Raw genomic sequence first — 959,027 nt, forward strand, 5'->3', positions numbered from 1 at the left:
CTTTAAATTATCCTCAGTTTCCAAGGCGAGATAATTATATCAATGATTTAAAGTATCTTACCTGGAAATGACCTCATTTTTTTAAAGGAAGGCACAGCTTTTTAAGAAACAAAAATAAATAGGAGTGACCTTATTAAGTTTCCCTTGAAGTTTTTAGTCATTTCATCGTAAAATTACACATAGAAGCTACATAAAAAAGTATAGACTTCAGTTGGCCTACTATCACACACAATTCTATTTTAAATGTTCTCTGAAGGACACCCAGCCATATGGTTTGGCTAGTGAAGCCAACATTGTAGACTCAACACTTGGAAGCAAATCCTTTCTCCTGAGCTCATAACTGAAGAATCATTATAGTTACCTAAACAGTTTTAAAGAAGTCTATACAGGACGTAGCAAATGAACTCTTTATACTACCTACTTATTTCCAATTCATTTTTATGTCAATTTGCATTTAATACTTTCTAGGCATTTAGCCGAATAGAAGAGCTAATGGAAACTCAGATGGACAAGCTACTCATAGTATCCATTGATTGAAGGTCATCATCATTGAGATCAATAATTAAAATTAATTAATAACAGCACCCCTCATAGACCAAAGGCCAGAAAATTCTCTATGCTGGTACTCTATGGCATAAAGGGTAGAGACAGAGGGATTTAAGAACAAGAAGATAAAATTCTACTCTCTTAGGTTAGGAGGCTCCATTTATTAATAGAGCTATTAATAGAACTAAGTGGCAGGCACTCGGACAGTCACATTACATATCACTTTTAAGTACTACAACATCCCTACTTTGTAGAAGTTATCTCCACTTTACAGATGAAAAAACTGAGGCTCAGAAAGGTTCAGTAATTTGTCATTGCTGTGCATCTTGCCTAAGGAATGTTGAGATGCATATCTAGGTCTGTTTGGCTCTCCATTTCCTGCTATTTCCATTCCAGCATGCTGCTTCCTAAAACGTTTCTTATTTGGTGAAGATAATCAGACATGGACAATACTGAAAGAGATATACACAAAGTGGGAGTGTCAGATAATTTGGCGTTGAGATCCTAGAAGGGGATCTGACATTTTATTTGGCTCTCTCTAAAAAAAGAAAAAAAAGAATAAAGATTGTGCCAGGTAGAAGGAAGATAGTCCAGATGGATGTGGTAAAAGATGGTAGAAAGTTCCAGAGGCATGAAATGGCATGGCAGGGGTTGGGGATGTGGGAGGAAAGGAAAATAAAACTGCAGGTCACAACTTTACGCACCATGTGAAGGGCGTATCCTGTGGGCAAGTGAGAGTCTTTACATGATAGTAGCAAAGCTATGACAGAGTCAGATGGGTGGCCTAGAGGGGACAGCCTGCAAAAGGGGAGATGCTTTCACCAGAGATGAGGAGGAACTGGTCAAAGAGAGTAGATTTAAAAGGTAAGGATGAGTGCAATAGATAGTACTTGGTGAGTGAATTTAAGGGTGAAGAAGAGGAGAGAGAACAATAAGAATTAACATTCATGGCATCCTTTCTGTCCATGAGGTGCTGTGCTTAGCTTTAACAATCTACATCTTTGAAACCACATAAGTCCATGAGAGGAGTATCTTTATTATTCCCAGTCTATATGGAAAAAAGTAACACCTAGAAGTCTCAGTATCAGCTAGCAAATTATAGAAAACTTGAATGCAGGCGATTTGACTACATGATCTTTTGATTTTTACTATTGCATCTTTTGACTCACTGGATGAGTCCAAGGTTTTCTTTCATTCACTAGGACAGGGACCGGGAAGAGATGAAATGTGTATAGAGAGACTGATTGAGATCAACATTGTACATTGCGAATTTGACTTTCTTACAGAACATACAGGTGGAAATATCTGGTTAAATAAAGAATTGGAAGGAGAACAGGAAACTAAAGGTAAAGAAGGTATCATTATACAGAGAGAGGTTAAAACCGAGGGCTCACATAAGTGTGTTGGTGGAAGGTGGATGGTGACAAGGATAGATGGTGTAAAGACTACTCCCCATTTGAAAATAAATAAGTACATACAGACATAGAACCTTCTAAAAACTCAATCCTATAAACTCAAGCAGTCTTTATTTGCAATGATGCCTTTTGTGACTTTTTGTTCTAGTGTGAGAGATATTTGCCTGACTTCTCAAAATCATTGCCTTATTGGAATGTGAAGAGTTGTTCTCCCCAAACTCTAGGTCCAGAGAGCGCTGGGCTTCTCTAGAAGGTCACCATTACTGATGTTCATAAATTTGTCTGAACTGGACCTTTAAGCATCCACGTCTTAAGATTCTTGTGAACAAATATGTTTTCAAGAGGGAAGAACAATATTGTAAAAATTAGAAACAAAATAGTTTGCTTCTTCCAAATGTGTCTCTTTCTCCTTCGGGTCTATCCACTCCATACCCAGCTCTTGTGGCACTGCCTCTGCCAGCAGTCCTGTGGACAGAATCCCAGGTGACAACAGAACAGTGGGCCTGAGCTAGAGAAAAGTGTCACTATACGGCACATACTCTTAACTGAGGGGTCACGGTCACACCATCACACTGCCTGCATTGCAAAGTGCTTTCTGGAGGATGAAGGAAAAGTCTGAGTGGACAAGAAGTGTTCCTGTGGCACAGTGCAGCAAGCATTGTTTCCCCATCTCCAAACAGTGGGAAGAGCTTTTTTGGAAACCATCTAGCAGTTACAGAGACTCAGTCCAGAAAGTCAGAGTAATTCATGACATGACTCATTAAGTGCTTGTACCATTTCCCCCCCTAAAAATGCAGTCTGCACAGGAGACATGCATCTGTGGAACTGGCCAGGTAGACAATAGGCCTTGAGAAGGGGACTATTTTACAAAATCCAAAATTTTCTGTGTCAGGATACCTCAAAAGAAAACTGAGCAGTGTCGAGGGAAGAATTTCAAGAGCAAATCAAAGGTTTCTGGTGATTCTATTGTATTTTATAAAACCATTACATTTCTCTTTTTGGTCATGGCGAGGTCTATTGGCACAAACAGCACAGCCACAAAGTATTCTTTTGATTTTAATAACTCATCTGATATATATTTATATATATTTATATATCTGCTCATCTTCATTTCCTCAGCAAGAGGGGAAATAAAAATATTGATCTATAAAATAAGCTGATGAGAACACAATGCCAAAAATAGCTTATGTTAAGTGCAAGGGGTGAAGCTTGAAAGCAAGCTAAATTGCAACGACATATTGGTTTAACATTTTAAATACAAGACTTGCAATAAAATAATTCTTGAGATATGCTTCTCATTTTTAGTTTACTTTTTAAAAACTACTCTCTATACACAAATCCAGTTGTAACACTTGACAGTAGCATTATGGGGCATGATAGAACTTTGGTACACATTGCAGATATGGATGGGTAATGTCTGTAAATGATATTCCTTCACCAGTTAGAGCACTGTACAGCAAGGAACCAGCCACCTGATCCCGTAGAATGTTCCCACCAGAACCGCAGAGCCCTTCCAGATCCATTGGAGACAGCGGGAAAAAGTGGGCTCACTGGATCCATATCGTGTTTCCTCTCTCGGTTCTCCTGGGTTCCACTGTCAGCTCCCCAAAAGTGGAAAAAAACTGCTCCATTTCTTTCTGAAGCATGTCGTTTCTTTTCTCTGCATCTTCTTTTGCTCGCTCTGCATTTCGCATTTTGATTTCTATCATTGTGAACTTTTTCCTTTCTTGATCCAGTTCATCATGGAGGCTCATCATTTCTGTTTCCAAAGTCAAGTTTCGCTGTTCTAAGCTAGATAGGATGGGGGAGGGAATACAAGATAAAGCAATTTTATTCACTTGAAATGTGACAGGGATACAAATATTATCTGAACTCTGTCTCTGCAATGCTTAGGAAATTGTAATGGGCCCTTTCAAATCAGTGAGGCTACGTCCAATGATTTAAAAGGTGTTAGTTTCATTCATTCATTCATTCATTCTGCCAGGATGATTTACTATCATTTAAAAAAAATTTAAATTTTTTTTTTGAGAAAGAGAAGTGTTGGGGGGAGGAGCAGAGAGGGAGGGAGACACAGAATCCAAAGCAGCCTCCAGGCTCCAGCTGTCAGCACAGAGCCTGATGTGGAGCTTGAATTCATGAGTCGTGAGATCATAACTTGAGCCTAAGTCAGACTCTTAACCAACTGAGCCACCCAGGTGCCCCAATTTACTATCATTTTAGCAAGAAGACCCCAAGACCTCTCTTGGAGGCACTTAGTCGTCATTTGATTGCGAATGAATGAATGTCAGCACAGAGAAGCCAGAGACTGATATCTGCACAGAATGGCAGAAGCAGAAGGCAGTCTGAACCACAAGGCTTTCTGGAGTCATTTCATGTAATGTTGGCTTTACTAGAAGAAAGGGGGGAAGTGATAAAGTTGGGGGGAAAAGGACATCATATTTGCTTTCTATCAAAGGAAAAACAATGATAGTGAAAATATCATCAAGTGATAGCTTAAGTCTTATGCTAGGAAGTAACTAATCAAAATAAAAGTGGTATAACAATATGAATACCAGAAAAAATTGATTTTTAGCAAAAGCATTATTACAATTGAAGATGAATATTAATGATAAAAAGACTTATTCATCAGGGAGATATAAAAAATTCTGAACTTTATTCACCTATATTCACCTAGTAGTCTAGCCTCAAATTATTCAATATAAAATATAACAAATTTATAAGGAGAAATTGATAAGTCTACAATAACATTAGGAGATTTTTTTCTCAGAAATTATAGATCTGTCTGATAGAAATTAGAAGAAATATAAAAGATTTGAACAACTTGATTAACACACTTGATCTATTAGGCATGGGTAGAATCCCAAACCAATAATAAAAGAATAGTTTTTTTTTTTATTTTTTAATGTTTTATGTTTGGGAAAGAGAGAGAGAGAGAGAGAGAGCATGCAAGCAGGGGAGGGGCAGAGAGAGGGAGACACAGAATCTGAAGCAGGCTCTGAGCTGTCAGTGCAGAGTCCAACATGGGACTCGAACCCACAAACTGTGAGATCATGACCTGAGCCGAAGTTGAATGCCTAACTGACTGAGCCACCAGGCACCCCAAGAATAGTTTTTACCAGGCCAAATAATTGATATCATATAAATGAATCTCTCTGACCACAATACAACAAAGTGAGAAACTAATGTGGGGGGAAAGAACATCAAAATCATGTGTTTAAAAGCTAAAGAGCATGTATCAGTGATTGATAACTAAACAAAGTTAAATAGTATCCATCTATGTATCATCTATCTATGAATTCTATTTCACTTCAATATTGGTGGGGTGTAGTTTAAAAGAAATTGAAAGAGACAAATATGACTCTGAACAGGAATGATCAGAAATTAAATAGAATAGTTAACCTCTTTTTTTTCAATGTTTACTTATTTATTTTTGAGACACAGAGAGAGAGAGAGAGAGAGAGAGGGAGCAAGCAAGGGGCAGAGGGACAGAATCTCAAGCAGGCTCTGCATTGTCAGTGCAAAACCCAACGTGGGGCTCCAACTCACTGTGAGATCATGATCTGAGCCAAAATCAAGAGTCAGATGCTTAACCAACTGAGCCAGCCAGGTGCCCCTAGAATAGTTAACCTCTTCTATTTCTGTGGCTTGGGTATGGGGCAGCTCCTCGGCCCCATTTTTCTGTGGCCCTCTCCCTCTGGCTGTCAGACAGGTAGGAATGCTATAGTGAAATTGAGATGGTATTCTATGGGAAAGTTTTATCATTTTATCAAAGTCTCTGAAATGCACTATACATCACAGAACATAAATACGTCACTAATGTTCTCATAAATGAATGTGTATATCGGCAGCCATTCAGAATGATTTTTTTTCCTCTGCTAATACAAGTTTGAAGTGATATCTCTTGCTTCCCAGTGCTAAGTGCTAAGTTATCATCATGCATTGGCAGAAATTCAGAATTCTGGTTGCCAGTGGTTCCAAAAACTACATTCACAAATGAGAGTCTTTCTTCTTATGTAAACCTCCTGCCACTTGGCATTATAAAGAAAAATTCAAACCAAGTTTCTGCTTACCAAGGTTTACAAAAACTACTTTCTAAGAAAGTAATTTTTCAACTTCATGGATAAGTAGTGCTTTAGTTTATATTTACTTTACCAAAGCTCTTGAAAATATATTTCTTTTGGCCTGAAAATTGACAAATGGATTCAAAAAATATTAAAATACATTAAAGTTGACTTTCTGTGTAATGAGGAAGCCATGTGGGGTTTGGAGGCATAGCAGTAATTGAAGCCGGACAAAGAATGGTGTTCACTGCCATGAGGACCCTAGGACACCCACACAGGAGGAGGGCCACCAAGTCACACAGTCTGAATCTGGGGTGGAGACCACAGATGGGCAACTGCATGCTGAACTGAGCCTTGGGTCTTCTCCTACTTGAGAATTAAATCTCCTACATTATGCTGAAAGGAGAACATAAAAACCATCAAGTTTGTAATGTCCGTAACCCTAGTAAAAACACGGGGTGGTGACATTCTGGTTTCTGGCACAGGGTTCTGTTTGTGAGCCCTGGGCTCCATTGTCTGTATTCCCGCCTTTCAAGTCCACGGAAACATCTGACAAATGATCCTGCCTAGATTGCTTCCCTAGAGAAGATGCTAGGTAAACGTCTACCTTGATCATCTTATTAGTAGATGTAAACTGATATAAATTAGGTTTTACTGTAAGTGCTTCCTTATAAATTGTAGTTTTTGCTCCTTGTTTCAGGCCATAATTTCCCTTGTCCATATGAATGCACATCATGTCATTGTTTTTCTCAAAAATCTCCAGGGATTCTAATCTCAGAATAAAAGCCAGACTTAAGGGGCACCTGGGTGGCTCAGTTAGTTAAGTGTCTGACTTCGGCTCGGGTCATGATCTCAGGGTTTGTGAGTTTGAGCCCTGGATTGGGCTCTGGGCTGACAGTGCAGAGTCTGCTTGGGATTCTCTCTCTGTGTCTGCCTCTCCCTTGCTCTCTGTGTCTCTCAGAAATAACTTGCTCTTCCCCCAAATGTCTGCACAGCGTCCTCTTCGACTTCCTGTAAGACCCTGCACATGACCTTGCACCTCACCAATGCTTCTTACCCTCTACCCTGCATTAGTCTTCTCCTTAGCATCTGATCTATTCTACTACTTGATCTGTCTCTGTAGTAGAATGGAAGCAGGTTCCACGAGGGCTGAGTTTTGGCCTATTTTATTCACTGCTGAATCTTCAGGGCCTAGAGTGGAGCCTGGAAGAGTGCAGACACTCTCTCAGCATTCAACTATGAAAAGAATGAAAAAGAAAGGTCTGTTTATTTTGATACTTTTTCTTCACCCTCATTTCATCCTCTTTCCATCAGTGAAAACAGGCTCCTTACTTTCCATTTATCCTCGCCCCTCTCTTTCCAGCCCTTAACACAAACCCACACATTTACTAGCAGAAGATAGCACCATGGAGCACCTATTCTGTGCCAGGGACAAGGCTCAATGATTTCTTACATGCTTTTGAGGTAAAACCTACTCATATTTATGTTTTTCACAGTACAAACCTAAAGCGCAAAGAGATGAAGCAAACTGTCCCCAAATCCCACAGCTGACAAATGGTGAAGCCTGGACTTGAACTTAGGTCTGTGACTCTGGAGCCAGCATGTTTAGCCCCTTGTGTGAACCTGTCCTGCAGTAGGGGGCTGTCGGGGCCTCTCTGGCAGTTAGGAGCTCCAGATTTTCCTCACCTCTTTATCCTGGACTCATACTCTATCTTCTGTTTGGTCATCTCCTGTTTCAGGCTGGACACTAAACTGTGCAGGGCACTGTGGTTGCTGGTGTTGTTGCCCACAAACGTCTCACTGTTGTCGCTGCTGCTGGTGGCACGACTGCTTCGACCTCCCACACTCCTCCGGTCACTTTTGTTTTCATAGTCCCCAGGGTGGGAGAGGTCATCCTGTGGGGGCCCATCCAAAACAGGGTCCTCAAAATTACTCCCGTAAAAGTCTTGCTCTGGGCAGGTGGTGGTGGAAGAGCGACAGGAGTTGGAATTCTCCGGGAGGGAGATTTCACAGGAGGAAGTGGACCAGGTGGCGCTGTCGACACTCTGCTTGTCATCAAGGTTCATCATGGAGAACTGCTGATGGACATTATCATAGGTGGAGAGTCTGTTGTGCTGGCCTGACTCCCCTGCTTGTTCTTTCTGCTTGTTATCCCTCAGGGTCACGTAGCCATTGGGCAGCCAGCTCATGCTGCGACCGTTCACGGGGTTCCCAAGCATGTCGGGGTTCAAAATGCCCATTCTCACCGTTCCATTCTGTACACTGTGGGTGCCCATTTTGGTACCAGACCCCTTCAGTGAAGAGGTCCTTCTGGCCTGTAAGCTCCCATTGGGAGTGGTTTGGGTTTTCTCCAGGCCTTCGGCATTACTGCTGCTGAAGGACCCATTGGTGACTATCCCACTGCCCTTATTGAAGGCAGGATTCTTTTTGACCATAAGAGGGGGGCTTCTAGAGACGTCCAGCTTGTGAACGCTGTTCCTTGGGCTGTTGGTTTTACTACCTGGTAGAGCTGTGGGGGATCCATTATCCACACCACTTCTCTGGGGAGACTCGGACTTGTCCCAAGAGCACCGCCTACCAGGACTGTCCTTGGTATTATTGTTCTCCTTATTCTGTAGCTGGCCCATGGTGGCTTTCTTCTGAATTTCATTGTTGTTATTGCTCGTGCCATCTTGGGGTTTGCTTTGCAGTTCTGCATCTTTGGGGAAGAGGCGATCATGTTTGCTAATCATCATTGACATCAACTGCTGGACCACCACCGTGCCTGGAATTGCATAGAAAACACAGCAGTTTATTTTCCAATTTGAACGTGACTCTTAAAGAACCACATTCAGATGAACATTCAACATTTTTAGTAGTAGTATACGATGAACTGTACCTAGCACTTTACTTTCATTAGTTTAGTCAGATTTTAAAACAAATCAATGAATAGGTAGTTATTATCACTGTATTGTAAATGTTAAGTAACTTGACCAAGGTCACAAAGCTATTAAGGAGCAGATTCAGGGCTTGAAACCAGAGTTAGTTGGTACCAAAGAACAGGCTTTTAATCATTATGCACAATTTCTTGCAAGTTTGAGATTTAATTATGAGAAATCTTCCTTAGGAGGAGGTCAGCGTGATGTCTCATCTGACAACTGCCTGAAACCATCAAGACATTTTAGTAGCATTTCTAAGTGGGACCCTATATGATCTCTGGTGGATACATGGTCTGTCTTTCTCATGTAGCAAGATACTGAAGTTCTTTTTTTTTTCTTTTCAAATTTTTATTTAAATTCTATTAAGTTCACATGCTATATGCAATATTGGTTTCAGGAGCAGAATTCAATGATTCATCACTTACATGCAACATCCAGTGCTCAACATAACAAGTGCCTTCTTAATACCTATGCATCTAGCCCATCTCCTACCCACCTCCTTCCATCAACTCTCAATTTGTTCTCTATCTTTAAGAGTTTCTTATGCTTTGTTTCTCTCTCTCTCTCTTTTTTCTCCCCCCCCAAGTTCATCTGTTTTGTTTCTTAAATTTTATGTGTAAGTGAAATCATGTTATTTGTCTTTCTCTGACTGACTTATTTTGCTTAGCATAATACAGTCTAGCTTCATCCACATAATTGCAAATGGCAAAATTTCATTCTTATTGATGGCCGACTATTATTCCATTATATATGTGCGTGTATTATTGTATCCTTTAGGTAAATACCTAATAGTGCAATTGCTGGATGGTACGGTAGTTCTATTTTTAGCGTCTTGAGGAACCTCCATACTGTTCTCCAGAGTGACTGCATCAGTTTGCATTCCTTCACAGTGTAAGAGGGTTCCCCTTTCTCCACATCCTCGCCAATACCTGTTTTTTCTTGTGCTGTTAATTTTAGCCATTTTGACAGGTGTGAGGTGGTATCTCATTGTGGTTTTGATTTGTATTTCCCTAATGAGGAGTGGTGTTGAGCATCTTTTCAAATCAGCCATCTGGATGTCTTCTTTGGAAAAGTGTTCTCTATCTTTAGGAGTTTCTTAAATGGATTTCTTAGATGGATTATTTGTTTTTTGGGTGTTTAATCTGATAAATTCTGCTTTTTTTAACTTTGTAATAAGTTTTTTTAATTTTATTTTTTATTTTTAAAAATTTACATCCAAATTAGTTAGCATATAGTGCAACAATGATTTCAGGAGTAGACTTCTTAGTGCCCCTTCCCCGTTTAGCACATCCCACCTCCCACAACCCCTCCAGTAACCCTCAGTTTGTTGAGTCTCTTCTGTTTTGTCCCCCTCCCTGTTTTTATATTATTTTTGTTTCCCTTCCCTTATGTTCATCTGTTTTTTTCTCTTAAAATGAATGAATGAAGTCATGATTTTTGTCTTTCTCTGACCGACTAATTTCGTTTAGCATAATACCCTCCAGTTCCATCCACGTAGTTGCAAATGGCAAGATTTCATTCTTTTTGATTGCTAAGTAATACTCCATTGTATGTGTGTGTGTATACACACACACACACACACACACACACACACCACATTTTCTTTATTCATTCATCCATCGATGGACATTTGGGCTCTTCCATACTTTGGCTATTGTTAATAGTGCTGCTATAAACATGGGGGTGCATGTGTCCCTTCAAAACAGCACACCTGTATCCCTTGGATAAGTGCCTAGTAGTGCAATTGCTGGGTCGTAGGGTAGTTCTATTTTTAGTTTTTTGAGGAACCTCCATACTGCTTTCCAGAGTGGCTGCACCAGCTTGCATTCCCAAAGATACTGAAGTTCTATACGACTTTTGTCACTATTCAAAAGCTTTAAGGCATTTTAAGTGACATCAGCCAGAATGGTAAAATGAAGATCTCCAAAAATCCTCATCTCCATAAAAGCAACTGACACATGTGTTATGAATCAACATTTTTAGGAATCTGTAAATTAAAGACTTGGTGCAGTCTGGAGAGTGTTTATTCAAGAAAACTAGTTGACTCTCAGTAAGAACAGCAACCTCTGTGGTGTTTTACCTTTCTTCCCATCCTTTTCTCCCTAGATTTGCAACAGCCTTGAAAACTAATAGCCTAAAATCACAGTGAGAACCAGCAGCTTGGAAGATCCTGCCATGAGCAGAACAGGGTTGGAATTCCAAAGCTCCATTACCAGATATTGTCATTGTTTGACATACTTGGTGGTTCCCTTGAAGACCCCACTCACAATGCACATCTTTATTTGATCTGACTAGTAATTTGACCAGTATGAAGAGCATTCTTCTCAGGAGCATTTGTCAAAAATAATGAGGCACTTTTGTTTAATAATATCATGGCTGCCCGAAGCAATGGATAACAGGATATCTAATGGATAAGACAGTAGGCTGTCTTAAAAAGACACAAAGCTTAAAAGGAAAATCTGAGGAATGAGATTTCCACAGGAGGTAAAGCTTGGATCTATTCCTGGGAATCTGGAAGACTACATGAATGTTTAAGGTTATGTGTATGTCTACAGCTATGTGCATGTTCACACAGAAATTAGGAGTCCCTAGTCTCTCACCTCTGGCTTATCTTGAGGATCTGCATGAGGAGAAACTGAAGGCTACTGCAGAGTTGTAAACTACCTGGCTGAATGTCGAAGGTTTGCCGCAACATGCATACAGAGCATTTTGGTAAAAGATGGGAGACTTATTGGCCTATGAAATTTAAGGAAATATTTGCCAATAATTAGTTGACAACTAAGCAAACCAAGCAGAGACTTCAGTGGCCACAAATGGCAAAGAATATAGACTTTATAGAATTAGTCCAGAAAAATCACTAAACAAATAACAACAAACCCTAGGAGGGGGAGAATCTGATATCCAATGTTCTCATTATTATATTATTAAAAATGTTCAGTTTTTGGGGCGTCTAGGTGGCTCAATAGGTTAAGCGTCCGATTTCAGCTCAGGTCATGATCTCACAGTTCATGAGTTCGAGCTCCACATCGGGCTCTGCGCTGACAGCTCAGAGCTTGGAGCCTGCTTTGGATTCTGTCTCCCTCTCTCTCTGCCCCTCCCCTGCTCACGCTCTGTTTCAAAAATAAATAAACATTAAAAAATTTATTTTAAAAATGTTCAGTTTTCAACAAAAATTATGAGACATGCAAAGAATAAAGACATTATGGCCCATATACAGGAAAAAACAAACTCTGAGGAAGCCTAGACATGGCACTCACTAGACAAAGACTTTAATTCAGCTATTTTAAATGTATTTTATTTTATTTTATTTATTTTTTTAAATGCATTTTAAAAATTAAAGGAAACCATACCTAAAGAAACCAGATGAAAGTGAAAATAATGTCTCACCAAATAGAGTGTATCAATAAAGAGAAACTACAAAAATGAACAAAATAGATATCCTGGAGTTGGAATTTATAATAAGTGAAATGAAAAAAAAATCAGTAGAGGGAATTAACAGCAGATTTGAGCAGGCAGAAGAAAGAATTGGTACACCTGCTGACAAATCAGTAGAGGTTACCCAATCTGAGGAGCATAAAAGAAAAAGAATAAAGAAAAATAAACAGAGCCTCAGAGACCTGTGGGACACCATAACGTATGCCATCATATGCCCGATGGTAGTACCGGAAGGACAGTCCCAGAGAAGAAAGAATATTTAAAGAAAGAGCTGCTGAAAATGTCCCATTTTGATGAAAACCATGATGTGTATATCCAAAAACTCAGCAAATTCCAAGCTAGGTAAATGCAAAAGGATCCAAACCTAGACTCATCATAGTCAAGCTGTCTTAAACCCAAAACAAAGAAAGAATCCTGAAAGTAGCAACAAAGAAGCAACTCATGCACAAGGGACCCTTAGTAAGATGAACAGCTGATTTCTCATCATTTCTCATTGTCAGAAGGAAATGGGATAAAATATTCAAAATGTTGAAATAAAGACTGTCAGGTGAGAATTCTATATTCAACAAACCTATGTCTCAAAATGGAGGAGAAATAAAGACATTTCTAGATAAACAAAAACTGAGAGAATCTGTTACTACCAAACCTTGTTCAACCTAATTGGGTTCAAACTCACAAACTGTGAGATCATGACCTGAGCTAAAAGCAAGAGCTGGACACTTAACCGACTAAGCTACCCAGGGGCCCAGAGTCAGGGCATTTTAGACGATTAAAAGACCTTTGAGAAAGAAAATAATTCTCTTACACATATTAAAATACTATGATTTCCATTTGATTCTCATATTTTCACTATGCACTGTAAAGTATGAATTAGAAATGAATAACAGGTTTCAGACAGAAAAATAGACACTAAAGGACAAAAATGTTGACTTATTATTAAAATTTTTTTAAACATTTATTATTTTGAGAGAGAGAGAGAGAGAGAGAGAGAGTGAGAGAAAGACAGAGAGACAGAGTGCAAACGGGGGAGGGGCAGAGAGAGAGGGAGACACAGAATCCGAAGGAGGCTTCAGGCTCTGAGCTGTCAGCACAGAGCCCAACACAGAGCTCAAACTCATGGACCCAGAGATCATGACCTGTGCTGAAGTTGGACGCTTACCCAACTGAGCCACCCAGGTGCCCCAAAGTTGGTCTATTATTAAAAGCAGCAATTGATTAAAAAATCAGTGGATTTTTATGGTTTTATGGCATATTATCTGAAATCTCAAAATGTATTTTCACATATTCCTCACTGACTTACAAGCTGAGCTCCCCATCCCTTACAACTGGCTGACACCATTAAACAGGCTTCTCAACTAATTTCCTAACTCGGAGCCCCTTCTCCCTCAATAATATAAGACTTATTAAGTATTAACTTATTCATGTGCCCACAATAAAGTGGTAATAGGTTAATGTAAACCTCAATCATCTTTGCCTTAGCTTGAACTATACTAATTTGATGTGTTAATTGGGGTTTATATGATGTTGGTAAAAGCTCCTGGGAATAGTCTCTGAGAAATAAACATAGCAAAACAACTAAAATGTAAATGTAGTTTCTACATAAATGTAAATGTAGTTTACATTATGTTAGTTAATGTAGTAAATGTAGTTAGTAAATGTAGTTTCTACATAAAATACCTAAATTGAGATTTGGTAAGGAAAATGATGACAAGGGCTTTTGACAATGCAGATTTCTGCCGAAACAGCTACTAATTGTGTAGCTGTCAGAGAGTAGAGGCCTGATATGGAGTGAGGCCACTCTTCAGCTTGAAGCAACGCCTCAGCAAAATTTGACTCTGTATAATTCAAAATCATATTCTGAATATTAAAAAAATGTGTTAAATCCATCTGAATCCTGCACACTTTTGTGATCATCCAAAACTTAACGATATATTTAGATCAAGAATCTTCAATGTGCCAGGTCTGATGCTGGGCCAGTGTTGCTCAAACATTAATGTTCACTAAAATTTCCTGGAGATTCTGTTCAAATGTAGGCATTAAGCGGGCCATAAAATTTTACATTTCTAACCAGCTCCCAGATGACACCAGTAATGACAGAATAATATAACTGACATCATCTGGAAGCTCCAAAACTGCAGATCTGAATAGAACGTACATGTTAACAATATCCCCAGGTGATTCCTATGTCTGTTAGAGTTTGAGAAACACTGTGTTTGGTGGAGATATTTCACTTATATCTCTTAAGTTTCTCAAAAGGCTATGAGATAGGACTTAAAATTTTTCAAATGAAGTTCAAATTGAGGTTCTGAGAGGTTAAGCTGTTTGTTCAAGGCCACATAGATGATAAATGACCAAAGTTACCAGTTTTATACTTCATCTTTTTACTCCAAAGCATGCACTCATCCTATTATGTTTCAGCTCTTGGAATTTAAACTGTTGTAGTATCAAGTAAACTTGGGGTTGTTCTAAATAAGAAACCAAATAGGGGCACCTGGGTGGCTCAGTTGGTTAAGTGTCTGACTTCAGCTCAGGTCACGATCTCATGGCTCGTGAGTTTGAGCCCTGCATCAGGCTCTGTGCTGACAGCTCAGAGCCTGGAGTCTGCTTCAGATTCTGTGTCTCCCTCTCTCTTTGCCCCTCCCCAACTATCATCCTGTTTCCGTCTGTCTGTCTCTCTCTCAGAAATCAATAAACATTAAAAAAAAAAGAAACTAAATAAAAGACATCTATTGAATCAGAGTTGTGGAAGAAAAATGACTCAATAAAATTAATGGTATCATAAACCCATCTTTCCTTTTGAAGCAACCTCTGACTTTGTCATCCCAGTTTCAGTGCATATAGGAGTGAATCTGACGAAAAAATTTTAATCGAGTTAAAATGGCTGTCAACAATGTCGCTATGTACTATGTAAAGACATGTGTACTTAGTCCTATTTTACTATTTGCTCACATGACAGACACACTTTCAAATATTAGCAGCCTCTATTATATATGACTTTGCCTAGTACTTTGGGAAAATGGAGCTTTTTCCCATCACTGGAATATTAACATTTGAAGCATTTCTGCTTCTCACTATAGCTATGAACTATGTGGGGTATTTAATTCATCAAAGAGAGATATTCCCAAGGTCTCCGTGATGAGTCTGTGAATAGCCATGCCAAAGTTACCTGCCACAATTATAGAGTGAGTGTCAGGACCCGAGCAATTTAGAAATCTCCTTCTTCTATCTTGGGAGGCTTTGCTTTCATCTAGTCTCAAGAATAATAAATGGCAATAGTTCTTGTAAAGGGACTTTCTTTCAATTTTTATATCTATATAGGATAGACTAGCTTAGTAATGATGAAGTATGTGTCACTATATACTCTATCTTTTTTCCTTTTTATTTCCTCCTGTCATTCTCTTCCTTAGGATGCTAATGAAAAACATGAAGCCCAAATAATGAGGTCAGAGTTGTTATAGTCACCAGCCCATTCTGAAGAGTCCAAGCAGATTTGGGGTGTTCCACTGAGCTACATGATCCAGAAATTCCCCCTGGCTCGTATACTTTTATAAAGGTTGAATTTAAATATCACATTATAGGCACTTCTTCATGAGAATTGGATAAGAATTCAATTTTCCTTGCAAGGTAACTACGCACATTAAGATACACTTACATGTACACAGAAATATATGGCAGTGTTCTATGAAAGGTAGTTTCAACTTGTATTTTTTGCAACGAATAATCTTGTATATGTGTAATTTTGTACATGTACAGATATATGATGAATTTTGATAAGTGACAGTTCTGGAAATACCATCTAATCACGAAATAGACAATTCCCTTGTGCCTATTTGTAGCCGATTCCCTACCCACACTTCCCAACCATGACAACCACTGATATGCTTTCTAATTCTATAGTTTTTCTTTTTTTAGAATTTCATATAAATGGAATTATACCATATGAAGTCTTTTGTGTCTAGGCATTTCTCACTTAGTGTAATACTTTTGACATTTATCCATATTATTGCATGCATCAACAGTTCATTCTTTTTATTGCTGGGTAGTATTCCATTTTATGAGTGTACCCAAAATTGTTTATGCACTAATTGATCGACAATTGGTCTGTTTTCAGATTGGAGCTATTAAATATGAAATAAAGTTGATATGAACATTAAAGTTTTGGTTGAACATGTTTTATTTCTATGTGGGTAAATATTAGCACACTGCTCTGCTGGGTCTTATAGTTAGTAAATAATTAAGTTTGTAAGAACCCACCTACCTCTGGCAAAATGGCCCAAACATTTTATATTTCTACCAGCCAAACTTAACATTTTCAGTCTTAATTTTATACTTTGTAGAGGATGTGGAATAGTAGTTCATTACAGCTTAAATTTGCATTTCCCTAATGACTAAAAATGCTGAACATCTTTCCATGTGTTATTTGCTATTTCTTTATCTTTGATGAAATGTCTAATTCAGATCTTTCACCCATTTTTTTCATTGGGTTCGTTGTCTTATTATTTCTATGAGTTATTTATATACTTTTAAAACAAATTCTTTAATCAAATATTTGATTCACAATATATCCCCATTCCTGTGACCTGGGTTTTTGTTCTCTTAAGGATATCTTTTTGAAGAGCAAAAGTTTTAATTTTGATAAAGTCCAACTTATCAACTTATTTTTATGGTTAGAGATTTTTATGTCCTAGTAAGTCTTTGACTAACACAAAGTCATAAGATTTTTTTCTCTTCTGTTTTCCTCTCTAAGTTTTATGCTTTTAGCTCTTACATTTAGGTCTATGAACATTTCAAGTTAATTTTCTGAGTGATGTCACGTAAGGATAGAGGACTATTTAATGAATACGCAATTTTTCCAGCATCATTTGTTGAAATGACTATTCCTTTCCCACTGAACTAACTTGGCACATATGTCAAAAACAAATGATGATGTGTGTGCGTCTATTTCTGGGCTCTCTTTTCTATTGATCTCTATGTCTCTCTTTATATTGGTAAGACACTATCTTGATTATTTGTGGTATTATATTGAGTCTTAAATCAAGTATCATATTTCAACTCTGTTTTCCCTTTCAAGTTGTTTTTGCTATTCTAGATAATTTTTATTTCCATGTAAGGTTTACCTTCAGATTGTCAATTTCTACAAATAAATTTTTTTCTGGATTTTTTTGTGAGAATTATATTGAGACTATAGGTAAACTTTAAGAACACTAATATCTTATTGATTTTGACAATTCTAATTGATGAACATAGTATATTTCCTGATTTATATAGTTCTTTTTTCATAAATGTTTAGTAGTTTTCAGGATATGTGTCATGTACATATTTTCTTAAATATATCCCTAATTTTTGACATTTGTGTTGTCCTAAAATTATATCTTTTATTTCAATTTCCAATTGTTCAATGTTAGTGTATAGAAATACAAAGAATTTTTATAAATTGACATTGTATCATGTGACCATTAGTTTATTTATTATAGTAACTTCACTTGTAGATTCTCTAGAATTTTCTATATAAATTATCATGTTGTCTGTGAATAAACAGAGTTCTACATCTTCCTTTCCTAATATGTATGCTTTTTATTCCTTCTTATTACTTTTTGCTCTGGCTAGGATTTCTAGGAGTGGTAGAAGGAGGCAATCTTACCTTATGTCCAATCTTAGGGGGAAAGCATTCCATCTTTCACCAGTAAGTACAATATTCTAACTAAACTTTTTATAGATGAACTTTGTTAGGTTAAGTTCCTTTTATTTCTAATTTGCTAACAATCTTTATCATGAATGGCATTATATTTTGTAAAAAAAATTTTTTTGGTATCCATAGAGATGATTTTTTTTTAATTTACAAAAAAAAAAGATTAAAAAAATTGATTTTTAAATGGCTAACCAAGTTTTCCTTCCTGGGATAATATCCACTGGCCTTGATTTATTATCCTTTGTATATGAAGCTGAAGTCAGGATATTAGGGCCAGAGACTTTAAAATATAGCAAATAAAGTAAGAGTAAAGATTAAATATGATGCCTAGGGAACCTATTTGGTTGATAAAACTGTCAAGAAATGCAAGGAAATGATTGATACAAATGTCTGTGTAGTAAAATAGAGTTATAAGTTAAGTGGGGGAGGAAGATGGAGCAACAGGGCACAAGAGAGAGACTTCTGTGATGCCTAAAATGTTATATTTCTTGACCTAGGTGGTGATTTCTAGAGTATCTGTCTTATATAAATTCACCAACAGGGCACTGGGGTAGCTCAGTCAGTTAAGCATCAGATTCTTGATTTTAGCTCAGGTCATGATTTCATGGTGATAAGACTGATCTCCTGGTCAGGCTCCATGCCCTTCCCATGCACACACGTACCCGCTCTCACTCTCACGCTCTGTCTCTCTCTGTCTCTCTCTCTCTCTCTCTGTCTCTCAAAAAAAAATATATATGTGTGTGTGTATGTGTATATATATACATATATGTATGTGTGTGTATGAGTGTGTGTATATATGTTATTGATGGTTTTCCTTTTCATATGCATTTTATAATAAAAAAAATTTTGAGAAAACAATAAAGTATCTTTAAGCTTCCTATAGCTTCAAATTTTATATTTTCTACTGTCTGCTAAACTCTTCCAAAAGAAATTAAGGTTTCTGGACCAACTAACTATCTTACTGCCAAAAATCTGATGTTAAATTGATATCAGACTAAATATTTGATGAAGGAAATGAAGCTTTCTTTCTTTCTTTCTCATAAGACACAGAAGAATGAAAATCTTAGAATTTTCAAGAAAGGAACAGTATCAGGAATATGTTTTGTTCTAAATAACAGAGTGAAGCTAAAAATAATCATTCTTTCTCTTCCCTTTTCCTTATTAAATTCTTAACTGTTCAATTAGTCCAAACTTTAGAAAACAACGGTATACTAATGGCCATAGGTAAGAAAGGTACTCAAGCAGGAAGGCCTGCTGGAAACAAACAGAAGTAGAAGTTCATTGTGGAAAAGAATCTGAAGCATTTTATAATCTAGAAAACAAGAATTCCCTCATGTTTCAACCCACAGATTAATAAGCAGCATTATCTTACAGAGGACCATATTTTTCTACCTCTTGAAATCAGTCAAGCAAAACCAAAATTAATAAAAATATATTAACAAAATAGTAACTTTTTGAATTTTCTGAAAATTGCATGGGGCTAAAAAAATGAACTAGATATTTCTAGTTCTCTTGCATAATACTTTACGGATGATTTATGGAAACTCCATTTATTCTTGTAAGGCCATCGAGGAATCTTTTAGTAAATTTTTATATTTAGTAAATTCAAAAAATGCCTGACTTTCAAAGAGAAGATTTTGCCTTAGAAGAACTTGAATCCATAAATGGAGTTACCATGGAGTTACTTATTTCCCTAGTTTCCTCAGAGAATAGGTTCAGACCAACCAAAAACCAGGTGATTGTTCTCTTGATGAGAGTGTAAGATAATCATTTACTTACCCTCCATGATGGTCAAAGGATCTTCCACTTTAGGGCGCAGGATATTAGGGCCAAAGACAGTGGCCAAGTTCTGCACACTCATTTTGTTAACTCCAGAATAGGATTGCACTTCATCCAAGAACCTGTTGGATATAAAAACATGAACAAAACAATGGGATCAAACTTGTCAGTGGAAGAAAATGGGTTATCGGGAAATTTATTAACTATAATATGTTCAAATACAATTATGGAGGCAAAATTATTTAGAAACTCAAACATCTCTCAGTCAAATGTGGAGAAAATATATTGCAAATGATTAAGGATCAAACTTGAGGGATCATATCAAATATCACCTTTGGCCTGGCTTGGCTTGGTTTCCTCTGTCAATCACAGAAACAGGTGTGTTTAGATAATGCTAATATGGACTTGAGATTCAGGAATATGGATTTTCTTCCAATCCTTAAATAAAACATTAACTTTATAAATGTATTCAATTCGAGAACTATAAATAAGATCATATGGTATAATCCTTTATTTCAGAGAGGCAGATCAACCCTCTTTGTCAAGTAATTTGTGAGCTTCAAATTTATAGTCTATTAAAAAATGAGATCAAACATGGTTTAAATTAAAACCTTACTTCCACTGATATGAAACATTCTAAGCACAAATTGCTTCAATTTATTAGGTGTTAAAGAATAAGAGGCATGAAATAGACTTTTTCCCGAATGATTTTAGTAGGAGGGATCGTTTCTATAGTCTTTTGGCCTTTTTGCATTCCCCATCCCCCTCTTCATTTCTAGATTTCATGGCTTACTAATTGTACTTATGAGACAAAGAAGAAGTGATAAAAAAGAACTTATTATTATTTAAAATAATATATTTTATGTGTCAGTCATTGTGCTAACTTATTAAATTCTCAGAGAACTCTGTGAGGTAAATGATATGATTATCTCCATTTTACAGATGAGACACATGAGGCACCAGAAAGGTTAAGAATATTCTCCAAGGACACAGAAGTAACAGGTGGCAGACCTGAGATTTGAACCCAGATTGTCTGACTCTAGAGTCTGTGCTCTTGACAACTCCCCTGTGACTTTAAAGAAAGGCCCCTATTCCACATATTCATTACTGTTGTACAGTGTAAGCTATAGTAAAACCGAAGGACAAAAACCTCAAACTACTATTTCTTATTTGAAATAGCTGAAATTAAAAGCCTGCTTAAATGTTTCAAGAGAAGTTAAGTTTTCCTATTGAGGAGCTAAAGATTTGTAATATGGTTCTCAAGAAAGAGCCTTTATCCCTTTTACTTGAAGAGATTGTTCCTCTTTCTCATCCAACACAACAGCTTGAATTAGTCCAAAGTCTTGGGACAGAACCCCTATGTGTTAGTGAATCTATGTTATCAGTGAAACTCATTTCTTTCCTTTTTAAATTATGAAACCTAAGCTCATATTTGCTTCCTACCGTCACCAGAAAAAGTTATGGTAGAAGGTTTTGGAATTTCTTCTCAGTTACAGTTGACAGTGAACTCCTCAGTGTCCAGCATTAGTCTTAAACTACATAGTTCCCAGTCTGCTAAGCATTTATACAATCATGACACAAAAAGTACATGCAAATAATATAGTGTACTGAATTAAAAAATTGAATTACTTAAAAATAAACTGGGAAACTTCCATTTAAGATACCTACAGTGATGTATAGTGCCAATCACCATCTCTCTTTTAAGATTTAAGATGCATCAATTTTATATCTTCATTTTTTTTAGGTTTAAGTTCCAGTATTGTTATCATACAGTGTAATTAGTTTCAGGTGTACAATTTAGTGATTCCACGCTTACATACCACACCTGGTGATCATCACAGCAAGTGCCCTCCCTAATCCCCATCACCTATTTCACTCATTCCCCCCACCCACCTCCCCTCTGGTAACCATCAGTTTGTTCTCTATAGTTAAGAGTCTGTTTCTGGGTTTGCCTCTCTCTTTTTTTCCTCCTACGACTGTTTTGTTTCTTACATTCCACATACGAATGAAATCATATGGTTTATTAAACAGGGGCAGACACGGCACATACCAACCCCGGCCATAAGTTAAATGATCATGAGTGAGAGATTTACCAGGTACAATTATTGTCCTAACAGAATTGAATGATAATGTCTTTTCAGTGAGTCTTGAGGTAGGAGAGGAATAGAAAATAATATTTATGCAATTTAAAATATAATTTAAATTTAAAAACAACTATGTGAAATGTGTTTTCAGGACTCTTTTACCTAGGGGGATGCATGGAAAGGGTAAGAAAATTGTATAAAGACACATAAGAAGTCAGTGGTAGAAACTGGACTCCCACGCAGGCCTTCCTCATGCCAAGGGAGATGCTCCTTCTCTTAATTAAAGGTACATGCAGCAGGTACAAACAACTTTGATGGAAGTTCAAAGCAACATATCTTTAGTATGTAGAAGTAAGTCAGACTCAGAAACAATAAATTATAAAATCGAGCAATTTTCATGGTCAAAGAAACCTTTGAGATCATCTTGCCAAACTTCTTAATTTTACAGAGGCCAACACCAGAGCTCAGAGCAGTTCAGTGATTTTATTCACTGTCAGAAGTAAATTAGTGTCAGGCTAAACATAGTCTTCTTCTGTTTAGTTTTATCTTTAGGACTATTCTTACCTGCAAATATACTTCAGGAGGTTGTAATTGACCACAGGCAAACTCTTCACCTGCTTTGCTAATTCCTTAATGCCCTGAGTACAAAGAAATAGAGAATAAATGTTATTGAAGTGTTAGCCTTGCAATGAAAACAAATACAAATGAGCACACAGGTTTTTTTTTTCATTAGTTTCACATATTATCAGTGAAGAATCCTGTCCTGAAAACTTGCCACGATTACAGAGAGCATTTCACAAATATTTTCAAAGATGGGAAAAAGTATTTCAAATATTTCCATAAGTACTCTTTGTGGAGAAATAAATTTCAGTGAAGCCTTTTACCATTCTTAATACTCGCTCACAACTGATTGAAAAGGGAGGACTGCCTCATTTATAGTAAGGCTATCTGGGAAAAAAGTAGCTTAATGTAGTGAGAGTCTTTCCCATTTCTGGCATGCCCCAAACATAGACATGTGTCTACTGACAAATAAGTCTCAAGATGGGCCACGTCTAGGATACAGTTAGGGGTGGGATGGAGAATAAAAAGTCTACTCTTCCTGGAAATTTCACAAAGGTATTAATTGCTAATTAATTGCTAATTAATTGCCATTGTAAAACTTCTTCCAAAATGTAAATGGTCCCAGAAAAGCTAATGGATAATGTAATCTAATCTGTTCTTCTTCCTGAAAAAGGCCAGATGGTAAATATTGCAAGCTTTCTGGGACATATGGTCTCTGTCTCAACTACTCAACTCTCCTGTTGTGGAGCAAAAGCAGCCACAGACAATATTACATAATAGAGTAAAACTTCATTTATAAAAACAGGCAGCAATTTCTATAAAAGTGCCAAGAAAATCCAGTGGAGGAAACAGTCTTTCCAACAAATGATTTGGAGACAACTGGATATCCATATGCCAAAGGATGAAGTTGGACCTTTCCTCATATCATAAACAAAATTAACCGAATTTGGATCATAGACCTAAATGTAAGAGCTAAAGCTACAAAAGAAAATATAGGAGTAAATCCTGGCGACCTTAGTTAATGCCTTCTTAGATATGACATTAAAAGCACAAGTGACAAAATAAAAATAGATAAATTGGACTTCATCGCAATTAAAAACTTTCATGCTTTAAAGGACATCATCAGAAAACTGAAGAGACAACTGATAGAATGGGAGAAATACTTGCAAATCATATATGTGATATGAGACTTGTAATCTAAACTGTAAAGAACTCTCGCAACTCAGTAATAATAAAACAAATAATCCAATTAAAATGGGAAAATGATTTGAATAGGTGTTTTTCCAAAGAAAATATGTGAACAGCTACTAAATACATGGAAAGATGTTTAACATCATTAAGCATCAGGGAAATGCAACTCAAGCTCAATTAGATATCAGTTTACACACATTAAGATGGCTGTGATAAAAAAGAGACATAACAACAAGTGTTGGCAAAAATGTGGAGCAGTTGGAGTCTGCACATATTGCTGATGGGAATTTAAAATGATAAAGCCTCTTTAGCAAACATGGAGTTATATATGGTATAGCAATTCTGCTTCCTACGTACATACCCAGGAGAAATGCAGACATATGCCCATGCCAAGCTTTGTACATGAGTATTCACAGCACCATTTTTTTTTAAAGTTTATTTATTTTTGAGACAGAGAGAGAGCATGAATGGGGGGGGGCAGAGAGAGAGGGAGACACAGAATCAGAAGCAGGCTCCAGGCTCTGAGCCATCAGCCCAGAGCCCGACATGGGGCTCAAACTCACGGACCGCGAGATCGTGACCTGAGCTGAAGTCGGATGCTTAACCGACTGAGCCACCCAGGCGCCCCCACAGCACTATTTTTAATAATAATGTCCATCAAACAATGGAAACAATGCACATACTGCAACTGATGAATGGATAGATGAATAAATAAATAAAAGGCATGAAATACTGATAGGTGTTTTAGGGTGGATGAACCTTGAAAACAGTGAAAGAAACTGGTCACAGAAGACAATATAGTGGATGATTCCATTTTTATGAAATATCCAGAAGAGGCAAATCTATAGATACAGAAAGGAGATTAGTAGTTGCCAACAGCTGGGGAAGGTGGGGTCAGTTATGGAGTTTGTTATAGGATGATGAAAATGTGCTAAATATTCTAAAATTAGATTTTGATGGTGGTTGCACAACTCTTGAGAATACAGTTCACCCTTGAACTGTGGGGGGTTAGGGATGCCGACCACCCCCACACTCAAAAATCAATGTATAACTTTTGACTCCCCCAAAACTTAACTACTAACAGCCTTTTGTTGGCTGGAAGCCTTGCTGATAAGCAGTTAATTAGCAAATATTTTGTATGTTATATGTATTATATGTTGTATTCTTATAAAAAGTAAGAAAATCACAAGGAAGAGAAAATACATTTAGAGTACTGTACTGCAAAAAAATCTATGTGTAAGAGGACCCACACAGTTCAAACCCCTATGGCTCGAGGGTCAACTGTATACTAAAATGCGCTGAATGTACACTTTAAATAGGTGATTGTATGATGTGTGAATTATATCTCAAAGCTGTTTAAAAAATGGTAGATAAGATTTGGTAGAAGGCATTGTTGAGAGTAATTTAGGGGGTACATAATGAAAAGGGGAATATGAAATAAGACATCCACTTTATTCATGGAATGTTTGACTTGATGTAGCCCCACAATTAACCAGTTAGAGGAGCAAAGTGGGAAGGAGGGTTCACTTCATTTATTCAGCAGCACTTTTCTTGCTGATAAGGGAGGGGATTAAAAATGGGACCTGTGTTGTGTACGTAATATCTAAATGTGTGTAATGTCAATAAATAGAATGCTGGAAAACAATCCAAGGATGGGGCAAGGGGAAATTTACAAATGAAAAACTAAGAACATTGACAAAAAACCCAAATTAAGGCTTTTTTAGAAATAAATGTACCAACTTACAGCTTCCTCTTCCTTGCTGAGCAGTTTGGCACAGGACAAAAAATCTTCATACTTTGCATAAGGAATAACTGGTTCTGGAAGTTCTCGGAGATACAGTTTAAGAAGTGATGCCACTGTGTGTACATCTGTGTTGCTGTTGAGATAGAAGTGGGAAGATACTCTTTGCAGTAAAATTTATACCATCCGATATATTCTTTCATCAAATACACATCTATAAGTCAGAATTCTGAGTTGCCAATGAAATCCATAAATTCAGCTTTCAAGAAGCATACGCTTAGCTAATGCCCATGAAATGCTACAACAGGTGGAGATGACAGGGATCTGGAAGGACTCTTAGAAGCTTCAGTGTGCTTTGAAAATATTCAAAAGTTCAAGCATTTTTCGTTTGTGTGTACTTGATGTTACTACACTTGATCTTAGCCAAAGGCTGAGAAACGATGTTTGTACTTGATGTTAACCCAAAGTGTTAACTTTAGGGGCTCCTGGGTGGCTCAGTCAGTTAAGTGTCCAACTCTCAATTTTGGCTCAGCTCGTGATCTCATGGTCATGATCAAGCCCCGCATGGGGCTGCACACTGACAACACGGAGCCTCCCTCTCTCTTTGCCCCTCCTCCCTCTCAAAGAAAAATAAATAAAAATTTTAAAAAGTGTTAAAAACAATGCCAATATACCAGACTCTAAATGAAATATAATACAATTTACAAAAAATACCAAATCCACCTCTATATGCATGTATGTATTCAGTGTCACAAAATTAATCACTTCTGAGGCTTAGGTTCATTTCTCATTCTTTAGAAGACATTGGTGACTGGTTATAGATATCAGAAACTTAGTATGACATGTTATAACTTTTTAAGCAGAACTTATTTTGAAGGTGATTGATTTTCAGCATGATTTCTTGTCTAATATTCTAAGATAGTTGGAAATCCTTAGAGTCTTCTAGAAAGAGAAGGAATGTACTACAAAAACAAACAATGAAAACACAACCTGTCCTTTGTATAATGTGCAAAATTTATTTTTATTACCTGCTGACTACCAGAGTGACAGGATAATTTCCTAAAATACTAATTTACATTTTATGCTTTCTATCTCCACGTTAATCTATGAAGACGGCAGACAGTAAAGATGAAAATGGGTGGTTTTTATTTACATTTATTTATTTATTTATTTATTTATTTAAATGTATATTTATTCTGGGGGAGGAGAGAGAGAGTAAGTGGGAGAGGGACAAGGAAAGAGAGAGGGAGAGAGAGAATCTCAAGCAGGCTCTATACTCAGTCCAGAGACTGACACATGGGTTCCATCTCTCCATCTCAGGAACCATGAGATCATGACCTGAGCTGAATCAAGAGTTGGACACTTAACCAACTGAGCCACCCAGGCACCCCATTTTATTATTTTTATTTTGGGTGAGGAGGACAGGTGTAGCAAAGAGGAATTGGTGGGCAGGGAGTGAAAGACCATCTGGCCCTGAGAAGTGGAAGAGAGGTAGTGAAGAAGGTCAGGAATCCTGTAAATATTGAGAATGAACGTCTCACACCTCACTCCCAGACTGTGCGGCAGGAAGTGACCTGTCCCCAGAAGGGTATTTCTTGAGGGCTGGAACACAGTTCAATTTCCTGCCTCAGTGAATATTCTCTTGCCCAAGGGTGACACAGAAGCAGAGTTGACATCACAGAACTACATGGGCTGGGACAATGGTCATCTTAGTTCTCAATCTTGAAATCAAATAGTTGATTTCATCAACAATTTCCCACACACCTGCTCTGTATAGAAAACATTATAGAAAACACAGTGGCTAGAACCTCAAAGAGTTAAAAAAAAAAGATTATTCCAGCCTCCTCACAATTTATAATCTAGTGAGGACAGGGAATATGAACTAGATGATAACACAAGTGTATAATTGCAAAGTGTGGTAAGTAGTAATAAGGAGAAGTGTTGGGTGATATCTAATAGCAAGACAAGACTAATAACAAGACAGGGTTAGATGGCTTCTCTGAGGAAATGATGCATAGACCAAGGTGTAATAATTAACCAAGTGGGAGCAGAAGCACCAAAGAAGGCATTCCTGATTAAAGCAAGGCAGGTAAGCAGAGCCCAAAGTGGGAGGGAACGTCCTGCTCTTGAGTAGCGAACAAAAAAGCTAAAGGAGAGCCAAGCTCAGGGTGGGCCTGCATGAGGTTTGCGTGTACGCAGCATCCTTGGAATCTGGGTCTCTACCTTCCCCCAAATCAGATGGGGCAAAGGCTGAGCTTTTTCATTTCAGTGTTGAGGTCAGTCAGAGTGGGCATTTTGTTAACCTTCTTGCAGATGTTAAAATAATGGAGGTGATCTGATAGGGCCTGTCTTAAATTAATTCTGTTCTTTCACAATTAAACATGTTTTCCCTCTTAAAATTCTGAATTGATAAGCAATATAGAAGTCAACTCAAAGGCTAGTTAAGGAAATAAAAATCACATCTCTGGGACACCTTGAAAACTGTTTGTAAGCTCCTTAATTCCTCAAATTACTTTCTACAGAATTTTTTAAAAAGAGATAGTCCTAACAAAGTACCAATGGTAAGACAAGGAAGACACTATTTCTTCTGTTTTATGGAAAAAACACTCTATTTCATGCGTATCAAAGCTCTTCTGTGTTTCTCTTGTTATCTAGTGAAGCACAGCCATCAGCAGTAAGAGAACCACAACTCGGGGCAGAATATGCAGTGCAATCAACTATTACAATAAATGATTCCATGTTTTGATTCCACTCTAACCCAACCCATGACTAGGTTGGATGTGTTGCCTTCAAAGACAATGACCATTTTGTTAGGGTTATAGGAAGGTACAGAGAAACACAGAAAAATAAAATACAAAATAAGTATAACTTCAATACATGAAGTAGGTTATCCATCATTTGCATGACTATATACATAGAATATATACAAATATTTGTGAAATAAATGCAACAAATAAGACAAATAATAATAAATAAGAAATATATATTTAGTAAAAAATCTGTTCTAGTGTTTCAGTGATTGACTTCGTGCTGCAATGACTCTCCCCAGTACACTGTTCTTGAGGGAACTTGCTTGATACTTGTATTATTTAGTTTCTAATGAAGTTGAGCTGTAGTACTGAGGACGTGTGAACGCTAGATGGCACCATTGGAAAGTTAGAGTAATCAGATGGCGCGAAAATTATGAAGGATGAAAGGCTGCAGAATCATTCTTCATCCACCAGCAATTTTCTTAGCACAAGAGCTGCAGTAATGCTCCAAGAATAGAAATATTTGAGCTATGAATCAAGGTAAGAGATGTGGATAGGATGATGATTTTATTCCTTCCCTAAAGTGATACATTACATTAGCTTTCTAGCATTATAGTATACACCTACATATTGTTAATTATATAGAAACGATGGAGAAAATATACCAACAATGGAGAAAAAAAATGACCAAATGCTTTTCCTCTTTTTTTTTCCAATTAACGAAGGGTTAAGGGTTTTGCTTCAGGATCAAAACTTAAAAATATATTACCTCCTTTTTGGGGCTTTATTATACTTAGGTTATTTTGTGGAAATGGAGACACCTATATTTCCCTGGTGTTCTCATTTTTAGCTTTGTCCTTTCCTACTGAATGGAAGAAAACAATTGCTTCTGTGAAGACTTCAGCATGTGTTCTAGTTCACCTCAAGGGGCTCGCAGTCCGTCTGCCCTTCTGGCCAGAACACCACCTACTGCAACATCAAGTCTGGTGTTTGAAAAACCTTTTTGTATATCTACTGTACGAAATGGTGGCTGTCCGCATCTCTCCGCCCAGCCTGTCTCTTACTGAAAACCCATAATTTTGCCTGTTTAATATTTGCTTCCTATGGATAGTCAAATAATTATATACTAACATTATGTGCTAATTGCCCAATGTACCAGGGGAACGTGCCATCTTTGTCTCAAAGAAATACATTTCAGACTTCATCAAAGTGAAGTGAAGTGACTGTACTGTGGCAAAAGTCAATGTACAAGGGAGAATTAAGATACCTAACCTGGTTACCACCACCACCACCAACAACAACAGCAGCAGCACCTCTAGACATGTATCACTCTATGTCAGGCCTTCACAGCAGTCCAGTGAGCAGGTCCTGCTACTAACCCTATTTTGGGTACTTGGACGAAACCACACTGGTATGAAATTCTTTCTGGCTAAGCACTAAGATATGAGAGGTTTTAAAGTCATTCTCTTTTGGTAGAAATTCAAGACTATTTGTTAATGTGAAATCATTATACAGATCTCAGGTCTCTTTCCCTAACCTGGTGGTAGGATCTGTTTTCAGAAATTAAGATAAGGAATCATGTACATTCTATCCAGTGATTCTGAATAAAGAAGCTAGAATAGCAGGAGATTCCCTTAATTGATGGATATATGATCAATTTTTGTTTCATTTTATATTACACTTGGACCTTACTTTTGAGTCCTACTTCCTCACTTACAGTCTGTTTACCAAATTAAAGGGAGGATTTCATGAGACTTTCAAGGATCAACCTAATTTTACAGTCTCATGAGTGTGCCATTGGTCATTCTGGAATCTATCAGTAATAGTTCCTGAAACTAATGGTGGGCACGGCTTCATGAAACATGCTGGGTGAAACAAATGAACAACATAGATCTTTTTGTCCCCCATGGGCTTATATTTCTAACTAATCACCATCAATAGTTTTCCATATCACAACATGCCTCATTTTGTTCTACTTTGTAATACCTCCTGTATATTCTAGCTGCTAAGGCCCTGTCAGGTGTGAGATCTTAAGAATATTCTTTACAGTTCCTGGAAATTGTCTGCCCTATTTATAATCTATGTATGATACAGGCTTCTCACTAATCTTAACAGGGATAAAAGAAGTCTCACAGCAATCCTTCCTTGCTCATCTTCTATCCCCACACCCTCTTCCCTGATAAACAGACTCTCATACATGGATCAGTCCAAATGCCACAGTAATTACAAGTATAATACTACACAGACAAAACCTTGAAACTTGTAAGCCTCAAAATTAGAAATGGGAATTTTTCAGGGCACCTGGATGGCTCAGTCGGTTATGTGAGTGACTTTGGCTCAGGTCATGATCTCACGGTTCGTGGGTTCGAGCCCTACATCAGGCTCTGTGCTGACAGCTCGGATCCCAGAGCCTGCTTTGGATTCTGTGTCTCCCTCTCTCTCTGCCCTGCCCCCATTCATCCACTCGCTCTCTCTCTCTGTCTCTCTCTCAAAAATAGATAAACATTAAAAAATTTAAAAAAAGAAGTGGGAATTTTTCACTCTGGATACTATGCACAGAACACAATATAATATGTTGATTTTACTTCATAGAGTCAATTTCCAGTGCACCCACACAGGAAATTATTGAAGATATTGTGTACTTATTTGCAATACATGTACATGCGTGCGCACACACACACACACACACACACACACACTAAGATGACCTAAAATTTGCTTTGGATTAAGAAAAAAAAAGGTCATATCCATCAAATTCCTGGGAAAACATACAAGAAACTGAAGACGTTCAGATGCAATACGAAGTTGAATACTGCTGCTCAATTGTCTTAAACAGCATGTTGTTCTTTCCACCAAATTCACCATGGCATAGGAAAGCACATCTGAAGGTGGTAAGCAGCTCCAAACTAAACTAAATGTTTACAAGAAAAGTCTGATTCTGTTCAAACTTATTATTTTTTCTATTTATCTGTCAGTATACTTATACTTATACGGTATACTTATCAGCAGTGCAAAACTGATTCTGTCATGGCTCATTGTTATTATGTGTCAGCGCTGAATTATATACAACAACAGGACGGTTGTACCTGTCTGGATTACACTGAATTAGTGCTCGTGCCAAACAAGCCTCCTGGTTTAAAAGCAATGGTGATGGCAGAGAACTGCCTGATGGTCTCTACTATGGACTGAGTTGTGCCCCCTCCCTCATTCATGTGTTGAAATTCTAACCTCCGATGCGATGGTATTTGGAGATGGAACCTTTGGAAGATACTTGGGGTTAGATCAAGTTATGAGGATAGGACCTCTGGCTTGATGGAATTGGCGCCCTTATAAGAAGAGATACTGGAGAGTTTGCTCCCAGCCCCTTGCTCCCTTGTACTTATAGGGAAAAAGGCTGCATGAGCATAGGGTGAGAAGACAGCTGTCTACAAGCCAAAAAGAGAGCCCTTGTCAGAACCTGACTGAGCTGGCACCCTGATCTCAGCCTTCTAGGCTACAGGGCTGTGATAAAATGAATTTCTTTGTTTAAGCCACCCACTCTGTGGTGTTTTGTTATGGCAGCCTGAGGTGACTAATAGAACTCCCAAATCTGCATCTTGTGAGCTTACCTATAAAACCATTAATAGTACTATCAAAGTACTAGGTAATGAAACGTTAGCAGAAAGTTAGAAATGTACTTGCAGATAACGTGACTTATGGATTAATACAATATTAATAATGTATTTGAGGTAGATGACTTCCAAGGAAAGGAGGCAGTTCTGATATGGAATAGTCACAAGGACACAAGTTTAAATCTGGCCACTCTCTTACCCACTGGAGCATACTAGTTATGCTCCCGTCTGCCCAGTGTTCCCTGATGGAAGACAGGTGGGAGAAATGTTGGTCAGGAGACTGTTAAACCAAATTGTCACACTGACCTTTCCTTTCCTACTTCTAGAATTACTTATGTGCATAGATATATGTGTGTATAGACTTCCTTATAATGCCAGCTAAACACATACAAAGAATATTTGATAGTTTGATATACAATCCAACATACCACACACGTGAGCACGTGCATGCATGCACGCACACATATGTGCCCACACACACTTACGTGTGTATAAGATAGATAAAGTAACAAAATACTCTGCTGTGTAGCTCTAGGAAGATATTCCCTTGAGCAATATGAGTTTGGTGATTCCAAACAATAGACCCTTCAAATAGAAAGTAGCTAATATCCCCAAACAGAAAAAAAAGAGATATTTGTCCATTTGTTATTTCTTATGAATATTTCCCATAAGCAAATCTCTCATTTTATTATTATTATTGGCCACCTCACTCTCCTCTTCCTTATCTGGCCATTATTCTTTACCAGTCAACTCCCCAGTTTTTCTTCCTCTGCTGGCCTCTAAGTGCTATTTTCCTGGATCCTATGCAGACTCTCTGAGTTTAGCTATCACTTTTCCACAATGACTACAAAGTACACCTCTCCACACCAGACCTTTCCGTTTAATTCATAGATGTTCCCTTTCACACTTTGAACTCCATGTAAACACAGTTGGATAAAAACAACAAAAACCTTGCAATAAAATTATTCTTCCTTTACCATTTTCTCGACCATGGATGGCATCACCAGTCACACCAATAACCAAGAAACCTAGAAGTCAGCCTAAATTTTGCTCTTCCTGAGACCCTAAATCTAACCGTGGTTAATGATTCTCAGACTGAACTTCACAGTGGAATCCCCTGGAAGGTCTTAAAAAATGCTGGATCTTATATATTCTGATGTAAAACCTTATGAATCAATTCCTTCTTCAGCAGTCTCATTGACACTGCTCAAGTTCAAGTACATATCACTCACCTCCATTAATGTAACAGCATGCTAGCTGGTTTTTCTGTTGCAAGCCTGTCTTCCTACACCCAGTCCCCTGATGTACACTTATAGGTGGTAATCATTAGTAGCAAATAAATATCAATGACAAACAAAATGCCCTTTTGCATAGCTTTTGAATGCTATGTTTGAACACAAAGGGCAAATGCATAAGCACATATCACAAAGAAACATACACTTAATAGAGAGTCAGAGTTGTCATCATTTAGTTAGTTTGGGGTAAGAGCATTGATTCACTTTATAAATAGGTGATGTGTCCTAGTAAATTAAAGTAAATTCTTGTATTAATGAATGAAAATAAAATCTGACTTTTTTCCATTACAGTACCAACATGCCTTCATTGGAGAGGAAAGGCTAGTGGGATTGAGGCACTTATAAGGTTGATGTAGAATATTCAGAAAAGTTTCCTTAAAGCAGTATTATATTAGTATAGTTTTTTTTTTAACAGATTACCTTGTACATACACACGCATTCACTTCCAACAACAACAAATGAAAACCTTAAGTTGCAAGTAGTAGATAAGTTCTGGAGATCTAATGCACAACATACTGAATATAGCCAATAATACTACTTAATAAACTTCAAAGTTGCTAATAGCACTGATCTTAATTGTCTCACCACAAAAAAGAAAGTGTAATTATGTGACCTGATTGGGGTGTTAGCTAACAATATGGTGGTAATCATATTGCAATATATAGATGTATCAAACCAACACATTGTATATCTTAAATTTTTACAATGGTATATGTCAATTATATCTCAATAAAATAAATTAATTTAAAAAGAACATAAGTGTAGTCAGCTACAAAATTAATCAACATGGCTATTAAAATGAGTTAATATGTTCCTCCAAGTCTGGTGATTTGGGACCTAAGTATCAATGTTATATATTAATTTACCTTAAAAGCAATATTCAAATGCACATGGTACATTCTTGTATTTTAAATGACATTAATATTGTCCAAACTTTTTAAAAGTTTATTTATTTATTTTGAGAGAGAGGGAGAGACTGCATGAGTGGGGTAGGGGCAGAGAGTGAGGGAGAGAAAATTTCAGGCAGGCTTCATGCTGACACAGTGCAGAGCTGGATGTGGGTCTTGAACTCATGAACTGTGAGATCACGACCTGAGCCGAAATCGAGTTGGGTGCTTAACTGACTGAGCCACCCAGGCACCCCGTTATTGTCCAAACTCTTAAGAGCCAAGTTATTAAAATTTTTTCCCTTTAAATTTTTCTATATAAATTAAATCTGAAGTCAATGAAGCTACAAAGATTCTCTTATTAAACTGAGATCCTACTCATATCAATAATGTATATAATTGCTTAGAAAAAGTATTGGCCTCACGAATTCTTTGAAAGTCACCAGAGATAAAGAGATTAGAGATAGTCTGTTTACATACCACAGAGATTTTATTTTAAGGGTGTGGGTATCTCTACATACCATATATACACATACCACACACACATACCCCCCCCAACAGACACTGTATACATTAAGTCTATATTTTGTTCTTTGTAGATTAAAAAAAAAATGTATCCATGGTATGAAGTATGAAGAATGGTATGAAGAAGACTAAGACTCTTATTGATTGATTATGCATGTTGGACTCTGTTCTTTTCCTGGTGCCAGCTGATAGTCATTGTATTTATTTATTTGTTTCAAGAGAAAGTTCAAGCCTTTGAGGTTCCACAGTGTGTCTATAATAGTTTCCAATGGGCAAACTAGATAGTTTTCTCAGGATTTTTACTAAACATGAGCATTCTTAATCTAGGTTGGGAGTTCTGCTGAAGTAATATCTACATGTTAACACTTTCTCTGGCTGTTCTGTGGAATGTAATTTCCTAAATTCACCAAATGTAAAGTAAATGCCAAAAAAAATCTAAGAATGATGAAAAAGATGAGAAGATTATTGTTGACTTAGATGACCTAAGGCAGATATAAAGAAACTATTCACAGTAAGAGATATCTCACATTTCCTCTAGGATTGGTTCATTAAGAAAGACAGCTGGAAGAAATACTACACATTATCTAAGTATATTATGATTATGCATTTATATAATTAAATTTTATAAATGGTGAGCTTTCAGTTATTACTTAAATGGGATATGCTATCTTTCCTAACATTTGACTCCTGACATACTGAAATTGAGGGCATTCTTTCATAGAGTTTACGTGACTCTACCAGTTTCCATGTCGTAACATTAGTAAATGTGTATATCTGACATTTGATCACATAGCCCTTTCTTGTTTCAATTGTACCCAGGACTTTAAGTGCTATGGGTTCTAATTTCAGTTAATAGGGTCCTCAAAATCTGGGCAGTTAATGAACTTGGCTTAGCTATAATAGAGAAGTTACAGCTATGTCTAGTGACTTCACAATTTTGTATTGTTCACTTACATTTTTTCCCTTACTAAACTCTGCAGATAGAATTTCAGGAGAAACAAAAACAATGTGATCATCATAATACATTCAACAATTTATTTTTTTTCTTGGAGATTTCAGATTATGAAGCCAAGGATTTCCCAGAGAAACACTGTTGAGGTTCTGATGTTGAGGGGGTATACTTATGCTAAAAAAATGTATTTTAAAATTTTCCTAATAGCATTTAAAACCCACATACATACTTTAATCTTTGTATTTTAAAATGAAAAATAAAACACAGCAAATACACAATAATTTTCTAGCTAACAAAGACTAAATAGATAGTAATCAAAGTTCTATATATAATTATATATATAATTAATGCATATATTATATATAATTAATAATTTATATACATACATATATATCTGTGTGTGTGTATATATATATACATACATATATATACATATGTGTATATATATGTATGTATATACATATATGTATATATATATGTATGTATATATATATATATAAAATTAATGTGTCCCCAACACTAACTCTATTGCATATTGCCCATTTCCTTCCATTACTGCCACAAGTTTGGAGAATTCTGATGATCTGATTCTGGGATAAACAATCAAGGATGAAACATTATTTTTCAGAAACTTTACTTTTTTCCAATAAAGTCAGTAAGGTAGAAAACAAAATCTTTGATGAGTAAATAGAGGCCTCGTTTTCCATTGCTGAATCTCTAACAGTATCAGAAGGAACTTAAAAGGATTTGCTGATACATTCAGATGAGTCTACAAATCAACACCCAAACCACCCAAGTCCATGCAAAGGCATTCCTTCTCTGAACACTTCAACAGGCATTTTTTTAAAGATTTTTTTTAAAGTTTACTTATTTATTTTTGAGAGAGAGACAGAGACAGAGAGACAGGGAGAGAGCAGGGAGGGGCAGAGAGAAAGGGAGAGAGAGAATCCCAAACAGGCTCCATGCTGTCAGTGCAGAGCCTGATGAGGGGCTTGACCCCACGACCGTGAGATCATGACCTGAGCTGAAATCAAGCCAGATGCTCATCTGACTGAGCCATCCAGGTGTCCCTCGGTCCCTCAATAGTTTTTTGTGAGAACACTTTTGTGTTATAACATTCTCAACATATAGGCTAAATGACACCATTCCAGTTTATGTGTGTATACACACACACACACACACACACACACACACACTATATATATATATAAAACACAATATATATATAAAACAATATATATAACTATATATATAACTATATATATAACTGTATATATGTATATAACTATATATATAACTATACACACACACACACACACACACACACACACTGAGGGAAAGGAAAAAAATCCAGCTGTATATTTATTGTGAGTCTCATATTAAAATATGTCATGCTTTTTGTTGGAAAGGACACTTTGCTTCCGCATATACAGAAATTTATTGTATTAGTGGTGTTTTCTACTTGGACTATTTTTAGAGTGTAAGTGGGAAGAAAGAGAGACAAATAATTTTATTGAGAAGTAGGAAGGGTTTTTTTTTTTTTTTGGTTGTTGTTTCATTGTTATTGTTTTGTTATAAGTCAAAATCTAGTTCACTCTGGGAGTATGATACATCCATATTCACAAGAGCATTTCTGGAGTACAAAAAAATAAAGGCAATGGATTTAATTTAGAGCTGTGACTTTTAAAAAATTACAAGCCATTCATAAGATTATGACTCTACATTGACACAGACAGGCATTTTGCTTTAGTTGATAAAAATGATATCCTGACTGAATTTTAGAAGTTGTTTTGACACATGACAATTTCCAGACTTCCTATGAAAATAAGCACATGAATTGTCTACTTATTGAGATATCAGAAATATTGGCATTATTTCATTCAACAAGTATATTCAAAATATACTCCTTATATCCATTTATTCAATAAAGGTTTATTGAATGACTAGACTATGTCAGACATTGTTCTAGGTGTTAGAGATAAAATAAAAGGTGATCAAGATTCATACAATTCTCTACCTTCTTTAAGCTCACATTCCACATAAGTGTAGAGTTCTGCTTTATGAATACAGAGTTTTGTTTTTATTGTTATTAATTTATTTATTTTCAGAGTCTATTTATCTGAGAGACAGAGGGAGAGAGCATGTGTGTGCAAAGTGGGGGAGGGGCAGAGATAGAAGAGAGAGAATCTCAAGCAGGCTCTGCACTGGCAGTGCTTGAACCCAGAAACTGTAAAATCATCATCTGCGCTGAAGTTGCACATTTAACTGACTAAGCCAGTCAGGTGCCCCTCAATACAGAGTTTGAGATGAATATTCACAGTGATAGCTTCATATGCTATCCCAGAATGCATATGAAGATGCATGGTCCCACGATATCATAGTTACTTATCTCAAACCTAAATAGATACTCCCAGAACATTATTATTGATTCTTCAGCCATTTTCAACCATTTCTTTATAATAAATTATCAAGATAATCAGAGAAATCAAGTATTTTAAAACCACATGACATCTAAAGGGCATATAAAAATGGTTCATAAGCACATAAAAAGATACACATCAGTAGTCATTAAGGAAATGCAAATTAAAACAACAATACCATTTCACACTCACTAGAATGGCTAGAATAAAAAAAATTGGCACACTCATACATTGCTGGTAGAAATATAAAATGGTGCAGCCATTTTGGAAAACACTTTGGCAGTTCTGCAAGTGTTACACATAGAGAAGACAATTCTATCTCTAGGTATATACCCAAGAGAAGTGAAAATGTACATCCGCACAAAAACTTGTACATGCATATTCACAGCAACATTTTTCATAAAAGCCAAAAAAACCAAAATATCTACCAACCGATAAATGGATAACCAATATGTAGTATAGCCAAGGAATGAAATTCTATTCATCAATAAAAAGCAACAAACTACTACTGATATATGCTATAACATGGATGAAACTCAAGAGCATTACGCTAAATGAAAAAAACTGGATGCAAGAGACTGTATATTGAATAATTCCACCTATGTGAAATGCCCAGTAAAGGGAAAATCTATAGAGACAGAAAGTAGATTACTGGTTTCCTGGAGAGGAAGGGCTGCTGGAAATAACGGTAAATGACATAAAGGATGGTATTCAGGTGATGAAATGTTCTAAAACCGGTACGTAGTAATAATGGTTGCATAACTTGGTAAATTTGTCAAAAATCACTGAATTCTATCTTTGAAATGAGTGAATTGCATGATATATAAAATATGACTCAATAAGTTTATTTCAGAAAATACATGCCTTTGAGGGACATACTTTCACCCAGCTCATGCAAGAATATCTACAATCTGACTTATAAGACACACACAAGCGCCCACTTTCAGAATGTAAAACATTGCAGGTATCTTATTTCTTTCAGTAGGAATTGCCATGGAGATTTCAAAACAGAAAAATATCCTAGATTAAAAACACTGAAGGGTTTAGGTTCAAGCATAGGTTCAAGCAGATTACTTTTCCTTATCATATAAAATGTTAGAATCATCATTATTATACACATGATACCTACAATGGCAATAAATGTTAAGTGTCTTATTCCATTATATCACTTGCTTCTGGTGTCTTGTTCTATTTTGGTTTATTTATTTATTTAGTTTTTTTTTAATTAAGTTCTTTTATTTCAATTCCAGCACAGTTGACACACATTTTGTTTTAAGTGCATTAATGCAACAATTCTGCGGGTTAAACATTATTATTTCTGTGTTACACATAAAACTAAGCATTTTGAGAAGTGAAGTAACTAGTCCCAAATTGTTAACTTAGGTAGTAAATGGTGGGCCCAAGTGAACTCTCTTATTCCTACACTGCTTCCTTACAAATAAGTACATAAACACCAACTGATATGCCAAATACTGGGAAGCTTCCTGTTAATTGACTATTTTTATTCATAATCCAATCAGGTTTCAGTGGAAGTGAGCTCTAAATTTATTAAAAGATAAATTGAAAGGAAAGTGAAACTCATGTCCTGGTTTCCAGTGTACAGGCTTTTAGATACATCACCAAGAGTGAGCACAATGAAACATGACAGATTTCTAACTAACAACCTGTACTACATGAAATATTTAGTAAATACCCATTCATGTGAATATCTTCCACATACAATATATTTTCCTTTAAAACAGATTAATTTTTCCGACCCTGGTATGCTTGCAAAGGGGTTTTGTGAAACCCTAGTGAGTCACATTCATTGTTCAAATTAGGTAAGAAGCCACGTGTTCAGGGAAGTGGGTCTGTCAATGTTACTGAAGAGTAATCTGACGTTTTTTCCCAAAGTGTGGGATATTCCAAGTATGATTCCACACACAGAGATCACTAAGTGACATCAAATCACAGTTTGCTGATTATCTTTCACCTCTTCTGATTACATCACATAGGAAGTACCAGTTGGAAATGAGTGTATATTGATCAAATTTACAGAAGGCCTTAGGGTCAGTCTTTGGAAAGCAGCTGTATTCAGCTGGCATTTAATAACATGTTTTGTTGTTATTTCATTTATGCTACATTGACCTTGTAATTTATGGCATGTGGTGCTGGTTTTCAACTAACAATAATGATACGCATATCCTTTTACAAGAAAATTGATAAAACAGTGAATAAATTTAAAGAAAAATATTAGAACTAGTACAGATGTTATATGGATATTGCTAAAATCATGACGGTACTATGTGAATGACAGAAGTTTGAGATGTACTCTAAGGTGATGGTTATCAAATCCGGTCACACCATCATAATATCTAAGAATTGCATCAAAAAATAGGAATGTTAAGAGTCACCATAGTTAAACAGCCGTTCAGGTCATTGGAGGGCTGGCTCTCTCCTGGCTTAAGAGAATCATTTAGGGTGCTGAAAACAGATAACCAGTTGACCACCTACACATTCAGGGCTTGCCTTGGGCAAACTCCTGGGAGACAGTTTTTGCTTTTCCAACTCCACATGCCCTGAAGCTACCACTTGGTTTCTTCACTTTCCTCCATCAAACTCTACCTGTGGAGCCTTTATTCACACTGTGATACAAAGGCTCTATAACTGTGTAGTTTGCTACTGAACTCCCCAGTGTTTGATTTTTCACATGGATCAAAGGATAAAGGTGCAGGAAAGTTCTTTTTAGGTTGTTCTAAAATTTCAGGCCCATTTCAGGAGGTAGGAAATAATATATTTTACACATTAATTGTATACCTCAGAAAATAAAATATCCTTCACAGTAGATTAAGACCTGCCCTGCTGAGTCAGAAGTAACATGTTGCTTTCAATAATGCCATGAGGATGATTTTTTTTTCATTTCATGTATGAGAAAACTGAGGCACATCACTTCAAATGAGCACTTCTTCTGACCCCACATTATGACACCCTATAGCCTGGCTAGTATTACCCAAGTTATGAGTTGAGAACCTTGCATATAATAATTACTTGGGGATTTGTTTGAAATTCAGATTCCTACACATCCTCCACCCTTTTAAATAGCAGTGAGAGCCAATGGGGTCTGAGTATCAGAAGCTTGAGACACCTCTTTGGGTCATTCTTATGCAAATGAATGTTTGAGAATCTCTAGGGACTATAATGTTCCCCTCCTTTCAAGTTCACTTTTTATAACTCAGGTCAGTAATGCTCAAAGCTGTATTGCTACTCAGATGATAAAAATTAAAATGTCTGGTTTTTCTATCTTCTAAATTTTAGACTTAAAAACATTTTTTTATTTCTACAGACTTGCAGTTTGTTTAGTGATCTTAATTCAGTCACCAAAACAAATACAAAAATAAACAAAATGGTAGAAGAGGAGTAAAAGGATTGAGGGCAAAATGAACAGAGTATGTGGGAAGGTGTCTGGGGTACTTTGGACAGTAGTTATCTTACGGGATTCTTGAACAGAATGTGTAAAGTCATTGACTTCTACAAACTTCTGTCCTTGCTCTTGAACACTGTGTGGTAAGTGCATAGTTTTTTTGTTGCTGAACAATTAATGTTCTTTTGGTGATGCCCACATGGTCATTCTTAACCTTATCTTCCCAGCTATTCCAAAATGCATCTTCTTTAACAGCTGATGCCACCTGGAGAGCTTTGGAAAGAACATTCCGCTTCTAATCTGATTTTACACATTCTATATTTCATTTTTATCCCCTCAAAGTGAGAAGTTTAATATAAGATATTATACTTTAATTTGTTTTCATTTCTGAAAAGAAATAATAGAGAAAAGAATGGTTAGGAACTATGATATCTGTTGTTTTTTACAGGTGACATAAATTGATAAAATACAAATTCTTTTAGTTCAATGAAAATGTCCTTTCTCACAAAATTCAGTTTGGTCAAGGAGTCTGTGGGAACACGCCATCTAACTGTAGAAATAAAAAGCCATGCATAGATAAAAGTCTTAAACTTGAACCTTAGAACTTGAAAAATATCATGAGATAATTAAAGAGCAGAAAGTGCCTGGTTTAATAAAAGCTGGTGCATGTGCCTGCAACATCTCTAAATTCAAATAATGTATGTTCCAAATTTCTTTTTCTCAAGTAATGTTTTTTTTCCTCCCATAGGACAACATATGAAAAGTCTTCTAAATGGATCCATAGCTTCAAAAACACAGGCTGATTTATGAATACAGATGGTTGTTAGCATTGGACTGATGTGTGCAAAACACTGAAAACAACAGGTAGAGTGAGACAAAGCAATGCACTGATATGATGAATTATTACACAGTCCTTGAAATCAGGTTTGTGAAAGTTACTTAGTGATATGAAAAGTTGTTCATGCTATAACATTAACAAGAAAAGGCAAGACATAAAAGCCATGTGATTCTAATACTTTATATATATATACATATCTGTATTTAGATATATCTGTATGTTTAAGTCTCTACATATTACATATTTACACATTATATATTTCAAGAACTCTCTGGGTTATCTAATTTTGAAATATCCATCCTACCTTCTTATATTCTTCTATATTCTAAACTGTATACAAAATGTTATAATTTAAAATATGATGTTAATAATATTTAAATTAAAATTTAATAACACTTTATACTGTTATAATTTTTAAATGCTATTAAGAAAGTTCACTTTAAAGTCAAATTTTAGGGCTTAATATTGGAGCTTCAGTAATATTAGGTCTTAATATTAAAATTAAAGATTATGTTTGTAGAATGCCTGTGAGAATTTCTTTCCATATTTTAATACATATGGAGATGAAAGATAAATCTTGTTGACTCTTTAGTGAAGTATAAGCATTATGAGAATATACAGGGGAACATATTTACTCATTCTCACTCTTTTCATGTATTTCACAATGAAAAATTTCTGTACTTTGCTTTATATCCTACTATCTATTGAAAACATTATACACAATCTGTGTTTTTAAACTTACATCATTTTAAAATCATCTTAATAGTGAGCATTGGTGAAACTAACTTGAACTAGCAAATGTTCCAAAGCAGTCTGTCTTCACATTTGAAAAACTGAAACATGAGCTAGCTAGGACTGGGCCATGAGAAATTTCAAATTCAGACAATTTATTGAAAAAGCAGATAGGGTAGAATATTCTACTTGGACATGTTCTGAAAATAATCTTACTCTCCTTGGGAAATTATGGATTATTTATTCCTCTACCAGTGGAGCTGATAATTACATTTTACCACAAATATGTACCTCTCTTCTTTATATTTCCGTGTTTATGGACCTGGAAGTTCTTTTTTTCTTTTCTTTTTTTTTTTTTTTAATCAGCAGAATCCAGTAATTCGCATTTGTGCCTCCCTATGACTGCAGGACTCGAGCTTGACAATTTATTTATCAAAACAAGGATATTTAGATTGCCAGAGTGTGATATTGTGATGAAAAAGAGAAATATACATATATACATTTTTCCTGGTTCTTGGCCAGAACTCCTAAAACCTTTGTAATTCCCTAATGGTACAAAGTAATAGAAACATCTTTTGTTATAATATTTGGTTTTTATCCCTAATTCCTGAAGTAGTTCTATCGAAGAAGATGAAAGAAAAGTCTTCCTTATTCATAAGTAGCCTTTTTCGGGCCACTGGGGTGGCTCAGTCCATTGAGCCTCTGACTCTTGATTTCAGCTCAGATGATGATCTCACAGTTGGAGTCCTGCATGGGGCTCACTGCTGTCAACACACAGCCAGCTTCACATCCTCTGTCCCTCTCTTTTTCTGCTCCTCCTCCATGTATGCTCTCTCTCAAAAATAAACATTAAAAAAATAAAATAACAAGGTCCTTTCAACCACACTGGAGTTTATGTTAATGAGGTCACTTTTGGGAAGCCCCTAAGATGGGTAGGGCTGGTTGCCAGAGGAAGCAACCTTGTAATTAGGGTGTTGGAACTTTTACTCCTCAATCTCTGGGGAGGGAAGAAGGAACTGAGGGAAGAGGGAACTAGACACTCAGTTCAATCCCCAATGGCCAAAGATTTAATCAGTCATGACTATGCAATGAAACCTCCATAAAAATTTCCTAACTAAGAGGTTTGGAAAGCTTGTGGGCTAAGTGAACACATCCTTGTGCTGGGAGGGAGGCAGCATGCCTGACAAAGCCATGGAAACTGCACCCTTTACCATACTGCCCTATGCATCTGTTCCTAAACAGATCTATTCCATCTGGCTGTTCCTAAATTGTATCCTTTTAAAATAAACTGGTAATCCAGTAAATAAACTGTTACCCTGAGTTGTGCGAGCTCTTCCAGCAAATTATGAAGTCCAAGGAATCTCCATTTTACAGCTGGTTGATTAGAAGTACAGGTGCCAACCTGGCACTTGTGATTGGCATTTGAAATGGGAGTGGGGAGAGGGCAGCCTTGTGAAACTGAGCCCTTAACCTGTGGAGTCTGCAATAACTGGACAGCTAATATCAGAACTTAATTAAATTGTAGGACACCCTGTGGGTGTTCACCAAGAATTAGAGAATTTCTTGCTGTGGAAAGCCTATACATTTGGTGTCAGAGTGCTCTGTAAGTAGAGTAAAAATAAATAAATAAATAAAAATTTAAAAAATCCCTTGTTTTCCTTTAAAGAGTGGGCATTTTTTAACATGTAAAGAAAATTATTCCATTTACTTGTTAAAATATTTCAATGGATTTCCATTTCACTTGAAAAAGAAATTAAATTCCTTCTCATAATCTACTGGACTACAAAGATCCATCTCTTCCAGCTCATCTCCAAAAATTGTACTTGTCACTCACTGTACTCTAGCCACAATATCCTTCTTTATGGTCTAAGCTAAGCTATGCTCATCTCAAGGCCTTTGTACTTGACATTCTACCTACAGTGTGCCTCTACCATATCTCAGATATGGCAAACTTCTTTTTTTTTTAATATGAAATTTATTGTCAAATTGGTTTCCATACAATACCCAGTGCTCATCCCAACAGATGCTCTCCTCAGTGAGATATGGCAAACTTCTTCCTGTCATTCAAGTTAAACCTAAAAGTTATATTCCCAGGAAGGAGACGTGTGTTTCCACCACTTCACTCAACGTACTAGCAGCTCAACTTTAACATTCTTTGAAATTATTTACATATGGACTGCTTACTGTTCATCTCCCCACCACTAGTGATACAAACCCAGAAGAGAATTGACTTTGTCTTTTTTACATAGAACAGGGTCTAAGACATACTAAATTCTCCAAAATTATTTGTTGAATGAATGAATGAGATGGACTGTCAGATTGACAAAGGTAACTGTCAATAATTTGTCTCATCCCTATAACATTCATGTAACTCCTTCCATCAAGAAGTAGAACCAATTTTTAATCTCTTTTGATCTGAACTGGCCTTATGATTTACTTTTGACCAGTAGTATTCAGTGGATGTGACATCGTGCCAGTTCTGGGCCTCACCCTTCAAGGGCCCTGATAGCTTCCACTCTTATTGTCTTTTAGTCGTGGGCTACTGTGTAAAAGGTTCTAATAATTGGTCAAAGAGAGAAGCTCTGTAGGATGCATGACTGCAAAGAGAAAGAGAAGCTCAACTCACCATCAGCCATTTCAGCCAGCCCAACCTAGACACCACACTTGGATACTGCACCTACAGGAGGTCATGGCAACTGTTACCGTGCCTCTGCCAACACTCCCCACATGAAGAATCTAAAAGGTTGCTACTGTTTTAAACCAAAAAGTTGAGACTGGTTTGCTATACCTGAAACAGTCACTGGATCCAGAAATTGGGTGCAGATGCAACAAAACTCTAATTGTATGGCATTGGCTTTGCCCAGGCAGTGTCTGGACAGTTGCAAGGGGACTATTAGATGATGGGAACTTGAAATGAGAAAATTGCTCTTAGAAGCTAAAGAAAAATAAAAGCTTATTAAGCAGTGGTGGAAAAATTTGTAAGACACGGAATACAGAATATAGAAACTCAAAATATAGAAAATGTTCCTGATGAAGCTAATTAGAAACTGTTGAACTCTGAAGGAGGATTTGAAGAAACTATAGTGGCCCTGGGTTAGTGTCTCCGGCTGGTAAAATAGTATTAAAGTAAGAAACAGCCACAGAGCAAAGATAAAATCCAGAGTGCTGCCATAATAACATGACCTGAAGGTAAAGACCCACTGATGGTGTGAATGTAAGACTCCTGGTTAGAACTTCTCTGAAAGACTTAGGGTAGCACCTCACAGATTCTCTCAGCAATACAAAAGGATTTAGAAAGAATCTTAAGATTGTTCCATAGCACTCTGACTCACAGACGCAATATTGCAGGACCTAACACAAATGCACTTATGGGTGTGACTTTGTTTGAGTGAGAAGATTATAATTGGACACTTCCAAGGTTTTTAAAGGAACTATGGCAACTTGGAATAAAAGGGACAGTATCAGTTCAAAAGGAAAAGAGGCTTTGAGACCCCAACTTTTATGGGCAGGAAGCAGGCTAAGAAACCACTTAATTAGAAAAATGAGCCATTTCTTGTTGGGGTTGGGGTGAAGAAAAAAAATAAAAGAAGTCTCATGGAGCAGAACCAGGGGTCTAGAGGGAAGCCCAAAGAATAGAGAGGAGCCAAATGTTAGAGAACCAAACCCTAACTGAGGCCCATTTCCCACCCCCCCCCCCCCCAGAGGAGGGGCCCTGACAACATTTGTCCAGCAGGATTTCAGAACTGCTATGGATGAGAATCTGCTCACAGTCCTCACAGAGTAAACAGATACCATATCTGCTATTAAAAATGAGAAAACTAGGGGCGCCTCAGTGGCTCAGTCCTTTGAGCGTCCAACTTTGGCTCAGGTCATGATCTTGCGGTTTGTGAGTTTGAGCCCTGCGTTGGGCTCTGTACTGATGGCTCGGAGCCTTGAGCCTGCTTAGGATTCTGTGTTCCCCCCCCTCTCTGGCCCTACCCTGCTTGTGCTCTGTCTCTTTCTGTCTCTCAAAAACAAATAAACATTTAAAAAGTATTTAAAAAATGAGAAAAACCCTAGATTATATGAAACAACTGTTTTTAAGATACTGGACAATTGTACAAAAATGTGACCCTTGAGAGTATGGAATCAAATGAGGTAAGTGTTACAATTATTCCAGCCTTGCACATTGTCATTTACCAGAGCCTGGGACAGGGATGGGAACCCTAAATAGAAAACAGCAGTCTCACTGAGCTAAGAAGACAGAGAATACAGTTTGGAGGGCTTGAAGCAGCTTTGTGATGTAGACTACTAGAGAGGAGACAGAGAATACAGTTTGGAGGGCTTGAAGCAGCTTTGTGATGTAGACTACTAGAGAGGAGGGAGCTTTGCACAAAATGACTTCTTGAAATCTACATATAGGTCTTCTGTCTTCATCTGAATACCAACATGAGCCTGCAGAAAGTAACACGCTATAGGGCTAAACACAGAACAACTACCAGGGAAAGAACAACTATCAAGGATAACAGAGTATAAGAGAAAAATTTTTAAAAAGAGAGAAAATCAACGACACTAAAACTAGTTCTTTTTAAGGTTTAACGAAATTGATAACTTCTAGATAGACTGAATAAGAGAAAAAGATGTAACAAATTGCTAATATCAGAAGTAAAAGAGAACACTTTACTAAAAAGCCTACAGACATTATTAAAAGAGGAATATTATAAACAGCTTCATGACAATAAATTTGAAAAGTTATATGGAATGGGAAAATGTCATGAAAGAGACAAATCACCAAAACTGGCACAAGAATTAGAAGTCATCTCTCTCTCTCTCTCTCTTTTTTTTTTTTTACATTTACTTATCTTTGAGAGACAGAGTGAGACAGTGCACAAGTGGGGGGAGGGGCAGAGAGAGAAAGAGACACAGAATCCAAAGCAGGCTCCAGGCTCTGAGCTGTCAGCAGAGTCTGATGTGGGGCTGGAACCCACAAGCTGTGAGATCATTACCTGAACTGAAGTCAGGGGCTCAACTGACTGAGCCACCCAGGTGCCCCCATCTCTTTTTTTTTTTTTAATTTTTTTAATGTTTATTTATTTTTGAGAGGCAGAGTGTGAGCAGGGGTGGGGGGAGGGGAGAGGGGTGGAAGGGGCAGAGAGAGAGAGATATGAAATCTGAAGCAGGCTCCAGGCTTTGAGCTGTCAGCACAAAGCCTGACACAGGCCTCGAATTCACAAACTGTGACATCATGACCTGAGCCAAAGTTGGACGCTTAATCGACTGAGCCATCCAGTCACCCCAAGAAAAGCCATCTCTAAAAACTTCCCCACAAAGACAACGTCAGGACTAGATGACATCACTGGTAAATTTTACCAAATATTTATGGAGGGAATAATACAAAACACACATACTCTTTCAGAAAATAGAGGTAGGGGGGACACTTTCCAACTAATATGGGGACCAGAATTTCTCCGATAACAAAACTAGTCAAAGATACTATAAGAAATCTACAGGTCAAAACCCTTGATGAATATAGGTCCTCAAATCCTTAACAAATTATTTGCAAGTCAGATACAGCAATATATAAAAAGGGTAATGCATCATAACCAAATGTGGCTTATCCTAGCAATGTAAAGTTGGTTTAACATTCAAAAATAGATTAATGTAATTCAGGACATTAACATAACAAAAGGGAAGAATCAGATAATTTCTGTAATAAATGGATTTTATAAAATATGATCCTCATTTGTTATTAAAATTGTAGCCAAAGTGAAAATAAAAGGACATTTTCTAACTTCATAAAGGTCATCAGGAAAAAAACCTATAGCTACCATCACACATAGTAGTGAAAGACTGAAAACTTCCGTCTACATACAAGAAGAGTATGTATACCTACTATTATGGTAGATGAATTCTTAGCAAGTACAAGCAGGTGAGAAAAAGAAATACAAGGCCTACATATTGCAAAGGAAGAAATAAAACTCTCATTATGTACAGTCAATACGATTATGTATGTAGAAAATCCTAAGCGATCTACAAAAATCCTGCTAGTGCTAATAAATGAACTTGCCAAGTTGGTAGGACAAAAATCTATACATAAAAAAATCAATTGTATTTGGATAATCTAGCAGTGAGCAATTATAAAATTAAATATTAAAAACAATACTATTTACAGGAGCATCTAAAAATAGCAAACACTTGAGGATAAATTTAACTAAATGGAGCAAGATCTTACATCAAAAAATACAAAATGTTGCTGAAATACAAAAAGTCCTAATGAAATGGAGAGATTGGCCATTTTTATGGATTAGAAGATTTCATAGTTTTAAGATGTCAATTTTCTCCCAGTTGATTTCTGGATTCAATAAAATTTCAGTCAAAATCCTAACATACTTTTTTTTGTAGACATTGACAAGCATATGCTAAATTTCTTTATCTTTTTAAAATGAAGATGTAAATGACCTAGAATAGGCAAAACAAATTTGAAAAAGAACAAAATTAGGGGATTTGTTCCACTTGATTTCAAGATTTTGTTAAATTTTAATCTTTATTCTTGAGAGAGAGAGAGAGAGAGTGAGAGAGAGAGAGCAAGAGAGAGCACTGGCAGGGGAGAGGCTGAGAGAGAGGGAGACATAGAATCCCAAGCAGGCTCCAGGCTCCGAGCTGTCATTACAGAGCCCGATGAGGGGCTCAAACTCACGAACCATGAGATCATGACCTGAGCCAGTCAGACGCTTAATGGACTGAGCCACCCAGGTATCCCTCAAGACTTTAAAGCTATAGTGATTTTTCTCTCAAAATAGCCTCCTACAAATCCTTCCTTCTCTGTATGTGCTTACCCCTCTTTCCATCAAATGGTGTTTATTTTCCTTCTCCTCAAATGTAGGCTGGCCTGTTTTGTGACTCGCTTTGACCAAGAGACTACACCAGAAGTCACACAGTGTCCTATGGACTCAGCCCTTGTGAGGCTTACAAACTGCCATTTTTATTTTCTTGGAACCCTGAGGTATCATGTCAATAGGTCTGACTAATCGGCTAGAGGTAAAGGCCATACATATAAAGAGCAGCTCTAATAATAGATGTGAGATTTACAGAGAGAGATAGAGGGAGAGAGAAAGGCCCAAGTGGACTTCAGCCATGTTAGCCATGTCAGACAAGGCTCTGCACATCTGAGTAGAACCATCTTATATCCTTCGGACCTAACTGATCTCCATGAATCAACATCATGTGCAGGAAAAATGAGCACATCCTGGCCAACTCCTGCCCAAAGTACAGAACCATGAGCAATAACCAGCTGTTATTACTTAAGTCACAAAGTTTGGGGGTGGTTTGTTACACAAGTGTAGAAACCAGAAACACTGAATGACTGAGCAAATGAATGACACTCTCCTTTTCCTCCTAGGATGCTAGCAACATTACCGTATTGTGCTAACATTGAAATACTCTATGCAATTCTCTTCTATAGCTTTTCTAGTTGACAGGTAGCTTCCATAATTACTCTTTAGAAGTTAAAAGTTAAGGACATTTTTATGCAGCATGATATCGACAGGTAATTAAAAGACCGTTCAGGTTAAATTTCTGATTGTAAAACGGTGCTTACTGGAATCACAATATTTTTAAAAAAGTCATTATCCCACAAAATCAATGCTCATCTTTTGTCACATTTTCATCAGTCTGTTTATGCATTAGTGCATTTTATACAAAAAATACTTTTTATAAGTGAGATAATATTTTACATAAAGATTGCACAATATTTCACTGTCAGCTCAGCTATTAAGAACCTGATTTGGAGATAATTAAGAACCTGATTTGGAGATAATTGCTCACAGAGCATACCTTTTCTTACAGGTATCCTAAAATTTATAAAATATCCTTTCATTCTTTCTTATTAGTGAGAATCTTGTTATAAGAACCAAAAGCATAAATGCCTATAGCAAAATAATTTTTAGTAAATATAGTTTTCTATAATGTCATCTGTGGTTTTTGGCCATATATAAGAAAAAGCCATTGAAATTTATCAATGTCACATGAAGTTTATGGTAAAAGGTTTTATTTATCCCATTATATGATATTTTATTATGAGGATCCCACTGACAAATTTCTTTTAATTTTGAAGCTAAAAAATTACATTTCTTCTAGATAAACCATTGTGTATATCCTGTGAATAGACTTGAATTTGCAACTATTATTTAGTGTTGTTTTTCAAAGTATAGAATAAGACATTGGGCACCCCTGCCAAAAGTATATCTGTATTCTTGAAATTTGTTCTCTGATTTTGGTTTTGAATGCATTTATTTGCCTCCACATTTAATTTTTATCTCTCAGAGATAATTTATGAATGTCTATAAATTGTAATACTTCTGTAAACAGGTAGGATTTTAATCAATTAATTGATCCTGTCTTATTTTTCCATTTATCATTTCCACTTATTATTTTATAATTAGCATTTTTCTAAAACTTTCATAATTGTATAACATTTTGTTATATTAATGCAGTATTATTTAATTGACCATACTCTACTTCTGGAGATAATAGATTGGTGTTCATTTTTTACTATTATAAAAATTGTAATAAGCAACTTTATACTTGTTTTTTTCCACAGATCTGATTTTTTTCTAAGACTAGAATATCTTGCTAAAACGGTCTTGAAATATATCATCAAATTTCTTTAGAAAGACTACAACAATTTGCTCTCTTGCCATCAGAGTGCCTACCTTAACATACCTTGCCAGTACTGAGTATTATCATTGTTCAAGATTTTGTTAATGTGATTAGTGGGAGGACATTAAATGATTTAATGTGCATTTCTTAGATTATTAGCAAAAGCCCATATTTCCAATAATGCTCCCTTTGTCTCATATCATGTATTCAAGTGTCTTCTGGTCTACTTGTTCTGTAGATCTGGCTCTATCCATGTGCTAATTCTATGATTTCAAAGAAATAATAGTATGCAATTGTCAGTTTTCAAATAATATGACTGTTCTTATCCACAAAGTCTAATACTGAGAACCTCCCCTGAGGAAATTATTAAAATATAGAAAATACTAACGTGAATGTATACCCCCTACAACACTATTTATAATATAAATATAAGTGATATAAGTGATAAAAGTGATCATATAAATATCCAAATTGTTGAAATAATTATGAATAATATACATGTAGAATGAAATATTAGATGTGAAAAATTATGCTTATAGAGGTTGCCAATCATCAAACATTAGGTTAAACTATACTAGAATGTTGGGGATATTTCAAATATTAATATGAAAATATCAGCTATACTATACTACATTAATAATATTAGGAGAAAAAATATTATTTTCTACTAAATTAAAAAAAGTGAAGAGAAGGAGGTAATTTATAAAATATTATCATAAGTGTTTAATTCTTAGTGGAGTTATGGATGCTTTATATTTTCTTTTCTGGAACTTTCATTATTTCCTGAATTTCATCATGCTATATGTTTCTTGTTTCCTTATAAATCTATTCTAGATTAAGGTGGAGCTATATATTTAAAAATATGATGCTTTCATTATTATTAAAAACAGTTATTGTAACTACATTGCTAATATCCCGATCTCTGCTTATTAATACTTTTAATATCTCTTAGCTGAGAGAATTAGGAAGACACTGAACAGGAAAGACTCCTATTTTAAAAATTCACTTTTCTGATGCAAAAGCTTAATAGAGTGTTAATTTAGTTCCAAAGGAAAAGAATAAATAATGTTTTAAGGGGGACAAAAAGTATGGAAGAGAAAGACATCTAAAGTGTCAAATTTTTGACTCTGTAAATTAATAAAAACAATCGACCCTTGTGTGGCTATAAAATCCATATTCTAAACTATTACAACATCCATTAAGGTTATATCCTCTCAGCTCATTGCATCTCTTCTGTTCGGTTTGGATTTCTCAGTGAAGGATGATTAGGAAAATCTTGAAAGCTACCTGTCAAATGATGGCTTCTCTCCACAGTCAAAGGCATCCTGGAGCTCCTTAACGAGGTTAGCCTGGCCTGGCAGTCGGAACAGACCCTCTTCCTTCAGCCCCCTTTGTCGGATAAAGTCCACACACTGCTCCACCAACATTGGAGCCAGACGGTTCCCATATCTCTTCTCATAACGGACAGTGTCTTCAAGTTTCTGTCCAAAAATGCCTGGAGGAATAAAGGATTACAATGAATGTGAAGAATCATTTCATTTTGTTACCTGAAAACAAAAAAACAAAACACAAAACAAAACAAAACAAAAAAAACCCCAAAAAACAAAAAACCCTCAATGTTAAGGAAAAACAAAGATTGAAATGCTGGCAAGCATGTAACAATTGGTACTTCACATTTTTACAGAATCAAATCCATTATATACAATTCTTCAAATGGAAAGGATTTGTTGTATGCTGTTCTTTCCCCCTATATTCCATATTTAACCCCCAAACCAAATAGAAATATAAAGTTGGAGATATCCACTTGGATGTAAGAAACACTGCAATAAATATAACTTTAGTTTTGGGTTTTCTTTTCTTTTTCTTCTATTTTGGAAAAGGAATTGTATTGAAAAGCAGAAATATTCTGCAGAGAATAGTCAAATTCTACTGTTGTTACAGTTGTAACTTTACATCCAGTTTTCATTTAATTTAAATATTATTCATTTATTTGTTCACCTTTTGTTTTCAATCAAGTGATGATGCCATGATTATAATCAAGATGATAAAGCCAGGAAAAAACGCCCAGAATTTTCATCCACATAAAATATTTCAGGCATTGTTTGCCTTTTAAAACCTTAAACTGTTAATTTATTTGAAAGGGAAAAATCTAAACTATGAAGCAGTGCATACCAGAAGTGAGGAGGTGGGATCATGGTGGTTTACCCTAACAGATAGGAAGGAATATTTCATCACACATTGTCCAGAACTGCCAACACATGGTGGTAATAAAAAGCAGGCCAATTTTGATCAATTTTATTACTGATTTTAAAATAACCACAAGGGATGAATTCCTTGCTGCATGCATTTGGAGCTGAACATCTATGATTTACCCTTGCTACCCCACTGATTAAGAAACAATTCCTCTAGCTATTTGTAGTTGGTGTGATCACTTCAGGATTAAGTCATGGAGTTGGAGCGCTGTTCCTGCAGGCCCTCAGGGCCCACAGTCCCAATGGAGTCACTGTTGTGTGTTCCAAGGCATCTGGAAGTGGTGTTCCTACTGATGATGAACAGGTGACTGGGCTGGAAATGGGAGGCCATGTTGGTTGCATGGAGGGGACTGGACCCATAAAATATACTAGCCCCAAAGACCGTGTTGGGCACCAAGGAAGACCCTAATATTGTTCCTTCTGTCACCAATAATCAAATAGTGGGCTGTATGTGCGAAGAGGACAACAGTGCTATCATCTGGGTCAAGTTGCACAAAGGTGAGACCCAGTGATGCCCTAGCTGTGGACTCCATTATAAGCTGGTGTTCTACCAGTTAGCCCACTGAGCCTTTCTTTACACTAATTTACTCAAAATGTGCTGTAAACTTTTCTTCTTTCCAAAAAAGAATGACATTGTATTGGTTCTTCTCAAAAGAGAAAGGGAGGGAAAGAGAAAGAGAAAGAGAAAGAGAAAGAGAAAGAGAAAGAGAAAGAGAAAGAAAGAGAAAGAGAAAAAGAGAAAGAGAAAGAGAAAGAAAAACAATGCCTCTAAAATATATTAACATAAGGTGGTAGCTTGGCAAAAATGATCAACCTATGAAAAAAAAATGTAGGAAAAGCCAAAGCAAATGTCACTCCAATGTTCCCAGATGGGATGAATATCACTAAATAGTTTTAATGGTCTACTGATTTCATAAAAGGGAAAGAAAAATTAGTGTTGCATGTTGAAATTATGTGAGACTCCAGAACACTTGGAGAATTATTTTGAAAACATTAGGCTAAGAATTTGGCAATAAGAACACATGTTTTACCTCCCTATCTGTAAAATAATTTATGTATGGATTCAGCAGTGCAAAACCATCACATGCCAAGCAATAAACACTGCTACCAAAGAGAATATTTTCAGCCCTGCTAGAAACAATAACACAACAACAAACCAAACTATTCAACACCTGATATCAGATCTAGCATTAATGGAATTAATTTCCTTTTAGGAAAAAAGGTTGACTGAACTGATATTAAAATTCAAATACATTGAAAGCAAAATTAGAAAATGGCATCTTCTAAGGGCAGGAAAATTAATGTAGGTAACGGTTCTATCTAGTCGACTGCAGACTTTCGAACAAGCAGCTTCTCAATGGTGTGTCAAACATTGTTTGTTAACTCAACAGACATTCATACCCCCATTTTCTCTTGTCATTTCTATTTTAGGGGATGGAAAATTAAATACCTCTCCCACTTTTTAAGAAGGCTTCAGAGTCTCTAGGAAGGCTTTGTTGTTGTTTTTGTTGTTGCTGCTGTTGTTTGATGAAAGAGACAGCTGGAATTGCCAATCACTCCTTTTTCCTATCATGAACTTGAACATGCTCTTTACTAATCTAAGAGTCATCTTTTGATCATTAGATAATCATTCATGAGGGAAAGGTTGAAAGATTCAGAGACAAGAGGGATGAAATCATTGAACCACTGACCCAATAACAGAAGCATCTTCTTTATGATTTTTTTAATGTGAGAAAAATGCATGTTTAATCACTGTTAGCTGAGTTTTCTGTTACTTACATCATTGTGAATTCTAGCTCATGAAGTGATAATAATGATTTTGAAGGTATTTTAGCATTTTAATAACAAAGTTTGAAGACTGGCTATTAAATTGGTTATGAACGGAGAATACTGACTCTTTTTCTGTGGAGTTCTTTGATGCTTATTTGGCTGGGAAGTTCAGAAAATAGCCTTTTAAAGGCACTAAAAGTTCAGTTTTAAAAATAACAATGTTGACATCTGGGAATACATCTTATGCATCTGTAGTTTTTCACTCATTGTTTTAAATTGATAAATATATTATCTAAAGTTTCTCTCTAAATCCAGCAGAAAATCTACTAAAGATGTTACAATTCAACATCTATGTGTGCTACAAATGAGAACAAACTTCCAATATTTTGTTTCATACAGTAATAAAAAACAGTCAACACTCTCTTCTTAAAATTTTCAGGGTTTATTTTTTCCCTAACAACTTAGGAACGAGATAAAGCAGTAAGCTTTGCTTTATAGCTATTCTCTCTCTTTCTCTTTTCTTTCTTCTCTTTCTTTCTTTCTTTCTTTCTTTCTTTTTCTCTCTCTTTCTTTGTTTCCTTCCTTCCTTCCTTCCTTCCTTCCTTTCCTTCTGTTCTTTTTCTCTTTCTCCCTCCCTTTCCCTCTCTCTTTCTCTCTCTCTCTCTTTTTTTATACATACAGACTTGCATTTGTGGTAAGCATATACTTAAGAAGTATAGCAAGAAACTTAATGCCAAAAGCCCTAACATCTTTCCATTTATTTAGTACTTATTACATACTAAGTCTTTGACATATATTCTCTTATTTTAATAATAAATATGTAAGGTAACTATTTTATACATGAGGAAATTGGGGATTAAACAAATAGCCCAAGGTTAGTTACACAACACCAAGTGTCACAATGAAAGTCCATATTCAGATTTATTCAGCCTTAAACCTTCACTCATTCCCGAATACTAGTCTTCTTCCTCTTTATTTAATCACAATTATCATATGTCTTCATTTTCTAGTAATTTAAAATATTAGTAAATTCTAAAAATGAATAAAATAGAGTACCTTTTCTGTGCCATAGAGAGTTCTAACAGCTAAGATGTACTTATGTATTCCAGGCATGGGTACAAGTGGTTTACCAGTATTTCTCTCATTTAAAAAGCTCACAGCACTCTGAGGTGGGCACCACTATTTTACCAAGGAAAGGACTGAAGCACAGAAAGGTTAAGTAATTTGCTGAATGTTACATAGCTAGTAAAAAATTATGGAACCAAGATTTCTTCAAGGCTGTTGGATTTCAGAGCCATTCTGTATATATTACACAATACTGCACTGCGTGTATAATAGCTGAAAAATGAGTTATTGAGGAAAAATCTTGCTATTTACCAGCTTTCTGACCTAAATTTCTGTCATCACACAAGGAGGAGTGATTTCTGCTGAGAAAAATGCAAATTTTGAAGAAGGTCAGGAAAAAAAAATGGAGGAGAAAACTCTGAACATCTTGTGCGTTCTGTCCAAGGAAATTATTTCCTCTATGTAGAGATCTAAGACTATTTAGCAATATAATATGCAAAAGAGTTAAAGCATATAAATGATAGATACATATACTCAGAGATTTCTGTGGAAAAACAATCGTTTTCTGCTATAAATCTGGTGTTGCAAAGAATTAGGAAATGGTTATAATAGACATATGATTCCCATTTTGTGGCATTGAAAATAGAATGTCCCAAACATCTGTCTTACAGTGGTAGATGTAAATCAATGTTGTCTATGAGCATGTTGTTTTGTGTGGAAAGTTAGAGAACATTTTTTAAGCTGTTTTGTTTAAGACTTTTATTGAAGAAACAGCGAAACTTCAAATTTTAAGATTAACAAGACAGCACAAAGGTCACAAGACTATCTCCAACTAGCAGCACGGGGAAAAGGACACATTGACTAGTAGATGATTAACAGAAATATACCTTGTTTTTTGAGTCATGCAAACAGTTCTAGCTATGTTCATTTAAATTCCTAAGAAGGTTTTGCAGTCCCTGACAAAACCATCCCTGGAATTTCTGGGTGACAAAGGTACATCATGTGTACTTCTCTTGGAAATACATTGATGGTGTCATGAAGCATCACCAAGGAGGTGACTTTTCACTGGACTGAGAAAGTAAATTACACAGGTGATTTTATTACACCTGTGAGAAGCTGTTCCAACTGGAGAGAGAAAGAGAGAGAGGAGAGAGAGAGAGAGAGAGAGAGAGAGAGAGAGAGAGAGATCTAAATCTCCTTCAGGATGTGTGAGGTTCCTCCTTTATGTGTGATATATATACTCTTTATCTAGAGGCAGCTTGTGAAGTTACTGAGTGTGATAAGGTACATATATTCAAATTCCACTCATCTTAAAAATGAATAGGCAAACACAAGGCCAAACCTTCTTGGACCTTCTGTACCTTGCAATAATTTATTATTTTTGCTCCTTGATTCCCACTTAGGTTGTAACTCTGGCTCCATTTCGTCACTTTCTATCTTTTTGCCAACCTATTGCAATTTGGACTCTGACATTGTCATTCTACTAAAAGAGCTTTTTATATAGTCACCAACAACTTTCTAGTTGCCAAAGCACTGAAAGCCAAATTTATTTTTTATATTACTTTATGCCTCACTTCCTTTAAAATGGTCAATGCCACTCTTCTCTTATTCTTCTCATGTGTTACATAACTCTTGCCTTCCAGAATACTCTTATCAATCTCCTTCTTGACTATGCTACTTGCTACACACTTATCATAAATCTATTTGTCCTCTGGATTCTGTCCTCAGCCCTATTTTTCTCTATTTGACAAAACTTCTTTGCTTGACATTTAATCTCACTGTCTATCAATTATTCCCAGATTTGTATGTCAATTTGGGCTGCTCTTGTGACCCTTAGCATTGGATTTCTAAGTGCCCATGAGATACCTCAACATGAGTATCTCAAAACATCCTCAAACTCAGAATTTCTTAAACAAAGTCACCTTTTCTTGAAAACCTGCTCTATTTCCTTTAATCCTGATTTTGGTTATCAGTTCCAGTTATCCCCCCAAACATTTGAAGTTCCATCTGAGAGTCAACCTAGATTCCTCCTTCCTTCCTGATCCCAATTGAATCACCACATGGGTCCCTTCCAAACTCACTGCCACTACTTTAGGCCAGATCTTTAATATTTCTTAATTGAGTTCAAAGAGCAGTGTACTCATTTCAGGCAAGTGCTGTCATGATGAGCTTCATAACATTTAAATTGGATCATGACATTTCTTTGCTCTATGTCTTCCCTTGGTGCCCATTGGCCAACCAAACTCTTTTCCATGAAATACCAAGTCTCCACAGTCTGAACTCTGCTTCTTTATCCACCATTCAATCAACAAATGTTTAGGTAGCACCCACTGTGTGACAGACACTGGCCATATCCACCTTCATTTCTACTGCTTGCTCACAAACAACATGCTGGACTATTAGCTGTTTCCTAAATGCAATATAACTTATCATATCTTCAGGCATCCTTACGGAAGGTAGATTTTGCCATCATGAGTCAGCCTAGGGAAACTTATTCTGTAAACCTTTCTTTTTTCCCTTCCTTCTCCACTCTGACTACAAAAAGACTCAATATTCTACCAAACATTCACTGGTTATTATACATTCGGACCTCCTTGGATTACAAGTTTTCTATCCATGTAAGATTTTTTGATTACTTCGAAGGTATTGGCAACAGACTGAGGTAAACTTTGGCTGTCTTTGTTTCTCAGTTCTGGACTAAATTGAATGACTTTTATTTTGATTTGTCTATATATCATGGTTGAATGTTCACTTTTAAATGAAAATTGTTATACACCTGGTGATACCAAGACTTATTCTGCAGCAGGATTGCAGTAAGCAGAAGGATAAGTAAAAGCAACTTCTCTATATGGCTTAATTATCTCTAGGAAGAAAAGGGTGGAAATCGGAAAAAATCACTGACAGCAGGGAATTTGAGTAATAACCGAAAAGTTGTTTAACTTCTGGCTTTTCATCAGCACACCACAGCTTTTTTATTTTGTTTTGTTTTCAGGATTTTATAGATATCAGTGCCATAGCCTGAGAATTACTGATGAATGTCATTTTACATTGGAATTATTCACTCATTTCCATCACTGAGCAAGTGTTTTGTTTTAATGCACACATTAATTTCACAGACATTTATGGAGCCCTCAATCCTTACCCACTTTGGTATTAAGTTCCAGGGACATAAACAAGAGAGTTTGTCTGTGTGTCTTAGTGCAGTCAGGCTGCTGTTACAGAACAGTCAGTAGCTTATATACTGTCTGAGTAGTTTTTACACAACCGAAATTTATTTCTCACAGTTCTGGAGGCTGGAAGTCTGAGATCAGACCAGTACAGTTGGGTTCTGGGGACAGCCCTCTTCTGGGTTGCAAACTATCCATTTCTGGTTGCATTCTCAAGTGACAGCATAGGAAGGAGTGAAAGAGCTCTCTGGAGCCCTTTTACCAAGCAAGGCACTGATCCTATTCATAAGAGTTCCACTCTCACGACCAAATCACTTCCTAATACCATCACCTTAGGCATTTGGTTTTCAACACAGGAATTTAGAGGGGACACACAACTCTGCCTACTCAACTCCAGAATCACTTGGTACATGCTCCATAAAATTTTGATATTATGAATTAATGAGGTAAGTCATTTATACACAATCAAAATAAAAGACATCCAATTTAGTCCAGAACTAAGAAACAAAGAGCCAAAGTTTACTTCAGTCTGTCGCCAACACTTTCTAAGTAACCAAAAAATCTTATATGGATAGTAAACTTGTAATCCAAGGAGGTCTGAGTCTATAATAACCAGCGAATGTTTGGTACAATTTTTTTTAAATTTTTTTAACGTTTATTCATTTTTGAGAGACAGACAGAGACAGAGCGTTAGCAGGGGAGGGACAGAGAGATAGGGAGACACAGAATCCAAAGCAGGTTCCAGGCTCTGAGCTGTCAGCATAGAGCCTGATGCGGGGCTCAACTCACAAATCCTGAGATCATGACCTAAGCTGAAGTCGAATGATTAACCAACTGAGCCACCCAGGTGTCCCATAGAATCATGACTCTTTTTGTAGTCAGAGTGGAGAAGGAAGGGGAAAAAGAAAGACTTAGAAAACCTAAGAAGTGTAATAATGTCAGCATAGTGGCCCAGTGGCCTAGATCTCACACCAGTAGACCAAGACATGCAATTTACATGTATTTTCTTATTTGACCACTCACACATATTCTGTAAGGATACTTCCCTTCTACAAACTGATTCAGAGATGCTAGGTGACCTGAGGACACGCATCTAAAAAGTGGCAGGTCTAGGGATACAAACACAGGTCTGTACCATTCTAAAAGTCTTCCTTTTACACTATGTTACATTAATTCAATGTAGTCGGGTTTTTTTTTCCCATAGGCATACTGACCACTCTCTTAGGATAATATGGAGAAAATGTCTCAATCTGATTTCTATCTAAATTATTAAATCTGATTTTATATAGTGCAGATGAATTACTGCCATTCCAGATAAGACCATGATCAGTCTTTTGTTCATGAACTCCTCAGCCTTTATGTACGATTTGTTGTAGTGCTTATCACAGAGTAATTATTTATGTTCCTTTATCTCCAAGGAGTATGTGAACTCATAGATTCAAGGCAACCTTTTTGCCTACTCAACTCCAGAATAACTTGGTACATGCTCCATAAAATTTTGATATTATGAATTAATGAGCTAACTCATTCATAGCACCATTTAAAATTATATAGATTTAGATAGCGGCATTCTCTTGGACAAATCAATTTCCATAAATGAGATTACAATATATACAACATACAATAAACTTCAAAGAAAACGTTGGTTTTATTCATAACCATGACAAAGACAGCCTATTTTAATTCATTATTGCTCATGGACCTGTAGGAAAAGATACATAATAATACTGTACTTCACCAATTTGCAAGAAACCTTGAATCCTTAATTGAATAGGCCTATTGCCATTCTTTACTCTGGGAAGAAGTAAACAAATCTATGTCTATGTCTATGTCTATGTGTAGCTCTATCTCCATCTATCTCTATCTCTATCATCTATTTATCATCTATCTTTTACCACTAATGTGTATAAAGCACTTTAAAAAAATATTCACTTATTATTTTGAGAGAAAGAGAGCATAAGCAGGGGAGGGGCAGAGAGAGAGAATCCCAAGCAGGGTCCATGATATCAGCACAGAGCCTGATGCAGGCTCAAACCCACGAACTGTGAGATCATGACCTGAGCTGAAATCAAGAGTTGGATGCTTAACTGACTGAGCCACCCAGGCACCCCTAAATGTGTATAAAGCACTTCAAGATGGCTAGGAAGATAAGGCAGTCAGGTGGCAGCATTTAAGAAATATACAGGCTACACAGAAGGCTTGGGTCAATAAAGAAGGCTTGATGAAGAAATAAGACCCAGCAATGTCTAGAAGGAAGTACAAAGTTTGAACAGACAGCAGAGAGAGAGAGTGTCATAGTATAATGAAAAAAAAGCAAAGGCCTGGCACAGGATATATGTTTAGGAAGAAAGAGTGGGACAGTCTGGGGAATTGGGAGTTTATTCTCCAGGGAATAGATGGATGTGGTTATAAGGCCTTGATAATTACACGAAACAGTTAGGAGTTCCTCCTGGGAGCAATAGGGACTCATCAAAATGTTTGAGGGGTGCCTGGGTGCCTTAGTTGGTTAAGTGTCTGACTCTTGGTCTCGGCTGAGGTCATGATCTCATGGTTCATGAGTTCAAGCCCTGCATCAGGCTGTGCACTATCAGTGCAGAGCCTGCCTGGAATTTTCTCTCTGTCTTCTCCTGCTCTCTCTATTTCAGGAATACCAACTGGTCAATGCTTTACCAATAGCCTGTGTGTTGTAGGAATTTGTGAAGAACATTAGGTTGGAAACAAGTGAGGATGGATGCTGTCTTGAAGAGCCACTTCTTAGGTTGAAATAAGTTGTGTGCATGAAGCAATAAAGGCACAGAGAACTCAGATGATGGAAACATAAAAGGAGCTGGAAGTCTATGAAGAAGGAAGAAGCAACAGTTTCATGACCAGTGACTGGTTACGGTGTAGGGGAAAGCTCTAGATAATTAATGATAACTTATCTCTAAGACAGAGCAACTCAGGAAATCAAACACACAAACAAAAACAAGATATAGTTAGTTTCCTTCAGTGTGTCCCATGAGCATAACATCCTTAAACTAGCTAGCTGCCCTATTGTGACTAGAAATTAACACTAACATTCAGGAACCAAAGTAGTCGGTAATCAAAAGGTTGCTTACGCTGCTTTGCATATCACACATTAGTCTTACAGAGGTAAAAAAAAATTACATACATAGTTTCAAAATCGACAGGATAAAAATACATTGTAACCATTATCTCTCCAGAACATAAATCCAAAGCACTGCTATCCCCCCAGCATCCTGCCTAATAGATGTTTATCAGTTCCTACATTTTTAAAACCACTGGGAAAGCATTTTCAGTGATCTTTATTAGTACCCAGACAAAGGAATGGAGAGATGAAAAGGACAGTAAGGGACCAAAGGGGTCTGGAAGAGAAAGCAACCTTGAGAATTTAGTTACAGCCTGCCCAGCATGCAGGCTCCATTATCACCAGGCCTCTGGAAACTTTAACTCAACTCCACACTTCATTCAAGGGCATTTATAAAGCTGCGAGTCTTCTCTGCTGTTGGCTTACCCCTGACAACGGTAAAAAAAATATGCTTTAAATGTGGGTCAGGAAAAGCAGACACATCAGCATTCTTTGCTTCTGGGTGCTTTTCCATGAATCATGCACTCCCCCTTTTACTTTCATTGAAATAACTTAAGCTGATGCTCTCCAACAGGCTTGGTTGAGGAACGCAGAAACAGGTCCACTTCTCCAACTACTTGAGTGCCCAGGGGATTAAACAAAGCACAAAAGAACACTCTCTTCTTAAGGTAGCATGGTTTAGGGACCCAGGATTGAAAGAAAAGTTCATTCTTTTCCATGCAGGACCTTAAACAAAAATGTAAACCCCTCCCTCCCCCCCCCCCCCCCCCCCCCCCCCCAGTGAGTCACGCCACTGCAGGCTGGAGTGATTAGTGCTGCACACACAGAAGCAGCTTCTCTCCCAGAGCCTCTCTGCATAATTGTCGTCCTGCAGCCAGGGAACAAGAGGCTGGTGTGCCGCTGGCTCTGGCTAAAAGGGAAGGAAACTTAAAACGGCTTGATGCTTCCTGTTCCTCCCCTCCTTTATGGTTCTGACAGAAACCAGAATACAGTTTTGTAAATTAGAAATCTGTTAATCCTTGACTCACATGCTAAACATTCCTCAGGTTACTAAGACTTTGCATAGAAAAGTACAATAGTTTAAAATTAACCCACAGGAGATGACAGATAGATAGAACCCACTCCTGTGGGTGCCATTTGCCAGCCCATGGGGATTCTCTTTGCAGGCAATGCCTTCCCTTGTTGGGAAGAGGGCATGATCAGCAGTCTTAGTCAGGATCCTTGAAGATAGGCTATACTCCACTATTGGAGAGGAGGTGGAGAAAGGTCAAAAACATCTTGCCATGTGCTTCAAAGATATATTAATTGCCCCCAGAACATCTCATGTTACAAATGAGCAGCAATAGGCTGGAAAAGTAGACTTTCTCTGTGAGTTTGGATAAACTCAATTTAGTTGCTGAGAGCAGGAAGAGCTAGAAAACGAGAACATGTCCTTAAGCAATTACTCCCTAGCTTTTCTCAGTTTCTATTGTTATCAAATTCTCTGTCAATGATGCAGTCTTAACAGTAACCTTGAAATCTCTATAGATCTATAAAATATGAGACAAGTATCTCTCCCTTAATTACCTTTGTGGATGAGAGAGGAATATAAATGAATACCTGAATTCCTTGCTAATAATGTATGATAATGATCATAGGCAGATCTCAAGTGCTCAAAGGGAAGGACTCAGAAAGAACAAGGTTTAATCTTAAAAGTTCCTGCTATATTTTGCTTTATACAATGGTTTTTTTCTTACTTTGTTTTCTTCTCTCTTTTGTTGGTTAGTAAGTAGAAAGGGTTAATAGGTAGCAGATCAAAGAAAAAAGGGAGAAAGAACTTTAGATGTTACTCATGTCTGCTCCTGATTAAATTATTAGCTTACTATATATGACATTAAATTATAATTACCTATTTCAGTTTAAATAATCACCTCATTTAATTATTCCACTTTTAAAGCAAAAGGTCATTTAAAACTATTTTGATGCAGAAATATTTTCTAAAAGCATTTTATTTTACCTATGAGTACTCTTTAACTCCCTCTGCACAAATCAATTCTGAAATTCTTAGCCTCTTTTATTGATCAGAAATTGTTAAATATTTTCCCACTTCTTGTACCTGATAGCTCCTATCTTTGGCCTCTCCCAATGCTGCCTTTTGATATATTTGGAAAGTCAAGGTGACTCCTATTTCTAATCAGTGTTAGTCAATATGGTTGAAAGGCTCCTGAAAAGGGGTCACTACAGATCATCTGATTATCACAATTTTCTCAGCAGGGGAGGTGAGGCAAGCACAGGCAGCCAGAACCAAAGCAATGTGATGGGAGTAGAGAACAAGGGCCTGAGAGGGACCGATTTCAAGAAGTAACAACATGGCTGCTTGGTTTGGGGCTGAGAACAGCCCATGGTAGCCTTGGCCCCTCCTCTCAGAATGACCAGGCAGGCTTGCTTGGTTTTCCATCAGTCAAGGTGATCCCTATAGGACTATCATTCTTTAAGCCCCACCTATCTGGCCCATTCACCGTCATAAACAGATCAATACGAACCTTGAAAAACAAATATAGACAAGCAGAGACACAGATAAATCACTCCTGTACAGTTCTAAGCTCTTGGTTTTCAAAGTCCCATTTTATCTGAACATAAACTGACCTTAAAGCACCAGAGAGTATTTGTATATTTTTTAAATGGACATTAACAGATCATCTACCTACCTTTCCGAAAACTAAAACACCGTTTGATTCTTCTGTATGTAGTTTTAGGAATGAACGGAGTTGACGCTAAGGCACCTGAGGGGCGTCCCCCAGTATTTCGGTCTTCAGGCATCATACAGGCCCGAAGTTCTGAATCAGTTCCAGGCTTCCTTTAAAACCTGCCTCTGTGTGATACCCCACGGCCACTCCTTCTCATGTTTATTTGTTAGGGCTGAAGTGCTGATTCCTAGAACTTGAAGGCTTTGATCGTCCAGGTCCCAGATCAGGGATAAGTTACCACCTCTCATTTACTTCTCTTTTGGCAAAAACTTCCTTTTCTCTTGCCTAATCCAAGGAGCTTTAAGATTTGGGTGTTTTGCTTTAAGTTTCTCCAGACATTCCAAAATGTCACAGCAAAAAGAACGGCAGCCAGCCGCACCTTCCATTCAAACAGCAGGAATTGTTTTGTTTTGTTTTGTTGTTTTTGTTTTTTGTTTTTTTTAATTTTTTTTTTATTAAGAACTGTCTTCTCAGCTGGAACTGAGGGGACTGAGATTCCTCTGGAAAGGTCAGCAAATAGTCGTGTGCAAGGGGAATAAAAGGAACAATGACAAAAAGGCCCCTAAGGAATACTTCAGGACGGTCCTTGCTGGCTCCTTTCATCTGAGCAAAAGGGGAAGCAAATAATGGCACCTTCTCCAGAAAGCATTTCAGTGCATGATAGGTTCTTTTCAAAGGACTCCCCTGTTCCTTTTACAGCACCCCTCATCCTTTGATGCTCTCTGCAGGCTTCTCCCTTTTCCCGTCTGTCTTCAAACTCCCAGGGCTCCCGAGGGAATCGCCACGTCAGGACAGTTGAGTGCCCATTCCAAGCAGCCTCCTCGGATCCGTGGTGGAGGCAGCTCTGCAGGGAGCCTTTCCTCCCCCTCCTCCTGCTCCGTCTCCCCTTTTCTGAATGAGGGCTGGGCGGGAGCTGGCACAGCCTCGGCTGCCTCCGTCACCGTGGCTGCGACCGCCTTCAGTGCCCGCTGGTCACATGCAGCAGGTGCAGTCACAACAGTATGAGGGGAGGAGGGAGAATGCCACACAGCCTGTGAACCCCTTTCTTCTTCATCTGACTTGGTATTGACTTCTCTGCCCTTGTCTGTGCAGCTCCTTGAGAGCTGGCTGCCTCAGCCCCTCCAGAAATCAAACAGCACCAAACCAACCCCAAGGGGGTGAACTTGCTCCCCCTCCTTCCTGCATTTATTCTCTTCCTATACAAGACTTTTTCAGAGATTTTCCGACTGAATCTATTTGTGAGTGCTGATTTAAATGTGCATATCACTAAAACATATGTGTCTGTACTGGTACATACGTGTGTGTCTGAAATAGAAAAATATTCTCAATCTGGTAACAGAGAACTTGCAGGTACAATTATCATAAAACAAGTCAACTCAACTCATGTGTGTGTGTTTATACATATTTATACATACATATATTTCTCTGGTTACAGTTTGAAAACCAATCCTGTTTTCAACTTTCTCCTCTGCTCTTGGCATGCACCCTCTCCACCCCAGACCACATGTCTACCCAGACTCTCAATCCCACCCACTGAACAATTTACTCACTGAGTTAATCATTCATCCACCTGGCTGTTCCATGAGCAGATGTGGAATGCTAGTGCTTTAACCCCAACTGACCCCCAAAGGTCTCTGCATGCCTTTCTAGCCATTTGACAGGAACACTACAAAACTGAGGGTACTACAAAGGTACTCCCTTTAGAAAAATCATTACTCTGACCAGCATGCCCAGATTGGTTATGGTTTGTCAGTGAAGGAATCATTAGTAGTTATTTCTTTCCTATGTTTCACACTTGTTTTTCCCTTCAGCGTCACTGCATGCTACTAGAAAAATAAGGAAGCACACAGTGTAACTCAATATAAACAAGACAGTGACAATGCCAGACTGGGAAACACCTCTCCAGCCGCAAACTTCACTGACCTGAGTACTGGCATGGAGGGAACACATGTAACCCCAGGACTCTGGAGCTGGAACGAACTGCAGTTAAAATGGTTTTGTCCAATTTTCTTATTTCACAAACAAGGAAACTGAAAGTCCGGGGTAAATACCCCTTATCCAAGATCACACAGCTGTCTATGTCAGAGGCAAGACCACATTGTCTCCTATTAACCCCTGCTTGACTGCATGCCAGTTATTCATCATGTGGATTATTCACATTCAGGACTTTTACTGCATCGATGGGTCTCTGACTTGACTTTTTTTGTAAGGAGACAGAAATACAGGAGGAACCTAATTTTGTTAGTAGCTAAATTTAGGCAAACCACTCAGACCTAATGAACACTCAGTGGATTCACACTCTTCCTAGATCCTGCGCTTGGTACTTCCATATATATTACCCCCAAAACAATGGAAAATAATTGTAAAACAACAACAACAACAACAACAACAAAACTGTAAAAAAAGTAAACAAACAAGCGAAACAAAACCCCTAAACTTTCCCAAAGCTAAATAAATGTTTCAACATCCTAACTTTTGGATTTAACTTTTAGGCAGAAACCATATGCCTCTCAGCGTTATCAATGGGGAAGCAACTGTTTACAATTGGTTTTAAGCAGATAACACAAAGCTGAAGTGTCTAGATTCAATACTGAATTTTGTTATCAGGTTAGGTTGTTAAGTGAATGTTCACTCCCATTTCCATTGGTTCCCTTCTCTTATCTGATTATCTGTTTTAGGTTTTCTTTATTAAATAAAAAGAAAAGACCTGTAGTTCCAAAGCCATGATTTTCACATAATAGTTTTTCATTTCTAAGAGATTGAAAGTTTGGCAATCTCCTTGGGTGTCTCCTATTTTTAATAAAATGTCTTATTATTGTAATGGTAAAAAGGGAATATTTTACATATCTATGCAGCCTGAACAAAAATAAGCTTAGGTGTCTCATGAAAAACTTTAACTTTTTAAAACACATGTTGTGAAACGGCAGTATAGGTAATGCAATGCCCTTTTTAAAATAAACACATTAAAAATGTATCCAAAGGTGGTATACAGAAATTATAAATCACAGTGATACGTCACCTTCCAAATGTCTTTACAGATACCATTTAATCAATGACCATAGCAATATTTAAATGTTGGGAGGGAGATTAGAATCTATGAAGTCTCTGTTCAGGATTAACAGGCTTGGGTTCCGTAACTTAGGGAGGAGAGATATATTTTCTTATGAAAGGCAATTACAGCAGTTGAGGATATTTTTAACAGCTTTTTTGAAATATAATTCACATATGATAGAATTTATCCATTTCAAGTGTACAATTCAATGATTTCCACCATATTCACAGATATATACAACCATCAACAGTGTTAGAATATTTTCATCACCTCAAAAAGAGATCCCACATCTTGGGCTATCACCCATCCCCTCCAACATTCCAATCCCAGCACTAAGTGCCATTAATCTGTGTCTCGCTTTCCCTGTTCTGTATTTTCATATGAACAGAATCATATGCTATGTAGCCTTTTGTGACTGGCTTCTTCTACTTAGCATGATGTTTTCAAGGTTTATTCACATTGTAGCATGTATTAGTACCTTATTCCTTTTTTAATGGCTGCATAATAATCCCTGGTGGACGTTTGGGTGTTCCCACTTTTTGGCTGTTAGCAATAATGTTGCTGTAAATATTCATGTACAAGCTTCTGTGTGGACATATGTTTTCATTTTTCTTGGGTATATATCTATCGAGGGGTGCTGGTCATATGATACTTCTGCATTTAATTGATTGAGGAACTGCCAGACTCTTTTCCAAAGCACCTGTACCATTTTACAGTCCAATTAGCAACATAGGAGCAATTTGATTTCTTCACATCCTCATCGATACTTATTATTGGACTTTTTGACTCTAGCCATCTTAGTGGGCATTAAGTGTTATCTCATTGTGATTTTGGTTTGCATTTCCCAGATGACTAATGACTCTGAGCATTTTTTCATGTACTTTTTGGCCATTTGCATGTTTTCCTTGGAGAAATGTTTATTCTGATTCTTTGCCCATCTTTTAATGGAGTCAAACTGATTCCAATTTTTAATTTCTCTTTAATACTGAGTTGTAAGAGTTCATTATAAGTTCTGGATCCAAGTTCATTATTAGATATATGATCCGGAAATACCTCCTCCCAATCTGCTGGTTACATTTTCACTTTCTTGGTGATACCAATTCAGGTATTTTTGAAGGACTTGAAAAAACATATTTATTTTAATTATTACTATTTTATTTATTTTTTGTTTTGTTTTCATGTACCAGTAAGTACCAGTACAAGTTTTATTATCAGAAAGGCATGGGCTTGTGATTGTGGGTTTGTTAATCCCACAGTAAAGGTAATAGGTCACACTATTGCACAAGAAAGCAGGAGGAAGCCCACAAGCCAGAGGCCATGGGTTGTCTTCCCAGTTCTGTTATTCATAGTGTGGCTGACATTTGTCAAGTTACTCACCCTACCTGGGTCCCAATGACCTAATCCACAGAATGTGGCATTGAACTAAAACAGTGGTTTTAAAATATTCTTTACCAGTAAAAAACATTTTCATATTTTCAATGAAATGTTAACTGGACTCCTAATAGATAAGATAGATAAAAGAGTTTCCAGTTATATAAATGTGTTTGAAACTCAAATTTTTAATATTTCTTTAAAATTCAATCAAAGAGCAGGGAGGGGGTATGTTAATACAAACATTTGAAACCCTAGATTATATGCGACAGTTGTGATCTTTTATCAATGTCAATATTCAGTTTGGTTCTATATTCTATATTAACTTTTAAAAATTCTAATGTTCAGTTAAATCACAAAGGATTTATTGTAAAGTAAATGAGTACTTTAAAAGCTTGTCTTGCAATCTCATAACACTCTTCAGTTAAACAAAAAGGGTAGAAATTTTTTTATAGGAGCATTGTTTCTATGGTAAGTGTTCTATGCTAAAATATAGGTCTTTACAAGTAAATTTCAATCAAGCACTTATGAAATCCCTGAAGCTCATTCCATAGGATAAGGTACAGTAGTCCCTTGTTATCCGTGTGAAACATGTTCCAAGACTCCCAGTGGATGGATGCCTGAACTTTACACATGCTATGTTATTTACCATAGATACATACTCATGATAAAGTTTGATTTAAAAATTGAGCACAGTGAGAGATTAAAAATAATAATTAACAATAAAATAGAATAATTATAACAATACTGTAATAAAGGTGGTTGCTTCCTCTCAAAATATCTTGTACTGTACTCACCCTTCTTGTGATGATGTGAGATGGTAAAATGCCTATGTGATAAGATGAAGTGGGGTGAATGACATATGTACTGTGACACACTATTAGGCTACTATTGACCTTCTGACAATAGGTCAGAAGGAGTATTATCTGCTTCTGGACAGTGGTAGACCATGAATAACTAAAAACCATGGAAAGTGAAACTGAAGATGAAGGGGACGACTGTATATATAAACCTATCAACCACTAGAGCATCCCTTCCAAGTTCATAAATTTGAAGACTTACATAAAGCTCAGAGCTGTTGTCTAGTCCCACTGGGATAACTTCTGGGACTCCTGGGCTGGTGGGAACTCCTGTGGCCACTGATTTGATAAAACTAATTGGATCTCATTCATTTCTCTTAAGAAAGGGACAGATGGACGAGGAAGAAAGGGAGAGAATAGCACACTTGATGGATATAATCCCTGAGCAAAAATACCTCCTTCAGCAGATATTAAGGGACTCCCTTAACTCAGAAGCCCCAGAAATTTGATAGCAGAGGGAAGAGAGCCTTTAGAAATGACAGTGACTGAGGACTGAGTACACCTCTCAATAATAATCATGAGCCACTAATGTTGTAGCCGGGGGGAGGGGGGGGAGGGGGGGTCTCATCCCACAGGACTTTTCAAATGCTTTACACAGTCATTTACTAGCCATTTTAGTATATGAATAGGGTGACCATATAAGTTGCCACCCAAACTAGGACATCAAGAAAATGAAAAACAGCCCTATCAATAATTATCTTGGGACAACAGTTGTAAACCAGACTGTTACCAGGCAAACTGGGATGAATAGTTGTTCTGGTTAGGAACCTCCCCCTTGCCCAACAGAAGACACTGTTAGAAAACAGACAAGTTCCAGACATGTATCATTCACCTGGTAAAACCACACTTTCCAACTTTTTAAAGTACACCTTTGAAGTTATTCTAAAATGTAGAATGGGGAGTCAGCCTAAGAAGTATCTAATATATTAAGGGAAAAAAGAATCACTTCTGAATTCAGGGTGCTGCCAATACACAAAAGAGAATATAAAATAAATATTAGAATTATAATCGGTTTGCTAAATATGAATTTGATTTAATATGATTTATTTTAGCTACATCCACATAAAATAATTAGGCTTTACATTTTGGGAAGTGCATGTTGGCTATAGATAAATTTTTTTGAGTTCTTGATTTGGTTTCCAGTACTGAATTTTTACTTTAAATAATTTTTCTGTTTACATCATATCTGCTTATCTATTTTCTCTCTTTTATATTCCTTGATAGACAAAGATTATTTCTTTTACCCTTTCTTCCTCCTTTTAGTTCTATTTACAGCACCAGTTAGTTTATTCTTCACATGGCACATTCTCAAAACTATATTAACTAAGATTTTTAAAAACTTATCAAATCCACAAACACTTGTCAGATCACAAAGCATTTTTTTTTAATCTAGTAATCAGTGGATTATCATCTAGAGCATTGCTATTCTTCTTTGATATCGCTGCGCATCTTGGGGCTACGATCCCTTCCAAAGATCCTAGTCAAAAATGCTTTGCCCCATATCTGCAGGGTCTTAACTAATCTATATCATAGTATCATTCCCATAACTATTTATTGTTAGTGAAATGGAAAAATTTTAAAAAACCCATATCATCCCTTTTTATAATTCAAGATATTCATAGAAAAAGATCAGTTATTGATATTTGATCTAAATTTAACTTCTGGGAGTTACTTACATATATACCTTAACAATAATATGGTATAATTTACTATTTATTTTAACACTCATCCATTTGAAAATAGGAGCTGATAATAACATCAACTGGGAGCAGAGAAAGGATGAACAGGTTTGGCTGACCTTTCTGTTTTTCCATGATTCTATGTATACTCACCTCCACCAAAAGGTCCCCATATGACTCGACGGATGGACTTAACCCAGTCTTCCATATCATTCTGGGTGCTCGCCATAAGGAGGTAGCTCTCATGGTTTGCTGTCATCCGATCTCGATCACCTCCTATAAGACAGTAACACATGAGTGTATGCTCGGCTGAAGTTTCTTCATCAGCAGCAGGAGTCCCTGAAATGTACACTGTACCTGCCCAATCAATTGGAAATATTTACCATGGCTTCAGTATGAAAAAAAAAATCTGCTTAAAAAGGAAAGGCTCTTATGTTTCCAGGAGAAAACTGGAGAACAAATGTCATTCCCCAAACAAAGCCTGCCTTTTTGTCCTAGCAACGGTCCATAGGTCTGCATTAACTTATAATCCAATCTATTCACACTGCACTGTTGAACAAGGAGAACTGGCAAAGCAAAATGAAAGATGGAGAAATAATCCACAGAGTCTGGATATTCATTGGAAGCAAGTGCTGAGCAGTCTAAGTACTTCTTAGTCTACACACAGTGAGGCCACCAGGACATCATGGGTAAGCAGGGGAGCTCTAGGAAAGGGAAAAGAACCACATGTAAAACTTTTGACCCAGAGGTCCTCCTGTATTCCTCCATCCTGGAAGATAAGGCTCTGCTCCCAGAACACACCTGCAGGATGGGCAAACAAAGAAAAGAGAAGAACACACAAGCCTGCCCACAAATTAAACCCCTAGATGGCTCTCACGCCGAAGCGTGAGCTTTGAAACCCCAGTGGTGCCTCCATGCAAAAGCTTGATGGTTTCTCTTATTTCACCCTCCAAAAGAACAACCCATATTCTTAAAAAAATTTTTTTAATGTTTATTTATTCTTGAGACAGAGACAGAGTGTGAACAGGGGAGGGGTAGAGAGACGGAGACACAGAATATGAAGCAGGTTCCAGGCTCCCAGCTGTCAGCACAGAGCCTGACGCGGGGCTCGAACCCACGAACTGTGAGATCATGACCTGAGCTGAAGTCGGATGCTTAACCGACTGAGCCACCCAAGCGCCCCCATATACTTTTAAACCTTTTTAGTCTCCAATATCAACTTTGAAGTGCCAGACGTCTGATGCATGTGATTTAATTTCTTAGAGATGTTTTATAGCATTTACATTTCCCTGATGACTCATTTTTCTCATTGACAAAACAGGCATCACCGTATATGACCCTGAAAGAGGTCTTGAGACATGGTTTTTCTTACTTCCTATCTTGTGGTTAAAGACATGTATCAGCAACTATATTGCTTCATTTTCTTCGAAAATAATTAGTGTTGTTCATGGAAGGAATAATTAAGGAAATGGAACATTTAACTGAATTCTGAAAATATTTTAGTATTATACTAACTTCTAAGGTGCTCCAAATATCTATGAATATTTAACTATTCACTAAGTGAACACTAAGCGTTGTACGTTTGCAGCCTTGGGTTGAATTGATTCATTTGCAAGTGTTGTGTTTGATGGAAACCTTGCTGTTTGGTTTCTAAGTGGATCTGAACACCTTCATGAGGAGCTTGCATGCTCCAATTCACAATAGGATCACCATTCACTGTTCTTTCCCACCCAACCCAACTTGCACATAGCCGTGAAAGTTGTAGGCATTGAATCTGCAACCTCTGAATTCTATACAGCTGTTCTAGGTTGAGAAATACAGTTATTCTACCACTGATGTAAATGACAGAACAGGCGAAAGGTCAGAGAAGTGAAATAACTTCAAGCTTATCAGACGAACAACTAAAATTGGTGATGTACATTTTAATACAACTGGATGGAAGTAGGAGGAGGGGCTGAGGAACCACAGCAAAGTGGTTTCTTAACATTTACAAAATTCCTGAAAAAAATAAGACTAAACTTCTCACATTATAAAGAACACCTCACTGTTTCGGAATCAATAACCCTCTTACACCTGTAGGTTTATCCTCGGTCAGTCATCACTTTAAGTAACTTGTATCTGAAAAAGCGCCAGTTCAGGAGTCAGAAAACCTACCTGTAATTTTATATTAGCTGCTTAATTTCTGGGAAATTACATAACTTTTGCAAACTCAGTGTTTTTAATTATGATTTAGCTATAAAAATACTGTTATAGTACATTTTCGTGAGAATTCAATGAAATAAAGTAAGAATATTAGCCCGGTGTTAGGCTAAAGGAGAAATGCTGCAAACACCAATTCAGTCTCATTTAATGGCTACTACACCTACAAATGCAAAAAGACCATATTACATTTAACTTCACCTCAGAGGGCACCTGGGTGGCTCAGTCGGTTAAGCGACTGATTTCAGCTCGGCTCATAGTTTTGGAGCCCCGCCCCGCCAACCATCCCAACCATCCTTGGCTCTGTGCTGACTGCTGACAGCTCAGAGCTTGGAGCCTGCTTCAGATTCTGTCTCCCTCTCTCTCTCTGCCCCTCCCCCGCTCGCACTCTGTCTCTGTCTCTCTCTCTCAAAAATAAATAAACTTAAAAAATAATAACTTTAATTTGACCCCAGAGATATTATGTGTAGCAGGTGCTTGGAAACAATTAGTCAATTATATATATATATATATATATATATATATATATATATAATCATATATATATGATGTCATTATATATTATACATATAATTATCATTTTAAAGGCTATCTTTACTTGATACATAACAATGCACATTAAAATTATATACTGTACATATATGTAAATATGCCAACGTTAATATGCATGGCCGTATAACATAAAAGCAGCAGAAAAAACTAAATGACAAAAGAAAAATAGGCTTCATTTGACACAGCGCAGTACTAATAATTTATTTTGTGTTCTTACCCATTTATACCATACCACTAGCCAAAAATTTACCATTGTGAAATGAAAATATTTTAATTATTGTCTTTGCCTAAGGGATGCTTAGTAATTCGGGCGGCAATATCCTGCTATGTCACTCCCAGCCCAGGCAGAGACAGCCTAGTAATGAGTGAGTGACAGCCACTAGAGTGTGTTTCTGCCTGAAAGCAGGGAAGAAAGAGAATAATAAGCACAACTGGCCATTATCCCCTGACTTTTCATTTGATTCTCTATCTCTGCCAGTGGTGCTGTATGCGTGACCCTGAGTCTCATTTAGACTGCCAATCACAGATATGAAATCCCATCTGTGAATTTCACCCATGGATATGGACCTTGATTCCTCAGTGTATTAACAAGACAAGGGGAAAATATTTTAAAAATTTTATTTACCAGTCTTGGTGGAAATATAGACTCTTTGCTACGAATGCGATTAAAACAATTGGAGACATTTATATAAACATGAACTAGACACTCTACTGAAAATACGTGATTTCCAACTAGAGATGCCATCAGTTCTGATTCAAAACCCATCAGTTCTAAGGGCAGGTACTGTACCTTGCAATTGAAGGGGCTCAAAAACAACTTAATGATATATCATTTGATAAATAAATAAACTCAATATTGACTTTCAACCATGTGAATCAAGTTTCACTCTCTTTGTGAATCCTTTATAGGGCTTCATGTTCCATTTAACCATTTGTGGACCTAAAATTCTTTAAAAAGGTGAAATTTTAAAAAGCAGTCTTGAGATCTAATTATCACTGGAGCGACAGGGTCATCGTTATCTTCAATCCCTATGTGTCTATGTGTATGTGTATGTGATATGATACCTATTAAAGCCAGTGTATGCCTTCCATTTTTAATTCTGCTTTATTAAAATTCCATTTTAATAAAATGCTTCCATTTTTAATTTAATTTAATATTAAATTCATATTTAATTTAATAAATATCTGTGCAGCTTTATTTTTAATTTTTAATACTACTTTAGATTTGCACAACATATTTTTATAGGACATATGTTTCAGGAAATTGTTCGTGCCTTTAGATATTAGCTTGGGAAGGTAATAATGCCTTGGTGCTAGTGTTAACACTTCAAGCATTTGTGATTTTAAGTTAACTGAGCAGGTGACATCATTCAATTTTACTTCTTTATATATAATTGAAAATACATGTGCATTTTGGGGGGTCTTCTGTATATTTGCATTTGATATAAATCTTTCTTCTCCAGAAATAAAATAGGTTTTCTGAAATAAAATAAATACTTGACATAATTAACTTTCACAAAAATTAAAAGGTAGATTAAAAAAGCTTAATGAATTTAATAGGCTAAGAAAAAGCTTAATTTAAAATTGAAAGGTAGGTTCAAGAAATCTACAATAAGGTAAATGTATAGTTAATTTAAAAAAGAGGTACAATTCCATTGACTATATGAAAAGTTTGATTCCTCTAATAATTATAAAATAATAACAATTTAAGAGATAATATTTATGAATAATTTTGCATAGAATTAAAAAAAATTATTTGTAAGTAATCTCTACACCTAATGTGGAGCTTAAACTTACAACCCTGAGATCAAGAGTCACATGCTCTATTGACTAGCCAGGCAGGCACCCCTGCATAGAATTTTTTTTAATTTTAAGAGAAATATTGGAAATGATATGTCAAAATATATATGTTCATTGTTTATAGGAATATGGATAATGTTCCCTATGATGCAGCCACTAAAATAGGATTTTGATATGAGTTTTTATTATACAAAAGGAAATGTACACATTTTTACATGTGATATTATCTCAATTTTCATATAGAAGGAAAGCTAGATAAATAAGATACTACATAGAAATACACAGTAATTTTGCCAAAGGTTATCTCTGAATGATAGGATTGGGAATTTCTTTGTACTTTTTTTGTACCTTTCTGCATCTTCCAGATGCTCAACCATGTGTTGTTTCATGCATTAGTCCAGATATTCTATCAGGTATTATTTTACATGAGAAAAAAACATTATTGAAAAGAGCAAATGATCAGAATGAAATGGTCATGAAAGTACTAATCCATAAAAAGCCAAGGTGAGCTGAAAGGTAATTGTCACTAATTGTCACCCAGTAATGCTTAAGAGTGCTCACTTGAGTTCTCATTAATTTGCTTATAACCTCATATTCCTCTTTTCCCAGATACTGGTCCTTGAGTACATCCCCAAAGGAAGATTTGGGACAGGTGGCCAGTGCTGCTCAGAGCACAGACCACTTAATGTCACTAGGATTTTCTCAGTGAAAACAAGACTACTACTATTATGTGCATTACCTTTCTTTAAAAAAAGTTTTTTTTTTAACATTTATTCATTTTTGAGACACAGAGTGTGAATGGGGGAGGAGTAGAGAGAGAGAGGGACACACAGAATCCAAAGCAGGCTCCAGGCTCCAAGCTGTCAGCACAGAGACCAAGGTGGGGCTGGAACTCACAGACTGAGAGATCATGACCTGAGCTGACGCTTAACCTGCTGAGCCACCCAGGTGCCCCTGTGCATTACCTTTATTAAAAAATATATTAAAAAAATTATTTTTCTGAATTTATTGTGTGGAAATTTCCAAAATAGTTGCCAATGTAGATTTTTGTTATTTTCCCTTAGAGAAAAATACTTGTACTTGTCCAGATTATGAACTAAAAAGCAAAACAATTATTCAGAAGCAAAGTATTTATATGTATGTCAACTTGAGTAAAAAAAGTTTAAATATATACAGTAAATTATTTCCTCATATTTAAATTTTAAATCAAGTTGCTCAAGGGAAACTGTGGTATAGACATTTGGGTTCATTTCCAAGCATAGCTCATGGTACAGACCTGAGGACATTTCAGTGAACACCTCTGATACTGTTAATAATTTCAGGAGCAAAATGTTTCCTCACTCCTAATTGTAAATCAGGTCAAAACGAGGCATATTATACTATTTATTTTATTAGCTTACATGAAAATATTTTATATTCTAGTTGGGGTTACTAATTTCCACTCACACAATTGTAAGGTTTTATTTTACTTTTTTAAAGCATTACTTTTCTCAAAACTTAGTTTGGGTCTTTATTGGCAGTAGAACTCTAATGATAAATTGCAAGATATAAAGTAAATTCTGAAGGATATCAGTGGAAAATTACTAAGATGGGAAAACATTTCTCCACCTTTTATGGAGACTGATATTTGCAAATCAACCAAAGTTATGTGAAGTATAAACTACAAATTATAGGCTTCTATGGATGCCATCACTTCTTAATAAATAACAACAAAAATAATAAAGCAGCATATAGTTTACAAAATAAGGCCAGAAAACAAATTGGTCTCACAATCAATATCATCTTTATTTTTTCATATTGTTTTGTGTATAATAGAGACATTGTTATCTGAAGAATAAGAGTTTTGATATGCTTTGCTAATCAAGTTTTTTTTCTAAGTATTTCTTCCTGAGAGGTTAATTTCTTAAGTATCAGAAGGGCAAAATTTCAATGTATATTGTCAACAGAAAAGTTGCATTACTCTCTAATGAGATCTTGAATATTTTAAAACCCCTAAATCATAAAATGAGAATTAATTAAGGGCCCAATAGAAATAACCATCATTTTATTTGTAGTGTGTAGTCACTACCATACAGCAAACACATTACTAAATGTTATCTTGCATTATAATAAAATTAATGCTACATTTTAATCTCACGAGTACTTTATAATAATGTTTTACATATTTCTTATATCATCCTTACTAGGTCATAATCTCATTGTAAGAATCACACCACATTATGTATATAGCTAACTTATGTTTAAGACGAAAGCAACTAGAAATGCATACTATTTAAACCAATTAAAGATTGATTGGTATTTATTGTTTATGGTAGATTTTTAATCATTAAGTTTAGAAATAGTTTGCTGGAAGTTTGTCTATTTGGCTACAGATATAGAAAGTATTGACATAAACATTTTATACTGTACAAGTTTCTTCTGACTTGCCTTTCCTCAAACCTCACAATAAAAAGTGTCAGCAAATGTGAATATTAGACCAAAGTGCTAGCTGGATCAAACTGCAAAAACAAATAGTTCCTACAAGGACATGTCATTCAAGAAGTACTAAAAATAGGTTAGAGTCAGACACTGAAGCCAGACTCATCAAGTTCAAATTAGTCATTGATTAGCTGTGAAATCCCTCATGTTTAACTGAGGGTGCTAGCAGCACCTGCCTCCTGGTATTATTGTGAGTTAATTGAATGAATAATACCAGTCATGTTTGGGACATGGGATGCTATGCTGTTATTTTTATTTCCGTGTATAATAATCTTGATTCTAACTTTTTCAGTAAATGAAACATAATTTGAATCCTTTAAAATACAGAAGGCTAGCTTATTTTTGAAAAAAATATTCTGAATATATTTGTAAAGAAAAATCCTTTTATAGGAAAGTAACTATTGATTTATTTTTTAAGTAACTATTGATTTTCATATTGATCATGTTCTTTTTTTTTTTAATTTTTTTTCCAACGTTTATTTATTTTTGGGACAGAGAGAGACAAAGCATGAACGGGGGAGGGGCAGAGAGAGAGGGAGACACAGAATCGGAAACAAGCTCCAGGCTCTGAGCCATCAGCCCAGAGCCCGACGCGGGGCTCGAACTCACAGACCGCGAGATCGTGACCTGGCTGAAGTCGGACGCTTAACCGACTGTGCCACCCAGGCGCCCCTTGATCATGTTCTTAAAAGAACAACTGTGATCAATTTACTTTTAAATAGTGAATGAAAATTGTAAAACTTCAGATAGGCATAATTATATTTCCACTAATTTTTACATTCTTGGATCCATCCTTTCGAAATACCTTCTATTTGTGCTAAGTACATTAAGTATAAACATGATATAACTTATTACATTTTGGATATTTGTCTTCCAAATTGTACTGGATCTGGAATAGAATCTCAATTTAAGTCCAACAATATATTTTAGCTTTCACTTATGTCAAAGGCTCAGAATCTAGCCACTTCCTTCTCATCATCTAGTTAAGTTCTAATTGAAATTTCCAAGAAATAGATAGAATACTTCCCTGGCAGAGCCAAGGCTTCTAGAGTTTGTGTCCTCTTCTAATTTAGCTTGGCTAGTTTAAGAGATCATTGAATTCAAAATTTCACCTGATTGACATAGAAGGCAGGCAGGTAGAGTAAATGTAATGTATATTTAGATCAGTGTTACTCCAACAATGATGATACAGAATGGAATCATAAAGGAAAGCAAGACCCCAGTCAATAATCACCCATTTGTAGCAAATGGAACGTCATTCATAGTCAAAGAAGCAAGGCAGAGAATTTACTGGCTTAAATAAATCTAAAATTAAAATTATTGGTCTATTAGGAGGTCCCTTAATACACAGCACACATGATGAGTCAAATATTGGAAAATTTAGGAGAAATATTTTGGAATTATATTGAACATTATACTCCCCATGAACATGTAAATAAACCCTCTATTGCAGAATCTCTCAAAGTGTGATGATACTACAGTGTATATGTCCAGGAAGGTAGGAAGGTACTTGTTAGAAATGCAAATTCTTAGACCCAAGCTCAAATTAACTGAATCAGAGACTGCAGTGGTGGGACCTGCAATCCTTGCTGTAAGATGCAGAAACTTGCCAGGTGATTCTAATGTATCATAAACCATGAGAACCACTACTCTTGTAAGACAGTTTGCTTTAATAATTTTTTATAAGGTTTATTTACTTTTGCGACACAGAGAGAAGGAGAGACAGAGAGAGAGAGAGACAGACAGACAGACAGACAGAGCACAGGTCGGGGAGGGGCATAGAGAGAAGGAGACACAGAATCCGAAGCAGGCTCCAGGCTCTGAGCTGTCAGCACAGAGCCCAATGCGGGGCTCAAACCCACCAACTCTGAGATCATGGCCTGAGCCAAAGTTGGACGCTTAACCAACTGAGCCACCCAGGCACCCTGACAGTTTGCTTTAACAGGCAGAGACTGTAAATTTTAGAATTTACGTATTTTAGCCAGTCTTCCTGTTAGCTTATATCTATATCTTATTTTTTCAGTGACACCCATTCAGCTACAAAGTACTAAGCTTTAAAGCTATGGGTCGTATAACTTATCTAATTGCTTATTTTCATTGTAAATAATTAACACTTTGCAACTAGCTTGCAAGGACATATCACTCAAGTTGGGATTACTGAATCTAGTAAATTTGTGGGCCTCATACATTAGAGACGGCATACTTTTATCTGGCCAAACATTAGAGCGCTTCTTTTTGTATCTGAATACAGATTTGTTACACCTCTTTTCTGATGCCCAGAGTTTGAAGAGTGAAAAGGACACTGAATTTGAGAAGACATGCCACTTTTGAAGATCTAGATTAGAATGATGAAATCCATTTTGAAAATTCTCTTGTATCTCCCTCTTTTTATTGTTTTGGAATAATAGAAATCTGCAAGATTATTTTTTAATGTTTATTTATTTATCTATCTATCTATTTATTTATTTATTTGTTTGTTTGTTTATTTATTTATTTTGAGAGATAGCATGAGCAGGGTAAAGGCAGAGGGGGGGTGGGGAGAAAGAGAATCCCAAGCAGGCTTCAAGCTGTCAGCGCAAAGCCTGATCTGGGGCTTGATCCCATGAACCATGAGATCATGACCTGAGCTGAAATCAAGAGTCGGACGCTCAACTGACTGAGCCACTCAGGCGCCCCTGCAAGTTACTTTTATATCCCTTGATTCATTTGGTTTTTACAATATCCCTGGGAAGTAAAGCAGAGCATTGATTATTTTGCCCAACACATAGTCATTGAGCACTTGTATTGTGGCTGTCACTACTCTAGGTTCTGAGGATACAGCAGGGAGTAAAACAAAGTCTACAATCCAGAGGTGAGGTCCAGACTGAAATGCAGATTTGGAAGTCATCCATGTGGCAGTAGTCTAAAAAATATGGGACTGGATGATGTACCTAAGGAATATTGCCTCTAGAATAGAGAAAATGCAGTTCACGTGAGCTGCAATGTTTAAAGGTTGAGAAAAGGAAGAGGAATTAGCAAAGTAGATTGAGAAGGTACATCTAGTAAGGTCAGAAGAGAAACTAGAAAGTCTGAGTGGAGAAAGTGGTCTGGTGAGTCAAGAGCTGCTGAGAGGTTAGATAAAATGATGACTGAGAGAGCATAGACCACTAGTATAGGAAACACAGAGAACACTGGATTAGGCAACATGGAGATTATCGGTGTCCTTGGAGGATTGATCAGACAAGCACAAATATAATCATCGTGGGAATGTGTTTGTAAGATTATGGAAGAGAGAAAACAGAAACACCCAGTATAAACTACTTCTCTAGGCATTGTAGTGTATATAGGGGCACAGAAGTGGGGGTAGTGAGTGGCTGTGTAGGCGAGTTGTGGGGCCAAGGGGATTTAGCTTGGGAAATAGTACAGAATGTTATATGCTTATGGGCATTATTCACTGGAGAGGGAAAAGCTAATGAGGTGGGAGAGAGGAGGCTTATAGATGCCTCCATGTTTCTTTAAAGTCATACTCTAATTCTCTCACTCCCCTCAGAATCTTCAATACATGTTGACAGTTAACATAATTAATTTCTCCCCAAAGTTTGTTACTTTAAAAGTATTTGAAACATCTAGAAGAGAATCATCGAAAGAAAAGGAACTTGCATTAAGCAGTTGTTTCTACACAGCTCTGCCTACAGGCAACACAGGAAGGAATGGGGTTAAGTTCATAAATCATTTTTTAAAGTTAAATTTTACTACCTTTACTTGAGTGTAGTGTTTGGTATATGCTCAATAGGAGATTTCACTTACTTGAGACATTTTCCTTCACACAATATTAGTTTTAATTGCCACAGATGATAATTATTTAATATTACAAGGCAGTTTTATAGAATGGGTTTTGGTATATACAAAAGAACTGATACTTTAAGATAAAATGCTATGATAGATAGCTCAAAATTAAGTTGCTCCAGGGGCACCGGGGTGGCTTAGTTGGTCAAGCATCTGACTCAATTTTGGCTCAGGTCATGATCTCATGGTACATAGGATTGAGCCCCTCTTTGGGTTCTGCACTTTCAGATTCTCTCTTCCTCTCTCTGCCTCTCCCCTGCTCATGCTGTTTCTCTCTCTCTCTCTCAAAATAAATAAATAAACTTGAAAAAATTAAGTTACTCCACTAAACAAATGACAAATAGTAATCATTGTAATGGTGTAAAATTAAGAAAAGCTCTGATTTTGATTTGAATTTGAATTTTGTTCTCTTAAACCACTAAAATTAACTTTGCAGTCAGAACAGCTTAACTGTCCAGTACTTTGTCTCCCACAGTTAATGTTTGGGTTTGCTGTGTTTCATTAGCTCTAGGGTGTATGTCTGCAAGGGCAGGACGTAAAACACACCTTAGGGGTCTGGAATTTGAACCCAGCCTTCTAGCTAGCTTCACAGAGAACACATTTGTATAATGTGCCCAAAATCCAACACTAAGAACATTATAGTTTCAGAACAATTGTCACTTCCTTTAGTAAGGATACTTGTGAATATTTTCCTAACTTGCTTGATATAAACATATTACAAACTAACTCTATGATTTCCTCAAGTGTTAGCTGTTTTCTCAGTAAATGTTTAAGAGTCTCTATGCACACTCTGTTAGTTCTTTAACCTATGTCTGGAGTTGGGGGTCTCACTTCATTATCCCATTCTAACTACAAATGATTCCAAGACCCTACAAAAAGAACAGGGGCCAGAAAGTCACATGTTGTTCCCAAGTTGACTATGGACATAGAAGTTCCTGTAAAGAATACTACTCTTTATCTGCTTCTTAATCCAAAACCCTTGTAATACTAGTTTAGAATGATTAACACTATCAGAAAGGCTAAGCAGACTCTAATTCTCATATTGGTGATGTGATGAGTACATTTTAGGATGATTTCTTTTAAAATAAACACACATGAATACACAAACATAACTGCACTAATGCTGATTATAGATTATTTGATCTATTTTTTAAAGTTTATTTATTTATTTTGAGAGAGATAGCTTGAGTGGGGGAGGTGTAGAGAGGGGGAGAGAAAGAATCTCAAGAAAAACAATCCCAATGTCAGTGCAGAACCTGATGTGCAGCTCAAACTCAAGTGAGATCATGACCTGAACCAAAATCAAGTCAGACACTTAACCAACTGAGCCACCCAAGTGCCCCTATTTGATCTATGTCTTAAAACATGACTTTTTGTAGTCAAGATTTCCTAATTCAGTCTTACATGTATGTTAAACATTTAAAAAAATCAAAATTTCCTTCCAAATTTTCTGAAACTCAAAAATTTTGCCACTTCTGATGGGTTAGTCCATCAATTTTCAATATCATCAGTATAATAACCATACAATTAGGGTTAATGAGTCAGATAGGAAAAATATTATGAAAGGAGCATATTGTATTGCTTCAAAAGCAATCAGCTGGTGAAGCGCATTTTAAAACCAAATAGAGTATGTGCAGAATGCAAGTAACACAAGTGATTTTTTGAATTTTTAAAAGAAAAATATTTATGAAATCTAAGTGTTTGGACATAATAGGTTGGTAAGTACTCAATACATGCTTGGGAAGATTTTGGCAGATCTCTATGTTTCCCTTGGAGGCTGGCAGTAGTACTTAGGATAATTAAATATATTATTATGGTTTAAAACAGCTCAGGTATGCAACAACATGGATAAACCTAGAAGGTATAATGCCAAGTGAAATAAGTCAGATCAAGAAAGACAAATACTATATGATTTCACTAATGAGTAAAATCTAAAAAACAAAATATATGAATAAACAAGAAAGCAGAATCAGACCTATAAACACAAAGAATGAACTGATGATCATCAGAGGGAAAGGGTTGGGGGAATGGGCAAAATGGATGAAGAGGAATGGGAGGTACAGGCTTCCCATTATGGAAAGAATAAGTCACAGGGATAAAAGGCACAGCATAATAAATACTGTGAACATAATTGTAACAGCACATGGTGACAAGCAGCAGCTGCACTTACGATGAACATAGCATAACATATAGACAAGGCGAATCACTATGTTGTACACCTGAAACTAACACTGTGTGGCAACTATACTCAAATAAAATTTTAGGAAATAAACAAATAAAATGGCTCAAGGATCTTAATTAGTGCATGAACATGTTTAAATATTTAGGGAAATCTAATTTGTCAAATTCAGAAGTTAATAGAGCTTTAACCAAAAACAACTAAACGTTATTTTGTGATCACAAAATGGAACAACATGTGACTGTGTGGCCCTTATTCTTTTTTTTTTTTTAATTTTTTTAAATTTTTTAATTAAATTTTTAATTTAATTAAATTAATTTAATTAAATAAATTTAATTTAATTAATTTAATTAAATAAATTTAATTTAATTAATTATTTTTAATTTTTTAATTTTATTTTTTTATTTATTTTGAGAGAGCCTGCGTGCATGAGCTAGTGGGAGGGAGGCAAAGAGGGAGAGAGAGAATCCGAAGCAGGCTCTGCACTGTCAGCAAAGAGCCTGATGCTGATCTCAATCCCACTAACCATGAGATCATGACCTGAGCTGAAATCAAGAATTGGATTCTTAACTGACTGAGCTACCCAGGCACCCCTGGCCTTTATTCCTTCTGTAGGGTCTTGGAATTATTAGGAATTAGAATGGGACAATTAGATGAGACCCCTAACTCCAGATATAGGTTGAGGGATAATAATAATAATAATATTATTATTAATAAAACATTAATATTAATAATTATTAATTAATATAAATATTGATTATTATTACTATTATTGGAACTACAGTTTAAGGCTTAGAAAACTCTAGGTTCTATTTCTTTAATTTCTTTAATTAATGGAGTATTAATTTAAATACAAGTAGTATTGAGGAGTGTTGCCTTACATATAAAGCTCCACTTAGATAATTAAAAACAAAACAAAACAAAAAACAAAAACCAACAACCTTAATGGACATAAATTAATTTTGATGTCAGAAATATATCAAATTCATTTTACTAAAATACTAACTCTTTTCTTTTTACTCCAAATGAGTCAATCTGGCTAATTATATCAGCATTATTATAGTGGCGTTTTCTTGGATGTTTTAAAACATTAATTTTATGATACTGGATAATATTAAGTAAACAAATGAATGAAAATCTGAAATTATCCCTTAAAATTATGACCCCCACTAGCCATTTGCAGGCACTTGAAAAAAAAATATGGAGTCTTATGTTTGAAAATTACTTGTAACAGGGGCACCTGGATAGCTCAGTTGGTTAAGCGACCAACTTCGGCTGGGGGCTGGCGTCATGATCTCAAGGCTCGTGAGTTTGAGCCCCACGTGAGGCTGTGTGCTGACAGCTCCGAGCCTGGAGCCTGCTTCGGATTCTGTGTCTCTCTGTCCCTTCCCTGCTGACACTCCGTATCTCTCTCTCTCTCTCTCAAAAATAAACATTAAAAATTAAAAAAAAAAGGAAAGAAAATTGCTTATAACAAATGAGAAGCATCTTAAGAGAAACATTATAAAACTGAAAACACTTCCTTCTCACCTCTCAAATTAATGTGCAACTACTACCAAAACGTCAAAAAAAAAAAAAAAAAAGGCAATTGTCCTTAGGAAAGAAAAGTATAACATCACTTAGGGCAACAATAAGCAGTTCAAAGTTTTAATTTATTATCCACTTAAAAACAAATATGCTAAAAATTAAAAAAAAGTTACCTAGCTTTTACATGAATTTTACATAACTGAATCCAAATGAAAACCTTTTTAAATTAAGGAAAAACAAAGGCAAGAGAAAGCTAGAAAAAGCTGTTAGATGTCTTACATTCTATTCACTTTTTTATTATGTAGTATCTTTCATATCTACTACAAATATATACTTCTTTGAATTCTTAAAGTTCTACAATTTTCTAGACACATGCAATAAATTAAAATTTGATCCTATCTACTGACAGGTTAATGCTGTGCATCTCATAATTTTAAATAGAAGAGTAATCAGCCAGAATCTGCAAATCAATTCCACTTAGCATACTATCATTAATTAACATTTAATGAATACCTGCAGGTGTATGCAGTAGTATTAGAAATCAATAACCAATTGCTGCTTGGGGACAGGTAGTCCAATTCATATATAATTGCCAACCTAAATCTGGCTAAGCTCTGAGTACAGATTGGGAAATTGATTGACATATATTGATAAACTAAAGGCAAGATTCCTAAAAAACACTCAATGGGAAATAACGGAATATTTTTTTTTTCAAATGTAATGTAAGAAAGCTGCCAAAGAGGCAATTACTATATGCTATCTTTCTGGATCTTTTCTGTGAGGGGCGGGGAGGTGGAGGGAAGGGCATAAAGTAAGTGGATTGGCACATACATGTACCTTCGTATACACCAATATAGAAAAAGAAGAAGAAAACATATAAAGCCAGTTACTTACTGGCTTTACAGTTCATAAACACCTCAAAGTTAGCAAGCACGATAATTTAGATAATAGAAAAACCTCACCGTATTCAGAAAATCTGAAGAAAGCAAGACTGAACTAACTATAATAGTTAAAAGATATTTCTTGAATACATGAATAGAAATTGAAGAATTATATGACTCCATTCACTCAAAGTCATTACTTACTGCTCTTTAATATGCACATAAGCTAGACCTAAAATATATTGAAATTCATGTAGGGTAGACTTTTGGTTTTACAACATTTACAAAGTAACAAGTGAGTCAAGACAGGGGAAGTTATTTGGTACCAATATTAGATACCAGCAGAGAACAACCATAAAAGGGAACTAATAGGATTACTTACTGCGGTAGGTGATCTACACCCAAGACATAAGTTACCATGTAACTCCAAACTGGAAAGTTATTTTGTTGATTTGTTTGTTTGTCTTTTTAATCTAGAGTTTTTCAGCCTAATAACAAGCCATTACTTTATAGCCCAGGTAATTATTTGGACTGATGGTCTCTGACTCTAATGAGAGTGCTCCTAGGACCTGCACATGATTATTGGTTCTTTTAATATATTATTTCATCAGTGCAAGTAACCTGTGACGTAGGAATTATTGTGCCTGTTTCAGAGGTGATACAATAAAGCATCAGGGAGGTTTTGTTCATTTCTCAGTACACATAGCTAATAAACGGCAGCGAACAGGGTTCAGTTTGACTCCAAAGGCCAATTTTCCTTTTCTATTACTCTTGTTTTTTTCAGAGTCATGCTATGCTTTTTCATGACTCACCCTGTACTCTCTGCATAACATTTCCTTCTTCCTTTCTTTAATGAGGTCTTTAAAGATCTTACCCAAATCAGCAGTCTTGCTGTCTCTACAAATAAAGTTGTTTCCTCCTTCCTGACTTCCACTGTATCCTGTATGTATCTCTGATATAGCATATGCAACATTATTTTGCAATTAAAGTGGGGTGGCATCATATAGGCATGTGACTTAGTGCATTCAACTATATATTTATTATATTTTTTAAAAAGAAAATAATCCTTTTAGTAATATAAAATTTCAAGGATCAGGACAGTTTCTAATAAGAGATAATGTGCCAGATATAATTCATGTGCCCCTTCAAATACACTCTCTGCACTTTTCCACCCAGCTTCCTGCATGGGAACACTAACTTGTATGGATGATACCATAGAGGGTTTCCAACCTAGAGCTTCCCTTTGGGTTTGGCCAATAAGCAGTCATGGCAGGAGATAGGAGAGAGGAAGAAGTGTAAGATCAAGGTATTTATTTCCTTGACTTCATAACTCTGGGATTGCCTTGAGTTGGTTCTGTATTTTGACCAAAAGTCACTACAAACTTTTCTACATGGTACTCTTTTTTCTAAGTTCTACTAACACCTCTTTGCCATTGCCCCTTAGACCTCAGACTGGGAAAGCTCCTTCACTATTATAAAGCCCAAGTTATTTCACTGTTGTTTGTAATCCCCAAAAACCCCACCCACATTTTTGTAAGTAACACCTTTGTACAGAAACTTTCTTCAAATTATCCTAATTTGAGTGTGTCACCTTTTTCAGTTGGGACTCTGATTAATACAGTTAAGAGTAGATAACTGATTCATTTTGAACCCTTCAAATCACAACATTCTCCTCATTTCTAAAAGCCTAGATATGTAGTTACTTCAGTGCAAAGGAAAAACATAATAAACTTTCAGTTAGTTTAATGCCACACCTACTTAAATTTTATATACTTTCAAGACTGCGAAGGCACTGTGAGAAGTACAAAAAGAATTTATGATATGATCTCTCCACCAGGGCGTTTTGATCTTATTAAGGATATAAGGCATGAAATGAAGAAAATTATAAAGGAAGCATGAGCTGAACAGTCAGGTGCAGTCATTTATGATGCAGAGAATAAAAGGTATCATTTATTTATTATGGTTCCCATGTGCTCTGGACTTCCGCCAGCCTGCATCTAAGCTCTAAGAAGCTCCTCAACCGCTACAAGCGCATTCTCTTTTGTTTCACTTCCCTGAGCCTTTCTTAGCTTTTCCTTTTCTAGGTTCCCTGAAAATAACTGCTCTATTATTAGAAGATCCCCAAGATAAAGATAGTAGAAACAAGGCATCACTTGTTGGATGAGTTCATCTTGAGCAGCACTACGTGGCAACACAAAACTAGTTAAGAGCCATCGATGCAAAGGTGATTAACTCATAATTCTTATTCATAAGTGGTGTGCCACCTCAGAGTGGACATTAACAAGTATATGCACCTGCAATTCCTAATTCCAATAAAAGGTGGGTGAAAGTGGGTAAATGCAATGCTTACACATACAGAACATACACACACACACACACATACATATGTACAAACACACACATACACTTAATACATACACATGCTCACACACAGGCACACCTTTACTGGTAATTCTGAATCAGATAGGAATCCATTTGTACATGAGCTTATAGAAGAGAGAAAATATATAATGTTGAAAGTATCCAGGAAATCAGTCTCAAAAAGAGTATAAAGTGTAGGATCCTTGGTAAACATCAAAATAATATTTCTTTTAATAGAATTCATCTGGATATGTCTACTTGGGTTTCATAAAGTGATTCAGGAGAGGAAAACATATTGAACATTTAAATGTATGTAAAATTTTAAATAAAATAAACTAGATGTGTGTGGCTGTCGATTTTTATGTTGGCAGCTATAGGAATACCAAATGATAAGTTGGCCACTGGGGGGGCTTTTCCATTTTCTTAGAACGTAGAAATATATTTATTCTAGGAATATATTAACAACTACGGAGGAGCAAATTTGAAAATCTTTTTCAAAGATTTTGAAAATCCAATATAGGAGCTCAGAGCTTGGTCAAGGCTCAATCTTTATTTCATAGCAAGTGTCTGAGCAAGCAAGATTTCTTGCATATCAGATTTAATTTTCTGTTCATTTTGCTTCTATAATGAAGATGAAAAAAGTAAGTTCCTGCATGCATAGTCAATCTCCATTTTCACCAATATGTACCCCCCATCAGAACTTTAACTTTCTTCTTATTTAAAATAAAAATAATAAAAATATCTCCCTGATTCCTGAAAGAATAGAGTGAGGGAAATCTGCCTTGGATATGGGCTCCTGTTTAAATATAGATCACGAATTTTATGTAGTTCAACCACATCTCCCTTATCCCTCCCTTTATGAAATGGCTATGAATCAATCTATTATTGACTTCTAATGATGCTTATAACTTTAATACTTTATATTAAGCACTCAAAAATCTCAAATGTTAGTAATGATGCAACTTGGAGTTGTTTTATTTAGGGTAAAATATAGGGTCAGTATGGTGATTGTTATGACACTATAATCTTCTATAGATCTTCTGAGCCTTCAGCTCATGTTAGTTTGTAGCGCCAAGATTAGAATAGTTCAAAATTTAAGGAGCACCAAAATAATCACTAATTGAGATAAATGCTATTTTAATAACATATTTAAAAAGACAAATTAATATAAAAATTCATAATGAGAAAAACATCAAAATAAAGATCCTGGCCCGTTAGTGGGAATATTGTCAACCCCCAACTAGTATGTTCTTTCCAAACCCCCATTTCTTCTAAGTAAGCACACTCCCTGCCTTCCAGATGACATGGTTGTCACTATTTACCCAACTATGAGATACAACACAGAATGATATAAGCAACTTCCTTATATGAATAATGTGTTTTACTATGCTGGACAAATCTATAATGTGTACTTTATATGCTAGTAGTGGTTGCCATAATTCTGAAATATTTGTGGTAGGCTTTCACTATCTTTCTTTTGTAAGAAAAATGAAAAAAAAAGCAAGCCTGTATATCTCTCTTTATTATAAGCCTCCTGCATATAAAACAGCTCCTGGACTAAATAATGTCTTTACTCTCTAGCACCAGGTTAAATACAGCTTAGCAGTGACCTTGGTGCCAAGATGAAATAAGCCGATGACCTCATTTCAGCTCCTTCCTGGCAGATGTCCAGTGTACTAATTGGCACCCAGGTGACAGCATTATGAAGCCAACCAAGGTGAATCAAATGTGAAAAGTAATCCATATACACAATTTCAGATCATCTACATACATGAAACCAGGAATATTAAGTTTTATTTTGTTTTACTTCACTACTTATGAGGGGGATACTGACAGTCCTGCTATCATTATAATTTAGCATAAAATGCTCTTTGTGTGTATTTAGGAACAAGGGGCAACAATGCGCTCGTGCACAACATAAGCGCAGGAAGAAGACCAATGTTCAAAGGAAACCAAATGCAAGGGGATCTTCTCTCCACACAGAACACATGGAAACCTGGCTCTCCATTTATCTGTTCACATTTTCAGGGAATTTCACTGAGTGAAGAGCACAGAGGTAATTTCTAAAAGGGAAGAAAGAATTAGAACAAGAGAGGATGGGACAGACAAAGGAAGAAAAATGGGGAGAGAGTGAGAAGTGTGAATATAGACATAGTATGTAAAATTCCATTATTACAGCTTTATTTTTTAAATCACTCCAAGCAACAGATAATTTTTTCTATAAGTATAAAAGAATTTGAAGAAAATTTCTTTTACCCAAATGAAATCATGCTCATAAAGTATCTAGTTTAGAGACTAGCCCATAAGACCTGAAAACATGCTAGCTAACAAACTGCATTCCTTTTTCCTCCTTTCTGGAAGGTAAAACTAGTGATTCTTTGCCTTCCTTTTTTGATAATATTTTCCAGTGCTATGGAAATGACTCCTTCCTTAAAATTGTGACTGAATCTCTATCTTTAGACCCAGAATGTCTCTAATATTTTTCCTATGGAAGAAAAATGTAAATTAAATATAATCCAAACCTCTTTGAGGATATTACATTAAATTAAAAAGAAAAAAAAACCAAGTAACTCATTTTCACAAAGTCTCTGTCCCTCCCGAGTATAATTTTAGGTCTGTTTCTACAACTAAAGATAACAATTAAGCATTTATAGTTCCTTTTTTTTTTTTTTTTTTTTTTTTTACCAATCCATTTTTAAAAGTCTCGGGGCGCCTGGGTGGCGCAGTCGGTTAAGCGTCCGACTTCGGCCAGGTCACGATCTCACGGTCCGTGAGTTCGAGCCCCGCGTCAGGCTCTGGGCTGATGGCTCGGAACCTGGAGCCTGTTTCCGATTCTGTGTCTCCCTCTCTCTCTGCCCCTCCCCCGTTCATGCTCTGTCTCTCTCTGTCCCAAAAATAAATAAACGTTGAAAAAAAAAAAATAAAAGTCTTGTGATGTGAAAAGATCACTCACCAGCAAAGTGCATTTGCTTACAAACTTCAGTTCAGCAGATACTTAATAATACGGTAATAAGAGAACTTATAGTAGTTTACTTCAGAGAGATCTATTATTCCTTTCAGGGAATTATCACCTAAAACACTGAAATCATTTTCCTTGATTGATTGATTGATTGATTGATTGATTTCTTCCTAATCCTTTCATGCAATAAGAACATAAATCATACAAAAATAATGTGACTCTTTAGTATTTCATTTTTAGATGCCATATTAGGTAATCGAAACATTCCATTTATAGGTCTCAAAAAAGAAAAAATAATTCTCAATGGCCTTGAAAGTTGCACATTCTCAAAGCTGTCATAATGATATTGCATTTAAAAGCAGTACTGATGTAAATAACAATTTGGACCTTGTCAAATTTTATTTAGTAGAATTTCTCAAAGACATTCTGGAGAGAATAGGTTTTATGGTCTAGTAAAAGATAATGTGATGAAAATATCATCCAGGATCAATTACATTGGAGAAAGCATAGGTTAAGTCCAGTTAAACAGGATTTCTTCTCTTCAGGACTTCTGAGTCTTAAAAAGTTAGAAATGCTCTAGAAAACTCCAGGAAAAGATAATATGCAAAGGATTCCTTACACACTTGATTATGGAAACTTTTCTTTGCAAATTATCTCAAGGGATTTGCATTTTATGGAATATACCTTTGCTTCTTAATGTCCGTCACTATATTGTACTGATGTTTGGAGCACACATAAAATCTGGAGAGTGTTTTAAACAATTGGGGCTGCCTGGGCCATATTCAGATCAAGTGAATCAGAATCGCTGGGGACACAGCCTAGAAATTCATATATATATTTTGAAGTTTATTTATTTTGAGAGAGACAGAGACAGCGTGAGTGGGGGAGGGGTAGAGAGAGGGAGAGAGACTGAGAGAGAGAGAGAGAGAGAGAGAGAGAGAGAGAGAGAGAATCTCAAGCAGGCTCCACACTGCCAACACAAAGCTCGACGCAGGGCGCAAACTCACGAAACTGTGAGATCATGACTTTAGCCTAAACCAAGAGTTGGACACTCAACCAACTGAGCCACCCAGGTGCCCAGAAATTCATAATTTTAAAGAAGTTCCTAAAGTAATTTTGATGTTTTAAACACCCTAGTTTGCCCCCTACTTTGTGTATTTGTGTGTTTTAAAGAATTCTCCAAACTAAGCATTTTTAAGCCTTGAAGTTGTACATTGCATTAGCTTCTTCACATTATCAACAGTGGAAATTTTCAAGCCTATCTCTTTATGTGGTAAATTTTGTATAACTAATATTTACTGAAATAAGCCATCTGATATCACTACTTTTGGAAAGAATACACCAAAATGTGACTACTATACAAAAGAAGAATCTTGAGGCGAACAAACTAGAAGATTTGTAAAAAAAAAATTAAAAGCCTGATTTTTTTGTTGTTGTTGTTCAGGATGTTTTTTTTTTTAATTTTAGTTAGTTAACATACAGTGCGATATTGGCTTCAGAAATAGAATTCAGTGATTCATCACTTACATACAACACTCAGTGCTCATCACAAGTGTTCTCCTTAATGCCCATCACCCATCTAGCCCATCTCCAACCTCCCTCCCTCCATCAACCCTCAGTTTGTTCTCTGCAGTTAAGAGTCTCTTGTGGTTTCTAAAAGCCCATTTTAAATTGCAATAGCTTAGGGGCAGTAAAATCAAATCTAATACACACCAGTGCTCCTAGCATTGCCACAGTTGCAGCATATATCAGAAGATTTTTAGATTTTAGATGCTTTGACCAAAGACCAAAGTGTTCAGTTAATTAGAAAAAAAATTTGACCTCGCTCCCCTTTCTCACACGGAGTATAAAAGTGCACAAAAAAGTGCATCTTTTCTTATGTAAGAAAAAAATGAAACACAATGTTTTTGATCTTTTCAATAAATCAGAAGGAGATATATTTTCAATAAAATCTCAATTACATCCTCAGTTGATTATTCTTAAAGCATTCATGAAAATAACCTGTTTACTGGAGAAAACAAACAAACTGGGATACAGGATAAGACAGTTAAGCTCCTCATCAAAGCCCAGATCAGTTCAACTAGAAAATTTTAAGTTTTCAACAATTTCAAAACTCTGGTCACATTTGATTGGGTTTGTTTGCATTCTGTTTTAGACAGTACTGATGGACTTTTTAAAAACAGGTTTGTGACCCAGCCCAAGGGGAACAGGTTACAAATAAAAGAGAACCTATGATTACCAGACCATGATTGCCAGAGCATGGAGGTTTTATTTTCTTCTCTCAGCCAACCTTAAAAATGAATGGACAGTCAAAGCTGGCAGGTTATTTGAGACACAGAACTATGGTGTTGTATCAACCTACATCAGAATGTAGAAGTGTGAAGGCACTAGATCCACTCACTGTGACCATTTGGAAACAAAGCTTCCTGGGAAAGAAGATACCATAATCTCGAAATGAGACAGACATCAGGTTTCAATAGTTAACCCTGTGCACTGAGTTTACGGAGATTTTAAATATCTTCGGGAGTCTCCCCAACAACAGAAGTGTTACATATTAAAAAGGTCCTGAAGAATAGGGTTCAGTCAATATAACCCAAATGGCATTTATAGTTTGGTAAATAGATTATCAACAGAATGAACCATCTCCTCTGGTTAGTAAGGCTAAAATAAATATTTACTTCTTGTTTGGCAAACAAATTAGCTGCAAGCTGAACGTTCTTGAAAGAGCAGTACTACATGAAAGTTGTTAAAGCAACCAGTAAGTTATTTAGCTTAATTACTTTCCCAGATATGTTCTCAAGTTCCTTGCTGAGTAAATAAAATGCATCTCTCAAGAAGGCAAACTATCCCCTAACAAATGTTCTTGATCCTAGTCAAGTTTTCAACATGCTATTATGTTTAGGATTCTAAAACACTGTGTAAAAATCTGCTTACCTATCAAATGTTCTATTGTGTCTACTACATCCACTGTACCTAGTCTACTATATGATAGGTAATTGGACCATGAGGAAGGGGATTGTATGGTTCCAAGGTTCTTGTCAGTTCTATTTTTTGCTCCTTGGTTTTCCATAATGGATCGTGACAAGAAAAAAATCACCATAACTTTCTGAATACTTTGCTTTTAATATGAGGGAGTAACAGTAAGTTAAAATGAAGGCAGATCTTTGTGACATGAAAAAAAAATCTTTGATTGGTGTGCAACTTGGACTGGTAAATCATTTATTTTCCCATGTTTTTCCAATATATTTCTAGTGCCAAAAATAAATTAGAAAGTATGACCTCCATAGAAGTTCAGTAATTTGCCCTGAAAAGATTTCTTTTGCTCAAGAGAAAATAAGGTGACTGCACTCAGCAAGTTAAAGTATGCATCAACAGTGACAGGTTAACTTTGCCTTTAAGAATGTAGGGCAGGTTTCCAACTGAGAGCGTGTATTGTGAATGCAAACAAAAGAGAAGAACAACAGTTATTGTATACCCTCCCCATGCCAAGCCACGTGCTTGGCATTTCCACACACTTCATTTAATTCTCACAATAACACTGCAATGTATATCTTATAATGTCTATTATACAGATGAGATGACTGAGGTTTATAAATACTGACTACTTGACTGACATCCAAGTCACTTGTCTCTAGACAAGACACTGACAGTCACTGCGCTCAATTTTCTCAATAAATGAGAATAAGACTATTCTTCATGGCTTCATTGTTTTAAATAAGTGACAGTTACATGAAAAGGTCCACATAACCTTGGGTTTGCTCCTGGTAATGGTACTAATTAACAAGAACACATTTCAAGGAAGGCAACTTAATTTTGTTTCAGACCACATGTTACTTTGGCTTCTCCAACTCAACTACTCTGAATATCACAAAGTCTCCCTTTACTATTGTTGCCCCATTCCTGACCTTTCCTTCTTCCTTTCCAAGCACAAAAGTGCTACCAGCTACCAACTTCCACTCATAATTCCTCTCTCTGTAGCCAATTACTTGTATGCTTTAATCTTTCTTGTTCTTAAAAACATAATAGGTAATCTAGGGGGAAAAAGAGATGAAGATGAAGAAAACTTGGGAAATGTATATAACACTATATCCCCTCCACCCGAGAGATGCACAATGTCATAATGTACACCAGCATATTAAAAAATTGTCATATGCTGGCATTTTCTAAGTCTAAATGATCTGAAAACATTTATTCCTTACCTTAATTATGGACAAATGATCTGAGGGACTCAGTCTCACTAATACTAATATTTTGTATTATACATATATAAAGGTTTCAAATCTGTTGACACTGAAAAGTCTTACATTACCAGTAAGACAATAACATACACACATTTGAATATCACCACCAAACTCTCCTTAGATGACTTGGTAGGGAGACATGTGTTTAAGTAATTCAATCATCATATTTTTGTATCAGCACAACATACTGTGTGTAGAAAGTTGAGAGTCATGTAGGAACTATCGTTGTTCCTCTTTGGAGCAAAATCTACTGTACTTTCATAGGGGATTAGCAACATCTTTACCCTGACTTCTCCCAAGAAGATAAACGACCCCTATGAGGCCAGCAGGATTACTCATGAAAGTTATAAATGAAGTTATAGACAAAGTTTTGCCAAATATGGTGAGAAGAATAAAAGAGAAAAAAAAAAAGAAACAGAACAATAAAGAGAGATGAAGATAGATTGAATCTTGAGATTAACTGTATGCCATAAAAAATAGGCTAAGTCTAGAGTACTTACTCTGAAGTTTATGGATAAGGAAAATTCTATATACCTCAGCATATATATAAACATAGGACATAGAAGTTCTGCAGTCTTAACATAATAAAAAATAATTTACAAGGTTTTTTTCACTATTTTTTTTATCTCACCAATGCATTGGATAACCAATGTTCTCTATTTCCTTCTGTAAAACAGGTTTATTGTTACTCATAGCACCTTAAATTTTGTGTCTAATTTCTTTCTCATATGGTTGCTCAGTTCTACTCTCACCAGCTTGGTAAGATGTGTTTGTTGTCAAACCCAGTTGTGTAAGTTATATTTGTTACAAATGCCATCAAAAGTCATTCAGTCAAGAAACTTGCAGGACTTGCTGTATGCGAGCATTTCCCAAACTTAGTTGATCTGAAAACATTTAGTACCTCCCAATACCTATGGACAAATGGTCAAAAGAACTTCATTTCATAAATATTATTTTGTGTGTGTATAATATTAAGTGTCCAAATGTGGATTTGAGAACAAAGACAGATACTTCTCCAAGAAGGTAGTTTAATGCTTTGCTATACAGAATTTACATAAAATAAAATTACTATTAAATAGGATATGGACAAAACAACAACAATTATTGGTTTAAAAAATCATATCTTATATGTCAATGTTTACAGATGACATGACACTACATCTAGGAAACCCTAAAGACTTCACCAAAAACTACTAGAATGATAAATGAACTCAGTACAGTTGCAGAATACAAAATTAATATACAGAAATCTGTTGTATTTATATACACTAATAACAAAGTAGCAAAAAAAAGAAATAAAGAAAATAAACCCATGCATCAAAAAGAATAAAATACCTAGGAATAAACTTAACCAAAGAGGTGAAAGGCCTATACTCTGAAAACCATGAGATACTGATGAAAGAAACTGAAGATGGAACAAATGAAAAGATTTACATGCTCACAGATTGGAAGAATTAATATGCCCACACTACCCAAAGCAATTTACAGATTCAATGAAATCCCTATTAAAATACCAATGACATTTTTCACAGAACTAGAACAAATAATCCTAAAATTTGTACAAAACCACAAAAACCCTTGAATAGCTAAAGCAATCTTGAGAAAGAAGAACAAAGCTGGAAGTATCACAATCCCAGATTTCAAGATATACTCTAAAGCTATAGTAATCAAAACAGTATGGTACTGGCACAAAATAGATGGATAGATCAACAGAATAGGACAGAGGGCCCAGAAATAAACCCACACATATATGGTCAATTACTCTGTGACAAAGGAAGCAAAAATATACAATGGGGGAAAAAGACAGTCCTTTTAAAAAATGATGTTGGGAAAACTGGACAGCTACATGCAAAAGCATGAAACTGGACCACTTTCTCACACCATACACAAAAATAAACTCAAAATGGATTAAAGACCTAAATGTGAAACTTGAAATCATAGAAATCCTAAAAGAAAACATAGGCAGTAATCTCTTAGACATCAGCCTTAGCAATTTATGGATACGTCTTCCCAAGCAAGGGAAACAAAAGGAAAAATAAACCATTGGGACTACATCAAAATGAAAAGCTTTACCACAGCAAAGGAAACCATCAACAAACCAAAAAGGCAACTTCCTGAATGGGAGAAGATATTTTCAAATGACACATCCATTAAGAGGCTAATATCCAAAATACATAAAAAACTTACATGACTCAACACCAAAAAAAAAAAAAAAACCCTAACAGTCCAATTAAAAAACAGGCAGAGGACAAGAATAGACGTTTTTCCAAATACATACAGATGGCCAACAGACACACAAAAAGATGCTCAACATCACTCATCATTGGAGAAATGAAAATTAAAACCACAATTAACTATCACCTCACACCAGCCAGAATGGGTAGAATATGAAAACAGCAAGAAATAACAAATATCGGTGAGGATGAAGACAAAAGGAAACCCTCATGCACTGTTGGTGGGAATTTAAATTAGTGCAGCCACTGTGGAAAACAGTATGGAGGTTCCTCAAAAATTAAAAATGGAAATACCGTATTACCCAATAACTCCACTACTGGGCATTTACCCAAAGAAAAAAGGCATTTACCCTAAGAAAAAAGGTAAATTTGGGCATTTACCCAAAGAAAAAAGGTATATGCTAACTCAAAAAGATACATGACTCCTATGTTTATCACAGTGTTATTTACAATAGCCAAGATATGGAAACAACCTAGTGTCTACTAATAAATGAATACATAAAGAAGATGGGGCATGCATATATACATAATGGATTATTAGTCATAAAAAGGAATGTGATCTTTACCATTTGTGACAAGAGGGTTGGACCTAGATGGTATTATGCTAAGTGAAATAAGTCTAATAGTGAAAGACAAATTGATATGATTTCATGATTATGTGGGATCTAAAAAACAAAACAAACAAATGAATAAACAGACTTTAAATACAGAGAAAAAACTGGTGGCTTCCAGAAGAGAGGTGGGTGGGAAGATAAGCAAAATAGTTAAGAGGATTAAGAGGTATAAACTTCTAGTTATAAAATATATAAGTCATGGAGATATACAGTACAGCATAGGGACTATAGTCAGTAAGATTGTAATAATGTATGGTGACAGATGGTGATTACACACATACATACACCCAAAAAACATAACTCAATATAGTTGGCTTTAAAAACAAATCATAACAATCTAGAAGGATTCTGAGATTACAGTAGTTTACAAATGTACTTTGTATAAATGAATGTGGAAATTACAAGTGGTAAATTATAGGAGCGACTTGCAAAGATAAGGGGAACACCAATCATTTGACTCCTCCTCAAAGAAAATAACCTGATTTCACATCCAAATCAACAAAGGCATTTACACTTAAATGTTTTAAATTGATAAAATAAAGTCTATATTATACATGTACTATTTCATAGCTCCTTGCTTTCACCAAATTTTAAGTGGACCAATTAATTGAACATCTACAGTCCAAATGTGGTAAAGATGGCTGCAGTTGATGTTATACAAATTTATCTTGTGAGTATCTGTCCTTTTTTCTAGAAGAAGTTGTCCTTTTCTGCCATTGCAAGAGAAAAATCAACAGTGTGGAGTTCAAACATAAGTGGGGTTTGGAAGATTGATTTTGTTCAATATAAAGGCATCAGGCCTGGAAGTCCAGCCTCAGCATTTTTGGGCCCCAGGGGAATCTCATGACCTTGTGAAGCAAGGAACACTTTCTTCTGTTTGAAGAACATATAAGTATTAGAAGTAATTTGCAAGATAAGGCAAATTTAAATTCTGCACATTACTTAGTTTTGCATGTAAATGCATGTTAACTGTGCTTGCTGCATACTCCATTCCTACCCAAACTCTCTCGAAATGATCAGCCAATGCTGCTGAATCCATTCTGAATAGTTCGGAGAAGAAAATATACTGACAGAAAGGAAGGTAAATTGTAAGTATATAGATCAGCAGATAGACATCGTGAAACAGCATTGTAGACAAGCATATTAAGTTTTGTATTCAATAATTTCTATGACTACTCCAATTTTGCTTTAGACTACAGGTTGACAGCATAAACATTTTAATATACACATTCTTTTTGTTCTTGTGGTTTCTTGGTTATGGTAGCCATTTTAATGTTGTAAAACATAGTAGACATTACTACATTAATATTTTTATGATTTTAATTATTCTGTGGATATCCTTATTATTTGAGGTGCATCCTGTTTTTACTTTTTTTTTAATTTTTTTTAACGTTTTTATTTATTTTTGAGACAGAGAGAGACAGAGCATGAACGGGGGAGGGTCAGAGAGAGGGAGACACAGAATCTGAAACAGGCTCCAGGCTCTGAGCTGTCAGCACAGAGCCTGACGCGGGGCTCGAACTCACGGACCGCGAGATCGTGACCTGGCTGAAGTCGGCCACTCAACCGACTGAGCCACCCAGGCGCCCCTACATCCTGTTTTTAAAATAACATGTTGATGGGGGCACCTGAGTGGCTCAGTCAGTTAAGCAGCTGACTCTTGATTCCATGTCAGGTCATGATCCATTGGTTTGTGAGATCGAGTTCCAAATCGGGCTCCACGTTGACAGTGAGGAGCTGGCTTGGGATTCTCTCTCTCCCTCTGTCTCTGCCCCTCTTCCTCTCATGTGAGCACGTACTCTCCCTCTCTCTCTCTCTCAAAATAAATAAATAAACTTAAAAAAATAACATCTTGATGGATATGGACTACTTTTAAATAGTAGTATATATTACAAATGAAAATACTGAAGTTCAGGGATGTTTTGGGATTTGGGACAGCATTGAAAAGAAGCTACACTTTTAATTTACTGTTTGGTTTAAATTTAGTTTCACGTGGGAGTTGACCAGATACTATCTCAAAGTTTATTTTGTCTCCAGAATTTATTATTTTTTTGTCACATAATATTATTTTTGCCTTATGTCTTTACCACCGGATCATCTTAACAGTCCTTCCTTCACCTTAAAAACAAAACAAGACACTTCTGTGTCTTCTTTTTCCTTATTGATTCGGCTCCTGCATAATAGTCAAATAAACAGTAAAAACAAGAAATAGTGACCTCTGGAAGTCTGTGAATAAAGCAAATATAGGAACTGAAATTCCCACTGCATAGTGCTGGCAACACAGACAAAGTCATTTACTGATTAACTGACCTTGTCCCATATGCAAGGGACTTAAAAATCTATTTCGGTTACCAATACGGTTTTGTTCTCTTCTTACTTGCATTCTGTAAATGCATTTCAAGCTATCTGTCTAGTATAGAAAAAAATTCCCCCCCCCCCAAATTTTTTTTTCTTTACAAAACTGGAGTTTCCCAAAATGAAGCAAAGAGTTTTAACATTAAATACATTTACCGGTAAGCTTGTGCTTAAAAAATTCCCAGAAAAGTTGAGTGATTAATTTTTTTAAAATTTATTTTGAGAGAGAGAAGGCAGGAGAAGCAGAGAGAGAGAGAGAGACAGGGAGAGGGAGAGAATCCCTAGCAGGCTCCACACTGTCAGCACAGAGCTGGATTTGAGGCTTGAACTCACGAACCATGAGATCATAACCTGAGCCGAAATAGAGAGTTGGTTGTTTAACCTACTGATTCACCCAGGTGTCTCGTAATTATTTTTTTTAATGCAGGATTCAACAGTTACACCCTGAGCCATTAAAAAAACAGGCACATATTAAATCCCTATACTCTAATTGGAATAACTAACATTTTTTTGGATGTTTGTATTTTCTTAAGAGAAGTAGAGAACCAACAAGTTCCCAGCTCTGCCTACTGTGCAGCTATCCTGGTTTGATATGTTTTTGAAAGTCCATCAGTCTTTTATTCACATTCACATCCTGACATTCTTTTTTTGAATGATTTACCAAATGCATCTTTAAATTTTACACGCATCTTAGACTAACTGTGCTCAGAAAGGGCATCTCATCAGTGGCCAGCTGAGGCAGTCGTCTTGTTCCTTAATCAATGAAGAGTGAGCAGCCATGTGGATATAAATATATATCCAATAAAAGGGCATGTGAACCTTTAGGCACGGAGCTGCTAGTGGTCTGTATAAAGGGCCAAGGAATAAAATACTGATGTCAATTCAAGCAAATCATGTGGAAATTTTATCGATAGCCCTGTATGCGGCAGTCATGTACCACTGGGAAATTGCTGAAACTCCTTGAGTCTACCTTCTCCAAGTGTGAGCTGGAGACGGCTTTTTTTCTACTGACAGTTCTTCAAACAAGAGTATAATATAATTTAACTCAAGAGTATAATATAATTTAACTCAAGAGTATAATATAATTCAACAACAAAAAAACAAATACAACAGCCACAATAATAGTTAATAAGAAAATATTTTGAGGAAGACAGTAGTAATCTAACATTTTTTTGGACATAATTTTATTTAGTGACCTTTCCCCAAAATGAAACAAAACAAAACAACAAAACCATTTCATCCCACAAGCCCCTCCCCCCAACAATAAACAAAAAAATCTACTCCCATAAAAAATGTGGGTGGTAAATTGCTTTAGAGGCAAAATGTTGTATGCCTGCTCCATCTTTACCCCCACCTCAACCCACAGTGAACATACACACACATACACAAGACTATCCTCACTTGTCTTGCTCTGCCTATCAATTTGACTGCTCATCAAGTTGAAGTAAAAAGCAGGAAAATTAGAAAAATATAGGAAGAAGAATAGTGATGAGAAAATATCGTAAAGAATGAGGGAGATGAATGAGAAAGAACAAGGCAGATAAAGGAATGAAAAAGATAGATGACAGCCAGAGAGAGAGACAGGAGATGGGAAAAGCTGCGCCTTGGTGTTAATATTGATGATAATGTTAATTCATATATAGGGGCCCACAAAATGGCGGCCTCCCCAGTGGCTCAGCCCACATCACAAATCTAAACCTAAGTCAGCCTGCACTTACAGGAAACACCTCACTGTGGTGGAAATCTGATACCATTCATAATTCTACAACGCAGCTTTAGCTAGCTCACCTTACTTACCCTAGAAAACAGGACTGCCAGCCTTATAAGGAAATCCCTGACCCCCAAGCCAATCACACCCTGTTTCCCCAGCATGGTTTCTATTGTTCTGTAAAACTTACTCTTCCCTTAGGAAGAGATTTCTCCTGCTTGTAGGCAATGTATTTCCCTAATCCATGGTTTGTTTGCCCTTGAATAAAAAAATATCAATTTCATCACTAAATTGTTTTAGTTGGATCATTTGACATTGGTTAATCATCCTTTTGAATTCCCTGTGAAATACTGTCTTCAGTTCTTTAGATATTTGTATCCTGGTAAATTATCTGATTTGTCTTATAAAATCAGTTACTTCTTCTTTTAAAGTAGGAATAATAATATTACTATATAATTCTTTAGTGTTGGCCTGTAGACAGACGACTGAACCTGATAATATCTTGGCGTCACGTTTACCACTATGATCAATAATCTATGTTGATGAAGGAAAGCTGGTACACATATACATTACTTAAATAAATTCCCAATACAGCATAGATTAAAAACAGAAAAAGTCAACAAGCAACAATAAAAGAAACCACTCTATTCATATGAAATATACAGAGTGACTTTTCCTCACATTTGTTTTTTGACTTAATATTTACTTCAAGTGGGTAGTGATTCTGCCTGAAAACCGATCAATGTTCACACTAGCATTCAGACTGACAGCATGGTGGAGCTGAGATTTGTTTGATGTGTCATCTGACAGCCTTTCAAGAAAGAACTCATCCTGTGGGAAGAGAGACTGAGAGAGCCACGTCTGTCCTGTGGGAATGGGTCATTTTTGAAGAAGGGAAAGAGATCACGTGGTATAGTGCACACTGCCCTTTACCTGTATTGTCCTCACTATGATAAATAGGCAACGCCAAAGGTGAAAGCGTTTCAATAAAGACAGGACAAAATCTAAAAAAGAGTTTTTTCTTTTTTTAAAAATTTATTTATTTTGAGAGAGAGAGAGAGACAGCAATCAGGGGAGGGGCGGAGAGAGAGATAATGCCACGCCTGTCCCTCACTGTCAGCTAAGAGCCCAACATGGGGCTCAATCCTACAAACCATGAGATTATGACCTGAGCCCAAACCAAGAGTCACACGTAACCAAATAAGCCACCCAGATGCCCCTAAAATAGATTTTTAAACCAAACTTTATGAAAGGTTTTGAGAGTTCAAAGAAGCTTGAAGTATAGCCAGCACTCACAGGGTATAAAGTGTTCATCTACTGCTGGGGTATGCTAGGCCATGAAAAAGATATAATATCTTGAGCAGCAATCCAGATCAATCTGTATTTGAATCAAGAAATGATGAGGCACCTGGGTGGCTCAGTCAGTTAAGTGCCTGACTTTGGCTAAGGTCATGATCTCATGATTCATGGCTTCAAACCCTATGTCAGTCTCTGTGCTGACAGCTCAGAGACTGCAGGCTGCTTGGATTCTGTGTCTTCCTCTCTCTCTGTCCTTCCCTGCTCACACTGTCTTTCTCCCTCTCTCTCAAAAATAAACATTAAAAAAAATTTTCAGAAGAAATGAGAAGACATTGCATTTAAGTGGCATTCAAAAGAGATCCTCAGAGTGGAAGCAATGACAATTGCAATATTGGAATCTGAGAGGACAATTGAAAGCATGAAACACTGCTGGGCCTCTGAGCATCTGTATAGGAGGAAGTAGTAAAGGGGCAAGGCACCTTGGGAGAGAGGAGCTTTAGCCCAAATCTCCCCAATAAACAATTAAATGAATGCATGGTGCTTGCTAAGCAAATAAAACTTTAAGAAGAGTAATCTAGCACCCCTTTGTGGATACATTCTACCTATGAGCCACTTCTGCAAAATTCAGTGAAACAATGTTAGAGAGACCAGAAGACTAGAATTCCCAGCATGCGGTTGGGGGGAGAGGGATTTAAATAACCATTGTTTTCTTGGTAGGACGTGGCTCCTAGAGAAATAGATGGAAGTTTCTTCAAGATTGAGGGAGAAAATTCTTTTAAAAAAGACAATAATAAGCAAGTAATTAAATACTAACAGTAAACCTTAAAAAGGTAATATTAACCTGACAATTGCATAATGCTGTTGGTAACCCAATGTCAACAAAATAAACTGCAGCAAACACTTCTGTTATATTTGTACCACTTCATTAAAACTTAGTAATTTGGCTGAAATATCCCACCAAATACTCCAATTATTTAGCTATACCTGATGTCAAGAAGTATGTGCTTAGGAGTGGGGGCTCTTTCTGTTCTTGCATTTTTATTTCAATAAAATATTATGCGTATGGATTTAGTCACAGAAGCCATTAACTTTATATTGAAATACTCTCTACCATGGAATTAAGGTAATTGATCACTACATACTGTGAGATCTACATACAACCTCTGGAAGAGAGAAATGACCTATAAATCTTTCAGACAGGTTTTGGGAACTGGCATTAAATTTCCATATTATCAGGCAGGCAGCCTAGAAACAATAGCAAAATGCTAAGAAATAAGATGCGAATGGCCCAGCACTAAGCTTTTTAAGGCTGATTTGTTGATCGTTAGTCTTCCATATGCCACTTAAGCAAAATTCCCATCTAATATTCTTCATACACTGTACTATTTGTGCCTAGAATCATCTCGGATTTCAAAAGTGATACAGATAGAAGTCAGGCTGGATAAATATTAAGGAATTTGAAATTAGAAATATGAATTCTGCCATAAACCTGATATAGATCACCCATATCAGAGTTGCTAAACACACACACACACACACACACACACACACACACACACGGAGAGGGAGGGAGGGAGGGAGGGAGGGAGAGAGAGAGAGAGAGAGAGAGAGAGAGAATCTCCCCTACAAAGATTTTTTTCCCAGGAAAACAAACAGAAAAGAATGAAAAAAAAAAACAAAAAACAAAAAAACAGCTGCTCAGAGTTCATGGGATGAATTCCATGGTCATTTGCATGTGTCTTTCTGAATGTCCTGTTGGCTGGAGCCCAGGTGATATTCTTTGAAATAAATGCCTTTAACATGAGAAACTAGTCAGAGCATGAATAAATTTCCATGGGCTGTGCCAGTTCTGGTTCTAAACTCACCAATGTAAAATTCTCCATGGAGAGCTACAGAAGCTGGCAGCAATAAATGAACAAATTATGTCTTATATTTTGAGCAAATTATGTCCTATATTTTGATTCTTTACCAATTCTCTGTTTTGTCTCCTGCCTGTAAACATTTTAATGAATAATGTGGGGTTTGGTCATCACTTGTCAAATTCCTAAGTGATTCAACTTTGCATAGAGTTGACACAGAAAGATAAGCAAAATTTCCACCGTCAATCACGCTGTCTGATGTGGATGAGCCTGTTGAGCCTTCAAAGACCAACAGAAGAATGCTGGTCATAGAGGAAGAAAAGGAAAAGAGTGAACTATATATATTTTCCATGAAACCTCCTGTCACTTTTCTGGCTGTTTTTCCTCATTCTACTCTTTTGGTACATATTCCTCTATCTTCTCCATAAATAGTGACCTCTTTTTGTGTGAGCCTCTTTCTGATCTCATTTGTTACTGTAAACCTATTAACCCTGTGATGGTTCTTAATTTTCCATCTATAGCTCTCATGTAAACAACAGATGTACTATATTGACTCCAAACACAGAACATCCCTAAAAAAGAATCATCAATTTCACTCCAAACTTGCGTTTCTTCTTGCCTTTCTTATCTTGTTTGGAAGTTACTCTAGTCCCATTGTACAATTCTTTAATCTCCCTGCTGAGGCCCCAGACCTAATCAGTCACTTAGTCTTGTTAATCCTACCTCCAGAATCTCTTTCCAGTTCACACCTCTCACAAACTGAGTCCCTCTGCCCTAGCTCAGGCTGTCAGTATCTCTCACCTAGATGTCTACAACTGTCTCTTCACAGTGCCCCTGTCTCTGATATCTTCCATCAGCAATTCCCCGCCACACTGACCCCAGACAGTCTTTAGGATAGACATTTGCGAAGTGTGTGCTTACTGTCTGTCTACCCTGTTATGGGGATTTAGAAGTGAATGAAACAAAGTTCCTGCCCTGATGGATTTTATGAGCTATTGTCAGAGATATAATTTGATAATTCCTCTGATTAAAACCTTTGATAGCAATCCATCACCAGGAAATAAGACCCCATTCTAGAGACACACAAAGCCCTCAGCAATCTGGCTTCAAACACATTTCCAGTCCTTTGATTGTTTGTTTGTTTGTTTTTAACTCCTATTTCATTTCATTTCATTTCATTTCATTTCATTTCATTTCATTTTTTAATTTGAGTATAGTTGACATACAACATTACATTAGTCCAGTTCTCTTTTCAATCCAAATCTTACTCTTTTGCCACGTGGACTACTCTAGCTGCCATTGCCTGAACATGCTTTTATCTGTTTCCTCTGGTACCTCTTTGCTTACTTACAGAATTTATTAAAGCTTCAAGACCTAGCTAGAAATTTTCACTTTCAGTGGCCTTTTCCTCACCTCCCTAGCTGGGCTTAATCGATATTGTCTTCTCTGTTGGCTATGTTTGTTCCTCTTTCCAGCACTGCTCATATTCACAGAATATTATAATTCTTTGCTGCATATCTTCTCCCGCACCAGGCTGTCCATTCCTTAACTGCAGGAAATATAATGTGGTCATCTTTGTACTTTAAGCCCCTACCAAAACTTCTGCCATGATAGGAACTCAGTAAGGGTTCCTTTAATGACCAAAAGCAAAAAACAAAAACAAAAGGGAAGAAGGGGAAAGGAAGAGAACAGTGACCGGAAAGTTAGGAGGAGGGATGTCTTCAGGGAGGAAAGTACTGGTAATAAAATAGTTAACTACCACCATTTCACATTCAGTAAATACTAAGGATTAGGTGTCATTGTTAACAGAAGGCTAAGAGGAAAGACAGTGATTGTCCCCAACAACCTGTCATCAGTCTAATTGTTAATACGCTTAGGTAGGCTTTTCATAACAGGGAAGCTTTGCTTTACTACAATGCTGACACATGGTGGGAAGAAACTAGACATACATAATTTACAAGAAAATGAAAACTGTAAGCCCCCTTTCAGCTCATGGATTTAGGAAAGAAAAAAAAGAAGAAAGAAAAGGCAATAAAAAACCAATGAAACGGCAATAAAAGTCTTAGAGGGTCAATACGAGATTCCACCAGGATGCAGGTGATTTATGTGTGAATGAAGCATTTTGGGGGATTAAGAAATATTCTGCTGGAGCTTTTGCTACTATGCGCTGTAAAGTATAGAAATATCAGGAAGCATGGCATTATTTATCAAGGAGGCCATTTCACTTGCTGTGTAAATGTCCGGAGAATGAACGTGCAGAATTTTAACCAATCAGATACTTGGTGTTTTCTCTAGGCATCCCATCCATTTTGCTCTGTAAATACCAGCATGCAAGCAGCTAACTACCCACTGAAAGAAGGTGTGAAGTTACCAAAGTTCTCTGACATTTCAACCATGGAACACCTTGTAGGCTGTTATAGACAGCAAAGCCTAGCAGACAGCAGAATGAAAGGTGTTTTCTTTTCATTTTAATTTCATGAGGTCTTATATTTAAAAAAGAAATAATGATCCCTGGTATTTATTTGAGACTTCTCTCAGATTATTTCATCTAGAAATAATGTTAATCATAATTTTGCTAATTGGGAAGGCTTAGAAATATTTTATCTGCACTTAGCATAAACAGATGACACACTGAATAAATATGATAATTCTGCCTCTCCATCTTGCAGTTTACTACCAATGTAAACACTTTCTCACTAGGAATGAGAAATATAGACCCAGTTATAGTATTACTCTATGTCCAGGCAGAATTTCCATTTTTAACTTTAAAATGCTGGCATTTTTTCCAGATGAATTGTATAGGATATCCATCCTCTTGAAACAATTACCTTGTAAGAAGTTTAAAAGACACAGCTTTAATTTTTTTGACTGCTGTAATAATTGCAGCTGACTACAAGTAACTCAGTGCAATAAAAATACATCTGAAGCTATAAAAATCACTCGTAAACAGTAAAAATAGAACTTTCTTAAGTTCAGATTCACTGAGACACTCCCCAAAAATTCAAATGAGGGCTGCAGAAGAAAAAGACCACAAAAAGATTTATTTTATTTAGGGAGAAAATTTTTTTTCAAAAAACATATCATTTTTTAAAAATTAAGGGTAGGATAGATAGCTTTTTAAAAATATATGTGAAATTATAACCCATAGACTATCTTTTGCCTATATAAAGGCAAGGGGAAAGAAGGTAGAGAATAGAAAGAGAGGCAGTTGGCTTACATGAAGAAAGTTGGGAGGGGGGATGGTGCTTCTTCTGGGCGCCAGGTAAAACTGACTATAGAAAAAGACTATACCTCTCATAAAGGACTTGTCAACATGCATTATACAATCCAGAGAAAATTATGATTCATATATGATCCAAGATATTCTCAGGTTGCAAGAGAAAAGGTCAATGGCTTCTATGTACTAAAACCTGTTACAATCTCTGTAATGGCCAACAATGAACTCTAGGTGCACTATAGATACACTGCCCATGACCACTCTTGTTTAAATTTTTTTTTCAACGTTTTTTATTTATTTTTGGGACAGAGAGAGACAGAGCATGAATGGAGGAGGGGCAGAGAGAGAGGGAGACACAGAATCGGAAACAGGCTCCAGGCTCTGAGCCATCAGCCCAGAGCCCGACGCGGGGCTCGAACTCACGGACCGCGAGATCGTGACCTGGCTGAAGTCGGACGCCCAACCGACTGTGCCACCCAGGCGCCCCATGACCACTCTTGTTTAAACATTATCTTACATCAAAACAAATATGAACCATTGCCTTCATATCTGTGTGAGCATATGGCTATTATAATTATTTTATTTGTATCTCTTTGGAAAAAATGGATGTGGTCTAGCCTTAATATTTTGGCTTCCTCATGACATGTTTTTAATTTATAATGTATTTGCCTATTTGGAAGCAAAGATGCTATTCAATTAATACTGCCAAAGCTCTAGGAATATGTATCAAATTTAAAGTGCCATTCAGAAAATAAACATCAAATTACTGTTTATCATTCTTTCTCTCTCAATCAGTTTGAGTAATATAAACTTAAGACTGTATTTTAGCAATGATTTTAGAAAAGACACATAAGCTCAGTCTATGATGATAAGGCTTCCTACTTACAGGCCCATCTTCTGGGACACTTATTGTTCATCTATAAAGCGCTCACTTTTACATGTCATAAGAATGTTAATCTGGAGTCAGGATAATAACTAAAAATGGAAGTTTTATTTTCTCTATCCATGGAGCAGTTCACTGTTGCATATGAATCACCTAAGCAACCCAAGCTATAATTTCTATTTCACTTAGTAAAAATGTTTTATGAGAGTTCTACAAGGTTTACTATATTGCAATAAATAAGTTATATTGTCAGATAATGGGCAATGACAATCATTAAATTTTTGCTAAAAATGTCATTTGCTAAAGAGTATCTTTCACCCTTAAACATTGAATTAGTTCTGAGTTCAGCCACTGCTAAATTAAAAATAAATCTGAACCTAACACCCTGAAGGTGTTTTGAAATAGCAAAAGATGATTTAAAATTCTCTAAAGCACTAAAATAGTGATGTTGTGACTCTGATTAATATTTATCTTTAATTTGTTGGACTAGTACAACAATGAAATTGATTATGACACCCCATTTCAAATTACCCTAAGTGAGGGATTCTCATTCTAGGTAGTACATCAATTATCCAGCATTTTGTTCTCATTAGGCATAAAAGACAATTGATAAAATATCAACTGACATTTTTACCCTAACTCTAACTTTAGACAATTAAAGAGCTCAGATGTTAAGAGAAATGACCCCTCTGCTAACCATAAAAATTCACCATTTTAGTTTTCAATATGGTTTTACACATGAGAGATTATCAAATATTTGGAAGCATGTCGAAGAGTCAAGAAAAACTAGTTTCCCCAATGTATTAGAGAAAACTTGAAATGTATAAATAGGTATTGAAAACTCATAGTATTGTCTTATTTTACAATTTAAGCCATATAGTGTATAATCAATGTTTTTGTTAAATTTCAAATTCTTATATTTTACAGACACTGAAAAAATTTCCAAAAAGATGGTCTAGAAAATTCTAAAAATGCATTATTACATCTCTGCAAAAGTTAATAAAGCCCCAAGCTGGGCAGGAATTAATAATTATTTACAGGCTTCTATAGAAAAGGTACTATAAATTAGAATTTTGTAAAAAATGGCCCTTGAAGAGCACAGTTAAAAAAGAGTACAAATCAAACACATATTTAAAAAATCTATAAATAGACACCAAGTTTCCAGAAGCAAATGTAAGTCTACATTAGGCTGTCCATGTGGATTACAAAACTAAAAGGCCAAGAGAGTTATATAGCACTTAACTTAAAACACTATAATCAAGACCACATACACAAACATTAAACTCTACAAAAGGAGTCATAGTGCATCTAATATGTACCACAAAGAACCCAAATCCTAAAATGTCTTCCTAAAATGTGTTGGCTAATAACGAATAAATCTGAACACTGAAGAGAGGCTATTTGCCTTAAATAAGAAAAGTACCCTCAAGGCTCACTTTTTTCCCTCTTTGCTTTTACATGGTAATTTCAGACCACTCTTGGGATTTCTTTGTGTTTCTTGACAAACATAAAAAACCCATGTAATTTTACAATTTCAAACCTATTTTCTCCATCTTCAACTATGTAGAAAGTAGCACATTCTAGAGATTATACTTATGTGCACAATTTATTTGTGAAAGCAGCCAATAGTAAACTGAAATAACAAACTTAAAATAATAATTTTAGTTGCCGCAACAATCTCTCTCTGCATTCTGAACTCCCAGCTCCATTCCCAAGATTTCTTTATCAGAGCTTCCAAATATTTGTAATAAGGACAAAAAAAATCAATAATTTTACCTTCCATATCTTCTAGAAGAAAGGAAAATACCCCACAACTTGACAATTTCAAATTCAATCTTCCTTCATTATAGGTGTGTTTGTGGAAAGTGGGTTAGTATCTAGACCTCCAGAGGAAAGCTACCCCAGACTGGGGCTTTGCTGACTTGACAGTCATCTCCTTTTATCAGCTAAGGGTGAGAGACTAGTGACCACACATAATACTTCTGTAACTCCCCCTTAACAAATGTTTAGAAAGCTTGTCTTGACAGAAACTGATTACAGGGATAAAAATCACACCCCCTTGTCCCCTTACAACAAAGGGCTCAACAATGAGAAGATTAAAAGACAGGCTTTGAAGTGGCTTACTGTCCCAGTGTCTTTAAAGTCAAAATAGGCACAATGTTTTTTTTCTCTCATTAACTTTTCAGCATCTTCTTGTTTGAATGGATTGGAATCTTCTAAGATCAGATAGTGCCTGAAAGGGATTTGTTTGAGAAAGTTTGAGCGAAACATCTTTGAGAAGGAGGCTATAGAAAATTTAATGGAATTGCCAGTTCACTAAGTAATTAATGATTGGGGAAGTTGACAACGAAAAGTTAACGAAATGAATACTCAAGTTTTGTGTTATTATCAATTATGACCTAACCTACATGGTCTCACTCAAGAGTTAACCAGTTTTTACTTTTTGTGAGAACAGATGCTTTAAACAAAGCTTTCACACACTTGGCTTCAAGGAGCTTTAAGTGGGCAAAGATTTTAAACCTCTACTTTATAAATAAAGATATTGAGGCATAGAGTACTTTTCACTACACACGCATGAAAAAACTATAGATCAACATGAAATAAAATTAGAACAAGCAGTTTTAGTATACTTAATAATCATATAAGAACAAAATGCAGGGAAAAATAAAGATTGCAGGGTTTCCCAACTTGTGCTACATTTTCCTGACTTCTGTTTGTGTGTTTGGGTTTTTCACTATGTGGCATTGTTATTTCTCTAGAAACTCTCACCATCCTTGGCTCCTAGACCTACTACTCTCTTGGTTTCTTCATTTCTCCTAGTTTAGCTAGTTCCTCAAGGCTTTGTCATTGGACCTCTTTGTTCATATAAGGATGCATTATTTTCCTTCCCTCAACATAACACCTCAGCAAGTGCACCCTAGAATCTGCACCAGCAAAACTAGAGGACTCTGGCCCACGAATAAACTCTGTTCTTTCTATTTGGGTCTTTGCTCATGGCATTCCCACTAGTTAAAATAATCTTGTATTTCAGTGTTGTTTCAACCTTGGTTCCATTTTAGAATCACCAGAAAAGGAGAGGAAACATACTATAACATTTTATAAGCAATCCAGATGATCCAGTTGATTCCACTATTTAGCCAAAGTTGAAAACCACAAAAACCTATAAAAATGCTTTCCATTTCTTCAAGCACTGTTCATAAACCCTTTCAGCCATATGTAACCCTTCTGTCTTTTGAAGGTTCCCTTCTTGCAAATTTCCAATGATCCTTATGAAATCTTTTTGTATGCAGAGTTCTCTGAGCCCTCACATTCAATGATAATATTAGGAAAGGACATGTGACAATCCCACTCATTGTTTCATCTTTAAATCTCTTTGTTTCCTAGAACTATTCCTGTTGATTTTCTTGACCCAGACTATTTAAACAGGTTGAGCATTTAGTGCTCAATGGCAGGGAATATTTAAATATCCTCAATGTCTTTCCCCACCAATTTGGGTCAGTCCAGCAAGGTTTTTTTTTTTTTTTTTTTCCTCTACCAGATGACATCTCCAGTTCAGGGCATCATGTACAGGGCAGTTCTGAGCTATGTCTTGCATAGCACTCTGAGCTTCAGTCTTCTCTGGGCAAATCTTGCTTTGGTTCCTGTTTGATTCTCATTGGAGACTCTAGTTTTACTCTAGCACCTCATACCAATCTCTGGGATTTGGTAATCATTTGCTGATTCTGGCATGCCATTTGACACTGGCATTGCTCCTTTATATATTCTCTGTAACTACCTTCTAGCCATCTATTAGTAACTATATACATTCTCTTGGAAAATCTTTGTGAAATACTTCCTGAATCTCATGGCCATATAGACATTTTACCTGATGGACTCAATAATAAGCAGGTAGTCGACTGGACCTGTTTCCTGGTCCTTGTGTGGCTCCAATTGAAGGAGTTATGCCAGGTCCCATATCTGTCCTCACCTACTGGATGTGTTTTTGCCTCTCAGAAACTGCCGGGTGTTAAATATGAGTCCTAGGTAGATAAGAACTGCATCTTACTTATTTTTGTTGTAACAGTTCACAACGTTCTTGGCACACACTAAGTGCTCAAACTATTTTTAACAACATATTAAAGTATAAAATACACAAACTCAAAACATTTTTTAATAATTAAATCTTTCCTATTTGGAATTTCTATCCTTCCCCCTTCTGGTTCATTTCAGTCAATATTACAATATTCAGAATTTTTAAAATAGAATACAGAAGAACCACAAAGATGGTAATGTACATATTCCTCACATTACAGATCAGAAACAGGGAACAAAAGGACTTAATGACCTGGTCTGGTCCTACAACTAGTAAGTAGCAGAGCCGAAAGTTACATCTCCTAACTTCTAATGATGTCATCTTAATTACTGGGAAGGTCTAATGATGAACATAGTTGTAGATTGAAAAATGGGAGAAAAAGACTATTGATGAAGTACCTACTGGAGACTAAAAGCTTTGTATATATTTTGTCATCTAATTCTCATAATCATCAAATGTTGATAATATTTGCACATTTTAAAGAAGAGGAAACTGAGAATCAACAAACTTAAATGTTTTTCCCAAACTCACACAACTAACAAATGTTAGACACAGATTTGGAACTCAGATCTGTCTAACTCCACAGCCCACGGATTTTCCAGTTCTAACCTGACCAGAGGGTAGGAAAGATAATCTGGTATAAATTCTTGACTTAACTAAGGAATTCACTGAATAAAATCCTTGAAATGGGATCATCTTATTTTTAAATCCCCCATCAAACTCCAAATTCCAATATAAAATATATTTCTTTGGGCATTTTCCTTCATTGAGAAGTCACTATGGCTAAGGAATATAAAAATGCAGCAAACATAGGTAATATTATTAGGTGAGTTCTTGAGAGCCATTATCCATGTTTATTATTCCCTGTGAATAGCATTCAACTTATTTTATTCATAGCATGGTCAATAATTTGTTATTTAAACTTTAGTAATTAAATTTCTGTTTCCCTTACTAGAATGTACAATCCATCAGAGCATGGAACAAAGTTTTTGTGGTTCATGATCATAATCCCAGAATTCATAGTAGGTGCTTAGTATATATTTATTGAACAAGTGAATAAATCCATTTATTAATTACCAAATAGTATAATGTAGTATTTCTGAGAATGTATGCCTACATCTTCATCAAACACATTTGGAACATGATTATATTTTGTTAACTCCTTTTTCAATCCTTATTGATTGTCCAGATTTTTATCTTCCTATGATGCCTTACATTTATTTTTATCAACCTAGGTCCTGATTTTAAGTCATTAATTTTCCTTCTTCTGTAGTTCCCATTTCAACTTAGTTCAAATTTATACTTCTTATTTACACTACCCAATGGTGACTTTGACATCCAAGGAAATCTTCTGGAAGAATTAGACCTTTTTAGTAAGTGTGGATTGGGAATCACCATTTTAAGGTATTATCAAACTTTTATATATCCTCAGAAAATTGGCAAACTAAATTATCAAGTACATACCATTCAGATCATTACTTATATACTTTTCAGAAAATGTAAGATATTTTGAAAGGCTTCAAGTCTTTACATAAAAATAATTGTATAATTGCTTTGATTTGGGCCTAAATGTGAAGAAAAACTGCCAAAATTAACCATCTTGAACGATATTTAAGGGGAAAGAAATAGGTACTAAATTTTGCAACAATTTATTAAAGGGCTCTAAAATTTGTAGCCTTGTTTTTTGTTTGTCCAAGTTTACAGTCTTTTCTACAACCTTTTCCAAGCGTTTCTAACACTGAAAGTTGACTATATTTAGCAAAATGAACTTAACTTCCCACTCATGACTGACATTAATGTGTGTTTTAGAGAGAGGTGATCATTGTTGAAGAAGACACCATATTTACGTGTTGGGTGCCAACATTTCTCATCACCCAAGTCTGGTTTTCATAGAATTAAACTGCTCAGCAAATTGGCTAAAGAATATATTGTACATGGTCACAGATGAAGAAACTATCTTGGGGCGGGAGGTGGGGGGATGGGCAAAATAGGTGAAAAGAGTTAGAAGTACAAACTTCCTGTTATAAAATAAATCATGGAGATTAAGAGTACAGCAGAGGGAATATAGTCAATAATATTGTAATAATGTTATATGGTGACATATGGTGACTACACTTATCAGGATGAGCACTGAGTAATGTATAGAATTGCTGAATCACTATGTTGTACAATTGAAGCTAATTATAACATTGTATGTAAACTACAATTCAGTCATAAAAATTGAAGAAAGAAAGAAAGAAAGAAAGAAAGAAAGAAAGAAAGGGAGAAAGAAAGAAAGAAACCGTCTTGTCGATATAGTTCATCCTTGGTACAAAATGCACTATTCTGGTGAGTGATATTGATAATATGGTTGACTATGCATGTGTGGGGTAGGAGGTATATGAGAAATCTCTACCTCCATGTCAGTTTTGTTATAAATATAAAACTGTTCTTAAAAAGTCTTAAAATATATAATATATATACATACATTTGTATTTATTGACATGTAAAGAAAAAATAAAATAGAAAAAGAAACTACCAGGAGTTGGTACATATAGTGAAAGGAGAAATGAATCTTCTATACCAACTTATACAGTAAAACCTTTCATTGTGAGTAACTTTTATGCAAGTGTTCTGCAAGACGAGTAAACATTTCTAATAAATTTCAACTTGATAAACAAGTGATGTGTGACCTTCGTGCCTGCCATATGAGGAGCAAAGGGGCTGCAGTAGAGAGCACTGCTTGCTATTGTATTATCTGCAACACAAACCTGACAGTAGAGCTTTTATTGGAGAACTGGAATCCAGAGCTGCAGAGATGCTCAGGTGCTTAGGACAGACATTGAGAACTATGGGCTTGTATTCTCAGGTGGTAAATATGTGCTTGGTGATTTGAAGGCAAAAGAAGTATCACTGATTTCCATAGTTAGATCTGACCAATTTGACTATTCTCTGAAATCAAAATTCATGGAGTAATGTAGACTTGAGATGAAACAAAACTTACCCCAGAGATTAGCATAAATCATGTAAAAATTCTGGGACAATCTGTTCTTCCTCTACCATTTTTTAAAAAATTTTTACATGAATAAACAGCATGGTGAGGTTAACAATTATAAAGTAAATGAAATATACACAAATCTGCTGCCCCAACAAACCATTTAATTTTATCATGTTCTTTTGCTGTTTTGGTTACTATCCTTAGCACATGTATTACTCTGTTATTTTTTCAATTGCTACTGCAATTGTAATTAACATTTATATTTGAAAAATATATTCTTTTTGTTTTTGATGGCTCATAGTTTCACACGAAGAAAAACCTAATTTTTTTCTTAATTTTTTTTTCAACGTTTTTAATTTATTTTTGGGACAGAGCGAGACAGAGCATGAACGGGGGAGGGGCAGAGAGAGAGGGAGACACAGAATCGGAAACAGGCTCCAGGCTCTGAGCCAAGCCCAGAGCCCGATGCGGGGCTCGAACTCAGGGACCGCGAGATCGTGACCTGGCTGAAGTCGGTCGCTTAACCGACTGCGCCACCCAGGCGCCCCAGAAAAACCTAATTTAATCTAAGATATGGCACTAATAACTTTAAGAAGATAAAAGCAAACCAAAATAACCACTGCGTTGAAAGTCTATATTTTATTTTTACTAGATGTAACTACAGGATCATTTTCCTAATTTGACCTGTAAAGTGACAGATAAAGGCAGGTAATGCATTGGTCAGGAATAAATCGTATCTTGTTCTATTTAATGCAAAAAAAAAAAATCCCAAAGAGTAATCATCAGAATTAACATATTGCAGCTGAAATGTACATGGAACATAATTTTACTGATTTTATTGTCTTGGAGAAAATTCATAGAACAAGATCGTGATGTTGAAATTTCATGCAAAAGAGGCTTAATAAAATACTTTCCTCACTACTAGACACAGTATATTCCCATAAAGTATATACAAGTACTATATTTTACATTTTTTTCAAGATAAAATTCCAATCCTTTGTAATATTTCAGCAAGCACTGAAATGTTTGGTACTGTATTCAGTTGAATTGCTCAGTAGAGATTGAGTGCTATGTCAATTTTTCATTCCATGCTTTTACACGGTCTCTTCAATGCTTTCACAAAGGTGACATCTTATATCATAAAGCTTGGCCAAAGGAGAAAAACTCAAGGTTGTACAGAAAATGGTAATGTTATATTGGCGATGGGAGGGAAAACTTAAAAATTGCTTTTTTATTAACCTCATTGCTTTTTTATTAACCTCTTAAGGTATATAACTGGAGGAGCTTCAAGAATAGTAAGATGCTCTGTAATATTTGGACTTCTACGATGAACCAAATGGATTATGGATGATCAGAAATGACAAGGCTTGCATATTTTATTCTAAGATAATATTTCAAAACATAAATATTGACTCTTTTTAATATGAATAGAGCTTAATGCCACTTCAAAATTGGCTGAAAACATTATCTGAGCCTGGCTTGACTTTCATCTATTTATGAACACTGATTATTACTTATTAATAGGGGTCTTAATGAAGAGTTTTTCTCCTCAATCTGAAAAGATGATGGAACTAATAGCAATTGATATTAATTATACCTTAAAAAGTTGGATATCTCTTCTGTAGTATACATAAATGAGGGCTGCACAATTGTTGTGGCTACCTTTTTAAAAATAACTGGACACAGTCTTCCTGAAATCTTTACCAGGGAGTATTCACCCCATACTAATGCATACTGTATTCCACTTTTAACTCAAAAAGATGCAATTTGGTCTTTAAAAATTTTTTTCATAGCTTGAAAAACACACACACATACATATCTGCCTATATATAGGCATACTTGAAATTAAAGGGATAAAATAATTTTTTTCTAAGTTCTTGCAAGCACTTGAAGTAACAGATCTGCTAGATTTAGGAATAATTCAGCTAAATAATATGAGTATATTTTTTTCTTTCGTTATGAAAGTATTCCATGTTCCATTTTAATTAGTTACAAAACATAAGGCTACTTCTTAACCATTTTAACATTAAATAAAGAGTCTAAAACTATGAGGCATGCATTAAGTTAATATTTAATTAAATAATTATCAATTCCTAAAACTGTATTTTCTATATATTAGCTTGCTTTCACAATCATGGACGAAATTTTTATTAGCAAATGTAAATGCATTAAACCCCACATTGTTTGGGGACATTTAATGAATTTTTTTTAACAGTTTATGAAATACCTAACATAAATCTTTATTAAACATAAAACTTTTTTCAGAGTTTGCCCCTATTCCATTTTATTATATTTTAGATAGGATGAAATGTGCCATTATGTTCTTAAATTTTTATTTAAAAATGAATACCTATATTCATCACTCATTTTTACCATTTTTTATACCACTGTGCATTAAATAATACATTTGCAATTAGAAGGAAACATACAAAACAACAAAAATCTACTCAGGCTAACTGACTACAAATATTTCAAACACTTTTTTTAATGAGCTATCACATTTTGTAACGCAGTCATAAAAAAACAAAAGAATAGATGATGGAGAATTATAGAGATAGATATAGTTAAAACAGAGAAACAGCATTCATAGCTGAAGACTTACATGAAAACTGAATCTACTAAAAATATAGTAGCTGAAAAAGTACACCAACCTCAAAAACAGGTCAACTTAGACTGCTATCTTTTTATAGATCAAAGGAAGGGTCCAATGAAGAATGGAAGAATCTGACTGCAAACTAACAAAGAATCTCTCTTTGGATAAACTTTAGTCAGCAACTAGGTCCTACTTTTGTACATTTTTAAAAAGTCTATATTGAGAGAGGGAGAATGAGAGAGTGTGAGCAGAGGAGGGGCAGAGAGAGGGAGAGAGAGAATCCCAAGTAGGCTCCACACTCAGCATGAAGACCAACGTGGAACTTGATCCCACGACTGTGAGATCATGACCTGAGCAGAAACCAAGAGTTGGATGCTCAACTGACTGATTCATCCAGGTGCTCCTAGGTCCTACTTTTGTGCTTCTGTGTTCATCTCTGCATTGTCCAATTAGTAAGAATCCTGCTCAGCTTAGCCAGAATTCCCCCACTCTTGATATCTGATGGGGTTCCCCATCCTCCACCAGCCCCCAGGTGATGTCTGATCACCTGATCTGCCTTCATCAAGAATCCTGATAAGTTGGTTTAACCCAAATTATGATTTACTCTTTTTTTTGACTTCTAAAACTCTATCTCATCTCATCTCATCTCATCTCATCTTACTGTTTTATTTTTTCAGGAATAGAATTTACATATATCACCCAGTGCTCATCCCAACCAGTGTTCTCCTTAATGCCCATCACTCATTTAGCCCACCTCCCCACTCAATACCCTGCTGGCAACCCTCAGTTTGTTCTCTGTATTTAATAGTCTCTTATGGTTTGTCTTCCTCTCTGTTTTTATCTTATTTTTGCTTCCCTTCCCCTATGTTAATTTGATTTCTTAAATTCCACATATGAGTGAAATCATATGGTATTTGTCTTTCTCTGACTGACTTATTTCATTTAGCATAATACACTCTAGTTCCATCCACGTTGCTACAAATGGTAAGATTTGATTCTTTCTGATCTCTGGGTAATATTCCATTGTATATATATACCACATCTTCTTTATCCATTTCATCTATCTGTGGACATTTGGGCTCTTTCCATAGTTTGGCTATTGTTGATAGTGCTGCTATAAACATTGGAGTGCATGTGCCTCTTTGAAACAGTATACCTGTATCTGTTGGATAAATACCTAGTAGTGCAATTGCTGGGTCGCAGGGCAGTTCTATTTTTAATTTTTTGAGGAACCTCCATACTGTTTTCCAGAGTGGCTGCACCAGTTTGCATTCCCACCGGGAGTGCAAAAGGGTCCCTCCTTCTCTGCATCTTTGCCAACATCCCAACATCTGCTATTGTCTGAGTGGTTAATTTTAGCCATTCTGACAGGTGTTAGGTGGTATCTCATTGTTCCTGTCATTTGTATTTTCCTGATGATGAGTGATGTTGAGCATCTTTTCATGTGTCTTTTAACCATCTGGATATCTTCTTTGAAAAAGTGTCTATGCATGTCTTCTGCCCATTTATTCCCTGGATTACTTGTTTTTTGGGTGTTAAATTTGATAAGTTTTTTGTAGATTTTGGATATTAACCCTTTGTCCAATATGTCATTGCAAATATCTTTTCCCATTCCATCTGTTGCCTTTTAGTTTTGCTGATTGTTTCCTTCACTGCGCAGCTTTTTATCTTGATGAGGTCCAAATAGTTCATTTTTGTTTTTGTTTCCTTTGCCTCTGGAAATATGTCAAGTAAGAAGTTGCTGTGGCTGAAGTCACCTCATTGCAGTGGTCTCTATATCTATCAAGATAGTCCCCCTGACTAAAATCTGCCTTACTATTCTTTAACAAGTATCATAAATAATTTATTTTTATTTTTATTTTTTATTTTAGAGAGGGAGAGACAGAGAGAAAGTACTCATTGGGGAGAGGAGTATAGGAAGAATCTTAGGCAGGCTCCAGGCTCAGCATGGAGCCGATGTGAGGTTTGATCCCACAACCTTGGGATTATGACCTGAGCTGAAATCAAGAATTGAATGCTCAACTGACTGAGCCACCCAGGTGCCCCATAAATAGGCGCTTTTTTTGTAAGAAAAAACAAAAGAGGTTGTTGCTATATTCTCCTGTAGGATTTTGATGGCTTCCTGTCTATGTTTAGGTCTTTCATCCAGTTTGAATTTATGTTTGTGTATGATGTAAGAAAGTGGTCCAGTTTCATTGTTCTGCATGCTGCTGTCCAGTTTTCCTAACACCATTTGCTGAAAAGACTGTCTTTTTTCCTTTGGATATTTTTTCAATCTTTGTCAAAGATTAGTTGGACATAGGTTTGTGGGTTCATTTTTGGGTTCTCTATTCTGTTCTACCGATCTGTGTGTCTGTTTTTGTGCCAGTACCATACTCTCTTCATGATTATAGCTTTGTAATACAGTTTGAAGTCTGGAATTGTGATGCCTCCAGCTCTGGTTTTCTTTTTCAACGTTACTTTGGCTATTCAGGGTCTTTTCTGGTTCCATACAAATTTTAGAATAGTTTTTTCTAGCTCTGTACAGCTGGTGTTATTTTGATAGGGATTGCATTGAATATATAGATTGCTTTGGGTAGTATCGACATTGTAAGAATATTTGTTCTTCCAATCCATGAGCATGGGATGTTTTTCCTTTTTTTTAATATCTTCTTCAATTTCCTTCATAAGCTTAATATAGTTTTCAGTGTATAGATTTTTCACTCTTTTGGTTAGGTTTATTCCTAGGTATTTTGTGGGTTTTGGGGCAATTGTAAATGGGATCAATTCCTTGATTTCTCTCTCTGCTGCTTCATTATTGGTGTATAGAAATGCAACCAATTTCTGTACATTGATTTTATATCCTATGACTTTGCTGAATTCATGTATCAGTTCTAGCAGGTTTTTTGTGGAGTCTTTTGGGTTTTCCGCATAGAGTATCATGTCATCTACAAACAGTAAAAGTTTGACTTCCTCTTTGCCAATTTGTATGCCTTTTCTTTTTGTTGTCTGATTGCTGAGGCTAGTAGTTCCAAAACTCCGTTGAGTAACAGTGAAGAGAGTGGACATCCTGTCATGTTCCTGACCTCAGGGGGAAAGCTCTCAGTTTTTCCCCATTGAGGATGATATTAGCTTTTGGTCTCCCCTATGTGGCCTTTTGATCTTGAGGTATATTCCTTCTACCCTTACTTTCTTGAAGGTTTTTTTTTTATCAAGAAAGGATGCTGTATTTTGTCAAATGCTTTTTCTGCATCTATTGAGAGGATCATGTGGTTCTTATCCTTTCATTAATATGATGTATCACAATGATTGATTTGCAGATATTGAACCAGCCCAACATCCCAGGAATAAATCCCACTTGGTCGTGGTGAATAATTCTTTTAATGTATTGTTGGATCCAATTTCCTAGTACCTTGTTGAGAATTTTTGCATCCATCTTCATCAGGGAAATTGATCTGTAGTTCTCCTTTTTAGTGGGGTCTTTGTCTGGTGTTGGAATCAAAGTAATATTGGCCTCACCTCTTTACTCTTGATGCTTCCTCTTGGAAATTTTCTATTTACCAATCTCCCCCATTCCTGCACCTTCCTTGGCTATAAATGCCCACTTTTCCTTGTTATATTCAGAGTCGAGGCAAATCTCTCTCCCCTACTTCAAAACCCCATTGTAGTGGACTCTATATCTATCAAGATAGTCCCCCTGAGTAAAATCTGCCTTACTATTCTTTAACAAGTATCACAAATAATTTATTTTTATTTTTAATGTAAAGAGAAAGAAAGAGAGACAGAGAGCGAGTACACAAGTTCGAGAGTGGAGCAGAGGGAGAGAAAGAATCTTAAGCAGGCTCAGCTTGGAGCCTGATGTGGGGTTCCATCCTACAGCCTTGGGATTATGACCTGAGCTGATATCAAGAAATGTATGCTCAACTGACTGAGCCACCCAGGTGCTCCATGAATAGTTTTTTTTTTTTTAAGAAAAAAACACAGTTATTATCTGAAGTAGTACCAGAAAAACTTCCATAAGCCAGGCTTATTATGCAGTGGTAAACCAAGGGCAATAACAGGGAGGCCCTAGATGACGGACCAATACCACTGAAGTTATATGTGCTTCATAACATTTGAAGCTGATGGTCAGAGGGGCCGAGTATGATAATCCATTGGGTTCTGGAAGAAAATACTACAACTTGATTTTATATTATTTCCACAGAAGAAAATAAAGAGATCCAGTATTAGTGATGTTCAAAATGTGACTGACCTTGGCACTTTCACTTAGTGCATATGATGGTTCACTTAGTGCATATGATTGAGCTTTGAGTTTATCGAATATACTGTAGCTTATGGGCATGTGGTTTAGTGAAGTAATGGATTAGCGCATCAGTGTTAAGAAACTAGTCCTCACGTAGTAATGGACAGGTGGCTTAAAAGATTCATTCCGAGAAACCAAAGATTAAAGACAATGCTGATAATTCAATCACAACCCAATCCCATCAGGTAAATTATAAAATGAAACAATCTTATCAAATATGATGAAAAGTAGGCCAAAAACTATGAAAATATTACAAGATTGTTTATAACATATAGTTATACTTGCCCTTGTTGTTGATAGACCTTGCCCTGGGTGTATGTTGATTATACAGCATGTATATTCTGCCTTTGTGAGATAACTTACCTCCATGATAATGGTCACCAAAATAATCACTTTTGTAAAGTGTTAAGGATTATGAAAAATAATGCCACATATTAAATATATTTCTTTCATTTATATTAAGATTTTTTGGATTGTTCACAAAGTTATTATTTTAAAAATACAATCTCTTCTGCCATGTTTCTTTGTCATGAACTTCCTCACATGTGATTGTTACATAGAGGAATGATAGCGATAGGACATAACAGTTGTTTTGGTTCACACATGACTTTTTCCCAGAATGTTAATGCTTTGAAGGAATCAGGGACAAGCTTTCTCACAATCAAAAAGAAAACTTTAGCAATATTGAAACCCTTAAGAATAGAGCTGAAAATCTATAGAAGTGCTTTCCTCTAGTACTGTCTCATTTAGGAGTTTCAAGAACTGCTCAGTTTTCACAAGTGAAACTTTAAGAGCAGTTGTAGAAGCTGTGTAAGACATGTCTCCCTCACTTAAAACAATGGATTGATTGAGAAAGCCTACACCTGGGATGAGATTTTTAATTTTGATAAAAACAGTCTCTATTAGAAGCAAGTACCCTTCCAGACATACATCTTAAAGGAAAAAGTACAAACCAGGATTCATGGTTGAAAAGAACTGACTGACAGATAGTGATTCTAAGTGCCAATGCCTAGGGAAATTTAAAAGTGTTAATATTTGTATGAAGATTGTTATCATTCTCATATGTACTGTTTTAAACTTGCTTTACATTTTGAGCGTTCTCTTTTTTTTTTCTTTTACATAAAGTTAATTTATTTATTTTGAAAGGGAGAGAGCACATTTATGCGTGCGTGAGCAAGTGACAAAGGGGCAGAGAGAGTGGGAGAGAGAGAATCCCAAGTAGGCTCAACACTGTCAGCACAGAGCCCAATGCAGGGCTCAAACCCACAAATTGTGAGATCATGATCTGAGCTGAAACCAAGAGTTGGATGCTTAACCAGCTGAGCCACCCAGCTACCCAGCCACCTCTCTTCCTTTTTCTAAGAGAAAACTAAAGCCTGAATGTTTTTATTAAGCAATTTTGAGAGACACAAAATTTTTCAGGAACTCATACATAACATAACAGAAGTGCCCAATTTAATCACCCAATCTTTAAAAATATTTTTTCTGCATGTTTCATAATAAAAATACATTAATAAAAACATGGAACATAAGCAAATAAATATATTTATATTGGACTGCATAGTCTACTTATTTTACTTTTTTTTAATTGAGAGAGAGCACAGTCAAAAATGTTTTGAAAGCCACTGGTCCAATCTATATTACCCTGTTTGGAAAGGAGTGAATCAAAGCAGGAATCAGCTTCAGTGTGGACAATGGAAGTGAGGAACTCTCAAGGAACAGGTCAGGTAACAGAAACACTAGACGGATATACTGAAATAGAAATCGGGGCGCCTGGGTGGCGCAGTCGGTTAAGCGTCTGACTTCAGCCAGGTCACGATCTCGCAGTCCGTGAGTTCGAGCCCCGCGTGGAGCTCTGGGCTGATGGCTCAGAGCCTGGAGCCTGTTTCCGATTCTGTGTCTCCCTCTCTCTCTGCCCCTCCCCCGTTCATGCTCTGTCTCTCTCTGTCCCAAAAATAAATAAACGTTGAAAAAAAAATTAAAAAGAAATGCATGAAGTGATGTCTCATGAAATGGATGCTTGCAAATAAAAGCTAGACAGACTTGGGTCACGGCATATGAGTGGGATCACTTATTCTGAACATTCTGAACACTTTGTGGATACATTTATCACATTGTATTCTGGTTAGTTTTTTCTGGATAACACTTCTGTATGAGCTCCTGAGGCAGGGCACCATGTCTTACTCAGCTTTGTAAATCCTCTGCACTTGGACAAAGCTGGTACATAGGAGATGATTGCATGTATCTGCTGAGTGAATAAAGTGATTTATGGATAAGAATATGTGCTCACTTGGAAAGGAAATAGGGTAAGAATCAAGATAAGAAGAGAATTAACATTTATCAAATGGTCATAATGTGTCAGAAGGAGAGTCAGGGATTTTATTACTCTAAATTATTCTTACAGCTCTCCTATGAAGCACATTTCCCATTTACAAAGAAGAAACCGAAGTTCAGAAGTTAGTTTATTTGCCCCAAATTGACACAGCTAGTAAGTAGTGGGGCCAGAGTTTGCAATATGATCTGATATGGAAGTCCTTACTCTGGGCCTTCATATGGCTGGGAAGAAGTAGGAACTGAGGGTAGCAACCATAATAAACTACAGCCTTTACATGCACAGGGTTCTTTAAAGTCAGCAATATCATGCATGGCTAACTGTGACTTCCCAACCAGGGAAGAAAAATTGGCCGTTAATAATTTACCCCTTCTTTGTATAGTACGCACACCCATCCACTGGGAATATGTTCCAAGACTCCCAGTAGAAAACTGAATGCAATGGTACTGAACCCTATATATGCTATGTTTTTCCCTATACATACATATCTCTGATAAAATTTAACTTATAAATTAGGCACAAGAGATTAACAACAATAACTAATAATAAAATAGAACAATTATAACAACATACTGTAATAAAAGTTATGTGAATGTGGTTTCTGTTCTCTCTCAAAATATCTTATTGTACTGTACTCACCCTTCTTCTCATGATGCTGTGAGATGATAAAATATCTACATAATGAAATGAAGTGAGTTGAGTGACACATGTCTTGTGATGCAGAGTTAGGCTGCCACTGACCTTCTGACCAGACATCAGAAGGAGGATCAGCTTTTGGATTGTACTTAGCCTGAGGTGACTAAAACCATGGAAAATGAAATGGTGGACGAAGGGGAACTACTATAGTTCAATTCTAATAGACTCATTTTAATTTGTTTAAGATGTGTTTTAAGACGGAGAGTGATTTCTATATTAATATGTTAATTGATTCTGTCTCCCTGGTGTAAAATCTAAGACTTAGGAAATTCAAGTGGATTTGTGAAAGATGAAAAGCTTCATAAGTTCAAGGTCACCAGTCTATAATCAAAACATAACCTATTAGATTAAGACAAATGCTCATTCAGCCTGTTTGAAGTATGTGAGTAAATAATTCATGAATATTTTCACAGTTCTTCCTGTGGGTATATTGGCAATTTAGACTTAATATGTGGTGCACACTAGACCTCGGTTAAATGTCTAGTTTAAAGAGCAAATAAACTTTTAAAAATATTGGCTATAGTCATGATTTTTTAATGAAAACAATTTCTTCTTACCCTTATCTTAGCATAATAATGTTATCCAATAATTAGGAGTCTTCGAGAAAGTAAACCCCACAGATAGTATAATGTGTCCCTTTGTTGGTGAAAGGAACGGTCAATGTGCTATCACGTCTTTGCCCCTCAAGCAGAGGGGAATTCATTATGAAACAAATAGAGCTTAAGCTTTGAGGCTCCTTAAGTGCATGAGCTTTCTCCAAGGTCCTGGAGGGACTATATCAATGTGATCACATGGTCATATATTTTTGTACAATTCCCCAAATTAAGATATTTTAGCCATAATCTATTAAGTCCCCTCTTTCCATTCCAATTTAGCAACCATCACACTTTCCCTTGGGTCAGTCAATGCTGAAGGTATCACAGCATTTTTGGTATTGGAAAAGGGGAAGTTGTTTTGGGGATATATTTAATTTAGGATTAATGGTATATATGTGTATATACATATATATTCATATACATATACATATACAATTTAAAGCAAGACTGAATTATCTTTTCATTCTTTCTGTAGAAGGTGATATTACAAAATTCTTTTCAAACAAAGAGTGATCAAGAGGTCTCAGTCAATTAAGGTAGGAAAGAAGGTTCATTGGGCATTTTATAAGTAAAAATCTTGTTAGATTTCTGGATTTGTGATGCTTGTGGGCATTTATCAGCTATCATGAATTTGTAATTTGTTGTCAATTCTTTTTCATTCTAAAACAATAGTTGATTTCTTATTTATAATTTTGTATTCTTTCTCCTAAACACTCAGAAGTTACAAGCTTTAGGTTCCCTAAAACCTGGAACTCAACAACCCCTAGAGAGTAACCTGAAACATTTTTAGAAGTAAAAACCTAAGGCTGTATAATAGATTCATACACATTCTCTAGGAAAGGTGAGAAAATCAGTACCTTTTCTCCTAACCAGGAATTAACTTAGGAGATTTTTATTCAAAGGAGAGAATAAATGGGCATAACAAGTCTAATCTCATATCTACTTGACAATTCCTCCTCTTATTTCAACATTACCCTGATCACCAGACAGAAGTACAATTGTGCCATTTAGTAGGTATGATTCAGTACAAGGAAACTGGAAGTAAACCCATGAAACAGTAAATAATAAAACAGAGCATACTACCACCTTTAAAACAAAGGAAGTATTATTCCTTCCTCGCCTCACCCAATCTCTCTTCCTGGGTCCATCTGAAAAATATTTTCTCTGTATATACCTAATATGAAAGGAAAAGAACACTGGAAACTCATTAAATAATTAAATTTTATTATACAATGTAAGTGGGTTTTAAATGCACTCAGAGTACTAAGCAAGACCTATAGCCATCTATCACAATGTAAAAAACACCTGTAATCTCCAAGCACTCGCATGTTCATTATCACCCTTAAATGGGTGAGTTCATGGATAAGAAAAGTCTATACTAATTCGTAGAATTTAATTTTGAGAAAGTTAACCCCTAAGTGGTGAGGCAATATGGACAATATACTGCCATACACAGACACAAAGGAGAGCTTTGACAGATGTCTGATGAAAAGTCAGCAAAGAATACTGGGCTTATATTTCTTCCTGGAAAGCAACATCAACAATTAAGGTCAGTCTGCTTCATAGCCATATCCAGTAAATGAGATCTACTGCTTAAATTTCACCTTTGAAAGAAAATATAGACGTACACACATAAAAAGCCTTAACAATACAGGCAGGAAATAGTTCCATATTTCTAAACATAATTGGTTGACAACATGTAAGGTTAGGTATATGTATAAATTATACATGGTATATGATAACAGAAATAAAACAGCGCTTTTATTGCCCTCTTTTATACTGACATTACTGCTAATAAGAATAATAACCGCTAACACTTATTAAGGACTTTCTGCATATCAGGCACTTTTAGAAGAGTTCTATATGCATTAGTTTGATTTATACAACATCTTAGGTGGCTACTATTTTTATCATCCCCATTTTTCAGATGATGAAATTAAGGCGCACAAATATTGAGACATCAGTCAAAAGCACAAAGTCACAGCACTGATAGAACAGGGATTCAAATCCAGACAGTGTGGATGCATAGACTAAGCTCTTCGTTTTTATGCCATATGTATAATGAACAGACCTCCAGGACTGTTCTAAAGAATTCCAATTTTAACTATTCTGCCCCAAGCCTCTAAAAAACAATGTTCCTTTAATAAAATGTATCTCTGATATAAGCCTCAACTTCAACTTCAGAAAACAGTTCCCACAAATCCAAAATAATTAGCTCCTTTAACAGGATGCTTCTGTTAATCCACAAGAGAAAAACAAGATGATTATGGAAATTCATGGGAAAAATAAGAGCGTTTCCTTTTCTTCATGCCAGTGTGAAAAATGTGCTCCCTTATTAAGTTCATTAAGTAGGTATCAGACTGGTGAGCTGAAAGTTTCATACCTTCACATGTTTTTTTGGTTTTGTTTTTGTTTTCTCCCCAGAACAGGACTGTAGTGACTTAGAGAGTGAGATGATTATGGTAGACACCAGTCAAAAGTGGCTAGAAGCTTCGGTGCTTCACAATACCTTGGAGTTAGAGCAAATGCAGGTGAAATATGGGAGTTCCCTGCAATAATGATAAAACTCATATAACAGCATGATATTCTGGGAATGACAGATGCTGAGAGCTGGATATATCAACAACCATTCCCAAACCCCCTACTTCCATGATGAACTTCTCTAATGGCTGAATAAGTAAGGCCTGCAGAGCAGTGTACCAAAAAAGAAGACAATTTTGGCTCTTATCCCTTTCTCCCTCTTTCCCTGCTTCCGGCTGCAGCAGCCATTTTGTATTCAGGGGGAAAGGCTAAGAGAATCTCAGATACATCAGCCGGAACATGAAGGGCCACTGAAGCACCATTAATAACCACCTACCTCTCATTTTCTTGTTAGTCAGAAATAGAAACCCTTATTATTTTCAGCCCTGTGGTCAAATGTTCTAGTATTTGCTGACAAATGCAATACTGATAGGCCTTAAGGGAAAGGAAAGATCTGTAGGGGCCAATTGGATTGGTAAAAGATCATCCATAGGAGTAGATAGTAGTTGATATTCAAACGAGCATTTATCATCATAATTGTATTTAGAAAAAGTACCCTGGCAACATTTGGAAGATAAATAGAAATGAGAAGTTGCACTCTTTTGGAGTGATCAGATATGATTGAGTAAAAAAAAAAAAAACCCCAAAAAAACACAACTTTTAATTTTAGAATAGTTTAAGATTTACAGAGAAATTACTTAGCACAGAGAGTTCCCATATAGCTACATCCTGTTTCCCTATTATTAATACCTTACATTAGTTTTATATTAATATGATATATTTGTCATAACTAATAAACCAATATTGATACATTATTATTAACTAAAGCTCATACCTTATTCAGATTTTCTTAGTTTTTAAAAAAAAATTTTTATGTTTATTTATTTTTGAGAGAGAGAGAGAGAGACAGAGTGTGAGTGGGGGAGGGGCAGAAAGAGAAAGGGAGACACAGAATCTGAAGCAGGCTCCAGACTCTGAGATGTCAGCACAGAGCCCTATACGGAGCTTGTACCCAAGAGCAGCGAGATCCTGACCTGAGCTGAAGTCGGGCGCTCAATTGACTGAGCCACCCAGGCACCCCTGGATTTCCTTAGTTTTTATCTCACTCTTTTCTGTTCTGGATTCTATCCAAGAATAGTACATTATATCTAGCCATTACTGTCTCCTTTAGCCTTTCTTAAATCTTAGTATCTAATACTTTCCTTGTTTTTTATGATCTTGACAGTTTTGAGATGTATTGGCTAGGTATTTTGTAGAATGTCCCTCAATTGTCCCTGATGTTTGACTCTTGATTAGACTGGAATTATGGATTTTGGGGAGAAAGACCACAGAGATGATACACCTGTCTCATCAAATCCTAATAAAGGTATATACTATTAACATGACTTATCACTGTTGATATTAATCTTGGTAAGTTGGACTGAGGTAGTGTTTGTTAGGTTTCTCCTTTCTAAATGTATTCTTTTTTTTTCTTCTTGTTTTTACCTTTTCTTCTGTACTCCTTGTAAGGAAGTGACTAATCTTAGCTTGTATTTAAGGAGTAGGGGGTTATGCTCCATCCCCTTGAGGGCAAAGTGGCTACATAAATTATTTCAAATTCTTCATCACAGACTTATGTTTTCTCCTCTAAATTTATATGTGATATAAGTTCAATCATCTATTTATATCAGTACTAATTCAGATATTTATTTTATAGTTTGGATTATAATCTGATACTACTTTATTTTCTTGCTCAAACTGTTTTAACATCGTCTACTGGGAACTCTTTCAGTTGGCTAGTTTGTCCCTTTGATGTATCCCCATAATCGTGTTTTTATTTTCATTTTAATAGCATTTCTTTCTGGCACTGCAAAATGCTCTAGGCTCATTTTGTGTATTTCCTGCCCCAGTCGCAGAATCAGCCATCTCTCTGAGGAGCCCTAGTTCCTTATTGGAGAACAGTATTAGAAACCAAGATGTGGGTGCTCAGTATGTGGCTGACTTTTAAAAAAATGTTTTTCAGAGTTTTTCATTAAGTTTTTAAAATTAAACATAAGTGCTATGTCAGCTTCACACACTCATACCCTTCACCTATAACTTATTACCTTTCCTTCTCCCTTAGTATCTATCCCAGTTTCACAGTATCTCCAAATGGTCACTGTATTATTCTTTAGCACAACCAATGGGGGAAATGTAGATGCCTTATGGTTCAGACTTTCCAATTACAAGCGTAGCAAGATGAAAATGGAATCATAACATAGAAACCAACCTCATCCTACCCTTCTGAATGTTAATCACCATTTCTATGCTCATGCCAGGCCGCACACTTTCAGACTGAATATGACCTCTGGGGAGGAGTTATCTTTTGCTGCTATACCTCATAATATCCACTACACATAGAAAACTTTTAAAGAATTAAATATAGAAGTTTTAGATCACCTAGATAACTACTGCCTGATAAATATAGCACTGAGGATTGAGAGTTGAATATAAAAATAGGATTCTAAAAAAGAAGGAAAGCTGAAACTTCTTGTCACTGTTATGTTTCCATTTTTTTTCCTTTCAAAAAAAGCACAGAGTAATTCATTAAGTAAGCTAAATAGTCTGTGCTATTTTGAGGAATAGAGGATGTCCCGTCAACAAATAAGAATATAAAAAGAAAATCATATGTTTATTATTGCCTATTCCCGGATCAACTATAGTTCTGTCACCAACTCCCATTCCTGGCTGACTGAAAAGCCAAATATTTTTGACATTAGCTATTTGTCTAATAAACATAAGTCTGATGTTCTCTTAATTCTGACATCGGTTGTAAATTCAGTAGAGTCCACAATAATGAAGTCCAAATTGCGGTTATATGTGTTAAAGATGAAGCACACAGCATACAAATAGCAATGACATTTTAGAAGAATACAGAGTTCTTCAGTCAGCATTAGGATTTTTTTTAATGAAAAAAATGACTGCTCTGTGCCAGGTGCTTTCCATAAACATAAATTATTTCATTTAATCCCCCTGTTTAGTCCTCCTAAATCAATTTAAATTCCACTTTGAAAATAAAGGTTAAGTGACTTGTCCAAATACCCATGAAGCATGCAGAAAAATCCAGATGTAAGGACATTTTCCTGACTAAAATTCACATAGAGTATGAGCCACTCAGATGCAGTTACTTCAGGATTCCAGCAGGAAACAGTGCAAACAGATTAGGGTAATGCATGGAGGGGTTAGTTAAAAGACTACTCTCAAAAGGCATGGGCAGGCAGTAAGAAAGCCTCAAGGGCACCACCCCAGGCTGGGCACTGTAGAGTTGTGCCATTCTCCAGGATGCAGCCAGTCAGAGGCAACCCACCCTTCCTTCCACCTACAGTGAAGGAGTCAGGGCAATAGATCCTCTGCCCCTCTTCTCCTTCAACTCCATGCCTTTGTTAGATTCTTCATGGGCCAACTTTAACCGAAAGGCTTAGGGGAAGGGAGGTGTGGGGGTGGTCTTCACAGTTCTGCCTATAGAGCCGACAGCAGGATGGGACTGGTGGGCAGTGCATTAGGAGACGCAAACAGACCAGCTCATCAAATGCTGAAGTTTCTCTAACTATTGATTGGAGTACAGAAATGACATAGGATTTGCATTTATTTAAATATGCTAATTATTTATTCTCCTGAAAATAAATTGAAAAGCAGTAGCAAAAGACCTTTGCATTGAATCTTTCTAAATGTCCAAGAACCACAGGTGAATGTTCATGTGGGGGGGAAAAACATACAAAACACATAAAAGCATTGACAAGATAAGCCAAAGCAAATCCTTGTAGGCATTAAAAGTTTTTTTTTCTTTCTTTCTTCTTTTCTTTTCTTTTCTTTTTTTTCTTTTTCTTTTTCTTTTTTTTAAGTCAGGAGTCTTTAGGAATTCTTATTTGGTGAAGCACTTCTGAATCATGAGTAGTTATTCCAGAAGTTATTCCTGAAGAACTGTGGTCTGGCTCTGTCACTGAGTGATTGAATGTGTTTAGACAAGTGACTTAACAGCTTTGTGCCTCAGTTACTTTTTCTCTATTATGGTACTTGATACTTAATGTTGTATGTGTACTTTTTCATCAAATTAATATTGCCACCGATCAACATAGAGTGAAGCACACTGCAAAATAGGTTTCCAGCAACTATATTCATTCCTCTGTTCATGTTAACTGATTTTTTTTTCTGTTTTTCCTTTCACTGTCTTTTTTAAAATGTTTACTTATTTTTGAGAGACAGAGAGAGACAGAGCGTGAGCAGGGGAGGGGCAGAGAGAGAGGCAGACATAGAACATGAAGCAGGCTCCAGGCTCTGAGCTATCAGCACAGAGACCGATGTGGGGCTCGAACTCACGAGCCACGAGATCATGACCTGAGCCGAAGTCAGACACTTAACCGACTGAGCCACTCAGGCACCTCTTTCCTTTCACTGTCTTGTTTTCCAATACAAATTGTCCAAAATCTTTAGAAATATACAGGGAGTAGGTCGCCAATAAACATAAGTAATAATGATTTAAGGAACTTTTAACATTCAATAATCCAATAATCCATTGAAGGTATTAGAGATGTCTTCTACAAAAGAATCCAATTGGAAGTATTTTTAAATATAAATCATCTTAGTTGAAATGGATAATCCCTCCTATTTGTATACATCTTGACTTAAATATTTCAGATTTATTTGTGAGCAAGTGATTTCACCTCACCTGTCAGCTCATGAAATCTTCAGATTTACTTTGGCCACAATAATTCTTAACTTAGAAAGTCAAGAATTAGCTTTAAAAGCTCCTTCCTCATAAAATGATGTCAAATAACACCGCAAGGAGATAAATAAGCATTCTGAAACTCATCCCAACAAGAAAGCCAACAAGGAAAAATGTTCTCCAAGAGCAATCAGCAAACTTCATCAAGTCATTTCTCCATCTACATCACAGGAAGTATGAAGCACCTCCTAATGAGTGTTGGATGGGAATTAGGACCATTTGCTCACAGGGCCATGGCACCACACGAAGCAGAGAACTCAGCAGCAGGACTGCAGCATATGGAACTCTTTTTCTCAGAGCGACAAGAGTTTATTCATTTCAAATGTATGTGCATTCTCAGGATGTTATTAGAAATGATTTATTTTGAAGACATTTTATTTAAAAACTTCAGCCAGAGCTCTATGCCTCTAACACATAAAAAGGAAACTCAAAGAAGAAAATTGCAAATTCGCCCTATCTGCTTTACATTTCCACGCACTTCTTATTGCTCGTATTCATGGCAAATGAAGGCTCATTTAGACATAAGAGCCTCAGTAGACATACTTCAGAAAGACTTCTCCTTCCTTCTCATCTTACCATTTACATTCCCTGCACCCCCCTGCCCAAGCTTATATTTTGTGTGTATTCATCCAAAAAAAATCTAATTTTCTTTCTTTTTAGAAAATTACCTGTCCATCCTAAGTTTGGCCTCAAGGTTTTTATATAGGTGTCTTTGCCAAGCTAGAGGAGAATTACCCTGTTTTTCTTATGATATGCTGAATTTAAGATAAATCTGTACCAAATTTTACATGGCTAATTCATTTCTCCTACATGACTGTACTGTTTTCTTTGGCAGGGCTATCCTAAAAGTCTTACTCAAAGTACCCGACACCATTTAGATTTTTATTCAAGTACTAATAAGCTACTTCCTAATGATTGTACTCCCCCCAAACCACACCCTATACACTTAATTTGGCATTTCAAGGTTCCTATTTTGTTAACATAAAGAAAATTTTAAAATATACATTCAAGTCCACGTATGTGTAGGACACTTTCCTAGAATGTTATAAGGGAAGTACATGTTATAAGAGAAACTCAACAACAATGATAAATAATATCACTAAGACGTGAATAATAATCTGTGCCTGAAGAGTAATGTTCATTCATTTAGCTAATACTTACTGAGCATCTATGACTGCCAGGCACAGTGCAAAGTGCTAGAAATACAAAGATAAATAGGAAGACCTCGTCCTTGACCTTATTGTACTTATATTCCAGGTTTGGTGATGGATGATTAGGAAAAAGAAAAAAAGGCTACACTATCAAGCAAATAAATAAATGTCCAAATAAGTAGAGATTGTAGTAAGTGCTATGAAGGAAATAAATAGGCTTTCTGATAAAAAAAATTAATGGGATGGTAGGCTACATTATTTAGGGTGGTTAATAAAGGCCTCTCTGAAGTTTAAGCTGAGATCTGAAAGAGAAGGAGCAGCCAGCCAAGAAAAACCGGCCTACGGAGAGAAGAGGTGGCTCCAAGCATAAAGGGACTAAATAAAAAAAAATCCCTGGCGGTGTATCTAGGAATCAGCAGAAGTCTAATGTGGCTAGAAAAATAACATGTTCATGGGGAGAGTAGGCCAAGATGAGTTTAGAGATGGACCTTGTCATGCTGAGCCTACCGGTCATGGAAAGGAATGGACCATTGCAAAAAGAGGAGGGACAGGATCTGATATTTGTTAGTTAGTTTGTTTGTTTTAATGGCTGTTATATGGGGAATATATTTGAGTGGGGAAGGGGCATTTTAGGACACTCCTGCAGTATTCCAAGTGATGGTGGCCCGTGCCATAGCGATAGCAACAAATGTAAAGACAAGTTGAAAGATGTGAAATGTATTTTGGAAGTAGAACTGTATAGGACTGTAAGTGAGTTGAATGTGAGAAAGGAGGGCAAATGGACCCTGTCTAATACCAGATAGATGGTGTTACCACTTACGGGGCCAGGAAAGGGCAAAAACGGAGCTGGTGATGTGCAGAAGAGTGCACACAGACCTGCATTTTGGACAGTGCAAGTTGGAGACGCATACTACGTATGAGCTGGCTGTCAGTCTGTGTATGAGGGGAGGAGGGCAGGAATTCAGCAGAGAAGTTCAGCCCTGCTGGGAGAGCTGAAGCTCCAGCTGTGTATGCAGGGGAGAGGAGAACTTAGAGCATGAGAGAGGAAGCCACCCAAGTGCTTAGAATTACAGGTTAGTCTAGTTGTGGAACAATGAATGAAAGGCTTAGCTAGCTGCAGCAGGGATTTCTTGTTGGGGTATGCTGAAATAAAAAAATGTTGGAGAAATAAGAGAGACCTTTTAAACTCAAGCTTATGATTTCTTTGCTTTGTTTAATTTTAGGGAACCATCAAGGGTAACTGAGTAGAGATGTGGAGCAGGAGGTGTGTGAGAGCAGTGTATTATTAAAATAATCATGACTATTCATGTATAATTTTTGAGGTAGGGAAAACCTCAGGCTGATGTGGGGATCCCTCGGCACATATTTCAGTAATTGTGTGAACTGATGAATGTTTGAGTTGAGATGGCAGGCATAGAAACAGAAAGGAAGAGAAGGATAAAGGACCATCAAAAGAAAACCTCAAAAATATTTGGTGCCTAAGACATTGAGAGGGAGGAAGAGGAAATGATTTGGTAAATACCGCTCATACTTTTTTCTCTCTTAACTATCCAGTATACATGGGCAATGTGCCTAAGCAGCATACGCCACATGTGCCTCGTTTCATGCTTTGTTTCCTCTGGAATGGTAGGCACTAATTTACAAAGCAATAAAGGTAGGCATCAGGACAAACTCCTCATTACTATTCAGAGAAGTTCCAGCATAGAAATAAGGACTGATGAAGGGTAAAAGCAGTATCTGCAAAAATCTGTACTTTAAGCAAAGAAACATGCACAATAAAACGTGTTATAAAGCCCCCACAGCATATCATTTAATCTTTTCCTGTTCTACCTCATATGAGGCCTTTTCTTATATGATGGCAAAGGGATGATCACTGGCATGTAAACATTGCAAAAGTACACAAAATAAACAATGGGAAAAATATCATCACCAGCAAGAGCTAGCTGAACAACAAGGCAGATTAACAGTCGGTTTTATGTTTAATTTTGGCATTCTTGTTCTTGTTAGGTTTTTAAAAGAGTATCTGGCCTTAGGCAATTCTTTCCCATTTTGTGCTCTGGTTTTGCCGTCTACACAAGGAAGTCATCTAATCTAGTGGAGTGGGAGAGGATTGTATTTGTGTGTGTGTGTGTGTGTGTGTGTGTGTATACTTATATGTGTGTATGTAGAATAACATATATTCTTATAAGAAACCCAGGAAATTTAGAGGGATATGATAGATATTAAATACTGACAATATAAGTCTGCACAAAACCAGTATTAAACCCAATGCCTTCCTTCCAAAGCATTTTATTCAAAATATCAGTAAAGAAAGATTTGCTAATATTAATAAGCAATCTGCTTGGAAAATATGAGTAGGAAGAGTAACTATCATGGTTCATTTTAATAACAAATTTAGTAACAAATAAGATGGATGCCAGCAATTGCCTTTCATAATGCCCACCTACATTCCACCGGTGATTGACAAATTATTTTGTATTGCACCTAGGGAATAATATTAAATTCACTCCTAATCATTCATCACTTTATGGTTGTCCTGTCCTCAGGAACTTCAGTTATGTCTAATGCCTACTTTTCTTTAGTAATTGGTACTTCATTCAAAGTGAAGTCATCTATTCAATCCAGCCTTGGGTTTTGCAGAGGCATGTGCAATAAAAGCCTCCAGTCCTTCCCGACTATTCTGCTGGTGATTCTACCATGTTGGATTCTACAATAAATGGTGTAAGAGCTGTCCCTGACTAAGAGGGCTGACAGGTTTAATATTAAACCATAATGAAGAGATGTCACAAGAATATCATGTGTACTTAATATTTGGTCTTTGGTGAGACCAGCTCTGTAAATCGCAGTTCCTTCTTGGCATCTTCTGTGTTTTCTCTGGATCATATATCAATGTGCCCTCATGGGGCACCATATTTCAACAAGTCACCCTGCTTCCTCCCACCTCTCTACACACTTGCTTCTTATATTCTCCATAAATAGCACCTTGTCCTGTAATTCATCTTCCATGCCTCATTCATTCTAAACCTAAACTTCTTGGCCCTGTTTCTGCCATATTAAAATACTTCCCATGGCAAGCTCATGTTTAAAAAGGAAATCAATTGTTCTGATTCATCTGATATGAGCTTCTGGGTGTTTTTCTAATTTATTGTTCACTCTCAGGTCAATACCTCTATGATACCATCATTAAATATTAAAGGCTGCTTAAGGGCACCATCCTTACAGAATGCTCTGCCCTGTTAATATCAGGGAGAATGATACTTTCCTTCCTGGGAGAATGCTTCATTTTTTTTTTAATTGCAAGCTTGAAAACTTGGGTTTGCCACTTGAATATGGTAGCGAAGAACAAGCACTCCATCCGAGACTAAAAGATAACTAAGGGGAGTTCAAAAAGAAGGTTGTCATCTGTTTCTATCTCTTCCTGCCTGCTGCTGCTGCTGTAAAAAAAAAACAAAAACAAAAACAAAAACAAAAACAAAAACAAAACAACCCTGTCTTATTAGCGATCTTAGGTCCTTAAATGAAATGGGAAGCTAGAATTCCTGGGTACAGTAAGCTGGAAGAATCTGTCTGTAAAAATAGCCCATGCACCAAAATATGCCAACCTGTACCTGGAAAGTTCAGAGTGTGCTGTGCTGGCCCGGAAACTTCCCTTGTCACCACAGTCCTAGCTATTAGCACTGATCCATGGAGACCTACACCTTGCATCAAATACCTGAACAGAAAAAAATCACATGGAACTACACTTTTTAGTTTCAAAGAGAAAACATTTCAGCTGTTGGGCTGCAAAGCTCACTGTGATTTAAACAATTGATTTCTATTACTAAAATATGCTGGCACTTATTGAGGACTTTTATTTTTATCTGCCAACATTGTTCATCACTCCATGATCATTTTCTCTCTTTGCTCTGTAAGTGAACATTCCTTAAGTAAATCTCTTTAAAGTTCTGATGTCAAAACTTCATGAATAACTCTCAAGCGATATCTAAAGGAATGGCCAATCCTTAGTGGCTGTGGAGTGGAATGCATGAAGACTAAGCTGTTCTCAATTAGGGCAGAAAGCACAAGTGCATTGCGTGTGTGTGTGTGTGTGTGTGTGTGTGTGTGTGTGTTTGTGTGTGTGTGCTCAGTGGGTGTCAGATCTCCACCCCTCGCTTTTTTCTCCCAATGGCAACAGGTCAAATTGTGTATTAATGACCATGAAAGGCCTGCAGTAATGTGTGAAAGAAGGAAAGGGCCTTCCTTAAGATCTCAAAGCAAGCTGTAGCAGGAGGATATGAATTGGATGAATTGCTTGTATGTACTTGAGCTTCAGCCTTTTTGATGTCAAAGGTTCTTCAATATCTGGCATCTGCACATCTCTCTAGCTTCATTTATTTTTATTTTTACCAGATGCACCCCTGTTACTCTCTCCAGGTGAAGTAAACTCTTCCAGATCCTTCTAGGCCCTCAAGCCAACTTGCTGCGTCTGTTTCTACACATGGTCTTTGTTCTGCCTAAAATGCCATCCTTCCACATTCCTGGTTAATTCCTTCTTTTCTATGGCATTGCTTTTTAGAGTTGTCCTGCCCACAGAGGCAAAGCCAATTTGGAGAGCCATAATAGACCAAATAATGTTTTATTTTAATGTTTGCACGAATCACAGTTTTAGTTTATTGAACATCCTGTGTCTGTATGAACACAGCTTAGTTGCACAAAGCATTTATTTATTTTGCAGGCAAATACTACTGCTGTGAAGGGCGAGAAGAAGCAAATCTATCATATTACCCCTAGGCACCACTTACTGCATCCTATCATTGGAAAAAAAAGAGGAATTTCAAAACGAAATGGTAGAAAACATTATTATATATAACAAAATAAATGAATAGCGAAGGAATACCAACCAAGTAAAACACCATATGCAAGCATTGGTCATCTACAGTGAGTTCAGGGGCCTGAAGATCAACTAAGTATCCCAGTTGCTTTGCTCTTATTTCACAAATGTTAGACTTATCTCTCACACTCCCTAAAGCTTAGTGCAGTGCTTTTTATAGTAGGCATTTAATAATATTTGTTAAATGTTATGTGAATGAATGACTATTTGAAGGAAGTCATGAGTGTAAGCGTCTGTTATTTTAGCCCATGTTTCTCACGGCTCTTGTGGTAAGGAAGAACTTACTCTGTGGTAGTCACTGGGGAAAAAGCTAAAAGCAATATTTGTTCCACTTAAAGTTCTTAATTGCAATCAAAAGAGATTTTTTAAATGGGCAGTTTAAACAAAAGGAGAATTAGTAGAATATGTTTTGGGCTCAGAATCAATGAATCAAGCTTCAGAGCTTCAGAGGGACAGAAAAGTAATTAAGTAAAATAAGAAGCAGGGATCCAGGGGCACGGTAGCCAGGCTACCACTGCATCTTATTTGCTTTCTATTGCCTCCTCTGTTACTATTGTTCAAATGGGTAGCTTCCAACCATTTTTCCCTATCCTGAATGTACCAACCGAGAGAGAGTGCTACATTGGTCAAAATAAATCCATGTACTTATTTGCTGTCTCTACTGGGCTGAAGGAATAAGGATCTAATAATTGATCTTGATGAGTAATTTGAATTTATAACTCATGCTTTCTTATTCTTAAATAAACTAGCAGTGAGAATTGAAGTATATGCAATGCATTCCAATGTTTTCAGAGAGCATCCTGTTCAGATACTTTATTCTAGGAAACTTACTTGCTACATTATGCATTTACTTTTGTATTTTTTTCCCTTGTAGTTCTTTTCCTTGAAGTTTGTGAAAAGACAATAAATATTTATGAAAACACCTTTGTTCTGTTTTCCTCACAGTATTAAAATATGAAGGAAGTTTGTTCTTGCTAATTCGTGTTGTTCATTACCTGTACTAGTAAATTCCTGAAAAGCAAAAACTTTGCTTTACTCAAACTGTGTCCTCAGTGTTTAGAATAGTGCATGGCATAAATGCTCAGTAGATACTTGTCAAATGTTGATTTCTTAAAAATGTTCATTCCAGGATGCCTATTGAGTCATTGCTCATTATAACACAACACGAATGAGAATCCAGAAAAGGGGGAAAAATACATTTTGTGTATCTAAATCTATGATATGCGTAGGATATGTTACATTTTTAAAAATTGAGTTCTTGGGGCGCCTGGGTGGCTCAGTCAGTGGGTGTCCGACTTCAGCTCAGGTCACGATCTCGCGGTCCGTGAGTTCGAGCCCTGTGTCGGGCTCTGGGCTGATGGCTCAGAGCCTGGAGCCTGCTTCCGATTCTGTGTCTCCCTCTCTCTCTGCCCCTCCCCCATTCATATTCTGTCTCTCTCTGTCTCAAAAATAAACAAACCTTTAAAAAAATTTAAAAAAATAAGAAGTGAGTTGCTGAAAAAAGACATAGTATAATATTTTTGTTGAAATATTACCTAGATACATTAAAGTCATAGAACAAAATGTACTAAAATGCTAGAGCTTATCACTGAAGGTAGGTTTGGGAGGGAAGAACAGAAAGTTGTGGGGCACCTGGGTGGCTCAGTTGGTTAGGTGTCTGGTTCTTGATTTTGGCTCAGGTCACGATCTCACAGGTTGTGAGATGGAGCCCTGAGTTGGAGAGCCTACATGGGATTCTCTTTCCTCTCTCTCTGCCCTTTTCCCTGCTCGCTCTCTCTCTCTCCAAATAAATAAATAAACATTATAAAAAGAAAGTTGTTTTTACTTCTTACTTTACTTAATTTCTTTAAAAAATCCCTTTCATTTTTAGGAAAGCATAACATACGCGTTATGAAAAGTAAGAAAGTGCTGACAAGAAAACCCAAAACTTAAAATTACTAAGGTAATGATGAAAATCCTTAGGGTATGTCCTTTCAGATATTCATCTCTGTATATCTATACATTAAGGGATTTTTTTTAACTGAAACGAGATCATTCTGTACATACAGATTTTTTCTAGTAAATAATACCCGCAGTTTCATTTCAGTAACTTTTCACCTCATCTAATACATAAACATATTTGCAAACTAAAACACATCAAAATTAAACTTTTGTGGGGCGCCTGGGTGGCTCAGTCGGTTAAGCATCTGACTTCGGCTCAGGTCATGATCTCACGGTTCGTGAGTTCGAGCCCCACGTGGGGTTCTATGCTGACAGCTCGGAGCCTGGAGCCTGTTTCAGATTCTGTCTCCCTCTCTCTCTCTCTGACCCTCCCCCATTCATGCTCTGTCTGTCTCTGTCTCAAAAGTAAATAAACGTTAAAAAATTTTTTTAAAAATAAAAAAAATTAAACTTTTGTTCTTAGAAAGACATGGTTAAGTAAACAAAAAAGCAAGCTCCAGATTGAGAAAAAATATTCATGATACGTATATCTATCTGACAACAAGCCTTCTATACATAATACATTAAGAATGTTTATAATCCATTAGTCAGAAGATAGCAAGCCTTTTGAAATAAATGGGCAAAATGTTTGAACACTTGACAAAAGATATACATATGGCCAAAAAATACATAAACAGATACTCAGTATCATTAGTCATTAGAAATATGCAAATTGAAACCATAGTGAATGCCACTAAGCGCCCATTAGAATATCTAAAATTTTTTGAAAATACTGACATCACCAAGTGGTGGCAAAGATGTGAAGCAAGTGGAACTCTCACGTATACTGGTGAGAATATAAAATGGTACAAATCATTTGGAAAACAGTTGGCCAGTATCTCATAAAGTTAAAAATACACTCAGAAAATTACTCATCCATTCCACTCCTAGGCTTCACTCAAAGGAAATCTAGACACATGTCCATAAAAAGAACTTTCCATGAAGATTCATAGCAGCTTTATACTTAAGAACCCAAAACTCAATCAGTGGTATTGGTTTTACATGGGGGACAGTATAATCACTTCCAGAGCCCAACTCCAAAGCCAGGCTGAGGGAATAAGGAACTTCTCAGCATCCTTCTGGGAAACATCATGGGAGTCTCAGATACTTCACGTAGACTAGTAGCCTCTCCTAGACATGCTGATCCTACATTTGATCACTGTCACTCAAATATAGGGTCAGCCTGTCTAAGCTTAATTTCACAGAGTCTTTTTCCTATATACCCAAGTCATGTTTGGTTCCAACAACTCAGATTTAAGTTTTATGCAGTTTAGGGAAGAAAAGAGTACATTTAGGGTTTAAAGAGCTTAGATGGTCTTTTGGTGAAGGGTTTCTCACTTTCTTATGTATACACAGGTACACACAAATAATGTCTGCATTGACAGTAGCTTAATACTAACCAATTCACAGCGTTATTGTGACTATTAAAAGAGATAATCCAGAGAAAATTGTTTTTCAAAATGGACCCACCATTTTGAAAATTCCACCAAAAATAGGTATTAGCTACAATTTTCAGGAGTGATAGTGCTAGGCTTCACTGCCAGTCATACGAAGCAAATGACACCTGGTCACCTGGTACCACTTCTATAATAACAAAACAAAGATAACATAAAGCTAGGACTTTGAAAAGCATACAGGTCCTATAATCTCTTGTTCTCAGGATGATTTCAGAACTTTAAAGTTACCAAATCCTATTGCTGTTTTTCTCTTAAAAATGATGTCTGCTAGGTACTGGAATTAATGACAGGCATGGCTGAATATCTATTTCCTATATTGTGAAGTCATCCCTGAAAATACCATTTCAAGTGGCAGTACTCCAGGGATCAAGTGCATGCGAGATGTCTGAGCTCACTCACTGCCTCAGCATGACACCAGTTCCACTTTAGACCTGTCCTAATGTAAGAACACAGTCACTAAACTAAGAGGCTTCTTGGCTTTCTTGACTAAAGGAAACAAAAATAAAAGGAGCAGGAAAAAGGTGGATTTACAGAGGTTTAGAACTTTCCAGAAGGAGCCTTAGAGATAAATGTTCTCCAACACCTTTAATTTATAACTAAAGGGGGAAAGAAAGGGAAAGGGAATGTTGGGAAATGGGAAGAAATAACAATTTGCACAAAACAAGGCTGAGTTTTGCTGCTCTTAAGACTTTGCTCTTTTTTTTTTTTCAGTGATGTTACAGTGGCTAACACCACACCAGCACCATTATCCTAAGAGTCCATTGAGTATAAATAGCATTTCTTAGTTTTCAGTTCATGGGAAATTGATTTTCTAGTTTTTAAATTTTGAAAATGCAAAATGCTATTTGTCAGGTCTATTTAAAATACTGTTATATATCGCCTCTGAGATTTCAAAGAATTCATAGGGATGGGATTTCTGTAGCAGCCATCATGTCTTTCTTTTTTTTTAAATATGAAATTTATTGTCAAATTGGTGTTCATACAACACCCAGTGCTCATCCCAACAGGTGCTCTCCTCAATGCCCATCACCCACTTTCCCCTTCCTCCCACCCCCCATCAATCCTCAGTTTATTCTCAGTTTTTAAGAGTCTCTTATGGTTTGCCTCCCTCCCTCTCTTTTATTTTTTTTTCCTTTCAATACAGATAATTTAAAAACATGCACGTAAATATATAATTTGGCTCTTTTGTATCTCATATGAACAAATTTGCCAATGGGAGGCAGTTAATCTCTCAACCCACGTGTTTCTGATTTGAAAAAATGGGCACAGCAGATTTGCCTCACTGGAGATAGGTGGTGTGGTAACTGGGAGGAAGGTTACAGAACGTAGATTAGACTACTAGCTCTGCCACTTGCTAATTGTGTGATCATGTATAACACAGCTAGCCTCACTTACTGTGAGATGTCTTCAATTGAAAAACAAACGTAATTCTTCTACAGTCCTGGAACACATAAAACTACTTAACCTGCAGCTTGAGGACTGGGTGATAGTGTCCTTGGCAGTGCTGCCCTCCAAATACCACCACATCCTGACTCCTAACCTCCCATGCTGTGAATAAAAAGATATCACATAGGTAGCCAGTGAAGACTATACGTGTACCCTAATCTTTGACCTTGCCTGCCTCCCAAACTGATCTTGCAGTTCCTCCCACAGGCCAGGTAGACTCCCACACCTGAACCTATCCATCTGTGGTTTCCCCTGCCTGGACAGCTCATTACACTGCAGGCTCCCTTAGGCTTCTACTCACAATTCACTTCTGAGAGGCGTGTCTTTTCCAACCTGCATACAATAGCGCCCTGCTCTGCCATTGTTTCATATCTCTTTTATTTGGCTATATCTCCTTGTATGGCCCTTACTGCCTGGCATACTTTATATTTATTTTATTAAGAATCGGGGCGCCTGGGTGGCGCAGTCGGTTAAGCGTCCGACTTCAGCCAGGTCACCATCTCGCGGTCCGGGAGTTCGAGCCCCGCGTCGGGCTCTGGGCTGATGGCTCAGAGCCTGGAGCCTGTTTCCGATTCTGTGTCTCCCTCTCTCTCTGCCCCTCCCCCGTTCATGCTCTGTCTCTCTCTGTCCCCAAAAAAATAAACGTTGAAAAAAAAATTTAAAAAAAATCTATAAAAAAAAAAGAATTATTTATACATATAACACATTGTGATTATATATCTTCTGTGTCTAGAATCTAAGATTATTGAGGGCAAGAAGTTTGTAAGTTTAATTCACTGCTAAGTTCCCAATACTCAGTAGTGCTTATCATATAATACAAATTAACAAATATTTGTTAGATGAATGAGAAAATAAATTATGTAAACTTTCTAGGGATTAAAAACTCAGGTGATACTTAAATGTTTCTGAGTAGAAATTCATGGCAGATCAATAAACAGTAAAATCTAGATATTGAGGTATTATATTGTTATAGACTTGTACTGGTTAGATTTTGCATGTACTCCAGAAAGTTTTAGTAGAAATCTAATACCAAGAAATTCCCAACATAGTTTATAAATGGATGTGTCCTCCAAATCTTCTCTTTTGTTTCTAAAACCATCTGGCATCCAAGATCTTTCAGAAAAATGTATGAACTTAGATTTACTTTGGCTGAATTATATTCTAGCCTTTGCAAGAGTTGGGCTATAAACTGGTGATAAAATTATTGTAAATCTTGCTCTGATATCTTATCCTGCAATATAAATAATGAGATAGTTCTAAAGGTGGTCTTTTGATTGAAGGGCACCATTCCATTTAACTACATTTCAGAAATAAATCAAACTGTGCAAATTTGTTTCCTTATTGCTTTTCCCAACAAAAAGGCCAGAAATCAATTTTTCTGATACCCCCGGCCTGGTGATGAAAACTGTATTGGAATCCTGACAAATTTCTTTATCTAAGACAACAAGGCAGAGTGAAAGTTGGTTAATAACGACATTGTGATGTTTGAGAATGACCCCATTATCACTAGATGGAAATTAATTGATCTTTTAATATTTATTCCAATAGGGAATGTAGAGTGTTGACTTCGGAAAATCACTTTCCTAATCCTAATGAGATCGACAGTTGGTGATTTATGCTGTACTATCTGACTTATTTTACAGCAGTAGCAAAAGGTAAGATATTAAAGTAGTATCTCTCAACAAAAAGTGCCATTAATCAAAAGTCCTGACAAATGACTGTGGCTCCCATTCTCTCACCATAGAGAACAGAGGGTGAAGATGAATGTTGTGGAAAGGCAGATTTTTTTTTTCCCTTCTAGCAATGTCTACAACAGCTCCATTAAAAATGAAACAATAAAGAGAAAGGTAAAAGATCATATTTTTTACTTTAAAAAGTATAATCACTAATAAATCTTTACATCCTCTTACTAGCTAAATAAGCTTTTCTAATGACTTTGAAAGTTTTGCTATTTAGAAAAAATGAGTCCTAGAATAGCCCTCCCAATACCCTCCAGTGAAAATTCTCACTCTTCTACTTAACTTTTCTTCACTCTATTGACATAGCTGGGGACTTTCAATGCACGATTTGGCATTTATTATTTATTTATTTAAATAAATAAATTTAAATAAACAAACCTTAGAAGGTTGTATTGCTTCTTCTCCCTGAGTGAGGTGGGTGCTGATGAGAAACACTGCTCTGTGTCTAAAGCATGGAGAAGAAAAATTTATACTGAAAGGAGAGGGAATATTAAAGGTATAGGAAAATCCCGGGGGAAAATCCTATTGTATTTAATTCCAAAATATAAACACAAATATACAGTAACGTATTATATTAATGTGTACATTAATGTTTCCATAGTTTGAGAGTAAGATGGACTTGAGTTAGATTGGAACTCTGCCACGTACTAGCCTTGTGACTTTAGCAAGCTGCTTAATCTCCATTGATCTTAGTTTCTTAATCTTGGGGCACCTGGGTAGTTCAGTCGATTAAGCATTAGACTTCGGCTCAGGTCATGATCTCATGGTTCCTGAGTTGGAGCCCCGCGTCAGGCTCTGTGCTGACATCTGGAGCCTGGAGCCTGCTTCAGATTCTGTTTCTCCCTCTCTCTCTGCCCCTCCCCCACTCATGCTCTGTCTCTGTCTCTCTTTCTATGTCTCAAAAATAAATTAACATGAAAAAATATTTTTTAAAAAAAGTATTGCCCAGACACTGTTCAATAAGTTTGACTTGCAAAAGGAAAAAGAAAAAAAAGTATTGTTGACAGTGACATGTACTTTTCTCCTGCTGCAAGGTTAAAGTTGGAAGTGATAAATTCTATAAAATATAAAACAATCCAGGTGGAACTAATACAGACTAGTATTCTCCAACATCTTGGTCAATGATACATCTGTCAAATTGAGGCCATGCAACAGAACATTTGAAGGGATAAATTGGCCATTGGTTCCACTAACCCCACTCCAATCTCTAATAACTCACTTCTCACACATACAACTGTACTCCCCTTAAATCCCCTAAGATTCACTATGGTTACTATCATTTGACACATTACAATTGCACCAAAAATTGAAATTAAAAAAAAAGAATTTTGAAGTACATCAACAGTCTTATTATCCTAATAAACATTTCCTAGTCCTTGACCACAAAGCAAATTATCTAAAACACAAAGTACAACTGCCATTGCAATTTATATGGAACACATTCAAACCATCATTTAGGAAAGGTATAACATATCCTTTTACCTACTCCTTTAGATAAATACAGGGCTTAACTACTTTTTTAGTTACTAAAAAACTGTGTTTATGGTGTGTGTATGTGTGTATGAATTTCTACTAAGAACTGCTAACACCATGCAATAGAAGGAAGATTAAAAATGTTTTATTTAGAGGTGCCTGGATGGCTCAGTAGGTTAAGCAACTGACTCCGGCTCAGGTCGTGATCTTGCAGTTCATGAGTTTGAGCCCCATGTCGGGCTCTGTGCTGACAGCTCAGAGCCTGGAACCTGCTTCACATTCTGTGTCCCCCTCTCTCTCTGTCCCTTCCCCACTCATGCTGTCTCTCTCTCTCTCAAAAATAAATAAAAACACATTAAAAAAATGTTTTTTATTTAGGGACACCTGGGTGGTTCAGTCGGTTAAGCATCTGACTCTTGATTTCAGCTCAGGTCATGATCTCACATTTGGGTTCATGAGATCAAGCCCCATGTGGGGCCCCACACTGACAGTGGGGAGACTGCTTGGTATTCTCTCTCTCCCTCTCTCCTTCCCCCTCCCCCACTCACACTCACTCTCTCTCAAAATAAATCAACTTAAAAAAATGTTTTTATTTAATCCTCTACTCTCAAAACTTCACCACCAAGAAGCCCAAATTAACAGTAATTTAGGGAAGATATTTTATATACCCACTCAGTAAATACTTATTAATGGCTTATAATATGATTCTGGGTTCAGAGCTGTGGCCTCGAGGTGCAATAGTGAACAAGTACAGCCAGGGTCTTAGCCTTCAACTAGTAGTAGGTTCTATTGGAGAGTCTACATCTCTTTAGGATCTTATGTCAGTCTTTAACCATTAAGTTTTGTTTCTTATAAAGTCCTAAATCTATTTTATAAACTTTCTCTATTGGATCATTATGTATAACAAATTACTAATAATACTAAACTACCAATAGCAATGTCAATAAAGATAATGAATAATCTATAATATTCCAGGGAGAAACTTACGTATTATGTATGTTATCTCACTTACTCTTTACCCAGAGAAAGTAAAAAATTAGGATCCACTGTTACATTTTCATAAGCAATGACAAATTTTATTTTCTTTAAAAAAAAACTTTTACGTTTATTTATTATTGAGAAACAGAGAGAGACAGAGTATGAGCGGGGAGGAGCAGAGAGAGGGGGAGACACAGAATGAGAAGCAGCTGTCAGCACTGAGCTGTCAGCACAGAGCCCGACGCGGGGCTGGAACTCACGAACCGCAAGATCATGACCTGACCCAAAGTCAGACGCTCAACTGACTGAGCCAGCCAGGTGCCCCAGCAATGACAAATTTTAAAACATGTCATCAGCTTACTACATTTTAGGGCTCTTTGTATAATACATTCTATTTAATTATTCTGCACTTAATTAAAATAAATCTGAGTGATAAAATTTTAAACATTTAGCTGTAAAAAAGCATAGTTCAATATACATTTTGCATCAATATTGGCTTCTATAATGTATTATGAAAGGAATCAAAAACATATAGTCAATGATTTAGAGTATTGTACCATAGAGTCAATGGTTTAAAGTTCCAACAAGTTTTCTAATTTTTTGTTTATTTTTCTATAAATAAATGGATTTTCAGGTATTTCTTATCACTTTTTATTTTGACAAAATTATATTTTTGCCGTGGTAAAATACCATTTTATTGTAAGTTGATTTTATTGACTTATTGTAATCTCTCAACTTCATATAACAATGTACTTTCTGAGACACTTCTTAGAGATGAAGCCCTGTTCATTAGGTTTGAGTATAAGTGAAAGTGATTTAAAGACTAAATCTATAACAGAACTAAATCTATAATAGGTGTTATACACCTTTAACAGCAATTAATCCCCCCATCTCTGTAACACACCTTAATGTGCTAAGTTCAATATATATATATATATATATAATCTAATAGAATGGAACATTTTGCTCTTTTTTTAAAGGCCAATATCAATACTCACATCCCCCTGTCCCACCCTGTTCACTCACAAAATACACACACACGTGTATGAGTACATACGTACTCTCATGCATGTGCACACATATGCACGCACACACCTTATTCACACTCTAGGAACACAAAACAATGTAGAAAAAATTTTAACCCCAAACCAAGTAAATTTTACTCTAAATACAGTTGCATACCTTTTCATTCTAATAATACTGTAATATCTCCCATGTCATTTTCAGTTCACACTATTAATTCTACAGAACAAAGCATGCTAAAGAAATTTTTCTCCAGGCATTAATGAAAATGACGTGAAAAATGTTGATTCATGAGAAAGGGTTAGCTTTAACTGAACAAACTTTCCATAAAATGTCTACCTATGAATATACATAAATCTATATTGTGATAAATTGTTTTAAAATATAAAGTTATTTATAAAGAAACTTTATGTCTTTTCTTATTTTTATTTTATACCAATCTCTAAATTCAGATTTATTCCATCGGTTGGAATTAGCGGTCAAGCATTATTAGTATTCTTTGGTTAAATTTGATTAACTTATTAGCTAAGGAAAATGAACATTATTCAGAGAATGATTACAAACCACAATCTTGGGGCACCTGGGTGGCTCAGTCGTTTGAGCATCTGACTCTTGATTTTGGCTCAGGTCATGATCTCACGGTTTGTGAGATGGAGCCCTGCGTGAAGCTTTGCATTGCCAGCACTGAGCCTGCTTGGGATTCTCTGTCTCAAACTCTCTTTCTGTCCCTCCCCTGCTCATCACTCTCTTTTTCTCTCAAAATAAATAAACAAACTTAAAAAAAAAACCACGAATTTCCTTCTGATCAAGATGATCAGGTGAGTCAAAAGACTTAAAAGTTCAAAATTATGAATCTACTATCAAATTTTTTTATCATGAGTTCTTTTTGCCTTTCCAGTAATCATGGATAATGATAGGATATAGAACTAGAATGCAGGTTTCCTGACAAATGACCCAGCTTTTAATTCTGTTAATCTATTTATACAATATTAGACATACAGAGAAAATTAAAAAAAAACTATCTGACTAATTTAGCATTTTAATTTAACCTAAATAGAAAATATTACTATACCACCAATCTTATCTTTTAAAAACTTAAAAGCAGTCATAAAAGTTATAATATATTGACTTTCTAATGACAAATTTATCACTTTCAATGAGTTCAGTTCCTATGGATACTTACAGGAAAAAAGTCTAGTATACTTCTCTAGTATACTTCTAACCCTAAGCATTTTTTTTAACATACATTTAAAGTTTCTTACTTAGGGACATTATATTCATCCCTTCTACAATTTTCCTCTTCATTTTATCTTCATAATAAGGAAAAATATGAAGAGTGATAAAGGGAGGGAACAAAGATGGAAATGAGGACACAAGACAGTTTTGAGTAAATTATTGATGAGAAAAAAACTAGAGGCCATTTATAAACAAACATTTGTTGGCTGTACAATTTGTAAATATCTTAATGTAACGTGTTGTTTCTTAATGTGAAAATTTTTATTTTTAGTGCTAACTCTAACTGCTTAATGCTGAGTATATTTAGCATAATCAAGAGCTGTCAATGATGTGGTCTGACTGAATTTAGAATCAGAACCCATTTACTACCGGGGTGCCTGGGTGGCTCAGTGGGTTAAGGGTCTGGCTCTTGACTTCAGCTCAGGTCATGATTTCACGGTTTGTGGTTTGAGCCACACAATGGGCTCCTTGGGATTCTCTCTCTCCCTCTCTCTACGCCTCCCCCACTCATGTGCTCTCTCAAAATAAATAAATAAACTTTAAAAAAAAAGAATCTGTTTGCTACCTGTGAGTTCTTGGCTGGGTTACTGGACCTCCCTAAGTCTTAATCTTCCATATGTGTACTGATACTATCTGACCATTAAGATGGGAGGGCCAAGTGAGACAAGTTACACAATGCACTTGGCAAAGATAGATGCTCAATCAACATGAGCTCCCTTACTCTTCCCCTAATGCCAGCTGGCTGGCAGATCACATTAAACAAAAAAGGAAGCTATGTTCTCCTTTTTCCAGACAGCTGGTAATCCAGACATCACAAGCCTTCTACAAACAATGTTGACTTATTTTTGCCACAGCTGATGTGTATATAATGTGCCTTGCCAGTTCTCCTCCTGGGTTGAATTCATGACTTGTTTTTCTTTATTGCTCCTCGTTTTGTGGAACCAGATTGAGGTAAAGTAGTAGTTTTGTAATGTTTTGTATAGACTTCATTTATTGTATTGTAGTAACAGCAACAAAAATGTTTTACACTATTTGGTCCTCACCACAGCCAGATGATGTGTAAAATATTACTCTTTCCAATCTGTGGATGGGGCCACTAAGAGATACAGGTTAAGTTACTTGCCTAGCATCATTTGGGTAGCAGAGACAGAGGCAGGATTTGAATCGAGATATCCTGATTCCAGAGCTTGCACCCTAACCGCACAGACATGAAAAAGAGCTAGATTTGCACGAAGAGTAAACATGGGACTTAAATTTCCATCTACTTCCTATTGCACTCAACTGAGGAGTCAGGGTTGGGGGCCAGCAATCACCAAACACCTGAATGATATTAATTATGCATTTATTTCAAAAGAGGAACACTGAAATTTCCTCTTGTGGGTACATATGCATCTCCTTTTACATCACTCCAGTATAGTACCTATAGGGTATATCTTCAACAGGCAACACATTTTTTTGTTATGTCTAAAATATTCTACAGGGGTACCTGAGTGACTCAGTTAAGCATCTGACTCTTGGTTTCAGCTCAGGTCATGATCTCACAGTTCGTGGGTTTGATACCCAAATTGGTCTCTGCACTAGCAACACGGAGCCTGCTTGGGATTCTCTCTCTCTCCCTCTCTCTCTGCCCCTTCCCTGATTGCATGCTCTCTCGCTCTCTCTCAAAATAAATAAACATTAAAGAAGTAGATTAAATAAAATATTCTACAGTTTCAGAGGCATATTCCAGCTCTTTTTCCTTGTACCTAAGGAGAAAGGGCCACATAAGCAGTAAATGCTTAGAATAGTATCTGGTACATAGTGAGAGCTGTATTATTTATTATTTTTGTTAATATTGTAATGTTGTTATTACTATTTACAATCCAGACTCTGTGTAGAATAGTGTTTAAGAGTCCAGATTCAGGGGGCGCCTGGGTGGCTCAGTCAGCTGAGCGTCCGACTTTGGCTCAGGTCATGATCTCACGGTTTGTGAGTTTGAGCCCCGTGTCGGGCTCTGTGCTGACAGCTCAGAGTCTGGAGCCTCCTTCTGCTTCTGTGTCTCCCTCTCTCTCTGCCCCTAACCCACTTGCATTCTATCTCTGTCTCTCTCAAAAATAAATAAACATTAAAAAAAAAAAAGAGTCCAGATTCAGGAGCCAGATTGCCTGCATTCTAATTCCAACTGCACTCTTTGGTAGCTGAGACCTTGGGTAAGTCATTTAACCTCTTCAGTTTCCTCATCTATGAAATAAAAATAATAGAATTTATCTCATTCAGTACAATGATATAAAGTTGGCTAAATTTTATATCACATGGCAATATACATAAAGCCAATGTTGTCTGAAACGATGGTGAGAATTTCTTCCTTTCGCCTTATCTGCATACCCATGTATAGGACACATTCAGGGAACACAATTCATTCAGCAGTGTTACATCAGGTGTAGGCATCAGCAGGATGCTCCTTGGAAGGCTATAAAATTAACTGAGGAAGATTGATTTCAGAGCTCCTGGCCTCTTTGGTCTCAAGGCCAATTGAGTTTGAACCCAGATTCTGCTACTTGATAGTTGAAGAAGTAATTCCATCTCTCTAAAACTCAGCTGTTTCCTTTGCTATAAAGTGGAAAGGATACAATGACCAGCTCATAGAGTTTTATTTGGATAAATAAATGTCTAATGTAATTATTTTTATCATCTCAATTACATGCAAGCCCCAAATTATTAGTGCCCAAAGAATTCAAAAAGAGAATTCTTCTGTCACTACTTCTTCCTTGAAGAACCTACCTTGAAAAGCGTGAAATTATATGAAATTATTGTTACAGATGAAAATAACATCCTCTACTTTTGTCCATCTGGTAAAAATCGGAAATTTTGCAATGTATGGTATTTGTTTAAAATAGAGGCATCGGTAGTTGATTTCAGAGTTTAAAAATCTACCCATACTTCCCATTTTAAGTAAATAACATCATTTGGATACGTCAAAATTTGCATTTAAAGACACAGAGGCACACATCTTGCAAACTGTATTTTAACCAAATTTATATCAATGTTGAAAAATGTACTTATACCAACAGAGTTTAAAACAATAGCTTTTGAATATTTGTTTCTCATTCATATTAACCAAATATCACTTGTATTAAAGCTGCCATGAAATTAATTACAGTAGAAAGTTCTGCAATACATTCCACCCCAAGGACATGAAGCACTATGAAATAAAGAGACATATGCTAGAATGAATGAATTCACTGGGAAAAGGATGAGACCTGTAAGATCCCTACTCCTTTTCACATTTGAAAGGTGTTTTAGTAATATCTTATAAGTTGAAAAGAAAGTTCCTCTTCACACACTTCATACAATTTTTGATCACTAGCCCTGAGATATAAACTTGAATTAGAATAATTGGTTTAAGTTGTCTTGCCGAATACTATGACTGAAAGTGTGCCTAATAAGTAACAAAATATAAGTATAAAAAGATACTCAGAAAAATACAAGTGAGGCTGATGGGAACAAAGAAACTGAATCTTATTCAGTTCAGTGAATCCCCCAGCACTGTAAAAAAAAATCAAATGACCCATCTTCTTTCTGAGAAGCTATATTCATAGGAATCAACCCAACCCATTCCAACAGCAAGGATTTACAAGTTTCAGGAGATTACAGTGTACTTTGTCATTCTTTGGCCAATTACCAGGAACAACAAATGTGGAAGAAGGTTTCTCTTTTATCTTGTCTTTGACCACAAATTATCCACCACAAAATTTTTAAATATATAGCCGCTCAGAACGAATTGGTAGACACCTCCCCTATTCTTACTTCTACAATCACAGTTTCTTAAGAGTGTTTTTTGTCACGAGACACTAAATTTTTAATAGGTGTACTTTATTCAACATAGAGAACAGGCTCTACTGAATGAAAATATTCCCCTGAATGATTATTCTAGATCTCATTTAAAAACTAATAGTAGGCAGGTCCAAAATGGAACTGAGGTAAGCAAAACAAAACATCTTTTGTAGTTTCCTGATTAGTTGTGAGGTATATACTTTAATGTCACTATTTATATGGTCTTTGTAACATTTAAGTGACCGAATTCTAGACACAAAATCAAATAAACACCTAAAATAATCAGCAGCTCCATGTTGGAAAAATAAATATTGTCTAATTGCATAGTTACTGTATCTCTTCTAGCCATCAACCATGGGACTTTGTAACACGGATAGTCTCCTTTTAATCAGGCGACAGGACAGGTTTAAGACAACTTAAGGGCCATTCCCAACAAGCTGTGTTACAATATGAAATAAATTAATATTTGAATTTTGATTTACAAAAGCTACATTTCAATAATGGTCCATTACAGGTGGAATGTTTATTTCTTTAAACATTCACATTTGCGGGTTTCCTTTCAATTTACAAAGCCAAAGCTATAGTCATCAAAGCCAATCCTGTTAAATATCCAAAGCCTTGAGTTGACAAGAATTGAGTTCTCACAAGAACACAGCATATGAAACAAATAATATGGGATGAGATATGGCACCGGTGGAGCAGGCCAGGCCATTTGCAATGCTCTGTGCACAGACAGGGCCACTCTTGGGCCACTCACTTTATCACACCTTGTATGGCTGCTTGGCTCAGTGTCTATTCTAAAGTCTGTCTCTTCTTCATGGCTTTTAATTACACAAGCTCACTGCTTAAATGCAAGGTTTAAAATGCAACTCAGAAAAAATGATTCTTCGTGTCCCTTGAATAACTGTGAAATTGACACTAGTTTTCTTTTATCTTAATTATTTTTCTTGCTTATTTATTTTCAAGAGAGAGAGAGAGAAGGAGAGAGACAGATAGAGAGAGACAGAGAGAGACAGACAGAGAGAGAGAGAGAGAGAGAACGTGAGCAAGCAGGGGAGGGGCAGAGAGAGGGAGACACAGAATCTGAAACAGGCTCCAGGCTCTGGGCTGTCAGCACAGAGCCTGATGTGGAGCTCAAACTCATGAACCGTGAGATTATGACCTGAGCCAAAGTCGGATGCTTAACCAACTGAGCCAGCCAGGCACCCCGCCACTAGTTTTCTTAAGTATTGTTTTCAAAGTTTGCTTAGGTTTATTCTTAAGTATTTGTTTTTTATTTTTGTTTTATTCTATTTTCTCCAAATTCATACAGGTCACTGAGTTCTTAACAGAGGTACTTTATAGTTTCTAAGGTAACTTCAGTTAAAAGCATTTATTTTGCATCTTCTTGATCAACAGCGTGAAATTATTATAGTCGCAGAATTATTTTCTTTTCAAAAATTTTGGAATTATAATCAGACAAGCCTTACCTGCCGTGATAAAGAGGTTTTATGTAAACATAAATGCTATTATCAAGGATTCAAGTTTGTATAATATTGGATAATATTAAAAGGTATGGACAAAAAGGTATGGACAACTAGCAAGTTTGTATCTTCTGATATTCAAATTTCAATTAATAAAACACTTTCCTCTTTGAGCAAGGGACTTGGAAGTAAGGACCATGTCAAGCAATATGTATTTGCAAATTGCTATTCTTCATGTGTAAGATAGTCTGTGAAATTATTCTATTGAGTCTGTCTGGTTTTATTATGATTTCCCAAAGCAATAGGAGTAGCTACCATTTTTAATTCATTGTTATTGTTGAGTTTCCCCTTCCTTCTGGAATTAAGCAAGCATAAAACGTTTATTACAGGCCATTTAAGGTAATTAGTTGTTCATGGGAATGCCATGCCAATGTTCAGGTTGTGGCAACTGACCTATGATTTTTATTAGAACTGCATATAGACCAGAACAACAACAGTAAATAAAAGCAAGAAGTTCGGTTCAGCTGGAGGCAGTAGCAAGGAGAGGAAGAGTGCAAACATGAAGGTGCATCCTCATGTAAATCAAGGAGGCAGCAGACACATGGCAAAGCTAAGTGGGGAGGGTATGGAATCAAGGAAGGAGGGAGGGTAAGGAAAACATTCATCTGAAAGGAAATATGCCTAAAATATATCACTTGAGGAAGGTCACTGTTCCAAAAAAACGAGGGGGACACATCTGTAGTAGTAATTCTCTGTTGTAATAAAAGAGATTTTAAAAACACATTGTAAAGTAGTAAAGTAGTTGTAAAGTAGTTATTCTGACCTCTTAATGAGATATTCAGAATGATTCCTTGTCTCTCTTGAGAGGCAGTATCCACAGTGGTCACGCACAGGGCTCTTGAATTGGATCTGGAATTCTGACTCTGACACTGATATGGTAACTTATTTAACCTCTGTCTGCCTCAATTCCCTCATCTGCACAATTTTCTCATCTGCAATTTATAACACTGTTTTGAGAACTAAATATATTTAAGTATTCAAAGCACTTAGTAAAGTGGCTGGCACATAGTAACAATACATGTTCACTATTCTGTCTCGACATTTTTCAAATTCACTACAGAATGTGAGCTGAAAGGACAATTAAATGATGGCACTAGTATATTTTCAAAGTATGGCTTTACTACTTAATATACACAGAGAGCTAACAGATCAGAAATACCCGTGCTCACCTAGGAATCTAACCAAGTATAGATCTTGAGATAATGGTAAAAATGTTATCAGGAGTTCTCTAATTTTCAGTTACAAAGGTTCATTCCTATGTAGGGAAGTTTATCTATAATATTATCCACAGCATGGAAGCTTTAATGCAATCAGAATATGGCTCATGGTGCACACTTGCTGATATCCTGGATTTTAGAGGAGCAGATTCTCTCTGAGCATATTTTAGTTCTTTGGAAAATTGTATGTTCACATGCCTATGAGCACCATTTCCCTCAGAAATCATCTCAGCCGTATTTCTCCCCCTGCTATTCTAAGCATTTGCCCAAGCTGACTCCAGGACAGTTAATTCTGCCTATTTTATTTTATTTTATTTTATTTTATTTTATTTTATTTTATTTTATTTTACAGGGAGAGGGTGAGCAGGGGAGAGGCAAAGGGAGAGGGAGAGAACCTTAAACAGAATCCACACCCAGTGCAGAGCCTGCTGCAGGGCTCGATCACATAACCCTGACTGGCATCATGACCTGAGCCGAAATCAAGAGTCAGACGCTCAACCAATTGAGCCACCCAGGTGCCCCTATTCTGCCTCCTTCATTTTAAAATTTTATCTTTCCATTTGTCTTCATGTAACATAAATTCCACAGCTACAACTTTTGGCTGAATTACACTTTGAGGGATGCAAAAAACTAAGGGACAGAAGGAAGAAGTAAATGAGGCAAGACTTTACGTTTTCGATCACTTAGAAGATTATAGTTATAAATGCAAATGTCTTTTTCCCAGTACAGGGGGAATTTTTTTTTTCTCAATGGGTCTTATTTCAGGATTAGGTTGTATGACTCAGCTAGCTGGGGCAGCACAAATTGTAGCCCAGTTGGGCAGAAAAGAAGCAATTTATGTAAGCAAAATAAGTGTAGAAAAAAGAAATTGAGCCATCTCTGCATATGATGATCTTCTGAGTTCACTCCTGAGGGATAATCTACATTAAGAGAAATTCATGATAACTGAAATTTAACCCCTAACACTGTCCCAAGATCAAGATTTCCTTTATAAATGGCCGTGCCATAGCTGTGCTGGAATAATGGCTTATACACGCTATGTGCACATAGTGATGGGACCTCTGCACATAAACACTATTCTTTTTTTTTTTCCCTTTCCCAGCATTTGAGAATGAGGCTTTTATTCTAGGAGCTACAACAGCTCTTCTCAAACCTTAATGCATCAACGAGATAGCAGGGGATGTAGGTGAAGATGTAGATTTGGGTGTGGTAGGTCTACAATGGAGCTCAGGGTTCTGCATTCCTAACCACTTCTGGGGTGAGCCTGATGCTACCAACCCACCGGCCATACTGCGAACAGCATGCCAGCCCCACACTGAATTTTCCTAGGATCTCTCCCAATTATCACCTTTTTTGAGCCAAGGTTAAAAACTGAATTGTGACCTTCCCCCCGCAGAGATAAATTTGAGTCCTAACCCCCCAAAATTCAGAAGATGAACTTGTTTGGAAATAGGAAGGGTCCTTAAAGGAATAATTAAGTTAAAATGAGAACAATAGAATAGGTCCTGATTCAGCACGACCGCTATCTTTCTCAAAGGGCAAATTTGAGACAGACACTCACAGAAGGAAGATGTGAAGACAAAGGGAGAAGACAGCTACCTATAAGCTAAGGAATGCCTGAGGCTACTAGAAGCTCAGAGAAAAGCCTGGAACAGGTCGTTCCCTAGCGCTTTCAGAGGGAGCACTGACCTGCCAACACCTTAATTGTAGAATTTTGGCCTCCAGAGCTGTGAGACAGTACATTTCTGTTGTTTAAGCCACTCAGTTTGTGGAATTTTGTTATGACAGCCATAGGAAAGTAATACAGCTACTGTATTAACGATTTTTCCCTGACACCTCTTGTGTCTCCTCCTCTCTTGACACACACAGAAAATGTCAGTGCACCGCTAAACTTAGTACAACGTGAGGAATGTGAAGACAACATCCCACACACAGATAAGGTAACACAAAGGGGTAGGTCATGTATCTTAGGTTTGCCTAAGAAGAAAGCTCGGGTTAGTCCTACAGTTATTTCAGGTGTTAACCATGACATAGGTTGAATCTAACATTCATGGTGTCTGTTGTTAGTTCCCCCTAGGAACCAACAAACTTGACTTTTAACACTCTCAAGGAATATATCCTGAGATTTTTGTGAATCTCTAAATTCTCAAATAACTTCTATGACATATAATGTTCTTCAGGAAATGAAACATAATTAAAAATGTGGAGTGGCCCCTTAATAATAGCACAAATGTAGACCTAAAGTCAATTATAAAGGCATTAAAACAATTTCACAAATTACTTTCTTATTGTTTTTGCCTTTGTTTTGTAGCACATTTGGTGAACTCATTTTGACAAAGGTTACCAATACTGTTAAAGTAGAATTCCATAATGTATTTGAAACTGCTCTTGTCTATTGAATTCCCATTTAATTCTACTTCTTCACATCCTTGATGCCTCATTAGCAACCCTACCAATTGCCTTTCTTTCTTCAGAGCCAATTTTCCACAATGAAACAAAGTTTTGTGTTTTCCTTTTTGAAAACCATGTCATGAGAGTTATTAAGTTGGCAATGAATACACATAGAAAAACAGCCCACACAGACTTCAATGGAAGGTGTAGGCAAGCATGAGGTGGCTAAGTGCTGGGTCCATACAAATCAGTTTTACAGCAAACACAATACAGACACGTTCCTCAGAAAAAGGACAAATTACTTACAAGGCAGTGTAGACCTTTGCTTTCACTTTAAAATACTAAAACGAACAAACAAAAAACAAAACAAAACAAAAGCAAAAACAAAATGCTTCCAAGAGCTATGAAAGTTATGGATGTGAAGTTCTTGATTCTGATACTTTGCCACTCTTGAATAGACTTCATCTTATGTTTTATACTCTCCATGGTTCCCATCTGGGGGTGGTAACACTACCTTGAGGGAAATTTGGAAAAGCAAGGGAGTGTCTGAGTTTTCACACTAAATGGAAGGCGTCGTTGATATTTAATGGTCAAGGCCTGGGGAAACCAAATAAAGCAAAGCAAGGAATGATAAATCTTTGTGCCTCACCAAATGCCCTTGTAGGGTAGAGGTCCTCATCCCATTTTGGCATTTCTTTAAGATTAATGGCCTTTCCAGTTTGGGCTCTGGGTTCACCTTTTGACTTCTACCAGAAACCATGCTGACTTCATAGGTTTCTTTCTCTGTGATTTCACAGGTGTGTCATTACTTTTCATGTTCAAAGAATACTAGTTTCTTACTCTTTCCACTTTACGGACTTTCCACTTTATGGACTGTGATAAAGTATATACTGTGTAACTAACATACCTCTTCTTCCTGGTTTGTTGTATCTTTATTTTTATTGGGTATTATAAATAAATCTGACAAAAACAATGTTCTTCAGATAGAACACCTTATACTCTGTTTTCTTTTTGCCTTTTACTAAAGATAGAACCCCTTAGAGGTGTTTTAAAATACTCTTTTATACAACTTTCCAGTTCCTTCCACCATTACTGTTACTGTCTCACTCTTTCCTTTATCCATTCTGTCTTCAAACATAAATAAGTGTGCACTATGAGTAACATATTGTGTTAGCCTCCATGGAAGGAGGTCACATTCCATGCTAATCAGATCTCTTTTCTGTGATAGTCAGATTTACCCTGTTTCATCTCTCATTATTTTTTTCCTTATTCTCTCTGGTAACTTTTTCCAACTTTATTGTTTTTTGTAACCTAGAAAACATTCGCTTCTCCACAAAATCATGGCAATCCTATTTGCTAAAATATCTCCATTTACAATCTATACTGATTAGCTTTTTCATGACTTCTGCTACAGACAAGCCCATATACATATTTTATCATTTTAACCTCAAAATATGTGATTTGTATTAATATTACAGGTATAAAAACTGAGACTCTGAAAGGTTAAATAAACTTTCCCATAGTCAAATAACTCATTCATGGATTTCAAAACAGGTCTAGCTGACCCTAGTGCTTGTGTTATTAACACATATAAACCATACCTGGCAATTAAAATCACTCTCCTGTGACTGTCAGTGAACTTTTTATATGCCCTACTTTTAAATTTTAGCACAGACACATTTGACCTTCATTCTCAGCGTCTTGACTAAATTCATCATGACTGTTTTAGAAACCTTCCAAGAGTCTATTAAAAATAAACCAAAAAATACTTTTAAAATGTTCTAGATTTCTGAACTAATACATAACCACACAGCAGAAGCTCCAAATATAACTAGGTAGTCCTCTGTGATTTTTCGATGCTTGCAGGCATTTGAAGTGCTGTGGATTTGCCTTAATCTGTTGCTAGGAACACTGCACATTGCTCCGAACAACCTGCCAGTCTGAGAAACCTAGCGTGAATGACATCAGTGTTTCTTTTATTCAGGTCAGAGGATGGTGTGAGGTGGTATGAGAGGTCATGGAAAGGGAGGAATTCTAGGATAAAGAAGCTAACAAGAGGAATAGGAAGTGAAAAAGGAGAAAGAATTGACAGACCCTAAGGAAAGAGCTTTCCAGCTGAAGTCCTCCTGTTTCCTACCAAGCACACACCCCTGGAATTGGTTCAGTCTAGTCTGATAACAACTGAGAAGGGCCAGTGCACAGCGGACAGTGTCTAATTCCCTTGTCACACCAATGGAAATCATAAACCGGAAACCTGCAGATACCAGAGAGAGTGATGCCACTTTGAGGCCTCAATCAAATGTCAGATTTGAGAATCAGGAGAACTAAGAGAAAGAAATCCACCTACAATGTTTTCCTAACACGTGTCTGGCTCCAGGATAAAACACAAAGCATCAGTTCTGGAATTTAAAAAGTAATTAGATTTATATTTATACCTTCTTTGCTTTTTTTTCATCTCAGAAACTTGGGTACCTGGGTGACATAGAGGGTGGTGGGGCAGATGGCACAGAGAAAGGACCATGTTGATGCCCCCCTTCTGCTATGGTAATGGCCATGATGGCCACCAAGCCTAGGTAACTCCCAAGTGGCAGAATGCCATTTCCAACCCTGCTCACAGCTGCTTAGTGATGTGGTTGGTATGGCAACTACTCTGTGCCAGTCAGCACACCAAAGCCTTCTTTTAGCATGCATATTGTTTCATATTTTGCATCTAAATCTTTAGCTTCTCTAGAATTTTTTTGGGGGGGTAAGGGATAAACACTTTTTTTCCCCAAATGGCTATCTAGTTGTACCAGTATCCACTGTCAACTCACACATCCTTCCCCACTGTTTTGAAGTTCCATATCTATTACACACTAAACTCCTGTGAGAAATTCCAATAACTGGAATGGAGAAATTAAATCGGGAAGGTAAAAAAAAAAAATCCATTCCCACTGAAACACCATATACATCCTTTCTTCTTTCCTAAATGTTTAAAAATGGAGAGAAGAAATGGTGCAAGGGGAAATGCCATATTTCTAGGGTTTCTCCTTCCTCGATTATGAACTATTTTTAGCACATGTTTATTCTAATCTGATAAATCAATGATCCTATTCAACTATTAAAAGTTCTTTGATCCCTCTGTACACTGCTGATGACTTGAGGAATAAGGACAGTATGAATTACATTTGACAGTTCAGTTGAAACTGAACTGCTACTCAATTTATGCATTTATTACCAGAATCCTAATATGGAAGTATTAATTGTTAGTCTCTATATTAATATATCACTGTGTGGGACAAGTAAAATATACCTAATTATTCAGTAAAGAGGATTTAGTTATTTTTAGCCTTTTTGTTGAATTTTTTTTTTGAAATAGAAAGAGAGAGACAGACAGAACACGAGTGGGGCAGGGGCAGAGAGAGAGGGAGACACAGAATCTGAAGTAGGCTCCAGGCTCTGAGCTGTCAGCACAGAGCCTGACATGGGGCTCAAACCAATGTACCACAAGATCATGACCTCAGCCAAAGTTGGATGCTTAACTGACTGAGCCATCCAGGCACCCCTATCTTTTTGTTGTTTTAGAAAGCATTGAATTTAAAAAACAAAAACAATGAAACGAAAACCTCTTTGGAGTTCACTAGGAGGGTTGCCTGGATTGATAGGGAGCATTTGGTGTCAAAGAGATTGTTGTCCATAGTGGACTAACCAGGTGAACACCACAATTGGCAAAATGATACTAAGTAATCTATTACTGTGTGGGAGTGTTAACTTGTATTAGTCATGAGTTTTTATTTTCTGTATTTCTTATGATTTGACATCTGGGGTCCTGCTGACCCTGGAGAGACTGCCCCTCCCAGGATTAGCTAACTTCCAAATATAGCAAATAAACCATATGCAAATAAACCAACCCAGAGCTGATACCCCACTTTATAGGCTCTCACAAGGCTCTCCTTCTGGGACACTATCCATCTGCCCTAACCACCTCAGGGCCAGGTACCCAGACAACTAGAGACAGCCCCTAATACCCTAGAGCCTGCTGACATTATTCAAAGCCAGTACTAAACCTACCTACCTTGACTTGCCTGTTCCTTTCCAAGGAAACCACAATAAAGACTCATCCATGGTTTCCCGTCTCTCCCTCTGTCTCCTGACCAACCCTGGTGTTTCCTCAAGTGCCCCCCACCTCCACCCCATGGCATACTGCACCTTCTCCTCTTGGTAACTATGAGTCACAAACTATCTCTCTTTTCAATGGCAATCATCTCCTGATCTACTGGTCTCACTATCCATAAATAATAATAACATCTGCATTTAAAAACATAGTTCTCATATAAACTTATAAAGAAAAGGAGATAGTTCTTATAGATACAAAATAATCCCTCTTACCAAATTGATGTGCTCATATAAGAGTTATCAATCCAGTGAAGCCCTATTCTACAAGAGAATAGGGAAGGGACAACCTCTAGTATTTTATACTTTATCCTCAAAATATTCAAAGAATGCTGACCTTTAAAATATCCTATCAGAAGAGAGCATATAAAAGTCTCTTTATATTGATTTTGTTATGTTGGAGTAGAATTCTTGAACATTCTCTTAAGATCCAATATGCTTGTAATAGGAAACTTTGCAATGATTTCCTGTTGATGGTTTCTTAGCCGTTAGAAATATTGGAAGTTGTTAAATACATTGTCTCAAAGTGATTATCTGTATTACAGATAGAAGAGAATCATTTGACTATCAGAATGTAAAGAATTTAACTTGCTATTAGCATTAAAAAATAAAGGTTTTAAAAAACATGAATTGTATTGGTTGTAACATATACATTTGAGATAAGTTACTTTGGTGAGTATCTCCTACAGTGGCCAAGGAGACAGGCAGGCACAATTTGAATCCGTCTTGTAACAACCACACTCTATGCATTCCATTTCCTTTGTAGATCTTAGATTCGAGACAAATAATGAGACCTCTTGAACAGAGTTGTGGACAATGTTTTTATCTCTGTTTCCAATGGAGAATCTCCTGCTGCCATATGCTCTTACTCAAAGTTCTCAAAGTTCTCACTGAGGAGCCCAGTGACTGTCAGGACATTCCTCCACCAGAGGAATAATCATATCATACACCCCATTTTCCATGTTTCTTGTTTCCAAATAACCTAGGCTTCCACTAAGGAATCTGGAAGTAATAGTTAAAAGTTGTGTGAGTGCCCATTACTTCATCTGAATCTAAACCACTTGGGGAGGAGTTAGTAGGCAGAACCGAACTTAATTACCTTAATGTTAAGGTAAAGAGACATAAAAACTACTGATACCACTTTAAGTAAACCCCATATACCACAGATCGCATTTAATCTCAATTTACCAAAGCTCTTTGTAAAAGTCTGTGTTGGTATGTGTAAACAATTGTTGATAAAGGTTTCCAAGCTAACTAGTTATAGACTAGAAGGAAAGAACAACATGAATTGCCAAATTGTAAGCATAATAGATAATGGCCATTCCCTGCCTGGTAGACATTCTTTCCCAACAACCACCCCATTTTCCTGCTCAGAGGGGGCAATAATCTCTTGATCTCAGGGGAGATGGGTCTTTCCCAAGTTCCAGGAGATAAATCACAGCTGCTTTCTTGCCCAGGGTGAAGAGATTGAGTATAGGTCTAAAGAAAAAAAAGGTTTAGTAAATTAAAACCTTTATAATTTTAAAGTGTAGAATAAAGGAGAAAGCCGAAAGAAGGAAGAGAAAAACCAAGAACATAATGTTAAATTTAGGCTTTTTAAAAAATTAGAGATGCTTATCATATATATAAATAAAGGCTAATCTTTTTCTTTAACTGAGAGAGCTTAATTGCACAGAAGTAAATGTGTTTGAACAGACTGGCATGTGCTTTGAGGTCAGTACCTATAATCTCTAAACCTTTTTAAACCTCTTTGCATATCGCAGTAAGCTAGTTATCCAAAGAATAAACACAGACACTATTCTAGGCTTTTTTTTTTTTTTTTTTTTTGTGGCTGTTTACATTGATTATGGTTCAAAAAATAGATGACTAAGTTTCTAGTCTTTTTGCATGGAAGGTGATCATGTGTACAGATGGACACCACTTTTGAACGTATTGGACCGTAAGTGGCACAGAGATGTGGATACTGTCATATTGATAGAGCAATCGTAAGAAGCCGTCCATCAGATCTTTTCAGTCATGGAGAGAAAGTCATGTTAAACTCTTTTATTATTTTATTTTATTTTTTAATAACATTTTTAAGTGTTTATTTTTGAGAGAGAGAGAGAGAGAAAGAGAGACAGAGTGTTGAGTGGGGGAGGGGCAGAGAGAGAGGGAGACAGAATCCAAAGCAGGCTCCAGGCTCTGAGCTCTCAGCACAGAGCCTGACATGGGGCTTGAACCCATGACCCTGAGCCAAAGTTGGATGCTCAACCAGCTGAGCCACCCAGGCACCCCCATGTTAAACTCTTTTAAGGAAGTTGCCAAATTTTAGATTGTGGCAGCAGAAAGCCAAGGTAGGGGAGGTTCCTATATGGAAAGGCCAGTCACCAATTCTTTGTACACTGCAAGTTCCATGCCTGTCAAATGAAACTATTGCTGCTCTTAATTGGCACAGAAAGCATGACAACGGTAAAGTCGGATGTTTTCTGCTCACCATTCCACGGTGTCCTAACAGTCGGAAAGCAAGAAACCATGACGAGAGTGTCCAAAGAACTCAGCAGTCCATGTGTATGTAACAACAGGTGACATTCTAGCTTAGAATATTAGACTCTTCTTCCTAACTGACATAACACAAAAGTGGGACAAATGATTTTGATATTGTATGTTAGCTACAGTTTTGAACAATTTTAATGTTCAGTGCATTTTAATATAACTTATATACTTTATTAGTTTAAAGAAATCAACCTAAAATAAAGTTTTATTTTTTTATTCTAACTTTATCAATCTTGGCAACGGAATTCAAGTTAATTAAGACAGATGAGTACATTCAGAGACAGGTTGACAACATGTTTTATTAAGAACTTTTGCTCTTGGCTTCATTTCTGCTGACTATGAATTCCCTTAAATGTGCTATTGTTCTTTCACTAGACATAAAAACTTGAGCAGTTGATGTACTTTTCAGTAGCCCATCATAATGATTCCTCGTCTTAACGTATACCATATTTTCCTTTCTTGTAAACTGTGATAGCTTTTTGAATTTTTATTCTTCTTCTATTCATATAATACCAAATTCCCATATGTTTCCCTTTTCTAGAACATGTATTTCACAAGTACAAATCTCCTGTATATTTATTTAGATACAATAATACAGTGTCTCTCCTTTATATTTTGTATAGGTTCAGTTAATTAGTTAACACACAAAACCAGTGCAAGATTAAGGCCTGTCAGCTTACCCAGACCACATTTTGGATTCCTTTGTACTCCTAGTGAGTACACACTCCACACCCTCGCAAGACAGTTGTATTGTCCTTGTGTGTTCAAAATGTGAAGTTCTAAAATTCAAATATGCTGATAGTGAAAGACTTATAAGCTGATTTGGTTAATTGTAAATGCATTAAAATATAGCTGAAGATTATTTGGGTTTCTTTTGGTTCTCAAGCAGTTTTTTTTTTCACACATGTGTGCGTAAGCACTTGTGTGCGCACGCGTGTACACAGCCACCCACCCACACACACACACACAGACACACACACACACACTCATAGCCAAGCAGTTTTCATTTTGACGAGCAAAAACACAGAAACTCCCATGTTACTTCTATCACCAGATCAGAGCCCAAGGCACTCTGCTCTCCGCAAAGTTTCAACCACTAAAATGTGGGGGAAGCAAAGAAAACACCACAGCAAGAACTCCAACAACTAGCAATTCCGATTTATGTCCGAAGCAGTTTTCATGTGCTTTCAGATCAGCATGGGAATTCTGTATATGAACAGCTAGGTAATTTGGCAGCAGCAATTAATGAAAAAAAAATCCAAGAAAACAGCACTAAACTGATCACATTTCAGGGTAAGAACAGCACTGTGTCCAATCCATTGCCACAATTTGACACTGTGGAGAGCTGAATGGATCGTGACAGAAAACAAGGGTATAAATAAAACCACACGCAGTCTAGGTCCTGGCTTTGTGGTGATCTAAATATCCCCAAATTATCAAACACAATAAACAGCAATACCTGGCAATTTGTCTCCAAATTAATGAGAAAGCACCCAGCTCTCACCTTGCACAAACACACACTTCAGTGGTCAGTGACAAATGCAGGCAGCACTTGCAGGCTGGGAGACCAGAACAGCTGCTCTGTCCTGAGCCGCTTAAAGCACACTGGAGCCCGGCTCCAGTCCTACTCTCCGTTGGTTCGCTGCAGTTTCTCCCATGACTCCATCACCCAGGAATGGAAACCACTGCCCTCTCCCCAGCACTAGTGGGCTCCCCAGCTACTGAGCTCAGGTAAAAACGCTGAGTCCTGCAAGGTCGCCACAAGGTGAACATGGGCAAAAACAGTATAGGGGAAATGGAGGGACTGGCAAGGAAAGACCCTAAACTCCAGACGCTTTGCCTTTCAAGAGATTCCAAAGTCCATAAATCAGAGCTGCAACAATAGGCAGAGAATTGGTAAATCTGAAAATCCCCCAGTGGCACTGAGCCAATTTGCTAACCCAGCGGTACTCTTTAAACCGTAATCTCTCTCACTCCCTCAATCTCTGTCTCTGTCTCTCTCTCTCTGTCTCTCTGTCTCTGTCTCTCTGTCTCTCTCTCTCTCTCTCTCTCTCTCTCTCTCTCACACACACACACACACACACACACAGGTTTTAGTGTAGCTATTCTAAATTATCCAGACGTACTTCTCAAGACAAAAAGTTTTTGTATACCCTTTCCAGGTAACAAAGCTTAAAAATTATTTGCTAAAATCAAAATAAAATAACTTTATAGAGCAAACTCATTTCTGGTAATAAACTAATTCATATTAGTGAAGTCTTGCTTTTTATGCACATACTGGACTTATGCAAACACCCTCCCACACTAAAAAGATGGTAAAGATGTATATATTCAGAGCTGATTGGCAGAATCAATGAAAATTTCTCGTAAAAATTCCTATCATCTTTTTCAAGATTAGTCTTGACATAGGCACATTTTAATCTGGAGAGGTTTCAAGAAGGAATTTCTTCCTAAGATACAGGTATGTATTTTATGTATGTATGTTTGTATGTATATGTTATAGACAGATACAAACATGTTTATAAATGTTTCCCTGGAGAATCTCCCTGAGTGTTTATTTCTCATATTTTGGTTTTCCTATTAGAAGTGGAGAAGGAACAATTTTTTAAGCTTGCAGGTACATTTTGAAACAATTATCTTGCTTGTGTATTTTTTCTTATTGGTAAATAATTACTTACTGAAGTTTAGGTTGATTGCATGAACAGAAAACAGTTCTCCCTTTACCGCTTTCCTCTCCCCTCTTTCTCTAACCACCACCATTCACCAGCCATATGAATGTAAGCAACTCCCTGAGCCTCCCAGGCATCAGTTTTGTAATCTATAAAATGGGTTTGGTTTTTTTTTTTTTTACTAGTGTCTGCTTTGCCTCCTGGGATGGTGTCAGGGTGAAATGGGACAACAAGCAGAAGCAAATGCTTTGTAAATTGTAGAACGCTGGAAAAGCACAGACTTGCTGCATTTTCCTCCTTTCAGTTGCCTGTTAGTACTGGGACTAGTGAATTACTTTCCTGTTCTCAAGAAGGATTCCTTAGGCTTCACAGGAAAGTGTTTGTTTCAAGTGGTCTATAAATAGAGTTTAAGATTTCATTGAACTGCTGTTCTCCTTGGGGCGGGTCTTGATGGCAGTGACCACATGTCCAGAGTCAGTTAATTGTGAGCAACATGAGCACATGAGCTCCATCTGGTCTTTGAGGCAGAACCAGACCAGCTGAAACCCTGAGAGAAAATGCTCACGTGATAGCCAGTTTCACAGTTCACCTGGGGTCAGGGTGTAGCTCAGGTATTTGAGGGAGGGGTTGCCCAAAGGGCTAGAGGAAGGGGAAAGGTTGGGGTGCAATGCCAGATTCACTGCTGAGTTAATTCAGTAACAAACACTTCTGGGCATTCATGCTGGTGTTCTAACAATTACATATGCATTATTTAGAAACTAGCTGGTTGTAGGGAGGGGGGGGAACCATGAAGGGAGACTAGGGGCGCCTAGGTGGCTAGTTTGTTAAGTGTCAGACTTTGACTCTGGTCTTGATCTCATGGTGCTGGGAGCCCCCAGTCAGGGTCCATGCTGACAGCTTAGAGCCTGGAGCCTGCTTCAGATTCTGTGTCTCCCTCTCACTCTCTGCCCCTCTCCCGCTCACACTCTGTCTCTCTCTCTCTCTCTCAAAAATAAATAAACATTAAAAAAAAAAGAAGAAGGGAGACTAATGGGGAACCAGAAAGGAACTAACAATGTGAGCGCCTGTCTCATGAGATACACAGGGCTGGGAGCTTCACAGATATTCTCTGAGTTAATGCTCACAGTAGTCCTACATGGTAGTCATTATCATTCCCATTTCACAGATGAAATGAAACAGCCTACACATTGTTACTGGTGAGTGGTGGAGCTCGAATTACTGTGGAGGTCAGCATGGCCTAGAGTCCCATATTCAGAGAAAATTGGTTTATTTATAACTTTCTTGGAAATAAAAAGGAAATAAAATTTGGTTTTCAAATAGTGGGGGTAGGGAAGGCAAGAAAGCAAATTTTCAAGGAAACTTCTTGAGGTTATTTATTGGGCAAGTTAACTTTTATAAGGAGTGCAGACATTTTTTAGGAAAACACATTTTGATTTTTTTTTTTTAATTTTTTTTTCAACGTTTATTTATTTTTGGGACAGAGAGAGACAGAGCATGAACGGGGGAAGGGCAGAGAGAGAGGGAGACACAGAATCGGAAACAGGCTCCAGGCTCTGAGCCATCAGGCCAGAGCCTGACGCGGGGCTCGAACTCACAGACCGTGAGATCGTGACCTGGCTGAAGTCGGACGCTTAACCAACTGCGCCACCCAGGCGCCCCCGTTTTGATTTTTTAAATGATACAGTTGTTGTAAGATACAGGGAAAACATTTTAATATATGCAAACAATTATTTTTTTTTAATAATTTGATCCTGCCTGTCTTCAAATTGATTCTGAGGTCTTCAAGCAGATTCTGAGGTCTTTCTCTAGAGCAGAATAGCTTTCTGTTTTTCAACATCCACTAAACACATTATTGTATTTTATTTTGCTTAAATTACTGATCCTTAGGAATGCCCACAAGAAAGCAAGGTAATGTCTTACCATTAAATGTAGCAGGAAAGTCATGTTTTCAACTGTAGTTTGGAGTATAGTAGAAGAGTCATAATTTTCAGTCCCCTGGATCTGAGCATATTCATAAAATGTCAGATTCGTTCTACCTATTTTATTTGAAAGCAGAGGCAGGGACCAAACTGCAGCCCTACATGGTATCTGTTTTGGCTACCCCCCACTTTTTAAGATTTTTTAAATGTTTATTTATTTTTTGAGGGAGAGAGAGAGAGAGAAATAGTGTGCAGGTGGGGGAGGGATAGAGAGAGAGAGGGAGACACAGAATCCGAACCAGGCTCCAGGCTCTGAGCTGTCAGCACAGACCCTGAAGTAGGGCTCGAATCCACAAACTGTGAGATCATGACCTGAGCCCAAGTTGGACGCTTAACCAACTGACCCACCCAGGGGCCCCTCGGCTGTCCCCTTTTTAAGTGGCATTCCCAGCTGAAGTTGTATATGCAAGCCAATTCATATCATATCCTATATTCCTGCCTTTGATCTCTCCCTTTTCTAGATTTTCGAAATCTTTTCTGAGAATGCCAGTGTCTAATTATACCTCTGCTTTTAACATTGCCATCTGCAAAGTGCACCATCCAAAATGCCTTCATAAAACTAGCCTTCTCCTTCTTCCTAAATCTAGTTTTAGAAAGAAAACGATTCGTCTGGCAGTCTTGCAGATAGAATCAGTTTGTCTCAGATATTTTTATTAAAGAGAAAAGTATAACTGGGCCACTAAGTTAGTAATAACTCAAAATAAATAGTGGAAAAAGGGAATAAATGCAGGTACTTTAATATCAATTTTTCAAGTTAAATTCTGAATGGAAAAAACAAAACCACAGCGTCCTACACAACTGATCAACCCACGTAAAAGTAGACCAGGGACCTTCAGTTACTTGTTCATTTCCTTGCTACTTTTGCTTACAATATACATTTTGGCACTCACTACAACCCCCTTGTTCTCATGGAATCATATTTAACTAAAGAGGAAGTGAAATAAAGGAGTGAATCTATTGGGAAGCTGATAATGACAAATATAACATTTGGTAAAGTAAAAAGGCTGCTTTGTCTCATTCCCAAACCCATCTTATTTCTGAATGAAAAAAAGGATGAACAGCCAGTCAAAATTATTTTTTTTTTAAAATAAAGAAAAGAAACTATTGAAGCAAGCTTTCAATTATCTCTCATGTCATAAATAATACAAATGAAAACAGTTTTTGGCACTTTCTTTGAATTATAAATTTGTCGCATTAAGGTATTTTGCTTTTCAAACACCACAGGTAGTGTTTGCCTGAGTGTAATTCCACAGGAGGAAATAAAAGCACATTGCCTCCTCACTTTCTTGATCTAAGAACTTTCATTTCTTTATTTAAATTTTGAAATCCTTGTTTCAGAAGCACATCTTGAAAAGAAACTTGGTTAAAGTTCAAATGTATGAAGAAGGCATTTGGAAACAGGGGTCAACATTAGTAATAGGTGAAGAAAGTAAATAAGATGTTCTGGTTTTTTGTTTGGTTCCTGTTGCCTTGCCTAATAATGACATCTCTCTGAGGTTCCTGGGTGGCTCAGTCAGTTTAGCATCTGACTCTTGATTTCAGCTCAGGTCATGATCTCGCAGTCATGAGATTGAACCCTGTGTTTTGTGTGGAGCCTGCTTAAGATTTTCTCTCCTTCTCCCTCTGCCCCTTTCCCTCCCTCTCTCTCTCTGTGTCTGTATCTCTCTCACAAAAAAAGAAAGAAAGAAAGAAAGAAAGAAAGAAAGAAAGAAAGAAAGAAAGAAAGAAAGAAAGAAAATGACATCTTCCTGATGTGTGTAGTGGCAGTGTTTACCTTCATACTCAAGGAGGTCTGGCTTGAAATCCATAGAATCCCTCCTACTGGAGGGAACTGGGTTCATGGATGAGCAGGATGGAGTTGTTTCCAATTTGCAACCAAAGAGAAAAAGTATTTTTCTAACACATTTTTCCCTGCCACTCCCTTTAATTCGATTCCTTTCCTTAGGCCTTAGAAACAACCCCACATGATAATACCTATTAGCCATGGAGAGTAATTACTGTTAAAACAATAAAGGTCACTTTGGGAAAAATTTAGAGTAATCTGAAAGGTATAAGTTTTTAGCATTTCAAGCATTTTGTGTGGATGCTTAAAGACATGTATGTGAAGTCTCTTATTCCAAATATAGTTAAAATCATGAAATTGAACACTTCCTAATTTACTATATTTTTAAACATAATTTTTTTTATTGAATGGTAATTTTTCCTGGATGCAAAAAGATGTACCTATTAACGCCTTTTCTACTCTAAGATGTGATGAATCACTACCTTGGTTTTGCTGAAAGCTTTCCTAAATACATTCAAGAAGTTTTTGAAAAAGAAATACTTACAAGAATGCATAAAGAGGGAAAAACCCTGGAAATTATCCCTTTATGAACATAGGGGAAGGAATTCCTGAGTGTTTTTCATTGCTATCATTTGTTTAGTTATTACATCATTATTTATTACATTCCCATGCCCTGCTTTACCTCCCCATGACTTATTATATTTTATAACTGAAAGTATTTTTTTAACTCTATACATTTTTTTAAATTAAAAAAAAATTTTTTTGAGAAAGAGACAAAGTGTGAGTGGGAGAGGGGCAGAAAGAGAGGGAGAGACAGAATCCAAAGCAGAATCCAAACCTGTCAGCTCAGAGCCCAATGCGGGGCTCAAAACCAGAGACTACAAGATCATGACCTGAGCTGAAGTTGGACGCTTAACCTACTGAGCCACCCAGGTGCCCATACTGGAAGTCTTTTCATCCCCTTTACCTTTTTTGCCCAGTCCCCCAATTCCCTCCCCTCTGTCAATCACCAGTTTGTTTGTATTCATGAGTCTGTTTCTGCTTGTCTGTTTTTTAGATTCCACATAAAAGTAGAATCACGTGGTATTTGTTTTTGTCTGTCTGACTTATTTCACTTAGCATTTACACCCTCTAGATACATCCATGCTGTTGCAAATGGCTACATAATATTTTTCCTGGCCATGTAATATTCTTGTGTGTGTGTACGCGTGCATGCGTGTGTGTGTGTGTGTGTATTAACATCTTCTTTATCCATTCGTTCATCTACTGGTGGACACAGGTTGCCTCCAAATCTTTGCTGTTACAAATAATGTTGCAGTTAACATAGGAGTGCACCTGTCCTTTTGGATCAGTATTCTCATTTTCTTCAGATAAATATGCAGAAGTAAAATTGCTGGATCATATAGTAGTCCTATTTTTAATTTGGGGGGAACCTCCATATGCATTTCTGTAGTGGCTATAGTATTTTGCATTCCCACCAACAATGCACAAGGTTCCCTTTTCTTCACATCTTTGCCAACATTTGTTATTTCTTGTCTTTTTCTAGCCATTCTGACAGGTGTGAGGTGATATCTCATTATGGTTCTGATTTGTAATTCCCTTATGATTAGTGATGTTGAACATCTTTCCATGTGTATATTGGCCATCTGTAGGTCTTCTATGGAAAAAAATCTCTACTCAGGTCCTCTGCCCTTTATTTAATCAGACTGTTTGGTATTTTGGTGTTGAGTTATTTAAGTTCTTTGTATATTTTGGATATTAGCCTCTTATGGATATAACATTTGTAAATATCTCTTCCTATTCAGTAGGTTGTTTTTTTTTCTTTTGTTGATGGTTTCCTTCACTGTGCAGAAGCTTTTTATTTTGATGTAGTCTCAATTGTTTATTTTTGCTTTTGCTTCCCTTGCCTGAGGAGACAGATCCAAAAAAAATATTACTGAGACTGATGTCCAAGAGTTTACTGTCCATGTTTTCTTTCAGAAGTTTTATGGTTTTCAGTCTTATATTTAGGTCTTTAATGTTTTTTCAGTTTAATTTTGAGTATGGTGTAAGAAAGTGATCCAGTTTCACTATTTTGCATAGAGATGTCCATTTTTCCCCAATACAATTTATTGAAAAGACTATCTTTTCCCCACTGTATATTCTTATTTCCTTTGTTGTAGATTAATTGACCATATAAGCAAAGGTTTATTTCTGGACTGCCTATTTTGTTCCACTGATCTGTTTTTATTTTTGTGCCAGTACCATACTGTTTTGATTACTATAGCTTTGCAGTATATCTTGAAATCTGGAATTGTGATCCCTCCAGCTTTGTTCTTCTTTCTCAAGATATGTCATAGTAGAATAATAACTGAGATTTAGAGCACTATTTAGGAGCTTTTAAATGCTTTATGGTAAATTTAATGAGTAAAGTATATTAGAAAACAGTGTATATAATGTTATCTGAATTTTATATTATATATTTAATAATACAGAAAAACCTGAAGTTTTAATCTCTAGATACTGAGATTATAGTAAGTTTATTTTCTTCCCGATCTTTTTCCATTTTATAATGTCTTACAAGGGACATTACTACCATGTAGAAGAAGGCAAGGAAAGAAGGAAGGAAGGAAGGAAGGAAGAAAAGACAAGAAAAGAAAAAAATCAGCATGTTTGGGAATATTTCTTGATAAAGCAAATTCACCATGTTTACAATCTCTATACTTGGAAAAATTCAGTCTCCAGAGCTTTTATCACCATAACTCTCACCATTTGCATTAAAAATATTCATGAGCACACAAAAAAAATTCTAGATGTTCTACTATTATAACGTATGGAAAATGTAGAATAGTCTCACTCATTTTTACAATATTGAAAAAGGAGATGGAGGGAATGGCAGGTATGTGTATAACCTCAAATATAGAGAATGGATATGGTGCAAATATAAACAGCCTGATATACATTCATGACAATATCGTAATAATTTCGGGATAAGTGCTTATTTCAAAAAGCAGAATGGTAAGCTAAAATCTTTATGTGACCAGGAAAATCTATTGTCTTCTAAAATGTGATCTTGATTTAGCACATAATTTAGGGAGCTCTCTTCTGTAATGTCAATATAAATTTCTTTAAGGTGAGCAGGGTACCAGGGGGTGAGATTGCATTGCTGATGATAGGCCTTACTTGCACTTTTGTTTGTGTTTCATATATCTTTCTGACCTAGGAGCCAGTTGGTGGAGAACTCAGGCTTAAAGAAAATAAACAAGCATCATCCTGTTCATTAAATGGCAGACTTGGGTCCTTGGTGTAGATAGAAGGCTTGACGCCTGTCAAGAATATTTGAACACAGCCTAAGATTCATTCACTTGCTACTGCTTTATCTGTTTGCTTGCTAAAATAACACTTGAGCACCTGGAGAAATAGCAAGACCAAATCCACATAAATCGAGCATTTTACTTTTCAATAGTTAAATCATAGCCATATATTTTTGGTTTTAAATTTTGGTGGTGAGCTCTGCCACTTACCAACTGAGCAATCCTGGGCAAATCACTTCCCTCCCTAGGTCTCAATTTCCTTACCTGTCAAATGAGATCCCACCCAGATAGTGGATGTTGAAATGGCACATAAACTGAGAATCTAAGGAATTGTCGTTATACGTTAATCTGCTCTAAATTTTGCAACTTTGGTGTTATATTGATTATCACTGATTTTAAAATGAGCTCCGTAGCTTTTACTGCTAGGAAGTATAAATAATAACATAATATAAAGACATATTACCATCAATTCATTCCAATATTTATTCATAAAGCACAGTATAAAGGAATGGCATCAAAAAACTGAATTCATAAGCCTTCAAGACAGCCTCCTTAGCTGCACAACTTTTCAAACTGGCTCAAGAGTGGTTCTCAAAATATTTCTTCTGATAACTACTTTCTTCCACAAGTCCCATGGCATTCCCCATTAAAACAACAACAAAAAAGAATCTGTATAATGGCAAACAATCTGTTATGAAGAGGGCTATTGCAACATCTTGAGAGAGAGGGCAAGACCAGGAATGAACAAATGGGCACAAGCAATAGTGGAGGTAATAAACATCTCTACCCACAACGGGGATCAATAAATGTTGTTAACTGGCTGTAGAGAAGAAAAAACAAATGATGTCACTGAGGAGAAAGAAGAATGGGAAAGGAAGCTAAAGTGGAGGCCTATTTCTTCCTAATGAAAAGATGTACAAAACAAAGTTTTTACTTCCTCAAGAAAGTTTTGAATGTTATGGTTTCAATTATATTAGAAGCAGGGTGGGGTGTATTTAAAGGGATCTGTTGACATCTAATTGAGATTCTTTTGATGATAAAAACAATCACCCCCTGTTGTGATCCTGAATGTTAGAAAAATGAAATTTTAGAGTGGAACCAACTTAGAAGTGGCATGAATATAAGAGGCAGTGGAGATGGTAGATAATAGGATGCACTCCTTGAATACCAAGTCTCTCTGGGCTGGGAAGTTCATTGCCTTTGACCAAGACTATCTCCATCCATATTCAGTAGTTGCTGAATCTCAAGTTCTGGGATAAACTCACCCCTAGGATGAGGAATAATGGGAAAACATCTGCTAACGGGAAGAAAAGCTTTAAGATTTGCATCACTTAAAGATTTTTATTAAGAATATTTTATATAATTTGCAACTCAGCATCTTGGGACAAAGCCTTTTGACCCACACTAGTTACATGTCTAGGGATCATTGCAGATGCTGCCATTTTTAATAGCTAATAAACTTCTCAAGAAAGACATAAAAATCATAGGATCTCAGCATTAGAAAAGATGCCAGTGGCCATGTAGTTCAAATCCTTATCTTATTACTAAGTTAAAGATATTCATTAAACAATATTTTTCCTGTTCACTAGAGCAGAGGGTTAATGTAGGAAGCCAAGTGTTCCAAACCTTTCATGAATATGGAAATACTGAGACAGTATTGATTAAGAGATCTTCATACTCACTTTTCTGTGTCAATGATTTTATTAACATTTAATTTCTTGTGGCAATACCTCAATTTTCCAGTAAACATTTGCTATAATAATTCTATAGCTCTATAACTAAAAGAAAAACGACAGTCTAGAAACATTTTTCTTTTGTTTGATTGGGGTGAGAGAATGAAGTGTTGGTGGTTAGCCAGCTTGTGGTCAAACAATTTAATACTTTTATTAGGACCATTTATAGCATTAGAAAAGTAGAGCACCACTAGAATATGAGGCAACGGAAGTTTGAGGATGAAAGAAAGATGCTCTCTATAATACCACTGGAAAATTAATTTGTGCAAAGGAAGTCCAGAAAAGGAAGAAACTGAGGCATAAAAGAGCAAAGTGACTTGACAGATCACTCAGCCCTGTTAAGTGGAGGAACTATAAGCAGAAATTCAGGTTACTGCCTCCAGAGTCCATGCTGCTGAGGCCTGTGCTGTGCCGCATTATGAAATATAGTGCATGTGCCTATACCTTGCTTTAATTATGATCAAGAACAAAGTGGATAGCACCACAGTCTTATAGAGCTCCAGTGTTACCCAAGATATTATCCCTATTATTTCATCTGTGAAAAAAATTGAATCATATAAAGGGTAAGGGCATTTCTCAAAGTCACAGAGCTATTTGGTGCTGAAAATTAAAGATGAAGAAGATATTGTCTAACAAAGTTGGTAATTCACTTATATCAAAAGCGAAGCTGAAATTTTTAAAAATAAACTCTCAGTAATAATGTCTACCATTTATTGAGCATTAGTTATATTCCAAGGATTTTACATACATTTTTATTATCTTCCCAACAGCCCTGAGAGATAGATTCATTTTATCTCATTTTATAATCCTCATGTTACAGATGAGGAAAATTGAGTCTCAAAAATTTAAGTAGCTTGCCCCAAATTACATACCTAGCAGGTGATGAATCAGGATTCAACTCCAAAGACCATGTACTTTCAAAATACCTTTGGGGGACCCAAGGGGATATTTCAATGCTGGGAGTTGAATACAGAGAAATGAGAGAAAGAGAAATCTCATTGCTAGACATACGTGTTCCCTGCCCTTCACAGTCTATCTTTGGCATTTCCCCTCCCCCCTACCCAGAACTAACCCACTTGTACCACTTATCACTCCTCAGGTTTGAAAAGTCCCATTCTTGCCATTCTACCAACAGCTCCCTTTATCTTCTAAGACTGCCTCTCCAGGATGTTCTGTAAGCCAGAAACTTTACGCAACAATAAAGGGTGTTAGAACTGAGCACTGGAGGTCCACAGTAGATTCTGTACTTGAAAAAAGGGAAGGGGTTCTTTAGCAGAGAATGGTAAATAAACTTCTACATGTACAAATATATTCAGTTGCATTGTCACTTTTTATAAGTGACTAAGCATTAAATAAAATAAAGCATTTCTCTGTCTTACCTAAAATACTTATTTAATGAATCACACGAATAATGCATTTATTGTCTATGTAATGAACACCCTGATATATGAATCTCAATATAACTAGCTAGATATGATTCTTTTCCTAATTTTATATAATATCTTCTTTCTCGCCTTTATTCAAATGGAAGGGCTCGTTTTGTATTTGAATTTAAACTCCTTTCAATATGTAATACAGAAATCCATAAAATGTTAATAATGTTAATAATGGGGAGGAGGAAGAAAGATGGTGGTGGAGTAGGAGGACCCTAGGATCATCTTGTCCCATTAATACAACTGGATAACTACCAAATCATCCTGCATGCCCCAGAAATCAACCTGAAGACTGGCAGAACAAACTTCACAACTTAGGGTAGAAAAGAGGTCATACTGAAGAAGGTAGGAAGTGTGGAGATAAGGCTTGAGAGAGAAATGGATCATGGCCACTGCAGTGGAGAGTGAACTTGAAAAGGGTGAGGGACACACTGGCACACAGGGGAGTGCATGGGTAAAAGGAAGCCCCACTGCAATTGACTTAGAAAGCGAGAGAACCCAAATTTCATGAGTTCTTGAATCAGCAGGGCTTAAAGCCTGGAGTTTTAAAGGGCTTGGCTGGGATAGAGCCCATAGGCATTGGGGCTGCTTTTAGTGAGAAGGCAGGGCAAACAGCATGCAGACATACAGCATGGAAACAATGATCTGAAGAGTGCCTGGGTTGCACAGTGGGGAGGTTAGTTGTTCATCTTGGAATTTGTCACAGAGAGGCAGCATTCATGTAGAGACCCCTCCAGGAACAAAGGAACTGGCAGGCACCATTTACCTCCCTTGCCTCTTATCATAAACACAGGGCCATCTGCAGGAACCAGATGTTTAGGAAGCAACCTAAGTTGCTTACACAAGACCCGTCACCACACCCTGTGCTCCAGTGGAACTGCTCTTCCCAGTCAAGCTTGCCTCAGTCCCAGCATGTCAAACTCCCTCCTTCAGAATATCAGCCCAAACCCCTGCCAGCACTGTGTCTCCTGAGGAGGGTGTTTTGCAAGGCTTCATTTCTGGTGCAAGTGACAACAGGGTTCATTTCACAAGAAGACAAGAGCACACACCCAGTTAAAATGCACCACATTCAGGCCAGGGACCAAACACTGCCCACAACAGGCAAAAAGAGCCTCTGCAAATGACTGGCCTGCAGAATGAAGCAGCCAGGACACAACACCAGAGCACACAAAGCACACGTTGGACACATTCCCTGAAGCACCAGGCCCTGGGGAACAGGGAACACTACACTGCAGGGCACTGTAGGACCTCTTCTTCATAAAGCCATTACCCTCAAGAACAGGAAATGTAGCTGACTTTCCTAACACAGAAAAAGAGGCAAAAAGACTTAGACAAAATGAGAAGACAGAGGATTTTATCCCAAATAAAGGAAAAGGCCAAGGCCTTTTGAAACAGATAGAAGTAACATGCTTGATAGAGAATTTAAAGCAATGATCATAAGGATGCTCGCTGGACTTAAGAAAAAAAATGGAGGATATCAGTAAGACCATTAACACAGAGATAAAGAATGAAAAAGCAGGATAAAGGGCTCGATAAACGAAATGTGAAACATATTTGATGGAATGAACAGCAGCCTGGAAGAAGCAGAGGAATGAATTAATGACCCAGGAGACAGGGTAATGGGAAGTAATCAAGCTGAACAAAAGAGAGAAAGAAGAACTACACAAAACAAGAATAGACTTAGGCAACTCAGGGGCTCCATCAAATGTAATAACATTTGCACTATAGGAACCCCAGAAGAAGAGAGAAAGGGGGCAGAGAATTTATTTGGAGACATAACGGCTGAAAACTTCCCTACTCTGGGGGAGGAAACAGATACTCAGATCTATGAAGCACAGAGAACCCCCAATATAATCAACAAAAGCAGATCCACACCAAGACATATTGTAATTAAAATGGCAAAATACAATGGTAAAGAAAAAATATTAAAAAAAGCAAGACAGAAGAAGACAGTTGTATACAATGGATACTCCATAAAGCTACCAGAGGATTTTTCAGCAGAAGCTTTCTAAGCCAAAAAGGAGTGGCATGATATATTCAAAGTGATGAATGGGAAAAACCACAAAAACAACCACAAAACAAGTAACAACATGGCAATAAATTCATATCTATCAATAATTACTTTGAATGTAAATGGACTAAATGCTCCAATCAAAAAATATAGGGCAATAGAGTGAATAAGAAAACAAGACCCATCTATATGCTGCCTATAAGAGATTCATTTCAGACTTAAAGACATCTGAAGATTGAATGTGAAGGCATGGAGAAACATTTATCATGCAAATGGATGTCATAGAAAGCCAGAGTAGCAATACTTAGATCGATCAAAATAGACTTTAAAACAAAGACTGTGATAAGAGATAAAGAAGGGACACCATATAATAATAAAGGGGACAATCCAACAAGAAGATATAACAATTGTATATATTTATGCACCCGACACAGAGCACCCAAATACATAAAAAAGTTAATAACAAACAAAGTTGGGGCACATGGGTGGCTCAGTTGGTTAAGCATCGGACTCTTGATTTTGTCTCAGGTCATGATTTCAAGGTTCGTGACTCTGAGCCCTGCACTGGGCTCCATGCTGTGATTCGCTCTCTCCTTCTCTCTCTGCCCCTCCCCCGCTCATGCACACTGTCTCTCAAAATAAATAAATTAAAAAAAAATAACAAACACAAAGAAACTAATCAATAATATTACAATAATAGTAAGGGACTTTAAACACCCCATTTACATCAATAGACAGATCATCTAAACAGAAAATCAACAAGGAAACAATAGCTTTGAATGTCACACTAGATACGATGGATTTAACAGATATATTCAGAACATTCCATCCTAAAACAGCAGAATACACATTCTTTTCAAATGCACATGCAACATTCTCCAGGAATGATCATACATTAGGTCACAAAATAAACTTCAACAAATTGAAAAAGATCAAAATCATACCATGCATTTTTTTAGCCATAATGCTATAAAATTAGAAGTGAGCAAGAAAAAATCTAGAACGATCACAAATACTTGGAGGTTAAATAACATGTTACTAAACAATGAATGAATGAACCAGGATATCAAAGAAGAAATTAAAAACGAAATAGAAACAAATGGAAATGAAAAAAAATGGTCCCAAACCTCTAGGATACAGCAAAAGTGATTCTAAGATATGTCCTTGGAGGCAAGGGAAACAAAAGCAAAAATGAACTATTGAGATATCATCAAGATAAAAATCTCCTGCACAGCTAAGGAAACAATTAACAAAACCAAAAGGCAATCTATAGAATGGGAGAAAGTATTTGCAAATGACATATCCAATAAAGGGTTAGTATCCAAGATACATAAAGAAGTTATAAAACTCAACACCTGGGGCGCCTGGGTGGCGCAGTCGGTTAAACGTCCGACTTCAGCCAGGTCACGATCTCGCGGTCCGTGAGTTCGAGCCCCGTGTCGGACTCTGGGCTGATGGCTCAGAGCCTGGAGCCTGTTTCCGATTCTGTGTCTCCCTCTCTCTCTGCCCCTCGCCCGTTCATGCTCTGTCTCTCTCTGTCCCAAAAATAAATAAACGTTGAAAAAAAAATAAAAATAAAACTCAACACCCAAAAAACAAATAATCCAACTAAAAAATGGGCAGAAGAAATGAGCAGACTTTTTGCCAAAGAAGACATACAAAGAGTCTGCAGACACATAAAATGACACTCATCATCATTATCATCAGGGAAATTCAAATCAACACTATAATGAGATATTACCTCACACCTCTCAGAATGGCTAAAATCAACAACACAAGAAATAACAAGTATTGATGAGGATGGGGAGAAAAAGGAACCTTCTTGCACTGTTGGTGGGAATGCAATCTGGTATAGCCACCATGGAAAACACTATGGAGGTTCTTCAAAAAGTTAAAAAAATACCCAAAGAATACCAAAACACTAATTCAAACGGATACATGCACCCCAATGTTTATAGCAGCATTGTTTACAATAGCCAAGATACAGAAACAGCCAAGTATCCATTGATTGATACATGGGTAAAGAAGATGTGATAGATGACATAGATATAGATGATATATATATAGATAATTACATATAGATATAGATAGATGTAGATAGATATAGATACAGATATAGATACAGATAGATATAGACACACACAATGGAATATTATTCAGCCATAAAAAGAATGAAAGCTTGCCATTTGCAATGACATGGATAAAGCTAGAGAGTACAATGCTAAGTGAAGTAAGTCAGAGAAAGACAAATATTATATGATTTCATTCATATATTGAATTTAATAAACCAAATGAACGAGCAAAGGGGCAAAAAGAGAGAAAGACAAACCAAGAAACAGACTCTTATCCATAGAGAACAAACTGATGGTTTCCAGAAGGGAGGTGCATGGGGCGATGGGTAAAATAGGTGTTGGGGATTAAGGAGTACACTTGTTGTGATGAGCATTGGGTGATTAAAATAATAATAAAAAAAGATGTTAACAATGGTGGCTAGATATATGTCAATAAATGTTTATAGTGATGACTGAAAAATCTGTCTTTGATCCTGTTTGTCACTGTATTAATAAAATGCCCTTCTGTCCTAGACTTGTTAACCACAGGGCTGGCCTTTCCCCAAAACTTTAAGAGTGTTGTTGGTAAAGATTTTCTACCCAAGGCTTATGATAGCTACTAAACTTAAATCTGATGAAAGGTTGGAGAGATTATATGAATGATTCTACAGTGACCCTTTCCATGACTTACAGGAAGGCATAATCTCCAGTTCATATGTAAAAAATCTTGTTTTCTGTTCACAGATTAATCTTTAAAATCATCTAACTTCTCTCATCAAAGAAAGCCTTATTTATTTATTTATTTATTTATTTATTTATTTATTTATTTATGTTTGCTTTACTCAATTGCTATTCCTTTCGGTCTTTTTCTTTTATAATTAAAGCAGACAATTACTAACATATGGACATTTAGATTGCAGAATAGGAATGAAAAGCAAAATTCAGAATCTCAAAACAAGACTAAGAAAGAGCTGCCTCACCAGGGCCAACTTTCTTTAATTCTAGATTCATAGTTCACACGGTCAGGATAATTTATCTTGATCTTCCTTCTCTCTGAAAACATTTAGGAACAAAATATTATAAATGGGCAGAGGGGAACTGGAGGGGAGGAAACACTTTAGAATATCTAGAAATGTAGCTTTCAGACTACCTCTCCCTGGGATAGACTAAGAAACGCTGGCAACTAGCAGCATAATTCCTTTTTACCTGAGCAACTGAAGAAGCATCCAAGAAAATAAGATGTCAGTGACTGAGGGATTCACACTGAATGAAGAAAGGGTAACGTGGTAGGGTGGTTGAAAGGAAGCTAACTAAGAAAACAGTGCTGATCAGAGAGGTAGTCACTGCCTGCCAGGACACCGAATTTGAATGCTAAGGTCTGAAAATGCCGATTCATCACCTCTAGGACTTATTTAACATTGAGGATCTTGCTTTATATCGATGCCTACTACCTAATATTTTCAAAAGTATCACACTGAAGTAAGAAGCACATTTTTGGAATGGGGGGCAAATACAAGAAAGATGGGACATCCAGTCTCTTTCATGACAAGAAGAAACAACTCTGTAAAACTGTTAACAAGTAAATAAAAATAGGTGTTAGAGTTAGTTAGTTAGTTAGTTAGTAAGGAAAAACTCTGGATCCCAAAGAGAGAGATCAAATTTGTGTTTATGAAGGCCCATGGAAAGGAAAATTGTTTGGGGGAGGGGGTGGGCAGTGATGAGAGACAGAGACAAAGAAAAATGAATAGTAGATGAGAGACCAAAGTTGCCACCCTTAAGGTCAGAAAAGTTACTGAAATATTGGGGCTTAAATGTCCCAGGAAGAGAATAAAAACTGGAGGAGAATGGTGACATGACACAGCTCTTGGCCGGTCCCTAGACCTCTGGGCTTCAAGGCTGGACAAAGACCCAAAGCCCCCAGTGATCTTGGCACGGAAGCAGCAGAATCATCCATCATCAGGACACTATGTGGTTTGGTCATTGATCATTTCAGCGTGGTATGAGTTAAAGACCTGAGTCCTGTCCATGAAATTTTAACACAGCCCCATGTTTGGGAGTGAGAAAGATGATATGAGGAGGGACAATAATGGCTAAGACTGAATTTTTATTTCTTCAATATCCTGGTGACTTGAATTTCAGTTTGATTTAAGATAATTAGAAAAACAATGGAACTGATTGGCACTGAGTCAGTAAGAAGGTTAACATTACACTGTTACAAATATTTTAAAGTTTTACAAAATATACAAGGCTCTCTAACTTGAAGACAGTAATATTAGTTGGAGATATTTTTCTGACAACGAAGGGCCTTTGATTTGGTTAAAAAGGTAAATATAGTTGTTCTAGAACTGTAGAAGATAGGTCTTCTGTTAGGTTCTTCTCTACCACCTGAAAAATGTAGGTCTTTATCCAGATTGATGTAAAATGATTAGTATTGGGAAAAAGCCATATGTAGCAAAACTGCCTATTTTGAGAGAGTCACTAGCTTTCTCTTAATTACCTAATTCTAGAAATATATTGTATTCCATTTTACAGATGAAAAATTAGACCTAGAGATTATCCAAATGAATTTATGAAAATAATAATAGTTTAATGAGAGACCTGGTGAAAAATCTTTATTTCTTCACTCTCATTTCTGTACTTGTCTTATCAGATATCAAGGGACCATGTAGCAACCTTCCCCTGAATTCCTAACCTAACCCCAATTAGGAAAACAAGTCACTTCCATAGAGAACAATTGTTACACAATTGAGTATGTCATTTACTTCAGGCATGTTAGGACTGTTCCCTAAAGCCTTCTCTCAAATGCACTGAGAAGTAGAATGCATAATTTAGGCCACGTAATTCGTGATTGTCAAACACTGTTGCCAAATACAAAATGGTTTCAATAATGACCCTGCTCTACAAACTAAGCCGCAGTGAACTTTAACTTCATTGGCAGAGAACACCGTTTCCCTGTTAAGAAGCAGGTGACGGAATCTCCCAAACATACATTCTCTGAGAATCAACCCCAAGCTCTACCCCCTGTTCCTCACGTTGGATCAGTGGAAACCTACTGAAGACTTAGAACCCATTTAATTTATCACTCCTTCTGGTCAGTAGTGAAATATATTCAGTTGGAAACCATTAGACTAAACCAAGTTGGAACATGTTTAATTTCGAAATCCAAACATCATGTTTGCTGAGGAATCTTAAAGTCTGGACAAATGAAGCAGTTAAATGAGGTAAGCTGTTGGAATAAAATGGATATAATGCTGCCTATATAAGAGACAATAAGAGTTCGTCTGAGGAAGAGGTATTTAATCTGGGAGCCGTGGATATAGCATGAATGGCCTTCAGAGAGCCTAGGAAGCCCTCCCTGAAATCATATCCAAAATTCCCTGATTATGTGCACAAGTGGATTTTTCTGAGAGATTATTCTGATTGTGTATTAAATTTCCCAACAAGTTTGTTAAGAACAACCCTCAAGGGTTTGGACGCTGTTAGGTTCTGGCTGACCTCTTTCTTGAAGCTCAAAGTTGATCAACATGACTCTTTGTGGAGCAAGCAAAATTAATGAGTGCTAATGGAGCATTAACACAAGGCCAAAAGAAAAATCTGAAGCTCAGAAAATTTACATTTTAATGTGCTGGCACACCTGAGTAAAGTATTTCAAATCATAATGTCTTTGGTACTAACCCTACACAGCAGGGGAACCGTTTGTGATCAAGACACATTTTAATATAATCCCTTATCAACACGGCTGAGGAGAGGATTTTACATCTTTCTATTCCAGATGGTGCCATTTTATCAGAGTTTCACTCCTTGGTATTCTCAGTTAATTAAAGTCCTTACTGTTTGTTAATGGCAGATTGGTGCAGCAAAAATGACTCCAGAACAGATGTTGGCAAATTTGTCAAAGCGGCTGGAATATCATCTTGACTGCTCCGAAGGACTATTCCATTGCACCCACACTGAACTCTGGCAGGACCTAAATAGCGCCTTTGCCTTTACCATTTTTTAAAAGGGAGGCAAGGAGAAGGGATGGTGGTGAGAAGGGGAAGAGCAACAGCCAGATCCTTTGTCAAAGTCATCCACTTTGCAAGGAATGAAAGCATTTCAACAGTTTCAAATGCAAAAGTATAATGATGATATATTTTTTATGAGACTCTCCCTATCAGTCTTACTGCAGGCTTCCTAATCAACTTGCACTCATGCTTGCTATAAACTTGCAACTCAAATAAACTTTTATCTCACACTTTTATTCTTGTTTTGTCAGAATGTATCTGCAATTAAGATGGCAGCCTATTATAACCAAAGAGAAAAAGAAAAAGAAATGGTGAGAAGCCATTGATTCACACACACACACACACACACACACACACACACACGCACGCACAAACAACCAAAGCTAGGGCAGGCACCCTGTTACATCTCCAACACTGGATATTTAAACTCAGATTTGCAGAGGGGGACTTTTGAATATTGTCTGTCCTTTGGCAATTTCAGACCACTGTCTATTGCTAATGCCTACAAGAGAAAAACTTAAGAAAGAGCTAGAATAGACAGATTTCATTAGAATAAAATAAAATAAAGTAATTTGACAAATACAGAGCCCTGTTACAGATACCATAGCTTTTAAAAAATAATTGAGATTTCTCAGAAATCCATCAATTTGTGATATAACAGTGAAAACATCTTTCTCTAGCCTAGTTATTTGATTTGTATTTCTGAGCTGCCACTCCGTGTGTGTGTGTGACTGTGTGTATGTGTGTGTGTGTGTGTGTGTGTGTGTGTGTGTGTGTGTGTGCTTTAAATAAGCAAAATCACTTAGGTACTGTTGGTAGTATTACCTAGCTGTCTTAAAGCGAAGACAAACAATCTCCTTTCAGCTAAATCATTATGTGTTTTTTGGTGATTCATAAAAATCTCATTTTTGTACAGAATTTGTATCTAAATTTTGCATAGGATATTATAGTTCAGTATATATCGCAACTATTGATAGAAGTACAGAATATCGTATAAGACCTCCTGTAAAGATGGGGAAGAGCTGCAGCAAAGAAACACTAAATTATGCACCAAAGTTTTTGGGGCCAAAAAAACTAGATCTCCACTTACTTCCGTACCAAGCTTTGTTATAATAAACTCTACAAAACTTTAAAGATTTTCCTAAATCTAATAATACATATAGTCCTATTTCATAAAGTCCTATTTAAAAAATTCGTCTACTTATAAAAATAATTTCTTGCTGGGATTAGAAACGGAATGCTTATATTTGTTATAAATGAGAATGTTTCAAAACCATTAAGAGCCTCTCACTCTAATAAAAATATGCAAAGAGCCACGGCACACAACTTTTAAAGACATTTTATATGACCCCTGCCCCGTGGTAGGGTGCATAGTAAATTACTCAGAAAGGAGGTATGAACTACCTTTTAAGTAACCAACCAGAGTAAATGACAGAAGGGATATTATGGCTATAAATTCTAGAAACACAATAATGTCTCAACATTTAAAAAGGTTTGGAAGTAAATTAAGCTTCCAGCCCATGAAACAGAAGAGAAATATGCAAACACAAAGCGAAGAAGCAGAGGAAGAAGAAAAAAGAAGACTGGATGAAGGAGGGAAGGATGAAGAAGAGGAGGAGGAGAACAATAGCAACATGAGCATCATAACAAAGATACAAAAAATATTTCAAGGCGTACGTATCAGTATTAACCTAGTTCCTTGGTGGTCTGGTGAAAGCATTTCCTGACTATACTCTGCTTCACCCCAACAATGGGGAGGAGGCCCTGGTAGGGATCCATAATAGTCAGAAAATATATTAAGCTCTATTTTAACTAAGGAAAATGTTACCAGCAGTTTAGCACACTTTTAAGCACACTCTATAGCTCTAGTATTTTCTAGTATTCACGGAAAACTCAACCAGTAGAAGGGGTAACTGGAACTACCCATGTACTCACATATAAGCCTCAACAAGCACAGAAGCCAGATCCAGATGTATCATCCTGGTATTCTGAAGTTTACATGAATGTGCTTACAATGTACAGTGCTAAGAACTACATGTTCCCACGCTGTGTCACACAATCAATACACCTTAATAGATCATTTGTTTTTATCTTCGTCAAGTATTTTTAAATAATTATTATTGCTTTGTCAATGTGGAAACAGAAACTGATAGGTGTTAAATAACTCCCATGAGCTTTGCTAAAGAGTCAGGAATTCCAAAGCATATCAGTCTCACTTAGAATTCCCTGACCTTTTGCATTTCAATATGCTACCTATCAAAACTACCTTGATTTGCTATAAAAATTCTTTTTCAAACATTTTTCATACATTAACTACTTTAATCTATTTGTCTTGACTCCTTCCATTTAATACTAAAGTATTGTTATTCTTTACTCACCATTTATATATGTCAAGTCATGAAGTTTGACTATCTCTCTGGACACGTACCTGTTGAACTCTTAAGTTGAACTCCACTGTTGTTGGAAAAGAGTACCTGAAAAGTCATTTCTTAACTCAAAACTCTTTCTATCTTTAAAAGTGATACAGGCAGTGGATGTGGAGGGAACTATCTTCTTTGAGACTCATTTACATAGGCAGTACATATTAAATGTCAAATTAATTGGTCTTTGCAACAACCTTTAAGAGAAGGTATTATGCAGTTCTGAAAGGTTAAGTAATTCCATTAGATATATGTAGCAACTGGCAGAAATCCTTGGAAACCAAGAAGCCAATGCTATCAATTATCATCCAAACATTGCCCACAAAGGGGATTTCATTTATTTCAATCTAACACCAAGTTCACCCCTGTTATGAAGTGGGTTAGTCTAATTATGACACACTTGTTATGTTAAATGCCTATCCTTCAGATTCCAGGATCACCAAGTCACCTTCCAAATGTCATTTGGCTTTTCCTAATTTCATTAAGATAATGATGTTACTGATGAGAGTAATTCAGCTCAAGTAAAAGTGGTGTTGGAGTTCTGGTCTTCTCTATCATTCTCCTGAACTTGGATATAGTCAATATACCTGTGATACATGGATACACTAAAAATGGGTTCACAGAATCTGGCTAATGTATTGCTAAGGTAAATAATTACTCCTTGAGATAGATGTCTCATTTCTAGCTACTGTGTATGCAACATGGTTTGATCTACAGGGAACAGTTATATAATTTTCAAGAAATTTCTAGAGTACAGAGAAATGTAATAGTCCCAAAGATACTCTTTGGTTACTCTTATTTTATTTAGAAGATCTCAGACACAATCCTTTCACATGTTGCAAGGAAGACACTATAAATATATTTCAGGTTTTACTTGGAAACAAAATCCCCATAGCAGAGCAACTCATCTGCCATGTGGAAGAGAAGACTGGTATCATATTTTAATTATATGGAAAACCTTGGCTAATATTTAATTAATTATAGCTAGACTTGAAAACCTTTGTCAGGCTTTTACTTAATGTAAAATTACACTGAATTCAAAATATAGTCACCAAAATTATAGGACTCTTACTAATCAGGAAGGCATTATAATGGGAATATAAGACTTGAGAGTAGAATATAGGTTTAGCAAATTTATCACCCAATTAGTTATTTTTATGGATTTTAAAATGGCTGTCCTTGAAGAACAAAAAAAAAAGGAAAGAAAAACTGAAACCCTATAAAACTGTAGATAGTTTAAAATGACAGGACATCAGTGACAGACACAACCTTCCATATTTCATCTGTACTTATCGTGTTCATCTTCAAGCTGTATGTTCTTTAGAAGTTTGTGTTATTTTGTATTTAACAAGAAAAAAATGATACTTCATTGGAATAATTTCTCAACGTGATTTGCCTTCTTCTCTTACTGGAAAATTTCAACTGGAAATGAAACTGAACTAGAAATTTCATCTTGTGAATGTCTAAGAAATAATCCATCTGTGCTCTAGTTTTCTTGAATAATACATAAGGCTAAAATTCTTTTAATTCCTAACATTGGAAGGCATTGAGAAGATCATATAGTTATAAGCATTGTTTCACTAGAGCCTGTTTCAGTTGCTATGCAGCAATAATTGTTACAGCATTTTGATGATGCTTCATGAAACAAATAAAATTTATATTCTGATAGTTGTTGCATCATTCGAGTCAGTTTCTATTTGAACTTTTTTTCTTCTCCTTCTCCTTCTCCTCCTTTTCTTCCTTCTGATTCCTATCTTTGTCCTCCAATGGTTTGAGATGCTATTACTTTACCATTTGGGGCCTACTTTCGATGCATACCTGAGCAAGTGTTCTCTTGTACAGGAGCAAAGAGCTGGTGGGAGCTCAATCGTCAGTCACTAGCACAGTACTAATCCAGGACCACGGGGTTCACTCTGAGTTTCCTTTTTCCTTAATTGTGTGTATTTTTTAAAGCTGTTTTTGTTGTGTGTGGGGTTTTTTTTGCCAGATATTATTAAAATATCTTTGGTTTTTAAAAATCTAATCCATAGTTTAAGCACCAATTTGCTTTTTATTTCTTAAATATCCAAACTAATTATTGATTAATTTTCTTCACTATGAAGAAATCAAAAATTGAAAGGAAACTTACTTTGAATTTTCTGATTATCAGAAATCCAGCCTCAATTTACTATTTTTAACTATTACTTTGAAATAACTTTACCCTTGCATAGAAGTTGCAAAACCAGCTTCCTCTAAAGAGAACAATCTTTTTTTAAATATAATTTATTGTCCAATTGGCTTCCATACACACCCAATGCTCATTCCAGCAAGTGCCCTCCTCAATGCCCATCACCCACTTTCCCCTCTCCCCCACCCCCCCATCAACCCTCAGTTTGTTCTCTGTATTTGAGTCTCTTATGGTTTGCCTCCCTCCCTCTCTGTAACTATTTTTTCCCCTTCCTTTCCCCCATGGTCTTCTGTTAAGTGTCTCAAGATCCACATGAGTGAAAACATATGATAACCGACTTTAAAGAGAACATCTTTAAAAACCATAATACAATGATCAAAATCAGAATATTAAGATTTGTACAATACTATTAATTAAACCATAGACCTTAGTGGTACTTTGCCAGTTTTTACATGCACTCGTTTTTTAGGTGGGAAGTAGAGTATATAGCTCTATAAAATTTTATCGCAGGTATCGATTTGTGGAACCACTGCTAATATGGATACAGACTGTTTCAGGACTCCAAAGAAACTCCTTCATGCTACCCCTTTATTGTCACACCCTCTCCACAACCTCAACTCCTAGAGATCACAGCTTAGTTCTTCATCACCATAATTTTGTCATTTCAAGAATGTTATATGAGATGGAATCATGATGTGGGTAACATTTTGAGATCGCTTTTTTTCACTTAGTATAATGCCTTTAGGGTCTACCCTAATTTCTGTATACTATATATAAGTAGTTCATTCCTTTGTATTGTTGAGTTGTATCAGATTGGCACATAGATACTGCTATTGCTGACAAAATGTTATGTCAATATACCCTCTCATCTTTTTTAAAAATGTTATACTTTATAACTTTTTTATTCTATTTTATTTTTTTTTTCAACGTTTATTTATTTTTGGGACAGAGAGAGACAGAGCATGAACGGGGGAGGGGCAGAGAGAGAGGGAGACACAGAATCGGAAACAGGCTCCAGGCTCCGAGCCATCAGCCCAGAGCCCGACGCGGGGCTCGAACTCACAGACCGCGAGATCGTGACCTGGCTGAAGTCGGACGCTTAACTGACTGCGCCACCCAGGCGCCCCTTTTTTATTCTATTTTAACAGAAATTCTGGGTTCAAAATTTAACATTGACATTGTTTTTTTTTGTTGTTTGTTTAGTAGTAAACTCAAGGGATTTGACTGAACTTAGGTGGTCTAAATTGCATTCAAACTCTATAACCTTGTAAAAATAATCTTTCCAAAAATGAAGAAGCTCAAAAGGATGTAAGGCACATTTTTTAAGGCACAAAATAAATTCTGCAGTTTAAGTTATAACTTTCTAGTTATAGTACCCCTATTTATTCAAAGTGGTTTTGGTCTACCCAACACCACCTACCTTGGACCAGTAATAGCATTCTGATGAGGGCAAAGGTAGGGAAGCATAATGCCAGATAAGGTTTAAAGAAAATTACATCCCTCAGCCACACTGGTTTTAGGATGGCATGTAGCAAAAGTCAGGCTAATCAGAGTCAAAGTCAACAAAACTCAACAATGGGATATTTGTTACAATTCCAAGAAGTAAAACTCTTTTGCTGCCGAAGTGATTGTACCACAACATTGAGGCAGCCAGCTAAGAATGGAGCCAACACAGAGGAAAGCAATACTGAGAAACAGAGAAAAAGCAAATCTTGTTGTCATCTGAATCTTTGGATCTTGCCACATTTGTTCTAAATTAATCCTTTTTGCCTGCTCTGTGAAAATGGATATGGTCCCTTTAAAAATTTTTCCTATGCCAACTGGCATCATGTTAAACTGTCAGTAGAGGGCCCCAGAGAAACATTGCACAAGAAACTGGGTTTTACTTCCTGGTTCCTGTGTGTTGGCTCTGCAGGTGCCAGCGGCACCTTCAGCTTCTCCAGCACCCAGCTTCCCCTGTGTACAATGGCTTCCACAGCATCAAACATCTTCAGTGCATACTGGCTCGAATATCCAGGGGCCAGCAGCTTCCCTTTGTACTTCCTTGGGCCCTTTTGTAGCAAAGTGCCTCCAATGAGTGAGTCACCTCTCCATGAATTTTCTTATATCCTAGAGGGTGCATTTCAGACAAGTTCCAAAGGGAACTCTTCCATAAAGGTCTGCCAGCATAACACCACAGATGTCTCAGACATTCGGTAAGCCAAGGCTATGCCCTATCGAACAAGGTCTGGATCACACTCTAGGGGTGGACTTTTCCTTGGAGCTCAATCTCGCCCCTGGGAGTCATGGCTACTCCTTATATCTACTATGCCTATATTCGTGAGCCAATCATTTGATACTCGAATCCCCTGTGACAGTTAATATTTCTTTATATTAAACTTTCCTTATTCCCATTATTATATGGTTTCTTTCTCCTGATTAGACTCAGATTGATACACCATGGCTGAAGGCTGAGCTACTCTTGGACTTGTCCACTTTGTGATCTAATAAATCCACTTTCTGCTGATGTTGGCTATAGCTGGGTTTTTATAACTGGCACTGGAAGATTTCTTATACAAATAAGATCCATAAAATTAGCAACAAGGTTAATAAAGATTAAATGATCTTGGGGCGCCTGGGTGGCGCAGTCGGTTAGGCGTCCGACTTCAGCCAGGTCACGATCTCGCGGTCCGTGAGTTCGAGCCCCGCGTCAGGCTCTGGGCTGATGGCTCGGAGCCTGGAGCCTGTTTCCGATTCTGTGTCTCCCTCTCTCTCTGCCCCTCCCCCGTTCATGCTCTGTCTCTCTCTGTCCTAAAAATAAATAAATAAACGTTGAAAAAAAATTAAAAAAAAAAAAAGATTAAATGATCTTAGAAAGCCCTATAAATATATTTTAAAGTAGACAGTATTCAAACTTCATTAATACTGATTCCAATTCTAGCAAACTTTTTCTCACATGCACAAGAATATCATAGTGATACTCTGGAATATGCTTTAAATTATTAAAAAAAACCTTTGAATAGACTTCACAACTTTGATTCAGGGCTTTAGTGTAAGGGACTAGTTTCATGCCACACACCTCACCACATGCAGTGGAGAACCCTTCTCTCAGGGAATTGACATTAATCACTCTCTGGTGATGGCTCAATGTAACCAAGTAACCATTAAGTAGTTAGTGCACTTATATTGATCCAGAGACTATCCAAGATGAATATATGTGAACGGTGAAAGCAGATTTAATGTAAGATATAGATACAGTAAGTTGAGTGTTCTTAAGCAAAAAAATACTAGAAATTATTTTTAGTTTGGGTTATATGTTTCTATTATCTTATGCATGTATAGAAATTGGTTCTTAGCTTATTTTTTTCCACCATGCTATATTAATTGAAAACAGCTCTCCTACTTTTGGGATAGATATATATATTGTGTAGTCATATTAAAAATGCAAAATTAACAAAGTCTGGATGGTCCCTAAAAGATACTCTCTGAGTGAGAAACTAGCATGCAAATAGGCTTGTTTCAGGTTCTGACTGCAAAAGTATAAGAAAGGCCACAGTGATTTGGAAATGAATATTTAAAAATTTTTGCCTATTTACAAATTTCCAATTAATTAAGATAACAAACAGAAACATGATAGGTAGAATTTGCCACTAAAATCAGATCAATAACTATTTCAAAACCTAAAGAAATAGTTATTAAAACCCATGCAAGCAGTGTGAAACTTATGTTCACAAGCTTACAGTGTCTCCTGCCAAAAAAAAAAAAAAAAAAAAAAAAATGGGTCGCCGAACTTTAAGGGTCTCAGTCCTAACTTGTGATTCTATGATTTCTATAAAAGGGACAAGGACAATTATATGGCCAACAGTTAATAACCTGTCATTGCCTTAAAAAATAGATATGGGTCCAAAAGACTAAATTATTTGGATTACAGGTCTGGCCACTGTGGTCTGAGTTAGGGCAGGGTTTGGAATATGACATAGATTTTATGCTTTTGTGGCTAATGTGCTATTCCTAAGAAACGACTTTATTGTGTTATGCCACTAATATCTCCGAGTTTTATAGATGTTTAGAAAGAATCTATGTATTCTTATCTCAGTTTTTAAAATATTTTCAACGAAAGGTTAAATTTGATATTTAAACTGAAATTTGGATACTTAAACCATGACCCTTATTAGTTAGAAACAAAAGAACTGGATACAGTTTTCTTTTCTACTCAGTTGAGAATATGTTAACTTAGACCTATATCACACTACACATCAAAGAAGAATCTTTGTTTCTGCTTCTGTTATTGTATCGTCTGTTTTTCTTTTTTTTTTTTTCCATGGAAGTCCACTTACCTAACAACAGCAAAAGGAGGGTTATATAAGGGAGATGGAAAAGTAAAATAAGTAGTTCCAACAGGACAATTGGAGCCTGGTGGGCACCCAAAATACCAGAAAAGAGATCCAACTATCATTTACTACATGTATTCTTTCTACTAGAAACTTTGCATGTGCTATTTCATTAGATTCCAAAACAAGCTTTTAACAATGGCATTATTAATCTACTATGGAAAAAAAAAAAAAAAAAAGCAAGGGCCAAAACAACCCACAATCATGACTCTAGTTCAAATCTAGTTTGTTGGAATCCATAATCCATGATCTTAATAAGCCATGATGGTGTTCAGTGGGAGAAAGAGGAAGGGAATAGAAAACAGAGCCAAGATAGAGAATGATGAAGAAAAGCTCATTAGGTTATTACCATATTTTCTTGCTTCTAGGTAACATTGATTCCTTTGTATGAATTTCTGTACCAATGTATGCTTCAATTCCAACACAGATGCCAATTTCAAAAATGTTGAAGTGTGAAAAATGTAATGCAGAATGGAAGAAATATTATAGTGAGAGGTGACGCCCTTCTGTATACTTGGTGGAGCTTCCTTGCAACTGGATGTTGTGTACTACCCATGAAAAGATCTTTGGCTAAGGAATGTTAGCCTTTCCTTTCCCCCAGTCTAGATCTCTCAGGCTGTCCTTTGAGGGGGATAACCCCACAGGTGCATGAGAGCAGACCTTTATTTTATTGGTTGCACAACATTTCACTAAGCCACTGATGAGATGAAACACAGAGATCAAACACAGTTACAGGCTCAGTGTTAATCATTTAAAAGATCACATAATTGAAGTTTTCTAAAATGGTCAAGATAATGTAAGTAAAAGAATCTGCAAAAAGACTTTGAAGATTCCACATTTTAAAAGCATCATACACTACAATTATATTTGTACTTTGTTGATTATGCCAATGGCTTCATGACTAATGCTACCAAAAAAAAATATTGAGAACATCAGCGGGGCACCTGGGTGGCTCAGTCAGGTAAGCATCTGACTCTTGATTTTGGCTCAGGTCGTAATCTCACAGTTTGTGGGATAGAGCTCCGTGTCAGGCTCTGCACTGACAGAATGGAGCCTGCTTGGGATTCTCTCTCTCTCCCTCTTTCTCTGACTTTTCCCTGCTTCTGCATGTGCACACACACTCTCTCTCAAAATGAATAAATAAACATTTAAGGAAAATATCAGCAAACTAATCTTTAGTGGAATATAGTATCTCTTTTTCATTCCACCATTTTATTATTTCAATGGAATTCTGATAGCCTCCTGACAGATGTATATTGCATTATAGCAGACTTACACAGCTACCTTCAGTGGACTCTAACAACTATAAAACAATGGAAATAGTAATAGAAAATAGATACTTCTGTTGTAAATAAAGAAAAAAGAATGATTTTCCCCCTCAAATTTCCAGAATATACGGTTTTATCCCTTCTCTCTGGTATACATTTAGATTATGTCATTAAACTGTTAGACATGCCTTTCTCCTTCAGCATAGGGTATACTGTTCCCTAAAGAAAATGGCGAGAGTGATATGGTACCTCTTCTTAGTCATTACCTCATCTTGTTAAATAAATCACAATTTCTTCTCAATCAAAATCTTCTTATTTGTACTCCTATCATTTTGCTATTCCTTTCCTTTTACTATACATGCTTATAATGACTTATAAATTCTTACAAAGAAGGCATTGCTTCTTGTGTGTGTATGTCTTGGGCAATACCTAGTGCACCATGGGTAGTGGATTAATATTGAAGAAAACAAACTTAGGGACTATTCATTTCTTCTTTTCAAAATATAAACAAGAGCATTCCATTTTTGTGACAGGAAATAGCCTCATCTCATTCTATCACATATTTTATCCGAAATAAAAAAGAGTATATACAAACTGAGGGTCATCGTTTTAAAATTGAAAACTTGTTTTAAAATAGAATGTGTTGGAAAAGAGCTTGCCAGTTACCATAAACAAAACTAAACAAGGAAGGACTATCTTATCTTTTGGTTATTTTGTGGCAAATAAGGTTTCAAACTCCTGCTAACCCCATTTTCATTTATCTGGGCTATATTTTGCAAGCTTAGGATCCTCCTAGCCCCAGCATTTTAAAACCATGTTCCCCACATCAAAGTGTATGTCTGTCTCTAAGAAGAAATACTCTTAAGATCTAGGGGACATGCCCAACTTTGCTTCCTTAAGGATTTCCATTATAGAGACTTATTGTAAACCAGCCATTAGAATTATTGCTGGCAGTTTCTTGAAATGTATGTTTTAGAGATATCTTATACTCAAATAAGTGCATGAAATTTATTCCCTAACAAAGTTAAAGCACATCTATGCTGTACTACTTCACGTTCATGCAAGTAGAGAGGGCAGCGAATGGCATATGCTGCAGCATTTATGACCTCCTACTAATACAAAATTTCATTCTGCAAAAATTTATTGGTGTTATATAACTGGGAACTAACTTTGCTTCTTTTATATCTGTCAACTCTCTATTTAATCTTACTGTCTCTAATTTATGGGGCCAGGAAAAATATTCCTCTATTTCAACAAGAATTTCTTTAATATCAAAAAACAGTGAGTTCTCTGCCAAATGTGACATTTTTGAGCCTAATTAAATAATGGCGGAGTCAAACAAGTCCAAATATTAGTTGATGGATGCAATTTGCTGATGTCCTTCAGTGGTGCATAACAATGAGATCTGACAGAGCTTCAAACTGTACTGTAATAAATCAACTTGATGATCTTGGATTTCTGAAACAGGAAATATAACAGCCCTTTGAGATCAGATATTTCCTAAGAAAATAAAGATAAACAAGGATGATGTTGAGACAGAAGACATATCAGAAATGTCTCCTAAGTGAATAGAATTTTGGAACATAATCCATAGATTGTCATAATATCCCTTAAAATGTCATTAAGCTGCATACTCCATAGATGGTTGGCCCAGAATATATGGTTTATCCTTTAATTAGCTACTTTCAAGGGGAAAAACCACAACATTCATTTTTTTAAAAGAGCCTTGTCTATACAGAAAATATAACCAATGAGTCAGATAAGCAAAGTCTAGTTCCTTGAAAGCTCATCTCTCATAACTCTGTCAAACATAGGGAAACAAAAGAATGTGTATAATTTTTTTCACATCTTAACCTCTTTCTTTAAATTTTTTAAGAATTTCATTTATTTTAAAGAGAGAGGGCACATGAGCAGGGGAGAGGGTCAGAGGGAGGGAGAAAGAGAGAGAAAATCTTAAGCAGGCTCCATGTTCAGTGCAGAGCTGGATAAAGGGCTTAATCCCATGATCCTGGGATCATGACCTGGGCCAAAATCAAGAGACAAAATCAGGAGTCAACCAACTGAGCCACCCAGGTGCCCCACGTCTTATCTCTTCTTGATTGCTGCAGAGCATTTTGTCCTTGACTCTTGGCTTTTTTCACTCCAAAGAACATTTAGAGTCTCCCCGCTCCATTCTTGGCTTTGGTTTTACAGAATCTGGGTAATGGGTAGAGAAAACTGGGAAAATCAAGAAAAGAAACTGCTTGAAGTAGGAAGAGAGGATTTAAAAACAGAGGGAAATGAAAAGGAGGGGCCATGGGCTGGAATTCAGGGAAAAAAATAGTTTTTTGAGGATTCAGACAAGTTTGGGGGCCCAATTGAAAGAACTAAGAGAATTTTAAGAGATTATACAATGAATCAAGAATTGGAACATATTCTGGGGCACCTGGGTGGCTTAATCAGTTGAGAGTCTGACTTCAACTCAGGTCATGATCTCACAGTTCCTGAGTTTGAGCCCCACATGGGCTCTCTGCTGTCAGTGGTGCCCATTTTGGATCTTCTGTCTCCCTCTCTCTCTGCACCTCCCCCACTCATGCTCTCTGTATGTCAAATATAAAAAGTAAACATTAAAAAAAATAACTGGAACATACTCTAACATACTTAGACTACATTAGAATAAAAAAAATAAAAAACAATTAGTGGGCAAAGTTTCCTTAAAGCAATCTATGCTATGAGCAGACCATGTGTGCCTTGGCTTTTATATAGGTAAAAAATGATACTCCATGTTCCTTCCAAGTCCAAGATTTTAGGAGGCTCTTCAGAACCAGCATATTCTGAAATTCTCTCTTCTTTTTTTTTAATTTTTTTTTGTTTTGTTTTGTTTTTAAAGGCTTATCTTTCAATGTAGTCAGATACAGTCTTTTCTTAAAGTCTATTTATGTATTTTCAGAGATAGAGACAGTGGGGGAGGGGACAGAGAGACAGAATACAAAGCAGGCTCTGTACCATCAGCATGGAACCTGATGTGGGGCTCAAACTCACAAACCGTGAGATCATGACCTGAGCCGAAGTTGGATACTTAACTGACTGAGCCACCCAAAGCCCCCTGAATTCCCTTAATCCTGATCACCATACTTTATCTAAAAATTGTTAAAATTTTAGATTTTTATTGGTGTATGGTATTAAATTTTCCCATATTTGTATTTTTAAATATAAAATTTCTTCAGTATCATTTGATTAAAAATTTTTGAATTATTAAAAGGAAAAGTAGAATCTCTATCCTCTTCACTCCCATTTTCAATGTTTAAATGTCATCATTGACAGTTTTGTTATATATTGCTGTTATATATAGCAATGAACATAAATATATTTTAATATATATTTTAGTTCCTTAGAACTCAGACTTGACTCCACAATTGAACACAGTTCTTTCCATCAGCCTGGAGCTGAGCTCCCTTAAATGATATAATGCACAATCATACATTATTGACAGCTTCTATCTTGGTAAATCCCCATTTTCTGTCAAAACACTTAAGGTGTTTTGTGCCTCCATGTCTATACTTGTACTAGTCAGGATAGGCTAAATGTTGCTTGCACTAACAACTAATTCTATAACACAGTTGTTTTTTTTTTTTCTTACCGCCACTCCCATTGTGGGTTAGCAGGGGCTTCTGCTCATTTAAGGACCCTGCTACGTGCTTCCACTATCCCAGAGCAGTAGGAAGGGCACATAATCATCTGGACAGTGGCACCTGTAACTTCTACCTGGAAATGAGATACATCACTTCTGTTCACTTTTCATTGGCCAAAGCAAGTTACATGGCCATGCCTAACTTCAAAAGAAGGGAGAAATATAATTCCATTAGTGACTGGAAAGTGACAGCTGAAAATATTTGGTAAACACAATTCATGACTCAGTATTTTAACACCTATAATTTCTTTTCTGGGGTCACCTATCAAATCCTAGCCACTTTTGGGAAAGAGCAATATTTTGCATTACTGCCTCCTATCTTTCCCCTCAAATATGCCTTAATATTCTACCTATGAATGCTATGGAAGCAGAATGTATAAAGCTGAAAAATAAGGCCACTACCAAAAACATTGTAAGAAGACTACATAGATTCCCAAAATATGGACATTTAGTTCTAATTCTACTTGCTTTACTTTTTTTAAGTCAATTTGCTGTATACACTGTTTCAGAGAGCTCCTTCATTTCTGTGATTCCTTATTTCTTTGTTGGGTTAAAAAGGGCAAGCACGCAACAGAATTGTGACTAGCATTCGACTTAATATGCAGCACTAGGCCTACTATTTGGTTCTTATAGACCTTAGCAATAACAAATGTTTACTGATTAGTGGTTAAATGCTTGAGGTATTTATTTTTAGACTAGGCTTTCATTTTTTCCAAACCAGTTCATGAAGAGCAAAATCATATGTGAAACAGTCACACTAAACTTGGCTGAAAACAAAAGGCTCTGACTAGAGTGCCTGGAAGAATATTTAATCATTATTCCCCTAGCCCAGCATATTTCTCAGTAGAGACAAGAGCATATACTGTGGCCATGGAAAATCTAGGGAACTGGAACTCTTGAAAATACCATTTATGCTACATCAAACTTGATCCCACTCAGGCAACATAAATCTTTCCCATATGTGATGACTGCTTGTTGCCCAGCTTCCAATTCTAAAACAGACACTGTAAATATCCCAAATACTCCTCTTTAATTTCTACCAAGAGTCTGCAGCTATCTTTATGCTTGCAGTTGAATAAATGGTTCTCTAATAAACTAGAAAGAGAGATCATTCACTCTGGGAAGAGTAAAGAGATGTAATCTTATATTTCAGGTATAAATTGGAGCTATTTTCATATCCCAGAATAGATCTAAATTTCAATAAAAATAAATTGCCCTTTAAAGAATGATACAATAAAATTAAAGAGAGCCCAAACAAAATCTATATTGAGTTTGGAACTGTACTCTAAAACTCTCAATGTTTTGGCCCAGGATATCATTATAAGGACCATTTTCATAACCCCAAAACAATGTGGTATGATAAAGCATAATTTGTACTGCTACCTGGGAAGCAAGAGGAGGTCTAAGAGATGTAATATGGCCAATGAATTGTCTGATTTTCCAAGGCATTTAGGTGACTTAAAGTAGGACTTCTTGAAGTGTGGTCCATGGATAACCTGCATCGTAATCACCTGGAGTTTTTGTTAAAATATCCTAGGGCCCCATACCAGGTTCCCTGAATCAGACACTGTGGCACAGGCCCATAAATCTGCATTTTAAGTTCTTCAGGTGATTTTTGTATCTGCTAAAAATATCTAATACCCACAGATTTATTGAGAGAACGAAGAAAAGAATATTTAAAATCAGGGCATTGGAAAACAGGCAATGAAACATTCTAAATTATATCATAAAGCAAGGAGATGTACAAATCTAGTGATCTTTAGAAGAGAAAATATCATAATGATGGTTTAATAGGACTTCTCAAGATGATTTTGAAGAATCCTCAACACTGCATCTCCAGGAGGTGCAATCATAATCCCCAATAACAGTCTCTATAGGGAATGAACTAAAATGGCTGGCACTAACTTCCCCACCCCTAAGACCTTTCCATAGGTAGTCTACCGTGCATATCAGAGGTCCAGACTGGGCACAGTCCTGCAGAACACCTGGCTTTCCCTGATCACCAATACTTGTAATTTGCTTCTCTCTACTACTATTTGACTCTCCGTGTTAGCTCAGCCTTTCCCCATACTCTCTAGGATTAGATTTTGGGTGCTCCTACTGTAACCTGAATTTTTGCTTCTTTGGTGTCTTAGTTCCTATCTAGTGTCTAATACCCAGTTGCTCAATGAGCCTACATTTTGTTTTCCATTTCACTCTTAAGAAAGATCCCACCCTGAACTGCAGCCAATCTGCTGACTAATTTCTCTGAAAACAAAAGCCTGCTTGACCTGTTTAGTATACAATCTTTGATTGCCTGACATTTATCTGTCTGTCTGGATCGCATTTGCCACACCATGGTACTCTTGATGCTGACTGCTTTCCCAGATTATACCCCAATGTTGTTAAGCCTGTGGGATGCCATGCCTGGCCTCTCAGAAAAGATTTTTGTTCAGAGCCTGCATTCACATTTGCAGGGAGTAACAATCTCTTGCCCCACCCTGTATACAAGTCTACTTCTGCATACCATCCCCTCTCTGTCTACACACTGGGTAATAGGAAACGGCCATACACAGGCAGTTGCCAAGTTTTGGCCAAGAAATTCCATAGATGTCCCAGAGGACCAGTGAAAACCTAAACAGCCCATACTTTGGAAAATTCTCACATCAGTAAGTTGCGTTAAGAACTTCTCAGGACTTCGATCTTCATAGGGAAGTTCTTGGTGAGTCCAAATTTAGCCTTCACTCTGAGTAAACTGCAATTCCCTCAGAAAGCCAGTAAGTGACTTTTTTTTTTCCCTTTCTGTCTGTGATATCTATGGAGCCCATAGACTTGGACCAGATGTTACTTGTTGGGCAGCTTAGCTGTGCTTTAAGAACTTGGGTAAAGATCACTCATTACAGTATGGGCTCACTTTATAAGGCACTTTTAGGCTGGCAACAATCCTTCTGAGCAATTTACCAACATTTCAATATTTTCTCTATGTCACTTCAGATAACATTGGTAAGGAATAGAAACATAACAGATGTTTCTGGTCCTTAGAGATCAGAATTTGGATGAAATACAGACTAAAATATGAAGCTCTATTAAGCTGTCTAGAGTAGAGATTCTCCTATAAGATTACTCTTTTCATCCCTAATCCTCTCACCTCAATGCTCAAGACCTAAACAGGGTAAATCCTACACTTTGTCTCTCTAGCCTTGATGTTCCTCCAACTTCGAAGAAAAATGAGTTTAGACTTTTGATAAGACTTTTAACCATTATTTCTATACTAGCATTTTCTACAGTAAAATAGGCAGCTAAAAACAATTAGTTTAAGTTAAACAATGATTTATGTAGAAGGAAGGAATAGATGTTGGTCTACAAAATCAAGTGTATAAAATCTAACTTCCTTATCCTTTTATACTGTCAGGTGGCTGAAATGTAACCTTAGTTAATCCAGGGATGCCACTTTCCTGGGAGCCATCTGATGTTGGGTACTTCTAGGATTCTATGTCTTGGATAGAGGAGAGTGGGAATCTGGTCTGTTATCATCATCCTTTGCACCACAGGCATCTCCAAGATGCTTTTTTTTTCCTGGTTTGTTCCTGGCCTTCAGTCTACAAACCCTGGGACTGTCTTCCTTGCCCTATCCCCTGGCTATTCCAAGTTTGACTCTCACTGCCTCTTCTCCTCTTCTCTTGGCTGCACTGAGGATATGGGATGAGCTGGGGTGGGGGGTGCTGTTTTGGACATGCCTGCCTACATACCCATTTTGAATATCCTGGTACGATGTAGAACAGCACTAAAAGATGATTTGAGTTTTGTAGCCTCCAGGTCCTACATATAGGAAGTGATTCACGGATTCCTCTACTCTTAGATTCCCCCAGTCTGGTCCAGGTTTCCAGTTCTGTCTTCCAGGTACCTAGTTCAGGCAGTGGGGTAGAGTGTGGCAAAACATGGAGCCCCTACTCTAGAATCCCACCATCCTTTAAGCGGCTAAAGTCGCTTTGCTTCCCTCTGATTCTTCTCTTTGGCTTCTTGCCATGAGAACCACTATCTGTTTTTAGGGATGGGATAAAGAGATCAGTTTTATTTTGCTGTTCTTGTTGTTGTTGTTGTTATCGTTTAAGGTTTGGATCCTGAGGATTTATGGAGCTAACTTTTTGAAACTCAAATACTGCTGCAAACAAAAATCTCCAAAGCACTTTTTTCCCCCTAAATTATCTTTTTTGTGAAGCAATGTTTGTCATATAATGAATGAAATTTGAAAAAAAAAATGTAAGGGAACAGACCATGAGTGAATATCAAAATATTTCTCGAATTTCAGCACTCAGCCTAAGCCTCCATCACATAAAGGGACTGCTGAAACTCTGACAAATGGTGAAAAAGTAAGATACACAAAATTTAATAAACCACCTGAATGGTGAAATGAGTGAAGGTGGTTAAAAAAATAAACACCTGAATGACCACCTGCTTTATTACGAAATCTGAGTAAATATGAAATAAGATCTATGTAGAGCAAAAACCTGGAATATTTTACCCAGAGGGGAAAAGAAAGAAGTTCATTGCCGTTGCCTGTGTCCTTATACTTTCCATTCAACTAAACAGATGTCTGGTGTCATAACAGGCTGCCTAATCCTTTAACATATCTTTGTGTGAGAGTACCTCACACAGGATGTATGTCCCTTTGTAACAACAAGACTGGAGCCATATCAGGCCCCCTAAATTTTTCATCTGGTGTCAGGCAATGCATTAAGTGCCAGTCATACAAATCTGTAAGATAAAGTCCCTGCCCTCCAGGAGCTTACAGTGCAGCTCAGCTAGGAAAGTGGACCAGTAAGTATGAATTAAAATGCAAAGTGGTGAAAGCCATAGAAGTCAATGTTGGGAGGTAAGGGTAGGGATGGAGTCAGGGAAGGCATCTCAGAAGAGGTCATAATCTCGAGAAAGGCAAGGTTGAGGAACACTTTGGGCTGAAAGGCCACCATGAGTGGCAAATAATACAAAGGGGAGAACAGAAAAAGGCTGAGGTCAGGTATTTATATGAAAAAGTGGCAGATATGGTGACAAATCTGCATGGAGGGAGGAAAACATTCATTCACTCTTTTAAAATTTTTAATGTTCATTTATTTTTGAGAGAGAGAGACAGAGCATGAGTGGGGGAGAGGCAGAGAGAGAGGGAGACACAGAATCTGAAGCAGATTCCAGGCTCTGAGCTATCAGCACAGAGCCCTAGGTGGAGCTCCAATTCACAAACTGCGAGATCATGAAGTTGGATGCTTAACTGACTGAGACACCCAGGAGCCCCAGGAAAACATTCATTCTTAAAAATGTAGTTATCGCAAGCCATTTCCCCACTCTGTGCATGCATGCGTGCGTGTGTGTGTGTGTGTGTGTGTGTTCCTAAGAACATTACATATTATATAACTGCCACAACATAATACTGATATTTTTCTGAAATGTATCAATCTATCTCCAACACAGAGATTTACTTTACTTCAGAGAAAACTGTGGTGCACTGGGGGTTGCACTTCTGGGAGGATTCATAAATATTTAATTATTTCATTCGTGAAGGCTGTCAGTAATTCCCATTTCAAGAGCTGAGGAAGTTTAAAGTCAAGTAAACAGCATTTGGAAGGCTTTCTCCACCAAAAAGCAGCTCCTATGAATGAAAAAGAGGGTGGATCTCTGCTTTCCACACTGGAATCCAGCTATTCCTGCTGACACTGGGAAATGAAGGGAGAAGGAAAGAGAAGACTCAGATTTATTTCCATTGTGATTTTGAGACTATTTAATATTCCAAGAAGCTGCCAGTATAACAAGGTGCACACTCTTAGAGAGAAGAAACACCCTCTAGACTTGCTCTATGATCATGGATAAGGCTCTTCACCTAGTTTGGCCTGCTTTGGTTAGGTGAAATGTATGAGGGCTTAATTACAAGATCCAAGACCCCATCCAACTTCCATACTATATGACTTAGGCAACTTCCATTCATAAGTAATTAATGAGTAGATTAAGGAAATGAAATAAACCACAGAAGCTTTGATGCTAAAAATGAGCCAAAGTCCTCTGAGAAACAACTTAGTCTCTGGGGGGAAAGGGCTAGAGAAGACACTAGCAATAGCTTTCAAAAAATTGGTACTGCATACAAGGACAAATGGTCAGGATATCTACCCAAAGTAGAGGCCATGTGTTGATTTGGAAAAACAAAATCAATCCATTACTCTAGGATAAAATTATAGCTAAATAATATTCCTGGAATGCGTCTGAAACCCCTTAGTCATTACTCTGGAGTATTTCCACTTAAATTTGACTATGTCATTGCATGGATTATTAAATTCAAAGAAAGAGAAGCAGTCTAAAAATGAGGCAGAGAGCCTGTTGTCAAAAATCTGGGATAGATTCCTGGCTCCTCCACTTGTTTTGTGACTATAAGTTTTAGTCATAAAGAATAAACAAAGAAAGTCACACAGAAACATTGAATAAAGAAAAATGTTCATTTGTGGCATATAGTTTGTAGTTATATAAAAAAAAGAAGAAAAAGAAAAAAGACAATTTCTTTTCCTTTGATTGCTCCTCCTAAAAGAAAAGAATGAGCCAGAAGATGCCATTGTCTCCAAATAAAATAGAACACCCACTTAACTTTTGTTTTACATCATTCGCAATTGGGCTAAGGTCTGGGTTTAGCTTTAGAGTAGATTTCTTGAAAAAAAAAGCCAAATTGAACTCATTAAGAATAAACCAGTCTCTTTCACTGGATTGCATTTTTAAAGAATGTTTAGTATAAATCCGATAAAATGTACTCTATTGGCTACTGGATGAAGGAATGCATGGGGCATGCACAGAGCACTATAGCCCTTGCATTTATGGGTTTGATACACATTACCTATTATTGGTACACTTATTATGCTTATTTTATGTGAGAAAATGGAGGCTTAGAAATGGTAAGTAGTTTGCATAGGATGATACATGTAAAATGTGCTAGAACTGAGCCTCAGGTCCTGTAAGTAAATTCCAAAGTTCCTGCTTTTAACAATCTATTAAGGATTCACTGAAAATTTGGGGGGAAATATGCTATATATACTATATACAATATATATATTATGTAATATATAGTATATGCTATACTATATATACTATTTACTATGTATACTATATATTATATATAATATATACTATACTATATATACTATTTACTATATATACTATATATTTTAGGTAGTATATACTATATATACTGTATTTTTCTGTATTACTATATATACTGTATTTTTCTATATTGTATATGGCATATATTATATATATATATATATATATATATATATATATATATATATTTAAATTATACATCTCTGGAGTGGCAATGCATTGGAGAGAGGGAGACCAGTAAGGAGGGAGTGGGTTAAGAAGAGATCATTCAATTCTAAGCAAGGTAGTGGTCAGGGGAATGAAAAAGAATGCAAAGAATGTAGTTTTTAAAATTCTATAGTAACTGTCACTTGGTTGCATAGGAAGTGAGGAAGGAGATAAAGGATGAAGGGCTGATTGGAGTAAGGGAATGATATGGATTTTGCAGTACTAGAATACCTGAAACAGCCTTGTATGGGGAGCTCTGACTAGCAGGGCAACCACAGAAGGTTGTGCAGTCAACCTGGGACCGAAGTGTAGCCCACTTCCCTGCCAAGGAGAAAATCCTAATACAGGTGTTGCGCATAAAGAGAAAGGAAACTTGTATTTATAACTTGTACTAACTGTGGGTTACAAGAGGTCTTGTCGACCAGATCTCTAGATTGGGCTTTAAGTCAAAGCCATGGGACTGGATGAGGAAGAAAGTATACAGTGGTGGTAAATCAAACAAACACAGACACCCGGAGGAAGAAGGTAGGAAAAAAGACAGGAGCCCTCTAAAGAAAGTGAAGAAAGAAGGGTGCGAACATAGGCGAGTACAAGATCCCTAACGTTAAAAGATAGAAATATTTCAAGAAGAGCATGGCAGTAAACATTATCAATGGCAGGAAAAGCAGAGGTGAGCAATGGATGAAAAGCTCTGGATTTAGCAGTTAATTTAGCCATCATTAGCAACCTCTGAGAGGTAATCTGAGTATTGTGGTAGAAATAAATGCCAAACTTCAAAGAGTTTTATAGTCAGAGGGAGGTCGGAAAGCAAAAGCAAAAACAGAAGAAAAAAAAACCAAATTTTTCTTGGCATCAGGAAGAGAGAGGTTGGTTGAGAAAGTAGAGTGTTTGTTTGTTTGTTTGGTGTAGCAGAGGCCTGAACATTGGTTGTGCACTGAGAAAAAACAAAGGTGCAAGTAAAATGACATAATTTATGAAGCAAATTCCAGTTTCATCTTTATAAATATTTTGTTTAAAAGTTCCATAAACACTAGTGGCCCAGGAAATGCTTTAGCAAATACTCATTAACAAAGTGACAGCTATTTAAAAATGTTCCCATAGCTATTATATGTTTATCACCCCTTGTGTAATAAAGACTTCTGGCATGGAATCTTGAGTTCTTTCTTTAGTATGAGAACTGTTCTGTTCCCTGGGGATTTTCAGAGAATAGGGTACATGGCTGACCTCTTACTCAGACAGAAGGAAATTATGCTTCTACCTCTTGCCCCAGATTAAAATTATCATCCAGTCATTACTTCTGGATGAATATAGAAGTTAAACTAAAAGTTGGAAGCCTTGGTTCTAGATGAATAATTTTTCTGGACTTAGTTCCCCTATGCTGCAAAAAAAGGGATTTAGACTGCCAAATTTCTAAGCCATTACAATTCTAAATTAATCCAATGAGCAAAAAATATCACATGTAAATGAATGCTTATCCTTATTTTATGCATGACAGAACACACTGAAACAATGTAGGCCCCCGACAGTGGGGGACGTATTTTGTTACTTTTGATATTGCCATAGAATAGAATAGAATATTATGCAGCTGTATATTATTCTTTCCCAAAGTGTTCTAATATAGAAAAGAGTTGCCAATAAAATGTTAAATGAAAAAAGGTGGAATCCAAATTTGCAGTATCAAACAATTTTGTAAAAGCAAAACAAAACAAAACTTTGACACTCTATTATATGTGCACAGATACAGAAAGAAACCTAATAGCAATGAATCCCCTAGAGAGTGGAATTGGTGATCATAATTTAGTTCTCCTTTTATATTGTCACTGTCTTCATAATCATTATAATTGTTAACTTTCTTGTGATTTATGGGGGGGCATTTTATACCCCGGGTTTGCAGGAAAGTTGTTTTCCTTTCCATTGTATTCAGATCTACTTATAATATCTTCAGGCACGGAGATGGAGAACACATAGATGCTGTCTTCCTTCTGGACTCTCACTGTGCCACGGAGAAAGGCCACATAACATACCTTTAGAATTAAATGCATTCAGAAGCAAGCAGGTTGGAGAGAGAAGGTAAATCAAAATGAAAATTGCTCCCTTGAAATACTATTATTATTTTTGTTAATTTGGAAACATACCACTGTTTACCGAGAGCTCTATAACTTACATAATCTTTAAAAACTAATTTTAAAAATTTTAAGATCACCAAAATAAGATTGGGCCTGAAAAACTGTCTTAGACTCAGTCCACATTTATTTTTTCTTCTAATATCCTGCTGTGTTTCCCAATAATAATAATAAATCAAATAATGTTAATAAAATAAATAATAGCAGCCTCTGCTTGTAGCAAGTGTACTATAAATTCCACAATACCTTAGTCAAATAAACAAAGGATAGAGGAAAGGGGCTGATATTTTCGTGTCTTCAAACTGCTTTTTTTTTTTTTTTTTTTTTTTAGATTTCATGCATTTATTTTTGAGACAGGGAGAGAGAGAGAGAATCTCAACCAGACTCCATGCTAAGAGCAGGGAATGGAGCTTGATTCCATGAACTGTAAGATCATGACCTGAGCTAAAATTAAGAGACAGGGGCTCAACAGATTGAGCCACCCAGGCACCCCCAAGTTTGCTTTTTAAATTATTATCAACTATAGGCATCTGACGCTTTTCTTTATAGCAATTCAGAGTTCTAAATTGCTGTTTGCCAATAGCAATTTCATAATTTATTAATGGCATCACTTAAAGAAGTTTTTATGTTTTAGTATAACCAAATAATAAACTGAATAACAAATACTCCAATAATAAAACATGAAGTAAAACATGGGGCTCCCAGGTGGCTCATTTGGTTGGGTGTCGGAATTCAGCTCAGGTCATGATCTCACAGTCTGTGAATTCAGGCCCTGTGTCGGGCTCTGTGCTGACAGCTCAGAGCCTGGAGCCTGCTTCAGATTCTGTGTCTCTCTCACTCTCTGCCTCTCTCCCACTCAGACTGTCTCTCTCCCTCTCTCAAAAATAAATAAACATTAAAAAAATTGTTTAAAAAGAAATGAAGTAAAACATGATGGTTTTAGCATTATTTTTTGTTCAGGCCCTTTCAATTTAGGAATTGGAATTTATATTCATTCAACAAACATTTATTGCGTGATTAAAGTGAATGAAAAGAATCTTGGTCTTTGACCACATCACTTCCTAAATTGTCCAGAAGTACCAACTTAGTACATGAAGCAAAGGCCAATGTATAAGAACATACCTGGGTCAGTTTGAGCATCTTTTCTGAGGGATTAAAATTGAAAATGAGCTAAATTTTGATTTTTATGAGAAGGGAGCAGTCATCTCTTTCTCTCTTCAACAACTAAGGAATTACTGATAGCTTCTGTCCCCTGTCCACCACATACAGCATTGGACCTGACACCTCCTTGCAACACATGCACTCACTCACCGAATTCTAGTTTAGGAGGGTCTGTGTTCTGAGGCTTCTGGAGCAGTCTCACAAGGCTGTGTCAAGAGAGACCCTTCTAAAACATCATCGGTGAACATGAACAGGTGTTGACTTACTTCAGGGACTTCTTCTTTTTCTAGTTTTAAACAGCACTTTTTAGATGGAAATCTTCATAAGTGTACACTCAAAAAGGTGCTGAGTTTTCAGTAGTTTTAAGTTGTGACAGTACAGTTCCTACTATAAAATACATATCCCTTCATACGGCTGGTTTCCTAATTAGGTGAGCATGTGAAAATTAAATTTTGATTAGGCTGAAAGCCTTAATCAAGTAAAAACTAAAACCTTCATTGTATCGACGTCAAATAGCATATTTTCAGCTTTAAAGAGTTATGTTTCAATTAGAATAACATTTTATTTCATAAGAACCCATACCATTGCTCTGTGCTGATAGCTCAGAGCCTGCTTGGGATTCTCTCCCTTCTCTCTTGCCACACCTCCACCTCCTCCCTGCCCCCCACAATGAATAAATAAATATTAAAACAAAAATAACCCATGCCATTTAACTGAAGGAATGAAGAAGCAAAAAAAAAAAAAAAGCAAAATCTCTAGCTTTTAGGCAATGATTCTAAATTTACGTGGACCCTAAATTCACTGTTGTAGACAAAAGGCAGTCCCTTAATTCATTGTTTCAAACAGAAAGAGTCTGTCATATACAGCACAAGATACTTTAATACCCAGTAACAATTTTTACACTGACTATATGAAAACTGTATTTTAAAAAGAATTTAAGCAAAGGGGCGCCTGGGTGTCTCAGTTGGTTGAGCCTCTGACTTTGGCTCAGGTCATGATCTCACTGTTTGTGGGTTCAAGCCCCTCATTGGGCTCACTGCTGTCTGTGTGGAGCCTGCTTTGGATCCTCTGTCCCCCCCTCTCTCTGCCCCTCCGCTGTTCATGCTCTCTCTCAAAAACAAACATTAAAAATATACATATTCATTAAAAAAAAAAAAAGAAAAAAAGAGCTTGAGCAAAAAAGGCCTCTAACACAAAAGGCCTCACACATAATTCTAAATAAGCTATATATAGTCAAGCCATTAGCAATGGACTCTAATTAAAGTTGGAATTTAGAATTGCTCTGGACTCAGTTTATAGCTTCATGTATCTCTCTAATATGCCCAGTTTAATTTTTGTCATGGGTAGAGTGGGATTAATTATCAAGATCACTGAGAAACCAGTGATTGATTTTGCATTGCAACGCACAACATAAAAAAAATATTGAAAGACAGGAAATGGTATGTTCTGCTACTAAATTCAATGCTTTATCACATTTTCAACTTAAAAGAAGTTGTTAACTAAGTAAGGATATGGTTAAAGAAATCAAGGCATTATCGAAACAGTGGCAAAAGATGTATTTTTTCCTTAAAGCATAATGACACAGAACTGCATAGACTAGATGAGAAATATTTTTCCTTTTCCCTAACTCTTTCCTACAAAGAATTATTATGCTATTTCCTAGCCACACATGCGTATGAATAGCAAATGTGTAAATGGAACTAAAATAAAATACTTAGTATTTGATTGATATTAAGTCTGCCCCGTGAGATTTGGTTAGTCACTGATTCCTTGACACATACCTCCAGTAACTTTATAAAGAGGAGAACAGACAACACTTTCTGTATCTGATGCAGTAACGCCTTACTTATCCCAGAGCCACTTCCATGGCAACTTCTACTACAGAACACAACTAAGGACTTGGACTCAAACCAAAAGTCTCCTGAGCACCTAAAATAGATGTCACCCTGTCTATGCGCTTTGGTCTGTGCACTTTCCTCATAAGAGAATCTCTTGAGCCCTCGAATAAAGTTCTTGCTTCTCATTCCTTCCATGATTTTTTTATAAACTTTTTTTCTGGTTTCTTATGCATAGCACAAAAGAAATAATAATATAAAGATGTGGATAAGGTTGCAGGGAGTTGTTAGAAGAATGCAAACTGTCCACACCCATAAGAAGTCACATTTCCATATGGATGCTGGTCACAGGAGGAAAAAATGTCCTATAAAAATAACACAATTAAAATAAAGCATAGTGATTATGTGACCTTTTGACAAAAGGAGTAAAACCCGTGCATACCACAGAATAGGCCCCCAATGCATCATTACGTTTAGAAAAATTCTACAATGTGTATCCATGATGAAAAGGTTGGGCAATTCAGAAAACGTTAAATTGAATTTAGTTCCCTCCAGAGAGATATCAAAATATATACTGGACCTCAGTAAGTTAACTATCCAAAATGGCTAAATTCTTTCTAAAACCTCTGCAGTTTTCAGTGGCAAACTTGCAAGCTTTACTTTTTGGAAAGTTGACAAATGTAGAACTCCTTAATTGTCTCATGACTTGTTTATTGGCCAGCAGCAAATATTATATATTAACTAGCCAGGCCTCCGGAGAAAGAGTGACATTTCAGATGACAGTGGTTCCTTTCTGTCCACTCCATGGCCACTTTGGGCTCTTCCCCTTCTGCTCTGAGAGCCTCCATAGCTCAGTGATTTGAGATACTGGAAATATTGTCACTTTAAGATGGATGAACTTAACAAAGATAAGCCTCATTAAAAAAAAAAGAAGGCTTGCCAGAATTTTTAAAAATAAATGGAAGTGAAGGGAAGGAAGGGTTAAAATGAACAATTAAAAATAGAAGTAATTTTTTTAATGTTTATTTATTTTTGAGAGGGAGACACAGAGCGCGAGGGGGGAGGGGCAAAGAGAGAGGGAGACTCCAGGCTCTGAGCTGTCAGCATAGAGCCTGTGGTGGGGCTTGAACCCACGAACCATGAGATCATGACCCGAGACAAAGCCGGAAGCTCAACGGACTGAGCCACCCAGGCACCCCAAATATAGAAGTAGGTTAAAGGTAAAACCCTAATTCAAAATTGTGTGTTTCGCAGGTCAGATCCACCAAGCTGTAATGAGGTCAGTGAGCCTTAACCAAGTCAGTTCAAGTGCCTGGAGCTGCTCTGACTTGGCTCTATGCTGTTTCTATACTTGAAGTCGAAGATGAATTAACCTGTCCCTCCCCTTCAATCAAGAGCATTCTGTACATTCCGTAATCTTAAAGCCTTTTTTTTTTAATCTGACATGAATAACAAAACATAAAACCACCCATGACAAGATGCAACAAAGGACAAAGCTAAACTAAGCTTCAAAATAAAATAACAACAATCATTAGGTTCCTGAAAACAAAACAAAACCAAATCCTAGTAGCTTCAAATATCAACAGCCACCAAACAATACAGCCAAGAAACTAAAGTATTTTAAAGTGTGTGTTTTCTCTCAGAATAGAGGCGAGGTGGGGGGAAAAGTCAAATGACCACACAATACTTGTGCCCGAAACAAATAAACCCTGAAGGAGATTTCAATGAGTAAAAAACAGTACCTTATAAGTAACTGGTCTTGTCTACTCACAGCTGTTTCCAGTGCCGACTCTTGTTTAACTGTCTACTGCGTTCAGTTTAAAGTTAATTCTGTTGGCAAAAAAGTACAGAGCTTGTCTGGAAAATGCTGTTTGGACATAAACCATTCCTTTCAAAGCTGTAGTAGCTATATTTAAGTTTTCTTGTAGAGGGGGATATAAACCTTTCCTGTAGCTGATTTTCTTCCTCCTCCCGCCCATCAGACTTAGTCAGTGTCCTCCTATCCCATATATTGAAGAAAGAGAGGGGAGGAAAAAAAAAAAAAAAAAAGAGACCGGGAAATATACCTTAAATAATGTAGTAGTTGAGCATTTGGAAAAAGACAAAAAAAAAAGGAGAATTAAGAACCATAGAAAGCACACCAGGATCTTAAATATAATTTAGCCCAATGCCCTCATTTTATAGATGAAGAAACTGATACCCAGAGAAAATATGATTTCTATCAGGTCATTCACATAGCTAACTAATGCCACAGCTAAGAATAGTTACCAGGTTTCCTAACCCCCAATTCAATGCTCTTTCTACTACTCTAGTGTACCTGAAGGGAAATGGTTTACCTTTTTCCTGTGTATCCTTGGATAATACCCACATGAGTTGGCAGGGAACAATAACACAATTACAATGTGAGAACCATCTGTTCTCAGAGAAAACATTTTACTCCACTTTAAAATCCTTAATACTGAAAGTTTCTCTACAATGCCCAGTTTCTTTCTATACTTAGAAAATAATCTTATCCTTTGCTGATTTTTTAAATAATATTTTTATGTTTCAGGAATTGCCAGTTTTCAAGGGATATTAACATCCCTTAGTCCTTATAGAGGACCATAAATGCTGGTGCTGTGACAGGTGTTACTCTTTAATATTTCTACCCAGTATCAGTGATATTGAACTAGAAACACATTACTATTACCACAGATCCTATTTCCAACTTGTCAACATTTTTTTTACCATACATACAAGTTTATTCTTGTTATTACTGGTTATATATTTTGTTAAATAAAAGAGAAGCAGCATAATAATTTTTATTTGGTGTGTTTCAAGTAACATTCCTTTCTTATATATAAAGAAATTATTTTTCTCTAATTGAAGAATGATATTCTTATTATCATAATTTTTAAAAATTTTTCTTTCTAAAATGTATTCATGGGGCGCCTGGGTGGTGCAGTCAGTTAAGCGTCCGACTTCAGCCAGGTCACGATCTCGCGGTCCGTGAGTTCGAGCCCCGCGTCGCGCTCTGGGCTGATGGCTCAGAGCCTGGAGCCTGTTTCTGATTCTGTGTCTCCCTCTCTCTCTGCCCCTCCCCCGTTCATGCTCTGTCTCTCTCTGTCCCAAAAATAAATAAACGTTGAAAAAAAAATGTATTCATTCATTCATTCATTCACTTATTTAACAAATACTAATTGAACATTTATAAACCTACCTCATCCTTCTTTTAAAGAATATAGTAACTGACAAGAAATAAATTTTAAAAAATGTTTATTTATTTTTGAGAGAGGGAGACACAGAGTGCGAGCAGGGGAGGGGCCAAGAGAGAGAGAGACATGGAATCTGAAGCAGGCTCTAGGCTCTGAGCTGTCAGCACAGAGCCCTCTGTGGCGCTCCAACCCACAAACCGTGAGATCATGACCTGAGCTGAAGTTGGATGCTTAACCAACTGAGCCATCCAGGCGCCCCAACAAGCAATAACTTTTTTAAATAAGTGCCTAATTGTCAAAAAAAATGAAAGAGTTTAGTCACGAAGTAAGGCCAATTTTCTGTAACAACCTTTTCATCCATTCTCACATCATAAGCATGTGCCCAAAGTTTATTTACATTCTCTCCATTGAGTTGCCCACTCTCAACAGCATCCGTCTTAGGGTCAGATAAGTCAAAATATGAAATGACCCAGATTGAAATTGCTCTGGTTACTATTAATCTTTGTATTTGATCTGACTCCTTAAAATGCTAAAAGCAAATCTACATTACATGCTACAATTTAAAGACACAATTAGCAAATGCTCAGACCATTCAAAATCCATTTTCAAATTGAGATGCATTGTTCTTTAGTTCAGAAATTCACTTTGGTTTTGATATTTCCCATCTACTTTTAAAATGATATTGTACCTACTCTTGCCCTGGTCTTTAGAAGAAAATAGTGTAATTGTGACTAAAGAATTAGAAAAGGATATTTTGAAAAATACAGTTTGGTTTTTGAAACATATTTTCCAAAATGTTGAGTAATTAATAGGTACTGTATCAATTTTCCAACCATGATAAGTAAGCAACTGATTCAAAACACATAAACGTTGGGAAGGTAATCTGGTAAACCATACTTGGTACTTTTTAACACAATGGCATTATCCTATTTTCCTTCTATTCTCAGTTAATTTGGTCTAGCCGAGCTCTGTGCAAATGTAAATCCCAACGACATTAACATCTACATTTATATACAACACTAATATGTCAAATATGATTAGAGTCTGACACTAATACATATTACTTGGGTTTATTAAAAGTATTCCCTAATTTTCTTTTACATCTTAAACTTGACTTTTAATTTGAACATTTTACCCTTTGTCTGTTAGAAGGAAAGGAAGGAAATCTGAGTAATCCCCAAAAGAGAGGGAGGCTGCGAGGGGAGACACAGAGACTTAGATGCAATGAGTCAGGGTGATTCAAGGTTGTTGACTGCACTCAGGAAGGAAGGTGTAAAGAGAAGTCACATACAAGCAGGTTGTTTGGAACAGAAGTGGGCTGAGCCACAGACAATAGATTATAGGTATTAAATGTAAGAACCAAAGTCTCTCAAAATAGGTTGAGCAAAGAGGGAACTAGCAATTTGGGTGACCAGTGCCAGCAACAGGAAATTGGTCCTCGAACTGACTTTGTAATTCATGACATGGTTTGTTTCTACCCATTGGAAGGGAAGCATGTGCTGTCAATATGTGAATTCGACACAATCTAAAATAACATGGTGACATAAAACCATTTAAAAAAATTTGTCCCTCTATATTTAGGTCCCTTGGACATACTCCAGGTTGCCGTACTCTGAGCATGCTCTGGACTTTAGAATCCTAGCATTGTTTAGTGGGGACTAGTTATTGTGTTATGGGGCCTGGATACATGGAGTTGAATTTCAATGATGGAAGAAGTACTTAAGACAGAGGTGAAACTCAGGGCAGACTATATTAACACAGGCAAGGCAGTTGGAATTCACTAACTCTTGATCTCTCAGTTTCAGGTTTACAGTAATACTAGAGGAAGGCTTTTACTAAGGAATCCCAGAGACCTCTTTCGTGGTAGCAGTGCAGGGAAGTGACTGCAAGAACAGCTACTAGATTATAATGTTCTATGCTTGGGAGGAGATATCATACATGGATGTTTTTAATAGTCCCAGGGAACCATGCACAGAAAAAATCTCCAGCATCAACTTTCTTCAGTTCAAGCTCATGCTCATTTTGTTGCCCTTCTCCTCTCAAAATCCATTCTCCTCACAGCAGCCAGGGTAATTATTCCCCTCCCCCCACCGTTATACCATCTGATGCTTTCCATAATTCCTCTGCTTCACACCTTCCAGTGGTTTCCCATTATCTCATTTCATGCCCTCTAATAGTTTCCAATCATTCCCCTGCTTCATCCCTGCAATGGTTTTCCATTGCCCACGGTGTGAATTCAAATGCCTTACGATGACCTCCTAAGTCTCACATAATTTCACTCCTGTTTATCTTTCCTACTGTTTTCCTAACCTGCTGTTCCATCTGTCTAGAATGTTTTCTCCTCATAACTTCGCAGGACTACCAGTTTATCAGAACTCAAGACTCATCTCAAATGCTACCTTCCCGGAAAAAAGATTTCCTGACCACTCTAGTTAATTACCCTCCTCCCCACCTTACATCCACACACTCTCTACCCCATTTTTCTATTTAATTCTTCTTCACAGCACTTGCCACTATCTGAAATTATCACAGGCTCTTTTTCTTTTTAATTTCTTCAACCATTTAAATATATTTACTGTATCTCCTCTAGAATGAGCTTTCTAAGATCAGAAATATGTTGGAAGTTATAAATAAGATCAGAAACATAATATTTAGGCTTTTAAAACCACATCATCCCAGTATTCAGAACCGTGTCTACTATAGAATACGTATTGACCAATATTTCTTGAATGAATGAATTATATTGGTTTCCTGGGTTACTACTCTTCAGTCAACAAAAATCTAACATAAGTCCATAAGCATGAAGGCAAAGACTAATCTACTTCTACAATTGACATAACTCTGCGAGTTCCCTGTGGCTCAGCAGCTAGGCATCACAGGACATAAGGAAAGGGCCCCTCTGGTGGGCTCTAGGAAGCTGTATCAATACAAGGTACCTCTAAGCCCTTGAAGTTTGTTAACACAAGGGCCAGAGTTATACCCTTGAGCTGCTAGAAGGTCCTAAGAGCTTCCGGACATCTCCTTCATTTCCTGAACTTGGTCGTCGTTGCCCTTATTGAAATAGCAGATATCCTAAAGCCAATTTTATCCTTTCCAGGTGGTTTCAAGAAACTGCTCCCAGCTGCCAACTCTTCAGAAGCAGAAGCTAAATCCTTGCATTCACAGCATATGTTTTCTAAATGAAAAAAAAAAAAGGGACAGACTAAATAATTTTAGAGAAGTGAGCTCACAGATAATTTAATCTTCCATTTCACTTCTCTTCCACACTGATTCAGAGCTCTCCAGCGAGCTGTAAATTAGATTTCCTCTCCTGTCTCATGTCCTACTGCTTCCTAATTACCTGTTCTAGTGAGTCAGCCTCTCTGGATCCTGTGGCTCAGACACACTGTGGCTTAGCATACTTTGGGTCCAGCCACATCAGAAAGGTGGCTGTGTGATGACAGGCAAAGAGAGGGTGATTCTTCGGAAGAAAATGACTTTTCCCAGACACACTGCAGCTGTCCTCCCAAAACACCAAGGTAGAAAAAAATTTCTTGCCTGAACACTGTTATAGCTCGATAGCAAACAACATCACTTAAAATCATTGTTGAAAAAAGTGCCCTTTTCCTCCAGTGCAGATTGCATATTAATCTAAGTACCTAGGTGGCATTTATTTAGTCAGTGAATCAAAGCTACAAATATTTCATGATTGTGTTCTATGGACAAGGTTCCGTGCTAGGTAATGAAGTTTGTATAATTATTCTTTTGTGATATTATGGGATAATATTTCTTTATCTAGAATACAAATTTCTCCAGGATAATAAGCTAGCATTTCTTCTTTCCTCCACTCTTTTCTTCCTTTGTTTCCTTCCTTCAATCTATTGAAAGCCATATTTACTGAGTCCATATAGTGTGCTGTGTTTGGATATAAAGGAAAAGACAAAATCCTATGTCAGGAAGCTTACCCTCTGGAGGTGAGAGAAGTTTGCAGACTACTGGGGAGATCAGCATAACATTATAGGACAGCACATCAAAGCAGCATGGCATCAAGATGGGAAGTGGGCAAAGAAGGCTTTTTTTTTTTTTTTTTTTGAGAAGATGAAACCAGGGCACATTCTGAATGCAGGAGAGGAGAGGATTAACATTCCAGGCAGGAGATAGGGCACACTTGGGTCACTTTAAGTATTTCTGTAGAGCTGGAATGCAGAATGAAAGACATAAACTAATAGATGAAATATGCAGAAGGAAATATAGGCAAAAGCCAGGGTCAAAAATTTGGTTTTTATCCTGAAGGCAATGGATAGCTACTGAAAATTTTTAAACAGGGGATACTTTGTTTTAAGAATGCTAAGTGGAGAAAGAATTTAGGAACAGGTGGTCTGAAGGACTACTTAACAGGTTGTTTCTTTATTCAAGTAAGACATTGTGATGGTCTAAAACTAGGCAGTAGGTACAGAGAGACACCAAAGAGAGGCATCAAAAGATATTTACATTTTCCCACAGGTAGGAAGATGTGGAAAGCTGAAATCATTTCCAAAATGTCTGTAAAATCATTACAGAAAAACATACCCAGTATTAGAACTGCATGAAGATGTAGTAAGTTCGCATTATTTAAGTAAGTTCTTTCCATTTACAGTTGAGGAAATGGAAGCATAATACTAGAAAGAATGATAGCAACATTTGAACTCATGTCCATTTGACTATAAAACCCATATTCTCCCTCTACACTAAATTGCCTGGCCCTTTAAGGGGACCATAAATTTTAGACATCTTCTTAAATTTAGACTTAAAGAAGTTGTTTGGAATATAATTTGGGAGTATCTTAAGAGATTCCTTAGGCAAGACTGTTTAGGTTTTCCAGGAATAAGCGTGTTCCAATTTGAGATCCAACACACAAACAATTTGTGTTGTTCCTATGGAACAACCCATTTAGCTACCCTGCAAAGCACAAATCCTTCATCAAATTCTTCTTGATAATCTAATTTTCTGTAAGCCTGGAAGATTTATTCACACTCTGTACTAGGACAGACAGTTGAAACCAAAATGAAAGTGGATTTGTCAGATACTCTTGTTCAATCAAGTCAAATATTGCGTCTTAAGTAGAATGGTGTTTGAAAGATAAATCAGTTACAATGAATCTAGGAAGGCAAAAGGCACAACTCTTAAGACAATGAAAACAGGAAGGGGCAGACATAGCTCAAACAGGTGAAAATGCTGAGATTTGCCTTAAAGCTGGGGTAGGAAAGCTCCTTCCCTAGCATATTTTACACCCACTAGGGGTAGGATAACCATATCCAAATCTTGACTCTGAGAGTAAAAGGAGACAGTTAATAATTATGATGCACTAGTAGATATATAAAAGCCGAGACATCTTGTAGGCAAATGGATATACACCACCCTACCTAGTGGTTGGCATTAAACCTGACCTTCAGGATGACAGTATCAAGAATGAGGTCATAGGTTTTAGAGTAACTGGCCCCTCAAGTGAGGCAAGACAAGAAAAGTCAAGAATTCTTACACAACCCGGACAAGGTTTTCAACAGATATACAAAGTCCAGATCAACTGAACCATTTGAGATATATTAATTAATTTAGTTCCATAGTTTGGTAGAAAATGATATATAAAAATGAAAAAATGACACTTCATTATAAAAGAGTCACAGATAACAGGTATACTGTGTTTAGTCTCCTGTGTAAGATATCCACATAAATATTTTCCATAAAATCTCAATATGTTGGTATAGATGGGTGCTCTTAGATATTTTCATTATTTAAAAATAGTCACACACTTTATTTTTCAATGTATTAACCATCAGTGAGTTAATATTACTAAACACCAAACTGAATCAAATCTTGATCCACTCTCTTGCTTCACTCCTGAATTCTTTTCAGAGTTGAGGAACTCCTTCCTTACATGGCAAACTTCCTTCTTAGGCTAGACAGAGGGAAAGATAGGCATAGCATGGGAAGTAAACATTCCTAGGGCAGACAGGAGATATCAGCCACAATTAATTAAGATTACAACCTTGGTTTTGTCACCAATAGCTGTATGATCTTGGACAAGACATTCAACTCCACTGAGGCTTGGTTTTCTCCTATATAAAATAGAGGATTAGGAAGATTATCTTGGAGTTTCTTTGGGATATGAAATTTGACTGTTCCCTGAGATAATTATCTCCCATATGTTCGAAATGTGATTAATATTTATTTATCTGTGAGGTTTGGGAAGATATATGTTGCATCAAAATAGCCAGTTATTAATGAAACAATTGTATTGGTAATAATAATAATTGTTTTTTTAAGACTCCAAAGTATATAAACATGGGCAGTGGGGAGACACTTGACTTTTTAGTGTATAATAGGAGGACTATTAAAATTTTCTTAGGAGAAAAGTCATCAGATATAAAATTCCAAGTCACATTATGCTTAGTAATTTTTAAATGTTAAGATTATTGGGGCTCCCCAAACACACAAGGATCAAGCTTTCTGAATTTATAGAAGAACAGATTTCTTCTAGAAGTATAAAGTGGCTTTCCTGCACTGTCATTTTTCACAAGGAAAGAATGAATCCATATTTACTGGACAAGACTGTTGGAAATGAATAGACGAGGCACCTCCTTGGTCTGTAATCTTTGACAAGTTCTTATATACACAAGCGTGGTTCAGAAAATAATGAAAACAAATGGCCCATCAATCCTCTGCCGTTGGACCTCAAACTTTAACCAAGTAAAGGGAAGTCAGACTTTTCCTCATATTACTTTATTTTTCAATGCAGAAGTAATATTCTTCTTTATATAAAAAAACTCACATACTATAAAGAAGTATATGATGTAAATTTTAAGATTCCTACCCTCTTAATCGTCTCCAATACTATTCTTAAAGATTAACCACTACCAACAATTCACTCTGCATCTGTCCAGATCATCTGTCTCTCCACATACATGTATATTTGCACACATACATATGCATCTATATCCACAAATTTGGTCTTGAAAACATTGTCTTCCTTTACTCCAATATTTGGCACAGTTATTAAATTTGTTAATCTTTAGGCACAAGCAAACAAGCATAATAATAAATGTGCCTTCTTTCCCATCATAAAATCTCTCTCTTCCATCCTTAAACCCTTGGACTCATCTGTACAATTTATCGAGTGGCTAAGAGAAAAGTGCAACGATATCATACTGGAAGTCAAGACACTTAGCAAGATGAGTACCTAACAAATGCTTACTGATTTGAATGAATGGATGAATCACACCAAAGACTGTAATCTCATCAGTGTGGAAGAAGCTACCAGGAAATAATCACCTGTGAATTGACATTCTTAGTATCCATTCCTCTTTGTATCAAGTGTCAAGAATTGCTTCTCTGAATGTCTTTTAGTCATTGCTTTTGTGGGAGTATGTGTCTGTTTCCAACCTGAGTACTTTTCATTATCAAGTATTTTTCATTATCATTATATGACCACTAAGCCAAAAAAGTCTGACTTGGATAGACACCCCCCCCTTCCTTCATCATAAACTGGATTCTTCAGCATCTCCATCATTTTCATTAACACTTTATTGGGTCTATTAACATCGGTTTTCTTGTTGAATGTACACTATCTGAGATAAAGAAATTCCAGTGCATTTTTCATAGCCCTTCTCGAAACACACACACAAACAAACAAACAAAACAAACAACCCCACTACCCTAGCCAGCCTTTCACCAGCAGGTATTGAACTGGGAAGATAATTACTGGCAGTTTTAGTTTATCCAGAAAAATCATTTTCTTTTTAGACATTTTAGTCAATATATTCTTTATGTTTTCTTCCTGGAAATTACATTGGATAGTTCCTTGGTCTTGCAATGAACTTCAACTATGATTTTTTTCTTCACAAAGAATCTATCATCATCTATTTTAGTACTATCTTCCTATGAGAGAATGTGTATTTCAATCACAGGAAGAGGTGTCACTGGAATTTGTTGTGGAATGTTAGTGTTTCTACTCTTCGAACTTCATTTGTTATTGGCAAGTGGATGAAATTTAAAGCTATAGGAACAGATTAGACCACCAGAAAAGAGAGTGCAGTTAGAAAAGATGAATAAGGAATAGGATCTGTGTTCTCCAGTGAAATGTAAGGAAGAGGAGTAGTGTGTGTATAGATTATAAATATGGGAATGAAACATACATGCATTCGGATATGCTGTTCAGTGAAAAACTTTGGAGATGCCTGTTTTCACTTGGATGGATGCAGTAACAGAAATAATTGTGTAAAGATGGAAGGGCTATAATAAAGGTATGAGTCATCATTACATTTTTGTAACTTTGTATTTTGGCATAATTTCAAATTTGCAGAAAGATTATAAGAATACCACAAATAAAACCCATATACCCTCTACCTAGATTTACCAATTTCCATCTGTTAATCTATGTATATGCATATTTTTTTTTTTCTGAATCACTAAGGGTAAGTTGGAAACAATGTATACCTTTATCAGTACACAGTTCTTTCTTTCTTTCTTTCTTTCTTTCTTTCTTTCTTTCTTTCTGTTTATTCATTCTTGAGAGATATAGAGAGATAGAGAGAGCCTGAATGGGGGAGGGGCAGAGAGAGAGACACACATATAATTTGAAGCATGTTCCAAGCTCTGAGCTGTCAGCACAAAGCCCAACGCAAGGCTCAAACCCACAAACTGTGAGATCATGACCTGAGCCAAAGGTGGATGCTTAACTAACTGACTGAGCCACCCAGGTGTCCCCACACAGTGTTTACTTTTATTTATTTTTTTATTTTTTTTAATTTTTTTTTTAACGTTTATTTATTTTTGAGACAGAGAGAGACAGAGCATGAACGGGGGAGGGGCAGAGAGAGAGGGAGACACAGAATCCGAAACAGGCTCCAGGCTCCGAGCGTCAGCACAGAGCCCAACGCCGGGACTCGAACTCACGGACCGCGAGATCATGACCTGAGCTGAAGTCAGATGCTTAACTGACTGAGCCACCCAGGCGCCCCCAGTGTTTACTTTTAAAAGCAAGAATATTTTCTTACACAGATTCAGTGCAATTCCCAAAATTATGAAACTTAACATTGATACAATATTAATTATCTAATCCACAGTCCATATTCCAATTAATAAATTATCTGTCTTACATCGTTTATAGCTATTATGTCTCCATTTCAGGATTCAATCCATAGTCACATATTGCATCAGTTTTCTATATTCTCTTTTAACCTGGAACATTTCCTCAATCTTTCTTTGTCTTTATTGATCTTGAAGTTTTTTAAGGATACAAGTAAATTATATTGAGACTCTCTCAGTTTGGATTTACCTAGTATTTCCTCACGACTAGATTTGAATTGCGGACTTTTAGCAGAAACTCCAAAGAGTAATGGCGTGTTCTTCTCACTTCATCATATCTGGAGGCACATGGTGTCAGACTGCCGTGATAATGATAAAGTTAACTTCGATCCATTTTCTTACCATACCAGTAATGTTAGCATCCAGTAGTGTTAGCATCCAGGGATGACTTTCCAACTCTTTAATCCCTTCTATATTTATTAATTGGCATTCAATTGTAGGAAAGAGTTTTCTTATCACACAAACTTATTGATTCATTTAGATTAATATGTAATCTATGGATTTCATTTAATAGGTCAATTATTTTTTGCATACTTTCATACTCAAATTATTTTGAATTTGGTCAGTGAGAACCTTTCAGGATTTCTCCTCTGTCCTTTTGCTATGTCACTATTATTCTTTGAGCACTTCCTTATTTCTGGTGAAACAAGATGTTTCAGGCTTAGCTATACTTTCCTTATCTCAGACTGAAATCAGTCTTTTCACCTTGATTTATTTTAATGGAGAATGGCATTTAGAAACCAAGTGCTGAACATTCATGACATTGCTTCCAGACCTTACCACGCAGACCTAGGAAAAAATATTTTTAAATATATATGTACACACATACAGTGTATCTTTTTTTAAAAATATATATTTCAAGTCTTTACAATGTGATTGAATTACCAGGTTAATAATTATGGGAGTTTATCATTTATGCTTCCTCCCATCTCCCCTCCTATTTTCTCTTACATTTTTATTATATATTAATATTCATAAGATAATAAGAAAAGTTATATCTGCTTTCTGTTCTACAACCCTATCCTTACCAGACACTCAGTCTTATAGCTAAATTAATACAATGTCATTGTGAGAATTTTATCACACATTCCTATTCTTGAGGGTTTTTTTTTTAATTTTTTTTTTAACGTTTATTTATTTTTGGGACAGAGAGAGACAGAGCATGAACGGGGGAGGGGCAGAGAGAGGGGGAGACACAGAATCGGAAACAGGCTCCAGGCTCTGAGCCATCAGCCCAGAGCCTGACACGGGGCTCGAACTCACGGACCGCGAGATCGTGACCTGAGCTGAAGTTGGATGCTTAACCGACTGCGCCACCCAGGCGCCCCAGTTATTTTCTTTCTTTTCTTTTTTTTTTTTTTTTTGGTTTCAGTAAGTTCACATTTGAGTAATTTTTCCAAGAAGGCATAGGTATCATATATAATCCTCTTACTGCCTCTTGCCTGGATACCTCTTTATTGGTGTCATTTTAGTATCCTCACAACTTCCAGGGTCTTCTGGCGGTCAAAATTGCTGTAAAAAGTCTGAGATAGGCCTGTTTTGTTTTGTTTTTCCCTTCTAGGTAACTTGATTTTATCATCTCCATGCCAGCAGAATTTTTTCTTTTTCCTTGATCCTGGATAACAAACATATGACCAGCTATCTTATCTTTTATGTCCATTTGATGTGCCCATTTAATCTGCAGATTCAGGTATTCCTTTTAGTCTACTCTTTTTTCTTTCATTATGTTTTTAAGTATTTTTCCCTAGTTTATTTGTTGGTTTTTGCACGTCAGGGCTACCAATGATCTCCTTCTTATCTGACATCTTTTCACTAATTACTCTAATTGCGATCATGTGACATTTGGAGTCACGTGCTACTCATATGGCAAGACATGGCTCATTTATCAAGTTGAAATTTGTTAGAAATATTTGCTCGTCTTGCAGAACAAGTTACCAGCAATTCAAGGTTTTACTGTATTTCTTTCCTTCTATAGTTCTTTCTATCTTTCTTGATTCTAAGTTATTTGTTCTAACTTACTTAGATTTATGAAAGTCTTTTTAACTTCTCAATTTGCCTCCTCAACTCAGAAGTGTGTTGTTGTTTTATCACTGTCTTGGAGTTCATATCTCTAGAACTCATGGTTTCCTTAGGTAATGCATTTTCTTTTAAGGCATTGGGTACTTATGGAGGGCTTTACATTTCTACCTTGTTTTTATCCAATTGTTATTTTTTTTCAAGCTGTAATGGCATGCTATTCTCATTTGTTTGCATGTTTCTTTTTTTGTTTTTAATTATTTTATTTTTTATTCTTATGATGTCCCTCCAGCGTGTTTGCAGACTGCCATGCCAATTCCTTTCACTTTGCTCATAGTTAATACAGAAGCCACAGCTAAATAGTCTTTCCTCTGTGAGACTATGATGGTGAATCTCTTTGACACCCTCCCCACCTTGTAAGAACACTGTTTATCTTTCCTTCAGAGCAGAGACAATTCTTCAGGAGCTGGAACATTTCTTTGGCTGTACTCTCAGAGTGCCTTAAGATTTCCAAGTTCAGAGCAATTCTTCTCTTCAACAACTACCTCCAAAGGCCACATTATAAACAAATGTTAATAATATAAGCATCAAATTATATACACAAACATGTACTGTTTGTACTCTAATTCACATATCAGAGAAGCATTTGCCAGAGAAAAACAATGATAACAGAAATTAACTCCTACTAAGCATGTCATAGTTTGGGAAGAGCCTCTTTCTACAATCATCTTTGACATTTGCTAAAAATATCCGCCAGAAATAATTTACTACTGCCCTGAATAGAGTATAACACTGATATTTGAAAACATTTTTCCCCTTCTTCAACAACTTGCTCCTCTATAGCAATCTATATGCCAAAGAAGAGTTGTCATGTTTCTTCCTCCCTCATATACTCAGGTTGGTTTCGTTATTATTGCTGAGATGCTCTGTTCAAGTCTCCAGTGCTTTTGCTGTATACAGACAAGCCTTCTCCCTCTTCCACAGGAAAGCCAGACACCGTGCTGTGGTCTCAGAGCACGTAATAAAGGTTATGAAGCACTCACATGTGAATGTGGGGTGTGTGTGTGTGTTTGTGTGTGTGTGTGTGTGTGCGTGCATGCACATGCATGTATGTGTATCACGGCCAGATAACACATACATAACACACACACACATAAAAATTCTTAAAAAACAAACAACCATATGGAAATGGACAGTTAGAAGCAGTGCAACCTGAGAAAACATTTCAGTTCATTCAAAATCAAAACATTAAAATATTATTACCTAAAGGCTTGATCTAGGAAAAATAAACACACCATTTAAAATGATTTGTTAAAAATTATAATTGTGAGAAATCTTTTGTTTGACTTTGAGAAGCAGAAAAAGGCAAGTGGACACAGTGTAGTTTGCTTTTCCTAAGTGAGGGCTAATAAATGACGTTAGTGATTTCTTGTCTAGTGGGAAGCACTTGGCATTAAGTGGGGAATTTTGTATTTCCTTTTATTTATGCTTTCATCCTGGGAGATTTTTCTTCTGTTTTCCACATGCTGTGTTTCATTGTTTGTGGTCCTTGGTTACACAGACAAAAGTGAATTTTCTGCCAGTAGACACAGGGCCATATATTGCTGCACTTCCCAGTCTCTAACAAGCATATGGTCATGGTGGGATCTACTTAAAAATACAGATTCTGATTCTGGCCCTGGGGTGGGGGTGAGGACTTGAGAATGTGATTTTCTTTTTTTGTTTTTAGTTTCTCATTGACATTTTATTTTTTTATTTTTTTATTTTTTTTCAATATATGAAATTTATTGTCAAATTGGTTTCCATACAACACCGAGTGCTCATCCCAAAAGGTGCCCTCCTCAATGCCCATCACCCCAATGTTTATAGCAGCACTCTCAACAATAGCCAAATTATGGAAAGAGCCTAAATGTCCATCAACTGATGAATGGATAAAGAAATTGTAGTTTATATACACAATGGAGTACTACATGGCAATGAGAAAGAATGAAATACGGCCCTTTGTAGCAACATGGATGGAACTGGAGAGTGTGATGCTAAGAGAATGTGATTTTCTAACAGTTTGCAGTTGAGCTGCTGTCTGAGGGTTACACGTTGAGTGATAAGGATCTGCACACCACTAATTTTGAAAAAATGGTTCATTTAAGGACCTAGAGATACTGCAGTGGCCAAAGAGTAAGGAGTTCTTTCTTATGTTAAATTGCTCCACAGACCTTGATGCAAGTACAATCAATCCCAAACTTGTCTTCCAATATTCCAATATTTTTATTATTCTCTCTTTCCCTATCCTTTTTCTTTTCCTTTCTCTTTCTTTCTTTCTTTCTTTTTCTTTCTTTCTTTTCCTTCCTTCCTTCCTTCCTTCCTTCCTTCCTTCCTTCCTTCTTTTCCCCTTCCTCCCTCTCTCTCTTTCTCTCTCTTTCTTTACTTCTTTGGTCTCCACTCACTGCTCTGATTCCTAGCCCCCACCCCTTTCTCCACTTCCTCTTTCTATATATAAAAGAATGGCTGAATCACAATACTCAGGATTAGGAAACGGGGACATTATTTCCATGAATTTTACCTTCAGGGCTTCTAAGTATTTTGATTTTGCATTATTATTGTTGATATTATGTTAGGCTGAAAACAAGTTGAAAAGTACAAGAAATCTGATTCAATAGTAAAGTGAAGCAAATCAACATCTTTAATATATGCACACACTGTAATCTGTAATTCACACAGGGTAGAAAACAAAAACAAAAACAAATTCATGCTGGAAAATAAACAAACAAAAAACAACTCTATGCTATTAGGTGTAAATTTATTTCTGATCTGTTTTCAACTTTTTGTTATCAAAGGATCATGTTGTACATGAGATTTCATGTTTTTTTTCAGAGTGGTCACTGATAAACAAAAAATGTATTTTCCACCTGAAAAATCTGGTCTCTGTCTTTGAAACCCAAAATTGGGCAAGTTTTCATGACAGATTTTCAAGTTTTAGGGTGAACAACCATATCCATTCTTACTACTTATCCCCACTATCTTCTGTAAGTTATTTTGTTAATTTTTGTCCCTCTGAAGCTGTAAATACATAGTAATTTTTTTATTTAATTCTATTTTAACGTACCAGAAGCTTGCTAATAAAAAAAGGTAATAGCTACCTTTCACTAAACTCCTCTTTTTCTAGAATGTATAAGATGTTCAACTTAAGAACTGACTTTCATTTAAACATTAGCCCGGGATTTAAAGCCTAAGGTTTGATTCCTATGTTAAGTCATTCCTCAAAAGGCTAGACAAACATTCCATTTCTACTGTATGAAAGCAGACGCAGATTAAACCTTTCAAAGATAATCAGTTCTTTGGGCCAAAGACAAAAATGGGCCACAGGCAAAAATCTCTAGGTCTTCCCTATGATGACATAGGTCTTTCATAGGGCAGCAAATAAGCATACCTGGTTTATTTAAGTACAAACACAAGTAGAAATAATAAAACCTTTCTGAATTGGAAACCACTTATGAGGAGCTCTATAATGGGAGATACTTCAGAATTACAGTAACAGAAAAGAGGATGGACTCACGCCACACCAAAATTGCTATTATAAAACGCCTTCATCTTTGTGAGCATTCAGAAAGTGTTCTCACACTTTTTAACTGGCTTTTTGTTCATAGAAACAGAACGCGAGTAAGAAAATGTCCTTGGTTTCTCCTCTCTATTAGCTGCTGGTAAAAAACAATTACTTTGGCGGTTGGAAAAAAAGGAGAGGAATGTCCCTCTTGTTTCTGTAAACAGTTCGACACTAACAAAATCTCAGATCTTGCTTCTCAATCAATACCAAGCTCCGTGGTTAAAAGAGTTGCATCACACCACCGTTTCGTCTGGTTAATGATATCAATAAAGGTTATCTCTGTACAGAATGAAAAGGTCACTAATCAAATTGCAGTGTCTCCATCACATTATTATTGCTTGGGAATACGTTTCATTGATTAAGTTTCCCTGCATAGAATCTCCTGGCTTTTAATGCATTGAGTATTGCAGGGGAGAATAATAATAAAATGTTGCCTCATAAGAGCCCTGACGCTATAATACTTAGAAAAGCAGATCTCTTCTGCACATCTCTTTATGATAACACATCTAAAATAAAATACAAGGAGGTGCAAATTTGTAAAAAGCTGGAGAAAAAGAAAATTTGGTGTAGAGATCTTTTCGTGGTTACAAAAATACTGTCAATAAATTTTTTCAAGAAATCATCAGTGTTGTTAGTCAACTCCATGGCTGTATGGAGTTCTCTGACATACGATGCTGAATTCTATGCACTTTTTTTTTTAATTTGCAAATCTATTTCCTCACAGATCTTAAAATTTATTAGGAAAGACAAAATAAATACTTAGAAAATAAAGTGTGATATATACTCTGATACAAAAATATAGGATACTGACTTTTTGATTTTACATATAATGTTAATGTAAATATCAATCCTGTGTATCTCTGCTTTTGCATTGTGTAAAGGTCTCTAGTGTGGAAGACTCACTTTCTCATGCATGGTAAGAAAGTTTAAGTTTGTGATTGCTTTGATGGTGTAAATTATTAAGTATATCATAGACTCCTGCCAATCTAGACTGTCAGTGGTATTTCAGGAGGGCAAAAGAAAAGTATTTAACACATGCTTTCCCTTTAAAATAAGGAAATAACTGAACAAACAGACCAAGGATAAATGGCTAAATAATCCTGGCTCCTTCCTCTGCCCCTTGAAGACTCTGGGCTCCTTTCTGTTCTTCCTGGTTGGCTGGGAGTTAGATAGTGACCTCTCATCCAGGCCTCTTCCTTTCTGTACCGCCTGTCTCCTGCCTCTTGTTGTTGGTAGGTGTACCCTGCTTAAGGGGCCCAGTTATTCCTGTGGCACTGGAATGGATTTAATGGCTTTTCTGTAAGTTGCCAAACTAATAGGTTTTATCACCTGGAAAGTACAAGAAACAGCTGTTTATGTAAGTGCCCCAGGCACCCCAGTTAATCATTCTTGCAAATAGTATTACATGGGATATGATTCTGGCTTGCCGCATTCAGTGTTTTTCCTAACATAAGAAAATAATGGCCTGGCCACCAGAGTAGAATGTCAGTGATTTATCACAAACCAGTACTATACTGCATGCTTGTTCAGAGCTAGAAGTACACCAAATCATTCCACTTGGAATACTGGCTTCCTGCAACTATGAAATACCAGAATCTAGCATTAGGTATATATTCAAAATACTGATATAATGTCTGCAAGATTCAATATTGATACTTCAAAAATATTTTATTTTAGATATTAATAGGAGGATCGGTCATCCGAAGGAAGATTTAAGCTACTCTGGCATTAAATTTTAAACATATACTTAAAAAAAAAAAAACCATAAATATTACAAGTTTTATACCATGTTTGCCTTTCTTAAAGAAAACAAAAAGCATTTTTGAATTTGTTGATCGTCACAGTTACGCTAATTAAACCAATGCTATGAAGTAAATCTCTATTTCAGGCGCATTATGAATTCTTTGCCTAAGTGTAATAGGAAATTGCCTCCCTCTCCATTCGTGAGTCGGCTGTTGGAGGTGCTTCTGGCTAAAAAGGAGGTCAGAGAGTCTACATGGTCAAGTGTAGGCTTTGGGGTCAGATACACCTGGATCGATCCCAGCTCATTTAATCATGGGTTACATGACACTCGGCATTTTTTCAAACCTTTTGGCTCCTCTCATTTTTCTAATTTGTAAAATAGACATAGTAATCTGTCTCATGGATTTGTTTGCAGGAATAATTCAGATAAAATGGGCAAAGTACTTAGCACTGTTATCTTTACAAAAGCGATAGCTTTATGGGGTGCCTGGGTGGCTCAGTCGGTTAAACGTCCGACTTCGGCTCCAGTCATGATCTCAGAGTTTATGAGTTCGAGCCTCGCTCAGGCTCTGCTCCCACAACTCAGAGCCTGGTGCCTGCTTTGAATTCTGTGTTTCACTCTCTCTCTCTGCCCTTCCTCTGCTCATTCTCTGTCTCTCTCTCTCTCTCAAAAATAAAGATGACAAAAATTTTAAGAAACATAGCTTTATTAATAATAGGATTTGTTAGGGGCGCCTGGGTGGCTCAGTTGGTTTAGCACCAACTTTGGCTCAGGTCACGATCTCACAGTTCGTTGGTTCGAGCCCTGCGTCAGGCTCTGTGTTGACAGCTCAGAGCCTGGAGACTGCTTCAGATTCTGTATCTCTCTCTCTCTGTCCCTCCTCTGCTCAATAAATAATTTAAAAAATTAAAAAAAAAAGATTTGTTAGTGTTTGTCTATTAGGCTTGGTAAAAGAAGGTTGTGAAAAGTGGAAGGCAGGCAGTAGGGCACCATATTTTCTCTTTCAGGTCCTTCTTTCGACTATCTTCCATTCTTCCCTTCTCCCTCTCCTAGAAAAAGTACCATGGTTTTTTGGACATGAGACAAATGCTCAGAGTCAAATATTAATAAATAAATGGAATTGCATGCTATACTTTTTATATAAAAATAGAATCAAATTTCATAATGATATTGAGAATTGCTGAATGCTGTAGCTTGGTATTTGACACCATTTTGAGCAAATCATCTCTTTAAAACAGTGTCCTCTATTCACCCATAACCATATTGACATTTCAAATGGGAGACCGAGCTTAAGCAGAATACTGAAAGATGTGTCCACTGATGGGGTGTTTTTATATTCACTAGCAATGCAATTGTACTGTGGCCACTGGCCAACTGGCTTGGTTCTTGAAAAGACAATATAACGACTCTGAGACATAAACAGGAACTCTGGGGAAGAAACAAAATAGCACTGTTGATCATAATACAGCCGTTACTATGGACTCAGTCTTTCCTCTCGCTACAAACACCTTCAATCCGTTTGATGGTTCACTGAAAGTTATGCTCTTCCACGAAAAAGAAGAGCCAGCATCTGGCAGGTTAAAATCTCTGCAATGCTCAAGTGAGAGAGGCCATCTCTGCCACCTGCTTTTTGGGTGTCCTCTGCTTCTGACACTCTCACCTTTATTACTTCTCACAGAGAGAACTCGGGCCGTGTATGTGAGGCATAGTGTTTGCTTAATCTGAAACTCTACCCATTCTTCACACCCTGTTCATTCTTTATTTGGCCCAGACATCAGGACCACGCTGTTTTCTCTTCCTTTAAAGAATTCTTCTGTCAGTCTATTCAGGTTTCCAAACATAATTTCTATCAGTTTCCCTTTAACGCCCTTCTCTCAGTTTTATCTCTCCCCTTCCCTTGATTGCAACTTCCAGGTTGGAGGAACAAAGAAGAGAATTCACTCATTATAAACAAAAGGCCAATAAAGATGGTATGCTCCCAAGGTGGGATCCAGGTGATCGGTGAGGAGCTCTGGTGTGAGATTGAAGGGAGAACATTCTCAGCTACTCAGAGGTGTCTGCACATAGCAGACTAAAAAGAAATCCTCACAAGGCTTGGAGAAATATCTTTAGAACTATCTTGGTGGGACTGATAAGATTGGGTGCCTATTTCTTTAACTTTGCTGATGCGTGGACTAACAAGAGAGAATCAGATTAGAAAGAACTCCAGCTCTCTCTGAGCTGCTTGTGATCTGAGGCCCTTTTTGGGGAGGTAATTTCAGCTTCCACACCACCATGAAAGAAGGAGAACTTATCCCTCCTAAAGTAAAAAGACTAATGTTTTCTTCATTACCATGTCTTCATTTCTCCTGTTGACAGTGCAATGCCAACAGAGATCTCATTACTGTTGTTTTCATTTTTGTTTTAAATTATTGATAAGCTGTAGTAATACTGATCCTTGACTGAAAACATGCAGAGGCAGGGAGCTGAGAAATATTTTTCAGAGAGCAACTGGAACATAAGATATGCATCTGTCAAAACTGGAAAGCAGAAAATGTACATAAGACATAGTTGGGCTGTCCAATTTGTGAACTACTTGGGGCAAGTCAGATCTCTTCTGATACAATTTGTAAGAATCACTAATGTGGCAGGTCTTGAACTCTTCCAAGCTCTGTCCTTCTTGGCTCCAGGGCCTTCTATTCTTCCTGCATCTCATTAAAGAGCAATTATAATCCAAACAAAATCATATGGCAATGATATAATTGGCTTCAAATCTTGCTCCAAAGGTAAGTGTCACAGGCATTTGGTCCTATTCCCTGTTTTTCCTCCTTGGAAGCAAATTACTGACATAGCAAAAAAAAAAAAAGTCATTTTTGTGGCCATATGGGGGACTCAATGCTACAGTTTAAGAAAAACTCAAATAGAAAATTCCAAGTTTCTTAGACCTGCATGGGAAATCTCATTACAGTATATAAAAAAAAAGTTATTTCGTATGATTGAGACATTTACTAAAAAGAACTATAAAAACAGAATTCAGAGTTTGGTCAGTCATAAAATATTTTCAAAATTGATACATAATTCTACAGAGATCTCAGGTTAATTAGTTCAGCATGACTGCTGAATACTATTTTAGCAATTGTAGCAGCATTACTGAATGTTACAATAATGCAATCTTGAGCCACTTAAATTTGACTTGACTTCAGTTATCCCAAGGTTTCATTTTGTTCATTAGTCTTTGGGATTAAAATCAGATGTCTTCTCATTGAAATAATCTTGTGATAATTATTTTAACAAATAACATTGAATTAAACATATTAACATGTAATTCAGTAAATCTATTTTTCCCCCAGAAGGAATGAAAAAGACAAGTTTAGGGGTGCCTGGGTGGCTTAGTCGGTTGAGTGTTGGACTTCAGCTCAAGTCATGATGTCGCAGTCTGTGAGTTCGAGCCCCACTTTGGGCTCTGTGCTGACAGCTCAGAGCCTGGAGCCTGCTTCAGATTCTGTCTCCTTCTATCTCTGCCCCTCCCCCACTTGTGCTCTGTCTCTCTCTGTCTCTCAAGAAATGAATAAATATCTTAAAAATTAAAAAAAAAAAGAAAAAGAAAAGTTTATTTTCCTTTAGCGAAATGAAGCCCCAGGCCCACAGCTACATGTAATGCTTTGGAAATCTCATTTTCCTCTTGTTTTTACCTCTCCATTGTCTCCATCTCTGAGTGAACTGCTGAGCCCTGACAATGGAGTTGGACTGTCTTTGGCCATGTCCCAACTGATCCATGATTATAACATGCAGTTTTGAAGATGAAACTCCTTCCTCATTCCAAGAACTGTTAAGGCACATTCAAACAGTTTCAAGTTAATAACCAACCTCCTCCCTTTTTAATGTCTGTCTTGTTTATTCCTTCCTTCCACTTCCACTGCCATTGCCCCGCTGACTATAGACACCCTTCCACAGATCTGGGCAATTTCATCTACTTCCTAATGTGTGTTTGCCTTCATCTTTGCCCCAGCCCTGCAGACAGAGAAACTATCCTCAAGTGCAATTCTGATCATTGTGACCAGAGTGACCACACAATAAATTCCAAAGTTCCTAACATTCTGCATAAAGTCTATTACAAGCTGGGTTTAACCTCGGTGACAAAATTATAGCCATCTGTCTCTTTGCCACCCAAGCAGGTATTGGCTAATTATTCTGTTCCTTTTTGCTAGAACGTTATTTCCATGGCTTTGTTTGTAAAAGTCTGCTTGTATTTTGAGAACCTGTTCAAATGCCATTTTCCCCATTAAATCTTCCCTGATTTTTCCAGCAGAAAGTACTTCTTCCTTTTTTTATGTTCCCCTAACATTTGATTACATCTTTTTCCTATAGTCCTTATTAAATTCTTCCTCCTAAGATTGTTAGTGTATAATTATCGATTGACCCTGTGAGAGTCTAATGTGAGGTGTCTCCAGATAAAGAAAAACTGAGATTGGGATTAATATTTTCCCAATAATGTTCACGCTAAAAGCAAATTTTTACAACAGTATGTTATATTTATCCTCATTGAACAGCTAATAGTGAAATTTGGGGGTTTAAATGCATTTTTTTTCCTGCTAATTGTGAACTAAGTTGTACAGTTCACGCCATCCTGTGGGATACATTGAGAGAAGTATGTTAATAATAAAAAAGATAATGAAAATTTTTACATTTAAGCTTCGCTAGCAAAATTATAGCACCTTCTGTACCCTCATCTTCTCCTTTCCTCAGAAGAGTCCTGGGGCGGCTCATGGATCATTTTCCTTGACAGCCGGTAACGCTCTCTTCCACAGACGGGTCTTTGTGTTTTATGCTCACTGCCGAGCTGATGACTCAAATCACCCTTCCCTTTAATCTCCCGCTTGTCCTTGCCACCTTCTGCAAAACAGTTCCTCTACATGACATCTCATAAAGTCATTCCCATTGTCCACCTGGTCACTTCATTCTCTCCCATGTGCCGCAAGCACTGAGATGCTGGGCTCCCCACTCATGGCACAGAACTGCAAAATGGTCACAACCTCGCCCAAATGTCCTTAAGGGACTGTAGTGGAAGATAGTGCGATTGAGATTCCTTCCTGCAAACACACCACCTGGATGGCACAGGGGACTTGCGCTCTTTATCCGCAGGTGGGGAACACCTCCATCCCTTGACTACGTGTCACTCCAGCTTACTGGAGAGTCCTAATCATTGTTCCTTATTTCTCACTCTTGGACTTGGGGCCTCCTTCTTCAGCATCCACACAGTTGTCACTTGATTTCCAGCATGGACACAGAGAACAGGCCCCTTTAGGGACCCACGCTCTCCTGGGTACCCAGCTGTACCCAGGAAGCATAGCTGAAGAAATGTCTTGGAGCTGACAGACTTGTTCATTATAATAGCCAGGTTGTGTTTCTCTTTTACTCAAGTTTTTGTGCAACAAACACACTCGTATGAATAGGTTACTCTTGTCATATACTATTTTTCAACAGAAGTAACAAAGAATTCACTTTTTTAAATGGTTGGGCATTTTTTCAGATCACGTCATACAGTCTAGCAAATGCCTCAAGAATTGGTTCCACTGACCCCTTGCTGCCCTCTAGTGAGTATCTGGCATATCCCCTTTGGGTTCTGATCAGGATGAATGTAGACCTGGAGGAGAGAGGTAGTCCCACCCAAATGCACCATAATTGGTTCATGCTCAGCTCAGAAAGGTCATCTGGCCTACAGAGAAGAACTGGATTCCAGGAAACTTGTGCTACTCTGCTCAGAAGGCAAACAAACAAGAAAACACGTAAAAATAACTTCTGAGCATAGTTAAGATTACTCAAGTCCCCAGTAATACCCTGAAATTAATTTATTCCTGTGTCACTGCTATAGTACTAGAGCCAGTTCAACCACAGAGGGATTCCTTCTGTCCCAGTCTTAATTCAAACCCTCTGGTCAACAAAAGGTTTTGGAATTATACCGCAATTCAGTAAATAGGTAGCAGGTCCTGGAGGTCAGCAAAATACAGCCAGCTGGAGAAAATAAAATGCTTTGCCACAGCAAGCAAACAAATGAACAAAAGGTGGCAAAGAGGTTGGCACTGTCTTAGGTATGATTTATGAGAATTTTTCTCCCTAAACAGTATGAAGACACTCTTGACTCAAAAGTTATTGAAGTCCTTGAAAAGTTTCAAATCATTGAAGAAAGAAAAGATGCTAAGAAAAGAGCTTGTTCAGTACCTAGAAATATTTTGTATAAGCCCCTCCCCCCTGTCATGTTTATTGTGCATCGGATTCTTATGATCTTTGACAATGGAGAACTGTAAGTTCCTTTCCCAATGAATATAAAGGAATATGAGTTACTAATATCCAAAATTAGATAATGAAAAAAAGTTTTGACATTTCAACATTTGGAAGTCAGGCATAAACTGTTAAAGCTTTAACTTTTAGAGGGTAAGTTAGGTGTGGATCATAATGTCCAGTTCCTAAAAATATCTTTTCCAATTAAACATATAGAATAACTTAAAAACTTGCAATTATTTTTCATGGGACTTTTAATTTAATCAGTTCATTTATTAACCTGTTAAGAAATAATTTAATGGGGATGGATATATTGTATCATCTCCTGGCTATTGGCATCTCTAACAGCACTGCATTCCTTAGTGTCTTGTCTTCTGCTTGAAGAGGCTGTGAATAATACTCCACTCTGTGTTAACCAGTCATAATTGATATAAAATAATGGAAGCTTCCCAGAGCATTCGGTTCCCGCCAGAGGTTAGTAGCTTAAGTAGTAGTGACACGCGAAGGAATATGTTTACTTTCCCATTAAGTTAAAGAAGAAACCATGCTGCTCAATCATTGAAGAATTCATAGTTGTGAAACCAATGTGGTGGTGTTATTATTTCATGTGCCATAATACTCAATACCACACAAGCTCTGGCTTGTGTCTACAGTCTGATGTCTGGCATCAGATACACTTAGAAGTGCATTGCACTAAGATAAAGAATGGGCAATAAACTTTCACCCACTAAAGGCCCTTATGCCAATTAGGCAAGTTAGTTAGCATAAAGGAAGACCTGTTGCCTTAAGTATGCTGAGATAGTAAACCAGAATAAATGTTTTATTTTATGATTCCAAGAAAAATGCAAAAACAATTTTATAGAAAACTGCAGTGGGAGAATCACCTCCCACTGTTTTTCTGCCCAAATTTATGTCACACATTCCATCATTCATTCGTTCAGGACCTTTATAATGCTCATGACTCAAAGACACAATCTTTGTTCTCAAAAAGCATACAGAATTCAACATAGAGGCAATCCATACCAAGGCCTTACAACTGAATAGCATTTTATAGCTATAAACCTCCTTTGTGGGCAGTAGACAGAACAGGAATAATCACCCTAGTTTACAGACTTGTAAACAGAGGGACAAAAAAATTTAAGTGGCTTGCTCAGTGTCACATGATTCACAAATGTTTGAGCCCGGATTAAATTCAGTGCTTCTGATCTAGGTTCAGTGTCCTTCCTAGTATTTCTGGCTGCTTTCAGTAGTTAGTAGACTTTAAAGTTTCTTACTAATTGCTCTTCCTTATCCTTCTAAATTCTCAAGAGTCAAACCTAGACATTACTTCTCCACAAGAATTCCAAATTCAATGTCTACCCAACTATGAAGTATTAAATTCTTTATTTATTAATAGAATTTAGAGCTGGACTTTTAATAGTGTTGCCTACCATATATATAATCTCTCTCCTTAGAGGAATATTTCAATCTGAGCCTTTCTAGGGATTATGATGAGGTTCTAAATATCACTGAAGTTATTCTTATAAGGATAATACATAAGGAAAATCTGGTGTCTAAGACCGGTGGAAGTTAGAATTTAAAATGTAAAATTGAGTGAAAGACATTGCTTAATAAGAAAGATATTGCTAAATAAGCACATTTGCTTGTTAAGTATGATTGTTGATCTAAAATAAACCAGAGAAGGGAATATTCTTTTTTCAAGAACATTTTAAAAGACAAGTATTTGAGGAAGCCATCAGCTAGTACATAAAGGCCTGTGTGTTGGACCCCCAAATTTCTCTACTGAAATGTTGGCTTCTAAACATTATTCTAAAACATGTACCAATTCAAAGGCTAGGATGACACTCTACCATTAAGGGAAAGGTTTCGTAGCTACTGAAGCAAAGACAGGTCTTACTGCAATTTGTATGTACATGAGGCTTTGGAATGAAGGCCCCATAAAACAACTACCTTACCATCTGAGAACTCTGTGTTTAAATAGCCTTCACATGACCTTGTTCAAATACTATGGAAAAGAGAGACTTTGTAATGATGCTAAGCCTACTATGCCCATAAGCCAGAATAAAAAGAAAAATAGAAAAACAAAACAAAACCTTACAACTATCAGAACATATTCCTGCAATTAGAACATCTCTACTCAATCTGTGTTTTTCATTTGTGTTAACAAATACCCCAACGATATGTGCTATATCCTTGAGGGAAAAAAGATCTGTGTTTTCCATTTTATAAAGAGCTTTCTAATCAGTTTAACAATAGCTTTAAAAAGACACATTCTTTCTCCTCTACATCAGTGACAAAGAAGTGTCAGAAGATACCTTATCTATTCATTCTCTCATCCTTTTGTACCCTCTTTTTCCAGATTAAACATCTACCAAATAACTGGAAAAGTTCAGTTCCTATTCCTGAAAAGAACATTGTAATTAGTTCTGCCAAAATTTACACTGTCTTATCCATGGCAATACAAACCCTTTACAATCCTAAAATTCTGGTAGGGTTTTGTGGCAAGTATCTCTAGTAATAGGTCAATATTGAGAATTGTAAATCACAGTTAACAATTCTTTTTTTTTTTTAATGTTTATCCATTTTTGAGAGAGAGCGAGAGAGAGACAGAGCATGAGTGGGGGAGGGACAGAGACAGAGACACACACAGAATCTGAAGCAGGCTCCAGGCTCTGAGCTGTCAGCACAGAGCCTGACGTGGGGCTTGAACCCACGAATCATGGAATCACGACCTGAGCTGAAGTGAGATGCCTAACTGACTGAGCCACCCAGGAGCCCTAACAGTTAACAATTCTTTAGAGCTTCCTTGTGCTATGTGAAGTGTCAACCAAGTGACATATATTTTCTTAACTGACACACAAGAAAGGCAACCCTCTGGCTTTAGTGAGAGTCATTTACTCCATTTTACAGAATAGTGATGCCCAGAAAAATGAAGCACTTTGGTCACAGAATAAAGATACTAAGTGCCAGTGTCAGGTTTTTAAACTTGGTACCATGTCCTTCCAACACTCAAGGTGTCCCTCACCCCCACTATTCCAAAACATGTAACTACAGTGTCTCTCTTTTCTCATCTGCTAAATAAATAAATAAATAAATAAATAAATAAATTGATGGACCTTAGTATTTAATACCAACTGATTACCACTGAATGAGAGCCCAGTCAGAATCTGGGACAGTATTTGAATTTCTAGAGTTGACAAAGAGAATAACCACTAAGGCAGTTCAACATACACGAATGGTGCTAAATTAGAAATATGTGCCGACAGGTCGGGCAAGATGGCGGCTTAGGAGGACGCTGGGCTCACCGCACGTCCTGCTGATCACTTAGATTCCATCTACATCTGCCTAAATAACCCAGAAAACCGCCAGAGGATTAGCAGAACGGAGTCGCCGGAGCCAAACGCAGACGAGAGGCCCACGGAAGAGGGTAGGAAGGGCGGCGAGGCGGTGCGCGCTCCACGGACTGGCGGGAGGGAGCCGGGGCGGAGGGGCGGCTCGCCGGCCAAGCACAGCCACCGAGTCTGGCTTGCAAAAGCGGAGGGGCCTGACGGACTGTGTTCCCACAACAAGCGCGACTTAGCGTCTGGGAGGTCATAAGTTAACAGCTCTGCTCGGAAAGCGGGAAGGCTGGAGGACAAAGGGAGGGAGAGCTGCTGAGCCCCCTGACAACAGAGCTCAGTTTGGTGGGGAACAAAGGCGCTCGCCAGCGCCATCTCCCCCGCCCATCCCCCAGCCGAAATCCCAAAGAGAACCTGTTCCTGCCGGGGAACTTGCTCGCTCCGCGCAAACACCCAACTCTGCGCTTCGGCGGAGCCAAACCTCCGGCAGCGGATCTGACTCCCTCCCGCTGCCACAGGGCCCCTCCTGAAGTGGATCACCTAAGGAGAAGCGATCTAAGCCTGCCCCTCCTGCCCCCGAGCACCTTGCCTACCCACCCCAGCTAATACGCCAGATCCCCAGCATCACAAGCCTGGCACGGTGCAAGTAGCCCAGACGAGCCACACCACCCCACAGTGAATCCCGCCCCTAGGAGAGGGGAAGAGAAGGCACACACCAGTCTCACCGTGGCCCCAGCGGTGGGCTGGGGACAGACATCAGGTCTGACTGCGGCCCCGCCCACCAACTCCAGTTATACACTACAGCACAGGGGAAGAGCCCTGCAGGTCCGCACCACTCCAGGGACTATCCAAAATGACCAAGCGGAAGAACTCCCCTCAGAAGAATCTCCAGGAAATAACAACAGCTAATGAGCTGATCAAAAAGGATTTAAATAATATAACAGAAAGTGAATTTAGAATAATAGTCATAAAATTAATCGCTGGGCTTGAAAACAGTATACAGGACAGCAGAGAATCTCTTGCTACAGAGATCAAGGGACTAAGGAACAGTCACGAGGAGCTGAAAAACGCTTTAAACGAAATGCATAACAAAATGGAAACCACCACAGCTCGGCTTGAAGAGGCAGAGGAGAGAATAGGTGAACTAGAAGATAAAGTTATGGAAAAAGAGGAAGCTGAGAAAAAGAGAGATAAAAAAATCCAGGAGTATGAGGGGAAAATTAGAGAATTAAGTGATACACTAAAAAGAAATAATATACGCATAATTGGTATCCCAGAGGAGGAAGAGAGAGGGAAAGGTGCTGAAGGGGTACTTGAAGAAATAATAGCTGAGAACTTCCCTGAACTGGGGAAGGAAAAAGGCATTGAAATCCAAGAGGCACAGAGAACTCCCTTCAGACGTAACTTGAATCGATCTTCTGCACGACATATCATAGTGAAACTGGCAAAATACAAGGATAAAGAGAAAATTCTGAAAGCAGCAAGGGGTAAACGTGCCCTCACATATAAAGGGAGACCTATAAGACTCGTGACTGATCTCTCTTTTGAAACTTGGCAGGCCAGAAAGAATTGGCACGAGATTTTCAGGGTGCTAGACAGAAAAAATATGCAGCCGAGAATCCTTTATCCAGCAAGTCTGTCATTTAGAATAGAAGGAGAGATAAAGGTCTTCCCAAACAAACAAAAACTGAAGGAATTTGTCACCACTAAACCAGCCCTACAAGAGATCCTAAGGGGGACCCTGTGAGACAAAGTCCCAGAGACATCACTACAAGCATAAAACATACAGACATCACAATGACTCTAAACCCGTATCTTTCTATAATAACACTGAATGTAAATGGATTAAATGCGCCAACCAAAAGACATAGGGTATCAGAATGGATAAAAAAACAAGACCCATCTATTTGCTGTCTACAAGAGACTCATTTTAGACCTGAGGACACCTTTAGATTGAGAGTGAGGGGATGGAGAACTATTTATCATGCGACTGGAAACCAAAAGAAAGCTGGAGTAGCCATACTTATATCAGACAAACTAGACTTTAAATTAAAGGCTGTAACAAGAGATGAAGAAGGACATTATATAATAGTTACAGGGTCTATCCATCAGGAAGAGCTAACAATTATAAATGTCTATGCACCGAATACCGGAGCCCCCAAATATATAAAACAATTACTCATAAACATAAGCAACCTTATTGATAAGAATGTGGTAATTGCAGGGGACTTTAATACACCACTTACAGAAATGGATAGATCATCTAGACACACGGTCAATAAAGAAACAAGGGCCCTGAATGAGACATTGGATCAGATGGACTTGACAGATATATTTAGAACTCTGCATCCCAAAGCAACAGAATATACTTTCTTCTCGAGTGCACATGGAACATTCTCCAAGATAGATCATATACTGGGTCACAAAACAGCCCTTCATAAGTTTACAAGAATTGAAATTATACCATGCTTACTTTCAGACCACAATGCTATGAAGCTTGAAATCAACCACAGAAAAAAGTCTGGAAAACCTCCAAAAGCATGGAGGTTAAAGAACACCCTACTAACGAATGAGTGGGTCAACCAGGCAATTAGAGAAGAAATTAAAAAATATATGGAAACAAATGAAAATGAAAATACAACAATCCAAACGCTTTGGGACGCAGCAAAGGCAGTCCTGAGAGGAAAATACATTGCAATCCAGGCCTATCTCAAGAAACAAGAAAAATCCCAAATACAAAATCTAACAGCACACCTAAAGGAACTAGAAGCAGAACAGCAAAGGCAGCCTAAGCCCAGCAGAAGAAGAGAAATAATAAAGATCAGGGCAGAAATAAACAATATAGAAACTAAAAAAACTGTAGAGCAGATCAACGAAACCAAGAGTTGGTTTTTTGAAAAAATAAACAAAATTGACAAACCTCTAGCCAGGCTTCTCAAAAAGAAAAGGGAGATGACCCAAATAGATAAAATCATGAATGAAAATGGAATTATTACAACCAATCCCTCAGAGATACAAACAATTATCAGGGAATACTATGAAAAATTATATGCCAACAAACTGGACAACCTGGAAGAAATGGACAAATTCCTGAACAACCACACTCTTCCAAAACTCAATCAGGAGGAAATAGAAAGCTTGAACAGACCCATAACCAGCGAAGAAATTGAATCGGTTATCAAAAATCTCCCAACAAATAAGAGTCCAGGACCAGATGGCTTCCCAGGGGAGTTCTACCAGACGTTTAAAGCAGAGATAATACCTATCCTTCTCAAGCTATTCCAAGAAATAGAAAGGGAAGGAAAACTTCCAGACTCATTCTATGAAGCCAGTATTACTTTGATTCCTAAACCAGACAGAGACCCAGTAAAAAAAGAGAACTACAGGCCAATATCCCTGATGAATATGGATGCAAAAATTCTCAATAAGGTACTAGCAAATCGAATTCAACGGCATATAAAAAGAATTATTCACCATGATCAAGTGGGATTCATTCCTGGGATGCAGGGCTGGTTCAACATTCGCAAATCAATCAATGTGATACATCACATTAACAAAAAAAAAGAGAAGAACCATATGATCCTGTCAATCGATGCAGAAAAGGCCTTCGACAAAATCCAGCACCCTTTCTTAATAAAAACCCTTGAGAAAGTCGGGATAGAAGGAACATACTTAAAGATCATAAAAGCCATTTATGAAAAGCCCACAGCTAACATCATCCTCAACGGGGAAAAACTGAGAGCTTTTTCCCTGAGATCAGGAACACGACAAGGATGCCCACTCTCACCGCTGCTGTTTAACATAGTGCTGGAAGTTCTAGCATCAGCAATCAGACAACAAAAGGAAATCAAAGGCATCAAAATTGGCAAAGATGAAGTCAAGCTTTCGCTTTTTGCAGATGACATGATATTATACATGGAAAATCCGATAGACTCCACCAAAAGTCTGCTAGAACTGATACAGGAATTCAGCAAAGTTGCAGGATACAAAATAAATGTACAGAAATCAGTTGCATTCTTATACACTAACAATGAAGCAACAGAAAGACAAATAAAGAAACTGATCCCATTCACAATTGCACCAAGAAGCATAAAATACCTAGGAATAAATCTAACCAAAGATGTAAAGGATCTGTATGCTGAAAATTATAGAAAGCTTATGAAGGAAATTGAAGAAGATTTAAAGAAATGGAAAGACATTCCCTGCTCATGGATTGGAAAAATAAATATTGTCAAAATGTCAATACTACCCAAAGCTATCTACACATTCAATGCAATCCCAATCAAAATTGCACCAGCATTCTTCTTGAAACTAGAACAAGCAATCCTAAAATTCATATGGAACCACAAAAGGCCCCGAATAGCCAAAGGAATTTTGAAGAAGAAGACCAAAGCAGGAGGCATCACAATCCCAGACTTTAGCCTCTACTACAAAGCTGTCATCATCAAGACAGCATGGTATTGGCACCAAAACAGACACATAGACCAATGGAATAGAATAGAAACCCCAGAACTAGACCCACAAACGTATGGCCAACTCATCTTTGACAAAGCAGGAAAGAACATCCAATGGAAAAAAGACAGCCTCTTTAACAAATGGTGCTGGGAGAACTGGACAGCAACATGCAGAAGGTTGAAACTAGACCACTTTCTCACACCATTCACAAAAATAAACTCAAAATGGATAAAGGACCTAAATGTGAGACAGGAAACCATCAAAACCTTAGAGGAGAAAGCAGGAAAAGACCTCTCTGACCTCAGCCGTAGCAATCTCTTACTGGACACATCCCCAAAGGCAAGGGAATTAAAAGCAAAAGTGAATTACTGGGACCTTATGAAGATAAAAAGCTTCTGCACAGCCAAGGAAACAACCAACAAAACTAAAAGGCAACCAACGGAATGGGAAAAGATATTCGCAAATGACATATCGGACAAAGGGCTAGTATCCAAAATCTATAAAGAGCTCACCAAACTCCACACCCGAAAAACAAATAACCCAGTGAAGAAATGGGCAGAAAACATGAATAGACACTTCTCTAAAGAAGACATCCGGATGGCCAACAGGCACATGAAAAGATGTTCAGCGTCGCTCCTTATCAGGGAAATACAAATCAAAACCACACTCAGGTATCACCTCACGCCAGTCAGAGTGGCCAAAATGAACAAATCCGGAGACTATAGATGCTGGAGAGGATGTGGAGAAACGGGAACCCTTTTGCACTGTTGGTGGGAATGCAAATTGGTGCAGCCGCTCTGGAAAGCAGTGTGGAGGTTCCTCAGAAAATTAAAAATAGACCTACCCTATGACCCAGCAATAGCACTGCTAGGAATTTATCCAAGGGATACAGGAGCGCTGATGCATAGGGCCACGTGTACCCCAATGTTCATAGCAGCACTCTCAACAATAGCCAAATTATGGAAAGAGCCTAAATGTCCATCAACTGATGAATGGATAAAGAAATTGTGGTTTATATACACAATGGAATATTACGTGGCAATGAGAAAAAATGAAATATGGCCTTTCGTAGCAACGTGGATGGAACTGGAGAGTGTGATGCTAAGTGAAATAAGCCATACAGAGAAAGACAGATACCATATGGTTTCACTCTTATGTGGATCCTGAGAAACTTCACAGGAACCCATGGGGGAGGGGAAGGAAAAAAAAAAAAAAAAGAGGTTAGAATGGGAGAGAGCCAAAGCATAAGAGACTTAAAAACTGAGAACAAACTGAGGGTTGATGGGGGGTGGGAGGGAGGAGAGGGTGGGTGATGGGTATTGAGGAGGGCACCTTTTGGGATGAGCACTGGGTGTTGTATGGAAACCAATTTGTCAATAAATTTCATAAAAAAAAAAAAAAAAAAAAAAAAAAAAAAAAAAAAAAAAAAAAAAAAAAAAGAAATATGTGCCTCACAGGGTTGGGGTTGCTTTATGGAAACATGCCCAGAAAGTAGATTGTGAAATAGGAGAGTCATGCTTCCTTATGGGTACAGAGTATTTTGCAAGTGGTGGAGAGTAATGTTAAGAAAGTTGTGCTTATCCACTGAACTCCCCAGAAACTGTACACACACAGATTGGGCTTGAATGAGAACTTATCCAGACCCTGCACTGCCAGACTTTGAGAGCACGGTCTATGCCATTGAACATTTCCTGAAGACTGAAACAGCTCAATGACTATCTCTGGGTTAGAAGTGGTTTCTGGATGCCCACTGATGTTTGATGTTTGTATGGCTCTGTGGCCTAGAGAGACACTCTCTTCCTTGACTCATCCCTGTAGTTTGGAGATACAGAGCACTGAAATGAAGGAAGGAAGAGGGGAAGGAAAGAGAGATGAAGGAAGGAATGTTTGATTTATTAAGTTAGTCAGATCCACAGGAATTATTTCATTTATCTTTTAAGGTAGATATTTTCTGTATTCATCATGTAATCAAGTTAGAGAGGTTAAATGGTTTGCCCAGTGTTATCCCAGAGCTAACCTGGAATCCTGGTCTATTTTCTTCCATCACCAATTCAACTAGCTAGTTCCTACAATCATAAAGGACTCTGGCTTTGGCACTGGACAGAATGGAAAGGCAGTCTCCTAGGAACATTCCTGAATGGAAATGTGGGTCTAGTTCATAGGAAACAATGATTTTATTGTAATAACAACCCATATGGTTTTCTCACATTATCCAGCAGATCTTAGCATCCAAGATATTTTCTCTCTGTTTCAACAGCTGTTAGAAATTAAAAACAAACAAACAAAGTTGGGCTGAGAGCCTTGGAGAGGAATTTGACAATATCTATTAGGTTAAACCATATAAAATTGCCAATATTTGACGGGTTTTGGCCTCTAAACCCCAGTATTTCTTTTGGTCAGCCTAATGTGTAAATTTAATATACATATTTAACATCTGAGTCAACAAGATATATTTATAGGACTTGCATTTTTGTTTGCAATAGCAAATACTGTAAATAACCTAAATATCTATTAAGAGCTGAGTAAAAATTTTAATTATTTTGTACCTGTATAATTAAATACTATGCAGCTATTAACAAGAATGAACTTAATGTATGTGTTCTGATATGAAAAGACATCTAAAGTAAACTATTAGGTGACAAAATAAGACACAAAACAAAAAATATATATATCCAATAAATCCAAAGCAAATGTGTGTAAACGCATCATATCTATTTACGAATAAACACATAAATATGTATTTATTTTTATATATAAGTCTAGGCAGAGAGATTGATCATTTAAAGTCAGTAACTCAGTTAAACACTTACTTTTCTGTGTATTCTTCTGTAGCATTAGAACTTGCTTAGTCTCTGTATAATGCATTTAAAATAGTTATAAAAGTCAAAGAAAACATGCTTCAAAATCACAACAAAACTATGTAAAAGGGAGGCAGGGTCTCTGAGACTTCTGTCGGCAGTGAAACAGGAAAGGGGGAAATCTCTGATGAAGAGAGACAAGGATGGAGAAAGGGATGAAGTGAGCCAAATGAAACTCTTGGGCTCTATAAAGAGGGTGAGCAAGAGCCATTTTGGGACTAAATATCTCTACTGGGGCAAGACAACAGGGCCATCTTGACACTCTCAATCCTCCTGCTGGAGCACCTTGTCCTGGTTCTAAAACCACAGAGGCTGAATTCAAATTTAGAAACCTGATGTCATTGCCCAATTAAAGAGACTTCCCAGTTATTTCAAATGACAATCCTCTGATTTTTCTTAAACGAAACAAAACAAAACAAAACAAAACAGCACATATCATTACCAGATACTTCTACATTAACTGATACTTTATTGGTTATGCACTTTTTCTCATCTACTCCTACTCAAAAAAAGTTCCAAGTTTTAGCTTGTTATTACGGTCTCCCTAGAGTCTAAAACAGGGCCAACCATGGAACCTAAAGAGATCATTGGATGGGTGCATGTGTACATATGTACATGCATGGATGCATGGAAACAAGAGGGAGTTCTAGCTGCTGCTGCCAAGACCACAGAGAGGAAGCTCTGAACTCATTTTGCTTCAAAAAGAACACTATACATTATGGTTAAAACTATATCTGTAAGGACCAGTTTTCAAACAACAATAAAAAATGAATGCATAGTTTGACAATCTGACAAGATTATATAAAGGTAGAATAGTTTTGAAAAATCTTTGGTGTGCCATTTCCATGACTTCTATAGCAATTAATAATTATTTCTTTCAGACACATAGTGAGTTAATCAGTTTTTATTTGCAACTTTTTTTTTCTTTACGAGAAGGATGGAGTGAGATTCTTCTGAGGCCCTAACAATGTTGTATAACAGAGTTGGCACAGGAGCCGTTTTCCGAACTCCAAACAACTAACAGGCAACTATTTGAATGAAAAACTTGATAAACTGAGACTGCTTATAAAGTGAGAATTAAAAGAATTCCTGAATCCTATGTTTAGAAAATGATATAAAGACAACATGTTAGGTCTATATTTCTGCTCTAAGTCTCTCTCCTGGTGGCCACAGCTGGTGGGCTACAATTGAGCATCCCATCCATGTTGGGCTAGAGTCTAATTCCCAGGAATTTGGATAGGAGCTAAGAAATAGATATTTGGTATCTCTGTGTGACTAGAGGTGTAACAACATCTTTACTGCTGTGGGCTGTCATATTCCACCACATTTAAATGGGGAGGGGAGACAATCAGCCTGAAAAGAGACAGGAATAATGCAGATGTACCAGAACATTCAATGACAGGAGCATAGAAAAGTACTGCCTGGGAGAATTTCCAATTAAGTGTTTTTATTCATCCTGACACTTAGTGGAAATTTTTCCCTGAACTCTGAAAAATAACCACTGAATTTTTATAATAATGCCCCCATTTTACTTTGTTAAGTTTATTTACTTATTTTGAGAGACAGAGACAGAGAGAGAGAGAGAGAGAGAGAGCAAGCAGGGGAGGGGCAGAGAGAGAGGGAGAGAGAATCCTAAGCAGGCTTTATGCTGTCAGTGTGGAGTCTGACGCAGGGTTCTATCTCATAGCCTGAGCTGAAATCAAGAGTTGGATGCTTAACCCAGGCGTCCTGCCACTCCCTTTTAGTTAAAGTAATATGAGTTACTTTCTGCTACTTATAACTAGCATCCTAATGAAGGTAGAAGTTGAACCCTCAGTCTCTCCACAGCCTATATAGGCTCATAAACAAATTTATACAAATACTTAATTCTGAAAGTAGTAATACAATAGCAGCAAATACTATACAGTTCTTATATTGTTACCATTTGATCTCACAACTGAGGCACAGAGAGTTTTAGGAACATGCCCACGGCTCACATAGTATGTGACAACACTGAGATTTGAACCCATTCTAATTTTGCTCTCATACACCAGGAAACATTGCCTTTCTGTATCCTATTTGGAGGATAAAACATATTTCTTTCTCTACAGGTTTTTATTTTCATGTAAGACTTTTTGCAAAGGTTTCATATATTATGTCATATGACTACTTTTTTTTTTTTACTGTGTGTCATTTGCATTTACAATGAAAAAGACACAAACATTTCATTTAAACACCTACATTTTGGCTTTCAAGCTTCTTCTGATCATTTATCCTTTCTACTTTATAGTTTACATTATCAGGGACAACTGAGTTTAATCTAGTGCTTGCTCTACTATAAAAAAAATGTAACTATAAAGCAGCTTCACTATTTTCGATCATAAACACTTTTCCCAGACTTTATATATCCCACTGTCCTTCTGGCATATCAGACTACTTTCTTAATTCCAGAATGGCATCTGTATGTGAAACGGAGATATGTATTATTAACTGGACCACAGAATGAAAATCTCTTCAAAAAATGCTGATATCACATATTCCCAGAAATGAAGATTGTGTAACCCTTCTGGAGTATCTGACTTCTATAGGCAGTCATCAAACACAGAGGTAGCAGGTGGCCCAGGCTGCTTACTGTTAGGACACACATTAAAGCAAAACGCACTTGAACTCTTCCGTTTAAATTAGGGCTCATTTACAACCAACTAGCCGGTCACACACTTGGAGACAAGTGACTGTCTTTAAGGGGAACTGTAGAGGGCAGTATTGCTGTGTATTTTGTACATTAAAAAAAAACAAAAAAAAACTATTTCCACACAGCCAAACAACCTAGGCCCGAACAAAAATAGGGCTGCTGGTTTAAGACTCTAATCAGTGTTTTAATTATACCTGGTTTATACTCTTTTTTAAAAGTCACTCACAAAATTTTACATTAGAAGATCTACCACCCACCCCCAAAATCCTGTTCACTAATTCACAACTTCACTTTTATCAACTTGCCTGTACTAATGATTATATTTATTCTGTTTCAGACTCTAAATATAAATTATACATGTTCAATTTGGGGCTATTTTAATGTCCTTTTCTTTTAAGTTTATTTATTTATTTTGAGAGAAAGAGAGAGAAGGAGAGAGAAAAACCCAAGCAGGCTCCACGCTGTCAGCACAGAGACCAGTGCGGAGCTCAACCTCATGAACTGTCATATCATGACCTGAGCTGAGATCAAGAGTCAGACGCTCAAGGGACTGAGCCACCCAGGCACCCTGACTTTAACGTCATGTTGTAGCTCTTTTTGTTTTTGTTGGTTGGCACTTAGTATTTCTTTTGGCTCAACAGAAGTTCAAGTAATACCCCCCCCAATATTATCTTTCAAAAAAGGTTTTTTAAAAAGCTATACTAGATATTTATACCATGGAAATACTTTAATACTGTCACATTTTAAAACATAACTGAAACCCAAACTGATGCTGAGAGATTAAAAAAAAAAAAGCAAAAAATAAAAGAGTTTATATTAAAAAAGAGATTTGCTCATGTTGCTCTAGGCATGTCTTTAAAAATGGAAGAAAATGGTCTTTATAATGCTATTCATAATGATTTTAAGTGAATGAAAGAAGCAATTATACTCAAGATACATTGGTACTGACTGGAAATGGGGTTCAGGCCATAGTTTGGTCACACAATATCAGGACTTTAAGTCCTGTATTGAAGCCAATCAAACAACCTTAGTGCCAATCCTCCAGGCATTTTGTTAAGGGATATACACAGACATAAAATACAGTCCCTGCCCCCCATCTATTTGAATGATTAGGCTGTAAGATAAATGTAAAAAAAAAAGCAGAAGAAGAAGAAGAAGAAGAAGAAGAAGAAGAAGAAGAAGAGGGGCGCTTGGATGACTTGGTTGGTTGAGTGTCTGACCCTAGATTTCAGCTCAGGTCATGATCAGGGTTTGTGAGTTCGAGCCCTTATGGGGGGCTTGGTGCTGACAGCGTGGAACCTGCTTGGGATTCTCTCCTTCTCTCTTTGCCCCTACCCAGCTTGTGTTCTCTCTCTCTCTTAAAATAAATTAATTAATTAAAAAAGAGAAAATTATGCAAAAGAAAAATAACAATCCAATAAAAGAAATACAGCAAGAAAATAATGTATCTTTTGTGATTTCATGGTTCAAGAATTAGTTATTGTGAGGTTTACTGGAGAAAGAGCTAGCCCAAAGGAGGGGTAAGTTTGTAGAGAAATAAAAAACGAAGAGCATAGTATTTCATGAAGTCAGGGATGGAGGAGGAGGATAGCATATCACATTTTCAACATATGAGTCCTTAAGTGACCACTCTTAACCAAATGGCAGATTTTCATCCTAGTGTCTTCATTCCTGGAAATCAATCATCAGTAAGGGAATTTTTGATTCCTTTGCTTACCCTCTCTTTCCCACCTGAGATAAAACACACGGGATCATCACCTACATTGCTACTTCTCAACACTTCCCCCTTCTCCACCCCTAGGAAATCTGTCAATGCAGGAGAACAAAAGAAAACAAACTTACAAACAAAAATACTACCCTTGACTTTAATTAAGTTAAATTAAAAGTGCTCCTAACATGTAATTATGGTCATGTGCTGACATATCTGTTTTCTTAGTCTCCTGGACTGTCTCCCAAGGAAGGGCTGGGATATGGAATCTAGTAGCCAGCATCATGTTCTAGGGCCAGGAGAGGCATTAGTGTAATCTGCAGAAATTGAAAGTATATAGATTCAGCCTCCAATCCCGTCCAATTGATAGGGACTTTCTCTTCAGTAGACTCCTCCAGTATTTTCTTTTGCACAGAGAACATTCCTCTGTGTTACACACTTACTTTGGTACTCTGCAGCCAATCATATTACAAATATCTTGAGTTTATGTTATTAAATGTTTTATCCATTTACTTGCATCTTCCACACTATGTAGTATATAAGCAGGTGATAAATACTTGTTTTCACCTTTCTCAGGCACCAGGATATACCCATATATCTAACAATGATATAAAAGCACCTTGCTTTAACCTCACATCTATATTCACCATGGTTAAGAATTAATAATGCAGAGTATTGAGAATAGATTAAGGACCAGGAGGCTTTTGAAAACAGAGGGCATATTTAGACTTGTCTGGTTGTGTAATGGAGCCTTACATATGGTATTCTGTACCACCTGGCTAATTCTCTCTAATGACTGAAATACCTATTTAGAATTCTCTGAAATAAGAGCTTAACAAAGGGCATTTACAGGGATAAATTTATTTTTAGGACTCAAGAACCATTAAAAAAAAGTAGCACTACATAATGGAAAATATCCCTGAACCAATATGAAAGATGATTCAATACAGACATGTCCCTTTTGTTACAACGTTGTTCTGAAGTCCTCGCAGTCAGAAATGTCATCACTACAAGCAACTGGGAGGTTTGCCTCTAACTATAAATGGAGGGTTTACTAGAACGTTAGTCAGTCTATTTCTTAGCCTCAGGCAATCTCTCTCCCCAACTCCTCTCTCTCTCTCTCTCTCTCTCTCTCTCTCTCTCTCTCTGTCTCCTTAAACTGTAGAGTAGCATTTAATAACTGGTAATAGCATATTCTCATTACATTTTCACACAGGGTACTAACTTTTCACTCTCATTTAGGAAATTCTATTCAGTCATTTAGTGATTTGGGCCTTATATCTTTCTCACATATAGAGTAAGGATGTGACAGAGATTGAAAACAGAATTCTAAAATTTCATAGATCCAGGGACCATGGGATTTGAAGTCAAGCAAATAACCATTCCAGAAAACACAAGCCAGGCTCTCTGCCTCTCTGGGGTTGAAGCTTAATGACAAACATGTTTGAATTGTGGTGTTACCAGTAAAGTACTCTAGGGTCTTACAAAATGAAAAGCATTTTTCAAGTGGAAAATGGCTTCTATTTTTTCTATGAATATTTGGAAAAGGCTGAATTCATACATAATAATCAAAACAAACATAACAGAACCACTGGAAAAGGACACATATACGAATGTACGGTTTCCTTAAAACAGATGCTTAAAGCAACAAAACTACAACAACAACAACAAGATACTGAGGATGAAAATTAGTCACTGAGAAATAATTCAGTAACTCTTAGAACCTACTATCACTAACCTTGAGATTCAAGAGCTAGAAAAAACTCTTAACATTTAAATCATTAAGAAGTTTCAGCCTTGGTGTGCCTGGGTGACTCAGCCAGTTAAGCAGCTGACTCTTGATTTTCACGAGATCTCACGATTCATGAGATCAAGCCCCACATCAGGCTCTGCACTGACAGCACAAATTAAATTAAAATAAAAAAAAGTTTTCAGCCTTGATGTCATATTTCTGTGTTGTGAACTATGTTACAACCCACTGGTTGCTGATGATAAAGTAGTGGCATTTGTAAGAAATTTGCTTATTTAGGGGCGCCTGGGTGGCGCAGTTGGTTAAGCGTCTGACTTCAGCCAGGTCACGATCTCGCAGTTCGTGAGTTCGAGCCCGGCGTCGGGCTCTGGGCTGATGGCTCAGAGCCTGGAGCCTGTTTCCGATTCTGTGTCTCCCTCTCTCTCTGCCCCTCCCTCGTTCATGCTCTGTCTCTCTCTGTCCCAAAAATAAATAAACGTTAAAAAAAAAAAGTTAAAAAAAAAGAAATTTGCTTATTTAGAATTAAAGTTGAAAAAAGGTCACTTTCACTTGAATTTTAAGGTTCTTCCTCGAATGGGAAAGCAAGGGATGGGGTCACAGTAGTTGTGCTCTTGTGCTACCTCACAGATGGTTTCAGCTGGCCTGGGTGTCTTTGTGAAAAAAAGAGGAGACTAAAAGCCGCTATTCCAGCACAACGCTAATGTTTCTCTCCTCTGTGTGCATGGTTTCTTTGACTCTTCCAAATACTTGACTTGATGTCCCTTAGTCTTCCACTCAGTTTCACCTCCAAAGTCCTAGACTTGTTTTAGTTTCCTAAATGCCTTCTTAATGACCGTGATGCGTTCTAGCCTCCAGTTAAATTTGTGATTTTTTTTTCCAGCCAGGTAACTCTATACAGTCATTTAAAAACATGGTCTTATTTTTGTTTTCAGCTTCTTCCCAGTGAATCTGAGTTTCAAAACTATCTGTTGTTGCTCAGAGATTCAGAGTCTCTTACTGTAACAGATCCAGGAGCCCTGATGACGCACTGAGGCTTTACATAAGCCACAATTACTCAAGACTTTAGTCTGTTGGTCTCATGTAAACCAGGAGGTTTACAGCATTTTAAATAATTTAGGTGCCCCAGTGAAATTTCAAATGTATGGTTACAAAATAATCTACATTTGAACAAGTTTAAACAATATGGTAAAAATCACAAAAATGATTATCTGTTGTCCATAAACTATGTGCAAAATGGCACTGAGATCTAACAAAAGTTCAGATATTGTCTTTGCCCCATAAGAAATGTATAAGTTAGGGGCACCTGGGTGGCTCAGTCAGTTGGGCATCTGACTTCGGCTGAGGTCATGATCTCATGGTTCGTGAGTTCGAGCCCCGCATTGGGCTCTGTGCTGACAGCTCAGAGCCTGGAGCTTGCTTCCAATTCTGTGTCCACCTCTCTCTCTGCCCCTCCCCCGCTCATGCTCTGTCTCTCTCTCTCTCTCTCTCTCTCAAAAATAAAGATTAAAAAAAATTTTTTAAAGAAATGTATAAGTTAGCTAGTGATGAAAGAAAGTAACTTGAAAACAATTAATAATAGAAAATATACAAGCACTAGATAACAGTACATACTTTAGTCATACAAACAAGACATTGACACTCGTCACAAAAATGAATTTCTTCATCTATAAGATGGACCTAATCAAAGAACCTCCCAAATGGAATTATTGTGAAATTTACTTAATTCTTAATCTCCTAGTATAGAATAGAAATCAAAGTAATTCAACACATATTTCTATCTATACCTACATAGATTTATGTGTACATGCACACATATACTTTTCATTCTCTTCTTTTCTCTTACACTTACAGCAACTTAGTAGTTCTATTATTTATTCAATGCAGAAATGCAGGTTGCCTGTTCCACTAGTGAGCAAAATCAATCTCAAGCTTAGCTGAACAGACAGGCTGAATTAATCAGTATTCCTCTTCTTTATTTTCTTCTTCCTTCCACTCTCTTGGGCTCTCCCTCATTTTCTCCCAGTTTCCATGTTGTGCGAGATGAGAGACACCATCACCATCTCAGCTCAATGACTGCCTATCTCTCATAGGAGAAAGCAGACTTTGGGGTCAGTTGCCAGCTTCTGCTTCAAAAGTCAAGGACAATCGCCCACTCTGTGTCCTGGTGATCATGTTCTGCCAACTGGTGGCAGATGGCATCTTCCTCGTCTTTCATGGCCAGTCCACTCCACTCCACCCGACTTTTCCACTCCCTCCCCCACTTTGGCAAACAGAACATAGACTTTTAAACACCGTCACTTTTTCCATAATCCCCCTCAATGGAAAAGGGTTTTTTAAAGTGTAGTTTTTTTCCTTTTTTATTTGGCTTTGGTCTTTGAATTACATAATTAAACCACGTGGAGTCGTGTCTGCTGGCATTATAACATTCAACTACCACTTGAAACATAAAGAAAAGCACCAAGGCCTGAAAAATAAGTTATCTCCTTGAGACACCTCTTTCCTCCCCTACACTCATGAAATGGTGTTGTAATTTTGTAAAACTATGCTCTAAAATGTCACCAGACACCGAAACAAATTCAGTTTCCCTCTCAACTTTCAGTCAGTTTCAGTATTATTACCAATATTATATAATGTTAGCAATATTATGTAATAATATTATTCAATAACAAAATAACAATATTGAATATTATTATTATGGGGAAAAATTACCCATATCTAGGTAACTAAGGCATTTCGTTGCCACAATCCTAACAACGATTTCCCAGCTATTCGGCATTCCTGCTCTCTCTGAGCCATGCACATGCTTAATTGAACCAAACTGAATCTATCTATCTATCTATCTATCTATGTAAATAAAAAGTCATACTCAAAGAGTAAGGAGTTTGACACATTTAATGACATCACTTTCAAACTATTTGTATTCAGAGATATTTGTGAAAATGAAAACAAAAACCTGTGAATTTTCTAAACTCGCCATTTTTTTTTTACTTGAGTTATTTAACAAGATGTCACCACAGACCTTTTCCAAGATCTCCCCATCTTCTTCTAACAAAAACTACCCGAGCATCATCTTCAATATATGGGTGATATAGTTTTCTATATTCTCTTTTCTCTTGTGTCTACAGGGACTCAAGTATCCATCCATCTGACCAGTGTTGAAGGAACAAAAATCTCCTGTTTGTGTCCTGTCCTCTCAGTTTCTTCTGAGAGAGTAGCAAAATGGTTATACCTTGGTTCTGCCAGTTTAGTATATGGTGACCTTGGGCAAGTGACTTCACCTTGAAACTTAGTTTCTCTGTAAAATTAAGATGATAGCAGCAACTAACTTATAGCATCATTAAATGAAAACCCAAGAATAATAAACATAATAAACGCTTTTAAAAGTTAACTGTTACTACTATTCTTTTAAACCATAGTGATCTGTATTCCTGGGATAGGGCTGGTAAGGAGCAGTTACAAGGTAGTATTATATTTGAAAATATCTCTGAATGGAAGATAATGGGGGAAGAGGTGGGGACCTCTTGCATAATAAACTGAGCTATGGGTTAAAAAATATGCTAAGAATGAGATATTCTTCCACTTACATGAAGGAAATAGGGACAGAAGAGGGAAAGAGGATACGAAAATACTCCTTCATATTTGATTGTTTGCTGAGTACCAACTATGAGCTGAGTACACAGAATATAATGGTGACTAAAACAGGTTAAAAAAAAGTTAAACAAGTCATGAAATTCAGAGTATAAATCCCTGTGTCATATATGAACAAGAAGACTAATAAAGAATATCAGATTGCAGGTATCTACTTTTAATAAGAGGGTTCCTCTGTGGAGAAGACGTTGAACTTATCAAGGTCCAGTTCACTGGGCGGGGGTGGGGGGGGGCGGCAGAAGGGAAGGAGGCAGGGAAGAGCACAAGCAGTTCTCCTGGCCTAAAGCTAGGAAAGGGGCAGTGGCTACATTAAGAAAAGCAGTCAACAGAGTAAGCCAGGTGAGGCATAGTCTCTAAATGCTCCTATTATTTTCAAGCTTTTAATAACATCAAAAGGCAATCCATGGTTATCCCAGGCTAGAGCTCAGGTACCCTCCCTGGGGCTAAAGTAGACAGTGGGCCACAGAAAAGACAATTATTGAAAAATAAAGAATGAGGCTTTTTAAGAAACATGTTTGACCTTGTGCTATCTGCAGCTGACTCAATCAGAAGGAGAAAACTTCATAACTTAAAACAAAACAAAACAAAACAAAACAAAAAAACAGTGCCAAGACAATCCAATAGGAAAAAGTACTCTTTTCAACATTCAGTGTTAGAAGAATGGGGCATCCACATGCAAAAAGAAAAAAAAAATTTGGACCTCTTCCTTCCACCGTGAACATAAAATTAAGAATCAAATACCTAAATGTTTGAAGAAAACATGGGAATAAAACTTCATGACCTTAGTTTAGGAGAAGTATTTTTAGACATGACACAAAGTGACCAATGGAAAAACAATAAATTGGATTTCATCAAAATTAAAAACTTTTATGCTTCAAGGACACCAAGAGAGTAAAAACAGCTACATATGGATTAGGAGAAAATATTTGCAAATCATATATTCATAAAGGAACTTGTGCCCATGCCTTATAAAGAACTCTTACAGCTCAACAATAAAAATGAGTAAGTACATTGAGAAGTAGGCAAAAGATTTGAACATATATTTTTCCAAAGAATATACAAAAATGACCAAAAGTGCATGAAAAAATACTCAACAGCATTAGCCATTAGGGAAATGCAAATAAACCACAACAAGACATCATTTCACCCCACTGGGATGACTATAATAAAACAGGTAATAATAAGCATTGGTGAGGAAATGGACAAGTTAAAACCCTCAAATATTGCTGATGGGAATGTGAAAGCATGCAGTCACTTTGGAAGACAGTTTGGCAGTCTCTCAAAAATGTTAAACATATAGTTACAATATGAACTAGCAATTACACTCCAAGGTATATACCCAAAAGAACTGAAAACACACATCCACACAAAATCTTGCACATGAATGCCCATAGCAGCATTATTCATGACAACCAAAAAAGAGGGAGAAAAACATAAAATGTCCACCAACAGAGGAAGGGATAAATAAAAGTGGCATTGTCTATACAATGCAATATTATTCATCCATAAAAAGGAATTAATGTACAATTCATGCTACAACATGGATGAATGTTGAAAACATGCTAAGTGAAAGAAGCCACTCATATAGAACACATATCATCACATAATTCCATTTATATATGCACTGTCCAGAATAAGCACATTCATACAGACAAAAAGTAGATTAATGGTGGTCTAGTGCTTGGGGTTTGGGAGAAATGGGAAGTGAGTGCAAATAGCCATGAGGTTTCCTTCTTGGAGTAATAAGCATGTTCTAAAATTGATTATAGTGATGGTTGCATGATTTTATGATTATATTAAAAAACCACTGAATTGTACACTTCAAATGAATGAATTAGATGGTATATGAATAATATCTGAATAAAGTTGTTAAAAAATCCAATCAAACTTTTTCTAATAGAACATTTAGGGAACCAGAAGTTAAATAATGATATGTTTGTCCACACTGAAGTTAATATAAAAGAATATACTGCCTATTGACAAACCCTCAATTTTGTTACTTTATACTAAGTTGCCCACTCTCAAAGTAGACAGATATTCAAGAAATATTATCTTCCACACTGAAATTTTCCCAACAATAAATCGTTGGCATAACAGTATGATACAAGATCACACTATTAGATGAACACAATCTCCTCATATTTCCTCCTTCCAGATGGTATTCTAACTGCTTTTGGTCAGCTTCTTGAAGTAACTTTCCACTGAATTAGTTACCATCTCATTTTTAATACATTGATGTACATGTCCTTAACAAATTACTGGAAAAAAGGAGAATATTTTTCTTACAACTGCACACCTTACCTCCACACAGACACAGAACACAATGGAAACTTCTGTATGTAGGGCAGATTAGGAATGGGGGGGGGGTCCCTTTCTGTCTCTTGGGACACAGAACCACTATACTATCGGTCACTCAACAGGCGTGCAGGGGTGAGGCATACAGCCTCTACAGTAGATGAGTAACAGATAAAAACAATAAATAAGTCCACTCAAATAGTGCTATTTAGAGTAAGCATACCATCAAAATCTAGCACAAATATTGAGTATTAGTTTAGCAAGAAAAATTTCTGAGGTCAAATATGGAAAGGATTACCTATTAACATCACGAATAAAAAGGACAGAAAATGTTCATCATTAAAATATATTTACAGTTAACTACAGATACCATGTTCCAAAGATCTAATAATATCTCATAAATATTTTTACTAGAGGGCAGAACTTAAATTTCTCTGATCATTTTCTAATTCTCATCGCAACTAACTTCGAAAAGTTGGATCTTAACTCTTTGTCACTCACTTACTGGTTTTGTGATCTTGGAAAATTCCTTAAACTTTTGAACCTAACTTACCCCATGTAAAAATAATTAACTCATATTAGTGGAAATAATTAAATCAAATAATTCATATTTAGGACCTAATACTATAGTTAACACAAAGAGTATATCAAATAGTAGCTACTGTTATGATTATTACATTGTCAGTACTATATTACCGAAATCCAGTGGACTAGGATAGCAGCAGTCTTGAGACTTAAACTTGAGAAATCAAGGACATTTAATGCTAATATAATCAGAGAGAATATAAAAGATAGAATGATTACTCAACTGAGAATATGGGAATTTATACAAGGTTAGCCACCATAACCTCTGTGGGACCCATATTTCTCCTCTGTAAAATGAACAAAATGATCTTTGAGGTTCCTGACTACTTCCATAAGATAAGGGGAAAAGATTTATTGATTTCCATTTTCCTTACAATATTCTTTATAAAATTTTTTTGGCCTTAATTTCAGACTCAAACTTTTATTGAAACATCAACTCATGTTTGGAATAGAGCAATGGAGATGATAACTGCAAGTCACACAAACAAGAGTGAACATATATTTTAATGGATTTAAATCTATAATCTCAGGAATAGAAAAAAGCTACCACCACCCATTCCTTGGTTATAAAAAAAAAAAAACAACAAAAAAAGAAAAAAACAAAAAAAACCACCGTAAAACAATCTGGAGTCTACATGAATGAACAAAACTTGTACAGCCTCAAAAAGCAAAAGATTTTATGTGATACAGATTCCAGATCTCTAAAATAAGGAAATAATGTGCTAGTTCCCATATTGCAATTCTAACCACATCTAAAAATACAGATACTCACTCCTCACTAAGAATGTTGAATCTTTGTAATTTTTGCTATGTGAGATGGTGTCTGTATAATTTATGTGACAGGTATTGAGATATGCCAAAAAGCTACTTCTTTATTGTTATTTTTATAAAATAGAAATAAGAACTTAAATTTGGAACATATTTTGACTTCAAAGAACCCTTTTTAAAGTAGAATATATTATTCATATTGTAAGGAGATGTATTTATTTTAAATCTTATTGAGATTCTAAGGAAAAATAATTCCCTCCTTTGATTTTTATTTTGCTGTTAAAGATAAAAATCTAATTTTATTAGGTGAATCTTAGGGGACCGTTTAAAAGTAATTTTCAATACTTATTTGGCCAAGAAATCCTAAAGATGCACGTTTTGCTGAAAGAGTGGGACTGTAATTGTTAATTGCCTCAAAGATATATTGTGCTTGCTAGAGATCCAGCCCAACTTGGCAATTTATTCACACAGGGATCAGTGTTTTGTGTAACAGAAGCCAAGCTGTTAAGTTTAAGCCGTCTTCTTTCTTTTTACTGTGGACCTTTCATTCTGACCCTTTCAGTACAATTTCTTTAAATTGTTGGTGGTTGTCAAGATTCTGTGGTCTTCCATATTTTCAAATAACCTGAAGGTGAATATGAATTTGCAAATGCCATGAAAGTAAGGAATGTAAAATCTCTGAGTTCAAATATTTGAAAAAGAGACTTCCCAGTTATTTTGAGGAGCAAGGAGACAGTAATATTGCACTTTGAAGGGGATAGTGTTTTCAGCCACTGTTACCATGCAGAGCCACTGTGCCCGGCTCCTTCTGTGGAATTACATCAGTAACCAATAGAGGGAGCATACAACCTGTGCACTACTTGCAGTTCCCAGCATGATTGGCCCATCACCAGCAGTTCCATCCAGAGCTTCAGTTATGCCTTTAAGGCTTTGTGTTCCCAACAACTAATAAAAAGACAATGCTGGTTGTCAGCAAGTGCAGGAGGAGACCTTCATCTCATGGGAAGCAGCAGTCAAATCCACTGGGGTTCACAGGTTAACAGCAATGGGCCAAGTAGAATGGGTGAATTTAATGTGAAGGTGCCAGTTCATATGGACTGAGGAGAGGGGTCATTTATGGCTCAGACTTGGACTTTCAGCATTTAGACAAGGGAGGGAATACAGTTGTGTAAAATAAACCCATTTTTTTATACCAGCATACAGATCATCCCATTATTTTTCCACTGAGTCATTTTACCTGATTTGATTTTCACACATCACATCACCTATGTGGAAAAATGAAGGGGAATGTTACTAAGAATTGTTTTGGATTGTAACACATTAGAAATAATGAGGTGCTTCTTAAAAAGAGGTGAGTTGATGACAAGTTAGACACATATGTGATGGTAGACCAGTGGGACAAATGTATATAGGTCACCAGGCTCATTTGGGTGACATTAGCTTGTAGACATTCACATACATTGTTTCATCTGGTAGTTCCACAGTGTAATGTTCATTTCACTGATGAGGAAATGGGTGCCATAGGTATTAGAGAACCTGCTTAAGAGATATAGCGGTTCAGGATCCCATCTGCCCATGTACTAGTCCTGTAGGACTACTGCTTCACAAATGGACTTGATTAGTGTTTCCACAGTGTTCAGTGGAACTCTACCTCTGAGGAATGGTCACTGAGATGATAAACCATAGCTCCTCAAAAATGAGATTTTGGAATGTAATACCTAGCTCATAGCTTATTCTTACTAAATTTTTAATAAACTAAACCAATCCTTGAGTTTGAGTTAGGTTATAGAATAAGTGTAACACTCAGGGCTCCTGATTATCATTCCCAGAATCAACCCATTTCTCGGTTATAATGACTTCTTATGTCTGTCTCCCCTTCTTTCCTTCATCTTGCCCTTCTTCCCTTCCTTCCTTCCTTCCTTCCTTCCTTCCTTCCTTCCTTCCTTCCACAAACATTTACTTAATGACTATGACACATCAGGCAGTTTGTAATGTGCTAGAAATAATAGGATGAACAAAGGGAGAGTTCTAGCTGTCATGGAACTTACATTCTTGTGAGAGAGACAAGTATCATTTGTAAAAGAAAAATGCTATGAAATGTAGGTCGTGGACCTTCAAGAGTCAGTTAAGATATAGACTGGGAAGGAGAATCAAGTGCAGGTTTCTCTAAAGAAGCAATGATTGAGGTACTATGTGAAAGATGAATAGAAATTATCTTGTGAATCTGAGAAAGATGAGAAGGAACCATTTAAAAAAGAAAGAACAGAATATCTAAAGATTCTATAGCTAAAGTGTAACACATTTGAAAAACGGAAAGAAAGCTACTGTGAGTACAGTTCAGAGAGCAAGGGAGAGAAGGAAATTCATGGGAACATTGGATAGTCCATGTGAGGCTTGCAGGCTGTGAGAAGATTTTTTTTTTTAATAGGAGGTGACTTGATTGAATTTGAATATGAAAAACACACTGTATATGAGGATTCTCTGTTCTTTCTGCACAATTTCTCTATAGACCTAAAACTTCTCTAAAAAATGTATTCTCTTAAAATAATATGTGTATGAGATAGAACAGAGGGAGGAAGAGAGTAGAGTCTGAAGGCAAGCTAGGAGAATACTGCAGTTCTCCAGGACAAAGAGTACCAGGGACTGAGCCCAATGGACCTCCAGAGGTTAAGGGGCTGACGATGAACAAGCAATGGTTCCCAGAAAGCATGAGCAGTGAAGTAGGAATGAAATCAGGAAAATGGTGTCCTTGAAGCTCAATGAAGAAGGTATTTCAAGAAAGAGGGAGTGATCAATGTGGCAAATAGTCTGATTGGGCAATTATTATGAGGACAGAAATAATCCTTACGTTTAGGAAAATTAGAGGCCATTGATGACATATATAAGGAAAAGTCTGGTGGAGTTGGGGTGGGGGGCAATTAGATTAAGGCAAAGACAAGAATTGGAGAGACTATAATATAGAGTATAGAGCAATTTTGTTGCAAAAAGTAGCAAAACATATAAGTGGGTGTATAACAGAAAAAGGTTGGTTGAGATTTTTTTTTTAAATAAAAGAATAATACCATGATTGTATGCTCATATTTTTTTTTTTTTTTTTTTTTTTTTTTTTTTTTTTTTTATTTTTTTTTTTAAATTTTTTTTTTTTTCAACGTTTATTTATTTTTGGGACAGAGAGAGACAGAGCATGAACGGGGGAGGGGCAGAGAGAGAGGGAAACACAGAATCAGAAGCAGGCTCCAGGCTCTGAGCCATCAGCCCAGAGCCCGACGCGGGGCTCGAACTCACGGACCGCGAGATCGTGACCTGGCTGAAGTCGGACGCTTAACCGACTGCGCCACCCAGGCGCCCCTGTATGCTCATATTTTTACTTTTTTTTTTGTTTATTTATTTTTGAGATAGAGACAGACAGATCATGAATGGGGGAGGGTCAGAGAGAGAGAGAGACACGGAATCCGAAACAGGCTCCAGGCTGTGTGAGCTGTCAGCACAGAGCCCGACGTGGGGCTTTAACTCACGAACTGTGAGATCATTACCTGAGCCGAAGTCAGAGGCTCAACTGACTGAGCCACCCAGGAGCCTCAAGGATGCTCATATTTTTAAATCTTTACCATGTATGAGATTAATTTACTTTTTAAAATAAAAATGCCTATGGGAACAATACAATAAGGAAGACAGACCTACAAACAAGATGAAAACAGTACAATCAATAGATTATGGCTTTTGAAAAGGTGAGACTGGATGAAATTCTAAGACAAATGAAGGACTAGATATAGGAAGGAAAAGGGACAGTTCCTTTATTAAAGGGAGGAAAAGAGGACCAAAAGGCAGATGTAAGTAGTTTTGTATATAGTTCAAACCCATGAACAACATGGGTTTGAATTGTGCTGGTCCACTTATAAGCTGATTTTGTTTTATTTTAAATAAATACTGTATAGTACTGTAAATGTATTTTCCTTATGATCTTCTTAATGTTTTCTTTTATCTAGTTTATCATATTCTTATAACAAAAAATATGTGTTATTCAAGTGTTTATGTTATTAGTAAGGCAGATTTGGTCAACAGTAGGCTTTTAATAGTTACGTTTTGGGGGAATCAAAAGTTATATGTAGATTTTTGACTGCATGGGAGTCAGTGCCCCTAATCCCCACATTATTCAAAGGCCAACTATATTAGATATCAGAAAATTGGGGTGATTTCCATAAAATTAAGTGGGAGAGAGTGGCTGATCAAAACTAAAACACAAAATAAACTCTTCAAATGATAATTGATTTGCATCAGTTATAACCATATCAGAATGAGTTATTTGTCATTCACAGAACCCATTATGACACATCACAGCCCCTAGATTAGAGTCAAGTAACCCTAAGCACAAATCTATCATTTCCCCTGTGATTCCTATAAGCAAGTGACACATCAGAAATAATGAGTCATGAGAAAGACAATGTGATTGGTGCTGAAGGAATAAGCCCTACACCATGTCATGCCCCTGCACTAATTGTTTTCCATAAGCCTTAATTGCCTGTCTGGGCACTCTTTGCTCCTCGACACCCTGAATGACAAGTTGGTAATTCACAACAGGAGATTTGAGCAACTGGAGAACATCTCTCAAGAGCTCCTTTTGGCTTCCTCCCCTGACTAGACACGTCACGGTAGTATTTAATGCATTAGTATACCACTTTTAGACAGGAGCTTGTTCCTAAATAAAAATCAGCCTTACTTAAAAAGAAAAAGATAATAACAACACAAGGGAACATGTCTATTTATTCTAGGCAAAGTGTTAAAAACAAACCTAGCAGCAAAATTAAGGAGAATTTTAAATTCAAGGACAATTTATAGGAAAGAATAGCTAGATATAGAATATTTGTTCTTTCTCTGGACTTCCATTTCTATTTCACATGTTCTTAGTTAATACTTTGGTTGCTATATCGTTCAGGGTTTCTAGTATTTATGAAAGGATTAAGTAGAATTCTGGATTGTGGCTTGATGTACATTACACATAGTAAGGTCTGAATTTCTGCTTCATTCTTTGAGGAATAAGATGAGGCTCAAGTAGCCAATAATAAACATAGGAAGAGTTTTCCCCACAAAAAGAGAAGCCTCGGAAGAAGAGCAATGTCTAATCTCCTTTTTGACCCAGTTACGGGTTGAGCTGTATTTATCCCAAATACATATGTTGAGGTCCCAAATCAGTACTTCAGAATCTGACCCTGCTTGGAGACAGGGTATTTAAAGAGGCAATTGAGTTAAAAGGAAGTCATGAGAGTAGGCCCTAATCCAATCTGACTTTTGTCCTTATAAGAAGAGGAAATTTTAGGACACAGAGGATGCAGAGGGAAGGCCCTGAGAAGACGCAGGGAGAAGGCAGCCAACTATACGGCAAAGGTTGATGCTTCAGAAGAAACCAACCCCTGTTAACACCTTGATCTTGGACTTCTAGACCCAACACCTGTAAGAAAATAAATTGCTGTTATTTAAGCCACCATGTCTGCAATACTTTGTTAGATAGTCCTGGAAAGCCAATAAATACTTTGTTTACCCACCCCTCTTTCTTATTGCAGACACACACCATTTTAAAAGCATGCTGATCAAGTGAAACCTTTTCATATGAGATCAGAGGATCCTTAAACTAATGCCACTTCATAATAATGGTCCTGTTGATGCAATCTGAATTAATATAAAAGGTTGAATTTAGTTTTATTACTCTGATGTTTGAAATATAAGCATTTGATTAACACTGAGTTGTATATTTTCACAAAATTAGCTGAATGCCTGTGTGAAGCTAACCTGGTGTGCATGCTGCCAAGCTCCCTAAGAATCAGGGCTCCTTTGAATAGGCACTGTAAGAGAAATAGCCAAATGGCTAACTCTCTAGGACAGCCTGGATCAGCAGGACACACACATGAATATCCCTGGTACATCCCCCTTCCTACTCCATTAGTACACTTTTCTCGTCTCAGAATTTCCTTCATGCTTTGCCAATATTTCTTCAGCCTAAAATTCTTAACCTCATGGCCACCTAATCAAAATCCTGCAGGTTTTTTTTTTAATTCCAGTTTCAGACTCACTGCCTCCAGGAAAGACTTCCTTGATTATTCCAGTCCTTACTGATCTGTTGCTTCCTAAATTTCATCTGCATTTATAATCCCACCTGAGACAATTCAGTATCCAGGCCAGTTATTATTTATGGCACTACTCAGGCAATTGTTCCAAAATATTGCTACTGTTCAATGAGCCTTATTCATGTCAGCAGAGTGCTAAGTGTTCCTCTCACTCTTATGTCCTTCCATCTTCACCACAACCTCCTGAGGGAGGCATTCTTACTTCACATTTTCTAAGAGGAAATTGGCTCAGAAAACCTAAGCAACCAGCTCAAGTGGCAGAGCTGGGAACTGATTCTGTCCAGTAGAGAAGTCTCTATCTCTTTCCTTTTCCTACGCTGGCTTCTACGGTGGCCCTCGCAGCTTTGCTTTTCACCATCACCTCCACATCTTCTCCTCCTAGGTCATCTTCTCCTCCTAGGACCCTCCTAGGTCCTCCTAGGTCTCCTCCTAGGTCCTAGGGACAGTTTCTACTTGCTCTCTACTCCTATACACCTAAGGGAAATAGTTTGATATTTATCAAAATATTTAGGAAAGCGCCTGGAATAAATTGGGGTTTTATAACTCCTCGGTGGCTCTGCAATTAGGTTGCCAGTTTTCTTATTAGGATATAGGGATTTCAGCAGGTTGGATCATACATTTCTGCATGATCCAGGACCTCTTAGGATTTCCATCTGGGCCTTTCTAGGCCTGATGTAATGGGGCTGTAAAGATGAGCCATTTTTTAAGATTTTATTTTAGAGAGAGAGTGTGTGTGTGCACAAGTCAGGAAGAGGGGCAGAGGGAGGGAGAGAGAATCCTAAGCAGGCTCCATGCTCAGTGTGGAGCTTGACACAGTGCTTGATCCCATGACCCTGGGATCATGACCTGAGCCAAAATCAAGAATCAGGTGCTCAACCCCCAAAGCACCACCAGCACCCCAAGATGAGTACTGTTTGAGAAAGGTAGTATTTGAATAACGAACAGGACAAATGAACCTAAAGATGAATTGACAGAGATAACATTTGTTTCAAAGCCAGGAAATTCAACAGGCCTGATCATCTGGGTTGCAGATGATTCTTCAGGTTTCACATTTTGAAACATTCAGAATCACTTCAGCTCAGTTTTTTATTAAGAAGAAGGAGGAAGGAAAGGAGGAGGAGGTGGATGAGGAGGGGGAGGAAGAGGAGGAGGAGGAGGAGAAAAGGAAAGAGAAGGGAAGAGAAAAGAAAAGAAAAAAAGAAAAAGAAAAAGAGAAAGAAAAGAAGAAAACAAAAGAAAACAAAAGGAAAACCCCTTCCCTGGTTCCTTGAGAGCTGGCACAGGACATGGTGATATACCAGTTTTATCCTTGCTGCAAGGGTGCTTCCCACCCCTAATTATCAGCAGCAGTTCTGCTGCACACTCCTTTTCCTCCTGTTGTATTCCTTTTCCTGTGAATATGATTTCTCCTTCTCATTCCTGTACCATTTCTAACCTATGGGTTGTTCTCTCCACTGGCCATTGACTCACTCAAACATGCTGTTTCCCTAGCTAAGATACAGCCCAAAGGGGCCCTGCCACAGAAAAAGAACTGCCTGGAGAAACTCTATTTTCATAATAACAGCCACCGACATTTGTTTAGCACTTTACGGTCTATTTTCTTAGCGTGCTTGGATTGCAAAGCCCTTTTCAATTATTGGATAAAAAAGACAGGTAAACACAAACAGCCTGTGAATGCATAATTAAAACAATGCCTCAAAGAAAAATGAGGGAGGAAAATCACATTAATTCCAGCAAATAATGTTAATAAACAGCTGCTGCCATCAAAGTACTAAAAGACACTATTGGTTTTAGTATTAACGAGGGACTGAAGGAAAAGGCAATGTGAAATACTTTTTAAGAGTATAGTCTGTGAAATTCATGAACTTCTCTGGTCTCCAGTCTCCTATGGTGTAGAGAGAAAGCTATGACCATGTTAAGTAATTCATAACTGCAAGACTTTTAAAATTTTGATTTATCCAGGGGTGCCTGGGTGGCTCATTCAATGAAGTGCCTGACTTCAGCTCAGGTCATGATCTCATGGTTCATGGGTTCCAGCCCCCAATCAGGCTCTGCTGACAGAGCTTCGGATTCTGTGCCTCCCTCTCTCTCTGCCCTGCCATCTCCAAAAAAAAAAAAAAAAAAAAAAAAAAAAAAGAATAAAAACTTTTTTTTTTTTAAATATTTTTTTAAAATTTTTAATGTGTATTTATTTTTGAGACAGAGAGACAGAGCATGAACAGGGGAGGGGCAGAGAAAGAGGGAGACACAGAATTGGAAGCAGGCTCCAGGCTCCGAGCCATCAGCCCAGAGCCCGACGCGGGGCTCGAACTCACGGACCGCGAGATCGTGACCTGAGCTGAAGTCGGGCGCTTAACCGACTGAGCCACCCAGGTGCCCCAAAAACTTTAAGTTTTTTAAAAAAAATTTTGGTTAATCCAATGCAATAATTCCATAGATAATAAAACTGAGGCCTAGTTTATTCATTAATTCAACAGACATGCAGTGAACATACACTATATGATAACCACTTTCCTAGGCACTTGGAATAGAAGGTAACATTTCTTTTCTCAAGAGCTTCAAATCTAATGGGGAAGAAAGAGAATACAGCTAATATAAAAAATGTGAGTCTCAAAGGCAGAGAAGAAAATGCAGAGTACAATAAATTTTAAACCCTAATCTCATTTCTTTCATTTGCCCTCTTTATTTCTCTTAACTCTTAGATATTTGGCCTCTGTGGGATCTAGAAAATGAACCCATCCATATTATTATTCTTATTGGTATGAGAAAGTTGTAGCATGTGGTGGTTTTGTGGGCTCACACGGGTGTCAAGCCTGGCTTGAGCATTTACTAGAAACATGCATGTGTACCACTGCCTCCTGGCGTTGGGAAGAATGGCATCAATCGCAAGTGTGGTCACATATTAAATGAGCCATTGTGTATAAGGCCTAGCATGCATTAGTACAGGGCCTGACACCTATTTCAGTAAATGTTAGCTATAAACATGATAGAAGTGTTTCTCATACTGATGTTAAAGGAAACCTGGTAGGTTGCAGCAGAGAGATATCAATAAATGAGGGGTGAGGAAAACAAACTACCCCTCTGAGAAAATGAGCTCGTTAATTTTACCAGTAAACAAAGTAGTGCCATTTTCTATAAGATACTTAAAATTTTATGATGCTAGTGTACATTGTAAAGCAGTGAGTTTAGAAGACACTTCAAGCTTCTTTGATCTTGCAAAGGATGCTTCCATTTCAGAATACTTACGAATATCTCCCTGAACTTGTATGGACTAAGCAAAATATAGGAATTTTTTCATGCCAGGCACACCCAATCCTCTATTAATGGTATTCATTTCTGAAAAAGTCACATAACAGAGGTCAGCGCTGGTCAGGATCTAGAGTTATACATGGGCTAAGACAGGGTTTAAATAGAGAATTTTAGTTTGGTCACTAAAACTTTTTAGATTTACTGTGATTGGGGGAAAAAATAAGCATTATTAAAAGATGAAAGCTTCTAAATAAAACTGTTGGCAAACAGTTCCTGAATCATGATTTTGAGGCTGTGGGTGATGCTATGGCCTGGGGAGACAGGCTGTCTCAGAGTTCTAATTCTGGCTCTGGTGGCACCAGTGGGGATTAGTGATTTATATTAGTATCTTCAGGCTCCTTTTCACAGCTTTTTTTTCTCTAGCTTTTTTTATCTAGCTACAAGGGTCCACAAACTATGGCCCATGGGCCAAATCTGGCCTACTATCTATTTTTCACATTTTTAAGTGGCTGGAAAAAAATCAAAAGGATCATAATATTTCTTGACATTTGAGAATTACATAAAATCCAGATTTTGGCGTCCATTAATAAAATTTTATTGGAACATAGCCAATACCCATGTGCTTATGCTACAATGGCAGAGTTGAGTAGTTATAACAGAGAGCATATGGGCTGTAAAACCTAAAATATTTATTCTCTGGTCCTGTCCAGAAAATATTTGCTGACCCCTGATCTGGCATATAGAATGAATCCTAACATTAAATGGGAATGGATGAACATGTCTACCAATACCGTCAGAGAGCACTCCTCATACAGACACTCTTCATGAGTGTGATCATAAGATCACACTCCAAATGGGTTCTCAAATGTGCCAAATGCCTTCTAGTTGACATGGCAGTAAAATTTCAAGGGATTACAAACATTTTAAAATGCCCTTTGTATTATTTTAATAGCCTCTTTCAAATGTATATTTTAAAGCATTTTAAGTAGGAAGGGAATTTTGAAGGAAAAATCCCAACCACTTTTTTTTAAATAAAAGAATACATAGTAGCTAAAACATGCTGCTTTTCAATGCATTTATTTAATTCATGTTCAGAATTACTTGTGTATATAGAATTACGATTTCATACCATAAACAACTCCTACTCACATTCTCTAAATGATTTCCACACATTAACTAAGAAAAGAAAAATAATACAAGCTTCATGGCTGCCTACAGACTTAGGCAGACAAAAAAAGAGATTGTCATAGTTGCCTTTGGGTAACAGAATTGCACGAACTGTAACTTACAGTACTAACACAAAAGAGAAAAAATAGTTAAGATAAAGACAGTGTCATAAAATTAAATGCCTTAGCAGCGTATTTAACTAATGATCAAGAAAATGACCAAGTTTTATGCCTTTTATGCTAGAACACTATTAAAATGTCTCCACATTTTCACACAAAATAGACACCAAATACTGGTTTACGTTTTTAAAGACAGCGAATTAATATAACCAATGACTTTATTCACCCTACTAGGAATTGCAAATACACACATGGATGATAAACTATCATTGCTGATGTCGAATAATTATTTCAAAAACTCAAAAACTGGGCCAAGCTTTTTTCTTTCTCAGAGACATCCATGACTATATCTTACAACTATCTATTTCTCATATGGCCTATTCTATACTGCAGCTGCACTGACCATCTAAATAGGCTCAAGTTTGGGTCAATTAAAAATTATACACTCTCCAGATCCATGAAATATTCTACCTAGGAAGAATTTTTTGTAAATGCGTGAAATAGGTCTGGAGAGTTATCCAATCATAGAAACAGGAGAAAAAACAACTAGATCAGGGAAATAAAAGTAAAAACTGATTAATAGTATACCATGTAATTACAAATAATAGAGAAAAATTTTGCCACACTTATGCATGAAATAGATAGATGCATATGAATACAGGGATAAATAACTAAATATGGAGAAAATGCAGATAAATAGATTGATAGAGATTAATCAAGTCTCTGGACCCCAAATTTAGACTACAGTTCTTAACCTACAGTCTACAGTTGGGTTTCTAGGAATCTTTGAAACTCCCAAAATCATTTGCAATTTACATAGGTATTTACATTTTTCTGACAAAACAATACATAATACAGTTATTAGATTGTTTAGGTACTCATGTCCCCTAACTTTTCGCTCAGCTCATAAAAATCCTTCTGCAAAATAATTAGAATAGAAACATTCTTTATTGATATTTACAGAAATGATATGCAATTGTCAGAGGATATTGGAAATAATTAGCGTAGTCATGGCTAAAGGCAGGCTATATGACACCTTCTCTTCTGAAGGGTTTAATTTTATTTCCAGGCAGATGAAACTCACTTTGGATTACCCTTCAAAATTTCTCTCTCTTTTTTTTTTCATTTCTGTAGCTGTATCTTCACCTCTCATCCCCTTTTCTTCTGTGTTTACCTCTTTTATTTCCCTGGAGGAAGGAAGAGGATAAGAAAGCCTCCCAGTTCTAGTTATTATTGATTTGGGGCACTGTGCCGAACTGGGGCTTTGAGAGTCTGGAATATTGGTAATTGCCCTTGAAACTCATAATGAGTCTTTCCTTGGATAATACCTATGCGGGTTGGTGTACTGATTCCCAACATGTGAATAATATTAAGTGTGCTTGCTAGTGGCTAGACAGTGTGTGATAAGTTGGCCAGTGTATGGAGGGAATTTGTGAAGAAGCAGAGACAATTTTAGCGAAGTGAGTTCTGTAATGAAGAAAGTGGAGCTTCAGCATGCAATCGTTTTCCAGAGGAAAAAATTACAGGTGCATATTCCTTCTCTGGTATAGTTATTCACATAAAAGTAAGGCTACTGCAGGCAGGTGAATTTTCTCCCCAGCTCGTCATGACAGTATTACTATTTGTGACCAGAGAACATACATTTAAAAGAACTGTGAGTGGGCACCTTTATCTAGTGCCTATTTTTATGATAGGCTTAAACATATAAACAATTGCAAATAGATGAAAATGCCTACTCTCACATCAAGTACCAAAACTCTTAATACATACTCTGTTAATCATAATAAAAAATTCATAAGTTCATATTTCAGAAACCAGGCTCCAGCCTCTAATATCTCATATTTTTTATGCCAGAAGATATATATATACATATATATATGTGTGTATATATATGCACACACACACACACACATATATATATATACACACACACATATATATGTGTATATATATATACATATATATATATATATATATATATATATATAAAACTTTATTTTTATTTTCTGGAACTTTACCTTTGTAAAGATAAATCAGTCTCTCTCTCTCTCTCTCTCTCTCTCTCTCTCTCTCACACACACACACACACACACAAAGTAGTGTTAGCTGTTTGACCTTGATCAAATTACTTCACTGTGCCTCAGTTTCTTTATCTGGAAATGGAGATAATAACAGAACCGGCTTCATGGAGCTGTGATAAAGATCAAATTTAATGATACATGTAAAGATCTGGAACATTGCCTGGGATACAGATAAAGCTATAAATCCTATAATGGGTAACCTACTGCTCTGTTTAGATCCCAGAGGCTGGCATGTTGGCTGCTGATGGCTCACAGAAGCCTTCATGGAGATTGCTCTCCATTGCAACAGGGAGCTGCTTCATCTGAGTTTATCTGTCTCCTCTTTTCCCATAAATCACTAGACTAGCTAATACCAAGATAAAGGGTCTGCTCCTTGAGTTTAGAGCAGCCCTGAGGGGCATCCCAGCTCTAGAGCTCCCCATAGCATCAGCTGAGACCTCATTTGTAATGGTGGTGTGGGCCAGCTTCTCCTTCTGTCTAATCCTGCTCTCCTTGCTTTCTCATAGATGAGATATCTCCAGAGAGCATTCCCTAATACACTGCTTTTAAAAAACTTATCTATCGGGGTGCCTGGGTGGCTTGGTCGGTTAAGCGTCCGACTTGGGCTCAGGTCATGATCTCATGGTCTGTGAAACAGCCTGGAGCCTGTTTCAGATTCTGTGTCTCCCTCTCTTTCTGACCCTCCCCTGTTCATGCTCTGTCTCTCTCTGTCTCAAAAATAAATAAACGTTAAAAAAATTAAAAAAAAAACTTATCTATCTATCTATCATCTATATCCAGTATAGGTAACATAGTGTTATAGTAGTTTCAAGTGTATAATATAATGATTCAACAATCCTACACATTACTCAGTGTTCATCAAGATAAATGTCCTCTTAGTCCCCATCACCTATTTCACCCTCTCCCCACCCATTTCCCTTCTGGCAATCACCACTTTGTTCTCTGTATTTCAAGACATGCAGTTTGTTTGTCTCTTTTTTTCTTTGTTAATTTGTTCCTCAAATTGCACATATGAGTGAAATCATACAGTATTTGCCTTTCTCTAACTTATTTTACCTAGCATTATACCCTCTAGCTCCATCCATGTGGTTGCAAGTGGCAATTTTAGTCTATAAATCTGAAGAAAAAACCGTTAAAAATTCACATTCTATGTTGAAAAACACAAGGGAAGTTGTACCTTACAGAGAATGCATTTCAGGGAAGAAACCTAAACCCCATTTCCCTGACCCTGACTATAACAAGAGGAAGACGACTAGGACAGAGGAAGTGCCTCTTGAAGAAAAGTTTTCAAGATAAACCCTATTTTTTTAAGGGGAGGAAAAGAAATTCTCTCAACCATCAGAACAAGTTCAGAGAAGCACAAGAGAGTTGCTGGTAAATTCTGAAGTATGCTAGAACTGTCACTCACCCCTTCTCCAAGTTGTAGACTCACATGAAGCTCAGCAATCCATTGAATCTGTTGGGTCTGAAGCTCATGCTTCACGGAAAAAGGGACAAGATGACAGGGTTGAGGGAAGCAGCAATGGTGAAACAGCCTGCATTATCCCTACTTGGCAGACCAGGGTACATGAGTTTCCTGGTAGCTGAATAAGCACAAAGAAAGCAGCTGGCTTTTGAGCCCTTCCAATGGTATGCCATCTAACAGGACCTTGCTTAAGGTGGAAAAGTCTACCATGTGAAGTGGATTTCCAATTCTAGGGATGCTGAACAATCCACAAATGTTCTTTATAAGCAAGTCAACTTTTGGAAAGGAATGTAATAACCAGTCAGTGTTAAGGAGCTGTACTACAGCAATAGCTTCTGTGTAGACGGACTTCTACCTTCTTCCATTTCTCTTTTGGTAACGTTATCAGAAAGGAAAGCAGAGAAGTAGGAAAGAGGACATACAGAATTTCCCTCCACTTCAGCCACTAGAACCACAACGAGGTCTTTGCTGCACAAGGGGATGGAAAGATATTACACAGCAGGAAATAAGAGTTAAGCATAGCCAATTTAGGAGTAGCTATTGCTGACAATAAAATCATTTCATACAATTGAGAGTCTGCCGTGAACCTGGTAAACATATACACTTCAATAAGTATTCATCCAGTACCCTGCATCATACTGTACCATGTGTTAGAGATGCCATGATGAGAAGAAAGACATGGCTCCTAACACTTATGGAGCATACACTTCCTCGTCTCCTTTTGCCTTTCTGCCTCTGAATCATTATGTCTTCTCGCTGTGACAGACTATTCTTCAAAGAAGGTTGAGACATCATCATCTATTAATTATTCTGTTTATTTTTTAAACATCATAAGGAAAATTTGCCCAGAACACATTTTAAGAAGCAAAAAGACTGAATGCATTTTCTTACTTCAAGTACTATACATTAAATTCTGCCAACATTCCTTTCTCAACCACATTTCCCAAAAGCTTAGCACTTGGCCATAAAAGTTCACTCCAGTCTAAAATTTGGCATGCCTGACAGCAAAGTCTTCAAATTTGCCAATTTGGCTAACATCTCCTTTTTGAATAACAAGTAGGGAAATAGGAAAAAAAATATGTGAAATGGTATAAATCATGGCATTATCCAGACACAATTCATTTCATGAGATAATAGTAAGACTAAAATAAATTAATCCTAAATTATGGTAGATTTGTTTTCAGATAGATTTTCACAAAAGTTTAAAATATGCATGGAAATATACTATACAAAGAAATATAATTGAGTCATATACAAAAATCAGAGAACATTTTTTTAATGTTTGTTTATTTATTTATTTATTTATTTATTTATTTAAATATGAAATTTATTGTCAAATTGGTTTCCATACAACACCCAGTGCTCATCCCAACAGGTGCCCTCCTCAATGCCCTTCACCCACCCTCCCTTCCCTCCCACCCCCCATCAGCCCTCAGTTTGTTCTCAGTTTTTAAGAGTCTCTTATGCTTTGGCTCCCTCCCTCTCTAACCTTTTTTTCTTTTTCCTTCCCCTCCCCCATGGACTTCTGTTAAGTTTCTCAGGATCCACATAAGAGTGAAAACATATGGTATCTGTCTTTCTCTGTATGACTTATTTCACTTAGCATAACACTCTCCAGTTCTATCCACATTGCTACAAAAGGCCAGATTTCATTCTTTTTTCATTGCCATATAGTATTCCATTGTATATATAAACCACAATTTCTTTACCCATTCATCAGTTGATGGACATTTAGGCTCTTCCCATAATTTCGCTATTGTTAAAAGTCCTGCTATAAACATTGGGGTACAAGTGCCCCTATGCATCAGCACTCCTGTATCCCTTGGGTAAATTCCTAGCAGTGCTATTGCTTCTGCACTGCAAAGGAAACAATCAACAAAACTAAAAGGCAACCAATGGAATGGGAAAAGATATTTGCAAATGGCCTATCAGACAAAGGGCTAGTATCCAAAATCTATACAGAGCTCACCAAACTCCACACCCGAAAAACAAATAACCCAGTGAAGAAATGGGCAGAAAACATGAATAAACACTTCTCTAAAGAAGACATCCGGATGGCCAACAGGCACATGAAAAGATGCTCAACGTCGCTCCTTATCAGGGAAATACAAATCAAAACCACACTCAGATATCACCTCACGCTAGTCAGAGTCGCCAAAATGAACAAATCAGGAGACTATAGATGCTGGCGAGGATGTGGAGAAACGGGAACCCTCTTGCACTGTTGGTGGGAATGCAAACTGAGAACTTTGATTCTATTGTAAAATCTTTTTTTTGATTATTTACACATGACTATTACTTAATTTCAGAGGACATTTCAGACTAAAGTAAAACAAAAATGAAACAAAACAACTCCTATCTACATAGCATATATGGATATATATAAATTATAAATAATTCTATATAAAGAATTATATTCTATAATATTCGATAATATAAAGAATTAAAAAGATATATAGCACATATACAGATAAACTATATATATATATATATATATATATATAAACTTACGTATATCTGCACACACACACAAATGTGTGTATGTATATATAGTACCAGAATGTTTGGCAAAGAGCTTTCAGAAAGCTTTTTGTCAGTTTTGTTAGAAATCATTATAGGCAGTTGGGATTAAAGTATTTAATCCTATCCATCTATATACCTTGGTAGTTGGGCTTGAGGTCTTTGTACATAAAGACAGAATCATTTTGGATCTGTAAACATCATTTGTAGCATGGGTTTTCAAAAATGGTGATGGAGAGAATTCCTCAGAGAAAGCCAATATAGAATAAATATATGTTATAAGAATCTGCTGCTAGTCAGGCCTACAAAAGAAGGTTCTGTACAAAGCATTGACCACATTTCTGCAATCTTTTCTGTCTCACACTTTCTGACAAATGAACACATTCTTGCAACTTTCTAGATTCTCTGTGTCCAGCTATCACCTAATTAGAATAATTAGAAAATATCATCTTATCCTTCTCATTTGCAAAAATAAATCCAGTATAGTCAGTAATTCTAATATTGCAAAAATGGTTAAAAATCATGTGATTTAGATTCCCACATTTTCATACAAATACAGAAGCATTTGTCTGGAAATTCTATTTTAATTGGAGGGACACACCAATAAAGCCTCAATGACCAAAATTCATGGCACAAACACTGAATTCTTAATGAAGCCATGGTGTTTCTCCAACTTTCTCTTTAAAGAAGCATTTGGCACAATTCTCTTATCACTCCTTAAGATAATTTAGAATTATAAGACCTAATTTAGAAAATATTACATATTGTGTTAATGATTCAGGAAGCATCTTTTCAAATGAGCTATGGGCATAGTGTTTATTTCCATAATTACCGCAGCAAACCTAAATTTCCTTGAGAACGTGTTGTTTTTTTGTTTTTTGTTTTTTTTTAAAAGACAACCGTCAGATTTCACATCACAGAGTCTTAAACTTCTTAAGCTTTGCTCATCAAAAGCCATATATAATATTCCCTATATATGAAATGCATCCCCTAGAGAAACAATCTTAGAGGGGAAGTTTTGAGACTTCCTGGGTTCAAAGGCCCAGTTCTCTCTAGAACAATCTTGACAATATCCATCTATGTTATATTAGAACACCTTCACCAAAAGATGAAATTTTTACATATTTAGTAGACAGAATGGGAAAGCAGACCTTTAGTATTATTGGAGACAGAGTCAAAGCTGTCAGTTTAATACCATGCTCACTTAAAAGCCAATAGGCACTAATATTGTGAATAAATAGAGAAAGAAATTTCCTCCAGTGATACTTCAAAGACTTTGCAACATCTGGAATTTGGTTCTATACAGGGTATTCCACTAAAAAGTAAGTATAAAAAGATTTTAATAGAGCAAACAAGATTCAGGTTTCTTACAATGTGTTCTCCCTGGGGGGAGACAAATAACACAATGCATCTGACTAACCTTTCTGCACTTCAGCTGCATCAATTAACATTTAGTCATGGATTCCATCATGAGCCAGATGAACTCAGTGCTACAGCTGTTTTCAGTGAAGGGGAAAATATGCTTCCACATTTTAGATTCCCAGCATTTATAAATCTGGGAAAAATGTTTTATTGACTGCCTTTGTGCCAGCATTATTGATATGCATTACATATTAGTCACCCAAATAAATTCACACACACCCTAGACTGTGATTAAATCAGGGTCAGTAGCGCATGAACTGGGTCAGCCAGCACCAATGCTATAAAAACCACATTCTCAACCTTTTTTCTTACATCAAGGATTAAGGAAGGGCTAAAGAACTGATCAAAGAAATAGATTGTGGCCTTGAAAAAATTGTTATTGGGTGGGTCAGACATTTCAGTGGAGATCAGGTACTCTGAGAGAGGGATGCAGATGACTAGAAAAAAATGAACAGATGTTGAAGAAATTGAACTGCAGGATCTAATGGCTTGGCAGAGACATCCTCAATACTACAAGCCAAACATGTGGAAGTGTTTGGTTGGGAGCAAAGCTGGGGTACAGAATAGCAATACTTAGTTAGTCATTGAAGGAGGATTTTTGTTTTGTTTTATTTTTATAGCAAAGGTTCCTTCAAGATGCAGTTTGTGGAGAAATATTACAGTGAATCAGCTGGGTAAGCCACTCTACCTGTCACACCTTGCTAAATTTCACATCACAAGAACATTATAAAACTAATTTTGTCTCCATTAGTCCCTTATAAATGCTGTTCCATGTCTTCTGGTCAACTCTGGAGTCACATGGATGAATGGATATCCAATAGTCACGTGGCCATATGTGCACTGCGTGTGTGTGTACCATCATTTGTACTGGTGTATAAACCTGGAATCACTATCTGTGTAAAAACTAACCAAATTTGACACTTGCCTTCTCAAATTAATGTTCTTAGCCACAACTCAAGAAGAATAAAGGTTGTATGTCTTCACTTTTACCAACACAGAATGTCAGTCACTTAATCAAACCAGAAAAATGCCTTACCTGGAACTACTTCAAAAAGGAATTTTCCTGGGCTCTCTTCATTGCAGGGATGTTCAAGGACTTTATTTCCAGGCAGAAAAATAGTACCCTGTGAACACAAATGCCCCAAACATCAACATCATCAGAGGGCAAATATTGGATATCATCATCATTATCATCAGTAAATATCCAAAGTGTATCTGTAATCCAGTATATAGTAATACACATCAGACTCATTTATATTCCCAACTAATCAAAAATCATGTAACAGAATCATATTAATTCAACGTTTAACAAGTTTTTGTTGACCACCCAATGTATATAAGATACTGTATTAGGTACCGAGTTCATTTTAAGCACCAATTTATTAAATGCATTCTGTGTGCCAAAAGTTTTACTGAGCCTTCTACCAACATCATATTATTTAATTGTTAGAACAGTCTTATAAGGTAGGTGTTATTTTCCCCATTTTACAGCTGTGAAAACCAAAGCGAAGGCATTAAATAACTCAGCCAAGGTTGCCATAGCCATCCCTTGATTATTCCTTCCTTTTCCGTTAGATTTCTCTCTCTTTAGTGTATTATTTCCATCAGTACTAAGACATACTTAAAGTTCTATCCCATTACAAGATACTACTTTGACTCCTCCTGTTCCAGCTATCATCTTTTCCCCCCCTTGCCTACCAAAGAGCTGCCTACATTGGATCTATTTCTTTACACGATATATTTCTTTACACGTGTCCACTGCAGCCTTGTTTGTGCACCCACAATTCCAATTACCTGATTCTCACAAGCTTCATGCTTAACAATTCTCAATCTTCAATAAATTTGACTTCCCAGGAGGATTCAGCACTATTAACCATTCTTTCTTGAAGCACCTTCTTGGTTTTCTCCAGGTTTTTCTCTTACTTTGAGACTTGGTAGAGTCTCTTTTCCTGGCTCTAAGTGGCCTTTAAATATTAAAGTGTTTCAAAGATGTATCCAATTATTCCTTCTCTTCTGACTTTATTTTCTCTTTCTCAGAACTATCTCATTCATGTCTATGACTTCAATAACCAAATATAAGCCAATGAATATCAGATTAATATTTTTCCCCTTCCCCCTGCTGCTGCTGCTGCTTCTTCTTCTTCTTCTTCTTCTTCTTCTTCTTCTCCTTTTAATTTTAACTAGGCTTCATGCCCAACATGGGGCTGGAACTCACGACCCTGAGATCAGGAGTCGCAGGGTCCACTGACTGAGCCAGCCAAGCACCCCTCAGATTAGTATTTCTAACTCAGGACTCTCTAATTTTCAGAACTTTATATCCAAGAACTTATTTGCATTTCCATTTGCATAGCAAAAGCATCTTAAACTAAATTTAGTCAAATTAAAATGCAATTAATTTTGGTCCTGTTTAGGTATTCACTAGCTTTGTGACTGGCATCTTCTTCCAATCAGTTGCAAAAGCCAGAAATGTAGGAGTCATCATCCTTAGTATATCTGTACTAACACTCAAGTGACTATTGTTTGTGGTCTTGTATGTTTCAAAGTCCATTCACTGAATTCTCCATAATACTCAAACATCTTTCAATCCATTTTTTTCTTAATGCATTCCAAGTATCTTTAGAAACAGAAACTTCACCTTGCAATTTTCTTGCTTAAAAATCTTCAATGACTTTTATTTGTCCTCAGATCAATAGACCTTTGGGTCTACTTCCACCCAAATCTATAAGCTCATTTTTCTGCTCTTATGCTTCTGATGCTTTCTATGACTTTCTGTAATCAAGCCAACTCCTTTTCTATAAATAGTGTCATACTCCCATCTACCTTAGGACTGTATTCTTTCCTGGATTGTTTTATAACCATTTCACAGATTGATTACATCCAAAATATACTTGTATAGCTTCCAGAAAATGTTCCTGGATGATTTACTACTGTATGTAACTATGCTATTTGTAAAATTATTTTATTAATGTCTATCTCCATCATTAAACTGTAAAGGAGTAAGGATAATGTGTGTTTTGCTCTCTAATTTACCACCAATGCCTAGTATTTTGCCTAACATAAGGCTAACGCTGAAAAAAAGTATATTGTTGAGTGAATAAGTACTGTTAGTGTAGAAAAGCCAAGATTATAAACCAAGAATGCTGGATTTAAAAGCCTATGTTATTGTCAACAAGATTATATCATCCAGTCTTGCCAGTTTGAAGCAATATTTAGCTCAAGTATTATTTTACTCAGGTTTCATCCTACCTGATTTGGCACAGAAAATTATAGTCATCAACTCTGTCCCTACATCTAGGCTTAGAGTGTTAAAGCATAGCACTCCCTAACTAAAACCTAAGGAATTATAGGTTAGACATCCCCCTCCCCCTCCTTGCTTACAAGAGGAAGTTTTAGAGGTACTACCTTTTTTTTCCTCCTCCAGGAAGTAAATTTTCTTACTTCTCATCATATCTAGTGTCCTTGGCCCATGGATCACCAGTTTCTGGTGTTTTCAATAATTTTTTAAATTACAAAACACTTTGAAAATATTCATCATAATTAAGACTTTTTAATATATAGGTTTAATCTATATGGTTTCCATATAAAGTGATAAAAATCAGCTGTTTCAATGAAGAGTTTGTTTTACTTCCTGAAATGATTTTGTGAAGTAATTAAATTTGTGATTTAGCTGGGTGTTAGAATATAGCATCTAACCTTCCAGACAAATACAATGTTCACTTATGGGTGCACGTATGCCTGTATGTTTGTATGTGTGTACACATGACTCCTGTTTAATTCTATGTCTTCAGGCTCTACTTAGGATCTTAAAATGTACATATATCCTGTAAGTTGAATTCAAGCCACTCTCCTGCATAAATAATTCTCTTGCATGAGTCAGTCTCTTCCATGAAATCCCAAAGTACCTCACTTGACTATTAAAAGACAGAGTAGTGCTATTCTTTGTTTTCTTTTTCATACATGTGAAATATCTACTTCTGGCTGAAATTTTTATTTTCACTTTTAAAATTTGACATCTTCCAGATTTTATATTTTAGCTGTTTTCCAAGAAAATTATGATGAGAGCATAATAGTTCAAGTATTAGTAGATAATGTTTAGGGCAGGATATATTGTAATTGACAAACATTTGCTGTGGTTAATTCATTGTCATTTAATTATAAAATAAAGTAATTTAACTGAAACCTAGTAATTTAACTTGATCACCTTGTATAGAAACCATGTAGTTAAAGTCTATAACTAAGAGAAGAGTCTTAATTGTGATAGTTATTTCAAATACTCTGTAATATGATATTGTCAAAAAATGCAGAGAAATTTAAAAAATCTATAATTTACCCACCACCATAGATAACTAATGTTAGCACTTATACATCTTCCTGTATTTGTATATATTTATGTATACGTGTGTATTAACAGCTACAGTAATTTTTATTTAAAAAGTAATCAAAATAAAGCCTTATTTATTATCTGCCTCAAAACTTAAAAATCATGTATTGTTAATATGCCAATTTAATAATTGATATCATTTTTAATTTTAATTTTTTAAAGTTTATTTATTTTGAGAGAAAGAGAGAGAGAGCATAAGCAGGGGAGAGGCAGAGGAAAAGGGAGAGAGAGAATCCCAAGCAGGCTCCACACTGTCAGCACAGAGCCTGACAGGGGGCTCGAACTCATGAACTGTGAGATCATGACTTGAGCCAACTACTTGGACACTTAACAGACTAAGCCACCCAGGTGCCCCAACATAATTTTTTAAAGATGTATAGTATAGTGCTTGCTTGAATATACATACTTTTACACCCTCTGTTCATGTAAAGTATTTATGGTTTTCTTCAAGTGTTATAATAAAGAATATTTTCATGAACATCCATGAAGCTAAATCTTTGAGCTCCTCCTTAACTTATTCTAAAGGACAAAGCCCTAATAGAGAAATTAGTAGTCAAAAAGTATGCACTGTTTGTATGGATTTAGTTAATTCTTCCAGAGTACTCTAAATTAGCTAAGCAAACAAATAAACAACTAGTGAGCACGTAAAATAAAAGTGCCCAATCTGATTGAGAAGTAGTTTATTGAGACACTACCATATGTCAGATATTATTTCAGATGGTGTGAAGTATGGAAAAGAAATAAACTCTTTACTTTCAATATAAGAATAACATTTTATATGACTATACATGAAATAAGTACCAAAGTATATAGAAAACCAAACAAATATAAGAGTTTAAGAAGAGAGTGTCATTAGTGTAGTCTGATTAGTTAAGAAAGGTAATATGAAAAAATAATTTTTAAAGGAAGATTAGGGGCGCCTGGGTGGCTCAGTCGGTTGGGCGTCCAACTTCAGCTCAGGTCACGATCTCACGGTCCGTGAGTTTGAGCCCCGCGTCAGGCTCTGGGCTGATGGCTCAGAGCCTGGAGCCTGTTTCCGATTCTGTGTCTCCCTCTCTCTCTGCCCCTCCCCCGTTCATGCTCTGTCTCTCTCTGTCCCAAAAATAAATAAACGTTAAAAAAATTTAAAAAAAAATAAAGGAATATTAGATTTTAATATTTAGTGAGGTAGGGGTAATCTTCTAAAATGGAGGAAATCACATCAACAAAAGCAGTAATTAGAGCCATATGTGCATAACACATTAGAATAAGAGAATTTTCACATGAAGGAATAATTAGGAGGTAAAGATTTGGTGACATTGAGGACACCCCCTGGCAAATCTACCCTTGGGCAGAGGACGCTGCACTTAACATCCACAACTGAGAACAAGAGTAGACTCTTGAGCAAAGCAGATGGAGATTGAGGAATACCAACTTCTTAAAAATTTGTTACTGTGAAGCAATTAATTTGTCATAGATGACAACATCAAGACTTACACAAATGTATTGGCAGCAGAAATGGCATAAATTTGCATCAGCAATGCATTACTGGAGATAGTTTTTGGAAATAGAAACTGGGCACAGTTTAAACATAGAGAATAAAGAAGAAAGAGTCAAAGATTACTTCAATTTCTCTCTTCTGTATATCTAGAAGAAAGGTGATACCTCTTATTTGAAATGGGGAATTAGTAAGAATTAAATTCCACTGAGTCCATGTGTTTGAGCCAAAACTGTGTGATAATCTTTAATTTCCTGGTAATAGCTAGATTGGATGTTCTCTATTTGCCCCCCCCCCATCTTCTTTCCACCTATCACTCTATTCTGTACCCCTGGAAACTAATCTCTATAAATTGCATAAACCAGGCTCTCTTGACTGTTGACTTCAGGTTGGATTTGAGAAATCATAGCATAAAATCAGAAGGCCACAAAAGAGACAGACTGAGATATTTATTGACCTATCCTCCTCCAAGCTAGCCAGAAAATTGGCCTTAGTTGCATTGGATACCTTAGTCCACATCTCCTAAATTTACAGGCTTCCCCAGGTTCTAGTAGCTCTAACAGACCCAGGATGTTTTCCCTATCTGTGGGTTTCTATGAACCTTCCCAACACTTTATAAATGATTTCTTTATCATACACTCTACAATTAGCACTTTTAAGGTGGAGCCATCAATTTCTTGCTGGGATCTGGAGTAACAAAATAGGGTGCAAGTGCTTTCAGTTTTCTAAGAAATGGCATATTACCCCTGATGTTCAATATGCCTCACTGGAAATTTTGGATGATCACAGAGAAGAGAATCAAGTATAAGAAGGAGATGTAACCTTTTTGATCAGAGTTCAGTACATATGGTAGTAATTACATGTCAATAACTAATCAGCATATTCAGAATGGAATTAAGCTTACTTTTTATCCCTTGCAGGGAATATCTCTTTCTAAACAATTTTTAAAATGTCAAAATGAGATAATACATTAAACAAAATATTTTATAGCTTAAGAGCTAAGAGTTGGCAAAAGAAACATAATTCAGAACCATAATAGTATCTCATTTTCAGCTAAATAGCTGAAATTGCTATTAAAAAATGAAGCTCCTCTCTAGTTAAATCACTGAGCCAAAACCACCAGATATTGGGGTAAAGCAAGATCATGTTGAAAATAAGTATAGTAATCTTCCTATCTGGAATTTGGATTGAAAAAAAAATGTGTGCATGTGCAGTAGCTCTGTTACTTTCTATAAACTTAATAGTAAGAATTTTTTTTTTCCAGCACTAATAGTGATCATGAACATCATGGACTGGGCAAAGTCTCAGCTTGACAATATATATGTGTATTTTTAATGCAATTAGACAGAGGTTGAGAAATGACATCAAGGGGAAACTATTATTCAGAAGTTTTTTTATAGTACCATAGGTTGATTTTACTTTATTTTTTCTTTGCAGCAAGTACTTTTATTAAGTCATTCAACAAATATTTATTAAACAACACCTGACATGACTCAGGCCCCCTCTTGGGCACGAAGGATATAATGGTGAGAAAATCCAATAATGTCTTTGCACTCCTGGATCTTAGGATCACACAGGGAAGGTAGAAAATTAGAAAACAAATATCTAAAATTGTACCCAGAAACACTCTAGCCATGTAACAATCTACCAATGACACTTAATTCTGTGGTTAGGTAAATCTGCTCTGGGTTCAGATTCCCCCTCTACCACCGATTAGCCCACTAACTTCAGGCAAGACAGGTATCCTCCCTTTGACTCAGGTTCTACATTCTTAAAATGAGATTAAAAATAGAACTGACTTCATAAAATCACTGTGAGCTAATATGGGTAGTTTGTAGAAAAATGCCTGATACATACTATTTCTTAGCTGTGTTTAATATAAAAAAAATCTTTCGTGTATCCCAGAAGTCCCAAAGATAGTGTGGCCCCATGTTTTACTAATCTCCAAATAATGAGGTAGTTCTAGTAAAGGTTCAATATATATCTGCTAATATTATTATCTAATCAAGTAAACAGGGAGGTAAACTAATTAGAAAATTTTAAGTTATTTTTTACTGACTATCATGTTTGAAAGGCTAGACTAACCAAAACAAATAAATCTCTAATTAACAATCTTAATAATAAATAGCATAGCATGAGATTGATAATGATGTTTGCTAACATTTCTTACCTGCTACCTTGCTAAACCAATATGTATGCTATTTATATCATTAATATGCTCAGTGACTCTGTGATCTAGGTATTTTTCATTTTATTGATGAGGAAATGAAGCTCAGGGAGGCGAAGATCCTGGCACAGTAAATTCCTAACACAAATTTGAACAAAAAATGATTGAGTAAATGAATACAAGCTGCTTTAAGGACTATATCTTTGATTATTAACCCAGTTTATGTTCCTACTTCTAATCAATTACTGTTATTTAAAGCAGTTTGAAGAAGTTTTATGAAGAGTTATTAAGTTTCTTCTTAGCCTGTGAAATGAGTTACACCAATTCCTGGAATGTTGTTGGGGAGGGAAGTGAAGGGGAGACTTGCAAATCTGTACAGTTTTAGAATCTGCCAAAGTAATTTTGATGTGCAAACTCTTTGGGGACCACTGACCTAAGCACTGTTATAAATTGTCTTGTAGAGAAAGTAGCACAGTATTCATAAAGCTGTGCTCATTGTAGAATGTACTGTTTTCCTCAAAATAATAGATGTAATATTTTCAAACCATTATTTAAATTAACCATGGGAAACATAATAGCATGAGACTATCTTACAATTACTGAATAAATAGAAATAAATTCTCTATATAAATGTCTCATGTTGCTACTTTCTATTAACTGCAGATTTAGCACTTGAGAAGCATTGTCATTCTGGGCTCATTTTTATTTAAAACAGTATTTGCATAATATTATTACATATGTTCAGATCCTAGGATGCTAATTAATTGTGCACTAATTGTGATGGAGAAAAATATGTAATATATTTTGATATAATTCATTTAAAAGCTTTTAACCCTTTCTTCTCAGACACAAGGACCCATGTGAACACCCACTCTGGACAGAACAGAAGCACAACAATTTCTTCCCCAATGGAGTCCTCCTGCATGAATATTCACTCTGGAAACATGGCCATTACCATTCTAGCTACATTTAGATCATTGTCTACATGTTTTTGATTTACTGGAAAATGAAGAAATTCCTTGACAACAGGGGGAGAACAGATTAGAAATGTGGGAAAATGAAGACACGATTATTCAAAAATCAAAATTCTATAATCACACTCTCAAAATTGGTAGAGACCTTAGAAATGACCTTACTCATGCTTATCAAATATATGAATCCCTTTTAAATACCACAGTTCTCAGAAATTTGACTAAAATATCTCACTAATTCTCTGATGGTGTTCCATGTCATTTTTGAAAGATTATACTTGTAAGAAAAAAATCCAAAAGTTGACATAAAATTCATCCCCCAACAATTTCTACTCTAAAGTCTTCCCTTTGGAGTGAAATCCCCCTTTTCCAGCTTGAACCTTACAGCTACATCTACTGAGACTTATGTGCCAACTTCTCTGATTATTGTAATCTTCTAAAAAACCCTATGTGGAGTTACAATTATATCTGTCCATTACACAGCAGGAATGTTGAGGCATAAATAGATTGAGTAGCATGCAGCTGTGTAGCTGTTAAAGTGCAGAGATGCAACTTGACCCTCCTGAAGTTCAAGTTCCACTTCCTTTATATGATAGAAAGCTACAATGCAATTTATTAGTTCATTTGCTTATTTGTTTTTTCATCAGTTGTATATTTATTATGTACTATATGCTGAGGATACTAAATGCTTAGGGGAAAAATGGAAATGTTAGTAGTGATTATCTTGGAATATTCAGGTCATAGATGATTTTTATTTTGCTAAGTTTTTCCTACTTTTAAAATAATTTTAAAACAATGAGAGCATTTTACTTGCATACCAAGAAAAAACATACAAATAGATTTTTAAAGCAAAGAAAAATGACAGGAGAAAGCAGCGGTGGATAGAGCCCTTTTGGAATCTAGAGGTTAAATTTCTGCTTTGCAGTAAGGACTATGAAAGACAGTTCAAGAAAATTTTTAAATGTAGTATAGTACTCTGAATAATGGCCACCCAAAGATAGCAGGTCCTAATTCCTGGAACCTGTAAATGTTCTTTTACCAGAGAAAAAAGGTCTCCAGATGTAATTAAGTTAAGAATCCTGACAGGGAATTATCCTAGATTATCTAGGTGATCCTTAAATATAATCACAAATATCCTTATAAAAGAAGCAGATATGATATCCACACAGGAGGCCATGTGGAAATAGATGCAAGAAACTGGAAAAACACAGTCAGTCACAAGCCAAGAAATGCTCACAGAACTGGAAGAGTTCCCTCCTAGAGCCTCTGAAAGAAGTCTGGCCCTGCCTATATACCTTGATTTCCTACTTCTGGACTCCAGAACTGTGACAGAATAAATTCCTGTTGTTTCAAGACAACAAATTTGTGGGAATTTGTTACAGCAGTCAAAGGAAATTAATACATATAAATTAATACCTATACAACATACTTTGAAACAAACCTTCCAATGGTTCCTTGTGAGAAGGCTGTAAGAAACTAAGGTTTTAAAATCCACTACTAATTCTCAAGTGCTGGTAAGGGATCTCTAACCTTTAATTATCCAATGATTTTCAGGGAGAGTCCACAGTATACAAGGTACTGAAATTAGATAGTAGCCAAAGAAAATCCCCCCTTTACCCCACTCTCTACTCTCAATAGTAGGAACTAATCAGTGACACGTTCTTGTTCTTGGAAGCCCAGGATAGAATGTCCTTGGCAAGGTTAAGGGTCTTTATTTGGAGAGGACTGAGTTCAATTGCTAAACCGTCTCAATTAATTACTGGGACTTTGACTTTTTGTATTTTGTGTCCAACAATATATACCATTTTACAACATTCATTATTTCTCAGCTAGAAAAAAATGTCAGCTGTTCAGAAGGTGATAAAGGTCAAAGGTTTGAAATGAAGTCTACGGCAGTAGGAGAAAAAGAAAAAAAATTCTTTTCTTTTGGAGTTTATGTCTCATTATGGAACAGAAATATGAAGAGCAAAAACATAGCTATATAATGTCTATTATGGGAAACCTGGGACCCCTAAAAATAAGAGTTCAATAAGTCATTTTCAATAGACCAGAAAATTGATGATAATTAAAATATTCCCATTTAAACTTTTATCTTAAATAACTAATAAACACTTTGTGTGCTTATAAACAAAATGAAGGGACACCGGGGTTGCTCAGTTGGTTGAGCATCAGACTTTGGCTCAGGTCATCATCTTGCAGTTTGTGAATTCAAGTCCCACATGGGGCTTGTGCTGACAGCACGGATCCTGCTTCTGATCCTCTGTCGCCCTCCCTCCCCCTCCCCCACTCACAGTCTCACTCTCAAACATAAAAATTAAAAAAATAAAAATAAATAAATAAGTAAATAAAAATAAAGTAGAAAAGCCATGGTTCAACTTTGGAAAAAGCTGTATAATAACTAAACGTATAGTTCCAATGTAAATTGAGATGCTGATACAATGATTTTAATAATTTTTTTTAACAACCAAGTATGATTGTTTTATAGTTAAATAACTTTCTATATAAATACATTTTAAAATTGGAAAGTTTAATTGGAAGAAAAATGTCTTTAGCAGGAAGAAGACAACCTAGAACTTAATCACATTTGCATTTTACACTGAACTTTAAAAAAAAAATCTCCTTTGACTTCTGCTAACACCTACTTTGCTTTTCTCTACTTCTTTGAACTACAGTCAATTATGTTCAATATAATCCTTAATAGTTGCTGCTGAAATTGCATATGCAGTGTGATATTTACTTGTGTAAATATAACATGCTTTTGCAAAATTACAAAAGTTTGGCAAGATATTCTGTTGGTAAAGAAAGCAGCGCTTTTTTTAATTTTTTTTTTTTAATTTACATCCAAATTAGTTAGCATATAGTATAACAATGATTTCAGGAGTAGATTCCTTAATGCCCCTTACCCATTTAGCCCATTCCCACTCCCACAACCACTCCAGTAACCCTCTGTTTGTTCTCCATATTTAAGAGTCTCTTATGTTTTGTCCCCCTCCCTGTTTTTATATTATTTTTGTTTCCCTTACCTTATGTTCATCTGTTTTGACTCTTAAAGTCCTCATGTGAGTGAAATCATATGATATTTGTCTTTCTCTGACTGACTAATTTCGCTTAGCATAATACCCTTCAGTTCCATCCACGTAGTTGCAAATGGCAAGATTTCACTCTTTTTGATTGCCGAGTAATACTCCATTGTATATATATATACCACATCTTCTTTATCCATTCATCCATCAATGGACATTCGGACTCTGAAAGCAGCACTCTTATGGTAGGAGGTGGTAGGGGGCAAAATGGTAAAATTCTTCTTTTTTTTTTTTTAAGTTTACTGATTTGGCAGAGACAGTGGAAGTGGGGGAGGGACAGAGAGAGGAAGAGAGAATCCGAAGAAGGCTCTGCACTGTTAGCACAGAGCCCAATGTGAGGCTCAAACTCACGAACGGTGAGATCATGACCTGAGCCGAAACCAAGAGTTGGGTGCTTAACCTACTGAGTCTCCCAGGTGCCCCAAAATGGTAAAATTCTTATAGAGGCCACTTTAGTGATATTTGCCATACTCAGAAAGATAAGAAATGACATATTTGCAAGGCTGTTTGCATTACAAACAGCAGAATTGGAAACAACTCAGGTGTTTCTCGATGAAAAATTGATTAAAGAAACTATGATACATCTGTCTAATGGAGTGTTATGCAGCCATAAAATAAGTCAAATCTACAGAGAATTTGTATATTACCTCTCTACAGAGCTATATATATTAAAATTTTTTTTTCAACGTTTATTTATTTTTGGGACAGAGAGAGACAGAGCATGAACAGGGGAGGGGCAGAGAGAGAGGGAGACACAGAATCGGAAACAGGCTCCAGGCTCTGAGCCATCAGCCCAGAGCCCGACGCGGGGCTCGAACTCACGGACCGTGAGATTGTGACCTGGCTGAAGTCGGACGCTTAACCAACTGCGCCACCCAGGCGCCCCCAGAGCTATATATATTATACAGAGGAAAAATATAGTTTGCTTAGAAATAAGTATTCAGAATGTTATATTTTAAGTAATAAAGGGATAATACTAAGAACATATATTTGTATTTGTCTTTATTCACACAGAAAAAAATCATGGAAAGAATAAAAAACATGAGACAAATCAAAGTAGGTAGTTAGCTATAGGGAGTGTGTGTGTATGATGGCAGGAAGAATAAGGATAGAGGGAAGTAAGAGTTTCCAATGTAAACATTTAATACAGTTTTGATTTTGAAATCATATGAATGTTTCATGTATTCACAAATTGTTTAAAATGAAAGTAGTATGCAAAAATAAAAGTAAATAATATTTAAAATGAAAATATAATCACAAAATATTAATACTTTTCTCTACACAGTTGAATTTTTTAATATTCCTTAGGCTTTTTACTCCAGAATTTCTACTTTGCAAGAATATTAATTTTTTAATAGGAAAAAAATAACCCTATTGTGTAAAAAGTCATTTTGAGTTAATCCACTCATAGTGTTAAAGATCTAGCTAATGGGCTCTATATTATTCTGGATATACTAAGGCAACTTGGACTGAGAACCTACAATGAATATGAGCCTAGTCACATTTAAAAAATTTTGGGGGGGGGGTAAAAAAAAAGTTTTGTTTTGTATTTAAGTTTCTTCGATAAGGTATATCTACGTGTGTGATAAGAATATTTTTATTTTAAATTTAATGTTGCCCTTCTTTGGCGAATAGCTACTCTTCCTGCTTAGCAAAATAATCCTGGAGAAAAATATCAGTGAATAAAATTTGAGATTCATTAGTCTAATATTTCTTTTAATATTTACTTTTTTCTTTATTTTTGAGAGAGCTGGAGAGCAGGGAGGAGCAGAGAGAGAGGGAGACAGAGAATCCCAAGCAGGCTCCATGATACCAGCACAGAGCCTGATGCAGGGCTTGAACCCACAAATCAGGAGATCAGGACCTGAGCTGAAATCAAGAGTCAGATGCTCAACTGACTGAGTCACCCAGGCACCCCAGTCTAATACTTTTAATCTCAGAAGTTCCATTGATTTTATAGTGGCTCTCACATGATAGCATACATATTATTTGTCCCTGGCTCCTGCCCCAAACTACTCAAATGTTATTGACTTCTTTCTCTGCCTTAAAAACATTGACTTGGCAGCTATGATTACAAAGCATATATTGTATATATTTGTATATATACAAATTTCTAATTACATATATGCTATTATATATGCAATATATATATTATATATATACATATATACATATATATTATATATATACATATATATTATATATTGTATATATTTGTATATATACAAATTTCTAATTACATATATGCTATTATATACTACACATGCAGTATATATATTTATATCAGCATATATTTTGATAAACCTTGTATATTTTGATGATCTTTAAAATGGGATTTAAAAATATGTTTTTGAACTGTTTACTGCTAGGGCATGAAAATGAATATTGATTTTGTATACATCAATCTTGCTAAATTCTTATCTGTAACATATTTGAGGGTTTTCTAGGCACACATGTTGCCTGTAAATAATGGCAGTTTGTGTATCTTCTTCTCCAACCCTTAAACAATTTCTCCTTTTATCTTATGTTTGCTGACAAAGACCCACTAATAACATGGTGATTGAAGTAAAACAGCATATATTCTTAACTAAGGCCAGGTATTAGAAAGAATGCTTTCAATGTGTCATCATTAACTGTGATGACTGCTGGAGGTTTGCTCAGAATTGCTTTGTTTTGTTTTTCAATATCATGAATAGAAGTTAAATTTTTTTAAACATCTTCTTTTATACCTATAGAAATACTTAGATGTTTTTTCTCCTTAACCTGTTATATTATTAATAATTAATTCTTAAACCTTAAATTAAGCAGAGCTGATACTATATTTATGCAACCATTGCATTTCCCCCCTGAGCACCCTGCAAGATTTCATTTCCCCATCATTCTCATATCTAGGTGAGATGATATGACTGAGTTCTGACCAGTGGTAAATGGGCAGAAGTGACGTACTTCCAAACTTGTCTCTAAAACATGCTCTGTGATCTCCTCTGTCTCTTCCCATTTGTATGGCTGAAAAAAGGTGTCCTTAAAGTACACACCTACAAATGATAAGTGCTTAATTCTAGACATAACTGTGAGTGGTGTTTGCACACACACGCACATGTGGATGTATGTATAAATATATGTGATGTGTGTAAATGTGTGTGAATCATTCTCCAGGATATTCTTTATACAAGTGCTTGGAGAACACCACCATTTTATGAGAGCTTTGAAACCCTCAGGAAATCATAACATCACAATGGGTACTACTTGAATTTTTCTAACGATGACAGTTCATTGCTGGGAAAGGAAACAGAGTTGTACCACTGAAAGAATCTGAGCCCATAGAATGCCATGATCTAAAGCCCTTAGGAGCAAGCTATATTTTATTTATTTCTCTATCCCCAGTAGTTAAGAAGATAATAGGCATATAGAAGGTACAGGCAAAAGTTGATTGAATGGCTGAATTAATTAAGCCACCTAATTTTTGGTGAGTTTCATTATTTATAAAATAGGGATAACTATTAGTACATTTTTGAACTAATACATTGGATGATTTGGAGATTAAAATCAAACAAGGTATGTAGGATTTGTAAACTATTAAACATTATAAAAAAAAGATAATGTTTTTCCTTTTATTCTCCCAAAGTAACTCATGTTGTCTAATGATAATAGATATTGAAGGATAAAATTGGGTTTTTTTTAGATGAATTGAGCTCCCCATTCTCAGAGGAATTCAAACATGACTTGAGACCTCACTTGGTGAGGTTGTTAGGAAGAGAATTCCAATAATGTGTGCCCTTTGACCTCCCAAGCTTTAGTTTCTTTTCCAACAAGATGTAAGAGTCATGATGTAAGGGTCAGGAAGAGGAGTAAAACATGCATTCATTAGAATTATTTTAAATAGAGAGAGAGAGACAGTAAAGAGCATAGGATTGAGATTCTAATGAACTGGTTTTATTTATTTTTTATTTTTTTAACGAACTTGTTTTAAACTCTAACTTCAAATTCTAGGTATACAAATTTGAGAAAACTATTATAAATATTTGTATCTCTGTTCCTCATTTGTAAAATGGAGCTTAAAAAAAGAACCTTCTGGGGCGCCTGGGTGGCTCAGTCGGTTAAGCGTCTGACTTCAGCTCAGGTCATGATCTCACGGTTTGTGAGTTTGTGCCCCGCGTCGGGCTCTGTGCTGACAGCTCAGAGCCTGGAGCCTGCTTCTGATTCTGTGTCTCCTCCTCTCTCTGCCTCTCCCCTGCTCATGCTCTGTCTCTCTCTGTCTCTCAATAATAAATGAAAACGTTAAAAAAAATAAAAAAAAAAAAGAACCTTCTGTAGAGGGTTATTTAGAGTTTTAAATAAAATAATACATGTGAAGTATTTAGCATAATACCTGATATATGTTTAGGGATCAGTAAATAGTTGCCATAATTAGGATCATTTTTTTATCCAAGTCTAGTTTGGTAATTCATTTGGTACAGGATAGAATTTTAACACTCAATAAATGTCACCTATTAATATTATTGATATTTATAGCCTAATAGAACAAAACACATTGAAAAGTAATTCTCTCTCTCTCTCTCTCTCTCTCTCTCTCTCACACACACACACACACACACACACACACACACATACACACACACACACACACAATGTTACTCAAAATAACATATGTTGAAGAATAAATGAGGCCTGAGCAAGATACTGTTTGAGACATACATGGGTTTTCAGGTTCATCTTGCAAGGAGTTTTTCTTCAAAAAATAAGGAAATGAAAACCAGCAAGCCTCTGACCTAGAACTAAGCAAAATTCTAAACAATTTCCTCAGCTCACTCAGACCATTATGCCACCTATTAACAACAGGCCGAGAGAGATTGGGGGGAGAGTGGAAAGCCTGTTACTTCCTTTCCATTCTAAAAAAGACATACAAAATTAAACAATTATGACATAAATCAGATGCTTTGTACATATTCAGAACTCAGGGTGCAATAGTCCTGCTGGCCTCCTTTTAATTCTAAGTTAAAATAATCAATCTGGATTTTTTGTACCAGAGACACTGGTGACCTTATTTTTGGATGGGACAATAAGCCATCCAACACTCATAATGTTCATTGGGTTTTCTTTTTTTTTTTTTCAGGAAAATATAGCTGGTATGTTGCATATGTGTCCAAAGGGCAGAAACTATATTTAACCATTTTTATTTTTAATGAAAAATCAAAACCTGTAGGCGATCACTGTTGTTTGTCCAGTTCTTTCTGAGGAAATTGGAAATCTAAATATAAAATCTAGTTGTATTTTATGATTATTATAACAATCAAAGTATTAATTAAGAATTTTATTGGAGGGGCACCTGGGTGGCTCAGCCAGTTGGGAGTCCGACTTCAGCTCATGTCATGATCTTGTAGTCCGTGAGTTCAAGTCCCACATTGGGCTGTGTGCTGACACCTCAGAGCCTGGGACTTGCTTCAGATTCTGTGTCTCCCTCTCTCTGTGTGACCCTCCTGTGCTTGTGTTCACCCTCTCTTTATTTCTCTCTCTCTCTCTCTCAAAAAATAAATAAAAATATTAATAAAAAAAGAATTTTGCTGGAAATATTTTTCTATACATAGTAAAACTAAAGTTAAATAGGTAACAGTTTTCTCTTAGATCATGAAAGTAAAATATTAATTTAGAAAGTACAAGGAAGGGTTCTAAATTTCTCTGGTGAGAATAATAAAAAAGCACAAACAGATCAACTATACTTCTTCATTTTCTTTACCCACAAGCAAGGGCTAAAACAATACTTCTTTGTATAAATATTTAGCAGTGGTATTAGAAAACAAATATGAATTTTAAAAATACAAACAAAAGGAGTTTTCATGTAATATATCTCAAAAATAAATTTTTTAAGAGCACATGTTTCAATGAAATGTGTTTCATGTCTAGTAAAAATCTGTTTTCACTAGATTTTTAAATTAATGATTGTTAGTGATAGAAAAATACTGAATTAAAAATGGGCTCTATATTAAAATTCTTCATTACGACAAGTGAATTTTTGTAAGCAAGCTGGAATTTTGTGTTATCATTTATTTTTAACTAGAAATTTTCAGCCATTTCTATTTAATAATCAAGCAAAATATATTTTTACTAAGTTATCTTTAAAATATAACCAGTTCAACATATATGGTATTTAGCAGATTTGGAATCAAATAAGGAAAGAATTTTTCTAGTGGAATTTTGAGAGGTAATCTGCCCCCTCAGCTGATTTTACATCTACATATCACATTTTAGAGCTGGGAAATATTTTTAAGTTACACAGTTTGTTCTTCTACAAAATACCTTGATTCATTTCATCCCTCTTCTGTTGAACATTCCAGTGAAAAGGCATTTACTACCTCTAGAGGAAGTTCATTCCATAATGGTAGCCTCTGGTCCTTTTCAAGTGCCACTTCATGCACAACTGAAATCTGTCTTGGGAATTTCTGCCCCATTCCCACCCTCCTTCAAAACCATTGTCCAATAATGCCCTCTGGCTCTCAACATCTCTGAAGATAGTTACCATGCTCACTCTAAGTCTCTCCGTCCTGTTTATATTTTGATCATCCATTCAGAAGCATAATGTCCAAACGCCTCATCATCCAGATGGCCTTCTCTGAATCCAAGCTTGTTTGCCATACTAACCGTTAAAGCATGGTGCCCCAAACCCAGTACTTCACAAGAGATGTCACTGAATAGAGGTTAAGAGCATTAGTTCTGGAATCAGACTGACTTTGTTTACATGTAAGCTTTGCTTCCTTGTTAGTACAATCTTGGGCAAGTTTCTAAACCACTTTGTGCCTCAGTCTCTCCATCTGTAAGAAAGAGATCATACTAGCAATTGACTCATAGAACTACTGACAGCTTAACACAATGCCTGCACATAGGAAGCACACACAAATGCTAATTTTTTTTTTAGAGGGAGAGAGTTTGAGTGCAGGAGAGGGGCAAAGGGGGAGAGAGAGAGAGAGAGAGGGAGAGAGGGAGAGAGAGAGAGAGAATGAATCTCAATCAGGCTCCATGCTCAGTGCAGAGTCTGACACAGGGCTTTATCCCACAACCCTGGGATCATGACATGAGCCAAAATCAAGAGTTGGACAAATGACTGGGCCACCCAGGTGCCCCTAAGTGCTAATTTTTAAAAATGATGCACTATATGCATCTATATCTGGGCAATGTAATTTAATAAAAAAGCTCTAAAATTTTGCTACCAGGTGTTCTGATTACATTGTGGTTGTTCTCAGTGAGGGTGTGGCCACTTTTCACATGAACTCCTGTATACATGAAAATAATTTTATATGTATTTGAGTAATCATCAACCTAAATGTATGAATGTCTTTTTTTGTTTATTACATATACTCATACATTTTCTTTTTAAAATTTTCTTGTTTGGGTCAAGAAACTAAATTTTGGGTTGAAGTACAGTATGTGTCACTGTGTAAATTTTATAGTTTACAAAAATTTGTAAATGTATCATCTTATTTAAACTTGGCCAGTCTTATATTTTATTAATTTTATAATTTGCATTTTTAATATTTGTTGTCTTTTCTTTAGGATACATCTTATAGACAATAGAAGTTCATAGTTTAAATGGCATTGTTTTATTTTTAGTGATTTTTAAACTAGTAGTATGTTTCACATTTGGTGTGGTCTCATATTAATTGGAATATAGTTTAAATATGAAGAATAGATATATTCATCACAAGCATAAGAAACATCAAAATCTAAAGCAAACTCTTCAGGATATTTCTTTACAATCCTAAGTGACTGTAGTTTATTGAAATCTGTCCTTAATTTTAACACTTATTGGTAACCCCCTTTGTCAATCAAATTACTTTATTATGACTTCTGACTATTCTTTTTTTTTAAGTTTTATCTCCTTGTTTAGACTTTCAAAAATATTAATTAAGCCCTACTGTATGCGGAACATTTTTCTAGGTGTTAGAGATGCAGTGCTTAAAACAATACAAAGTGACAAAACAAAAAGCACATATTGTTTGTGGAGTTTATTTGGTAAGGAGGGAGAAACATAAATATATGTGTAACATAATGTTAGGTAGTAATTAAACTTATAAAAAATATTTTCAAACAATTGAGGATAATGAACTGAGTATCATACTTTTTAACCCCCACAGATCACAGCACATGGCCTGCTCCGTAGTAAATGAGCAATACATTCAGCATTTTAGGATGGACCTTTTGGCAAAAGTTACTTTTAATTATTGCCCAACCTCGTCTATCACTGACTTATTTTATCTTATTTTTCTATTGGTCTCCATTCCATAGGTATCTTGTAAAAAACATTTTACAGCCATCAAAAATTTTAAAATCATAAATAAGGGGTTTGATATTAACAATTTCACATTCTCATATGCATTTTTTAAAACCTGAACTTGAAGAAGTGGTGATATTGACTCAAGCTTGGAAGCTACAATGGTGGAAAGAAGATATATAAAGTGCAGTGTGGAACACCTGGGTGGCTCAGTTGGGTGAGTGTCTGACTCTTGGTTTCGGCTCAGGTCATGATCTCTTGGTTCATGGGTTTGAGCCCCGCATCTGGCTCTGTGCTGACAGGGCAGAGCCTGCTTGGGATTCTCTCTCTCTCCCTCTTTCTCTCCCCCTCCCCTGCTCATTCTCTCTCTCTCTCTCTCTCTCTCTCTCTCTCTCTCTCTCTCCCCCTCCCCTGCTCATTCTCTCTCTCTCTCTCTCAAAATTAAGTAAATAGATAAACTTGAAAAAGAAAAAATGCAGTGTTAGAAACCAGTATGCAAATATATACAGTGGATCTACTGATAATCACCCCAAAACTGGATGTAACCCAAATGTCCCTCAGCAGCAGAATGATGCCTCCATACAATTGAGTACTACTCAGCGATGAAAGGGAAGGAACTACAGAAAACACAGAACAGCATGGATGAATTTCAAATGTATTATGTTTTATGCAAGAAGCCAGGCTAAAGGGCACATGCTGTAGATTGCATTCATAAGATATTTGGAAATGAAAAAGCTATAGGGAGAAAAACATTCTGAGTTGTTACCAGGGGCTGAGGGTAAGAAAGGGAAAGACTGTGAAGGGGCACAGGGGAATTTTTAAGGGGTTATGTAGCTATTCTTTACCTTAATTGTGGTGGTAATTACATAACTATATGCAAATTATACCTCATTTAACAAATGCAGTGTGGGGTGGGGCAGGGGGAGGAGGGAGTGCTGGAGGATTCCCCATTGTTGCCAATTCAGTCAACCCAAAGCAGTGCTTCTTTCCTCACCCCTGTGTTCCAGCCCATCTACAGTCTCACCCTGTCCACCCGAGTATCTGGTCTCTACACGTGACTCCAGTCAGACTGATATACCCTGCCCCATGAAATAATTTTGCAAATTTCTCTTAACGGGAATGCCCAATTCCTGTTGTCCTCTTTTTCTCACCTAGGTAAGATGCTCACAGGCAGGAGTTACATGCATCATGCATTTTTGCAAACTTCTTCACAGTATCTATCACACTCCGTGCAGAGAAAATAGTAGTAACAGTAGGTGCTCAAAATATTTGTAGAATGAGGAAATGATTAAATAGATGAATTAAAAAAAAAACACATGCATGAAATTCCTATAGAACTATGGCTCTTGGTGACCAGGCAACATTCATCTGCATTGTTCTATTTTCATTGCCTTGACAGGATCTCTTTTTAACATAAATGAAAGATAAAATCTCCTTTCCAGCTTCATTTTTGCCAACAATGACCCAATTGTCTAATACATAATCTTGCTTAGAACTTTAGTTTGTTTTTACTAATTTTTCTCCATCATCCCATCAATATACAGGCTTCTCTTTTCTATTCTTTCCCGCATGTGACCTTTCCTCTCACGTGGGTCTCTGTGACGGTCTCACAGGCAGTTTTTGACGTACACCTCTGTCCATCCACAACCAACCTTACACAGAGACAGCAAGGGTCTTTCCCCTCACTGTTTTGAACATATATTTTTCAGACCCATAAAGTGGCCTCCGGGGATCCCCTGTAAGAAATTAAAGTTTTGCTTATGCTTATCCACAAGTTAATCACCCAGCTTATTGAAGCTGGGTAGGTGTGGGACTGAAGATACTAGAATTTCAATATACAAATACAAAAACCAAAACCAAAGTCATATCACAATAAGCATCATCTACAATCTCACAACAATGACATCTGAGGTTCAATGTTCAAAGCTGAGTACAAATGATGCTCTAAATTAAAACATAGGTTTAATCTTAAAAATTTTGGCATGTATTCTGAAAACAATCTCAGCTATAGTATATCAAAATTCACAACCTCCCGAGGCAAGGTGAACAAAACAAAATATAAACACTCACCTTTTTTTTTTTGCATTACACTGAATAACTCATTGATGATTCATATAAGAAAAAAATTATCAAATTGAAAGAAACTAATTATTTTTATTGTGTCTTAAAAACATATCTTTTCCTATAATAGTTTAAAATCTATAAAAACACTAATATGCCAAGGGATATTGAAGTATTTCAGTTAAAAATTCATCTAATAAATATATACCATTAACATGAATATTAATAAATTATTAATTATTAGTAAGGTTGACATCTGTGTACTATGATGCTAGGAAGTAACCTGGAACAATCATTTGAATACATGCATCATGCAAATTTTAAGAAAACTGCATCTATGGAAATATGACGTACATTTGTTTCTCTCAGCCAAAAAAAAAAGACTGGATTTTTTAAAAAAAGAAAACTAGTTTCACTTCTCTCTTTCATTCTGCCTTTTCACCAAAACATGAGTGTACTTCCCTTTTTAAGTTCCTCCTCCTTCATCCCATTGATACATTCATATATAGAGAGACATAAAGAGAGAAGCTTTATTCCATTTGGGTGTGCATATTTTACACACATGTATGTTCTAACCAGAAAAAAAAAGAAAAAGAGAGACACACATATTCAAAGGCTGACTAGAGTGGTGTACAGATGAAATAACCTTTCAGAAGGAGAAATATGCACCATGGGGCTGATGGACTTTGAACAGCCTTCTTTAGACCGAGGAACTGGATCCAAATCTCTGGTTATTTTGTCCTCTCAGATAAGACATGAAGGATGTGTGATCTGACCACACTGCAGATGGTTTGGATGATCAGCTTTCAGAAAAGAATTTTATTAAATCCGCTTGCCACATGTTTTCAGTCAGCTGGAGCCCTCATTTTATCATACAAATACATACAGCACACACATGTTTGTGCATGTCTCTAGATGAATCTTGAGGTCCCTAACTCTACAGTGTGTGCTAATGTGAGAGTTTACAAGTTTCCTGAACATCTGTTGGGACCACCCAAGAAATTCTTAATCTTAAAAAGAGAAAATTGCAATCAACCAAAATCAGATATGAAATGAGATATGAAATACAAGAACAGACTTCCTATTTATGACAGCTGTTCCAAATTCTTGATTTATTGATGCTATTTATTTTGCATAGGATGTAGTCATGCATGAGGTACAACATTTTTGAAAAATGCAAACTACAAAAACAACAACAAAAAAGTACCTAGTGGCTCTTAGGCAATGAATACAACAGATAGATATTGTGGTCATGAAGATAAAGGGTTTCAAGTGTGGTGTGGCCATCTAGAAGAAGAAATAGAAGTAGCTGATGGAGGCAGAATTAACAGAAATGGTTATTGTCTTAGCTCCTCTTTCTATAAAGCTTTTCTTTAAAACTCTTCTAATTATAGAGACAAACTAATAAAATACCCAAAAGTTATTCACTCTATTTGTTACAATGAAATATTTCTTCCTCTTCAAGATCTACTTAATGAATTAATTTCCAGGAGAAGGGTATGAAAAACTCTCAAAGAATAAATATTGCAAATTATATGTGCATAAAACATAATTTGGAATAATCCAAAAATAGTTTGACATAATCAGAAGAAAATATTTTTTTTTCTTTTGCCTGCTAGAAGAGAAACCATAGAATGAAAATGCTCAACACAGGGTACTTCTCAAAAACAAGAAGACTGATTTTCCATTGTTGTCCTCAGTGATACCTTAAACATACATGCATAGTTTCCTTCAAATCAAACTGACAATAATAGAAGTGAGGTGTTAAGTGAAGTCAATATAAATTTACATAAATGTTAAGGATAAATGCTCAGACTTTTATCCTTAACTTGATATTCACATATTCAACTACTTTATCTCTACCCAGATGTCTAACAGACGTTTAAACTCAACATGACCAGAATTGACCTCCTCATCTGACCCCCAGCCACCAACCGCACTACCAACAAACCTGCTCTCCCTGTAACTCTTCCTATCTCAGCTGATGTTGATTTTGTCCTTTAGTTTGTTCAGTCAAAAATCTTGAAGTCATCCTTGATTTCCCCCTTTCACACTACACCCAGTGCACGAGCAACTCCTGTTGGCTCTATCTTCAAAATATATCCACATACATCCCCTTATTACTTCTGTACAGTCTCTTAAGAAATAAAACTCAATGCTAGATGTGAGTTTTGAAATCTTAATTCAGTGTGCACAACTAGTGTTTTGTTAAAATTAATGGTTGATAGGGAAAGATATCCTTTTCATCTAGCTAACTTAGTAGTTGTGCATTTATTCATTCTGTAATATATATTGAGTGCTTATTATAGGCCAGGCACCATTCTATGTATATATCAGTGAACAAAATAAAGATCCTTCTCCTAGTGAATCTTACACTTAATTATGGGAGACAGATAAGAAACAATACATAAAATAAGCACATTATGTAGTATCTTAGAAGATGGTAATAAATATGGAGAAAATTTAAAAAAAAAGAGTGTGATCAGGAGTTACTGAGGTGGGGATGATGGCAAGTTACAGATTAAATAAAATGGTCTGGATATGTCTCTTGGAAAAGTGAAATTTTTAATAAAAACTTGTCCCTTCTGCATATCTAGAAAGAGGATTAACAAGAAAGTGTGCAGAACAAAGTGGTGTATCCTGCCCTAGAGTATGATTCAAATCTTTTCCCATACCAACCAAAGGATCACTTAGAAAGGGAGAAACCAAGGAATGGATGAGGTGAAGAATGGCAGCAGGTAACAACAACAAAAAATCTACTTGTTATGGACTGACTGTGTCCCCCCAACATTCATATGTTGAAGCCCTAACCTCCAATGGGAAGGTATTTGGAGATGAGGCCTCTGATAAGTAATTAAGTCATGATGATAGGGCCCTGGTCTGATGGAATTAGTGTCCTTATAAGGAGAGGCACCAGAGAGCTTGATTGCCCCTCCATTTCCCTTGGTACCCCACGCCTCCTCTTCTCTTACCTGTCTCTCTGTTTCTCTGTCTCTGTCTCTCTCTCTCTCTTGCTGTGAATCCCCAGAGAAAAGGACATGTGAAGACACAGCAAGAGGGTAACAGTCTGCAAGCCAGAAGAGAGCCTTACCAGATCTGTCTGTGCTGGCACCTGGATCACAGACTTCCAGCCTCCATAATTGTGAGAAAATAAATGTCTGTTGTTTAAATCACCCAGTCAATGATATTTTGTTATGGCAGCCCGAGTGGACTAAGCCAGCTATACAGTGTTAACTGCTGAAACATTGAAAATGTGAGCTTATGAATCCAGGAAAGATATTACATAGAGAAGTATCATGTTCAAGTACGTTTACAGCACTCACAAATGTTGAGACATTTAATATTCAATTAATCCCACAAATCCCTGTTAATTATCAGAAAAATTTTGGCATCTGCCAACTTCTCTGTCTTCTTCGCATATTCCCCTATTTTAGCCTCCTGCATGGTTTTCTGGACGCCCTTCTTTCCTCCTCAGGCAGCCACAGTCCACAGTGACAAAAACCCTACTAACCCTCCGTGTGTCCATCAGTTCATCAAATGATTAAATATGAAGATTCTCTGGTAAGAATCCAAGCTCCAAACTGGTAAAGACGTTGATATATCTGCAAACCTAAAATAACTCAGTGTGCTTATAACCCAGAGGGCAGAACTATAACAAAGTTTTAGCAAATCCGTGGTAATGTAGACACTGCTGGTTAGCTTCCCTTCCCATTTTTCTGTTCCTCACTCACACTCCCCTCAAACACACACCTCTTGCTTAATCTTGCTCTATAAAGAATATTGTATGTTAGGCTAAGAAAATATATTAAGATGAAACATAATTTTTTAAAAGGACTGAGCATTTCTGCCAAGTTTTGCAGCTTTTCCCAAATTGGGATCTCCCAACTACAATATTAATTTATTATCACCTCTAGTCAGGCACCCTTCCTTTTTCTGCTTGCCTTCACCTCCTTCACCCCCACCCAGAGCATGTCCATGTCTACCTTCTATGCTTTACTCCATTCTTCATTCAACCTGCAATGCCCTTCCCATCCCCTTTTGTTTGCAATATTTGACCCAGTCTTAGAGCTCAATCTCTACCTTCTTCACCATTATTTTCCTCAGAAACTAAGCCCTGTTGATTGCCATTATATCTCATTTTCTAGCTTCTCTTCTAAAACATATTAACATATTTATATTATCCTATTTGATACTGAACTATGCTATATGACTGAACTTAATGCCATAGCAGTGTGTTATGTTATTCTAAGTAATGCTTACTGTTTTCGTGCATGTCTTTTTTTCTGTACACAATGAGATCTTTAAGCTTCTTCAGTACAAACACAGAGTTACATAATTCTTCATGACTTCTTTAGAGTGCAGCCCGATGCTAAGGACAAACTAGTTCTCTCTGTATATAACAATAATTAAATGTTGGTTAATAGCATAAATGCATGCCAGTTGAATAACTGAGTTGGAAAACAGCACAAAACTTCAAGATCCTTCCCTCACTAGCTGACCTTGATTTTTCTTCCAATGATCATCTACAACTCAAAGGGGAATTTTCTTATGCTTTCCATTTTAGCATATTCATTATCCATTGATATTGTCATCCTCAACTATATCTAAACTACACTCTTAACTACATCCTTCTAGGAAAACTCTTTTGTCCTTACCCATCCCCTTCACTGTTTATTAAGCTGTTGGCAAGATAGGGGGGTTCACAACAACTTGATAAATCTTCAGCTTGTCCCATCATTCCTGCATGATATAAGTGAAGCAGGGACTCCAAGCTGAAAGGGCAGCTCCCGCCTTAGCCATGAGGATGATTTGTTGGGTACTTTCATTCTCAATAAGCACAATCCGGTAGTGAGTTAAGTTGAAAGAATTTGCTTGAGAAATAAAGTGCTTGTACATATGCTATCAGTGAACTCTTCCCAGCAAACAAAATTGTCGCTTAATGCAAAAAGGCAAAAAGTGTATAAAAGGTTAGCCAACTTAACTTAAAATAACACAGAGCCATTACAGGCATTAAAAGTGGAAATGGAAATATGCTAGCAAAGGGAAAGAAGCAAACGGTGAATCTGAAATGATTCAGATAAATCATTCTGCTTGTCACATTCCAAATAAGGTTAATATTTCTTTGATATACATCCACCCTTTCCTTATTCTAATGGTAAAATATTGTATAAATATATCTTCTTCCTATTACTTAGGTTACCAACGTGAGTGGTACACTCTACTAAAAGCTGGTGATGAAGCAGGAAGAAATGAATACATTCAATATTTATTCTTTTAGGGATTTAAATAGGCATTTTAGGATTCAGTTCAATAAAAATAAAATGCTGCTGGTCCCTAAAGGAGACCCATCACTTGCAACCTGATTCATATATTCTGAAAATTTACCATCATCCTAATATCTGGAAATGTTAGCCCATCTTCAAAATGCTACATCCTCTTTTATCTGTGTATGGCCAAACATAGATGAAGAGGAAATTGACCACTCCTTTGTTTACCTTAAATTATTTATAACTTTGTTAATACATTTCCTTCAGGAGAACAAATTCAAGTTATACTTGATCAGTGTATTTTCTTTATGGAACTGTATTTGGTTGTGAGTATCATATGCATTGGGGGTGTGATATAGGGACTGGCAAACACTGCATAATGTATTACACCAATTAATTTGCTCCCTTTCAGATAAAACTGATTATGAGGAAATTAATGAATTTCCTCTAATGAATATTAACTAATAGCAGTTAATTTGAAAACATCAGTCTCTAATTTATTTGACTTCCTGCTGTTATCACCCATCAAATGACTTAGGTGTGATTTACTTAGCTTCAGAGTTTTAACATATTAATTTCAATATTTCAGGGTCAGTGACAATCAAATAGAGCACAAGTCCTTCATTTATAACCACGCTTGACAATGGGGTTTTAGCTCAAAGTAGAAGGTTGACAGTTTATAAAGAGATACCTTAGACAAGATTTTTTTTTCCCATCTATGGTACGACTGGGAATTCTGGTTATGCTAAGGTAATAAGATTCAGTGTTTAACCTCTTTTAAGTGGATAAGCAAACCAGGAAGTAGCTAACCGCCCCCCCTTGCCACGTTATGGACAAACATCTCAGATGAAGACAAACCTTATTTTTTTTTGTTGCATATTCCATGGCCTAACAGAACATGAGCCATGGTCTTTTGAGAGTGGCAGAGAACTAGCAGTCTTGTATCAGCATCATTTAATTTTTTACATAGGGATGGAAAAATGCAGGAAACAAAATTTCTTTCATTTTACTTTTCACAATGAAAAGTACAGAGTAAGCTCAAAACTACATATATAATACTCAGAGTTCATAACATAGATGATGTTTGGGGGTTGAATTCTACTAAAATCTTAAACAAAAACCTGTAGTTTGGACTTAAAATAATACACTTTAGAGTTTTAGGCATATCTTTTCTACCTTCACATTCATTGTTGTTTCCTAAACTGAGCTCAATGTTGCATTTGTATTTAGTTATTTACCTTTAATACCTTGTATAAAACTAGACCACTGTGTGGGGCTAAGCTCATTACTTGAGAAGATTTATTTAAGACAAGAATCATAATTTAATTCTAATATTAAGATGAAGATCCATCTATATAATTAGGAAAGGAAGGAAAACTCTCTAAAATTTACATATACTTGTCTAACATACTTTTTTTGTAGCCTACGTAGGCTACAGCTAAACTGAAAAATGCATTGTTACGTGTATGTAAATGTATTTATGCATCTATGCATTTGTTATGTAAAACACACACACCCACATGCATGCATCCATGGTGAGAGAGTGAGAAAGAGAAAGTCAGAGAGAGAGTTTAAGGTCAACAGAACTTTTTCACCATGTTTACAAACAGTACAAACATTTTCTAGTCCTTTACCAATTACAAAAGTTAATACAAGTAGTTCTATCTATCATCTTTGGTACAAAAATTTTCATTCCAAAAGCAATTGTACTCACACCATGGTGAGAAAAGCAGATGAGGTCCTGTTCTGCTGGAGCTTACGTGTGGTTGACAATAGAGTCAGGGAAGCTCTGACTGTTCCATTGCCAGCCTGACTCCAAATCCTATCTTCTGCCACTACCTAGTTGATGTCCAAGTCCCTCCTGTATTAACATCCAGTGACCCTCTCCCATTTGAGCAATCCTATAGTTTCCCAGAACTTAAAGAAAAGTAAGAGCTATGTACAAATAAAAAAAAAAAATCAATCAATCAATTACTGCACCAGTCTAATCTGTTCCCCACACTAAATGCCCTCTGGAAAATCGCAAAACTTCTGCCTACTCATTTCTCCTTAAACAAACCTTTTAATTAAAATTATTTTTAATTGTTTTTCATTTATTTTTGAGACAGAGAGAGACAGAGCATGAGCAGGGGAGGGTCAGAGAGAGAGACAGAGAGAGAGAGACAGAATCTGAAGCAGGCTCCAGGCTCTGAGCTGTCAGCACAGAGTCTGATGTGGGGCTTGAACTCACAAACCATGAGATCATGACCTCAGCCGAAGTCGCATGCTTAACCGACTGAGCCACCCAGGCGCCCCTTTAATTGAAATTATTAATCAAACAATTCATTTACCTACCTTTCTATCATCCATCTATCTAATTAGAGGCTGGAAAATTTTTCTAGAAGTTGACGAACTTATGGCCCTTTCCCCCAATTCTATCTCTACATGGACAAGGGGCAACACCTGATAAAGATGCAAAAAGATTAGTGGAAAGATTTCTACATCAGGAAAGGGTTCTTTTCCTTACTTTCTGTTGGAAATCTCTCTGAAAATATTTGTAAGGCCCATATGTGTTGGCCAAAAGTCTGAAGCAGAAAAGACTAATTGACTGATATAATATATATATATATATATATATATATATATAAAATTTTAGTAAAAATCTTATTCTCCTTTTTTAAAGTACTCCCCACACCAGTGAATTCTTACAGTTTAGGATACTAGGGAATAGAAGTGTGTTCAAATTTCACAAGTACAGTTGGACTTCACGTTAGGCTTTCTTTTTCAATAAGCAACCAGGTGTTGGAACTTATTTAATGCATGCAAGGCATTCTTCACAAAGAGAAATAGGAGAGAACATCTCTCTCATACACATTGGTTTATAGCCTATAAATATTGTTGCAAGATATTATGAGGAAACTTTCCAATGCTAGACCTCTCTAGAAGTTAAATTGGGAGCTTTCATGAAGTCACATCAATATAAGCAATCATCAGACACTCAATTTTCCTGGTGAACAACTCTTTGTCATGACTTGCTCTGGAAAAGTACAAGTTCCTAAGTTTATGCATGTTTGTTACCTAAAAGAGGTTTGATAATAGAGCATATTTACTTCACACTCTGAATTTAATAAGTGTTTAGATTATAATCTGATAGTGTATTTTTCTTTTTTTAAAAGTCTTTATTTAAATTCCAGTTAGTTAATATACAGTATAAAACTAGCTTCAGGGGTACAACACAGTGAGCCAACACCTTCATACAACACCCAGTGCTCATCACAGCAAGTGCTCTCTTTAATCCCCATCACCTATTTAACCCCTTCCCCAACCCACCTCTCTTCTGGTTTGTTCTCTGTAGTTAAGAGAACATCAGTTTGTTCTCTGTAGTTAAGAGTCTATTTCTCAGTTGGCCACTTCTTTTTCTTTTTGTCCCTTTGCTCATTTGTTTTGTTTCTTAAGCAAAAGAAGTCAATCAAAGACTATGTTTTGTCACTAATCATCTGGGAAGTAGAAATCAAGACCACAATGAGCTATCACCTTCTATCACCTCATACCTGTCAGGATGGCCATTATTTAAAAAAAGAAAAAAATAATAAAAAGTATTGAGGATGTAGAGAAATTGGAACATGTGTACACTGTTGGTAGGAATGGAAAATGGCACAGTCGCTCTGGAAAACAGTATGGAGGTTCCTAAAAAATTAAAAATTGAACTACCATATGATCCAGTAATCACACTTCTGGGTATCTATCCAAAAGAATTGAAAATAGGATCTCAGAGATATATTTGTACTCCCATATTCACTGAAGCATTATCTATAACAGCCAAGGGGTGAAAACAATCTACATGTCCATTGATGGATGAATGGATAAAGAAAATATGGTGCACTCACACAATAGGATATTATTCAGCCTTTAAAAAAGAAGGAAATCTTGTCATATGCCAGGACATGGATGAACCTTGAGGACATCACAGTAAGTGAAATAAGCCAGTCACTGGAGGACAAATATTGCATGAGTCCACTTATATGAGGTATCTGAAGTAATCGAATTCACAGAAGCAGAAAGTAGAATGGTGGTTTGCAGAGGTTGGGGGGGAGGTGAAATGGAGAGTTGCTGTTAAATGGGTACAGAGTTTCACCTATGCAAAATGAGAAAGTTCTAGAATCAACCATACAACATTGTATATATAGTTAAAAATACTGTACTGTACATTTCAAAATTTGTTGAGAGTAGATCTCATGTTATATGCTTTTTAAATCACATTAAAATATATTTAACAAGGTAATGTATTTTAATATTACAAAGTATAACAAATTCAAAATATTTAAAAATAACCCAGGATACCTAATCTAATAGAACCATGTTTTTATATAAATTAGCTCAAATACTTTTTCTTAATAAGTAAGTGAGTGAAGAGTTAAATGAGCAAATAAAAGATCAAACAATTGAAAGATCATGGTCTAAGTCTTTGTATAGATCCATTTATAAAACGAGGTTTTTAAGAGCAGTTTTCTCTATAACAATAAGCTAAGCTTACCTTCACAGGCTGGGATAGAATTTCATCATTCTATACCATTATAATGTGTGAGACTATTTATGTAATTATGTGTTGACAGATGGGAACTTTTTTAATGGAGATAATATACGTTCCTTCTTCTGCCATTCTCCTCAACATACCCCAAGTTCTAAGAACTGTCCTTTTATTATTATCAAGACTCCTTGCCTCCTATTACCTCTCTCTCTCTCTCTCTCTTTCTCTCTCTCCCTCTCTCTCTCTTTTCCATCCCCTCCCCCGACCAACACACACACAAAATTGAAGGAGATAAGAATTGGTAATGAAGTCAGGGGAAGTGAGAAATTTGGCTCATCCAATCTTTGAACCTTAATCTAAGGATCAGCATAGATACAGAAACCTGTCATTTTCCCTCATTTCTTGGAATGTAGCAGGAAGAGAAGGCAGAGAGATCATGTCTGGCAATGGGAAATTCATCATCAAATACACGTTATATGTCTTTAAAAGTGTTTAATATATTGGATTAGCATGAGATGCACTGGCTGCATTGGTGAGAAACAGGAGCAATGATACTGCATCTTGAGGAAGTAGTCTCTGAAGGAGAAGTTCTCTCTACCCTGTCTCTTTGTCCAAAGTCCAATACTGTTAAGATAATGTAGTTCTCACAGCGCCTGCTTCCGAAGGTCTGTCAAGAGAAGGTAAATGTGCTATGCAGGCAAGGTTCATAGAACCACATAAAATGGCAGGAATATTTTTCTCTGGATTATTCAACTCCAGCCCTGGACTTCTGTATTCCTTGAAAGACAACTTCTCGAATTCTGTTTCTGGAGGCTAAACTGATGATTCTGCATTTCCAAAACATCTCCAGCATCTTTCTTCTTGTTTTTTCCCAAAGTAGTGCAGGTTGGTCTGTATTATGGTCATGTGAGAAAGACACTGGAGCTGGAAGAATCAGGATGGCGGTCTTTGATTTTCCTGTTTATTCCATAGAGTTCATAGGATGAAGCCTCATTGCCTCCACTTTGTGAAAAATGCAGAAGTCTGAGACAACACAAACCACTTTCTGTTGTCATTCAAGTTAGATATTAAGCTTTCTGGTAATACAGTAAATAAGCATATGATTTTCAAATTAAAGCACTCTGTTGGCATACCTGTGAGGCCACATGATATAAGTAATCAGGAATGCTTGTCTGTCTGTGACTGTTACATTTCTGTATGCTTTTTTTAATGTTTCTTTATTTTGACAGCACAAGCGCAAGGGGCAGAGAGAGAGAGAGACATAGAATCTGAAGCAGGCTCCAAGCTCTGAGCTGTCAGCACAGAGTCTGACACGGAGATCGAACCCATGAGCCATGAGATCATGACCTGAGTCGAAGTCAGACGTTTAATTGACTGAGCCACCTAGGCACCCCTATACACTTTTGTGTTTAATGTAGTGGCAGGGGACTCCTGGTACTGGTACTTAGGGGTCACTTAGGGGTCCAACTCAGCTTGGTCAATGCTTCTTGGAATAGATCCTTTTTAGAGCAGTGTGTAACATGGTGGTTAAGAGCACAGACCTGAGTCAGGCTGATTGATTTGAATCGGGCTCTATACTATTTATACTATTTCCTGACCTTGGGCAGGTATCTTAACGTTGCCTCAGTTTCTCCATCTATAAAGTGAGGCCAATAGTGGTACCTACATTCCAGGGAGTGTTTTAAGGATTATAATACGTACTTCATATAAATCATTTTCTGAACTGCACCCAACACATAGTAAGTGCACAGTAAGTCTTGCCTATAATATTTATTTTTCCCTCTCTTTCCATAAGAAAGCATTTTGGTTTTGAATTGAAAGTACTAATTAGATGTAATTAAATGCATGATTGTAAGACACATGTTAATAAGGCTGATCTACAACTGCTCTCTAACTTGAACAATTCAATTTCCTCCATGAAGATCATGTAAGGACTGTTAACCTGTTGTTATTTTGCATAGGAAATACGAATACACAGATTTTTCTGAATTGCTGCACTTAAGTTTCATATATATAAATTCTTTGGCACCTTTCCTAGCAAAATCGGGCACTCTCTGGGGTGAGGTTGTGATTTCCAGATGCATTTAGAGAGCTCCGTGCAGCTGTTATCTCCTACTGACTGACTCCGATGTTCCAAAAAGGATGGAGCCCTGGGAGGGAAGTGGATTGATGAATGTCATCTGAGTTAGCAAAGGCTTTCTTGAACTTACATCATGTTTAATTGTATCAAATGCTGTTCATTATGTGGTTAGGTTTGTGGTGTTTCTTGGAGAAAGGAACAAGGAGAAAAACTGCTGGCATCTGAAACAAAACCAGAAATCTCTGTTCACTGGGGACCTCAAATTAGACTTGAGTCATAGTACTGTCAAGTTGCTCATACTGGAGTCAGCTGGGCTGAATGGCTTCTTATAATACAATACACACATTCTTATTTAATCTCATTGTCTCATTTTTTAAAAATGGGGTTAGACATTCTCAGAAAGCAAGATTTGGGAAGGGTTAGGACAGAATTTTTAGTTTCAAGTCTTAAAATGATCTAGGAGCTTTTCTACATATTTGAAGGCTGATCCGCTGGACTTAGAGAAAATTCTGTGGTATTTCTTATATAAAAGCTCTGGTATGTTCATGTAAGATCCACTCCTGGATGCTGGGATGATCCTTTCAACAAGATATGCTCTAAAAGTCCTCCCTATAATATTTGCCATTTTATCTTCAGAAAAATCATCAGAAAATATATTTTTAAAAAGGTTCATCACCAAAATGTTTTTATTCTTGCTAGAGGGGACTGAGAAGCTTGCAAAAGAAAATGTAAGTCCTAACTCATGACATATGCAGTCTTGTATCCATCCATAAAAATGGACAATAATATTGTACATGGGCTTGACTTCAGAATACTTCAATTTTTATTTCACCTCTGCCACTTACTGCTATGTAACTCTGGGTTAGTCAATAGACCCCTCTGAATCTCAGTTCACTCTGAAACATGTAAAAGCATTTATCTCACAAATTTCAAATACTGTGTGAATATATACTAGGAGAAGGGTACTATGCACTGGGATGATGAAGCCATGGACCCCATCCCCAGGAGCTCACAGACTAGTGCCATCAAACTTTGAATGAGAGAAAGCATATAAAGCTTCTTTGGTATGTTTTTAGCTCTCAGCATTAATTGGTTTCAACTTAGGAATATCTTTCCAAATCTGTAGTTTACTTTGGCAGTATACCATTTAATGAACAATTGACTATGCATTGGGTGGTAGGCATAGCTTTTTAAAACTCTTTCTTAATTAGAAAGCTAATTAGAATTTGGGCCATAGATAGGTATGTAGGGAGAAAAGGAGCAGGCAGGGAAGATATATTTCAGTAATAAAAGATAGGTTTCTTTAAAATGAGAGTTGTTCAAGAGCAGAAAAGTAAACTATTAGATGTCACTTGTTTCTGCTCAATGGGACTGTTTAAACAGTCCAGAGAGTCTGGGTAATGCTCTTGTTAACCAGATTTATAGCATGGGATATAAATGTGACTGGATGATATAGGTTTTGATGATATACTTTTCCTATACTTCCTCACTGGATGACCATGCCACATTTGGGCCACTGGAAGGACATTTTCATCTCCTTGGAGGGGAGTAAAATCAGAGGAAAAAGTACAAATGAAGAGCAAAGCACAAAAGCCTCAGACCAAGAATATGACAGAAAGTTCAACTCATGTCTTATCTGCTTATTTCCACTTTCAACTATGTTAAAAAACAAAACAAACAAAAAACAGAATATAAACTAGGACCTTTAATGGAAGAGAAGATTTGAAGGAGAAGCCAGAGAGACAGACACTGGTGAGAATCTTAGAGAAAGGACCTTGTGTTCTGACATCTGTGTGCTGAGGCTTGAGGTCACTTTTTCTGGAAAGCAAATACCAGGGTTTCTCATGCACCATTCCAGGATGGTGCATCCCAGCATGGTGTAGAGTATGGGACTCCAGGGAGCATGGAAGAGCAGTTAAATATTCACATGTCTCAAAAGGAGGCGCTGGAGTTAGCTGAGAATGGACAGGGTTTAATATGTAGGTGAATAAGATAGAAAATCTGTGGGCTGAGGACCAGAGACCAGTAAAATCCAGGACAGTATCTTAACAGATATAAGTATGCAGATGCGATTTCTCTGAAGCAATGATCCCCATTGTAGTGGATGCCAACGGGGTCTGGATACCTCTTCAGATGTTACAGTGCCATGTACTCTCTAGAACACAGTGCACATTCTGGAGCCAGGGAGGGAAAAGAAAAGTCCTGTCTCAAGTGATTGTAAACCTGAAAATGGCTAACAATTGCATGAATCGTGTTTTGATTATCAGTCAGAAGAAGAATTTGCAATTCAGGTTAATCTATAAAACTAGTTAGGTAAAAAATACAGTTACATTTTACTTTACACTGAGTTTGTAGTCTGAGAAATTGATACAGCCTAACTTTACAATTCTTTTCAACCCTGAGTATCTAGAATTACGGTTAGGGGCCTAAGCTTTTGTTGTTAATTGTACTTCTCCAATTGCTTTCATTATTTGGCTCTTATTTTAATATTTTGTTTGTGCCTTTTATTATACTTTAAAATTTTTTGAAGGTATTATACATAAAAACAAATTCTGGCATTGGACCCAAGATCTCTGGCTGATTATGTTGAGCTTTGATAATGTTTTTAAGTGTTTTTTTTAAGTCTATTTATATTGAGAAAGAGAGCATGCATGCTCAAGTGGGGGGAGGAGCAGAGAGAGGGGAGAGACAATATCCCAAGCAAGCTTGAGACACAGGGCTCCATCTCATGAACTGTGAGATCATGACCTGAGCCAAAACCAAGCGTCAGATGCTTAACTGACTGAGCCACCCAGGCGCCCCTTGTTTTTCACATGAAAATAACCCTTTTAAAATAACTTAGTAGAAGACAGCCTACGAAATTGAAAAATAACACATAATACCAGCACATGGTTGACTCATGATCATTTTCCTGACGTTAGATAAAAAGTGTATCCCTGACTTAAACAGATGTGTGTACCCATGGCATCACTTGTTGGCTAGTAAACCTGGACTTTATTCCTTTTGACAGATCACTATTAAAAGAAATGAAAAGATCAGCAGGATTTTAGCAGTGAAATATTATCAGAGGACTCACAACTGTTCATGCTTAAAAACTCACTTCACCATCAACAGCAGCAGCAGCAACAGCAGCAGCAGGGATAGATACATCCTTAGTGAGCTGCCAGATCCAAAGGCTAGCTGGAAAATATATTCTGAATGTGAAATAGGCTAATTAAGCCCATCGTTGCCTGGCTGTCACCCTAAGGGACAGCAGGGAGGTACAGGCTGAGTACCTAACTAGGTTGGGTGGCAAACTTGAATCCCCTTCACCCCTCAAATATGCATGTGAAGTGTGGACTGTCTGCCAAGGTCAGGAGTACAAGATAAATCTCTGTGTATAATCATGCTAACATAAAAATGGAGGATTAAAATCTCATTAAGATGTTGTGAGGGGGATGAAGAGAGAAGACCGGAGCAGAAGGCAAAGCAATGACCTGTACGTGCATCTTTTGCTAATGGCCTTTATTTAATCAAAGCTTCTTGACTGAGGATATCCACGCTGCTCAGGAGCAAAGCTGCTTGTTGTAAAAAGCCTGCAGGAAAGCACTCTTCTGCCCCAACGGGAGTGCTCTGCTCTGCCCAGGAAAGGTACTTCACCCTGTGAGGCTGAAGCCTCCCTTCTGGACTCAAGGAGGCAGTGGCTCTCCGTGTGCTTCCTATACGCATTGCCATTTTTCAAGATCTGCTGGCACCTGTGTTTCATAATGACACTGGAATAGGAAATACGAAAACCCTTTCCTTAACATGTTATTTTACTTCAAAACAGCTTCTTCTTTGGACAGAATTAAAGGGCAGTATGTTTAGGGAATGAGATGACATTGTTCTGGCTGTCTCAGCAAGATTTTTAGAGATGAATAGGCATGCCTGCCCTGCTCAGCACTGCTCTGTCTCATCTTACTCTTAACCCTTCTCTCCGTTCTCCCCAGCTCCAGACCTAGTCCATGCGTTATGCATTCCAACAATGGATCCTCAGGAGCCAAAAGGCCACCAGATAACAGTAGGAGCACCAACACAAACATTTACGTTTCTTGACTCCTTGCCCCGTGTTGTTTCTTTCCATTGTCACTGGGTTCTGACTCTCCATTCGCCCAACACTTTTAACCCTGCCCCCAACTCCCAAACTCCAAGCCCCAATTAAGCTGCAGATGTAAATGTGAATTCTGGGGGAGCTTGCCTAACAGTGGTTGCTGAACTCTGATAAAAAGATCAGTGTTGCTCCATTTATAAGATTTTACAAAATGATCTCTCAGGGTTCCTGGAATACGAAAGGCAAAAGCAAAGCAACATGTCAACATTAATTTGATATGGCTTTTTGTTGAATGCAAAACGGTTCATTAAAACCTTAAACAGGTGGCAGGCTTGGCAGCCCACTGTGTGTATGCTATGGACAGATTTATTATGCCTTTCATTTTAAAATATTTATGCAGAAACAGACTCAGTGAGATAAATTATCTTGTTCACAAGAGCATTCTGTTCAAGGCTGCTATGATAACTGCCATATCAATCAAATTATGCAATGAAAACTTACCATCAATTTTATACTCATCATCAATTATTCGTAACTTAGGAAACTCTTTTCATGACTTCTCCATTTTAGTTTTGGGGTCTTCCAGGCAGCTTTTACCTAACAGTGGGAGAAATAAGGCCACGAAATGGGGACTGTATGCATAATAATCACCCCAGTTTCTGAGGTTCAGAGTGGAAGCCCAATATGCATTTCAAAGCAAACATAATTATGTGTGAATAGCATTGGCTCTACCCGTCCTGTGTGATGACTTTGGGTAGACAGGAGCATGTAAACATCAGAGGCATGTCCAAACATTGAGGCAGGTTTGCTTCATCAAACGAGGTGAGCCACAAGCCAATTCAAGCTCAACATAATGTTAAGTGAAGCAAAGTACATACTTCAGAGTCATTATTGAGTCTTTAGATAATTGCAGTAACTCCATAGGCTCGCTGCCATCACTTATCCAGAAGCTGGAAGTTTCTACTGGCAGCATCTGCCATTTGGCAAATGTTGGTCTCATCAACTTTAAATATTACAGGACATTTTCTCTTGAAGAATATTCAGAAATGGTTCCATCTGTCACAGAACTTCCCAGATTCTTTTGGTCAGTGCAGTGTCTGGAGTTTCACATGCATTAAACCAATGTAACATTCTGGCAGCTACTTTCTGGTCATCCTGACCTGCCAATGTCACTGCCCAACAACTGCAAGATGCATGCCAAATCTCCTTTTAAGCACACTTTCCTATAGAAAACACCCAGAGAGGACCCTAAGGGGAGATGATACAACTTGCATATCTAATTTGGACTCTCATGTCACTTGCATTAGGGGTGCCCTGATTATATCCACTATCGTCTTAGCTGAGTATTTCAAGGGCATGTACATCTTGGTTTTTTAACTGGCCTCTAGTGCAAAATTGCCCTTATCTTTCTGCTACATGCAGTTTTCAGTCTTCTTCACTTCTGCCTAAGAAGGAGGCTTACTAACCTTTCTTTCCTTTTTATCCCCTCCCCAGAATTGCCTTTTCCTCTACCATGAACCACATCATGTATCTTTTTCAAAGCAATACTCAAGAATAAACTTCATGAAGACTTTTCAGCGTCTCTGATTACAGTTATGGCTACCCTCTTAGCACCTGTGAATAATCTGTACAACTCTAATTGGTGAGATGCACATTTTTTTGTGTGTGGCTATTTTTGGCTTTGTTTTTGTCTCCATCATCCATGAGGAATTCTCAAACAGTAACAAAAAGTCTACCTCCAGGCAGATCCTTGGGTCATTTCAGGATGGTTATAAGAATGTTGGAGTTTGAGTAAGTACTTCAAGGTTTACAGGGTTAATCCTATATATCCTGTGTAGCCAACATTATGCAGACCTACACATTTTACATGACAATGAAAGGTACCACTAGCTCACCAATTTTCACTAGGAGGCTGTCAGAAGAACATAGGACTTTGGAGTCAGAAAAACTGGGTTCTAATCCCTGCCATCTCTTCACTTACTAGCTGTTGTGATTTTAAATCCTTTGTGGTCTTAGATGAGGCTCAGCTTTTTCAACTATAAAATGTGCAAAATGGCACTGACCATGACAACCTTAAAGGGAGGTTGACTTACTTAAGGTATACTATATGCATTTGTTTAGTAAAGTATAACAGAAGACACAGTATTATTGTTACAACCATATATTGGTGAAAGAGATTTTGTATTGTTCTGGGATAAATGATAAAATGGCACATATCATGTAATCTTCTTTAAGAAGTGGTACAAATCGTCTGAGTTTAGTACTACAAGAGGCTGTTCAGCAAGATAGTTGCATTTGCCTACTTAATCCCTTTTAATTAGGCTGAAAGTAACATAAATGAAATCTACCATTTTTGTTGGAGCAATGGTTCATAAAAGTGTGATCACTAGTCCCACAGTACCAACAGTATCTAGGAACAGTTTTAGAAATGCACATTTTTGGGCTTTACACCAGACCTACTGAACTAGGTTTCCAGACAGTTCTGATGAATGCAAAAGATAGAGAACCATGGCTTGATCAGTAGACTGCAGTTTTAGTCCAGATGCCACTAACTTGTTGGGTAGGCTTGGAGCCCAGGCAAGGATAAGACATCATGAGATTCTGGGCATTAACAAGAACATCAGATTATTTCAGATTCAGTTGGTGCAGATTTCTTACAACATTATTATTTCCATTAAATATAAGCTATGCAACAAAGTATGATTTCATAAACATTTAAGTCTTTTCTACATAAGTCAATTAACATGTGTGTTTTTTTTAAGTGCATTGCCAGACCAGGAAATCAGATTTGGGGATTCTAAACCAGATTTGGGCTCCTGCAGTTGTAAGGGCAAAGACCCTACTTTAAGTGACTAAGTGCACTAGACCAAGTTCAGCCATCAATTCTCAGAGTGACACAAGACAAGAACGTTTCTCAGTGCTTAGATGGTCCCACTGGTAAAGTGAAATAGTCATACTGCAATGTTTTATAAGCACTTTTCCAGCTCTCCCTGTGTGATTTGGAGATTTCTTTCTTCTTTCTCTTTCACACTCATCCTGGAAATTGCATTCTTAGAACAGAGAAAGCTAGAGAAAGAAACACTGGCTGAGAAGCAGAGGGAAGGAAAAAAAAGTACACAGAGAACTTTTGCCACACAGTGAAGTAATTAAAATAAAATTATTAAAAGTAACTAAAATTCAGCTCTAAAATGAATATGAAACAGTATCAAATTTTAAGAATTATACAATAAACTGTGTTCATCCGTTAAATGGAACCTGCCTATAGGTGTGCAGGAATGTCTTAAGGGCTCTCTCTACCATTCTGAAGGGGGATGAAGAATTGTCCCAAATAAGAACACCACATGTACAAGTCTGCAATAGGGAATCTTTGAACCCAGACCACTAAAGGGTGGTAGAGTTTGAGCAAAAGGAAGGGCGGAGGGCACTGCAGCTGCTACACATTGCACATGTTCTTTGTACAAGCTCATCCTTATCTTATTAAAGGAAAATCTCTTCTCTGCCTTGGACTGTTCAAAACCATGCACCAGCCACTGGCTAGCTTCCTAAGGGTGAGGCTCACATTCCTCTAAGTCCAGAAAGAAGAAAAGAACTGAATGTCTACAAGTGCCCTTAGAGAAAGGAAGACATAAATTCAATATATTAGTAAAGATAGCATGCTATTACACCATTATGGTTGCAGAGCATCAAACTATCAGACATAATGAAAATAAGTACTCAGCAGGGGAGATATTTAATTACACAAAGAAGAACAGCTAGCCTCTGAATGCTAGAATTTAGTATTTTCCACTTCCACTTTCCAAATGTCTTTAAATAAAGCTTTCCCTCATCCTGATTGACACTCCACAGCAAATGTTTCCTTGGTTGGAGAAATCCACACAGCCATTTCTTCCTGGACCACCAGAGCCCAACTGGAGCCAGGAGTCTGCCTTTCTTATTTGTTTGGCACCAAAACTCACTGCTATGACAGATGGGTCAGCTGACTGGATAGCCAAGATTTCCCAGCTGATACAGAACAATAATCAGGTTGATGATGGGAAGGATTCTACCTTAACTCACTGCCAAGATCTACCTCTGCAATTCTAACCAAGGGTGGTGTGGGTGGGATTAAGTGGGGGAGGATACTCAAATACAGTCACTCCCATTTGGTGTCTCCATTGTGACATCTGTGTATAAACCATGCTATGACTAAAACAAAGTTATGAAGTCCCAGTGAGGAAGTTCCAGTTGAGAAATTATTTGCACATTTCTAAAGGAAGGCCAGACTAAAAGGAAGTACAAGTTAAAAAGAAATTCACAAACAAGAGAATTTTGTAAGCAGAAATTGAAAGATTTCATCTTGCCACAATATGGCTTAATTAAACATCTCCTCTCTCTAGTTCATTCCAACTCCAATCAGATTTATGCCCAGTGCTCTTTCTTTTTATGCACAAGGCTAAGTATTTTTAAAAGAAATTCAAGCCACATGGTTTTCGATTCATTCATACACATAAAACACATCAGAAAAACAGCAGAATGGCTCCTGATGGGCAAAAAGTTTTCTAAGCCTGTTTCCTCATTAGGAATGGAAAACTGTGCTGTGTGCATATTAAACTCATTCATCTTTTCATAGGTTAAAGTTTCACTACAAAGCTTGGGCACCAAAAAGACAGAATATGTTGAAAGTTAGTAACTCTACTTCTTAAATGGGGAAAAGCATTTATGTCTGATCCTGGATCTCTTGAGGTGTCTTGGCCCTTTCTCAAGAGACTTTTCTGCATTTTTTCAGGGCTAGATTTGCAGCATATTCACCCTTTTAGTAGAGACATCAGTAGGTATTTGTTTTTACCTGGGCAATCCTAGTCTCCAACTATAATTTCCCATATTTAGAAGTCAGAGTAAGAAAAGTTCTATAGAAAGCTCCCCTTTCAATTGCATAAATATACAGTTGACCCTTTAACAATGAGGGGCTTGGGGTGCTGATTCCCCACAAAGTCAAAAATTTGCATATAACTTTGACTCCCTCAAACTGAACTACTAATAGCCTGCTATTGATCAGAAGATTTACTGATAATGTAAACAGTGGATTAACATGTACTTTGTGCTATATATATTATATATACTGTATTCTTAGAATAAAGTAAGCTAGAGAAAAGAAATTGTTATTAAGAAATATATAAAAGAAAATACATTTATAGTATTATACTGTATTTATTTTAAAAATCCATGTATACATGTACCTGCATGGTTCTAATCCTGTTGTTCAAGGCTCAACTATAGTGGAGTATGTAAAAAGTGTATTTTTAACACTTCAGAAGAAAAAGAAGTGTATTCTTAGCAGAAATGGATGTCCTATACCCACAGCTCCAACATAAAAGGCTGCATCAAAAGCCTCTGTTTATTTATAGCTCCCAGTTTCCTCATCCACAAGCTTTGTTGAATCACTTCTACTCACTTACACATTCATTAGTTTACTCATATTTAATTTGACAAATATTTATTTCACTGCCTATTTGAAGCCAAGTTATTGGAATATGGAAATCTGAATATTGTTTTTTATTTCTTAGGGGAAAAGGGGCAAACAAAGGTAATATGGTAATTTTTATAACTGACCAATGGACAAAATATAGCAGGCATACAGAAAACAGATCATTTAATTCTTGCTAAGAAGGGCAGAAAGACTTAGAGAAACCAAAGCAAGAAAGAGAGGTAGGATGATTTGATCAAGGGCAGTCTAGTAAAAGGTAACATCAAATGCAAAGCCACCGAGGAATGAAAGAAAAATATGTTCCCCAAACTGAAAGGAGTTCAGAACTGATGAAACAAAATATAGGATGTCATCTGAGAACGCCTAAGATGGGGCAAATAATGAAGGGCACTCTAGGCCATACAAAGTAATTTAGATTTTATCTTGTAGAACATTTGTTCTTAACTGTGTATGACCTACAGTTCCTTTTTCAAACACTCACCTTGGCCCTAACCCAAGAGATTTCAGTTTCATTGGTTTGGGATAAAACCTTTCATCTATATTTTCTCAAACACCCACAAATCATGTTGCCTATCTCTGCTTTAGAACTACCCTAGGCTCCTAGGAACCAATGAAGATTTGTGAGTATGAGAAAACCATAATCAGCTTGAGTGTTGGTAGATCCCTTTGTGAGGAGTGTGAAGGTAATTTTGCACGTGATAAAGGGAGATTGTAGGCAAGGAGTGGTTTCAGAGGCAACACAGACATTCAGACAAGAAGGAATGAAGTCCTGAGTTAGGACATAGCAAGAAGCTAGGCAAGTAGGTTTAAGAAAATATGGAAATTAAATCACTAGAAATTGGTGACCTAAAAATACATTCTCTCTGCACTTTCTCCTTTGGTGACACCACTCCTCAAGAAAAGAGACATGGGGTGGAAGAAAGAAGAAAGAGAGTTCAAGTTTTCATCTGCTTAGTTGGTTGGGTTCAGAATATAAATTATGTGGGAGACTAAGAAGGTATTAATTTAATATTCCCTATTGCTTTCTCCTTTGTTTGCAATGTTGGTAATTTGGGAGTGGTTTTATTTGAATTGGCTAACACAGCACTTATTAAGATTTCACGATTCCAAACACCATGGGCAAGTTGCAATTCTAACAATTTATGTCAAGTAAATGTCAAATAGAATCACTCTATCCTCCTCTAAAGATTGGAAGGATACTAAGAAGGCATCCTCAGAGAATTTTCACCAATCTTCTTCCCTCTCTCTGCTGGAACCATTCTGCACTGTAGTCCATATTCAGCTGCTTGATGCAGCCAAATAAACTTAGAAGCTTATTGGTTAAAAAAAGTGGCTGAGTTACAGAATATTCAAATAGAAGAAGTCTTTCTTGGGATAGAGTCATAACTTGCAGCCACCCCATCCCAACCCAGACAAAAATCACTTTCCATAGCTTCACATCCATTCTCTCCTCCTTCTACTTTTCCCGGCCCTCTCCAAGAGTCAGTCTTCTGGGGATCTGTCCTGAGGCTCCACTCAAGGGTGTTGACATATTTTTCTATACAATTGGAGAACCTAGCTCACCAACATACTGAGTATCTTTTTCCTTAATTACTGAAAATATTTACATAGTTAATTGTGCTTTTCATCATAATATCCTCATGTGCAGGAGTAGATGCATTAAAATATTTTTCTATCATTACCTCCTATGGAGAGTTTAGTCCACTAAAATATATGATTAGATTGAGACTTCGCATGTATTGCACAGAAAAAGCCCTGTATTCTATATGTTTGAAAGTACAGGGCCAATGCAGTCTACCTTTTTTGATCTTTTTATCCAAGTTATATATTTCTATGTTTGCACTGTTGATGACCTGCAGTGTTTTTATTTGAATTGGCTTAACACAGCACTTATTAAGATTTTACAATTCCAAACACCATGGGTAAGTTGCAGTTCTAACAATTTATCCCACGTAAATTACACACATACACAGAGAAGTATGTATATATTACATACATTACATACACACAGACATTATACATTTTTTTAATTGGTGGTCTTTTTTTTTTCTTTCTTTTCTTTCTTTTCTTTTGTTATTGAGTTGTCTGTCTTAATAAGCTGTAAAAGTTCTTTATATATCCTGGGTAAAAAAGTCATTTATCAGATACATGTCCTGCCATTATTTTTTTCCAGTTTATGGTTTCTCTTGTTATTTTCTTAACAGTGATGTTCAAGTAGCAAAGGTGTTTAATTTTCATGAATAAAATTTTGTTTTACATTTTTTTAAATTTAAATATTATATCATTTGTTTTTGTATCATCATTTTTAAATATTGTATCATTTGTACTGTTTGTGTCTTTTTTTAGGTTTTTTTTCTTAAAGTTTATTTATTTGGAGAGACAGAAAAAGAGAGCAAGTGTGCCCACAAGCAGGGGAAGGGAAGAGAGAGGGAGAGAAAGAGAATTCCAAGAAGGCTCCGCACTGTCAGCACAGAGCCCAGCTCAAGGCTTGATCCCATGAACCGGGAGATCATGATCTGAGCCAAAGTCAAGAGTCAAACACTAAACCAACTGAGCCACCCTGGCACCCTTGTTTGTGTTGTATCTAAAAAAATGTTTGCCTTATCCAGAGTCACAAGATTTCGTCCTGTTTTCTACAAATCTTGTAGTTTTGCATTTGAGTGGTCTTTTCTTTTTTGTAATAGTACTTCCTCCTGCCAACACTGTCAGTGCACTTCTCTTTCCAACTTCCTCTTCTCATATAATGTCTAGCAAACTGTAAAGTGTGACTGCCTCAGAGAGAATATGATGGGTCTGTTTACCTGCAGTCATCCCCCATTCTTCAAATAATGTATGCTATGAATTTTTAACTAGATGTGCTGCCATAATACATTGACAGTATGGCTCTGAAATCCAAATCAGGCTTACAGGGTATTGGAACATCACATTAGGGCCAGACTTCCTCAGTTAAGTAAGATCATGTTGTCTCTCTAGACAATCTGCCTTAGAAGTGAAGATTGAATTTTGAGGCAATTTCAATCAGGGAGACAGGATAACAGGTAGATTTTGAAGACTTGAGGTTCCTAGATTTTGTGCACCCAACCATGAATAAGAAACACGGTCACTGAGCCAAAAGCTGTGACCACCAAGCATTCCAGAGTAAATCCTGTCACTTAGTGATAAAATAGCAGCTAAGAGAATAATAAGAAAGGCAGAATATACATGAGAATGTTAGAAATTCTACCACTACATGTAAAGTCTAAGTCTATCTACTTTCAGCATTGGTTCAGACCTTAGTTTACATCACTGACATCTCTCCTTGATTACTTCACCAGCTTAACCACCTTCACTTTACTCTTTGTCCCTTCCTTGTTTCTTCCAAAACTAGAGCCAGAGTAATCCTTCTGATGTCTATCCAACATTTTAGTTTACAGTTTAAACCTTTAAACCCACTGTTCTCTGGATCAAGTTCTACCTCTTTAATGTGGACTGGTCCCTGAGGTCCATCACAAAGGACCACCTTCCTACACCCACAGCTTTGTTTCCTGAGGCTTCCCCTTTCAAGCTCAGATAGAGCAAGATACTAAAAACCCCAGGCTCTTTGCAAGGACGGTCACCACGTCTCTCTTTCTAGCTAACCCCCATTCACCTTTTGATCTCAGATTAGAGGTTATTTCTTCTGGGAAGATGCCATTAGCCCCTTGTATATGCTACTATAGTAACCTGTACTGGCCTGTATTTATATAGCACTTTGCAAATGCACTGTAATTGTCCATCAACTTCCCTGCCCTCTTTCATTTTCTCATCAGCTCCTTGTAGGCAGAATATTTTGTTTTCTTAGTAGCTGCAGTAGTTTGCTCAGTGCCCACACGTGGTAAGTTTTAAGTCGCTAGTTGTGGAATAGATGAATGAATGAATGAATGAATGAATGAGTGAATGAATGAATGAATGAAAACTGTATGGCATGTTCTGTTTTGTTTTAATGGTCTTTGATCTGAGGACAGAGAAAATCAGAAACTACAAGTCTAGTGAAAGTCTATGAACAAATGATTGGGGTAAATTAACTAAAACACTGAAAAGAAAACGAGTCAAGTGTACTTTAATAAGAAATTTATTATGCTCTGACTCTTGTATCTTTAATCAGGCTGCCAAAGAATGCCACAAAACTGAAGGGCATCTCAAGAGATCAACCCAACCAGCATTTAAATAAGCCTTGAGGTGTGTGATTTTTTTTCATTTTTAAAAGACTTTGAGGATTTATGTAACTCAACCACTTAAGAAAACCTTTGCATTTATTTATTTACCCTTAACTACAGATAATATTTAGGTGTTCCAAACTCGAACTTCATTTTAAGTGCATTTCCTTTTCTTTGTTTCTAGATTCACATGAGGGAACAAAGGTTAAACAACTGTAAACCTCAAGTCAGACAGAAAGCCAACAGGTAATTTAGGAAACTCTTTTCTGTCTTTCTAGCAGATTTTTATGTGCCTTTTATGGTAATCTGATTCTTTAGGACACTGGAATTCTTTAGAAACACACAATTAGCTTGCTGATATAGAATTCAATAAGATAATTAATGGATGTTAAGGGAAGAATAGAAAATAAATGGCAAATTAGGCAGAACCTGTATACTTAATAAATTAAATCAAACTTTCATATACCTTGTTGATTTTGAAAATTTGCAAGTCTAGAGAAACAAAAGAAAGGATGACCATATGATGACTTAATAAGCAAGCTGTAATAGATTAATTAGAGCCATGGGCCATTTTTTTTTTTGGCCACCAGAGAAAAAGTTAACCCAGAAGAGTCTAGAAATTGGGTTGCCCTGCTCTTTCCTTGGTTCTTTAGAAAGTCACTCCCCGACTACTCAATTAGTTAACTGTACTACTTCTTTGCTTATTATTAAGGAGTCACAATCTGCATTTCATATTTTTGATATTATCTATTCACTATATTCTATTTCAAAAAGATGTGCCCATACATCAATTTTGTTATAAAACATGTTTAAAGCAAAATCCATGCATGTTCCTAATGGCTTTTCTAGGTTTGTAACATGCATCAATCATCTCTGTAATGTTTCTGAACCAATGTCTGAGTTTAGGTACTGTAATAAGAAATGAGAGACTAGAAGCCACATGCATCATAGCATTTGTCTGTGACTGTTTCTATTTTTGAAGTCTCAATAAAAGTGGTGGAAGTGAAGATGAACCGAAACTCTCAAAATACCTAATGGAGTAGAAACTGAAACTATAAAAATAACACAGAGGATTATGTTCACCAACAGCTTTCTAAAGAATCCCCATGTACAGATTTTCTTTGAAATTAACTCACTGAGTCTCACCATTTCATTGCTTGCAACCTTGGACATCTGGGTTATTGAGACCAGTAGCTGTGAATTAATCATTTTGGCTGTTTTGTTATGTTTATATGGGCGATGTGTTTTAAAACTAATTTAACACCGTATTTCAAGAGAAAATTTGACATTTGGAAACAAAAAAGTGGGAAACACTGAGCAGTGTTAACTAAAGTGTGAGACTGAATTAAATCGCTAGCATCTACATTTTCCTTGCTTCATGGCTGTTGGGCAGGTCTAAGGTATTCACTGATTAGCTGCTTCCCCTAGAGAAAGGAATGCATGTAGGGAGAGAATGAGAGGGACAGTCGCAACTTAGAAGTTAATTAAGAAATTCAATTTTAGGCATTCAACTGCAAAGTTGAAAGACTTCAAAATCTTAGGTTAAGCACATTCCGTTTTTCCACATAACCTACCAAGCTCAGCTGACAAGTAATAAGGCCAACTTCCCTTAGCAACAAGTCATACTGCCCTTGTAGCTGCTTTTTTCAGCTGCAAGCATTCCGGATCTAAATGAAAAAGGAAGCTATTTTAAAGGACTAATAGGTGAAAAGAAACCAATTATTTTTAGGGATGGCATCAAAAGGATATCTTCTAAGCTATCAGGGATGCTGCTTGGGGAAATGTGTGCTACTAGCCCTGGATCCAAAATAGGGAAAACAGGGGCCCCTGGGTGGCTCAATCGGCCAAGCTTCCGTTTTAGGCTCAGGTTATGTCATAGTTCCTGAGTTCCAGCCCCATGTCGGGTTGTGGCAAGCAAGCTCCATGTCAGGCAGGCTCACTTCTGTCAGTGTGGAGCCTGCTTCAGATCCTTTGTCCCTGGACCCTCCCCCCTGCTCATTCTCTCTCTCTCTCTCAAGAATAAATAAACATTAAAAAAGAGGGAAAACATTAAAGGGGGAAGATCCCTTTTTGCATAATCTCTCATTATCCAGAGTCTTTCTAGCATGAACATTTCCCCTTCATAAAAATCAGACTAGTCAAAAGATATAAGAGGTATAATGTATTAGGAAAAACATTAATTATAACTTCTTTAGCTACAAAATGTGTTTATCAACATGATAAAATAGAATTTTCTGAGATTAGAATTATATCACTTCAAACAGTATACTAGAACCAGCAGGGAGAAAACCAATACAGCCACTATATTCACACTTTTCTTATATATCTGAAATTTTGGAACCTACACTAAACCTTACTTAAGACACGGGCATAGTTAGAGGCATTATTTCTATGCCTTAGGGATTTAATTTCTCAAGGAACCACTTAAGAATAATTTCAAAATGGATGAATTATAATCTCATTCTTACTTTATAGCATTGTAATATGTGAAATTGATCTCTTGAAAATCTAACAGGTACGTCAAAGAGACAGAATTCCTGATTTCCCTTTCCCAAACTATTCCATTAGCAGCCTCCTCATTCTGTTACTGGCAACTCTATCTTTCCAGTTGCTCAAGCCAAAATTCTGAGTCCAGTTTCTCAACATTAGTCAACATTTCTCAGCATTGTTGACATTGGGGCCTAGTAATCCTTAGTTGGAGAGAACTATCCTGTGCATCACAGGAGGTCAAGCAGGATCTGGGTTCCATCCAGTAGATACATATAGCACCCTCTCCAGTTGTGACCACCCAATATGCCTCCAGACATTGCCATATGTTCCCCGAAAGGAAAATCATCCCCAGTTGAGGACCACTGCCTTGGAGTCATAACTGACTTGGATCTCCTTGCATCCCACATAAATCTCCTAGCAACTCCTATTGGATCTGCTTCAAAACACTGGTATAAGCATTTTGCACACTTCTACTGTCCCCACCTTGATCCAAAGCTGCCATCATCCAAATCGTGGATTACCTCAAGGGCCTCCTAATCTGTCTTCTTGCTTCCACCCTTGACCATTTCATTCTATTTCCAACACACCAACCATACAGATACTGTTAAAATGTTATGAACTTCCCTTACACAAAATCTTCCAATGGTTTTTTATCTCACAAAGAGTAAAAGCCAAAGTCCTTAAAATGGCTTTTCTGATGCCATCTCATTCTACTCCAATCACCTCCTTGTTCTTCCTGGTATACTTCAGGTGGGATTCTGCCTCAGGGCCTTTGTACCTACTGTTTTCTCTGCTTGGCAGTCTCATTCCCTCACATCTGTGCTCCAGGGGCACTCCCTCAGGGAGGCCATCCCTGACAACTGGATTTAAAATGGCACTTCCCTCCAGTTCCCATTCTCTGTCCCTTTCTCTGGTTTATTTTTCTCCAAAGTACCTATTATCTGACTGTATCATTTACTCATTTATTTTGTTTATTGTCTTGTTTTACCCACTAGGTTGTGTGCTCCATGATGAGAGCATTTTCTGTCTACTTTTTTCACCGATTTATCCACAGGGCCAAGAACTGGTCCTGGCACATTATTAAGAGGCTCTTACTCCAAATATATTGATTTCACCAATATTTATCCTAAAGCCTCTCTAGGATAACTATTGGAGATTCTCAAAGGGACTTTTTGGGATTTTCAAAACCCTTTATTTACATTTGGTTATTCAACTTGGAGAATTAAAATGTAAATATCCTTCTTGTGATTAGTATATTTTCAAATATTTGAAACTATTTTGAGATCTCAGAATAACTTTTCTTACATTATTCCTGAATTTGGCAAGCAACATGATACGAATTATGGCCTTCATACTTACAGAAGTCTAAGGAAATGTTTTCAGATTTTCTCATGCTTGTCAGTTAAATTAAATATATCTCTAGCAAAAATTGAGTCAAAATTGACCTTAATATTTCCTAACACCATCTAGAGCCACAAAATGTCTTCATTACTTGATTCAACCTACATCAGTTTTTAAATCTTAAACAACTATGTGCAAAGTGCAACACCTGATTTTGCCAAGTAATTCATTTTATAATTTAAGAAATCAAACTTCATTTTCTTGTAGGAAGCTTTTTCCCTTCTGTTGTCTTGGATCAGCTCAGCCAACTTGTCTACCTTGGGACCTTTCTTTTCCTGTTTTCCTCTTTCTAAATCAAAATAACCACTCAGAAATCTTCAATTGCTTAAAGGTTGAAAGCATTCGAGAACAGTTTAATTTTTCATGTAGTTTGTTTATGAGGGAATGTATTTATTTTTAATTAGTTTTACTACTGATTTCTCTTTGTCGGTGTCAAATATGAGAGGCTAGAGGGCTTGAATTTCTCTGCTTACCTCACTGGTAGGGCGAGACTATCTTTCCCACGTATGCTTGCCAACACTCTCCTCACTGAGCCTGTTAAAAGGAGCTCTAAGCCTTGGCCAGCTACAGAGAAAAAAATGGCTTCAAAGATTCCCCATGGCCCATATTTATGACTAAACTGTGTGAGAACACGCTAATACTACTATAAAGACAGTTCTGGGAAAATTAGTCTAAATGTTATGGGGCTACGCCAAATTCATTCTCACATAATGAGATACTTTTACATTCAGATAATCAATGCAAAGCAGGTATTTATTCTGTGCTTATTGTGGGCTGAATTCTGTATCAGAGTGGTATTTCACTATAATAGCTTGGGGTTTGAATAATATTTATATAAATGCTTCTACTTTTGTTCCACGAACAACAGGTTGATAACAGCAGTTTTCACTGGAACAAGTGACCACTTTAACTATTTTATTTATGGAAAATGAATTCTCTAAACAATTTACACAAGAGCAGTGGAGAGGAAAAATACTGTGCTTCTTCTTTTGTTGGTGGCAAAAAGAAAGTTTTGACAAATTGACCAATGAAAAAGCAATTGTAAATGGAGACTAACCAGAGCTGTGATATTTTGTAAAACCTCTTCGTAGTTATCATTACCCTGGAGGTACTGGTACTGGGTCAACCAAATGAGTATCTATTACCTCAAGAAAATGCCTGGAGGGGAATGTCATTAATTTGCCTAACATTCTGTCCCCTTGGGTGAGCGGGCGAACATGAAGTTTTCTAAAGATTACTCTGCTTTGACCATTTTTACTCCCCATATTTCCTTAAAGACTTAACTGAAAATTTCATTGCTGACTAGATATTAAAGATGCACTGTTAATTTTCAGCACAAAAGTTCTGAGAAGAAAGGGTTAAAAGAGAAAGAAGGCATTCCTCCTTTCCTTAGAGAACTCTAAATCTTATGGAATTCAAAGGGGAGAGCAAAGTAGGCCACTTAGAATGCATTACCTTCCCTCCAAAGGTTTCAGTATGCCTGACAGCACTTTATTAAAATACAATCATGAATAAGTTTCAAGAAATTCTTCTCCCAAGTGTATAGCAACATAAGTTGAGGCTTGGAAAGCTGAAGAAATTTAGCCATAGCCCAGACAGAGATGAGAAGGCTAAGGAGAAAACAAAATTAGCAATAGTCATGTCTAAAACCAAAGAATAAAATAAAAACAAGACAAAAATTCTTTGTTTTCTTCAATAGAAAATTATTCCAAAGCACCATTGAAATGTTAGATTTGAATTACTCAAAGCCTCTTGATTCTGACCCTATTTTGTACTACTCTACATTTATTGTTGTAAACTTTTTCACCAACCTATATATACTCTGGCCAAGAATAAGTCTTAATGAACTGTGAAAGGAGCAAGGTTTTTAAAAGACTAGTACTGTTAGGCCATTATTGTGTGAAACTCAGATGATAGCTTTGGATAAGTATGGCCACAGGCCATGATTATCACACTTGCATTAAAAAAAAAAAAGCTGATTGGGGCACCTGGGTGGCTCAGTTAAGGGTCTGACTTCAGCTCAGGTCATGATCTTGAGGTGCATGAGTTTGAGCTCCATGTTGGGCTCTGTGCTGACAGCTCAGAGCCTGGAGCCTGCTTCAGATTCTGTGTCTTCCTCTCTCTCTGCCCCCACGCCCCCAGCTTATGCTCTGTCTCTATCACTAAAAAAAATAAAAATAAAAAAACCAAAAAACCCAGCTGATTATTAAAGATAAGCTTATTGGGGCGCCTGGGTGGCGCAGTCGGTTAAGCGTCCGACTTCAGCCAGGTCACGATCTCACAGTCCGTGAGTTCCAGCCCCGCGTCAGGCTCTGGGCTGATGGCTCAGAGCCTGGAGCCTGTTTCCGATTCTGTGTCTCCCTCTCTCTCTGCCCCTCCCCCGTTCATGCTCTGTCTCTCTCTGTCCCAAAAATAAATAAACGTTGAAAAAAAAAATTTAAAGATAAGCTTATTAAATCATTGGTATGAAACAAACTGACTCTAAATACTGTCTACCTTTCTGTTGTTTTATGTGTTGAAGGATTTTTATACTGCAATATTTAAGGCAAAATAAAAAATTCTCACTCCCTTAAAATGTCACTTAATTTTTAATTACAGTTTCAAATTCAGTGGTTAAACAAATTATTTGTTGTTCTTATTTTATAACAGATAGTGTTTTTTAATACATTTCAGAACTGTCTCCACAGGATATTAAGTAGTTTTGGGTTTATGGTCACCACTTTCTCTTACTAAAAGTAAACAATTCACAATATATCCTTTGACTCACAAATACAGGATTTTAAGAGTTGATGCAGGTTTCAATACCTGTAGGCAAATTCTAAAGCTGCAATTTGCAACTTGAATTCATCCAGCAGTTAAGGAAAAAGCATATTTATTCTATTGGAAAGCAACTCAATAAAAGGTGACTTCTCATTAGCTGCTGAGTGAAACTGTTTTTATTCCGATAAAAATTTCAAATGCCTATTTTCTTCAAGTGTATGTTACACTTAATCTCTCAAGTCATTGTCTAACCAACCTTCCACTTTAAAGCTTCTATATTTATGATCAAGAGTTATGCTTAAGAGGGGCGCCTGGATGGCTCAGTTAAGCATCTGACTTCATCTCAGGTAATGATCTCATGGTTTGTGGGTTCCAGCCCTGCATTAGGCTCTGTGCTGACAGCTTGGAGCCTGGAGCTGGCTTCAGATTCTGTGTCTCCCTCTCTCTCTGCTCCTCCCCTGCTCACTCTCTGTGTTTCTTTCTCTCTTTCAAAAATAAATAAACATTAAAAAAAAATTAAAAAGAGGCACCTGAGTGGCTCAGTGGCTCAGTGGGTTAAGTGTCCAACATCGGCTCAGGTCATGTATGACCTTTCAGTTCATGAGTTTGAGCCCTGCATCAATCGGGCTCTGGGCTGACAGCTCAGAACCTGGATCCTGCTTCAGATTCTGTATCTCCCTCTCTCTCTTACCCTCTCCTAGTGTCTCTCTCTGTCTCTCTCTCTCTCTGTCTCTCTCAAAAATAAAAATAAAACATTAAAAAAATGTTTTAAATAGTTATGCATAAGAAATTCCTTTGGCAATTTTTAGACTGAATAAGTTATTAAAATAAATAAAAATTAAAATTTCCTACTCAATTCTTCATATAAAAGTTATTTTGCAGTAGCAAATCCCTAAAGGACATTACTCAATAACAATACTAAAATAATATGATTGTGTAATAAGCCTGATAAAATGTCCATCAGATACAGGAATATTCATGGAAAATACTTAACTAATTGTGAAGGTATTTATCACCCTATGACCCTGAACATAGATAGCTCTTGCAATCTGACTGTACATAACCTAGTTTGAATACCATGTTAAAGGAAAGAATGTTCATAAGTCCACACAGGCCTAAAAAATATGCCAAAAAGTTATATGTTTTTAATGAAAAATATCCAAAATATAAGAAACATTTTAAGAATGAGCATTTTTTTTTTAATTTATTTTTGGGACAGAGAGAGACAGAGCATGAACGGGGGAGGGGCAGAGAGAGAGGGAGACACAGAATCGGAAACAGGCTCCAGGCTCTGAGCCATTAGCCCAGAGCCCAACGCGGGGCTCGAACTCACGGACCGCAAGATCGTGACCTGGCTGAAGTCGGACGCTTAACCAACTGCGCCACCCAGGCGCCCCAAGAATGAGCATTTTTAATTGAATGACAAACTCTTCTGTGCCAATAAATGACAGGAAAAATTAAAAATAGAGTACCATATTAAAATATAGCTAATGTTCTACATATTCAGTTTAATTAGTACTTACTCTGAATAAATTATAACATATAAAATTTTTTCTTATATTCAAAATGTATGCGCTCCCATTTTCAGTTATTAATACTAAGGTAACATACAAAGTACACACATGTACATGTACCCATTAGATAACGTTATAGAATACCTGTTGTCATGAATCTGACTAGAGAATAATATACATTTGAAAGTGTCAATAGCTATGATAAGGATCTGTAGCCAAGTGCCTCCCCATCCTCCTGCCCTCATTCTGTAGAATATAGATTTCTATCAGTTGCATAAATAGCTTCAGATTTTCTATTTTCAAATGTGTATAACAATGTTGATATTTATTCATGAGTCCATGAGTAATTTTATTCATGGGGCACCTGAGTGGCTCAGTAGCTCAGTGGCATTTTATTTTTATTTTAAAAAGGGTATGTATAAGAAAGATCATGATATATAGTATGAGAGGCCTGGGCATAAATCCCATCTCTGTCAACTACTATCTTTTCCATCCTGGTCAAGTTTTCTCATATGTAAAGTAGAGTAATAAGAGCTACATTATAGGATTTTTTAACTATCCACAAAAAAAGATGTATGTTAAAATATACATTTTCTGATATATACTCAGTACCAAAATGTTAGCTCTACTTCTAGATAATTATAATTGTTAATAAAAAGAAAAGATGATGAAATATGTGTAAGTTGCACCTAGAACCGCAGTGCCCAATAGAATGTCTTACCATGGTGGAAATAGTCTATGATCTGTACTGTCCAATGGAGTAGTCACTAAGCCTATGTTGCTACTGAGTATTTGAAATACAGAGAATGCAACTGGAGAACTGAATTCTTAGTTTTATTTGATTTAAATTATGTTTAAATAGCCACATATGGCCAGTAGCTACTGTTTTGGAAAGTGCAAATCTAGAGCGCCTACACCTACTCAAAGTAACTTTCACCTTGTTTAGATTTTTCTAAGTTTCTCTACCACATAATACATAAAGGGACTTCTCTAGGCCTCTGTATCAAATATTCCTAATTAGTATAGTAAGTCCTCTAATGAATCTATCATTATTCATAAGCAGAAACTATAAGATGACTTCTATATCTACAACAGTGATGAGTTCTTGTTTTATTCAGTTCTGTGTAATCAAAGTCACACATTTAAACATAGTAATGTTTCATTGTACATTATCATTTTTTGTTTGGAAATTTTATCAGACTTCCCTCTGCCTCGGGACATAATTTAGCCTTGTCTTAAAGTCACAGGTTCACCATTATGAATATCATTTTAGGAAAAAAAATTACTATTATATGTTTATAATATATCTCAAGAGCTCTTAACATCTTGAGGCAAAATTAACATTTAAAACAAATCAATACAAAAACAAAAAGTAACCAAGGAAACAAACTTATGCCCAAGTTTAAAGGAAAAAGAAACAAACAAAAATCCTGATTATAATCATCACATAAGTGTATGAATTATTTCAAAGTTCCTCCTTTACTCTACCCAGCCAGTCAAGACAGACCAGGGGTGTCTGGGTGGCTCAGTTGGTTAAGTGTCTGGTTATTTTGGCTCAGGTCATGATCTCATCTTTCCTGGTTTCCAGCTTCCTCAGGCTCTGTTGCTGACAGCATGAAGTCAGCTGGGGATTCTCTCTCTCCCTTCCCTCTTTGCCCCTTCCCACCTTGGGTATGCACACACTTTCTCTCTCTCTTTCTCTAAATGAATAAATACATACATACGGAACTTTAAAAAAAAAATACCAACTGTGCAACAATTGCTCTATATAATGGAAGTGCACCAAACATACCACCTCCATTTGGCCTTCCCAAAGTCTACAGTTTCTGCGGACTCAAACAGTGGCAAATCTTTTCTTCCATTTGTTTTACATTATCGATTGGAGGAAAGGAGATTTATCGCTCATATCTCAAGAACTAGTGCTAGAATAACTCAGCAAATATGTAATACAAAGCTTAAAATTTCTCTTTCTTCATCTTCATCATCATTAAATACTTCTGCAGACATGAGAATTTTTGCTATGCTTTAAAATATGTTTGCCTTAAAAATTCTAGGCACAAGAAACACAAAGAATGGGAATGCTAAATTAATAATCTTGAAAACCCTAATTTATATTGTAGTGATGGATCAATTTCTCATGGATTTCATTAAAAAATACAATTTCACGTTCTGTATTATATCCCAGTTCATAGGCTGAATACATAAAGTAATGCTGCGGGATAATAAGATAGTACAACTGTCCCTGATTAGTAATTCTATTTTGTTACATGGAGTACTATCACTATCACTGTGGTTAAATTGACATTTCAATAAAGATACTACAAAGTAAACATGTCAAAATCATCTAATCACTCATTAACTTATTATTAAATAACAAATATAGAACATTTTAAACATCTCTATATGAACATTGGTCATTTTTTTCACTGTAATATAACATGTAGTATAAAGTTATGTTTTGCTCTAACACTAAAAAAACTTGTTGAAGTGAGCTAGCAAAACAATAGACCAGTTTTGCCAGCATTTAAAAATTCTCAGAGTATAAGCTAGGTTAAGACATGAGTTTTTTGAGAAAGACATTAAATTCTTCATTTTCCAAATTTAAAAAAAAATATATTTTGACATCTCTACATTCACCTGTTAATATTGTGTCTAATTTTGAAAGATCAAAGCATGCTTTTAAAAACCAGGTCTGGTTTAGTCAATACTTTTTATTACTCAGTGAAATAACTAATAATGGAGGATGATTAATTTAATTAAAGACATGACCTTAATAGAATATATATGCATGCAGTCATCAAAATATTAAATTATATACAGGTGATGTAAAACCCTTATGACCTATTATTAAGTGAAAACAGAAAAATTCAAGTATGGAAATACTATATTCCCAGTTATGAAAACTACTTTGGGAAAAAGGCTAGAAAGGAAAGTTTTAAAATGAAACACTGGTATCATGAGGAATTTTTCAAATTACACCTTAATGTTATATAATTTTTATAATTATTAAAAACTGAACTGAATAGGAAATTTGCATGCCTTTTCCATGTAGGTGAATACAACAAAAATCTGGAAAAACTTTGGAGTTTTCTTAATTCTTTTGTGGCCCTCAAATCTTATATCTAACTCAATCCATCAGCAGTTCCTGTCATTTCTACTACAAAAACTTTTGTTAATCAGTCCACACTTTCCACCCCTGGACTGATGAATTAGTCTCCCTACTGGTCTTCTCCCAAGGTGATATTGAGTCTAGCTCACGTGAGGAAAGCTCAGAACTTCCGAAGAACTCCCACACTGCAGCCACCACCAATAGGTATCTCCTGCCCCGGGCCTTTACTCAGTCGTTAATATTACTCAAAACTACAAATCCTGAACTAAGTGAATTACTTGTTCCTGTGATTCTTTAATAAGAATTAGCATTCTTTATAATTAGGCATGCTTTATGTAATTGACACAAGGGAATAATATCTGCATTTGTACCATCTTAGAATATTTATTTTTTGTATTGTTTGTAAATCTGTGGAAAAAAGAGGGTTTCCTTACTCCTTTTACTCTGTAGGCTCATGACAGGGAGGTCCATGCTCCATCTGTTTCTACTTCTTTGTGTTCTGTAATCCACTCTGCTAGGAGCATTAGCTTAATCCATCACCTCCAGCAGGTGAAACTCAGTGCAAGATTCTCATACATCTTCAAATAGGCTTGCTTTCTTTATGTTATTGTGTCTAATTTGAAATTGCCTAGATAGTGACATATCCCAGTATAAAGTTTAAGTAGGGTGAGCTAGGTTTTTTTTTTAACTCTTCATGGTCAATCAGCAGTTCAAATTAAAGAGTATGGTTATTAGAAAACACACATACACACCCTCTTACCTTTCCCCATTCCCTAAGTCTTCTCTACTCAGTAAGAGGCCACTCTTGCTTTAAACCTTTTAATATCTTTCCATTACATTTAGAGAAGACCCAAACTCTTTTCAGAAACACCCAAGAACCTATATGATCCGACATCTGCTTCACTCCCCATCTTCTTCTCCTTCCACTCTCCCTCTTGCTCCAACTTCACTAACTTTTTTTGTTGTTGTTGTTACCTCAGAGCTTTTGCATATGTTGTTCCTTCCACCTAGAATATTCTCCTCACATAGATGTTCCTACAAGGCTAGCTTCTGCTAGAATATTCTCCTCACATACATGTTCCTACAAGGTTAGCTTCTGCTTAACCTTTAGGTGGTTAATGGTCACCTATCTAAAGTCAGCCCAAAGAATCATGTTATTCTAGAACCTTATACTTAATTAGACCCTCTGAGGGAATTTGTAACTTCATATCTAATTGCTAATGCTCAATTTGCACTTAAATAAGAAGCTTAATCTAGGAATATTGTATTTATTTCCAGAAATGGTCTCCTTGAGGTGACCACTTTCACAGATCCCTAATTATTCTCAGTGTTCCCTTTCTTGATTAAAACCCCATTTCCTTCATCAGTCTTTTCTGACACAGAATTTACCTCCTTAGTTGGATATTAAGTATTTAGAATATAGGGCCTACTTCTTACTCATGGCTATATTTCCATATTGCGTTGTGTATAGTATTAACACTAATGATTATCAGATTACAATAGTATAACAGTAGCAAGGGCATATACAGATACGGCTTATATAGGGCCAGGCATTGTTTTAGTATTTGACACATATTAAGTCATCAACTGATATACAGATCAGTCACTCCAGCCCAACAAGATAGGCACTCTTATTGTCCCCATTTTACATATGAGAAAACTAGAAGCTCAGAGATTGTTGGTAAAGTTTTCATTCAGCTAGTGAATGGGCTGTCAAACCCAGTAGTCTGCTGTTAACAACAATGCTAAATATATACTCACTATTTAAAATACAGAAGAATGAAATAATTGAGGTAATACTTTTGTGTTCTGATGATTTCATATAAAAATTGCTTAACTAATTTTTCTAAGTGTGGCTAAGTCTGTCCTGGCTTCCATTGGTGACAGTGACACTAAATAACCAGAAGTAGTATTTATTATTCTTCTAAATGGTTCACTTCTAAAATCCACCATCTTTTGCTTCATTAGTAACAGTATATTTCACAGCACAACCTTTCAGGGAAAAATATGGATTCTTTTATCCCGAATCACTGCTGATAACATTGTGGGAAGTCATTATACTTCTAATATTTACACTATATATCAGAACTGTACAATGTCTTTGATTGTGTAAGTAAGAAACATGGAAGTTAGTGTAGTGGAAAGACTGTAAGATTTGGAGTTAAGAAGTCTGGATTTTTTTTTTCTTTTTTTCTCCATTATTACCCACATGACCTTCTATGACTACCTTTCTATCTCCATGCCTCAATTCTCTCACCTGTAAAAAGAAGAAAACAATGCCTAACATTTAAAGGCATTATGAACTCTAATGAGTATCAAATAAATATAAGGAAATTATTGATTAAATAACATCAGGACTGCTGAATCTATGCAAGACATCACACAGTGCTGGGAGATAGTCCATACACACTTTATTGCTTGTCTAATGAATGATGAAGAAAGAAAGATAAATGGACCCTGTCAGGAAATTTGTTCTGGTTTTGTTGGACTGGTCTTGTTCACAATCAGAGAATATTGAATTTTGAGAATAAGTCTCAATAGCCGTCTCTATGGATCAGACATATCTATGACAGACCATCATATGACTCAATGACTTCTTAACTCTGAGTTAAAGCAATCTGGATACCAAGTGACAAAGAAGACTTTACATTATATTAAATGCCAGGAAGAATACCAAGTCATAAAGAAAGGAGGCTGTAGAACAGTGAAGTAAACCCTAGACTTGGAGTCCAAATGCCTGGGTTTGGTTTCTGGTTGTCCTACTTGCAGCGGTGAGACTTTCATCTAAATACTGAACACTTGTGGGCGCCTGGGTGGCTCAGTCAGTTGAGCATCTGACTCTTGATTTCAGCTCAGGTCATGATCCCAGCATCATGGGATGAAGCCCACCATCAGGCTCTGTGCTAAATATGAAGCCTGCTTAAGATCGTGTCTCTCTCTTCCTCAGCCCCTCTCCCTCACTCCCACGTTCTTTCTCTCTCTCTCAAATGAAAAAAATATAAATAAATAAATAAATAAATAAATAAATAAATAATTGAATACTTCTGAGACCGTTTACTTATCTCTAAAATGGTCATATAGGGGCGCCTGGGTGGCACAGTCGGTTAAGCGTCCGACTTCAGCCAGGTCACGATCTCGCGGTCCGTGAGTTCGAGCCCCGCGTCAGGCTCTGGGCTGATGGCTCGGAGCCTGGAGCCTGTTTCCGATTCTGTGTCTCCCTCTCTCTCTGCCCCTCCCCCGTTCATGCTCTGTCTCTCTCTGTCCCAAAAATAAATAAACGTTGAAAAAAAAATTGAAAAAAAAAATAAAATGGTCATATATACTCCCACAAGTCTGTTATAAACATTAAATATGATAGTGGATTTTAAAACAAAATACCTGGTTCCTATGCTAAATGAGATCACCAAGACAAGGGGAGCTGGCTGCTGAACAAAGCCATTCTGTGACTGAGGACTTTGTTCTCATAACATGCAGAGTTCCAGTCATAGGTTAGATGTTTAGTAAACACTATGGAATTAAAATGCTTCACACAAAAAGGCTTTTCCAATGTATCTGCCAGACAATTACCTAGTTTATTAGTAGCCATTTTTTAGCATTGTACTTTCAGAAATAAAATGTCAACTTATCATTTTTTCCCATAATCCAAGGTTCTGAACGCACATATGTGATCCAGTTGTAATCTCCTTTTAGGAAGGTTAATTTTTAATTGGTAATATTTTTAAATGCAAAATTTTAATATGTTCTATTTTAGGACATTTTAACTGAGTGTACTGTTAAAATACCAACATGTTTTACACAAGAAAATTAGGTGGCAGACATTGGGAAGTTCCCCAAGGCACAATAATTAAGTTCCAGGGGGATAAGGGTGACCAGCTTTCTAGAAAGAAAAATAAAGCTATTTTTCAAAATAATTAAAATGTATCACACCAGCAGAAATTTCATAAGCTGAGACATATTTTTTTTTAATTTTTAGTTCATAAGTCACAAGCTATATCTTGACTGAAAATCTTCCTATTAAGAACTCAGAAGGCACAAACAATAGTTTTTATTATGTTTTTGGTTTCAGAATTTATGATAATAAATGGAAATGTTGCATCTTTGGCCTTGACTGCTTTGCGGTGTCTTCTCTGTCATTGGTTTTGGGTGGGGTGAATCTGGTGTATCTATTTGCAAAACTCCAATATACAACATATATTTACATACGCCTGTCATCTGTGCTCTCAAAGAACACAAACTGCAATTCTTTTTATCTGTGTCAATCTTTTCATTTGTTTCTAAAGTGGTTTTAAGTAGCAGATGCCCACATACTTCAAACTCTGTTCACGATATATTAAACTCATTTTTATAGGTATGATTGAATATCTAAGAATAGTATGCACTAGACAGCAAGATGCCAGAATGCATAGATAGATACAGAAAGAAAGGTACCTCAGCTTGCGACTTCTAAGCAGGACCTCTGTAAGACACAACTGACAAAACTTTACCTACCCCTTCTCCAACATGGCATGGGATCTGGGGCTTCTACCTTTAGAATAACTGGGTTAAGGTTTTGTTTCTGGAGATAATCTGTAAGTGCATACATATTTTTGCCTAGGATAGGTATGAACAAGTCACATGAAGTGTATTAGCTGACTAGGCTACCTGACTTACTTAGGGACATGTATGCTCTCATCCAATAAAACAATATTCAAACAATGGTGATCACTTTGCTTAAGCATTAGTGATAGAGCAGTGAACAAAAGTAGAATAAAATCCTTTCCTTCACAACAGAGTTTAAATTCTAGTTGGGGAAAACAGATATGAAATTAAATAAAATGTATAGTAGGACAGAAGGTGGTAAGTTCAAGAACAAAAATAAAACAGCAATGGACAGAGTATGGTTGCAGGGAGCGGACTGCAATTTTTAAAAGGTTGGTCTGATCAGGTTCACTGAGAAGATGATATCTGAGCAAAAATCAGTGACATGTGACATCCAGGGATTCAGTGCCTCACCATGGCACTACCACCATCATGGCAGTGGGCAGCACCTTCATCAACTTCTGTGCAGTTATTATGATTATGGCTCATTTTTATGTCCATTATTGCATTTTATTCTTTGAGGTTAGTGTTCTTTCCTATTAGTTTCAGATGTGAAAATAATAAAGTGACAAATGTTTAAATAACCTGTTCAGTATCACTCCCTTATGAGCAATAGAGACCGGACATCCTCTCCAGGTGGTTGACTCTCAAATGTGCATACTTGATACTATACCATGGTGACTAGACTACAGGTGTGGGTCACCACAGCCTAATGTCCTAGGACACAAGGCTGTTAGGTGCCAAACTCAGCTGAGGGACACCAAAAAATAAAAGGCAGGAAAATGTTGGATAATTTTGATCAATTTGCTATTTTGCTATGATTTGTTCATATTTGGCTTCACAAATTCAGCACAATAATTAAGTAGAATATTCTGCAAAGAAAATATACTTCATAAAATATTAATTATAATAATTAAATCCAATTTTGCTGTTACCTCTTACCTTGCACACCTAACCTTGTGCCCTTGGACCTAACTGGATTGCCTGTCTCCCCACTTATTTTATTAGAGAAATGTCCTGCAAATATAAACTTCTAGCTTTAATACTATTATCAAACTATTTCTTTTCAATTCTATAATACCAGTTATAATTCATCTCTGTTCCCTTTATATTCTGAACCCAACTGCTGACTTTTTATGCCAGTCAATCTCTTCCATTAAATTATGAATATTTAAGTGGCAGATGCAATGTCTTTTTCATCCTATTATGCTGCATAAATCTAAATACAAAGCTTTACTAATGGTATATTTTTAACAAATATGGGCTGAATTGAAATCAAATTACAAATAGAACAAACACTCTCATTTCCTGGACTAGACTCTAAATGACATGGCACCATGGCCAGATCACTGTCTACCTGGTTCCTTTATATTTTTGCAGAAACATATGAGACAAATAAATCAGAGATTACAAAAAAATTTATGATATTAAAAAATTATAAATGAGTCAAATAGTGACATTTTCATATAGTTTATACAATGAAGGTTTATGTATATATAATTATTTAATCCTAAAATAGCGAATCTTTGAAAAAGGACTTTTGAGGTAAAGATAAATATAAATTGTGCCTCTAAATTGTACTAGTGTAAGAAATAATGGTACAGACTTCTTTCAAACTAATAGTATCAAAAGGAATGGAAAACTGAACAAAAGGTAGGTATTTGTAGTATATCATTTTTTGACATCTTAATGACTGCATAATCTAAAGGAAAACCTTTTAAAATATTTGTTTAATGAGATACAAGTAACATTTATAGTTCGCTATCTATTATAGAAACAATGAAAAATTAAGACATTATTCTGTAACACAGATTCATAATGTATTTTGAAATCTCCATAGAATTAGACTAATAATCTCAAAGCCATTTAAAATCTTACATAGAGTCTTCAAAAAACTCTCAGTTGGATTATCAATTTCCTCTTGTGGACCTCAAAATCCACACTATAAAAAAATACTTATGTGAAAAATATTTACTGGGAGTCAAATTTTCCCTCCAAGTTGAGCTTCTTTTTCAGGGTTGAAACACAGCTTGCTGAGTAAGGGCATTTAGCACAAGACAGCATGATGTGGGTGTGATGCCCATTTCGCAGGGTCAGGCATCTGCACACCGGCTTTTTAAAAGTCAGTTGGACCTTACACAAAGACTGTATTCATACTCGAAGAGGATTTTCCAGCATTAGGGTAAACGTTCATATTTTCTATCTTTGATTCAGTTTCTTTATAACCAAAAGCTGCTCTCCACTATTCCCCTTGATTATCACACAGACTCTCTCATTCTTGGCCGTAAAGCAATATAAATATCAAATGCAATCAAGATTTAAAAAAATAAAAATAAAAATTCGAGCCTAAGGAAAAAAAAAAAAGAGAGGCTTAGGACCAAATTCCATTACCAAAACCATCATGATTCTGTCCTATTGTCCCCAGAAGTTTACTATATGAAATAGTGTTTGAATTAAATGTGCCAATGACAAAACATGAAAATAATTTTGTTATATGGAAATTTTGATTAAGGCATTTTTTTTAAATGATGGACTCTTTGTTATTAAACTATCTGGAATTTTTATCTTAAGCTACAAACTGAAAGAAAACAAATACTAAAGCATAAAAATAAAGCAGATGTCCACTGACCATAGCCAGAATTTATCCAAGAGAAATCTGAGTAAATGTAATTTTATCACCTAGGCTACTCTTACTTTTAATGATCATTTTTTTAAAGTAACAGATCACTTTCATGATTGTCATTATAAGACCTGATCTTTACAAAAAGTTCAGGAAATGAGTTGCTCTTTTCTCTTGCCACCATCTATATAGTTAGCAAGCACATGAGTTTCTATTTATCAAACTGAACTCTGACAATTTAATAGGATTTTGCTAGATCTCGCAAAGTCTATATATAATTGTCATGTAGACTAAAATTAATGCTACACACAGGTCGGTAGTATTCCTTTAAAGAAAAGTTCACCACAAAACAGCAAAAGTAGGCACTTGTATATATTATTCAAAAGCTTATACTGTTTATCTGTGATATGTCATACACATATGCCATCATCACTAATTAGTATTTCTTGAAGCCCATGTTATCCTTGCAATCCCAATAATTCTTTTAATACCAAATAAGGATTAGCCTAAGAATAAATGCAACCAGTTTAGTCATCTCTAAATTATCTAGAGAATAAATATCCTACAGAAATGAGTTATGCATTTCATAAATGTTTTTAAGAAAATATGCCATCATCATCATTATCAAAGAATTATGGGCTTTTAGAGACAGTAGAGGTCTTAAATGTATTCTGGTACTACTCTTTCGTTTTCAAATACAGGCAGAATAATTAAATGACTCTTAACCCCATGCAACTGGCTAGCGATGAAGTCAGACTTAAATTTCAGTCTTAAACTTAATGTGATGTTCTTTCCATTACGAACAAAGCTACCTCCCCAAGGTAGTAATTATACTAATATCTGATGATTATACTAGTTCCTATGTGCCAAGCCTTGTTCTAAAGTCTTTATTGATTTAATCTTCATAAGAGCAAAGTCAGGCAGGTACTCTTAGTTTCACCATTTTCTAGATAAGGAAACTGAGACAGCAAAGTTTAAGTCACTTGCCCTTCACATAACTAGTAAGACAATGGATTGTTTTGGACCAGGAATGATGGCTCCAGAGCTCTTGCTCTCAACCAAGATATACTATTGCAGGTATTTTACAAATAGCCAGCTTTCCCCTCATGGGCTGCACCTAGAGTAAAGTCAACAGGTATCATCTCTGACTTAGACTAACTTCCAATCTAAGATTTAATAACATAGTTAAAGAAATTAAAGCAGCCTTCAAGCTAAGCTTTCCCAAACTTCTTGGGAGATTCAAACCAGTAGCTGCCAGTAACACTCTGCATATACCCCTACAAATAACAATGGGAGTTCACATTGGTTAATTCATTCGCTTGTCCTTTCCTACAGCAACTATCTACTGAGGGCCTACTATCAATCAGACACTCTTCTGATAATAAGACAAAAATCTCTTCTCTCATAAACTTGTACTGTTGTGGGAGAAATAGGCCACACAGAGTAACTATAGTAACAGTAAACTTTATAGTTTCTTAGAAGTTAATAAACACTGTAAACAACAAAAAAAGAAATATCTATATCTATATCTATCTATCTATCTATCTACACACACACACACACACACACACACACACACACAAGAAGAATACCAGGTTAAAAGGTATTTGAAGTGTGGAGGAGAGGGCAGTTTGCAATTTTAAGTAGCGTGATCCAGATAAGCCTTCTTGAGAAAGTGATATTTGAGAAAATACTTAATGAAGGAAAGAGAGTTAACCATGAAGCTATCTGGAAGAAAGGCATCTGAGGAAGACAGAAGAACTACTGCAAAAGTCACAGGTGTGATTATGACTGGAGTTTCAGTCCCTGGGTGGGGAAGTGATCAAGGGAGAAAGAAGTGGGGGACACAGACCGAGAGATACCTAGGGCCAGATGCTGAAGGGTCTTGAAGGCCACTGTGAAGGCTATGTCTTCTTTTCTATGTATCAGAAAGAACACTGCAAGATTTTAAGCAAAGAAGTGACATGGCCTGACTTACTAAGTTTTAGGAGGTTTTTCTGTCTATTATGTTAAAAATATATGGCTGACAAGACAAGAAAAGAAGCAGGGAGATAAGCAAAGAGAATTTTGAAATAATTTAGGTAAGAAATGATAGTGAGTGAGAGTAGGCCAGTAGCAGTAGAGGTGTAAAAAATGATAAAGTTTTGGAAATATTTTGAATATATTTAACAGATTGGATGTGAGATATATGAAATATGAGGGAATGAGAACAGCCAAGCATGACTCCAAAGTCTTTGGTCTGAACAACTAGGAAGGATGGAACGGTCATTAACAATGCAATCTGGGATGTAGCAGGAATCAAAAACATAAGTAAAAACTGAGGTTACTTCTTTTAGCTCAACAACCACTTACGGAATACATTATGAGCTCAATTGTGCCCCCCCCAACCTCCCCAAAATCCTTCTAAAGTCGTAAGTCCCAGTACCTCAAATTATGACTGTAGTTGGAGACTCTTCACAGAAGTTATTAAGTTAAAAGACTGTCATTAGGGTGGGCCCTAATCCAATATGAGTGGTATTCTTATAAAAAGAAGAAATTTGGACATAGACACATATAGAGGGAAGATGGTGTAAAAACACAGTGAGCAGATGACCAGCTACAAGCCAAGGAGAGAGGTCTGGAACAGATTTTCTCTCACAAAACCTCAGAAGGAATCAACTCCATTGACACTTTGATCTTGGACTTCTAGGCTGCTAAAGTCTGAGAAAATAAGCGTGTGTTGTTTTAGCTGCACAGTCTGTGGAACTTTGTTACGGCAGCCCTAGAAAACTAATACAGAATATGAAGCTAAAATGGCACATCTTTTGCATTCATCTGCAAAAGAATGCTATATAAATAGAAAAGAAGATTCCCCAAGAGCATGGAAAGCAAACCAAGAAATGATTCAGTTTCATCTGTGTTTCAAGTAATTCCCCTATTTGAGTGCTGCATTCTTGACTTACCTTGCATCTGTCTATAGAAGCAAAAATTGTTTCTGTAATTAAATCAATATAATTAATTTTTAATTATCTATCAACTGATATAAGATACTCTGTGGCCTCCTGATAGTGCCAGAAAATCAAATCCTGACTATATTTATGCAAACACAAAAAGAAATGCATTTAAAGAGGTAGCGAATATAAAAAGAGATGACAATCACATTGCAAATAACCATCACTCTCTTACTGAGTTGAAGAAAATTAGTATCAACTAGATTATAAATTCTCTGAGAACTAATACTATATCTCATTGACCTTCAAAAACAGTATGAAGCCTAGGATTGTCTTAGAATTAATAGGGGCTTAATAAATGTTTGTTAAATAAACATAAAAGTATACCATGGGGGAGCCTAGGTGTCTTTGTCAGTTGAGAATCCAACTCTTGATTTCGGCTCAGGTCATGATTCCAGGATGGATCCCTGTGTTGGGCTCTTTGCTGAGCATGAAGACTGCTTGGGATTCCCTCTCTCTCTCTCTCTCTCTCTGTCTCTCTCTCTTTCTCCCCACCTCCCTTTCCTGGTTCACTCTTTCTGTCTCTCTAAATATTTTTTTAAAAACTATATCATGAAAATCTTATAGTCAACATTAAAATCTTGAGGTATAATGCTTTAAAATATAGGTTTGGGGCACCTAGGTGCCTCAAGTTGGTTAAGCATCTGACTCCTAATTTCAGGTCAGGTCATGATCTCACAGTTTGTGAGTTCGAGCCCCACATTGGGCTCTGCTCTGACAGCACGGAGCCTGCTTAGGATTCTCTCTCTGCCCCTCCGCTTGCACTCTCTCTCTCTTTCAAAATAAATAAATAAACATTTTTAAAAAATAAAATACGGGTCTTGTTATTAATTAGGGATAGCAAGACTTTTTTTTTCAATGTAAATACTCAGGATAACACTAGCCATATGGATATAGGCTCTTAAAATGCACTGAGATTCTAGAATTTACTAAAGTAAAAAATACTATTGAATTTTTGGTAGTCAATCTCTCCTAAAGTAGCCAAGTGAGAGATAGGTTATACCCACCATTGTGATTAATAGTGGTCATATCTGATTTTCAATTCCATGGAATACATTCCCCTGTTTTGGGTGACTTCAGGACAACTTGAGGAATAATCAGCAAGAATAGAAATGTATGGCATTGAATCAATAAGCTATATCACCATTCCATTAGATATTTATTAGAAGCAGCTATCTAAAAAATAATCTACCTTCCTTCTTCCACTTCATGTCCCCACAGAATAACAGAAGGTCTAAGTAAGAAGAGGTAAGGAGATTCTGAAAGTTAGAACATAAGAGTATGTTAGTGACTAAATTCAATGCCTAATGAAATGAAACAACAGCACTAGGTTCTTGCCTTTAATTCACTAGCGTTTTCTTGAATGTTTATTTATTTTTGAGACAGAGAGAGACAGAGCATGAACGGGGGAGGGTCACAGAGAGAGGGAGACACAGAATCTGAAGCAGACTCCAGGCTCTGAGCTGTCAGCACAGAGCCCAATGCGGGGCTCGAACTCACAGACCGCAAGATCATGGCCTGAGCTGAAGTTGGACACTCAACCGACTGAGCCACCCAGGTGCGTCATAATTCACTAGGTTTTTTATCACTAATCTCTCCTTAAAGGAATTATTTATCCTCACAATTTAAAGAAGAGGGTTTTATTTTTATTTTTTTTAATATGAAATTTATTGTCAAATTGGTTTCCATACAACACCCAGTGCTCATCCCCACAGGTGCCTTCCTCAATGCCCATCACCCACTTTCCCCTCCCACCCTCCAACAACCCTCAGTTTACTCTCAGTTTTTAAGAGTCGAAGAGGGGTTTTAATAATAAATATCAGGGGCGCCTGGGGGGCTCAGTCAGTTAGGTGTCTGATCCCGCGCTTTATGGGTTCTAGCCCCGCGTTTGGCTCTGTGCTGACAGCTCGGAGCCTGGAGCCTGCTTCGGATTCTGTGTCTCCCTCTCTCTCTGCCCCTCCCCTGCTTGCACTCTATCTCCCTGTCTCCCAAAAATAAATAAATGTTAAAAAATATTTTATAAAAAATAATAATAAATATCAGATGGGCAGAGGATATCCCATATCTGTCCCTGATATATACTCTAGTAACTAAATGTAAATTGTAATCTAAGTTAAAAATGAAGCTTCTGGGAGACTCCTCACTGATCTAGTTTAACATGGTGCCTCACACATCGTATGAGCAAAAACTCACATGTGCACACATGTGCACACACACACACAAATGAAATTAAAATTGATGTTAATACTAAAGGGGAAAAAAAGAACAAGAACTCATAGCCCTCTTTGCTAAATTTAGAATCATTGAGTTTTCTTCAGGTTTAAAACAAGCTACTATTACTTATGGAATTTCTCTTCCCATAACCAAGAGAGGGTTTTGGAGAAGTGACATGTCAATTGAAGAATGCATCTCTTTAGTTTTTCAAGTGGTGCCAAAAGGTGTTAAGAAAGAAGAATATTAAATTGCAACAGGCTCTTCTCTAAATTCGTTGGAACAGCTGAACTAAAACCACTAAGTCAAGCAGAATCTGACTACTCAGAAGAAGTTGTATCATATAACATGTACAAGTCTAGTGAGTATCATTAAAAGTGGTATTTGGATCTAAAATAAAGGACCAGAAGACTAACACAAAATTATTCCTCTATTTAATCACTGCCGTGGGTCTTCAATCAGGGCTGAGCTAGAATTCTGCACGTGCAAGACCATGATGGCTGGAGAGAAGTGGGCGGAGATGAGACAAGTTACTACAAAGCTGTGCCACACTCCTGGGCTGCCTGGTGCTGATTCCTGAGAACAGAGATTGGGACAGGAAGTGTGCTCCCACTGAGATGGCGTGTGGTACAGGTGAAGTTCCTGCTCAGGAGATGACGCAAAGGGAGTGTAGATGTTAGATAAAGCCTCATAAGAATGCAAATCACAGTCCTAGATCTTAATAATAGTCTTCTGTATTACACATGTTCCTATTTTAGTGAACAGCCTCAAATATGTCTGGGATCTAAATCAGCAGCACTGTCCAATAGAAACATGTGAGCCAAACATTCAACCTGACATTATCTAGTAGCTACATAAGTAAAAAGAAAAAGAAAACAGGTGAAACCAATTTTAAGTATACATTTTATTTAATCTAATAGATTCAAAATATTCTTATTTTAATATGATCATATGTTGAAAATATTAATAAGATACTTCACATTCTTTTTTTCAATACAAAATGTTTGAAATTGAGTGTCTTTTACACTTAGAGCACCTCTCAACTTAGATATTCGAGGATATTTTAAGTCCTCAATAGCCACATGTGGTTAGTGGTTAACATGTATGGCTATTGACAATCCATATCTAGATCGTTGGATTCTGTTATTGAGGAACACTTTGAGGGCCAATGTGTGTGTACAAAGGAAAAACCTGTGAAGCTGAGATGACTATTTAGTTGTATATCAATTAATCTAAAACTTCTATTGTTCATGATCCCCGCACTTATTTTTTGCCAAAATTTGGGGTTGTAGAGACTAGAAAGTTGATATGAAAAAACCTGGATTATATTCTTTGCTCTGACGTTGGCTCATCAGTTTGTTTGTTAGTAGGGTCTATAATTGTAGTTATACCTACAGTTATACCATGGTTTTGATCCAGGGAAATGTATTCCAGTTTCAGATACCTTATGAGTATTGTTGATTCAGAATGACGTCCTTAGAACTAAACAAACAAAAAATACTGACTTCTAGGTGACACTGGCTACTTACGCAACTCAAGCATTCAATTAATGTAGCTTATACATTCTTCTAGTTGAACTTGGCTCCAGACTCAATATTGTTTACACATTTATCTATGCAGGAAAACCACTGTCCATTGAATGTGACACTTCGGGGGCAACGTGACACCCTAAAGAAATTCATTCCTTTTTTCAAAAAGTTATTTACAAAATGCTTACCATGTGTAGATAACAAAACACTGAGAGAAAGATAATAGGAGTATGGATCTTGGCACAAAGAGTTTACAGTTTGGTTTGCAAAAATATATACATCAAATTAGTGCATATTATTACTGTAAAAAGTGACGTAAAAAGGGAGAAGCTAATTGGCCTTGGATTTATCAGGAGACTTCATGGAGAAATTCAAACTCACAGTGGGTCAGAGATGACTGGGTAGGACTGACAATTGAAGAGTGAGGAAAGAGTTTTAATAGAGGAATAGAAGTGAGTCTTTCCACTGCATTTTCAGTGGGTGGGAATAAGAACACCCTAGTTTCACTGGCAATTTTGTGTGAAGGAGTAATAATGATGGTTAATAGTGATTATATAATATATAATAATGAAGATATAAGAATGAAGAAACTGAAACACAGAGAGGTTTAATAGCTAAGATCCATAGAGCTAGAAAATATATGCTTTATAGATCTTAGTTATTAAAGTCTTAGTTATTATATTGGATTGGACACTTTAGAATTTAGAGTAATAGTGGAATATTCGAGTGTCAGGGGACTCTGGTGTTTGAATATCTATATGAAGTTGAGACTGGAGATATTATTTTGTGATGAAGTTTATATTATTAATTTACTGTAGGAAAGCATCCACAGAGACAAATAGCGAAGGCTAAGGCCTATGCCCTGGGAAATACTCACAGCTGGCAAAGGAACTTGAAGAAAGAGGACAGAGAGATAGTCCATGAGAAAACAAGGAAAGTGTAATATGATGGAAATCAAGGAAGGAAGACTGATGGACAATCATACCAAATGATGTATGAAGATCAAGAAGAATACAGTGAGAAAAACTCATGGGATTCATTTAGAAGGAGAGAGAAATTCAACAGATTCAGAAGGCAGTTTTCACTGAAATAAAGAGAAAGTGGTTTATAAATAAAGGAGACAATGATAATAAACCCTTAGTCTGACAATTTTGATTTGATGCACCAAAGGAGAGAGGTATAACAAAAGGTAAATAATTATCAGCACTTCTGAAAGTCTTCATTCACTAACTAGGTCACCAGATATTTGAGGGGTTGGAATGAATGTATTAGCAAGGTGTTCTGAGCTACTTCCTTAAGCATAGAAAGAAGGATGAAATGGATGAAAAGACAAAAAGGTAGAAATAAACGAAAAGAGGAAAGTCCATGTAGCCTCTAGAGAAAGTATACTTTAGAAATTAGCAAAATCATCTGCCCGAGTGGAGAACCAATAAGCAGGCTTGGGAAATTAAAAAGGGTGAAGATTACTTGAAAAAGACCTGATAATGTCTCTACAAATAAAATTCAATGACTTAAATGAATAAAATTGTTGCTGAATATTGGGAAAGGTTCAAGTGTAGTTTGACACCGTGCTTTTTTTAGTTGGTAAAGTCTTCATGGTTCTTCATTTTCCCCAACAACCTTTTCAACCCAGAAGTACAGATATGGAAGAAGACTGGTTAAAAAGTAGTTCGTGTACTCACTATGACAAAACTTCATGAAAAAAATCATAAACTCATCTAGGTACTAGAAATATAGCTGACAACCATAGAATGTTTTGAAATACTTATTTTTAAACTAAGTACAGATGAGGTTCTCTACCAGATTGGAAGATGAGTTCATTTAAAAATACAGGCAAATAAGATAAAAAAACAGAGAGGGAGGTGAGCCATAAGAGACTCTTAAATACAGAAAACAAACTGAGGGCTGCTAGAGGGGTGTTGTCGGGGAAATGGGCTAAATGGGTGATAGGCATTAAGAAGAGCACTTGTGATGAACACTGGGTGTTATATGCAAGTGATGGGTCACTAAATTCTACCCCTGAAACCAGTACTACGCTATATGTTAATTAACTTGAATTTAAATAAAACCTTTGAAGAAAAAGAAAAAGAAACACATGTGGATATTGGTAATGACACTGGTGCTTAAGCAAATATGAACAATAACACCTGTTATGAACACTGGAAATAACTGATATAGGAATAAAGTAATGAGGGATGTGAGAGAGAAAAAACTTCACAGAATTTATTTAAAAGCCAAAGGGTATATAATTCACTGAGCACACAGTAGACATCTTCTGAAATCAGTTACTAGTTTTTTTGGACATATTTAAAGATTCTTAAGCTCCTGAAAATTGAAAAAGAGCTGAGCCAGAGAAAACTTATATTTGACTATTAGTATGATCTTAATTTACCTCCAAGATGAAATTAAAAATGGAATATTGAGGAATATTAGTGATAATTAGAGACAGAACAAGTTTATTGAACTAAGGAACTCTACAGAATAGTCAATAGAGCTCATTCATTATTAGAACAAAAGTGTTAATATTGAGACAAGGTATCTTTTTAGTTCCCCACCGTATATCAAGTACATCAACATGTAACACTAACTCATTGACTGAAAGGGGAGCAAACTATTTGAGAAATTTTTTTCATTTCTTAATTAGATTTGACTGCTAATTATTATATGCAAAAATAATTTACATAATTACATTCAAGTGTCATGTCACGTTATTTACATAGAAGAAATTGTAAAAACCATAATCAGTATTTTCAGAAGGGGCATATTCCTGCAGAGTGTAGCTGGGGAAACAATTAAGGACCTATCTAAATAAAAAATCAAAGAAATATTTATTTGACAAGGGAAAATCACGCTGATTCACAGGGGCCAAAATCAGAGGCATCCAGTTGCTGAGCTAAGCTAAACTTCAGAGCATAATTTTTACAGGAAGAAACAGTCTCCCAAAATATTTTAGGAAACACGTAAAAATCACATCCATTCTAAAAATATCTGTTTTGAGCTATTTATTTATAATTATAATTAAAAGGGGGATAAAAATCTAAGGTTTAATCTAAAACTGCCTTCTAATTTCCTGGATCTCGGTGAGAGGGAATAAGGTAAAAAGGTAAGATAGTCAGTGGTTGTAAATATCTCTCTGCTAGAAGAACTTCTTGGCAAGAAATTGTATATTTTACATAAGGCAAAATAAACAGGTCAGTTCAAGGAGCAGCCTACATTAAAATTTTAGGATCTTGCAGATGCCTAGAGTTATAAGAAATTGCCCAATATAAATACATGATAGCACATTCTATCCTAATAGAAGATATTGAATAAATACTGGTTACAGAAAGACTAAATTACATGCTAATTTGTCAAAATCATTTATACCAGGTAACTTTCTAAACATTTCAATATAATCCAAGAAAGAGTAAAATATCATACAAAGCATATGCCTTCTCTATGTGTGTAATTTATAATTAGACTGACAAATAACCAAAAGGATACACATCAAGAGGAAAAGAGACTCAGAGAGACAGCCAAAGAAATGCCAGACAGTGAGAAAAGCAAAGAAAAACACAGGCAGCCATTCAGATGAACTGTTAGTAAGAGAAGTGCCAAGATTTCCATATGGGAGTGTGGTAACACTGTATGTAGACATCTACTAAGCATTTTAATAGCCAAGTTTCTCTAGGAGCTCAAAACAGTAGAGGCTAGACAACAGTGTGCTCATTATTATTTCCCTTGAGACAAACACACATATAAAAGAAAGCAAAAATGCTATCCATTGTAACAAAACCAAGAGGAAAAATGTTTAATGAGCCTAATATATTCTAAGTAAATGATACTGTTTGTAGGGTAATTAGTGTCCTAGAACATCTGTTACCTTACCAGGGAAAACACAATCTAATTTTATCTCCTGATATTCAAAAAACATTTATAAACCTGCAAATGATACCCTCATGCCATGAAGAAATATATAGCACCAGGTAATTGGAATTGCAAAACTAAATGGAGCTTGGGGAGTCAAACATTTTACTGGACATTGACATTAGACATTAATTTGCTATTAATTAATGTAGACGTGGAAGCTGGGCTGCATACCTGTTTGCATAAAATCAAATCCTAACCCGCCACTGTATATATATGATATAAAAGGTGTAAAAACATAGTGGGATGGCAGGAATATTTCATTTTGCATTTCCATTAACAACCTACCTTGGTTTCTGTTACTATGTAAAATCCAGCGAGATAGAATTCTCAGGCCTTGCACCAGAGACCACAAGAAAATGCCTCCTGCCACAAACAACTCTCTTTATTCTTTCACCAATAAAATAATGGTAGTTCTTCAAGCAATACATGTTCCTATTTCCCCAGTTACGTGTCATATAGCTTAAAACAAGAAAAAATATTCTCTCTAGAAGGCCAATCTTTCCTTGTGGAAGAAACTGCTAATTGTCTCCCAGTATGTATTTTCTTAGTATTTTAAGTAGTAATATAAGCCAAAGTTTTATACGGGCAAATGGCTACATAATAGATCAGCGTACAGATAGTGAAAAGCAAAAACAGTTGAATCACAAGCTGATAAAACTCAGGAAAGAACTGGAAGGAAAAAAAAGAACACTGGAAAAATCAAAGCAGACTAAATTATAAGACACAGGTACAATGGAAAAGATATAAGAAAAATTTTAAAAGAAAGAGGTAAAATGGGTTTTATACAAATGACAGTTATGGAAATCAGACAAAGGAACACAGAAAATATTAAAATATAAATTAAATATTCTAGAACTAAAAGAAGAATTGGTTCAATGGGTACAAAAGACATATACCAAAACTATTTCACAATGAGGTGTATCTTAGTTACATTATTGTTAGGTAAGGAAAAAATTCTTTGGGTGGCCATGCAGTACAATCACAACATTTGTACGCACCTAAAATTCAGTCTAATCTTAGTTTTATCTACCACAATATTCAACATTAGAAAGTAGTGGGAAAAAATGGCTGTGAAGACCTCAAAGACATAAAGTATGATCCAATAATTTTCCACTGATATTTTTGAACAAGCAAAACCAAGAAATATTGCTATGAGCTCATCTTGAAGAAGTGATGTGAATACTGGTTTTTTCCAAACAGGAAAGAATGGGAAACTATAGCAAAATGATTAGAAGTGAATATTGAATCTATTTAACTAAAACATGTAGGGAGTAGGGTTATAAAACTTTTATAAATGGTCTTTATCCTGGCACTATAATAATCTAATAATATGGGCAAGAGAAGAAAGACAGAAGGTTGGAAAAAATTTTAATGTAAAGTTACTTTTTCTTACAGCTAGTTGAAAAACTGTATCATTTAAAGGTGATTAATTAGAGACATTTCAGCTTATTTAAAAGCACATGTAGCTGGGGTGCCTGGGTTAAGCATCTGACTTCAGCTCAGGTCATGATCTCATGATCCGTGGGTTCAAACCCCATGTCAGACTCTGTGTTGACAGCTCAGAGCCTGGAGCCTGCTTCAGATTCTGTCTCCCTCTCTCTCTGCCCCTCCCCCACTCACACTCTGTCTCTCTCGCTCTCAAAAATAAATACACATAAAAAATTAAAAAAAAAACACATATACATTAAGAAATACAACACTTCAACTGAATTGAGTGTGGAGAAGGGAGGGTAGTGATGAGAGAAATATGCTAACATAATCATTCCTCCTTCTAGGGAGTAAACAGATATTTGTGTAAAATATAGACAATTAAGGATTTTATATAAATTTCTAGTTTAAAGGTAGCTTCACACATGAAACTAAAAATGTCCATATTATCAGAAGAAACATGCAAAACAAAGGATACACAAGCTCACAAAACAAAATATTGAAAAAATATCCGGGGCACCTGGGTGGCTCGGTTGAGCATCCAATTTCAGCTCAGATCATGATCTCATGGTTCTTGAGTTTGAGCCCTGCATCAGGCTCACTGCTGGCAGTGTATAGAACCACTTCAGATCCTCTGTCCAACCCCCCACCCTCTGCCCTTCCCCCACTCATTCTCTCTCTCCCTCCTCTCTCTCTCTCTCTCTCTCTCTCTCTTTCTCTAAAAAGAAAAGAATAGAAAAGAAAAAAATATCCTACACAAACTAAAAGCATTGAGTAAAAGGACACAACAGAATTTTCATATCAATCATATCAATATATTATAGGGCTAAACTCAACAATTATATATAAAAGAAATTGGAGGGGTGCCTGGGTGGCTCAGTCAGTTAAGTGGCTGACTTCGGCTCAGGTCATGATCTCGCAGCTTGTGAATGCAAGCCCCGCACTGGGCTCTGTGCTGGCAGCTCAGGGCCTGGAGCCGGCTTCGGATTCTGTGTCTCCTCCTCTCTCTGCCCCATTCCTGCTCATGCTCTGTATCTCTCTGTCTCTCAATAGTAAATAAATGTTAAAAAAAAAAAAAAAGAAATTGGAAAACAAAGGGAAACCCAATTATATGTTGAATCTGAGAGAAGGATTTAAAACACACACATGCACACACAAAATCAACTGTATGAAACCCTCAATATATTTCAAAAGAGTAGAATCAGCATAGGTAGAATTTTCTTGTAACCATCTAATAAAACTAGAAATGAAGAAGACAATGAGACAAAAGAGCTAAAAATCTGAAAATTAATAACTAACTTTCTCTTCTAAGACATGAGTCAAAGACAAAATCAAAACTTAAATTTTATAATATATACAAAACATATTGGTATTAGAATATTTACTTAGCAAAACTCCTGGGGAGATACCTGATAGAGCCTGGAAGAATATTCATACTGTAAATATTCATATTAAGCTAAAATTTAAATTAACAATTATATATAAAGAACTTTGAAAAGGAAAAACCAAAAGCCCAGGGAAAACCAAATGGAGAAATTGATAAAAATACAGGTTGAGATACAAGAGCAAAACAAAAAAATTAATGAAAATATCAGAAATTACTATTGAAAATATCAATAAAATTATAAGCCATTACCTAAATAAAGTTTTAAAAAATTCACGTGAAATTATTTAGCTCAACTCTGTGAAAATGCATTTTAAAACATGGATGAAATGATTAATATTTTAGATAATATGACTTATTGAAGGTCACCAAAAAAATAAAAAATCTAAACCGATCAATTTAAGTGAAAAATATGAAGGATGCTATCAGCATGTTACCCTGTACAAACAGCACACCATGGTTATACAGGTAATTGTACCAAACTTTTCAGAAAACAGATGATTCTAAAGTTCTTTAAACTACTCTGGAGTGGTATTTAACAAACTTTAGTGTAAATAAGAATCATCGTTACACATTTAGTATAAATAAGAGCTTATTAAAACATGGACTAGACCAGAAAGTCTAATTCAGTATTTCTGGGATGAGGCCATGAATTTGTATTTCTAACAAGTTTCTGGACCAGTGGTTCTCAGCAGGTGGGGCTTTTGCTCACCAGGGGACATCTGTCAATGTTTGGAGACATGTGTTATTATAGCTACTATGTGGGAGGGTGCTAATGACAAGGTAGATAGAACCCAGAGATGCTGCTAAATACACTATGTTGCACAGGGAGTGCCCACAACAAAGAACAACCTGGCTTAAAATGTTCACTGCTGAAGTTCTAGGTATCGCTAATTCTGCTAATCTCTGATCACTTTGAGTAGCCCTGTTCCAGAGCAAGACTGGACACACTTTTTCTGTAAAGAATCAGACAGCAAATATTTAGGCTTTGTGATTCACATACAGTCTCTGTTGCACTTTCTTTGGCTATTTTTGTAACCCTTTACAAATATAAAATCTATTCTTAGTTCATGGTCCTTACCAACACAGATCCTTCTGTGAATAACAGGTATGCAAATTTGTTGTGGGATACAAATACAAAGAACATAAATCTTTCATAACATGATAAAATTCATCTTCTGTAGTCTTAAAACTAATCATTCAGATTAATGACAAATTCTAGCAGGCCATTAAGGTCAAGGACAAAGAAAAGGATCTTCACTATCATCACTGTTGTTTCACTCTTTCTGGCAATGGTAGCCCATTGAATTATACAAAAGAGATAAATTATTCTTCTAAAGGTTTTCAAGCATCGGTAATAGTGGAAACTAGTCAGATGATCACCATATCTGCTTTTTGCTTTTCTAGGGCACTTTATAAACTAAATTTCCCAATAGGCAAGTCCATATAATTGAGTTGTACAGGTAGAATATGGACAAAAGTGAGGTGAACTAATTCCAAGTCTATTTAATGAAAACATTCCAAGTGATCCTGGTTCTTTCCTCCCACACCCACAGCTGGATACAAAGAATCTAATACAGAATCCTGAGGCCTAAGAAGAGTGGTTGGCCAACCATGATTCATGGGCCAAATCTGGCTTGCTGCCTAAATTGCAAATTAAGTTTTATTGCACAGCCATGCTTATTCATTTACGTATTGTCTATGGCTGCTTTCAAGCTATAACAACAGTTGAAGAGTTGCAAGAGAGACTATATGGTCATCAAAGCTTAAAATATTCACTGTCTGGCCCTGTATGGAAACAAATTTTGACAACCTTTGTCTTAAAACGATAGAAATAGAAGAGAGAAGATACCTATCTCCTTAGAATACTCTTTGGGTATGGTCACCCCACCCCATCAGACTGCATTGGCCCATATTGTAAAATAAAACTTTATTTTGTTAAGCCACTGAGATTTACTGCTTATTTTAGAAGCTAGCTGGTGCTAACTATGTGGGGAAGGTAAAATTATGAGAGATATGATTGGTTACGAATAATATCCAAGGAAACCAACTGAAAATGTATGGAAAATGAAAAAGGTTTATATAAAGGCAGCTAGTTACAAAATTAATTAAAAGAATCTATAGTATCTATGTATATAAATAATCACCAGTAATGGTTAAAAAAAAGACCCTCTTCCATAAATGTGCAAAAGAAAGACATACATACATTAAATTTTTCCTAAAATGTGGAAAATCTATTTGAACAAAACATTAAAATACTACTTGGAGATACCAAAGGAACTAGAACATATATCTTGATTAAAATTATAAATATCATATAGATGTCAATTTTCACTAATTCAGAATTTTAAATTATCTCCTATAAAAAAGTCATGGGATTTTTCCCTCAATTAGACAAGTTTATTCTATAATTTATAAAGAAATAGCAACATGCAAAAGTAACTAGGATATTGAGATTACAATTTACATGAAAACAAATGCCAGATGGATCATTGAAGTTAAAGTGAAAAATAAGACATAAAAGTACTACAGGAAAGCATGAGAAACTTGTTTTAATAATCTGAGTGTGGAAGGCCTTCCCAAGTATGATGCAAAATATATAACCTTTTCAGGTGCCTGGGTGGCTCAGTCACTTGAGCGTCTGACTTTGGCTCAGGTCATGATCTCACGGTCTGTGGGTCTGTGGGCTTGGGTCCCACATCAGACTCTGTGCTGACAGATCAGAGCCTGGAGCCTGCTTCGGATTCTATGTCTCCTCTCTCTCTGCCTCTCCCCAGCTTGTTCTCTCTTTCTCTCTCTCTCAATAATAAATAAATCAACTTTAAAAAATTGTTTAAAAAATATATAGGCTATTCTAAAAAATGAAATGATTGAAAATTTCAATTCTACAAACTCCACCAATACCTGTATCTTTCATATATGTGTGTGGACACACACACACACATACACACACACACACACACACACACACACACACACACGTGTGTGGAGGGGATAGTATAAGCACTGTCAATATAAATATCTTAAAATATTTCCTCAGAAGATTGCCAAAAAAAAAAAATAGTTTGCCAACACACAATGTTGGAGGGGGAGTGAATGAAAAAAACCAATTTATACATTACTAGTGGTGGTATAAATTAGCAAAATCACCATAGGTGACAATTCACAAATATTTCCATAATTAAAAATCATTTTTCATGTTTATGAATTTATCTTATTGAGAAGTTATACATATGCAAAATGTTACATAAGTATTATTTGGGCTAGCAGAAGGCTGGAAACAATCAAAATGCCTATCAATTGGGGTATATCCACAAAATATAATCCTACGCAGCAGCTATGAAAGTGATGATGAAGTACTTGTGTGCATGTGTGTATTCAAAGATATATTTTTATAAGAAAGAAAAACAAGATAAAGAATAAAATCTGGGTGGCTCAGTTGGTTAATCGTCTGACTTTGCTCAGATCATGGTATGTGAGATGGAGCCCTGTGTCCGACGCTGCATGGACAGTGTGGAACCCTACTTAGGACTCTTTCCCTCTCTCCCGCTCTCTTTTCTCCCCCCGCCCTCACTCAAAAATAAATAAATATTAAAAAATAAATAAAGTCTGTAATTTGCTGAATCTTTATAAAAAAGAGGAAAAATACTCGTGGTGTCTGTGTGTGCATTAATTATCTCTTGAATAGTAACTAAGGTTGTCTCTGCAAAAGCAACGGGAGCCTGAGGAACAGAAATAGGAAGAAGGGAGTCTCCTGGGTTGGTCATTCAGTTAAGTGTCCCACTTTCGCTGGGGTCATGATCTCATGGTAGTGAGTTTGAGCCCTGCACTGGGCTCTGTGCTGACAGCTCAGAGCCTAGAGGCTGCTTTGGATTCTGTGTCTCCCTCTCTGTGTCCCTCTCCCGCTAATGCTCTGTCTCTATCTCTCTCAAAAATAAATACACATTTAAAAATTAAAAAAAAAAGAAGAAATAGGAGGAAGATATTCCACTCTATACTCCTTTGGACATTTAAATTTTTGCTTTAAAATGTTAAATATAGCTGCATATCCACATGTAAGTCTATCTCTGTATAAAATCTATATCTGGGTATACAGATATATTTAACATTTAGATATATTTAACATATAGCCATACAAAAATATTTTAATAGTTGTATTTAAGTGGCTGTATTTAATATAAATATATACATACATGAATACTGTTATGCTTTCCTATGACAATGTGAATAAAGGCAAATTTTTTTTCTTAGAATATGAAATTTAGAGAAAAACACTTCAATTTGTTCCTGGAAAAGAGTGAAAATACAAATATGCAAAGGAGATAGCCTTTGCAAAACCGGAAATAGAGGACACAGTACAAAAAAAAGTAACTTAATCCCTTCTGTATCTATTTTTCCAGGCCTTATAATTTATACAAACTCAGGACCAACAAGAAGGGAATTGGTGCTAATAATATTTTGAGACTTCGAACATCAGAAATATCTAAAATATGATAAAGAGACTCAAAATAGGAAGTCATGGCAAACTGTTAAGATTAATGTTTTCTTTCAAAGGTCAGACATGGCAAAAACAAAAATTTCAGTGAAGCTAGAATCCACAAGTTCTTCACGACACACAGACCATGCTTTACATAACTCCCTGTCAGCCATTCTGATCACAATATTAGCTGCTTGGAAATTTCAAGAAAGCTGTTGCTAAGATAACATCAAATCCTTTATTTTAAATATGCCTCTCAGCTGAAGGATTAATATAGTTTCATGCCTTTGGTTTCAGGCCGGAAAATGAGATGAGGGACTCAGTGATGCAGAAAAGGCATAAAAGTTTCTCTTCCTTTGAAGGTACCAGTTTGCGGTTATTAAAACTCTGAGTTCTCCATGAGTCTGATCTGCTTTGAGGCACATAAGTTTTTAAAAAATATGCACCCTTCCAGCATCCGAGAAACACATATACACAAACAAGCTAGATTTAGTCCAAAACCCAGCCAAAGACATTGTCTTGAATAGACACTTTATTAATTACTTTTCCTAGATAAATAATATAAAGAATACTCTTAATGAGCCATATTTTTGCATGTTTACACAAATTAAAAATACTTAGTGACTAGAGGCACCTGGGTGGCTCAGATGGTTAAGCATCCAACTTTTTATTTCAGCTCCGGTCATGATCTCACAGTTTGTGAGATCAAGACCTGAATCAAGCTCCATGCTAAGTGTGGAGGCTGTTTCGGATTCTCTCTCTCCTCTCGCTTTCTGCCCCTCCCCCACTTGTGTTTTCTCTCTCCCTCTCTTTACTTTCTCTCTTCTCTCTCTTCAAATAAATAAATATTTTTAAAAATTATTAAAAAGCCCAGTCAGTGACTAATGAAATAGATCTTGTCAACTAAGATTTTCACTAATTCTTTGTGAAGATTTCCACATTATATATTAATTAGCAATATCAGAAGCACTGTAATCACAATCTGCTCTCTACAAGGTGTTATTTGCTTAAAATTTTCATAATTACAACATAGTTAATTCTACATCATGAGTTTAATATTCTCAATTAATAGTTTTGATATCAAACTAACATCTAGCAATTTTAAAAATGGATATGAGCCGGGCGCCTGGGTGGCGGCGCAGTCGGTTGGGCGTCCGTCTTCAGCCAGGTCAGGATCTCACGGTCTGTGAGTTCCAGCCCCGCGTCGGGCTCTGGGCTGATGGCTCGGAGCCTGGAGCCTGTTTCCGATTCTGTGTCTCCCTCTCTCTCTGCCCCTCCCCCGTTCATGCTCTGTCTCTCTCTGTCCCAAAAATAAAATAAAACGTTGAAAAAAAAATGGATATGAGCAATGTCATGTCTAAAGTCAACTCTGAACTGCGGAAAAGATTCTGGCACCCCGAAATTCAGACTAGGCAAGCCAAATGGTACCCTGGGGGACTTTAGTTACTTCTGTTCAGGTAAACTGCATAGTAAGTTACATTTGCCACTGGTGAATATGAAGGAAATCTCTCAGTGACTAATATTTGTTGCAGGAATTGTTCTTAAAATTAATTAATTTTTATCTTCATTTTAAGAAGAGTTTCAACCAAGACATGTTTTACAGATAAAAAAAATATTACAGAGTAAAATCAATAACCTAAAAGCAATAAAACTGAGGGGAACGGAAAATGAGGGAAGAAAAACAAAATGAAATGTGAAAAATGGAGAGTGTTCATAAAACAAATGTACACCTAGTGTCAGGGAAAAGCACATCCTTTTCTCTTAATGACATTGAAGACAAATTGCTTCTATGGGTTATCTTAAGAAAAAGATGGAAATATGATACACAACACCCTTACAATAAATATAGTGACAAGTTAGTTTTCATAGGCCTTCATCTTATAATGTTTCTACATATAGGCATGGGGCATCAAATCAAATTATATTCAATAAAAACAATGCTGTGATGGGGAAGGAGGGCCACCTATTAATAAGTATCTATGTGATTCTTTGATAGCCTAGTTTAATCACAAGATCAATGGGCGATTTTTAAGAATGACAGAATTATATAAGATGTTATCAAAAGAAGTTAATGTGACATTTAAGTGCTTTAAAGGCATGGAAAATTCACCCTGAAGGATTGTATAATGGAGAGTAATGGATCAAATGTGTATAATTTGCTCCACGGTTGGTGCTTAGGCTCACAATCCACATGCATTTTGGCTCCTGCCTGGCTCAGAATGGATGGCCCTGAGAAAATTAGGGCTATTCTGGAAGTAATACAGTTCAACCTCCTAGGGTTTAATGGAATAAAGCTGGTCAACACTGGGTCAAGATTTAGGGAGTATGGATACAGATAGTGTGACTGTGAAACATTCTTCAACCTAAAAAGTCCTCATGGTAGTTTGTCATATAGTTATTTGTCTCCTTCTACAAGGTGGTTTACCTCCCTTTTTAAGAGATTGAATGATATATGTTCAGCTGCTTCACATTTCAGTCAATAAAATGTCTGCCTTCACAAAATAAACTGATGAACTCAAGACTGAAACAGACATTTCCCTAATCTTTTCCTATCATATCCCATTTCACCTCCAACTCCCCTACATAGACTTTAATGTCTCCAGTTTCTTTTTCTCTACTTTACTGTATCACATAGTTATGAAGTGGCTTGCATTGAATTTCCTCATTCATTTTTGTCTCATGTTTTCTGTTTCTCAAAAGAATATAATGGAATACCCCTCATCATTTCTAGAATACCTGTTAAGTTTCTATGATTTTCCTGCATACTTTTATGTCTCCTCATAAAATATTTCATTGGATTAAAAATAAATTTTACATATATACACTTTTCAAAATGCATAGTAAACATTTTTTTTAATTTCCAAACAGTCTGTATTAGAGTAGCTCTATCATTTTCTCAAAAGTTGCAACAATTTTAATATTGAGTCTGATGTTTTTTATTCAATGCTTACCACGGGAGCTAATCCAAAAGTAAAGTACAGTTCTGGCCACCTAGGTTGGATCTCATTTTTTCAAGGCAAGAATAGGTATATGGGTATCAATCTGGTAGTCTACTAGATTATATAGGATGCGTAGTGTTCAGGAGTTCTGTGGAACATGAAATTAATCTCAAAAGCCTCTACATATTATATGTTAATTGACCTCCTGCACCAAAACAAGGGAAACAATATACAGCCAATGAACTATTATTTAATGTGATCAGATCCCTCTGATTACTTGTATGAGTATTCCACACTCCAGTTCCATAAGCATATGTCCTTGTGCTTCCTTATTTATAACATGTAATTTGTCTCCCTGGAATAATGAAAATTTGCCTTTCCTATCAAAATTCTGCCATCTCCCCTCAGAGAAATTTTTTGATCAAAATATTTAAAGTAATGGCATTCTTTGGAACTACATAATTTTATCAGTAATTATTTTACAAGAAATCACATATGGCCTTACACTTTTTTTTTTCTAATTAAAAATTTTTTTAATGTTTGTTTATTTATTTATTTATTTATTTATTTATGTGAAATTTATTGTCAAATTGGTTTCCATACAACACCCAGTGCTCATCCCAACAGGTGCCCTCCTCAATGCCTATCACCCACTTTACCCTCCCTCCCACCCCCCATCAACCCTCAGTTTGTTCTCAGTTTTTTAAGAGTCTCTTATGGTTTGGTTCCTTCCCTCTCTTTTTTTTCCTTCCCCTCCCCCATGGTCTTCTGTTAAGTTTCTCAGGATCCACATAAGAGTGAAAACATACAGTATCTGTCTTTCTCTGTATGACTTATTTCACTTAGCATAACACTCTCCAGTTCCATCCACGTTGCTACAAAAGGCCATATTTCATTCTTTGTCATTGCCAAATAGTATTCCATAGTGTATATAAACCACAATTTCTTTATCCATTCATCAGTTGATGGACATTTAGGCTCTTTCCATAATTTGGTTATTGTTGAAAATGCTGCTATAAACATTGGGGTACAAGTGCCCCTATGCATCAGCATTCCTGTATCCCTTGGGTAAATTCCTAGCAGTGCTATTGCTGGGTCATACGGTAGATCTATTTTTAATTTTTTGAGGAACCTCCACACTGTTTTCCAGAGTGGCTGCACCAGTTTGCATTCCCACCAACAGTGCAAGAGGGTTCCCGTTTCTCCACATCCTCTCCGGGATGTATAGTCTCCTGATTTGTTCATTTTAGCCACTCTGACTGGCGTGACATGATATCTGAGTGTGGTTTTGATTGTATTTCCCTGATGAGGAGCGACGTTGAGCATCTTTTCATGTGTCTGTGGGCCATCTGGATGTCTTCTTTAGAGAAGTGTCTATTCATGTTTTCTGCCCATTTCTTCACTGGATTATTTGTTTTTTGGGTGAGGAGTTTGGTGAATTCTTTATAGATTTTGGATACTAGCCCTTAGCCTGGTATGTCATTTGCAAATATCTTTTCCCATTCCGTTGGTTGCTTTTTAGTTTTGTTGATTGTTTCCTTTGCAGTGCAGAAGCTTTTTATCTTGATGAGGTCCCAATAGTTCATTTTTGCTTTTCATTCCCTTGACTTTGGAGATGTGTCAAGTAAGAAATTGCTGCGACTGAGGTCAGAGTTTTTTTCCTGATTTCTCCTCTAGGGTTTTAATGGTTTCCTGTCTCACATTCAGGTCCTTCATCCATTTTGAGTTTATTTTTGTGAATGGTGTAAGAAAGTGGTCTAGTTTCATTCTTCTGCATGTTGCTGTCCAGTTCTCTAAGCACCATTTATTAAAGAGACTGTCTTTTTTCCATTGGATATTCTTTCCTGCTTTGTCAAAGATGAGTTGTCCATACTTTTGTGGGTCTAATTGTGGGGTTTCTATTCTATTCCTTTGACCTATGTGTCTGTTTTTGTGCCAGTACCATGCTGCCTTGATGATTACAGCTTTGTAGTAGAGGCTAAAGTCTTGGATTGTGATGCCTCCTGCTTTGGTCTTCTTCTTCAATATTACTTTGACTATTCGGGGTCTTTTGTGACTCCATACAAATTTTAGGATTGCTTGTTCTACCTTTGAGAAGAATGCTGATGCAATTTTGATTGGGATTGCATTGAATGTGTAGATTGCTTTGGGTAGTATTGACATTTTAACAATATTTATTCTTCCAATCCATGAGCATGGAATGTTTTTCCATTTCTTTGTATCTTCCTCAATTTCCTTAATAAACTTTCAATAGTTTTCAGCATACAGATCTTTTACATTTTTGGTTAGGTTTATTCCTAGGTATTTTGTGATTCTTGGTGCAGTTGTGAATGGGATCAGTTTCTTTATTTGTCTTTCTGTTGCTTCATTATTAGTATATAAGAATGCAACTGATTTCTGTACAGTGATTTTGTATTCTGCGACTTTGCTGAATTCATGTATCAGTTCTAGCAGACTTTTGTTGGAGTCTGTCGGGTTTTCCATGTATAGTATCATGTCATCTGCAAAAAGTGAAAGGTTGACTTCATCTTTGCCAATTTTTATGCCTTTGATTTCCTTTTGTTGTATGATTGTTGATGCTAGAACTTCCAATACTATATTAAACAACAGTAGTGAGAGTGGATATCCCTGTTGTGTTCCTGATCTCAGGGGGAAAGCTCTCAGTTTTTCCCCATTGAAGAGGATATTAGCTGTGGGCTTTTCATAAATGGCTTTTATGATTTGTAAGTACATTCCTTCTATCCCAACTTTCTCGAGGGCTTTTACTAAGAGAGGATGCTGAAATTTGTCAAATGCTTTTTCTGCATTGATTGACAGGATCATATGGTTCTTATCTTTTCTTTTATTAATATGATATATCACATTGATTTATTTGTGAATGTTGAACCCGCTTTGTAGCCCAGGAATGAATCCCACTTGATCATGGTAAATAATTCTTCTTATATGCTGTTGAATTCAATTTGCTAGTATCTTACTGAGAATTTTTGCATCCATATTCATCAGGGATATTGGCCTGTAGTTCTCTTTTTTTGCTGGGTCTCTTTCTGGTTTGGGAATCAAAGTAATGCGGGCTTCACAAAATGAGTCTGAAGTTTTCCTTCCCTTTCTATTTTTTTGGAACAGCTTGAGAAGTATAGGTATTATCTCTGCTTTAAATATCTGGTAGAATTCCCCAGGGAAGAGTCCCCAGGTACAGGACTCTTATTTGTTGGGAGATTTTTGATAACTGATTCCATTTCTTCGCTGGTTATGGGTCTGTTCAAGTTTTCTATTTCTTCCTGTTTGAGTTTTGGAAATGTGTGGGTGCTTAGGAATTTGTCCATTTCTTCCAGTTTGTCCAGTTTGTTGGCAGATAATTTTTCATAGTATTCCCTTATAATTGCTTGTATTTCTGAGGGATTGGTGGTGATAATTCCATTTTCATTCATGATTTTATCTATTTGGGTCATCTCCCTTTTATTTTTTTGAGAAGCCTGGCTAGAGGTTTATCAATTTTATTTTTTCAAAAAACCAACTCTTGGTTTCATTGATCTGCTCTACAGTTTTTTTAGATTCTATATTGTTTATTTCTGTTCTGATCTTTATTATTTCTCTTCTTCTGTTGAGTTTGTGGTGTCTTTGCTGTTCTGCCTCTATTTCCTTTAGGTGTGCTGTTAGATTTTGTATTTGGGATTTTTCTTGTTTCTTGAGATAGGCCTGGATTGCAATGCATTTTCTTCTCAGGACTGCCTTCACTGCATCCCAAAGCATTTGTTGTATTTTCATTTTCATTTGTTTCCATATACTTTTTAATTTCTTCTCTAATTGCCTGGTTGACCCACTCATTCTTAGTAGGGTGTTCTTTAACCTCCATGCTTTTGGAGGTTTTCCAGACTTTTTCCTGTGGTTGATTTCAAGTTTCATAGCATTGTGGTCTGAAAGTGTGCATGCTATGATCTCAATTCTTTTACACTTATGAAGGTCTGTTTTGTGACCCAGTATGTGATCTATCTTGGAGAATGTTCCATGTGCACTCAAGAAGAAAGTATATTCTGTGACTTTGGGATGCAGAGTTCTAAATATATCTGTCAAGTCCATCTGATCCAATGTATCATTCACAGACCTTGTTTCTTTATTGACCGTGTGTCTAGATGATCTATCCATTTCTGTAAGTGGGGTATTAAAGTCCCCTGCAATTACCACATTCTTATCAATAAGGTTGCTTATGTTTGTGATTAATTATTTTATATATTTGGGGGCTCCCTTATTCGGCACATAGACATTTATAATTGTTAGCTCTTCCTGATGGATAGACCCTGTAATTATTATATAATGCCCTTCTTCATCTCTTGTTGCAGCCTTTAATTTAAAGTCTAGTTTGTCTGATATAAGTATGGCTACTCCAGCTTTCTTTTGATTTTCAGTAGCACGATAGATAGTTTCCATCCCCTTACTTTCAATATGAAGGTGTCCTCAGGTCTAAAATGATTTTCTTGTAGACAGCAAATAGATGGGTCTTGTTTTTTTAATCCATTCTGATATCCTATGTCTTTTGGTTGGCACAGTTAGTCCATTTACATTCAGTTTTATTATAGAAAGATATGGGTTTAGAGTCATTGTGATGTCTGTAGGTTTCATTCTTGTAGTGATGTCTCTGGTACTTTGTGGTCCTTGCAACATTTCACTCACAGAATAACCCTTAGGATCTCTTGTATGGCTAGTTTAGTGGTGATGAATTCCTTCAGTTTTTGTTTGTTTGGGAAAACTTATCTCTCCTTCTATTCTGAATGACACACATGCTGGATAAAGGATTCTTGGCTGCATATTGTATCTGCTCATCACATTGAAGATTTCCTGCCATTCCTCTCTGGCCTGCCAAGTTTCAGTAGATAGGTCTGCTACTATTCTTATGTGTCTACCTTTGTAAGTTAGAGTGTGTTTATCCCTAGCTGCTTCAGAATTTTCCCTTTATCCTTGTATTTTGCCAGTTTCACTATGATATGTCATGCAGAAGATCAATTCAAGTTATGTCTGAAGGGAGTTCTCTGTGCCTCTTATATTTCAATGCATTTTTCCTTCCCCAGATCAGGGAAGTTCTCAGCTATGATTTGTTCAAGTACAAATTAAGTCCCTTTCTCTCTTCTTCTTCTGAAATTCCTATGATACAGATATTGTTCTGTTTGATTGCATCACTTAGTTCTCTAATTCTCCCCTCATACTCCTGGATTTTTTTAATTCTTTTTTTCTCAGCTTCCTCCTTTTCCATAATTTTATCTTCTAATTCACCTATTCTCTCCTCTGCCTCTTCAATCCTTGCTATGGCTGCCTCCATTTTATTTTGCACCTCATTTATAGCATTTTTTAGCTCCTCATGACTATTTCTTAGTCCCTTGATCTCTCTAGTAATAGATACTCTGCTGTTCTCTATGCTTTTTTCAAGCCAAGAGATTAATTTTATGACTATTATTATAAATTCTTGTTCCGTTATATTGCTTAAATCATTTTTGATCAATTCATTAGCTGTCACTACTTCCTGGAGTTTCTTTTGAGATTTCTTCCGTTTCATCATTTGGGGTAGTCCCTGTGGTAGCTCCAAACTGCAGGGCACTTCCCCTGTGCTGTCCGGGGTCACTTGTGTTGGTGGGCAGGGCTGCAGTCAGATGTGATGTCTGCCCCCAGCTCACTGCTGGGGCCATGGTCAGACTGGTGTGTACCTTATCTTTCCTTTTCCCAGGGGCAGGACTCACTGGAGTGGTGTGGCCCCTGTCTGGGCTACTTGCACACTGCCAGGCTTGTAGTACTGGTTCAATGGGATCTGGCCAAGTGCATATTAGCCGGGGTGGATCCTCAAGGTGCACAGGGGCAGGATGGGTAGGCTTAGGTCGCTTTGCCATCAGTGGTTCCCTGTGGGAGGGACCGTGCAGCACCAGGAGGGAGGCAGGCCTGTCGGAGGGATGGATCCACAGAAGCACAGCTTTGGGTGTTTGCACATTCCGTGATGGGACCTGGTTCCCTTTGGGATTTTGGCTGGGAGATGAGAGAGGGAGATGGCACTTGCCATCACATTTCCCTTGCGGAGCTGAACTCTGTCCTTTTGGGGCTCAACAACTCTCCCTCCCCATGTCTTCTCACCCTCTCCACTCTCCGAGAGCAGAGCTGTTGACTTTTAACATTCCAGATGTTAAGTCCCGTTGGCTGTCAGAGCTCACAGAGTCCGGCCCTTCTGCTTTTGCAAGCCAGACTTCGGGGGGTGTGTCTTGCCTATGGGGCTGCCCCTGCACTGCCCCAGATCCCTCCTGCCAGTCCGTGTAGCACGCACCACCTCTCCGCTCTTCCTATCTTCTTCCATGGGCCTCTCATCTAAGCTTGGCTCCAGAGAGTCCATTCTGCTAGTCTTCTGGTGGTTTTCTGGGTTATTTAGGCAGATGTCGGTGGAATCTAAGTGATCAGCTGGATGAAGTGAGCCCAGCGTCTTCCTATGCCGCCATCTTCCCAGGTCCCTTTTTCCCCAATTTATGGCTTGCAAGTTGCAGGAGACCTCATTTCCTCACTATCTGGATCACTCTGTAAAGCTGCATGGTTGTCTTCATGACATGAGAGCTTTCTTCCCCAGAATGAGTGATCTCATCCCATGCCGACTCCCGCCTCTGGCGGTTAGCCACTGTGTCCTCTGAGTCCCAGAGCGCAGCTCACTGCCCAGCTCCTGTTTATTTATTTTTGATAGAGACAGAGTGCAAGCAGGAGAGGGGAAGAGAGAGAGGGAGACACAGAATGGAAGCAGGCTCCAGGCTCTGGTCTGTCAGCACAGAGCCCCACACGGGGCTCAAACCCACAAATCGTGAGATCATGACCTGAGCTGAAGTCGGCTGCTCAACTGACTGAGCCACCCAGGCGCCCCAGCCTTCCACTCTTTTTTTTTTTTTTAATTTTTTTTCAACGTTTATTTTTCTTTTTTGGGACAGAGAGAGACAGAGCATGAACGGGGGAGGGGCAGAGAGAGAGGGAGACGCAGAATCGGAAACAGGCTCCAGGCTCTGAGCCATCAGCCCAGAGCCTGACGCGGGGCTCGAACTCACGGACCGCGAGATCGTGACCTGGCTGAAGTCGGACGCTTAACCGACTGCGCCACCCAGGCGCCCCGCCTTCCACTCTTTTTAACAGTTGCTTAGTTTTGTTCTTATTTCCCTTCTCAGATTAAAATCCTTTTGAGGAAGTGATAACACCTTACTAATTTCATATCCCCTAAGAAAGCTTAACACTCTGCCTTTATTACCAGGTTGTTCAATTCCTGGTGAATGAGTGAAGATTTCCAGTGTCCACATAAATCACATAACAACTTCAACAAATTATTAATTAATATGGCAAAAATCACTGGGCTGGGCTCATCACAGTCATTTGGATGCAAATTAATCAATGATAAGAAACATGGCTAAAGATTTAAAGCACTGGTTTTTTTCAATAGCTTCACTTCCTTTGAAACTCTAAGTTCTATGTACAAATATTCATATAAACTTTTAAAAGTCAAAAATATAAAGCTTAAATTAGTCATTGCAAAGGAAATCACTTTTCTCTCTGTATCAAAGATACATGGGTATACCTAAGGCAATTCCTCTAAACATGATCCCAAATTCCTTCCCCTGATAAGCACTCAGTTTAATTTTTATAACTTTTAAGGTAGGTATCCTTTCCACCATTGTATGGATAAGGAAATTAAACCCAGAGATATTATATAGACTCCCAAAGTCACACAACTAGTAAGTGGTAGTAGTGAGATGCCACCCGCTTACCTTTCATCACTTTACTTCCGTGGAGTAAAGAAGACATTTGGGGGCCTGAGATTATTTTGTTTTCTTCTTGTAGACATTGTTTAGAACAGAGATGGCAGACTTCTTTACCGCTTTCCCTCAGTTTCATTGATGTAATCTGATTATACATTTTGCCACTGAAGTTTTCCCTTTTTTAATGTTTATTTTTGAGAGATAAGGAGAGAGAATGTGTATGAGTGAGTGGGGGAAGAGCAGACAGAGAGGGAGACAGAGGATCCGAAGGGGGCTCCATGCTGATAGCCCCAGCTGCAAGCCCAATGCAGGTCTTGAACTCAGGAACTTATGAGATCATGACCTGAGCCTAAGTTGGACACTTAACCAACTGAGCCACCCAGGGGCCCCTGCACCTGAAGTTTTCTAAAGGAAAGAATTATATGCTTAAAAACATAAGAAGAAAACAAAAACTCAGACTTCTTATTCTGACTGTAAGTTTGGTCTTTTTTCTTTTCTTTTCTTTTCTTTTCTTTTTTCTTTTTTTTTTTTTTTTTTGCCCCAAATTGATAATGATGCTTTATCTCTTCTGTTTCTCACAAGAAAGGCAGTGAGGATAAAGCGATTCTGAAGGACACAATAAGACACTGATTAATACTATAATTTATTTAAAATTCTATGGTTATATGTGTCTAAATTTTTACATTGAAATTTGGAGTATTTTAATAGAAGTCATATGGTTTTTGGAAAAAAGAGCATATATTTGGAGACCTAATGACTTGGATGAAATTCCTGGTTTGGTTACTTACTGAGATAAGCAGGTAACTCTTCTGAGTCTTAGTTTCCTTGCTGGTAAAATGGAAATAACAATATACATCTCATGATGGAGATATGAGAATCATGTGAGCTTATGTATGTAAAGCCCTTACAGCAATGTCTAGCACATAGGAGTCAACTAACAAAAATAAATTATTCTTACTTCTTGTGGACTACTGCATTATTTGTTTTTAAAGTTTATTTATTTACTTCGAGAGAAAGAAAGACAGCACAAGCGGGGGAGGGGCAGAGAGGCAGGGAGACACAGAATCCCAAGCAGGCTCCCTGCTGTCAGCACAGAGCCCAATGTGGGGCTTGAATTCACAAACCATGAGATCATGACCTGAGCTGAAATCAAGAGTAAGACGCTTAACTTACTGAACCACCTAGGCGCCCCAATTGCGTTATTTTTCTTACTTCTTTACTCCTCTCTCTTTCTTTGCCTTGCAATTCTGAGTACCCTCTCGTGATTCTTGACCTTAGGCTTTAAACAGTGGGATATTATAAACATGTTGCAAACAGATGCTTAATATGTGCTTGTAGTATTGAGGTTTGCCTTCTGCAATTACCAAGAAAAAGTCAATCCTCCAGTAGCCCATAGTCACAGGAAGAGAAAAGGCAAGTGGAACAAATCTGGATTCAATCTGTGGCTTACAATCCAGCCTAACCAAGCCCAACCTGGAGCAGCCAGACTCCAATTGTGAAAATCCAATGTGAAAACAATCGTTGACGACTGTTATAAGATGCTGAGTATCATTATAGTTTGTTATGCATTACTGTGGCAAAAGATAAGTGATAAAGAAATTGGTACCTGGAATTAAGGTACTAATGTGCCAAAAGCCTAATATATGTAGCAGTGACTTTCAGGTCAGATGGTGAGTGACAATTAACTATAATTGGAAGCTAGAAAAATAGGGAACCATTTCATGTAGTGGTAAAATATTCGGTAAAAATGTTTCCTGTGATAATGTGGGGACAGAAAATATACCTAATGTACTTGTAAACTTAGGCAAGCAGGTTTCCAGCTAGAATATCAAAAGAATGAGCAATCTTCTGGTACGTGAATTTGCCATGGTGCTAAAGTAAACAGGCAAGCTCAGCAAACAACTGACTGGTTTGCAAACAGAACTAAAAGGATGTATAGTGATCCCAGAAATGCTGCGTTTTGTATTGGACAGGAAAATAAAAGTTTCTCGTTTCCAGCTTTGTCAGTCAGTAAAACATCATCCAATTAATGTATGACCTGACAGCAAAAATCAAACCATAAATATATATGTAAATATCTATCATAATGCCTGACACTTGGAGACAGTCAGTAAGTTTAAGGTCTCTTATATCAGGACTGGATGCATGCAATGGAATATTATAAAAAAGTTTAAATTAATGAACTGGATATTAAATGCATCAACATGGATAAAACTTTCAAATAATAAAGCAAAATGATAAAAACAAGCCATGAAAGGAGTTTCAGGGACTTATCAAACTTTTTTTTATAATGTTTATTTATACATTTTTAATATGAGCCTAGTGTATGTTTTTATGCACACACATGTATGTAAAAATATGCAAAAACATGCATGGACATTAGGCACACTGACTTTAGCAGGGTAGTTAACTCTAACATGAAAAAGAGGGAAAGGATGGGCTTTTGCTGTATTGGAACATTTTATTCCTTTACAAAAATGCTGCCCGAAAAAAACATGGCAAAAGGTTAATTCTGTTCAACGTAGGTGGTGCATACGTGGTTATCTTTTAAATTGGCTTACTTTTCGGAGTTTCTGAAATCTTTCATAATTAAAACTAAACATAATATTCAACAGAAAAGAAAACATTCCTCTCAGTGTATAGCTTCAGACTGGTTCTTCATACAAGAGAAAAATAAGGTACTATCTAAAGACTGAATATTGCATTTTGCTACTTGTATCATCTTGTTGTACTTTGGTCTTAAAATGCAATTTCACAACTGCAGAAAAGGGTCTAGAAATTAGCATACTGCCATTTGCATAGTGTGTGTGTGTGTGTGTGTGTGTGTGTGTGTGTATGAAAGTAATGAAAGAGAACCCAGTTTATCCATCTATTCGCCTGAGTAACCACCAAAGAAGAAATATAATCCTAATTACCTTCACCAGTTATTTTTTAAGGGTATCTTGCCAGTGCGTGCAATCAATTACAACACTAGCACTACAACGGAATCTGGAGAAAATACAGGTCATGTAGGGGATTATAATGAAATACCTGAATGAAGAAAGAAACGATGTGTGTGCCACGCAAAACAAGGTGAGAGTTTGAAAGGAAGCAAGTTGTGCTCACCTGTTTCCTGCATACCCCCATCAACTTTCAACAAGTAGGCAGTATATGTTTTCTTCAGACATTTCATCAGACATCTCACTCTGCATTTTCGGAGACTCATGTGCCTGCACTGTTTTCCTTAGGAAAGAACATCCTGAGAGGATGGAATTGGGTCACAGAAGGACGGGTATGTGGCAGGATGGAGACCACCAGTAAATAGTTCAGGTAATGACTTACTAATTTTTAGAGTGCTAATGAATAAATCCAAACATCTGCATAAGCTGAAAAAAATGTTTTTTTAATTAAAAAATTTTTTTTAATTTTTTTTTTCAACGTTTATTTATTTTTGGGACAGAGAGAGACAGAGCATGAATGGGGGAGGGGCAGAGAGAGAGGGAGACACAGAATCGGAAACAGGCTCCAGGCTCTGAGCCATCAGCCCAGAGCCCAACGCGGGGCTCGAACTCACGGACCGCGAGATCGTGACCTGGCTGAAGTCGGACGCTTAACCGACTGCGCCACCCAGGCGTCCCTAATTAAAAAAATTTTAATGTTTATTTACTTTTGAGAGAGAGGGAGAGAGAGAGAGAGAGAGAGAGAAAGAGAGGACACCGAGTGTGAGCAGGGGAGGGGCAGTGGGAGAGGGGGAAACAGAATCTGAAGCAGGCTCCAGACTCTGAGCGCTCAGCACAGAGCCCAACGCAGGGCTTGAACCTACGAACCCTGAGATCATGGCCTGAGCCAAGGTCATATGCTCAACTGACTGAGCCACCCAGGCACCCCAAAAATGTTTTTAAGAGAAGAGCTAAAAATAATTTCTAAATGCAGTTTTTGAGGCTATTTTTCTTAGGTGGATAATTGCCTTGGCATCCAGTGGAGACGCATGCTTATTATTATACAAGGACTTTAATTCACCCAACTCTATGGCATGTGTGTTTTGTGCATATCAGTTTATGCAAACAATAACTTTAGGTGAGGTATTTTTGGTTTTGTTTTTGTTTTTGAGAGAGAGAGGGAGAGAGACAGACAGAGTACAAGTCGGGGAAGGGGAAGAGAGGGAGGGGAACACAGAATCCGAAGCAAGCTCCAGGCTCCCAGCTGTCAGCACAGAGTCCAACATGGGGCTCTAACTCACTAACCGTGAGATCATGACCTGAGCCAAGTCAGATGCTTAACCACTGAGCCACCCAAGTGCCCCTAGGTGATTTTTTTTTCGTTTGGAAATTTATTTTCCAACTCCCTATATTTAGAAGGTCACATTAGACAATGAAGACTTTGACAATACAAAATATTCACTTATACACTGACTTATAAGATTAGTTCCCATTCAAATATTATTCCCAATTTATCACACAGTAGTAGCACATGGTTGCAATTATGACTTGTTCTATTTTAGATGAAATACACTTATTTGCATAACTCTGTATTTTAAAGATAAGGACCCAATAAAGTGTGTTTGTTTATTACTTATTATAAAGTTGGGTCCTTCTTTAAATGGATTCACTTTTTTCTATTTCCACTTTTCTTTAATAAATAGCATCCTCTTTCCTAGTATTATTACACTTTTTAGATGAATAAACTGATGCCAAAAGGCAGTTTTTCTCAATTTCTCTCGTGCCCATAGAACACCACACTAACAGCTAGGACAAATCCAGGTGTCACTGATTTCAAATTTCATGCTTTCACCCCATGCAGTCTTAAGTCTCCAAGGGAAAATAAGAGCCACCGTTTTGGGGGCATGGCTGTAGAGGGTCTGCAGATACAGCGAAAGAGACAGTAAAAGACTCCTGATGAATGTTAATGGGAATCTTGGGCGCTATAACAAACACAAGACCTTTGAAAATGGGAACCTCTGTGCACCATGGTAGTAACAATCACTATGGGGAGCAAGTATGCCACTTTTTTCCCTAAGAGGCTGGAAACCAATTTGAGAGATCGATTTCTAATATTATTTCAATTCAGCTTCACCCATCTCAGAACCTTTGCATCTGATCTACTTCTGTGGATGATACTGATCCGAACCCACTAAAATATATCAGTTTGGCTCAATAATCTAAGGAATACATGCCTAAAAGCATAGCATTCTGTTACCTTCAGTTAAACACACTGATACAAACACTGCTGGTCCTGAACAATAATAACTTGACTCAGATTTGGCCCATGCCCTCAGGGTGCTCACACAGGTAGACAATGCTCATTAAATTGTTTTATGCCCCAACCAAAAAGCACTCTAGAAATATCTGTTGTGAAGTGGCTAGGAATAAGGTAAGTTACTGCAGACCAGATGCAGTTTGATGGCATTTATGCTGAAAGTGCCATAGTGCTAAGTGATGAAGAATCTTTTTTTCAGTTCATAACCCAATCGAAAATTTTGTCATCCTTCAAAACCGGAAGGTGTTGGGGCACCATCATCATTGTTGTAATGTGAGCAAGAGTGACAGAACACAACACACACAAACACACACACACACAAAGACGCACTAATGTGAGAAAAGACTTGAAAACATTCCCAGCTTAATTTTTTTTTAAGTAAGAGCATGTATTTTATAGAGCATGTTAAGAGGGAAATAAAGTTGCCTTAGAGGTTGACATGTATTGGACTGACACTGAACTCAAAGCATTTGTAGAAGCAGTGACAAAAACCGAGTCCTGCAACAATGTGACACTTCTCTCCCAGAAGATTGCAGGGCACATAGGGGAGGATCAACTGGACAGTCACAACACAAATGTTCTAGATTAGAACAGAAATAACATCATTGTTCCTGCTGGCGAATGGTGTTCACAAACTCAGTTGATAGCACCACCCAGCATCTGCTAGTGATTTCATTTAGTCTATGTGTAACAAAATAGAAAATTGTGTAGGGTTTCATTTCAGAGTGAGGACTTATTCAATTCCTCATTAAATACAATTAAATAAGAGCAAATATTATTCTAGCACCTATTACATGCTAAACACTTTTCTAAGCATTTTATATAAATAATCACTTTTAATTTTTACAATATCTTTATGTTCATAACACCCCACACTGAAACTAAACCAATGGTCTGCCATTAAGAGAATGTATAATATTTTGTGATATATTCTTATGAACTTATTTATAATCACTACAAATTATTCAGCCCTAAAACAGAATGAACCGCTTATTCAAATGAAAATATGTGACTCTCAAAAGAATTACATCAAGAAAAAGAGATAGACATCGACGTGGACATTGTGATTTATTTCATTTTCATGAAGTTCTGCCACTGCCAGATTAATGGATGTTTACAGAAGTTAAAACCAAGTCTTCCCGTGGTGAGGTGGATGTATAAAGAATGTAATCATCACAACAATCCTTTGCTGCCAGTAATATTTTTATTCTTAGTTTACAGATGGTAAATTTGAACCACAGAAAGGTTAAATAACAGGTTGAAGGTCGCATGGGTAGTAGGTGGAGGAGTGAGTGTTCAAATTAAGCAATATGGCTCCAGAATCTATCTCTTAACACTAAAGAAAATCCTCTGGTTTGATTACGTTAATGAATTCATATAAAAGAATATTTAGTGAGTACTGTCAACCAGGTGCTAGAGTTAGTATATAACTACAGAGACGAATATTACTGTGTACATGTTTATATGTAACTAATAAACACAAGAGGTTTCACAGATGAGGTTATATATGTGACATGAGTACAGGGGACAGAGGGAGTGGTCAGCATATTAGAAACTGTTCAGCTATCTGCACTAACTGTAGCCCTCAACTTTGTTGCTTCTATTGACAAAAATAGAGAAACATTAAGTAATTAGCATACCTTTAAAAATTCCTCATTAACATGACTGATTCATGTCCTAAAGTGTTACATATTACAACAACCTCCTACCTCCCTCCTCTGTTCTTTCCCTTCCTGCCTCCTTCCTTCATTTCTCCTTTCTTCCTTCCTTTCTTCCTGCTTAAATTCAGTTCATTTTTTTGAGTATACACTAGAACAATGTGCTTCTGCCCATTCATTATAAACAACACGATAGCATCTGTTAAAGACCAAAAAAGGACCTTATATAGAAGACATCTTTAAATAGAGGTCAGACATTTTCATTTCATTCCTAGCTCTCCCCTACCCTGACACATTTTATAGCTTCCTTTATATAACTGCAGACCCATCGACAGTAAGAGGCACACCTGTATAAACACCAAGCCCCAGAGCTTTGAGTTGGTCTGCAGCCAGCACCAAGCATCACGCACTCTCATATTCCACCTCGCTCGAGCCCCATCAACACCTGAAGGAAAGCACAAGACTCAAATCCCGACAAACTTGGCATAGTGTGGCCATCACACAGGGCCTAATGCGGAAGGATCAAAATTAATGTTTGACAGTTTTTGAAAACTTTTCTTTTCCTTCCTTATAATTTAAAATTCATCTCAGAGTGGCTGGGTCATATGTGAATATAGACAAATCAACAGAGAGATACCTAGGAGAGGTAAGAAGGAAGTAAATTTACTAATAAATATTTTAGGGAAAGAGCACAGAGACCACAGATGGTATGACATTTTTTAGTGATATTTGCTGACCTGAAACCAGTGAACTGTTAAAATGTGTGGATTATTTTCTTTCTTTTTTTTTTCCTGCCATTTCTCACTATTCTTTTTTTTCTTTTTCTTTCTTTCTTTTTTTTTTTTTTTGGAGAATCTTTATGATCAAAATAAGAGACTTAAAGGGGCTTTGATGGAGAGTGTACAGCTCTCTGTAGGGAATGTTGTGATCTATATTTCATTAGTACCACTTAGGCAGAATGGAAACTGACCATTCTGGCCCTGAGAGAGATTCTATTACTCACATCCATCTATTTATAATGCCTACCCCATCTCCAAAGGGAGAATTCCCTCAGGTAGAGGGAAGTGAACTCAGGTCCTCTCTTACCAAAGGCAAATAGAACTAAGCTGCATAGTATTGAAGATTCCCTTCTGTGTTTGCAAAGCCCTTTCACATAGCTCTTCTAACAACCCGGGGAAGGAAATAAGACATTTGCTATTAGGGTGTCTCATATCCTCCAAGAGTTTCTCAAATGTCACCTTATCAGTCTTTCTTCGGCAACTCTATAAAAACAACCATCTTCCACCCTGCCCTCCAGCCCTTCCTTATCCCCTCGCTGATTTAAGTTTTCATTGAAGCATTTAACTCCATCTGGCACATGACATATTTATGTATTTATATATTTTCAGTTCCAGTCTGCCAGAATGAGGAGAGAGAGTTTGTTTTGTTTAGTGGTCTATCCTTGGGGCTTGGAATAGTGCCTGTCAGAATTTGTCAATGTGTGTTGAATGAATGAATGAATAATGAATAACTGAGTGAATACAAGGGCTCAGAAGAATGTGATTTTCTCGTTGTAAAACTAATTGGTGGTAGATTCTGAATGCAAACTTTGATCTTAGACATCTATATCTTAAACTCTTTCTACAGAAATCCTAAGTGCTCCTTTGTGGCCTGATGCAATGCCCCCAAAGAGTGAAGATACTTGGTACACAGTATGTTCTCAATAAATTTTGTTGCATCTGAATCTGAATAATCGAGAATGCTACCCACCACAAAAGTGTTATGCTTTCCCACGTGACTGAAAATCTTTGAAAGAACTCCAGTGAGAGGAGTAGAAAGGCAGGTGGTTCCTGAAGAGGTTCCAAGGAGAATAAGAAAATGAGGTCAGCACCATAAATAACTTATAATTCCAGAAGGAATGTATTGAAATCCCCATAAACACCTTAGTTACTGGACATCCCCATCCCTATTTCCCCATTAATATTTTCAGGGTGAAACATATTTTTGTTGTTGTTAAACTTAGTGCACACTCCTTGTAGAAATTTAGAAATGTACAGAAAAACATAGAAGAAATCATAAGTTTCCTGCATGGATGCAATTTCACTGTTCAGAAAAATAACTGTAACGTGTCTCTGCATGTTTTCATTTCCATGATATGCATGTATATGTTTTATATAGTTGAGATTTTAGTGTACATACTATTTCATACCTGCTTGTTAGAAATTTAACAATGAATATATGCATTTTCCATGTCATTGAGTATTCTTATAACATACATCAAAATGACTACATATAGCTCTTTTTGTATGAAGACAATATAATTTATCTAGCCATTCCCTTATTTGTAGATATTTTATTGTTCCTATGTACTGTTATTAAATAAAGCCATGAAAATATCATGCAAATAAATATTTGTAAAGTTATCTGATTATTTTTCTTAGAATAAATCCCCTTTTGTAGAATTGATGGCCAAAGAATATACAGTTTAAGTTTTTGAGGTATGTTGTAAACCTTATATCCGGAGGGTTATTTTAGATTAAAGTCTTTTTTTTAAATGTTTTTTTTAATTTTTTTTATTTTTGAAGGAGAGAGAGACAGAGCATGAGCCAGAGAGGCGCAGAGAGAGAGGGAGACACAAATTTGAAGCAGGCTCCAGGCTCCGAGCTGCCAGCACAGAGCCTGACATGGGGCTCGAACCCACAAACCGTGAGATCATGACCTGAGCCGAAGTCGGACGCTCAACCGACTGAGCCACCCAGGTGCCCTGATTAAAGTCTTTCAACAATATATTTCCTTGAAGTTTTGTCAATATTTGATTATTAAAGGGGCGCCTGGGTGGCGCAGTCGGTTAAGCGTCCGACTTCAGCCAGGTCACTATCTCGCGGTCCGTGAGTTCGAGCCCCGCGTCAGGCTCTGGGCTGATGGCTCGGAGCCTGGAGCCTGTTTCCAATTCTATGTCTCCCTCTCTCTCTGCCCCTCCCCTGTTCATGCTCTGTCTCTCTCTGTCCCAAAAATAAATAAACGTTGAAAAAAAAATATTTGATTATTAAAAATATTTTCCAACTTTATAGACCAAAAAAAATCTCTCTATAACTTTATCTTATGGTAAAAATAGTATGTAGTCATCAGAAAGAATATGAAAATCTGTACATGAAAAAGAATAAAATAAAAATCACTCACATATCCTAATATATACAAACAACTACTGTCAATACTTCAGCATAAATATTTTTAGCTTTGGTTCTTTCTATGTATGTATGAATGGCCCTAGACATAGATCTGAATAAAATCAAAATATTAAAGTGGGGTAAAACATACAGCTTTTTAACTAAAAATATCATGAACATTTTTTCTTTCTTATTAGTTAATCATCTATAAGAACATTTTAATGGCTTCTTAGTGTTCCAACGTACAAATAGCATTTATCTCACCAAGTCCCCAGTTGCTGGTTTTGAAGGTTTATTCCAATCATATCATTTCAAGCTTGCTCAATATTAATAAAGGTATTTTCATGTTTACTAACTATGGGTAATTTATCAGTGATCTGTCTCATCTGGATCTTTTTTTTTTCTAAAAGATATAGCCATAGTTTTCTTCCAAGTATTGAACCACTGGAAATTTCTATGGCAGGCAATAGAAAGGACAGTCTAAGGAAGAGCTTCCCACTTTGACATGCAGAAGAGAGCATCACTGTAGTCACCACAGTTCAAAGCATCTCATTCAAGCCTGATGAGTCATGTAAGGCTGTTACTGGAAAACAGGAAACGTCAAGTTCCAGTCATTTTGACATCATCCGCTTTTGTAGTCTAAGGCAACATCGTGCTCTACAGATAGCATTCTGCCCAATGGACATGATATTTACCGAGCTGCCTTACCAGGATTTGCAAAGATGCATACCACCTTTTTCACAGTTCTTAGGATACTGGGAAAGGAAAATGAGTCTCCTTTTTGCTCAGGTGGCAACTTAATAAAAGATGCTTGTTCTAATGTAAGCTTTGACTTTGAAGATGGAAATTATATGGCTACCTAATTGATTCAGCAGGTCTAGCCCATTACCTTCTAGTAAAATAACTGATTACCTGACTTTGCAAAACTGGTCCTCTTGCAATGCTCTGTTTCTCAGAGTAGAGAATCTGATCACAGTAGCTACAAGTCTCCCCCTCCTAACTGCCATCTAATCCTTTCTCAGGCCCTCTTGACTTTCATTCTTTACATGACCAGGAGTCAATCCACTTCTTTTCATCTCACCTATCACCTCTTTGGTTTAACCCTCCTTCCACATTTCAAGGCCTCTGAAACCTTCCTGAATGTAGCCTCCTTGTAGACATTTCCCCATCTACAGATAGTGTGACATTTAGAATATGGAAACCCTATACTTTGTCATGATAGCCTCTAATTATCACAGCTTTCCAAACTCTTCTCACATCATTTTATCCTATCCCTGCTATATGGGCTTACTTCTAGTTACTCCCACCACAGCATGTTCTCATATACCATTCCTCTGTTTCAACAGTCCACCACCACCACCACAAATGGGGTCCCCTTGCTACCCCATCTTTACAAGTTACATCTTATTCATTAAGACTTGAACTTACATATCATTCCCTTAATGAATACATTCTTGACTGCCCAGTTAAGGTCAAATTCTCCTATTAAGTGTTTCTATAGCCTCAGGAACTTCTCTTCCCAGCACAGCTATAATTTTACATGCATTTGCTTACATCTATCTGCAACATCAAATTATAAGCCCCATTAGTGCAGGTACATTAATGAACCACTAGTGTAATCTCATAAATGTATCCCCAGAACCTAGCACATGCCAGAAACACATGAGGAAATCAAAATTTAAACATGAAATGAGTGAAGAAATGAATGAATAAATGAAAGGATATGTCTTCTTCTGTCTTTAGTTACAGTGAGTTTTCTAATGTATGGCACCCATACTGTACTACTGGTGACTATTTTCATTTAAATTTGGTGTGAGGTGAGAAAACTAATGATATTCTGATAACATTTAAGGTATTAACTCATTTCCTTTTTTCTTACAAAGAAATACATAATATCTCTGTATTATAAAAAAGATATTCGGTATTCAAATTGTTTTTATAAGGGTCCTTTAAAAATTGTAAGGAATATTTTTTATACCTAAAATATTATGAAAGGATAAATTAATAAGCCATTGTACGGGGGAAGATGTCAAGGATGATAAGTGAGACGCACCCATGCTACAATGGTCAGCAGTGAACTGGAGCCTAAAAGAACAGTCCCTGTGTAGGTGCATTTCCAAGGTGGACAATTACCTCTATGTGTTTTATTCAGCCCTTCAAATAAATGACTTTATCAAAGACACATCATGGGGGTACCTGGGTGGCTCAGTCAGCTAAGCTTCCGGCTTTGGCTCAGGTCATGATCTCACAGCTCCTGAATTTGAGCCCCACGTTGGGCTCTGTGCTGACATCTCACAGCCTGGAGCCTGCTTTAGATTCTGTCTAGTCTCTCTCTCTGCCCCTCTCCCGCTCGTGCTCTCTCTCTCAAATATAAACATTAAAAAATTTTAAAAATTAAGAAAAGACACATTATTATGTGCATTTTACTATCCGCCAAATTAATAAATGACAAAAAACTATGTTAACTATGTAAAACTTTAACTTCAGTTTCTTCTGAAAATGGAAAATACTAGTTTTCTTACAATGATTATGTAATTTTTTTTCCTCACAGTGCCATGTGGCATAACAAAATAAATGGGCTGCTGCATATAAAAAAGCAACATCTTTGCTCACAAATGTTACTGAAGGTGGGTTTTTATGAGCGTGAGATATAAAATAATTCCTAACATATTAGACATTAAAATAGGGAAGTTTGATGGAATGAGGGAATAATGATTAATCAAAGATAATTTTTTCAATGCCATCACAAAACACTGCAAGATTTTTCTCTATTATCTAATATTATAGGACCTCAGATGAAAGTCCCTTTTCAGTCCTTAAGGATTGAGGAACTTAGAATAGGACATGAAGAGAGACACATTCAGAACTTACCATGGCAGGAAAAGAGAGACCACCATTTGATTCCCCCAATCAACTGCGTTAAAAATCCCACTGAGAATTTAGTATGACAATATATTACATGATTTTGGACTTACTTGTGCATCATTGTCCTATTTGCTATCATTTATAAATTCTTAATTTGTAATTAGTAAAATAATTTTAATATAAATGAATATGTGAATTACACAGATTCAAAAGATGGTATTGGGATGTGTGTGTGGGGGGGGGGAGCAATATCATTACATTTTTATGTGATAATGAGTCTACTGAGCACCAGAAACATATCCACTGTTTCCTTCTTTTTTTTCATGTTTATTTATTTTTGAGAGACAGAGACAGAGCATGAGTGGGGAGGGGAGTGGTGCAGAGAGAGAGACAGAGACACATAATCCAAAGCAGGCTCCAGGCTCCGAGCTTCAGCACAGAGCCTGATACGGTGCTCAAACCCACGAGCTGTGAGATCATGACCTGAGCTGAAGTCAGTTAACCAACTGAGCCACCCAGGCACCCCTCCACTGTTTCCTTCTAAATAGGACTATGCATTCTTGTTTGTCTGGTCAGCAAACTTCCCTGAATAAAACAAAATAGTTGATGAAGAAGCAATTAACTCTGCTATGAGCTCTGAAGTTACTTTCCTGCTGCAAACTCAAATCTTCCCTTAAACCTTTGTGTTTCTTCTGAAGAGCCAAACCTCATTATAAACTGTGTGGTCATTTGTTTTATCACATGTTGCTTTGGAAATTACATAAGATATGATATATTTTTGCCTTCAAGTGCTATTTCCTTTTTCATGTTTAAAGCAGAATTTTAGGGGAGCCTGGGTGGCCCAGTTGGTTAGGCAACTGACTTCAGCTCAGGTCAGGATCTCCAGATTGTGAGTTCGAGCCCCGTGTCAGGCTCTGTGCTGATGATCAGAGCCTGGAGCCTACTTCAGATTCTGTGTCTCCCCCTCTCTCTACCCCTTCCCTGTTCATGCTCTGTGTCTCTCTGTCTCTCAATAATAAATAAATGTTTTAAAAATTTTATAAAATAAAATAAAATAAAGCAGAATTTTATCTGTACCAGGTTTACTTTGGTCAATAAAAAAGACAATATTCAGGAAATAGCAATGTAAACATCTCACTGAAAAAAATCTATCACACAAAAAAGACCCTGGCTATCTTCCCACACTCTTACTTAGAAAAGTCTTGCTTCCCAATTGATCTATTGATTCAATGCAATCTCAATAAAAATCCTAGTAAGGTATTCTGTGAATGTCTACAAATTCTGTGAATATCTACAAATCTACACACTGGTTCTAAAGTTTATATAGGACCCAGAATAGGCAACATAATATTAAAGGAAACAACAAAGTTGGAGGACTGACACTGCTTGACTTGAAGACTCACTCTAAAGTTAGGGGAATCAAAAAAGTGTGAAGTGGCAAAAAAAATAGACAAACAGATTAATGGAACAAAAAGCTCCAGAAAGAGAGCTCCATAAATGCACTCAACTGATCAACAAAGGAGCAAAGGCAATATAATGGAACAAAGACGTCTTCTTCAACAAATGGCGCTAGACCAACTGGACATACACATGCAAAAAAAGAAAAAAAAATCTAAATACAGACCTTACAACTCTCACAAATTAATGCAAAATGGATCGCAGACCTAAATGTAAAATGCAAAGTTATAAACCCCCTAAAAGATAACATAGAATGAAACTTAGATGACCTTGGTATGGTGATGCATTTTTAGATATAAACAAGAGCAAGAACATAATCCACAGAAGTAAAGAAATAATTGATAAACTAGACTTTATTAACATTAAAAACTTCTGATCTGCAAGAGGCAGAGAAAATTAGAAGACAGGGGCACATTGGGTGGCTCAGTCAGTTGAGTGTCAAACTTTGGCTCAGGTCATGATCTCACAGTTTGTGAGTTCAAGTCCCTCATCAGGCTCGCTGCTGCCAGCGCAGAGCCCTCTTTGGATCCTCTGTCCCCCTCTCTCTCCTCTTTCTCTGTTCTCTCTCTCTCTCTCTCTCTCTCTCTCTCTCAAAAGTAAATAAACATTTTAGAAAAAAAGAAAATTAGAAGACAAGCTACAGACTAGTAGGAAATATTTACAAAAGACACATCTGATAAAGGACTGGTATCCAAAATATACAAAGAAATCTTATAACTCTAAAATAAGAAAACAATCTGATTAAAGAATAGTCCAAAGACTTTAAAAAATACCTCACTAAAGAAAATACACAGATAGCAAATAAGCATATGAAAAGATGCCCTCCATCATATGTTATCAAGGAAATGCAAATTAAAACAATGAGATACCACTGCACACAGCGGTAAAAATGGCCAAAATGGTAAAAATGGCCAAAATCTGGAACACTGCCAACACCAAATGCTGTCCAGGGTGTAGAACAACATAGGAATGTAGGAAATCTCATACACTGCTGGTGGGAATACAGAATGATAGTCATTTTGGAAGAGAGTTGGGCAATCTCTGATAGTCTTTTCATACGATCTAGCAATCATTCTCTTTGGTATTTACCCAAAGGTGTTGAAAACATGTCCACACAAAAACCTGCACATCATATTTATAGCAGCTTTATTCATAATTGTCAAAATGGGGAAGCAACCAAGATGTCTTTCAGTAGGTGAGTGGATAAATGAACTATGGTCCTTGCAGACAGTGGAATATTACTCAGTACTAATAAGAAATGGGCCATCAAACTACAAAAAGACATGGAAGAACTTAAATGCATATTATTAAGTGAAAGTAGCCAATCTGAAAACACTACATACTATATTATTTTAACTTTATGACTTCTGGAAAGGGAAAAACTACAGAGACAGTAAAAAATCAGTGGCTACCAGCATTGGGAGCAGGGAAGGATAAACAGGCAGAGTAGAAAGGGATTGTTAGGGTAGTGAAAATACTCTGTTGGACATTATAATGATGGATACACATCATTAAATATTTGTCCAAACCCACAGAATGTATAACACCAAGAGTGAACTCTAAAGTCAACTATGGACTTTGGGTAATAATGATGTGTTCATTAGGTTCATCCTTGGTAACAACTTACAATTCTGGTGAATGATATTGATAACAGAGGAGGCGATGTATGTGGGGAGGCAAGATGTATATGGAAAAATCTCTATACCTTTCTCTGAATTTTGTTTTGAACCTAAAATGGATCTAAAAACATAAACTGAAAAAAGTTCAGTCAGAGAAAGACAAATATCATATGACTTCACTCATATGTGGAATTTAAGAAACCAAACAGATGAACATAAAGGAAGGGAAGCAAAAATAATATAAAAACAGGGAGGGGGGCAAAACACAAGAACCTCCTACATATGGAGAACAAACTGAGGTTTGGTGGAGGGAATTTGGGTGAGGGGATGAGCTAAATGGGCAATGGACATTAAGGAAGACACTTGGGATGAGCACTGGGTGTTACATGTAAGTGATGAATCAGTAAATTCTATTCCTGAAATCATTATTACACTCTTATGTTAACTAATTTTGATGTAAATTTAAAAAAAATAAGTTTAAAAATGTGGAATTCAAAAAAATAAAGAAAGAAAAGCCCTCGGCCTTCATGAGTTGCTAATTGCACTCTGCACTCTCTCCTTCCTACTGTCTAATCACTGTAGTAGAACCCTTCTTGCCTGCTACAAAATTTCTATGTTTCCATGCTGGGAAACTAAATTCATATGCTAATATTTTGTTGCCAGCAAAGTAGTCTCACTGAAAGTGTGTGTTCTTTCCAATGGGTGCCTGAGTGGTTCAGTCAGTTAAGCATCCAACTCTTGGTTTGGGGCCCAGGCTATGAACTCATGGTTCCTGAGTTTAAGCTCCATGTTGGATTCCGCACTGATAGTGTGGAGTCTGCTTGGGATTCTCTGTCTCCCTCTCTCTCTGTCCCCGCCTTGCTCTCTATCTCTCTCTCACAATCAATAATAAATAAATATTAAAAAAAAAAAGAAAGTGTGTCTTCTTTCTTGATTTCTATGAATTAATAGGATTAAAGGATAAGTAAACCCTTTTAATAGCTTTTCCAAATGGACACAAGAAATGATTATTTCCATTTCTACTTTCCTTCTTGATAAAATATTCAATAAAATTAAAACATTCCACATAGAAAATGTGTATTCAATGCAAAATTCAATTCAAAATTCAGTTTTCAATGCCTCAAAACCTAGGTATTTTAAACATCATTATTTGCATACAGTGAAAATAATTCCATAGGGGTTCTCAACGAGAGGCATTTGACAATATCTGGAGACATTTTTGGTTGTCACAACTTGGAGGGTATTACTGACATCTAGTTGGTAGAGACCAGGATGCTGCCAAACACCCTACAATACATAGAACGTTGAATTTGTCCAATGTACTTGAAAAAGAATTGCTCAGCCTCTAATATCAATAGTGCTGAGGTTGAAACCCTGCTTTAATATAAAGTGAGTTAAAGGAGAGGTTCAAATAGAATAGGTTTCTTCATATAACACTGGGCAAATAGTTATCTACTAAATGGGTTTTGATATAGTAAAAATACTGGCGTTTATTTCCAAGGGGCCAGTCATTTATTTATCTAACAAATATTTATTTGTACCTATTATGCACCAATAGCTATAGGAGTTCCTAGTGATACAACCTTGAACAGAACATAACAGAATATGATTTCACTTCTCCATAAATTACATTTCAGTTGAGAAATAGAAAACAAAACAAATTAAAAATATAGATTGTAGGGGCGCCTGGGTGGCACAGTTGGTTGAGCGTCCGACTTCAGCCAGGTCACGATCTCGCGGTCCCGGAGTTCGAGCCCCGCGTCAGGCTCTGGGCTGATGGCTCAGAGCCTGGAGCCTGTTTCCGATTCTGTGTCTCCCTCTCTCTCTGCCCCTCCCCCGTTCATGCTCTGTCTCTCTCTGTCCCCAAAATAAATAAACGTTGAAAAAAAAATTAAAAAAAAATATATAGATTGTAATGAACGACATAAAGGAAAGAAACAGAAAGGGCTCTTACAGAATTCTGAGAAATAATAAAAAATGAAGAAAATAAAAATGCTCAATATGCCGTAATATTACTGAAGTATTTGAACAAAATGAATACATTATTTTGCGCTGTAAGAGCCACCCTAAGAGCATATTCAAATTTTATCCATTACTTACCAATAATCTTGCTGAGGAAGAAAGTCTGAGTTGAGTATCCATTTCTTACACTCTTTTTGTAAAAGATGACCAGAATGCATAACTTAAAAGGCTTTTCAAGGCATGCATCAATTTGAATACATTGCCCTGGGAATGTTTTTTAAAAGAGTTTCGTGGCAGTTGCTAATAGAGTTGAATAAGTATAGCATATTACATGTTCCTTATATGAAAAGCATATTGATGGAAACCACACAATGAAGGAGAAGTAACGCAAGTGAGTAGCTCAGCTCAGAAATGCCTGAATTGTGAAAATACTTCACCACATGTAATCTAAAATATCCTGCGGGGTTTTATCCTTCCAAAGGAAGGTAAGTGATTTCTCTAAGATACCTTGATGCAAAACCATTCTATACCAAAATTTGAACGTGTTGTGCCTTCTAGATCTTTTTCTTTGGTAGATGAAGGCCCATCTCCTATTTCCTCATCTGGAGTACTCAATGGTCTTCCTATTATCCCTGCTCCTTTCTCGCTCTTCTGAAACTCATTTTCCACATAGTAGCAACAGTGAATTTTTTAACACAAATTGGATCATATCACTCCCCCTCTTAAAACTCCTTAATACATTTTTCCATTACATGCTAGAAAACAACTGTCCTTATTTTTCTTAACAGGGGACTGTACTTTCTGTACAGGGGACTGGACAGAGCTATAGGGACTCTGCCTATAGCTCCTGATTCTTCTGTCCTTCGTCACTGCATGACTCTGCTTCAGTCACTGTGACTTCCCTTTGTGTCTATAACAGCCCATGCTTTTCTCACCTCAGGGCATTTGCACCTGCTGTTCCCTTCCCTACACTGGACCTCTCTACCTAGAGGATATCTGCTACTCTATCCCCTAATTTCTATTTCACTACACTGGTTTCTTTTTCTCTTTGTAACACTTAACATGGTTTATAACCATGTATTTATTTTTAGTTACATATTTGTTGTTTGTATTCCCAAATAAAATGTTAACTCCATGGGACTGATACCAAGCTACCTCATCCTCAATTTTAGTGTTAGCATCAAACAGGTTGTTGGGTACACAATAAGAATTAAATATATATTTATATATTAACTGAATGAACAAATAATGTAAAATGAGTTCATTTGTTTAAAAAATAGTTACCTTCACATACCACAATTTGTAAAGCATCCATAATTACTACAATTATAGAGTTTATGAAGGACACTTTATAAAATACTAAATATAAGTAGTAGAGTCATTTTCACTTATACTTGAATTTTACAGGTAGGAATTATGTACATATAATACAAAACTAAAATTTCACACATCAATTTTAAAAGCAATCCACATATATCTCTTAGAGGAAAATGCCTCCTTTCAATAAAATCATGAGGTGCAATGTTATTACATCAACATGGCCAAAGTGTGGTTATTCATATAACACATCCATTAGGAGGGGGTCACCTGGGTAAACAAATCCAATGGAAGTTTTCTACCCAATAATCCTCTAATGTAAGCAGACGTCTTTTCTATAGACCTTTTATGTACAGGGATTATTTTCTGGCATTATTTTATGATTCCTTTTTTCCAGAGAAGATATCAAGTATAGTGGAGAAAGAATGGAAAGTTCGAGAGCAGCTGAGCTCTGTTTTCAGTTCAACCATTTCTATAGGTACAGGCTCTTATGCAGGCTATTCAACACTGTTAGGCCCCAATATCCTCACCTGTGAAGTGAGATACATGCCCTCCTGTGTTTAAATACCTTATGCCAGCACCCTCTTCTAAACATCTCTCCAGAGTAAGATAGCTAATCACCTCCTGTTTTAATTCCTCCTCCCCCCTTCACTGCTAGTAGTATATTATACCACTTAGACTTGTGTCGTCCAACGTGGTAGCCACTAGCCATACGTGGCTTTTGAAAATTCGAAGCATGGCTACTTGAATTAAGGTATTCTGTAAGTATAAAATACACATAGGTTTTGAAGTAACTACAAAAAGAAAATGTTAAATATCTCAATGACTTTTATACTCATTACATGTAGAAATTATAATATTTTGGATATATTAGGTCAAGTAAAATCCATTATGAAATTAATTTCACCTGTTCATTTTTTTCCTTTTAATTAGGCCCCTGGAAAATTTAAAATTACTTATGTGGCTTGCATTTGTGACCAGCATTATAATTCCATTGAACAGCCTGATAGTTTCTTCAGTTTGTAATTATTTGTTTGCCTTGGGAAATGTTGTTAAAAATTATGACTAAAATTCCTTCAAACTTGAATATCCAAGTTCCAAAAAACTGTGATCATATAACCAAATGGGGTTATTACTATAGGTCACCCACCATTAATAGTATATGAGATCCAGCACCACAATTCAACCCCTTGATTGATCCCATTCATTTTTATTCTTTTCATTTTTTTAAAGTTTATTTATTTATTTTGAGAGAAAGAGAGAAAGTCTGAGTGGGGGAGGGGCAGAGAGAGAGAGAGAGAGAGAGAGAGAGAGAGTGAAAGAGAGAGAGAATCCCAACCAGGCTCTGCACTGTCAGCACAGAGCCCAATCAATGCAGGGCTCGAACTCATGAACATGAGATCATGACCTGAACCAAAGTCAGACAGTTAACCAACTGAGCCAGCCCCTATCTTCTTCTTTCTAAATAATAGTTTCAAGCACAAACAATCTCAAGGAATCAATATACATTAGAATAATGATGAACTACTGAGAAATATCAAATAATGGTTTGGCAAGGATGTTAAACACACACATACACACAAATACATACTGTCTGGCTCTTTCAACTGTAAACACCTGTGTAGTTTGAAATGAGATATTCACCATTCTGAGATTCAGCTTTCTTATAAATGAAGTGATGGAGGGTTTTAGGGGAAGTGAAAATTAGCCACCATAATTCTGCTATATCTAAATATAATATGAATCATGAAAATGGGTATAACTGCAGAATGTGAGGACAGCTCTCTACCTGGGTCCAATGAATTCACCCTTTCAGTAACTCCACTACTTGTATCCATTTAATAACTGGACAGAAGATAGCTCAGATTTTACCTCATTTAAAAAAGGAAATAAATTGAGTTTCTAAAATAAACTGATGAATTAGTATTAAATTCATCTTTTGAGAAGTCATACAGTATCTACGTTGTTTCACCTTATAATATGGCTGTATAATGAATAAGAACTCTTGTGATATATTCAACATGAACATATCAATCTCTTAGGAGAGTTTGAAATCATTCTCCAAGTTAAACTGAGGATGAAAGTTACATTGGATACTCTCCCAAGTATCATGTCAACCATCACAATACCATCATCTGTCATAAGTGGGAATTCACAAGTCTTCAGATATCTTCAGTGGTATTTTCATTGGGAAATTGTTTAATTTTGTGTTACATAAAACTTACTGTAGGCTCAACTGATAAGATATTCTGAAAGTTAAACTTGTTTATGAAGATTCTCTTCTTTTCAGGGCACCTGGGTGGCTCAGTCAGTTGAGCCTGACTGACATCATACTCCTGATCTTGGCTCAGGTCATGATCTCATGGGATCATGAAGTTTGAGCCCTGCATAGGACTCTGTGCTGACAGTGCAGTCTGCTTGTGATTCTCTCTCTCCCTTTCTCTCTGCCTCTTCCTGCTTGTGCATGCTCTCTCTCTCTCTCTCTCTCTCTCTCTCTCTGAAGCTCTGTCAAAACTTAACTTAAAAAATATTCTCTGCTTTTCAATCTGTTGAGACAACCATTCCAAATGGAAATTGTCAGGATTTTTATGGTAATAGCTATAACAAAAATTCCACCCCTCTCTCTTTTTCTCTCTCTCTCTATACTCTTTTAAGTAAACATTTATTGAATGCCTCCCATACATTAGTGTCTACACAGAGAAAATACATAGTCACTGCTAAAAAGAGCCTAATTTTACATTTTTGAAGAGATTTCGTATAAATTGCCTAAAAGATCTTAGTGGAAGCCACGTGACTGAAGAGAAAGAACCAGACACACATAAAATGGGAAATAGGTTATACATTTCTTTATTCCTTATCCCTGTAGGCAATCCTTAACCTCCACCCTTTTTACTCTCTAGATGCCACTTCACTTTCCTCCAATAGGGCTTGGTTTTCTCAAGAAACTTGGTTTTTTCAAGGAATTTCTCATTAATTTCTTAACTCATATTATTCTCAACCAATGTTAATTAAGTGCTAACTATGTGCTAGGCAATGGGATCACATGGATAAGACTCTCCAGCTTCCCTCACAAAGTTCATATTCTAATTAATAACTATATTTAAAGCAAGGAACCCTTACACATCAAAAACAGTAAGTATTGAGTTGTGGGCTTTGGGACGTACTGGAGCGATGTTGGGTGATATGTGATGGAAAGGAGAATTTGTCCATTTCCCTTTAGTGAACAAAAGAACACCAATAACTTTATCTTTTGTTCTGATGACCAATTTGTACCAATAAAATCTTATATCTTAAGATCAAGTGGGAAAAAAAATTTCCTAAGCATGATTTCTAATATGTAAGCTATTCGTGAAAGTAACGTATCTACCAAAAATATATGTTCAAATACTAAGGGTTACCATAAAAAATGAAATCCTTGCTTTACAAAGACCCAGTGTTTTTTAGTGACAGGGTGAGTACAGTCCATAGATATTCTAATCACTGTTCCTTAAATATGAACAGCATTTTTTTACAAATGATGGTTTTATATGTTTTATTTTATTTTTTTAATATGAAATTTATTGTCAAATTGGTTTCCATACAACACCCAGTGCTCATCCCAACAGGTGCCCTCCTCAGTGCCCATCACCCATTTTCCCCTCCCTCCCACCCACCATCAAGCCTCAGTTTATTATCAGTTTTTAAGAGTCTCTTATGGTTTGCCTCCCTCCCTCTCTAACTTTTTTTTAAGTAATTTTATTTCACAAGGTACTTGGACTTAAAGTATTATAATACCTAGTTAGCAATAAAAACAATGGATATTTTGAAAACTATTGAAAAATTGTAAAGGAAAACTTTAAATTAGATTCCATACTCCTGACTGTAGTGAAAAAAAAAATCTAGCTATTAAGCCATAAAAATCTCTATTTTTTTTCTCTTTAGAACATCCAGGGTTTATGTCAGATAACTTGAAACGTTTTATTTATAAATTTCATTCCATTTTGGGGCATCTGGGTGGATCAGTTGGCTAAGTGTGACTTCAACTCAGGTTACGATCTCAGTCCGTGAGTTCGAGCCCCGCGTCAGGCTCTGTGCTGACAGTTCAGAGCCTGAAGCCTGCTTCAGATTCTGTGTCTCCCTCTCTCTCTGCCCCTCCCCTACTCATGTTCTGTCTCTCTCTGTCTCAAAAATAAATAAAACATTTAAAAAAAATAAAAATAAATTTAAAAAATTTCATTCCATTTCTATTTCAGAAGAATATTCAAGATTCTAGACCCTTGGGTTTTCCATTTTCTATTTTAGAAAAACTAGTCTTAGAATTGAAAGAGAAGTAAGATTATGGGAAGAAAATACATATAGGATCTTAACTGCTTTTTCCATAACCACAGCCATCTTTAGCTGAAGCAGAAAAGAATTCCTCGAACTCTTGAAAAAACTCCATCTCACTTCTCTTCCCTCCTCTGGCACTTATGTAAACACTACCAAGATAACAATATTTTCTATGGAAGACAAAGCAAAAACTGGGAAATGCCCACTCATCAGTTGTTTTTAAATAGCTATACTTTGAGGCTCAAGACCTTGACTGCTGGTCTTTTTCACTGCCCACTCTCTACTTGATATTTGACCTTCAATGTTGACACCACTCTGGCTGGCTCCATTCCCAAAAGCACAAGACTACAAGTCATGTAAGAATTAGAATCCTTGAGATAAAACTGAACTCATGAACATGCATCACAGTTTTCTTCAAAGAAAATTAGAGCACATTTCCAGGCGTTATTTGGTTTCTAGTTTTGCCATATCCCATTCTGTCTATACCAGGTTATCTGTGCTTCCTGGGCAGAGCATTAGAAACTATTTTTGTCAATCTTTTCATTTTGCAACTGTGAACACTAAACCAATGGTTTTTACTAATATTTGACTACTCTAACTTTTTCTCATACACATTTCTAAGAGTTGTGGCAAATTTGTTAAGAAAGTGAAGGTGTTTATGTTAAATTTTAAATAACTGTATCTTTAGGTCTATTGAAAAGTATATTAATAATTTTGATAAAAGTTGTAGGGAGTTTCCAGCAATAAAATTGGATCTACTATAAAGTATGTTCTTCTGAAGGGCAAACATGGTAGATGGCAGATACTCAATGAGTGTTTATTTTAATTAACGAAAGAGGGAAAAAAGAATGGAGAGGGGGGAGAGAGAGAAGAAGGAGGGAGGAAGAATGGGAACAAGTATTTTTTCCCATTCCAAACAAATTATAATCTCATTTACATTAAATAGTCATTTTCTAAACATTAGCATCTTTATGCTACCAATTCACTGCCTTTTACAATCACACATTAAGCATTACTTTCAAAGGGTATTCTCCTTTCCTTCTTAAAAAGGGGATAATCTAAATAAACTTGCAGAAGATACCTTATAGTGATTTGTACAAAAATATGGCATGGTATGGAAATTTTCAGCAATGGTTCTGGACTTACAAATAAGATGGAAACATTTGTGAAATGAAAATCTACATCCTATTTCTTAAGCTCTTGAATCTTCTGTGAAAGCATAAAGGATTAGTATGCGCTGTATATATTTATCAAAATATTTTGATCATAGTTGTCTCAAAACTAAATGCTCTAAAAAAACCCACAGAAACACAAAGTGCAAATTTTCATTTCAAAATTCAGTGTCCTTTCCTTTGGCTGTAAAGAATAAAGTACCTTTGTTGTAATTTTAACAAAGGAAATCTGTTAAATTGGTTGCCCTGAAGCACACCCAGCCTTCATTGTAACCAACTCATTGCTCTAGCCAAAGATATGTCTCTAGCTAAATCCAAGAGGAATTAGTCTCAAAAGAGAGAATTGAGGACAATGATAACTCCATAGGAGAACCAAAGGAACAAAAGGTTTAGCATTAGCCAGAGGTGGAGGAAGCTGTTACCAGGAACATGGTTCATCACCTAGTAAGTTTTCATACATGCTCCAAAACCAGCCATTATCATGATTACATGATAAAAAGAACTTGTTCAAATATCAAATGTAAAAAAATACAAAACCCTTTCCCTAGTTAAGCTTACCAGTGTCACAATGCCCTGTCCTCTCTGGCTTTTGTGTGTTACAAGGTTAAATGAATGTATGGAATATTAATAAAAGATTTATTTTAACATTTATTAAAATTTTAAGCTAAAATAAATATTAGATCTTCTCCAATGGAATTTTCTGTTTTGTTTTTTTTTTTTAAGTTGAGAAAATGAGGCTGCAGAGTCATTAATTGTTCAGATCTTAAGTGGCAGAATTAGGAGTAAAATGCAGGTCCTCTGGTCTCCACCAGACCTCAGTTCCATCTATAATCAAACACAAATCTCCTCCATGCAAATGCCTACAGAAGCCCTACTGAGCAGAGCCAGAAGGAGATGGTGGAGTTTACTGATCTCTATCAATCATATTCTAATGTCTCTGACTCCCAACGCAATTTCTTTTACAAAGCTGTCTTCCTCCAAGCTTCACCTTGGAGGTGATTTACCTCTAAGAATATCACCTGATGGCCTGTAGAGAGGACACAACTTCTCATGCTTCTTCATTTTAAATCAGAATTAAATTAGAAACTTTATGGATCAGAAAAAGAGGTCAAGTATTCAGGGCACAAAGACTTTAGCAATCGCTGTCTTTACATTCCCTGCCCTGCATGTTAGAAACTGTGCATTGACAATAAAATATAAAGGCCAACATTTTTGAAACCTTAGAAAGCCAATAAAGACTTAGCTTATTTTAACCCCCAATTGCCAATTTAAAACAATCCCAAGTATAAAAGTAGAGAGTCAAGGGGCACCTGGGTGGTTTACTCAGTTAAGTGTCCAACTTCGGCTCAGGTCCTGATCTAACGGTCCGTGAGTTGCAGCCCTGCATCGGGCTTTGTGCTGACAGCTCAGAGCCTGTAGCTGGCTTCAGATTCTGTGTCTCCCTCTCTCTCTGCCCCTCCCCTGTTCACTCTCTCTCTCTCAAAAATAAATAAACAATTTTTTAAGTAGAGAGTCATCATTTTGAAAAATTATGTATATGTATTCCTCTATAATAATTTTTTCACAACCATACACTTCAAAGAACCGTATGTTCATGTTGAACATGAGCTTATGATACTCCTTCAGTCAATGGATGTAAATTGGGTACATACTGTGTGCCAGACAATGTACTATGTGAGAAGATCTTTGGACTCAAGGGGTCACAGTTAGATAACAAAAATGACAGCAATCCTCTATGACAAATGCTATCAAGCAGATATTAACAGGACTTGCAATTCACAAGAAGAAGCTACTAATTTCCACCTCCATGTCCCACCCTGGGCAGAGAATGAAGAAGGAAATCATGGAATGAAGAAGCAGAGTGACATGAAACATGCTTTTATTTTCTCTTAAGAAAAAAAAGCTATTACATTAAAGGACAACACAAGGCATTTATCAAGCAGATACACCATCAATGTAGTATTAAAAAGCAATAGGGAGCTTTTGTGAAGAATCTGATCATGTGCATTCACAGTATTCAGTCACTGATCAGTGGATAAAGTACCATTGGTTGGGCTAAAACCACTTCCAGGATAAAGGCAAGGATGATGAGAAACCCCACACAGATGAAGTCACCAGCACGCAGGCTTGTTTTCCCTGTGTGTGCTCTTCCCTCAGCCCAGAATGTCCTTCCCTGACTGACTCTTCATTTCTCTACAGCCCTGACCACCACTGTTGCATCATTATTGTCTGTGTAGATGTATATTCTTTTCCTTTATACCACTTTATTATGTTATTACTATGTATTAAATGGTTGTCTCCCTCATTATACCTTAGCTTCACAAAAGCAATGACTTGTTTTATATCAAGTATTACACCTGGCTTATGTCAGCATTCATACATCTACTCATGAAATACAGAAGGAAGGAAGGATGGAAGGCAGGAAGAAAGGAGAAAGGACATCAAGAGTCCTACCTATCAAGTCTGAGCCATGGATGCAACTGTATTTACTGTATCTATTAACATGCTGCTTGCTTAGACCACTATTTGTCAGATTTGACTAATGCCTGTATGTCTAAAGGAAAAACTTTCTCACTGGTTCTTAATGTAATATTTTATGCTAATAAGATAATGTATTAACATACAACTCAAAGAAATTTACAAATCTGTGCTGAACAAACTAAAAAAAACTAATATAATTTAATTATCAACATTAGTGTGATTAGCTAGATGATGTTATTTAAAAAAATTAATTATCACTCACATAAATTAGGTATGGATTACTCTAACACAGAGAGCATGTGATGCCTCAATTTTCCTACCACTTACCTCTTCCCAACAAGTGAGAACCTTTCTTCAAACAGTATTGCCTGGTACCATTATTTGGCCTTTACTTTTAGGGAATCCAATATTTTCTGTATTAAACATACCTCTATTCTTTTATTGGGTCAGTTAAGGACCCAATGTGATTGAAGCCAATGTGATTATAAAAATAAACTAAACAGAGCCATTTAAAACATGAGGCAGTCATGATTATATAATAGTTACACAGATTTTTTAAAAATTACTATGAATATGTTAAAAATTCTGATTGGGAATTTATTCATCTCCCATTTAGAGAAACAGGCACATCTGAATTATGGTCTATCCTCTGGCTTCAGGGCTTATAGAAAAAGACCTAGATTTGAAACTCTGCTCAAAAACATGTTTTATGTAAATCTAAGCAATTTTCAGTTCTATTAACCATGAGAACCCCTATATACAAAACTACAGTCTTCTCTGACTTCCTCAGTTTCCTCTTCTATAAAATGATGGACTTGGAACAGTTGATATTTAAGCAACATTTTGTATGAGATATCTGTATTGGCATGCCATGGCATTATGATGACATTTGGCAGAGAATATAGGGATATCTGAGACTTTCTTTTAATGAGTCACCTGTCACCACAAGACAAAGGCACTAAAGCAAGGCCCAAAATTGGCTCAGGCTTTAGCCCAAAAGTCCTATCTAGATCTGTGATTAAAAACTGTTGACAAAGAAGACTCCTTTTCCTTATGCAGGGTGGGTATAAGTGGCCTTGAGCTATAGTATCTTATCTCCTCTATTTTTACTCTAAAGCCAAAATCCAAGCCTTACCATGCCACTGAGATTCAATGCCTAGCAACACACCTGAAAGAGTGAGAGCAAGAATGAGAGAAAGGTAACCAAAAGACAGAGAGAGAGAATAAAAGGAGGTTCCAAAGCAAAAGAGACCATCCTTGAGAGAGGCAAGAGCCCCTAGAACAGTAGAATGGAGAGAAGGAGTAAAAGCAAGGGAGAGATGCAGAGACACAAAAAGTGACTCAGAAAATCAGAGAGATTCAGGGGTCAGAAATTGTTCCTCTAATGAGGAATCAAGATCAAGTCTTTTATTTTATACTTGGGCCAAGAACAAATCAGATGCAATGGTAGACAGATAATTGGCCCTTTTTCCTTCTGGACAGTAGTCCCTGGAGAACTAAAGGGAGGATGGGGATTAATGTCTGGTGATGCACCCAATTGGCCTTTTAAACCCATTACTGTGAACCATCACTAGCACAGTGGCCAGTGAAAAAGTCTTCAAGTGTGACCTGCCAAAGCAGAACTTCCTCTCTTTGGGGATAGAGTAAGGAGAATGGAAGGGAAGCTGCATCTTTTATCTCCTCTATTCCATTAAATTATAAAAATTAAATTCATTCCTTGCCAGAAATGCCCAAACCTATTCCCCAACATCGTCTTATCAGCAGTTGTTCAAGTCCCACAGCCTTTTTGTTTTCTAAAGTCATAACTCTGAAATAGATGTGTAATTTAAAGAGGATCTTTGGGGCACCTGGATGGCACAATCAGTCAAGCATCAGACTCTTGATCTCAGCTCAGATCATGATCTCATGGTTTGTGAGTTCATGTCCCACATTGGGCTCTGTACTGATGGTGCAGGGCCTGCCTGGGATTCTGTATCTCCTTCTCTCTGCCCCTCCCCTGCTTGTGCACACACATACACACACACACACATACACTCTCTCTCTCTCTCTCTTTCAAAATAAGTAAAGAAACCTAAAAAAATTATTTAAAAAAGAGGGCCTTTACTGTGAATCCTTTTAGGTTCTTCTCTAGGACATCAGCGATCAGAAGTACATTCCAGATTTGCTTCCATAGGAATCCACAAAAATGAGTGACAGGAAATAAGTTTGATAGGCCATCACATGCTTTACTCAGTTTCCTGCCACAAGTCCAAGAGGATGCTCTATGGTGTATTTCCTATTAGCCATTTCCATGTTACATATAGGAATTCAGTAGACAATCAGCAGCCACTGCTATGTATCACTTGTGTCTTGTGTTAGAAACAGAATGCATCCCATCTGTTATGTCCATGAAATCCTCTTCATTGTATGCATTTGTAAAGAGAGCAAGAAATTAACAAACAGGTTTATTAGGTGATATTGATGAATCAGAGCAGTGTAATGTGGGAACCATCTGTAGATCCCAATAGAGCTAACGGGGGTTGATTTCATGAATGACTACAAAAACTGAGTATTAGATGTGGACAGATGGGTTTTAGCAAGCTGTGCATCCCATCTTGGAAATATGCTCTTTGAGCATATCTCCTAAACAACCAAGTGTTGCCTACAGAGGCCAACACATCCTTTCCTAGAACTTCTCAGCAAAAACTATGAGTACCATAATTCATGGGACCCTGAGTATGTCTCTACATTGGCATCATTATTTCAAAAAGTACAGCGTTTTTCATCAAGGCTCTATGCAAGCTATATTCTTATTTATTAAAATAAGTATTCATTTCTTTTTCTCTCTCTCATACTGAAAATTATGTGTACTTCAAAACCTCTTGACACTAGATTAGATCCTGCCCGTCTCCTCAGAACATTTATTTTTTTTCTTTCCTGGCCTTCTTCTTATATTATCTCACTGTTCCACCTGTTTTTGTCAATTGTTAGCCTTGGGACATAGATTTTTTTAACCTTTATTAAATTCAGTCTCCCTACGTATAAAAAAACTATGCATATAGTATTGTTGTAAGAATTAATGAGATAATACAAACAGGGTACTAAACATGGACCATAATGCATAACAATTCATAACAAATGCTTACTCCCTTTTGTCTTCTTAGAGAGCCATAATAGAGTGAGGAATTACCTCTTAAATGTATCTTCAATTTTTATTAGCAGGAACTCTTTTTTAATTGCCACTCCAATAAAAAAAATGTAATTGGTGAATGGCTTGAATTAATTACACTCTAAAATAAGTTTAACTAAATAAAATTAGTTTCTAGAATTCAGCAAAATTGCTAATATACCTCAAAACAAAAAAATCTGAAAATTTCAGGCAGATATCAAAGTAAGAAGTTGGACAGGTATCAAATGTGTGGAATGCCACATAATACAGGTCCCCACAGATAGCATCACACAACTCCTGTTCCTCAATCTTGAATATAAGATGAGAAAACAGGTCAGAATCAAAAATGCAATTTCAGTTAAGGTAGCTGATCAGAGACACATAACTTGGAAAGACAACAAATTTTGCTGCAAAAAATGATGATTTCTATGATCAAAACAAATTATGTGATTCATAATATCTTAATAAAAATATGTTGGGACACCTGGGTGACTCAGTTAGTTGAGCATCCAACTCTTGCTTTGGCTCAGGTCATGATCCCCGGGTTGTGCGATCAAGCCCTGTGTCAGGCTCCACACTGAGCATGGAGCCTGCTTAAGATTCTCTCTCTCTCTCTCTCTCTCTCTCTCTCTCTCTCTCTCTCCCTCCCTCCTCCTCCCCCTTCTCTCCCCCTACTTGCATGCTCTCTCTCTCTCTCTCAAAATAAAAAACATATATGTTGAAAGTTTTAAGTCATACTATTACTTGAAATCCATAAGTATTTTGAGTTTTTTTTTATTTTCCCCAGTAATATTAAAATTTGCTATAAGAATTGAAAAATTACTGTCTGATATTTACACTGACCCCATTGTAAAGGTTTTGCATAGCAACACAAAGAATGTAACAGAATCTGCTTTGAAAAATGAATTGATAGTTTCAAGCAGTAAACAACAGTCTAATGGACAATTTATGCATGTTTTAAAAATCTAGCCAAGTTATCCATGCTGACAACTCATAGCCTGAAGCCTGCTTCGGATTCTGTGTCTCCCTCTCTCTCTGCTCCTCCCCCACTCATGCTCTGTCTCTCTCTCAAACAATAAACATTAAAAAAAATTAAAAGTAAAAAAAAATCCAGCCAAATTGTCTATTTTACGAGTGTTACATCTTACAATTTTGGAAGGAAAGGGTGTCAGAAGGGGCAAACTCATTTGTATCTTTAAAATATTCTCAGGGACTGGGGCGCCTGGGTGGCGCAGTCTGTTAAGTGTCCGACTTCAGCCAGGTCACGATCTCGCGGTCCGTGAGTTCGAGCCCCGCGTCAGGCTCTGGGCTGATGGCTCAGAGCCTGGAGCCTGTTTCCGATTCTGTGTCTCCCTCTCTCTCTGCCCCTCCCCCGTTCATGCTCTGTCTCTCTCTGTCCCCAAAATAAATAAACATTGAAAAAAAATTTTTTTTAAATAAAATATTCTCGGGGAGCCTGGGTGGCTTAGTTGGTTGAGCGTCCGACTTCGGCTCAGGTCATGATCTCATGGTTTGTGAGTTTCTGCCCCATGTCAGGCTCTGTGCTGACAGCTCAGAGCCTGGAGCCTGCTTCGGATTCTGTGTATGTGTCTCTCTCTCTACCCCTCCCCTGCTCATGCTCTGTCTCTCTCTCTCTCTCTCAAAAATGAATAATCAAAATTTTTTTAAAAAAATAAAATATTCTCAAGCAGTTTTAAAAATCAAAAAGAGAAACAATATTTTAAGTAACCACTATCATTTTATCACAATTGCATGTGAAATGATGACACTTTAAAGAGGAAGTTTTGAAAACACTGAGAATTTTAGATAAGTATGTCACTATCTGTGATAATAACTAAACCTGCCTTCATCAGAGTTTTGCCCAAATACTCAAAATGCAGACTAACAGAACACTGAGAACATTTGTGACCTCTGCGTGTGGTTGCAAAATGGAACTCCTGTTCCTATTCCCCAAGGATATCCTAAACATAAATTACCCTTTTCCAAATTAATTGTGAATATTACAATGTATATTTTATAGGCAAATGTAATGATTTAGGAAATAACTAAAACTATTAACTTACTGGAAGCATCATGAAAGCTTAATTTTTAGAAAGCAGGAGCATTTGTGCAACTAAGCAAAATTTCTAGAAACCTGAAACTGAGAAACAATTCTGAAACCATCAGCTTCATGTCTTCATTTAACAGAGGAAGTATGGGAAGAAGTGATTCATTGAAGGTGATATTCCTCACTAATGGGAGAATAAAGTCCATGACCCAGGAGAGCCCCGGGGTTATATAAAAAGACAAAAATTGACAAGATGTAGAAAGTTTCCTTTAAAAATCTAGAGAAACTATTAATTCTAAGCATTTAAAACAAACAAACAAACAAACAAACAAACAAACAAACAAAATCTAGGAAAAAGATCCAAAATAGATGCAGGTATTCGGCACTGTAAAGCTGTCTGAAAATGTATGAGAGTCTTCCTGCTGATGTTTCCTGCCTGCCTTCCCTGGAGGAGGTTCTGAATGTTAAATAACAGTTAAGTTAGGGTTATGTTGGCTTGTTTAAATCATCTGTTCATGCTGCAAGCAAGGCCAGGACTATTGCACATTCAACCCACATTCAGGTCAGTGAGCTCACATCTGTAGATTCAGTTCTTTATTCTAATAAACTAATTTCTTAAGATTGGCCACAAGGTAGCCCAAGTAGAAGATGTGCATCTATTTATCTGAAATATTTTTTTTAGCTGTGGTAAGGGATGCCCTATTACTTAAGTATTTGTGATCGTGTACTTAGAAAATAGTTAAGTAGGAATCCAGGTTCATAAAAATTAGCTGCGGATTATGCTAATACACTGAATTGATTCTGTTCATCTCTTCTATGACTATGACACAAATAGTAACAATGAGTTAGAAGAGAAAGATACCTTAAGTTAATTTATATAGGGCTTTTTATATTTGCCTAGCTAGAGCAATTAGGCAAGAAAAAAAAAATGAAAAAACATAGAAATGGGATAGGAAGAAGTAAAATAGTCACTATACGGAGATGACATGATACTATATATAGAAAACCCTAAAGATGCCAACAAAAAACTGTTAAAACTAATGTTAAAATTCAGTAAAATTTCAGGATACAAAATCAATATACAGAAATCTGTTGTGTTTCTATATACTAATAATGAAATATCAATGTATAATGGAACATTTTATTCAGCCATAAAAAGGGATGAAATCTTGCCATTTGCAACAACATGGTAGGAGCTAGAGGGTATAATGCTAAGTGAAATAAGTTAGTCAGAGAAAGACAAATACCATATGATTTCACACATATGTGGAATTTAAGAAGCAAAACATACAAACAAAGGGTTGATCTCTCAATCAAAAGCCTCATTCTTTACTATAAAGAACAATCGGATGGTTACCAGAGGGGAGGTGGGTGGGGGGACGGGTGAAATATGTGATGGGGATTAAGAGTACACTTATCTTGATGAGCACTGAGTAATGTACAGAATAGTATCACTATATTGTACACATGAAACTAATATAACACTGTATGGTAACTATACTGGAATTAACATTAAAAACTTAATAAAAAAGAAAACTATCCCATTTATAATTGCATCAAAAATAATAATATGCCTAGGAGCAAATTAAACAAATTAGGTGAAAGACCTGGGAAAACTATAAGACATTAGTGAAAGAAACTAAAGAAGACAAAAACAAATAAAAACAAAGTCTGTACTCATGGATTAGAAGAGTTAATATTGTTAAAATGTCCATGCTATCAAAAGCAATCTACAGATTCAATTCAATCCCTACTAAAAGTCCAAAGGCATTTTCCACAGAAATAGAACAAACAATCCTAAAATTTGTATGGAACCACAAAAGACCCCAAGTAGTCAAGCAATCTTGAGAAAGGAAAACAAAGCTGGAGGCACCACAAACCTGATTTCAAGCTCTACTACAAAGTTGTAGTCATCAAAACAGTATGGTATTGGCATACAAATAAATACATAGATCAATGTCACATGGTACAGAATCTATAAATAAACTTACATTTATATGATTAGTTAGTTTATGTCAACTAGTTTATTTAATTAATGTCAATTAGTTTATGACAAAGGAGCCAAGAATATACAATGGGAAAGCCAGTCTTTGCAATAAACGATGCTGGAAAACTGGACAAACACATGGGAAAGAATAAAACTGGACCACTATCTCACACTGTACACAACAATTAAACCAAAATGGATTAGAGACATGAACATGAGATCTGAAATGATAAAAATCCTAAAGCAAAGCATAATTAATAAGTTCTGTGACACAGATCTTAGTAATGATTTTTTCCATCTAACACCAAAAGCAGAAGCAACAAAAGCAAAAATAAACAAGTGGGACTACATCAAACTAAAAAGCTTCTGTATAGCAAAAGAAATCATCATCAACAAAATTAAAAAGCAGCCTACTCAATGGGAGAAAATATTTAGAAATCATATATCTGATAAGGGGTTAATGTCCAAAATATACAAAGAACTCAACTCAATAATCCAAAGAGAGATAGGGAGGGAGACAAACAAACAAACAAAAATGCCCTATTTGAAAAATAGGCAGAGATCTAAATAGACATTTTCCTTAAAACATACAGAGAGCCAACAGATACATGGAAAGATGCTCAACATCACTAATCATCAGAAAATACAAATCAAAACTATAAGCTATCACCTCACACCTGTCAGAACAGCTAATATCAAAAGACAAAAGATAACAAGTGTTGGTGAGGATGTAGAGAAAAGGAGACCCTTGTGCTCTGTTGGTGGGGAAGTAAATTGGTGCAGCCACTCTGCAAAACAGCACCGAGGTTCCTCAAAAAGTTAAAAATAGAGCTACCATATTATCCAGCAATTCCACTTATGGATATTTATCAATAAAAAAACCAAAAACATTCAAAAAGATATATGCATCCCCTTGTTCACTGGAACATCATTTACAATAGCCAAGATATGGGAAAAAAATCATCAATGCATGAATGGATAAAGAAAATGTGATACATAGATATAGATACATATCACACATACACAGTGGCATGTGATTCAGTCATAGAAAGAATAAAAAGAATAATATGCTAAGTGAAATAAATTAGGCAGGGACAGACAAATAGTGTATGATCTCACTTGTACGGGGAATCTAAAACAAATTAAAAAAAAATAAGTTAATAGATACAAAGACCAGATTAGTGGCTGCCAGATGTTGGGGGTGGCAGGGTGGGAGAAATGAGTAAAGGAGGTCAAAGGGTATAAATATCCCCCCCCTCCAAAATCATATTTTTGTATATGACAAGTTATCTGACTCATAAATGGAACAGAATATTGTTTCAAATTAATAATCATAAGAAGTCAGACACATGAAGGACTTTAACAATCTCCAGAATTATTAGTTAATAAAGGAATGTTAGTTCCACTTATCTGGGAGAAAAAAGTATATGCATTTTATTTATAAGTTGTGACTTAAAAATTGTGAAAGTATGACAGAAGTTTTCTATAATAGGGTGTTGAGTAGGAATTATCCTGTTGTCCCAGACTGATTTTGGGGATCTAAAACCAGAAATAAAGAAAGATGTGTTTCTCTTCTACCAGATACAATAAGAAAGGAAAGAATGAAACCCAATCAGATACCACTGTGGCCAGCACCACTACCTGTCTTCCTCTTCCTGCCTAAGGAAAGATGTCTGGTGGGGGGGAGCCATAAGCTCCTCAAGGCAAACAAGAAACTCCAGGAAAATCGCTAGCAACTGGGGAGATTGGCAGCTCGTTCCTCACTCTTTAATGTGCTTAGGCTGTTCTGAACCTATCCACAAGTAAAGGACAAAAGAATTGCAGGGCAGAGAAAATTGTGTGACAATGTAAAGGAGTCTGTAGTACTACATTTGTCATGTCAGCCATACCCGAATATCCAGTAATTTAAGTTTAACCAGGGAAGGCAGGACACCTGGTAATGAGGTCCTGGCAGCAAGAAGCCATGTGTGTAATGCTCATTCTGAGACCTGAAGGCTGAAAAACGAGGACAAGATATTTCCCTATCTCCAATATCCTGGGCAGTCAAGATGCTCATAAATAACCATGAATTTAGCCAGAGAAACAGGAGCAACCATCATAGTCCCCCTACAATAATAGGTTCCTAGAGATACATTTGTCCTTGCTCTCTCTTCCCCTCTGCCAGTCCTCAATACTAGAGACCTCAGAAAGAAGGAAAGAGTATCCATTTCGTGGCCCTCTCAAACACAGAGACACACAGAATATACACACGTTCTCTCTCTCTCTGTCTCTCCCTACCTTCCCTGCCCTATCTCTCAGTGCTGCAGAGACAGGAAAACAGAGGGACACTGTGCTTCTTCCCTACTTGAAATACCCTGTCAAGACTGGCAAGTGCCGAGATGGAGTGTAGAGAGACATAGATAAGATTTAAGCCAGGCATGAAGCTTGAGTTTTAAATTAAATTGAAAGGTAATCATTAAAAATGACTGGCACAGTTTCTCAAAAGGTTAAACAGTGAAGTTATCATATAACCCATCAATTTCACTTCTGAATACATAACCAAGAGAAATGAAAACACAAAACTTGTCCACACAAAAACTTGTACACGAGTATTCATAGCAGCATTACTCATAACAGCCTCAAAGTGAAAACAAACCAAATGTCCATCAAGTGAAGAATGGATAAACAAAATGTAGCATATTGAAATAATGGAATATTATTCAGCCCTATAAAGAAATGAAGTACTGATACATCCTAGACATTGATAAACCTTGAAAATATTATGCTAAGGAAAGGAAGCCAAAATTCAGAAAATGAGAATAACAATTCATGCACCTGGCATTGTTTCCTTGTAAAAGTGGTCAAAACATTTTGTAAAGTATAATTTATATAGTTTACAATTGATAAATATTCACTGAATGAATGAACATATGGTAATAGTGCTAGAAAAATGGAGAACAGCTGGATCTAGGCAAGATAAAGCTTCAGAAGAAAGGACAGGAAGATTGAGTGCCCAAAAGAAACTTAGGAAAGAATAACTAGCAAATGGCTGTGAAATAACTTCATACATCAGGGGAAGAAAAAGTAGCCTTTTAAAATATATTTCTCTGAGCACTAAAAATGTAAACGTTCAAATGACATTTTCACCTATTCATTTTTTCTCTAAATTTTCTTCTCCACTAATTGAGATAATGGAAATATGCCTAGGTTTATGCTAATGAGCTAATCCATATAGGGACTATCGGGTTCCATATATTGAGTTGCATCGCAAATACAAAAGCATACAGTATACAAAATACAAAATCATTCAGTCAATATGATTAAATGTTAGAAGCAGAACTCAAGGGATTCAACTCCGGTAATTCTCAAACTGGTGTTGAGGAATAAGTGTTGTACATGAGATAAGAAAAGCAGGACTGTCTCTCTCTGGGGTGGTCCAGTTCTGCAAAGAAAATCCTTCAAGTCTCCTTAGCTGTCATAATCATTTCGAAAAGCTCTAGAGGAGCCCCAAAAGTAACTTAAACAAAAAGAAAAGACATACTACAAAGGTGAGCATTGTTTTTTGAGAATTTTCTATGTGAGTTCAGTGTTTTGACAACATAGGTGACAAGCAAAAACAAGTTGTCTTCTGCTCTGAAGTTAGCATTACTTACATGGGCTGATCATCTATTATTTTCTTCATTATTCAACTAACAAGGAATATATTGTAGATCCTGACTTCTAAACTGCCTTGTCAGGTTATCTTGATAGTCAAAGATGGTAAAAATGATGATGATAATGATAATGATGATACCAACAACTTAATATTTACCGAGAGTTTAATATGTAGTCAGGTAATGTATAAGTATTCTAGAAACATCATGCAAACATCATGCATACAACCTGTATGCAAACAACTGCTCTGTGAGATAGGTTTTATTACTTACATTTCACTGATGAGTAACTTAGTCAAGTAAGTAAAAAAATTTACCCAAGGCTTATAGCTACTGATGGAGTCTTACATGACCGGAGGCAGTCTGGTACTAAAACCTACAAAACAACTGGGTTCAGCTGCTTTCCAGGGAAACACCCATACTGAACAAGGTCAATTCTGGAGAAAATTATGAGGATGAAATCTCATATACTGTATTCCCACTGGCTACCATGTCCCACCCATCCATCTCTATGATTGCCCAAGACATTATCTGCTGCTCGTCACTCCAAGTGCCCTTTCCAGCAGCAACAGATTTTTCAATCCTTTCTACTATGAAGGAAAAAAAAGTGACCTGATGGGCATGCCCACAATTTATGCTTAGGTTATAATGGATGATAGAAGGTCAAGCATTTAACTGTAGCATAGTTGCTTGTCCATCATTTTTCCAGAGATTATGTCATAATACAAAATAGCCAATTATAGGAACCCAAGACAGCTGTAGAACTGTCTGAGAAGGACTTTTTGGTTAGGTGAGCATTTTGGATTCCTTCACAATGAGCTTCACCTAGAATGAGTCCTATGTTCACTGTTTAGCTCTAAATTCAATAAAGAAGGAAAAGAGGCACATAAAAGTAAGGGAAATGTAAGGTCCCAAGATAAAATCTACAATCCTTAACACAGCTTACTTGTCTGTGCATATGTCTCCAAATTCATCTCTCATCACTTCTTGTCTTCTTTCTTACTTGACCATCACGTATTTCCCAATAGTCTACCAAAGAGCCATGGCTTAAACTTTTATTCTGCCACATATACCACCCCAACAGCTTGTAATAAAGCTATATCATCTTCCAATTTTCAGTATATACTCTTTTGAGAAACTCTCCCTGAACCTTGAAGTGCTGATAAGTGTCCCTCCTATGGCCTCCAATGGTAATTGGAGTTATATTGTATAGCAACTGCAAAAATCTGTAATACCCACCAGAATTTAACACCGGATTCATGATGCTTAGTAGTATTTAATCACCTGTGGCAGGGACTGATAACTCCTTCCAATACTCAGTTCTCCTCTGGACAAAGCCCAGGATAAAGCTGGGCTACATGTCCAGACCTCTTTGCCATTAGGTTTGGTCATATGACTCCGTTCTAGTTAATGAAATGTGAACAGTTAATGAAATGTGAGCTCTAAGAGCCACTACCACACCTGGTCCACCCAAACCTTCTATGCAATACTCCCTTTTATATTCCCTTTCTATCTGACTGGGAAGGGAATGACCTATGGTGAGTTTGGAAGCCAAAAGTTAAAATTACAAAATCTCTGGCAGTGTGGGTTTCTAAACAGTTGTTTGCAGCAGACCAAGAAGACACTTCGTCACTTACCTAGAATCTGTTTGGACTTTTACTTGAGAAAGAAACAAGTTGCTTCTTTTTAAATTCTTTTTCTTTGGGGGGGGGGAGTCTTTTTATTTAGGATTGGTTATATCACCTTTATGTTTCCTGGAAACTAGCATAATAACTACAGCACATTAGAAATTTATAAACATGTGTTGAATTTTTTTTAAAAAATCAAATGAATAAGTAGCATGAATATCTTAAGAAATAGATTCTCTTTTGTCATGCTAATATAAAAACAGCTAACATGCATTTTATCCTTACTATGTGCCACTGCTTTCTAAGATCATTTATATAAATTACTTAATTCAATCCTCCTAACAATGGTATGAAATAGGTACTATTATTATCTCATTGCACAGATTAGTAAATTGAAGTTTAAATCAGCTTACTCACTACTCAGTGTATCATAATTAGTATCTGGCTGAGTCAAGATTTAATCCAAACAATCTGACTCAAAGTCTATATTTTAACCACTCTGAAATAGCTGTGTAGAAGTCAGTGATTAAAAAATTCTTCAACTAAAAGCAGAATAAAAAAATTTCATATTAATAACACTGTCTTGATATAATCCTTTCTAGGAATGAACTAAAATTTCCCAAAAATTTATGATGACACACAGTGCCACCTTATGTGTATTTTTTTAATTTTTAAATGTTTATTTATTTTTATGCACAGACCTACAAAGTGAAATTTAAAAAGCTATACTTCATAAATACTTTTCTGAATTGTCTTAATGGGGAAATATGCACTTATTTTTATTTTATCATTCATATCTGACCGTCCAATACGTTAGCTTTCCTCTCCAGCATCGGCCCTCTAGAACTGAGATTCTCTGAACTCAGCTGGGTCTTGACCTCAATCTGTTGTCCAAACAGGTGCAAATTTGCTGCAAAGCATTATAGTCCACTCAAGATTTTACTACCTATCACAAGTTATTTCATTAAATACTTTCATGAACATAAAAAAATTATTTATTTTTGAGAGAGCATAAGCAGAGAGAGAGAGAGAGAAAGAGAGAATCCAAAGCAGTCTCCAGGCTCTGAGCTGTCAGCACAGAGCCTGACGCGGGGCTCAAAGTCACAAACAGCAAGATCATGACCTGAGCTGAAGTCAGACACTTAACCAACTGAGACACCCAGGTGACCCATTGTATGCATATTTTTAAATACCAAGAGATTTAGTTGCTAGGCAGAAAGTCAGTTTTAGATTTAAGGATGAAATTCAAGTTTCAAGGTTCCTAATATTACCTTAAACACTTAATTGGGGTTTTGTCTTCTTCTAGCTCATGTATTTTAACAAACAGCAAATGCCTTAGAGACTTCTTGATTTCATTAACTTACAAGTTTCATTAAATATATAAAATTAGAGCCTGCTCTTAAATCAGTAATCAATTCTTGCACATTTAGAGGTCAATCCTCAGGTTATAATTCACTCAAAATCACTATTCTCTAAGTTAAGAAAATTCACTGTGATCTAATATAGTATCATCTTCATCACATCCAGGAAAAAACCCTTTCCACACAACCAGATCAATGTCTGTTTTTGAAAATCTAGACTAGATTAATTGAGTTGTGCCTGTTTGGATTTTAATCTTGTTATCAGGAGTCTCAGGCTAGCTTCTAACAATTGCTGCTTTTCAGTTTCAAATTCTAGTATCCAAAGTATGTCAAACATACTCACAAGTATGGCCAAGCTTGAAACTTCACTATTATTTAGGTAATAATATACTTCGTGATGGAAGTAAGACAGATGATTTCAAAAAAGCACTAGAATTCATCACTGGATTCAGCTGCAAAATCTATACACTGCCTTACTTTTAGAATTATAATGATCATATTCTATCTCAGACTCATCTGCTTCCATCATGTTACAATATCTATAATTAAGGTCACAGTCATTTGTCATGATCATGAATGAAAGATGGCCAAACAGATATTGTCACAACCTCAATGTAAGTCTCCTTTAAAACCTTCTTTTCATAGCTTTTCAAAAGTCCTAAAGTTGTTCAGGGTAGATAAAAGAACTTTTTTTCAAAGGTTCTTCACACAGTATACTTTTAACTTTTTTTCCATATATAAGTAGGACTTAATTTCAAATATAAAAAAGAAAAACATTACCTAAAAGCTAGAAATATGTAGTACTATAAATGCTTACAATGATTATGGATATATTAATTTATTTTTTTTTAATTTGCTATATACATTTTTCCATGCTTCTGTTGCTGTTTGGAAACAACCAAAATTAACTTTATTTTTTGAGAATGACTTTTTTTTTAAGTAATGTCTACACCCAACATAGGGCTCAGACTCACGACCTCGAGATCAAGAGGTGCACACTGTATCAACTAAGCCAGCCAGATACACGTACACACCCTCAACTTTATTTTTTAAATCTGTTCTGAATAAAATCTGTAAGTGCAGACACTGTAGAAAATGATTTTGGGAGAAAGTTTTGAACTAAACAAACTGAAGTTTCTCCACTTCTAAAAATGATGGGATATTAAGGATTTCAGTTTGATTTATTTTAAATACAAAATAGTTATATCTTGAGGTATACCTCTAATTTATTGCCTGGAGAACCATGGTTAAAGCTCGAAAGTCTTTTTTGTTTGTTTTTACTTAAAAAAATTTTTAACATTTATTTATTTTTGAGAAGAGAGAGATAGAGCATGAGCAAGGGAAGAGAGAGAAAGAGGGAGACACAGAATCTGAAACAGGCTCCAGGCTCTGAGCTGTCAGCACAGAGCCCGACACAGGGCTTGAACTCACAGACTGTGAGATCAGGACCTAAGCGGAAGTTGGACACTCAACTGACTGAGCCACCCAGGTGCCCCAAGGCTTGAAAGTCTTATTTACAAATTAGGTACTGTCACCAGAGAGAGAACTTATAGGTATTTTTATCTTTTGCTTAAAAAGAAAATACAAGAACAGTGGCAGTGAGACTTTCTAAATTCTCAAACCTGTGCAGGTTGTAGAATATTTAAAAGACAAGGAGCAATTTGAATAAGAACATAAGATACCAATAGTAGGTTCAAATAATTAAATGTATAATGCACTAACTCAGATATATTAGGTTCTAGTGGAGATCAAAGTTGATGGTACCAATAGGAGAAAAACCTAATTGAAAAAATTATATTCATTAACAGAGGTATGCAACAGAGTAGGTATTATGGAATGAATTGTGTCCCCCTAAAATTCACATATTGAAGCCTACCCTCCCCCCATGTACCTGTACTTGGAGATAATTAAAGTTAAATGATATCATAAAGGTAGGGCTCTGATCCAATAGGTCTCTTGTCCTTAAAGAGAAGAGATACCAGAGTTCTCTATCCTTCTGTACACAAGGCAACAGGCGTGTGAGGAAACAGAGGGAAAGCAGCTATCTCCAAGCTGGGAACAGAGGCTTCACCAGAGACCAACCTTGATCTTGGTCTTCTAGCCTCCTGAACTGTGAGAAAATACATTTTTGTTGCGTAAGCCACCCAGGACATGGCATTTTGTTATGGCAGCCAGAGCAGACGAATACATTTCTTAAAAATGACTACCATTATTCCTTTCTAACAGATTAATGCAGTTTTACATCTTGAGTAGCATAGGTGTTCTAGAAATAGCTCCCATAGTGTGCCAGAGAATTGGTCTCTTTGTACAACATACACATCCCTTTATGTTGTCGCCTCCTATCACTCGAACCCCATTTCCTGTCATTTCACAACCCTAACAATATGGAGTTATCTATAAATGTCTATTTGTGACTCTATGTCTTTCCTCTGCTCTGAGTTCCTTTCCTCCATTTATCTATCTGGAGAACTCCCACCAACCTTCAGCACCCCAGGTAAGGGTCACCTCTTGCTTTGTGCCACTTTCCTCAACTCTTCTGCACAGCATCATCACTCATTTCTTGGCATTAATTGTATCTGTGTCTTCAGAACATCTAGTGTTTACATGATAGCCTGTCCCAATTATAATTTTGCATATCTGTTCCCCCCAACAGATGTGTAGTTTTTAATAGCAAGGATAATACGGAGTTTGACTCTCTTTATTGAAAATGGAAGAGAAGAAACTCAGTAAAAGTTTTATTAAAATAAATTGAAAACCTTTGCCTAGGAGAGGAGAAACACACATTTCAAGGGTGTTAATACTCTCATTTTAGAAATGCCTTTTAAGAGAGAGAAAAACAAATCCAGTTTAAGTTTATTGAACATTTTTAGCTGGTTACGAATACTTAAAAGGGTGAATTTTTCATTTCATTAGTGACGTTCCCTCCAGTAATAATGAAATAACCCTCATCAAACTATATGAAGGCCAAGGGCATTCCTATGCTTGAAAGCACCAATATCGAAAATAAACAACCAAGAAGTAGTTCTGATTGAAAGCAAATCTAAAGAAAAGTTAAGGATTTGTGAGCAGGCAAAAAGCAAAGCTGAAGGAACACTGGATCAAGAGCAAGAAGATCTGTTTTTGTTCCTCATCTGCCAGTCATTAACAATATCCCATGGCCAGTACAAACAACATATTACACTCACATGCACACACACACACACACACACACACACACACACACACACACACACTTCATCTGTAAAAGGGGGGCATTTATAACAACTAAATTTTTTCCAGTTTTAACATTTTTCAAGATGTTTAATTATTCTTCATTGAGGTGATTAATTCTTTAAAAAGATTTCTTTAATGTGATTTAAACTTTGTTGTTATAAAGTGATTATGATTTAATATATCACGTTCTGCTTTTGAGTTATGACTTTGATATATGTGGTTGAGACTAGTCAATATCACCATAACCCCTGGTACTCCCGTCCTTCCTCCTTATAGATAGATACCTTTTGTTGACTCACTAACTCGTGAAAAATATGCCTCAGAACTTACAATGTGCCGGGCATTAAAGAAAACTACTTTTAAGTAAGGAATTGTCCATTCATAGGCAAATATATGGTCCTTTAAAATTACTAAGAGCCTTCTGATACAGAAATTGCCAGTTTTTAATCTGATTCTTTGTGTATGTATTTGAACATTAGTGTAAAAAATTTAAAAAGCACAAAGTCAAAATTCCTGGTGCTTGAACTGCTATGAAAGATGATATATAATTAATAAGTCAAAGTTATTTACCCCAAAGTTTGACTTCTCTATTAACAAATGATATTTGTAAAGAAAAATTAAGAAACTTTTTTAAGGGAAATAATAGCCTATATTTGCTTTGTATAAGCATCAGTACTTTCTCATCAATACAACTCTCATTTGTTGATTTTAGTTATTATAAGCTTAAAAACATCAGTATTATAATGATATCAAAACACAACTTAGAAATATTATGAATTAAAGTGATTTTTATTTTGAGGCAGATTTTCATTTGAATTAATCAGAATGTTTTGCATTTTCTTATTTATATTTCCAATTTGTTAGCAAAATAACTACACTGCACTGAAGACCATCTGTGACTGTGTAGACCTTCTGGAAATTACACAGAGATATGACACAGCATAGCCAAGGCTGTATGATAATATCCTCTTTGAAGAGTTTAGGGCAGAGTTCCTCAAACTGGGGTTCCTTTGCATATTCTCTAACATCCTCCAGTTCTCAGATTTTAGAAACATTGAGCATGAGCTTGATCCATTCTATCCCATGTTCATTGTTAGAAGGTCCACTAAGTTCACCAAAGAGTCAGAACATTTGTTTGATCTTCTTTCACATTTTCATTCACTCAACTCCTGAATCTTCTGCTCCCCTTATCCCCCATTTAGGTTCTGGATGCTGCATAATTAATCATTTAATCTGTACCCATTCTGGCCACACTATGCCAGGAATAAGACTCAGTGGGATAAAACATTGGCTCTTACTCATACTTCCATTTTATTCCATATCAAAGTCCCCATATTAGATCCTCCATATTCTGTTTTCTCACATTAACTTGATCCCTTTCTCTGAGTTTGATAAAAATTATTTTATTTTTTTTTAATGTTTATTTATTTATTTTGAAAGAGAGAGGGCAGAGAGGGAGGGAGAAAGAATCCCAAGTAGGCTCCGGGATGTCAGCACAGAGCCTGATGCAGAGCTTAGTCTCACGAACCATGAAATCATGACTTGAGCTGGAACCGAGAGTCTAATGCTTAACTGACTGAGCCATCCAGGTGCCCCAATAAAGATGATTTTATATTCAAGACAATGCCATAATGTGAATACTATACAGTATAAAACAAGGTACAATGAGACAAGAACCCTGGAGAATAGGATAAGAGACAAAAGACTCTACTGCTTTATAAGCCTCTGATGTCCCTATGACCTTGGTCACATTGTTTCATATCACTACGCCACAATTTCTCCATCTGTAGTGATAATCCCCACATTCCACACTGGTTTGCTATGACAAATGCAATAACTGGTATGGAAATGCATTATAATATAAATATATCATATATTTATAGATTATATTTTATATATTATATAAATTCTCTATAATGTAAATATTCTTATTTATTTTAAGTATCTAATAATATATAATCATATATATATATATATGTATGTATATATACACACACACAAAGTTTTCAGTCTAATTCCTGGCCCTGGTAAATAAATGCTTAAAATGTAGTAGCAATTTTAAAACATGTTTATAGTATGTGCACTTGTTGCTATTTCTTATAATTCAACCAGACAAATGGAACCTTTGCAAAATTACAAGGTCTGAGAATATAAAATACTAAAGAGGAGCCCCGATCCAAATTAAGTTCTTGAACTTTAACACAAGAAAAATAGCTTCAAAAACATACTGTTAGGGATGTTTATGTCATCTAATCCACAATATTTCTACCATTTATATATCCTATAGATATAAATGAAGGGAAAACACACAGGAGATACTTCAGTTTGTAGCTCCTTCCATCAATTGATGATCACAGCTAAGAAAGCTTATTGTAGCTACAGGAAGAGTTGGAGATTTTTCCTCTCTCTCATTGCAGCCTAGAGATTTGTGGCTGAGAAAATGATAAGTAAATAAGTAAATACAAGACCACTAAGGAACCACAAAAAGACACAGAAACTACCCCCAGAAGAGTATATTGTGTATGATGATTGGATGTATCAGCATTGTTCCATTTAGCACCATATCCATATTTTATGTGAGTGAAGGTGGAAGGAAGCTCCCAGGAAATTGATACTAAAGGTGTCTCAAAAATTACTGAAAGTCGTGTTTATAGTTTTCCTTCAATTCTGTGCTTTTAACTTATTTTTAAGAAAAGGAAAGATGTTTTGGCTACCATATATATCGTCTAGCAGATGTTCATTAAAAATTCTTGTAAAGTAAGTATGCCCGAAGGACTCACGCATTCTGTTCCAGCTTAGTAAAAGTCAAAATTAATATTAGACAAGTATAATTTGCCTCTTGGCCTCAATTAGCAAGTTCATCATCTTAAACCAAAGTAAACAATGAGAAAAGGTATGAAAGATGCCAATGAACTGAAAGAGGAGGGAAATTGGGTTGACCTCAGACTCCATCAGTTTCTAACAAACTTTCTACTTCTTGGATTGCTTATGACCAGAGTGCTTTTTATTTTGTCCTACTTACCAAGGGCTTTGTTTCATCTTCATCTTTGAAATAGTAGAGCTGATCTCCCTTGAGCACAAACCAGCGAGTATGCCAAGTCTTGACAAAGCCTCCTTGCTTCCTCAGCCACCCACACTTCATGGCATTATTCCGCCCTTGGCCTTGTTGGGGGTTCTCGGTGGAGTCATTGTTCTCCTCCATTATTAAGCTGATGAACTTTCCTATTTAGCAAATAAGAAAGAAAGAAGGAAAGAAAGAAAGAAAGAAAAGAAAGAAAGAAAGAAAGAAAGAGAAAATTAGGTATTCTGATATGTTCAATTCCCTCTAAAATTACTTCTGTCCCTTAAAAAAAAAGCAGGAAGAGTGAAAAATGCATATCAACTCATTTGCCAGATTTCTAGAGGCAAGCCACAGACCTGACAACAATACGCTTGGAGAAACCTTGGGGAAAGTTTATTGTATCTTCCTTTAAGGAACAAGTCAGCTGGGTGATAATATTCCTTTTTTCCTAAGTAGAACTAAAGAATGGGTAAGTTCTACAGGTAGTGTGTTAAGAAGCAAGTTTTTTTTTTTTTTTTTTTTTTAAAGTTTTTTTTCTCAACGTTTATTTATTTTGGGGACAGAGAGAGACAGAGCATGAACAGGGGAGGGGCAGAGAGAGAGGGAGACACAGAATCGGAAACAGGCTCCAGCCTCTGAGCCAGCAGCCCAGAGCCTGACGCGGGGCTCGAACCCACGGACCGCGAGATCGTGACCTGGCTGAAGTCGGACGCCTAACCGACTGCGCCACCCAGGCGCCCCAAGAAGCAAGTTTTGAAAATAAATGAAAACCCCAGCAAAAACACAATTCTCATGATAATGAGACTCTGTGTCTGGCGTGCACTGATTGTGTCCTGCTTATGCAGGCCTGTGATTATCTGAGCAAACACTAGACCAACACATGTTAAAGTTTAAAGAGACTATTTTTAAAACCTCAATGGAAGACATTTGTTCTACATATGTGAAAATTTCTCAAGATGTATCTGTCCCCCATTCTCCCAAAGTATCCCCTTGAAGTTTCTTTGGCTGGTCACGAATTAGTGCAGCTGAAAAATTCTAGGCGGAAAAAAAACCGGCTTGGACAGTTGAGTTTCCTTCAACTCCAGGAGTGGGTGGTACACTCCAGCTGCATGAGGAAGAACATTTCAAGGTTATGTGTGAAGGAGTATAGTGTCATACACACTCTACATGGCAAGAAAATGAGTTTATCGTGAAAGAAATATTAATCCACAGGTGAGAAGTTAACTACCACAGTAACAACAGAGGAGGTGGCTTTCTGGGAAAGCTGTGGACAAGTAGTCAAGAATATGACATTTTCCTATCCTAAAAGTGTCCTGAAAATTCTTGCTAATGTTTATTTCTAAGCACTTTTCTCAGGAAATGAAAAGTCCAGTCTTTACCCTGTGTCTTTGAGGAAGATGTAAGAATACAGATTAATTAATAAGACATGGAATATTCCTGTTTGGCATATTCATGCACAGACCTCTTTTTTCTGCTTGATTTCAGAAGACAAGTTGTCCTTCTGTGTAGCCTTTATTTTCACCACTAATTTTTCACTTGATTTGTATGTACAGAATCCTGGTTATAAATTCCATATAGTTTTCATTGTCAGTCTTTGGTCATTTACATTTCTTCCTTAAAGGTCCAGGGTCAAACTCCACATTGGGCCTCTAGGTTTTTTTGAATTTTGTCCTACTATTCTGGTTGCAGGGATGAAGCAAAACTTTGGTTCTAATTCTTATTTTGATCATTTCAACCATCTTAGTAGTTTTGTCTCTTCCACTGGCATGCATTGCAATCTATCTCCATCTTTGCTTTTAAGCTTCAATGAGGTCGCTTAACTACCATCAGTCTCATTCAGTACCCACTTTTCCCTTTCTTATACTGAAATACCCTCTTCGTTAACAGCCCTCATCTCTGCAAAACATCTCAATGCTTCCTTTGCTCTATAGGGCATTCCCATGAGAGAAGCCATTTAGTGCAGGAAACATTCTCCCATCTTGTGTGTGCCTGTGTGTGTGCAGACTGGATCACGCCTGATGCTTCATGTTTGTTATGCCCTTAGGACAGGAATTTTCACTTCTTTTTTCTTTCAGAGTACTTCAGCTAGTATAAAGAGCCAAGTAGACCTCATTCTAAATGAACAATAAATGCTGTAACATAATTTAGATAATAAGCATGCTTATTTAGACCACTCTAAATCATCTTTTTTGGCTTCCTAGTATTTAAACTGTTCACATCTACACAACTTGCTATTTCATCACCATCCATTTATTCTTTGACCAAATATCTTAACTTATAAAGTTGAATAAGACCTTAAAACAAACATTCCAACATATGCACACACATGCAGACATACACAAATATTTCTAATTCATTGCACAAAACAATTTTTTTCAGGCTCTTTTTTTTTCCCTTTCATCTCATATTCATGTTTTCTATTAAACTTGAAAAATCCCTGCTAACATGCTTCAAGGTAGTTAGTAACCTACCATTAGTAACATAGAAAATATAAACGCCTAATTCTGCCTTTGTCTACCATTAATATCTGAATAAAAGGGGCGCCTGGGTGGCGCAGTCGGTTAAGCGTCCGACTTCAGCCAGGTCACGATCTCGCCGTCCGGGAGTTCGAGCCCCGCGTCAGGCTCTGGACTGATGGCTCAGAGCCTGGAGCCTGTTTCCGATTCTGTGTCTCCCTCTCTCTCTGCCCCTCCCCCGTTCGTGCTCTGTCTCTCTCTGTCCCAAAAATAAATAAACGTTGAAAAAAAAATTTAAAAAAAAAATCTGAATAAAAAATGTGTGCACATTAGAACATGGTTCATGATTCCCCTGCCTCAGTCTTTTATAAATCCAGTGAAATCAATAACAGTATCACCCACTGAACTCCTGGCTATCATATGTTTTCATGACTTCAGAATCATCAGAAAGTCTTTTAACAGTACTGGTTGTAACAATTCACTGAAACACGAATGAAAGCAGATTGTATCATATTCCAGAGAAAATAATGCCATGACTATTGTTGGATGAGTAAAATTAAGTTTTTCTAAAGTAACCATGAGTTTTATAGAGAAGTTTTGATATTCTAGAGAAATTAGAAGGTTCAAATTCTACGCTTCATCTTTAAAATGAGGATGCTGCATTGGATCATTTCTAACTATGGTCCCTGAGAAATTTCAGCACTCTGAAATCTACCGTCTCTGTAATTCCATAGGCATATAGACACCAGATATCATCAACACCTAGTACAATGTCTGACATATGGCGAAGTCAATCAATGTTTGCTGGGTTCATAAATTTTGTAATAGGTTTGGTGCTAGATATCTAAAAGTGAACATGATCGCCCCCTGAAATCTGATCCTGCCCAAAACCTGATCTTAATAAGTGGTACCGTGATACTCCCAGTTAAGGAAGGGAGGTAGGAAGAAAGAAAAGAAAAGAAAAAGAAAAGTGATCATTTTTGATTCCTGACTTTTCCTCATCCTGAATTTCAGAAAATTATATACCTTCCCCAAATATTTCAGATCCATCCAATCGGCTCCATGTCCACTCCCACCCCGTGATCCAAGCCAACATTGTCTTTGATTAGGGGATTCTAATGGCTCTCTGACTGGTCTCATTGTGTCCATTTTGAACCACAAATGCAAACATATGCTCACACATATTTCATTCTCCACAAAAAAGCCAAAATGAGCTTTTAAAAATTTAAATCAGCTAACGATTTTCTACTTTAAAATTTTTAATTGGCTCTCATTGTACTTATTTTACAATTTGCAGTCCTAACCATGACCTGTAAGGCTCTGAATCATTTGGTACCTGTTTACTAATTAATCTGATCCCATGCCACCTCCTCCTCATTTCTGCCACTCCAATTCACACGCACACACCCACCCACCCACCCACCCACACACACACACACACACACACACACACAAGCTCTGATGCAAGCAACCGCACGAGTTCTGGAAATACCCAAGCCCTTTTATGCCTTGAGTCTTGATACTTGCTGATCTCTGCCTATGCTACTCTGCCCCAATGCTCTTTACATGCCCGACCCCTTCTCATTCTTTAAGTCTCAGCTTTAAAAATTTACCCTTTTCAACAAACAGTAATCATCCAGGGCATCAGTTCTCCTGTTGTTATTCTCTACCACTGAACTCTGACCTTCATCTTCCTGAAACTTAACTAGGCTGTTATTTCTTTAGGTGTTTATTGCCGGTCATCCTTCCAGGAGACCCAGGAGACCATAAGCTTCACAAGGTCAAGGACTTGCTTTTCCTCACTACAATACACCCAGTGCTTTTAAGAGTGCTTATTTGGTATCCAGGAAACAATTGTTGAATCAATGAATAAGCTATGTGACAACCACAATAGAATTCTTACAAATAATACTTTGGGGTTTTTTAATTACATATAATGCCTTACAGAAGATTGTATACTTTAAGACTGTACACTGTGACTTTTTTCCATTGACATGAAAGACTTCAATTAGCATGAAAATTGTACTTAAACACAATGTCAAAATCATCAAACTAAAATGAACTTGAAACTGCCCTTCATGAAGAAATATAACATTCAAAATTTACACTTTTTAGCCTTGGCAGGAAATACATGTCATCAATTGTGGTTTAGCATGAAGAAAAATACAGTTTACTTAAATTCTCAGAGAATGATTTAACTGAATTTCCACTGGGAAAGTGCTTTCACTGTAGTCAGGACACAGTAGTTGGGTAGTACAGGAGATTACAAAACAGAACTATCAACTTCAGCGTTTAGCAAACCAATATAAAAATGACAACACAACAATACAATAAATAAATGGTTATTCAAACCAAAAAACAGAATTGAGAATTTAACTGATATTTTCATATCAATCTTAGGAAAAAGCCCTAGTGATAACTACTATACCATGATGGAGCTTAGAAAGTTCCCATCATGTGATGATGGAACAGTAGCTTTGAATTATTTTCCAGGAGTGGAAACTGGTTTGTGTATCATTTTTGCAATCACATGGGTTAGGAACCCAACAGTATTACATGGTGCAATCAGAGATGAAATTCACACTCCTAACAGACTTTTCCAGAAGTCAACAGCCACACACGTAAGTATGCATATATGTGACTTCATGTAACAGAAAAAATACAAATAAGCACATAAACAAAGATGTGTATAACATGCCATATGCTATAAAGTTGCGGTGTGTGTGAATTTACCTACATGACTATACATATTCAGCAAACACAAGAGAATGACAAAGGAGGGAGCTAGAGAGAAAGGGGAGGGAGAGAGAACAACTTCAGTAGCATGACATTCCATGACACAGCCTCCATCACATTCAATGAACACATGCTCCCAGGTCAAAGTGGGAGGGGCATTCTTGCGGCCAGGGTCGGTGCCCTTGGCCCCCACTGGCGGCAAGTATTTCACCGTGCAAATGCAATCCCCGAGTTTCAGAGTACACACGATTTCACACCACACGGTGCCTCAACGCAAACAGCTACTCCAGTTGTTCAATCAAAGAACAACGATTTGTTCTATTGCTAGGGGAGAAAACAGAAATAAAACTGGCAGATTTGGGAAAATGCTGCAATTTGTGAGAGATTTATGTGACTTTCAAGAGTAATTTCGTTCACATCAAACTGTCCTTTTTGGGATTGACATTAGAACCTGACTCCTTTGCAAAATGAATGTGATTGCACTATATACCATATATAACCACAGATAGCCAATATTTATCTAAATTCTAAACTTTATTTTTTTAAAGCTGCTTTGTAGCTGTTGCTAACATGCTGGTTTGTCAAGAGGTAGTACATTTTATTGGGCTGTATATCTAAATGCTAGCATACAGCCATTCTATAGGTAATGGCTCACACGACAAGGATATACACACAGAATGAAATAGCACATGTGCATACATAAGTGCATGCATATCCGTGTGTGTGTGCGTGTGGCTATATATATACATTGTTGTGTGTTGTCTCTAGAGAAGAAAATCAAAAAAGGTAAAATATTTACCGACATTTTTCTCTCATTTTTAAAATATTAAATTCTATGCCACTAGAAGACATGTAAACATATTCCTGCAGACCTAACTTCGATGAAGCAAAGAAAATAAAAAAGCTCTGAGATAGGATGTTCACTAAAAAACTTGATCATGGTATATGCCACAACCTATGAAGTTATCAATTTATTTCTGTTTTTATTATTTCCCAGAATATTTCTTCAATAACTATAATTATCTACCTGATTTAGAACTTAAAACTCTTTTTAATATTCTAAATATTTAAATAATTTCAGACTTGGCATTTCTCTCTCTCTCTCTCTCTCTCTCTCTCTCTGTCTCTCTGTCTCTTTTTCTCTCTCTGAGCAGACACCAGGGAAAGACCATATGAGCATGTAGTGAAAAAGTGGTCTTCAGCAAACCAGGAAGAGATTCTTACCAGAGCCTGACCATGCTGGCACCTTAATCTCAAGCTTCCAGACTCCAGAACCGTGAGAAAATAAATTTCTGTTGTTTAAGCCACCCAATCAATGGTACTTTATTATGTTGGCCAGGGCAGATTAAGACAGTGTACATTTAGGAGCACCTGGGTGGCTCATTCGGTTAAGCTTCTAACTCTTGATTTTGGCTCAGGTCATGATCTCACGGTTTGGTTCGTGAGTTCAAGCCCTCTGTCGGGCTCTGCACTGACAGCACAGAGCCTCCTTGGGATTCTCTCTCTCTCTCTCTCTCGCTTTCAAAATAAACAAATAAACTTTTTTAAAAAGACAGTGTAGGGGTACCTGTGTGGCTCAGTCAGTTAAGCCTCTGACTTTGGCTCAGGTCATGATCTCACAGTTTGTGAGTTCGAACCCCGCATTGGACTCTATGCTGACAGCTTAGAGCCTGGAGCCTGCTTCCAGTTCTGTGTCTCCCTCTCTCTCTGCCCCTCCCCTACTTATGCTCTCTCTCTCTCCCTCTCTCTCTCCCTCTCTCTCTCTCTCTGTCTCTCAAAAATAGATAAACATTAACAAAATTTTGAAAGCACAATGTGTATATGTAAAATATAAATTATATGTATAAGAAAAACTTTAAAGAATTAAATCTTAGCAGCTTGTTGTGAGGTAAGTGAGGTAACCACTAATGAAAGGGAACTAGCGAGGGAAAAATAGTTTACTCTCTGTCCCTCACTCTTCACCGCACCACCTCTTCACTTGAAGAATGAATCAAACTGTGGTGCCTATAAGGGAATTGGCACACTAAACCCAAGAATGCAGGGGATCTAGTGTAGATAGTTAAAACTATCTCCAAGATAGCTCCAAGATAAATTCCAGGAACCTAAATCTGTTCTTAGGAAGCAATTTCTTCAAACAGTCTTGAGTCTTCACAAATGGTTGTCCTCACTGCCTGGACTTCATGGCTAACCTTTATCCATCCTTCAGCCCTCTACAAAGGCTTCCCTGCAGACACTGCCATCCCCGATCTGGACATTCCCTTTCCATGGGTTCCAATATCACTGGGAACAACCTTTCTCACATGTGGGCCATATGCTTACTACTTTTCAGTCTTTTACACTGTAACCCATTGTAGATATGGGCTCCCTGAAACCCCCAGACTAACTGCATATACTGAGTACTCAAAGGTTTATTGAATAAATGTAAATAAATGAAGGATTATATAAATGGACAAAAAACATCCGTCTTTGGAGAGTACTAGAATGGGCCCCAGAGACCTCAAGGTTCCCCAGAGTACAGTGCAAAAATCCTAAAACATTTCATGTTTACTAAACACCAGTACAAAGACTTCAGTCCAAATTCTTCCATCTAAATCTAACCCTTTAAGCTTTTAGTAGCTTAAAGCTAAACTGAACTTCGGAAGCTATTGAGCAAAGAAAACTTTCATTTGTATCACTGGATGCTACCCTTAATCATAACTTGAGTTAAAATAAAGAAACATTGCTTCTTCAGATTCATGAGTTTATGTGTATAGAAGACAGATAAATTTAATAAAGTATGACAGTTATGAACATGAAGTTTAAAACAGTTACTGGGGGGCGCCTGGGGGGCTCAGTCAGTTGGGCATCCAACTTCGGCTCAGGTCATGATCTCACACTTCATGAGTTCGAGCCCTGTGTCAGGCTCCATGCTGACACCTTGGAGCCTGGAGCCTGCTTCAGATTCTGTGTCTCCCTCTCTCTTTGCCCCTCCCCCACTTGTGTTCTGTTTCTCAAAAATGAATCAACGTTAAAAACATTTTTTAAACATTCACTGGAAGAGCATACCTGAGGGAACTTTAATAGTAATAATTTTGTAAATGTGCAGTTATTTTCCTGAGGAAACACTAAACATATTATTCCTTGATTCATTTGAAATTAAATTGTCCAAAACATCAGAGAATAGAAAATTATGTACATATTGGGATGCACAGAAATATCCATCCACATTTTATATTTTAAGCTTCAATATTTCCATATGCATTTGGTAAGAAACCAAAATGATTTAATAGGATGAACCATTAAAAAAACATTTTAAGTATTTCTTTTCTTTTCATTGTATGTCTAATGTTTCATACTCCATAGAGAGAATCTGCTCACTCTTAAGGAGGTTTTAAATTAGATAGGGAGTAAGTATTTTTGTATATACTTAGATGTGTTCCCCACCACCACATCACTATTTGAGGGATAAATGAAGAAGAAAATCATTGGAATTCCCAATGTTGATAACCTGAGTAGAAACAAAAATCAAATCAAAACAAATATTTTATCATAAATGGGATTAAGAGAGAAATGACAGATACATGGCAACTATCTTGCCGCTCTTCAAGCTCATGGAAGACATTATTAACTAATCCCAGTGCTCTTCCCTATGGAACCTACAATCACCCCCAGAGGACTTCTCAACACAACCCTGTGGACAGTCACAACCAATCAATCATTCATGAAAGGGAGAAGGGGTGTCTTTATTACTTCAATTCTATAAACAAACCAAGAACTGAAGGTATCCCTCTAACATAAAATAGAAATTCAGGTGCTTTATAAGAGAGAATGACATTTGAAAAAATTTTTTAATGTTTATTATTTTTAAGAAAGAGAGCAGTAGCAGGGGGAGGGGCAGAGAGAGACAGAGACACAGAATTCGAAGCAGACTCCAGGCTGAGAGCTGTCAGCACAGAGCCCAATGTGGGCAGGGCTTGAACTCATGAACTGTGAGATCATGACCTGAGCCAAAGTCAGACACCCAACCGACTGAGCCAACAGAGAATGACATTTGAAATGGGAAAAGAAGAGAAACCCAACTTCTTCTACCTTCTTTTTTTTTTTTCAATTGAGGTATAATTGACATAACGTTATATTAGTCTTAGGTGTACAATGTAATGATTCAATATTCATATATACACCAAAATAATCACCACAGCAAGTCCAGTTAACATCCATCACCATGCACAGTTACAAAAAATGTGTTTCTTTTTTGATGAGAACTATCAGAATCCAAACTCCTAGCTATTTTTAATATGCAATGCAGTATTATGAACTATGGTCACCATGCTGTACATTACATAAAAACATGGAACGTGCCACGAATTTGTATGTCTATCTTCTCACAGAGACCATGTTATCTTCTCTGTATTGCCCCGATATTAGTATATGTACTCCTGAAGCAAACATAGAAATCAACCTTTTTAAATGGAAAGACCTAATAGCTCACAGAGAGCTCTAACACAGCAACTATTGTATCATATGGCCACAAAGAATGAAGAAAACAGATCTTAAGTAGGGAAAAGGTAATAGAAGTGGATGTTCCTATTTTATATTAATTATTCCAATCTATGACTAGACCTTTAAAAATAGGATCAGAAAGCTTCTTTTATAAACATCTCAATTTTTAAGCTTTTGTGATTCCCTTCCCTCCCTCGCTCATAGCTCATTAGTAAAACTTTGTTTTGGAAAGCTGTCTCAAAGGAACAAAGAGGTTGTCCACACCTAACTCTGAAAAGTAATGCCGGAACAATGGCAGCAATGAAGGAGGGCTTTTGTACACAGTGGGAAGAATGGGAAGAGCCAGGCCAAAGCAAGTGGAATGTTGAGCAAGATAGTCAGGCTTAGGGGCAGGGATGCGGGGAGGGTACTTTCTCAGCTGGGTCCTCTCCACAATCGGGAAATAACTTCAGGATTTATCATTTATAAAGCTCCTCCATCTCTTTCCCCTGATGGTCACCTTTTTAAGCTTAGATAAAAGCTTGTATAAAATACTACTTTTAATGTCAGATTCCTTTCTGTAGTGAGTCCAACCCCAAAAAATCAGATATGTTGTCGATTATATTATCATTTCAAGGGTCTCTAAGGCGCCAGCTTTTTATTCAACCACACTTCAAAGAAAATACTTTAACAAGTAGGTAACTTTGGTTGAGATAGTCATTTGTCTACAAGGAAGTCTCAGGTTTTCTTCAAGTGCAAGCCTTGCGGTACTTAATGATTTCCAATCAGGACCGTTTCTTCTTTGTCAATTAATCCTGTGGGGTGAACATCATCAGCCTTGCTTTATAAGCTCTGGAAAATTACTAGGTACTCTGAGTATATAAATCTTGTCCTAATCACTGAACCACAGTTGCTCTCCCAATGGTTTATTACACTGAAGTACTGACAATACAATTTTTTCATTAGAATTTGAAGAAAGTGGACGGATGTCACCATGAAAAAAAAAGCTCACTGCTCTTCTACTTAATCCAGACTCATTCACATTATGATGGACTTTGATGTGTTAAACTTTGATCTTGGATGAGGTATCATTATTCTCATATAATCTGAACACATTTTAGTTCTTCAAAATATCTAATTAATTTACACTCTAGTTTGAAACTTAGCTTTACCACACCTGAATATTGTAATTAGCAGTTCAGTGAAAATAACTAAATCCTAAACATAAAAAGCCATTAAAAAAAATAGGAAGCTGGTGTGGATCAGCAAAAAAAAATTAAAAAAGAGGTTAGAGTGGGAGAGAGGGCCAAAGCATAAGAGACTCTTAAAAACTGAGAACAAACTGAGGGTTGGTTGATGGGGGTGGGAGGGAGGGGAGAGGAGGTGATGGGCATTGAAGAGGGCATCTTTTGGTATGAGCACTGGGTGTTGTATGGAAACTAATTTGACAATAAATGTCATACATTAAAAAAAATAGGAAGCATGGCAGGACATATGTTATTTGGAACATCCTGAAGCCTATCTTTGGGGAAATGTCTCTCCCTCATGCCATGTTGTTTCAGTCTGTAGTACCATCCCACTGCCACCGGATGTGCCTGGATATGATTATACAGACTTTCTAAGCTCTCCGAAAACAGTGACCAGCCCAGGGAGTGGGCACGTGACTGAAGCAGTGCCAAGTGGAGTCCTTCCTCAGGACAGTTATAGAGAAACTGGAAGGATGAGCATGCGAGGCTAACAGCGTTCATCTCCCCTGCCCTGTAAAGAAAAGCTGTCTTCAAAATGATGCTGTGCAGAGACAAGCAGATGTGAGAAAATTGAAAGAGTCCCAGAATACCCATCCTAGTTCTATTTCTTGAGGTCCTGGCCTTTGTGTATCTGCCTTTGGTTCTATGAGATATGTCTTACTCTTCCCAGCAAAGTGAGCAAACAAATTCTTGTTTACTCAATCTAGTTTGAGTTGGATTTACTCACTTGCCACCTAGAAACCAAGGCAAAATACGTAATGAAAATACTTCTGGGAAAATTCTCTTTAAAATAATAAAAAATCTAGGTTTATAACACATAGAGATTCCCCTACCTTGTATCATACACAAAAATTAACTCAAGATGAATATTAGACCTAAATTTAAAAGCAAAACTTCGAGAAGAAAACATAGAATAAATTCACAACCTGGGGAAAGAAAGTGATTTTTAAGAAGGATACAGAAAACAATAACCATGACAATTTATAATTTTGATTTTATTAAAATAAAAAACATCTGCTCATCAAAAGATATAATTAAGAAAATGAATAGGCAATTTAGACAGTCAAGAAATACTTGCAAAACATAGGTCTGTGCTGAAACACCTATATCTATATTATACAAAGGGTTCCTACGACTCAATAGTAAAAACACAAAAAGTTAAGAAATGGGAAAAAATTAAATAGACACTTCACAAAAGAAGATATACAAATGTGCAAAAGTGTCATGAAAAAGTCCCAGCACCATTAGAAATCAGAGAAATCTATAATAAAATCACAATGAGATACCATTACATGAATAGTTAAGTGGCCAAAGTTAAAAACAGACTGAACACCACCAAATGTTGGTGAGGATATCGAGCAACTGGAATTTTCATACATTGCTGTTGAAAATATAAATGGAAAACCACTTTGATAAAAGGTTTGGCAATTTCTCACAAAATTAAACATAATCCTACCTATGATAAGCAGTTGCAATTGTAGATGTTTAACCAAGAGAAATGGAATTCATATGTTCACAAAAATATCTGTACAAAAATGTTCATAGAAGTTTTATTTATATTTGCCCCAAATAGATATAACCCAAATGATGCTCATCAACAAGTGAGTGGATGAACAAACTGTGGCATAACCAGTTATAACTACTCTTTAGCAATAGCAAGAATCAAACTGTACATATACAGTAAAACCTTGGATTGCAAGTAAATTGTTCTGTGAATATTGGGCAAGATGAGCAAACATTTCTAATAAATGTTATTTTATTTTATTTTTTAATGTTTATTTATTTTTGAGAAAGAGAGACAGAGCACAGACGAAAGGCAGAGAGAGACAGAATCTGAAGCAGGCTCCAGGCTCTAAGCTGTCAGCACAGAGCCTGATGCAGGGCTCGAACTCATGAACTGCGAAATCATGACCTGAGCTGACATAAGACATTCAACCAACTGAACCACCCAGGTACCGCCCCACACACACTTTTTAATAAACTTTAACTCGATAAATGAGTGATGTCTTACAATACAGGTAGTACGTGATGTTGAATGTCACATGATCACAACTGAACCAATGGTTCTTGAAATTCACTTTGACATACAAGTGCTTTGGATCATAAGCATGTAACAAGTTATGCTCACAAACCAAGGTTTTACTACATATCAACATAGATGAATTCCATAGCCATTATAATGAATAAAAGAAGCCCGATACAAGAATATACATGTCATGATTCCATTCAGGAGAAGTTTTAGAATATACCAAAAGGGTCTGTGGTGATAGAAATCAGAAAAAAATGGCTACTCTTGAGGGGGCAGATATTGACTGGGAAAGGGCACAGGGGACTTTCTAAGGTAATGAAAATGTCTTATATCTTGATGGGACATGAATTACATGGATGTAGACATTTATCTAAACTCATGAACCATACACTTGATATTTGTGAACAAATTATATTTTTCTAATAAATTTTACTCAGAAAAACTGAAAAATATTGAATTCTAGTTAGTAGATTTCCTTTCTGCTGTGGTTTAGGTTAGCAATTATGAAATTACTTTTTGTGTATTCCAAGTTGAGCAAATAAATATATATGTTGAACCTCATGGGAAGCCAGGTTTCTCACTGTTGGAAGATAAATTTACAAATATGGAAATGGGAAGAAAGAGTGTATCCAATGGTTTGAAGTCAGAATTATAGATATGAGTATGGACTTAATAGTTTTTATTTTATTTTTAATAAAAATTGTATATATTTAAGGTGTTCAATATGATGATTTGTATACCTATACATGGTGAAATGATGACCACAGTCAAACTATTACCATATCATCTCCTCACAGTTATCATTTTCTGTGTATGATGAGAGCATCTGAAATCTACTCTTAGCAAATCTCTAGTATTCAATAAAGTATTATTAACTATAGTCATCATGCTATACATTAAATCTCTAGACTTATTCATCCTATATAACTGCACTTCTGTACCCTTTGAACAACATATCATGGTTTTTAGTAGATAGATGCATAGATATAGAAATAACTGTAGAAATATATTCACTGCTGTTCACTGAGAGGGCCTAGAAGTAATGATACATCAGTGGCAATGAATGAGTACATCTTGTGTCTAGATCTTGACTTTTAAATGTCATTTACTGTGAAATGTAATCATGGCTACTTGGATAAAAAGGTTATTCCACAGCTTGGTCAAAAAAAGAACAAGATGATCCTAGAATAACATGTACCAGAAAGTAAGAAAATACTCAAGTATGATGGGAAAATAGCAAAAGAACACAGAAGCCAGTTTAAAATGGTTCTCACTGGCCCAATATAGGACAATTTAAGTGTCTGAATAATCAATGATAGTAATAGATGAGACCTGTAGAATAAAGCAAGAATACATGAGTTCTGTTGATATGATAGATAGATAGATAAGCAACTAAACAAATACACAAATTGAAGAAGTGAGAAGTCTCTGTTTTCTAGTAGAATGTCAATTAATAAATACGGAAACAATAATAAAGTTACAAATTATCAATGGATATAAAAATTAATGGGTAAAAATTTGGTGGGGGAAAGATATTTCTATAATCTCAAAGTATCTCCCCCAAATTAACTATTATTTAGAAAGGGTAAAATAGAAACTTTTCTGCAGAGAAACCTGGAAGACCCAATGTGATCAAAGTTTACACCATCAGTGTTAGAATAAGCTAACATCACTCCACCTCCTGATGTGATGCTCAGAGAAGGACACGTTATCTATCACTTTTGTGGTAGTTCCACCAAAAATGCATCACCTCAAACTAATCATGAGGAAACATTCCACAAACTCAAGCTGGGAGACATTATACAAAATAACTAGTCTGTATTCTTCAAAAATATCAAGGTAAGCCAAAAGAAAAAGGTAAGAGATTGCTCCAAATGAAAATACATTAAAGAGACATGACTGACAACTAAACACAAGGCTTGACCCTGGCTTGGATCTTGGAAAAGAACAGAGAAAGAAATGGGGCATTACACACTTTTATTCAATGTAGTACTGGAAGTCCTGGTCACAACAATGAGACAGGAAAAAGAAATAAGAGGCATCCATATTGGTAAAAAAGAACTTAAGCTGTCACTATTTGCAGTTGACATGATATTATAAATAGAGAATCCTGAAGACTCCACCAAAAACCTACTAGGATAAGTAAATTAATTCAGTAAAGTTTCAGGATATAAAACTAATACCTAGAAATCAGTACTGTTTCCATATACTAATGAAACAGCAGAAAGAGAAATAAAGAAAGCTGTTCCATTTACAATTGAACCAAAAAAAAAAAACAAACCCTAAAAATAAACTTAATCAAGGAGGTGAAATATTTGTACTCTGAAAACTAGAAAAGAGTGATGAAAGAAATTGAAGATGACACAAACAAATGAAAGATACTCCATGCCCATGGATTGGAATAATTAATATTGTTAAAATGTCCATACTACCCAAAGTAATCTACAGATTCAATGCAATCCATATCAAAGTACCAACAGTATCCTTCACAGAACTAGAAAAAATAATACTATAATTTCTATGGAACCACACAGAAAAACGAATAGTCAAAGCAATCTTGAGAGAGAAAAACAAAGCTTGAGATAACGAAATTGCAGATTTCAAGATATACTAAAAAGTTGTAGTAATCAAAACAGTGGGATACTAGCACAAGAATAGACATGTAGATCAATGGAACAGAATAGAGAGTCCATAAATAAACCCAAGCTTACATGGTCAATTAATCTATAACGAAGAAGGCAAAAATATACAATGAGAAAAGACTGTCTCTTCAATAAATGGTGCTAGGAAAACTGGACAGCTACATGTAAAAAAATGAAACTGGACCCCTTTCTAACCCCATACACAAAAGTAAAAGCAAAATGGATTAAAGACCTAAATTTGAGGCTTGAAACCATAAAAATCCAAGAAGAGGACACAGGCAGTAATTTCTCTGACATTGGGCCTAGCAACATTTTTTTAGATGTCTTCTAAGGCAAGAAAAACAAAAGCAAAAATAAACCATTGGGACTATACCAAAATAAAAAGCTTTTGCATAGCAAAAGAAATCATGAACAAAACAAACAAGCAACTTACTGAATAGAAAGAAGATATTTGCAAATGATATATCTGATAGGGGGTTAATGTCCAAAATATATAAAGAACTTCTACAACTCAACACCAAAAAAAAAAAAAACAATTGAATTAAAAAAACACAGGACCTGAATATACATTTTTTCCAAAGAAGACATATAGATGGTAAACAGAAACATGAAAAGATGTTCAACATCACTAATAATCAGGGAAATGAAAATCAAAACAACAATGAGCAATCACCTCATACCTGTCAGAATGGCTAAAATAAAAAAAGCAAGAAATTACAAATATTGGCAAAGATGTGGAGAAAAAGAAACCCTCATACACGGTGGGGATGTAAATTAGTACAGCCGCTGTGAAAAACAGTGTGGAATTAAAGATAAAAATACCACATGATCCAATAATTCCACTACTGGGTACTTACAAAACAAAAACGCTAATTTGAAAAGATAGATGCACCCGTATGCTTATTGTAGCATTATTTACAATAGCCATGATATGGAAGAAACCTGAGTGTCCATCAATAGACAAAGGGATAAGGAAGATCTGGTATATAAATACAATGAACTCTACACAGACATAAAAAAGGATGAGACTGTGCCATTTGCAACAACATAGATAGACCTAAAGGGTATTATTATTCTAAGTGAAATAAGTCATACTGAGAAAGAAATATCATATGATTTCAATCATATGTGGAATCTAATTAGAAAAATAAACAAACAGAACGCAGAATCAGACCTATAAATACAAAGGACAAACTGATGGTTGCCAGAGGGAGGGAAGTAGAGAGATTGGTAAAATAAGGGAAGGGGCATGGGAAATACAGGCTTCTAGTTACGGAATGAATAAGTCAGGGGAATAAAAGCACAGCATAGAGAATACAGTCAATGGTACTATAATAGTGTTGCATCATGACAGATGGTAACTTAGCATAGCATAACACATAGAGAAGTTGAATCACTATATTGTACACCCGAAACTAATGTAACATTGTGTGTCAATTATATTCAAATAAAAAAATTAATGTTTATTTTTGTGAGAGAGAGAGAGAGAGAGAGAGAGAGCGAGAGCACGTGAGCAAGTGGGGGAGGGGCAGAGAGAGAAAGGGCAGAGGATCTAAAGAGGGCTCCGTGCCGACAGCAGACAAGCCAATGCAGGGCTTGAACTCATGAACTGCAAGATCATGACCTGAGCCACAGTCGGATACTTACTCAACTGAGTCACCCAGGTGCCACCCCGAAAAAAAAATTTTAAAGAAAGGGGGTATTACTGGGAAAATTGATAAAATTTAAACATAAACTTGATTAGATTAGATTATTGTATCAATGTTAAATTCTCTCATTTCAGTTATTGATAATTGCAGTTGCTCTTAGGAAATGCATACTCAGTATTTATAAAGGGATAAGATGTCTCTAATTTATTTTCAAAAAAAACCCAAAATAAAATCATAAACAGACAGACATATATATGGGATGATAAAACAAATGAAACAGAACATAAACAGTTGGTAAATCTGGGTAAAGGGTGTCTAGGAGTTCCTAGTACTATTCTAATAACTTTTTTGTAAGTGTTAAAGTATATCAAAATAAAAAATTATACAACATATATCGCTTACTAAAAAAGACACCAAAGAAAAGCAAATTCTATTATTCACTGGATAGTGATGCTAGAAGTTAGTAAACACGGCTTTGGAATTAGTTACCTGACCTTGAGAAAGTCATTTGATTTTCTTCACCTCAGTTCTCTGATCTCCAAGATCAAGAGACTGAATGAACAATTTGATATCTAAAGTTTCTGCTAATTCTAAAATATCATGATTCTTCAAAATGGCCTTTTAATAACATTGTACTTCTAGAAGTGACATGATTAGTAGGAAAATTTTTCTAGTTCAGTTACAGTTAATACTTCTAAAGATAAAAGGGTAATAAATAGATTAGGAGTCCTGTTCTATTTCTGGCCCTTTATTGAATTGCTATGCTAATTTACCATCCTATCATTTTATTTGAAAATGCCATGCCTTAATTTAGAAGACTACAAAAAACATTAACTACTACTGAATTCTATATATGACATTCTTTTTACTTTTAGATAGAAATATGAGTTTTACTTGCTTAATAAATGATATATAAGGTTTACATATACTCAGCTCACTATTCTAAGTGATATATGTATACATATACATATATATATGTATTTAATCCTCACAACTCTGAGAGGTAAGTATAGTTACTAATTGTACTTCACAGATGGAAAAACTAAGGTACTGGAAGATACCTACAGTACTACCGCTGATAAGTGGCTATTTAAAAACAACTATGCAGGGACACCTGGGTGGCTTAGTGGGTTAAGCGTCCAACTTCGGCTTACGTCATGATCTCACGGTTTGTGAGTTTGAGCCCTGCATCAGGCTCTGTGCTGACAGCTCAGAGCCTGGAGCTGCTTCGGATTCTGTGTCTCCCTCTCTCTCTCTGCCCCTCCCCTGTTCATGCTCTGTCTCTCTCTGTCTCAAAAATAAATAAAACATTTTTAAAAATTAAAAAAAAAAACATGCATTTGAACCTAGGCAGTGTGGCTGTAGAAACATTGTTCTTAACCACTACTCTAAACTGCTTCTTAAATATTACATAAAAATAAATTCTAGCTGGTGGCTGGGTTCGTTCAGTCTCTGACTCTTGATTTCAGCTCAGGTCACCACCTCTCAGTTCGTGAGCCTGAGCCCCATAGTCAGCCTCCTCACTGAACATGGAACTAGCTTGGGATTCTCTCTTCCCCCATCTCTCTCTGCTCCTCCCCCTCTTGAGCGCACGCATGCTCTCTCTCTTTCACACACTCTCTCTCAAAATAAATTTTAAAAAAAACTCTAGCGAAGACCTATACTTTCAAAAATTCCATAAGAAAGAGTGATCTGAGTAATAAATGCCATTCATTTTTTAGGGCAAAATCAAATACCTGGAGACACACATATAGATCCATATGTCTACATATCTAGATCTATTGCTATAGATATGTCTATATGAATGGATAGATATATAAATGTTATTATGCATAGTCTTATTTATGCTTATATTAATATTATGCTCATATATTTTGAGTTTTTACTTTTAACATTCTAATACTTGGCAGACTTTTCCACATGAAGCTTTTGCCACATTGATCTGCTGCTCTTTCCCTTTCAGCAGCTTGAAAGCAGTCGGGGGGGAAGAGCTCAGAAGCTGCTGCTTCTTCCTTCCTTGCAGAGGCCAGCAAATAAAGCCCAGCCATGCTGCAGCACAATTGATGTTCTCAACCCAGGGGAAAAAAGTCAGGCTCAGTGCTTAGTCCTTTACGAAGAGAAAATTAGCAGTGAAAGTGACAAGGTCCATTTTGCCTTTAAAAATGAAACCATAGAGCACAGTGTCATTTTAGTTGGAAAAGCACAACGTTGTAACTCCTAAGGGTTTTATTACAGCATGACTAACACATATTCTCTCACTCCAGGTGCTGACATCTGTAGTCACGAGGTTAGCTCAGTTAGGCGTCCCTAGACACTGGAAAATTACTCATGCAAATCCCAAGCTTACCTTTCATGGGAAAAATGGGGGATTGAGAGAAAAAATAAAGGTGAACAGATGTTAAGCAAGAATGCTTTTAAGTGGCAATGGAATTGTCTGAGAGAAAGAAAAGACAAGGAGTTATGGCAACAGTAAGAATTGGAATCCATCATATTTTGGCATTCTTAACACATTATCTTGCAAATAATAATCATCATCATCAATATTTATACATAAGGCTTTCACAAACTCCATGTAATCCATATAATTTCATATAATCTTGGTAAACAATCTTTAAGAAATGCGGCTGATGTCTCTGCTATATATATGATCCAAGAGGCAAAGGTGGCTTGTTCAAGCCATAAACCTAAGAAATATTTGAACAGGTATTATTTTACTCTGGATTGTGAAGATTTTCTTTCCTTTTGTTTCCTCACTAAACTACATTGCTTAGTACTTAACACCATAACCTTATATAGACCACTACCTTTACTTATTAGCATTTCTAAAAAATGAAACAACAAATAAAGTGGTAACAGAACAAAAGTAGGCACTCAAATATTTATTCTATCATAAATTAACATTGTTATAAAAACATGTTAACACAAAATTAACAGACCCTTGAGGAAATACACTAATCGTATTTACTTCTCATAGAGCTGCTTTAGGATTTCAAGAATTTAAACATAAGATGAAAATATCACATAAAGGGTCGCATAAAAATTCAAGTATTAGCACAACTTAAATTACAATCTTAGAGTAAAAAGAAATCATGAAACAAATTTAAGGATTGTAGAAAATTCTGCTTCCCAATATGGTTATGAAATGTAACATTCAAGTTAATCAAATATGAAGTCCATTCATGCTTTTTTTTAAAATGCTGTCTTGTATAACATGAATAGATGGCCAATTTTCAATTAACTAGGAAAAACAATCACACTTATCATCAAAAATATTGTAAACACAATTCAGGCTGCTTTGAGATCCAGAAGCCATTCTTATAATGCTTTAAGGTCATCTATCATGATTTTTATCATTAACAGAATGCTAAATAATTCAGATTCATTCATAATTTTCTCTTTCCTAGCTATACCAACAGGTGATGATATTCTTCCTGCTCCCCTACTAAAATATTATTTTTTCCCTATCCTCCCCATTCCCTCTGCCCTAACTAGCTTTGTTCGGTTCTCATCACCATCCCTTTGCCTCACATGTAGATGATGACTTCATTCTAAACTTCAATTTCATGCTTCTAAGGGCCCTTCTCTCAGTGCCACTGCCAAACTGATAATTCCAAATACATATTTTACGTGGTCCAGAACCTTTAACAGGTGCTGGATGCATAGCACACCCTGTTTAAACTTAGCTAATTTTCAATTTGCCATAATCTAACTCAGTTTACTTTCCCAATTTATTGTTCATTACTCCCCCAACAAATGCCCTGTGAAGCAGTCACCAAAACCTGTGTACTAAATTTAACCCAAACACACAGTGCTTATTCTTACCTCTTTCTTCTTGGAACTTACTACAACTAAAATCGTCATCATTATCAACATCAACAGCAAACACATATATTGCTTACCGTGTACCAGGCAATATCATAAATGCTATATACATTTTGACTCACATAATCTTCACAATTACCATGTGAGGTAGATGCTGTTATTATCATTCATTTTACAGATGGTCCAAAGCAGTCAAATAACTCTTGCAAGGTCACACAGCTAGTAAATAATAGAGCTAGAATTCAAACCAGGCAGTTTGGTTTTACATTCTACACTCAACCACTATCTGTATGCCTTTCAATTACCAATTAATTCAATGCACTTATTGTCAATAACATCGTTAGCTTTTAGTTATTTCACATATATTACTTTTATCTATTTAATAAATTATAAAATTATACCAAAAGTTTTGTTTCTTTTAGAGGCCCCTTAATATTAGATATACAGTTAGCCCAAAACAAATATTTCTAAGGGAGACCATTTTATTCAAAGAAAACATATGAAAGACAAAGATTCAAGAATTATAATTAGCCAAAATGTATACAACTAAGCTTTCTCTCACCAACAGTCTGCTGAAGCAAGACTTGTCTGTGGTAAGCCACTGACAGGGTGAAGACTGGAGTGTGGGTTGGGCTGTTTGAGGATGTCTACACAGGAGGGGCTGCAAGACAGCTTTATGCTTGGGGGAAAGATCACACATTCAGAGCCTTTGAAACTATAGTTGCCAAATAAGTACACTTATTTAGTTTGTAGCATAAACTATTTAGTACACCTACTTAGATTATAGTTTGTAAATTACAAAAATAGCAGCATTTCCTAAAGATAATCTTACTATCTACATAATATTGGGAATACAGAAACTCATATTAGTTAAATTACTATTCATTCATTAAGTATGGAGGAGGGTGGACAGCACCCCACTAACCCCTCAAAACATTATAGTGCCATTAGTGACATCATGCTGATGACCTGAAGGAAGAGTTAAATAAAGTTCTGAGCATGCTTAAAAACAGAAGAGTCACCTCTCTCACTTTCAAATGGAGCATATAACTTTTTGGGAAAAAATGTCTTATTCATAGAAGTACATATATAAAAATCCCAAGACTAGAAATTTGAATAAAACTGATTTCTTTGAAATAGGGCACTAAGCCAGGCCTTCTATACTCTAAAGAAGAGAATAGACTCATTCTTCAATTCCACCTCAAATGTCAACTCATCTGTGAAATTTACTTTTTCATAATTAATCACTCCTTCTCCTGTACTATAATAGCATTTTATAAATATCTCTATTGAATTACATGGTATAATAACTATTACTTAGAAAATGTGCTGATCTTGACTTCCAGACTGTTGCCAACCCAAATGTTCCCGTCAACAAGGGAACATAAACCAATTTGATATAATCATGCAATTAGTACAACTTGGCAATACAAGAAACTAATTATTAATTTGTGAAACAACATGAACAGTGTTTAAAAACATTATGCTAAACTAAAGAAAGCGGACACAAAAGAATACATACTGTTGTCAAGAACTGGGAAAGATTTGAGATTTCATACAGTGAATAAGCTTGTAAGTTTCATGTTTGCTGGCATAAGATATGAGACTGCTGGGTCAGAGACAAAAGACTTTATTACTCAAAGCAATACGATTAGTCAGAGTATCACACTTGCACAGTGAATTGTGTTACAGGAGAGGAATGTGGGAACTTTGGGAATCTGAATCTATTACAATGGGCAGCAAGCTTACCTGACGTTTGCCCCACAGGGATACATTATCTTTAACACACTGCACAATAATAAACCTGGTCTTTTCCCAGGAGGAAGACATTACCTCTACCTTCCAAGGTTATTCACTATACAAACATATTTGGAAAAATGGTCCTGGAACAAAAGCAGTCATTACCACTGCTCACAGACATGCAGAATTGTGATATAGTTGGAGCATTGTCTCCTAATTACATGTTTTCATTCATAAAACATTTCTGGAATAGGCAACATTAGTCTATGGTGGGAAAAAAAATCAGAACAATCATTGTTTGGAGCCAGAGGTAACTACATAGAATCACAAGGGAAATTTCTAGGGTGAAAGGAATATTATATATTTTATATGGGGTGACAGTTACTTCAAAATATCTCATATGTATATATGCATGTATATATATATATATATATATACATATATATATGCCAAACTCATCAAACTGTACACATAAAAGTGTATTAAACTATGTAAATTATGTATGTATAAAGTGGGTATGTAAATTGTACCCAAATAAAACTGTTATAAAAAGAAAAATATGCTGATCATAACTTCTAGAGTGTTATCATCTACAAGGCAAGGATTGTGTTTTATTCATCTATTTTGCTGATTACTGAGAAGAAATTAGCCAACTGAATATTCTTAGTAAGTGTTCATAATAGTTGGTTGCACTGAATTATTAATATTATTAAAATGGGTCTCAAAGTTATATATAAACCTGATGGTAATCATATATCAAAACCACTAATAAATATGCAATGAATAAAGAAAAAGGACTTCAAATACATCACTAAAGAAAATCAGCAAAATATGAAAGGGAGAAAGACAAGAAAGGATCAGAGAAAATCTTGGGTAACAACCACAAAACAAGTAATAAAATGGCAATAAATACATATCTATCAATAATTACTTTGAATGTAAATGGACTAAAGGGTCCAATCAAAAGACAGAGGGTGACAGAATGGTTAAAAAAACAAGACCCAATTATATGCTGCCAATTTTAGACCTAAAAACACCTGCAGATCGAAAGTTATAGGATGGCAAAACATTTGTCATGCAAATGAATATCAAAAGAAAGCCAGAGTATCAACACCTGGATTAGACAAAATAGACTTTAAAACAAAGACTATAACAAGAGACAAATAAGGACACTGAATAATACTAAAGGGGACAATCTAACAAAAAGTTATAATAATTGTAAATATTTATTCACACAATACAGGACACCCACATATATAAAACAGCTAATAACAAACATAAAGGAACTAATCAATAATAATACAATAATGGTAGGGGACTTTACCACCCACCTACATCAATGGACAGAACATCAACAAGGAAACAATGGTTTTGAGTGACACACTGGATAATATGTATTTAAGAAACATATTCAGAACATTCCATCCTAAAAGAACCCAGTACACATTCTTTTCAAGTGCACATGGAATTCTCCGTAATAGATCACACAGTAGCCCACAAAATAAACCTTAACAAATTCAAGAAGATCAAAATCATACCATGCATATTTTTTTTACCACAATGCTATGAAACTAGACGTCAACAAGAAGAAAAACTCTGGAAAGACCACAACTACATGGAGGTTAAATAACGTTCTATTAACAATGAATGGATCAACCAGGGAATCAAAAAAGAAATTTAAAAAGTACATGGAAACAAATGAAAATGAAAACACAATAGTCCAAAACCTCTAGGATGTAGCAAAAGTCATTCTAATAGCGACATCTATAGCAATACAGGCCTACATCAGGCCTACATCAAGAAGCAAGAAAAAAATATCAAATAACTAACATTATACCTAAAGGAGCTAGGGGGAAAAATGAAACCTAAAACCAGAAGAAGGAAGGAAATAATAAATATTAGAGCAGAAATAAATAGAGTAGATCAATGAAACCAGGGGTTGGTTCTTAGAAAAAAACAATACAATTGATAAACCTCTAGTCAGACTTATCAGAAAAAAGAGAAAGGACAGAAATAAATAAAATCACAAATGATAGAGGAGAAATAATGACAAACATGACAGAAATACAATCATAAGAGAATACTATGAAAAATTATATGCCAACAAACTGCACAACCTGGAAGAAATAGAGAAAGTCCTAGAAACATAATCTCCCAAAACTGAAACAGGAGGAAATAGAAACTTGAACAGACCAATAACCAGCAAATAAATTGAATCAGTAATCAAAAAACTCCAAACAAACAAAGGTACAGGTTGGGGTTGCTTCACAGGTGAATTCTACCAAAGATTTTTTTAAGGTTTATTTATTTATTTTGAGGTGGGGGAGGGACAAGGAGAGAGGAAGACAGAGAATCCCAAGCAGGCTCCGCACTGTCAGGGCTCAAACCCATGAACCATGAGATCATGACTTGAGCTGAAACCAAAAGTTAGTCGCCTAATTGACTGAGCTATCCAGGCGCCCTCTACCAAACATTTAAAGAAGAGTTAATACCTATACTTCTCAAATTATCCCAAAAAATAGAAAAGGAAGGAAAACTTCCAAATTCATTCTATGAGGCCAGCATTACCCTGATATCAAAATCAGATAAAGACTCCACTAAAAAAGAGAACCACAAGCCAATATCCCAGATGAACATGGATGTAAAAATTCTCAATTAAATACTAGCAAACTCAATCCAAAAATACATTAAAAAAAATCATTCACCAGGATCAAGTGGGATTTATTCCTGGGTTACCCGGGTGGTTCAGTATTTGCAAATCAATCAATGTGACACACCACATTAATAAGAAAAAGGATAAGAACCATATGATCATTTCAATTGATGCAGAAAAAGAATTTGACAAAGTACAATACCAATTCATGATAAAAACCCTAAACAAAGCAGTTTCGTAGGGAACATACCTCAACATAATAAGACCATCTATGAAAAACCCACAGCTAATATCATCCTCAAGGAGGGAAAACTGAGAGCTTTTCCTTTATCATCAGGAACAAGACAGGTATATCCACTGTCATCACTGTTATTTAACATAATACTGGAAGTCCTAGCCACAACAATCAGACAGCAAAAAGAAATACAAGGCATCCAAATCGGCAAAGAAGAATTAAAACTTTCACTATTTGCAGATGACATAATACTATATATGGAAAACCTGAAAGACTCCATCAAAAAACTGCTAGAACTGATACACATATTCACAGGGTACAAAATCAATGTACAGAAATCTATTGAATTTCTATACACCAATAATTAAGCAGCAGAAAGAGAAATTAAGGAAACAATCCCATTTACAACTGCACTAAAACAGTACAATCCCATTTACAACTGCACTAAAACCTAGGAATAAACTTAACCAAAGAGTTTAAAGATCTATACACTAAAAACAATAAAACACTGATGAAAGAAACTGAAGATGAAACAAGGAAATGGAAAAACATTCTATGCCCATGGATTGGAAGAACAAATATTGTTAAACTGTCTGTACTATCCAAAGCAATCTACACATTTAATGTAATCCCTATAAAAATACCACCAGCATTTTTTGCAGAGCTAGAACAAATAATACTAAAATTTGTATGAAATCACAAAAGACCCCGAATAACCAAAAAAATCTTGAAAAAGCAAAGCAAAGCTGGAAGATCACAATTCCAGACTTCAAATTATACCACAAAGATGTAGTGATCAAAACAGTATGGTATTTGGCACAAAAATACAAACATAGATCAACAGAACAGAATAGAAAATCCAGAAATAAACTCACAGCTATATAGTCAATTAATCTATGACAAAGCAGGAAAGAATGTCCAATGGGAAAAAGTCTCTTCAACAAATGATGTTGAAGCAACATGCAGAGAATGAAACAGGATGACTTTGCAAGCCATACACAAAAATAAATTCAAAATAGATGAAAGACCTAAATGTGAACCAGGAGACTATAAAAATCTTAGAGGAGAAGATAGGCAATAACCTCTTTGGCACCAACTGTAGCAACTTCTTTCTGTATATGTCTCCTGAGGCAAGGGAAACAAAAGCAAACATGAACTATTGGAACTACATCAAAATAAAAAGCTTCTGCACAGTGAAGGAAATAATCAACAAAACTAAAAGCCAACCTACAAAATTAGAGAAGATACTTGGAAATGACTTATCTGATCAAGGGTTAGTATCCAAAATACATAAAGAAATTATCAAACTCAACACTCCAAAACCAAATAATCTGATTAAAAAATTCATAGAAGACATGGACACAAAGAAGACATACAGATGGCCAACAGACACATGAAAAGATGCTCATTATCACTTATCAACAGGGGAATGCAAATCAAAACTACAATGAGGTATTACTTCACAACCCTTAGAAGAGCTAAAATCAGCAACACAAGAAACAATAGGTGTGGATGTGGAAAAAAAGGAACCCTCTTCCACTGCTGCTGGGAATGCAAACTGATGCACCTACTGTGCAAAATAGTATGGAGTTTCATCTAAAAGTTAAAAAAGAACTACCCAGTCACACTGCTGGGTATTTGCCCAAAGAATATCAAAACATTATTTCAAAGGGATGTATGCACTCCTATGTTTACAGGAGCATTATTCACAGTAGCCAAGATATGGAAACATCCCAAGTGTGCATCAACTAATGAATGCATAAAGAAGAGATGGCTTCTCTATCTATTCATCTATATCTATATAGAATATATACATATATATGTATATATATTATATATATTCAATTTTAATATATAATGGAATATTATTCAGCCATAAAAAGGAATGAAATGTTGCCATTAGCAACAACATGATGGAGCTAGAGTATTATGCTAAGAAAAATAAATCAGTAAGAGAAAAACAAATACCATATGATTTCACTCATATGTCGAGTTTAAGAAACAAAACAAACAAGCAAAGGGAAAAAAATAAGAAGAGAGAGAAGCAAACCAAGAAACAGACTCTTAATTATAGAGAACAATCAGATGGTTACCAGAAGGGAGGTGGGTAGGGGAATGGATTAAATAGGTGATGGGGACTAAGGAGTGCACTTACCACGAATAAGCACAGGGTAAAGTATGGAACTGTTGTATCACTATAATTATACACTTGAAACTAATATAACACTGTATGTTACTTAACTGTAATTAAAATAAAAACTTTAAAAAATGGGCCTCTAAGTATCTTTCTTGTTCTAAGTTGATTTGAAATGCCATTACATTTGAATTTTTGAAATTTCATTTGATTGTGTTTGTTTATAAATATTGATATATATGAATATCAATAAGCCATCACAAATTTGTATTTAAAAAACAAATTTTCTAAATACTATATTATTTTGATGTACATTTTTAAATAATGTAGTGAGTTGCTTAAAACCAGGAAAGTTTGTGCTAATCTTAATAAGGTTATATGAAAAAACATTATTTTCCATATCACAAACCTGGCTGACTAGCTCCTTTAGAAATACAATACTACTCCAATAAATCTTTACAATGAATACAGTAGAAAACTACTTGAAATTTGAAAATTGCAAAGACTTTTTCTTTCACCTAACCAATTTAAATTTGGTGAAAATATCTGGGGTCAGGTGATCATTTAGGTTGGCAAAGTCTAAGGAGCAAAAGTAACAACTGTAGTTTCCATTTACAACAGTATTTTAAAACCCTATCTTCTTAATATATACTTTACTGTAGTTTTTCTAATTTATTTTATAAATTATAGCTATTTACTTTCTCAAAGAATATTTTAACGTTGGTTAAGGGAATTACTTTGAGAAAGTAAGACAGACGATTTAAATAAAGCTATAAAATGGTTTGCTATCTTAATACATACTAAATTATAAGTGAAAAAATTTATCTTATGCTTACATTCTTATCATGGTATCCTTTATTTTTTCCCTAGTAAAAACTTGGAAAGAAGGAAAGTAATTCCCACATTTGCTAAATGAAACATACAGGAAAACACTGTATTTGAATTCCTAACAAAAATATTGCATTATGCTTATAGCTCTGATACACAGATAAACCAAATATTTTTGGCTCAGGTCTTAGAGACTATGCCAACATCTAATTCAGGGATAGATATTTTCTCATTTTGTAGGTAAACTCTCATATTCCATGATGTATTTACCATTTACACATCCCTCTAATTATCCACAAATTCAACAATTGTTCTGATTAAATATTCATTAACAGTAATATGGGGAAAGTGGAAGCAAAACTCTTTGCAAAAGCCATCAGGACCCAAAAATCATTAATAACGCAAATTAAACTGAAATACCAATATCTATAATATTGATATTTCATCACTATATAATAAAGTCAACTTTCCATTGTAAGCTCAGAAGCTATTTGATGACTGATATAAGACATTATTTGCTGAAAAAACAGAATCAGACCTATAAATACAGAGAACAAACATGGTTGCCAGAGGGGAGAGGGTAGGAGATAGGCAAATGGGTGAAGGGGAGTGGAAATACAAGCTTCCAGTTATGGGAATGATAAGTCACCAGAATAAAAGGCACAGCATAGGAAATATGGTCAGTGATATTGCAATAGCATTGTACGGTGATAGATGGTATCTACACTTGTGAGCACAGCATAACATACAAAGAACTTGAATCACCATGTTGTATACCTGAAACTACGGTGACATTGTATGTCAACTACACTCTAAAAATTTTTTAATTGGAATATTTCCAATAACTGAATCAGTCCACACGCTTCTGGTACGTATGCCATGTTCTCACAAGACTTTGTTAAGTCATGGTAGCTATGATTTCAAAAATCAAATGATAAAACTGCCATCACATACCATAAATATAATCACCTACACCCCTACCCCTTGATGAGGTTGATCCATACCAAATTTCTGATAGTTGATAGATTTTGACCTGCAAAAATGGTAATTTCATCTGATTGAACATAATATAAAGTCAAAGCACAAAAATGGAAGTAATCGACATTGAACACTGCACTCAAAATGCAATGTTCCTACAATATATGTACACAGAGGAGATTGAATTTTTCTACTTTCTCTCTTGAGCACTAATAATAAAACTATTGAGTAAATATTCTAGATCCGAGTGTCTATATTACCTCTATTTCCTAACCAACTTTATACCTCAAAGTCCAAGGAAGGAGAAATCCATGAGAGTGTTACTGCTTTGTTTTGTTTTTTTCTCCCTCAATTCTTAATGGTTACTGGGTTAAAACATAAATTGCTTTTTCCCAAGACAGCACAAATGATTTTTTTTGTTCAGATTACTAAATTTATTTCCCCAGTGTACATCTTCCCTAAATTATCAAGTCTCCTTTCAGACTCGATATACATATCTGTACCTTGAAAGAAGATGTCAGTGAGAGAGAATTCTCACACCAAAATACAAGTGAGATGTTATTAAGTGACTTGTATACACCACAACCTATGCTTTCTTTGAATACTTTTGAATGACTATTTTCAGGCTTGTCAATTACCCAAAGGTAAAGAAACCTCTATGGGTACAAGTTCAACAATTAAAATATTTTCCCTCAGTGATATGCTGACTACCAATGGCCGGAGAGTTTCACAGTTTGTGATAACATGCTTAGTGACAACAAGAGTTAATTACAATCCTGAAGAAAGTTTTCTGCAATTGCAAATACCAAAGGTAAACACGTGAAAAAGAAGTGTTTAAAAACTCAAATAAGCAATACTTTTTTTAGGTATCAGAACCCAGCTTACCCTAGAGAATGCTTTCAAAATTTACCAGGAAGAACATTATTTTTCCCTACAGGAATCTCTGAGCTCTATATGGATTTTTACAGTTGAATTGTTTTTTGCTCACATTCTTTCACACTAAAGTCCTATATTTCCATTGCTCAAAATAGACACCTTCTGCCCTGGACTAGAGTCAATAATCAAAAGAGGAAAAGAAAGAATGTTGGAGTATGAATGGCACAATGAGGGCACAAGAGGGGAGACCTTGCATCAATAGTCGATGTGTTTTTCTCTCATTGTGTTTTAGGTCTGATCCTTATCGTACCAACCAGACGGAAAACTTCTCAAGGTCAAGGATTGTATCTTATAATCCCCTCATGTTTGGACCAGAACTGAACCTGAAGCAGGTACTCAATACATGCTTGTCCAATGACTGAAAATGTAAATGATAAAGAGACTATAAAAAATAATAGCAATAAAATATAAAGTATCTAGCAAGCAATGTTATTCAGTAAAAATGATTTTCCTTCTCTGGATGAATTTTTTTTTGAGTAAATTGGTAAAAAAGTTAGGTTCGTCTTCACAAAATGTGCTTGGAATACCGTGGCCTCCTATATTGCCCATAGTAAGGATGAGTTAATTCTTGTGGCTTGGATATTCATTTTTGATAACTCACTGTATAAAATTGCTTATGACCTGAAATGTTCATAAGATATATTTTTATTGACAACTTATAAATATTTTTAATTCCAAGTTATAAATAAATGTGAGACACTCACATCATTGTATGTCTGTATGTATTTTAAGTTACAAAAAAGGCACTATCCTTCAAATCACATCCAAGTTAATACATTAATGGTAATTTATCATTGACAGTTTTATCAAAAGGTAACTGTTCCTCACTATTGGTCATCTTTCTTCAAAATCCATAGTTAATTTAAGCTCACAAAATTTATCTAAAGTTTTCTATTATAAAGAAAAATTGTCATAGTTGTCATAGATACTATTACTTATTTAGCAAAATGGTTAAATTTTTGCATCTGAACATTAAATGTACTTCTGATCAAAAGCCCCCACACCTTTTGTTTATGAGTTGAATCACTGAAACAGCAATCTATTATAATTAGGTAGATATGTTGACCAGAGTTTGAGTGAGTAATAAAAAGGTATTTGGGACAGACTTGAAAACAAAATATGAGGGGCCATTCAAGATAGTTACTACACCAGTATATTTTCAGTGATCTGTAATATATCTAATCTATAGAAAAAATGTCTATCATAACATATATGCCATCTATACGTGCTATATGTTATGTGTTTGCCCTGTAGGGTATGCATGTTGACGGTGCTAAACAATGATGAAATGTAGCTTATTGTCCTGTACTAGGGATATAGTGTAAGGATCCTATACTTACAGGGGTTGAAATATTGAAATCCCACCCATCTATCAATAACACTCCTAGGCACCTCAGTCCTCAGGACATGGCAACTACACCCCCAAACAAGATACAGGTCATCTGGAGATTAAACCACTTACAGGTGATGCAAGGAAACTCAAGTACTTATCTGCTTAGCTGAAGGTTGAAACATTAACTTCCTCAGAGAAGTATTTGCTGATCTCCTTAACAAGAAAGTTTTAAGTGTTCATAGCAAGCACCATATACCTCTCTTCTGTGGTATTTGCTTCAAATATAATTTTATATTTACTTGTGTGATTCTTTTGTTAATGTCTAGTCACTTGTGTTGACCTTAAGCTCTCTGAGACCAACTAACGTGTCCTATTTTTGCGTGCAAGTAAGGGTCATGATTGTATCACTTCAGTTGAAACAGTGCTGGGCACGTAAGAGACAGATAATAAATATTGATGTTAAATTTGTTGAATGAATGGAACACAGGTAAACACTGAACACTAGAAATGTAAACTAAATCATGGCATACATATATAGTTAATATCATGAGACACAAGTGCTCACCAACTGGGAGAACTGATAATAGAACCCTTCATATTTTCAATATTCAAGTGGTAAGTAGTTGGTGGAAGGCATTGAAAAGATGGCTGAGGAACTATGAGAACAGTCAGCACTTAGGACAGGGGTATGAAGGAAGTCTAAGAGGAAAAAATATACATAAGAATGAAAGATGTGCAGGGATAAGTAACAAGGCTAAGTAGGTGGGAAAGTGGAGTGGGGCCACCAAGTTTGGAGATTGGAGATAACTACACAGTTTAAACAGAAAGAATTTAAAGGTGATAGAAACAGAATTGAAACAGAAATGAGAAAATGGGGACAGTGAGAATGGACCATCATGTTTTATCTTCTTCAAAAATCAGTAACAAAGAGGGGCTCCTGGGTGGCGCAGTCCGTTAAGCGTCCGACTTCAGCCAGGTCACGATCTCGCGGTCCGTGAGTTCGAGCCCCGCGTCAGGCTCTGGGCTGATGGCTCAGAGCCTGGAGCCTGTTTCCGATTCTGTGTCTCCCTCTCTCTCTGCCCCTCCCCTGTTCATGCTCTGTCTCTCTCTGTCCCAAAAATAAATAAATGTTGAAAAAAAAATTAAAAAAAAAATCAGTAACAAAGAAAATGGAGAAATAAAGCCATGATTTAGAGGTATAGGACTTTTAAACTGCCTAAGGGACTAGGAGACATATTCATGGACACACATACATACATCATAAACACACACACACACACACACACACATCACATCACGTCATTGAAGCTTTGTGTAAACTCCATCTTGGTATCTTTTTGAGGGGAGAGGGAAGAAGGGAAATTAGGAACAATTTGATGGACAGTAGGAAGAGCTCTGGGATTCAGATGTGACAACATTTAGTTTTGGAACTGATTATTCACCATACCAAATCACATCCCTCCTTCTGAGTTCTTATGGGTTCCTTTCCTTTAATCATCACTAGGATGTCAAATTAGGTAATCATGGAACAAATTTATGTCTCTAAATCTCCTCTGAGCCCTTCCTAACTTTCATTTAATTTGTGTGCTTCTAATAACATGGTAATTGCGAATTTCTATGTTCTTAAGTATTTACCTTATATCTGATATGCACATTTCAATTAGTGGTGTTACATGTATTGAATTGAATGTGTGCTCTTCATTCATAATAGAATATTTTGTGTCTGACTTGCAATAGTGAGGAATAATTTTGGATATAATGATTTTTTTTACTTCAGCCTTTTTTTTACTTCTCTTTAACAAAAAGTTATAATTACCATCTGTTAAAAGCTATAATGAAATAAATGCAGCTATACAAATAATGCATCTTTGTTCCCCTAAATATTATGTGGAAAATCAATCAATATCTAAATTTGAGGCATTTTATGATTACATTTCGCAAATGAGCTCCAGGAAATAACACATTTCAAGTCTGAGTTGGACTATGTGTGTTCCACACACTTTAACTCTTTGTCTTGGGAGACATTCAGATTCACATAATTAAATACAAGGATTTAGGGAGGTTATTGTCTTTGACTTGTAAATATGGCCAACAGAAGCCCAGCAGATCTTAGCTATGTGTATTTTAGATGGGAGAATAATCATGGTCCCTTTATTCAGTCACTTTGATCTGCTGCCCTGAGGCCATTGCTAGTGATTTTGATTAAGTCAGAAAAGTAGGGAAGTCAAAAAATAGGATCCCACTGATATTACATATGCCTGAAATTGGCAACAGGAGGCTTTGTACAATTAGCCTTATGTATTGCTAAGCATTGGAATAATATAAGGAGTAGCCACTGCACTCTATTTCGCTGAGCTGATCCTGGTTTCTAAAACTTCTCACTAATTCTCCCTTACCACCCTTCTTTTAACCCTGACATACTTCCATCCCTTAATCTTCTCTAACTGCCTGCTCTCCCAAACAAAAGGCCAATACCCTGTACCTATAAACAGGCAAATCTGTCACCACATGGGCTCCTTTTGTTATTCCCAACCACCTTCTGCTGGAGGGAGAGGCAAGAAGACAGACCTTAGTGGTCCCCCAGAGGGACCTGGGTGAGAATCCCAGTCCAGTCACTTCCTAGCTCTGAAAACTTAAGGAAGTTACTTATAAAAGGCTATTATTCATGAGTTAAGGATTAAGCTATTAATTATTAATAGCTTAAGAAGTTATTTTTAAAACCAAACTTGCTGTATTATGTGATTTACATGAAGCAGAGTATACCAAAAGTTAAATGAATAGAGAAGTCATTCAATAATCCTACTTTTCTTCTTTTCCCTGGTGTCTTTTTAAAGTAACCCCAAATCATTTAACTGTCCTTACTGGTAATGCTTTCCATTTCTATATCTAATTACATCAATATCAATATCAATATCAATATCTATATAGTATTATATATAATATATATAATTAGGTATATATTAATTATATATCTATATCTAATATTATATGTGTATATATATAAGTTAGGATCATGTGTATGTGTATACATGTATATGTATGTATATCATGATGGTTTGACTTACAATTTTTTGGCTTCATAGTAGTACAAAAGAAATACATATTCAGTAGAAACCATACTTTGAATTTCAATCCTTTCCTGGGCTAGCAATATGCAGTACAGTACTCTCTTGTAATGCCTGGGAGCGGCAGTAAGTTTCAGCTCCTAGGCAGCCACTTGATCATGAGGATAAACAACCAATACACTTATTCTGTTTTTCATTTTCAGTATAGAATTCAACAAATTACATGAGCTATTTAACACTTCATTATAAAATAGACTTTGTGTTAGATGATTTTTCCCAACTGTAGCCTAATCTAAGTGTTCTGAGGATGTTTAAGGTAGGCTAGGCTAAGCTATGATGTTCCATAGGTAAGGAATATTAAATGCATTTTTCCATTTATGATATTTTCAACTTATGATGAGTTTATATATGTGTGTGTGTGTGTGTGTGTGTGTGTGTGTGTGTGTGTGTGTGTGTACACATGTGTCCTCTGCTATAATCTCCATTGCAGTGTTGGTTGGTTCACCTACTTCCCTAGACTAATTTCATCTGCATCATATCATTCCATTCCCTCATTCCCTGGTCCAGGACTTGCAGATTTCTCAGCCATTCCATAATGACTGAGTTCTCCTGAGCTCTCATGTATATTGCCAGCCAAGCTCAGTGCTATATTGGAAAATGTCTTAATTAAGTTATAATGTCCCATACACCCTCTGTCTCCCTAGAAGAGAATAATTTAACATTTAAAATCTAAGTTCTAGGATGTGAGGGCGATCTGGCTGTGACATCTGTCACCCCATTGATCGCCAGGGTTGATTCGGCTGATCTGGCTAGCTAGGCGGGTGTCCCCTTCCTCCCTCACCACTCCATGTGTGTCCTTCCCGAAGCTGTGTGCTCGGTCGAAGAGGACGACCTTCCCTGATAGAGGAGGACCGTTCTTCGGTCAAGGGTATACGAGTAGCTGTGCTCTCCTGCTAGAACCTCCAAACAAGCTCTCAAGGTCCATAAAAAAAAATAAAAAAATAAAAAAATAAAATAAAATCTAAGTTCTAAAAACTATTAATACAATGCAATTTGACTGACAGAATAATATAAATTTAAGGCCAAAAGTAAAAATAATTAAAAAGGATATGTAGGAAAAACATTAAATGCATTTCACCAAACCTTGCTTGGAAACCAGGAATTTCTTTATGGAAAAAGTGAACAACAAAAACAATAACAATGAAAGGATAAAAATGGATAAAAAGGGGTTAAAAAAAAACCTCCTTCAAGATGGTGCCCCAAAGTATATATGAATTATATTTTTGATTAATAGGAAACATTTCAGTTGACAATACCATAAGCCCCCACACAAACATAATAGTAGCTACTTCTCTTTCTAAATTCTCCACTAAACACCCCCCTTGTATTTTATCTCACACTGTCTCCTAGAACGTTTATTTAAACTTTTGTAACATGTCATATATGGAAAGCAAAACACACAGCCATGTCCTTGAAGGTGACTTTGTTCCAGGTATCGCCCTGTGGTTTTAGAGAAGTTTTCTCTCCCAAGTCAGTGCCTTTCGTTGACAGAATTGGCTTTTGCCTATTGAGACCTGCCACCAATCAGTGACCAGAACGAACTCAGAACTCAGAAGCGTTCCATCACTGACAGAAATCAGAGAATAATGTAAAAATAGCATTACTATACACTTAGGATTTGATGAGGCTTCCTAGAACTGACAGGATTAGAATGATCATGGCACAAAGTTTGTTTTCATGCAACAATATCGTGAAAATGGCAGAACCTCATGGAAAATAATAAACCACTAGGAATAACTATTGTCCGATGCTAACCAATGTTCATGTGTTTATGGTGTGATCACGGTATTTGTATTTTCTTCTTTTAAGGATTATAGAACATTATATTTGGCATTAAATATTATACAGTCTTACATGAAGAGACTAAATTCTGTAGGGTCAAACTGCACATAAAGAATGATGTTTTTACAATACCAAATTTACTCTCCAATACTATCTGAAGAAAGATATAGACAGACATGATTATAGTTACAAATAGAGATTATGTTCAAAAATTAATAATATAATCTTCATAAGTATTGTTTTAATTACTATTCATTTGCCATCCACAGCCCTCACCCCAATAAGATAATTCCCCATTTTTCTCTGTCCTGATAAGGAATTCATTCCTTAAAATCTCTTCATCTTGACCATCTAGGGTAAATTTTATTCTCCCAAAAGGACCCCAAGTGAAACACTATCATTTATAAAGAGACAAAATAAGAATCAATGAAATGTCCTACCACATACTTCTACCTTTTTTGACCACAATTCATTTCACATTATGACTATAAAATTCATTCTTGAAAACAATGGTATCCATCATCTCCATTATCACTTCATGGCTGAATATACGCTACCATAACTTAAACATTTGTGCTCTGCAATTTTACTAGATAGACAGCATATCCTAATGAGCCCTGCAAGACTTAGGACTTTACAGTTGATCAGTGCTTATGACAAAAAGAACCATAGGAATTGGTCATTGATACAGCATGCTGTGGAAAGGAGATAAAATTTGAAATAGGAAACTTGGAGATGGAGTCCCAGGAATGGTACTTTTTAGCTTGTACAAGTGATCACGCACAAATCAGTTTACTTAGCTTTTGTTTCTTCACTTGTTAAATGGAGTAAGTAAAAACTGATTTTTATAGGATTGTTGTAAGGATAAAAACAGTCCTTGAACATTATTAGTATTTTATGAAAAAGCAAAGTAATATGCTCAGCATAGTTGTTATCGTATATTTAAAGCAAAGATGGTATAAATACCTACTATTAATATAAATAAGTTATAAGGCCAGCAATAAAATACTAGGTATTGAGATGCTTCTGTTTTCACACAATGATCAGCTTAAAATCAAAATGGTTTGGAGAAGCTGCAAATAAGTTATTCCTGGAAAGTCACTTGTGAGAAGGAAAATACTCCTCATCCATCCACCACACTCACCCATGTCAGACAAAGTCCTGTGTTTAGAGAACTTTTGTTCTTCTATACCACTGATTTATCCATTCACTAAACAAATATCTATTGAGAGCCTTTTATGCTCCAGACACTCTTCTAAGTTTTGGGGACAGAGTAGTGAACAATAAATACCATCGACGTATCTTGGCATCAACAATGCGATCTCTCAGAATTTGGTGTGCATTTCTTTTGTTCAAATATTCCTCTCTTGTTCTTATATTTTTTAACTTGTATGTCAGGCCAGCTGCTGGACTGTGAGTCTTGCTCAAAGAGTTAGCACACAAGGTCCCATTGATACGTTTAACATTTATACTATAAAAAATAACAGAATTTTATACAGAAATTGAAACTAACCATCTGGCCCATGTAATTAGTGTTTCTAGAAAATTATGGAATACTACCAAACTACATAAAAGTTATTCTTAAACCTCATATCACTTTGACTACGGAATAAAATCCCTGAACATTGTACAAATGAAAAACCTAAAACCTAACAGTCATTTACTCATTAATTATTTCTTTGGACAAAAATTGCTAAGCTGTCCCAGTCTTTAGAATGAGTTTCCTAAGGATCCCTGCATAATTAAATACATAAAACAATACCATTCATGAAGAGAATCTAGATTTGCTGAATGATTTCTGACTCTATTTTTATACTAGGGAATTATAAAGAGTGTTTATGAATGAATGTCTATTTGGGGGGACTGAGATATTACACATGGATCAATTAGCAAAGCTGGTATTAAATATATCAGTATCATATTTTCTCAGTAAAGTACTACTGGGTGCTTATTGGAAAATCACAACCTAGAAATGGATCCTAAGTACCTTTTGTACTACAAAATGAGGTATAAAAAGATATAGTAGAGAGAGCTGTTTTGTTCCTAGAGACTTCCAAAGTGATAAGCTAGCTGGACTAGTGGAAGGGGTAAAGAAGATATTCTCATGAAAGTTAAATAACACAGTGAAACAGTCCAGACCAAATATTCACATAGGAGAAGTTCTGATAATAAGGTGGTACTACACTGTGAAGATGAATGGTTTATCATGATTCCTTTGGAAAATGAAGTACACATTTGGTAAAACTTCACAGGCTTCATATCTAATGCTCTTCTACTATTTTTAGACCCACTAGAGCCCTACATTTTTGATAAAAATAAAAAGTGGCTTGGAAATATTCACTTGTTAACTAGGCATGGAGAAGTATATGGCACTTTTTTGTTTTTTAATTAAGAAGCAGATCCCTTTTAAAAAATAATTGAAAAAAGGCAACTCTTTCACCATAGATTTACACTTTTACCATAGATAAGAGTGCAGTCCATTTTTTCATACATTCATACATTCAACAAATATTAATTGAATGCCACTCTAGTCCTTAGCATTAAGAATATGATAGGAATAGACTTAAATTAACCAACTCTCAAAAGAAACAAAATAAAATGGAAAGAGATTTAGAAAATAAGAAATATGAATAAAAACTATGAGATATCACCTCACACCTGTCAGAATGGCTAAAATTAGCAACACAGGAAACAATAGGTGTTGATGAGGATGCAGAGAAAGGGGAACCTTCTTACACTGTTGACGGGAATGCAAACTCATGCAGCCACTCTGGAAAACAGTGGGGAGGTTCCTCAAAAAGTTAAAAACATACCTATTCTATGCCCCAGCAACTGTACTGCTAGATATTTATGCAAAGGATACAAAAATACTGATTCTGAGGGACACATGCACCCTCATGTTTATAGCCGCATTATTATCAATAGCCAAATTATGGAATTATGGAAAGAGCTCAAATGTCCATTGACTGATTGACTGATTAATGGATAAAATACACACACACACACACACACACACACACACACACACACACGCCTATATTGTGGTATCTATCTATCTATCTATCTATATCGTGATATATATTATCCGACCAAAAATGTCAATAGTTCTGAGACTGAGAAACCCTCTTAGAATATCTAAATAAATATAGTGGAATATTACTCAGCCATAAAAAATAATGAAATCTCACTATTTGCAATGCCATGGATTGAGCTAGAGTGTATTATGCTAAGTGAAATAAGTCAAAGAAAAATAGCATATGACTTCATTCATATGTGAAATTTAAGAAACAAAACATATTGGAGGGGGGTGGAAAAAGAGAGAGGGAAACCATAAAAGAGACTCTTAACTATACAGAACCAACTGAGAGTCGCCGGAGGGAAGGTGGGTGGGGGATGGTCTAAATAGGTGATGGGCATTAAGGAGGTGCACTTGTTGCTATGGGCACTGAGTGTTAAATGTAAGTGATGAATCACTAAATTCTACTCCCGAAACTAATATTATACTATATGTTAACTAACTAGAATTTAAATAAAAGTTTGAAACAAAACAAACAAATAGAACAACATTCATAAGGCTGAATAAAGAAATGAAGAAATTAGCTTCACAGTCAGATGGTACATCAGGTTTTGCTTGGCAGAAACTTTCCAAATGCAATATCTAAAATATTGATAAGCCAATAAAATAATTTGGAAGAAAATACTTTTAACATATTATCCCCAAGAAATATATTTGTTTCCTGAAAAATGTTAGTAAAAAAGCTGAAAATATTGAGATAAACCTTGAGCAAAATGATTTTTCGATGCATGACTTGGGAAAATCACAACTTTTTAGTTTCTATTAGTCATCATTTAAAACAGTTGTTCTCAGTTAGGGGTGGTCTGCCCCTGTTCCACAGGAGACGTTTGACAATATCAAGAGATACTTTGGTTTGCACAACTGGGGAAAGGGGTTCTATTGGCATCTTGTGGGTAGAAGCCAGGGATACTATGAAACATCCTACAATGTCAGGTCTTTGACCTACAAGTCAGCCCTCCCACAGCAAAGAATTATCTGATCAAAAATGTCAATAGTTCTGAGATTGAGCAACCCTCTTAAAATATCTAAATGGTGATGAAAAGCCAAAGAAAAAGTGCTCCAAAGAATTCCAAGCCAACTGAACTTGCATAAATCCTCTGAAAGGTTAAACTTGTATTTTGTTTTCAATCACCAAAAATCTTACCTTTAAAATCAGAATAGTAAACCAAGTCAAGCAAGTTTTTTCACAGTCCAAAATTCACTTATAAATAAACTGGCGTTTCATTGAATTAGACTTCAGAGTAGTATGCAACAAAAGTATGCATCCCAGTGCACTTGCCAAAATCTACAATTTGATTTATGACTGGTGCATCTAGAACACCATAGTTCATAGTCTCTTCTTGGGAGCAAATTTGAGTTCCAGTAGAGTCACTAATGATAAAAAAAACATTTTATATTTATATGCACATAACCTTTAAAGTATGTATACCTGTGACATATTACAATGACTACTACATGATATGTTCAAGAAGGATTTTGTCATCACTAGAGACAACCAGCTGAAGAGTAGTCAAGATATTATTATGTATTTGATTCAGAAAATCAAGACTTGACTCTATCTTTGATAGTATTGAATATACAAGTGTCAATTAAATATTATTACAATTATAGTCAACTTAAATGAACAATTCCTTATCACTGCCTATGCAGAGGATGTAGCATAGATATAATTCATGTCCAGTTACAACCAAGAATTCATGCATATGCATAAGACATACAAACAACATTCGGCTGCTTGAATTTTGTTTAACAAACACATAGTCATACAAGGCACAAGTCTTGTAAGAGCTTTGAAAATACTAACTCATTTAACCCTTATGTCAATCCTATAAATTAGATGCCATTATAATTTCTATATTTATAGATGAGGGAACTGAGATACAAAGAGGTTAATTCTCACACTCATGCCATTAGAACCTAATTATATCTTGCCTACATTAATTGTCAACTGATTTTCTGCACCCCCCCCCACCAATCTTTCTCCTTCCAATCCATATTCTACACTGATGCCAGAGCCATTTTTCAGTACCATATCTACACATTAATTTCTCTGCTTAAAAATCTCCAGTGGACCCTGATTTCTTACTGGATTATTATGATTAAAAATATGCAATAGTAATCTTAGCAATAATAGCTAATAGTTTTCTCGTGCTTTATGGATAAAGCCCTGCATTAAGCACTTTATGTGTATTACCCTATTTAAATCCAGCTGTTGTGGTATGGAATACAGGGTCTGCCACAGTCTGACCCATATCTACACCTTTTTCCATGCTTCTGTGCCTTTATATAGATTGATTCCTTCCTTCAGTGACTCTCTCTTTTTTTTCTGGTGCAGTCCTACTCATCAGCTCCCCCATAGCTAGACATTCTATTCTTTGGGTTCATAATGTATCTCAAATATACACTACACTGACCATGTCATATTATAAAATCTATTGTTCATACATCTGTCTTCTTTATCAGTGTTTCAGAAACTCATTCCAGATTCATTTATGTTCCTGACACATAAAAGGTACTAAACAAACTTATTGAATGTATGTCTCAGGAAATCAGAGAAAGAAATTGGGTGTTTGTTGTCAATGTTGAGCAGCAAGAAAATCCATATCTACTCTCTGATCAAATCAGAAGATTTTGTGCATGAGGTGAAATTTCAGGAGTCATTTAAAGGACAGAAGAAAAAATACTGGCAGATGTGAAAGAGAATTTCTGTTTTCAAAGTGATGCTTCGTAAGCAGAATGAGTATACAAAAGAAAGCATCAGGATACCCTCCCTTAGATAAAAGAAAACTAAAGTATAAAATAAGAGATTATTAAAACAGTTCAACACACTCAGATAAAATTTTCCATATGCAAAATAAAGATCTCTGATGGGATAGGTGATGGGGAGACATACGGGAGAAAATTGGCTTCAAGTTGGAAGTGACCTCATCATACATGAAGTTTTGAAACACTTTTATGCAAACCTTCTTACTCAAAACTTTTAATTTTGACTCTTGATTATTAATATGCATTTCTTATCTTCCCAAATAGGAAACAAAGTCCTGTTCATCACAGTACCTTGCATTCTATCAAGTGCAGTGTCTGACACACAATTAATGCCCAGAAAGAGTTTGCTAATTGAATAGAAATCACAAGTGAAGTTTATGAAGAGGTAGTAGAAAATATGTTGAAGCTATATTGAATGTAAGAAATGTAAAATTACTGTGTATTTTAAATTATAATGAATTCTTAATAAGATACAGTCTCGGAAAAGACAGTAATGTTTCTTGAAACTGTTCTCACTTCAACTTTCCCTGCAATAATGTACTTTAATATTTCTAGCACACATTTTCTGGTGCTATTCCGTTGGTGTATCCCACATTCCCTGAAAAAATCAAATGCACAAGATATTGCTGACCCATAACAGACAAAGCAGTGAGTGAACTCAGTCGAGAATCAAATTACTATTTGAACTCCTAAGAAGTAAGTTACATAAAAATATACAGATCATGTGCAATAGTCCTAAATTAAAATATTAACACAACATAATAGAATTGGTCCATAAGTATGTATCCAATATAAATAAGTTGAACATTATTTATCTTTAAAGATGACAGGAAGAGGGGCGCCTGGGTGGCTCAGTCAGTTAAATGTGTGACTTCGGCTCAGGTCACAATCTCACGGTTCGTGGGTTCAAGCCCTGCATCGAGCTGTGCTGACAGCTCAGAGCCTGGAGCCTGCTTCGTATTCTGTGTCTCCCTCTCTCTCTGCCCCTCCCCTGTTCACATTCTGTCTCTCCCTCTTTCTCTCAAAAACAAATAAATATTAAAACAAATTTAAAGATGAAGATATTTTCACCATGTATGTATTCTATGTGAGAGACTCATAAATTTATTACTGACTCTCAGTTGTTCAATAGGAGTAATTAAAGCAATATTTGCTTTCAAAATTTCAGTAGTCATCTCCGGTAGGATCCTCAGAAAAAGATAAAATAAAAGTGAGTTTTTAGATAACAATCAGGAAAAGTAATTCCATGAGTTGTCTTCTCTTTTCATACAAGTAGAATCCTTGTAGTCTTCAATAGTGACTTCAAGACAGGCCCCATATCAATAATATCTAACATCTAAAATCATAAAGGTTTTCCCAGGCACCTATTTTTTTTTACCTTATAATCTAATTTTAAGAAAGCTATATTGAGGTATGTGTTGGGGGGAGGAACTTTTAAAACGTATTTCATGCTCTGTCCAGTCAAGTTAGTGTCCATCAGTCCATGTCCATCAAAACACACTCTGGATTCATTAGGTCCATCATCTCTATTTCAAAGGATGGAAATGCAACAAAAGGATTAAAAGCATACACCTCTGAGAACTGGCAGCCTGGGGGAGGATAAAAGCCCCTACAAAAAAACCTTGATTCTATTTTTCTAACATAAATGAAAAGGCAGAATGAAAAGGTGACTCTCTAAGAAAACAGGAATCCAGGGAACATCCACTATGACTCTCTGGAAACTCCAGGTTGTGGCTCATTGTAGTCAGTGTCCATGGCTGATATACTAACAGTGAACTACCTACTGGGATGCTATTTTCCAAGAATGGTGACAGGTCTGTACTGAAGCAGCCACAGTATATCACCTATTCCCTGGAATGCAATCTCCAAAGGAATAACTATGGTGACTAAATTTAATGAGCTAAATACTTGCTAAGACTCGAAGACAGGACAGGACACACAGTAGGTGCTCAATAACCAGTGTAGTTTATTTATATAACACCTTTGGCTCAAATAGCAGTATGTACTGAAGATTTTAGACACTTTGAGAAATTAATGACTTTCCATGATGACTTTTTTTTTTAAGAAAATTCATCAAAATTGGGTAAGCTGACTTTTTTTAATGGAATGGTTAAAACCTTCCCTGGGTTTCTGAGATAAGTCCTAGTGGAGAGAAAAAAGAAAGTTTGAATCAAATATAGTACGATATCTAAAAGGTAAGGTAGAAGAGGTATGAAGAGGATATAAATATATTGCATGAGCCACAAGCATGAGCTGTTTGTTTTTCAAAATACTAATAATATATGGGCATGTGAAACTATTAACAAAAATATAGCTATAGGAAAAAGTCCAGTTGGATCTTGAATATTTTCTAAATATTACCTTTGGTATTAAAAATGTCACAACTTGAATTTTAATAAAATAGTGCATATAGTATAGATGCAAATGAAACCAAGTCAAATTAGGCTGCACTCTAACTAAAAGGTTGAGATCATTCAGTATCCTCTGTTACAAAATAGGAAAGTAAAGCCACTTCATTCACAAGAACCCTGCAGAAAACCAAAATAAATTAACAGAGTTGGGCAATCAATAAGCTCTTAATTTTGTCCTTTCTTCATGCCTGTGACATTCACTGGATTTTTAGTCTGCTAGCATGCATTTTGTGCTTATAAGATACTAGGTCTATATTAGAGAGCCTTAAAATTTCCTCACTAAAAGTGTCATCTAGGCCACCACCTGCAGTGATTCAGGTTCCTCACTGCAGGGAGGCATGAAGGAAAGAGAGAAGAGAGGTGAAATCTACCCCATTTTCTGCTCATGCACCCCAACATGGGCCACAGCTTTATGAAGGATGAAAATAATATTTTCTACTTCATATCAAAGTACCATATGAACTCATTGTGACCCTGTGCACTGCTATGAATTCATAAATGGGCACTCTGTTATAGTAATTCCATTACAGGCTTTGAACCAGGTCATTTTTGGATTTAAATCTGAATGTCATCTCTTACTATGAGTGTGGCCTTATCCAAGTTACTCACCCCTCTAACCTGTCTTCTACATGCAAAATGGGAATAGTATCATCCACCATGCAGGGCTTCTGTGAAAGTTGCAGATCTTGGATGGCCAGAAGATATCATTTTATGTTCATATGTTCAATATTTGATAGATACTATTATTATTAACTCCACAATTCTGCGATAGAGACTTTATTTAACTAAACTAAATTCCAGTCTATTATGGTTAAATCTTATATGGTGGGTATTCAGTGTTTATTAAGTCACAGGCTAATAGTAGAGGTAACATCAAAGAATATTTATGCCAAGAATACAGTTATTAAATATGAAATATCTAAGATAACTCAGGAATTTGGGGAAAAGGTGGCCCCATCCCAAGATTCTGATTCAATGATCCAAAATGAAGGTCAAGATTCTGCAGCAGAATATTCCAGAAAATTCTGACACAAGGAAACCACACTTTGCAAAACTATGACACGTATAGAGAATATTGTTATCTTCAATTTAGCCCATAATAACTGATAAATTATCCAATATCTAAAAAAACTGTCTATATATACAAATGTAAACCATAGGCACAGAATTGGGTTGTTGACCACCACATCTACATGAAAATGGCCAATCTATTTAAGGATCGATCCCATCACAGTGTAATTATATCATGAGTACATGTTATGGGGTCAAAAATATATATTTACTGACATACCTATATCCTATAAAATTTAATTCTAATGTAACAAAGTCAGTAGAATCAAACTCTTTAAATACTTTGTCTCATTTTCTTGCCAATAAACTTTCCTCCAGAGAGGAAAAAAATAACCTTTTTGCCAACTCATTCTTAAGGCATTTACATGCTTACAAGCTAAGTGACCCTTATTGCTAACTACATTTACCTATTATGGGTGATGATTCGACTTAGAAATTTAACATGCTCCTTTAAACAGGCTAAAAATCTCTAAAATTACATTTTCAACGTTACGTCTTCAAATTGTTCCTAGTTACACAATTATCTTTAGCTAAGTGTAAAATTTTTGTAATTGTGTCACTTTCCACCATTTATCTTTAAGGTAAGGGACGAAAAGCATTTCTGAACTATTCTGTATTGTGTTTTTGTAAAGCCACTTTGGAATCCTAAAAGATAAAAAGAGTATATCTCTGAGACCAGATGGATAGGAAATAATAATTCAAATTTGGCTTGGCTTGGAAATGTCACCACATCAGAAGGCAAACCATGCCAGCAATATTTACCTATGGATCTCACATAAATTCCAAATCTGAATACTATCATGACACTGACCAAGATAATGAGCTTTAAGGGGATACCATTCATTATTCCCAATCTTAACTTTAATGCTATATTGTTTCATAAGGAGAGGAACTTCACATACATGAGCTCAGTGAATCCCACAAAGGGTTCTTACTGAGAACACAAGCACCCAACATGTTACATAATCAGACTGAAGCACAGATCCCTAACTTCCCTAAATAGATCTAGAAAGACCCTCAATACTTTCATGCAACAGCTACAGAGAAATTAGTGACTCAACTAACAGTCTTTGCCATATTTGCCTTATGAATTAAAGAAGGAGAAAGAAAAGAATAAAGTTTATCATCTTTAGGAAAAGTTTCATTTATGTTAGTGAGGTTGTCAATGGTACAAATAACAAATTTATATTTGTTTCAGGAGTGCATATGTTTATCTCTTCCAGAGCTGCTTCTCTAATCATATTTGATTAAGTCATGTCTAAAATGGGTTTATGTTCTTTGAGATATAGCAATGGATGGCAATGAGGAGGTACTCTGGGGCATATATGACTGGCTGCAAGCTACAATTGTAAATTATTTTTTTAATGGGAAATCTGGAGTCACATATAGTACTTGATTAAGTATTTTAGTTCTCAAAAGAAAATTTAAGTGACTTAATACATTATTTTCATTTTAGAGTTAACGGTGAAATTAGATGACACATGGGGACGTGTTAGACATGTAATAAGCATCCTTAAATAGCAGAGGCCTTCCTTACTGTCAGAGAAAAGAATGTGGTCTCCATTTATGTATGAGCCTTTGTTCTCAGTACTGAATAGCTAACATTATCGGAATACATCAGATACCATTCTACCATGTCAAAGACTGGCAGAGCCACCTGGATGTGTGTCAGCCGCCAAAGAGCCAAATGACCAGCCCATCTGGTATGTGGTCACATGACTAGCAGGCTATTTACATGCACGCATCAGACAGATCTTAAAACAGCCAATTATATGAATTGAATATGAAGGGGGAAAGTGAGACTATAGCTCTACAGTATCTCTAAACTGACCCAAAGGAAGAAGAAAAATCACATGATTGTACAATTCCCTCACTTTGTATCCTGTGGACAAATGGAGACAGGATAACTGAACAGCACAATGTACTGAGACAGGCAAGAGTTTTGGAGCCAAATCCTGAATTCAAATCCTGACTCTACCAAGTTATGAGTTCTAAGACCTTAGGCATATTACTTACGCTCTTTGAGTTACAGTCTCTACTTATGAAAAGGAGGAATATGACCATCTACCTAGTTATAACGGCTGTTGTGATGTTTACAGGTAATCCTTATGAAACACCTAGAACAGTTCGTGACCAGACAAGAATGCATGTAAATGGAAAGATAATGTAGAAAGAGTAGTATAAGTATCAATAACAACACATTGCCTATATCTATTATCACCACGACATCAATGCTGCTGCTGCTGCTGCTGCTACTTCTAACACCAAAACCAACACTTATACAATATTATGGAGAGTGTGTTGTGAAAACAATGATTTGCAGTAAGCTAGGTATTTGCTATTTTGATGTTTCATCAATTGAGTTTATCACTTAAATCAAAAAACAAAAGCAAAACAAATATTCCGAGATGTATGATTGAGCTAGACTAAATTTATAAGGTTTATTTTATTAATGTGCCATTGGAAGTATATAGATCTTCACAATGCTCTTGAATAAATCAAAGGTCAATTAAGAACCTTATTTTTCTTTTCCAGGCTTACCCTATATTCAGGTACTAATAAAACAGGTGCCTAGAATTTTTATATCCTTTTTTTATGAAGTTCTAATTGAATACTTGCCAGAACAATTGACACAAAGCATATTTTTCTAGAATCCAAACACAAACTGAATTGAAAACCAGCACTGTTATACACTAAGATACATATCATTTCCTATTTTCTATAAACTTCTCAGAAAATTCTACAGTTCAGTAACCAAACATTTGAATGATTTAAGAAAGGAGAGCTAAATAACTTGATAGCTTTCGTTTTTCCACTGACATTCTGATACAAAGTATTTCTTCCTAACATAGCAGCTTGCCATTAACTTTGGTTCGTGTCCTTGATGGTCACTAATAAATGATAATTCTATCAGGCTCTTAAATGGGTCATAATGAGACAGTTTCTGCAGAGTTTCTTGTGGGACTCATGAAAAATATGTACTCCTAAGAGCATTTTAAACAGGTAACAATTAGTTAAAACGAATCTCAACTAGTTTTATAAACTGAATAGAGAGGATATTAGAATCAGCAGTAGGGAGAGATGCTAAAAGGGGGGAAGGAATGACCGAAAGACTGGAAGTATCACTAAGAAGAGCATACTTTGAGAGTCAGGATATCGAGGCCATTGTTAAAGGGCTTGGGAAAAAGACCATTTAAGCAGGCATGTTATAACCAAATAAAATTTAAACTATAATTTGGTATAGTTTTTCTCAGCAAACTTTCATGCCTTCAAATTATCCTCTAATTTTTTTTTCCTATTCCTCCAACACACTTTCTACTTGAATAATTGTCATCTACCTGAGTGTTTCCTAAGTATACTACACATTGTCACCAACTTCATTGGCCAAATCATTAAACTTGCCTAATATTTCCTTTTCCCCATATTTGCCCAGCCAAGTCCAATTAATGCTCATTCATTTCTGCAGCTTCAAGATTTCCTGCACCAAGCATTTTACATGTTCAACTGATTATCCTCTGAGTCAACACTGGTAGAATTGGGCACTACATGGATAAAGGAGACCTAAGTGAGTTAAATACCTTACAAGTAAGAGAAAAGACAACAGGTATTTTAGTATAAATTAGAAGGCAGAATGTGGACAAATAGTTAGGAAATTTCCTTTCCCCTTATCATTGCCTGCATTTGCAAATTGTTATTGATTGAGGACCCACTGTGTTCTTGGTACTACATTAGACATTATTGAAAACTGTGGCAGAATTGGCTTTCTCAAAGGGAACATTACCTATGCTCACCCTCTCTATTAGGAATTTCTTATATAAAATGAAATCAAAGTAGATAATGTAATCAGTTTTGGCATTTGCTGTATTCCTTGAGAAAATGGTATTGTAATTTGAGAAATTATTGCCTCTAGTGACTTATCCATATCCTTCTTCCATCACCTGGGCCTTCAGAGTTATGAATCATTTGAGAAGTCCCTGACAACCTTTTCACCTTTTGCATCACAAAACTGCATAAATCGTATATGTTTTCCTACACTGAATGTGGAAATTAAACCTCTTTTTAATACACTATCTGTCTTGCTTGGCTGGTTTATGATGAGAAAGAAGGCCAAATATGTTTTTGAAGCAATAATTCATCAAGTACAAAGGAAGAGTGTGCAAATAGCTACATCTTACTAAGCAAGCATATTTTTAAATCCTCATAAAATATGATATCATACCTCACCAAAGTTGTTAAAAATGACAGGGGTGGGGAGAAAGGTGTCAATATTTAGATGGACAGAAAAGGTATAAAAGTGACATGCAAAAGTCATCATCTCCACAAAAACATTTTTGCAAGATGGAATGTGGAAAATGATGTAGGAGAACATTTGACAACAAACCACAGACAGGGAGGACTTTGAAGACAGACAAAAAAAAACATTCTCTCATTTCTCTTTTATAATCAACAAGATTAAAAGATTGTCAGTCCCAGTGAAGAACCCAGTGGAGGGAAGGGTGAAGGCATCCAACATGTGACCATATATTGCTTTGATCCTGGTGTCAACTGATGAGAACTGTATTCTTACAAAAACAAATACATTCAGGTCCTAGGAGAAACTACTTTCTTCTTTGTAAAGGCTTCTGGGCTGATTCAGTTGCTCTAAGAAAGGTAACTAAAATGATGAACTTAAATAATGATTTCATTGAGGTGTCGTTTCATGTGTGTCTCGTTTCTGCAACAAAATTATAAACCATGTCACCCATTTCCAACCTGTCACAATAATTCATAATTAAAATAATTAATTTCCTTATTTACTTTGCAAACATTAAGGAAGTCTATGTATGATACCATGCCAGGTGTTGTGAGAAAGGAATTAGCCCTGTGGGGACAGCCAGACAGTAGGGGACTCAAAATCTACCTTGAGTAGAAAGTGTAACTTCTCCACGTTTTTGTTTCCTTCCTGGGAAAGTGGTATAATAAGTGGGTTAAAAAATAAGTATATAGAACAATATAGAACAATGGCGCTCAGCTGGCATTTAGTCCCTATTAATACATGCCACTTAAAAGGAATTGAAGAGTAAATCATGATCATTATTCCTGAGGAGTTTAAAATCTAGGAAGACATATAAAACAGGTGACAAATAATTGTTATAACATGTCATCTAACTGGTACCCCTGGGAAAAAAGTCATCCTTCACAGCCAATTTTTCTGGTTGCCTAAGGATTTTACACTTTTTAAGCACTTTTTAAAAATTATTTGAGTTAGAAATGTCTCTAATAACATCTTGTATATTTATTTATTCTTCCCCCATGATAACCTGGACATCATTTATTATTTTCATAACTCTGCAATCACTTTATGAACACCAGTTTAGGGTACTTTGCTAAGTGGGCACTTTGTTAGGTCTGTTTGCTCTACCTTCAATGGCCTTAAATTGCTATAATTTTTAGGATTTCTGCGTGATATTTTTAGAAAGTCTCTTCTCCTTTCATCAGAGCCACTTCTTAAAGCTGTCAGAGTTTGTGTTTGTAATATCACTCTGCCTCCTAATTTTCTGCTTCAAATCTACATTATGAGTCTGGGGATGGAAATCACCAGGCAAGCTAGAATTGTTCTTTGTTCTTGTATTTCCAACAAATATTAAGTATTCATTGAAAAATATAAATACATACCAACTCCTAAAAGAGAAATTATTTTAGAAATGACTAATGAAATAATAAAAGTAAAGAATCAGTTTTTCAACCTGAAGTATAAAATATCAGCCTGACAAAATGCAAATAACATTAAAAATTTAATAAACTGGGTAAGCATTGCAGTAAGCATGATTGATGAAGGATTAATATCTTTATATGCAAGTTCATATAAGTCAACAAGAAGACAATGAATTAAAAAGCAACAGTGTAAAGCAAGTCACAAAGAAGAAATTATACTTAGTGAATGAACATATGAGAAAATAACCCTTTTAATGATCTAAAAAGTATATACATCAGTTAGCCTTTGGCTACTAAAGTAACAACTTTTTAAAAAATATTTTTAATGTAAAAAGTTTTTAATTTTGTGAGAGCCATGTATTGGACATAATGTTTTGAAGAGCAATTTAGAAATCAACATAAAGAATCATTAAAAAGTCCATCATCATATAATATTTGGAAATGCTACATAGGCAAAGATAATGTGATAGCAATATTTGTTGTTAAAGTTGGAAGGAAAATCCTAATTGTCCAAAAATAAGGGTTAGGTGAAGGAAATTATGTTTTATTGAATTATTATAGTTATATGGTAGTGTATTAACTAAACATGCTAAATATACAGGTTTAAATATATTCTGAAGCCTCTCTTTGTTTAAAACAATAAGGTATTGGTCCATGTATTTACAAACTAACAGAAAAAAAGAAAAAACTCAGAAATGGACCCAAGCACCATGGAAACTTGTTACATGATAAAAGTGTCATCTGAAATCACTGGGGGAAAGGTCGGACTTTTTTAAAACTGAGGTTGGGGGAATTGGATACCTATTTGGAAAAACATAAAAGTGAATCCTACCTCACACCATATACCACAATAAACTCCAAATGAATTAGATATCTACATGTTAAAACAAACAAAAACAGACAAACAAAAAAACATACAAGTACTAGAAGAAAATGTAGATACACGGAAAGCCTTTCTAGTTATAATTTAAAATTCAAATCCAATAAACATTTGATAAATTAAATAATATAAAATTAAAGAAAAAACTTTTGCATGACTTTTTGATTAGTCAAAAGATGAATGACAGAGAAGACATTTGCAATGTGTATCATGAAGAATAAATTTTCAATTTGTCACTTTAATATGTAAAAGCTCTTGGAAATTGAGAAATAAAAATACCAAAATCCCAATAGAAAAAAATGCACAAAAACATAAATTTGACCCACCAAAAAAGGTATACAAATTTCCTGGCCCACAAAAATAAAAAAAGATGGAATTCTCAAAGTAAGACAAATTCAAATTAGGGGTACCTGAGTGGCTCAGTCAGTTAAGCATCTGACTTTAGTTTAGGTCATGATCTAGCAGTTTGTGAGTTTGAGCTCCACATCAAGCATGGCCCCGCATCAGGCTCAGCCCTGCATCTGCTTGGCATTGATGGTGTGGAGTCTGCTTGGGATTCTCTCTCTCCCTCTCTCGATGCCCCCCAACTCTGTGCTAGTGCTCTCATTCTCCTTCCCTCTCTCTCAAAATAAATAAATAAACTTTATAAAATGAGTTAAAAGATTTACTAAGGTACATGTAAAAAAGACTTGAGGACGGAGTGCCTGGACGGCTCAGTCGGTTAAGCATCCGACTTTGGCTCAGGTCATGATCTTGCAGCTTGTGAGTTTGAGACCCATGTTGGGCTCTGTGCTGACAGCTCAGAGCCTGGAGCTTGCTTCAGATTCTGTGTCTCCCTCTCTCTCTGCCCCTCCCACTCCCCCACTCACTCTCTGTCTCTTTCTCAAAAACAAATAAACATTAAAAGAAAAAGATTTTGGGGGGAGGAATTGCAAAATTCCTCTGCTTTGAGCATTTTTTGGATCATAGGAGCATGTTTGGTTCACCCATGCAGTACAGACTAAAAGTTCTGAATAATAAAGCCTAGGCTCAAGCTTCCTACATGAGTTAATTCTGAAGAATACATCATCTCTCAGAGAATTCCCAGCAGGATTGAGACCCAGCTGCTCAGAGCCATCACCTTCTCCATAAGCACCCTTCATTGCCTTTTCTTTCTCCCATGTCTGGCTTCACTTCTTCAACAGGCTTCCTTGGATCACCTCCCCACAAATGATCTTCACTCAAATCCTTGTTTCAGGGTCTGCTTTGGGAACACCCAAACTGAGGCAGGTTGTATTACTTTTAAATAAAAAAAATTAATCACAAAAGTTATCACTTTTATCACAAATTTAAAATAATTCCATATATTTTATTAATGCAGAGACAACACATAATCCAGTGGGTCAGCTGAGCCAGTCTGAGTTTGTAGTCAATAGGTCACTGGACAAGAGCTTTAGACAAGTTTAATTAGGGCTTCCTTCCTCTTCACTGTTAACGCTTTTCTCTCTACCAGTCCTGATGCAAAGGGTCACTGGGTCTGTGAGTGGCTTATATCTGAGAAGAAATCCCTGTGTGTTTCCCCTACATAAGCCTAATTTCTCAGAACCCCAGGAGCCCAAGTAGGGAAGTGACCAGAAGTCTGAGCCCTGCAGGTCTTTGAGTGTGGAAGATTGAAAGGAAAAGAGAAGGGAGCTTCATTCAGGAACCTTAGCAGGAGCAAAAAGGCCAGCTATCTTTTTCCACACTGAGCAGCTCTAGGGAAGAATCCTCTTTCTTACCTATTCCATCTTCTAAAGGCTGCCAATATTCTTTGGCAGTCTGCTTCCATCTTGAACGCCAACAATGGCAGGCAGAGTCTTTCTCCATCACTCTGATACTGACTCCTCTCCCTCTTTCTTTCATATTTGAAGGACACTTGTGATGACATTGAAATCTTCTGGATAATCCAAGATAATCCCTTTATTTTAAACCTAATTCCACCTATAAACTGAACTCCCCATTTTCCAGCTAAAGTAACGTATTCACAGGTTTCAGGGTGAACAGTCAATTGGGGGGGGGGTCACTATTTTGCCTATCATAAATGGTGTGTATTTTTTCCTCTAACATTTTCTAGTTAGTTAATTGCTGATTTCCAGGAATGTTACTATTTTATGTATATTAATCTTGAAACAGGTGAACATGCCAAATTCATGTCTAAATTATTCTAATGATATATCTAATGCTTCTCTTGGATTTTCTACTTAGTCAGTTTCATTACTTGTAATTTTTTCTTTTCCTTTTAAGTTCCTGCATGTCTTATTTTTCTTGCCTTTTAAATTTGGCTAGGACATCCAGCTGAATAATGGGGATAATCACAGATTTCTTATCCTGTTGCTGACTTGAACAGGAATGTTTATAAGTTTTTCTAAATAACAATAACATTTGTAGGAGGTTTTTGATAGATATCTCTTTCCAAAATAGTAGAAAATTTTCTCTATCCTTAGTTTACCAAGAGTTTATATCATAATTGAGTGTTGAATTGTACCAAACGCTTTTTCTCTGTTGAGAAACCATATGAAATTTTCTCCTAAATTTTACAGGTGTCTGAAATTGAACCATCTTTGCATTTTTGGATTTGGATAATCTTTTGGCTATCATGTAGTTTTTTATACACTGCTGAAAATATTTTGTCAATGGTACATTAAGGTTTTTGCTTTTATAGTCATACATGAAAATATACTATACTATTTCTTATTCTTATCCTTATATCCATTTTTAACATCAAAGTTATACAAGCTGCATAAAGTGGTTCAGTTAGATTTCCCATTTTGAGTGTCTGACTCAGTTTGCCTAAGATAGACATTTTCTGCTCTTGAAGGTTTTAAAAATTATGCCTATAAATATCTGGGATTGTTATTTGAAGATTGGTGTGGAAGAAGGGCAAGACATTTTACCATTAATTTTATTTCTTTCATGGTTACTGATTTATTCATGATTTCTATTTTTCGAGGCTAGGTTAATAATTTATATTTTGTTAGAAAATTATCTATTTCATCTAAAACTTCAAGTTATTACTGCCATCTGGTCATGCTACTCTCCTACAAACTTTAAATCCCTTTTGTATCTGTAGTTTTAATGTGTTTTCCTTCCCAATGCTATTCATTTGTGCTAGCTCCCTTTTTTTCTTGCTCCCATCTATAGATGGCAATTTCTCCTGCAGCTGCCAACAAATAGTTTTGTGTCATGGACAAATCCTCCTGTAGGAAAGGAGATGAGAAGACATTTGAGAGAGGAGTAAAAGGTCAAAGAACCTGAATGAGGCTGCTTCTCTTACTAGAGAAAGATGATGTGAAGGAACTTAGAAAAGAGGAGAACATTTAGTGATTTGAATAAATATCTGCAGAACAGTCTATTAGAATGGCCCTCTATAAATTAGCCTCTATGAATATGGAAAGAATACTATAATACCTTTGTTACCCATCTAACTCCATAATTCATCTTGCATTTTCAGATTCTCATAAATATTTAATAAAGTGCTACTGACATGAGAATTTTAGACAATATAAATCAATTTATGTAATAGCTCTAAGACTCACTGTGACTGACATTTTGCATAAGCAAAGCAGTAGATAAAATTATATGTGATAGTTAATGTATTGCTGCAAAAGGCAATCCAAATATCTCATTCTTAAACTCATTAAAAAATAAATGGATTACCTATACAAGAGAACTGCTGGGGATATGATTAGTTACTGAATGTGGAAAAGGTGAACAATGTGACCAAGAATTAACACTAGAAAAGAAAAGGGATACACTGTGTATGAAGTATTATGCTGAAAGAGGGAACTTGCATCATAAAGAGTAAAAGTTGTGGGAATTGTATGACAATGGACCACTCCACAAAGACTTTCAATAAGACTGACTAGAACCTAATTTCCACAGACAGAAAACAGGAATTCAGGTCATTTATGTGAGAACAAATTGGAGGTAAAAGCAACATACACACATTAGGACCCCTGTCATGACAACTCTCAAATAGAACAAGAGAGGACACTGCAACTGTGACTTAGGTCAAACCTCTCGTGCAGACATCAAAATTATAAAGAAACCAGAATCAGGCAATCTGAAGAGTGGAGAAGAGAACCCATCCCAAAAGGGGAAAAAAATTGTGGAAAAAAAACAAAGCAAAAGATAAGAAAGCATTTCACAATCTCAGATACATTGGGCATTTATTATTTTAGTACCCAAATATCACCTATTCTTTTCTTAACTAATATTTTCTTTTTTTAACTTCATTTATTTATTTATTTGAAAAAGAGAGATAATCCCAAGCAGAGCCCAATGTGGGTCTCAAGCTCACAAACCTTGAGATCAAGACCTGAGTTGAAGTCAAGAGTTGGAGTCTTAATTGACTGAGATACCCAGGCACCCCAAATATCACCTATTCTTTCAAAACATTTTCCCCTGGCCACGTGGCTCTGGTGTTAGCTATGACTGAGCCCCAATCGGTTGGATGTACATATTCTACTGAGCTGAGCTAATCTGAGCCTGTTGAGATTGCCCAAGCTTGTGCTAGGAGAAGAAAACTCTTCTTTTCTCCTTGTCAGGCTGTAGGAATGTGAATGAGGTCTTCCTACAGAAGGTCCCCTTACTGATGGAGAATACAGTCTCAGAGAAAAGAACCATCACACTGAGATGAAAGAGATAAATGTGAAGAATCCTGGCAGCAGTCAACCCCCAGACCCAGTCAACCCTAATGTTACTTCCACACCAACCCCTCCTACCATTTGCTTATATGAGCTGACAAATTCCTCTCTGTGTTAAAATTATTTCAAACTGGTTTTCTGTCTTCAGCAAAGATTCATGACTAAAGACCAGATATATATATATGTGCAATCAAGTAATTAAAGAAAAAACGACAAGAAACCTCTAAAGAGAAAAAGGAAGTAATTCTAAACTGAGCATATTTATTTAGGCAGCTGGATAGGAGAACTGAAAAATTGAACAAAAGAAAATGTTTCTCTTAAATGTGGTGTGCTATGATTATTTTGCACTGCTTTTGTAAGTGTGTTAAAAATTATGGTTAGCTGACCAGTGAGGGCATATTAGTAGTCTCCCAGTGGCCAAAATGAACACTGAAGGAAGAATCTACACGTGGCTGACATGGCAGCAACTGGGAAAAGATTTATGTCTCCTCTGGTGGCCGATCATGCTTGATTCCTCTTCACTTCTGATACACTTCCTCTTCACTCAAGCTGTCCACTGGAGGTTTGGCAGCCACTTATGAACTGACAGAATCTAATAAATTTCTTTCCCAACCTCTTTTGGAGTTAAATGGAAAAATCCCTGAAAAATCACCTCTTGATTGAGATATTCCTATGAATAAGTAAAGGTCTAGTAGCTATTATCTGCTACCTCCTGTACAGCAGGAGGTAAAAGGCAGGAGTGACAGAGAAGTGTTGAAGATTGACAAAGCAGAGACAAAGCCAAATTAATCTAAGGGGCAGGAAATGTAAGCCAGAGCTAACCATGAGTTGGTTGAGATGATTCATACACCTAACCTGAGAATACACTCAAATCCTTCAGCACTCTGTCCTCTGGAGTGTGAACAATTGACAGCATACTGATTTCTCCCACCCTTTGTTAATTGACTTATAATTAACATACCATGTTATATTAGTTTCAGGAGTACAATATACAGTAAAACCTTGGATTGCAAGTAACTTGCTCTGCAAGTGTTTCACAAAACAAGCAAACATTTCTAATAAATTTTAACTTTATAAAAGAACAATGTCTTACATGATACTGTATATGGAAAATGCAAAAGTTTCCACCAAAAAAACCTGCTAGAACTGATTCATGAATTCAGCAAAGTTGCAGGATATAAAATCAATGCACAGAAGTCGGTTGCATTCCTTTCCACCAAGAATGAAGCAACAGAAAGAGAAATCAAGGAATTGATCCCATTTACAATTGCACCAAAAACGATAAAATACCTAGGAATAAATCTAACCAAAGAGGTGAAAAATCTATACACTGAAAACTATAGAAAGCTTATCAAAGAAATTGAAGAAGACACACAAAAAAACGGAAAAAGATTCCATGCTCCTGGATAGGAAGAACAAATATTGTTAAAATGTCAATACTACCCAAAGCAATCTACATATTCAATGCAATCCCTATCAAAATAACACCAGCATTCTTCATAGAGCTAGAAAAAATAATCCTAAAATTTGTATGGAACCAGAAAAAAACCCGAACAGCCAAAGCAATCCTGAAAAAGAAAACCAAAGCAGGAGGCATCACAATCCCAGACCTAAAGCTATACTACAAAGCTGTGATCATCAAGACAGTTTGGTACTGGCACAAGAACAAACACTCAGATCAATGGAACAGAATAGAGAACCCAGAAACGGACCCACAAACGTATGGCCAACTAACCTTTGACAAAGCAGGAAAGAATATCCAATGGAATAAAGACAGTCTCTTCAGCAAGTGGTGCTGGGAAAACTGGACAGCAACATGCAGAAGAATGATCCTGGACCACTTTCTTACACCATACACAAAAATAAACTCAAAATGGATGAAAGACCTAAATGTAAGACAGGAAGCCATCAAAATCCTTGAGGAGAAAGCAGGCAAAAACCTCTCTGATCTTGGCCACAGCAACTTCTTACTCAACATGTCTCCAGAGGCAAGGGAAACAAAAGCAAAAATGAACTACTGGGACCTCATCAAAATGAAAAGCTTCTGCACAGCAAAGGAAACAATCAGCAAAACTAAAAGGCAACTGACAGAATGGGAGAAGATATTTGCAAATGACATATCAGATAAAGGGTTAGTATCCAAAATCTACAAAGAACTTATCAAACTCAACACCCAAAAAACAAATAATCCAGTGAAGAAATGGGCAAAAGACATGAATGGACACTTCTCCAAAGAAGTCATCCACATGGCCAACCGATGCATGAAAAAATGCTCAACATCACTCATCATTAGGGAAATACAAATCAAAACCTCAATGGGATACCATCTCACACCTGTCAGAATGGCTAACATTAACAACTCAGGCAACAAAACATGTTGGAGAGGATGCAGAGAAAGAGGATCTCTTTTGCACTGCTGGTGGGAATGCAAGCTGATGCAGCCACTCTGGAAAACAGTATGGAGGTTCCTCAAAACATTAAAAATAGAACCACCTACGACCCAGCAATTGCACTACTAGGTATTTATCCAAGGGATGCAAGCATGCTGTTTCTAAGGGGAACATGCACCCCCATGTTTATAGTAGCACTATCAACAATAGCCAAAGTATGGAAAGAGCCCAAATGTCCATCGATGGATGCATGGATAAAGAAGATGTGGTGTGTGTGTGTGTGTGTGTGTGTGTGTGTGTGTGTGGTGTGTATATATATATATGTATATGTATGTATATGTATATATGTATATATGTATATGTATATATGTGTGTGTATATATATATATACATACATACATACATACACACAATGGAGTATTACTCAGCAATGAAAAAGAATGAAATCTTGCCATTTGCAGCTACGTGAATGGAACTAGAGGGTACTATGCTAAGCGAAATTAGTCAGAGAAAGACAAATATATGACTTCACTCATATGAGGACTTTAAGACCCAGAACAGATGAACATCAGGGAAGGGAAGCAAAAATAATATAAAAATAGGGAGGGGGACAAAACATAAGAGACTCTTAAGTATGGAGAACAAACACAGGGTTACTGGAGGGGTTTTGGGATGGGGTATAGGCTAAATGGGTAAGGGGCATTAAAGAATCTACTCCTGAAATCACTGTTGTTCTATATGCTAATTTGGATATAAATTAAAAAATAAAATAAAAAGAAGAGTGATGTCTTGCAATACACGTAGTATATGACACTGAATGCCACATGATCACAATTGAGACAATTGTTCTTTTCTCTCTCTCTCCCTCTCTCTCTCTCTCTCTTACTCTTGATGTAGGATTGTGGGTGATCATCTCCATGCTCAGATGTTTAGTCCCAGGCAGTAGCGTTTGGCAGAAAAATCCCAGTGATTTTTCAGAACACTGGAAGGTACCCACAACTAGCACTAGTGTATTTTTTGTCCCTTCAAAGCACCTATGGACAGTTTTTTGCTTTTCCATATAAGAGTAAGTTAAGGAATGCTTTATTTCATTCTAGGTCATTGGATAGGTTCCTTGTTAAAGTTGCATGAAAAGAAAAAGATTCCATTGAGCCAATAGATAGCAGTGATTCTGTCAGTGATAGTGAAAGTCATCCTACACAATAACCCACCTTTCCTCTCCCGTGTCTCCCAAACACCAGCCACAAAAGTTTTCAAAGATTAACTGCAGGTTGATTTGTTTATTTGTCTTTATATTTTATATTTTCTTTATTGTTTTGTATTATATTACAGTATTGTAATCATTTTTATAGGAATATTTTTAGGTTGTGGAACAAAACACTTGAGTTTCCATTATTTCTTATGGGGAAATTTGCTTTGATACACAAGTGCTTTGGATTATGGGAATGTTTCTGGAACGAATTATGCTCACAAACCAAGGCTTTACTGTAATGATTCAACATTTCTATACATGACACTGTGTTCATCATGGAAAGTGTACTCTTAATCCCCCTTATCTATTTCACCCCTCCCCCCACTCACCTTCCCTTTGGCAGCCACTCGTTTGTTCTCTGTATTTAAGAGTATGACTTTTTGTTTGCCTCTTTTTTTCTTTGTTTGTACATTTGTTTTGTTTCTTAAGTTCCACATATGAGTAAAATTACATGGTATTTGTGTTTCCCTGACTGTCTTAATTCATTTAGCATTATACTCTCTAGGTGCATTCATATTGTCCCAAATGGCAAGATCTCATTCTTTTTTATAATTGAGTTATATTCCATTATCTATATATCTATCTATCCATACACATATGTATATATATACCACATCTTTATGCATTCATCTTGGGTTGCATCCATATCTTGGTTAGTGTAAATAATGCTACAATAAACATCGGGGTGCATGTAGCTTTTCAAATTTGTGTTTTTCTTTTCTCTGGGTAAACACCCAGTAGTGGAATTACTGGATGATGGAGTACTGATTTTAATTAGCCTCTAATTCATTTGCACTTCCTTGTGACAATGGGAAATAATTTAACCTTTCTCAGCCCCTCTTTCTTCTGGATCAAAAAATGGATCATCATTATCATATAATATCTAATAGTCTTAGCTTTGTATTTGTTACATATAAATTAAATAGCCTTTTTCTTTTTTAAAAAAAAATTATGACAAGATATTGAGAAAGCTGATCAGGACTCAGCTTCCTTGAACTTCAATTCAATTAATTATTCATGACCTACATTGCTAAATTAGCCTAGGGCTCCCCTACATTTCCAAACAATTATGAAAGACATGGTAAATTAAAAAATCCTTTAGCATCCAGATGGCAAACATTTAGCAAAATATAGTAACTTCAACCACTCTATAGTTGAATATTCTCTGACAGCATTTTCAACATCCACAGTACACAAGTTATAATGGCCCTGAGTGACTGAAATTTAACATTTAATGAGCAACTACAATGGGTCAGGTACTAAGCTATAGTATCTCCAACTACAATAGCAATAAAAATAACAACCTAAATAACAATAACTAGGAGAATGACTAATATGTACTTGTACTTACTATGTGCCAGGCATTTTGCCAAGCAGTATCTCATTTCATCCTGATAGCACAATGCTATAGAACCATAACTATCTACATGTTACAATTGAAGCCCAGTGAGGCTAAGTAATTTGCCAAAGGTTACATGGTTAATTAGTGGAGAAATGAGCCGAGAACCCAGACTGCCTATTATGGGTTAAATTGTGTCCCAAAAAGATACATTTTTCCATGTAAATCTTTTGTTTCAACAAATAAAACATATTCATAGCTTCTATTTTATATCACATTTACAGATGAGGAATACTTCTAGGCCCAAATAGGTTAACAGCGAAGCTACTACTGCTGGAAGGAATGCATGCCCGCACTCTAGGCATTTTAAGCCTAAAAAGAGAGACTTAATATTAAAGAACATCACACTTCACCCTCTAGGCTAGAGAACTGAAACCAGAGGAAAAGCAGAAGACTTAGTGAAGCTCCTATAACCAGCATCTGATACCCTCACCTTCATGCTACAGAAGTAAATGACAGCTGTGCTACTTTTAGGTAAGCTAGAAGTAGGTTTCCTGACTACATTAAGTGAAACTTTCTCTCATTGTTAACAATTGCACCACGGGCATTAGCTACAGAAAAGTATCCACTGATAAATACATACTATTAGTGAAGAGGGAGCCACACAGGTATCTTGTTTCTTCAAATATCAGGAACTTCCACATCATAGCAGGAGAGCAGTGGATCAACTCCACCTCTCCCAAAGGTTCAGTCCAAAAACTTCCTGTTGGCATTTGCACCAAATAAACCTCCCCTTCTGGCATCATCTGAGAGACTAGGAGATCCAGCCGGCTTTCTAGGGGATTGGAAGCTCATATTTTATGATCCCTATTATAGATCTCAATCCACCAGCTATTTCCGCAGGCAGGTAGTTCCGACCAATTTGGACATCAACATCTTTTTTGGTGGCAATTTTGTACATAGGAATCACTTTTTGCACTGCAGCCCTTACCAGAGGGAAATCCTGTTGCCTGCAATGAACAATCATCATTCTGGGCTCCAACAATTGGCACAAACCCTGGAGGACAAATCCATCCAGCAGCACTTTGTACCTGGTTGTATCTTTTACCACTTTGCTGAGTCTCTGTTTTGCTTCATTTAGTAGTAGGTCTGTAAAAAGGTCTTCTCTCGCTCTGAGGACTTTGAGTCTTGCTTGGTTCATCAAATTAAACATCTGAATTTTCTCCTACTGCTCAATCTGATTTTCTTTTTTCTCATAGTATTCCATTATCTTCAGTCTTTGGGTTTGCACAAGACAACCTTTCTCAATGTTGAACACTTCCTCTGCCTTTGCATCTATTTCTTCCGCTTTCTCATTGGATTCTTGTTCAATAAAAGCCATCATATGCTTAATCTGCTTTTGCACACCAACATCACTGAGGGCCATGGCAAAAGCAGTGCTAGGCTGAAGAGCCACTGGCTGGAGAAGAGATTAGAAGGGCCCCAAAAGGATATTTTGAAGTCCTAACCCCCACTGCCTAGGAATATGACTTTATTTGGAAATATAGTTATTGTAGATATAATTAGTTAAGATGAGGTCACACTGGTGTAGGGTGGCCCCTAGTCCAATATGTGTCCTTATGAAAGGATGGCCATGAACACAGAGACACGAAGCAAGAACACAGGCAACAATGACGACAGAGATTGGAGTGATATAGCTACAAACCAAGGAAGATTGCCAGCAAACCACCAGAAGCAGGAAGATGCACAGTATGATTTCCCTACAGGTTTCAGAGGGACCATGGCCCTGCTGACTTCTTGATTTCAGACTTTCAGCCTCCAGAACTATGAGAAAATACATCTCTGGGTTTTGAAACTACCTAACTCCAATGCCTTCAGCATGCCATGTTTTATTACCACATCAGCATTAAATCTTTCCTAGATGATAAAAGAAATATTCAATTATATGTAAAATAGGTATCATTTTTCAATTTTAATGAATTCTAATTACACGAAGATACACATAAGACAGATATATATACTTTTTAATCAGAGTTCCTAGTCTCTGCCTCAGCTGTTGTAAACACAATTTTTGTAGTTATTTTTAAATATTTTGCAAAATAGCCTTTTAAATTACAGGAATGGTCAACATCTATCCTGAAGCAATTTTCATCTTTAAAAAAGGATTCATTGTATTTTGTGGGTGGCTGTTCAACTATTTTATTTAAATAAATTAAATAAATTACCACACTCTAAGAGCTCATCTGGAAGAAACAGACTAATAGTAGAAAGGACAAACAAGACAAGCTTACACCATACATGATCCTACGCAACCAACAATTTACCAGACCACAGACACGGATTTGCCTTCCAGAGGAAAAAACCAGGAGAGAGAATACAGACTCAGGGGAAAGACAGGAAAGATACAGTGAGGATATCTTGTCTTGGAAGTCTTAGAGACTTCCAAGTCTTAGAGAAAGAGATGGACACACAAGGAAAAGCAGGGTGGGGTGAGCAGAAGAAGAAAAATGAGCCTGAAGATATAAGGGGAAGCAGGTGGAGAACCTGCAAGGAAATGGGGAGGAGGGGTTGAGGGGGAAGGAGGAGGGGGGGAGGGAGAGAGAGAGAAATACAGAGAGAAGAAAAGAGATGAGGCGGAAGAGACAGTAAGGGAGAAAAAATGTTCTGAATTGTGTGAAGGTGTGACATTTTGTCTGTTCATTGCCCTGATGGCAGACATTTCTTCAGGGTCCTAGTGCCAGCTTCGACATGAAATGAGACATTCCATGGCACTTTTTCATAAAGATAAGTATCCAGTCAAAAATCCAAAGGAGGAAAGTCCTACTCTTATAAGTCTTTTTTTTTTAATCTTGGCAAAGTATTTCTCTGAAACAAAAGAGCAGTGTATATCCCCATCACATTGTTGAAGAGTCCCTTTTAAGAGCCGCCACATCACATGCAATACTTGATCACCATCAAAGCCCAAGTTTTCTAGTGCCAAGAGCCAAGTGTGCTGTGGTTTGATCTTTGAAAAATATTTCTGGATAGTAAAGATCAAGGGCCATAAATATGGAGACACATCTTGTCACCATTCTACATTTGTGCTATTAGAGTATGATATCTATTAGGAGCAAGGGTTTCTCAGTAAAAGGCACAATTACAACAGCCCATAGTACAAAAGTAGCATTTTTAATGTATCGTATTTAATTTATAAATATATAATTGTAAATGTATTTATTACATATTATAAATGTAAATATACATATACGTAATTAAAAATTACATGAAAAGCCTCAGGGTTCAAAGTAAATATCCTTTAACATTTTCAAACCAGAAAAAGTATCATGAAAAAGCAAAAGGAAACTCAGCAGCATTACAGTTGCAGATCTTGAAGCACATTTTTATTATGCTTTAAGAATAAACATGCCACCAGGTTAGAGTAGATGAGCCTTTCTAAATACCTGGATAAAGAAAGAGTTTCTCAAAGAGAAAGTTTTCTTCAGGTCCTGCTTCAACTTTCAGTGCTAGAAACTGTTTCTATATTTAATATACTGATAAATAGGTCCTCTATAACACATTCCATATGTTTTTAAATGTGTGCATGTGTCTTTTTTATAATCTAGATATTCCTTTTATACTTTGTTTTTCTAATCCAATTAAGCAATATCCAGTTAAAACACACAGATAAAAACTAATACTAGGAAGCAGAATCTGATAAATGATGCAATCAAGTGTATAGCTAGAATTCTCTAAAACCTAACACAATGGAGGGATCACTCCTTGCAGGGACAGACTGGAGGAAAGGTTTCATGGAAGGACAGGACAGGACCCAGGGCTGACCAGACTCACACAAGGAGGGAGGAGGGAATTCCAGGCAGGGAAAGGACTGGAAAAGGGAGTAATACTGGGGTGTGGGAGGAGGACAGTGGAAAGACACAGAGAAAGAAGGTTGACTGGGTCAATTATGATTGGAAAGCCCCAGCAAAAAGTGTAGCCAGTGTAGACTTGGGGAGAGAGGAAAGATAGGAAGAAAGCAGTGGTTTACTGAACTGGCACCAATATGAAAGATGGATTTAATTCCAGCAAAAGCTAAAGGCAGATAAATTAAATGGTTGTACAAAACAGCAATAATCCAGGTGTCAGAAGGTGGAGGGCCTGGGGAAGGGTGACAGTAATGAGAATGGAAGGAAGGAATATTATGAGAAATGAATGCTCAGAGCTTGGAGACAGGATGTTGGAGTTTTATCTATAGGATCTGCATTGTGCTTCTATTTCGGCTGGTGGTGGCAAAACATTTCTGAGCCTTTTTAGCCTTAGGTCAAATGCTTATGAGTCAGGAAGAGAAACATTCTTTTTTTTTTTACCCCAGTTTTATTGACGTAAAATTGACAAATGCAGTTGTAAGATATGGAAAGCACACATCACAGAGAAATACTCTTCGAGAGTTGTAATTTAAGAATGGAAGACCACTCCTGCAACCTTCAGAATAAACCACTCAATTCTGCCCATATCTCTCTTAAGTTGGAAATTCTTTTTTTGAAGTTAGCATTTTTAATGCGGTATTTCCTTTAATAATAATCTTGACCTTGTTGCCCCCAAATTATTGTTGTTGGGTGTATCTGAATCAGGATTTTAGGAAAGATATTTCATGTCTTCCCTAACTGCCTTACATAGGAGGAATCACATGAGCAAAGTGAAGGTATATTTTAACTGAGATATGCTTTCTATATCTCAATATATTTCTATATATTGAGTGGAAAACTCAATCCTGAGGCCATATACCTGGAAACTTCAAAAATCTGAATCAATTCTAATGGCCAAAGAATACATTTTAAAAGTTTTTTTTAATTGTACCGAAAAGACAAAAGAGATATGAAAAAATTCATGGACTCACATACATGAAATTGATTCATAAGCAAAGATGCCAAGATTCTCTTCAAAGTTTAACCAGAATTTAGACACTTTTCTAACAAGAAGGCTACCTGCATTTTCAAGGGGGTGGAAAACAGAAATAAAGAAAGTGGCAAGACATTCATTCTTTGACTCTTTTATTAAACAACCAGTTATTGAATATCCATTTCTATACAAGGTGACAACTACAAAGATGAAGAAGAACCTGTCCCTGGGTGAATAATAGTGAAGTCTGGGATTTAATAGTACATTATAGTTTATAAGGTCCTTTCTCTTCATGTGTGAAGATCTCCAACAACCCTCAGAAAAAGTTAGGAAACACTTCTATTTTTTTAGATCAGAAAGTAAAATGATAAAAGGTCTTCTGTAACCCACATCTCATAATGCTCATGCCTATTACTGTTTCCTGGGTTATTCTCTTTATTCTGATGAGAATGCTCTCACTTACTCATTCAGATATTGATGAAATCCATAAATATAACTGAATACCCACCACACACCAGGCACCAAAGGCTTTGGAATGAAGAAGATGAAATAGAATCATTGTCCTCAAAAAGTTCACATTCAGGTAGGAAGGCAAGTAAACAGCTTTAGGGAAGTGATCAGTGACCCAAAAGTAAGCCCCATGTGTCAATGTGCAAATCTCTGGGAGCTCCCTCCCCCAGGGCCATGCAAATCTGACCATCCTAGATCAAGACCCATCTTCACTATACAGCTTTCACTTTACAAAACCTCAGTTCACATTTGTTTGGTTTTGCCCCCAAATTTCCAAACAATTAGAGTCTACAATTTAATCCTCCATTATGTATGTCCTTTTATATCTTCATTTTTTTTTAATGTTTATTTATTTTTGAGACAGAGTGAGTGAGCAGGGGAGGGGCAGAGAGAGAGGGAGGGAGGGAGGGAGGGAGGGAGGGAGGGAGGGAGAGAGAGAGAGAGAGAGAGAATCCCAAGCAGGCTTCACACTGTCAGCACAGAGCCTGATGCGGGGCTTGATCTCACAAACCTTGAGATCATGACCTAGGCTGCAACCAAGAGCCGGACACTTAACTGACTGAGCCACCCAGGAGCCCCAAATCTTCAATTTTTTTAAGTTTATGTATTTATTTTGAGAGGGAGAAAGAGCACAAGCAAAGGAGGGGCAAAGAGGGAGAGAGAGAGAGACAATCTCAAACTGGTTCTGCATGGTCAGCATGGAGTCTGATGCAGGGCTCGAATTCACAAACTGGCCAGATCATTACCTGAGCTGAAACAGAGTCTGACACTTAAACTGACTGAGCTGCCCAGGTGCCCCTATATTTCCAAATTTTAAAATATGTTTCTTACCTACTATACCAGATTTCTAAGTTTCACATGGGCAAGAATGAAGTCTTATAGGCTCCTATATTCCTCTCTGAGGACCTGAGCATTCCACATCTGAACTGACGATTCATAAATATTTATTGCTAGATTTGTATGTGTCATGTGATATAATTGAAACAGTATATTTTGCCTAGCTAATCTCAACTAAGATAAATTTCTTCAAAAGTTGTGGGAAGGAAATCTGGAATAAGAAAAAGATCTTGGTAAACATGTATTCCATCCTCACTCTAAATATTCTTAGTTGTTTTAATGATTTGACACCTATTAGGTTGGCACTAGCTCCCGCTGGGTTAATAATCTGTATTCTTAGTAATAGAGCAGTCCAACTATTTTCTTTTTTTTTTTTTTTGTAATGTTTATTTATTTTTGAGAGAGAGAGACAGAGTGTGAGCAGGGGAGAGGCAGAGAGAGAGAGACATACACAGAATCCGAAGCAGGCTCCAGGCTCTGAGCTGTCAGCACAGAGCCCAACACACGGTTCAAACCCATAAGCTGCAAGATCATGATCTGAGCTGAAGTCAGACACTTAACCGACTGAGCCACCCAGGAGTCCTCCAACTGTTTTTTAAGGACATAAAATTATTTATTGTCATCACCTAATATATGTTTATTCTCTGTTGGAGCCATGACATTAAAATGAATATTATGGAACCCAGACTTCTAAGTATTCAATATTATGGAAATATGGGGCTGTCTTAAACATCTGAATCAGTGCTGTCTCACAGAACTATAATGAAAGTCATGTATAAAATTTTCTACTACCTACAATTAAAAAAGTAAAAAGAAACAGGTGACATTAATTTTAATAATGTACTTAAACCCAATGTATCCAAAAATGTATCATTTTAACATGCAAACAATATTAAAAATATTAGTGAGATATTTTATATTCTTTTTACTAAGTCTTAAAAATACAGTGTATATTTTATGCTTATAGCACATCTCCATTTGGAGGCTAAATTTGTATCAGAAATACTTGATTGTTATTAGGAATGAAATTTAAAACTCATAGTTTAAAAAGCAGATTTCCAGAAACCTAGTTATTCCAAAAAATACTTAAACTGTTTGCAACAATTGAAAAAAAAATGTGTTTAAAAAAATTTTTTTAATGTTTATTTATTTTTAAGAGACAGAGAGACAGAGAGACAGTGTATGAGCAGGGGAGGGGCAGAGAGAGAAAGAGAGAGAGAGAGAGGGGAGACACAGAATCCAAAGTAGGCTCCAGGCTCTGAGCTGTCAGCACAGAGCCTGACGCGGGGCTTGAACTCGTGAACTGTGAGATCATGACCTGAGCCGAACTCAGATGCTTAACACACTGAGTCACCCAGGCACCCCAAAAAATGTGTTTTTAAACTCAAATATAAGTTAATTAAGTTAAAATTAGAAACAAATTAAAAACTCAGTTCCTCAGTTGTACTGGCTCCAGGGCAAATGCTCAATAGCTGTGGCTACCATGCGGAACAGCACAGAGCTGAGTCAATCACTATCCACCCTTCTCCTTCAGCAACAATATGCAAGGCACAGGTTTCTTTGTCTTATTTTGGTTTGCACTTTGTTGTTTAATGGAACCTTCCTTTAAGTGGTGATAATGCAAGATGGTTGTAGTAGCTGATGCAAGGGAAGGACCAATCCTAGGTCCAGTCAAGGGTGTAAGCCAAGTGGGAGCTCTCTTCAACTGGACCCCTTGAGAATGTGCCTTCACTTTTCATGGTTTCACATATTTGAACTTGAGTAATCACCGCAGGGAGGAGGAAAGAGGAATGAAAGACTGATAAAGGCTTTCTGATCTTCCAGGTGTTGGCCTCCCACATAAAGCCACGTGACCTCTTAGAAGTACCTTTCATTTCCTTAGAATGTAGATAAGCAGTTTTTAGTTGTACATATATGCATTTTTTTTCATAAAATGACCCTGGTAGGGTGCAGATATTTTAGTAAATACTTTAAAACTTTCATGTACACAAGACTCACGTGAGAAATTAGAATATAAATTCCAGGGCCCTCTTTCCAAAGATTCTAATTTTTATCCGGGCTTTACAGGAGAAAGACTCTCTTTGCTCTCTTCACTCTGTTATGCCCTGGCCAATGGATTTCCCCTCTTAGGAAAGTAGAATCTCACTCTCTAAAGGCAGTTCAGCATGAGGCTCAGTTCAGAAACAGGACACAGAGCCTCTGTGCTCTACAGTGTTCTTCCTTTTCCCATTAGTAACCCTGAAAAATTCAGAATACCAATGCAAGCAGGTCATAGAAAAAAATAACAGCACTTGGCTATTTTCTGTCTAGTGTTGGGTTAAAGGAGCAAGGTTTTGTCTACAAAATTTTAGTGAGACTTGGTCCAGACCTGTACAAGCAACATGGAAATCTAATCTGGAAAGCCAAGCCAGGTATTCAATCAAGATGGCCATTATTTTACTGTGTCCTTAGTTCCCCTGTAGTAGGTGTCTGGATGAGATTCGAAATGTTAGTCACCTTTGACACATTAACACTGATTCTTTGCAAACAAGTATTTTGTTTCCTCACAAAAATCTCCTTGCTCCTGTCACCAAAGAAAATAAACTATCAGCTTGCCTCATGGCTTATGCATTTATTTTACTTGGATAAAAGGACTGCACACTTTTCATTAACCAACTTAAGATAAAAAGGAACTCAGCCATAACTACTTCTTGTTTAGACCAGAAATTAAAAAGATGGAAAAGGGACTGGAATGCTGGAGGGAGACCCAAGTGCATGGCAAAGCCACAATGTGTCCAGAGACTGCTACAACAGTATCACTAAAAAATTAAGGACAAGGTGCTGCATTTCTTAATTTAGCACAGAGGAACTGCTTTTGCAAACACACATGTTTAATGTTGACCATTAGTGGTAGTGGGCAACAGAGTAACGATACATTTTGCATTTATATAGTTATTACAAAGTGACTTCTCTCCTCCAACTAGTCTTATAAAATCTCTGAGAAGTAAATGTTCTTTTCCAGAATTTAATACACACAGAACTTATTTTCTCAAAGTTGCTCATAGGACTGACAGATTTGAGGCATGAAACTATTTTTAGGCTTCACAAAAGCACATGATTTAATACCCCAATTGGGCTATTCAGAAATGGATGTGGCAGAGTGAGACGTGGTCACTAACATCCGTGACTAATAAGCTCAGCTGGTTCCGGTCTTTCCCATCTCCTTCTCTCTCACCCTCCTTCCATTAATTAATCACCCAGTTTAGTCATGTTAACCCTTTCATAGTTCTTTACTCCTTTCCTCCATTATCAGCAGTGTCCAAATTCATCCTAGACTCCTGGACATTTACCAAATGTCTCCTGATATTCTCATCACTGCATTGTTTCTTTGCACCTGGGTTTCTCTCTGCTTGAGATGACTTTCTTCCTTCCTTGTCCACTTACAAACTTTATAAAATGACTTAATTCCTTCTTTGTCTATCCATAAATCTCTTCTCATCCCTCTCTATTTTGTAGGTAGAACTTTTCCCAGAAAGGATAAACTTTCACCACAGACACTGGGTAATATCAATTTCCCAAAGGTTTTCAACTTGTGACCAAAATACGGGTCCTAATGTCTGTAGCCAGGAATCTGCAAAACCCACATGAAAATGTGATGAACCATGGAAGACCTAAGGCTGTGCTTTTTTATCATTACAACTGAACATACTCTGGAGCTTAAGTATGCTTGTCTTCACATTGTTGCATGGCCATTTTTATTTATATGTTGTTGAACTTGAAACCTATCCAATATGACATGACATACACTTATGGTCAAAAGGTGATCAATAAATCATGCAAAAGATTATAATCTTCTCAAAAGCCAGAGGGGAAATAGACTTCTTCAAGGAAGCAGTTCTTTACTTTAGTTTATGAAAAGTAAATAAATAAACATTCCCACCATACCAAGGATTCCCATGCACAAGTCAACAGTGGTTGTGATGGACCTATTTCTGCTGCTTGATGGCCCTGTCACATGGTGATACTCACAAGCTGTTCCTGTGTTACAACTGCTAAGCCACAAAGCCACATGCAACCATAAACTCTCCTAGATCCCTGCAGACAAAGGATGAGAATACCATATCAATGAGTCTCTTATTAACCCTCAGTAAATAAACACCTGTAGTCTCTTCCTTTTCATGGTTCTCAGTAGCTTTCAACATGCACCCTCCATCAGTCAATAAGCTACAAAAATGTTGGCATTTGTACAAAAGAAAACAGAACCTTGTAACCACCAAGTGTGACTAATAGTGGAAAATGCATTCACTGACAGAAAGAGTTCACTATGCTACTTAAAATAAAAGATCAAAATCTCACGAGAGTAACAGTAGTGTAACTACTTCATACAGTCCCTGGGCTTTTGAAGACACCAAATCAAAATGAGATGCAAACATATATGAAATAAGCAGTACTATCAAAACATTAAAATTGTCTTTCTCCATCCCAGATAAATCATGCTGACATTCATAAATTACAGCTAAGGAGAGAAACCCGAGCACTGAGTCACTATCACACCTCTATCGGAACATCAGAAGTGCTGGCAACACCCATCATGTTATAGGGTGCTAAATCCAGACACACTATTAAAAATAGACATTCTAATAGAAGTCACTCTGTCCTCATATCTGATAATTCTAAATTAATAACAATTTTTTTCTGGACTCAACTACTACTTGATTTGGGACACTCCTCCTCTTTTTAGCATTTCCTACCAACCCCATCCCTTCCAGCTCCCTTCCTTCTTCACTGAAAACCAGAAACAAAGCAGAGAAAGAGACTGTGATACCCTGCAGTTTACAGATCTCATCTTTCAGAAAGACAAAATGGCTTGTCAGGTTGGAGAGTCTATTTTTGGCTTAGGTTTCTCCTTATCTTGGAGTTTCTCATGAAATTTTATCTTATTATAAGAAAAAAAATTCAAAAAAGGGCTGTTTTCTATGATTTTATTTCTTATGGGAGAGACTTAAATCAATAGAGAAGATTTAGGAGAGTAAAAAGTACATAGTAATGTTGTATTGTTTACTTTTTAAATTTTCTATTTTCATTCCAGTAGACTTAATAAGGTGTTATATTAGTTTCAGATGTACAATACAGTGATTCAACAATTCTTTACAACACCCAGTACTCATCACAACAAGTGCACTCCCTGATCTCCATCACCTATTCTGCCCACTTCCCCTCTGGTAACCATCAGTTTTCTCTCTATAGTTATGAGTCTGTTTCTTGGTTTCTCTCTCTCTCTCTCTCTCTCTCTCTCTCTCTCTCTCTCCCTCCCTCCCTCCCCCCTCCCTCCCTCTCTCTCTCTCTCTCTCTCCCTCCATGTCCTTTGATCATTTGTTTCTTAAATTCCACAAATGAGTGAAATCACATGGTATTTTGTATTACTTTTTTAATGTTTATTTATTTTGGGGGGAGAGAGAGAGAGAGAGACAGACAGAGCATGAGCATGAGCAGAGGAGGGGCAGAGAGAAAGGGAGACACAGAATCTGAGGCAGGCCCCAGGCTCTGAGCTGTCAGCACAGAGAGTAACACTGGGCTCAAACTCAGGAATCACAAGATCATGACCTGAGTTAAAGTCGGATGCTTAACCAACTGAGCCACCCAGGCACCCCATGTATTGTTTACTTTTTAATTGCCATCTCCTTTCAACTTCATCCTCCCCTGAGGGACTGACTCCTTCCAATGGAGGAATAACTTCCTATTCCTTACCGTGCATATACATCTTAAGTGCCCACATATCTAGTGGTCTAGAAAATGCAGTATGATGCAGAGACCACAAGGGAGCCATGGTACACAGGTAATAACCACCACAACAGCAATAACATTTAGTGAATGATTACTATGTGCCAGGGATGTTTCTAAGCACCACTATCTATTAGCTCATTTAAACTTTACAACAACCACATAAAGGAGTTCTATTTTGGTTTTCATTTTCCAGAAAAATACTACCAACTGAGATTAAGTAGCTCGACAAAGAACCACAGAGCTGGTAGAGCAGGATCAGAACCTGAGTAAGCAATCCAGAGTCTACATACTCTGAGATACTGTAATATTCAGTTTCCCAAAGAGGGGAGAGAATTCAAAGTGCATATGATAAAAGTTTTAGGTAAAGAACATTAATGTGTTGTTAATTGCATCTAAAGTTAACTGGATGTAAGCAAGGGTGGGAAAAGGCAGGGAGGAAGCCTGAATATTAGGGATTAACCGGAATTCAGTGCTGTCTCAGCCATTTAACATTGGCTAAACACAATGACAAAAAAAATGCCCTGGACTTCTGGGTTTTTTTCCTTGTTTGTTTGTTTGGGGTTTTGTTTTATTGTTTTTGTTTTTCTATCAGATGCAAGCTGTGGTACATACCTATAATGACAACAGGTATGTGCAATAGAAAAAAGTCCTCCTTGTCTTTTGAATGTCTCTTATGCAGAATTGGCCAGGAACGATACAGTATTTTCAGTAATGTTAGAAATAGGGAGTAGGGTTATAAAATTGTACATCATCTTCACCTGCACAACCTGAGGCTGATTCAATTTTCAGGGTAGACTTAAAGAAAAAGAATCAGGGAATGTGGAGCTGGGGAAATTGCAAAAGAACTAGAACAATAACTGTGAGGGTTAATTTAAGAGGCTGAAATGATGCCATAAATAGCAGCCATTTACACTAGTTCCTGACCAAATTCTAGCAAAAACTCAAAAAGTTAAAATTTTCAAATATAATGACATGCAGTTTCCATGGGATTTTACGTTTTCCTAATTGTGGGCAGCATTCTTGCCCAAATTCTATAATAGCCAGAAAACCTATTAGAAATATGACGCTTCTTTCTCACGTTGGTAACAAAGAAGGTATCAAAATTAGTCTAGTAAAGAAAACACCTTGGCTAGTGGATTACTTGCTTACTTACTCAAATTCAGATAAAGAGGACATCTCCAGAGTTTTCCTTGTAGACCACAGTGTTTCAAGTCTATCTTCCAAGGCAAAAGAAAAACAGTTGTACACAAGTAGTGCACTTTAGTTAGGAAATTTGTTTTTCACAGAGATATGGGCTAGTAATTCTGAAAGTGCTTTATGTGTAATTGAAGGATTTGTGATTGAGCATATCTAACACCTAGATCTTGGTTTCTAAATACCATTCTTCAATAAAAGACATCTGGGCTCCTTGAATGTCTGATTCAAGGGCTGGATCAGAAAAAGTATAAGATTCACCTGGAGCATCTGAGAGTATAAGAGCACCTGGAGAAAATGAGAAGTGTGAAGATGGTAATATGAAGAAAAGACACAAAATCCAACTTGAAAATTGGTCAAATGGCCAAATGTGGACAACAAAATAAATACCAGTTATAATGGATTATAACTCATAGAATAAAAGAAAAATCCATGTGTCCATACTGATATAAATAAATAATTGAATAAGTAAATAAGTGAAGGAGAAAGGAAAGCTCTTCCTTACAGAATAATTTAATGTAGGAGTGAGGAAATTAAAAAAAATCATTGGGCAAACATCTCAATGACAACTGTTTCTTTTTTTTATGTTTATTTATTTTTGAGAGAGACACAGAGTGTGAGCAAGGGAAGGGCAGAGAGAGAGGGAGACACAGAATCTGAAGCAGACTCCAGGTTCAGAGCTGTCAGCACAGAGTCCAACGCAGGGCCCAAACTCTCGAAATGTAAGATCATGACCTGAACCAAAGTTGGATGCTCAACTGCCTGAGCCACCCAGGTGCCCCATCAATGACAACTGTTTCAAGCAGGAATCATCAATGATTGATATAAATTGATATCAATATTGATATCAATCATCAATGATTGGTAAAATGTGTGATTGAAAGTATGATGAAAAAACTGGTCATTTATTTAGTCTCAAAGTATTCCCCCACAACATGCTTACGAATTACAAAAAGGATACTAGCAACTTAACAGTGGAGAAACTTGTCAGACTTAACTTAGGAATTGAAGTTAACATCATTAGTAATTAGACATCTTGACATCATTTATTTCCTGATATGATGAGCTGAGAAAGGTATAGCATCATTCTATGGTACTTTTGCCAAAAATGCATAACCTGAATTTAACCATCAGAAAACTGAAATCAAGAGACATTTTCCAAAACAACTGGTCACTATTCTTTGTCAATTCATGTAAGACAAAGAAAAATTGAAGAACTGGAGGAGACTAAAATGCATTACAACTGAGCATATATGTGATTCCTGTTTATATCCAGGTCCAGAGAAAGGACATTGGTGGTACAACTGATGAAATTTAAATACCATCTATAGATTAGTTAATAGTGTTATACCAAAGTTAACTTCCTGGTTTTGATAAATTTAAGATACTAACATTTAGAAAGGGTCAAACGAGAATTCTTTGTACTATCTTTTGCAAATTGTTATGCACGAAATTACTTCAACATAAAAAGTAAAATACAAATTTTAAAATGTCCCGTGATATTAAATGGTAATTCTCTTGAATAATAATTCTCAGTAACAATAACTAACTTTTGTACCATGAAATGCTTTCAGTTATATTATCTCATTTTATCATTATCTCCATTTTACAAAATAATTCAGGTGACTTGCCAATCCTAGTGAATGTTAGAACTTATTCTCACATCTAGAGTGTTTTGAACAAACCGATGTAATATTTGGAAATCCACTGCTTATCCGGTTTTACATTTCTACAAAAGCTTTATGGGGGTGGGAATAGAAAGGAGTTAATAATAATAGGTATACAACAGTTCATTAAGAAGTTTGGGACAAAGTATAATATCTAGTGCATGGATTCAACCCAAAGGAAACAAAAACAATGATCAATGCAGTACAGCCTAGAAATGTGTAACTGAAGAAGAAAGAGGACCAGATAAATACCCTGAACAATAATAATGAGAAGGAATATGGGAAGAAAACAGGAAACTGATACGGTAAGATTCCAGGGTGATAAATAAAGCAAAGAAAGAAAAGCAATGAAAATTGAAGAAAGACAAAAGAAAGAAAAAGGTGGTCAGAGAAAGGACTGAAGCAAGGCATTGAGCTTACAAGAGGAAAGGGCTGTTGATGTGGGTCTGTCACCTGCTCAATATAGTTTCAAATTCACTAGAAACTTCCAGTGGCTGAAACTTCTAAGGGAACTTCAGGTTCATTCTTCTGAAATGGCATTAGGGACTCCCAGAGGTATTGAAGGCTGTCATCACATGAGAAAATCCTTGGTCTACTGGTTGACAACGTACTCTGGCAAACGTCTTCCTTGAACCAAGAAGCAAGTGTACATTCATGGTCAAAGTATAGATGAAAACCACTGGTTCCAATACCCCAATAAGTAGCTAATCCACTCAGAATCCCTTTTAGGACCCCTTCCCAGTATCACTGTTCTTTTCAGTCTGGTTTCCAGACAGCCATGTGGGTGTGAACAGGCTCCAGGAGTCCTGGTGATTTCTAGATAGCACTTGAACTGAAATAGAGCCTGACTGACTTATTAATATCAAACAAGAAAAAAAAAGTCACAGAAGAGTAAGTGGCAATTAATAGCAAAAGAGATGTTTCCATTACTTATTTTTGTAGTCATAATTTATGACTCTGATATTTATAGTCAAACACACACAAAAAAAGAAGAGAGAACAGAACTGTTATTTTCCTAAAGGCTTGCTTTAAATGGAAGAAATATACCATACTAGCCACTAATGAACTAAAAAATAAACAATTATAATCTAAAAAGTCATTAATTATGAAAACATTATCAACTTAAAATTGGTCTAAGAAAGCATTATTTTTATGTGATAAAGTGAAAGGCATTTAATATCATGCCCAATTTAGTCAAAACTTTGAAAAGAATAAAGCAAGATAATAGGATAATTGATCAACTCAGAATACTAAGTCTTGCACTAACTCTTATAAATACCATTCACAAATGAAAAAAATAAAAGTCAATCATGCTTGAATATCAGAAAAGTGTTAACATAAGCACACCTATTAATAAAAGGCAAATTGTAGGCTACAGAAAGAAGAACTTGTGTTGGACTAAAAATAAAGATTAAATAAAGATTAAATTTGATAAAGATTAAAACATCTGAGACTCAAACTCGTATCAGATGGTCTCTATGGGAAAAATTTATTAATACAAATGAATTAAAAAATTCACCATACAATAATGACGAATTTTAAGGTATCATGTTCTATTCATATAAGTTATATGAATATAACTTATTCATATAAGTTCTATTTTGAAAAAAAATGTTTTCAAATAAGTGGGTCAACTCCTAGTTAGTGGCCACTCGTTTCCCATAAACAGAGCACTACACTCAGACCACAGAGGTACATACATCGTTCTAATAGGAGTTGGGGCTGCCAGTTTAATAGCTTTCCAAAAGCTGCCAAACAAATATTCTATGTCTAAATTGCTTACTACAATTCTTAATAGTCAAAAAATAATAGTATTTCCCTGCCTCTGATTAAAATAAACTACAGCATCAAATTCAGTCTCTCAGAAAGCAGGCAGGTAGACTGATTTCTATGTGAATGTATTATAAAGAGAATTCTCTGGAAACTTAACAATAGAATAACAGGAAGTTGCAAGGTAAAGGAACTACCATCTCAAAAAAACTAGCTAATACCTTTGTTTCAAATCAAAGCTCAGATTTAAGATAAAAATTTAACTTGATCCATCTGAAATAAGTTACCAGAGGCTTTTGCTGCCTGTTCCCAAGTCTGTAAACACAGTCCTAATTATTCTGGTTACAATTTATGAGTCAAAATTGGTATCAGGAATCAATCTCCCATCCCTTAAGCAGTCATAGGATCTGTTCCCTGATGACCTTGACAAACAGTAGCAGCACCAGCTGTAACTCAGCATATCGCTGACTACTAGGAAATATTACCGGCAATTTCAGTACATTCCGCCTTAACATCACACATGTGTTTACTTATTCTCTCTTTATGCCTCCCCCCCATGCCCACCCTCTCCAGGCTCGTGGTAAGACGGCCTTTACATATCATTTATGCTTTCTGAATTATTTTAGCATTTCACATTAATAATACAACTCATTAATGATACCATACACTAATTGCTTGGCATTTCCACAAAATAGTGCAATATAAATTTATTTTCTGTAAGGGCTCTTTCTAAGACATTAACAAAACCTTTACTACATCAAACAAACAGAAAACAGCAGCAAAAGTATGCTACTATTATTATTTCCACGCATTTGGTCAGAGTGTCATCAGCTAAATTAATAAGAACTAACCCTCATAAGCCACCACTGTGCCATTCTTGCTTGAAAATACATACATTAGAAGCAAACTCCCAGATGGAACACCACTGAGCCACATGCAAACGTGTGAAGGAAGTCTAAGCATTTAGTGTTCTCTCTTTTGAGATACAGAAGTAAGCCCATTTTTCTGAGATCACACCCTACACTCTTCAGAAATGCCTGCAACACTGCATGGGGCAGCACGCTCTGGCCTCCCACAGCTCAGTGGCACAAAGATCTCACCTGCTCCCAATGAGAAGTCTGCCACAACCAGCTGAGCCATGTGCTGAATAGACAACTTGCTCTATTTGTCCAACCTTATTTCAGAAAGGAATCCCTCAGAGCCTTCAAGCCCCGGGCCCAGACTTCTGTCAGGGAAGCTAAGGATACTCCCTGGAATGTTCCACAAATTAAACAGTAGACGATGGGATCACAAACAGAGAGATAATAAAAGCACAGCACAGAAAGGACGCTCCCTGTTTCTCAGCTTTATACAGTAGTTGCCATGAGCTGAAGCCTCTTTTCCCCCCTCTTCCATTTTCTCACTCACCTTCAATGATTTACTTGACTCAGTAAGGCATTGCCCAAAGAGATAAACCAGTTTTGTTGTTGTTGTTAAATTTTGTTTTTGTTTTTTGCATGAAATCCTTTATTTAATACCATCAGGCTTACTTGTTTCATTGTTTTCAGAAATATGAACAGCATAATAGAAGAATGTACAATTGTAGTGTGGCTTGAAGACTGAATTAATGAAAATCCAGTGTGTTGAGAACGTTCATATCATATGGGTTCAACATAATTAATATTATTGCAAGGAATTAGCTTTAAAATGTAACTAAAACCAGGAAATATTATACCTTGATTTTAACATGGTGTATTTTTCAGCTGTCTTTAGGGTTAATCTAGTCTCAGTAAAAATGCTTTTTAATATTTTAGTTACAGATTCACTTGTTCTTTTCTCAGCCATAATTTCTCACCTAAATAATTGAGCACCAAAAATCATGAGTGACTATTTTCTCAATTTTGCCAGATGGTACTTAACTAGTGCCTCTCCAGTTGTGGAGCAGAGAAGGTAATTCATCATATGCATTGGCCATCTTAGGCTAGCATTTGCAATTATTTGTCTTAGGGAACTCAGGGTCAAGGAGGCTTCTGAGGAATAGGGCAGTGGGGTAGGAAAACCAGTCACCAAACTCAAGAGCCTGGTCTGCCTTGTCCTGACTCTGTACTCTGGGTAGACCACAAATCACTAACATCACTTTGACCCTATTTTCCGTATTGAAAGATTGGGGTAAGATGGTTATTGCTAATTTCTAAGTGGACTTTTGTTCTGATGTCCAAAAAATTCATTCTAAGAGGAATGTAGTGTATAATTTTTGTTAATTATGGAGGCCTAGCATAGATATTGAATATGAAAGATTAGCAAAAAGACTTTTCTTTTAATTCTGTAATTCTTTGTCCTGAAATCTAAATTTTTACCAAATTTATATGAAAAGAAAAGTTATACATTTCAAATTAATTTCCCTTTCCCCCTTCTCCCACAGCAGTATTAAGGCCCAGATTCACCAAAGGAAGGAAAAACAGGGGTTCCCTTTCATTCCTGGAGAATAACAAGTTGGCTTTGGTTTGCTAGACAACAGTTTTACCTATCCAATACCTTCTATACTCACAGTATCTAAGATCTGAATATAAGCAATAGTTTTAAAATTAACTTAAGTAAATTTAAAATTAAATGATCACATTAACAAACCAAGGACTTGACAAGCTCAAGAAGATAGGAGAGAAAAATAATTTTAATTTAATAAACTAATCCTGTGATTTAAGTGATTGCAAAGCAAAGTGACTAAGGGTCTTGGGGTGGCCTTGGATGAGTCACTCTTGCTAAATGAATTCTATCGTTAACCTGACCTGGAATATGCGAAGGCCAACCCACATGCAGAAGAGGCCAGAGGGGGAACAAGAAGTACTCACTTCACTCATCATCATGCATAGAGCTATTAGGCAAGTGGTATTTCCCATTATAGAGAATCAAATCTACGCATTTAATGTCTTATCAGAACATTTATTTGGACACAAGAAATGTCTACTTATATTGAATGGAAACTTCTGTAAGCCATTTCCTTGAAAATATGGCTATCATCAGGCAACTAGTAACTTCATACTCAAAGGAACTATTCCTAGTATGTTTTCAAGTTATATTTGCACACTGTACTAACGGAGCTGAGATTTTTACTGCTTTTCTTACTGCATCGTCAATATATAGTGCATGGAGCTGGAGGCTATTCTCTCCCATGCATCATAAAAACACCAGTTGTCATCTAAGAATAGATGCATTTGTGTTACTAATACAACAGAAAATATATGACCACTTCATTTCTAATTTCCCAGATGACTTTATAAAAATATGGAATTAAAACTAAATCTTTAAACTTCATTAGCTAGTTCCCAATGGGGCTGTTCTTGCAATTCAGGGAGGGAAGCTTCCTTGTAGGGAGGAATTGTCAAAAACTATTACAAGATGTGTGGCACTCTTGATCCCTGGGCACTAAATGCCAGTTCACCCAGTCATTGTGATGACCAAGAACACCCTCATGTATTTTCACCCTCATGCCCAGTGAGTGGCATCACCTGTGCTCCCAAACCCAAAGCTGATGAAAACTAGCCCACTGATACATGAAATGTGTCAAGGAAAGGTCAAGTTAACTTTGTCATGTTATTTATAAGCCTTCTTTTTTTTTTGAGCCTTGCTAATATATATACATAACCATAGTCTTACCAAAATTGTTCAAAAGGAACACATGACCATTTAGAAACCCAGATTTTTTCAAGGTTGGAACAATCTTATAAAGTATGTAATCCAAACCCCCTATTGTATAGAGAAGGAAACTAAGGTTCAGAAAAACTATATGATTTGCCTGAGTTCACCGATGCTAATTAATACCAGAAAGAGGAGACAGCCCACAACCTCCCTGCCTTCTTCCCATTCCATTCTTCTCCAACCACAGAATGCAAAGCAGAGAAGGATCTTTGGAAATGCCTCTTAAGCTACTGTTAATGTGAAATTCCACCTGTGGTGAGCCAGAAGGTACACTTTTGTTTTTCCTTACACTTTTTGTCTTGAAAAATATTTTCATATACCACTAAAAACTTAGAAATGTTAATACGCATGTATTCATTAAAAAACTGCTTTCTGAAAATCCAAGGGAAAAAATTTAATACATTTTTAAAAATCCAAAGGACTATTTAAAAATTTGTCAAAGAAAGTCTTCAAGATTTTTCTAGTCAATTTGGATGCTGTGTTCAAAGAGTATATTTTTAACTCTTAAAGTAAATAGACCCTCCAACCCCAAACCAAATACAACAATAAATTACATTAAACACAATAATCAACAAATATTCATCAGTGCAGTAGTAGCTGCTGTCTCTTTACAGTAATGGAATACAATAATAAATAAATATCTTAAACACCTTCACTGTTCCCTTTGAAGGGAAAAATATTTTGGTGAAAAAATCGATATCATTTCTGTTTTTGCCAAAAAGATTTTTTATCATCACTATTAGTTTTACATTAACTAGATTGTCAATGTCTTTTTGCCTGCATGTGCTTTTCAAAATAAATATCTCCATTACTAAAATATTGAGTGCAGTTTTTTATGAGTTCTTAATTTAATTCCTAATTCTGCAGCTGTTGAGGCATCTGGTCTATTATCAGTAAAATGTTTCAAATTAAACACAACTTAGATATTCAGGCTCAGGGCTACTCACAGGAATTTTAACTTTTTATCTTGTAGTGCTAGAAGAAAGTACAGGATCTAAATATTCAATGTCCTTCTACATATAAACTAATTGATGTCTATGGGACTTGAGCACCTGCACTGTGAGCAGGCAGTGTAGAAAAACTGGGGAAACAGCTGCAGAAAACAAAAATCACACAAGATGGCATTCTGTGAAGAATTTACATCTTTAGTCAATATAACACAACATGTACTCTTAAATACTCTTAAATAATTTATATATATATACATATATATGTGTATATATATGTGCATATATATGTATATATGTCTGTGTGTATATATATGTATGTATATATGTGTGTGTGTGTGTGTGTGTGTGTATATATATATATATATATATATATATATATCCTTATCTAATTTTTTCATGAATTCCAAATGCCATGTTTGAGTACATAATTGCCCTTAATCACCTGGAGGGCTTGTTAAAATCAAATGAATGGGCAAGGGTGGGGCCCAGCAATTTGCATTTCTAACAAATTCCCAAGTGAAACTGATGCTACTGGTTCCTGGACCACACTTTGAAAAATGCTACTTGAAAAGATTTTTTTAAAACACTTTTTTTTGACAGTTAATAATCAGAAATATATTTTTTCCTTTTTACCCAGTATGCAAAATGCACATACACACAAAACAGAATTAAGACATATGAATCAATTCTTACTTTTACTATATACAATGAATCCTGACTTTTCCCCATTCTATTCCATTCTCTTCTATTCCTTTTCATTTAAAAAGAAACATTGGTCATGAACCATTAACTTGATTTTATGAACACAGCTTGAAAAATCCTGCTCAGGACTCTCATGTTCATCATTTAATTTAATAATAGTAACTGTTGACATGCATTGATACTTACCAGGTGCCAGGTACCCTTCCAGTCTCTTTACAATCACTGCTCACTTCATAAATTAAAAACCCATAATAACGTTATGAAGTAGGTATTATTAAATGCCCATATTCACAGAAAGGAAATTTGTGGTTCAAGGGTATTAATGTAACTTGCCCAAGGTCACAAGATTTGTGCGTATCAGAGCCATGATGGAACACAAGCCTAATTCCAAAGCATACTGATAAAGATTGCTCCCTTGGAGTGAGATATTTTAGATCTAAATCCCAGATCTACTACTTAGTTGTAGTGATTGTGATGTTACTAAGCCTCTCCAAGTTTCAGTTTTTGCATCTATAAAAGAGGGATAATAATAGGGCCTCCTCATGTGGGAGCTGTGAGGATTAAAGAAGATGATGACCCATCACAAGTGCTTGGCATAACTAAACACATAGTAAGTCTTTGGTAATTGTTATATTTTATTAGAAAGAGACAGAATTCTCTGTTGCCACACCATACACGGCCTCCCTTCTCCTGGCTTCTAGTTCCCAGTGCTGTCTCTGGAGTTGCCTTTCCTCCTAATTACTCAGCTTTTGAGAATACCAAGTTATCCTATGACCTTGCTCCTGCCCTTCTCCCATCCATCTTCTCTGCCAGCTCCATCTGTTGTGCAGAAGCTCTCAGAACTCCTGTCCCAGACAATTCCGTGTGGCTTCCACCTAACTCTAAGCACCAAAAACCAACGCTCCACCATGGAACCTGCCAACTTGAATGTAACTCCAAAGATACAGAAAAGTTATTCCATGATGAAATTGTAAGTTGTTACCAAAAAAAAATGAAGTATTTAATCAGCAAATCATAACTGTGAGAAGGCTGAGGCTTTTTGTGTACCCCATAATGCCTTTATATAAAATCATGAACATTGCATTGACTATTTTGTATAACAATTAAACTATAAATGGGATTCTAGAACCAAAATGAAACTATGAAGGTGGCATTCACATAGCTAAATTCTAGATTTATGAAATTAAGTGCAACAAGATAACATCATGTTCTTTTGACTTCTCTGACTCATCTTTTCTTGCTACAAATTCCTTCATATGAGAAATTTTTAAGCCATTGTTTGGAAAACACAATGAAACAATCAAAGATGACTCCTCAAGAAGGATGGAGAATTCCCTTTTGTAGGCATCTTTACAAACAAGACTGAGATGAATTCCAACCATTCCTGTAGTAAATGTCCTTCCTTGGGAAAGATTGGCTTGCAAATGACTCCCCCTATTGCTCATTTCACTTACTTGTGACCAGTGAGTACTACCACCACCAACTCAACTTTTCTCCCCTTCTCAGTAGCTACCTCCAACAACATTATCCGTTCCTGCTATATTTCAGCTTTCCTAAATTGGGTTTCCAATCCTCAGACCAAGAACCACTTGCACATTCTCATTCTTCCACTCCAGGTATTTGCTCACAGAGTTCCCTGGGGCATATGTCCCATATATGAGAATTAAATAATGGGGATAGATCACTTAAGTCCCATGGATCATACCTTTTCTATTTACTTCTTACCAGAAAATAATCTCTGATTAGGCTAATCACTACAGATTGAGTTACGAGTCTGAGGTTGCTGGATTCTTTTCTCACAGGAGAACCAAGATAGTGGTAACTCATCCCAGCCCCTCCCCACCCCCCCTCCACTCATCAGCACAATAATATTGTCACCTGAAAGAGCCATAAGAGACTTCCAAGGCCAGTTCATGGATATCGGGTTGAGACCAGGGTCCTTACTATATGCCAAACTCATAAAACACACAGACTTTTATGATTTTAAAATTAATAATTGAAGAGAAAAGGACCAAGAGGAAGGTACCATTGTAAATAGAGCAGGCTATCTGGATTTAGGTAGACATAGTTTTGGTTCTTGATTCTACTGCTTCTGTGTTACTTTAGGTGAGCTTGTTTATCTCTCCAAGTGTAAACTTTCTCATGCAATGGGACTACTAATATCTGAATTAGATAGAACAGATATTACTGGTGGAATTACTAATTACTTCTAACTATTTCTAGAATTATAAGTCATATATGTAAAAACATCTCATGGAATGTTTGGTACTTGGTAGGTACTTAATTCATTAGAGTGATTATCATTATGTGAGTCTGTGAGACTCAAAGAGAGAAAAAAATTCAGGACAAAATTAGAGCTATTTTTACACCTTAAGAAATTTGAAAAATTACTTTGTTTCTGAAAACTCACTATGATAGGCAGAAAACCACCCTAGGTATAGGGTATAAGCCTCGATTTACTGATAGATTTCATTTGTAACAAAAAGAAAGTTTTCACTTCTGTTTCTCAGAAATATCCCTAAGGGCACTCTTCCATACATTTGTGATACGTGTATTGAAAAGAACTCACATGTTTGGTCTTAAATATCTATTTTCAAAATTATTCATATGACACCTAAGTTTTTCAAGAAATGTAACATTTGGGGCAAGTCTATTTTATTCATCAGGAGTATAAAAACAGTACCTAGAATGTTTTTAGGAACCACACACACACACACACACACACACACACACACATAAGAATCTGGAAAAATTATTGGCTCCCAATTACTGCACTGAAGTTACAAAATAGAGATTTATAAATATTTAACTACAAGTCTAAAAAGAGTAATATGCACACACACACACACGCACACACACACACACACACACACACACACACACACACACACACGGAAGGTAATCCAATCTATTTCCATAATGGATTTGAGTTAACTTAGTTAAAGGGTATGGGTATGATGGGTGCATAAAAATAGGGCCAGAAGGATGCAAACTGTGTCATAAGAAGATTGACCAGGGTACAACTGAGCATCAAAGTTTGTTCTGATTTTCTTGTTACATTAGGTGAGCTTCTTGGGTGACAAGCCAACATGAGAAACATGGTGATTTCTTACTCTCTTTTCTTCTAACAAAAGAAACAACACTAGCTAATCAGAAGAGCAACACTTTTTAAAGCAGTAAAAGCAAAAACTAATTTATGGCGATCCTTATCTAAAGACTATGGGAATACATAACAAAAAGTGCCAAAATATTTTCCATGCAGCCTTTTTTATGCTGACTCTCTGTAAAAAGAAATAGAGCGCTACATTAAAGGACTGTGTGATGAAGACAACCTAACCAAAAGGTGTTGTAATGTGAGTGGGACAGGTAAACTTCTGGTCATACGCTTTGATAAAAATAGAGAGCGTGGAAGATTTAGAGTAGAAATAACGTAGACTATTACTCTGAAATACCAATGTTTGCTCTTTCAGTCTTCTCAGATATACTATATAAGGAACAACTTGACCTTAAGGTCCCTGGCTGGTGCCTAAAACACACGCATTATGCATTCTTGATTGAAAAATGATCCCTGTGCTAAACAGAAGAAGTATGCAAGTGACAGAGGTATCACTGCTCTGAAAATGAAATAAGGCAATTTGTAGTTCGGCTGAAATGGAGAACAACCCCCTTCTACATGTCAGGCAGCAGAAATAACTGTAGAACAGGAATTTTTTTCAAAAGGAAACACTGGATTTGCCAAAGTGTGCAAATGAGATGAAAAGAAATTTAATAAAAAATCAGTAACATGAAAAAAGATGCCCCTCTGAATTTCCTCCTCTCCAGCCACCTCCACATTCTCCTTTAATTAAATCCAACTTCCTTCAGGCACTAGCACTCAAGATAATTATTAAATAGCCAAAATTAGTATTTCTATTTTGTTTGGTTAATTAAAATTATTGCCCATCTACAGGCAACAGAATCTCCAAATTTAACTCTATTATTACTCCTCACAGCCAAATCCAGGACCTCCCACTGGGATTTGATCGATTACAGATTTCATAGTACAATATAAAAAACAACTGTGAAAAATGTGTATCTATTATAAGTGTTTCTATTACCTTTAAACTCAAGAGTACTTTGTGATTTTCAAAAGAAAAAGATGATTCCGAGTAGTTTTTCATTTTGTTTTGCTTTTGCTTTATAATTTCAAAAGCACAAATTTCATCTATTATAGAATTAAATAGACATGTGTGGGCAGGTCTAGAAAGTGAATTATGTTTGTTGCCTTGTTACTTTTGGAAAGTAAACTCTGAGTCCAAATAGATATTTTTCAAATGGGACCTTTGGGGAAAAAATTATCTGCATAAATCGGAGTCCACTAGTACTTTATTCATTTATAACTTTGTTTGCCCATTTATTAAGGAAACATTAACATGTGTCTACTATATGTTTCAGTCATTGGGCTGAACACGAGGAAACAAGTGGGTCCCCCACCACCAGTATACCTATAAAGGAACACACTGTAGTTGGTTGGTAGTAATGTTTCAAAAATAAAAATTATTTTAAAACTATTGAAAGCATGTTCAAAACACCACGGAAGCAGACAAGATGAAATGATAAATTATTTCTACATAGAATTGCGTAAATTCTCCCAAAGGAAGTTCCAGTTGAAATGGACCACCAAGAATCAAGTGGGACTTTCCAGGCAAAGGGAATTCCTGGAGAAAGGAGATCCATTAGCAAAAAAAATCAAAAGTGTGAACAATGAGGAGCCATTGTGCAGGAAGGAGAAGCTAAAAAGGAAGGGTTTTGAAAAGCTTTTAGTCACTATATTGAAGAGTTTAAAGTTAATGCTGTAGGTTGTTGGGATCCTGGGATCCATCAAAGGTTTTAGAATAAGGGATTGACACAATTAGATTTGCCCTTTATAAAGGTTAATTGTAGCATTGCCACAGTTCAGTGTAGATGCTGCTTTAAAGCACATATGTACACAATAACCTCTGAAAACTGAACATTCCTTGAATCTCACCAGAACAATTTCCCCACGTCCAAATGTGCTTTTACTTAGCCGCTGAAACCATCATAATCTTATAAAGTTTGAGTCTGAGTAATGAAGACAGATGGGTCACCATTTCCAGACTCAATCTGAGGCTCCAACTCTTCACATGAAGAGCATTAACTTCATGGCTAAGTTGACTATTTACAATTTTATTTTTAAATACCTTTTTCCATCTGGGAGAAATCTTAATCCTTCAGCCATGGATTAAAGAATAAACAAGCATCTTTGGATTTTAAATCTCTTATGCTTTTTTTCTCAGTAAAATATGACCATTGTAGAAAGGATGCCCCAGGTTCTTGTTATTGTTAACCTCCTCCATGCCCATGTGTGAATAATTGAGGGGCTGTCCCTTCCACTGGACTCCAAGGTGAGGCTCTAGCCACCTTCTCCCTCTTGTTTTTCCAAAACACTCACCGTTACCAAAACTTGACACATGGCAGAAAGAAGCGATCTGCATTATGTAAGCTCAACTCATAGGAAAAGAACCCTTTACCACCTGCCTGAAAATGCCACAGGAAAATAACTACAGGTAAGTAAGATGGTCCTACAGCACTGTAAACACTAAAAACAGAAACAAAATCCATGGTCTGGATTTTGCAGCAGCTCTGCCTGCTTTTAGCCCTATGAAACCAACCCGGACACTAATAGAGCCAGAAAGAAAATGCACTTAAATGGGCCAGTAGGTCACAACAAAACTACTAAGGGCACTGTTGGTAAACACTAAATAGGCTTTGGCCAAGACAGCAAAGTAATCAGACTCAAACCACTTATTACCACCTGTTGCACATTCTTTACCCTTCCTGCCCTTTCCCTTAACCCCTAAACTCCATCCTAGAGAGTCCAAGATCACACAGTAAATGAAGCCATGACCAGTAAAAACTCCCAGAGCTTTGGCCATTACTATACCAAGCAAAACCTGAAAAGATTTCACTGGAGATTTAAGCTCAGAACACTTTTTCACTTTACACTTAAATGTACCATTCTTGTCTGGAAGGGTACAGTGCTATTTGTTCTGCAGTGATTTTTTTTTTCTTGAGAACTTAGTTCTTCCTCACTTATTATCAAGTTTTATTTTCAAAACGGTTCAAATTCACCAGTATATACAGCCCAAAAGAACACTACTGAGAGACCATCCACCTCTCAATTCCAAATCCCTATGATTAAGTAATAAAACAAAACAATACAGTTGAAAGCCAAGGACAGACTGAGTTTCAACAGCCTTTCAGATGTAGAAAAAAATTACAGAATCTCCTTCCTTTTATCAGACTATTGTATATTCCTTACACATACCTCAAACTAAATTCCAGATCTGAACAACTCATAGTTTATCCCTTATTCCAATCACTGAAAGGTCTTCCACCAAGAACATATCTCCTCTGAGTGGAAGGAGAATGTTATTTACTTTAAAGTTTTGTCAATATCTCGGTCTTCCAAGATGTCTAAGGTGACTTCTCTGACAAGTCAGTAATGGATCTAAAGAATAGATTTCTTGACTTGCTACCTGAAGGTCAGGCACTCAAGAAAGACAAAAAGGGGAATTGTATTATTAGGCTCTCTTAGAAGTTGAAATGTCCCCAGAGAAGAGGAAGTATTAAGAAATTTAAAAGGGAGAGCGAGATCTTAACAAGTCTGATGTGGCTTTATACTTGTTTTCTGGCTTTTTCTAATATATTAATTCCCTGTGTTTTATGATGCCCAACTTAATACCAACATCCATTCTTGCCCTTAAGGGTTGGTTTTCAGTTCTAATTAAAATCAGGGGACAGATTGTTTGTATTTAATCTGTCTGTCCATCTTCTCAGTAATTGAGTAAAGCTCTTAACTGTACTGTAAATATCCCTGGATTTCAATTAATTTGTCTTCCTTAGTAGACACAGCAACACATATTGTTTTACTTATGGATATGCAAACGCCTTACAACTTTTTTATTTAAAATACCCAGCATGATTTATTTCCTTTTTTTAGAAAGAGATCAAATGATGATGTCTTGCTAAGGTTAAAAAAAAATAATAACAAAAGCTATGATAGAAAGAGAAATAGTTTGGAGATTATCTTTTAATTCGAATGAATTAAAGAAACATTTAATTCATATTTTAACTACAAGGGAGTCTGGATTCCCTATTACTAGTTAGTATTGAAACCTAGTATAGCTAAGAAATATTATTCCAAGAGTAATATTATCTCCCCTTCTAATTGGTCAACTTAAAAAGAAATACAGTCTGAAGTATTTTTTAATGAAAATAAATTATATATTTATATTTCAGAGAGGATGGATACATCTTCAGAAAGTTTTTTAAAAAATCTAGATTCTTTTGGGTGGCTTAAAATTCACCAAAGATTCCCTATCATTTTATGTTTGCAATAAAAGTGTTCATTATTAAAACCTACCTCTGTATGCCTGTTATCTAGGAAACTCTCCTAAGACACTAGGGGAAACAAACGGGAGGCGCGGTGGGAGAAGGAAGGATGGATAGCAAGGGAGCTGAACTGTACAGTTTTTATTAATTCCATCTACTTTTACGACAGAAATACATACTACCATTTACGCCTTTTCTTCCTTTTAAAAATAAGAACATTGTTTCTCAACACACACACAAGCGCGACTGCCCCGTGCGCCCGCGCGCGCACACACACACACACACACACACACACACACACACACACACTGCACCAGCATGGGATTCCGGCGATCCCTCCAGCCCCCTCCCTGTCGCAGGCAGCTGTGCCGGCAGCCCCCGAGCGCCGCCTCGGCTATCTCAGCCTCCCGCGGTGGCCCCGGCGCACACCCCCGCGCAGCGTCACCTACCCCGCTCGGAGCACTCGACGGACACGGGACTGCGGCTGCTCTGGAGGGAAAGGCTCCCAGGACGAGCCGAAGGAAAGGGAAAAGAAAAAAGAGAGGAGGGAAAGCTACTTTACTTCCCACAACAAGGGGACGTGCTATGCCCCATGCACTTGGTTGCTCAGCAGCTGTGGTTTCAGAGGAAATACGCAGCGGCCGAAAGAGCTGCAGCTGGGGTGGAAAGTTGTGGGTGTTTCCCCCCACCACTGCCCACGTCTCGATCCTCTCCTGTCCCCGCAGCAGTCCTGACAGCTCCCCGGGCCTTGGAGACCCTCCGGAGTCCCGCCGGTTTCCCCCGGAGCTGGGCTGAGTTGCCACATGCACTTGAGAAATCCTAGCAGTTGCGCAAAGAGTCCCAGAAGTTAGAAAGAGTGATTGTGTATGAATGTGTAAATATACAGTACAAGAGGCTGGAACAACTGAGCAGGGCCAACCCTCAGACGCAGCCCAGGGTTTCAGATTTCATTTGGCAACTGGCAGCTTTAGAAGATTCGAGCCGCACTACTGGGGAGTCAGGGAAGAACGGTGCCCTGGCCCTTGCGTCTCACCGCTAGGTTATCTCGTAGGCTGAGTAACACAGCCCGACGCCCGGTTCCCGCGCCCCCCCCCCGCCCCCACCAGAGAGAGCCCACCCTGCCTCTGTCCCCCCGTAGCTGGCATTACTCGTTTCATTTCTTACGTATCATAGATAGGTATCGGTCACCAGATCTGGGACTCTGGGTGCGGAGAAGAATGAAAAATACTTGTCTCCTGCCTTCCAGGAGCCCTGCATTTCTTTGGCCAAACCCCACACATAGTAGGTTTCACCTGCTTCCCTCAGCTCTCTCTGTAAAATCTTATTTCTCCAATCAGAATTACCTGAGTCTTTAAACCTGCATTCCTAGAAATGCTTATTTAGATGGATGCTCTCAGATCCTTGGAGAAATGGAAAGCATAATCACCTCCTTGCCATGGTTTAAGAGCTCTAAGAATTGCACAGTATGAGAGAAGGGACAGGGTAGTAAAATTTTGGCTGATGGAACCCCTTCTCTTCCCACCACCACCAAAATATGCCTATTTCAAATCTAGATCTTACAATATAGGTTATCTGGAATGCCAGTATTATTATTTCAAAAAGCTTTATAAAGATCTCTGCTTTAGATTGCTTACAAATCATCATCAGATTTCTTTAAGACATAAAATAAAAGTGTTCTCATCAGAAATCTGCAGTGATATAGAAGAACATATGTGCAAATTTAGAAACACCAAAAATAAAAGCCTATGTATACTCTTAGGTTTGTTTGTTTGTTTGTTTGTTTGTTTGTTTGTTTTTCTCTCTCTTTTATCTCTTCCTTGGAGTTTTTCTTCCTGGTGATCTGCCCCATCCCAACCTGATGCCCCGCTAAAAAATTGATTTTCTGGCTAGAAAATTCTCAGCCCTTTAATGAGTCAAATTAAGTTCTGCAGGGGGAGGAGGGGTTCTCTTTTGGCATTTCCTTTTTTAAAATGTGCTTGGAATTCCTAACCAGAAGCAAGGTAGCTTATTTTCTAATTGGTAGGAATAAATGACCTTTATCAACCCATATGGCTTTATGAGTTCCAGCTACATCCTGGAAGGTAAATGCCGATGGGCAGTTTTAGACGAAAGCTGAAAAACAATTAAATTAACCAAAATGAAATCTGCACACACTTGATGGACTCAAAAGCCTCAGGAAGACAAGTGTCAATAAGTATGATTCAAGATAGTGACATTTAAAATTTTTTTTTCAACGTTTTTATTTATTTTTGGGACAGAGAGAGACAGAGCATGAACGGGGGAGGGGCAGAGAGAGAGGGAGACACAGAATCGGAAACAGGCTCCAGGCCATCAGCCCAGAGCCTGATGCGGGGCCCGAACTCCCGGACCGTGAGATCGTGACCTGGCCGAAGTCGGACGCTTAACCGACTGCGCCACCCAGGCGCCCCGATAGTGACATTTAAAGAAGACAAGGAAACTATCATGTCAGTAACCTATTTCAGGACCTAACAATTATTACCTCGAGCAATTTAGACTCAAGACAATACAAAATTGAGCTCAGGGTAGTTACTGGGTTAGTCCCTAATCCAAAAGGTTAAGACATGCCTCGGGACACAGCCTCATACTCAAACATTGCCCTTCTCATCTTCTGACTTCGGTCTCCATGCTTTCCATTTACCATCACTTCATTGACATGTGTGATGTATGTGATTATCTTAAGCTAGACAATACAACTGAAGGATAGGAAGATTTTCACCTGAGGATTAAGCACAGGGGTGTTATATCTACCAAAGCCCCACTCTTTCCCTCTCACTTCTCTACAGAAAGACAAGGGCACTGTATTCCTTTTCTAGAAAACCTTAGGGATTTAGCAAAGGTCTTTGTTACTAGAGAGTATAACCCAGATTAGAAAACGCTTCCTTGTTCTGTGGACTCAGACCGTTATTTCTCTCTTACTTGTGGTTAATTGGGACTGGTAGACATCACTTATACAAACTGTAGGACTTTAAAGGAGAAATAAACTTTTAGAGATGTAAAAGACTCTAACCAAAAGAGCCTGCTGATGTGACTCATCCAGACTCCAGGGAAGATGGTGTCTGTCATTCAATTCCCAGAGCATCAAGGAAGAACTTGCCCAGGGCATCACTTAAAGCTGAATTTTAGCAATCAACTCAATTCCGAGTTAAAAGCATGCTTGTGATAAACTCCACAAAACCCACAAATGTTTCAAGGGCGAAGGATAACTTTCCTAAAGATTCCTAAGTCAGAAGAAGGATTCCTCAGAAGAAGGGTATATGAAAGTCAGTATAAAAGGCAGGCAGGGTTTGAGGGACCTCAGATTTACAAGGGAGAAGTGAAATACCTCCAGGACCAAGGGGATTTCAGGGACCTAAAAGTGCAATAGGAAGAGGAGAAAGAGGAGAAGGAGGAGAGAACAAAGATAATGGTCTCACTACACTTGGACAAGTTGGAGTATCAGTATTGCCAGAGTCAAGGACAAAGGAGCGTCCATAGACAGAGTCCCCTGGATACTGTTTCTGTCAGGCCACTTTGATTGGAATTGACTTAGAGGAACCTCAACAACAGTTTGCACAATCACGTTGTCTAATGTTTCAAATACCTGAGTCAAAAGGTACTACTAAACATATAAGGATGGGGGGTGCCTGGGTGGCTCAGTCGGTTAAGCGTCCGACTTCAGCTCAGGTCATGATCTCGCGGTCCGTGAGTTCAAGCCCCACATCGGGCTCTGTGCTGACAGCTCAAAGCCTGGAGCCTGTTTCGGATTCTGTGTCTCCGTCTCTCTCTGACCCTCCCCCGTTTATGCTCTGTCTCTCTCTGTCTCAAAAATAAATAAATGTTAAAAAAAATTTTTTAAACATATAAGGATGGGGGTGGGGGTAGGTGAAATAGGTGAAGTGAATCGAGATACAAATTTCCAGTTATAAAATAAAACACATATAGATTAAAAACATGTTTTAGTACACTTTACTACTTTAAAATTTTCAATTTTTCACCAGATTCCTTGCCAGATTCTTTGAAGACCTTAGCATAGAGTAATGTATTGTCATGTTACCCACTTGGCCATTAATATCAGATACTGGGACTCTTTAATTATGTTTTCTTTTGGGGAAAAATACATTCCTAAGAGGGCAAAAAACATAGTAACAAAACTGAATAGTCAACAACTGCCAAAATCCTAACATTTCCTTCAGGCTCTCACCAACAATGCAGAATTTGTGTGGGTACTGAAATATGCCAAGATCTGATTTCAGTATTAAGATACAAGGCTGTGCTTTAAAACGCATCTATTTCAAAATGTCTGGTTTTGTGTTTTCATTTCCTTGTAGAAGTTCCTTTTTGATAAAGTCCAGTTTTGTCTTAGCTAAATAAGGTTGGAAGAGACTGAGGGAGTTTCATGCCTACTGTCCCCAAAACTATAGATCATACAATTTAGGGAAAGGGGATGTATCACTACTATTAAAAAGGGTGGGACCAAAGGAATCCAACTAAATCCCCATGAGCAAGATAATGAAGGAGATTACGAAAGAGAAGGGCTACTGTGGCATTAGAGTTCTTCCTGCCTTTATAATTCCATCATAGGCCTTCTGTAAGTCAAGTCCTTTAAAAGTGAAGCATGCTATATGCCTCTTTAGATCCTGAGTGGAGCATAGTACCAACCATCACTATTTAATTGGCATATTTTGGTGGTAGCCTGTGTCACACTCCATCATCCCTTAGACTGCCAGATTAGATCATACCCAAAACAACAACAACAGAAAAAAAAAAAAAAACCACGTATTAAATTGATTAAATTGATTAAATTTATTTTCAAAATAATATTTGCTGGTTTCTTACCTAATTACAAAATTAATATATATTAACTCATGAAACTAGTAGCCACAAAGAAACATAGAATGAAGAAATTAAAAATTGCTATGATATCACCATTCAGAGATAAGTATTGTTAACATTTTTAATATGTCTAACTGATTCTTCACTGCTTTGTATGCACCTATCTTATATATAACAGTTTGAATCATATTACTTACCAAAGTAAAGTTCTTTTTGCCTGGGCCACAAATTCAAACCTCATTTTCCAATTAAAATGGTTTTCTTCAATACTGTTTAGACCTAGACTCAGGAGTCTACCGGATTCTATTAAAGAACTAAACTCTCCCTTCCAAGATATGCAGATGCCCCATGCCCAGTCAGCTCCCAGAAAAATCTCATTATACTTTTAGAGGCCATTTCTAAATCTCTCACTTACTATTCTAGAGTTTCCTTGTGTTGCTGACTCAATTTCTCTAAAATAGCCTGCATTTTCCCATCATTCACATCTCTGCTCACCACATCATCTCCTTTCTCTACTCACCCATGAGTACAGGCATCCATGTACATGCATGTGCACACACACATAAACATACACACACACTCATACCATGCATACTCCTATCACACATGCACATCCATAAAGTAAAGCATTCTTCCAGACATGCAAATTTCCACTTGTAGACTCAACTCTTAACATAAAACTGGGATGAAACTTAAAATATTTTAAAAATTTAATTCCATTTGAGTACCTGAGTAATAGCAAAATGGGCTTACTCTCAATACACATACCTTATTATAGATTGCAAGCTAATGTCAGAATCTTCTCATTAAGTTTGTGTTTTGTAGAATATTAAATACTACCATTGAAATAAAATCATTCTGTTCCCAAGAATTGTTTACTTATGGCTACCTAAATTATGTATAACTTTAAAAATAGTTCCCTATGCCTTATACACAGGCAGACAGAAATTAAATTGTTAATATTTACATATGGCTAATGGAAGTGTCATGTATATATAAAATAAACTAGGAGAATATTTCAGGAAGACAATGACCAAATGGCAGTTCAAGATGTGGGCTATTAACAAAAACACTATAATGAAAGAATACATGCACCCCTATGTTTATTGCAGTATTATTTACAATTGCAAAAATATGGAAGCAGCCAAGTATCCATTGATAGATAAATGGATAGATAAAATATGGTGTGTGTGTGTGTGTGTGTGTGTGTGTGTGTGTGTATATATATATATATATATATACACACACACATACATACAAATATATACATATATACACATACATATATATACATATACATATATACACATACATATATATACATACATATATATACATACATATATATATATACATATATATACAATGGTGTATATACACAATGGTGTGTGTGTGTGTGTATATATATATATATATATATACACACACATACATACAATGTATATATATATACAATGTATATATATATATACACACACATACATACAATGGAATATTATTCAGCCATAAAAAATAATGAAATCTTGCCATTTGCAACAACATGAATGCAGCTAGAGAGCATAATACTAACTGAAATAGATACATCAGAATAAGACAAATATCATATGATTTCACTCATATGTGGAATTTCAGAAAAGAACTGAAGAAAGAAAAAGAGACAAAGAAAGAGATTCTTAAGTATAGAGAACAAACTGATGGTTACTAGAGGGAAGGTGGGTGGGAAGATGGGTCAAATAGGAGAAGGAGATTAAAGAGTACACATATTATGTCTGAGTAATGTATAGAATTATTGAATCACTATATTATACACCTGAAACTAATGTAACACTGTATGTTAACCCTACTGGAATTAAAATTAAAAACATTTTAATGTTTTTATTATTTATTTATTTATTTAATGTGGGCTATTATTATTAATACTAATACTAATTACTAATAATAAATATTATTATTTATTTTATTTATTTATTTAATGTGGGCTATTAAGCAGACACAAAAAAATAAGACTACGAAGTTATCCTCTCCATATATTTTCTTGTCTCAAATGTCTCTGCTTTTTCAAAGTTTAAAACAGTAGCAAGCAAGCTTGTGAAGCCTTACTTTGCAAGAGCAGACAGGTTAGTCTGGGAGTATGGTGGTCTAAGCTGGGGTTGAGGCTGAGGAGAACAAAGGTGGGGTTTCTGAATGCTGGGCTTTCTCAGTCTGTCCTGGACGTCTTCAGTGGAAGATTCTGCCCAGCGTACTTTATTCCTGAATGGAGACACCAGTAAAAGAAGCTGCTAAATTCTAGTGGAAATTGTCCCAGGAGATGTAAATTGAAGTCCCAAAACTTCAGCCCAAGACACTGATGCATTTTTAAGAAAGAAGAATGCTTTTCGAGGGGACATCACTTAAGTTCCGTCAAAGGTCTTTTGAACCCAACTTGGGAAAATGATCCCAAATTCCTCAAGAAAGGGGATTTCCAAAACAAACAAACAAGACAGAGAATGTGAGCACCCTTTAGGGAGCCCAATAAAATAGTTTTAAGATCTGCTTAGAGAAAGAATCTCCTATCTCAACTGGGAGCAGGAGGTATGCAACATCTGTAGAAGTCAGCTGCAGCTACAGCAAGATCAAACTCAGATGTGCCTTCCATGTCCAACCCTGGGGCAGACTAAAGCCATCAGGTAAGAGAGCAGACACTAGCAGAGAAATATGTGGCAGGAAAATATCAATAACCCCCAAGGAGAAGACATAAGATGCCTATACCCTGCGAGAGGTAGGCAAGAGGCTCAATGGGGATGGGGACTTCCATTGATCCTACTGGGTGGAGACTCAGATCCTAAAGACTAAAGCCTAGATGTTAGTCAGTACCTAAACATTCATTATTAATGTAAATTTTACCCTGTAAACTGCTGTGGATACTATGGCACTATACAAGGAATTAGAAGTACAGTGTAGTTAAGCCCAATGTTGGTAGTTTTTAAGGAAAAATAATATTGGGAGAAATGAGCAAATTTGTACATGGATGGATCCTTTACACAGGCCAGAGATGTTCAACACCTCCCAAATGCAACACCTGTGCAAAATGCAAAGTCAATTCAGATGTGATCTGTGCCTTCATGAAACTTATATTTAACCACTGAGAATGCATGAATTAAAAAGGTTTAGAGTAAATCTGTCTTTTTTTCTTCTAAGGTAGTGCAGAAGTAATCCTACAATACAGTAGCTTATTCTCAGCTCGTATCTAGCCTCTGAAAGTTAAGCCCATCATCTTCACACACAAACAAAAGACTTAACTCTTCATATAGTAATGTTATTTCACTACTTTAAACAGAAGCTAGCCTTGACTTTAACCAGTCTGTAAAGACATTTTGACATATTTTACCTTTTTTCCACTTATTTTTAAAAATTTTAATGCATTGTTTTTTAGCCAGAAGACAATGAACCTGTTTAATGTGAAAATTGCCCAGGTACTTACCACATGAGTTTCTCTTAGCATGCATTGCACAGAATCTCTGGTTTTGAACTATATTAGAAATCTCTGGTTTCTATAATAATAGAAAAAACACTCACTCTAAATACATGACAAATTTAGTGATAGTATCAAATCTTCTGAAAATCAGTTTATAAATATTGAAATATTTTCTGGATTGAAAACTACACTGGGAAAGCCTAAAACAACAGCAAATTCTTTTAATTTTAATCTTTAGCTTTGATTGCTTATGAAGTTCTAAACCACATACATTTAGGCTAAAGTTTCCCATACTTATTCATGACAAAACCTGACAAAATTTAGAAAAATATAATCTGTAGGCTTAAAAGTGATTCAAAAGTAACCTTTTCCCCCTATCATTCTTCTCTTTTTGGAGGATCATTGTACAAATGCCCATTTCATTAGACTTTTATAAAATTAATATTATAAGACAACTATTTAAGACTAAGCTACTTGCTGCATAAAAAAATGACATATTAATTCTTCATGATATGCCCCATTGTATTTTTAAAAAATTAAAATCAAATTACAATGAGAATCTAGTTGCATTTTGCACAGAGATAATTTTAATTTAGAATTTTTGCAATGAAGGACTTATGTTAATATTTCAATGAAAAGAAGATTATAGCAATAATGTTCTTTAATTTATTAATGAAAAAATCAACTTTAGAGTTAAAATGCTTGTCTAAATTTAGTGTTGTCTACATACAATTTATTTTAGTAGATTATCATATTCTGAGATTATTTTTCAAGAAAAGTGATTTCTAAATATAACATCAAATAGGCCAAAAATTCAACTCTTTATGTGAATGTTGTTAATGACCCATGTTATACCCAATTTGAGTTTGTAATTACTGCTTATGCCTCTTTAAAAAAAATCATAATGTATACAAACCCATTAATAGTAAAAAATTTGCATTTACATTTTATCAAGTTAAGTTTAGCGACCTTATGATTGCATTATTTTATTTACTAGATGCAGGGATCACCTACAAAAATAGTCCTATTCAGGGTGAAACACAATGTGCTCAGATGAACACACAGTCCATGAACACACAGCTTTATAACAACCTACAACACCATGACTCTTTATTAAGGCTCATTAGTAGCCTTAATAAGTCAACCTATGGGTATTTATCAGAATTTTGTGTGGTTTTTGAGCAACCATGAAGCTTCATAATAAAAAATAAATTATTTACTTAAAAGGCTGCAATAAGAAGATTAATAAATTATCTACATTGAGCAATGTTTACTAATGTCATTGATCACTCCTAAGCCCAGTCAAGTCAAAATTTATTTACCATATAATAATAAGCTTTTAGTTATTCATTACATAAAGTCTCAATATTCACAGAATCAGGGGCAAAGAATAAATATCCAGCTTAATTCTTCCTTTAATTTTATTTTGTTCCAATTACAAAAACAAATACATAAAGTAGAAATTTATAGTAAATTCTAAGAAAAACATCCTCATGCAAGGAGCAAGTAGGTGTCAGATGTGTTGATATCTACACCATGGTAATTCCCTCTCTTTTTTCCCAACTTCCTGCTCAGACTGACTTACAAGAAGTTGACAAAACACGGGGACCTATCTTTTTTCCAGATTGCTAATACCACCAACCCAATTCTGGAAGAGGAAAAAGGAAGAACAAAATACAGCAGCTCTGTCTGAGAACTAACAAATCATAGACTCAAACAAGAATTCACTGATAGTTCCCTTAGGTGTGCAGAAGTTGTGACTTGAAAAATGCAAATTACTGCTGAAACCATAAAGCTTCATTATACATTTGATTAACCAACAGGATACTAAACAACTACATATGTGTGAGGAGACTTTTAAATATTTTGACATGAAAAGAGTCTCAAAGAGTTAGAAATAGATTGGGGATCATTGCCTTAGATTCTTCCCTCTCCTTTAGTGTTACCAGTGCTCTTTGAAGGTGGAAGAGTCGAGTTGAGAGGAATGACATACATTGACCGTAACTACTCTTCTCAAATAGCATGCACAGTTCACCACAGAGCAGTCAGGGCCACAGCTGTTTCTAGAGTCCACAGTCTATATATCCTGCTATTACAGTTTTACCAATGGGACATGAGAGAAATGTACACAAAGAATTCCAAATAAAAACACTGAGCTGGTTTCAAAATGGCTTAATTATTATTGCTACCTTCAAAGGAACCCATTAAAATGGCTGTTATGAGTCTATTTAGATGGTACCATTATAATTCAATTTTAATTAACTTGATCATTATTTTTAACAATGTTAATAAACAAGCTATGCTACAACCTTATCTTAACGGTGGATTTTTCAAAATAGAATTTAGAGATTTAAACCTTTTTCTTTCTTTCTCTTTATTTTTTAAAATTTTTATTATTTTTTCTTTCTTTTTCTTAATTGCTGTAGTGACACTGAATAAATTACAATATTAAAATTGGCTAATTCCTATTACCATCAATTAGCCTTTCATTAGCAAGCCTCAATATATTTATGTTCCAAGAGGATTTCAACTGCCCTCCTACTTGACCACCAGTTTCATACCACAGAACCCAAAGTCTCTGGCATGAACAATGTTTATATTGATGTTTGTGTATTAGAAATACAGAGGTTCAAACATTTTACAATATACTCATGAAACTGCCAATTATTTGAGATCCTTTGGAGATAACAAGGGTTGTTTAAAAATGAAAGATTCAAAGCTCATAGTTCAATCTGCAATGCAACCTGGATTACTGTTAATATTATGATTTCATGAGATCTAGAAAACCACACATACCAGAATCTAAATAGATGTTTCACCAATGGAATTATAAAAGGTGGGGCAAAGAAGCTGGAATAATATACTGGGAGACTGTCACCGGTGCTAAATGACTTCTTAGAAACTTCCAACAATAAGCTGAACCACCTATTCTATAAGAACCGTGGATTTTGCCTGGAGATCCTTATTTTTGTTAGTCTTGGGTACCAGTTGCTTCAACAGTCTACTTCTCACTTGCTGGCTGACCTCCTACCATTATATATATAATAACGGATTCTGCTGTTTTTGGCCCTTGTTAATGGCCATTCTGTACACCATTCTTTGTTAGATGTCAGCTCCTGCCTCTGCACTTATCTTATAGGTGTGTTCTGTCCAGCTGGGAGTTAACAGTGTTATGATAGTATTCCACAGAACTGTTTTGAACACAAAGTGAATTATTGCATGTGAAGTGAAAACCACAGTGCCTGACACAGGGAACACATTTAACAAATGGGGGTTCTTATTATTCCTACCATTCAGCCTTAGACATCTTCCATCAAGTCTCTGCTACATTAACCTATAGAAAACACCCATTTCATTCATTCCCCAAATGCTCTCTGAGACCTTGACCTTCATGAGTCTCCAAAATACAGCATTATAGAACCAAGGTGGCCGATACATTCAATATTTGTGGCAAATGCTAGAAAAGATGAAGAATTCAAAGACAAAAATCAGGAAGACGTTCTTTGGAAAGCTGGTAAATTGAATCAGGTATCAGTGGTATCTGACCCAAGAAAACATGATGGTGTCCAACCTTCCAATTAAGTAGTTCCTAACATATACAACTAACTTATACACAACTTTTTAATGTCAATAGCTGCCTTGCCAAATGGCTGAATTTCCCATCCTATCCTTGGAATTCCTCTACTTTCCTTTTTTATCTTCTTCCACCACTCATCTCTGCTTTACACACCAGTCCAAAAATAACCCAGGGTAGGCTTACAGAGCTGAGAATAAAGAGGAAACAGGTTGGCAGTCCTGTCTCTCACAGACCTTGTTCCATCTCCTCTTCTTGCATCTCTCCCAGAGGGGTCCCACCTTTTCTCATAAAAACTGACTTTATCTTCTCTCCTAAATGAAGCTGAGTCTTCACTCAGCCTGTTATGTGCCTAAATTCTGGTGTGAGCAACAGGACAGGATATAATTCCCAGTGCAACTGTCTAACTTCAGAGGTGGGCCCCACTGATGTAGGACTAGAGCACAGGTTCTTTCCTGAGTGCAAATAGTGAAAGAATCAGAACCAGACCTGAAAAAGTGATTTTTCCTTGACTGAGTGCCCATTTTGCTAAAAACAGCAACAACAACAAAAATCTATTAACTAACTTCAGAGACAGAGGATGAGGACCAAAATTACAGAGACCCTTCTACCACAGTCCCCAGGGGAGAAGAGAAATCCTTGCTGACATAAAAGGCCACTAGTGATTACAAAGGAAAGGAAAAGCTCATGAGAGAGCAGGAAAACAAGGCCGGAAGAAAGCCTGAATTGAAGAAGTGACCTGAAGGTTTACATTGCCTCAGCTTTCTCTGGATCCTCATCTGCCAGCACAGAGCTGGAAGAGCCCTCGATTCAGCTCCTTAGTAGCCTTGTGGATGGGGTGACAGGAAGCAATCTACCCTGGTCCCACACACTTACAACAGCAGGTAATATGTTCCTAATAACGTTGACTGAAATTGAGAATACATTTTCTCACATAAGTATGTTCACATGGTACATAGTTCCTAGAACATTTCTGTGTGGATTACACTTATATGATGAGATACCATCTTTGAAATATTAACCAATGTATTTTTATTTCTAGTATTCTTTTCTCCCTGTGCCTTCAATCTATGAATTCATTTGCCTCAGGCAAGGGAGGATGGCACAAGGAAAGCAATGAAAACAGCACAACCAAAAAATAGGTTCAAAGCATATAACTCAGGATAGTGTTAAGACTCTTGTAAATGGGCAATAGACCTGGGGAGAATGCATTGTGATTTAAAGACAGCTTCTTAATTTTAGTCTAGAAAGAGTTTCCCAATGTGAAGAAAGAGAGCAGCTGAAAGAGATTCAGTGAGACAGAGGGGGAGGGACAAAGGAATGAGACACAGAGATACACAGACTTGGCAAAATCATTCTCCTGAACTCTCCACACATGCATCCAAGTGACCACGTCCACTACTTCCACCCAGGAGTTGCATCGGAACTGAGGACATAGAAGGTTAATTTCTACCCCAACAAACAATGTATATTGTACACTCAGAAGAGCTATGCTCTTTTCTCCCTTTGATAGTCCAGCAGAAAAAATGACCATCTGTACAAAGGAATGGCCTCCAGAACATGCACACTATTATGTTTCAGGTACTTTAATGAATAAAATAGTATACTGTGGCCATGCTGTTTTATCTCCATTCTAAGAGTTCTTACTTCATACTAAGGTACTGAAAGGTCCAAGAAAGAAATTGGCATGATCAAATTTGTGTGTAGAGTAGTGGTCGTGTAAAAATAGAGGGTTTGGTTTGATATAACAGGGTATGGGTTGGTAATATTTGTTAAAGACCTATTTTGGTCTAAGAGTTTATGCTAGACTCTTTGTATATCTCTTTGTACATATCGTCTCACTTGATTCTTTAACCTACTGTATGGAGTCTGGAAGAAATCAATATTCAGAAATGTTAAGTGACATGTCTCACCCTAGAGAGTAAGCAAACCGTACTGACCTGAAAACCTAAGTCTGTCTAATGCCGTTATTTTTCTTCTATTCCAGTTCTTTTCCAACTTCCCAAAACCTAATTTAAAAACGACATTAACATCACAACATTTTCACAAATAAAGGTTTGGCTGCCATGGACACCAAGCATACTATGCTTCATTTCTATTTTCAAAAGAAACCCTGTAAGCGCTATTCCTCATTCCAATAATGATCTGATCAGTAATGCATTCTTAAATGGTAATCAGTCTTCTCATACCCAAATCAAGCACATCTCATTTTAAGATTTCTGAAACAGGTATATAAAGACTGAAATTCACATGATGAATCTGAAAAATTACTATAGAGATAACTAAGCAACATAGTTGCAACCACAAGGGAGAGGCTGGATTTTACAAGGATATTATAGGAAAGGACATAATTGCAGGAAATTTTGACATTTAATCATCTAAAAATCAGCTTGTTCTTTATATTCATGAGAGGCAGCAGATTAAGGACTTCAAGACCAAGAAGTAGTCTCTATGTGAACAAGAAAAGTAGGCAGTAGGTGAGTCCAATTCAAGTGGGCAAACATCCAAAACCAGAAGGTGTCAAAAAGCTCAAAGTCCATGCAAACAATATCTCTACAAGTTGACTGGGCAGCTAGATAGATATAGTCAAAGGACCAAGAAAGGGTCAACAGCCAAGGGGCATTGGACATTGTAGGAATGAAGAATGAGCGGGCAGAAAAACAGATGCCCCCAGTCTCTACCATGGGAAAAATGCTCTCAGGCCCTCTCACCTTCATTCCAAAATTCTCAGTGTGAGCCTAGAAGCAATTGTCTGGAGATTGAGTCCTTGAGAGTAGAAGAACATCATGGCAGAGATAGTTCTTGATCAGAATAGCGTCAAAGATCATGCAACCTACTGGAGAATATGGTTTAGCAGACACTGACTTGCAAATAGCCAAAAAAGGTCTGCCAATGAAGGCTAGACTACCTGTCACAGTAGTCCACCATCATTGTCTGCATACGTAAACTTCAGTAAGCAGACATTAACACTTCATCCTGAATATTTGTGTGGTTAACTCTAGATTTGGCCAAAAATCTTTTATTTAAAGTTATTTGGAAAAGCAAGACTGAAAACCTAATCCAGAATGTGGTAAAGTATTATTTAATGTTCAGTGCCTTTAAATCAGTTGTAAAGTAGGCAAAACCTGAAGAGAAATTTGAAATGAATTTCCCTTTGCATCTAAGACATGCTTAGAAGGCTAAAATAAGAAAAGGCTTGATCTTATCCGTGGTTGTCTGTCTTTCAGTGGAGAATGTTATTCACATTGATGGGTTCCAGAATGCTGGAAAACAAGATGGTCTCCATGGCCAACAGGCAGGTAGGGAGTGAGAAGGAGAGACTAGTAAAGCTGCATAGGTCTTCCAACCCAAAGAAAGCTTTATGGTAAATGTTGCTCTAGAGTGTGAAAAATTTTAGCGTGGATTATGTCTTTTTTCCTTTTGCTAGTATTCTTAGAATTGGGAGACTACTTTTCTACTGGATCCCATAGAGCAAAGGAAAGACTTGACCTTGAACTATGATGTGTTATTCATGACTTACAACCCTCTTGACGTGTACTTGTTCTGCAAAACTCCATGGTCTCTCCTTTTATCATATACACCACCATCACCAGCAAAACATGCAGTACAATATGAGGATTGTTATTGTTTATTAAAATTTTGTTTTACCTACTATTTAATATGTTTTGAAAATGAAAAACTGTATCTACTATGCTCAAGTGAATATGAGAAGGGCTTTTTGAGGTACAACTGGCCTGGGGGGGGAGGGGGCATGACACAGGATAAAGTAGCAGAGGCAATATGCAAGGAAACAACTCCAGCTAAGAAATTGTCAGAGTCTGATTGAACTGTAATCCCCTCTGTCAGGGCTTCTCCTCCTGGGGGCTTTTCTCTACTCATGTGGTAGAGCAGAGCTGTGTGTGTTTTGGTCAAAAGGGCCAGTCCGTTCCCACAAATTTAACTTTTATGTCAATGATACTGAATAAAATAAGCTCCTTAAAGCCAACAACACTGACATATTTGTCCTGTAATGTCTGCCCAAATGCCTACCACAATTATGAGTACATAATTGGCTCTTTAACCATTTTTTGGCTGATTGAATCATGCATAAGTGTATTAGAGACTAGGAATGAAAGAAAGGGGTATACAGTTCTTATGACATTCCATGAAATATATGGGACCTAAAAAGCTAATGCATACTATAGTGAATAATGTGACCAAAAAATGGCAGCAGAGAAATGCAGGTAGGATTTAGCTGGTGACCCTTAATAGGGAAGACCAGGAGGGAAAGACCAAAACTAAATACTCATTTTCTTCCAGGGAATTAAGTGTCCTTTCATCCTAGGGAGAGAGGCCATTTGGAACAATACAAGGTTCAAAGTTCAGGAGTCCTGGGCTCAAAAGTTAGATGGTGGGGAAGTCAGGGATGGGTAAAATAACCAGAGTCACACAGGATAGTCAGAGTCAACCTGAGATCATTCTGGGCATGTCAGACTGCTGGGAATTCAGGAAAGCCGGAGCACAAGTTGAGCAATGAGAAGGAAGGATAAGGTCAGAAGCCAATAGGGAGTAAACAATATCAATGTGGCAGAGCGAAATCATTATTTTTGTGAGATCTTAATAATAAATGCAAAGTTTTTGGTGACTAATATGTTTTGAAATGACAGTCTAGACATTTTCCTATTTTCTAACGTGGTCATAGATTCCCAGAGACTGGCCTCAGGTTAAGCTTTGACAGTTCTCCAAGAAGTTTTCCACCTATGATAGAAAATAGTTTTGTCCAACTCCTAAGCCCCCATTTTCTTTGTGTTTATTCCTGCTGGGTCTCTGCTCTTACTCCTAACACTAGCGACCAGCCTGGGGATGGTAGGGAGTGGGAGGCTAGGTACACAGCAGTCAACTCTTTTGGATTCTGTGTCAAGAAACAGAATCATAATCACTTGAAAATCTAAGATTATGTTTTCCTAAAATGATGGCTTTTGAAATTCTGTTATTAGTTTATTACATGACTAGGAATTCAAGTAGCTTAATACTTTTAAAATTATCACTTGAAATACATAGCATGTTTTTAAAATTTTTTTCATAAAAGTTTTTATTATCATGAAAAATATAGAACTTTAGTTCCATCTCCTATTACAGTTCAAATCATATTTACTTTTCATTTGTCTTTTTCTTCTTTGTACATGTTCATTTTGTGTTCAAGTATTTTTCCTTTATTTCAAAAAGCACACACTACTGTGTCTTTCCCCCTTCCCTGCTGCCCTCCCGCCTCCCCTCCTCTCTCTCTCTCTCAACCCATTTGCATTACTGTGAACAAGAAACATTGATGAATAAGAGAGAAAAGAGCCACAGAGCCCTAATGTAATGGTTTAAAAACTTGGATAGATAAGGTCACTCTCTTTTTAAAATAAAATCTATAGGAACACCAAATACAGTCGTAAAATAGTACTGTCATCCAGAGTAAAGGATCATAGTTGATAATATGTATTTTTTAAACAACCAAGTGGCAGATATTATTAACAAGTGATACAGATTGAAAATATCGCATGTATTCACTCTCTTACCAGGCACATTGATGAGCACATAAGGCTCGAACTGTATGTTCAGTTGGCTGTGAGACGCAGTGCCTAAATGCAGGTTTTCAGTTCAGCCTGTGACTGTTCAGGGTCTCCAAGACCACAACTGATCACATTAAAGTAAAACAGAACCAAGTTTCTAAATATATTAATGACAAAATATTTCAGAACAAATATACAAGATCTAATAAATTAAATGCCAAACAGAAATACCACATGAAATTAATTAAATGAGGAATTCTAAGTAATCATTGAACTTCATAGCATTCAGTATCACTTAACATGAATGTTCCTGTGTAAGAAAGAAAGAATATTAAAAACAAAGATTCCCTTTTAGAAAAGCTAGTGCCAAAAGTGAGTTGACACTCCATTTTGAAATTAACTTTAATATTTGGGTAAACAGAGGAGTGAAATATTTGTACCCAAGGACAAAAAGAAATTAGAGAAAAAAGAAATACATCTTCCTCCTTTACTTTACTTATAATCACTATCTGGAAATGCATAGGTATTTATATACACAGAGAGAGAGATAGAGAGAGAGATTTCTTTCTAACGTGAGAAACCAATATGTAAAAAATAAAAAAAAAAACCACCAAAAGCATCTTCCCTGTCTGGAGAACCCTGACATCTAGAAGGAATAGTACTTCATTACTCACAAAGAGAGACCTGTCCAGTGGTGTTTCTGTTCTGCCAGCCATTCTCTGCTATTTCCATTTACCTGCTCAGCAGAGGGAAGGCCTGGGAAGCCAGCATCTTTCACAAAGTGCTTCTTTCACCTAGATCAAGAGCATTGGGCCTCTGAATACATCTCACACTACAGCTCTGAATTGAGTGCACCCGTTCATTCTTTTCTAAATGGAGTTGTTAATTGGTCTGAGGAAAATCATAGCACATAAGAGGTAATCCAAAATTATCAATTAAAATATTTTTGGAAGAGTGGAATTTCAGTTTTCTTTCAGGCCTGTAAATTCAAATACTAGTGTTTTGGGGATTCATTCAAAATACATGGATAAGAACCCTCTTCAACCAAGTGTTCTGGGTGAATACTGATACCCTCTCAGTAGGGTTAAGTGAAAGAAATGCCTTATTCTCCCCTTCCTTGGAGATCACAAGATCATCACCCAGATTTAAAAAAATAAACAGAAAAGGGGCTATTGTAGCATGAAAGCCTGTATTATGTTCCTGATCACTCACTAAGAGCTTTAGTAATTATTACTTAACATACAATATTTACCTGAATATTTCTCAATCTACAGGAGATTAGAAGTGGCAAGCTTAAATGTGTGACCAGAGGGGAAGGAAGGAGGGATAAGTAGATTCAGGAAAGTTTGAGAAAAGCTATTTGGGGGGATGATAAAAAACAACAGAACAGTTCCAGGTCTTATTTTATTGCTGTGACTAAACAAATAGAACTTATGCTCCCTAATCATACTGCACCAGATAATAATTTGTATTTGTAAAGTTATGAACAGAGACATCTAGAAAAAATCCAATATTTTCTTTTAAGAAGTCAGAAAGGGGTGTGCCTGGGTGACTCAGTCCGTTGAGCGTCGGACTCTTGATTTCAGCTTAGGTCATGATCTCAGGGTAGTGAGATCAAGTTGGGTTCCATGCTGGGTATGGAGGCTGCTTAAGATTCTTTGTCCCCCTCCCTCTGCCCCTCCCCTGCTCCTGCATGTGTGGGCACACTCTCTCTCAAAAATCAATCAATCAATCAATCAATCAATCAATCAAAAAGCTTTCCTTATATGGATAAAATGGCAGGGGGGTGGGGAGAAATAAGCCCCAAGTATTTGGGAAAGGATCTTATGTTGAGTATATGAATACTGATAAATGGGATATCACTAAATGTCATGGAAGCAATATGCACTCTGTTATGCCTTGCTTCCTTGTTGAAATCCTGGACAAGCAACCTCTCTGCACTTTGGTTTCCTCATCCTAAAATTATGGAATTAGAATACTCAGGTTCCTTTTAGTCCTAAAACTTTCCAGGGACGTGATTTTATTTCTGATGGCACTTTCATTATAACATTACTCCTTAACACACTGCCACTTTGAGCAGAACAGATCAGACAGAGACTGGAAATGACACCTACCTGAGCCTTTCGTCTAATGCTGTAGCTCTGTGGAAGATTTCTGATAGTTTCAGCTGAAGTTTCTAGTCAAACAGTTATTTATCTGCCATGAAATATATGTGAACATCCTAAAATCAGCTCAAAAGATATATGTAACATTATTGGGGAAAGGGAAGATAAAAAGACAGCTTTTACTATATAAGCCTAAGAAACAACAAATGGCTGAAATAGTAGAAAGTAACACCTATTTTTTTTTAACGTTTATTTATTTTTGGGACAGAGAGAGACAGAGCATGAACAGGGGAGGGTCAGAGAGAGAGAGACACACAGAATCGGAAGCAGGCTCCAGGCTCTGAGCCATCAGCCCAGAGCCTGACGCGGGCTCGAACTCACGGACTGCGAGATCGTGGCCTGAGCCGAAGTGGGACGCTTAACCGATGGAGCCACCCAGGCGCCCCAAGTAACACCTATTTTAACAAAGAGAGAAACAAAGACACTGTGTGTCTGGGGATTCTGTGGAATAATCATAGTATTAAGTTATTCCTTAAGATCCCATTGGTTCTTTTTTCTCAGGAGCAGGAAGAGCTGAATGTCTGATAAATGAAGTCAGTGGTGGCTAGTTATGTAGTTCTCAACAAAATTCTATGGCAGAAACAGCTCCCCTTGTGTGTTACTGTGACCCCAAAATATCCAGATGATTCTTCTTAAGAATGAGAGTTGGCTCCATTTAGAAGGCTAGGACTCAGATTTTTAAACCAGTGAGGAAAAAAACCACCCAAGAAAAATGTCATAGAGAACTTAAAAATAAGGTGAGTATATTGAGACTAATTCAACGAAATAAGGATAACTTTATGAGCATGAATGGTGTAGGTTGGGTCTGAATGACAAGTACACATTGTCTCTCAAAAGTCAGTGAAGAGTTGGAACTTGTATAATAAGAGGAACTTTACTTGACAAGGAAACCTGAAATAAAGCCAAGAAAGTTTTAAACAGATTCATGTGATCAGATTCCATAGACACAAGCAAAAAAGTAGAAGGAAAGTCACACACTTGAGGAGACCGACAAACCCAGTCTACCGTGGAGTTGATGTAGGTAGGTACTGAGTCACAAAGATATTATGGACAGGTGGATACAAAGACAAAAGAGGTGTGAGAAGAAAATGAGATCTGAGAATCTAAAATTATCATAGATGGAAGAGAGGGACAGATATAGGAAAATCTGAGACAAGACCATTGATAAAAAAAAGTTCACTTTATGCGTATTAAGATGGATCTCCTGCTTGAGAAGCCAAGTATAAAGACATACTATTAAAAGAAGTCGGCTTCTAAAGAAGGATCAGAAAAGGGGAGAAAAGCTCTCTGACTAATACTGAGTGTCTGTTATGATTGCCTGAATGATAAAAAGTTGGTCTGGAAGACATTATGCTTTTACAGCTCTGTTCCCAACTCCTTCTGAAAACAATTTTCTGTCTATACAGCTATTAACCCATCTCCTCTCTTTAGGAATAGAAATGAGATGGAACACAGCTGTGCAAGGTATTAGGCCCTTCCAGGAACATTTTGGGAGAGGACGGCTGGAATCTCTCTTCTAAAGGATGCTGAGCAGTGTATCACAAGATCAGCACACCTGGATGTGTATAATTTGCTTATAAAACCAGGATGAGGGGCGCCTGGGTGGCGCAGTCGGTTAAGTGTCCGACTTCAGCCAGGTCACGATCTCGTGGTCCGTGAGTTCGAGCCCCGCATCAGGCTCTGGGCTGATGGCTCAGAGCCTGGAGCCTGTTTCCGATTCTGTGTGTCTCTCTCTCTCTGCCCCTCCCCCATTCATGCTCTGTCTCTCTCTGTCCCAAAAATAAATAAACGTTGAAAAAAAAAAAAAATTTTAAAAAAATAAATAAAAAAACCAGGATGAGACACCCCTGTGATGTTTATGGCAAAAATCTATTCCTACTGAGACCAGGAAAGCCCTGACAACTGGCTGTTCATGCATCATGGTCATTTATATTCCCGCTTTCTGGATGCTGACAGTCATACCTCCCAGCCTGCTGCAGCTTCGAATTTTACGCAATGGAATAGGTGTGTCACCATAAGAAACACTAATCCAACAACAGTAAATATTCAGGCTCAAGGTTATGCCAGTTTTTATCAGGATGGATGATGAAATAAAACCAAATAGCAATATATTTAAGATTGCAACCTGGAATGATTTTGACTTCAGGAATAAACATTTCAGGCATGATAAAATTTTAATATGTAATGTTGACAGATAAAAGAATGTTAGAGAACTCAAGAAAATTAAGTTATAAGGATGTCATCTGATCTGTATTTCAGAATTCCCAGGCCCTTTGCTCAGCTATCTTCATGCACTATCCAAAGGGCAATCATTCAACTATCTGTCAGGGCTCATCCTGAAAAGACACTGGAAAAGTGAAAACATGAGCAGAGGATTTTGTGTAGCACTTATTTTTTCCTAGGTAGATCAGTGAAAAAAAAAAGGGGGGGGGTGGTTTGCTGATTTAGCATTGTCTGGGATTCTAACATTCCCTGGATCCTGGAGGCCACATTAGCTGGTTTTGGAATTTATCTAACAAGAAAACAAATTCTGTTTTCTAAAATAGATGGGGCCAGTAAGCTCATAGACTCTGATCCATGAATGCTGCTGCTCCAGAGAGGGACCTTAGACTCTTGTTAAATTTCCCTGTATGACTCCCCGCCTTCTTCTGAAGCCAGCTCTGCACCATATCTCCTTAAATCTTGATTAGTTGAATGGCCCACTTGCTTGGCCAAAGCATAGTAAACACACCTCAAAATCAACCTTCTGCAAATCTGTCTTTTTTTTTTCTTTCTCTAATTCAAACTGGAGTGTCTGCACTGTTTTTTCCCCTAGGTTTTTTCCCAAAAGAATTCTCCATCTTTCAGGCAAGTAAATACAGGAGACGTAGCCTTTACCAGTCTCCTGGACATGCTGAGACATAGCCTACATCCCATCGTAAACAACACAGTTTAGTCTCTGGCTGGAGCTTCCATCGCACTTGCATTTCAGTAAAGTTTATGTATTAATTATACGGCAGCAGATACATTACTACTTGAAGCCTTGGCCTTGGTAAAAATGGGCTATAGTCCAGTTTTGGTTGGAGCATACCTCCCAGTGCCTACAAGTATCTTCCGGAATGATAGTAATCTCTCAAAAAATTTAAACGTTAAGTTTATTTTTTTCTTTTTTTTAATGTTTATGTATTTATTTTGAGAGAGAAAGATAGCGCAAGTACATGTGTGAGCAGAGGAGAGGCAGAGAGAGAGGGAGCCAGAGAATCCCAAGCAAGCTCCACACTGTCAGCACAGAGCCCAACGCAGGGCTCCATCTCACAAACTGTGAGATCGTGACCTGAGCCGAAGTCAAGAGTTGGACACTTAACCAACTGAGCCATCCAGGCACCCCTTAAACAGTAATTTTAATTTAAATGACTTTTAAAACTAATCTATGTTAGACAACAATTAAAGAGAAAGTAGAACTCACGTTAAAATAACATCTTCTTTTTCCTTCAGTGACAGACACTTATTTAGTGCATACAGTTTACCAGGCACTAGGTTGAGCATTTTACCAGATTTTGTCATGTAATCCTTCCAACACTATGAGGTAGGTACCATTATTATCCCCATTTTACAGATGAGAAAACTGAGGCTCAACATGGTTAAGCAATAAAGTCGCAGTTGTTCATTATGAAAAGTTTAGAAACTCTAATAAGGGGAAAAAAATGGAATTCACCTCAAATGCTGTCTCCCACACTCAACTACTGGGAAGACTTTGATGTATTTGTATGGCTAAAAATACACATTTATAGGACCTTGTTATATTATTTTATAATAATATAACAACTTTTTACATTATTTTGTACTCAATAATATAGTTGCTTCACATCATTTTTACTTACTGGTATTACATTCTATAGCTACACTCTGATGTTTTTACAGTAGCCTGTTGCTAACATTTAGGATACTGGTAAAACTATAAAAGCTCCAAAGAGAAGGAACCTATGTCCTAGTTCTAAGTGTACTTAAAAACGTGTGGCTTTGGGGCACCTGGGTGGCTCAAACGGTTAAGTGTCCAACTTCAGCTCAGGTCATGATCTCGCAGTCTGTGAGTTGGAGGCCCCACATCGGGCTCTGTGCTGATAGCTCAGACTCTATGTTTGTGCTTCAGACTCTGTCTCCTTTTCTCTGTCTCTGTCTCTCTCTCTCTCTGTCTCTCTCTGTCTCTCTCTCTCTCAGAAATAAACATTAAAAAGAAATGAAAGAAAGAAAATGTGTGGCTTTGATAGGAGCGTTCTCTGTATAACTCCATGTAGTACTTTGGTTATTTGAAGTCTGTTTTCTCATCTGTAAAAGGAGACTATTACTCTTCTCAATTGTTCAAAGGATTATAGATAATCCCCAATTGAGTGGCTGACACAGAGCCTGTGTTCACCAAGTTGTTCTTATCAGTAACACCATGTGCACTTTCACTGACCTCACCTCTCTGAGGCTACAAGAGAGTTTGTTGATCTCTGTGGAACACTTAGTTGGTTACTGGAGTCTAAGACTGATTTTTAGCTTCTGTTCAAAGACCAGGAATCATCTAATCTAGTCTTGTGCTTTTGAAGTAGTTTGGAAAGATTTAACCCTGGGGGCACAGGTAGAATCAGGTCATCTAACCCCCCTCTAGCCATGCCCCCACTGATACCATCCTGCCTTTTGTGGCTGCAGGAATCAGTGGTGAACTGTTGACCACTTCCTGTGAGTGGCCTACTGATGTGTTAGTTTGAGCATCTACAGTACTGTGATGCACTGGGATATATATCACAGGCCACATGGTGCTTATAACACTTTAAGGAGCAACAGTTTAAAGTGAATCGTGAATCGCTTCTCGGCCTTTTTGCTAAGATCAAGTGTAAAGTGAATCGTGAATAGTAAGTAATACGGTAGATTAAAGAGTATTCCTCTTGTTAAGATTTCCAATCTTCTATTCCACTGTGATATGCTTCTTTCATCAGAAAGAAATGAGCTCAACTGTGCACTGGGGTTATAGCTATTCTGCTCCACGTGGATGTCCCCCACCTATGGGATAGTGTTTGGCATGTTAAATGCATCAGTCACATGGGTCAAGAAGAGAAAAGGTAGAGAGACACTAGGTGGGAGCACTGGACTGTGGCAAACCACATATTTATTACCAAATAACTTTAATCTGTTCCATGACCAGTGACCTTGCCTATCCAGCCAGTTCCAGCTTTTTTCTGGATAGCACCAAGGTAACTATGTAGAGATGATAAGCAAATCAATGTAAATCTATTACCCATAAAAGAAATGCCAAGGAGCTTATGGCTTATCATAGTTGCCAGTATACTTATGTCTGTATTTCTGAAATCAACATATCTGTAGCTGGTTGGCACTTTACTAATTTTTAATAAAACATTTGCTTCTGTGTTAATGTTTTGAATGGAAAGTAGTGCAAACTTCAAATGGTTGAGTAGGCCCATAAGAAGAAGATCATGGTTTTCGACAGCTGCTAGATGATAGAGATGGGGAAGTGAAATAAGTGGGTGTTTATTTTTGCAAATTGGGGATCTTTCTGGTATTGAGATGTGAGGATGAAAAACAACCAAATACCAATATTCCCAGGATACAGACGAGTCACTTTTATTAGTAGAGGGACTTGTTGATGACAGGAAAAAGGTGGATTTTCTGAAGCTTCCTTTGATTAGACAGCAAACTGGAGTTTACAAGGATGGCAGTCTGCAGCACAGAGAAGTAAAAAACACCCTGACTCACACCTGCAGTTTGTTTCATGCAACCCCGGAAGAAAGTTCCAGCACAATTTAATGAAATCATGTCCCATGCTAGAAGAATGTGTTTGCAAGGCTGATGAAAATCTGATGGGCATTCTGCCTGGAAGATTGTAAGGAAATGAACAAATGTTTTCCACTGTGATTATCAAATCAACAAGTCCTAGCTTTGGTTCCTAGAGGAGGAATCTACAGAATATTGACATAATTGGTAATTTGTCATGTATCACATTAAATCAATTATCTTTCAGGATAAATACCTCAGAATAACAGTAGGTTCTCAATTTTAAAAATAAAGTTCTCGTGAAAGAGAAATCCCGTCCTTGCATAGCTCCAGTCTAAATCGAATCCCTACCTTTTGGGTTCTCTTTTCTTCCCCTAACTCTGGGATAAACTATGAATAAGCCATACTCTACTAATAGGTCTTTTCTGCCATCATTCTATTACCTGGTGTCATTTATTTACTCATGTGTTTAGCATCGATTTCCTGAAAAAATGTTGCACTGGGGATACATAAAAATATTAACATTTGGTACATGACCTCAAAGTTTATAGCTTCTTCTCTTCTTGGAAATTACTCCTTCTTTTCAAATATCCCTCTTAAATATATTTTGTTCTCAGACAACCAAATGTTTCTCTCTAAAGTATCCCTTGAATTATAAGAAAATATTTGTGGAGGATGATGGTACCTCATAGTGACTAAAACCTAGTAGGTGCTCAATAAACATCTGTCTTTTCTCCCTTGAGAACCAAACTGTCAACCTAAAATGTGATCCATTCAAAGGAAATTTTCATCCTGCTCAAGACTCTTAAATATGCAAAGGAATGAAATTATTAACATATACGACAAATGGGGAGAAGAATACTTGCGTCAGGAGACTAAATGCTGGATTAAATGTGGTGGGTATCCTTCCTAGGCCTCTTTTACCAGCCAGTGTACACATTCCAATCTAACTGTTTTGGTGCTCAGCTGTCTATCTTCTCCAGAGAGTTGCCTTCATCCAAAATCTGACTGCCACTGGGATACAGAAGGGTGTCCCCCTTGTCTCAGGGTGGGACAAATTCTGCAGTGTTTTTGATGCTTCTGAGCTCCCTGTGGGATCAGACTGAGGCTGGAGTTCTCTCGAAGACATATCATTGCTTAGCCTCTTCCCCTGTGCAAGCTGACTTCCCTTATTCCCTTTCTCCTGTGAGCACTCCCTCAATAAATCATGCACATCCAAATCCCTATCTCACGTTCTGCTTCCAAGGAAACTGACACAAGACACCTCCTCAAATGATCCTATGTAGCCAGTAACCTACAGGGCATGTTCTTGTTTCTCTAAAATCAATATAAACAAAGAAACAAAAGTAATAGTGCAAAACCTTGAGCAAGATTATCAAATTGCTTAACAAATCCAAGATATTCATTGTAAAAATATTTACATGGTAACCAAAATATCAACCTCATAATAAAGGAAGTCCTGATTTGGGGGATGCCTGGGTGGTTCAGTCGGTTAAGTGTCTGACTTTGGCTCAGACTATAATTTCATGGTTCCTGAGTGCAAACCTTGCATCAGGCTCTGTGCTGACAGCTCAGGGCTTGGAGCCTGCTTCAGATTCTGTGTCTCCCTCTCTCTCTGCCCCTTTCCAGACAGTGCTCTGTTACTCTCTCTCCCTCTCTCTCTCTCTCAAAAATAAACATTAATTTTTTTAAAAATAAATAAGGTTCTGATTTTAATGTCTAAATAAATAATAAAAGAAGTTTTTATATTAACAATATTATAAAATTGTTTCCATTATTTATCCTAAAAGAAACAATAAATAAGCCAGGACCTATTTGAAAAACAAGTAAAGCAACAAAATAACAATGGTAACTGTAAACCTTTGCTCTTTATATATTTTGAAATATACACTAAAACTGAAACACGGGCAAGGCTTAGTGATGCTTAGCAAGGAATACAGATGTCTTCTGTCATGTGGTCTCATCATCATTAATTCTATAGTTTTAAGTTATTTCCATTAATCTGAACAATTACCACAGAACATAGAAAATTCAGATACATTTTTGTAATCATATGGAGTATTGAAACCCAAATAATCTCAACCTTGATTGTCCATTAGAATCACTAAAGGGAGCTTTTAAAAAATATGGAGGCCTATGGGGCACCCGGATGCCTCAATTGGTTAAGCGGCTGACTCCGGCTCAGGTCATGATCTCACCATTTGTGAGTTAGAGCGCCGCATCGGGCTCTGTACTGACAGCTCAGAGCCTGGAGCGTGTTTCAGATTCTGTGTCTCCCTCCCCACCCCTCCCCTGCTTGTACCCTGCCTCTCTCTCTCCCTCTCCCTCTCTCCAAACTAAATAAACATTTAAAAAATATGGAGGCCAAACAATGCCAAACAATTTGAACCCAAGCTTGGGGGAAAGAGGGAGCCTCAGAAAACATGTTTTAAAGCTTTTGTATAATTCTAATGTCACCAAATTGAGAAACACCAAATTAAGTAGAGTGGTCAAATCTTTACAGCTACTGAGCTCTGTAGTCTTATCTGAAGCCAGGTTTCTTTAGCCCCATCGGACTTCCTTCCAGTCATTCCATTTAGCCCAAAGTTCCAAATTTCAACTGGAATTTAGAAAAAAGAATGTGAAATAGGACTGTTTGCATTCTACTAGAAAGGAAAAGATAGATGATAGATGATACATAGATACATAGATAGATATATAGATAGATGATAGATGATAGATGATAGATAGATAGATAGATAGATAGATTTAGATCTAAAATCAAAACAGCTTTGTCTTTGAATGGATTTTCATAGGTAGGTAAACTATTTGGGGGATGTGTAAGAGATTTTGTTTTCAAACATAAATGGATTTATAAATGAAAAAAACTGCTCAGCAAAGTATAAACAAAGTTTGGTTTTTCCCCAAGTGTTTATAAAACACACTAGTAGAGTTTATTTAGCCTAAAATATGTCCATATCAACACAACCTATGAAGATAGCACTAAATTCTCAGAAGACAAAAGGACATAGAGAAGAATGTCTTTGTGACTGACAAATAATTTTCTCACTGGTAGGATTAACAATTAGATATTTGGCCTTTTTTTTCCTGTAAAATTACATTTTCTTGAATTTATATGAATATTGAGTTTAGTTTATGGAAATATTTTACTGATCCCTTGGAAGTCAATGGTGAGACATTTGGTGTGTAAAAGAAAGTTTTTAAAACTATCTGTGGAGTTGTGTGTGTTCTATTAGCCACTGTGAATGTGCGTGCTGGTCAGGGAGAGAGAAAATGGAAGGGTCTTAAATAGTACTATGGGCACCTAAGCAAATACTGAACTCCAGCATCCTGTTTGATTTTTATACTGCCTGTTCCCTGCTAGAAGTAGAATCCAGCCCTCACCTCAAGTCTGAATGGAGTGCTGAGCCTTAGTCAACACCTACTAATCCCCAATACTCTAGATCAGGGTTTCTTAAACATTTTGTGGTTGTGGACTCCTTGGCAGTCTCGTAAAGCCTGTAGGCTCTTCAGATCCCTCAGGATTGTACAGGAAATCAATTATATTGAAAAACTGTTCTAATGCCAAGTTCTCACCATGAAAAATCACTCCTAAAAGTATAACCATGGTGTTATTTGGCATTGGAAACCCCTGCAGTCTAGAAGTTTTCTTAGATTTTATGATGATTGGGGCTCTTAATTTGAACTGCTGGAACTTTAAAGATGGAAGGCAGCCTTCAGGTTGGCTCAGATAGTCCCTGCCCCTGGGTTCCAGAGAAACGCAGATCCTGAGGATATCCCAAAGGCATGCAGCTTCCATGCAGCTGGACATCAGAAGCTGGTGATGTGGTTTATATGATAAAAAGGAAGACTAGGCTCTTTGATTTTAAAAAGATGCACTTAAGATAGAACTTGATACTTCATATTTCCTTTCTCTTACAAATATGGATTTCATGGTTTTGGTGACTTCCATCACCATTAAAAAATCACAAAACTTATTTAGGCAAAAACAAAAACATTGGTTGTTAATTAGACTGCTAGGCCCCCATGATTTAAATCCTTACTCGGCATCATAAATTTATATTAATATACTATGTGTTTGCCTTTTTAATTATGTATTTTTCCCAGAAGTTACTCTCACCCAGTTTTGTAAACTGTGAAGCAGATTTCTTAAATCATTTTGGGAAAGAGTGGTAAAAGAGAAAGTGCTTTTCATTTTTTAGTGTAAAAGGCATAATTTTCTCTTCTCACTGAAGGTCACTGAATATTTAACAATCATCTACTGCATTAATACCATTTCTGCATCATTTATTCAAACACTCTTTCTCAAAACATTAATTGAGCAAATGCTTTTCCCCACAGGTTGAAATATAGTCTAATCTTTTAGAAAGAGAAGGTTCAAGCCTGTAAAACATTTAAGGAAGCAACTTCTTAAATTATTTGCCTATTAGTCACTGCCTGTAAGTTCTCCCCAGCCAACATGAGGCCAAAATTACCAGAATTACGTTGCTAAATAAGATAAAGGTAACATCTGCATTAATGAAAAGGCTGTGTGCTTTGGAACCACAGTTTGTGGTTTATGGCAGGTTTTAGATCTACAGGTTTATGGGAGGAAATTTTAAGCTGTCAAAAATTTCAATAAAAGCCTTCATTTAACTTTTGTTAATTGTAAATGAAACTTAACCTTAAAGCTTTATACCATGAACATTGCTTCTTCCTTGTACATTTCTCTTTGACAGAAACCCTGCCTCTCAGAGAAAGGGAACAGCTGGCCAAGCTGGTTGCCGGTTTTCAGACTCTGACTTTAATTGTGTATTAGCAAGGGCAAAGGGCAAAATGTGAGCTTCTATAATAAAAAGACCCTGTGTTTTAAACACGGGGGATGTTTAAGTCCCTTCTGTGGAACCGCCCATCTGATCCAGGAATATAGGGCAGCTCCACTCCAGAAGGCTCTTCAGGAATCCAGACTGGAAAAGCAACTCTGGTATCCTTAATATGTAGCTTCCAAGTGTGGCGTGATGGTAACCATGCTCAGGATGAGAGGGGGGAGGGATCCAGAAGGACTACAGTTACAGGGCCTTAAGGACAAGACCTGAAAGGGACACACTCACTTCTGCTCATATTTTTTGTCAGCCATGTCATTATTTGGCCATGCCAAGGGAGGATGGGGAAGCTTAAGCTCTAGCTGAACAGCTGTGTGCCCAGCCAAAACTCTGCTAAAAAGGAAAACCAGGAAAATGGATGTGCAAAACAACTGTCAGTCTACCACCAGCTGGATCTGCATTTTTTTAAGTTTATTTATTTATTTTGAGAGAGACAGAGAGAGTGCAAGCAGGGGAGGGGCAGAGAGAGGGAGAACCCCAAGCAGACTCCTGCATTGGTCATCACACAGAGCCTGACGTGGGGCTTGAATTCATGAAACTGTGAGATTATGACCTGAGCCGAAATCAAGAGTTGGACGCTTAACTGAGCCACCCAGGGCCTCTTGATCTGAATTTCTATGTAAATTTTCTGTTTTCAGTTTACAAGAGACACACAACTACCCTTTATCAAATATGGTAAGTCATCCTTGCAATAGATCAAAATGTTCCCATTTGTAGAGTTTAAGTGAGGTGGGCATGTATGTAATTTATGTATTTAGTGTTTAGATGTTTTGGAAAAAAGTCTTAAATTATGACAATGTATGTGCAAAATAAAGGGATAATTTTAGACTTTTATTTTTGCCATATGTTCATAAATGTCACCACATTTTCAAATTTACATTCTCAGTAATTTATACAGAGTTATGAGGAGATTGGGCCCCTAGAATTACATGTATAAAATGTTTTAAATTATACAAAAAAATATTAGCCACAGCCATCTATGAAGTCTGTATTGTGTTCTAGTGTTTGGATTAGGTTTGTTACCTACATTATCATACCTTAAAAGAGACACCTTAAAAAAGGGGTATAATTCAGCTCTTTTAGCAGATCAGAACACTTAGGTGCAGAGAGTTGAGATAATTTGGCCAAGTTCCTCCGTGGTAAAGTAGGGATTTGAAACCAGAGCTGTCTGATTCTGAAGCACTTTCCATTCATCATCTCACCTAATCCTCATAACAATCCTTTGAAGTAGGCAGCTGGTCTGTGCTTCATTTAATACAGTAGAAAGTAAAGATCAGGAAGGTTAAATGACTTGCCAAATAAACAGTTAGTAAGTAATGAAGTAAGAGTTTCTGATTCTAAAACTCTATGCTCTCTGAAGAACTTGGTGAATTAAAGTCATACTGTAATCGACAAATCGGTCCCATCAACAGAACAGGCATCATCTCCTATTTGGCTGATCTCGGACAAGCCAGCTAATTCCCCAATACCCCATGAATGATAATAAACATCTTCAAAGTGAAGTTGTGAAAACTGAATACATTGACATAAAGTACAAAGAAGGAACTTGATTTCGGTGGTGCCCACTCTATAATGTTCAGCACTTTCTCTCTGCATCTGAATGTAGGTGTGGCTTTAGAGAGACTTGATGACCACATTTAGAAACAGAAACACAGAATGGAAAATGGAGCTCTCCAAAGTAATAATATTAATTGATAGGCCTTGGGATCCTGCTAAATTATAAAGATGAAGGAGGAGTCAATTCGAAGCCAAGTACAAGAGAGCATTTTTTCACATACCAAATTTAGTAGGTGCAAACTATAACTGTCATTTACTTGTACTTCAGGGAGAGAGCTGGGAACAAATAGAAGCCATCAAACACCACCTTCTCTCTTAATTGGTCTTTTGGCCCTTATGTGATTAACTCTTACATTTAATAATACTCAAAAACTTAGGGAATTCCCTCTCCAACTCCTCTTTATTCATTAGTGCTATTGACACACTAGATTTCTTTCTGTTTGTCTCTAAGTTCATTTTCTTTAGGCTCTTGAGTCCTGGGATTTCAGGAGAACTGTCTCTTACGTCATGCAACGTGAGGGATAAAGCTAATAATGATGAGTAGTCACAGTAGGAGCTATTATTTATTTAACAGTTTCGTAGGTACATTTTGTCTATTAGTTGTTTAATGTGTAACAGCCCTACTAAGTAGGTACCATTATTATCTCTATGTGCATAAAATGAAAGCACAGAGGGATTACAAAACTTGTCCCTGGTCCCACTGTTGGCAAGAAGACTGCAGTCTAGCGCCAATTTATCTGATCACCATTACACTATCGTGCTCTTGGGGAACTAAAGTGGTCCTGGTTCTGGAAGAGGAAAAGACTTCAATGGGTTCCACTACTCTTTTTTTTTTTTTTTTTTTTTTAATTTTTTTTTTCCAACGTTTTATTTATTTTTGGGACAGAGAGAGACAGAGCATGAACAGGGGAGGGGTAGAGAGAGAGGGAGACACAGAATCGGAAACAGGCTCCAGGCTCTGAGCCATTAGCCCAGAGCCCGACGCGGGGCTCAAACTCACGGACCGCGAGATCGTGACCTGGCTGAAGTCGGACGCTTAACCGACTGCGCCACCCAGGCGCCCCTCCACTACTCTTTTTAAAGTGTTCCTTTCTACTAGAAATTCATATCGCTATATTCTTTTAAAAGCTCTTTTATTGGAGAGTCAAATTGATATATTTGTAAAATTTCCTTTAAGATGTCGAAAAAAATCTGACTTAAATATTTATAAGTCTGTATACATTTAACTGTCCTCTTTTTTATGATGCAACACAGTTAAAATTAAACCTCATTTTTCTTTGCTGTTGCCAAATCATGACCATTGAGAACGGCATCTCCCGTTTGTTATAACGAGCGGGCCTCGCCTGACAGTGCTGAGTCTATGAATTCTGACACTTTTAGAAAGTCAATATTAATTCTTACACAAGTGGTTCCTTCCAAGTGGTTCACTATAGAATAATTTCATTTTAATAATGCATAAGGCACAGAGAATAAACACATAAAGAAAAAAACTACTGCAGCTTCAAGGGCTTTTCTTGCTCCACCTCCTTTTCCATCAAAGACATGACTTGTAGAAATCACTTCAGAATGGGTTTTTAGTTTTCTGATTTGCCTTAGGCCTTGTGGCCATCCACCTTCTCTCAGCTGAGCAGCACGTCCGTCTCAGATTTGAAAGACCAACAGAGGATCCTGCAGGGCTGGGCAGATGCGGGGCCTTCCAGACTGGTCTTGCTGTGTGGGCAGATGAAAGAGGCCCTTCCTTTCCCTACAAGTTAGCCAGGCTTAGTCACTGCCACTCCGTCTTGTGACCCGAGGCTTTTAAAAGCCCCCACGGCTCCTAAATCTAGACAAACAACTCTGCTTTGAGTTGTGTCCAAGTCTTTCATCCAAAGTCACTTTCACTTTTATATAAAATAGAGTGGGAAGATTGGGTACAAAGGCTCCACCTGTACTCTAACACATTTGTGGCCCCTGTGTCATTGGACTCAGAGAATAGACTTTTAGAGAACGAGACTGCACGTTCCCTATGACTTCCCAAATGGGAGTCTGAAGCAAGTTTTAAAGTTTTGGAGAGCTATAAGATTGTACACTGTCAGGGTCTAATGCCTTCACCAATTGCAACTGCATAGGGAACTTTTTTAAATTGATACCATAGAGTGTGATCTGTATATTAGTTCATGAGTTCAGAGAAGGCCCAAATAACTATTTTATTTCAACCTCCTTAATTTGCCTTATTTTTCTTCATAGCATTCACCATCAGAAATGATGCAGAGTAGCAAGTTATTTTCTTTATTGTCTAACTCACTCACTAGGAGGTAAACTGCATGAGGGCAGAGACTTCATCTGACTTGCTAACTGCTGTAATTTCCAGGGCCCATAGTCGTGTTTTGTGCATGACAGACACCTGGTTGGAACAAGTGAACGTGTGCATTATGCGTGTATGAACATGTGCACACCATCTGCCACCCAAATGGTTATTCAACATCCGGGATTAGCACGAGTGGGTTGCAAAAACAAAGCAGGAATAGTTAAAGAGCTAGAGTCTATAAATTCACTGGGACATTGAAAGATGCTGTCATCATGGTTAAGAGCTTTGGCAGTGACAGCAGCACCATCAATGCCTTTAATATCAAACATCAGGGAACTAGGGGGAAATGTTGGCTCCTTGGTCCTGGGTATTGGCAGCTCCAGAAGGACAACAATACCTTCAGTCAGTATCAGTGATATATCTGTCACTTTTGGCATCAAGAGTACACAGGCATTACCATGATGAGCCAGAGTAAGTGAGGTAGAAAAAAAAAGACTTTGATTCTAAATTTCCAACCCTGACCATTCTAGATTTCTTCTAGAACAATCTGGAAGGAATCAAGACAGTTTAGAGTTCCTTCAAAGTGTGTAGGTCAGTGCCATAGAAATATTATTTTATATTATTATTGTTATTATCATTGCTCCCTGAAAGAACAATGATTATATTTTGTTTTTAAAACAGAGTAAGGAGAGAGATATTAAAAGCTGGGTATGCAGAAATTACTCTGGGGGGAAAGAAGACCAAGTGGGGCCAAGGTATAATTTTTCTTTGTGGGAGCAGGTGTCACAACCAAACAAAGGAGAGTAAGAGAAGAAGAAAGATGGCAATCTTCAGTAAACTGGTACGAGAGTCCACTGCTAAGTATCCATTAGATAGAGCAAAGCCCTGGAATGACCCATGATGTTCTCAGGCAGGCACCCAAGTGCAAAATTCAACTGCTGTCTCAGAGACCACTGAGGAGCTAGGAGGAGGCGGAGAAGTCTCCTGCCAGAATGGAGTAAGGAAAATAGAAAATGAAAGATGAGATCTGAGAAAGTTTGGGCTGGGGATGCAGATCACATAAAGCAGAGGCTTTTAGGCCATCATAAAAACTTGGGATTTTATTTTGTGTGAATGGGAAGCCTTGAGGAGTCTCAAAAAGAGGAGTGATGTTTAAAAAAATCACTAACATTTTAAAAGAATCCCTCAGACTGCCAAGGAGGGGCTAGGGTGAAAGCAGAGAGCCTGCATAATGTAGGCAAGCAATAATCTTTAACCAAGCAGTATCAGCAGTGAGAAAGAGTTCAGTTTCTGAAAATATTTTGAAGGTAGAGAAAACAAAACTTGCTAATGGTTTAGATGTGTAGTGCAAAAAGAAATAGTACAGAGCATGAGACCAAAGTTTTTGGCCTGAATAACTGGAAGGATAGAGCTGCCATTTGCTGTGATGGGAAGGCACAAGAAGAGCAAATTTGGGCATAAAAATTAACAGTTCCTATTTGGCAGGCCTAATTGACATCTGAGCAGAAGTGCCAAGTGGCACTTTTAACACATGAGTCTGAAATTTAAGGAGTGGGCCTGAACTAGAGTTATCACCACACGGCTAGGATTTAAAGCCACAGACTAGATGAAATCACCTTGGTAATGCGAGTAGATGAAGAAGATGCCCAATGACTGAGCCATGAGAACATTAACATCTAGAGGTTAGAAAGATGAGGAAGATCCAGAAAAGACTGAAAAGAAAGAGCCAGAGGGCAGGAGAACTTATAATATCATTTAGATGAGAACCCATGCTCAAATAAGGAGACAAAGGTGGAGGAGGAGAAGGACGAAGAAAAGAAGGTGGAAGGGGGAAAAGAAGGAAGGAAGGACAGCAAGAAGGTAAAAGGTGCTCTCTAGGTGGTGGGTCAGTAGCCATGTCCATGTTCTTCCTTGTGTTTTTCTGATTTCTGTTTCTTTTGTTTTTCAAACTTCCCATAGAGAAAGTTTTTTGAAAGTAAGAATTTTTATTATAAGATTAAAGAATACATCGGTCTAAAGTCTTGTAAGTGCTATAACAGATGAAAATCAGGACTTCTTCGGGCTTGATTGTCTTAAACATGTTAAAGTATACATTACATTCCTGTAAAAACATGAGTGAAGAGATTATGGGCCCAGCTACTGGGCCCAGAGCTGTGTTCTATTAGCTAAGGAGACTGTGGAAAGCTAGACTGGCTTCTTAGAAAGAAAGCAGGCTAGAAGCCAGAAAGCAAAAATAAAAAGAAAGAATATAAAGCGATTTCTAGAACACAAGAGGCTGGGAGACAAACCATCAAAAGGGCCTAGACTCAAGGATACGAGAAACATTTACAGAGCGAAAGGGGAAGAGGTAAGGGAAGCCACTCTGACGGAGCATCTACTCTGTAGCCACTACATTTGAGACTAGGAACAAGAGCCTGAAACCTCAGTGGGACTGGAAATAAGGCCTACACAGCAGGATACAGAGTTACACTCCCAAGAGAAACCATATTTTGATAGCATCATTAGAGCTCCAAGATCAAGCCATAACCAAAGTTATCTCCCTGGATTTTTCAGTTTACTTTTTGTGTTTTGGAGTTTGAATTGAAAGTCTGATTGAACCCAAATCATTTGCTGACGTGAAAATCCTGACACAATAATGACATTAAGATCAAAATCTAAATCCTCTAGCAATAGACTCTTACAAGGAATCTTTAGTTTTGAAGTAGGAAATGAAGGTGATGTTGTAATGTGGATAAAGCTAACGTTTATTTGACAGGGACCGTATGTCAGACTTGGTGCTGAGTATTTTACAGATTTTATCTCATTTAATCTTCCCAGCAATCCCATGAGGCCGGGGCTATGATTATCATTTTTAATTTCATTTTATAAATGAAAACCCCAGAAGAGGTGAAAAAACTTGCCCAGCACCATACCATGTAAATGATGACCAACAATAGAAAGTCCCTGCAAAGTCCCTCAAAGAAAGGTTTACCCTTGAGTGACAGCTTCTCATTTCTCAGTCTTTAGTGTATCCTCAGAATAATAATGCCTCCAGATTATGCAGCATTACATCCCAGACAATAAATTTTAACCTCCAGTCAACTAAGCTGTCTTCCCAAAGCATTATATCTTATTTAGATTTTAGTAAAATGGGGAGAAAAAAACCCTCTCATGTTTTATCCATTCCATTCAGACTGTGCAGTAAAAATTCAAAGCATGACATGAAGGCATTTTCCCTTTTGATTTTTCAAAACCATTTACTCTCAAGCTAACACCAAAAATGGGATGTTTCTTCTGGTTTATAACAGAAAATTCACAGAAGCCATGACTCTTCTTTTCACAAATGGTTTTGCAAAAGCACAAATGAAGAATTCATAGTTCCTTAAGAGAATCACCAAAAGAACTCTCCAGATAGAACAGCCACATCTTCCATTCCTTCCATTTAAACCCATTTTCTTAACTCTGCTTTCTCATAAACCTGTACTAAACTTCAACTTTCCACAAAATTGTAGAAAACTTTGCTTGGCTAAATTTTAGCTTAAAATGTTTCACCAGAGACTTCACAAGGTCAACATGATGCAGGTGTTCAGCTTGAGCTGTGGCTCATGGTCAATTAAAGTTAGTCTATTTTTATTAGCCTGGTTGAAAACAGCTTTTTGTGTTCATGAATTTATTGTGCAAAGGCTCAGAAATTATACCCTTTTCTTTAAGTTGCCTCAGGACACAGATACACGTAAAATTTCAGTAATTAAAATAGTAAACTACCTAGATTGTAAATAAAGATCTGGTAGTTATACTGATTATTATGTATAGGGAACTAAACTGAGCTGGTCAGGACAAAAGTACAGATTTCTAAAATATTTTACTAAAGCTTCCCAAAGAAAATTGTGGAGAAGGCATGAAAAGATGGGAAGATATAGGAGTGTATTACATAACCAGAGGTTCAAGCCATCTCCAGACTGAAATCTATAGACTAATGCGGACTCTATAGACAATAGATACTGTTAGAGTTTGTTTCAACCTGCAAATCCTTGAATTGCTACAGCCTCTGGGTAGTATGGGAAATGTAAGTCTGAGGCTTGTTTGAGCGGTCTGGACTACAGCTAGAAATTTGAGAGTTATCAGCATACAAATGGTATGCGGAACTGGATATTACCTACTAAGTCAGTGGGAGAGAGGAGTCTAGAAGACAGGGACAGGAGAGAGGAGGGTAGGGGAAGGGTTGGCAGAGAGAACAAAGTAAAGAACCCAGCAGTTAGCTAATCAATGGGATTGTTGTAACAGAGATTCAGATGGTGTCTGTTTACATTAAACTCCAAAAATAATTATTCAGATTCTCTAAAGCAACCCATTTCTAGAATGACATTTTTAGAATTTTAGACATTTTAGAATGTCATTTTTAGAATGACACTTAGTATAACAGCATCTTTTAAAGATAATCTGCATCTTAACTGAATTTATTCTTTAAATCACTTTGAATGTATTGATGGCCATGTAAATGTTCACAGCAGGCAAAAGCTCTGGAAAGTTCAAGAAAAATCTTCTGTTCATGTTCTGAATAAATAACACTAATTGCTGAATATATTCGCCTCAAACACTGGTCCTGGAATACAGCAAAGTTAGTGTTAATTACATATATATGTAGTGTGTGTGTGTGTGCGTGTGTGTGTGTATATATAGTGTATATACTTATGTATATACTTATATGTATAAATATATACACTACATAAAAATATACTTATATATAGTGTTAATTACATATATATTTCTATATAAGTATATATGTAAGTGTATATATAAATATATATAGTGTATATATACTTATTTTATATACTTAAGTTATATATGTATATTATGTATATATTATGTATGTTATATATATAATATACAAAGTATATGTATATACACTTATATATATTATATATAACATACATATAATATATATAAGTATATATATTTATATATACTACAAATAAGCTTGATTCCTATCACCCCTATTTTTCACACCAGAGATCCAAACTTAGTCACTGCTCCCCTCTGAGGTTAATAACTAATATTTAGTCCTCTTACTAAAGCACAAGGAGAGGAACAATAAATGAATTCTTAAGTGCTTTTTATTTATTCTTTTGTAAGTCATTAGTCAACACTTTGTGTCTTATTTTTATAGTGCTGGTAAAACAGAAATCTGTGTCTAAAAACCATATTGGTTGATTTTGTTTTCTTAGTGCTGTTTGGAAATTTGTTGCTCTGTTCATTTCTCTTTTTCTTTCTTCTCCCCTGGCATTCAATAGCTTACAAGTTATTGTCAATTTTAGATTCAAAATAGCTCTTGATCTTGTCCCCTTTTCATCCCCACTGCTACTACCTTATTTTTTAATGTACTTTTATTCGAACTGATGTATAATTCATAAACAATAAAATGTTCAGGTCCTAAGTATACAGCTTGATGAGTTTTGATGTTAGGTAAACCCCTGAGTAATCCCACCCCAATCCAAATGTAGAACATTTCTATCATTACTTCATGCCCCTTTTCCAGGAAATCTCACCATCAGCCTCATTCTTTTTTTTTTCTTTTAATGTTAATTTAATTTTGAGAAAGGGAGACACAGAGCACAAGTGGGGCAGGGGCAGAGAGAGGGAGACACAGAATCCCAAGCAGGCTCCAGGCTCTGAGCTGTCAGCACAGAGCCTGATGCGGGGCTTAAACTCATGAGTTGTGAGATCATGACCTGAGCCAAAGTTGGACGCTTAACCAACTGAGCAACCCATATGCCCCAATCAGCCTCATTCTTGATTGTCCTCACCACAGATTAGCTTCATCTATTCTAGAACTGCAAACAAGTGGAGTCACATGGTGTTCATTTCTGTTTGATTTCTTTCATTTGACATAACGTTTTGAGGTTCATCCATTCTGCTAATACCAGAAATGTGTTCCTTTGTATTGCTAACTAGTGTCCCATTGTATGAATATGCCACAATTTGTTTATCTAATCTGTTGCTGAACATTTAGACTGTAATTTGGATGTAATGAGTGCTATGAGCATTTTTTTCCATGTCTTTTTGTGGACCTATGTTTTTGCTTCTCTTGAGTAAACACCTAGGAGTGAAATTGCTCATCCATGACCTCATTTAAGCCCTCCTCAGTGCTAATCTGGATTAGAGAAACTGTTTGCTAAAGGATAGCCCCATTTCGGGTTTCTCCTCCCACCCTGTGGCAGGTGGACTAATGGCCTCCTAAAGCTTTCCACATGCTAAGCCCGAGAATGTGTTACCTGAAATGATAAGAGACACTTTGTAGATGTGATTAAATTAAGTGTTTTAAAATGGGGAGATTATCCTGGATTATCCAGTGTGCCCCATGTGATCACAAGTGTTCTTACAAAAGGGAGGCATGAGGGTCAGAGAGAGAGAGTAATTGAGACCCCTGAAGGTGCTGCACTGCTGTCTACAAGGATGGAGGAAGCAGCCATGAGCTGGGGAATGCAGGCGGCCTCTAGCACTGGAAAAGGCATGGAAACCAGCTCTCTCCTAAGAGCCTCCAGAAGGAACACAGTCCTATCAACACTTTGACGTTGGGGCTTCTGACCTCCAGACTGGCAGGCAATATATTTGTAGTGCTTTAAATCATGAATTTTGTGGCCATCTCTTACAGCAGCCATAGGAAACTAATCCACATTCCTCAAAACCTTCCCATTTATTTATTATCTCTACCATCAGAAAGATCATTTTGACTGGAAAATTGGATTTTATTATTTCCTTGCTTAATTTTTTTTCTTCAGGATTAAATAAAAACTTTGGTATATTGCATAAAGCTCCTTAGTGTCACCCATTACCTGTCTATCCAGACTCACTGACCACCACTCTCCCAAGAGTCCTCTGCTCCCTATTTAGCATGCTGTTCTTGATTCTACAACATTCTATATTCTTTCCAGAATGTGATTTCTGCCCCAGTGGTTCTTCCCTTGATTATTCACCAAGGAAAATCTATACTCACTCTTGGAGTGCCTGGGTTGCTCCCAAGGTTGCTCCCTGGGTTGCTTAACCAAATTGGTTAAGCATCTGACTTTGGCTCAGGTAATGATCTCACAGTTTGTAGGTTCAAGCTCCACATCAAGCTCTGTGCTGAGAGCTCAGAGTCTGGAGCCTACTTTGGGTTCTGTGTCTCCCTCTCCCTCTCTGCCCTCCCCCCACTCATACTCTGTCTCTCACTGTCTCTCAAAAGTAAATAAATGCTAAAAAAAATTTAAAACTATATTCATTCTTAATGTTTTAAATCTACCATTACCTCTTCTGCAAAGCCTTCCTGACTTTTTTCAGTTAGGGCCCAGACCCTCTCTTTGCCGAGTCTATGAGACCTCTGCTGTGACATTTTCATAATAATTACAATTGTTCCCTTGAAATTCTGCCTCCAAGAAATGTATATGAGCTTATTGAGGACAAGGATCATGTCTTCCCATTGGAATACTCCCATTACCTAGTAAAGAGTAAGTATTCAATCAGAGTTAATGAATGAATGAATGACTCGGTAATTAAACATCCTTACACTCATACTGCAAATACAATTTCCAGTTAATGTTTATACACATTTTTATCATCTTATATCTTGCCAATATTCTCATTTATCATTTTGTGCTTCATTAATGTATTCCTACATATTTAAAGGCAATTGTTATTCTCTTAATGATCAATAAAATGCAAACAAAAGAGATTTCTCTCTTCATGAAAATAAAAGTACATTCTCAAAGTGCTTTGGACCATGCTTTTAAAATGAAAACATCTCTCAAATGAAAAATGATTCTTTTCATAGCACTCTTACACATATATACCTTGTTCATAAATACAAGCTTCTGAAATTTATTCTATAATCATGAATGCTCATTTAACATCCCTTGGGAGATTGCACCAAACAAAGGGTATTTCTAGTTCTAATAATAATTTTGATACTATGAATGATTCCTTAACTGGGGTCAGTAAAATCTATATAGTCCCAAAGTTAACATGATATAACTCTTCTGCCTAGGATAAAGTTCAGACCTAGCCCTCTCCTCAAGCCTGGGTTAAGAAATGATATGTGGGGCACCTGGGTGATTCAGTCGGTTAAGTGTCTGACTCTTGATTTCGACTCAGGTCATGATCTCACACTTCATGAGATCGAGCCCCACATGGGTCTCTGAACTGACAGCATGGAGCCTGCTTGGTATTCTCTCTCTCTCTCTCTCTCTCTCTCTCTCTCTCTCTGCCCCTCCCCTGCTTGCACTCTCTCTCTCTCTCTCTCTCTCTCTCTCTCTCTCTCTCAATAAAAATAAATAGACTTAAAAAAAAGAAATGTCATCTTTAAGGGGTGAGCCCATGTATGTCATGCTCATTATATACATAACACCAAAATACAATGCCTGAAATTCAAATATTTTTTTGATTTAATAAATAAAAGAATTCTACCAGATGCCTTGGAGCAAAATTGGAGAGAGTTCTAAGGTTGTTACATGGGCTAGAATTCATAATGGCACAATGACTAAAATGCTCATTTTTAGGTCTTTACTACCCCATAAAACTTTCTAAGCAGGATTTTCTCCCTGGAAGTCACAACCAACCTTCTATTCTTTCTTTCTTTCCTGCATTATATGAAAATCCCAATGAAGTTCATTATTTTTATTCACAGTGAATAGCCTCTTTCTACCTTTGCCTGTAAGCACAAGTGAGATGGTAACTCCTTATTTTATTTATTATTTTTTTTAATTTGTTAATGTTTATTTTTGAGAGAGAGAGAGAGAGAGAGAGAGAGAGAGAGAGAGAGAATGAGCGGGGGAGGGGCAGAGAGAGAAGGAGACACAGAATACGAAGCAGGCTCCAGGCTCTGAGCACGGAGCCCATCATGGGGCTCGAACTCACGAACTGTGAGATCATGACCTGAGCTGAAGTGGGAAGCTCAATCAACTGAGCCACCCAGGTACCCCTAACTCCTGCTTATTTTAAAACAAGGGTTACAGAAGAGGACTGAATAAAGAGAAATGGATCAAGGAGAATGAAAAAAGGAAAATATGTCTTCATTGATTGCCAATCCCAGCTCCCTGTCAGTTGAGCCAAGCAAACAAAGCCTCATCTGCTTCTTCCATTACCGCCCGTGTGCTCTGATCTCCCACAGACCAAGGCAGTGTAAAGAGGCTCCAGTTGCTCCAAAGCTTTCACCCCTCCATCTGCAGAACCCAACTGTGTGCTACCTAAACGCTCTTGATGGGGAGTCCCTACTCACTCTGCTGTGTGCCTTGCTTGCTGTTGTCAGTGGTTTGTTCCCTCTCTCAGGATGACCCTGTTATTTCGCTATCTGTGGCAGGGCTTCCTCCGAGAACCATGAGTCACTGGAGAGAAGCTGGGAGGACACCAGGAAAATGGACCCCATAGCTCCTCTGCCACAGAAAGCAGAGTCCTCCTGGTGGCACTTGAAGGCAGAGAACTGCAGAGAGGGGGTAGAACTACAAGTTCCCAGACTGATGTGTCATTTGAACCTCTTACCACCAAACACCTGAAATACCCCTGCATGAAGTTTTGTGTTCTTTTTTAATAATCCCACGTGGAATATCTTGCAGGAGATTTCCTTACAATCTGTTCTCCTTTTTGGCATATACAAAACAATGCATTATGTTTACAACAGTACATTCTTTTTAAATGCTTTTAATCAGGTATTAAGGGATATACTTGGAAGATATTTAACAAATAACTTCTCAAAGTGTGTAACCAAAACAAAAAAAAAAAAAGAAGAAGAAGAAAACAGTGGCACATGGTTTGTAAATTTTAATTAGCATCCAAATGAGCATCTGTTTATGGCTGAGACTCTGCCAAGTCACCTGTTCAGGGCATGCTTGGCACGGCAAATAGGTTCGGATATCTTAATAGCAGAGGGTACCGTCAGCATTAGTTTCTCCTCAGTCTCCACAGTAAATGCCTTAATATCACAACACAGCAAAGAGCACTGTATGGACCCCCTCACTGATAAAATGCTTTACCTGAAGACATTTTAGTAAGTACTACAAAATGAAGATGATGATGATTAAAATGTATTAAACCATGCAGGTGCTGCCCAGAGCGTTAGCATTGACTGAGCATCCCCAGTGGCCTGGGGCTCAAAACATACCAGAGATACTCCCAGTCCCCTGGACTGCCATTATAATTTATAATAAGAAATTTATTTAGTATAATTTATAATAATAATTTACTCCTATAATGAAGAAACAATGAAAAGTTCCTTCCTACATTTTCCATGGGACCAGCGTTTCGTGGACATTAACAAAATGAAATGCATTTCCTTCTTTCTGGGTTAAAAAATAGAATTTTCGGGGCGCCTGGGTGGCGCAGTCGGTTAAGCGTCCGACTTCGGCCAGGTCACGATCTCGCGGTCCGTGAGTTCGAGCCCCGCGTCAGGCTCCGGGCTGATGGCTCGGAGCCTGGAGCCTGGTTCTGATTCTGTGTCTCCCTCTCTCTCTGCCCCTCCCCCGTTCATGCTCTGTCTCTCTCCGTCCCAAAAATAAATAAACGTTGAAAAAAAAAATTTAATAAAAAAAAATAGAATTTTCTAGGTCCAATTTTTCATTTAAACTGTCTCAGTCCATAAAACTTTTGGGTAAGGAAATTCCAAAAATTATGTACTTGCCAAATGTGGCTACTTCTAGGTAGCCACAGCTTTATCAGTGTCTCAGATCCTGGAATCTTCTCTGGTCTCATGACCCTATTTCTCATTTATCCTCTTTGAAATATAGAAGTTAAAAGCAGACACAGAGCCAGATCTTGTTATAAAGTCTTCCTCGCCTTGTCCAAAAATCTGGAAAAGACTCACCTGTGAAGAATGTGTTCACAGAGAAAACAGCTGCCCTCTGCTCAGGCCCCTACAATCCTCCCACTACCCACCTCGCTCCAACCCTTCTCTCCTGACCAGAACTGCAGCTGAGAAGAGGCAATGAGCCCCAGGCTGCCCCAGGCAGATTCCTTAGGCCCCAAGTGCACAACTTGGCCCCGAGCTCTCATCCCTTACAAACCCAACCATCACAGTTCTGGCTTCCTCAAATTTTATATATATATACACATATATATATATATATATACATATATATATATGTGTATATATATATATACGTATGTGTGTATATATATATATATATATATATATATATATATATATGCTGTCTTTATTGGCTCCATTTTGTTCTTACTTACAACTTCTCCTGGGAATGACCCTCTTATAAATCAAATCACTAATTTGCTTAAAACCACTAGCTTCCAAGTATACCTAGAATAGTATCCAAACTCCTTCCCACAGACTATATTAAAGGGTTGTCTCCCCTGACATCCCCATGTCTCCCAAGCATGGCCTCCCCACTAGGTTATGTGCACATGCATGTACACATACCATACATGTGCACATGCACATGCACACACATACACACATACATAGCCTTTGCGTGACTGGCTCCTTCCATCTTTCAGATCTTAGCTCTTCAACATCACAACTCAGAGAAAACTGTGGGATACAGAACAATGCCCCCCCAAAGATGTCTGCATTCTAATCCCTGGAACCTGGGAATATTATGTTACATGGCAAAGGAGAATTATGACTGCAGGTAGAATGAGGTTGTTAATTAACTGACTTAAAACAAAGATATTATCCTGGATTATCCATCAGGGAAATGCAAATCAAAGCCATAATGAGATATTACCTCACTCCAATTAGAATGGCTATTATCAAAAAGACAAGAAATACCAAATGTTGGAGAAGGTATGAAGAAAAGGGAACCCTCATGCACTGTTGGTGGGAGTGTAAATTGGTGCTATTACTGTGAAAAAACATATGGAAGGTCCTCAAAAAGAATAAAAATAGAACTATCATATGATCCAGTCATTCCACTACTGGGTATTTACCCAAAGGAAACAAAGGCACTAGTTTGAAAAGATATATGCACCCCTATGTTTATTGCAGCGTTATTTACAACAGCCATGATTTAGAAGCAACATAAGTGTCAGTTGATAGATGAATGGATAAAGAAGACATGACATATAAATACATAGGTAATGAAATATATGTATAATGGAATATTACTTTGCCATAAAAAAGGATGAAATCTTGCCATTTGCAACAACATGGTGGACCTAGAGTGTATTATGCTAAGGGACATAAATCAGGCAGAGAAAGGAAAACACCATACGATTTCACTTACATGTGGAGTCTAAGAAACAAAACAAGCAGAAACAGAAACAGACTCATAAATACAGAGAACAAACTGATAGTTGCCAGAAGGGAGGAAGGTGGGAATTAAGAGGTACAAACTTCCAGTTTTAAAATAAATAAGTCACAGAGACAAAAAATACAGCATAGGGAATATAGTAAATAATATTGTGATAATCTTTATATGGTGACAGATGGTTAGTACACTTACCATGGTGAACACTACATAATGTATAGAATTGTCGAATCACAGTGCTATACACACTTGAAACTAATATAACATGGTATTGCAACTATATTTCAATAATAAAAAAATTAAGATACTATCCTTAATTATCCTGATGTTCCAATGTAATCACAAGAGTTTTTAAAAGTGAAAGAGGAGGATATGACCACAGAGGAGAGAACAAGAGAGATCACAATGTAAGAAGGACTTGGCGTCTTCAAACATAGAAGAAAAGGGCCATGAACCAGGGAATGTGATTGCCTGGAAATTAAAAACAGGGGGGGGGCAAGAAACTTTCTCCTAAAGCCTCCAAAAAGAATGTCAGTCCTGCTGACACTTCGATTTTAGCTGAGTGAGACCTATTTTGTACCTCGAATAATTGAACTGTAAGATAATAAGCTTGTGTTGTTTTAATTAAGCCACTAAATTTGTGGTAATCTGTTACAGCAGAGGTGAAACTGATACTGAGTATCCCACTAATATAGCTATCCCTGTTATTTTTCAGATTCATTCAATAATATTTTATTGTTGCAGTTTCTGTGTGTCAGATGCTGTTTTGCTCCTGTAGATACGCCTAGTGAACACAACAGACAGAAATCTCTTCCTTCACTTTGCTTACAATCTAATATATAAGCCCCAGATTTGGGTTTTTTTTTTTATCACAACTTGAGGTTTTTATGTACTATTTTGCATCCTATTTAGATTTCTACTGGTGGATTTTTTTTTTTTGCTCGAATTTCCCATGAGAGTTGCCATCTCTCCATAGTTCATCACTATGCAAATCCCATACAGTGTCTGATATATAATGTGTTCAATAAATATATTTTCAATAAATAAGTGAATGACTCGGATAATGAAGGCTCTTCTGACAGTGCATATTCCTCAGAAATTTCTTTTCTCACTATTTATTCTCTTGGGTTCCTTTTGCTCCTGTGTACTTATTAATCAAAGACCCGTGAAACAGCCATGTGTAAAGGGATTGTGTCCCAAAAGAATCTTAGCAGTAAAGGTTGCCTTAGGCTGTTAGGGCTGCTATGTCAAGAATACCATAGAGTGGGTGGCTTAAAAAATAGAAATTTATTTCTCACAATTCTGGAGGCTACAAAGTCCAAGGTCAAGACGCCAACAGACCTGGTGTCTGGTGAAAGCCTTCATTCTGGCTTGTAGGCAGTCATTTTCTCATTGTATTCTCACATTGCTGAGAAAGAAACAGAATGTCTCTATCCTGTCTCTTCTTGTAAGGGCACCAAGCATGCTCGTGGGGCTTCACCCTCCTAACTTAGTTATCTCCCGAAGCTCCCACATCCAAATACCATCACATTGGGGATTTAGGCTTCAAACTATGAAATGGGGGTGGGGAGGGGCTACAAACATTCTGTCCATAGCAAAGGCTATAAGCAATTTGGTGTGTTTAATCCTTGTGCATTAAGTGGCTGTGATAAATGTTATTTCATTCCTTGTTCAAGTCTGACATTTCCCTAGACTAATGGCTCTGAGAGGAAGAAACCATGTCTTACCCCTTAATTGTCATTATGATCCCAGCACTTGTGCCTAGAACGTTCTATGTCTGATTGTTGAATGAAGAAATGGACAAATAATATATTTGTATTTCAGATTACAAATGTTTGTAAATTGGGGCTTCATATGAAAAATATTTTGGTTTCCCTCCACTCAGAGAATGTATAACAAAATGCTAACATGCTACAATTAGTAGGATTATCCAAGAAACTAGGTAGACACTTGCCCAGTGATGTTTTGCTTTTATATTAGAGGCAGGGGATAATGAATGCATGAAGTGCTTTTCCATATATATGGGAGGGAACAGTAATTGAGTCAAGTATTTATTGAGCAGTTAATGTCTTGCCCTCTTTTGGGTGGCAGTATCCCACCATCTATAGAAATGTAACTTACTAAGTCGATGACATGGAAATTTTCAGCCTGGTCTGTAGAATATCTGAACCCTGGTGCCAGGGACACTTTGGTACAAAGAGGAACTAAAGGACAGTCATAGTAAAAGGTAGGGTTGGAAAACTATGATCAAGGACACAGGCAAATCATTAGCAAAAGACAGATGAAACAAGGATTGTAATGTCTCTTAGTTTAAAAATCCCCCAAAGAGATCAAAAATAGATTCCTTCTTATAAATGAATGTCATATGAGGATATATTCAAGAATGACTGCTTTAAAATGAAAATCAGTTGTTATCACACATGGAAAGTATATTTTTAGTCTTTTCAAACCATTCATATATTTACTTTTCATTTTAAAGACTGGAATAATATAAACACAACTGCAAAGAAAGCTTAATATTTAGTGGGTTATTTTTTTCTTTTATGAAACTTCCTATGTTTATTCCTAGTTTATTTTTAGAAACTATTCCTTTAACTTCTTCTCCATTAATTTGGGTTAGAAAAACAAAACTCTTCAACTTGTAATTATTTTTCTGTTTTCTATTAGAAAAAATACTTAAACTATCCAAATATTAACATAGACATACTAATTACAATAAAAATCTCAAGCTTAAATTTTTTCCAGACTCCTTTATCCTAGCACTTGAACTTTCACACTACAATTTGATGATGACAGTAGAAATGCAATGCCTCAGTAGGCTAAAGGTATAATACTTCACAATCCTTAACCGAAGCAAATAAAAATTAATATGCAAAGTAAACTTAATTTTTTAAGAATGAAAATGATTCTTAATCTTGGACATGATGAATTAAATGCTGGATTCTAGAAGCATAGTTTTCATTTAGCAGACTTAGCGGTATTTTGTGTCAGTGTCCAATAAGGGATGATGATTGATGTCTAAAGACATTTATTTTCCAAGATGCTGAACTGTAAGGATACCCATTCTTTTCTCTTGCCTTCCACTGCCTCATTTGAGCTCTTGATTTTGAACACACTTTGGGCAATAGTTTTGAGATAAATTTAGCTTTAGGCTTCTCTATTTAAGAAAAATCTGTTATTGCTAAAGAGCGTGGCAGTGAATAGAGGTGATTGCAGGAAACAAAGGGAATGATTACTCAGTATATCAGGTCCTGTTAGTGCTCACATCACTGAGTGATAGAGAGGTATTTTGACAAAAGAGAATGATAAAGATTCCATGTAATCTAGTCACAATGCCTCAGGTTCGCTGCCTGTAGAGTGAATTGATCCAAAGCCCTTCTTGTTTAAGAAAGCCCTTCTCAACTGTAAGATCACATTTCTAAAAATGTTATTGCTTTGCTGACTACACATACTTTTACAGGACTATGTGTACAAAAATGCTAAACATATATCTTTAATATTTAATTTAAGAATATTAAAAATATATATTTTCTGGCATTTGTGTTTTCAGAGTCCAATTATTAGTAGGAAAGAATACTAGGATCTGGAAGCTGATGGTTATTCAAATCAAAGAGATGCTGTAGGGAATATTGAGTCTATAGTGCACTAGAGCTCAGTTGACTAACACATGGCATTAATGATGCCAGGGTCACTGGCCCCACCCCCACAGAGCCATTTAGTGTCACACAGAGGAAGAGGTTGCTAATTAAGGAACCCTAGTCCTGATAATGAAATGTCTGCTATTAGTCACAAATGAGACAGCATGAACATTTTAATGAGTCCCATAATCCCACTGGAAAAACAATTCAAGTGCATTATTGAAAATCAATAGCATTATTTTTCTGACTGCATACAAAGGAAGAGGAACTGCTTTAAATGGAAAAAAAACAAGCCAACCAAGCTCACCATATGAGTCAGTAATAAATTTAAATACAAAATTCTTAGAGTGTGGTTGTGAATCTGCTATAACACTTATTAGCTAGGTATCACTGGACAAGACACATAGATTTCTGTCTTAATTTTTCCATATAGTACCACCACCCTGACACACACACACACACACACACACACACACACACAGTTGCTGTCAAGTCTAAAGATGCTTTATGTAAAAGTACTTAGCATATAATATGTTCTCAATTAAAGGGAACACATTGCTGTCGTGTCTCCCCCACTACACAGAAGTCCATAAGAACAGATACCTTTCAATCATCCCTTATTTGCCTGCCCCAGTCAACCCAGTTCAGTTTGAGTCAATGCCTGTTTATTGTGCCCTTACTCTTAAGCAAGGGCAGCACTATATACTAAAGATACAAAGACAGATACAAAAAGGCAGGAGTCATGCCTCAGAGAATTCAAACTAGTAAAAGATTCACAGAGAGTTTATAGTAAACACTTGTAAACACTGGTTGAATTAATAGATGAATAACGATAAAGGGACAATGAATGACTGTTGTTATGTCATTTATGCCTATCTAATGATACTTCTACCCTTCTGTATTGAGACACAAACCACAACATATTTATGCTCTTTGTCATTGATGCTTTTAGCCATACAGCCAATTTAATCAGCTGATGAATGTTACCAATGATTTAAGATGCAACATAAATTATTTGTTGTTTTTCTCTCTCTCCAAATTGACTGTAATGACAAGTTCATGAACCAGGTGAGGAAAACCAAGACAGGGACTTATAATAAAGGGAGTTTAATTTGTCCAAAGAATACTGAAAAGTCTTATTTCCTTCTATATCCAACATCAACCTAAAGAAGGAACTGACACATACTCTAAATTATTCATCTCAAAAGCACACTGACAAAGTTTTTTCCACAATAGATATTATTCTAATACCTGTATGTGGATTTAATTTTTAACAGATCACTTCATGGGGAAAACAAACAGCAAAAGAATTTTGTAAAATCTAGAAAACTAAAAATAAAATATAATCCCTAAAATGTTTTGTCACTTTTATCTTTGTTCTTTTTTTCCATATTCAGAGACATTTTATATAATTCTAATCAAATTGCGTTTAAAATATGGATTCTGGGGATGCCTGGATGGCTCAGTCAGTTAAGTGTCTGACTTTGGCTCAGGTCATGATCTCAGGTTGATGAGTTCGAGCCCCGTGTTGGGCTCTGTGCTGACAGCTCAGAGCCTGGAGCCTGCTTCGGATTCTGTGTCTCCCTCTCTCTCCCCTGCTTGTGTTCTGTCTCTCTCTCTCTCTCTCTCTCTCTCTCTCAAAAATAAACATTAAAAAATGTTTTTAAATATAAAATATGGATTCTGATTTGTTAAACTTCATAGCTGTTTTAGATGCACTATTTCCTTCTGTCCACATACCATCTATCATCCATCCCATCCCAATTAACCCTTCTACTTGGTCACTACAGGAAAGTGGTCTTTTCTTGACCCTGTTACCATGGCATGATAAATTGATTCAGAGGAGGAAACCAGGGCTGAACCAACGGGGGTTTTCACAGGAATCTGGTTCGGGTACCAAAAGAGAAAAATCAGATGAGTTTCTTGCTGTTGGTTAATTAAAAACCAATCTGAAAAGAACCTGTGACATATGTACGTGGGCATACATACATATGTATGCACAGAGAGCTCGATTGATAGATACACAGATATATAATCTGATTTTACAACCAAGATGAAATGTCCTCAGAGAAGTTCCACTTGTTCCCCAGGCTCAGCCTTGTTCCTGTCTTCAGGCTCCATGTGTTGTATCACCTTAGGGTAAATGAAACTATTACTTAAGTTGATTCAGTTTGGGTTTCTGCCACTTGTAATCGAACAAGTTCTAGTACATTATATCAGTCCCTTTCCATTTAAAACATAGAAGGACCAAATTTAAGTAAGAAAAAAAATCAATCATAGAACAGAAGTTTAAAAATAATTGTCAAAGCAACCAAGATGTCCTTTGATAGGTGAATGAATGAACAAATGATGGTATGTCCATGTAATAGAATACGATTTGGCAATAAAAAAAATAAGCTATTGAACCACAAACATACATGAGGAAACTTAAATGCCTATTATTAAGGGAAAGAGGTCAATCTGAAAAGGCTCTATAGTGTATGATTCCAACTATATAACAGTGTATGAAAGGCAAAGCTATGGAGGCAGTAAAAAGAACAGCAGTTGCCTGGGTTTATTTAGCAAGAGGTAGAAATGAATAAGCAGAGCACAGAGGACTTTCAGGGCCAGGAAACTACTCTCTGTGATACTATAATGGTGGACACCTGTCATTACATACTTGTCAAACCCCATAGAATGTATAACACATAGAGTGAAGTCCAATGGGCTTTCGTTCATAATAATACATCAATATTGACTCATCAATTGTAACAAACATAACCTATACCAAACTAATGCAAGATATTAACTAATAACAGGAGAAATTTGGGGGCTACATAAGAGGGTTTATGGAAGCTCCATACTTTTTATTCAATTTTTTGTAAATTGTTAAAAAAATTCACCTTTAAGTCTATGTCCCTCTGGAAGCAAATTTTCAAAGACTATTTAATAATGTTTCCAGTAACAAAAAATTTCATATTATGCATTGTCAGCCCCTTGAGTACAGGGTTAGTGTCTTGCAAAGCTGCATAATTTACTTGTAATCTAAGTCAGTTGTTTATATGTGGGAGGTACCCAATAAATATTTGATAAATAGCAGATGCATATGAATATTACACTGTCAACAAGCTGATACATCACCTTCAATGATTAAAAATTGAATAACTTTTTCAATTAACTCTTGGTTTCTCTTCATCTACAAACCATTCACATGGCAAGTATAATATTTGTCATGTGTCTAAAAATGTAACTCAGTTTAAGTTAGCTTTCAAGTTACAATTTCTGTTCAAGAATAAAAAAGTGAAAAAAAAAACAAATATAATGTTTCCAATTGCAGAGAACTTGTTTTCCCCTTTAATTTAAAATTCAGTCTCCTGGGGTAAATAGTTACATTGGGGGTTCTCTTTTGACTCCCTTGTCCCCTAAGATAATTTAAATTAATGGGGCACCTGGGTGGCTCAGTTGGTTAAGTGTGCGACATCAGCTCAGGTCATGATCTCATGGCTAATGAGTTCGAGCCCCACGTAGGGCTCTGTGCTGACAGCCTCAGAGCCTGGAGACTGCTTTGGATTCTGTGTCTCCCTCTCTCTCTGCCCCTTCCTTGCTTATGCTCTTTCTCTCTCTCAAAAAACAAAACAAAACAAAACAAAACAAAACAAAAACAAAAACAAAAAAAAACATTAAAAAAATTTAATTACCAAAAACTCCCAAATTACCAAAGAGAATGGCATCTGGGTGATGGCCTTCGCCCTCATTGGACCACACTGAGACTTAGCTGCCCTCACCTCTAGCCCTGGCAGCCAGACTGCCCCCACTGCATCCATACCACTAGCCTTGGCAGGGCTGAATTGGTAAGCGTGCACCACTATGGCCTCTTTTCAACCTCAAGCTCTCTCCTGCCCCAAAAGCCCACTGCCAGCCTACCTTGTACCTTCCTGGCACACATAAGAACTTAAATGATTTTCTGCTCTGCTTTCTGGCCTCTGTGATGCTGTCTGCAGTTTTATTTCCCAACCTTTAAGGCTGTAGGCCTAAGACATTTGCAGTGGTTCTTCTGTCTGTCTGAAGTGCTCTTCTACAAGGTATCCATGTGGCTTATGTGGCTCTTTGTTAAAATGCTACCTTAAGAAGCCAATCCTGATCACCCTTTACATTTTAACATACTCCTGCACTCATGATTCCCCTTACTATTTTTTTCAAACTTTTTTCACATAGTAGTTATAACCTCTTAATATGTTTTCATTATTTATCATATTATTTTTTTACAGTCTACTCCCCAACCCCAGTATTAACTTTATAATAACACAGAATCTTTTTTCCTCTTTCTTTTACTGACATATCCCAAGTTCCTAGAACAAAGACTGGAATATAGTAAATGCTTGATAAATGTGTTTTGAATAAATACATTCCTGGCCTTTTAAATAAAACTTGTCCTCCATGCAACATAGAACAACTCTGTCAATATGAGCCATATGGAACAGTGACTATCCCCATCATTCAAATACATTTTACACCTTCCACCCCATTCATCTTCCCTGCTTGCCTGTTGTCTGCCTTCTTATTTGTTCCGACCTCTCTGATCCAGGCTCTATTCTCTTACATTCAAGCTGTGTCTTTGATCTTCCTCTTTCACTGGGTGGCCCCTTTGTACTCCCCCCTCCAGCTTACCTGCCTTGCCTTTCCTTAAAATATGGTTCTATAAAGTGTCTTAGCTAAGGCATAGCTTTCCACCAATTCTCACAATGGAACTTCTACTCTACCTTGTACTCAAGCTCTCTGCTTCAGACAGTAGAGCTGACAACTGACGTCATGGGAGTGAACACACTGCTTAGGGAGACAGGACAGAGTGAGACAAGTTCTGTGTACAGAATAGGAATGAGTAGGGGGTGGGAAGAGTAGAATAAGTGAGAAGAGACTAAAAATATAAAAAAAATAGAGACATAAAGAACTCTTGGAAGCCAATGAGAAAAAAAATATTTCATGAAGATAATGGCCATATTATTACCAAAGCTGAAATACAGTTAAGTAAGTTAGATCCAAAAATCCTTCATTAGTTTGGGAAACTAAGTAGGTCATTGTATTCTCAGTAGGAACAGTTTCTGTGGAATTGTGGAAGGGTGGAGCCTAGACACCTGATGGTAATGAGTTGAGGCATACGGGATGAGGATGTCATTTCCCCAGCCCCTTATCACACTTTTGTGAGTGACTCCATGTAAGACCAGAGAACTGCTCCACTAACCCAATCTAGATCACCCACTAAGACTCAAGAGTTTAATAAATGGCATTGTTTTAAGTCACTGAATTTTGAATGGATTTTTATGCAGCAAAATTGATATATGAGCAAGACTTAATCATGCATAGAAGGGGATGGGTGTGCCTGGGTGGCTCAGTCAGTTAAGCATCTGATTCTTGATTTCTGCTGAAGTCATGATCTCATGGTTCATGAGATCAAGCCCCACATTGGGCTTCTTGCCTACAGCACAGACCCTGCTTGTGATACTCTCTCTCCCTCTCTCTCTCTACCCCTCCCTGCTCTCTCGCTCTCAAAATAAATAAATAAATCTTAAAAATAAGTGGCTAGAAAGTTGCTCAAGAAAAGAGCCTGCAAATTTGGAAAAGAGAAGGTAATAAAGCAAGGCACATAAGGGAGTATGAAAGGCTGGGATTCCAAGCAACTGTGGAGGAATAGAGGTAGATAAAATGAGTTTACACATGAGAGAACAAGAGACTGAGGGAGAGAATTCATGGCCTGAAGACTCACACTCACAGCCTAGAGATAAGTCAGAGGCTTTAAAAGAGTGGCAAAACTTTGATTGATTCCCTCTTAAGTAATGCTGTTACCAAGATCTATGCCCACTTCTTTTTATCACCACCCTCTTCTTTCTCTATCCATTTCTAAATTATGGAGCAATGATATAAAAATAATTTAAATCACTACTTTATAGGTAATTTTGAAACAATTCTGCAGATTCTTCAAAATAAGTAAGCAGGAGACTACATCCATCACTGGAAATTGAGAAAATTAGGTCCCTCTTCTTATCAGTATCCTAAATAATCAAAGATTAAACTACATGTCACATGACCATTACTTGAAATTGAAATAAAATGCTTCAAAATAAATCTGATTTAATGAAGTATCAAAAAATAAAAATTATTTTTATTTGGAAAAATAAGGTGTATGAGCTGAATTAGGTCTCTTCAAAATTCCTATGTTGAAGCCCTAACCCCCAATACCCCAGCATGTGACTATATTTGGAGATAGAAACTTCAAAGAGGCAATTAAGTTAAAATTGAGTAGGCTCCAGTATGACTAAAAGAATGGAAGATTAAGTCAGAGACAAACATGTAAAGACACAGTGAGAAGGCAGCCATCTGCAAACAACAAGAGAGGCCTTAGAAGAAACTTGCATATTGATCTTGGACTCCCAGACTCCAGAATTGTGAGAAAATAAATTGTTGTTTAAATTGTTGTTGTAAAATAAATCTGTTGTTTAAGTCACCCAGTCTGCATTATTTTCATTATTTTGTTATGGTAGTTCTGGCAAAGTAATACATGGGGGGATGTTCTACTAAAAGGAGATCAAGGAAACAAAAGCTATATATATATATATATATATATATATATATATATATATAATTCTTTTTGAGAGAGAGAGAGAAAGAGAGAGCAGGGGAGAGGCTGAGAGAGAAAGGGAGAGGGAGGATTCCAATCAGGCTCTGTGCTGTCAGTGCAGAGCCGGATGCAGGGCTTGAACTCACGATCTGTGAGATCATGACCTGAGTTGAAACCAAGAGCAGGACACTTTAGCCAACTAAGCCACCCAGGTGCCCCAGCCAAAATTATATTTTATAAATTTCCATCAAGAAGAATATCAGCAATTTTTGTTGATGAGTGAGAGAATGAAGACATAAACTGGAGGAAACAGACTGGGGCGATGCTGGTAATAACCAATCCTGGTGAAGGACTAACATCCAACAGTAGCAATCAGTAATCCATTAGAGGATATCTAATAAATGACCAAGAGACTCACCTTAGGTATGAGAAGGTCCATTTTGAAATGTAGGGAACCTCAGCATATGCGGCATATGCACAAGCATGGATGAAGCTAAGAGTCAGGTGGATGGGGTACTATTTACGCTAAATGCATAGAGTGGACTACATCTGTAGGCATGAAGAGTCCAATTCCTGAGTAAAAGAGGACTTGAAAAGCTAGAGAGGATAACAGAGTTCCAATCAAGTTGACTGATGTGATGGTGGGTAGACAAAGTCCATAGGGAAACCAAAAGGCTCAGCCACACAAACAGTTTGATCACTGGGCCAACAGAGTTGTGCCAAATAAAAGGTGGTTATCCAAGGCAGTCTTTTTTTAGCAAAACAGGGCTGACGGACCCTGCTGGAGCATGACTAGCTCTATAGCCCCACCTGCTGGTACAAGTGGGAGGTGGTTAGCATACTGCCTGCATGTTCCAGGGCTGTCCCAGGAGCTGGGCTGAGTGGATCCTGCCGGTGTCAGGAGGTGTAAATGTCCTCTGCTAAAAAGATCATAACAATGTTTTCTGGAGGGACATAGACATGGCATAAAAGCAGGAAGTTTTTCTGGAATGAAAAATCGCATTAGACTCTCCAAATTGTCCTTTTTACATCCTGAAAAAGGATTTAAAATATTACTCCACATTTCTGCATTCTTTAATGCTCAGATATCTAAGGTAACAACTCAGACTGTATTTCCAAATCAATATGTCGGACACCACCTTGGGACTGAATATGCCATTAAAAACCTTTGTGTGGGAGCGCCTGGGTGGCTCAGTCACCCAGTCACTCAGTCATCATGACTGACTTCAGCTCAGGTCATGATGTTGGGCTTGCGAGTTTGAGCCCCACATCCAGCTCTGTGCTGACAGCCTGGAACCTGGCGCCTGCTTCAGATTCTGTCTCCCTCTCTCTCTACCCATCCCCCGCTCACGCTCTGTCTCTCTCTTTCTCTCTGTCAAGAATAAATAAACAGTAAGAAAAAATGTTTTTATTTATTTGTGTGTGTGTGTGTGTGTGTATGAGGCTCTTCAAATGAGCTTTCTTATTTTTCTCTAAAACTCATGTTAACTAACACACAGGCACTTCCAAAAGACAGACACAAATCCTACCTCCAAAGGCCTTAATGCTTATTGAGATTTTGCAGAGGTAACCTCACCACATCTCTTTATATGTGTCCATTATTATTTATAAACCTCATACAAAACTGAGTTCAAAAAGGAAAATGATATTCTAGATATATTAGCTAGAGGTTTGCTAATGCCATCTAATACACAACCTCCCATATTTCAATTACTAACAGCAGACATTTATCGCTCTCTTGTGGATCTTTAGATTGACCAGGATAGATCTGCTTCAGGTTGTGGGTCAGTTCAGTTAAAAGCTCAGTTTTAAGTCTGTTCCACATGTCTCTTGTCCTGGGACCAGTGGCTTCCCAGAGCATGGTCTTCTCATCTGGATGGCAGGAAAACAAGAAGCCACACCTAAACATGCAAACACATTTGGAACCTCAGTTCCTGTAACATCTGCTAACATTTCCATGGCCAAAAAGTCACATCACCAAACCCAAAGTCAGTGGGGTGAGGTTAGATACTCCACCTACTCTACTGGGAGGCAATGCAAAGGCTGTAAATGTATAGTTCCAATACGGAATAAGAACGAAGTTGGTAAGCAATAATCCATTCTATCAGAATAGTTTGTCAGTAGGTATCGCTATGGAATCTTCAAAAGTACTAGAGATTGGTAGTGAATTTCCTGCCTTGCTGCTTCAGTTTCTGGGAACTTTTGCAATACAGATTTGCATATTCTACAAATGTGGATTTATACCTGCTTCCTAATTCTGTCTTCATAATGGGGTATATGATTCATCAAAGGGAATATGTCTAAATTCTTTGTCTTTTAGATGATTTAACTCTAATATAAAAATGTGCCTTTGACTTTTTTAAAGAGTTTTTATTTAATTAATAAATGTAATTGCATATGTCAACTGGGCAGTTAAAATATCACCAGCTAGCCAATATAACGTAACAGAAATTCACAAAACTCTCTTGAAGGTCTCTTACCATAGGGTAGGTCATAGTGAAATTGGCTTTGATCAGTAAGAAAGAGATCCCAGACATGCCGATTCAAAGGGGCACATGCAGCCCAATGTTTATAGCAGCATTATCAACAAAAGTCAAAATATGGAAACAGCCCAAATGTCCATCGACTGATAAATGGATAAAGAACAGGTTGTATGTATGTACATATACATATATATATATATATATATATATATGTACATATGCACATACACACACACAAACACACAAGGGAATATTACTCGGTGATCAAAAAGAATGAAATCTTGCCATTTGCAACAATGTGGATGGAACTAGCATGTATTATGCTAAAAGAAATAAGCCAGAGAAAGACAAAATCTGTATGATTTCACTCATATGTGGAATTTAAGGAACACAACAATTGAACGTAGGGGAATGGAGGAAAAATAAAATAAGTTAAAAACAGAGAAAGAGGCAAACCATAAGAGACTCTTAAATACAGAGAACAAACTGAGGGGTGATGGAGGGAGGTGGACAGGGGGATGGGCTAAATGGGGGATGGGCATTTAGGAGAGCAGTTGTTGGGATGAGCACTGGGTGTTAAATTTAAGGGATGAATCACTAAATTCTACTCCTAAAACCAATATTACACTATGCTAACTAACTTGAATTTAAATTTTTTAAAAATGGCTGAAATGGTAAAAAAAAATCATGCCAAAAAGAACTGTCTATCTCCCCTTCTCCCATCAATCCCATATGTCACAGTGTCTGGTCTCAGAGATATTGTCCACGTTCCTGTGTAGGTGGCAGGTGTCTCAGTGCTCAGATGCACAGGGGATGGAATTACATTGTGCAAGTGGGCTAGGCAGAGGCAGTGACAGCTCCTGAACCATACCTCCCATGAGTACAAGGTGTCTTGCAGTGAGCAAAGCCCCCCACTATTAGAAAGCCTCACTGGCAGCTGGACAGACTGTGGTCTGTCTAGCCTTCAAGCTTTTAAATCACCATTGTTGTGGTGGCTGCTGCTGTTTGCTTGCTTAGTTTTTTTGTTGTTGTTTGTTTTGTTCTGCTTTTTTAGTTTCAGAGATTGAGCAGGGCAGGTTTTCTGAAATAAAGTTAGAGCTAAAAATATTTCTTGGGCTTCCTTCCGTTGCATAGGGTTGAACTTTCTTATTTCCTACTTCTAATAATCAAAGGGAAGAATAACAATAGCTAACAGAGGGCATATTCTGAGGCATTGTCCTTAGTCTATACATGGAATTCCTCATTCTGTTCTCACAAAAGTTTCATAAATTAGATACCATTACTAGCCAGGCATTGTAGATTAAACAGTTGGCAATTGGAGGTGGCCAGGATTGCAACCAGGTGATAGAACTGAGAGCTGGTATCCTTGAGGTATAGCTGTAAGGAGCAGATACAGACACTGTAGCCACTTTGAATTCAGTTCACCCTTTGCCTGGGGAGCTCATCTTTTAAAGCACTTTTTGAGTCTGATTCCTTGGACTGCAGACAAGCAGTAGATCTCTTTTCTGACATCCCAGCACCCAGTACCAAACTACATCTGAACCCTAGAAATGCCTTTTGAATTAAAAACAACAAAGGATGATCCTTTTTTGCCATTAGCATTGTTAATCTGATCCTGAACTGGCCCAGCAAGTGTACTCAGAATGTGCTTAGCCATTTCTCTTATTGGCAAAGAACAGAAGTTTTACCCCTGCACTCATCATTTCTTCATTTGCATTTCATCTCACACAGTTGATCTATCAAACAAGTCACTTGTAACATATCCTTGTCAAACAGATTAAATTTAGCTGGTCTCACACAAATGCATAAATTGATTTCAAAATTTCCAAATTTCAACAACCAACAAAGAGCTAACGTTTTGGCAATGCAACATACCCTTATCTAATGCAGAGACTAGGAGTCTTTCCATATATGTTTTACTGTCATGCACAAAATTTAAAAACTAAAATATAAATTCACTCACCAGCTTTTGCTTTTTAGACTGCACAGTGTCTCCTTTCGCAAATTAGGGCTGTGTCCTTTCTAAAAGGAAATCTATAATTTAGAAATAGAGCCTTTGAAAATAGTGCCAGGTTAAAAAAAAAAAAAAAAAATCTAAGACAAATAGCAGGTGTTGATGGTTGATGCTGAATAGTCCTTAATTGCAAATGGCACGTGCAGGAGAATAAATCAGTTTAACTCAAGCCATTCTAAGCTCAAAAAATATAAATAAAATGGAGGAATTTATGCACTACATTTTTTTCTAGAATCTGTATTTACTTGCAAAAGATTTTGCTTTTATTCTTACAAGAAAGGAAAAAGTCACATAAAAAAAAAAAACACCGGGGCGCCTGGGTGGCGCAGTCGGTTAAGCGTCCGACTTCAGCCAGGTCACGATCTCGCGGCCCGTGAGTTCGAGCCCCGCGTCAGGCTCTGGGCTGATGGCTCAGAGCCTGGAGCCTGTTTCCGATTCTGTGTCTCCCTCTCTCTCTGCCCCTCCCCCGTTCATGCTCTGTCTCTCTCTGTCCCAAAAATAAATAAATGTTGAAAAAAAAAAAAAAACACCTTTGCAAAGATAACCCTTCCAGTTAGGAAATTTATCCCATTCCTGTCCATCTGCTTTGAGAACTGACTCTTTCAAGTACACTAGTATCTTCTACACTCTGTCTCTCTCTCTACTCTTCAACTAATTTGAGCATAACCAGATTTCCTCATTTGTTTAAAAAGATAAAACTACTTGGGGCACCTGGGTGGCTCAGTTGGTTAAGTATCCGACTCTTGCTTTCAGCTCAGGTCATGATCTCACAGTTTGTGAATTCGAGTCCCATATCGGGATCTGTGCTGACACTGAGGAGCCTGCTTGGGATTCTCTCTCCCCCTCTCTTTCTGCCCCTCCCCTGTACTCTCTCTCTCTCTTTCAAAATAAATAAACTTAAAAAATAAATAAATAAAAATAAAACTCCTTGTACAGTGTTTTCTTTCATATGTATTAGAAAAGCAGTCTATTCTTGGGGCCTCCACTTCTATTCATTCTTTATTTGTTCATTCATTCATCCATTCATTAATTCAATAACTACTTATTAAGCATCTATTATACATAGTGTATATTATTAAGTGCTTTGGGAAAATATATATGTATATAATTACATATAATTATGTCTGTGTTTATCCCATTCATCTGTTTGCCGCAAAAAAAATACATTAAAACTAAATCATTATGTTTCAATAATCAATACCATGTAATTTATTCTAGAGATTTGCATGTCTTAAGGCTGTTCAAAGTTACGCTCTAACTTCTTTTTTTTTTATTTGAGAGAGAGAAGGCACAGTGAGTGAGGATGGAGAGAGAAGTGGGGCTCAGGCTCACCTGAAGTGGGGCTAAAACTCAAGAACCATGAGATCATGCCCTGAGCCAAACTCAGATGCTTAAATGACTGAGGCACCCAGGTGCTCACTCTGCTCTAATGTCTAATGGTGAAATTTCAGGCACCAGGAAAGAATGTGTTCTCAAAGGGACCACTGTTGCTGTCTGTGTTAGGGGTTACTTTATTCATCTGTGAAAACAATCCAACAAGGTAAAGGACTAGGACAGATAACACTCAAGAATGTATCTAGCACATAATAAAAATTACTTGACATATTTCAGGAGCACTTGCCATATGTCTGCCATTGTTCTAAGTGCTTTTTATGCATTAACTCATTTAATCCTCATAACCAAATTTTGGGTAGGTAGGAGAAACATCTCCACCTTATTAGATAAAAATATTTAGGCTAAGAAATGCTAAACAACTTCCTCAATGTTGAACAACTGGTAAATGGTAGAGAAAGACAGGCTCCAGAACCCCTACATTGTCTCACTATGCTTTTCTGAAGTGTTGGTTGATCAGCTACCCCATTACTGAAGATAATGAAGTATGAGGTAGAACATTCAGTTAACAAATAATTCTTAAGTGCCTACTATGTGACACTTATTGTAGATGGAATGACAAGCAAAACAGATATCATGCCTGCCCACATGGAACTCACAATATCACCCTATGTGCACAGAAGAAAAGCTTGTCAAAGATCTGGACTCCCAGGCTCATCCCGGAGAGTCCAGTTTGGTTGATCTGTAGCAGGGCTTAAGATTCTGTATTTCTAATAAACACACCGCATACCTGATACTAATGGTCTAATGACAACACTTTGCAGAATACTTGGTCAACCCCTGGTTTTGTAATGGGTACCACCAGGTTGAAATGGCACCATATGAGTTCATTAAAACTCAATACCACTACCCTATACAACAGGCTCTGTGTAGATACCATGGACAAATCTCTGAGATACTCTAGACATGGTTCCTGTCCCACAGAGGGAAGAGATAGGGGAGCACTTGGAAAATGTGAAAACTTTAAACAATAGGTTATTATTACATTGAGTTAACTTTTATGTCAATGTTAACAAGCTTTCCTAATACTAAAGCTATTTAAAAATTCTTTGCCTTCAAAATGCAGGCTTTGTTCTAATAAATAAATAAAAAGTAGAATCAGACCTATATATTAAAAAAACCCTCAATACCACTTATTGGGAATTCAAAATATAGGCCCCATGCTAGACAGTTGACTCATTGAGGGCAGAGAGAGTATCAGAGCAGCACTTCAGAAAGAGACATTATCTGATGGGCACTAACTCCTAACAAGAGACCATTTAGGACTTCAGAATGCTCAAACCCCTTTCCAGAGGGAAAGCCTTTTGCTAGTCTCATAAAAGGTATCCCCTAGTTAATTCCTCTCAAGGCCATGCAGGGCAGTGATGTGCTGTGGAGCGGACTGACTGAGAATCAAGGAAATCTGAGTACTATGAGGGACAAGGAACCCAAAATTCTAGCTCCCAATTTCATTCTTCACGTTATTGAGCCTCTGCCTATTCCTTCTTTGCATGAATGATAAAAGTGAGTGTATCACAACTGAACAATAGTATCTTAATATATATTTATATTCAAAGCTATTATATAGCTCCAATTATAATCCTTATGCAGCCTAACATATACACTGTCCAACTAAATATAAAAATTAATGCCATGCACTACTAATTACACACTCATATCAAGAACAGAGCATCCCCAGAAGAATCAGAAGATATGGGTTCTAAGGCCTAACTGGACATACAGGTTGTGAAATTCACTTAATTGCTAGAACTTTCCAATTCTTCTGTAAAATTAAAGGCTCGTCAAGGTGATCTATAATTGTACTTTCCAACTTCTTTTCACAACCATATATAAAATATATAATTAATTTAGTGATTCAAAAATAGAGTGGAGAACAAGTGCTTTCCTCTGGTAAGTGTATGTATGTATTATGGAGTGTGTATGTGTGTGTGTGTGTGTGTGTGTGTGCATAAAACTCTTGTTCCAGATATACCTATGTAGACACTGAGGCATGACATAAAATGCATTTCTTATTATAGGTTTTAACCAACACAGTTGGAAAGTCACTGAGTTAGAAGATCCCTTCTAGCTCCAAAGTTCTCTAATTCTGTGACTTCACCTCACCTGTTAATGACCTTGCAAATCACCACACGACATTAACTAATCCAAATTTGTTCCTGCTTTGCTATAGCTTCAAGTACCAGATGTGTCCATTATCAGCATATTCTGAAGAATATTTATGCTTCCAGAAGGTCACTCCCAATCCCCTGTGGCCTCCTCTTCTCTTATGAGCTGATTCTGGTATTTTCCACTGACCAATAGAGTTAAAGTAACTGGACTATATAGCTGCAGCCATATCCTCTTAAATGATAGGTTTAAAATATCTATCTCAAAGATATTTTCAAGGGGAAGAGGGTAAAAAATCATCACACCAACCACTCCTATAGAGTGAGAAAAATATAAAAGCCCACCTGAGACAGGATCTCAGAAAACTGACAGTTATATAATTAAACCATGATGTTTGCAGGAGCCAGAATAGAGAGCACAGTAAAACTAGTATAAACTAAAGCCCTGGAGAAGCTATGAGCAGAGGCTTCCCAGACTCTTACTCCTCAAATCCCTCACACCCATTCTGAGAATTCTGTTTTACCTACTTTTACCCTTGCTTAAGCGTAACTAAGTTAGCCACATTATTTTATAACTTGAGATGTATACTATATCCTATTAGTGACAGTGATGCTTTGGTATAGGCTACAAGGGAGCTACCCTCCCCCAATACCCACACTCTCCCTTCATTCCCCCTCTCTCTGTCCTCACATAACAGTGTATCAGAATCATCTGAGGGAACTTTTCAATCAAATCAGACATTCTAAGAATCAGAGTGTAAATGCTCACATTTTCACATATAAAGACCATCCCAGCTGAGTTGGGCAAACTGGAATATTTAAATTATGCAACACCTTTGCATCATACTCCTCCCCGGACCCACATCAAATTGTATCAGCTGATTTACACAGGTGCATAAATCTCCCAAAGTATGATTGCATATAAACATGTCTAGCAAACTGGGGACATAGGCAAAGGGGACTAGCAGAAGTAAAATTTTAAGCGAGGTCAGTAGGAACTTAAGAAAGAATTAATCTGAAGGAGAAAATATGAAAAGGTAGAGAAGAATTCGCACAGAGTGTGAGGGTCAGAGAAGAGATGTGGTTCCAGATACACAGCTAATCCTGGAACCTCTCCCCACCTACATTCTCAGTGGGTTTATATACACCCTAGAAAAGAAAAGGCCAATATTGCTAACTAAGGAAACAGTTCACTAACCTCCTAACATCTCTCTTAAGGTCTAAGCTATCTTGCTAAGGAATGCCCATAATCAATTATATTTTAGAGGGATGATGCCATTCCCATGTCCAGTCTTCTGTGGCAGAACTGGGAAGGATAAGAGCACTGTTGTTGTGGCCAACAGCTTGGCTGTCCACCCTGGCAGTGGGTCCCATTCAGCAGAGGTGAGGGTTACGCACTGCCTGGCAACCACAGCAGCGGGCGTTCGCCTCCAGCTCAGATAGCGTCAGGGATTACAGATCCCTGGTCTTGGCAACAGAAGCAAGGGTGGTGGTGTTATTCAATCCAAAATCAATGGCATGGACTGTGTGTCTCTGCATATAGAGAGTAGCCACAGAAGACCTCCAGCAGTGGCAGCATCAACAAGCAGGACTGATGTGGGGGCACAAGGGAAATGCCTTTGAAGAATCTCAGATATATTTGGGAAGAATTTTTCAGGCCTTCAGTGCTTGGTATCCAGGGCAAACTTTTACCCAGTAAAAGTTTGGATTCAACTGCTATCAGGGCATTATCACAAACTGGTGAGGGCTATAGCTATTTGTATTACACACAAAAGGAAGTCACTTCATTTTAAACAATCCCAAGTGAAATCACTAAAGCCATTTCTGAAACCAGAGTATTAAATATTCATGGTTATCTCTGCAGGCAGAGTAATTGCAAAGAAACATCACCTTTACTTGCAGAAACAATTATTAAGAAAAATAACAGTGGGGTGGCTCATCAGTTAGGTGATATTTACCCATCATTTACAAGATACACTCCATCAAGCAAAGAACTGGGAGAGGAGCAGAAATATGCCTGTTAGGTTTTAGATGCTCACCAATATCTCCTGGTCTATCTGAGTTAAATTCCTCCAAGAGTAAAAAGCACAGAAGTTTGTAGTGAATTCAGTGAGAATCGGAATTTTCTCTATACTTAAGAGAGGTGGAGGGGCTCCTGGGTGGCTCAGTCGGTTGAGCATCCGACTTTGGCTCAGGTCATGATCTTGCAGTTCCTGAGTTCAAGCGCTGCATCAGGCTCTGTGCTGACAGCTCAGAGCCTGGATGGAGCAAGCTTCAGATTCCGTGTTTCCCTCTCTCTGTTACTTTACCTGCTCGCATTCTCTCTCTCTCTCTCTCTCTCTCTCTCTCTCTCTCTCTCTCTCAAATAAATAAAGATTAAAAAAATTAATACTAAAAAAGGGAGGTAGAAATAATCAATTACCTCAATAGCTTTTCCAGGAGTTAAAAAAAAAAAGGAAAATTAGTATTGATTAATCTTGAAACACATTTACCTTGTGAACCTCAAAATGAATTTAATTCCCCAGTTTTTGTAAAATATCAACTCCAGATTTAGTCCTTCATTTAATGAGAATGTATTGAATCCGGCACTGCCTCAGGCCTTTGGTCATTGTGTTAAGCACTTCTGTGGATAAAAACAGGGCTGAAAGGCACCACTTAGTTCTCTGAGAATCTAAAGTCTGACTGAGCAGGTAAATTATACACAATGAAACAAATCAAGATTATATATTTCAGAATAACCCTTTGCTCTTTCTGTGGACGAATTGTGAAATCCCATAAACACTTCATTTTCACACAATGTCCTAATAGCATTCTCAAAAGAATTATTTGATATACCCAGGAACATAAAAAAGGTGAATAGATGGTTGATATAAACAGTATCCATGATAGATGGAGAATCCTTTTCGGACAAACACTTCAACATTTGTTGATTTCTGCAGTTCAAATTCAGTAATATGCCCATAATCTTGTTGAAGACCACATATCAGAAAAAATAAAGGTTTTTCTCTGTTTTTCATAGAAAAAACAGAGACAGGAAGTGGGAAATTGAGTAATCTTTATTAAAATAGACCTCAATATGGCTGCTGTCTTGTAAGTAACCAAAAACTGGTGAATAACATCAACTATATAGTCAATAACGTCAACAATAACTATAGGCTGGGTATTATAAAACACAATCAGTTGTCAAATTAAAAAAATAAAGTAACCTCTTCCCAAATAATTGGTTTGATCCCCAGGAAATCTTAAACTAATAAGAGCCTCTGGGTTAGGAGAAAACATTTAAGTTCTCCAAACATCCATCTAAAATTTAAAATCCCCATATAATGTTTCAGCAAATGTTTGTCTTTTCGGCCTGGTTGGATCCCAGTATGCAGAATTCACTGGTTCCAAGGACACAGGCTGACAGGTCGTTGCCCCCCCTTCTTTATTATTGTCAGTGTCCATTTATATGACCACGGGCAATAAAAATACCACTTGTACATGCCTCGTCACCCTCACTTCACTACTTTATATTTCACTTAAATGAAGAAGCATTGTGCATTTCGTCTCATTTATGATAGCATTTATTTTCATGTAGCCTATAGGCTGTTACTCAACTTCATCCAACAGCATCACTAAAAGAGACTCCTTACACACATCAACAGGCTACTTTTTTAGCTTTAATATTTGGCTTTTAAAAGATTTCTAGGCATAAAGGATATTGTTTAAAATGCAGACTAAGTATTGCTGTGACATTAAAAGTATCACATCATTTTTACCTATTTTTTAATTCCAGTATATTTAAGATACAATGTTATATTAGTCTCAGGTGTGTAATATAATGATTCAACAACCTGTACATCATTCAGTGCTCATCACAATGAGTGTACTCTTCATTCCCTTTGTGTTGGCAAGGACGTGGAGAAAAAGGAACCCTCAGGCACTGTTGGCAGGAATGCAAACTGGTGCAGTCACTGTGGGAAAACAGTTTGGAGGTTCCTCAAGAAGTTAAAAATAGGGTTATCGTATGATCCAGCAATTCCACTACTGGGTATTTACCCAAAGTATTATATTACTTTTAGATTTGAGCAGGGGACCTAGGCTCCACGTGCACTAGGGGACAGCAGATGTACTTCAGTGCCAGATGGCCTAGAGCAGCCCAAGGACATCAGTCTCCAGGATACGGAACTGCAATCAGATGCTGGGAACTCAGAAGCACTGGCCAGTGACCTGAGCTCTGATAGAACAAACTAATATCAGTATGGCTGAGGTCAGCCTTCAGAGTAGAAAGCTGGAATGAGGAGTACAGCAAAGCATAGATTGGGTATATAAGCAGATATAAAAGCTTTGGTTTACCAAGAGTTTAAGGTGAGAAGAATGTTCCTCCAACCGTAAGGTAAGCTCTTTCAGTGTTGAGTGTAAGAACTATGCCTATACATCTACATAAGCATTGCTGTATGTGTGTGTGTGTGTCACAGCATACACACACACACACACACACACACACACACACACACATAGAGAGAGACATAGAGAGAGACACAGAGACATATAAGGACATATATAGAGATATATAGAGAGAAGAATAGAGAGAGACATATAGAGGGAGAGACATATACAGAGACATACTTAGACATAGACCTATTTCTATAAAGAGAGAGAGAGATAATCACTAGCACCCATCAGAATGGTCATTCAGTTAATGCTTGACAAAGAACAAATGATTGCACCAATGGTTTACTTGGGAACAAGACATCAACCTCCAGTCTTCTTCCACTTGATTTATTTTTATTCTATTTTAATTTTACACTTTCTTTTTTTTTAAGAGAGAGAGTGTGTGTGTGTATGTGCAAGCAAGTGAAAGGGGGGGGGGGGTTGAGAGAGAGAGAGAGAGAGAAAGAATCCCAAGCAGTCTCCACCCTGAATGTGGGCTCAATCCCACAAACCTGGGATCATCACCTGAGCCAAAATCAAGAGTCAGGTGCTCAACAGACTGAACCACCCAGGTGCCCTAATTTTACACATTTCAAATGAGACATAATTTACATGTAGATATTAAGTGTTCAGTTCAATGGCTTGACAAATGGATACACCTGTATAATCAAGAACCAGCCTCCTGGATGTGTGACCTGTGCAGTCACACAGAGACTCATGTTTGAAAGGGCTCTGTGTTTGGTTTAATGCTCTGCTATTGCCAAAAGTATTAATAAATTCTGAATAAGGAGCCTCAAATTTTTATTTTGCCCTGGACCCTGCAAATTACGTAACAAATCCTGCATGCAACACACATCTCTATCTGGAGAACCCCAGAAGTTTCCTTCATGTCCTTTCACCATAGGTTAGTTTCACCTATTCTAGAACTTATGGAATAAACAGTGTGTTCTCTTTTTTAAGGGGCCTCATGTAGGCCTTGAAATATTGTTTCGATATAACAAGTCAATGACCAATTTTTGGTACTATCTTTTCAAAATCTCTGGTCTACCTGAAACATAATGGGAGTTTAATAACTTTGCATGGCTGAGTAAATGGATAAATGATATTTAGTGTTTTCCCAGATGCTAGAAACCTGCATCTTCAAGGTCAATGCTTCAGTCAAGTGTTTCTTTTTCTCTGGAACCTTGTTGGTGCTAAAACATTCCCCTTTTAAGGATATACAATCTAGGGAACAAAACAGAAAAATAGATATAACTTGTCCCTTCATGTATTAAATCACTCTAAAGTAAGTAAATGGGTAACACATTTGAAAATTTCAGAATAATTACATTTTCTAAAGAACAATTATCATTGCACTTTATTTTAATGGGGGCCGGTAATATCGTCAGGCATATAAAATCAAAGTAGCCACATTCACTGTATTCCAGATGCACTTTATTTGCCTATTATTTCTAGAATAGAGGTTGACAAGCAATATTAACAATAATAGTAATAATAGGTATAGTAATAATAGGTATTACTAATAATAATAGGTATTACTACTAATAATAGTAATAATAGCAACCTGGGTTGCTCAGTTGGTTAAGCCTCTGACTCTTGATTTTAGCTCAGGTCATGATTTTGCAGTTCGTGGGATCAAGCCCTGCATCAGGCTCTGCACTGTCAGTGCTGACAGCACGGAGCCTACTTGGGATCCTCTCTTTCCCTTTCTCTCTGCCCCACCCCTGCTTGTTCTCTCTCTCTCTCTCTCTCTCTCTCTCTCTCTCTCTCTCTCAAAATAAATAAACTTTAATTTTTTAAAAAGTAACAATAATATTAATAAATAATTTAAGCATATAACATTCAGCAAACATTTATCATTACCAAGCAATGTGCCAAGGGCTTACACATGTTAACAATGTGACCTTGGGCAAGTGACTCAACTTCTTTGTCTGAATATTAGAATAATATATGTACCTTCCCTAGGTTTACTATAGGGATTATTGAGATACTATGCATAAAGTGCCTGCCACAAAATGAGAGCTCTGTGAACACTAGCTCCTATTATCATCAGGTTATAATGTAACCAAAACAATAATGCCAGCAGAGACTGATGAACTTACCAGGTGGGTATTGCCATTTAAATGAGGGGATCAGGAGGGGCGCCTGGGTGGCGCAGTCGGTTAAGCGTCCGACTTCAGCCAGGTCACGATCTCGCGGTCCGTGAGTTCGAGCCCCGCGTCAGGCTCTGGGCTGATGGCTCAGAGCCTGGAGCCTGCCTCCGATTCTGTGTCTCCCTCTCTCTCTGCCCCTCCCCCGTTCATGCTCTGTCTCTCTCTGTCCCAAAAATAAATAAACGTTGAAAAAAAAATGAAAAAAAAATAAAAAATAAAAAAATAAATGAGGGGATCAGGACTCTAACCTGTCTCTCTGACTCTAAATTCTTGTGCTTACTCTAAAAGACTGCTTCCCTGGAATGACAAAATATATACCTATAGTTCAAAACAGAAATTCTCTGCATTATTTCTCTAAATAGGTCAATGAATTGTTCTTTATCAAAATATTTGCCTGCAGCTTCCAGTGTGCACGTTGTATTTTTATCATGGAGTGCCATGATTGACTCTGAAAGTCTAGTCAAGCAACTTTGTGCATACTTTTCAGCAATCAGTGAACGGAAGATAGCAACATTTTCTGATATTTTTGCTGGGAAGTACTCACATGAAACACAGCTTGAGACTAATTTAGCTGCATGCATGAACCAAGTTATTCAACAGATTTATTTGATTCAAAATCTACCAGGAGCTGTCCTTTGTGAGCTGTCTTACATAGCATGGATAAGGAATACTATACTGATTCATCCCAATGTTTCTGCTCATTAAATTCTGGAAAGATCTCTTTGTGCCTCTCTTTAAATATAACACATATTTCGCAGAGTATTTGCCTTTAAGTTAGGAAGCTTGAACTTGATGTACGGAAATTTGTGCTGAGTGTCTTTTCTGCCCCTTACGGCTATTCCCACCCTTCTCCACCCTGGGACACTGGGACACTGGGACACTGACCTGCATGGATTGTGCTGGGAAACACTTCGCCCTCTAGCTTATAACAAGGCAGCCATTGGTATACAGAGGAGGCAACAGCAGAGTCAAAAGGAGGGAGGAAGAGAAGGTCAGGCATCTATGCATTTCTCTCCTTCTACTTGGTCACCTCACAGTGGCTGCATTTTTCTCCTGGAGGCTACCTCCCGCCTTACAAGCTCTCTCTCTGTTGTTTCCTTAGCCTGGGAACAGTATTGGCTCCCTGATGCTACTACCCATGTTCCTCACTCTCCCTTGTTCCTTTACATAAGTTGAGCCCACACTTTTGCAAACAGTCCATTTATTAAACTCTCCTTATGTTACCCAATCCTAATCGATACAGGTGACTCCACGACACATCTGGTCTGATCTGCAGTGACTACAGCAGCATTTCCTAAGAACAAAGAATGTTCTTGAGACAGAAATAGAAAGTTCCCAGCACCAAAGTAGCTTGACAGACTGGGTTAAGCAAAATTAAAAGGGCTTCCTTAGAATCTCACGTATTTTTGGCATGTTAATGTTCACTGAGAATCTCCAAGAGGAAGAAATTATGAGCAGCATTTCCTACATTTAATTTTTCCCCAGAGCAGCTTCTAAAACTACAAAAACAAAAATTAAGAATCTGAGAATATAAGCAGGGCTATAGAATAGTGATAAAGGAGGCAGTATGCAGAAGGCTTTGCTGGGAGTCGAGGCAGTCAGATGACCACGGGCTCCTGTCCTGTGCTGATTGGAGTGCCCCAAATACGACATGGTAAAGGTGTCAGGGGAGGTTGAGCTATGCTTTCCAGCACTACAAACGACCTCTGGATGCTATATTCAGCTAATTGGTATTTCTTCTGCCTCCTCCCTAGCGAGGATTTCTGTTACTGGCTGTCACTTCTCATCACAGTCCCTCACAACAATTCATTGCTTTCTTCTCTCTTCTGGCCACATTCATTTGCAATGAGACTAGCCAGTTGTCTTTCTGAGACAAACTAGTATGTAGATATTTCAAAATATTCTTTCATCAATATTTTTCACTGTTTACCCTAGTATTTTTCCAGGGTGTCTGGGCTTTGGTGCCAGTAAGAAGTGAGTTTTATTGTAATTATTAGCCAAAGAAGTAATGTCTTTCCCTGTAGCCATTAAATGTCACCAGATATATTATGGGATATTTGTATTGTTTTGGATGATTAGCCCCTTTGCTTATTTTCATGTCCATTGCTGGTTTGGAAAATAAATAGTGTCCGATGTCTGAAAACCAGATAATCGCCCAACTGGACATGCTAATTATTTTTTGCTCAATCTGTTTGACTCATTGAGTTTATTTTCTTAATATATAGCTCTTTTTTGAAATATGTTTGCACTCTAATTGGTTCTGAATAGCGCTCACTACTGCATTCAGAGAGCATATTTTACCTTTCTTAGATGAATGCATCATTTACAAAGGACATACAATTCTATAGCCTGAAACCTAGACACAGTAAAGGACCCCCCCCCTTGAGTTCTTGCTCCCGTGGCCCTTATTTCCCATAGCAAGGGAATCTTAACCTCAAAAAATTGGATTCAATCTAGGCTTATGATGTAGGACTAGTCCTAGACTGAAACGTCAGTGATTCAGCAACAAGACAGGTTTGTGCCTGACCCCACACTAATCCTGAACACTACTTGTCATTTTACTCTTGCCTTCTCCCTCCTGAGAGGTTGCCTGCCTCCTCCTGTGATTGTGATGAGTAACCCCCCTGCCCTGCAGGCAAGCATAGAGTAGTGTCTGACTTTGCTGATCTGTCTTAACAGCCTGTAGTGACAACAGTGAGGGCTTCAGAGTCCAACAGTTTAGGATTAAGTCTCTGTCCCCCCAAGTACTCGATTTCTGTGCCCAGTTTCCTCATTTGTCTCACAGAGTAATAGTTTCTACTACGGCCTTGCAGGGAGGCTTAAACTCACACAATATTGGCTCAATTACATATTTATTACTATCTTAGGTCCTTGTGACCAAGGTCCAACTCTTTTTCTCTAGTTATATCAGGGTCTCAGCAAGAAACAGATGATGACTCAAAATATTCAAGAGACTTGAATGAAGTTCAACAATAGAAGGTGGGCAAGAGAATCACCCAGGGACTTTAAGGCACCTTAAGACTAACAACAATGGGAAGCCATTCCCAACTAATCTTGAAACACTGGGATCCATTCAGAACCTGAGCTGCGGAGGAGGTGCTACCTGAGAGGACCTGGTGCTGCACTTACAGAAGGACTGAGTCACTGCCAGAAATATGGCCCAAGCATGACATGGGAAAGAATCTCCTACCTGGCTTTCTTCCCACCTTCAAGCTCTACTGGCCTCCCAAAGGAAGCCAGCTGCCAAGGGACTCTGGGTAATGTAGTCCACAGGCACAGGCATCTTGTGGCAGACAGTGAGGGAAAAGATGGACAAGGGATCTAAGGGACAAGGCCAAGCAGAAATAAAAATTAAGGAAGCTAATCCTTAACATGTTCATCTTCTAATCCAGTTCTCTAGGTTAGTGTCAGAGCTACCATACTTGTTGATGTTCAGCTGCTTCTTTTGATTCTTTGTTCTCAAACTGGGCCTGAAGGTCTCCAGATCCTGACTATCCCAGTTAGGCTTTCCTCTAGACAGGCTCTTGATCCTCAAGCTTTGGTTTGATGAAAACCATTTCCAGTAGGGTGTTTGCATGACTGTTACTTTTGACAGTCTTAGTGGCCAATTTCTGCACAAATGATCAGGTCAGCTATGAAACAGATCCAAAGTGATTATTGAACTAACAGACTGACCATTTTCCTCTCTGTTAGTTTTGATCCTAAGTGCAAGGTGATGGTGTGGCCAGGGTACTGGAAAGGGAAAAAAGTAGATAACAAGAAATGGAAAGTAGAGAAACTGTGGAGAGAATTCTCCCTCAGTTGCTTGCATATCTGAATGTCTTAAAAGTCCTTTCTTGTAGACTATATTTTCAAGGATGTTTGCATACTAAGCAGACTTGAGAAACAGAGATAGTACTTTCCTCCAAGTAAGAGGCCTTGCTTACTGCCTTTTACCTAAGGTTAGCACTCCTCTCTTGTAACTCACCCACTGTGTGTATGGGTGTCACTGGCCTCTTCACATCCCCCTGTGGGAACTGGGGCTCAGGGAACAGCACAAAAATGCTGATTACCTGGTTGCATGTATTAGCTGTAACAAACTGTAATAAGTCTCTGCAAAAAACCTTGTATTCCTGCCATCAATGAAACCGTGGCAGGCTATCTCATTAGGTTGCAGCTAACGTAAAATTCTAAATCCTTCACAGTTCTTGACACACACTTCTACTTAGTTTAACAATGTATACTATTTCAGATAATGATTGGTATAGGAGTCATGCCAAATGGGGAATCTATTTTAAGACATCTTGTTGGCTATTGCTAACTTTTTTTTTTATCAATTCCCACTCTAAGACATAAATTCAAATTTAAAAAAATGAAAAATATTTTTATTTAAATTGATTAAACTCTCCTATGAAATCTAGAGATTGTTTTGCCATTGAGAGATAACACATCAGCTTTATTACACTTCAGCGTTTCTGTTAGGTTAAGGAAGAGTTATCCCCATCCCTGAAACACTCACACACATGCATGTACATGCATATACACATACATGTACCACCTAAACTTATATACACTTACATACATAGTCTATGAAACTAAATTTTATTCTCAATTTAGTTATTTTAGGAAACCAAGTCTGTTTAAAAGATGAGGCAGCCTCAAAGGGTAGCAGCAGCTATGGTATATCTCAACAAAATTTCCCTAGCTTTGAGAAGCCCTAACAGGGAACATAAGCTACAAGTGTCCGATTCATGCAAAGTAGGGTCTCACTGGATCCAGGAAACTTAATTCTTACTCTGCTACCACTCTCCTATTCTTCCAATTCAAATCACCATTTTAGAAGCACTTGCAAATAAAATCAATGCTCTGTGCTTTAGGGAAATATTTACTATTGCAGGGCTTTCTGGATCTTGAACCACAATCAGATTCACCAAAGCTTCATCCTGATCTGAGGTAGTGGGTTATGTGGGTGTGACAAGAAAGAGGACATCCTTAGTTTCAGCTTTCCGGGTAAGCCCATTCTCCACCACCAACCCACCCCAGGTCACCCTTATGTGAAGGAACTTGGTCAAGAGACAATGGTAAGAGTTTCAAGCAAGTCCTCAATTCTCTCAAAACCTGAACCCAAAGCAGAAATCCTGCAACTTATAATTCATTCATTTGTAGTAAGCACTGCCTGTTGCCTATATTCTTTTCATAAAATTGTCATAAAAGTTTCCATCTCCAAGAACAATAGCCTAATAACTTTACACATATAACTTTTCCTATGGCAGCATGAAAGAGTAGGTGCCTGTGGTAGAAGGGAGGGAGATTAAAAAGATATGAATGTAGGGGCACCTGGATGTCTCAGTAGGTTAGGTGTCTGACTCTTGGTTTCAGCCGCAGTCATGATCTCACAGTTCATGAGATGGAGCCCTGTGTGGGGCTCTCCACTGACAATGCAGAGCTTGCTTGGGATTCTCTCTCCCTCTCTCTCTGCCCCTCCCCTGCTCATGCTCTGTCTCTCTCTGTCTCAAAAATAAATAAAAACATTAAAAAAATTAAAAATAATAAAAATTTAAAAAAAAAACAGTGAAGGCTTTGGATCTGAAATTAGGCAATACAGGCTTCCAATCCTAGCTTTCCTCTTACTAGCTGTGTGACCCTAGCAAGATACTTAATCTGTCTGAGCTCTAGTGTTCTGATCCATAAAGAAAAGAGATAGTTTTAAAAAACTATCTGCCATAAAAGATTGCTGAAAACATAAAGTGACATAATATGTCACCCATGGAACATGGTTAACATTCTGTGTCAGCCGATGTCATTATTTTTTAAATCATTATTATCATTAACCATGACACCATATTGGCCAGAAAACAACCAGTTGATATCAGTTTCCCCAAATTAAATCATATTTAAGTGAAGTGTTTGGCCACATAAACAGATTCTTTACACATGAATGTTGATTCTCAAAAGCCAGGATGAAGCAACAGTGAAGGAAGTTCCTCAATGTATATATAAATATTGGAGAGGAGGGGAATGTATGTGTATGTATCTTGCAAAAAGTATGTTTAATGTATCTATTATTTGAAATAAAAGTATGACAAAGTTATCTTAGAGGTTGACACTCTGAAGAAGATAAAGGGACTGCAGAAATAGCATGGGCTAAAAATGCTAACTTAGAGAACACATGAGTCTCAGAACTGGAAACTATCTTAATAGACACATAATTCCCTTATTTTTCTGTACTAAATTTCCTCCTTTAACACAAACAACCAGCTCAGATTATCTACTCTTTAAAATTAAAGGAACATACACATTTATTAGGTCCAAGATCATATACAATTTCCAGGTGGAGAGGTCACCTCCAGGCCTCGCCCTCCTGAAAAATTCTGGTTCATGTCCTCCCATATGGGTCCATTTCTCAGCCTATTTCATGTAGATTGTCCAGCCTGACCAAAGGATTGCATGTTCTCTTAGTTCACAAATAACCATGAGAGACTTTACAAGTTAATGGAAGACCATCCTTACGGGTGGGAGAAAAGTTGGTTAATTTCTAAGCCAGACTCTTAGAGCTGATTCACAAGGTGTAGGCCATTTAGTGTCTCAGCAAGGAGTTTCTTGGGAGACAAGTTTCTGTTTGTTCTTCTTTATATAGTTTAAATGTTAGTATTCATAAAACAGATGTCTTTAAAGTGGTGCCAGTTAGCCTAAACACAAATATGAAATTAGTCATTTGTAAAGCAAATTCAAATATTTCTCTGATGGGCTACAAGACTGTGATTTTGAGTACTAATTCATGTTTTAATACATTTCTAGTGGCTCTCCAATTAGCTTTTCAGCCAAGCATCAGGGACTATTTTTGGATCATTGGACTATTAATTCTAAGTACAAAACAAATTCCTATGAGAGAATGGATAAAGAATTTGTCCTTTAAGTTACACAAAGAAGCAAAAATACCCTCCAGGAAATTAATACTCTAATTATAAACTTTCTGGTTGAGAAAGTCTTGAAAAGCTTTGTCTCCTCTATGAAGTCAAAAGTCTTTGGTTTGGCTTCATTTAATTTTTCCCATTCAGAACATATGGGAATATTCCCAAAACATCAAAGCAGCTGGTGCTTTCGAAATCAGAAAAACCCTTCTTTCTAATGCTACTTACACTATAGAAAAAGGAGCCCATACTGCTGGCAAAACAGCTGTTCTTATTTCTAAAGGATATGGCAGTGGCTAAGGAAACATGTTTTCTTGCTTAAATTACGGTTTTGGAAAGAGGGAGATCAATCATTGTTTATGAATTTAGTTGTAATAATACCAGGTTTCCTTCTTTCAGCTTAGCCCATTTAAAATGTTTCCAAATATTAGGAGGATTATCACATAGCCCAAATGTTCACATTTTGACTGACTTTCTCAGTTTATATTTAAATAGCTGCATCTTACAGTAAATACAGGTTTTCTGGAAGTTACTTCATTCCACTGCATTTTCTCCGAATATTTCCAATTGTACATGCAAAACACCAAGAAATGTTAATAATAAAGGAGAAAAAGGCAATGTAGTAAATCAAGAAAGTAGGTTCAGAGTTTAAATTATATCATCCTAAGTCATATATGCTCTCAGTAGCAAAATGGACTTTAATATTCTGATCCGTACTCTTTGTCCAGTGGACACAGGACCATTTTAAACCTCAAACATTCTCTTGACACTCAACTTTTCTGCACAAAGTTAACACACTTTCCTATGAAAAATTATCCACAACTTAAAATGGGATCTATGGTAGTATTCCCCCACCCTTTTTAAAATATAAATATATACTACTTAACAGAGATAAGTAAAGACTGAAAGAAAAACTGTTTACTTGGGATTAAAAAAAAAGATGTATTATAACAAAAGCTTGACAAGATATTTAAAGATTCAAGAACAAAGAATCTATGTGGTAAGTCCCCATCTCTAGCAAGACCAGAGAAATATGACAGTTCTGTGTCACCACCTAATTGATATGATCTGTAGGGCACAAAGTTGTTTGCTGCTGATTAGTAGATTCCTAGGTCAGATTTCCTAGTTTTTGACTTAGCAACAAAATGGCAGTTATTTTCTTTGTCGAGCCATGTCAGTGAACATAACTAGTGATTTTTAAGCTCTTCCTATATGCTAGAAATGGAGTGAGCGCAATGCTTTCCAGACATGATTTACTTTAACCTTTGTGTTATGCATATGGAGTTGGTGAAATTACTCCATTTTACAGATGGGCAAGTGAACTTAGAGAGTTTTATATTATCTCTCTTTTATTTTAAAGTTCTTCAATATGACCAATGTGATATACCTTTTTATACATAATCGTATTTTATTCTCTAGAGTGGTTACTCACATCTGAAGTACCTAGTTGGGAAAATATTCCAGGGCTGGTTAGCACTTTGAAAGACTAATCAAAAGCCACAATTCAGAGACTGAGACTCTACATCCTTCATTTATCTTTGAACAAAACCTAATATTTGTTAATTAGCATAACATTTACCAAAGGAATGCAAGAGACCGAAGAGGTTAGGTCCATTCAAAAGACTGGCTTGCTCAAAATGGCATAGCTGGGATTTGAACATGAGTTTTTCTGATTCAAAAGTCCTTGCTTTGAACCACTACGTTTAATCCCTCTGACCTTATCTTTCATAAACACAGAAAGTGTGTTAGTTTAGTTCAACAGTTCAATGCTTGATTGTTCAGTGAATGATACACAAGAAATGTAAGGACAGAAGGAGAAATGCAAGAATCCTCCTCCCAAGACTATCATACACCTGACCACATCACACAATTCTTATCTTGGTGAATCAAGGTCCTTTCCCCTTCTCCGTTCTCCTACTGACATCTGTATTAGTTTGCTAGGGCTTCCATAACAAAATACCAAAGGCTGGGTGGCTTAAACAACAGAAATTTGTTTTCTCACAGTTCTGGAAACTGAAAGTACAAGATCAAGGTATTAGCAGGGTTAATTTCTCCTGAGGCCTCTCTCTTTGGTTTGCAGATGGCGGCCTTCTCACTGTATGCTCACACAGCATTTTCTCTGTGACATCCCTGGTGTCTCTTGTGTACCAGTATCTTCTTATTACATACACACCAGTCATATTGGATTAGAGCCCACCATACGGGCCCCGTTTTACCTTAATTGCCTCTTATATGTCCTATCTCCAAATATAATAACATTCTGAGATACTAAGGGTTAGGGCTTCAACATATGAATTTGAGGCGCACACAGTTCAGTCCACAATAACATCTTATAGATCTCCAAGCCCAAGACATTCTGCTTTCCTTCCCTCTTCACTGGCATTGTTGCTTTCTTGGTGTAGGTCTTCAACATGTTCTGCCTGTCTAGTATAACTGTCTTCTCCATCCTGTCTCACATGCATCCAAGGTGTTCTTTCTACCAGTGCCCTGCTGACACTTGCCTTGATCAAGCCTCTTTTTTGAGAATGAAATCCCAGTAAATATAGATACCCTTATCTGAATATGTTTAGGATTTTCATCGATACATTAAATATTCCTACATTCTAATCTAATTCTTCATTTAACATAATGATACGTGCAATTCTCTTTATTACTTCTCAGCTCCAGAGGTTGAAAAACACTGTAAAGGGAAACCTGTACCTAGACCCCACAGAAGACTACAAAGTCATTTATCAGAATGTGCTAAGGGATAGTAAAACCTAATCTTCAAGAATTAGAGATCACTCTCCTCAGTTACAGAAAGGTTAGAATTCATCTGGCGTTTAGAGAGAGCCGTGGAGCACACCTCTACCTTCCAGGATCCCAAGCCAAGTGACAGGTACTTTAAGGATACTAGTCAGATAGCTAACAGCTGTTTAGAAGTTTAGGTGTTAGGCATTTGCGGAGCTTGAGAACTAGTATGAGATGCTGAAGTTAGATCACCCCATGGTGGAAGAAGAGAGAGGTAGAAAGAATGTGTGCGTGTGTGTGTGTGTGTGTGTGTGTGTGTGTGTGTGTGTGTGTGTGTGTGTGTAACAGAAAGAAAAAGAAAGAGAGTGTGTTAGGGCGAGCTGGAGAAAGGGGCTGCCCTAGGAGGGACCTGCATTTTCACTTATGATGGAGGTGACAGTGAATATGCAAATGGACCAGATCAGAGGGAGGTGGCCTAGAGACATCTTGAAAGGGTCTCTACCCAAAAGGGCTGGATTAACCCCACAGAGGGGTGGATTTCTAGGATTCTGAAGGGCACAGAAGAAGAGAGAATGTGGCCTGCTAAGGAAGAGAGAGGTACTTTTCTGTAGTAGGAATTGCAGCTGCAGGTTTTGAAAGGATCAATCTCCAAGAAAATGTCAAAAGCACCTCATGACAGCGAGTCCAGCCCCAAAGCCCCATGGGGCCCCAAAGTCAGATCACGAGCGCGTATCCACCACACCTCTACCTGTGACTCACTCCAATCCTGGTGTATGGAGAGGAAGAGAGGAAAGAAGAGAAGAACAAGGACAGAACAGAAAAGAAGCTTCTGTCCTCCAGCTTCCTATTCTGAAGAAGACCCAATCTAGGGGAGAAGAAAGATCAAACTCAAAATGAAAGTATTGTTTTTATTATCATGGGGACTTAGCACTGTAACTGATAAAATGATACTGTACTTGTCCCTAAAAGTCACCATAAATTCAATGAGACCTGTGCAAAATTTCATCCAGTGGCAGGAAAGGAACAGTCCCCAGAGTAGTTTAAAAGTGAGACAAAGAATAAAGCTCCTTGTCCAGCTTAAAATCCTAGATGTATTCCCATTACTCATGGTGGGAATCTAACTTTTAACAGGACATAAAAGCTCTGCATGCCATTCTGGCCTCCTATTCCTACCTAACTGCATTTGAGATTTACCAAAATGCATGCAGTTTCCTGCACATGAAATGAAAGACATCTTTCTGCATCTCTGTTCCTGTCATTTCACTGATTTTCTCTTCTTTTTCTCATTCTATGCTCAGTTTTTATTTTTTATTTTTAGTTTATTTATTTATTTTGAGAGGCAGAGAGAGATCATGAGCAGGGAAAGGATGGAGAGAGAGGGAGAGAAGGGAAATCCCAAGCAGGCTCCACACTGTCAGTGCAGAGCCAGACGCAGGGCTCAAACTCACGAACAGTGAGATCATGACCTGAGCCAAAATCAAGAGTTGAACACTTAACCAACTGAGCCATCCAGGTGTCCCTCAACTTTTATTTCTCTTTAAACCTTTAGTTCAGATGGTACCTTCTCCAGGCTCTCTGCTTGCCCTTTGCCTATCTACCTCACTTCAACAGAGTAGGGTTTGCTCTCATTTCTCTCATGGTTCTGCATACATCCTTATTTTTTTTTAATTTTTTTAAATGTTTATTTATTTTTTAAGAAACGAAGAGACGGAGCATGAGTGGGAAAGGGGCATAGAAAGAGAGGGAGATACAGAATCCGAAGCAGACTCCAGGCTCTGAGCTGTCAGCACAGAGCCTGATGCAGGACTCTAACCCACCAGCTGTGAGATCATGACCTGAACCGAAGTCGGACGCTTAACCAACCGACTGAGCCACCCAGGCGCCCCTACATCCTTCTTTAATAACAGATGTGCTATTATTATTATTATTCATTAATCTACCTTCCCCACCAGATTGTAAATCCCCAGCAATGGGATTTGTTCTTGTTCATTGTCATTTCCCCAGATTCATGAGTAGAACCGGCTCTAGTAGATCCCGAACAGATAACTATTGAATGCAAGTTACAAGAATAAACAGTGGATTAAAATCGTTTCTCCTTCTACCACAGCTTCTATTACAAAGTTCTTCAGCTTCTATTGTAAAGACAAGCAGTAAGGAGTTTTGGCTTGTATGTTTTGATTTTTGCCATTTTATAATTTTTCAAAAGACTAAATAGACTATTCTTTTGTGTGTGTGTGTGTGGAACTCAACACACATATGATGATTGCTCTGAGTCTAACAGAATTTGATCACTGAAATATACCAAAGAATCATTTACGTGATCTAGAAGGGCCAATAAAACTGCCTCTGAACTCCTAAATGTAAGCATGTTACACATAAGATAATTAAACTTTACAACAGATTTCTTTTTGATCTTTGTTTCAGTTAACTTTTTTAACTCCTAAGGAAGAAAAATAAAAAGCTCCTTTTGACGCTAACTCATCAGCACCTTTTAAGACGAATTTTACCTAAGAAGATAGCATTGAGGACAAAGTTTTGTTTGGTGACACACTGTATATGGGGTGGCTTATTTTAAACCACAATATTATGATATTAGCATATTGTTATTTATACAGGCATTGATCAATATGCTTCTGTTCTTGACAGCACTAAAGCCCCACCCCGCCCATTTCCCCTCAACCTTTTCCTCAGCCTCTTTCCACCTGTGAGTCCCTGGCACACAGCATATTACAAAGGCCTTCTGCAGTGTTATTGCAGTCTCTGTATGGATATACTGTGCACAGGCTTTGTTGCTCAGTGAATAGAAGTCATGTCACTTCAAAGCATTTGTAGGTTGTCTTAGCAATTTATCTAGGGTCAGAAGAACATCTCCAGGATTTCAGTGATAAAACTGAAAAGAAAAGTAAATTTTATTAGCAAAGGGTTGATCAAGTCAAACATCTTATAGGGAAAAGAGCAGGTTGGAGTAAATGACTTCAAGATGCATGACTTCTAACTAAAGATAGAGGCTCTGGTATATTTCCCATGGGAACCAGTTTTTTTTTTCATCAACCAAATACATCTTACATAACTCAGCTTTTAAAAATTAATAAATTTCATTCACTCTTACTACCATTATTAGTAACAAAAAGGAAGCATATAATATAATATGTAATGTATTACATATAATACATATTAATATTAATAATTTAATAAAATGAGCAAAAAATTTTAATTGAACTGCTTAATGATTTTCAAGATACAATGAGGGGATCCCTTTAAAACATAGCTTTTCAAGTAGGAATTTTTAAATATGTAGCATCAAGGTGGCCAACAGACACACGAAAAGATGCTCAACATCACTAATCATCAGGGAAACACAAATCAAACTACAATGAGATATCACATCACACCTGTCAGAATGGCTAAAATCAAAAACAAAAGAAACAGTGAGTGTTGGTGAGAAGGTGGAGAAAAAAGAACCCTCATGTGCTGTTGATGGGAATGCAAACTAGTGCAGCCATTGTGCAAAACAGTATAGAGGTTCCTCAACAAAATTAAAAATAGAACTACCGTATGATCTAGTAATTCAACTGCTGGATATTTACCCAAAGAATACAAAAACATTAATATGAAAAGATATATGCACTCCTATGTTTACTGCAGCATTATTTATAATAGCCAATTATGGAATCAGCCCAGGTGTCCGTCCACAGATGAATGGATAAAGGTGTGTTATATATATACAATAGGATATATTGCTGAGGACTCTGAGGCAGCATGTGTTCCACACCTCTCCCCTAGCTTCTGGTGGTTTGCTAGCAATCTTTGATATCCCTTGGCTTGTAGAAGCTTCAGCCTTATCTCTGTCTTCATCTTCACATGCGCTCTCCCTATGCATGTACCTGTGTCCAAATTCCCATTTTTTATTGACACCAGTCACATTGAATTATGGGCCCATCCTATTCCAGTATGACCTCCTCTTAACTATACATCTGCAAGGACCCTATCTCCAAATAAGGTCACATTCTGAGGTTGGGAGTGATGTTAGGATTTACATGTAAGAATTTTGGTGGAACACTCTTCAACCCATAATACCATAGTTTCCAATCAAAGTAATATTCACACAATAAAATGATAAGTAAACTAAAGTTCAAAAGAAAAATCTATATATACTGTGATCCCAGTTTAAAAATACACATACTGGGAGGTAGGGGGAAGGAGAACATACCAAATAATAGCATCATAGATGTTACTTTTCTTTTTTTTAAATCTTCAACTGCATTTTACAAAAAGTACTTGATATGATTTTAATTATTTAAAATGCAATTTGCAACTACATGGATGGAACTGGAGGGTATTATGCTAAACGAAATTAGTCAGAGAAAGACAAATATCATTTGACTTCACTCATATGAGGAATTTAAGATACAAAACAGATGAACATAAGGGAAGGGAAGCAAAAATAATATAAAAACAGGGAGGGGGACAAAACATAAAAGGCTCTTAAATACAGAAAACAAACAGAGGGTTGTTGGAGGGCTTGTGGGAGGGGAGATGGTCTAAATGGGTAAGGGGCACTAAAGAATCTACTCCGGGGAGCCTGGATGGCTGAGTCGGTTAAGTATCCAACTTCAGCCTAGGTCTTGATCTCACAGTTCATGGGTTTGAGCCCCGCATCAGACTCTGTGCTGACAGCACTGAGCCTGAAGCCTGCTTCAGATTCTGTGTCTCCCTCTCTCTCTGCCCCACCCCTGCTCATGTTCTGTCTCTCTCTCTCTCTCTCTCTCTCCTCTCTCTCTCTCTCTCTCTCTCTCTCAAAAATAAACATTAAAAAAATTTTTTCAAAAAGTATCTACTCCTAAAATCATTGTTGCACCACATGCTAAATGAATGTAAATTAAACAATAAATGAATAAATAAATAAATAAATAAATAATGACATAATCACATCTGAAAAGAAGTAGAAATATTTTTTTTAATTTATTAAGTTTGTTTACACCGTGTGACCTTAAAGAGCTACGCTAGCACTTTAAGACTCAGGCCAGGGCTATATCCTGGGCTAAAATATGAACTTTGGTGTCTGTCTTCCCTACTCTACAGCCTTTAAATACCATGTTTTGGTTCTTGTCCTTCATCTCATCTTATTTTCTCAGCTCTTCAAAAAATATAAACTTGCTACTGTGTGGCCTCAGCATATTGTCTGAGAGGACTCTTGAGATAATGGCGCAAACAACTAAACAGATAGAAGTGAAATACAAAAAGTCCTTCCTAGCAGTCTCCAAAGTGGGATGAATGCACCCCAGGTGTTGTGCAAGATGATGCACCCATTTACGATCAGAAGACAGTATAAAGACTTTCTTAGTATTTAGGTCCTGATATTAATACATGGGTGGTCACTTTGACCCCACTCAGTATACTCAAGTCAGGTATAGCATTTAGTACCCTCGGTAAAGCATGGGACACTCTCAGGACAAAAGAGAGGACAGAGACCTATATTTGTTTACTAAGGCTGTCATAACAATTAACCACAAAGTTGGTGGTTTAAAACAACAGGAATGTATTCTTTCAGAGTTCTGGAGTCCAAAATAACGGTGTCAAGGTGTATCTAAGAGAGAATGCTTCCTTACCTCTTTCACCTTTTGGTGGAATTCTTGACGGGGAAGTCTTGACATTCTTTGGCTTGTAGACACATTAATCTGAGCTTCTGATTCCTATACTCTTCTTTCCTATGTCTCCCTTTCTGTATCTTATAAGATACCTAATATTGAATTTATGGCCCATCTAATCCAATATGACCTCAAGTCCAGACCCTTATCCTAATTACATCTGTAAAGACCCTTATTCCAGGCTTCTGGAAGGACATATATTTTGGGGGGGAGGAAAGGACATCACCTTACTTTCAGAGTAATGAAATACCTTCCAGCATGAATGTAAATGGTTAGGTGGATTTATAGATCATATTATCTAGTTTGAATCAAGTAAATCTTCACAAATTGATGAGTCAAAATTTTTCAGGTAAAAAACAGATTGAGCATAATAAGAATCATGCAAGCCCAAGAGAAAAACAAGAAAATAGAAAGCCTTACCCTTCTTCCATCAGCCCTAGAAAACTGTGATAACATAATCATACCTAACAAGTAGACCAAATCTTTAAAATTATCAGGGCATCTGGGTGGCTCAGTTGGTTAAGCATCCAACTCTTGATTTCAGCTCAAGTCATGATCTCACAGCTCACAAGTTTGAGCCCCGTGCTGGGCTCTGCACTGACAGTGGATCCTGCTTGGGATTCTCTCTCTGCCTCTCTCTCTCTCCCTTCATCATTCATTCTCTCTCTCTCAAAAAATCTTTAAAATTATCAAAAAGTTTATTTGAAATATGGATTTATATCTACTATTAACAATAAATCTTATATAGTGTTCTTTGAGATTTTAATGATGGTATGAAGTCATCACAGCTATTAAGGCATATTAAAATTAAACACAGCATGAAGACAGAGATCCATAATTTTTTCAGTCATGTTTAAAAGTCACCCTTATTCTTTTATTCCTTGGTAAAAACCAGCTAAAGACACACATGTACAAACACACATGTGTGTGTGCGCACACACACACACACACACACACACACATACACACATACACACATACACATGATATGGAGACAAAATAACATGCCTTCCTGTATGAGTAAATAGGAGTTTTGGAAAATATACAGAACATGATTCTGAAGTCTGGAAGAAACAAGAGCATGGTGGTATGTTTTCTCTAAAGTTCAGTGGAAGTATAAAGTTTCTCATTTCTAATATGAGTTAGTATGCTGTACTTGCTAGAATCTATTTCAAAAATAAAAGACATCAAAACTAATTTTCTGAAAAAAAACTAGCTTTCTTTGCATTGTGGAATTTAAAAAATGTATCATAAAACACATTGTTGACAGAAAATAAGGTCTTTAAGTTTTTAAAAATTAGTGGTTTTCTCCCATGAAATTTACATAACAACACTAATAGAACAACTATTTGGGCTGGAGTAAAGAAAAGATTATGAGGAAAAAGTACAGAGATAGGGCCACACTTTTAATCCAGTCACTTCATCGTTCACAAGCAAGCAATGTGGGTGAAATAAAATCTAGAAGTACACAAGGTACTGCAGGAAGTAACTGTGCCATTCATTTTTAAAAAGACCTTTAAAATATAGCGGAATTCTCACAGGACCTCAGCAATGAGATGGGAGGTGAACAAGAGAACCTGTGGCATAGCCCAGGGATATATGTGTTATCTTCCATCAAAGTCTTGAAAAGAGTTGTTGAACTTAAAGATGGGCGGTGCATTTTTCTGTTAAAAGGAGACACGTGTTCCAAATTTGCTAACTTTTCCATGGACATGTAGCACCTGGGAGAATGCCCCCGAGCAGATCATTTCAAAAAATAATGATAACTATCCATAACCTACCCCCTCAAGGTAAAGGTGAAGTTTTAATAATTAGCAATTAAAAAGGCACTTTTGAAGACTGATGAGAAGAAAGTTGTTTAAAACGTTTTTCAATGTTTCTACAGTTATATGCATTTGTTATAAAAAAAAAAAGTAACATAACATAATTTGTACCATTTATAAAAATTCATATCTGCACACTTTAAAAACTTGGAAGCTTTCTATAAAACACTTGATCAGTATTCCTCAAACCTGTCAGGATTGTTAAAAACAAAGAAAGTCTGAGAAAACAAGGAAAATTAAGTGTCACACTCTGGAGAGCCTAAGGAGTCATGTTCTATCCTGGAACAGAAAAGGGCCATTAGGTAAAAACAAAGGAAATCTACAAGAAGTATGAACTGTATATATAATAAGATATTAACATTGGCTCATTAGTTGTGACAAATGTACGGTACTGGTGTAAGATGATAAGAGTAGAGAAACTAGGGGTAGGCCACGTGGCAATTCAAGACACTCTTTTTGCAGTATTTCTGTAATCTGAAACTCTTCTAAACTTAAAGTTTACTTAAAAAAATAACTAGAATTTTCTCACCTGTTTATGAATCTTCCAAAAAGGTGCTGCAGTGGATTTTGGATTCATATATTAAATATATAAAAATGCAGCATTCTCCACATTATTTTAGAGAAAGTTTAATGACTAAACTTTAATAAAAACATTTGCGTGATTAGTATCTGGGATGAAAATGAAAGTCATGATTTAGGAAGTACAGCTAACACGGCATTCCTCCCACCTGTATCTGGATATTTCTGTAAGATATATCTAACCTATGAGAGAAATTAAGAACAAATATTCAAATGAAGTGAACCAGGTCTTCAAATCACTCTATGAAAAACTAGGACAAAAGTTTAAAAATAATACAATACACACTAAATTATTATTAAATTAGTGAGAATAAAGAGTTCTCTATTACCATTCCATTAATGAATTAGAAATTAAAAAATAGTTTACAATAAGCATTATATTTGATTTTCATCACATCCATTTTCACTTCTATTTCTGCATATATTTTGAATACTTACATATTACTAGAATGTACTGGTGGCTCAAATTCAACATTTCTCACAGATAGAGTATGCAACCACGAGATCTGGAGACAACAGCTCTATCTTATGCACCACTAGCTGATGACATCTCACTTTGCTACAGTGGCATCTATGTTAGGACAATGTTCATCCCTAGTCCTTACCGTGGCTCCAAAATCACACATTAAATAGGTGGAGATTTTATTTGTGTGCACAGATTATATACCTAGTCTCAATTCTTGATGTTTTAATAAAAACTAAAATTATTTCATTCTAAGCAAGGCCAAGCACGGGTGAAAAGGAAAATTTACTCTAAAAGGTCCCCCTCCAGAACACAACATAAATGGTTGTTGGGTGACATGTTGGATCTGTCTGTGTTCTCCCCCAGTGTTCCTTCCACCCATCCACAAGCATCTCTCCCTGTATGACCTCTGAGAAGGAAGGCTACATGAGTTTTCATCCTAAGTGAGACATCCTAAGTGGAGAGTGGATAATATACCTGGATAATAGGTATAAACTAGGGTCGTCTCAGGCAAACTTACTGATGAGTTAATGTAGCTTAGAAGTCACAAGTGAAGGCTATCAAAAATCATCCCTGCCAAGATTCAAATTCAAACTCGAGCTTAACTAATTGTATAACTTTGGTCCACTTGAATACCTCCCTGTAACCCAGTTCCTTAAAGTGGGAATAATAATTTGACAGCAATTTGACTGTGCTATGACACCCAAGCATCTGATTATGGGTTTGCCATTTTTCCCCATCTACAGTTTTTACTGATTTAATTTCATTTTCCACAAGCATCACTCTGTAATGAATTAGACATTGCACAACAATAACATCCAAGAGGAGTTTCTTCTTCTTCATTGGCAGTTTGAGAGATTTGGCCAATGGAAGCTGTTGTTGGATTTTTGATTTCTGGATCCTTTCCTATTCTTAAAATTATTGATAGCCAAAATATTTTTATGTAGATTATATCTACTAGTAATTACTGTACTAGAAATTAAAACAGGATTTCAAAAATATTTACTTAATTCAATTAAAGAAATAAGAAAACCGATTAAATGTCAACATAACATAGTTTGTATAAAAAACAACTGTTTTCCAAAACAACAAAAATAAAACAATGAGAAAGGTGGCATTGTTTTACATTTTTGCAAATCTCTTTAATGTCTGGCTGAAGAGAAAAGAGCTGGATTCCCATACTCCTTCTCTACATTCAATCTATTGTGATAGTACATGTCACGTAGCTTCTGGAAAACATTGTATATTCATGAGAGAATGAGCATAAAAAAGGTAAGTAACACCTTAGCAATATTATGAAAGTAGTTTTTAACCCATGGGTCTGCAGAAAGTGTCCTGGGCACCTCAGGGTCTACTGGACCATAGTTTGAGAACTGCTGATCTAGGGTATGGACAGTGGAATGAGTGTCTATGGCAGGATGTAGGGCAAAATCATTGAAAGAGAGAAGTTCAAAAACTGAGAGGCTGGAGTACTAGAAATCATCGGTAATATGGTAGGAACTGTGTGGAGAATGTGGCGGTCTGCCAAGAGCTAAAAATCTTTAAAGCATTAGTGGGGGTAAAGCAGAAAAAGGGTAAGCCCTCCTGGATGACAACACAAATAAGTAGTGACTTATAGAGTCTTCCTTTGGAAGTTTATTGAATTTAAACAAACTTAGAGGAAATGTTCGGCTAAACAAAAACCAGGAAAACTCGTTAATTCAATGATTTACAGAATCTTTTAAGAAATAAATCCTCTCTAGAGCACAAATGATTATGAACGGAGTGGGATTGTACTCAGTCAGAAGTGAAATTGTAGTAAATTACCAGGGTCACTTTCTGGGGCTGTTTTTTTAATATAGATTTAACAGGATGGCCTTGCTGTATCATAATACACGATAATCCCTCCTTAGGCTATAGTAAGGATATCGAGGCAAGCAAAAACGTAATTGGCTCGAGTTTATATACCAAAGTAGTGCTGTAACTTCATATAGTGCCTTTAAGTAATTCCTAAGGAAAGGTCTATTGGCTGCAGTCTCTAGAGCAGCAGGACGAGGCAGTCCCGATGAACTTTCTGATTCAAGCACAATGCTGCCATCTTTAAGAGTCACACCTTTGAAAAACAAAAATGTCCGCTGAAAATAGATGCAGTAAAAGGTATTGCTGGGGTGCTGTCAAGTTCTTACGGATTTTATTCTTGTTATATTATATTCTAAATGTGATGTTAGGATTATTGGACGCTGCATTTTACTGTAAAAGTTTATAAACCTTAGGATTTAAAAGCTCTTTCCCTTTATAATTGAATGGCATCGTTATATGTAATAAGTAAATGATGTTTATTAGAAAATGTTTTAGTGTCCTATGGAAGATAAATCATTCTTTAGTTTTAAAATATATATATATATGGCAATGCCAAAAAGGACCTGGGGATTAAAATGCTTCCGATTCTTTCCTTGCTGCGATTTCTGCACATTTATATTTAATTGATAATTATTAATTTCAATGACTATATTGCCAGAAGATCTGGAAAATGCTAGCTAGCCATGGTTTTCATTTTCTTGACACTCTGTAAATCTCCTACTATGGTACAACAGGCCAATAAAATAAGCATTACAATCCTTCAAGAAACAGTCAATAGTTTATAAAATCTAGACGGTGATTGACATGTCTGGTTTTATTCTCTGCCAGCTATTAGTAGCAAAGGTCAAAGAAGAACTATAAGTCAACTAAAACTTCAAATGAGCTTACATCTCTCTTTTTCAGACAAATGAGACCCATGCTCCCAGGAATGTGCAGCTCAGAAATCAAAACGACACGTTTGGCTGAGCTACAGGAATAGAGAATTGGGAATTTCAAGCAGACTTAAATGCCACACTTAGGAAGGTTTTAAAATAAATCACATCTAAATCCCAAACCTAAATTAAAAGGCAATTATTCTTTTTCAGTTTTGGCATTTCTAAAAAAATCTTAGGGCAGAAGAAGGAAGAATAGAGGAATAGGCCAACAGAAAAGAATCCAGGGACCTCCTGGTTTCACCAATGAAAACTTTATTTAATATTATAGGAATGATTTGTCAAGGCGACATTCACATTCCCAGAGTAATTAATTTTCATTCCCATCATTGAGCATGAAGAATTAGAAAGTACATGAAGCACAGAATTATAAATGTTCCCAGGTGAGAAATAAGAAGCACTTGACAGTATTGGTATTATTTAATGCTCACTGAGCACCAGAAATGGGCCAGGCATCGTCTAGAACAAGGCAGAAACATGCCATAAAGTCCTGTGAGCTGCTGTGGTGAGCCGAAGCCCTCATGTTTCATCAGTAATACTATCTGTCAATCTGGAGTAAGTAGCAATTTAAATTCTGGCCATTGTTTGGGCATGCTTTGTTACACTACTTCAGCAACTACACTACTGCCATAAAGCAAACTCAGCAATTGCTTAATTGATTATGTGCCTATTAAGGATACCTTTGCTTTGACGCATGCTACCTGCATTCTGTGTACTGAAAGGAGAAAGACTCAAGTCACAATTTATAAATGTATAAGCCAGTTTACCACCCCTTCTTCCCTGCCCAATCTGCAGTATTTTGAAAGACTATAAAAAAGGTGTTTTATTTACAGAAGTGGCAGAAAAGAAAGCCAATGCATAAATGTGGGTGAAGAAATCAAAGGACATTTACCCATATTCAATTCCTATTCCTTACACACTTATCTGAACCCCAAATACGCCATGAAATCTTGGCTCTTCTTTCCCCGGCAAAATCAAAAATAGCATTTAATGCACCATGTGCTCCTTGTTTCTATACAACAGGATTCAGCAAATGGGAGAATGGTAATGCACAATCTAGAGAGCTGAACACAAAGAAGATCAAATGATGGAGCACTAAAACCTTAAAGGAAATAATGGATTTAAATATAACCATAGCTAGTATCATAATCCTAACCAAGGAAACAAGATAATAACAACATCTGGTTAAGATTCCTTTCTAGGATTCCAGAGAAACAAAGAGAATGCCAGATGTGTCATTTCTGTATGATCATGCAATCATCATATAGGACGTGGAGAATTTCCTTTCACCTGTGATACCTCTTTCTCTGGAACTAACTTGTTTTATCTACAACTTGGCTACGTGACACCCTGACATGATCGAGACACCTTTTAAACAAGGCTCCAAAAGGGACAAACTGAAAGCTTTTATCCATTTTGCTTTTTTCAGGCTGTAATACATTTTTGATGCATATTTCTAATATCATTTTCCAGTTTATCGCTCTTAATTCTTAAGATGAAGCTTTACAATTGGTTTGCTGACTAAATACACACTCTAAGAAGTTACCCTACTATTCTGGTAAAAGGGCAACCACTGATAATAAGTTTACATTGGGCCCCATTCACATTACCTTCAGCACTATTTTGATAGGGATCTACAGAACCATTTTCATATGTACATAGACTTTCGATAATGTTCCATCCCATTTAATGTGTGTTTGTGTCAAATGATTGTTAATGATTGTGCATCCCCAAGGTCAATTTACTTCACTTATGTCAAGTTCAAAATCATACAGGTTCAGTTCAGACTCTGATCAAAAATGATGGCATTTTAGATGATGTTACTAATTCATAAACTAGCCCACCTTTAATCTTTTCAGGGAAGTAGATAATATACTATGTCAACATGGACCAAAAAAAAGTGATGACAAGGGAAGTAATAGAGTGTAGGAAAAGATAAATACCAAAGACAATCACTCCAAGCAAGTTCTCTCATCTAAAGAACGTATCCTGTGTTTAAACAAGTGATGTATGTCTAAAATGGATTGTTTGATGTTACAGTTAAGCAAGCGGATAAAGCAGAGAGTAATTCAGCTGCAGTCAGTTAGAATGTTTTTGTGTCTGAAAAGCTCTCAACATAGCATCAATAATGAATTTTGTGGCTTTTTGAAAATTTTTCAGACAAAATTCATATCTATTATTTCATTTTCATCACCACCTTATAAAAGCAGTACAACAAATACTTTCATTACATTTGATAGAAGAAATTGAGACAAAGATTTGTCTAGAGTTGTACTTAAGTAAGAAAATGAAGCAAGAACTTAGCTCCCCTGGTCCCTTCCTGTGAGAGGTTTGGGTATGGTCATTTCCGGACCCCTAGTAATTTGAGGAACAGTGTACTCAGAACTCAAGGGCAGGTTCTCTCACCCTCAGCCCTATTGACATTCTGGGCAGGATTATTCCTTGTTGGGGGTAGATGGTGCTCTCCTGTGCATTGCAGGGTCTACCAGCATTCCTGTCTCTGCCCACTAGATGGGAGTAGCACCTCCCTCCCAGCTGTGACAACCGAAAAAGTTTCCAGACATGACCAAATGTCCCCCCAGGGGCCGCAAAACTGCTCCAAGTTGAGAAGCACTGATCTAGGGACAACTTCAAAGAAATCACATGACTCCCCTGGTCTCAGTAGCCAAGGAAGAGATTGTTTTGGAGACTTTTACCATTTAGAGCTATAAAAAGGGGTCTGCGAGATTGCTTTTAGGCATAATGCAGAGTTTCTAGAGCAGCAATCTTTCTTTCATCCTTTTCCCCTGTGTTAGGAGCAAGCAACTCAAGCATATTACCATAAGGTTATTGGTACCCTACCAGTTCTCACCCAATATAACCTTGTTGGTGAGAGGCATCTTCCTATATCTTGAGAGTGCTGAATGACTTGTCTAGCAAGCTGTGCCCCAAAACTTGGACTACAACGTGTGACCATAGAGATTGTACCCTTAACAAGAGCACCTAGCTGAGACTGCAGACAAGGACTGAAATATAACCCATGTTCCAAAGTCAAGGTGTGATACCTGGTACCGTGATACATTTCTTAAGGAAATGGATAGATTTTCTAATTCACTTAAAGGGACCATTTGGCCTAATAGTTCTATTGAGATATGGCCAAAAGGATAAGGGAAGAGATGGAATGAGAAGTGGGGATTACAGAAGGATGTCAACACTACCTCCGTTTGGCATGGGTAATACCAAGGATCCAGTGGTCTTCCTGGCAATGTCAACTTCAGGTACAACTATGCTATATATGGACCCCTTGCTGGTCCTTACAGCTTCTGCAGCAATCCCCTAGTCAGGGATTAAGGAGGAGAGTGTGAGAAGGACCCTCTACCTCAAGGGGCTAAAACAATAAGTCCACCTGGGCTTGGGCCAGAAAGCATTTTGAATTAAATATGAGATAGCAATTTGTAAAATAAGCAGGACTCCATTTCAAAACTACAATAAGACTGTTTTAATAGTTAAATGTAACCCAAATGGTAGAGTTAAAATAAGATGCCACTGGAGAGCCTGCCACCCAGAGGAAAAGTGGGTTTGATAGAACACTGTTGTTAACGACTATGGAGAAAATCACTTTGTGTTATCACATAACTTGTGTCTTCTTTCATACTAATGAACGAATTCACATATATATGTGTTTCTGCCTAAAACATTGATCTTTTTCCTCTCATTTTTTATCCTCAAACACAATTAGTCGTAATCACCTAAATAGGCACAGGGTTTTTAATTATCATTATCATTAAAAGGCTGCGTGTTCCCCATAGAGATTTTCTACAGTCAGTACTTACTATTATTTCAGAATTTGTGTTAGGGTGGGGGAAGTGGTAGTACTTCATTACCAGAATAAAATAGCCAACTCTTTAAGCAATTATTATTGAAATTAAAATGATATTCAATCTTAATTGAAAGATAATGACAATTACAGATTCCTTTAAAAAATACCTTTGTGTTTTAGGTCTGTGTTTCATTCAGTGCTGTAGGTAGAAATCCAGATATTTTATATATGGCCATTCAAGCTTGATTTAAAAATTTCTTTCCAAAGGGTTTCTCCACAGTCAACGAACAAGATATGAGCTCTCATAAGATGCATACTTCCTATTTTTTAACAAGGCAAGACCTTAGCAACCACCTGACAGAGAAATCAATCCTTAAACAGCATCAGTGGCTCTCTGATTCCCTGTAATATTGCCCAATAAGGTCACCCCTAACAACTGGCTCTGCAACTCAGGATTTTACTCATCATGCCCCCTGCTGCTACCCCCACCATCAACGGCAGTGATTGCCAGATAGGGGGAAGGGTTCTTCTCATTTCAAGAAAATTCATGACATCTTCCTACAAATTTTAAAGGAAGATAGAAATCAAGAATCTTTATATTTCTTTTACCTCTCAGCTCATTTATTTATTTCTAAATGGCCAGAGAAAACCTAAGTGAAAACAAAACACATAGGAGCTTAGGGATTCAATCAAAGACTATGGAGGTAGAAACAAAACAGTAGTCGTCTCTGTCTCTTCACAGCCCCCAGAAACACAATCAATCTTCAAATGTCTCTCTTTTCATCCAGGACTTCCAAATGACTGTTTTTCTGTTTCTTCATGCACACATTCACTAAACCGTTTACTTATTTACTCATTTTTTCTTATCTGGGTGAAGCAGATTCTGCTAGTTGCCCACACAATATTCATTCTCCAGTTCTTCCTTACAAAGAGAATCCGAAGGGTACCTGGATGTCTTAGTGGGTTAAGCATAAGACTCTTGATTTCAGCTCAGGTCATGATCTCACAGTTCATGAGTTCAATCCCCATGTCAGGCTCTGTGCTGACAGCGTGGAAGCTGCTGAGGATTCTCTCTCTCTCTCTCTCTCTCTCTCTCTCTCTCTCTCTCTCTCTTAAAATAAGTAAATAAACATTAAAAAAAAAAGAATAAAAAATGGGTGGTCCTAGTGAAAATGTTACAGGGTAAGAATAGGAGCTCTACTTATTCAGCCTCCTTCTCTATGATCTCCCATCCCCCTAACCCAGCCACAAGACTTGCATCCTCTTCTCCAGAACCAAGAAAAGACAGCACATCCTAGTCCCTTGATTCACTTTGTTTAAACACATGTCTCTTTTCACTAGATTGCAAAACTTTTAAGGACAGGATAATTTCTGACTTCATTTTGGCATTCCTAGGTTCTAGCTCTTATCCTGACATGAATCAGCACCTCACTGATGTTTAGTGAAAAAAAAAAAAATCAAAGAATGGTTTCTATTTTTCTATTAGCTGAGGGAAAGTAGTGACAAGGAGAATTCATTAATTCATAGGAATCTGACTTTGTTTCCTTTTCTATCTCGCCTGAACCCTCTGATTTCATCATTATCCTTGCGTTTCTCTATACCCGTTCTCCTTCCATTGTTCTTTCCCTTACAAAACCTCAGCTTTGGACAATTTAAATATTCAAACTCTATTTCATATCCATGTTCTTAAACACTAGTGAGACTATAATTCTACAATAATAAATAGATGATGAACTCAATCTTGAAGCAGTTGTTGTTTAAATGCCTTTTTATAATAGCAGCATTTATTAATTCACGGCATTCCAACTCCAGTCATTATTAAATTTATTTGATGTCTCTATCTGGATTCCCCTTGCATATCCAATCTTCATCTAGTCAGCTTGGCCTTAGGAGTCAATGTATTCTCTCCAAACTCTAAGAAAGTTTTGCTTGACTCCTCCATCCATGTTAGGTGCTTTGCTTCTGGGTTCTCATGCAGACTTTGAATACACTTATCATAGCACTTCCCCTAATGTTCTGTAACTTATTTACTTCTTAATTTCCACAATAGAAAATAAGGCAATGGTTTGTATTGTTAACACCTAACACAGTGTCCAGTACACGTGTACTCAATAAATATTATTAAAAAGATTGAAAGATGAAAGAATAAGGAAGAAGAGGAAAGAAGGAAGGGAGGGAGGGAAGAAGGCATTATGATGGCACCTATAAAATTTCTCAGAAGATAGGTTCAGACACACTTTTTAAAAAATGTATCTCACTTATCACCATCTACATATAAATTTGCTTCCAACCTTCCTATCCACACATGCCCTTCCTGTCCATACCCCCATTGCTATAGTCCCAGTTTCTCCTCTGCTATGCTCCAAAGAACAATGCGCTGAAGGACATTAATGTATATGAAATATATAAAGTCTAAAACCTAGATGCCTTGTGTTGTCTGTTTCCAACATTCCTGTGATGATATGACATCTTCATTTAACTCTTTTTAGTTTGCTTCCCCATGCTTTTCTCTAGGAATCTGGCACTGATTCCCTGGGATGGAGCCAGAGGTTAATTTTATTGATGTTCCATTGCTATGTCTAAAATTATCTTTCATTGATCCCCAACCACAATATCCCCAAAGGCTTGACTGGTTTGACTCTTTTCCATCAAGTAGTGTAGTCATGACATCACTAGAGATATGAAGGGGTTATGATTGTATCACTTATGGGTCTTAGTACAGGGTCATTAGAGGCAAAACCTGCCAGGTTCCAATGTGCCCAGTATTTCTCTTTCACAAAATCTTCTGGAAATTATATGCAAATAGAACTCATGATAACTCTCCCAACAAGCTAGGACAGATGTTTTCAAGCTCAGACACCTGTCTTTGTCCTCTTATTCTATACAGAACTTGGGAAGAGGTTAAAATTTACAAGCACTTTTTAAAAAGTCTATTCATTTATCTGAGAAGGAGAGAGAGAAAGTGAGTAGGGGAGGGGCAGAGAAAGAGGAAGACAGAAAGTCCAAAGCAGACTCCACACTGTCAGCAGGGAACCCTAGGTAGGACTCAAACTCACAAACCATGAAATAATGACCTGAACCAAAACCAAGAGTTGGAAACTTAACCAACTGAGCCACCCAGGAGCCCCAAAAGACACTTTTTAAATGTTTCCTTTGGTGAAGAGGTGCTTGAAGTTGTTGTGTCAGAATAAAAGGTGATGGTAAGAGCCTTTGACTTGCTATAGCTAGTCACACTTTCCTTAGAGTGTGTAGTTCATTGCTAGCTTGTTTATGTAAAAGAAACACACAAATTCATTTTGACTAAAACTCTGTTGGCATACATTTTGCATTTCATTATAAGAAAAAATTATTGATAGAAACAACGACAAGAGAGTTTGATATTTGTTCAATTACTAGTCATCCTGTCATAGCAAATTTAACTTTAATCAAAATTTAAACTTATTTTTGTTATGCTATTAATCATAATTCCATATTGCCGTCACATTGAACTTAAGATGATGGCAGACATGCAAGTAAAGATGTTCTGTAAATAATTGCAATGAAAAGTTAGAACACAGAAAAAGGACATTGCCAGAGAAATGGCTTTAGAAGTCCTTCACAGAGGTGTTAATTGAGCAAAAGGATAGATTATAAAGAGTAAGAGGACAGGGCCTTGGAAAATTGCTATTGATAAACAAAAAAAGAATGAGAAAGCAGGAAAAGAGAAATTTGCAGCTCATGGAAAATTTCTATTAAACCAGGTAATTAATTGTTACTGAAGCTGAAAGTACCTTCTTTTCCAAGTATCCTTAGTGCTTGGCACAGTAACTTCTCTGTAAATGTTATCTATCTAGGTAGGTGCATGTATGTGAGTGTATGTTGGGGGGGCGGGTAGTAAGTTCTCTGTAAATATTTGATAACTGAATAAGTAACAAGATGTTCAATCAGATATTAGAGCTGAAGCACAATACAGATTTAGATGCTAACAGGAGACAAAAATTAAATTAAAATTTATAATGTTAAAACACATAGAAGTTTATTTCTTCCTTTTGTAAAATCTAATATGTGTATTCCTAATCAGTTTCTCTCTTCAAAGTTTTGTTCAAGAACTGAAACTGTTTTTATCTCATGGCTGTTCCATCTTCAACATCTGGCTTCCAAGGTGTTGGAACATCTGGCTGTGCTCATCTGCATAAAGCCACCAAAATGAGAAATAGGCAGAATTCATTCCCCCTCACATTCTGCTGGCAAGAACCTATCTTCTAAAGTGTAGCCCACTTAGATACAAGAGTAGCTGAGAAACATAAACCCTCAGACAGCTACAGAATAAGAGAGTACAAGTTTTTTTGTAGGATGATTAATCACCTCTGAAATGAGCTAAGAGTTTGGTTGTTTGTACAATCATTCATGTTAGACTAATTAGCTTGATTTAAAGTATCATCAGAAGAGGGGCACCTGGGTGGCTCAGTCGGTTAAGCATCTGACTTTGGCTCAGGTCATGATCTCACAGCTGGTGGGTTTGAGCCCCATGTTAGGCTCTGTGCTGACAGTTCAGAGCCTGGAGTCTATTTCAGATTCTGTCTCTCTCTCTTTCTCTTCCCCTCTCCAATTTGTGCTCTCTCTCTCTCTTTCTCTCTCTCTCTCTCTCACTCCCCCCCAAAAAAAAGTATCATCAGAAGCGATGAAAGAAGATATGCTATCGGTTCATAAAAAGACTTAAATTATAACTATATTCTGGCACAAGCCATACCAATTAAATGGCATAAAATGAAATAATTCCTTAGTCTCATCTTGAGTTAGGTGGAGTAAAAAATTCTGTGTCTTGACCCTGTTACTACCAATGAAAATTAAATAAATTATTCACCTTTTGAAGTAGAATTAATAGTTTCAGTCCATTTCAGGGGCACCTGGGTGGCTCAGTTGAGCATCTGACTTCGGCTCATTTCATGGTCTCAGGGTTCATGAGTTGGAGTCCTGTGTCAGGCTCTGTGCTGACAGCTCAGAGCCTGGAGCCTGCTTTGGATTCTGTGTCTGCTTTTCTGTATGCCCCTACTCTGCTCATTCTCTCTCTCCCTCTCTCTCTTTCTCTCTCTCTCTCAAAACTAAATAAACATTTCAAAAAAAAAATTTTAATGGTTTCAGTCCATTTCAGTTCAGCCATTAGGCTGCTATAAGTGGTTATTCTCTGCCAATTGGATGGGAATGTTTGCCCTAAGGGTTGGGTTGGGGTGTGGCTGAGTGAGAGAGGGCTACTTATCTTAAAGTTAAAGTCTATAATTAAAACATCTAATTAAAACATCTGGTTTTGGCTCAGGTCATGATCTCACAGTTTGTGAGTTTGAGTCCCACATGGGGTTCTGTACTGACAGTGCAGAGCCTGCTTGGGATTCTCTCTCTCTCTGCTCCTCCCCCACTCACTCTCTCTACCTCTCTCTCAAAAATAAATAAACTTAAAAAAATTTTTAAAAACCATCTTGTTATTCTGGCAGAATGAAGTTCCGAGAAGTGGAGTACTGGAGCATAAGTGCTTGGCAGTAAGCTTTTGATTGCCAGGACATTTATTTCAAAAGTCATTTATTTTGAATAAACATATTGCAAATTGTATGACACAGATACTAGGAAAACAACCAGATAAATAACTAGGCCACCCACACCATGAAGTTCCCCTTTCAGGAAATCCTGGGTAATCTATATAAAAAAATTATCTCAAAACACATGAAAATAAAAACACAACACATCAAATATTATGGGATGCAGAAAAAGCAGTTCTGACAGGAAAGTTTATAGCAATAACTGCATGTATTAATAAATTAGAAAAATATGAAATAAACAACCTGACTTGATACCACAAGGAATTAGAGAAAGGAAAACAAATTAAACGCAAGTTAGCATAAAAAAGGAAATACTAAGGATCAAAGTGGAAATAAATGAATCAGAGAAAGGAAAACAACAGAAAGAATCAACAAAACTAAGAGCAGTTTTCTTTTTGAAAAGATAAACAAACTTGACATTTAGCTAGACTAAGAGAAAAAGAGATCCAAAAAAATGAAATTAGACATGAAAAAGGAGACATTACAATGGATACTACAATAACACATAGCATCATAAGAGATGACTATGAATAAGTACATGCCAACAAATTACAGATATAAGTAACATGCCTGATAGAGAATTTAAAGCAACAATCATAAAAATACACTTTGGGCTTGAGAAAAGAATAGAAGACATCAGTGAGATGCTTACCACAGAGGTGAAAGAGTTAAAAAAGAATCAATCAAGGAAAAAGAATGTAATAAATGAGATTGGAAACAGGCTTGATGCAATGTAGAGCAGACTGGAAGAAACAGAGGAATAAATTAATGACCTAGAAGACAAAATAATGGAAAATAATGAAGATGACCAAAAAAGAGAAAAAAAGAATTATTCAACATGAGAATAGACTTAGGGAACTCATTAACTACATCAAACATAACAACATTTGTATTATAGGAGTCCCAGAAAAAGAAGAGAGAAAAAAAGGGGGCAGAAAATTTATTTCAAGAAATAAGAGCAGAAAAACTTTCCTAATCCAAGGAAGGAAAAACATCCAGATACAGAACTCACAAAGAACTCCCACCAGAATCAACAATGCAGGCGAACATCAAGACATATTATAATTAAATTTGAAAAATATAATGATAAAGAAAAAATCTTGAAAGCAGCAAAACAAAAGAAGTCCTTAACTTCCAAGGGAAAAACTCATGAGGCTGGCTGGAGATTTCTCAACAGAAACTTGGCAAGTCAGAAGGGAGTGGCATGATATATCTGAAGTGCTGAAAGGGAAAAAATATGCAACCAAGAATACTTTATCCAGCAAGACTATCATTCAGAATAGAAGGAAGGACAAAGAGTTTCCCAAACAAACAAAACCTTGAGTTTGTGACAAAACCAGCCCAGCAAGAAATATTAAAGGGCACTTTTTGAGTGCACAGGAGAGACCAAAAGTGGGAAAGACAAGAAAGGATCAGAAAAATCTTCGGAAACAACCACAAACCAAGTAATAAAATAGCAATATATACACATCTATTAATAATTATTTGAATGTAAGTGAACTAAACACTCCAATAAGAATACATAAGGGTATCAAAATGGATTAAAAAACCAAGACCCAGGGGCACCTGGGTGGCTCAGTAGGTTAAGCATCCAACTTTGGCTCAGGTCATGATTTCACAGTTCATGAGTTCAAGCCCCACATCGGGCTCTCTGCTGTCAGCACAGAGCCTTCTTTGAATCCTCTATCTCCCTCTCTTTGCTCCTCCCTTGCTTGCTCTCTCTCTCTCTCTCTCTCTCAAAAAAAATAAATATTAAAAAAAAAAAACAAGTTCTATCTATCTTCTGCCTACAAGACCTAAAGACGCCTGAAAATTGAAAGTGAGGGGGTGGAGAAACATTTAATACCCAAAAGGATGTCAAAAGAAAACTAGAGTAGCAATATTTATATCAAACAAACTAGACTTTAAGACAAAAAATGTAAAAAGAAAAAAGAAGGGTATTATGTAATCATAATGAGGACAATCCAAAAAGAAGATATAATAATTGTAAATATATGAACCATGAGAACACCCAAATATATAAAACAATTCATAATAAATATAAAGAAACTAATTGATAATAATGCAATATTAGCAAGGGACTTTAACATCCCACTTATATTAATGGACAGATTGTTTACAAAGAATATAAACAATGAAAAAATGACTTTGAATGACCATATTGGACAAGATGGGCTTCACAGATATATTCAGAACATTCCATCCTAAAACTTCAGAATACACATTCTTTTCAAATACACACAAAACATCCTCCAGAATAGATGCATAGGTCACAAAAAAAGGTCTCGACAAATACAGAAAAGATTGAAATCATACCACGTGCCTTTTTGAACCACAATACTATGAAACTAGAAGTCAAGCACGAGAAAAAAAATTGGAAATAACAGAACTACATGGAAGTTAAACAACATGCTACTAAACAATGAATGGGTCAACCAGGAAATCACAGAAGAAATTCAAACAATACATGGAAACAAATGAAAATGGAAACACATTAGTCAAAAATTTTGGAATGCAGTGAAGGCACTTCTAAGAGGAAAGTATATAGCAAAAACAGGACTACCTCTAGAAGCAAGAAAAATCTCAAATGCAAAAACCTAACCTTACACCTACAGAGCTAGAAAAATAACAAAGCCTAAAGCCAGTAGAAGGAAGGAAACTTATATAAAGATTAGAGCAGAAATAAATGATATAGAAACTAAAAACCAGATCAATGAAACCATGAGATGGCTTTTTAAAAAAATAATAATAATAAAATTGATAAACCTCTATCCAGACTTATCAAGAAGGAAAGAGAAAAGACCCAAGTAAATAAAACAACAAATGAGAGAGGAGTGATAACAACAAACACAAAAGAAATACAATCATAAGAGAATATTAAAAACAACTATATGTCAATGAATTGCACAACCTGGAAGGAATGGAGAAATTCCTAGACTTACAAACTAGCAAAACTAAAACAGGAACAATAGAAAACTGGAACAGATTGATAACCAGCAAAGAAATTGAATCAGTAATCAAAAAAACTCCCAGCAAAGAAAAGTCCAGGGCCACATGACATCACAGGCAAATTCTACCAAACATTTAAAGAAGTGTTAATACCTATTCTCAAACTATTTGAAGAAGAAGAAGAAGAAGAAGAAGAAGAAGAAGAAGAAGAAGAAGAAGGGGGAGAGGAGGAGGAGGGGTAAGAGGAGGAGGAAGAAGATGAAGTAGGAGGAGGAGAAAAAGGAAAACTTCCAAATTCATTCTATGAAGCCAGAATTACCCTGATCCTAAAACCAGATAAAGACTCCACTAAAAAAGAGAACTACAGGCCAAAATCCTTGATAAACATGGATGCAAAAATTCTCAATAAAATACTTACAAAACAAATCAAACAATTCATTAAAAGAATTATTCATCATAATCAAGTGAAATTTATTCCTGGGTTGCAAGGGTGATTTAATATTTGTAAATCAATCAATATGATACACCACATTAATAAAAGAAAGGACAAGAACCATATGATCATTTCGGTAGATGCAGAAAATGCATTTAACAAAGTACAACTCCCACTCATGATAAAAACCCTCAACAAAGTAGTTTTTCATGGAACATACCTTAATATAATAAAGGCCATCTATGAAAAACGTACACCTAATGCCATCCTCAATGGGAAAAACTTGAGAGCTTTTCCTCTACAGTCAGAAACAAGACAGGGCTTTCTACTCTTACCTCTGTTATTTAACATAATACTGGATGTCCTAGTCATAGCAACAAGATAATAAAAAGAAATAAAAGGCATCCAAATCAGCAAAGAAGAAGTCAAACTGACCATTTGCAGATGACATGATACTCTCTATATAGAAAATGCAAAAAACTCCACCCAAAATCTGCTAGAACTAATAAATTCAGTAAAGTCAGAGGATACAAAAATCAACATACAGAAATCTGTTTCATTTCTATACACCAATAATGAAGCAGCAGAAATGTAAATTAAGGGGGCACTTGGGTGGCTCAGTTGGTTAAGCATCCGACTTCAGCTCAGGTCATGATCTCAAGCTTGTGAGTTCAAGCCCACGTTAGACTCTGTGCTGACTGCTCAGAGCTTGGAGTCTGCTTTGGATTCTGTGTCTCCCTCTTTCTCTGTCCTTCTCCCGCTCATGCTGACTCTCTCTCTCAAAAATAAATAAACATTAAAAAACTTAAAAAAAAAGAAATGTAAATTAAGGAATCAACCCCATTTACAATTGCACCAAAAACAGTAAGATACGTAGAAATACACTTAATCAAAAAGTTGAAAGAGCTATACTCTGAAAACTATAAAACACTGATGAAAGAAGTTGAAGATGACACAAGGAAATGGAGAAACATTTTATACTCATGGATTAGAAGAACAAACATTGTTAAACTGTCTATACCACTGAAAATAATCTACACATTTAATGCAATCCTTATCAAATACCAACAGTATTTTTTCACAGAGGTAAAACAAGCAATCCTAAAATGCGTATGGAATCACAAAAGATCCTGAATACCCAAAGCAACCTTAAAAAAGAAAAGCAAAGCTTGAGGCATGACAATTCCAGACTTCAACTTATATTATATAGCTGTAGTGATCAAAACACCATGGTACTGGCACAAAAATAGATATAGATCAATAGAACAGAATATAAAACCCAGAAATGAACTCACCACTATATGGTCCATTAATCTTTGACAAAACAGGAAAGAATATCCAATGTGAAAAAGACAATCTCTTCAACAAATGGTGTTGGGAAAACTGGACAGCAACATTCAAAAAAATGACACTGGACAACATTATACCATACACAAAAATAAATTCAAAATGGATTATAGACCTAAATGTGACACCTGAAACCATAAAAATCCTAGAAAAGAACACACACAATAATCTTTTTGACACTGGAAGTAGCAACTTCTTTTTAGATATATCTTCTGAGGCAAGGGAAACAAAAGCATAAATAAACTATTGGGATTTCATCAAAATAAAAAGCTTCTGCACTGCAAAGGAAACAATCAACAAAACTAAAAGTCAACCTATGGAATGGGAGAAGATATTTACAAATGATGTATCTGGTAAAGGGTTAGAATCCAAAACACATAAAGACCTTATCAAACTCAACACCCAGAAAAATGAAGAATCCAAATAAAAATGGGCAGAATATATGTGAATAGACCTTTTTTCCAAAGAAGACAGACAGATGGCCAACAGACACATGAAAAGATGCTCAACATCACTCATCATCAGGGAAATACAAATCAAAACTATAATATCACCTCACATCTATCAGAATGGCTAAAATCATCACACAAGAAACAACAGGTGTTGGTGAGGTTGTGGAGAAAGGGGAACCTTCTTGCACTATTGGTGGGAATGCAAACTGGAACAGCTACTCCGGAAAACAGAATGGAGTTTCCTCAAAACTTTAAAAATAGAACTAATCTATGATCCAGCAATTGCACTACTAGGTATTCAACAAAAGAATACAAAAATACTAATTCAAAGGGATACATGTACCCCAGTGTTTATAGCAGCATTATCTACAATAGCCAAATTATGAAAACAGCCCACGTCCACTGACTGATGAATGGATAAAGAAAAGGATAAAGAAAGGTACACACACACACACACACACACACGCACACACACAGTGGAATATTACTCAGCAATCAAAAGAATGCTAGAGAGTATTATGCAGCAAAATAAGTCAATTGATAAAAGACAAATACCATATAAATTCACTCATATGTGAAATATAAATAAGAAACAAAACAAACCACCAAAGGAGAAAAGGGAGAGAAAAATCAAACCAAGAAACATATTCTTAAATATAGAGAAGAAACTGATGGTTACCAAAGGAGAAGTGGGTATGGGAATGACTATATAGCTGATGAAGACTGATGAGTCCCCTCGTCATGATAAGCACAGGGTGATATGTGGGAGTTTTAAATTCCCATATTGTGTAGCTGAAACTAATCTAACACTATATGTTAAATAACTGGAATTAAATAAAAAATTTCTTTAAAAAAATCAATTGCATTCTTTTATACTAATGATGAAGCATCTTAAAAAGTTATAAAGAAAACCACCCCATTCCAAATAGCATCAAAAACAATAAAATACTTATGAATACATTTAACCAAGAAGTGAAAGACTTGTACAATAAAACTACAAAACTTTGCTGAAAGAAATCAAAGAAGACACAATCAAATGGAAACCCATCCCATGTTCGCTGATCAGAAGAATTAATATTTTTTAAATGACCATATTTCCCAAAGCCATCTAGATTCAACACAATACTTATCAAAATACCAAAGGCATTCTTCACAAAAATAAAGGAAACAACCCTAAAATTTGTGCGGAATCTCAAAAGACCCTGATTAGCGAAAGCAATCCTGAGGAAAAAAAACAAAAAGAACAAAGCCAGAGGGATCATGCTTTCCAGGTACAAAATGTAACACAAATAAATGTAACACAAATAAAAACACTATGGTACTAGCACAAAAATAGACACATTGGCTGATGGAATGGAATAGAGATCTCAGAATTAAACCCTGGCATATATGTTTGACTATATTCGACATGTGACTATATTTGATATGTTTGACTATATTCGACATGAAGAAAGGAAAGTCTCTTCAACAAATGGTACTGGAAAAAAAACACACATGCAGAACAATGACATTGGACCCCTCATACAACTCATAAAAATTAACTCAAAATGGATCAAAGACTTAAACATAAGGCCTGATACCATAAAACTCCTAGAAGAAAACATAGGAAAGAAGATCATCAATAATTGTCTTAGCATCATTTTGAGGGGCATGACACCAAAAACAGAAACAACAGAAGAAAAAATCAACAAGTGAAATTACATCAAACTCAAAAACTTCTGCACAGCAAAAAAAACAAAAACAAAAAACAAAAACAAAAAACAAAAAAAATGAAAATGAAAAGACAACCTAGAGACTGGGAGAAAAATTTTGCAAACTATATTATCAAATAAGTGATTAATATCCAAAATATATAAAAAACTCAGTTAAGTCAATAACAAAGAAACATCCAACTCAATTTAAAAGTGGGCAGAAGAACTAAACAGACATTTTTCTAAAGAGGACATCAAAATGGGCAACAGACATATGAAAAGATGCTCAATATCACTAATCATCAGGGAAATGCAAATCAAAACCACCTCACATCTGTTAGAATGGCTGTCATCAAGAAGACAAGAGACAACATATACTGGCAAAGATGTGGTGAAGGTGAATATTTATACATTGTTGGTGGGAATGTAAATTGGTCCAACCATGATGTAAAATAATATGGAAGCTCCTCAAAAAAAAAAAACTAAACTAAACTAAAATTAGAGATACCACATGAGTTTAAGGCCATACCATCCTGAACATGCCTGATATCATCTGATCTCAGAAGATAAGCAGGGTCAGACCTGGTTAGTACTTGGATGAGAGAAATACCATATGATTCAGCAATTCTACTTCTTCCCAAAGGAAATGAGAGGAAGATTCTGACAAAATATATGCACTTCCATGGTCATTGTGGCATTATTCACAATAGCCAAGATATGGAAACAACCCAAATGCCCATCAATAGATGAATGGATTAAAAAATGTAGTATATGTATGCACTGGATATTATTTGCCACGAGAAAGGATGATATTCTCCCATTTGCAACAGCATGGATAGACCTTAAGCACATTATGCTAAGTGAGATAAGTCATATAGAAACACAAGCGGTGTATGATTTCACTTATATGTGGAATCTAAAAAAGTTAAACCTGTAAAAACCAGAGAAAAATGGTGGCTGCCAGGAGGTGGGGGTGGGGGATAAGAGCAATGGTGTTTAAAGGTACAAACTTATAATCAGTAGCTAAACCATAGAGATCTAACACACAGTATAATGAATGAAACAACAATATTGTACAATACTTACATAACATGATAAATATCACTACATCAGCAAATCATATTACAATATATAAATGTATCAAAGTAGAAAAAAATTATTGTTGTAAAACCCTCCCTGGCATTTCACCTCCCCTAGGTAAATTTCCCAAGCAATTTCTCTAAATAGAGTTAGCCATGGCCACTTATCTTTATTTTTATATACACAAAATAAAAACAGGATCTAATTTAGCTTTCATCATATCTTCTCCCTGACAGTGACCAATGTTGCTGATTTTATCATTTGCCCTATTTATTTTTTTCAGCTACTGTAATAGGTGAGTTCAAATGTAGTTGGATCCTTTTCATCTTTTTATTCACTTGCCCTACTATGCTATAGGGCAATAATTTCCTGACTTTGGGATTTCATAGACCCCTAAAATTTACCCCCATAAATTTGCAAAACTAACACTTTTTTCCAATTTAGTTTGGACCAGTGGAACCCTTCTTACTGCCAGGTATTGGTCTTTAGTTTTATATATATATATATATATATATGTATATATATATATATATACATATATATATATATATACATATATATATATATATTATTTTTGAGAGAGAGAGAGAGAGAGAGAGAGAGAGCAAGCAGCGGGGGTGGGTAGAGAAAGAGGGAGATAGGGGATCCAAAGCAGGTTCTGTGCTGACAGCAGAGAACCTGATGTGGGGCTGGAACTCATGAACTGTGAGATCATGACCTGAGCCAACCAGGCTCCCTGACAGTATAAGTCTTTTAGATTAGCACTTGGGAGCCACTTTTCCAGGGATCATTGTTAAAACTACAACCATCCGGATTATGTGACTAACTTGAAGACATCCCAGGAGTAAGGCCTCGGTCTTACTGACAAGAGAAAAAAGTCCAAAACTGCAAGTGAGCCCAGAGACCCAAAAGTCTGTATTTTTCTGAGCCTTTGATCTCAAAAGATAGCTAACATTAACCAATTAGAAAACTGCAAATTCTTAGTGGTTCCCATAACTTGTACCAGCCTCTCAGCAGGCTGCCTCCTCCTTCAATTCTTAGGAGGCACCAGACATATTGTAAAAGAGGGAAGTATCTAATAATAGTTTGGGGAGACAGATATTCTGGGATATTTGGAAGCCACAGGCAGAGATATTTTTGAGAGACACTCAGGCATCAACTCCATTTTCCTCCCCACTTAGCATTGCTAGTTCTGAGTCTGGTTGATGAACTAGGAGAACCTGGTATATTTAAACAATTTCTAAACAAAAACACATACATTACTTGTGTCAAAAATGGGATGTAAACTTAAACTGAAAACAACCAGGAAGTAGCAAGAATTCAGTCTCTTTCCCAACCGTAGCAGAATCCTAACAGTCCAGGAATGTCACAAGTATAAAGAATTTAGGGGCAAGAGAAAAATCTTACTAAAATTACTGCTCTTGTTTCTGCTCTGTGTCATTACCTCACTCCCTCTAGTTTCTATATCCTTGGCACCTTGGCAGCAATTAGAGACTGAGAGAAAGAGAGAGAGAGAAAGAGATTTCCTTGCCAATGTATAACCCAGTTTGCTACACTGCACATAACACCTATTTAGTTATTAACTGACTGCTACATTTGTTGGCAAGTCACCGAGTTCTGTATGGATTCTCCAAAACACATAGGAAACATAATTTTACCACTTATGGATTACCATACAGGTATTCAGAAAACAGGTGGGTTCTTATTTCCAGCAGAAAAAATTGATAATGTGGACTTTCTTCATCCAATTAATTATATATAATATAATCTCAACCAATTCATTAATGCTACATGTGCTAACTCCTTACCTCCACTTTAGCCCGCAGGCAAGAAGTAAATCAAACATAACAGCAAAACTCAGGTTTCTCTGACAGTGTAATGACAAGAACCACATGACTACATTTCCCTGTGTCTAAATCCATATACACTGTGTAATTTGAACAGAAAATAGTCAACAAAACGTAGTAACCATATTTGCAGATGATAAGAAAATGTAATATCCTTAACACAAAGCCTCAAATACATGCAATCATTTTAACTATTCTACTTATGAGAAAACACATTGTATTTAGGGTTTAAGGTAGAGCTTATGAAATATAAAGTGTGAAGTGTTAACGTTTATTTAAATCTGTGACAGTTAAATTAAGTACTCTCGGTTTTGTGATTCCTTTTAGAAGCATTTATTTAAAATGACCCTTTCTTTTTTAACCTAATAGGAATTGGAAAAGTGTCATACAAGGTAATAATGAAAAGGGAAGACTCTATGTGGAACAAAATTTGTAAAAGAAACTTGCTGAGTCAAAGGAGATGAAAGGCAATGATGAACAGAAAGGAAATGGAGTTAAATTGCATTGTTGGACTATGCACCAGGCTCTGAACTCAGTGCCTTCTAAGTAATTTCATTTAATCCCCCAAAATACTATGATTTCATTATCATCATTCACACTGTCACAGATGAGGAAATGGATTCAAAGAGCTGATGTCACTTGTCTAAGTTCACACATTTGGTAAGTGGTAGAGTGGAGTTTTGAACCCAAATTGTTATATGCTTTTTTACATTGCATACTTAGCTTATTCTAGTGCTGGGAATTTGAGAACCACACACGATATTGGCAGATTTCCTCCGTTATCCTCTCCATCTCTCCAAATTGCTTCACGGGGCATCTGAAGAACTCCATCTATAATAAACATTTCTTTGATTCTCTCAGCCTCCAGTTTTCTCTTCTTTGTGTGAAATCCTGTATTGTTTTTACTCGACCACTTGCACATCCTATATCATATGTTACCTAGTTTGCTAGTCAACTTCTATACATGACTTAACTTACATGATTAACTTAACTGTACATGATTAAATCATTCACTTGCAGGCAGAGACCATATATTAAAGATCTTTGAGTTCCTTATTGTACAAGAATCCATAACAAATGTCTTTCCCTCACCAACTTTGAGCAAGTAATGGTTGCTGCCTAGAGTGCCAGGTTGAAAACCTTTTGCAGCCCATTTCCTGGCTCAGTAAAAAACAATCCTTTGACCGATTAGTGATGGTGTTGAGAGTATGATTGCAGAATGGGAGAAACCGGAGGTAGAGGAGGGGCAGAATATGCTAGCACTCATGCATGTTTGCTGACTCTGCCATAGTACTTCAAAGAGAACTTTGTACATTTTTGATTTCTGTTTTCAATGAGACTAATCAGATAAGTGAAAATAAGTCATCTAAAATTTACACTGAAATTATAAACCATGAACTAAAGTGATATTTTTATTCAGGCTAAACATGTAGAGAAAATGAAGCTTTTTTATTTCATTCTAACAAACTCTTAGCCACAAATAATCCCTGTAGTTGACTCCCTAGTGAGTGAGGGGAAAGATTAATTAATTCTCCAATCCAGATTTCAGCTACAGATTTAGGATTAAATCCATACAAAATTTATTTTCTCTGGATAAAAATTCCCAGTGTTTAGGATATGCTCCTCCTCTCGCTAACTTCCTAAGAAATCTGCATGAGTAGAAGAGAAAGGTAGAATGTGTAACACAGATGCCTTGGTGGGCATTATGGTTCCCTTGGCACTGATAGAAATAACTTCATGCTAACCCTCAAACATATGCTTATTATTGTCCACTGTTCTAAAGTGCTATGGCCTTTGTTGACCTCGCCACACTGAGTCCTACTGGCCTCTTTCACTGCAGTTTAGGGCTGGTAATTCATGATTCAGTCCTTTGGCTCTACAAGCATTCATAGGAAGCATCAGCCATGTAACCATCATCCACTCAATCTGCTTTCAGTTCTTGATGATTGCAACTGCTGAGCCTATAGCTCCTCCTCTCCTGGCCCCAGGTTGAGTGTTCACTGCAACCTATGCAGCTGGGGTCACCTTGCCCCTTGCAATGCCTCCTGATTCTGAGCCCAGATTTTTAAATTTCAAAGTATCTATTTTATCAATGGTACACCCCAACTTAAATGTGCAGCCTCCTCTTAGAGACCCCAATAAGTACTAACTTCCTTGAATCTCTTAAATTTAATGAGCTGCAGAGTTTGATGCCTACCAGGATCCAAAAAGGTAACTGGGACATACTCCTAAATGCTTTGATATCTTCTTTTCTTTCCTACCTTCTTCATGCAAATAGGGGCCACCCTTTTGGAGAAAGAGTTTTTTTCTATTTCCCTTATGTCATATCATATCTTCCTTGTTTCAGAGAAGGCTTGTCATAGATGGAAGGAGCATCCTCTTTACACTGTTGAAAAGAATTATGAACAGAGTCCTTCAAACCTAGCTTTAATATGCTAAAGAAGGGGGGAAAGGAATTTGGAAAACCCTTTTTTAAAGCTATGGTAGGATTTAAAAGCCTAACATGTAGCATAATTTTGGTTTGCATGTCAGAAAGTTAATATTAACTAGGTCTTTATCTTTGTATTATGTGATATCAGTTGCTAATATAGTCCAAGGTAATGTCAACTCCTGGGGAACTAGGGCAGAGATCTTATACTCAAAAGGACAAAAGAGAAAAGCACATTAATAATTTTCAAACTACATTCTCACCACACCTCAATGTCAGTAACATACAAAATGACTAGTGGTTGATGTATTCTGCTGATCAGAAGCCCAAGTTAATAGTCTGACTCCTTAAAAGACAAATTTACTTCAGAAGTATATGATTACAGGCTAAAATCTAATTTCAAGCTAGTCATGGAAGGGAATAGACATATGAGTAAGTTATACAAATTCTCACCATAACTAAAAATCATGATTGTAAAATATATGACTTCATAATGTTGATCATGAATGTCATCTTTATCATATTTGATTGAATCAGTTTAATTTTTGATACTCCAAGCCCATAAAGTAATATGGCAATTTTTCTCTTTTACAGCATACCAGCTTCAGTTCTCCTCCTCACTAACTTGGGCTTACTGTTAAAATTATATAAAATTTAGCTGCATGAATCCAAATACATTGGGAGCTTTTCTGGTTGTTATTCATGTACTGTTTCAGAAGGTGGAAAAATAGTGTTCAAATAAGCCTAACTAGATTGAAACATCTATATGAACCAAAAACTCTTTCATCACTTTGTAAATATGTGAATCTTTAAGTAAACAAATAGTCAGCTCTTAAGGGATCTCAGTCATGTTTCCAAGCCTTGTCATTTGACCAAACTGGTTTTTGATTCAGTGAGTGTCCAACTGATGAATGCATGCCTATTTGTGGCCTCTTTCAAGTAAGAAGGCACATATTGCTCTTCAATTAGAAAAAATACCCGGTGCTTTATTCATTCATGCAGTGTTTCATTCACTCTATCCAGAGTGCAGGATCAGACATTGTACTCAATAGGTTTTAAACAACAAAAAGTAGAACACTGAATTCTGCCTCTGACCATGATAGAGTAAAGGGAAAAGGACTTATCCCTTCACAGTAAACAACTGGAAAACTGGACAAAATAGATTTTAAAACCTGTGTTCAGGCATTAGACAACAGGCAGCAAATAAAATGTTCATGGCAAAAGGGGAAACAAATGAAGTGGTCCCTACAATCTTCTCAGCTTTGTACCTCAAGGCACTATCTAAGACATGATACAGGGAGAAGGATCCTAAGCAAAGCAGACATCTCACTGAGTTAGGAAGACAGAGATCTGAGTGCAGTGAAGATGAGTAGCTGGAATGTGAAGGGCAGAGGTCTAGAGAGGAAAGCACTATAAAGCTAGAGCCAGAAATACACATAGGGGCCTCCTCCACCCTTGGTAAATACAAAGTCATGATGCATAAGTAGAATCCCACAAGTCAGGACAAATAACAACCTGGGAGCTGAGATCTGAGTAAGAGCACATATGGGACTAGGAGACATTTGAGTTTTGGCTAGCCAAAGGGCAGAGTCCTTCTTGAATACCTGGGGATTAAGGAGAAAATCCAGAAAGGAAATGTTTTAGTAGTAGGTCTAAATTAAACATAGATTAAAAGCTATTCTAAACTCAAAAGCCACTAGTACTACAGTAGCAAAATCAGAAAAATACATATTATAAGAAAACTTCAGATTATTACTTCTCATTAACATATATTAGAATATTTTAAAAATATATGCAAATAAATTATAATAATAAAAAAATAAAATCATGACCAAATAGGGTTAATCCCTGGAATGCAATTTTGGGTTAATATTAGAAAATCAATTGATATAATTAAGTATATTAACAATTGATGTGATTAGGCATATACATGTATATATACATATATATACATATAGATGATATAGACATATAGATATAGATACATAGGTATAGATGATACAGATACAGATGTAGATATAGATATAGAAAGAGAGAGAGACAACCTAATTGAAAAGTAGGCAAAAATAAACAACCAATAAACATCTGAAAATATGCTCAATATTATTTACCATAAGAGAAATACCATTAAAAATACCATAAGATATCATTACATATTAGAATGACTAACATTAAAATTGTTGACAATTGCAAATATTGTGAAGGATGGGGAGAAACTGGAACTCTCACATACTTCTGAATGTATAAAATGGTACAATTACTTTATAAAACAATTTAGCAATTTCTCACAAAATTAATCAAACACTTACCAGATGATATAACAATTATACTCTTAGATATTCACTCAGGAAAAATGAAACCTTATGTCCACGTGAAGAATTATACATGCGTATTCATATCAGGCTTATTTATAATAGTAAACTTGAAATAATGAAAATATCTGTCAATAAGTGAATGGGAAAACATATATTGGTATATCCATAAAATTGACTATTACCCAACAATAAAACAAGCTACTGACTCACATACAGGTGAACCTCAAAAACATGCTTAGTGAAAGAAGCTAGATACAAAAGAGTATGCATTCTATGGTTTCATTTAAATTTTAATTCTAGAAAAGGCAAATCTGATCCATAGTGACTAGTTATCAGTAGTAGCTGATAACTTCAGTAAAGCTGAAGGTAGTTTGATTGAAAAGGTGCACGAGAAAATGTTTTGGGGTGATATAAATGTTCTCCAGGTTGATTTTGGTGGTGGTTACACAAGTGTATGTATTTTTCAACTCCCCTAGCCATGAACTAAAAATTAGTGGATTTTATTATGTATGTAAATTATATCTTGAAAAGTTGATCAAAAAATTTGGAGTGACATCATTAGGGAAATACAAATCAAAACCACAATGAGATACAACCTCACACCTGCCAGAATGGCTAACATTAACAACTCAGACAACAGCAGATGTTGGTGAGGATGCAGAGAAAGAGGAACCCTTTTTCACTGCTGGTGGGAATGCAAACTGGTGCAGCCACCCTGGAAAACAGTATGGAGGTTCCTCAAAAAGTTAACTACCCCATGACTCAGCAATTGCGCTACTAGGCATTTATCCAAGGGATACAGGTGTGCTGTTTTGAAGGGGCACATGCACCCCAATGTTTATAGTAGTACTATGGACAATAGCCAAAGTATGGAAAGAGCCCAAATGTCCAGTGACAGATGAATGGATAAAGATAATGTGGTATATATATATATACAATGGAGTATTACTCAGCAATCAAAAAGAATGAAATCTTGTTATTTGCAACAACATGGATGTAACTAGAGTACATTATGCTAAGTGAAATTAGTCAGAGAAAGACAAATATCAGATGACTTCACTCATATGTGGAATTTAAGATACAAAACAGATGAACATAAGGGAAGGGAAGCAAAAATAATATAAAAAACGTGAAGGGAACAAAACATAAGAGACTCTTAAATATAGAGAACTGAGGGTTGCTAGGGTTGTGGGTGGGGAGATGGGCTAAATGGGCAGGGGGCATTAAGGAAGATATGTTTTGGGATGAACTAGAACCTACTCCTGAAGTCATTATTGCACTATATGCTAACTAACTTGGATATAAATTTAAAAAGAAAAAAATAAATAATTTTTGGGGTGAAAAAGTAATTTACTTCCCTTAATTTTGCAGTTCTCTTAATCATATTCAGCAGTTAAACCATGACATATTTGTTGAACTTTGAGTATAATACTCTGGTAGTCTATAACAGAAGTCTACTTATGACACTACCATTTTTCAAATCTTTGCTCTGTTAACTCTAGGTATTCAGGTGATATCTTCCAATAGGATCACCAACTTCTAGACTGCTTTGAAACTGCCTCAGAATAAGTAACATCAAATGAGAGACACAGATCAGAAAAAGACCTGAAATATAGCTATAAGATCCATCGCATAGCCATGGGGAAAGAGCTACTCAGGCCACAATAAAGGACCGTGATTGGCCATAAGTAAAACTCAGAAAAATGGAGACAGGATGAAACCATAAATCTGAATCCTTACCTACTTACACTTGAAATGAGCCAAACTTATAAATTCATTTGGCAAAGAAGTTTGTAGAATTCTTATTGACCATGGATTGCTAGAACCAAATGATGCAAGTAGAAGTGTTTTAGTACAACAGTCACTAGGAAGGAGATGAATTAACAACAGTCTTTATTGTGCTAGGGTTCTGTGTGTGTGTGTGTGTGTGTGTGTGTGTGTGTGTGTAAGAGAGAGAGTGCATGTGCACTAACAAGGAAGAGACAGAAGGAGAGGGAGAGAAAGAATCTTAAGTAGGCTTCACACCCAGCTTTGAGCCCCACACGGGACTCGATGCCACAACAGTGAGATAATGACCTGAGCCAAACTCAAGAGTGTACCACTTAACCTACTTGTGTTAGAGTTCTAAGAGATTTGGCAGAGGTAGATAAATAGTACTTTCCTCATCTAGAAAAAGAAAGTAAATATTTTAAAGCTAAATGGTAGAAAATTTCTTGGGGTGCCTGGGTGGCTCAGTTGGTTAAGGGTCCAACTCTTAATTTTGGCTCAGGTCATGATCTCACAGTCCGTGAGTTCGAGCCCCGCATCTGGCTCTGTGCTGACAGCTCAGAGCCTGGAGCCTGCTTCAGATTCTGTGTCTCCCTCTCTCTCTGTCCCTCCCCTGCTCATGCTCTGTCTCCCTCTGTCTCAAAAATAAATAAAAACATTCAAAAAAAAATTTTTAAACTACCGATACCATTTTTCTTAGTATTGAGCAGAGAAAAAAAAAAGTCAATACAGTAAAACCTTGGTTTGCAAGCACAATTTGTTCTGGAAACATGCTTGTAATCCAAAGCAATTGTATATCAAAGAGCATTTTCCCATAAAAAAGAATGGAAACTTGGATGATTCATTCCGCAACCCAAAAATATTGATATAAAAATGATTACAATATTGTAATATAAAACAAAATAATAAAGAAAATACAAAATATAAAAAAATAAACAAACCTGCACTTACCACTGAAAACCTTCATACCTAGTGTGAGGGAGACAATAGAGAGGAGGGTTACTGTATAGGACAACTTTCTTTTTTTCTAGTTTCTTTTTTAATGTTTATTTATTATTTTTGAGAGAGACAGAGACAGAATGCGAGCGGATTAGGGGCAGAGAGAGAGGGAGACACAGAATCCGAAGCAGGCTCCAGGCTCTGAGCTGTCAGCACAGAGCCTGACACGGGGCTCGAACTTACGAGCTGTGAGATCATGACCTGAGCTGAAGTGAGAAGCTCAACCGACTGAGCCACCCAGGCGCCCCTATGTAGGACAACTTTCACTATTACTAATGGAATCCCTGCTATCTATTGGCTCAGTGGAACCATTTTCTTTTCATGCACCTTGAACAAGGAACCTATCCAATAACACTTGTTTTTGCCTCCTTTTAATGAATGCATGGAAATATGACATTGCTTTGACAATCACTCACAATTCTGCAGCAAGTGAGCAAGAGAGAGAGAGAGAGAGAAGAGCCACTGGCTCAGTTGTGATCACATGATATTCACTACTCATATTTCAATACATCACTTGTTTACCAAGTTAAAATTTATTAGAATGTTTGCTCACCTTGAGGAACACTCACAGAACAAGTTACTCACAATCCAAAGTTTTACTGTATTTGCAAATGTGTAAAATGATCTTTAATGATCTTTTTAAAATGCAATATTAAAAAAATATGCTATCATTATTTTTGGCAGTTTAAACATGAAAAACAATTTACTAACACAAGCATGCATACCTTAAATGGCTGAGAGACATCATAGGGAAAATGCCAGTTAATTCTCTAAAGCTAGAGTTTTCTTTTAGCAACATAAATTCTTATGTGATAAGAAACTTCTGTGGCCCTCTCATTGCCTATAAAATAAGTTCCAAAATCCTATGTCTGGCAATACATGGCCATTTATACCCTAACCTCATCCTACCTTACCAGCCACACCGTCAATTACCCTCCCAACCTCTGCCTTCCCTAAAAACTAAGCCAATCCCCATTTCACAAATACTCAGTGTTCATTCCATCTCTATTATTTGTACATATTCTTCTCTTTTTCTAACTATTCTTGACATACGTCACCCAGCTCATGGGTGTCTCCCCTGTAAAGCCTAACGTGGCTTTCTGCTTCTCCTGGTCCCTGGTTTACAGTTCTCTTACAGAATATGTCACAAGACACTGTTAATTTTGTATGCCAGCCTCCCTGGTTGTATTAGAAGATATTTTTCCCAGGGCCAGAGCTATAATTTATTAATTCTTGTTCATTTGTTAATTATTATATATTCCATTCCTTGTAAAGTTATTGTGAATAACAAGAACACAATAAAGTTTAATACATTGAATTTCATGAGTCTTCAACTTGTTTATGATCGCTTTATTTTTGGTGTAAGTGAAGTTATTTTATTGTGGGCTTTTTTGTTTGTTTGTTTGCTTGTTTGCTTTGTTTTATTTTGTTTTGTTTTCCTCCCTGATGTTACTCGTTTCTCTTGAATATGGTACTTTTCAGGGCTGATAAAATACACTTGATTCCCATGGAGCTATTTAGACCTTCTGAGGTAGAAAAAAAATTCTTTACTTGCAAAGTAGTGATAAAGAAGCTTATATCACCATTACTATGGAAAACTCCTCAAAGAGCATATAACTTTGAGGGTCAATATAATTTAAAGGCAATGTATTATGTAGAAAATGCTAAGTATTCAAGATCTCTAATAGGTTTTCCCACTGCCTCAGCCTCATAGTATACATTTCCCTTCAGATTCTGTCCATATCTTCCTAAAAGGTTATATCTGTATTTTTATTATAGATCTAAATAATTATAAATTCCCAAACCCAAAAGTGGAACCAATACTCAAGAAATTCAAGACAGGAGGGGCACCTGGGTGGCTCAGTCAGTTGAGCATCTGACTTCAGCTCAGGTCATTATCTCACAGTTCATGGGTTTGGGTCCCACACCGGGCTTGTTGCTGTCAGCACAGAGCTCCCTTTGGATACTCTGCCCCCCTCTCTCTCTGCCCCTCCCCCACTCATATTCTCTCTCTCTCTCTCTCTCTCTCTCTCTCTCTCTCTCTCTCTCAAATAATTAAACTTTAAAAAATAAGAAAGAAATTCAAGACAGGATTTAATTTCAAAATTTCTTAAATCTATTTCCAACACTGTTACTGGACTGATTATAACTCATTCTCTGAGATTAGCTGTCTACACATTACCCAGAAAAACCAAGCCAATTTAGTTCCTTGATTTAGTCAAATAATCAGTTAAAAAATAATCAGATTGGATATCAGCACCAAAAATCTTTTTCCCAGAATATATTTAATAAATATTAAGTTATTATTTAATCGTCAAAGACATATCCTGGTGCCTGTAGGCCAGACCTTAGCTCTCCACGACTGTGAAAATGGGAAACTTGAGCACCATACATCGAACCCCTTCTGTGTCAGTCTCTTTCTAGATGTAATGATGGACCTAGAGAACTTTATCCAGGAGATATAACCTGGTAGGTGAGAGCTAAGTTGTAACACAAAATCACACCTGGTGACTTAACTCCAAAACTAAAGAAAAAGTCTTTATTAAACATGTGGAAACTGCAGGTCATTACACCCAAGTCTTTTTCAGACAGAGAAGATTGCCAGTCTTTTCATTTTATTTTATTATTTTATCTTATTTTATAAATACCTATATAGCACTAACCATGGGCAATGTTCCAAGTAGCTTACAAATATTAACTTATTTACTCCTCATAAAAAAATCCTATGAAATAGGCACAATTATTAGCTCTAGTTTATAGATGAATGCAAGGCTAAGTTAATTGCCCAAAAACTTGTAACTAATAAGTGACTGAACCAGGATCTGAATTCAAGCAGTCTGGTTGTATGATCTATGATGTTAATCTTTTTTCAACTGTCTCTGTCACAATTCCCAGACATCCAGGAGCAAAGTCAAGTTACCTTGAGGGCTCCCTTCACAGATCCCACAAGTGAGGAGAATTAGCTTACCACTAATGACTGTATATCCAAGAGTTGGTCCCACGAGTGAGGAGAATTAGCTTACCACTAATAACTACATATCCAAGAGTTGGTAAGGAAGTCAAAATTGATGTTACATAAAGATCCTTTTTCTTTTAAGTCAGGGTACATACCCAGCCTTCTCAATTTTTTGTACATTTGAGTAACTTATAAGATGATAGTGATAATTATAATCACATAAAATTGACCCCAACACAATTGATTCTCTAAGTTACACTTCTAAGAATGTAAATGTCTTCTCTTGGTAATTTCTTAATAATTTTTAAATTTGCAGACGTTTTGAGCTATCATTGACCTCTATTTCTGATGCAAATGACCTTCTTCCTTTTGAATATTATCACATAAATTATTCAAAAACAATTCCTGTGCCTTCCATGTATTATTTAACTTCAAAGAGTTGTTAGGAGCTGAAACTTCCTTCAAAAACTGCCTGTCCTAAAAATCAGAACCAGTGGCAGTCTTATGAAATCCAGAGAGGTCTGAAACTTTTATACAGGTTTAATACAATCAAATGGGAGCAGCAGGTGAGTAAGAAAAGAGTTGTGCCCAATTTGACGGGGCTGGGCTTCCCCAAAATAATCAGTAGTTCTTGCCTGAATCTCTGGTAACTGAACTGCCCACATCTGTAGGAGGATTTGTGAAGTGTGCCTTGTAATTTACCTCTAAGCTTCATATTCAGACATTTCTAAACATAAAGTCAATGAAGGAAATAACTGAATACCAGTTATCTGAAGACTGAATACCAGTCTTCAGATTCTAAAAAGATTTGATGAGTCAAGAAGTCTCTCAAGGACAGGAAAGAAGAGTTAACAGTTTGGTTTCTAGGGGCCATCAGAGAATTAGAAAAATTTCTATTCCTGGGGCGCTTGGGTGGCTCAGTCAATTGAGCGTCCGACTTTGGCCCAGGTCACCATCTTGCGATTTGTGAGTTTGAGCCCCACATCAGGCTCTGCGCTGATAGCTCAGAGCCTGGAGCCTGCTTCTGATTCTGTGTCTCCCTGTCTCTCTGCTCCTCCCCTGTTCACGCTGTCTTTCTCTCTCTCTCAAAAATAAACATTAAAAAAAATTTTTTTAAGAAAAATTTCTATTCCTGACTCCTCTAACTACACCTTGACTCACAGAAATGAATGGAAACATGTGTAGAATACATCTATGTCCTCTTAATGACTGAGAAGGGACAAAAGGGAAAAGGGAAGATTTGACAAAGGCATACAAAATACTTCTAGTAATAATTATCCAAAATGATATCATTTGTCTAATAGCATGCAGTGCTAACAAAACTTATGAATACAATATACATGACAAATTTTATATCAACGTGTACATGGTATTAGAAGTGCATGGGCATACATGCATATGTGCATACATGTATATGCAATTGTGACAATGTGACACGTTCTTGAAAATCATGATGACTGTTCTCAAATCAGTGGAGGGATACTTCTGGGGGAAGATTGGACATATTCCATGTAGCTCCAAAGAGTAGAACTAGGATCAAAGAGTGGGAATTTAAGGAAACAAATCTTGGGTTGCCTGGGTGGCTCAGTCAGTTAAGCGTCGGACTCTTGGTTTCAGCTCAGGTCATGATTTCACATTTCATGGGTTTGATCCCCACGTCAGTCTCCATAATGACAGTTCTCTCTCTCCCTCTCTCTCTGCCCCTCCCTTGCTACCTTTCTCTATCTCTCTCAAAATGAATAAACTTTTAAAAAACTTTTAAAAAATTTAAAAATATAAAGGAGAGAAATCTCATCCCCTGTAAAGACAAGAAGCTAGTAAAATATTGTGCATAATTTCCTTTCCTACAAGTTTTCTCTGAGAACTTTACACTACCTCAACTACAGTTTTCCTTTTTATGGAACATCTACTAACCCTGTTGTTATTTCCTAATGCTGGAGGTTTGGAACCAATTTGGCAAAGGAAAAAAAAAAGAAATTTTTTTTTTTTGGTTTCTATAGCTAATGCAAATGTATTATAAATACATAAGGAGAGTTGCTGGTTAAAACAAAGGTCTGATTGATTTTTATGGTGCTTTTAATAAGGGTATTATTTTAAATTATTTAGTAAATAGTCATCTTTGCTTTTGAGGAAGTGTAAAACAATATGTGTCACGAGTATTTAATAGGTTTTCTAAATAATTATATCTTTAATTTCTTGGCAGCCACTACCCGTAAGATTTTTGTAAATAACCAAGTATAATACCTCCAACCAGTCCCCTGAGGAAAGAAACAAGAATATTATAGCTGCCAACAGCCATCTTCTCTTACCTTCTCTGCCAATAGCCACCTTCTCTGAACTGTAATAAAAACTAAGATATGCTTACATCAAAACATATACAAGTGCACCATTCTGGGCAACTGAAAAGAAGTAAAAATATTACCAGTTGACAAAAAACTCCTCTAAATAATTACAGCATCCTTGATCTTCTCCCTTGTCTGTTTAAAATGAAAATCCCTTCTATTATGTGGGAAAACATAATTGCAAAAGCACTGATTAATATCTGGTTTACCGTAGGTGGAACCAAGAATTTTTTAGGAAATACGTGAAAAGAAATATGAGGAACACACACTGACACACTACGTATGTCACTGTGAGGCCCCGGGCCCTTGAGATTTCATTCAGCTAATCTCAGTGGGCCACATGCCTCTCTGTGCCCTGAAAGAGTTAAGCGGCCTTCAAACATATTTGTTTTCATCCCATTTCTCTTTCCACACTAGGTAAATCAGAGAGCATCACAACTTTTGTTTGCCACCTGACTTTCCTTAGACTGAAAAAGATTCCCTATTAGAAAGACCAATATTTCAGGTCTCCAGCCCCACGCACAGTTGTTTGCAGGCAATAAAGCACAGAAAGGGGGTGTTCACTTTCATACAATTTATTGGTGCTCATTTGGGGCTGGGTTATCCATGGGTGAGTAATTAGGCAGAGCAAACATAAACAGCAGGTGGACCAGCATTTAATGAATGTAAACCATTTGCCCCTCAGCACATGCTTTAATACCTCATAGAACTAATGCTTCATGGAAAACAGTTTGACAAACACTGGTTTCGTCATTACATGCGCAAACACATACATCCACACTTATGCACATACACACACACACACAACTCTAAATAGTACCAATGAAATGCCTAATATATGTAAGTCCAATGACATTTTAGGAACATGCAAATCCTTCTAGTACCAAATGCTAAATCACAAAGACAAGGTAGAAAGTTGGAATAAATGTGTGTCAGGCCCTAATAATAAATATTTGCTAGAATGGCTTAAAATATTCATACTCCTTGAGCCAGTAAGTCCAAAATCTGCCTTCAGGAAAAAATACAAAGCTCAAGTAAATATTTATGCCTCTCCAATTTTTTATTTTTATTTTATTGCAGTGTTATTTATAATTCCAAAAAAAAAAAAAAAACTAGGAGCAACATAAACATCCAACAATAGGGAAATCAAATAAACTGTGATATGTACATTTATTCCAGAGCATAATTCAGAGATTAAAAATTATGTTTCTTAAAAAATAAAATGTGGGAAGATTTTTATGATATAATGTTTGATGAAAAAGCCAGCAGATTACAAAACTGTACAGACACTTTAATTTCAATGTATAAGATACATGCCCACAGAAAAAGGCTGAGCAGAAACATAGCAAAATATTAAAGCATGTACTTCTAAAGAATGAGATGTTGAATGAATGTTATTTTGTTCTTTATACATTCTAGTATAGACAAAATTTTCCACAAAGACACGTATTGTTTTTATTAGCAAGAAACAAAAATAAATTTCCCTTCCTCATGAAGTTGTCAATAACCATTTCCTGGAGAAGTCACTCTCTACCTTTTAATCTTACAGCATATTGCTTCTCTGATGACATTTTCACAAAATTTAAATGGTAATTATAGAAATGAGAGAAAAGAATGTTAAACAGAAGAATGGGACCTCCCCAAACAGCTCACTTTTAAAGGGAGTTTTGATAGTCATGACAACTCTGTGGTAACTTGACCATTTCGGAGGAGAAACTTTCCTGCAGAGCAGTGAAAGGCAATCCCAGTTTTCACCTCTTGGGATCTCTGGCTCCCTCTCACCTCCTTCAAGATGTCAATCAAGGTCCTGATGAACTCGGTAAAAGTGAATCTACAGCAGGCCATTATTAGTTTGCCTTGCCAGCTCTGGGAATGCTAGGCTCTCTGGGAATTAAAGGCAAGTGGTTGCTAGGCACTGCTGGTCTCAGATGTGTGACTTCATTAACTACACATTACACAAGGCCAGAAATCAGGCCCTGGAAAGGACAAATAAGCATCCACATCACAGTCTGTCTTCAGTCAGCATTAAAGGTTTTTGGGGTTTTTTTACCCCTAAACTGAGGGGGAGGAAAAAAAATGTCCTTGTAGCAATTTGGAGGAATACACATTTATAAATACGACAATTAGGAAAGACGTTGAAGTCTTTCCCAGCTGCCACTATTTCTTCCATCCAACCCTCTCACAAACCACAATGCAATTGTTGTCTGATTTTATGTGTGTGTTTGAAATTAAGAGTTAAGAACAACTTATAAAAAAAGCTCATTTGTGGCTTCTCCAAATCCAAAAAAAAATGTTCATTTTAAAAACTGCTTGTGGACAACATCGCATACAAGGTGGAACCCAGGAGACAGACAAGAGATGTGTGAACCATGGGTCACACTCACAGAATAGGAGAGACAACCAAATTCCTCTTTTGGTCAAAGAACAGCACAAAAGTCTCATTTTTAAATGCATGTATCTCTCTGGCACCCACTTCCTCCACATCTTCCTTCATTATTTTTGTTTTCGGCAAATAACTGGTCTCATCAAAAGTGAGTAGAGAGGATCTGTTTCAAGAGGGTGACATAGGAAGACTGAACTCACCTCTTCCATGGAACATACCAAATTACACCTGTTAATAGAACAATTCCTCCTGAAGAACTGAGGGCTGACAGAACAGCTACGGAACAACCAAAGATAGTGAGAATACCAATGGAACAGCAAGAGAGATAGAGACAAGGTAATAAAGGGAACCCCCAACCCGATTTGCATCCAGTGCAAATCGTTAAGTTGTACACCTAAGACTAATGTTACATTGTGTGTAAACTGTACTCAAATCTTTAAAAAGTGAGTAATATAAACAGAAAGGAATTCCTCCGGGACCTCTACACAAAAGCTTCAAAACTAAGAGAGAGCCATGAAAAATCCATACAGAGAAGGAGAGTTCAGACAAATCATTCACTAATTTTTAAATAATTCAAAATGATTTAAAAATAAAAGTATAATATCCCTTTTAAGATGAAAAATTGAGCTGATGGTGCCCAAAAATTGAAAGAAAAGAAAAAAAGCTAGAAGCAGAAACTAAGCATAAAAATATCACACAAAATAAAACTAATTATAAAGATTACTGATAAGAAAGAGATAAAGTGATCTGATGTATAATCCGTGTTTGTAATGTAGAAAACAAAGCAAGTGGAACAGAAAAAAATTTAAAAGTATCACAGAAGAAAACATTATTGAAATAAAAATTAAAACTGAAGATTGAAGTGGCTCACCAGGAAGCAAGTGAGAAAAGTAGACAGTCACCAAAATTAAGATGTGTCCCTGGAAAATTTGATATAAAAATCTGATGCAAAATTAGCAACTTTAAGATACTATATTTAGGGAAAGTTATAAAATTACAAGGATTAAAAAACAAATCATAAAGGATTCAGGAAGAAAACGCAAGATACATATAAGCCTAAGCAAGGAAGTAGAAGAAAATGTGAATTTGCCAATTAGTTTCTTCACTTTCATGGTACTATCTAAAGTAGAAACATGGAATTAAATATCAACAAACAAAGGAATAAATGACTACTCTAACTTTAATTATTCTTTAGCTTTAGGGAGATATTTAAATACCCAATCAATCTCTTGTGTCCTAGAGAAACATTCATCTGAAGCCTTTTGCTTCAGATAATTCAGCAATTCCTTTTTATCTAAGAGGATTGTACTTTTGTTAAATGTAATTAAAGTTAAATGTAATGCTTCAAAACTGAATGTATAGCATCATCCATTTATTTTTCTAAGATTACCTTTAAAAATATATCTGTATATATGGAGAGAGAGAGGTTTGAAATGATGTTATTAAATTTTGGTTATTTTTTGGTTGTGAAAATTTTAGCACTTTTTTTTTACTTTAATTTCTTCTTTATTCTTTGCAATACAGCTTGAATTTTTAAAGAGAATGTTTTTAATGAAATAACAATTACATGTGGCACCTGGGTGGCTCAGTCAGTTAGGCATCTGACACCAGATTTTGGCTCAAATCATGATCGCACCCTTGTGAGATCAAGCCCTGCACTGAGCTCCATATTGAGCATAGACCCTGCTTGAGATTCTCTCTCTGCCTCTGCCCTTCCCCACTCACACATGTGCAAGCATGCTCACATTCTTTCTCTCTCTCTCTCAAAAAAGATAGAAGAGAACAATTATGTATTAATAAACAAAGAAATAATAATAATTTGGAATGCTTTCTCTAGGAAAAATAAATAATTTACATGTATTTAATGTATCCAGCATGAGGGTCCCATCAATCTCTGCTGATAGGCGTCATGATCACAGGCAATAACTACATTGAGGACTCTATACAAAGAACATCACTCTAAGAATCACATCAGATGAAAGCACAGGAAATTCAGGTGTCAACTCTCTACACCTTTCAAAGCAAGGATTAAAAATATTTGCTGCATCAATGCTTTTTCTCTTGGCCCCTTTCAGTCATTCATACAGTATTTTGAAGTACATTGGATCATTTTTCTTTCTTTAGCTATGTCTATTCAGAGAACTGAAACTGTCCTAGAAATAGCATACTTTGACATTAATCTATACTTACAACAAAAGAGAGCATAGGTTAAAAATCACAATGAATTGTAGGAGTTTATTTTTTTTTAAGTTTATTTATTTATTTTGAGAGAGAGAGTGAGCAGGGGAGACGCAGAGAGAGAGGAAAAGAGAGAGAATCCTAAGCAGGGTCCACACCTCCAGTGCAGAGCCCAACACGGGGCTTGAACTCATGAACTGTGAGTTAATGACCTGAGCTAAAACCAAGAGTTGGACACTTAACCAACTGAGCCACCCAGGTGCCCCTGTAGAAGTTGATTTTTGATGAATTCCACTATCTGTGGTTACAATTGTGGTACATCAAATAAGCATACTTTTCTTAATCTTTTAGCAACATTTGTGGTCATAATTCTAGCTAATATGGGGAAAGCCTCCTAAATGAGCTTCCTGCTTTCCAAACCTGTTCTCTTCCCCAAACCCTATCCCCATTTATCGCCTACGGTGTATGCCATTCTAGAATGAGCTTTCTAAAAGTCAATTGTTTCTTTTACCTCCATTATTAAAATTCCTTAATAAATACCCACCATCTTTCCTATGAGATCCAAAGCCTATCATGTCATAGACAGTTCTGACTCCTGCCTCCCTTTATAAATAAATTTTAGAGAAGGGGGCATCTGGATGGCTCAGTTGGTTAAGCATCTGACTCTTGATTTCTGTTCAGGTCATGATCCTATGGTTAGTGAGATCAGGGCCCTGCATAGGGTTCTGTGCTGACAGTTCGGAGCCTGCCTGGGATTCTGTCTCTTCCTCTCTCTCTGTTCCTCCCCTGCTCTTGCATGTACACACTCTCTTGCGTTCTCTCTCTATCTCTCTCTCTCAAAATAAGCAAACTTAAAAATAAATAAATAAATTTTAGAGGTGAATAATGTCTCCAAGTTTTCTTGACGTCAGGATTTTTCCTATTCAGAGGACCAGAATTTCCGCACCTTTTACTCAGTCCAGCCCAGTGGAGACAGAAATCTGATTAATAAATCTTGGAAGAACAAACTGGAATGGGCACAGTGAGCCTCACCCTTCTTTCTCTAGACAGTAAGATATACATGGAGAGCATGATTTCTGCTCCTCCTCCAAGTCTCTGTCTGCCCTGGTCCTTAGCTTCTTTGATTGGGCCAGGAAATCTAATATGTCTGGGCTTCAATTACTGAGCTCATTTGGCTACTAAACCTAAAGCCACTTGCTCAACCCAGCTCTATAAGTTAATATATATATATATATATATATATATATATATATATATATATTATGCCTCTATTTGCTACTTTTCTTTCCTTTTATTTCTCAACTTTTTCACAATCCTGGCTGGGGAGAAGGGTGCTACTTACTGAATGTGTCCCCAAAGGCCCAATGAAGTTTGCCTTTCACTGAGGATTTATGCTTTGCCCAATACTGTATAGGTGGGTGCTGTAGCAGGGGTTATACCATTTAGTCATAACAGTCCCCACCTCTCCACAGCCTCTGCCATTTGGCCTACGGCTCCCCAACCCCCTAACCTCCCACATCCTCAAGTTCCACATTGTAGGTAAGGGAAGAGCTCCTCATCTGATTTGTAAAATAATAGTAAGAAGGATATCTCAGGATAACCAAGAGACAGAACTGATAAAGTGTTTCATATATGGTAACTTTCCTATGAAAAGTAAAGTTCAAACAATATTTGGTTATCATATATACCCTCTTGAACTTTCTGCCCACTTAAGGAAAATGGTTCTGAGCCCTGAGGCTGATGTTTCTAGCTTGCTGATTAAGGATTAGATGATAAGGAGATTTCCTGACTAGTTAAACTATCTCTGGGGAATTTTTAATACAGAGTTCCTGCTTGGGAACAAAAAAGTATATTAAATCTTGTGTTATTTTCCCTGGTGTATGATTTTTGCCTTGGTAAAAATGAATTATATACTCCACCATGATAAAATACCTCTAGGCCTTGACCTACGGACAGATAACATTATATGTTTCTTTTGAACAGTTTTTGCAAAGGACCTAATCTCTCCTGAAGCAAATTAGAGAAACATACTTATCAAAAGTAAAGCAGTGGGATTCCTAAAAAAAGAATTTCATGGCTAGGATGAGCACTGGGTATTATATGTAAGTGATGAATCACTGGGTTCTACTCCTGAAGCCAATACTACACTTCGAGTTAACTAACTCGATTTTAAATTAAAAAATAATAATAAAATAAGATTAAATTAAATTAAATTAAAATTAAAAATAAATGAATTTCATAAAAGAATTTACTTATTATTTGTATCCCCTAAAGTACATTTGGAGGCATTATAGGAAAGGGAGAAGTTGTGTTGGTCTGCCTTGTTTAAGAATAATTTCCTTATTTCATTATTATCCTTTGTTCCCATAAAATAAGTGTGATTGCATCATTACATGGTCAGTGCCTGAAGTTTCAGTCCACAGTGGGAGTTCTTCAAAATCTCATATAACACCATATTGCTGTCTTTTCTGATTCTGAGTCCTATTTTTTTTTCTGTTCTGTTTGATATAGAATTGGAGACAAAAATGACTCCTATTAGCTCTTGGAAACAAATGTCATTAATTAATGTATCTACAGAGCAATAAACAGATGCAAGTAAAAATAAAGTTAAATTTTTTTGTATATTTCATTTTTTAGGCATTATTGAGTATAAATATAAATGATGAATAAATAAAAGAGGAATGAGGAAAACTACATATGCATACTTTAAAATAACATATGAAAATTTTTATTGACATTCTAAAACTTTTAGACATGTGCCAGTTTTTAAAATTTTTGTAAAAACTCCAAATAAAAGACCTATATTTAATGACCCTATTAAAGTGTATCACAAACTTGAAATGTAGTATTCATATTTCATTAATTTTTTTAAAAACATTAGAGAGGAAATTGATAGGTATAGCAGTCAGCTAAATAGCTTCTAATTTGTAATAAATGAGACCAACTTCTTGCAAGGAAATACAGCTTCAAAATCAAATCAATATCCCATTTTAGCTAATTTTTTCTCCATTAAAAATGAAATTAGTAGTGTCATCCTGCATGCCAATATTTCAACTTAATCTGAAAGTGCTACTTTCTGAAAGTAGAATGTTTGTCAGTAGCGCCAAAATGGACTGGGAACTTGCTATCAGGTTAGCCATCAAGCCATCAAGTCTTTTATTTCTTCCAGAAGAAATTATACCTCTCTAGTGAGAATACAATTTATTAACTAGCGTCTAACAGAAGTAATCAGATACACCTTTCTTAGTCTCAGGCAAATTACTGAGAAGTTAAATATAAATCCTAAATTTAGTATTTAGTCATACAGCCACAACCGTTGCATTTGCAAAAATGGGCTTCTAGGCTAGACAAAAACAATAAATATGAAACATAACCAAACTCATTACCTAAGTCACCTCAATCAATGGCCAGGACTGCAGTGGCAAGCCACAATGGCAGAATGATCAGCCTCTCAATATGGCTGAATAAGCATCAAATAGACCACATCCCAACCTAAGCAAATCCATGACATTTAGATCAGAGCTACACTCAATGGCTGTGTAAAAAGTGTTGGAAGATGATTATGCCAACACTTAACCTGTTTGGTATGAACTAGAATTTGCATAAAACTATGCATGATATTGTGTTGCAAATAACACATCTACACTACACGATGAATCTAAATTTCTCAGGTTGGACTGAAAAGCTTGAGGTTACTTTTCCTTCTGTTACTGATCTAATGTCAACCTCTCTGAGTTTATTTCCTGCCAAAATGTGGCCAAATATTGGGCAGGTTAGGAAGCTGATGTTTTTTAAACACTGGGCTTCATAGAGAAAAAGTTCCATCAAAAATCACAAGTAACTGTTCATAATGTATCATGACACTAGAGAAATAATATTCACTGAAATTAAAGGGAGCCTGTCTGAATTTGGTAATAGAAAATGGTTTTCAATGGATCCTCTATAAACCCTTGAATATTTCTGAGTAGGAAATACTCCATAAAAAATACCAAAAGTTAAAAAATAATAATTTACTGTTATAAGAAATGAATTATTTTACTTGTCTTATAGGCAGTGAACTTATGCTCAGCTTTTTACTCTTGTTGATTTGGAAAGAAAAGAACTTGACTGACCTGTTCTTACTCTTGACTCTTCCTGCCTTCATTTTCTAGTTTGAATAAGAACCTCTTCTGCTGAAGTGTTTGATACACATATTTGTATTTTATGATATGCTATTGAACATTTTCATTCACCCATTTGCTTACTCTAAAAGCAATTTTTGTTATTGGGCACCTGGTCATTGTCAGGCAATGCCCTGTTATCTAGAAGTTGTGTTTTAGAAAATGCCACCTGATCAGGGCTAGTACCTACTTTGTGGGTGCAGTATAAATTGAAAAATGTGAGGTTTCTTGTCAAAAGTGATTGAGAATTTTAAGAGCACTACCCAAAGGCAGGGCAACTACACAGACTGCAAACCCGTGACACATCCCCACATGTTATTTTTAGCACTGAGCCTTCTTTACTCTTTTCCAGTATGAAAAAATATCATGATTGATGTGCATTTAGAATGCTTCAGAAATTGTGGAAAAAGCAGATGGGGAAACCAAACCCTCACTGGAAGTATGTGTATTGGTACTTTTTACACATTTCTTTATTTATTGAATTCAGAAGCACAAATTGCCAGGAAGGACCAGTAATGTGTTTGCATAATGTTGTTATCAAATACTTCATTTTTCTGCTTACAGAACTGAATACTTACTTCAGAGACTAAGAAGCACAAGATGTAGCCTCTGTAATTTGATTCTAAATCCCATTCCACATTAAGAATAATACCTGCCTGAGTGGCTCAGTTGGTTAAACGTCCGACTCTTGATTTAGGCTCAGGTCATGATCTCACAGTTCATGGGTTCGAGCCTGCCTCTCTCTCCCTTTCTAAATAAATAAATAAATAAATAAATAAATAAATAAATAAAACTTAAAAAAAGAAGAATACGTTTTTCTGATATGGATAAATAGCTAATTAAACAGCCTGTCTACAAGACCTGTAGTGTCAAGTACACAGGTACTGCCAACTGTAAGCACAGCAGAGGAAGACCTTTACCTCTGGAAAACACATCATAGCCAGAATAAGGTTAATACAAACTCAGGGAGCCTGGGTGTCTTAGTCAGTTAAGCATCAACTTCAGCTCAGGTCATGATCTCACAGTTCCTGCGTTTGAGCCCCACATCAGGCTCTGTGCTGACAGCTCAGAGGCTGGAGCTTGCTTCAGAGTCTGGTCTCCCTCTCTCTCTCTCTCTCTCTCTGCCCCCCCCCCTCAAAAATAAATAAAAATGTTAAAAAAAAGATTAATATAAACTGGATTTGATTAGTTCGACAATATTTAATCGAGCACCTCCAGTGTATCAGGTACTCTTCCAGGGGTGTCAGGTTGTACAGCTTTGACCAAAGCAGACAAGTCTTTGTCTTCATGGAGCTCAAGTTACAATAATTGTTGCATAAAAAATAATCCAAAAGTTGACACCCATGTGTGAATATGTACCCTTTCTTTACAACGTATTTTAAAAGAATTTCCTCTTCTTAGGCAAATACCTTTAGTTCCTGTTTGTTTATTTACTTATTCATTCTCCCAAAATTTACCAAATTAAGATCCAGGCCCTATGCTAGGATTTAGAGTTGGGGCTATAATTACATAGTTTCAGTTGTAAATTATGTGATTATTCTAAGAAAAGTAACTTTGACTGCAACTGGGCTTCTCTCACTATTTTCCATTATCTATGCCTTCTAAAGACTTAATTGTCCTATCCAGAGATTTCAAATATATAGCATCCAGAACACCATTCTTCTCTTTTTGCTCAAGACAAAAATCACTATGAATCTGGGCTTTTTTCCGACTGAATTAAACATAGCCTCAAAGTTCTGCAAAGGTTAACCCCTCAGCTTTCCACAATCAATCCTATAATTGTCCAATGAGGTGAAATCTATTTGCCATTGTTGGTTGAACCAAAACTTCAAAACCCACAGTTGATTTCTGAGTTGCCTGGGTGGCTCAGTTGGTTAAGTGTCTAACTCTTGATTTCAGTTCAGGTCATGATTTCATGGTTCATGAGTTTGGGCCCCACGTTGGCTCTCAATGTTGTCAGTGTGGAGCCCGCTTCAGATCCTCTGTCTCCCTCTCTTTGCTCCTCCCCTGCTCACGCTCTCTCTCTCTCTCTTTCAAAAATAGATGACAGATAGATAGATACATAGATAGATACATAGATAGATAGATACATAGATAGATAAGAGTGCCTGGGTGGCTCAGTCGGTTAAGCATCCGACTTCAGCTCAGATCATGATCTCAGGATTTGAGCCCCGCGTTGGGCTCTGTGCTGACAGCTCAGAGCCTGGAGGCTGCTTCAGATTCTGTGTCTCCCTCTCTCTGCCCCTCCCCCACTCATGCTCTGTCTCTGTCTCTCAAAAAAATTTTTTTAACATTTATTCATTTTTTTTAGAGACAGAGAGAGACAGAGCATGAGCCAGGGAGGGGCAGAGAGAGAGGGAGATACAGAATCTGAAGCAAGCTCTAGGATCTGAGCTGTCAGTACAGAGCCCAGTGCAGGGCTCGAACTCACAAACTATGAGATCATGACCTGAGCCAGAGTCAGATGCTTAACCGACTGAGCCACCCAGGCGCCCTGAAAAATTTTTTTAAGTAAATAAATAAATAAAAACATTAAAAAAAAACCCACAGTTGATTTCTGAATGGTAGGCACAATATTTAGGAAGAATGGCAAATCTACCAATAAGTTGTATTGCTGAAGGTAAGCTAACTACCATAAGTAACAATTCCAAAATCTCTGGCTGAACACTGTAAAAATTAATTTTTTACTCACTTTACAATTCTAAGCAGAATGTCAAAGTGGCCATGGCTCTAGTCTGCAGCAATTCAAAGAACAACTTTTGTTTTTGCTTTTCCAATCTAATGTCTCTATTATTCCCTGCAGCCTTGAAATCTTCCACTGAATCCTCCTTCAAGGCTGTGTGAATGGATAAAGGATGTGAAGGATGATAAGAGAGCTTTGTGTCAGGCCTCTACTGGGCATATTTTATTTTTGCCCACATCTTTGGTCAGAACTCAATCATATGACTATGCTTCCCAACTGAAAGAGAGACTGGAAAGTATAGTCTATCTATGTGCCTAAGAGAGATATAAAATGAGGTTTGGAGAATATATAGCATATCTCTACCACATCAGCCTCAAGCAGGATGAAATGGTAATGCATTTTATAAATGTGAACTTAATTTACCAGCAATAAATATTTCTCACCTTGTAGCACTCAGCTACTTAATAATACTTTAAACTTGTTAATGACCGGTACTTCTAAATTCTGCTAAATCTGTTAAGACACTCCATTGTCATGAAAATACTATTATTACTTGGACCAATAGTTACTGTTAGAAAATTTTTGTTTGCAATTTTATTACAGTTATGATATTTTTGTGGTCTGTTTTTTAAATTTTTTCTGTATGAGCCCATTGAACTTTGCCGTCCTATGTAAACACTGGTCCAAATTCGAAGAAAGCTGTGTCCTTTCTAGGTCAATCTGGGTTTTCAAATTCAATGGAGTTCTAGGAATCTGGCTTGATATTCTTTATCTGGGGCTAGTTAGGCCTGTCAACCTGTAACAGACTACTTGAAGCTTCCAAAATATTATTCCCCAATTTTCTCAAAATTGGAATCTGAGAAATGACAGAGTATATTGATGCACATTTTGAAATCCACAGACCACATTTGGCCCTTTTAACTTTTTGGTGGAGCTCAGAAATGGGGCTTGGAGAGGGCCAAATTCTACTATTTTTCAGCCTTTAGAAATGACTTGTTAATCAATATTTTGCAGCTCTATTCCTTGGGTCTGGCTATTAGGGAAGAATATGTTGATTGAAATTACTGGGCAAGCAATGTAAGAAACGATCTGCTCAGTGTGGAATATAGGAGAAAAAAAAACAGCAGGTGGCAATGTGTATGTGACAGGCTGTTTTCTAAATAAATAAAACATAAAATACTTCTATGGCCATTGGCAAGAGGAAGAAAAGTGGCTGATGAAAATCATATGTTCCAACATAAGAGGCCTGGGGAATAATATTTTTTAGATTAAAAACACTGCTGATTTTTTCCCATTTGCAATGGGAAAATCTTGGTTTGAAGAATACAATATCAAGAGTCCTGATATGATACAACACATTTTCAGTTAAGTGGTTTAGAAAGCTAGTAAAGAGGCAAAATATAGCAATTTCAAAAATAAATTTTAATTCATTTAAAGTGTTGAGAAGTCTCAACACTTTTTCATGATAGCATTTTAATGTAGTTCCTGAAATTTAATTCAAAAGAGAAACTCTTTATTCACAGAGAAATAATAAAAGAAATAGTACATATATTTTTACAGATACTGAATTTCCTGATTAAATACATAATCAATAAAATTTGTTTTATTTGTTTCAAAGGATAATTTTTCCTGAGTTGACATTCAAGCAAAGCAGTGAGCTTACAACAGATCCAATCCAATGCCTTCATCATAAAGGCAAGAAAACAGATAACTGGAAGAGTTAAATATTTGCTCAAAGTCACAAAACGAACTTCTACAACTGAAACTAGAAGGTAAGTCTACACCACGTGAATCCATAGTTCTTACTACTGAAAATAATAAGCTCAGGATGTCTGGGTGGCTCAATCAGTTAAGCATCTGACTTCAGCTCAGGTCATGACCTCATGGTTCATGAGTTCAAACCGGGCACCGGGCTCTCTGCTGTCAGCACAGAGCCCACTTCAGATCCTCTGTCTCCTCTCTCTGTGCCTCTCCCCCACTTGCTCTGTGTCTCTCTCAAAATAAATAAACTTTTAAAAAATCTTTAAAAAAACAAGAGGGGCGCCTGGGTGGTGCAGTGAGTTAAGCGTCCGATTTCAGCCAGGTCACGATCTCGCGGTCCGTGAGTTCGAGCCCCGCGTCGGGCTCTGGGCTGATGGCTCGGAGCCTGGAGCCTGTTTCCGATTCTGTGTCTCCCTCTCTCTCTGCCCCTCCCCCATTCATGTTCTGTCTCTCTCGGTCTCAAAAATAAATAAACGTTAAAAAAAAAATAAAATAAAAAATAAAAAAAGAAGAAGGCAAATAATAAGCTCAGGTGAGATTTTTTTTAAGTGTTGATTTGTGTCTATAGCCAGCAGGTGATGGCAACTAATTACTATTTTTACATATTCTAATTTGTACATAATTAACACTAAATTACATTTTAGGTATAAATTGTAATTCCAGATATACAAAATAAAATGAATACCAACTCATTAAATCTTTGCCTCTATTGTTTTAAGTATAATTACCTAATACCTATGCAAATATGGAATAGATCATTTTAACACACAAAAAAAATGTGAGGATCCTGATAGTTAATATTAAAGACTGGGATAGGTCATCCACTGTTCAAAATTCAGAGACATGAATCTAAGAGGCTTGCATGATGGAATGTAATCAATTTAAATAGTTATAAGCTATAATAAGGGTTAGAGGAGAAAAATTAATATAATAGTTACTAAAATTAGGGAAACTAATTTAGTCTTATAAACTAAATCACTTCTGTAGCACAGATATAAATTATTAGCCAGGTACACAACACATTTACAGGGATGGGATAAAATTCTGCAAAATGCAATAATAGAACAGAATTCCTCTGAAGTAGTAGCAACTAATGAGAAATGGAAAGAACTGAAAATGTACCTTGCAGCAAATCTGTATGGCACTCAAATCCAATATCTTTGTTTATAAAAAACATGTTCCTTACCCTTGAGGGTAAATTCTTTAAGGAGTTCATGGTCTATTTGGGGAGACAAATGTGTTTGAAATAATAAGTAACACTTCTCACTTTTCCAGTATTTCTGACTCACTCCTCCATTTGTGCAATAATCTGATCTTGCAGTATATAATCTTCAAGGAAAACTGGTTTACTGTAGAAAATATAAATATTTTTAAGTTTCAAGCCTAACTTCTGACGGGACTCAGGGCAAAGGAGAAACCCAATGAATTAGACCTGAATTTACTGTCCCAAAGACAGAAGAAAAACATCCCCGGATTCAAAGAGAAGAAATTAAGTAAACAGGAAAGGAAGAAGTAGTTAGTTACAAGAGAGGATACGTTTGTAGAGCCTAAGACAGTGTAACGAGGCCTCAGGGAATCCTGTTGAAAGAAGAATTAGTACTCAGAGGCCACCTTGCCTCCAGTGGAGTTCCAATTTAAGTCATTTTATTCTGTAATATACCTGGTAACCTCAAAGAGCAGCTGCATGCCATTGTGATGGTTATGGACTCCACAATTCTAGGGGATTACTATTCACATAGATACTGACATGAATGGAACCCTCTGAAGTAGTGTCACCATATACAACAACCCGAGAAGCCTTTTGGAGCCAAGGTAGCCCTTGAAGACTGCCCAGTCCTTATCCATGGTACATCACCTATGCTGAGAAGTCACGTTATCTATCCTTCTTGCTAGTATCTGGTGACCTTCTTTGATTGCTGTCAGCACTTCAACCACTGACCATAAAATAGGCTGTACATGCCCTAAATATTTACTTAGTCCACCAAACAACCTACCCTCCATTCAATATTCAACTGAATATTGAATTCAAAATTCAACTACAAAATGCTATAATACCATTATAGACAGAAGAACAAAGGCTTGAAATGCCTGTATTGGTGGTGAAGGATCGGGAAGATTTTTAAGAACTGTCATCTAAGTTGAGTTTTAAAAGTTGAGGAAGTTTTGCAGCTTGCTGATAGTTTACTACAACAACAAAAATAACAATTTTTATGTTCTTTTAAGTGACAATCATTCTAAATGCTTTGGAAAAGAATAGTATGGGATAGTGATATACCATTTAAAATAAGAATATACACATTGAGGAGCTCCTGGGTGGCTCAGTCGGTTGAGCGTCCAACCTCGGCTCGGGTCATGATCTTGGCTGTCCGTGAGTTCGAGCCCCGCGTCGGGCTCTGTGCTGACTGCTCAGAGCCTGGAACCTGTTTCAGATTCTGTGTCTCCCTCTCTCTCTGCCCCTCCCCCACTCGTGCTCTGTCTCTCTCTCTGTCAATAATAAACATTAAAAAAATTTTAAAAAAAAGAATATACACATTGATTGAAAATGAAGTCTTTGGGATCAGGCTGCCTAAATTTGTATCCCTGGTATCCACTTCTTAATAGCTCTGGAATCTTGGGCAAATTTCTTACCTTCTATGTGCTTCAGTTTCCTCATCTATAAAAAGTAATGGCATGGGAGATATAAAAAAGATGCAAATCAAACTTCTAGTGATGAAAACTACTATATCTGAGGTAAAAAATACACTAGATGGAATAAACAATGATTTGGACATTACAGAAGAAAAGATTAGTAAAATTGAAGGCATAGCATTAGAAACCATCAAAAATGAATCAGAAAAACAAAAACAAAAACAAATGAAGAGAACATCAGTGAACTATGAGACAGCCTATGAAGTGTATGATGTAATTGTAAGTAGAGTCCTTAAAGAAGAGTGGAGACAGAAGCAATCAATATTTGAACCAATGACTGAAAAAGGTCCAAATTTGACTTAAAAATATATTTATAAGCTTATAGATCCAAGGATCTCTATTAACCTCCAAAACAAGAAACAAATAAACAAAAAATACTATTGAGGCACATCAAAATCAAATTGCTTAAAATAATGATAAAGACAAAATTTTAAAAGCAGTCAGAGAAAAAAGACACAGCACACACAGAGGAACAAAGATGAAAATGACTACAAGTTTCTCATTAGAAAAAATACAAGTTGGAAGACAGTGGAGTGCTGCCTTTAAAGCACTGTCATACTAAAACAAAAATATCTTTAAAACTGAAGGGGAAGTTAATGTTTCCTTCTCAGATCAGAAACAGGCAAGCATGACCACTCTCACTAGTTCTATTGAAATTTGTCTTAGAGGTGCTAGGACGTGTGGTAAGACAAGAAAAGTAAATAAATGGCATACAGATTAAAAAGTAATAAGTAAACTATCTTTATTTGCAGATGACACAATGACCATGTAGAAAATTCTATGGAATCTAACAGAAAGCTACTAGGACTAATTGGTGAGTTTTGCAAAATTGAAGGATACAAGAAAAATACATCAATATCAATTATATTTTTATATACTAGCAAAGAGCAATCAGATATTAAATTTTAATGCCATTTGCAATAACCTAAAAAATAAGAAACGCTTAGAAATAAATCTGTTAAAAATATGTAAGACCTATACACCGAAAACTAGAAAGTATTGCTAAGAGAAATTAAGAAGACCTAAACAAACGGGAGGATTTACCATGTTCATGGAACAAAAGATTCAACATTGATAAGATGTCAATTCTCTCCAAATGGATCTACAGTTTCAATATAATCCTAATCAAAAGTATAGCATGCCTACTTATGAAGATCAATAAACTGATTCTAAAGTTCATATGCAAATGAAAAGGACCAAAATAGCTAAAACAACTTTACATAAGAAAAACAAAGTTTGAAGACTTAGATTTGGGAGTTTCAAAATTTGTATAAAGCCACGGTAATTAAGACAGAGTAGCACTAGTGGCAAAACAATAAACTATGTTCAAAACTTCACCCCACATATGGGGCGCCTGGGTGGCACAGTCGGTTAAGCGTCCGACTTCAGCCAGGTCACGATCTCGCGGTTCGTGAGTTCGAGCCCCGCGTCAGGCTCTGGGCTGATGGCTCAGAGCCTGGAGCCTGTTTCCGATTCTGTGTCTCCCTCTCTCTCTGCCCCTGCCCCGTTCATGCTCTGTCTCTCTCTGTCCCAAAAATAAATAAACGTTGAAAAAAAAAAAAATTAAAAAAAAACTTCACCCCACATATAAAAATTAACTCAAAAGTTATTACAAACTTAAATGTAAAACCTAAATTTAAAAACTTCTAAAAAAAAAACCATAGGAGATAGTATTTGTGACCTTGACCTAAGCAAAAAGTTCTAAGATATAACACTAGTGGCATAACCCATATTTTTTTAACTGATGAACTAGACTTCATAAAAATTAAAATGTCTACTCTTTGAAAGACACTGTAAAGATAATGAAAACATACCATAGGTTGAGAAAATACTTGCATACAGAAAATATTTGCTAATCATATGGGATTAAGGACTTGTATCTAGAATATATATGACTTCCAAAACTAAATACAAAAACAATTTGAATTAATTAATTAAAGCAATAGTTTGAGCAGACACTTCACCAAGGAAGAGATACAGATGGCAAAAAAGAACATGAAAAGATGGTCAGTATCATATGTCATTGGAAAAAATGCAAATTAAAGACACAATGAGCTACCACTACATACCTATTAAAATTATCAAAACTCAAACACTGAACATATCAAAGGTTGGCAAGATGTGGTGCTACTAGAACTCTCATACACTGTTGTTGAGAATGTAAAATGGTAGAGTCACTTTGAAAAACAGTTTGGCAGTCTCCTAAAAAATTAAATACCCACCTATCATATGACTCACCCATCCTACTCCTTAGCATTTACCGAAGAAAATGAAAGAAGACCATAGAAAGACCTGAGCATAATTGTTCATGGAAGCTTTATTTGTAGGAGTTAAAAGCTAGAACCAACCCAAACATCCCTAAATAAGTGAATGGATGAACAAATTGTAGTACATCTATTCAGTGGAGTACTACACAACAGGAAGAAGATGTGAACCACTGATACATGCAGCAACAGGGATGAAATGCAAAATAATTATGCTGAGTAAAACCCAGATGAAAAAGAATATACAGTACATGACTCCATTTACGTATAGTTTTTGAAAATGGTAGCTAATTTGTAGTTCAAGAAAACAGAGTAGTCGTTGGGTATAGGCTGGGGAAGGCAAAAGGGAGGAAATTCCAAAGGGCATTAGGAGACGTTTAGCAGTAACAGATGTGTTCATCATCTTTACTGTGGTGATGGTTTCACTGTTTATACCTAGGTCAAAACTTATCAAATTAAGTATTTTAAATATGTGGTGTTTACTGTGTGCCAATTATGCTTCAGTGAAGCAGTATAAGGAGATAAGAATTTATAGCACCGCCAAGATGACAGTGGAAAGGCACAGTAGAGACAGATTTCTGCTTCCCAGGGAACACAGGAATTTTTCATAAATTCATAAAGTAGAAGCCCTCAATCACTCTCTACATACATGACAACTGTGTAAGGAGACACACAAATACACATATTTTCTTTTTCAATCACCTAGCTGCCAGAAAGGTAATATAATGCCAGGATAAGCATATTGAACCTTCATTAAATACAAAGACGTATTCTTTTTTCTCATGGTAGCTCACTGAAAATTAAACACATGCTACTGGATGTGGCCTGTCATTCATCCTGCTGCTATTGTGGGAGTTCTCAGGCAGCTGAGGCCACAGAGGGCAAAGATGCCAACAATTTACATATCATATTAAGCATGTGATGACAGAATTGCCAGGCAACTTTAATTTTCAGCCAAAGGTGCAGAATAGAAAAGGAAAGTGCACTTAATGTGTTTCATGGGGACATATACATGACAGAGCATTCCAGAAATTCCGTTGTTTAAAATAAATATATAATCTGGATAAAGTCTCAAAAAACTGCAATGGTGTTGCCTCTGGGAAATAGAAACAAGACAATAAAAGAAAGGTTTATGTTTGGGAATGGCTTTTTATATGCTTGGAAGTTGATGTCATGTGCACAGCATACATTTTCAAGAGAAAAATAAATAATAAAAATATTTAAATGAAGCACAGCTCTGCCACCAGGATTGTTGTCTCTGGGTCAATGCCAGGGAATGGGTCTGGCACTGGAGCTCCCCTCTTCAGGTCAAAATAGCTCTCTCTCTCTCGCTCACTCTCTCTCTCTCTCTTTAATCTTAATTTAAGTTTAAATTTTTATTATTTTTTAATTTACTGCTGCATCTACAAATTCTATTTGACATATTAAGATGGTGTACCACTTGGAAAGATAATGGGGGAATGGTGGCTGGTAACCTTCTAATTACAAATGGGGGTGAGATATAAATTATTAATATTCAGTGTGACCCTTCTCCTCCTGGCTATAATAGTTGTGGAAACAAAGGTTAATCCAATAGATTGTTTTTTCATCTGTAACTTCAGGGCTGGCTTTATCCTTGTGTGTGGTTATAGCTAATTTACATTCACTTGGCATCTTTTGAAAATGTTCATTATATACTGCATTAATGTCAACTGTTTTCTATATAGAAAGAAAATTTGCACTGTTACCATCTTCAGACATGTCACCAAAAGATATTTTTTCTCTATCATTTAGTAATTTTGCATTCTATTAGAAAAGTTTCCAAAATGTTAGCGGGCATCCATTATCAGGTCAGATACCTTTTACTTTCAATTTTTCATATGTATAAGTGAAGAATGGTATAAATATTCTTTGTTCTATTTTCTTCTTGACAAATTCTACTGGATAAAAAGCTGCTAATATTTAAGAAAACCTAATTAGAGATTTTATACATGTATAAGCACTCATAAGAAAAGCAGCATCTGGGGGCGCCTGGGTGGCGCAGTTGGTTAAGCGTCCGACTTCAGCCAGGTCGCGATCTCGCACTCCGTGAGTTCGAGCCCCGCATCAGGCTCTGGGCTGATGGCTCAGAGCCTGGAGCCTGTCTCCGATTCTGGGTCTCCCTCTCTCTCTGCCCCTCCCCCGTTCATGCTCTGTCTCTCTCTGTCCCAAAAATAAGTAAACGTTGGAAAAAAAAATTAAAAAAAAAAAAAGAAAAGCAGCATCTGTCTTTAGCCACTTTTTTTTAAAAAGGAAAGAAAGAAAAAAGAAATTAAAAGAACATAAGAGACATATGTTAAATTATTCTTTACAAATCTGCATAAACCCAGGTTATACATAATAATGGTATAAAATCCTTTACGGTACCTGTTAACTCTTTTTAACAATAATATATTTTCAGCAATAATGTGTTGCTTTTGTTTACTACAACATCAAAGGGACCTGGGTATACAAATCAAATTGGTCAATGGCTAAAGTTCAAAGAGCAATTATTGGGCCAAATCTATTACCAATTATTCTCAAACATACCTGGCTTCAAAACCAGACTTCATCACTGACTAACTCTGAAAATTTGAACAACAAACATAAGATCTATGGCATAAGCATCTATGATACTCACTTTTCTCATCTATAAAATGGGACAGTAACCTAGGCTTATTATAAATTTTAAACTAGACTATTTATATAAGATGCTTGGTATATGGTAGGTATTCAACTCATGTTCTTACCTTACCCTTCAGAATTATAAGCAGCAGACCCAACTCAACCAGTATTCTAAAAAGGAAAAAAAAAATATTGAAACATTTTCTGCTACTGATTCAATCTTAACAAATGTGTTTGGTTTAATGGGTCAATACTAGATCACATACATATGTTTATACAGTTTATGCATTCAGTAACTAGGTCTTATGCATTCTATTACTGGAAACATAGTTTCAGAACATCATTCTCATAAATATATATATATTTATTTATATAAAAACTTTGTGGGAAGTAGTTCCATATCAGCTACATAATATGATTTTGTGTATGTTTGAAAATAGTTTTTAAGTTATATGTTATTATTTAAATACCAAAAGACTTTCTAAGACCTAGAAAACCATTCACAATCATTTGAGCATACTGAGACAGTAAAGGAGTAATTTCACAGAGTTAGGTTGAGAAGTCGCACCCTGGTTACCCAGAGATTTTAGCACCTTGGTTAAAAAAAAAACAAGACCTAAAGTGATTAACTGGTAACCTGAAAATATCCTTTATAAAGATATTCTCCAACCAACTCTACAAAAACATACCCCATAATGAAAAACATACTTTATAAATATTCTATACACACAAAAAAAGCACGGATACTCACCAATCTTAAACAACCACAATTATACCGTTCTTAATTCAACAAACTTTTATTGGTGCCTGTTAGGTACCAAGCTTTGGAGACCCCCAGGTTAAAAGACACACCATTATCCTTCAAAGAATCCACTTTCTAGTGGCTAAAGCTGTTACACATGTAAACAGGTCATTGTGGTAGCAGGCAACTTATGTTGTGATGAGGCAGACACTAGACTGGTATAAGAGAGGCACCTGGCCCTAAGTCTAGGCATGAGAAAGCCTTTTTCTTTTTAAGTTTTTAATTTTAATTCCAGTAGAGCTAGCATACAGTGTTATATTAGCTTCAGGTGTATAATACAGTGATTCAACAATTCCATACTTCACCCAATACTCATCACAACAAGTGCTCTCCTTAATCCACATCACCTATTTCACCCACCCCCACACCCGCCCCCCCCTCTCATTAGCATCAGTTTGTTCTCTATAATTAAGGGTCTGTTTCTTGCTTTGTTTCTCTTTTTTCCCCCTTTGTTTGTTTTTTAATTTCTTAAATTCCACATATGAGTGAAATCATATGGTAGCTGTCGTTCTCTGACTTATTTTGCCTAGCATTATACTCTCTAGCTTCACCTGACACCTGTCAAAACGGCTAAAATAAAAAACACAAGAAACAACAAGTGTTGGTGAGGATATGGAGAAAAAGGAACCCTCATGCGCTGTTGGTGGGAATGAAAACTGGTGCAGCCTCTGTGGAAAATAGTATGGAGGCTCTTCAAAAAATTAAAAATAGAACTACCCTGCCATCCAGGAATCACACTACTGGGTATTTGCCCCCAAAATACAAAAACACTAATTCAAAGGGATACATGCACCCCTATGTTTATTGCAGCATTATTTTCAATAAGCATGAGGAAGTCTCTAGGGACAAGATAGTGCCTTAATTGTGTCCTAAAGGATGAGACGTTAGCTAAGCCCAGATGCAAGTAAAGAGCCATCTAGGCAGACAACCCAGAACCCTATCTAAATAAAGAGCAGGGTTCTGGATGAAATGCAAATGAACTATTTGAAAATCTGCCTTGTTGATATTAGTAAGGAAGCATTAAAATGAAGCACAATTTCTTCAGTCTGACAAACTATTCCCTTACCATCTTGAAAGTGTAAATATGAGCTGCTGTAATCCTGACTGAAAATGTCACCACAATGCAATTCAATCTTTATTAATCCAAAATTGTCAGGTAGCATATTTCAGGAAGCTGTATAAACAACCACCAACAACCAATTTGGCAAGCAAAATTAGAAGATTTACTTCATGAAGAGAAAGCTTGGCATGTGTTAACTAAAGGAAGAGTATGCATCCAAATGAACTCATTAACAAGAATCTAGCAGCTGGCAGATTACCACTATGAAATGAAGGGCCTATTGAAATGTAAACCACAAGAGAAAAGAGTTGGACAAGTGGTAAAAAGGCACAAGAATATTCCCCCAAAATATTCCAAAATACATCAATTGGCATTGCTTGATTTAAAAAGAATTGTACTTCCCTCAATACAGGAAGTTCCCATATTAAAAGAGAGGTCCAGTTTTATACTTCCTGCTTTTTACATTCACTAAATTGGACTTTATGTATTTAGGGTCTAGATGTTTTTAGACTCAGAGCATCAACCATTGTAAGTGACCAAATCAATCCAAGTGTTTTAAAAACCCATAAGCATAGATATCCTGTTCATTAGAGAAAGAATGTTATCAGGATAAAATCTGAGGTTTTCTCACATCTCTAAATCACCATTGGCACTTACTACCAAATTTCAACCTCAAAACAAATATATGTCAATGTGTGGTACTCCCAGTTATCAGTGAATACCGGAAGATTCCCCTTTACCTAAAAATCACACTCTTTAAATGGTCCCTTTCTGTTAGATGACTAGATCAATAAATAGATCCTGCAGTCACCTCATTATATTATATAATGCATATTCTGAGCATGTCCAATTTATATATTTTTCTTCAATATAAGTATTCATTATTTTCTATCATGCAGGAAAAAAAGTTAACCATAAAATCCAATATTGCTTTAAGTTTATCATCTCAATATGCTTCCATATTAGTTGCCCGAAGCATTACAAAAATAATTTCTGTTCTCATTACCCTGCATTGAAGAATATATTGTAAACAAAACATTTCATGAACAGGTTAGGCATATAGTGAAAAATTAGCCCTTGAGTTGAATTATGTCTGCAAGCTTAAGAGATATGTTCATTATAGTTTGACATTCTATGGAGCTCAGAACTCGTATCCAAAGATCTCTACAAAGTCATGTTTTTGGCCTCTACTATGTCTAGGAACAAAACTTTTCATGATACATTCTTTATGTGAAAAATAAAGATGTGTTTCCGACGGTGATAGAATTAGGTAAAATATTTCCATTCATGTAATTCGTGAGCATTCAGTTTGCTGCCTTTTATCTTCAAATGAAAATGTCAGGCCTCTAGAAATGTATGTTGTAACAAGACCATGATTTCTCTTTTCTTTGTAATGTCTCACAGCGTGCAGTGCAATGTTGTGCAATTAGCAAATGATCTATAATCATTAATGGTCTAAACTTTTCTAATTTAAAAGTAAGCCTATAATCAGTCTCATGAAGTGTGAAATGCTTGGCAGGAATCCAATGTGCTCAAGGAGGAATTGTCCAGAAGTTACTCTAGTCACCCTTCCAGAGCTTCATCTTGACATTCCTATCTCTGTTAAATAAATAACAGATTGGGGACATTTTATGTATTTAACTTTTCACCCAAGGCTATTGGAGAGTGACCCTAAAGGTTTGCAGGACACGGTTTGTAATTTTTCTACAGTACAAATTTAATTTTTTTCAAATTGTTGCAGATTTTCTGACAGCTGAGCTGTGAATTGCATCTGTTTTATTTTAAGCTAGTCATTCTTGAATTACTTCCTTTGGAAGTATTTGTGATTAGGAAATTTCAGACAAGTCTTAAGATGCATCCCTCATACATATCTCCTGCCTCATTTCTTGTCACCTTGTCCGAAACCTCACCCACAACTACTACAACACATACACACAGTCTCAGTCATACAATACAAATGACAGACTTGCAGCCTTTTTTGCACCCTCTCATATCTACATTCCTTTACCACAGGGAGTCATTTGAGAGGTTTAAACACAGAAATATGTAAACATACTGAAAGGCTAGTTTCCAATTAGGTTCAATGAAGTACCTATCTTCTGTGCTCTCATAGTTCCAAGAGCATATTTGCCAAAGATTTCAGGAACCACAAAACCCAGATCCTCAAAATCCACATCTTCTCCCTCCAGATCTTGAGCTCTTTTTACTAATTGTTCTCTTCAAGATGCTCTACCCAAAATTGTGTGAACCCAATAACATCAGAAGAAATTTTCTCTTCCAGGAAAAATAGAGTAACGAGGGATGGACTTATCTTTTTTTTTTCTGAAAGAAAACTTTAAATGGATAAATATATGAAATGACAATTCTCAAGATATTGAACATCAGACAATAAAAAACAGGTGATCTTTAAAGACACGAAACCGTGTCATCTTAGTGACTAGAGAGCTTTACGGGTCATGGTTCAGGGAGTGAGAACCTATGCCTGGTAGACTCATAGGAGAAGATGACACTGGGATTTCAGGAGAGTCAGGGCAGCTGGAATTCAGAGAGAGCAGAGCTGCAAAAAGAGAGTATACCAAGAGCTGAAGAGCATCCCCCTCCTGTCTTTGGCTGAGTCCTGATCCGAGCCTAAGTGTGAGGAATCAAGGCCAAGGAAAGAAACATCCAAAATGATTAGAGGGAAAAAATGCCAAAGTTCACACAGAGCCATGAACAGTTCCTCGTCCCAGCAGCCAAGACACATAAATTACAGGACACTGATTATAGTATTTAGAAGGGTTTTGCCTCAATACTGGAAAAAAGCTGCCCTAGAATCCAGGCAGCTCTCATTCTACATAACAGTTTCAGTGAAAGGCTCAAAAGGAACAAATGGTTTCCAAGTAACTTACAAAAATATCCAGCAGCCAACAAGGTAAAATTTGTAATGTATGCCTTCCAATAAAAAATTAGCCAGCATGTGAAGAAATAAGTAAATTTCACCCATGAGTAGAAAAAAGTTGATCAGTTGGAATTGACCCAGAAATTATGCAAATAATTGGGGCAACTGGGTGGCTCAGTCGGTTAAGCATCCAGCTTCAGCTCAGGTCCTGATCTCACAGTCTGTGAGTTCAAGCCCCGCACAGAGCTCTGTGCTGACAGCTCAGAGCCTGGAGCCTGCTTCCGATTCTGTGTCTCCCTCTCTCTCTGCCCCTCCCCTGCTCATGCTCTGTCTCTCTCTGTCTCAAAAATAAATAAAAACATTTTTAAAAAACTTAAAAAAAGGAAGTATACAAATGATAGAATTAGTAAACAAGGACAATAAAACAGTTATAACTGCATTCCATATGCTCAGGAAGTTAGAAGAACTGGGAATGTTAACTGGAGACATGGAGATATAAAAATACACTCAAATAAAACTTCTAGAGATCAAAACTACCATGCTTGCAAAGTATTAAAATCACTTAAGTATAAAGACACAAATATACTAAGAGCAAAAGGGCAAGTAATCTCAGAAGAAATTGAGACATTTATCATTTCTACAAAAATTTTTTGCCCTGACCAAAAAATAATTTCTTAAAAAGGGTATGTCTTCAAAATTTCACAAAATTGTAGATTCATGCTTCTATTTCTCATTTATTTTCAGGATTTCAGAAATAATAAAACAACACAAATTCAATAAAACAAGACAAATTCATCACCTCTAATCCTAGTTTTCTTTTCTTTGTGATAGATTAGCAAATTAGACATCTGTTTGCATCCTATGAAAACTTTCAACAAGAGAAGTCAGTGGAACTAGGAAACCTAATATCTATTCAGAAGTACAACCTTGTGCAACACTTTGGCAGATGCTTTGCAAACTGAATAGACACAAGTCAGTCAATTTCCCTTTATTATCCGTAAATATTGTGTAAAACTAGACATTTCACTCTATACCAATCTTGATTTATAATTTTATGCAAATTATATTGATTTACATTAATTCTAAACTACTCAATTACAAATTATTAAGCAAAGATATTAAATATTGTAAAGAAAAACATAATTAACAGTAATCTCTCCAACAAAACTATTTATGCTTATAACAAAAATGTTGTAAGAAAAGAGTACTCTATTTTATCAAATAATGAATTACAAAGATCTAGGATTACAGATAGACATAGTACTATAATTTAGAAGTATAAATATAATTTCTAGACTATTTAAAAATTTTTTTTTCAACATTTATTTATTTTTGGGACAGAGAGAGACAGAGCATGAACGGGGGAGGAGCAGAGAGAGAGGGAGACACAGAATGGGAAACAGGCTCCAGGCTCTGAGCCATCAGCCCAGAGCCCGACGCGGGGCTCGAACTCACGGACCGCGAGATCGTGACCTGGTTGAAGTCGGACGCTTAACCGACTGCGCCACCCAGGCGCCCCTAATTTCTAGACTATTTTAAAATGTTTCTTTAGATTTTTAGCTCTAAAAAAATGCTTTGCAGAAAATTATTTAAATATTTTCTCACTATAGACACCACAATTTTAAGATGATTGGGCACGTTTTTTAAATTCCTTTTTTTTTTTTTTTTAATTTAAATTTAGGGAGTTAACAAACAGTGAAGTCTTGGATTCTGGAGTAGAACTCAGTGATTCATCTCTTACATATGACACCCAGTGTTCATCCCTAAAAAGTGCCCTCCTTAATGCCATCACCCAGTTAACCCATCCCCCTATTCCACCCTCCAACAGCAACCCTCAGTTCGTTCTCTATATTTAAGAGTCTTTTATGGTTTGTCTCCCTCTCTGTTTTTATCTTATTATTCTTTCCCTTCCCCTATGTTCATCTGGTTCTGTTTCTCAAATTCCACATATGGGTAAAATCATATCTCTGTCTTTCTCTGATTGACTATTTCACTTAACATAATCCCTCCAGCTCCATCCATGTTGTTGCAAATGGCAAGATTTCATTCTTTTCCATTGCCAAGTAGTATTCCATTGTATTTATATACCACATCGTCTTTATCCATTCATTGGTTGATGGACATTTGGGCTGTTTCCATAGTTTGGCTGTTGTGGAAAGTGCAACTATAACCATTGGGGTACACGTGCTCCTTCAAATAAGCATTTTTGTATCCTTTGTATAGATACCTAGTAGTGCAATTGCTGGGTCACAGGGAAGTTCTATTTTTAATTTTTTGAGAAACCTGCATACTGTTTTCCAGAGTGGCTGCACCAGTTTGCATTCCCAACAATGCAAAAGGGTTCCCCTTTCTCTGCAGCCTCGCCAACATCTATTGTTTCCTGAGTTGTTCATTTTAGGCATTCTGACAGGTGTGAGGTATCTCTTCATGGTTTTGATTATATTTCCCTGATGATGACTGATGTTTAGAATCTTTTCATGTGTCTGTTGGCCATCTGGATGTCTTCTTTGGAAAAGTGTCTATTCATGTCTTCTGCCCATTTCTTCACTGGATTATTTGTTTTTTGGGTGTTGAGTTTGATAAGTTGTTCATAGATTTTTGATACTAACCCTTTATCAAATATGTCATTTGCAAATATCTTCTCCCATTCTGTCAGTTACCTTTTAGTTTTGTTGATTGTTTCCTTCACTGTGCAGAAGGTTTTTATTTTGATAGGTCCCAATCGTTCATTTTTGCTTCTACTTCCCTTGCCTCCAGAGACATGTCTAATAAGAAGTTGCTGTGGCTGAGGTCAAAAAGATTGCTGCCTATTTTCTCCTGTAGGATTTTGATGGTTTTCTGTCTCATGTTTAGGTCTTTCATCCATTTTGAATTTATTTTTGTGTATTGTATGAGAAAGTGGTCCAGTTTCTTTCTTCTGCATGTTGCTGTCTAGTTTTCTCACACCATTTGCTGAAGAGATTTGTCTTTTTTCCATTGGATACTCTTTCCTGCTTTGTCAAAGATTTGTTGGCCATAAATTTGTAGATCCCTATCTGGGTTCTCTTTTGTTCCATTGATCTATGGTCTGGTTTTTTTATGTATGTTTGCTTGTTTGTTTGTTTGTTTGTTTGTTTTTGTGCCAGTACCATACTGTCTTAATGATTACAGCTTTATAATACTGCTTAAAGTCCAGAATTGTGATGTTTCTGCTTTGGTTTTCTTTTTCATCATTACTTTCGTTCTTTTGGGTCTTTTGTGGTTCCATACAAATTTTAGGATTGTTTGTTCTAGCTCTGTGAAGAATGTTGGTGTTATTTTGATAGGGATTGTATTGAATGTGTAGATTTCTTTGGGTATTATTGACATTTTAACAATATTTGTTCTTCCAATCCATGAGCATGGAATGCTTTTTCATTTCTTTGTGTATTCTTCAATTTCTTTCATAAGCTTTCTATAGTTTTCAGTGTGCAGATCTTTTACCTCTTTGGTTAGGTTTATTCCTATGTATCTTATGGTTATGGTGCAATTATAAATGGGATTGATTCCTTGGTTCTCTTTCTGCTGCTTCATTATTGGTGAAGCATTTCATATAAATGCAACCAATTTCTGTACATTGATTTTATATCCTGTGACTTTGCTGAATTCATGTATAAGTTCTAGAAGTTTTGTGGTGGAGTCTTTTGGGTTTCCCACATAGAGTATCATGTGAAAACAATGTTTGACTTCTTCCTTGCCAATTTGTATGCCTTTTATTTATTTTTGTTGTCTGATTGCTGAGGCTAGGACTTCCAGTATTATGTTGAACAACAGTGGTGAGAGTGGACATCCCTGTTGTGTTCCTGATCTCAGGGGGAAAGTTCTCAGTGATTCCCCATTGAGGATAATATTAGCTGGGGGCCTTTCATATATGGCTTTTATGATGTTGAAGTATGTTCCTTCTATCCCTATTTTCTTGAGGGTTTTTATCAAGAAAGTATGCTACATTTTGTCAAATATTTTTCTGCATTTATTGAAAGAATACATGGTTATTATCCTTTGTTTTATTAGTGTGGTGTATCACATTGATTGATTTGCAAGTATTGAACCACCCCTGCACCCCAGGAATAAACCCCACCTGATAATGGTGAATTATTCTGTTAATGCACTGTTGAATTCAATTTGCTAGTATCTTGTTGAGAATTTTTGTATCCATTTTCATCAGGGATGACTGGCCTGTAATTTTCCTTTTCAGTGGGGTCTTTGTCTGGTTTTGAAATCAAGGTAATACTGGCTCTATAGAATGAATTTGGAAGCTTTCTTTCCATTTCTATTTTTTTGGAACAGTTTGAGAAGAATGGGTATTAACTCTGCTTTAAATGTCTGGTAGAATTCCCTTGGGAAGGCATCTGGTCCAGGACTCTTATTTGTTGGGAGATTTTTGATAACTGATTCAATTTCTTCACTAGGTATAGACCTGTTCAAATTTTCTATTTATTCCTGTGAGTTTTGGTAGTATGTGAGTTTCTAGGAATTTGTCCATTTCTTCCAGATTGTCCAGTTTGTTGGCATATAGTTTTTCATAGTATTCTCTAATAATTTTTTTCTGTGGTGTTGGTTGTAATCTCTCCTCTTTCATTCATGATTTTATCTATTTGGGTTCTCTCTCTGTTCTTTTTGAGAAGTCTTGCTAGGGGGTTATCCATTTTATTTATTCTTTCAAAAAAACCCAGCTTTTAGTTACATTGATCTGTACTGCTGTTTTGTTGTTGTTGTTGCTTCTATATCATTTATTTATGCTCTAATCTTTATTACTTTCCTCCTTCTGCTGGTTTTGGGCTTTATTTGCCACTCCCTTTCTAGCTCCTTTAAGTGTAAGGTTAGGTTGTGTATTTAGGATCTTTCTTGCTTCTTGAGATAGGCCTTAATTACACTGTACTCTCCTCTTAGGACTGCCTTTGCTGCATCCCAAAGGGTTTGGACTGTCATGTTTTCATTTTCATTTACTTTCATGTATTTTTTTATTTCTTCTTCAATTTCCTGGTTAACCCATTCATTCTTTAGTAGGATATTCTTTAACCTTCATGTATGTGAGGGCTTTCCAAATTTTTTCTTGTGGTTGACTTCAAGTTCATAGGTCTGAAAATATGCATGGTATGATCTCAGTCTTTTTGTACCTATTGAGTTCTGATTTGTGACCCAGTATGTGATCTATTCTGGAGAATGTTCTTTGCGTACTTGAGAAGAATGTGTATTCTGCTGCATTAGGATGAAATGTTCTGAATGTATCTATTAAGTCCATCTGGGCCAATGTGTCATTCAAAGCCGTTGTTTCCTTGTTGATTTTCTGCTTAGATGATCTGTCCATTGCTGTTAGTGAGGTATTTAAGTCTCCTACTATTATGGTATTATTATCACTGAGTTTCTTTATGTTTGTGATTAATTGATTTATATATTTGGGTTCATTCAAGCTGGGGGCATAAATATTTACCACTGGTAGATCTTCTTGATGGATAGAGCCCTTCATTATGATATAATCCCCTTCATCTCTTGTTAAAGCCTTTGTTTTAAAATCTAGTTTATCTTACGTAAGTATGTCTATGCCAGCTTTCTTATGATGTATATTAGTATGATAGACGGTTCTTCATCCCCTTACTTTCAATCTGCAGGTGTCTTTAGGTCTAAAATCAGTCTCTTGTAGGCAGCATATTGATGGATACTTTTTTTAATCCATTCTGATATCCTATGTCCTTGATTGGAGCATTTAGTCCATTTACATTCAGAGTGATTACTGAAATATATGAATTTAGTGCCCTTGTGTTACCTGTAGAGTTGGTGTTTCTGGTGGTATTCTCTGGTCCTTTGTAGTCTTTGTTGTTTTGGTCTTTTTTTTCCTCCACTCAGAGTCCCCCTTAAAATTTCTTACAGGACTGGTTTAGTGGTCACAAACTGCTTTAGTTTTTGTTTGTCTGGGAAACTCTTTATCTGTCCTCCTATTCTGAATGACAGCCTTGCTGGATAAAGGATTCTTGGCTGTATATTTTTCCTATGCAGCACATTGAATAATTCCAGCCGTTCTCTTCTGGCTTGCCAAGTTTCCGTGGGCAGGTCTGCTACTAACCTTATGTATCTCCCCTTGTAGGTTAAGGACTTTTGTCCCTAGTTGCTTTCAGAATTCTCTCATTATCTTTGTATTTGTAAGTTTCAGTCTGATATATTGTGGTGTTGACCTGTTTTTGCTGATTCTGAAGGGAGTTCTCTGTACCTCTTGTACTTGGATGCCTGTTTCCTTCCCCAGATTAAGGATGTTCTCAGCTATAATTTGTTCAAATAAACCTCATGCCTCTTTTTCTCACTCTTCTTCTTCTGGGACTCCTATGATACAGATATTGTCTTGTTTCATGGAATCACTTAGTTCTCTAAATCTCCCCCCTTTATCTAGTAATTTCCTTTCCCTCTTTTTTTTTAGTTTCATTATTTTCCATAATTTTATCTTCTGTTTCACCTGTTCTCTGCTTCTTCAATCCTTGTTGTCACTTTATCTAGTTTCTTTGTATCTCAGTTATTGCATTTTTTTATTCATCCTAACTAGTTCTTAGGTCTTTGATCTCCACAGCAAGGCTTTCTCTGGTGTCTTCTTTGCCTTTTTTGAAACCCAGCCAGTAGTCTTATGACTGTTGTTTGAAATTCTTGTTCAGATATATTGCTTATATCTGTTTTGAGCAAGTCGCAGGCTGTGATTTCTTCTTGATTTTTCTTTTGGGGAGAATTCCTCCATCTTGTCATTTTGGCTAGGTTTATGCCTTTTGTGTGTGTTTTTAAAAGCTCATTATGTTTCCTACACCTGAGGTTACCACTCGATTACAAAGGGATCATACACTGTCCAGGGACTGGCACTCCAGGAAGTGCTTCTGGTTATGCTGTATGCACCCTGCTGTGGTGTTTTGGGTGCTCTTTCCAACTGGTCAGTCCTTTGCAGAGCTCCGTCTTGCTTGCAGGGATGGAGTGTTTGGATCTTTAACTAGGTTAAAGATTTGTATGTTGAAGTAACCCTGGGGAAACAAAAGGAGGGGGGAAAGCCTCTTTTTTCTCAAAAAAAAGAGAAAATAAAAGGGAACAAAAACAAACAGAGAATCAAAAACCTATAAGGTTTATTCCAAAGAAAAAGAAAGGAAAACAATAGGACAAAAAAGAAAAAGCAGAAGAAATGAAAAAGGAAGGAAAAAGAAAAGAATAAATATTCCTAATCAAAAAACAAACAAACAAAGAGGGAGCCTGGGTGCTCAGCAGGTTGAGGGTCCCACTTCAGCTCAGATCTTGATCTCACAGTTCAGAAGTTCAAGTCCCATGTTGCGCTCTGTGCTGAAAGCTCAGAACCTGGAGCCTGCTTTGGATTGTGTGTGTGTGTCTCTCTCTGTCCATCTCCCACTTGTGCTCCGTCTCTCTCTCCAAAATAAATAAACATTAAACAATTTTTTTTTAAATATGAGAGAGAGAAAGTGAGGGAGAGAGAAGGAAATTTAAAAAAAAAAATGAATAAGGAACTATAAGCCTAATTCCAAAAGAAAAAAACAAGGAGGACAAAAAGGAAAAAAAAAGAGCTGTCAGTTGGTGCCTGGAGGTTGCTGGCTGTGCTGGTCTAGAGGAGAGGCTGGCTGCGTTGGCTCAGAGTGAGTCCTGCCCCAGTTTCCAGGCATGGATGGGCAGGGTTTGGTTTAAGCAGATCCTGCGTCCACTGGGGGCTGCTGTGTTGCTCCCTGAAGTCCCACCATGTTGGTGTTGGGGGGAAAATGGTGCCACACCAATCTCTTGTCCCCAGACTAGGGATCTAAACCCCACTGTGCAGGGCAGTCAGGTTTCCCTGTGTCACAATTCTGCTGTATTTTTTCTGTGGTGCATGGCTGGGATTCAAAACCCAAAGGCTTAGGGCACCTGGCCAGCTCAGTCAGTTAAGCCTCCGACTTGAGCTCAAGTCATGATCTCATGGTCCGTGAGTTCCAGCCCCACATCAGGCTCTGTGCTGACAACTCATAGCCTGGAGCCTGCTCCAGAGTCTGTGTCTCCCTCTCTCTTTGCCCTTTCCCACCTCATGTTCTGTCTCTCTCTCTCTCTCTTTCTCTCTCAAAAAATAAACATTAAAAATTTAAAATTAAAAAAAAAGGCTTAAAGGACCCAGCACTGCATGGATCCACTCCCCTCCTCCAGAGTAAAGCCTCTCTACCCTGTTGATGAAAGGCCTTTGGCTGGCACCTGCAAGGTCTTTTGTCCTTGGAGAGGCAATAAACCTTCTTCCAAAAGTACTCCAGGATGGGGTCTGTTCTCTCCCAGTGCACCCCAGAGATGTCTACACTACACTATGTACTCCAGGGCCAATTTCCTCCTTCCCAGGAGTGCATTCCACAGCTCTGCTACAGAGAACGTTGCATACTTCCAAAACTTCAGAGTTTGAGCTCCAAAAGCTGCTTGCAAAAAAAAACTGGGACACTCAGAACTTCTCCCTCCCCAGTCCGTGGTCCAGACAGGTTTATCTCTTGTGCTAACTCAATGCTGCACTATCTCAACCTCAGTCTCTCCCTTTTGTCTCTCCAAGGAAAGGGTTCCCTCCCCCGTCCACTGTGCCACCATTTCTCTCTACCCCAATTCACATCCACGCACCTCACATTTGCCAAGCTGTCTCCCTCCAACTGTAGAGATCCTATCGCCACTCCACATATCGATGTCCTTGGTGTTCCAAGTGATCTGACCACATTACAGCTGCGTTTGAGGGACGAGGAAAGCCCATGGTCCCCTCTACTTCTCTGCCATCGTAACTCCTCCCACTAGATTAACTCTTATTAATAAATTTGTAATTGTATAATTAGTTCTTAATAAATTCGATTATAAATCACCTCAGAGACATATGCTTGAAATCAGTATACAATAACCAGCATTCTTATTTCTTTCACTTTATTTTACTGCCTGTGGAAGCTTTCTGATTTACTCTCAGAGATTTAAAATTAGTCTCTGCTAGCAGAATCCCTCTGTTTATTTTGTTGCCTCTTATGTCACCCATCAGCATTGCAATTTCAGCTTTATTTTAATTAAATACTACATGTTTCCTAAATTAGGATGTAGTTCAACTTGAATGATGGAGATTGTTAACTAGAATCATAAACATATTCATACTGATCATGGCTTTAGAGATCATATAAGTCAATTCCTTCGTTATCCAGATATGGACATAATAGAGCAGATTGTTTATTCAGCTACTTAGTCCTAAAGTCATATATGAAAAGGCCTTTTGCTGACAGTTTCATGTTCTTTTTATTGTTTCATACTTTCTTTTATCTGTTCTCCCAATCACTCTGATAAAAACTGAATTGAACTAGTATGAATATGAACTAGTATGAATATGAACATTATAGTATGGTGATTTCCAGGATGATACTAAAAATGCTTAACAACCAGAATGACTGACTTGTTAAGGGGAACAGAGTTCTGAAGAATAGTTTTATGGTTCCAGATCCTAACCCTTTGGAGGTACAGGGTAGAGGTAAGCTCAGGGGAGGGAATAAGATACCTGGGAATAGGGAACATCCATCTGTATTAGAGCAGTGGCCATTTACCGACCAGAATGGATGTATTTCAATATTGTAATAGCAGAAAACTAGGACAAACTGGCTTAATGTAAAAATCAGGTCATTCTCTGACTTTTTCTTGTGACCTTGATGCTTCCAGGATAATTTTACAAACCCTAGAACATGTTTGGATAAATCTAATCTTTTCTGAAAAACTGTAAAGCGATTTACCTAGCAACACCTCCTGCTTTAGGGAGCTGATGGGCAAACTGGTTGCTAGGCAACAACTAATTTATTCTGGCAACAACAAAAATGAACAGGTCACCTTTTTTTTTTGCAACAAAAAACAAAGCCTTAAGTCTGTAGAGAACTGACCAAAACCGGGTCTGAAGGCTCTTGTTGGAGTCTCTTATGAACACTGCCCATAATTAGATAACTAAGATTCATTCTTATTCAAGGATACAAAGGAGAAACTGCAGGAGAGCTCATCATATCACAAACGATGAGAGAAACAACATTCAGACTAAACTACAAAAGATGGACAGTTCAAATCACCTTATTTTCTAATACTTTGCATTTCAATAGCTATATGTTACTAATACTACAGTATTCAAACTGGGATACAGAGTGGTATACCAAGAGTTATGTTTCCACAGATAAATAAAACATACCTTTCTTAAGCATCCATTATATTTAGTGGTAGGAAAATTCTTAAATTTAATTCTGGGTCAGAATAAACATAGATACATCATTGAACAGAATCCCAAATCACACAGTTTTTAAAGGAAACATGAGACAAAGGAAGTTTATAATTATGGATTGGCAGTTTGGATTATACCTCAGCCTTAGACTCTTTGGAGGTGGGGCCATTCTCCTTGACTAGTCTCTATCCTGGGTTATTTGAGTTATCTATTGCTATATAAAAACCACTCTAAAACTTAGCACCTTAAAATAATGAGTTACTATTTTCACAACTCTATGGGTTGTCTATTTGTGTGGTTCTTTTAGCCTCACTTGGGATCACTCATGTAGGAGCAGTCATCTGATGGCTGAACTGGGGCCGGAGGGCCCAGGATGGCTTCATGCACGCATGGCAGTTGGTGCTGGCTGTCTACCTGGAAGCTTTGGTTCTCCCACGTTTGGCTTCTCCTCCTCAGTAGGCTAGTCTGGGTTCTTCACAGGATGGTGGTTTGAAGGTTCCAATGAGGTAAGAATAAAAGCTATAAGACTTCTTAGGCCTAAGCTCTAGAACTTGCAAGGGTCACTTGTGCCACACTCTATTAGACAAAGCAAGTAATAAGGCCAGCACAGATTCAATGTACATAGAAATAAATTCCATCTCTTGCTTTAAGGAATAGACAAGTCACAAGGCAAGGTACAGGGATACTAGAGTTGTGATTTTCTATGGTCACTGTAGAAAAAAATCTACCATAGGCCATTCTAGTGAATTGAACAGACTTAGTGAACTGAATGATACCCACATTACAAGTCCTTAGGAATCTAAATCCTTCAGTTCAGTGAAAAGAATCCCAGTTATTGGCACATAATGTACCTTAAAACCTGATTATATTTTCAGTATGGGAGGTAAGGCCAACAGAGGAAAGGTTTGTGTAACCTAATATTATCTTTAATAAAGGCAAAGTAAGAAAGAATGTGGGTAGTTGCTAAGCTGCTCCCCGAAATGAATATAAGCAGAAATCAGAAGCCCCAAGTCTAATGAATACTACATCAGAAAGAACCAACACCATGAATGATAGAACTCTCCAAGATTATGAACCTTGCAATATATGCTATTGTTGAATCCTCTGTTCTCCAAATTGATTAAAAGTGGTATGTATACATATATGTATATGTGTATATATGTGTGTGTAGACATATATATGTGTCTGTATGTACACGTATATACATTATACAAGCAGTTGTGGATATCATAAGAGATAATTATCCTTTAATAATCATACTTATCATTTATCATCTTCTGCTGTGGTGCCTCTGTTGTGATTAGTCCTCATAATTCTGATTCAAGAAGAGAGAAAAGCGTGGACAGTCAGCTAGTGCCTTAGAAGGAAACTTAGAGGACAAATTTCAGTAAAGACTCTGTCAACTAAAACTTACATTAGTTTCCTGCCTTTTCTCAACAACTCTTCTTTCCTGCTGTCAGCACCAGCTACATCACCACGAAAATCTGATCTAAAGCACTCTGAGGACTAGATAAGTAACTTTTAAAACTTCATTACTGGATAGTAAATCCAATATATTAGTTTTAAGAAAAAATAGCACAGAGAGAATAAGCTATGCCAATTGAAAAGGACCAGAGAGAAAGATTAAAACAGGAAAATTCATTAAGAAAATACATTTAGCAATAGGAGTGTTAATGGGGACCATTAACATAGACATAACGTGTATTTTCCTAACCCTAGGACCTTGCAGGTCTTCATCCCATATACAGTTTAAGACTTTTAACTTTTCACACTACAGCATTGGAATCTATAAATACAATATCAGTAGGAGCCCATTTGTTTTCAGTATTACTCAAGGCACTTTTGGGTATCAGGACGTTTGACTACTTCTTTGTGTCTGAGAAACTGCATTTTCCCAACATTCCTCCTATGTAACATAATAAAAGGAGATGGAACAAGAAAAGCTAACAACCTCTAAAATAAATCACTTTATCTTTTGATATTGTGGTTTTATTTAGTTACAATATTTAAGCAATTTGAATATTTAATTATAATAACCATCAAAATGGTATGTGAGAATTGACACAATTAGGTTATACACTGATCATAAAATCTTTGTGATAGGAGTCTGCCATAAAGAATGGTGTTCTCCCCTCGTTGTGTATTATGAAAACTCAAAGTCTGCTTTTATGCAAAAATGTTAAGCCTAGAAAATACATTTTATGAGGGGGGCATGTGAAATGTGCATATACCAGAAAAACTGTATAGAATGTTTTGGTATTGAAGTGAAAACTGTTAGAAAAAATATCAGAAAGAAAAGTTTTAGTACTGCTTAATAACACTGGATAATGAGCTGCAAACTAGAAAAGCACTTAACATGGGAACTGCATGCATACGTACAAAAACTAGAGCTAAGAAACCGTTGACACCTTTAAGTAGCTGTCAGACTCAAACTGGTTCCTAACCTCCACAACCATTCCCCTCTTCCCAGTGTGGATCACTTGATTTCCCCTTATAAAGTGTATTCTATCCCCATGGTCTGATACCAATTCAAGTGAGAGCCACAGTTCTATGGTTTTGGATGGGCATCAAATCACTCTTGATGAAATACACTGGGATGGTCATAAGGATGTGCTTCTTACTCTTTCAACTCCAGAGAAAGCAACTGACAAAGGGTCTTAGTTGTGCTCTGAAATCCAATGCCACATTCACACCAAGACCACACTTTCCAATAGGCTCCTCTAAGCCAATAACTGAGCATTGCAGGCATAATGGGGCAGGTGCCCTCTTGTGAGAAATACCAGGTCTTTTATGGTTGACCCTGGCTTGAGAATTCCCAAACAGCTTTGTGGAACCTTCATTAGGTTGCATGGTAGACTAAGGTACTTCCACCCAACCTTCTCTCCTTTTCCCTTCTAGGGTCAGATTTGCATCCAGTCTATTGGCTACCACAGAGGTTTACAGCTTCCTTCCCTACTCTCCCCCCCACACAGCCATTTCCTCTAATAAAATTCTTTAACCTTTATTCTGCTTTGATATTTGTCTCTCAGAGGTCTTAACCCAGCAAATGCTCCAAAGATGTGACATAGAGATTCTTACCTTTTTCTTAGTTCCTAATTTCCTCTCATGCATAGTCTTATGGATCTCAATTCTATACTTGAACTTCTGTCTTAGTCATTTGCTGTGAGTTGCCAGGTGATAACCTACTACTCAGTGTGCCAACAATAACTGGGTCCTTTATGTCCAAGTACAGATTTTAAGACACACTGTGTGCTAAGCTCCTCTTCAATCAAAATGTAACTCCCTTTCCACACAACTCCCTCTAATTGAACCAGATCCTTTTATTACAACAAAATACTACTTCACATAATCTTCCCTCTGCCAGTCGAATATGACCAGATATTGCTGAAATCCTTGGCTATTCTCCCTGATTACCAGATTGGTCCCCTAACCAGTGACCTCTTTAGATTATCAACTACTTCAATGCTGATAAGACTTCAGTGAGTAGATCCAGTAGCTCTAAATCCTGCTTTATCCACATATCTCACCAAATCCAAGGATATGACAGTAAATATTCAGTTAACATTTTTAAACAAGATATTCATTGACTAAATATAAAACACTTATCTAAGAATAAATAAGAAGTATCACAGAGAGTGAATATACCTCCTTAGAAGGAAACTTATGCAAGGAGGAAATCAAAGTTACTGGACAGGTGTGTTCATTAAATTGAAAACAAATGGCTTTAGGGTCCTAAAATACACTGTATTTGAGGACATGACTTCCTAGGTTTCTTTGTATCGATTTGTGTAAATGTCAAGTTTAGATTTACTCATCATACAACAAGCATCAAGATAAAATGAACTAGAATTTTACTTATTATAAAATATTGGGCAGCAACACTCTTTTTGCTCAATTATTGCTAAACTGAACTGATCTCGTTCTGGATCACATGTGAACAAAACATGACCTATTGACTGATTCTGATCCAGGACTTTATTTTATCCAGTCTTTGGTCCCATTAAGGAAGTCAATGGTGCTTTTGCCTGGGAGAAATGCCACATTATCACTAATGTAGTATTTCTGAACAATTGACTAGTTCTCATGTTAATAATAATGTTGCCTATCTGCCATAGGGTGAGGCAAGGGAAGGGTACTAGTTTCTTGCTGTGTAATTTTATGAAAAAAGTCACATATTTTTGTTAACTGTAGTCTATCTTTTTTAATTTATTTATTTTGAAAGACAGCACAAGCCAGGGAGGGGCAGAGAGAGAGAGGGAAAGAGAGAATTCCAAGCAGGCTCCACACTGTCAGTGTAGAGCCCTAACCTGGGCTCAATCCCATGAACTTTGAGATCATGACCTAAGCCAAAACCAAGAGTTGGACACTTAACCAACTGAGACACCCAGGTACCCCTGGAAACTATAGTTTAAGAAATAGTGGTGGTGATGGTCTTAAAACCTTAGCTATCCTTAAATGTTGGATAAAAACACTCATGAAAGAAAGAACCACTGGCTCAAGTTCCCTATCTGGCATATCAAGTGTAGGCTATAATGACTGCCTAATTTTGCAAAATACAACCCAAGACACAAAGGAATCTATTGAAACCATGTATAAAAACACTATAGTTCTAGGTATAAATATCATCACATGTTCTTTTAATGTTATACTAGCTGGAGTCATGTAATGTCTGACCAGATCTCTGAATGATTTCAAACTGATTAATACCAAACTCACTGAGAGTGGGATTCTATATTCACACTCAAATTCTTTCTGACAGCTTTTTACAATACTTTTTTGCTCACTATTTTCTGGGGTAGACTTTAAAAGTTGTCAGATATTTCTTTATTTTTTCAGGAGACAGCTTTTTTCCTCTAAGAAAAGAATTTCTTTTAGTCCACAACTTCAAACAGAAGACAGCCTCCCACTATTTCATATTTGAGCAAAGAATTAAACATTCCTGGGGAGAGAAAAACTGAGCATGACTGTGAATGAAATAACGAACACACCACAAAACAAAACAAACAAACTACATTTATCTAGAAGAGTATAAAAGAACTTGGATCCATACAGCAATCAAGATTTAAAATTCAAAAACTAGGAAATTTTGAATTTGAATTTTGTTTTCGAATTTTTTGTACATAAAAAGCTTGTGGCTGGAGCACCTAGGTGGTCAGTCAGCTAAGTGTCTGACTCTTGGTTTCAGCTCAGGTCAAGATCTCATGGTTTATGAGTTCAAGCCCCACATCGGGCTCTGGGCTGACAGCTGCAGAGCCTGTTTGGGATTCTCTGTCTCCCTCTCTTCCTGCCCCTCCCCCACTCACTCTCTATCTCTCTCTCTCAAAGTCAACAAACATTAAAAAAAAAAACCTTGTAGATCAACTAAATATTGTGCATAATAAATTTCCTTAGAGAGTAAGGTTATGAAAAACAAGACTACAAAACTGTCACAGGCCAGAGGAGGCTAACAAAACATAATGGCTAACTACCATGTGGTATACTTGAATGGATCCTGGAAAGAAAAAAAGACTAGTGGAAAAACTGAGACATCCAACTAAACTCTGGAGTTCAGTTAATAGTCATCATGTGCCAGCGTTAATCTCTTAGTCTTGAGAAATGTACCACAGTTATGTAAAATACTAACACTAGAGAAAGCTAGGTGAAGGGTATATGGGAACTCTCTGTGTTATCCTTGCAACTTCTCTATAAATATAAAATTATTCCAAAATAAAAAGCTTAAACAAAAACATAAGATTGCCAACAATTTTATTCTCACACAGGAGACAGAGGACACTTTGAAATTTCATGTTAGGTGATGGATAGGTGATAATCATGTGCTTTGGAATTGCACTTTAGATATTTTGAAGCAAACCTTTTGTGCCCATTACCACTTTCTTTTTGAACAGTACTTCCTCATTTTTAAATAAGCTTAGAGGTAGTTTTCACTAAGATGGCCATTGTTTCAAAAAGCCCTGATGAGAAGGGTGTACAAGGAGATGCAGCTTTGGCATCCTTATCACAGTATTTTACATTGTGTAACAAAATGTGATTTTTCCAAAATGTTTCTCTTATACTAATAGGCCATCCCTCTTTATTAATGAAAAGGAGACACAACAGAAATGCCTCAGCAAGAGTGTAGGCTATATAAAGATGCAATAGGTTCACTGAACAGAAGGAATGCTTTTATATTTTCATGTCTCAGCTCATGTTCCAAAATAAAATGGAAGCAGAATATCCCACCCATTACTGTGTGGCTCTCAAAAAATGTCAAGAGTTTCCTCAATCAATGTCTAAAGGACCGCGGTTATACTTAATCTGAAGCAGACTTCTGTAAAAGGATGGCTTTTCTTCAAAATCATAAATCACATCATCATTATACCTTGTGTTTAGATCTATCTATATTTTTATTTTTTTAATATTTATTTATTTTTGAGAAAGAGAGAGAGAGAGAGAGAGAGAGACAGATTGTGAGTTGGGGAGGGGCAGAGAGAGAGGGAGACACAGAACCTGAATCAGGCTCCAGGATCTGAGTTGTCAGCACAGAGCCCCATGTGGGGCTCAAAGTCACCAACCGTGAGATCATGACCTGAACCAAAGTCGGACACTTAACCAACTGAGCCACCCAGGCACCCCAAGATTCAACAACATTTTTAAATGGAATTTACTATAGTGATTCTGAGGAATATTTTTTAGAAAACTATCTGCCCATGACCATTTGAGTAAGGAACCATGGGACAAATGCTTTCAGATTAACCCACATAAAAAGGCACTGCTCTTGTTTCTGGGAACCTAAGACAAATAAAAGCACTCTAAAGCATTGGTTTTCAACATTCTATGGCCTCAGAATACTCTCTCTAATCAACACTTATTCAGAAGTCTAATACTACAAAGTGTTCATAAAGTCTAAAACCAGAAATGAATATAATGTCACCAAACACATCCCTAATCTGTGAAAAAAAATGTTTCCAAACATTATGGATATCTATATATGTAAAACTGATAAACCTGTAGTTGCTTTGGTTGAAATAACTACATATTTGTGCTCAGTATTTCCACCTCAAGTCTCCACAGAAGAAAATGTGAAAACTAATATTTACTAATATTTTAATCCCATGTTTACTTTTTACTATCCCCTCCACATCAGACTCTATGATTAAAACATAGTGTGTACCAAAGCAAATTGTACTAAGTAGTAATTAATGTATTTTCCCATTTTTATTATGCAATGACATAATCAACTAAGTATGCAGTGAGATATTCCTAAAATGCATATAGCCAGAGCATGTGATCATCTGTGTGGTTACCACAGGAATTACTATATCCAGCCAAAACTAATCTATGCTTCAGCCTTGCAGTTTATAACAGGGAAGTATGTTGTTTTCAGATAAACATTTTGAACTGTAAATAGGCATTTAATGAAGAATGTTTTTTTTATTTTTTTTAAAAACCCAGGACTCAAGTTTGGGAATCAGCGCTTTAGGGATAGTCACTAATAGATTGACAGTTGTTGCTCAATTAAGATGATTTGGTTAATAATTTGATGTCAACTAAATATTTTTGGGTTCAGGTCTGCATACCACCACCATGAATGAACGTTTGTGGTATGGTATGGGGAAGAAAAGGATAAAAAGATGAAGAAAGAGAAAGACTGGTGGGTAAGGACAAATGCAAAGGGTATCGAAGAAGTTTGGCTCCTACATTAGGGAGGATGGTCATAGATGTTCTATGTCTAGAAGAGAAGGCATGGTTAATGGTGGTGGGGGGGGGGGGGGGGTGTGGGAAGGGACTGAGAAGGATGCTAGAGAACCATTCTAGTACCAAAGGAAAAAACCTTTGCTGCTCAAAGAGGATTCACTTGGCAAAATGTCACACTAATTTACTCTATTTCTTGAATATCTTTTTTCCCAGCATGGGAAAGAAATGGAGAATTGAATTAGTGATATCTGCAAAGAAATATTTTCCTTTACAATAGTTCCTGAACTCTCAAAGGATTTTGCATTCATTATGAACTTTGACTGGATCACGTGACCATTCTACCTAGAACAGTTACATCACCATGAAGTGAAATCAATGTTACGATGCTTGCCTATTCAGACAGCCTTCTTTTTTCATATACAGTTTTACCTTATCTTTTAAAATAAGAAAGGACACAAACATTTAGCTACAAAAATCAAAGGCATTGTCAGAAGAAATTGATATCTTGAGGAATTAACATCATGGGCAGTAGCATATTACATAAGTGTTGACTCTGTTGACTATGTTAAGGAAGGCTACTCAATATTCTACTTTTTGTAGTAAAAAACAAGCTTTTATTATTCATATTTGATCTTTTCACCCAGCTCTCATAGCCTTTTGCTATAAGGGATTCAATAGCATCCTCAAGAATAGTTTAACACAACTGGGATTTTCTAATACCAAACTCCCTGGGATCAGGGCTAATGGAATGGTAGCTGCATGCAAGAAAACTAGACATCTGTGTAAGGACCATAAGACAGCATAATTCTGGCTTAAAGCAGACAGAATCAGGGGTAAAGATAAGGTCATAATGAATCTCTCATGTGTGACTTGGCATGCTTCTGATCAGCAAGTCCTGGGATCAAGTTGGAACATTTCTAATGGATATCTCCTCACAATGGTAACAATTGTCACACTTTTCCTCAGCCCCACATAAGCCTTGCTTTAGAGCTCTTGTATCCAGTGTGACTTATTCAAAACTAGTCTCTAACTACAGAATAGTCCAGTTAATTAGGAGGAATAAACAAGTCCTTCAGAGGAGTTTTCTGGGTCAGGCTCAATAGAAGATCTGATCATGTATATGCCTTATAAATACAAGTTCCTAAGGTTGGCATGGCACTGAGATTTCCCTGAAGTTTTGTTTGTTTTTACTGAAATCCATTGTATGCTTCATGGGTGCCTCAAGTGGGTCAAAGTCCCCTGATTACTTGCATACCCGTATCTCCCCTAGCTATTATGGTTGGACCCAGGTAGCACCAGGAAATCATCACTTGAAGACTTCCAGATTCACAAGGAGGCTAATTACCCCAGCTTTTCTGTGATCTCTGAGAAGCCAAGCATTCCAGACTTGAGTACAGAAATACCACATCAGAAATGCACATATCAACAGTCCACCACCCATTTTTATAGTATTTCCATTGCCACTGATACAATTTGACAATAACCTAGCTTCCCACTAACTTACATCTGCCAAGAATGCAATGCCTGACCTGTATGGCACGCAACTATTTTAAAAGAATCCCAAGCCCTAAATCCTCAGAAACCCTTAGCAAAGAAAGCAATAAATACACATGCACACACATGCACATACACCAATAGGAAGTAAAAATAGAAAGTAGAGGAGCCTGAGGGGGAAAAAATACAAAACCAAACTGTGAAAAAAATGTATATTCCATAATTGTGTCTTATACCTAGAACAATACCAGAAAATGCTTCCTTGCTGACATGAAAACTGTTCGTTGTTTAGTCACTTTATTAGTTTTCATTATTGTTATTATCACCTTTTGGCTATAATATCTCCATCCACTTAATTTACCTGTCATTACAGTCATCACTGTTGAGCTGCAAAGCTGACAAAAATCAGCATGAGTTTCAAGCATTTTTATTATACAACCTGACGAATTGACACCATCATGGTCTCCAGAGAACTACTTGGTATTACTAACACAAACACATACAGCTTGACTGGAGAAGCAGCAAGGGCAAGCAGTATCTTCACTGTGCATGGGCCAAGACTGGGATTCCTTGGAAGATGACTTTATAAGCACTTGACATTTTCTTTATTCACTGTCTTGCAGCCCCTAGTGAACTTACCAGGGCAGCCTGTCACCACCTGCCTCAGTCCTAGCACGTAGGGGGTAAAAAGGAAATGACTATTCCAAGAATGAATTTTTTTCCATCTGGTGCTTGACGGATGAGGCACACAGCAATTTCTCTGAGGCCTGAAATTCTGTGTATCTATAGTGAGAAGCTCTAGGTCAAAACCAATGGCTTGTTAGCCAGGAAAAAAAAATTAAAGGAAAGAATAGCAACAAACAAAACAATTCCATGTTATATACAATTAACATCTTCAAATCCAAGTGATAATTAAAATTGTATTCACTCATTAGATGTTTTTATTTTATTTATGCCTATTATTTTCAAAGCACTAAGGAAGGGACTGTGTGGAATATAAAAATATTTAATGTGCTGTCCCTATCTTCAAAGAGTTTATAATAAATAGGAGTTATAAAATTAAAGCCATTGTAACCCATAAGTAAGGACTGGATATGATAAATATCAGGTACATGGAAAGTGTAATGTATGAAGATGGTTTATTCCCAAATGTTTGGTATAAAATTCCTAGCTAAGCAGAAATATGCAAGTAAAAGATGGGGGCTGGAGGAAGGGAAAGTGTAGTTCTGATTAAGAGGAATTCATGGCAGGGCACCTGGATGGCTCAGTCAGTTGAGTTCTGACTTCAGCCCAGGTCATGATCACACAGTTCGTGGGTTTGAGCCCCGCATCGGGCACTGTGCTGATGGCTCAGAGCCTGGAGCCAGCTTCAGATTCTGTGTCTCCCTCTCTCTCCACCCCTTCCCACCTAGCTCTCTCTCTCTCTCTCTCTCTCTCTCTCTCTCAAAAATGAATAAACATTTAAAAAAAAGAGGAATTCATGGAGGCAGGGGAAGGATAAATCTCTAGAATGGAATTAGATGTCTCAAGGGCAAGGAAAAACAACTAACAGTATTAAAGTTTCAGCTAAATGTTGGAGGTTATGCACATTATTCCCTAAGACAGAAATTTTAAATGATGAAGTCAAGGAGAGACACAATAATAGGAGGCATTTGCTATCATGAATTTGTAACCCAGTAGGTTGGTCAAAATGGAAATAGGAAGAGCAAAGAAGAAAAGATAGCCTTGCTTAAGAATTAAGACAAGAAAGAAACCTAGGGAGTTGTTGAAAGAATATATGATACAAGAGGGTACAGCAAGGAAGCAATAGATGAAATTGGACATGGACCAAGAAACCTCTAGACAATAGACTGGCTGCTGTATCTGGTATTGGGGCAGGGGCAAGTCATCACAGAATGATATCTTGGAAATGCATGGCCTCTCTACCTTCAAGCAAAGGAAAACATCTATTTCTATAGTCCACTGAGTCTCAAGATGAAGGTTCTAAATCTATTCCTCTGATACCCTCTAATTTTCTGGAAGACAGGAAAGGGGCCTACAGACAACTTAGGGCACGTTCAGAACAGCTAGGATGGGAACATGATAGAGCAAGAGCAGGCCTTGATTCAGAGCAAGAAGGACGATGTATTTCTAATTGTTAGAATCAGTGAAGGCTGTGGATTTAAGGTACATGTGAACTGAACTTTAAACCCTTAGTTAGATTGCAGGAGATGAAGGGGTAAATGGCAGCAGGTAAACATAGGGCATATTGAGGGAATAATGAGGAGTTTGAGTACAGCAGAGACTATAATTGGGAAAGTAGATTCATATGAAACTAGAAACGTAAGTCATATTATACAGAACATTGTCTTCCCCTTTCATTTACTGAGAACTTACTAAGTGCTAAAAATTCACATACATTAGCTCATTTACTCTTCACAACACAAAAGGCTGTTATGATTGTGTCCATTTTGCAAAAGTACAAATTGAACCTCAGAAAAAGTACTTAACTGGCCCCAAGTAATCCACCAAAGAATGCAGCTCAGAAACAGGGGCACCAGGGTGGCTCAGTCATAATTCTTGGTTTCAACCGAGGTCATAATATCACAGTTTTGTGAGTTCAAGCCCCATGTTGAGCTCTGTGCTGGCAGCTTAGAGCCTGTTTGGTATTCTTTCTCTTCCTCTCTCTCTGCCCCCACCACTTGTGCTGTCTTTGACTCTCTCAAAATAAATAAATAAACTTTAAAAATAAAAGAAACAAATTCAAGAAAAGAAACAAATCAAGGAAAAGAGTTTAAAATCTGTTGCAAACTTCCAAGAAAGAGATCATCAGGGAGGGATTAAATTACTGCAAAGATGCAAATCGCAAAGGTTTGTCTGAGAGACTTGGCAGAGGTAGCATGAATAAGGCCTGGTGACTGATTATGTGAAGTAATTAAGAAGAGAAGCAAAGGGAGATAAAGGATAAATAATAACCAAATAAAGCCAACATTATCAAATTTTATTACTGTATGTTTGTGTGTTTACATATGCACATAAATACATAATTCTGCAAGTAAACACATAGGGTGCCATTTAATAAGGAGAAAAATGGAACCTGGTCTTTATAGAAGGAGAATCTTTACTCCATGGATTCAACGTTGCCACATATTGTCTCTAGAAATAAATGTATGTAATAAAAGTCTACAACACTCAGTCTATAACATAGATGTAAGTTCTGCCTTTATCACTAACAATATTGCAAACAGTTCCCACCAACCTAAGCAGTTGAATATATACTGAGAATTAGGAAATTGTCTCTTGAAAAATTTACAGGTTATGGATGGAGCTCCTGGGTGGTTCAGTCAGTTCCTGACTGGGTGGTTCAGTCAGTTATGCGTCTAACTCTTGATTTCAGCTCAGATCATGATCTCACAGTTCATGAGACTGGGCTCAGCCATTGGGCCTGCACTGACAGCGCAAGCCTCCTTGGGATTCTCTCTCTCCCTCTCTCTCTGTCCCTCCCCCACTTGTGCTCTCTCTCTCAAAATAAATAAGTAAAAACTAAAAAGAAAAGAAAAGAAAAGAAAAGAAATCTACAGCTTAACAGTTTTTTTTCTGTGCTTTTATTCGTGCTTGCTTCCATAAAATGGAAAGTAAATAAAATAAACTGCTATATCATAGTTATATCTTAGCCAATGTAAGCTGGTGGGCAGGGACATTGAGAGAGAATAGCAGCTATAATCTAATTGCCATGCAAATTCAATACCAGTGAGGCTTGGGAACTTGAAAATTTGGAGAACTAATAGATATACATAAAATATTTGTGACATGAACTAATAAACAAATCAGCAATTTAACAATTGTGACCATATGGTAATTGACATCCAAATGCACCAGGCTTTATGGCAATTCACTGAAACTCTAAACTAAGAATGTAATAACATTACACACATATGAACAAAGGGAAGATTATGTTTATCTATATGGATATATGTGTTTTATAAACAGAATAGCAGCTATCAACATGTGATTTGCTGGGTCCCAAAAAAGTCATGTGACTCAAATAGCTCCCCGTACTGGCCTGCTAACCACTAATAAATTTCTTCTTTCCCATTTTTGATGTTGTTGGCTTGTCTTATATTTAAACTCAATTAAGGAAATAACTCAAATAAAGCAATTGTTCATTGTGCCAAAAGTTCTATAGGAAACAACCAATGCATTTTGATAGAGTATAGAAACATTTTAGTTAGAGCAGTAGGAGAATACCTCTCTGAGGGAGAAGTTTCTGAGCTAAGACCTAAAAAAATAAGATGGAGCTGCCATATGCAGAAATGTGGGGAAAGAATCATAGACAAAAGAGCATCAGGCTTAAAATTTGAAGGAATGAAGGAAGGTCTTGAACATAGAGTGTTTAGTGTAGGTCTGGAATTAAGAATGGAAAGATAGCTCTGGAACATACCATGGAGGACCTACATGACCAATAACTGCTTGTTTTGCCTTCTCCCTGGCTTGAACTTCAATATGCAGCCAAGTCTTTAGGCCATAACATTCCCCTATGTCTTTTTGCTTGCCATCAAACTTTTTTAATTCCAGTGCATCTGAATCTTACCAGATCTCCCAGTATAATGCAGCGCTTCACACCTTGTGCTGAATCACTTCTAGTCACCTCAGTATCACTACCTTCTTCTTTTAAAATGTTCTTTGACTGCAGAGAGAGAGCTGGAAACTCTATATCCCAGAATCCTCTTCCTTCTGTGTTTTTCAATGAGACCCTGTCATTCACTGAGACTTGGAGAAAGGAGAGGCCATTACTCTCCAAAGTCAGGTTCAGCCAGATGTTGTAACATTCCCAAGCAGATCCCTGGCAGTCTCCTGAGATGTCCTCATTTCTGTGCTTCATGCTAAGATTGGCAGTGGCAATTTCCCTGATTTTGCTTTCCAGCTCTTCCTAGAGTTGTAGGAACCTCAAGTTCCTGATCCTAAAGCCCTTCAAATTTGGGCCGGAGAGAGTGGCTTTTACATTTGATACCAGAAAATAGAACCTCAAAAGATAGGAATGTGGAATCACCTATGGGCTGATTAGATTTGAAGGCAGTAATAATCTCACTGCCAATAAAATATAGAATAATGATAATTCGTGGTATGATGTGGCAAAACTTACTTAACATATCAAGTTTTATTGCCTGGAATCAAGTCTGAGTTTCAGAGGAATAAATACATTGATAAGGGAACTCTGAATAAATCATTCTGGTGTCAATATTTTAACTTGAATGGCTACAAGTGTTTCTACCAGTTCACTTGGAATATAGACTCAACACTGTCCTGTACTAAATGAAATTAAGATGATAGAAATTCTTTTTATACTATACAGGAAGAAATCCAATGGCTTATGGGATCTTGGAGGGGACTTATTACCTATGACCTCACCACCCATTAAGTATGTCACAGTGAGGACCTAAGGAACATTTCCTTCACTACAATATTATTGACTGGCCCATTTAAGCCATCCCTTTCTTCTCAAACTCTACTATTTTGACTGCTATGATACTCTATTATCCTATTTATTCCTTCCCAGTATTTCATGCTTATCCCTCGTCCTCCTCCACTGAGCCATAATATTGCTGTTCCCCAGAATCTATTCCTCATTCTCTTTTCTTCTCACTCTATTTGTCTCTGTATAATATTATCCATACACCAAGTTTCCTCTATAAACCATGCAGTGTTGATTCCCAAGCAATGTTTCTACCTCATATCTCTCCATCTCCAGACCCATATATCCTACTGCTATTAAATTATCTATTTCAGTGGTTCTCAGATATTTTCATGCCAAGAACTAAGCCCCTTACATTCTCAAAAATATTAAGAATCCCAAAAGAGCTACTATCTATGTGGGTTGTAGCTATAGAGATTTACCATTATCAGTGATTGAAAATGAGAAATTTTTGAAATATTTATTATTTTACATACTTAATTTAATATTAAATAAAATATTAATTCATTTGAAAATAATAAATCCATTGTATGTTAGCATAAATGTTTTTATTAATTTTTTTAAATGTTTATTTATTTTTGAGATGGAGACAGAGAGATATAGAGTGGGGGGAGGAGCAGAGAGAGTGAGAAACCAAGGATCCAAAGCAGGCTCTGTGCTGACAGTGGAGAGCCCAACATGGGGCTCGAACTCATGAACCATGAGACCATGACCTGAGCTGAAACCAAGAGTCAGATGCGTAACCAAATGAGCCACTCAGGTGCCCCTAAAGGTTTTTTATTTTTAAAAACTATACTTTTCAAAATAAAAATAGTGAGAAATGTGACACTTTTTTATTTTTTGCAAAGTTTTTTAATATCTGACTGAATAGAAGATAGCTGAATTCTCGTATTTGCTTCTCTCAGTTTGCTGATATGTTATTGTTTTGGTTGAAGTACATGAAGAAATTCATCCTCACACAGATAACTAGCTTAAAAATCGAGGATTATTTGAATAGTTATTTTACATAATTGTGAATATACAACGTTAAATACTATACCAAAACTCAAAAAGTAGTAGGTTCTTAAAAGTAAGATGCAATGTGAAATTTAAAATCACATCAATAAGTATTCATAATTTTAATTTATATTAAAATCCATTGGTCCAGAATGTAGAAAGCTGAAAAGTAACAATGAGAGACTAAGTCAGATAAAGTATAAAATCAAAACTCTTTTGATCCCATTAGACAGCTAAATTCACAAGGCAACCAAGTAGCCTGAATTCTAAGTTAAAACTAGTTTCTCTAAGACAGAATATGCAAAGTGTTCTACTTGTGGCAGGACATGGGAAAGAGAGGTGGCCACTAAGCAAATAGATAAAAAGAAATCAATTAAATTTTGAATTAGTTATTAAGGGTCAATTGTGGACTACCGTATTATTCTAGAATAGCTGGGGGCCTCAGACACAAAGGACATTTGCACGTACTTGTGTGTTGTTTTTCTTGGACTTTCTCTAAGTATTCACATGAAAGAACAGAGCAAGTCAGGAGACCAGGAAGAACCAACCACAATGGTATAGGACAATAGTGGGTGGTCAGCTGCTGCTGGGGGAAAAGAAATGAATTCCTGCTTGCTTCCCAGGATTCTTCTTTACTGAGAAGCAGAAGCCTTAAGCTGCTAGAGATGGGGCAGTAATCACTATAACTCCCAGAGAACAGGCAATGACCCACTGCATTTGAGGGAAGGGTACAAGGGAAAGCTTTCTTCCCCAAGGATGGGCAAGAAACCATCCTGGTTCCAGGAACCTGTACATATACAGAACACAGAAGTCTACTATTGCTAGGGTTAAGGGAGAAACGCCCATCCAAGATGAGCCACAGATACAAGACAGTTTATCTACCACAGGGAAGAGGGGCAGGAATGCCGAGAACGGCCCAACTCTGAGATCTAGGTATACAATCACTTCATAAGACTCAACTAGGACAACAGAGAACCTCATCGCCACCACAATAAACCTAGCAGTGTGTAATCAGCAAGAGCATCAAAAGATCCCTTCTGTGGTACAGGCATGCAAGGACATCTGAAAGCTAAAGGTGGAGCACCAACCCAGAAAAATCTGCTGGTCCCCAGCCCCCAGACTAAACTAAAGGGAAAAACAGCCCAATCCAAGAACAATTTGAAGACTGTGGTGCACTGAAGATAACAATAGCAATGGCAAACACCAAACCGAGATCAACTCTTTACTAGATAGCATCAACTCCCTACACTGAGTTCTGTGAAAAAGTGCTTGCTTTCTTGCAAAAATACTATTTATCTCAATCTCTACTGATCTATACACAATGTCCAGCATTTAATAAAAAAAAAACAGACACAAGATACACAAAAAGAGAAAACAATTCATATTCAAAAGATAAAAGAAAAATAATTCATTTTCAAAAGTTAAAACAAGAGAACCAGAATCTGATGAACTACACAAGAGACTTTAAAATAACTATGGTAGGGGTGTCTAGGTGGCTCAGTCAGTTGAGCATCTGACTCATGATCCCAGGGTCGTGGGATCAAGCCTATGTTGGACTTGGTACTGAGCATGGAGCCTGCTTGGGATTCTCTCTCTCTTCCTCTGCCCCTCTCCCCTGCTTTGACTCTTTCTCTAAAATAACTGAAATGAAAAAAATAAATTTTGAAAAATAAAGGAACTATGGTAAATATACTAAACTATCCAATAAAAAGGTAAGCAGCATGTATGAATATATAAGCTTTAGTAGAGAAATGGAAACTATAAGAATCACACAGAAATATGTGAATTTATTTAAAAACACAACATCAGAGATAATTCTATTGAGAATCTCATCAGTATACTTGACAGAGCTCATAAAAAAATCAATGAACTGAAAATCTATTTGTCTATCTTGCATGGTTTTGTAACACTACAGACGAGTCATTCAAAAATATTGGTTCACTTACTTACTTATACAGATCTTCCATATGTTGGCACATTTTATTATACAATAGTTTTTTTTACTACATTTTTAATGTTACCACCAATCTCATTAGAAAAACTTTTAAGCATTGGGAAACTATCAAGCTCATGGTGATAAATACAAGCTTTCCAAAATTCTTATTTTTGCTTGAAAGCTCAAATTTTATCACTAGCAACAAATACCATCAGTTATTTTTCTCAAAGTAAATTTCATCCATTTGCAAGAACATAACAGCCACAGACTCAATTCTGAATAACCATAGCTTTTCTTTCAGTTTTACTTTCAAATAAAAATGATATTCTGTGAAAAACAAGTGGTTAGTTCAGCTCATAAGTCAAAGACAAGTTACTGTCCTCCAGGCAAACTCTATAATTCACTATGCATATTTCCCATTTCACCAAGTGGAATATAAAAAGATATGTACCTTACATATTTCTAAGGAGTAACTCCGACATATGCAATACTAAAAAGAGCATTCCAAGGAAAAAGAGAAATATTTTACCAACCGAACCATACACAGAATTTTTGGACTCAGAATGGCACAGGTTTACATAAGTTGGTTTCTAAATAAGTAGTTTTAACTAATCTCCCTGCCATGGTATTGCCCTCATATTTTTTCATAACCTGCGATTTCTATCACAATAGACCCATTTGTTTTTCAGTTTCAATTCATAAAAAAAACAAATCAAATTTGTATTAATTTAAAATAAGATATGTACATGTACTAAGGGATCAAAATTTAATAAAATTAATAATTTTTGTGCTTCATCAAGGACATTTTTAAGTAAAATTGGGCATTTTTTTAAACTGCAGTTTGGCACCATTGCCTTATTCATGCTAAGTCACCAATAATTTTACCCACAATTGCTCTTCCACAATCAGTGCACATGTCAACATAGTTAAAAAGGCAATAATGTCTTTTTTTTTTCCATTGAGGTATTTTTGGCACATAGGTATTACATCCCTAGAAAAAGAATCCCATGATTTTTCCCTCCTGTGTGTTTCTGTCTTGTTTCTTCATGGTCCATGATGCCAGCTAAGGTTATCAGTACAATGAAACCAAACCGGCAGGATGACAGCAGATTATTCTGCCATTTTTCTAGATCTTTTGAGTTGTACATAAAATCTGGGGCTGATCACTCCACACTTATTTAATCTTCCTGTGAGTTTCCCAACAATTTTCCCAACTCTATGATCATCAATGATTTAAAATTTGCTTCATCATTCACACTGTGCTTCATCATTACAGTTAGGAATCAGACAATGACTTTGGAATGTGGCCTAATAAGAACCTGTCACTTGCCTCTCTTTTCAACACTGTTAATGCTCCTGAGGGTATCTGCCAGGACATTCATGCACACCATTATGGTGGCACGAAGAGATAGTGGAAAGAGGAATAATGTCTTAATATTATTACAAAAATGATTTTGATTTCACTGACCCTTTGAAAGGGTCTTGAAGACTTCAGGCATTGACGGGTCATATTTTGAAAATCACTGATCTATCCCAATTTTTCATAGCACCTCAAACTTAAATTGTACATACCTTGACTGAAAACCCTTCCCCTAAAATTCAGTAACCCTACTACATTTCCCACTTTGAAGAGTTATACCACAATCCAGTTATCCATTGAAGTCTAGAAATAACACCAGAAATAATGCGAAAAAATAATCTCTTTTGTCTTCCATTTATACCTATATTCATCCTGCCAACTTCTCTCGGTAAAATAGCTTTTATCCATTACATCTATCACCCCACTATACTTTTCCACTTTTATGGTCATGATGTAGTTCATGAATCATGAATCTCAATGAATCTCAATGAATCAATGAATCAATGAATCTCAATGAATCATGAATCAGAATCCCAGAATCTCTTGTCCATAACATTACTATAGTCTACTAACAATTACCCCCTTCTTCCAGTCTTGCCCCATCCCTTCCCAATATCAACCTTCCATACTGCCATCAAAGTGATGCTTCTAAAATTCAAATCATTTTCTCCAGTCTATTTTGCCTTGACAAGCGCAGTAGAATAATACACAAAGTCCTGCCTGATTGATGCCTGCTTATCTTTATAGCTGAATCTTTAACTCACTTACCTACACACACATACATGCATACTACACTCCAACCACAGGATGCTTCCTACTTTCCCGCCCTAAACCCCTGGTACATTCCTATTTACTTAAGACTCATGCATATCCTCACCCAAACAAAACTGATTATCTGCTTTTTTTTTTTTTTACTTTTTACTTTTTTTAATATGAAATTTATTGTCAAATGGGTTTCCATACAGCACCCAGTGCTCATCCCAACAAGTGCCCTCCTCAATGCCTATCACCCACTTTCCCGTCCCTCCCACCCCCCATCAACCCTCAGTTTGTTCTCAGTTTTTAAGAGTCTCTTATGTTTTGGCTCCCTTCCTCTCTAACCTTTTTTTTTTCTTCCCCTCCCCCATGGACTTCTGTTAAGTTTCTCAGGATCCACATAAGAGTGAAACCATATGGTATCTGTCTTTCTCTGTATGACTTATTTCACTTAGCATAACACTCTCCAGTTCCATCCACATTGCTACAAAAGGCCATATTTCATTCTTTCTCATTGCCACGTAGTATTCCATTGTGTATATAAACCACAATTTCTTTATCCATTCATCAGTTGATGGACATTTAGGTTCTTTCCATAATTTGGCTATTGTTGAAAGTGCTGCTATAAACATTGGGGTACAAGTGCCCCTATGCATCAGTACTCCTGTATCCCTTGGGTAAATTCCTAGCAGTGCTATTGCTGGGTCATAGGGTAGATCTATTTTTAATTTTTTGAGGCTCTTAAAGATGTAAAAAAGGAAAAGAAGCCAGCCATGAGAAAAATGGGGAGGAAGAGCCTTTCCAGAGGAACACATGCAAAGGAAAGAACATGTGCAAAGGCACAATGGATTCCCCAAAATGTTAATTTGATTGAAGACATGATTACCTTATAATCATATTATTTCAGGATTTTGTTACATGCAGTTGTTACATTTTTGGTAATAGTTTTTCACTAGTTTCATGTACAATTCTTAACAAGATTTACTATAATAGAGATCTACTCAGCAGGAGTGCCTTAATTTCATTTTTATAAATAGTAATTATAAGAATACAGGATATCATAATATACTGATCTAGCTTTTTATAAAAGGTTATTTTTAAAAATAAGATTTGGATAAGTTTCTTATGAGATTTTTTTCAAATGTCCTCATCTTGACCAGAATTAAACCACACATACCACTAATGTAAGATTTAAGCAAAATGGACACCTCAGTACAATTCACGAGAAAAAGACATTATTTCTGCACAGAAAAGAAATATCTATTTAAGCAGTGCCAAAATGTCCTCCTTATTTTGTGTTGTCTTCACTCTTAAGGACAATGGGATCCATTTGCATTTATTTAAGCAAATTCTGCTGTTCCCTTGTCTATGGTTAATGAATGTGTCAGAGAATCTGACTGTCAGCTTTTGTTTTTAACACCAGTATGAAGTAATAGCCAGGCATTTAATTTTGTCACACTTACAGTGAATTCCTCTAGAAAAGTCCTATATGTTGGGATACTGGATTCTATTATTCATCATACTATTAACAAGAAAGATTGATTAATCTACTCTCTTGAATATATCCAAAACATTGATTAGTATTGTTAATAATAGCAGCCCTGATATGCTATATCTTGAAATACATGAATAATCTGAACCAAAAGAAGGTTATATTTTATTCCTCCCTTAAATATAGACCTGATCATGCATTTACCCTATTTAATTTTTTTTTAATTCTTATCCATTGCTTACAGTGAATTGAGTATTACATCTACTGATCATAAAATTACAAACTCTGTATTCACCTTATAGAGTAAATGTTTTCTGAGGGAGAGGGAAAGGGAGGGGAATACATCCATAATTACTCACGTAAGAAGGTAAAATATTGAGCACCTTGGCTTTGGCTGATACCAAAGTTTCAGAGGAAGAGAAGAGTTGCTTTGTCTACATCTTTTTTTTTTAAAGAAAGACAGATTTGCTTCTTGATTAGTTTTTTTTGTTGTTTGTTTTTGTTGTTGTTGTTGTTGTTGTTTTCCTGGCTTGCTTGCTTATTCCTGAAAGGGAGTTGCAAAAAGGAGAGAAGGGAAGAGAAGAGTCCAGTAGGGCAAGAAAGGCTACGATGAGAAGTTCTTCACAGTGTCAAGGCAAAAGGTAAATGTTTTTTTTCAATTAGTTCTATGTTGACAATTAAAATCATGTGTGTCACGGGGCATCTCTGTGGTTCAGTCAGTTAAGCATTAGACTCTTGATTTCGGCTTAGGTCATGATCTCACAGTTTGTGGGATCGAGACCCACATCAGTCTCAGCATTGGCAGCGCAGAGCCTGCTTGGGATTCTCTCTCTCCCTCTCTCTCTATGCTCCTTCCCCACTTGTGTACACACACTCTCGCTCTCTTTCTTTCAATATAAATAAACATTTTTTTAAAAAATCAAGTATGTTGCAGTAATGTAAAAACCCTTTTTTGACTCCTCCAATAAATTCTCAGTGAGTTCTATTTGCTAATCCATGTTTTGTGGGATGATTGTGGGGTAAAACTAAGGAAATGCACATTTCATGTGTAGGTCAGCATGAAATAACATGTTAGAGGAATCAGAAGGAGGTAAAAAGCTATTGCAATATAAGACCCTTGAAAATTAGCATAAATCTAAGTACGGCCTTTATATTTGCACAAGCCATAGTTTTAGTAAGCTTTGGATCCAGGTATACCTATTTGGTCTTGAACCTCACTTTGACTATTTATTAGCTACATTGCCTTGGGTAAGTGAGTTCATTTCTCAGAGTCTCCATTTTCTTATCTTTAACAAACATAATGACAGTGCCACATTATGTACCTGGCACTTAGTAAGCACCCATTATCTGTTAGTTATATAAACTTTAAATTGCTTAGCAAATGGATTCGCTAAGAGCTAAGGCTCTCAAAGTGCTAGCACCACTGAGTGAAAAATATAAACACTTTATTAAAAAAGGATTTTTTGAAATCACGCGAAATTTCTTTGAAAATCAAGTCTGTCTTGTAAGGCAGTTCCATCATGACTGTCAGTGCCACATGGAAGGGACTATGATGTTCCAAGGATCTCTTCCTCTCAATTCCTGCTGCACAGTTATTTGGGTATTACAGAGATTATAGGAATGACATAAGAGGGAAGGGTTAATTTGCCTAAGACCAATTGCCACAGACTGGCTACTCAAAGAGAAATTTGTAGGGCACCAGGAAAACAACTAGAACCAGGGGCTAAAGCAACCCCCATAGAACACTAAGTTGGTAAATCAGGCCCATGGGCCACCAAAGCATGGAACTGCCACCACAAGGCCTGGATCAGGCCTAGGGCAAGGTTGATATTCTCCCAACCTGATATTGAGGTGGAAAAATGGGGCCAGGGAACAAATATCTACTAGGTGATCTTTATTATGCCCCTGATTATGTCAGGATAGGGGCTGGTTTTCCTAAGCAGGTAGTTTATAAACTCACAGCCAGGTTCCCTCTCCTGGAGTCTGATGTCTGGTGCTGTTAGATCTGTTTTTTTGTCCCAGTGTGCAAAGGAGACCAGGGTGCCCACTCCTATTACTATTCCTACCCCTGTGTCTATCACTCAACATTTTTCCAAAGAACTTGAGATGTGTGTACTGCCTAATCATTCACCATTGTCTTTTTGTAAGGGCTCCAGGGAGTCCTTCACTCTTTGGATATTTTTTTCTATAATAGTAGATCTAGCATTAATTGAGAATTCCATCTGCTGATCATAAAGAGGAAGGCAAACCTAACCCAGTGAGAGAGAATATGAAGTTGGTGGCTGACAGCTTACTAGACACTTTTGCACAGTAGACCGTCTGATGGGATTAAATTCAGAAGAAAAAGTAAATGCTGCTTTCCAATTACTAGCCTTGAACTTTTGTTTTCACTGAACCACTTCCACCTCCTGCATGTCTTCTCTCAATGGTCTTGTCTAAAGACATGACCATTGCTTTAATTAGCTCCTTTTTTTCTATTTCTTCTTATTAAGGTAACCCATCTTAGCAGTACATGGCTAGTCATTCCTTCTCATAATTTTGCTAAGAGAAAGTGCTGAAAAGTTCTAAAAGTCCATTTATAAATGATGTTAACAACAACAACAAAAAACCCAAAAAACAAAAAACACAGAAGCCTGACTAGTAAAGGCTATTGCTCTACGCAGTATTTTTAGGGGTTCTAGATTATGCCCAATGCGGCTCAACTTATAAACAAGAAAAGAATTTCCCAACCCTAAGAAAGTAATAATTACAGACAGATTGTACATGTTTTAGGACATAAAGAGTTCTAAAAGGGATGTACAAACAAAGTAAGAGAGCACTAGCTGAGATCTAAGAGGCATCTGTGCCAATTAAAGGGGGCTAGAGAGAGGCAGGAATAATAGGCTACTTGACCTAAACGCATAAATTCATACTTCTGCCATACCAAGAAGATGGTGACTTCTCTCATCCACTGGGAGTCAAATGTTATATGCTGAGGCTAGAAGTACAGGTTCTTAAATAAACATTCTCACGTGTCTTGAATTTGAATTTTTCCATGTATTCTTCCTTCATACCCAAAACCCTGGATGAATCACTGTGGAGGCATAGTAGGGTCAATGTGAATATTACAGCACTAATGTCACCCTGTCCTTTTGTTTCTTCAGGGGCAGGTTGAGCTCCTGGCCAATAACAGGTTAGGCCAAATAGAACTAACACGGGCAAACAATCCCAAAACTTCAATGTGATTCCCAAAGGCCTCTGAGCACAGGGACCTTTCCAAGTGTATCCCATGGAAGCAAGTCTGCCACAGCACAGGCCCCAAAAAAACCCTAAAGTGGATCTTTGTGGAAACTCTAAAAAAAAATTATCTTCAAAACATATAATGCAGATGATTTGAAATACCTCTGGACACTCCTAAAGTAAATCAAATTTTATCCCAAGGTTTACAGAGAAAGGATCTAGGGTTTTACCCTATGTTGTCTTTGATTCCATAACTTCACAAGGTATTCTGTTTGAAAGACACTCTTCCTTCTACCCTCCCTCCTCCTCCCTTTACTTTTCCCCTCAAAACTCTATTCACAGTTTACTATTCAGGAGATAAGTGTACAATAATGATATGGATGTATAAGATAATGTTCTAAGGGTCATTTGTTTTCAATATATCGCATGAGGTCATCTCCCACATGCCTCACAAATATGAAGAGTAATGCAAAGAGGAAACCCCAAGTTTCCTCCCTGACACCAAAGCTTCAGTATCTGCAAATAGGTTGATGACTTCACATCTATATCTTTAGCTCAGAACCCTCCACTGGCTTCAGGTACATATATTCAATTTTAGAGTGCATATGCCATTGCCATTTTACATGGACATGTCCAAAACAAAACATCATCTGTCCCCAAAAAACCTGGGTTGTTTTTTATTCTGCATTTCCCATCTTATGTATTAGCATCATCAACCTACTAGTTCGTCCAGGGATGTAGAAGAAATACCAAAGACATCATTTCACATCTCTCTAACCTGTTCCTTCTCCTCTACTTCTGCCATCACTGCTTAGATTAAAATCTGCATCTCTTTTCTCCTGGATACTGAGGCACTGTCATAATTAGCTGGCCTTCCCTCAGGCTGTGCTGCTTCTACCTCTCTTCCTAATTGCTGCCAGAATGATGTTCCTAACTATAAATATAATTTCTCACCTCTGCTTGAAAACCGTTTTGTAAATCCCTATAATTTTCATATTCAAGTTCAAAATTCTTCACTTATATGCAAAGCTCTTCATAACAGTCACCTACCTACTCCAACCTCATCCATCACTCCTTCACATTCTTCTTCCCCTTAGCCCCACATCAGTGGATTTATAATTATTTAAACAGATACATCTCCACTCAAATGCTTATTCTTTCTTTTTTCAAGCTAATTCCTACCTACTTTTTCAAAATTCAAATCAAAGGCAGCCTACTTCTGGAACCATTCCAGAATCCTTCTTGATCCCATTTGATCTATGTTGTCGCTGAGCAGGCCTCTATTGTAGCCCTTATCCCGTAGGACTGGCATAGTTGATTCACAAATCTGTCTCTCCCATTAGACCATAGGCTCCTTCAGGCCTCAATCATACCTGTCTCACTTTATCTCCCCAGTGTCTAGAATACCCTGGAAAACTCATTCTTTAAAACAGAGCTGATGAATGAATTGTTGAAAGAAGGGATACAACACATGTGCTGCACTCAGCAAAATGCTTCAACTTTGCAAAACATTCTCCACTCCAGGCAAATATTTATGAAAAATTTATATGACAGTTTAGGCCAGGTTTCTTTTTCCTAAGGAGACAACAGCATTTAAGAGACATAAGAAGAATCTTTATCAAGATTTTAGAAAGGGTAGAAAGAGAAGTATTTCAATTAATATATATGAAGTCCAGAAAATTTAATATAACAGACCACAGGGAAGAAATAAGCACAAAAATAATAAAGCAGAATACTTTTTTAAATTTTTTTAATGTTTATTTATTTTTAAATAAATGACAGAGAATGACAGAGCATGAGCAGGGGAGGGGCAGAGAGAGAGGGAGACACAGAATCTGAAGCAAGCTCCAGGCTGTGAGCTGTCAGCACAGAGCCTGATGTGGGGCTCGAACTCATGAACCGTGAGATCATGATCTGAGCCAAAGTTGGACACCCAACCGACTGAGACACCCATGTGCCCCTGAAGCAGAATACTTTTTAAAATAATCTTCAGGGGCACCTGGGTGGCTCAGTCGGTTAAGCATCCAACTTTTGATTTCAGCTCAGGTCATGATCTCACAGTTTGTGGATTCGAGTCTCATGTCAGGGTCTGAACTGACAGCTTTGAGCCTACTTGGGATTCTCTTTCTGCTCCTCCCCCACGCATGCGCACCCACACTCTCTGTCTCTGCCTCTCTCTCTCAAAAATAAACATTTTTAAAATAAATAAATTAATTAAATAATCTTAATTTATACTTCCATATCCCTCCTCTCAGTTTCATAAACCAATATAACTAACATTCAAAAGAATTAGAAACTTTGAGGGGAAAAGAATGAAAATGCAAGTCACTACTTTACAAGACTAAAAAAAAAAAAATGTCCCTAAGGAGAGCTCATCAACCCATGTGGGATAAAATAAATGGAAGTTTTTGGTTCTCAATGTAAGCTTTGGAACTCTCTGTGAAGCACTGGCACTAACATTTCCTTCCTAGTGATAAATGGAACCTCAGGGACATCTCCTAAAAAACTATCAACATAAGTACATTTTACAGTAGCAGAGCAAGTTTCACTATTAGCCCTTACTTAGGTAGATGAAGGAGTTTCAAGATTACAGTTACTACCTTAAGAGTGACCCAGGCAACAAATGCCTTCCATAATAGCAGAGTGCAAAGGATTCCCATTCAATGCATACCCAATTATTTTGTCAGGTGTAACAATTTTCAGATAACTAAACTGCTTTCATTTAAAAATATTTACTCACCATATAAAGAAAATGTCTTTGAATGAAGCCATTTCCCTGTAAATTATTTCAATCCAAGAGCAGCAGGAAGAGTTATCAAATAATACACATGTTGAGAAAAAGAATACTGCTGAAGTCATTGTGGGGACAGTTAATGACTAACCTCAATTGTTACCAATTGTTACTATCCTTATTGTTACCAATAAGTTGATTTACCCAGTACTAAAATCCAACAGTGAAATGAATCTCATCATAAATTTGTGGCACGAACAGAAATTAATATTGCACCTTAAAAGGTAACCACATACAGGGGCACCTGGTGCCTAGGTCAGTTAAGTGTTGGACTCTTGATTTCAGCTCAGGTCATGATCTCATGATCATGCGATGGAGCCCCGAGTAGTGTGGAGCCTGCTTAAGATTCTCTCTCTCCCTCTATGCCTCTCCCACCCTAAAAAAAAAATAGTTAATCATACAGTGGATATATGGGAAACCTGTACTTTCTGCTCAAGTTTGCTCTGAATCTAAAACTGCTCTAAAAAATAAAGTCTATTTAAACAAAGAAAAAACTTGACCATGTATTATTAAGTTTTCATTTTGTCAAAATGTTACTTTGTGTGGTGAATAAAATGTTCTCCAGCAATGCAAACAATGGGATAGCTAAACTATAATAATTCAATTCTATCTCTCCCATTTGAGGTCTTTAGATGCTTACATTCTATTTTCTAAGCCATAAAGACAAAAAAAAAAAATTTCCAAACTCACTTCTTGAAAGAGTAGGCAAATTTTCCTATTTCTAGATCAATACACCTTCATTTACAAACAAGTGCACCCCAAAATCAACAAAAGAAACAAATGGCTGGGCCTCTGAGAGCACATCCATAGAGTTCGTCCAATGCCTCTCACTATTGAAACAAGGCAACCTTGTATTAGAATGCAAAATGGAAACCTGGCCCACAGCAGTGAAGTTCCCCTAAGCCTTCTCCAGTGACTCTTGTTGGAGCATGAAAATTCTCAGACAATTTGCTTACCACCTTATAGATTGATTATACTAGTTATCTTTGATAGAGAGGTGTGCATGTGTATATATGCATATGCTTGTGTGCATCTTGTAGAAAGGGTATAGTTATCTACCAAACAATCAGAATAAATCCACACCTTTGGAGAAACATTGGAAATCTATTCTGGATCATTCTGTGGACCTGGAATGTCACAGGTGACAATGAACTCTCTCAGATGTTATCCTTTTCCAGAGAAGTGTTGGAAAGTACTTTAGAGAAGGAGAAATGAACTGCTGGAGGAATCAGGATAGGAATAGGTTCTGGTGTGAAACCAGTTCCTATGGTTAGGAGAAGAGGTTTCTTCAAAGATGTTCAGAGAACATCACTGTTCAGAGAAAATCACTCTCAAGAAAGAATTTAATACACACAAGAAATGGAGAAAGGCTCCATCTGAAAGACTGAGTATCTTAAATGGTTCTTCCTTGACCATGGAAAAGTTCTATTTTATAATATAGCTTACATTTTCTACCATCTACATGGAACTCAACACAGTTACTCAAATCTTTCAGTAAAGTAATAAACCCATGGAGTTTGATGTGATATTGATGTAGAGCATCAAGGGCTTGTCTTCCCGAGAGAGTTTTCATGGAGGCAGCAGCAACTCACTGAAGGGATTATGTCTAGACATGGCAGAAGGGGACCAGCAGGGGAGGAAGAGGTAGCCAACCTACAAATCAGAAGCAGCAAGAAATGGTACCTGGTACCAATGAGCAATAGTCTGCCAACACTTCAGTACACAGTGAGACCCTCCACCCACTCATCCTTTGGCCACAGAAAGTATCAAAATATTGCAAAGCCAAGGCATGATTTTCAGCTCAGATGCTGACAAGAAAGTGACAATATTAACTGAAATGGAGCATAAAAAAGTTCTGCCCTCTGTGCCTGCCCTCCAAGGACAATGCAGCTGACTCTGAGAACATTGATGCAGAATGGACCCTTGTGGTTAGAAAGGGAGTGGCAAAGCCAAGCAAGCTGACCATAGCTGTTCCTCTGCAAACAAACAAAACCATCAGTCAAGATTTTCAGAGAGAAGTGTGGCATTCTGTGCAAATCAATAAGTAAAGATTTTGTACTTGGGGAGATCAAGGTGTAAGATAAGGGACATGTGGTAAATAGTAAACCCCGATACAAGAATACAGCCATGGAGAGACTCTGCTCTCAGTTGCCATCAATCTCCTTTTCTGTACATAATAGAACCCAAGGTTTAGCTAAAAGGCAGTATTTCCTAGCCTTCATTAGAGCAGGCAGTTGTCTTGTGACTTATTATAGAGAATAAAATAAAAACAGAAGTATTGAGTGGGACTTCTGGGAGGGTTGATTAAAAGTAGCTCTCTCCTGGGGCCTCACATACAGCAGGGCGTCCTGGGCTTCAGCTCCCTCCGGTTCCCAGGAAGCGAGCTGGCCACGACCTCGGGAGTAGCAGCAGCAGGGGATGAGGCCCCGGCGTGTTCTTCCTTTCCTCCCTTCAGTCTGAGCCAGGGGAGGCCAGGCAGCCCAGGTGGCTGGAGGGGGGTCCGCTGCCCAAGAATGGGAATTCTCTTCACCAGGATATGGAGACTGTTCAATCACCAGGAGCACAAAGTTATCATTGTTGGGCTGGATAATGCAGGGAAAACTACCATCCTTTACCAATTTTCTATGAATGAAGTTGTACATACATCACCTACAATTGAAAGTAATATCGAAGAAATAATGATTAATAAAACATGTTTCTTAATGTGGGATATTGGTGGTCAAGAATCTCTTCATTCTTCCTGGAACACTTACTATACTAACACAGAGTTTGTAATTGTTGTTGTGGACAGTACAGACAGAGAAAGAATTTCTGTAACTAGAGAAGAACTCTATAAAATGTTAGCCCATGAGGACCTAAGGAAATCTGGATTGCTGATTTTTGCTAATAAGATGTTAAAGAATGAATGACTGTAGCAAAAATCTCCCAGTTTTTGAAATTAACTTCTATTAAAGATCACCAGTGGCATATCCAAGCATGCTGTGCTTTTATTGGCGAGGGATTATGCCAAGGACTTGAATGAATGATGTCACAATTTAAGATTAGATGATCCCTACTGACCTCTTCTCATAGACTTTGTATAAACTAAGTGCTGGACTTTATCTGGAAGCTGCAAAAAATAATGGTTTAGATATATTTATAATAAACTGATTTAAACTTTTTCTATAAGAAAAATTAAGACCACTTATTTGAGAACAAAGATGAAGTCTCACTTTCCAATCTGCTTTCTCATTAGTCCCTTCCAAAGCAAGGTCTTTAAAGCTGTGATTGCCATTTTTCTCATAATGAATCCTCTCAGGACATTGTATAGCCTGTGGTAAGCACAAAGGGAGAGGAAGACATTTTTAACTTTATGAGCTTTATTGTCAGTGTAAACCACCTTAGTTGAATGTTGTTCTCTTCTTGTTCCATTAAGTCAGAATACAAATCAGCACAGATATTCAGTTTCCAATATTTTAAAATGTAAGGTTACTTATGAAAAGTATTTTGCATTAGGTTGTGTATCTATCGTGTATATTCCTCAAGTTCAAGTTTATGGCTTTGATTTATGTTCTAAAGAAAAGCAAATAACACAAAAGGTAATATTATCCTTAGTTATAACCATAATGAGATGAGTACTGGCAGTGGTGTTAAGTGCCATTTTGTGCTTTCCCCTGTATTCTCTTTATTGTACTAACCAACCCCCAAAATCATTGAGCTTCTCAGAAAGAAAGAAAGAAAGAAAGAAAGAAAGAAAGAAAGAAAGAAAAGAAGAAAGCTCGACATTTGTACCTGTTTTTTTGTTGATCACATTACGTATATGAAAACATGTAATCTGAGTGGAGTATCTGCAAATTTTTGGCTTAGTGTTACAAATGGACAGAATTTCACATCGAGCAATTCTTGTTTCCTTTATTGGATCTATGCCATCTAAATTACTGAGAAAACTGTTAATCCATTAATCGGTCAATCATTAATTGTTATTAAAGTATCAAGTGATTTTTTTTCCAGCATTAATTGGAAGCTGTTGTGTAAAATATGCCTACCCAGAGAAGTATCATCCTATAAATATTATAAAATAATTTACCTAGAGTCTTCTTAGGTATTGAGTCATACAAGCATTTAGAGTGACTTTGAGATGAAAAGTACTTATTTTCTAAGCAACAAATGTTATTTCTTAATTTGAAAATTTCTTATTTCTGGAGTTGGGATAGTTTGAGATTTTTTTGTTTCTACACTTTTTTCTTTTTCACTTATTACTAACCAACGTGAATGCATTGACAACTATAAAATACAATTTTTTTAATGCTTTTAAGAGTTTGGTTTAGGGGCGCCTGGGTGGCTCAGTCGGTGAAGCGTCTGACTTCAGCTCAGGTCACAATCTCACAGTCCGTGAGTTCAAGTCCCGCGTTGGGCTCTGGGCTGATGGCTCAGAGCCTGGAGCCTGCTTCTGATTCTGTGTCTTCCTCTCTCTCTGCCCCTCCCCCATTCATGCTCTGTCTCTCTCAGTCTCAAAAATAAATAAACATTTAAAAAAATTTAAAAAAAAAGAGTTTGGTTTAAAAGTTGATCAACACATGACAAATTATTTTTACAAAGAACTAACTTGGCCCCAAATATCTTATGTTTGATTAGGGTATTTTGTTTTTCACTGAAAATGGAAAGATATGAAGGTTGAAGGTATTTTTATTGTAATTGTAAACAGACTTATCCTAAATGTGTTCACACATATTTTGGGGTACTCTCTTTGTATATCTTTCATGCCCTAAAAATCTGAAGGCTGATCCAAACTGGCATGTTTTAGAGTATTCAAGAAAATACGTAACTACCTTTAATATGAGCCTTTTGGATTTCGTGGAGATTTTGATGAAGAGTAATAGTATATACTACAAGCATTGGCAAAACTTTGAAAGTTTCTTTCTGTAAAATGTAATATACTCAGTAGCTAAATCCAAGCATGGGAGATCAGTGTTTAACAGTGGCTTTTGTGTTTTATATTTATATTATAATGTTCATAATGCAAGTATAACATTTTAATATTTGTCAGCTTGCTTTTACAAAAGTAAATTCTAAATTACTAAGCTTTATTTGTTCATATGTTCTCATACTTTTCAAATCACTATTAGGAATTACTTGTTTTACATTAAAAATTCCCTTAAAAACCCAAGCCCATTTTGCAGATGTTGCATTTCCATCAGAGATAAATATTCTCTAAAGTAGTCCAGCAGCTCTACGTCTTTTACCCTTTTTATCTTTTGAGTTTTCATGGTTTAGTCTTGTGGGTTGCTGCCACATGAGTTCAGCAGTATACCAGCACATTCCCTTGTCAACAAGCTGTTGGCTAAAATTTATTCTTAATTGGATGTTTAAAGCATGAACTGCATTGTTACAGTGGTTTAGTGTAGTAGGTTATTGACATGGCATCATGAGAATACATGAAATCTTGTACCACATTTATAAAACATTATTTTTTGTTACATTCTACCTTTCTAGGCCAAGCATTAGAAATAAGGTTGTACCTGTATGCTTGTACATAAAACCAAAATTACAATGAGGAAAAATTTTTAATTCATGTATAAATATACATCAAGATAATTTTAACAGTATTCTTTCCAAATATGATTACGAGCCTTATGAATAGTTATATTGGCAATTTATATGTAATTTAAGTAGAATTAAGTGAAGGGCAATGCTTTTGGTTTTTAATATGCTACTTTTGGGGGTAAACAATCATCTTATTTAGAGTCATGCTTACCTTTGAAAAGAACAAGGCCTCATACCTCTGTACCTGTGGCTGGATTAAATATCCCGTGTTTCATATTAATTTTGAAAGTCATACAATTATTCTTGATATCTTAGTAAAAATAGCCATATGCTATAAGCATTTAATGAGTTTAATTTTGTGGTAATAGCATTTATAAAGTATATCTTACACATTATACTGAGGAGTCTAGTTTGAAAATTTTCAGTTCTTTCTGACTTCTTTGGCTCTCATGATGGGCAAAGAATATAGTGAAGGCAGGTGGTTTGGGGGACAGAGGGAATGGGTATGGGATATGACATTTTGCCTTAAGAACAAAGTGCTTTAGCCTGCTGGCTGGCATTTTTAATGCAGATAGTTAAGGTGATTTTAGAAGTGTGGCATGAGATAAAAGAGTATCTGTTTCTGGCATTTAAGAAATGCCTAGTAGGTAGTTACAGAAAAGTACAGGGAGCTTGAGAAAAGGCAGGAAGTCCCTGAGATGTTCTTTTCTTTATTGTCTGAATGTATAAAATTAAGATGCCTGGAAATGGGATTTTATTGTCCTTTCTCGTAGACACTTTACATTTCTTTCTGTGACTACAGCAACCACATACAGTATAGGCAACCTCAAAATATGTTTATAGTAGTTTAAATAGAAAACCTATAGATAGGTTTCTAGTTTTTTCTGCAGGCATTTTTGGGAATATATCTGTAATGTGTTCTACTTTGTATATAGAGGATAGCAGCACATCCCAGATTATCCTGTGAACTTTGGGGTCATCTTCTCTCAATTGCCCAGTTGTATCATAGCATCAGTCCCTCTTTTAAGGCTAGGTAGAGGCAAGGTTTCTTCACATGACTTAATAACCCCTCCCAAATGTCCACATGTACTCTAAAACTTCCTGCTTCGGGATCAGCTTTCCCATAGCTCAGCCAACCCTTGCTCTCCTGTATTTGCATTCACCATCAGTGAAGGTATGTTACTCAGTCCTGGAGGTATTCTAAACTTTGCCTTACAGCCATTGTTCCCCAAACCACCAGTTTCTAAGTAGGTTCTCTAGTTCTTTGCTGTGTCCCCACTACTGGGTTGATGTATTGATTTGTACTTTGCTCATTAGAGTGTATTGTCAGGGTTGTGGGGTATATCAGAAGACTGGCTTGCTGTATATACAGCAAATAAAAGCCAGTAGTAAAAGCCTTCATACTGTATTTAACATTTTAATGTTTCTTAATTTTAGCTTCATATGCTGAAAAGCAGATTCAGAAAGATAACAGAACTACCTAGACTTTGCAAGCTCCTTAAGCTGCTAGTTAGGCATGTAAGGGATTAAATTATGTGTGTGTTATCTTCCACCAAAAAATGATTACATTTTGGAGGATACCCATAAAACTATTTGAGTTAGAAAAAGATGCCAAACCAAATATATATATAGTATTTAACCTGAAGATACCCTTAAAACCATAGCTCACGTTTTATTTTTTCCTCATGTTTACTTAAAGAACACAGATAAACATTAGATGTCTAAAAGAATTAATAAAGAGAAGCCTATCTTTTAAAAATAAACCTGTTGAAATGGACTTTAGAAGACATCAAAATCATCAACCATCATATGTTGATTCTGTACAGGTATAGACACAATATAGAAAATACTAATTTAAAGAAAGTTCTACCTATATAAAAGTAGAACTTCTATATCATGTTCCCTCAAAGAAAATATGATAGTTTTAAGATCATATTGGTGAAGTAAAGGAAAGAGAGTTTTAAAATTTTGAATGCTAAAAAATGGCTGTTTCTATTAAATCCTAAAATGGTGTGTGAAACTGTGAAGAAATTATAACAGGATACAGTTGGTTTGCTTATGCAATTTTTTAAATCAATTGTCTAGTTGTTGTTGTATTCTTCTAAAAATTAAAGTATGGTTTTGCCTGTTAGATATCCTGTTTTTTTGAAAGAAGGTTCCCACATTCTGTACCTAAGAAGTGCCTAAAATTGATTTGTGTGGGTTTTTAAGTCCATCTAATAAATTATATGTGTTTTCTGTGGGTAAAAAAAAAAAAAAAGTAGCTCTCTCCAACGGGAACCTGCCTGAGTGGCTCAGTCAGTTAAGCGTCCAACTCCTGATTTCAGCTCAGGTCATGATCTTTCAGTTAATGAGATCTTGGGCTATTAGCATGGAGCCCAGTATGGAGCCATCTTGGAATTCTCTCCCTCTCTCTCTCTGCACCTCCCCCACGCTCTCATTTGTGTTCCGCCCCCTCTCTCTCAAAATAAATAAATAAACCTAAAAAAAATAAAATAAAAGTAGTTGCCTCCTTTGGAAGGAAAGTCTTGTTACTATTCCTTTATCCCTTCCTCTTTCTGTTGTCTATAATGTGAACATGATGGCTGGTGCATCAAAACTATTCTTAGACTATGAGGTGACCTTAAAGTTGGAGGCACATGCTAAGCACAAGGAGAACCAGAAATTGTGAAAAAGTTTGAGCCCCTAGTGACTATGGACCCACCAAATCCACCCTGTACTATCTCTGAATTTCTGTTGTCATAGAGAAAAATAAACTATGTTATTTCAGTAAGTAATGTTAATTTAGATGTTCTGTAACATTCCGCTATACCTATCCTAAATTATACAATGCCAATCACAGCACAGAACTTCTGGAAAGTAATGCCAGAAGGGAATATCAGCATCATAGGACAGAGCTGAGGAAAAGAAGTGTACCGACCAAAGAGTAAGATGCTAACTTGGGTATATTTTGTCGTTAGTGAGAAGTTTAGTCATGGATCCTGAGAAACTTAACAGGAACACATGGGGGAGGGGAAGGAAAAAAAAAAAGAGAGAGGTTAGAGTGGGAGAGAGCCAAAGCATAAGAGACTCTTAAAAAAAAATGAGAACAAACTGAGGGCTGATGGGGGGTGGAAGGGAGGGGAAGGTGGGTGATGGGTATTGGAGAGGGCATCCTTTGGGATGAGCACTGGGTGTTGTATGGAAACCAATTTGACAATAAATTTCATATATTTAAAAATAAATAAATAAATAAATAAATAAACAAACAAACCCATATATTCAGTTCAAAAGAACAAAAAACAAAAAACAAACCCTTTTGTCATCTTCATTAAGTTTGGAGATGAAGAAACTCACCAGCACTTAGAGAACCTGGGACTTTGACTGTCTTATAGGATCAAGTGGTTGGGACCCATAGTGAGACAAATGGAGGAGCAACACTTCTTCTACAACACTGACATTTACAGATTTGTTCCTAAGTGTGATACAACCTACTCAAGTACCATAGAAAACAATACAACATACAAAGTGTGGCATCTCTCTTACATTTAATGATTTGTTGGGCATCTACTTTGCATGGGTCCTACACTAGACACTAGAGGCAGAGAGGTTAATAAGACACATGCCCTGCCCTCAAGGAACTCCCTGTTTAGAAAGGGAAAAAGAGAAGTAAAGGGTGTCATGAAAGGAAGGGTCTTAGCATTCATAGGAAGCAAACTGACTCAACCACAAGAGAGTAAGAAAATGCTTCTCACAAATATTAGAAAAATACACATTAGCTGTCCAGGCAAAGATAAGTATAGGTGGTATGGAGACTCCCCAGGCGAGGGAAGTCATGCAAATACGGGAAGATTCAAGAGAGCAAGGTCCATTTAGGGAATAACTGGTTTGTTAAATGAGCTGTATTTGATGGGCTATAAACAGGAAATATTCTTTTCCTGCTATTGCTGGATCTATCATGCTTCTTTGGATCTTCCCTGCACCTGGCCCCTTAAAGCCATCCTGGGTCAATCCTAATAGCCTTTCAATCATTTTCAGCTCTAAAAATAATTTCAATTTTAGGTTTTAAAAATTCCACAGCCAGGTGCCTGGGTGGCTTAGGCGATTGAGTATCTGACTCTTGATTTCAGCTCAGGTCATGATCTCACAGTTCAGGGGTTTGAATCTCACATCTGGCTCTGTGCTGGCAGTGCAGAGCCTGCTTGGGGTTCTCTGTCTCCCTCTCTCTCTTTCCCTGCCCCTCCCCTGCTCTCTCTTGTTCTTGCTGACTCTCTGCCCTTCTCTTGCTCTCTCTCTCAAAAATAAATAAACTTTAAAGAAAACTCCAGAGCCATATTAAGACTTCAGTCTTACAGTTTTCTACAACAGCCAGCCACACACTGACCACTTCAACATTTCCCTCTGTAATCCCGGCTTCTCCCTTGAACTTCAACCACCTGCATGACATCTGCACTCAGATGTGAATTCTCAGACATCTGAGAATTAACCCGCCCCATCCTGCTCCTCCTTCTATAGCAGAACCTTTCTCAGGTAATAAGAATTTCAGCCCACGGTTGCCCAGGTCAAAAATCACACTAGTGCTCTGTCTCATTCCCCACATCCAATTCTCAGCAAACCTGGCTGTCCTTATTGCTTGGCAAACACTGCTCATCTCTTCCACTCTGAACTCCCTCCCCTCATGTCCTCTTCCTTTTCCTACTTTATCCATTTTTTCCATAGCAAATATCACCTTTTACATATTTAGTGTATTTTTACTGCTCTAATTTGGTCATTTCTCCTCCTCAATTAGATAGTAAGGTCTGTAGAAGTGAAATTCTTTCTATGTTTAAAGCTCACTGATGTATTCCCTGTGTCCAGAATAGTGGCAGGAATACAATAAATGTCCAATAAATGTTTATTGAAGGAATGAGTTAAGCACATCCCACTCACACTTTCCTTTCTCCAGCTCAAGCCTCCTATACATGCAATGGGCAGGGAGCTGGGTCCCCTTGTTAGCTCTTCCCAGCTCTAAGTCTTCCACATGCCTCCAAGCTTCTCAAGGGAGCAGTGGATATGAAGGGGAGGGATTAGAAACATGGGGCAGAGGTTTTCTTATCTGGCAGATAGGCTTGTAGTTCGCTCTTGGCTAACTCCAGCTGGCTATCAGGCCCTCAGTTACAGACAGCATTCAAATGCTGGTTGTCTCATGAGATGCTAGGATGTTCTCTCGACATTTTCCCTGGTCTCCACAAGGACCTCTGCACTACATCTGTTCCAAACACACAACACACTCCCTCCACTAACTTTTGGCAGACTCCCTCAAGGAGTTTATAAATGAAATATGGTGGGAGTTGGGTGCTCCCCTCCATGACACCTACGTGGACCACGAGAAACTCCCACATCTTTTCCCTGAAAAATGTTCCTTCTACCAACTGTTACCAGGCCCCCCTCACGTTGCTACTCCAGTCAGCCTCCTGCTGTTCAAATTCACCAGGGGAATGCAATTACAAGACTCTGTGTTCACATGTTTCCAATCCCCAGGGATGAATTCTCTCCACTCTCCACCAGAGCCCAAGCTAGCAATGCTATGTACAGTAAATATACAGCAAGTTTGTGAGATGTGGGTTCCCTCTTTCAGACACCTCTAGCCTCTGATACTCTTTATAACTTCTTGCATGTCTTGGGGAAGAGGACATAGTCCCACTGATTTCCATGGAAAGAGGAGGGAAAATACCATAGCATCATCTACCACTAGAAATTCCCCTACTTTTCAACAAACTGTCTTTTGAATTTGATTTTTTCCTGTATAGGCTGGAGATGGGTTCTAGAAAATGATAGTCACAAACTTACATTGCTATATTTTAGAAAGTTCTCTAGAAATGTCTAGCAGCTCTCTCTAGAAATCATAGATACCTATTTCCTACTACCCTTAACCTTGAGGTTTTAGCAAAAATTCTAAGACAATAGGAAAAGTTCATTCCACGTTCACCATCATAGGCAATATCTGTGTTCGTCTCAGTATGGCAGCAGCTTAGAGTGGAATGTGGAAAGAGTTCCCGATATAAAGTTGGGTAGCTAAGTGGTCTAAATCATAAAGGATTTCGTAAGCCATGCTAAAAATTTTGGAATTTATTTTTAAAGCATTTCAAAACCATTGAAAAATTTTAGGCAGGAAAGCAAAAAGGTCACATTTGCATTTCAGCAAATATCATTCCAGCTGCATGAGGGAGAACAGATTAAATGTGAGCAATGCTGGAATCTGACCAGCTGTGGAAAGCTGTAGCAGTAATCTAGTCAAGAGATGGTGACACCTTAAGTTAAGGAACAATTCCCAAAAAATGGTAGAGGACAGAGATATTGAGAGAGTGCAAGATTTTTTGTTAACGTGTTGAGGATGCAGATGAGAGAGTCACAGGTGAGGCCCAGTTTGTGCTTGAACACCTGTTTGGATGGTTTTTCATCATTCACCAAGAAAGAAACCCTGCACGAGGAATGGACTCGGTGTGAAAGATGATAAATTCAAATTATGAGAACACTGGCAATATGAGATAGTAAATGACATGTGGCAAAGAAATGGCACAGTCCCCAGGGCCACAGAGGTTCAAAGGAAAGGCAGACTGCTCAGGTCTTATGTGGGCAGACACGTCCTTGGGAGGAACAGGGATTTGCCTTGGATTTCTACAATAAGAAAGGAGGTTAATAAAAAGAAGGGATGAGAACATTAAAAGTCAGGGAAAGAAAGGAGCTAAGTCACAGAAACCACAGAGAACCCACATGTCATGGAATCACTACCACACAAATTGGTGCAGAATGTGATAGTTGGCAAAGTAGCAGAAACTAGCTAGGACATATTCAGAATACACAAAATACTGAGGAAAAGCAGAAAAGAACCTAACCTCTCTCCTCTGGGTTGTAATTCAACATGAATAGCATACAGCGGTATACTATATTTAGTATATACCTTAAGTATACCCTTAAAATAAGGCAAGTCTCTCTTTCCTATCTGGCAAGTTGATAATGCCTACTGTAAGGAAGGATATCAGTGCACACTTAAGCAGGAGCAAGGAGCAACCTACTAACTGGGAAAGGCTATAACGCTTTTAAAAAATACTCTTGCCCAACTAATCTGCCATTATTCTTGGGAGGAAGGAAGGAGAGAGGAAGGGAGGGGGAAGGAAGAAGCAAACAAGTGAATAAATAAGCATGTAGAAAAGAGGATAATCTGTAATTTAATTTGGATTACTTAGAAGACTTTGACAGCATTGCTTAATGAGGAATGCTTTGAGAATTTAAATTAATGTTGTCTTATGATGCAGAAGATACTTTGTCATGAATGGAAAATTGGTTCAATGTCAGGGAAAAGGGATAGTGATAAATGGCCATCTCTCTCTCTCTCTCTCTCTCTCTCTCTCTCTCTCTCTCTCTCCCCCCCCTTTCTCTCTCTCTCCAAGTATTGAGCACCTGTTCTGCTCCACATCATTAACATACATTCGTTTAATTTCATCAATACAAGAACCCCGCAAAAGAAATGTTATTATTTGCCACTTTGAGAAATCTGAATGTTGAAAACCAAAAGAAAATCTCTGATTAAATCAGGGAAGGATCACATTAACCTTATAAATCAAATAGAACTTTTACGACAAAGTAACCCTTAAAAATCATTTTTAAATCTGAAATTATAGCCTGTGAAGTCTGTGGAATGGTTTTACCAAAGAATGGTACATAGAAGGCAATGTTACTTCTCCAAATTCAATTTGATTTTTTCTGATTTCTGTGCAAAGCACATTAACTTATAAAGCATTGACTGTTAAAAAATATATAAGAATCAGAATATAAGAATCAGAATATGGAACTATGGATAGAGATATTTTATTGCCTTTTCTCTGTGAACTTTTCATTAATTTAGCTAAGAGTAAGGGTTTTTTTAATCCTATTGGCTATATCCAGTGACTTATAATGCTTTTTCATACTACCAAACAGTGCTTTCAGTAGGAATCTACATTATTCCATAAAACATGGAATAATGAGTTATGCAGTGGAAGTCTATTACATGTATTTAAAAAGAAAGAAGCAGAGTTCTGATATGATACTGATGTAGTCACCCCAGTAAATCTAATTACTTGAGACAATCAATTTATAAATTGGCTACAAGGCCCAGCTAGGACTAAGAGTTTGTTGACAATCCAAGTTTTTAATGTTTTTTATCTAGAGTTCCCTGCAGGGCATCCCTGCTAATGGAGCTAATCAAGCTACTTAGGCCAGGACGACAACTATAGGTAGACACCAGTGTTTTTGCTTGCGGACTCCATTTGATGTGCGCTCAGGGAAAATAGGAACAACAGTTAATACCAGGGAAACCAGAGTCTAAGGAAAACCAGTTGTACAAGTATCACAACATATTCAGCGTAACTGGGCTCATTTTTTTTTAAATATTGATTTTCTTGCTAAATAAACTTAGTCAACTCACTCACTTAACTACATTGGACCACATCTTTCCAACTTATGTTAATATGTGATATTTCACAAGAATTTAAAATTGTTTGAAAAAAATTTTCCAAACATCTACAAGAAAGCTGTGTCAAGATATGATAGGAAGAAAGGTCACATAGCTTCCAACTGCTGTTAAAGAACAGGTCTTATATGATGGTCAAAATGTATTCAAATCCAAGTATAATAGCAACAACAACAAAATAATAAAAACAGTGGGAAGATTATTATAATTTCAGACAGTAAGTAAGTACATTAGATAGAGCTCCATCTTCCTTGTTATTACCCCTTGTAAGAAAAGTCTCTTCTAAACTACATTCAAGGAATAAGACTATCACCCAAGGTCCAAACTTTGTACTAAAAAAATCCTGTAGCCCTAAAGAGATAATTATTTATACTAGTTGAGCATCCAAAAGAAGTCGGTTGTTATATCCAGCCTCTCTGCTCTTTTTCTTCTCTCTGAGCCAATGTGACCCTCACATTTATGCACAGTTGCACAGACACACATGCTCCTTCTTTTAACTTTTCTAATACTATTAACCTAAAGCAATTTTATTTTAAATGAGGCTATACATTATGCTCTTTGTTTATTCTATTTAATCTTCCCCACCCGCTGCAAAATTCTTCCACTGTGGGGGATAGGAGTGGAAATGAATCTCAACCTGACCCAGCGACAAGGCAATCCCCAGTCCCATACAGACACTCAACACCAGGTCCTGCTCGCCACTGCCCCCTCTCTATTACAGTGAGCATAGCCACAGGCAAGGGTAAATGAAGGCTTGTGGTACAAAATACAAAGCACTTTCATAGCCATTACCTTGTTTCAGCCTCAAAGCAACTCTGCAAGTCAGTAAATCAGTAGTTTCTATGTCACATTCCCATTTTACACAAGAAAAGGTAGTCAAGGAGCTTGCTCAGGTAGCGATAGCTAGTAATCTGTGAATTCAGGTGTTCTCATGCAAATTTAGTGTGTTATTTTACTAAATTACAATGCTTCTCTAAACCCTGTTACACAAGAAAGGATCTCAGCCTAGAGTATCAAGAAGTAGATTTGAGGACTGACCCCATGTGGAAGGTGAGGGAAGGAGAAGAAACAGATGATACCAAATTTTTCCACCTGAGTAATTTCCCCTTAACTGAAATGGAGAAAGCCAAAAGAAGAGCAGTTTTACTGGCAGTAGGAGAAATATATTACACATCTTAAAATTTTTTTTTTCAACGTTTATTTATTTTGGGACAGAGAGAGACAGAGCATGAACGGGGGAGGGGCAGAGAGAGAGGGAGACACAGAATCAGAAACAGGCTCCAGGCTCTGAGCCATCAGCCCAGAGCCTGACGCGGGGCTCGAACTCCCGGACGGCGAGATCGCGACCTGGCTGAAGTCGAACGCTTAACCGACTGCGCCACCCAGGCGCCCCTATATTATACATCTTAATGATGGAGATTTCTATTATTTTGATTTCCTGCTGTTAATAACGGCATTCAATTGATAGGTATACGTACATATATAAATATATGTGAATATAAATAGAACAAATTTCTAGAAATAAATTGTAGGTTTATAGCATATTAGAAATATATTAAGGGGGTGCCTGGGTGGCTCAGTTGGTGAAGCGTCTGACTCTTGGTTTCAGCTCAGGTCATGATCTCACTGTTTGTGAGATCCAGCCCCACGTCGGCTTTGCGCTGACAGAGCAGACCCTGCATGGGATTCTCTCTCTCCTTCTCTCTCTCTGCCCCTTCCCATGCTTATTCTCTCTCTTGCTGTCTCAAATAAATAAACTTAAAAAAAAAGAAATCTATTAAGGCTTTTGCCACATGATGCCAAATTGACTCCTAGAAATAATATAATCACAATGCCTAAGAATGTCTATTTTCTAAAATCATGCCAACACTACCTATTATTATTTTATCAATTTACAAATACAAAATGGGATTTTTTGTTTATTTGGTGTTTCTTTGATCGTGGAGACTGAATATTTTTTACTTGTGTTTTTAATCAAATTATAATTTTTTATGTGTTTTGTGTTTGCAAGAATTGTCTGTTCATATCTTTAACATTTTTATACTAGTAGGATTTTATTCTGTTAAATTATAGTCTCTCTTCATATACTTAGGATAATAATACTTTGTTCAACACTCCCCCCCCCCAAAGAAACAATGTGAGATGATTATGTATACGTACTCCTATAGCTGAAAAAAAAAAAAAAAATATATATATATATATATATATATATATATATATATATATATATAAACCACAGTCTTTCCTTCCATATGTTCATCTTTTTTAATGTTTATTTATTTTGAGAGAGAGAGTACATGCAAGTGGGGGAGGGGCAGAGAGAGAGGGAGAGGGAGAGAAATCTAAGTAGGCTCCACGCTATCATCGCAGAGCCCGAAGGAAGGCTCGATCCCATGAAACATGAGATGATGACCTGAGCTAAAATTAAGTTGGACGCTTAACCAACTAAGCCACTCAGGTGCCTCCATATATTTATATTTTAAGTAAGCATCTTTTAAGCTATTTGTAATCAATAAAAATATTTCCCAGGGAACAAACTCCACATAAAGAATTCCTTACAATACTTAAGAGAGAACCTTATAGATATAAATATTTACAAATGAGGAAACATGTATAAAGATCTATAAAAATGTGTAAGATCACAGAGATAGCTAGCAAGTAACAAAGCTTATGCTTTTGTCACTGAAATAAGGAAGAAATTCTCAGGAATTATAATTTATCAAGAGAGAGTGAACATTCTCAATCTCCCTACAGAGGTGGAGTACATTTTTATTCACTCTAATGTCTTGTCTAGAGAAGTTCACATTGTTTACATTTGACATACAGGCCCCCAAAATGCCTTAATTGATGAGTTTTTAGAACAAGAAGCTACATGTGTAAATATGGAAAACACTTTTAATCTGGCATCCATTTTTGAAATTACAGTATAAGGAAGCATATGTGCCAACTGTCCCTGTTAAAATGAGAGAACATAAAACAGGAAAATATCCCTTAAATACTGAGAAATCTGGCAAAGATTTCTAGTGAGTCATAGACAACTGGGTGTGAATAAAGCCAATGATTCATAAATGGTAATGCTCAGTAGTATAATGCCAGATGGATAAATAAGTGGAAAGAAGGAAAACTGGCAAGACCATAAATGATAACTATATTCAGGAGATGAGATCTTGCCCCAGAATTCAGGATTGGTATATAGTACTCATAACATTTTAGAGGAATCATCTCTTGCGTTATGTACCATAGGAGAAATTACATCAGCTAAAACTTAAGAGTATGCACTAAAGCACATGGAATAACTGAAGGTTAAAAAGAAAATCCTCATGAAAGAACAACTGTGTAAGAATCTCTCTCAAGAAAAAATCTTCCACCATACAAGTCAATGGTGCCCAAGGACTTTCTTTAAAAAAAGGAGAATTCATAACTACCACTGTTTTAGAAATACACATGAACAAAAAGCACGGACTTTATTTTAATGAGCTATTTTTAGGTACCAGACAATTGAGTTAAGTGGATACCAGAGGAAAAACTTGAGACTGAGAGCCCAAATCTCAATGTAGCAACTTGTAGTCGTTTTAAGTGAGATCAAACATAACTTACTAAAAGAAGCCAAGAAATGCAAGAAGTTTTTCAAAGACAATTAGCCAACATCATGAATGGTTTTCAGACAATCTAAAGAAAATTCCAATCAATAGTTAGCCACTCAATTCCAATTTTTTAATGTATCACAGACTAGATAAGGATATGGGTAATTTTTTTTTAATTTTGGGGAAGAAATTAATATGTTCTGTATCACCCTAATAACTTTGAGATACAAAATAAATTCATGGAATAATAAACTTTTGTATTTCTGCATATACTATCACAAACTGCTAGATTTAAGGAAATTTTCCTTACAAATCAAATGCCCAGTGTAAAAAATACATATATGCCAACAATTTTTTCACTATATACTTAATTCCTTAAAGGCAGAGGTTCTTTTTCACCTCTGCATTCCCAAGTAGCTGGGACAGTATCTGACATTGGATTAATGTGTATTAAATAAGTAATTAAATCCTTTTCCATAGAGACAATGATTTTACATCATCTAGAAAGATATGCTGATAATTATATCAGCTCAATTTCCTAAAGCATTTTCACAAACACCTTTTAGTTTTTTCACTAAACCATGACATGTCACCCAAAATCCATATTTAATACAGGACTTAATTTATTTGCAAGCATCTAGTAAGAACTTTCCTGTATCAAGCACTCTTGTGGGTTCTAAGAAATTAGAAATGAAAGACTTCAATGGGATTGGGTACTTTCTGCTTCCAGACCTCACATTCTAACATGGATGACAACAAAAAGACAAAGAAGGAGGAGAAGGGAAAAAGAAGAAAAAGGAGGAAAAACATGTTCTATTCCAAGCACTGTTCTCAACGTGTTAAATCATTTAATCATTGAAATCATCCCAGGAGATAAATTACCATAATTCTATTTTTTAATTTATAAATTAAATTATAATAAAATTATATTTTATTAAATATAATTAAATAAAATTAAATTCTATTTATAATTTTACAGATTAACAGACAGAAGGACAGAGTTTAAGCAACTTGCCCAAGAATTTTAACAGTAAAATTAAATCCAGCGGCGTCTACCTCCAGGCGCCAAATGCTTAACCATTCTGCTATACTGTTTCTCAAACACCTGAGCGAGTAATCATGAATGAGGATGGTATGTGCAGCGGACAAGGCACTGGATGCTTGAAAGCATAAAAAGCACCCTAACCTGAACTGAGGGATCAAGAAAGGCCTCCTGGAGAAGGTGATATCTGTATTTAACCTTGAAAACTGCATCACGTTTGCCAGAGGATGGGGAGAGAGATACAGGTTGTGATACACAGTGGGAAAGGCAAGACTTCGATTAGTTTATAAAATGAGACAACTTCTTCCTTTTTCTTTACCATCCACAAAAATATATAAACATCATATTCCTCTAATTCATGACACTACCAATTATATAATGCATCTAGATTTTCACTATAAAATGTGGAAAACATGTGAATCAGTGACATACAATGTGCAAGCTCTGTTAACAATGAAACTCTGCAGAACCACAGGAAGCCCCTGCTCTTGCAATCTAGCTGTTAGTTTCCAGCTTTCTCAACATAAAGAGAAAATTTTTTGTGAAGGCCTATTATGTTTCATTTGTACATTCTACTTACTTAATTGTACTCACTCTTGTTTAAAAATGACCTGAGGAAGTTTATAAAAAATATCTGCCATATGAGATTTTTCTAAAAATAGTAAGATAAAAATAAAATGAAAACTTTTTAAAAGTGAAAAACACATCCTCAATGGGGAAAAACTGAGAGCTTTCCCCCTAAGGTCAGGAAAGAGATAGGGATGTCAACTCTCACCACTGTTATTCAACATAGTATTGGAAGTCTTAGCCTCTGCAATCAGACAACACAAAGAAATGAAAGGCATCCAAATTGGCCAGGAGGAGGTCAAACTCTCACTGTTCGCAGATGACATGATACTGTATATGGAAAACCCAAAAGATTCCACCAAAAAACTGCTAGAATTGATTCATGAATTCAGCAAAGTTGCAGGTTATAAAATCAATGTACAGAAATTGGTTGCATTCCTATACACCAACAATGAAGCAACAGAAAGAGAAATCAAGGAATCAATCCCATTTACAGTTGCACGAAAAACCATAAAATACCTAGGAATAAATCTAACCAAAGAGGTGAAAAATCTACACACTGAAAACGATAGAAAGCTTACAAAATAAATTGAAGAAGACACAAAAAAATGGAAAAAGATTCCATGCTCCTGGATAGGAAGAACAAATATTGTTAAAATGTCGATACTATCCAAAGCAATCTACATATTCAATGCAATCCCTACCAAATAACACAAGAATTCTTCACAGAGCTAGAACAAATAATCCTAAAATTTGTATGGAACCAGAAAAGACCCCAAATAGCCAAAGCAATCTTGAAAAAGAAAACCAAAGCAGGAGGCATCACAATCCCAGACTTAAAGCTATACTACAAAGCTGTAATCATCAAGACAGTATTGTACTGGCACAAGAACAGACCCTCAGATCAATGGAACAGAATAGAGAACCCAGAAATGGACCCACAAACGTATGGCCAACTAATCTTTGACAAAGCAGTAAAGAATATCCAATGGAATAAAGACAGTCTCTTCAGCAAGTGGTGCTGGGAAAACTGGACAGCAAAATGCAGAAGAATGAACCTGGGCCACTTTCTTACACCATACACAAAAATAAACTCAAAATGGATGAAAGACCTAAATGTAAGACAGGAAGCCATCAAAATCCTCGAGGAGAAAGCAGGCCAAAACCTCTTTGATCTCGGCCACAACAACTTCTTACTCAACATGTCTCCGGAGGCAAGGGAAACAAAACCAAAAATGAACTACTGGGAACTCATCAAAAAAAAAAAAAAAAAAAAGCTCTGCACAGCAAAGGAAACAATCAGCAAAACTAAAAGGCAACTGACAGAATGGGAGAAGATATTTACAAATGACATATTAGATAAGGGGTTAGTGTCCAAAATCTACAAAGAACTTATCAAACTCAACACCCAAGAAACAAATAATCCAGTGAAGAAATGGGCAAAAGACATGAAGAGACACTTCTCCAAAGAAGACATCCAGATGCCCAACCGACATATGAAAAAATGCTAAATATCAATCATTATCAGGGAAATACAAATCAAAACCAGAATGAGATGCCACTTTACACCTGTGAGAATGGCTAACGTTAACAACTCAGGCAACAACAGATGTTGGTGAGGATGCGGAGAAAGAGGATATCTTTTGCATTGTTGGTGGCAATGCAAGCTTGTGCAGCCACTCTGGAAAACAGTATGGAGGTTCCTCAAAAAAATAAAAATAGAAGTACTCTACGACCCAGCAATTGCACTACTAGGCATTTATCCAAGGGATAGAGTTGTGCTGTTTCAAAGGGACACATGCACCTCCATGTTTATAGCAGCACCATCAACAATAGCCAAAGTATGGAAAGAGCCCAAATGTCCATCAATGGATGAATGGATAAAGAAGATGTGGTATATATACAATGGAGTAGTACTCAGCCATCAAAAAGAATGAAATCTTGCCATTTGCAACTACGTGGATGGAACTGGAGGGTATTATGCTAAGTGAAATTAGTCAGTCAGAGAAAGACAAAAATCATAGGACTTCACTCATATGAGGACTTTAAGAGACAAAACAGATGAACATAAGGGAAGGGAAACAAAAATAATATAAAAACAGGGAGGGGGACAAAACAGAAGAGACTCATAAATATCGAGAACAAACTGAGGGTTACGGGAGGGGTTGTGGGAGGGGGAATGGGCTAAATGGGTAAGGGGCACTAAGGAATCTAATCCTGAAATCATTGTTGCACTATATGCTAACTAATTTGGATAAAAATTTAAAAAAAATAAAAAATTAAATTCAAAAAAGATTTTTAAAAAAGTGAGAAACAATTTGGGCTCTGAGATTGTTAATGATTAATCCAGAAAGAGAAATACAATTCGTTATTCAATACAGTTTTCCTTACATGAAAACAAATAGCAACTGTCAAGAAGCAAAATTATCCCCCGGCCCAGTAAGCCTTGGAAAGAGTTTATCCCCCCGAATTCTTATGATGAACACATCTTGATAGAAAGTGAATTCTGAATGGTATTTCTTAAAACATTGTTCGGTGCAAATTAATGGTATACTACCAACTGCAATTTAGTAAAAACAACTCAAAAAAGGCGATAAAACAATTCACTCTAAAATACACGCCACTCTGCCAACTTGGTTTAATTCAGGGATAAACTCTCAAATTTAAAACGGGGAACGGATGGATTGCCTATCACTCATGTAATCTTGAGGCTAGGAAGATGGCTAGTATGAACTTCCAAAAAGCATGTGTGGCAGTAACATCAAGAAAATATTCTGACAGGGGAACCTGGGTGGCTCATTCGATTGAACAACCAACTTAATTTCAGCTCGGGTCATGATCTTGAGGTTCATGAGTTTGAGCCCTGTGTTGGGCTCTGCACTGACAGTGCAGAGCTTGCTTGGGAGTCTCTGTCTCCCTCTCTCTTTTCCCTTCTCTCTCTCTGTCTCTCAGTAAATCAATAAACATTAAAAAAGAAGGGTGACTGGGTGGCTCAGTCAGTTAAGCGTCCGACTTTGGCTCAGGTCATGGTCTCGCAGTTCGTGAGTTCAAGCCCTGTGTCAGACTCTGTGCTGACCAGCCTGGAACCTGGAGCCTCCTTTGGATTCTTTGTCTCCCTCTCTCTCTGCCTCTCCCCTGCTTGCTCTCTCTCCCTCTCAAAAATAAAGAAACATTAAAATTTTTTTTAATTTTTTTAAAAAGACAATACCTGTACAGCAGCTATTGTATTTTTCCAATAAGCTCAAAGAGCTAAAAGCTTAACACCATTCTGTTAATATGGAGATGCTTAATCATAACATATGTATGAAGAAGGGCACTCTTAGAATATTTAACCACTAATAATATGGCATAAGATATGGACTGTAGTGTGGAATAGGTTCCAGTAGGCCCCTTCTGAGCCAAATCTTAATCCTTAAATTGATGGACTGTGGGTGGGTATGGATAATTCTGGAATGAGGAGCAGGGTCACAGGGGCAGCTGGGGCAGCAGGCAGGCACTTGGAGGGTTTGGAAGCAGCGGCAATGTACTATCATATATGGAAGTGCTCAATGTGTTAACAACCACTCTCCCTGTACCAGCGTATGCTGCTGAATTTCAGTACTAAGTATTAGTAAATTCCACTTTTGTAAGATTTTGGTCCAGATAGCAAAAACTCATAACAAACCAGAAATGCTAAATTAAGATCATTCTTTTTCACTCAAAGTTTTCTACAGAAATCTTAGTCATTTTGTGACTCCTTTGTTTCTCCCTGTATACATAGAATTCCTCTGATATTCCCTATTCCATCTCTTGCTGACCCTCAGAACAGTATTTTAAAAGGTATTCAAAAGAAATCAGTTAAGATTATATTGCAGCCCAGAAATGGAGATGCAGACAAGGGCATGGTCATTTTGTCCTTAGCTGTATGTTAAGCTGTGTATAGGCTGGGGAAAGCATAATGCTTGGCAGAGAAGAGCTATTGAAGGGTTTTGAGCCCAGCTGATACTCTGGAGGACACACAAGAGGGTATTAGAACCCCCCCCCAAAAAAAAAGATTTAAAAAAATTAAACATAGACTCAGGGATCTGTGGGAAAATATCAAGCAGATTAAAGTAATGTAAATCTACTTTCAGAAAGAGGAAATAGTACAAAATAAATAACTGATGGTGCAATTGATTGATATGGATGGGCTAAAGTCCATTATCTTGCTATTTTCTTTTGCATTTGTTCCATCTGTTCTTTATTTCTTTTTTTTCTTATTTTCCTGCTTTCTTTTGGACTAAGGAAGTGTAGTTTTTTGTTCCATTTTATCTCCTCTCTTGGTTTTTTAGCTTTATTTCTTTGTTATCTAGTTGGTTTCATTAGAAATTACACCATTATTTTTTAACTTATCACAATAGTATGCCTCTTCCTGTAAAGTGAAAGAAAACTTCAATGATAAACTTCCATTTACCCCAATTAAAAATGGTCGAAAAGGTTTATAGAGACACTTCACAGAAGTTATATGAATAGACAATGCACACATCAAGATGTCTTCAACAGTATTAGTCACCAGGTAAATACAAACTAAAAGCACAATGAGACATCATTACACATCCATTCGAATGGGGAATAAAATTAAAGATTTTCAGTGCCAAATGTTGGCCTGGATATGGAACACCCAGAATACTCACATACTGCTGGTGGGAATATAAGATGGGCAATAATTTTGGAAAACTGTTCAGCAATTACTTGCAAAGTTAAATGTATTCCCACCCTATGACTCAGTAAATCCACTTCTAAGTATTTGCCAATAGAATAAAAACATAATCCACAAAAAGACCTGTATAAGTTTAGCAGTTTTATTCATAATTCTACAAACCTTAAATATGCTATATCTTGATAACAGTGTGGTTACAATGGAGTATGCATTTATCAAATTCATTGAACTTACAATGTGCATTTCAACAAAAGTAAACTCATATCTTATTTTTAAAATAAAAAACAAACTGATAATGGTAATAATAGCTTTAAAAGGTCAGCATATTTATCATTCCTACTTAGAAGTAAGACAGCCATGATAAACTCAGGAACAAATGATTATTAAATGCCTATGATTATATCATTTTTTTTATTTAGAGATTCTTTACGTATCCCAGAGTTCAACTACATTTACTTTTTCTAGTCCAAATCACTGCAATAAACTAGAAAAGTGGCCTTCACAACCTACTACAGGTAAAAATAATACTCAAGGCGAGCCTGGGTGATTCAGTCGATTATGTGTCCACCTCTTGATTTCAGCTCTGGCCATGATCTCACAGTTAGTGAGATCGAGCCCTGCGTTGGGCTCTGCATTGATAGCATGGAGCCTGCTTGAGAATCTCTCTCTCCATTTCTCTCTGCCCCTCCCTCACTCTCTCATGCTCTCTCTCTCTCTCTCTCTCTCTCTCTCTCAAAATAAATTTTAAATAATAATAATAATCCTGAATACTTATAATATGAGGAAATGAAGTGTCCCTTAACCATAGGTTATTTAATTTGTAATGGGAAAAAATAAAATCATGACAACAATCCTAATAGTGTTTTTCACCTGAGCAATGATACAATAATCTTCAATGTCCAACAAGATAATGTGTCACTGTGGGGGTGCCTGGGTGGTTCAGTGGGTTAAGCATCCAACTCCCGCTCAGGTCATGATCTCACAGCTTGTGAGGTTGAGCCTCACATCAGGCTCTGTGCTGTCAGCTCGGAGCCTGGAGCCTGTTTCGGATTCTGTGTCTCCCTCTCTCTCTACCCCGCCCCAACTTGTGTTCTGTCTCTCTCCCTGTCTCTCAAAAATGAATAAATGTTAAAAAAAAAATAATGTGTCACTTTGCATATTCTCTAACTACAAAACCCTGTATAAGGCAAGAGGCATTAATATTCTCCTCTATTCCTCCTGCCAATTTTCCCAGCATCACCAGGGCTCAGGAATTCTGTTTTGAGCATCTTGGTGAATGTGATTAGCAAGAGCAATAATAGAATCTTTCTATTCTAGTGGTGCAACCATGATCAGAGGCAGTGGTTTCCTTTCCAATAGTATACTTTCCTATCTTGGACATCTTGCTAGACTATTATTTTTCTCCTGTCTGTTGATATTTGTCCCATATCTTTAACATACAGTAATAATGAAGGATGACTTTTTTCAATAACCAGAGAAATAACAAATAGGACCTACCACAACTTCTACAATCCCTAAACTATCTATGTTGTAGAAAGCCGCCTTGAACCACCTCTCCCCTGATCTTGTTGCAATAACATAATTGATTCTCCTTAGGAAATACTTTGTAGCTAATGAACACAAAACAAAAATATTCTCTGCAGTCCTAAACCCTATATCTTTAAATATAATTTTAAAGGTCTCTAAAAAGTTAATACTAGTAGGAAATATTACACATTCTAAGAAGCTGCCTAATGAAGTGGACTGTCACCTAAATAACCAGCAACTGCCAACCATATTCTCATGATGATTGTTTTCTATGGTAAATGAAGGCATAAACTGTGCAGAATACCTCAATTTGCGATCAATCAGGTTTCCAGAATCATACCAGAATAACAAAGATTTCTGATACTAAAATGACAATTTGACCAAATCAGAACTTTTTCCCTACAACCAAGCTAATCACAATACAAATTATCAGAAATTTGCCTACGAAACATAGATTCAGAACAAGAGGAGTTAGTTGACAAGATACAGCTCTCGAGGAAAGGATAGATTTGCTACCATTATTTCTTCATGAATTCATTCCACATGTATTCAGTGGGTGCCTACTATGTGCCAGTAAACAAAAAATGTAGACTTCCTGTTCTCGTGAAGCTTATCTTAAGAGATACATACCTACTTGGCCAAGCCACCGGATGCTGCTTAGATGGGCACTGTTAACATGGGCTCCTTTAACTGTCCTACATCAGTGCATCCAAGACCCATCACTGTCTCATGTGCACGCACTGAGCATAAAATCACTCTTGAAGTTTCCTGTCCCCATTTACAGTCTCACTCCCCTACTTTCTCCTATAAATGACTCTGTCCAGTTCACCTTCATTGGTGTTTTAGTTGTTCCTTTACTTGCCTACGTATTCACTCTTACAATCACATTTATTATATTTGGACCTGATTCTTTTAACTCCCAGAAGACATGCTAGCTTTCTAAATTCTTGGAAGATACTTCATTGGGTTCCCCATATCCTGGTACCAAGAACAGGGTTCATTTTTCCACACTATATAAATTGACCATATATTTGTGTTTTATTGTGTCACTATCTTTACCAACCCTGACAAATATTAGACTACAGATTCCATTTTTTTTAATCAAAAAGGCAGGGGTTCTCTTTTCAGAGATTAAATTACATACCACCTGGCACAGTTCAGTTACAAAAGAACCTTCATTCTTGGATGATAGCTTCATTCGGAATCCTTTCTTTGCCTGCTTGCGAGGTCGCAGCAGGAACCTGAATATCACTGAATCTGAAAACAGTTTCCACGTTAAGAGGCCTATCGCATGCATGGAGAGTCTTGAAATCATCTCTTCTTGAATAATATCACCTGGTTGTGGCTGGAAACTTTCATGCGCTACTTACCAAATAGTGTTCATATGGGCAGGCATTTATATTGTGCAACCTAATCACTACTGCTGGTTTGATGGCTCGGCAGACAGAGGTAATATACCTATAATCACAGCCTGATTGCACCACCCTTCATTGCCTTCACAGCAGCACTCTGCACCAATTCATCATTTCCCTTTCAAAAGAGGTTCTTTGCTGCTTTGTTTTGATAGGATCTTGAAAGTCTGGCTATTTTCCAACAGATCAAGAGTGGAGATTTGAATTATCTTTTTGATAATAAAGGACAGGACTAGTCTTATGAAAGAGTTTTCTGCTGGAAAGAATTGTGCTTCCTCTCCATATTTAAAAAATTAATGTTCCTTTCTGAAAATCTAATTTTTAAGCTATATATTAAAGGAAAAGACACTGGAAAGTAAGATGGTATAAGGAAGTTGTTTTCATCTGCCATCAGAGATGCAGATTTCTTAGGGTTTTTCTAGGAATGGAAAGGGAAGAATTTGGGGAGGGGGAAGGGAGGAACTTATGGATTTCACTGGGTTTGGCCCCAGCCTCCAATTCCATTCATATCCCCACTTTAACCAGGCCAGCTTTGCCTTCAGGTGTTTATATTTATCTTGAAATGATGAAGTTAAGCATCAAAGACCCTCATTTGCAAGGACCCTTCTAAGCCCCCTAGCAATATGTTCACATGGTCATATGTTTTGTAAAATTTGAGAAAGTAGAAAGAAAATTAACCACAACTCATTAAGGCTGCTTTCCATTCTCACTTCCCCTGGTGTTCAGTGGCACTAGAGTGGTCACAGGCATTTCAAGGGATAAGGCTCAGGAGAAATTTGGGGATAGATTTTGTTCAGGTGTAACAGGGTATGTGTCTGAGCTTCAAACCGTCTCTGTCACCACAGGGTTGTTGTAGCTATCCCAATGCAGGGATAATTCCAGAAATGCTCCCATCACTCACAACGCCAATTCACCTAGCCTCATGACATGGAAGTGCTGGAGTGATATGAACATGTCCTAAGGAAGGCACCAAAGACTGAAATGTACAAAACCAGAAATTACTTTGTATAAAATGTTTTCGATCAACAGACATGTAAAAAACGTTAGTGGACCCTTCAGTTCTTCTCTATGCTTAGTCTAGAGTACCAGACCCACACTTGTAGAGAGACGTAGGGAGAGAGAAAAAGACAATCAATAAATCAATCTGTAGATACACAATCAGATAGGGATACTTCTATAAAAAAATAAAGCAAGAATGAACAGTAGGGTTGAACATTTTCAGTAGGATGATGTGAAAAATAAGGTGCCGTTTGCTCCACAGTTCCGTAACAATGATATGGTGTATGCCAAGTGTCAGTATTGATTAAGTGCAATGGGTTAGGCACTACTTAGACACAACTGTGAACCATGTACAAATAATCCTTGTTCTTTTTTTTTTTAATGTTTATTTATTTTTGAGACAGAGAGAGACAGAGCATAAACGGGAGAGGGTCAGAGAGAGGGAGACACAGAATCCGAAACAGGCTCCAGGCTCCAAGCTGTCAGCACAGAGCCCAACGCGGGGCTCGAACTCACGGACCGTGAGATCATGACCTGAGCCGAAGTCGGCCGCTTAACCGACTGAGCCACCCAGGCGCCCCAAATAATCCTTGTTCTAATGGAGCTTCCAGAATTGGAAGTTACACAGCCAGTAAACAAGCAATTGTAATTAGGTGTATCATGTACCATGGTGGCAGACAGTTTAAGCAACAACTTACCTGGCTTAAAGGATGATGAAATTCCTCATCAAAAAAACTTTTTTAAAAAATATTTTTTATGTTTACTTTTATATTTTGAGAGAATCGGAGCATAAGAGGGGGAGGAGCAGACAGAGAGGGAGACACAGAATCCAAAGCAGGCTCCAGGCTCTGAGCTGTCAGCACAGAGCCTGATGCAGGGCTTGAACCTACTGGATAAGAGATCATGACCTGAGCCAAAGTCAAACATTCAACAGACAGAGCCACCAGGCGCCCCTCAAAAAAACTATTATGCCAAAATTGAAAGGATATGTAGGCGTTATCAAAACTAAGGTGAAAGGGAGAAAGGAGACTTCTTCATATATAATGAACAAATGCAAATTGCCAGAGGCTGGAGAGAATATGTTCTATGCAGAGAACTAAAAATGGCTAAGTAAAAAGTATAAGACAAAAATGAGATTAAAGAGAAAAGCAGGCTCCATTCAGATCAAAGATTCATAAACCATGGAAAGGATTTTGGAGTTCTGAAGCTTTTTAGCAGTGGCAGACAAGGATATAACCATGAGAATTACATGTTTTATTGTTACTATTTAAGTATAGTTGGCATGTAATGTTATATAAATTTCAGGTGCACAACATAGTGATTCAACAGTTCTATATGATACCAATGTTCACCACAGTAAGTGTAGTCACCATCTGTCACTATACATTATTACAATATTATTGACTGTTTTCCCTGTGCTGTACTTTTAATCTCCAGGAATTATTTTTTTCTTGTATTTTTTTTCAATATATGAAATTTATTGTCAAATTGGTTTCCATACAACACCCAGTGCTCATCCCAAAAAGTGCCCTCCTCAATACCCATCACCCACCCTCCCCTCCCACCCTCCCCCCATCAACTCTCAGTTTATTCTCAGTTTTTAAGAGTCTCTTACGCTTTGGCTCTCTCCCACTCTAACTTCTTTTTTTTTTCTCGTCCCCTCCCCCATGGGTTTCTGTTAAGTTTCTCAGGATCCACATAAGAGTGAAAACATATGGTATCTGTCTTTCTCTGTATGGCTTATTTCACTTAGCATAACACTCTCCAGTTCCATCCATGTTGCTACAAAGGGCCATATTTCATTCTTTCTCATTGCCACATAGTACTCCATTGTGTATATAAACCACAATTTCTTTATCCATCAGTTGATGGACATTTAGGCTCTTTCCATAATTTGGCTATTGTTGAGAGTGCTGCTATAAACATTGGGGTACAAGTGCCCCTATGCATCAGCACTCCTGTATCCCTTGGGTAAATTCCTAGCAGTGCTACTACTGGGTCATAGGGTAGGTCGATTTTTAATTTTTGGAGGAACCTCCACACTGTTTTCCAGAGTGGCTGCACCAGTTTGCATTCCCACCAACAGTGCAAGAGGGTTCCCGTTTCTCCACATCCTCTCCAGCATGTATAGTCTCCTGATTTGTTCATTTTGGCCACTCTGACTGGTGTGAGGTGATATCTGAGTGTGGTTTTGATTTGTATTTCCCTGATGAGGAGTGACGTTGAGCATCTTTTCATGTGCCTGTTGGCCATCTGGATGTCTTCTTTAGAGAAGTGTCTATTCATGTTTTCTGCCCATTTCTTCGCTGGGTTATTTGTTTTTTGGGTGTGGAGTTTGGTGAGCTCTTTATAGATTTTGGATACTAGCCCTTTGTCCGATATGTCATTTGCAAATATCTTTTCCCATTCCGTTGGTTGCCTTTTAGTTTTGTTGGTTGTTTCCTTTGCTGTGCAGAAGCTTTTTATCTTCATAAGGTCCCAGTAGTTCATTTTTGCTTTTAATTCCCTTGTCTTTGGGGATATGTCAAGTAAGAAATTGCTACGGATGAGGTCAGAGAGGCCTTTTCCTGCTTTCTCCTCTAGGGTTTTGGTGGTTTCCCATCTCACATTCAGGTCCTTTATCCATTTTGAGTTTATTTTTGTGAATGGTGTGAGAAAGTGGTCTAGTTTCAATCTTCTGCATGTTGGTGTCCAGTTCTCCCAGAACCATTTGTTAAAGAGACTGTCTTTTTTCCATTGGATGTTCTTTCCTGCTTTGTCAAAGATGAGTTGGCCATACGTTTGTGGGTCTAGTTCTGCGGTTGCTATTCTATTCTATTGGTCTCTGTGTCTGTTTTTGTGCCAATACCATGCTGTCTTGATGATTACAGCTTTGTAGTAGAGGTTAAAGTCTGGGATTGTGATGTCTCCTGCTTTGGTCTTCTTCAAAATTACTTTGGCTGGGGGCGCCTGGGTGGCTCAGTCGGTTAAGCGTCCGACTGCAGCTCAGGTCACGATCTCGAAATCTCGCGGTCCGTGAGTTTGAGCCCCGCGTTGAGCTCTGGGCTGATGGCTCAGAGCCTGGAGCCTGCTTGCAATTCTGTGTCTCCCTCTCTCTCTCTGCTCCTCCCCGTCCATGCTCTGTCTCTCTCTCTGTCTCAAAAACAAATAAACGTTAAAAAAAAAACATTCAAAATTACTTTGGCTATTCGGGGCCTTTTGTGGTTCCATATGAATTTTAGGATTGCTTGTTCTAGCTTCGAGAAGAATGCTGGTGCAATTTTGATTGGGATTGCACTGAATGTGTAGGTAGCTTTGGGTAGTATTGACATTTTGACAATATTTATTCTTCCAATCCATGAGCAGGGAATGTCTTTCCATTTCTTTAAATCTTCTTCAATTACCTTCATAAGCTTTCTATAGTTTTCAGCATACAGATCTTTTACATCTTTGGTTAGATTTATCCCTAGGCATTTTATGCTTCTTGGTGCAATTGTGAATGGGATCAGTTTCTTTCTTTGTCTTTCTGTTGCTTCATTATTAGTGTATAAGAATGCAACTGATTTCTGTATATTGGTTTTGTATCCTGCGACTTCGCTAAATTCATGTATCAGTTCTAGCAGACTTTTGGTGGAGTCTGTCAGATTTTCCATGTATAATATCATGTCATCTGCAAAAAGTGAAAGCTTAACTTCATCTTTGCCAATTTTGATGCCTTTGATTTCCTTTTGTTGTCTGATTGCTGATGCTAGCACTTCCAACACTATGTTAAACAACAGGAGTGAGAGTGGACATCCCTATGGTGTTCCTGATCTCAGGGAAAAAGCTCTCAGTTTTTCCCCATTGAGGAGGATATTAGCTGTGGGCTTTTCATAAATGGCTTTTATGATGTTTAAGTATGTTCCTTCTATCCCGACTTTCTCGAGGGTTTTTATTAAGAAAGTTGCTGAATTTTGTCAAATGCCTTTTCTGCATCGATTGACAGGATCATATGGTTCTTATCTTTTCTTTTATTAATGTGATGTATCACGTTGATTGATTTGCGAATGTTGAACCAGCCCTGCATCCCAGGAATGATTCCCACTTGATCATGGTGAACAATTGTTTTTATATGCTGTTGAATTCGATTTGATAGTATCTTATTGAGAATTTTTGCATCCATATTCATCAGGGATATTGGCCTGTAGTTCTCTTTTTTTACTGGGTCTCTGTCTGGTTTAGGAATCAAAGTAATACTGGCTTCATGGAATGAGTCTGGAAGTTTTCCTTCCCTTTCTACTTTTTGGAATAGCTTGACAAGGATAGGTATTATCTCTACTTTAAACGTCTGGTAGAACTCCCCTGGGAAGCCATCTGGTCCTGGACTCTTATTTGTTGGGAGATTTTTGATAACTGATTAAATTTCTTTGCTGGTTATGTGTCTGTTCAAACTTTCTGTTTCCTCCTGATTGAGTTTTGGAAGTGTGTGGGTGTTTAGGAATTTGTCCATTTCTTCCAGGTTGTCCAGTTTGTTGGCATATAATTTTTCATAGTATTCTCTGATAATTGCTTGTATATCTGAGGGATTGGTGGTAATAATTCCATTTTCATTCATGATTTTATCTATTTGGGTCATCTCCCTTTTCTTTTTGAGAAGCCTGGCTAGAGGTTTATCAATTTTGTTCATTTTTTCAAAAAACCAACTCTTGGTTTCGTTGATCTGCTCTACAGTTTTTTTTAGATTCTATATTGTTTATTTCTGCTCTGATCTTTATTATTTCTCTTCTTCTCTTGGGTTTAGGCTGTCTTTGCTGCTCTGCTTCTAGTTCCTTTAGGTGTGCTGTTAGATTTTGTGTTTGGGATTTTTCTTGTTTCTTGAGATAGGCCTGGATTGCAATGTATTTTCCTCTCTGGACTGCCTTCGCTGCATCCCAAAGTGTTTGGATTGTTGTATTTTCATTTTCGTTTGTTTCCATATATTTTTTAATTTCTTCTCTAATTGTCTGGTTGACCCACTCATTCTTTAGTAGGGTGTTCATTAACCTCCGTGCTTTTGGAGGTTTTCCAGACTTTCTCCTGTGGTTGATTTCAAGCTTCATAGCATTGTGGTCTGAAAGTATGCATGGTATGATCTCAATTCTTGTATACTTATGAAGGGCTGTTTTGTGACCCAGTATGTGATCTATCTCGGAGAAGGTTCCATGTGCACTAGAGAAGAAAGTATATTCTGTTGCTTTGGGATGCAGAGTTCTAAATATATCTATCAAGTCCATCTGATCCAATGTATCATTCAGGGCCCTTGTTTCTTTATTGACTGTGTGTCTAGATGATCTATCCATTTCCATAAGTGGAGTGTTAAAGTCCCCTGCAATTACCACATTCTTATCAATAAGGCTGCTTATGTTTGTGAGTAATTGTTTTATATACCTGGGGGTTCCCGTATTCGGTGCATAGACATCTGTAATTGTTAGCTCTTCCTGATGGATAGACCCTGTAACTATTATATAATGCCCTTCTTCATCTCTTGTTACAGCCTTTAATTTAAAGTCTAGTTTGTCTGATATAAGTATGGCTACTCCAGCTTTCTTTTGACTTCCAGTAGCATGATAAATAGTTCTCCATCCCCTCACTCTCAATCTGAAGGTGTCCTCAGGTCTAAAATGAGTCTCTTGTAGACAGCAAATAGATGGGTCTTGATTTTTTATCCATTCTGATACCCTATGTCTTTTTTGGCGCATTAAGTCCATATACGTTCAGTGTTATTATAGAAAGATATGGGTTTAGAGTCATTGTGATGTCTGTAGGTTTCATGCTTGTAGCGATGTCTCTGGGACTTTGTCTCACAGGATCCCCCTTAGGATCTCTTGTAGGGCTGGTTTAGTGGTGACGGATTCCTTCAGTTTTTGTTTGTTTGGGAAGACCTTTATCTCTCCTTCTATTCTAAATGGCAGACTTGCTGGATAAAGGATTCTCGGCTGCATATTTTTTCTGTTCATCACATTGAAGATTTCCTGCCATTCCTTTCTGGCCTGCCAAATTTCAGTAGAGAGATCGGTCACGAGTCTTATAGGTCTCCCTTTATATGCTAGAGCACGTTTATCCCTAGCTGCTTTCAGAATTTTCTCTTTATCCTTGTATTTTGCCAGTTTCACTATGATATGTCATGCAGAAGATCGATTCAAGTTACGTCTGAAGGGAGTTCTCTGTGCCTCTTGGATTTCAATGCCTTTTTCCTTCCTCAGATCAGGGAAGTTCTCAGCTATTATTTCTTCAAGTACCCCTTCAGCACCTTTCCCTCTCTCTTCCTCCTCTAGAATACCAATTATGCGTAGATTATTTCTCTTTAGTGCATCACTTAGTTCTCTAATTTTCCCCTCATACTCCTGGATTTTTTTATCTCTCTTTTTCTCAGCTTCCTCCTTTTCCATATTTTGTCTTCTAGTTCACCTATTCTCTCCTCTGCCTCTTCAATCCGAGCCGTGGTTGTTTCCGTTTTATTTTGCAGCTCATTTATAGCATTTTTTAGCTCCTCCTGACTGTTCCTTAGTCCCTTGATCTTTGTAGCAATAGATTCTCTGCTGTCCTCTATACTGTTTTCAAGCCTAGTGATTAATTTTATGACTATTATTCTAAATTCACTTTCTGTTATATTGTTTAAATCCTTTTTGATCAGTTCGTTAGTTGTTGTTATTTCCTGGAGATTCTTTTGAGGGGAATTCCGTTTCGTCATTTTGGATAGTCCCCGGAGTGGTGTGGACCTGCAGGGCACTTCCCCTGTGCTGTCTTGAATAACATTGGTGAGCGGGGCCGCAGTCAGACCTGATGTCTGCCCCCAGCCCACTGCTGGGGCCACAGTCAGACTGGTGTGTACCTTCTCTTCCCCTCTCCTAGGGGCGGGATTCACTGTGGGGTGGCATGTGGCGTCTGGGCTACTTGCACACTGCCAGGCTTGTGGTGCTGGGGATCTGGCATATTAGCTGGGGTGGATCAGCAAGGTGCACAGGGGCAGGAGGGGCAGGCTCAGCTCACTTATCCTTCAGTGATCTGCTTCGGGAGGGGCCCTGCAGCACCAGGAGGGAGTCAGGCCCGACGCTGGAGGGATGGATCCGCAGAAGCACAGAGTTGGGTGTTTGCGTGGTGCAAGCAAGTTCCTTGGCAGGAACTGGTTCCCTTTGGGATTTTGGCTGGGGGATGGGTGAGGGAGATGGCGTTGGCGAGCGCCTTTGTTCCCCGCCAAACTGAGCTCTGTCATCCCGGGCTCAGCCACTCTCCCTCCCGTTGTCCTCCAGCCTTTCCGCAATCCAATCAGAGCTGTTAACTTATAACCTTCCAGATGTTAAGTCCCGCTTGCTGTCAGAATACACTCCGTCTGGCCCCTCCTTTTTTGCAAGCCAGACTCGGGGCTCTGCTTGGCCTGCGGGCTGCCCCTCCGCCCGGCTCCCTCTTGCCAGTCCGTGTAGTGCGCATCACCTCGCCGCCCTTCCTACCCTCTTCCGTGGGACTCTCGTCTGCTCTTGTTTCCAGAGACTCCGTTCTGCCAGTCTTCTGGCGGTTTTCTGGGTTATTTAGGCAGGTGTAAGGGAACCTAAGTGATCAGCAGGACGCGCGGTGAGCCCAGCGTCCTCCTAGGCCGCCATCTTCCCTCAATCTCTCTCCATGAATTATTTATCTTATAACTAGAAGCTTGCACCTTTTAATCCCCTTCATCTATTTCACCCACCCCCCACCAAACTCCCTTCTGGCAATATCTAGTTTTCTCTCTGTATTTATAGTCTATTAATGCTTTCGCTTGTTCACTTGTTCTATTTTTTAGATTCCACATACAAATCATACGGAATTTGTCTTTCTCTGTCCAACTTATTTCACTTAGCATAATACCCTCTAGGTCTATCCATGTTGTCGCAAATGGCAAAATCTTATTCTTTTTATGGCTGAGTAATATTCCAGTCTCTATTTGGGTAAATACCCAGTAGTGAAGTTACAGGATCTTATGGTATTTCTATTTTTAATAGGAAAACAATAATATAATTATAAGAATCATATTTTTTAACACTACCCTGGCTTCCATGTGGAAGAAAGAGTAGAAGAATGTAATCCTAGAGAGAAAGTAATCAGCAAGATTATTTCTATAATCTATCAGAAAAAAATAATGATGGCCAGAAGTTGGAAAGTGACAGTGAAGATTTATAGAAGTGATAAATTTGAGAGATATTTAGAAAGTAGGAATCAATGGTGACTGCTTGAAATGAGAGGACAGATACAGAGTAATAAATGATTGTAATAAATGTCCAGATTTCTTGCTTGAGTAACTGGTTGGTATCTATTGTAGCCTGAATTATGTTGTTCCCTAAATTTGTATGTTGAAGTTCTAACTCCTAGTTCCTCAGAATGTGCTGTATTTGAATATAGGGCTTTAACTGGGGTAATTAAGTTAAAATGAGGTCATTAGTATGGGCTCTAATCTCATATGACTGGGGTCCTTATAAGAAGAGGAGATTAGGACACAGAGACACGCAGAGGGAAGACCATGTAAAGACAAAAGAAGAAGATGGCCACTTACAAGCCAATGAAAGAGGCTTCAAAAGAGTGAACCCTACTGATGCCTTGATCTTGGACTTCTAGCCTCCAGAATTACAACAAAATGAATGTCTGTTGCTTAATGAACCCAGACTGTAGTGTTTGTTATGGGCAGCCCTAGCAAACTAATATAGTCTCTTTCATTAAGAAAGGGAATACATAAGAGCAGAAGCAAAGCTAGGGTGGAGGAGATGATGAAATCTTTTTAGAGAAATTGACTTTTAAGTGTCTGTGAGACATTTGGGTGAACTTGTCAATAATGCAGTTGGAGCCTCTGCAGAGGCAAAATTGGAACAAGGATGGAGTAATTCCATCATGTAGAATCTCTTGAGTCCCATGAAAAATAGCACCTCATGAAGACTAGCTCACAAGATTAACAAACCATATGAGAAAATAAAAGCCTTTGAAGGGTCATCCAAAGAAATGAAGGAATGTGCACCACAAAACTGAATATGGTAACCTTGAAAAGATAGGAATGGAAGCTATGAGTAAGAAAAGCTATAAATCTAGAAAAAAATTTCATGCTAGAAGTGAAAATTAGAGTTATCGAAATAAATAATTCAAGAGACAGGTTGAAGAGTTGACTAGACACAGCTAGAAAGAAAAATTATTGTATCGGAATGGATTTAAAATAGTTATCCAGGATACAAAACAGAGGGACAAACAGATGAGAAATATGAGAGACTATGTGAGTTACATGAATGATAGAATGAGTAGTTCTAAGATATGTGTAATGGAATCCCAAGAGAGAGAACACAAATAATGGTAAAAATTGTATCTAAAGAAACAACTGAAGTTTTTCTGAATTAAAGAAAGACAGGAGCCATTCTCAGACTTAAGGAGCACAAGTCCCAAGTAGGATAAACATAGACCTACATCTAGTGAAATGGAGAACATCAAATCTAAGGAGTGCATCACACAAAATATATAAAGAAAATACAAATTATCTACAAAGGAACAACTATATAGACACTAAAGCATGAGTAATAATACTTGCCAGAAGACAATTTCAGAGTGCTGAGGAAAAATAGCTATTAACCTATATGTGGCTAAATAATCATTGATGGGTAATAGTGAAATTAAATACTTTCCTGTACAATAACTCTGAAATATTTGCCACTTTGCTGAAATAACAAAATATGTAACACAGTAAGAAGCAAATGGAACCAGGGCAGGGGCTCAGTCAGTTAAGTTTCCGACTTTAGCTCAGGTCATGATCTCACGGTCTGTGAGTTCGAGCCCCACATCGGGCTCTGTGCTGACAGCTCAGAGCCTGGAGTCTGCTTTGGACTCTGTGTCTCTCTCTCTCTTTATGCCCCTCCCTTGCTCACACTCTGTCTCTCTCTCTCTCTCAAAAATAAATAAAACATTAAAAAAAATTTTTAAGCTAAAGTTTATCTCCAAATAAATTGGTCAATACATATAGCATTCTTTTTATAAGTTTTTTTTAACCATTTAGATTCAAAATCCATGATCTACTTCTCTTGAAATAGGAATAAATTGCTTACAATTCTATAAAGTTAGAAGAGAAAACTTTCTATTATATAACTTTTTTCTATTAAATTACTTAAATATTTTCAGCATACTTAATCATAAAACAAATTCCTAGCAAATAAAGTTGGAAAAAAAAAGGATTAAGTCCAGAAGTTTCAGCTTCTGCAAGGAAGCCAAATAGTAGCAAATCTTATTAGAAAATAAATCTTATTAGATTTCACCTGAGGCTTCTCACTGGGAGGTTACATTTGTAAAATATTTACAGAAAACCCAATCTATCAAAATATTTATTCATAACTCACGATAACTTTAATCCAAATTCTATGTGAAATTATTCAAGAAAAACTATCAAAGATACAATTGTCTTAATTTTTTTTCAAATAAATAACATGCTTAATCATAAAATGTGTGCATCAGAGTCAGTGGTGGTTACACTCATCTATTACACATGGCCCACGGCCATTGTATTTTAAAATGTGAAGAATATTGATATTGATTAAACAAGTATTTTCTCTTATAATCACAAAAATAATAGTAGAAATTAAACCAGAAGGTAAGGTATTTACCTTTGCTTTTTTGCAAAATATTATATAAGTTGTTTCCTAAATTCAACGATGTCTGTATGTTCCATAATGTCTTACTTGCTATAATTTTCCCAAACAGCCTAGGAATCTCATGCAAACACAACTCTTGTGGTTTATATATTTATTGATGTGCGTATGTTTTTCTGTGTGTGTGTGTGTGTGTGTGTGTGTTTCTCTGGCATTCCTGCAGTGAATATGCTCTCTTCACATGAAACTTAGAGGAAAAAAAAGTGACAAATGGAAGCAAACATTAATTATAACCAAAGGGCATGATAAAAATCAAAGGTTTCCTTTTAAAAACTAAAAATTATTCAGTAAATGCCATTGGAAAAACTAGATATCTTTATGCAAAAAAGGGGGGGGGCGGGGGAAGGGACAATGACCTTAAACCATATGCAAAAATTAGCTCAAAATGAATCAAATAATTAAAAGTAGGAAATGAAAGAGAAAGACAAATACCGTATGATCTCACTCATGTATGGAATTTAAATGACAAAACAGATGAACATAGGGGAAGGGGGAAAAAAGAGAGAGGGAAGCAAAACATAAGAGACTCTTAACTATAAAGAACAAACTGAGGGTGGATGGATGGAGATGTGGGGGGGATGGGCTAAATGGGTGATGGGTATTAAGGAGGGCACTTGTGTTGCGCACTGGGTGTTATACGTAAGTGATGAATCACTAATTCTACTCCTGAAGCGAATATTACACTATATGTTAACTAACTAGAATTTAAACAAAAATTTGATAGATAAATAAATAAATAAATAAATAAATAAATAAATAAATAAATAGAAGTAGGAAGTTAAATTCTAAAACTTTGAGGAGAACACAAAGGGGAAAAATTCATGGCATTGTCTTTGACAATGATTTATTGGACATGACCCCAAAAGCACAGGCAACAAGAGAAAAAAGTAGATAAATGGGCTTCATCAAAATTATAAACTTCTGTGCATCAAAGGAGTCTATTAACAGACTGAAAAGGCAGCTCACAGAATTGAAGAAAAATATATGCAAATCAGGCATTTGATAAGGGATTAATTCCAGAATATATGAAGAATTCTTATAATTCAAAATCAAAAAACAAACTGCCCAATTCAAAAATGGGCAAAGGACTTAATAGACATTTCTCCAAAGTAGATATACAAGAGGCCATTAAGCACATGAAAAAGTGTTCAACAACACTTCAATAGTTTTGCAAATCAAAACCGAAATGAAATACAAGTTTATACCCATTAGGATAGCTATTATCAAAACAAAACAAAACAAAAAAACAGAAAATAACAAGGGTTGGCAAGAATGTACAGAGACTGGAAGCTTACACACTGCTGATGAGAATGTAAAATCGTGCAGCCACTGTGGAAAATGATATGGTCATTCCTCAAAAACATAAAGATAGAATTACCATATAATCTAGCAATTCACTTCTAGCTATAGACCCAAAAGGACTGAAAGCAGAGACTCAAATAGATACTTGTACACCCATATTCATAGCAGAATCATCCACAATAGCCAAAGGTGAAAGCAACTTGAGGGTCCATCAGTAGATGAATCCATAAAGAAATGTGGTACATTTGGCCTTAAAAGGGAAGAAAATTCTGACACATGCTACAACACGGATGAACCTAGAAGACATCATGTTAAGTGAAATAAGCCAGTCATAAAAGAACAAATATTGTATGATTACACTTATATGAGGGACCTAGAACAGTCATATTTATAGAGACAAATTAGAATGGGGGTTACAGGGGTGAGGAGTAGGAGGTGGTACAGGGAGGGAGGAATGGGGAGTTAGTGTAAAATTGGACAGCATTTCAGTTGAGGAAGCTGAAAAAGTTCTGGAAATGGATGGTGATAATTATTGCACAACAATGTGAACATACTTAATGCCACAGAATTGTACACTTAAACATATAAATTTAAAAAGGTAAATTTTACAATATGAATATTTAACCACAATTTTAGAAATTAAAAACTTTTAACCCATAGTAAAACCATACCCGCAGCATTTTGAGACTTCAGTCATGGGTGTTCATTTTTGCTTTCATATATGATATCACTAGGGCTGTGCCAAAAGACAAATCTATTCCCCTGCACATATGCTCTGCAAACTATGAAATAGTCCTAATCTTAAAAACTGTTGGAGATAAAGGAAGCTTCACTGCAATCCCAGGATGCATTCTCCCAATGGAAGTTTGCACTGGTCCTTGCCAGTTTTAAAATCCTACCTACTTTTCACCACCTCACTATATACATTCTATCATCATCTTTTCCCCCAAAATGGAACAGTTTCATCTGTATCAAGTGAAGAATTTTCCTTCTTCTAAGAAATTGCATTATGGGCACTTGCAGCCTCTCTCTTCACTTGATGTTGTGCAGATTCAAAGAGGCCAGGAACCCACAAAGCTAGGTATAGCTTGCAGCCATAATCTCATCAACCTCGCTTTCACTGTGCTTGGCTCTTAGTTCTCCTAACAAACTCCTAGCCGTCTTCTGAATGTGCATGAAGCTAAAAACCATCTAACTTTGATGCTGGTCCTCCAGCATCACAATCAAAAGTTTTCAGTTCTGTCAGTCACTTTTCCACAAAGAATAGATGATTGCTTCTTGTTCTCCCTAACTGCTTCTGCTGTGAAATGATTCATCCTATAGGCTGTATTTACATGTAATGGTTACCTTTTCTTTTTTTGCCACTTTCAATCTTTGCCACTTATCCTGTTCTTATGAGTGCTTCCACAGCCAGTGTGACAAACTTAAATGCCATTAAATGCCAGCCAGGTATAGGCATTTAAAATGAATAGGCTATATATAAAACAGATTGCCGCTGTTTTACAGCAAATCCTTTAGGTACATGTTCACCTATAAGGACACAAATTGAATAAAAATAAAAATAGAAACACTGACTTGACAAAATAAAACAGTTTGCAGTCCAAAGGCCACCAATTTATGATGAATACATGATAGTAAACAGCAAAACAAAGAGAAAGCAAAAAGGACTATAGACCACTACTAAAACTATTTGTTGATAGTGAGCAGAATGAAAACAGTTTGCTCTGGAACATAGCTCTGTTCATAACGACGAAAGTTCTAAACTGACTGTAAATAAAAAATCATTAGAATAACATTATCACCACAAAGAGAGCAAGTTTTATAAAAACTATTGATAACTGCAGAAAGGTGGTGAAACTGTTGTAGACCAGCAGTATTTTTTTATATATATTTTTTTAATGTTTATTTATTTTTGAGAGACACAGAGACAGAATGCGAGTGGGCTAGGGGCAGAGAGAGAGGGAGACACAGAATTCGAAGCAGGCTCCAGGCTCTGAGCTGTCAGCACAGAGCCTGACGCAGGGCTCAAACTCACGAGCTGTGAGATCATGACCTGAGCCAAAGTCGGACGCTCAACCGACTGAGCCACCCAGGTGCCCATTTTTTATATATTTCTTAGCCTAACTTTATTCTTAACTGGATAATATATTTGTCTGCACAGGTATATTTTCATAGTCTTTAACTTCCATTTTAATAAGAGAGAGAAGAAAGCAAATATGACTCATTTAAGAGTTTGGATTCCTTGGAGACTTACATTATATACAACATTACATGGAAAATAAGGAATTTATATATTGCATTTGCAAGCATCCACTAAGATGAAATCCCTCACAATGTTGCAGGTTAAAACTACAGAATCTACTTTTTAAATGGGGAATATAATTAAAACTGGGTGAATACCTCCTGGTAGTTAAGAAGCACTCCATGCTGTTTCACTAATAAGATGAAACCAATGAATTGATTACCCCCCCACCCCGAAAAAAAAGCTTTCCAGAGTGTGTTTAAATGCAAATTTGCCATCTGACTTGCAGAGTTTGTCAAGCAATAGGTTTAACACACTGAGAAAACCTTGTTGAAAAAGGTATATAAAGTGATCTTGTAAACGAGGAAGCAGTGCAGCAAAGGTGGGCATCTGTAAGAAGGTCAGCTTTGGATAGGGAGTTTAGAAAGTTAATGACTATATAGCCTGAGTTATATCTGCTGATGCTTGTTTTGTTGTTTTTATTTGTGTGTGTGTGTGTGTGTGTGTATGCTTGTTTTTCCCTTTTTTTCATTTCAATAATATGTATGTTGAATAAGATTGGTATAATGTCTAGTTATTCACTCATAAATCCCAAACAAGTAGTTAGTTTTTTCTTCTTCATGAAAATTTCCCTGCTCCCTAGACTGAGAGTTGGCACCACAATGAGAATTCAAGGAATATGTCTGAATTTATACATAAATAAGCATTAAAAAATCCAGGAACATGTGGAAAAAATAACAACTATCCCCAACTTTCTAAATGATTCCAATTTTTAAAAACGGAAAAGAGGGCATCTGGGTGGCTCAGTCAGTTGAGTGTCTAATGATTTTAGCTCAGGTCATGATCCTAGAGTCATGGGATCAAGCCCCACATTGGGCTCTGTGCTGAGCCTGAAGCCTGCTAAAGATTCTCTCTCATCCTCTGCCCCTCTCCCTCTTTCTCTATATCTTTCTCTCTCTCTCTAAAATTAAAAAAAAGAATTACCAGAGTACTCAGGAATACTCCACAAAATTGAAGGTCTAATTGTAAAGCATAATCTATTACACATGCATTTTTACTATAATATTATTTACTCAACTTACATCAAAATTGCAAGAAAAGAATTAAGTGAGAATATTTCATAGATTTAATACTTCTAATTATTTTTTAATATCATGATTATGACCTTAATTTAAAACATGCTCATTTGTAAAGTATAGTTTGGACTCCATGAAAATGCAGGCTATCCACATGGTATGATAACACAGTGATATCAGAAAAGCCACATGAAATCACTAACCTATATATCTTCTACAACACCTGAAATTTCTATGTTGCCACCATCCCCGGGTTTGTTTTGCTCCCCAGAAGGGACTCAGAAAACATGATAATATAGAATCATAGCAAGCCTTGGACACACACCCTCTTTGATCAGGGCAAATAACTGCTCACCGTTTTGCATAGTGAAGAAAGCACCCTAGTGAGATAGGGACAGGCAGCTTTTGAGGAATAGAGGCAGAGTTGCAAGAACTGAAACCACCTGATATGCCCACGAGATGACACAGTAAGACAAGAGCCATGGACAAAGCATAACAACCCCACAATGTTGCCTCTCCTGCATATAGCTATCAAAGAGGGACTGCTATAACACACAACTCCCTTCCCCCACCACTAAGAAGTACAGTTTTTCATTCAAGATAGGCACTCAATACAAGTTTGTGGGTGTTTTTATTAAAGACTCTATATATAAGATACAAAGGAATCATTACATTTACCCACTTATGTTGAAGTCTTACAAAAACTCAAACACCCTTCAGAAAGTCCAAGCTGAGCAAAAAACTAGCCATGTTAATACAAGAAATTTAAAACCAAATTAACATCACCTTTAAGAATTCAGGTTTTCAATTTGTTTTGTTAGAAATGACCTTATACTCTTGGGATGCCCCGATTAAACCTCCGACTTCGACTCAGGTCATGATCTCACAGTTCATGGGTTTGAGCCCTGTGCCAAGCTCTGTGCTGACAGCTCAGAGCCTGGAGCCTACTTCAGATTCTGTCTCTCTCTCTCTCTCTCTCTCTCTCTCCCTCTCTCTGCCCCTTCCCCCACTCTCAAAAGTAAATAAACAATAAAAAAATTTTTAATGAAATAACCTTATACTCTGAAATGCTAATTTAGCAATATACATATACACAATCCAATGACACATTTCTCTTTAATTTGGGGGGGGGGAATCCTAAACATAGATTTTTGGAACATAGAAGATAATCATTTGTTTTACGACATATGTGACACTACTGCCCATATTGCAGTTAAATATGGATCTTCTGTTTTTCTGGCAGTGGTGACAAATTTGTACAAAGTTATACATACACTCTCAGCCGGACTCTACTTTAGCCAACAGTCTATATTTACAATACCACCCAAGTAATTGAGGATAAGAGAAACTGTCTGTGATTATGTTCCCTGGGGACATAAAATCAATACCATTTGATTTATTTACCAGTGTCTGTCAGCACTCAGAGAAGCCGTGGCTATTTGTGTGGCCCTCTCAAACTACAATAGTTGAAACAAATAATACTTACATTACAGATGGACAAGTCTACGAAGTGAAGTCTTCTAAGCTTACAAAAAAAGATTGAGATAATAAATTAAGGACAAACTATGAAGGGTAATGCTATGTTATTTTGGAAGGACCCCCTCTTCAACCAAATGGATTGTTTTTTTATTAAAAGACATAAAACAGGTTGTATTGTTAGATTTGTTTTCTTTAAGTACAGAAGCTGTCATATTTATCTCTTTGTCAGTTAGACAAGTGAAAGGAACTTAGACACAAATGAAAGTGCTATCTGTCTATCATATTTCTCCGTCTATCTAGCAAGAAAGAGAGTTAATCCACATGATTCTTGTTCCTTGTGTGGGTATTTACCACAATGGAAAACAGCACTGGAATCCCTGACCATGGTCTATAACGCACGAGCAAACATTCGAAGTCAGGACATGAAATCCCTTGGCTAAAAGGTTTAGGTAATTTAATTAGTAGATACCAAAGATAAAAATGAATCACTCAAGAACTTAAATGTCATCTACCAAGCCAGTTCCAACATGTTTTTCATCTTACCTATTTAAAAAATGAGTTAAACCCTCTAAAGAAAAAGATTTGAAACTACCTTTTCAACAAAACTGGTTTCAAAAAATACTGACTTTTTTTAGTTCCAGGAAAAGAAAGGGGTCATTCTCTGGGAATGAGAGGAAGAAATCCTTAGTTGAAGACAGGGCTCCAGAATGCCTTCACACATAGAATATTCTTGCACATTCATTGCACATAGGTCAGATAGCACTCCTAGTGATGAAGATGTGAGCTGAATGTGCGAGGGAAATCTTAGGCCTCTTGGCTTCAAATGGAGAACAAAATATCTCCAGTGATTCTCTTCCCTAGAGGTCATCTGATTTGTGGATCATGAAAATTAATTATTCTAACCTATCAGAAGCATCTTTAGAAAGAGCAATGTGTTTTGATGTCTAATGTCCATATCATCAACATTCAAAGCTTATTACAGAATGAGTGTTCTGTATGAAACAATGCATACCTGATCCTGTGCATCTACAAGGCATTTTACATAAGACAAAGGGTTGGGGCCTGGGTGGTTCAGTCAGTGTGAGTTAGAGCCTCACCTTGTGCTCTCTCCTGACAAAGCAGAGCCCACTGGGGATCCTCTGTACCCATCTCTCCCTGCCCTTCCCCTGCTTGTGCTCTCTCTCTCAAAAATATCATCAAAAATAAAAGACATAGCAAGGGGAACCGACACAGTGCATAGAAAACAAATCAGCTGTCTTTTCCAAAGGTAGATATTTTCCTTTACATTTTATTTTATTTAATTTTTTAAATATTTATTTATTTTCAAGAGATAAAATACAAGCAGGGGAGGGGCAGAAAGAGGGAGACACAGAATCTGAAGCAGGCTCCAGGCTCTGAGCTGTCAGCACAGAGCCAGATATTGGGCTCAAACTCATAAACTATGAGATCGTGACCTGAGCTGAAGTCAGATGCTTAACCGACTGAGCCACCCAGGTGCCCATTTTTATTTATCTTTATAACCATTACTATCTGTGAGATGTTAATTTAATTCTAAGGTAGTATCAAGAAATATCCAGAAAAAGACCGGCCAAAGGACTGGTCAAAGAACAGAGACCCAAATATAAACACACACACAAATACACCCAATGGATTTTTTTTTTAAGGCACAAAAGAAATTCAATGGAGGACATATGTTGTTTTAACACATGCTGCTACAACTTTTGGATATCCATAGAGATGGACTGTGGTTCCTTGGTATTTATTCTCTTGTGTCTCTGACTTCATCATAAAGTACTATTGTAACCTGGCATTTCCCCTTTTATTAATTTCTGATATTGGTGATTTGTGTTGCCTTTCTTTTTTCTTTGTCAGTCTTGCTACACATTTATCAATTTCATTTAATTAGCTTTTATTTTCATTTATTTTCTCTATTGTTTTTCAAGTTTATAATTTCAGTGATTTCTGTTCTTACTTTTTCTTTTTCGTTCTGCTTGCTTTGGTATATTTTGCTCTTATTTTCTAGGTTTTTGAGAGGAGACATTAAATTATTGATTTGGACTGTTCCCCTTTTCTAACATATGCTTTTAGTGCTATCAATTTCACTTTTAGCACTGCTTTAGCTGTGTCCCAAATTTTGATATGGTGTATTTTCATGTTCATTTACTTCAGTGTGTTTCTTCTACCTCCCTTGAGACTTCCTCTGTGACTGATGGATTATTTAGAAGTGTGTTAGTTTCCAAGTGTTTGGAGTTTTTCCTATCATCAGAAGTTATTGATTTCAAGCTTGGTTTCATTGTGGTTAGAGAACATACTCTGCATGATTTCAATTATTTTAAATTTGTGGAAGTTTGTTTTATGGCCAAGATATGGTCTATCTTAGTATATGTACCATGGACACTTGAAAACATTTTGTATTCTGCTGCTGCTGAATGAAGTGTTCTATAAATGTCAGTTCTAAAGCCTGTCAGGTTGAGTTCTTGTTGGGTTCTTCTATATTTTGGCTAACTTTCTGTCTCACCTTCTCTATCAATTATTGCAAGAGGGGTCTTGAAGTCACCAACCACAATGGTGAAATTGTCTATTCTCCTTTCAGTTCTATCAGTTTCTCTCTACCTTACTTGTAGCTTTATTGTTTGCTACATCTTTTGGTGAATAGACTCTCTTTTTCTAATAATTTTCTTTGCTCTGAGGTCTATTCTACCTCATACTAATATAGCCACTCCTGATTTCCTTTAATTAATATTTTCATGATATACCTTTTCTCATCCTTTTACTTTCAACCTTCTTATATCATCATATATATGAAGTATTTCTATATCATATCTTTGAAGTGAAACAGCATGTAGAGTTGTCACTCTCTAATCCATTCTAAGAACGTCTCTTTTAACTGGCATATTTAGGTCATTTACATTTAATACAAATGTGTAACACAAATGTGTTAAATGTGTTACTGATATCTTAGGAATTCAGTCTACCATTTTATTTTTTGTGGACTATTCTCCCTGGATTTCACTTCTCTGTTCCCTTCTTCATAAATTTCTGTTGGTTATTTCAACATTATTTTGGAAATCTATTCTGATTTATCCATGGTGTTTTTGAGTGTATCTTTTTATATATATTTTTTTCTGGTTGCTCTATATACTTTTATTTATGTATAATTTACAGTCTACTGATGTTATCATTTTATCTGTTCAAGTATAAAAGCCTTACACACATTTATGTTCCTTTGTTTTCCTTCCTTATAATTATTTTAAATATTTCCTCTACATGCGTTCAGAATAATACCAGCCAGTGTTATAATTTTTGCTTCAATAATGAACATAATTTAGAAGACACAAAAGAAGTACAGTCTATTGTATTTAGTAATAAGATTGCTTATCATATCCTTTATTCCCATATGATCCTCCATGGTTTCTTCTTTTATCCTTTCCTTTCTCTTTAGAGAACTTCTTTAAGCCATGCTTTTATGGCAGATCTGCTGGTGACAAATTCTCTTAGTTTGCTTGCATTTGAGAATGTCTTGATTTCCTGTTCATTTAGAGGGATTTTTTTCTGGGTATAAAATTCTGAAATTTCTTTCACCCCTTGAAAAATATCATGCCCCTTCCTCTGGACTCATGGTTTATGGTGATAAATCCACTGTCATTTGAATTATCGTGTCCTTTTTTCTCCTATAGATAAACTGTCATTTTACTTTGGCTGCTTTAAAGATTGTTCATTGTCTTTAGCTTCAGAAGTTGAATTATGATGTATCTTGGAGTGGATTTATTTGGTTTTATGCTTTGGGGGATTCTCTCAGCTTCTTGAATCCATAGGCCGATGTCTCTTGTCAAATTTAGCAAGTTTCAGCTGTGATTTCTTTGGATACTCTTTCTTTTTTTTTCCTACATTTTAATTTTTTTAAACTTTTTAATGTTTATTTAGTTTTGAGAGAGAGAGAGACAAGAGTGTGAGCAGGACAGGGGCAGAGAGAGAGAGGGAGACACAGAATCTAAAGCAGGCTTCAGGCTCTGAGCTGTCAGCACAAAGCCTGACATGAAGCTTGAACCTAAGAAGCATGAGATCATGACCCAAGCCAAAGTCAGCCAACCAACTGAGACACCCAGGTGTCCTGAAATGTTACATCTTAAGTAATAAAAAGACTTAGATTCCTCTTACAGGAACAAACTTGACCTTTACACAGTTCTTCTCTATGAGACTATTCCAAAGATAAACTATTGCCCTTTCCCTCAATGATTTGCCAAATAGAGGCAATATGGTATATGAAAAGCATAAACTTTGGAATTAAAGATTTGTATCCTTACTCTGCTAACTGTGTGACCTTAGGCAAGTTACTTCTTTGGGTACTCTTTCAAGCCCATCCTCTTTCTACTCTCCTTATGTGACTCTAAAGATATTAATGTTGGAACTTTTGTTAGAGTCTCACAGGTACCTGAGACTCTGTTTGTTTGCTTGATTGACTGCTGTTTTTTGGCCCAGAGTCTCTCTGTTGTTCAGATTATGTAATTTCTATTGTTCTATCTTCCAGTTCACTGATTCATTCCTCTGTCCCCTCCATTGTGATGTTGAGCCCATCCACTAAGTTGAGTTTTGTTTTGTTTTGTTCAGTTATGTGTGTTTCAGTTCTAAAATTTCCAGTTGCTTCTTTTTTTATATCTTGTATTTTTTGCTGAGGTTTTCTGTATTTTTCATTTGTTTCAAATGTGTTTGTAATTGGTTGTTGAAATATCTGATAATAGTGGCTTTGTCAGATAATTCAAACATCCCTGTCATTTCAGTATTAGCATCTATTTATTGCCTTCTTTCATTTAGTTTGAGATCTTGGCTCTTAATACGCTGTGTGGGTTTTTTAAATTGAAACTTGAATATTTCCATAATGTTACAAAACTCTGAATCTTATTTAAGCCTTCCATTTTAGTGGACTTGGTGGAGAGAATTGTCTTGTTACAGCCAGGTGGAGGCAGACGTCCAGGTCTTCATTGACCTTAAGGGGGACAAGGAAGGCTCCTCATTATTGCTAGACAGGGTGGGCATTCCAGCATCCTACATGGTCTACATTGGCACTGCACTGGAGGTGGCCTCATTACCTCTGGGCAATGATGAAAATCCTGACTCTTCACTAGTCCTCCTCTGACACAGCCCCAGAAGAGGAAGAAGGGGACACCTATTTGCTGTCAGATGGGGGTTTTAAGTCCAGCCTCCCCACATAGGATCCATATTACTTTTAAAAACCAGTGTTGTTAGCAGCACTATTGACAATAGCCAAAGTATGGAAAGAGCCCAAATGTTCATCGATGGATGAATGGATAAAGAAGATATGGTATGTATATACACAATGGAGTATCACTCAGCAGTCAAAAAGAATGAAATCTTGTCATTTGCAACAATGTGGATGGAACTTGAGTTCCATTATGCTAAGCAAAATTAGCCAGTCAGAGAAAGACAAATACCATATTACTTCACTCATGTGTGGAATTTAAAATACAAAACAGATGAACATAAGAGAAGGGAAGCAAAAATAATATAAAAACAGGGAGGGGGACAAAACATAAGAGACTCTTAAATATAGAGAATAAACTAAGGGTTGCTAGAGGGATTGGGGGGGGGATGGGCTAAATGGGCAAGGGGTATTAAGGAGGATACTTGCTGGGATGAGCACTGGTGTTATATATAGGAATAGAATCACTGGATCCTACTCCTGAAATCATTGTTGCACTATATCTTAAATAACTTGGATATAAATTTTTAAAAATAATAAATAAATAAATAAATAAATAAATAATTTCTAAATAAGAATAAAAAATAAAAATAAACCAATGCTGCATTCATTGTCACCCAAGTTCACTGTTTTTTTAAGGATAATATTTATTATTCGAAAATTGAAGCATGAATGAAAAGGATCAGTTTAAGACAATGTCATAATAAAGTTTCAAATAAGTCATATAAACCTATCATGTTATTTTCCTCCATAAAAACACTAATAATTTCCCTTTTCCTATGGGATGAACAATTTCAGCAGTGGCAAGCAACCTCCTCAGTGATCTGGCTCCATATACCGCTACAGTCTCTTACTATTTTTCTACACATTCTCTACATAGTCTCAAGGGCATTTATCAAAATTATTCCCAGAGTATTATTTTTCTTATTATATTTCATGTGATCTCAGATGCCCTCAATTATAAGACGCTGTGTTATTTTCTATAAACTGAAAAAGAAAAATGCTGACCCTTACGTCTGCATAATACTATCAATTTTAAGATGCATCTCAATTTCAGAAGTATTAAAATGTGAAAAGACACGGGCTAAAAAATTAATTAAATGTGATCATCATTGAGTACCTACAAAAGACAGTTTCTAAAACATACAATGTATGAAGAATAACAGCAGTGTGAACTGAACTTTACTGTGACATTTATCCACACATTCTTACCATATTTCATTCCCCTGTCCTCATTTTAGAGAAACACCATTTTGAATTTTTAAAAATCACCTCCTGCTTTTCTTATCATTTTACCACATATGTTTGTATCTCTAAGCAATGTGTCACTTGTTTTAGCATATTTTGAGCTTTACACAAAAGTGTTCTTTCAGTACTCTGAAATGTACATTTTTTACTCAGTATAACCTTCCTGAGATTTATCTATACTAGCACCCTAACTCATTCATTTTTACTACTGTGGTATTCTATTATGTATGGTTGATCCTTGAATAACACAGGTTTGAACTACATGGGTCCACTTATCACAGATTTTTTTCAATAAACATATGACCGTACTGTAAATATTTTTCTTCCTTATGATTTTCTTATAACATTTTCTTTTCTCTATCTTACTTTATTATAATAATACAACATAAAATACATAGAGAATACAAAATATGTGTTAATCAACTGTTTATGTTATCAGTTAAGTCATCCAGTAAACAACAGGCTATTAGTATTTAAGTTTAGGGGGAGTCAAAAGTTTCAACTGTGCGGGAGGTTGGAGCCCCTAACTCACCCACCCCCATTGTTCCAGGGTCAACTGTACATTTACCACAATGTTTCTATCCATCCTACTGTTACTGCTGATGCACTGAAAACAAACATCTGAGTGTTTGCTTCGTGTGTATGTACCATTACGAACATGCTGCCATGAACACTTTTCTACTTGTCTCCTGGGGCACATGTTCAAGAATCACACTAGGGAACATACCCAGAAATGAAATTGTGTCTGAACTAGGGTTGAATCAATGAAATTCTACAAGACAGTAAGTAGAAAACTCTTTTCCAAAGTGTTGATAACAATTTACCCTCCCATAAGCAGCATGTAAATATTCCAGCTATGCCCTGAAATTCCAACATTCGTCTTTCACTTAGTTTTAAGGCATCTAATTTCCCATACTGTCAAAATCAAAATTCCATCAACTCTTGAGCCATCTCTTCAAAAACTCTGTAATATGGGAGACTCAGTCAGTTGAGTGTCCATCTCTTGATTTTGGGATCAAGCCCTGCATCAGGCTCTGCGCATGGAGCCTGCTTGAGATATTCTCTCTCTCTCTCTCTCTCTCTCTCTCTCTCTCTCTCTGTATAATAAAAAAATTAAAAAGTTAAAGTAAATTTTTTAAAAAGTCTGTAACATGGAACTTAGAGGTAAAGATTTTGGAACCAGACTACTCTAGATTGCTCTGAAGATTTTATCAGTTAATACATACAATGTGTTTAGACTGGTACCTGGGACATAATAAGTACAAAATAATTATTGGGTATCACTGTTGTTGGTATACTGAATTAAGTTACTCACAGAACCCTAAAAACACTTCGATTGTAGTCCATTATACTGATGTATTTGCGTACGTTTCTTTCTTATACTTTCTTATTCCTCCACCTCCATATGAACTTCATTCTTCGAGAGCACTTCAGTAAATCATGCTCAGATACATACAGAGTTGATCACCCTCATCAGGGCTGCCACTGCTTCTGACATATGACCTATCACAGCCTATAACAATCATTCATTTACTTCTTGTCTCCCTTCCTACAATTTCAGTTATTGCAGTTATTTTGCAGACATAGTTTTTTATTTCCTGGCCTTTTGTAGCCCTTTTAGTAAATGGTTTATAAATGAATAGATGAATGAATAATTATGAACAATTGCAACATCAATGGGACCTGCCTGCAAGCATTTATTTAGCTTTGCTAATAAACTGGGATATATTCATCTGGGATAGAAAGAGTTAAAATATACATACCACCTGTTCTTCTAACATCCCCTTATTAAAGGAATTCTATAGGTTTTCTTTTTAACATCCTAGGATAGGATAGCAGACTTTAAATGTGACCTTTTTATCTGTATGCAGCCATAATAACCTTTTCTCCAGCCAACTTTGTAAATTAATGTTCTCTTTATTTTCTTCTTCTATAAGAATGTCACCCCACAGCACAACTGACAAGAAAATGCCCAGAGTACTACAGCACAAAGTCATTTTATGGATCCACTTCCTCCTATTTTAGCCATTGATTTTATACATAATATACATTTTATATATATATATATATATATATATATATATATATATATATATATATATATAATATATTCCTTTGTTTCTTTTTTTCCTTTAGATTTATAATGAAGAAATAATTGGCTGCTAAAATGTTAATACGTACCTGCAAACCTTATGCAAGCAATAAAAAAGTCCACTGCCTATTAATAGGACTGCCTTCTGCTACTTCCTCTTCATCCAGTCTTAGCCTGAACAGCTCTCATTCACACAGGAGAGCTCCAATTATTAGACTGTTACATCTTATAATGTATCGGAGTCTTCCTCCCTAGGATTGCTACCTAAATGGCCTCAGTTTTAACATTGGTGTTGTGCACTTCAAAGCAATATTTCTCCTAATTTTGACTAGGTCCTCTAACCCTTCTTGACTTGACATAGAATTAAACTTATCTAGTTGACTAGTGCTTAAAATGAAGCACCAAGAATTGAACACAATACTCTAGAAGTGATCTGAAAAGTTTACAGTGGATTATCATTTATGCATCTATTTATTTTACAAACATACAATACATCCTTGGTTTATTGTATATTTGTATTAATATACCATAAGAATATATTTGATTTGGGGAGGTAGCCATGTCATAGCATTAACAGACACAAAGTTCTTTTCATACAAATTTATTTTTATGGAATTTCATCTCTTTAATTTTGAATCACCATTGTCAATTCAATAATATGAATTTTTAATTCATATTATTTCATCTAAGAGAATTGCTATTCTACTTAAGTTTGAGTCACCTGAAAATTTGTTGACACAAAGTTCTTTAAGGGAATGCCTGACAGACAATATCATTTGTGTGCCCAGAGCATACCACAATGTTCCATATAAACTGAATGAATTCTTAAAGGAATGTTTATTCTTTAGTATTAAAGTCAGTTAAAAACAAAATTCATCTACTTTCCTTAAATATCTTTTTTCCTATTTCACTGTGTCATAAAATGCCATAACTATCTTTAATATTATCTGAGTTTTAAACCTTGGAGTCATTTTGGACTGCAACTTTTTTTTTTTCACCACCAACATCCAATTGGTTGAATCACCAATTCAACCACAATGTTGATTGGATCAATCTTGCCCTTTCTATTCTAACAAGCAACGTTATTTCAGTCCTTCATTAAGGAGAGTGACATTAATAGCTTTTATTGCTAATGAGACACTTGTCTTGTGATATTATATAATCCTCATTATGAATTATGTCTTGACTTACTGGAAGTATGCTATTTGCAGAGTATTCCTTTTTCCAGATGAACTATCATATCAGCAAGTACATTTGCTCAAACAGCTGCACTCAGCAGCAGGAAACACACATGCCATCACAACAGTGAACTGCCAACAATCTACTGATAGCTTTCCATGTTCAGGGAAGAAGTCAAGAGAATTGCATAAAAATACCCAAAATGTTTATGCTTGTTTATGCACACACCAAATGTCACATCTATTCCACATTCATTAAGAATCAATTGGGCCAGACTCTACATGTTTGCAGAGATGAATGAGACACAAGTCTTGCTCCCAAATTCACAGTCCTGGAAGAAAGACAATTACATCTATGGGAGGAAAAGAACAAATACCCAACATTAGGTATCAATGGGAGTAGAAATAGGTACAAAGTATAAAAAACATTGTCCAATTTCTGAGACCTTTGGGGATAACATTTTAGAAGAAGGTACAGAAATGTAATTAATATTCATCATGCTCCTCTTCATGTCAGGCTTTCTGCTCTAAGTTTGTTCATATTGCTTTACATGTAATAGGAAATGTATGAATAACTAATGCTAAAATTGTCTTGGTGAATATGAAAATAATGCTAATGTCTTTCAGCAAGAAAAACTGCAAATACAGAATCAATGGCTTCCAGTCAAGATGAAACAGCAAGATATACCACCTCTGTTCCAAACAGATAGCAATGACGGATAAAATATGGAAAGATAAAGCTAAAGAGACAGAGCTAGAACAAGATAAATATCTCTGTTTTAACCGGGCCTCCCAAGAAAGCATAGCCTTGAGCAAAGGCTTACTACGTTATTAGGTAGTACAATCCCATGGAACAGAAATGAAGGAAAAGAAGAATGAGACAGGGAAGAAGGAAAAGCCAGTTGAAGGTATTAAAAATGACTGATTGATCATCTCATAAGACTGCCTTCTGAGAGACTATTTAAATGACTTCCAACCCATGCAAGAAAGGAAGAATTTATTGGCAGGCTCCCATCTCCCATTGGTTAAAGCTTTACTACATAGGTCTTTAACTCTCCCCCAAACTCCTTCACACACACACACACACACACACACACACACACACACATACACACACACTTCCATGCTATACATGCTTGGGACCATAGCATCACCTGTCTGTCTTCAATCAGGGGTGAAAATGCTGGGGATGAGAGAGTGCATGGTGAGTGCTATGTAGCTGCACTTGTGTGAAGGTACTGTTTGGGTTTTCCAAAGAGAGCTGCTCAATAAAGCAGTGTCTGTGGCAAAAAAAAGAATGGTTGAGAGTCCCAAAGACAAGTTATTACAAGAGGATCTGAAGTGTCTATGCCTAACAGGTGACTGATTACAAATTATATAGACTTGAAAAGCAAAGCAGTGAACAGAGCTAAAGTCGTGGTCTACTGGGCTTAGCCCTGGCGCAGACAGTGACCCCCATCATACATGACAATGATAGCCACAAAATACAGGATGGTGTTTACCCTTAGGGAAAGAGAAAAAGAAGGGAGACAAGACCAGAAAGAAGTTAATAAAGAATTGAACAGTTACCCTGATGTTTAATTTCTTCAAAAAAGCTTTAAGAGGAAAAATGTCAAAATACTACACTTGTGTAAAATTGAGTGTTGGGTACATAGGTAATTGCTATATTCTCTTAACTTTTTATATATTTGAAGGATAGCTTAATAAATAAAAGTCAAGAAATTAAAATATCTATGATCATTAAAGCGGTAGTGATCATGTTAACAATACTAATTATTTCCATTTGGAATGTGTTGTAAGTATTTGAGTCTTCAAAGTGATGTGTTTTTGTTAAAGACAGTCCCCTCTAGTTTATTTTTGTGAAAAGAAAAACCAAGATGATTTCAAGAGTTATATCCTGTTAACATACACCAGAAGAATCAGGATATCTTTTTGTAGTACGTTTCAAGCTTGAGTCACTCTTGAAAATGCCATTAAAAGCAGTTTGAGAGGCACCTGGCTGGCTCAATCAGAAAAGCATGAACTTCCTGATCTTGGGGTCATGAGCTCAACTTCCACATTGGGTGTAGAGATTACTAAAAAAAAGTAAATGAACTTTTTTAAAAAAGTAAGGGGAGGGGAGTTTGACACTCAATCTCTCTATCTTTACCTAGATATTATGCAGTTTGTCCTATTTATTCATGCATTTATTTCGCACAGAAATGAAATGAGAACCTAGAACATCAACTCCAAGTCTTTGCATTAATGTGTATAAATGAAAGATGCACTGTCCAAAAGTGCTTTCATGTCATTCTATTTGGAAGCATAAGTACAGGGGTGAAATAACTCCTCCAATCTTAAACTTCTCACTTCCATGCTTTACCATAAATCTAGGTACCATTTTTTCCTTTCTCCCTCAACTATGCACTTCAAAAACCAAGCTGTCAGCTCTGCTTACCAACTAAAGAGCAATGAAATGTTTCAACACTGCTGTTGAACAGATTTTATAGTATATACTGACCATTTAATCTGACCAGTCTCCTTTGGACACCCCAAATCAGATTATCTTTCTTAGAATACTCATCACACTTCCCTTAGTGTTGGACAAATCAATCTCACTGATGTCTTCAGGCTTTCTCAGCTAATCCTTGATCAGGTCTGAGGCAAGATTACTTTAAGCCTCTTTGACAACACAGGAAAACCAGAACTGTAAATATAATTAGTGACCTCTTTCTACATTTTCTAGGAGACATTTCTTGCCCTAGGAGACTGAATGCTAGAAGCAAGCAAAGTAGGAGGGAGGAAGGGAAAAAGGGGGAAAACGGCCACGATGAAGGATAAAGTCTGAGTCCCAGTGCAGTGACTTTCAAGCGCTTTGCAAAAGTAGTTGAGCACTATCACACCTGGATTATTTGGCACTGAGAGAAGAGCATTTTCAACATTCCCCTACTTTCTAAACAAAATTATTTTCAGTAATAATATTGAAATAGAATGAGAAACAGCCAGAAAAGATACAAAGACAGTGAACTTTTCTTTTTTCTAAATTTCGTGAAAATATAATCATGCCAGTTTAAGTGAATTTTAGTAAAACTAAAATGTCTAAACCTACTTAGTCGTACTGATGCAGTGTTACATTTCCTTGATTAGCTCTTTGGTTCTAAAGCAACTTACAAATATAAAAATTGAGGATCCCCCCCAACTCCCCTGGGTGGCTCAGTCGGTTAAGCATCCAACTCTTGATTTCTGCTACGGTCATGATCTCACAGTTCATGAGTTTGAGCCCAGTGTCAGGCTTTACACTGACAGTGCAGAGTCTGCTTGAGATTCTCTCTCTCTCCCTATCTCTCTGCCCCTCCCCCCACTTGCTTGCTCTCTCTCTCTCTCTCTCTCTCCCTCCCTCTCTCCTCTCAAAATAAACAAATAAACTTTTTAAAAAATTGAAAAACTTTCAAAGTTAAAGACATGATTTGAATTCAATAAAACATTTCTTTTTTTAATGTTCATTTATTCTTGAGAGAGAGAGAGTGAGGGGCTGGGCGGGGGCGTGGGGGTGGGGAGACAGAGGACCTGAAGCCAGCCCTGTGCTGACAGCAAAGAGCCCAATGTGGGGCTCGAACTCACAAACTATGGGATCATGACCTGAGCCAAAGTCAGATGCTTAACGAACGGAGCCACTCAGGCACTCTTAAATTCAATAAAACATTTTATGTAAGACCTAAAATTTGCATTTTCCAAACAAAAATATTACATCTCTCTGTCCACACTATTTTAATGTTTAAATGCAAATGAAAACTCCATCACTCAGAATAAAATTTAAATAATTCAAGTTCTAGTTCATCATCTTTACGCTCACTGTGCCACCATTGTTTGTTTTCAATCTATTGGTTAAATGCAGAAATATGTATTCTCAGAAGTTGGAAACAAGCTGTGCCCCAGGCAAGCTAGAAAAAGGCCAAACCTTTACAAGAAAACTCTGGAAACACGGGATGTGACTAATTTCACATATGTCAAAGGCCAACTGTGTAAATGGGAATATTCCATGAAGAATTAAACATAGAATACAATGTTTATTAAAGGATAAGTATAAAAACATGATAATATGCAATTCAGAACTTAGACCAAGTAAATATATATATACATATTTTAGGGATGAGTATTATACCATTGATGTTATTTCAGTTGCCAGTGCATGGTGATAATTTTAAAAATAAATTTTCAGTTAGGTTTGTTATTGTTGTTAACTTTTCTACAAACCACATACCCCCTTATTGCCTGTTTCTAGAAATTTCCACTGTTCCACCTCCAATCTTGGCCCACCACTGCAAATGGTCAGTTTGGGTTTTTGTGTTTTGTTTTTTCTTGATAACATAGGAAAATTAATACCACAATGGAGATCAGGTACCAATGGCTACACCTTGATCAATCCATCCTAATCTAACAAGTTTAGAGCTTACTGGAGGCAACTATATTGACCAGCTTAGAGTTCTGAATAAACAACTAATATTACTATTAAATATATTATTTTCATCTCTTTACATTGTATTTTTTCCAAAGTTTTACAATGAACATATTACTTTCATTGATACTCATTTAAGATAAAAATAAGTTCATAGATAAAACACACCAATCTGAAGTCTATTCAATTCAGTCCACACTCTAACTCTCTTCTGATTTTTCTTTCACGTTTTAGGGAAATATGGCAATATTCCTTTCCACGTAAAGACAGAAGGGCTTCTCTCTGCCTCTACCTTCAGAATTCCCCAGAGTTCTGGGCATCTCCAAAAGCTGCCTTGCTCACTATAGCCAGAAAACCAGAACTCTTGTTACAATTTGTTTCATAACTTTTGTTTTATTACAAATATGCAGATGTGTTCAAATTAAAGTATATCAAAAACAGAAATGCAAATGCAAATACAAATTAGGTATAGGAAAATCTCATATAGGATTCCTGTCACACACACACACACACACACACACAAATTTTTAAGCTTGTCGGTCTCTGGGAACATTCTTGAAATAATTAGGTAACCCTTGGGGTAGGTTATAAGTGGGACTGGTAGAAAGATTGGTACTTAGAAAAATGTTCAAAGATATATGTATTCTTCTATCCTTTAAACGGTAGCTCTTAACCTTGGATGCACATTGAAATCACTTGGAAACCTTTTAAAAAAATACTTATGCCTAACTTCCCCAAGTGATTCTGATTTAATTGGTTGGAGGTGCAGACTGGCCATAGGAAACATTAACCATCCCCTTGCCCTGACTGTAACGTGCCTCCAAGATGAAGAACCATTGCTTCAGAAAACTGCTTCTCTGTTGCTGGCTCTTAAGGGATGGCTACAAAATTTCTCTTTAGGAGAAACTTACATAAAGCAAACTGGTGAAAGCAAGGAGACTTAGAAACTATCCCGAAACCGTGTTTGCTTATCAAACCCACAAATTTTACTTAGGTGATATTATCTGGAGATTATTAAGAGTGTTCTTTCGATTGATGAGAAATGACCCCTGCCACTAATCCTGCAGAGAAGAACTTTGGACTGAGGCATATCTTGTCTTGCATTATGACCATGGGTGGCACAGGTGTCACTGCAAGAGAGTCTGCTCACAAGATCACAGGTGACTGGCAGCCTCTTGCTGCTCACACCTGTGGATCCAACTTGGGGCTCACTTCATCCATGCTTCCCTTGGGTTGCTCTCAGCCGGTGATAGAGTATGGCAGGAATACCAGAACTGGGCCATTTCTACCCAGCGCAGGACTCCTCCAATGGGCATCTTTGGCTCAGGGATTCCCTGAGTCACTGGCCTCGTTTAAACTTTCTCAGAACTCCGTGCAACCTGAGGGTCTTCTACCAAGACCTCCTTCATTTTCTCACCTTTCCCAGTTGTCAGACATGTATCATGGTCTGGACACCCTCCCTGTTCCCTCTCTTTGTCTTTCACAGCATTTCCCTCAATAAACCTCTTGCAAATCTAATTCTCATCTTTGTTTTCACATTTCGGAAAACACAAACTGACACAGGACTCTAACACCACTCCACGTGAGACAGCAAATGACCTTCCATGAGCTTCGGTTTCTTCATCTGTTAAAATGGAAAGTGAAAACTATAAGGGATATTGTGAGCATTGAATGAGATAATATTACCAGCGAACTAGGTAGCCAAGTTCCTGGAACACAGAAGGAAGTTAGTAAATACTAACATCTCTTCTCACCTTTTATGAACAGGTAATATATCTCCCTCATATCATTGAACATTTTGTTCTATCACATGCTTTCTGCACTGTGGCTGTGCATAGGGTAGAGTGCATGATGAATGGGATAAGGAGTATACAAGAGCAAAGGAGTTTCTAAAACAGATAAATATGTGAGCTGATGGATGTACTCATTAGATAGGAGGAGTCCTTTTACAATGTATACACATGTAAAATCGTCATGATGCACACCTTAAATATCTTATAATTTTAGTTGTCAATTATATCTCAATAAAGTTTAAAAAAGAGGTTTCCAGAGACAAATACAACAATAAATATCAAAGTAAAGGCATATACCCTATATGTGATATTAGTCACCTGGCCTGAGACATATGCACAAAATAAAAATAAAATCATGGGGAAACATTTTTTCCTTATGTATATTTCATATATATTTATTAAATATCATATATGGAAGTTTTTGACTGCCAAACTTCCTCTCAAATTCAAAGCATGGAAAAACACCGATGCATGACTGCCATCAATTAGAATTTCTGAGGTTAAAGACAACTTCTGCAGATTTCTGCCTCATTTCAAAGGTATATATCTGCAAGAAATTGTTCACTGCCTATGTAAATCCAAACTGGCTTGCTTCCCACAGAAACTAGCCAGCAGACACTTTGCAGAGATCTTGCAATGAACTAACAATACTATCAAAAAAGGTTGGGGGGAAGAAAGAGGAGAAATACATTATTATATTACTTGGTGCTCCGACATATAAATAAGACTGAAAAACTGAATTTAAAATACAGTCAGTTCTGCCAGAAAACAACATTTGCATTCCTTAAAATTTCCATGCTATGCAAAACCACACAATAAAAACTACAGAGCTTATGGTAATATGGAAGTTAGGGGCACAACACTCAGAAATTTCATCAGTGACACATTTTTTAAAAAGGTAGGATCCTAATAAAAAAAATGGTAGCACAGTTTTGTACATGTGAAATGGTTACAAAATACATAAAAACGCAATAAACACGGCACTTTACCCTGAGACAGACCTGAAGTTTGCAGAAGGGTTGCAACTTGTGAGTTGTGAAATGGTGAAGAGTTATCTGAAATGGGTCTGAAAGTTCCCCCCACCCCAGACACAGGTGGGTGTGGCTTCTGTAACTGATAGTTGAAGAGTGTGTGTGCATGTGTGTGCGTGTGCCCGCACTGCATTCGGCTGGCTGCAGTTGACTGCATTCAACTAGAGTTTCTCACAAAAAAAAAAAAAATTGTGCAGAAGCAAAGACAAACTGTGTGTGATGACAAACTCACAGTTCCCTAATATGTCACAGGGTTTTAAAAACAAGCACCATAGTAGAATTTTACATTGTAAGTCCCATGAGGAAGGTTTTTTTTTTTTTTTCATCAAAAGGGGTATTTCATTAGGGCATTAGAAAATGCATCATTGAACTAAACTTTCAAACTAAATGACTAAATAACAAGGTGTTAATTAGTCCTCTGGATAAAATCTCTATGTACACCAAATACATATAGAAGTAGGACACAGGCAGATTGAGACCTTTGGCAATACTGTTTTATCATTTCTTTTTTTAAAGAAGTTGTTTCTAATCAAATAATATCTTTACATTATAAAGAAAAGGAAAAAGGGGGGGAGGATTAATTCCTTTTAGGTTCCAAAATATACACATCTTTTTTTCCTTCATATCTAGAGTGGATGTCACTAACACATTTCTATGGTCAGGGTTTCATCTTTGTGAGGTCTCACACACTTACATCTCACCTGAAACTGAGCAAACACCAGCTTCTGGCACCAGTTGTTAAGACAACCAAACTGTCCTATGGCCCCATTTGCCCATTCATTAATTTGGTAACTACAGACTCTAGATCACTCACTTCAAGGCCTCTGTTTCTTTAAGAGAGAGTGAAACTAGACTTTAAAGTTCCTACCAAAATTCTTACAATAGGCACTATAGACTTCAAATTGCAATCCATTCACGGAGGTAATAGCTAAAATTTTATCTTCATATGGTATTTCAGAAGTTTGCCAAGAGCTTTCACAACTATTACCTCATTTAACTTAATATAATTACATCTCCCTGCATCATTGTGCACTGTGAATCATTTTCCTATTCCTTCCATTTTTTTTTCCATTTGTGTTATTTGAAATCTCTCCAACCTACTTTTGGAAAACGAGACTTAACCAGGCATTTCCAGAAATGTGTTACATAGAGTGTTTGAAGAGATCAGTTACAGCTAACATATGTAAAGCACCTGGAGAAAGTTTCTGCAGCAGAATTGAAATTGATGATGTATCAGTTGAGCCATTCAATGGTTGAGTTTCTCAATTACTTAGAACACATAAGTCTTTTGTGTTTGTTTGTTTGGTTTGGAGTTTTCATTCTGGAGAGTTAAACTGGTCTCAAGAACATACTATCAAAGGAGGCCACAGGGGGAAAATCCAATCAGGTCCTGTTAAGGGAGAATAGAACTTCACTCCTCTGCTTTCCATGAGGAGAGATTTTCCCTGAATACCTCTAGCTTCTTGTGCATGAGTGGAGCGAGTTACCTGATCAGTGAGTTCTAGAAAAGAACCAGACATGAGGTGTCCAGCTCCTTCTGCTTGCCCCTTCCTTGTGATCCAGCTGACCATAGAGTGTAGGCATTCGGTTCCATTATTCCAAATCCCATGGTTTAGAGGGCAGGCTCTGCCTCTGCTCACCATTTGGAAGCTTGCATCAAGGGAGTGTTAGGATAGGGTGCCCTGCATCCCAAATACTCAGAAATGGAATATTGCATGGTGTGCAATTTAGGAAACAAAAATAACATTGAATCTTGAGGCACTGGGTATGATCAGGCTGTGTCAGTTGTTGATTTTTGTGGTTTGCAGGAGCTTATACTGCACCATGCAACAGGTTTTCACAGTTGTGGGATGTGCTTATAATCAGTGCAGCCTAAATAGCATCCCTGGATTTTTGGACTTTAAAGAGATTAGTATGACATTTTGCATTTGGTGGAAAACTTCAGCTTTTGGTGGCTTGTCCACAGGTATGTGGCTATTTTTATACAGTGAGAGGTTCTTTTTACATAGTCAAGGTTCTCTAGGCCTTAAACAAAGTCACGTGGGCTACAGAGATTTCTACATCACGACCACTGGCCACTACATCACGACCTTGAACTACCTATTGTGTATGGACAACATGTCAAACAGTTTTTGTTGATTTTACCATGTTTCTCAACCATATATGTAGGCTTTGGCTTTAAATGCACAAGTGCCTGAGTTTTATGAGTGCTTTTGGAGCACACATGTTTGGAGTCTGAGCTTCAAATCTTTTGTGCCAAATAACATTTTCTTGAAGAAAACAAAAAGATACCTGTCCTCATTAAACCTCTTGAAAGATACAAGCTTCAAGAAATACCAGTGCCGGTGTGAGTTCAGAAACCTGCTAGTTGGAATAAGGATGAAGAAAAAAGAAACTTTGTCTAGGTGAAAGAGTCCTTAAGGGCTAAGTAATTTCCTACCAAGAACCATACTAATGGAATCACCCACTTAGGCCCAGAGAGAGTGGGGATTTGTCACTAGACAAAATCCACATGAAATCACCATCAAGAGGCCCCAAACAAAAGGCTCAATGGCATGCCAAATAAGAATGTAGAAACTCTTGCAAATTCCGCAGCTTGCCCATAATGCTTCAAACATCCTTTTCCAAGAGTTAGAAACCAGTTCAGAGATTTTCTCTCAAGATCTGGTAATTCCCAAGGGCCAAAGGTAATATATTTATGTGTGAATTTCTCCCAATTGAATTCAAATTTCCAAGTCATAGATTCTGAAAAACTAGCACAGGAGTGGCATCCTGCTCAGATTAAAATCAAGACTGTCTACCCTGTTCTAGACCTCACTGAGCCTCTTCTGGAATCTTTAACATAACTAAATACTGAGTTTAGAGAACACAATTTTCCCTGGAAAAATTCCTCTAGGTTTAGGGATTAACTTTTTTCTAAATTTAGTGGGAGTGGGGCCAGTGCTGTCATAATCTTGCGAACCCCTTTTTAAAAAATTGGGTATATCAGAAACTTGGCAATGAATTAATGCAATTTCTGAAGTCATTAAAGGATCTACACCCATTTCATGAGAAATAATTCAGGCTGCAGTTGCTGATGGAAACTCGCCCTCTCAAGAAATCTCTGTTGAAGCTGGTCAGAATCAGAAATTGGCAAAGATGATTCTTTTTTCACTCATTTCTCTGAAATCACAAAGGTAAAATAATTTGATTCTGGGTTTTACTTCATTTGCACTGTTTTAATTTGAACTTTGATTTTTGTTGAGGAATTTATGAATGGACAGAGATTGATATTTAAATTTAGAATGTCTAATTTTTTGGCATATTATTATTGGAATAGCTCCATGTGGTCATTTGATATCATTGCAAAGTCTCTAGTAAGGCTGGCCAATGTAGGTGGATAATAATTTGGATTGAGAATAGAAAGGGGAGAGAATTTTCAGCATTAGTACAGACTGATCCTTTTGGACCCTACTAGGGGAATATGGCATCCCTCTTACCAATGTCCCAAGCAGATCTGCAAAAAAAGTTGGAGATCAGTGAGGGCAACAGCCTCATGATGGTGGGAGCAGGCTATCTTGAAGGAATGTAGATTTTCTCCCCTAAGACAATATCACAGATCCTGCTTTCCACAGGCTTCACGGCTAAGCTCCATAAAGTGAAAAAACAGACCCCTGGAGAGTATTTTGAGGTGTGGGCAGTGGGGACATTCTCTCCTCCCTTCAGGTTTCTTTAATGAGGCTTTTCCAAGGTTTCTCACCCCTGAAAGTCAGAATCAGTTAGCTGATTGATGAGTTTGGGAGAGGAACTAGGTAGGTATAGCTCAGCCACTTTCCCCACATCCTCAAGGGACCCAGCTGTTCTGAGAGAGCATATAGGTGGAGTTTGATATCAAGGTAATATTGTTGCCACTTCCCCACATCATATTCCCCAATATTAATTTCATTGATCATAAAGGTAAAGGCAGCATTTTGATCTATCATACCCCACACATATGAGTAAAATTGAAGTATACATATATATAGGTATGTAGATTATTATCTAAGGCAAGGAAACCCAGCCTGTCCCTTACTGGGCTTTTTAAAGGATGTACCAGGGAAAATAAGAGGACTCCCTGACAATATTCAGTCAAGTGACTAATAAAGAGGAGCCTACATCCAGGATTTCAGAGCCATGGAGTTACCCCAAAGGAAGCTACTGAAAAACCTTAGCCCCCTCACATTTTCAAATGAGAAAATCTGAGCAAAAAACAAGAGTTTCAAGTACAGTATTTCCAGTTTTACATCCACTCCAGTTTTAAATCTATAAAGGGGATGCCATGGAATTATTTGAGAATCTAAGCTTGAGAAACCAAGAACACAATTGTGCCTCCAAGCAGGAGTTAGGTCACATAAAAGTTATGAGGCAAGCACAAGCAAAAGCATAGTGGCAGGGAGTTGGCAGTGACACCGCGTATCACACGACAGCTTTTTCTACTTCCCTCATCATCACACGTTTGCACCTGCTGTCAGACTGAAATATAAATACAGTTATTCGCAAGATAGCAATGTATACAATGAGAAGCTGGAATGCTGAAAACAAAATCAAGAAATAGGAAAACAATCCAGGTATTTTCCTAGTAGCATTCTATTAATCTAGTAAAACCCATTTTGATGACCCTATTGTCATAGACCATGGCAACACTTCTATTGGCCTTTATAGTTTTAGGGCATTTTTTAATATGCCACCCCTAACAATCCTCTGATACAAGCCAAATCAACACTATTCTTTCTCACAGCGAAAAAAAGTCAAAAACAACAACAACAAAGAAAAACCACTAAACGTAGTTATGTCCATGGTTTATTCAGTGTACAGCTATCAGTTACAACTAGGAATGGAAGATCAGAACCACAGAGCTTAGAACCTCCAGATTGGGGCGCCTGGGTGGCGCAGTCGGTTAAGCGTCCGACTTCAGCCAGGTCGCGATCTCGCGGTCTGTGAGTTCGAGCCCCGCGTCGGGCTCTGGGCTGATGGCTCGGAGCCTGGAGCCTGTTTCCGATTCTGTGTCTCCCTCTCTCTCTGCCCCTCCCCTGTTCATGCTCTGTCTCTCTCTGTCCCAAAAATAAATAAAACGTTGAAAATAAAAATTAAAAAAAAAAAAAAGAACCTCCAGATTCTTTCTAATTCAATATTACTTTCTGTAATCCATGCGTTCATATACAGCTGGAAAATTAAAACAAAGATGTTTTTCTGAGTGAAACTTCAGCCCAGACTTGATAATTACCTTTCTGATATCCAGAGAAAGGTAAATTAGAGTTTCCTTACTCCCCTACTATGGACAATGAGATGACCCCATTCCATTTTATTCCTATCCTCAAGTGAACTTAAGTGAAAATAAAGACATGATCTACATTAATGAGAAAGATGAAAAAATATTTTTTTCACATTTCAATGTCATCCAATTGTTGCCAGTCTCAAATTCTTTGTACAGGGTTTGAAGTATGGAATTGAAAATATCTCAATGGCGAATAATAATCAGAGTCTCCTGACTCCTTTCTGACCACCACCATTAACTACCTAACTCATAAAAACTGTTCCAAAAGACAAACAAGCTGAAGAAGCTGCGTTAACACAAAAAATTAAAATAGGATAAGACTGAGCTCCTGACTGATGTGACCTCTTGAAGTTGTAATGAAGAGGATGTGTGCGGAGTGCACGCATGCACATGCGCGCGCGCACACACACACACACACACACACACACACACACACACCATGAGCCAGTTCCCTGACTATGTTCTGTTTAATCACCAAACCCAACCCAGACTGTTGAAGAGTTTCCTTGACTAAGAGGAGCTCAGAACACTTGAGAAGCTGGGCTCTTCCAGATAATTTTATCTCAAACTTTTTAGTTGTTCCTTTCACTTACGCAAGTCAAAACAAAAACCCTTTCCTCCACTCATATTTCAGAAGTAATATGTAGTAGGGAAATACCCATCAGGAAGCTAACTCTCCCATCAGGGATCAAAAATGTATACCCTGAAAACCCTCAATTTTTGTATAGTTCACTTCTATTAGAGAAATATAATTCTTTTAGGTCTCCCCATCTATTTCTTTCCTCTCATCCAACAACTGACAATCTTCTTCCGTCTCTATCATTACCTCATGGCTGACTGAAAGGACAATAGTTAATCTGCAGAAATCTTTTCACTAAACCCTGTGCTGTGTTTTGTCCTTAGATAATTGGCTCCACAAAGATGCACTTGCTGCTGAATATGAACTATAGACTAACGGCTGTTACTCATAATTGAAGCTGACACTTCATACAAACTGTCACTGACATAACATTAACTTTAAACCCAGAGTAACGAAAATGAAGGTCGCCTACTTAGTTTATCTGCACCTCACCCACCTGCATATATTTGTGACCTCTGGATCACTGAAATATTGTTTTTCAGAGGGCAAAAATAATACAAGAAGATCTTCACTGATGCTTCTAATAAAAACTACCAAGGAAAGAAGAAAATCATTATACCAAACTTAAAGCAACAGATATCTAGTCAAAACACAACACACATATTAGAGCCAGCTTATCTCTCATAAGAAAGTCATACAGCCTCACTATTTTGTTTGGTAAGAAATATTCAGTTTTTCCATATAGAATTGGTACAAACCTTTACTTAAAGAAAAGACTAGGATTTTATTTGAATCAACTTTTGTGGCTTACCTAAACTATTGCTATTTACTTCCGACATAAACAATAAATGAATAAATTGTATCCGGATACTCACAGCAGAGAGCTCAGTTCTGGCCCCTAACATCAGACGTGGCCGCTGCAGACTGAATGCTACTGTAGGGAGGTGCTTTTATTTTCCTAACAAAGTAGCACCCTCTAGTGGCTTTTCAAAATTATGAAGAAGTACAAGCCAAGCATGTGACATAATTTGTTTACTATCCAATTACGCAATGTCAAAATACTCAGGTGAGAACAAAAGCTCGCTCTGGGCATTACAGGAAGCAACCTCATTCTATGTTTTCTCTAGGAATGATGGCTTTTAATGGAAAAGATGTTTAAGCATCATTCCTCTTTCACATCTATAGTGTGTCTCTGAGAAAAATACACTTTTCTCTGGTAATAGTTCATTATTCTAAGGGTGTCTGGGTAGCTCAGTGGGTTGAGCATCCGACTTCATCTCAGGTCACAATCTCAGGGTGCATGGGTTTGAGGCCCACATTGGGCTCAGTGCTGACAGCTCAGAGCCTGGAGCCTGCTTCAGATTCTGTGTCTCCCTCTCTCTCTGCCCCTCCCCTGCTCATGCTCTGTCTCTCTCTCTCAAAAATAAACATTTAAAAATAGTTTACTATTCTATTAAACTTATTATCATTATTCTCATCATTAATAGTACCACTATTGCTATTCATATTAATAGAAAAGTTTCCATTTACTGAGCATTTACTATATACCAAAAAAAGTATTCATTGTTTTACATGTTATGCCTCATTCAAAATTCACTAGGGGCACCTGGATGGCTCAGTCGTTTAAGTGTCCAACTTTTGATTTTGGCTCAAATCATGGTCTCAGGGTTCATGGGATCCGTGCTGACAGCACAGAGCCTGCTTGGGATTCTCTCTCTCCTCACTCTGCCCTCCCCCCTTCATGCTCGCTCTCTCTCTCTCTCTCTCTCTCTCATAATAAATAAATAATTTTTTTAATAAATAAATAAAACTTACTATAAATATATACCCTAGGTTTATCCTCATCCCATATTATGGATGAAATAATTGAGGCCACTAATATGTAAGGTAAATTGCCCAAGGTCAACTAACTAAGAAGGGGTAAAGAAAAACTAAAAATCAAACCTATATTTACATGTTTGCAAAACATTCTTACAATCTTGATTTCAATGAGCAGAAATTATCAGTAGCTTTCATATGTATCCAACATCATGGAAGTGTAAATTGAAGGGAATTACTCAAAAACAATGAAAATAAAATTGAAAATTTGTGTAAAGTTCTTTAAGGTCATATTAAAAATACAGACATTTTCCATGGTATATAAAAGTCAAATGTCAATTCTCAGACAGCAAGGCAATAGTCTCTAGAGAGTCAATATATTTTCTCATGTTTTAGTGCATGCATTACAAGAGCATGCAACACTTTCTCAGTCATGATATGTTATAAAATGAAAGAGGTATATTTATTCAGCTAGGCATTCAACAAAACATTTAGTGAATGCTTGTAACATTACCTCTGGTTCTCAAAGAACCAAGATCATTGCGCTAAGCATGTTGCTGTGTGAATATTAAGAATTATCAGGCAAGTAGATCCGTGAAGTAAGAATTTTTTTGTGGCTGCAAGATTTATATATTCCATCCTAAATGTCATGTGTCCGATCCCCAGGAGACAAAACTCTTTGTGATATTTAAATAAAGCTTGAAGGAAGCTAGAGGAGCAAACAAGAAAGAATGTTTATTATGTATCTGCTAGGTTCTCATTAGTAGTATATGCCCTTCACATATATCACTGTGTTGGAGAATACTAACTGTTTCTTAAACCTATTTCCTTTTCTTCTCAAGCAGAGCTGACTGCCTTTTCAGCCTACGTGGTACTTAGGTGTGACCATGTAACTGGATTCTAACCACTGGAATGTGAGCAGAAGCAATTTGCACCATTTCCATGCCTACCTCATGGAAACTTCCCTCCTGAGGTCCTCCACATTCCTTTGTCCTTCTGGATAACTGAGGTGGACATAGTTCCCTGGTAACCATGGACACCATGTATTGCAGACAGCAGAGCCATAAGATGGAAGGAAGGAGACTGACTTTGAGTCAATGCTTGGAGAAAAAAATATCTGACAATCAGGGTCATCCATTTTGCAGTTTATCCAAGTAGGAAATAAACTTCTATAAATGTGGAGTCATTATGCAAGTTTCCATCTGATTGTTAGAGCAGTAAGCATTACATAAACACAATTATTTAACCCTCACAGAAAAGTTAGTAATTTGAAGTGGGTTTATCCCCATTTTATAGAAGAAAAAAACTGTGTTTCAGATAGTTTAATAACTAGTCCAGGGGAGCCTGGGTGGTTCAGTTGGTTAAACATCTGACTCTTGGTTTCAGCTCAGGTCATGATCTCGTGGCTTTGTGGGTTCGAGCCCCACGTGGGGCTCTGCACTGGCAATGCAGAGCCTGCTTTGGATTCTCTCTCTCCCTCTTTATCTGCTCCTCCCCCACTCTCACTGTCTCTCTCAAAATAAGTAAATAAACTTAAAAAAAATAACTAGTCCAAGTATTCACAACTAATAAAATTCACATGAGTCAAACTCACATCTAATTCCAAAATGTGTACTCTTTCCTCTATGTTGTACTAACAGTCCATCCACCTGCCTCTTAACAGTTATGAAACCATGAAACTACCATGTTCCTTTGTATTAGTCAGCTTAGTTATATACTACAGTAGCAAATGGCCCCAAATATCTGATGTTTTTAGAATAATGTCATTTATGTCTCTGTTAGCTTCAGTTCCTGCTGAATGGCTTCTCAATCCTGAGACCCAGGTTGAAAGAGTAGCCCTTATTTTGACCTCACAGTGGAGGAAAAGGAATAATAATAGAACTAAATGATGTCTCCTAAACGTTCTCCACACACATTCTCTTGGTAGCAAGTCAACTGACCAAATCTGATATCAACTGAGTCAAGAAGTATAACCCTCAAACAGAAAAGGGCAAAAAAATAACCACACCCTCACTCTTGAAAACTAAAAGTTAAGAGAAATGTTATGAGAATGTTATGACAAAGTTAGGAGAAAATGAATTGTAATCAAATTATAAAAAGAAAAAGAACTAAAATATCAATGAGATAATATACTCTCCTTGACCACCGCCCCCCAAAAAATTAATTAAAAGACATGACTGAATCCAAATTGCACATTTGAACAGAAATTAGATATGAGTCATTTCAATGACTATCTTAAGCACACAAAGACACAAGCACGTAGATATTTTAAACTACAGGTTGAAGAATAACTCTTATCCTCACAGATTACTGAGTGAAAAAAAACAAGCATGCCAAATATATGTTTGCCAATTAATAAAGGTGGAAAGAAGAAAAGAAAAAAGAAATACAGATGAGGGTGGGGACAAGGAGAAAACTGCACAATTTTGCTTATGAAGCTATAGACTAAGAAGTCATGATGCAGTTCTGGCAGGTGATATTCCCTATTCATTTCCTTATCTCATATTCCTACCTATATTTTAAAGGAAATTACTTTTTTAAAGTATGATTAAGCTTTCTCAAGTTATTAGTGCCTTATTAGTGTATTAAATCAGATCAATTGATCCAAATATTTCATCTCAAATATTTAATCCAATTTTCAGTCAATAATGGCCAGTCAAACATTGAAGAGGCATTGTCTAACTCTGATTAACTCGCCTCTGTTGCCTTATAAAACAAATTATTCTGAGCATCTCTATATTTTCTAAAATCATCTTGTACATTCTAGTCTCACTGAATGCTTGATAAATGGATGATGGAATAAATGGAATGGAAATTCTATGCTTCCCAGCATGATTTCACTTACGTATTTAATACTTAGGAAGTTTTACAGTAAGACTCAGTGTTATTTTATTCTTTGGAACCCAATAGAGGAAGCCAAGATGACACATGTACAGTGAAAATAGCAGTGAGCCAGAACTAAACATTAACTTCTAAGTGGGAAGAAATAAGAAATAAAGTGACAACAGAATGGATAAAAAAGTCAAATTTAGCAATCATTTGCAGAACATCTATGGATTTAGTACAGTTGTATTTTTTTAATGTTTATTTATTTATTGAGAGAGAGAAAGAGAGTGTGCACATGCAGGGGACAGGCAGAGAGAGGGAGAGAATCCAAAGTAGCACCATCAGCACAGAGTCCAACAATGAGGCTTGATCTCAACTGTGAGATCATGACCTGAGCCGAAATCAAGAGCCGGACGCTCAACCGACTAAGCCACCCAGGCACCCCAGTGCAATTGTATTGAATTGTATTTTAATGGTATTTGCCATTAGACTGAAGCTCTATGAGAGCAAGACCCAGGTCTGTTTTAGTTGGTGTACCCTTAGAAATTAGCACAGAAGCTACCACGAAAGGAGCTCAGGAAATACTCACCAAGATGAATGAATATTAAAATGGCTCTATGACTGATCATTTCATATAAATTATCTTTGCTAATCTTCAGCACACCCCTGGAGTTGGGTCTATTGCTGCCAATTTTACTAATGAGGGAACTGAGACTAGAGAAAGAAGACATGTGGCCCAACTTCTCATAACTAATAAGAAGCAGAATCAAAGGGAAAAACATTAGTAGCTAAATACATAATTTATTCTGCCAGAGTAAGTGCTTGATAATTCACTGAAAGCAGTTTCCTGGGTTGGTTAAGTTGGAGGGCAAGATAAAGGACAAAAAAATTGATTTATGTACATAAAATGGAACTAAATATTCAATGGGTTTTTCCATGATGAACAAAAGAAACTAACACAAAATAGAATGAATGGCAAATGACATTACAAACATATTTATCAGAACTAAGAATGTATATGATGATGAAAGGTAGAAGACAGAGCTCGTGATAATGCCAGAAATGATGGGAATAAGAGAATTAAGTTCCTTTTTAGAGATACAAACTTCATAATTAAAGTGTATTTCTTTAACCCACAGAGCAATTGCTTGTACCAGAAATGTCACATGTATAAACCAACTGCAACACACCAGGCAATGAAAAGATGAGAACCCCTTAATTCTTATGTGTCTAGATCCCTGATTTATCCATTGTATTATGTCATTTCTCTGGTTTGTGTGTACCTTCTTGTGTATATTAGTCAGGATGAGGGCCTGATAGTTGCCTCAAAATGGTAACAAGATAAATAAAAGGAGAAGGAAAAAATAAAATAGTTGCCTTGCCTTTATTGTACAAACTATTTTCCAGATTATCAAAATAATCCATAGAAGAATATTCTTCTTTATGGATAAATTCTGGCTAATAAATGATAGAGTAGAACCCTTTTGCAACCCTAATGAAATCATGAATCTAGGCAAGAGTCAGCAATGGCTGCTAAAACCAATAGGTAAAGGGCTGTTGAGGAAATTATAACGGATCAATCAACTGACAACAACTACACTCACTGATCAATTATCACAAAAAAGATAACCAGATATCATGAGCTTTCTGATGTGATCCAAGAAGAAATATATTGTACTACTAAGCAAGTGGTCTTTCCACAAAAAGCAAACATGAGTCTGACCAACACTCTAGGTCTCCCTGCTCTTTCACAGAAAATCCAGGGAATGAGAGGAACATGATAAATGACACCTCCTGGAATGCAATCAGCTAAATCCAGGACGTAGGAAACTCTACAAACAAGTGGCTTGTTTTCCTCAATAAGTAAAGGGCAAGTGAAAAAAGAAAAAAAAAACAGGAAGGAGGTGCTGTTGTTTAGAAGTCTTGTCCTTAAGCATATTATAAAGAGACATATGCATTGTGGACCTTTTCTGGGACCTGATTCAAATGATACCAACTGTAAACAGACATTTATGACATAATTGGGGAAATTTGGATACTGCCGGACACATTTAGTGATATTAAGAAATTGTTGTTAATTTGGGGAATGTAATGATGCTAAAAATAGTCCCTATTTTTGTAATGCACACTGAATTCTAACATAACATAATAAGCTATCTGAAGTTAGCTTCAACATAATCCGTTAGGGGAATATAAGAGTTACAGTTGAAATAAAATTGGCCATTTGCTGGTAATTCTTAGAACTGGATGACCAGTTTTTACAGTATTCTCTCTTCTGTTTTGTTTTATTTTTTATTTATTTATTTTGAGAGACAGAAAGAGACAGAGAGAGCACAAGCAGGGGAGGAAGAGAGAGAGAGAGAGAGAGATAGAGAGAGAGAGAGAGAACCCGAAGTAGGCTCTGCCCTGTCAGTGCAGAGCTCCAGATGGAGTTCGAACACACAAACCATGAGATCATGCCTGAGCCGAAATCAAGAGTAGGATGTTTAACCGACTGAGCCACTCAGGCACCCCTCTCTCTTCTGTTTTTATTTAAAATTTTCCATCATGAAGATAAAGAGAGGGATCACCTGATAGAGTACTGAGAATCTGACATCTCCTTATCATAAAATGAACTTTCAAGGTATCGTGAGGAGCAAGGTGTAGTAGCACTGTAGTAATCGGTTAAGTCCCCATCCATAGAAATCTAGACTTAGACTCATGCACAACATGGCTGGAAGAGCAAAAGAAATTTCTTTCCAGAGTAATGTTTTACAACACTTTTAAAGTTTCTCTTGTGTCTGATACATTGGCTGACTCTGGTCTTGTGAGAACCTTGTCTCCCAGCTGAAAAGCTTCCACTTGTGCTGGGGTTGGGAGAGGGAAGTAGCCGCTCCCTCTGCTGCAGACCCGTGACCTGCTGTCACCCACAACCCTGCACATCAGTAGGAAACTAAACACTGTAAATCCATAGCAACCACCTCAGTGCCATCCAGACTTGCAGGAAGCTCTAGAAAACATGTGTTAATAATGGTTATGATGATTCACTACAAAGCTGGCAGTGTTTCACACTGCCCACCTCACCCAATTCTGCACATAGTTACAGAGACTTCAACAGGATCAATATGAAGAAAAAGATACCCCTAATAATTTGGCCTGTGTTTTTCCAAGAAAACCTATTTTAGTGTGGTTGGCAATGTAGTTTAGTTGGAAAATCTTTTTTTTTTTTTTCCTTTAGAGAAAGGCAGCCGTCCGTGCACCTGTTCACATTCTTCATTTGCAGTAGAGAGTATCAGGGAGAAATGGTCAGCCACTTTGGCAGCTATAGTTAGTCAGGGCTTCCTTTTTTGCGACCCTCAGAACAAAAACATTTTTTTTAATTTGGCAAATACTTGAATGCTATATATAGCTGCAAATGGCCTTTGAGAGACTAGCAATCCAGATATCAGAGAATATATAATATGGTATGTCATAGAATTAGAAAGGAAATCATAGGAAATTGGTTGTTTTGAATCAAGAATTAAATCTCTGGGGCACCTGGGTGGCTCAGTTGATTAAGCGTTCAACTTTGGCTCAGGTCATGATCTCACAGTTCATGGGTTTGAGCCCCATATGAGGCTCTGTGCTGACAGCTGGAGCCTGCTTCGAATTCTGTGTCTCCCTCTCTCTCTTCCCCTACCCCGCTCACACTCTGTCTCTCTGTCTGTCTCTCTCAAAAATAAATAAGCATTAAAAAAAATTTTTTTTAAAGAATTCTGAAATCTGGAGAACACCCACCAGATTCAAGAATTCTTAGGTTTTCAGTCAAATAGGAGATTAAGAAGTCACAAAGAAAAAATCTGAAATTTATTCCTCTAGTTATATATCAAGTGGTGTTTTTTTCTGGGTGGAAACATTTACAAAATAGGATTGATGAATTATTTGGGGAGAAATGTTGTGTGACATTCTATTATTTTATAACTGTATATAATATTTGGGTCTTTCAAAGTCAAAGTCACACTAATATGGGGCCAGACCACTACTAAATAGTAAAAAGACAATTAGAAATCTAAATATATGTCTACTTGCTCTTAATAGATACCATTAAAATATGATTAAACCACTGTAAGAACTGCCTTTAAAAATTACTTAATTGTCGGGGCGCCTGGGTGGCGCAGTCGGTTAAGTGTCCGACTTCAGCCAGGTCACGATCTCGCGGTCTGGGAGTTCGAGCCCCGCGTCAGGCTCTGGGCTGATGGCTCAGAGCCTGGAGCCTGTTTCTGATTCTGTGTCTCCCTCTCTCTCTGCCCCTCCCCCATTCGTGCTCTGTCTCTCTCTGTCCCAAAAATAAATAAACGTTGAAAAAAAAAATTAAAAAAAAATTACTTAATTGTACCTGCTGGGCTCCATACCAGCCACGGTGTAGACTTCTAAAACTGCAGTCTTTGAGCTTCCCTGGTTGTAAAGACTCTCAGTAATCAGGCCCTTCTCATTTTCAATGGTTTGGGGACGTTCTTTTCTTATGTGATCCTCTGTGTGTTCCTCAATAGCTCTCACTTTCACACTCTCTCTTTCTCTCTCCTCTCTCCAACATAAGGGCTTCCTCCCCTCTGCAGCACCCATGATCCTTTTCTCTCCCAAATCACAAATCCATATTGCCTACCTTCCATGATATGGCCTCTTCTCTCCCTCTAGTTGTGCTTAGATTGATTTATTGGGTGTTCAGAATGATCTTGTATTTATCTAGTTGTGTTTGAGGGATGAGGCAAGCACAGGGTTCCCCTACTACTCCACCATCTTAACAAAGCAGGAAAGAATATCCAATGGAAAAAAAGACAAATGGTGTCTCTTCACCAAATGGTGTTGGGAAAACTGGACATCAACATGCAGAAGAATGAAGCTGGACCACTTTTTTACATCATACCCAAAAATAAATTCAAAATGGGTGAACGAACTAAATGTGAGACAGTAAACCATCACAATTCTAGAGGAGAACATAAGCAACAACCTCTTTGACATCGACCATAGCAACTTCTTACTAGATACATCTCCAGAGGCAAGGGAAACAAAAGCAAATGTGAACTATTGGGACTTCATCAAAATAAAAATCTTCCACAGAGCAAGAAAACAATCAACAGAACTAAAAGACAGCCTACAGAATGGGAGAATATATTTGCCAATGACATATCTGATAAGTGGTTAGTATCCAAAATCTATAAAGAACCTATCAAATCCAACACCCAAAAAAACAAATATCCAGTGAAGAAATGGACAGAAGACATGAATAGATATTTTTCCAAAGAAAACATCCAGATGGCTAAAAGACACATAAAAAGATGCTCAACACTACTCATCATCAGGGAAATACAAATCAAAACTATAATGAGACACCACCTCACACCTGTCAGAATGGATCAAAGTAACAATCAGGAAGTAACAGCTGTTGGTGAGGATGCAGAGAAAGGGGAACCCTCTTACACTGTTGGTGAAAATGCAAACTGATACAGCTACTCTAGAAAATATTATGGAGGCTCCTTAGAAAGTTCAAAATAGAACTACCCTATGACCCAGCAATTTTCACTACTAGGTATTTACCCAAAGAATACAAAAATACTGACTCCAAGGGTCACATATACCCTGAAGTTTACAACAGCACTATCAACCATAGTCAAATTATGAAAAGAGCCCAAATGTCCATTGACTGATAAATGGATAAAGAAGATATAGATAGATAGATAGATAGATAGATAATGGAATATCACACCGCCGTAAAAAAAGAATGAAATCTTGCCATTTGCAGCAATATGAATGGAGCTAGAATGTATTATGCTAAGCAAAATAAGCCAGTCAAAGAAAGACGAATATCATATAATTTCATTCATATGTGGAATTTAAGAAATGAAGCAGATGAACATAGGGGGAAAAAGAGAGAGAGGCAAACCATAAAGCAGACTCTTAACTATAGAGAACAAACTGAGGGTTGTGGGAGGGGAAATCGGCAGGGGGATGAATTAAATGGGTGATGGCTATTAGGGAGAACACTAGTTGTGATGAGCACTGGGTGTTGCATGTAAGTAATGAATCACTAAATTCTACTCCTGAAACTAATATTACACTCTATGTTAACCAACTAGAATTTAAGTAAAAACAGAAAAAATTAATTCCAAAGACAGACTTGGAAATTGAGATTTGCTATCAAATCCTAGAAACTACAATTTGCCTGATTCTGGAAAAATAGTATCTCAAACTGAAAACTTGGCCAGGAAATTAGAAGGTAACACAGAATAAATTCTATACTGCCAGTCAAGGGACTGGCCTCTAGCCCTGGTTCAACTGCATTATTAGCGTGAGACTAAACTAGCCAATTAGCATTTCTGAGCCTCTATTCTGTTATGTATAAGATGAGGGATTTTCACTTTCTGCTTCCAAAACCTTGTGTGACTTAATAAATTAAAAACATTGAAAAACTGTAGAATCTAGTTTAAAAATTTTTGAAGTAGAAAGGCGACCACCTAAAAAGATGATTATATCTTACAAGATTTCTGAAAGAAACTAATTGCTGGACTGGGACATTGTACTTGATGTTAAGTTTCCCAGGGAGAATAATTTTTTGAAAGAGAACAAATTCATCAGCACAAACAACCTCATTCCTGGAAATAAATTTGAATAGGAATTAATTCATCACCTGACTCTAGTAGAGAATCTGGCTAACATTGTAAAAATTTGTCATTTAATCAATTACAGCTTTATAAATGGCACAGAAATGTCACTCAAATGCATGTTTCAATTACAAACCCTCTCAGTAAAGACATAGCAAAACATAAAGGGATAGTAGGATGAGATACTGTGGCTTAGGCACGCTGTTCCCTGATGACTTCACTAAAGAATGAAAAGAACTCTTTCTCAAGTATCAGATATCTTAAGAGAACTTTATGCAAAGCAGCTTTGTAGTCAGCAGAAATTGTTGTCTCTAGCTTCATTTGTATTGTATCTAGGCTGTGATTAGCTCAGGTCCAAAACATATGCTTTAGATATAAGAAAAATGGAGGTAAACTATTCATTTGGTTGTGAAAACTGTAGCAGCCTGACTGGTGTTTTGCCTAGGTAGGAGGCTAACCTCTGCGCATACAACGATAGACACCTCTTAAGTTGAGCTAATTAAAAAAGGATTTGAGAACTTCCCAAGCACCCACTCATGTTAATTGTATAGTACAGAAGAACACCTGCACATGCAAAAACATACAGGAATCTTTTTATTTTAGGGATATAATCCTTGATCGGTGATATCAGTTATTGCTCTTTCCAACTGTCACTTATATTTAGAATTTGTGTGTGGTCTTTTGTCAAATTAATTTTTATTTTTATATGATGAAATATATCATCCTTCTCCTTTATGCTCCAGGTTTCTGTCTCATTTTCTGCCGCGTTCCCTATTTTCTCTAATATTTTCTTTTCTTAAATTTTGATCTATCATTTATTTTAATGAATGATGTAAGGAATAGATCTAATTTTTGTTTTCTTCCAGACAGATTGCCAATTTTGACAGCATCTTTATTATATAAACCTGGATTAGGATTTTATTTTAAATGTAGGAAAGAACATAAGGTACTGATTTTTTTAATTTTTATGTAATTGGAATTAAGTTGTTCCCTAGGAGAATTACTGGCCAACAGGTCTCAATGCTTCCTGAAATTTACTCTACTTAGACAATAAAATTTTCACGAGCTTAGATAATGATGATTATCTTTATGCTTATTATAATCTAAGATCCTTAAAGACAGAAACCATACTTTATTGATTCTATATCCCACCACAATTCAGGGATTACTTTGCATATATTGGGTTTTCAATAATACTTTTTTAAATTAACACTATGGTAGTGGAGTATGTATCCAATTTATCCAAGAGACGTGAGGATATCTTGAAAAGAAAAGAGTCTCAAGCTTTATTGTCATCATTGAAGATTCATTTTGCAATACATGAAAACATGTCTACCAACTGCGGTTAACAGGAAAATTTCCACAGGTTTAGTGTGATTATAACATTTGAAGGAAGGAAGCCACAACATAATCGATCATGATAGCAAATTAGGAGATGGCTAATTGTTACAAACACTGTTGATAATGTACCCAACAGTTAGGCCCCTTCTTCCTTGATAACAAATCAGACTTGTTTGGGGCTTCATTCCTTTATGTAAGGTTAATTCTCAAGAGGTGAATTATGACTGTTGTCATAATCATGACATTACATGATGTCTCATTTCCCTTGATAGTGATTTGTTAACGCATGGGCATGTGACCCAATTCTGGCTGATGAGACCTACAGGCAAATCTGCTGTAGGATTTCTTAGAAGAGTTTTCTCTGATAATAGCAGGAAATGCAACAGATGAGACCCTTTTCTTTTCCTCTGGTTGTTGTTGATCTGTCTTCCAGTCACAGATTGCTAAAAGATTAAAAAGACCTGGATCCTTAAGGACATCGCTGAACCACAAAATCAACTAACCCTGGAACTTCCACTAATTCCAGATTTATCATTACATAGAGAATTAAACTCCTTATGTTTAAGTGGGATACTTGTAGTTGGATTTTCTTTACTTACACTTGAAAGCACTATAACTCCTACATACCAAGCAATAAATAAGAGCACAGACTTTGGATCAATGGCCAGCTTTCTATCCACTACTTTTTATTTGGAGACTGAAATAAATTTTTATTTAGTTTCTTCTATCTTGTTTTGTTCCATACAACTGAAACTAATCCCCGTTTGAGTTTATTAATCAATGAAATAGATAATTACTGGCAAAAAAAGGATAATATGAAACATTGATTTTTAATTAGAAATAGAGTTGAGGTACATGGGCACATACACTCCAGTGTTTATAGCAGCACTATCAACAATAGCTAAATTATGGAAAGAGCCCAAATGTCCATCGACTGATGAATGGATTAAGAAGATGTGATAGATAGATAGATAGATAGATAGATAGATAGATAGATAGATACCAGAATACAACTCAGTAATGAAAAAGAATGAAATCTTGTCATTTGCAACAACATGGATGGAAATGGAGGGTATTGTGCTAAACAAAATTAGAGAAAGATATCAAGTGATTTCACTCATATGTGGAATTTGAGAAACTTAACAGATGATCATAGAGGAAGGGAAGGAAATATAAGGTAAAAACAGAAAAAGAGGCAAACAATAAGAGACTCCTAAATACAGAGAACAAACTGAGGGTTGATGGAGGTGGAGGTAATGAGTGATGGAGGTGGAGGTGGAAAATGAGTGAGGGCATTAAGGAGGGCACTTTTTGGAATGAGCACTGGGTGTTATATGTAAGTAATGAATCACTAGATTCTACTTCTGAAGCCAAGACTACACTGTATGTTAACTAGTTTGAGAATAAAATAATAATAATAAACACATAAATAAATAAATAAATAAATAAATAAATATTCAAAGTTTACAAACAATGAAAGAAATAGAGTTGAACCTCTAAAATAAAGACCAAAGAAGTACCTTTCTTTGATTATGAAATCAATGACTGGAGTTCCACATCAATATTGTGGGTGACCATATAAATTATTATCAAACTATCAAGCTTTTGAGAATGAAGAGGTTGTTAATTAAAATTATATAATTTTTTGAAATATTTACTTATTGACTGACAAACTGCTTTATTTAAAAACTATTCTCAATTAAAATTCTTGCTAAAAATGTATGTACATATGTATTAAAAAATGTTTAAAATCTTTATATTAATTATGTGAATATTTTAAAATAAAATAAGCAGGATAATTAAGTAGTACTGATATGCATTCACATGCTTTAATCAGTTTCTTAACCATGTCTTTGTAATCCTGAGTCACTGGAATTCTTCTAACTGATGTAGTTTTTCTTTAAAAAAAAAAAGTTTATTCATTTATTTTGAGAGAGAGAGAAATCATGAGTGAGGAAGGGGCAGAGAGAGAGGGAGGGAGAAAGAATCCCAAGAGGCTCTTCACCCCACACTGGGCTCAAGGCGGGGCTCAGATGGGGGCTCCATCTCATGACTATGAGACCATGATCTGAATTGAAATCAGGAGTCAGAAGCTCAAGTCACTGAACCACCCAAGCACCCCTGATGTAGTTTTTCTTATATGCTTTCACTAGTTTGTTTTTGGTGGTGGTTGTTTTTCCCCCACAAAATTGCTTGCAATCATTTTCAAAGTAGTGTTTTATAGTCAATAAATTTTAAATTATTTTTTAACATTTATTTATTTTTGAGACAGGGCATGAATGGGGAAGGGTCAGAGAGAGAAGGAGACACAGAATCCGAAACAGGATCCAGGCTCCAAGCTGTCAGCACAGAGCCCCACACAGGGCTCGAACTCACGGACCATGAGACCATGACCTGAGCAGAAGTCGGATGCCTAACCGACTGAGCCACCCAGGCACCCCTATAGTCAATAAATTTTAAAATGTTGACACCTTCAGGGCATCAGGGTGGCTCAGGTGGTTAAGTGTCTGACTCTTGGTTTCCACTCAGGTCATGATCTCGCAGTTTGTGAGTTTGAGTCCTGCATTGAGCTCTGTGTTGACAGCTCAAAGCCTGGAGCCTGCTTCAGATTCTTTCTTTCTCTCCCTCTCTGCCCCTCCCCCACTTGCTCTTTCTCTCTCTCACAAATAAAAAAACAAAAAAAAATTTTTTTGAATGTTGACACCTTCAATGAACTTTTATGTGTAGAAATAACATTTTTTAAATAAGAAAATATTTTTACCACAGATAGTAATTTTTTCACTTAGAAATGTATAAATACTTCAACCCAAAATTTTCAGAGTATTGCCTTTTTGCCTACTTCAGGGCACCTTTCTTCAGTAAATTCTTTTTACAAAACAAAACTTGTCCAATAAGCCATCTCTGCTTGCCGCACATGCATCTCCCACACCAGAGAAGAGGCCATGGCAGAAGCTGCCAGTACCAAACAAAAGTCCAACCCATTCTGATTTACTTTAAGGCAAATACTAATGGTAATGCTTCATTTCAGGGAAAATGCTAAATTGTGTGTGGGATACTGGATCTCCCACCATAAAACAGTTCCAGACAAGCCAGGAGGTACCGCCAGCCTACCTATAATGCAATGTCTATGATTTGCACTTTGAAGTTTTCTAAATGAAGTACCATTGAAGTATTTAATGAGTTAAATACTTCCATACAATGTTAAATGCTAAATACAATGAAGTATTTAACAAGTTAAATACTTGCTAAGTAATCTGAATTTGTAATTTTTTTCAAATTCCTCAAATTCCTCAAATTCAACAAATTACATCTAGCATGTCTTTCCACAGTATTAAGTTCAGCTTTCATATGAACAACTACTGTTTATTACACTCTTATCACACTCTTCTAGATTTGCATAATTTTAACTAAAGTATGGAATTTAAAAACATAAGTTTGACCAGTAAGCAGGTTTGGAATCAAATGTAATACTTTTGGTCATCATTGTGGAACCTGGATGGCATAAACCCCCTGTTTGAGATAGGAAATATGAAATCAGAAGTAGTATAAGTCTCTCCTTTAAGAAGAGAAATAGCTTTCAAGAGAAATTATAAAGCAATCACTAGATTGTTTTTCAGGGGTAGTAAAACAAATTGACCCTTCTTTGGAATATCCACTGTATCTTGTGATGTACAAAACATCTTACTTGTTAGGCTAAGACTGAAAGTCATGATACAGACTATGTTTTGCTATATTCTGTTGAGTATCATACTTCTAATATTTCCTAACATTGAACTTCTAAAGAGATAAAAGTCCTCAAATTCATGTATTTTATTTTAAAATATAAACTAACTCCTATTCTTATATATGTTTTAAGTTTTGTAAAATTATGGAAATTGTATATCCACACCAGCATGACTAGTAGGGAAAAAAGGGAATAGTGATGAACTTTTCTTACAAGTACTTAAAAAGAGAATAAATTTGCAATGAAACACCTAGGTATTTTTTAATTTCTTTCCTACTTTAGTCTGGGTCTTCTATTTTCTAAAAATATAGAAACTCAGTGTAATAGCCCCGAGTCCATATTGATATGAATACACCATTGAATAAATAAATAAGAGAGAACAGACAAATCTCTCACACAGAAGAATTCCAAATAACTTATATAGACACTCTGCCCTCAAGGAGGTATAGTAAAACTCCCCACTACTTAAGTATGGGCTACACAAAGTGACTTTGTTCAAAGAGTATAGTATGGAGAGGGGAAGCGGGACAGGTAAGTAACCTTACAGGACAGAAACTTGACAAATACTACCTTACCCATGTAATCAAGGTCAACATCAATAGTGATAAGGCATGTTGACAGTAGGTATCTTGATATGATGTAATGAAAATGGCACTTTACCTCTGTAATCCTCCTCCAAAAAACCCACAGGCCCAGTCTAATCTTATCTAAAACTGCTTGGAAGTTTCAAATTTCAGTGACAACGAAGTCACCTTAATAATAATCTCCTCAGGGCACCTGGGTGGCTCAGTCAGTTAAGCATCTGACTTTGGTTCAGGTCATGATCTCACAGTTCATGGGTTCAAGCCCCACATCAGGCCCTGTGCTGACAGCTCAGAGCCTGGAGCCTGCTTTGGATTCTGTGTCTCCCTCTCTCTCTGCCCCTCCCATGCTCACACTCTGTCTCTCTCTGTCTCTCAAAAACAAATAAACATTAAAAAATAAATAATAATAATCTCAAAGTTTTGAATGACAATCCAACAAACAAATCAGTTTATAATTCAGGACATACACATGTATAATTTAGACCATCTTTTCTGAATTATAAAGTTATTTTCTCTGGGATTGAAGCCAATTATTCAGGACAGATTCTAAACATTGTTTGTATCAAGAGAGCTTCTCATGGGGACATGTTCAATTTTAAAGGACAGACCAGAAATGGTGTGGGGGGGGAGGTATTGAATAAACACCTTCTACTAGCTTCTAGATAGAAAGGTCCTTGGAATTATAAAATAAGAAGAGATTAATTCTAGTGAAGATTTACACTTCTATTAATCTTCTCTTCCAAGCCATGTTATGGAAGATCAAGATAGCTAAGCCTAAAGGTTTTTTTGAGATCCTTTATAAGACACTTTGAGTTTTGCTATTGTCAGGTTTTGGCTTAGGGAAGAATAGTAAAGATAAGCGGTGCTTTCCCAGGTAGAGGTGATGTGGTGATGATGGTGATGAAAATGATGCGTGTTAATGGTAACAGACAGCAACGTCAAGCCACTAATAATATAATTTAGTAAAGAAGTTATCTGTCACAAGCACTATACTAGGTGCTATACATTTAGTACGTCACTTAGTACAACAAATTTGTGAAGAAAATATTATGTTTTTGTCTAATTTTTTTAATGTTTATTTTTGAAGGAGAGAGAGAGAGCGTGAGCCGGGGAGGGGCAAAGAGAGAGGGAGACACAGAATCAGAAATGGGCTCCAGGCTCTGAGCTGTCAGAAAAAAGCCCAACATGGGGTTCAAACTCGAGGGGCTCAAACTCACAAACCACGAGATCATGACCTGAATTGGAGTTGGATGCTTAACTGACTGAGCCACCTGGGCGCCCTAATTTTTTTAATGTTTTATTTATTTTTGAGAGAGAAAGAGATAAGAGTATGAGCAGGGGAGGGGCAGAGAGAGAGGGAAACACAGAATTTGAAGCAGGCTCCAGGCTCTGAGCTGTCAGCACAGAGCCAGATGCGGGACTCAAACTCATGAGCTTCTGATTGGATCATGAATGATCCATGCATGAATGATTAGCATACATGCATTAAAATGCATTAATCTGATGAGTTGTTGGAGCAAGTTTGGGAGAAATGTATTGTTTTTATGTGGGCCACATGGCCCTGAAACTAACTCTCAGATAACTAAAAATACAGTTAATACTGTACAGTGGAATACTGTAATTCCACTCTCACCTACTCAATGTTTTTTTTAACTGGAAGTCATGGAATAAAAGTGAACTGAGATTTCAGACATGAAGAATCTTCTTGTATCAACTGTATTGCAATGGTAAGACAAGAACATCGATGATCGAGATGTTTGTCTTTGATCCACAACCCTGGTGATGTCATTAAGGACACTGACAGGCTTACAGAGAATACTTTCACTTGAGACTTTACAGTTACCAAAGAACAGACATGGTCAGAATTAATTAAATCTTGGACAGTAGTCACTGTAGCAAGCATGATGAGTTCCTTTCACTACTTCAGAAGGAAGATAGGAGAGCTGCAGTAGAGGTTACCAGAATCAGTGATCGAGTATAGGTTCTGGTGGGACTGAATGATGTGAAATGAGGGGCAGCCTGAGAAAAAAGCCTCACTGACTGGAAAGAAACTTGAAAAAACATTACACATACACCGTTCAGGAAAATTCCAAATTATGCAGATGCTCATTGGGCCTTGGGCTAAGAGATACAATAACTAGAAACATGGGGTGTCAAATACCATCAATTAAAGTTGTACATGAGAAATAGTATATATTTTTCAATGGTTTGTTTCTTTCTCAAGTATGTCACACACACCGAATTTAGTGTTCTTCCTACCCTTAGAAAAACGTGTAAATACCTTAAGCAGAAACTCTTCAAATTGCTCCAAATTACAGACATCAAGAAATTCCCTTATTGAATGTTGCATCTTTGGACAGGATATGTAGTAGTAATCGCAATTTCATGGAACTCCCAGAGAGACTCTAAGATGTAAACTGCGCCTTAGTTGTCCTAGCAAATTTGTATTCAAGTATAGTATATTATACCCAAGGACAGCATGACAGTCACCATCCTAAGACCTTGTGAACATTTCCAAAAACAAGAGCCTTCAGCTTTGTTTTCACATTAACAGAAGGGAATTAAAAAGCACTTTCTACATCATTTGGAATCTGGATCATCACTCTGTACATGGCCTGTGTGTGAGAATGGAGTGAGAGATAATGATCAGAATGATGATATAAGGACAAAAGAAAAATTTTTGTTGTTGTTATTGCTTTTAATTTAAATTCAAGTTAGTTAACATACAGTGTAGTCCTGGCTTCAGAAGTGGAACCCAATGACTCATCTCTTATATAATACACTCAGTGCTCATCCCAAAAAGTGCCCTCCTTAATGCCCATCATCCATTTAACCCACCACCTCCCATTTTCCTCCCCTCCCTCAACCCTCAGTTTGTTCTCTGTATTAAAGAGCCACTGGGTGGCTCCGTCAGTTAAGTGTCCAACTTCAGCTCAGGTCATGATCTCACAGTCCACAAGTTCAAGCCCTGCATCGGGCTATGCACTGGTGGTGCAAAGCCTGCTTGGAATTCTCTTTCTCCCTTCCTTCTCTGCCCCTTTCCCACTTGCGTTCTTTCTCTCTCCAAAATAAATAAACTTCAAAAAAAGTCTCTATGGTTTGCCTCCTTCTCTGTTTTTATCTTATTTTTCTTTCCCTTCCCCTATGTTCATTGGTTGAGTTTCCCAAATTCCACATATGAGTGAAATCATATATCTGTCTTTCTCTGACTGACCTAGAAGTTAGATGCAGAATATCTTTAGGTTTGGAATTGTGAATAATATTAGGCTCCAGGAAGATTTAAATTTGGAATTATGGTTAACACTTGGTCACAGGAGCTCATTTAGTCAATAAATATTGAGCACTTAAAAAATAAAATAAAATTTTAAATTTAAAAATTTTTTTTAAGGGGCACCTGGGTGGCGCAGTCGGTTGGGCGTCCGACTTCAGCCAGGTCATGATCTCGCGGTCCGTGAGTTCGAGCCCCGCGTCAGGCTCTGGGCTGATGGCTCGGAGCCTGGGGCCTGTTTCCGATTCTGTGTCTCCCTCTCTCTCTGCCCCTCCCCCGTTCATGCTCTGTCTCTCTCTGTCCCAAAAATAAATAAACGTTGAAAAAAAAATTTTTTTTTAAATTAAAAAAAAAAATTTTTTTAAAAAGCACCAACTGTAAGAATCCTGTCCTGATAGTAAGTGGAACATTTATTAAAGTCATTCTAAAAGTAAATTGGTATCAAAACAAACAAAAATAATATCTTATGTGAACATCCCACCCCCAGCCTAAGTAACTTATGAGAGAGAATTGGGATTATTTGTTGTATCTTTATATTAATTTTCTAAAAATGAGTAGGGATGCTAAGAAATTATATTAAGTAGCACCACTGATTTTAATAAATATAGTAATAGTAGAAAACATTTATTATACTTAACACGTATAGGTTCAGTAACTTGCTCAAGATCTTATGGCTGTTAACTGGCAGAATCAGGATCCAACACCATATATTCAGGTTCCAGAGTCTGTGGGATGGCTCAGTTGGTTTAGCATCCAGCTTCAGCTCAGGTCATGATCTCACAGTTCATGAGTTCAAGCCCCACATTGGGCTCTGTGCTGACAGCTCAGAGCCTGGAACCTGCTTTGGATTCTGTGTTTCCCTCTCTCTCTGCCCCTCTCTCCCCCTCTGCCCCCTCTGCCCCTCCCTCTCTCTCTGCCCCTCTCTCTCTCTCTCTCTCTCTCGATCCCTCTCTCTCTCCCTCTCTCTCTCTCTCTCAAAAATAAAAAAAAATAAACATTTAAAAAAAATACACTGTGCTGTTTCTAGAAGAACAGGATAACTCTGAATGTCAAGAAATCAAAGTGTTCTAGGGACTCCTCTCGAGTATTCTGAGGCTGGTTTCCTATTTTCTTGTAATGAAACCCTACTGATTTTTTTAAAAGTGATCTCTAAGCCCAACGTGGGTTTGAACTCACAACCCCAAGATCAAGAGTTGCATGCTCTCCCAACTCAGCCAGCCAGGGGCCCCAAGAAAATCCTACTGATATTAAACACGGAGCTGTCAAATAGTCCCTGAAATACTAGGATTAATTCTGAGGATCTCATGGGAGGACAAGGGTGAAAAGAATAGTCATTTTTGGGGGGAACAAGCATTATCTACTGGACTTTTTACCCTTACTTTTGGTACTTCATTAAAAGGTAGAAGCAAAATGGGGCACCTGGGTGGCTCAGCTGGTTAAGCATCCAACTCTTGGTCTCAGCTCAGGTCATGATCTCACAGTTTGTGGGTTCGGGCCCCACATCAAGTTCTGTGCTGATAATGTGGAGCCTGCTTGGGATTCTGTCACTCCCTCTCTCTCTCTACCTCTCCCTCACTTGTGCTCTCTATTTCTGAAAATAAATTAACTTAAAAAAAAAGGTAGAAGCAAATTAATATAAGGTAGATATTTAAAAAATAAGTTCATGGGATTTGAATAGACAGCAGCCTAATCTGGTCCAATAGTCTAATACCTAAGGCTGAATTCTATTTAGCCCATATTTCAAGCACACCTGAGAAGTCCACTCTGTATTTTCTTTTTTTTTTTTAATTTTTTTTTCAACGTTTATTTATTTTTGGGACAGAGAGAGACAGAGCATGAACGGGGAAGGGGCAGAGAGAGAGGGAGACACAGAATCAGAAACAGGCTCCAGGCTCTGAGCCATCAGCCCAGAGCTTGACGCGGGGCTCGAACTCACGGACCGCGAGATCGTGACCTGGCTGAAGTCGGACACTTAACCGACTGTGCCACCCAGGCGCCCCTATATTATCTTGGGCAATACAAAAGGAGAAATATTTCGCAACTGACAAAGTCCCACAGTGGACTAAGATGAGGTCTACAGGATGAGAGCCTTGGTCATGGAGATTTGAAAATCTTGCCTGTTATCCCTTCATATGCTAGCAACCCCTGGAATTTTCCTTTAAGGTAGATGATGGCTAATAAATCTAGATAGAAAGCAATAAACAGAACACCTGTTGACCAAGGCACAATTGTTTAAATGCATCATCTTCTCTTTCTCTTCCCTTCTCAAACTTGGATTCCCATCTTCAACCAGATGAATTCTAAAGACGATGAGAATGATAACATTCTTAACCCTTTCTTTGGGAAGTTTTATGTCATCACATAAACAAACAAGAGAAAAAGTCCCCTTGAGTTTCTTTTTTTTTTTGATAAATGTAACTAAATATGATAAATAATTTTCAAAACTATAGCTGTTACAACTATATTTCTCATTTAAAAATAAAATCTGTGTGTATGTATGTATGTATTTCCCATTGAGAAATTAGCTTAAGGCATAGTTTCAGCTTATATGACTTATAAGTCTTCTAACAAGCTAACACTTTTCAACAGTTCTTGAAGAAATAGTTGAAGAGATTGTGTGCACTCAAAAGGCTCCATATTACATCTTTGTGACATTCTTTAACATACTTTAACTAGTCAGGTAACTAGGAGCCCTGAAGAATCACTCCTTTGCCAGCTGATTCTTTATCAAATAAGATCTCTATCTTATCTCTATTGTGATAAGAAGTAACCACAATAACTTCTTTAAAAGTAGCTAATTGAGGGGCACCTGGAAGTTGGTTGCTCATCTGAGCATAGGTCATGATCCCAGGTCCATGGGATCTAGCCCTGCATCAGGCTCTGTACTGAGCATAGAGCCTGCTTAAGATTCTCTCTCTGACTCCCTCTCTCTCTCTCTCTCTCTCTCTCTTTCTCTCTGTCTCTCTCTCCCTCTGTCCATCTCCACCACTTGCTCTCTCTTGTTCTCTCTCTCTCTCTCAAAATAAAATTTTTAAAAAGTGGCTAATTAAGGGGTGCTTGGGTGGCTCAGTCAGTTAAGTGTCCAACTTCAGCTCAGGTTATGATCTCATGGTTCATGGGTTCAAGCCCCATGTTGGGCTCTGTAATGACAGCTCGGAGCCTGGAGCTTGCTTTGGATTCTGTGTCTCACTCTCTCTCTCTGCCCCTCCTCTGCTCTCTCTCTCTCTCTCTCTCTCTCTCTCTCTCTCTCAGAAACAAATAAACATTAAAAAAAGTTTTTTTTAAAAGTGGCTAATCAAAATTTGTACCTGCTCCCTTCAAAATCATCTGATAGAGGTATCCAAATGTTACAAAACTAAAACCTAAAAGTTTTGTTATTTTTATGGAGAAAAATATCACCACATAGAGATGAAGAAATCCGGTTTGTTTTTTTAAAGGACCTATATTCTTCATTGGCCCCTAACAGGATGTCCTCTATGATAGAAAAGCCATTTGCTGTGCTTTGCTGAAAGACTGGCACAGGACAAAGGCAGGCCAATGCAGAGGACAGGGGTGCAGACAGGCCTGTGGCCTTGCAGGATGACTAAGAGAGCCAAAGCATTGTCAGAAGCAAGATTTTTAGATAATACAAACACATCAAACCAAAGCCGTCCTTGCATTATGTTCAATCAGTAGAGTACAACATGTCCTCATCACTCATTTTCCTTCAACACAGAACACTGTATTTCACTGAGCTATGGACCTGAAGCTATTGTATCATCATCAAAAATGCAAATACAAGTCTGGTGGGTTGGAAAAGGTGCTGTCAACTCTCACAGTTTTCAGAAGAGTTCAATATAAACAGCACCTAAGAAGACCATTACTAAGGATGTTGGGAAGCCTACCTTATAGCTGAGTTTATTTTTTTGTTTATTGGGAACAAGCATCTTAAGGAATGTTACTAGGACCTTAGAATTTAAATGTGTGCAACAATTAAAGCAGTATCACCTTTCCACCTAACTTAGTCCTCTGGTTCTTCTGCAGCACCACGCAGGGAGGAAACTAGCTACAAATTGCCCATAAATCCATAAGCACAAAAATGCCAAGTCTTTAAAGTTTGTTTCTGCTCATAGCATCTACATTTTCAATAGCCACTAGACAAGCAGCTGGACCTTCTATTAAAGTGTAATTTATTTTTAGGGCACCTGGGTGGCTCAGTCGGTTAAGCATCTGACTCTTGATTTCAGCTCATGATCTCTGGGCTGACAATGTGGAACCTGCTTGGGATTCTCTCCCCTTCTCCCTCTGCCTCGCTCTCTTTTTCTCTCTCTCTCAAATTTTTGAGAGGGTTAGTATACAAAACCTATAAAGAACTTACCAAACTCAGCACCCAAAAAACAAATTATCCAGTGAAGAAATGGGCAGAAGACATGAATAGATGCTTTTCCAAAGTAGACATCCAGATGGCTAACAGACACATGAAAAGATGCTTAACATTACTCACCATCAGGGAAATACAAATCAAAACCACAATGAGATACCACCTCACACCTGACAGAATGGCTAACATTAACAACACAAGAAATAACAGGTGCTGGTGAAGATTTGAGAAAGGGGAATACTCCTGCACTGTTGGTGGGAATAAAAACTGGTGCAGCCACTCTGGGGCGCCTGGGTGGCTCGGTCGGTTAAGCGTCCGACTTCGGCTCAGGTCATGATCTCGCGGTCCGTGAGTTCGAGCCCCGCGTCGGGCTCTGTGCTGACAGCTCAGAGCCTGGAGCCTGTTTCAGATTCTGTGTCTCCCTCTCTCTGACCCTCCCCCGTTCATGCTCTGTCTCTCTCTGTCTCAAAAATAAATAAACATTAAAAAAAAATTTTTTTTTAAAAAAAACTGGTGCAGCCACTCTGGAGAACAATACAAAGGTTCCACAAGAAACTAAAAAATAGAACTACCCTACAATCCAGCAATTGCACTACTAGGTATTTACCCAAAGGATATAAAAATACAGATCCAAAGGGATACGTGCACCCCAATGTTTATAGCAGCACTATCAATAATAGCAAAACTATGGAGAGAGCCCAAATGTCCATAGACTGATGAATGGATAAAAAAGATGTGGGATAGATAGATAGATAGATAGATAATAGAATATTACTCAAAATCTTAGCTTTTGCAATGACATGGATGGAGCTAGAATGTATTATGCTAAACAAAATAAGTCAGAGAAAGGCAAATACCTTATGATTTAACTCATATGTGGAATTTAAGAAACAAAACCAAAGAACATATGGGAAAGGGAGCAGGAGACAAAAGGGAAACAAACCACAAGAGACTTTTTTTTAATGTTTATTTATTTTTGAGAGAGCACAAGTGGGGGAGGTGCAGAGAGAGAGAGGGTAACAGAGGATCCTAAGCAGTCACTGAACAGCAGTGACCCAGCGTGGGGCTCGAACTCAAACTGTGGGATCATGACCTGAGCCAAAGTCAGATTCTCAACTGACTGAGCCACCCAGGCACCCCAGAACCACAAGAGACTCCTTTTTTTTTTTAATTTTTTTAATACTAAAAAATTTTTTAATTTTTTTATTTATTTTATTTATTTTATTTTTTAATTTATATTTATTTTTGAGACAGAGAGAGACAGAGCATGAGCAGAGGAGGGGCAGAGAGAGAAGGAGACACAGAATCTGAAGCAGGCTCCAGGCTCTGAGCTGTCAGCACAGAGCCTGATGCGGGGCTCAAACTCATCAACCACGAGATCATGACCTAAGCTAAAGTTGGAAGCTCAACTGACTGAGCCACCCAGGCACCCCCACAAAAGGCTGTTAATGATAGAAAACAAACTATGGTTTGATGGAGGGAGGTGGGTGGGAGATGGGCTAGATGGATGATGGGTAATAAGGAGGGCACTTGTTATGATGAGCACTGGATGCTGTATAAAGTGATGAATCACTGAATTTTATTCCCAAAACCAATATTTCACTGTATGTTAACTAAAATTTAAATTTAAAATACAGGAAAAAATAAAATAAAAAAACAAGCTCACTAAAAAATGATACTGAGAGAAAGAAAGCACTTATCTGAAATTATCTTCCTTTAAACTCAGGTAGAGAATTAAGAACACTTCCAATTCAAAGTTTTGAGCACAAAATCCAGGTATGCCCTGCCATGCACTTGCTGTTTTGATTGAAGATTAACTTAGAAGTCAGTGGAAAGAATCCACCATCTAACAGAATAGCAAACCACAAAATGGTTGTCTCCTGTGAAGAAGCCAGTAACTTTGTATTTGATGTTTCCACTTTGGCTCATTTCCAACTGCTAGGCATTTGGATTCCTAAAATTTTCTTCAGCACTTATTAACTAATTATTTATTGGTCAAAGGGACTGGAACTGTTTCTCCACACATAAACTGGTCTTGGTCATCAATGACTTTTATAATGAGAGAACAACTAAAACACATTGCCACATCTTTCCCAGTCTCCAAATCTTTCTTGGTGATGGAGAAGTCATCTCCACACAAGCAGGGGTAGAAAAACATCACTGAGTCTTCATCTTACTGGAAGTCCTCAATGTCCACCTCATTGTGAAAACCACCATTGTCACTGGGGCCAACAAAAGGCCATCACTCCAGCTACCCCCGCCACCTGACACCGTCCAGCCAGTATAACCTCATGGGCACTGGCCAAGCCAGGTGTAATCACCAGAGGAACTCTAAAGTATAACTTTAAATAGAGTAATGAATTACTGAATAGATGAGGAAACTATGAATTACTCAATTATCCTCTTATTGTTTAAGTCTTGAAAAAAATATTTCCCTAAGCTACAAATATTACAAGAAAGATTTCAGTTTGTTTACAAACTTATACATAAAGTAAAACACACCTGGCTTTTCATCTTTCTGGCTCCAAAGCCAGAACAAGTAAGATAAGAACAACTAAGATAACATCGTGGCTTAAAAGTATGTATTTTCAAAGATAGCAAAGTAAGTCACATCTCCCTGAAATTGAAATCGCATATTAATAATTTAGTTCAAGACCATTCTTCTTTTTTCTTATAATGTTGCTAAACCATGTTTTCTCCACCTTTTATTTCAGGTAGTTAATCTTCTGGACACTCAGTCAAATTGACTTTTGTTTGATTTAGCTCACCATTCTATCCTGCCCTCATTCTTTGGAATACTGGTTCTGCCAGCCAGCTGCACATACCTCCCTCCCAGCTTTGGACCATCCTTAGGTGAGCTGTGGATATTCTGATGGGTACATTTTATTTCTGCACTAGGACTGAGTCCCTTGAAACTCTAGAAACAAAATGCAGATATAATAAAAATAAAACCTTACAAAGCGTGACGGTAAAGTAATGCTTAAGTATTGGCAATGTTATTAGAGTATCTGTATAGCTTCTCAAGATTTGTGCTTTGGTTTGTTATAGTTGGGGTTTCTTCCCCAGCTTTAGTGTGTAATAAATGACATATAACTTTGTATAAGTTTAAGGTTTACAATGTGATGACTTGATGTACATGTATATTGTGAAATGATCGCCATCATAAGGTTAGTGAACACAAGATTCGCACTTTCGAATGCATTCATTCTGCATTTATACTTCCAAGTTGTTCAGATTAAAGTATATGCCTCATCTATTGATACACCAGTGAACCAATGTGGCATTATTAAAAGACAATCTACTCAGTACTGTATATAGTAACTATGAAGCCTAATACTATGTAAGTGAAAAATTAATAAACAACAAACAAGATCCTTGTTAGAGCCCAGCCTCAGTGGTAACAAAGGCTGTTAACATTAGGATTCAACTCAAGAGGTGAAGCCAGACCACTGGTTATGACCTTACAGCCATCAGGCATGAGATATTGCACATTTAACAAGGAGATGGGCTTAGGGGGACCCAGCTGATGGAGGATTTAAGAGAAGGTCATCACAAAAGACTCTCAGTTAAAGAGATGAAAGCTGCAGTGTAAAATCAGGCAGGAATCAGAGCTGAAGGCTGAGCAGGTAATCAAAGCAAGAACAAGACAGAATGTGCAAACCATCCTGAATTCCTATGATATAAACAACCAGCTGTTAGGGAACTTAATCCATCAAAACTTAATTAAGGAAAACAGCAGAACATTTTTAGGTTGCTAGCTCTTTAGGAGCCCACACGTGCCAATAATTTACCTGAAATGGGTAGACCTGATCTCATGCTGGAAGTGACCCCTACAGGAGCCCTGGACAGGGAATTCCGAAGAGTCTAAAAGTCCCACCGTGTGCCAGCTGCAGGTAGGCAGTAAGCCCACCTGGTACAAACATATTCACTAAGGTCATACCTTCAACTGAGTGATTCCTGACACATAAATAATTTTAAATTAAAAAGAAAAAAATAATAAGGTGACATTAATTTTAATAATATTTTTATTTAACTATATATTTGCAAAGCATCATTTAAACAACTAATCAATATTTAAAAAATAGTGAGATATTTTACTTTGTTTTTCATACTAAGTCTTAAAATCCTGGGTGCATTTGCACTTACAGCCTGTATCATCTGGCCTAGTCACATCGCCAGTGCTTAATAGCTGCCTGTGGTTAGTAGCTACCACAATGGACAGGGAACAACTGAACTAACACTCAAATATGTCTGTTACAGCCTTCAAATGATATGTGAGAGGAAAAAAAATAATGGCCACTCCCATTTGTAAATCACATCACAATCTAAGAAATGTTTTAATATTTTATCTCCTAGAATCCAACACAATAACCTATGGGGTTGGTATGACAAATATTATTACCATCTCTGGCTGGCAGATCAGAGAACTTAATAACTTAAGATCTTTATAAGATTACAATCCTAGTAATAAACTTGAACCCAAGTCTTCTGTCCAGAAATTAGGTTACCCCAGAGAGATTAAATGAATTGCCAAAGGCTAGCCACTGTGTCAGTTGCAGAACATGAATTAAAATCTGGGCCATTTTAATGAGAAAGAATGAAATCTGGCCCTTTGTAGCAACGTGGATGGAACTGGAGAGTGTGATGCTAAGTGAAATAAGCCATACAGAGAAAGACAGATACCATATGTTTTCACTCTTATGTGGATCCTGAGAAACTTAACAGAAACCCATGGGGGAGGGGAAGAAAAAAAAAGAAGAGGTTAGAGTGGGAGAGAGCCAAAGCATAAGAGACTCTTAAAAACTGAGAACAAACTGAGGGTTGATGGGGGGTGGGAGGGAGAAAAATAAATAAATAAATAAATAAATAAATAAATAAATAATTAAATAATTAAATAATTAAAAATTTTTTTAAAAATAAAAATTTATATAATAAACTAAAAAAAAAAATCTGGGCTATTTTACTCCCAAACCAATGCTCTCATTACCACAGCAACATTGCAGGGGTCCTCGTACTTATATACACAATTCTCAAGACTCCATCACTAGTCATACTAATAACCCCTAGGCTATTCTTACTTGAACTACTATTTAGGGCCTATTCAATAGAGTGATATAATTCTTCAGCCCTCTCTCTTCATTTATATGTCACAGGAGTGTTTTAATGGAGTCTTAGTTTTTTTATGGCAAGAATAGGAACCTGTAATTTGAAGAAGCATTTGCAACAAATTGCTAAAGGTATCCTTTTAAATAGTGAAATGCACAAGATTACGCTTAATGTGATCCCATTTTTGTAAAACAATGACCAAATATCTTTCTATAGCTATATATTTAAATACATATAACAAATGTATTTACGTCTTTATACTTACAATAGTGTACAGAAGAAAAATTCAGGAGAAAAACAAAGCAGATGGTTATTTGGGGGCTGGGAGAACTATAGTAATAGGTAAAGACAAGTAGGGAAGGGAGAAGCAAATAAAAAATAACAAAGGGAAAAAACTGCATCTACAATATGACTCTATAAAATAGTAAGCTTGTGCATGTATATACTAAATGTACATATATGTTTATGTGTATATATACACACACATATGTGCATATAATTGTATATATTTTTGTGTTATTATATATACACAGGTATATATGTTTTTAAATGATCTCTTTACAGTCATGTCATGTGAAGAGTTTGGAGCTGAAATCTAGGCACCAGCATGATCAATTACCTTTTTAAAATTTTAAGCACAGACACTAGACAATTTGCTCGGATTTCAGGAATGTAAGTTTTTAATACTTTCCATATAGTTCAATGATTACTCTGAAAGACAGACTCCATAGACTGAAATGTTAATCAGGAGAAACTACTTACTGACCCCTTACTATGTGCCAGGTACGGGCACTAGGCACACAGCAATGAACAAGACAAAGGCTCTATGCTCAAAGAGTTCATATTTTAATGTGGGGAAGTGGACAATAAACATAGACATGTGAGTTGTGCTAATTTCGGGAACTTTTAAGTGCACTGAGTAAGACATAGTGACAATTTGGTGTAAGTCTGAAAAATGATAGGCTGTGGTCAGATTCAGGATATAATCTGGAAATATGGGCAACTGGACTTGCTGGTGGATTCAACAGGGACAATGAATTAAAGAGGATTCAACAACAATTTCCACAATTTTGGCCTGAACAACCACTGGATGGATGACAGTACCATTTGCTGGTATGTGGAAGGATTGAGAGAGAATAGATTTTTATTTCTTTTTGAGAAAACTAGGAGTTTTGACCATGTTAGATTAGAAAAGTCTAAAAGACACCCAAGTGAAAATGTTAAGTAAGCAGTCAGAGTATACTTCTGATGCTCAGGACAGAGTTTAGGGTGGAGCTAAAAATTTGGGAGCCATCAGCACAGAGATGGTATTTAAAGCCATGGGACTAAACAGGCTCTCCTCAGGAAAGTGTAACTAGAAAAGATTACGGAGCTGAAAAAAAACTCTGGGGCAATCCAACATTTAGAGATGTGCTAAAGACAGGGAGCTGGAAAACCTAAGAATGATTTGAAGAAGCAAACTGATCAAGAACACAAGTCAAGAGCAACAGAGGAGGAAAGGCAGAATATGTGGCTAACAATACAGGCGGGTGGTAGAAACATGAAGCATTTCTTGTTGGTGGCATCTCTTTTCTCTAGGAAATACAAAGCCAAGTTATCAGTTGAAAGTAAGAAAGAATAAGTAGTGTCTTGAAACTGAAGGGTTAAAGAGAAGATATGAAAGAGTCATCTAGGGAGGCGAAAGGTGAATTTACTGGAAAAGTGAAATAGAATTTTCTGAGTGTCTGATGATTTTGAGATCTGGGGTCCTAAACCTGAGGCAAGGCCTGTGAGTAGCATAGTGTAATTGTTATCCCGCGCCATTCACCTGCTCTGGTGTAGGGCCAGGATACACAGATAACTGGGGCTAGGAGGGACTCACGTTTGCTTAGGTGCATACAGAAGGAGGTCAAGAGAGTTAAAGATGTTACTGAGGGAATGGCTATAGAGCCAAAACACGGAATCTAATTTGGAGAAAAAGGGGAGGGAGGACATTAACAGGTTTAAAACAGCAAAATGTGGAACAATTGATAGGAAGTCTTTAAGATGTAGCACTATCAAGTGGATATAGGGTAAGAGGTAGTGGTCAGCAGGCTGGGAGGCAAAGTCAAAGAGGAAAGTGAGATGCGGGAGGTGGTGCAGTCACCAGTGATACCAGCTTCAGATATAAGTAAATATACAAGTCAGGAAAATGGAGAGGAGGAAGAGATTCCTGAAGCAGCTGAGAGCAGAACTCAGCAACAAGAGAAGAATGAGCCACAATCACAGTCACCCAGGAACCAGTAGTGAGAGGAGGCACCTGAGAGGAGGGTAGATGGCACCACAAGGTGAAGTAATGGTAACATCTGAAGTTGGGAACCAAAGAACTAGGTATTTAAAGAGACAAAAAGAGATTTGTAGGCAATGAAGAAAAATAAGAAGCCATCTATTCACCTCCAAGCCCTGAAGTGCACACGGAGCACGAGAAAAAACATAGCTACTTCTGGAGGGACTGCAGAGGGAGTGGTACCAGTAAAAGCTGGTGTCACTTGAACAAGAATGTCATAGGAACGATCAGACAAGGGGCGGAGGTGTTGAGCCGCTTACAGGTAACAGACCCTAGGCTCCCGAAGACAGAGTGGAAGAGTCTGGACAGGGAAAGGCAGAAGAGAGCATCAGACCAGAGTATGCTCTGAGCAATGAGAGGAGAATTGTTTTTGAAATAATGGATAATCTGGAAGGTCTCATCATGTAATGGCAAAACTTAAGGTAAGCAGGGATGTGAGGTTTGTGGGAACTGGCCCTGAGAACGTTGGCCCCCTCAGCTCATGACCATGGGAAGTGACATTGGAGAGAACTCAGTGGTTCCTGCCTGCAGCTGGAGAGTTCCAAGTAATGTCCTCAGGACTGGCAGTCCTTTTATATATAAATGTTTTTTCCCCTCATCAAAGGGACAAAGAACTAGGCTGAATACTAAACAAGGCAAAAACCTAGGATGTGAAAGCAGAAATAGAAGTAGGAAAGTACTTAGGGACAGATTCCATAGCACTATAGGTTTCTAAAAGTACAAATTGATGTAATTTGCAACTGTGAACACTGCCACCAACAAAAACAACAACTAAAAAAAGAACAAGATGTCCTAAAGCACAAGGCTTCTCTCCTCCAACAGGAGTTCTGGGAGGAAACTGGGCTGGAAGGTGAATAAATCATGTACTTTCTCTGCCTGTATCAGTTATGACACTTTTGCTGCTAATTTCCTGGACATTGATTACTGCCTATATCCAAAATCTTTAAATTCTCAAGTGTAAAAATAAATATCAAAAAAATTGTTGAATTTTGGGAGAAGGAGGCAAAAAATAAAATACAGTAAGTGACCAAAAAAAGAAAAACAAACAAAGAGAAAGATATGGTATACATATTTTGATTAAGCAAATAATTTCCTTTAATAAAAAGTTAAATTGACAGTGGTCAGTCTTGTGTATTTTAAGTGATGTAACGTGAGCTCCTATATTTATGTAGAACAAATTAGTTTTCCAACGTAAAGGTCATTCATTTCAATAGTTGGATTTTCTGACTTTTCCCAATTATCAGAGCAATGCATGCGGAAAATGAGAAATAATAAAGTCCCATTATGGTAATGTTACAATGTATCACAGGAAAAGCAAGAAAGAAATCTCTTGGGAAAGTCAATAAATAGGCAGCTTAATTCAATATTACAGTTGTGTTATTATATAGGCAATATTTTTTTAATTTGGAACTGGGAAAATATCTCTAAAGACAGTTTATTTTCTAAAGATGATTTTACTTAACAATTGCCAAATAATTGAATTTACAGTGATATATGCTCATCCAAATGTTCTTAAAGGTGGAGAAGCCCACCATCTGCCCTGTACACCATTTGGAATCAGAATGACTATTTGGGAACCATAATGACCAAAGGCTTCCAGCCACATGCTGCCAGGCTCTGCTCCTCATGCCTGTTGTTAAGAGGCAGGCTGTTGACTCTAGAATTCCTCTATGAGTCATAAAAGGACTTGATATGTTTAATGCAATCAATCGTTTGGGAGGATACTCACAATGTAACACACATATACACCAAGCTTTTCATATAAACAGCTCTAAAGGAAATTTATTGAAAATATATGTCAATATTTAGTGCTAGGAATATTATTCTATTATATTAGAGCATTAAACTAAACATGTTTCTCATAAGCCAAGTTTACTACAGCTCAGGAAATATCCAATTTCAAAAAGCCATTGGCCACATGTTACGTGAAACAAACTGGTGTAGATTCCTTGTTTAAAAATTCAGGGAATTATAATCTTCTAAAGGAGACAGATAAAATCCAAGTAGTTGTGAAATCATGTGATTGCAACAGACTGGGCGTTCTGTAACCATATATTAACTGGTATTCAGTGGGTCAATTTTATTGCTGGGTTAGAAAAACTGAATGGAATGATGAATGTGACTCTACTGCTGAAAGAGCAGAATTTCGTTCAATCTATGGGAAGTAGAGGGTATCTGAAGTTTACATCCTCAAAGTACCTAAGTAAAATTAGGACTCCTATGAATAAGACTTGGATTTAAAAAGCCAATCACTATCACTCTCCACCCAGCAGCAGTCAAACATTAGCTGAATCTACCTGTGTCTACTGTTCCTTCCCTCTCAATGACCACATGTGGCCAACAAGTCCACAAATCCCAAATTTGCATCATCTCCTGGGTCCAGTGCCTACTGCTGTTTATTTGAATCAAGCTCTCAGTATCCCAGCTCCAAATTCCAGGCTTAACTTGGCTCAGATGTCCATCCATGGTCCAGTCAGCCATAGTGTCATGTGATACATAAGGCTACCCCTGCCACAGATTACAGGAAAGCAGATTCCCTAATGAAAAGAGTGTGTAGGGAAGAGATGATTGGCATCTCTACCACAAAGGCATTTATTCTTCACTGTCCCCGTGTCCTAGTCTTGCCCTTGTACAGCTAGCTCCCAGCACACCACAGAATTTGTCAATGATTAGCTCAGGGGTGAACACAGTGGTAGCAATCAACCTTGGTATTGCCTTGGGAGCATAAGTAATAAAATGCCTCCATCATAAGATTGTACATTAATTAGGATGTGTGAGGTCACAGAAGGCTCTTTTTTACACTCTTGCTAGTGATATGAAATTCTTACCATACCCTCTATAATTATCTCAATGAGAAATCCCACATTATCAAGTCAGTCTTCTTAAAAGCAAAAAAGAAAAAAAAGTAAAAGCTTTGCTACAAGCAGAAGAAATTACAGTTATTACCTACATGCAAATAAAAACAAATAGGTGTGCATTAGTTAATGAGTGACTTCCTATATTATTTAGTTCTGAATATTTCTGTTCAACCACCTGAGGTCAAATTTTCTTCCTATCATTCTGAAGTCTGAATTTTCTCAAGACCCTGAATACTTCTGCATCTGATCCAAGCTGACTTTCCCTTTACTGTCCCTCTTGATCTCTGTTGTTTTTGACAATTCTAACTGTAGTCTTTTCTGATTTTCAGGTCCTCCTACAGATCCCTGAGTTCTCCTTGAGCCGCTATTCCTAGGGTCCAGAGCCATCTCCCTCTACTGTATAAACCAATCAGCTTGTTCCCTTATTTAATATAGCTCCTATTCACTGGTGGCCATAAACACTTTATTACCAACAGTAATGCTGAGAGTAATTAAGCGCCTGATTACTGGTCCAGATAGTAATTACAACAGGGAAAATTCAAATTTTGTCTTTAATTTATTGGTACCTAGTGTTGTCAGGCCAACATCACCATAAAAGGCTCCAAAAGTATTTTGTTATAACAAATGTGAGCACCCTATTCCACTCTTATTCTTAAACATTCAAGCCACAAATTCTTTGAACTGTTGGACCGAATGAGAGAATAAGAAGACAAAATTTTTTTTTTCTAAATAAAGACAATTCATGAAAAAACATCTGAGAATAAATAATAGGTATGGTATCAAGAAACGGCAACTAAGAAAATAAGTTACTTATTTAGCAATGCAATATATTTATTTAGCAATATAATAGCAATGCTATTATATTCAGCACATGATTCCAATAATCATGATTTAAAGCTGAACAGAGTCCATTTATTCATAAACACCATTTATAAATGCCTACCTTATTCAGATGCTATGTAGGACAAATCAAAATTAAAATCATATCCCTTGGGAACTTTAGAGTCTAATTGAGAATTGAATGCATAAACAGAAATTATCACTCACAACTTTTTCGTGCTGAATATATTCTATCACATTTTAACCAGGTAGAGGCATTATGCCTTTTCCTACCCACTTGACTGATAGCCTAGCTGAACACAGAGTTCCAGATTGGAAATCATTTCAATCAGAATTTTGAATATGTCATTCCATTATTTTCTGGTATTCAGGGTTGCTCATCTGAAATTGAGTACAATTTTTGAAAACTGGTCAATTTTCTTCATCCTCAGAGACTTTGGGAGTTTCTCTTTGTCAATTTTCTGGAATTTCATGATGATGTACCAAAGTGTGGATCCTTTTCTCATCTGTCCTATTTTCTCTCAGTGGTCCCTATCAGTCTGGCAGTCCATAGCCTCTAGCCTGTTATTTGATAATTCTCCCCAATTTTTATTCCCCTCTGTTTTCTCTGTTTATCTCTGCTTGTTCTAGCACCTGGATAGGGGACCACTTGAACTTATTTTTTAACTTTCTTATAATTTCTCAAATTTTTCATCTCTTTGTTGTTTTATTCATAAATTTTCCTCAAATATATCTTTCAAAGATTCTATTTAATATTTAATTTCTGGCCCCATAGTTTTCATTTCTTTGTTTACTCAATGTGATCCAATAGTTTTTATTTCTAAGAATTCTAGTTTCTTTGATGTCCTTTTTGTTTCATTTATAAAATATTTCTCATCACTTAGGGATATTAATTATAGTTTTCATTATTTTATTTTGCTTTTTACATTTTTTATCTACCCTATGTTCTTTATTTCGACGTATTTGGTTTGGCATCTAAAAAAATTTTTTTAAGTTTATTCATTTACTTTGAGAGAAGGCAAGCACAAGCAAGAGAGGAGCAGAGAGAAGGAGAGACAGAATCCTAAGCAGGCACCATGCCATCTGTGCACAGCCCGATGCAGGGCTCAAACTCACAGACCGTGAGATCATAACCTGAGCTGAAACCAAGTGTGGGATGCTTAACTGACTATGTCACCCAGGCACCCCTATTTGGTTTGGTCTCTAAAAGAACCTGCCTCATATGTCTATCGATCCTTGATCGCTGATTTTAACAATGAGGCACTAAAAAACCAAGTAGATGCTGCATGTGTAGATGTGACTTGTTGACTGCTTCACTGACAGTGGATCTGATGGTGTTGTCCCGCTGGGCCCCTAACTGTCCACACCTGTAGAAATTTTCTCTGAGACATAAATCTCAAGAGAGGAATCCTCCAGTTTTTACCTGAGAGCCTGCCAGTATCATCAAAGCTCATTTAAGAGATGAGGGGAAGGGGATTTCATGGCACAGTGTGAAGATTTTAATCTAATATCTTTGTTTTCTTGTATGTTTCACCTGCTTTCAGTTATGCCCAAGTCCAGAGTCTGCTTCGTTTAACGTCTCCAGAAGTCTTCTTCTGGAGTCTTCTCCAGAAGACTTCTAACTCTAGTCTTCTATGGAGAAGGGGCTCAGCAAACTGTGGAAGGGGATCAGAAGATCTAACGGCTTTTATATAGACTTTCAACTTATCCTTACATTTTTGGCCCTGCTTGTACCCCCTCCCTCTTTTTCAGAAGTACCTGAAATTCCCAAGCCTAGTTTCTAGGGCTCTGGAGCACATTCAGCTGACCTGGATGTTTCCCTCACTGCTAGCTTAAGTTTCAGATTCCTCATCTTCTAGGTCTGTTACTATTCATATATCTGGGGAATAAAGATGGCCATAATTATTTTGGCCCATTTGTTCTATTGAAATTACTACTTTGACTAATAAAATATGGCAGAAATGGAGCTGTGCGAGTTGTCAGACCCAGGCCCTAAGAGAGTGACAGCCTACGGATCCTGTCTCTTGGACACTCATTTAGATGGCCTGAACTACCGGGAAACAATCGAACCACACTGTAGGACAGACGACATTGGAAGGCCCTGAGACTGCATGGAGAGAGAAAGAGATCCACCTAAGCCCAGACTCCAGCTCCCTCTGCTCAAGTGCATGAATAAAGCAATCCTGGATACTCCAAATCAGTCCAACTGCAGAGAAATACCCCTCAGGAATCACAGTCAATACCATATGAAATATTAGAATCACCCAACTGAATCCTGCCCAAATTTTTGACCATAAAAATTGTAGAGTATGATATAATATTTGTTTTAATCCATTAACTTTTGAGATAGTTAATTATGTGGCCATAAATTACCAGAGCAATCTGTTTTCCGCATCCAAATTATGTTGTATTTTTCCCCTCTCCTGGTCTCTTTGCCCTTGGGACTTATAACTTTTTTTTTTAATCTCTATGCTGTCATTTTAGGGAGCTTTCAGTGGCGGTGGTAGAGAATGCATATATGCTGTCCAACATGTTTAATGAGAAGCCACCTCAGTTACTCTTTAATCTCTTTTATATTCCGAAGTATGATTTATTTTTTTTGTATATTTCATTGTTAGGTTTTTGTTGGATTTTCAAAACATAAATGGAAAATTCTGATGGCATCAGCTATCTCTTCCATTAATTACACTTCCACAAACCAAAGTCATTCTGATAAAACAATTACATTCCTTCTGGTCTACCAACACATTTGCAATATTAAGATTGAGCCATATTTCTAACAAAGTTTAGCATTCATTATTCTGCCCAGAAAAGTCAATGACAGATAACAGCAATGAATTTAATGCCACATGTCAACTCATTTTACAGAGCTAAAGAGTCTGTCCTTTTTTAAAATCTAGTTAAGGAAATGTCTACTCTCATCTTTTAGCCCTATTCCTGACAGGATCCATCAGTACTTGGTAAAAACTGGATCAAATTAATGCTTTCTGGCTTGCATTAGCAGCCAGCAAGGTCATTCATTAGTGTGTGAAATATACCCAGAATTTCAAAAAGATAGAGGTGTCATTTGAGAAAATAACACACTAGTGCTTCATCCCAATCACTCCTACACCACAACCCAAGTTGTAACACATGATCCTTTTCAGGAACGTGGCATTACGTAACAGTATAACCAATAACAGGTGTTCTGATGTTTCCTTAGAAGTCAGCATGCTACTGACATATAGCTAAACAGCAATTACAGAGATTTAGGAATTTAGAGGAGTTGATGACTGCTGCTACCATAAGCTTGATTATAACAGAGAATTAGGGATTGGGGAAAGAGGAAAGAAGGGTAACCCTAGATATGTCTGTATTTCCAAGTAGGTGCTCAGTAGACATTAGTTTCCCGATCCTTTCTTTTGTCCTTCTGTGGAACTACCCAATGAACACAGTATATGGGGCCAATTCAGGAGAAGGGGAAGAACAGGGATTCTGGAGAATGGGCTGTACAATGTGCTGTGGTCCAGTGCTTCTCAGATTAATGTGCATACAAATCACCTAGGATGCTCTTAAAATGCAGGTTCTGATTCAGTAGGTCTCACTAGTACTGAGGTTCTGCATTACTAACAAGATCCAAAGTTATGCCAAGGTTTCTGGCCCACAGAACTCACTTTGAGAAGTGAGAATATAGTCAGATTTTATATATCTCTCTTCTCTCATTAAATTTCAGCTCTTATCCTCCCAGCATACCAACAAAATTCAGAAAATATTTTACCAAAGGTTTAGGACAAAAGAGCACAGCATAGCAACTTAAAAATTAGGCCTATATGTATCCCTAAATACCTCATTCTTTTAATATGCTTTTTTGAGCTTTATAAATAAATGTTATAATCTTCTGAGACTCACTTTTTTTCATCATGTTTATCAAATTTATCCATACAGCTGCCACTTACAACAATAATGATAAAGTTCTGATTCTTAGCTCAGCGGTGTGTTCACAAGTGTTCATTACATCACTGTGTGTAAAATTAAACATCACTGTGTATTCTTTTATATGTTTCAAGTACTATATTCTAAAAACATTTCAAATAAATATTTCACACCTTCTTTCTTAAAGTTCCTACAGCCATTAACACCGCCAGCAGTGTCTTCTGATCATCCACTCCATGGAGCCCAATCAAAGACCAATCACTTGGTTCCAATCCCCCTCCCTCTCTTCTTTCATTTGTTTTCCTCTAATTGAAGCTCTTAACTCTTCAATCCCTATTACTGATTTTTCTTCATGTATTATTCAACATTAACTTGTGACAGCTGCAATGTCTCAGCAGTTTTATTCAATAATACAATATTCTTGCTCATATAAAATCCAGAGCTAAAGTTCCTGGCCATGACATCTTCTGGGCCACTCTTGCAGGTACTCAACCTCAGGACTCATGATATTTCCATAGTTCTACCATATTAAAAGCTCTCCCTTCCAGCTGTGTGGTTAGGAAGGAAGAACAAGGAAGACTGCACAAGGGCTGTTTATGGCCTCAAAGTGGCATATATCACTTCCACTGGCCTTCCATTAGAAGGACTTAATGACACAGTCCACCTGGACACAAAGGGATACTGGGGAAAATATGTCTTCTTGTGTTCCCAGGAGAAAAATAAAATAGTTTTGTAAACAAAGAAAAAATAACTTACCCATTCTCCCTTCCACCATACACAGCCCCTTAAAAATTAAATTCTTGGGGCACCCGAGTGGCTCAGTCGGTTGAGCATCCGACTCTGGCTCAGGTCATGATCTCACAGTTTGTGAGTTTGAGCCCCGTGTCGGGCTCTGTGCTGACAGCTCAGAACCTGAAGCCTGTTTCATATCCTGTGTCTCCCTCTCTCTCTGCCCCTCCCCCACTCGCACTTGGTCTCTCTGTCTCTCAAAAATAAATAAACTTTTTAAAAAATTAAATTCTCAATAATGTTCATGAAATGAATTGGCATGGGTAGTTGCCTGTGAAGAGGGATATAATCTGACTGCATACACCTGGCTTCTTGAGTAACTGCTGAATATTTTGAAACTCAATTTTCCTATATTGGTTTAAAAAATGTTCCTATATAATTAAAAGTCAATACACTGTTCATTGATAATTGTATTACCTTTGGGTAATACAAAAAGTAAATTATAGTCCCTGTTCCCTGAAGGCTTATAATTCAGTTAGGAAAAAAAGATACTAGCTGTGCAATAATATAGAATTTAAATATCAACTTTAAAATAACACACATATGTGGAATTTAAGAAATGAAACAAATGAACATAGGGGAAGGGAAGGAAAAATAGGAAAGAAACAGCAAGGGAGGCAAACCATAAGAGACTCTTAAATACATAGAACAAACTGAGAGTTGCTGGAGGGATGTTGGGTAGGAGGGATGGGCCAAATAGGCGATGGGCATTGAGGAGGGCCCTTGTTGGGATGCACACTGGGTGTTATACGTAAGTGATGACTTACTCAGTTCTACTCCAGAAACCAATACTACACTGTATGTTTACACTAATTTGAATTTAAATAAAGAAAAAAAATGGAAAACATCCCAAGATACTCTTTCCTAAACAAATCAGTTAGGAAAGTAAAAAACAAACAAACAAACAAACAAAATAACACTAGACCAATTGCCAAATGATTGTTGTGAATCCTATGGAATATAAATTTTTTTAAGAAAGTAGTAATTATGGCTGTGGAAATATGGAATCATTTGAAAATATTGATAGATGACTGATTCATTGATTGATTGATATAGATAATAGATAATTAGATAATTAGATGATAGATAGATAGATAGATAGATAGATAGATAGATAGATGGATAGAATAGGTCCTTTTCTCTAAGAGGTACAAGATATGCTTGTGATGCACAGAAAAGTACACATAGACAGAATTGAGCACATTTTAATTTTACTAGCTTGACCTATGCTGCAATAGGCCCATTTATCCTATGGCTCAGTTCCTAGTATAGTTTATGCCTCCGTAAAAATAAGGTACTATAATGTTCTACTCTAACTATTATGCTTCCATTTTCTATTAAAAATTCCCTTGGTAATAAGGAAACAGGCAGGTTCATTTATCCCACAGGGCCTATAAATTCAGCAAACAACATCCTGTATTGCCCTTAAAATTAATCACATCCCAGAGTGCCTCAAAATGAACTTTAGCAAATAATGCAACTGTGATAAAATTTGCATATCAGATTTACAATGTATTCAAAGCTTCTATTTCCTCCCATCTCAGCACTTCTTTCCTAAATGAAATTGTACATATCCGGTAAGAGCAAAGGTGAAGTGCACTGCAAGAAATGTCAACCTTACTAAAAGAAACAGATATGTGACGTGTGGTCTGGGACCACGGTGACAATATGTACACAGATGGTAAATCTGCATTCAGATTTGCAGTTGTGGTTTGGGGCAGGATACATAGGTTACCTAGCAAGATAAGATTTTTCTCTTGCTGGCAATTTCATGACAGGAAGTAGAGCCATTTAGAATTATTAAAGGGAAAAGTTGTGGCTCACATTAATTAGCATGTGACATATATTGAGCGTTTCAAAAAGATAGAGGTGCCATTTGAGAAGGGAACACACTAGTGTTTCTCCCAATCACTCCTGCACCCCAATCCCAGTTGTAAAACATGATCCTATTCAGCAGCATGGGAGTTGTAACCAATAGCAAGTGCTCCAAGTGATATTTTCCTAGAAGTCAACATGCTACAGACATATGGCCAAATAGCAATTACAGAGACTTAGGTATTTATATGAGGCATATAAATTCATTTATATGGATTCTAAGACATCAGGACTAGTCAAAGGAAAAACCCAAAGTGATTCCCACCCTAAATGTTCATTGACCTTTCCTACCCCCATGACAAACTTTCTCTCCTGCCCCTATTACAAACACCTGGTGGCCTCCAGCTCTCTTCTTCCACCAAAAATGTTCTCTTAGAAAGAAATCTGCCAACATCAAGTTATCTGTCTGTACCCTCATGCTGTGCTTCTCAAATGAGAAGCATGGACAATGTGGAGCAAGTGCTAGGGAGCAGTTAGCCAGCAGACACATGAAGTCACAGGGTAAAACCAGGGCCACACATTGTGAAAGTCAACTTGATTCAAGGTAGAAGACGTTTCTATCGTAGGATCAAATGTACATTTAAATTAATTCTAAAGAGAAACTCTCCATTGGTGGCAGATTGGCTTCCTAATCTATACCACTGTTATGGATCTAGGTCCAGACATACATATTCGCCTTCTTCTGTCCTTATGGATAATTAAGAGGAAAATTTTGAGAAGCATTGTCTTTACACTTGTACTATGTTCGGATCTACTTTACTTTTCAATGCAGTCTTGTTACTTTCCAATGATTCAGGAAGTATATCTGTATAGGAAACTCTCTTATCCATAAAGCAAAGCTTCTCATCTTTTTCTGTATGAAAACACCTCGGGATAAGACACACACTGATGAGCAACACAGAGGGTGATCCTCAGCAGAGTATTAGAATCTTGGCAAAACATTGATTCTGATAATTCCCTCAGGAGGAGTTATTCTATTACCTCATCCCATACTTCTACCTACTCATTTAGCCAATAAACATTTATTTAAGGTCAATTCTCTGTAAGTCACATGCTATGCCATCATTTAGAAACTTACATATATTTGAGGCTGGAGATAAGGAAGGCAGTGAACAGTTTATTGTAACATAATGCAAAAATTAGAATCCATAGACCTTTGAAATGGCAGTAAATGTGTCTAAAAATCAAGAGAATAAGAAAACAATAGCTAAAGCAGATCTAGGGATGATTCAGATTTTGAAGTTAGCAGAGACATTCCCTTACAATCTTCACCATTGCCTCTCCTCATCTTAACTCAGTCATGAACAACTCCAGGAGACCAGGAAGTACAGCAACAAGGATTCAGACACCAGCACACAACACAGAGAAGAATATGCATGAGGAGGAATCTGGGGACAGATTGTCACAGGACTGGCACAGAAATCATATAGAATAAGGACTGCAGAGAAAGCACTAGGTTTGGCAAGTATAAAGCCAATGATGACCAATCTTTGAGATAACTAAGAAGTACTTAGGAAGATTTTTGTGGGTAGGAAAACAGAGAGTAAAGCATACAGTCCTGGAGTAGATTTAAGAACACAAATTTAAAAAAGACTGACATCAGAAGGGCGCCTGGCTAGGGCATGTGACTCTTGATCTCAGATTCATAAGCTCAAGCCCCACATTGGGTGTAGGGCTTACTTTAATAAATAGATAGATACATAGGTAGATAGATAGATAGGCAGGTAGGTAGGTAGGTAGATAGATAGATAGATAGATAGATAGATAGATAGATAGATAGATAAAAGAATAATCCTGGGTGACAAGGATAAAATCTGTAACCTCCTATTTAAATGCGCAAAAAAAAACTTTAATGTAAATTTATTTTTATAACTAAATTTATTCTGTTTCCAGCCCTCATTCCCATACAGTAGCAAAATAAAACAAAAACTCTCATATGTGCATTTAAGGTATCTCAGTCTTTTCTTTAATATTAATTAAGGGGGTGCCTGGGTGGCTCAGTCAGATAAGCATCCAACCCTTGATTTCTGCTCAGATCATGATCTCATGGGTTCATAGGTTTGAGCCCCACATGGGGCTTCACAGGCTGACTGTGCACCCTGCTTGGGATTCCTTCTCTCTCCTTTTCTCTCTCCCCCTCCCGTGAACTAACTAACTAACCAATAACTCTTTCTCTCTCTCTGTCTCTCTCTCTGCCTTCCTTCCTCCCTCCCTCTCTCTCAATAAATAAATAACTTTTAAAAAAGATTAATTCAGGATCTTTTAGATTAGTTTTTGGGGGTATAATTTCAGGGATCACTTACTTAGGTTCTCTGCTTTCTGCTTGACCTAAATCTTGGGGCGCTTACTTATCGCTGTGGCACCAATGTAAGGGATGTCTGATGTACACTTGACCCTGCTTTTCAAATATTCACACCTCCTTGAATATATCCCTCATTTCACATGATCCCCTATGTCTGCCACACTGGCATCTGCAAAAATATGGCTGGTTTTTTTATAGTACCCCTAGCTTCTCTAGGCCCCTCTGCATCCTCCTTGCCCCAACAAGGGCTGTTTTAGGCCCCAGTAGACTTCCTTATCTCCAAGGAAGCCTGATAATGACAGGCTGCACTCTCAGTGTTACACCGAATGTGTCCTCCCACAGGCCTACAGCACTCTCCTCAACCAGGTCTAATATCCCACTGTGACAGTGCCATGTCACTTTGGCACCATGTGGAATGTGAAAAGGGGCTTAACAGTTTCCTGGGATACAACCTGGAAAGGAAGAAACAAGACACTCTCGTTTTATCCCTGCTGTCCCTTCCTCTCCCTCTCAACCCACCTAGTTTTTCTACTTTCCACTTTTATCTGGCAACAACTCCAGACAAGTTCAAAATGATCAGATCCTCCTCCCCTCACTGGGGAAATAAAGGAGGAAAGCTACAACAACATAAACTCAATTGCTAAGAAAATGAGAATGTAAAATGGAACTTTTATTGAATATTATTCTTTAACACTTGGAAAGCTTATGTGGTAGGCTATGTTCAGTTCTGCCATGGGCCCAAATCACAAAAAATAGAACATAGATAAATGTGACTGAGACACAAACAGGAATGCCTTTATTGGCACTGGTACTCTGTGTCCCCACCCATAGAGTAATTGTTTCAACAGCAGGAAAGGACCTGAAGTTTCTTGTCTTCTCTGAACTAGTGGTTCTTAAATTTCCTCATAGGCAGTACTGTCAACAGGATCTGGGTGGCAGCTCCTTAAGGAACAAGGGGAGGCATCAGGTAACTGCATACATTGGCCTGCATACTTTTCTGGTGGACATAATTTACACAATTGTTTGCTAGGCAACCAAAGTGAAAGTAACCTTGAGCCATCTCCAGTTCATCATTCCAGTGAGTCTTAAACCAATACCAACTTTCATAGCCTTGCCTAGCTCAACGTCCCCCTCCACTGACCTTCTGTTATCCCATCTTCACCTTGCCCTTAGCTTTCTTTCTCCTAATAAGTTTGACTTGTCCAATAAGAACTCTTTCCCTGAACTCTATCTTGAAATTTCCTTCCTGGCTTGCCCTGATCCCTCTCAGGTCAACTTTTCCCTTGGATATCATCCCACAGGCTCACCTCTCTCCAGTTGCCCTGGCCTCAAAGATGATGCAAACCACCTTTTTAAAGACATTTGTATCAAAAGAAAAATAATTATGCAATCAACCACCTTACACTAAATTTCAGGAGATCCTGGCCTCAGCATGCTACAAATCAGACTAGGCTTGCAATATTCCATTATTCTACTTGTGTGTAAGATTACTGTAATCAGTTTCCTATGGTTGCTATAATCACAGACTTGACAGCTTAAGGCAATGTAAATTTATTCTCTTACAGTTTGGGAGACTGGAAGTCTGAAATCAGTTTCACTGGGCTAACGTTTAGCTGCTGGCAGTGCTGATTCCTTCTGGAGGCTCTGGGGAGAATTCATGTTATTGTTTTTTCCTAGCTTCTAGAGGCCATCTGCATTGCTTGGCTCAGGACTCCTTCCCTGCATCACTTCAATCTCTTGCTGCCATCATCTTCACAAAGCTCCCTCCAAGTCCCTTTTATGAGGTCTTGTGTAATTACATTTAGGGTCTGCTCAGATAATGCAGGATAATCTTCCCATCTCCAGATCCTTAATTTACTCACTTCTGCAAAGTCCCTTTTGCCATATAAGGTAATAGTCACAGGTTCCAGAGATTAGGGCACAGATATCTTTGGTGGAGCCATTATTTAGCCTACCACAACTATAAATACATAATAACAGAAAAACGTCAAATGTCAATACCACCATGAAAGTAAATATATATATATATATATATATATATATATATATATATATATATATACTACAGTAACAAGGAAAAACAACTTCTATAACCACAATCATTAAACCACTCATTAAAAAAAAACTTTCATAATATTATTAAGGGCTTTCCACTGAATATATTTAAGAAGCTTCAAATTTTTTTCATTTAACATCCATGTGAGGAGAGCCCATGGAGAAATCATTTTTCTTTTCACTATTAGAAAAACTCTAAGCTCACCTACAAAAGCAACAATTTCTATGTGTACCAGGTGTAATTTAAATAAAGCCATGAAAAAATGGCACTGTCTAGGATCCAAAGATAATAACCTTTTTCTTTCATGCTTTTTGTTTATACTTAATATAAATAATGTGGATAAGTCAACTATATACCAATTAAAAAAATAGTAAAGTGGATATTAGCAAAGTAAGGGCCATCAAGTAGCAAAGGAAAGTAAACAAAGTGCTTTAAAGATCATTCAAAAATGTCTTTCAGAAAATTCTGTGCACTTGTAGGTAGTCACATTTTCTTTTCAAATTACATCTTTATTGGGGAGCCTGGGTAGCTCAGTCAGTTGGGCATCCAACTTCGGCTCAAGTCAAGATCTCACGGTTCATGAGTTGAAGCCCCCCATTGGGCTCTGTGCTGACAGCTCAGAGCCTGGAGCCTCCTTCAGATTCTGTGTCTCCCTCTCTCTCTGCCTCTCCCCAGCTCACGCTGTGTTTCTCTCAGTCTCTCAAAAACAAATGAATTTAAAAAAAAAATTTAATTACATCTTTACTTTTATAGTGGGTCAACTTGTCAGCAAAATATAGGCATAAACTTTCAACATGGTATTAAAAGACATATTTCATGAACCATATTGCTTGGGCTCCACAAGGTATAAATAAGTACCTTTCTGTAGCAACTTGCCTAACACTGTGAATATTAGGCATACCTTGAAAGTCATAGTGCATATTCTGACCTAAGAGCAGTATAAGCTTTAACTCCTCTGTGCTTCAGTTTCATCTGTAAAATAAGGATAGTTCCTACTTCTTAGGGTTTTTGCACAAATTAAATCGTACACAAGAAAGTACCTAGAGTAGTACCTGGAAAATAATAAGTTCTCAATCCACTTTAGTTATTTTCATTATCTCAGCTTTTGGATTCACCAGTTTAATTTTTAACAACAAGAAAAATCTAGAATGACCATAAAAATAAAATACAGTGAATTCATGTAAAGTACATGCACTCATCAAATTAGATCACAAAAATAGACTACCTTAATAATAAACACATAGGTCAGTGAAACAAAATAAAGAACCCAAAATGGGCCACATAAATATGATTTTAACTGATTTTTGACAAAGCTGCATAAGAGTTCAATGAAGGGAGGATGCCTTTCAACAAATGATTATGTAGCAATTGGGCATCCATAGGCAAAAAAAATAAATAAGCCTTGACTTAAATCTTACATCTTGTTCAAAATTAACTCAAAATGGATCATAGATTTAAATATAAAACTCTGAAACTGCAAAATGTTCAGGGAAAAAAAATACAAGAGAAATTCTTTGGGCTCTAGAGCTAGGAAGAGTTCTTAGAATTGGCACCAAAAGCAAAAGCCATAAAAAGAGAAACTAATAAATTGGACCTCATCAGACTTTAAAATTTTGTCCTATGAAAGCCCATATGAGGAGAATATACAGATAGCAAAGAAGCACATGAAAAAGATGTTCAACATCCCTTGCCATTAGAGAAATACAAACTGAGACCACAGTGTAATTTCAGTACACACTTAACAGAATGGCTAAAATAAAAAAGCGACACCACCGAAGGCTGGCAAAGCTATGTTCAGAAACTGGATCACTCATATATAGCTGGTGAAATCATAAAATGATATAGCCATTCTAGCAAACAGTTGGCAGCATCTTGTAAAACTAAACACTCATCTACTATACATCCCAACAATTGTACTCCTGGGCCTTTATCCCAGAAAAAGGAAAATTTACATTCACACAAAGACCTGTGCGTGAGTGGACCCAGCATCTTTAACCATAACAGCCAAACACAGGCATCTGTCCAGATGTCCTTTAAGGGGTGGAAGGTTAATCAAATTGTGGCACATCCATATCATGGGGTACTACAGCAATTTAAAAAAAAAGAAGGAACCACTCATACACACAACAACCTGGCTAAATCTCCAGAGAATTATACTAGGGGGATAAAAGCCAATTTTGAAATCCAACTATGATATGTGTGGTTCCAACTAGATAACATTCTGGAAAAGGCAAAACTACAGAGACAGTAAAAAATCTGTGGTTGTAGGGGTTGCAGGGAGGAAGGAATGAATAGACAGAACACAGAAGATTTTTGGGACAGTGAAACTATTTTGTGTGACACAGTAATGGTAGATATATGTCATTATACATTTGTGCAAACCCACAGAATGTACACTAAAAGTGAACCCAATATAAAATGTATAAACTATGGGCCTTAGCTAATAATGATGTGTCAATTCAGGTTCATCAATTGTAATATATGCATCATTCTGGAGGGGGAGGCTATGCATGTGTTAGAGTACATGAGAACTCTCTGTACTTTCTGCTCTCATTTTGCTGTGAACATACAATTACTCTAAAAAATAAAGTCTATTTTTTTAAGTTTATTTATTTATTTTGAGTGGAGGGAAAGGGTAGAGAGAAACAGAGAATCTGAAGCAAACTCTGTGCTGTCAGCACAGAGCCTGACACAGGGCTGGATCCCACGAACCATGAGATCATGACCTGAGCCAAAATCGAGTTGGATGCTCAACCAACTGAGCTACCCAGGACCCCCCCACCAAGTCTATTTTTTAAAAAATCCCACTTCAGGGGCGCCTGGGTGGCTCAGTCGGTTGAGCGTCCGACTTCGGCTCAGGTCACGATCTCACGGTCCGTGAGTTCGAGCCCCACGTCAGGCTCTGGGCTGACGGCTCAGAGCCTGGAGCCTGCTTCCGATTCTGTGTCTCCCTCTCTCTCTGCCCCTCCCCCATTCATGCTCTGTCTCTCTCTGTCCCAAAAATAAATAAATGTTAAAAAAAATTAAAAAAAAAAGCCCACTTCAGAGGCGCCTGGAGGGCTCAGTTGGTTAAGCATCCAACTTTGGCTCAGGTCATGATCCACCACTCGTGGGTTCAAGCCCCACATCGGGTTCTGTGCTGACAGCTCCGAGCCTGGACCTGCTTCAGATTCTGTGTCTCCTTCTCTATCTCTACTCCTCTCCCATTCATTCTCTCTCTCTCTGTCTCTCAAAAATAAATAAACTTTAAAAAAATTTTTTTAATATTACTTCATGCATGATTATATAACTTCATTGAAATGGCAAAATACAGCAATAAGAAACAGATTACTGGTTATTTAAGGAAAACGTGGGAGCAGAAGGAAAGTAGGTGTGGTTATAAAAGATAACACAATGGGGTGCCTAGGTGGCTTGGTCAGTTAAGCATCAGACTCTTGATCTTGGCTCAGGTCATGATCTCATAGTTCGTGGGTTGAGCACCACATCAGGCTCTGCACTGACAGTGCAGAGCCTGCTTGGGATTCTGTCTCTCTTTCTCTCTGCCCCTCCCCCACTAATGCACTCGTGCACGTGCTCTCTCTCTCTCTCTCTCAAAATAAATAAACTTTAAAAAATAAAATAAAATAAAATAAAATAAAATAAAATAAAATAAAATAAAAAAATAAAATAAAGGATAACATGAGAAATCCTCGTGGTATTGGACCTGTTCAGTATCTTGACTGTGGTGGCAGATACATAAATCTAAAAAATGATAAAACTGCATAGAATACACACACACACACATACAATATACAGATGCACACATATGTGTGAAAGTACAAGTAAAACTGGGGAAATATGAATAACATTGTTGGATTGCATCCATGTCAATATCCTGGTTGTTATTACACTATAGCTGTTACCATTGGGGGAAACTGAGCAAAAGGTACAAGAGATCACTCTCTATTATATATTACAACTGTATGTGAATTACAATTATTTCAATTTTAAAACTGAACTTCCTTTCCAGGTTTTAACGATGCCACAGAAACTTGCCATAGCCTTCTTAATTTTGCTGTTTATAACCAATGTTCACTCTTCAACTAAAGTCATTAGCAAATGAACATGGCATGCTTCCTCTCTTTAAGAACTGAAAGCTAGAAGCACTTCAGTTGGTTGAGGGTCCGACTTTGGCTCAGGTCATAAACTTGCAGTTCATGAGTTCAAGCCCCATGTCAGGCTCTGTGCTAACAGTTTAGAGCCTGGAGCCTGCTTCAGATTCTGTGTCTCCCTCTCTCTCTGTGCCTCTGCCATCCACACTCTGTCTCTCTCTCTCTCCCTCTCTCTCTCTCTCTCTCTCTCTCAAAAATAAATAAACATTTTAAAAAATTCTTTTTTAATTTTAAAAAGAACTGAAAGCTATTCTAGCCTTAGAAATTCCTGATGTACTGGCATTTAGGGCTTGCCTCATCTTGCCTGTAAGGTTGTGCAGCCTTACCATCCAGAGATTAAAGGAACTACAGTCCACATAGCCAGGTCCTGACAGTGTTTGGTAGGTCACAGGCTTTGTCGATGTCACCGAAACATCTGTGAAAATGATCTGCTCAACTGGGTTAAAAAAGCAACTTACTGTCCAGGGGGAAAGAAATTTATGCCACAGAAAAAGCAACTTACTGGCCAGGGGGAAAGAAATTTATGCCACAGAAAATTATAAAGATGCAGCCAGCCACCAACAAAAATATTATGACATAAGGCAGATGGTGATGAGAATCAGAAAGATCTATAAAGAGAATTTCTTTCTCTGCAGCAACCATAAGGGTACACTTCCGAAGTAAAGAGAGTAGGGTAGCCTGGGTGGCTCAGTCGGTTAAGCATCTGACTCTTGATTTCAGCTCAGGTCATGATCTCATGATTTATGAGATCAAGCCACTCATTAGTCTCTGTGCTGAGCCTGCTTGGGATTCTCTCTCTCTCTCTCTCTCTCTCTCTCTCTCTCTCTCACACAAAAATAAACTTACAAAAAATAAGGAGAATCAAAGTAGACCCCTCTAAGCTTATCACTGCCCAAAACTTAATTTCATTTCAACAATGAAATTGTATCTACTGTCTAAAGTGTAAAATGTAAAGATTTTGTTGGGTTCTAATTGATACCATCTGATAAGGAACACCAGATTTTGATGCCGAGAGAAGGGAAATTAGCTAAATATTGAACTGAGAAACACCAGATTTAGACTGTTAATGAAAGACCACATATGGAGCAAGGGAGGAAAACAGACCAGAAGACTGGTTTACTGTTTTCTTTTAAATTTTTTTCTTTTTTGGCTTTCCTTTTTCTTCTACTTCTCTATCTCTTCTTCTCATTATTGTATGTTTTGTTTCATTTTTTAAGATTCTGCATTCAACCTGATCTCCCCAGCTTCTACCTAAATAGTTCATTTCCAGGTTTCTGATATGTCTAAATTTTTCAGACAGACTTGGGAAAAGGGGTGAAGCGGAAAACACAGAAATGCATTAGCATTCAGGACTGAGAAGCAAGCCCCTCAGGAAAGAAGGTGTCCAAAGAATATAAATAACTTGGCTAAATAACCTTAGTCACCAGCAAAGAGAAAGCAAAGTGTTTATCATAAGCCATCTATCCTGACCCATTTACTCAATCTTAGTTAGGTTTAAATCATTATATATATACTCATATATATGTATATACATACACATATATATGTGTATGTATATGTATATGAATATGTATATGTATGTATACATACATATCATATATACAGTGACAGTATCATATATACACATATATATACATACATATACAAAGATCGTGTATGTATATACATACACGATCTTTTCACTAATACCTAAGGCACCTAGACCAAGACAGCACCAGTTTGGTATCTTCATGACAAACAAAACTCAACATGGGAGAGACACTTTCGCACCTCTACGGGGAGGGGAGCTGAGTATAGGTGAGGGCCCATGTCCCACTGAAGGTTCCATATAGCATGGTCCTGGTGGGACCATGCTATGTAAAGGAAAAGCCTTAACATAGCAACTAAAAAGATGTATTTGTGAGATCACAGGAGTCATCCCTATAGATGCCCAGAAATGTATAGAAGGGATACAAGGGGTAATGGGAATAATGAAATAGTAGATAGCAAAAAATCCAGAAAAAAAAACCCACATAATTTACTGTAATTAATATAAGCACATGTTTACCCTTAAGCTGATGTAGTCCAGGGAAATACAAATTTCATGTACATACAGTTTACTTTCACTTAACAAAGAAAGTACTCAATTGGAATAAATTGACCTCTGGTCTCCTCCCAAACCTACCTGAGTAATCCCTATGGATGTCTTTTTATACTTTATATAGTTAGTCAAATATAGCTTTTGCTAACGACAGGTTTTTATGTCAGCGTGTAAATACTTGTAAATAAAAACTACAGAATATAATTTCATGTATACAGCAATTCATTGACTGCCAGCAGTGAATTAAATGCAGCATATAACATTCCATCAACTTCCCAATAGATGTGATCTTTTACCTCTGAGCAAACTATCTATAACATAGACCCCAGCATGTAAAATAAAAGTTCTTCATGAAAGAACCTCCAGGTCTTACTTGCAACACTTTCCAATTTGTCCTGTGATTTTACCTAACTATCTAATAAATTCCTTCTTCCTAAATGGGAATTTCCATGGCCACCTTTGGTCATTATTTTCACATCTGAACTGCACTCAATAATATTCTTTAAATGTCAGTCCCTTCTTTGTTCTATTTCATGCCCTCTTGCTTTTGAACTATTATATCCTTGAAGAGTTTCCTTTTATATACCTTTTCTATCTTCCAAACTTTATCTGCATTTGTCATGTTCACCTTTCATTTCCCTCTCAAGTATGAGCACTGACCTCATTTTTTTAGTCTCAACAAGGATCTGTGACCTAAAGATCTTTTATCATCGTGGCTGTCTTTATTGATGCTTCATTATCATTCCTCTCATATAAGGTTCAGAATCATGCACAAAGCTCCAAGTGGGGTGGATTCCCAGTTCTTTGAAATGCTTTTATAATGATGCGAACCTGTGTTCCATTAGCCTTCCTGATTATTAAAAGGCTCCTGCTCTCATTTTGTTTCTTCTCACCTATAAATCTTGTTACTAATACACCCTTTAAAAATGTTTTATATATATATAAACATAAATAATATATATATAATATATTATATATATATGGAAGCCTTGGCCTAATTCTTTTCTCCATTTTTCTAAAATTTCCAATGTGGTTTCTAATATGACAGACAAGCTCTGTTTAGTGACAGTATCATAGCCAATGAGGTTTATCTGAGGCACAATTACTGCTAATTGAAAACTTCTCTAATATGACATACAACAAGCACAATAACAAACATTTTCTTTAGTACAAAAATCAATACAGTAGTTACGTTTTGCTAATTAAATCAATTTACATAAATGTTCTATCTCACCAAAATACCACTTAATGGTTTTCTACATGGTATCTGTCACAAAAGGAAAGGAAGCTGGGCAAAATAAGATGAATGGAAAGAGTAGTATAGAATTATTCCTACTCCTGGAAGAGGGACCCAAGAACCTATATTATTGATTGTGTACTAGTTGAGTCAGCTCTATATTAAGAACATATTTTGTGGCTTTTTTTACATTATTTGAAAGTATTCACCAAGCACACAAAAATACAAAACTTGCAACTAAACAATAACCTAAAAATTCAGAGAACTTATACTTTTTTATCAGCTTTGGTTTCTGAGACTTTAACCTCATTTTGGTTTTGCTTTTATTTTACAATTCTGAAAATCAGGTAGTGAAAAAGTGCCCAAGCACAAATTGTTCAAGGTCACATACAAGTTGATTATGCAACTAGAATCAGAAGTCATGGCCATCATGTTCACACTACAGATAATCCTTTGCCTTATTACCTTAGAACACTCCACAGTTTTGCTTTCCCTGTTTCACATTCCAGGAAAAATGACAATTAGTGAACTCTGAGATGTGCCATCTTCTTTTTCCTTCTTCACCAATTTCCCTGAAACTAACATGCTCAAACTTAATCTATCACATCCACATCTTATCTGCAGTGTCCAGAACAGAGGAAAAGAAATCCTTAGGCACTGTCCCAGAAAATAGAAATAGGCCACCAGTTTATGTAAAATAGGAGCAAATCAAGAAATGGTCAAAACAATTCATCTTCCTACTTGCTTTCATATATATATATATGAAAGTTCCTACAGAGAGATACCTCTGTTCAGCATAACCCACATCTGACATTCTGGGGAACTTTCTGCTAGATTCTAGAAGTAAGAATTGGAAGCAGGAGGGCATGTATTATTCATATTTTTTACCTCTGCATGTAGCAAAATACTTACCACATAATTGGGACTCAAAAATGTTGAATCTGGGGTGCCTGGGTGGCTCAGTCAGTTAAGCATCCAACTCTTGGTTTCAGCTCAGGTCATGATCTCATGGTTTGTGAGTCCCACATCAGGCTCTGTGCTGACAGTGTGAAGCCTGGTTGGGATTCTCTCTCTCACTCTCTCTCTCTGCCCCTCCCACATGTCCTCTCTCTCTCTCTCTCAAAATAAATAAATGAACTTATAAAAATAATAATTAAAAACGCTTAAATAAAAAATGTTGAATAAATAAAATATAATGTGAGCATGCTACAGTCCACTTCTAGATCATACTTGCATTTGAGATCTCACTGCCAAATTATTATAAATTATACCAAATATAGGTAATGAAATAACTTTAGATGATTTCTCATTTCTCTCCTCAGAGTTTACTATCATGTTTTATCATTAAGGTTTTGATCACCTGGGAGACAGTGAATGCCAAAGAAACATGAGCTAAATTACGCAGTCCTGTGGTTAAAAGTGCTGACTCTGGAGCCAGGTTGTCTGGATTCAAATTCCTGCTCTACCACATACCAGCTGTTGATGGTACACAACTTAATTAATGATTCCATGTCTCAGTTAATCCATCTGTTATAACAACACCTACCTTTAACACCACCACCATCAAGTCGTATAAGTATTAAATGAGCCAATATTTGTAAACCTCTTAAAATAGTGTCTGGCACATAGTAAGGATTATATAAGTGTTTGTTTTTATTTATTTTATTTTTTTTTCAAGCTTCAATTCACTTTATTTTTCTCATACAAAACTAAGTGGTGGCCACAGCTGGAGCCTGGGTCCTCTGCACAGAGACTCTGGTGTGGGTCTTTACAAGACGGTCAGTGAAATCCTGATAGGGAGACTTGGTGAACACAGTCTCCTTCCAAAGATCAGAGGTGAGATAGATGTAGGTCTTGGAAATGGCATCAAAAGTGGCCTTGGCAAAGTTGCCCAGGGTGGCAGTGCAGCCCCTAGCTGAGGTGTAGCAGTCATCGATACCAGCCATCATCAGTAGCTTTTTAGGTACAGGGGCTGAGACAATGCCAGTGCCTCTGGGGGCAGGAATGAGGCGCACCAGCACAGAACCACAGCGGCCTGCCACCTTGCATGGTACAGTGTGGGGCTTCCCAATCTTGTTCCCCCAGTAGCCTCGCCGCACGGGGACGATGGAAAGCTTGGCCAGGATGATGGCCCCACGGATGGCGGTGGCTACCTCCTTAGAACACTTAACACCCAGACCAACGTGTCCGCTGTAGTCTCCAATAGCAACAAATGCCTTGAACGTGGTCCGCTGGCCAGCGCGGGTCTGCTTCTGCACAGGCATAATCTTCAAGACCTCGTCCTTGAGTGACGCCCGCAAGAAAAAGTCAATGATCTCAGACTCCTTGATGGGCAGAGAGAAGAGATAGATCTCCTCCAGGGACTTGATCTTCATATCCTTGACCAGGCGGCCCAGCTTGGTGACGGGCATCCACTCCTTGTCCTCGGCCTTGCCTCCGCGAGCTCCGCGGCCGCGGCCCCGACCCCGGATGCCACTGCCGAAGCCTCCGCAGAAGCCGCCGCGGCCTCCCATTCCAGGGCCCCCGGGCCCTCCTGGCCCTCCGGGCGCTGCCGCAGCACCGGCGTCATCCGCCATTTGGTGTATTCCCGGAGAAGAAGCTAAGTGTTTGTTTTTAAAAAGTGGTCTTCTGAGATACTACCATCATTTAGTCAACTAAGAGGAATTTATTATTTGTTATAGGAAAAAAATGGCAGGCTAAATCTCTATGAAAATATTCCATGCTAGATGTAATATTTTAATTGGTAGAGCCTATCAAGAACTGAGAATAATTGATTGCATGATGATGGGTGTAAGTCATGAAACTAAACTTGTCTTCTCCATCCACCGCTCCCTGTTTATACTCACACAAAAATTTTAGAGTAACATTTCCTCCTAAAATCTGGAAATGTGCTTTAAAGCACATTGTTTCCCCTTGCCAAATGGAGGAGGCTTTGGCCTCTGGCAATACAAAGAACAAGATATCCTGAAAAACCTTTTCAGACAAAACACCGATGTGAGCTGACTTGCAATAAAGATTCTTTTAAGTAAATAGCTAAAAATACAAAAAGTGAAAGAAGTCCTCAGAGGCCACAGAATGAAGAAAAAGCAAGAATCAGTGTGATAAATTGGTACTCAAATGACTCCTGTCCTAAAGGCATGTCCTGACTCCTGGAACCTAGAGCCTTCCATCTTAAGGCTACACTGGATGGATTAGACAGAAACTTGCCAGAAGATAGCAACACTTATTATAAAGCTAGAGCAAATATGACTGTTTAGTAATGCTTCAGGGGTAGACAAACAGATCAATGGAACAAAAAAGAGTGTCCAGAAATAACACACGCATACATGAATATGTAACACATGACAGGAATGAATACAAACTAGGGGAAAGGAGGTGTTATTACAAATTGTAAATAAACAATCTAGGGTAATTGGGTATCTTCATTGTGTGTGTGTGTGTGTGTGTGTGTGTGTTAACAACAGTTCTTTTTAGATTAATATCTAAATTCAAGTTAGTTAACATACACTGTAATACTGGTTTCAGGAGAAGGACCCAGTGACTCATCACTTACATATAACACCCAGTGCTCATCCCAACAAGTGCATTCCTTAATACCATCACCGATTTAGGCCATCCTTCTACCCACCTCCCCTCCAGCAACCCCGGTTTATTCTCTTTATTTAAAGAGTCTCTTATGGTTTGCCTCCCTCTCTGTTTTTATCTTATTTCTCCTTCCCTTCTATGTCTCCTGCCACAGAATAATGTCATTTCAGTGTAAATTAAAGACCTATGAGAAGAGCAAACCATAAAGCTTTCAGAAGATCGTACAGGAAAATATCGTCAAGATTTCAGGAGAGGGAGAGATATTTGATATATAAAGATTACTGATACAAAGAAAAAATGATAAATTTAATTACATTAAAGTTAACTTTTCATCAAAAAACACCTTAGAAAGAGAAGGAGTGAGCAATAAAGTAGAAAAAGACATTTGTGACACGTATAATTGACATAGGACTGGTGCAGAGAAGACATAGAGAACTGCTACCATTTGCACACCTCCAAGACTGCCAAAAATAATAGAAGTCAAACAGTATCAAGTATTGGTGAGGATGGAAAGCAAATAAAATTCTCATGTACTACTGATAGGAGTATAAATAGTAAAGCCATGTTAGAAAACAGTTTGGGATTAGCTAGGAAAGTGATGATGCACATAGTGTGAGTAAAGGAAAATTGGAATCTTAAAAATCTTTTTGTATTCAAAAGAAGGTATAAAAGGGGGGAAAATCATACAAAAAGGACAGAATAAAAACTGTAAAATAAGGAGGAATTAAATCCAAATATGTCATAAATTACACTATGTATAAAATTCAAATTTAAATGTTCAAATTTACCAATAAAGAAATACTATTCTGTTGGATTTATAGAAAGTGTTCCATTGTATGCTATTTACTAGACACATCTACATGATTAATAGAAAGCTACAAAGTTTTTATTAATGAAAAACATGCCCCAGGTAAAGATCACTCAAAGGAAATCTGGTATAGCTATATTAATAACAGACAAAAATAGATGTGAAGGCAAAAAGAATGATCAGGATTCACTATAATGACAAAATCTTTTATTTAAAAGGACCATCTATTATTTCCAAATATGTATCCTCCTAAGAACACAATTCTTTATGGCAGACAAGCCAGCTATTCACCAGTCATGGGAATGAAGTTGGATTATATCTCCCAGCTTCCCCTTTTGTTAAGTAAGGCCATTTGCCTAGATCTCATCAGTGGAATATGAGCACTCCATTTCATGCCGTGTGTGTGTGTGTGTGTGTGTGTGTGTGTGTGTGTGATCATTTATGTAGTAATTCACATTTATTCAATGATGACTTGATTATTTAGAGATCCTTAGATATTAAGACAAAGTCCTAATTCTCAAGGAATTTCAAGATTCTGATGACACACATATAGAAAAAGCATGTATAGGGGCGCCTGGGTGGCGCAGTGGGTTAAGCGTCCGACTTCAGCCAGGTCACGATCACGCGGTCCGTGAGTTCGAGCCCCGCGTCAGGCTCTGGGCTGATGGCTCAGAGCCTGGAGCCTGTTTCCGATTCTGTGTCTCCCTCTCTCTGTCCCCTCCCCCGTTCATGCTCTGTCTCTCTCTGTCCCAAAAAATAAATGTTGAAAAAAAAAAAAAAAAAAAAAAAAAAAGAAAAAGCATGTATAGTGCAGTAATAATTGCTATAACATATTGGAAATATGTACAAAATACCACCAGAACCAAAAGAAAGGAGTGTTCAGTTTACTGGGGAAGTCAGCCATTGTGTCACATCACAGACGAATCGACAATGAGCTGATTAATGAAAGCAGATAAAATGAAGAGATGCAACACAAAGGCATGAGGGTCTATGGCTCGTTTAGAGAAAAGCAAGCAATTCGATAAGACCAAAGCACACGACCCATGTGGAGAAATGATCCAACCTAGGACCATGGCAAACAGTACAGAGAGGAGAATTTTCCAGCGGTACTAAAGAAATACATAGAAATGAATGACTTACTGAGAAGTAGGAAGAAGGGGGCATGCAGGATCACGCACAGGTGGACTGCAGTGGCATTACCTGAAAAGGAGATTAGAAAAGCAGGTTATGAAGCAGTTGTGTTTGAATCTGAGAAGAATGCTTCAACTGAGGGTCATTTGTGTGTACCCGGGACAGTGGGCTCATATAAATTTGCCTGGAGATTATTTAAAGTAAAATAGGAGAGCATGAAGGATGGTATAGTTTTACCCCCAGATGCTTAGCAACCTGATGCTAAGTACCAGGAGAATCTGAGAGTCTAAGTGAGAAGGTGACCAACATTCTAATTATTTCTAAATTATTCCAAAAATTTCTCCTCAGAAAACTAGTGGGCAGTCTGGAGTGGTGAAGCATTTCTAATCTTTGCTACCAGAGTCTCTGGAGACATGTTAATCTCTTCTCATAGAACAATCTGGGCCAGGGAAAAAGAAATAAGAAAATGCATTTTCTAATTTAATTTTTATTTAAGACCCAGTATAGCAGAACTGTCTATTATATGTAGAATACTCATTGTGCTTGGGCTCAATCCTTTGTGGAATCTTCCAAATCAAGCCAGGGAGATGTCCTTGCCAAGTTCACCCCCACTTCAGTCCCTCTTATGGCCCATGATATTCTCCTCAGGGTAAAGTGCCAGAACCGTTTTGCATGGAAAGGAAAAAAAAACTAACCTATGAAGGAGCTCAAACAGCTCTGCCACCCAAGTGAGCTGAGGCAGGCCTCAGTTTAACTTTTAACGGTTCTGATGTCAGAAGAGGAAACTGAAGGAAGCCCCCTGACAGCTTCTGGGAGCAGTGAACAACCAGATGAAGGGACCTGCTAAACCCCATGAGCTGCCTGCCTTCTCACTGTCTTTGGAGGTGATCGGTAAGTGTCCCTCAGATTCCAACTGCAGCTTTTATGTTATCAGTTTTCAGACTTTATTTGAACATTTCTTTTTTTGGACTGGGTCCAGAAACTGGACTGAGTCAGATTGGGTCTGACTTGGAAAGAAGATTGGGTCTGGGGTTAGACTAGGTCTGACTTAAGCTGGAGTGGGTCTAGTGTTGGGCCTCAGGTGAATAAAAACAAAAGTTTAAGGCTGAATAAGCAGGTTAATCTTATCAAGGATATAATAATCTTGAATTACAGGGACCACAGTAGAGAAATTTTAACCTAGATAAGCTTATCCATTTATAAGATGACCTAGAGAAAAAGCGGTCTCAGCCAAGCACTCACCATAAAAGGTAGAGGGGAAATTACTTTTCTTCCTCTATAGTTTCTGTTGACCAGAATGAGACCTGCTGGGGCACCTCACTTGCTCTAGATCCTGCAGACAGGATCCTGGGAAAACTGGCAGAAGCCAGAAAGGGGTGAGGTGAGAATTCTTACCCAAGTTAGCTCTCCCAGATCTCTGTCTGTAGTGCCTGGTTGAGAGAGGAAAGTAAAAAATTTTACATTGTTCCTTTCCAAATTCACACTGACAGGTAGAAAATACTAATACACTAATAAGAATTTGATCTTTGAATTGTGACTTGTGAACTTGTTTTCAGGTACCCATTGGTTGTTGATCCTTACTCTCCCAGGGACAGCCATTACCTTCTTGTTTGTCTCATTTTGTGTCCTAAGAACTTGGCTTGGCAGCCATCAGGTTGGGGTCCCAAAATAAGGACAAACAGAAATGCAGGTTGTACCCGATTTGGCTGGACAGAAATGTGGGTTGTACTTCATTTGCAGCTAGTGTCCTACCACCATTGCCAGCTCTCAGGTCAATTGTCTAAGTCTTTCTTTGGTTATCTTTGGGAGTGGCTCTGGTTCTTAGGAGGACAGTGTCTTTTGCACCCTCCTTGGGGATGCCTCTTGAGTCCAAGGGGTTGTTCAGAGCTGCAAGGAATATTTACTGTTGTTAGCTGTAGCCTGACAAGATATTTGAAAACAATATTTGTGTTTTTAAGTAACTCTTATGGTGAGAAGCTGGCCAAATTGGAAGCTGACATTCAGAGCCTGATAGGAATTTATTTTAGACCTTCTCCTCTAAGCTAAAGTGAAACTATGTACCCAGAAGGAAACATTCTGAAATCTTTGTGGAATGATTTACTAAAACATTCCAAGACACACAACTCAAAATCTAGAATATAAGGAACTTTTTATTTACATCTTAGTTGAAGATCTTCTCCATAATATAAAGAAACATATTGAAAATAATATAGTTGGATGGGGTGGGTCAGCATCTTGATATCCTTCAGTTTGCAATCCAGTCCTCTGAGGAACCAAAAACAACTGTACTTGTCTTACAAATCTAGTCTTTATAGGAACAGAAATGTGACTCTAGAAACAACTCAAAGCCCACCTATCCTATTTGCCAATCCCAAACCTCCCCTACTCATCTCAAAAGGCCCAAAGATATTGTAAAAAAAAAAAAAAAAAAAAGACTTAGGGAATAGAATTTATCTTGGGGGAACTTGCATTCTTTCTCTATGCTTTTTGAGATGCAAGTATTCTACTTGGTTTTCTCTAGGAACCAAGGTAATTCTTATCAGAAGGAGAAAAAAGAAAAAAAGAAAAGGAAAAGTTATTTTGATTACTATCTTGCACAAATATTAGTAAAAATCTTTAGCCATCTGTCATCTGAGAGGGTAAATTTAATTTATTCCATCTGCCAGAAGCACAATTTGGGTCCAACTGTTCTTTTATGGACAAAAATGTTACATTGTTGGAGATGTCTCATGGCTAAAATTTTAAAGTAAAAGCTATAAGATATCTGTTTGCATTTGTCTATATGTTTATGTATGTCTATGTGTACATGTTATAAGCATGTGATATTTTTTCTACCTCCAGATGGCATTGTCCACATTAATTTGTAAAGACCTCTGTTGACTTGTCTTAAATACAAACAAGTATTTATATAAATCAAGTATATTCTCAGAAATACAGTAATTAACCCAAATAGTTCCCAACTCCATTTGATTGAGGATAATTTTCAGTAAAAAAAAATTTTTAAGGAGAGTTTACCTTTTTTAGTTTAATTTTGAAAAAACATGCTATCAGCATTAAATATAAATTTATTCTACCTAGATTTACTAAAAATCAAATAAGCCTGTTATCTCTGTTGCAGACTTTGTTAACAAAAGAGATAATTAAGATAATGGTTAGTTATTTAATGTCTCATAAAATTTTCATGACTAATCGAAACATAATTGTTAAGAACAGGTGAATTAAATAGATGTAATTAAGATAAAAGTTTATAAATGAACTTTCCAGTAAGAATTATGCTTTATGGTATATCTACTCAAAAATAGTTTCCATAATCTTTTCAGTAACTTGAAACTTTAAAGTTATACTGAGAAAATTTAGATGATGGATAGTCACTGACTATCTAGATCATTTCCAAATAAGATAAAATACTGAAACATTAATTATTAAACACAGATTTATCTACTTTTGGCTTCTTATTACAAAAGAGCTAAAGATACTTGGGTCAATCAGTTAACATGCCTTGTGCTATTTTGAAAAATTTACTATGAGGAAGAAGTCTAGAAATTATGAAATGTATTTATAAATTTGCCAATCCAGAAAATCCCAGTGCAACTGACAATCCACAATTGCTCACTTCTTAGTTTTCATTAGGAATAAAGGATTTGAAGGGTAAGGAATTCTAATTAATATATGTAATTAAAACTACTTGGAAATAACAAAAGTGAAAGGAAAAAAAATGTGTCTGAAAAGTAGGTAAGGAAAGTAAAATGAATTACTGTTCCAGTATGAGAAAAAAGAAGAAAAAAATACAATAAATCTGAATGCATATAAATAGTTGTAGAAGTTTTGTTGGGAAAAAAATTTTAGTGTAGTCAAGCTAGTCAAGATTAGAATGGATGTATTTAAGATTTTAAAATGAATTTTAATATCAAAAGCACACTGGTGCAAAATTAGAATTTGGTTTTCTCTCTGTTAGAAGGACAAAGTTTTCTGCTGATAAAGAAATAGCTGCCCAACCAAACTCCAAGATTTTCTGGCCAAAGTTGTTTATGATAATAGGATAGCCCTTAATTATCTTTCAGGTAAACAAGATGTCTGTGCTATGGCCAACAGCATTTGCTGCACTTAAATTAACATTTCTGTGAAATTGAGACTCAGCTACATAAGATCACTGAACAAGTCAGTTGGCTTAAGGAAGGGACTTCCTCAAAAGTCTGATTGGATTGGGTCTGAGTGCTTTGGGTCCTGGGGACCATGGCTGTAAAGTGCACTCCACACATCAAGAATGATCCTGCTCATAATAATCATAGTAGTCTCCCCAGTGCACTGTAGTCTCTCAAAAGTTTTAAATGCATGTTCACAGCTGCTAACCACCGAGCAAATGACCTCTCTAAGAATAGAACATCATAAAAGGAACAAACAGAATGACCAACTTAAAGAATGTGAACCCAACATTGTGACCTGTAAATAACACACAGAGATTTAGCAAAACCTGCAAGAACTCCAGAGTGGTACCTGAGAATAGCACTAATGCCTTACATTTTCTATCAAATTTCTCAATTAGACTAAGGGTCTGATCAAAAGCAGGGAATTGTTAAAAAAACAAAAAAACAAAAAACAAAAAAAACAGGCCCATGATAGATTTGTTTATGCTAAGCTCCACATCACCATACTAAGATTTAACTTACCATTTTGGCTCTTCCAGAAATGGAATTTTAAAACAGTCAATCAGGAAATCACCTGATCAGGGTGCCCAGGGTGGCTCAGTCAGTTAAGCATCTGACTTCAGCTCAGGTCACGATCTCACCGTTCATGAGCTCATGCCCCTCATCAAGTGTACTCCAGCCCTGCTTCCAGTGAGCTGGAGACTCGCTTCAGATGAGCCCTGCTTCTCTCTCTCTCTCTCTCTCTCTCTCTCTCTCTCTTTTCATTGCTCTCTCTCTGTCTGCCCCTTGTAGGATTCTTTCTCTCTCTGTCTCTCTCTCTCTCTCTCTCTCTCTCTCTATTTCTCAAGGAAAAAAAAGAAAAAGAGGAAATCACCTGATTAGCACTAGTTATGTAATCTGCCTGATAGACCCTTGCCATCCCCTGAAGGAAAAGTAATCTTAGAATAATCAACCTGCTTTTTTGTCTAGTATAACTCCTCATTCCTGCTCTCTTCTGCCTACAAGTCTTTCAGTTTGTAGAGCTCCTCGGAGTTTCCTTCTATTGGCTAGATTGGATGCTGCCGGATTCAAATCAATTTTTGCTCAAATAAACGCTTAAACATTTTAATATGCCTCAGTTTATCTTTTAACAGAAACACAGACACCACAACCATCAGCAGTTTGTAGTGACTTCATTCTCCTATTTCTATCCACAGCTCTTTGTGGGAGGCACCTACTCCATGGCAAGGGGTGGTAATGGTATCCTCCTTGTCAATAGTCCCAAGGCGGTTCCCTACCACTAGTTAATGTTCTCTCTACTTTCCCCATTGCATATGCCTTCTGTTTCCTGCTCAGATCTTGACCAGTAGAAATTGCACTTCATCTAAGAGAATGAAAACAAACCTGAGCTAGCTCTCCATCCATGAATAGGTATGGTTTGTTTTTTGATTAGCCAATATATAGAAAGAACTCAAACTTTGGACTCCAAGAGGATGAGACATAGAATAGGCATGTTTTGATAATGTACAAGTAAAATGAGTTTCCTAAGTGCCCACAGTGGTGAACATGGAGCAGCTGGGGATAGCAGGAAGAGCAGCAGCTGGGAAAAGGGACTTCCCAAAAGTAAATGGGAAAGTAGAGAACCATCTCTTTTGATTTCCACAGGATACCAAAGATAGGAATTACTCTACCACTCGGCAGTTTTGCCTGGGGCTAACATTATTTATCCCTAATACCCCCCTAATTTTTTTTATTTTATTTACTTTTATTTTGAGATAGAAAGAGAGATGGGGGGGGGGGGGGGGCGGGCAGAGAGAGAGGAAGAGAGAGAATCCCAAGCAGGCTCCACACTCAGTGTGGTGCCCAGTGGGGCTCAATCCCACCACCATGAGATCATGACCTGAGCCAAAATCAAAAGATAGACACTTAACCAACTGAGCCACCCAGGTGCCCCTACCCTCTAATTTTTTAATTCAGTATCCATTGACTTCAACTAGCAAAAACTATTGCTCTTTTTAAACCTATTTTTCTTAAACTAAGAGCTTCATACCTTGTTTATTTTATTATATGTATTTAATTCAAATAAAATTCACATTCTCCTAGTGAGAGTTTCCCAGATTTATATGCCTACATATAAAAGTAAACTAAGATACAGGTATAGATCAGCTATTATACTTTCTGATAACACTATTGTTTTTCAACTTGCATCTCATGCCACCTAGTGTTATAATTTGGTGTTACAACTTGACACTACCAACATTCATGATTTCAACTCTGAAAAAGATAACTTCAAATTTGGGGTTTCCTAATTAAATAATGAGTCTAAGGAAATTTCGCACATTATACCATCATGTAGTAAAGTCTTCCACAGAATGGTATTGGATGAAGGCCTGGGTTTTTTTTAGAATTAAAGCTACTCAAAAATAAATACTAAAATAAAAACATTTGGCTTACAATTCTACCTCCTTTCTTCACTTCAGGTAAGACCAAGAGCCATTTAAGTAAATTGAAATCAAATCTGTTTGAAAATTAGCATTGCAAAAGTCTTTGACCTACTTCTATCGCAATTTTCTTATAATAGTGAAGAACTCTCCAAGTTTCCTGTCAACTGTCATCAGCCCTCTTTAATGTCATAAATTACAAAAAATGTTAAATCTAATTATTTAATTCAGAGATATAGAATAAAAGCAAAATCCCACTTTTTAGTTTTCTGTCTACAACAACAGTTTTTGAAATTCAACAAATATTTATTTTGTTCAAAGAACTGTTCTAGCTTTATGAATTAATGGGGAAAAACAGAAAAAAATCTCTGCTTTTATGTTATTAATTATATTCTCCAATACTCTTAGAATTATAGACTTGTATAGTTGGAAGATATCTTAGAAATTAGTTAATCCAATCTAGTTGTTTCATTTGTAATTCTTTACTTACAAAGAGGAAAGCACAAATACAACTGGTGAAAACAGAAATGCCTAAAAGCCTATCTTTGAACATTCACAATACTCTGAGTTAATAGCAAAGTTTTACTTCTAACCATATCTGGTCCTTGTTATACATGAATAAACCCTGGGTGTAGACTCCAAGCCACTGATTTCCAATTCCCATCCTTGCCTTATACTGGTCCCATCCATACTGGACTCCTGCCTACCACCATCCTATGCTCTTCCCAATGAGTCTATATACTTTTCTAATTTGTCCTTAGCATGAGGGTATTATACTGAAAATCAGCCTGCTTGAGTAGGGCCCTGATGCTCCAATGATTCCTTCTAGTCCTCTCTTAGCTGTGGGGTCAATTCTGCTTCATATATGCCTTACGTGGACTTCCTGATGAGACTAGAAAGAATTCCTGCAAGTCTACCTGAGTTTGAATAATACTCTGCTACTGAATTCATTTACCAGATCCTGGTAGTGACACTTCAGAAACCATACTGGGCCTTGAGTTTTTCTCATCAGAATCAGCCATTGCAGTTAGGGCAAAAACTTCTACCCCATTTAATTTTCCAATGGCTTTGCAGTGTAATTAGGTTCATTTGTATTGTGAGATTTGAAAGTTATCAGCATACGGATGATAATAGAAGTTAAAACAGTGGACAGAATAGCCCAGGGATACAATGTAAAGAATAGGACGAGAAAATGCTCAGTGTCTCTTTGAGAGCCCATCCTTCTCCCAATTTCAGGCCATGTGGTTTAGAAAGAGATATAACCAAAACGCCAAATTCAGGAGTGAGTATGTGGTCCAGGCCTGGTAATTCCAAGTCCTCCCTTCTGTTGGTCACAGTGATTGATTCAGGAATGATCACAGAACTCAAGCAAGGCCAGTAAAGTATACCTTAAACAGCTATAAAGTTACCCAAAAATTGGCATTCTTTTTTCCCCAGGATCAATATCTATAATGATAATGTAAGTCTAAAGTTGCCAGTGGTCAACTTTGTCTTTATATGGGACCAAAGAATGGAGGAATATAGAGCAGACAGATTCTAATGACGATATTAGAGCCTATGAATCATGCCCACTGTTACATTCTTCTTATTGCTTAGGTTGGTCTGAGTTGGGTTTTGGTTCCTAATAACTGATTATAGAACCTCAAGAAGCATCCATTTTTTTGTTGTTGTTATTGTATATGAAAAACAAGAACGAATGAAATAAATAACATATGATAACCAAATATATAGAAAGAGAAACAAAGAAGCTAAAGAAAGTCACAAAAAATAAGACAGGATATGAAATATAGGATGGATCAATAGAGTCAAATGTCAAAGAAAAGTCACGTGGTCATAAGTGTGAAGGTGAAGAAAAATTATTGGATTTGATAATGAGAAGATAACAGATTACTTCTGAGACAAAGGAACTATGGAGATGAGATGGTAGGAAAGAGGGCCAAAAGAAAGATTAAGAAAGCTTAAATTTGGACAATGGTTTGGAGCCCTCTTTCTCTGCTATAAGAGGAAAAGAAAGTTTAAATAAGAATTAAATACAATTTGAGGTTTAAAAAAACACAGAGAATGTGAGGAAATTTATACTTAAGAAGGACTGTATTTTCAATGGACAAATCAGAAAATATTCTACTAAGAAACATGTTGGATTTGAAGGAATCCACAAATATAAAGGTATGAAGCATTGGTCATGGGTAGTGAAAGAGGGAATAAAAGGGAAAGTCATTAGAGATGATGAAAAGAACATAATTGCATGTTCTTAAATTAAATAAAAATATTCTAATGAACCAAAACCCATTGGAGCAAAATCTAATTTCTTGCTATAAAAATAAAAAGGGAGGGGTGCCTGGGTGGCTCAGTCAGTTAAGTGTCTGACTTGATTTCAGCTCAGGTCATGATCTCCCAATTAGTGGAATCGAGCTTGCTTGGGATTCTCTCTTTCCCTCTCTTTACCCCCCATCCCGTTCATTCTCTCTCTCTCTCTCTCTCTCTCTCTCTCTCTCTCTCTCCTCTCTCTTTCTCTCAAAATAAATAAACATTAAAAAAAAAACAGGAAGAGCAGGATATGAAGACATAGAACAGTTGAGCATACAAACATGAGGAGAATCACTATTAAAAAACAATTAGCACAAAATGCATCCATATCTATTCAAAACACTTGGTATAAAGAACCTACAAGATGCTATGTACTGTTTGAGGCAACAGGGATTCAATAGAAAATCAACTGGAAACATCCGTGCTCTTGTGGAGTTTTCATTCTAGCAGGAAAAAGAGACAACAAACACAAACAAAGCAACGTATAATATGATATCAAGTAGCAACAGTTCTGAAGTTCGGTAAAGAAACCAAATCTATGTAAGAGGTTTGGAAAGGTTGTCAGGCCAAAAGAAAGTTGTAGTAACCATACTTATATCAGACAAACTAGATTTTAAAGCAAAGACTGTAACAAGAGATGAAGAAGGGCATTATATCATAATTAAGGGTCTATCCCTCAAGAAGATCTACCAATAGAAAACAGTTATGCCCCCAATGCAAAAACACCCAAATATATAAATCAATTAATCACAAACATAAAGAAACTCATTGACAATAATAAAATAATAGGAGGGGACTTTAACACCCCACTTATAGCAATGGACAGATCATCTAAGAAGAAAATCAACAGGAAACAATGGCTTTGAATGGCACACTGGGCCAGATAGATTTAACAGATAAATTCAGAACACTGAGCCTATCCTAAAGCAGCAGAATACACATTCTTTTTGAGTGCACATGCAACATTCTCCAGAATAGATCACATACTGGGTCACAAATCAGCCCTCAACAAGTACAAATATATTGAGATCATACCATGCATACTTTCAAACCACAACACTATAAAACATGAAGTCAACTACAAGAAAAATACTTTTAAAGACCACAAATACTTGGAGATTAAAGAACATCCTACTAAAGAATGAATGGGTTAAACATGAAATTAAAGAGGAAATTCAAAAGTACATGAAAGCAAATAAAAATGAAAACATGACAGTCTGAAACCTTTGCAATGCAGCAAAGGTAGTCCTAAGAGGGAAGTATATTGCAATATAGGCCTACCTGAAGAAGAAAGAAAAATCTCAAATACATAACCTAACCTTATACCTAAAGGAGCTGAAAAACAACAGCAAATAAAGCCTAAAGCCAGCAGAAAGGGGGAAATAATAAAGACTAGTGCAGAAATAAATGATATAAAAACAAACAAACAAAAAACCATGGTAGAACAGATCAACAAAACTAAGAACTGGTTCTGCAAAAGAATTAATAAAATTGATAAACACCTAGCCTGACTCATTAAAAAGAAAAAAGAAAGGACCCAAATAAACAAACATGAACAAAAAGGAAGAGATCACAACCAACACCACAGAAATACAGACAATAATAAGAGAATATTATGAAAAATTATATGCCAACCAAAAGGGTAACCTGAAAGAAATGGATTAATTCCTAAAAACAAACCACCAAAACTTAAACAGAAAGAAATAGAAAATTTGAACAGACCCATAACCAGCAAAGAAACTGAATCAGTTACCAAAAATCTCCCAATAAACAAAAGTCTAGGGCCAGATGTCTTCCGAGGGGAATTCTACCAAACATTTAAAGAAGAGTTAACACCTATTCTTTTGAAGCTGTTCCAAAAATAGAAATGGAAGGAAAACGTCCAAATTTATTCTATGAGGCCAGCATTACCTTGATTCCAAAACCAGACAAAGACCCCACTAAAAAGGAAAATTATAGGCCAATATCTCTGATGAACATGGATGCAAAAATCTCAACAAGATACTAGCAAATAAAATTCAAGAGTAGATTAAAAGAATTATTCACCCTGATCAAGTGGGATTTATTCCTGGGATGCAGGGCTGGTTCAATATTCACAAATCAATCACTGTAATACACATTAATAAAAGGATAAGAATCATATGATCTTGTCAATAGATGCAGAAAAAGCATTTGATTAAACACAGCATCCATTCTGGATAAAAACCCTCAACAAAGTAGGGATAGATGGACTATTAGTTAACATCATAATGCCATATATGAAAGATCATATATGAAAAACTGAGGACTTTCCCCCTAAGATCAGGAACAAGATAAGGATGTTCACTCTCACCATTACTATTTAACATAGTACTGGAGGTATTAGCCTCAGCAATCAGACAACACAAAGAAATAAAAGACATCCAAATAGACAAGGAAGAAGGCAAACTTTCACTATTTGCAGACAACATGATGCTCTATATAGAAAACCCAAAGACTCCACCAAAAAAATTGCTAGAACTAATACATGAATTCAGCAAAGTCATGGATATAAAAACATACAGAAATCTGTTGCATTTCTATATACCAATAATGAAGCAGCAGAAAAAAATCAAGGAATAAACCCTATTTGCAATTGTACAAAAAAACAAAGATATCTAGAAATAAACCTAACCATAGAGGTAAAAGATCTATACTCTGAAAACTATAGAACATTTAGGAAAGAAATTGAAGAGGACACAAAGAAATGGAAAAGCATTACATGCTCATGGATTGGAAGAACAAACATTGTTAAAATGTGTGTACTACCCAAAGCAATCTACACATTTAATGCAATCCCCATCAAAATGCCACCAGCATTTTTCACAGAGCTAGAACAAATAATCCTAAAATATGTATGGAATCACAAAAGAGTCCGAATAGCCAAAGCAATCCTGAAAAAGAAGAGCAAAACTGGAGGCATCATGATTCTGGACATCAAGCTATACTACAAAGCTACAATCATCAAGATAGTATGTTACTGGCACAATAATAGACACATAGATCAATGGAACAGAATAGAATATCCAGAAATTGACCCACAACTATATGGTCAACTAATCTTTGACACAGCAGGAAAGAATATCCAATGGAAAAAAGACAGTCCTTTCAACAAATGGTGTTGGGAAAACTGGATGGCAGCATGCAGAAGAATGAAACTGGACCACTTTCTTACACCATACAAAAAAATAAATTCAAAACGGTTGAAAGACCTAAATGTGAGACTGGAAACAATCAAAATCCTGGAGAAGAACACAGGCAGAAACCTCTTTGACCTTGGCCAGAGCAACTTCTTCCTAGACACATCACCAGAGGCAAGGGAAACAAAAGCAAAAATGAATGATAATGACTTCGTCAAAATAAAAGCTTCTGCACAGCAAAGGAAACAATCAACAAAACTAAAAGACAGCCTACAAAATGGGAGGAGATATTTGCAAATGACATATCTGATAAAGTGGTAGTATCCAAAATCTGTAAAGAACTTACTCAACTCAACACCCAAAAAACAAATAATCCAGTGAAGAAATGGGCAAAAGACATGAATAAACATTTTTTTCTAAAGAAGACATCCAGATGGCTAACAAACACATGAAAAGATGCTCAACATCACTCATCATCAGTGAAATACAAATCAAAACCATGATGAGATACCACCTCATACCTGTCAAAATGGCTCAAATTAACAACACAAGAAACAACAGATGTTGGTGACGATGTGGAGAAAGGAACCCTCTTTCATTATTGGTAGGAATGCAAAATAATACAGCCACTCTGGAAAACAGCATGGAGGCTCCTCAGAAAGTTAAAATTAGAACTACCCTATGATACAGCAATTACACTACTAGGTAGTGTACTCAAAGAATACAAAAATACAGATTTAAAGAGGCACAAGCACCCCAATGTTTATAGCAGCATTATCAACAATAGCCAAACTATGGAGAGAGTCCAAATGTCCATCAATTGATGAATGGATAAAGAAAATATGGTATATACATACAATAGAATATCACTTGACCATCAAAAATAATGAAACTTGCCATTTGCAACAACATGGATGGAACCAGAGTGTATTATGCTAAGGGAAATAAGTCAATCAGAGAAAGACAAATACCATATGATTTCATGCATATGTGCAATTTAGGAAACAAAACAGATGAACATATGGGGGTGGGGGGAAGAGAAAGAAAAACAAATCATGAGAGACTCTTACAGATAGAGAACAAAGGGTTGATGGAGGGGAGATGGGTGGGGGATGGGCTACCCAGGTGATGGGTATTAAGAAGGGCACTTGTTATAATGAGCACTGGGTGTTGTATGTAAGTGATGAATCACTGAATTCTACTCCTGAAACCAATATTGCACCATGTGAAGATCTGGCTAATGTGCAGTCTATATAGAACAAACAGCAAATATGAAAGTCCAGAAATAGGGAGGGAATGGGCATGTTTGAGAAGTAGCCAAAAAGTCATGTGGCTGGATCAGCTTGTGAGTGAGGATTGATAGGAAAAGAGGTTGAAAAGGTAGCCAAAGTCCAGGTCATGAAGAGCCTTGTAGGTGAGAAGTGTGGCTTTTATTCTCTATGTGATATGGAGGGTTCCAAATAGGAAAATGACATAGTACCACTTATGAGTCAAAAGGATTGAGCTGCTATATGTATGTGGAGGCAAAGAATGTATGGAAAATCTCTGTACCTTCTGCTCAGTTTTGCCATGAACCTAAAACTTTTAAAGAATAAAGTTTATTTTAAGAAATATGTTGCTGAGATGTAAAGACAGAGAATTAGCATCTTAAAACAAATAAACAAACAAACAAAAACCAGGAATAGATTTTCCTGGCTACAGTGTGGAGCAAGGACATCAGTTAGGAGATTGCTACAGAAATTGAGTCAGAGGGATGCCTGGGTTGCTCAGTCAGTTAAGCATCTCACTCTTGTTTTGGCTCATGTCATGATCTCACAGTTTGCGAGTCCAAGCTCTGAATCAGGCTCTGCACTGACAGTGTGGATCCTGCTTGGGATTCTCTCTCGCTCTCTCTCTCTCTCTCTCAAAAATAAATAAACCTTTAAAAAAATAAATTGAGGCAGAGATGGAGGTTTAATATATAAATGTGAATCCACAGAATAAGCAGGAATGGGCTATATAAATTATTACCATATAGATGATATTTAAAACCACAGGACCGGATGAGAAAGTGTAGACGGAGAGAAGGTCCAAGGAGAGTGTTTGGGGTATCCCATTACCTAAGAAGAAGCCCTCCAAGAAAAATGTACTTGAGAGTAACACAGGATTAAACAAAGATGGAGGGGAGGAGAGAATGCAAAAGGAATTTGAATAACTCTGAATCTTTTATTTTCAATTAGTACGTCTCTAAAAAAACTAGCAGTCGACTTTATACATTATAGTAATCATATTATCACTGACAGAAAACCATTGGAAACTTGTCCATGACAACAGCTATAGAAGTTCAAATGAATTACATGGCAAGAAGTGATGTATAATTGACATGTGCCAACTATGCCATTAACCACAGTTCTTTGCAGTTTCTTCTCTGTGTTTGTTTTAAAAGTCCTCTTTCACACCTCCAACTATTTAATCGCTGTAGTATTGACAGGTGTTTATTATACATCATTATCACCAACATGAAAGCTTAAATGAATCCACTGCCCTTAAAAATAATGCATTCTTTGGGGCACCTGAGTGGCTCAGTCGGTTAACCGTCCAACTTCGGCTCAGGTCATGATCTCACAGTTTGTGAGTTTGAGCCCTGCGTCGGGCTCTGTGCTGACAGCTCAGAGCCTGGAGCCAGCTTCAAATTCTGTGTCTCCCTCTGTCTGCCCCTCAGCTGCTTGCACTCTGTCTCTTGCATTGTCTCAAAAAAAAAAATAAAACAAATATTAAAAAAATAATAATAATGAACTCTTCAAAATCATTTCATGGCATAAACAGACTAAGTAATCCCCTTCATATTTAGCTCTATTCACAATAGCCAAGAGGTGGAATCAACCCAAATGTCCATCAACAGATGAATGGATAAATAAAATATGGTGTATATATATATACATACAACTGAATATTACGCAGCCTTAAAAAAAAAAGAAAATCCTGTCACATACTCCAAAATGGATAAACTTTGAGGGGGCATTATGCTAAACCAAATAAGCCAGTCACAAAAGAACAAACATTGTATGATTTCCCTCGTATAAAGTATCTAAAGTAGTCAAAATCATGGAAACAAAAAGTAAAAAGATGGGTGCCAAATCTGTGAGGACAAAGGAGGAGAAATCAGAGTGCAGTGGGTATAGACTTTCAGATTTGCAAGATGAAAAAGTTCTAGAGATCTGTTGCACAGTAATGTGAATAAATATACCCAACACTACTAAACTGTATATTTAAAAATGGTTAAATGGCTAATTTAATATTATGTGTTTTTGCAACAATAAAAACTAATGATAATCCCCTATGAACTAGCATTGGTTCCTAGAATAAAGCAAGATCACTGATGTTCTTGCTTTCAACTCTGACAGGTGAATTTTTTTTATCCATTGGCCCTTGTATTAGTCTGATCAGGCTGCTGTAATAAAATATCATACACCAGGTGGCTTAAACAAACAAATTTATTTGTCATAATTCTGGAGGTAAGAAGTTTGAGATCAAATTTCCAGAGGATTTGATGCATGATGAGGTCTCTCTTTCTGGTTTGAAAATAGCCATCTTCTCACTAAGTTTTCACATGGCAGAGAGAGGGAGAGAATGAGATTTCTGGTGTCTCCTTTTATAAGGACACTAATCCAATTGGATCCAGGCCCCAACCTTATGACCTCATTTAACCCTAATTACTTCCTTACTCCAAACACAGGAGGTTAAAGGCTCAACATATGAATTTTGGGGAGACACAACCAGTATAGTAGCCCCATTGATTGATATATACAATTTTCTTATAGACATGTATTACAAGTGTAGTGCTTTGGGTATATGGTAGCAGAAGAAATATAATTCCTAGAGCTGAGGTTTTAAGTTTGTTGATACAAACCAATAGAATATATCATACAATCACAGATACACTAATTTCTGACAGTAATTTTAATGTTATAAAGAACTGAAAATGCACCTGTTTGACTCTTTAGAAAACGAAGTACAAGTCAGCAGCCATAAGAAATAAGAAGACCATAGATAATTGATAAGGTAAATAAGCAAAAAAACCTTTATTTCATTCAATAATGTTTTATCATTTTCCCTGTGGACTTCTACCTCTCTTTGATGAAAATGCTAATCTTTCCAATAAAACTGTTTTTTTTTTATTCTTTTTAACATTTATTTATTTTTAAGAGACAGAGAGTGAGTGGGAGAGGGGCAGAGACAGAGGGAGACACAGAATCTGAAGCAGGCTCCAGGCTCTGAGCTGTCAGCACAGAGCCTGATGTGTTTCTTGAACCCACAAACCGTGAGATGGTGACCCAAGCCGAAGTCGGACACTTAACCAACTGAGCCACCCAGGTGCTCCTCCAATAAAACTGTTTTTTAAAATGTTATATAATGAAGGGTGCCTGGGTGGCTCAGGAGGTTAAGCATCTGACTTGATTTTGACTCAGATCATGATCTCACAGTTCATGAAACTGAGCCCGCTGACAGCATGGAACCTGCTTGGGATTCTTTCTCTCCCTCTTTCTGCCCCTCCCTGCATGCGCTTGCTCTCGCTCTCTCTCTCTCTCTTTCTCTCTCTTTCAAAATAAATCAATAAACATTTAAAAAATAAAGAATAAAGTAAAATGTCATAATGAATGTTTATTTCACATTCATACTTTGAATTTTGAATTTTCTCTGGTTCATCCACTAAACTTTCAATAAAAAACAAAACAGACAGTGTATGAAGGAAAAGGGAGTTCACAAAACTTGACTATACAGTCTTGCTTTCAAACTTGCTTTTAGCAAAGATGTCTTCTTTACCACTGTTCGATTTCCATGTCTAGCAGCATACCTAGTGCATTGTGGTACATTCTATCTATCTATCTATCTATCTATCTATCTATCTATCTATCTATATCTATCTACACACATATGTACATGTATTTATTTATGATATCAATTAAGGAACAAAAAAATGAAGGAGATACTGATAACTGATTCATACTGAAAACTCACTAATTAGATAATCTATCTCTGTTCCAAATCGAAGTACAATATGACATCACAATTGTAGGAACATATTTTATGAAGTTGAAACCTGTTGACTCTCATTTGCTTCTATACTATATTTTTGCTTTGTTCTAAAATGTGCCCATGACATACCAAAGTTGACTGACATGGTGGATTGGGGCTGAAAAACTTCAGGTGATGAGAGCTTATTTACCAATCTGACAGTTTCCCAATGGTTCTGAGTGTTGAAATGTCATATGTTTCCAGGAAACTGATAGCATCTCAAGAATTAAAACACTAGGGGCGCCTTTGTGGCTCAGTTGGTTGGGTGTCTGACTCTTGATTTCATCTCTGGTCATGATCCCAGGGTCGTGAGATTGAGCCCTGCACCGGGCTCCTCACTGCACTGGGCTCCTCTCTCTTTCCCTATGCCCCTCTCCCCTGCTCATACTCTCCCTCTCTCTCTTTCTCTCTCTCTCTCTCTCTCTCTCTCTGTCAAAAATAAAATTAAAATTTTTTTTTAAGAATTAAAGTACTAATCTGTGACATTTGACCCTCACTAACCCTGGTCCACCAATGCCAATATGCATCATAATGCTTTGCTGAGCCCAGAATGTTCAAAGAAAACAATAGACTCTTCCATGCCCAGGTGCTTAGAAAACATAAATTGATCTACTTTGGAGTTTTAAGGTGCCCATTAGCATAATAAAGACCTTAAGAAATCCCAAATTAATTTTTGAAACTGTGTTTAATTTTCCTAACTCCTGTGATTCAGATTACCTGTTAGCAGCTCAGCACCATTTGTTGCTTTCCTGTATAACAGGGATTGAAAGCCACGGAACACTATTCCCTGGAATCTCTATAGTCTGCCAGGGAGAGACGTTCCTATGAGATTGACAAGGCAAAAGAGAGACAGAAGCAAGTGTCTTGCTCCATTATCAGTGTGGGCAGATACATGAGCATTGAAGACATGAATCCCTAAGAGTTTCACTATAAATCACCCACTTCTCCTTAAGGATCTCATACAGTAGTAAAAGGAAATATAATAATAATAACTGAAAACATTTATGGATCTTTACTATGTATCATCATTTTCCAAAGGTTTTACAAGTTTAACCTCCACAAGAACCCTTTGGAGTAGGTCCTATTATTCAGGTGATAGGTATTGATATTTATTATATTGTAAATTAAAACAGATTTTTATAAAATTTTCATTTGAAATTGAAAGTTTTAAGAAATTCATGTAAAAAATATAAACACAAATTACACATATGTGCAGAAATAATTACATTTTACAAACAAACAAACAAAAAAATGTAGTGAGATGATGCATTCAGTCTGTTACAATATGCTATTGTGATTAAAGTATATGAAGAGAATCCTGCCTCACACAGATACATAGTTGATAAAGGGAGGAGTATTTCAATAGCCTTTTCAGACAATTATAGATACATTCCCTTAATATTACCAGCAAAACTCAACCAAAGGTGATTTCTTGAAGGTTAGCTGCAATATGGAATCTGAAACCACATTCGTGAATTTTTTAATTTGGATACATTAAATTCCATTGCTTTGTCTTAAAGTTTGAATGGATATTTTTACACATACCTTATTTTGTAACATCATACATTGTGCACTTGGAAAGTATTGCTTTAATGAATTATACAGATCTTCCAAATGTTGACAAATTTCTTCCTAAAAAAAAAAAAAACAGAAACAAAAAACATTTCTTAGTAAAGGTACTGATCTCATCAGAAATGTCTCTAAGTATTGGAAATCTGTCAACCTCAAAAGTTTTCCAAAACTCTAATTTTCATCTGAATGCTCAAATTTTGTCATTGACAACAAACACTGTCAGCTGTTTCTCTTGAAATCAAAGGCTCACTTTGTTTTTGATTAACAAATTTTGCTTTATTTTTCCAGATTTATTAAAGTATAATATGGATTTAAAGTATACAACATAATGTTTTGATACACATATACATTGTGAAATCATTTTCTCAATCAAGCTAACTAAACTAATCATCACCTCACATAATTCCTTTTTGGTGTGTTTGGTGAGACCACTTGAAATTTACTCTTTTTGCAAATTTCAAGTATATAATGCATTATTATTAACTATAATCACCCTACTTTACATTAGATCTCCAGAATCACTAGTTTCTGAGAACATGTCTATCAAGCACCTCATCTGAGTAGCCACACTTTGCTTTTCTCTCAAGTAAAGATTGTGTTTCATTTTTTTTAAGTAACTAAGTCAGATTACCTCAGAATAAATGCATTTCCTTTAAAAAAATCATATGTTAGTGTGCAGCAGAGTATCTATGCATACTTCCCATTTTGTCACAAAGAACAGTAAAAAGATGCATAAAGAGATTTAACAATATTAAAAATTATTACCACTTCATCATGGTGAAAAAGGTAAATGACATTTCAGTGTTATTATGAAAATAGTTTTGACGTCATAGATTCCTGAAAAGATCTGGGAGAGCCCAGTATCCTGTGGACAACACTACGAGAACCACTGTTCTATTCTTCATGTGTGTTATAATTACACTTTCCTAAATGATTGTTTCCTCCTGGTTGATTGTTCTCTATCACCTATAGCACAGAACTCAAACTTCTGAGCAAGCTTTTAAAGGATATATCTTTCTCCAGCATCTACTTTTCCAATGTTGTCTCCCCAAATCCTTCTACAGTCACAACACTCTACTCTAAAAGCAGGTCTGATCTATTCCCTGGATTTCCATTTTCCTGTCACTTTAATATTGAACACACTATTTGCTTATGTGAAACATTCCACCCCTTCCTTACTGGACACAAAGTCACAAGCAGCTGAATAGCACCTTCCTCAATAATGGGGCCTCTCTGATTGCTCGTACCCACAGTAATTTGTCCCCCCTGTACATTCATCATTTATTGTCTACATCATTCCCTCAGGACTTCCTGCACTGCCTTTGTTGAAGCTATCCTCCGTGATTCTTTTTCACAAATTAGTCACACTTTCATGGGGTGATGCCTTGGCTCCCCAGTTCCCTCAGGGGTGTGATCATGTCTAACAAATCTTTGTACCTAGCACAGTGGAAGATACACAGACCCCAAAATAGGTTTTGAATAAAAAGTTGTGGTTGCCCCAGCTAGTCTACTAAAAGTCAACTCCTGACAGTCTTCAAGACATAATTTGCTGTCTAATCATCAATGAATATCTTTTATGGAATGTCAAAATTGAAAGAAAAAGTGGATCATAAATTTCAGCCACAATTATTTATATTCTTAATGTGGTCCCTAGGACTACACTATTTGAGACAAACATTTCTTAAAAACCGTAAGCTTGACAAAGAACATGCACATGTTAATAAAATATCTGATGGTCATTCCTCCTGACGACAGTTCCTATAGTACCAGTGCAATAGGGGAAAAAAAAGACTAATTAGTGCTGGTTGTGGTCTGTGTGCTCTTGACCATAGATCATCTTCTTACTACCCAGATGCCTAAAGACTGTGCCGCTTCTGGTTATATTCTGACAGCTTTGACTCTGTTTGAAGGTTTTTTTCATAGAAGAAACAAAAAAAAAGGATGCTCCAGCCACTGTGAGTGCTGAAAATGTTTTGTGTATCACTCTCTAGGAAACAAGATTTCATAATATATTCAGCAAATTCTATTGAGAGGCCTTGAATATTTTGAGGTTCTCATCAAAGACATTACGCTGAACACTGGAAGTGTGTCTTTGAGTCATCAAAAAAATGTTTTTATAAGCCTAGTTTATTAAGTGAGCATTGTGTCAGAGATGAACACTTTCAGGCTGATTTTAGTTTCTCATAAATTAGCATTAGAAAATCACCATGACAATGGTTTGTAATCTCTATCTGAGGTCTACCCTGAAGAATCAAGTGAGTGAGCAGCAGTAAGTGTGTGGAAGTCTTGAATGGGTATGGAGATGATAGGAGGAAAAGTATTGAGACAAATCTTGAGATGAAAACTTTACATTTGTCTGAACGTAATTTAATTTTCCTGATACCTATATCCTCTTTTGTATAGCTACTATGAAATAGACAGGGGTCAGAGATGTCAACAAATCTTTACCTATGCTTTCAGTCTCATGTGTAAGAAGCCTCTTACACAGAATTGAGTGTGGCCCATTTCTTAATGTCTATCAATTCTTGAGGAAGGATTTTCCAATTAAATAAAAATATCCCATTTGACTATATGCATGTATCTATTATTTATGATATACTAGAGGCACCTGGGTTGCTCAATCAGTTAAGCACCCAACTTGATTTCAGCTCAGGTCATGATCTTATGATCATGAGACTGAGCCCTATGTCAGGCTCTGTGATGGGCATGTATTCTGCTTAAGATACTCTCTCTCTCTCTCTCTCTCTCTCTCTCTGCCCCTCTCCCCTCACACTCTCTCTCTCTCTCCGTCTCTCAAAAAAAAAATAAAATAAAATAAAAATAAAGACATACTAAACAAAAAAGGTTAATATCATATAAATCTTAAGGACATTATGTTGATCTGCAAATAGGCCTAAAAGAGCCTCGGGGCACCTCAGTTAAGCATCTGACTTCAGCTCAGGTCATAATCTCATGGTTGGTGAGTTCTCACGGTTGGTGAGTTCGAGCCCCACATTGGGCTTTGTGCTGACAGCTCAGAGCCTGGAGCCTGCTTCGGATTCTGTGCCCCTCTCTCTCTCTACCCCTTCCCTGCTCTCTCTCTCTCTCTCTCAAACATAAATAAGCCTTAAAAAAAATTTTTTTAATTAAAAAAAAAGAACCTCAGAGATTATTTACTCCAAACCATGTGATTTCATAAAGGGAAGACAAGAAGTTCAAGGAGATTGTGACTTTCCAAAGCCATATAGGTGATTGAAAATAGAGCTAAGACTAAATCCCAGGTTTGTGATTCTTGGTCCAGGACTCTCCAGCACCCTGTTTCTTTCATGTCACATTTGCATAATCACATGTGTCCAGGGATAATGGTTATTACAAATGCCAATATTTATTAACCACATTCTCAGTATTTCCTAAATGAATACAAATTTCAAAAATATGACCACTGCAAAATGAGAAAACTATCTTTTCTCTTTAACAGAGTGATACATAAATTAGACTCAATTGGAAGAAATATTTGCCCGAATTAATAAAACTCGGAAATTATGAAGCATTTTGTTTATAGCATATCTCATTTTACATAGCATTTGGGGCTGTTTATAGAAGTATAACTGCTGAATAAAAATTTATCATCAGAACCACAGAGAAATGTAAATTAGAAGAAACAATCACAGACTCTGGTGGTGTAGGGATGGCGTTATGAAAAAATTAGAGTATTTATGATGATCAATTTCTGACTTTAGTTATCAATGTGATGCAAAGCCACCTGACTGGCAAAATGGAAAGAGAAGCATGGTCAGTTACACATTTGACATTAATCACTGGAATAGAATATCCTAATTCTCCAGAGAAAGTAAATATTTCTTACATCTCATGCTAAAATTAATTTCTCACACGGATCATATATCTTATCTACACCAATGAACACCTAAGGTTATCTATAAATTTGTAATTTTTGTAGCAATTAGTATAATTAGATGGAGTTTGTAATATTAGTAAATGCCACATATAAAATCTAAAAACAAGTGTTTCTCAAAATATGGTTGAGGTGCCACCATCATTAGAACCACGTGCTTGTCAAAAATGCCAATTTCTAAGCATGTACCTAAATCTAAAGAATCCAAATTTCTCATATCTTTCAGTACTCACTCTAAATGTAAATGGGCTAAATGTTCCAATCAAAAAACATAGGGTATCATAATAGATAAGAAAATAAGACTCATATATATGCTGCTTACAAGAGACTCATTTAAGATCTAAAGACACCTGCAGATTGAAAGTAAGGGGATGGAAAAGCATCATGCTAATGGTCATCAAAAGAAAGCTGGAGTAGGCATATTATATGAGACAAACTAGATTTTAAAATAAAGACCGTAACGAGATGAAGAAGGACATTGCCTCATAATTAAGTGGTCTATCCACTAAGAAGATCTAAAAATTGTAAATATTTATGCCCCCAATGTAAAACACCCAAATATATAAATCAATTAATCACAAATATAAAGAAACTCATTAATAATAATAATAATAGGGGACTTTAACACCCCACTTACAACAATGGACAGATCATCTAAGCAGAAAAATCAACAAGAAAACAGTGGCTTTGAGTGATACACTGGACCAGATGGACTTAACAGATATATACAAAACATTTCATCCTAAAGCAGCTGAATACATATTCTTCTCAAGTGCACATGGAACATTCTCCAGAATAGATCACATACTGGGTCACAAATTAGCCCTCAACAAGTACAAAAAGATCAAGATCATACCTTGCATATTTTCAAACCACAATGCTATGAAACTCGAAACAACCACAAGAAAAAATTTGGAAAGACAATGAATACTTGGAGATTAAAGAACATCCTACTAAAGAATGAATTGGTTAACCACAAAATTAAAGAGGAAATTAAAAAGTACATGGAAGTCAATGAAAATGAAAACACAATGGTCCATAACCTCTGTGATGCAGCAAAGTCAGTCATAAGAGGGAAGTATATAGCAGTCCAGGCTTTCCTAAAGAAGGAAGAAAGGTCTCAGATACACAACCTAACCTTACACCTTAAAGAGCTGGGAAGGGAAACCTGGGTGGCTCAGTCAGTTAAACATCCAACTTCCGATCAGGTCATGATCCCACAGTTTGTGGGTTCAAGCCCTTCATTGAGCTCTGTGCTGACAGCTCAGAGCCTGGAGCCTGCTTCGGATTCTGCGTCTCCCCCTCTCTGCCCTCCCCTTCTCACACTCTGTCTGCGTCTCTGTCTCTCAAAGATAAACATTTAGGGGCGCCTGGGTGGCGCAGTCGGTTAAGCGTCCGACTTCAGCCAGGTCACGATCTCGCGGTCCATGAGTTCGAGCCCCGCGTCAGGCTCTGGGCTGATGGCTCAGAGCCTGGAGCCTGTTTCCGATTCTGTGTCTCCCTCTCTCTCTGCCCCTCCCCCGTTCATGCTCTGTCTCTCTCTGTCCCAAAAAAATAAATAAACGTTGAAAAAAAAAAAAGATAAACATTTAAAAATTTTTGAGAGCTGGAAAAAACCCAGCAAATAAAACCCCAAAACAGCAGAAGACAGGAAATAATAAAGATTAGAGCAGAAATCAATGATATCAAAATAAAAAAAAATAGTGGAATAGATCAATGAAACCAGGAGCTGGTTCTTTTAAAGAATTAACAAATTGATAACCCCCTAGACAGACTGATCAAAAAGAAAAAGGAATAGACCGAAATAAATAAAATCACTAATGAAAGAGGGGAGATCACAACCAACACTGCAGAAATACAAACAATAAAAGACAATATTATGAGCAATTATATGCCAACAAATTGGGCATTCTGGAAAAAATGGACAAATTCCTAGAAACAAACAACCAAAACTGAAACAGGAAGAAATAAAAAATTTGAACAGACCCATAACCAGCAAAGAAACTGAATTAGTAATCAAAAATATCCTAGCAAACAGGAATCCAAGACCAGATGTTTTTCCAAGGAATTCTACCAAACATCTAAAGAAGAGTTAGCACCTATTCTTTTGAAGCTGTTTCAAAAAATAGAAATGGAAGGAAAACTTCCAAACTCATTCTACAAGGCCAGCATCACCTTGATTCCAAAAGCAGACAAAGACCCCACTAAAAAGGAGAACGACAGATTTCCCTGATGAACATGGATGCAAAAATTCTCAACAAGATACTAGCAAACTGGATTCAACAATACATTAAAAGAATTATTCACCACGATCAAGTGGGATTTATTCCTAGGATTCAGGGCTAGTTCAATATCTGCAAATCAATCAATGTGATACATCACATTAGTAAGAGAAAGAATAAGAACCACATGATCCTTTCAATAGATGCAGAAAAAGTATTTGACAAAATACAGCATCCTTCCTCAATAAAAACCCTCAAAAAAGTAGGGATAGAAAGAAAATACCTCAAGATCATAAAGGACATGTACAAAAGACCCACTGCTAATATTCTCAATGGGGAAAAACTGAGAGCTTTCCCCCTAAGGTTAGGGAACACAACAAGGATGTCCACTCTCACCACTGTTATTCAACACAGTGTTGAAAGTCCTAGCCTCAGCAATCAGACAACAACAAAGAAACAAAAGACATCCAAATAAGCATGGAGGAAGTCAAATTTTCACTCTTCACAGACAACATGATACTCTATGTGGAAAACCCAAAAGACTCCACCAAAAAAACTGCTGGAACTGATCCATGAATTCAGCAAAGTCGCAGGATATAAAATCAATGTACAGAAATCGGTTGCATTTCTATACACCGAAATGAAGCAGCAGAAAGAGAAATCAAGGAATAGATCCCATGTACAATTGCACCAAAAACCATAAAATACCTAGGAATAAACCTAACCAAAGAGGTGAAAGATCTGTACACTGAAAACTATAAAAATCTTATGAAAGAAATTGAAGACACAAAAAAATGGAGAAACATTCCATGCTCATGGATCAGAAGAACAAATATTGTTAAAATGTCAATACCACCCAAAGCAATCCATGTATTCAATGCAATCCTTATCAACATAACACCACCATTCTTCACAGAGCTAGAACAAACAATTCTAAAATTTGTATGGAACCAGAAAAGACCCTGAATAGCCAAAAGAATGTTGAAAAAGAAAACCAGGCTGGAGGGATCACAATTCCAGACTTCACGCTGTATTATAAAGCTGTAATTGTCAAGACAGTTTGCTACTGGCACAAAATCAGGCACATAGATCAATGAAACAAAATAAAGAACCCAGAAATGGACCCACAAAAATATGGCCAACTAATCTTTGACAAAGCAGGAAAGAATATCCAATGGAAAAAAGACAGTTTCTAAAAGGATGTTGGGAAAACTAGACAGCGACATACAGAAGAATGAACCTGGACCACTTTCTTACACCATACACAAAAATAAACTCAAAATGGATGAAAGACCTCAATGTAAGGCAGAAAACCATCAAAATTCTAGAGGAGAAAATAGGCAACAACCTCTTTGACCTCAGCCGCAACAACTTCTTACTTGACATGTCTCCAGAGACAAGGGAAACAAAAGTAAAAATGAAATATTGGGACTTCAAGATAAAAACTTCTGCAGAGTAAAGGAAACAATCAGCTAAACTAAGGCAACCAACAGAATGGGAGAAGATATTTGCAAATGATCTATCAGATAAAGGGTTAGTATCCAAAATCTATAAAGAATTTATCAAACTCAACACCCGAAAAACAAATAATCCAGTGAAGAAATGGGCAGAAGACATGAATAGACGCTTTTCCAAAGAAGACATCCAGATGGCTAACAGACACATGAAACGATGCTCAACATCACTTACCATTAGGGAAATACAAATCACAAGCACAATAATATACCACTTCACACCTGTCAGAATGGCTCAGATTAACAACTCAGGCAGAACAGATGTTGGCTAGGATGAAGAGAAAGAGAAACCCTTTTGCCCTACTGGTGGGAATGCAAACTTGTGCAGCCACTCTGGAAAATAGTTTGGAGGTTTCTCAAAAAATTAAAAACAGAGACAGGGGCGCCTGGGTGGCTCAGTTGGTTGAGCGGCCAACTTCGGCTCAGGTCATGATCTCGCGATCTGTGGGTTCGAGCCCCGCGTCGGGCTCTGTGCTGACAGCTCAGAGCCTGGAGCCTGTTTCAGATTCTGTGTCTCCCTCTCTCTGACCCTCCCTCGTTCATGCTCTGTCTCTCCCTGTCTCAAAAATAAATAAACGTTAAAAAAATTTTTTAAAAAATTAAAAACAGAACTATGCTATGATCCAGCAATTATTGCTACTAGGTATTTATCCAAAGAATACAAAAATGCTGATTTGAAGGGCACACATGCCCCAATGTTTATAGCAACACTATCAACAATAGCCAAATTGTGGAAAGAGCCCAAATGCCCATCAACTGATGAATGGATAAAGAAGATGTGGTGTGTGTGTATATATATACATATAATGTATATATGTATATATATAATGGAATATTACTCAGTGATTAAAAAAGAATGAAATCTTGCCATGGAACCAGAGTGCATTATGCTAAGCAAAAGAAGTCTGTCAGAGAAAGACAAATATTGTACGATTTCACTCATATGTGGAATTTAAGAAATGAAGCAGATGAACATAGATGAAAAAAGAGAGAGAGGCAAACCATAAAACAGACTCTAAACTATAGAGAACAAACTGAGGGTTGCTGGAGGGGAGGTCGACAAGGGGATGAATTAAATGGGTTATGACTATTAAGGAGAACACTAGTTATGATGAGCACTGGGTGTTGTATGTAAGTGGGATTTAAGAAAAAAAACACATGAATATAGGGGAAGGCAAGGAAAAATAAGATAAAAACAGAGAGGGAGGCAAACCATAAGAGCCTCTTAACTACAGACAACAAACTGAGGGTTACTGGTGGAGTGCTGGGTGGGGGGCTGGGCTAAATGAGCAATGGGCATTAAGGAGGGCACTTGCTGGGATGAGCACTAGGTGTTATATGTAACTGATGAGTCACTAAATTTTATTCCTGAAACCATTATTATACTATATGTTAACTAACTTGGATTTAAATTTTTAAAAGAAAGAAAGAGATAAAAAAAAAAAAAAGAATCTTAATTTCTCCAAGTGGGGTCAGGAATCTACATTTGACAAGTTTCAAAGTTGATTCAAATGTACTCTAAAGTTTAAGAACCACTGACCTAGACAGGGGCGCCTGGGTGGCCCAGTCAGTTTAAGCGTCTGACTTTGGCTCAGGTCATGATCTCACGGTTTGTGAGTTCAAGCCCCGTGTCGGGCTCTGTGCTGACAGCTCAGAGCCTGGAGCCTGTTTCAGATTCTGTGTCTCCCTCTCTCTCTCTGACCCTCCCCCATTCATGCTCTGTCTTTCTCTGTCTCAAAAATAAATAAATGTTAAAAAAAAATTTTTTTTAAAAAAAAGAACCACTGACCTAGACCATCTACAAGTTTTGATGAATAATTCTCATTCCATAGGGATTCATGAATCCCTAGCATGACCACATGGCTACTATCTAATTCCAAATGCAACTTTCATGTCATTAAAAATGCAGGAATCTGGGGGCACGTGGGTGGCTCAGTCAGTTAAGAGTCCAACTTTGGCTCAGGTCATGATCTCCAGGCTTGGGAGTTTGAGCCGAGTCAGACTCTGTGCTGACAGCTCAAAGCCTGGAGCCTACTTCAGATTCTGTGTCTCCTTCTGTCCCTCTCCTGCTTGTGTTCTCTCTCTCAAAAATAAATAAATAAACATTGAAGAAAAAAAAAAAAAACAGGAATCTGAAACAACCATTGGTCAGAATTTCCCAATAGGAAAATAGCAGATTATCACTGTAGTTCAAACAATACTTCTATCAACTGGGGTTTTGGAAAGTATTGCAAAGTAGACCATTCTAGGCTATAGAATATAAGCTCATAAAAGCAGTCACTTTGGCTGACTGCTACCTCCTCCTTGCCTAGTACAGGGTTGGGCCCATAGGAGACACTCAGTAAATATTTGTTCATTCATTCTTTGTCAGGGACCCAGCCAAAAAGTATTCAAGGTTGTTAAACATATATTTGGTAACCAATTCCCTTTCAGAAAATGTTCATTTTCCTTTTAGGAAATTCCTGCACCACCATATGATAACAAAATAGAATTCCTTAAAGTGACAATTTTTTTTTCCATTTGAGAACATAAAGTAGAGAAATAGTTAAAGCGATGACTGATAATGATTTATAATTCACATTTTAAAGTCATCAGCATAACAAGTAGATTTTTCTAATTTTATCATTATAATGTTTACATTAAAAATGATTCTAAAATAATGTGTTGCCTTAGGTAAATACCGCATTATGATCTTGTTTTAGTCTAACATTTTATAGCTCCCGTGAAGGTCAAATTACAAGTGTTCTTAGGGGTGAATGGTGAAACAAATATATTGCATGTACATTACTGAGGTTTTTTCCTCATACTTTCTCTTTTATGTCACAACAAAATAATGCTAAATTAGATGCATAAGGTTCAGTACTAACCCCTGTAACAAAATAATGATGACTGCTAATATTAATGTTATTATCATTTAGTTGAAAAACATTTTATTTTCCTGTGGAGATAGTATTAAAACCTCTCAGCTAAAGCAAGAAATTAAAGCAATACATAAACCATGATACCATTTTACCACACTATAAAAGTTTCAAGCAAATTCTAAAAAGTACTATGGCAATGTAATAATAGTAACATGTCTTCTGCAACATCTAAACATCACAACTAAAATACCCTGCATATCATATAAGAAAATTTTTTTAAAAAATGTTCACAGGAGCTACTGATATTGCTGTTTAGTGTAAACCTAAGTGTTTACAACCTTTTTAAACTGATCATTGGACATAACTCCAGTTTACATCCTAAAATGCACTGGTTATGGCCACAGGAACACAAGCAGTTTCATTAGGCCACAGACATATGTATGGAAGCAATCAAGGACAAAGTAATCACTATTAAAATCACAAATAGAAAATGTCAGCTTCTCATGAAACCAAGAGAGTTAGAGCAACTAGTAATGACCAAGAAAAATGGGTAACATCAGAGAAAGGTCTATCTTAGTTAACTGTGTACTTTATCAATCATCGCTATTATGGTAAGATTACAAATCAGAAATTAGCCCTTATGTATGATGATAAATAATTAAGACAATTTCCTAAAATCTAGGACTATTTTGAAAATAGTTGTTACAAGATGTACTAACTGTTATTGAACTAACTGATGATCTTGGCCAACACACTAAGAACTGTAAGAATAAATTCATATTTATTTTAGCAAAATAAATATAAAAAGCATTGCTCTAGCTCCCCCCCACCATAGCCTAGCTGTAACAAATGAAAAAGATGTACTCTAAAGTACATTTGGAATTGAGTATTTACCATCTTTAAGGAAACAATCAAAGCTTTTACAAACTTGCATTTTCATCCAGAAATTTATTTCCCAAAGACAGATTATTGAGATGTGTTAAGGTATTAAGAATTAAAACAACAGTCAAAGCAAACCTGAGAAAGAATAGCAAAGCTGGAGGTATCACAATCCCTGACTTCAAGATATAGCACAAAGCTATAATAATCAAAACAGTATGGTACTGGCACAAAACAGGCACATATCAATGGAAAAGAATAGAGAGCCCAGAAATAAACTAACACTTACAAGGTCAGTTAATCTATGATAAAGCAGGCAAGACTATACAACGGAAGAGACAGTCTTTCTAATAAATGGTGTTGGGAAAACTGGACAGTTACATGCAAAAGAATGAAACTGGACCACAGTCTTATACCATACACAAAAATAAACTCAAAATAGATTAAAATCTAATTGTGATACCTGAAATCAGAAAACTCTTAGAAGAAAACATGGGGAGTAATCTCTTAGACATCCGCCAAAGCAACATTTTTCTAGGTATGTCTCCTCAGGCAAGGGAAAGAAAAGCAAAAATAAAATATTGGACAGTGAGGGAAACCATTGACAAAACAAAAAGACAACTCACTGAGTAGAAGATATTTTCAAATGATACATCCAATAAGGGGTTAATATCTAAAATACACAAAGAACTTATACAACTCAAAAACAAAAACAAAAACAAAAAAACACAAATAATGTGATCAAAAAATGGTCAGAAGAGGGCACCTGGGTCGCTCAGTCAGTTAAGTGATAGAATCTTGGTTTCACCTCAAGTCTGGTCTCACAGGTTGTAGGATCAAGCTCCATGTCGGGCTCCATTCTCACAGCTCAGAGTCTGCTTGGGATTCTCCCTCCCTCTCTCTCTGCCCCTACCCCAATTGTGCTCTTTCTCTGTCTCAAAATAAATAAATAAACTTTAAAAAAATGGTTTAGAGGACATGAGTAGGCAATTTTCCAGAGAAAACATAGAGATGGCCAACAGATACCTGCAAAGATGCTCAACATCACTAATCTTCATCAGGGAAATGCAAACCAAAACCACAATGAAATATACCTTACTCCTATCAGAATGACTAGAATAAAAAAGGCAAGAAATAACAAGTTTGACAAGGATATCGAGAAAAGGGAGCTCTCATTCACTATTGGTGGAATGTAAATTGGTGCAGCCCCTGTGGAAAACAGCATGGAGTTTCAAAGAACTAAAAAAACCAAAACTAATAATAGAAATAGTATACAATCCAGTAATTCAACTATTGGGTATTTACCCAAAGAAAACAAAAACATGGGGCGACTAGCTGACTCAGTGGGTGGAGCATGCAACTCTTGATCTTGGGGTTGTGAGTTCAAGCCCCATGTTCTGTATAGAGATTACTAAAAAAACAATCTTAAAAAAAGAAAATGAAAATACTAAGTTGAAAAGATATTTGCATCCCTGTTTATTGCAGCATTATTTACAATAATCAAGATATGGAAGCAACCCAAGTGTTCATCAGTAGATAAATGGATAAAAAATATGGGGAATAAATATATATATTTATTATGTATATATGTATATACATACGCATGTATGTGATGGAATATTACTCAGACATAAAAAAGAATGAGATCTTCCCATTTCTGAGAATATGAATGAGCCTAGAGTATATTATGCTGAGTGAGATAAGCAAACAGAGAAATACAAATACTGTATGATTTCACTTTTATGTGGAATCTAAAAAACAAAACAAACAAAAAAAGCATAAACAGACTAATAAATATAGAGATAGAGAACAAACTATTGCCAAAGGGAAGGGGGTGGAGGAATGGACAAAACAGGAGATACAGTGTTCAAGTTATGAAATGAGTAAGTCATGAGATTAAAAGGTATGGCATAAGGAATATAGTCAATGGTATTATAATAGCGTTATTTGGTAACAGATGGTAGCTACACTTGTGAGCACAGAATAACATAAAGAGTTGTCGAATCACTGGGGTGCCAGTTAAGCATCTGACTCTTAATTTCAGCTCAGGTTGTGATCTCAGGGTCGTGGGATTGAGCCCCATGTCAGGCTCCACGCTGAGCATGGAACCTGCTTAGGATTCTCAAGCACAATCTCGCTCTCTCTCTCTCTCTCTCTCTCTCTCTCTCTGCCCCCCCCCCGCCCCTCTCCCCTGCTTATGCTCTCTCACTCTCTTTCTTTCTCTAAAAAAAAAAAAAAAAAAAAAAAGAATTATTGAATCATGAATGGATAAAGAAGATGTGGTATCTATATATATATATATTCCATTATATATATAATGGAATACTACTCAACCATCAGAAAGAATGAAATCTTCCATTTGCAATGATGTGGATGGAACTAGAGTGCTAAGTGAATAAGTCAGAGAAAGCAAATACCATATGATTTCACTCATATGTGGAACTTAAGAAACAAAACAGATGAACATAGAGGAAGGGAAGGAAAAATAAAATAAGATGAAAACAGAGAGGTAGACAAACCATAAGAGACTCTTAACTATAAACAACAAACTGAGAGTTGCTGGAGGGGAGGTGGATGGGGGGATGGGCTAAATGGGTGATGGGTATTATGAAGGACACTTGTTGGGATGTACACTGGGTGTTATATGTAAATGATGAATCATTGGGGGCGTCTGGGTGGCGCAGTCGGTTAAGCGTCCAACTTCAGCCAGGTCACGATCTCGCGGTCCGTGAGTTCGAGCCCCGCGTCAGGCTCTGGGCTGATGGCTTGGAGCCTGGAGCCTGTTTCTGATTCTGTGTCTCCCTCTCTCTCTGCCCCTCCCCCATTCATGCTCTGTCTCTCTCTGTCCCAAAAAATAAGTAAAAACGTTGGAAAAAAAAAATTTTAGAAAAAAAATGATGAATCATTGGATTCTACTCCTGAGACCAATACTACACTATATGTTAACTAACTTGAGTTTAAATAAAAACTTTGAAGGAAAAAAAGAAAAGTTGTTGAATCACTATGTTGTACACATGAAGCTAATACAACATTCATTTGTGTCAACTATAGTTCAATTTTTTTTAATTTAAAAAAAATTAAAATAACCCACATTTACCTGATTGAGGATTTTGTGGATTATTTTTTTAAGTATTTTTTTAACATTTATTCATTTTTGAGAGACAGAGAGAGACAGAGCATGAGTAGGGGAGGGGCAGAGACAGAGGGAGACACAGAATCCAAAGCTGGCTCCAGGCTCTGAGCTGTCAGCACAGAGCCCGACGTGGGCTCGAACTCACAGACTGTGAGATCATGACCTGAGCTGAAGTCAGATCTTAACCAACTGAGCCACCCAGGTGCCCTGGATTATTTTTATGTGGATTTCTTCAAATCACTTTTGATACATTACTTTATCCTTCAAAGTACCCTGTTGGAGACTGGTTAGAAATAGGTTATTCTTATTTCTTGAAAAATGAGGCCAAGAGAAAGAAATTTTGCAAAAATTTTGCATGAGTTTAAATCCAGTCTACATCAAAAATGATAGATTCAATTTAGCCTAAAGATCCAAACCTTCTAATTTCCAGATTTTCTACTCATGTTTCTAAAATCAAAGAGATTTGAAAGATTACTTCAATTTAAGCCATAACTCATATTTACAAAACAAATTTCAAGTAGGAAAAACGTTCACTTACAAAAACAGTTCCTGGAGGATTCTTGTAAATAGCATTTTAAAAGGGAGAGAAGCTAAGTCAACTATGTACTAAATAATTTGCTGGGCACTTACATGTTTTTCCTAAATTTATTTTCCCACTGGTCCTGAGAGGTATGTATGATTACACCATTTTATATAAACTAGCCCAGAAAGCTTGAGATATGGTAAGTTCAGTGCTTTTTTTCATTGGTCTGCTGCTTCTCAAACTTTAATCCCCATGGTGCCCCTGAGGGTAGAGGAGAGGAAACATGGACCCTGAGGTCTAGGGTCCCAACCTCCCTTTCCAGCCTTGTCTCTTTCCACTTAACCAGCACTAGTACCCACATACTATACAGTCTAAGTTACATCCCACAAGGATATAGCAGGCCAACATACGAGACACTGGAGGCCATTCAGATATACCAATCCACACATGCACAGACCATCTCACAACTCTGGAGTACTGACCTTTTCCCTTCTGCCCAGTACACTATCTGTTGACTTCACTCACCCTAAACTTCTTACTCCTCCCCTCAAAATCCAATTTAAATGTCACTTCCTGAATAAATACTTAAGGCTTTTTTGACTCCTGTAAACAGTAACATATACATTTTGTTGATACACATTCAAGAATATTAACTATTTTTATTGTGACTTATTTCCTGCCTATCATGTCACTAGACTTTGAGTTCTTCCAAGATGGAGATCTCTCCGATTCATTCTGATATGCCAATCACAGTTCTTGGGACCAGATAGATTGCCAACACATATTTGCTGAATAAAGTGTCCCTCATTTGTAGGTGAAATAGAAAAGCCTTGTAACCACTGAGTTATTTAATGCAAATATGATTCCAAATTACTTCTACGTAGACAATGAGTGAATAGTTAAAAACTGTATTCTGCTTTTTCTTTGACACATTCTTTCTACAATCTTGTTTTCTCAACCTATTTACTGTACCATTGATTTAAGACCTGGCTAGAAGAATTTCACTCAGCCTGAACTATGACATATTGCCAATTAACATCACCCAAATTAATGAAGTATGGGTATTTCTAAAGGGAAAATAGATACCAAAAATCGGAATGTCCAAAGATACATAAGTAGCTATTTTCATTTAATAATCAGAAAAATCAGATTTAACTACCTATTCAATATTTTTTATCCTATTACTATGGAAATACATTTAAACAGTTTTGCTCAAGCAAAAATCCTGATGTCATGAAAATAAATTTTTGTAAAGAGGTTTTAAAGTGGATGTTTTTAAAATTCCAAACATCAGTGTATATCTTTTACAAAGTTTTGATAAAACATACCAAGTAAAACTTCCATTAAAAGAAAGAAAGGAATAGGTATCACTGTCCTCTTGTCCTCATTCATCTTTGCTAGCCTCAGGAAAATATAGTTTCATGGAAATTACACACATTTTCAAAAACTACAAAGAATGACAAGATAACAGGATAAAGTTTCTCTCCTCAACTGAAATCAATGATACTTTTTTTAACGTTTATTTTTGAGAGAGAGAGTGTGAGCACGCTCATTCCAGGGAGGGGCAGAGAAAGAGGGAGAGAGAGAATCCCAAGTAGGCTCTGTGCTGTCAGCACAGGCCCGACATGGGGCTGGAACCCAGGAACCATGAGATCATGTTCTGAGCGAAGATCAAGAGCTGGACACCTAACCCACTGAGCCACTCAGGCACCCCTCAACTGAAATCAAAAGGCAGTTGATTTCCTATACTTTCATGATATTGTCTAGCTAAGATCATTGCTCTAAAATTTTCAACAATAACAACAGCATTCATGATATGTCACAAGAGGTGATATTCTTTTTGTAGATTAGTTTTATTATGGGATTCCCCCACACCAAGAGTAGCACATGATCTCCTGACCACCCCTACTTGACAGATCGCAGCTTATGAACTAGCCAATGAATACCACAGAGGGCTTGAATGGAATTGGCAGGCTTCATTTGGCTCTCTTAGTGACTTATGACAGTAGATGTGCAAACACGAAGAAAAGAACAACCACTCAAACCATGAAGTCCAGAGGTAAAGATGCAAACTAATCAGAGAAATACTTACTGATTCCTGAGTGTGTGTGTGGCTGAAAGCAGCAACCACCAGCCCTGGCAGAGGGGTTTCTTTGAGAGCAGAGTGAAGGGTCAACATGATTGGCTTTCACCAGCAAAACACAAAGGAGGGGAGAATGGGAAAGAGCAACCCCCCTGGAATTAATTATAGTAGAAATGGCATCCGGTCTCCAATTTATGAAACAGGTCCTGTAAACCCACCTGCAGTTTCTCCTGCCTTCCCCTTTCGAAGGATGTGAAATCAGCCAATCAGAAGTGGTTACAAGAGGCCACCCACTCCACTGCTAACCCCTTGTATGTTGGCAAGAGAAAGTGAAAAGGATATAAATGCCAACCACCCCTCCTGCCTTTGCAGTCAGGGTTAATACTGATAATTATTTGGTCATTGACAGAGTCCTGTAATTGCTACCTCCTCCTTCCCTCTTACATTTGCATTTCAATTGCCTTCCTTCTAACACTGACATGGCTCAAAGCTTTGTTTTGCTTGACCTTGTGTAGATAACTTGCACTTCTCTTAGTCTGTGGCTACCTACCATCTGTGTCCTCCTTGAAGGGTGCCTGGGTAATGTCCTCCTCTCCTGATAGATGTTCTAAAAATAATCAGGTAATCTGTTCTTTTACAAGCATGACTGCTTATAATATATACATGTGAAATGCATACGTATGTATATGTGCAATCTGATTATATGTGCCTTTTCTTTCAAGCTGTTTGGTTGGTGATCATTCAGCTTTAAATGCTTTTACAAACAGCATATTCTCATTTTGACTAAAGACGAGAATATTCCATCTGTAAAGGAAGCTCTTAAATTGTAGCATATTTATATGTTGAGGCTTGATAACTGGGAAAGTTAAAGTGTGGTGTGGGCTTCACTAACAAATGTGATTTGCCAAGTACTTTCACAATATTTGAGACACTAAATTAGGCACTTCCTTCAGCCAGAAAAATGGCAGTCTTTTCCCTTATTGGGTTTATATTCTAACAGATACCACCATCTGCTATTTATTCTTTATTTTGAACATGGTATCACAGAGCCACAACAAGTTTTAATGAATCTGTAAGATTTTATGGTTAACTTATTCCATCCATAAAACTGGGAAATTTTTTGAGAAGATGAGATTTTTAAAAATTCACTTTTATTGGAAGACATTCTCTCACTTACATGGTGATTAAGAGCACAGACTCTGAAAGCAGATTGCCTGAGTTCAAATCTTACCTAGCTCTAGCACTTGATGGTTATGGTAGCATCCTACTTAACTCTCAGTTTCCTCATCCACAAAGTGAAATAATAGCTGTAACTACTTCTCAGAGTCACTGTCACAGGCTAAATGAATGAATACAAGCAAAGGTCCAGGTTCACAACAAAGACCCTATCAACATTAATCATTATCTATGTGCTGAGAAGCCACTCAAAAGGCTTATCTTCTAAATCCAGTGTTCAAGTCTACATATCCACCATTTATATACATTTTTAAATTACAATTCTAAGCCTAATGTAAGTGTGGCTTCAGTAACATTTCCTGAGTACCAACCGTGTGTGTCTTATCCGCTCTAAGACAGTTATTACCTATCTAATATCCAACCCCTAATTTTTGTTACCAGCCTAATCCTCTTTATTTTGGGAGTAGCAGTATGCCCAGCTAAAAGAAAGAGGACACATTTTCCAGCCTCCTATTCAGATGGGGGATTCGTGTGACACAGTTCTGGCCAATGAGATACAAGTGGAACTTTTTGGTTGAGACTTCTGAGAAATCTCCTCAAAGGGAGGTAAATCACTCTCATATAAAGTGTGTTTTTACTCATCTCCTTTTTCCCACCTGGAGAGCAGATGCAAGAGCTGGAGCTCCAGCACCCGCCAGGTGACCATAGTGAAAGGCACACTCCAAGGTTGACCAAAAGAAAGAGTAGAAAGTGCCTGGGTCATTACTTCATAGACCTGCCACACAGCTCTGAACTCTCTTTCAAGCGAATTTTCATTAGATAGTAAAAGATAAACTCTTATCCTATTTGAATTACAGTTGACCCCTGAATAATGTGGAGGTTAGGGGCACCAACCCCACTCTACATTGCACAGCTGAAAATCTGTGTGTAACATTTGACTCCCCCAAAACTTATAACTAATAATATATTATAATATATAGCTAATAATATAGCCAACAGCTCACTGTTGACCAGAAGCATTACCAATAACATAAAGTCGATTAGCATATATTTTGTATGTTACATGTATTATATACTGTATTTGTGCAAAAACTAACTAGAGAAAAGAAAATGTTATTAAGAAAGTAATAAGGGGGGCATCTGGGTGGCTCAGTTGGTTAAGCTCAGGTCATGATCTCATGGCTCATGGGTTCAAGCCCTATGTCAGGCTCTGTGCTAACAGCTCAGAACCTAAAGCCTTCTTCAGATTCTGTGTCTCCCTCTGTCACTGTCCCTCCCTCACTTGTGCTCTCTCTCAAAAATAAACATTTTTTTAAAAGTCATAAAGAAGATGCATTTACTCTACTGTACATTTATTGAAAAAAAAATCACTGTACAGTTGGACTCGTGCACTTCAAATAATGTTGTTCAAGAGTCGTTGTACTCTTATTTGGGTTTTCTACACATACAACCAAACTTATATCCCTGATGTATCTACTGATATAAGTGAGTGTCACTGTCCCCATTCACAGATAAAGTTAGGGAATGCCATGTAATGACACATCCTGGAATCGACAAAATTAGATTTGGAACCTAGGTAGTCTGGGTCTTACTTACACACTGTATGTCTCTCAAGAGTACCAATAGGATTAGATTTGGGAAGCAAAAACTGACTTTTTCCTCCTATCTGTACAGCCCTTTTCTTGATCCACCATGTCCTCCTTTGGACAACCAACAGCCACTTAATCTATTAAGTGCCAAGCACAGTGTGCCAGACACTGGAGATACCACACTGAAAAAGCAGACAAGATCCCTCCCTTCATAGAGTCTACATCTAAGGGGGATATAGATAAGAGCACAGACAACTACTGCATTGTAAGCACAATTATGTGGGTGATACAAGGCACTGTAAGAAAACAAAGGAGGCAGCCTAACCTAGCCAATTTTCTCTCCCTCCCCCAAAATATTCAGTTGCTAATTGTCCTGATGTATAGGAAAAAATCAGCAATGGTCTACTGCTATACTTGAGTAGTCTCAGAGATTTTTTTCTCCTGAAGGAGAGGAAGGCAGGAGGAACTGCTTTCTCCTTGCACCATCTTTTTTTGTTTTAGTTTTTGAGAGGGGGAGAGAGAGAGAGAGAGAGAGAGAGAGAGAGAGAAAGAGGGAGGGAGAGAGAGAAAGCACAAGTGGGGAAGAGGGGCAGAGGGAGGGAGGGGGAGACAGAGACAGAGAGAGACAGAAAGAGAGAGACAGAGAGTCCCAAGCAGGTTCTATGTTCAATGCAGAGCCTGACATAGAGCTTGATCCCACAACCCTGGGATCATGACCAGAGTCGAAATCAGAGTTAACCTACTGAGCCACTCAGGCGCCTCCCACCTTCACCATCTTAGCTTGACATGAATTCCCAAGGCTTTTTCCACACCAACATGCATTCACCCTTTCTCCTACTTATAATTGCTCTTACTCTTGACACGCAGAGGTTACAAATGTTTCCCTATTCTCTCACACATAAGTTAAATGGGCTGTCACTCTATTATAGGTTAGTCTTTCCCATGTCTGTCCACAAGCTCTGCTCTTGCCAGCACTCAGAGGCCATCCCTTTCGTGTATTTTGTCACTAAGTTCCCACCACTACACTTGCCTTTTTTCACTCCTGTCACTCCTGGACAGTATAGCAATTAAAATGGGACAATGAGGACCTTTGTTTTAAATCTTCAGCATCAGGGGCACCTGGTTGGCTCAGGTGGTTAAGCGTCTGACTTCAGCTCAGGTCATGATCTCAAAGTTCGTGAGTTCAAGCCCAGAGTTGGGCTCTATGCTGACAGCTCAGAGCCTGGAGCCTGCTTCAGATTCTGTGTCTCCCTCTTTCTCTGCTCCTCCCCCGCTCACACTCTGTCTCAAAAATAAATAAGCATTAAAAAAAATTTTTTTTTTAATCTTCAGCATCAAATCCAAATAAAATAATTTCCTTCTCTGAATCATAAAGCCTGAGCTTTTCTTCTGACTCCATCTCAGGCTTCATCTATGGTTCACATACCTAATATATAAAAGACCTCCCTTTGTTAATCATCACATTTGGAAATCAAGTAAAATAATAAACTAGTCTCTTTTGTTCTTACCCTCAATGTCCTTCTCTCTCAAGAGAGCAATATGTCTCAGAAGATTCTAAAAAGAAAGGCAGAATGATATTGTTAAAACCTCTACTATGTTTTGATCTTATTTCTCAGTTAATTATCCACTCACCATTTGCCCTCTGAGTATGAAGCATGAAAACATGGAGCACCATGGGAACATCAAGCCTACCTAGGTGGTTTCTACTAATGATAAGAGTTACTGTGGAGTCACCCTACAAACCTAAAATCAAGGTCAGTGTCCAGGCAATAGAGACAGCACAAATAACAACAATGAAAAAAGCAAATATGTATTCATTTTACTTGTCCTTAGTGGCTTAAAATCATGGCACAGACTATGTTTGTTGCCTGAATAATGGCCCCTTTTGCCTTTCAGCTTTTTGCATCAATAGACTTCTATGCATCAATAGACTTCTATCTCACTCCTTAACACGTTATCTTTGGTCATTCTATTTGTCACTATAATTATGTGACTCCAAGGGTAATAATCTGGTGAAAGAAGGACTGAGTTCTCATCCTGACTAAGCCAATAATTTCTCTTGTGACCTTGTAGGAGCTACCCAAGCTTCACATTCTCATCTTTAGAATGGCAGTGATAATAACCTACCTCATAGGTTTATGTGAAAACAAGTAGATTTTTCAAATTATGATAAAACACTTCATAAACAAAGGTCTTTGAAGCTGCATTATCTTTCTTGTGCTGCATTTCCAATTACAGAGTGAGTCAGTTACTGATTAATCATTACTGGAGCAGTAGTCCCTTCCCATCAAGTACAGCCACAGGGCAGAAGAGTGTCAAGATAAAATATGCATTGAAACATCGCTCTCACAACTTTGGATATCAAAAGATGCCATCAGATCTTTTCATTATCACAAAAAGCACCGGAGCTCTTTGCATCCTCATGCAAAACTGAACGTGGGGAAGCTTGATAGAAAGGAGTCAAGGATAAGAACATTGATTTCCATCATTTATCCTTGCCACATTGGAGGAGAATCAGTAATGAGCATGAAATTGAGGCTGCTACCTTCCAGTCTACTCACCTGTACTCAGTGCCTGACAGCGAGCTTTGGCATGTTGGGCAGAAAATGCAGATTGAGGTGACAAAATTGTGCTCCACACAAAACCCTGGTTTGCTAACCCTTTACAACTTCATTGTTCCCTCATTCCTGCATTTGTAGTTCATTCACGATTCTCCAACTAGATTTTTGTACACTCTGGTTCTTCTTCATCTCCAGGGTGCTGGGCCTTCTTCTCCCAAGTCCCAGAATTTCAGGAGACATTTCCACTTAGAAGAGTTGTATTTATGATAAATATTTACATTTATTTGAGGCAAAAGACAGTAACAGCCATTAAACTTAACCCTGATGGAACACTCAGAATGTTTCTATTGTTTCTGCCTCAATGTTTTGTTTCTTCTGGCCCTGACCACTTCTCTTTTTTTTTTCCTAACATTGCATTTTATTTATTTATTTATTTATTTATTTATTTATTTATTTATTTTAGAGAGAGAGCAAGAGAGCACATGAGGAAGCAGGGGAGAGGGGCAGAGAGAGAGAGAGAGAGAGAGAGAGAGAGAGAGAGAGAGAATTCCAAGCAGGCTCCATGCTCAGTGCAGAGCCCAATGTGGGGGCTTTATCCCACAATCCTGGGATAATGACCTGAGCTGAAATCAAGAGTTGGACACTCAACCAACTTAGTTACCCAGGTGCCTTTGGCCCTGACCATTTCTGTTAGGTCCACTCACTTCTGTCTTGATTCACAATCCCTTCAGATTCTCAAGTAAGAGCTTGGGGCTGGAAAAACAAATTAGGAGCATGGAGGACTACAAGCTCATGTAGTCCTTGCTTCCACACTTGCCTATCCCCTTCCTTCACACTTTCTCCATGAAGACACTAGGGAAATACTTCACAGTATTCCTGTGAGGCATAAGAACATGTTATATGTAAAGCATTTAGAACAATGCCTGACATTTATTAGGTATTCCGTAAATATTAGCTATTCAGAATAGCTGAATTATGGAAAGTTCCCTAGTAACTGTTATTATTGGGACAACAGTTATCTGTATTCCTAACCAGTTTCTACCACAGTGCCCCAGTCTCTAAGAATTTGCATGATTGGTATTTTTATCACATTTCAAGAAAGGCTTTTTTTACAATCGCCTACTATATATCCCATTTCAACTAAACAAACTCAAAAAAGTATAAACTACTTACGTACAAGTTATCTCAGAGTAAATATATTCCTTTTATACATTTTGCAAATCTTTGATTTGGAAAATAGAGATGAAAAAGGAGGAGGCCCTTTAAGGGGATAGTTCTCATTTCTGAGCTTGTATATAGCAGGCTATGGGGGATAGGGGGCATGGGGATAAGGGTGTTATTTGAAGTAGGTCTCCTTGAGAAGGTAATATTTTAGCAAGAAACTTAAAGAAACCAGCTGAACATCTGAGAGAAGACCACTCCAGAGAAAGAGAACAGTTGAAAAAAGCCTCTTATATGGAACGATGTCTGGAGTAGAATGGGAAAGTAGAAGAGTACGTGGTGGGTCAGAGAGGTAATAGGGGCCAGAGTGTCTAGAGCCTCAGAGACTATGTAAGGACTCTGGCTTTCAGATATATTTGAAAACAGAGCAAAAAGATTTCTTAATGGATTGGGTAAGAACTACCTGAGGCAAAATGAAGTTAAAGATCATTTCAAGAATTTTGGTCTGAGCAAGTAAGCCTAAGGGCAGAATTGCCATCAACCAAAATGGGAAAGGCTACAGGTAAAGGAGAGGGGATTCATAGTTTAGTCTTTTACACGATGATTTTTACATGTTCAGTAGACATCCACATGACGTTGTCTAGCAGAAAGTTGTATATATGAATCTAAAGTCCAGAAGAAAAGTCTGGACTTATGAACCATTGGCTTGATAATAGATGACAGCTTTGAGTGAGTATAGATAGAAAAAGGAAGATCAAGGAATCAAAAGCTCTCAATCCCAGAGCACTCTAACATGACAAGCTCAGAGAAAGGAGGAGTAGGAGACTGAGGAGTTAACAGTGAGGTATGAGGAAAAACAAAAGAGGGTGGTGAAATGGAAACCAGGTGAAGAAATTGAGTCAAGGAAAATGGTGTGATTAATTTGGTTTTGGAGTGGTGGTAGGGTCCCGAGCCAACAGCCAATAAAGAATTCTTGAGACGTCTTTGGTACAAAAAGGTGGTTTTATTAAAGCACAGGGACAGGACCCTTGGGCAGTAAGTAGTGCACTGGGGTTGTGAGGAGTGACTGATTATATACCTGGGAGTTATGGGGGGGTGAGGGAGAGGGGTGTAAAAGCAAGGGGAAGTTCCCAAAAGGACTCTCATATGCTAAAGAAGTCTCACAAGACACTGGAGGCCGTGCCAGTTGTTGAGCTAATGTTATTTTTCCCTCTAGCAAAGCATTCACATTAAGACAGTTGGGACTTCCTGAAAGAATGTTTTACTCTGCCTGTCTCAAGTATTTGTCAATGGGCTGCAGGTTATAAAGAAATTTAATTTTATTTACTTTTTCTTCTTGCCTTTGTTCCCCACATCACTATGGAGGGGAGGGCACCTGCACTATGGAAGGAGATGTTGAGTCTATAAGTTTCTGGAGATTACCTTTTTTCTTGTAAATCATTAAAATAGTTGCAAATTGATAGAGACTCAGGTCCTGCAGACTGTGATCTCTATCAGTTAACCATTTGTTTTTCCCTTTCCTTTGTTCTTGGGCATCCAGGAGTGACTGAGGAATATCACATATATCCCAAAGTGGGGGGGGGGGGGGGGGAGGAATTACCTTGTGCTTTACCCTCAGTTTGCCTTTGATTCCCTCATCATGATCAACTATGTCAAATATGTGGATAGATACGAATAACCATATTGTAGCCCCCAAAAATGTGCTGATAAATAAATCAAGATGAGAGTTGGGAATTGGCCACCAGATATAGTAAGTAGTAATATGGATATCATTGGTTACCTTGACAGGGGTCAATTCTATGGAGTGCTGAGGAGACATCCTGAATGGAATTAGTTGAAGAGAAAGAGAAGAGAAATTAAAGACAGCCAATACAGACAACTCTTCTCAGAAGTTTTGCACTAATGAGGATTAAAGAAAAAGGGGGGTAACTGGTGAGAGAATGAGGCCAAGAGGAGATTTGATTTTAGATGGGAAAAATAACAGTATGTTTGCATGTTGATGAGAAGTATCTAGTAGACAGCAAAGAAAATATGTAGAAGAAAGAACTGTTAAGTGACTGTGTAACAAGAGGGAAAGGGATCATGTGCACAAGAGGATGAATGAAATAGAGCATGGGTATTTAAATAGAGCATGGATAGTTAATTTGTAGCAATAAGCAGGGAAGCAGAGTATGAGGGTTTGAGGACATTCAGAGATGGTGGTGGACATTCCAGGGAATTTCTCTTTTTTATTGCTTGAATTTTCTTGGTGAGGAAGTTGAGACTGATGACCGGAAGAAACTGTTATGGGTTTGAGTGAAGAGAAGGAATGTTAAGTAGTTGTAAAAGACAATGGGAGACTGAATGGGCCACTATGATTGCCTGACAGCAGTAAGGGCCCACTTGAGGTTTATATATTGAATTTAAATGAGACCAGTCAGCATGGTTCCATGTTCTTTCTACAGCCAAAGGAAGTTCCATGGTTGTAGGCCCAGAAGGGGAAGAATTCAACCCAGCTGTGGGCTGTGGTTTCAGGAAGCAGTACAATGAAAGGAGAGGTGGGGCAAGAGAGTCAAGAGTGAATGTCAGGGAGATGATTATGATTGTGCATGAATGAGGCTGGGTAAGAAGTATAATGAAGATGTCACAAAGAGAGAGACAGTTTAAAGGTGGTGGATCAATGAACTGTAGGTCCCAGTGGAGGTAAAAGGATGGCAGGAGGTGAGCTAAGAGGAGGTGCTGGTTAAGGAGTAGGATATAAGAAATTAAATTATGGAATTAAGACTAATGACAAAGTCTAGGCTATAGCCATGAGAAGAGTTCAAGGAACTAACAGGTCAGGATGTTGGAAGGATTCTTTGTGTTCATATTAAAATTAGCAAGAATTACTGATGTGAGAAACAAAGGCAAAAGCAAACGATAGATAAAATTAAATTGCCTTGTAACCTGCAGCCCATTGACAAATACTTGAGACAGGCAGAGTATGACATTTCTCCAAGAACTCCCTACTGTCTTTTTTTTTTTTTTTTTTTTTTTTTTTTTTTTTAGAACTCCCTACTGTCTTAATGATAATGCTTTGCTAAAGGGAAAAACAACCTTAGCTGGACAATAGCTAGGCCTCCAGGATCCTGTGAGTCTTCTGTAGCAAATCCAAAAGGATTTGGAAACTTCTTGCCTTTACCTCCCCCAACTCCCAAGTATATAATCAGTGTCTCCTCACAACCCCAGTGCAACTCTTCCTGCCCATGGGTCCCATCCCCATGCTTTAATAAAACCACATTTTTGAACCAAAGACATCTCAAGAAGTCTTTCTTGGCCATCAGGTCTGGACCTCCACTCCATCACTCCAAAACCATATCATTATGAGTATGTTAGAAAATGAGCCACATGTAAAATCAGAGAAAATAAGAGGAAAAGACTGGGAATCAGTAAATGCTGGCAATAATAGGGGGCAATGATGGATATAATATGATGGCACAAGATTCAATGTTGAAAGGTTGTAGGTGGGCAAAAGGGAGAATGGTCTGGAAGCAGCAATAAGGTGTGAGGAAGAGACCTTCTCCACTCTCAGGCCCAGTGGTGAGAAAGCTATGGAACAACAACAGCCATCACTTGAGACAGATGTCAGGAAAGCAGAAAGTTTAGGAGAGAGCCAGTTTTCTTTTGGAGTGAGAAGATGAAAAGAATATTCAAAGAATTGGTTGAGGAACAGGAGATTTTACTTCTAATAGAACTCAAAATCCAAAGGGCACCATGGAAGAATTTTAGAGGTTGGAGAAAGGCAGGGAAAGAGAACAGAATGAGGGTATATGGAACTCAATGGGGATTAGAGTATAGGAGAGGTGAGGTGACCTGGATGTCTGGGGACTTCTTTGGAGGCTGACATAAATAGGCATAAATGTAATAATAGAGTAGTCCTGGTAGATATTATAACAGATGCTATGCTGGTAGGCTATGAGTATTAGCACATAGGGAAAGATGGATTTCTAGGGCTTCCTAACAATGAGAATAAACAGAAGTAAAATGGTCTTAATCTAATGTATCATCTGTCTCTTAGCTTCTGTTGGGGAAAGGGCAGTTTTATTTTAAGTGTATGTGATCCATCTCAGCCCCTATCAATGGACTCAGGGATTTGGGAGTAGTTAATTACCACACCAAGCTGTACCTGTTCTCCCCCCTCCCCCACCCCACCCCCCACTTTATTACCTAACCAAAGTAATGAGTTGAATATAGAGAAGTTTGAGAGAATTGGAAAACAATGCCATGGAAGATTAAAAAGAGTAAAAGTTTAGAACAGAGAGAGCACTCTTATATATCCTTTAATCCATTGTGACTATGCACTTAACTTTCTGGTAGGATGAACCCCAACTTATCCTTCTCTATAAAGTCTCTGGGATCACTTGCGTTTTCCTCAAGACACATAAATTCCACTCTACCTATTATTTCCCTAATAATATGCAATTCTGGGGTGTATCTTGCCCTTTAGAATGTATGTATACTTATGTGTATTATTAATTACAACATGCAGTAATAAAAATTTTCAACTAAAATTGTCAATATAAGTGATGTTATGTTCTACTTTATAGATAGTAACAACAAACTTTGCAGGTACAAAAAATAGATAAGCAGTCACACTAAAATCTCCAAAAATAGGGTGCCTGGGTGGCTCAGTTGGTTTAACTCTGGATTTTGGCTCTGGATTTTGGCTCAGGTCATGATCTCATGGTTTGTGAGATGGAGCCCCAATTCAGACTGCACTAACAGCATGGCGCCTACTTGGAATTCTCTCTCTCCCTGTCTCCCTGCCCCTTCCCCCACTTGCATGCATGCATGCATGCGCTCTCTCGCACTCTCTCTCTCTCTCTCAAAATAAATAAACTCTAAAAAATAATCTCCAAAAATAAAACTTCCCTACTTATCATGAAAAGTTGTCTAAATTAATCAGTTATTTACTAGTTTTATGCAAAACCAGTAAGTTGCTAAAAAAAAAAAAAGTTCCTGTAATACTCAGTTGAAGCTAACCTCTGTAAATGTGCTCACATTCAGTTGATCAACTTCTTAAAGGTAAGCTGCTAGTATAGGCCCTACAAGATTAGCAAAAATGCAACTTGTGCTCCAAAACATAATCTTGGGTCACCTTATCTTTATTCTATGCTTCAAATATCACCTATATTCTGATTCTGATTCATCTATACTCTCAACTATCTGTCATAATAGGAGATTAAGCAAAAGTATTGATCTCCTCCCTGAATGCATATATTCATCTACCAAGAAGAAAATGATATGGGGCCTGTATCAGTCAGGTTCCTCATAAAAACAAAATAGCACCCCCAAAATGAGTCTTGAAGATAGTTTAAGACCTAGATAATTTACAAAAGTGTGGTCAGTGATAATGGAAATCCAATCAGAAATAATGAGCCACCCTGAGTCTAGGAACAGTAGGAAGCAGCTACTATCCCTGGGTGTGAAAGGGCAAGAATAAGGAGCAGTTCCAAAAACCTACTCATTAAGCTTTATTAATACTTGTTAAGCCTAGTAGGAGCAATGATTCTCTGTAGAGAAATTCAACTACTGCCCATACGTGGCTCAGCAGGGAGGTTTCCATAGGAACAAATACATCAATTTCACCTTCCTCCTACCTTCCAATATGATCCCTTCCATTGTTCAAACCCAACAACTGAAGCCAAAGGTCAAAAAAGCTAGGTTTTGCAGTCCATTAAAAACCACCCTCCTGGGACATACAACAGGATGAAGGATAGAAAGTGAGACAAACAGAGAGACAAATGGGGAACATGCAGCTGAGGGGCTAACACAATGAGATAGAAACAGCAGGCATAGAAAACAAAGATCTTTATCCAGAAAAGGAGAATGGAGACCTCTAAGAGAGAGGTCTCTAAGGAAAAGGGGGAGGGGAGAAAATTCAATACAACCTAAGGTATGGATAAGGACATGAAAACCTCAAGACTGCATGCATTTATGCTCATGATGCAAATAAATAGAGAATGAGAGATAAAACAACACAGGAGAAAAAGAAACAGAAAAAGCTATAGAAGAAAGGCAGCTTAAATTTGAAATAAACTAAAACATGGCATGAGTGTGAGTAAATAGCAAAAAGAATTCTTCTGAACTTGACACTGGAATTATTCTCTTTTGGATGACACTGAATCCTGACTGTAATTTTAAACAAGGGTATATACTCAATAGATTATCTGGCTCACCAAGCAATATTTTTTTAACAGCTTGGAATACTGTGAATGCTATTTTGTTGGCCTTCAATGTTAAGAATTTATCTATATATGATTTATTCTAGGTTATAGATTAGAATGTAAATTTTATCAACTTAAAAAATTTTTGAGAAAATAAAAGCAGAGCTGAAACACATAGGGAGATGAAAATGGGGCAAAAAGTGGGGCAAAGGAGGAAAGCGATAATGTTATCACCTTACAAAGTTGTTGACAAATATATATATTTTTTCTTTAGGTAGTAGAATAAGAAATGGGGATTATGTATATAATTTGAAGTTGCAGGGTGACCAGTGGAGGAACTTAGAGAGATATTAGTTTCAAGGGGAGAAGGAAGGGATGGCAGAAGAGAAAAAGGAAGGGAAGTGATGTGGATAGTACAGAGATACACTCAAACATCATTTATCTTAGAATAGCCAAAATGAAATCAGAAAAACCAAAATGAGAAGCAATTAAAAATGGGAAAAACAGGGATGCCTGGCTGGCTCAGTTGGGCAAGTCAAGATGTGACTCTTGATCTTGGGATTGTGAATTCGAGGCCCATGTTGGGTGTAGAGAGAAGTTATTGCCTCTGGAGGATAGCATTAGGTCTGTGGAGGGGTAGAAAAGATGACTATATCAGCCAGACTCCAATCAGGAGAAATACCCCAGTAATTTGAAGATGGGAAGTCAAATATAATACACTACTGACTATAACCTAGGGTTGAAGTAACAAAAGATTGACTAGTAAGAACTAAAGAGATCTCTGAAGAACATAGGACCAGCAGATGAAAAAAGAACAGCCACTGTGTCTAGGGCTGAGCTAGAGGGCTTGGGCAAAGTGCATGCTGCTGAGATGAGATCCAGACCTTGCAGGAGACAGCACAGCTGTGGCTCACTAGATGACAGAGGAGTCACTGTGGTGCCATGCCATGGAATTTTCTGGCAGTCTGTCATCTGGAGCTGACTGGAAATCCACCTTCTGAGATGCCAGAAAAGCCATTCATAGGAAAATCATTTACAGAGAGACGCCAAATCTAGGAACTTGCTGTAACGTGGCCGGAGGAGACATCCAAGGAAGCTGAGGGTCACTGCATGTTGGAGAAGCTGTGCACATTGCTAGAGCCTGCAGCTTATGCTTTTAGCTCTGGCCCCAGCAGAAGCCAAACTGAAGGAGCTGACTGAAGGAACACACAGGCATCAGCGAAAAATCTCTTCCTTTTCCAGTGCCTTTCCAGCACCATTGAATGTGAAAGCTTAACACTGTACTTGGTGCAAAGGGGAAATGTTCACAAGGTCCAGGCCCATTACTGCAAAGCAGGCAATGAGGGTGGACTCGGAAGTGAGAGGCAATAAATTGATAACTGCATAAATTGATAATCATGATTTTTCTTTATACAGTTTGATGATTTTAACTATGTGTACATTTTAGTTTGATAAAATTTTATTTTCCCAAATCCTGTACCTGTAATGTAAATTCCTTGATTTCCAGACCTACCTATAGAGTATTTCCTCTTAGATGTCCCATATACACGTTAAATTCATGCATGAGCTATTTTCTTCCACCACTCCCCTCCAGAAATCCTGTTCCTGCTTCTCCCTTATCTCACCTGGGAGCCTTAAGTCAGCCTTAAGGAGTTAATTTAGACACCCCCTTACAGAATCAGAGACACTGCCCACCCCCCCTCACCCCACACGCACACACACACACACACACACACACCCCTACATCCAGTTGGTCATTAAGTAAAATCTTTCAATGTTTCTTATCTCTCTAAATTGTTTTCTTTGCTTTACTACTGCCTTACTTCAGGTCCTCATTATCTTAATAGCCTCTAATTTGGTCTCTCTCCTCACTTCCCAACACACCAATCTACATTTCACACTGTGGCTGAGGCTGGGGCTTTTCTAAATTTAAATCTTATGCTATCTCTCAACCTTCCCTGAAATTCATCAATCAATCACCCTCTCTTGCTTTCAGAATAAAATCCAGATCCCTTAGCTTGGAACACAAAGGCCTCCAGGATCTGGCTACTTGTCCAGCCTCACTCTCAACAGACCCTCATGCTCTAATCACACCAAATTTCAGGCATTTTTCCAACAGAACAAGCTTTTATACATGGGAATCAGACATAAAGCAATCAATTAATTACAAAGCCTACTTTGTATTCTGTAAATTACTATTGATTACAAGACAATCTCTATTGGGAATTAATAGCTCACTAGTAGAGGGAGGGAAAAAAAACCTCATGCAGACAAAGCATAGAAACACATGACTGCTTGCCAACATTTTCCTTTGGACCTGTAATCCTGGGCTGTCTTCTCTACCTTTGGTACCTATAATAAATGCAGCAAGCACATTGTGAGGTCAGGACTCAGCAACAGAAGGAACGGAGGCAGCAGGGACCAAAGAGTAAAAGAAAAAATGTTTAGTTTTTATTTTGCTTATTTTCATTTTGTTGTTGTTGTTTATAATACAAAAACAAAACAAAACAAAACAAAACCCTACAACAATAGAGATATCTTTACCATTGAAATTTCTGTGGAAATAAAAAAAAAAACTTACATTACAATCTTGTAGCCCTCTAGCTTCTTACGTATATTTCTCCACCAAAGCATATAATGTGTTATAATGTGACTTTTAATAATAGGAAGTTTCTTAGGGAGCCAGACAGACTCTGTTTCCTCTCTCTGGCTAGTTTCTGCTGGTCCTCCTTGACTTAACAAAAATATCATCACCGTTGGAAAGCTTTCTCTAGTTCTTTCAGCCTAAATCCAGTGTTCTTTATCCCTGACACCATGGCACCCTAGACATATTTCTCCTTAGCATTCTATGTTTCAATTGTTTATTTAATGTTCTTTCTATCCTGCCTGTTTAAAGCAGGAACTTGAGAGCAACCTTTCTTCATCTGTGTATCACTGTGGCTGTTAGTGGTGCTTCAGGCATAATATGTTCACAATACATGCTTGCTAAAAAGAAGTGATAGATTGATTGTATGATGGCTATTAACTGATTGTACAATCGCTATTCTTATTTATTTGCAAATTGTAAATGGTTAAGGAGCCCCTTCCTGAAAATTTTCTCAAGGGCTTCATATTTCTAAGCTATAATAATTTGCTCCCAGCAGCTCCCAGCATTTATTACTATAACGGACATGTAAATTGGGACATCATACTGTGGAAAATTCTATTCATTTCACATCCAGAGAGCCGGACTACACTTAAACCATTATCCATCCTACCTGATAAAAGGGATTAGCTGGCATTATCCTCTAAGATCTGATTCTTCTGCCAAACTGGGGAGACGTTTAGAAATCAATAACTCATAAAACATGCTAATAGCTTCAAATAAGCTTTTTTAGAACTGTATCATTAGTAGAAGTCCCTGGATAACATGTACTCTATCTAGCATTTCCCACACACATAAAACATTAAATCACCAACTGTGTATATTTACTTATTTATTTTTTTACTCATGATTCATACTCCAACTTCCTTAAAATAATGTTATAAGAGTGATTAGCTAGGAATAACACTAGTATCTACATTTCAGGGACCTTATGGTTCATGGGTGTGTGGCAGTAGCTAATAGTAGCTTGGGTCTAAATCAGTAGCTTAGTTTTATATCTGCTTTTCCTGGCCTTTGTATCAGCAATTTTTCAAGAGCAGTTTATGGATCAAGAATATTGTGATATCACACAGTTCTGTGCAGAAAGTATGGAGTGACTCTGAGTAAGTTTGTGTGTATAGAAAACAAAAAGAATTTATTTAATGCTTTCCTAGATAACAAAATGATCAGTAAGAGAATTCAAGAGCAAAACATTATAGAGATAGTAATTTTAGTTTTTGAAAATCAATGGCTCTGGCAAACTGCACACTTAAAACGAATGCATTATCTTGTATGTAAATTATGCCTCAATAATTTGAAAAAAAATCAGTATCTGTAGTGACGGAAAGTAGATTAGTGGTTTCATAGGTCTAGGGAGGTGAGGATGTTATAAAGGGACGTGAAGGAACTTTGGAGGGTTATAGAAATGTTCTATATCTTGACTGTGACTGGTGATTATTTGGGTGGATATATTACCAAAACTTATCAAACATAAAAAAGGGTTTATTTCATTTTATGTAAATTATACCTCAATAAAGTTGAGTAAAAAAAAATCAATGGCTAAGCAAAGCAAAATTATTTTTTATCCAAAAAAATAGCATTAAATTGCTATTTTAAGAATTTATAATAAATTAATAGTAAGTACTATATCTTCATGGTGACTTTTCTTTGCCAGATATCTCACAGACAAAAATAATTCATGTAGATCTCGTTAAATGAGTAACATTGTAAAACTTCTTTCTCTATGAAGAGAAATTATTAATGTTCAATACTGTAAGGTCAGTGGAATTTTTCATGTATATTAAAATGTTTATAACATTCCATATGTGTAATGAGTTACCATCTAGTTGTTAGGCCTGTTCTAAAAGAAATGCAAATAGCTGATAAACTCGTGAATTCACAAATATAGTTCATGTTATATTTAGGTGGAGAAATTGTCACTTCAAAATGGGAGAATCTGACAGTAACCATCATTAATTAGATGCTATCTGAAGACGAACCACCCTTCCCCTATGGTAATAGTGAAATCCTGTAATTGCTAGGTATACATGGCACATTACAGTGGAGACCTCTCCTGCATGGCCTCCCATCACCTTTTGAACTGTCTTCTGCATTTTATGAGTTTCTCCACTGCCAGCTTTACCTTCCCAAGAGAAAATCCAGAAAACCCGATTTCTCCCCATCCTAGGCAACTATGATGCAAGCAGATCACCTTGGTTCCAGCAAGCAGGTGCACCCACATGAGGTTTCAGTTCACAGTGTGAGGAAACAGGCTGTGTTGAGCATCTATTTTCCTGGTACAAGTGGCAACTGAGGATCTTGCTTTAAAAGGGCTACAGCAGGGGTGCCTGGGTAGCTCAGTCACTTAAGTATCCAACTCTTGAATTCAGCTCAGGTCATGATCTCACAGTTCATGAGTTCAAGCCCTGCATCAGGTTCTTTATCAACAATGTGGAGCCTGCTTGAGATTTTCTCTCCCTCTTTCTCTGCCCTTCCCCCACTCGTGTGCACATGTGCGCTCGCTTTCTCTCTCTCTCTCTCTTTCTCTCAGAAGAAATAAACTTAAAAAACAAACAAACAAACAAACAAACAAAAAGGAGGTGGCAGCAGAAGTTTCAATTATATAGAGTACCTGGCATCTACAGCAATTTGAGAGACATTGAATTCCTGGCATCAGAAGTCTGGGTTGTGGCAGCAGTGACAGGGACAGTTCCCACTTAGGCAAGTCCTGTAGCATGCTTCTAGGGTTGAACATGGTTCCTGGTAATTTGACCTGATGACAATTCTGTGAGCTACCTCATTTTCCCTACTAAATTCTTTGTTAGCTTAAACAAGCTGGAATGGGTTGGGTTTGCCACTTTGACCAGTTTGCACACCTCATACAGAGGTTTGATAAAGAAGGAGTACTGACAACGTTGGAAGCTTCCTAGGAAGTTAAGATCATATGGAGAAAATTCTATTCCAGTTTACTCTGAAAAGTCAATTCTACTATAGTGGCCACAGAGTGGAAACGATCTCACAAGATCTTCTACAGAGATATCTGCCCTACCCCTAAGTGGGTAGTCTTTGTGTTTATTCATTAGGTTATGTTCTCCTTATTGGTAAATTATCCTAGTATTCTGGGGCACACACTGAACCCCATGCTATGTGTAATGATTATAAATTGTGTCCTTTGGGACTTGCCTACTTCTCTCTTTCTCTCTCTCTCTCTCTGAGTGATTCCATCAAGGCCCAGGGTTTTTGTTTGTTTGTTTTAATTTTTTTTAATGTTTATTTACTTTTGAGAGAGAGAGAGACAGAAGCATGAGTGGGGAAGGGGCAGAGAGAGATGGAGACAGAATCTGAAGCAGGTTCCAGGCTCCGAGCTCTCAGCACAAAGCCTGACACAGAGCTCAAACCCACGAATCGTGAGATCATGACCTGAGCTGAAGTCGGATGTTCAACCGACTGAGCCACCCAGGTGCCCCAAGGCCCAGGGTTTTAAATATTATCTATACACTAATTGTTCCCCAATTTCTACCCAATGTAATCTCTCCTCTGAAGTTCAGACTCATACCCAACTGCCTACCCACTATCTCCATTTGGATGTCTAATAGGTATCTAAAATTTAACATTGCCATTTCTTAGATATGACACTAAAAGCAGAAATGACTAAAGAAAAAAATAAATTAGGCTATATCAGAATTTTAAACATTTGTGCTGCAAACAATGCCATCATAAAAGTGAAAATCCAGTCCAAAGAAAATGAAAAAAATATTTGCAAATTATATATCTGACAAGGGATTTATATCCAGAATATATAAAGAAGCAGTGCAACTCGTCAACAACAACAAAATAATAATAATAATAAACCAATTTAAAAATAGTCAAAAGATCTGAACACACATTTCTCCAAAGATATACAAATGGGCAATAAGCACATGAAAAGATACTCAACATCATTAGTAACTAGGAAAATGTAGATCCAAACCACAACGAGATACCACTTCATACCCACTAGGATGGCTACAATGAAAAACAAAGGCAATAACAAGGGTTGACATGGATGTAGTGGAATTAGAACCCTCATTCATTGTTGGTGGGAATGGAAAATGATACAGCCACTTTCAAAAAGTTTGGCAGTTTCTCAAAATGTTAAACAGAGTTACTACATAACCCAGCAATTCTGCTCTTCATTATCTACTGAAGACAAATGAAAATATATGTCCAAAGAAAAACTTACACATATTCAGAGTAGCATATTCATAGTAGCCAAAATGTAGAAACAAATGTTCCTAAGTTGATGAATGAATAAACGAAGTGTGGTATATCTCTATGGTGGAATACTATTTAGCAATAAAAACAATTAAAGTACTGATGGATAATATTAAGTTCAATGAAAGAATCCACCCATAAAAGACCACAGGTCACCCAACAAATAAGAGTCCAGGACCAGATGGCTTCCCAGGGGAGTTCTACCAGACATTTAAAGCAGAGATAATACCTATCCTTCTCAACTATTCCAAAAATAAAAAGAAAAGGAAAACTTCCAGACTCATTCTATGAAGCCAGTATTACTTTGATTCCTAAACCAGACAGAGACCCAGTAAAAAAAGAGAACTACAGGCCTATATCCCTGATGAATATGGATGCAAAAATTCTCAATAAGATACAGGCAAACCATTCAACAGCTTATAAAAAGAATTATTCACCATGATCAAGTGGGATTCATTCCTGGGATGCAGGGCTGGTTCAACATTCCCAAATCAATCAACGTGATACATCACATTAATAAAGAAAAGATAAGAACCATATGATCCTGTCAATCGATGCAGACAAGGCATTTGACAAAATTCAGCAATTTCTTGATAAAAACCCTCGAGAAAGTCGGGATAGAAGGAACATACTTAAACATCATAAAAGCCATTTATGAAAAGCCCACAGCTAACATCATCCTCAATGGGGAAAAACTGAGAACTTTTTCCCTGAGATCAGGAACACAACAGGGATGTCCACTATCACCATTGTTGTTTAACATAGCTTTGGAAGTTCTGGCATCAGCAATCAGACAACAAAAGGAAATCAAAGGCATCAAAATTGGCAAAGATGAAGTTAAGCTTTCACTTTTTGCAGATGACATGATATTATACATGGAAAATCTGACAGACTCCACCAAAAGTCTGCTAGAACTGATACATGAATTTAGCGAAGTCGCAGGATACAAAACCAATGTACAGAAATCAGTTGCATTCTTATACACTAATAATGAAGCAACAGAAAGACAAAGAAAGAAACTGATCCCATTCACAATTGCACCAAGAAGCATAAAATACCTAGGGATAAATCTAACCAAAGATGTAAAAGATCTGTATGCTGAAAACTATAGAAAGCTTATGAAGGAAATCGAAGAAGATATAAAGAAATGGAAAAACATTCCATGCTCATGGATTGGAAGAATAAATATTGTCAAAATGTCAATATTACCCAAAGCTATCTACACATTCAATGCAATCCCAATCAAAATTGCACCAGCATTCTTCTCGAAACTAGAACAAGCAATCCTAAAATTCATGTGGAACCACAAAAGGCCCCGAATAGCCAAAGTAATTTTGAAGAAGAAGACCAAAGCAGGAGGCATCACAATCCCAGACTTTAGCCTCTACTACAAAGCTGTCATCATCAAGACAGCATGGTATTGGCACCAAAACAGACACATAGACCAATGGAATAGAATAGAAACCCCAGAACTAGACCCACAAACGTATGGCGAACTCATCTTTGACAAAGCAGGAAAGAACATCCAATGGAAAAAAGACAGCCTCTTTAACAAATGGTGCTGGGAGAACTGGACAGCAACATGCAGAAGGTTGAAACTAGACCACTTTCTCACACCATTCACAAAAATAAACTCAAAATGGATAAAGGACCTGAATGTGAGACAGGAAACCATCAAAACCCTAGAGGAGAAAGCAGGAAAAGACCTCTCTGACCTCAGCTGTAGCAATCTCTTACTCGACACATCCCCAAAGGCAAGGGAATTAAAAGCAAAAATGAATTACTGGGACCTTATAAAGATAAAAAGCTTCTGCACAGCAAAGGAAACAACCAACAAAACTAAAAGGCAACCAACGGAATGGGAAAAGATATTTGCAAATGACATATCGGACAAAGGGCTAGTATCCAAAATCTATAAAGAGCTCACCAAACTCCACACCCAAAAAACAAATAACCCAGTGAAGAAACGGGCAGAAAACATGAATAGACACTTCTCTAAAGAAGACATCTGGATGGCCAACAGGCACATGAAAAGATGCTCAACGTCGCTCCTCATCAGGGAAATAGAAATCAAAACCACACTCAGATATCACCTCACGCCAGTCAGAGTGGCCAAAATGAACAAATCAGGAGACTATAGATGCTGGAGAGGATGTGGAGAAACGGGAACCCTCTTGCACTGTTGGTGGGAATGCAAATTGGTGCAGCCGCTCTGGAAAACAGTGTGGAGGTTCTTCAAAAAATTAAAAATCGACCTACCCTATGACCCAGCAGTAGCACTGCTAGGAATTTACCCAAGGGATACAGGAATACTGATGCATAGGGGCACTTGTACCCCAATGTTCATAGCAGCACTCTCAACAATAGCCAAATTATGGAAAGAGCCTAAATGTCCATCAACTGATGAATGGACAAAGAAATTGTGGTTTATATACACAATGGAGTACTACATGGCAATGAGAAAGAATGAAATATGGCCCTTTGTAGCAACGTGGATGGAACTGGAGAGTGTGATGCTAAGTGAAATAAGCCATACAGAGAAAGACAGATACCATATGTTTTCACTCTTATGTGGATCCTGAGAAACTTAACAGAAACCCATGGGGGAGTGGTAGGAAAAAAAAAAAGAGATTAGAGTGGGAGAGAGCCAAAGCATAAGAGACTATTAAAAACTGAGAACAAACTGAGGGTTGATGGGGGGTGGGAGGGCGGGGAGGGTGGGTGATGGGTATTGAGGAGGGCACCTTTTGGGATGAGCACTGGGTGTTGTATGGAATCCAATTTGACAATAAATTTCATATACTGAAAAAAAAAAGACCACATGTCATAGCATTCCTTAACATGAAATGGCAGGACTGGAAAAATCTATAGAAACAGAGATAGGTTAGTGGTTGCCTAGGGCCAGGAAAATACAGTTTCCTTTTTGAAGTAATAAAATGCTCTTAACTTAGATTATGAGGATGATTGACCGGTTCTGTGATTATACGAAAAAATCCTTGAATGAACACTTTAAATATTGAATTCTATGGTATGTGAATCATATCTTAATACAGATGTTTAAAAGAAAAACCTTAATGGAGCTAAAACTAAACTTTTAATTTCTTATTTCCTCAAACCCAAACCTGTTTCTCTCCCAGTTTCCCCCCTATTTTTGTCCTGGCCAAAAGCATAGAAGTTCATCCTCGATTTTTCTTTATACATTCCCCACATCCAATCTATCTACAAATCCATTTGTCATTACCTCAAAATATATCCCAATCTGACAACCTCACTCCTTCCCAGCTCTCAGCCAGGTCACCATCATCTGTGTTCCATTGAAAATGCATTCCAACTGGTGTTCCATCTTCTATATTTACCTCTGTCTGTTTCCTCATATAGCTAGCTGACTTTTTAAAAACTGTGAATCAGCTTCTGCACAGTGAAGGAAACAATCAACCAAACTAAAAGGCAGCCTGTGGCATGGTAGAAGATATTTGCAAATGAAATATCAGATAAAGGGTTAGTATCCAAAATCTAAAAAGAACTTAGCAAATTCAACACCTAAAAAACAAATAATCCAGTGAAGAAATGGGCAGAAGACATAAATAGACACTTTTCTAAAGAAGACATACAGGTCTTCATGAAAAGATGCTCAACGTCACTCATCATCAGGGAAATACAAATCAAAACCACACTGAGATACCACCTCACACCTGTCAGAATGGCTCAAATTAACAACACAGGAAACAACAGATGCTGGCAAGGATGCAGAGAAAGGGGAACACTCTTACACTGTTGGTGGGAATGCAAACTGGTACAGCCACTCTGGAAAACAGTATGGGGGTTCCTCAAAAAGTTAAAAATAGAACCACCCTATGACCCAGCAATTATACTACTAAGTATTTACCCAAAGGATACAAAAATGCTGATTCCAAGGGGCACATGCACCCCCAGGTTTATAGCAGCACTATCAACAAGAGCCAAACTATGGCACAAAACCAAATGTCTGTTGACTGATGAAAGGATAAAGAAGATGTTGAACATCTTCACACGCAATGGAATAAAAAAGAATGAAATATTGCCATGTGCAACAACCTGGATAGAGCTAGAGAGTATTATGCTAAGTGAAATAAGTCAGAGAAAGACAAATACCATATGATTTCACTCATGTAAAATTTAAGAAACAAAACAGATGAACATAAGGGAAGGAAAAAAGAGAGGGGGGCAAACAATAAGAGACTCTTAACTATGGAGAACAAACTGAGGGTTGATGGAGGGAGAGGGGCAATGGGCTAAATGGGTGATGAGTATTAAGGAGGGCATTTGTGATGAGCACTGGGTACTATATGTAAGTGATGAATCACTAAATTCTACACCTGAAACCAATTTTACCATATATGTTAACTAAGTGGAATTTAAAATAAAAACTTGAGGGGCGCCTGGGTGGCTCAGTCGGTTAAGCGTCCGACTTCGGCTCAGGTCATGATCTCACAGTTCGTGAGTTTGAGCCCCGCGTCGGGCTCTGTGCTGACAGCTCAGAGCCTGGAGCCTGCTTCACATTCTGTGTCTCCCTCTCTCTCTGCCCCTTCCCTGTTCATGCTGTGTCTCTCTCTGTCTCAAAAATGAATAAACATTTAAAAAAATTAAAATAAAAAAAATAAAAAATAAAAACTTGAAAAAAATAAAAGAAAAAGAGAAGGAGGCAAAACATAAGAAAGACTCAACTGTATAGAACAAACTGAGGGTTGTTGGGGGTGGGTGGGTGGGGGCATGTTCTAAATGGGTGATATGCACTAAGGAGGGCACTTGTGATGAGCATTGGGTATTGTATATAAGTAATGAATCACTAAATTCTACTCCTGAAACTAATATTACACTATATGTTAATTAACTAGAATTTAAATTAAAACCTGAAACATAAAAAAATAAAATAAATAAAAATAAAAATTGTGAATCGGATCCTGTCATCCACTACTTAAAACTCTCGAATGAATTTCTATCATGCTTAAATAAAATTCAATCTCCTTTCCAAAGCCCACCAGCCTGTCTACAGAATCTGTCTGCCTTCACCAGCAAATTCATTGCATGCCCTCTGAATTATCTTCTTCTTCTCTTACATAGAATAAATTTGTTTCTGCCCATGATCTTTGCACTGACTATTCCTTCAGACTCTCATGACTGATCCGCGTCATCATTCAGGTCTCAGCTCAAAAGCCACGCCCTCACTCTTTAACAAATGGTGCTGGGAGAACTGGACAGCAACATGCAGAAGGTTGAAACTAGACCACTTTCTCACACCATTCACAAAAATAAACTCAAAATGGATAAAGGACCTAAATGTGAGACAGGAAACCATCAAAACCTTAGAGGAGAAAGCAGGAAAAGACCTCTCTGACCTCAGCCGTAGCAATCTCTTACTCGACACATCCCCAAAGACAAGGGAATTAAAAGCAAAAGTGAATTACTGGGACCTTATAAAGATAAAAAGCTTCTGCACAGCAAAGGAAACAACCAACAAAACTAAAAGGCAACCAACGGAATGGGAAAAGATATTCGCAAATGACATATCGGACAAAGGGCTAGTATCCAAAATCTATAAAGAGCTCACCAAACTCCACACCCAAAAAACAAATAACCCAGTGAAGAAATGGGCAGAAAACATGAATAGACACTTCTCTAAAGAAGACATCCGGATGGCCAACAGGCACATGAAAAGATGCTCAGCGTCGCTCCTTATCAGGGAAATACAAATCAAAACCACACTCAGATATCACCTCACGCCAGTCAGAGTGGCCAAAATGAACAAATCAGGAGACTATAGATGCTGGAGAGGATGTGGAGAAACGGGAACCCTCTTGCACTGTTGGTGGGAATGCAAATTGGTGCAGCCGCTCTGGAAAGCAGTGTGGAGGTTCCTCAGAAAATTAAAAATAGACCTACCCTATGACCCAGCAATAGCACTGCTAGGAATTTATCCAAGGGATACAGGAGCACTGATGCATAGGGCCACTTGTACCCCAATGTTCATAGCAGCACTCTCAACAATAGCCAAATTATGGAAAGAGCCTAAATGTCCATCAACTGATGAATGGATAAAGAAATTGTGGTTTATATACACAATGGAATATTACGTGGCAATGAGAAAAAATGAAATATGGCCTTTTGTAGCAACGTGGATGGAACTGGAGAGTGTGATGCTAAGTGAAATAAGCCATACAGAGAAAGACAGATACCATATGGTTTCACTCTTATGTGGATCCTGAGAAACTTAACAGGAACCCATGGGGGAGGGGAAGGAAAAAAAAAAAAAAAGAGGTTAGAATGGGAGAGAGCCAAAGCATAAGAGACTGTTAAAAACTGAGAACAAACTGAGGGTTGATGGGGGGTGGGAGGGAGGAGAGGGTGGGTGATGGGTATTGAGGAGGGCACCTTTTGGGATGAGCACTGGGTGTTGTATGGAAACCAATTTGTCAATAAATTTCAGAAAAAAAAAAGCCACGCCCTCAGACGAGCTTTCTAAAGTAGCATTGCCTCCAAGTAACTCTATGCTTTATCCTGCTTTAGTTTCTTAACAATAACTTATACTTAGCTGAGATTATCTCAATAATTTCTACTATTTATTGTGGTAAAAACACATAAAATTAACTCTCTTAACCATTTTTAAGTGAACAGTTACAGCACTGTTAACAACACGTCATTGTTGCACATCTGATGTCTAGAACATTTTCATCTTGCGAAACTAAAACTCTACACTCATTGAACAACTTCCTTTTCCCCCCCTTCCCAGCCCCTGGCAACCGCCATTCAATTTTGTGTTTCTATGAATTTGACTACTCTAGGTACCTCATATAAGTGGAATCATGCAGTAATTGTCTTATTGTGACTGACTTATTTTACTTAGCATAATGTCCTCAAGTTTCTTCCATTTTGTAGCATACTGTCAAGTTCCTTTCCTTTTTAAGGCTGAATGATATTTCATTATGTATATATACCACATTGTGTTTATTTCTTTGTTAATCTGGTTTTTATCTCTTCCCCTGCTCGATTACAATCTACAAGCTTCCAAGCTTTGTAGGGTTAAGTATCATTTACTAAACATCAAGTATATGCTGCATATTCTTGCATACATTAATTCATTTAAAACTTACAACCCTACAACAACCCAATGATTACCTTTATTTCTCTGAAGAATATTTTAGGTTAACCCATTAATTAGTGAGGACAATTCAGACATGCACAATAAGAGTGCAAGTCTTTATTTAATTTTAATATTTTTTAAAAAAATTTTAATGTTTATTTATTTTGAGAGAGAAAGAGAGAAAGAGAGACAGTGTGAGCAGGGAAGGGGCAGAGAGAGGGAGACAGAATCTGAAGCAAGCTCCTGGCTCCGAGCTGTCAGCACAGAGCCAACCTGGGGCTTGAACTCACAAACGGCAAGATCATGACCTGAGCCGAAGTCAGATGCTTAACCTGCTGAACCACCCAGGCACCCCATATTTAATTTTAATTTTTAAGTAAATTTTAAGTATTCAGTTTTTCAAAGGAAAATTACTAAGGCAAGGTAACAAACTGTGAACAGAGAAAGAAACATAAGGAAAAATTATTCCAAATGTATTACCAGGGTGTCAATAGGGAGATTGCAAAGCTGGTTGGTGGAACAAAGGAAAATTTTGGCAGAACGTCTAAATAGAGAAACCTATAGAAATGCAAAAAATGTGGCAAAAAATGTATTCACAAAAGATCAAAGTTGGAGATGGAGAATTTGAGTATTTTTTTCCCCACAGAATGGTCAGATTTTAAAACTGAATTAATGACTTACCAAAATTAAAATGTTGCCTTCTTGTTTGATTTTTCTAACAAAAGCAAATGCCACCATCCTTAACAATTCTACAAAATTCTACCCAAATGAGGTTTAACTTTAGACTCAGCCTCCAAAGCTGACTTGCTTGAGACACGTACAGAGGAAGTAATTCACACAGAGTGAGATCACGTAAACGTGGAAGAAGTTAAGAGAAGGATGGTGTGGTTTTAAATGATTGTTTTACAAAGCCACACTCTCCCTTTAGCCCCAAGACTACCTCTAAATTTCCCCAAACCAAACAAAGAAGAAATGTTCAGGTATCCCATAAGCTACTCTGTTACTGCAACTGTCAATGGTATTTCAGAGACTTCAGACCCTGAAGTCTAAAAAGAGTTATCTTTTTATTGTTTTGATCATCATTACTTTTCTTCATTAAGTCTTTTTCATATCTGCTACCACTGGGACATTGTTTCATGCTTGCATTCACATCCAGTTAAATGCTAATTATTCTTCAACACCATCTTTCAGATTTTCTTCCCTAAATTATTGTAGTACTGCACTAGGGAACGTGAGATTTCAAGGAAGCTGTCAAAAGGCTTAGCAGCACTGGATAAAGAACAAGCTTTGTGGAATTTGACTTCCCATTGGGATCTTCCAAAGTTAAACTTTGAGTTTTATGTGAATATATTTGAATACATTGAACTCTTACTATTTTTTACCTATTCATAATTTACTGGTATAATCGGTGTGAATGTGTACATATACACACATAATGTGCACTTTTCATTTACTCTTCTTTTCTCCTTTCTTGTCCTAATCTTTTTGTTTTGTTTTGTTTTGTTTTTTGCTTTTTTGTTTTTTTGTTTTTTCATTCACTCTTTAATTAACTTATTCAACATTTCTTGAATCCCTTTCTGTGCACTAGGCACTGCGTTAAGTGTTATTCCAGAAACCTTGTTCTACGTTATATTATTATCTAATTTGGAGTTAAGCATTTTCCAATATTCTTACATGTTTTCTTCTTTTGCCACTAAAAATAAGAATATTAAGACATTAATCCATCTGTGATTCTTAATGATGTTCTGTTAAAATTTTGTTGTCTTGCCAGAGTTGATTTCCCTTCAAACGTTAATAAGCGCTTACTATGTGCCAAGTACAGTGCCCACTGCAGACTAATTTCAAGGCGTGGGGAATTCAACAGCTGAAATCAACACTATTCCAACAAGGTTTACATGTAGGCCATATTAAAGGCTGGCACCAATCTACCTTTCCAACCACATCTTTATTTCTCTATACACTCAGGGACTCTCTATCCCAGCCATTTAAAACTATTCCCCAAATTGAGTTCATAGGAGACTTGAAGCTTTAGATCTTGTATTCAAGCTCTAAAGGGACAAGATCTTTAAATCTTGTACTTAAGATTTTCTTTTTCTTTCTTTCTTTCTTTCTTTCTTTCTTTCTTTCTTTCTTTCTTTCTTAGTAAGCTTTACACCTAACTCATGACCCTGAGATCAAGAGTCTCATGCTCTACCAACTGAGCCAGCCAGGGACCCCTCTATTTCTGCTTCAAAATAAATGAAGGTATATCTAAGAGCTACCATGTATTCCAGGAAAAAAATACAGAGAAGTCACAGAATGGTAATTTTGTATAGACATTTAAAATTATACAAATTTCTTCTCAGTAGGGGAAAAAAATAAATTTTAATTGTTTTTCACAAGTTTAGTATCCAAATAGTACAACACTTACAAAGAGTGCCAATGAATAGCACTTAGTGTGATACAAATATTTGGGAAGACATTTGCCCAGCATAACAATATTTTTGTTACAGAACCAAATATTTAAACTAGAAAAATTATACCATGCTAGTATGTATATAATAAAGGCAGAATAGTATCACAAATAGGCTGGTTCTGGAGTAGGACAGTCCTGAGAAAGAATCTGGGCTGTTACTTACAAGCTGTATGACCTCCAAAATCTTAATGTCTCAAAGCCCCAGTTTCCTAATCTTTAAAGGTCAGCCATACAGTGGTCAGGCAAATTAAACAAGAGTATAATAGAATGCATAGCACATACAAAATATTCCATAAGTGTTACCAAATACTTTGTTTTTGTATCTTCATTATGAATATTTAAGATTAATTAAGTTAACCTGATATCTTGCTTTCAGGGAGAATTTTCGTTATAAATGAGTAGTGTCAAATGTTGTGCTTTAGGGAAGAAACGGAACAATGGTGTCATCATTAAGCATGAGAGACTTGTTTTCTTCTCTCTAAAATAGGATATCTTAAAAACTTATATACTGGGATTTTAAACTCTTCACTAGGTATATTTGACATGCCATTGACTATTTTATCTCTGGATATAATTGTACTTTTTTGCCAGATTTGCACTGGGTAGAGGGAGGGAACTCAATTATTAGTGTTGTATTACTTTCAGGGTGTTTGTGTTATGTTTCAGTGTTTATTGTGTTGATTTGTGCTGGGTGTTGTTATTCAGACTACATCTAGAGTAAAGAATGCTGGCTTCCAATGAAAGAAACTTCTCTTCACCTTTTTGCTCCACCTTTATCTATCCCCCCCCCCCCCAGATTAGATTACAGGTTTGGTCCATCACTAAGGATTAAGTTTCTACTAACACCATATGTTTTCTCATCCCCCTTTTCTCTGAAGAAGGCGAGTAAGACTTTTGTTGAATTGATATGGTAAAATTCAAGACTCTGGTTTGGGTTTGTGGTGGAAACAGATAGAGTGGGCTTACTTTAAGTCTACTTTAGGGTACCTGGTATGATAGTCTATTAAACACTCGAAAAATATTGATTGAATGGATGCCATTAAAACGACATCATGGTAGTCTTTGCTAGGACATGTACATACTCTCACCTTCCTTAATCCACCTCTCCCCAGAATATCATATGGGAGGTATATGCACATATGATAAATCAAAATAAAGTCACACTTTACTCCTGCCTGGGTCCTGCCACAAAACCCCATGATAAGCCCCGATTTCCTAGATTAGACCAAGTAGAAAACTCCTCTCTACACTAGATAGGCCTAAGGAACTCTGAATTAGAAAATCTTCTCTGTTATTTCCACTCCAAAGCCAAGTCCAAATCTCAGATCTTATTTTGTCAATGCTATATAGGAAACTGGAAAAGGGTGGGTGAGAGCATGCATCCGCTCCTAAAAACACAGCCTGGATAATGTCCTGATGGATCCCATTCAACACCTTCCCTCACTGGAGTGGAGTAGAGAAGGATAAGGTAGGCAAACGGGAACCAGGAAATACAGAAAATGTTCCCCAAAAAGTCAACAAGAGATTTTTTTTACTAACTTTAAAGTGTCTAATAAAATAAAATTTTGAGGATCTGTAAGCCATCAGCACATATGAATTAATTTTAATATGTTTATGACCACTGTGTTTATCAGGAAAAGAAAAAAAGAAAGATCATTCTATATAATCCTAAAACAAAAAGCAAAACTCAAGGCTCCATGATTGTTGATGTTAAGTATCAATAAAAATAAAATCAACTTGGGGCACCTGGGTGGCTCAGTCGGTTGAGCGTCCGACTTCGCTCAGGTCACGATCTCACGGTCTGTGAGTTTGAGCCCCGCATCAGGCTCTGTGCTGACAGCTCAGAGCCTGGAGCCTGCTTCAGATTCTGTGTCTCCCTCTCTCTCTGGCCCTCCCCCCCGTTCATGCTCTGTCTCTGTCTCAAAAATAAATAAATGTTAAAAAAAAAATTAAAAAAAAATAAATAAAATAAAAAATAAAATCAACTTGCTAGAGTAAAGAATTCACTGAAACCTTTCTATATTCACAGTCACAATGATCTCATTACTTATTACTGTACATCCCATAGTCCAGCATGTTGGAATTGACCTGGCAGTTAATTGACAGCCTTTTCCAAAGCAAACGATAGTACATTTAGTGGGAAAATGTGAACACAATATTTCTCTTTAAAGAGGAGGGGTGCCTAGGTGGCTCAGTCGATTAAGCATTTGACTCTTTATTTCACTTCAGGTCATGATCTCACGGTCATGAGATCGAGCCCTGTGTCCTGTTCTGCACCAAACATGGAGCCTGCTTGGGATTCTTGCTCTCCCTCTGCCCCTCCCCCACTCATGCTTTCTCTCTCTCAAAATAAATAAATAAACATTTAAAAAATTTTTTTAACATTTATTTATTTTTGAAAGAGAGAGAGAGAGAGAGAGAGAGAGAGAGAGAGAGAGAGAGAGAGCATGAACAGGGGAGAAACAGCGAGAGAGGAGACACAGAATCCCAAGCAGCTCCAGGCTCTGAGCTGTCAGTACAGACCCTGTCATGGGGATAGAACCCACAAGCCATGAGATCATAACATGAGCCAAAGCCAGATGCTTAACCACCTGAGCCACCCAGGCACCCCAATAAAAATTTTTTTTTAAAGTAAAGAGGAGAAGAGCCAGTTCATATCTGTCATAGATATTTCCAGCAATCATTATTTTTGCAGTATGTAAGACTTAAGCTAGGTAATCATTGACTGGTCAAATGTGAATTTCTTTTCCAAATACCCTTGTGTGCCTTTATAATACAATCTTCCTGTACCTAATGCTTCACTTCAATATCAAGATAAAGCTTAATAAAGTTTTTTGTCTCATCGTGTAACATTTTTTCACAATGTTCCAAAATTCTGACACCCTGAACTGATAATTGATACTTTCTAAAGGAAATGACAAGAACCAGTAGGATACTGATCTGTTCAACTAAAGAATTACAGACAGTAAAAATAAATCTTACTGACTTAAATGGGAAGACCAAACAGGACAATTTCAGAGAAAACCATACACTTTTGGAAATGAGCAGCTATTAAGTTGTTTCTGAAGAAAGCCCAGATTTGCAGCTTCACCAGTACAAATCTAGTAAAACAAAAGAGTAAAACATGGACAAAAATAATAAATATGTATGGAAAAAGAGTTAATGCTCTCCATCTCAGAGCAGGAGGAAGGATAAATACGCTGTGGGTGAAGTTGCCTTTTAAAGTTCTAAACAAGTGTTAGTTATCCACCTTTCACATTAGTTGCGCACATTAAAAGTTTTTTGAATGAATGATTACTAGTTAACTAAACAATTAGCTAAAATAAAAGCTAAGTGAGCCAGGGACATGAAAAATAAGAAGGTACTGTACTGAAGAATGATTTGTGTGACTCAACCAATTTTCTCTTTTCCCTTGATGGGTAAGATCATGATTCCTATTCTGATTTTCAGCACAGCTCTCTTGACAACATTACTTTTACGCTCATAAAATGACCTAATGCAATTAAGTCAGAAGAGCCAAAAAGCTATATTAATACTTTACACTGATCAGAGAGATTAAGTTAATTGACTCAATTATTTAAGTCAGCATAGCAACACCTCTATCTGGAATATTTGTCACTTGAGGATCTCAAGGCACTTCATAAAACTTTAGTGAGATGTATTTCCTCTCTACTTCAAATGGTAAGAAGAGGCACACTTAATTTTAATGAAAATTTTCCAGTGCAAAAAGACCTTTGTTCTGAATTTAACACATTAGAATGCAGTTGCCCCTCATATTCCAAGTAAGTATTAAATATTGCAAATAATGAAAAAAATTTATTTGTAAGGTACAACGATGCATTGTTCCCCCTGAACAGTATACTCTAGAGAATAGCAGAAAGAAAATTTCCCAAAAAATCTTGTGAAGTTTTGTGGTAGTTAAGGGTAAGGGCAGATCTGGGTTTAAACCGCAGGAACAACTATTATTCTGTTTGATTTGGACAAATTACCTAACTTTGTAAGTCTCATTTTCCTCCTCCGTACAATGAAGATAGTATCAGTAGTTCCTTCATATGGTCAGTGTGAGGATTAAAGAGTGTGAACAGAGTAGCACCGTGTCTGGCACATGGTAAGCGTTCAATATAGTGTACTCTCATCATCATCATCACCACCATCAGCTCTAAACACCTCTAACCAGGTTAGAAGTGCTTATTTTATATGTCAGCTTGGAGACTGTTTTTGGATGAGATTCACATTTAAGTCAGTGAACTTTGAGTAAACAGATTGCCCTCCAATTGGCTTCTTCTAATCCAAATAGAAGGAAAAGACGCACTTCCACAAGCAAGAGGAAATTCTCTAGCAGATTGCTTTGGGAAGTGATCTGCACTGTCAGGTTTCCTGGGTCTTCACCCTGCCAGCTTTTGGAAGAGAACTGGAACATCAGCTTTCATGAGTCTCTGCCTGTTGGCCCACACTGCAGATTTGGACTTACTAGCCCCATGATCACGTGAGCCAATCCTTATGATAAGTATCTTTATCTATATAGATACATCTTATTGGTTCTGTATTCTCTGGAGAACCTTGACTAATACAATTATACAAGCTTGAGAATCTGAATCATAAAATAGATCTGACAGCATAAAATAGGGCACTAACATCATCACTTAGAATATAAGATCCTTAAGGGCAAGGATCAACATTCAAGTATTGACCGTGCAACAAATACCCAGTAAATGCTCAAAAAGTAAATTAACTAATCAGTATATTTTATCACAACCACACAAATATTGTGTCACTTTTTATTTTTTATTTTTTTTTTTAATTTTTTTTTTTCAACGTTTATTTATTTTTGGGACAGAGAGAGACAGAGCATGAACGGGGGAGGGGCAGAGAGAGAGGGAGACACAGAATCGGAAACTGGCTCCAGGCTCCGAGCCATCAGCCCAGAGCCTGATGCGGGGCTCGAACTCCCGGACCGCGAGATCGTGACCTGGCTGAAGTCGGACGCTTAACCGACTGCGCCACCCAGGCGCCCCGTGTCACTTTTTAAAAGTGTATGCAAACTGATAATATGCATTAGGCATAGCCTTTGGATTATCATGTTAAAAAGGTGTCGATGAAGACGTGGTCAAATCACCAGCAATGCCAGATGGCTGATAGAGTACATGAGCTGCCCTAAATGACATCCTAGGGAACAAAATGTCCCAAAGGAAATAGAAAACTAGGGAATGGATGAATCACATCTGCCGTTGTCATGGATACTGTTCATCTTATCTGTGTGAACTTGAAAACTGAAAGCACTATCGAATAGAGTGGCTAGCTAGCTAATTGAGGCCTCATCTGCTAACAAAGTCCAATAGAGACATCCTTAATGTTTAATGAGTACTCCAAGAAGAGTTGGCCCCGTGCAAAATCTGCAAAATGTACAAATACAGTTTCTATTCTCTTGTCCAGTCGTTCTCTACTCTAGGGGCTCATTAGAATCATCTGGAGAACTTTAAAAAAATATCTTTGATAACATCCTATCTCCAGACATTCTGACTTGGTGGTAATGGGCAATATCTGAGCATGAATAGCTTTAACAGCTCCCCAGGTGATACTAACATTATGCATCTGGGGTTAAGAACTACAGTTCTGGGCTCCTACAGAAACACATGTAACATACACACACATAACCCTTTCATGTATTAATACTCTTCATAATCCTTCACACATCCAACCCAAATATTCAGGGAATGATTAGCCAGGACAATTATGTCTTAATGCTTGTGATATTATATGTATTTGAACTTCATCCATGGTTTCTGGCTCACAGCTTCTAAAACCTTTAGAATTTCCTGTGATAAAGGCAATAACAGTGTCTTTCATTATTTTAATGAAGTGACTTTTTTTTTTTTTCAACGTTTATCTATTTTTTTTGGGACAGAGAGAGACAGAGCATGAACGGGGGAGGGGCAGAGAGAGAGGGAGACACAGAATCGGAAACAGGCTCCAGGCTCTGAGCCATCAGCCCAGAGCCTGACGCGACGCTCGAACTCATGGACCGCGAGATCGTGACCTGGCTGAAGTCGGACGCCTAACCGACTGCGCCACCCAGGCGCCCCATTAATGAAGTGACTTTTGGAAAACCCTTAGGGTAGCCTAAAGATGGGTGGGGCTGGTTGCCAGCAGAACCAACCAGGTGATGAGAGGGTAGAAACTTTCAGTCCCAGTCTGTCCCTCTCACACTTCACCACCACCCTCAAGGAGGGGAGACAGGCTGGGTTTGAATCAGCCAGTGGCCAATGACTTAGTCAATCATGACTAGGTAATGAAGCCTCTTTAAAAACCCAAAGGGATGATTTAAAGAGCTTCCAAGATGGTGAGCTTATAGAAATACAGGTAGGGGCACCTGGGTGGCTCAGTTGGTTAAGTGTCCCACTTCAGCTCAGATCATGAATCTCATGGTTTGTGAGTTTGAGCCCTGTGTTGGGCTCTCTGCTGTCAGCACAGACCCAGCTTTGGATCCTTTGTCCCTCTCTCTCTGCACCTCCCCCACTAGCACTCTCTCTCAAAAATAAATAAACATTAAAAAAAAAAAAAAACTGTGGGGAGAGTGATGCCTTTGAGAGGGCATGGAAGCACCCTGTCTTTTCCCAATATCTTACTCTATGTGTCTCTTCATCTAGCTGTTGATTCATATCCTTTATCATATCCTTTAGTAAGCTGTTAAATGAGGTGATTCCCTGAGTTCTGTAAGCCACTATAGCAAATTAATCGAACCTAAGGAGGAAACTTGAACCTTGAACCTAAGGAGGAACCTTGAAACCTCCAATCTGCAGCCAGTGGTAATAGCCTGGGGCTTGTGGTTGGCATCTAGACAGACACCCTTCTGGTGTCCAAGAACTGCTTGGTGTTAGGGATTGGGGTTGGAATTTTGTCTGAAAACCACAATCTAATGCTTGAAATCTCTCTCTTCCAGTTATTTCTATGCTCCTCATTATCCCCTTTCAGAGAGTCTATCAAGGTAGGAATATAGGCAGATAAAAGGTAGCTAATTTTATTGACAAGCTGGAAAGGATAGTCACTTGAAGCTGATGGTTAAAATCAATGGTTCTTTTAACCTGTGAGTTTTAGAATAATCAAATAGAAACCAAAAGACTAATACAAGACAGAGACAAAATAAAGTGTGTACTTTTAAGTAATAAATTATCTGAAAATAAAACAATTTGTGAACATATATTTTTAATATTATAAAGCTCTGGAACATCTACATTTGTAGGGATTCAAAGTTTCAATGATTTTGGGCAAAGTTGTCTCATTTAGAAGTTTTAAGTGTAATTTCTGGAACAAGGCACCATAATATCCAGTAAAAATACTATCTAGAAAATTTATAGATGTCTGTTTAGTGATTTGTTTGCCATATATTCTATACTAAAGGGATTGTTTGCTCTCGACCAGTTTGGGAAACATAACCAGTAGAATAGTACCACCTTAGTTTAATATATTTCCACTTTTCAGAAACAAATGTCAGTGAACAATTCCATTTCTAATTATACATCCAAAATAACTGAAAGCAGGGGTTCAAACAGGTATTTGTATATCCATATTCATAGCAGCATTATTCACAATAAGCAAAAACTGGAAGCAACCAAGTATCTACTGACAGATGAATGTGGTATATAAACACAATGTGATATGTACACCCAATGAAATATTATTCAGACTTAAAAAAAGTAAAAAGGAAATTCTGATACTACAACATTGATGACTGTTATGCTAAGGATGACAACATGAGGCTAAGTAAAATAAGCCAGTCATCAAAAACAGAAAATCAATCAGTCTTGAATTATTCCTCTTATATGAGGTATTTAGAGTAGTGAAATTCATAGACACATAAAGTATTTCTGGTTTCCAGGGATCAGGGGAGAGAGAATGGGGAGTTGTTCAATGGGTACAGAGTTTCAGTACTGCAAGATGAAAATAGTTCTGGAGATGCATGGTGATGATGGCTGCACAATAATGTGCATATATTTAATGACACTGAACTGTGCCCTTAAAAGTGGTTAAGATGATAAATTTCATGTTATGTGTATTTCACCACAATTAAAAATAAAACACCAATAGTAGTCATTTATATTGTTCATGAACCTGCAATTTGGGCAGGGCTGAATGAAGATGGCACTATCTCCATTTCACATGGTTTCAACTGGAACCACTCAATTGTACCTAGAGGATCCCCTTCTTTAATGGGTTACTCACATGAATGGTATGTTGTGCTGCTGTTGGCTGGGAGCCCATCCTAGGTTATTGAGAAAAGAGAGGGGCCTTAGTTCTCCACATGGGCTTCTCCCTGAGCCTTCGTAGTGGCATAACACGTTGGCTAGTTTCCTAGAGCAAGTTTTCAAAGAGACAGAAATTGGATGCTAACAATCTCTTGAGATTCCAAAATAGCACGAGGTTACTTCCACTGTATTTTATTGATCAAGTAATAAAGAAAAAAAATCCACTCAGATTAAAAGGGAGGAGATACAGACCTCAAATTCACATAGGACAGAGTGTCAAAGAATTTGTAGCCATCTTTAATTTACTACACCAATTAGCCTAGTTTTTTCTTTCTGTATTCTAGAATTCCTCTGACCCCCACCTCCCCACAGCTTCTGCTTATAACTTGGATTGTCCTGGCCTTTCATAGACTTAAACCTAATCTCTCATACATAGCTACAAATTCATCTCAAGGGTTTCCCTCTATGCATCCTCAGTTTTAAACCCAAGATAATTTTAATGTTTATTTATTTTTGAGAAAGACATAGACAGAGCACAAGCAGGGAGGAGCAGAGAGAGGGAGACACAGAATCTGAAGCAGGCTCCAGGCTCTGGGCTGTCAGCACAGAGTCCGACACTGGGCTTGAACTCATGAGCCATGAGATCATGACCTGAGCCAAAGTCAGGCACTTGACCAACTGATCCCCCAGATGCCTCTCAAACCCAATATTAATGGCCTGTTTTTTTTCTTTTCTTGATTCATGTAAATGGGAGTGAGAATGTGATTGGCCCAAATCATCATTTCATGGTAAGTCATGTATGTCATAGGTTACAGACAGATCTATGCATTAGCTACCATTAGATCAAATGCTCCTAATCCAATACCAATAGCCAAAGGGACAGAGCCAAACAATATAAAATGTGGCTGTTTGATTCATCTTTTTCTTCATGCTGTGAGTATGGAAATGAGGGATATAGGTAGAGTAGCATACAGGTCATGAATGCAGCAACCAATGTAATTCATTTTCCTAGAATAAAGTAGAGCCCTCAGTGGCTCTGAAAATACTTATCCACTGCTTCCTAAGTCATTAAGGTATTGAAGATATAACTGGTTTATTGTTTCTCCCTTTTATACATCCTTCAAAAAAAATGCACATGGTTCTCCTATGACATTTTATTTTCCCCTTAAGACTGCCCTTAAGATCTGCTTAACACTATTACCTCTGAATAAAAATCATTCCCTGGACCCTGCAGTCTACACAAGATTAATCCTTCCTGTTCATGTTAGCAGTGAAGAGGTAGCAATACATAGGTGATTATTTCTGCCTGGTTGACAGACTGTCTCCTCCACCAGACTTCAGTTAGGCTCCCCGGAGCCCTTTTTTCAAGTAGGATTCAACCTTGAGCTTCAGTGTCCACACTTGTTGGGCCTGGATTGCCCAGTTCATCAAGAATCCTGGCAAGTCCGCTTAGCAAGAATCCTCCCTGGTGTTTCCTGTTAGTAATTTTCTATACACTGACCCCCTAGCCTGCTCCTTGGCAATAAATACCCGACTTGTCCTTATTGTATTCAGAATTGAGCCCAGTTGCATACCAAGATCTTTTTTCCCTATCACAATGATTCCCGAATCAAATCTGCTTTTATGCTCCAGCTTGGGTTTTTCTTCAATAAGGCTTTTCTTTAACATTTGACTTAATGCGTTACATTTCATTTCTCACTTTCATCTTTACCTATTCTCATTTAAAGGATTTAATCTGCATTATAGAAATTTGACAGAAGGTTTAAAGAGAGAGAAATCCTTAACAAGGGAAATGTTTTCTCCTATACCTGAGTTCAAGGAAATGAGAAAACCTCGAGAAGGAGAAGGCAGACAAGAGAGTAGAAAAATGGGTAAGGGGCACCTGAGTGGCTCAGTGGGTTAAGCTTCTGACTCTTGGGTTTGGCTCAGGTCATGATCTCACAATTTCATGATTTTGAGCCGCTGCCGGCCCCCCCCCCCCCAGGTGGGCTCTTCACTGGCAGCCTCAAAGCCTGCTTGGGATTCTCTCCCTCTCTCTCTCTCTTTCTCTCTCCCCCTCGCTCTCTGCCCCTCCCCACTCATGCTGTCTCTGACTCTCTCAAAAAAATAAACTTAAAAAAAAGAAAAATGGGTAAAACCATCAAAAAGAGTCATATTAATAAGCATTCTAGACATTTATCGAATATAATGTATGTGTGTTTAGCATAAACCCAATTTGGTTGAACGCAGCAGCAAGTTCTAGCTAAATCAACCATTTCCAGATTTTCAAGTATGTAAAAAAGGTATAGTGATTCTTATTTTCCCCATGCTACTGCCTGCTTTCCGCTCATGATGTAGAAAAATTAGTTTCCAAAGCGGCCACACTACTCCCCTCTCGATTTTCGCCACTGAAACCAGAGCGATCTTTTTAGAATTCATTAGATTGTATCTCTCCCCTGCATACTCCTCAGTGGCCTTCAATCACAATTAGAATAAAATGCAAATTCCTTGCTATGGCCCACAAGGCCACCCATGATCTGACTTGTGCTTTTCTCTCTGACCTGATTTTGTACCATTCACTCCTTTAATCCAGCCATACCATTACTTTCTTGGATTTTTGCAGCCCTTGTTTTGCTAATTTTTCACCTCTGCTTTAATGCCATTTTCTCCAGAAACTTTCTCTGGAATTCCATTAAAGTTATCTGAGTCACTGTCAGTACTATTCTTCCTAGTGTTTTTACAGGGCTTATTACTACCAGAATTGTCATGTATTTGTATGTTCCTTTGTTGTCCTCACCTATTAGCTGATAACAGCCAAGACTATTTCTTGTATTGTTAGTTACTATCGTTACCTAGCATGTCATTTTCTTATAAAATATTTGTTGAATATATGAATGATGAATGCATCTCTCACAAATATCAAGCTTTCTACTGGAAAGCTCTTTCTCTCAGATGCATAAACTTCTAGCAACTCAATAAAGCAATGTTAATAAGTCTTTCCTGTCATCCAGTGTATTTTTAAATTACAATACAAAAAGAGTCACAAAAACAGCTATAGAAAGACCAACCCTTATCAATACTGATGTTTATATTTAATTCGAACATCCCAATAACTAATGCTTCAACTCAGTTGAATTCAGATATTCACCTTTTGTTACCTGCTGTTATGCCCAGATTTGTCAATATTTCAACGGTTAAGATGTATATTAGGTATACTATACCTTTGTAAATTAGCCCACCCAGATGGAATAGTAAAGAAAATTCAAACAAATATATTGTCAAGTAAACTAATCAAAAGAGAGTCATTTTGATGAAAGCAATACAGGGAATATAGTAAGCATAACAATGATATCAACAATGATGTTATTAAAAGGCTCGAACACCAAAAAGGTGTATGTGATATTAATAACCAGTCCCCAGGGGCACCTGGGTGGTTCAGTTGATTAAGCGTCCAACTTTGGCTCAGGTCATGATCTCACAGTTTGTGAGTTGAAGCCCTGCATAAGGCTCTGTGCTGACAGCTCAAAGCCTAGAGCCTGCTTCAGATTCTGTATGTGTATGCCTCTCTCTCTGCCCCTTCCCCACCCACGTTCTGTCTCTCTTTCTCTCCCTCTTTCTGTCTCTCTCTCTCAAAAATAAATAAGCATTAAAAATTAAAAAAAAAAAAAACAGTTCCCAGAGAATTTAGAGACTTGAATTAATAGTATTCACTTAGAAAATTCCAGGGACCTACGACTAAGAAACAAAATCATTAGAAACCCAGCAAATAAAGGAGAAACTATGAGGATCAGATAGAGTTCCTAAACAATGTCTTCAAAATTCCTAATTTATGAGATAGACTAGCTAAGGTAGAAGTCAAGGAAATAAACAAAATGTGAGCTGTGCATCTTATATAATGATATTTAAAATATAGTCTGACAGGAATGGTAGAATTTTAATATAGTCTAAAACTTCATAAATATAGCATCAAACCATGCCAGCCTATGTCTTGCATAAGCCTTTATTATGTTCATGAAAAAGCAATCCATTCTATTTCATGCCCAAAAGGATACCTGCATGTCCTGCATAGTAACCTAATCTTCTCTACAGGAGATAAGAGGAATAGAAATCAGCACATAGCATCTGTTCCCAACACTTGGAAATCATGGCTCGCAGCAGTGCTCAGCTGATTACAGCTGAGATACTGTAGTGTATGAATGTCCATCCTTCTGCTGTGATACATTTCAAAACCAAACTTCCATAGTTAGTAGAAAAATAGTAAAAGCAACATGTGCAGGTATAAACCTAAATAATAAACATAACTTCAGGTGTAGTAGTAACCCTACTTTTGGGGAGAAAGTAGCAATTACAACTGAGATTCTAAAATATGTAAATTTCTCTCTCTCTCTGCTCTGGTGAATTGCAAAACCTAAATTTCACAGTTCATGGAAAATGGTAAAATCAATACATGCAGGTACAAACACAGCTTCAACACTAGTAATTTTAACTTGACAGAGAAATTAGCAACAAGTACAATCTCATTTCTATGGTTATGAGGTAAAGAAAAATTACCTTTCTAGATTTTTAAGTATATATTCTGTTGTCTCCTAGCAGATCACAACAAGCTGGCTCCTGATAATGCAACAGACCAAAGTATGGAGACATCACAATCATCAAAGCTACCGAGGCTATTTATAGTTACTACTTGATAACAAATTTCTCCAGACTACAGAAAGCGATCAAATACACATGAATCTAAGGAGACTATCTAAGATAATTTTATCCAATAGGTCTCAAGTTGCACATGAACAGGTACCATCTGCCACCATCTTTCAGGTTCTCCATTTTGATCCAGGTTCAGACTCTTTTTCAACCAATATTTATTGAATACTTATTAAGTTCCACAGTACAACAGCAGGGCACAGTAGTATACTGCCCTCATAGAGCTTATATTCAGGCCAGGGAGAGGCAGAGAGTAAATAAATCATTACATGGTATATTACATATACATGCAACTGAGAAGAAATCAGATTAAAGAGATGGGAGAAAGGCTTACAGGGGATTTAAAAAAAAGCAATTTAAAATAAGGTGGTTGTAAACACCTTCACTGAGAAAGTGAAATTTGAGAACCCCTAACATGATAAAGAATCCAACTGTGTGAATATCTGAGAGAGCTTGGTCCAGCCAGAGTTAGATGCATGCTTGGACTATTCTAGAAACAGCAAGGAGGCCAGTGTAGTCAAATAGAGGGAAAGAGGAGGGCAGTATAATGAGATGAGGTCAGAGAGATTGTAGGGACCACATTGTGTGGGTTCTTGCTGTCCAATGTTGAACTTCATTGAGCAATTGGAGGGTTTTGAGCAGAAGATTGAATATATTGCGAACTATTGAAAATTACAACTCACCCACCATCCCCATACACACTCAAGATGTGTCTTACTCTGTTCAATTTTATTCCATACTACATATCATCTTACATACTTTATATTAAATTATATATTATATTTATTACTTATTGACTATCTCCCCTAGTTACAAGTTAAGCCCCACAAAAACAAAACTTTTTGTCTTTTTCTTCTTTTTTTAAATGTTTATTTATTTATTTTGAGAGAGAGAGAAAACACAAGCAGGGAATGGGCAGAGAGAGAGGGGGTGAGAGAGAATCCCAAGCAGGCTCCAAACCCAGTGCCGAGCTCATTGCAGGGCTCAATCCCACCACCAAGAGACCATGACCTAAGCCAAAATCAAGGGTCTTTAAGGACTGAGCCACCCAGCCGCCACCCCCCACCTTTTTTTCTATCTTGTTTAGTAACGTGTCCCAAGTGCCTGGCACACAGTAGACTTTCAATAAGTAAATCTTTTAGAATGAATGATCTTTTATTTTAAGAGGTTACTCTGAGGCAAAGCTGAAGAGATAGGGAGGAACCAGAGCATATAAACCTAGAAAAGTCTCTCTGGGGAGTCTAAAAATCAACAGCCAGAACCCTTAAGAACAGAGCAGAAATATCAGATGCAACAGGGTGAGCCCCTAGTTGCTTAACAAGGTTTAATATTGTAACACAAGGGCCATCAGTCAATTATGCTTCCTGCAGTAGAAAACCTGAGTACTGCATTTTCATGACCACAAATGGAAGAGTAGCTACAAATGAGACCACAAAGTAGCTAGGCAAGGATCAGATGATAAAATGCCTTGTATTCAGTGCTACAAAGTTTAGAATTTATCCTGTAGGTCCAATAGCTTAAGAAAGGTTGGAAAAAAGGAAACAGAATCAAAAGATAGTAGATATGATGGCAAATTGGACTTGGTAAGAAGAGACTTGAGCCCCTGGCTTCTGTTCTGGGAAGATGTTATATGTGTTGCATGAGGTTAATATTTTGGGGGCAAACTGAATTGAAATTCATCACTTACTATCAGGAGGAAAACTAAACTCAGGCTTAAAACTTTGGTATTGTTTCTGAACAATCCAGCCTTATAAAATACCTATGTAAAGAATACATCACCTTTCCCTTCCAGGGGCTTCCTCCTCTAGCACAATAATAATAGCGAACTACTGGGACGCCTGGGTGGCTTAGTCAGGTTGAGCATCTGGCTCCACCTCAAGGCATCTCACGGTTTGTGGGTTCGAGCCTTGCATAGGCCTCTGTGCTGACAGCCCAGAGCCTGGAGCCTGCTTCGGATTCTGTGTCTCCCTCTCTCTCTGCTCCTCCTCACGCTCTCTCTGCCTCTCAAAAATGAATAAATGTTAACAAAAAAAAATTTTAAATAGCACACTATTAATAATAATAACCCTATTGTTAAAAGATAAACTGAGGTACATTACAATTTTGAATTGTGTATTTGAACATACCTCTACTCAAATTGAGCATTTAGCAGCAAATTGAAAGTGGTTAAGAGTGCTCCACCAATAAGAGCTGGGGGAGAGGCCTTTATAGAGCAGAGGCAGAGAAGCAAAGCAAGGAAATTATTTGATTGGCTAAGTTTAAGCAGTTGCCTGTTTGAGAAAGTCTACTTGGCTGCTCGAGATTGGTTGTCCTTGGGTTTTACTCTCCCGTCCCTGAGACTTGAATAGGCATTGACTCTGACTTAGGTTTTGCTTTGTTTACACAGGCTGCCAACACATTAGCACTATTTCGGTCTAATGGCCTCCTTGTTTAATGACTTTAACACTACTATGCCCTAAAGCTTAGTGTCGGAGTCCTATTAATAGGAAGAATCAAAATGATTCGTGTTGGGGGTGCCTGGGTGGCTCAGCGGTTAAGCATCCAACTTCAGCTCAGGTCATGATCTCCTGATCCGTGAGCTCAAGCCCTGTGTCAGGCTCTGTGCTGACAGCTCAGAGCCTGGAACCTGCTTCCCTCTGTGTCTCTCTCTATCTCTGCCCCTCCCCCCACTCATGCTCTGTCTCTCTCACTCTCAAAATTGAATAAATGTTAAAAAAAATTTTTTTAAATGGTTCATGTTGAGAATAGACTGGTTTTCAGAGGAATATTAAAATAGGTGAGGCATGTTTGTGCATAGGCAAACTCAAGAAATAAACAGCCTCACCATTGCTGATGGAGACCCTGAAGCAAAGTCAAAGCACCTACCAGCTCAGTGCTGCTCCAGAGATCGGACTCCTCCTATCCCCTGAGACCCAGAGTCTCCAGGACAGGTGAAGCCCTCCCAGAGGAAACCTGCCACAGGAAAGCTAATGGGAGGTATAAAAAGGTCTGGGAGCTGGGATTCCCTCAAGATTCTTCTGTCACCTGGAGAGAGTTGGGAGTCTCCCCAGGGAAGAGTCAGAACACAAGGAAGGGGAGTACTTGATGAAGGGACTGAGGTAAGAAAGCCACGGGAAGAAAGAGGAGACTATAGGTCTTAAAAGGCTTCATCACTTTTGTGTAGAACATGAGAGCAAATGTAATTAAAGTCAAAACTCCTCCCTTCCCAATTTGATACTGATTTAGGATATTTATCTGAACACTTCCGTTTAAAAAATTAAACAGTCCAAAACCGTCTTACCACATGTTGGTTTGAACACCTCGGAGGTTCCTCAGATGAAATTCTGACCTGGCGCTGGTGCGGGAGGGCCAGGAGAGACCCAAGAAAGAGGCAGGCCGATCCGGGTCTGTAGATGGCAGGTTTCATTAGCAAGGGAACTTATTTTTATACACAAGGCTTGTCTGTCAAATGAGGGCCAGCCAGGTGAGACCTCCACACCAGCCTGCCAGAAACAAGGGTTTATAAAGGCCTTAATAGGGTTCAGTCATGTGTATACTCCAGAGATTCTCAGGAACACATTCCTAATTCATTTCTGCCTCTATTCTTGAAGTGGCTCCTGGTGCTGGAACAGGGGAGAAGCGTACCTTCCAAAGACAGAGGGGGGAAGGGCGGGCGGGGTGAGGAGCCTCTGATTGATTACCCAGGTGTAGCTCCTGGGTCAAGCGGCGGTCACGTCCTCCACGTTGCCTCCCCCACACCGCAGAGCAGGGAAGGGAGATAACATTTCAGGGCAGCATGACCTCCGGCCCGACTGTTATCAGATTATCATGAGCCTTGCCCTTTGGCGTGCATAGGTTTACAAAATTTGAGGAATAATCTGACAAAGGTACTGAGGAATAATCTCCATACTTCTGTTACTGCCCATTTTGAGTATTAAAGTGCAATGATTGTTGTAGATGCTCGATTAAAGTGACTAATCGGACAAAAGTTCGTGTTTTCCAAAGCTCATTTGAATTATAGCTTTGAATTAATTCAGAAAGCTAATAAACTTTTAACTTTTTACTCAACTGTCACACACTTAGTCTTAAAATACAATGAATGATTTGTGACTTTTTTCAAGAGATTAAAGTAAGAGAATATGACTTTATATCATGACAAGAGTAACTTATCAATATTCACACTAAAATTACAAATCTAATGAACTACAAAATGTTGATGAATTATTTTTAATGTTTTAGCCACATTATTTCTAAAAGTCTTAGTTACATTTTTGTAAATTTTTTTGTATGTACGTTACAAACCCCTTGAGGGCAAAAGTGATATATTATCTTCATATCCCATCCATTCCCTATGCAGTGCCCTGCGATTGTAGACAATTAATAATACTGGAACAAATCAGAGATTATGCTGGTATGTTAAACCTAAATGACAGGAAACAAGGAAAAGGAAATTGACAAAAGGAAATAGGAAGGGAAGATGATTTTGGATGAGGTGGGCTATCTATAACTGAAAGTCTGCAAACAAATCATTATTCCCTAAGAAAATACATTTTATACCCTCATAAAGTCTTCTATTAAGCTGTATTGTTAATTTGTTCTGGTGATTCTCTCAGTCTGCTCTTCAGAACATCACAGCTGCGAGAACTGTGTTATGCCGCTAACTGGGATAATGGTGCTGATATTTTTATATAGTCTAAATTTGCGGTGCTGATAAAAAATTTATTGTGGAGGCTGAAAGTCTAATACATGATTTATATTGCATCAGAGGCAGGATTGCCACTGAAATTGCGAAGTGTTACAACTATTTTTAAAATGGTTTTTCTACAACTTAATCCTTATTCTAATTGTGGTTTTTTTGTCTTGCTGTTTCTTTGCGGGCCACCTCAGCCGAGAGGCTCAAATTATCTTTGTTATCTTTGTTAGAGGGTTCATACAGATTATGCAAAACAATGTCTGTGTTTTGTGCATATGCTATTCAGGTTTGAAGCATTCTCATTATGTCTCATCCTTTGAGAATTTTTCCCTCTGTGTGTTGAACAAATCCAGGTACAAATGCTACACTGATAATCTGATTTCAATACCTATCACACCTCCCTGCAATTCTCCTTATTCCTTAATCTCACACTGAGGATTATAAAAGCAAATTAGATTAAAATTTATACATACTCAATACATTAATGTTTTCAATAAATCCATAAGATGCAAAGCTTGTAATTTCCCATATGGTGATTTTTCAACTGCTCTATATTGATAAGTTCTGCCTGAGCTTCTCATGGGAGCGATACCCAGAAGCAGGGACAGACTGATGTGCCAAAGGACAGTGAAGTTACCAAATACCGATTTTTAGAATTTTCTACCAAATTTTAGAAAACAATATTCATATTTTTTTAATAAAAAGAAAACATGTTCATTTTAGAAAGTTCAGAAAATACAGATCAATAGAAGAAAATAAAAATCAAGTGTAATACTACCACCCAGAGATATTCTTATTGTCAGTAGTAGAAACTGTTTTCTATCACTTGTCTTTTTGTTCTTTCTTTTTTTTTTTTAAATTTTTTTTTCAATGTTTATTTATTTTTGGGACAGAGAGAGACAGAGCATGAACGGGGGAGGGGCAGAGAGAGAGGGAGACACAGAATCGGAAACAGGCTCCAGGCTCTGAGCCATCAGCCCAGAGCCCGACGCGGGGCTCGAACTCACGGACTGCGAGATGGTGACCTGGCTGAAGTCGGACGCTTAACCGACTGCACCACCCAGGCGCCCCTATCACTTTTTGAAAAGAGGAATCATACTGTTCATGTCACCTGCTTGTTTTCTTTTTTAGGTAAAAATATATAATATCTTTTAGATCATTGACTGCAAGAAACAAAATATTCAAAGAATCTTAGAACAGAAGTAGAATTTATGGACAGAACATGAAAATATACATTCAGCTGAGACTGTACATCATCTTATAACATCAATGCCCAATATAATATGAGTGCGTTCTGTGCATCTTTGTTCAAAACATTGAGAAAAAACATATTTAAGATTATTTCTCACAGAAACACCAATGATTACTACAGTAGTATCACTTGGTATGAAAATGGTTACTTAAGCCCACCCCTTAAATAGGGATTAAAATTTAATTGTAAAATATTGTGAGCTGGATGAGTACCTCTAACATTTCTCTCTCTTCTTTTTAATTATTGAAGTATAATTGACATATAATGTTATATTAGCTTCAGGTGTACAACATATTGATTTGACAATTCTACACATTACTCAATGCTCATCATAGTAAGTATAGTGACCATCTGTCACCACACAGTGTTATTATAGTATTATTGACTATATTCCCTGTGCTATACTCTTCCTCACTGTGTCTTATTTATTTTACAACTGGAAGTTCATACCTCTTAATCCTCTTTATCTATTTTGCCCATCCCCCTACCCACCTCCCCTCTGGCAACAGCCAGTTTTTTCTCTGTATTTGAGAGTAATTTTTCTGTTTGTTCATTTGTTTAGTTTTTAGGCTCACATAAAAGTAAAATCATATGGTATTTGTCTTTCTCTGTCTGACTTGTTTCACTTAACATAATATATCTCGGTCCATCCATGTTGTCACAAATGACAAGATCTCATTTTTTATACCTGAATAATATTCCACTGTGTGTGTGTGTGTGTGTGTGTGTGTGTGTGTGTGTGTAACATCTTCATCCATTCATGTATTGATGAACACTTGGATTGCTCCCATATCTTGGCTATTGTAAATAATGCTAAATAAACATAGGGGTGACTTTATCTTTTCAAGTTCATGTTTTTTACTTTCTTTGGGTAAAATATTCAGTAGTGGAATTGCTAGATCATACAGTAGTTCCATTTTTAATTTTTTGAGAACCCCCCATGCTGTGTTCTACAGTGGCTGCACCAATTAATCTTTCCACCAACAGTGCATGAGGCTTCTCCTTTCTTCACATTCTGGCCAATATTTGTTATTTCTTGTCCTTTGGATACTACCCATTCTTACAGGTGTGAGGTGATACCTCATTGTGGTTTTGATTTGCATTTCCCTGATGCTAGTGAAGTTGAACATCTTTCATTTGTCTGTTGGCCATCTGTATGTCTTCTTTGGAAAAATATATATTCAGATCCTCTGCCCATTTTATAATTAAACTGTTTGGTTGTTTTGTTTTGTTTTGATGTTGAGTTGTGTAAGTTCTCTATATAGTTTGGATATTAACCCTTTATCAGAATATGTCATTTGTAAATATCTTCTGTCATTCAGTGGGTTGCCTTTTTGTTTTGTTCAGTGTCTCCTTTGCCATGCAAAAGCTTTTTATTTTGGTGTAGTTCCAGTATTTTATTTTTGCTTTTGTTACCCTTGCCTGAAGAGACATATGTATAAATGTGTTGTTAAGGGCTATGCCCAAGAGATTACTGCCTCTATATCCTTTTAGGGGTCTTGTGGTTTCAGGTCTTACATTTAGGTCTTTAATTCACTTTGAGTTTCAAACATTTCTACCATAGCATTGAACTCCTTTTGTTGTCATTAAATATTCAATACATCATTTTTAAGGGCTACGGAGTATTCCTTCATAATGATGCATAATAATCTATGTAAAGAATCCACTGTTTTAGACATTTGTGTTGATTACAATTTCTACAATTAGAAGCTGTGATACTTACAGGTAAAACTTTGGGAACAGTCATAATTTTTAAAGTTAAATTTTTAGAACGAAATTAGTGGGTCGAAAGTATGACAGAGATTACTAGCCGTTCACAAAAATTTGTTTTCTCCTTCTTCTTTTACATGGCTGCCCACAAATCTATGTTCCCCAGGTTTGCCTGCAAATTAGTATGTAACTACATTTTCACCATATAACTACATTTTCACCAGTAGAATATGAGTAGAAGTGACATGTGCCAGGCTTGGTCTTGACAACATTGGACATGCCTCTTCCATGTTTTTCCCACTTTCTGCCACCAGGAAGTTGGATGTAGTGGTGATACAGCATTTACCATGCACATGATGAAAATGCCTTATAATGTGGCAGCCTTCCTGCTGACCTGTGCCCTTGAATGACTCCATGGAGCAGAAAGAAGTAAACCTCTTTCTTAATTAAATCATTACATTGTACAGTCTCTTTGTTACAGAAGAGAGAATAGTTTTAAGGTTTCTTATATGATTGTTAAATTGCTGTCCAGAAAGCTCACACCAATTTGTATTCCCTTTAGCATTGTATGAACGTTCTGTTTTTCTATAACCTATAACACAACGGGCAATCATTTTTTAAATCTTTATTTCTTGTCATTTGAAAATGAATTATTGTGAAATTCAAATATCATTCCAAGTATTCTGACCATTTTGTGGTTTCTCATTTATGGAGTTTTACTTCCTGTCCCTTGTCCATATTTCTATTCTAGATTTTCAAGAGCTTTTTATAGAAAGGTGGGAACTAGATAAAACAAAATGAGCAAACACAGATATCTGTTGAAACTGGAAGATGGCACATGAGGGATTTATTATGCTATTCTCTCTACTTATAGGTATGTTTAAAATTTTCTATAATATGAGGTTAAATTTTCAATGAGAAGAATTTAGCTCTGTCTACTGAAAAGGTCTAAGCAATGACCATGTCTAGTGACAGATTATGAACTCTAGCTATCATTCATCAATAAAAGAAACTGGGCTGTTTGTAAAAATGGCTGGATTCTAGTCCAGGTCAGGACATTTATAGCCTTAGATATCTTGTAGTGACAAGAGACAAAGCAGCCATCAAAATAGAATAGGGTTTTGTCAAAAGGACAAAAGAGTCAGCTTGGCCAACAATTTGAGCATAAAAACAGTAATTTCAATTCATTGAAAATAATTTTATAAAAATGCGTAAGTGATAATGCTATTCCAACAGAGAGGTAGCCAAAAACAAAAAATTAACAAGAACCCATCAGAAATCATTGGAGGTATTTAGAGCACTGACTTGTTTCTTTGAAAATGGCAATGACTGAGAAAGTAATAAGGTTTCATATCAGTTCTGTGTAACATATTTAAAATAGTCTTCATTGGTAAAGGAAAGTTTCTTGGAGAAAAATTACAGAAAATAAATGTAAATGAATTCATGGAATGAAAAAAATCCAAGGAGAAAAATTGCTAGGAACCTTTAACAATGGGAGGATCAATTTACCACCACCAAAAACCAGCGATCAAACTTAAGTATCAATAAAATTGGACAGTCATATATCATCTGTCTTCAGGTATGATGCAATATGTAGTATACAGCACAAATAGCCTTGCAAAAAAAAAAAAAATTAAATCTGAATCTAATTAGAACTTTCACACCAAATTCTAGCTTAAGAAATATAGGGGGTAGAGGACAAGTTAAACAATACCACAAGAAAACAATTAGACAAATGGGTCATTTCTCAAGACCCAAGACAAGTGACCCAGTTTCTCCAATAAATCAATGGCAAGTTGGAAAAAAAAAAAAAAAGGTGAGACTCTTTTAGGTTAAAATAGAGCAAATAATATACTAAGTGTGAATCTTATGTGCATTTCTAATCAGATATACCAACCATGAAAAGGGAGTTTGGATGCAATTGGAGAAATTGAAATATGAACTATACATTAACTGTTATTATGAACATATGTTAATTGGGTTTAAAATGGTGTTGGCAGTGTGTTTGTGTCAGAATGAAATAAATTCTTATTTTTTAGTGGTGCATATTAAATTATTTATAGTTTCAGGAATTAAACAGAACAGAAAAAAATAAGAGGAAAAGAATGAATAAACTAGTAGATTAAACAAGGATAGCAGATATTGATAATTGTTCAGTTTGACAATGGAAGTATGGTTCATTATTTAACTCTCTCTGTTTTGAGGTAACTTGGAAAAGTATGGTCTTTTTTCCTTACCTGATACCTAAACTTGTTTTTTTTAAGTTTGATCTAAGTAATAAAGTGAGTAATATAGTTCGATTCTTTGCCAAATAGGGTGGATGTTAGAATTTTCTTAATGCCAAGAACTTCCAACAATGTAGAATTAGAGACCTCTCAGGACAAAGGACAAAGAGTTCAACTTCACTTGGTAACATTCCCTCCACCTCCCTATGCTTACCAGGTAGAGGTTAAAGTGTTTTTGTGAAGAAGGTGATGAAGGAAGGCAGGAGAATTACCTATCTAATCAAATAGGTACATCTATATATAATTATACATATAATTATATCTATATAATTGGATCAATAGAGAGATGATAGATAGATAGACATAAAGAAGAACTTCAATTACCTTTATTTTGACCTCAGTCTGCACTAATTGATTAAATTCATCTTTCCAGCTTATCTCTTGACTCAAGCAAAAGATCCTGCTGGCAAACCATCACCTGATGGTAACTAAACTACCCCTTAAGCAATAAGGACTGCCCTGAGACAGTAAGCCCCAGGTGACAGACTCCAAGATAATGATCCACCTGACCTTTACTTCCCACCTGCACATATCCACCAACCTTTGTCCCACATTTTCCTTATATAAACCTGTAAGTATTTTCAGCATTTTGTAGACAGTCTTTGAGAGGCTAGTCTGCTGTCTTCCCAGTGTTGGCCTCACTGAAATAAATTCCTTTCTTGTTTCACCATACTCTCTCTACTTTTGGATTTTGTTAGTGGCAAGTGGATGAATCTGATCTGTTTGGGATCCCTGCTCCCAGGTGCTCTTGCACCCTTGCACTTCAGTTATAGACAGACAGACAATTATAAGGAATTTGCTCATGTGATTAGGGAGGCTGAGAAGTTCCAAGATCTGTAGTCAGCAAGCTATAACCCAGGAGAGCTGATAGCATACGTTCTAGTCTGAGAGAAGAAGATCAATGTTGCAGCTCAGGCACTCAAAATTCCTAGTTACTCAGCCTTTTTGTTCTCTCCAGGTCTTCAATTGATTGGATAAAGCCCACCCGAATTAGGAAGGTCAATCTGCTTTACTCAGTCTACTGATGCAAATGATAACCTCATTCAGAAACACCCTTATGAATACGCCGAGAATAATATTTGACCAAACATCTTGGCACCCTGTGACCCAGGCAAATTGACATGTAGAATTAATTATCACACTCTTTTTTTTTTAATTAATTAATTTATTTCAAGGGTTGGGGGTGCAGAGAGAGAAAGAGAATCCCAAGCAGACTTCTCACTGTCAGCACAAAGTCCGATGCAGGGCTCAGACCCACGAGCCATGAGATCATGACCTGAGCCGAAGTCTGATGCTTAACCGACTGAGCCACCCAGGTGCCCCAACTATCACACTCTTAATCTACAATATTGCCTGAATTCCAGGGTGTGAAAATACACTATGTGGTAGGCAAATAAAACCTCCTGAGAGTCTAGCCTCCTGTGGTAGTAATTTATGTTATTCCAGGATAAGGGAATGTGTCCTAATTGCTAAAATATAAGCTTTTTTCTCTGTTCTCCTCTCATGTTACCTATGTTCATCTAGCTCTTTGTCACAGGTCTTTTTTCTTGGAATATCAAAGACGGTGCATGGCATACTACAATTATGACCAAAATTTTTAATGTTGTATCCATATCAGTGAAAAAATGTTAAGTACCCCCAACATATTTATGAATTATATACATATAAACAAAATATATTGAAAAGACGAGATAGAATTTTTATTCATTGAGTATGTAAAACATTCTTGCTCTCACTAGTATTAATTACTTCAGTGAGACCAATGTTTTTAGAAGAATAATGTGAATATTTTATTATTCTTGAAAACATTGTTTTAATACTTTGTAATATACCAATTTGACAGTCTAAGTCTAAGTTCATTTTATTCCAATAATTGGAATTAATGGGTTTTTAGCTCAAAAATACACCACTTAATCCAGAAAGTTCATCATTAATTCTGCTTATTAAAATAATTCACTTCAACCTACTAAATAAGTGAAGATTTTGTTGAAATTTGAAGAGTAAATTTTGATCTTCCATGATTTTGATCACTAAAATCCTATAAACTCATCAAAAGTTAATTTTTACATTCTTGAAAATATTTTCAAAACTATTTTAAAGTTTTGTTTTAAAAAAGATTTTAAAGCAAGTTAAGAAAATCTGTTTCCAAATTTTTACTATGCACAGGGGGTTTTACTAAATGATACATGTTGCAGGGTAGGTTCTGAGAAAGCAGATATTTCTGAGTTGGGGACAAGATGTTTTTCAAGAACAGAGGTCTATAATGAAAAGAGAAAGAAAATGGAGTGGGGTAGAGGAAGAAATCAAACTTTGATGGAAGCCAACAATGTCTAGATTATCCCTCAAACAGGGAAGTCTGGAGCAAGTGTGTCTTGCTGCCTTTGCAATTGAATAAGAAATTTTAAAGAAAGCTCTCAAATTTTTCATTAGGTTTTAGCAAAATTTTGTAAAATACTGGATTGAGTTTGATTTCCAACATGTAGTTTGTCTTCATGTTAGGTACTTAGTGTTAACATGGCTTACTAATCATTAACCAACATCTCAAGGGAAAATACACTTCATGTGACATTCATGAATAATGACAGTGAATGTAAATCTGTATTTTAAATAATATCCTTAATTGTCAAAAATATTTTTTTTTGGCCAACCGCTCTTCAGATCATTATTTTATCTTATAATATGGCTGATAAAAATCTTACACTATGAGTAGCAGAAGTGGCAGTTCTGCCATTTTGTAATTCACTTGCTTAAGCATTGTTAATATTTATTCCAATGTTCCTTTTTTTATAAGAATCTCTGTATGTCATTTGTACTTTTTGTGGGGCTGAGTTTAGTTAAAAATGAGTCATCTAATCCATAAATCCTCTCAAATGGGCACATGCAAGCTGCTCTGTGACATAATACATTGAGAGAGAGCAACAAGAGAGGGGCCCCTGTGAAGTCATTTGCATGTGGAGCTCCCACACCTCCCTCCAGAACCTGTGGACTCTGAGTGCCTGAGAGTATGACCATATGACATACCAACTATTTGGCATACACGGATCAGTCTGTATAACAGTATCAGTAAAATTGAACTTCTTTCTTATTTTTAGATTTAAAATACAGAAATGATCATTATTTCTCACAGCTAGTGGATTTTTTGTGCATTCCTTGATTCCATTGTTTAGAGACCACTGGGGAGTTCATGAGCCTTTGGAGTAAAAAGAAAAATAGAAAAAAAAACAAACTTAGGAAAGTTACTTCACTTCTCTGAGCTTCATTTCATTCATCTGTAAGCTGGTAATTATAATAATAATATGCTGACAGATTTACTATGAACATCAAATTGAATATTATGTACAAAGTACATTATAAAACACTGTATAACTATTGGTTAATACTAATAACATTTCAGTGGGAGTTATAAGCCTGCAGGATATTGAGACATAAGATGAGTAAAAGAATTATGTGAGACAATCTGCATAATGTTATTTGGATAAAAGCGTAACTGTTTCTAAGACTTTTTAGAAATTTGACATTAAGATGTCCTATTATCACAATAAACTAGGGAGGGTGGAAAGGGTGTACTCTGATATTATAACATCATGGAATGCCAAAACTGACAAATAATAAATTTCTCAAAGTTATTTTTATATTCATATAAAATATATATAGGAGTAGAATGAGATGATAAGTAAAATAACATCCCTGTTTGTGATTTTAAATATCTCCCACTTTGAAAACTATGAGGATGGATGGAATTCCTTTAATCATCATTAGCTCTTTGAACTCAGCTTAAGTTATTTTAAGACATTTATTTAAAAAGATTACAATACAATTAAGTTGTCTGGTAAAGTGAAAAATAATTGCAAACAACAATTTGATAATCTTACTTTTCCATGTACATCATCCACAAATGACCATATTTAATATAGATTATCCCAAGGTTTAATTTTTATTACTACTGTTCTCTTAGCATCTCTCTCAGAGAGTTTTTCCATTCTCTAAAAATCAGCTATCACTTTTTTATAGATTACTACCAAATGTTTATTTTTGGTCTAGTTTTCTCCACAGAATTTTAGTCCCTCATCTTAAACAATGTGTGAGATATTTATATGCATGTATTTCTCAGTCTCCTTAAAAGTAAAATATCTGGGGCTCCCAGGTGGCTCAGTCGGTTGAGCGGCTGACTTCGGCTCAGGTCATGATCTCGCGGTCCGTGAGTTCGAGACCCGCGTCGGGCTCTGTGCTGACAGCTCAGAGCCTGGAGCCTGTTTCAGATTCTGTGTCTCCCTCTCTCTGACCCTCCCCCGCTCATGCTCTGTCTCTCTCTGTCTCAAAAATAAACGTTAAAAAAAAAGTAAAATATCTAAAATCTATTTCCAATGCCTTCCCCCTCCCAACATGGCACCAGGTTCCTATTTTATTGGCATTAGAACTAACAGTGTTTTTGTTAACCTGACTCTGAAGTCGAAAGTCATCTTTCATATAGTTCTTTGCTCTCCAAACCCAAATATAACATAATCTCCAATCTTTCTCGAATTTAGTCCTTCCTGCATTCTGCAGGTAGATTAATCTTCCTAAAGCACTGTTCCCCCAAGACATTTTTCTGTTACAAATAGTTCAAACTTCTTACTATCTATAGAATAAAGACCCAAACTCCTAAATCTGGCATTCATTCTAGGATTCAAATTTGAACACATTCAGCCATTCCCAGCATACATGTCACAACTTTCAACCAAGGTAAGGAAATGTCTTTATCCTTTATTTATCCTAAATACCCTTTGCTTTTTCCTGCCTCTCTCTGTTTTGTCACATCATAAACCAATAGAAATGCCTTTTCTTCTCTGTTCCCAACTCTTGTATTCATAGCCACTCGTTTATTTATTCGTTAAATATATAATGAGCATCACCAATGTTCCAGACTGTATATAAATAGGAGTGAACAAGCCATGATCCCCTGACATTTTAATCTGGTAAATTAAAAAGACAGAAAAGCAACTAATGTAATAATCCTACAATAGAGGCATAAACAAGAGGAATGATGCTCACGTGCAATCAGCTACTCAATCTATTTTATTATATTTCTAAATTTTGAGAAGAATGACTCAGTCTTTTGAAACCATGAAACCGTGGTGAGGATGGAGAACACAATTCAGTAAGGGAGTGAGTGAAACCAGTCTAGCATCACTCAGAAAAATCAAATGAAGGGGCACCTGGTTGGCTCGGTCGGTTAAGTGGTTAAGCATCAGACTTCAGCTCAGGTCATGATCTCACAGTTCATGGGTTCGAGCCCTGCATCAGACTCTGTGCTGACAGCTCAGAGCTTTGGATCCTTTGTCTCCCTCTCTCTCTGCCCCTCCCCCACTTGCGTGCATGCTCTCTCTCTCTCTCTTTCTCTCACGAACATTAAAAAAAATCAAATGAATTAAAATGAATACAAAATCCAGATCTTCATATATCAAACATTGTGGAACCCATGGACTAGCTGTTAACGGAACAGAAGTGGGATACAAGATAGTGTAGCTTTAACAGGAGTGCTGCCCTTCATGTTGGTGTTGATCCCTTATCCCCTGATGGAGCCCCACACTAACCAACATTTAATATGTCTGCAACCACTGTTAGGAGTTTGGGTCAAGTTAAAAGAACACATTATTGATCCGATGGGCATTTTTCATACTCCCTTTGACCAAGATAGTAATTTTAAAAACAACAAAAAATGGTTGCAAATATAATAATGATTATTATAAACCTAAGCAGTGTTTATAATTCAGTTGGTGGTGATTTATCACTTGTTTCATTCGTATCTCGGTGGAAACAATCTACTAAGATAAAGTGTTTATTTTCTCAATTAGTCATGCAGGAGTTTATTCCCTACTCATGCTTGCAGGAAGTCACAATTCTCATTATTTTTTAAATAGAGTCAGTAACCCTTTTGTATTATGCAGAACCAACCAATCAATCAACAAATATTTAGAGAGTAAGTGCAGTACGTTGGGAATAATAACAAAGGAGGAGATTGCGAAAAGATAAGAGAGATGAAGCAGAGGCAGAGTAGGAGATGTTTTGGCCGTGCCCTCTCAGAAGGAATAAAGGAAGCTGAGGCAAAGTGGAGTGGACACGGAGAAGGCAAGCTCTGTTCAGAGTCAAGAACTAAACAGTGAGATCTGTGCCAGGGGTTCATGCAGTCAGAGCAGAGACTTAGAAGATATCAGAATGAGAGGGAAGAATATAGGACCAGCTGGCAGAGGGATGGGAGAGATGGAAGGTGAGGAGAGTGGCCAACAAATTCTGAAAATGGGTAAGGAGTCTTCAGCTAGCGGTAGAGTTGCTTTGTGTTTCCATCTAGACTAAGAAAGTAATTCTGCAGCTGGAGCTGTTGTGGAAGCTCCCACTTAGCATATCATATACACAAAGAACTATAAATATTTAGTCCGTGAGCCCCAAGGTATCCACAACCCAATTAGATAAACCTCATGTTTACCTGAGAAAACAACAACTACAAAAATCTTTCAATGAAGCGCAATTATCCCCACCCAGTTTCAAATTCATTTTGTGAAAGTTTAATATACTTGATTTTACTTTATAACTTTTAGCAATAGGTTGGTCTCCATTTTAGACTGAGAATACCTTGGTGAGGATAATAGATAAGGATCCAGGGACTGGGTATAGAAAATAAAGGTCGAATACATGGCAGAAAAGTTGACCATTTTTGCAACCATGCCTTGAGAGAAAGTCCAGAGAAAGGAGACTGGTATTTAAACTGCACTCTGGTGGTAACTTTTTGAGGAAAGTGTGCACTGAACTTACAATCGATTAAGAGTGTTGACGGTTATTAGTCCACAGGTCAGCAAACTCTTTTCCTTTTTTAATTTCCTTTCCTAGTGAAAGCAGAGAAACAAAAGCATCAAGTTCTTAGTTTTGAACATCAAAGGTCCAGTCTAGGTTTAAGAAATATTTTGACAGGACATGTAAATAACCACTCCTGACCACCACATTCCTGATTCCAAGTTTCTAAATAATTTAGTTTCCTATCAGTATGGTCTCTCCCTCTCTTCTCTCTATAGAGATGGAGAGGAAGCAAGGCTTGGACACTGGTACAATCTCCAAGAAAAAAGCCAAGTGTTCCCCTGCCTTTCCATGTGAGCCTCCACTCTGATCCATTAGCTCCTAAAAGAGAGAGGGGATAGTGATGATCTCTCAGGAAATACTGGGGATCTGAAACTAGAAGAGACCTGTGCTCAGTTTCAGGTCTGGTTGCATCTACAGAATACTGAACCCAGAAATGTCCTCAAACTTACAGTGTGGGATAGCCGAGTAAAACCTCTGCCCAACATCTAGGAGTTCTGAAGTGAGACAGGCTCATGGAGAGCCACTTTGTGTCCTAAGAAGGAATGACAGAGCAGCCAAATGTTTTTCTTCCTGATAGTTTGAACCCTATGAAGACTGAAGAAGTCTCTCAGGTAAGAGAGAGGTAATTAGGCAGTAGACAATAATGGAATCGCATGACTGGAAAACAGATAAGGTCAACCAGGACTCGGCAGACAACATTCAGGAAAGGTGACTATAACTGGGGGTTGAACCCTCAGGCAGATGCCTGCCCAGGAGCTGCAGAAAGCTCACACCATCATATGAGGAGACTATACTTAAGCCCTTTGATTTTTTTGTTGTTGTTTTTTAAGTCCTTCAAAAAAATGCTTTGAGTAAATGCTAACCCAGGGAGAGGGAGACTCAGGGAGAAAGCAATAGGGAGAATTATGTCTATGAAAATCTTATTTTTCTGCTGTAATAGGGGCCCTGAAATAATGTGGTTGTTTTTAATGTGGTTAAGTTGAACTATAGAAAAGCAATGTGACATTTTCACTATACTTGATAACGTGGCTCAGAAATTTTATAAATAGCACAATGGTATAGAAATTGGTATGAAAATGGTATAAAAATCCCTGAGGATTTTTCAGCTGTTGCTTACAAAACTGTCTGGATCTTATATTTTAGGGGAGGTGGCTATTTTTTACCATGATTATTGATACACTCACATTTCCAAATTCATTTTTGCATCCCTTTTAGACTACTATATTTGCTTAGAGATATCCATTTCACTAAGATTTATGAATTTAATACTATCAAGTTACCTCTGGTACCATCATATAATATTTGTCATGTCCTTTGTCTCAGCTGTAGAACCCCTAATTCCTAGTAGTGTATATTTGGTTTTTTGCTCCTTTTTTTTTTCTCCACTAACTTTCATGGAAGTTTTACATTTTCCTTGGTATTTAAAAAGGAAAAAAAAACCCACAAATGTTGTATATAAAGTTTGGAGTGCCAGTTCTAGAGTCAGAGAATGTGTGTATTTGAATCCTGACTCAAACGTTTACCACGAGACTTGGCATAAGTTACTTGATCTCTATATACATGTTCCTTGCCTATAAACTAGAGGTTAATAAATGTACCAAAATTGTAGGGATAGTATATAGATTAAATCAGTTAATTTAACATGTAACTTAATTTAAGTTTACATTTAAACGTGTAAAATGTTTAAAACAATGCCTAGTATTCCTGCTTAGGAAATATTAGTTATGATGGTAGATGTAGGTTATTAGTACTAAGCATTTATTCCAGCCTGCTTTTAATGTCACTTTTTGTACTGAAGCATCTTAAACCTAAAACTACATTTTCCAGGTCCATTTGAGGCAGGTTTCTGGATGCAAAATAGATGGTATCTAATCCAGCTGCCGCTGTTGCCACTGCCTGCCCATATGGTGGAAATGCTGTTTTTTTCCTGCAAGAGCAAACCATGAGAGCAGCGCAGAGGAAATTGCAACAGTGGTAGCTTCTGATCCACGATTTCCAGTTCCTGTATATTAACCAGTGTTCTTGAATTCAACCATTCCAGTTGTAGCCTCTTAGTATAACAAGGTTGAATTGAATGTTGCACAGGTATTAGGTGGACTGTTCTTATATCTGTTCCTTGATAAGATTTTTGTGTTTCGGTTGAGGAAGAAAAAACAGGGTTGTTTTTTTCACGAAGGAAAAAAAAAACAGTTTAGGAAGAAAAATCAGGGATTTTTTTTTTTCATGAATTAAAAAAACAACTGGCAGTGCTGTTCAGAAATTTTTTCCGGCAATTCCTGTAGGCCTACGCAAAAGCTTGATTTTCCAGCCCTTCTAATTAGGTTATAAGTATCAGATTCACTGTACTATATTCATCTCTATTGAAAATAGTTAAAATAGTTTCTGTTCCCTAAAGCTAAGTATTTCTGATAGTCCTACCATTTTCTAATTCATTAATACCCGATTTATATTTACTGGTTCCATTTCTCTATATAGCTGTCTATTGTTATTTTTCTTGGTTCTTAGATACATTTCATTCTTTTCCTTCTTTTCTTCCTTCCTTCTTTCCTGCTTACCTTTCTTCCACTTTCTTCCTTATCTTGTTAAAGAGTAAGTACAGTGGAATTTAAATAAAAACCTGAACACTATGCATTATTCTCTGAGAAGGCTTTGGGTCTAACCCATATTTTGATACATAGCATTGTTGTTGTGTCTATCTAACTGGTATATAATTTCAGGTTTCATTTATTTTTTTTTTAACCAATGATTTCTTTAGCAAAATATTATTTCCACGTGATTGGATAGTTCCTCTTTTGTTGTTGTTCTTGTTGTCACTTTTTATTTATTTAATTTTATTGCATTTTGGTCAGGGAATATGGCTTTCTTTCAGAAATCATCATTTTTTTTTCACTCAATATATATTCAGATTTCATAGATGTTCTTGGACAATGAGAAATTATATTCTTTGTTTGTAGGGTACAAACTGATTTTATTTATATTTTGTATATTTTTAATTGTTTTATTTTTTGGCCTACTCTAAATTAAATTTTCTCACTTGTATCTCTGCTAATTTCTTCTTTTATTCAAATAGCTTTACTTAATACATTATAATACACATGATATTTCTTTAAGTTACATTTGTGAATTGTCTCCTTTATTGTTTATAAAACTTGTTTAATGTAGGTGGCTTTTTTTCTGAAATGCATTCATTTCTTATAGCAATTATGCTTTCTTTTTGCTTGCATTTTCCTAAAGTTTTCTTGCACAATGATCTATAGGCTTATTAAATCATTTTGTTCTGTATATATTTATAAATAGCATATAGTTGAATTTTGACTGTAGACATTTATGAAATCATCAATTTATTTCATCTTCTCTTTCATTTCATTAGGTATATACATTATGCTTTTAATTTTATTAGTAATTAATGAAACTTATTTATAAGAAAAATCAGTTTTATAAAAATGTACACATTTATCATTTTGAAAATCTAAATAAGCAATTCACAAAAGTACAAAGGAAATATCTGAAATTTATCCTACGTCCTTTTGCCCAAAAATAGCCATTACTAAACTTTGACTAGTGTAATTTCACTTTTCTATGTTCAATTATGCAAATAGAATCAAAATGGGGATTAAAGGATTGTTTTTGATAAATTATTCAATTAAAATGTAATTGAATGAAAAGAGAAACTGAAATGAAGCTGGAGGAATTGGTGAACTTGAAGTCAATGTCTCTTTACTGCTAACAATAAGTTAAAACTTTTCTCTTTAGTCAAGAAAACTGTTAGGAGGTTGGGGTCATGACTTTGGAAGCCACATGTGAATTTGCACAGTCATGGCCTTTTTGTTTGAAAGAAGGGGAGGTTTTTGTACTTACAGCTTTTTCCATTACCCTCTCCCAGATTTGCATTTCTCATATTTTTAATTATATAATGTCAAGATTTATAACATTTACATTTTATTCTGCAATAAAAATTCTTGACACTTTTCAATGGTGGCTTTACACTTAAAGGGATTCAGTGTTCATTATCAGTCTTTTTACCTTGGTTTATTTTTTCTTGAGTTCTATGATTCTATACACCTCTTAGTTGACTAAATTGCATTGACATACTTTTTTTCAAAAAGACCTATGGGAAATGTATCCCCTGAGTTTCTGCACCTTTGGGAATATGTGCCTTTCTTTGTATACTTGAAGGACAACCAGGCGAGGGATAAACTTTACAGTCACACTTTCTCTCCCTCAGAAATTTATAGACATTATTCCTATGTTTTCTGGCATTCACGTACTACTATGGGGAAATCCAAAGAGAGCCTTTTTTCTTTTCCACCTTGAATGCTACTTGCTTTTCTGCATAGAATTTCCATAGAATTGGGTACCAGGATACTTTTTTGGAGTACTCATTTTGCATCAGTTCCCCACCCCCCTTGGATAAAGTTTGCTCTTGCAATCTGCAAATTCTGGTCTAAATGTCCAGAAAATGCCATCTAATTGTTTTATTGTTATTCATTTAACTACGTTTGTTCTATTTTCTTCCTCAAATCTATTTTATTCCTTATGCCTATATGGTATCTTTTTTTTTCATGTCAGATCATGGTATATTGCTATATCATTTTACATTGTGATTTCATTAGATTGTATAATCAGTCTAATTTTTTTCTTTTCTTTTCTTTTCTTTTCTTTTCTTTTCTTTTCTTAGAAATCTGAAAATTGGCCTTTGTTTTTGAGATGAACAAATATGTACAGAGGGAATAGAAGTTTTAAAGGATAAACACCCCGTCATACCTGCCCCACAACATGTTGGTGAATTACTGCTCAGCATACTCCCGGGAATACAGTGAACTATCACTCTTGTTAAATAACAAGATTCAATCAAGTGAATGTGATTATCTAATTGGCTTTATTAAATGATTCACGAATCAGAGTGGGGACGCCTGGGTGGCTCAGTTAGTTAAGCATCTAACTCTTGATTTTGGCTCAGATCATGATCTCACGGTTCTTGAATTCGAGCCCCATATCGGGCTCTGCGTTGACAGACCAGAGCCTGCTTGGGATTCTCTGTCTCTCCCTCTCTCTCTGCCCCTCCTCCTCACGCTTGAGCTCCTTCTCTCTCTCTCTCTCTCTCTCTCTCTCTCTCTCTCAAAATAAATAAACTTAAAAAATGAAATAAATTAAAAAATAAAGTTTATGTGGATTTTTGACTGGACAGGGGGATTTTTTACTAACCTCCATATCATTCATATAATTATATACATCCTATTCCATTTACTGAATTCTATTAGTTAAAAGCAAATTACAGGTCCTGCCTGTACTGAAGGAGAAAAAAAATAATACAAGGGCATTAACACCAAGAAATAGAAATCATGGGAACTACCCTAGAATGTGTCTACCACATTCATGTTGTATATAAATTCCTGGAGATTGTATTAGTTTCTTAGGGCTGTCATAACAAAGTAACATGAATTGGGTGGCTTGAAAGAAAATTTTATTGATTCATAGTTCTGAAGGCTAGAAGTCTGAAAGCAAGATGTCAGCCAGGCTATGCTCCCTCTGAAGATCTAAAGAAGAATTCTTCTTTGCCTCTTCCTAGCTTCTGGTAGCTCCTTGGAATTCATGACATTCTTTGGCTTGTAGACACAGCACTCCAATTTCTGCCTTCACTCTCACTTGCCCTTCTTTTCTATATGTATCTCTGCATGTCCTCACCTCTTCTTATCAGGATACCAGTCATTGCATTTAGGGTCCACCCTAATCCAATATGACCTGTCTTTACTAATTACATTTGCAAAGTCTTATTTCTTAATTACATTCTGAGGTTCTAAGAAGGCATGAATTTTGGGGTAACTTTATTCAACCCACTTCAAAGACTACGCAGAAACATATTTTAACTCTTGGTCTATTTATTAGGTAATTTATTTTGCACTGTATACTCTCCTTTTTCGGTTCATTTATTTTCTTTTTTTCCTCTTTTTTTTTTCCCTAGATTCTATTCTGATTCGTCGTCTTTTTTTTGTATAGTGGCAAAAAATGCAGATTTGCCTACCTTTCTCCTTTGCTTGTCTCTATGGCAGAAGCTATAATAGGTATTTGTTTTCCCTGTCTTCCTTACAGCTAGTGGTTGCCATGACACAAAGTACTTGTAAATGAGTTACTGGAAAAATTTCATCCAGGGCTGGAGAGTGATATGAGATTGTTGGCTCTTCATTTCCTTTCCTCACTCTGCTTTAGCTCCAGCAATCTCCTTGGCTCGGAGAGCAGGCGGAAGGCTGTAAAGATGGCATGCCAGCCTGGTGTCTTCTTTAGTTCCGCCACCCCTTAAACTTCAGCTTAGACATTCCACTTTTGTGAGGCTCCTCCAGGCCCAGATCTTGCTATTCAAATCACAGTCTTTCAGGACTGTGCTCTTCCTTTGACAGAAGTCCGTGTCCTGCTAAAGGTTAGAGAGGGCATGCTTTGGTTCTCAATACACTCAGTCTCTTTCCTCATTTCACTTCATTGCCTGGTAGACCTGCTTCCTGTTTTGTAATTTAGGGTTGTATCATTTCCTTGTTTCATTGAAGATGAGGGTTTTCTCCCTCTCTACCTTGTTTTTCAATTTTTTTTTATTTTTAGTAGGTTTCAAGGAGGAGAATAAAGTAAAAATGTCTTTATTTTGCCATATTTAAAAGTCTCTACTAAACTCTTTAAGAGCTTTAACATAATTATTTAATCTCTATTTCTATAATATTCATAGTTGAGAGTTAGAATGATATATTTTAAATTCTTTCTATTTGATACAATGAATTTTATAAACTTTTTTCCTTTTCCAATTTATCCATCTCTGCTAATACAATATAGGATGTAGATTCAAGGTGTTACTATATTAATATTTTTATATATTCCTTTTAGGAATTATCTATGATATTTGCATTCAGTTTATAAGCAGATTTGCATCCATTTTTTCAGATATCACTCTTTTACCACATTTCAGTGCTGGCAGTCAGCCATTTTAAATTCTCATTTTCCGTTAGTGCCAAATTTTACCTCATATTTCACTCCTTGGAGAAATATTTAAGGTGTTTATTTTAAAAAATCATATAAAGACTCTCTGATAGGACTTACATATCTGAGAACATCTTTCTTTTGCCTTTACACATTATTATTAAATGGATGGATATAAAGTTCTCTGCTTAAAACTTCTCTAGTCCCAGCTTAGTCAGTAGAGGCTAAGATGTGTTATGTTAACAAATGAGTCCCAAAATTCAGTGACTAGAATTTTAAGGCTTTATTGCCAGTCACACTACTATTTCTTGGCATATTGGCTTCATTTTCATGCTACCCCTAAGATGATGGAACATCTAGAATATTATGGTTGTCCTGCATAGGGCAAAAAGGGCATGACAAAGTATGTTCTGGCTCTTAAGTACCTGCTAGGAAGTGACAAGTCATTACACTTGCATTTCATTGGCCAGAGCAAGTCACATGGTCAAACCTGTTGTCAATAAGGCCGGGAAGTACAATTGTCTTCTAGGGATGGACAGCCAGTACTTGTAAACTGCAGTTGTAAACAATAATGCAATTTACTACACCCGCTGTATGTCACAGATATTGCTCCATTATGCTAGCATTTTCATTCATAAAGAAGAAGGTTAAATGAAAACTACTACAACTGAGATATAAGAAATAGGAGCAGGAATCAGTTTAGGGGAAAGATAATGATTTTGGTTTTAGAGAGTTGAGTATAAAATATCTAGGGGTAATTGGATATGAGGCTGAACGTATGGGGAAAGGTCTAGTTGGGGATGTCAAATTATGTAATCAGTGTATAGAATTGAATTTATTAAGCATTGCTGAAAGAAGCACTGGAATAATGGTGTCACCTCAGAGAACAACAACTGTAAAGATCAGGCAGAAGAAACAGATTTGGCAAAGGAGAGAAAGAATGGGTAAAGAATTTGAGAGGAACCAGGAAGAAGCATGTCATATTGTAGCCAAGGTCCATGGGTACAAGAGCACCTGGCTCTAGGGGTCCCAAATAGACCAGGTTCAGCCACTCGCAACTGAAAAAACCTAAAGAGAGACGAGTAGTGGTGAAACAAGAAAGGAATTTAGTTCAATGAGGCCAACACTGGGAAGACAGCAGACTAGCGGCTCAAAGACTATCTCCAAACTGCCGAAAATACTTCCAGGTTATCTAAGGAAAATGTGAGGCAAAGGTGGGTGGGTATGTGCAAGTAGACAGTGAAAGTCAAATTGATCACTGTCTTAGAGTCAATCTTGTGTGGGTCTTGCTGTCTCAGAGCAGCCCTTAGTGCTTGAGGGAGTAGTTTTAGTTCCATCTGGGGATGTTTTGCCCTCAGGGTCTTCCACCTGAGTCAAGAGACCAGCTGAAAAGAAGAACTAGAAAGTTTGAGATCAAAATGAAGGCCCCTGAAGTCCTTTTTCAAAATAAACTAAGGAAGCAGAGAGTATCAGGGAAAGAAAGTACCAGCATTCCCAAAATAAGGAGAAAGAACCTCGAGTATAAGATGTAAATTATTTAATGCTGCATTAGGAGCATATTGGTGAGGAGCTCATTTGGTTGAGCTTCTGACTCTTGATTTCGGCTCAGGCCATGATCTCGTGGTTTGTGAGTTTGAACCCTGCATCAGGCTCTGCACTGGCAGTGTGAGGCCTGCTTGGGATTCTCTTTCTCCCTCTCTCTCTGCCCCTCCCCCACATGCTCGCACTCTCTCTCTCTCTCTCTCTCTCTCTGTCAAAATAAATAAATAAGCTTTTTTTAAAAGGAGATTATTAGCAACTTTGGTAAGAACATTTTCAACAGAATGGTAAAATTGGAGCAGTTTCAACAGAGTGGTAAAGTAACAGTCAAGTGAATGACTATTAGGGATTCAAGTGGAGAAATTGAGTATAAATAGTGCACTACTTTGAAAAGTTTGGAGGAAAAAAACAGATTGGGAGACTTCTCCCCATTTGACTAAGAGAATTTGGAAGTGTTTAAAAGACCAAAGATCATGTGTGTCTCCATTTTTGTTTTATAAATAGAATGGATATGAATGAATATAGAAGATAAAATTGCATGGAATTTAAAACTAAAATCAATCAACATAACTATGTTTAAATACTATAAAATCTATGTACCTATAGTCATTGTATGTCATGGTATGTGTACTAGTCTGAGTTCTCTAGAGAAACAGAACCAGTAGGATACAGATAGACATAATCTATAGCTCTAATAAAGAGATTCATTTTAAGGACGAGATTCACACAATTTGGCAGACTGAGAGGTCCCAAGATCTCTAGTCAGCAAATTAGAGACCAAGGAGAGTCAATGGTATAAGTTCCAGGGGTATCTGGGCATATTAAGTGTCTGACTCTTGATTTCAGCTCAGGTAATCATCTCATGGTTCGTGAGTGTTGGGCTCGCTGCTGGTGCAGAGCCTGCTTGGGATTCTCTCTCTCTCCTTCTCTCTCTGCTCTGACATTGGGGATGTCAAATTATGTAATCAGTGTATAGAATTGAATTTATTAAGCATTGCTGAAAGAAGCACTGGAATAATGGTGTCACCTCAGAGAACAATAACTGTAAAGATCAGGCAGAAGAAACAGATTTGGCAAAGGAGAGAAAGAATGGGTAAAGAATTTGAGAGGAACCAGGAAGAAGCATGTCTCTGCTCCTCCCCAGCTCACTCTCCTTCTCTCTCTCAAAATAAATAAACAAACATTAAAAAAAAAAAGAAACAAAGAAAGAAAAAAATGGTATAATTTCCAGTCTAAGTCCAAGTCCATAGCTAGGAGAAATCCAGTGTCCCAGCTTGAAGATGCTAGTCATGCAACAGGTAACTTCTCTCTTATTCTGCCTTTTTGTTCTATTTAGGCCTTCGATAGAGTGGATGTGGTCTACCCACATTGGGTAAGGCAATCTGCTTTACTCAGTGTACCTATTTAAATGTTAATATCATTTAGAAATACCCTGACAGGGGCGCCTGGGTGGCTCAGTCGGTTAAGCGGCCGACTTCGGCTCAGGTCACGATCCCAGGATCGGTGAGTTCGAGCCCCGCGTCGGGCTCTGTGCTGACAGCTCAGAGCCTGGAGCCTGTTTCAGATTCTGTGTCTCCCTCTCTCTCTGCCCCTCCCCTGTTCATGCTCTGTCTCTCTCTGTCTCAAAAATAAATAAACGTTAAAAAAAAATTAAAAAAAAAAAAAAAAGAAATACCCTCACAGACAAACCAAGAATGTTTAACCAAATATCTGGGCACCTGATGGTCCACTCAACCTGACACATAAAATTAACCATTTCACTATGTCATTAAATGAAATCTGGATTGATTTAAAGAAAAATGAATGGGAGTTGCGGCAAGATGGCGGCTTAGGAGGACGCTGGGCTCACCGCACGTCCTGCTGATCACTTAGATTCCATCTACATCTGCCTAAATAACCCAGAAAACCGCCAGAGGATTAGCAGAACGGAGTCGCCGGAGCCAAACGCAGACGAGAGGCCCACAGAAGAGGGTAGGAAGGGCGGCGAGGCGGTGCGCGCTCCACGGACTGGCGGGAGGGAGCCGGGGCGGAGGGGCGGCTCGCCGGCCAAGCAGAGCCACCGAGTCTGGCTTGCAAAAGCGGAGGGGCCTGACGGACTGTGCTCCCACAACAAGCGCGACTTAGCGTCTGGGAGGTCATAAGTTAACAGCTCTGCTCGGAGAGCGGGAAGGCTGGAGGACAAAGGGAGGGAGAGCTGCTAAGCCCCCGGACAACAGAGCTCAGTTTGGTGGGGAACAAAGGCGCTCGCCAGCGCCATCAACCCCGCCCATCCCCCAGCCGAAATCCCAAAGGGAACTGGTTCCTGCCAGGGAACTTGCTTGCTCCGCGCAAACACCCAACTCTGCGCTTCGGCGGAGCCAAACCTCCGGCAGCGGATCTGACTCCCTCCCGCTGCCACAGGGCCCCTCCTTAAGTGGATCACCTAAGGAGAAGCGATCTAAGCCTGCCCCTCCTGCCCCCGAGCACCTTGCCTACCCACCCCAGCTAATACGCCAGATCCCCAGCATCACAAGCCTGGCAGGGTGCAAGTAGCCCAGACGAGCCACACCACCCCACAGTGAATCCCGCCCCTAGGAGAGGGGAAGAGAAGGCACACACCAGTCTGACTGTGGCCCCAGCGGTGGGCTGGGGGCAGACATCAGGTCTGACTGCGGCCCCGCCCACCAACTCCAGTTATACACCACAGCACAGGGGAAGTGCCCTGCAGGTCCTCACCACGCCAGGGACTATCCAAAATGACCAAGCGGAAGAATTCCCCTCAGAAGAATCTCCAGGAAATAACAACAGCTAATGAGCTGATCAAAAAGGACTTAAATAACATAACAGAAAGTGAATTTAGAGTAATAGTCATAAAATTAATCGCTGGGCTTGAAAACAGTATACAGGACAGCAGAGAATCTCTTGCTACAGAGATCAAGGGACTAAGGAACAGTCACGAGGAGCTGAAAAACGCTTTAAACGAAATGCATAACAAAATGGAAACCACCACAGCTCGGCTTGAAGAGGCAGAGGAGAGAATAGGTGAACTAGAAGATAAAGTTATGGAAAAAGAGGAAGCTGAGAAAAAGAGAGATAAAAAAATCCAGGAGTATGAGGGGAAAATTAGAGAATTAAGTGATACACTAAAAAGAAATAATATACGCATAATTGGTATCCCAGAGGAGGAAGAGAGAGGGAAAGGTGCTGAAGGGGTACTTGAAGAAATCATAGCTGAGAACTTCCCTGAACTGGGGAAGGAAAAAGGCATTGAAATCCAAGAGGCACAGAGAACTCCCTTCAGACGTAACTTGAATCGATCTTCTGCACGACATATCATAGTGAAACTGGCAAAATACAAGGATAAAGAGAAAATTCTGAAAGCAGCAAGGGGTAAGCGTGCCCTCACATATAAAGGGAGACCTATAAGACTCGTGACTGATCTCTCTTTTGAAACTTGGCAGGCCAGAAAGAATTGGCACGAGATTTTCAGGGTGCTAGACAGAAAAAATATGCAGCCAAGAATCCTTTATCCAGCAAGTCTGTCATTTAGAATAGAAGGAGAGATAAAGGTCTTCCCAAACAAACAAAAACTGAAGGAATTTGTCACCACTAAACCAGCCCTACAAGAGATCCTAAGGGGGACCCTGTGAGACAAAGTCCCAGAGACGTCACTATAAGCATAAAACATACAGACATCACAATGACTCTAAACCCGTATCTTTCTATAATAACACTGAATGTAAATGGATTAAATGCGCCAACCAAAAGACATAGGGTATCAGAATGGATAAAAAAACAAGACCCATCTATTTGCTGTCTACAAGAGACTCATTTTAGACCTGAGGACACCTTTAGATTGAGAGTGAGGGGATGGAGAACTATTTATCGTGCGACTGGAAGCCAAAAGAAAGCTGGAGTAGCCATACTTATATCAGACAAACTAGACTTTAAATTAAAGGCTGTAACAAGAGATGAAGAAGGACATTATATAATAGTTACAGGGTCTATCCATCAGGAAGAGCTAACCATTATAAATGTCTATGCACCGAATACCGGAGCCCCCAAATATATAAAACAATTACTCATAAACATAAGCAACCTTATTGATAAGAATGTGGTAATTGCAGGGGACTTTAATACACCACTTACAGAAATGGATAGATCATCTAGACACACGGTCAATAAAGAAACAAGGGCCCTGAATGAGACATTGGATCAGATGGACTTGACAGATATATTTAGAACTCTGCATCCCAAAGCAACAGAATATACTTTCTTCTCGAGTGCACATGGAACATTCTCCAAGATAGATCATATACTGGATCACAAAACAGCCCTTCATAAGTTTACAAGAATTGAAATTATACCATGCTTACTTTCAGACCACAATGCTATGAAGCTTGAAATCAACCACAGAAAAAAGTCTGGAAAACCTCCAAAAGCATGGAGGTTAAAGAACACCCTACTAACGAATGAGTGGGTCAACCAGGCAATTAGAGAAGAAATTAAAAAATATATGGAAACAAATGAAAATGAAAATACAACAATCCAAACGCTTTGGGGCGCAGCAAAGGCAGTCCTGAGAGGAAAATACATTGCAATCCAGGCCTATCTCAAGAAACAAGAAAAATCCCAAATACAAAATCTAACAGCACACCTAAAGGAGCTAGAAGCAGAACAGCAAAGGCAGCCTAAACCCAGCAGAAGAAGAGAAATAATAAAGATCAGGGCAGAAATAAACAATATAGAAACTAAAAAAACTGTAGAGCAGATCAACGAAACCAAGAGTTGATTTTTTGAAAAAATAAACAAAATTGACAAACCTCTAGCCAGGCTTCTCAAAAAGAAAAGGGAGATGACCCAAATAGATAAAATCATGAATGAAAATGGAATTATTACAACCAATCCCTCAGAGATACAAACAATTATCAGGGAATACTATGAAAACTTATATGCCAACAAATTGGACAACCTGGAAGAAATGGACAAATTCCTGAACAACCACACTCTTCCAAAACTCAATCAGGAGGAAATAGAAAGCTTGAACAGACCCATAACCAGTGAAGAAATTGAATCGGTTATCAAAAATCTCCCAACAAATAAGAGTCCAGGACCAGATGGCTTCCCAGGGGAGTTCTACCAGACGTTTAAAGCAGAGATCATACCTATCCTTCTCAAGCTATTCCAAGAAATAGAAAGGGAAGGAAAACTTCCAGACTCATTCTATGAAGCCAGTATTACTTTGATTCCTAAACCAGACAGAGACCCAGTAAAAAAAGAGAACTACAGGCCAATATCCCTGATGAATATGGATGCAAAAATTCTCAATAAGGTACTAGCAAATCGAATTCAACGGCATATAAAAAGAATTATTCACCATGATCAAGTGGGATTCATTCCTGGGATGCAGGGCTGGTTCAACATTCGCAAATCAATCAACGTGATACATCACATTAACAAAAAAAAGAGAAGAACCATATGATCCTGTCAATCGATGCAGAAAAGGCCTTCGACAAAATCCAGCACCCTTTCTTAATAAAAACCCTTGAGAAAGTCGGGATAGAAGGAACATCCTTAAAGATCATAAAAGCCATTTATGAAAAGCCCACAGCTAACATCATCCTCAACGGGGAAAAACTGAGAGCTTTTTCCCTGAGATCAGGAACACGACAAGGATGCCCACTCTCACCGCTGCTGTTTAACATAGTGCTGGAAGTGCTAGCATCAGCAATCAGACAACAAAAGGAAATCGAAGGCATCAAAATTGGCAAAGATGAAGTCAAGCTTTCGCTTTTTGCAGATGACATGATATTATACATGGAAAATCCGATAGACTCCACCAAAAGTCTGCTAGAACTGATACAGGAATTCAGCAAAGTTGCAGGATACAAAATCAATGTACAGAAATCAGTTGCATTCTTATACACTAACAATGAAGCAACAGAAAGACAAATAAAGAAACTGATCCCATTCACAATTGCACCAAGAAGCATAAAATACCTAGGAATAAATCTAACCAAAGATGTAAAAGATCTGTATGCTGACAACTATAGAAAGCTTATGAAGGAAATTGAAGAAGATTTAAAGAAATGGAAAGACATTCCCTGCTCATGGATTGGAAAAATAAATATCGTCAAAATGTCAATACTACCCAAAGCTATCTACACATTCAATGCAATCCCAATCAAAATTGCACCAGCATTCTTCTTGAAACTAGAACAAGCAATCCTAAAATTCATATGGAACCATAAAAGGCCCCAAATAGCCAAAGTAATTTTGAAGAAGAAGACCAAAGCAGGAGGCATCACAATCCCAGACTTTAGCCTCTACTACAAAGCTGTCATCATCAAGACAGCATGGTATTGGCACCAAAACAGACACATAGACCAATGGAATAGAATAGAAACCCCAGAACTAGACCCACAAACGTATGGCGAACTCATCTTTGACAAAGCAGGAAAGAACATCCAATGGAAAAAAGACAGCCTCTTTAACAAATGGTGCTGGGAGAACTGGACAGCAACATGCAGAAGGTTGAAACTAGACCACTTTCTCACAACATTCACAAAAATAAACTCAAAATGGATAAAGGACCTAAATGTGAGACAGGAAACCATCAAAACCTTAGAGGAGAAAGCAGGAAAAGACCTCTCTGACCTCAGCCGTAGCAATCTCTTACTTGACACATCCCCAAAGGCAAGGGAATTAAAAGCAAAAGTGAATTACTGGGACCTTATGAAGATAAAAAGCTTCTGCACAGCAAAGGAAACAACCAACAAAACTAAAAGGCAACCAACGGAATGGGAAAAGATATTCGCAAATGACATATCGGACAAAGGGCTAGTATCCAAAATCTATAAAGAGCTCACCAAACTCCACACCCGAAAAACAAATAACCCAGTGAAGAAATGGGCAGAAAACATGAATAGACACTTCTCTAAAGAAGACATCCGGATGGCCAACAGGCACATGAAAAGATGTTCAGCGTCGCTCCTTATCAGGGAAATACAAATCAAAACCACACTCAGGTATCACCTCACGCCAGTCAGAGTGGCCAAAATGAACAAATCAGGAGACTATAGATGCTGGAGAGGATGTGGAGAAACGGGAACCCTCTTGCACTGTTGGTGGGAATGCAAATTGGTGCAGCCGCTCTGGAAGGCAGTGTGGAGGTTCCTCAGAAAATTAAAAATAGACCTACCCTATGACCCAGCAATAGCACTGCTAGGAATTTATCCAAGGGATACAGGAGCACTGATGCATAGGGCCACTTGTACCCCAATGTTCATAGCAGCACTCTCAACAATAGCCAAATTATGGAAAGAGCCTAAATGTCCATCAACTGATGAATGGATAAAGAAATTGTGGTTTATATACACAATGGAATATTACGTGGCAATGAGAAAAAATGAAATATGGCCTTTTGTAGCAACGTGGATGGAACTGGAGAGTGTGATGCTAAGTGAAATAAGCCATACAGAGAAAGACAGATACCATATGGTTTCACTCCTATGTGGATCCTGAGAAACTTCACAGGAACCCATGGGGGAGGGGAAGGAAAAAAAAAAAAAGAGGTTAGAATGGGAGAGAGCCAAAGCATAAGAGACTTAAAAACTGAGAACAAACTGAGGGTTGATGGGGGGTGGGAGGGAGGAGAGGGTGGGTGATGGGTATTGAGGAGGGCACCTTTTGGGATGAGCACTGGGTGTTGTATGGAAACCAATTTGTCAATAAATTTCATAAAAAAAAAAAAAAAGAAAAAAAAAAGAAAAAGAAAAATGAATGTTTGATATTATATATATAAAGTAAATTGACTTTCTATAAACTAGATTTGAATTCAGAATGATTTAACTTCTTGACAAGGCAAGAAAATAGAAATGTATATTAGTGACTGGTTCTATTTAGAAACTCAAGATATTGAGAAAATGTAAAAGTAAAACAAAGAAGCTGTAGGTTGTGTTTTTGGTTGATTTGTTTGTTATTATGTCCCTCTACTTATATCCCACTGGCTGGAAGTTTCAAAAGTATAGTAAAAAAGGAACTTGATTTTTAAAGGCACATAATGTTGGCAGAAATGTCAGGAGATAAGGAAAAACAAAAGAGGAAGCACAGAGCATTTCAGTGATGGGGAAGATCAAGAAAAAAATAGGTCCATGTTTATCTTTATTTGTAGCTCCTCCCCTAGTATAATATTGTCTTGAAGATAGCACACCTCTAAGTTAACAAGCATTCTGATTGAGATAACTAGATCCAGTAGGCAATCTTAAAGAAAGCAAATATGTTTCCTAGTCTTATTGTGACATATAGGAAAGAAGCAGGAAAAATATTAAAGAAAATTGGTGTTCCAATAAGAGAAAGTATTACGTGTTTGGAATCTCAATCATCCAGCTTGTTTTATTCATCCCTTCTATTAGTATATATCATCAAGTAGTGAAAGCTCTTAATTGTTTGATTTAATACTTTTTTATACAAATTGGAAAATTTTTGTAATGCAAAATTATGTTTCCAAAAATTGGAACAATAAAAATCCCAAACAGAGAGTGATTGTTCTTGCACCTACAGACATGTTATTAATAACATATTATTACTAACATATAAAACTGTAAAATTGCATTTCTGATGAGAGCTATGAAGAAAGGTTGAGTGCCTCTGCAAAAACTTAATGGTGAGATTTTGTGACTTACATAGCTCAGTGAAGGCTTCTTTATGGTAAGTGAAGAACAGAGACACAGGGAATAGACAGTGGAAATGCCCTGTGATAGAGGGAGCATGCCAAGAAAGAGGGATTGAAAGCAGACCAGGGTGGCAACTGCAAAAAAAATGCAACAAATCATGGTGTTCGCTGATGCTACAGAGGTACATGGTGGACCAACCACGCTAGGTCCCAAGAACCAGTGAAAGTTTGAAAGTGGGAATGATGGATTGGAAGGGATCCAAGTGAATGTGGGTAGACCAGTAAGAAGTCATTGCAGTTGTGAAAGTGAGACTAGGGTAGTGACCGAGAAAATGGAAAGAAGTGTTGATGTTTGAGAGAGATTTAGGGAGTAGACTTGATGCAGGGAATGGGAGAAATTGAAGTGTTATAAATGTTGCCTTTTGAGGTTTCTGAGTCAAGCAATAGAAAACATTACTCAGGGAGAAAGTTTTAAAATACAGTTCTTAGGGCGCTTGGGTAGCTCAGTTCCTTAAGCGTCTGACTCTTGTTACCAGCTCAGGTCATGATCTCACAGTTGTGAGATTGAGCCTTGCGTCCATGCAGAGCATGGAGCCCACTTAAGATTCTCTCTCTCCCCATCTGTACCTCTCCCCTGCTCACGTTCTCTCTCTCTCAAAATAAATAAACATTAAAAATAATAAAATAAAATAAAATACAGTTCTTGCACAAGTCCCAGGATTATGCACAACAATTAAAGACAGGAATAAATGCTTACTAGACTTCCATTTATACAAACTGCTGATAACTATTTGTGTGCCCTAGTAGAGCAGAATGAGATACTCACGTACCATTACATATTGTAATTCTTAATACATTGTACTTTCTGTTTTATATCTCTTTCCTTCACTTGACTGTGAACTACATGAAGGCAGACACTAGGTCTGATATATATCCATTAGGCAATGAAGTTTCTGGCATAGCAACCACTCAAATATTTGCAAAATGAAATAAATATGTCAAGAATCAAACTTTATAATTTTTTATTTCCCAAATAATTTTTAGTGTGGTTACATATTTTTGAAGTTTATTTATTTTTAGTAATCTCTACACCCAACTTGAGGCTCGAACTCATGACTCCAAGATCATGAGTTGCATGTTCCTCCAACTGAGCCAGCCAGGGACCACTCTGGTTACATGTTTTTAAACAAAAATCTTTACATATAATTTACCCAATTTAAAATTCCAAGTTAATAGCTTTGCTTACTCATTTAAATTTTACCCATAAAAGTAAATGTGGTTTTGGCCAAATATGGCTATTTTATTAATATGATCAGATTTAACTGTCAGCCTGCTTTCTTTTTTTTTTATTTCAATATATGAAGTTTATTGTCAAATTGGTTTCCATACAACACCCAGTGCTCATCCCAAAAGGTGCCCTCCTCAATGCCCATCACCCACCCTCCCCTCCCTCTCACCCCCCATCAACCCTCAGTTTGTTCTTAGTTTTTAAGAGTCTCTTCTGCTTTGCAGCCTGCTTTCAAATAGTGCTACCAACAACCACATGCTAGTATAGAATATAGAATCCAAAGTTTTTATATAGGAAATTAATTAATTTTACATCACCCAGCATAGTACTTTTTAGAATTGTTAAAAGATATATGGAATAAATTAATACTGTTGCCTTGAATTTCTTATCTTCTTACAGATGGGTCAAAGAGCAACTTATTTTTCATATGGTCAGCAGATGGCAGTGTTTTACTTTATTTAGCTAAGAGGTTCCTTTCTTAGACTCCTAATTTAGATTCAATCTATTAAATAACACAGTATTTTTGAGGGTTCACTTTATACTTTTTGACAAAAAATTAACTATTATAGAATAAGGGATGTTATAGATTAAAAGAATAATTTCATACATTTTTAGTCAATTTGAATTTTCTTAAATTCTTTTTCATTTTGCTTTTTGTTTTATTGCAATTATTCTCATTTTTGTAAACAACATAAAAACCCAGTTTATTTTACTTTGTTCCTTAGCTTTATTTCTGAAAAAGGTCAGTGCTGAACAGTACTTCTGGAAATAAAGTTTAAATTATATTTAAACTAATGTGGTACAGTTAAAAGTTTCATTGGGCTTCAGTTTCCCACTTGTAAGATTATCCTTTAAACTCTGAAGTTTTTGAACTTGAGAGTCAGGAGACTCTTCAGAGTGTCATTAAATATACACTAAATGGCTTATAATAAGCCATTTGAAATTTTTTGCCAACATATTTTTTTTATGAGTGAGATAAACCTAGTCTGCCTAGCACAATAGTTAACTTGTAAAAACATTGCCAACATACTGGTTTAAAAGTCTGAACTCTCCGTAAGTATATATAAAGGGGTTGAAGATCAAGGAAGGTTTCAACCTTTAAGTAGAAATACAATTCACTAATTATGAAGTGTTCAGAAAACACTTTTTCTATTATAATCATGATCGTTATTATAAGCAAAAGCAAAAATTATTACTATTCGGTTTCTTCAAGTGGTTGTTACTTTTCAAAATTTAAAGTTTTATCTTCTGCTATTTACTTAAGCAAAAACACAAGAACAAAGCACCAATCTATGACCTCTTCCCCACCAAAACAAAAACAAAAACAAAAAACAAAACAAAAAAAGCCCACAAAACAAGTGTTTCAGTACCTCCTTCGAATGTATTTATAAGAACAGAAAAAATCTCTAATTGGAACTTTCTAAAAGCAGTTCTCCCCAATTAGAATGCAGTAATGACTCTAAATGGCAATGTCTCGAGGACAGCTCATCAGTTAATTATAAGGAGTTCTCTAAATTGAGGAGTGAAGAATGATACTAAATTTCAATCAGTGCAGATAAATATGGCTTGTCATTATTCACTTGATATTTTGGACAGTCCGTTTAAAGAGGAAGACATTGGAACAGAAATATTGTCTTTTCTAAAAGAACAGCGATTATGAGAATAAAATTGAACATTTACCCCAAGACTATACCCTTGTCTGGAATATGTTTTTTTTATAGTCATTCAATTTCCATGATCCCCAGAGACCCCAGAAATCCCCATTTATCTTCCATCTGGTTCTTTCAAACAAGAAAAAATAATATGCTATTATTGCTCTACCTAACAGTTTGGAAAAATGGGTGTATATTTTAAATATAGTGGTTATGTAATTTAAAAATATGTGTATTGAAGCTTCTATTCCATTTAGTTTTTGTGTTCCAGTGTAAGTTAAGCACTTATGTGTCCTGGTAATACGTATCTTAAAATTCTATAATTTATTTATGCTCATCTCTGAGATTATATACCTGCCCAGGTTTAATTTTTTTATTTAGTTTTAAAAGCAAATGTAAAGAAAACAATTGCTTAAATAGCAAATTGTCAATACATATTATTTATCCTAACAATGTTCCAAAATTACCTTATATTTTATTTTCTTCCTGTTACTTTTTGATATTTTTCATGAACCTTTTATTTCTACCTTCATTTAAACTTATGCTTTGCTTATTCATGTTCATAGAATTCTCAATCATGTTAAAAACAAACATGGGTTTTGTTTGTTTATTGTCACAGATATCCTCTTGTTATTCTCCACAATCACCTTATTCATGAACTGTAAGTTGGGGACCAGGCTCTGCTTAGAAATAGCCCTTCGTGTTTGTTCCTCTATTCCCAGAGGAGTTTGCTGCACATGCCTGGATCCCTTTCCATCTGGCCTCTGCACAAAGGGTTTATCCCACTTTAACACAATTCTTTGTTTTACGGAGGACCTTGAGTTTATCTGAGGGTGAATACATATGAAACAATAATCATGTTACGGAAGAACCTGATCTGACCTTTTTTTTGATATCCAAACCCTAAGATGACAGAGAAACTACTCTTATACAGTAACAAAGACTAAAGAAGGTAAGGGCTGTAATAATGATAGGTCTGAAACAGAGCTGCAAAAAAAGTAACTGTGAAGGGTCTGATTTCTCTGGATACTATCCATTATTACAGTGCTTGTGTTTATATGACTTCAGGAAAAGAGAAAAAAGCTTGCTACGTTTTTGTATCATTGAAAAACCTTTGAGATTTTCAGTTTGTAAGACATTAACAAGAAACAGCTGTATTTGCATACTGATCTATACGTAAACTTCATTGCAACATATTTCTTTCAACAGGAAAATATTTATATTTAAGATATTAATAAAAAATGTAGAACTTTGCTTTCCTTAGTGTAAATAAAATTACAGTAAGATTCCTGAAACCTCATATGTAACTGAAAATCTTTTAAAATGCATGCTGGTCTCAGTGTTTAGAAATCAATTGATTTTCTTACTATGTATTCATGTTATTGAATCTTTTTTTCTGCAAATATACAGTTTTATAAGGAAATACTTAAGAGTTAAGAATTTTGTGGTAATTTTGCTTAGTAATAGACTGGAGAAACAAAAAATCTAAAGAATAAACATCAAAAGGCCGAAAAGAACACACACACACACACACACACACACACACACACACACACATCATATAGGTGCTTTTTTTAAAGGTGCTTTGTTTTCAATAATTTATTCCAAAATGTATTATGCAAAGTCGTCTCAAAGACATATGTGGGTTTGAAAGTTTTAGATGCTGATGCAGGTTGTTCATTTCTAGTAGAATGACTGGTTGAAAGATGGCAGCTGAAATCTGGAACCTAACTGGGTACACATTACTTTGTGATGGTCAAAGAAATAGAATCCCATCTCCATGATCCTCAAAGCATACTAACATTTTTAGTTGAACATGCTGTCTTCAGAGAACTTTAAAACATATTTTCATAATAACAGTATTTAGATTTAAACTTAAAAAAATTACTCACTTTGAGTTTTAGTTTACTAAAACTACATTTGGAAACATTTCTCCCGATTTGGCCTTTGAACACATCTAATCCTTTTATTCTGAAAGGGTAAAGTGCCTTTTTTTTTTTTTTTTTTTTTTAATAGCTAGTATCCTTAAGAAGCAGAAACCTTGGGCCACCTTGTGTGGATCCTTGCAAATGGGTTCAACTTGCCAAAGGCAAAGTAATAAAAAGAAGCAATCAGCACGTCCCCTTTGCTTCATTTTCAGTAGAGGAAATTCACAAGCTCCTGTAGATTGCAGTGCTAGGAAAATAAAATTTGTCATTAGAACAATGGTATTACCACTTCCCCACTCTAAGCCTGTTTCAAAGTCTCCACTCATAATTAATTGCTGACTCAGTTTGCCTCCACTGCCAGAACTGAGGCTTGCCCCAAAGTGTCTACTGGGTTGATCATGTTAGAAACATGAGAGAGGCAAACTGATGATCACTCAGTAGTTCTGGATTTATCAAAGCGTGTTAATTTCGTGTAAACACTGTGTTTGTTAGGATTGCAAAGGTATAAATAATTGAAGGGGGAACCCCTAAAATTTTAAGGTAACCTGCTCAAGATCAGTGAGGGAAGGCAACATTTGAGACTGGGCTCTTCAGCTCCTTGGTCCAGTAATGGACTAGAGCCAAACACGACACCATCCAGGAGTTTCAAAGCTGCGTAGTAAAATAGCTAGCGTGGGCAGTCCTTTTGTACTCCAGCTAGAGTAAAATTAACGCAGTCTTCCTTTTTTCCATCGCCGTCTGATAGCATCCAGCAAATGGGTGTAGGGTAGGGAGAGCAGAACCCAGGTGTCCTTACACAGCTGAGTCTTTTGAGAAATTGTAACCGAGGCGGGTGGGAACCACGGGAAAGCGTCAGTGAGTTGGGAGAGGGAAACGGGAGCAGCTGAGCGCTGGGCGAGGGGAAGGAAGCTGGGGTGTGTGCGTCTGGAAGGGAAGGGGGAAGACGGGCAGGAGTGAAAACGGGGGCCAAACTCAAGCGGAGGGAACCCAGCGCCCGCTGCCTGCAAAAGGGGGCGAAAGCAGCCAGTAAGAGTGAGGGGGAAAGCGGGAAGACGAGGGAAGGGAAGGAAGTAAGGAAAGAGGAAGGAAAGGCAGGAGGGGAGAGAGGAAGAGTGTCTGCAATTTCTGCGGCCGGCTCAGTAGGAGGAGCAGGAGGAGAAAGAGGAGGATCCAGAGTCAGTCAGTCAGGCAGCCAGCGGGAGGTGGAGAAAGCAGGAGGAGGAGGAGGAGGATTAAAGATGGCCACCAACAGCTGCGGGAAACGGCAACAACCCCTCACTTTCCGGGATGGTCCCTGCGGGTCGGCCCGGCCTTGATGGAGAGGAGAAGCCCGAGAAGCGCCGAGGCTGAGGCGGCGGCGGCGGCGGGGACCCAGCGAGGAGGAGGACGCGGGGGAGCAGGGACCGGGGCAGGAGAAGGGGAAGGCGGCGGCGTCGCTGCCCCGGCCGCCTAGCGCCGCTGCCCGCGCCGGCGGACCGGTTCCCGCACCTCGCGGTCGCAGAATCCAGGCCGGCCCGCGGCCCCTGGCCCCGCCGCGGGGCTCCTGGGCCCCGCCGCGGACACTGTGCCCGCCGCCCCCTCCCCGTCGCCGGCGCGCACTCGGGCCCGCCGCGGTCCCAGCTCCCGGGCCAGGCCCGCCCGCGCCCGCCCGCGCCCGCCCGCCCTCCGGTGAGTGCCCACTGCCAGCGCCCCCCACCCCACCCTGCGCCCGGCCCACCCGGGCCGCTTTGTTTGTGCGGGGCGGAGGCGCTGCCCACTCGCGGCCCTGTGCCCGCTGCCCCTGCGGACAGGCCGAGGCCCAGCTGCCGCCCTCTCCCGGGACCGCGCTGCCCCCAGCCGCCGCTGCCATCAGTCTTGGCTGCCTGCCTTGTGTCCTCCACCGCGGCCTGGAGAGGGCGCCGTCGCGGTGGGGTCGGGGTTGGGGTCACGCGCGGCTGGCGGTGGGGAGGGATGTTGGGGTATTTCGGGGGGCGGGGGAGGACAGGGCTGGACGTTGCCCCTAGTGAGCAGTGAAGTGTGTAACCTAGCGGTCCAGGCATAGGGGTCCCGCCAAAGCCCCATTTCCAGACCCTGTGGGGGTCTCCTCTCCCGGAGCCCCCCCCAGCGCCCGTGCGCAGCCGAGCGAGGCCTCCATCCCTCGGGCGCTGTCTCCCGGGCCTCTCCTGCTTATTCCCAAGCCCTGGTCTCCCCCAACGCCCTGTGCTGGAAACCCTTCGTTTATGCGAGGAACCTAGATGCTCTTGGGGTGTTTGCCCTTTTATTCTCTTGTGCATGGGATGTGGTGGCATCGCAAACATTCACAGTTACGGTGGGGTTCAAAGAGCAGTTGTGACCTTTCCTTTTGGCCCACCTGGCCAGTGTTTGATCCTCAGGTGCAGCGTTTCATTGATTTTTATCATTGAATTCTGAGATCTACACTATTAGGTCCTCTTTTCGCTGAAATAATCGGATAAAACCTGATTGAAAGGATGTTTACTATATGTGTGAATCCTTATCTCTACTTCCAGTGCCTTAAAAATGGTTGTTTCCTGTGGGAGAATGGTGCTAATGCATAGGAAAAACAGTTTTTTGTTCAGTAATGGGCATGAGTTGGTAGTTCCAAATGGTTATTGTAGTCTGAAAACCAAACATTAAAAAAGAAGAACGAAACCTTTTGCTTTGAGATAGCAGTATATTTCCAGGTTGGAATCATTTGAGAGCAGGTTTAGAACAATTAGTTTCCACCATCCGGCTAATTATAACAAACATATGTAAAACAGAACCAAAAATATGTTGGTTAAAAAAAAAAAACTAGGTGTGTATTAGGACATAGGTCTAGCAAAAAATAAATCTTGCTTTAAAAAAACTTTATCATGGGACTCTAAGCACAGGAAATAGCTTGGTATGTTTTTCTTTTTTTATATTTAGAAATACATATGCATTAGACTGATTTGAGAACTCTTCCTAGGACATTTGAGCACAGTAGTACATGTTATACTTTGAACTATTCTCAACCTGCTAGAAATACAGATTTATACTAGTTTGTTTTTCTGTGTTGAAATTGATTCATGTAAAAAATGTTAGATTTCGAATTAAAAATTTCTGCACAAAGAAGATACGAATTAGAAAACATGTTCTGGTCTTGCAAAATGTAGTAAACAGAGTAAGTGACAAGCGATTGAAAAGTGGATCTAAGGGGTGACTGGGTGGCTCAAGTCGGTTGAGCATTCCCCTTTTGCCTTAGGGCATGATCTGGCAGTTCCTGAGTTCGAGCCCCACATAGGGCTCTGTGCAGACAGTGCAGAGCCTGGAGCCTGCTTCGAGTTCTGTGTCTCCTCTCCCTTCCCCTCCCCTGCTCTGTCTCTCTTTCTTAAAAATAAATAAACGTTAAAAAAAAAAAAAGTTTGGAAAAGTGGATCTGAGATTATCTAACATACTATATCATGGAACTTGAGAACCACTGACTCCCAAGGAGGATGAGCCCTTAGTGATGCTAATCTGAAATCACACCCAAAGTAGGGCCATTTCTGTAGCATCCTTGGAAGGATCATCTGGCATCTGATTTTCATACCTATATGATAACAGGTTCACATCTTTCTTCAACATTCTAAGTCTTTTTCTGTTTATGTAAGTTAAAATCTGCCTTCCTGATATTTCCACTGAGTTCCAGTTTCCCTTTGTGTGGATGATGCATTTACCATCCATAAAAGAATTAAGAGATAAATGACTCCTACTTTAATTTTTTTTGTCATCAGGTTTAATGAAGTATAATATACATGCAGTAGTTTTGACAAATGTATACAATTGGATAATCACCACAATCAAGATAAGAAACATTTCCATCCAACCAAAAGGTTCTCTCCCTCTGCCCCCAGCCCCTGGCAACTATTAATCTAATTCACAGACCTATAGTTTTCCCTGTTCTAGAATATCACATAAATGAAATCCTACAATATGCAATATTTTGAGTCTTTTACTTAACATAATGATGTTGGTATTCATTAAGTTGTTGCATGTGTCAGTAGTTTTTTCAGTGGTATGCTGATAAATGTGTTAACCTGCTCTCCAAAAAAAAATCCCGAATTTATAGTATTTGCTACTGTTTGTAGTGTAAATACTCTTACCATGGCCTATATTAAGGTATCGTGAGTTGTGCCTAGTTTGGGTCAGTTAGAAATAAAGCTGCAATAAACAATGTGAAGGACAGATATTTTCAGTTGGGATTACTGGGTCCTAGGAGAAGGGTATATTTATCAAAAGTAGTAATTTATATCGAATAGCCAAACTTTTTTCCAAAATGACTATAGTATTTTGTATTCCTACTAGCACTGTAAGAATTTCAGGTGCTCTGCATTCAGTACTTACTATTATCAGTTATTAAAATTTCAGCAATTATTATGTGTGTAGTCTCCTTTAACATTTTTGACTTTTTTTTTAAGTTTATTTTGAGAGAGAGAGAGGGAGTGCACAAGAGTGGGAAGGACAGAGAGAGAGGGAGAGAGAATCTCACGCAGGGTCTGTGCTGTCAACACAGAGCCCCATGTGGTGCTCAATCTCATGAACCATGAGATCATGACCTGAGCCGAAAGCAAGAGTTGGACACTTAACTGACTGAGCCACCCAGGTGCCCCAACATTTTTGACTTCTTCTCATTTTCAGTAGTATTTGAACTAACATAGGAAGTTTATGATTGGCATTGCTGAATAATTTTATTTTTGGCTTGGTCATCAGTCATGGTCTCACTATAAAGGCTATAGCACTTAAAGGATGTTTCTTGATTTCTTGTGAAATTGCCTTTCATGAATTGCTTTTTTGAAAGGAATCAGTAAGGAATTCTAAAACTTAGCTGTTAACATTTTTTAAATGTGGCTAAGAAAAACCTAGGTAAAGATTTGTTTCTTTTCATAAAACTTTGGAATTTAAAAAAAACTCAAAAAATTGGGGCACCTGGGTGGCATAGTTGGTTAAGTGTACAACTTGGTATCAGCTCAGGTCATGATCTCGCTGTTACAGGACTGAATCCCACATTTTGCTCTGCACTGAGTGGAGCCAGCTTAGGATTCTCTCTCCCTCTATCTCTGCCCATCCCACTCTTTCTCCCTCATTCTCTTTCAAAAGAAATAAATAAACTTTTTTAAAAAAACTCAAATTATAAAGTATTTCTTCAAATTTGCTTGGACTTAAAAAATAGTTCAATCATGTAATCTTTGAACTCATCCAGGAACTTGTAAGAAGTGTTAACACATAAATGAATATAGCATCACTTTCAATACTTGGAAAGCTAAATTTAATGGAAGATGATAGTGTATATTTTTGATTCAGTGTATTTGATTTAAAAAAAATTTTTTTTTAATGTTTATTTTTGAGAGAGAAAGAGAGAGAGGGAGACACAGAATCCGAAGCAGGTTCTAGGCTCTGAGCTGTCAGCACAGAGCCCGATGCAGGGCTCAAACCCACAAGCTGTGAGATCATGACCTGAGCTGAAGTTGGACGCTTAACCGACTGAGCCACCCAGGTGCTCCTCAGTATATTTGATTTTTATTGCTACTATCAAGTTGGTCAAGTTTTATTTGTTACATACTCATGTGTAATAAGTATTAATGGCATTCAGAGTGCTGATTTTATTCTGGATCTATAATGGTTTTTAGTTTTTCCAGATGGAGCAATAAATTTAAACATAATTTAAAAATGGTACATTTGTGATACTTTAGTATACATCCTTAACTCTTCCTTATTTATTTTACCCGTCCAAACTATACTCCTTAGCTCTAGATTCATATATCCAACAGCTAGTTTAGACATACCTACTGAGATGTTCCATAGGCATGTCAACCTCAACCTGTCCAAACCTCAACTCATAACCTTTCCCCCAAAATGTCCTTCCTGTGCCGCCTGTCTTCTCAATGTGAGGAAATGCCATTCTCATCTACCCTGTCCTGAGTGGAATCCAGGCCTTCATCTTCTACTCCTTTGTCTTCCTCAGTTTCCACCCCCAGGCACATACTAGGTCCAATTGCTTTTGTCTTCTAAGTATTTCTCCTCTTCTGCTTCCTCCTTAGAGGCCTTGATTCAGGCCTCTGTTTCTCAGCTGAAGTGCTACAGTGCCCTTCTATACATACTCTCCTCAGCTGTAGTCACACCTCTGCTCATCACTTCCTCTCACCCTGTTTCCAAAACAAATTTTCCTTTTTAATTTGGAAAAATACATGGTTATGATCTTTTCAATATGCTTTTTTTCCTCCTCTTTAAAATCTTTTAATAGATTCTAAGCCATCAAAGAGCCATTAAAGCATGGGGTGCTATTCTGTACAAAGCTCTGTGTTTGTGACCAGGCTCTAGCTTCTCCAGTCTCCTCTCTGACAGCCATTCATTTGTTCATTAAAAAAAAAAAAAAAAAAGAAAAAGATTTGAGTGCTCTGCAGAGTTCTAGGTGATGGAGTTTTATCAAGGGACTTAAATTGTAGAGGGGGACAGATGACAAGTGTATATTATTGTCAGTTGGTAATGAGTGCAATGGAACAACATAAGGCTGGGTAAGGAGTTAGGGAGCAGTAGGTTGCTGAGGTGTGGGTGTGGTGCCATTTATAGAGGGCTGTATGAGAAGGCTCTATTATGACATCTGAGCAGAGACTCAAAATATTCAAGGGAATGAGAGTTTTAGATCTGCGAGAAGAGCAGGTGCTGAGGGGAGGGTGCTTGAGATGTCTAGACAACAGCAAGGGGTTGGCGGAGGGAGGTGAGAGCTGGGGTCAGGCTAGTGGAGGCTCCGGCAGACCAAGCAGGCCAGCGTGAGGACTTTGACTTCTGAGCTCAGTGAGTTTGACCCTAGAGTGCGTCCTCTCCATGGACAGAGATGCATTCCTATCTCCTACTTGAGGTTTCTGAAGTATGCCACCTCTCTTACCTTAAGCCTTTCCTTCTGGGAATAGTGCTAGATTATCCCTCCTCTGTGTTCCCTTAGCACTCTTTGTCATACCCCTACTTAATAGCTGCTTTGTTTGTCTCCTCTCCCTAGGCTGAGGCCCTAAATTTTTTTTTAAACCTCTGAATTCCTATTTCATTGAATTAATGTCTGTTGAATTTTAGAATTGCTGAAAATGGGATTAATTACTGAAAACTGGGTAAGAGGTACTTAACAGTACTGTGTAGTGACTGCTACCCTGATGTGAATGTGGATTCTATGTTTTGCTGACCACTGTGCATTTAGTGCTGGAGCAATGAGCTGTGCATAATAAGTGCTCAGTAAATACTGGGTGAATGATTAAGTGCACACCCGTGTACCAGCCTTTGCCTGTTCTTTCTTCTGCTTCCCTTAGACCCATGGGCAAGCTTCCCCCAAATCTCTTAACTCTTTCTCTACTGCCTTATTTGCCCTTTCTCTAATCACAAGCTCAAGAAATGACAAATACTTCAGAAATTTTTTCATTCATTCATTAGCAGCGAATGTAAATGTAACAGAGAAATGTAGATAATTTCTCTCCAGGCTAAATAGATGGTGGTCATTGCACAGTTTTTGGTTCATTTGCACTTCTGTTTTCCTTTCTTTGGCAGGAATTTTTGGGGGCTATTTTATTACTGGGCCTTTGACTCTTTAATAAACCACTGATAGGTCTAGAATATCACTTCTATAAACAACTCAAGCAGGAGCAGGGTGTGAAAAGTCTAGTACTAGAAATAAAATAGACAGTATTTCTTAGTGAGTTTCATTTGGTTGAACAAACAATTAGAGTTGATGATTTACCTTACTATCCTGGTGCAGGCCTTTGGGGAAATGGCCGGCTCTAGCAGGGAGTCTTCAGCCCCAGAACATCTAGGTATCATCTTAAGCCTGGAACTCTTACCAGTAACTCTTGAATCCCTCAGTCCTTACATCTCGGGCTTCCCCATTCTGTCTGACTGTCTCCTTCCCCAGTACCTGCATGTCTTTGAGCCTGCAGGGAAAGGATGGTGGGAGATCCCAAGTGTCTTACCTGCAAAAGCTGTAAGAAGAGGCAGAGCATTTAAAGTACCATATGTTAGGGATAGGAATAATTTTTCCATTTATGTTTTACTAAAAATCATTGTGTGCAGTAGGCTGTCTTATGTATAACATAAATATTGGATTATTGATCTTCCATAGTGTTGTAATCCATTGTGACAGGCCTGGTGGTGATAGGTCCTCTAGTGTTTTAGTACATGAAATACTTTGTATATCTTAGTCTGCTTATTGTGGGTACTATTTGTATTGTGACCAACAAAATTATAATTTCACTAAGTGCTGAGTTTTTGTTTTGTTTTGGGTTTGAGTTTTTTTTGTTGTCGCTGTTTTAATGGTTATGCGTGAGTAGGGCCTTCATTTTATTTCTCTAATAGAGGGGTCTTACTATTAAATTTGTACATTGGTTTTCTTAGGTCAAGGAAAATTACTAGTGACTTAAGTTTAAGTTCTCTCACAAATTAAAAAAAAAATCATCCTTGCTTCTATTTGTATGCAGTATATTAGCGTATGACTTGGGATAATATTAATGCATTTAGTTATTTTAAGTTCAATATATCATTGTTTGTGCTATTCTGCAAAAGAGCATTATGGTGGTCAGGTGCTACAGTATCTGAGCATGCTTGAGACTTATGGGTGCACTTTGACAACCCTTTCTTTTTGTTATGCTGACCCAGCAGCAGACACTGTTAAGCCTTAGGAAAACTGAATCTGCTTAGCAAGGAAAACAGACTTAGGTGGTACTGGTACCTACCATCCATTTTGGTGAAGTTACAAGCTTAGATTAATAACTAAGTCAACTAATTGTTGTGAAGCTATAGTGGGTTTAAAGTACTGTACTTGTATTTTGGAGTCTAGAAGACTATTGGATGAGATTTTTTTTTTTCCTAATAAACTAATTACAGTTATTTGTTCTTTTGTGTATGGCCTAATCCCTTTAAAGTATTCATTATTACTACTTATGAAAGATAAGTGCCTATTTATAATGGCACTTCAGAGGCCCACGAAATTAAGGGATTTGAATTCTTGCTCTACCTCTGCCATTAGAGAGTTGTGTTACTTTGGGCCTGTGACCTGTCCCATCTGGCCTCTGATTCTTCATCTGTTGACAGTCCTTTCTACTGCAGAGCCCTTAGATAAAATAATAGTGACAACTGAGTCTTGACACTAATTCTTTTTGCTTTCCTCAGTTCTTAAGCCCCTTGGTACCTATGTTGTGAGAGGGATCATGCTACAGGGTACTTTTGACACAGGTAAAAGGTATGTTGTCAATACTTGATGAATTTGCTGCATTTTTAATTTTTTTAATTAAAAATTTTTTAATGTATATTTATTTTAGAGAGAGACAGAGTGTGAGCAGGCAAAGGGTAAAGAGAGAGGGAGACACAATGCAAAGCAGGCTCCAGGCTCTGAGCTGTCAGCAGAGAGCCCAGCGTGGGGCTCAAACTCATGAACCATGAGATTATGACCGGAGCTGAAGTCGGACATTTAACTGACTGAGCCACCCTGGAGCCCCTGCTGCATTTTTAAATAGCAGTTCCAGCTTCCTCTTCCTGTATGGTTTCTCCGTAGCCTGTTTTATTCTTCTTCAGCCAGTGTGACTTAATGAGGCCAGTTAATTTAATATTAGCCTAAAGAAAAGTAAGAATTTGATACATAGCCAATATATTTTTTATTGAAGTATAGTTGGCATATGGTGTTCTACTTAGCCATTATTCTCCTCCTCCTCCTCTTCCTCCTCCTCCTCTTCCTCCTCCTCCTCTTCCTCCTCCTCCTCTTCCTCCTCCTCCTCTTCCTCCTCCTCCTCTTCCTCCTCCTCCTCCTCCTCCTCTTCCTCCTCCTCCTCCTCCTC

The 959,027-nt window shown here is 37.0% G+C and overlaps 4 protein-coding genes, 1 non-coding gene and 5 pseudogenes across 14 annotated transcripts in view; 4 read left to right on the forward strand and 6 right to left on the reverse strand.

Moving 5' to 3' along the window:
- Positions 1 to 3,253: 3,253 nt before the first annotated feature.
- On the reverse strand, positions 3,254 to 519,657 carry ARHGAP24 (Rho GTPase activating protein 24). Of its 9 annotated transcripts, none has more exons than XM_047855838.1 (10): positions 519,351 to 519,657; positions 427,199 to 427,398; positions 285,915 to 286,002; positions 72,651 to 72,773; positions 52,755 to 52,962; positions 25,424 to 25,556; positions 22,492 to 22,565; positions 19,844 to 19,965; positions 7,709 to 8,786; positions 3,254 to 3,752 (listed from the first exon to the last, which is right to left on the reverse strand). In XM_047855838.1, exons 2-10 carry the CDS (start codon positions 427,376 to 427,378, stop codon positions 3,509 to 3,511), a joined length of 2,250 nt encoding a protein of 749 aa, XP_047711794.1. In that variant the 5' UTR covers positions 427,379 to 427,398; positions 519,351 to 519,657; the 3' UTR covers positions 3,254 to 3,508. The 9 variants fall into 9 exon arrangements, with proteins under 9 accessions (XP_047711794.1, XP_047711796.1, XP_047711793.1 ...); XM_047855840.1 differs by lacking the exon at positions 519,351 to 519,657 and adding an exon at positions 431,378 to 431,490; XM_047855837.1 differs by lacking the exon at positions 519,351 to 519,657 and adding an exon at positions 431,307 to 431,490.
- On the reverse strand, positions 436,751 to 436,853 carry LOC125165072 (U6 spliceosomal RNA). The gene has a single exon (XR_007151959.1). It is a non-coding gene; the product is annotated as a U6 spliceosomal RNA (small nuclear RNA).
- On the reverse strand, positions 490,311 to 491,008 carry LOC125163711 (V-type proton ATPase subunit E 1-like; annotated as a pseudogene).
- Positions 519,658 to 697,026: 177,369 nt separating the features above from the next.
- Positions 697,027 to 697,446, reverse strand: LOC125164838 (40S ribosomal protein S15a-like; annotated as a pseudogene).
- A 10,704-nt stretch (positions 697,447 to 708,150) lies between these two features.
- Positions 708,151 to 708,710, forward strand: LOC125164230 (ADP-ribosylation factor-like protein 5A; annotated as a pseudogene).
- Positions 708,711 to 799,574: 90,864 nt separating this feature from the next.
- Positions 799,575 to 801,766, reverse strand: LOC125164839 (DPH3 homolog; annotated as a pseudogene).
- Positions 801,767 to 826,933: 25,167 nt separating this feature from the next.
- LOC125164971 (uncharacterized) lies at positions 826,934 to 827,097 on the forward strand (annotated as a pseudogene).
- Positions 827,098 to 828,786: 1,689 nt separating this feature from the next.
- LOC125164968 (40S ribosomal protein S2-like) lies at positions 828,787 to 829,700 on the reverse strand. Its single transcript, XM_047857698.1, has one exon. The coding sequence runs from the start codon at positions 829,693 to 829,695 to the stop codon at positions 828,829 to 828,831; it is 867 nt and encodes a 288-aa protein (XP_047713654.1). The 5' UTR covers positions 829,696 to 829,700; the 3' UTR covers positions 828,787 to 828,828.
- A 120,606-nt stretch (positions 829,701 to 950,306) lies between these two features.
- WDFY3 (WD repeat and FYVE domain containing 3) overlaps positions 950,307 to 959,027 on the forward strand; it is a 280,210-nt gene continuing 271,489 nt past the window's right edge. For both annotated transcript variants that reach the window (XM_047855191.1, XM_047855189.1), the window contains exon 1: positions 950,307 to 950,889. The gene's annotated coding sequence lies outside the window, so the exon portion shown is untranslated. The remainder of the gene's footprint in view (positions 950,890 to 959,027) is intronic.
- The window catches only part of LOC125164840 (leucine-rich repeat extensin-like protein 3), a gene marked incomplete at both ends in the record, with an annotated part of 1,754 nt that continues 1,681 nt past the window's right edge, over positions 958,955 to 959,027 (forward strand). Inside the window, 1 exon segment of the mRNA XM_047857598.1 lies at positions 958,955 to 959,027. This exon segment is cut by the window's right edge and continues 203 nt beyond it. Within this exon segment, the coding sequence (XP_047713554.1) occupies positions 958,955 to 959,027 (73 nt within the window).

Source organism: Prionailurus viverrinus, chromosome B1, assembly GCF_022837055.1.
Source record: "Prionailurus viverrinus isolate Anna chromosome B1, UM_Priviv_1.0, whole genome shotgun sequence".
NCBI classification, from domain to species: domain Eukaryota; kingdom Metazoa; phylum Chordata; class Mammalia; order Carnivora; family Felidae; genus Prionailurus; species Prionailurus viverrinus.

Coding starts and splice junctions, on each gene's coding strand:
- ARHGAP24 (XM_047855838.1), bottom strand. CDS start 427,378: ATGGAGGAGAACAATGACTCCACCGAGAACCCCCAACAAGGCCAAGGG. Junction 72,774..285,914: donor CCTTTTTGAAGTAGTTCCAG/GTAAGGCATTTT, acceptor ACTGTCTTATAG/GAGGTGATCGAGATCGGATG. Junction 22,566..25,423: donor TCAGCAAGGAAGAGGAAGCT/GTAAGTTGGTAC, acceptor CTTTGTACTCAG/GGCATTAAGGAATTAGCAAA.
- LOC125164968 (XM_047857698.1), bottom strand. CDS start 829,695: ATGGCGGATGACGCCGGTGCTGCGGCAGCGCCCGGAGGGCCAGGAGGG.